The following is a 1,153,433-nucleotide window of genomic DNA, read 5'->3' on the forward strand; positions in this document are numbered from 1 at the left end:
TCAGAGGCAGAGGGTGGTTTGCTGATGAAGCCCTGTCTATAAAGAGCTGCACAGCAGTGCAATGGGCAGTTGGGTCCTGACCAGAGAAGGTGTAGGACCGTTTCCCTAGGGGAAGCACCTTGAACAAAGCAGTGCTGGGCAGGCTTGGGGGAGCTGGAGAGAGGCCCCAGCCTGACATCTGCCAGGCTGTGGCCTAGAGACAAGGACCAAGAAGGTGCAGGGGTCATGGGAAAGCAGCTCAGGGAATGCAAACAGTTAATCGCAAGTGAACGAGGGCAGGACAGGGCTGCTGCCAGAGAGTCCCTGGGTTGGAACCCAGAGTAGTGGTAGGCCTAGGTGACCCCCTTTGCACCACACTTTGCCTCCAAGGACTGGGACCAATACAGAATGCAGCTTGTTGCTGAAGTGAGGGGCTAGACCCTGGCTGCCATTGGCCACAGCAGCAGGTGTAATGACTGAGGACTGCTGATGCAGAGACTGGAGTAGTGGACAGTGCTGTAGGACACAACACTGAAGGGGATTCCATGGTCCTGGGAGTGACACAGGTCCAGAGCCATAGGGAAGAGTGTGGAGTGATGACAGGTGAGATACCAGCTAGAAGGAGGCAACCTTCTGTCCGAGCTAATTCCCAGAGTGATCAGCAGGGGGCGCCAGGGCCGCAAGTCTCAATGTGCTACAATGTGCATGAACATAATTCTGAGAGAATTCAACCTGTTACTATTTAGAACAGTAATGTCTCATTTTATGTTTAGAAATATAAATGAGGTAACAACTCTACTTCTGAGCCCAGAATGGTCTCGTGCATTTACCAAAAGGTTGAGATTTCAATACCCAGAAGGCTGTCCAATAACAGACAGGCATCTTTTGGGTTAATCACAGTGAAAGTCATACCTGGGGTGCTAGTTATTTATTTAAATATAAGAGGAGAAACTGAAGGCATTTTTACACAACCAAAAAAGACACGGCCTTGTGAAGCATGGGTTTATGGGCTATACAACTGCAGTGTAGACATCCAGGCCTGGCCTCCCTTCCTTATGGGTTTCATATCCCACGGTCTAGATGAGCTCAGCTGTCTACGCTGCTGTTATATTGTCACGTAGCCTGACTCCCATGAGTCCAAGTCAGCTGATATGAGGAGTCAGCAGTAGGTGTTTTACTGTTGTGAGGACATACCCTCAGGTACCTCCCTATACTGAAAAAAATTGATGTTTTAATAGTGATTATTATATTTTTAAAAAAATAAAAGTCCTGTAAACTGGCTTGTTACTCCTTTTAGACTGAAAACTCAGTAGGCCTGGACCATGTTTTCTTCTGGACTTTCCAAAATGCTGAGAATGATCTTGGCACTTAAATAATACAGAATCTGTTCTTTTTATAAGGAGAGAATGAACATAATCCAAATTTTGTAGTAGTTCTAATAAGCAAAACTTGTGACACAACAATTTTCTTACATTAACAATTATCTTCATTGTTTTTGTTCTATTGAATTCCTTTGTACAGTGCTATCCAGTGTGTTTTGAGGGGGTGAGAGAAAGTGATTAAAAACCCCCACGTGTTCTGTCTGCATTCAGATCAATAAAAAATGCCATCTGAAGAAAAAGATACATGAATCCATTATCAGTGCATTCAAACTTACAAAACACAAGATGACTAATTTCTCATTTGAGGGCTCTCAAGAGCTAGCAGAACAGTCTCTAAGGATGCAGTTTACATGGATGCTCATTACAGAGAGATACAATTTAGATGTTTCCTTTGGATACCTTAGTCTATTTGGACTTGATAAAGAAATTGAATCCCATCTTTTTATGATTTGATCATTGAAATGTTGTTTCCTATTTCTGTTTGTGAGAAGAGGTAGCAAATTTGTTAAAGAATTGTTATAGTATATCCATTAAATTATCTGGCCATTATTTTACTTAGCAATTTCAGTTCACTGATGGTGTCTTGTTTCTAACAATATTTGGCTGATTCTTGCTTTGTAGGATTCTTTTATACTTCCTTGTGTAGTACGCAGAGGCACTGAGACCTCGTACTAGGGTGAGTGATGTCTCTGCCTTACAGCCTTGCCTGGGAGCCAGATGGCCTTTAGCTCATGTAGTAGAGCACAGGGCTTTTGCCCCTATGATCACAGGTTTAGTCCCTGGTGCTGACGACCTGGGTTTGTTGGTGTTACATATGCATTTATTCTTACTAATTAATATTCACAGTTTCTAGCCAGGTTTGCGGTCCCATGAGTTTTTGTAGTCACATCCTACAATACATTGCAGCAAATCTGCATTTATATATCAAGCAAAATGCTCTAGAAATAATAAATAGTAACAGAGACAGCTGACAAAGGGGGTGCTGTTGTCATCATGAATAAGTCAGACTATGAACAGGAGGCAACCAGACAACTCTCCAACACATTTTACAGATCTCTCTCTGATCCCACTTTAGAATTCCAAAAGAAACTACACTGTCTACTTGAGGAACTACCTGCTTCTATTCATGAACTTATTCACTCAGACACACCATCTGAGCCCTGACCTAGATTATTCTATTTACTTCCCAAAATCCACAAACCTGGAAACCCCGAACACCTTACCATTTTGGATAATGGCACCCTTACTAATGGACTATCCAGCTATGTAGACTCCCTCCTCAAACCCTATACCACCAACACTCCCAGCTATCTCCGAGGTACTACTGACTTCCTGAGGAAATTACAAAACATCGGAAAACTTTCTGACAGCAATGTCCTTGCCACGACAGATGTAGAAGCTCTCTACACTAATATTCCACATGCAGATGGACTACAAGTGATCAGGAATATCATCCCTGATGTTACCACAGCCAGTCTGGTGTCTGACCTATGTAACTTTGTTCTCATCCACAATTATTGCTGATCTGGGGACAAATTATACCTCCAGATTCGTGGTATTGCTATGGGCACCCGCATGGCCCCCACAATATGCTAATATATTTATGGCTGACTTGGAACAACAATTCCTCAGCTCTCATCCACTATTACCCCTCCTTTACTCACAATACATTGATGACATCTTTATCATTTGGACCCACGGTAAAGAGACTCTAGAAGAATTCCATGGAGACTTTAACAATCTGCACCCCACCACCAACTTCAGCCTTTACCACTCCACCGAGAGACACATTTCCTGGACACTACAGTACAAATCACTGATAGACAGATCAATACCACTCTCTACTGGAAACTTACTGACCACTATACTTACCTACATGCTTCTAGCTTCCATCTTGCACACACCACATGATGCATCATTTACAGTCAAGCCCTGAGATTCAATTGCATCTGCTCTGATCCTACTGACAGAGACCAAAAACTACAAGATATCTACCAAGCATTCATAAATCTTAATTAGCCACCAGGAGAAGAAAAAAACAAATTGACAAGGCCAGACGAATACCCAGAAACCAGTTACTCCAAGATAGGCCCAAAAAAAACAATAACAGAACACCTTGTTATTACCTACAGCCCCCAACTCAAACTCAAACCACTGCAGTGCGTTATTAAAGACCTACAACCTATCCTAAATCCTGATGCCACACTCCAGAAGGCCCTAGGTGACAGGCCTGTTCTCTCCTATAGACAACCTCCTAACCTTATGAGGAATCTCACTAGCAACCACAGGCTATACCACAATAATACTAGTTCTGGACCTTTTCCTTGCAACAAACCCATTGCTAACTTTGTTCACATATCTATTCTGGAGATACCATCATTGGACCTAACCACGTCAATTACAGAACCACAGGCACATTCTCCTGTTCTGCAACTGATGTCATATATGCCATGATGTGCCAAAAATGCCCACACGCTTTGTATATAGGGTAGACTTCAAACACTCTTCTCCAAAGAATGACTGGGCATGGAGCAGACATCAAAAAATCCCAAATACACAAACCTGTCCACCAGCACTTTAATGGAGTGGGCCATTTTGTTAAAGACCTGAGAGTTTGTGTTCTATAGAAAAGAGACTTTAACAACCGTCTACAGAGGGAGTGTTTGGAACTAACATTCATATTCAAATTTGACACATTAACACATGGTTTGAACAGGGACAGCAATTACCTGATCAATTGTAATGACTCTCTTACATACTTTGATGTTTGATCTAACACTTACTTCCCTCCCCCTCACTCCCCTCTCTTGCTCATCTACCTGATTTGCCAACAATAATAACAATTTTTTCTGATTTGTCAACCTTGATAACAATTTTTGGACCTCTGTGCTTTATATATTGAGTCTGTTCTGGGAAGGCTACAGATTGGAAGAAGTGGATGTGTCCCATCACCTAATAAATTATTTTGTTAGTTTTTCAAATGCTACAACTGCTTTTTTGTTTTGATAGAAATAATAATGTTAGACTTGTAGCTACTATTCTTCACTCCTTCTAAATACAGACTTTCTTTTTTGTTACAGTATCTCTGTTTACTAAGGATTCACATTACAGTCTCCACATAGTAGTCACTAGCTTCTTTTTCCTTTTAATAGTCTTCATTAGCTAATTACCTGGATCTTTCTGCAGCTCTCCTAGCTTAGACATATAGCTTCTAGCAAACCCTTTTTGACAGATCAGCAAGCAGTTCTACAAACACATGGTTCTGGGAATACTGTGTTCTCCTGATCTAGAAAAATAAATGTGAGAGTAAGTAATATTGCAGCACTTGAGGGATGCTGTTCAGTGAGTGTTATAATGCAAACAGACAAGTGGACAGAATTAATGTTGCACATGAATTTACAGCTGTGAAATGTTATAGCTGTTGAAAGGTCTACAATGCAAATCAGTGTCCTAATTAAGGTGTTAGAAGATTAAGAGATTAGGAGAGCAATATTAATCTGCATTTACCCAAATGCACTGCCTAGCTGAACACTCTTCCCAGTGTGGGGAAGATACAGCAGTTTCATGGGAATACTTGTATTCCATGGGAGGGAGTTCCACAGTCCAGGTCATTCTTGTTACTTGCATTCTGGTACACTAATTGATGCTGTAATGGGGCAAGACTCACCACCCCAGTATCTCCTGCTGGTTCTTGGGAATTAGCTCTTCCAGCCTCCAGCGCGCTCTCTTCTGGCTGGTGTCTTGCCATTGTTACCTGTTTGCTTGTTCTCCACTGTAGCGAGCCGCTGTGGCCTTCCCCAGACTCAGAGGTAGGGGAGGCTGCTCAGAGGCCCTGGTGGGCAGGCCCTGAGCGGGAACACCAGTGCTCCACCCCTCAGGGGGTGAGGCCTAAAGCCAGAATGGCCAGGGACGGGGCTTGGGGTCCATTAACTGCTGGGTCACTGTGCTGGGAGGAGGCTCCTGCGTGGGCTCCTGGGCGCCAGGGGCAGGGATTCCACTGCCGCCCGGCCCGTTGGTGAGAGCCACCCCCAACTGCCCCGACCCGCCTGGGCAGCTACAGATACAGATGCCCTGGGGACCTACCCGGACTTCCCAGATCTACCAGGACCCTCATGCCAGTGGAGGGCCCCCTCCTCGGAGGGCCCGCCAGGCCCAAACAGACGGCCTGGGGCTAGCCACCCAGAGGGCCCAGAAGCGGCCAACTCTGGAGCTTGGCCAGACCCCTGCAGTGCAGAGGCCCCCGATTGCCTTGGACCCACCGTACTGCCGCCACCAGACTACCCCAATGACGTGGAGATATCGGACTGGCCAGAGCCCCTGAAGGCAGACAACTTTGAGGGGACCTACCCACCAGGACCCATACATTCTCTTAAGGACAGGTAGCCACTGTAGGTCACACTGTTCTTATAACTCACATATATTTCCTTGTGTTTAATTAAGACATGGAGAAATGCTAAGAAAAGAAAAGATAAACATAGCTTTATTAAAAGAAAATGGTTATTTCATAAAGTGATTCAGATCTTTGTTTCTCTTAAAAGCCTAATTGCTGAAACCAAGATATTCCATGTGAATCTTGACTTTTCTTTTTAAAAATAGAGGTTTCTAGTCCTCATGATTGTGGAGAAAAGATTGAAAATATGCTGTAAGCGTAATTTAAAAATTCAGAAATGAAAAGGCAAGTAAAAACACCAAAATAATGTTCTGGATTTTTTAAATCTCATGGGCCGTGTCTACACTAGTACCAAACTTCGACATGGCCATTTCGAAGTTTACTAATGAGTGCTGAAATACATATTCAGCGCTTCATTAGCATGCAGACGGCTGTGGCACTTCGAAATTGACGCGCCTCGCCGCCACGCAGCTTGTCCCGACGGGGCTCCTTTTCGAAAGGACCCCGCCTGTGAGCAGATGGGAATAAGGGGACTTCGAAGTAGGCAGGGTCCTTTCGAAAAGGCACCCCGTCAGGACAATCAATTTTGAAGTGCTGCGGCCGCCCGCATGCTAATAAAGTGCTGAATATGCATTTCAGTGCTTCATTAGTAAACTTCGAAATGGCCATTTGCATGGCCATTTCGAAGTTTGGGGCTAGTGTAGACACGGCCATGGGTTGTAAGCCAATCTCATGAGTTTTTGAGACGTGGCACATTTATGTCGGTTTGGAGAGGCCCTACCTACTACCATAATACCAGTAAAGAATAATAGTGCATGCAACCAACAAATTGAAGAAATCAGTCCCTTCCCATTGTGGCAGTGGAGATTCTGAGACATATTCATACTAATTATCCTTAGATCTACACGCCATGGGGCTGGCTGGAGGCAAATAAGCCCTGTGTATTGGAATTCATTTAGCCTGTTCAACAGAACCCAAGTCTGAGCAATAAAAATCAGGACTCCAAATACAACATTCCATTAGTTTTATAACACAACACAAAAAATAGCAAGAAACCAATAGTATCAACTTTTATCTACTAAACAGATGAGTTGTGTTAACGAGAAAACAGTTGTTTGCACAGCAGTTGAGAAAAGGAGGCTAATAGTCAAGAAAGATCAATATTCAACACCTGAGTCTCCTCTGAGACAATGTCTACTCTAGTTCTAGAATGTACTGAATAACTGCACCACAGAATGATGAAAGTCAATAAATGTTGGTGCCAGAAATGCCTGGACCAAGGCCACAGTGTTTGAAATATATAGCAATGGCACAGCAATGCTTGTGTTGTGCTAGGATGTATATTGGCATTCCTATCCCCTGTTAAACAGGTTATAGCAGAACATTCATGCAGTCATCAGTATTGATTGTTAATACAGATTGTACCTCCTAAAACAGGCACTCTCTGGTCCAGCAACATCCCTCATCCAGGTGGACCACGGATGCTCCTGGACCAGAGAGCTGGGGCAAGAGGGCAAGCTGATCCAGACTCCAGGCAGCCTTGCTGGGAGCAGTGGGGCCAAGGCCAGAGGTGGCATCCCCCAGCAGCCCCATGGGGGCTGGGGCCAGAGGTGGTGTACCCTGGCAGCCCCACAAGGGGTGGAGCCAGAGGCAGCATCCACCAGCGGCCACATGGGAGAGGGCTAGAGCGCTGAAGTCCCTAGGAAGCCACCAGGGGCCTGGGCTGGAGCTGGGGCCAGGGCTGGGACCAGACCATCAGCATCCCCTGGCAGCTGTGCAGGGCTGTGGATCTATGGCCAGAAGGCCAACATGGGCAGCCAGGGATCAGGGGACATTAACCTCCCTGGTTCAGCAAAATCCCTCATTTGGGAAGTGCAACCTGTAGTGCCTAGGCATCAGTTGAGAATGGAGGCCTCTTGTGCTCAGCACTGTGTAAACACAGAGTCCCTGCCCCAAATTGCTTACAGTTGCAATAGCTAAGACAGACTCTGAGGAGAGGAAAGAGATACAACATACAATCAAAGTGAACTGAAAGATGGTCTGTAAATATGGGCAGCAGCTATCAGAGGCAAAGGGAGGCAATGCCTTCCCTGGATCTTAGCACTCAAACTCTCCCCTCTTCTTATCCCTATTCCAACAGTTCCTGATGGCTCCTGCAAGAGGCTATTGCAGCTTGCAGACAAGTGACTCTTCTCCATAAGTGTATCTGTTAACTTAGAAGTAAAAAGCCAGACCTATTAGCTTGCCAAACCTATTAGCATAACATTGAACCTGTGAAAGAACTATGCAGTATTAATTAAAACCATTTAGCAGATATGTCAACCCTGAATTTACAGAAGAAAAATTATGCATTACTATGTTTACAGGATCTTAGTTTAAAATTTGCTTTAAATATTTCATTAGTTTGTGGCTGAATCTTATAAAGCCACATCTCTAAAAACTCTGTCATAAATACTTGGATGCACAAACTCTTCTTCTTCTTGGTAGTCACTCAATAATGACGAGGATGTCTTCATGTCACCCTCCTATTTGTGAGTCCATTGATGGCTGATCAGCCCAATTCTGGAGCCATAGGTCTTATCACAGAAGGGGCAGGTGTTAGTAGCTGTTAGAAGGGCTCAGGGCAGTTTTTGAAGCTCTTTTCTTCTTCTTGCCTCTCCTCGTCTGTACTGTGGCAGGACCTCTCAAATTGTGCTACCCCCTCAGAGTTTACCATTCTCCACTGGGGATGGTCTTGGGCAAGGTTCTCCCAACTGTTGACCCTGATGCTGCACTTTTTCATGCGTGCCTTCAGCATGTCCTTAATTCACTTCTGCTGGCCCCTAACGCTCTTCTGTCCTTCCTCTAATTCAGAAAACAAAATCTGTTTTGGGAGGCGCTGATCAGACAGCTGAACCACATGACCAGTCCAACAAAGTTGTTGATGAATGATAATGGCTTCAATGCTGGTCATGTTCGACTCTTCCAGGATGCTAGTGTTCGTGCGCCTATCCTCCCAAGAGATATTTAGGATTCCCCTGGAGTAGTGATGATAATATTGTTCAAGTTCATTCAAATAACGCTTGTATGTTATCCAGGTCTCACATGCATATAGTAGCATTGGAACATCAATGCATGGTATACGAGGAGCTTTGTCTTAGGATAGATGTCCTGGTTCTCAAAGACCCTTTGTCTCAGGTGGGTGAAAGCAGAGCTTGCACGGCTCAGACGATGCTGGATTTCCACATCAATGTCAACTTTAGCGGAAAGATGACTTCCAACATATGGGAAGTGCTCCACTTTTTCCAGTGGTTCTCCATTGACATTCAATAGAAGGTGCATGAGACTGTCCCATCAGTGAAGGTTGGTGAAGCACCTAGGTTTTTTTTTTTTTGTTCAGTATTAGGTTGAGATTCTCATATGCTTCAGTGCAGGCACTGAGGATAGGCTGAAAGGCTTGTGGGAGATAGAGCAACAGCAATATTGTTATCCACATACTGGAGTTCTATGATTGAGGTCACGGAGGTCTTGCTTTTAGCTTTCAGTCTCCTGAAATTGAAAAGCTTCCCATTCATTCTATAGACAATCTTTACACCATCTGGAAGCTTGCCATCAATGAGGTGAAGGGTCATGGCAATGAAGATGCAGAACAGTGATGGGGCAATGACACTGCATTGTTTGACTCCCATTTTGACCTGTTGCTTTGGGATCTGTTGTTGCTCAATACTGTGGCAGTCACGTTGTAGTGAAGCAGCCTTAAGATGCTAATGAATTTTTCAGGGCAGCCGATCTTTGAGAAAATGATCTACAGGGCACTATGATAGATTGAGTCAAATGTTTTGGTCAGACTGGAGGTGGGACCATTCTACTATGTCCTGAAAAGTCTCATTTATATGCCTCTCTGTCTCTCTCAGTTCCTCCAGTTACTCCCTCCTGGCCTCCAAAGTGTGTGCACAGTCTCTGAGGGCTAGTAGCACCTTGCACCAGATGCACACATAGGTCACCTGCCCAGAGGGCAGGTAATCATACATGCTGCATTGGGTGCAGTAAACTGGATAGCCCCCACCTTGTTGCTGAGCTTCTGTCTGCATTGTATTATTAAACCTGAAGCAGGTCCGTTGGATTAAGTTAAATTGTAATTGGCTTTAAATTCGAGTTGGACAGTTTAAGTGTTGCTAGTCCCCCATCACACTCGCCCTCTAAACTTCCTCACAAAACTCCCCAGTTCGCTAGCTTCTCTGGTCACTTAGGGGCAGGCTTTATAAAGCCCTGCCCTGACGGAGTAGCCTCGCCCCCTCGTTAAGGGCTGCTAGGCTCAGCACACAGTCAGCAAATGGTCCTCCAAACAAACTGACCACACAGTGTCTTTCAGGCAGGCAGCACGCACACTACAACACAAACACACACACTTCAGACAACAAACTTACCCCCAGGGTCATGTAATTTGCTCCTCCTTCACCTGGAGGACTCCCTCACAAAACTCACCTCTTAGCTGCTCCTATTGGCTCGCGAGTTACAGAAGAAAGAGATTTCTGTTAACTTTGCCATCTTTGTTGATGCCCTACTTTTCCTTCCTTTGACTGGAAAAATGGACATTTGCTTACCACAGGAGGGGAATGAGCACAATGCAATGTGGGAATATGATGTCAAATATAAGCAAACATAACCAGAATGCAATGGGGATGAAGGAACTGTGGGACAGGTTCCCACAAGGCACTGCTGCAGCAGTTGATGTTTGCCAATTGCATGTGGCAGCAATAAGTTGATTATGTGAGGAGCACATGGGGAGGTGAAGATGGTCAAATTTGAATTTATATAATCCAGTGTTACAAAATCAATATTAATAAATTCGAATTTGTTTCATAGTGTAGACATAGCCTCAATCACATGTGATCTGGGCATTTTTGTAACGGCAGCTGGAGTTGTCCATCTCTGTTCTCCATTCAGAACGAATGGATTGCTAAATTACATTGCACTATTCAGCCACCAGTTGACAGTGTGTTTAAAATACCTCATTTAAGCTAAACTCAGCCATAGCGGGCTGAGCATTAAAGGATCTCATGACTGAATGAAATGGAATACAAATTTTGTAGTGGTTCTGTAGTGTGACTCCGTCACAGGGGTCAGGAAAAGTCACAGATTTTGTGTCTATCTGGGACCTCTGTGACTTCTGCAGTGGCTGGTGCAGCTAGCCAAGAGGCCACCTATGCAGATCCAAGGCTCCCAGCCCAGCCACACTGGCCACTTTCATGGCAGTCTTGGGCCACTGTGCTTTTTCCCCCACCAGCAATATCAGGAGTTTGAGTGTGGGAGGAGATTCGGGGTGAGGCGGGGGATGGGATGGCTCTGGGCAGCAATCCCTTTGGGGGTGCTCCCTGGAAGCAGCCAGAATGTCCAGCTCCTAGGAGGAGATGCAGCCAGGCAGTTCCATGCCATCTGCTGCTGCCCACAAGTGCCATGTCCACAGCTTCCCTTGCCTGCAGTTCCTCACCAATGGGAGCTGCAGACGACACAGTGCAGCACGCGGCACTGTGCGGGATCTCCCAGGCCATGCCTCTGCCTACTGGCCACAGGAACATGACAGCTGCTTCTGGGAGCTGTGTGGAGCTGGGTAAGGAGCATGCCTGACCTTCTTCCCTTTCAGCCCCAGCAGGGATCCCAGGCCACATGCCAGTGCCCAACTATTGCCAGTGTTCACAGTTCACCTCCCACAACAAATGCCATCATTGTCCCTTTGTCTTGCATCTTAATTCCTATAACATCTTCTTCACTGGTCTTTGCAAATCCCATCTTGCCCAACTCCTATCTATTCAAATACTGCTGCAGTTATCATTTCCCTAGCTTGTTGCATTGATTGTGCCACCCATCCTCTGCAGTCCTCCACTGGTGCCCCGTTTTCCATCACATCAAACATGAGATTTTTATTTTCAGTCTCAGGGCCCTTCTGGGCCTATCCTACCCTGTATAGCTCAGTGGTTTGTATGTTGGCCTGCTAAAGCCAGGACTGTGAGCTCCATCCTTGAGGGGGCCCATTTAGGGAGCTGAGGGAAAAAAAAAAGTGGTGGTGCTTGGCCCTGCCAAAAGGGCAGGGGACTGGACTTGACGACCTCCCAAGGTCCCTTCCAGTTCTATGAGAGGTGTGTTGGTGTATCCTCACTGCTGAGATGTTGACTCCCATTTGTCATTGTCCCATGACTTCTTTGTCATGATGCTTATAAAAAAAAAACTTTCATAATTGTTATGCACTGGTGTGCTGAGATCACTGCCTATTGTACTGGCCAGGACTGTTTTTTTCCCTTCAGTGTCCCCATGTCTGTTTCCACCTGTTGTTTCTTGACTTAGACTGGCAGCTCTTTGAGGCATGGATTGTCTTTTTGTTGTATATTTGTACAGCACCTAGCAGAATGTGGTCTTGGTTCATGATTGTTGCTCCTAAGCACTATCGCGATTAATAAAAGGTGACTGGTGGAGCCAAGTGAGTAAAAGGTTCACATTTAAAGGAAGAGGCAGATTTACACAACACTTTGATGGAAGTAATTTGTTGTTTAAATCTCATGTAGTGGCACATGAGTAGCAAGTAGAGGCATTCAAGAAAACAGTAGAAAAAATAAGTTTAACAGGCCCAGAAGATGACATAGAAACTGAAAACTCAATGCTTTTTCTTAAAAAATATTTTATTATTTATTTATATCATCATGGACTAGGAGCCACCGTCAAGGACCACTGTGCTACACTGAGGTTGGCAAAATATGGCCTGCAGGCTGCATCAGCATTGCCAAACATTTGGATCTAGCATGTCAGAGCCCAGCAAGACAGGCTCCTCAGGCAGGCTCCCTGGATCCCGCAGCCTGCTGCTGGGGCCAGCATGTATCTCTATGGAAAGTGCTTCTTGGGAAGACGGGGGGTGTCTGCATTCTGCCCCCAACCCCAGCACAATCCTTGAAACTCCCATGGGCCAGAAACTGGCCAACAGACGCTGCAGGGACAGTGCTTGTGGCTGCATGCAGCTTACAGAAACTCACTGCTCCCCTCTCCCAAGAAGCATGCCGTGCAGAGACATATACACTGGCCCCAGCAGCCGGAGACTTTGGGCAATGAGTGGTGATGCAGAAGTCACAGATGCTGCCCAAGGGTCCCACTGGGCCATCAATGAGGAGACACAGTAATGCCCAAGTCAGCAACTGACATCCCCTGCACACACACTCCAACCCCCTCCTGCATCCAAATCCCTCCCAGACCCCACACTCCCAACTATGCCCCTCCCCAAGGTCAGAATCCTTTCCTGCACACAACCCTCATCCCAGACACTGTAGCTGCATGTGTATCCCAATCTCCTGTGCCAGGCCACAATCCCCTCCTTCACCCAAACTCCCTCCCAGATCCACCCCGCCACATCCCAGTTCCCTACCCTGAGCTCCCTTCTGCTCCCAACAGCCATCCCAGACTTCTCATTCCCTCTATCAACATGGTATAATAGTGTGGCTGCCCTATGACCACTTACCAAACTCTGGGAATGGCTCCCATTAAAAATTATTGTCCACCCCTGCACTAAGTGCTGCATAAACAGAAGGAAAAGATGGTCTCTGTTCCACGGAGGATAAGATAAGAGTATAAAACAAGACACAACAGATAGCTTGAGGGGAGAATATGAGATGATAGTAGTTAAAATGATAGACAGTGTCTCAGCACCCCAGTGAAAGTAATTTTTGTAGGCATAGATTTAAGAAGCATTTTGCAGGTGAATAACAAGTTAGTTTTGTAGATGTATAAGGGGAGGTTCCCCCAAGTGTGAAGGAAGAGGGAGAAAAATTGTTCTATTTAACCTCTGATGATAGGACAAACAATGGTCTTAAATTGCAGCAAGGGAGGTTTAGGTTGGACATTAGGAAAAATCTCCCATCAGGATGGTTAATCTCTGGAATAAATTGCCTAGCGAGATTGTGGAGTCTCCATCATTGAGGATTTTTAAAAGCAGCTTAGACAAATATCTATTGGGATGCTCTAGATGGTGCTTGGTCCTGCCATGAGTGCAGGTGACCTTGGTCATCTCTTGAGGTTCCTTCCAGTTCTATGATGCCATATCATATAGAAATCTATTAATGGCCATTAGCCAAAATGGTCAGAGATGCACCTGCATGCTGAGCGTCCTTAGCCCCAGTCTGCCAGAAGTTGGGAGTGGATAATATAGGATGGATTGCCTATTCTGGTCATTCTCTCTGAAGTACCTGGCACTGGCCACTGTTGATAGACAGGCTTCTGGCCACGTGGACCATTGGTCTGACCCCGTATGTCTTTATATGTTATGTTCTGCAGAAAGAATCTCTAAGATTATGATGTAGCCTGGACATGAGCACCTAGAAATTAGTTTAATTTGAAGATAATGCCCATGTTTGTAGCAACAGAGAGAAAACTGGCCTCATATACATTTTGAATAACATGTCCCTGAATCTTCCTTTCCTAACCTTCAAAGAAATCTGTTAACAAGAGCATTAAGTTAGAAAATACAACCTTAGGTAATTTGCTGATTAAGGCCTGGGTTACACTAAGAAATTAAGTTAATATAACTATATTGATTAGAAGAGTGAATAACCACATGCCTGAGAGACAGTCTAACCCAGCTCACCCCCACTGTAGCCAACACTAGGGTGAATGGAGAATTTTCTTGGGAGCCCACCTACCAGGGCTGTCTGGTCCATAGGAAGGTTCAGGGTGGCTGCCCCAGGCACTGTGCTTTGGGAGGGCATCAGGATGGCCACCTCAACTGTTCTATGGACAGGACCTGGGGGGTGAGGCATTGGGTAGCAGCAGGTATTGGGTTCCCCCCGACCCCCACTGTGGCAGCAGGAGCTGAATTGAGCCAGTAGCCTCCTCCACTCCCCACAGACCATCTCCCAGCCCCTGGTGCTCCCCCAATTTGTGTTGCTCCAGGTAGGGTGCTTTAGGCAAGGGATGCAATGAGGGAACAAATTGGGGCACGGCTTGGGAAAAAGGTGGAGGCAGATGAGCAGCAGGCTTGGTGGTACCTTGGTGGCACCGCAGACTGAAGGAGCAGCTCTGCTAGCTGCAGCGGCAGATTATGGTCAATGATGAGCACAGGTTAGGGTGACCACTGGCCTATGGCAAATATGGGGCACCAGCCTCCAGGGATGGAAGGCTGCTGTCCCATGTCAAAGCTTCTTGGCAATGTGGAGCTTCTGCCCCCACAGTGAGGCACCAGGGATTGGGGCTCTGCAACCTCCCAGTGATGGGGGAGCAGAAGACAAGTGCTCTGCAACCATATGGCAGAAGGGTGCTGCAAATAGGGGCTTTCCAGCCTCCCACTGGGGGGACCAGGTAATGCAGCAGCCACCACATGGCAGGAGTCCCTGGCAGCAGGAGCTGCCTCCCCTAGATGTGGGGCACCAGGGAAATGAAAAAACAATGGTCTTTGGACATAAGAAAATAGGAAGGAAGATCAGTGTTGATGGTATTGAACTAGAAAATGTAGAGAAGTTCACATATCTGAAGAGCAGCACAATGTATGATCTAGACTGTAAGAAGGAGATAGTGACTAGAATAGCAAAAGCAAGAGCAAGTTTGAAGGCGATGGATAAGATCTGGAAAAGCAAAGCAATTAGCTTAAGAACAAAGCTGAGCATCTTGAAAATGTGTGTATTCAGCAGCATGTTGTATGGATGTGAGATATGGGTGATAATGAAAGATTCAAAGAGAAGAGTATTGGCATTCGAAAGGAGTTTGTTATAGAAAGCTTCTGAGAATAGGATGGATGCAGAAGGTCACCAGTGAGGAATTATATAGAAAGATACAGCCAAAAGAGAACCTGCAGGTTCTATCCCTGGGGCTGGCAACCCGGGTCTGTCGGTGTTACAGTTATAAAACAGAAGCTACAACTATTTGGACATATTTGCAGAATGAATGACGAATGAAAAATCAAGATCCTGGTATTTGGCATAATGGATGGTTCGCATAGGAGAGGGAGACCCCACAGGGAATGGGTAGATATAGTAGATTGGTGCGCAGCTAGTCTATAGAAACTAAGTCACTCCACACTGCATAGGGAAAGATGGGAGGAAATAGTGGGAGAGGCATCAGACGGCAAGGGGCTCTGAGCCCATGGGGATGATGATGATGAGGGAAACAAGATAGCCGCCTGGGGGCAGAGCTCACTGGCAGCGGGGGGCTGCTACTGGGGAATGGGACAGCCGCCCCATTGACAAGCTCTCCTGCAGTGGGTGCTGTGTCCCCAGGTGTAGGGCACGGTGGAGCAGGAGCCCCGCAAAATTCAGGACAATCTGCCCATTTTCTTAAAAAAGTCGGGACGGCTCTGAGGCAGCTGAGATAAGGGACTGTCCCGGGTAAACCGGAGGGACGTGAGTCCTAGCGCAGGCAGCCCCCACGCTGCAGTGCTCGGCTGACAGGCCCCAGCCATTGCATACCTGCCAGCCTCGCTCCGACGGGCAGCTGTGTCAAAAGTGCAGGAGACAGCGGGCGGGGTGGGGCGGAGTTTCTTTGCGCGCCCCCGGCAGTGGGCCGCCGGAGCACATTTCGGACACGAGCACGAGCCCTTCCATTCCACGCGCCGCGCAGCGCCGACGTCTTAGGCTCCGCCCCCTCCTCGGCGGGAGCGGGGGCGGAGAGCTCGGGCTGTTGCTGCTCCTCCTCCTCCCCTCGCCGTAGGTCCCCTCCCCTTCCCACCCAGCGCGGGGATTGCCAATCCGTGCGCTCGGTCATCGATTGCTCCGCTGCGTTGCATCTCGCCGGAGAGCGCGCGAGGGAGGCCGGCCGGCCGGTGGCGTCTCATGGATCCCCGAGCCGACGGATGAGGCGAGGGCCGCTAGCTCTCCCCGAGGCAGGCAGCCGCGCCGGGCTCAGGGCAGCGGGGGCGCCTGGCCCTTCCCCCTCCCTCGGCGGCTGTCGCGCAGGGCTCGGCGGCTCCAGCTCCTCCCCCCGTGGCGGTGTTATGGCCCCGCGTTGGCGCACAAAGGGGTCCCCCGGGTGGCGGTCGGCGCAGCTCCTGCTTCTCGTCTTCTCCTGCTGCGGTAGGTGGCCGGGTCGGGGGAGAGGGGAGCGGGCGAGCGGGGGGGCGAAGCCTGTTTCGTCCCCTTTCTCCGCCCTGGGTGAGCAGCCCCGCTGCTGGGGGAGGCGCCCCCTAGTTCCTCCCCCGCCTCCGGTGTAATACCCCGGTCCTCTCCGCGAGACGCCTCCCCGGGTCTGGTCCCGGTTTCAGTCTCTTCCTCAGGCCGCTCCCTGATCTCTGCTTCCTCCTTCTTGTGTCTTTCTGGGCTGGCGGGCTCTTCTCCGGGTCCCCCATCCCTCCCAAACTCAGCGTGGGACGTGGTCCGGGCAAACCCCCCCCCCCCCCCCCGCCACGCACGCATCGGCAAACTCCAGAGCTTGTGGGTGTCTAGAAAACGCACTGACTCCGGAGTACGGTTTCATACATCCCGGCAGGGTGCTGTAGCCTGGTCAGTTGGAGATGGCTGTGGCCTTGTCAGTTCTGGACGTGAGCCCTGTTATGGCTGATGATACAATAACGCTATGTTTTTGTGATGAGTTTCTGATCCAGTCATGCACAGAGAGAGGCCTGGAAGCTATTCCACAGCTCTGTGCTGCTGTTCGGGCTTTTTCTCCCTTTGCTCAGCCTTTCATAATGATACTGTGTTTATTACGTTACCGTAAATACCCATATTTCTTTTCTAAACATCAGCCTCGTCTAGAGAAATCCTGTCTCTCACGTTGGGAAGAGAAATGATGTATTTCAGAGTGACTTACAGACAATAGGCCAAATCCAGCATTTGTTACTCAGATTTTACTGTGGAAAATTCGTGTTACCTTATTTGATAGTTCTGCCTGAGGGCAGAATTTCATGACTAGGTTTTTCTGTTTGTTTTCATTAGGTCCCACAGTCTATTCAAAGAGCTTTCTAAGGCAAAGGACATCTTATACTCTGAAGAGCTTACAAACTGGTTCTAATTCAGCAAGCTACTTAGGTACATGCTAAATGCCAAATCTGAAGTATGTGCTTACGTATATTGTTGAATTTGAGGCCTCCGGGTTTGTTGTGCTAGTTAATGGAACAAATCTAAGGCCCTGATCCTGGAAATTCTATGGCTATGTTTACACTAGAAGCATCTGTCAACAGAGAAATCTTTACAGAACCCCTGTTGACATATCACTGAAATACACAACTTGCTCTGTCGACAGAGAACTGCCAGACTGCACTGCCCTCTGGTAACAGAAAACAGAATGGCAGCTCTGCAAACAGAGCTGCCTGGCAACTGGAAGCTTTCTCTTTTGCCAGAAGTCTCCACACTGCACTTCTGTCCGTGTTATTCCTCAAATGAAGAGTTTTGTCCAGACTGTCGATAGAACACTTGGGCCGTCTCTACACGTGCCCCAAACTTCGAAATGGCCACGCAAATGGCCATTTCGAAGTTTACTAATGAAGCGCTGAAATGCATATTCCGTGCTTCGTTAGCATGCGGGCGGCAGCGGCGCTTCGAAATTGACGCGCCTTGCCGCCGCGCAGCTCGTCCCTACGGGGCTTGTTTTCAAAAGGACCCCGCCTACTTCGAAGTCCCCTTATTCCCATGAGCTGATGGGAATAAGGGGACTTCGAAGTAGGCGGGGTCCTTTCGAAAAGGAGCCCCGTCAGGATGAGCCGCACGGTGGCAAGCCGCATCAATTTCAAAGCGCCACTGCCTCCCGCATGCTAATGAAGCACTGAATATGCATTTCAGCGCTTCATTAGTAAACTTCGAAATGGCCATTTGTGTGGCCATTTCGAAGTTTGGGGCACGTGTAGACATAGCCTTTATGTGTGTAGATGGTCCCTGAGTTATATCGACAGAAGGCTCCTTCTGTCGACAAAACTCCCTAGGGTAGACACAGTCTTAGTGTGCATCTACATTGCAGCTGGGATTGAATCTCCCAGCTGAGTTGAAAGACTCATGCCAGTTTTTCTGGAGGTAGTGCACTGAAAGTATCAGTATGGCCGCTGCAGCTTTGGCAGACATGCAGGTTGGCCACCTAAGGTCAGACCTAGAAGTTGCTTGAGCTTCAGAGCCTGAGGCACAATAGCTACACTTCTAGTTCTAGCTTGCGTGGGGGTGTGGAGCTACTGTGGTATTGTGTATGAGGTTCCCTGTAAGAGGAGTGTTTGGACAGCTGCCTGGGGGAGATTCAGGTGTTGCCCAGCTGATTAGAAGACCACCTACAGCATGTGTTTCTACTGGTGGTGCACATCTGCACATGCTTTGGTGCAGATGATAATTTATTCTGCCCATGGAAGGAAAAAATAGAGGGAACGCTGCATGCTGGTTGGGAGGCACAACAGCTACACTGTAGAAACACCCTTATGGGTAGCTGCTCCAGGGTGTGTGTGGTTTTTTTTGCACCAGTGTAGCTACACCAATATAGTTATTGCTGACCATCCTGTGGTAGATGCAGTGCAATACTGTAGTTTGGAAACTGATACATTGCATATGTGAAAGCCCCATTTTTACATTGGTACAGTACATCTGTCTTGGAGGCCTGTATCGCAATAGGTAGTGACTCTTAAGTGCAGTGGTGCATGAACCTATAACAGTTGAGCCCTTATACATGTTTACACTTACACATATGCGTGATCCTATTGAAGTAATATATGGGACTACTTAGGTGTTTAGAGTGAGGCCTGATCTTGTATCACATTACTCTTTAAAGAGCAAGATTGAGAAGGGGTATAACTTGTAAGTAAATTGACCAAGGTCTAGAGTTTGTGCACCAGTGTGTCATCAGCATAAATGAAATAATTCCCCAGTTGGAAGAGAAATGATTTGTAGTAGTCTGAAATAGTTAGGTAAAGACTGTGAATGCTATTAAATGTACTATAAGATGTTTGCTTTCTACCCAAAGCAAACTGGGGTAATTTTTTTAGAAACTTGTGCATGTCCACTCAGCCACTACAAATTATTTTTTTTAATTGTTCTGAGGGTTTTTTACTGAACCTAACAAAAGGAAGTCATGTTCATAATAAGTGGTTCCCAATGTCACATGTACTGTTTATAACAGGAGTGCACAAACGGGGGAGGAGGGGATCATGAAATTTCAAAAGGGGGGGGTGCAGCAATCAGCTTCCTCTTCCACCTGTAGGGGCCTTCCTTTGCCTCACGCAGCTTCTCTCTGGTCACCTGCCTCCCTGGTGTCTGCGAGCAGAGAGCCGGCTTCGTTTCTGGTCCCCCTCCAACTTGCATGCACCCTCCTTTGCCTCCCACAGCTTCTTTCCAGTCACCTGCCCTGTGAAGCTCTCATTTTCTTCCTCCCTGGTCTCTGTCAGCAGAGAGCTGGCTTCATTTTCAGTCTCCCATGCCTCTGTGAGGGACCTCCTTTGCCTCCTGCAGCTTACCTCCAGTCACCTGCCTGACAGTCTCTGGGACAGCCCCTTGTTTCAGTTTCCTGAGTGAGTCCAGGCTTCTTTTTTAAAAAGTGCAATTATGTTGATCTTTTGTTCCTTTTTAAACGCTGCAGGGGAGAGCTGGAAAAGTGGGGGTGGGGCAGGTGTTTTTCTGTGGGTCTATCCCAAGCTGGAGTGTGGGTTGGGCTGTTGGGGAAAACAAGATAGAGGACTACGTGGCACTGCTGGAGATGGGAGGGGTCTTTAAACCGAGTGAATTTCCATTGGTTTGGATTTCATTTGACAGGTTGGGAAGCCCCGGCTAATTGCTGGAACAAAAAGGGGGACCCAGTGTAAAAAGTTTGCTCACCCTTGATTTATACAGAGTTATAAAAACCACACACAGACTTTGCAATAAGTTCCATCTTGTGCCTGGGAAGGAGAAGAGAAAAATATCTTTCCAGTCCAGAGTCTACTGGGAGCGAAATGGGACTTGATTAGTCTAGTGTGACCCCTCTCTGTCAGTTTGTCAGCAACTGCTGCAGAAAGGGGCAGAAGGTTTTCCTATTCTCTAGCTTACATTTGTGAGTCAATTCGTCTTCCTCCTGATGCTCATAATTTCACCAAACTAAAGCAATGTAAAATTAACATGAATTTGATAGTTTTGCTGATGCTAACAGTATTGTGACCAGAGTCTTACAAATTTCAATGTTACTGCATAGTGGCCGTGTCTACACGTGCACGCTACTTCGAAGTAGCGGCACCAACTTTGAAATAGCGCCCGTCACGGCTACACGTGTTGGGCGCTATTTCGAAGTTGAAATCGACATTGGGCAGCGAGACGTCGAAGTCGCTAACCCCATGAGGGGATGGGAATAGCGCCCCACTTCGAAGTTGAACGTCGAAGTAGGGCACGTGTAGACGATCCGTGTCCCGCAACATCGAAATAGTGGGGTCCGCCATGGCGGCCATCAGCTGAGGGGTTGAGAGACGCTCTCTCTCCAGCCCCTGCGGGGCTCTATGGTCACCCTGTGCAGCAGCCCTTAGCCCAGGGCTTCTGGCTGTTGCTGCTGCTGCAGCAGCTGGGGATCCATGCTGCATGCACAGGCTCTGCAACCAGTTGTGGGCTCTGTGGATCTTGTGTTATTTAGTGCAACTGTGTCTGGGAGGGGCCCTTTAAGGGAGCGGCTTGCTGTTGAGTCCGCCATGTGACCCTGTCTGCAGCTGTTCCTGGCACCCTTATTTCGATGTGTGCTACTTTGGCGTGTAGACGTTCCCTCGCAGCGCCTATTTCGATGTGCTGCCCAACGTCGAAGTTGAACGTCGACATTGCCAGCCCTGGAGGACGTGTAGACGTTATTCATCGAAATAGACTATTTCGATGTCGCTACATCGAAATAAGCTACTTCGATGTAGCGTGCACGTGTAGACGTAGCCAGTAAGACTTAAAGGCATGTGAATGATCTGTTTTGTAGGTTTGGAAGGCAGTGTTGCATCAGTTTCTATTTGGTGTTCATTCTGAAGGTTCACAGCTGTAATGGTTGAAAGGCAGACTTAGTAGACTTTCATATGTGGGCTCCCTTGCTATCCAGAGAATACTTGACTTGCCATTGGTGATAATTTTTTGACTCCTCTAGCTTATGATCAGAATATTAGAAAATGAGAAGGTGGATTGTAGTTTGTGAACTAATATGTCGTGGAATGCCAGGAGTTTAGAGTAGATAGGCTATGGGCAGCCTAATAATTTGCAATAAATCCCCATCTCCCATTACACTCAGGAGGAATTCAAAGTGACTAAGAGTTTTCCTTTGTATGAATCTATAATTCTCTAAAGTAGCCTTACAGGAAAGACTGCAGCACTTAAAAAAAAAAAAAAATTTCGGCTGAGTAGAGGTTTAAACATCTGTTGAAACAAAAACAGTACAGTGTACAAAATAGTTCCTTAAAACAAAATCCATTAAAAACATGGGCCTTGTGCTCAGCTGCTCCAGGCTTTTCAAAATAAGGTGTGGTGAATGCTGAAGTGGGAAATTTGGAAGAGAATGAGTCTCATGATTTCTTTTTCTTGTTGACCATCATGCTAATTTGTGATTTAACTTAAGTGAGTCTCATAGCATTATTTTACTGTGGCATGTAAAATGTCAAAAGTCACAAGACAGGTTCCCAAATGATGGCCTATGGAAACCTTCCGTGTGGCAAAATGCAACATATTCAGAACTAAACAGGGAGGGATTTGCGATTTTGAAATTGAAGGCAGTCCATAAAAGCATTTCTTTAGTGAAGATAGCACATATAGTAAACTTTTTCATATTCTGTAGGCCTGGGACTGGGAGGTTGCCGGATATTCAAATAATCTGGATAATAGAGAGATATACAGTTAACCCTTGATATAACGGACTAATGGGGGGAAAGTTGTCCACTCTTACTGAAAGTCCATTATATGCTCGGGTTTACCTGCCCCCACCCCTGCCAGTCTCCCCATCCGTTACCTCCCTCCCACCTCCCAGGAAAAACCTGCCACTCACCAGAGGAGAGGAGGTGCCCCGCCATGCACAGCTGCAACTGCCTTGCAGCTGGAGGCCCCTGGGCACATGGGTGCAGGCGCCCTGCCATATGGCCAGAGCCACTGCCCTGCTGCGTGCAGCCAGAGGGATCACCGCACAGCCTGGAGGAGCCACTGCCAGACCTCCCCCATATGCATGATGTGTCCGGAAGGGGAGGTGGCAGCTCCTCCAGGCTGAACCAAGAGTAAGTCCTTCAGCTTTTTTGGGCGGGGAGCGGGGATGATTTCACGGAGTCAGTGGACTTCGGGAACAACAAGGTGTATCCGTTGTTCCCCAAGTCCACTAAATCAGGGTCTGTAAAATCAAAGTTTTACTGTACTTAGCGATGCATAACACTAAAGAAAAACAAGATTAGATATTAAGAAACAAATGTATGCAGAGTACCTTGTTAACTAATAGTAGTAGTATTGTATACTGCAGATTTACACTGTATTTGCATTTACTTTGACTACACTGTACTTATGGAAACACAACTACAATTTACTTATGGTTAAAAAACCCAGGTATTTGAGAGTTCTGCATAATAGAATGCCAGATATGAAAGAGGTTACAGCAGAATGAAAAAAGCTGGAGGACACTTGAAATGAGTGAGGGATAGCTAAGTAATTAGAGCATTAGCCTTGTAAGCCCAGGGTTGTGAGCTCAATCCCTGAGGGGGCCTTTCAAGGGCTTGGGACACATTAGTGGGTTTTTTTGTTTTTTTTTTTAAATCTGTCAAGGATGGTGATAGGTCCTGCTGTGACTGCAGGGGACTGGACTCAGTGACCTCTCAGGGTCCCTTCTAGTCCTGAGATATACATATCTCCATGTTTCAACTGAAATGGGATATGGTTTGAAAAATCTGCTCTCCATTTTGTTCTGACTTCTGGGAAACTTCACAAACCTTCTGGCACTCTTCATAGTTAGTGTACATCAAGGTGAACTGTTAACTTAGTATATTCTTTGTGTATGTGTAGGTCCCATTAGTGTCACTGGTGCTTCGAGTATTAAAGAGCGCATGTTCCTGCTAGTAAAATGATGCCATTATTTTGAAACTGGAAGCTTGAGATAAATTATATTTCTCCTTCTCTCCAAGCTGTATTCAGTTTCTGCTGAAACCCAGAAGTGCCTCTTCCAGCACCAGTGTGGTGGGGGAGGGTCTGTAGAGAGCAAAGCAAAGCAAAATATCTCCCACCCAGGCACTGAGATTAGGTTATGCTTCTACTGTGCTTGCAGCACCTGCTGACCAGGAAGATAAATTGCTGTAGGAAAAAGTATTAGTGTTTTTGAGACTAGAGGTGTGTGGTTCTGGAGCAGTACCAGTCAGGTTTCAGAACAAAGTGAGCTGATGTACAATAATTGTATAATAAATCTGTCAGTTTTTTCTCTTTTAGTTCAGCTTGCAGGATTTCTGTGAGAATGTACAATTCCAGCACAAATTTTACTCTCCTACTACTCTATAATGATGACAGGGAAGAATAATAATTTACTCATCCATTTAAAAACAATTGCTTGACTCAGGCAAGTGGGTGAGAAGAACTTTTCTGAGCTAGTTTAGTTAATTTCCTAAAGAAATAATTCCCATAGGTTGATTTGAGAGCCAAAACACATCCTTCTAACAGAGTGGTTCAGCTTAACAAACCCTGTTCTAAATTCATATTCTTTGGTCACTTTTTAGTAATATATACAATTTATTGGCAAGCATATCTTGATAAAAATAATTCCAGCAAACGATGACTGTTTAACACAATTGTTAAAACCAATATATTGCAAAGGTTTTGTTCCTTGAAAATAAAATTAATAAATTTAAGATATCAACCTAGTTGAGTCAGATGGTACAAACCTATACATATATTGTGCTGCACAAAATGTTCTAGAATTTGTCTGACTAAAATGTCTTATGACCTGTATAAGGGGACATAAATCTAACTTAATCTTCGGAATTGTGTTTAGATGCCCTTTGGGAATTGAGAACAGTTTAGGCATACTTTCAGTAGACCCATGTTGTGGCTTCAACCGCAAGATCGTAATGTAAAAACAGCAAGAAGTACCATGGCACCTTATAGGCTAACAGATGTTTTGGACCATAAGCTTTCATGGGCCAAAGAACCACTTGGTTAGATTCATGCATCTGATGAAGTGGGTCTTTGCCCACAAAAGCTTATGCGCTAAAATACATTAGTCTAGAGGGTGCCTGTAAGCAAGTCACCTCAGGGAGTGGCCATACCTACTCCCTACATGATGTAGTCCTGGGGCTCAGTCCTGTGTTCAGGCCTCAGTGGGCTGACACCAGTCTTCTTGGGCAGGCGCCACGATTAGTCTAGCCCCAAAGTCAAGTGGCCCAAGCCTGAGTGCAGGGCAGGGCAAAGAACAATATGCAAAGCAGGCCTGGGTCCTGGTGCAGGGAAGGGCCACCCAGGCATGTGCCCAGCCTGGTGAGAGAGGGGGAGACTGCCATCCACAGGTTAGGTGTGTCCGGGGCGGGGGGCAGGGACGCAGGCCCGCCCACTCCTCTACGTCCCGGGCCACGGCCACGTTGGCAGGAGTGGTCTGCTGACAAGGTCAGCAGGGCTCCAGACTGAAAGACACTGGCTTTTGGTACTCCAGGCCACTTCCCTATCTCCCCCTCTCATACCTAGTGGAATGCCAGTTGGCTTCTCTAGGTCAGGCAAGGTACCATGGTGAGTAGTTCCTCTTCCAGGTCTTCCAGCAGGGGTCCCAGTGGTCCATGCCAGTTCTTGGTCTCCTGGTCAAAGTCTGGTTGGGCTGTCCTGGGGACTGCGGTGCCTCGGCCACAATGGGAAGCTGCTCCTCACAGTCGTCTGGCGGGGGTCCCAGTGTTCCAGGCTGGTCCTCAGCCTCCTGGAGCAAAAGATCCTCCTCCCAGCCTGAGAACTCAGAGCTTCTGTCTGGCCTCCCTGGTGGCTGGGCCCCTACTTAGCTCTGGGCTGGAGTTTTTATACTGGTAGCCTCACCTCTTGCCTTCCAGGCCTGTAAGGGAGCTGAATTCCATTCCCCAAGGTGCAGGTATTCTTCCCCTCCTGCCTCAGGGAGCAGCCGTACCTGTTCCCTACAGTGCCACGGGACTTCTTGTTTTTGCAGATACAGACTAACAGGGCTACCCCTATGATACAGGTCATAGTATGAAACCTAAATCCTCGCTTTCATTTAAAAAGTTTGTAGCCCTCATGGTTTTAAAATCCTTGAAAATGTGACATGCATGTAACTGGCTCTAGGTCTCTTTTTAGCTGTCCATTGTGATATTCACCATCTCATCTTAATGGAGCTGCTTGGTGTGCTTTATAGATTGAATAGTATATTAATGTGAACTGTCCTTTTTCTTGTAAACTACACCAAAGTGCCCCAATATAAGGACTGACTTTCTTCTTGAAATTATCTTTTTTGAAATGTAGACTTCCCCTTTTTTCAATATAAATACATACTAAAAGAAATTGAAAATTGAAGTCCAGCACTTCAGAGTAAGTAGGTTAAAGCCTGCTGCTTTGAAAATTCCACTCCCCTGTGTGACCTAGGTTCCCAAGTAGATAGAATTCTTCCATCACCTAGCTATTGCCTCTGAAGCAGATTACCTGATGGGAATGCCTCCTGTAAGTATGTCCACACTGGAGTGCTGCAGCCACATATTGTGCCACTGTAACATTTTAAGTGTAGACAAGTCCTTAGTACTGCCATTGGGAGTCTCAGGCTCCCATGATTTCTTTTGAGAAGGTGAAGCTTGAGTGGAAGTAGTAATAGTAAATGCATACAAATTTATTCTTCATATAACAAAATTTAGTGCTATCAAACAGTAGTTCTCACTGCTTTCTCCCCTTTGAGTTAAAGCTAGTTGTCCTCAGAGGCTTAACTCAAAGATATGGCAGTATTATGAGCACCCAGGATAGATGGTCTCTTTCCCGTACAAGTCAGCATATTTAGTTTTCTAGTTTTCCATCTTTGTGTATGTGCTGCACTCCAGCCATGGAGTGGTCCGAAGCACAGGCATTCCCAGATTAGACACCCATATTAAGGAGGTTCAAGTGTATATAAATTCCAAAACCAGCAAGTTGTTCATTTTTCATTTCTTTAGAAGGGCTGATGATAAAATCTTGGAAATGTAGGGGGCGAGTTTTAGAAATGCTTGAGGTTAACATTAGAGGGTGATAATTTAATCTTTTGCAGTTTCAAATTACCATTGTTTTGGCCCTGTCTTTCTACATACTTTGTCATATCTGGAAATCTGCTGTTAATAAGCTGTTTAAAGTACATATTATAATTACAGTATTTTAAGCAATCCATCCTTTTGTTCAAGGTAATGCAGTTAAGAGTTAAATAGAAATTAGTAGAACCAGTCAATCTACTTGAAATTAGCTCATCAGAAGCTCAACTGTGAAAGTTGTGGTGTTTTTATGGTGACATTCTATGGAGAGGTGTTAGAACAATTGTGAACTTTGCTAAAAAAGAGGCTCTTAATTTAGGTAGAACAATTTTTATTGCACTTTTTCTTTTGTAAAATTTGTTATATTGGAGTGTAACTCCCAACTGTAAATCTTAACCAGTGTTTGTTTCATTTTTTTGTTCATCAGAGTAGAGAGAAATAAAGCGCAGAACTTTCCATTTTCTGTTAGATTACTAACCACTGAACTAGCTTGTTTTTTGCTATGCCACTCTTTGAAGTAATTTATGCAAAATGCTACATTTTTGGCATAGCAGGGTTCCTCGTATCCCAGGATTAATGCTTTTGTGGGGAGCAAATTGGGAACTTCCATCACACAACATTTTGTGGATTGGGCTCCCAATCCAGTGTTTATTAGTCAGTGAAACAACTCCCTTTGATTTAATTGGTGATTGAATTATGAATCAGGGCCTGATTCAAACTTCCAGTTTTCAGCTGGAGTTGTTCACGTTAGAGACAATATCTGTGTTGGATGTTTATAAGACATCACTTTGCTATCCAAATGCCAGCATATCATCTGTTTTGGCTTAAAATTAATTCTCAGAAATAATGACTAGAGATGGACGTTTCAACAGAGCTTAGCTGTGGCCTAGCTCTTCATCACTGAAGTCACTGGAAACTTTTTTATTGTTAACATTAATGGAAGTAAAGCTAGGTCAGCCCTGGCTGCTTTTGATGGGGAGGAAAAAAAAATCTCATTCTTGCTCTAGTAAAATCAGTGTCCGAATCAGCTTCACCGTAAGTGAAGAAACTATACATATGGGATGTCTAAAATCACTCATTTGTACTCTCTAGTTACAGTAAACTCTTGTTTACACTGTTGGATTAACTTGCACACTTAAATAAGTGGCATGACTCACAGCCAGGCAGATTTGGTCAGCAGACACCAGACGGTTACATGGAGAGGTGAACTCAGGGCTGGGGTTTGTACAGAGCATGAGAGCAATGCTTCTCTCCCCACCCCGTCCCGCAGGGGAGGAGGGAAGTGACCCTCTCTGGGCTGCCCTGCATCCCTCTGTGCTGCATCTGAGTGCAGCCGGCAAGATCCTCTGCTCTCCCACCCAGTGTGAGTGCTCTGTTACCCACAATATTTGATTATCTGGCAACCTCCCCATCTCGGGGATGCCAGATGTCTCAGTTTAGTGTAGTCACCAGTTGAAAATTTAGTTAAAAATATTTGGTGTTTTTGACTTCAGTTGGTGTTTCATGAAAGTTTTGACCACTTCCCAATGTGATCTTAAAAAATTTTTTTACTTTACCATGTTGTATTGTAAACAACACACCATTTTGTAGGTCATTCATATTTCCAGTTGAGGGTGAAAGATTTGGTCATACTGAAGAGTTCTCAATGATTCTTCTGCTTAGGAGAAAAAGCCAACAAATGTTTATACCACTTTAATTTTTTCATCTGGCAGCATGTCTAATGATTTCCACATGGATCAGTCCCCAGTTGGTATCTTCAAGAATGAACATACAGTTAACATGAGGAATATATAAGCATGGCTGCATCTTCCCCAATACTTAGTGCTACCTTAATTAATATGTACATGTTATCTGAAAGTTGACATGTTCATTCTAAACATACATATTTCTGTATACCAGTGGATCAGTGTTTTTAATGTTGAATCAGATAGCAACTTGAGCATTTTATTTGCAAAGTATATATGTTATAGTAATATAATATTACTATAGCCATCTCTGTGGCAAATACTTCAGTGTGAATAAAGCTTATCTTTTAGATTTAAATATCTCTATCTAATTATTAATTAGTAATGCTTAAATACTGTCAATAGGTGTGGAGGGATTTTTTTAATGGAAGATTAGGTATCATGAAATTTTTGAACACTCTAATGCCCTTTTCAGAACTGTAGAACTTGCAGTGCTGTCACCCTCTTCTTTAATAGCAACCACAACAGGAAATTACTACTCAAGCTATAGCTTACTACTATTGATATTACCTTTTATTTGCTTATAAAGGAATTGTGCCTTGAGGAAAATACATTACACCCCTTTCAAGTGTAATAGTACTTATGAAAATTGAAAACCAACACGCTCTAAAGAATACACCTGCTTAGTTACAATCACCTTGTTTAAAATTTTAGAACATGTAATACCAATGATTTTGATTCAGTTGCTGATAATAGGGAGTTTCACAACAAATGACTTTTTCATGTCTTCTATCTGGAATTTCTTGCAAAAGAACTTTTATTCACAAACCAGTGATGTTAGATGCTAAGCTTCTTAAAAATAATTTTACTCTGACAGAGTTAACCTAATTAGTAGGGTTATATCAAATTCATAGCCATGAAAAATGTGCTCTGGACTGTGAAACCTGGTTGTCTGCATGATTTTTGCTCTATATTGAACAGATTTGATGGCAGAGGCCAGGATTTCACAATTTGGGGTTTCTGACCCAAAAGGGAGTTGCGGAGGCATCCCAACGTTATTTTAGGGGTATAGTAGTATTGGCACTCTTCCAGCTCTGAAGGCAGTGCAGATATATGGCTGTAGAGCAGCAGCTGTTGGCTTGGTACCCAGCTGCGAAGGCAGTGTCCCACCAGCCTCAGTACAGCAGTACGGATGGCAATACTATACCATTCCATTCCATACCATACCATGCATCTTAACTCCTGCGTTGCTTCTGGTGGCTTTGCCTTCAGACCGTGTCTCTCAACCAGCAGCCACCACTTAATAGCTGCCCAGCCTTGAAGGCAGCAGGAGCACAGAGATAAGGGTAGCAGTACCATAACCAACTTTTTAATTATGAATATCTGTACTGTAAGAAACAAAAGAAATGTTATTTTTCAATTCACCTAGTATAAGTGCTGTAGTGTTATCTGCTTATCATGGAAGTTGAGCTTAAATATGTAGAATCAACCACCCACTAACATTTCGAAGCTTGCGAGTCCATTCAGTTCTATTTCTCCTTTAGCCAATAGCTCACACAAACAAGTTGGTCACTTTTGCAGGAGATGAAGTTCTGTGCATCTTTAATGACACCTGGGAGTGCGAACAGGCATTCGCATGGCACTGTTGTAGCTGGAGTCACGAGGTACACTAGAGAGTCATATGGATATTCGTTCTTTGACCACCATTCCCGGGGATATGTCTCTTCTGGTACCGTGGCTTGTGCTCAGCACTACGTTACATTGTTATTGAAGAGCAGGCTATGGATTCTTTGGCCATGGGAAGTTGTTCCAAGATGACTTCCTGGGAAGAGACAGGATATACCTAATGAAGAGATTGAAGGGCATCTTTGCTGACAGGCTTGCTTACCTAGTGAGGAGAGCTTTAAACTAGGTTTTCTAAGGATGGTGACCTAAACACTGAAGTAAGTGGGATGCCAAGAGGAAACTCGAGGAGGAGGGTGCAACAGGGGAAGCATCTGGATCCCTACTGAGAAAGTAGGGCAATCAAATAGTTATTTTAGGTGCCTACATATGAACACAAGAAGCCTAGGAAACAGGAAGCCAGGTGAGTGTTTGGGTTAAGATTTGAAGTGAGAGCAACCAGGGTGATGTCATGGTGAGCATCTGCTATAGACTACTAGATCAAGTGGTTGAGGTAGACAAGGATTTCTTTGGACAACTTACAGAAGTTTCCATGTCACAGGCCCTGGTTCTCATGGGGGCATTTCAGTCACTCTGACATCTGCTGGGTGAGTAATACAGAAGTTCGCAGACAATCCAGGAAGTTTCTGGAGAATGTTGAGGACAACTCCCTGGTGCAAGTGCTGGAGAAACCAATTAGGGGTCATGCTCCTCTTGACCTGCTGCTCAGAAACAAAGAATTGATAGGGGAAGTAGAAGTGGCAACCTGGACGTAATGACCGTGAGATGGTTGAGTTAGGATCCTGACAAAAGCAAGAAAGGGAAAGCAGCAGAATGTGAACGTTGGACTTCAGAAAATCAGACTTCCACTTTCACAGGAAACTGGTAGGCAGGATCTCCATAATGCTAAAATGAGGATGAAAGGAGTTCAGGGTAGCTGGCAGTATTTTAAAGAAGCCTTACAGAGGGTGCAGAAAACATAGCAAATATGGAAGGCAATTAGCTCTTATAAAGGAGAAATCTTTGAGCTTAAACACAAAAAGAACACTTCTATAATAAATGGAAACAAACAGATGACTAGGAAGGAATATTAAAAATATTGCTCAGGCATGCAGGGTTGTAATCTCGAAGGCTAAATCACAGTTGGAATTTCAGCTAGCTAGGAATGTGAAGGATAGTGAGAGACTTCTATAGGTATATTAGCGAGGAGGAGCAAGTCAGGAAAAGTGTGCCTCCCTGAGTGGGGAAGACAGCCTAATAATAATGTTCAAAAAACTGAAATATTCAGTGCTTTTTTTGTACACATCTCACACTTGGCTTTCACAGACAAAGTCATCTTCCAAACTGCTGCACTGTGCAGCTCAGTATGAGGAATAGGCGAGCAGCCTTCATTGGTGAAAGAACAGGTTAAGGACTGTTTAGGAAAGCTAGACATGCACAAATCCGAGGGACTGAATCTAATGCACCAGAGGATGCTGAGACAGATTGCTGATGTGATTACAGAGTCATTGGCCATTACCTTTGAAAACTTGTGGCAGTCGGAGAAGATCCCAGATAATTGCATTCTTACAGATTGGGGACAAACTGGCTAAGTGTCAGCTTCCCCGAAAAGGACCTGGGGATTACCTTGAACAAGGAGCTGGTATGCACTTCTTGCCAAGAAGGCTAAAGACATATTAGGCTTCATTACTAGTAACGTTGCCAGCAAATGGGACAAAGTGATTATTCGCCTCTCTTCAGTATTGGTGAGGCCATATCTGTAGTACTGCATCCAATTTTGGGTCCCCTACCACAGAAAGGATATGGACAAATTGCAGAGTCCAGAGGAAGTCAGCAAAAAATAATTAAGGGGACAGGGCATAAGACTTGCGAGGGGAGACTGAGAGAACTAGGTTTACTTAGTTGGCAGATGAGAAGGATGGGGGAGATTTGATAGTAGCCTTCAACTGTCTGAAGTGGGGGTTCCAAGAAGAATGAAGCTAGGCTATTCTCAGTGGTGACCGATGTGTCTCAAATTGCAGTTTGGGAGGTCTAGATTGGACATTAGGAAAACTTCTTCACTGGTAGAGTGGTGAAACATTGGAATGTTTTATCTAGGGAAGTGGTGGAATCTTCGTCCTTAAAGGTTTTTAAAGCCAGGCTTGACAAAGTCCTGGCTGGTATGGTTTAGTTGGGGTTTGAGCAGAGGGTTGCAATAGATGGCCTTCTGAGCTCTCTTCGAGCCCTAATCTTCTATGATTGTCTGAAAGCCGACAGGTGCAGAGGTGCACATGGATCATATAGCGATGTCTGTTGAGGAGGGTCTGTCATCAGAGATTTCCATGTACTAGTAAAGAGGCCAGAATGGAAAGTGATAAAATATAGGTAAGATCAGATGAGAAGAAGTCCCATTCAGGCACATCAGGAAATGGCAGGTGGCTAAATAGTAACAAATTTATAAAGTACTTGTATACAAAGGCTGCAAGTCTACATAATAAGATGGGTGAACTAGAGTGGCTCATAAGAGAACATTAGTATAATAGGCATCAAAGAAACTTGGTGGAAAGAGGATAATCAATGGGGCACATTCATACTAGGGTTCAAAATATATCAATGACAGAACAGGTCATGCTGGTGGGGGAGTAGCGCTATACATGAAATGAAATGTAAAATCAAATGAAGTAAAAATCTTAAATGAGTGAATATGTTCCATAGAATCTCTATGGATAGTAATTCTGTGCTCTAATAATAATATAGCAGTAGGGATATATTACCGACCACCAGACCAGGATAGTGATAGTATCTATGAAATGCTAAGGGAGACTGGAGAGGCTAAAAAAAATTTAAAAACCCAATAGTAGTGGGCGATTTCAGCTATCCCCATATTGACTGGTTACATATCATCTCAGGATGGGAAGTAGAGAGAGAGAGTATTTTGATGCCCTAAACAACTGCTTCTTGAAGCAGGTGGTACTGGAACTCACAAGAGCAGAGACAATTCTTGATTTAATCCTAAGTGGAGCACAGGATCTTATTTAAGAGGTAAATATAACTGAACTGCTTGGAAACAGTAACCAAAATGTCATAAAATTTAACATCCCTGTGGTGGCACAGCAGCCCAACACAATGGCTTTTGATTTCAGAAAGAGGAACTACATAAAAATGAGGAGCTTAGTTAAACAGAATTGAAAAGGTACAGTGCCAAAAGTAGTAATTCTGCAAGCTGCATGGAAATTGTTCAGATATCATAATAGAGGCCCAACTTAAATGTATACTCCAAATTAAAAAAACAGCAGAGAAACGAAAAAGTGCCACCATGGCTTAAAAGAAGCAGAGAGAGAGAGAGAGGCATATAAGTAAGGAAAGTCAAAAGGAGTTTGAACAGTTTGCCAAAATTTGAAAAAGTAATAGCAAAATGTTTTTAAAGTTCATCAGAAGGAGGAAGCCTGCTAAACAACCAGTGGGTGCACTAGATGACCAAGCTGCTAAAGGAGCTTGCAAAAATAAGATCATCGCAGAAAAACTAAATAAATGCTTTGCTTTGATCTTCACAGCTGTGGATGTTGGGGAGATTCCCAAACCTGAGCCATACTTTTTTGGTGATGAATCTGAGAATTGTCCCAGATTGAGGTGTCATTAGGGGAGGTTTTGTAACAAATAGTAAAGTTTATCAATAACAGGTCACTTGAGCCAGGTGGCATTCACCCAAGAGTGCCGAGAGACCTTTAAATATGAAATTGCACAGCTATTAGCTATGGTTTATATCCTAGCCTTCGATCATTTTCTGTACCTTCTGGAAGATAGCTAATGTGACTGCAGTTTTTAAAAAGGGAACCATAAGTGATCCTGGCAATTATAGGCTAGTAAGTCTGACTTCAGTACAGCCAAACTGGTTGAAGCTATAGTAAAGAATAGAATTGTCAGACACACAGATGAACATAGTTTGTTGGGGAAAAATCAGAATGATTTCTATAAAGGGAAATCATGGGATAAGAGGGCAGGTCCTTTAATGGACTGATAACTGGTTAAAAGACAAAGAGTAGGAATACAAAGAGTAGGAATAAGTAGTTTTCAGACTGGAGAGAGGTAACCAGTGATGTCAGCCAAGGGTTTGTACTGGGACAAATTCAACATTGATAAATAATCTGGAGAAAGGGGTAAATAAACATTAAGGTGGTAAAATTAGCTAATGATACTAAACTACTGAATATAGTCAAGACCAAAGCAGACTGCAATGTGCTTCAAAAGAATCTCACAAAACTAGGTGATTGGGCGACAAAATAGGAAAGGAATTTTAATGTTGATAAATATAAAGTAATGGACATTGGGGAAGCAAAACAATGCTGTTTTGGCTTGTTAGAGTACAGACTAACACAGCTACCTCTTTGGTACTATTCACATTGGGGAAAAAATAATCCTGACTATATATACAAAATGATGGGGACTGATTTACCCATAACCACTCAAGAAATTCTGTAGTCATTGTGGATAGTGCTTGGAAAACATCCACTCAGTGTGCAGCAGCAGTCAAAAATAAACAGTGTTGGGAATCATTAAAAATGGGATAGAGACTAAGATAAGGAATATCTTATTGTCTCTTTGTTAATCCATGGTACACCCACATCTTGAATACTGTGCAGATGTGGTTGCCTCATCTCAAGAAAGATATATTGGTATTGGAAAGTGTTCTGAAAGGGCAGTGGAAAGATTAAGGGTTTGGAATGGGTGCCATATGAAAAGAGTAACAAGACTTAGACTTTTCAGTTTAGAAAAGAGGAGACTAAGGGGGAATATGGTAGACCTTTAAAAATCATGACAGGTATGGAGAGATCATATAAGGAAAAGTTATTTATTTGCTCCCATGGCACAAGAAATAGGAGTTACTGACTGAAATTAATAGGTAGCAGGCTCAAAACAAACAAAAGGAGTTTTTTCTTCACACAACACACAGTCTTATGGAACTCCTTTTCAGAGGATGTTACGAAGTTCAGGATTAGATCAGGCTTCCAAAAAAAAAACTAGATCAGTTCATGGGGGTTTTGTCCATCAATGGCTGTCAGAATGGTGTCCCTAGCTTTTGTTTGTCAAAGGCTGGAAGTGGATGACAGGAGAGGGATCACTCAATGATTATCTGTTCCGTTGATTTCCTCTGTGGCATCTGGCATTGGCCACTGTCAGAAGACAGGATACTGGGTTTGATGGGCCTTTGTGTTGACCCAGTATGGCCATTCCTATGTTTGTTTTCATCATCCTGAGTTGTGTTAGCAGCAGAAGGTTGATTCTTCTTTAGTGGGTCAAGGGGTGTCATTTCCACACTAGTGTTACCCTTTTTAAGGCTTCTGAAAGCATGCTTCCCTCTGATTGCTGGAAGTCACTTCAGATTCTTAAACCTTGCTTTGAGTGCTCTAGCTATCCTTACAAGTCTCACCTTAGTACCTTCTTTGTGTTTTGTCAAATTTGCAGTGATAGTGTTCTTAAATGAAAAACGTGGGGGTCATCATTTAAGACTAGCATAACATGAAATGTATGGCAGAATGTGGGTAAAACAGAGCAGGAGACACAATTCTCCACCAAGGAATTCACTCACAAATTTAATTTGCTAATTCTTTTTTTTAATGAGCACCGTAAGCATGTCCCCTGGATTGGTGGCTGAAACATGAAGGGACGTACAAATGTTAAGCGTATATGGCACATAAATACCTTGCCATGCCAGCTACAAATGTGCCATGTCATGATGCCTGTTCTCAGTTTTGAAAATAGGTACGCATCCTCATCTCCTGCAAAGGTAAACAAGCTTGTTCCAAGAGAGCAATTAGAAGTTACAAGACCACTCAGTTCTTCATGTTCCTCCAAAGTTTTACATTGTTTTTGAGGGTAATTTTAAAAAAAAACTGTGATTGTAGAAGACGGCACTACAGTACTCTTACAGGCTGAATTGAAAAATAGTTTTTCACTTTTACAATAACAATAAATTTCAGTTTGTAGCCTATCAAACAGTGTAATTAAAGCCATGATTAATCATTAGTTTTGAAGGCAATTAAATTTTGAGGTTAATTGTGTGAGTTAACTGTGATTGACAGCTCTAAATATAATTTACCATACAGTTTTCCAAGCAAGGTAAAAAGCATTACACATAATACATACTAAATAATAAAAATGTACACACATGCTAATAACACTATCAGAGTTCATCCCAACTCATTCTGCCAGAATAAGTCCTTTGATACATACTCACCCCTGCCTCCAAATCTAGGCAAGTCCTTGTGACTTCACAGATTCAACTCTGAACACTGGCTGAACGCTTCAACTGCGGTTTCTCACAAACAGCCTGAAGAATGGTGTATCTATGAAGTGTATAGGACATCAGAGAAATGGTGGTATGAAGAAAGACAATATTCTAAAATATCTAGGCTGTGGCCACATTAGCCCCTACTTTCGGAGAGGCTATGGTAATGTGGCGCTTTGGGATATGCTAATGAGTTGCTCCATGAATATGCAGTACCTCATTAGCATAATGGTGGCCACAGAGTCTTCGAAACTGCCAGTTTTGAAATGCATGCCAGTTGTGTAGTCGAGGGCTTTTCAAAACAACCCCCTGATTTCGAAAACTCCATATTCCCATCTGGTTTTGGGAATGAGGGGCTTTTGAAATCGGGGTCTGTTTCGAAAAGCCTCTGGCTACACGGGCAGCTGCATTTTGAAACCAGCAGTGTCAAATTGTGCATAGCTGCCACTATGCTAGTGAGACCCTGCATATTCATGGCAGAACCTCATTAGCATATCTTGAAGTGCTACATTACTGTAGCCCCTCTGAAGGGAGGGGCTAGTGTGGCCACTGCCCTAAATATTAGAGGTTTCTTTCCCATTGTTTCTGCCTGCTCTGCGGAATAAAATATATTTATTGGAAACAAACATAGTTATCCATAGGGAAAGCAAAAAGGTAAAAATTCTGTGTTTCAAACCACCCCTTATGTAAGAAGTAGCTCTTTGATTCCTGCCACCTCACCCCTCGGGCCCCAGCTCTCCTCCCTGTGTCCTTTCTTGGGAATGACAGTCATTTGGAGATAACTCTATAAAAAGGACTTGCTGCAAGCTGTTTAATTTGAGCCCACTGTTGAGAATTAGTATTGCTACTGAGAGCTGCCTTGGGAGATAAATCTTGCTCTGGTGAGAACAGAGATGGCTTGGAGGATCTTGCTAAAATTCTGACATCAGTTGGGAGACAAATGGATGAAATGCTAGCAGCTTCATCTTTTTCCATAACCCTATTACACATACCCTCTTCCTATATAGGCTGGTAGAAGCAGCATTTTGGCTTTCCTAATGATTTGTCAACGCACCCTCTCACTGAAACGTCTATTGATTGGCTTAGTGAAGGAAACTTTTGTTTTTATAATTAAACTTCTGTAACATTTACCTATTTGCTTAATATGTTTGCATTCATTGAGAAGTCATTACATTAGAGTATTATGCAGATATTCAGAGATGTTGAGCTTTTCCATTTGACCTCCTTGGCATCTGCGGGTCCTCAGCACTCCTAGAAATAAATCCATAAGCCTCACGTTCTATATGAGAGAACACAAATGATAGGTTGCGAGTGTTTCCCTGTGCTGCTGCTGTAGTTAAATATACTTACCTGAGCAGTTTAGTCATTTAGCTACTGATGAAAACAGAACCATAAACAAGTGAATCCTTTAGTGCACCAATTCATACATAGAATAAGATTGGATTCCCACCATGCCTTTTTTGGAATGTCCCCATATATTTTCTCCGAGTTTACGTCTACACTACAGAGTTTTGTCGACAAAACCGGTGAAATGTCCACACATACAGTGCGTTCTGTCAACTGTACATCAACAAAAGTCGGCACTTCTGCCAACAATCTTCTGCCTGTCCCAGATGAGGAAGAGTGCCTTTTGTCAACAGGTTCTGTCTGCGAAAATCTGTGTGAACGCTCTGGGGTGCCTTGTCTCAACAGACAGGGTATCCAGGACAATGGGCAGCCCTGTATGCTGTGCTTCCAGGTGCCTCTTGTCGAGAGAGCAGTCAGGCTGCTATGTCGTCGGAGCGGAGCGCTCTTCTGATTAGCTTTTGTGTGTGGATGCACTCTGTCAACAGAAGTTTTGTTGGGAGATCTCTTCTGACATTGACTTCTGTCAACAGATCGCTGTAGTTTAGATGTAGCCCAACTGTTTTTGTAGACGGTAACTGAATATATAACTTATACAGTTTTAAATATTCATATTTCATACATTTTCATTCTGCATTTCTTGTAATAAATAATGGAGAAGTGTTTTACCTGTCCCACAGCGAATCTGAAATTCTGTAGTGGCATGAAAGAGAGAGGTGGGGGAAGATGAAAATCTTAATGTTGCTTCCTGATATGCTTGTGCTGTTTTAATCAGCTGGTTAATATTTTAATTCTCTGCTTGTTTTTCCTGTATACATTTGTTTATATACTCACTTATACTTAGTCATAGCTGTGATACCTGTGTACAGTAACGTTACATAATAATGGTGAGACCTTCTTTGCTTCATAATAGCAAATATCTTACTTTTTTTTAATGGTTGAAAGTCCAATCTTGAAGAATCCTGAGCTCAGTTGCTGGTTAATCATTCAAGTCCGTGTATGACTTCTTTGTGTAATTAGAAACTTTTGATCCAAGAGAATTACTTGGGGACATCTGAGGGGGAGAATTTTGATGTATGAGGTGGTTGGCAAATTGTTTTTCTTTGAAATCTCATTTTATCTGGAGCTCAGTCTGAGATTATTCTTGTAGATTAAACACATAGGACGCCAAGAAAAAATATTGAACCAAAGATACATGCATATGTGTGGATTCATTTTGCCACAGAGATTTTGTTGTAGATACTGTTTATAATGGGTATTACTACAGTGTCTGGGAGCCCTAGTCATAGACCAGGATTCCATTTTGTGGGGTGTTCGTACCTGCTTCCCCACCCACCCAATCAGGGGAATGGACTGAGGCAGGGTGAATAACCAGTGCTTGCCTGGGAACTACCTGCACCTGCCAGCTTCATTAATAGGAACTGACTGCTGGGAGAAGGGTGGAGACCAGGAGGAGGAAAGAGAGAGTCTATTGCAGGTAACCGTGTTAGTCTGTAGCTTTGAGAACAAAATTATTTTGGAGCATAAGCTTTCGTGGGCAAAGACATGCTTCATCAGATGCGTGAGTGGGGGATGGTTTCAACGGGGTATTTAAAGAGTGGGGTCCCAGTAAGAGAGAGGGCCAGAGCTGACAAGGTCTATTCAGCGAGGTGAAAATGGCCCAGTATCAACAGCACTTATCAAAAGAGGAAAAACAAGTCAGGCTCACATCCTCCTGTCTGATATGACTTGTTTTTGCCTCTTTTGATAAGTGCTGTTGATACTGGGCCGTTTCCACCTTGCTGAATAGACCTTGTCAGCTCTGGCCCTCCCTCTTACTGGGACACCAACCTTTAAATACCCCGCTGAAACCATACCCCCACTCATGCATCTGATGAAGCACGTCTTTGCCCACGAAAGCTTATGCTCCAAAATATGTTAGTCTATAAGGTGCGACAAGACTTCTTGTTGTTCTCTATTGCAGGGTGGATTGATTTAAAATCAATGCATGGGTGTTGCGTTGTGGTTGGTGGTTTTATTTATTTATTTGGGGCGAGGGGTCGGTGGTTTAAAACATATTTATTTAAATCTAGTTACCAAAAAAAAACAAGACTGATTTGTGGTTAGAGTGCATTTAATTTTGGAGTAAGCCCCACTGAACTCACTGGAACATCTGTGTTCTTTGAGAAAACCAGTAGGCTGTGTTTACACCACAGAGTTTTGTTGACAGAAGGAGCCTTCCGTTGACATAATTCGGGGACCGTCTACACTTCAGAGTTTTGTCAACAGAAGGGGCATTGTGTCGGCATAACTCAGGGAGTGTCTACACACTTAAAGCATTCTGTTGACAAAGTCTCGACAAAACTCTGCATTTTCCTCAACAGTATTATCCCTCAAAAATTTGAGGCATAATGATCTCTGGACAAAACAAAAAAGCAATCAAGTAGCACTTTAAAGACTAACAAAATAATTTGTTAGGTGAGCTTTCGTGGGACAGACCCACTTTTTCAACCATAGCCATACCAGAACAGACTCAATATTTAAGGCACAGAGAACAAAAACAGTAATCAAGGAGGCCAGATCAGAACAATGTGAGCAAATCAGAGAGTAGAGGGGTAGATGCGGGGAGGGAAGGTCAAGAATTAGATTAAGCCAAGCATGCAAACGAGCCCCTATAGTGACTCCAAAAATTCCCATCCCAGTTCAAACCACATGTTAATATGCTGAATTTGAATATAAAAGACAACTCGGCTGTCTCCCTTTCAATAGTGGTGCAAAAATTTTTCTTAAGTAACACGCAAACTCTTAAGTCATTAACAGAATGACCCACTCCATTAAAATGTTGACTAACTGGTTTGTGGATCTGGAGCGCATAAAAAGTCTATTTTGTGCCCATTAACTCTTTGTCTAAGGGAGTTAGAAGTCTGTCCAATATACAAAGCATGTGGGCATTGTTGGCACATGATGGCTACGTCTACACGTGCACGCTACATCGAAGTAGCTTATTTCAATGTAGCGACATCGAAATAGTCTATTTCGATGAATAACGTCTAACACGTCCTCCAGGGCTGGCAACGTCGATGTTCCACTTCGACGTTGGGCAGCACCACATCGAAATAGGCACTGCGAGGGAACGTCTACACGCCAAAGTAGCACACATCGAAATAAGGGTGCCAGGAACAGCTGCAGACAGGGTCACAGGGCGGACTCAACAGCAAGCCGCTCCCTTAAAGGGCCCCTCCCAGACACAGTTGCACTAAACAACACAAGATCCACAGAGCCGACAACCGGTTGCAGACCCTGTGCATGCAGCATGGATCCCCAGCTGCAGCAGCAGCAGCCAGAAGCCCTGGGCTAAGGGCTGCTGCCCACGGTGACCATAGAGCCCCGCAGGGGCTGGAGAGAGAGCGTCTCTCAACACCTCAGCTGATGGCCGCCATGGCGGACCCCACTATTTCGATGTTGCGGGACACGGATCGTCTACACATGCCCTACTTCGACGTTCAACTTCGAAGTAGGGCGCTATTCCCATCCCCTCATGGGGTTAGCGACTTTGATGTCTCGCCGCCTAACGTCGATTTCAACTTCAAAATAGCGCCCAACACGTGTAGCCGTGACAGGCGCTATTTCGAAGTTGGCGCCGCTACTTCGAAGTAGTGTGCACATGTAGACACGGCCGATGGCATATATGATGTTAGTGGAGGAACATGAGAATGTGCCTGTGATTCTGTGAATAACCTGGTGAGGTCCAGTGATGGTTATTTCCAGAAAAGAGATGTGGACAAAGCTGGCACTGGGCTTTGTTTCAAGGAAAGGTTCCAGAACTGGTATTCCTGGGGTATAGACTGTGTCAGTTGGTGAGGATCCTCATAAGGTTGGGAGGCTGTCTGTAGGAGAGAACAGGCCTGTCACCTAGGGCCTTCTGGAGTGTGGCATCCTGATTAAGGATAGGTTGTAGGTCTTTAATAATTTGTTGCAGTGGTTTGGGTTGGGGGCTGTAGGTGATGACCAGTGGTGTTCTGTTCTGGTAGGGCTATGGTCTGAAGAACAGACTCAGTATTTCAATTGAGTAATATTGAGTCTGTTCTGGTATGGCTATGGTCTGAAGAAGTGGTTCAGTCCCACGAAAGCTCACCTAATAAATTATTTTGTTAGTCTTTAAAGTGCTACTTGACTGCTTTTTTGTTTTGATAGTATATAGACTAGCACGGCGCTCCCTCTGTTACTAGTCAATCTCTGGACAGCGTACTGTCGACAGAAGTGCAGTGTAGACACTTCTGTCAACAGAGAGGACTGCTGGTTGCCTGGCAGCCCTCTTTGCAGAGTTGCCATTCTGCTTTCTGGCACCAGAGGTCAGTGCAGTCTGGCAGTTCTCTATTGACAGAACAAGTTGTGTGTAGATGCAGTCTGACACAGGTTCTGTCGAGATTTCTCTGACAGTAACTTCTGTCGCCATATGGTTCTGATGCAGATGTAGCCATATGGAATGGCATTCCTTTAGCAAGGCTGACTTATGCCATTGTAGAAGAGGGAATAAACTTAAGGCGTCACCATTGTGGTCTGTGGCCATAATGTTCCAAAATAGGTGGCATGTGTTGTGTAATACAAGAAAAGGACAGTGGCAGCTAGTAACTCCAGTTTTCTCTTGCTGCAGCTTTCTGTATTGTATACTTGAGTGATAGATTCTAAACCCAGTTAACTTATGAAACAAGCCATAAGGATAAGGTAAACTGTTTTTTCCCCTAGTAACATCAAACACAGTAAACAGCGTGAGAGTTCACTTGTCAAATCATATTTATACTAAAAGGTATAGAGAGTCTTGAAGAATGATGCATTGCAAAGTGAACTAGTTGTTAACCAATTGAGCCATTCAGCCAGATCGACATCTTCATCCACATCCTTTTCTCCCAATAAGCTGTTTTCCTTACATTTCATTCTTGCAATTAGGCCCTCCATCATCATCTTGCACTGCTTACACTTGATATATTTTTCTTCTTTATCCAGAGAATGAAGTTCTTCAAAATGTTTCCAGATGAGTTCTCTCTAATGTCTAAAAGCCATGACAGTTGTTCTGTAACAAAAGTGGGGGAATGTAGAAAGCCAGCTACCCCCCACCCAATGATACCTTTCCTTTTTCTTTACGATTCACTCCACTGTTCTATGATGCCTGTGTCTTTTCCAATAAATTGCCTCTCTTTCTTAAGACAGTTTCTTAATTAACTCCTCATCTGTGCTTGGACCAGGTCCACCACCACATAAGCACAGAACAAAATTAATCCTATTCAGCTTGTCTTTCTTTGCACATTACTTTTTAGTGTGTGAAGAAACAGAATTAAAAGCCCAGAACATTCAAGAAACAAGAGCTTATAGGTTGAACAGACTGCTGCCATTAATTGATTTTTATGAGGCTGTATGTGTAACATATTTGTGATGAGATTTAATTGTAACTTATTTTTAAATGAGAAATTTAGTATTTTAATCAAAAATCTGATTAAAACCAAGTTTTATTTATTTTTTTTTTTTAAATTTTATCAATCTTGTTCTGATGTTGGTTAGGCCTGTGTCAAACCAAGCAGTGTAATTAATCTGTAAGTAGTGGGAAACGGGTGGTGGGAAATGGATGCAAAATCAAGAGCATGGCTGTTGTACCATGTTGGAGCATCACTAAATCTTATGGAGTGGGGCCAGTAGGCCAAATTCAGTGAGGTGCAATGTGGACCCTGTTACAAAAAGGAAAAGAAGATCTCAGCCTGGGAGGCTTTTTACAATATAATTTTAAGCCAAGAGATACTAGTTCAATATTGTCAGATAAATGGGGGGTGGGGGAGGGAAAAGGGGAGTACAAGAAAACAATCTGACAATAGGCCTAATTGACTTGTGAGTCACAAGTTGAATTTCCCTGTGTATACTTGTGGAGCACTAACTTTTCAATGCTCATCTGTTTGCCAGAAGATTAAGGCTGTATGTTTAATGTCGGAGGTTGCAGAGGAGACAAGATATTTGAGAGGAGTGGTGGTGGATTTTTTTTTTTCTCCTCAAAGTGTCCTTTCTGAAAATCAGATGTTTCAGGAATTATTTGAGTAGAGAGAGAGTGTTCATTTGGAGTGGAAGAGAGTTCATTGGTAACTGTGCCTTTGTCATGCCATCTGAGGAAAAAATGAAGGGACTCGTAAAAGTCGCAGATTGAGAGAAACAGTATAGATGGTGGGAATGGAGGCTATTCACAACTCAGAACAAGAGGTTATAGTAGTTTCGAAAGCTTACAAGTGAACATTGACTCAATTCAGCTTTGTAGTTCACTATGCAGAAGATAAATGCTACTTTCCTTTATTTTTAGTATTTCAGCACAATATTGGGCTACACTTCTACTTTTTGTCTCTGCTTTGGGTAATTCTGATTCCAAATGATATATGTAATTGACAGTCAGTTCATAATCTGTTTCTAATGCTGAGGTTTTACTGTATCTGCAGTTTTTGTTTGCAGGGCTTGGACATTTTTAAAGTCACACAAGCTGCCTTGTTACAGAATTATTTAAATAGGTCCCTTGAGAAGTCACTGGGTGCAGGAATCATTAATTGCAATTTTATGGCCAATTTTTAATGCTTTGTGTTGACAAGTCTGATCAAATGGTTATAGTATAGGAAGCATGTTTGCATATTCCAAGTAAAACCCAACTGCTGATCACCTCAAGAACCTAAAAATTTTCCTACTTAGTTTCTGCTTTCAGTTGTCTAAAAGCTAGGTTTTAATAATCGGCTTTATTGAGGCACAACTTGAGATATTACTTGAATGGGAATACAATGATGATGTGTTTAGAAAGGCAGAAAGTTTATATATAGTGCTTCCCTGTCAGGCCATGTTTTATACTAGCACTTGTGTCAGCAGAGCTTTTGTGGCTGAAGTTTGGGAGGCTGGGGTCAGAGGGGGGTCAACACCCCTCTGAGCAACACAAGTCTTGCCTGCATAAATGCTCAAGTACAAAGTGTTACGTTAGTGGAAGATGCTCTGCTGACAACATAGCTTACTGAGCAGTGGTAACTAATTTCCATGTTGACAGGAGAGCTCTCTCCCATTGGCACCTCTTGGCTACATGAGCAGTCTTACAGGGATATGGCTGTATCAGTACAGCTGTGCTGCTGTATGCTTCCTAGTGTAGATACTGTCTTTTAGTGTTATCTTTGTGTCTTATTGGCTCAAACAAATGGCCATGCAATGGACAGTGCTCAGATGATATCGATGCCCTCTCATACCATTACCATTAAAGCTGCATTCTCTTTGTGAAATCTTCTTAGTTTTTCATCCCTGCCAGGTACTCATTCCCTTGTTAAGTCTCCTATTCAGAAGAAACAACTATGAAGCCTGGTGATCCATGCCATCATTTATTATTGAAGATGATGTGAAGCTTTGTGTGTTCAGTATGCTCCCAGTAGGATTTAGTAACTTTATTATGGGCCACAAAGGTGAAGGATCCAGTCTCTGAAAAGCATATGGTAGCTTTGTAGTTGTTTTTATGCAATGTTTTGAGTCATATGGTTTCACTTAGTTGCTCTGATTTTCCTTTCAGGAAGAAACATGTCAAGGCATTGATGAAACTGGGCAAACACAGTTTCAAATCTTGTGAGCCTATCTAGTGAATAACACTTTTTTGTAAAATACTAATTTGTTACCCTGACTCCTAATACAGATCTGTCATGGTTCTCTGATCACAGAAGATGTTCTCCTTGCTGTTTTACAGTGTTGCAACTGAGTGGACAAAAATTAGTCTGACCCTATATAGAGCAGAAGAAAAGTATTTTGCTCCCAAGGTATTGTAGAATGGGACAAGCGTGCAGTAGGCAAGCAGCATGTTGGCAAGAGAAAGCATAATTTTGAAGCAGTTTTTGCATAGTTCCTCAATCTGTAAACACTCAACAGCTTGCTTGTCAAAACTTGCCTCTGCTTTAACGTTTCATTTTCTCACATATAAGCTACTACTTTTGCTCTGCAACTGTGGATTCAGATTACTAGGATTCCTGTTTTTCAAAATGGACAGAAGGTCTGAACAACTTACATTCATTTTGAACACAAGGAACAATTTTATTATAACTTTAAGGTAACTGATAAATTTCAGCATTTTTTTCTCTTAGTAATATGATATATTCATACTTGGCATTTGAGTGCTTTCAGATAACACCAGTCTAAACTTTTGCACTCATATATAACAGGATGTAACTATTTCAAGACCACGTGTAAACCTTTTGGAGGCGATATTTTAAGAAACGTGTGAATGGAGAAACTTTGTTTTATCCTAGTGGGCTTCCTTTGTGATTCCCGTGGTTGCTTTTTTATATATATATATATATATATATATATATATATATATATATATATATATATATATATATATATATAAAGCCGATATGAGGGAAAATGAATTCTTTACTTGAAATTCATGACCTTCAAAAGACAGTTGAATATCACCATTTATATCTGATATTGAAAATAGTGTCAGTGTTTTCAGTCTTAGGCTCTTTTTCTGTATCCTCTAGCTTGGTAAAATAAATACCCCATTACAAAGTTTTCATCAGACCACCAGAATGGAACATTTATTATCTAGACTGGGGTGTTCATGGGTCAGAATCCAGCCCATGGAGCCTTTTTACCCAACCCGTGGGGCTGGCTGCCGTGGAGGCACCAGCTGCCATGGGCTGGCTGCTGCGGCATGACTGGCTGCTGCAGAGCTCCAGTGCCTGGGGCATGGAGCCACTGCTGGTCCTAGGGGCAGAGCCCCAGCTGGGGAACAGGGCCAGTGGCAGAGCTCCAGTGTCTGGAGCCCCAAGTTGCTATGGGCCCTGGGGGCAGAGCCCTGGCTGGTGTGCAGAGCTAGTGATAGAGCAGTATGGGGCTGAGAGGAAGGGTTAAGCCTAGTGGTGGGCAGGGTACGGTTTGGGGCTGCAGTGGGTTTAAGGCTGGGAGCTGAGGGCAGTTTGGGGCTGTTGGGGGTATCTAATAGTGGGGACGGTTTGGGGCTGCGGGGGCCTAACGCTGGGGACAGTTTGGCACTGCAAGGGTTTTAAGCCTGTGGTGGGTGGTTTGGGGCTATTTTGTGTTTGGTCCCCTGGAACTCGTAAAAATTGCCATGTGGCCTCCTTTAAAACAGGTTGGATACCTCAATCTAGACGAAGGCCTCAGTTCGGGAGGATATTTTGTTACTTGCCCCAACTGTACAGGTATAAGTATCATTGGAACTACTTTCATGCTTGATGTTAGGTACCTTGCTGAAAATGAGCAAGTGCTCCCACTAAATGCCAGTTTCAATCACCTACTGCTAAAATAAAAAAAAGAGTTCACGAAAAGATGGCCAGAATTTTTACTGAACACGCCAGGTGGTTGGGTCACATCTGTAAAAAGTCTTAACGTTTTTGGTGAAATTCTCAGGAAAAATTGTTCACTAAAACCAGCTATACTGAATTTCAACTGGAAAAGTAACATTTTTAGAACATTGGTAATAGAAGGGTTTGGCCAGACTTAATACTTATATTTATTCTACCCATCAAACAGCTAGCTTTAGGAAAACTGAAAATTACATGGGACATTTACCACAGATTTCCCTTCTTATATATTATGTTGCTGAAGTGACCATGTACACTGTGGTATTTTGTTTAGTATAATTAAAGCCCCTTGTATTTCTGAGCCTTGAATTTTCCTTCAGTTGTGGAGTTCTTGGGTTGCTGCAAAAAGTGTCTGTTTCCTCTACTGTCAGTACCTCTCTGGCAAATGGAGCAAATGCACAAACTAGTATTTAGTTAGAAGCAGCTGAGTACCAGTTTCTGAGAGATTCTCTTTTATAAATGCAGTTAGCAGTGATTAGGAGCTTCTCTTCTCTTGCCAAGTGGAATGAAAAAAGTGGTAAGGAAGAGGGAAAGTTGCCAGGAACCAAAGCACCCTCTAATGAGAGAACACAACAGATTTGTGTGTTCCCCTCCTTCTGAACTACCACAACTTCCAAAATTCTTGTTGTTTTTTCTCTCAGGGGCCAAGTTACTTGCTCGAGTCCCTCCCCAATGTGTCGGATCCTCTGTTTTTCTCAGATATAATGAAGTATTGTGCTAAATTCAGCAGTGAACTGAAACACGTGTTGCATTGTTTTGAGTGCTGCAGTCTTTAATGATATATTAAAATTTATATCAAATTAAAGTACTAAAAGGTTCTGGACTGTGTAAGTTTGCCAACAAAACTGAGCCTATAGTGAGTAGAGAAGAACCCAGTTTAACGTCGATGTGCTGTTAGCTTTCCAGTGGTATCAGAAGTAAATTTACTTTAAAAACATTTATCATTGTGGAAGTTAGTAGATATTACTCAGGATTCACACCAAGGAACAGATTTTAAATGTTGTCATGCTTAGGTTATTTTCAGATTAGAAATGCTTTTTAAAAACATACTATTATGCAAAGAAAATTAGTTTATTTGTTAAGTCTTTTAAAATAGTGTAGCATTTTATATTCTTCATGTTAGGTTGGATGATAGAAACAGTGTTTAGAAGTTCTTCATATTTTGTTTCTAGGTGCTGGGCAAGTCACTAATATGAAGCAGAAAGGGGTTAGATGTCAATAATTTAAATCAGATTTTGGAAAGTGCTGAGTAACTCAACCTCCTTTTGAAGCCAGGAGGAAATACAAGTGCTCGTACACTTTGCAAATCAGATTCTAATTCCTCAAGTTTGCACAATGCTGCTGAAAGTCTTCACTGTTGTGGTCTTTGTATTTTAACACTTTTTCATGGCTTAAAGTAGTTATTAAAAAGGAATTGTCAAGATTGTGTATTATGAGCCATATGATTGCAGAATTGATTTTTCTGATTATTTTATTTTTAAATAATGCACCACAATTACAGTTTAAAAAACTCTAGGTTACACTTTTAAACTTTTATAACTGTTCCAAGTATTGTAAACCGTATATGTATAATTTATTTAAAGCTCGGATAGTGAGGCTGTGGCCACACTTGGCCAAAACTTCAAATCATAGAATACTAATGAGGCGCTGAATGGAATGTTCAGTGCCTCATTAGCATTCGCATGCTGCCAGCTGCAGCGCTTCGAAAGCACCATTTTCGAACACATGCAGCTTGGTGCGGCTACACAGGGGTCCTTTTCAAAAGGACCCTGCACATTTTGAAATCTACTTGCTCCTGTCAGCTGAGAGGAATAAGGAATTTCAAAATGTGCGAGGTCCTTTCAAAAAGGACCTCCAGATATCCACACCAAGCCATGCATGTTTGAAAGCAGCACTTGCGAAGCGCCGCGGCCGACCGCATGCAAATGCTAATGAAGCGCTGCATATTTCATTCAGTGCCTCATTAGTATTCTTCGATTTGGCCATTAGCATGGCCATTTCAAAGTTTTTTAGGAAGTGCAAACATTGACTGAATGTTTGTGCATGCATCTCGTGCATGCTTATCTTAAACTAGAATGTTTAAGTAAACCGTAATTCGGTATATCCTCATCCTTGTGTTGTCCTTTCAATTAAATAGTAAAGAGAAATTATCACGCTGCATTGATTGATTGTATTATTAAATTGCATCAATAAAATCTTTGCATCAGAAATACTTCAGTTATAGAAATCTTGTTGGTTTTCATGCTCAAGCTGGTTGGGAAGGAAACTTTGGTTCATGTCTGCATATCTCCAGCACAGTGTAACTCAACTGAACTTTTGTGCTCCTGTTGAATGTCTATTTTTTGTTACTACGACAACTGTTACCTCTTGCTTTCTCTACTTGCAGTGGCAACAAACATCTTATTGAACAGCTTACAGTTTTATCATTATTTGACAAATGTCCAACTGAAAAGCTCATGAACCCAATTCTTAATTCTAAAGAAAGATAACAGAGAACATGCAGTTGGTTAAATAAATTATGTAAACGTTGTCAGTGATCCTGTCATGTTCTTCAGCCAAATTGGACATTATAGATCAGAACAGATAATGCCTAAAAGCTAGTTATGCTCCACAACACAATTTTTAAAAATTGTCTGTTGACATTTGAGTCATTATAAAATAAGTGAATAATTTTGTGGAAAGCGTGATACTCTCTTGCAAAGAGAAGGTGTGGAGGCTATGTCTACAGAGCAAAGAGAATCCTGCATCAATTGGCTTGGGCTGCAGGGCTTTCTAATCGCTATGTAGACTCTGTGCTCAGCTTGCATCCATTTTGGAAGCTGGGAGAATTCGACTTTGAGTAGATATTCTGAATTTTTTCTCATTTATTACTAAACAAGCTGAGTGGGTATAGTTACGTGTAAGTGGTTAGGAAATATGTGTGGTTCATCATTATTTCTATAGTAACCAGTGGCTGCAATTGAGAGACATTTTAATTGGTGATGTACAGTTACATAGCAATGGAGCTGCACACACATGCTTACAAGTACAGCTAGTCAGAAAATAGTCCCGTTTGGCCTTCCCTCCTTCAGTCTGGTTTTTCAATCCTCTTTTACCTACCCCCCACAGAAACAATTTTGTCAAATAGTTTCAACCAAAAATGTTTGTTCAATTCTATACACAATCCAAGTGGACAGCAGTCAAAACATGAGAGAATTTGAGGCACAGACAAATGTTACTTTCTCATCATTGCATAGGAGGTAATATTTGTGATACATATGAAGAAAGGAGAAGTTAGGAATTGTTTAATTGCCAGACTTGCTTTTCCAAGGCTATGTCTATACTAGACATAGGAGTGGACTGCTGATACACAATTTTAGCTATACCATTTGGGTAGCTAAAATTGACTTATCAGCGGTCAACTACTAACCCATGGCAGCCCTGCGGAGGCAGGAGGGGCAGCTGGAGAGGACTCCCCCAACATCATGTGGGGTCTGGTGCAGTTTGGCCTGGCTGGAGCTTCTCTGCTCCATAGTGAGCCCTAGGTTCCTGTGGATGGGAACTGCTCTGGTCAGGTCAGAACACCCCACCTGTGCCGTTGTTGTGCTGGGCTGTTGCAGATGGGGCCTGGTCCAGCCATGCTGGAGTGCCCCCCCCCACCAGCAGCACTGAGAGCAGGGACGCTCTAACTGGACTGGAGCAGTCCCAGTCTCTAGCATGTCACAAGTGGGGGCATTCCAGCCTGGCATGCCCCCTCCAACCCATTTAATTGGTTAACCAGTGAAAGCTAGCATGTAGCGAGTTAAGCAAATAAATGGGATTTTACATCTATAATTCTATCCGTTTTAGGGCTTCAAGATGTCAGACTTGATAGTAGTGATAGTTGTGTTCTAAGAATATTTAATGATGGTTCAGTTCCTGGTATAGGATTAATTTTGCCTGTTTTGTGTCTGTGGCAGGAGGAGACATCTCTGAAGTATATTCAACATTTGTTGAATTTTAAGGGAGCTTTTTGCAATTGGCCAGGGATTTGGGCCCTTGGAATAAATCCTCAGGGAAAAGATTTTTACACAGGATTCAGAATAGGCATGCACTGTTGAGAATAATTTTTTAAACTCTTCATTTTTGCAATTTATCTCATGGGTGTGGGCCACAGGTATGGTGGAAAGATACCTCCATATAAGTACGCAAGCCAAAGAAAGCCAAAACTTGTGAACTGCAAAGATTTGTATGATTAGAGGCCTGGTTGCAGTTCCGCTTGAAAGTGGACTTTGGGCTAGAAGAAAGTTCTAGACAGAAACTAGTTGTTAGACACATGCCAGCGCAGGGCCCAGCCCATACATTTTGCATGATGTGTTGGGCACTCCGCTGGGCTGGGCTGGGCTGGGCCCTGCACTGAGTGCGGGAGGGGGTGGCATGTTGAGGGGGAGCTCCATTAGGGACCTGGGCCTGCCCTCATGCTAGCCAGGAGAGGGTCTGGGCCAGGCCCCCACTGCCAGAGGAGGAGCTCCATTGAAGGCTGGGCCAGGCCCCATGCCTGCTGTGGGGAGGGGCTGGGGCTGGCACAGTGGGAAGAAGAGGAGGGAAGACGGATGGGGCACACAGCAAAAATAATATATCTAGAGGACCAATTGCAGCTCTGCTTGTAAGCAGAATTTGGGCTGGAAGAAAGTTCTAGAGGGAAACTTTTGTAATACCCATCCAAAGTGTATGAGTCAGGCGCCACTCTGGCCAGGGGAAGGGCTCTGTTGGAGCTTGGGCCAGGCCCCATGCTGGCTAGGGAGGGTGCTGGGGAGGAAGGAGGACTCTGTTGGGGAGCCAGGCTGGGCCCTGTGCTGGGTGGAGGAGGGTCTGACAGTGGGGTGGGGAGGCAGCCTCCTTCTGGGAGCTGGGCTGGGCCCTCCTTGAGAGAACCTTGCCAAGATGGCGTGAGATAGCAAAATTTATGTATATGATGATGATGATATAATATAAAAGTTTGTGCATGTCCCTGGTTGCTGTTTTGACTGTCTTTTTGCATGTTGCTCACTTGGCTTTCTGGTGTATCAAGTCTGGTTTTGTTGCAGCACTTCCTGGAAGCGTATTGTGGTGCTCACTGTAGCTGAAACGATGATAAATTTGAATCTGTAGCAATAACGCCCTTTCTTCAAAATGTGCATTTGCTAATCAAGTTAAATAGATACTAAAATATAATTAACAGAGAGGGAGTTGTGCTAGTCTATATACTATCAAAACAAAAAAGGAGTCAAGTAGCACTTTAAAGACTAACAAAATAACTTAGGTGAACTTTCGTGGGACAGACCCACTATATTTGCTCTGACAAAACATCCTTTCCTTCTAAGTGCTCAGTCCACTGATTCTTGTGATGTCATCTCCATGGTGGTTCAATTGCTGTGATGTCAGGCAAGGAAGGTCGTGAATGCCTAATGGAAAAATGTTTAAGCAAAAGAAATAGAGTTGCATGGAGAAATATTTAACGGCTTCTGGGCTCCTAATAAAGCAAAATTATGAGCACAAGACCAATATTTCCCTCTAATGTTTTTTTGAAATTTTAGTTTTTAGACATCCTATTCTTTAACATGCAGTCTAATTAAATTTTGTGTTTTGGCTTTGGTAAGACTTCTTTGAAAGCGAACAAGTGAATGTGTACCTGATTGTGACTGAGCAGACCCATGGAGAAGATGGCTACACATTTCTTGCTGAGTTAGTGTTTGTCAGGTATTGGAAAGCAGCTGAATGAAACCAACCAGAGTGGATCATACAATGAATTTTGCTGAAAATTACAGCTAATTGTAATGCATATAGTGTTTTAAAGCCTATTTAGAAATGTTTGTGTGAGTGTTGGTCATTTTGACATCCTGTCACTGATAATTATGTGTTCGACAGATATGGCAAAATGGTAGCACATTAGATTTTAGCATTTGTTAAATTAGCTATACTGAAGTTATCACATTTCTCTATTTCAGTTTTGCAATGACAGGTCTTCAATAAATCTCTATTTTAGGTTTCATAATCTGACTATTAAGAATAACAACCTAGATTTAATCTTAACAGTTTGTGAGGAAGCATGTCTTCAACAGTTGTGGAGGAGGGATAGCTCAGTGGTTTGAGCTGCTAAACCAAGGTGGTGAGTTCAGTCCTCGTGGAGGCTGTTTAGGGGTTGGGGGCAAATAAATGTCAGGGATGGTGCTTGGTCCTGCTAAGAGGGCAGGGGACTGGACTAGATGACCTCCTTTCAGTTCTAGGAGATGTGTATCTCCAGTTATAAATAGTAAAGAATAAAATTGTCAGACACATAGAGAAACATGATTTGTTGAGCAAAAGGCAACATGGTTTCTGTAAAGGGAGGTTGTGTCTTACTAATCTATTAGAGTTCTTTGAAGGCGTTAACAAGCATGCGGACAGTGGGGATCCAGTAGACATAGTGTACTTGGATTTCCAGAAAGCCTTTGACGCGGTCCCTCACCAGAGGCTCTGATGTAAATTAGGTAGTCATGGGATAGGTGGAAAGATCCTTTCATGAATTGGGAACTGGTTAAAAGACAGGAAACAAACAGTAGGAATAAATGGTAAATTTTCACAATGGAAGGAGGTAACTAGTGGCGTTTGCCAAGGGTCAGTCCTGGAACCAATCTTGTTCAACTTACTCATCAGTGATCTAGAGAAAGGGGTAAGCAGTGAGGTGGCAAAGTTTGCAGATGACACCAAACTGTTCAGGATAATCAAAACCAAAGCAGACTGTGAAGAACTTCAAAAAGATCTCAGCAAACTGAGTGACTGGGCAGCAAAATGGCAAATGAAATTTAATGTGGGTAAGTGTAAGGTAATGCACATTGGGAAAAATAACCCCAATTATACATATAATATGATGGGGGCAAATTTAGCTACAACAAATCAGGAAAGGGATCTTGGAATGATAGTGGATAGTTCTCTGAAAACATCCACGCAGTGTGCAGTGGCAGTTACTAAGCAAATAGGATGTTAGGAATAATTAAAAAAGGGATAGAAAATAAGAGGAAGAATATCTTGCTTTCCCTTTATAAAACTATGGTACGCCCACATCTTGAGTATTGCATGCAGATGTGGTCTCCTCACCTCAGAAAAGATATATTGGCATTAGAAAAGGTTCGGAAAAGGGCAACTAAAATGATTAAGGGTTTGGAACGGGTCCCATATGAGGAGAGGCTAGAGAGACTGAGACTTTTCAGTCTAGAAAAGAGGAGACTGAGGGGCGATATGATAGAGGTATATAAAATCATGAATGGTGTGGAGAAAGTGAATACAGAAAAGTTATTTACTTGTTCCTATAATATAAGAACTAGGGGACACCAAATGAAATTAATGGGTAGCAGGTTCAAAACTAATAAAAGTTTTTCTTCACACAACACACAGTCAACCTGTGGAACTCCTTACCAGAGGACGCTGTGAAGGCCAGGACTCTTAACAGAGTTTAAAAAAGAGCTCGATAAATATTTGGTGGTTTGGTCCATAGATGGCTATTAGCAAGGGGTAAGGTATGGTGCCTAGCCTTTTGTCGAAGGCGGGAGATAGATGGTAGGAGACAAATCGCTTGACCATTGTCTTCAGTTCACCTCCTCTGGGGCACCTGGCATTGGCTACTGTCGGCAGACAGGATACTGGGCTAGATGGACCTTTGGTCTGACCCAGTATGGCCATTCTTATGTTCTCTCTTAAAATAATGCTTGGCTTACGCCATTCTGGGAGTTGAAGTTTACCTCTATCCAAGGAAGCTAGGAGCTACAACTCCTAGAATACCCAGCAGGATATCCTTATTGCTGCACAATTCAGAGAGCTAATCTGGAGCCTTTGGGCTGAGTGATAGCTGCTCGATTCTGGTGAGTCTGTGCAGCAGAGCCGTGTTAGGTTACAAAATCTGACAAAGTGGGTGTTTGCCTACGAAAGCTTATGCGCCAATAAATCTGTTAATTTATGAAGTGCCACAGGACTTCTTGTTTTTGCAGATACAGACTAACATAGCTACCCCTCCTGATACTTTACAGCAACAGTGCGGCTTATAGTACAGGCTCAGAAAACCTGCCTGTTACTAATAACAACAAAACAAATTAGAGGCATAGTAATTTTTTAATATGATTATCTAGACTTCACTCTGCATAAAATGTAGGCAGCTTTAAATTTTGATCTGTCATATAAAAGGTTGTTTTAAACTTAATTTGTGTACATGGTCAAAGAATTAATTGTGGGTTTAATTTTTTGATATGGGTATAAATATTCCTTTCAATTTTGGACATCCTGTTTGGTTAACTGCACAGAAACTATTCAGTCTGAATAAAGCTGTTTGAAATTTTTCAAAATTTTTTTTTTGTTGTAATGTGGTATTTCTTAGAGGAAAAAAAGAAACTCAATTTAGAGGTCTTTTGGATTTTGCTATTGTGTTTCTTGAAAATGTTTATCTCAAATGTAACTGAGCTATCAGAATAATTGAAATTTCAGTGGCCTTTTCAATAAAATTCATTAATTTCATTGAGAAATGGAAACAACTGAGAAATTCTTGGTCCTTTTCAGGTTTTATTTTTTTAATAAAAATAACAGCTCTGTTATAGTTTGCAATACATGATTTTATTTTCTTGAAGTGAATGAAAGAATAGTCTCTCCATCTTTGATGTTCCATTGGTATCGCATAGGACACACTTTTTTGTATCTACGAAACACAGCAAGTGAGCATAGTGAGATGTTTTCTTGGCCATATGCTTTCTAATTTTGTCTTGTCACTTTCTATATGTTTTGCAGGAGAAGAATAAATACAAGAGCCTTTCTTCCCATCTTTTTCCCCCAACTCCATCCCCTCCCCTCCCCCCCGTTTTGGATTAAGAACTCAGCCAATTTGCGGGTGGGGAATTGCGTCCTTTTGTGTCTGCAAAATTTTGTCTTACTGGTCTGGTTCAAGCTGTAGGTTCCTTTCTTCTGAACAATACACAATTCATGAAAAGAGCTGTCTTGTGTTCTTCAGCTTCACATATTGAAAATGGGCTGCTGCAAAGGCATGTGTCACTGTTAGAGGCTCCTAAAACAGCTATACAGGTTTTAAAAAATGCAGGGAAAAGGTAGGGAGAGTGAAAGTTGATGTGGCACAGGGAGAAATGCACATAGAAAAGAAGTGTACATAAAATGGGATGAAATTCATTTAAAAAAAATAGGGAAGTTCTGTCAGAAAAATGTTAACTTAAATTTGTGCTATAGTGTAATGGAGTGGTGGCTGGCAGTAAAAGTATCTTTTTGGTTGACCCTCCATTTGCTTTTTTCCATACAGTCTTTGCATGACACATTTAATTTGCAGTGCACATTGATGGCTAGTCACTGGTTAGATAGAAATTTATCTTCTTGAATAGATGAGCAAGCAGAATTCATTAGCAAAGTTATCTCTCATGGACGTCTTTGTTTGCATAGCAATTGCTTTCCTTAAAACAAAAAAAAATGGTTCATTAAACTGGCTTCCCCTGAAGAACAGAACAACTGAAATAGTTAAAATGTTGCAGGAAATCCACATCTCCCCCCTTCCACCCACACACTTTTTTTTTTTAATGTACTGGAAGTTTTTCAAAATCCAAAAACTTCCCCTCCCTAATTTTCCAGTTTATTCAACCATTCCATACAGACTGATAAAAGTGCTTTGTTTTCATTATAATTGTACAATAGTTTTTTATAGTCTCCCTCAAATGTGTTGTAATAGAAGTGGCCAGGATGTCAAATATTGAATATTAATCGAAGCAGCTCAGTTTTGTTCTCTTTTCCCTAGAAGGGTATCTGAAGAATTTTTACAAATTTTATCTTGGAAATTAGTTTATTCATTATGTTTAATTTTAGGAAATGGTGCTCTTGCAGAACATTCTGAAAATGTGCATATTTCAGGAGTGTCAACTGGTAAGTCATTTTTTGTAATGTTTAAATTTCATGCATGACTTAAATGGTAAATATTGAAAGCCACCTGGTATCTTAAGAAGAGATATTTGGCTATAAAAATTATTACTGCCTTTTGCAGCATGTAATAAGGAATGAAGCAAGTGGAACATGGAAAAATTCTCATAAGATAAAATTGATACCTGCATGCTTATGAACAGATTATGCTCTTCTAAGTGGACTGCTTAATTATTTTTCCATACAAACATTGAACTAAGAGAAAAGTTGGTTTAAGTTGAATTGGTATTTTCTTTCCACAGCAAAGTTTTGTGAAATGAAATTTATTGAAATGTAATTTTGGACACTCTTGCTATCAAAGAATAACAAATCCAGAAGTTACGCATTTTGCTTGATTAGATTGACACAGTACGTGAAACTACTATTCACTTGACTGCACAGTTTCTTTTAATAATTAAAAGAGGGGGGGGGTGGGGAAAAAAATTTGGCGCTCATGAAATTGAGAAACTGGGAAATGCTGGTGTAATATAGGTAATAGCATGGACAAGCAGCGCTAAAGGGTTGCTATGCTCCTTTGCCAATATGTAGTAGTCCTTTGAGTTATGCAAGGGTTGCATTCCCATACACCCTCTCATAACTTGAATTTCACATACGTCAGGGGGCAGCTTTTTTCCCCAGCAGAATGCACATTCTGCAGCTGGGGAAACAGCAGGAGCACCTGGAGCTCCTCTTGAAAGGTAAGTCCTGTGGTTGCGGGATGGGGCATTTGGTGAGGGTGAAGCCTGGTGATGGATTGGGACCATGGGAGGGGAGTTATGGCTGCAGAGGGGGTGAGCCAAGTCCGTGGGTGAGGTGGGGTCGGAGGGGTTTGAACCAGGGTGGTGCGTGTTTGAACTGGGGCTATGTGTAGGGGGGAGAGGGGGACTGAGCCAGTGCCATGCATGCACGGGGGGGTGTTGAGCCAGAGCTGCACGTGCAGGGCACCGGGGTTTGAACCGGGGCCACATGGGGATGGAGGGTTGAGCCAGGGGAGCGGGATTTTGAGTTGCATTTAACTCGCGTCAATGCAAGTTAAACGCAACTCAAAATGGCACATTTTGCGGGATTACTGTACTATAGCACCGTCCTGCCTACAGCCTTCTGTTTTAGGTTGGACATTAGGAAAAAGTTCCTAACTGTCAGGGTGGTCAAACAGTGGAATAAATTGCCAAGGGAGGTTGTGGAATCTCCATCACTGGAGATATTTATGAACAGGTTAGATAGATGTCTATCAGGGATGGTTTAGACAGTACTTGGTCTTGCTATTAGGGCAGGGAGCTAGACTCGATGGCCTCTCAAGGTCCCTTCCAGTCCTAGTATTCTATGATTCTGATTATATCCGATGAGCTTTTTCTGAGAAGTAACTACCATTTGTGCTGAATTTCATGTTTAAGTGGATAAATGTCCCTGAAGGGCTAGGTGACCCTCAAGCAGTCTTTGTGTGTAACTTCAGTCTGGAGATAAAAGGCTAGTAGAGTGAAACGCTGTTAGGTTGGCTGTGGGCAAAGTTTTGGATAGCTGATACATATAATTTAAGCTTTTTGTGTTTTAGGGAATTGACCCACTGGTAAACATATAGCTAAATTAGCAACTGTGTAAGAATCAATAGTGCAAATTGGCTGTTTGTTGCAGTTTTACCTTTTCATTGTTCTACACAATGGTTTTGCAATGTATGCACACTATGCCTCCTTTTGGGATGGAGTAGGGTTGTAGTAGCTGTGTCATTATGTTACCACGTGGACCTGGAACTTGACAGTGCAGCTCAATGATCAGCATCAAAGCGGCTAACTTTGAATTCAGGGCTACACATCCTAGTGGCCAGATTCAGTATAGCGGCCCTGGGGCTCAAGACTGCATGGACTTAGTAGCCCAAGTCAGATCCAGCCACCATAGATGGATGGTGGCTGGGATAGGAGGATTTGGGCCAACTCAACTTGCTCACACTCCAGGGCCCTCTCTGCAGTGATTACGTTTGCCACTCAAAAGGGTTCTGCTGCAACAAGCAAACTTTAAACAGGTGGACGATATCTTTCACTCCACCTCCCTGGACCACATCCTGCTGTGGTTTCAGAAGCTGTGATCTTGGTTTCTGGCTTCCCTGGCATGGTTAGCATCCTGAAAGTCAGACTGCCACTGGTTGATTGTAGGTAGCAGGTCTCTGAGATATCTCTGGTTTCTGCTATCACTCCTGATCTGGAGCCTTCACTGAGCCTGCTTCCTCGTTGGTGGCCAGCCTGGACTGAGCTGCTCTCCTTTATACTAACGCAGCAGTTGGAGCATGCTCAGAAGGGTCTGAAAGATAGGATTTTCTCCACCTATAGTGTGAAATTAACTGTTTCTCATGTAGTGAGGAGTATACACACCCCAGCGAAATGGCATGTGAGAGACTTCAAGCAGCATAATTAGAGCCAAGTAAAATTGAGAGGGAGGAGATCTAGCTACTATAATTTCATGGGAAAACTCCCATTAGTTCCTGGGAACCAATGCCATTTCCAAGTCATCTTTTCAGAATGTTGCAGCCAGGCTGCACACTCGGCTCTTGCTTTTGCTCAGCAAAAGAGATTTACAAAATTTGAAAAGCCTGTTGTTGGTTGTTTGTATTGTGCTATGGTGTCATGTGATTAAAATTTTCACGTTAAATGACAATACACTTTTGTTTAGGTAAGTTTCCGGTCAGTTGACCCCCTCCATCATTCTACTTCTATTTTTTTCATTGCTTGTTGCGTGAACGCTTTTTTTAGCTGTAATTTAACTTGACATTGCTGTCTGTGTCAAAGCCCCACTCCCATGCTTTGTGAAAATTGGCTTATGAAAATGAATATGCGTAACTTGAAGACATCCGGCAGCAGGCAGAGGGGGTGGGGATAATGGACTGGCAAGTTGCCTTGTTCAGGCACGATCAGGTCCTAAAAGGGCCATACCAAGGAGGTCCAGCCTGTAATAAAAGTATTAGGGAATATTAGGAGTGTTGGAGAGGTTAAAGACAGCCATCCGCTTATGCAGTGGTTTTTAGACCTTTGCTTTGGTGATCCCAGTCACACAGCAAGCTTGAGTGTGACTGTTTACTATCAATGAGAAACACATGTTTTATAGTTAACGCTATTATAAACAATGGAGTAGAAGGAGGGTTTGGTGCTGGCAGCTTGTGACACCTTCCCCTTCCTAGTAACAACCTCATGACCCCCTAAGGGGTCATCAACTCTTGCCATATAATGTTTTTGTTTTTGTACAGTAGCTGCCATTTAAATATTGTATCATTTTTTAAAAAATCTATTTTTTACCTTTAATTACATTCTCCATTTCAAGAAGTGATTTTTTTTTTGTAATCTTTATTCTCTTTCAGAATGGTAGATTTTTTTTTTTTTTTCTTGAAGCACACCCACTGCATAATTGATAAACCTGACTTTAAAACTGTCTACTACTTTGACAGTTTTGTTTACCTGTGAATCTCTTCTCAAGGACAAATGTATATTCATAGATTCCAGAGCCAGAAAGGAACCATTGGGTTGATCTTTTCTGAACTTCTGTTTAATTCAGACCATAGGATTTCCCACAGTACAATTCCCAGGAAAAACATGGTTTTTTTTTAAGGAAAATCTTCCAAGTTGATTATAAAATTGTTGTGAAGGGGAATCCAGCACAATCCTAGGTAACTTGTTGTAGTGGTTGATTACCCTATTAAAAATGTAGGAGGTGTTTTCGGTCTGAATTTTTCTAGCTTCAGCCATTAGAATTTGTGGAAGCTAGATTAATCCCAACAAGCTACAGGGTTAAAAGAAAAGGAAGTATTATTTCACACAACACTATCTGTGGGATTCCTTGCCCTGAGGATGTTGTGTAAGCCAGTTCTCTAACAGGGTTCATAAAGAACTAGACAAGTTCTTGGAGGGTAGGTCCATCAGGTCTGTTAGCCAGGATGGACAGGCATGGTATCCCTACCCTCTTTTTGCCACAAGCTGGGACTGGAGAATAGGGAATGGATCACTTGATGATTACCTGTTCTGTCCATTCCCTCTGGAGCAACTGTCAGAACACTGGATACAGGGTTACGTGGACATTTGGCCTGACCCAGTATAAGGTGTTATGTAACACTTTTCACCCATGCATATATTTATAGATTGTAATAACTCCTTAACCTCTTTGTTAAGATGATTGATTGAGCTCTTTAATCAACCACTGTAAAGCATGTTTCTCAATCCTTAAATCATTTTATTGGTTCTTATCTGAATTTTCATTTTTCTCAATATCCCTCTCCAATTGTGGACATTAGAATTGGAAACAGTATTCTAGCAGCAGTCTCATCAGTACAAAAGGCAAAGGTAATGAATCATCACAAAGGTACGGAAGGAGAGGAGTAGGTTGGATATTAGGAGAAACTACTTCACCAGGAGGGTGTTGAAGCACTGGAATGTGTTGCCTAGACAGTTGGTGGAATCTCCATCCCTAGAGGTTTTTTAAGTCACGGCTTGACATAGTCATGGCTGGGATGATTTAGTTGAGGCTGTTCCTGCTTGAAACAGGGGGGGGCTGGACTTGATGACCTCTTGAGGTCCCTTCCAGCTCTGTGATTCTATGATCATGCACCCAGATGAACGTGATTTGTTGGAGGAAGAGTCAACATGACTTTAGCAAAGGAAAAGCATGCTTCACCAATCTATTAGAATACTTTGAAGTGGGGGTGGGAGCGGAGGGGGCAGGGCAACAAATGTGTGGACAAGAGGTATAGTGTACTTGGGCGTTTGGAAAGCAGTTGATAAAATCCCTCACCACAGACTCTTAAGCAAAGTAAGCAGACATGGCTTAAGAGGGAAGGTTCTCTCATGGACTACTAATTGGGTAAAAGACAAGTAACAATGGTTAGGAATAAATGGTCAGAGATACAGTTGAGTACTTTGGTGTCCTTGAGGGTATGTCTACTCTGCATTTAGATATTGGCCTCCGGGCTGTGTCAGCAGATTTGAGCTTGTGGGGCTCAGGTTAAAGAGTGATTTAACTGTCTAGGAACTCTTCACTGTCTGTGGTTCTCAGTAGCATCTGTTTGTCCCTTTCACAGAAAAAATCTTTTCATCCAGCACAGCTATTTAAGCTTCATGTGCAAGAAGTTCCATCTGGCTTCAGGGGAATGAAAATACACCATGGAGGCTGAAAATCACAACCACTGTTCAGTGTCAGGCTGTAATAAAAGCTCATGAGTGCTGTACCTGAAAAATGTAAATGTCACATTTCCTTTCTCATTTCCATTCCAAACTCCTGTTAGCTGCCTCTGTTTTGTTGTTCCTGTATTGACTATCAAGTGACTTTTTATATTGTCTCCCTACTTAGCTCAAATTATTTCCATCCCTCACTACTAATGCATGATTAACCACTCGGAGGCATTGAACCTCTACAAAGGTCAAAGTGTTTCTGTTCTTGACAAGAATACTTGTTAACTCTGTCACTGTCATTTGCTCTCCCATATGTGGGCTTCAACTACAATAGCCGGGTTCTTTCTCTTAAGTCAGGAACACAGGAACTGGAATATAGAGATTCTACCTATGAATCGGGGTGGAGAACCTTTTGCAGGTTGCGGGCCACTGACCCGTGGACAAATCAATCTGGGGCAACAGAAGTGAGACGCCCTCCTACCCCCACCCCCCAAAAAAAAAAACCGCTATCTTTGATGTGGTCCTCCAGCTGTGGGTTGTGGGATCTGGGTGGAGGGGAGGGTTCAGGAACAGGCTGGGAACTGGGCGGTCTGGAGGTGGGTGAGCTGGTTGGAGTGTGCAGGAGTAGGCTGAGGGTTTGGGTCTAGGTGAGAGGAAGGGTCCAGGAAGGTTTGGGGTGTGAGCCTCTAAGGGAGGAGTCAGTGGGGTAGAGCGGTCTGGAAGGGAGGGTGCAGGAGCAAGGTGCAGATGGGGAGTCTGGGAGGGAGGGTGCATGAAGAGGGTGTGATGGGGGTCTGGAGGGGAGGGGGCGCAGGAGCTGTCTGGCAGTGAGGGTCTGGGCAATGGAGGTGCAGTGCACATGGCTCCATACCTGCTGCTCCTGGGTACCACCCTCTGCTATTCTGATTGGGCAGAATTTCAGAAGGAAGCTCTGGGCAGGCTGCCAAGGCTGATGCTGCTACCCTCTTCTCCCAGCTGGGAGAAGAGCAGCAAGCAGCAGCAGAGCCAGGAGCTGCTTCCTGGCCCCCATCAAAGTTCTGGACTGTGGTTTGCCTGATCCAGGCCAAGAAGCTTGGGGGCTCCTAACCCTCCACCTCTCTGCATGCCGGATGCCATGAAGTGGAGCCTTGGGGTTCGGATTCAGACAAGCCACAGTCCAGATCTGGACCACAGCCCAGGGGTTCCCAAACTCCTACTATAAATAAACAATATGGGAGGAGATTTTCAGAGGAGTCATTTGGAGGGTAGGCACCCAAACTTTCTTTCTCCCTCCTACAACCCCAATGGGAGTTGACTAGTATTGGCCCTTTGTGCCACAGAAAACTTCCCTCATGTTTTTCAGCATGCCCTTCTGGTCTCTTAATAGATCCCAGCACCACTGGCTCAACTTAGCCCCTCCTCAAAGCTGCTTTTCTCTCTGTCTGATCTTTATTAAGCTGTAGGGGGACAATTCCCTTCTTTCCTCAACTTTGTTTAAACAGTTCAGGGGAAAAAACCTAATCTTTTAACTACACAAATGCAAAGCCTGAAAAGGGGGACTTTTTTTTAGTATTATTCCAGTGTTTTCCAAATGGTGTTCTGTGGAACCCTGGGTGTTCCATGGAGTGAAATAAGGGTTCCATGAGAATTCCTCTGTGGCTCCCTACCCTGCTGCTGCTGAAACAGTAGAACTACAGTTAATTGGTTTAACGGCCACCAGGATGGTGGGAGGGATCTGGCCATTAAGCCAGCTTAATTTAATTCTATTATTTCGGTGGCAGCAAGGCAGAGAGCCCCTCAGTCACCCCACTACTTCTGTGGCCTCACCCTCTTCAGTGGAACACTTCCATGCTAGCCTTCTTTCCACTGGGCACATGTGACCGCCCAGAGTAGGCTCCCCAGCCAGGACCATGGATGGGTTATGCCTGTGGTCCGGTTTGGGGCTGAGACAGATTAATTCTGGGCATGCGGGGCAGGGGGGGGGAGGCTTGATGCTGATAGGCGCTAAGCCTGGGGGTGGGTTTGGGGGCTGAGGTGTGTGAAGCCTGGAGATGTGGGGCAGGTTTCGGGACTGATGGGGGTAGAACCTTGGAATGGAGTTCCACAAAATTCTTTCACGTTTATAAGGGTTCTGTGGCCAAATAAAATTGGGAAACACTGTCTTATTCGGAGCTTGGAAAAGGGAAAGCTGTACTTTTTGCCTCTGTCTCACTCCCTTATCACATTCCTGTGTCTGTCCACCATTATCACTCTTCTTTCACTTCCCATTGTTTACTTGTCTTTCAGTGCAACATTCTGCCTTTACACGCCAATGCACACAGTCTCAATTCTTGCTCCTGTGTATCCATCCTCGTACATGTTCACTTCCCCATGATAGCACTGGGTGCAGCCCCATTCAGTGGAGTCTGTTTGACATTAATTTCACTGAAAGCAATAGAAAAACAGCCATTTAAACAGGGAGAATATGGGGGGAACAATGAATGCGTCAGCAGCTGAAAGCAGGGTTGGAGCCAGCACTGTGCGCCTTCATACATGGCTGTGGTCCTGGCTGGAGCCTCCCTCCACCCCATGGCTGTGGCTAGGACTTGTGCACCCCTGCTTTCTATTTGGGGTCTGAAGCCAGGGTTCTGTGGTGCTCCTCCAAATCAGTTGCAACCAAGGTTGTGCTCCCTCCTCTCTCTGAGGCTCAGCTGTCATTTCCCAGAGCCCTGCCTCCTCTTAATAAAGTCATAGTGATGTTTCTGTTTGTTTATTGCCTATCGCCAGTCGATGACTTGATTCTTGCTTTTCATAACACATCTCCTCAAGCTTCCTGTAGGGAAGCAACCACCATTCACTGCTCTTCTGATGTTCTGCAGTATGTTAGCTTGTCCCAAAACTGTTTTAGTTTGTTCTTCAGGTAGCTATCATGTATAATCCAAGTACCATTTTATCTAGATTGTTAAACCAGGTATCCTGTACTGAGAGACCACTTGCTACAGCAGACTTTATAGTTTAGAACTTTTCTAACCCACTTACCCAGTAGCCTTTCCATTCATAAAAACTTGAAATAAATTCAACTGATCTGCAACACTCTTACAACATTCTTTGCAGTTTTCCTTTGCACCTTCCATTGTGACCAAACTGCATTCCCTTGTCACATAGCTTAGGCATGTCCTGCACTGCTTTCTGATAGACTTGTCTTTTTATCCAGCTGCTCTGTTTCTGTAGCATTACAACTAACCAGCACAAGTCATTCTCATACTCCTAAAACCACCATTAATGTAAAGTGCAATATTGTAATTCATAAAATGTCTGGTATAAAACAAAAATAGGTACAGTTTCAGAATGTTTTCTGGCCAACTGGCAATTACCATTTGCTTCCAGCACATCAGCTGCTAAGGGTCATTTGAGTTGAATATGGTGTACCAAGAGTGACTTTTAGAGAAATCAACTCACATGCACAAGTGCCAATTAACAAGACAAACTGGATGTGTGAAAGCTTTGTAAAACCTATTTATTCCATTTGCAAATGCGCAAGCTTCAGCGAAATACACATTTCGTAGAGTTAAGAACTAAGCAGTGAATTGTCTGGCATGTCACAAGAACATAAATGTGTGTGTATATAACTTTAAAGACCTATGGAATGTTAAGTACAGTGAGTTTTGTGATCAGGAGGAAGTTTTATATGTGTTTTTAAGACAGAACTGTTTGGTAGGGTTTCCGTCTTGTAATCGTCTCCAGTGATGTGAATGATAGGGTACGATAGTGTTAAAGTTCTCTATCTATGGCAAAAAACACTCTCTTCCTCAGTTCAGGAGGGAAATTCCCTCAGTGATATGGAGAAATAACTGCTAGAATTTTATGTCTGGGTTTTTTAGTTGTGGGTTGATCAGTCATTGTAAAATCATTTTAAGATGAAGAATAGGTTGTGGTGGCTTAAGATTTCTTTGTTCTAAGTGCCGTGTCTACTCTGAACTATACAAAAAAGTTCATCCTAACTGATGTTTTAATGTAGGGCTTTTGAAACAGTTAGCTATTTTAACTTAGGGCCTGCTGCTTAGCCTGCCACCCAGGACTGCTGCAACCCTGGAGTCCTGCCATGGGCAGGAGCTTCTGCATCCTGGCCACTGGTCCCTCTGTAGCTGGAACTGCTCCAGCCTGGCATGGCTGGCTAGTGCTAAAGTTCACTGCCAAGATGAATAAGTGGAAAGACAAAGGCAATTATAGCAGGAATGTAAGCATGGTTTCAAACACAGAGGAATGCTCTGAGACTATCTGTATTGTAGAATTCAACACTTAAAGCAGAAAGATGCTTTAATTTGTTTTAGTTTTCAGTGTAAGCAATGAAAACCTTAGGAAGTAACCATGTATGTTATAGGCTCTCCCATACTATTTTCTTTTCAGAACAAAACACGCATACTGTGGATTGCTTGTGTGTCTGATTTACTTAGGACACTACCAAATTTGTGGTTCATTTTAGTTAATTTTACAGTCATAGAATTTTTAAAATATTGCATTTAATGATTTCAGCTATTTAGATGTGAAATTTAATGGTGGTGTAATTGTAGGGCTCATGGTACAAAAGAGAATTTGTGTGTGTATTGGGTTTGCAAGGTTATTGTGTGTGGAGTTAGGGTATTGCTAGTCTTCCTTCTGCACTGTTGCTCGTGGCAGCACTGACTTCAGGGAGAGCTGTCAGAGCTGCTGCCAGCAGCAGTACAGAAGGAAGGTTAGCAACACCATAACATACCATCCTTAGTTCTGCGCTGCTGCCTGCAGAGTTAGGTTCTTGATCAGCAACTGCCACGCTCTGGCCATCCAACTCTGAAGACTGAACAGAAGTAAGGGTAGCAATACTGCAACCCTCTTAACATAATGTTATGACAATCCCCTGTCTACCACATGAAATAACTATAAAGAAAAGCGCATGCAAGCCCAGATTTCATGCCCCGCAATATTTTTCATAGCTGTGAATTTGGTAGGACCATACTCGTGCACAGTAAACGTAATGCATGCTTTTAAGGCATTGAAACAATCTTTCACCATGTTACAAAGCCTTTTCCTAATACCAGTTTGTGGAATTTGTTGATTATGTAACTAATATATTCTGCAGCTTTCTTACTGATAATACTAAACTGTCAGAAATATCATGTAGATGGGAGTTTTTAGACTTGTGTAACAAGTGAACATTGTTTTTGGTGCCACCCTTTACACAAATGACTTACTGTAAATGTTTTTAGCAAATGGCAGGAAGAGAGTGATTGCAGATAGTTGTGGAATTTGCTATGGGGGTGGAAATGCTGTATCCAGAATGGGAAGCAGTTGTGAGCCTTAGTTCCTTAATAGATCAACAGCTCTTGCCTGTCTGGGACTGCCTTTTTTATTTAATGTGTTATGCATACCTTATGTATATAGAATTTTAGAAAGTCCAGCTCCATATGTGTGATGTTTTGGTGGTATTTTGAGGTTTTAAGTGTTTCACTTGCCCTGATGCTATTTATGTAAGCAGATTTGAAAGTTTCTTGAAATGCATCAGGCAACAATTTTTTTGTCATGTTGCAAACATGCAAAACAAAAAGGATATTCTAATTTTGTGTATTTCACTTGAAATATGCTACTGACAAAACACAGATCTTAACTAAAAATAATGAAGTACACATAAAAACAATGTTTAATATGCTTTCTATGCATTTTCCTGTTAATAAGATATTCAATGTAAATTTAAAAAAAATCTTGTTATTCATTGAGTCTGATTCTTGTCAGTAAAATGACTATTAAGCACAAAAGTGTGTATTTCAGTGCAAGCACACAGAAATGTATTTATCCTTCCAAAGTATAATAGGGGAAGAGCACCACCTATGGGGTTTACCAGAAACTAAAACAATTAACTTTTACTAGGTGAAAAAAACCTAGTAAAATAAAAAATATTGAATAATGAATAAGATGTTTATTTCAATATTTTGTTTTTTTCAATATAGTTAGTTGTCATATGTATACCATAAGGATGTCACCTCTTTATAACTCATTTAACCAAAAGCTTTTAAAAATTATTACTTTATTAAGCAATACTTACATTGTACATAAAAGTATAGAAAAAAACATGGCTGAAACGGGGTTTAATTATATGTAGTGACTCCCTGGATCATGAGAGCAAAGCTGAAATGTTTTCTATAGTCTCTACAGTCCAGAGGTGGAATGAGTCCCAGAAGTAAAAGCAATTAAGCAGGCAGGTTTGGACAAGTGCCTTTGTGCAGAGGTCAAGAAGGGATCCCCCAAATGTGTTCTGTGAGGAGGACGCTGATTTCCTCTCTGGAGCATAGGAGTTTCCCACTAGGTAGTATTGATAATGATCTTGCGGTTTTTCACCTGCCTCTGCAATGTGTGGGTCAGATAGCTCACCAGGATCATCAGACTTAACCATTTCTATGCTATCACTGGGGTCTCAGACATTGTTGCACTTCTGCCCCCTCCTGTTTGCTGCCTATGGCAATTAATAGTTTCATCTCCTGTGAGTTGTAATATTTTGGCCTAATTTCATTTGTCAGGTTTAGTGTGTGGATGCAGTGTAGTATTGATCTGTCCTAAATAGTCTGTCAGACTGAATGGTCTGGTGAATCTCTCTGACCTTAAACTCTAATATTGAACACAATTGGGACTTAACTTCAAAGTATGCGATATCATGTGAGGGAAATTCACTTCTGTGCAGGCTACTTAAATCCAATTTACTATTCCAAATATGGCTTAAGTGGTAAGTGGTGCTGGCTCTCCTTACAAAGTTCAAGTTTATCTATTCATTATATTTTCATTATTATACTCTTTTCTAATGCATCTGTCAGCATAGTGCCTGAGTACCATAGTTCAATTTTACTGAAAGTTTGTTATGTCCCAAATTACTATGTGCCATTCACTTTAGCTAGTAGTGCTCTCTTGAAGGTGAGCATACCCCAAGCAAATCAGGAGACAGATTTTTCAGGGAGGTTGCAATTCTGATATTTAAGAGTAGCTGAGCAAAGGAGGAAGAGTGTGGTGGTATGCTTTCAAAGAGCTTCAGTACACTCTTCCCACTATTTTAGTGTGAATTGGATAAAATTGCCTGCTGCTGAAAATGTCATCCTCTGCACCAAAGTCCATTATGGGGGTAATGCTATTCCTTATCTGTGATAACTCAATTTTACAGATGGGGAAACTGAGGCATATCTTGGTTGTAGCAAGTCTGATGGTATGGAGGAAGTTTGCTGCAGTTGGGATTAAAGGTTGAACATGGACTGGAAGTCATTAATGTTTAACACAAGGAGACTCCTCTTTCAGGATGAGGGCTCTGACAAGTGCCTTGTATGGGCCACACTTGTTGCTGTTATCCAGACTTAACGTTGTTGTTTCTACGGATACGATTTTAATCTGAGAAAGTAGGGTTTATTATTTTATTTTCTGATAAACTTTGATTAACTTTGTTTTGCTATTTTTTTCAATTTGTAGTTAGTCAAATATCTCTCACTGTCTCTTTCAGCTTGTGGAGATGGTCCAGAACAAATTAGAGCATCAAGTGGAGTAATCACAAGTCCAGGCTGGCCTTTTGAATATCCTGCCAGAACCAACTGTAGCTGGTATATCCATGCAAACCCAGGGGAAATAATCACTATAAGGTAATTTTATTACTGTACCACCCTGGCGTATTGAATATTTATTAATTAATATAAACTATTGATCAGCTTCCTTTTGTTCAGAATTCAGTACTTGTATAGTTAATCCCAAGATCCAACTTCGTATTTCTCTACACTTATTTTGCTGATACTTTGGTTTGTAGCATTTGTCACTTGGGCTCAATTTTGCAATCTTTGTTCTCAAAGTCCCAGATTTTTAGAAGAGTGCTGGACATCGCAGTTCTCCCAACAGTAATGGGAGTTACTGAATACTGAGTTGGTCTTAAATATTTGGTCATTTTATTTAAATACATGAAAGGCTTCTGAAGACCAGAAAGACAGTTTGATGTCTGGGTCTGGGCACTTCTTCTAATGCAAAATTCTCATAGAAATTGGAAGTGTGGAGAGCCCAAGTATCAGTTATTCAGGGTTTATGTAAGTGCACAAAAGAAGGCATAAACAAAGTGCTTATTGTATCAATGTCAAATGCAATGCCTGCATTCAATGGTGAGTTATAATGGACTACCTGGTCATTTTAATATAATCACTGGAACTGAAGAGTGAGTTGCTGGAGCTTTTCCATTAAGAATTTATTTTGGCTTACTCTTTTTAAATCACAAGTTCACAATAGTCTTCATGCTTTCACACTTACTATATTTGCTTTTAATTTCTCTGTAGCACAACGATTCATCTGTTTTGTCAGGATTTTTTAAGGTACATGGAAATTTTAAAATGCTGCAATGTTGATAAAATTTCATCTTACGTCTAAAATAGTTGCGGGCAGTAGTTACAAATTTTGAAGAGGTTTACTTTTGTTTTATATCAATTTAATATACTTCGTAAATGTATAGAGGAAATAATATCCTCTCTTCTGTACCAGTTCATATTCCCAAGGTCCCAGGGAATCAAAATCCTGATTTAACATCGTTATAAATTAAAACTGGCACTGTCCATAGTCCACAGTGCTGATTATGAAATTGCTTTAGCTGCAGATTTTGTTTTTTTAAATACAAACTTGCTGACCCAAGAAGAAAGGAGGGTTCTATCAAAATAAATATTTGGCTAAGAGTGTTATCTCTTTTTTTAAAAGTGTTTTTCAGTTTAGAGCTTTTATATCCACCCAAATCCTTTATTGCAGCAGCATGTCATGAAGTCGCAGGTTACAGTGGGTGCAGCTGCTAAACCACAATTTTTTTTTCCAAACTCTTTATTCTAAGTTAAGTTTATAAGACTAATTATACATCAGTGCAAGCTTTCTTCTTTCCATCTGTTGTGTTTTATTAGCCATGCCATTTCTGGTCCAATGCTGTGTTCTCTGCACTGGCCTACTTCTGCCCAGGCAAATAGATGTGTTTGGCTCCCATCCATATCATTCCGTGGTAATGGACTCTTGTGGTTCAGTTATATTTTGAGTTTAAGATCTAGCGCGGTTTAGTCAACTAATGTGGACAGGGCCGCATCATATTTAAGATCATAATTCTCATACAGTTTGTCTCCATTTACAAAAGCAAACCCAACAACAGGAAGCTGCTTGAGCTGAAATAAAGCTGACTTTGTTTAAATAAAATCTTCTAATATGATTTGAAAATCATTAGAGATTGGACCTATAAAAAGTATTTTTGCTACCAGAAAAGTTAAAATTGCCTTTTTAATGAAAGTTAAAATTCTGTCAAAAAGCTTGCCAAGTGTCAGGGGTAATAGCCAAACTGCTTGGAGAAAAGGGAATTACTGGCATGTGGATTTCTAGGATCCTATAATGAAAAAGCTATCTTTATTACATGATTACAAAGTAGATAGTAAAATTCTGTCTGCAAAAAGGCAATAAGGTCTTACTGACCTTCCCCTCCATCCCCCCCACGTCTTCAGGCCAGTATAATGTGCTTCCATTCGTTTCCATCTTAAACAGCAATAATTTAGTAAATAACTTTTCAAATAGCCATTGCATTAGCAAAGTTTGACTCTCTGTATGTTTTGCAGTTTTCAAGATTTTGATGTTCAGGGATCACGGCGATGCAGTTTGGATTGGTTAACGATAGGAACCTACAAGAATGTGGAAGGTTACAGAGCATGTGGCTCCTCCATTCCATCACCATACATCTCTTCACAAGACCATGTTTGGATCAGGTTTCATTCAGATGATACAATCTCTAGGAAAGGCTTCAGATTGGCCTACTTTGCTGGTACGTTTTAAATAAAGATCATTAATACGTTCTATCATTACATTAGGTATTTTTCTAGTCTGTATCTTAAAGCCTGCACAGTCCATATCAACAGCACACAAAATGCGGTATCTTGTACATTCAGGTAATGATGCGTTGCAATGGGAGAGAAACATATGTTGCACACACTGTTTTTAATACCTTGAGAAAATTTAAAATACAACTGCAGACACTGAGTGTATGGTAATGAACAACGTGAAAAGAACTTTATTATAAAACAGCCTATTTAATTGCATGTACTTTTAAAAAACATTGCTTACAGTTGAAATTCTCAAACTCAGAATTGAGTAATTTCAGTCAAGTTTTTAGCTAAATTATTTCAATTGTATGAGTTACCTGAGTACTTGTGGAAGGAGGAAATACTTGTTAGATACCTAGTTTTTAAAGTTTATTTTATCTCAAATGGCTATAAATATAAATTCCAAACTTTGTATAACTGACTGTGTAATGCTGTTTGGAGGTGGACCAGGTGAACAGGTTGCATGCAAGAATGCACAATTAAATCTTTTGGATAAATCCGTTCTGTGTTTATATGACCTATTGGGTAATCCACAGTAGGTAACAGACTGAGGTTACCCAGTCTGGTGGACAACTCTTGGGCTGTCACTTCTCCCATAGTTGAGAGAGGGAAGTTGGGAGCAGGGCAAAAACTAGGTCCCCTGCTGCTGGCCTTGCCACTGGCTGCCCCAGGCCCCTTTCACCCCCGCCCCACCCCCAGACTGCTGCTGGGCTGCTGCTACTTCTCTACTGCTTCTCCCTGGCTACTGCCAGTCCCCCATCACCAGCCCAGCTGGGGGTCTGCCCAACTCCCAAATAGCCCCTGCTCCAAGCCACTGGATTTTCTGGTCTGGCTACATCTGTGGTTCTGCAGACCACAGGTGTTGCTGGACCCCAGAGTACCAGATTTCAGAGGTGCAACCTATGATAGTAAGGGTGTCTTGTCATGTCAGCAGATGTATGTATATTTGATGGATTACTTAAAAAAGGGAAAAGTTCATCTCATTAAAATACTTCAGCTATCCAGATATAAACTAAATTAGTGCATTCTAGAATTAGATATTGCACCAGGAAATGAGGAGTATACTTGATTTGGGTCAGCCAGATCAATGACAGGACTTGATCATTAATCAGTTGGGCCTATGGGAATGGAGTGCATATGTGTCCATATCACAAAATCAGCTGATGAGGAAATCTGTTTAGGCCACCATTACACCCCGCATTAATTAGCATTATTCTTGGCAGATTTAGTGATGATAAATCAAAAACCAAGAAGGGACTCTGATCATCAAATCATGACTTACTGTATAATACAGACCTTTTCTGTTTGAACTTAAGAATCTCTGGTAATGGAGAATCCATCACATCCCCTATTAAAATGTTTCTCTGATTAATTACCATTGCTGTTAAAAAGCTTATGTCTTATTTCTAGTATGAATGTGGCCAGCTTCAACTTTTTCCTCTTCGAGTGAGTGACGGCACTTACACACACCTACAGTGGAACTGGTGTGCACCTCATGCACAGATATTGGATATTTTCTTCGAGTGGTCCCTGGGGTGCTCCACATCTGCTGTCAGACTCACTCTGGTGCCGCAGCCATGGGTAGCCAGATCACACATGCGCAGCAGTGTGAGGCTCCTTTTGTGCTCTTTTACTTGTGTACACAGTCCAGCTAAAACCAGTTCCTTCCAACGGCCCATGGCTGCAGTCAGAGCTCGTGTTCTCTCCCCTCAGGCCTGTTGAATAGTAGTTAAATACCTGTTAATTGTTCTATTATTATTCATACTTATCAGAGTTAGTACTTAGTTGTTTACTTAGCAGTTTTAGTACTTTTTTTTTAAGGAGTTTTTCGTTGGAGTTAAGCATTTTAATCATGCTGGGGCCACCCGGTTTTAAGAAATGTGATTTGTGCCACGAAGCTATGCCTGTCTTGGATGGACACTCCAGACGTATTCACTGTTTGAATAAGGGACACATACCACAAACGTGTCCTCACTGTTCAAAGCTCACGGCCAAGACTCAGAAAGATAGCGAGATGCTCCTAAAAATGATCCCCTTTGATAGGGTGCTTTAGTCTCCTGGCCAGACAACGCCTCCCCACTCAGAGCGCACCTCCTCTCCTGGCATGGGGTCTCATAAAAATGTGAGATCTTCACCCGCTTGATCCTTGCCCTTGTTACCTAGAGGCAGGACAAGGGCGCAGAGGACCGTGGCACCACTGCAACCAGCTCCCTGGAAAAGCAGCCAAAATCCAAAAAGTTTTTGGCTGTGGTTCCATCTGAAAATTCCAGTACGGAATCGAGACCCAACCAAGCACCACTGGCACTGACTGTGCAGCCTGTGGCACTCCCAAAGCATTGGCACCGATGAGACTGCCAGAACTGACCTTTTCTCCTGAGTGCTCTCCTCCTCTGCTTTCAATACATTCTCCATTCCCTCAACAACCCCCGTCCATTCCTTCTCCTTCCCACAGGCTACCCTCACTGTTTCTGGATCAGCCTGATGAAGCCTTTCGTCACTCAAGACATATATCATTGTCTCCACCACCTTCCTCCAGATTGTCCTGTGCTATCTGCTGTCTGCACTGTCACAGCCAGGATTACTAATATAGGAACTCATCACCTGGTGGGTATTGTTACTACCAGTCACATCATCATACTCACAACCATCACTACTTTCATGACTACTGGCGCTCTTCCACTAGGTCCCTAGAGCAGTCCTCTGTTGGTTGGTCCCATAGGCATTCCAGCCTCTCTATGCGGACAACCAAAGCTCAGCCTACAACCCTCCCCTCCACCCCCCATCTGAGCCAGAGGATGGCCAGGTTCCACAGCTCTAGGACAAGCCACCACAGGCTTTGCCCACATATGTCCTTCTCCTCACCAGACAAGGCAGTGATTCCAGGTGACCTTTCACCACCTGATTTAAAGCAGTTCCAAGAACTGTTTAAAAGGGTAGCAGCCAGTGAGGCCTTTCAGATCTCAGAGGTGCAACAAAAGCAGTGCCACCTTTGGAAAAAATCTAAAGTCTGCCACCTCTTCAAAGATTGCAATACCTTTGATGCTGTAGCAGAGGCTGTTGATGACATATGGTAGACCCCAGCTTCAGCCCCACCCACCAATAAGAGGGCAGCTAAAAGTATTTCATCCCATCCAAAGGCACGGACTTTCTTTTCAGCTACCCTCTACGCAATTCCTTAGTTGTAGAAGCGGTTCAACAGAGGGCAAAAACACCTCAGTACAGAGCTTCTGGATCTGATAGACTCAAAAAGATTAGATTTGTTTGGCGGGAAGGTTTATTCATCTTTCACACTCCTACTCAGAATGGCTAACCACGCAACCCATTTGTCGAATCACAATTTCGACAACTACACAAAATTGATTGTTAATGGACTACCTCCCAGGGTCAAAGAAACTAGTACTACAGTCCCTTGTACACGAGGGTTATGTTGCATCTAGAACCGGGGTGTAGGTCATGCTGGATGTTGCCGATATCGCAGCATGTTCCACAGCAATTGTTATGCGTCATGCATCCTGGTTACAGTCTTCAGGAGTGCCAAAAGAACTACAAAATAAAGTTGAAGATTTGTCTTTTGATGAAATTAAGCTGTTTGCTGCGGCCACAGGTGACATCCTCCACTCAAGTAAGGACTCTCGAATGACTTTACATACATTAGGTATGTACACACCACCACAACATCGAAGACGATACCATCCCTTCCAGAGGAGGTATGATTACTTTTTCCATCGCCCACAATATCAACAAAAGGATTTAGATCATAATCACAATAGACAGACAACGACACCGTAACCAGCTGGCCCAACCCATGAGACAGCAGGCTTGACAGGTTGGTTGCGGACTGCCCGACTGTTGCCATTGTCTCACACCCTCCATACCCACTTTCCATCACCGTCTTCACTAGTTTTATGACCTTTGGGCTAATATCACATTGGATCATTGGGTCCTGGAAATAATCGCATCAGGATATACCATCCCCCTCCCCTCCTCCTACCACCCCTGCCACTTTGTCCCTCTTCAGGGACCCCTCTCAGAACACTGTTTTAAGGGAGGAGCTGGATTGCCTCCTTTCCATAGGGGCTGTGGAACAGGTATCAGAAGAGGTCAGAGAAGGAGGATTTTATTCTCGTTATTTCCTGACCAAGAAGAAGAGCGGCAGGTGGAGATTGATACTAGACCTACAAGCTCCGAACCAGTACCGTCGCAAACAATGGTTCAGGATGTTCATTGTCGCTTCCATCATTCTTCTGGTAGACAATGGTGATTGGTTTGCAGCCCTCGACCTACAAGATGCCTATTTTCTCATCACCATTCATCCTGCTCACAGATATTTTCTCCGCTTCACGGTGGGTGACGACCATTTTCAATACCAAGTCTTACCTTCCAGTTTTTCGACTGCCCCCAGAGTATTCTCCAAGACTCTTGCTGTGGTGGCAGCGTACCTTTGCCATCAGGGCGTCCAAATATTTTCCTGTTTGGACGATTGCCTTGTAAAAGGTCGTTCACGCAGAGAGACACTCAATACGATTCATGTCACGAAGCACACCCTTCTGTCGCTTGGCCCTCATCATAAACGAACAGAAGTTGGTTACCGAACCGATGCAAGCTATCAAATTCTTAGAAGTTCAATTAGACTTGATCACAGCCAGGCCCTATCTGCCCCTCCCATGTTTCCACGCCATTCAGACTCTTATCGACGTCGTGAGCCACAGCCCAACAATTCAAATCCGTACTTGCCTACAGTTGAGGGTCACATGGCTGCTACCATATGTTTGGCTCGATATGCCAGGCTCCACTTTTGTAGTTTACAGTATTGGATGGCAGTGGCCTATACATCCAACAGAACATGTCCACGAGATGGTGTCACTACCAGTCCACGTCCTAGAATCATTGTGATGGTGGATGAGCTGGGACAATCTCCTTTCAGGCATGCCCTTCCACCAACTGCCACCAACATTCCTAATAACAATGGAGGCTTCCCTACTGGTGTGGGGAGCTCACGTGGACAGAATCTCGATACAAGGGTGATGGTCCCTGCACGAGCTGACCCGGCACGTAAACTTATTGGAATTGAGGACAGTCCTCAATGCATGCAAACACTTTAAGTCACACCTGTGATTCTACAGTCAGAGTATTTATGGACTATGTTGCCCCCATGTACTATATCAGTCATCAAGGAGGGGGCGAGATCTCCCTCCCATTGCACAGAAGCGATTCGCCTCTGGATTGGTGCATACGCAACAAGCTAATATAAGTGGCTTCATATTTACGAGAGGTCAACAATACCACAGTGGACTTCTTAAGCAGGAAGTTTGCACCAGACCATGAGTGGGAATTGTGCACCAACATTCCCCAGCTAGTTTTCCACAAGTGGGGCTATCCCCACATCAACCTCTTTGCCACCTTCAAAAACAGAAAATGCCTTTGTTAGTGTTCCAGGGTGGAACTGGGCTTGGGCTCCCTGGGAGATGCACTCATAATCAGATGGAGGGACCCTCTACTCTACACTTTCCCCCTGACGCCTCTCATACCTCAGGTCCTAGAGAACGCCAATATGTACAGAGCCAGGATGATCCTGGTGGCCCCAGTATGGGCCCAACAGCACTGGTTTCTATTCTTAAGGCAGATGTCTCTGTGTCCTTCTTCTTACCCACTTCCCGATTTACCAGATCTCCTCAGTCAGAACCAGCAGTTGGTGCTGCACTCCCCAGCTGCACAATCTTCACCTTGCAGCTTGGTGGATAGTTGGCTCAACACCTCCGAGCAATACTGCTCTGAACAGGTCAAACAGATACTAATGCATAGTCAGTCGTCTACCCACAATACTTACCTGTCCAAGTGAGCGAGGTTTGCAGCCTGGTGCTCCTCAAAGATCCTGGCTTCTTCAGAAGTTCCCATACATGTCATCTTTGACTACCTCCTACACCTTAAACTAATGGGATTGGCATCTTTAAAGGTGCACCTTACAGCAATATCAATGATAGGTCAGTGTTTGAGAAAATTTTGGTGACAGGATGGGCAAAGGTCTGGCCAACTGGTATGCTCCTCGTTGACCCATTCCTCTGCCTTAGGGCCTAGATTTGGTCCTGTAGTCTCTCTCCAGAACCCCATTTGAACCTTTAGCCAGTACCTCCCTTTAGTACCGCACTGTGAAAACTGTGTTGCTCTTTTAGCTGTTACATCCACTCGCAGAGTCAGCGACATGGCCGCTTTGATGACTAGTCTGCCTTTTACCATCTTCAATAAGGAAGGGGTGGTACTCATACTTCACCCAGCATTTATCCCAAGGTCTCATCTGAATTTCACATCAGGGAGCCTATAATCCTGCCTTCGTTTTACCCAAAGCGTCATGCATCTCATCATGAGGCAAGGCTACGCTCCCTCGGTGTACAAAGGGCTTTGGCAGTTTACATTGGCAGAACCAAACCGTTCCGTAAGACAGGTAGTTTGATAGTATCAGTTGATGACCACTCCAGAGGAGAAGCCATATCCTCTCAAAGGCTCTCCAACCTCATTATTTCTTATATCACCACTTGCTACTCTATCCGTTGTATATCATTACCTATCCAACCTAAAGTCCATTCCACCAGAGCAATGGCAGCTTCCATGGCCTTCTTCAAAGGCGTACCACTAAAGGACATCTGCCATGCAGCAGCATGGTCATTGCATGATACTTTCGTCAGACACTGCACAATTCAGCACCAGCTGGCAGGGGATGCTCTGCTCTCAACAGCTGTGCTTTTGGTACTCTCCTCCATGTTTTCTTCTTTTGGGGGATATTGCTAGTCAGACACCAGATGTGGAGCACCCATGGGGACCACTCAAAGATACGGAAGTTACTCACCTCTGTGCAGTAACAATTATACTTCAATATGTGTCCCCGTGGATGCTCCACAACCAACCTTTCCTCCCCACTCCAGAGTTTTCTCTTTCGTATCTTTCAGATTCTGGGGGGGCTTCCAGGAATTGGTTTCAGCTGGACCGTGCACATGACTAAGAGTGTGTGAGGAGCCTCAAGCTGCTGTGCATGTGTGGTCCAGCCATCCATGGCTGTAAAAATCTCTGAACTGTGGCAAAGGAGTGAGTCCAACACCAGATATGGAACACCCCACAGGGACACATCTCAAAGAATAATAGTTTCTGCACAAAGGTGAGTAACTTCTGTCTTCAGCGATGCCTGTCAGAGCGGCTCGCTTATCTTCTATCTGTACAAAGCACAGCACACTAGTGTAAGTGGATGGAACTGCTCCCAGCCCTCTTCAGTTCCTTCTTATCTCTAGTGACAGTTATTGGCACAATCTCAGAATTCTTTACTCAAGTACATCCCTCACCATTGTAAATAGTTTACTTTTTTTTCAAGTAAATTTAATGCCAATTCTTTTGATTTTGGTTCTGGGCTCAGCACTGGAATGATGCCTTGCTTGTTAGGATTTAGTTCTCTCGGGACATTGTCAAGGCCTATGTCAGCTCTTATTTGCTTTGTCTGAAGTTCTCGAGTGTGACCTGCATTAGTAACATGTATCACACTGGTCAGAGCATCAAACCCCATTCAAAAAAGATAGAGCACTGAGACTTAGTTGTTTGCTTGCTTATGGAAACAGCACTTTCACCCCTTCACCCACAGCCATGTCATCATGTAGGGAGAGTGCTTTTAGTAGTACAGCATAGGTGTGGAGTACTCCAACAAATGTATCTTTGGCCCCCGTACTGAAAGAGCCCCACAGCTTCCTTTGGGTCAGTGTCTCATTCATGAATTTCTGTACCTACATGAGGTGGAGTGAGAACTCTGCACAAGATGTGGCTCAGAGCTCCAGAAGCTTCACCTTCTAGAGGCATTTGCTGCCTTTGGATTGCATAGTGCACCTTTATCATCAGGGCCTTGCAAACACATTCATAAGGGTACACTTAACATGAATTTCTGCCAAGCATGATGCAGTAGTTGGACATTCAGTGTTCATTCAACCTATCATGAGGAAATTTATCAGATGGTTAAATAATACTTACTCACCTATTCAGCATCCCATGCTGGTGTGGGATCTAAGCGTGATATTATGTACGCTCACATGAAACCATTTGAACCACTGGCCACATACTCACATTCACACGTATCCGTGAATGTCCCCTTCCTCATGAATATTATGTTAGCCAGAAGGTTAGGGAAACTAGTGGCCCTCGTGGTAGACCCACCATTTACGATTTTCCAAAAGCATAAAGTAATCTTTAGGCTACATCCCAAATTACCAAAAGTAATCTTTTCTTTTTTCACCCCAGTCAACAAATCTACTTACCTTTATTCTACCCCAAACCACACTAAGACACCAGGGAGATGGATCTTCATACCCTCAACATGCGTGGAGCTCTCACCTTCTATCTGAAAAAGACAAAGACTTTCAGAAAATCACCAATACTCTGTCTCCGCTCTGTGGAGAGATCAAAGGTGCAACTGACGTCTAAACAAAGGTTATCCAAATGGATCTCACAATGCATAAAACTTTGCTGCAAACTTCACAGAATGCCAATCGCAAGCATTGTTTGCACCTGTTCCACAAGAGCACAAGCGGCATCGTGCACCTTCCTTAATCATTTCTAACGAGAAGACATGCAAAGATGCTATTTGGACATCTGTCCATGTGTTTACCAAGTACTGTGCTATAAACCAGTAAGCAATTCAGGCCACTTCATGAGGAGTAGCATCACATTTGAATTTACAAGGTCAGCTTAATGCTAGTGTAGGCAGAGCATTATTTAATTTGATATTTTGACTTCCAGATGTATTGTACAGTTCCCCTCAATGTCTGTTCTGACCATCCCTTTCACCTCTGCTGCTCTCTAGAATTAGCCTAGACTCTCCAGCTCAACACCACGCGGCTGCTGGGCTCTTTAGCTCAGCCCCCCACACCACACAGCTGCCAGGTCAAAATGAAATGAATCAGAATAACACTATCAAAATAAAGCATTTCAACAATACCAAAAAACTTTTCAGTAGCTCCAAATTGAAACTTCTCAGATTTTTATTTCTGCATTTTACATTTCTCAGGACTGGCCTTCTAGCCTTGTAACAGCATGTGCCGGGGCAAGCTGTAGAAAAGTTATGCAAAAATGCATTTGGCAGTTTTTCAACTGTGGGAGTGGGGAGTGAGGGCCATTCACTCTGGGATGATATCAGACACCCACGACTACTTGGAGCGCATTTTTTTTCCAATAACACACTGGCACAGAAATCCAGAATGCAACAAGGATGCAGGAACTGTTGGATAGGTACAATACATTGCTGACACAGTTGAACTTAGCAAAGGTAATGGGGGCACATTATTATGTCAACTTTCTAAACATGTGGACACTCGCCACCAACTTATAAAATCTGGTGGTATGAACAATGAAAAGTCCTGTGGCACCTTACAAACTAACAGATGTTTTGGAGCATAAGCTTTTGTGAGCAAAGATGCATCTGACAAAGTGGGTCTTTGCCCACGAAAGCTTATGCTCCAAAAATGTTAGTCTATAAGGTGCTCCAGGACTTCTTTTTTTGCAGCTACAGACTAACATAGCTACTCCTCTGATAGTGGTATAAAGTCAACTTTAATAAATCTGACTTTATTTCCTAGTGTAGATAGAGCCTGAGGTTCTTCAGGATGGGTGTTTGTTGCTAAAAACTTCCAACTAAAAGCGCAGGGCACCATAAACACCTTAAGTGGAGTGTACCTACAGGGGAACACAGCTCAAAGACCCTTAGGCGCTGCACAACATGAGTAACACTTTCATGATCCCCAAGTTAAGAAGAGGCATTGGTGCCAACATTCCTTCTAATCTTTTCCATCAGAGTGAGGAATAAATGTATGTGCACCTAGCTGTGGGCGCTGTTCTGTTCAGCTAAATGGCCTTTGGATCTCTCCTGAGTGGCCGCACAAGCTCACAGCTTTGAGGGAGTGCTGGTTGGTGCCATTATAGATCTAGGAGAGTTGAACAAATTCCTGAAGAAAATAAAATTCAGTGTAGTTATTATAGCGTCTATTAATCCTCCCTTGGAACAAGGAGACTAATATGCTGTCCTCCACTTGAGGGGCACTTTCTTTTCTATCTCAATACATCTCTACTATCAAAAAATCACTCGAGTTCTTGGTGAATGGCTGTCTTTTTTTCAGTTCACAATTCTTCTGTTCAGCCTGGTGGCTGCTCCTCAGGAGCTGTGTCTACACTAGCCCCAAACTTCGAAATGGCCACGCAAATGGCCATTTCAAAGTTTACTAATGAAGCACTGAAATACATATTCAGTGCTTCATTAGTATGCAGGCGGCCGCGGCACTTCGAAATTGACGCGCCTCGCCACCGCGCGGCTCCTTTTCGAAAGGACCCCGCCTACTTCGAAGTCCCCTTATTCCCATCTGCTCATGGAAATAAGGGGACTTCGAAGTAGGCGGGGCCCTTTCGAAAAGGAGCCCCGTCGGGAACAGCTGCGCGGTGGCGAGGCACGTCAATTTTGAAGTGCCGCGGCCTCCCGCATGCTAATGAAGTGCTGAATATGTATTTCAGCGCTTCATTAGTAAACTTCAAAATGGCCATTTGCATGGCAATTTTGAAGTTTGGGGCTAGTACAGACACAGCCAGGAAGTCACAAAATGCATTGTGGTGTTAGCAGCAGCTAGTTTATCTTCAGTCAGAGTCTCAATCTTGTCCAGCATATCAGTTGATCTAACCATATTCAGTACTCTTGGGCTCCTACTGAATTGAGAAAAATCAGTACTAAGATCTGTGTAGAAAATAAAATTCATTGGAGCAGTCCTCTCCTCAACAAAGGCCAGGGCTTCTCTGCCACAAACCAGATTTTGAAACGATTCAAAAACTAAAATTTCAAACAAAAGCTTCCCCACTCAGAAAAGTATGCAACTTCCTCAGTCTGTTAGGTCACATGGCAGCCTGTACCTATATAAGAAAAAGCAACAAGGGGTCCTGCGGCACCTTATACACTAACAGAAATGTATGAGCATAAGCTTTCATGGGCAAAGACCCACTTGGTCAGATGCAGTGCACTATTCCAAACTGCAATTTAGGATGCTACAGACATAGCTAGCATAAATATATACTTTGAACTGTGACCATGTGGGCAAGGTAGTTCGACTGCCTGAGCTGGTCCTCTTGTGTCTGGATTAGCGGAAAGACCCTCTGAAAGCTTGTGTGGGAGTTCCCTTCCTTCCTACTCTACCAATGCTCAATCTAGTCCCAGGCATGTCATCGCTAGGTTGGGGAGCTCACATTGGGTCCCTGGAGAATTGTGGTTTTAGATCATCTAAGATCTTGGAGACTCTCACAAACAACAAAGTTCAGAGTAAGTGATCTAGTCTGCTCAAAGTTCCTCCCCTACCATGATCAGATAAACATATCACAGACAACTCAGTGATCATGTTTTACCTACACCAGCAAAGAGGAGTGCAATCAAATGAATTCTGTCAGGATTTTTTGATAGCCCACTCATTCCTCTTAAAGCCACTTACCTTCTGAGGAAAGAGAATAAAATCATACAATTGGAAGGGACCTCGAGCGGCCATTGAGTCCAAGTGATTAAACCCAGTGAGCACAGCCCCAGAGTGCTTAACTGATAGACAGACATAGGGAGAGCAGGACACAGGAGGAATACAAAATCAGTCAATGATTGCGCTTTACAGAATGCGGAAATGGTGAAGGCAGCAATTAAAGGATAACTGGATGTATTATTGCTGTGTTTCACTGGTAAAATATTTTGTTCAGTATTACCTGAGTTGATCCATTACTGATCCATACAGACTGTTATTCCCAAACAGCATGGGCCATCTTCCAAATGGGACTGGATTCCCAAAGTGGAGCTTTTTGCAAGAAGGGGACAACAGGAAATGTCCTCAGTTCTGTTGCTGATGGAGAAGCTGTACAGAATCCCTGTCTTGGGAGAGTTGCCTTCTACATACCTTCCCTACAACTCCTTTGCTCCCAATTAGTGTCCAAAATAAAAAAAGAATCATGCTAGTCTCATTTTATAGCTCCAGTGTGGCCCACTCAGTACTGATACTCAACCCTGCTGACATTGGAGACTCCTCATCACTCCTGTTGGATCCAGACATCATTTTCTGAAGCCATGTTCTACGTTCCATCTCACAGCATAGATGTGTTATTAATGATATCCTTTGAAAGGTTTTGCTCACAGAATACCCAAGAAATAGTAGGAAACTCTCAACTAGGATCATGTACCTGTCTTATGTGAAAGAGTTTCTCCATTTGGTCTCACAGCAAGTGTCTCTCCTGGGCAAGCATCCTTTAACGGTATGCTGGACTGTCTTCTAGCTCTAAAACAGAATCTCTTACTTCTGTAAGGGTGCATTTATCTGTTTCAGCTTCCTGTATATAAACGGATAAGCCCCTTTTCTCCAACCACATTATTTGATTCCTGAAGGGCCTGGCCTGATTAAAATCTCAGGTGTTGGATCCCATCCTTCATTGGGATCTGAATTAAGTTCCTAACAGGTCTAATGGGACCCTCCTTTGAAACCCTTGAGATTTACTCTCTCTCCTTTTCCTCTCTAGGGAGGTAGCATTTGTAGTAATGATCACCTCTCCAGAAGGGTTGGTGGACTGACAGCTGTGGTATGAAGTCTCTTCTATGAGATTGTGGGATTTTTTTTTTGTTTGTTTGTTTGTTTGTGTTGGAATAAAGTCTGGATACTGTATGTGAAGCAACAAAGGTTTATTACAACCAGCTGACAGAGTGATTCTGAACTTGGATGAGTTTCAGAATGCACTGACAGGCATCAAGTTGTGATTGGTTATATAGAGATCTGATAGGCAGAGGAAAGGATAGGAATAGACAGTTAGGAAATGAGCATAACCAATAACCAATCTATGTGAATTAACAAACAATCTGGAAGTTACAAAGACTTTACAGAACATTTTATCTACAAACAAGTCGTTTGAAGAGTGCAGTCCCCAACATCAATGTATAAAGTGATATCTTGTCTGTAATGCACTGATGTGTAGAGCAGTGATGTCTCGTCTGGCATCCTGATGTAATCTTTGCATGGACGTGATCATTCGTGTTATCTCTACAGAATCAAAGCAAGTGGGCAATGCAGGATCAAAGCGGAAGATAGTGAAAGAATCGTGTCAGTCGCTCTTTAACTATAGTCCAATTACCCTCCCCACAGGGCCCCTTCCTGGAATGTGGCTGCCTAGGAACTTAATTTACATCAACTGGGATGCCCGCCCCAGATGGCTGGGGTGGGGAGGCTTACCAGACTCTATTTTGGAACAGTGGGTCTTAGCAAATATCATGGCCTACTTCAGAATTTTATCCCATAGGTTTATTTATTTATTTATTTATTTATTTTTAAATAAAGATAAGGTTCATCTCAGATGGCACCCAAAGCTCCTTACAAAAGTGGTCTCTAGTTTTCCCATTCACCATGCTATCTGTTGGTTACATATTTTCCCATCAGTGTAGGTGTGGTGAAAGGCTTCCACACATTCAGTGTGAGAAGAGCATTAACTTTCTACATGGAGCATAAAGAATCATTCCAGATGTCTATGCAAAACTCTTAATCTTATTTGCTTTATAGACTAAGAGCAGTCCAGTTTTCCATCCAGAGAATCTCCTGGGTCCACTTATGCTACCAGCTAACACTACCCAACCAGCTGGAGTGCTGGTGCATTTAGCTAGAGCACAAGCGGCTTCTGCAGCTTTCCTAGTTTGAGTACCTGTTATAACCATTTGAAAAGCAGCAACTTGTTCTTCAGCCAATCCCTTCACTTCTCATTTTGCCATTATTTAGCAGTTCAGAGATGTTGCCAGCTTCAGTAGTAGTAGTAGTAGTAGGCATCCTTCAGTCTGCATAGACTATGGATCGTGCTCTTTAAAGTTTCAATTGAGGACTTCATTTACAGCGTCTGTTGTGACTATGAAGACCCACACGAGAGTGACAGTCCTTGCAGCATCTCTTGCAGATGTAGTGGGTGTCTGGCAAGTCCTTATTGTGCTTTCTGTGCACTCGCTTCTCCTCTTCTAGCTGTCTGATCTTCATCTCGCCCTTCTGAAGGCCCTTGTGTAACCCCTGCCTCCATCTGCTGCGGTCATCTGCTAGTTCTTCCCAGTTGTCCAGCTCGATGTCTGCCTCTCTGAGGTCTCTCTTGCAGACATCTTTGTAGCGCAACTGGGGGCGTCCGGGAGGTCTTTTGCCAGAGGCTAGCTCACCATACAGGATGTCTTTTGGAATCCTTCCATCATTCATCCTGTGGACGTGGCCAAGCCAGCGGAGTCGACACTGCCTGAGGAGGGTGTGCATGGTTGGGATTCCAGCTTGCTCGAGGACGGCGGTGTTGGTCACTCCGTCCTTCCATGATATTCCAAGGATGTGCCTGAGGCAGCACAAGTGGAAGACGTTCAGCCTCTTTTCCTGGCGGGCATATAGGGTCCAAGCCTCGCTGCCATAAAGGAGGGTGCTGAGGATGCAGACTCTGTAGACTTGCATTTTGGTGTGAGTGTACAGCTTGTTGTTGTTCCACACACTCTTGCTGAGTCTGGACAGAGTTGTGGCCGCTTTTCCAATCCTCCTATTTAGCTCAGTGTCCAACAACAGGTTGTCAGTGATGGTGGACCCGAGGTAAACGAACTCGTGGACGACCTCTAACGTATAGTTGTCAATGCTGATTGATGGGGATTCAGCAACATCCTGAACAAGTATATTTGTCTTCTTTAGGCTGATGGCAAGCCCAAAGTCCTTGCACGCTTTGGAGAACTGATCCAGTAGTTTTTGAAGCTGGTCTTCTGTGTGAGACACTACAGCAGCATCGTCTGCGAACAGCATGTCTCTGATGAGGGCTTCTCGCACCTTAGACTTAGCTTTCAGCCTTCCAAGGTTAAACAGTTTCCCATCAGAGCTTGTGTGCAGCAAGATGCCCTCTGTTGAAGATCCAAAGGCATGCTTCAGGAGGAGTGCGAAGAAGATCCCAAACAATGTCGGAGCAAGCACGCATCCTTGTTTGACGCCGCTCCTGATTCTGAAAGCATCCGATAATGCGCCGTCATATTGGATGGTTCCTCTCATGTCTTCGTGGAAGGACTGGATCATCTTGAGTAACCGTGGAGGACAGCCTATCTTGTGGAGCAGTTTGAACAGACCATCCCTGCTGACCAAGTCAAAGGCCTTGGTCAGGTCGATGAAGTTCTGTGTAGAGTGGCTTTCTCTGCTCCCTGCACTTCTCCTGCAGCTGCCTTAGAGAGAAGACCATGTCAACGGTAGACCTCTCTGCGCGGAATCCGCACTGCGATTCGGGGTGCACCCTCTCAGCAATCTTCTGGAGTCTGCCAAGGATGACGTGTGCGAACAGTTTACCAGTGACACTTAGGAGGGAGATTCCACGGTAGTTGTTGCAGTCGCTTCTGTCTCCTTTGTTCTTATACAACATTACAATGTTAGCGTTGCGCATATCCTGTGGAACCTTACCCTTTTTCCAGCACAGGCACAGTAGCTCATGTAGGGGTTCCAGGAGTGTGTCCGCGGCACACTTGATTACCTCTGGTGGTATACCATCCTGACCAGGGGCCTTTCCTGCTGCAATGCTGTCGATGGCTCTCTTCAGTTCATCCACAGTCAGTTCTTGATCCAGTTCGTCCATTACTGGTAGGAGCTCGATGGTATCGAGGGCTGCGTACGGCAGACAGCCAGGCGCTGTGCCAACAACCACTGGCTCCAGCTATGCAGCAGCATCCAGACCTGTGCCAACTTTGGTAATCTCAGAGGAATGTACGAGGGTATGAGGAAGGCATTAGGACCCACCCAGAACAAGATGGCACCTCTGAAATCCAAATCTGGTGAAGTCATTGCTGACAAACCCAAACAGATGGAGCGCTGGGTTGAGCACTACTCTGAGCTGGAGCTGTTGCCAGCTTCACGCAGGTGATTTTACAATCTCTGTTCACACAGATTCTAGACCTTAGCTCTATACTTGAGTCATCAACAGTGGATCTGATATGTTCAGTCACTCAGATAAATAGTACCTTTCTTGCCTTGACTGTTGCTCATTAAGTTGTGTTGCACATAACTGTTTCATGACTCACCCATCTTTCCATTTGTATAAGAATACATCCAGCATGAAGAAACTGAGCAGAGTTGGGGGTGGATTTGTCCTCTTATAATGGCAAGCAGTGGTATGTAGCAGCACAGGGCACTCAAGCTGTCCCCAGAGGTATCGCAAAAGGCAAAAATATTTAGTATCCGTGCACAAGGCACATGCAGACCTAAGAGTAGAATGAATTTGTATAACACATCTTTATGAACAGTAGTTATGGAAAGGTGGGTAACCATTTTACATACTCTTGTTTACTAGACTGCAGTCTACATTTACTACCTGTCATAGCCATGTTACCGTTTTCCTTGGTTCATGTCTGCTACTCCATTGTGCGACTCCCCTTTCAAGTCTGCCTGTGTATAGCAGACCCGTAGTGTTAGGAGGCACTAGCTCCCTGCCAAAATGCAGGATTTGCTTGAGTGTGGACCCTCTGAGACAGATGGCTATGCATCCTCTTTTAGAAACCCCCCCAGTGAAGGAGGTTTTTTTTGACCTCCCTCGGTAATTTGTTCCGTTGGTCCACTGCTCTTACAGCTAGGAAGTATTTACCTAAAACTTTTAGTGTGTGTCTGCTAAATCTGCAGTTTGAACCAGTTGTCTACTGCCGATCCTCTATGGTGCAAGAGCACTTTTTATTTTCCATCTTCTTTTTGGGAATCTTTCAAGTAATTTGAAGACCATAATCATGTCTCCTTCTTTTTCCAAACTGAACATACCCAGTTTCTTTAGCCTTTGTTCATGCGGTTTGCATTACATCCTTTTGACCATCTTTGACACTCATCTCAGGATTCTTTCTACACAATGGTGACAAATTAAACATGGTAGTCCAGCTGAGGCCTCACCAGCACCAAGTAGAGCAGTACGCTTACCTCCCATAACTTGCATGCTGTGCTTCTGTTAATCACATCTGAATTATTTGTTCTTTTACAACAGTATTACGTTGTTTACTCATGTTGAGGTTATGATCCATCACAGATTCTTCTCAGCGGTGCAGCTGCTAAGCCAGTCTTCTCCCATTCTGTATTTGTACATTTAGCATTTTCTGTTTTCCAGTACTCTAATTTTCCAGGATCGCTTTAAATTTTATCTCTAGCATACAAAGTGGTGACACTTCTTCTCCTCTCCTCGCTCCTCCCCAGCTTTGTCTCATCTGCAGGTATGACCAGTATATCCTCTCTTCCTACAGTCAGGAACTTAAAATACTAAGTAACACAAGACCAAGGCTACTGCTACACTACTGTTCTCCTGTCAAAGGTGTCATGGTAATGAGACAATTCGAAGCAGGCTAATGAGGCACTACCTTGCATATTCAGTGCCTCATTAGCATAACGGCAGCTTTATGAACAGACTTCGAATTGCAGCTTGACAGTGAAGATAGGGGAAGCTTCGAAATAAGCGCCCTGCTTCGACATTCCCTGCTCCAATCTAGTTCAGTGGGAATAAGGGAATGTCGAAGCGGGGTGCTTATTTCGAAGCTGCCCCCATCTTCACCATCAATCTGCAATTCAAAGTCTGTTTGTGCGGTTTCCATTATGCTAATGAGGCACTGGATGTGTGGGTTAGCACCTCATTACCAGGCGACCTCTGACAGGAGAATGGTAGTGTAGCAGCAGCCCAAGAACACATCCTCATGAAACCCCACTTGAGCCCTCCCTCCAATATGACATCATTCTATTAATAGTTAATCCTTGTTTGCAGTTGTTTTAACCAATTAGATTTCCACTTGATGGTAGTTCTACCAAATCTGTATACCTCCTCATAAGAATGTTGTGTGTGATGGTCTAAAAGCTGTACTAAGGTACAGTTATATTATGTCTACTACATTTCCTCTATACACCAAGCAAGATACCTTGTCAAAGAAGGAAATCAATTTTGCTGTTTCTGCATTCTGGTTTGTCTGCTCTGTCTCTGGCTTTTATACTTGACTCTGCTCCACGTAAACCTTTTTAAGCTCATTCAAACATCCATTTTCATTCCAGCTTTCAGCAGCATTAAATCACGCAGTCACACATAAGAATCGCCTGTGGGCATTTTACTTTGTCCACTGTGGCAGCCTCAGTAATTAAAAATGATCAAACACAAGCTGCTTGTCTGCACTGTTGATGCTCTCCACTGCCTACTTGTCTCTGGTTCATTATGCCATCTTCTGTTGCCCACTAGTTAAATTTCCAAACAAGCATCTTTATGCATTCTCCCAAGCTGTCCTTTGGAAAGTGCTAGTGGGAAACATCCACACATCTGCCTTGTTATCCTTCTTCAGGTTTCTCCTTAATACTCTGGTTCTCTGAGATTCCACAACTTCCTTAGCAATAGGTTACCTTGGGAGATTGTGGAAAACCTGTCACTGTAGGTTTTTAAGACAATATTAGACAAACACCTTCTGGGGGTCATCTTGGTTTATTTAATTCTGTCTGAGTGGAAAAGAATGGGCTAGGTAACTTCTTAGGGCTCATTCCAACTTCACTTTTTTTCTGTTATTCTATAGCCACAAAAACTTGAGAAAAGAAATTGTGGCTTTAGATACACCAATGCTGCTGCATGTTACGCTGGCCAGTATTGTCTCATTGTTTTCTTGTAATCCCTTCTCTGTACCTATCTGTTGGCTCTTATCTTGTAAGCTTCTTGAGGCTGGAACTATCTTTTTCTGTTTGAACATCACCTAGGGGAATGAGGCCTGCTCCACCTGTAGAGCAACGTGACCTTTATTTGGTTCTTTGGAAACTGATCTCAAATTCTCAGACACCTAGGTAACTCCAAAGAGTAGATGTGCTATAATGTATGGGGATACATAGAGAAAACAAGCTTCTAATTTGCAGTTTAGGGTTTATATTTGTCAGTGAAAAAGGCTTGTTTAAAAAGACAAGTCAATCTGTTCTTGCAGTTAAATATTTTGACATGTTTGTGTTAAACAGCGTATTTTATTAGTAAAACAAGGCAATGTCACAAATAACAAATCTGTTTTTCCTCTAGTTGCTGCAGGGGAGAGCAAACTTTTAATGCCGGGCCCCACTTTTCATCCCTGCAATCAGCTTACTTTGTGCATGCACCCCACACTCCCCTGCAACCTGTCTAATGTAATCCAAACCAATGGAAATTTTGGTTATGTTCATATTTAAAAAAAAAACACTTTGGGCACATGTGAGGAATGTAAAAACTTTATTAATCAGTATATGAAGGTGAATACAAATACATAGAAACAGTAACTATTTCAACATTTGTAATGATACATGAGCCTGACACCCAGCAGTCAATCGTGCTGCACCCCTGCTTATGAAATTTCATCCCCCCACCCCACCCCCCGAAGGAGCCTGTCCCCACTTTGCACACTCCTGCTGTAAACCATGGTCTGACTGATTTTCGAATCCCTTCTGGGGTCTGCTCTTGCTACATGTCTGTCAGTCAGTTAAGCACTCTTGTTTTCTAACTGAGTTCATGTTTTTCTGTGTAATTTTTTAAAGCTTTAGAATTATGACTTTTAAAAGTTCTTGAGGTGCTGTCGTCCTATAGCTCTGTTCTTTCCTTTCCAATTGCTTAGCTGATAGACTTGGTATTTAATCTTTTTAGCAGCATAGTAATGATGTGGATTGAAAGAGGAACAGAGAAGTGACTTGGCCCAAGGACAGTCAGCAGGTCATTACCAGAGCTAGAAATACAGCCTACATCTCATGATTCATAGTCCTGTGCTCTAATCATTGGGAATACAGACTCTTTATTTCCTCCTTTCAAATACCTCCTATCTATTGTTCTGCTTCAGGCTATGTTCATCAAGCTAAGTTCCTGAGGGTGTGCTGTACAGAGTCCATCCATCATGCAACTTTCTAACAGCACCTGGGAGCTTTGTAAATATGGATCCAGCTAACCTAATTCAGTGGGTCAGCAAAAACTGTTTTAAAACCTGTTCACTTTTATTTAAGCATGGTTCTGTGCCAACCTGATTGCAGAAACAGATTATAAATGTTTTTAATCCCTGTTGTACAGCTGAGTATGGGTAGAGTCATACTAAATTAATCCTTGATGAGAAGTGACATTGCAACTTTAGGTTGGACCTCTAAATCTGGACTTCCCTCATCCAGCAACATTGGTGGCTCAGCATCTGTGGGTGCACTGAGGCTGGAGCACTCCAAGAAAAGCCTGAGGGCCTTTGCTCAGCACCTCTTTCCCTATCTTCCCAGAGCTTCTGGAGTGCTGCAAATAGCTGATTTACAGTGCTCAAGCTCAAGGATGGCAGAGGAGGAGTGGGAACAAGGGACACTTGGGAAGGTGCAGAGCGGGTGTGGAAATCCATGGGAGCAGGGCCCTTTGGCCAGGGGCAAAGCCGGTGACCAGGAGTGCAACCTTGCTATCTGAAAGGCTTTGCTCCTGTAGGGCTCTGCAACCACTCTGCCTCTTCCCCTCAGTGGGCTCTTTGCTGCCCCCAGAGCTGAGTTCAGCAAAGCCCCTGCTTCAGGTCAGGTACAAGGTAGCTCAGAAAGACACTGCCCTTTGACTCTCAGGGTAGGTCTTAATACTGAATACTGCTCCTTCATGAGAATTCCTGGTTTCCAAGCTCCTGCTCTGCAGCAGGCAACATGCTGTGAAGGGGAATGGAGCTGGCTGTTCTGATGAACTTTTGCAGAATAGTAAATGTGTAGATTAGAAGAGTTCCCTGATAGTTGCTAGGCAATGGCAATACTTGTCATTTGGGTGGGAGGAGGAATTGATTTTTATATCACCCTTAGTATTTAATCATTTTTGGTATTTTGATACAGAAGAGGGGGCCAGGCTTTCTACTGTTGTAAATTGTCATGGTTCTGGCTTCAGTGGAGCTATGCTAATTTCCAAACGCCGGAGGCTCAAGTGTAAACTGCCTTATTGGCAGGATTTGCTGTTTAAAATACTGTATTATGTTTGGATGTATTTGAGATTGCAGTGGTTTACAGAGACAATTATAAGGTACTCCATAAGCACATAGTATTTATAATTAATGCAAAATGATGATCAGAAAGTTCTGGAGTCTATTAGGAGTTACCTAATTTAAACATTGTTAAATGTGTGTTTTCAGGGAAATTGGATGAACCAAGATGTGATTGTAACCAGTTTCATTGTGCTAATGGAAAATGCATTCCAGAAACTTGGAAATGTAATAACATGGATGAATGTGGAGACAACTCTGATGAAGAAATCTGTGCCATAGTTAATCCTCCAACAGCAGCTTCCTTTCAACCGTGTTCTTTCAACCAGTTTCAGTGTCTTTCCCGCTTCACCAAAGTTTACACTTGCCTTCCAGAATCTTTAAAATGTGATGGAAACATTGATTGCCTTGACTTAGGAGATGAAGTTGACTGTGATGTGCCAACATGTGGGCAGTGGTTAAAATATTTTTATGGTACTTTCAGTTCTCCCAATTACCCAGACTTTTATCCTCCTGGAAGCAACTGCACCTGGCTAATAGACACTGGTGATCATCGCAAAGTAATTTTACGCTTCACTGACTTTAAACTTGATGGTGCTGGTTATGGAGACTATGTAAAGATATATGATGGATTAGAGGAAAATCCACGTAAACTTTTGCGTGTGTTAACTGCATTTGACTCTCATGCACCTCTTACAGTTGTCTCTTCTTCTGGGCAGATAAGGGTACATTTTTGTGCTGACAAAGTAAATGCCGCAAGAGGATTTAATGCTACATATCAAGTAGATGGCTTCTGTTTGCCTTGGGAAATTCCATGTGGTGGAAACTGGGGTTGCTACACAGAGCAACAGCGCTGTGATGGCTATTGGCATTGCCCAAATGGAAGGGATGAAACCAACTGCAGTATGTGCCAAAAAGAAGAGTTTCCTTGCTCTCGAAATGGTGTTTGCTATCCTCATTCAGATCGCTGCAACTATCAGAATCATTGCCCTAATGGTTCGGATGAGAAGAACTGCTTCTTTTGCCAGCCTGGAAATTTTCACTGTAAAAATAATCGCTGTGTATTTGAGAGCTGGGTATGTGATTCTCAAGATGACTGTGGTGATGGAAGTGATGAAGAGAATTGCCCAGTCATTGTACCCACCAGGGTAATAACAGCAGCTGTCATTGGGAGTCTTATCTGTGGATTGCTGCTTGTCATTGCACTGGGATGTACTTGTAAGCTGTACTCACTGAGGATGTTTGAACGAAGGTAAGTAACACACTTTCCCAAAGCTAAGATAAAGTACTGTAATTATAACTTGCATGGTAAATGCTTGAATATATACATATAACATGGTAGAACTTCTAGTGGTATTATTACTTCTCCATATTTTTGAAATTCTTATTTGGCAGTGATAGAGGGGAATGATTCTAAAGACTAATTTTGATCACTTGCCTGTGCTCAGCTAAAATGTCAGATTTGGTTACCCAATAGAAAAAAATGGAAGAGGTAATAATTCTCAGCTGTGGCTTCATTATGAAGTACATGAAAATTTAATAGTTTTGCAATGGTTGACTAACTGGCAGCATTTCTCTGCATTCTGCTTGGCCTGTTTTGGACTGTCATGTGCCAGTGCTTCTTGTTCTTTTCCGTGTTTACCTCTCCCTGTGTTAAAATTTCCCTTGTTTCATTGTTAATTAGAATGCTGCTTTTGTCATCACTCTTACGCTGAGAATAGCACTGGATTTATGTAATCGTGTAATCAAACTGAATTAAAAATTTTCCTACTATAAATATCAATCTGATCAATCTTCATATGGTCTAACCTCATGTATGAAAACATGACTGCTGTTTACTTACTATATAACTTTCTATTCTTCTTGAAAGATCATTTGAAACTCAATTGTCAAGGGTTGAGGCTGAGTTGTTAAGGAGAGAAGCTCCCCCGTCTTATGGGCAGTTGATTGCTCAAGGCTTAATTCCACCAGTTGAAGATTTTCCTGTTTGTTCACCAAACCAGGTAAGATGTTTCTGATTATCCCAAAATAGCAAGCCCTCTCCCTTAATTTTTTTGCAGACTTACTTTCTGACTACTGTTATGAGTTTTGAGGTTTATCACTTTTTCAGCCACAGCAGTACAGATTGGAACCTCTAGTCCAGCACCCTCCAGACCTGACTAGGGCTGAACCAGAGAACTTGCTGGAACACACCAGCTCAATATTATCTAGCAGTTTTACCTGCACGTCCACTCCTCACTGGCCTCTTAGAAGACCTTTAAAGTAAATTAAAGCTAAATAATAGCACAGAACACTGAGCCAGGACTGGTGGTTGTAAACAAACTTTATGGGACCATGGGAAATGTGGCTATACCTGTGATGAGTGGACTTCCGGCTAACTAAAATCATGCTCGACCACTGATATTACTAGACCAGAGAGTGCTGTACTAGAGAGGTTCAACCTGTATTTTTGTCCCACAATTACTTTTAAATACTGAACATCATAACCACATACAACTGAATCACTTTTCTATCCGTTTAAACAATTTTTTAAAGAAATGTCAGTATCTCACAATAGCAAAGGCCATGTTACATGAAAGGTTACAACTGGTAGGTGTAGTGGTAGATGTTGAGTATAGCTTATATACAAATAACATTACAGTTGCGAAGTCAAGCACGCAAAAGTTGGGAAAAGTCAGAATTAAAGTTTTGTGTGCACACCACAATTTGTATTCCTTGTACATACTCACGTTGATGCAGTCTAGAGCTAAAATTCTGTGTGTGTAAGGTGTCTAATAGTTGTGCCTATATCTTTCAGTACCCAGCCCTGCCTATACATTTAAAGAAAAACTTAAAACATCTTTCCTCAAATATCCCTTTAACTGTACATCTTAAAATCTCTTGATACTTCATTGACTAGTTACTCTCTCATGAAGCCTTTTGGGGATGCTTGGTGAACTGCAAAATATTTACTATTTTCAGGAAAATGTCATTTGGTATCAGTCCAACTGACGTAAAGTGCATCTATATACTATGATGCCAATAAACACTTGTAGCCAATGTTAAATATTTTGTCTTAAGTTAAAAGGTAGGGTCTTCCACTTGAGCATTCAGGTGTAACTCTAACACAGAGCTACCCGTGCTCCGGACTTTTTAATGTTAACTCACCTTAGAGCTATTTAATGATCTCAGATTCCAGGTTTCATATGTGAATGAGGTAGTTTGGCATTGAAATTGGGTGGATGTTATTTTCCTAATAGTGTCTATTCAACTGAAATGGAACAGCTAGATTAATGGATGGAAGCAGGCAGAGAGACACATACAACAATAGATATGTCCTCCATATTTATCCTGGCAAAGACTGCTCTTCCCTCTGTCTGGAAATGCTGCATATTCAGCAGTGATTGTTAGCTGTGGATAGGATTCTCATCTTCACCTATGTAATAAATATTAGACTTGGCCCCCTTTTGATGTCTGTTTCAAAGGTACACCTTTGATTGAGATTTTTAACAGCCATGTCCTCTCCCCAGGCTCTCTGTAAGCTATCATTGTTGAATAGCACATGCACAGCCTGGGGCTCCTCAGTTCGTTTTCTACTGTTCCCAGTAAGAGACAGAAAGCCACAGTCCTGATATCCTGCACTGTACAAGTGATTCTTTTATTCCCACTTTTATCTGTTAGCTCCTCCCACCCCAGCTTTCAAACCCAGACTGTTTCTTCATTTATTTAAAAGAAAGGTGGGGGACTCTGCTTCTGACACACTGATACACAAAGCCAGGGGTCAGACAAAGCAAACTGCTGAAAGCTCCCTTTGAACTCTCAGCGTTGCTTTAATACATAGCACTGGCACTGCACCAGAGCTGTCACAGCTCTGAAGCACCAATACAACATTTACCACCTATGGGGCTCTCAGTGCTTCAGACATATACCCACACCCCAAGCGAGCTACAGTAGGATTGCTTGGTTTCACTGCTGGCCTGACCTCACGCGATGCAGTAACGGTTTTTCCACCTCACAGACTTTACAATTTCCCACTCACCTGGATCTTCTCTCCTGGACCCTGATTTATCTCCAAGTCCAATATCAAACTATTGTCCCCTCCAACTGCTACCCCCCTTCTCCAGCAAGGATAACAATGACCATGAGCACCAGCCCTAAACCATTTCTTCCCCAGTATATGGGAAGACATGCGGCCTCCACATGCACCACCATTCTTAACATGGTGTGTTCCGCCCATAGTTGGGACCACCTATGCCGTTTCCATCCTATTGGCTATATGGGGTCACATGGGACCTCCATAAAAGGAGTCACAGTTCCTGATATGCCCCAAAGAGACCGAGTTGCACCCCTTCTGCGTCTCGTGATGAAGCAGCTCTACCACTGCAAACACTACAACAGTAGACTGGGGATGCCACTTCATCAGTTATGCTTGGTACTTAGGTGCACCACTTAAGAAACTACATTGCCTGAAACATCTATAGAATGACGGATGAGCTCAACACAGCACAAAACAGCACAAGTCGCAACCTCTTCCAGAATTCCCCAACCTATTAATGCAGCTATCCTGCAACCAACCAAGTACATCAGGCAGACACTGGCCACCGTAACCTCTACCAGCAAGTAGATAGACTGCAAATGCTTCATTTCCACTCACCTGGATCTTCTCTCCTGGACCCTGATTTATCTCCAAGTCCAATATCAAACTATTGTCCCCTCCAACTGCTACCCCCCTTCTCCAGCAAGGATAACAATGACCATGAGCACCAGCCCTAAACCATTTCTTCCCCAGTATATGGGAAGACATGCGGCCTCCACATGCACCACCATTCTTAACATGGTGTGTTCCGCCCATAGTTGGGACCACCTATGCCGTTTCCATCCTATTGGCTATATGGGGTCACATGGGACCTCCATAAAAGGAGTCACAGTTCCTGATATGCCCCAAAGAGACCGAGTTGCACCCCTTCTGCGTCTTGTGATGAAGCAGCTCTACCACTGCAAACACTACAACAGTAGACTGGGGATGCCACTTCATCAGTTATGCTTGGTACTTAGGTGCACCACTTAAGAAACTACATTGCCTGAAACATCTATAAGAATGACGGATGAGCTCAACACAGCACAAAACAGCACAAGTCGCAACCTCTTCCAGAATTCCCCAACCTATTAATGCAGCTATCCTGCAACCAACCAAGTACATCAGGCAGACACTGGCCACCGTAACCTCTACCAGCAAGTAGATAGACTGCAAATGCTTCATTTCCACTAAAGGCAGAGTTCCTCTTCACACATCTGGCACTTAAGTCACTACAGGTTGAACCTCTCTCGCCAGCACCCGCAGTACCTGACCGGTGCTACACGAGAGAATTTGCCAGATGACAGGAGGTCAATATTTTCTAGTACGTTACTAACACTTCCACAGCTTACTTGGCTCTTAGAAGACATTTTAAGGGTAAATTACAGGATAACATTACAGAATACTGAGAGCCAGGACTGGTGGCTGTAAACAAATTTTATGGGATGAGGAGAAACTTGACCACACCCATGGTAAGTGGTCATCTGGCTAACTAAAATTATTCCAGATTACGGAGTTTGCTGCACACGAGTTCCAGATTGGAGAGGTTCAGACTGTAGCAGTCAAGGCAACCAGCCCAGAAAACAAAACAGTTTGTTTGCCCTGTCTGACAAAGACCACAAAGGCATGGTCTCCTTTAGCCACAAAGCGTATGCCTCATCCATTCTACTATTCTAAGTGGCAAAATCTGCAGTGTTCCTGTCAAAATATGATGAAAAAGCTATTGAAATTTGATTATTTTAATCAATACATTCCAGAGAAAAAGAGACAAAAGTACAAATCTGACTTCCGAGGGCCAGCGTACCTCTTGTACAGCCCTACAAGCCACCCTTGATATCTTGGATGCAGTGGCCAGATCCACGGCTACAGCCATTGGCATGTACTATGCTTCATAGCTGTTCCCTCTGCCTTCCTGCAAGAGATCCAGAACACAGTAGAAGATCTACCCTTAGAAGCAAACACCAACAAATGCATTCAGTGAAGGATTTTCTTGTATCATGTTCAGGTTGCTGGGCATCCAGATACCCAACACACAATCTCTAACCTCCGATAATCAGATTTGAACCTTTGTTGAGGGCATTAAAAAACACTTCACGTGACCCAGCGCCTGATGTAACCATTCCATTCTTTCCACATCATTTAAGACCAGTCCTTATCAACTGAGAAGCTATTAGCTTGGACTTGATGAGTCCTGAAAATTATCCACTCTGGATGTAACATCCCCTTCTTCTCCATGCCCCATATGCACTACAGAGTGGCCTTCACACCCATTTAAACTAATTAAATTAAACTACATTAAATTGTTCTTTAATGTTACATAAGAACATAAGAATGGCCATACTGGGTCAGACCAAAGGTCCATCCAGGCCAGTATCCTGTCTGCCGACAGCGGCCAATGCCGGGTGCCCCAGAGAAGGAGAACAGAAGACAATGATCAAGTGATTTATCTTCTGCCATCCATCTCCTGCCCTTGTACTGAAGGCTAGGGCACCATACTCTACCCCTGGCTAATAGCCATTTATGGACCTAACCTGCAAAAATTTATCGAGCTCTTTTTTAAACCCTAATAGAGTCCTGGCCTTCACAGCCTCCTCCGGCAAGGAGTTCCACAGGTTGTTAGGCAGTCAGGGGGTAGAGAAGGGTCTCCCTACAGGGATTGGGGCATGACAGAGTCCCAGGGCTTCAAGCAACATAGCTCCTACCTGAAGGAGAAGCTCATCAGGCTGGTAAGTGATCAGTTTGCAAGGCTTTTAAGACCTGGACTTGCAAGGAGCATGACTTTTGTCTCTGTCAGCTCCTCATGGAGTTGGCACTTCAACTGCACTGGGTTGTTCAGTGTGCATCATGCCACCTTTGACCCCAGGCCCAACACTGAAGATAGACTCTTCTCAGCACCAGCAGTCCCAGAAGGTTCTGGCATGATGTCCCTCTCACTCTTCAGCATGGGCCTTGAAGGCTTTCAAGTTATCAGCACCAGCTCCATCAGTCTCAACGCAGACAGCACCACACTGGACGCATATCAGGCAGTGCAGGGACTCACCAAAATGATGCACTCGCAGCTCAGACTGAGGCCTCTGTCATGCAGCAAGGTTCACCCATCCCAGCTCAGGTGTCTGGCCACTCAGAGTCCTGGGACTGCTGAGAATCCTGGTTTGTCCATTTATGGCATGATTGGGCTGATTCACAGTTGTACTCATGGCACTGATCTCCATCCTGTTCCTTGCATGACTGCTCCCATTTTAGGGCCTCCATGGTGGATGGCTGTGTCTCCGGATCTTCAACATGTTGTGCCCACCACACAGACACTCAGCACCTTGCCTTTTTGGATGAGCATCCTTCCTGGCACTGTTCTAGTTCAAGCTCTTCCACCCGTCATCCCAGTTCCAGGGGTCAGCCATCTCAGCCCCATTCCTTAGAATGTGCAGGTGCTGTTTGGCGGTGTTCTTGCTCAGCACACAGGTTCCACTTGACATGCTGGTCCCATTCGACATGCCGTTCTCCCCACCAGTCTCATTCCGTGTATCAGTCCCAATCTCAGCACCTGTCATATTTGGCACATTGATGCCAATCTCAGCGCCCATCTGCAGCTTACTGGTCTCTGTCTCAGTATTGGTTCTGCTCAACACATCAATCTATCTCCCCGCACAAGTCTTGCTCAGCATGCTGATCCTATTTATCTCATTCCTGGCACTGATCTTATTCTCGAGGCCAGTCCCACTCTCCTCACCAGTCTTGTCAGCGTTCCCAGTCCTAGCTCTGCACATTTTGCTTCCCTTCTTCCACAGCTCCTGCTGGGTTGGCACGACCATGGCCTTCCCATTGAACCTTGCTTGCCTCCTTCCTGGAGGTCTCAGGCCTATCGTACCACTCAATTCTGGCAGACCTGGGCCTGCACAGGACATGGGGGCTTCTCAGTGGCCAGGCCACTCCAATGGCAATTCTGGACACCTTGGGCATACCACTCAAGCACAGGTCATCATGCCTCAGCCCTCGACCATCCCCCAGGCACCTGAGGCTGCTGTCAGTTGCCTGCCAAAGGATCCTCAATCGACCACTATTCCCGAGAAAGCTCTTTGCACCTTGCCACCCAAGCAACCCCAGAATGCTGAAAGCTTGGTGCCCCCTTTAGCTTCCTCCAGCTCCTCTTCAGATGAGGTAGTGGTGGGCATCTCTGTCTCAGGTCCCTTCCCTACAGACTTCTGAGCACTTCAGGACCTCTTTTGCCAGGCAGCTAACAGTCTCAACCTTCTTGTGGAGGATTTTGCTAAGTCAGATGACCCCACGATGGACATCCTCACTTTGGAGGGACCTTCACGTGTAGCCCTTCAGTTCAATGAAACTATTCTGTACTTCCACCACCACCATCTGGCAAGCCCCTGTCTTCATTCCATCAACCGCTCAGGGTGTAGAATGTAAATATTCTGTGCTACTCAAGGTGTATGAGTACCTCTATATTTAGCCTCCCCCAAATCTAAGGATTTGGAAGGAAAAATCTATTCCCAGGGGGGTGGAGGGTGTGGAACTGTTGCTCAGGGTGGCTAACAAACTGGTCATCTTGAGCTGCTATAATTACAACTCTTGGGCCTTCCACCTTAAACTTAAGGACTCGTTAACTGAAAACTGGCTGAAGGAGTACTGCCCCATGCTGAAGGGTGGTAAAGGAGTGTCCCACGCCTGCCTCCAAGCTGACATAGACTCAGGGGATGCCGCTGCCAGGGCTGTTGCTTTGGTCATCACCTTACAGCTGTCTGGTCTCTTGCTGAAGGTCCAAGAAACTGTCCAGAAGCCCCCTTTCAATGGAGTGGGGCTGTTCGCAGAGTATGAGCTTCGGGCCATTCACCGAATTTATCTCGTCTTCCTACCCCACCTCTGCAGCTGCTGTGTTTGTGATCCTAACAGACAATAACACGGTCATGTACTACATCAACCACCAGGGAGGTGTACACTCCTCCCTGCTCTGTTCATTTAGCTCTGCACCTGTGGGAACTGTATAGCTGATTGTATCCACCTGGAGGCATCTTATCTCCCAGGGGGTCCAGAACCAATCAGCAGACCACCTGAGTCACCAGTTGCACACTTACGAGTGGTCACCTCATGCAGATGTCCTCCACTCTGTCTTCTAAAAACGGGGCTTTCCTTGTCTGGATGTCTTCTTCGTATCAGAGCAACTGCAAATATCCTCACTTTTGCTCCTTGCAGGGCCTCGTTCCTGGCTCCCTAGCAGACGCATTCCTGATACCGTGAAGCTTGGAGCTGCCCTGCCCCCTCCCTCCGTACCCCCTTGTGCACTAGATCTCAAAATTCCCAGGGACGTGGCAGATGTTATCCTGATATCCCTGGCTTGAGCTCGTTAGTATTGATACCCCAGGCTGATGGAGCTCTTGCTGCTTCTGTCCATTCGGCTTCCCCTGCTTCTGGACCTCATCACATCGGACCATGGTCATCTCTGCCACCCGGATTTTTGCTCCCTTCACCTCATGGCTTGGCAGCTTCACGGTTAAACCCCATTGAACAGTCACTCTCAGAACACTTGTGACACGTCCTCAGCAACTGCGAGCTGTCCACACAGTGCTCAGACTTGACTGAGCTCCACATTAACTGTGTTCCATAAGGACAAGATTCAACTGTGCCCTCACCTAGCTTTCCTTCCAAAAATGGTCTTCAGCTTTCGTGCTGGCCAGGACATTTTCCTTCCTGTGTTCTATCGTAAGCCTCTGCACTAAACAGCAACTGCACTGTCTCTGAGTCAGGAACTTGCCTTGTACATTTAAAGGATCAAGACCTTGCAGCTCTTTGTGGCTATTAATGATTGTATGAAAGGGCTCCCAGCTTCACTGCAACGCATTTCTTCCTGATCATGTCCTCTATATGAACATGCTATGATCTCACTAAGGTTACCCTGACACCTATTATGGCACACGATAGGTGAGCTCAGGCCTCTTCAACTGCCCTCCTGTATGATTTACCTTTCCAGGAAATCTGTCAAGTTGAAACATGGTCCTCTTCCCAGACTTTTACGTCACACTGGCTGTGTCTGCACTAGCCAAAAACTTCGAAATGGAAATGCAAATGGCCACTTCAAAGTTTACTAATGAAGTGCTGAAATACATATTCAGTGCCTCATTAGCACGTGGGCGGCCACGGCACTTTGAAATTGACGCAGCTCGCTGCCGCGCGACTCGTCCAGACAGGGCTCCTTTTCGGAAGGACCCCTCCTACTTCAAAGTGCCCTTATTCCTATGAGCAGATGGGAATTAGGGGACTTCAAAGTAGGCGGGGTCCTTTAGAAAAGGAGCTGCGCGGCGGCGAGCCGCGTCAATTTCCAAGTGCCGCGGCCGCCTGCATGCTAATGAGGTGCTGAATATGTATTTCAGCGCTTCATTAGTAAACTTTGAAGTGGCCATTTGCATGGCCATTTCAAAGTTTTTGCCTAGTGTAGACATAGCCACTATGTGATTGTATAGCAGTCTAGACGGGATGCAGCCTTTGGGGCCACCTTTCTTAATTCAGCCATGCATTGACTCCAACCCCTACTCCTGGGTATGGCTTGTGATTTAGCTAACTTGAATAGCTACAAGCAAGCACTCGAAATAAAAATGGTTACTCACCTTTGTAACTGTTCTTTGAGATGTCGCTCATATGTATTTGATACCCACCCTCCTTCCCCACCGTCAGAGTAGCCAGCAAGAGGGAACTGAGGGGTAGTTGGGTTGGCGGGGTCATATATAGGGCTCTGCAACAGTGCCGTTCTGGGGGTCTCCACAGCCAATCCAACAGCTAGCATGTATGGTAAAATTGTGACAGGCATGCATGTGACATGCACACACCTAATCTGAATAGATATGAGCAACACATCTCAAAGAACAATAGTTACAAAAGTGAATAACCGTTTTTTCTGGTATTATGGTTGTTTTAAACAATTATCTTAAATGAATCCTGTTTGTTTGGGGTTTATATAGCTGAGAATATGACCTGCAGTTGGTTAGCTAGTATTTTTACTAAAGCCTGTCATAATTCAATAGGATGTGCTGCACAGGATAAGGTCTTTTCTGACTTTAGGGACAACAAATCACAGTGGCTTCTTCCATAGATTCTGAGAATTCCTCTATCAACATAATATGAGAATTGAAGGATACCTCTCAAGGAACAACTCAGATCTACTTTGATACCTTGTAAAATTTTAGCCCACACTTCTATAATGCAAAATATGCAAGCATTTGAGAGCTAATTTCATTTCTTTGCCAACTGCTGAGAAACTCTTGCTTAGGAACAGGTGCAACGTTAAAAAATAGGTGTGCGCTAAGAAGTTGCAGAGAATATTATCTGAATTGTTTATAAATTTCCTGCCAACTTATGCTGGGATACTTTAAAGTTCCTGTCATTTGCCAGAGTTAGTCATAAAGGATTGTCTTCCTTCAATTACAAAAATGGATATACTCCTAATTTCTCTTGATGTCAGTAGTTATTCTGATGTGAAACTGGTATAAAAAAGAGAATCACGTCCAATGCAAAGTTTTAAAGAACTTTTCATACTATTTTTTTAATCTTAAATCAGGTTGTCTTAAGTATGTATTCGTTATGTCTTGATCAACAGACGCACTTCGCATTTGCAGACACTTGTGCAGAATTTAAGATACAACTATATGATGAAGATTTTCCAAAGTTACTAGTGACTTTGTGTGATTTTTCAGAAATAAGAAAGAGGATACACATCTACAGCAAGGGCATCTATATAGGCAGCTTGATTTTTCCTCCTCCCCCCTGCCCCCCCGAAGTGCTCAGTTTCAAGAAGTTCTTGCTGAGATTAATAGAAGATGCTGGCTGCTCTGCACTTCTAAAATGACCAGCTGTTTGTTTAGATGTCAAACTTTTTGACTCCTGTTTTTTGAAAACTTTACCCTTAGTGTATAGACTTCATTATTACCTAAGTTTAGAAATTTCCAGTTTGTCTCCATCCTCCTACAGACCCAAAATATGTACCAAATCTTGTCACACCACTAAAACCCATTATTTTATATTTAACCTTCCAAATAAGACATTCTTGATACTTTGCTTATCTTCTATCTCAACTGCTTCAGCCTCCCTTCACTTCATTGTGTGGCTCCTGTACCTTCCCCTATTGCTGTTCTGACCTCCTTACATCCCATTTTATGTCTACTTACCTCATACAGGCCCTTGAATATTGCAAAGCCCCATCTCCTGTACAATACTGTTCTAATTTGCTCTTTCCCCAACCAAGCTTGCATGTTAGTTGTCACATTTATAGTATTTTCCATACCTTGCAGGATATGCGCGTTCCATACCAATTTAATGCTTAGAATAGTTTGCAGTTTCTCATATGCCCAATCTCTCCATTTAAATCCTTCAAAAAATTGCATTTATTGAAGTCTTTAATCTCTGAAATATTCCAGCAGCATTTCAAGAGTTTATCTACAGCCTTTGTATTGCCTGGGCTATAGGTTTTTATCACACACTTGTCACTGTGGCATCACAGCACCTAGATTTATCTCTCTTATTTAGATTATGTGCTCCTTTGGGCAGGAGGCTATATCTTTCTCTGTTTCTAGCATGCCATCAGCTTTCAGTGACTAACTTGTCTCTCTCTTTCAGGCTTCAGTTTTGGAAAATCTGAGAGTAGCTGTGCGATCACAGCTTGGATTTACCTCAATCAGACTTCCAATTGCTGGCAGGTCAAATAATATTTGGAATAGAATTTTTAATTTTGCAAGGTCCCGTCATTCTGGATCAGTGGCATTAGTCTCATCGGATGGAGATGACGTTGCCAGTCAGAACAGTAGTAGAGATGCTGCAAGAAGTAATACTCACAGAAGTCTATTTTCAGTTGAATCTGATGACACAGACACAGAAAATGAAAGACGAGACACAGCAGGAGCAGTTGGTGGTGTTGGTGCCACTTTGCCTCAAAAAATTCCACCTTCAGCAGCAATAGAAGCAACAGTAGGAGCATGTGGAAGTTCCTCAGCTCAGAATACGAGTGGAGGCAATCCAGATAATGGAAGAGAAATGACAAGTGTAGAACCCCCGAGTGCAAGTCCAGCACGCCACCAGCTTGCTAGTGCACTAAGTCGTATGACTCAAGGATTACGTTGGGTACGCTTTACTTTAGGGAGATCAAGCTCAGTAAATCAGAACCAAAGTCCTTTGAGACAGCTTGATAATGGGGTAAGTGGAAGAGATGAAGATGATGATGTTGAAATGTTAATTCCAGTTTCTGATGTAGCATCGGACTTTGATATGAATGACTGTTCAAGACCTCTTCTTGATCTCTCCTCAGATCAAGGACAAGGGGTTAGGCAGCCTTACAGTGCAATGCATCATGGAGTAAGGTCATGTAAACGGGATGGCCCGTGTGAGCGCTGTGGTATTGTACACACCGCCCAGATACCCGACACATGCTTAGAAGCAGCACTGAAAAATGAAACGAGTGATGATGAGGCATTGTTACTTTGTTAGGTACGAATTGAATGGGGAGATTGTATACAAGTTGGAGAAATATCAGTCATTGTTTTGTACTTATTTAAGAAAACTAGATTCTAGTTTTAAAAGTCCAGGGCAAAATCTTGTGATAAACATGTTTTTGCCTGCATGGTTGAATAAACATTTCTTGTACTGGGTAACTCTGGACTACTAAAGTCAACATTTTATTGACTTGGTATAAATGTATCCAGTTATAAACAAGCTACTCTTTAAGTATCCAGTGTTCATCCATTTAGTTTCAAATTAGTTTATCCTGGTACTGTAGTACCCAATAGAAACATGGCTACTCAAAACTTACTGACTGCCTGTTTGTTTACCCCATATTAACAGGTTAATTTGTACACAATTTTTCCTTTGGAGAGTGAATCCATTGTATTATTGACAACATACTTGTAACTTAATATACTAAATGCTGGTAAGGATTGTTAATGTAAAAATATGTATTTTTCCTTTTGAGATTTATATAACACTTTGTCTAAATTCTTGAATTACATCAGGTGAACTTTTTCAAAGGGAGAAACTTTTACCATAACACTTTCATTTTTTCAGAACTTCGAAAGACGGTGTATGAAATTTAGGTACAGTGAGATAAACTGATGGCAGAAGCCTTTTTATACCCTTTATAACACAACATTTAGTAAATTGCAATACACTATGGTACAACAGAGTAGAATATAAAATCCCAGGTCATTCATGTCTGGTATAGGTACAAACACTTAAACAGGATACGTTCCAACCAGTAATAGATCTTTCCCTAGTAGCATAGGGTATAAAGCATGTTTGGTTTCAGGAAATTTGCACTAAAATCATATGGAGGTTTCTGAATTTAGTGCACAAGCACTATCACTTTAAGTACTATTCTATAATGTTGCAATTACTATATGTTTCCATGGCTCTTTTCTTGGGACGCTGCATTTTGTTACAACTGAATTTCCTTTACTAAATCCCTATTTATTCATTGTATTTAAAATTGGTTTACTTGGTTTCAGACTGATTGTTCAACAAACCCTTTGTTTCCATTTTTAATTTTTTGTAATATTGCAAGTTGGAGCAAAATAGATCAGTGGAAAAATTGTTTATAATTTCCAACATTGTGATAAGCAGGTAAATATGTGGCAACTAACCTGATAGCAAGAATATGCATCTTTTCAAAACAAAAAGAAAAAAAGTCAACTACTGTCTTATTTATTCTTTGCCAGTCTGTTTTTAGTAAGCTTAATAATTCAGTATGAAAACGTATTTGTGTGTGACTGTATGCTATTTATTAAATTTAAATACTTTGCTGAATGTCATTTTAAAGCATGCTTAAAGTCTTGTGCATTTTTGTCATGTTATGCTGTCAGGCAGAACTGACTAATGTTTTAATATGTGTAAAAAAATTAAAACGAATTTTTGTTACGTTTTGAGGTACCTTTTTAAAGATAAACCCAAAGGTCTATTTTTAATTTTAAAAATTTCTATGGAGTACAAACACCTGTAAAAGAAAAAGATTGAGTGGATTGCAAAGCATACCCCTTTCTCTTTCACTTGCTTCCTGCACAAACAGTGAGCTGGGAAAGTGAGGCAAAATGTTACAACTTGTGTATTGACTTTATTCTAAAGAGAGAGCAGTTATATATCCCTCCCATGTTATAAGTGTGCAGATTTAATCTTTGGGGAATATATGTCCAATACATATGTTGAGGATTATTTGAAATTAGTCTCTTTTCAGTTCCCAGATGTAAGCACTAATTGCAGTTGTACGAGAAGTACTAATCACCAGCTCCAAATTTTTCAGTCCTTGTTCCCATTGATGAACACTGTTCTTAGTTCATTTTAGCTGGACTGCTCGTGGAACAAGGTACTTTGCAGCATGAATAAGTTGCAGCAAAAACTGACCCTAAAATACATATGAACCAAGTAAAATCTTCACTCCATGTTCTGATGTAAATTAGTATTGTAATTTTTAAAGAACCCTTACTGAATCAATAACATTGGAGAGTGGTTCTGAAACTGTTTGAATAATCTACTATATATTTTGGAGGAGGACTGTCTGATCAAGCATGCCTCCTAAATGGATGAGTTAGGGCCACCAAATTCAGTATACAGCTTCCTCTTATAACTTACAACCAAACCTTTATGTTGCTTTGCCAGAAAAATGGGATGTGCCTGGAATTGAGATTGTCCCTTTTCTGTTTGGATTTGTGAGACGCAATCACTAAATTGAGTACAGTACTCCAAATTGACATAACTATGTGAATGTTAAAAGAGACTGAACCTAGATAAGCAAGACAAATAGGATGAATCTGGAATAGGATTGCTTCTCAATAAACAGTGCAGAAAAGAGATAAAATGGAGACATTTGGAGAAGTTCTGTTTTGGCACAGATGAATCAATGCTTAAGGTCTGAAAACTGGAAGAAAATGTTATTGGAAACCAAATTGACTTGTTGTCCTTTATTGTTAAAACATAACAAATAAGAGTTCCTAGGGCTGAACAAAAAAATACTTGATTAAATTCCCATTTTAAAACATTACTAAAAAAAAATTAAACATTAACAGTCCCAGTTTTAAAGAAATCTGAAATAAAATTAACTTCATGAAAATAACACTAGTTTTGAAAAGTCATTTAAATAAGACATGAATACTTTTCTTTATTTAAAAAAAAAAAATTGAGGACCCAAACAATGCCAGGTGAATCTGCTAGTTGACTATATTTGAATGAATCTTCCCATCAAGCATAGTGCGAGGCTTCATGAAATGTGGCTGACTATATGTAAAAACAAGTGAGCGGTAAGAATTCTGCATTTGAAAGTCTAACAAAATGATTTGTTCAGTGATGAGCTTTCGAGGGAGAGACCCACTTCATTGTGATCTGAAGAAGTGGGTTTGTCCCACGAAAGCTTATCACAGAATAAATCATTTTGTTAGTCTTTAAAATGCTGCACTTCTGTTGCTTTGTTTTGTTGGCGTACAGACTAACATGGCTACATCTCTGTTACAATTCAGTAAGAATTCTGTTAGTCTATAGGCATGCATACATACATTTGTTAGGGGAAAAGTGCAGCATCACTTCTCAAAGAGAATGATTAGACAGACCAAGTGGGAGTAGGATTGAGAATTTGAGACATTGGTCATTGAAAATGTAGATTTGTATTTACAATCTGTTACAGTGCTTTTAATGTAATGTAATTTAAGGGTGTAGGTATCATGCTTGCTGTTACCAGGAATACAGATATTATCATTAGCATGCTGAACAGACAACTATACCACTGCACCTTTTTGTTTTTGTCTCAGCTTCTGGAAGTACATCATTAAATGGCTTTTTATTTGTATTTTTTTAACCGAGAAACTTCTGAAGAAAAGCTAGGTATCGTGTCTGTCAGACAAAACTTGTGTGTGTTTAATTTTCTTTAAATATGTCGCTAACTCTGAAGATTGTGCATTTTTTATAAAAGGTTTCTGTTTTCTGTGCATGACAAAGTTTCTAAATGTGGAAGGACTTTGCACATAGATTAATTTGTTCCTTTCACATACCACATTTTACTTTCATCATTTATCGTGCAGTCCCAAATATAAGGTTGGCTGCTTGTCTCTGTAACACAACTATTTCAGTTATCTAGTTTCCGCTTACAAGTGCACCATGTGCATGGATACAAGTGAATATTTTGACCCATCCCTGCTCCAAAGTAAATTCCAGTAGAGCGCTCTGAAAATAAAGCAACTTCCTTAGACTTGTAATTATTATTATTTTATTTACTACCCTGCTAACAGTCTGAACTCCCAGGCAAAGTTTATGCTTTGTCAAACTGCTAATCATAGTGCTAATTCTAGGAAATTATTATTTTCATCAATGAGTGTTAAATCCTCATTGCAGCTGCCACTTAATCAACAGACTTCTTGATGACACAGGTTCATTTCACTTCACTTTACATGTGTGCACATTCAGTAGACCAGTGACAGATTTCCACACACACACACCCCCCGCCCTTCTTGGTATCCATTTGAGCAGCACGTGCCTTCTCTGCTGCCTTATGCCGTTGTGTAATGGTATAAAGAGTAGATCTCTCCCCCTGCCTCCCTCAATCTCTTGTTACTGAGTGTGATTGGTAGAACACTTAACTTACTTTTGCAATTGTCACCCCTCCCACCGCTTTTCAGGAGAACTTTCTTGTATATAGTTAGTACTCATTTTTGTAGCATTTTCTAGTTTCCATAGTACAGTTAATAGATCGGTGCATTTCTGCTTGTTCTGGGTCCCAATGGCCAGTACTAGGGAAGTGCCTTAATCTCTGAACTTCAAGCATTGCTTGCACCAGGTGCTGGAAATCTATGCTGGTAAGTGACAACTATTCTTATGTTTAAATAGCTTCATTGAGGTTATATCTGGGACATGTCAGATCTCCAGTAACTAATAGCCCTGAACTAAGACTGGGATGAGCCTTTGTCACCTCATGAATGCTGCCTGCAGCCAACTTCAGTGCCTTCCTCTTTGGAGTCAGTACATTGTACCAAGCATGTTGCCATGACTTTCATGTTAGTTCCAGATTCCCCAGCAATGCAGGACTCAGCTCATTTGTGGCCAGTGGATATTTAGCCTACAAGTGTGCTTAATGCCCTGGTATCACAGCCTGCTTCAGTCTACCCAGTGTCTTGCCTGCTGCTTTCAAGGGCAGGCTTTTCATGGTGCCTAGGTTTGGAGATTCAGTGCCAGGCCTGACTATCAAATGGTATGGTGCTTCTGTGTTCAGGAGATTTGGCCTTTTCCTTGGAGACAAAAAGAAGCCCCTGTGCCCTTCATTTTTTGGGATAGAAGGCATTAACTTTTACTGAGGACTGAACTCATGGGCATGAATGAGAGTGGTCCAGAGGCTGAGACCAATGAGTTGGAGCCCCACGGCATACCAGTGGCATTATTGGTTCTACTGGGGGTTTCATCCAGCCTTATGTCCTCTTTGTTTCTTCTTCCTCTCCAAAGTCCCAAACAGACATAACCATAGCTCTTGGGAAGAGACTCCAAACAGTTGGTCCAACTAATGATCTTGGTACTGAGCAAGGCCAAACTTGAATGCCAAGGCCTCCTGTGAAAGGAGTTCAAAAGGTCCGTTACCTATTGGGTGAAATCCCACCCTGGAGGAAAGACATCAGCAATAGGAGCTAGTGATGTACAGTAAACCCTTGAGTTATGAGGAGAGTGTGTTCTTGCAATCCCAGCATAACTCAAATTTTCATGCAAGTCGCTGGGGAGAGGGAACCAGGCTGCTGCTTGGTTCCCAGCTCCCTTCCGCTTGCAGGACCGGAAAACTGACCAGCCCACTAGGGCTGGTCAGTTTTCTGGCTGCTTCTCCCTGCCTTCCTCCTTGACAGCTGCACGGCGGGGGAAGGCTTTTAGCTTGCCTAGCTGCCCACAGCTGTGGGTAGCTAAGCAAGCTAAAAGCCCTCCTCCTGCTGTCCTCCAGCTGCGCAGCTGTTGGGCTGACAGCTGTGCCACTGGGGGAAGAGAGGGAGAGGAGCTTTTAGCATGCCTGTGACCAACTAAGCAAGCTAAAAGCTTTCTCCCTGCTTTCCTCCAGCGGCACAGCTGTCAAGCTGACAGCTGCGTGGCTGGGGGAAGAGGCCACAGAGCAGCTTCAAGTTGTGCTTAACTCACATTAAAGCCACATATTTTGAGGGTTTGCTGTATTCTGTTCCCATAGAGAGGTGGACATTCTTCTATTCTGTGAGGGTAATTCAGGGCAAACCAACTGATGCTGTTGCAGTATGACCATATCAAACATTTACCAAGTTTACGTAAATGTTGCTGATACAAGGTTTTCTTGTTTTCGAGAGCTAAGTAAATGGACTGACCTTTGATATCTGCCAGCAATCTATTTATCTCCAAGGGTAAAGCTTTCAAAGTGATTTAGGCATTTATCAGTGTGCCTCATGAAAAGCAAGTGCCGCTTAGGTTCTTCATCTTGCAGGCACCTTAAATACTGTCCTGCAGTCCTGTACTGTTTGGGCAGTAGAGATCAGATTAAATATCCTGTTCTAACTGACAGACTTCTGGGTGCAGTGGAGCTGGTTGTGAAGTACATACCACATCTGCAGTATGCCAACTCTTTGTTGGGTTTCAGCTTCTAGCTAAATCCTTTATTACTATGTGGCATTAAATATAAACATGGATTGTTGATTCAAGATGCCTTATTCTATTTGCCAATCACTTCTGCATTTCTCATTGGGGAAAAAAATCCTTTGTGTTTTATCAATTAAATTCTTAGCTAGTTATCTTAACACCCTAGAAACATAAGAGCAGAGGAGTGCAACTGTTGTGTGTTAAAATGATCCAAGTATTCTAATGTTAAAGTTATTTTACAAGATGTTCATTGTTTACTCAATGGCCAGACCTTTATTTTTCTTGCTGGACAGATATTTGCAAACAACGCAGCCATTTTTCAGTCTTTAATATTCCTCTTCTTCCTTCAGGACCTGATTCTGTGAAGTACTAACCACCCTCCATCCCCTATCGAGCATGAAAGCTGTAGCTTTCTCCTTTCCCCCTTACTTTCCTCTTAATGAGCCTTGTCCATTTTTAATTAAGGATAATAGAACAACTTCTGTTCAAGTAGTCTATCCAATGAAAGCAGCAATTCCCAAAGGGCAGAAGAGGATTTCTGGCTCCTTCCCCCAGCCCACCCCACCCCCACAAAGGTCTCCTAGACATGGCAAGTTCCTTGGGGAAGAGTGATAAGGAGGTAGCTTGGTACCACTTTCCACAACCTGATTTTCTTGTGCGACAAGAATAGGTTTTGGGTGGCAGGGAAATAGACTTCCTTCAGGAAGGATAGGGAGAGGGGCTCTCTACCACCTATGAGGGCTTGTCTCAGTCAAGCCAAAAGTCCTTTGATACCTAGTCCACCACCCAAGTCCTAGCGAGAAGGTAAAAGATTTCCCAGAACACCAGGCTTTGTAACGTTGAAGGCCTTCCCACACACCCTCCTAGAAATGGGCTCCATGGAAATGCTGGCTCCCCACTCAGAACCCATAGGGAATGAGTTCAGTGAGTGGGTCCCCTACCAGCCAAGATGAGCAAGCTAGGGCTGGAGGGGAGCTCTGAGTGGTGGTGAGGTAACCTTAATTTTTAGTGTGCCTAGTGCCCAGCTTTGCTTTAATCCACCTCTGGTTAAAGCCCCCTGTGTGAGTGGCAATGAAGCCTGCAGCACTGCTGTTTGTGCTGTCCCTCATTTGAGTAAAGCAATTCAGGGCCATGACCCCCATGCTAAATGCTAATTTTTAAGAGCTAAAAATAAGTGGCCAGGTTTGCAAAACAGCTCCACACATTGTGCACTGCTCAGTTCTGAAGGTCTGGCTGTGTGCATCAAGGCTGAGCGCTTGAAAATCTGCTCCTTATTAGTTGTATAAACAAGAGCACAAAACAAGGCCCTGTGGTCGCTATTTAACTATTCTACAAGAGCTTGGTAAGATCCCTGCTTTGTTGGACCAGGGCAGAGTAGTAAGCAGCAGCTGTTACATGCTAAATTGGGGCAGTGGGAGGAGTTAGGGTTGCAGGAGGAGAGTCCTCAGATCGAGATATAAATACCAACATGTCACTTGTGCTCAGGAGCCACTTGTAAATGATATGCTGAGAGAGGCAGACCAAGGGTGGGCAGCAAAAAGCACCTTTCAGAAGGAAGTACTGGGATCAGGCTTAGAGGAGGAAACGGGAATCTGTCTGCTTCATTCCAAAGGAATGCAGGCTGTCTTCCCAGTCTGTTTCTGCACTGGTGCCTAATAGTGCCACTGCTGCTCTCAAAGCTCACACCCTACTGCTGGGCACACTTGCAAGGAACCTGCAGCAAAAGCCATGGCTCTCCTACAGCAGAGGATTTTGATCAAAGGCGGGAGAGTGGTGAATGATGACTACTCACAGCTGGCTGATGTGTATGTGGAGGATGGAATAGTTCAGGCAGTGGTACCACAACTACAGCCTGAGGCATCTGCTGGGCTCCTTGTGATAGATGCCTGCAACAAACTGGTGTTGCCTGGGGGGATTGACACCCACACACACATGCAGTTCCCATTCATGGGCACCCAGTCCAAAGATGACTTCTACCAGGGAACAAAGGTAAATCAATCTGTCTGTTTTGTCTTTGTCAGGAGGAAGAGTTATTACTACCTACCCCAGGCTCTTGCTTTAGAAGAGAAGTCATTTCCTAAACATCCTTTCTCCATGTTTGTAGGGTTAGCACAGGCAGAACAAGGGTTCTCTCTTCCACATTTCACTACCTCACTCTGTCTATCAAAGTGCCATTTTTAACCCTGTTTATAAGTGGTGCCCTCATTTTCTCTAGTTCTTGTACTTGGTCTGTTTGTTTCATTTTGCAAGCAAGATAAATTGCATGAGCAATGTGTTGGTTCTTTGTGTAGTGCAGTAGATTGCAATTGATGCATCAGATTGATTTGTTATGTAACTTACTGATGATATATCCTGGAGATTGAAGTTCTCTGTCGCCAGAACATCTACAGAACTGCAGCTGCTCACCATTGGTCACTTTTCCCTGCCAGTAATTTAGGCCCATCACCAGTCTGCTCTAGAGTCAAAATGATGTCCCAAAACTGAGACAGTATCCCGTTACCAATCCTGTGAACCACCCAGTCTTCTAAAAGCAGAATTACTCTTTGTAGGAAAAAAACCATTGTGTATCCACATATAAAGGACTGAGTTTAGTCTAGGTTAAATCCATTCTTAAGGTACCTTACCTTGTAAAATATATCCAGTAATTGAAATGAATTAAACTTCAGTTGTGTTACGTAGCGATGTCATGCAAGAACCATCAATTATGATTTAAAGTAGTTTAGTATCTGTGGTCAGAGATTAGATTTATCTGATTTTTTTTTTAAGTGCAGATCAAATTTGGATTTCTTCTCCACCCCATGTTTTCCCTACAGAGCAGATTTAAAGTTCAAAGAGTATTTTAACTATTCATTCCCATACTTTAACTTGTTTGGATATCTTTTATGTTTAACCTGAATTCTGAGTTTCAGAGTTTGTAATGTTTAACTTTTGGGATAATTACAATGGTCTTACAATGATTGTTACCCTCAGGTTGTCAGTGTGTACCCCCAGTATTAACTCCTATGTAACATTTGACAGAAAACCTTACACTGCATTTTTAACTATTAAACAGTGCTTTTGTTCAACAAGCACCCAAGGCCCTGACAATTGTTGAAATTTACTGCAAAGCGTTCAGTAAAGAATGATTTTGTAGCTCAGCAAAGCCATTTTCTGACATAGAAAAGTAACTTGTATGTCAAATACATCATGTTTCCTGTAAATAGTTTAAACACACTAAATAGTTGATCTCTATATGCATGACTTTTAAGGTTGACAACTGAAAGAAAACTTTAAACTTAATCATAGATGTGTTGTAAAATTCAGGCTGTATAATGAGTAACTGGCAGACATGAGAGAATAATTTAGCTGTGAATTAATTATGTGCATTTCATACCTTTTTATATTTGTAATCTCTCAATGACCTGATTACATTTTTCTCCCAACCCCTTGTTCTACAAGTAATTGACAAAACTAGCTCTTGGTCTTTAAATTGTTCAGAAGCTATTTTTGGCAATACTTTTGCTGAGTATTGGGTTTTAAGAAATGAAAATTCAAGTTGTTAGTTTTCCTGGGACATGTGAATCACAAGGCATGTTTCTGTTTCCTGATTGCATAAGAAAAATCTTAATATCAGAGCTTTGCTCTAAATAGTCATGTTAATGTGCACATCAGTCACTGTCTGTGACTACTGTCTAAAAGTTACAGCTTGCTGTTACCACAAATGTTCTTGCTCACAAATTTGAGGTCCACAATATGCTCAGAATGGGTGAAATTCTAGCTGTGAATAAAAAGCTCAGGATTGGGTCAGGTTTCATCTATGGGAAACTTAGGTTATGCTGGCTGGCAGAAGGAAATACTTTCAAGAGCTGGCAAAGATGGACTGACCTTTTTTGCAGCTGAGGGCATCTGCCTTTTATTCATCAGAGTCATCCAAACTTTGGTACCCAGTATGTTTAGTTCAACTTAGATACCAACTAGAACCAAGAATGCCTTTCCTGGTCTGTGGGTGGCTGCGACTATGCCTTTTCCTGTCAGATGAGGCTCCAGTCAGGGATTTATGCTTCTCTTCCCCTCCAGAAGAGAGGGCTATGCCTGAGGCTGACCTTGGGCATACAAGGCTTATATTATGCAGCTGTTCACTTGCTAACACCACATAGAATAGATTTCCAGGTTTTAAGGCCAGTAGGGGCCATGAAATCTAGCATAAGGTCCTGAATAACAGCAGCCATAGAACTTCATCCCATTGTCCTTTTATTAAGACTTCAATGGATGGAGAACCAATCACTTGCCTGGCAAGTTTGTTCTAATGGATAATGATCCTCACTGTTTAAGTAAATTTGTGCCTTATGCCTGACGTGAATTTCTTCAGGTTTAACTTCTAAATCAATGGATCTTCATATGCCTTATTGCGTTGGATTGAAAGCCCATGCCTGGTATTTTCTCCCTCTGTTTATGCACTATAATCAAATCACATCTTGATCTTTTTGATAAACTAAATCGATTGAGCTCTTTAAGTCTCTCATGGTCCAGCATTCACTCAAGCCTCTAAGTTAGCTGTGGGGTTTTTATTTTCTTTTTGTTTCTCAATTTCTTAACCTTTTTTAAAAAAAAAAAAAAAAAAAAGCGTGTGCCTGAACTCTGTGCAGCCTTCTAGTCTCAGCCTCTGTCCTATGCACCTCTCTCCTCATCCTCACCGTTCTCCTCTTTATACATGACAGCATCACATTAGTCCTTTTTACTGCAACATCAACAGAAGAGCTTCTGGTTCAGTTTTTGGTTGTGTCCAGTATGTCCCCTTTCTAGAACACAGTCCCACATGCTGTAGCAATGACCTGTGTACCTTGTTCCTAGATAAGACCTTGGTTGTGTTTGTGTTAAATACATTTTGTCAGGATGACCCCAGCCATGGGCAGTCCCCCCTGGCTGCACCTATCCTACTCCCCCAGGCCAGGAGCCTTCTCCTTTTGGCTGGTCCAGACTGGTTAGGGCTGGCCAGCCTATGTCCCTCAAGAGTGCACATCAGGGCTGGGGTAGGGGAGCACAGTAACCACTCTGTCCAGCTGTTCAGAGCACCAGCACTTGGGGGCGGGGCATGGTTCATTGCCCAAGTGTTTAGGGCACTGATGCTGTGCTACCTGACACATCAAGAGCAGGGCCTCACCTGTGAGCTGCCTGGCACTGGGGTTAGGGGCCACCTGGGAGGTGCTCCATAGTCCCTGGGGAAGTGGGAGGGGGCAAAAAGGGAGGGGCAAGGCCTTGGGCACGGGCAGAGGGCACAACCTGGCTGCCCATATGCCCAGCTTCCTAAGGGGTGCACATCATTCTTTGTAACTGTCCTGTCCTCTGCATTATTTAACACACTCCCAATCTGTGTGTGACAGGCAAACTATGTCAGCCCTGATTTTATATTTACATCAGGATCATTGCCAAAAATACTGACTCGCTTTGGGGCTAAGATCAGTCCCTGAGGAACACATTCAAAATGCCCCCCATTCAGTTACTTTTCAAGCTCTGGTCATTAGCTCTTCATTCCTTTCGCATACACTTCATTGATATTTATCTTGCTAATAAGAATACACTATATGCACTACACCAATGACACAAACAACATGTTCAGTCCCCCATTCCAGTCATATAGTCACATATATGAAGAGCATGAGAAGAGATGAGCTGCCCAGGCTCAGAAAAGAGTGCTACAGTGCACTTGAGGCTATAAAAGCCAGACAAGCAGAGGGGTCAGGAGCTCTCAGAGGATCTGATAGCCGCAAAGGGAGCATGCGAAAATTCATGTGTGTTTGGCTATGATACCAATACACCAGAGAAAGGATTAAAAGAACTGTCAGTCCTTGTGCCTCAGCATAATCTGATCAGCTGGGTTGAGAAAATCTTCCTCTTGTTATAGAATATGCAGTTTGCCAAGTGCAATAGGATTTTACTTGGTTTTGCTTCCTTTTAAGCATTTAGAATAGGCTACTCTTAGAAATGGGATAGTGGACCCATGGATCCAAATTAGCTCCAGGAGACAGAACAACTTGGTTGACTGCCTAGAAAAAGGTGATTTTTTTTTTTTGTGGCTTACATCTGAGAGAAACATATGTTGTCCAGAGATGATCAAGAAGTTACCCTCATGTTCTAAAGAGACCCTCCTTTTAATGTTAACCCAGAAATCTTTATAACGGTGATCCTATTGACTTCTACCTTGGTAACATTAGGGCATTAGAATTGTTTTTCTGGATTAGATCTAACACCAATCTTGTCTAGTATAGGTTCAGTGCTAGGTATTTATCAAATTTACCTCTGTAATTTCCTCCACCTTATCAGCAAACAGATTAGCATTGACTCCTAAATATTAATCCTAAACCTAAATCTTAATCAGGTAAATCATGATTTCCTGAGCGAGTTAACTTGGCAAGCTGTGCTGTGAAACGATTATAATTGGTCACTATGAAAACTTCGGCAGTGCAAGTGGTATTGCATTATTTGTGCTAGGTAACTTGAAAAAGTTAACACAGGTTACCTAATTTTTCTAGGACATTTACTTTGGGCCTGAGCCTTCCTCTGTTGGCCACATGAAAAAAATGTTGAAAGAGTAGGTTCTGTCTTTATCTACTTCATGTCTCTACCTGATTCGTGCAGTGGTATTTATAATCGAGTAAAACCTGCTTTCTCTGGAATAAACCAAATTTATTTTGTAAATTTAAATATTTCACATAAATATGGAAAAATAAAACTTTGCTCCAAATCTCCGTTTAAATGTACTCCACAGGCACAGGATGTTATTTTAGTAGACCAAACTTGTGTTGCTAAGAAACATGAAAATGCTCCACATGCATAAAGTCTAGCAACTTCTGTGGAAGTAGACATATGGGCCGTGTCTACACTATCCAAAAACTTCGAAATTGCCACGCAAATGGCCATTTTGAAGTTTACTAATGAAGCGCTGAAATACATATTCAGCGCCTCCTTAGCATGCGGGCGGCTGCAGCACTTCGAAATTGACGCGGCTCGCTGCCATGTGGCTTGTCCAGACAGGGCTCCTTTTCGAAAGGACCCTGGCTACTTCAAAGTTCCCTTATTCCTATCTGCTCATAGGAATAAGGGGACTTCGAAGTAGGCGGGGTCCTTTCAAAGAGGAGCCACGTCAATTTCGAAGTGCTGCGGCTGCCCGCATGCTAATGAGGCGCTGAATAGGTATTTCAGCGCTTCATTAGTAAACTTCAAAATGGCCACTTGTGTGGCCATTTTGAAGTTTTTGGATAGTGTAGACATAGCCATGGTGCTGTACGGTTAACTGATTGAAAGGCTAGTTACAAATGTATATCCATCAAGAAGTTCTAAATTAAGAATGGAGCACTTGTGTTGTGTGCTGTCTCTGGAACCACTGAGTTGTGCACCTTTTAACCTGTGCAGGCTTAGCTAAAGTTCTGATGAATCACAAGATTTTAATATACAATGTATGTAGTAGTTGTGGCCAGTCAGTCCCAGGACACCACATCACCCACGGGGGCTAGGTCTATACAACAGCGGTTCTTCAAAAGAAGTACTATAGGAGGAGACCCTCTGGAAAAAAAAAAATCTTTCAAAAGAGCATGTCCATACACAAAAATTGAATCAAACGATGGACCCGATCTTTCAAAAGAGAGCAGCTACACCGACCCAGCCGCCTTTTTAAAAATGCTCTGAAGTAAACAGGGTGAAGTTTAATAAAGACAAATGCAAAGTGCTCCACTTAGGAAGGAACAATCAGTTTCACACATACAGAACGGGAAGCAACTGTCTAGGAAGGAGTATGGCAGGAAGGGATCTAGGGGTTATAGTGGACAACAAGTTAAATATGAGTCAAGAGGGTGAGACTGTTACAAAAAAAGCTAACATGATTCTGGAATGCCTTAACAGGTGTTTTGGGAACAAGACATGAGAAGGCATTTTTCAGCTCTACTCTGCACTGGTTAGGCCTCAGTTGGAGTATTGCGTCCAGTTCTGGGTGCCGAATTTCAAGAAAGATGTGGAGAAATTGGAAAGGGTCCAGAAAAGAGCAACAAGAATGAGCAAAGGTCTAGAGAACATGACCTATGAAGAAAGGCTGAAAGAACTGGGCTTGTTTAGTTTGGAAAAAAGATTAAGGGGTGGGGGACACAGCGGTTTTCAAGTATCTAAAAGGGTGTCATAAGGAGGGAGAAAACTTGTTCTTCTTGGCCTCTGAGGATAGAACAAGAAGCAATGGGCTTAAACTGCAGCAAGAGAGGTTTAGGTTGGACATTAGGAAAAAGTTCCTAACTGTCAGGGGCTACGTCTACACTAGCCAAAAACTTCGAAATGGCCATGCAAATGGCCATTTTGAAGTTTACTAATGAAGTGCTGAAATACATATTCAGTGCCTCATTAGCATGCGGGCGGCTGTGGCACTTCGAAATTGATGCGGTTCACTGCCGCGCGGCTCGTCCAGATGGGGCTCCTTTTTTAAATGACCCTGGCTACTTCGAAGTCCCCTTATTCCTATGAGCAGATGGGAATAAGGGGCTTTCAAAGTAGCCGGGGTCCTTTCAAATAGGAGCCCCATCTGCACAAGTCACGCGGTGGCGAGCCGCATCAATTTCGAAGTGCTGCGGCTGCTCGCATGCTAATGAGGTGCTGAATATGTATTTCAGCATTTCATTAGTAAACTTTGAAGTGGCCATTTGCATGGCCATTTTGAAGTTTTTGGCTAGTGTAGACACGGCCAGGCTGGTCAAACACTGGAATAAATTGCTTAGGGAGGTTGTGGAATCTCCATCTCTGGAGATATTTAAGAACAGGTTAGATAAATGTCCATCAGCGATGGTCTAGACAGGGGCTGGACTCGATGACCTCTCAAGGTCCCTTCCAGTCCTAGCATTCTATGATTCTAAGAATGGGGCAGGAAACTGCATGGATGGGGTCATAGGGCCTTAAGGGGCCCCTCCCTATGACCCCTCCCTACACATGTTGAGATCTTAAATTTACAAAATAAATTTGCTACCCACAGAACAGCAGAGCTGGTGCAGGGACCCCAAGCTCCTAGCTGGGAGCCATGGACTCACAGCAGTTCCGGCACCACATCCATGCCCCAGGCGAGCTGCTGGTCACCATCATTGCAGTGTCCCTGCAGGTCCTCCAGTGGCAAAGACATAACAGTGGGGCCCTGGCCACGCTCTCCTGGCACCGTCCATGCTCCCCACACCCATGCGATCAGGTGTGTGTGGCGCTAAATGACCAGCTTCAACTGATGGGACTGGCTGGTCATGGGTGAGTAGGACAACATGCAGTAGCTCCAGAATTTCTGCATGTAGAAAGACATTCCTGGAGTTTTGCAGCTGTCTCACCCCTGCCCTCTGACACCAGAACACCTGTATGTGGCTCACTCTTCCCCTCAAGAAGCAGTTTGCCATTGCTGGGTGGAAGCTGGCCACCATGAACAGCCACCAGTCTGTGGGACAGCAAGTTGGGGTGGACAAATCAACCATCAGGGCTGTCCTTGTGGAAGTAAGGCACTCTTGTCTCACAGGCCTGTCATGGGGAGGGAGAGGGAGGCTGGGAGGCCTAGCCCTGGGGAACCATGCTGCCCCACCCTTACACAGGCCCACTGATGGAAAGGTGGCCTCAGGGGGTGTGGCTGGAGGGTCTGGGGGGGTAGAATGGGGCGGCGACAGCCAGGGGCACCCCTTCACACACTTACAAGTGTGCTCGCTCTCCGTCTCCTGTAGGTCATGAGGGCTATCAACCTACTACTGCTCCGAAGGGTCATCCTTGTTGGGCACCTGGATGTAGCCGTAGCCGTAGCCGTAGCCAGGTTCACCACCTTTGGCTTCCCATGCTGTTTCAGCACCATCAATGGCATACACAGTGCCATCCATGTCCCAGACCACAGCATGGCTCACTACATCAACTGCAAGGACTGCCCTTTGGTCATGCTGCAGGCCTTTGTGGACCATTGGCAATGCTTTATTGGCGTCTACATAGGCTGGTCGTGCTGGGCCCATGATGCACAGGTCGTCTGCATCTCCAGCCCCTGCTGGAGAAAGGACGGGGCGACCTACATCCCTGAGCAGCAGCTTGCTGTTGGGGCCTATGACGATGTCCTTGTGCATGGTGGGGGACATGGCCTACCCCCTGCAGCTCTGGCTTATGCAGCTGTACACATGCCCCCTTGATTCCACCCAGGAGCTGTTCAACAGCTGCCTGAGCTGGGTATGCTACCCAGTAGAGTGTGCCTTCGTCCATCTTAAGGCACAGTTCAGGTGTCTCCTCACGGGTCTGGAATATTCCCCAGGGTGTGGGGACGTGCTGTGCCCTCCATGATGTCATGGAGGCCAAGGAGAAGATCTTCTTCAGGGGGTGGATGGCTAAGACTGGCTTTGGCTCGTGACCATCAAGCCCACCATGATGGGCTGTGGATCTGGGAGGCCCTCCAGCACAGCTTCATCCATGGGCACCCATGCCACTCCCCTAGGCACAAGTCACAGGGTCCTCCAGCCCACAGCCCCACCTCACCTCTCCACCATGTCCCTTCCCATCCATCCCCCCATAATGAGGGACATGGGGGTGCAGAAAACTAAACCATTTACTGAACCATATGAAAATTTGTTGAAACTGAAAACTAGGCAAATAACTATTTACAAGGGTGAAGGGGGTAACTGTATATATGGGTGGGGCATGCAAACTTGCAGGGGAGACTGGAGATAGAGGGCCACAAGCCATGGCATCCACAAGATCTCCTACCATCCTGGGTCCATTGGGGCTGGGATGTGGCCAGGATCCCAGAGGTGTGTGATGCACCAGACACTTGCTGAAGGGCCCCTCAAAGAGGTCTGGGAACGCTCTGCTGGAGGTCTCCTGGCACAACCTGAGGGAATGGTGATTACCAGGGTCCCATCAAATGACTCACTATCCAAGGGGACCTCTGTCTCTGGCTCAGCAGTACAGCTCTACAGTCTGGCTTGTGCTCATCTGCGCCTGGCACTCCAGGGGGCTCCTCTGCTGCTGTGTCAAGTGTGAAGGGAGCTGTCCTCACCAATGAGGAGGCTGTGCAGCTCCTGGTAGAAGGGGCAGGTGGCCCGGGCTGTCCCTGAGCACCAATCCGTGTCCCTAGCCTGGATGCACCAGGCAGGTACTAGGGATACAATCACATACTGGAAAAAAATGCTCTCTTCTTTCAGTAGCCTCCTCACCTAAGAGCATAAATGTTTAACAGACTAGAACATAAGACTGTGACATCAGCAGTAAACCAGCCACCATCCAACTGGCTTTACATCAGTTCCATGCCACATTTCTCTTTGGTTTATTGCTGAAAAAGTATTTCATAAGGCAAATGTAATAGCTGTGAAAATAATAATGTGCTAAGTGCTCTTAAATCACAGAACAAAAAGACTGTCCCTGCCCCATGCTGCTTACAGTTGAGTTTTTTTCACTAGCTGGCCTTGGTGTTTGTTACATAATTACAGTAAGCTGTAGTATTACTTCACTTCTGTTTTGAGAATATATGACTTTTCTTTTAGTAAGACATCTTAGTCTTGCAATTCAGTGTCTTTTACATAATATGCTTAGATGGGCTTGAATACCTGGACCAAGGCAGGGTCCTGCAGAAATACCAATGTAATCATGGAATTAAAGACCATATTTAAAGCATAAGCAGGCAGACCAAAGAATGCATGTTTCTTGGAAGCCTCACATCACAAAGGAGTGCTTCTTTTGATACTAGTTTTGAATAGAATATTTCATTTTACGTATCATATTTTGTGTGTCTGTTTATAAGAGGGCCTCAACAGCACTTAACACACACTGGCTGTGTCTACACTACAAAAATAACTTCGAAGCTGAGCATCTACACACACTCTACTTTGAAGTTAAACTTCCCGGAAATGGAGTAAGGACTTCGAATTTGGGCTCCCGTCAAAGTAAGGGAAAATGTATGTAGACTCTGTGCTAGCTACTTTGATGTAGTTCCTAACTTCAAAGTTAGTTCCTAGTGTAGACGCACCATTAATTTTTATAGACTCCCAGCAAGCCAGAGAAGTATTACTATCCTCACTTTATAGAAAGGAAAACTGGGGACAGAGATAAAATGACTTGTCAAACATCCCCACATAGCAAGGATGTGGCAGAGATGGAAATAGAACCAAATCTTGTGGCCCTGAACCACTGCTTAACTCCAGACTCAAATGCAGCAAGAATAAATTTTTGATTATGGCAATATTTAAATGCTGTTGTACAAAGCGTTCAGCATTATGTAAGGCTAAACTGCAGTTGCTCATTTTAGCATCCCAGCTTGATTTGGTAAAATCACTTTCCAATCGTGTGCAAGCTGCTTCAGTGAAAATGATGTAAAGCCAAAAACTATTCACAAAGAATTCAGTGTGCACTTCACTTGAGTTGGAAAATGTAATAACAGATTACTCTAGATCAGACTGGAAACTGCATGACTTGCCCAAAAGAAAATTTCACATTGTGACTTTTTGCTTCTCTGAGCTCTCGCCTGCATGTTAAGCGTCAAACCTGAGTTGGGAAGTGGATTTTTATGAGACTGAAATGACATAAAAAACCAATTATTGTGATTCACTCACATTCAAAGGGCCACGTACCGCTCCTTAATCTTCCATAGGCAAAGAGGGCCTGAAAGGATGTGAAATTTACAGCAATGAAATCCTTGGAGAATTAAGTTATGAAGAAGTAAGACTACTTTACTCCTGAATATGAGGACCCACAACGGGGGTAATACACTTTAATGTGCATGCATTGACTTCATACCTCCAGTTTGCATGTTTTCAACACTTATACAAACTGATTTTCAGAAATTACACAATTGTTTGTGGGGGAGGGGTAGCTCAGTGATTTGAGCATTAGCCTGCTAAAGCCAGGGTTGTGAGCTCAATCCCTAAAGAGGCTATTTAGGGACTGGGGCAAATAGATGCCATGGATGGTGCTTGGCCCTGCCAAGAGGGCAGGGGACTAGACTAGATGACCTCCTGAGGTCTCTTCCAGTTCTAGGAAATATGCACCTCCAATTATAAAAAATAATCTCCCTGTTTACATCTCATTCCTGTGCCTAGGACCCACATTCAGCTTGATTAACTTTTCATCTGGTTTGTTCAAAAGTTCCCTAGGCCATGGCTTCTGTGGGTCAGAATACATTGCTGAATCCAATGCCAGGGTGCCGCAGTGGGCTTCAGCACCCAAGGAGCCATCCCTAGATGAGCAGGAGACACCTGCCCCTTCCCCTGAGGCATACTCGTCTTCATCTTCCCTGGATGAAGCACTGGTTGGCCCCTTGTAAACAAAGAGCCCCCGCTCCCTCCTGACCAGGCTCACTGACTGCAATTCCAGGTCCTGGGGCAGAACACACCATGGGCCATATATGACCAGTCTCCTGAAACATAGGGGCTGCATCTGCACTAGCAACTACATTCAAAAGTAACGTAGAAAGAAGCCCATCTTTCAAAATTCCCTGTGGAGTGTCTACACACAAAATGAGATCTTTTGAAATTAACGTGGAAAGAACAGCACTGTTCTTTCAAAGTTGGACTTCCATTCCCATGGTGGGAAGAGCACCCCCTTTTGAAAGACTCTTTCAAACAAGAGCAAGTGTAGACACTTTGTGGATGGCTCTTTCAGAAGAGGGAGTCCTTCATGACACCAATCAGCTGGCAGGTGGTGAGGCCCCTCATAGCATAAGTGGAGCTCTATGGCTCCTGTGTTCACCTCTCTTTAAAGACTCAGGCTTCCACAAACCCCCAGGCAGGAAGCTGCGTAGGCTGGGTGTGACCAGTGTATGGCCTAATGAGCCAGGCCTGCAGTGGGTAGGTTGTATCTGCCATGATGCAGGGTGGCATCATGGTGTCCCCGACAGGGAGCTCCCACTGGGGGTGGGTCTAGATCCACTCAGCCATCTGGCAGCTCCGCCCTGGATTCCAGAACACCCAAGCTTCATGGGCACAGCTGGACTAGCCCACACAGATGTCCTAGAACCCTCCCTGGGCATCAATGAGTGCCTGTAGCACCATGGACTGCTAGCCCTTGCGATTTATGTAGGCCCCACCACTCTGCTCCAGGGCCCAGATGATGATATGTGTACTGTCCAGCACCCTGAAGCAGTTGGGGAACCCCAGCTCACTGAATCCCTGGATGGCATTGTCATGGTCCCTCATATGGATCAGCTGCCACAGGAGAACCTTGTTGATAGTCCAGATGACCTGCATGTCATGAAGGGAGAACACACTTGTGAGTATGGATTGGGGAGCAGCGTGCCCGCCCATCCCTGTCCATGTCCTCTACATGGCATTCCTCCCTGGGTACCTTCCCCCTCCCCCCCTGCATACCCACCCTGCCCCTCCCTTGTCCTTGCCAGGGGCCACCCCCTTCTGTTCCTGATGGTGCCCCTTGCCGGGGAACCCCCTGACCCTCAGCTCCCTGTCCCCCACCTGTGGTGAGAGTGTGACCCGAGCATGGCTTACCTTGTTCAGGATGGCCCGGACAGTGGCTTTGTCCACTCCGAACTTGTGCCCAAGGGATCAGTGACTGTCTGGGGTGGGCAGTTTCCATAGGGTGATGGCCACCCATTTGTGCAGGGGCAGCGCTGGCCTCATGCAGGTGTCATGGTGCTGGAGGGCTGCACGGGGAACAGGTGAAGGTGTCATTCCCTGAGGATGGCCTCCAGGGGGTTGGCCACTAGCATGGCCATCCAAAGCCGCTGCAACACCATGGCCAGCACCACGGCCAGCACACTGGTCACAGCCTCAATGGGGCAGGGGAGCTCCTTGGGGTCCATGCAATAGTCTAGGGTGCCTTCTCCAGTTGTTCTCCCTCTGCCTGCCTGGGGATAGCTGAGCTAGCCCTCAACGTGTGCAGGCCAAGACTCCTGGGTGAGGGGCCCTTTAAAATGGCAGCTGGCAATGGCTCCAGAAGGGTTTGTCTGCCATGCGACCCTACCTGTAGCGTTTCCCGGCCATGTACTTTTGAAAGGGTGCCCTGGAACATGAGGACACTCTCTTTCAACAAAGCAGTGGGGCCTTTCAAAGCGGTGGGTTGGGCCTTTGATCTCCATTTGCCTGTGTGGACACTCCTTCTCCAAAGGCTTGTCTTTCAGAGTTTATTTTCAAAAGCGATCCTTTCAAACGAGCTTTGTAGTGTAGAAGCAGCCAGGCAGTGCTGTTCCTGTGCTGCTATGTGTACACAGCAGCCTTATTTCAAAAAGTTTTATTCCAACATACTACTTTCAAAACAGCTATTTCAAAATAAATGCTATCCTGCATCTTAACAGCCCTTATTTTGAAATAGTTATTTCGCAATAGGCGCTATTCCTCCTGCAGTGAGGTTTACTGGTTTAAGATAACACAGCCCTATTTCAAATTTATTTTCAACTAGTGTGGGTGTAGTGTGGACAAGAACACAGTTATTTCAAAATAACTTGCCTGTGTGGTCATAGCCTGTGTGTGTATTCAGGGGGCAGGTTTCTAGGAACTGATACATGAAGAATTAAACTCACAAGGGGACATAGGTGCTACAAGGCAGTTCCAGCTGCAGTAAATAATTAGAGACTCGTTAGTACAGAGACCTGAGTCTCTTGCAACCTAGAGAGAGTCCTAACCCCTGGGCTATAGAGTTAATCTCATTCTCTCTCTGGCCCAGTACATATTACCAGCTAGACACCTAGGAGATTTTGGTGCTTACATGGTGCAGGCTTTGAGGACCTTGGTGATTTGTCTTATTTAAGCACTTAAAGAGGCAGTTACGTGCAGAATTCCCCTTGTGGATGTAGCCCTGAACACTTATTGAATGAAAGCCCAAGGCAGTTTGCTATCTACCTGTCCTGGGCTCCTTCCAGAATTCAAACCTATCAACCCCAGGCTAAGGGTCTGCAAAGCTCCTGAGGGACTATAATAGGTATGAGGCACCCAGGAGTTTTCCACCCAGGGGTGGGGGTTGGGGAAGGGGGCAAAGCAATGGTGGGAGGTGCCCTCTGGATGGCCTGGGATGCTGTGGGCTCCCTGGGCAGGATAGTCACCTCTGCAGTGGGCAGGAAGCACAGTTCCTGGTTAGAGTCCTCCGGGCTGTCCCAGGAGATGCAGACTCCCCTCCAACACCTCCCATTTGCGGGAGCAGGGCTCTTTTCAGAGCTGACCAGTGCATGGCCTTAAAGACTCCCATATCACCCTCTATTCCTTAGCGTTACACATCCCTCATCAGGCCAGAAACCTATTCTGTCCCTTGCCTTTTCTGCCTCCATTGAGATCACAAGGAGTCTGTCAGACCAACTCCTACAAGAAGAAAGACACTATCAAAACAAAAAGCAGTCAAGTAGCACTTTAAAGACTAGCAAAATGGTTTATTAGGTGAGCTTTCGTGGGACAGACCCACTTCTTCAGACCATAGAAGTGGGTCTGTCCCACAAAAGCTCACCTAATAAACCATTTTGCTAGTCTTTAAAGTGCTACTTGACTGCTTTTTGTTTTGATAGTGTATAGACTAGCACGGCTTCCTCTCTGTTACTATTCAAGAAGAAAGACAGAGAGAGAGAGTTTAAATGCTATCACCCTTCGCCTTTCCCTTCTTAGCCAGGCCTGGTTCTTCCATAGGCCAAGGAAACCAGAAGCAGACATTTTAGGAATATGCCTGAGGATGGCACCACAATCACTTCCCAGGATCCAATTCCTCCCTCCCTCATCTCCTTCCTCAACCTCTTGTGCCCCTTTTGGTTCATCTGGTCACTACACCATACAGTTCATGGCTGACTCTCCATCTCGCCCTTCTTCCCTGTCCCTCTTCGGGAACCGTTCTCATGAGCAACTACACATTCAACAGGTTGACAACGTCCTATACCTGGGGGTTGACAGTGAAGGTCCCTCCAGACTTGAAAGGAAGAGAGTTCCACTTTCACTATTTCCTAATACCCAAAGCAAAAGAGAGCCTCAGACCCATTAAGGACCTGAATCACCTCAGCAGATCTCTCAGAAAGTAGAAGTTTCACAAGGTTGCTTTGGCCTCTGTTATTCCCTCCCTGAATCTAGGTAACTGGTACTCTGCCCTCAACTTAATGATGCATAGTTCCATTTCTCTGAGGCACGAGCATTTCCTCTGTTTTGTGTTGGGGCCACCACCATTTTCAATTCATGGTACCTGATGTTCCAGCACCTGCGGACTTCCTGGAAAAGGGCAGATGATCTGGTTCTGGCTCTCCCTTGCTAGTTGATAATAGAACATGGTAATCTATCAGGACCTGGACCAACCTGCTTTTCATGAGAGGTAGGAAGGCTTGGCAGGCCAGGTGAGCCATTTTGAGAAGTCAGGGGACTTTGAATTACCCCAGGCACTTTGAAGTACCGGAGGGCGAACCGCGGCTAGACATGAGCCAGCACTTCACAGATTAACACTTTGAAGTTGCCGCCAGGGGGTGGGGGTGCGGAATTTGCTTAATGACTTCCTGCATATGCACCGCAGCACTTCATTAATAAACTCCCAACATGCCACTTACCAGGCTCCCTTCAAAGTAGGGAGCTAGTGTAGACAAGCCCCTGTACACTCATCCTAAAGCTCTGGGACAGGCCACTGCAGGGGCTCGGATACTGGGCAAGATGCCCTTTTTGCTTCTCTCATAACATGGGATCACAGTGTGGAATATATAAAGAACTGTGACCTTAGGGCATCATTAAGCACATACTTTGGCAAGAAGGATCACAGGGCCACATTTCTATCAAAATCATTGTGAAATATAGTGTAAATGATTAGCTAGGAGATTGAATTTTGTCCTTCTAGTTTAACAAATAAAAGCACTGCTTATCTGTAGTCGTGGATATCAATTAAAATAAATTATAAAAAGATTGGTGGGAAGATGGAAAGGCCTATTTTTACAAGTGCTTACCAGCAAGGTTGTATTGTATTTTGTATTATGAGTTGGCCTACTTTGTTTCAAAATAAAATCCCACTATAAAGTGAATGAAAATGTCAGTGCAACTTTCCACATACATTGACAAAACTGGTCTACAAAAGGCAAATCTGTCAGAATGTTTGCAATTCTCCTGACTGCTCTTTTAAGAGCATGGCTTGGAAATCCACAAAGAGAAATAGAAAAGCTATTGTGGTGAAAATTTCCCCAGTTCTGGCATCCAGATAGTGGTAGGTAGAATATTATAGGTTGAAACTCCCTCATCCGGCACTATCTCATCTGGCAACATCCCTCGTCCAGCAGGACAATGAATGTTGTTGGACTCCAGAGAGCAGACATGGGACCCCAGCAGGGGGGACCCCAGCAGTTCTGTGGCTGGGCACCAGCTGGGGTGCAAAGCCCCACTAACTGCCCTGCATGCCCTGGGGACACCTGCCTCACCCAGGTTCCCATGGCTGGGAGCTGGCTGGGGCATAGATCCCTGCTGGCAGCCTCAGCACAGGAACCCTGGCTGGGAGTGGGCGAACCCTAGCAGCCCTAAGACTGGGAACCAGCTGGAGCACAGAGCCCCGCTGGCAGACTCACAACTGCAGGACCCTGTGGCCAGGGGAGCCCTGTAGCCCCACAGCAGAAAGCAGGCTGGGCACTAAGCCCCACCAGCAATCCCGCAACCATGGGGACCCCTGATGGATGGGGGGAACCTGGCAGCCCTGCACAGGAGCCTGCAGGAGTGGAGGGACCCCCCTCCGAGCAGCCAGCCTGACCTCCCTTTGTCCAGTAAATCCCTTTGTCCAAGGCATCCCAGGTCCCCAGGGTGCTGGATGAAGGAGGTACAACTTGTCCATTGTTTTGGAAAACAAAGAAGAGGAATGTGAAGTTGAAAAAAGAAATAGCTCTATGGTGAATTCTGGAGGCTTCAGCAAAATATTTTAGGAGAGAAAACGCAGAAATAGGAAAAAAGTATCATGGCATTAGTGTGAACCCCAGCGTATATTGATCTGAACTGTGCTTAATATCTGTGAAAAAGGATATTAGTCAGAGAAGAAGAGCTTCTGACTGATCATACTAAATAAGAGCTTTGGCAGGCTAGATCAGATTGGTGCTTTATTGAATCCAGTAGCCTATTTCTATCAGTGATCTACACAAGAGGCTTCAGAGGAAAATGAAAGAAACCCCAAGTAGGTGTTTAATGGCTAATTCTCCTTAGCAGCTAAGTTCCTCCCTATCTCCATTCAGATCGTGGTTGGCTCATATCTGAAAGATGAGTGTATCCCCACCAAAAAGTTTCTTTTTTTTCAATGTAAAATGGATATTCCCATGTAACTCCTCCTTTCTGGAATACAGCCATGATTTTGCATTCAATATCTTGTGGCAAGGAGTTCCAGAGGCTAAATACGGGTTGTTTAAGAATGTATTTCTGGTACGAATTCTAAATTTTGTTGTCACTGAATACTTCCTTATTTGTGCATAGTTATGAGAGAGAATAAATAAGAGCAGCTGCTTTTTTTTTTTTGACTGCCTGTCATGTTCCCTTTTATTCTCTCCCTACCTGAAATAAACGGTCCCAACCTTTTAAATCATTTTGTACACATGAGTCTTTCCTAATTATTTTTGTTTTGTGTCTCTGAATCCCCTCTATTTCTGCATCTATTTTTGAGAAATGGTGACCATAGATGCATCTAGCACTCCAGGTGGGGCTGTGTCACTGATTTATGCAGAAAACATTATAATTGGTATTCTGAACAGATGTTTCCATTGAATTGCCTACATTGAGGTGGAAGTCTTTTACTCAGTGGTTATGGTTAAAGAAGAACGCAGGAATGCATTGCTTACACTCTTCATTACTCCAAGGCTGTGTCTACACATGCCTCTTTTTCCAGAAGGGTCATGGTAATGAGCAGCCTGGAAGATGCTACTAAGGCGCAGGTGTAAATTTCCCGTGCCTCATTAGCAGATGGCCATGTGATTCAGGTCCAGAAGAAGCTCTTCTGGACTCCAAAATACACATGTAGATGTGTGGCCTGTGAGGATCTTCCAGAAGGAAACCTTCCTTCCAGAAGCCCCCTCTTCCACAAAAGTTTGAGGAAGAGGGGGCTTCCAGAAGGAGGATTTTCTTCCGGGAGATTCTCACAGACCATGCGTCTCCATGGCTATTTTGGAGTCCAGAAGAGCTTCTTCCAGACTCCAAATCATGTGGCCATATGCTAATGAGGCATGGGAATTTACATCTGTGCCTCATTAGCATCTTCTGGGCTGCTCATTACCCATAGCCCATATTACTCATCTGCCATTCAGAAGCCCACCGCCCACCTTTAATTACATCTTTCTGGGGTACCTCAGTCTATGTCTACACTACAGAGTTATTCCAGAATAGAGTTATTATTTTAAAAGAAACTATTCTAGAATACTGTGTCTACACTACAAGGAGGCCCCGGAATAAGCAAAACTTATTCCAGATAGTGTGTCTACACACAATAGAGACTATTTAAGAGAACTATTTAGAGACTACTTAGAGCACTTTCAGTGGCTCTAATCTGAAATGCTATGTTTACACAGCAAAGTTATTTCAGAATAAACTATTCTGGAATATCTTATTTTGAAATAGCCCCTATTCCCTGTCTACACAGCCCCTTGAAAGAAGTGTTATTCCTCATAGGATGAGGTTTGCCAAATTCAAAACAAGCTGCCTGCCATTTTGATATTATTTTGAAATAGCAGTTGTGTTGTGTGGACATTCGCAGGGTTATTTCAGAATAGCGGCTGTTATTCTGAAATAACTTTGCTGTGCAGACACAACCTCACTAGTCATGACTTACCTAACTTTGTGCTGCATGGGAGTTTTGCCATCTCAGTTGGTTATCCCCTTTTCACTTGATAAATACATTTTTAAAATGCTTTTGAAATAATTTTGGTGTCCCAGAAGGTTCAATCAGGTTTTTTTAACTGATGCTGTTCTGTAATGGAGGTACCCTAACTGAAAGGCATTGTTTCTGCCTCTGTTGTTCTGCTAAGAGTTGGCTCAAACTCTGGGAAAACCTATCCACTTTGGTTATCTCCCGGTTTCATGTATCGGCTTCTTAGGGACTTTCAGTGATGCAAGAATGTTACAGGCTCAAATCTTTAGTGCAATTTGGGGCCTGTGCAACTAATTTGTTTAGTCATATTTCCTGTATTCCTTCTGAATGCCTGATTGGGACCACAGTCCTCAGTCCAGCTTCATTACTTAGCTCTTTGGGCTTAGGTGTGTCACAGATGCAAAGTTAACATCCGACTCACTGGGAATGAAGTGGGTCACTGCACCAACACGCTCCATACTCAGATTTCACGCAAGGTGAGTTTTAAATTTAATATGGCTTTTCAATGCATATACAAGGCTGGGCATGGAGAGGAAAAATTGATTTGGAAGATCTACAAGATGGAGAAACATCATGGAGGAGGACATGGAGTGAGAGGAACCTTTCTTCATTGATGGCTAAATAACTGCAACTCCTGTGATTTCAGGCTGCTCTAGCAGGAGGCACCACTATGATCATTGATTTTGCGATACCTCAAAAAGGCTGTTCCCTTGTTGAAGCCTACAACACATGGAGGAGCTGGGCAGACCCTAAAGTCTGCTGTGATTATGCACTGCACGTGGCCGTTACATGGTGGAGCACCAAGGTAGATATAATTGAGTGTGATCGTTATATTGATTTCTTAATGTTGAATTATTCATGACTAGGTTTCAGCTGTAATGTGTAACTTGTGAACATAAGTAATATATAGAAATGTAGAAACATCTGGATTTGCAGAAGTATTGCCTCGCTCTGTGATTTTATTGGCTCTCGCAAGCGGAACACAACTGGGGCTGTCAGTTTCTGGAGTGAGAGATCTCCAGGAAAACCCAGTGCAGCCTTGTGTAGACTGGGCCTGATCCAGAGACGTGCTAAGACCCTGCTGACATTTACATCAATGGGACTTTGAGGAATATTGCCCTTTTCAGAACCAGGCCCATTCTTTGGGATCATATAGAATGTGAGGTGCTATATTAATAATGGTATGATGCTCATATTAAATGTCAGAATACAGTCTTTTCTCATTCCCATTATTACCTCCTGAAAGTACACACCAAGACCTTATTCCTGAAATATCACAGCATCGGATTCTATGCACTGAACACTTACTGAATTGACCACAACTATATAATTGTATAAAATGTATACAATAAATTATCCCGCAATGCTTATACATGACATTTAAAAGCGCAGCCTAGAGCAGTAGAAATCCATTATAATTACCTTGAAAGTGTAAATTAGTAAAATGTCCCAATTTTATAATTCCATTCCTGTTCTGTAGTCTTGGGCTACATAAATGAAGGTTTTTTTTTTAAAAAATAAAAATGGGAAGTCTCTACAATTTTCAGGCAGAAAGGGAGAGCTGATATGCCGCCAGCTCCACATGTTCTAGCAACCACTGCATCTAGTTCTAATGTAATGCCACAGAAAACTTACATTCTTTAGAATTCCTTTACCAGACCCAAGAGTTAAAGACAAAACAGACCTATTAGTTTATCAGCTGCACCGTCCCGCCATAGCTACGTGAATATAGCAAGCATGGTAAATGTTCTAGTATTTTTATCCAGTTCAGAAATCTCTTTCTTCAGTCTAGATGAACCACGTCAATTTCGAAGCGCCGCGGCCGCCCACATGCTAATGAAGCGCTGAATATGCATTTCAGCGCTTCATTAGTAAACTTCAAAATGGCCATTTGCGTGGCCATTTCAAAGTTTGGGGCACGTGTAGACACGGCCTCTTACCTTTTGGCTATGTCTACACTAGCCCCCGCCTTTCGAAAGGGGGATGATAATGAGACACTTCGGCAGATGCTAATGAGGCACTTTTCTGAATATTCAGGGCCTCATTAGCATAATGCTGGCCACAGCGATTCGAAAGTTCCACTTTCGAATCGCGCACCATCCCTGTAGATGGGGCCCCCAGCCTTCGAAAGCCCCTTATTCCTATTTGGTTTTAGGAATAAGGGGCTTTCGAAGACTGGGGGCTCCTTTCAAAAGACCCCCATCTATACGGGCAGCACATGATTCAAAAGTGGCACTTTCGAATCACCACGACCGGAATTATGCCAACGAGGTGCTGCATATTCATGGCAGCGCCTCATTAGCATCTGCCTAAGTGTCTCATTAGCAACCCCCTTTCGAAAGGCTAGTGTAGAGATAGCCTTTGTGAGAGAGAAATTAAATACTAATCAGTGTTTGGTGAAGCACTCTTTCCACAAGCTCTGCGTACCAATAGCTTTGGTAAAACTGTCCTGTCTTTCATATAGCTTTGTGTCTTGGATGTCTACATTGCCAAAGTGCTGATGTATGTAGTTGATGGAGCACTTTGATAGAAAAGAAGCTTTATAAATGTCCCTAAAACATTTTACTTGCCATGTTTGCTTGGACTGATGGGCAAATAAACTATTATTGGCTTGTTCCGTAGCGTCTGCTCCTCACAGCACTTTAGCAAGGTTGAGAGAAATGGAAAAGCTAACCAGTATATTTTTTTCACATTTGCTTGGTGGGAATTGTTGACATTTGTTTTTTAATGTCAGGTCAAGGAAGAAATGAGAATTCTTGCAGAAGACAAAGGTGTCAACTCTTTCAAGATGTTTATGGCCTATAAAGATCTGTATATGGTTGGCGATAGTGAACTATATGCAGCTTTTTCCCAGTGTAAGCAAATTGGAGCAATTGCTCAGGTCCATGCAGAGAATGGGGATTTGATTGCAGAGGTAGGTGTTGGATGCAATGATTTAAAATCTGGAAGTCAAAGATACTTAAATGTTCCCCCATTCCCCCAGTAGCAGGATGCCTGACTGTCTTTACTATAATGTAGCCAATTGCTGGTATCCCCATTTTACCAATGGGGAACTGTGGTTAAATGACTAGTCCAAAGTCATTGTGATGGAGCAGGAATTTAAACCTAGGTGTCCAGGATGCTACATTAGTGTCCTAACCACTGACCCATTTCATTGTGAATGTGCCCTTGATGACCAAGTAGCCTACTTAGTACAAAGTGAATCATCAGATTCTTTTTAGGGCCTGTCCCAACACCTTTGAAATCAACCAGAGTCTTTCTATTTACTTTGCTGAGCTTTAAACTAGGCCTTTGGTGTTTCTGAATTTCTTCTGGGCACATCAGATAAACAACTGTGCATGAATGCGAAGGCTAATGTTGGTTATTTATGATATACAGGGTGCATCTACACTAGTCAGCTACTTCGAAGTAGCCAGCACAACATCGAAATAGCACGCGTCATGTCTACACACGCCGTGTGCTATTTCAACGTTGAAATCAACGTTAGGCGGTGAGATGTCAAAATCGCTATTCCCATCCGAAGATGGGAATAGCGACCTACTTCAACATTCAACGTTGAAGTAGGGCATATGTAGACGATCCATGTCCTGCTACTTCAAAATAGCAGGGTCCTCCATGGCAGCCATCAGCTGAGGGGTTGAGAGACGCTCTGTCCAGCCCCTGCGGGGCTCTATGGTCACTGCATGCAGCAGCCCTTAGCCCAAGGCTTCTGGCTGCTGCTGCTGCAGCTGGTGGTCCATGCTGCATGCACAGGGTCTGTAACTGGTTGTCGGCTCTGTGGATCTCATGCTGTTCAGGGCAAGTGTGTCTGGGAGGGGCCCTATAAGGGAGTGTCTTGGGGCTTTGCTGGCCCCTTATTTCGACGGGGAGCACTTGTGTGTGTTGACGCTCCACATTTCCTTCCAGGGCGGCTCCTTTCGATGTTCCCCGTTGCTACTTTGACGTGGAACGTCGACGGCACCAGCCCTGGAGGACATGTAGCCGATACACGTCAAAGTAGCCTATTTCGATGTCCATACTTCGAAATAGGCAGGCTACTTCGATGTAGTGTGGTAATGTAGATGTAGCCACAAAGTTTAGCTCCCTTTAATAGTTAGTATCTGATGCTTATATGTACAAAGCAAAAAGCCCTGACTACGAGCAGGAGTATGTGGTGGGGTGGGAAATGATCCTGCTATGATATTACCATATAACCGTTGAGAAGAGCAAGAGAGGTTAATGATGGCAACACCTGGCTAAGTTCCTTCCTGGGAGGAACTCCAGGTCTCCTCAGACATGGCCATTCTCTGTGTATGTTTTCCCTCTGTATTTATGAGGAATGGAGCCAGGCACACACAGAACTTTGCACGGGGTCAGAACAAGTGTCAAGTTCTTTGTGTCTACCTGTGGCTTCTGCTTACACTTGTGCTGGGGTGACTTCTCTGTGTCACAACCTAAGCACCACCCTATGAGTCACAAGCTGACTAGATTCTTCAGCGTTTCTTCAACTACTCCGCCCAGAGATACTTCAGTAAGCCGAGTCCCTTAGGAAGGAATGCATTTCTCACTAAGCTACAAACCAGGGAGTGTTTATGGTCTAGTAACACAATGACAATTACAATGCTTGGTGCTGCTCATCTAGTTCCTTTTCATCCCTAGACCCCAAGCACTTTACACTGGTCAAGTGGTCACATATTTTTATAATATGGGTAAGTATGATTAGTCCACTTGGGCACCTAGATGTTTGGGATGGCATCTTCAAAAGCACTTAAGTGTCTTTTGAAAGCCAATGGCACTTGTGCTCCTAAGTCACTTAGGCATTTTTGAAACCCCACCTCTACCTGTTGGCCTCTGACCTTTGATGAGAGCAGAAGTAGAGTAGGGCTGCGTGCTCTTGAAAATCCCACCCTAAGTGAATTGCTCAGTGTCTGGATTAGAACCCAGCTCAGCTGACTGCTAAATTGGCCAAAGCATTGCTTCACTTACATAATTTGACACTGCTAATTAAACAGCACTAACGTACATGTCTTCATCTCCGGTCTGTAGGGTGCAAAGAAGATGCTGGCCCTGGGGATAACTGGCCCCGAGGGACATGAACTGTGTCGTCCTGAAGAGGTGGAAGCAGAAGCCACACTGAGAGCAATCACCATAGCGAATGCAGTGAACTGCCCTCTTTATGTAGTTCATGTGATGAGCAAATCGGCAGCAAAGGTGATCGCTAATGCACGAAGAGAAGGTAACAGACACCCTCCACATTCAGGCTTGCTCAGGGCGTGAGAGTAATGGCCATGCTTGTAGAAGGATGGTAGCAGGGAAGTGTCTTAGCTGGCTCCTCAGCTAGGCTTCTTGTCAGGAGGCTGAGGGTAGGAGTGATATATGGGAGGTGGCTAGGGGCATTTTCAGCTGCTGACAGGGGGGAGAGAGACAGTAGCTTTGAGCAGTAAGTAGAGGCAGGGTGTATTTGTCCTCTGTGAATTGTTAGACAGACATGCTTGGGCCCTGCTGTGTCATGGCACAGAAATATAAAAAGGATGTGAATTTCAGAGTAAGCTGCTGCTTTAATAATAATACAATAGCTTGTTTAACTGTGAGAGGAAAATCTCTCTTTAATTTTCATTGTCTGCTTGGTGTCTGAGGAGTTCAGAAAGCGAAAAACAGGAGCAGTTGAGGGTAGCCTGGACATTAACTCCATGCTGGCCCTTGTGTTAAAGTTCTGAGTTAATAATGCACTTGGTTTTTAATCAAATGGTGAGATGCCATCCACAGGCTGGTTAACACCAGCATTTGAACAAGTTCTCACTCATTTTGGGTGCCCAATTTGATTCTGCTGAATCTTTTACCTGCATTTTAGCACCAAAAATTATCAATACTGTGTTAAACTAGATTTGTCCACTAGGTGACACTGCTGGCAGTAATGTGGAATCCAACTTGCAAGTTCATTCAGGGATATGATGTCAGACTCCAATGTAAGAAACTGCAAAATCAGTTGAAATATCAAGGTGAAAGCAGAAATTTTGACAAATTGTAAAGGCCTGATGACAGGAAAAGAGTGCTTTGCGCTATGAGCTGTGTCTACATGTGCACGCTACTTCGAAGTAGCGGCACTAACTTCGAAATAGCGCCCGTTGCGGCTACACGCGTCGGGCGCTATTTCGAAGTTAACTTCGACGTTAGGCAGCGAGACGTCGAAGTCGCTAACCTCATGAGGGGATCGGAATAGCGCCCTACTTCGACGTTCAACGTCGAAGTAGGGACCGTGTAGACGATCCGCGTCCCGCAACGTCGAAATTGCCGGGTCCTCCATGGCGGCCATCAGCTGGGGGGTTGAGAGATGCTCTCTCTCCAGCCCCTGCGGGGCTCTATGGTCACCGTGGGCAGCAGCCCTTAGCCCAGGGCTTCTGGCTGCTGCTGCGGCAGCTGGGGATCCATGCTGCAGGCACAGGGTCTGCAACCAGTTGTCAGCTCTGTGTATCTTGTGTTGTTTAGTGCAACTGTGTCTGGGAGGGGCCCTTTAAGGGAGCGGCTTGCTGTTGAGTCCGCCCTGTGACCCTGTCTGCAGCTGTGCCTGGCACCCTTATTTCGATGTGTGCTACTTTGGCGTGTAGACGTACTCTCGCAGCGCCTATTTCGATGTGGTGCCGTGCAACGTCGAAGTTGAACATCGACATTGCCAGCCCTGGAGGACGTGTAGACGTTATTCATCGAAATAGCCTATTTCGATGTTGCTACATCGAAATAAGCTATTTCAATGTTGGCTTCACGTGTAGACGTAGCCATGCTGTGTCAATACAGGATTCGGCAGTGCTGGCAAAATATGAAACATACTTATAAAAGCTCCTTCATATCTGTATGTCCTGGAGTCTTTGTAGGATTACTAGTAACTAAGTATAAAGAACAAACTGTTGGTATTCTGCTCCCTGCTACCCTGGACAAGTCTGGAATTACTTCATTGAGTTGCTCCATTTTCACATGAGAGAAATAAGATCTGTCCCATACTTAAAAGTTGTACAGGTTGAACCTCTCTTGTACAGCACCCTTGGGACCTGACCAATGCTGGACAAGAGAATTTGCTGGTCCTTAGGAGCTCAATATTGTCTGGCAGCATTACCGACACTTCCACTGCTTACTGGGCTCTTAATAGATATTTAAGGGTAAATTACAGCTAATTAACAGCACAGAACACTGAGAGCCAGGACTGGTGGCTCTAAACAAACTTCATGAGACCACAGGAAAGTTGGCCACACCCATGATAAATCGTCATCCAGCTAACTAAAATCACGCCAGATTACGGATGTTGCTTGCTGAGAGAATTCCAGATTAGAAAGGTTCAACCTGCAGTGCAAAAATTTTTACTTCAGTTACGCAAGTGGGTTTTTTGATGGAAAGGTCATACCAGCAAAAGTATGGTGTGGGTACTTGTGTAAAGATCATGCATAGCATAGTCTGCCTCCTCTGCAGAATAGTTATACCAACATAAGCACTTGCTTTCTGATATAACTGTGTCCATATTTTTTGTGGGGAGAGAGTAACACTGTAGTTAAAGCAACAAAAATTTCTAATATAGACAAAGCAAGAGAGTAGAATTTGACAAATTAAAAAGTTTATCACCCTGATTTTTTTTAAAATTGATTCTAAGCCAACAAAAATTGGCCAAATTATAAAGGGTGTGTCACTGCTGAGTAGGATTATTGCTGGGCTAAACATACAGATCAAAGCCTCAAAGACCATTTCAGCTGAGGCTCAGTTGACAGGTCAGATTCAGTTCTGAATTGCAGATGTGTAAATCACACTTCTGCAAATGGGACTTCGGCTCCTAAGTCACTTCCACGCTTCTCAAAATTTTATCACAGTAAACAACACACAATGATCAGATCTTCACATATAATATGATTTCAGTTGATGCTGTTCAGAGTCTGAAAATAAATCTGAAGCAGGCAGTGCACTTAATGATGAAACTATTCACATGGAAGTAGCCAGTCCCAGCCCAGCTAAATATTTAATGACAAGACAACTAAGAATCACAACCATTTTCAAACAGACCAGACTTTAAAGTACAGCAAGAAGAAATGAAAAAAAACAGAAGGGGCTCACCTCCTGCTTGATATTCTTATTAATTACGTGAATGCATGATAAAGAAAAAGATATTATGGGTCTGACCTGTCACTGTACCACCCCAGTTTAATGTCTGTCAGGATAAGCAGATTGAGCTAATACAGCCTTTCCTCAGAATGTCTTTGCTCAATGATTTATGCAGGTTCTAATATCATTTTAACACTAAATCCAATCATCACAGTCAGAATGAAATGCAAGAAATAGGAAAGTCAGCAAAAATGCCCCAGTTTAATCTGGCAAAGCTGCAGCACTCTAGCTGCAAGGCCATTATTGAAAATGAATCGGCAGGTTTCTGCTCCTTGCCACCCAGGGAAGCATCTTGGGCTGTGTTCTGACTGTAGAAACTTCTTCATAGGGGATGACAGACCCGTGAGTCAGAAAGAACCAGCTTGAGGCTTGCATCCCCGAGCGTGCAGGGCTGAGAACTGGAAACGTCAAGGCATTATAAACTCTGAATCGCCAACATAGAACAACTGACAGACTGTCCTGGAGCCCCACAGTGCCATTTAAGGGTTTTTGCACAGCAGTTCACAGCGACATTCCCTTTGGGAGGAATTATCTCCTCTGCTGCTGAGCCAGCCTCAGCCAAGGGAGAATTCCCACAGCACAGGCTTTGTGAAGGCTTTAAAAGACAGGATTCTGCACTGAGACATGGCACAAAATTCATAGCCATGGCTCAGGGAACTGGCAGGGTGGGGATTATTTCCCTGAGCAGGGTGGGAGGCATGGTGAGTGCAGGAGAGGTGTATTACAGCTTGAAGGTGTCCGTGGAGTTGCCCCACACATGCAACTGAAGCCAGGCTGCTATTGCCTGAGCAGACTCAGAATTGTCTGTCATGTGGGAGGTGTCTCAAAAACCTGCAGCAGCTCAGAACTGGAAAAGCAAAACTGGGCCCAAAGTCCCATTATCTTCCCCCCACCTTCCCAAGACATGACTGTGAATTTTGTGCTGTGCCTCTGAACACAGAATCCCGTCCTTTAAAGTTTGGAAATAAATGGACAAAATAAAATGGGACTGGAAGCTTAAAACTCTACTACAAGCCAAAGGCCAAGTAATAAACAGCAAAATGTACAATTCCCCAATATGTGACAAGCAAACCAAACTGAGCCAATGGAAGAAGACCAATATATCTGTGACCTGAGAAATTCTGAAACCACCTGGTGACTAGTGTAACTAGGGAACAGAATTAGAGAAATGCTAAAAGCCCCACATTAATAGTTGCAAATATAAAGGGATGGATTAAAGCTTCAAATGGTCGCAAGGCATTTTGGTATACCTAATCTCCACAAAGCAAATGGGGAAGGGTACAATACCTGCTGAGAATGTGATGTTAAAGAATGCCAATCAATCGCCAAAGAAAGGCATTGCTTGCATACCTGAAAATTTCAGTGTCGGTTGAACTGGTGTCACTAGAATACCCTGAAACTGAACGAATTAGATACTTTTCATTGTCATTTCACAGGCCTGCAGAAAGTAATGAAGACAGTGACTGTCTAAACAAAGACAAGAGCCACATAATTCACATAGACATGAGAACCAGGTTATTGAGATGTAGCTGGTTGCTGAGGCTAGGCCTTACCTCTTTCGGAAGGTGTGAGTAGACATGTAATTCCTAGTGGGAGAGCCACAAACAGAAGCTGCCCCACAGAAGAGATCTTAAACCAGAGTAGCACCTGTAACCGTGCAACTTCCTCTCTTCGTATGCTGTTACACTGGATAATCACTCAGGCCCTTGTGGTGGGAACTTTTCCTCCAAACTTCTAGCCTAGAGAAAAAGGCTAGAAATAGAACCATGCAATCATCTATATGGGTACTATTACCACTAGTTTGTAATAATGTGTCAGTTTACTCTGTGACACAGCTTCACCAGTATGGGTCAAGCTCTTTGACAGCCATCACAGCACCAGTCTATGCATCTCTTCTACTTACAAGATCATATATGTTCTTACAGAGTACACGTGCTTATGATTAGAAGTGGACTTCTCTGTCCCTCCAAATTCTTCCCACCCTGCATAATGGAGGGAGGAGGGGTGAGAAGAAAAAGAAAAGGACCCCATAGCCTGGTGGATGGGGTACTCCCCTGGGAATACAGGGTTTAAGTTCCCTGTTCTGACCCTGAGTCTCCCAGGTCTGTGCCTGGGCTATGCAGTGGCTTGCTGTATGTCTTGGAACAGAGTTTCCATTCTGGACCTGCAAGACCTTTCCCCAAAAGAATTCTGGTTTTGACACATTGTGATTTTTTAAAAAATGAAAAATAATTGTATCCAAAAATTCCTGACTGGATCTCCTTATGAGAGGCAGTGCCTGTGCACCTCACAATCTTGGATGCATTTCTCTTCCTGCTCCCTCTCTTAGCCTGGACAGTGCTATTATTCCCATTTTACAGGTGGGCATCGAGGCACAGAGTGAGTAAGTGCTCATCCAGAGATTACACAGGAAATCTGTGGCAAAGTACAGACCTGGACTAGAGTCCCCTGAGCCTCAGGCGAGTACCCAGCCCTTGGACCATCCATCCTTCCTTCCCTCCAGTTTCATTGCCAAGGCTGATGGTTAAAAATCATGGCAACCTTGCAGTGTGTCTCTGTACACCTGCTTGCTAATAAACAAATTCTATCTCCTTCAGTCTGGCTGGCAAGTAGAGATGTGCTGTGGCATTAACACACACAATAAAACACTGAACCAAACAGAAAACCATTGTTTATGAACCTGATGTGTTCAGTGTTCACAGTCATGTTTTACAATGGCTCATCTCAAAGCATGCAGATACCTCTCTACTAGCAAAACATTTATAGTCCATTAAGTTTCCATTAAGCTCCATTGTTGCACCTGAGAAGCTTCATTAATTCCACAACAGTGGGATACCTATCACCCCATGAAAAGGGTAAGTATAGTTTTGTGCCAGCAACAACTGAGTTCAATCCTGGCTTTGATGCTGAAGTCTTCAGTAATCTTTGGAAAGTGGCTTAGCCATTTTTTGCCCTGTTTGCAAAATAGGGATAGTAAAACACCCGTGTCACTTCATTAGGGTCCAGTAAAACTAATTAGTCGATGCTTGTACATTGCTGTACTTAGATCTATAAAGAATATTATTGTTCATTCCCTTTAACAAGCTGCAGAGCAGAATGACATTCTCACCCACTAGAGAGTATAGCCAGTCATACCAGGAACCAATATCATATTTTGGAGAGCCTGATTTCAGTTGACTGGCTGTAATATTACTAATTCCAGATATTGTGTCTTTGATTTAAATATTCTGATATGGAAGCTCACCAGAACCTTATCAGTAAATGAAAAGTGATGATGCTAAAGGAAGTCATCTAAAATTACTTGTCATCATTTATGCTTTTCATCATGCTTCTTATAACTTTATTTTCCCATTGATTGTGTATTGAAGTAGCCACTTTATAATCAAGGTTGATGCTAGCAACTTTAAGTGTACATTTTATTTTCAAACTCCAAACTACTGGTTGAACCTCTCTAATCCAGAACTCTTTTATCCATCAACATCCGTAATCCAACATGATTTTAGTTAACTGGATGATCGCTTTCCACTGGTGTAGCCAGGTTTCCCGTGGTTCTATAAAGTTTGTTTCCGGCCACCAGTCCTGCCTCTCAGTGTTCTGTGCTGTTATTCAGCTGTAATTTGCCCCTAAATGTCTCCTAAGAGCCCAGTAAGCAGTGGAAGTGTTGGTAAAGCTGCTGAACAATATTGGCCCCCTTGGTCTGGCAAATGCTTTCGTCTAGCACTGATCTGCTGGGTAAGAGAGGTTCAACCTGTACCATGTTCCCCAGAAGAAACATTCCCCCCCTGAAATTTCATGAGATACATCTTGTCTCAGGGTAGAACTTTCATGTGAGGATTGTTTAGTTTTTCACAGACTTTGAAAAAAATGGTGATTAAAAGTGTCCCTGTGGTTGTCCAGAACTTTGCTTAGCTTTTTAACCTTACCATCTCTCCAGAATGATTCCCAGTTAGTTTTGCTCTCTTGCTTACTTGTTACACAATTGTAGTTCAGACAGTTGAATGTAAACTTGGAAGGTCTCTCTCTCTATATATATATATATCTATACTACCACATAACTGGCACATTTCATAATGCAAAAAGAATAGTGATTCAAAATAAATTTATCCCACTATGAGGAAACTTCCAGAGCTCTAATATAACTGAATATAACTGGGACTATATTCCTTTTGGAATGTCTTCTGCACACTAAGCCAACCATATAAAAATTGATACTATACTATATCTGACAGAAATAAAATTGGAAAAGCTTGCCCAAGCAACATAAGAATCTAAGTGGCTGATCAATAACATATTCACAGCTGAGACACTGTAATACAGTTTACATGGTGCATCCTACTGTACTAGTATGTAGTTTAAAGTGACAGAGACAATACACATTTTTTTCAAACTTAAATCCACTATCATCAAGAAGAGCAGGGAAGAGAAACTAACAAACAGCATATTAAGGTATTCAGTGCCTCAAATACTTTCTACTTGATTGTATTAACTCTTCATGTTTTTCAGGGAAGGTAGTATATGGGGAACCTATTGCTGCTAGTCTTGGTACAGATGGCACTCACTACTGGCATAAAGAATGGCATCACGCTGCAGGACATGTCATGGGACCTCCATTGAGGCCAGACCCTTCAACACCTGGTTTCCTCATGAACTTACTGGCCAAGTAAGCAGATGAAAAAGCAGCAATAATTCTGCTTTCTTGTGTATGAGACTCATTTAAATGATTTATTAATGGGTCACAGCCAGAGCACTTTTTGTATTTGACTAAATAAAGTTTCTGGCAAAGGAATAATGGGGCAGCAACTTTGTACAGTGGCAGGAAAAGTGGAGTCAGGTGGCAGAATCTATAACCATGCCTTGGGATGCAGGGCTTCTTGGTTTTTAGTTTAGCAGAAATTTGAACCCTGCATCAAACTGCTGAGTAAATTTTGCTGACTCATTGTGACAGTGAAAGCTGGTTCATTCCAGAAGCACACCCCTCTGCTCAGAAGGAAGTAGAGGCAGATGGAGGGGCGGGGTCCTGCTGGAACCTTTAGGAAGCCAATCATGAGGGGAATGCTTAAGTTCAGTTTTATTTTGGTGTTTCAATCACCAATAAATTCGAGCTTGCAGAAGGAGATACATTTGTCATTCTGCAGCAATCACAGATGGGAGGGGCTGGTTCTCTTCTCGTTGACACTTGTGCATACTAGGAGTAGCATTGTTGAATGCCACTAAACAGTTGGAGAGCAGAACCAGTCACTCTGGTTGAGGCAAAGCAGGGATGCCACCTGCAGGAAGAAGTCCTCTGAAATAATCTAAAACAGGCTGGGTGTCTCCCTTTGGGTGTGGTAGGAGAGAAGTGCATTGCAGAAGGATACTGCGTGGCTCTGCCTGGAAGAAGCTCTTATGTCTATGGGAGTGTGGTAGCATCCCTCACTTCATGGCATATCTTGTTTCTTTTTAGCTATGACCTAACTGTGACAGGGTCTGACAACTGCACCTTTGACATCTGCCAGAAAGCTCTGGGGAAGGATGATTTCACCAAGATCCCTAACGGAGTGAACGGTGTTGAGGACAGGATGTCTGTTATATGGGAAAAAGGAGTGGTGAGTACTTTTTCTCATGATGAAGCTGATCCTGGAGCAGAAAAGTCCTTCTCTACCACCAACAAAAGCAAATGTAACTGCTTAAAAATACCAGTTCTCCAAATCCTTTAGCATTTCTGGTTACTTGAAGAGGAATGGTTGGACCAAATGCATTATTTGGTAACATATTTTCAATTCCCATTAACTCCAGTTTCCCAGTATCCTCATAAGAGGTGCTCAGCACCTTTCATGATCAGGCCTTTGGGGCTATAAACAAAAATAACAGCTGAAGGCTAAAAGTCACATTCTTCACACTTTTATGATGAAAGCTAGAAATCTAAATAGGTCACCCAACTTTCAGAGGTGTTGATTACCTTCCGCACACTGAATGATGTGGTACTGGCATCTAAACCACATTGACCAATTCACTAATATTAAAGGTTCTAAAGAATGTTGGATTAATTGAACTCCTGTTACCCAAAGAAGATGAATGCCTTGCTGATCATGTAAGTTCAATATATATATAATTTAAGAACTGCCCACCTCTCTCAACCCAGTTTGATGATTGCATTTATTGTCATCTATTTTGTAAACCTGTATTTGGGATGTAAAGCAAATAAGCATGTTATACACTCTGGTGATATTCTGCCTTGATTTACATTCTCTGTAATATCAGAAGAAATTCCCAAGGGGGTAAATGTGGAAAACATTTGCCTCTAGATTCATGATGCAAGTGAGTCATTAAACATACACACCATTTGCTGCTTTTGAAAATGGCACACCTTGGTCAAAATAACTTTTCAGGAAAGAATACCAAATAGGACTTCATCATTAAATCTCTTTTCACAACTGTAGACTTTCTATAGCTAGCTCTTCTCTCCTTCCAGAGCAACTGTGCACATATGGCTATCATAATTTCTTTCCTCTCATTTTTTCCCATCATAAATCTTCACTCTGTATCATTTAATCCAGAATGTTTACTGAGTAATACAAGTAGAAATTTGCAGACTATCTTTCTGTGTCGCACAGTTCAGTGATGCCTTGTTATAATCTTTATGTCCACATTGTCATAGTTATTCTCCTCTTGCATCTTAATGCTTTCCAGAGCTATCAAGAGCAAGTGCCATCTATTGGTGAGATTTGGAAGGATTATAGATCTAATCTAAAGCAGGTGATGCAAATTGGATCCTCCCACACAGTTGGCTTTGGCATCAGATCCACAGACAACAATGCTTCAAAGAACCATTTTTTGGAAAGTTAAAAGGAAATTATTGTATTAGACTCAGTTTATGTTAATTACAATATGCGTGTCAGTGTCACAGATATTCACATTTCTTTTAAACTCATCAATACAGCAGAGTTAGTTGCTGGAAAGATTGGTGTAGTGTTAGCTGAGACCTCTACACCATTCAGCCAGGAATTTATTTCATTCCTTCCTCACAAAATTAGTATTTTTGCTTCCATGTACTCTTTTGCAGCACAGTGGGAAAATGGATGAAAACAGATTTGTAGCTGTCACCAGCACAAACACAGCTAAAATTTTTAACCTTTACCCAAGGAAGGGAAGAATTGCTGTGGGGTCTGATGCTGACATAGTTATTTGGGACCCAAAAGCTACAAGGTAGGTTTGAGTAATCAAATTCTGTTCAGCCAGCCTTTTATATGGGAAAAGAAATATGAAAGCACTTTGCATTGCAGTTAAGTCCCCAGCATGGGGTGACAGCAGATCTTATTTTAACAGCACTGCACATAAATTATTTGCAGCTTATTTGGCACTTACCATAGTGGATCTAATCTGACGTCTTTGATGTCTAGACAGACTGTAAATGTTTTTTCTGGACTGCTGACCTTTTAGAAAAACAACAAGGTTTGTGAGTTATACTAAGTATCCCTGTGTCTGAGAAGTAAAGCCAACTAATGCAGTGCTAAATTCTATTATATTGTTCAGTCACAAGGTGGCACTGGTTGTCAAATGCAGTATTTAAGCTAACCTGAGACATACCTGACAGAGTGTTGAAAGATAGTACGGTGAATACATCCCCTGGTGCGTATCTCTGAAAAAGAAGCTCTGTGGACAGTGTATATCTGCTACAGAAGCTAGACCTGCTAGAAGCAGCCAGGCAACTACCCTGTACAAGAAGTACATGCCGCTAACCATGCTGAGACCTCTCTGTAACTATGATCCAGTGGTCAGAGTTACACCCATGGTCAGAACAAAACAACAGACACGTAGCACTTTAAAGACTAACACAATGATTTATTCAGTGATGAGCTTTCGTGGAACAGACCCACTTCATCAGATCATTGTGTTAGCCTTTAAAGTGCTACATTTCAGCTGTTTTGTTTTGTTGGAGTATGGACTAACACGGCTACCTCTGTTACTGTTCAACATATGATCAGTTCAGCCGCCCACCCATGCAAGAGAGTGGGAACTGGCCACGCACACCCCTGGCTTCCCTTCAAAGGGCCCTAGCACAATCCTAGCCCTCGAATTGAGGGAGAGTGAGGGCTGCTCTGGGCTCGAGCCTAGTCAGAGGTTTAAGGGGCTAGAGCCCAGGCCTTACTCCACCCCTGCCCCAACCAGTTGAGTTAGTGTCATCCACTGGTAAGTGTATGTTGTAAGGTGTTTGCTACACGGGTTTCAGCTCCAACTACAAAGGTGCCATTTTTCTGTGCATGTCTCTTTAGTACCTGGGCCCTGCTTCTGTATGCAGATAGGCAAATTTTAAGCTCAGAAAAGACCTTGTTTTGATTAGGATCTGCTCCTGCTGTATGAGATGGGACTTTTGCCTTTGAATGTTACAGGTGGTTGACTGAGCCCTTACAGTGGTTTGAGAGACCAATACATTACTAAAGCTGTGACTACACGAGCACATTTGTTGGTAAGACATCTGTCAGGAATGTGAAATAAGCAGCCCCATGACCGACATATGGTTCACCGACAGACACGCCAGTGTGTCAGCGGGAGACTCTCCCATCAGCAATGCTACTGCAGCTCATGGGGGGTGAGGTGGGTTAATTATGCCAACCAAAGAATTCTTTCCTACTGACCCAGAGAGCAGCTACATGGGACAACTTAGAGTGGTCCTTCTGTGGCAGTACTGCTTTGCTGTAGATTGGTCTATCGCCTAGACATAGCCGAAGTATACACGTAATGCTAATTCTCACCAGTAGCATCTTATATGTTGCACCAAAAATCCTGAAGGGGGCACACACAACCTACTGGAGACATAAAGCTAGCTGACAGCTGTCAGCCATCTGACACATTATGCCGCGTTATGTCCAGCCAGCCTCCTGAGCTTTGCTGCAATTTGGCAATGTTCTGAAATTACATAATAGCCGCGTTCTTCTCCTTTATTAATAAAGGTTAGATGCTGGCCCATCTGAAATAAAATCACTAGCATCACTAACATGCCTCAGTCCAGATCTGCTGGTGGGGGGCCATGGGGCTGCAGTTTTAAAACACAGGATGGTACCAGCAGAAAGAACTGGACAAGTGCTGATTCATAATTGTGGAGAACTGGGAGTGGAGACAGGCAGAGGAGGCCCGTAGGGGGAGATTCTGACATGTCGCTGAAAGATCACCAATGGTGATGTGAATCAGTGGAAAGAACCCTGCAAAATCAGCTGCATTAGCCCTTCTGCGTCACTGCACAATAACTGCAAGTTGGATGTGGTTTTGTGCATACTGAGTGCTTTTGCTTTGCTTTTCTTCCTTAGGTTATACAAACCTAGTGGATTCAGAGTGACAGCTCAACCAACCAGTAGCTATTGCACTTGACACAGGTTCCATTTCCAACCCTCCACCAGCCTGGCCAAGACTTTCATTTTAAGGGTCCGTTTCACATTGAAATCTTTGACCTATTTCTGCAGGATTCACTAGTTATTTTTGCAGAAAAAGGGTGGTACATAATTCTCAGTTGTATGTGTATTTAGAAACCTCAGCCTGCTAATTGTAATGGTTTCTTCCAGGAGAAAGCAGTCTGAGCAGAGACATATCAAAGATAAAAACTAATTAAAGATACTGGAAAAGATGTAATAAAAGTTACCTGGAAGCCTCAGGCAACCATAGTAGTAACTTATTTTCTACCAATTTGGGGTCATTTTAAACAACCTGTACTTAAGTATACATTAAACAGCACTTAGATAGGAAAATAACTTTCATGTTATAATATTTATGCTGCCTGACATCTTCCTGCAGACCCCAACACACCCAGCACATTGGTTTGTCCTGTAGGTAAAAGTGTGAGTGAAGAGTCAGGGAAATTCTGCGTGGCTGGCAAATATGCTGGGTTGTACTCAGGGTAATTTATTAGTTTTAGTTCAGTTTTTGTTCATGAACATGAAATATATGTTGGTTGAAAACACCACCCTCATTGCTTTTATTGGCTGGCGTATTGTGTGAGTGCATTTTGAAAACCCAAACTGGAATGAAACAATAGAAACTGAGTATTGCATTTAAAGGGGAGGGCCAATGGGGAATGCACAATGTGAGCATGCAAACACCCAGTGTCAGTTAATGCTTTCCTAAGGTCTTTTCATGCCTGAGAAACATTGCGAAGCAGTGATCTGGCCCTGAAAAAGCCAATGGGAGCAGAGCTTCTTGTAGGATTAGGATTTAACTGGATGAATCTCAACCTCACTAAAATCCATTGGAGCCTGTACATTGATTTCAGTAGGCTCAGGCTATAAGGGCCTGTACATTCATCACTTCTGCACCCATTTTAAAAAAAAAAAATCTGAAGCCTGTGTAATCCCCAGAGGTACTGAGCCCACAAGCTAGGGTGAGTGAAGTCTCTGATCTACAGCCTTGGCTGAGAGCCAGCTGGCCTTTAGCTCATGTGGGAGAGCACAGAGCTTTAGACCCTATGATCACAGCTTCACTCACTAGTGCTGGCAACCCAGGTCTGTTGGGCTGTTTCTACAGATGGCATTTTTATTGAAAGTGGCATGCTAATAAACGGCCCGAAAAATGCTAATAAGGCATGGATGTAAATTTCCAGCACCTCATTAGCATACGGTCACGTGGTAGAGCACAGGGCTTTAGACTTCCGGACTCCAAAACAGCGTGTAGAAAATCCCATTGCTCTCAGTGGGACCATTTTCAGGGCAATAAAGGAGGCAGATTATAAATGGCCAGCAGCAAGTGAGAGCATTAGCTGAGCAGTCCATATCATCCAGACATCCAGAGCAAGGACAGGAACTTTCAGTAGCTTCCTGGTAATGCTGGTCAGTGTAAATGATACAGCAGACAGTTTGATGGAAACTTGTACAGTCATGCTCTCTAGGTCAACCAGTGCTGCTCTCGCGTCCATTTCATCACGTGTTCAGTAAGATTTCATCTTTTTGCAAGTCTGGGATACTTCAACTCTTGTGGCCATTATCTGAGATGCCCAAGAATCACACATAACTGTGCAGGGTCTTTTAAAATCAATCAATTAATTAATTTTACCAAAGTGTTGTTAAGGAGACTGTACTTAGAACAAGCTGTACATTTTGAAGATTAATACTTCTTTGAAATGCAGCAATGGAAAGCTGTGACAGACAGTCACCAGAAAATCTATTGTGTCATCCATTACATTTTATAACTGCCAATAGGGTTTTTCTTGTCCTCCCAAGAGTGGGTCTCTTTGTTTGGAATTATCCCTACCTGGTGTGACTCTGCTATAGGGTACTTCTGAAGCCTCCACGGTGAGTGTAAGGTTTTAACTCTCTTATTTTCCAAGCTGTCACACCTTTTTGACACCTTACCAAGGTGTAGTGGCTTAGTGCTTGTGTACGACAGGATAGGATCCCTGCCCTGAGAATGCTACAGAGAGTACCATCACGGGCACTGTTACTCAGCGCTCTGGCAATTATATCCATAAAGGTACCTGGGAGGGTCGGCAGATGTGCAGGGCCTCTGGGCAAAGCGAAGGAGGGGTTGGCTCTGTGCTCCCAGAACAGGTGGGGCCTCAAATGGAAGGGGCAGGGCTAAGGGCAACCCTCAGTGCAGCCCAGAGCACACCACACAGGGCTTCAATTTAAAGGACCCATGGCTCTGGCTGCTTCCACTGTCACAGAAATCACCAGGCCTTGGGGCAGTTGCCCCTTTGCCCTCCCCCCCTCCACCAGTCAGCCAGCCTGAGGATACTGCAGAAAGCTGTTCACAAACACTTTCTCTAATTGTTGTAATGCCTGTGGATGTGCTGGCTTGAAGGTTTTGATAGGACTGGTTAATACCGGGAGAAGGTTCTGGAGCTTTTGCGTCATCTTTACAATTTTGGAGATGCATATAATGAAGACCCTAGAAGATGACTGTGACACTGAGACATGTGTATGTCTCTGCTATCTACTCAAAGCATGATAAATAAAGATCAACTTTTCCCTTGGGCAGCACAGCCATTGAGAATACAGCACATGTGCCGCATCTAATTAAAGTCGGCTGCCACTGAGATTCAGCTGTAACACTTAAAAGCAATCACTTCCACTAAGTCTTCATGATTTACAGATCAATATGGAAGGACAACTGCACATTCCTCCAAAAGAGCTGAAAAAATAAGATTGTTGGTTCACTAAGATTTTCTCGCATGTCTCTGCCTAGTTAATCCTGTGACATACTTGATGCCAGAATGCTGTTACAAATCGGAAACTTGCAAGAAAAATATTTATTCAGGGTCAGATATCCTAAGATTTTTAGTCTTGCTTTTATTTCAAAATGTAATAATTGCTTATAATTGCTCTTCTGCAAACTGATGTCTGTAAAGAACTCTATCTTAGCTTTGTCTTTGAAAACTCTCTTCACAAAATAAGGCGTCTGAAATAATAGTAAGGCCCATGCTTTCCTAGAGGTAAATCTTTTTTGTGCAATGTGAGTGGCCAAGGCTGAAAATCTGCGTCTACCTCAGTTAGTGAAAACGTAAATGTAAACAGTAAAAAAGGTAAAATGCCCAAGTAAACATAAAAACTGAGAGGGGAAACACAGAATAACGAAATAAAACTTGCACTCCCTCTCATACGTTTAATGGGAGGCAATGCGTCAAGCCAAGAGGCAAAGAGACCGGACATTTAAGTTCTACTCTCCACTCTATTACTGACTCTGTAGTCACTTAGGGCTTGTCAGTACAGAAATAGCTGTTGCAGAATAAGCTATAATAAATCACACTCATTATTCCAGAATTATATTTCCCACAGGGAGCTATTACAATAGAGCTATTCTGTTCAGATTCCTCATTTAGACAATCCTTTAATCTTTTAGGGTTCATCAATACATTGAGTCTTACAGCCCAGGCTGACAGACATGGACTTGGGCTATCGCACGAAAAATAGTTGTGCGGGCATTGTGATTCAGGATGCAGTCTGGGGCTTTGAAGCCCCTCCACATCCTTAAGATACAGATCCCAAGCTTCAGCCCAAATACCTACCCAACTATTTGGCATACCATAGTGCAAAATGGAATCTACCTGTTTATAAACTGAAGATAATGCTAGTCTACCTCCAAGAAGTACTGTGACATTTAACTAACATAAAGCAACTGAGTCCTTGGAGGAATCTGTGCTGCAAAAATGCAAAGTAGTATAATTATAGCACTGTAGAGTAAAGTAGCACAGCATAGCGCCCTGGTGTTGGGTGCTAGGTCACTAGTTCAAATCCCAATCAGTTCTAGCGGTGGCCAAAATTCAGTATCAGTTTGAGTGTCTAGTTTTGTTCATACTTCTCGATCTGTTACATTCCAGAGACAACATTTTCAAAACTGAGGTTGTGAGTTTATTTTGACTGAAAAGAATCTATTTTAATCCAGGCTATAATTTTGAATATTCATTAAATTATTATATAAGGAGTCCAATTATGAAGTCCAAAAATAAGGATCTGTTTTTCAAAATGTGAATTTTTACAGTAACTTTTTCATAGTGGAAAATTCCTCATTGAAGGCTTCCAAGTCTCCTCCACTTGAAACCCTGCGTTATCCCTTTGAAATGCAATTTCTTTTCAATGAAATGTTAATGCAGTATTCTATTTTTACAGCTGCTTCCATGATCTACAGTAGAAAGTTGCAGTTTAATTCTGCTAAATCCTCACCTGCACTGCCACCCGCCTTCTCTGGTGTAGAATGCAAGACTCACAGGAATTTGTCTGTTTTGTAAACACAGGACTATATCTGCAAAGACACATCACCATGCCAACAATTTCAATATATTTGAAGGAATGATCTGCCATGGGGTCCCGGTTGTGACAATTTCAAGAGGCAAAGTGGTGTATGAAGATGGAATTTACAATGTCACAGCAGGAGATGGAAAATACATTTCACGTAAACCATTCCCTGAATATGTCTACAAAAGAATCAAGCAGCGGGATGAGGTTAATTAAAACAATATATTGTGATAGCACTTGCAATCTTTATCCAATAAGAGGAAAACTAGCTTAGGGAGAGGGGTTCTGACTTTCCATGGTTGTTTCACTAGCCACTGTGATCAAAATGTCCCAAGAGTGGCAAAAGTGAAGTTGTAGGTTGGAATTATAGTGCTCTTCTTCCTTTTATGTGAAATCACAGTGGGCTAACTCTTGTTCTCAGGTATAAGTTGGTTGGAATCAAGTGCCCTTCCAATCTTGTTCCTCTTTATTTTGCTGGTGACCACACTGGTCTAATCATGAAAAGCTCTGAGCAGCTGTAATCATCATTGATTTAATGAAAGTCACAGATGCTCAGAACCTCACAGAATGAAATCTTAAATTATGAGAAAGATGAGCTATTTTCTAACTCTTTAATAAATATTTGGGGCTTACCCTGCAGGGTGCAGAATGCTGCAAAATATGAAGCTCAAACAGGTAAAAACAAGTTAAGAATAAGTTAAATGAGTGAGAACAACAAGAAGTCCTGTGGCACCTTATAGACTAACAGATATTTTGGAGCATAAGCTTTCCTGGGCAAAGACCCGTTTCATCAGATGCATGAGTGGGGGTGGGTTCCAGTGGGGTATTTAAAGAGTGGGGTCCCAGTAAAATGGAGGACCAGAGCTGACAAGGTCTATTCAGCAAGATGGAAATGGCCCATTATCAGTAGTATGTATGAAAAGAGAAAAAACAAGTCAGATCAGATAGGGGGATGTGACCCATTGTCAGAGTCTAACGGGGAGATATTAACACCCAGGGGAGAGAAGCTGCTTTTGTAAGGGGCCAGCCACTCCCAGTCTCTGTTTAATCCTTGGTTGATGGAGTCAAATTTGCAAATAAATTACAGCTCAGAGATTTCTCTCTCCATTTGATTTTTGAAATTTCTTTGTTTTAGGACTGCTACTTTTAAATCTGTTACTGAGTGTCCAGGGAGATTGAAGTGTTCTCCCACAGGTTTCTGTACATTACCTTTCCTGATGTCTGATTTATGTCCATTTATTCTTTTACATAGAGACTGTCCAGTTTGGCCAATGTAAATAGCAGTGGGGCACTGCTGGTGCATGATGGCATATATTACATTAGTAGATGTGCAGGTAAAGGAGTCCCTGATGGTGTGGTTGATGTTAGGTCCAGTGATAATATCACTGTGTAGATATGTGAGCAGAGCTGGCAGTGAGGTTTATTGCAGGGATTGATTCTAGGTTTAGAGTTACTGTGTTGTGTACACATTACAGAAACCTGCGGGAGAGCACTTCAGTCTCCCTGGACACTCAGTAACAGATTTAAAAGTGGCAGTCCTAAAACAAAGAAATTTCAAAAATCAAATGGAGAGAGAAATCTCTGAGTTGCAATTTATTTGCAAATTTGACTCCATCATCCAAGGATTAAACAGAGACTGGGAGTGGTTGGCCCCTTACAAAAGCAGCTTCTCTCCCCTGGGTGTTAATATCTCCCCGTTAGACTCTGACAATGGGTCACATCCCCCTATCTGATCTGACTTGTTTTTTCTCTTTTCATACATACTACTGATAATGGGCCATTTCCACCTTACTGAATACACCTTGTCAGCTCTGGCCCTCCTTTTTACTGGGACCCCACTCTTTAAATACCCTTCTGGACCCCCTCCCCACTCATGCATCTGATGAAGCAGGTCTTTGGCCATGAAAACTTATGCTCCAAAATATCTGTTAGTCTATAAGGTGCCCCAGGACTTCTTGTTCTCGAAGATACTGACTAACACGGCTACCTCTCTGATACTTAAATGAGTGAGAAGTCTTTAAGTTGGCAGGGCCTGATGAAACACATCCTAGAATACTTAACCAGCTGGCTGAAGAGATCTGTGAGTCATCAGTGATTAGCTTTGAGAATTAAAGGAGGACGGGATCCCAGAGGACTGGAAAAGAGCAAATAAATATAGTACCTGTGTGTAAAAAGGGGTGTTAGGACAACCCAGAGAATTAAGGACCAGCAAATTAACTTTGATACTTGGAAAGATAATAGAACAAAAAATTGAACAATTGTGCGTACATGGAAAAAAATCTATGGTCAACATGGATTTATTAAAAACCAATAATGTCAAACTAACTTAAAACCCTTCTTTGACAGGATGAGTCTTTTGGATGGGGGAAAGCAGTAGACGTGATATATCTTGACTTTTTATAGGCTTTTGATTTCCTCTCACATGAACTTTTAATAAACAAACTAACTTAGAAATATAGCTTAGATAAACTTACTATAAGGTGAGTGCAAAACTAGTTGGAAAAAGTGAACTCAAATCAGTTCTCACCAGTTCCCACTCAAGCCAGAAGGACATATGAAGCGAGGTCCCACAGGAGCTCTACCTCTGGGTCTATTCAACATCTTCATAAATTGTTTGGCTAATGGCACTGAGAGTACACTCATGATGTTTGCAAACAATAACAAGAAGGGAGGGGTTGGAAGCACATTGGAGGACCAGAACAAACAATGGGACAAATTACCTAGGGACATTGTGGACTCTGTCTTTAGAGGTTTTAAAAAACAGGTTGAACAAATGTTTGCCAGGGATGATCTAGATAACACTTAGTCCTGTCTCAGTGCCAGGGGCTATAGTAGAACACCTGTCAAGAGCCCTTGCAATTTCTATGATCCTGTGATCCAGCAATGTACCAGTGGTGGGACTAGACATATGCTTAAAGTTGAGTGCTCAGAATTTTCCGCTATCAAGTTCTCAATGTGTAAATTACTAAAGGAGAAAATCTGTGAAATGCTTAGATTAAATATCCCGTGCCTGTTCACCATGTATTGCTCATGAGATATAGTTTTACTGCTGACTCTGGTGGGAATTTCAAAAACACCTGAGTAAAAAGCCTGCTCTGAATCAGTAATATTCATAACACTTTCTCACTGCTAAAACAAATCAACACACTTGTGATCTTTTTACTGCCTGAAGTGTTTCCAACCCAATTAATTGTGCATATTATTTGCTCCAGTGCCTCCCTCTTGCTGGCCTGATGAAACATATGTGCTGAAGGTTAAGTCTTTGTCTCTCTGGCTCTCTCTCTCCACCCCTCCAACTGACTTCCTCTCTGTAAACACATTTCCTGAAAGAAATGGTAGTCTGCCTGCTACTGGGCATACATAGTACAAACAGGGGTTATGAAATGCTCTCTCTCATCCTCTGCCAAACTCCTCAAGAAAAATACGTTCTTTTTGCTGACAATTAACAGGAGATCACTCTGTATTCAGCTACACAAACAAAAAGAAGACCAGGTTCCTAAACAGATGTTATAGAGGGGTGTAAATTTGGTAAAATGGAGCTATCCTAATTTACACCAAATGAGGGTCAGACCCAAAGTATTCTTGATTCTTTTACTGTTATTTACTGAGAAATCATGCCCTTCATTTAAATTTCTCTCCAAGTTTCCATATACATTATGTTCTCCTTTCAATGTTTACAAGAATCGCTGCTAGTGTAGGTTGCCCATCATTGCTCTCGGCCTTGTTGGACAACAGGTTTGGAGTGATGGGGAGTGACAGTAAAATGAGATAAGAGAGGGCCAGCTGCTTCTAAAAATGGCTTCAACAGCACTTATGGCTTGGAGTTAGCCACCCAACCCTGACTAAAAGTTACTAGGAGCTGAGTGTCAAACTCTCTTGAGCATTCTGAAATATTCTAGGATGGGATTTTCAAGAGATAGGTGATGAAAATGTTGTAAGGCATAAGATACATAGCTAGGGAATGGCACGCTTGTTTTGGCTGTATACAGTTTGCAAATGTGGAAGAAAACCAGTTAGAAAGAACTGAACGGTTCTTTTATAGGTCTGCCAACCTGTTCCTGTTGAGCGAGCACCATATGGAAAAGGGGACTCATACCACTCCAGCCAGGGAGAAAGATAGGCACATCCCAGAAGTGTGGCTCTACTCTTCCAGGTAACTCTTTCCTATTTTCATTTCTGAATGTTTTTTAGTGAAATGAGCTTTTCATGTAAGGAAAAGTTACCAGCTGCCCCCACCGCTTCCATTTCCTAAGACATTAACTCTCCAAGAGTGAAATGTTTCTGGCAAGCACATAAACCTAGCAGAAGGAGACAGATGAGCTCTGTGTCACAGATATTTTTGTTGACTGAGAAGATTAAAGACAGAAGGAGTTAATATTAGCTGACTGAATGTATGATGAGGCAGTACCACCCCAGCAACAGAACAGGAAACTGCTCTATCCCCACTTCTGCTTCTTCATCACTATGTGACTTAGACACGCTAAATGATTTGTACTATGGCTCAGTTGCCCCATATATTCAAAAGGCATACAAAGGCCCTAATGACCTACAGGTGTCTTTGTGTATAAAATGCTTGGGTGACTGAAGACCCTGTGTAATGGACAAGTATTAATTGTGATGAGAAACATATCATACTCTTCAGTAAGCATGCTAAGAAGACAGACTTGTATAAAATGCCACTAAGGGTTTAAGAAATAGAAGGGGTTGATTCATGAAGAAATAACTGTTAGTTTCTCTAAACAGTAACGAGAGAGCAAAATAACTGCAAACAACAAGTATGTGAAGGTTGTACGTTCCATGGCAGGGGAGTATTTGAAGATGGGCTAGGTATGTAGGAGCCATCCGATGAAAGAAAGCAAAGGAAAATGTAGGTTGAACGCTGGGGAGAAAGTTGCTAATAGTGAGGTTTGCTAGCCTATGGAACAGTATCCCAAGGGACAGGAAAGAAGCTCTGATACTTGCCTCTCATAAAATGCAGCTCCACAAGGCACTAATAAATAAATACACCATTGGGAACAAACCTGCAATGGCAGGGTGATGTACTTATCTTTCACAGCTTTAATTTCTATGATTCTGTAAAGTCTCCAGCAGTGTGAAGCTTCATACAGAGCACCAGTAGCAGCAACAATGCACAGCATATTGTTTGTTTTCCTCTCTCATTGGGGGGAGAGCTCTTGTAACAAAGAGCTATAAAAGCTAAAGCTGCAATACAACAAGGGAGCTGTAATCATCCTTTCCAGATCATAGTGCTCTCCTTCTCTTATTACCGCCCTGGGAGACAAATGGCAAAGTAGCGCGTTTTTCTTTCAAAAGATTGTATCATATTGTATCTTCCTCATTTCTCTGCAGATAAAGCCAGATGAAAATGATCCTGCTCACCACAGCTAAGCAATGTGTTCTGGTGCCTGTCATGAGCAAGTCCAGCATCAACTTCCAAAGAGCCAAAATTTACCAGCTGCAAATATAGGGGCTATAGATCTTAATATGCGTCAATGAGCGAATACTGTCATTCTAGTAATTGCCTTAAAGGAATTTAGCCAATTGAACTAACCATTTATAACAGCAGAGTAAAACAAAAAAGCAAAGCTATGCTAACATGATACCGTCCAAACTCTTAAAACGCTAACGGGCAGGATGGTATTTCTTCACATCTTACTTCTTAAAAACATCACCTGTCTAGCAAACTAATAAAGACGCTGCATTGCTTTCTAGGGTTCAAACACGAGTTTTCTATATTCTCACCCTGTAACGCCACAGTAGATGAAAGTCTAATTCTTCTTGTTTCGTATAGTGGAGAGGAGTTCTGGGTTCACAAATACCCAGATTAAGGCCTTAATAAAGGACTATTATAATCATCAGGTCTGACTTTCTGCAAAACACTGGCCACAAATTGCACCCAGTAATTTCTGAATCTAGTTTAATAGCTTGCAGCCGAACTGCACCATATCTTTTGGAAAGACATCCAACCTTACCATCAAGGGCCGCATTCCTCATTCCTGGAAGATGTTAGATGCTGCAAGTGATGATTCTGATCTAACAGAGTTACCTCTGTGCCAAAAGTTGACTGTGGCCCTCCTGGGATTCTATTCCAACCAGTCTCATCAGGTGCTTCTTTATCCATGCTCCCACCTCCCTCCCACACCAAAAAAAAAAAAAAAAAAAAAGAGTCCAGGCTTTGAGAAAGCTGGTTAAGATCGTACCAATCTGTTAGCATTACCCAGCTCCCCGACTTCCCACCAGCTCTGCATATTGACACACACTGTGCGTTGAGAAGCACAGGCAGAGCATGCAGTACAAGTGTCACAAGGCAACGGAGCCCAGAGTAGATTAAAAATAACAAGAGTTGATAAAAAAACAAAATTCGAGGTTTAATATTTTTGCAACACTTTCAATATTACATGGTTTGAAACAGAGCTATTTTTCGTAAGTTTCTCAACATCCCTGAATTTTTTTCCTGGACCAAAATTATTAGCATAACTCAATAGCGCAGTGTTTTCTGGGTTCCATTTCTTCTAAGAAACAGATTTTTAAAAAAAAAAAATCTCCTTTGTTAAACTTCAGTCAGACTTTTCTTTGGAGGGTAATTATATTCCCATAAAGACAATGTTACTCAGAGATGGCCCTATGGGAGTACGGGTCTCAACACAATCCTGTACCCCTCCCCAGGTCCTGCCCTAACCCCACCTCATCTCATCACTGCTCTACTCCAGTCCTGTCCCACTCCACCCCTTTCCCATGAAGCCACTCTCTTAGCTAATTAAATAAAGATTGATCTCAGGTTTGAAAGTGTTGGCCTCAGTGACTTGGCCCAGGTGACAACCAACTGGTGAGCCTGTGGTAACTAAAACTAGAACCTGGGAGTCAAGACTGGCAGTCAACTGGATTGTGTATGTTGTTCAGAATTTGCAAATATGCTGAGGGCTCAGGAGTTGTCTGAGGTGGCCCACTGAAATCAGCGGCCCCAAATCATTGCAGCCCAAAGAAATTAGAGATTTTTGCAAAAACCAGATGTTTTCACACTGCGTTACGAGATATGTAAAAACTACATGTAAACTGAGTAATCTGAACCACAGACATATATTATCTGTGAACAATGTATATTATTAGGCTGCATGCACACATGTTTATGCAGTAGAACTAAGGAAATTACATTTCAGAACTTTACCACAAAACTTGTCATTTCTATTTGGATTTCTTCAGCTTTATACCAGGCTTTTTGCTCTTTACCAGAGGTGTCATTGGATTTCTGGTCACAGAATCAGAGGGCTGGAAGGGACCTCAGGAGGTCATCTAGTCCAGGCCCCTGCTTCAAGCAGGATCAGCCCCACTAAGTCATCCCAGCCAGGACTTTGTCAAGCCGGGACATAAAAACCTCGAGGGATGGAGAATCCACCACTTCTCAAGGCAACACATTCCAATGCTTCACCACCTGCCTGGTGAAGTAGTTTTTCCTAATATCTAATCTACACCTCTCCCTCTTCAACTTCAGACCATTACTCCTTGTTCTGCCATCCAACACCACTGAGAACAGTTTCTCACCCTCCTCTTTAGAGCTCCCCTTCAGGAAGTTGAAGGCTATTAAATCACCGCTAAGTCTTCTCTTCGGTAAACTAAACAAGCCCAAATCCCTCAGCCTGGCCTCATAGGTCTTGTGCTCCAGCTCCTTAGTCATTTTTGTTGCCCTTCACTGAACCTGCTCCAGCAAATCCACATCCTTTTTATGCTGGGGGGAGCGGGGCAAAACTGGACTCAATATTCAAGATGTGGCCTCATCAGTGCCAAATAGAGGGGAATAACTACTTCTCTAGATCTGCTCAAAATGTTCCTCTTAATGCACCCTAGTATGCTATTAGCCTTCTTGGCTACAAGGGCACACTGTTTACTCATATCCCAGCCTTTCATCCACCAAAATCCCTAGGTCCCTTTCCATCGTACTGCTGCTGAGCCAGTCAGTCCCCAGACCATAACAACGCTTGCGTTTCTTCTGCCCTAGGTGCAGGACTTTATGCTTTTACTTGTTGAACCGCATCAGATTTCTTTTGGCCCAGTTCTCCAATTTATCCAGGTCACTCTGGATTCTCTCTCTAGCCTCCAACGTATCTACCTCTCCCCCCTAGTTTTGTGTCAGCCGCAAACTTGCTGAGGGTGCAAGCCAGTCCCTCATCCAGGTCATTAATAAAGATGTTGAATAACGCTGGCCCCAGAACCGAGCCTTGAGGCACTCCGTTTGAAACCAACTTCCATCCAGATATTGAGCTATTGACCACTACCCTTTGGCACCGACCATCAAGCCAGCTTTCTATCCATCTTATAGTCCAGGGATCCAATCCATATTTCCTTAATTTATGGACAAGAATGTTGTGGGAGACCGTATCAAAAGTTTGCTGAAGTCAAGGTATATCACATCCACTAACTTCCCCGTGTCCACAGAGCCTGTTACCTCATCATAGAAGCTAATCAGATTGGTCAGGCAGGACTTACCTCTGGTGAATCCATGTTGGCTTCTTTTGATCACTTTCCCCTCTTCCAAGCGCTCCAAAATGGATTCCTTGAGGATCCCCTCCATTATTTTCCCAGGGACTGAGGTAACGCTAATCGGTCTATAGTTCCCTGGATTGTCCTTCTTTCCTTTTTAAACATGGGCACTACATTTGCCTTTTTCCAGTCATCCAGTATCTCCCCTGATCTCCAAGAGTCTTCAAAGATAATGGCCAAAGGTTCAGCAATAACCTCTGCCAATTCTCTTGTATTCTCGGGTGCATTAAATCCAGACCCAGGTCATTAATGAAGGGAGGAGATTTTTTTAAATTGTTTATACACTTTTTAATTGTCATCAGCTTTTTAATCAAAGTGTGCTTTTATACACAGACTGTAATTGGATTTTTCTCCATGTATGATTTAGCTAAAAGAAAATATTTGATTTATTGTACAGATAGTTAGCGTGTCTAATTTGCTGTGGTAATTTTTCCATGGCAGATAGAGATATTAGGACCCTAACTACAGAATCATATAATTGTGGTCTGGAAGGGACCTTGAGAGGTTTTTTTACTCCAGCCTCCTGCACTGAGGAAACAGCAAGTAAACTTAGACCATAGACAAGTATTAGCTGAGCATTTCTGAAAAACCTCCCTTAGGAGCCTAGTCCAGTGTATAACTTACAGGGCTACCAGGAAAATGCTTTCTGTCTAACCTAAATCTCCCTTGCAGCAGATTAATCACATAACTTCTTGTCCTACTTTCAGTGACGATGAAAAATAATCAAAGACCTTCTCCTTTATGTTAGACCATTAAATATTCGTTATTAGGTCACCTTTCAATCTTCTTTTCAAGACTAAACCAAAACTAAAAACTATTTAGCTTTTCTCATTGGATATAGGTAAATTTTATTTCTCTTCTTTGGCCTCTCTTCCAGTTTGTCCATTTTGCCCTTAAAGGACACATTAGTCCAGCAGAGGCCTCACCAATGCCAAGGTAAGAAGGACAACTACCTCCCAGGCTTCTGGTTAGTGCACCCCAGAATGTGAGCCTTTTCTTGCACTTGTCACATTGTTGGCACATACTCAGTGATCCGCTATACCCTCCAGGTCTCCCATTTTGTTGTGGTTCATTTGATTTTAGCTTTCCAAGTGTAGTGTTCTTACATGTTTTTACTGAATTTAATTTTGATGATTTAAGAGCTAATTCTTTGATTTTGAATTTTAATCCTGTCCTCCAAAGTGCTTGCAACCTCTCCCAGCATGGTGTCATTCACAGATTTTGTAGTCATACTCTTAACTCCATTCTCCATGACATTAATGAAAATGTTGACTAATACTGAAACTAAGACAACACCATATGGGACCCAGTAACTATGGTCTTGCCATTTGACAGCAAACCATTGATAACTACTCTCTAAGTGTGGGTTTTCAACCAGTTGGGCTCCTACCTTATAGTAATTTTATCTAGACCCCATTTTCCTAGTTTGCTTAGGAGAATATCACGGAGCTGTGTCAAAAGCTTTACAAAATCCATCACTACTACTTCCCTCCTATCCATGAGGCCAGTAACTCTTTCAGACAAGGGCATTAAGTTGCTTTAGCCTGATTTTTTCTTGATAAAACCATGCTGGCTGTTTCTTATGATCCCATTAGGCTCTAGATGCTCACATATTGATCATTTAATAATTTTTCTCACTGTTTTTCCAGGTATTGAAGTTAAGCAGACTGGTCTAGAATTCCTCAGGTCCTCTTTGTTCCCTTCTTTATGAATTTGTCTAAATCTACTTTGTTAAAAAATATCCTTTTACTCAGTGGTTCCCAACTTGAGGGCCGTGAGAGTATTGAAGGGGGTCTTTAAAAAAAGATATACATAATAATAGAAAATAGAATTGGCTTTTATGGGGGTCTGTGAACAGTTTGCGGGGAGAAGTTTGGCAGTCCGCATTATTGAAAAGGTTGGGAACCACTGCTTTAACCTATCCTTTCCCTGAGGTAGCTTGGGTTCCTTCCACTCTGTTAAAATTACTTGTATTAAGCACCTGGTCCCAATTAACCTAGTTAGTGAAGACTGAAGCAAAATGGGCACTTGAAGAGCACAGCCTTCTCTGTGTTTTCTTTTGTTAGCTCTCTTTCCCTTGTAAGCAATGGACTTAAACTATAAACAGATTTCAACACCCTAAGATGGAAATGATTTGTTTCATTGTTGAAAAGCCAGCACAGCACACTCTTTCACTAATACCAATGGCTCGCATGTGTGCATAAAGGTGAAAAGAAACCACTCTTACTCAATGTTGCCCCCCATCCTTTCCAGGGTTGTCCATTCCGCTGGGTTTTCAGATGCACTTTTACAATCTCAACAAGAAGTCCAGTGGCACCTTATAGACTAACAGATATTTTGGAGCATAAGCTTTCATGAGCAAAGACCCGCTTCATCAGACGCATGACAGGTCTTTGCCCACAAAAGCTTATGCTCTAAAATATGTGTTAGTCTACAAGATGCCACAGGACTTCTTGTTGTTCTCAAAGACACAGACTAACACAGCTACCTCTCTGATATTTTTACAATCTCAAGTACTTATACGAGTTCCCTTCACCCATCAGATTTCAGGTTCAGCAGAGATCCAGCCACTTTCGAGTAGATCTGTGTGAATAACTGGTTGATTCATTGGCCATAGCAAAACAGATCAAACTGAAAAGATATTTTTTGGGCAAATCAGAAAAATCAATCATTTAGATTTGGTTCAAGCATAATGTTTTGTTTTGTCCAAGCTTTGCAATTTTATTTTAAAGTAAATTTTGAAATAGTTTGAAGAAAAAATCAAGCAGTTTCATTTCAAAATGAAACATCGCAATTTTCAGGTTTTTCATTATAAGCAATTGTGAAAATTTTACATGAATTTGCAAAAGGCCACTCAGTCCAAATCTGCATATTTTTCCAATTAAGAAGAAAACTTTGGATGAACAATTTCATTACCTTAACTCCAAGTGCACGGGTTTTATGGGCATCAGGAATGATGGAAGTCAGGGCCTCCTGATCCTAAAGTAGATACCCTTTTTGACTTGAACTGAAGGAGAATCTCCACTGACAATCAGAAAATTATGGGAAATGTCTTTTCTGGGCCACTGGAAGACATTTCTTATATTCCATATTGAGCAGAGGGAAGTTGGTCATATGGACATACACTTCCTACTCCTTCATCGCCCATTACGACCACCCTAATCAAGGGTAATACTCTCAAGCATATTTAAATAATAACAAAGTAATCTGTTGACCCCAACTTTTAGTATTTTGCAAAATTCATAGATTCCAAGACCAAAAGAGACCGTTGTGATCATCTAGTCTAACCTACTGTATTTCAATGGCCTTAGAACATCCCTCAAATAATTCCTAGAGCAGCATATATTTTACAAAAACACACAAACCTAATGCAAAAACTGTCAGTGATGACAAAAAATCCACCAGGACCCTTAGCAAATGGTCTGATTCCCTCACCACAAACAAAACACTCCTTACTTGCATCCTGAATCTGTGTAGCTTCAACATCTAGCCACTGAAGGTTTTAAAAAAAGATGCTTTTTTATAATGTTTAATTAATTAGCAAGTAATTGCCTCTGGACAATTTAGACTAGTGACAACAAAGAGAGTCAGCATGTCACCATATTGACAAGACAGGAGCAGCATCAGAGCCCATTGTAAACACTGCATCCTGGGATCTGCAATAGCTTGACCACCCACACAAAATTCAGCATCAACACCAACAAAGAAACAAAGCCTTTAGCCTGGCCTTAAAGGAAGCCAAAGTTGGAATGTGACATATTTAGTAGAAAGAGAGTAGACATATTCAGGCAACTGATAGTTAATGCTCTTCTGAATTCCTGTTCCCCTCATGCAGATCATGCCGCTTTCAATAGTCACGATGCAACAATCAGGTCAGCTTTTCATTAGCTTACAGGAGTTGATTTGATTAGGGGATTTTTCACAGGAAACACAATATCTTCCATATTGGTGAAGGGTGCCTAAAAAGGGAAGCTGAGTACAGGAGCATCAGCAGAAACAGAAGGGACAGATTAATGTGAGGGCAAATCCAGCCTTCTGGTTCATTCGTTTGGTCTGCATCTTGGTTGTGTGAGCTGTATGCCTGAGACAGAAGGAGGACGGAGCGGGTGGTCACTAGCAGAAGTGGGAGAACACTAGGAAATAAGTCCACTAGTAATTGGCTGCAAGTAAATAAAACCCTTAATTTCACATTTACACTGAGTCTGTGTTGACAAATTACCTTATTTCATCTGTGAAGAAACTAAAATAAAAAGATTGGTGGCTGGAGCGACCAATGTCATATGAACAGTCCATAAAAGGAGAGGTAAAGCTCACCAAAACATTACGGGAGGAGGAGAAGGATGTAGGATAAGATACAATGATCAGTGTTGCTTGGAAGTGAAACGGAGGAAAAAAGCAAGAACTGAGAAAGAAACAACCTCTGAAGCAGGACAGTGGTGTGGTGGGAAATGTAGCATAAAAACATTGGGCCAGATTCCACCATCTTTACTCACCTGCTTGCTTGGGTAATCAACTGGAAATGAATGGGACTAACCATACAGTGAGGCAGAATCCAGCTGAGTATGGATAACAAAACCGGACCCTTGGGTAGCTAGATCTCATGCTCCCACCATGATCATGATTCACCCTGGTAGCTTATTTCTCAATAGCCCTAGTTTCCTACCCACTTCAAGTCAGATCTGTGCACAAGTGACATAGCTCAAAGTCAAACAAATGGCCAGAGGTGCTGGGATGTTGCTGATTCTGCAGATGCCAGTGCCAGTCAGACCTTTTTCATTTAATCTTTAGTGGTACAACAAATTATGCAAGTGTTGGCAAAGTATAAGGGAGACTTACACCTTGACCGTCTGTCAGAGATTGGTATGTTACCCCAACAGGAGGGCTGTATTCTGTGTGTGGGTTTTGATCTACCACATTTAGCACTGCAGACTGGGAACTTAACCTTAGCTCATATAGACAGTGGCTCACCATCCTCACCAAGAGCATTACCAGCAGGGAAAATCAATCCCTCTACCAGAACTTAGGCCTTGTTTGCATCTGAGAGAGATTAAGCAGGATTTACACAGGCAGCCAATAACAGATTTCACAGCACAGACCTTAATTAAATTAAATTAAATTAAATTAAATATGATCTATGTCTCAAAACTGAAGGCTATTCGCAAATGTTTGTATGACAGTTTGCAGGTATGACACGAGGTTGCTGCCCCAAGAAGTTTGCAGTCTGTAATATCAGAAGTGCCACCAACTTCATGTTTTACATGTAGGACTCATAATTTAGTCCCACCCTCACTCTTCATGTCAGCCTTTCTTCTGGGTTACCCAGTGTCCATTCATTGCAATTGATTCCTTCTTGATAAATCCTCAGGATTTCCACTATCTGAGTTGTACAGCCTCTTGCAAAGCAAACTAACTCCGTTAAAAACATCGCCCCAGAGAACTCAGAAGGGAACATTTACCACAAAATGGTACTGATGTTAATGTACAGAAGAGGCAAGCCCACACCTGCAAACTGTCCTGATTTTGCTGGGACTAACCTGGACATTTTCAATCCTAGATGAGCTCCAGGGAAGCTGGTTTAGCTTATTAGATAACAAAGTGGAGTGGCAGCAACTAGCAGCTATATTTGGTTTCTCTGCAAGCTGGGTGTGGATACAATTTTTTCCTGGACGCTATTGTGACTGATGAAGGAGATGGTAGCTCAGTTTTCTCACCCCTTCCTGCCTCACAGAGAGAAGAAGTGCCAACTGGGATATAGAAGCACATGGAAGAGGAGCAGAGTGTTTTGTAGGATGCTTACAAGAGAACTTAAGAAGAACACTAGCAGCAAACCCAGTTGGACACACATGCTAGGAGATGAGGACATTGATGGGACAGACAACACACCAAGTGAACCCTGGGAGATTAAGAAAACCTCAGACCTCCCCAACGCACAAGAGGGAGACAGAAGAAAGACCAGGAAGCCCACCATCCTCAAAGAAGGAGACCAGCCTGCCCCCTGAAGACTCCAGAAAGGAGGCAGGCCTGCCTTTCCTCTCTGAATGTTCTAGAGGAAAGGTTTCAGACCCCTGGGCTGCCCCTCTTCCTCTGCGCACACTTTAAGAGGCAACTGAGGTAAAGTGGTAGATAAGGAAAAGAGGATCAAGGAACCTCCCTAGGTTCAGTTCTGTATCCAAATTTCTTGGTGCTGTTTCTGACCCCCAGCCTCTATGAGGCCCTGAAGATTGTTATATTTAGAACACAGAAGTCGCCAGGAAGCATAGAATTCTCCCTGTTCCCCTGGGATAGCCACACTTTTGTCAGACTGCTCCCTAGACATTTTTTTAAAACATTGGTAAATAGGAAGGCTGCTCACCAGAAAACTGATGTGGAAGCCACAACTGTGAGCTACCAGTACCCCAGAGGAGCAGCACAGCTTTCCTTATCATCCTTTAGCTGCTACTTGTGCACCCATCATCAGTGGTTTGAGGGAGGCAAGAGGGCAACCAACTGAGTGACATGTCAGAGCATTCAAATTGTCCTCCGAAAGCTGGGTGTAACAACAGTAGAGTTTAGAAGAAAACACCCTGGTGTTTGCACATTAAATGCACAAACTAACCAAAGCTTTGGTAGAACATTTCCAGCCATTCATACTAGGGAAACCTCTTTACAAGAGGCATCAAGCAGCTGGATAAAAGTGAATATATAACTCATTTGAATAGTTAATATAATTTTATTCTCAGCTGTTCAAAGAAGAGATTTGTTTTTTCCTTCTGTCTTGTAAAACACCAACCATTTTGTCAAGCTAAGCAAATAATAATTGGTCAGCCAAACATATAATTACCAACAAAAACAACTTCCAAATAGCAGAATTGGTACTTGAAACTACTTTCCGTAAATATTGCTATCCTAGCTGAGCCTAGTAAGGACTAGCAAGCTGTTATTTCTCAACCAACTATCCCAGTAGGCCTAGTTTCTTTAAAGAAAACACTAACTTGAATGCAGCGTAAATCTATTAGTAAAGTCCTAACCATAAAATCCCCACATTCCTCACTGTAGGTGTCTATCCTAAATATATCAAGAAGTCCTGTGACACCTTATAGACTAACAGATATATTGGACCATAAGCTTTCGTGGGCAAAGACCCACTTCATCAGACCTGACAAAGCGGGTCTTTGCCCACGAAGGCTTACGCTCCAAAATATCTGTTAGTCTATAAGGTGCCACAGGACTTCTTGTTGTTTTTGAAGATACAGACTAACACAGCTACCTCTCTGATACTTACCCTAAATGTAAGGCTATTGTAGAACAACTTTACTATTGCATCATGAGGTTTTCCTGGCCATCTTACAGAGAAGAAAGAACTACAAGAAAGAAGAGCCAGGTAACTGACCAATCACGAAACAGATGCTAGTCATGCAAGACAAGGAGTTTTGCACTCCTGCTACCAAACACACCATAATCCTCCATAACCACACAAACATGTCTGCCAAATTGACTCCTTCTCTTTGGGTTCCAAATCAGTTCCAGGAAAGGAAACACAAGGAGGACATCTGCTCTAAAAGCTCTTTGTTAAGGGATCACAAAGAATCACACCAGCAATGAGTGTGTCAGTGCTCAGTCAATTTGCTAACCTACTCTTCCTGAGAACTAATGCCTTTTTGCCAGCCACTAACACTTCCTCTGTAATAACTAGGGCAGTGGCATGCATACCATCCACACCTCTTTTTTTTTCTATCAGCCATGACTATCAGTGATGCCAGAGTAGCTTGATGCCTTAGTAGCATTCATACATGGAGGGTAGGATGAACACCTCCCATGGATGCAGGATGACTAGGAAATTTGAAGTTTTCCTCCTATACTTTCCCCCTTCTAACCGTGCTCCATTCTCTCTTTTATGAGCTGACTGGCCCACATGGTCAGCGTGTGGAAGCCCACCAGAAAGGTTAAATAAAAAAGCCCCTGCAATGACTGGGGTTTGTGCGTCAACAGAGTGGTAATACTGCTGACAGGAGGAGCACTCCCACGCTGCTGAGGATCTAGGGAAGTGGTTGCTGACTCTCTTCTTTTCCGCCCACTCATATACCTTTAGCTTCTTCCCACTTAGTTCTCCTCTTGCTGTCCAGTTGCACTTCAAAGTGAGAAGTATTATTAGCCCAGGTAGAGGAAGCACAGCAGTACATGGAGTTCGGTAGCTGGCCAGTAGTGGCCGTGTTAGCCAGGGTGTAGTCATGACAAGGAGACCAGACTGATTCGGCACACCCCATCGGAAGTCTGTGCTCACACTCTAGAACTGAAGTGCCTAGAGGCAAAAGGCTGATGCACTGGGTCATTGCACCCACATCAGCCACACTGGAACTAGTGCCAGTTTGGAATGAGTAGTATATGTGAATCCAGTGAAGTCTGATGCTTAGCTCTAGCCTTTGGGCAAGATATGGGGTGCTTCTACACTAGCATTCTTCTTTTGAAAGAGGCATGCAAATGACAGATTTACATATCTGGCACTTCATTTGCATATTCTCCTTTCAAAAGAGCATCTTTTGAAAAAAGAAAAGCAGTGTAGCCACAGTTCTTTTGAAAATAAACCCCATTTTCGAAAGAACCCTTATTCCTTAAAAAAGAAAAAAATTAGGCCGCTCTACACTGCTTTTCTTTCTTCGAAAGATGCTCTTTCAAAAGGAGAATATGCAACTGAGGTGCCAGATATGTAAATCTGTGCCTCATTTGCATTTTCGATTTCCCTCATTTGCATGCCTCTTTTGAAAGAGGAGTGCTAATGCAGACATAGCTGTGAGGGGACAGGTGTCATTAACTCCTGCTTAAAGGAGACAGAACATTTGAAACAAGTGGTGGGGTCAATAGCCCACACAGGCCCTGGGGCAAGGTAGCTGGGGAGCCTAGTGCCATGGCCCAGACAGGGCGGGGCCAAGGACCAAAGGGGTGGGGCCTAGGGCACTCAGTGGTGATGGCTGTCTCACACCCACACCACAGAGTGGCAGAGCAACATTGCTGGCACTTCAAAGAGACCCAGTGCTTCGCCTGCTGTTGCTGCCAAAGTAGCAGTGACAGCAGCCAGAGCTCCAGGCTCCTTTGAATGGCTGCTGTCTCCTTTGTGTCCCCCTCCTCCATCCGTGGGCCTGAAACCAGGTGTCTATTTCTGAAGTGCCTCGGGGAGGAAGTTCAGCTCAGCAGTCAGCATGAGTTTGCCCAAGTAGCTGATGATGACTAATCCTGTGCTGCCAAATTACTTCTCTACACTGCCTTCTGCCACATATTCATGCTGACTCATCGTAAATTCCTTCCCCGGGGCGGGGGCAGAGGCCTAAGTGGTTTGGGGTAGCCAGTAGCCATTTATTAATACCATTCGGGGGTGGGGGAGGGGACTTAACCAGTTCAGAAGAAAGATAGAGAAGCAGTATCTTTCTGCAGCACTTGTTGCTTGTCTATTGGGTTTTATTGGCTTCATGACACAGCGATTTACGGACAGGAGCCAGGCATTCATACCTTCAGTACTGGAACACGTTAAATGTATCTTTTACTGTAGGTTGGAGGGCCTTGTGTTAAAGGCTGAATGGGGTTTGTACTCATACTACAGAGTAATGGCATGTAATTGTTATTTAGAGATTGCATAGAAGGGGCAGGTGGTCTTACAACTGAAAGAACAGGACTGGAAGTCAGATGATTTGGCTTCTATTTTTAGTTCTCCAGTTGGCTTCCTGCATGATCTTGGTCAAGTCACATATAAGCTGTCCATGTCTTAATTTCAGCTCCAGTGAAATGGGTCTTTTAAGGCTTAATTTATTAATGTTAATAGGATGGGATTTTTTAAAAGCACTCAATAGCGGCAAGTATCAGAGAGATAGCCGTGTTAGTCTGTATCTTCAAGAACAACAAGAAGTCCTGTGGCACCTTATAGACTAACAGATCCTTTGGAGCATAAGCTTTCATGGGCAAAGACCTGCTTCGTCAATAGTGGCCTAACTCTGTTCCCATTGAGGTTAATGGGACTTCATCACCAACTTTAATGGAAATAAAGTTAGGACAATGCTAAGTCTTTGTGAAAAACCCACCTTCTAAATCCATTGACAATCCTCAGATTGAAGACTTCAAAGCACTCCAGAATTCTGCCCCTATCCTTGATACATACACTCCCCACTACACCTCCTCCTCCCAGTCATCTCTCTCTGTCCTTGCTGCCATTACACCCCCACCTCAGGAACACCGTCTCCTTTCTTTGTTTGCCACATTGCCTCCTTCCCCATTGTCATAGTTACGGGCTAACTGCAACTCTGACCCCTCCTGTTCTTTTTGAGCATGTGTCCTCTCAGGTATCAGGTTTCCAGTCATCACCTCTCCTGGGCTGGCAACAGGAAACTCCAGCTCAAGTTGGGCCTAGGGCTGAAGTCCTCTTTCATCACCTCAGGAGACCTGACTTGGATTCGCTACCTGCAGTTCATCTCCTGGGAAGTAGGACAGTGGTAGCCAGTAATGAATCAGCCTTCTGCAAGCAGCGTATTAGTGGACTGGCACCAAAGCATTTCCAAGAAAACCTGTATTTAAATAATACTCCAGTCCCACACATGTGGGGTTTACCAGGTATCTATCCACTTTCCATGTGGTGCATCTGAGAGGCCTAAAATTCCTTCAGCCCCCACTCCCTTGAGACCTCTAGGGTCTAATTTTCACAGTGTAGTCCCTTCATTCCCAAACTACTTCCTGACACCGCCCTTCCTCCCCCCATCCCCTGGCTGAAAGGAGAGTCTACAACTAAAGCCACTTAGTCGTTTTGGTCTCCCTCCTTCCCGCAGGACTATCAGTTTGTATTTGCTTATAGACCTCTGGCCTGATAGTTCCCAGGATCACCAAAGCATCAGTGTCCCTTTGGGCTGCAAACAGGTTATAGGATCCTCAAAGCTAGTAGCTCAAGTCTTTTGAGTATGTGCTGGGAATACAAACAAGATTCTGATCTTGAGAATTATCATGTCACCTTCCCATTAATTCTTCCCTCTACCCCTGGAATTAAAAAAATATAGGAGTAGCAGAATAGACAGTCCATCACTCCAATCAAGCAGATAGGCTGTCTTGATAGCTAGGCTAGATACATTGTTCATAACTTTATTATAACTCAGCATTTTGAGATTATTACATGTGTCACACACACACATATACATATACATATATATAATATACACACACACACACACATATATATATATCCAGCACAACCACTTTCAAACCCAGCCTGAAAGTGCATTTCTCCTTTGAAAAGTGCCTGTAAAATTGACATGCGTCTCGTGCCTGCTAATGATTTCATAGCAGATTTGCTCAGTTTACAATTAAAGAACTATGAACTCAGCCCGGAATCTGAGAGTCAAACTGTCCTCCTGCCAGCCCCTACCTCATCCCTGCTGAAACAAAGACCGTCAGTGGGACTTCACCAACAAGCCTGTTGATGATATATGAACCAGAAAATAATCCTTGCAGAAGTCAGCTGTAGTAAATGTGTTAGTCTCTTAAATCCGCACACATGCGAGCATGTGAACACACACACAGAGTAATCTATTGAGTAGGAAGGGGCCGTTTTAATATGGTCACTTTTCCTACCGTAACGACACTTGAAAATATGCTTCTTCCCTACGTCCATTAAGTAAAAATACACAAAGTTTAAGTCAATATATTATAAGAGGGACTATTACTAATGTTACCTTACACTTTGCATTATAAAAGACATTTTGCTGTTGCTTATAACTTTGCTAAACTTTACTTTGCCTTTCTGAAGTTGAACTTGAAAAAGTCATTCAAAATGATTTAGCAATTAGTGAAAATGAGGCAAGAAAGAACTATATTGTTTGTCCAACTTTAAAAATTCTGCCACCCTCTTCTTTGAGAAGCTGTAGAGCCCCCATGCTGTGAAGCAGAGACTTCAAAGTTAGTAAGTGGGTTGTGTGAGGCACTGGCCTTTTGCCATCCCCATGAAAATCCCCCAAAGTTTGGCCAAGTGACAAGCCTCTGAAAAATCACAATTTGAACATTCTCAATAGAGACTTGTTTTAGTTTAGCAACTAAACTTTCCAGAGTTTATCTTCACTGACCATGCTAGAGCTTCTCACAGACACTAGGACTTCTCCGTTTTTGTTCATAAAAACTTTTGTCAGAAGTAGGTAGATTGGAACAAGGAATTTGGTGAGAATGAAACTAGAGTGAGGAAGAGAGAAACTGACTGGGACAGGCTAGGAAAGGATACTGGGACTGGGAAAGAGGGGAGGCAGGGCCTGTGAACTGTGGGAGGACCTAGGGTTGTGGACTGGGAGCCAAGAATAAGGGAGGGGAAGCTGGACTGGGAGCTAGTGAAGGAAATTGGGAGAGACTGGATCAGATCAGGAGCTGGTGGGGGATTGGGACTGGCTGGACAAACAAAACAGGAATCTGTGGGCATCAGGAAGAGCACAGCTGGAAATGATTCAGAGATCGGAAGAAACGGAGATGTCAGGGAGGACTGGGACTGACAGGGCAAAGACACTGGGGCAAGGCACCAAGAAGGGTGGAGGAAGGAGAATAAGATTGGATGAGGAAATCAGGGGGCAAGATTAGGACTGGGAGCCAGTGAGGTGGAAGGAGATAGCTCAGCCAAGGAGCTTGTGTGGGGAAACTGGGACTGGCCAAACACACAAATTGGGTATGGGATGAGAATCCTGGAAATGGAGAGGGGCCCAGGCAAAGAGAATGAAACTGAAACATGGAGCCAAGCGTAGGTAAGACACCGGGAAAAGGACAGGTTGGAAGGGATGGGGCAGTCATAAGGCAAATGAGTGGTTCTCTGTTCCCATTAGAGCACATTCCACTCCAGAGCCTGGAAGGGAACTGAGTGTTTTTGAGTCTTACCTCTCCTCTATTGTCAGTAATGTTCTAGCAAAGTATATGTTTCACTCACCTCTCATGCTGGTCCACATAGAGGATAATAACCTAATACTGCTGTTAGTTACCCTATTAGTTCAAGTGCCTGGGGTCTGTATAATGGATTCTTAGTTGCAGCTGAATGGTGCAAGTGTCCACAAGCTGCCACAATAGAATTTATGTTTTTAAAGTTTGCTTTTTTAAAAACAGAGGAATTTACAAGGAAACCAACCTCTTTGTTCACAGAACATTATTAATATTGCAAGTCAAAAGTTAGGAAATACCAGAAAGTTGCCCATGTAATCTTATATTACTGTAACCTTGTTTATGACCAATGTAGTGCCCTGGACTTGCGTAGAGGTGAATAAGTTAGTCAAAGAGAAAACAAGGACACACAAGGCCTGATTTTTCAGTGCCTTGCATATTGTGGCATTTATGTGCATGTAAAATAAATCCAGAGTGATTATCAGCTGCTATCAGTTCCAAATAGTAATGTCTTGCTCTCATTTCACAGGTGTGTCAGACCATCAGTTCAGCAGGCAACTGAAGAATACACTTAACTTTTATCTCCTCTGTAACCCCAGTGATTTCAATGAGACAACTCATACTTAAAGTTGGACTGGAGATAAAGCCTGATTCCTGTTTTACAGTAGATCCACTTTACACACTATGGCACAATACAGGGCATTCAAGGTGGGCACAGACATAAATTGCAGAGTAATGCTGCCACTGCAATGTATGGTGGTCTTCCCGGGGATGGGAATTAGGCCCTAAACATTCTGCACGAGGTGCGAAGCAGTGCAGAATCAGAGTTGAAAATAGATTACATAATAGGATTATTTGGAAGCCCTACAGTGCTAATTTATATTATTACAGTTTCCCAAATTTTACCAAATTACAGCAGACTGGTAGCTTTTTATATATTTTTGTGTGTGTGGAGATATATATATACATATATATATATATATATATAAAAACACATTTTGGAACTATTTAAACAAAGCACTAGCAACACAGATGCAATATACAGAGACACGTTGAACCAAAGAACTCTGATCTTATCCAGAAGTTTACTTGGCCTTTTTCAAACACTGTTCATATTTCTTATTTTTTTTCTTTCCACCTGACCATCTTCAGTGTCTTGAAAACTGGGAACCAGAAGTGGAACTGAGAAGACAGAAAAGGCGTGTTAGTGACATGTTACTACTGACAATCAGTCTTTCACAGATGCCACTCTCCAGCATCTTTGACACCAAATGCTATTTTTTCATAGATATCTACTCAGATATACAAAGATTTGTGTAGTTCATAGGTTTTTGCATGTGAAAATCAGAAGTTCTGCTTGCTCTATGCTCTTTGCAGTATCTAGCCAATTATGTTTTACAAACAGAACTGCATTAACTATAGAGAGGGAGCCGCGCTAGTCTATATACTATCAAAACAAAAAAGCAGTCAAGTAGCACTTTAAAGACTAACAAAATAATTTATTAGGCGAGCTTTCATGAGACAGACCCACTTCTTCAGACCACAGCCATACCAGAACAGACTCAATACTTAAGGCATAGAGAACCAAAAATAGTAATCGAAGTTGACAAATCAGAAAAAAATTATCAAGGTGAGCAAATTAGAGAGCAGAGGGGTGGGGGAAGGGGGAAGTCAAGAATTAGATTAAACCAAGTATGCCAAAGAGCCCCTATAATGTCCCAGAAAATTCGCATCCCGGTTCAAACCATGTGTTAATGTGTCAAATTTGAATATGAAAGAGAGCTCAGCAGCTTTTCTTTCTAAAGTAGACTGAAAATTCTTCTTCAATAAGACACAAACTCTTAAGTCATTAACAGAATGGTCCACTCAATTAAAATGTAGACTAACTGGTTTGTGGATCAGGAATGTTTTGATGTCTGTTTTGTGCCCATTAACTCTTTGTCTAAGGGAGTTAGAAGTCTGTCCAATATACAAAGCATGTGGGCATTGTTGGCACATGATGGCATATATGATGTTAGTTGAGGAACTTGAGAATGTGCCTGTGATTCTGTGAATAACCTGGTTAGGTCCAGTGATGGTATCGCGAGAATAGATATGTGGACAAAGCTGGCAGCAGGCTTTGTTGCAAGGAAAAGTCCCAGGACTGGTATTCCTGCAGTATAGACTGTGGCTATTGGTTAGAATCCTCATAAGGTTGGGACGTTGTCTGTAGGAGAGAACAGGCCTGTCACCTAGGGCTGTCTGGAATGTGGCATCCTGATGAAGGATAGGTTGTAGGTCTTTAATAATTCATTGCAGTGGTTTGAGTTGGGGGCTGTAGGTGATGACCAGTGGTGTTCTCTTCTTGGCTTTTTTGGGCCTATCTTGGAGTAGCTGTTCTCTGGGTATTCCTCTGGCCCTGCCGATTTGTTTTTTATTTCTCCTGGTGGGTCATTCAAGTTTATGAATATTTGGTAGAGATCTTGTAGTTTTTGGTCTCTGTCAGTTGGATCAGTGCAAATGCGATTGTAGCTGAGGGCTTGACTGTAAACAATAAATCTAGTTGTGTGTGCAGGATGGAAGCTAGAAGGGTATAGGTAAGTATAGCAATCAGTGGGTTTCCGGTACAGTGTGGTACCAATCAGGCCATCCTTGATTTGTACTGTAGCGTCCAGGAAATGTATCGCTTGTGTGGAGTAATCAAGGCATAAGTTGATGATGGAGTGCAGATTGTTAAAGTCTCCATGGAATTCTTCTAGAAAAGAGACTTTAACAATCTGCACCCCATCATCAAGTTATGCCTCGATTACTCCACACAAGAGATACATTTCCTGGATGCTACAGTACAAATCAAGGATGGCCTGATTGGTACTAGACCGTACCGGAAATGCACTGATCGCTATACTTACCTCCCCCCGCCCCTCTGCTCTCTAATTTGCTCACCTTGGTAATTTTTTTCTGATTTGTCAACTTTGATTACTGTTTTTGGTTCTCTGTGCCTTAAGTATTGAGTCTGTTCTGGTCTGGCTATGGTCTGAAGAAGTGGGTCTGTCCCACAAAAGCTCACCTAATATATTATTTTGTTAGTCTTTAAAGTGCTACTTGACTGCTTTTTTGCATTAACTATAGTGCATCTTTACCTGCTAAAAGTGGAACATGGTTCTTAACAGTAAAAAATTGATTTTAGTAATACCAGTTATTTCATGTTTGGATCACAGGAACACTATTTATAGAGCAGACACTTTTCACACATATATGAAGACACATTCTCTGGCCTGAAGAGCTCAGCGTAAGAGAAATCTAATTGTGCCACTGCATGTTTACCTGACCTGTTCATGTGTGTCTGTGTTCTAATATAGTTCATGTGTAGTGTGGATATGACAACATGGAGATAGAGTTGCAGCTTATCTCTGGCCTCAATACACGAAAACACTTACGCATATGCTAAAGTCCAATCCTATTGAGCGTGTGCTTCATATTAAGTTAATGTTTAAGTACTTTCCTGAACTGGGGTCTTTATGATCAAGGAAACCAAAACCCCAGATTCAGCTATACCTGGGCATTGGAAAAGGTCTGAGCTGCTCTGACCCTAAACTGTGCCGTCATACTGAGAGAGAGAGAGAGACAGAGAGAGACAGAGAGAGCTCTTTTTCCACAGTATTCATGTATTCATGGCTTACCTTTGTAGCAAATGAGTTCAATTTCTTTTTAACCTTTTTCTGTGACAACTTTGATCTTTTTCTCAATAGTTTTGCATGCAGATAATGCATCCGTTCCATCTCTATGTTGGGATAAAATGAGGTTGATGCAAGTATTTTAAGTTGTGTCAGAGTGGTGGACAATAATGCAAGTATTATTAGAAAAATGATGATGCATCCAAGTTGGATCCATGTTGAGGAGAGTGAAAGCTGCGGTTGAGGGAGGCATTCATGCTTAAACAGAGAAATGCTAAAGGGAGCACTCGTTGTCTTGACCTCCCCCTCATTGACAATAAATTTATTTTCATTGTTCTGTATGGAGAAAAAAAGGTGGTTTTAGTACTACTTTCCTTTAAAATTGTTTTTGCATTTTGTATTCATTTGTGCAGTCATCTATATTAGACATGATTATCTCCCCATCTCCGGTCAATGAAGGCTTGTGTGTATGTTTACTTGTGAACTCTCCAGTTGTGTTTGTAATGTGCCAGTTGAGCATGAAGTGGTATTTTGCTATGTAATCTTTCCTCATAATTTCTCTCCTCCCCTCCTCCCCAGAAAAATGTTAGTTGCTCTTCTCTGATCTCTTTGGTAGGCCTGATGATTCACAGCTAAAGAGGGACAGGGGTACAATTTTTGCAAAGATACTGTGTAAATGAGCCAGTGGAGAAGAGAACAAAGACCATATTAGAAATGTAATAGGAGAAACAAATACTAAAAGGGAGCCAGATTGCACGTGCCTTGATGTGGAGTAAAGGGCTCAAGGGGCTTCAGGGTTCATTGTGCATGACTAGCCTTTGGCCTCTGTCTCTGAGACTCAGAACAATGGGGCCAATTGTGGTTAGGGCAGGGTGATTTTTATGTGGATTCCTGCCTGCTGGGTATTAGAGCCACTCCACTGGATCCAAATTCCATAGGTTCCCGGGAAGTTGAAATGGAGGTTTGAGCTTTGCAGCCTGGGCTCGTATCTACTACGAATTAGACTCATTTCCAATACAGCAGAAAACTGAACAGTAATCAGAAGGCTCCATTGTTTGGTCAAATCCAACTCTATGGCTATGTCTACACTAGCACACTACGTTGAAGTAGCCTATTTCGAAGTAAGGATATCGAAATAGGCTACTTTGACACGTATCATCTACACATCCTCCAGGGCTGGTGCCATCGACGTTCAACATGGAAGTAGCAACGGGGAACATCGAAAGGAGCCTCCCCAGAAGGAAATGCGGAGTGTCCACACACACAAGCACTCCCCGTCAAAATAAGGGGCCAGCAAAGCCCCAAGCCGCTCCCTTAAAGGGCTCCTCCAAGACACACTCCCCTGCACAGCATGAGATCCACAGAGCCGACAACCGGTTGCAGACCCTGTGCACACAGCATGGACCACCAGCTGCAGCAGCAGCAGCTAGAAGCCCTGGGCTAAGGGCTGTTGCATGCAGTGACCACAGAGCCCCACAGGGGCTGGACAGAGCATCTCTCAATCCCTTAGCTGATGGCTGCCATGGAAGACCCTGCTATTTCGAAGTAGTGGGACGTGGATCGTCTACATACACCGTACTTCGACGTTGAATGTCAAAGTAGGGTGCTATTCCCATCTTCAGATGGGAATACGGATTTCAACGTCTCACCGCCTAACGTCGATTTCAATGTCAAAATAGCACAAGGCGTGTGTAGATGTGACACATGCTATTTCAATGTTGTGCCGGCTACTTCGAAGTAGCTGGCTAGTGTAGACGCACCCTATATGACCAGACAGCTCTCCACAGAGCACAATTTGGATTACCTGTAAATTATTCTTGTTTGAGTACTACTGCCCTCTATTACACAGACTCTGTATTGCTCATTTTCTCAGGACAGGTAGAATTGCTCAAAATTCAGAATCTCCATCCCATGAAAGTCTGGTATTTGGAATAATTGCTTATGTCCATGTTGAAGTATTGACTATTTTGGGGAAACAAAAAGTCCTGAATGAAATGTGGAAATGTTTTGCTTCAGCTCAGTGAACTCAAAGGCATCACAGCTCCGGTGCCTCATATCCCATTCTCATTTTTGGATTGGTTGTCCCCCAGACCCCACCAGATCACATCCCTCACGATGTCCCCTGAGCAGGGGTTTCTCATTAGATCCCACTGTGCTCTACCCAGAAGGGAAACCGCCATATCTGGCCAGGTAGTGCAGCCAACAGTGGACAATGAAGGCAGAAAGCCCACAGATGACAACTTCCATGAGACATGCAGTAGTACAGGTAGCTACAGATTAATGGGGAACTGACCCCAAATGAAGCATTTTGATTGGAGTAGGCAAACAGCAATCTTTCATCTGTGGAAAAACCAACCCAAAACATTTTGTTTGCATTTTCCCACATGAACCTTTGTGCAGAATCTATGCTTTCCATAGGGAAAAGCATCTTAGTTTGAAAATTCTTGACCAGCTGCAGTTATGAGTCCTGCAAAATGCCTAGCTCTCTGCCTTTGGAGAGGAAGGAGCCTGGACTGGATGAAGGCATTTGCCTTTTAGTAGCCCCATTTCCTACTATCCCAATCCATAGTAACTCCTGTAGCATGGTAGGGGAAAGAAAGAAGCACAGAGCCTCCTGCTTATAGTAGATACTGTTGGAGACAAGTATCAGAGGGGTAGCCATGTTAGTCTGGATCTGTAACAGCAACGAAGGGTCCTGTGGCATCTTATAGACTAACAGAAAAGTTTTGAGCATGAGTTTTCGTGAGCACAGACTCACTTCATCAGATGCTGGTCTTGGAAATCTGCAGGGCCAGGTATAAATAAGCCAGAACAAGGGTGGGGATAACAAGGTTAGCTCAGTCAGCAAGGGTGAGGCTTACTACCAGCAGTTGATCTGGAGGTGTGAACACCAAGGGAGGGGAAGCTGCTTTTGTATTTAGCTGGCTTATACAAAATACAAAAGCAGCTTCCCCTCCCTAGGTGTTCACACTTCCAGGTCAACTTCTGGTAGTAAGCCTCACCCTTGCTGACTGAGCTAACCTTGTTATCCCCACCCTTGCTCTGGCTTATTTATACCTGGCCCTGCAGACTTCCAAGACCAGCATCTGATGAAGTGAGTCTGTGCTCACGAAAGCTCATGCTCAAAACTTTTCTGTTAGTCTATAAGGTGCCACAGGACCCTTTGTTGCTGTTGGAGACAGGCACTTTTTCACAGCTGCTACTTCTTGGGAAGGTTAAAAGGGTGTGAGAGTGCCCTAAAGCCTACTTCTGGCAAGACTGAGGAACAATGAGCCCCAGAAAGCCAACAGCTCAGGAGGGTAGTGTACCAGCATCTTCATTCAACCTAGTACATAGGGAATTCCTCCCACCCTTCCTCTAGAACTTTATCTGTGTTGGGGGATGTGCCCCCAAAAGTCTTCTATGTGAGTGGGGTCTATCACCTACAAAGAGATCTGGTTGTGGGATCTTCCCCAAGGAGCTCTCTGGTCTGATCCGAGAGCATCTTTCACGGACTCCACTGTTCTGGTCAGAATAACACAATAAAAATCCCCATACAATCTTTATTTACATGGGAGAAAGCCAGAGCATTGGCACCTTCCACTCAGATGCAGAATGAAGGTCCCCAGACCTGGTTGGGGCTGTGGGGGTCTCTCCCAAGAGCAGCTGTGGGTCTCAAAGGACAGTATGTCTGCCACAGAGGCCTCTTATTGAGGCCTACCTCAGCTACTGCTTAAGCCAGTAGGGGGAGGAAGTCTGTCCCTTTGAGGAAAGGTGATCAGAAGTTCTATCCCATGCTAGCCATGGCGATCAGAGCAGCCATGCTGTATTTGGAATGCACATAGTTAGAGAATTCATGGAATATTTAGGTTGAATCCACTTCCTAGCATACAAGCTGTCAGTGCTTGTTAGTCTTCTAACAACTGGTGTGGCTCGTAATGCAGATCTTATGAGTAAAGCAGCCAAGAATAGAGTATAAGTTGCTGAATTTTCCTCCAGCACAGAACTGTGTACAGAGATCAGGAATCCTTGTGTACTTAAAAGGAAATGAAGTTACTCATAAAGAGGAATTAAATGCTAGAGCTTTCTTCTGCGACATATTTTCCATCTGTTGCCTTCCTCTGTGATAAAGCAAGGCTGTCACCATTTTGTGTCAGAGTACTGGTTCCTGTTTAAAATACTCTGTGATTTCAATTCCTCGCCTAAGAAATCTTCTGTCAGTAATGTCATCTTCCCAAAAGTTTGCAGTTAAACATGACCTGAAACTCAAGGGTAACTCATTGTCATAACATATGTGGTGATTGAGCCCAAGTGACACAGATTTATGAAGAGGGAAGTGGTTGTGACCCTGGAAGGTCCTGGTGGAAGACGTGACCTGGAACTCACTTGCTGTGTGGGTCTAACTAGAATAAAGTTGCCACTCACCCGACTTATTTTCTTTGGGTTTCCCTACTTTGGACTACTGCAAGTTGCAGGGTGTTTCTTTTTGATGGGAGCTATTTCTCTGCCAGATATACTCTTTAAATGCTATGTGCCCCCAGAGAACATTTTCCTCACTCAAGAGCAAACCAAGATGAAGACAGCATGGCATACGTGTGTAAAAGTCATTGCACAATACAGCTGAGGAACACAGAAAGGTCAGTCAAATAGTTTTAACATTCGCTCCTGGGTGATGCAATGTTTTGTTATGTGGCTATCAAGAGCAATATATTATAAGTAAGGTACTTACTTGGTAACTGACTGTCAAATTAATCTCTAGCTTGGGCAAATCTTGGAGCTGCTTGCTGACTGAAAAAATTAGCCAATAGAGCAAATAATCTATTACTGCAAACAGAACCCAGATGCAAAGATTAGTAAATAAAGGGATTAAAAAGCGTCCCATTCTTTTCCTTTCCTTGTGAGACAGGGTGAAGGATGGGACCCTCACGTACTTTTTTCTTTCCTTTTTATTGAGTGGAAGGATACAGGGCCTTTGTTGCTGCCTTTGTTGCTCATCAAATTCAATGAACTGTTTTGTAATGTAAATATTTTTAAACTTCACACTATTAATGCCCAAGAATTTTCTGAAAAAAAGGTAAGTGCCAAAAGAAATCAGAAGAATTCCTGTGATAGGCAACAGCCTCTGGCTTATATAGGGCTGTATAGCCAATACAGAAGATATATGGTTAGCCACATTCTGGATTTCTTGTTTTGTGTTGTTTAGCTTCATTTTCAAACCTTCATCTGAAATTAAGTAAGTGACATTCAATTTGTCATTCACTGATACTACTTCTTTCAGTGGTTTACTTAAATGTCTAGCCTGCTTAGAGATCCACTTAATTATGTCAACATAGTATTTTAAAAAGGCAAATTGCTCAGCTTCCAGATTGCAAACAATACTGTCTGCCAGCATCTTTAGGTTGCGAAAAATACTTTGGACGTGGCCAGCTACCACAATACCTGCTCCCGCAGCAATAAGTGCATTTCTACCATCCCGCAAGCCGCAAGAAAGGACAAACAGCGTGCCAAAGCAGCGCATGTTCTTGGAGGAACACAGCGCAATAGACAGGCCAATCCAGGTGGCTCCAGAAATTGCTAAGGAAACCCAAGGATAGTGCGCTAGAGAGGAATGCAAGCCAAGAAATAAGAGGCTGCTTATGATGAAGCTAATAGTGTAGCAAACTGCAAAAAGCTGCAATAGATTCTTCCAGCCAGGTTTCCTCTCTGATACAAAAAGTCCCCAAATGTGTTGTGTTATCGAGGCAAAAATCCTCATTTTCTTCTGAAGGCTGGTGATCCACTGATGGTTCATACCAGAACTAAAGGAAAACAAAACATCATTAGTCACAGATAGCTGCAGTCTATTAGTAACATGCTTCCAACTGATTGATAAGCAACTCTGTGCACTACAAAAAAATGGAGGGGAAGGCTAGGGGAAGGGAATGGGGCATCCAGAGACTTCTGAACCAGAAGGACCACCTCTATGGTGCAAAAGGGTAGCTCAATCTGCACATCCATTCTGTCCTTCACCTCTCGCCAATTGTTCTAGCAAAGAGACTGATCCGAAAGATACTTCAGCATTTTTCAAAATACAGGTGTCCTTTGTCTCAAATGATACACATATAGGCTGTGGCCACACTTGGCCAAAATTTTGAAAGGGCCATGCTAATGGCCAGATCAGAGAATACTAATGAGGCGCTGATAGGAATGAGGTGGGTTTCAAAGTCTGCGGGGGTCCTTTCGAAAAGGGCCCTGTCTAGCTGAGCCACACATGATCAAAACACGGCACTTTCGAAGTGCCATGGCCGGTAGCATGCTAATGAGGTGCTGAATATTCATTTCAGTGACTCATTAGTATTCTCTGATTTGGCCATTAGCATGGCCATTTTGAAATTTTGGCCAACTGTGGCCACAGCCACAGAATTAGTATCAGAGAGGTAGCCGGGTTAGTCTGTATCTTCAAAAACAAGAAATCCTGTGGCACCTCATAGACTAAGAAATATTTTGGAGCATAAACTTAAGATGTATCTGATGAAGTGGGTCTTTGCCCATGAAAGTTTATGCTCCAAAATATCTCTTAGTCTGTAAAATGCCACAGGACTTCTTCCTGTTTTATATAGAGTTAGTGTTTGCCTTGTAGGTATTCATTTAGGACTAGACCAGGGGTGGGCAATAATTTTTGCAGAGGGGCCACTGCATGAATTTTGATAGTGGTTGCGGGCCTGGAAAGGGTGGGGTCTTAGGCAGAAGGGTTGGGCCTGGGGGCTACAGAGAGAGCCAAAGAATGTGTGTGAGTCTGAAAGAGAAACCCTGTGTGTGTGAGAGACAGACTGTGACACATGTTGAGTGTGTGCTACAGTGTGCATGTGACAGTGACTGTGTGTGACGGGCACACACTGTGTGTGTGTGTATGAGACAGTGACACAGTGTGTGTGCTGGCTGCTGCTGGGTAAGTTCCTGAGAGAAGCCACCTTCTGTCCCGCTCTGTTACCTCTCCCCCAACTCCCTGCTCTGCACTCCAAAGTGAGTCCCATGCTTCAGACTGGAGCAGCTCGGTTGCATGTCCCCCTCTCCCCAGTCCCTGCTCTGCAGAGATGGGGCACAGGGGCAGGCGAACAGCCTGACTTCAGCATTACCCTCTCCCCCACACCCCCTCTCCCACTGCACAGCTAGCGGGAGAATCCTAGGAGCAGCTGCGCTGCAGACAGAACAAGGGTGCAGGGCGGAGGTGGACAGGCAGCTGGCTATTAAGTATGCATCCTCTGCTAATCCCTGGGCCAGCCAGAGACAACTGCTTGGAGGCTGGATCCAGCCTGAGGGCTGATTTTGCCCACCATGGGCTAGACGTGCCATTGTGCTGTAGGGCAGTGTGTGGGAGTAAGGCCCAGCCTTTCCCACCAAGGCACATGCAGCTAGGTCAGCCTTGCCAGAAGTTGAGAGCAGAAACTGCAGGCCCAGCACTTCCCACTGTGAGCAACTGAATGGGTTCATTCCCTTTCCCACTGCACCAGCCAGTGGGTGAGGGTGAGGGAGTGCACTGTGCTCTGAAGCAGGATGGAGCCACGTACTCCTTCTCCATGTCCTGGAGGAAGAACTGCACCTACCCCCAGGGTAGCACAGCTGCTCAGAGGGGTAGCCCTGTTAGTCTGTAGCTTCACAAAAAACCAAGCAGTCAGGCTGGCTCAGTTCTAATGCTCCCATATTTTAGGTTCCCCAAAAGAGAACACTGCTGGAGGGGCCCGAGAGAGCTGTGGGGTCAGGGGTTACTGGGGGAAAAGACATGAGTGGCAGCTGGAAGGGGTAGCTATACTCACTGGAGGTGGGAAGTAGTGCCAAGGGGACAGAATGGCTGGTGAAAGCCCAGGATGCAGTGACAGCTGTCAGGCAGCACTTCCCTGCAGGCCGGCAGCTGAGCTTGGGTGAGGAGGGATCCTGTAGCTGTGGTTTGCAGTGGAATGGACAGGTCAGCTGTGGATGCACAGGAGGGAAGCAGACTACTCAGGGCATTTTCTGAGCTGCAGCTTGACTGATCTGCACAAACCTGGGTTATTTAGAAATCCTCCCAGATAGAGGAAGGCAAACGAGGCAGTGTCAGGGACAACTGGGGCATATGGTAACCCTGTACCCTTTAAAACTCACTCTTGCCCTTTATAACCTTACTTCATATGCGTATGTTTAAATTAGAGCATTCTTGTGAAATTAAATCACTATTCAATGTATTTCCTGCAACCACCTATTTTTCCCTTTATTTTTTACTATATGATCTTTATAAAGTTCTGCAAAGATGCTGGAAAAAGTTTATATGCATATTAAAATTTTAACATATAATATCAGATGCCGATTAAATAAGATTATTGTGATTTTGTCCCATCACAGGAAGCTGTTGTCTTTACAACTAACATTTGAAGATATTACCCTGGTTCTTCTTTTGCCTGTACACAGCAGGTTATCAGTAATTAGGCTAGTAGTTCATACGCAGTATTTTACTTGCACTTGAGTTTATGAATTCACTGAAATGTTTATTGCATTGCTTGTCTATCCCTCTCCTTGTTGTTACTTATTTGATTTTAGCAGTACCAGGTTTGCATATGATACAAATTTAGAGTAAGAGAGGAACCAGTTTTCTACCAGTTGGAGCAGGGGCCTGATTCCAGCTGTGTTCTAGCCAGAGACTTCTTTGTTCTATTCTCCACTCTGTCACTGCCTCACAATGGCTTCGCCATCCAAGTGCACAGTATAACCTAAAGATGGGCAATAATTTTTGACGCGGGGCCCACTCCAAGATTTTGGAAAGTGGTCAAAGGCTGCACTTTGCTATGGAGGGAGTGCTGGGTCCAGGACGGAGGTTGGGTGTGAGATGCAGGAAAGGGTGTGGGGTCTGAGAGGGAGTTTGGGTGAAGGAGAGGGCTGTGACCTGTGGCAGGGGGTTGGAGTGCAAGGTCTAACAGTGGGTATGGGTGCCGGAGAGGATTCAGGCCTGGGGGAGGGGGGCAGGAAGGGGTGCCAGGTCTGGAAGGGATTTGTGACCTGGGGCAGGAGCAGGTGGTGACCTGGAGCAGGGAGCTGGGGTGCAGGAGGAAGTGGAGCACCAGAGGCAGGCTCTAGAAGGGAGGCGCTTATCTAGGCAGGTTCCTGTCAGCAGAAAAAGCAGGCCTCTCAGGCAGGCTCCCTGCCTGCCAGCAGCCCCAGACTGCTGTAAGCAGCCAGCTGTTCAGTGTGGCTCTGCACCATGCATAGAAGGGCCAACAGCCACCATGGGCCCTGAGGCAAGATGGCAGGGGGGGCAGCTCCATGCCCCTGGAAGGGCAAGGCACTCAGGCAGAAGGGGAAGAGCCAAGGGCACTCAGCCCTTAACATTGCCCAAGCAACAAGATACCCCCTCCTTTCCCAGCCCTCAGAGCCCCTTGGAGCAGCACTCTGGCAGCAGTTGAAAGGGTCACAATGCCTGACATAGCAGAGAAATGTTATACTTTAACATTTGTAATGTATTGTGGGACCTTCAGGCAAAAGGTGTCACATCAGGCTTCAGATAAGTGACTCAGGGAAGAACCAGGAAAGGAACATACGAGTAACCAAACCCATAACTCTAGCCACTAAAAAAGATGCTCCTATCAAGCTATCTATCTGTCTCTGTTGCATGTGAACATTCTCCTTCCTTGTATATTCCTTTGTGACCTTGTGATCTCCTTCCTGATGGGTTAAAATGCATGGGCAGAGTCACTCTCACACAAGCTCCGTTACAGCAGAATGTGTATTTATTACTGGAGAAGGGGATAGAATCATAGCCGGTTGCTGCAAAATTCCTCTCAGTAGTACTCCATGAGTCAGGGCTCTTTCCTGATGGGAGAAGCCACAACCTTTCAGGGACTGTCTGTGGATGTGACGCACATGCGTAGACCAAGCCAGCACAGTAATTCTATTACAGCATGTAGCATAGTTAGCACAGGTAAGAGCATTATCATAGAAGGATTTTGTAAATAGTTTATTCGACTGCCACACAATATGGAAATGTTTAATATACACTTTAGAAAACATATACACTTAATTTAAGTTTTCACATCAGCTATGGGCATGGTGGAAGGACACAGGTGGGTCAGTAGAGTTCCAGGGATCAGAATACTTTCAGCTCTGCAGATACTTAAGTCTTTCCCCTTAGCAAAAGACATGGGTCCCAGCCTGTGGAAGGTATTCCACAAATTAAGCTGGAATAGCATCTAAAGAGCAGCACTGACTTCACTCCACAGCTTGTGTGCGAGGACTGCAGACTCGCCTCTCCATGCCCTATTAAAGCACTCCAACCCCAAATGAGTTAGGTTAACTCACTCTGGTGCTCTACGATTTACAGGCTCAGAGACCATCCATGAAACACCTAAGATGTTTGGGGCTCTAGACCTTCTGGGCTAAAAAGAATTTTAAGTTCTACAAAAGGAGCAGGTGACCCTTATAAGCTCCGCAAACCATACAGAACCAGATCAAAGAGATTATAAATTCTGATGGTGAAGCTTTGATACATCCTGTGGGTCAAATCCTCAGCTGATGTACATTGTCATACCTCCACAGTGGAATCAGGCACAGAACTGGAAGGCCACTGGGCAGCTATGACAACTTATATCATCTGAGGATCTTCTTCAGTGCATCATCATATAAATCAAATGCAAATATAATTAGCATTAATGTAACATTAAGGCAAACACTTAAATGTGAGTAATCACAAATTAGAAGGTTGATCTTTTTGCATTATCCCTTTTGCACAAGTGCACTTTCTATTCTTTTTCTCCTTGTTGTATAGATTCTTTAGTGCATTATTTTTTGTTAATAATTATACTCTGATAAAATATGTAGGCAGCAATACATGGCCAGGAAGCTCAGAATACATAACAGAAAAGATTCCCTGGATCTAAGATGGCTTCTGAAATTAGGAAGAGAGAAAAAGATACCAAAGCAAGACTTTGGACACAAGAAAAGCACTGCAGCCAGAACGGTGGATATTTGAGACCCAAGAAATAAATAGGCATAAATTCTGAAAACAAACCTGATTTTAAGAATGGGCTGTTGCTATGAGATACAACAATTGACATGTCTTTGCATAGTGCTTTGCAACAGTTTAGCAAATACAGGCCGTGTCTACACGTGCCCCAAACTTCAAAATGGCCATGCAAATGGCCATTTCGAAGTTTACTAATGAAGCGCTGAAATGCATATTCAGCGCTTCATTAGCATGCGGGCGGCAGCAGCGCTTCAAAATTGACGCGCTTTGCCGCCACGCGGCGCGTCCAGACGGGGCTCCTTTTCGAAAGGAAGCCACCTACTTCGAAGTCCCCTTATTCCCATGAGCTCATGGGAATAAGGGGACTTCGAAATAGGCGGGGCCCTTTTGAAAAGGAGCCCCGTCTGGACACGCCGCGCGGCGGCAAGGCGCGTCAATTTCGAAGCGCTGCTGCCGCCCGCATGCTAATGAAGCGCAGAATATGCATTTCAGCGCTTCATTAGTAAACTTCGAAATGGCCATTTGCATGGCCATTTCGAAGTTTGGGGCACGTGTAGACATAGCCACAGAGTCAGACTGTCCCTAGTCTTTTTGTTGATACTTAGTTGGACGTTCACAAGGGCCTATTCACAACCTGACTCCCAAGGTCCCATTTTCCTTTGTAGTCACCTAGGGCAGCTGGCACAGGGACGGCGGTTTGGAGTGCTTGGTAGTGATTTTTGACAATCCCATCCACAGCCCCTCTGGGGCTGCAGCTCCACCCTGCAGCCAAAATCACATTGTCTAAAACAGGGGTCAGCAACCTTTCCAAGGCAGAGTGCTGAAATCTGACCTTTGAGCTGTATGTGCAGCCCAAGTGCCAGTGATACTTTATGGTTTTTGAAGTTACTAATAGTCCTGCTTATGACAGCTTCATTAATACATAAATAAAGATGCAGAGCTTTCTCGTTTAGGTGGTGGTTGGTAGCATTAGCTGGTCTCATTAATCTACAGGTGGCATGGCTTTGAGCAAGCTCGCGGCTGCATGGGGGGATGGGGGCAGGGCTGAACAAATGTCTCGCATGTCAGTGAAAATCGGCTCACCTGCCACTCTTGGCATCCATGCTGGGGGTTGCTGACCCCTGCTCTAGAAAATCACAGATTGCAACTCACCTGCTCAGCAGCTGCTTGTTTTATTCTTCTGCCTCCCCAAACTCAACTATAAAATGTCACCCTCTAAGGTGCCTCTGTTCAGTACGAGCACTATAAAGGGTGAACACCAGAGACCTTCTATTTTAAAACAAGAACTTTGAAAGCCAAAAATTCTTTGGAGTTACATCAGCTACTCATTCTCTGAAACAGGTGATAGTCCTTGGGGCTAGAAATTAACACCCTGGTTCAGAATTAGAGACAGATCTGTGTCAAACGGTTCTGCTAAATATCATGATTCACTCCTTAAAATAAGTGGTACATCCTGCGGGGTTTTTGGAACTTCTAATATGGAAAAAGTAAATCAGTGAAGCTATGCTAAAGTGGGGCTACACTGGATTGCTGTAGGAAGGAAAACAACTCTTCTCTATCTACTCTAAAGTCCCCACTGCCAAAGGGCCTCATTGTTTTATATCTGTTGCCTTGTTTCAGAGAATTTTGCCAATCAGAAACCCAGCAGTCTCATTTTCACACATCCCGTGTCTTCCTTTGTCACAGTACAAGAAAGCAACATGGCTATTCTTGTATTCCCCAGCATACACAGATTTTTGGGTCCATTAGCCTTATACACAATAAACAGAGAAACCAGACTGGGTAAGAAATTCCCCCTCCCCCAGTTTCTATTTTCTTTCAGCATCCATACATTACTGAGAGAAGGCAGATCCTATTGATTAGAGAAAAAGCTAACAGCCAGAGACCTGATTCTTCCTATGGCCTCAGCAATTCACTCAATCAATCTGTGCCTCAGTTTCCTCACCTATAATTTAGTGATTTAAATCATCATAATCGTCCGTCACTGGGTTCTGTAAGGATTAATTATGGTGACAAACCCTTTATAGGAGTTATGGCAGCAGAAAGTGTGACCAGTGGTATTTAATGTTTGTTGTGGGCTTTGAAGATGTAAGGATTACACACCGCAAGGGCTAAGAACTATTATTTATTCTTATTTTTAAATGAAAGCCTGTCCACCTCCGCCCCCCACCCTTGTTCTGTCTGCAGCGCTGCTGCTCCTAGGATTCTCCCGCTAGCTGTGCAGCTGTGCAGTGGGAGAGGGGGTGTGGGAGAGCGGGTAATGCTGAAGTCAGACTGTTCAGCTGCCCCTGTACCCGATCTCTGAAGAGCAGGGACTGGGGAAAGGGGGACATGCAATCGAGCTGCTCCAGTCTGAAGCATGAGACTCACTTTGGAGTGCAGAGCAGGGCGTGGGGGGGAGAGGTAACAGAGCAGGACAGAAGATGGCTTCTCTCAGGAACTTACCCAGCAGCAGCCAGCACACACACACACTGTCCATTATATTTGGAGTGGGTAAGGAACAACTGCCTCGTACCATGAGTTCTTGGAGAAAGTCACCTCACTGAACCACAACTCCTCTGCTACAGGAGTGGACAAACTTTTTGGCCTGAGGATTACATGGGGGTTCAGAAATTGTATGGAGGAGCTCGGTGGCAGTGCTGCCCCCTGACTGCCCGCAGACCTCCCACCTCCTGTCCAAGCCCCCTTCTCCTTACCCCTCAAATATCCCTATAGGATTTCCCTGCCAATAGCCAACACCCTCCCCTCACTTGCTCCCCACTCCTTGCCCATCTACTGGGACTCCTCTGCTACATCCAATCCCGCCTGCTCCCCGCCCCCTGACCACACCACCTGGAGCATCAGGCTGGCGGTGCTTCTAGCTGAGGCTGTGGTGGGTGAGGGAGGGAAGAAGTGGAGGGTCAGGAATTAATTTCAATGAGCAGAAGCTCAGGGGCTGGACAGAAGGGTCCAATGGGCTGTAGTTTGGGGGCCCCTGTTCTACTAGACTGAAGTTCTGCCACCCTTTTGCAACACATCTCTCAATACCCCCTGTTCCAGCCCCATTCCACTGTCTGGTAAGGAAGATCTTGGGCAGGGAGCAGGACTTGATGACCTCCTGAGGTCTCTTCCAGCCCTAGGAGTCGATGATTCAATAAGCTTCTTCTTTTGGAGAAGTCTGGCTTTTCACCAGTCTGTGCTCCTCCACAGTCATGGTAGCTGTCAGCCATGAAGGATCACAGATGGCAGTGGTTGCTTCTTGTACCCTGTCTCAGTCTCTGCTCACTCACAATCTAGCCATTAATCTATATTTCACATTCACATTCTGGAACTAAAACCAAAACAAGAAGTATCAGCTGAGTTGAAGAGAAAGGAGACCAGAAATGGAGTATTTCTGAAAACCATCTCTACATATTATATTCTGCTACATCTATAGTGTAAGATTTATATTTCTGATGTATAGTTTCACAACCCTTGTCCAAATTCTTATTACCTTTTGTTTAAAATGATTTTCACCTTGGAAGGAATATGCAAAATTCAGCCTCTCATAAACATAAAATGAGAGAATTAATGGAGGCTGCCAGCTAACATAAACTAGCTTCCACAAGATACTTTGACTTGTCAGCACAAATGATAAATCAAACCAGTAGACGGCATAAACACTGCTTATTTCAAAGCCATGATTGAATATCGCAAAAGCATTCGGTCAAAAAATCAAGTCCTTGTTCCATTTTAATAGATGTTGCTCAGAAAAATCTCAAGGACTGCAATGTTGCCTGGTCCATACACAAGTTATCTGGGGAGAGAGGAGAGGAACTTGCATAATTTCACACAGCTTCAAGTCCATATAAAAGTCAAGTACAGTTTAACCACAAGTGGCCTCATTATTTCAACAGCTATTTGAGTGGGAAAGAGTTGTTCCTAAGAAAACAGGGGGTATTATGAAACCATTTCCCCATACAAAATGGTGTATTTTTACACAAAGCAGAATAGATAGAAGTAGGAAAAAGAAAATCACACAGGAGTTTTAAAATATTTCTCTCCCACTTCCCCACCCCATTTCAGCAGAGTTACTCCCAAGACTTGAGTAGTTGCTTCACTTTTTCAGAAATACCATAAAATACAATGAGAAAGTTATATAGAAAAATAGGTTAAAACTTCTGCTGCTTGGTGAGTGGGGGGCATTCAGCACAGAAATTAGAGCCTGGCTCAGGAGCCGGCTGAAGTCAATGGAAAGATCCTCAGTGTATGTTCACTCTGCAATAAAAAACTCAAGGCTGGCTTGTGACAGGTGACTTGGAATGTGGGCCTATAAAATTACAGTGAGGATGTATGGGCTCACACAGGACCCAGAGGTTCCCTGGTCCCAGACTTCTGTCTGAGTGGAATATTTACACTATAATTTTACAGCCCTGCAGCCTGACAAGCCAGTGTCAGCTGATCCAGGCCAGCCACTGGTGCTTTATTGCAAGGTAGACTAGACATACACTTACTGCTGTAGTCAGACCCTTGATGTTTAATGAAAAGTTCATATTTTTAAACTGTATTTAGAGAGGGGAGAGATGACAGCAAACACACATGTGAAATACAATACAGAATGACAGACACACATATGTAACTAAAACACAAACCCAGCCGTTCATACCAGCAATGTACAAAACCAAAGATGTATCACAACACCACACATTTTTAGTAAGGGTCAAGGACTATGGACCACTTTGAGGTATATGACTCAGAAAAAATAATAAATTGTGCAAAGGAGGATGGATTTATTTTCTTCTCTAGGATAGTGAGCTTTTCCACTGTGAGCACATCCAGTACTGAGCCAAATGCTCTCAGAGGGTACATCCTGATTATGCCATGGGGCAGTACTAGTAAATCTTACAGTTATTAAAAGAGAATAGAGTAGGGAATACATTTTTCAAGTTGAAACATGGCAGTCAACAACATTACAGGCACAGACCCTGATGCTGCAGACCTTCAGATACACACAACTTCCGGAAGTGGGTCTACCCCATGAAAGCTCACCACCTAATAAATGATTTTGTTAGTCTTTAAAGTGCTACTGGACTGCTTTTTTGTTTTGGTAGAATATAGACTAACACAGCTCTCTCTCTGCTACTATTCAACATATACGTATGTGTTTCCAGCCATAGTTAATGATATGGGAAATACCAAATGTAACTTACATTTAGATTAGTTCCCCAAATATTTGTATGACTGTATAAGCGCATTATGTTCTTGAAAGAGCCTATAGCTGAACTGCAGTGCCATCATTTAGAATCAGGTGTTCTGCTGGTCTGATTTACTGTTGCTTCACTAACTTTACTAGAGCTACCATGATTTACATCAGCTGAGGATCTAGTCTCTAAAATGAAGGCTTAATCTTGAAATATTAATTTCATTTTTAACTGTGTAAAATCAGTACATAGTAGTTACAAACAACTAACTGATCTTCCACTGAAAGCCCTTTTAGAATAAACCCCTAAAGATGTACTTACAGGTTCTTCCGTAAAGCACACGATGCTAATGATTGCTGTACTTCTTCATCTTGGTGAGAAGCAGGGACTGGAGCTAATGAAAAGTTTCACATGAGTCACTTGCCCCCTGCTGCCCTCCTGAGTCAGGCACACCACAGTTGTGAAATTAGTCTGGGTTTGACAAAGCTAAATGAGGGTGTAACTAATTTGGAACATAGTACTTAGGAAATGCATAAGGAATTCTACCACAGTTATACACAGTTCTTGAGTGATGTAAAATATAGACCTGGGTGGTCCTTACACTTAAAACGGGGCTTTTGTATGGATTTTTTAAGTGTTAAAATGTCTTAACAAAAGAGAGACTGATACCCCACGCTACTCAAGGGTTTTATATTTTCAAAGTTCTCTTCTGCTATGAGCTACCTAACACTGATGACACCTCTGAGCTAACCAGGTATGTGAGCAGACGCCTTTCATAGCCTTCATAAAAAGCATGTTCACATGACGTATTAAAGCAGCACCTGGGGCTTTTAGTCATGAATCAGGACTCACTGTGCAAACCAACAAGTGGCGGTCTGTACCCCAGTCTAAGTCTGAGAAGAGACAACAGGTGGATTCAACCAACGAAGGTGACACGGGGAGACAATACCAGCCAGCAATAGCAGGCTTAACCAAACCTTACACGACCCCCCATCTTAAGGCCAGTCAAGGATCAAATTGATTTTTGGTACAAAATAAAGCTAAACAGGGCTGCTTATGGCCCCAAGGGGCTCTGCTGGGGCTTAGGCAAGACACGAGAGTGCCTAGTCATCCCTTTTTCCCAGACATGCCCTTGCACGAGATTATAAGAATGGGCGTTTGCTGGTAGCCAGATGTTCTGGTTTTATCAGTTTTGTACTGCCTAATCAGAACAAAGCTGACAGAATGAGGCCCAGCATCTGTCCTGCAGCACACGCACTATATGGAGCAGAAATTGCTTGGTCATCTGCTCAACTGGTATTCTGTGGCACACTGGTCTGACGCAAAGTGACGCTTAGGCTACGTCTACACTAGCACACTATATCGAAGTAGCCTATTTCGACGTAGGAACATCGAAATAGGCCACTTCAACATGTATCATCTACACACCCTTCAGGCCTGGTGCCGTCAATGTTTAACATCGAAGTAGCGATGGAGAATGTCAACAGGAGCCACCCCGGAAGGAAATGTGGAGCATCCACACACAAGTGCTCCCTGTCAAAATAAGGGGCCAGCAAAGCCCCAAGCCGCTCCCTTAAAGGGCCCCTCCCAGACACACACGGCCTGCACAGCACGAGATCCACAGAGCCGACAACCATTTGCAAACCTCGTGCATGCAGCATGGACCCCCAGCTGCAGCAGCAGCAGCAGCCAGAAGCCCTGGGCTAAGGGCTGCTGCATGCAGCAACCATAGAGCCCCGCAGGGGCGGGACAGAGCGTCTCTCAACCCCTCAGCTGATGGCCGCCATGGAGAACCCCATTATTTCAATGTAGCAGGATGAGGATCGTTTACACATGCCCTACTTTGACCTTGAATGTCGAAGTAGGGTGCTATTTCCATCTTCGGATAGGAATAGCGATTTCGATGTCTCGCCACCTAACGTTGATTTCAATATCAAAATAGCTCACGGCATGTGTAGACGCGACGCGTACAATTTCGACGTTGTGCCAGCTGCTTCGAAGTAGCTGGCTAGTGTAGACACACCCTTAGTGTGCCTCAAAGCCACATGCCAGGAGTACTATCCACCACTCTGCATATGCACCCCACTGCTTGGCGGGAGAAGTGCATGGTGGCAGCAGCTCTGGGGAGTTACCAGCATTGAGTTAGAGCACCTGGGAGGCCGGGGGTGCCTGGTTCTGGAGGAGGGGAGGGGAATTGCATTAGTTGGAGAGGCTGGTGGTACCTGGTTTGGGTGTATATATTGGGTGTGCCTTGAAATGATAGCAACTGTTGAAGCATGCCATGAGGTGACAAGGTTGCTGAGCACTGACCTATCTAACGAGAAAGCTCCAGGGAAGGAATAGAGTGGTTAAGCTGTGTGGATCACATGCTGATTCATTCCTACCTGGACACAGAAGACCAAGAAATGCACAGCTTTGTGTTATATATGGAGATATACACATCTCATAGAGCTAGAAGGGACCTTCAGAGGTCATAGAGTCCAGCCTCCTACACTCACAGCAGGACCTATCACCATCCCTGACAGATTTTTTTTAAATGCCCTTGTCCCAGATTCTCAAATGTCCCCCTCAAAGATTGCATTTACAACCCTGAGTTTAGCAAGCCAATGCTCAAACCATTGAGCTAACCCAGGCATTTTCGGTCACCTCTGTTATGCATGTCCAAAAACTTTAGATGGGAGCCTTTGGGAGCAGAGTTTCCTTTAGATGGAAATCTAAATACGTAAATCAATTCACTCCTTGGTTCTCTGCCATGGAACATTTTTGTCAACATCCTGTGAGAGAATGTAAAGTGTGCAGGCGACATAAAAACTGGGGAGTGTTAAATAACGATGAGGACAGGCAATTGATAGACTGATCGGGATCACCTGATAAGCTGGGCACAAGCAGACCGTGTGTATTCAATATGATCAAATGTAACTGCATACCTCTAGGAGCAAAGCATCTTGGAATAGGTGCTGACTCTGTGGGTGCTTTAAGGTGGGAGCACCCATGGGGAAAAATGGTGAATGCTGAGCATGCACGGACAGCCCATCATCACCCTACTCCCTCAAAGCTTCCTGTTTGTCACTGGACCCCATTGAGCAGCATGTCCCCTAGCCTTCTGGCTACTTCCACCTGCCATGATCAACCATTTCATGGCATGCACAAGGCTCTGAGGGGAACAGCAAGGAGAGAGGATGCTGTGCACTCAAGCAAGGGGGTGGAATGGGGCAGGAAGATGTGGGGCAAGGGTGGGGCATGGATGGGAAGAAGTAAGGCAGGGTAGAGGACGAGGGACCTTTGGGGAAAGGGTGGAGTGGGGGTAGGGTCTGGGGGTGAGGGTCTGAGCATTGGAAAGTCAGCTCCAGTGAATATAGGTCATACGTACAGAAGGGGGAACTGACTCCTTGGAAAGAGGGACACTGAAAAAATATGGTGAATATGAACTCTCAGAGCACTGCTGTAACTGAAAGATCTAATGCAATCCTTGGGTGCATAAACTGGAGCCTCTCAAGTAAGAATCGAGAGGATATTTTATTTCTGCTTTCGGCACTGGTGAGAATGCTGCTCTAATACTACGTCTAGTTCGGGCGTCCTCAGTTCAAGAAGTATGTTGATAAATTAGAGAGGGTTCAGGGAGGCACAAGAATGATTAATGGCCTACTAAGCATTCCTTATAGCAGCAGACACAATGAGAACAAGCTGTGTAGCTTAGCTACGAGAAGTTTAGGGGGCAACTAACTCAGTCTCTAGCATACACGGTAAACTAGTATTTGATAATGGACTCTTCAGCCTAGCAGACAAAGTTAAAATGAGATGAAATGGCTGGAAGTTAAAGCTAGATGAATGAGGGTAATGAGGGTAATGAACCATTGGAACAATTTACCAGTTCTCCATCACTGGCAATTTTTAAACTGAGATTTGCTGTTTTTCTAAAAGATCTGCTCTAGAGGGCAGTGGAGAGGTCTCTGGCCTGCATTATAGAGCAGGTCAGACTAGATGATCACAGTGGTCCCTTCTGGCCTTGCAATCTATAAACTTCATTAATCTATATTGGGATTCCTCCGTGACTTCTCTGTGTGGCTTTTCCAGAATACCTCAGCCAGTTATGGAGGAGCACGTCTTCCAGTTCCCTGGGACTCAAAAAAACTCAGTTTGATTCCAGCTTATTACTCAGCTTGCTTTATTGTGCAGGTAACTGCTCTTTGTCCATGCAGATGAGACCCAGATGCAGGGATTTAGGCACAATTCCAGTTCATGTCACTCACTCCAATGGATATTTATCTTTCCTAGTTACTGACTTCTATATTTCTTGCACATAAGGTCCAATGGCATTGCAGATTGCGTAAGGCAAGTTTATCAGCTCAGAGTGTACCTGTCTCCTTTGTTTAGTATAAACACACCCACAATAGTTAGTTTCTGCCTCCTTTATTTACCATAAACATAGTGACAATAGTTACCTGTTTCAGCCATTACTTGTTCCGCAGTTCCTTTTTCAGGCTTCTCCTGTCTTAACCTGGGCCTGCAGTGAAGAGTACAACACAAATTCACTCAGATATTCTTATTAAGATTGACTACTCAAAAAACTCCTCCCTCAGGATTGCTCTTTCCACACTCTCTGGATGGTCCCTCCAGAAAGCCACTTCCATGTCCCTTGTATCAAAGTAGAATGACAAGGCACCTGCCTCAATGAATCAACAGAACCTCCTTACCTCCAGTGACAGTGGTAGGTTTAGAAGTCGGGTTCCTGTCTTCACTGGCAGATTTTGGCCACATCCCTCAAGAAACTGACTTCGCAGTTATCAGAGAGGTAACCGTGTTAGTCTGTAGCTTTGAGAACAACAAGAAGTCTTGTGGCACCTTATAGACTAACAGATATTTTGGACCATAAGCTTACATATGAGCCCAATGCTTTATTTATAGTGCAGCACAATCCCCCAGTGACCTACATGAGAGTTTTGCTCAGGCCCTAGCCCTACAAATAGTGTTTGCTATTTGACTATAGAAGGTCCATAATTTGGAGCAAAATGTGTATTTTCTCCTACTGCCGGATTAAGCACATGGAAGACACTTAATAAACACCAATTATAAGCAGCAGAAATAAGCCAGTTACAGGCAGCCTCATAAATCATTTACAGCCAAACACCTCAGGGCTGATTGACTAAGCAGATACCAAATCATTCAGAACCCTCTTGTGATTTACTGGGTTTCATTTACAGTTTCACAGGTGTGTGTGATGTTCTTGTGTCATATTCAATTTGCATAAGCAGCATCCCAAACTAAATTTTAAAAAAGCAGAAGCTGGCACAGATTTTCAGCCCTGTTATTTTCAGTAGTTTGAAACTGCGAAAGCAGATTGAGATATAGCCATCCTCATGGAGTTTGTCCGCATGACACCTGAATAGGGACTTGGCTGTGGCATCTTAATTGCCGTAACTACTCTGTAATGTGAATAAACTGGCTTACAGTTTGTTACTTTGAAAGAGAAAATAGCTCCACCATAGAGTTAATTTGAGGAGGTTATTAATATATGCTTTTTTTCATGACAGCAAAAACAAAAAGGTGAGAGGTGAGCATTTGTATCTGCCCGTGAGGAGAAAGTTTAAAATATTGCAGTGTGAAGGGGACAGAATGCACAACAGAGCCCTTTATTAACTACTAATTTATGCAGTAGCTCACAAATAGCTTAAATTATCCTATATCTTGCTGGGAAATCAACTGTTAACCAAATTAGTTCAGTTCCTTGCACCTTCAAACATCATAGGCTTGGCACTCTGGTGCGTGAGTGATTCCAAATGCATTTTCCTTTCAATTCTAGCAATTTGTTAGCATCAGAGCACATTTTTAGGGTCATCTCAACAAGGAAAAAGGATAAAGATTTGCTTTTAAAAATGGAAGCTGAGATCCTTTTTACAAAAACAAGAGTAATTCTTCTAACCGGAGGCTTATATCAACCCCCCAAAGTCCCTTTGTTAGCATACCATCCTTCTGTGAGCCTGCATATATTTGTAGTTAATGCTTCCTTCAGGGCATACTTAACACTGAGGTTTTAATGAATGTATTAAATATGGACTGAGTTACAAAATTTAGATCCACATCTGGAGCTAGTATCAGAGAGGTAGCTGTGTTAGTCTGTATCTTCAAAAACAACAAGAAGTCCTGTGGCACCTTTTAGACTAACAGATATTTTGGACCATAAGCTTTCAGGGGCAAAGACCTGATTCATCAGATGCATGAGTGAGGGGGTTTCAGAGGGGTATTTAAAGAGTGGGATCTCAGTACAGGGGAGTGCCAAAGCTGACAGGGTCTATTCAGTCAGGGTGGAAATGGCCCATTAGCAGCAGTTAATATGGAGCTGTGAACATCAAGGGAGGAAAAGACAAGTAAGTTCATGGGGGAGGCGCGGCGGGGGTTGTAGCTCATTGCCAGATGCTAATATGGAGGTGTGAACATCAGGAGCAAAGAAACTGCTTTTGTAAGAGGCCAGCCACTTCCAGTCTCTGTTCAGTCTTCGGTTGATGGAGTCAAATTTGCAAATGAAGTGCAGCTCTGAAATTTCTCTTTCCATTTTCTTTTTGAAATGTTTTTGTTGTAGGACTGCTACTTTTAAATCTGTTACTGAGTTTCCAGGGAGATTGAAGTGCTCTCCCACAGGTTTTTGTATATTACCATTCCTGGTGTCTGATTTATGTCCATTTATTCTTTTACGCAGAGACGGTCCAGTTTGGAGCTAGAAATCCCCATTCCTCTCCCACAGAAAGGCTCTAGGTGTTTACATCGGAACTATGGCGGTTTGATATCACCCACATTAACTAGAAAATTAGATTTGGACTCACTACCCAAAGACTCAGGATTTGCATTCAGGCCCATCTCTGCATTAGGCTCAGTTATTGAGTACAAAGTACAATTCAGTCTGCAAATACAGAACTGCTGACATGAAAGTGATCCGGTTTGTGATTTCTTCAGGGACCTGGAACTGAGTGTAATTTTTGGACAGGTGGTTCTCCAGCAGGTGCTGATGACACTGAAGCAGCAAATCACGCTAGCTCACCTCTGGAAAAGGCTTTACATCCACAGTGTGGCCAGGCCCCTGCTGTTTCAGTGGTGTCTATGAATCAATGCAGGCAGCTATTAGAAAGCACAGTCTCTAAATTATGCAAACTTCGAGAATAAGCAAATATGTTTCAAGAAGAGTATTTGGTGATTCTCTTTATCATTGCATGTTTCAACAGAGCATATTCCGTAGAATATTACAGTGCATGTACATAAATTTTCTCAGTACATGTGTGCAGAATAGAGTACAAAACTATGCACACAGATTTGCCTCCATTGTAGTACTGTTTCAAGCTGAGTCATTCCATGAGTAAGGGAGAGCTCTGCTCCAGCAGGAGGGCTAGCTCAGTGCTTAGTAGAGGGCCTTTGTAAACCCCCAGTTGTGAGTTTAATCCTTGAGGGGGGGTGTCTAGGGCAGGTTACAGCTTTTTAAAAAAAATGGTGATAGCTCCTGCTGTGGGTGCCTGGGACTAGACCCAATGATCAGTTGATGTCCCTTCCAGTTCTGTGATGATCATGTAAGGATACATTTTAAGGAAACAAGATTTACCTAGTTGGCACTGGCCTGCGTTGGGGTGGTCCAGAACTGCGCATCAGGAGATACAATGGCTCTCACAGCACCCTTGCGTGCAGAGGGAATGTGTTCACCCTGTAGGAGGGTACAGCATGCATTCCCTGCATGGCCAACCAGCTGTGCTAACTGGTCGGGCGGCAGAGCACAGGTATGGATAATGTTTTGTACCTGCTGCCTTTGAGGGACCTGTGTCCTTGGGATGCTAGCATGGTGCAGTCCCTGCACAAAGAAAGCACAAGGCCTGTAACTGTGCTTAGCTCCTGCATGAAAGGGAGTGTGGTTTGAAGGGCAGGAAGCTTCTGCATACAGACAGACTCCTGGAAGGAGAGATGGAATTCCACTGTCTGGATGGAGGACACCTTCTTGGTTCCAGATTGCTGGAGCATAGAGGTGTGTGCACTGGCCCCAGGGGCTGACTGTTAAAATAGATTCCATCACTGAACGGCAGAGCACATGATCGCACAGCGGGGATTTGTAGAAGCAGTGCCATGAAGAACAAATTCTCCTATTGTTGGCTCATTCTTTCTTCAGATGCGAGTAAACCTGTAAAATCCATATGGGAAACACAAAAACAAAATCTAAAGCCAGAAAATTTTCAATATCTGAAGCATAAGCTTTCGTGGGCAAAGACCTGCTTCTTTGCCCATGAAAGCTAGTGCTCCAAAACTTCCCCAGAGTTTGAGGAAAATAGCTTCCCCTTGAGTCATGCTACTGGCGATTTCTGTGATGCTCAGGTCTCAATGATTTTAGCATTTGCTTTAGTACTCTGGATATTTAAAGTACTAGGTTCTTTAATGCCATTAGCAATCCCAGTGACAAAAGTCCTGTGGCATCTTATAGACTAACAGATATTTCAGACAAAGCGGGTCTTTGCCCACAAAAGCTTATGCTCCAAAATAACTGTTAGTCTATAAAGTGCCAGAAGACTTTTTGTTACTCTCAAAGATACAGACTAACACGGCTACCTCTCTGATACTTGTCAATATCTGAAGAGTCAAGGGTCCAATTACCTACGTGTGTTTTGTCCTCTACTGCCAGATTGTTAACCTTAGATAATTAGCTTTTGGACAGACGCTAAGGCTGCCTGATGCCTGAACTAGTTGTATAAAACCTGTTCAGGAGTGACCCTTGCAGACTGAGAGCAACCCCCAATTTACTGATTTGATTAGCAATGCTCATAACTGCTGTTCTTTTTCCCTTCACCTTTGCCTGCTGGTACACTGTAAATCTATTTGCTTTTCATAATAGGTAGTCAGTCAGGACCGATGCAGTTACCATTTAATTTTGACCTTTTTTCCTCAACTATTTGGTCTCTGCAGATTGTAATGAGAGTTTGTCTACAAAATAGTACAGAGTATCTCAGAAACTGAATCCTGCTGTAGATAATATAATTCTGGCATTCTTCCTGTTGGTCTCTTTGAATTTTGTGGCACTGCAATTAATATGTCTGACAGAAGGCAGTATTTTAGCTGTTATACGATGCAGCATTCATGCATTTACCGGTTTTCGTTTTGTCCTTATGATGGTGAAGAATATTTCATTTTGCGCTGCAGGAACAGCAGTTAATAACCAGTCAACCCTGCATTACATTTTGAGCATTTACTTTTCTGATCAGCCTGAATCTGTCTAAGCAAGGTTAAGGGGTCACTGATTGTCCTGTCTAGCATTTAAATTCTAGAGCAAACCAGAACCAAAGACTGTTTTTTCTATTTGTTTACATACCGATTTTGAGCCATGGATTTCAAACATGGGTCTGCTTTGCTGTTACATATATTGGCTGTTACTTATATTTGCATGTATATTTCAATTAAAAATGAAAGGAGAAAAATAAATGTTATTTAAAATATTAAAGGAAACAATGGCTCATAGTGAACAGTACTTACTTACAGAAGTTGTCTTACAAGAGTAGTGAAAATAGTCCAGTGAGTAAGTGGTACTCAATGGCTGTGTCTGCACTAGCATTCCTGTTTTGAAACAAGCATGCAAATGCAGGAAATCAAAAATGCGAAATGAGGTGCAGATTTACATATCTGGCCCCTCATTTGCATATTCTTCTTTCAAAAGAGCTTCTTTCGAAAGAAGAAAAGCAGTGTAGACGTGGCTCTTTTGAAAGTAATCCCCATCTTTGAAAGAACCCTTCTCCCTAAAAAAATAGAAAGAAGGATTCTTTTGAAGATGGAGATTACTTTTGAAACAGGGACATCTACGCTGCTTTTCCTCTTTGGAAAGAAGTGCATTTGAAAGAATATGCAAATGAGGTGCCAGATATGTAAATCTGCACCTCGTTTTGCATTTTTGATTTCCCTCATTTGCTTGCCTCTTTCAAAAGAGGAATGCTAGTGTAGACATAGGCAATGTGAGTACAAGTCTCAGGCTGTGGCTTATTCTACTACAGATGGCACCCAAATGAAACTCTCGGGCCTCGTGTACACTTACAAATGAGATTGACCTACCTACATGAAAAATTTTGTGCACTGTGTGCCATAGTGAGGTTGATCTAACCTGTGACGCAGACATGGCTAGATCAATGGAAAAACTCTTCTGTCCACCTGTATATCACCTCCAGGAGAGGTGGATACTAAATTGATGCAATTCCCCCCTTCACCAATGTGACTGTGCAGCATTTGCCATACCCTTGAATCCAAACACTGCTGAAATTTGAGGAGGGTATTTCTAGATCTAGTTATTGTATTTTCCAGGCAAATACTGTATGAGTTGCTGTGAGAAGGCAAAGGTTAACACCGTTATGAAACTTTCAGAGCCCTGAGAAGCATAGCCAGTGCTTTTCTTCTGCTGGTGCTTGCTAGTACTTAGTATCGGCCCCTCGGCAGTCCCAGCTGGGAGATTGGCTGGGGAGTGAGGAGCCAGCTGAATACTTTCCTCTTTTTTTTTTTTTTTTTTTTTTTTTTTACAAAAACCCCATTGAGCATACCATGATTGTAACAGAGCAGTTAGGTGCAGATATAGCCAACACGCCTATTATGGGGACATAGTCCCTACAGGACCAGGAGTTTCTGGGTGTTCTAATTTCTAGGCGAGGAGCACAGTGATCGACTGATGAAACATCAAGTGACTGAAGCTGGTGACTAAATAAAGGAATGTTCCCACTCAACCATGGGAAGCTGAAGATAAAGATAAGACCCTGAGAGAAGCCTATACATGGAGTCCTGGAAGGAAGCAGAAGTGGTATCCAGGGGCTACTACACCGGGGGAAGGATGTGTCTGATCCTGCTTGCTGAAATCTGGAAAAGCTGTTCCTTGTTTAGCAAATCTTCTGTATTATTTTGATTCTCTTTTGGAATGTGTTTTAAGAATTGTGCTAGGATCTGGACTTTGCTTTAGTTCTCCAACTAGTGTATCTGATGACTTGCTTCCAGTAACCATAATTTTGGCAAAATATTCTCTAATTACAAAAGTCTCACACACCTATGGGTTTGCTGGGAATCAGCATCTCTCCTTGGATCTGGCTCCCTGAATGGGGAAGAAATGAGGTGGTGTGTCTGCAAAGCACCAACCATTCATGGGGCCATAACAAGCTACTCAGGCCAGGTCTACACTCGATCTTAAAGTTGATCATAGATGTGCAATTCCAACTATGGCAATTGCACAGCTGGAACTGACTTATCTATGATCAAGTTACCTGGCCATCATCACTGAGGGAGGTTGATGGAAGAGATTCTCCCGTCAACCTCCCTTACTCCTCATGAGATTGAGGAGTACAGGGGTTGATTGTCGACCCTGGTAGTTCAATTTCATGTGTCACCACTAGGCATGCAAAATTGAACCTTGGAAGATTGACCCTGACCCGGTCAATCTGCTGAGTAGTGTAGATGTACCCTCAGTCTCAGTCCATGGGCTTAATCACAAGAATATCCTTCCTGTCATTCCTGCTAAGAGATTGTTCCTGAAAGGAGCTACGTACCTACTGCAACAGGCAAATTGTCTTCAGCTTCCATTGCGTTTGATGCCAAATGGAGGCTTTTAACCTATATCAGAAGTGTCAAGAAAAACTCAACACCTCACAGGACTGGGCCCCAAACTCTCTTCAGCAGCCTAAAAATGACCCCTCCATTAGTTATAAGTTATAAGTTGATAATACTTCTATTATCTTATTCATTTCTCATCCTTTTTTGTGCAATAGGCAGCAGGCCAAGGAATGATTATTCTGAATGTCTCTAAAATAAAAGCAAATGAAATATAATGTAGCTGCAATAAGCTTTTCCCCAGGCAATGTTGGATAACTGAACTCAAGGGGGCGGCACATACAATTCAGGATGCCAGAGTGATGCAGAAAAAAATTATATAAACAACTAGGCTACGTCTACATGTGTATGCTACATCAAAATAGCTTATTTTGATGTAGCGACATTGAAATAAGCTATTTTGATGAATAACGTCTACACGTCCTCCAGGGCTGGTGCCATTGACATTCAATGTCGACGTTGGGCAGGACCACATCGAAGTAGGTGCTGCAGGGGAGCGTCTACACACCAAAGTAGCACACATTGAAATAAGGGTGCCAGGAACACCCGCAGACAGGGTCACAGGGCGGACTAGCACTTCCGGGGCAACAGCTAGCCGTTCCCTTAAAGGGCCCCTCCCAGACACATACAGCCTGCACAGCACACGGTTTGCAGAGCCATAGGCATGCACAGCTCGGCGAAGCAGTTATGGACCCCCAGCAGCAGCAGCAGCCGCCAGCGGTCCACCCAGCCGCCCCTGCAGGAGCAGTGCTTGCCCTGCTCAATGCCATGCAGGAGGCAGCTGATCACCTTCTAGTCACAGAAGAGGAGCTGCTCCCAGAGAAGGAGGAAGCAACCCCAGACCCTGCAGCCCCCCGCTGCACACGTCACCGACTGTGGAGCTACCCCACGAGCACCAACTGGTGGAGCGGCTGGTGCTCGGCGAGTGGGACGACGACCACTGGCTCCAGAACTTTCGTATGAGCCAGCAGACATTCCTGGACCTCTGCTAGTGGCTTACCCCCACACTGAGGCACCAGAACACCGCCATGCGGCGTGCCCTCAGTGTGGAGAAACGGGTCGGCATCGCTGTCTGAAAGCTGGCCACTCCAGACAGCTACCGATCTGTGGGGCAGCAATCTGGTGTCGGCAAGGCCACCATCGGGGCTGCCCTCATGGATGTAAGAGGACCCACGGGGAGGGGGAGGCAGCCCTGGGGGTGGAGGGGAGCCCTGGCAGGGGAGGGCCAGACACACCCTGCACACCCCTCATTGGTGCTCTCCCATGTCCTTCCCCTGCAGGTCGTCCACACCATCAATGCCCTGCTCCTCCACAGGCTGGTGCGGCTTGGGGACCCGGATGCTGCCATCACGGGATTTGCCAGCCTGGGCTTCCCAGATTGCTTTGGGGCCCTGGATGGGACCCATATCCCCATCCATGCCCCGGAGCACAGTGGAGGACGCTTCTTGAACAGGAAGGGCTACCATTCAGTGGTCCTCCAGGCCTTGGTGGACAGCCGGGGCCACTTCCTGGACATATATGTTGGCTGGCCTGGCAGCACCCACAACGCCTGGGTATTCCGGAATTCAGGCCTGTGCCACCAGCTGGAGGCGGGGACCTACATCCCGCAGCGGGAGATCCCTGTGGGGGACACCACGATGCCCCTCTGCGTCATCGTAGACGCGGCGTACCCCCTCCGGCCCTGGCTGATGCACCCTTACACGGGCCATCCGTCAGCCAGCCAGGAGTGCTTCAACATGCGCCTGAACCACGCGCGCCAGGTGGTTGAGCGCACATTTGGCCGCCTCAAAGGGCGCTGGAGGTGTCTCCTCACCCGCCTTGATGCAGGCCCCACCAACAGCCCCCAGACTGTGGGTGCGTGCAGTGCCCTCCACAACCTGGTGGAGAGCAAGGGGGAGGCCTTCTTTCAGGGCTGGGCTGTGGAGGCTGGCAGGGCTGACGTGCAGCCATCTGCTGCCCCCAGTCGCCAGGTGGACCCCGAGGGGATCCAGGTCCAGGAGGCCCTGCGGGCCCATTTTGATGAGGCCTCAGGGTGAACGCTGGCAGGCCCCCCCACTGCACGCCCCCTCCCCATCCTCCGCAACACTCCCTGCCCCTACGCCCACACCACAGAGCACCCAAAAGCACACACACACACACTTTTCTTGCAAATTAAAATAGACCTGTTGTTCGTGAAACCACAAAACGGTGAATTTGTATTATTATAGTATTACAACACATAAAAATATTATATATTATATGATAACCAAAAAACAGTGGAACACAAGGAAGGGGAGAACTATTTACATGGGGGGGGGCAGGTATCATAAAATAACAGGGGTCTAATACAAACTATATACAACACAAGTAAAAGGGGATATGTACAAAGGGGCGGGAGGCACGTCCTGGGCCCTGCACCCCCTAATGTCCAGCACTGGGGGTGGGCCGCCGCGACCTGCACCTCGGCCTCAGCCATGGCCGGGGCTGGCTGGGGGGGGCGCCGGGCGGACCGGCAGATATGGCCGGCGGGTGTCAGCGGGCCCCAGGTCCCCCTCAGCGGAAGGGCCCTGAGTGGCGGGTGGCGGTGTGACGGCTGGTGGAGCAGTGGGTGGAGCAGGCAGGGTGGGCAGAGCAGCAGCCGGCGCAGCATGGGGGGGGCGGCCAGGTAGTCCGCGATGTGCTCAAATGTGTGCATAAAGGCCCCCCATGCCTCCTGGCGCCAGGCCAGTGCCCGCTGCTGCAGATGGAGGCACCGCTCCTCCACCCGCAGGCGCTGCTCCAAGACCTCCAGCTGCCGCCGGAGGATCGCCAGCAGCTGGGGGGTCTGTCGCCGTCCGGGGGTGGTGCTGGGTCCGCCGTCGTCCCAGCCCTGGGGCTGGTTGGTGCTCCGCCGAGGGGCTGGCCTGGAGCGATGGCCCCGGTGGGCTGTCCAGGACCACTGACACCTCGCCGGTGCTCTCCAGTCCCTCCGATGGTGCAGCTGCAGAGCACGGGGGGGGGGGGGGGAAGAAGAGTGGAGACAGCCATTAGTGTGGGCCCCAAGCTGTGGCCCTTGTCCCCCCACCCCTCTGCTGCTGGTTCCCCATCCCCGTCCCTGGGAGATGCTGATGATGATGATGGGTGTCCCACCCCCTCCCCCCGAGGGACCCTAGGTTCCGCTCCCCACATCCCCATGGATGGGGCATGGCACCATCCTGCTGGGGGGGGGGGGGGCAAGGGCTGATGCACTCTGCTGAGGGACATGCCACTGCTGTCCTTGGGACCATGGTCATCTGGGCATGTGGAGGGCCTTGGTCATGTCTGTTGCCCCCGCCCCTCAACCCCGGGGGTGTGCACCGGTGGGGGGGTACATACCTGACGGTCCGCTCCCACGGTCGGGGGACACCCAGTGGGCGGATGCCGTGCTGGAGCTCCGGGACGGGATGGCGATCCAGAGCCCCCCATTGCTGGAGGAGCATCCCCCCCCCCCCCCCGCCGGCGTCCCAGGGGTGGGCTCCTGGGGGGGCCCCTGGGGTGCGGGGCTTGCCTCCAGGGCGGACTCCGTCTCCGGGGCCTGCTGGGGCTCATCAGCCAAGGTGTCAAGAGTGGCCGGCGGGGAGGCGGTGTGCCGGGGGCCCAGGATTTCCCTGAGCTCCCTGTAAAAGGGGCAAGTGACGGGGGCGGCCCCAGATCGGCTGGCTGCATACCGGGCCCAGGCGTAACCCTGCTGCAGCTCCTTAACCTTACTCCTGACTTGGTCAGGAGTGTGGGCAGGGTGACCCCAGGCGGCCAGGCCTTCGGCCAGCCGAGCAAATGCATCCGCATTCCACCTCTTGCTCCCCATTACCTGGAGCACCTCCTCCTCGCCCCAGAGCCCCAGCAGGTCCCGGAGCTCGGCCTCCGTCCAGGAGGGGCCCCGCTGCCTCTTCCCTAGCTGGCTGCCAGCCTGGGAGCCCTGGCTCCCCTTGGGAGGGGGGTGCCTTGGGGGTCGCTTGGGGAGCTGGCGGGCGGCCATCGCTGCGGGGGCGGTGGACTGCGGCTGCAGAGGGGCATGCAGGCTGGCCGCGTGGCTGTGCTGCCGCCTGCACGCTCTCTCAGCTTCCTGCACAGGAAGGCAGGGGGTGGGGACCTTTAAGGGGCCACTGCATGCAGTGACCATCAAGCTCAGGGGCACATGTAGACGTGGCTCTAGGTAAGTATAATCGTAGCTTTTGATGGAGCATGTCTGAGATGTCCCAGGAGATCTGATAAATTACTGATAAATTGTCTACTGCATGCAATTAAAGGATCAATAAGACAAGGAAAGAAAAAGTTGTCCAATGTACCTTAAGTCAACAGTATGTTTCCTTATAATATTACAGTATTAATAACATGCCTAATGGATTTCACAGTGTCTGGTAATGCTGCTGTACAGCCATTCTGTTTGTGTCAGCACTTCCATGATTATTTGTCATTGCTCTTTAAGAATTTTATAACACCATTGATTCTATTCTTTATTAAATTAAAATGTTGTTTGCTAGATGTGGAAGTTTATTTCTCAGTACGGATTTTTTTATTGTTTTAAGAACTGTGCTAGAATCTGGACTTTGCTTTAGTTCCCCGGCTGGTATGTCTGACCACTAGCTTACTGTGGACATAACTTTGTTCAATTATTCTCTAATGTGGTCAGCAAAGGCCTCAGCAACAGTGGTAGGAATTCAGCCTGCCATTAAATGGGTGGGAGGGTTGCAAAGAGTTTCAGACTGTGTAGAGATTTTAGAACTTGTATTTATTGATGGCTAAAAAGGAACATGATATGGTCATGTGAACTGATTGTAATGTTAGCAGAGAGACACTAGAATTGAAGTGCTTAGGTAAAGAAGTAGTAGTTGATCTAAACGAACCCCCAAACAAATACATAACACAGTATCGGTTCTTGTTTATAGCATCCTTTTCATGTTATGTGCACACTCGGGATTTGCCACATCTAAGCAGAATGGCTCCAATAAAGCAAAAAGTCAAGCACAGAGAGCAGTGCCCTCAAGCCATGGAAAACTGCATTGTGGAATGTCTGGTTTCACAGGGTTATGGACTGAGGTAGGGTTACCTTTGGCAGCTACAATGTCTGTCGATTCTGTAAAATAATTATACCTAGACCATTACAACAACCACACTGTCAGACTAGGCATCAGTCAGCAGCAGTGGCAAATATTAAAGATTCTCTATTCATTTAAGCAATTATTAACCATGTGCTGTATGAACATGAAATGTGTATTTAGCCAACCATGTTTCTACTCAGCGAGAGAGATGAGAAAGAGCTAGCAACTGTTTGGCAATGCAGGATAGGCGTGGGAAGGTTTAGGAAAGAAGAGAAAAAAGCAGAAAGGGGTAGACAATAGCCCATATTGTATCCATAAGCTCAGGCTATGCCTAGACTGCAGTCTTCTGTCAACAAAACTTCTGCTGACAGAAGTTTCATCTACAGAGCACATGTCCAGACTGCAGACCTGTCAGCAGAGATCTGCCAGTTAGGAGTGTTCTGTCGGTATCCCTATACACCTCGTTCCACGAGGAAGAAGAGATGTCTCATCAGTGGGGGTTTTCCGACATTTGGCCCCGTCTGGGTGGGCCAAATGTCAGAAAAGCCTCTTCTACAGAACTGTCAGATAAAATTTTGCAAATGAGTTTCACAATTTGCACGTCTTTTGCCGACAGCTTTCAGCAATCTAGACATCGCCTCAGAGGGCTGGCCATGTTAGTCCGTACTGTCACAAAAAACAAGTAGTCCTGTAGCACCTTAGCGACTAACAATTTGAGGTATTAGGTAATGAGCTTTCATGGGTAAGACCCACCTTGTCAGATTCAACAGTATCCTTACTGCTGTGCAAGATTCTTTCAGTTTTCCATAAAGAGAACAGCATGATGTGAAAGAGTCCTATTCTTGAGGCAGATGTGTAGCCTAGAGTAACAATACTTGAGGAGATGAGTAGTGCTACTGATAAAATAAACAGTAATAGTTGTTAAGCAAGTGCTAGCCTTTCTGTCGGGACTCAGGCACACCAGTCCCTAGAGAAACCCAGGGCAAAACAAGAAGGAGCAGACCTACAAGGGTTTGGGGCGTGTGTAAAACAGATTACTAGAGGAACCAACTATATTCCTTAGTTGTGCCTACACTGGCCCCTTCCGTTTGGAAGGGGCATGGTAATGAGGGAGGTGGGAAGATGCTAAGGAGGTGCTGCCATGAATATGCAGCACCTCATTAGCATAACGACAGCCACAGCAATTCGAAAGTGCCGCTTTCTAATCGCACACCACCCCTTGAGACAGAGGCCTTTCAAAAGGACCACCCCCAGTCTTCGAAAGCCACTTCTTCCTAACACCAGGTAGGAAGAAGGGGCTTTCAAAGAGTGGGGGAGCCTTTCGAAAGGCTCCTGACTTCATGGGTGTTGGGCGGTTTGAAAGCGGCACTTTCAAATTGCTGCAGCCCCCGTTATGCAGCACCTCTTTAGCATCTTCCGACCTCCCTCATTACCATGCTTCCTTCTGAAAGGAAGGGGCTAGTGTAGACACAGATCTTATGAAAAAACTGGAACAAACTGCTGCAAATTGTAACCCGGAGGGGAATTAGCTCAAATAGTAGAGCACTTGCTCAGCATGCAGGAGGTAGTGGGATGGATATGCACATTCTCCCATGAAGCTAGGCTTCTTTTTGTACGTGACTGGAAGAAAGAAGCAGCACGTTTGTTTAAAATTTAGGGGGAAGTTACATTTCAGGACAGTTGTAATCAGAAGCATCTTGAATCAGAAATGTGGACAATAAATGATGAGGTGTAGAAATTGCCCACTGGCACAGCAAGGGTTTGAGAGAGCCTTTGGGAAGGAGAGAACCTGGTTCAGTTCAAGGGCTGACTAGTGAAGAGGCAGAAGCTGCCCACCCACAGACCTGAAGAGAGGGGTCACTAGCCGGCCACCATCTCCCTGACTAAAGGAGACTGGGGAAGAGACTTAAGAGTACCTAAGAAGTACTAAGAGGTAGCCAGGTGACCAAAGCACTGAAATCCTGTGGTGTTCTAACTCCACCAAACTCACAGATGCCCCAGCCAGAAGAACCGCATCGGCAGAATACTGCCAGTGGTTGTTGGGAGAGGGGGAGGGGGCATTACTAGACACAAGCCATCACAGTGACTTTGATCATAGGGACCATGCCCCAGACTGAAGCGGCAACAAAAAAAGGTAGCCCCAGGCAGTGGGGATAGGCGCCCCAGTGGGAGGGCCCCTTAGGGTGACCACTTATCCCTAATTCTCTGAGACAGTTGCAAAATGTGGATTTCAATTCCTGGCCCCTGGCTGGATGATTCTGGAGCAACACTTGTCCTGGCTTCTCCTCAACACCATTCAAATTTACTGCTTAGCAACTGTAAGGCTGATGGACCCTGGGACTGGGTCATCAGCAGGCAGGAATGCATTTGTGACTTTAGGGGCTAACATCATGTGCGCTACTGTATGAGCTAAAATCTGTCTGGCTCTCAACCAAGGTTGTGGAGCACGGACTTCACTCTACCTTGTCAGTGATCCCAGTGCCTCTAGAGTTACCCAATGATCAATCCACAACAAGAGTGCAAAGCAAAAACCCTGCTGCTACCACATCATTCACAGTGCTTACTCAGTCCCCAAGTAATTGACACATTATGTAGCCAATCTAAGATAATTTATCATCCCACTAACATGTGGTTTGTTATACTTCTCATGTGTTCCCAAATGGATTAAACTAATCTGCTTTGGTAATGCAGCTGGAAAACAGCATTATTTAAATTTCACACCCCTGAGAGTTTTCATTTTATATGCAAAACGTCTGAATCCAGAAGTGGAAGAGTCATTGATAGTGATACATCAGAGAGAGAGAGAGAGAAAGATGATGTTTGGCGATTCAGTGTGGCAGGCCTTTGTGGGCGGGGGTGAGAATAATCAAAATCACCCCTACGTCTTCTCTTCTGTAAACTAAACAAGCCCAAATCCCTCAGCCCCTCCTCATAGGTCTTGTGCTCCAGCCCCTTAATCATTTTTGTCGCCCTCCGCTGAACCAGCACATCCACATCCTTTACGTACTGGGGGGCCCAAAACTGGGTACAATATTCCAGACGTGGCCTCACCAGTGCTGAATAGAGGGGAATAACCCTCGTTTAAGTAGTATAAGGGAATAAGCCGTACCATTCTGCCCAGGCAGGGGTGGTTTCAAGGGTGGGGGAGTGGCTGGGGGGATCCAGTTGACATGGCACAGTCACCTGGGCGATCCCAGGGCACGGATCTCCCAAGTAGCTTCTGACAAGCTCCAGGCCCCACGTTGAACACATCTGTGTAGTGAAGTGAGACGCCAAAAGTCCTCAGTGCGCCACAAATTGTCTTCTTTCCATTCACAAGTACAGGGAGCTGCAGGCTTTTCCCCAGCCGGAGGGAGCTGGCTTTAGCTGTTATGGTTTGCACTTTCTCAACATTACCGTCCTACTCTGTCCTCAACTTTATTATTATCCTACTGTACTTCTGACGGCGTCTATCATCACTGGGTTGCACTCCAAAAAGCAGCCTGAGTCAGGGCAGGCTCTGGAAAACTGGTGCAAAAATTCCTTTGGCTGTTTGTTTTCAACTGGGCTGGGGAATATCACAAGCAGTAATCTGTTCCTGTAATGTTTTCAGGGAAGCTGTTCCTGGTTTCAAGGGGGGAAAGTGGCTGAAGGCCGATTAAGATGGCCCAGTCACCTGGATGATCCTAGGGCACAGAATCATTCTAGCATGTGGGTGTGATATTTCCCTGCCTGGCACACTAGTTGTCTGATCAGGCAAAAGTCCTACCTAAAGGTGTCCTTTCTATGGGGGAAAAGCAGCTGAGCAGTTCACTCACCTTCTGAAGCCAGCCCATTTCGTTTTCTTTCCCTTGGGATTCCCTACTTTTCCTTCTGAAAAAATGTTTGTTTGCTTTCCATGGGAGGGAATGATGGCCGTGCCATGAGAGAAGATGACGTCACATACCCACAACCACCTGTGGAGCATTTTTTCCCCATATTGCCCCAGCGAGAAAACCCAGAATGCTATAGGACTGAGGGAACCGTGGGATAGGTTCCCTCAATGCACTGCTGCCACAATTGATGTGTGGCAGGCCTTTGTGGGGAGGTAAGGATAATCAAAATCAAATTTATAAAACCCAGCATTATAAAATTGAATTTATATCATAGTGTAGACATAGCCTAAGAAACAAACCTCAAAGAAGGGAAGAGGGCAAATTCTTTGGCTATTTGATGAATATAGTTCTGAGAAAACTGACAGACAATTATGCAAAAAAGATGGAATGCAATTTGCTCTTTTTTTTTTTGAAGAAGTATGAAGATACTTTTAAAAGTAATTTGGCTTCTCAGATGCCAATCTCTTCCAAATGTTTGAAGCACTGTCACAGGAAAAACACTGCCTGGTGACCTAGGGAGGCTTGTGAAACACAGAATAAGCATTGCTAGTTTTACTTTTTATTTTATTTTTGCCTCTGTCAGAGAACTGTAACTTTTTTTGCAGAAAACTCATGAACTTCTGAAAAAAACAGTCCTATGGATTAAAATCTAAAGAAGAAAAAGACTCACAGATAAATTGATATTTAATTTTTAATTACCCATGGAACTGAAAGGTCCAAGCCCCCTAATCGCTTGCCTTAAAGACTGAGACAGCTCAATCAAGCAGGGGTGCAAAGTCAAGAGCTCCAAACACTGGGTTGCCTACTTTCCAAGATCCCTGTAACACTGAGTCTCATTTGTTTCTGACTAGCAGGTGAAATAATCTTTCAAATATACAGCCATTTTACAGACCTAGCTTAATTTCCTTCTTTAATCCTAATTAGTTATAATTACATTTACAAATGAACTACCAGTTCATGGGAATTAATATTCATTGACCAACATAAATAAGATTTTCCAAACTTTTGCCTTTTAAGAATTGTAATGAAAATGATCCTTCAGAGCTCTACTTGTAAGCGGGAATAGTTTAGCAATTGAAGACCTTTTAGGAATGTTATAAAAAAACAATTACCTTGTAAAGTCTATTATTAGTCATTTAAAGGAATATGTGCAATAGGTAAGTTCTGACAGTGGTGATTAAAATTATGGTAAGGTGGGATTAAAACCTCAGGTGCAGCACCTGGTACATAAAAGAGGAGACCAAAGCCATCTTGCCAACTTTATGCTCCTCCCCTTCACTGATCCTGCATGCGCTGGTTTGCCCTGGATGAAACTTAGAAACTCAGGGCTGGTCTAAGTTTCACTGATGGAAAACAATCACCTAATGTTATAGCTTTAGGGATTGCCTGAATGCAGCACCCTTGAGTTCAGGCCCATCTACAACTTCAGCATGCTCCATACGAGGGAGGAGAGAGTGTGGAGGAAAGAAGTGTAGAACTGGATACCCTGGTTCCTCACTAGCAAAGGATTCTCCCATAGTGAAAGACACTATAAAATCCCTTTTCAGCATTGAAATAATGCAGAAGGGCATGAGCAAGGCTATGGATCATAATGTTCAGGAGGGTTTAAATAGTAAAACTCCAACAAAAGCTAATTAAGCTACTAACTGCTGAGGCACATGTTAATCCAAGTTACAGCAGGGGCTTCTTCACAGACAAGGTCAGTTCCCAGACTATGGCATTAGGCAATGCTCTGTGGGAAGAGGATGGGCAGCTCTCAGTGGGGAAAGAACAGGTTAAGAGTGATTTAGAAAAAAGAAACGAGAGGCACACAAATCCATGGGTCCAGATTTAATGCATCCAAGGGTACTGATGAAATTGACAGATGTCATTGCAGAGCCTTTTGCTATTATCTTTAAAAACTCGTGGAGATTGGGAAAGGTCCCGCATGACTGGAAAAAGGCAAATGTAATGCCCATCTTTAAATAAAGAAAAGAAGAATAATCTAGGGAACTATAGACCAGGCAGCCTTACCTCAGTCCCTGGAAATATCATGGAGAGAATCCTCAAGGAATCTATTCTGAAGCACTTGGAAGAGTGGAAGTGATCAAGAGTAGTCAACATGGATTCGTCAAGGGCAAGTCACACCTGACCAATCTGATTAGCTGCTATGATGAGGTAACTGGCTCTGTGGACATGGAGAAATCAATGGATGTGATATACCTTGACTTTAGCAAAGCTTTTGTTACAGTCTCCCACAACATTCTTGCCCATAAGTTAAGGATGTATGGATTGGATACATGGACTGTAAAATGGAGAGAAAACTGGCTAGATGGTCAGGCCCAATGGGCAATGATCAATAACTCAATGTCTGGTTGGTGGTATGCTTCAAGTGAAGTGCCCCAAGGATCAGTTCTAGGGCTGGTATTGTTCAACATCTCTATTAATGACCTGGACGAAGGGATAGATTGCGCCCTCAGCAAATTTGTGGATGACACTAAACTAGTGGGAGAGATAGATGTGTTGGAGGGTAGGGATAGGGTCCAGAGTGACCAAGATAAATTGGAGGATTGAGCCAAAAGACATCTGATGAGGTCCAACAAGGACAAGTACAGAGTCCTGCACTTGGGATGGAAGAAAGCCAAGCCTTGTTACAGGCTGGGTACCGGCTGGCTAAGTAGCAGTGCAGCAGAAAAGGATTTGGGGATTACAGTGGATGAGAGGCTGGGTATGAGTCAACAGTGTGCCCTTGTAACCAAGAAGGCTAACAGCATATTGGAGTGCATTAGGAGGAGCATTTCCAAGAGATCTAGAGAAGTTATTATTCCCCTCTGTTCGGCACTGGTGAGGCCTCATCAGGAGTAGTGTGTCCAGTTCTGGGCTCCCCAGTATAGAAAGGATGTGGATGCACTGGAGCGGGTTCAGCAGAGGGCAATGCAAATGATCAAGGGGCTGGAGCACATGACCCATGGGGAGAGGCTGAGGGACTTGGGCTTATTTAGTTTTCAGCAGAGAAGGGTGAGGGATGATTTGATAACAGCCTTCGATTTCCTGAAGCGGCGGCTCTAAAAAGGATGGAGAGAGGCTGTTCTCACTAGTGACGGTTGACAGATCAAGGAGCAATAATCTGAAGTTACAGAAGGAGAGGTATAGGTTGAATATTAGGAAAAACTTTTTCACCAGGAGGGTGATGAACCACTAGAATGCTTTACCCAGACAGGTGATGAAATGTCCAACCCTAGAGGTTTTTAAGTCCCAGCTTGACAAAGTCCTGGGAGGGATGATTTAGTTAGGGTTGATCCTGCTTTAGGAGGGGGCTGAACTCGATGACTTCCTAAGGTCCCTTCCAGCCCTAGGATTCTATGATTTTATGATTCTCTGTGCATGTCAAAAAATTCTCAGATAGCTTACCAGCAATACGGGGTTATTGTTTCCATTCATTGTTGGCAGACTGTAAATGTTTGTATCTGTAAGAGGGAGGAAAAAACTCAATGGCTGCGTCTACACGTGCACGCTACTTCGAAGTAGCGGCGCCAACTTCGAAATAGTGCCCGTCACGGCTACACGTGTTGGGCGCTATTTCGAAGTTGAAATCGACGTTAGGCGGTGAGACGTCGAAGTCACTAACCCCATGAGGGGATGGGAATAGCGCCCTACTTCGAAGTTGAATGTCGAAGTAGGGCACGTGTAGACAATCTGCGTCCCGCAACATTGAAATAGCGGGGTCTGCCATGGCAGCCATCAGCTGAGGGGTTGAGAGACGCTCTCTCTCCAGCCCCTGCGGGGCTCTGTGGTCACCATGTGCAGCAGCCCTTAGCCCAGGGCTTCTGGCTGCTGCTGCGGCAGCTGGGGATCCATGCTGCAAGCACAGGGTCTGCAACCAGTTGTCGGCTCTGTGGATCTTGTGTTGTTTAGTGCAACTGTGTCTGGGAGGGGCCCTTTAAGGGAGTGGCTTGCTGTTGAGTCTGCCCTGTGACCCTGTCTGCAGCTGTTCCTGGCACCCTTATTTCAATGTGTGCTACTTTGGCGTGTAGACATTCCCTCGCAGCACCTATTTCGATGTGGTGCTGCCCAACGTCGAAGTTGAACGTCGACGTTGCCAGCCCTGGAGGACGTGTAGACGTTATTCATCAAACTAGACTATTTCGATGTCACTACATCGAAATAAGCTATTTCGATGTAGTGTGCACATGTAGACGTAGCCAATATACTACAATCACTTCTCCAGTTTGCCTGATCTGGTTCCTGTCACTTTGTGGTATAAACAGTCTTGATGGAGTTTTTTTCTGATGGAGGGTTGATCCTGCTTGAAGCAGGGGGCTGGATTCGATGACCTCCTGAGATACCTCCCAGCCCTATGATTCTACGATCATAATTATATTAAAAGATTTCAGCAAGACCAACCTTTCTGTTTCTGTCAGGTGAAGATTATATAAACATTGCTGGATGCCTTGTGTGAGGTAAAATATCACCCAATCCCTTTAGAAGAAGAGGTAGTTGAGTACCAGGCCGTATTTCAAGCACATTGCATCACAAGATTTATATCTTAGTCACTTCACTAATATAATAGGTGGACAGCACAGACTTAGATCAGTGAAGAAAAAAACCTTTGCCATACCTTCAGTCAAATGGATTCACTGCTGTTTGTTTACCCTATCCCTCAGAGATTTCAATCTTCCTCTCATATTATGGCCTTTGTAGATAAAATGCATTATGTTAGCTCTTTGCTTCCCATAACTCATTGAACATGCATTCTGCTAAGGGACAAGTATATATTTTGGGTGGTCTTTGAACTATGACACTCTCCAAAAACTATCAATGCTCCATTAATAGCTTAGTTTAGCACCTTTAGGCTACGTCTACACGTGCACCCAACTTCGAAATAGCTTATTTCGATGTTGCGACATCGAAATAGGCTATTTCGATGAATAACGTCTACACGTCCTCCAGGGCTGGCAACGTCGATGTTCAACTTCGACGTTGCTCAGCCCAACATCGAAATAGGCACAGCGAGGGAACGTCTACACGCCAAAGTAGCACACATCGAAATAAGGGAGCCAGGCACAGCTGCAGACAGGGTCACAGGGCGGACTCAACAGCAAGCCGCTCCCTTAAAGGGCCCCTCCCAGACACACTTTCATTAAACAGTGCAAGATACACAGAGCCAACAACTGGTTGCAGACCCTGTATACGCAGCACGGACCCCCAGCTGCAGCAGCAGCAGCCAGAAGCCCTGGGCTAAGGGCTGCTGCCCACGGTGACCACAGAGCCCCGCAAGGGCTGGAGAGAGAGTATCTCTCAACCCCCCAGCTGATGGCCGCCATGGCAGACCCCGCTATTTCGATGTTGCGGGACGCGGATCGTCTACACATCCCTACTTCGATGTTGAACGTCGAAGTAGGGCGCTATTCCCATCCCCTCATGGGGTTAGCGACTTCGACGTCTCGCCGCCTAACGTCGATTTCAACTTCGAAATAGCGCCCGACGCGTGTAGATGTGACGGGCGCTATTTCGAAGTTAGTGCCGCTACTTCGAAGTAGCGTGCACGTGTAGACGCAGCTTTACTCAACAAGGATCCCAAAGTTCACTAAAGACTTTATGTCTCGTAATCAGCAGAAATGCAACTTCCTCTGGGATGGAGGAGAGCAGTTTAATAGCACATTGCAGTGGTATACAACAGTTTAGGACAGGATGTGAAGAATGCTATATTCAATGGACGTTGTCAGAATTCCAGTTAGCAGAATGTGATTATCCAAATGGAATTCTGATAGGACACTACACTTGTCTTCTTTTTATCTCCCTGCTTATAAGGAGAAAAAGCTTGACAGTGTTTGCAGGGTCTATAAGGAAATCTCATACCCTACCCTCATCTAGGGGAGGAAGAGCTAAAAGCAGTTCCCTGTGGTACCAAGATCAATTGTATCCACTTCCTGCCTGAAGGCCAGTGGAAAGGAAAAGAAGAGACATACACCTTATGCCATTAAGAGCTACATTAAGGGAGGGGAGATGGATGCCTCAATCATTAGCAAAGTTTTAATTTGGTTACATATAAATGTATGCACATTTGTATTCTACTGGGTCTTTTGTCAGTGTTAGTGTTATGTGATGGCAATGAAATAAGTAATAACATTTGGGCACCTCCTGTGAAGACCTCCCACCCCCATGCATAGAAAAAAAAAAGCAGTCATGTACACTTTACAAAATAATTTATTAGGTGATGAGGTTTCGTGGGGCAGCCCCACTCTTCAAATCTGAAGATAGGGCTATACTGGAAATGATGCTGAAAGTGAATTGGCATGATGGTTTTATAACAGAGAGATACAAACTGAAAGGAGGGTGGTGAAGCACTGGAATGCTTTACCCAGACCAGTGGTGGAATCTCCATCCCTAGATGTTTTCAAGCCCTGGCTTGACAAAGTCCAGGGTGGGGTGATTTAGTTAGGCCTGATCGTGCTCCAGGTCCCTCCCAGCCCTAGGATTCTATGACTCTGTGAAATGAAAACTGACAAGTCTGATACACAGGACAGAAGGAGGGGCTAAGGGTGAGGAAGAAGGGAAAGAAAATTACTTACTGCAAGTGTCAGTTAAAATAAGTGACTTTCCTCAGATCACTACAAATATCAAAAATGGGGAATTGTCTTTGTAATGTGTAAGGTAATTTCTATCTCTACTGAGGCCAAGGCACAAGGTATCGAATTTAAGCGTAAACTGTAGTTCATGTTTCCCTTTGTAATCTGGTGGCAAAGCCTCTTTGATTTAAGATGCATATTCTCAGGGCTTTAACAATATGGCCTACTCCACTGAAATGTTCACTGACAGGTTTACGTATATTCAGATGCCTGATGTCTACTTTGTGTCCATTTATTCCTTGGCAAAGTGATTGTCCAGTCTGTCCAATACATATAGCAGAGGGGCATTGTGGCACATGATGGCATATATAACATTAGTTGAGGTACAGGCGTATGAGCCCCTGATCCTGTAAGTGACATGGTTAGGTCCAGTGACGGTGTCTGCAGAATAAATATGTGGACAAAGTTAGCAACAGGGTTTGTTAAAAGGAAAAGTTCCAGGATTAGTATTACTGTGGAATGGCCTGTGGTTGCTAGTGAGAATTTTCCTGAGGTTAGGTGGTTGTCTGTAGGAGAGAACAGGCCTCTCACCCAGAGCCTCTTGGAGTGTAGCATCATGTAGGTTGTAGGCTGTTTATAATGCACTGCAGGGGTTTGATCTGAGGGCTATAGGTAATGGCAAGTGGTATTCTGTTAATTACCTTCTTGGGCCTATCTTGAAGTAGTTGGTTTCTGGGTATTTGTCTGGCCCTGTCAATCTGTTTTTTTACTTCTCCTGGTGGGTAATTAAGTTTTATGAATGCTTGGTAGAGATCTTGCACTTTTTGATGTATTCGATGAAGGGCTTTGTCGTGCAAGCATGTAGGCAGAAACTGGTGTGTCCCCCCCACCCCAGTTAATGGCAGAAGATTCCACTTTAGTGGCCCTTAAAGATTTTGGAAAAGCCTAGACTTATAGCAGGGATTCAAACTCTGTGTTATATATGAAAACACGGTGTATCCTCACCTCAATTATAGCACTTACTCTTTGAGTACAGAGTAATTTTTTAAAAGAATTAACAAGTAAATCTGTTAATTAGCTTCAGAGTTAAAGTTATTTAGAAATTGAATCTTTTAATAAATGTCGCAAGTGTGTCACTCTTTTCTTTGGAATGATCCAGACTCTTCCAGTGTTACAGATAGCTAAAAGCAGTTGAAAGCTTGTGCATTAACTATACTTGAAGACATTGGTTTATAATTAAGCCTTGTTATTAATGATTGTGTCTAATTGTTATGACTACATACAGTACAGATGTTGAGGGTCAGTAATTGAGGTGATTCTTAAGTGAGGCTCTTGTACACCACAGTTAGCTCAGTCCATCACCAAACTTCCTCTAAAGTAGCAGGGGCCAACCTGTAACAGAGGAAGAGCTGAAATGTACCCAAGAGTCCTGCAAAGAGCCAGGTGTATATAATAATATTTATTATACAACCTTCATGGTGTGTATTTTACAGCATTAAATTATACAACTTCAATGGCTATTAATACTTCAGACTTTACAATAATAACTAATTATTCAAAAGATATAAGTGGGACAAAAGTGGTTTTTTTCTTTGCCTTGTAAGATTCACTTTTTATCTGAGTGGAACTTCTGGCAAACCTTGTTGTCAACAATCCTCTTTAGATCTGGATTGTATTCAGCTGAGGCCACTTGAAGTAATTCCTTCACAGGTGTGTCAGAACAGATCAGTGCCTTGATTTCACATATTTCAGCACTGAAAAAAAGACTCACAAACATATGCTGAACCGAACTTTGATAGCAGCTGGAGTGCAGTGCTTTTGACATTGGGATATTTAGCCATGGGTACAGTTTTCCAGAACTCAAGGATGCCCTCTTTTAAAAAAGACTTAAGTCTGTCATCAGCAGTGAAATGGTGCTGAAGGACCCGACCAGAGGTCGTGCGCGGCTTGACCTGCTGCTTACAAACAGGGAGGAACTAATAGGGAAGGTAGAGGTGGGTGACAACCGGGGAAGCAGTGATCATGAGATGGTAGACTTCAGGATCCTGACCAAAGGAAGGAAAGAGATCAGCAAATTACACACCTTGGACTTCAGAAAAGCAGACTTTGACTCCTTCAGGAACCTGATGGGCAGAATCCCCTGGGATGCTACCATGAAGGGAAAAGGAGTCTAGGAAAACTGGCAGTATTTTAAGGAAGCCCTATTGAAGACACAGAAAGAAACCGTCCCGATGTGCAGCAAGACTGATAATGCAGTCTTGCTTGAGCTTAACTAAGTAGCCACTCCCTGCTACCCAGCAAGAGAAGTAAATATGGTAGGAGACCAGACCGGCTTACCGGGGAAATCCTTGGAAAATTTAGGCACAAAAAGGGAGCTTACGAAAAGTGGAAGCTTGGACAGATGTCTAGGGAGGGATATAAATGTATGGCTCGAGAATGTAGGGCATTTATCAGGAAGGCCAAAGCACAACTGGAATTGCGACTTGCGAGGAATGTGAAGCGTAACAAGAAAAAGTTTCTACAGGCATGTTAGCAAGAAGAAGGTGATCAGAGAGGGTGTGGGGCCCCTACTGGATGAGGGAGGTAACCCAGTGACAGATGATGTAAGGAAAGCTGACGTACTTAATGCTTTCTTTGCCTCTGTCTTCACAGACAAAGACAGCTCCCGGACTAATGCAATAAGTGATGCATTGTGCGATGAAAGTGGACAGCCTTTGGTGGGGAAAGAACAGGTTAGGAGCTATCTAAAAAAGCTAAATGTACATAAATCAATGGTCCCAGACCTAATTCATCTTAGGGTTCTGAGGGAGTTGGCCTACGTTGTTGACGAGCCCTTGGCCATTATCTTTGAAAAGTCGTGGAGATCGGGAGAGTTCCCGGATGTTTGGAAAAAGGCAAATGTAGTGCCCATCTTTAAAAAAGGGCAGAAGGATGATCCAGGAAACTATAGGCCATTCAGTCTTACGTCACTCCCTGGAAAAGTCATGGAGGAGCTCCTCAAGGAAGTCATTTTGAGGCACTTGGAGGAAGGGAGAGTGATCAGGAATAGTCAGCATGAATTCATAAAGGGCAAGTCATGCCTGAGAAATCTGCCCAGCCTGCCACACCAGCCCCAGCCCCAGCCGCAGGAGGTGCAAAAGGAGGAGGTGGCCCCACTGCCCCCATGCCTCCTGGGCTCGCACACGTGGCCATCCCCTCCTTTCCCCCAGTGGGCGTGACCCCTGCACTCTCACCATGTGCAGCACTGGGGCTGCTCTGCTTCTGCTGCCCGCCACAGGCTCTGAGTCCTTCAAGGTTCCATAGGGAGGCAGGGACTGAGTGGCTGGGGGAGTGGGGGGGGGGCAGCAGGGACACCATGGCTGTGCAACATGGCTGGCAGCTGGTGCAGGAGGCTGCCCCGCCCTTGCCCTAACCCAGCCCCCGCCTGCCTGCAGGGGGAGCTGGAGCCATCAGCTGGAGCAAGAAGGCTGCAAGTCCCCTCCAGCATTCGGCCACGCGGCCTGCACGCCCTCTCCATCCCCGGCATTGCAGCCCCTGGCAGCCACAAAGCAGGAGCTGCCTCCTAAGGAGCCCCTGAGCTGATGGGCAGCACATTGCTGGCGGGTGAGTCCCATGGGGGTAAGCGGCGAGGCAGGGTGTGCAGAAGTAGGGTTTCCCCCTGGACTCAATGCACATTAACATAAAAACACATGAAAGTTGAATCTCTGCAAAGCAGGGTTTTACCGTAGTTTATTTTGGAATAAGGCTGCTATGGAGATATATCCTTAGTCTCTCTGTGGCTCAGTTCCCATTTGTAAAACAGGGTGAGTGTCACCCTCTGTCACAAGGGTGTTCTGAGCATAAATCCATACAAAGCCTGTGGGGCAGACAGGGATAGGGCCTATGGAAATGTGCTAGCTGGATGTCAGTTCAGCACGTGAGGTCCCATTCCTAGTGTAATACAAGAGACATAAAGTGTTCCAGCTGGCAAGTGTTGACAGCTCTTGTACTAACATTTGCAGTCTTGTGTGAAGGAAAGCACTGAATAAGGCTGATTCTAGATGAGCCAAGGAAGTGAAAGGGGCTGGAGAGAAAGAGCTGGAAGATAGGCCAGGAAAAGTCTGTGGAGGCTTTTGAACCCAGAGAGGAGAATTTTGGCCTGTGTTGTGAAAAGACCAGGGAAACCATGAAGGCAGGCACTAGATGAGGTAAAAAGGTTTGTAGGTGTGACAAGTCAGGCTGGAGTCATTGCTGAACCATAAGCTGCGTGATGGTCAGAACATCAGACATCGATGTGTGTCTGGCTACAGTAAGTTTCTCTATGGCACTAGTTAGAGTAATTTAATCCAAAAACCCAGTGAACTCAGTACAAAGATTCCGACTCTTAATAGGCCCAGCTCTTAAGCAAGGCTAGGGAAGAGACGGAAATGTCCAAGTTGGCAAAGACTCCAGGATTTGTCCTTCCTTTGACCACAATTCTCTTGGGCTTCCTGCTTGCATCAGCACCTGGAGCATCTTTTTAAATATAGCCATGCCAAGTGCTTTTGATTTCCCTTTCAATGCTAGACTTTCCTATGCCTTCATCTCTTGGAAATCAGATTGTTGTTCTGGACTTTAACTGGTGGCTAGATGGAGAGACCTTTCAGACACTATAGCTGAACCACAGTTACCTACCAGGGATATACACCAGTGCTTCTGTGGCAATTATACCAGCTTCTCTTCTGCTCCCCAGTGAAATTCAAAGTGTTGATTTTGGTATATAAAGTCCTATACATCCGGGATATCTGTGACCCAGCCTGCGCCCCTTCCCTCGGCACAGAGGATAAACAGAGCCAAGGCACTGGAGCTGGCAGTGCTGATATTAACATGTGAGGAGCTTTGGCACTTTGGCACTTGAACGTGCTTCTTCCTATCCTGCTCTAACAAAAACTCAAATGTGCTGGCCCTCAGGGCTCAGTACACAGCCCATCATTATTTTGCAGGCACGAGGAGAGGTTATATGTGGCCAAGGAGATTTTTGGCTGTGCTCCAAGGTGTAGAGTTCTTATTACATTCTGTTTATTGGCATATCTGTGCCAGTTATACAGAGCAGGCATCTTATAAAAGTAAAACAAATTAACCTGAGGCACTGAGATTCACTGAGCCAGTGCTTATAGCTAAAAGACCCCATGAAATAGGTCTTCCACTCTTAACATTCTAATGCAGCCTCAGGATGTAACACTACATGAGAGCTGATACTCCACATACAACAGCAATAGTATGGTGTCAGGTGGGAGCCAACGCAAGGGAGATGTGACCCAAGAAACCTTAAATGCCACATGGCAAGTGGGCTACAGGAATGTCCTGAATCCAGTATGTACATGTCATACAGTGAGTTTTGTTTCTGGTTTTTTTAATTAAAATACCGTCCAGGCACCAATGTCACACATCATTTTTCTGACAGTTGTAGGCCACAGGATCCTGCTACACTAACTTCGTTTGTCGCTCACCCATGCACTAGTACTACTTCTCTAAGCAAAGCTGAGTAACAAAATATAATACTGATATTAATGTAGTTAGCCTAGTAGTTGAGGCACCAGACTGTGTGTTATGATTTTGTTTATATTTCACATTTTGTTTCTAATAGTCTTCCTCACTATCAGCTGAATTTTGAGTTTCTCTGATAATAAATTTTATTTGCCCTATCAGTGATATGATATTAAGCAAGGTACTGATCCTGAGTTTAATCATGCCAGCTGTTACATATACTGTTTCTTTGGAACTGGCTGACCTGATTTGCCCACTAGGGCTGGATCAGGCATGTTAAGTTGTAAATAAAACCTAGGTCAGACCAGTCATTAGTAGAGTTGTGACATGCATATGCAGAGAATATGTAAGTAGTTATATGTATAGACACTGAGAATATGTTCTGAGATTTGGTATCCAGGCATGAGTCACTGGCAGCAGTGAAGAAACAGATTTTGTCTCAGACAAGAGCTGTTCAGTCACCTCTTTTTTTTTTCTCTCTCTCTCTCTCTCTCTCTCTCTCTGTTTGGAAGCTAACTCTACGGCTGCACATTTACAAATGAGGTTATTGAAGAGATGTGAAGTCAACAGGGAAGCAGCAGACAAGAAAAAGAGGCGGGGGGACAGTTTATGCTGTCCCTGAATACAGAAATGAAATTTGTCGATATAAGGAGAAGGCAAATAAGACACCTAATCCTACACCTAGAACTGCTACTTTAGTTCATATATTGACCACCTCACCCCAGCCCAAAGAGCTCCAGTGACTTTCTCAGGTGTTCAGCTCTGTGTATTACATGATAACCCTTCACCCACACCCCCTCAGCTCCAGCATAATGCAGTCTTGCTTGAGCTTAACTAAGTAGCCACTCCCTGCTACCCAGAGCCTGTCAGTCACCCATGCACTCTCATCTGGGCATAGCCAGCCCTTACTTTGACTTGCAGGTTATCAACTGGTGTGCCACAGTCCAAGTCTGTTTGAAGCATTCCATTGTTATGGCCAGCCCCTTCTTCCCCGAACACTTACAGACAAATCAGGTCAGCCAGTTCCAAAGAAACAGTGTATGTAACAGCTGGCATGATTAAACTCAGGCTCAGTACTTTGCTTAATATCATATCTTTGTTAGGTGATATAAAATTTCTTATCAGAGAAACTCAAAAGTCAAGTGCTAGTGAGTAAGAATATTAAAAACAAAAAGTTAAATATAAACAAAATCATAATACACTGTCTGGTGCTTCAACTTAACTACCAGCCTAACTTTCTGGCTAAAGAATTTTCTCTCATCCATTGTCTCCTACTGCTTCTCAGTCAAGGTTGGCTAGCTTATTTTCATGAACGTAAACATACTACATTAATATCAGTATTATATTTTGTTGCTCAGCTTTGCTTAGAGAAGTAGTACTAGTCCATGGGTGAGTGACATACAAAGTCAGTGTAGCAGGATCCTGTGGCCTACACCCATCAGAAAAAAGATGTGTGACGTTGGTGCCGGGACAGGATTTTAATTAAAAAATCAGAAACAAAACTCCCTGTATCAGTGAACAAATTAGAGAGTAAGTAACACCCCACTCCCTGGAAAAGGTTAGCAATTTTTTTTTTAAAAAAAAGGTTCTGAATAGTAGGGTAACCCATAGATATTAGCTGCCCAAGAGTCACCAGACCCAGCTTTACTAGTTCTTTGAACACATTAGTCAAAGCTGGTTGTCTGAAGTTAGACACTCAAATAATGGCCCATTTTGACAGCAGCTTGTTAGAATGATTAATTTGGCAGTTGTTACTATGAGAGACCACCAGACACCAATTGAAACATATACTCCTTTACTAAAATTGAAGGTCAAAGGCCTATTTTATAAAATTGTAGTAAACAACTTAAAAGTAAGCAGTCACTGCCCCCAATACACGAAGAACGTATTCATGAGCATGCAGTGAGTTTACTTAAATGGTAAACAGGCTCCTCTGGTGTGCACTAGGTAGGTTTGACAACACCTTTACAGTCATAACTCAGGTTTTATTCCCTTTAACAAACAAGTGATACTCTTGCTGATTATTGCCTTCAGCTACAGACCAATTTGAGAGGGCTCACCTTTAGGTCCAGGCTTGATTTCACTAAGGCTGTGTCTAGACTGTAGGGAACTGTCGGCAAAACATATGCAAATTGTGCACCACGATTTGCATCTCTTTTATCGACAGTTCTGTCGAGAGAGGCTTTTCCGACATTTGGCCCATCCACCCGGGGCCAAATGTCAGAAGCACCCCCTCTGTTGAGCCATCCCTTCTGCCTCATGGAACTAGGTGCACAGGGGTGTTGACAGAACATTCCTAAAGTGACAGGTGTCTTCTGAGAGCTCTGCAGTCTGGACACATGCACGGTCGACAAAACTTCCATTGACAGATGTTTTGTCAGCAGAAGCCTACAGTCCAGACATAGTCTAAGATTTAGCTGCCTTTCTTCCCAAGGCCTTTCCTTCCCTCCCTCTTACTGACCAATTGTTTTTTTTAATCAAACCTGATTTTTACCTTGGCTTTCCCTTTAAGACAACACTGCTATGTGGGGTGGAAAGGTCCTCATTGGTGCCTTTTAAGAATGATTCCTTTTCTGTTATTTAAAATTCATCTGCTGGTTAGAGGCCTTCTTTTCAGAAACTCTCCTTTATCTCAATAGAAATTCTTTGAACCAGATAGCCTCCATACTTCATGCCTCCTGGCCTTAAAACATTATATTCAAGGTCTCCATTTTATTTGCTACGCATGGACTTCCTGTACAGTACATATATATGGCCTTAAACTAATGTAATTTCATCTGTAGCAAACAGCACAGAAAACTTCAACTTAAATCAAACTTTAGGTACCAAAGTTTGACCCTGATGACCATTGTGCCCTATGTTTCCTTTCCTGGGTAGTTTCTAGTCCTGTTTGCAGAACAGCTAGATGATTGATCCTATACCTTAACGCAGCAGCACTGGTCTCAAATCCTACAATACTGTCAGCAAACAAAAAGTAGCATGCTCTGTTAATCAGAGACCACCAGTAACATAGCTCACTCTTGTGTTAACCCTACACCACATGAAACATAGGCGCCTGGTCCTTATGGCCATTTAAATCCATGTCAAAACTCCACTGGAGCAGGATTGCATTATCACTTCACACCACCGATTGGATTTCGTCCCCATCCATTACAGCAGATGCTTATTTGCTTATAAATTCTTTGGAGCATTTACTGTGCTCAACATTCTGTTTTTACAAGGGGCTTCTTATACTGGTGATACGTAAATATCATTAAACCTTCCCCTACCCATTTCACCCTGTGCACATCACTGGTAGCAGTGCTAAGGAAATTTTAGGTTGAGCAATGGAACCCAACTTTAGGTGTAGCTGCTGTTACTAAGGGCAACCATGTCTGATTATGCCCCTTTGTGATCATTATTTGGCTTTTTTTTAATGACACTACAAATGTCTGAGAGAATGTACATTTACTTTATCATGCTTTATTTTAACCCTTATGTGTGTGGCTGAACTCAAGGAGATGGGCAGTGGTTCAGTGATTCCCAGTGGTAACGTTGCCACTAGGCCTTTCCGCCTCAGTCAATCAGTTACAAGTTGGTTGATAACAGCAAAGGCAATACGAATGCAGGTTCTTCAGCTGAAGGATGTTTAAATTATGTAGGAAATTGATAACAGGATCATGGCTCATTTATGGTATTAATAGTTACTGAATGAGGGATAGCTCTTCCATATGAAAATCACTCCCTAAAGAAGGCCTGTTTATAAACCCCTGGAAAGTTCAGGGAAGATGGTCACACTTGGACAGTCACTCTGAGGGTCTTAATTATGCTTCATAGCCCTTTTGATGCCTGGATCACTAGAAATACAGAGTTGTTGGACAGAATAACAGGCATACATGCGGCTTATGTAGACTTCTTTCACTGAATTCGCTGAAATTCCCAAGGAAGCGAGGAAATCTAAAGCTTTCTTTCCTTTTATGCCATGTTAAATTCCATCCCTTTCACTGGTACATAATTTATCATCTATAAAACGCCTTTTAATGTAACTGTAATATGTACAGTTTTGAAGAGCTCTATAAGGGTGTTCCTACACACCAACGTTATTTCTGCACGACTACTATTCTGAAATAATCTTGTGAACATCTACACAGCAAATCCACTATTTCAAAATAATAGACAGCTTACTTTGAGTTCTTCAACCTCATTCTATGAGGTCTAGCACCTATCTATAGCTATTTTGAACTAGGGGCTCTGCAGACAGGGATTGGGGCTATTTTGAAATAAACAATTCCAGAACAGCTTAGTCCAAACTAAAGCTTCTCTGTAGACATAGTATTTCAGCTCAGAGTCCCTGGAAGCAGTGCTTCTGGGGGAATCTCTTCCAAAATACGGTCTAACATGTGTGAACACACTATTTTGGAATAAGCTTGGCTTATTTTGGGGGTTTTCTTGCAGTGTGGATGTGTTATTCTGCAATAGCTTACTTTGGAATAACAACTCTGGAATAAACTAGTCCAGAATGACTCTGTAGTATACACATACCCAAACTGATTTGTAACAGAGAGAAAGCCGTGCTAGTCTATATACTATCAAAACAAAAAAGCAGTTCAGTAGCTCTTTAAAGACTGACAAAATAATTTATTACGTGATGAGCGTTTGTGGGACAGACCCACTTCTTCAGACCATAGCCAGACCAGACCAGACTCAATATTTAAGGCACAGAGAACCAAAAATAGTAATCAAGGTTGACAAATCAGAAAATCAGAAAAATATTATCAAGGTGAGCAAACTCTACTCTCTGAAAGAAAAACTGAAATGAAATGTGAAGTAAAATTGGCATAATTAAAGTGGGTTTGGAATGGCTTCAAAAGAGAGGAAAAATCAAAGTTGAAAACCAAAGCATTTCAAATTGAATGGGCCCAATCCTTCAAATGTGTATCAGGTTTGCCTGTGCTCCCTTTATGTCTGATTTGCAATGAGAAATTCGCCAACAACGAAAAATGCAACCTTGAGAGAATATAAATGTAAAAAAGTTTGTGAACATCCTGCAGTAAACTTATATTGCATTACAAATCATTGTGTGCACTCTTCTTAAAAGCAGGGTAACAGAAAGTATGGCTTGATGTTAGTTAGTAAAGACCATCTCCTATTCACATGCATTACGGCTCTTGAATTATTGATTTTTTTTTACTGAATTTGAAATAATGGCTCTTCTTACTATTTTGACTGCTGACCCATGTGAAGTGAAGATATTGAAGACGAAGTCAGGTGGTTCCATGATGCAGCCCTGCTCATTTACAAAAAAAAAAAAAAGTTGTTTCCCTGAATACATAGGCATTAACAACAGGAGACAATGTATTGGCTCACAAATTTCTCGTTTTCCCCTGGCATTCTGCTTCTGATACAGGCACACCCAGCTGAAATCCAAGGAATACCTTAGCCCCCTGCCTTCCAATTGGTTCCCCTTATGCACCTTGAGTTATGCTCATGCCATCCATGTAACCTCTGATGTGGACTTTTTTATTTCATCCATCTTACTTAATAAAGGAGCTTGATTGCTTTTTTTCCATTTAGCCAGAATGAAGGGCGGCACATGCATCAGCTTCAGCAAGGTCTCTGATTGTTCATAAATCACACCTGCTTGCGGGCAGCTTCCAATGCCCTTGGGCATAACAATATATATTCTTATTGTAGCATTTGCAATTCAAGGGCTGCAGTCTGCAAACCAATGTACGAGTTCATAAAGATTTCACTGCTGTGTATATCTATGTAGCGTGGTGCCCAGGAAACTTCAACATAATTCGGTTCCCACTGAATGAGCTATGCTAGGCATCCATGACATGAAACCTGGCCAGAGTCCTTACCGCTATATTGACTCTGTAATGATGCCCTTTCTGAGTCCCTTTAATCATTCATTTGTGAAAAACAGCATTTACAGTACAAAGCTTGTTAGAGCAAAACACTTGAATTTTGACCAAAGCTCAAACAAACAGCTTTTGTTATGTGAAAGAAGCCAGGAAGAGCAAGAGACAGCCTTTCCCTCTCACCCTTCCCTCCCCAGGCCCTACTCAGAGCTTCTCCAGCAGTACTAGTACAGATTCAGGTCTACAGTATGGTCCAGCTCAGCATTGTGTCCCCATTTAGGGACTTTTGGCCAATAGAGCTACAGAGCTAAGGAAACCCCTGACAACACTCTCCTCCCATTTTGCAAACTACTGCACACTGCTATTCAGGGCCTGTTATGAGAGCACAAGGGGGCTCAAGCTAGGCTGGTCTGTGTTGCCTCATCCAAGGATGAAACACCGTGCTGGTTTTCTACTACATGTAAAGGTGGGGCAGAATGTGGTCCTCAGAAGTTTAATTTTTTACAGCGTAATGTTAAAATACAGTGACTAGACAATGAAAACTGCCATTGGGGGCAGCGAGAGCAGTGCAGTATGGTAGCAGTTTTAAGACTGGTATTTCCTTGACATTTTTGTTCTGAAAATCAAAGCTACTGCTATCTTTTTTCTTCCTGAAAATCATAACTGCTTTTAAAGAATGATGAAAGTCATCCCACTTAGGAAAGAAACAAAGCATCAGGTACCAATTCTGTAAAGAAAATGTTTTATTTAAAGTGTTAAATACCATCACCAGCATGAATTTGATTTACATTAGTTGGTGTTCATTGTAGGCCTAATCTGCCCTTTTTTCCCCAGCTGTAATTCCCTTTAGCTTTTAAAACATTCTATGTACAAGACAGCAGTGATCACTGGAATAGTGCTATTTACACAACTAAATCATAAGTAGAGCTGCAGATGTGTGAAAATTAAAAAAAATTAAATTAAATTTTAAAATAAATACTGCTTAATGCAAGTATGTACAACCCTTCCCTGTGGTCGTGTCTTTTTCAAAATTAGAAATAATTTATATAGGAATATGCATAAAAGAACATGTGACTACATAAGATAGTATTAGGAAAATAGTTTTGTACTTTAAAAAATTCTAGGGGAATATTATAGACTATATATGTCTTTAGCATTTATTTGTTGCTGGTACACAGGTGTCTAAATTATTTCAATGAACAGTTTTACTAGTCCGTTCATTAAAATATCATTGATCCAGCATACAATCTCAGAATGACAAGACATAGTCTTTATGTGTATCGTATTGCACCACAAACTAAAAGGCATATAAAGTGATACTCTTGTTACTTTTACACTCTTAAGAAACATGGACATTTTTAATGGGCAACATTAATAGATTTTTTTCAAACAAAATCAGAATAATCTTGTGTGCATGGCCTTAATTTAAAGTCAAATGCAATGTAGATTTCAAAAATTATTGCAAATTTTCAAGATTAACCAATATGTATGTGTTGAAGGCATATAAAACCCCAGAAAAAGAGAGAAAATATATCATTATAGGTTACCCAGTTATCTTCCCTTTAAATATGAGAGGTGAACATGAAACCTGGACATGCAGCACCACCCAATGGTAAAAAAATGACTGCTACATGGAGAGGGTTGTGGTGATGGTGTCAAATAACTGTCCAATTGTATGTGTGCTACTTTCTTTAAGGCAATTACAAATCAAAGTTTGACATTCTGATGGCAGACTGATGCTTGCGAGTTACATCTTTGCCATCACAAATATAGACCACGAAAAATCTGAACTTTATAGCAGAAGAATTACGAAGAATTAGTAACTTCACTTTAGCTAATATAACTCCAAAAATGTAGCCATTTGTTTGGCTCATAGCAAACGAAACTGCTGAAATTTAGTTCCTAAAAATCACACATTTATTTTTTTCTCTCTCCAACACTTTCAAGAAATTATAATTCAACCCTTGAATGAATGATGCTGGTGCTGAAAACAAATTTATTGAAGACATCTTACAATGGCCACATGACTCCAATAGTTTGCTGTAGAATTCAATTTGAAGGTGAGAAAAAAAATGAAAATAAGTTACCATGCACTGTACAATTAATTGCAAAAAGTTCAAATATCTTATCAAATACATGCTGAATTACTTTAATGTACTCCCAAGCCATGTTGCAAAATCCTTTTCAATATGCTTGAAAAAAGTAAGCTCTTAAACAATATTTTTGTCCAAGAATTCAGAAATGCAGAACAATTGGCAATTCTGAACCAAATATGGGGCGTAAGAGAGTAATAATCAAAAGGTAGGCATTTCAGGGTACAATGGATCAACCTGGAAGGTAAGAGAGGGAAAAAGAACAAAAGGAAGATTCAGAAGAGAGAGAGAGAGAGAGGAGGAAGAAGTGTACAATTTGCACATAATGTGGAACTTTATAAGGTTTGCACCTTTTACATTTAAATAAATTTAATATATTACATGTATTTTTGTCACATGAACAGAATTGTAAATATTACCTAGAAATTGTCATATTTTAATTTTAGTATACATCTGCAAAAACACAGATCATGATTGGTTTAAAGAATTATAAAGGTGGTGTGTCTTTGTATCACCTTGTTGCATTCTCTCCCCTTTAAAACCATGCACTAGTGAAATTTATTTTTAAAAATAATATAAATTGTTGAAAATGGCTGATTTATTCTTTTTTTTTTGCAAGTTGCAGCCCCAAGAAAATAATTTAAGTGTTCAGCTAAATCTGTGTCCATGCAAAAGAGTTTCGTTAATTTCAGTACATAATATCTAAAGAATTTTATTTTTCAGAGAACCCATCACACCTGGGCTTTCACTGCAGCAACAGCTGGAGTTATGAAGCCTGCCATGATAACTTTTAAAGCATTCTAATACAAAGAGTTGTAGCTGGTCTTTGTCCCAAATGACAGCTGATGTTTCTTTTTCGATGGCCTTACGTCCTTCTGTTGTTCTTCCAATGTCTTCTGTTCCACTGATTTGTAACATGGCTTCATGGGGGAGGGATGTAGGTCCTTTTTGGTGGTATTATCAGGCTTTGGGGGCAGTTAAAAGGGAGCAACAAAACAGATATGCCATTGAAAAGGACTTTCGTTGCCTGAAACACGCCGACTTTTTTAGTTTAATCCATGGCTTCAGATTGGACCAAAACTAAGTGTCACTGGATTCCAACCCTTTTAGTTCTTTACAGCTCCACGCTTTCACCTGAGGGCCTTCCTTAGTGCACAATGTGTGCAACTTCCTCTGAGAACACAGGATCGCTTGGTAGCCCTAGAAACAGGCTCAGAAGACACAACATTAAGCATGCAGTGTTACCAGGGTTTGCGACCTGTAATTATTTTTTGTAACGCTGGTTGCTATGACAACAGTTTCACAGCTGCTATGAGCGAGCATAAGAAGGTCCTGTTGAACTCTCAAGCGATGACTGGGAAGCTCGCCTAGTAAGAGGAGCTAAAGTTGGATCAACTAAGGAGGAAGGGGGGAAAAGTTTGAACCATCCAATCACCATATTTGACAGGTCCAGTTCATCTAAAAGTATCTGTGCCACTCCCATAAAGGATTTGTGATCCATACGTCCATAGTCTCCCCAAACAATTATCTGTTGGAAAACAAAACAAAAAGATAGAAAAGTTTCAGCAACAAATATGAAAGCTTACATCTGAAGAACAGGATGCACCAGATCTAACCGGTTACTTATTCACAAAACAACAATCCTAAAGAAAGGTGGAATATTTGACTTTTGGCACGGATTAGCCCTGATTCTGCTACAATGGTAGAGCCAAAGTTCTCTGGGCTGTAAACCTATTTAATCATGGTAAAGAAGAATTAAAACTTGAGACCCATAAATTTATTACAGACAGAATACGTTTGTACTAATGCCATCCATACAGTATAATAGGTTGGACACTAGACTGAATTCTCAAGTCCTGGACAGCTTTGGAATAAAAGGAGAAATATATCTATGGCTAGGCCCCTCCTCTGCCTGAGCACTTCACCACCTACTGTTCAGCCAGAGGAAGATGGGAGCAGACTGACTCCTTGCTTCCCACTATCATTATTCTCAGCAAGGGTCCAGGGTTTCTTGAGCCTCTTATTCCATTTTAGTTAAGCCCGCCCTGCCTTCCTATAATACAGGAACCGTAGTTCTGCAATGACATGGAACTGTTTTAGAGGTCAGGAAAGATTTGTTTTTTTGTTGGTGTAGAACTGGCCGAGCCTTGTTAGTTTTTTCGGCACCATTGCAAACACATAGTCAATTTAAACAGGAACAGGACTTAGGAATTGTATGGATGTTTAGTTCATCACAATTTGCACCCACTGTACAGTGCAGATAAAAGCCAAAAGAGCCAATGACCAGAAATCAGGGACTTAGCTGGTGGGAAAAGATCTACAGAAAAAAGGAAGACTTGAAGACTTTGCAGACCAAGATCTCTTTCTAGTGCCTTTTCTTGCCATTACAGGAGGAGGGTGAGATGATTTGGCAAAGTGAAAAAGTCTACCCTATGTTGACTACCTCAAAGGAGCCATGCAAACTTGACATTGTACCCAGTTAAAGGCCTAGTCCAGGGAGATGGGGTAAGGTAACACCCCTCCCAGGGCATTAAGCTTAATAAAGTTGCAGCCTGACAGTTAAATCCATTCCTGTGCATGTTCTCATTTGCCTGCATATCCTCATCATTGTTCACGAAGAACCTCATACTGGATAGTCACCAATAAAGCATATCTGCCCAGCAAGGCTTTGAAAATAAGAGGATTGGAGAACAATAACATGACTTGAAGTCTTGGCCTCATTCAGTGAGAATTGTCCAAGTGAAACGCTTTCAGATAGACAAGCACACTGATGTAATTTACCTGTAAAACTTTTCCTTGTGGGCTTTCTTCAAATGACAAAAGCTGCTGATAAAGAGGTTCCAGTGTTTTTCTTGCAACCTTTGTTTTCTTTTTGGCTATGCAGGCTCCATTTTCTAATAGATACACCTTTACGTATGGTGCTTAGAGGGAGGAAAACAAATAAGAGTAAGCAAAAGGCTAATCCAGATTTTGCTGTGTCACCATTTGCTGAGTCCTGTCATTTAACAGAAGAATATCTGAATTAAACAAGTCCACAAATACAGCAAGTAACTGTGAACATTTATTCTTATGTAATATTCATGTACATCAAATTACAAACCTTTTCAGCATTTGAAATATTTCTTCAATGAAAGGTATGGCTATGTCTACACGGGCAGCTTCTGTCAACAAAACCCATGGAGCGTCTACATGGTTAAAGAACTCTATTGAGAGTTTGTCGACAAAACCCAGATGTTCAGCCGGCAGCATTATACCTCTCCCTGATCAAGTGTAATGCATCTGTTGACAGTATCGGAGGGGTAGCCATTCACTCCTCCAGATCAACTGCTGGTAGTAAGCCTCACCCTTGCTGACTGAGCTAACCTTGTTATCCCCACCCTTGCTCTGGCTTATTTATACCTGGCCCTGCAGATTTCCAAGACCAGCATCTGATGAAGTGAGTCTGTGCTCACAAAAGCTCACACTCAAAACTTTTCTGTTAGTCTATACGGTGCCACAGGACCCTCTGTTGATAGTGTTTTGTTGACAGAGTGCCTGTGTAGACAGTTCTGTTGACAGAGAGGGCTTCTGGTTCCCCGGGCAACCCTATTCGCACAGCTTCCGGTCAGCCGTTCTGTCGAGAGAGGGCAGGGCAGTCTGGCTGCTCTCTGTCGACAGCCTGCATTGCTCTTTTGAGCTACTTTGTGTGTGAATGCATTTGTCGACAGAGGTACAGCCAAGGTTTCTCTGTCTACAGTGACTTCTGTCAACAGAGGCTTCCCATGTAGATGTAGACTCTGTGTCACTAAATTATGGTCCGATCCAAAATCCATTAAATAAACAAAAAGACACACTTCGGTGGGCTTTGGATCAAGCTGCAAGTTGTTTATGTTTTTACATGATCTGCAAGACAAAAATCTATGGCAAGAGAGATTCTGAACTGATTTCTGTTTTGATAGAAGAATTTGCTAAACATATCATTGTACTATCACCTTCAATCAACATTATATACTAACATGGTAGGACAATATACTGCAAAAAGAGAAGAAAATAAACGTTGGGTACCATTCTGCTTTCTAGAGGGTCTATCTAACCTAAGCATTTTGTTAACTTCCCCATCTTCCTTAAATTATTTATGTCACATCTTCCGCACAATTCCCTTCCCTGCCCCCTAGCCAATGAGATATTTGCTGTTATTAAAACAGCTTTACTCCTTTAGTGGCAATCCAGAGCACAGCATCACAGTAGGCATTTACTGTTAACATTGTCTCCTGAAGCTGAAACTCAATCTTTACATGTAAGCTTTTATACGAGGTCAGTACGTCTTTACATTTCAATTTACAGCAAATGCTATACCCCAGTGCTATTAGCTATGTGTTAATGGATTTCACTCGAACAGTAAAGCCTCAGAAGTTTTGCTACAGACAGAACTTATTGTGTTACCAGTACATTCCTAGTTGCATAGATGTATTCTTCTTTTCTTACCTGGCAGTGTCTTTGAACCTGGTTTTACAACAAGGCCACGGGCTCGTATTATTTCTACCTCCAACTGTCCTTTTTTGTCCATCATTCCTACCTGAATATCACCTGGGAGAGGAAAGTTTTGAAACACTGCAATTCAAGAATATCTGATCATATTTAAACTAATGACATGTTATAGAATTAATGTATGACATCTTGTTTCTTTCACATAAAATCAACAAAGTAAATAAGGAATTAACTCTAACAGATACTCTCCAAAGGTGTTGTCCTACTGATATTTGACATGCTGTACAGTACAAAACCCATTACAGATAATGTCTTCATCTTGGTTTCTCTCCCCTAGTCTAAATTAAATTTATTTTCACCTTTACGTAAACTTCAGTGAGCTGACAGCCATTAAAATACACTTGCAAAGCTGTTGTAAAACTATTTACGTCAACTTTCTAGTTAAAAAGAAATATGCATCAAAAGATGTTTGTACGTTTAGATTAAATGAACAATAAGTAAATTTTTTGTAATTAAGTAGCACTTTTCACTAGACGATTTTCCACTGCTCAGACCAGAGCGTATGTAATATTATTGTCATTTTATGAATGGGACATTTAAGTACTTAAATTACAAAATTGGCCCTCTTGTTTTGATTACTTGAATATTTCAGTATGAATATTTCAATATGCAGCTTTAGTCTCCCCGGTCCTGATTTCAGAGCTGTTGAGCATCCAAAACAATCACCAATTCCATCTGAAGATGAAGTGCCAATAATTAAAATAAACTTTTGAAAATTTGGCCCTTGCTGACTTGTTCCAGATCAAACAAACAATCTATGGCATGGCCAGACCTAGAATTCATCTCTCCTAGTACTGTTCTTTAATTACTAGACCATAAAGATTACTGCAAGACATGAATTCTTACCCATAGATGGTGTTGCCAAGGTTTGACGTCCTACTAGCTGAGCAGGGCCCAGTCCATCCAGAAAATCACTGAACTGGCTATCTGAGGCCAATCGCACGCCTGGGAAAATCAGACTAAAGGAAACAGAACAGTTTAAATTGCAAGGTATTTTAACAATTTTAACCTGAGCCCTCTTGAAAAAAGCACAGTGTAGGAAGTTAAAAAATATAGGGCTAAATCTTTACGGTACACATGCCCACTCTAAAATACACAAAGGGCCACTTTGACAACTTCCCAGCAGGTTATTTTAGTATAGGTAGAGGTATTTGGGAAAAGGTAGCTTCAGATAATAGAACTTGTGGATCATGGGAGATGTGTAAAAGGTCCAGCCCAAAGGAGGATTCACAGTACAGAAAGACTCCTGATGGCAGATTTTCCACCAGTTTACAAGTGGTATGATGCACTAAATATACCCACCTGTACTCCTCCCAACCTGTACCCTCAGATCCTAGACCTACGGAGAACTCTCTTGGGGATGGTGCTGCAGAAGTGACATTAACTATTTGCACATAGACAGTAGGAGATACCGCCATTATCACAGAAGAACACTTTAGACATTGTTTTTACTAGGAAAGCCTCCAAGAAGTAAACTGGTTTAAATGGGAAGTATGCCCTGACTATGGACTTCAGGATTGAACTCTTTTTTTTTTTTTTAATAGGACTAGTTCAGTGAAGAAATGTAAGACAAGTTCGTCATAATCAATTAATCTGACTCACTTTCCCTCAGAACTGTAGCTGTTCATGCTGCCATCTGTGGATTCCCGGCTGGCCTGGCGTGTCATCCAGTTTCTCATTTCCACAGCCAACCCAGTTTCTGTGCTTCTCTGGACGGTACTCCGCAGCTTCTTACCACCCGCTTCTGTAAAAACATATGAGAACATGTAGTGGTATTTCACCATGACAAAAAGATGTACTTAGAGGGCAGTAAGACAGATAAATATTATAGAAAGCCGCTAAAGTAGGAAGATGCAAACGCATAACAAAACTTGAATTTTACAAACAATGTCATATATATTTGAATATCAGACACTTTGAGACAATGTAATATTGTCGATCTTTTAAACATATTGGTTCTATGACTTACTGATTTTTTATGATAGCAGTGAGAGAAGGAGAATATAAGAATTCTTGAAATCTATCGAACTCAGAAGGGTAATTAGATTCATTACCTACACAAATGAGCATACTTAAAGGTATTTTGTCCTTTGGAAAATGCATCCTTCTCCAGTGATTTCATTGAACTATAACTAGTAAACTAACACTGAAGATGCTATTTCAGAAATGTTCTGATTCAGGTTGAAAAGCACTTGGTCATCATTTGCTACCTGACGTTATAGAGATCTATTAGTGAGGAAGGTCAATAATAAAGTAGGATTCCTGTTTCGGCTTTCTCCTTTTCCTTTCCTATTATTTTCAGTGAGTTAGGTTTATGTATGTGTTGCAAAAGAAATACAGATTTTGGGGTTGGGCTTTTTTTTTGAACAATAATATGGAGGTTCTATTGCTATACCTAAAAATAGACACCAGAACTTATATATGTTTTCTTTTAATTGCAGATAATGAGACAGAAAGAGGAGAAAAAATGAATAAGGTAGAATTTGGATGTAGTGATTTGTCATTGGGGTTATGATCTATTCCCCAGGTGCCACAGTTCCTGGTGGTGTCTGAGGTGCTACGATACCTCTTTACCTAGCAAATAGTGTAGGGATGCTTAAATTCCAGTTGCTTGGCCCAATTCTATGGATAAAGGGCTGATTTCAGCCTGAACACTGCCCAAGGCTTTTACTTCTAATCACTATAGTGATATGATGAATAATAGGATGATTAACTTTGCTGCAAAATTTGGCCACTCATATGACTGTAGGATCCAATAAAGCAAAATTAGTTATTGCTACACTGAAACTAATCACATCCATCAATATCAATAAACATAAATACCAGAAGCTAAGAGCTTTGTATTAGATCTGAAAAATGAAGGGCAAAGGTGACAATTTCATTTATATCTCCCCGTACTGTTCTGAGTCTCTACTGATTTTATTATTTAGATTATACTACTGGAAGCTGACAGTTGACTTCCAACATTGGTCCAAAATTGATGTAAAATCCAGTTACTATGACAAGAACAAAAGAATATTCTTACACTTCTGTCTTGTACAGTGCCCGACAGTGGAGGCCATATAAAAGGTTCAAAATATCAGAAGCCCCCTACTTGTCATGTTAAAGGACATGTGATATCACACTCCTTTAGAAAAATTCCTTGCACTATTCATTGTTAGTTTTCACTCTGTTTATACTAAAATGCTGATTGTTCCCAATTCAGTGTTGTTATCCTCTCTAATGAAAACATGATAGAACACTTCCACCATGCACGATTCTACATGGCCACTAAAAGACACCTTCATTCTGGTCTTTTGTGGCTGTCCTTAACTGTTGTTGACCATGTAAGGAAAAGTGACAATGCTAAATCTACAGGTTGTACCTCCCTTTTCCTGCACCCTTGGGACACGAGTGGCCCCGGATGAGTGTATTTGCTGGACGACGGGAGGTCAGGCCAGCTGTCTGCAGGGCTTCCCCACTGCGGCAAGGGTCCCTGTGGTTATGGGGCTGACAGGGGAGCTCAGTGCCCAGTCAGCTCCCTGCCATAGGGTGGCTGAAGTCCCTGCAGCTGGGGCTAACAGCGGGGCTCCAAGCCCCACCCGGCTCCCAGTCACAGGTCTACCAGAGTCCCCCCACCCCTGGCCAGGGTCTCCACAGCTGAGACTACTGGCAGGGCTCTATGCCACTTCTGACTTCCTGCTGCAGGGCTGCTGGGGTTCCCCGGCTGCTCTCCGGTCAAGCAACCTCAATTGTCCCGTCTGACCAGGGATGTTGCCAGATAAGTGTGCGCCAGACAAGGGAGTTTCAATCTGTATTTGACTTGACTTGTCAACAGAATTTAAGAACAAACACATATGCGGCGACATGATTTACTGCAAAATTATGACAGAGGTATAAGAATCTGCAGAGCAACACCTGTTCAGCACAGGTGCACCCGTTTCACAGCTGTGCTGAGTGCTGCTGTTGTGGTTCCTCACTATGAAATATTCTTCTTTTCCAGTCTTTATTTTACCTAAAACAAGTGTCTCAGTTCAGCGGAGAGGCCAGAGTGATGGAAGAAAGAATATTACTGTTGCATGAGAGTTACCAGACCAAAGCTCACACAAACCCTTACGTGTATGTATCAAATCATAATCTGAAATAACTTTAAACACCCTCCTCACTCCCAGCCTTTGACTGGGATTCAGAGCAAGTTGTGAGAGAAGCCATTGCATAGGTAAGTGATCAACAAAAGTTAATCTTTGAGTTGTCTTATGGTCTGCCTTTTTAGTTGCACAACACCATACCCTTATTTTTGTGGGTATTTCTGAGCAGCTCTCTTTTTCTCTCTGTACCCGCTTGTATTTGTGTTAATATTCGTGACAATTATGCTTATGTATACATAAGAAGAATACATCCCTCAGTCTTGCCCCTTATTACTTTCATAATTCAACCCTTACTATTTTCACCATTAAATTGCCCTTGTTAAGTGACTCACTGTAAGATAAAACAGATGTAAAACCCATCATGGATATAATTCATATTTCATGTGATCATCATTTATCTAAGAAAAAATCTAAGCAGAACAGTTAATAAACCAAGAATACAGCTTTACAGTTGTACAGAAAAAGTATTTATGACTTTAAGGCACAAATATATACTACAAAATAGTAATTTGTGCTAAATCTTCAGTTGCTTATTCATCTAAAATGAAACAAGGATATACTCATAACACTTAAGATGGAACACTTCCCAAAATTTTTGCCCATGGCTACAAGCAGCAAACTCTGCAGCAAGGTAAATTACCGTACAGGTGCTGATTTGGAAATACGCTGATTTAGAAAACCACTTACTTGAGGAAATGTTCTCCTCAGATGCATACACCTGACTACATATGAAACAGTGACTAAATAATACAACACACATTAAATATAATCACGCCTGACCTTATATCTTTAGAAACAAAAAGCAGTCAAGTAGCACTTTAAAGACTAGCAAAATAGTTTATTAGGCGAGCTTCCGTGGGTCAGACCCACTTCTTCAGACCATAGCCAGACCAGAACAGACCTGGTCTGTTCTGGTCTGTCCCACGAAAGCTCACCTAATAAACTATTTTGCTAGTCTTTAAAGTGCTACTTGACTGCTTTTTGTTTTGATAGTGTATAGACTAGCACGGCTTCCTCTCTGTTACTTACGTCTTTAGCTAACTCCAAAACACTTTAACCCAACTACGTCTCACTTTATTGTTATGGTTACAGCACAGAGTGGGTTCATGCACTGGAACCCATGAAAGGGGTTATTATTGTTAGGACAGAAAAACAAATGTAGGTTTATTACATTATCCTAATCCACTTTTCTTTACAAATGTACAATTCCTGGACATGAACAGACAGCACAACTCCTCACAGCACCTTTCCCTGGCAATTTTCCAGATTCAGATTAACATTCTCAAATCTCACACACCATGGGCCTGATTCACTACTGTCTTGTACTTTGTGTAGTCACCGGCACCTAAGCAGAGCAAGTATAAAATGCTGCCATATCAGAATGGTACCATTTTATATGCACAGACGACACGAAGTACAAAGCAGCAGGAAACAGTGTTTCCTCTCTTTTTTTCCATCTTGGGCAAAATAGATTTTCTTACGTGGACTAAGGCATGTGTGGATGTGCACCACCAATAGACACAAATGCTGCCCACTGTGGGCGACTGTGAGAGCTCTGCTAGGGAGCCTGACTCTTTCATGGGCAGCTGCCCAAGTGCTCAGCTTACAGGGAACACAGATAGGGAATCATGGCCACCCCAAACTACTAAAATCCCTAAAATTATAAAGCAAGTAATTTTGTTGAATAAAGCTCTAACTGTGCATACGGTTTATATGGGACTTAGAGAAGTAGTACTATATCCCATCACCCAAACACTCAACTTCCGGACTTTAATTTTAGCTTATTAGAGAGGTCAAAAGCTGGCTGCGCTTAGAGATAGTCTGTCAAAATTACTAAAATCACTGCTTTTCTGGGTTAGGCTATTAAATGTATGCAGATAATTTTAGGTGGTATACTCTCTTCATGTGCTCATTAATGTAAATGTGAATTCTGTAGTGGGTGGGTGGAACACACTTCAGTAAATTGTGAATGTATTTATTTAGGAGAAATCCTGCCTTTTTTAAGTTTGTTTTTATTGCCACTTTATTAGTTACATAGATTAGAAGAGTATACACTGGAAACACGCAATACACATAATAAAAGCAGTCACTATCCGACTCTCATTTATTGTTAGAATTCCAAAGGATCATTATACACATTATCAGCAGGATCTATATAACATTTTGAGCAATGTAGAGAGCATATTTAAATAACTCATCACCCTCTGTTAGAACTTAATGAGAGAAATCTTGCCAAAGAGTTGGATGGTACCACTGAGATTACACAAACTAGATAGTCTTAAAGCCTATTTCTGCAGGTGAGCTGTAACACATGAATATATCTGCTGTGCCAGTTAGCACAAAAGACATTTGTTAAAGCAGACCCCTGCAGCCAAGGTTTAGTGCCAAACACTATCTCAGATATAGTGCAAGTTTCACAATATAGTGGAGACTCCAGGTGGTTTTAAACTGCTCTGATTTACACATTTGTATGTCAGCTGAACCAATGTCACCACAGAGTTTTGGTACTCTGACTGTGTGGAAAACAAAATCAAAGATGGAATACAATTTTAAATCTCTGTCCATTCACTGCAGTTAAATATTCACGTTGTGCTATAATCTGACTCTAATATGTTTAATAAAAGTCATCAGATCTCTTCTAATTTCCTGCCTGCCGCTTCTGCTACTGTGGAAGTGCTCGTGGATAGAGCCATGGATAACCTTAAATCACTGTTGGAGCCCCACAACATGCTCCTGACAGCACTGAAGGCTGCCTGAACTAGACACTGCATGCACCAGGAGGCACTGAAGTTACCTGGGGGAGGCTAGCCTCAGCCATGCCTCTGCCACCCCAGACCTCACCCCTTCTGAGGGTACAGAGCCACCACTCCCTATGCCCAAGGGCCCAGCAGGTCTATTGGTCCCACTGCTTGACAAATACTAAGGGCTAGCTTTTCCAGTCTGCTAAGTGATGCAAAGTAGTCTTAAGGTGCCTGGAGATTGCCATCAGAGAATTCTCCCTCTGCAGGGGGAAGGAACACTGCCATCTAAGGACATAATATTAAACCTGGGATTTTCAGCTTGGAAAAGAGACGAATAAAGGGTGCTGGTGTTGGCTACAACAGAGGTCTATAAAATCATGACTGGTGTGGAGAGAGTAGAAAAGGAAGTCAATTACTCCCCATAACACAATACCTAGGTGTTACAAAGTGACATTATTAGACAAGAGGTTGAAGATTAACAAAAGTATTTGTTTCACGCAATGCACAGTCAACCTGCCAGGGAAGGTTGTGAAGGCCAAGGTTTCAACAGGGTTCAAAAAAGAACTTGATGAGTTCATGAAAGACAGGTCCAGCCATAGCTATCAGCTCCTATGGGCAGGGATGAAGCCTCTACCCTCTGGTTACCCGAAGCGGGGAACTAGTGACAGGAAACAGAACACTTCATTTTGTTCATTCCCTCATTGGTCACTTTTGGGTGGCAGGATCCTGGACGAGATGGACCTTTGTTCTGACCCTGTATGGCTGTTGCTATGATTCGGACTAGCTTCTGCCACCTTCTCTGTCCAACCCCCACCACCTGAGGGCATGCTTGCAGAGGGATGTGGAGGGAACAGGGTGAAGTAGATCAAGCTTTGTAATATAAGGTTGACCACTGCCTTAAGTTCCCTGTGACACAAGCTAGGGCTACCAATGGCAGAACCTAATTTACACAGAGGGTCAGATGGTACTGTACCAGGTCCACCAAAGGCCCTCCAACCTTCTCTACTATATTTGAGCACAACGTGAACATAATGGGGAGTCACGGCCTAAATTTTTCTCTCTATGAACAATTTCCAATGTCATTGCAAACCTGGAATTAAAAATTATTAATACATTTTACTGATTGACACTTCAACTATTTCTAAAATGAAGACAAATACATTTCCAGATGTAAAAAAAAAAATAAATAAAAAAGCTTATTGTATTCAATTCAATGGTTTACAAACCAAAGGGCCTCCACAAATTCGCACAAATGTCCTAAAAGACAGATTTTCCGTTTGTACTAGTATGTCTGATTTAGCTAAAAAAATTTGTAAAAACTCATATGGTGAGCCATTTCTTTTGCCTACACAACACATGTGGCAGTTACTTCACCTCAGGCCTGGAACAGTTTACTCATGAAATGTGTTCTGGATCTGCCTTTTCAGACAACTGCATATAAAGATCATGGGCATGGGAGCCGGGGATAGGTTGTATGTGCATACAGTACATCTCATACATATTCAAACTAAAAAGCAGCAGAAACCCAAATTCACGCAAATTATATGGAAAACCTATTTCAATGCTTTAATTTAAATTACATGAAAATCATTGTCCTGTAGGGCTGAATCAGAATATGATCAGTTATTAGAGGTTAGCAAAACACTGAAAAGTGTACACACTTTTTTTTGTTCAAATAGAGGGTAAAAAAGAACCAGGATGGGAAAATATACAAACTGATTTTATAATACTTAGACATTCTAATTGTTGCTCTACTGACTGACTATAGAATCAAAAGGTCTTTAAAATGGCTGAAATTTCATTAAAATATAACTTTTTAATGCAAAAAGGTACCAGCTGAGTAGTAATCATTTACCTAGAGAAACAAAGTAATTAAGCCAAAAGAAAATAACTAGATATACTTCTATCTTAGAGATTAAACAGGATATAAAAAAAAATTGTAAGTGAGGCTACAAAATGAACGAGCAACAGTTCAGAAATGTACAGAGATGTTCTTGTAAAAGAAAACACAAATGCATTCAGCATAATTGATGGTAATTTAATTGCTTGGAAAACAGCATATTATTAGGAATAAAAAAAACTGAGCATTTTTTTACTGTTTCTGATGACAAAAGCTTTACATTCATTGTGATAAAGGCCAATGAAATTTAAAATAATTCTAGCTGTAAAATAAGGAAAACACCAAATTATTTTATTCTGAAATCAATTTTCAAAACACGAAGCTCAAGAAAAAATCATTTGTAGTTTTGCATACATTTGGTATTGTGCTTTATTACGTACATTTTCTATAGATTCACTCTCAATGGTAAATAATAAAAACATGCCATTTTTGTTTTTTTAGGTTCTATGTTCATTAGGTAGCTCACTTTCACTATTTTTCCATTATAGTAGTCTATTTTAACTTCAGTCCGATCTGGCTTGAATTCATTTACTATTGTTATTTGGGAAAAGATATTTCCATTATTTTTCATATAAGGGTCTGATCCTCTGTCTCACATAAATAAACTCACACTTTTGCTAATAGTCCTACTGAATTGATTGAGGCTACTTTCATGAACTGATTATTTGAATGAGCCAGGATTTACAGGATCTGGCTCTAAAACTGGGTCTTCTGTGTGCATCCATAAAATGAACAACTAAGGAAGTGTTAAGCGGGAACAATATTTAATTATTCAAAACGGACTGTAAATGTTTTGGAATTTGTATGTTTACTAGAAAGTAAGGAGAACTCTTGGCAAGCTCCATGGTGCCAACCAAGTTTGAGAAGACTATTTATTGCCCTCCAGGCAGTTTACTAAAGGAAATAAAACCGAACCACCCATTTTCTTGTGTAACTAATGCTCGGCAAATGATAATGTCAAAGTTCCTCTTCATGGTTTCACTGACCATGTAAAAGTTTAGCTTCTGCTAAGTGACAGCTCAGTTCTGATGTACAAAGCCGGGTGTACGTTAATTACACCCCCGGCACAGAGAATCGCTGCGTGCGATTACTAAGTAATAGCACATAACCCATTAAATCATCTAGAGCTGGGGCGTCCACAAGGTCAATAAGAAGCAACGTGAAAACAACCTACCCTCGAGCTGCTCAGCACTGCGGCTACCCGCGGAAAAGATCGCGGGGCACTGAGCTGGCTTTGCCCAGGGGCCGCCTAACCCCACCTCAATCCAAGCGCGGCTTGAAGGCGCCGCTCTTTACCACTTGCCTGAAGGCTACGGGGACAACTCCCCGCTCCGCCCTAGCGGCCCGGCAAAGCCAGCGCCCTGCGCGGCACGGGGACGTTGCTCCCAGCCCAGCACTGCTGATCTCACCCCCTGCCCGGGAGCCGGCCTCCCGCTGTGCCCCGCACCCTGCACCCCGTCGGCTTCCAGCCGCGCTCCCCTCCCCGTACCCCGGTTCCTCACCGCCGTCGTCGTCCTCCTCCTCCAGGGAGCTCATGCAGGGGAAGTAGACGGCGAGAGCCTCGAAGGAGGCTGAGAGGCTGCTCCGGCTCGGGGACCTCTGCACGCTGCGCCCCGCGCCCGGCCCCTGCCGGCCCATCCTGGAGGAGCGGGAGCAGCCTTTGGCGCGGTACAAGAAGCGAGGCGTCTTGGCGGCTGGCGCAGCTCCGCAGCAGGTGCCGCCGGAGCCTGGGTGGGGGCAAACGGCCCCACTCCGCGGGCTCGCGAGGGAGGCGCGGGGCTGGGCTGGGCTGGGCTGGGCTCTACCCCCCGCTCGTCTCTGCTGCTGGCTCAGGAGAGAGCGAGCGGCGAGCCCGGTAACGAGCTGTCAGCGAGCTCTGCCTCCGGGACTACTGCGGGGGGTCGGAGCCAAAGCCTGGCCCGTGGCGGGCGCAACTCGCACGCCGGCACTCAGCCTGCCCGCCAAGGGGGGGCGGCCAGCCCATGTTCCCAAGCGCCCCGCTGGCGCCCGAGCAGGCAGAAGGGGCCGCAGGCTGAGCGAGGAGCCGGAGCCGGCGAGCAGCTGGTGTCAAGGTTCTTCTCTCCCCTCCCCCCGACGTTCGCCGGTCTACCTTTCGATAGGGGGCTCCTCAGGGAGCAGCCCTACTGCCTCTGCTCGTTCCCTATTGGCATGTGTCTCCACTGTCAGCACGCCTGTTGGACAGGCTCTGACGTCACCGTTGGCTGCTCGTCCGCACTTTTCACCCCAACGTTGGAAAATGGTCCCGTACCATTCAGAGTCACTGTCTCCGTGGGGGTGCAGTCGTTAGCCTTATTAATGCCATATGTAGTAGCTGGCGATGGAGCACAGAACAACCCAAAGCACTGGCTGGTATCAAAAGGGGTTTTTCAGCATTCCACAGCAATTTAGGACCGTGCAAAACAGCTGACAGAACTGCTTTAGCACTCAGCATCCAAGGAGGTCTTTTTGACTGGCTCTTTTATATCTATGTCTATAAGGCCCCAGCAAATGAAACATTAACTGTTTTAATGGTATTTATTAACTGCTCAGTAATACATTCATTTAGGGTCTGCGTGCAAAATGCTTAATGCTCAGGCAGAATGTTTGTGGATCAGGTCCTTGGAGCAAATAATTGTTAAGCCTTTCAAGAGACTGACTCAGTAAAAAACCAAGCCTGGATAATAAGAGATTATAATATAATAGACAATAAGAGACTATATAATAATAAGAGATTATAAATTATGGGTATTATTCTTCCACTATGGTAAAGAATCACTTTCGGATGGAACATATGATCCTTCTGCACTCAGAAAAAGTAATTCTTGTGTATTTGTAATCATCTGCTACAAGCTATTTTTACAGCTTGCATTTCCAAATCATGATAGGCTAGGTTTCCTAATTAGTTATATATCAGGTATAACCAAATTAGAAAAAAAAAAGGACACCTTTCTTTTCCATGAGCAACTAAACAAAAAACCCCTGACATTAAAATTTCCATAAATGAGTACATAATTGAATGTTAAATTAAGCAACATGTATGCCTGCCCTGCAATTTAAAACTATGGTTTGAAATCAGGGTCAAATCTAATCCCTCCTTTCTGTCTACAGAGAATTGCACCTGCCCAGTGATTAGACCCAGGATCCTACAGGGGAGTGGAGGGGAGGCTGTCTGCACCTGACTCAAGCTGGGACCTAGGTTCAAGCTCTGTTGCTTTGCAGTGTGGATACAGCCTCACTGAGCTCATACTTTGGTAGACCACCCAATGTCTTCCAAAATTCCACAGACTGACCAACTTGGTCCTCTGGACAATGAATTTTTTTCACTCTGTGCCATGAACCAAGGGTTAGAGCAGCTCCATTTTGGGAGAGGATGAGGAAGCCTGGGATATATGTGGCTGTACTCAGGCCTGCATAATGCAATGTCAGAGTCCCAGGTTGAAACCACGGTTCAGCAATTCCTAACCTAGGGTTACAAATGAATGTAGCTGCTCAGGCTCTAGGCCTGCTCACCCGAGTTTTACTAACCCTTGACTTACATTGCAGTGGAGACATACCCTGTGGTAAATTTTGTCTGTAACAGCGCATGCTGCATTGATATTCAGCTAGTCGTTCATATTACAGTAAACTCGTCCTGTATTCTATCATCTGGAATTCCCAAATACCCAGCATTTTAGCTATCAGTAAATTTTAGTTACGTTTTCCATAAATAGAGTACACTGAAAGTAAATACAAATAAATACAGCAAATACAGAATAGGTTTACAGTGTACAATGCTACTACTGTTGGTAAAGTACTTTGCATACAGTTTTGTTTGTTTCTTAATATCTAATCTTGTTTTTCTTTAGTATTCTGTATTGCTAGCTATACCTCTCTATTATCCAGAATATCTGAATATCTGGCAATCTCCCCATCCTCCAGCTGCTGGTTATGAAAGAGTTTACTGTACATCATTTTATGTATATTTCACAAGGCTACGTATCACTGTATATTTTTACTGAACAAGAAAAGCATGCACTCCATGCATTATATTTTAAATTCTGCTTTTTCCCTGTCAATGACAAACCTACTTGAGCTGTTTGTCATTTATGCTAAGACACCGTCCCCCCTACATTAATGGAGAAGCCTAAAGGGGCTTTAAGGTGGGTGTAGATATAATTTATGCCACTTCAAAGCCCCTTTTCACTGCCAGAACTTCATAAAGGGGCCCTACGTATTAGCATCTATTATAAAATCATCAATAACATTTAAGGGCTAAATTTCACCTCTGGGGAAAAACAGCAAAGTAACAGAATGTGCACATTATTAGTTCTTTCTATATAATTGGGATAAGGGAATCCAATTTACCCAAACAATAAATTAGTCAGTGCTAGCATCTACAGAACTCTGTCTAGTTAATCCTCTCCACCTGGGACTATTCTGCGTCATATTTTATTACTTCCAGGCTGCAGATAAACTTGGTTTCAAGCTAAGGATGAAATGGACAGGAACATTTTTTGTTTGTAGATCACTATAAAATTCAAACCCTCCCTAAAATGCAAAATTAAGCTTTAAAATACAGTAATGAAACCACTGGCTAAAAGGTCCTGTTTTCAAACAAATGGCTGAAGCAGAGCTGTAAAATGGCCTTTGTATTTACAGATTATTCACCCTGTTAATATAAACTAAAAATAAAATTTTGATATGGGCAAATATTGCAAAATATTGCATAGATTCGTCCATAATTTGATTTATTTTACTATTCAATAAAGAGCCTTTGTGGGAATGGAATGTAAAAGACAATACATATTAATTACACTTCAGTTAAACTACAACTTGGTTCCATGAAAATAGCTGAATAAGATGAAAAAAATATGACAGGGACACAGAAGGAAAAACAAAACACCGGTTGAGCAAATACATGTGACTGTTACAGAAGCCTGGACAAATGATAGAATCTGCTTTCAAGCATATCACAGAATCACAGGGCTGGAAGGGACCTCAGGAGGTCATCTAGTCCAGTCCCCTGCTTCAAGCAGGATCAACTCCCACTAAGTCATCCCAGCCAGGATCTTGTCAAGCTGGGACTTAAAAACATCGAGGGATGGAGAATCCACCACCTCTCTAGGCAACACTTTCCAATGCTTCACCACCCTCCTGGTGAAGTAGTTTTTCCTAATATCCAACCTACACATCTCCCTCTTTAACTTCAGACCATGACTCCTTGTTCTGCCATCTGACACCACTGAGACCAGTTTCTCACCCTCCTCTTTAGAGCTTCCCTTCAGTAAGTTGAAGGCTGCTATTAAATCACCCCTAAATCAGATCACCCCTAACTCTTCTTTTTTGTAAACTAAACAAGCCCAAATCCCTCAGCCTATCCTTATAGGTCTTGTGCTCCAGCCCCTTAATCATTTTTGTTGCCCTCTGCTGAACCTGCTCCAACAAATCCACATCCTTTTTATACTGGGGGGCCCAAAACTGGGCACAATATTCCAGATGTGGCCTCACCAGTGCCAAATAGAGGGGAATAACTACTTCTCTAGATCTGCTCGAAATGCTCCTCTTAATGCACCCTAGTATGCCGTTAGCCTTCTTGGCTACAAGGGTGCACTGTTTACTCATATCCAGCCTTTCATCCACCATAATCCCTAGGTCACTTTCCATCGTACTGCTGCTGAGCCAGTCGATCCATAGGGTTACATGTCACAAGATTTACATCATTGTTTTATCTATTTCTGCCATTTTCCCTAAAGCCTTATCAGGAAATTTGTAGCACACTATTACAAAAAAAAGAGGCAATATAAGCTACTGGATGGAGTATGGGGTTGTGAGATAAGATTCCAGAGTTCCAATCCTAGCAGTGACAGGGCAAATTGCATCTTCTCTGTGAACAAATTTTCCTTTTCTGTGAAATGGGTATATTATTAATATTGAATTATTATTTCCATGTCACAGATGAGATGGGGTTGGTAGTGTTTCTACTGAACTTTGAAAATATTGAACAGGTTTTTCAATCTTGCCTTGTAGATCAAGTTTTCTAGACTCTCAATCAATCTTGATCTCCCTCTCCGCTGGACTTTCTGCAATTTTTTCAAATATGTTCCACATCCTTCCCAAAGTGTGATGCCTAGAACTGAATGCAGTACTCCTGTTGAGGCCCTATAAGTGCTGAACTGAGTACAAGAATTATTTCTAGTGTCTTGCCTACCACGCTCTTTTTAATACTTGCCAGAATGATTGCTTCATTGAGTTCTGAGATGGATGAACAGAACACCCAATCATCACAGTCTATCCACTTCTATTGCTACTGATTATTACTTCCAACATGTAGTTTTTGTATTTGTACATATTTAATTTCATTCTATATATTGCAGACCACTTCTCCAGTTTGTCAAGAATCTTCTGAATTTTAATCCCTCCCAGCATGGTATTAGCTGCAATTTTTATAAGAGTACTTTCTGTGCTGTTACCCAGATCATTTAGGAAGTTATGTAATAGAATCAGAACCAGGATAGACCCTGTGTAGTCTGGGGCAGAACATAAAACTTCCTTACTTTGGGCCACATATGCCTTGCCATGCTTAAAACCACTGGGAGGAGGGCTGGGGGAAAAGAAACGTCTGCCAGGAGCCTTTCCTCTACCCACCACCAAAATGCTTCCAAATAATCTCACTGGGGAAGCCACTGCAAAGCCTTTGGCTCCTGTGGGAGCGATCTCACATACTTTGCAGATTTCAAGAAACCATCTGTGTTTCCCCATTCACTGTCTATGCCCCTCAACATTTCCCAACTGGTCTCCCTGGCAGTGGTGTTTCATTGGAGCTGCAACATCAAGCATTTCTCTTGACCATGGTTGCCTCCATTTCGGTATACAGAGAAAATATAGCTTCCTAGATAGAGAGAATTCAGTGTAACTCCAGCCCTCCACACATTTTCCATGGCAGAAGATCCAGCTCTTATGGGAAACCTTCCTTACTGCTTGCCAGGAGGAGATGCTGTAGTACTATGGAGGAGGCCAACTCCCCTTCCACATATAAAACAGTCCCATCAACATCTTACAGACACAGTACAGGCCTCAGTTTATATGTTTTAACTGAGTTTTGCCCTGTAACCTATTTGTCATTCCAGCCTCAGCCTTCACTAAGTAGCAGGTGCTGGTCGGATTATAAGCAAACAAGGCAGTTGCCTAGGCATTGGATTTCCGGGAAGCGGCTCAGGACAGGAGAGCTGGCTCAGCTCACCTTCCATGACAGGGGGGTAGCTAGGCCAAATTTGAATGGATTTGTGTGCCAGGTCACAAATGCCACTCACTACATTTTGGGCCAGCCACCAATGTTCCCTCAATTATTTTCCATGCATGGGTGAAATGAATTTTGTTATGTGCACCAAGGCATGTGTGTATGTGCACCACCAACAGAAACACATGCTGCTGGTGCACATGGCAACATTTATTTTGCTCAGCTTACAGGGAACACTGCCAGCGACCCCTCTGACAGTGGAGCAGCCAGGTCAAAATTGCACAGAACTCAGTACTCTGCCCCATTCTTTCTCTGAGGCCCTGCCCATTCTCTGAGGCCCCACTCCCACTAATTCCATCCTCTCTCCTGCTGTGATTCACTCAATGCCACCCTCAGTTAGGGTTTGGCAGTGGGTGGAGGCTCTGGGTCTAGGGTATGTCCAGAAATGAGGGTTTCAGGCTGCTGGAGTAGGCTCTGGGGTGGAGTATAGAGTTAAGGTGAGGAAGGCTCTGGCTGGTGGTGCAGGCTCCGGGGTGAGGACGGGATGGTTTAGGGTGCAGGAGGGAGGACTGGGCTGGGGCCAGGGGATTCAGAGTTGGGGAGCAGGCTCACGGCTGGTGCGGGGGATTGGGCTCTGTGAGGGAGTTAGGGAGAAGGAAGGGCACAGGGTATAGGTGGGGGAAGTAAGGATTTGGACAGAGAGTTGGGAGTGTGTGTCTGTCAGGGAGTAAGGGTGCAGGAGGAGGAAGCGTGGGCTCCAGTAGGGTGGAACTTACCTTAGACAGCCCTTAGCCAGTGTCACAGAGGGGCTGTGGTAGGCTCCCTGATTGCTCATGGCTCTCAGAAGTGATCTCCAGATTTGGCTCTTAGGTGCAAGGGCCAGGGGGCTCTGCATGCCACCCACACCAGCAGACACTTCCCCCACTGTTCCCATTGGCTTTGGTTCCTGGCCAATGGGAGCTATGGGGCCGTGCTTGTGAGTATTCCCGTGGAACCAGTCCTGGAGGCAGGGGAAACTGCAAGGCTTCCCTGTACACCCCTCCATCTATGAGTTGCAGGGGTGTGTCAGCTACTTCCAGGAGCTGCAAGGAACCAGGGCTGGTAGAGAGGCTGCCTTAGCTCTGCTGCACTGCTGACTGGGCTGAAGCCACAACCAGGCATTCTAGTCAAAAAACAGATGCCTAGCAACTCTAGGCCCAGACCTCAGCAGATTGCCTGGGGTGTCTTTAGACTGCCAATGCAGTTACAGATGGGGAAAAGCATTTGTTTTGCACCATAAAACATTTGATAAAGGTCTAGAAAAGGATTCACAGGCTAATATAATAAGAAAATAAAAAGAAAATATGTTTGGGATACCAGCAGTTACCTTATTCTTGAATTTTAGAACAAAGGACTAAAAACATTCAGTAGAGAAAACATCATGGCTATGTCTACACGTGCACCCAACTTTGAAATAGCTTATTTCGATGTTGCGACATCGAAATAGGCTATTTCGATGAATAACGTCTACACGTCCTCCAGGGCTGGCAACGTCGATGTTCAACTTCGACGTTGCTCAGCCCAACATCGAAATAGGCACAGCGAGGGAACGTCTACACGGCAAAGTAGCACACATCGAAATAAGGGAGCCAGGCACAGCTGCAGACAGGGTCACGGGGCGGACTCAACAGCAAGTCGCTCCCTTAAAGGGCCCCTCCCAGACACACTTTCATTAAACAGTGCAAGATACACAGAGCCAACAACTAGTTGCAGACCCTGTATATGCAGCACGGACCCCCAGCTGCAGCAGCAGCAGCCAGAAGCCCTGGGCTAAGGGCTGCTGTCCACGGTGACCACAGAGCCCCGCAAGGGCTGGAGAGAGAGTATCTCTCAACCCCCCAGCTGATGGCCACCATGGAGGACCCCGCTATTTCGATGTTGCGGGACGCGGATCGTCTACACGTCCCTACTTCGATGTTGAACGTCGAAGTAGGGCGCTATTCCCATCCGCTCATGGGGTTAGCGACTTCGACGTCTCGCCGCCTAACGTCGATTTCAACTTCGAAATAGCGCCCAACACGTGTAGACGTGACGGGCGCTATTTCGAAGTTACTGCCGCTACTTCGAAGTAGCGTGCACGTGTAGACGCAGCCCATCTGTAGTAAGAAATATTGTTTATAATTAAAACACAATTAAATGTAGGAACGGCTGCAGCTATTTTTCTGTTGTCCTTCAAAAGTCTGCCTGCAGCCTAGTCATAGTCAGTATCATGCTTACTGAGCTGTAAAAAAAATTCTCACATTTGAAAGAGAAAAACAGTCTCTCACATAAAGTCCACAAAATGTTGCCCACATCGTGTGGAATAGTGTTTGAGGTGAACAGACTCTAACAACAAACACAGCGACTCACACCATAGAATACATTCCCTCATATTTTAGTCTGAAGAAAATAGCGCTGGACATACCACTGAAAACAACGAATGGCAGAACATTCACAATGGACCAAACGTTCCCAATATAAGAATAGGACAAAATGTGAAAGCTGTCTTTGGCAACATCACCTTGGAACTCTGCAAATGATTTTGTGAAGTCAGAGTTTCAATATGTGCTATTTTATAGCATGTTTAATTTGTATTTGGGGTGGCAGATTAAGTGAGCTTTGTTTCTAACAAGTCAAGACACATTGGTTCTGATCATTTCAGAATAAAACTATAAGCCTGCTACGTGTGACTTTTAAGATTGGCTAGATCAAGAGAATACAAGAGTGCCATGCAAAAGCAAGTGCTTTAAGATCCTGCATCACACTGTAATTGGAACTTGCACAGAATAAATGAATTTTAGAAGTATTGTCAAAATACTATTCTGAATCTCGTGAGTGTTCTTCTCATGCCACAGGAGACAGTCATAAGCTAAAACCATCAGATCATTATCCAGACCAGGATCTCAAAAATCTGAAATAGCAAAAAAATTTAAAAGGCACTGCACGCTCCATATCATGTGGGACTATACTGTAGCTTATCTGAGTTCTCAAATTTACAACTGGCCAAGGAAATGTCCAATAAGAGATGTATGTGGTCTAATTTTTAGAAGTTTTGAGCACCTACAGCTGTCACTGCTGTGCATTCCTGATCTGATTTTCAGATATGTTGCCCAGTGGTAACTGGAGATGGCTGTCCTTCTCTGAGACCTAAAGTGTAATAATTATATACAGTAGTCCCTCGAGTTATGCAAGGTCTGTGTTCCCATGTACCCTCACATAACTCAAATTTCACATAAGTTGGGTGGTGGTGGCTTTTTTCCCAAGCGGCATGCATGCTCTGCAGCTGGGGAAGCAGTAGGAGCACCTGGAGCTCCTTTTGAAAGGTAAGTCCTGGGTTTGGGTGGAGTCAATTGCAGAGGGTTAAGCCTGGCGGTGGGCTGGGGCCATGAGAAGGGGCAGGAGGGTTAAGCCTGCGGTGGGTTACGGCTACAGGGGGGCAGGGTGGTGGAGCTGAACCAGAGCTGCATGCAAGGAGGTGGTTGAACTAGGGCTGGGGGGTTAAGCCAAAGCCATGCATGGTGTTGAGCCAGAGCCGTGCTCTTGTCAGGGGCTTAAACTGGGGAAGTGGGGGTTGAGCCATAGCCGTGCATGGAGGATTTGAACCAGGGCAGGGTGAGGGTTTGAACTGGGGCTGCGCATGGAGGGTTTGAACCAGGGTACAGAGAGGTTGAGCTGGAGCCATGTGTGAGGGGTGGTGAGCCAGAGCCAGAGCTGGGTGTGGAAGGGTGAGTTGGAGCTGTGCGCATGTGGCGAGCGGGGCTGGGGGTGGGGGTTTGAACCAAGCTAGGGGAGCAGGATTTTGAGCTGCTCTTAAGCTGCGTTTATGGGAATTAAGCGCAACTCAAAATCGCCCATATCAAGAGTTTACCATACTGGCTTACATGTGAAATACAGTGAGTAACAGACATGGCTTTCTGATTTCTGTGAACCTACGGTGATTCCTCCTTTAAACAACTGTGATTTTTATTGTCAAGCACATTTTGTTTTGACATTTTTTCTTTATGAATCCATATACGTTTCAACTTTTAAAGTATGTCACACTCAGATACAAAGTTTTGCCTTTAGTGAGACACAAAGGCTATGGCTACCATAGCAAGTTTTGCTGGCACAACCCCAGTTATATTGACAAAGGTCGGCACTTCCGCTGACAACCTTCTACCTCTCCCAGATGAGGAAGAGTGCCTTTTGTTGACAGGTTCTGTTGACAAAAAAAGCAGTGTGGATGCTCTAGGAGGCCTTCTCAACACACAGGGCGCTCAGGACAGTCCTGTCTGCTGTGTTTCCGGGTGCCTGTTTTGTTGAGAGAGCGGTTTGGCAATCCAGCTGCTCTGTCAACAGAGCAAAGCACTCTTCTGATTGGCTTTTGTGTGGGGCCACACTCTATCAACAGAACTTTGTCAGGAAATCTCCCCCAACACTGACTTCTGTCAACAGATTGCCGTAGTGTAACCTTAGCCAAAATGTTTGACTTAAAATGTGATTAGCAAATTCTGTACAATCAATAAACTAATCTCGAATTAGTAAATAAATTTTAAAATTACAAATTAAAGGTACATTCAGTACAGGATTAGTCTTCATTGGTTAGCTGCTGTCGTCCTGTCTCCATGTAGTTTCCCAGTACAAGGACATCTCCCACAGCATACCTTGAGTAATTGCACAGCGATTTATGTGAAGATTTTTTTTAATTCCATTCTCTTTTCAGTACCTTTAAATATTTCCTGTGCATCCAGTAAACTTAAATATGTTTCCACTAATTGACAGCAGTTGATCTTCCGTTGTCTTGAGTCTCATGAATTTCCTACTTTGAGGATCAACTTCATCTCAATTGCTAGCCTACTGCAGTTAATCAATGACTTTAGCACTGACAATGATAATCTGAACAATCTGATTAATAAATGTGTGATTGGATCAACAATTATTTGAAGATCTCAATGGTATATTGACTACTTTTCTTTTGAATATGTCTCAGCATCTAATGGCGAACTTTTGAGAGATGTTTAAGAAAATCTCAAAAAACAGAGGTGGAAAAATAATTATTATAGTTTGGTATTTCTTTATGCAAAACCAACCCAAAACAACAAAAAGAATACTACAAATTAGACCCAAGTAGTTCTTAGATGTGCAGCTTTTAAAAATATAACAGTAGAATTACTAGTTCTGCACGTAATTCTTCCTCCTGTATTATGCCTTAATGACCACCCAGTAACTTCGAAAAATATTCCTATGATTATTTTAACCATAGCAAAACTTGAAGGCTTTTGTCTTATATAAATAAGAACACCCTCACCATTTTCTTCCAGTATTTATAATGAAACTATGAAGTAGGTAAGTCACATTCGGTATAATTAGACTACATGAATAATCTACCCATGCATTGCCACACTTTATATAGTTCAACAATAATTAGGGCTTCTGAACCAGAGCAGAAGACTTCAGTCAGTTAAACTAGTGGGCTGTGTCTACACTAGAGAGTTTTGTTGACAGAAGTGCAGTGTAGACACTTTGGTCAACAGAGAGGACCTGGTTGCCTGCTTGGCAGACCTGTTTGCAGAGCTGCCATTCCGCTTTCTGGCACCAGAGGGCAGTGCAGTCTGGCAGTTCTCTGTCAACAGAGCAAGTTGTGTGTAGATGCAATCTGTGGACCAACATTATGTCAAGATTCCCTGTCGACAGTAACTTCTGTCGATAGATGCTTCTAATGGGCTGCGTCTACACTACAGTTCTGTTTCGAAATAACATCTTTCAAAAAAGAACATCGAAAGATGGCCTTTTGAAACGGAGCGTCCACACGCACCAGTGGGGACCAAAGGTTCAGGCCATTCTTTCGAAAGGCCTCCAGCAGAATTTTGAAAGAGAGCGTCCACACATACCAGGGCACTCTTTCGAAAGAGCAGGGGCAGGAAGCACCACGGGCAGAATCACATGACAAATGAGCCCTTCTGGGATTGCTGTCCGCTGTCCCCTTAAAGGCCCCGCCCCCACATGCCTTGGCCTGCAAACACCGAGGGCCATCAACCCTGTCCCCAGGCAGAGGGCGAGTGAGAGAGAGCGAGCAAGCAAGAGAGAGACACCGGAGGAGGCATACCAGGCCCCCACGGACCCCAAGCAGCACCCCACCTCCATCGCAGCTGTGGCCAGCACACTGGCCGCTGTCCTGGCCACCATGCTGCAGTAGCTCCTGGTGGCCACCAAAATGGCCATCCTCCTGGACGCCATCCTGAGGGCGCAACATCCCCAGCTGGTCCCCCGGGGTATCTGCTGCCTGTGGAGATTCCTCACAAGCAGCGACTGGTGGGACCAGCTGGTGCTGGAGGACTGGGGCGACGACCAGTGGCTACAGAACTTCAGGATGACCAAGGGGACATTTCTGGAGCTGTGCCACTGGCTTGTCCCAGTCCTCCAGCACTGGGACACACACCTGAGGCCAGCGCTACCCCTGCAGAAAAGGGTGGCCATCGTCCTGTGGAAGCTGGCCACCCTGGACAGTTACTGATCCATCGGCCACCAGTTCAGGGTGGGCAAAGCCACTGTCAGGGCTGTCCTCATCGAGGTAAGCCGTGCCCAGGTCACACCTATACTGCATGCGGGGGGCAGGGAGTAGCCTGGCAACACGCGCCGGTGGGAGACGGGCAGGCACCCCAGGGATAGGGGTGGGGATGGGCACGGGTGGGCAAGCTGCAACCCACCCCATGAGCGCGCTCCTCTATACCCTGCAGGTCATCCAGGCAATCAACAAGGTGCTCCTGAGGCAGCCGGCTCGCATCAAAGACCTGGATGATGCCATCCAGGGATTCCAGGAGCTGGGCTTCCCCAACTGCTTTGGGGCCATGGATGGCTCCCACATCACCATCCGGACAAGGGCTACCACTCAGTGGTCCTGCAGGCCCTGGTCAATGCCAACGGCCAGTTCCAGGACATCTGCATGGCTGGTCCAGCCGTGCACATGATACAAGGGTCTTCAGGAACTCAGGGCTGGGATGTCGTATGGCCGAGGGGATCTTCATCCCCCAGCGGGAGCTCCCCATCAGGGACACGACAATGCCGCCCTGCATCATGGCGAACATGGCCTACACCGGGCACACCTAGCCAAGCCAGAACCTTTTCAATGAGCAGCTGAATTGCACCCAGAACACTGTGGAGCGGGCATTCGACTGCCTCAAGGGGCGTTTTAGATGCCTCTGTACCAGGCTGGAGGTGGGCCTCCCCAACGTCCCAGCGGCTGTCGGGGCCTGCTGCACCCTCAGTAACCTGGTGGAGGTGAAACACGAGCCCTATATGCAGGGGTGGGCCACCGAGGCAGGGCGCGGGTACAAACAGCCCCCTGCTGCCCCACGCCACCAGGCCCAGGAGGATGGGGCGCGTGTACAGGAGGCCCTGCACCAGGCCTTTGAGTGGGGGCCACAGTGACCCCTCCACACTCCCCCCCACCTGCACCCTGCACACACGTGCACACCCACACCCTGCACACACATGCACGCCCACCAGCACACATGCATGGGGGACAAAGAGTACACCATATAAATAAACTATTTACTATGAAGAACTGTGCTCCTCATTTTCTCAGGGGAACTATTTACATGAGAGCAGGGAGAGTGAATGGGGAAAACTGTTACATGTGGAGGGGGGAGGGTGAATGGGGAGCTGGGGTGGGAGGCCTCACCCCTTCACAGGGCTCGATGGGTGGGATCCCCATCGCCCACGCCTGCCCCTTCCTCCCTGTGTCCCGGGGCCCCACCGGGGCCAGGCCGGGGCCGGCAGCACAGAGAGGTAGGGACGCAGCTCGGGTGCGGTCCCCACGCTTGCGCCAGACTCAGTGCGGGGCGGTGGGGCCGGGGGCTCGACCTCCAGCTGGCCAGCCCTGGCCAGCAGGGTGTAGGCCAGGTAGATGAGGCTGGCCAGGGTAGATGGGGAGGGAGCAGGGCCTCGAGGTCGGCCTCCTCGGGGAGGCATTGTGGGGGAGGCTGGGGGATGGGGGATTGGGTGGGGAGAAAGCGCTGGGGGGAGGGGAGGGGATGCACAGGTGACAGAGGTGTGGGGGATGGTGAAGAGGCGATGGGAGCGTGGGTGTGGGAGTGGCCCACAATGGAGCGGCCGCAGGGACCAGGTGGCTGACCACAGCCTGGGTGAGGGTGTCTAGGTTGGATGCCACCCGGTCCCATGCCTGCTGCTCCATGGCAAGCCACTCCCGCACAATGCCTGTCAGCTCCCTGAGGACAGCCGTGTGGGCCATGTCCCCTGCCTCCTCCTCCCCAGCCTGGTGGCACCAGTGGAGGGACCGTGGGCGGCCCCATGCTGGCACCATGCGGGGCCTGGGCTGCCCTCCCTCGCCCTTGGTGGTAGGGCTCCCTGGGCCCATCATGGGGCTGGTCCGGCTGCTGGCTGCTGGAGCTGTGGAAACATAAGGGGAGAGGAATGGGCCATTAGTCCCAGTGAGAGACCCCCTGAACCCCCCCACCCCAGCCACCCCATCCCGGCGGTCCTGCAGGGACCGCATCTGGGGTTCCCCATTTGGGTTGTGGGAGCACTGGCTTTCTTCTGCCCCCCTCGGTCCCTCTGCAGCCTGGCGGTCTGTGGTTCTGTCCGGGCCGCAGGGTGCTGAGTACCACGTCAGCCCTGTGAGGCTGGTGCGGTGGTGCCGTCTGGCCTTTCTGTGCCCTGGGGCTGATGTCCCTGTGGGTGGGCTGCGGCCACCCTGGGCAGGACTGCACGCCCCCTCCCCCAGCCCTGCAGCCACCTGCATGAACAGGACATACCTGTGGGTCCCTCCAGGAACTTGGGCGAGGAGCGATCCGAGGTGGCCAGGCTGGATGGGCCTGAGGTAGCAAGGCTGGATGGGCCCGAGGGGATTTTGATGATGAGGGCCCCCTTGCTCGAGCCCCCGTCATCATTGATGTCCGGGATCCGTGTTGGGTGGTTGTGGGTGGCCAGTGCTCTGGGGCGGTCCTCCCCGTCGGTCCCCATCCCCTCCAGCTCCAGCTCCATCAGGGGGTCCCCTGTGTTGAGGAACACGGCCAGGGGTCCCACCTGCTTGGGCTCAAGGAGGTGGTCCAGTTGTTTAAAGTAGGGGCAGCTGGTGTCCCAAGCCCGACAGTAGCCCTGCCGGAGCTCCTTCACTTCGGACCTCACCTGGTTGGGGGTTCAGGTGAGGTGACCCCAGCCGGTGAGGCCCTTGGCAAGGCACTCATATGCAGCCGCGTTTCGGGGCTGGACCCCCGTCTGCTGCAGGACATCCTCATCTGCCCAGAGGGCGAGGAGCTCTTGCAGCTCGGTGTCAGTTCAGGAGGGGGCCCATCACTTGGGGGGCCGGTACCCATTCTGGGAGGGCTCCTCGGTGTCCTTGGGAGGCCCCTGGAGTGGGCGGAGGTCAAGGGCAATGGCCATGGTGCCGGGGAGGCCAGTAGGCAGCCTGGATCATCGCTCTTGCTGAATGGCTGGGCAGCAGCGTGGGCTCCCTGCTGCCTGCATGTTCTCAGCTTCCTGCCTGATGGCTTCTGGGAGCCTGCGTCCTGAAACGCAGCTGGACGCTGGAGCATACAGCTCCACTTGTGCTGTGAGGGGTGCTGCTGCCTGCCAGCTGATTGCGGCCATGGAGGACCCACTCTTTCAAAAGAGCGGGCTGCGGAGCCCCTACACTTGCTCTCTTTCTAAACCCTCTTTCAAAAGAGGGTGGTTTTCCCATCCTGGGAACGGAGGACCGACTTCAAAAGAACTGGTGAGTTCTTTCAAAGTTAATTTCGAAAGAGTGGCATGTCAGTGTAGATGCTCCGCGGGTTCTTTCGAAAGAACTCAGTCTTCCAATCTGAATTTCAAATGTACTTGCTAGTGTAGACACACCCATGTAGACATAGCCATGCTGTTTTGATCAAAATAATGTTGCACCTTGGAAATCACACAACAGTTTTCAAACTGGGGAGTAGATCAGCAAAATATCTTAATTCATAATATTTTCAATAAAGATGAGAAAAGAAGGTGGCTAAAAGTCAAAGCACATACTTTTCTAAAACAAAATGTATTTCAGGAAAAAAACCTTGCCCTAAACAATATAAATAAAATTATAGAAAATATTTAATGGTTTTAAAGAAAGATTCACCACAGCCTATCCATTATTTTCATTCAATCCTAATCACCATTATTGCTAGCACATAAATTCAGATTACCTCTTTAGAGACCTCAGATTAAAAACAAATGGAAGGAGTTCAAAAAAAATCCTATTTCTTTCTTTATAACTGCATGTATTTCACACTCTAGGGATCCAACATGCATTACATTTGGTTCATGAAACCAAATCTTCATGAGACATGACTTCTCTCCACCCATAATTCTGACTTCACTTCAGAAATAGTAGGAACTGTCTAAATACGTTGACTTGATAGTAGCCTGTGATGAATGCTAAATAGAGTTACTGTAGCTGTGTTAATGTGGCAGTCTGGTGGCACTTCTGAATTATACTGTGGAAAGCTCTTTTTGATCTGTATTTTGGTATTTTTGAGAATAGTTGATCACAGAAACAGATCCCAGTGTACTGCTGTTTCAAGTTACACAAGAAAATAATAAATGAAAACAATAAGGCAAGAAAAAGAAGACATAGAAAACAAAATGATTTAGGCTACGTCCACATGAGAGGGTTTTTCTGGCAAAATCGGAATTGTGTTGGAAAAACCCACGGAGCATCTACGTACAAAATGCACTTTGTCGACAGTTTGTTGACAAAACACACCACATCCCCGACCATGTTTTATCTCTCCCCATTGAGATATAACACCTTTGTCAACAGTTTTGGGTAGACAAAACAGTTGTGCATATGCTCCAGGGCCCCTTTTGTCAACACACAGACATCCAGTTCACCAGGCAGCCCTGTTTGAGGAACTCCCCTAGTCGGCTGTTATGTCAAAAAAGGACTGGGCAGGGTTGGCTGCTCTCTGTTAACAGAGTGGCTTGCTCTTTTGATCCACTTTTATGTGTAGACGCAATCTGTCAACAGAAATTTTGCCAGGAAATCCCTTCCAACAGTCACTTCGGTCAATAGATACTTCTTGTGAGACATAGCCTTTGAGATCATATCCCGCTTCCAACTAAGATAAGCACTTTAAGGTTTATCCAGGAAGACAGGCAAAGTTTCCTGATATTTTTGTTGTTGGAGTTCACATTCAGTCACCCACTGCCCTCCAAGTTAAGAAGAAATTCACTGTTATCAAGCAATGAAAGCTTTTGGAGAATCCAGTTATCAGCACTTAAATGCAACATTAGAATGTGAAAGTCTATGTCCTAATTTTGACATTGCCTTTAGAAACTTAAAAAGTCCTCCTAATGCTAATCATGGAAGCAGCTCTCTTTCAGACACCTTTATGAATATTGAAAAGGTCTCTCTTTTTTTTTTACATGACAGACAATGTGTTGGACACATTACACAAGAGTGCATTGCTTTGCCATCAAATGGTAGTGGTGTAGAAATCCATAGTGTGGAACCAGAGGCTGGACTGGGGCACAATGGGCCTTGTATGGCACACAGAACCATCTGCACATAGGGGTGTGGGGGTGGATCTCATCTCTAAAGAACTTAGTTCCCTTAAGGGTTGCCTTGAATAAAAAATCATCCATTAACTCACTGACAACAAGAAATGGAGTTTCTAAAGCTGTCAGTGAAGAGCAGGACCCATCCAATATTCATCAGTTGCACACTACCAACATAATTTTTAACTGATAGAATCCCAAACGTCAGCTTAATTTTTTAGATCTCACGGTTGTTATGTTCTGTTGGGGTACTGATACTGCACTCAGCACTACAGTAGCTGAGTTCTGGCACCATCTTGCAGCCTGGTTCCCCAAAAGGACTTTTCACCAGGAAGTGGTACTCACAGTACTGACACCCACCTCTTGTGCTCAAGATCTCCAACCCACCAATACACAGACAACTGCCCCACCAAAATAAACATATAAATCATCTTAAATAATCCCCATTAAATGTAAAATAATCACATAGTTAAAAATTAAATGCCGACCCCAAGCAGAGTTTTAACCCTGATAAGGAAGAAGTGCCAGAAACTACAATACAGCCACTAGGAACTTCACTGCTGTGAAAGATTTTACATGGAAAGTCTCAGATACATTTGTAATGTGCAGCAGTATAATACCCCAGTGCAGGGTGTCTATCAAAGGACTATGTCCACTGATGTCAGGGGTAGGAATCCCATTAGCTTCAGTAGACTTCATATCAGATCCTCTAAATATGGCTAAAGGGTTCTGTGTTTAAAGGTATAATACTTCACAGGCAAATCCTACCATTAGATCCACAGCAAGATGAAGTAATTTTTAAAACTGAAAAGTATAACTTGGAATCTATAGAGACTCTTCCTACTCTAGATGGCATTATACATCAGATCCACACTGCTGCTGGCTGGAACTGAGCAGCCACCACAAGATATTTGGTTTGGCCAAAAGTGGGCATTTTCAGTATTATCGTGCATCACCACAATGAATTGTTCCATGCAAATGTAGCCCGAGGACCAGTGCATTTCAGCAGCAGCAGCCCTGGGAACTACAAATTGTGGACTACGAACTGTGGCATGATGAGACAACTTCCTAGCTCCTTAGCAGAGACTGAACTGGAAGCAGCATGCGGGCTGCAGGCAGAGAAGAGGGGCTGCTGAATTGTGATCCTGTTTTGTATTTTTTTTACAGGTGGGACCAAAAAGGGCTTCTTGGGCACCCAAAGAAGAGTTTAAGTGACACAGAGGGAGGACATGGACTTGGCTGTCGTGGGGTTAGTTACTGTTGGAGTTACATTTCTGCTGCTTTGTAAGGGGAGTTATGCTGTAGGCTGTATTTTCTGCCTCCAGCAGGGTCTCAGCAGAGACTGAGCTGGAAGCAACGTGCAGGCTGCAGGCAGAGAAGAAGGGCTGCTGAACTGTGATCTTGTTGTGTGTTTTTTTACAGAATAAACCCTATTCCTGGTGGTTTGTCTGAGTGGGTCTGGCCTGAGGTACACACACATTAATACACATCGCAGAGCAGACCAGATAGCCTTAAGCCTAGAAACCACAAGGCTTCCCCATGCTGAATAACCTCACACTGGGCTAGTGAACAGGAGGGGCTGCACAAGCATTACACCCTTTAGGTGGAACAACTAATGCACCTTCACATCTTCAAATGTGAAGCTGCTAGGCAGATGGCAGAGTACGTATCTCCACACATATCTGTTAATTTAAAGGCACACACTGCACAATCATTTTCACACAGACATTATGTAGATTTAAGATGCTCCCCAAAGAATTTCAATTTCCTTTAATAAAACCCCTGGCAGTTTAAGATTAAACTTGCTACCTTAGATTTCATGTACGTTAGAGGGAAACTACCCCCTTTTCTTAGATCAGCACTACCATTTATAAAGACACAATCCCTGTGTCTACACGTGCCCCTTCCTTTCGAAAGGGGCATGTTAATGAGCGGGCTCGAAAAATGCTAATCAGGCGCTGCAATGACTATGCAGCACCTCATTTGCATAATGGCAGCCGTGACGATTCGAAAGTGTGACTTTTCAAATCGTGCGCCGCCCGTGGAGATGGGACCTTCCGAAAGGATCCCCCCAGTTTCCAAAAGCCCTGCTTCCTATCTGGTGATCGGAAGAAGGGCTTGCAAAAACTGGTGGGGGTCATTTCGGAAGGTCCCGTCTCCACGGGCAGCGCGCAATTTGAAAAGCTGCACTTTTGAATCACCATGGCCACCATTATGCTAATGAGGCGCTGCATATTCATTGCAGTGCCTCATAAGCATCTTTCAAACCCGCTTGTTAGCACGCCCCTTTCGAAAGGGAGGGGCACATGTAGACCCAGCCAATGCATTTTCCTGCTTAAGTAATCTCTGGAATATACAAAGAACCTAATTTTGACATTTCAGATTTATGGGATGAGAAAAATCGATACATGTACAGTTACATAAACACGATGACCATAGCATCTAGGAGCCTTAGTGATAGACCTGTTGGTATATATTTGGCTATTTGTATGCAAATATCTGGTTTTGGTCCTATGCAAAGTGTGGCACATGCTGAGCTATCAATGAAGGCATCCTACAGTAAAATAAATGTATGCCTATATCTAATAATGCATGCAATGTCATTGTAGCTATGTCAGTCCCAGGATATGAAAGAGAGAAGGTAGATGAGGCAGTTGGTACAATTAAAGATATTACCTTACCTACCTTGTCTCTCTTATAGCTAATAATGTCTTCCAGTATTGGAGCTATATGAGACACAGTGGTCTGCAAAGATGGCAAAAACAAATGTATTACTAGTTTGGAATAATGTAATCAAAGTGAAATTTACAACAGGAAACATCATACAAACTGCTGTAAGTATTTGACTGAAGTGTTGAAGTAAATGCCCAAGAAATTTTATACAATGTACTGAATGGAGCATTACATGTTCTATACTATATAAACCATTTATAAATTATAATGTACGGTAACTTGTAATGCGTAAGTTCTTGTATAAGATGTAGATTGTCTCTTCAAAGAGGTCACTTTCGGATCTAAAACCTCAGCACGTAACACATATGACAGCTGCGTTTACTCTTTCTGCGGTCATTGATGTAGAAGTAAAATCAATCCAGGCAACAATATAATTCCTCAAGCAGAAATCAGACCTTTTGGCTCTCATTTTGAACTAAATGTACAGATCTTATTATCACACAGAGAATAAAAATTGACTGACTACATTTTCATGCTACTCAGCTGATGCAGCAGACTTTGACAGCTCAGTCATAGATATCAAACAAATAATGGAACCAACTATCATATAACACAACAATGAGGATGGGAACCTCTGGCCACGTACAGCTGGGCAAACATCTACTATTGTGAAAAATGCTATGGAATTGAGAATATCTCTACACAGCAGACAGGTACTTAGCTTATTAAGTTATTTTTCAAAGACTTCCATATAGTAAATAGCATAGCACTCCTTTTAGCTGATTCAGAAGGATAATGCACTGACTGGACCTTGCTGAGGCTTGAACCTGTGGTTCAAAAGAGCTGATGTGTCCAAAATTCATGCTTCTGGAATTAAATTATCCCCTCTCAGAGATTTATATTTTTTTATAAAAATGCTACTGGAATGCATTTGGTATGAGACTAAACTACAAAATGGCAAAATACTTATAAAATGTTTTCAGAACTGCACTGTGCATTCTGCGGACATCACTACATTAAAACCCACCACAAATCTGGATTTTTTTCAGAAGAGTCGGTCAGACAGGAAGAGAATGGCTAGAAATTGCTCTATTTTAGCTACCTAAATACCTTAAGTTTGGGGTTTATCTGCTTGTCTCCTTGTGCCCAAGCCCTTCTACAACGCACAAACATACAGTTTACATCAACTGTCTAAAACCCAAATTGACTTGCAAGCTGAATTTCAAAGGCACAGATAGCTGGTACAAAATCTTTCAGACGTGATGCAGATTGTTCCCTGCAGTGTAACCCAAAGGAGGTGACAGGAATAAATAGACGAAGAAATCTGACGAAGCAGGTCTTTGCCCACAAAAGCTTATGCTCCAAAATATCTGTTAGCCTATAAGATGCCACAGGACTTCTTGTTGTTTTTGAAGATACAGACTAACATGGCTATCTCTCTGATAGGAATAAAAGAAAGACCCATCACTGCTGCACTTCAGATTTAGATGCACTTAGACTGTGCATTTGTATATGCATTTCAGTAACTTTAACACTTGCACAGTTGCATTATTTGGCGTGTTATATGCATTTTGATCAGGTTTCATAATGTTGCACGATATTGTAAATTGATTTAATCTGAAAAGGTTGCACAAAGCCCCATGTGCTTCAGGTGGGTCAGGAGTGTTTTTATTGTGATCATTATTCACTATTTTTATTGTGATAATGCCTAAAGTTCACAACAAGGCTGGGCCCCATTGTGCTAGACATACAAAGACATAATAACATACAGTTGTGCCCTGAAAAGTGTGCAATCTAAATGATAAGACATAACAGATGGATAAACCAGAGCCAGCCCACTGCGGCGGGGGCCAAGGCAACACACTGATGGTGAGGCCCAGCCAGTGGGCGGTGGATGCGATAGTCAATTGGCACATAGGGTCCTAGGTAACCATCTTGCTTGTGTTGCTCTAAATTTGGGCCTGGATAAGACAAACAAATGAGGCAGGGTGACAGGTTAACAAATTTAATAGGGGCACAATTCTCAGGGTTTGTCTGTGTAGAGTGATAGTTCTCAGCAAGCTGGAGAATAGCTAAACAACACACCAGCCTGCTATGCAATGTTTCCGTGTGGACTTTTCTACCACACATTAGCCATTCCATAGTGCTCTGTGTCCTACTGCTCTTCCAAACAACAGCAAGTCAAAACATACTGGCTGTGTCTACACTAGCAAGTTCATTTGAAAAATCTTTTGAAAGAAAGGGGCTTTTTGAAAGATCCTGTGGAACGTCTAAACACTTAAAGTGTTCTTTTGAAAGTAAATCAAAAGGATGCGGCATTCCTTTTGGAATCGCTCTTTCACTCCCATTTCAGAAAGAACGCCCCCTTTCAAAAGCTTCTTTAGGAAGAAAATGTGTGTAGATGAGCCTCAGGGCCCTTCTTTCAGTCCTCATGGCACCTGAGTTTTCAATCCCCAGACCGTCTTTTCAAAAGAGCAGGGACTGTGTGGACAGTCACTGTGGAAAGAGCAGATCATTCTTCTGAGCCATTGTGTGTGTGTGTGTGTGTGGATCCACTCTTTTGAAATAACCTCTTTTGAAAGATCTCTGTGGTGTAGACGTAGCCATTATGGACCTAGTAGTTTGCCATACCAATGTGAGAGGTTTGTACACGCCAGATTAGACTGCTGAAGCTTTACACCCTAACTGGCTGAGCACTAACTCTCTGTACAGACAAGCCCTTAGACAGAAGAAGTGATTACTATCTGCCATCTGCCAAGATAATTATCAAGTTGCAGGTTTTTGAGTGCATTATCAGTAACATTGGTGTAGCAAATTCTCTTTTTTCTACTATTTAATACTTTGCGGGCCAGATGATACTGATCTAAATGTCACCAGATTCAATGTGGAATAGTGCCAATGAAGTCAGTGGAGTTACTTCAAGTTTCTGCCAATAAAATGGAGATAAAAATTTGCTTCTTTTTATAATTAAAAGTAAAGAATAGCACCATGCCAAATGCTACTGAGGGTGCTTGGAATTATAGCAACCCTTGCTGAGGACAGCCACGACTTCAGGGTTTTGAAAGAATGTGGTTAGAGTGGTACATGGTAAAGGGATCGGATTAAATACTACAGTACTTTCCCTGGGTTAGTGCGCATAGAAAGTTCCTTTAAGCAGAAAGAAGGGTTTAATTTCATAAGTGATATATGCTGCATGACTCACAGGGAAACTAAGAAAAGTGCCAAAATGTGCCGCTCCAGCACTGAGTTTCCATGAGCCTGGGGTCCTTAGTCAATGAATATTTTGGAAAATGTTACTGACAACTCCAGTCTGGAACACTGGTTATGGTAAGTGAAAGAAATTTCACTTAACCATTGGTATCAACTGGAAGAAGAAAAGCCATATTTTTACCCAGACCCTGTTATAGGACTACATACAGTCACACAAATAAGAACCAGAACCAGACCCAGACAAAGAAAGAGGACCCAAGACTATAAAGATAGTAGACAGATCGGACTGAAAAAAGCATATAGCACTATATATTTTATCTTTATAATACCTCATGATGATGTATAGTTTTGCTGGCACCTTCTAACACCAGCAAGTAAAATAGTGTATTAAAAATAAAATAATAAATGAAAATAATATTTTAATACAGCTATATTACAGTTAAAATCTCGAAATACACCCATTTTGTGAACAAGGAAGAAAAACATTTTGTTAATTAAAATGCCTTGTTTTGATGAAAGACCTCTCTGGCATTTATCACTTCCTCCAAAAGTCATCTGCAGATTTAACAACCATCAGACACTTATCAGCATTCTGAGCCAGCACTCATGTATTGTCTTCTACTAATGCTGAGAAACCTCTACAAAATCCAATTAGAATAGATATAACTCACTAATGCCAATTGATTATTTGAATATAACTTTCCTGTGTCAACCTGTTATGCAGAGAGTTCTCAACTCGTCTCATTGCCTTAAATTTACAACCCTGGACTCTTAGCTAAAGTTTTTACTATAGCTTGGTGAATTACAAAAAGAGCAGGCTTAACTTCTCCTACATATAGTTTAATCACATTCTGCCCTGCATAACTCTAATTTCTGTGTAAGTCAAGGGGAGACGGAAATTAGGCTGCCGTCTCATTCCCTGCTCCCCTGGGCTTGCAGGAGCTGGGAACCAGGGGACAGCCTGGTTCCCATCTCCCCGCCGCCTGCTGCTTGTGAGACCTGGGAAACGGACCAGCTGGTCAGGTTCCCGGGTCCCACAAATGGCAGGGAGTGGAGCCAGGCTCCCAGCTCCCCTCTGCTTGCAGAGATGGGAAACAGAGCAGGGTGGCAACCTTGGTCAGTTTCCTAGTGCCAGCCAGTGGAAGGGAGCTGGGAATGAGGTGCAGACTGGCTCCCAGCTCCTTTCCACTCCTTGGAGCCAGAAAACTATGCAGAGCTGCTGCCCTCATCAGTTTCCTGGCTCTGTAAGCAGAGAGGAGCTGGAAGCCAGACTGTCATCTGGTTCCCAGCTCCTTGCCACTCCAGGGACCAGGAAACCTTGCCTGTCAGGGGCAGCAGCCACGAGTCAGGCTGCTCCCTGACAGGAGCGGTTTCCTGCACATGTCGGGACAGCAGTCGCGTTAACCCGAGACACATGTAACTTGATCGCGCGTATCTTGAGGGTTTACTGTAAATGCCATGTGATGTTGAACAACTTGGGATCATCAGTCTTTGGGTCACATAACACATAGCAATATTATATATATGAAAATAGAGGAAAGAGCTGTACTTTTAAATTAATGTTAATGTTATTTTAGTCCCTGCAGTTTGACACTAATGTACCATATAATGAAGTAAACGTGCTCTTATGATAGTTTTCAAAACCCAAGTTTCTGATCTTTGGAATCAAGAAAGATAAGTAGATTTTTCCCACTCACCATGGATTAATACAAATAAAAGTAATCAAATGATTCATCTTGAGTTTCACCTGGATGAAAGGGAGATATTCAGTTTTATACAAAAGCTACTCAGCCAGTTGGCTCAAGTCAAGGCAATGCTGCAGGCCAGTTTCTGACAAGGTTACATATACTTAAGCTTGGAATCAATCCATGGACTTCAGTCAACTGCAGAACTCAAATGCTTCTCTCTCACGGACAGAAGTTGGTTCATTAAAAAATATTATGTCACCTCCTTTGTCTCTCCCTATTATGATGGTGATTTTCAAAGGAGACTAATGTAATTAGGTGCCCAATTCCACTAAATTTCAGTAGGACGTGAGTTCCTAATGCCCTTGGACTGCTTTGAAATCAAGCTTACATTTGTATAAACAAGGTCAGAATGAAACTTGTGGGGATAAAAACATTTAAGAAAGAGAAACAACTGAACAAAACCTGCAGCCTGTTTAACTGGAGTATTGAAGACTCAGCCTTAAGATAACGTGGTCAAACTTCCATAAAGAATTAAATAAATCCCAACACGGTCCAATGCAAAGTTTAAAATCAGAAAACAGAAAAGCTGTGTCTACACTAGCCCCTTCCTTTTGCTTCATTAGTATAATGGCAGCCGCGACAATTTGAAAGTGACACTTTCGAATTGAGTCCCATCCATGGAGATGGAAGCCTTTCAAAAGGACCTCCCAATCTTCTAAAGCCCCTCTTCCTAGCACCAGATACGAAGAATGGGATTTTGAAGATGGGGGCGGTCCTTTCGAAAGGCCCCATCTCCATGGGCGGCATGCGATTCGAAAGCGGCACTTTCAAATCGCTGGGGCCACCATTATGATAATGAGGTGCTGCATACTCATGGAAACACCTCATTATCATCTTCTGACCTCGCTCATTACCATGCCCCTTCGCTAGTGTATACACAGCTAAAAGGTTCTTCGGAATTTAGAATAATCTTTATTGAATAAACCATATATGAACTTCTCACCTACAGCATTCAAGAAGTTGGATGCTGAAGGGCACTGAAGGTGAAGACCAGAAGCCTGATGAGAGTGGGAAACAGGGAGCCATCAAGGTCAAGGAAGGTGAGGATTTTGCATGGACTGGACAGTCACACAAAGAAAAGGCAATGAAGCCACACAGTAAAATAAAGTGAACTGAAGGAAACAAAATGAGAAACTGAAGTATGTCACGTAGAATACACACACTGAACAACAGACTCACTAGGCTCCTGGACAAAAGGGGTGGGGCCCCAGGTAGAAGAGGTGGGGCTGGGGCAGCCACCCCTCTGCACTGCCTGGACCACACTGCCCCTCCAACGCCCTCTGGAGTGTGCTGCCTGGGGCTCTGCAGTACACCTCGTGGGGCTCCAGCGGTGATTTAAAGGGCTCTGTGGCAATTGCCCACTTTGCCCCCAAGTCAACAGGCCTGATTATATAATAGAAAAGACTCTTATTTTTGCTCTTTTCCCCCTCTTTTTTCCTTAGAAATATTATTTTGTGTATAAAGCCCACACTGTTTAAAATTTCAGATACAGGCAGGGCAACTGCTCTCAGTTAAGTCTATCTAGGTAGCATGATTAACTTGTTTGGAGTTACAACTGAACCAATGTATCTAAGAAGAATCCTAGCCAGTATCCAAAGCCCCTGCCTCTGCTTCATGCATGATGCTTCTTTCTAAGACCTATTAAACTGTGACCGGAATTAAATGGCTGAAGTGATTTTCATGGCTAAATTAAGTCATTTGATAAAACAAGTGCTTTTTAACCACATCACTGCCTTTGCTTCACTCCCGCCCTGATATAGTTCACTTGTGTTATTACTGTGACAGTAATACCTGGCTTTTACATAGTGCTTTTCCTCAGATGCCAAAGCACTTGCCACAGGAGAGGAATTGTGGATGCTCAACACATTACTCACATTTAATACCACTTCTTTTCCTTTGTTTGTCCAGGGTGCCTCTTTTGAAAGAGTCTCATAGAAGTTTACAAACAGCAATGGCAAAAATACCATTTCCTGATCACCTAGATTGGAACATGGAACAGCCAAACACTATGGGCGATTAGAAAATTAGAGCTGCTTTGGAAGAAAATGGGAAGATACCAATGTGATATACTTTGGCTGGCAGAGATGCGTTGGATGGCATCAGGAGAGATATGCAGTTGTGAAGTCATTTGGTCAGGGAATGAAATGAAGCACGAGGCAGGAGTTGGATTCCTTATTAGCAGAAGAACTAGAGGAACATTAGTAGGATGCAAACCAGTAAGTGCAAGAATGATGGTAGTGAGATTCAAAGCAAAACTGCTCAAAATCTCAGTCATTCAGGTGCATGCACCAACATCGGACAGTATGGAGGAAGAGATTGAGCTATTCTGTAAAGACTTGACAAAGACACTGGAGAAGATGCCAAAGAGAGATGTGTTAATCACTGGAGAAGATTTGAACATGAAGGTTGGAACAGATAATGAAGGTTGGGAGAGAGTCATGGGAAAGTATGGAGATGGAGGAAGAAACGAAAGAGGTGAGAAACTACTAGAGCTTGTTATGGAGCATGAGATGGTGATCTGCAACTCAAGATTCCAACGAAAGGACTGTAGGAGGTGGGCATGGCAATCGAATGATGGGAAGTCCAAGAACACAATAGATATGATTTTGATAACAAGATTGGTAACATCAATACAGCAGTGTTGAACTTTCCCAGGAGCGGATATAGACTTGGATCACAGTCTAGTAATTACAAACATCAAGCTAAAACTCAAGAGAAAGGGTAAGACACAGTTTAAGAAGAGAAGAGATGTGGCGAGGCTAGACAAGGAAGAAACAGGAAAGGTCTACAGAGCAGTGCTTGAAGAGAAGATTAGGAATGTGGCCACAGAGAAGGACCTAGATGAAAGAGTTGAAGGGACAGCCACAGCAATAGAAGAGTCAATTGAGCAGACTGTTCCAGACAAAGAGAAGACAATAATAAATGGACTACCTAGGAGACACTGATATTGGTCCAAGAGAAGAGAGCATTGAAGATAGAAAGGATGTTTCTGAGAGGGCAGAACAGCAATATAGGGTGAAATGGAATGAGGTAAGGAAAGTAGCCAGAAAGGATAAGGCAAAATAATTAGAGGAGCAGTGTGAAGATACAGAGAACTATTATGGTTAATGAAAGACAAGAGAGGCGTATCAGATGATTAGGAATATTAATAGGAAGTGGCAGGTGAAGCAGATGGCAATCAAAGATGACAACGAAGAGGTGCTCATGAACAAGGAGAAGATTGTGCAGTGATGGATGAGATATTGCACCTATCTATACAAAGCACAGTTGGACCCGAGTGTCTCAGAGAGACTGATCAAAGAATTAAAAGAGATATCTCCACTGAGCTTCGAGAGGAGACCAATATTTCAAAAGAGGAAGTAGAAAGAGCAGTGAAATGACTAAGAACAACAAAAGCCCTGGAAATGATAAGCTCATGGGAGAGATGATCAAATATGGCGGAGAAAGTATGATTCAGGAAATATACCCACTATGTAATATAGCATGGAAAGAAAGGAAGGCACCTAAGGAATGGACAAGATCTGTGCTAGTGACAATACACTGGAAAGGAAGTACATTGGAATGCAAGAACTACAGAATGATTGCCCTAATGCGTCATCCCGGCAAGGTGCTGATGATGATACTGACGGAGAAACTAAGGTCGCAGATAGGAGAACATCTAGCAGATGAGTGAGCAGGGTTCATAAAAGACAGAAGTATCATACAGCAGCTATTGTCACTAAGATTCATAGCAGAGAAAGGTCAACAAACAAACAAGAACATCTACACTTACTTTGTCAATTTTCAGAAGGCAGATGACAGTATAGATCAGAAAGTGACTTGGGAGGTGTTGGAGTCATACAGAGTGGATAGCAGACTTATACGGTTGTTGAAGGATGTCAGTGACAATGTGGAGGCAGCGGCGAGAACGTGCGGGGAGTTGGGAAGCTGGTTTGAACGAGTAGAGGTACAAGACAAGGAGAACCGATATCGCCGAATATGTTCATCATGCATCTGGAGAGAGTGATGGAACAGATCAAGGAAGAGGTAGAAGGGATATCTGTGCCTGGGAAAAGAATTAACAACTTGAGGTTCACAGATGATATAGTCATCATTGAGGAAGATGAAGAGAAGCTAGTGAAAATGGTGCAGATGCTAAACAAGGAAGGGAAGTGGTATGGATTGATTATGAACATGGATAAAACAAAAACAATGGTATTTGGAGATAAGGAAATAGGAAGGAAGATCAGCGTAGATATGCTTGAAGTAGAGAATTTAGAGAAGTTCACATATATGGGGAGCAACAGAAAGTGTGAGCTAAACTGTAAGAAGGAAATAGCAACTAGAAGAGCAAAAGCAAGAGCGAGTTTGAAGGTGATGGATAAGATCTGGAAAAACAAAGCTATTAGCTTAGGAATGAAGCTGGGCGTTGTGCAAATGTGTGTATTCAGCAGCCTGTTGTATGGATGTAAGACATGGGTGATAATGAAAGATTCAAAGAGAAGGATATTGAAGTTGGAGAGGAGTTATAGAAAGATCCTGAGAATAGGATGGATGCAGGTCACTAACAAAGAATTATATAGAAAGATAGAACTGAAAGGGAACCTAATGCAGACTATTACACAACGGAAGTTACAGGTATTTGGGCATATTTGCAGAATGAATGATGAATGAAAAATCAAGACTCTGGTATTTGGCATAATGGACAGTTTGAATAGGAGAGGCAGACCCTCCCAGACAATGGGTAGATGATATACTAGATTGGTGCGGAGCTAGACTACAGAAACTAAGCCACTCCACGCTAGACAAGGTAAGATGGAAGGAAACAATGAGAGAGCACCAAACACCAATGGGTACTGAGCCTCTGGTTGTCGATGCTGCTGATCACTTAGAGCAGGGATGGAGAACCTCTGGCCCATGGGCTGCACACAGTTCACCAAGGTTAGCCACAAGTGGGCTCTGAGACGGTTTGTTTTCCTGAGCATCTGCAAGCATGGCTGCTTGCAGCTGTCAGTGGCCATGGTTCATCACTCCCAGCCAATAGGAGCTGCAGGAAGTGGTGGTCTATCCCACATTGCGTTCCACAGCTCCCATTGGCCAGGGATGGTGAACTGCAGCCACTGGGAGCTGTAAGACATACCATCAAGGAAACAAACTACCTGGCAGCCTGTAAAGACCATTAGCTCGATTTGGGTGCACTAATCTCAAGATTACAAAATCAAAGTTACCTGATGGGTGTAGTGTCAAGCTTGAATTAAGAAGCTCAATTAAAGGCAAGTGCGGAAGCACCATGTCTTAAAAGCAAATGTGTTAGCCTCTAGAGGTGTCCTGTAAGTAACCCATAATGCCCCTCTCAGTGCTCTGGTCTGGCCACTGCTCTCCAGTAACAGAAGAGCATGGATTTCCAAGCAGGAGCAGCGAGCCTTTAGCTGTGGGTGCATGTTAATATGACAGCCTGAGAAATGGCTTCTTTCTTTCTATGCTATTACCACTGTGAGTGCATCTACCCATTCAAATAGCCCCTGAAGGGAGTTTGCAGCTCTGTCTGTACACTTGCTGTTTTTTTCTGCACAGCCTGGTGCCAGCCCCTCACCCACTGTACCATGAGTCAACAAGGCTGTGCTGGGGGTTGTACCTGCATTACACTGGGAAACTTCTCAGCGGTTGACATTTGTGTGTGAACCCCCTTCTCTCACCAACAGGTGCCGTGCAGTCTGGTTCTTTCCTGCACTTAGCCACATCATGTGGGTAGCCCCTACCCAACCCAATAAAAGGATGTGCCTGCTGTTCGGTGCTGACCATGCTGCCATAGGGTTCCAAGGGCAGAAAAGATATTGTAGGCTTTGCTGCCGCCATGGGGAAATCTGCCCTGGCCGTTCAGATACTGGAGACTTTGCTGCTGCTGTGGGGAAGCCACCCCCAGTGGTTAAGATACAGGGGCCTTGCCGCCACCATACGGAAAGACCACCTCAACTGGCACCCCAACTACTGACCTGCCTGACCTTAATGCAGAACTCTCCTTGCCCAGCATTGATTTCCATAATATTCAAAAAGTGCAGTACAAAGATGGATCATCCTTTTGTCAGAGGAGCATCTGGTTGATGACTGCACTGTTTATTTCAGTGCAGTGCTCAGAATGCAAGTCTACAGAGCCTGCATCCTCAGCACCCTCCTTTGTGGCAGCGAGACTTGGACTCTGTATGCCCGCCAGGAAAAGAGGCTGAACGTCTTCCACTTGTGCTGCCTCAGGCGCATCCTTGGAATATCACGGAAGGACAGAGTTACCAACACCGCCGTCCTCGAGCAAGCTGGAATCCCAACCATGCACACCCTCCTCAGGCAGCGTCGACTCCGCTGGCTTGGCCACGTCCACAGGATGAACGATGGAAGGATTCCAAAAGACATCATGTATGGTGAGCTAGCCTCTGGCAAAAGACCCCCGGACACCCCCAGTTGCGTTACAAAGATGTCTGCAAGAGAGACCTCAGAGAGGTAGACATCGAGCTGGACAACTGGGAAGAACTAGCAGATGACAGCGGCAGATGGAGGCAGGGGTTACACAAGGGCCTGCAGAAGGGTGAGTTGAAGATCAGACAGCTAGCAGAGGAGAAGCGAGCGCACAGAAAGCACAATAAGGACTTGCCAGACACCCACTACATCTGCAAGAGATGCAGCAAGGACTGTCACTCTCGTGTGGGTCTTTATAGTCACAGTAGACGCTGTAAATGAAGTCTTAAATTGAAACTTTAAAGGGCGTGATCCATAGTCTGTGCAGACTGAAGGATGCCTACTACTACTGCTCAGCTGCATAGTTGTTAGAGACATCTGATTTTAGAATAGCCCTTAAACCAAATTCAAGCTGATCCAGCTGTGACATGATCTCTTTTATCATAAAATACTGGCTGGTGATGGTTAGTTAAGATCTTTAGGGCCCCTAAAAGGGGACTTCCACAGTCATGGCACTTCTGGGTTTGCTTTTGCATACAGGAAGAAGCATCATCAAAACCAAACATGAGTACAGGAGGGCAACAACAGAGGGTAAAAGCAAAGAAGATACCAGAAGAGCAGAAAGAGGGCAACACATTCCCATCATAGCTTGAATTACTTGAGACAGCTGCATTTGATTCCTTTCCAAAGGGCTTTGAATGAGAGTCCCTATGGGTGTGCACTCAGTCTGCTGCAATTCCACTGCTTTTTGAAATTGTGCTAGTTAGGGCAGATGCACCTATCCAACCACACCTCTGATTGCAGCAGAGTGTTGTGTACATTAAGCTATAGTTTGTTATTTAATTAGCCAGTTCAGAGGCTCTGAGAGGTATCAATCAACTTCTACATTATTGCATACTATCAGATCCAAAAGAACACCCTTAAACTCCTTGGCTGTTTCTACACATGCCACTTTCCTCTGGAAGTGGTATGCTAATAAACAGCTCAAAATATGCTAATGAGGCACAGATGCAAATTCCTGGTGCCTCCTTAGCATAAGGTCACGTGAGTTAGAGTCCAGAAGAGGTTCTTCCGGGCTCCAAAACAAGGTGTAGAAGCACAGCCCCCGGGGGTCTTCCGGAAGGAAGTCCTTCTTCTGGAGGCCCCTTCTTCCCAAAAATTTTTGGGAAGGGGCCTCCAGAAGAAGGACTTCCTTCCGGAAGACCCCCTGGGGGGCTGCGCTTCTACATGTTGTTTTGGAGTCTGGAAGAAGGTCTTCTGTACTCCGAATCACGTGACCTTATGCTAATGAGGCACCAGAAATTTGCATCCATGCCTCATTAGCATATTTCGGGCTGTTTATTAGCTTGCCACTTTCGGAGGAAAGTGGCATGTGTAGAAACAGCCCTTATTAGTTACATCAAGTGAATGGAAATTTGGTCCCTGGTTTTCCCTTTATTAGAATAATTGAGAATAGAGTAACTGCCTATAACATTCCACACTTTAAAGAAGAACTTTTAACTATTTGTTTTGCATGGCTGTAGCACTGTGCAATTGCATTCATTGGATACTTATCTGACACAGGAATATTCTCATTGAGTAGCTGCTCTGAAAGACACTGTTTTTTCAGGTTTTATGTCATTTTGTTTCACATTTTGGGCAGGGTTGTTATATCACACAGATTATGACATTTTCTTTTAATATCCGTGGAGTGGAGAAAGTGTTACCAATGGGTGCGTCTACACTGGCATTCCTCTTTTGAAAGAAGTATGCAAATGAGGGGAATAAAAATGCAAACGAGGTGCATATTTGCATATTTGGCACCTCATTTGCATATTCTTATTTTGAAAGAGCTTCTTTTGAAAGAAGACAACCAGTGTAGATGCTGCTCTTTCAACAGTAAACCCCATCTTCAAAAGAATCCTTCTTCCCTTTATTTAATAGAAAGAAGGATTCTCTCAAAGATGGGGTTTACTTTTAAAAGAGCAGCATCTACACTGGTTTTCCTCTTTTGAAAGAAGCTCTTTTGACATAGGAATGTGCAAATGAGGTGCCAAATATGCAAATATGCACCTCATTTGCATTTTCAATTTTCCTCATTTGCATACCTCTTTTGAAAGAGGAATTCAAGCATAGACACACCCAATATGTTGCTTGTGTTTTTGGACTGTCCTTCTGCCCTCTATCCAGAAGTGGAATAGATTCAGCTGCATCATTTCACTCTTTACCATTAAACATTTTAATTCATCTGAATTTCATCATCTCTTTCAAATTCTTTCTGGAAGAATATGTATTGGTATGAAGTTCCCTGCTTGAAAATTCTCTCATTTCATTGAGGATGGCACATTCTCAGTTCCTGCTCCAAGCTATCATCTATAAAGTAGTAAGCCACCATTGAGGGAAATGCTGTCAAAAGTTGCCAAAATACTTTGAAGAAACATTATGGAAACTATCAATATTCACAGTTCTTTATTTAACTCCAATGTATAGTATAGGGAAGAAAAAAAGCAGAAGAATCCATGAGGGGTCAGTACTGATCTTCTCAATTACTTTTTATAAAAATGGAAGATTCAAAACAGAGTGATTCTCAAGTGAGTATCTGTGGTAACTCTACCAATCAAATAGTCAGCTTGTGGTGTGCTTGACTTCTTGATCACACAAGGTCAGTGACTGACACTTTCACTCCTCACTATTTTTGCACTGCTTCATTCCCTTCCTTTCCCTTCACTGCTTACTCAGTTCTTCCTGGGTATTAAAAAAAGATTATGAAGATGAGATTAAGACATGACACATTAATTAACAAAGTTAACTGATACTGCTCCTGAAGCAATGAGAGCTGTAGCATGACTGATTTTATAACTAAATTTATTTATTCAGAAAACCTCATCCTAATCTGTGTCTGTTTTGCAATGAAGTCTTGCTCTTTAGCCACTATCATTCTGACATCAGTCTGCTTCTAAAAAGGCTAGTAGCAAAATAACAACAGCAAAAACCCAACCAACCAAAAACCGACTACTGATTTACCTAGATCCTAGACCTGGGAAAATGGCATTATACGTATAATATTCATAATTGCATTGTCAGAAGATCTTCAGAAAAAATCCTATCTCAGTCTGCCCTACCATTTTTGTCAAATATGATTCCTTTCTTCCTTAGCATTTTCAAATATTTGGATTTGCTTTGTCCCCCTTAGTTCTCTCTTAGGTTATGTCTACACCGCAAAATTATTTCAAAATAACAGCTGTTATTTCAAAATAACTATCCTGAGCTACGTCTACACTAGCACAAATCTTCAAAATGGCCATGCAAATGGACATTTCAAAGATTACTAATAAGGCGCTGAAATGCATATTTAGTGCCTCATTAGCATGCTGGTGGCCGTGGCTCTTTGAAATTGTCGCGTTTCGCTGCCACGTCGCTCATCCAGATGGGGGCCCTTTTCAAAAGGACCTTGGGAACTTCCAAATCCCCTTATTCCTATCAGCAGATTTGCATGGCCATTTTGAAGATTTGTGCTAGTGTAGACGTGGCCCTACACACAACCACTATTTCAAAATAATTTTGAAATAGCACTTGGCTTAATTCAAAATTGGTAAACCTCATTCGACAAGGAATAGTGCCTATTTCTATATTGGTGCCGTTAAGACAGAGAATAGAGCCTATATCAAAATAAGCCAGAGTGCGCCCAATGGTTCCATTTCGAAATAGGCTCTATGTGTGTAGATGCTGTAATAGCTAAGTGCTATTTTGAAATGCATTTTTGTGTGTAGCAGCATTGTTTCAAAATACACTATTCCAGAATAACTCTTCTGAAATAGCTTATTTTGTAATAAGACTAGTGTGTAGACATAGCTGATAGGAATAAGGGGATTTCGATGCTGGCAGGGTTCTTTCAAAAAGGACCCCTGTGTGGATGAGCTGCGTGCAAGCGAAACGCGGCTCTTTGGAAGTGCCACAGCTGGCGGCATGCTAATGAGGCACTGAATATTCATTTCAGCTCCTCATTAGTATTCTTTGATTTGGCCATTAGCCTGGCCATTTCGAAGTTTTTTCCTTAGTGTAGACATGGCCTTAGACATGCTATACGTATCAGGTTAGCTGAATAAACATTTGCAAAACAGAGTGAACCTATTCCAACTAAATATCAGTAACAGAGAGAAAGCCTTGCTAGTCCATATACTTTCAAAACAAAAAAGCAGTAAAGTAGCACTTTAAAGACTAACAAAACAATTTATTAGGTGAGCTTTCGTGGGACAGACCCACTTCTTCAGACCATAGCCAGACCAGAACAGACTCAATATTTAAATATTAACTATTAGTTATTTTAGTTCTTTTCATCTTTTTCCTTAAGTCAGAATCTTCAGTCCCTGAATGTTTTTTTTCCCCCTTTTCTAACTATTCATTTTTTTAATATTTTTCTCAACATAGTATCCAGAATCAAAAAATATTTTCCAAATATGGCTACTCCAGAGATGAATGGAAAGGGCAAATATCACCTTCCATCTTCATGGCACCCCTAAGTACACAATGACAAATTACACTGGACCTTTTTGCTTTCACATCGCATTAAAAACTCACAGTCATTTGCTATCCACTATTATTCCTCTATGTCTTTGATATTATAGTTTGTAATTCCTTCTGGACATTTGTAGTTTGGATAGTTTCCTTCTACATTAATTACACTGCCATTTCTAAGGTAATTAATTAATAGGGTACAACTTATTAGATGGTATTAGAATATTATTTTGCTCTCTCTCTTTCACAACAGCCAAATCTTTACTAAACTTAAATAAGTGTTTCAAAACTGCTGCAAAAAAACATAGTTTATGAAGACATCAGGAAGGTCTGGTGACTGACTGCTGGGAGTTGCAGTAAAATATATCACTACTTCCATTCACAGCAAGCCATTGGTTACAGTAAACCACAGGAAAAACACAGTAGCTTGGCAAAGTGCCAAGACCTTCAAAATCCATGAAACATCTGAAATTATCAAAATGCTGAGTGGGGTTGCGTTATGTATATGTACAGTTTGCAAGCAGAAAAACAACCATCTAAGACTGCTGATCAGCTGAGTGAAAGCCAACTGCTGTAAAACCACAGATTTTAACACTCTTGTTACCCCCACCATGCGTGTGTGCGTGTGCGCGCACACACACACACACACACACACACTTCCTGCAAGGATAAGATGTAATATTTTAAAAAGTTCCAATTCAAAGATTAGAGCTTCCATGGACAGAAAAGAAAGAATTGATTTAAAAATCATGGTTAGTTCCCAATTCAGGAAAGCCTCCACCTCTCTACAGGAAAGTATTTAAGCACAAGCTTCATTTTAAGTACCTGGCTAAAACACTTTTAAGTATTAAGGTTAAGCACTTACTTGAATGCTTTCCCCAATCAGGGCCTTGCAGACTACAGCCTTCAAATAACAGTTGAAAAGCAAACTTTTCACTTAGGTGGGGATGACGAAGGAAGCTGGTTGTAATGGCATAAGTCTTAAGCAATGACTGAAGAGTCAGACCCTATACCACTGATGTCCAAAAGAAAGTTTATCAATTGCCACAACCCCTCTTCCCCCTGCCAGACACGTTCTCCCCTCCCCCAGCCAGGCACCCTCCCCATGTGCAAAATGCCGGTGACTCACCAGAGTCACTGCCAGAGCCAAGCAGCCCCACTGCCCCGAGCCGCCTGGAGCTGAGCTGTATGCCGCACAAGCTGCCCCAAGCCCAGGCTTATGTGGCGTGAGCTGCCCAGAACTGAGCCGCCAACTGCCACAAGCCGCCCCAACCTGCCCCATGGCCCAAAGCCTCAGGAGGAGCCACCTCTGCCACCCAAGTGATGGGGCGCGTGCACGGAGGCTACTCCGTGTGTGGCTCTAACGAGCTGCATTCACCACATCATGCTGTCCAGGTTGCCACATGTGGTGAACAGACAGTGTATTGGACACCATAGCCCTGTGCAGTCTGAAATAAAATGTATCGAAGCCCTACCTTTGTGTTTTATTTTCTTTGGCTACATCTACATGGCATGCTGCTGCCCACAGTGTCACACAAATGAGGGCACTCAACAGTTTCAAATGAGGCACTAATTTGCGAATTGTATACCTCATTTGCATACTCTTACATGATCACTGGCCAAGCAGAGGTTTTGTTCACCATAAAACAAGCCAAGCACAGAGGGTTCCGTCAACCAAAACCCCCTTGTCAGCAGCCCCTTATCCCTCATTTCTGTCAGGGATAAGGGGCTGTTGACAAGGCGGGTTTTGGTCAACAGAACCCCATCTACACAGCTTGTTTTGCGGCCACAGAAGCTTCTGCCACGACAGGGATCACGCAAGGATATGCAAATGAGGCACGCATTTTGCATTGTCTAGGGCCTCATTTGCATGAACCTGCCAGCAGCAGCACGCCGTGTAGACGTGCCTGTGTGTTTTAATGGTGCTTAATATCAGGTTAACTGAGTGCTTGTATGGGGTGAAAACATGAAGTGATCCTTGACTGGGTAGACATGTTGAATCTCTGTCAGATGACAGAACGTATTTAATTAAAGATGTATAATTTTACACTGTGTAGAACACTATTTAATATACTTTAATTATCTGAAGAAAAGCTAGACAGTGTCACGACTGACTTTTTCCATTAAATTAATTTTTAATTAAATTGAAGGAGAATATAGCAGAAAAGAGAACTGATAATGGGACATAAAATTCCCATCAGATTCCTTTGAGAAACAAGATGAATGACTAGGAAACGTTTGTCACATTTTTTTTTCAGTCACTGTACCAGGAGAGGCCATTTCTTTTGAATACCCAAGGAAAAATAATGCAGGTGTAGCAAAGGAGCCAGTGAGAAGTGAATAAATTGCCATGAAGGATTACAATATATAGCTTAGCAAAATTTGTATGAAATAAAACACAACTGACAACACTTTGGTGCCAAAAGAGACGTGCACTAGATCAGTAACAGCAACGAAGGGTCCTGTGGCACCTTATAGACTAACAGAAAAGTTCTGAGCATGAGCTTTCATGAGCAAAGACTCACTTCATCAGATGCTGGTCATGGAAATCTGCAGGGCCAGGTATAAATAAGCCAGAGCAAGGCTGGGGATAACAAGGTTAGCTCTCTACGTAAAAGAATAAACGCACACAAATCAGATATCAGAAATGGCAATATACAAAAACCCGTAGGAGAGCACTTCAATCTCCCAGGCCACACAGTAGCAGACTTAAAAGTAGCTATCCTACAGCAAAAAAATTTCAAGATCAGACTCCAAAGAGAAATTGCTGAGCTACAATTCATCTGCAAATTCGACACCCTCAACTCAGGATTAAACAAAGACTGCAAATGGCTGGCTAAATACAAAAGCAGCTTCCCCTCCCTTGGTGTTCACACCTCCAGATCAACTGCTGGTAGTAAGCCTCATCCTCCCTGACTGAGCTAACCTTGTTATCCCCACCCTTGCTCTGGCTTATTTATACCCGGACCTGCAGATTTCCATGACCAGCATCTGATGAAGTGAGTCTTTGCTCACGAAAGCTCATGCTCAAAACTTTTCTGTTTGTCTATAAGGTGCCCCAGGACCCTTCGTGCTGTTACAGATCCAGACTAACACGGCTACCCCTCTGGTGCATTAGATCAGTATTTTTCCCATGTTGTAAACCCAAATTATACAAGGACAAGGCTTCAGAACTCTTCTCCCAGAGTTCTAGGGCCTACCCCCTCTTACCTAATCATAGAGAAAAAGAGCCTTTACATCTGTTAGAGCCCACCATGAGGTGAATGGCCCCTAGGTTGAGAACCCATATGGAGGTGAGTACAACCTACTGAAATTCCTAGTATATTTTAAAATGAAACATATGCTTGTCTTATTGTCAAGTTGTTGAAATGAAACATGGGTGATTACCCTATAGTAATTATAAAGAGAAATAAAACTGGCTAAGACTGCAATGCTGTAGGATATATCACTCTTACATTCTGTTATCGGGTGAAGGGGGTTGGGGTGGGGGTGTAGAAAAAAAGTTACCTGTTCTGTAACTGGTGTTCTTTGAGATGTGTTGCTTATGTCCATTCCAAGCTGGGTATGCACAGGCGCATGCCCAGTCCCCAGAAGCTTTTTGCCTTAGGCAGTAGCCCTAGGGTCAGTGCGATGCCCCCTGGAGTGGCATGGATATAGCGTCCAAGATATGCTCCGCCAGACTCCCCCACCCGCTCAGTTTCTTCTTGCCAACTACACAAACAGTGGAGAAGGTGGGAGGGTTTTGAAATAGACATGAGCAACAAATCCCAAAGAATGCCAGTTACAGAACAGGTAGCTGTCTTTTCTTTTTCAAGTGATCGCTCATGTGCATTCCAACTTGGGTGAATATAAGCCAATGCCTCAGAGGTGGAGTAGGAGCCCCAAATGTACTGCAGGACAGCCCTGCCCACCACTGCATCTTCTCGTGAGTGCTGCGTCAAAGTGTAATGTGCTGTAAATGTATGAATTGAGGACCAGGTGGCCACCCTACAGATGTCCTGGATAGGCACCTGTGCCAAATACACCACAGATGATGCATGTGCTCCTGTGGAGTGTGCCCAAACTGTCGGGGGAAGAAACCCCACAATCTTGTAACATTCCTTGACGCACATCACTATCCAGAAGGAAATCCGCTGGGAGGAGACCGGAAGGCCCTTCATCCTATCAGCAACTGCCACAAAGAGTTGCTGCATTCTTCTAAAGGGCCTAGTCCTATCCATATAGAAGGTCAGATCCCTTCTAACATCCAAGGCATGCAAACTTCACTCCCTTGGTGAGGCATGGGCTTTTGGGTAAAATACCAGTAGGGAAATGTCTCGGTTCACATGAAACTCGGAGACCTCCTCAGGTAAAAATGCGGGGTGAGGTCTCAGCCTAACCTCGTCCTTGAAAAACACCGTGCACAAGGGGTCCACTGAAAGTGCCCTCAACTCAGATACCCTCCTGGCTGAGGTGACTGCCACCAAAAGCACTGTTCTGTAACTCAGAAACAGCAGGGAGCAGGTAGCCAGGGATTCATAGGGCGACCTCATAAGCTTGGCGAACACCAAACTGAGATCCCATGGGGGCAGTGGTGCCTGAACCTAGGGCTTGATTGTTTCTGAACCCTTCAGAAACCTTTAGACTACAGGGTCTGAAAACACAGAATATGTTCCACGACTCGCGTGAAAGGCTGAGATAGCAGCTAAGTGCACCCTAACCGGGGAGAGGGACAAGCCCTCCTGTACCAGACCCCATAGGTAACATAAAATCAACGGGATGGGGACTTGTGAGGGAGATAGCCCTCTGCGAGACACCCAAACTGAAAACCTTTTTCACTTAGCCAAATAAGTCACCCTCACGGAGGGTTTTCTACTATTTAACAAGACTTCCTTTATGGGATCCGAACAGGCCAGCTGCAGGTCCCTCAGCCACAGAGCATCCATGTGGTGAGGTGCAGCGACTGGAGATTGGGATGTTGCAGGTTCCCCTCTTGCTGTGTCAACAGGTCCATCTGGATTGGCAACATCATCGGCTTGAGGATCAACAGGTGCTGGAGGGCTGAGTACCAGTGCTGACAGGCCCATACGGGTGCCACCAAGATGATAAATGCCCCTTCTAAGCAAACCTTGAGAAGGACCCTGTGAACTAGTGGGATCGGAGGAAATGCATACATCAGCCTGTCCAACCATGAGACACTGAAGGCGTCTGCCTAGGACCCCAGGCTCTGATTGCAACAGGAGCAAAACATCCCACATTTTGCATTGGGGTAGAAGGTGAACAGGTCCATCTGGGGATATCCCCATCTCCACAAAATAGAATGAATGACCTCTGAGTGGAGAGACCACCCATGATCCATAAAGGACCTGCTGAGTTGGTCGACCAGTGACTTGTGCACACCTGGCAGGTAAACAGCCTGCACCATGATGTTGTGCAATATGCAGAAGTCCCAGAGCATCATGGCCTCGTGACACAGGGGAGAGGAGCATACACCCCACTCTTTGTTGATATAGTAAATTGCTGTCATGTTGTCTGTACTGACTGACATGCAATGTCCTGCCAGACTGGCCTTGAAAGTCACACATGCTAGTCTGATGGCCCTGAGCTTCCTCACATGTATGTGGAGCCAAAGGTCTGACACACTCCAAAGAGCCTGGGTTTGTAGCTGATCCAGGTGCAGTTCCCACCCCCGGTCTGAAGCATCCGTTACTAGGTGAGGGCTGCTAAAAGGGCAAAGGGGACTCCTGTGAGGACAACTCGCTCATCTAACCACCACGGCAGGGTTGACAAAATCCATTTCAGCACCATAACCACCAAGTCTAAACTGTCTCTTATAGAGCAATACACCGGTGACAGCCATAGCTGTAGAGGGCACATCCTTAACCTGGCATGCTGTACCATGAAGGTGCAGGCTGCCATGTGACCCAGCAAATGCAGGCAGTACCTGGCTGTCGTGGTGGGAACTGCCAGGATGTCTCGGATGATGGTCCCCACAGACTGAACCTGTCGTCCAGCAGGAAAGCCGTGGCACACCTGGTGTCCAGTCATGCCCCTACAAACTCTATTGACTGAGATAGGACCAACACCAACTTTGCCTCTTTGATCAAGAAACTGAGGCTCACAAAGGTTTAACAGATCAACTGTCCATACTGAATCACCTGCATCCTGGAACGACCCTTGACTAGCCAGTCATCCAGGGATGGGAACAGCTGTTGTGTAAAACGCCCTCCCATAGAGGTCGAAGCACTTAGCATCTCTATTTTTTGGAGAGGGACCCTGAAACCCTTGGCATGCTCTGTGGTTTGTAGTGTCCACTACCAGGGAGTCGGGAGTGGAGTGGGTAAACAGATATTCATTGCCCTGGGATGGAACAAAGTACCATCTCTCATTCCTATGGGCCATATGAAGGGTGGAAGCAAGGATCTGCCAAACCATTTTAGCTGTAGTGGCAATTGTTCTGATTATGGGCAGAGCCACCCTAGTGGGCCCCACTGAGGATAAGATTTCCATAACAGGTCCACCTCATCCTGGACCTCCTCTGCTTGCATCCCCAAGTTTTGGGCCACTTTCCTGAGTAGCTGCTGAAACGACCTACCATCCTCCCACACCAATGAGACTGATAAGCCCGCCACTGCCTCATCCAGGGAAGAAGAAGATGATACCCCTTGCACCTCCATCTGGAGGGGAAGGGCGGCAGGGACCTGTTCCATCAACTGGCCCCCAACAGGAATTACAGGGTAACCGGGAGGTACAGAGGGTGGAGCAGGCAATGGTACTGGCTGACCAGAAAAACCACCACCAACCAGCACCAACAGTGCTGGTACCATGCCCTGTACTCGAGCTGGCACCGGTGCCCAGGCTAATGCCTCCCCTGTTGGCACCAGAGGTACAATCATCGATTGTGCCGGCACCATTGAGGTCCAGTCACATTGCGATGGTACAAATGATGGTGCCAATGTCAATGCCAACGAGATTGACACTGGTGGCTCTATAATGCCCGCTGCTTCCTAGTGATGCTCCAGCGGCAGTGCGCCCAGCGATGCTGACAGTGCCAAGTGCGGGATCGGCAGGGCTCCCAGCATCACTGAAGTTACACCCACACTCTGGCCCTGCACCTCATGAAATGCCCACAGGATCCAGAAGGGCCACTGATGTGTCGCCTGGGAAGCCAGCGGCCAACCCGTATCATCCACACAACGGCTACAATGCCTGTGATGGCTATAGCACGAGCTTCTCGAGCTCCCACTGAGCCTGGCGCTCGAGTATAACAAGTCTGATGCCGATTCAGAAGCCGACAACCACAGTGGGGCCACCGGAATCGGCACTGATGTCAAGTGCACTGATGACTGTGCTGCTGCTGGAGCAAAGGGCACCAGAAACTGGCCAACAGTTGGTCCCTGATGGGTCGGCACTGGAGCGCTCAGCACCGAGTACGTTGTCGGGGGTTGGTGCTGACGTAACATCCGTAAGTTCAGACCGCTCAGTCTCGATGCTACAGCGCCGGTCCTCTACTGATGGGGAAGGAACCGGTCCAGTCATTTGAAGAAGGCCTTGCGCTGCTCAAAATGCCTCTGGTGTTGAGGGCAAGTCCAGCGCTTCCAGGCTCGTGCTCCGCAGTGGCTGCACATGAGCATCTCCTGCCCTTTGTCAGTGTGTACCAGAGCCTTGGACTTCTAGATGCCACAGTTGGACATTGGTGACCTATGCCTCTCATGCCTCCTCTTCTTCTTTCGGCACCGGAGATTGACTCCTATGGCGCTGAGACGGTGCCTGTGCCGGCTCCTGATGCTGACAGTCCTTGGGTGGCGGTGTGGTAGATAGTGCCAGTGCACTTAGCACCAAGGAGTCTACACTCTCTGCTCCTGCAGGGGACTCCTGAGGTTTAAGAGCCGCCTCCGTTAGCAGGACTTTAAGATGTTGGGCCCTATCTTTTAAAGTTTCGGGCTTAAAGGCCTTACAAATTGAGCAGTAGTCATGCAAGTGTCCTTCCCCCAAGCAAATCAGACAAGCTGAATGGGAGTTGCTCTTGGGCATACATTTGCCACACTTTGAACAAGCCTTAAAGCCTGGGGAGACAGGCATTCCTCAGTAGAGGGGGATGGGCTGCCCCGCCCCAGCTGTTCGTGAAGACACTAATGACTAACAATTAAACTCTAAAATTATTTACACTACTTTGAGAACTATTTACACTACAATAGGCTACTAGCTACTTAATTAGAAAGGAGAAAGCAAGAGCTCCAACAACCAGCAGCTCAGTGAGAAGAAATTGAGTGGGAGAGTGGGTCGGGTGGTGCATATACTGGTTGCTATATCGGCGCCACTCCAGGAGGCACCACACCGACCCTATGGCTACTGGCTAGGGCAAAAAGCTTCTGACAACTGGGTGTGCGCCCACGCACACCCACGTTGGAATGGACATGAGCAATCACTCAAAGAAGAACCAAGAGATCTCCAGAACTGCCACTGAAATAAATATAATTCCACTCCTTTTTCTCCCTTAATTATTTATATTGCCACCCTTCACCTTACTATCCAAATGTTTTTCTTATAAAACCAGTAGCAGTAACAAAATCTTCAGCAGACTTCACAGACACTCTGGCTCTTCTCCCTTTTGAGGACAACAAATCTGCTTGCTATACATTCAGGAGGTCAACTTTGATTTTTGGTTAGTCTATATGTTTATTTCAGGTTTGTTGGGGAGGCAAGAGCATATGGGAAGAAGGGGTTGTCATTGTTGTGAGTAACATTTTTGGGGTGGTAGAAAGGCTCACAGTCTGGGTTTGCCTCATCACCTCTGGAATTTCCTCCCAGATTATCAAATATTATCCATCATTTAAACAAGGTTATGGAACTATATGCAGCATTTAGTAAGAAGCTTCTGTCTGTTTATTGACAAGTATGTAAATTGAAATGTATGTTGCACATAATAGAGTCAGTAGATCACACTTGAAGATAAAATGTTCACTTATAAAGACTATGGTAGACCTTTCTATGGGGCAGCATGATTTATTATGATTATTGTAACAAGTGTACAGAACAGCCCCACTGAAAATAACTATTTTATAAAAATATTAAAAATCACTCACAGAATAACTCTTGTTGCGTAGAAAGTTTTAAAGGTTTATCAAGATTTATCAATAACTAGCCCATCCCTTCCCATTATGGAATGATTGCTTTAGTTATTCATGCCACCTTTAATAGATGGTTGCCTGACTTTGAATAGCCTTGCAAATGCGTCACTAACCTCCACGAGCACTTTATCCCACTGTCCATATGATGTTAAAATTATACTTTTTCTAATATTAAACCTCATGTCTCTTTGCTACATCTTCAATCCGTGACTTTTTGTCTTGCCCTTGTAGATTAATGAGAATACATCTCTTTTCTCCACAGAGTATCTTTTTTCCCTTCAATCATTTTTGGACGCTGCTTAGAAATAGAAGTTCCATTTAAAAAAAATAACTAAGGCTTTTTTATTCAACTAATGCTAACTTTAGGTATGGCTGAGTTAATACTTACTTTATAACACTTAAAGAATATTTGCATTTGTATCTTGCCTTCTGCCTAAGGAACATTAATGACTTTACAAACATTAATGAATGAAGTCTGACTATACACATTTTACAGACAGTGAAAGTGAGGCACACAATGGCTAATGCCTCCGTTTTCACTCTTAAGTTTCTATGTACAATACTGGATTGCACATACCAGGCTATATCACTCATGGCCTTTTATAAGCAGCTATATTTTATACATCTCATGCTAAGGGGAAGAAAAACCAGTCACAATGGAAAGAAATATCAGCCAAACCTGGACAACCTTGACATTCCTAGGTTATGGGAAATGTACAGAGGCATCTTCAGAAAGCTGACAGTCGAAATACAGGGCGTTATACCTCAGAAAAGTTCTTGTATAAGAAGTCTAGCATGGACAGGGCAATTATTAGCCTTGCCTCCGTTATTTCTCCTCTACCACTTTGTTTCTGTTTCCAATAATCAGCAGTGAACCAGATCAAGCATGAGCATCTGCTTTTTCCTGCTGAGACTGAGTACACTTGCTATGATCTTGTGAGATCCTAGCCAGGAATAGCCAAACATCCCTAATAAGAACAGGTAAAAACAAACCTTAAGAAACGTTTTCTGTGATCATTTCCCTAAGAGCCAGACAGCGGGATAAGGATCAGAAGAAGCTAGAAGAAAATGAACATCTCCAATCCTGTCCTTTGTGTATTTCTATTGTTTTCTGTGTTTCAAAGTAATGTCCATTACCACTTGTGTCAGTAACTTATGAGGTATAACTCAGTGTGTAAACGAATACATTTATACTGACAGTAATTAACCACACAAGTATTTTCTATGCCTCTTATAAAAAAAGCAATCCTGTATCACCTTGAAAAATAATGATTTTATTTATTAGGTAATAAGCTTTCATGTGAAAGACCCATCTGAAGAAGTGGGTCTTACTCACGAAAGCCCACTACCTAATAGATAAAATTGTTTAGTCTTTAAGGTGCTACAGGACTTGTTTTTTTGTGAAGCTACAGGCTAACATGGCTACCCCTCTGAGACTATATACCTCTTATGATTATGTAGTTGAATCACTTTGCCACTGAAGAACTGATTTAACATATAAAATGTGATGGGAAAAGTTCAATTACAAGTCACATTAGTTGACATGATGGAGTATTTTGAGGCTGAACAAGGTAGTAAAGCTAAAGGGCTCTAGTCACTCTTGATCCCCATGTGACCCTAGAAGAGGCAGAAAGGCAGTTGAAAATAGGGAACAGAGTTGTCTTTGAGTAGGGCATGAATTTACATTAGTTCCCCACTTCTTGAATAACTCTGCATCTCCCTGCTGTGCAGCAAGTACTATTGACTTCAATAGGATTGTTCAGCTGCCTGATGCTAAGTATGTCTTTAAATGGTTTGCTGCATCGGGGCAGAGTGTTCAGCATCTTTCGGGACCGAACAACTTGCAAATAATATCAGAGTGCCCTTACAACACCTTAAGAATAACAGAGTTCATTTATAAATCCCCTTAACTTCACTAATTTCAAATAATGTTACTGATTATGAAAAAGAGATGCAAATTTCCTCATATTGAGAAATACCTGACTGCATCTGAGTGGGTGCAGCCTGAAGGAGTCCGATGCAACAAAGATATTCATCTGGCATCAGGAAAGCAGAGTTTGCCACAAAAATCCATTTCCTTGTCTCTGTTTGGAAACCATCATTAGAGGCCATTCTTTGAACAACATCAAGTTCATAGTAGTTTTATTGTAACTCTAAAGACCTTTTCAGAGTGTATAAATTTTAAAAGATAAATTATTCCAGCTACTGGATATGGAGTTTGAAAAACACTAACTAATCTTGCTCAATCTTGACATTACTGAAAAAATTAAGACTATTAATTGATTTCAAATTATAATGTGTTGACATTTAAATCAAGTGGGTACTGTATTGTAAGTATGCTTATTACAAGAGAACTCGTTCTCATGACTAATATACTGAATATATAAAAGGGTAAATGAAAGCAACATAAAACAAACCCACAGAAAGTGATTCTAATCTTTATTTCCCACAGCAGACAGGGGTACGGTATAAGAAAAGAGAGAATCAGCTTGTTAAAAATATTTTAATACTACTTAAAAATCTATACAATAAAGAGTATCTGAAAGAAACATAACTCTAAAAATGGTGTGCAAAATGTCACCTAATTTACTCAGTTATTCAGATGTTGTCATTTTCTGAATAATATTAGGTTTCACAAAAATACTGCATGAGTTTTAAAGTAAGTAATACATACAAGGTAGCCATGAAAGCTGAGCGATTAAGAGGCAAAGTGGAAAGTGTTCAGTTAGATTGCTTAAAACTCTGGTTTTGTTTATATTTGCTATCAGCTATTGAACTTTAATGATTAATTAATATTCTGGATAATGTATCTTGGTTAAAGAAGTCAAAGAACCTCCTGTCTAACAATGAAGGTGTTACAGCTCACTATGAACATGTTCTGAATCTTCAATTAGCTCGTTCAGCAAGATAAGAAAAGACCAGACTAAGGTCTTGTCTACCCTACAGCATTCTGTTGATGCAAGGTATAACAGTGTATAGCCATTGCTCTAATTAAATTACTGTTGCATGTCCACATAATTTTCCTTCTGTCAGCAGAGTGCACCCACAACAGCAGCTCTTGCATCAACACAAAGAGCAGTGCCCTGTGGATAGCTTTACCACTGTGCAACTGGTCACAAGGTGGTTTGGGCAAGGTTTGCAATGTTTCTCGTGGGGAAGTACATCATCATATGATGAGGGGTTCTCCATTCCATTCATCTTTCTAGCATCCCACCTGTTTTTTGACTGTCTTGGTAACCTGCAACCCAGTCACTTCTGCCAGAAAATGTGAATCCTGTATGTCTGTTCGGTATCATGCTGTGTGTTATGAACACAAGTGTATAGTGGGCACCCAATGGTGGAGCTGTACGGCTGTGGAATGCTCGGAAGCAGCATATTATCACTGAGCCACACTAATGAGTTTTTGCTGCCGCGGGCTGAGCTTGGCACTGTTTGTTTGTGCTATGCAATGAGGTTTATAACACTCAGGTTACATCTACACTACAGAGATCTTTCAAAAGAAGCCCTTCTGAAAGACCTTCTTTTGAAAGAGTGCATCCACATACAAAAAAAGGAACAAAAGACTGAGCTGCTCGTTTGAGAGTGTCCACACAATCACCACTCTTTCAAAAGAACAGACCAGGGATCAAAACACCAGGCCCCAGAAGGATCACTATTTAAAAAAAAAAAGGGCCTGCAGAGCGTCCACACACATTTACTTCTGAAAGAAGCTTTCAAAAGGGAGCGCTCTTCCTGAAATGGGTAAGTAAGAGTGATTTTAAAGGAGTGCCTCATTCTTTCAATTTATTTTCGAAAGAATGCTTTTTGTGTGGAGGTGCTCCACTGATACTTCAAAAGAGCCCCCTTCTTTCGAAAAATCTTTTGAAAGAACTTGCTAGTGTAGACACAGCCTTAGGCTAGGACTACACTGCCCCTCCTTTTCAGAAGGGGCATGCAAATGCAGCCAACAGAAAATGCAAACGAGGCATGGATTTAAATATCTCATGTTTCATTTATATACTTAGGCAGGATCTCAATTCAGGAAGAGGTGATTTTGAAAGCCAAAACAGCTGTATAGACATGGATCAATCAAAAGGAATCCCACCCCCTTTGAAAAGCATCCTGCCACTGTGGTCCTAGTGCTGAGGATATCAGGATTTTGCATTAATATTTTGATTCCATGATTCCCTCTAAGTTCTTCTATGGCTTCCTCTCCCCACAAACTAAGGGGATCCACCCCCTTTCCTCTAGTACAGGCAGAGGAGATTTTGCTGCCATTTTCAGCAATTTCAAAACATTTCCTGGGGCTTTTAAAGGAGGGCAGCATGCCTGCATGGCTGGATGCAGGACAGTGCCGTTCATAACAATGAGCAGAGTGGTTACAGTGGGCATTGCTGGGTACCTCCTTAGCTGCGTCTACACGTGCACGCTACTTCGAAGTAGCGGCACCAACTTCGAAATAGCGCCCGTCGCGTCTACACGCATCAGGCGCTATTTCGAAGTTAACTTCGACGTTAGGCGGCGAGACGTCGAAGTCGCTAACCTCATGAGGAGATAGGAATAGCGCCCTACTTCGACGTTCAATGTCGAAGTAGGGACCGTGTAGACGATCCGCGTCCCACAACGTCGAAATTGCTGGGTCCTCCATGGCGGCCATCAGCTGGGGGGTTGAGAGATGCTCTCTCTCCAGCCCCTGCGGGGCTCTATGGTCACCGTGGGCAGCAGCCCTTAGCCCAGGGCTTCTGGCTGCTTCTGCGGCAGCTGGGGATCCATGCTGCAGGCACAGGGTCTGCAACCAGTTGTCAGCTCTGTGTATCTTGTGTTGTTTAGTGCAACTGTGTCTGGGAGGGGCCCTTTAAGGGAGCGGCTTGCTGTTGAGTCCGCCCTGTGACTCTGTTTGCAGCTGTGCCTGGCATCCCTATTTCGATGTGTGCTACTGTGGCGTGTAGACGTTCCCTCGCTGCGCCTATTTCGATGTTGGGCTGAGCAACGTCGAAGTTGAACATCGACGTTGCCGGCCCCGGAGGACGTGTAGACGTTATTCATCGAAATAGACTATTTCGATGTCGTAACATCGAAATAAGCTATTTCGATGTTGGCTGCACGTGTAGACGTAGCCCTTGAGGCCAGTTACAGTGACATAATGATTGTAGTGTCTACACTGATGCTTTGTTCATCTAACTTTGCTCCATATGCCTTTTGCTGAAGTTATTTTGTTGGCAAACCAGAGAGTTTTTTTTGTAGGAGGAGCACTGTCAAGCGTATCTCTCCACTGTTTTGTCAACAGTCTTTTGCCAACAATACTGAGATACTTCTAAAGTTAACGAAAAGAAGACAGAACATTTTCAGGATATCTTTATACATTCAAAAAAGGGTAAAAGACCAATAAAAGCCCACATTTGCAAAATCTAAGAATAAAGATAAGGGGATGAACATGGCTTTGAACAGCCGGTAGACATCTAGGGCCAGGACAGGTAAATAAGGTAGGACACCAGCGCTGGTATAGTTGCAAAGGAAATAAATCCAGCTAAGGTCTGACCTAGGCTTCAGGTGTAATATGACATTCCTATTTCAGCAAGAATACTACTTATAGTCCATTCCATTGTTTCAATTTGCAGACAGGGAAATCAAAGATACAGAGGTTAAGCGGCTTTTCCCAATCACTGGGTATGCATGACAGAGATAAGAACAGAACCTTGGTTTACTGCAGCTGAATCCTGTGCAGTCACACTATAGAATCACAATAAATGATAGAATTAGGGGGTGATTAAAATATATATATTAAAGTGACAAAATTTTAACATTCCTTGGGTAATGCAAAGCCTTTGCTAAATTAAATCTGTTAATTTCTGTACTTAAGTCATTACAAACGAGTCCCCAACTGACATGATAGTCTAAATAGTTGAAAGCATTTTGTGATGGCAACCCTGACATATTATTTTTAACACACAGTGTGCCTATATATTGTTAAATGACCTTATCCTGTAGTCTGATAAGCAAAAACTTAGAGAAACACACTCATACCACACTGGCACATTTCTGAAACTATCATCTTATTCTCCAGAAGAAACCCTCAAAAATGTGAAGCAAGTATATGCAGATATGAGTCTGTAAACAGATTGGAGCAATAGATCTGAGAAGAGAAGTACCAACTGACCCAGTCCTCTCAGGGAGGTGACAACTCAGGGGCCCAATGGTGATAATTTAAATGCCAACATTGTTAACTGTTTCATTCCTTCTGTAAGAGAGGAAAGGGCTGATCACCAGTCTGTACAATTTAATGGACACAAGTCTCATTTTGGTGCCACAAGAGGGTGGCATCCAGGGGAGACCATGTTTATTCTTTACGCAATTAAGAGAGAGCCAAGGCCAAGAGGGTATAGAAGCATCCATGAGTATACTCAAGCTACGCAGAGGGCTTGTCAAAACTGCAGTAACACACCTGAGTCTGGCTCACAGGGCTCAGGCTGCAGGGATAAAAAATTGCAATGCAGGTATCTAGGCTTGGGATGGAACCTGAGCTCTGGGACCCCAAAAACAGGGAAGGTCCCACAGCCTGGGTTGCACAACAACCCTGGACATTTACACTGCAATTTTATATCCCCACAGGCTGAGCCTTGTAAGCCCATCAGCTGAAATGGGCCAGTCACAGGTGTTTTATTGCAGTGCAGACATACCCTAAGAGGAAGTCAGGCTATGAATCTCAGTGGCGTTAGGGAGTGCACACAATCATAATTTGAATATGTGCACAAACTACATGGAGCAGCATGTCGTGGATACCGCTTTGGAGGGTGAAGCTTGGAAGAGTAATCTGAATAATTTTTGCCCCCAAAACTGGATGAATCCCATTTACAACAGTGGTTTATTTTAAGCAGAGAGAAGGTCTGCTCAAACCTGCAACATTTTACTTACAAATTGTCACTGTGATACCAAGTATTGTGTACACTGGTTGAGTCTGCAGTATTAAATTCAGGAAGAATGTTTGGTAACGTGTTTTACGTTTTTGGACCACCCTAATTACTTTCTGTTGAGAACAATTATTTGACAAATTACTTTTTGTCCTTAGAAACAAATCCCCATTTACTATAAGAACATACGCTGCGTCTACACTAGCATTCCTCTTTCCAAAGAGGCATGCAAATGAGGGAAATGAGAATTTTTTTTAGGAATAAAGGTTCTTTTGAAGATGGGGTTTACTTTTGAAAGAGCCATGTCTACACTGCTTTTCTTCCTTTGAAAGAAGCTCTTTCAAAAGAATATGCAAATGGAGTGCCAGGTATGTAAATCTGTACCTCATTTGCATTTTTGATTTCCCTCATTTGCATGCCTCTTTCAAAAGAGAAATGGTAGCGTAGAGGTAGCTACACAATAAAGCCTATTTTGAAATAGAGCCATTAGATGCACTATAGCTTATTTTGAATAGGCCCTATTTGCTGTCTACACAGCCCCTATTTCATTGGAAAATGCATTAAAAAAGAGGAGACTAAATACTGGTAACACCCCGCAGCCATCAAAAGGAGTCCCAGAACTGGATAAATAAATGCAAGGCTCCTTTTCTGCGTACACACTTGCCTCAAATCTGTCAATGTTCTCCTTAGCTGGTCTGTAAAAATACCAGTTCTTCCTCAATGCTCCTTCTGGCTGGTAATAGACAGCCATGGGAGTTTGAAGAACTGTGGCAAGAGCAAAGAGCTTAACAGCTGTACCCCAGATTTTGTCTTGCTTCATTTGGCTTTGGAGAAAGTCCCTCTTCACAGGAAGACCAACCAACGCTTCAAAAGCTTCTTGATATTCAGGAGATTTCATTATACTCACAGCAGCAGCCCTGACTACACAGTAGTAGTCTTTAGACAATGCAATCTCTTTGCTGATAGTCCTGAAGAGGCAATTGCCATCAACAACAATCCTGTCTGGATTATATGGTGGGCTCAACTTTGCTGATTTCTTCCATAGCTCTGCATTTGGTCAGGGAATTGGAATTTGCAGCTTTTTACAGGCTGCAGTTAGCCAAGTAGCTGAGGTGGGAACGAAGGGCTTGTCAGCATGGCCCTCACCTGTAATTCTGACATCAGTGTCTGCAGGATGTGATGTTTTTCCACAAGTAGGAGCAGGAATGGGAATGATGGGCATGTCATCATGGCTCTCACTGCATGATATGTCAATGTCTGCAGGGTTTGATGGTGGTGGTGAGTTTGGAGGCTCTTTCACCTTGGGAGAGATTTTGTGCTCATAAAAGGCTTTTACATTTGAGCCATGATGTTTCTTCTGCAGTGTATTGCCTTTTTCATCTGCTAAGGTGCCCTTTGAATTTTTTCTATCGCTGTGTAAGGGCCCAGGTAGGGTAGCTGGCCTTTATCCTCCTTTCTGTCTCACCTTTACACGTGTTTTGACCAATTTTAAAGGCTTCTTGCTGCTTATGGCATTCTTAATCATCCTTTTTTTTATCTTGCTTGTGCCTTAACATTGTTCTTTGCAGCCTCTTCCATTATAATTTTTTGTATCTGCTTGATTTGGGTCAAGTGACCTTGGACATCACTGGCATCTAAAGTACACTCCATTAAATTAAGATCAACAGTAATCTCATCATTTACATCTTCACTGTCATCATTGTCTAGGCAATGTCTGGGGAGCACAGACTTCCTGGCATACATAAGTTCATAAGGTGTAATGCCTGTTGACTTATGCCGTGATGTTCAGAAGGCAAACAGGACTCCCTGTAGAGCCTTTGGCCATTCTTCTTGTTCACCTTCTAACACTGTTAGCATGGCGCTCTGAATTGTCTGATTTGCATGTTCTACAAGGCCATTTGCCTGCGGGTGGTAAGCATTGGTGACCCTTTGCTTTGTTTCTGTTAAAAGATGTAAATTTTTCTCAGCTTCATTATGGAACTCACCCACACTCCTGCTCATTAATGTGTATTTTGGTGCAACCAGATCTGCAAATAAGCTTGTAGAGGAAAACAGCCACCTCTTTGGCATTGTTATTCTGCAGAGGCTTTGCCTCAGCCACTTAGAGAAATAATCTGCTACAACACAAATAAACACATAGGCCTCCGTATTTTTGGGCAAACAACACAAGTCTACTCTTACTTGAAGCCATGCTTTATTTGAGGTGGACACTGTGAAGTTCTTGAACTGATTTGCACATTTTTGTGGCCCCTTTCTCACAGTGCTCACAGGTGGAAACATTCTCTAACATCCTTGTTCATATTTTGCCACCAGAATCCTGAGTCTAACAATTGCCAAAGGGTCTTATCGCAACCAATGTGCCCTCCCAGTGCCTTAGTCTGTTTTGTTGTTCCTAATCTTCATGAGCACATTTCAGTAGTTCATGTCTTTTCCCTTTGTCCTTAACGACCTCTAAAGAATCACGTGCCAAGGATCTCTTCAGTTTCATGATATCATTGTTCCGGTAATAGAACTCTCCATTCCTTATTGTGAAATGCCCAGCTTGTTGCATAAGAAGTCTTTCAAATGCTCCTTGACTGCTTTTTTGTTTTGTTGAGACATAGACTAAAGTGGCTACCTTTCTGCTACTATATAGCGAAATTTGCCCAACTTTAGTCCTTCTCACCCAGGCGAAAGTCACTAAATTTAGTGTATGCTGCCAGGGTAAGGAGCACTATATACGGCTTGCTCATTGCTTAGTGCCTTCTGCTTCCTACACAGGCACTCTGTGGACAATTAAATGTCAGCTGTTAAGGATAACAGGTTATTTTTCACAAGACTTGACTTCTGGAAATGGCCATGTTAACCCATGGCAATATCAGCATATCAGAAATATTGGTACATCTAGAAACAAGCAAAACTAAATTTCTGTTCACTACAGTATAAACTAGGTATTGAATTTATACTTAGTGTAGTGATCTGGAATTCAAATATCTTGGGAATATTAGATTTCAGAAGTGAACAATTACTGCAAGAAAAATATCAAATGAGCTTATAAAAGTATTTATTATTCTTAGGGTGACCATCCGTCCTGTACTGGGTGGGATGGTACCATATTTGGATACCAAAAAGGCACAGCTGCTGGTGGAAGTCACTTCCCTGAGCCTCGGGAAAGTGGGGGGAGCGTGGGCAGCTGATGCATCCCTGCCTCTTCCCCAGGGCTCAGCGAGCACTGGCAGCTGTGGCTACCCTGAGGCTCTGGGGGATTGCTGGCAGCTGTGACTTCCTCGGGGCTCTGGGGCAGGGCCAGCGGCTGCTGCTTCCATGGGGCTCCCCAGGGCTTGATGGAGCTGGGAAGAATCGCCCCTCCCCCCATATCTCCCTGTCCCATATTTGGGTGGTCCAAAAAAGTAAAACACGTTACCAAACATTCTTCCTGAATGTTACCAAACATTCTTCCTGTCCTTATTTGGGACAGGGATATATGGTTGCCCTAATTATTCTCTCAACCTTTCTTCTAGTTCCCTTCTGCAGAACACCTGTCAAGACTTTCACATGTGTTAAATGAAGTTAGTAGGAAGCTCAGAAACTCAGTTCCTTTTTGTTCAAAATGCAGCTTCTGTGCAGGAAGCCCAAAACTGCTTTTATAAACAAATTAAAAAAAGGGGAGTGCATAACCTCAGCTGATGTAAATCGACATCTGAGATGCTAGTTTGTGGGCCCAGATGAATTAAATTATAAGGAATTAGCACAGACTTTCTTAGGTAACACAATTTTAAAAAACCTGTTTTATTGTGAAAACAGGTATAAAAAAGTCGAAGACTTATTATGATGAGGTGTGTTTATATTTAAGCACAGATCTCTTGTGAATTCTTATGCTCTGAATAAAAACAGGATAATTTAGCAATACTTTTACCAACAAATATCACACTACATTCATCTCGCTACCTATACTGCTAATTGCAAAATAAAAAGAAGGCTGGAAGAAGGTCTAGCTAGAATGTACATTTTAATCACAGCTTTTTCCACATTTCAGTTTTGTTTTGATAATAAAACAGATGAGCCACTGTAAGAATATAGACTTTGTTTTTTAAGGAAGAGGCTGACATCACTGAAAATCAACTGCAGAGCACACTGCTGTGGTTTCTTAGTCAATACTATCTGGATTCTGCAAACACTTAAGCATGGGTTAACTTTACTACTACTGAAGTAAAAAGGAAAACTCATATGGGCCGTGTCTACACTAGCCCCAAACTTCGAAATGGCCACGCAAATGGCCATTTCGAAGTTTACTAATGAAGCGCTGAAATGCATATTCAGTGCTTCATTAGCATGCGGGCGGCCGCAGCACTTTGAAATTGACACACCTCGCCACCGCGCAGCTCGTCTCAACCGGGCTCCTTTTCGAAAGGACCCCGCCTACTTCGAAGTCCCCTTATTCCCATCAGCTCATGGGAAGCATTAAGCATTAAGCATTTGTCTAGGTGGACTTGGCTCTAAGTATTACAGGACACATTTTTACATAGATTAGGGCCCAATCCAAGGCTGCCTGGAGTAATTGGAAATACTCCCACTGGTATCAGTGTGCTTTGGAACTGGGCCTTAGTGAAACAAGAATCACAGGGTCAGAAGAGACCACAAGGACTATCTAGTCTAACCCCTGCCAAGATGCACAATGAGAAGGTAGCTAATAGAATGGACTTCTCCTACAGATAACTTTTAGAATACTAGAAAATAAATATATAATAAAAACTATGGCACTTCTAAGAAAAAATATATTGGTCCAACATGTACCAAATAGAACTGTATCCATGGAACTCCTTAATTTGGCACCTCTGTTTGGAAGAAAACCTCAACTACATGGAACACAAAATACAATTTAAGAATACCAATAGTTTCCAGATTGCCAATTAGTTTTACAAACTGACATCCATACCCCTTGTCCCAAGATCATTCATTTTATTTTTCTTTCCCCTCCTTTAAGAGAATATTTTTCTGATATACCTGCAACTTCAACCATTATATGACATATGGAATGTCCTATATTTTCTATGAAGGAAGGGCCACCTGCGGTTGACTGGCCACAAAACCACTTTTGTACAACAACAGTTGGTCTTTTTTAAAGTCAACATGTTTGCCCCAGAATACAGTTAAGCACTGAGTCCTGAGTCATGTATTTCCATTTAATGTAGGCATCCCTTGTTTGTGTAACCACTCAGAAGCAGATATGTACTTATGCCCTGATCAAAATAACTGTTAGATGTGAATCCATTAATTTCCTACTTCACTTCTTTTTCTATTCCACAGACATACATTTTATGTGTAACTTCTCTGCTTAAAAGTTAAAAAGTGCAATAAAATAATCAACTATACAAGGTGGTGCTGGGGGCTACAGACACCCCAAAACTTGCATTTGTCCCCCTCTTACAGTCACCCACCTCAGCAAAAAGGTCTACTGCTATACAGAAGTGAGGGTGGCTGCAGGTGGCAGCATTACCTACAGAGCTGGGGGGCTCAGCCAGCTCTGAAAAGTAAGGCAGAGAGAGAAAGAGAGAGAGAGAGTGTGTGTGGCTACGTCTACAGATGAAGCCTACATCGAAATAGCTTATTTCGATGTAGCAACATCGAAATAGTCTATTTCGATGAGTAACGTCTACACGTCCTCCAGGGCTGGCAACGTCGATGTTCAACTTCGATGTTGTGCGGCACCACATTGAAATAGGCGCTGCGAGGGAACGTCTACACGCCAAAGTAGCACACATCGAAATAAGGGTGCCAGGCACAGCTGCAGACAGGGTCACAGGGCGGACTCAACAGCAAGCCACTCCCTTAAAGGGCCCCTCCCAGACACAGTTGCACTAAACAACACAAGATACACAGAGCCAACAACTGGCTGCAGACCCTGTGCCTGCAGCATGGATCCCCAGCTGCTGCAGCAGCAGCCAGAAGCCCTGGGCTAAGGGCTGCTGCCCACGGTGACCACAGAGCCCTGCAGGGGCTCGAGAGAGAGCGTCTCTCAACCCCTCAGCTGATGGCCGCCATGGCAGACCCCGCTATTTCGAAGTTGCAGGACGCGCAACGACTACACGGTCCCTACTTCGACGTTGAACATCGAAGTAGGGCGCTATTCCTATCCCCTCATGGGGTTAGCGACTTCGACGTCTCACCGCCTAACGTCAAAGTTAACTTCGAAATAGCACCCGGCGCGTGTAGCCGTGATGGGCGCTATTTCGAAGTTAGTGCCGCTACTTCGAAGTACCGTGCACGTGTAGACACAGCTTGTGTGTGTGTGTGTGTGCAATTTGCTATCTAGCTCACTTCTGCTCCCTCCCCTCACTGGGAAGTGGCAGGCAAAGCTCCTGCAATCACATATCTGAAAATATAAAGGCAAAAATCCTGTCTTACTAGCCCTTCCATGCTGTCTAATAAAAGCTGGTTACTCTTTACTAACATTTTTATTATAATAATACTTTCTATCTGACAAAGGATCTAAGTCATATTTCACATGTAAAAATTGGAAATACAGACCCTAAGTACTTATCAGTAGTTAAAATGATATTTCTTATTCTTGGCATGTGTTTATTTTGTAACTAAATCAGAATACATTTGAGAAATATTTATGAAAGGACAGTATTACATGCAAAATAATTTACTAATCTTAACTATCTTTCTTTGTGAAAAAATCTCTTAGTACTAATTCCTTAAGAGATTTAAGAACATAAAATGTACACAGTTAAAAATTGGGGGTACGATCTTGATGTTACGAACAACAGTTTAGATTATAAAATCCAATTTGATTTTCTCTATATAAACTCTGTTGTTGTTGGTGGTGGTTTTGTTTTGTTTTTTTTAAATTCCCTTATTTTATCAGTTTCAGTGTTACAACTGTTAACCTTACAGGAGAGTGAACAAATATTGGTTTAAAAATAACTGTGCCAGCCAGAATTGAGGTGGGGGAAAGAAAGAACAAAGAAACATTTCTAACGTATGTCAGGTAAAAGCTTGTTATACAAAATCTAAAGTCTGATGCAAATTTGAGATGAGAAATTTAAGTTCCCAGACGTGACTGTGCCGGTACTTGAGGACTAATTCCCTTCAATTATATCAATGATTGTGAAACTGTGTCCAGATATACTGTGCATTTAAATCAGGACAGATATCATCATAGCTAAAAATATCATAGCTACAATTGAAGATCCACAGACCATATATTATGCAGGGTCCAAACTCTCCAGTTTCCGACACTTTGGCGTTACTAACGCACATTATATCCTTGTCATCTAAATAACCATTCCCACTTTCGTTATGCTCAAGTTCTGTAAATAATATAAAAATCTATGTTTGGCAAATTAAAATAGGAAAAGGCTTTTGTCTAATTTTTGCTGGGTCTCCATGAAAGCTTTGTAAAAGTAATTGATTATAACTGGAGTGCTTCTCTGCATGCACTATGCAGGACACAAGAGTAAGTAAATTATTTGCAATTATCAAGTCAATTATTAATTTAATTTGCAAGGAGTTGATCTTATTTTCCTTTTTACAAACCGGTGTTCATTGGTATAATTTCATAATATCATTATGACTTTCATAATTTATCAAGAATATTTGTAATAAACAGCCCGTTTTGAAATGTTGCCAGGACAGTATGATAGCCCTTTACACACATTGTTTGCTGGGGTGAATGATTGCACGGGGTGGGTAGCATTAGAGAAACATACCCTCTTTCTCCATCTGGAGTTCCACCACTGTCTACAAGTGCTGCCCCTGCTCACTTGCATCTCAGTCACAACATGGCACACCCACTACTGCTGACCTCCTGAGGTGACGATCTAACCTACTTGCTACACTTACTGGGGGTTGTAGTGGGGGAGTATCAGTTCAGTGTCATCAACCCCCTTTCTAGATTTCTGGCCTCCACATTGATCCTCTCTGGCTCATTGCCTCAAATTCCCAAACCAAACTGTTTCTACCCTGGGGTTTGACAATAAGTCTTGTCCAGGGAAGGCTGGACACACTGAACACACGGATTGGGCTTTTCTTGTAGCAGTGAGGGAATATGGGCATCAATCCGGGTTAAAGCCAGACCTCACTCTCCTTGCTTTGCCAATTAAGATATCCTGTCTCATGCTTTGGCCTACATGCATTTGCAGCCTTCTCAACCAGGCAAAATTAGCTAGTTCATAAATGTCATCCAAACATTTGCTCACTTCACAAGGGCTGAAGGAACTGAAAAACTCAGCAGTCTCTTTTATGCATTGCTCAGTCACAAATCAAATCAGGAAACTGGATGTTTCCTGTATATCCCGTAATATTAAATTTTTATTAAATCTAGTAACAGTCATGAAACAACACACTGCCAATTTGCACGTTTACAATAGAGAAAATTATAAACTTTCTAACAGTAAACTGCAGTTCTACTTTAACCACAAATTGAAACCAGTAAATATCCAATAAGTAGCCTCCTCTATTTGCCTTAATACTTTCTGTACTGTCATCAACTTCCCTTTGGCTATTTTTCTATTTCTTTGTACACACAGGACAGTCACATTGGTTCAGATCGTATGTATATATGGTCAAATATCACTCATATTTGCTGCACATACCGTACTGTTCCTTATGATCAACTGAAAGGAAAGTCAATGCTCATTACAATAGTTGTTTCTATCAGGTTAGCTCCCAGATCTCTAAGAACTGCTTTAGCCCTAATACTGCACTGGCAAGTTACTTTTAGTGGGCTTGGTCAGCACAGTTAAGTAGGCTGGCAATTTATCATCTCCTAAGCACTGCAAGGTGGTGTTATTACTGTCCCCAAGAGACAATAGTATTGCTTATCTAGGCTTTTGTTACATTTCAAATGGGTTAGAGTGACTGTCTTTGCAGTCCTTCCAGCCCAGATTATACACTGTCTTCAACTGAACGGATTGAAAATGCTTATTAACTAAATATCTTCTCATGTTTTACTTGTATTGACAAATAAGCCCAAGCTTCTTGTTAAATTTTGTACTAATTTTTAAATGTTTGTGTGTGTATTTAAGACATTGCATGAACTCAATTCAACTTATTTTACAGCCTTACCATGCTTTACTGTAGCACCACATCTTGCTACTGATTTATCTACTCACGACGTTCATCATGACAATATGCAAAGCATATATGCTCCTGGTCATTAACATTTTCAGCTGCTGATAGGCTGCTGGATGATTATTTGTAGTTTTTAAATAGAATTTTTTTATTTTGTGCTGTGCAGAGAAGAGCAGTTTGCAAAGTGTGAAGTGGGGGAGTTCCCTGCCAGGTGAGCCTTCAAGGGCTGAATAGACTGGAGGCAAGGCTTTGAGCCAGGCCTGACCAGCCAGCAGCTCTCCCTATAAGAAGGGAGCTCCCAGAGAACAAGGGGTAAGCAGTGAACAGGGGGCAGCAGCTAACAGGGAAGGGAGTTTGCCTCTGGGAGTTCGCCGAGGGAGGAGCCCCATGTTTGTTTGTCCTTTTCAGGTATGGTGTTCCACCTGTGCACTGCAAGGCAGCACTACCAGGAAAAGAAGTCTCTGAAGAAAAGAGCCTGAAGAGTGATGGGGGAAGGTGGACCTGGGGGCACTGAGAGCAGCTGGGGGGAGAGGGGCCAGTGCAGTGAGGAGGGCGGACATGGGAGCAGATGGGGGTAGTGGGTTGGGGAGGGTCCTGTGGTGATGGTAGCTTGGGGGGGGGCGAAAGGTAGGGAGGAGGGTCCTGGGGATATGAGGTCATGGCTCCACAGGGAGCTATGGTGACTCGTGGTGACATTGAGGTATGAAGTAGTAGGATCCTTAACCACATTCTCCACACCCCACTGCCTTGTGGGTTATCCTGGGAAGGAGCAAGGCTAAGGGAGTAAACCCTGACAGAAAATCCGGAGTGGAGTCCAAAGGCGGTTCGGTGTCAACTTCTGGCACTGTCCCGGCAACTCCTGCAGCTGAGCTGGTACCAGACGTGGAGGTTATCCTCTCCTTTGGACTATATCAGTAAAGCCGAGAGGGGGACACTGGTGTCTGGGCAGCCCAGAGTCTCCATAACTAATGCCCAGGCTCGCGCCCGGAGAGGTACTCCGGCATCGCTGAACAGCGTTGCATCAACACGGGAGGCAACAGTTACCGGTTATAAGCTCTTGCTCAATTGGCGTAGAGAACGAGTGCCAGGGGTTGCCTTCGACGGTGGGAGGGATCCTCGCATCTCACTGGACAGTCACCACCCGCCTCAAGCTGGGCAGCCCCCAGCCAATAGGGTACTGTCCCGCCACAGTTCACCTGCCTCGCTGGGTGCGTGAGGCTTAAGGTTCCTGAACCTGACAAGTGACTGAAATTTGGGCACCAGGCAAACCAATAAGAAAATCAACAAGAAATGAGAAACATCAACAATTCAGGCTTGCTTGCTGGAATGTGTGGACCATGCTGACCTGCTTGACTGAAGATCTTCAGGCCATCAGTGACACCCGAAAGACCGCTGTCATCAACGAGGAACTGAAGAGGCTCCGAGTTGATATCGCTGCACTGCAAGAGACGTGACTCGCAGATTCGGGATCTATAAAGGAAAAGGACTACACCTTTTTCTGGCGGGGTAAAGCCCAAGAAGAACCCAGAGAGCATGGTGTTGGCTTTGCTGTCAGAAACACCCTTCTACAAATGGTGGATTTAGTCATGGGCGGATCAGAAAGACTTCTTCGGATCACGCTTCAAACTTGCGCTGGTTTTGTCCACCTGATCAGCGCTTATGCCCCAACCCTGTACGCCACACCAGAAGTAAAAAACAAGTTCTACGATGTGCTTAGTGCTGCTGTAGCACAAATACCTGCTCGTGAACAACTGTACATCTTGGGTGACTTCAGTGCAAGAGTTGGAGCTGATTGGGCCTCATGGCCTTCCTGCTTAGGACACTTCGGTGTGGGAAAAATGAATGACAATGGACAGCGTCTCCTTGAACTATGCACGTACCACAATCTGTGCATCACAAACACATTCTTCCAAACGAAGCCACAGCACAGAGTGTCGTGGAGACACCCACGCTCGAAGCACTGGCATCAACTAGATGTGGTCATCACTAGGCATAATCACCTCAAAACGTCCTTCTGACACGCAGCTATCATAGTGTTGACTGTGATACAGATCACTCGCTAGTTTGCTCCAAGCTCAAGCTGAGACCCAAGAAGCTGTACCACTCTAAACCCTGCTGGAAGGCCCCGCATTGACACCAGAAAGACGGCAAACTCAGAGAAAGCTGAAAAGTTCAGAGAGACCCTCCAGGAAAATCTGCGCAGCGGCCCTGGGGGCGTCGATGCAACATCCAAATGGCAACATCTGAGGGATACAGTTTACAACACGGCCTTGTCAGTGTTTGGAAGAAGAGCTAGAAACACGAACGAATGGTTTGAAGCTAACTCCGATGAGATGATTCCAGTCATTGAAAAGAAGCGCGCTGCACTCCTGGAGTACAAACGCTCACTGAGCCAGAGTACCCAGTAAGCACTTAGAGAGGCCAGAAGAACAGTACAGCAGACAGCCAGGTGCTGTGCCAACAACCACTGGCTCCAGCTATGCAGCAGCATCCAGACCTGTGCTGACTTTGGTAATCTCAGAGGAATGTACGAGGGTGTGAAGAAGGCATTAGGACCCACCCAGAACAAGATGGCACCTCTGAAATCCAAATCTGGTGAAGTCATTGCTGACAAAGCCAAACAGATGGAGCGCTGGGTTGAGCACTACTCCGAGCTGTACTCATGCGAGAACGTTGTGGTTGATGCAGCCCTCGATGCCGTCGAGCTCCTACCAGTAATGGACGAACTGGATCAAGAACTGACTGTGGATGAACTGAAGACAGCCATCGACAGCATTGCAGCAGGAAAGGCCCCTGGTCAGGATGGTATACCACCAGAGGTAATCAAATGTGCCGCGGACACACTCCTGGAACCCCTGCATGAGCTCCTGTGCCTGTGCTGGAAAGAGGGTGAGGTTCCACAGGATATGCGTGATGCTAACATTGTAACATTGTATAAGAACAAAGGAGACAGAAGCGACTGCAATAACTACCATGGAATCTCCCTCCCAAGCGTCACTGGTAAACTGTTCACTCGCGTCATCCTTGGCAGACTCCAGAAGATTGCTGAGAGGGTGTACCCCAAATCGCAGTGCGGATTCCGCGCAGAGAGGTCTACCGTTGACATGGTCTTCTCTCTAAGGCAGATGCAGGAGAAGTGCAGGGAGCAGAGAAAACCACTCTACATAGCCTTCATTGACCTGAACAAAGCCTTTGACTTGGTCAGCAGGGATGGTCTGTTCAAACTGCTCCACAAGATAGGCTGTCCTCCACGGTTACTCAAGATGATCCAGTCATTCCACGAAAACATGAGAGGAACCATCCAGTATGACGGCGCATTATCGGATGCTTTCAGAATCAGGAGCGGCGTCAAACAACGATGCGTGCTTGCTCCGACATTGTTTGGGATCTTCTTCGCACTCCTCCTGAAGCATGCCTTTGGATCTTCAACAGAGGGCATCTGATGGGAAACTGTTTAACCTTGCAAGGCTGAAAGCTAAGTCTAAGGTGCGAGAAGTCCTCATCAGAGCCATGCTGTTCGCAGATGATGCTGCTGTAGTGTCTCACACAGAAGACCAGCTTCAAAAACTGCTGGATCAGTTCTTCAAAGCGTGCAAGGACTTTGGGCTTACCATCAGCCTAAAGAAGACGAACGTACTCGGTCAGGATGTTGCTGAATCCCCATCAATCAGCATTGACAACTATACGTTAGAGGTCGTCCACGAGTTCGTTTACCTCGGGTCCACCATCACTGACACCCTGTCGTTGGACACTGAACTAAATAGCAGGATCGGAACAGCGGCCACAACTCTGTCCAGACTCAGCAAGAGAGTGTGGAATAACAACAAGCTGTACACTCAAACCAAAATGCAAGTCTACAGAGCCTGCATCCTCAGCACCCTCCTTTATGGCAGTGAGACTTGGACCCTGTATGCCCGCCAGGAAAAGAGGCTAAACGTCTTCCACTTGCGCTGCCTCAGGCGCATCCTTGGAATATCATGGAAGGACAGAGTTACCAACACTGCCTTCCTCGAGCAAGCTGGAATCCCAACCATGCACACCCTCCTCAGGCAGCGTCGACTCCGCTGGCTTGGCCACGTCCACAGGATGAATGATGGAAGGATTCCAAAAAACATCCTGTATGGTGAGCTAGCCTCTGGCAAAAGACCTCCCGGACGCCCCCAGTTGCATTACAAAGATGTCTGCAAGAGAGATCTCAGAGAGGTAGACGTCGAGCTGGACAACTGGGAAGAACTAGCAGACGACCGCAGCAGATGGAGGCAGGGGTTACACAAGGGCCTTCAGAAGGGCAAGTTGAAGATGAGACAGCTAGCAGAGGAGAAACGAGCGCACAGAAAGCACAATAAGGACTTGCCAGACACCCACTACATCTGCAAGAGATGCAGCAAGGACTGTCACTCTCGTGTGGGTCTTTATAGTCACAATAGACGGTGTAAATGAAGTCCTCAATTGAAACTTTAAAGGGCGCGATCCATAGTCTATGCAGACTGAAGAATGCCTACTAAAAAAAAAATAAATTTTTTAATTTCTAATTTTAAACAAACTGTAACCTAAGATATTTATTTGCATTTGTTAGCTAATTTTTTGGACTTGAGCAGTAGCTTCAGGGCTGGAAAATACAGCCCTGAACATACTCTTACTTGCACAAGAGTCCAATTAAAGCGAATGGGATTCCACTCAGGAGTAAGGACTCACACCAGAAGATCCTTTAGGAAAATCAGAGCCTGTTGACTATTGTTCTGTCTAGGAAGTTACAGTATGTCATATACCATGCTAGGTAACAGACTCAGAGAACTCCTTTCTTATTGACATTCCTACATACTGACTTCCTTGTACCCCCTGCCAGTCAAGCTACTTTGCATGTGTTCTCTGAAAAAGTCTGTTTAGGTGCCTGGAGATGGAATAGGAATCCTCCCTGGTAATAGAAAGGATGTGGACAAATTGGAGTGGGTCCAGTGAAGGGCAACGAAAATTATTAGGGGGGGCTGAAGCACATGATCTATGAGGAAAGGCCGAGGGACTTGGGCTTATTAGTTTACAGAAGAGAATAGTGAAGGGCGATCTGATACCAGCTTTCAACTTCCTGAAGTGGGGCTCTAAAGAGGATGGAGAGAGGCTGTTCTCTTTAGTGATGGATGGCAGAACAAGAAGCAATGGTCTGAAGTTACAGAGGGAGGTGTTGGTTAAATATTAAGAAAAACTATTTCACCAGGAGAGTGGTGAAACACTGGAATGCGTTACCTAGAAAGGTGGTGGAATTTCCATCCCTAGAGGTTTTTAAGTACTGCCGTGACAAAGTCCTGGCTAAGAAAATGTAATTAGGGTTGATCCTACTTCAGGCACGAGGCTGGACTAGATTACCTCCTTGGGTCCCTTCCAGAGCTAGGATTCTATGATTCCATAAAGCTCTCCTGGAGGTACTCGGTAATCCTTCTCAAAGGTTTCTAGGAAGGGGGGCCTTATTCCATCCACCCTGATAGGACACTATCACATCAAGCCTGTAGTAAGTGATCTGGTTCATAGCAGTATATAGCATAGCAGCAAAAGGTCCTGGTCTCTGTCCAAATGCCTGCAGCAGCCACTCCATTTCCTGCTCTCTTATCCTCAGGAGACTGATATTGCTCATGGTTATCCGGGTGAAATAGGGGAAGTTTTTCAAGTGATAGTACTGAGGCAATCCACCTCTGTTTGCTCATCCCCAACAAATTATGACCCTGAGTGTGCTCCCCTGTTTGTGACTGGCTTGAAGAGAACACCTATGTTATGCAGGAAGGGAGGGGACAGTTGCACGCTGACTGTGCACATTTTGTGCCTCTCCACTCCAAAGCTGCAGCCCTTCCTTTGCAAATGCAAACACATGGACCAGCACCTAAGCTGTTGAAAGGAGGGTTGTAGTTTGCCTCCTCCCTTTCCCACATTTTCAAAGCAGAAGCAAAAGATATCTCCTAACCTTCTGCTTACTATGCCTGCCTGCAAACTGATTCTGCTGCCCAGCATTCTGCTATATGGTATACCTTACTGGTAGGTGCTCAGTTTAAAAGGCAAAAGGCGACCTTTTACCTAATACACATTCTTTTTGATCTGAAGTGCTTCATTCACTGTAAAAGAGTTAATTTTCAATTCTTAACAGTGTATCTTCTATAAAGTCTAACCTCGTTCTTCCCCTCACCCCCATGCAGCTAGAGGCCTGTCTCTGGGACTTGCCCCCGCCCTTACAACATTGAGGCTATAGCAGATTAGAAGGTGAAAAAATGCACGTGACATGATTAATGAGATCATGCAATTCATCTGCACTAATAGGGCACAATTCAATGCATGGGGGTACATGCTGTTAGAAGTCATACGCAACGGAGAGGAAAGCACGCAGGGAACATGACCATCACACACAGGGCAATGTGTTGAGGCTTATGGGGGAACAAATGGACCTAAGGAGGCATCTGTTAGAGCACAGAACCCCTCTGCAATCACTGATAAATCATCTCACCTCCTCACCATATTTCATCTCCTCTCCTACACAGGAGGAATATCTGGGAACCCTTTCGCTGAACCCCTGGGGGACAGCTCCTGGAGAAGAAGGCTGTCATTTCCACAGCTTTGATTGCTACACAGACTGACTATAATTACCCAAGGAAAACAATAGAACACCACTGGCCATCACTTACAGCCCCTACCTAAGGCCTCTCCAACATGTAATCAGTGATCTTCAACGCATCCTGGACAATGATTCTTCACTCTCACAGACCTTGGCAGGCAGGTCTGTCCTCGCCTACAGACAGCCTGCCAGCCTTAAACAAATTCTCAGCAGCAACTATATATCACAACACAGGAAATCTAACCCTGGAACCAATCCCTGCAACAAACCTCGCTGTCAACTCTGCTCACATATCTACACCAGTGATATCATCACAGGACCTAACATCAACCACACCATCAGGGGCTCCTTTACCTGCACATCTACTAATCTAATATATGCCATCATGTGCCAGCAATGCTCCACTACAATTTACGTTGGCCAAACTGGACAGTCTCCATGTAAAAGAATAAATGGACATAAATCAGACATCAGGAAAGGTAATGTACAGAAACCTGTGGGAGAGCACTTCAATCTCCCTGGACACTCAGTAACAGATTTAAAAGTAGCAGTCCTAAAACAAAGAAATTTCAAAAATCGAATGGAGAGAGAAATCTCTGAGCTGTAATTTATTTGCAAATTTAACTCTATCAACCAAGGATTAAACAGAGACTGGGAGTGGCTGACCCCTTACAAAAGCAGCTTCTCAGCCCTGGGTGTTAATATCTCCCCATTAGACTGACAATGAGCCTGTCTGATCTGACTTGTTTTATCCTCTTTTGATACATACTACTGATAATGGTCCATTTCCATCTTGCTGAATAGACCTTGTCAGCTCTGGCCCTCCCTTTTACTGGGACCCCACTCATTAAGTACATCTCTGGAACCCCGCCCCCACTCATGCATCTAATGAAGTGGGTCTTTGCCCACAAAAGCTTATGCTACAAAATATCTGTTAGTCTATAAGGTGCCACAGGACTTCTTGTTGTTCTCTGTAATAACCCATGTGTCCTTGTGCTCTCCCCTCACCCTCACTGTGTTAGAAATCGTTGTTACTCTCATTTTTCCTTTCATGGTCAGAGGTGCCTGTGTTCAGTTTCTCATCCTAAGTAAAAATGAATGAAATTAGAATAATAGGCTGTTTAGTTACAGTGCAAACTGTGGTTGGGCCGAGGGGTGATTTACAAGGCAGTACATGTACAACAAACGTCAGCTTGGTAATGAGCGACACACACAACTGCCAAATAATTGTCTGAGGGGGTAGTCATGCTAGTCTGTAGCTTCACAAATAACAAGCAGTCCTTGTGGCACCTTAGAGACTAAGAAATTTATTAGGCCATGAGCTTTTGTGGGTAACCACCCCCCCTCAGAGGGATGGAGTGGAAAAAAGAATCCAGGGTCTATATAGTGTGGGGGAGAAGGAAGGAAATGAGGGTTACCTGTCACCAGTAGGACCCGTTAATGAAGCCAGTGAAGTAGGATGTGTCATTTTCAAGACATTCATGAAACTGGTTTTCAAAGCCTCTCTGATGTCCAGTGCACATTATTGCTCTGAGGTCTAGTGACCAAGCAATTTGCCACAACCCCACCAACTCACATTTCAAGAAACTTTTTCACCTTACTTTCACAAATATTATGCAGTGAGCAGCAACAACAATGGGCATATTGCTTTCTCTGTGGTCTAACCTAGTCAGTAAACTGCACCAGCTGGCTTTTAAAGAGCCAAAGGCAGATTCTGTCACCATTCTCCACTTGCTTAGTCTGTAATTGACCTGTCCTTACTGTTGTCCAGGCCGTCTGTGTACATTTTCATAAGACATGGCAGTAAGGGAAGGCTGGGTCTCCAAGGACAGCTATTGGGATTTCAAAATCACCAGCAGTAATTCTCTGGTCTGGGAAGAAAGTTCCATTTGGCAGCTTCCCAAAGACACCATAGTTCTTGAAGACACATGTATCATGCACTCTTACTGACCATGCCATGTTGATGCCAGTGAAACAGCCCTTGCGGATCCACCAGTATTTTCAGCTCCTTTGAGAAGTACTCCTTCCCATTTATGTACTTTTTTGCAAGATGTTCTAGTAACAAAATAGGTATCTGTCTTTTGCCCTATGACATATTTATGGTAGAGCTGGGCTCCACACAGGGCTAATCTGATAAAAAATTAATGGCTTGTGATATACAGAGGCTCAGACTAAATGATGTATGGAACCCTTCTTTCCTTAGAATCTATGAACCCAAGATATCATTGTTTGATCAGTGGGAAGACCTGTGGGAAATGATGGTAGCTCTTTTTAAATATTTCTGGATGATGCAAGTGTTAGAGGGCCAGGCCTAATATCAAAAAGGTCCTGTCTCTAGCACCCAACTGGGCACTGCATTCTCACCTGTTCAAATCTTTTGAGTAGAAAACACAAGTCCAGCCAAATAGTTACCAAGTGTGCATGAATAAGGAAAGATCTGCATATGACTGAGATACTTGCAATTGATGCAATTGCAGTTACACATTTTCCAGGCCCTCAGAGCAATTTTCCCTTCCCATCAGCAACACCTCCAACTTCTCCATGACAAGTTATAACCAGCTGCCTTTCCTTCAACTTCTAACTTCTGCCAGAAATTGACAGAGACAAGAAATAGCAGTGCCTATGTCAGAATAAGAGAGACAGAACTGGGTGTTATCAGCATCCAGGTGCTGCTGCAACCCATATTTTCTCAGTCTCCTTTGATGGACATTGTAGAGGTGAGAGGATTGATGTGTGGAGGACCCCACAGATGAAAATCCTTTTGAGTAGGAACTAGCAGTTACCCAGCATCACTCTCAAGGAACAATCAGAAAGAAATGCACAATACAATCTGTCCACACCAGGCAGGTCATAAAATATCTGCAACACTCTTAATCAGTAGATAAAGCTAGTTGGGAGACCAGTCTGACAGCCCTCAAGGTAACTGAGTATTTCCAGCATCTACATGAAGGCCTTCAGCTTCTGTAGGAGCAAGCATCTGGAGAATAACAAAACTGTAAACAACTTTAGATTATAAAGGATAAAATGATCAAAAGACCATACATGAAAAGAAATAATAAAAGGTACCGTGTCAAGTTGGGCAGAGAGAAGATATTCACTGGGGCTATGTCTACACTTGAGGGTTTTGTCGACAAAACTCGTGGCATGTCCATGCTAAAAATGGGTTCTGTCAACATACCGATGACAGAACAAGGCACTTTTTTCAACAATCTTCTGCCTCTGCCCCAAGAGGTAGAACACCTTCTTGAAAGAATCTGTCAAAAAAAATCGAGTGGATGCTCCGGGAGGCCCTCTGTCAACAGACAGGACTTCCAGCTCTCCTGTGCATCTGGTCACCTGTACTTCTGCTTCTGTACCTGTCTGCTGTGCTTCTGGTCAGCCGTTCTGTTGGGAGAGGGCTAGTCAGTCCAGCCACTCTCTCTCAACAAAGTGGATTGCTTTTTGGATCTGCCTTTGTGTGTGGTTACACTCGATGGACAGAATTTTTGTCGGAAGGTATCTTCTAACAGTAACTTCTGTTGATAGGTCGCTGTAGTATAGATGTAGCCGGGGTGTATGGCTTTGTTTTATTTACAGCATCTGTTGCAAAAGAGGTCACTAACATATTGAACACTCAGAATACATGCATTTGGGAGGTACTGCATGTACAAATGAGGACATTTATGTACCAAAGGATGCTCATGAGATGCAAACATCCTGTGGAAAGTAATGTAACGGAGGATCAGTTGGAGGTTAATATTTGAAAAGCATTAAAGCAGAAGATACCAAATAGCAAATTGGATATGCACTTGCAACATGATATATTGGCAAAAATGCACTCTGAGTTTGTCCTGCATACATAAAGGTATTGTGTCAAAGACCTGACAGGAATAGTTCTTTTATATAGAAAGAGTGAGCTCTTTAATACTACAGACAGTTTTGAACCAATTCAACGTCACAAAATCATCAACAGTAAGCTTGCCATTACTAAGGGCATAAGAAAGGATGGATTTAGAATGAAAGATTAAACAACCCAAACTGTACAGCGCAGCTAAATAATTACTATAAGTATTAAGTGTGTGAAAGTATCAAGGGGAAGAGGAATTGTTTAAGTTTCATATGACCTATGAAGAAAATGTGTGGTGCCTTGTTAGATAACTATTCCCTCCCCATTATTTCTTCTCTCTCCTTCTCTACACCTCTCACCTTCCTAGAGGACAGTCAGGTAGAAAGGAGAAGGCAATAGGAATATTTCTGCACAAACTCAAATCCACTCTTCCAGCTTTACTATCCCAGAGGTGGGAAAGTGTTTATTATTAGCATGACCAAGACCCCTTCTGTTGAATGGGCAATCCTGAAAAAGGTGCATAACTGAATTAGTCCTTTTTACTATGTGGAAAATTTAGTTCCACCTTAAAATGTCAGTAAAAAATAATTTTAAAAAGATTAGATACTGCCTGAAAAACATATAATCCTTGCTCGCATGGAGAACTGGCCATGATGTCAACCAATGGAGGAGCTGAATTCATGCAAATGCCTAGTGTAGCCAAGGAAAGCTGCAATTTGCACTCATACAACTTACTCTCAATCAATGTAGATATCAACCTGCTTTGTCTGCACTTTGGGATGGAATCAAGCACCATGTAACCAGGTCAATAAGTGCTTAAAATCAGGGCTATATCCAATTTCAGACTCTAAGAAATGGTACTCCACAAGAGAAAATTAATGTCATAATCATGGAGCACTCAGACCCTGTGGAGATGGACTTGACCTCCTGAGGCCTCTTCCAACCCTAAGATTCTATAAGATGGATGTGGCTTGAAGACCTAGAATACAGCACAGTTTGATTAGAGAGAAGCAATTCACTTAGTCAAGATAAACTGGAGACCAAAAAACAAAACAAAACAAAACAACAACAAAAACTTACCCTGACTCCTTCTAATGTGAACTTACTGCAGCACCGCTATTACAAGATTATTGTAAATCTACTATAGGATTGCTATGCTTTGTGGTGTCCTATGACGTATTTAGTTCAGTTCACATCTGGCTCTTCTGCTGAGAATCTCAGCAAAAATATCAAGAATCAAAGCAACCTGTTGACAAATACATACTTTCATGACTGATGCTAGATCTTGAGAATATGTCTGAAGTAGGGGAGTACTGAGAAGCATAATCCTTGTGTTGCACTTGTTCTGTGGAGATAGGGTGTTGGTTTCCCGTGTTGTCAAACTGTCAAGACAACACCAGCCACAAGAACTGAAAAGTCATTTAAAACTAAATAAAGCCTTTAAAGTCAAATTCAGTCTCTGTGTTTGCTTTGCCTTGATGGCCGTACATCCTAGACCTGCCCTACTTTAATGTTGCCCTCGTCCTCTCAGTTCAACTTACAATAGACCCTTGACAGTCTCAGACATCTCAATGCCTTCTTCCATGCTTTGAATGCCCTTCTCCAACCTATTCATGAAGACAACTGCCGTACCACATTGAAATCCTTCCTGAGTACTCACATCTGCTACAAAGGCAGAAAGTGGGGGAAAGGAAACACACCCACCCACATACCAGAACCATAAGGATAATGATGTGTACATGCTTTATTTGGTAGCAGTATGAAGTTATTATTGTCTCTTTGCCTCCTTTTCTCCCCTTTTGCAGACTGTTCACTCATTGCTTAACATCATAGCGAATTAATAAGCATGCTTGTAAGGGCAGTGAATGTTTTCCTGTGTAGAACACAATTTTGGGGCTCAAAAATAAACAATAAAAGCATCTGAATATATTAAAAATGTTAAAGATTAGAATACACAGCATATTAATTTATTCATTCCTAGAGTCTAAACTTCCCAATACCATACCTGCAAAGAACGCATTAAATTTGTCTGAAACACACAGTTAAATTAAAAGGACAACATAAATTATCTCATGCAACTATATGATGGATATAAAGTATGTTTGACTCATAGCCTCAAAAAGAGTCATGAGATGACCTCAGCTTCTTAAACAAAACCATGTTCTGTCACAGTTTTTAGCCATTAATTGTAAATGAAGACAACTACTAAAATTTAACTGGGAGGCATCAGAAGGCAAATTGATGGTGACACTAACCTAGTGCTATGTAGATTTAAATTTGCCATCGTGTCACAGAAAGTAAAAATTAAGTACTCATACATATGATGCAGTTTCAACAAATGCTGTGTTCTTATGTCATGATTGTTGGTTCGGCCTTGGCATACCATTTTAAGCGGCAACTTAGCTGAGTTCTTAAGCATGATACCAGTGAACTATGTTGATATTGCTGAAAATTAATTTCCTACTCCCTTTATATCAGGCAGTTTCTATGTCATGATAGTGCTTTGCTATTTTATTAGTATCCACTGCTTCTTATACTAAAATCTACTTACAAGTATTTTACAGTACTTCCACTGATTTGTCATTAGATCTTATAGCCATTGTACATGTATATGGCATGGCCCCAGCCTCAAGGAGTGTAAAGTCTGGGAAATGACCCCCGGGATAAAACTTGTGAGTACTTTTAAGTAAATTGAACTTGAGAAGTTTAACTTCCTGCTCTTAACTTAGGTCCTCACTCCATACATGGAAGAGCTAAAGAAAAGTATGCCTGTCTGCCATTACTGTACTGACTTTAATTGGTTTCTGTCACAACTCTAATAGTGAAATGATTTTTTTTTATATTTACAAATTATTTAAAATATCACATGCTTCTCACTCCAGGAAAGACAATGACAGTTACTGCTTCTCCTTCACTGAGGCAACTAAAAATTTTGCCTCTAGTCTTTATTTAGAAATACAAGACACAAAATAGCAACCAACTGACTTTAAAAAGTAGTATGGAGATACTTCATAATTGAAATATTGTGCCACATAAAAATCGCAACGAAATATTTAGTTTGTTCCAGTCTTACTTTGGATCCAGGCTGTGTCGATCTTTGGACTTTTCTAAGAGAACAAAGAAATCATTTGAGGTCTCACAGTCAGAGAGTCCTGACAGACCATGCCATATCATATAGTATTATATTTCAGCTCTGAAATCCACACAATTCTACACATTTATGTTACATGAACACTACTGGATGTGCAAATCCTTGATTGGCTTGCACAGCTTGTCTAGTGGGAATGCAGCTATCCAGGTCCACTGACAGGAGGCAAAGAGGACAAGTGCTGTAGGGCCTGGTGATTCAAAAAGGCCTAGGGCTTCCAGTCACAACTGCAGGAGCAGTGGTGGCTGGAGCCCTGGGGTCTTTACATTGCTACCAGAGTGCAGTATGACACTCTCCAAGTGGCACTGAAGACTGGCTGCCCAGCTTTCTCCTTCTGCCTGAGGCTCCTCCCCCTCCAAGAGACTGGAACCAGCCCCTCCCCTCATTGGTCCAGCTGCCCACTAAGTCTGTTGGCCCCCATCTGCACTTAGCCATTGGTAAACTGCACACTAGGTAGAAATTTCCCAGAATTGTGCAAGGCAACACTTCCACTAGGTGGCACCATGTCCTTTGTAACCCCATTCTTTCCCACTCAGGAGCAGGGAAAAGAGAAACAGCGGAAAGCACTGCAATTTCTGCAGCCACAGACTGAGCTGAGACCTCTAACTGCATGATGCCAATGATGTCACAAGGGTCTTACTCTTTTTAGAGCTTTCACTCTGGATATTTTTTTCCTTCTGATGACTGGGCTGTTTGGGATTTGGCTGTTTGCCTCACTCCATGCTCCTCTCCTTCCAACTTTTCTGGTTTTGTTTATCCCCTCCCTACATTGCCCCCCCGCCCCTTTCCTTTGTTCCTCCTTTCTCAGGTCAGCTAATTCCATCCAGAAAAACATACCCAAAAAGTTTACAAACAAAACAACAAAAATTGTGACAGCTGAAAATCATTCCATTGGTCACTCTGTATGAGATATTCTCTCTCTCCTGTCCTTTGTCTATCATGCCTATTTAGCTTATGAATTCTTCAGTGCGGGGACTGTCTGTAATCCATTGTCTCAACAATGCCTAGTATAATGAGGGCCTGATCTCAGTTGAGAACCCTAGGTGCTGCCATAAATAGAAATAATAATAATTCCTCCATCCATTTATGAACAGCAGAGAGTGAGCTGTTTTTACTGTATTTTGCATAAACTATGCACCAATGTAACACAGGTCTTTTGTATGACTATTAATGAGCATATAGTATATACTGCACACTACACACACACACACACACACACACACACACACACATATTTAAATATAAAATACCCAATTTCCTCTGTAAGGAACACTAGCTTTACTCAACTTTCTTAATTGCTAATGATAGCTTTTCAGAGTGAATTACGTGTAAGTGATTTTCCAGTTGTCAGCCACAAGATAAACATAAAGTACCTAACACTGATTCTGGACGTCCTAGTTTTAAGTCAGAAAATAACTCTATTCCAGTTTATGTAGAACATTTAGATACTGAATTTTAATTGGGAAACATAAAAGGCAATGAGAATTCCACCAATAATGAATGTGTTTGCAAACTGAAAAGAAGCAAAATGCTGAGCCATAAAATGGTCATGTTAATCCAACAGAATATGATAGCATCTTGGTAATGAAAACTGTTCCACATCAAATAAATTTAGCATGTTCAAATGTGAGAAAAAGAGAACTGAAATATACAAAGAATATTTATGACAAAGAATATTTGCAATTTTGCAACTGCATTTCAGTGATCCTTCACAAACCATTAATAACAAGCCCCAAAACATAAGCATAACAGCTCACACTGGTTCCTGAGAAGGAAAGGATTATTGCATTAGATGTGCTCTCATGAGCATAAAACCAGAAGCCACAGTCCAATCTGTATGACGATCACTGCTAAAAAAAACCAAAAAACAAAACAGTCTGGTAAATGTTCAGCTGGGTTAAAAGTTTCCACTCTCCACTTTTACCCTAGAACAGGGGTCTGCAATCTGCAGCTCCGGAGCCACAGGTGACTCTTTAAGAATTTCTTTATGGCTCCTAATGCTATAATTGCAAAGAAAAAAACACCCTCCTGATTATTTTTGATAAATGGTGAACATCTAAAAGCCCAACAATGAACAAGTCATATCTAAATAGTAAACAATATATGATCTTGAGATGTTCTATAACTCCCCCTTCAATAGATGCAGTGCATTGTGGGATGTGATGCTGCATGAGTGTTTTGATTGTGTTGCCGATAAAATCTTATTCACATGCATTGCAGCTCTTCAATTATTCAGTTTTTTACCAAATTTGAAAAAAATGGCTCTTCGTGCTTTTTTGGTTGCTGACCCTTGTCCTAGAATATTGTTAATTAGGCAACTTCAGCATTACATTCAAATAACTAAATTGTTATGTACACACATTATACATATTTAAATCACAAAATACTGAAGAAAAAGTTGGATTCCTACCAGTTTGGCTGAGCTGAGAAGTGCTGCGGCTTTTGCGTGACAGACCGACAATCGCCACCATCTTTGCGCCAATGCTAGAGCGTCGTTTTTTGCCACTAGTGCCCACGGTGCCCACCGCTGTGTCAGACTGGCTGCCGTCATTCTTCTCAAGTGTGTACATGTCCCCGCTGATGCTGGTGCTCTTAGTCATGTTCTTTCCTGAGACGCCCATCTGTCTGCTTTGCATTTTGGATGTAAAGACACTGTCAGGCGATGGATGGACAACAGTGTAGACCAAAAAAAAAGAGTAAAAAGGGGAAGACAGAAGAAGGACAGGTTTCAGATGGAAAGTTCTGGGAGATCATAAGGGCAAAGCAGCTAATTCACACAGGTGGGGTTTTCCTTTTGGTAGCGGTAAAAAGGAACAACTTTAATGGTCAAGTTACTGCTAGTGCTTTATAGGTTTTCTCTGTATAACCATATACTTTGCTTGTTACACTTTTTTTAATTGAAAGACTTTCTGTCTATTTATGAAAGTCCTTAAAAGTACATTGTCTGCATATAACATAATAAGTACACTTGTAAATGTAGGGAAAACATCATGTATTTTCATACTTAATAAGCAGTTTATTATTTCAGCATTTTTGTTCCAGACTTGACTCTTGGCCAGTCAAATTGCACACATTTGTTCCTTAGTCTACTGCTAGGCACATTCTACAACTCAGTTCAGCTATGATTGCCTAGTTGGGCATAGCAAACATAGGATCAAAAATATCATCTGTAGTATCATTTTTCTGCACTACAAATCTAGTGCTGCAGAATCACACAGTGGATGAAAGTTTTTTTTTTTTCCTGAATAGGCTCTTCCTTACTCCTAAAACGTCTTTGCACTATACTGTCTTATAATTGCAAGTGATCAGCCTCTCATATACATCACTGATTCCCAAACAATTTCACAGAGCAGACCCCTTGGTAGGAAAGATTTGCTCAGGAATAATCACTTCCTACAGATCATGAACAAGTCACTCCGTATCCTCCCAGTCTTGATCCCACATCCTCCCTGCAGGAACTATGGTACTTGATTACATGAAAAAACAATATGGAGGCAGGATTAGAGAGACTAAATGAAAACAAGCATGGTGGGCAGGACGGATTGCTTATTTTCTTCCCTGGCATTTTGTATCTGAGCTGGGCCATACGTTTATTAGTACCATGTTCCTATTGCTTCCTGCATCCCCCACTACATTGCTTAGGTGACACTGCAATTTGATTCCATCCTTTTGTATGTTCGCTGCCACTACCTCATGTTGTAATGCACACAGGTACTATTTACACTAAAGAAATGCTCTACACAGAAAGACGTAAAGTGGCTGCACAGCAGAATGTGGATGGGGGAGGGCTAGAGAGGGTATTTACTTTTGTATATTTTGTTTACATGGTCAAAAATAATCCTCTGGAAATTCTACTAAACTGTGACAGGGGAACAACTAACATGAAGTATCACAACTTGAAAAACAACAAGAAGTCCTGTGGCACCTTATAGACTAACAGATATTTTGGAGCATAAGCTTTCCTGGGCCCTATGCTCCAAAATATCTGTTAGTCTACAAGGTGACACAGGACTTCTTGTTGTTTTTGAAGATACAGACTAACTCGGCTACCTCTCTGATACTTATCACAACTTGAAAACTGGTAGATGAGAACACACTGTAACAGAAGCTCCTCCATGCTCAGCTGCAAATTTTCCATGAAACCTGTCTGAGGCATAAAATGTGGAGGGCTTGGGAAAGACAGAAATGCATACAACACTGCACAGTATTACACTTTAGTGTTAACATTGAGCCTGATGCCCCAAGTTCTCCATGTTAACTTGCCAAGGAATTTCTAGCAGAGAACTCACCTCCTTCATTAGTTCTATGGCATGGTACCTACTTTGGTAACTCTGATTTACTACAATGCTGGGTACACAAATACAGAACAAAATAAGTATTTTGGTGAGGCAAGGAAAATAATTAACACTGTTTTGCTTAAAAGTAGTGACACCACAAAGATTAACAAAGGGGTTTGTTTGTTTGTTTGTTTGTTTTTTTATTTGTTAAACACAGACCTGAGATGGGGGGTGAATGAGTTCTGCCATCACAGGGCTTCAGTGTGATTTTTAGCTGTAGTCCTTTTCAGTTTATCCTCCTGGAGCTCCTGATATCCAATGAGAGTGGATCCACTTCAGGGTTTCCTGCATCAGATCCCTGTGTAGCCATCCAGCTCTGTTGGTTAGTGAAGAGGAGAATGGGGGCCATCCTCTTACTGCCTTTGGGGTGAATACTAAGGCTGCTATTGTCCATACTCCTGCTCAGGTAATACTGTGATTCTTCCACTTGTGCCTCTGCACAAGCAACAGCAGCCCTACGGCCCATAGTTATTTTGTTCCACATCCATTTGAAAAAGCAGGGTTGGTATCTTTGTCTCTTGAAATTTCTACAGCAGATGTTATGCTGTTACACATGCTGCTATATTTACTGAGTTTGAGTGATCGCCTCCAGAGGGCATACACTTTTCCACTATTATACACTCAGACAAATACAGTTTCCAATGCACTGCATGACTGAGTCTGTTCCCCCTCTTCAAGGAGAAGGAAAAAGACAGGACGAACAAAGCAACTGGTTCATCAGTTCACATTACTGGAACTCTGCCATTATTTCTGAACACCTACTTTACAAGCTAATCTACAGTAGTGGCCTAGCTAAGCATCCGTAGGCACTATCTGTAAATAGTGAAGTGCAAACATCTGGAAAAATGTTTCATATTGAATAAGTTTAATTGTGAAGAACAAAGATAATTATGCTGACCTTCGGAGCAGATCCGAGTCTTCTATCCCTAGAGACTCCAGAGAGACCATAGGAGCTGTCAGTGGGCCTGAAATCAGGGAAATCTTATCCTCTGAGGGGCAGTGCCTCCCTATTATAGAAAAGACATCCACCCCTGGATGCCTGACTGATTGGGCAGAGGAAGGAGTACACCAGTCTCTTGTCAGTTTTAGAGAGTGCCCCCTTCATTGATCTGGCCCCTCGAACAAGGGCCCTTGAGCATGGAGATGGGCTAGCCACTCACTTTAACATAACTTCAGGGGAAGGGAGAATGAACATTACACACCTCCATCCCAAAGATTAAGTGGTTTTATTAGCCAAGGAAAAATATGAAGGGATTAAGTGATAGGGAATCTAGAAATCTCTGAGATTATCTTGGCCAAGTTCTGGGGGTCAGGAAATGCATTCTCATTATGTATCGATGAAATGCTAGTTCTTATCCTTCTGCAAATCCTTCAGTTGCTTTTAAGGATTGTTAGGGTCTTCTGAAGAGCAAGAGAATAGAAGAAGAAGAAGAAATTTCTTTTTTCTCTCAGAGGAAGTAAAGGGATATGTGGTGTGATGAGAGACAGAATTAAAAATTACAGAGCTTACAGGCAAGTTGCAGAGCTTTTCCTTTTAGATTATGACTTAAATTTACAGTGTCTGATTGAGGAATAGAGCATAAGCCAGATAATTAAAAGAGGTGATGTAACTGTATGGAGATAGGGTATCCTCATTAGCAAGAGAAGCCTTAGACTCTTAGTTTGGTACATTAAGGATAAAATGGCATAACAAATCTCCAGAAAAATATTCCTTATTGTTTGAAATCATTGTTTTCCAGTGTAGCCGAAACCTATGAATTATCACAAGGTAACTTATTTTCAACTTGGTGCCAAAGTTTGGAATAAACAGTTATTTCAAAGTTTCTGCTCTCCTCTCACAACAAGGAGCAGTGGAAATGAAATGCCACACTTGAAATAGCCCTGCTCTTTGTACCCCGAAATAGCAACCACAGTGTAGCCATAGCCCAACTGAAGGCTCAGGTTTTAGGAGTAAGGGCCTCAGACAATGTTCCCTGCTGCCCCACTGAACGCAGAGTGGGGATAGAAGTGGAGTGTTCACATAACCCCAGCCTGAGAGAAACTTTCTTATGGGTGACTGTGGTGGTCTACGCTGCCAGCAGAGGTGTTCTGCCCCTGCAGAAAGAGAAGGGTTGGTGCATTGGAGCCTATCAGGCTACTTAGCAAATAAACAGTAGGTCCCTTTAATGCACCCCTAACCCTGAAAAGGGAGCAAGATGGCTGAGGAGAGTGGGAATACCAAAGCACTGTTTGGAAAACTTGTGGAATACATTATTTTCCCCAAAGAGGGAAGAGAAGCAGGAACCTGAGGTCTGAACATTTGCAAACCTGATAAGGAGGTGATCAGAGGAGAGTAGACACAATGAGGTAGAGGTTTTCCAACACAACTGTGGCCTTTGTTATAAAAGCGAAGAGAAACTGAGACTTGACCTCTTCCACATGGCCTCAAAGGACAATGAGAGAGGGCTTAAAATTTGGCACCAAGAACCTTCTGAGACCTCCTATCATCTGGCTGATTGCTAGATGAGGAGGCAAAGGTGTCTGTCTGCAGCCAAAATAAAAATAATGGAGAGGAAAGTTCAGGAGCTAGTCTGCAGCAGAACTGTGGGGTGAAAAAAAATATTGGAGGTCAGTGAATGGTCACTCAGGCTAGCAAACAGGAGGAGTACCCATTAGCTGAGATTGTCAAATATGTAAGTATAAAAAAGGAGCCATAGAAATGCTAGGCATACTGGGAAAAAAGAGCCATTTTTGAGGCTTTTAATCTCCAACTGTAAAACACATCTGCAATCAGCATTTGATTAAGACAACAGCCACAACTTTAGGTATGGAGAGACTGTTGCCTCTGTATGTTTTGTAAGAGATGGAGTTTCAGTAAGGAGGAGCAGCTAATCAGGACTAAACTATATCCTATGCAAGAAAAGTCCATGGTTGACTTAAGAAACTCTAAGCGTGAACTTGCAGTATCCTATTCAGAATTCTGCTGTTGATGCCAAGTGTAACTCATCCTGAGAGCAAACAAGGCTGTGGTCTCAAATGGCCATTCCAAGTTTAGTACATGTGTAAAGTGTTCCCCAAGAACTGAACAGAAACCTAATGGGTGTTGGAATGGGATAGAAAAGGGAGGGAAAGTGGTTGTCTACTACCAGGGCCTTTCAGCCTGTGGCAGCATGTTCCCTTAAAAGCTGTTCTGTAAACTGATATGAGAATCCAGCTGTGTCTACCTTGAATAAATGTAGGGGCAATTCCAGTTCACACAAATAATGCTCCATGTCAGCACCATCTGTGTGATAAATTCCTTGTAAAATCTAGGAAGGCTGATGCTAGGAAGAGCAACCATCTTCATGATTACCTTACAGTAAGATCCTTGTAAGACTCGGAAAGTGATATATCCTGTGGCATCATTTTCCATTTATAAACTTTTAGGGAACGTACTCAGATTGTGAGATAGAAACCATTAATTTCCAAATAGCAAATAAAAATTTGCATTATTTAAAATACAAATGTAATGATGGGAAATGTTCTGGACTGGTAGCACTCCAATCTGAAATCTTCTGTTTATCCACCATATATGTACAATGGTGAGTGCTCCTGCCTCACTCAGAAATATGCCTTTACTAACTCTTACACTGAGCCATTCAGTTCCCCCTAAATGAAAGAGGTTCAGATATTCACCCTTATTAAATCTGTAGCAAGGTGCTCAAAAGGGTGGTCAAGCAAAATTATTGTAATTCCATTACCCATAAAATACTGTACCTCATTATTAAAGAACTAAATATTAGAAAAGTCAGCTAGTTTACTGTAATGAGGCCACATCTACACTAGCAAGTTCTTTCGAAATATCCAGTTGAGTGTCTACATGCAAAGGCTGTGTCTACACTAGCATTGCACTTTCAAAAGAGGCATGCAAATGAGGAAATAGAAAATGCAAACCAAAGGAAGATTTACATATATGGTACTTCATTTGCATATTCTTCTTTTGAAAGAGCTTCTTCAAAAGAAGAAAAGCAGTGTAGTCGCGACTTGTTTGAAAGTAAACCCCATCTTTGAAAGAACCTTCTTTCCATTTTTTGGGGAAGAAGGGTTCTTTCGAAGATGGAGTTTATTTTCAAAAAAGCTGCGTCTACACTGCTTTTCTTCTTTTTTCGAAAGAAGCTCCTGCAAAAGAAGACTATGCAAATGAGGTACCAGATACGTAAATCTGCACCTCATTTGCATTTTCAATTTCCTCATTTGCATGCCTCTTTTGAAAGTGCAATGCTAGTGTAGACACAGCCAAAAAGTGTTCTTTTGAAATTAAATCAAAAGAACATGGTGCTCCTTTTGAAAGTGCTCTTCGACTCCTGTTTCAGGAAGAGTGACTCCTTTTGAAAGCTTCTTCTGAAAGAAAATGTGTATAAATGGTCTGCAGGCCCTTTTTTTTTGAAAGAGCAGTTCTCATGATGACTGAGTTTTTGATCTCTGGCCCATTCTTTCGAAAGAGCGGGGGCTATATAGACACTCTCTTTCAAAGGAGCAGTTTGTTTTTTTGTGTGGGGACATGCTCTTTCCAAAGAATGTCTTCTGGAAGAGATCTTCCAGAAGATCATCTTTCGAAAGTTCACTGTAGACACGGCCCTAGGTACCTAGATAACTGGAAAAGTAAGATCATGTTCTGCTTTGTCTACCTGTAGACAATGAAGTAGATTTCAGTCAGGCAGGTTCTGTCAACCAAATTAGTGTAGAAGGAACTCTGTGTAACATCTCAAACTTTCCATTGTGTGAAAAGTAAAAATTAGAAAATAAAATTTTATTTGGGTCACAAAATGTAGGACAAATTCAGATTTTACCAATAGATTTTTGTACATGTTAGGTTCAATAATACATTTTTCATTAGCAAAAGCAGCTTTTCCTAAACACAAGCATTACAAACCCAGGAAATTCAGAGTTACAATTAAATTTTAAAGAAATCCAAACATTTTAAGATCTGTAACTACACAAATAAAACAACCAAACAACTTTAACTCTGACTTGTGATAAAATCAGGTGAGGGGAGAGGAGAGCAGGGGAAATGGGAAAACATAGTCTTTAAAAATTAGTTTAATCTGGAAAGACAAATACTGTTTTGTACTAATGATAAATGTGTGGTTACTGTACGGCATCATTAGAGGTCAGAGTTAAGATTATTTGGGTGCCTTATATGTACATTTCCATACCTGTACACGTTTGGATTTTTTTTTAAATTTAACCTGAACTTTGATTTTCCTGGATATGTAATACTTTTTTTCTTTTTTTGGGGGGGAGGATAATTGTAACCGTGGCATACAATTGCACAATGCACATCTGAAGAAGTGAGTTAACTCACGAAAGCTCATGCTCTAAACTTTTCTGTTAGTCTATAAGGTGCCACTGGACCCTTCGTTGCTGCTACAGATCCAGACTAACACGGCTACCCCTCTGATACTTGAGTCACTCATGGACACCCTCACCCCCAACACAAAGGGAAAATGCCAGGGGTTCTGATATCAGATGCAATCCCTGATGGACGTTTTAGGGTTTAGGCCACGCTGTCATTTCCTCTCACTTTTGGTTAAATTGGGCAGTTTTACAGCACCATTACTGATTTGTATTACCACTGTGCCTAGTGGCCCTACTTCTGGACAAGGACCCCATTTTGCTAGTTGCTGAAGAAACAGAACAAAAAGATGATACCTCTCTAAACTTAAATAATTGCCTGGTATTCAAAAGGTGAATTTTCTGTCAGAGAAGTTAAAAGAGACCTTAGGGTTGAAGAGCATCAGTCCCACAACCTTAACGTCTATAGAAAAAAGATGGAACTTCTCTGTAGATTTTTTTTTCTAGTGAAAACAAACCTATTGTTTTTCTCTGATTCACAGATCTAAATGGGCGCATTCGTGTACATATCTCGTAGGTACCTGGTAATAAAAATATATTTAGTTTTAAGATTAAGAAATATTTAGTACTTTTGTCACACAAAATCTAGATACACCATTGTGTTGTGCATACTTAGAATATCCAGTATAACAGGTAATACAGTATTTTAGACAGTCACTGTACAGATGTAATTATTCAGGAAAAATGATACAGAGAACAATATAAATGGAGCCGAAAATGGCTCCAATGCACAAGTACATGTGCATTCATGATAAATATGTTACCAGAGAACTTTTGAACAGCTGGGAAAAATACACAATAAATAAAATATTAAGGAACCATTAAAGTATGACATTTTCAATCATGTCAGAGGAATATTATGTTTAATATATACTCTTGAAAACAAGGGAGAACTAAACCCTAGGCAAATAATAATTATCTGACAGTCCAAAATAAGAATGAAATGGTTCAAAAAATGAACTTTACTTACTACATAGACAAGCAACTGACTGGCCTTTACTAAGCCTGGGTGCCTTAACTGACCAACAAGTCCAACTCAATGTGCTCAAAACTTGCCTCCTAACTTAGGTCCCAAATCAGGAAAGCACTTGAACGTGTACTGAACTGCAGGCATGTGTGTAAATACTTTTTAATTAAGTATGCGTTTAATTGTAGAAATATGCTCAAGTGACCTGCCGAATCAGGTCCTTAGTGTTATGGAGAATACAACTGAATGGCAGAACTGAATGATTTCTAGTGTTCTACATTGCTAAATTTCTTTTCTAGCTCTACTGACTCAAGTGTGAGTCTTACACACTTTTCCCAAAGCATGAAATACAACTATTGTTTGGTGGCATGTAATGTAGAAAGGACAAATGAAATGAGTACTAAAAGGTAAATTTAAAAAACACATAAATCTATTTAACCACAACTTTAGGTATATGCAACTGAATATAGTAATTTGTTTCAAAGAAACTAAAACATAGATAATTGGACATTCTTATTTACTCAAGGAATAACCACGTGTCACAGCCAAGTTTGCCCTTGAACAAGTCACCTTACAATGCTCTTTTTTCCTAACTCCCATAAAATAAATATGATAAATACATACAACACAGAAACTTTGAAAGGACAAATTCTCAAAGCTGAAAGAGAATAAATTTTCTTCAACAAAACAAATGAGAAAAAGCAATGAATTGAAAAAGGAATTAATGCTTTTGCAGTATACTTATATATTTAGTCCTAGATCATGGCTTTTTAAAAAAATGGGCTGGCTAGGGGGTGACTAATAGAGTACAACACCAAAATGCAGGAGCATAGCATCAAGTCCACACTACAGATCAAAGCACAACCATCTTTGCTGACCAGTTCTTGATGGTAGGAAGCATGGCCACACCTACTTAGACAAATCTTGTGCTGCCCTTGGTACTACTATAGATTCCAGAATCCTTGCTTTCTCTAAGTTCTTTGAGCACTCTCTCCATACATTATCAGGCAAAATGTAGCACCAACACATTTCCTAAAATGTGGAAGGTACAAAATTCAAAGTGGGTGCCATATGAGGGCCAGAAGGCAGGACTAGCCTCTGTTCCAATCATGGTGTCTTCCATTTAGAAAGGTAAATGCCTTCTATCTGCCTGAGAAGGAAATTCAGTGTTCTGTAGTGTACTATTGAACGCAATAACACTGGTCACAGATGAAAAACTGCGCACTGAACAAGTAGGCTTTAGAGTAGCACGGCTATCTGCCTGTTACGAGATAAAAAAGACTGTGTATAAATCACATCTTTACCCTGATGCAAGCATAGATTTTGCTGGCATGAGTAAACTTGTATATGTCTTGATCTACTACATGTTAGTAGGTGGGAAAAAAGATATATAAACTGGGTAGCATGTGACATGATTTGGAATTATGGTATCACCTTGTACTTAACCCCCCTTGCATCTGAGGCTGTGTAACATGGCATAGAGATATATAATAAAATAATTTGATTGATGAGCAGGAGTTGAAATGAATTTTTTTATCCTAGAAAATTAGGTAAAGTGTTCTCCAGATCTGGATGAGGTGTCCAGAACTGGATGAGGTGTTCTGGATAAGCTGAGTGGAAAAGGTCTTACAGGGAATCACAAGACCTCAGATACCTGAGAAATGACTTGCTTACCAAAGAAGTTTAATATTGGACCATCTGCATTTCATCAAAGCTTTCAATTGTATTTATAGAGAATTGCTATGGAAGAACTTCTGAGAATATGGACTTCCTTGAAAGAGAGTAGCAGCGGCTAAGATGTTGTATGAAGATTCAGAATTCTGTATAAAGGCAGAAAGTGCATAGACCAACTAGTTTGATATTGTCTTGGGAGTAAGACAGGAATTCATCTTACCACCATTTTTTTTGTACTGTGATAGCTTATATAATGCAAAAAGCAGCATCAAAGGAAGATACAAGAATTACTCAGGATAAATGAAAACTTCAAGGTCTACTTTGCAGATACCATTGTTCTGTTGGACATAGACAATGATGTTAGGAAAAAGGCCATGATGATGCATATTTGACTGATAATGAAGAATGCAGTCTGATTCACAATTTTGTATATTGTGGAAGCACAATTTGGTGCTGATAGCCAACTTCATAAGGAGATGGAAACAAAGATTGGGAAGACAAGTCATTCCTTTTTCGAGACTGGGCAAACATCTGGAAAAATAAGGAGAATTACACAAGAACCAAGAAAAAATATTGAGGAGTCCTATGGTACCTTAAAAACTAACAATCTGAACTCCTCATTGTTTTTTCAGGTACAGACTAACGTAGTTACCTCTATGAGACAAGAACCAGGATAAAGTTATAGATTGTCATTGTGATCCCCACATTGTTACATGGTTCTAAAACTTGGCAAATGCTAAACACCCACACAAGAAATGTAATCCATTCAATCAGGGATGCTTGTAAAGAATTCTTGACATCCACTGATAGGATAAAGTAACCAATGTTACAAAGGTCTGGCCAGGAACTATAGAGAAACTGATTGGAGAGAGAAGGCTGAAGTGGTTTGTATATCAAAAGTGGTATGGAAAACTGTATTACTAGACAATCTTTTGATGGGATAATGCCAGAGAGATGAGAAAAGAGAAGAGGAAAACAGATGACATACTGTATAACAAAAGTCCCTGAGTAAGATGCTGCTACCATAGTAACAGGCTATAACTTCGCAAGAAGCCAGATGGGGGGTAGAAAGACTGGGTTGCCTCATGTCAGAAAACACAAAAACATCTAATACAACCAAACAACCTGGTCTCTCCTCAGAGGAGGAGGGTGAAGATCTCACAGCGCAAAAGAGGGCAGAGATGATATCAGACCTGCAATCTAATTGCAGAAGAACCTTAGTGTGCTGCAGTGGTCCTAGAGCTACTGAACCATGAAAGAGGGGCTCCATTGAGAGTCAAAAGCTTTGCAGTTAGTGAGGGTGGAGGGGAAAGGGTAGGAGCTGGCACAGAAATGTAGCAATGGGGAACTGCAGTCTAGATTCCAGGCTGATGGGTTTCTTCAGAAATTTATTACCACTTTTTTTTATCTTAAACAGAGAAATCGGGCAGATACTTAATCACTCCAATTCTTCCTGTCGCTGACTGATTCATTAGCACCTCACAGGCACCTTATGTGCCTGCAGAAGTTACTTATTTTAGTGTTAATCAAACTCAGTGAAGGCTGATGGCACATTCTCCTTTAGTGTTGTCACCAAAGCTCAGAATCCTCATCCGTTTCACTGTTCTCAACTGGGAAATATTTTCCCCTCGCCTATAGCTGAAGAACATACTTTGTCTTTTGACTGCTACTTTTCCGCCCATTTCTTACGATCAATGGTACCTTCGGAAGCTAGTCAGAGTCTTGCCTTAGGAAATAGGTTTAAGTCAGAAACTGTTATATATGCAGCCTAGACAGTACTGCAAGTGCCAAATTTTTGCAGAAAACCTTTCTTCTATGCCAGTGAAACACTGACATTATGTGTCTCCTTATGCTCAGTTATGCCATTTGAAACATACATGTGGCAATCTAACCAGAATTGTATCGAAGGAATGCAAGCTATTAAGTCCACAAACATTCTGCTGCTATACAAATTAACTATATAATCCCAAGTAAACGACAAGCTCATTGAGATTTCTATGGGTATCGTATATTGTAGAACATGGAAGTACTGGCCGCCCACTATGAATGCATACAATCCAGTTGACAGTGGGCCAAATGGCAAACTAAGAAAAAGCACTCCTGCTTCCATTACAACAAACTGAAATGGCAAGGAATGAACAAGACAAAAATGCATAACTACAAGTGAACATCAAAGTGAGTGATGTCTTTTGATGTGGGACAAAAATGAATAAGGAACATTCCACGTATTTGCTTTCTGGACAAATGACTGTGTGAGACATGTGGATACCTTGGTAAAGCAATCAGTGTTTGCTGTACCACAATTCTTCCATGAATACAGACTGTGATAAAATTGTACTTAATCTAGCATCACACTCTGCCACTCCCTCAGTTTTTCCTAATTTGGGGTTCTTAAAAATTGACCCCGATTCCTGCAAGTCAAACAATAACCCTTCTTCATGTCTGGTTTATTCAAATAATGACACATTTTCAGTATTAACTTAAATCAAAACAAATCTTTCTTCAGTGCTACAATTCATTCAGCCACTTGCTACCCTGAACAGTTCCTTCCTGTAACCCAGATCCTGCGGGCTTGCCTCTCCTCAAGCCTCTTGCTCATAAGGCTAACTGTTGTTGGTAACTCCCATTGGGCCTTTGTGTCTGGCTGGTATACAGAAGCCACACCACTGTCCTCTCTGATTCTCTTACTCCTACCATGCCTCCTCAGAGGTGTTTCTCATCCCCAAATTGAACTAAGCAAACTTACTCTGAACCCATCAACTGGGAAAAGCAGTTAATAGGTGCAGATGAAGCTGAGTCCAACTTCCTCAAAAGGATAAGCAATATTTTGAAAGATGAATAGAGTACAATGACTTGCAAATGTCACACTCCAAAGCATACAAATGTCTGTTTGCTAAATTCTTTTTGAAATAAACCCCAAACAATGTATGTCCTTTTAATCAGCTGAAATACTGGTTTCAGTCAATCTCTAGCTTCATGTCCCTTATTCATATGTTAGGATTTTCATTCCCTCACAGTAGGGACCAGTATTATATCACAACCCATCTCCCATTTAAGTGAAGGAAGGATTAGATTTTTACTGGTAAGTGTCATAAGCATCAATTACTTTGTACATTTTGACATGTGTTATTGAGTTCCATTTAAGTTGTTATAAAGCTTTAACATTTGTACATTTTGACATGTGTTATTGAGTTCCATTTAAGTTGTTATAAAGCTTTAACATTTTGAACCTCATTGTTTGTTGTCAGTAAATAGTCCGACCCTTCCCCATTGTCAGACTCCAAAAAACAACTGTGAAAATGTAAATCAATAAGAATAAAAATGCCTAAAATGCATAATTTTGAGCAACTGTGAAAATTTAAAATGAATAAAATATTCAAATGCTTAAAATAAATAATAACATAGTCTGCCAAATTATAGAAAATAAACATTGAATTCTGTATATGTTAATTATGCAATTTCTTTCTCTGTGTAATTCATGATAATGTCGCTAAAGTCCAGATTCTGAATATTGCTGACTCAGTGGACGGGGAAGGATTGTGGACATCTGACTCACATGAAATAGTATCTTGCCTCTGGGGTAGTTCCTCCAAGCATGGTGCTTCTAAAAGTGATTAAAAGGGTACTTCCAAATCTGGTGCTGAATCAAGATAGCTATTGAAGGAAACAACGCAGTGGACTCCATATAGGTTCCAAAGCTATACCCGAGACAATGGAATTTTGAAGATCAATAACTACATCATCAGTGGTAACTTACTTACTTAAGTACCACATTTAATTTTCTTTTACTAAGAAAAAAATAAAAAATGTTCTTTTGTTCCACAATATAACTGTTCATTACTTACTTGTGAAATATGCTTTAATAAAATCTTTATGACCAAATATTGCCTCTTTTTATATTTACAAAATAGATAATATAAATAATTTGTAGAGAATCAAAAGACAGATCTACATTATAATTTTATATAGTAATACAATGTAAATAATTGTATCTCATCTCTTGGATCTTGTAGAATTTTGTTACTCTTTATTGTTACCACCTGAATTGCAAATTAATTTGCAAAACAAATTTGGATGAGCAATACTTTCTTGTGTTTATACAAAAAGATGTACATCTCATCTGATTTACATTGAAGTCATTTGTGATTTTTCTTGCTTCTTTGATGAACGATTCTTTATTGAAGCATTTATAACCCTAACATTTCATAGAATGACAGAATCAGTATTAGAGTTGGAAGAGACCTCAGCAGGTCATCTAGCCCAAGTCCCTGCTCAAAGCAGGACCAACCCCAATTAAATCATTCCAGCCATAGCTTTGTCAAGTCTGGCACTACAACTTATAAGGATGGAGATTCCATTACCTCCCTAGGCAACCCATTCCAGTGCCTCACCACCCTCCTAGTGAAATAATTTTTCCTAATATCTAACCTAAATTTCTTCCACTGCAACTTGAAACCATTGCTTCTTGCTCTGGACCATGTCACCATTAAGAATAGCCTAGCTTCATCCTCTCTGGAATCCTTCAGATAGTTGAAGGCTACTATCAAATCCCCATTCAGTCTTCTTTTCTGAAGACTAAATCAGCCCAGTTCAATGAGCCTTTCCTCATAAATCATGTGCTCCAGCCCGCTAATCATTTTCATTGCCCTCCTATGGACTCTCTCCATTTTGTCCACATCTTTTCTGAAACGTGGGGCCCAAAACTGGACACAGCACTCCAGATATGTCTTCACCAGTGCCAAATAGAGGGGAATAAATCTTCCCTTGATCTGTTGGCAAAGCTCCTACTAATGCAGTCCAATATACTGTTAGCCTTCCTGGCAACAAGGGCACACTGTTGATTCATGTCCAGTTTTTCATCCACTGGAATCACAAATCTTTTCCTGCAGAACTGCTGCTTAGACAGTCAGTCCCCAGCTTGCAGCAGTGCAGGGATTCTTCTGTCCTAAGTGCAGGACTGTGCACTTGTCCTTGTTGAACCTCATCAGATTTCTTTTGGCCCAGCCCTCCAATTGTCTTTGTCAGAGGTCTCAAACTCAAGGCACGCGGGCCAATTACAGCCAGAGCATTTTAGCAATCCAGCCCAAGAGTCTTAGCGACCGCCAGCTAAATATCTAGCTGTTGATCACTGCCTGTTGAGCCGGATAAATCTAGCCAGCCTTCTACATACCTTATAGTCCACTCATCCAAGCCACATGCCATTAACTAGCTGGCAAGAATACTGTGGGAGACCACATGAAAAGCTTTGCTAAAGTCAAGGTATCATGTCCACCACTTTCCCCATAGCCACAGAGTGAGTTATCTCATTATAGAGATAAGGCTGGGCAGGCAAGACCTCCCCTTGGTAATCCATGTTGCCTGTTCCTGATCACTTTCCTATCTTCCAAATGTTTCCAAATGGATTTCATGAGAACCTGCTCCATGATTTTTCCAGGGACTGAGGTGATGCTAATTTTGCCATAGAAGAGATACAATAATGAACTAATATACTATGAATTTCTTGGGGAAAATTATTTATTTGCTGCAGAAAGACCTTTTATCATAATTGTCTCTTATGAGGTCAGTAGATTTAACAAGATTTTTCTTACACAACTTTTTTTACAACCAAGGCAGACATTTAAATCTTAATATATGTTTTCTATTCAAAGCTGCTTTTGTTCCATCGATTTGTTGCAGAAATTGAACAACAACAGTGTTTTTGGGACATCTAAGAGATAAAAAGTAACATTTCCATGGAAACTATCCTTCAGGGTAATACATATGTTCATGTGTCAATTCACATCAGAGAGAAACATTACGATGTGAAATTATAATGACTTGGTCCAGAGTCCTCATTTGGCCTGTAAGTATTGTATTTACTCATTCTTACCCATTTATACAACTGCTGAAATCTTCTAAACCCTACACTTTGAACCCTAATTATTAAATTTATCTAACTGAAGTTATAAAGATTGACTGAAATCAACTGAGCACATAATTAGTATAGTTGTTTAAAAGAACGTTCTTAACTTGAAATATTCTTCTTTTTCCAGAAAGAGAAATTCATCAGTGTATAAATATGCAAGTTCAGTTCACTCTCTTATAGATTATATTATTCAAGCAAAGCATGTGTATATAAAAACAGAAATAATAGGCAACACACTAAGTGCACTCTGGTACTTTTAGACATTACCTACAATGGTCTAACCCTGTGGTGCCCTGTAGGGTTCATGTAGCTACAACCATGGCAAAAGGCAGACTGGGTCCACATTCACCTTACTGTGTAACTACATAAGATGGTGAAAGGCTCCAGTGAGGAACAGGTAGCGTGACGGGGAGAGGCAGCAAGGAAAGTCTATGGCAATTCCCTGCTGCTGGATGCACTGCTTGGGCATTTAAAGAACTGTCTGTCATATACACCGTAGGGTTCCATGGTGTAGGGCATTCTACCCTACCCAAGTAGGCAATGTCTCACTGCTATTTATGCCCATGCAAGCTCATGGGCAGCTATGTTACTGCATGGCAAGTATGCGTGCTGTAAAGTCTCGCCTTAGCTTGCTGGGCAGTTAATTCCATGTAGATAGGTCCCAGGAAATCCCTCATCACAGTGTTATCACATATACATCTGTGGTGAATTTCTGAACCTTCCAAAAACAGTCTGTCTATAGTTCTCAACCAGCCAATGTCCTGACTGTAAGACGTCATGGCTGCATCTACGTGGCCCTTTAGCACAACGCTGCTGCTGGCAGCGCTATGCTAATGACAGTCTCAAGAAATTGTAAATGGAGGACCATTTGCAAACTCGTGTGGCTGAGATTTCGCTGTCAGCAGGAGGAAGTGTGGGCACTACAGAGGCTGTGTGAACATGCCTCTGGCAGATAAACCCATCTCTGTCACCAGTCCCTTATGCCTGAAAAAGTTCATTGTAAATTTAACAAATCAGCCCTCATGTTATGAAAAGATAACATTTTATGTCTGATTAGAATTTTAGAAAAAATTCAGGCATACGGAACTGGTGACAGAGTGGGAGTTAGCCAGCAGAGGCACATCCACACTGCCTCTGTACTGCTGGCCCACCACCCACACCCCAACAACAAAATCTCTCATGGCTATGCTAATTAGCTGCACACATTTGAAAATGGTCCTCCATCTGTAATTTCTTGAACTGTCATTAGCATAGTGCTGCCGGCAGCAGCGCTGTGCTAAAGGGCCATGTAGATACAACCTATGACTGCAGGTCTGGATGCAATATCTCTCTGTGGTTCTGTTACACAGTGTTGGCTAAGGCCACACTAGCCCCTCCTTTTGGAGGGGCTATGGTAATGTGGAACTTTGGGATATGCTAATGAGGTGCTTCCATGAATATGCAGTATTCCATTAGCATAATGGCAGGCACCAGTGCTTCGAAACTGCTGGTTTCGAAATGCACGCAGACCGTGTAGCTGGGGGGCCTTTTGAAATGGACCCCTGATTTTGAAAGCCCTTTATTCCCAAAACCAGATGAGAATAAGGGGCTTTCGAAATCAGGGATCCGTTTTGAAAGCCCCCCACACCCCGGCTACACAGGTGGCTGCATTTTGAAACCGGCAGTTTTGAAGCACGTGCGGCTGCTGTTATGCTAACGAGGTGCTTCATAGTCATGGCAGTGCCTCATTAGCATATCCTCAAGTGCCATATTACCATAGTCCCGCCGAAAGGAAGGCCTGTGTGGCCACAGCCTGTTGGGGCAGATTGGGAGATGGATGGAGTCAGGACACAAATGGATGGGTGGAAGAGGTAAGACAGTCAAAATTTCCTTGGTCAATAGCTTAGCAATTCTTAGATGATCACAGACAGACAACATGCTATGAAGAACCAAAATAGCCCATTAGGAAGAGAGTCTTAATGTATACAAACCGACCTTGATAATTTACTCTGTATTTGGACAGCACCTAGTCCTAGCTGGAAGTATTGACCCTGATAAGAGCCTCTAATTCTATCATAATACAAGCCATAAATAATCATCTTTAATGCTCTACACTCGTCATGCTAACTACAATTTTAATAATCACACACACACACACACACACACACACTCTTTCATTGGGTTTGGGCCTATAAAATCATGGCCTGTTTTTTTTCAGTCATCTTGTACATTGTCAGGCAGGATATAGTGGCAGAATTTGAGTCAAATGACACAGATTTTCAAAGAACAGGCAGCAATACAGTGTAGAAACTGAGGATTGATGTACTGCAAAAAATGACAGTGGATCTAGGTTGCTCATTTTTCAGAGCAGTGTATTGTTTTGAGAAAAAAATAATTAGTGTAGGAGGTAGCATTTTCTACTAGTGTTATTCACGATGAGGCTGGCATGATAATCTGAACTATGATTCACTGAAGCAACATGACAAACAGTTCGAACAAAACACTAAAATTGTAATCAGACATCAAATATTACCTTTTCATAACATGAGGGCTGATTTGTTAAATTTGCAATGAAATCCAAAGAAGTCTGAAACTAGAATATCTAACAAAGAAATGTTTAAAGGTAATAGTTTCCAGAGGTCATTTCACAATTTAAATTAAAACTAAACTCAGGCAAATATGAAGAAACAAGCAATATACACTTTCACATCAAAAGTTCAATGAAGTCTCTTGAAGTGTTTTAAAAAATGGATAACTTTTTAAAACATACTGAATACTGTTTATTATTGTTATTTCTGAGCAACTGTGGTCTGTGGTTTGGTCCAGGAGTGAAAGCAGATATGCCAAAACAGGGTGTGGAAGACAGCTCTTATACTGCCCTATCAAAAGGAAGAAGAAAAAGCCAACAAGAAAATGCACTCTTGAGAGAGTTTCAGACTGAAAATCCAACATGTTTTGATACTTCAGTTAGGTTTAGAATATGCACTAGCATTACAAAGTTGTTCAGTGGGATGAGAACAGAACAGGGAATTAGCAGACCTAGATTCTGTGCTCAGTATTATCAGTGACTCACTGAATGATCTTAGGCAAATTATTTGACCTCTCTTCGACTTAATTTCCTCAGCTGTAACATGTGGATAATTCAATTACCTGCCTAATTAATCAGTGTTTGGAAACACTTTGAAATTTTTAGATACCCAAGATACTGTGGACAGAATAAGGAGGAGGAACAGGATAATACATAATTCATAGAAATAATCACACCTCGTGAGTTCATCTGCAATGTTAGCAAGGTGCTAATTAGGAACCATCAGTACAACCCACAGTTTCTTTAAAATAACATATACAACTTTAGTCAACTGAAATCAAGGCATACAAAAATCAAGATACCACACATTCAGGATTTTTGCCTCCACAATTTCTGTGTTTTCTAAAGAATCTAGGTTTTTTTAAAAAATATATTTTTCCATTGTGAGAAAAAGCTTTCATATTAACCAAAAGCTGATACACAGCTATTCATCTAGCCCTATGAATATTGTCTCTAACTAACAATAACTGCAGTCAAGGTGAAAGCTTCACTAGAGAAACAAATGCTACAGTTATGCAAAGGAAATCTAAAAAACCAAATATTCACAAAGTACTGTTTTGAAATTCTGGTCAGATTCTCTTCTCAGTTTGTGCTGACAAAACCAGTGTAGCTGGGTTTGGACTGGTGTATGTGGGAGCAAAATTAAGAAGGAGAGGGACATACCTGGAATCCCCTGCAAAGGAGAGGCCACAGAAAGCAAATGAAAGACATAAAAAGGGTGGGTGATGATCTAAATCAATATATACCTTAAAAACATTTTGGATTGATGTTCAGTGGTTCCACTTAGATCTTAGGTTAAGGACAATCTCACAAAGATTTACTGCAATTATGGCCATGAACTCCCACAAGTAGTTAACTGTCATCTAAGTATAAGGACTATTCCTATTACTTTATTCTCAAGGTATCATTGATAAGGTACTCTAAAATGAGTTAGAACTAGAAACAATATGTTTTTATAAAAACAAAATAATGGCTGAATCCTAAAGAAAGGACTTTAAGAAGTTCAATATATCCTATGGTTTTGCTAGCATGCATTGTGCGCGTGCACACACCCACACACATACACACACAAATGCAATTGTGTTTTAGGTGCTCTTAAAACAGATGCCAAATTTTAGTTTTGTGAGGCTTAATCCAAGCAAAATTGACTCTAGTGCTATTTCTCTCAGGAAGATTTATTGGCTTTTGCTTCTCCGGAGATACAGGGGCAAACTGCACTTCTGAGGAAACCTGTTCTCTTCAGCAGGCATTGACTATGCTTACTCATCCTACACTCCTATCTTTCTCCATAGCAGTCTGAGTTTGTGTCTAACAAGTGTGAATTCTCAAATTCAGAATCAAGTTTCTAGGTCTAATCCTTGATGGGCCAGTGTCAGCCCAGATTGAGAGAGAGCGAAAGTGATTACCTATATCGGGGTGGCCAACACATGGCCTGCGGGCCAGAATCTAGTCCATAAAGCCTTTTTTCTGGCTATGAAGACTTTTCCTGTGGCAGTGGCACCATTTTACCAAAGCTGGCCAAAGTGAGCATAGGGTCTGGGGTGTAGTCAGTCTGGGGCATGGGTCAGCCACCTGTAGCACTGGAGCTGTATGTGGCTCTGTGTCCTGCCATGGCTGAAATAACAGAACTAAAGTCAATTGGTTTAATGGCTGGCAAGGTGGTGGGAGGGATCCGTCTGTTAAACCAATTACATTTAGTTCCATTATTTCAGCATAGCAAGGCAGGGAGCCACCGGCACTGCAGGTGAGGGAAGTGAACAGGAGAGCTGGAGGGAGGGTGGGTCTGCCCCTGCTGGATCTGCACAGCTGTGCTGAGAAATGGGGGAGGCGGTGGCTGTGGAGGAGCAGCAGCAGTGTGCAGAGCTCATAGTCTGAGGCAGGTTAAGCCTGGGAATGGGAGGGCAGGATTGTGGCTGAGAGGGGTTAATCCCGGGTATGGGGGTGCGGGTTTGGGACTGAGAAGGGATCAGCCTGGGGATAGGGGGGCAGATGTGGGGCTACTTTTTGTTTGTCCCCCAGAACATGTAAAAAGTTGCCATGTGTCCCTGACGCAAAAAGTTGGCCATCCCCGACCTAGATGAAGGAGCCTTAGACTCTCAGTGAAAGACATGAGTTCATGAGAATGGTGATATGTGTGGGAAAATTCCTACCTCACATGGTACAGAAGTCAGAGCCATTATGAGACCTCTTCTGTTAATACAATTCCTGGTGTTGGGAAACCAGGTGATTCAGAGAAATATAGCAAGACATGAGCACTCCACCAATTTTGTTTGTAAGTGATATAAGCCACCATAAAGTCAGATGATGCAGGGGTAATTATTTTTTGTGAAAGTCCAAATATCTGGGTCATGATATAGTCAAGGTCCAGACAAAATAATAATAATGAAAAATAAGTATGGGATAAGACCCATATCGTTTATTTTCTGAAATACTCATCTTTGCTGTATTACTCATTAGCATGTGTCTTGTGCATTCACCAGCACAGAACCAGTGCTAGAAACAAAGAGAAAAATGAAACTCTAGCCACTAAATAAGTTTGGCTACATCCATTGGTTTGTCAACAAAATTGGTGTTTTGTTGACAAAACTTGTGGATCATTCACATTACAAATGCATTCTGGCAATGGTAAATTGATAGAATGCAACACTTCCATCGACAGCATTCTGTTGACTTCCTGGGAGGAAGAACGCCTTTCTCAACAGAATCTGTCAACAGGATGCCAGTATGGATGCTCCGGAGGAGCCGTCTGTGAACTGAGAAGGCTTTTGAGACACCAGGCAGGCCTGTCTGCTGTACTTTCGGTTGGCTGTTCTGTCAAGAGAACGGTGGGGCAGTTTGGCTGCTCTCTGGTGACAGAACAGATGGACAGAGAGATCCTCTCTTGTGTCTGGCCACAATCTGTTGCAAAAGTTTTGTCACAAATCTTCTGACAGAAACTTCTGTTGACAGATTGCTACGGCGTAGACGTAGCCTTTGTGAACATTTTGGCTACGTCCACACTAGCCCAAAACTTCGAAATGGCCATGCAAATGGCCATTTCGAAGATTACTAATGAAGCACTGAAATACATATTCAATGCCTCATTAGAATGGCAGCAGCTGCGGCACTTCAAAATTGACGCAGCTCACCGCCGCGCGGCTCATCCAGACAGGGCTCCTTTTTGAAAGGACCCCAGCAACTTCGAAATCCCCTTATTCCGGAATAAGGGGATTTCGAAGTTGCCGGGGTCCTTTCAAAAAGGAGCTCTGTCTGGACGAGCCGTGCGACAGTGAGCTGCGTCAATTTCGAAGTGCCGTGGCTGCTGGCATTCTAATGAGGCACTGAATATGTATTTCAGCGCTTCATTAGTAAACTTCGAAAAGGCCATGCAAATTTGCATGGCCATTTCGAAGTTTTGGGCTAGTGTAGTCACAGCCTCTAAGGATTTTCTAGTGGAACAAAATATCTTGCAGAAACTGATCACAAACTGCCAGTCTCTCTTCTCAGTTCTAATTATCTAGATGAACTACTATCCAGGATACAATATTTTTTAATGAGGCTGAAGATTTCAGCTCTCGATTGTACCTCATGTAACTGGAAAATATCTCACCACAGCTGATACTTTTTCCGGGGCCCCATGACCGAACATGCCATAACAAGACTGCAAACAGTAGCTTCTCACAGCAAGTGTCATAGGTGTAATACTTACTACATGCCAACCACACAAAAATTCTTTCAAGAATTGAAAAATATGCAAGAGGAGGATGAATTTCTGACTCAAATTATGCCTCACTTCAAAGAAGAGTGGACAAATGAAGATGACACAAAACTGGGATTGGGGTTGGATGATAGAGCTAAAATTTAAAAAGCTCTTGAAAAATTGGAGACCTGGACTGAGACAACAAGTAGCAAGAGACTCAAATGTTAATGTAATCGTATAGGTTGAATGCCTCCAGTCCGGCACCTTCAGGACCTGACCTGTACTGAATGAAAGAATTTGGCAGACCACAGAAGGTCAGTATTGCGTAACAGCATTACCAACACTTCCACTGCTTGGGCTCTTCGAAGACATTTAGGGGTAAATTACAGATAAGTAACAGCACAGAACACTGAGAGTCAGAACTGGTGGCTGTAAACAAACTTTATGGGACCCCAGGAAACTTGGCCACACCCATGACAAGTGATAGTCTGGCTAACTAAAATCATGCCAGATTATGGATGTTGCCAAAGGAGAGAGTTCCAGATTAGAGAAATTCAACCTCGAATGCTTCCGTTAATGCTTCTCAATATTTGGTTAGATACAATCTCATAAGTATCCCCTCAGAAATGGAAAATAAGGGAAGACAGCCATGTTGACAGGAAAATGGAGGAATATTTATGTTGTATTGTTGTGGCACAGACAGAATACACATACTCAGCAGAGAGCTTTATAGTGTGATAAAATATGAGAAAAATAACTTGCATATATTTAGAAATATAATGCACAAGACCTATAAAATAAAGCTGTAAAATGAATACTGAACATCCAGGTATCACAAAGCACTTTTAAATAAAGACCTTTTCAGTCTGCAAAGATCTTTGCATTAATAAACCTCTTGCTGGAAAGATAGTTGCATGCACAAACCTCTTTATAACATCAACCACTTTTTAGAGCTTTCTATATTTCAGTGCAGTAATTATATCAGTAAAATTAAAAGTATTCTTAAAATAATAAATTCAGATTCAAATTATTTGAAATTGTTTGAAATGATTAATGAAAACATCACTCTTCTGTCTCTTATTCTGATATATACATAAATATACAATGCATGGTCCTCATAAATGCAAACCATTCATTTTGTTTTAATTATTCTTCCCTCCCACAGCCTCCAGGGTTTCCCCCTTTTCCTGACTCATACATATCCCCTTATCAGTCTCCACCTACTTCACCTCTGCTCCTATGAGAGTTCTACATTCTTTTTTCCCAGGCCTGGGGGCTGCAACAGGGTCCCCCTTCCCATGGCTAAGTTGGTGGTTTCGAGGGCTGCCCTACCCAGGCCACATGGTGTGGAGAAAAGTGGGGCAGGGTAAGATGAAGAGGCCCCACCCTATGTGTGCTTCTCACAGGAGGGGCTGTGGAGGAAGGAGTGGAGCAGGTTGTGAGTAATAGGTGTGAATAGAGATGAGAGGGTAGGGGCTGGAGCTTCCCATGCTATTATAAGATGGATATCAATACCCTCTAAAATCCTACTATTTATGATAAAATAACCAGAGTTGGCAATGCTGTAATAAGAAAAAAATCCCCTCTGCCATGTCCAACAGAGCAGCTCATAGTTTGGTTTCACATCCTATTCATGAGGACACCTTTGTATTGCAAAAATGTGACATTGGTGCTGCTTCTTTAAACCAATAGCAGGAAGCAAGGCAGCAGGGTCCTAGGTAGACACTCTTCAGTAACTCAGAGAGACAGTGTGACAAAATAGCCATAAGGATAAAACTGCTTTTCTTATTCTAAAAGAGTTCCTTGTTCAGAATTAAGAAGAGAGTAACTGATTTTTTCTTTGACCAAAAATGGGGCAGAAGAATTCAGCTCATTAAGAAATCCAAATGTTTTGGGACTCATACAAGGAACATGGCATTCTCCCATTAGAAACCAAGAGGAAAACACAGGAAATATAATAAATGTACATATATTAAATATTACAATTCCAGTCTATTTAATTGTAACCATAGGACAAGTCTGAGTGTGTTGAAGTAGAAACTTCATTGGTAGAAGCACATCTGAATATCACAGACCTGACTAAGCCTATGGGGGTGTTGCACAAAGTAAGCTCATCTAACTGTAACAGTGTCTAACTGAGTCTGTAGCTGGCCTTAAGGCAAAGTGCACTCAGAATTAGGAGCTCACCAGGACTGGCTTCTTGGGCTAAGTCGGAGGGAGAATCCTTCCTCTCTCTTGGCTGCTCTCAGAACAGCCAGCCTTTTTATCTGGCCTGCAGAGCCCTCAGTTGCGTCTGCCTCCTCCCAGTCTCTCTAGCCACTGGAGTTCAAAGTTTCACTGGTTCCACCAGCTTCTGACCTTGAGAGACCTTTCTAGACAATTCCTGAAAGCCCAGACAGACTCTTCAGCCCTCCTTTTCTTAAAGGGCTGTTTCCTAGGGCATGTCACACCAAGATAGCAGGTTCTAAGGTAGGGGGCAGCAAATGCATAGGCTAGCCAGTCACAGGCACTTAAAAACGTTTTAGGCTTATTGCAGCAGCAGAATTCCACAACATTCTACTACCTTACACGGCACCAAACCATTCATGTAAATTAATGAGAGAAACATTTTTGATTATTCATGTCCACATCTGATCCACACACACCATTACTAGCTTACTCAACAGTAATTTCAGCACAGGTAAGTCTTCACATTATAATAAAAATCCTGCTTCTTCCTTTTAATACTGCTACAGGTCAGTGTCCTGTAAAGTAATGGCACCCAGTAAAACTTACTTTCCTTGAAACAATGACTCAAGATGGGACTAGTAAATAGGCAACTTAAAATCTCTGTTATTTATTGTCATCAGAAGTAGGCCATATGCTCCTCCTGCCTTTTTGCACTGTAGAAACTGCTCAGACTCTCCTGATTGGGTAGCAATGCTATTCTGTGCACGGTAAACTCTTTCATATCTGGCAGGTTTCTGGATATTCAAACATTCTGGATTATACAGAGGTATACCTAGCAATGCATAACACTGAAGGAAAACAAGTTCAGATTTAAGTAACAAACAAAAATGTATGCAGAGTACTTTATTTACCAACAACAATAGTATAGTACACTGTAAACTTATACTGAATTTGCTGAATTTATTTGCATTTACTTTCATTATGCTGAACTTATGGAAAACATAACTAAAACTTACTTATGGTTAAAATGCTGGTTATTTGAGAGTTCTAAATAATAGAATGCTGGATATGAAAGAATTTACTGTATTTAAGTTCCTGCCACCAATACCTTTAAAGTTCCATGCAGAAGTACTATTTATAGTGTTCCTAGTAACGTCAGTCTTCTTGCCAATGCCCAAGAGAAATGTTTCTCTTCCTTGAGATCTCTCTGAATTTGGCCTCAGCTAACCCTATTCCTCCAACCCAGTACTGCCTTCCTAGTGTGTCTCATTCTTCCTCATAGGATGGTTAATTATCCCTCTAGATCCCCCAGACTGCCAGCCTAGTTAAATAAAATTACATCCAAATATCCTATCAGATGTTACTAGGGAATCTAACTACAGTGGACCCTCAGTTTTGAACACATCAGGGATGGGGGTTGCTCATAACCCTGAAATGTTCATAACTGTGAAAAAAGTATTATGACTGGGTTTTCATCAATTTACAACTGAACATTGACTTAACAGAGTTTTGAAACTTAACTATGAAAAAGAAAAACACTGCTATTAAACATTTTAATTTAAATAAAATTAGCACAGAAAGTTTGTTTACCTTCTCATTTTTGAAACTTTCTCTTTTTTTAGTAGTTACATTGAACACAGTACTGTACTATATTTTGTCTCTGCTGCTACCAGAATTTAAGCTTCCAGTTCCAAAAGAGGTGTGTGGATGATTGGTCAGTTTGTAACTTTGATAAATGCAACTGTGTGGTTCTTATGTAGTGTTCACCTGTTAGGTCCCAGCACTACGTCACACAGTTAAACGCAAACTGTAAACCAGTTCAAAAGAAACAAAAGGCTGTGGCTCCTGTAAGGGTGCTGAATTATTCTGATTGCAGAACCATTCCATTAAAGTCAAAAGATGTATTTGTTCACTACTAAAAAGTTCCGGTTGAAGGTGAATGGGGTTGCAGGGAACATAAACAACAAAGTATAGCAAATAAAATATAAATGAGACAACAAATAGGGTCCAGACATTGGGAAAAAGTCTTACAGGACTGACAGAAACGATCTACAAACAGAAATACATTTTACCTGACATCATCTTGTGATAATTGTCTCTGCAAATCCTCTTTTTCCCTCTGGTTTTTCTCTTTCACTTCCTCAGTTTGATCCTCTTTGGTCATTCCATCAACTCCTGTCTCTTTGCTTTCCTCCTTATCACAGTTTTCTGTCACCTCTTGCCCTTCCCCCTTTTCATTTACTTGTTCTTTCTTCACTTTTTCCTCAGGCTCCTGCTCCTCCTCCTCAGGAAATATTTCCTCATGTTCAACCCCTTCCTGCCCTTCCTTTTCCCTCCCTTCTATATCCCTTGGCATTCTGAAGTCAACACAAAATGAGGAAGGCATGCAAACAAAAAAAGGAAACAAAATGAAGTTAGGGTCATAGAGAAGAAGCATGCATGCAGTACACTCACAAAAATTAAAAGAGAAGAAATAAATAAGAAAGGAAAATGTAGTGGTATGTAAAAGCATGCTGGCCAATTTCCAGCACAGGCTAGACAAAGATTAAAATGCAACCATTTCTTTAAGAGAGTATGAAATGTACATGTTCTCTATACTAAGCTACATGCTAATAAGCTACCACACAAAAGGACACGTAAACACATGGAATGCACAGTTCTGTGTTCTAGTCATACAAAATGTGAGATACTTCAACATAACCTTAAAAAACATTTCTCTTGCAGGGGACAATTTTCCAGAATTAGGAATACTAGTGACAAATGTACCTGACTATTAAGTAATCATGTAGGGCCCAATCTTACATCCCTTGTGCACCCAAACTTCCACTGCATTTAATTGATGTTTTGGGTGTTCAAGTATTGAAAGTTGAACCCATTTCTGTTGTCAGATACACTGTGCAACTCTTATTGAAGACTAGACAGTTGGAGTTTCACAGCAATATAGTTACAGCAGAATTTGGTCCAGTATGTGTATAAGCACTTTACAAGAGACTTTCAAATTCAAGCATAGACGTTGTGACAAGATGGCAGGATTGTCTGAGCTTCAATTTATAAAGTATGTTGTAACGTCTCTAAGAGTGCCAGCAAGTATTTTATAAACAGAATTATCCTTTAAACAGCATTCAATATTTTTCCAGGAGTCTTTTATTGAAAAAGATGCAAGTCTAAGAATATTCTTCTTTCGAAAGAGGTATGCAAATGAGGGAAATTGAAAATGCAAATAAGGTGCAGATTTACATATCTGGCACCTCATTTGCATATTCAGCTTTCGAAATAGCTTCTTTCAAAAGAAGAAAAGCAGTGTAGATGTGGGTCTTTCGAAAATAAAGCCCATTTTCGAGACAACCCTTCTTCCTAAAAAAAAAAAAAATAGGAAGAAGGGTTCTTTCAAAGATGGGCCGTTTCTACTCATGCCACTGTGGCATGCTAATAAACAGCCCAGAATATGCTAATGAGGCACAGATGCAATTTCCCCATGCCTCATTAGCACGTGATTTGGCATCCAGAAGACATTCTTCCGGACTCCAAAATGCCATTTAGGAGCACAGCCCCCAGGGAGTCTTCCAAAGGAAGTCTTTCTTCCAGAGGCCCCTTCTTCCCAAAACTTTTCAGGAAAACTTTTTCACCTTCCTGAAAAGTTTTGGGAAGAAGGGGCCTCCGGAAGAAGGAGTTCCTTTCGGAAGACCCCCCTGAGGACCGCGCTCCTAAACAGCATTTTGGAGTCCAGAAGGATGTCATTGGGACTCCAAATTGCATGACCAGATGCTAATGAGGCACAGGGAATTTGCATCCATGCCTCATTAGCATATTTTGCACTGTTTATTAGCACGCTGCTTTCGAAGAAAGTGGCATGTGTAGAAATGGCCATGCGGTTTACTTTTGAAAGAGCTGCATCTACATTGCTTTTCGTCTTTTGAAAGAAGCTCTTATGAAATATTAATATGCAAATGAGGCAACCCGTAAATTTGCATCTCATTTGCATTTTTATTTACCTCAGTTGCATGTCTCTTTCGAAAGATGAATGCAAGCGTGGACCCAGCCTAAGTGTAACAAATCCCTTCTGCTAGCAGGCCTCATATGAAGATCCTAAAGTTTGCACATAAGAAAATCTCTCTGTTGACTTCCTAAAAATACCTAACATGAGGAATCAAAAGAACATTAAAAGCACAACAACAAACCAAAATCCATAATTTGGAAAGCCATATAACTTTTACTAATAATATATATGTTAATGTTTTGCAAAATTTTCACATGTACTCACTAGAAAAGTTTTCTATACATAAAAATAAGCATACAAGTGATGAACTTCCCGGATGCCTGTTACTCACCTTATTTTTTTGTTTCCTCTCAGTCGTTCTGATTGGACAGACATGTAGCTTGTGCTGCTGAAACGAGAAGCACTGCTTGTCCTTGATACAGCAGACACATCACTGACATCACTGTCTGAAGACTTATTGGAAACATTGTCTGAGCCTCGCTGAGGATCCCGTCCTGACCGATACTATAAAAAATTAGTACGATAAAAACACAGTTAGTGAAATCACCTGATATTCTTCCCCGTAACTGTATGCTAACTGACTCCATCACCAAATTCTGCCTGCATTTTATAGCAAAATTTTTAATTGGTCATACTGTATGGAATACAAATCTCATTTTTGTATATCTCAAATGTAACCTTACTCTACTCGCCAATTCAAGATATTACGTTAAAGTTCGATATGTTCAGTAACTTGTACAACACCTTTCATCTGAGCATTTTCAAGGGCTTTGAAAACTTTCATGAAGATTTGCAACACAACTGTGAAGTGTTTAATTATTATAGATATTTTACAAATATGTAAATAGAGTCATGGAGCAGATATGTGACTTGCCTGAGTTTGTTCAGCTAACAAAAACCAGAGCTGGGGATAGAAATCACATTCTAACTGTTAAATAACACTGGCATTACGGGGAACTATAATGATAATCTTCAAAAAAGAATTTCTAACAAACATTAACTCTAGTTTACTTAAAAGAAACAGAAAAATGAGATTATTAGATCATAACTGGCTCCAAAATTGTAATGGTTCAAGAGCAAACTTAACTGGCAGAACTAATTAGGTTGGGAATTTTAAAACATCTTAGAGGAGCTAGTGGCCAGATTTTCTTAAGTTTCATTAGGCACATGGAGATGCAGATAAACAACTACCTATCTATAAAAATCTGGGCCTAAGCATTTAGGTTACACTAACTTTCAAAGTCACACAGAAAGTATGTGATAGACCCAGAAATTGAATCTGGATTTCCTGAGTTCCTGACCAGTCCACAGTCTGCCAAATCAGTCTTTCCACCCAGCTAATTATGCTAGGCTGCAGCATGAGGGCCATGGCACAGCCCCCAGTCTATGTTAGGTACAATGCATGCATATAACTGAGCTAATTCAAATAAAAGTTACAATGTTTTGTAAGACTGGGGGTGCAGAACCAAAGAGAGCCTCATTTCTACCCACACAGATTCCAAGTTTCAACAGCTCAGTACCCTCAGACCTTACAGTGGGAGGTTGTATATCATTAACCACACGTATGTGAGTATACCACACATTTGAATTTTGCAGCATTCGTTGACCTGCAATGTAGCCATACTGACAAACTTTCTTGCCTGATAGAATAAAATGAATTCTTATTTCCTGGCAAATCCCAGTGGAAACACAAATATGACTATTAAGCAACTTTCCAGAACTTCCGCATTACAGGAACACATTATAGTAAGGCTGGGTCTACACATGCCCCTTCCTTTCGAAGAGGGCATGTTAATGAGTGGGTTTGAAAGATGCTAATGAGGCGCTGCAATGAACAGATTAGAAGAAGGGCTTTCGAAAACTGGGGGGATCCTTTCAGAAGGTCCTTCTTCACGGGCGAAACGCGATTCAAAAAGCCACACTTTCGAATTGCCGTGGCTGCCATTATGCTAATGAGGTGCCGCATATTCATTGCAGTGCCTCATTAGCATCTTTCAAACCCGCTCATTAACATGCCCCTTTTGAAAGGAAGGGGCACGTGTAGACACAGGGTAAGAGATTCTGTTTATGGGAGAGGATTAAGACTAGGAATTTAAAACATTGCCACAATGAATGCGACTACTCAAATAGTACATACTTACTAAGAATAAGGGGTCTTCTGGAAGGGGGTTTCCTTCTGAAGGAACCCCGTCTACACGGCTGCTTTTGCGTCCAGAAAAGACTCTCACGGGAATATTCAAATGACGCATAAGATATGTAAACCCACGGCTCATTTGAATGTTCCCCTTAGCTTATTAGCATGCCCCTTCCAGAAGGGTGGTACAGTGTAGATGCGGCCAAAATGTATACTGTGGTGAAGAAAACTGGATCATATTTTGGAATTTAAATCATCAGTAGAATAATTAACTGAATAACACTGGAAAGATATTAAATAGCTTGTGGTAATAAATACATTAACAGAACTTGACTAACAGATCCCACATCAAGCTTGCAACATCAGCAGAGGGAAAAGTATAAAATGAAGAAATGAGAATGGCATAAACGTGTCAAGAAGTACCATATTTCTGAGAGAGTCATGTTACAGAGTACAACTGCACTTCAAAATATTTTTTTAAAACTGTATCAAGGTCATTGGACTTTTTGGGACAGCCATAATCAAGCCAGAAAGAAGTATAAAGTGAACAATAGGATACTCGGTTAACAAGGTTGCAGAATACCTCCAGCAAACCATTCAAAATTATTTTCTATATTCTGCTGTATCATCAATCCACTGCTCAGAGACATCAAAAAGAGTCACCCTGTTTCTATTCCCAAGCTAACAGTGATGATCAAGGTCTAAACCATGGCAGGCCCTAAGCATCTGGCAATGGGAGAAAAAGGAGACAGGACATTTGCCCCAACCTTGTGTAGCCAATATAACCCCTGCATGTACCACCCAGGCCTCCTACATGCTCTGTGAAGTACTGTACTATTCTGAAACAGAATGTTCTGACACTCTACCCTGATGATGATCTCTGATATTCTGCCCTGCAGCACATCAAACACAGAGCTGTGTCTAAATGCCACACTTCAGCCCTAGTATGTCCCCAGTGTTCATCTCCCTTTCTCAAAAGAATTGCACATCCTTAGTCTTTTATCATTTATTACCCTGAGAGCTGATAACTACTCCTGTAATACGATAAGGTATACATTTAGAATTGATGCAAATATATTTAGTAGTAGTAGTAGTAGTAGTGTTATCCCTCAGTATTACATGATTTATTTTAAACAGCCTTCACAGCACACAAGATCTTAAAGCATAGAAAGCTACTGTCCACAATTTATCCCCATCACCAATAAATCCTGACCACAAACTGACTCCACAGGTTTGGGGTGTTATGAAATTCCCCAAAACTTTCTACAGGATTTCTGCATTTTAGGTGCTCAAATGCATTTGTGCTCTGACTTTCATTACAATTCTTGCAGTAACTAAAAGTGCTGACTTGTCAATGTCATTGCTTGTGATGAATTGCATTCCTAATTTGTTCTTGCATTGCTCAATCATAGCCTTAACGATTGCACCAAGTTCTCCAGTAATCACAGAGATCATCTTTGTTCTACTTTTCCATAATCTTTCCTCTTCGTGGCAAAGTTCTTCATACTTATCTATCTTCTTTTATTGCTTTTTATGTTTATATCTCCTAGCTTTTCAATGTCAATTATCACAGTTTTTGTCTTCTTTTCTGCAACAACCATAGCCAACTGACTTGCCTGAACCATTCAGTCTTGAAAATTGCCAGATCAAATAAACTTTTACACTTTTCATTCTCTAGAGCATTTTCAATTTGCCGCTCGTAATTCAGCATGCTTTGTTGAATCCATGCTTACCAATGAGGCTCAAATGCAGACACTTAGCAATCTCATTGTGTCTGTTCATACGTTCCTCCATGCCAGGCTCCTGCAGGTTCTCAATACATTCTCCACCCCCTATTTCTGTCTGGAGCATATCCTGCAGTTTGAGAAGCAGTTCCACCCATCAGTTTTGTTTCAAATGTAATGAAGTTTTAAGGCCGCTCTTGTTTAGTCCTAATTGCTCTTATGTACTCCTAATGAAGCTTTCTATCTCTCTGTGGAGGAATTCTTCTACAAGCCATGAATTTGTTAATCTTTGATATAATGGGGTTGATCTCTCTCCAACAATGTGCACTGATCTCTGTATAAATCTTTCAAGTCTGTCTTCAGTAGTTTGCTTTTTCTTGCTTTTTATGCTTTAGAGATGCATACTCAGCCACTGCTTTTTATTATGACCAGATGTTGACTCCTCATATAGTTTGGTATTACAGTTTTCATTGTCAATTACTTTCTCCACAAACAGCAGACCTTTCCCGCAATTGCATAGTTGTAAATATACCCTTTCCACATCTTGATTAATATTCATGACTCTGTGCATTGCTTGGAGCTTTCTTGTTTGGATGTTACAGTTTGTTCTTTTCTTGATTCCATTCTATCACTGCACTGATGGACCACACTATCAGAAATTGCTCACATGTTAATGGCTGGGATCCAATATTTTGCGTTGAATTCTGTTCTTAGAAAAGTTCTTATTCAACTATAATGCGTCAGCAACCTTTCCTAGGTGGAGTGCCAAAATTTGACCTTTTGACCTCTATGTAGGTCCAAGTGATGGTGATACTTTTTAAAGTCACTAATAGCCCTACATATAACAGCTTTGTTAACAAATAAAGATGCAGAGCTTTACCGTTTAGGTGACGGTTGTAGCATTAACTGATCTTTTGTCCATCCACAGGTTGCATGGTTTTGAGCAAACTCCCAGCTACACGGGGGGAAAAGGGGCGGGGATGAGATTCCACCCCACATACCGATGAAAATTGGCTTGCGTGACACTCATGCTAGGGGAAGCTATCGGATTCTTCCTCAGTTTTTTTTTTGACTTCCTGAAACTCTGAAACTTGGTGGCCTCCCTGGGCTAAGTTCAAATGTCTCCATCAACGCATGTACAACTGTGTCCCGAATAACTGTTCAGACTTTGATATCTCATAGTACAGGTCTCTAAAATTAAGCTCTTCTGCTTCTCCTTCAGAAATCTGTTTCTGCTCATATCTGGCCCTTTGATTAGGGCATATTTTACATAGTAAGTGTGCTGCTGTTAGGATTTGCACTACTGAAGTCAATAAGAGTCTTCCCATTGACTTGGAGGAGTAGTTCTGAGGCCTAAGTGTACAATCCAGTAAGCGGAAGCTTCCAAAGTGCCTATTGTATTACACTTCAACATTCAATTAGTCCTTCAGTTTTGTGAGTAATGATTATAAAAGAGGCAATATTTTTCCTCAAGTGACGCGGCCTTATTTTAAATGTACATATTTGCCTAATTTAATTTTTGTGAAGTTTCAGACGTTAGCTTGAAGAAGCAAAATGAAAGCATTCCCTCATCCACAACTTCCCATTTCAAGGTTTTCAGAACCTTCTCAGTCTGTTTTTTTATTGTTTCTACTTTATAAATTAAAGCTACAGTTGTGGCCTGTAAGAGGAGCACTGTGTCCTGCTTTGAGTGATACACTTGAGGAAAGTTGTGAACAAACTGGACAGAGTCTAGACTAAAACAGCAAAAATGATAAAAGGTTTCAGAAAACCTGGCCTATGAGGAAAGGTTAAAAAACTGGACCTGTTCAGTCTTGAGTGAAGAAGACTCAGAGGGGACCTGCTAATAGTAATCAAATATCTTTAAAAGTACAGCTATCAATTGTTATCCACATTCACTGAAGGTAAGACAAAAAGTCATAGGCTTAATCTTTGGCAAGGAAGAATTAAGCTAGATATTAGAAAAATATTCCAACTATAAGGACAGTTAAGCACTAGAATTGGCTTCCAACGGAGACTGTGGAATCCCCATCATTGGAAGATTTTCAGAACTAGTTAGAGAAATGCCTCTAAGGGATGGTTTACCTGGGCTAATTCCAATTCAGAGGGCTGAACTAGATAACCCTAAGCCCCACATTATGATTTACCATCAGTTATCATGTCTTCACATCATGTCTTGAGACATATTACTTATTTCACACATCAGTCAGAAGGAGGGATTGTGGTATCTCAAACACATTGTGGGAACTGCTATTAAGTACTGACTTGTTATCTCTTTATTTATTTAGGACAGTTTCACAGGTTTATAAATCAGTACCATCAGGGACAATACGATAATCAAATATTGCCTTTTGAATCACAACCACTGTACTGAATGAAGCGGAGGTTTATTTTCCTTCATTTGGAAGCAGGTATCTTTTTAAAAAAATATTATTTAAGGTAAAATTTTCAGAACTACTCAGGTGAATTATAACTCTAAATTCCACTGACTTAGATGTATTTGAAAATGTTACCCTTCATGTGACAAGTGCAGTCTGCCCAAAAGAACCAAGTTCTTCTCTCATTTCAGTTTCAGCTATTGTGACTTTGTTGAAAAGAGGAGGGGTGTCAAGAATCATTCCTGATACAACAATCAGGGACAAGGTTAATTCTTCATGGTTCTACTAGTTGCAAGTACTGTATCAAACAAGAAGCTTTTGTGGACTCTTAAAATTCTATCCTCTGTGGTACAGAAAATATTCATAAGAAGTTCTAACAAACTGAAATGAAGTACTTTTGTGATTGCTGATCTCCTGTACTGGCAAGTGAATATATTTCTGTGGCAACCAATCATGCAAGAGCATTACATGTGGAAAAAGAATAATCATTCTGTTTTCTATGACACTGGATTTTGAAGGCAAATATAATTTCTGATTGATCTGCAAACTACCATTCCATAAGCAACTGATTGTATGTAAATATTACTCTCTTTTCTTGAAGATAACTACCTTGGAGCACCCAAAACACCAGTAAAGAGATTGCTATTGCTCAGTTTTAATAGAGTATTGTTGGCTTTCCACATTGAATTAGATAAATCAGATGCCAGAAAATTAGGCACCTCCCAGACAACTGAAATTTGTAGAGATTTCCAACTGCCCTCCTATGATTACTGTGGTTTCTTTCTCATGTTCTTGTTATCAGTTTTCATTTGTTAGCATTTGTATTGGAATATCGTTGTCAGGTTGTTGCAGACTACTGGACAATTTTCCACAATCCCAGGATTAGGAAATTGCCTCAACCTTCTTAGGGATTTATGTTTGCTAAATTTGTCTGTGACTGCAAAATCAATAGAAGCTCCCTGGGTAATCAGGGCTCAGCAACTGCAGGGGCTGCTTCTTTTTGTGAAGACAAAATTATAGACCAGTTTATAGCATCAAAGGTCTGTGCAATTTACAGCCGCCCTACTGCAATCTAATTTTGCTAATTAGATTATGTTTATTTAATACCTTGACAATGGCTGCACCACGCAGCAAGTTAATAAAATAAATACAAAAGGCAGTCGTGATAAATAGCAATACTACTGATAGTATTACTGTCATATTGCATTCCCAAATACTTTATGAATATATACAGATGAGGACTACACATGATAGGGGTAGCTCAGTGGAGGGAGGGATAACACAGTGGTTTGAGCATGGGCCTTGTAAACCAACGGGTGCAAGGTCAAGCCTTGAAAAGGCCATTTAGAGGTCTGGGGCAAATAGATTTTTTAAAAAATGTGCCAGGAATGGACATTGCTGCACATATAGGACTGGGCTCAATGCAAAAAGTTAAATAAATGATGCAATAAGGTTTCACTCTGCATATGTCTTATATTATGAGATCTGTTTTAACATAAAATATGAGAAGAGAATATGAAGTAAAATTATTAAATGTGGCTCACTGGTAATTTCCACTGGAACATTAAGCCTAAATTTTCAAACGGGGATAACAAAACAGGCGCCTAAATCCATAGACATCTAAAGAAGTGACAGGCTTTTCAGAGGTTTTGAGCACCCTCATATACCATTAACGCCAACAGCAACACCACGTGCAAAGCCACTCTGAAAATAAGGCCACTTATTTAGATGTCTAAAGAAGATTTCCAACTGAACAAATGGTGTGTTTGTAACACACCAACCAATTGAAAAAATACTACTCATTTTCAATTGTCCTTGTCCATTCTCACCTGGGCTATGGAGCCTAGTACTTATCGGTTTTGCTCCCTCTCACAAATCTGACAGGCATAGAAGTATTATGTGTAGAACTGTCTTGTATGAGAATCCTAAAACAAGGGGGAGGCCTAAGAAACACACCTCCATTACCTGATTTAGCCTACCTTGTGGAGAGTGTCCTAGTCCCCAGTTTGTAAGTAACTGAAACCTGAGCACTGAAAAACAGCAAAGTGACACAGGAAATTCTGGAAGCTGAAGGAGAACCTGCAAGCTCAGCAGTTTCTCCTTAAGCTCCCCTGGCTCATTGTCGAAGAAGAGAATCAGACCTAGAGGGAAACAGTCTGGATGCAAGCCAGAAAAGCACCATCTGCTTCAGAAAGGCAAGCAGATGGTGCAGTTCTTTTAAGAACTTCATGGACACAAATGGCAATTTGAGGCAAAGATAAAACACCACTAGGAAGGATCATCAGACTACATTAAACAGAAGATCTAGAGCTAGAAGATACATCCTAAAATGAGAGAGAAGTAGAAGAACTCAAAAGAGTATTCAATGAGTTTGAGAACTGCCAACACCCAAATCTGGCTGCTCACAGAAGCCACATCTACAGAGAGTTGTACTTCTGGCAGTGCCATGCTAATGAGCAGTCTCTCAATTGCAAACAGCTGCTCATTAGCATAATCAGGCAGCTAATTAGCATAGCTGCACAAGATTTCGCTCTCAGCAGAGGGGGCTGCTGCTGGCAGTAGAGTGGCCATGTGGACGTGCCTCTGCTGGCGAAACCTTGCTCGGTCGTCAGTCCCTTTCAGTTTCTGTGCCAAAGGATGAATTGAAATAAATCTCACATCATGAATTGGAATACATGTAAACCTATAGGGGAACACTTTAACCTTCCTGAACATTCAATAAGGGATTTAAAAGCAGCCATTCTTCGACAAAAGATTTTTACCACAAGATTACACAGGTGGACATTTGAACTGGAATTCATTTATAAATTTGATTCATTTAACCATGGTTTGAACAGAGATCTTAACTATCTTCTGCATTAAAAGGACAATTTCCCCAACTTTGATATTTGCAGGAATGGAACACATCCTATTTATTTTGGTCCATTAACTAGCTCTACTAGTAGCAATTAGCCTGTTTTTCCTTTCTCCACACCCTTTCTTGCTATACAAATGCTAGATTCTGTTTTTCTCTCCATACTTTTCACCTAAGGAAGAGGGTTTTACCCATGAAAGCTTATGTCCTAATAAATTCGTTAGCCTGTAAGGTGCCACAGGAGTGCTTGTTATTATAGACAAATCCAGACCTGATTTTTGAGAGGAAGAGGTCACTGAAAATTTTTTCTTGAGAGTTGAGAATTTAAAACATGGTTGCCAAGAAGAGGACTCAACAGGAACTTCAGAAGAGAAATCCTTTACGGAGCAGCATTAGGTAGAAGACTGTGCACTCTGTGCAACTAGCCCTTCCTCAAATTAAAAAATAACGAAGATAAGGGAAAAGGAAAAGGAACAAAACTCTTTCTTGGAGCTATTTGGAACAGGTGGCATATCAACCTTCCCATTCCCCATTCACACTACAGGTTGCACCTCCTTCCTCTGTCACTCTTGGGACCTGAGCAGTCCCAGACGAGGGATTTTACCAGAAGAGGGGTGGTCAATACCCTTGGGCTCTTCTCCTGTCTTCCAGCTACTTTCAAGACTTCCTGCTGGCTCCTTGGTGCTACAGTTCCCTGGCCACTCCCACCCCACAGCTCCCCAGCAGCTCCCTGATCGGCAGCTTCCCAGCCACACAGCTCCTCGACTGGCTCCCAGCCCGCGGTTCCCTGTCCAGCTTCCTGCTGGCTCCCAGCTTCTGAGCCCCGCTACTCCGCAACAAATTCCCCAGCCACCGGTGTCCCCAGTGCTCACCGCTGGCTTTCCAGTCACCAGGGCCCACTGGCTTCTGTTCCCCAGCATCTTCCTCCTGCAGTGGCTCAGCGAGGGCTCTGACCCCTGCCCTGCATTCCAGCAAGGGCTTTAACCCCTACAACTGTACTACAGCAGGGCTAGCAGGGACTCCAGCTCTGGACTGGGCCAGACTGCCGGCCACTGCTATAGCCCAGGCCCCTGCCACACTGACGCAGGCCCTGCCCCAGCCCTAGGACTCTCTGGACCCGCAACATCCGTGGTCATGATGGATGTTGCCAGATGAGAGAATTCCAGATTTAAGTGATTGAACCAGCAGTAGCTCATTTCCTTGCCATCTACTGCCATTTAAGAGCTATTAGATAGTCAGCCATCTAATTTCACTGAAAAGACTGACTAAAAATAACACCCCTCAATATACCAATAACTAAGTAGAGTGTTTAGCTTGTTCACAAGCTGAAGCTATCAGAGTGTCTCAGGAACTTTCCCTCTAAAAGATCACTCTTCCTTGCATCCAGTATCCTTTTAATTGTTACATATTAACTCTTTTACTCAAACATAACTGGTCACTGAAGGAAATTGTTTTTGTTTAAAGGAGACTTCTGGGAAAATGCTGTCCCAAATTCTACTGGAAATATACCATCTGGGACACACTGTTAGCTACTAAATATTTGAGTTGTTCAACCCAGAACAATCACACACAGGCTGTTCTACTGGGCCTGAAAGTCAGTTCACAGGCCACAATCTACTTCACTTTATTACATTGTGCTTTCAAAACAGGTCTCTTAGGAACTACAGTGGCAGAAAATGCAGACTAAATTGTCTAATTCAACTTAAAAATCCCTGGAAATCTCTGATCATTATCATCCTTTGGCCTCTAGTTCAATGGATGGGTTAAGTTTTTACATTTGTGTTTTAACTGTACAATTTATGTATCCCAAGCACTTTACATTCAGGTGAACCCAACCATACACATTAGGGTTTACTTTCAAGCCCATCTCTCAAATATTTGCTGGCACAAGTCTGTAATGAACCCACTACAGTGGGCTAATTCTTGTTGATGGTCGGCAGTTCTATTTCTGGTTCCTTTTGGTCTTTTACCTCCCACAAGTAGGCTTGGAATAAATATCTTCAAATGCAACTATTAGATTCTTTCTTTCCATCTCTCAGGAAGTTCACAGGCCATATTTGTTGCCTCTGAGCTTGCACAGGCTCATTGGTTGTGGACTCGCATGTGGCTGAGGAGTCCAAGCTTTGAACGGCATGGGCATTCACAGTGGGGGCAAGGGAATTGTCCTGGCTCTGGTGGTGCTGGGGCTGCTGCTGTTTTCTTCCTCTCATGACCATCAGCAAGGCCTATGCATCGCTGCTCCTCAGAGCTGTCATGTGTGTCGTACAAGCACACGCCAGCCTGTTCAGTCTTTTGCATGCTGCTCTACTTGGTCTGGTTTTTAAACCAGCATGAACAATGATGGCCTTCACGAAGTCTTCATACCTCTTGTGAGGTCTACCTTGATTCCTTTCGCCCTGGGAGAGTTCACTGTAGAGGAGTTGCTTAGGGATTCTTGACTCCTCCATTCGTATGACGTGCCCTGTCCAGCGAAGCTGGGCTTTCAGAATCATGGCTTTGGTGCTCATGGTTCCTGCTCTGTCCAGGACTTCCAGGTTCATAACTCTCTCCTGCCATCGAATGTGCAGCATTGACCTCAGGCTGCATGTGTTGAAGTGTTTTATATGTTTTATATGTTTTCTGTACAAGGTCCAGGTTTCACAGCCTTACAGGATACTGGTCAGGACGACAGCCTTGTACACTTTCAGTTTAGTGGACTGTCAGATATTGTGCTGATTCAACACTCGTGCTCTCAGACATCCTAGTGCCTGGCTGGCCTGGCAGATTCTGGTATTGATTCTTTGTCAAAGGAGCCATCATTGGCTAACACGCTGTCAACGTACTTGAACTCCTCTACTGTTTTTAACTCTGTTCCTTCAATAAAGATTGAAGTGGGGAGAACAGCAGATCCTGGAGCAGGCTGAAACAGTACCTCGGTCTTTCCTAGGCTGATGGTCAAACCAAAGAGGTGAGTCTGATCAGCAAACTTGTTGACGATGAGCTGGAGATCAGATTCCTTGTGTGCCATAAGTGCCCAGTTGTCAGAAAAAAGGGCTTCAAGGATGAGCCTCTCAAGTGTCTTGGTTTTAGCATTCAGACAATGAAGGTCGAAAAGTGACCCACCAAGTCTGTATTTTATGTAGACTTCATGGTCCAGGTTGCTAACTGCGTGGCTGAGGACACACATGAAAAAGAGGCTGAATAACACTGGGGCCAGCACGCACCCTTGCTTCACGCCACTGGATATCTCAAATGGATCTGAGGATTTGCCATTTGAAAGAACAAAGCCAGTCATGTCATCGTGGAAGAGACATATGAGGTTAATGAATATTCTCGGGCAGCCAAGTTTTGACAGGATAATCCACAGAGCTTCTCTGTTAACTTCCTAAAGTCTGCTACTTTGCTAGCAATTCACTCTGTGATCTTTGGCTCTGCTTTAAAGGTCCTCTTCTGGCTATGGTTTTCTGGATGAGCTGGGTTTCTTCCAGATGTTTCTGTATAAGTTCCCTTATCAGAATCAAACAGCCAGAGAAGTTGAACATCTTCAGGATGTGTGAAGCTACACTCTACTGCACTTGTTTTGTACCAGTCGTTCCCATGATTACATCTATTGGCCCTTTCACCTGTCACAAAATGTGAAAAACCTTTCAAGGTCTGTCAGTGAAGCAAACAGAAGGCAGGACAATCATCTTTACTTGTCACACCAACACTTTCCTTTGAAAACAAACCAAATTTCCCTTGAGACCAGTTAAAACTTTCAATGAGCCAGGTGGTTGAGACAGCAGGGTGATGTTTTAATCACTTTAACTCTCAATTCTTTATATAAAAATTTAATCATGCTCTTTGCAAAATGTGTGCCTGGACTTGTCAGCAATTCCAGTGGCATTCCTGCCTAAGAGAACAGCTGGACCAAAACAAGAACTATGTAGTGAGTTTTTACTCCACAAAGCAAACATGCCTCTGTGAAATGAGTGGTACAATTCCCCAAAAACAAGATATAAATTCAGGTTTACGTGACTCTACCCCATGGGTCCTCCACTCCTCAGTGCAGAAGATGTGGTTTCCTAAGATAAATTTTGCTCCCTGCAGGCACATTTCCTTAACACCATGTCCCCATTTAACTTTAGAACTTGGAGGGAAAGGATCTATAGAGATAGATCTTCTGATTGTAGTCTCTCTTATCTAGGTATTGGAAAAAGACATCTCTGTCTTTATACTTTGTACTCCACCTCTGTAGGAAACTAGATTGAGAGAGCTAGTTTACCCTTAGTCTGGTAAAAGCCACCTAACATTTTCTAAATATTCTAATATCATTATTTTATTCACTCTCAAGCTGAACTTGTGATAACTTTTTAAATTAACCTAAACAAGCAGTGCAAGTTGTAACTAACCAACTGGAGAATTGCGGTGTAGTTGGAGGCATGGCAGTACCAGGATATTAGGAAGACAAGGTGAATAAGGTAATAAGTTTTAGTGGACCACATTCTTGGAAATGCCTGAAGAGCTCTGTGTAGCTCAAAAGCTTTCTTTCTCACCAGCACAAGTAGGTCCACTTAAAGAACCACTCACCTGCTTGCCAGCAAGAGAAATGAGTACTATTTACATCCCTTTCTCCAGATTACACAAACCAATATAACAATAGAGACCCAACATATGAAACACTTTAGCACAAGAAATGAAGACTGTCCTAGCAGCTGAAATTACAGGAAGCCTTTAGACCATTTCAGAAAACAGTTTATCCACACAAGAATGTGACTAGGTACTGGGGTTGATGCCTTTACATTTGTGAAACTCTTTTGAGGTCTTTAGTGACTAAAAGGGGAGAGAACCTTGATTTACCTCTCATGTAAAATATAGCATCTCATGTAAAATATAGCAGTGTAACATTACAGAACACCATCCTAGGGTATTGATTTCGTACTGATAAAGAAAAAAGAATGTCATGAACACCATTTTCAAAACATTTATCTTTTTATTATTCTTGAAACATGGATTTTGCAGATTTTTAAGTAATTAAAGTTGTCTCATCTGAGCTTTAGGTAACTATCCATCAAGAAAATGTGGGAATTTTCTGTTTGTTTATTTGGTTTTGGAAAATCTGTTTAGAGCTGAGAACATGTAGAAATGAAGCATTAATACCAGGGTTCTGTTATGGAAATCTAAATAGTGGTGCATTTGGTTTTTAAATAATAAATGTGATTTACCATTCCAAACAAAAAGAGATTCCAGGATGACAAACCAGCCTCCTAATTCTGAAAACTGTAATAGATCTAAAATACTGAACACAAGGTTAATATAACTTGTTTTCAACTTTTGACAGAGTTTAAAATAGAAAAGTACAATTTTAATTTTTGTTTATGAGTGAATCTGTATTGAACTACAGACCAAAGGTAATGCAGATGTGACTATTAGGGTTTTCATGGGGATATAGTTTTTTTCCCCAAAATAATTTGGTTTCAAATTATATTACAAAAAGATTTTAGATGAAAAACCAGGTATTCTCCAAGATAAGGAAAAAAGGGACAAGATTCTTCTGAGTAAAATGTGGGAGAATATTTTTGCCAGAGTTTTTATTTTAATTACAAGTTTGAATATTCCTTACAATGTATGTTGCTTGATTATTTCTTCACTGCAAGGGAAGTCTGACTGCAAAATAAATTTCACTTTATGCACTCGGAATTCTACTAGAAAAATTAAATTTGTTTAAATATGAGAACAGGAATGAATGGCATTGCAGTACAGCTCCCAACAACTGTAAATATGTTTGGGGATAAGAAGATATGTCTTTGGGAATTTTTTTGTGTTGTAACTATTGCTGTCATCTACAATAGGGAGTTAGATTTGTGTTGTACTAATCTTCTCATTCTTCTGGTTCTCCTCACTGGGCCAAGTCTGCTCCCACTAAAGTCAATGGAAAAAAATATGTTTCACTTTAAAAGGAGTAGGATGGTAGAATGTACCTAATAATAAATTAATAGTGTTTGTTTTTTTAAAATACAAATTCCTTGCCTATTGGCACATAATGTAGCCAGGCAAAAAGTGCTGTATTTCACCTCTCAAGTTTTAATGTGGGTTTCATTACAACTGCAACTAGTGGGACAAAAGTGTTTTTTGTTTTGTTTTTTTAGGTTTTTTGAAAGAAAAAATGTACATTGAAAAAGGCTTGTGGGTATGATTCTGCTTCCACTGACTCCACTGATGCAGAATCTGGATCCAGTGGACCAACCAGTATCTGACTGTTTTCATCATTAATTAGCTCTTCCACATGTTCAAGTTAATTCTACACATGCACTGCTTTCAGTACGTAAGCTAAAAGTCAGGATAACAGTCACTCGGATTAACTGTAATATGATATTTCAAATGGGAGATAAACTACAGAGTGCTTTGGAAAATCTCATGCGACTCCACAGCTTAAATTCTTGCATACAGATGGCAAAGATTTGAAGAAAAGTATAAAATCTGTTCTCTGGAAAGAGTCTAGATATGGCCAGACTCTCACTTATTTTAAGGGAAGCAGAATTTCTGCACAGAAAAATCAACTTCATTGTATTTTTACCAAAATGAGGGCTAGTTTTAAAAAATTAATAAATCACTCATGATAAAACTATGAAATATGATATACAAATATAGTCAAACTGCAAGCCATGTAGTTAAACAGCAGTAAATCTTTGGCATATTCCATGTAATCACTGTACAATTACTTCACAACCTATATTTTATATTTTTGTTGACATAAATTAAAGACCAGTTTGACATCTACAAATGGAAAACTCTACCGTATTCAGACAACTGTATTTCTGGCTTATCTAGTTACTAATTTAGGAACATACTGCTTTGCCATTGCTGACCTCCATTAGATGTCCATAATTTTCTTTCTCCATTTGTTCTGGCTGTCACAGAAAATAATTAGAACTAAAAGTCTCTGAAACTGATACGCAGTTTTTAATGTTCTCTTTTTTCACATGTTCACCTGACCTTTAATTAATGTATTAAACTGATAATTTACTATTTTGTGAATGTTTCACTTTAGCATCAGATATTTATCTAAATTATAACAAGCTAATTCTATTTGTTGCTTTTCCCAGATTTTATTAATACATATAGGATGCCATTTTATTAACAAAAAAGAACAAAACTGTGGTTTTAGTGAGCTTGAGATCAGTGAAACATGTTACTCTGACAGTGCTTTGTTTTATGTAATGACAGGAAATTATTCATATACAGCACTTGATATCACCAAGAATTTTACAAATTAAAATAGACAAACTATAGACAGAGATAATTTACTTCACCATGAAAATATAGCCACCTCTGATCTAAAATACACTAATATCTTATCAGGCCAGAACAACAAAATGGGTTGGGACACAACTAAGGTATTATATTTAAAGAAAAGTGTGAAAGAATATCTGGTAGGCAGAGGATGATTTCCCCCTTGTTTGAATTTGGCTAGGACAATAGGGCTCATGCCATTATCATTTTTGATCATTAGTACTCCTGATAGAAATTTTCACCTGAAACTGATTTTCAATGGAAACTAGGTTTTTCACAAAACAAAATCTTCCATGGAAAACATCTACATAATTTTAACAGTATTATTGCTTACCCTATAATACAGGAAGCAGAAATCAGAAAATTAAAAATAAATAAATAAAAAGGAATTGAAGCAAAACAAATAAACACAACAATACCAGAGTTTGAACATCATCAAGATAAGAAGAAAGTATAGCTAACCAGATTTTGGCCACAGACATAAAATGACATTTCATAACTTGGATTTCAACATTCTCACAAGAAACCTAAAGCTACTGAGGGAAAATGAACCACCATGCTAGCCTGCATTTTTATCCCAACACATTGGATTATTATTATAAAAATGGAGAAGGCCTTGGATATAGTATATCAACGTAAGGGGAGAACAAATCATCTTCATCATCACCATCATTCTTTCAAACTCAAAGTTAGAATTCTGAAAAATGCTTCACTTCGTGTAAATCTTGAAAATTATGTACTAGGGGCTTCTATTGGAAATCAGATTTAGCAGGATACAGATCAGCAGTGTTCCACAATCTTTATTGTTTATAGTAAGTACTCTTGACTGAAAGTTTGCGTGTCATAAGCAACTCCAGGAAAGGGATGAATGTATGTCTAGAAGTATATTTTGCTGCTCTACTGATGTTATCACATGCACAAAGGAAAATTTCTAATCTTGCTGGGGGGTGCTTCACGCCCCCGCCCCCCTGCATTCCTTCCCTCAAATCCCCACCCTGACTATTCCTGACCCTGCTCTGGCCCTGCCCTGCTCTTACCCTCCCCACCTCCCCCAAGTGTGCCCCATCCCTGCTCCTCTCCCAGAGCTTGAACACCATGGATCAGCTGTTTGCAGTGTTCCAGAAGTGCTGGAAGGGAGAGGTAAGAGTTAAGTAAGTGCAGGGCTATTGCTGCCTCAGAGGCATGGGGAAGTGGCCAGTGAGGAGCTTTGTGCCTGTGGGTGTTCTGCACCCACTAATTTTCACATCATTTGAAACCTTGTACTACGTATCAAGAATAAAAATAGTTGTGTTGGGTACTTTTAGTGCTCATGGACTTGATGAGGCCATCGGAACAGAGCTGGTCCTAAGGGTGGATGAGCCAGGCAGTTGCCTGGGGCCACCAGTTTCATGGGGATGCTGAAATGGACCAGCCCATATGAGGTCGGAGTCAGCAGATGCTTGCCACATAGGGACGGGGGAAGGGCAGGGCTGCAGCTGAGTGGCCTGGCGGCCAGGGCGCACTGAAGGCAGCCAAGGGTGCAGCAGGGCCCAGCGGAAGGGCACAGCTGCCAGGAGGACACACATGCTGCCCCCACTCCTCCCCGCAGGAGTGCACAGAAGCCAGGAGGGCACACCCACCACATACCACCATGTGGGAGGTGCAGCATCTGGGGTCACCAGACATTTAGGACTGTCCCTGCATAGGAATTGCCACACTGTATTAGAGTCATAGTGCATCTTGTCCAGTATCTTGTGCAATAGAGGTTAGCAACATATACTTCATAGACACTTAGAAGAAACCTTAGAGGAAACTGTAATGGACGGTTACCAAATAATCTACTCACTGTGAAAGTTTCTTCCTAATAAGTTGTGTCCAGAAAAATAAGTGTTTATTATATCTCTTCTAAAGATACTCCATAAAGTGCAATGGTGGATGTTGTCTTTCATCTGAATCACATTATGAATACTATTGTAAATGCAGCTTTTCTGTAGCTATGAATTCCACAAGAGCATTATGTGTTGTATTTTCAGTGTCCATTTGTCCCCCTCTCAATTATTCCTGAAGGTCATCATCATCATCATCATCATCAACAACCATGAGCTCAGTGCCCGTTGGTGTCTGACATCTCTCTCACTATTTCCTTCCATTTTTCCCTGTCCAGTGCAGAGAGGCTTAGTTCACTACTATATCATCTATCCATTCTCTGTGGGGTCTGCCTCTCCTCTTCGAACCGTCTATTATGCTGAAGACAAGGGTCTTGATTTTTCATTTGTCATTCATTCTGCAAATATGCCCAAATAGCTGTAACTTCCGTTGCAAACCTTCTGCAGTAGGTTCCCTTTCCGCTGTATCTTCCTATATAGTTCCTCGTTGGTGACCTTCTGCATCCATCCTATTCTCAGGATCTTTCTATAACAACCCCTCTTGAATGCCAATATCCTTCTCTTCAAATCTTTTGTTATCACCCATGTCTCACATCCGTACAACACGCTGCTGAATACGTTTTCAAATTGCTCAGCTTTTTTCCTAAGCTAATCACTTTGCTTTTCCAGATCTTATCCATCACCTTCAAACTAGCTCTCACTTTCGCTATTCGAGTTGCTATTTCCTCCTTACAGTCTAGACCATGTATTATGTTGCTCCCCAGATATATGAACTTCTCTACATTCTCTAGTTCAATCATATCTACACTGATCTTCCTTCTTATTTTCTTCTTTCCAAATACCATTGTTTTTGTTTTATTGATGTTCATAATCAGTCCGTACTGCTTCCCTTCATCATTTAGCACCTGCACTGTTTTCACAAGGTTCTCCTCATCTTCCTCAATGATAACTATATCATCCACAAACCTCAAGTTGTTAATTCTTTTCTTGTGCACAGATATCTCTTCTACTTCTTCCTTGATCTTGTCTGACATTCTCTCTAGATGCGTGATGAAGATACTCGGCAACATAAGATCTCCTTGTCTTGTACCTCTACTTGTTCTAAACCAATTTCCCAACTCCCTGCATGTTCTCACCACTGCCTCCACGTTGTCACTGATATCCTTCAACAACTGTATCAGTCGGCTATCCACGCCATATGACTCCAACACCACCATAGTCACTTTCTGATCTGTACTGTCAAATGCCTTCTGAAAATCGATGAAGAAAGTGTAGATGTTCTATCGTCAAGCATTCAGTCTTAGTGCCAGTATCTGCCTGAAGGTAGCACTGCATAATTCTTTTAAATTATTTGTGCCTCTCAAGTTCAGTCAGTGTAATTAAACATTTACTCTTCAGGTCTGGGACTTCAAAAGGAGTCTAAGAACTTGTTTACAAGGTGCCTTAGTGTGCACTAGCAAGCTGGGCATTTAGTGGCCCAGGCAGACTTACTTGGTGTATATTAAAAGTTCCCTAGTGTGTGTTTGAAATGGGAATATATTAATAGGCACCAGACAACTTTTAGTGTACAGCAGAAGGGTCCACAAGGGCAAGATAGGGTATGACATACTTGTGTAGACTAATATTTAAACCTCATGAAATGTGCAGTGAAAGGAAGGTGTCTCATACTGAACCACCATCACCATCTCTTAAACACCTAGGTGCTCCAACGAAGTATTCTGTCCACAATTTAACTAGGTTTAACTCTGTTACCTTCTAAGTTCCAATGGAATCACAAAGTAAAAATAGCCTTTGCTTTTTTACTCACTTGCTTCCAAATCAAATAGAGTGAATTCCTGGTTATACATGTATTTTGCACACACTTGGCAATTGTGAGACTTGGATTATCTTTATGGATTTAAAGGAGTTACAGTTTCATACACAACTGAATATACACAGGCTTTGTGTTAAACTATATACACCAGTTATATCCTTAGTCTAATAAATTTGTTCTCCAGATTGTGACTTTGATGTATATAATCATGAAGAATTTTCCTCCTCTCTTTCTGTTTTGAATCCAGCCTCTTCCTTCTTAATAATAACAAAGGTTAAAATTTCTCTTCTATTACAGAATGCCTCAACGGCCCTGTCTTGACCTTTGCCTCTTCTCCGTTTACCTTCTCCTTTACTGCTTCAAAACACTATAGTCCTCTTCCTAGTTACCCCATGTGATAGAATATACTGGATCTAGGCCTACTCTAAGGGAAGATATCATAACTATGTAAGAATTGCATAGATCTGGTATCTGGCTGGTATCTTGGAAAATAATTGTTGGAATACTTGTGTGGCTCTGCAATGCTGCAATGCTGTTCCACAGTATGTAAGTTCCTACTATCAAAACAAAAAAGCAGTCAACTAGCACTTTAAAGACTAACAAAATAATTTATTAGGTGAGCTTTTGTGGGACAGACCCACTTCTTCAGACCAGAGCCATACCAGAACAGACTTATTTTGTTAGTCTTTAAAGTGCTACTTGACTGCTCTTTTGTTTTGATAGTATATAGATTAGCACGGCTCCCTCTCTGTTAAGTTCCTACTGAGTCACTCAGATCCCAAACGACTGCCCATGTTATGTTGTGGGGGAGACATACATTTGATGGAAAGATACTGGGACTGCTAAAACCATACTTAAATCTCCATGCCATTAAACACCACTAAGGACTCCTAAAATGTGAAATCCAGGTTAAAGTTGCTAGTGTAAAAGCCTTTACCTACCTACAGCACAGACTTCATTAGATCCAGGAACAGTCTGGGCTGACAATTGTGGGTGCGTACTTACAATGGACTGCAGTAGCCAAAACACAAATAGAGTAGCTCACAGAGAAGAGGGGAAGGTGTATTCCCCCACCAGTATCCAACAAAAACCAAGTCATCTTCTCAATCGATGCAGAGATCAATATCTGAGGAGGTGTGTGCATGATGTGTGCGCATAACCAACAGCCTCCTACACTAGGGGCGCGAGGCAATCTAATGACCTGAAGGGAAATAAGTCTGAGTCCCAAAGCCTAGGTTAGGGAAATAAGCTATTTGCCTACCCTGACCAGGAGGCCAGAAGCAGTACAGAACATGGTTATTTATATGTCTAGTCCTTTTTTGGAATCCTACTAAGCATTTTACTTCAATACTATCCTGTCATAGTTGGCGTCACAGTTGCAGGGTAACCACATTTGTATTTCCTCCTCCCTGGTCCTTCAAGGACAATTACTTAAAGGTGTACAGTTCTAACCCATCACTTCTTCTGGGCAGCATCCCACATCTCTCTTCTTTCTGACTGGGGATTTTAAGTCTGCATAGCCTCCTACTGCAACATTCCAGGCCAGCTGGTCTGTCTAAAAAGCCAGCTCCTATGCTGTCTTTTCACACTCAGGGCACTGACCACTGTATTACTAGCAGTTCCTAGTAGCACATAAGTTACTTTCTGAGCAAGCCAGCAAGGAAGAAGTGTAAGAGAAAAAGCTTATAAAATAAGAAAGGATCCTACATGCCTGCTGAAAAGCATACCAGAGGTCACTCTTAACTCCAACATAAAACTACAACAACAAATTATAACTATATAGTCTGCAGCCACACCAGGTAAAAGAAAACTTTATAAAGAAAAGTCAACTTCATACTTCAAAGGCTAAGAGCCCTGGGGTTAGGAAAAATCTTCCTCCACAGACTTATTATTTCATAATTGTTTATTTTCCTGGGGAGAGTGGTTGTCGCATTCTCTGAAGCATCTGGGACTGGCAGCTGTCACAGATGGAAAAATACTAGATAGACAATTGGTTTAATCCAATATGGCTAAGCCTGTTTTTGTTGGTATACCTTTCCACTTCCTTAGCAATGATAATTGCAGGGTTATTTTCCCCTAGCAAATAGTAATTATATTTATTTTCATCAAAAGAAAACTATAGACTGGAAATACAGCAGAAAATTCCTCTTGCTAAACTCCACTTGTATGCCAGCTAAGCTTTGTTAAAGAAATATGTTCTCAGGTGAGAGGCTGAAGCAATTGCATAGCTAGGACAGGAAACATGGGTGGGCCTGGCCTTCGAGTGGGTAGGCAATGATGAGGGGTGGGAAGAAGGGGAGAAGGGGGCAGGAGGTATGGAGTGCCTGGGAACAAGGGGCAGGAAAGACTGGGAATGCAGGAGGGATTCAGTGTCCTGGAAAAGGGGGTCAGGAAGGGGAGGGAGCATGGGTGATCCAGTCTCCTGGTGAAACAGTTCAGGAAGGATGAGTAACCCACCTTCCCTTACTTCTCAGCAGACATCTGGGGCATACAGACTGTGGAGTGTGCCTGGGGGCCAGAGGGGGCCCTGATGGGGTTCTAGCTCCACCCATCCCTCCCAACCCAGGTTCAAAGTCTGTCAGCCCAGCTGCAGCTCCCTCGTATGGGCACCATGCACTGCTACCCCAGTTTCCAGCCCCAGCCCACCTATAGCTACGCTCCTGGTTTGAATAGAGACATTGTCTGCCCAGAAAAAGGCACAATTGACCTTATGCTAGGTGACAAACCTAGAAAATTAAGGGAACTTGCAAAAGGTATAGACCAGGAGTTTTCAGTTAGTACCTGGCACACCCAGATCAGTCCATCAATATAAAAGATACTTGGCAGAAACCAAGTTTATCATATGTATTTATTAATTTTCCCATTTTTAAGTAATATTAATAGTTAATTAAGAAAAATGTGCCAACAGTGAAATGGTGAGAAAAATAAGATTGAACTCTCTTGGTATGACTTTATGAGAGCTTATGGGACACTTATCAGAGTCAGCTGACACTCAGTAAAGCTTGTAAATGTGCCATTGAGCCAAGGCAGACTGGCAATGCTCAGGCAGATCATTCCCTTTCCAATGATTACATACAGAGCCTTGCAAGGGAACAAATCTGACAGTTTACTTCTGGACAGTCTGCATAATTAACAAATGGTTCTTTTGTAAAAAATCAATCCTATATCAGATTTTACATCTTCAGTGCAGGAGGATAATGGTCAGGATGAACTCAGATTTACCCCTGCAGCAACTTCGAAGTGTCAAACTTCAAAGTGCTGGCATGCATTTAGCCGTGGGCACTTCCAAGTGCCTGTGCTACTTCGAAGTCCCTTTCTCCTCAAAAGGAACGGGATTTCTAAGTACCGTGGACACTTCGAAGTGCCCATGGCTACACGCACACCGGCCCTTCGAAGTTTGATGCTTCAAAGTTGCTGTGGGGGAAATTAGCCTAATGAAGTGCTGAGTATTTACTTCAGCACTTCATTAGTAATCTCCCGTGACCCTGATTACCACACCCCCTTCGAAGTTGGGGGCAAGTGTAGACAAGCCCATAATATGTTTACTGGTCTCAATGTTCACAGCATAATAATATAATTTGCCCTTTGTTCTAAATCTTTTCAGTAATAGACCCTTCCATTTTGTCTAAGACTTCTCATGAGGACTTCAGATAATATTCCCACAATATTATGTACATTTTTTATTATGAGAAATTATGTTACTGGAAAGCAATTTACTAACTTAACCTGAAATTTCTATAAAATAAATTTATATTTAATAAAATTATGGGCTTCTTTATTTTCACCTATTACATAACCTACTTTTACCTTATCTTCCCCATTACTTTGTGCAATGAACTACACAATTAACATACAGTATCTGCAACTGAATTCTTTTCCTCAACAAGCTTTTATGGTTAAGATGACTTATGTTGGCCATTTACAGTCTCAAATCAATTTATCTGGTCTCAGAGACCTCACCGAATTATTTTGTATAACAGAAATTTAAAATAATTACAGTATTTTCAATCCAATTAATGTATACTGGATGACATGATCCAGTTCCAGATAACAGGAAATTTGGCTAATTGGGTTGGAATCTTTTGAACTGATTTGACTGGTAAGGTTATATATTTAGTGGCTAAACTAGAATAAATAAAACTATGATGTTCAATATACAGAAGTCTTTAGAAGGCCAAGAAAACTACAGGTTGAGCCTGTCTAGTCCAGCATGCTTGGGACCTGATCAGTGCCAGATGAGAGAATTTGTCACACCATGGCAGATCAATATTGTCTAGCAGCATTACCAAGACTTCCACTGCTTACTGGGCTCTTAGAGGACATTTAGGGTCAATTACAGCTAAATAACACCACAGAACACTGAGAGCCAGGACTGACGGCTACGAACAAACTTTAAGAGACCACGAGAAACTTGGCCAAACCCAGATAAGCAGTCATCCAGCTAACTAAAATAATTCTGATTACAGATGTTGCTGAACAAAAAAGTTCCAGATTAGAAGCTTCAACCTGTATTTTAAAAACTGTTCTGAGGGTGATATCACGATTTGCTTCACAGTATGGAACTCAGGCACAGGTTTTAGTGGATCTAATTTCTGAATCTACAGCTCCCTCTTTGTCTTTTCTAAACTTGGATCTTAAGTGATCATTCAACTGTTCAAGTAATGGTTGCATCTCATTTTTGAAGCAAATGAACACGACATTGGGTTACCTCTTCAGATTTAGTAGTCAAGAATGTTCTATATTATAGAGGTTTGCGTGTTTGCTGCTATTTCTGTTACTTCACAACAGACATGCAAGAACCTCTTAGTGAAACAAAAAATCTCTCCCCATGCAAAGGTCAGTTCCCTGTATCAACCTAAAAGAATATCAAATGTTTCAGATTAGCATATTTTGCTGTTTTTCAATACAAAATTCCCTTGCCTTAGAATGATAATCTTGTTCTAGCCTGGAGTCTGATCCTGCTGCCTGTTTGTACTTGCTTATTTTCATTTGGCGATTTCTTTCTTCTACATCCATACCACCTGTCAAGTAAAAAAAAAAAATACTCAATTAATTTTTGCTCCTCAGTTTAAAGTTTAAATTTCTAACATAAGGGATACAATCTGACCTTTTTTAAAATTACTGTGTAAGTATTTCCAGATAAATTAAAACCTTTCTAAAATTATCATTTTGTGGAAATCCTGGGAGAAAAGCCAAAATTCCAAAAAATAGTAGTAAAGAATAAAGAATTTTAATGGTACCTTGATAAATATTTCATTCTCCATGATTAATATTAGCAAAACTTTCAAATGAGGAAAGAATTTAAATGGAATAGAATGTTTTACTCTAGTTTATTGCTGCAACAAGAGAAATCAAGACCTTTATTTAAAGAAAATAAACAGTAATGCAAAGGCAACATGTTTATTTCCAATGTAAATATTGATCTTGTGATATATATGAGTAGGGTGGTTTTACTCTTTTACATGAAATGATTGATTTTAGTTTCTATCAATATATAAGGATCACTGGAAATAATCTGACTGACATAGCTTTGATTTATCATGACTTAATTTATTCCTAACAATTTTTAAAAATTAATTTTGGAAAGGCATGATAATGACATGCCTACGGGTGTTGCTGTATCTGTAACAACATTCAGCTTTGAGAGTGATTTCTGGATCCACTCTTACTGGACCATGGGATACTAAGTGCTTAACCTCAGTTTGGGAAAAGGATGCTTGCTCTGAACCCATGCCCCAGCCCTCTTCAGCCAACCCTCTGTGGCAGAAAGTACTTAAAGAGCCAAAAGAAAGCATCAAACCACATGTGTGAGTGTGAACAATGGACATGGAAAAATGAAAGCAAGGTAGCAACCCCCAAGCTAAATGATAGGCCAATGCCCAGGCAGAAAGGGCACTTTTCCAGTCAAAGAAAGTACAGATATCTACAATGTGCATAACTGGTCTGAGTATCCTCCCAATGGAGTGATATCTATGTACACAAAACAAAGAGAGTGGAGAATCAGGCACAAAGTTTCTAGCTGAAGCAATGTAACTAACAGAATCACTTTTCATAAAGTATTGTGCCTAAGTCATATTAGTTTTGACTGACATATTTTATACCAAATATTTTTTTGAAGATGAAGATTTGCAAAGGGAATTTTCATTTCTGAATGAAAGCTGCTGTATATTTAGTATTGTTGAAAATCTGCCCATTTATTTACTTAGCTAAATATAGCATGGGCAGGAGCCTATCTTTATTCCTCCTGTGCTACTGAAGTCACACTTAAACCCTAACCTCACATCTTAAGGAGACACATAAGTTGTAAAATGGGTCCATGTGCAGGTCTTTTGAACTATGCTTTGAATATCTTCTAATGGTAGTTTGACTAATGGCACTATGTCTATGGACACACTAGTGAGGGGCTATGGTAATGTGGCACTTTGGGATATGCCATTGAGGTGCTTCCATGAATATGTAGCGCCTTATTAGCAAAATGGCGGCCACACGCGCTTCGAAACTGCCAGTTTCGAAACGCATGCCACCCATGTAACTTGGGGGATTTTCGAAATGACCCCCTGATTTTGAAACCCGCTTATTCTCATTTGGTTTTGGGAAGAAGGGGCTTTTGAAATCAGGGTCCATTTTGAAAGGCCCCCAGCTACACAGGAGGTGTGCGTTTTGAAACCAGCAGTTTCGAAGCACGTGTAGCCACCATTATGCTAATGAGGCACTGCATATTCATGGTAGCACCTCATTAGCATATCGCAAAATGCCACATTACCATAGCCCCTCCGAAAGGAGGGGCTAGTGTGGCCACAGCCTATGTGTCACAAGAGACGCTTGTTGACTACAAAACCTGCAACTCTTAACAGAAATTGGGGGAGGATGAAGGATGTAGAATAAAAAAAAAAAGGAAACAGACAAAAAAACCTAAAATGATGTGCTGTCAGCTGCATGCCCTTGTGGTCTTTAATCTTCTTTAAAATAAAACAAAACAAAATTAACTTAAATAATAATCTCATACCATAAATTCTAATTCTGGGAATGAGAATCAATGGGAAAAAAGAATGAAGAAGAAAAAAAGTTGTTACAGGGATAGAAACAGCTAATAATAAAACATGGAGTGAAAACCTCTAAAAGAAGTTATACATAATGTGTCTCATGGGCTCCATCTACACTAGCCAAAAACTTTGAAATGGCCATGCAAGTGGCCATTTCGAAGTTTACTAATGAAGCCCTGAAATACATATTCAGCACCTCATTAGCATGCGGGCGGCCACGGCACTTCGAAATTGACGCAGCTCGTCCAGATGGGGCTCCTTTTTGAAAGGACCCCGGCTACTTCGAAGTCCCCTTATTCCTATGAGCAGATGGGAATAAGGGGACTTCAAAGTAGCCGGGGTCCTTTCAAAAAGGAGCCCCGTCTGAACGAGCCGTGCAGCGGTGAGCCGCGTCAATTTCGAAGTGCCGCAGCCGCCCGCATGCTAATGAGATGCTGAATATGTATTTCAGCTCTTCATTAGTAAACTTCGAAATGGCCATTTGCATGGCCATTTCAAAGTTTTTGGCTAGTGTAGACATGGCCTTGATGTTTAAATTAGGTACTATATAAACTTGAAATAATTTCCAAGCCTCAAGGGGCCACACTGATTCTTTGTTATTTTTTATTTAATTAAAATGCTTCTAATAGTAATAAACTTTATTTCTCAATAATTTTATTTCCTACTTTGACAAGGAAGATGCAAACACTTTGATTAATAGATTGAAAGGCAGTTGAATTTTTTGAAGACTTCTAAAAAGCACAGCTCCATGCATCCGCACATAAAGGATGTGTCTTTTCTTTTCAATGAGAGAAAGAATACACCAGTGTCAATAAAGAAAATGGTCCAACTCCCAGTTAAAAAAAATTCCATGAAATAGAATATTTGGCAGGCTAACTCATACTATCCTGGTGTTTTAAATGAAAAGAGAAAGGGATTAAAGGTAAAATATTATGATTTTGGCTTTGCCCTATTATGAATTTATCATTTCTATTAAACTTGGACAAGTCTACATTTTTGCTATGAAAAGCTGAAAAAATAGTAAGAAATGAAGAAATATTACCCGATTATAAAGCTCACAAATATTTGTGAGAATATCTGTTTTTATATGGACACATTGCAGAATGAAAGCTGATACTATGCACAGCTCCAGTTCTACTACCTGTACCGTGATACGGGTCCTAAAGCTATAACAAATATTAGCCAAGTGCAGAGGCCCAATACACCACTAAAGACCTTGACAATGTCTACATTACAGCAATCTGTTGACAGAAGTTACTGTCAGACGAGACTTCCAGCAAAACCTCTGTCAACAGATCACGCCCACACACCAAAGTGGATCGAAAGAGCAATTTGCTCTGTCGACAGAGAGCGGCCAGACTGCCCAGACACTCTCCCAACAGAAGGGACAACTAGAAGCTCATCAAACAGCCCAGGGCTGCCCACTCTGTTGACAAAAGAGCCCCCAGAGCACCTACATGGCTTTTAAGTCAACAGAAAACTGTCGACAAAGTCGTTATACCAGAACGCAGAGAGGCAGTATTGTGCCAGTGGATGTGCGGGGTTTTGCTGACAAACTGTCGCCAAAGCACATTTTGCGGGTAGACGCTCTGTGAGTTTAGATTTTGTGCATAGATGCTCCACAACCAAGAGGCTGGCTGTACCAGAAAAACCCTCTTGTGTAGACTTTGCAAAGGAAGAACGTCCTCTGTTGCTGCAGCATTTATCTACATTGCACTAGCGCAGCTGCAACTCTGATGCTGTATTGCTTCTTGTGCAGACATGCCTTTAGATGGAATATACCATGTTCTGCAGTGAAGGGCACTCCTGAATTAGCTGAATAACTAAGATTATCAGTAGAAACATATGCTCACCCTTGATATTATTATATTCAGTATTCTCCCTGCTTATTGCAGAGAGAACTTTGCAGACCTACATTGTTTATAGATCCTGCCTTGAGTTTTAGCACTGTTGTTGAAGTTTTGAACTCCGTCCTCCAAGAAATCTTCAACGCTACCAGTAAATCAACAACTCTACAAATCCTAGGGCTTGTCTACACTACCACCTTCCTTCGAAAGAAGGATGGTAATTAGGGTGTTGGGAGTTTACTAATGAAGTGCTGCCGTGCAAAGGCAGCACTTCATTAAGCAAATTCCCCCCAGCGACAGCTTCAAAGATTTAAACTTCGAAGTACTGGCATTCGTCTAGCCGAGGCTCACTCGCTGGTACTTCGAAGTGCCAGGACAACTTCGAAGTCCTCTTACTCCTCCAAATGGTCTTATGATTTGCATATCATCCCAGAATTTTATTGACAGATAATATTTTATAGGTAATGGATCCAAAGCAGGTGGAAAAGAGACAAAATAACTGGCTCTGGGTTCCCCCTTCCCAGCCCTGGCAGAAAATATGTGTCCAGGGGAAATGAGAATGGATGTAATGCTGCTAATATTCAGCATGCTAGGCTGCAGAATGGCTGCATGGAGCTGTTTGAACACTGCCACTGTTAACAGCAGTCCTGAGAATATGCTGGGGGTAGGGAGGCTGAACTGCTCAAAGTAAGCACCAGATGCACTGTTCCAGCACAGTTTAGAATCCTAGTTTCTGCTTTTTATTCTGGATTTAAAATTTAACTATTTCAATATTAGGGTCCTCATTTTTATCATGACGTAGGAAAATTAAATGTTTTCCTTATATTAACAATTTTAAAAAGAGGCTCTAACTCAAGGGTGGAAAACCACTAGCCCTCAGACTGCACACAGTTCATCAGGTTTAGCCACTGGTAGGATGACAAGTGCTTTGTTTGCTGGAATATCCACAGGTATGGCTGCTCCAAGCTCCCAGAGGCAGTGGTTTTCCATTCCTGACCAATGGGAGCTGCAGGAAGGAGTGCCCCAGCCCACACCCCTTCCTGTTGTTCCTATTGGCCGGGAACAGTGAACTGTAACAACTGGGAGCTGCGAGTAACCATGCCTGTGGATGATCAGGCAAACAGAGAATTTTGAGGCCTTCCAGTGCCTAATCCTGATGTACTGCATAATATAAGCATTCCAGAGCTTCTACACCCATGCGCTAACTTGTGATTAATATTAATCTATCCCAAACCCAACTGGTTATAGAGTCAGATTTTGTATGCAAGGAGATAAATGCTCACTGAACTAAAATTTAGTGAGGCAATATTAATTTCATTGCCTATTTAGACTAAATAAAAGTTTCATTCTCTAGGGAAAGCCCAAACTGTGCTTCTTAGGTTATGTTTTCGACACCTAATTTTGCATTCATCAAAAGAAATACAATACTGTATACCAGCTGTTTGATACACATTTTGCCCAAATATTGTAACTGTCCATAGCCTAAGGCAATCACACTAGGAGATTTTTAAGAAGCTGCCCTACCTGAATTCCCATCCTGTGGATCTGATTTCTTTTCTTCTATAAACAAATGAAAGCAATGTATAACCAAAAAAAAAAAAAAAAAAAAGGAAAGAGAAAAAGAGAGACAGAGAATGCAAAATAATAATAATAATAATGCATTGCTATGAGAAAATCCATCAAAATAATTTAAATTAATGGCTTTTTCTCAACCAAATAAAGTGCCCTACACTCCAAAGGTTATTCACTGCATACTAGCATGTACATTTTTGCACCCTTATTACAGATTTACTAGAGGACACTCAGGCGTACTTATGTACTTCCAGGCTTTTGAATACAGTCCACATAAAAGACAGTAAAGCAGGTGTCAATTGCAGTGGAGCCTATGTTTCTCATGAATAATGTGAAGGAGAAGAAGAAAAGTGTAGTATGAATCATATATAGGATGCAGTCAAGTGGTTCAAGTGGAAATATTAAATGTCTGAATATATTCCAGTAACTACTTTAAACCTTCCTTTTAGCTAACCAATTATTTTAGGTCCCACACGTCATCAGATTTAATGACCACCCTACTATAGTTTTGTCTTAGAGCTGGAGTATGATGAAAAATAAAACAAAAGATACTAATGGCAGCCTATAATTTTGAATGCAGATCAAGGGCTGTATATGGACCTGAGTGTGCTTCCGGAAACAGGAAATGAAAATGAACTGAATCCTTATCCAAAAAGCTTCCCAACACATATGCTATCCTTTGAAATCTAAGTTTGGCAATTAATTATAACCATTCAATATCAAAAAGAAATTGATTTTTAATTAGAATTACAAGTATATTTATTCTTCAACTCAGCCTCTCTCTCATCATAAGCCAAAATAAGATTAATTAAAAAACAAAACAATAAAACCAAACAAACGAAAAAATCACTGAAATGTTGATGGAACGAAAAACTCCTCAAAGTCACAAACCCAAAATAACAAGAAGTCCTGTGGTACCTTACAGACTAACAGGTATTTTGGAGCATAAGCTTCTGTGGTCAAAACAGGCCACAGGACTTCTTGTTGTTTCTGCAGATACAGACTAACATGACTACCCCTCTGATACAAATCCAGAATACTTTTTTTGTTCCAATTATTAAGTATTTTATTTCAGAACTGCCACTTATTAGGGAAGCGTTTCCACATTGCTATTATGTATAGTGCTTAGACCACCTCTGCATTAACAAAACAATACACAAGATAAATCTTAAATAAATATCTCAAATGTGACTTCATATACAATTTGTAGTTGGCTACCAAAGGAAAGTGATGCCAACCATGTGCCTATGGAACAACTCAGAGCAGGGGAAGGGTACATGTGTGCCATGCAAATATAGACTCTTGAAATTTGGAATGCAGGAAAAGCATGTATGGTATATCACCCAATAATGCAGTATAGCTTTCACACCAGTTCTGCCAGTCATTTTGGAGGGGAGCATGGCAAGCTATTATTCTACTATACAATTCTAGTATACTTCAAGGAGTGTCAATGCGCTCAATCCCCGTGTATTTCTGCACAGAATGAGAAGTTCTTACATCTCCTGTTCAGGTTTGTGCTCTCATATATGGTAGCTCTTTCTATAACCTACATCAATAGGACAGATTGACTCTCGCTAGTCTAGAGCACTCTTATCTGGCAACATACATAATTTTAGTTTTAGATTTTAGTTAGCTGGACAGCTACTTTTCATAGGTGCGACCAAGTTTCTTGTGGTCCACTAAAGTTTGTTTATGCCACCAGTCCTGGCTCTCAGTATTCTGTGCTGTTACTTAGCTGCAATTTATCCCTAAATATATTCTAAGAGCCCAGTAAGCAACGGAAGTATGGGAATGTGCTAGACAATATTGACCTCCCTGGTCTGACACATTGCCTCGTTTGGCACTGGTCAGGTCTTGAGGATGCTTGACTAGAGAGGTTCAATCTGTCTTACAAAGACAAGGTAAGTGATGTAATACTTTTTTACTGGACAAACTTCTATTTGCGGAATAGACAAGCTTCCAAACTACACAGAGTTCTTTTGAGAAGTAGGTCCAAGCAATATTCATCCACCTTGTCTCTCTACTATCCTGTGACTGACACAGCTACATTAATACTCCACACAATATCGTCTGGTAGTGGGTAGTGATAATTAGATATTTGGAAACAGATTATTTTTGTTCTTTCAATATTTTATTATTTGCAATTATTTATTTGTATCGTGTCTAAAATTTCATACCTTATGTTAAGGTATATTGCCGGAGGCAAACTCATTTAATCTTCTAAATTAAAAATAAAATGTTAAACCTTTTGAGTTTTCTCTACATCTATGTCTTCTTTTATGTCACTGGGACTCACCAATATGATGGCTAGGAATGCAGTACATTCTGTTTACTTTCTCTAAAGAATAGATATGCATTTTGCTGTCTAAAAATAAGTGTACGTACGGAATTATTGTTATTGCTTCAATCAAAAGTTTGTGAGAGCTAAGGGGCATTCATCATGATAATACTCTTAATTTGGGGTAAAGGAATTATGATTAAAGATGTTCTAAACTCCTTTCATATAAATATTGAGAAGAAATCTCTCTTTGGTCTGCAATAGTATCTAAAATCCGGAAATCTATTTCTCCTATTAGGTAGGATAAATTTATTATTTTCTTCATATGCTGAGATGCTTCAAAGGACATATTTTCCAGCTCCCTAAGTTGCAAGAATTTTCTGGCATACATCTTTATAGCTGTGTCTACACGTGCACGCTACTTCGAAGTAGCGGCACTAACTTCGAAATAGCGCCCGTCGCGGCTACATGCGTCGGGCACTATTTCGAAGTTAACTTCGACGTTAGGCGGCGAGATGTCGAAGTCGCTAACCTCATGAGGGGATCGGAATAGCGCCCTACTTCGACGTTCAATGTCGAAGTAGGGACCGTGTAGACGATCCGCGTCCCTCAACGTCGAAATTGCCGGGTCCTCCATGGCAGCCATCAGCTGGGGGGTTGAGAGATGCTCTCTCTCCAGCCCCTGCGGGGCTCTATCGTCACCGTGGGCAGCAGCCCTTAGCCCAGGGCTTCTGGCTGATGCTGCGGCAGCTGGGGATCCATGCTGCAGGCACGGGGTCTGCAACCAGTTGTCGGCTCTGTGTATCTTGTGTTGTTTAGTGCAACTGTGTCTGGAAGGGGCCCTTTAAGGGAGCGGCTTGCTGTTGAGTCCGCCCTGTGACCTTGTCTGCAGCTGTGCCTGGCACCCTTATTTCGATGTGTGCTACTTTGGCGTGTAGACGTTCCCTCGCAGCACCTATTTCGATGTGGTGCCGCGCAACATTGAAGTTGAACATCGACGTTGCCAGCCCTGGAGGACATGTAGATGTTATTCATCGAAATAGCCTATTTCGATGTTGCTACGTCGAAATAAGCTATTTCGATGTTGGCTTCACGTGTAGACGTAGCCTATATGAGCATGTGGTTGCTGAAAAGGCAGCAGCTTGAACGGGGCCTGATAGTCAGAAAGTGTCCAGCACCAACCCAGTATCAGAGGGGTAGCCATGTTAGTCTGCATCCACAAAAACAACGAGAAATCTCATGGCATATAATAGACTAACAGATTTGTAGGTGCATAAGCTTTCATGGGCAAAGACCTATTTTGTCAGATGTATGTGATAAAGTGGGTCTTTGCCCACAAAAACTTATACTCCAATGAATCTGTTAGTCTATAACGCACCAACCCAGTGACAATCAACCATTTTAAATTGTCTCAAATTAGACAACTTTAATTTGAGAAACCCCAAATCATTAATCACTCTTGAAAATCCTGGCTCATAGCTCATCTGGTTGTATTACCCGTCTGCCCGTCAGTGTATGAGGTTGATCAGGGACTGGCCTCATTGACTTCAATGAAAATGTACCAGTTTACGCAAGATGGGAATCTGACTCCCATTGCTAACATTGCGGAGAAAATTCTTTGATAATCAATTCAACAAGTATTTTGAAAATGGAATGCTTTTCTGAAACAAGCATATTGGACAAACTGTCCATTCTACCTGCATGAGGAAGATGTCAGGGTAATAAAATTGGCCCTTCATGGTCTACTTTGCACTGTGAGTGTGTCCAGATGCTCTTTATTCCTGCAAATGAATGGCTGGTGATGACTGGTTTTCATGATTTTTGTCCTGCAGTCAGGGGCTGTACGGATAAAGTAAGTAAATGTGCAAAAGCCATTTGCAAGATCTACAGGCATCTATCTGACCCCAGCCTCGGCAAAGATATTATATCCACCAATTCTTTCCAGGGCCATTATTATCATCTTGCTACAAGTCACAGTCAGAGCACAGAAAACTTGAGCAGCTGTTCTAGGAAGAACTTAAATGTTTCTGTGCAAGAAACAAACTAGATTTTTTTTCAGAAAAGATCTCCTTTATTATTTTTAAAGGAAATTTATGAGACATTGAAGAGTCAATCACAGTCCTCACGGGGAAAGGTGGGATGAAAATTCACCAAGTCAGAGGAGTCCCACAGAAGTGAGCATGTTCTCTTTGAGAACTAGCCAACATGTCTTTTTTTGGCCTTAGACTGACACATTAAAAAAGAGAGCATGAGTCTAGATTTCACCAATTACAAAACTTCTATCACATGGCCTAAAACATACTAAGGATGTTACATTAAGTTGACTGTATTTTGCAAAATAAATTACACCACTTAGTAAAACCACTGAAGGACAAGACCTGGTGATATTAGCCTTAGGATGGAAAGACCTAGACTCACTAGAACCAGTTTCAAAAAATGACAGGGGTCGACTCAGCTCTATAGTCTTCTGATCTAGATACACTGAGGTGGCAAATTGTCGTTTGGAGAAAGCCTTAAAAATGAGGTCCTGCCTGAGCTAAGTGTTGTACACACATTTACAGTATGAAGGCACAATCCTAGAAGAATTACAAGCTAATGTAATACAGGACTCAAATGCGTGTAACAAACATTAGAGGCAATTAAAAGAGGAATGACAAAGGTAACTATATGGAGTGTGCCAGTAGAGAGGCGTGTAACATGCAAGACTGGATGACTCAGAATTATTTAAATGTTATGTTTTTAAACAAAGCAAATAATTGCTGTGTGTGAGATAGATTAGTATATGGTAGGGGAAGAATGGCAGCAGATACTCTGGAAGGTTCATTCTTGCATCAGTGCAACTGCCGGTAGTGGCAGTTGGACTGCTGCCCATATCAGGGACTGAAGGAATAAGTGCAGCCTCATATACAGATTTGGGCAGCCCTGAATACTTTGTGAAGACACAGAAGCAGGTGGGCTCAGGTTCTGCTTCCTCCTATTTCTGTTCTGCCCATTTCAGCCTCCCTCTGAGATGTTATGTAAAATTGTTTTGGCAGAGTTGGGAATAAAATCTACATTCCTTAATGCAGCAGATCCAATTCTCATCCACTTAAATGGACAGCCTCTTTGGAAGGACTTGTACAATTTCTGTGCTCAGCCACAATGGCTGAAAAATGGAGCAACTTCTTACACTATACACTATTTCAGTAAGGTATATGTCCTGCTGTAGTGACTGGTCCAAAGAAGAAAAAAGCCTACTCTAGCTGCTAGCTATCATAATTATTCCTTTAGTTCAAGTGATAAAGATTTGTACTGTATTGCTGAATGACTAAGGTTCACTTCTTTTTGATGACCCTGAAAATATTACAACTGCCTATTACTTGTTTTGTTTATTTAAAAAAAAACTAACAAATCAAGCAAAAGTATGAAATTACATACAGCAACTAATTTAGTAGAATGCTATTCAAGTTGCAAACACAACCTCTCCAAAGTTATGAAATGCCAGAAGCGAGGATGTCCAGTTCTGTTTCTTTGTGCACATTCATTATGCTACAATTTTTAATTACACGATCACATACTATTTTGTCCATGGGACTCTTGTCTCATTCAGTGCACAGGATGGACAGTACTATGGCAACTGTTCAACGTTTTTTTTTATTCTCATCTTTCAGTGTGTGGTGCCACATTTTATTTAGTATTCATCGTTCGAATTCTTCATGAAATGTGGAACTATTAATTTCCTGATAGGGTTTTCTATGGCATTCATCAATGAAGTATCTGAGTGCCTCGCAAATGTTAATTTATCTCCACAACTCTCCTGTGAGATCCAAAACTATTATCACCATTTCACAAATAAGCACATTGAGAAGAAGAACAAAGTTAGCAAGTGCCATCTAATTATGGTGCATAAGTTTTAAATACTTAGCATCTTACAGTTTCAAACAAGTGTACAGGTAATAAATGAATCTTCAAAATACTCCTGCCTCGGAAGCAACTGGTCAAGAATTGCAGGTGGAGAAATAAGATAGGATGGCACAGCAAACTGGTTAAGCCTACACATAGAGTCACTATCAGAACCAGGATTAGATTTACAGGCCTCCTGACTCCTAACCCTATGCTCATTCCTCAACATGTCACTGCTTCACTGCCAAAGGTTCTGCAGCTCCTGCTTATTTTGCTGCAATTGAGAGTGCTCAGCATTTGTGAAAATCAGGTCCTTGATGCCTCACGCTGGGTCCCCAGAACATGAGGAACACATAGCAAAAGTCTGGTTTTAATAACTTACCTAAAACGTGCGTGTCAGAGGCTGGGAGAGAATCAAGCTCTCCTGGGTGGCATTTACCTGCTTTAATCAAAAGATCATCCTTTCTTTGCCTAATACTTTTCAAACCTCCTCACTTCTACAGCAAATATGACACATTGTTAAACATTTCAGCCTCATTCACAGCACAGCCCTAACTCATTTAGTGCATTCTGTGTACTCAACAATGCTGGATCCTTTGGAAAAAGTAATATGTGATCATGTAATTAGAGACTGTATTATGAATCCTACACACAATAGGGCAGAATGAAGGTTGAATCATCTGTCTCAATTCTGTCTCCTTTTAACTTTTGATAGCTTAATTTTGAAACCATTATAAAAATGTTTAAATGTAGTTTCATTGTCTGAAATATACTGCACAGCTGCAGTGATAATATAGTTCAAACTGGCTTAAGAATTTCCATTCTAAATCATTTCCATTCATACTCTTCTGAAAAATAAAAGTATTTAAGCCTTGTCTCTGACTTAGATGAACGCTGAGATATGGTGGTGCTAAGATTTATTCATGCATTATGGTGGTACATCAACAACTCACTGTGTGAAAGCAGTGTTGCCAATCAAAATCATACTTTAGAATTACAATATTTGTTCATGCCTGTGTCTGACTTTGTGCTTTGATAAAAATCATGCTTTTAATTTGACATAAATGAATAAATGAAGAAAGCTACAATCCTGTAAGTTTCACAGAACCATAGGATAGACAGTACCTCAACAGGTCTTCTCGTCCAGTCTCCTGCATTCCAGACAGGACTAAGTATTATTTAAGTGTTTATATAATCTGCTCTTAAAAATATACAGAGATGGAAATTCCAGAATTCCTACAGACAATTTGTTCCAGTGCTTAACTATATTGATAATTAGGAACTTTTTCTTAATGTCCATTTTAAACCTCCCTTGCTGCATTTAAAGACCATTGCTTAAATTGGCTTGTTTCTAGGACTGTTCTTAGGACCCCTCTGTCCATGTTATCCAAGTGGGTTTTTAAATCACGAATTACCAAACAAAATATCCTTTGCCTATGAGTTTAGACAATGTCAAGTTAAGGAGTGGATTTAATAGATTTACAGATGTTAAAACCAGAAGGAACAGGTATGACTGTGTAATCTGACTTCCTGCATAACACAGGCTATAGAACCTTGTCTGGTAATTTCTGAATCAAGCCTATCACTTCTGCTTGAGGTATAGCATATATAGTGGAAAGACATCCCATCTTGATTTAAAGACTTCAGCTGAGGGAGAATCCACCATGTCGCTAACTAACTATCTAATAATACATTATCCTCAGTGCTACTACGTGGCATTTTGTTTCTAATCTGAATTTTCTTAGTTTTACATACCAAACACTAGACATTCTTATGCTTTTCCTCCAAGGTTAAACAGACATCTCCTGTCAGAAATCTCCTTCTAATGCAGGTACTTGAAAACCAAGATCAAGACACTTCCTAATATCTTTTGGATAAACTAAGTAGATTAACTTTCTTTAGTTTCTCTCTACACAGCATGTTTTCCAGACCTCTAATCATTCTCTACTCTGACCTCTTTCCAATTTTTCCAACATCACTTTAATGTGTGGACACTCTATTTCAGTGTGATCTCACAAATAACCTCTGTATAGATAATATCACATGCCTACTGCTACGTACTGTCTCCCACTTCAGCGTCTCAGGATTGCGTTCACACTCTCAGCTACAATATTGCACTGGGAGCTTGTCTTTAGCTTTGTTACTTGCCATTACTCTGAAGTCTTCTTCAGTATCACTATATTCCATGATACAGTCCCCTGTCTTCTGTGACCTACACTCTCTTCTGCTAGATATGTGACCTGGCATTTGGATGTATGAAAATCCTCGCTGCTCAAATGAGCCTACCCCTTCAAGCAAGCCACACTGGCTTGTATAACTGATTTTTCCATAATTATTCACCACTCCACTAATTTTTATGACATCTGATAATTTTATCAGTAATTGTTTTATGTTTTCCACTAGATTACTGATAAAGATATTTAATTGCACTAGGACAGGAAAGAGATATGTGACATTAGTGGAAGTGCAGGAATTTGTGCCCCGATCATGTGACTGACATGGTTAGGTCCAGTGACGGTGTCTCTGGTGTAAATATGTGGACAGCAATGACAACGTGATTTGTTGCAAGGAAACATTAAGAATCTGAATACATACAAACTGGTTACTGAGCATTTCATTGAAGGTGATTTCTCTAGATTAGGAGGGTGGCTCATTGGTAGACAACACGAGTAAGTTGCTTTGCTGATGCCCCTATAATAAACTTTTATTGTCCAACACCCTAATACTTATTAATGTTTTAACTCATTTCAAATCACAATTTCATGAGAGCTCTTTATGGCTACTTTGAGGAGTAAAGGCACTTTGAAGTTTGACACTTTGAAGTTGCCGTGGGGAGAATTAGCCTAATGAAGTGCTGCACCTTCACCGCACCACTTCGTTAGTAATCTCCCATCAGCCTGATTACCATGCCCCCTTTGAAGATGGGGGACAAGTGTAGACAAGCCCTTATTGTATTTTCGGTCATCTCATTGATTTGATACTTGCATAAGTAAAACTTCCGAAACCTCAACAAGTTACTGGAAACTTCAGTAAACTGGTACAGTAAAAAGTGATATGAATGAGGAAATCTCTATAAAAAATAAGAGGTTCACAGTCTTGAGAAAAGCAATGAAGAACACATATATTACTGCATAAATAGGTCTCCAGTATTTTTTATTCTTATGCCGTTCTTGTTATAGGAGAACAGTCCCTGAACTCTAAGAAGCTTACCCTCCAAAAGCAATGCTGCATTTGATTCAGCCGAGATCAGACTCTCAGAGCATCAAATGCAATCTAATGAAAACCTTCAATTTTGAAACTCTCTCTTCCACAAGAAAAAAAATTGCTAAATATCTTAAAAATATTGCTAAAATATTTGTAACTTCTGGAACAGTTTTTGAATGTACTGATAAACCAGACATCACCAGTTGGCAATGTGAGCTGGCAGGAATCTTAGAAGCTAATAAGTAAACAAAATGAACACAGGGAATAAACAGTGAGTTGGGATAACTATAATCGGCAGTCTGAATGAATAAGATAAGAGGCTTTTTTTAGGTATATGGCACCATTCAATTTACTTTAACGCATTATTATTTGTGCAGCATAGTTAACATGTATTGGTAAAATAGTTATCTATGTACAAATGGTAAATATCTAAAATTAAATGCTTACAATCATGAAGTGCTGATAGAGAGGGGACAAAAGAGGGGAAAGTATGTGAGATGGGGTACAATAAAATCTACAGGACAAGTAAAATGAAAAATAACACAGAAAAAAGCAGTAGAAGAGACAGACCTGAGTTTCTTTTCCATGATGATTCCGCTTCTTCTGTGATCACATCATATAATGGACAGACATAGACAAAGGAGATGGGCGTGAGTGGATGTACTCAGAAGGTAAAAACTGACACTGAGGGAAAGGGCAGAAAAACTTGGAGTGCAGAGTTAGTATATGCTGCTGTGTGGGTGAGAATAGTACAACAGACTCCAAAAGAAAAAAATAAAACCTGAAAAAGAGCTGGTTAAACTACTGTTGGAGAAGAGGAAACACAAACACAGAGTTATCAGAAGAGATGAGGAAATAACAAATGTTACAGTTGTTTGCATGCCAGTCCTGTAAGCAAAGCTGAGGAAAGACTTGGTTAGCAAAATGTAGACTAACTAGCAGTTACTGCTTTATTCAGGACACGGATTATTCAGGTTCAAAACAGTATCTATGTAAAAATGTAGCTTTCTTTATTTAATCTCAAAGGTAACAAACATAAATTTCATTCCTGAACTGCCAAGATTTGGAACTGTGTTATAAAAGTATTTAAATTATTTCATTTCCTTTCTTATTTATGCCAAACCAAATGTCCACATATCCAAAATTAAAAAGAAGAAAAACAGATTACTAAGTAGAAGAGGGCAAAAAAAGCCCATTTTCCAGAATCTACATAGTACATTCTAAGAATGATCTGTTTTATCATAATATTGTACTACTGCAATACTATCCAGCCCAAACTGTAGAACTGACACAAGCCAATACAAATGTGTTATCATTTACTCTTGCATTCACATGAATAGATAATATTCCAGTTCCATCACTTGCGTACCACATATATAGGACTTACAGCACAGGATATTTATACTAATTAACTGCTCAAAGCAACCATGTCCGGTAAATTACATTAAATGCAGGATTCAAAACTATGCACTGCCCTTTATGCAGTAAGTACTGGTGAGGGAGGAGTTTCACTCTGTGTAGTGTGTGTCTATTTCCAGTTAGACAGTAGAGGGAAAGCTTCTTCAAAGGTAATGGAAGTTACATAAATGCTGGAGACTTGCCAACATCAACATAAATGCATTATTGTCTTGAAGAAAGTAAGCGGAGCCATCCTAAGCTAGCTTTCACTCACAAGTCATGCTAATCCTCAGACTTCATTCATATATTAATCCCCCATCAGATTTCATCTACAGGCACTATATAAGGAATACCTTAAAAGGCTGGGAAGATCTTTTGCAATCAGTGTTATGATTTCTATATGAACACATCAGCATAACTTGAAAAACTGAAAATGACGCTAAAGGCAAAAACTAATGTAATCAACTATCAATTTAATGTTATCTGTTCTGAGTGCTTTGAATGACGTTTCTAACTTTATTTCATGTTAAAGTACAGTGGGCATGCTGTAACCTAGTACAAAAGGAAATGCAAGATTCTGTAAATCTTCTGTAATAAATCAAATTGTAAGGACACATATAATATTGAATGTAAATTTTAAATAAAATTGAATATAAATGTGTTCACATTATGGTTGCTAATCAATGAGCATATATGAAAGCAGTAAAAATTTAGACACTCAAAAAAACCCAGAGCAGCTGAAAACTTTGATAAGGACTATTATGTGCCTACACTTTGAAAAGATAAAATGTTAGTATGAATATGTATCCTTCTAGAGAGGTAATATATACATATCATAAGCCAAGATATGAAAAAGTGAATACAAAAGTTCAGTTTTTTCTACGTTCTATGTATCCTGCAAAGGTAATATGGGATTACAATTGCCACACCCATATAAAAAAGTCCAACTTGTTAAACACTATGACTATGTTTTGTGTTGTATGCACATAACCCTGATAGCCACACTCGTACCTCACTTAAACGTATTACATGTTGAACCTCTCTCATCCGGCACCATTGGGACCTGACCGCTGCTAAACAAGAGAATTTGCCAGACTACGGGAGGTCAAAATTAGCACATAACTAGCACATTACTAACACTTCCATTGCTTACTAGGCTCTTAGAAGACATTTAGCGTTAAATTACAGCTAAATAACAGCACATAACACTGAGAGCCAAGACTACTGGCTGTAAACAAATTTTATGAGACCATGGGACACTTGGCCAAACCCATGATAAATGGTCATCTGGCTAACTAAACTCATGCCAGATTATGGAAGTTGATGGATGAGAGAGGTTCCAACTGTAAGTGTTAAAAAGTGTGAAAAGGGATGTGGAAAAATATAGTCCATCACTCCCATCCTCCTTTTATTTTTCATTGTCTATTTTTAATCTCCAGCAGTGTGCTTAGATTATAAAAGACATCACAGTTGGGCAAATATCGCTCTTTGAGTAGTAATCAAGGGAAGCTTGGCCTGAGTAAAGAATAAAACCCAAATTTTGTGATGGGATCTACCTATGAAGAGTTCCGCCAAATAGGATCCTGTGTGCATGTACAAGTCCATGAGGGATATGATTTAGGCCCAAATGATCGATATCTGGCTTAAATAATATTAGTAACATATCATAATACTTGCTGCCAGTTTGCTATCTCATGAACCACTTGGGTGTATTTAAAATTTTAAAAATCCCAGTGTCATTATCAATTAAGTGAAAAAATAGCAGTACAAATGAATTATTATTATTATACTTCTGATAAAAGTCAAAATATATTAGAAGCCCAATATTCAGACAACCAGCAGGAAAATAAGAAAATGTTACTTGTTTACTTGCAGGCCCCTGTACAGCTGTTATCTCCAGAATTGGAGGATTTTGACATTGGTAATCTTTTACTTTTTGATAATGACTGATTGATAAAGTTGTACAGCAGCTAAATTAATAGTGCTGTTTGGACTGCTGTCTACTGAGGGTTAACTTAGAGGGATTTGTGTATGGCCATGCCATAACTGTTGGTGAGTAATCCATGAATAACCACTTATTACTGAGATGAAACTGCTTTAACCTGCCACAAAGCAGGATAATCACATTTCCCATCCAGGCAGATTTAGATTCAACTCCTCACATAGACAAATCTTCCATTGTATTTGAGTGTCTAACAGCTTTGCCATGTTTCACAACCTGATGCTGTCCTCACAATGTAAATAATTGTGTGTAGAAGCACAATGGCATGTTCCAAACCCTAGAACATGGAGAAAATTCCTGGACAGAGATGCTCCAGAATTTTGTATCTCTTATAAATGCATTCAACTAGCATATATATAACTGGCTGTGAAGCAAGTGGCTCCCGGCCTCCAGGATTCAAGAAAAACAGATGGTTTCTGGAGGCCTTGTGAACTATGAAATGGTGGGTTCATGTAGGTGACCTGGGAGTAGTTAAAAGCATGATAATTATTAGAGGGGGAAATGTGAGAATTGCTAGCTAGTCAATTACAATGAAGAGGGAATAAAAATCAGATCTCAGTATAGTACCGCTGCCAAATAGGGACACAACCAGATAACCTAGGTATACTAACTCCTGCACTCACATTTCCTGTTCTTTTCCCAATTATCTAAGATTCCCACTAGTAAAGGCTAGTTCTTTAAGATCCAAAATCATTCACTTAACAATGATTTCAGCAGACAAGACAGCTACTGAGATTTTTCTGCACAAAAATAAGCAGACTTATGATGTAAAACTCCCTTCAGAGGACAAAGAATTGGCATAGTTCCTCTGTAGTCTGATCTTTCAAAGTAAATATATGACTAGGTAAAAACAGAAGAGGAATACGGAGAACGTACAGACAATCCTGCACATAGAAAAGGTAAATCTATAGAAAGAAGATCGGGAAACATATAAAAGAACAGCCTCTAAATAATATGTGTAGCATTTTCTCTTTACTTCATAAAAGATATCCAGTGTGCATCGAAGATCCTGCTTTAGAAATTTCAAGGGATATGACTGATCACATGGTCCTTACAAACCCAGACCTCATCACTGAGAGCATTGAATGCCATTAGGCAGCTGGCTTTTAGCTCATGCTGTAGGCACATGGCTCTAGTCCCTAAGGTCACAGGTTAATTCCCTACAATGGAAGATGGAGGTCTGTCAGCCTTACAACAGGATACAAGAGACACAAATGAGAAATGCAGAAAGATTGCAATTATGCATTAGGATTAAGAATATAGTTTGGGATCAATATCGACGAATACTTTAAGCCTAAGAATTTTCCCACCATCTTCTATGGTAGAGACTGATCCATTTAATTCTTTCATTTCTCCACATCTTAATTATAATTTTAACTTGTTTCCCAATGCCTTTGCTTGGCTCCAAAGCATTTCTTGTCAAACATGCATCTGGCTACTACGACTTCAATAGACTTTCTAAAATGGTATTTCTTATGGTTCTGAGTTATTTCATTTTATGTTTACCTTTTTACTTACAATTCACCCTCACCGGACCCAGCTCACAGTTCACTATATACATTTAGGGTGCATCTACATGTGTCGCTTCTTCCGGAAGCGGCATGGTAATGAGCAGTGTGGAAGATGCTAATGCGGTGCAGATGTAAATTTCCTGCACCTGATTTGCATACGGCCACGTGAGTCAGAATCCAGAAGAAGCTCTTCCAGACTCCAAAGTACAGGTGTTGATGTGTGACCTGCAGAAATCTCCTGGAAGTAAACTCTCCTGCTGGAAACCTCTTCCTCAAAATTTTGGAAGGAGGGTTTCCCTCCAGAAGATCCCCATGGGCTGTGTGTCCACACATGTATTTTAGAGTTTCTTCTGGACTCCAAATCACATGGCCACATACTAATGAGGAGCAGGAAATTTACATCCATGCCTTATTAGCATCTTCCAGTCTGCTCATTACCATACCACTTCCAGAAGAAGCAGCACATGTAGACTCAGCTATAATGTATAAGGTTATATTGTCAACTGAATCCTGCAACAAACTGGATGAGATTCATTATGCCAGAGCAGATTATGGCATGGGGGAAAGTCCTTCAGGACAGGGCTGCCTCAGTACAAGGTTCCCCGCAACCTCCACAATGCCAGCAGTCCTGTTGACAGTCCAATGCAGTCTCTACACCAGATAGCCTGTCCAGGGACTGTGCTGAATTAGTGGCTCCCTGAAGCCTGTACAGCCTGGGTTCCTAAAGTGCTCTTGGTAAAAACGAAAGCCTCCTACCTAAAACTTTCAAGGGGATCCTGGCAAGATTGATCCACTGTATGTGCATATGGCAGCAGTAGTGCACAGAGGGTGGGTTGAAAAAAGTGGATAGTCACAGTGCTCCTATGCTGCTGTGCTGATACTGGGCTGTAGCTTTGGCCCATTGGAGTCATTATAATATAGTGTGGCCTCAACTTGAGGATGACCCCTCATATGGGGCACAGAACAGCAGGGGGCTTTCCTCTCTAGCACCTTCAGTAGGTCCACTGCCTTTGCTTATTACTCAGCCCTCCAGCTGAGAAGTGTCTATTTCAGACACCTTCTGGAGTAACAAAATTCTAAAGAATCAAGCTCTCCCCTTGTCCTTGTTCTAAACCAGAGGTCAGCAACATCTTGGAGTGGGTGCCAAGAGTGGCATGTGAGCCAATTTTCATCAGAAGCAGGAGCTCAGCCCCGCACTTCCTCCTCCATGTAGCTGGGAGCTTGCCTGTGCATTGACAAAAGACCAGCTAATGCCACCAACCACCAGCTAAACGGTAAAGCACTGCATCTTCATTTATTTGTTAATGAAGATGTTGTAAGTAGGACTATTAGTGGCTTTAGAAAGTATCACCTGCACTCCGCCTCAAAAATGTTGACCCCTGTACTAAACCCTTTCCCAGTGTCCCACTGTTTTTCCCCAGATTCTGTACTGATTGCTTTCCTGCCTCACCTATGTCTTCCTGAGGTCTCGAAACTCCAACCATCTTTGGCACTGGGGTCCTTCTGAAAAACTTCCCTGAATTCTCTCAGTCAATTTATTAGTCCCCTATTCCTGACAGTAATCATGTGACTCTTCTTTAGCCCTTAGCCCCTCCCTCTCCAGCCATCAAGTAGCTATCTAATTCTTCACCAGGTAAAATGAAAGAGGTTAACCGGACCCTTAATCCTTTCTTGCCTGTGATGGGAGTTTCAGCCCATCAAAGGCCAATACTGTGCAACTGCTTTGAAGAGAAGGGTAAAATGCGTTGCTGACAGCAGAATTTGACTTTATACACCTTGTCACTGGTTCTGATGTCTGAGAAGGAATGAATCTAGCTTGTTACTCAGAATTCAAGTTAAGTTTACCAAACTATGAAAAAATATTTTTATCTGTAAAAGAGCAGAACTGAAATGGAAATCACTGACACACAATAAATATATAGTACAACTCTTTAAAAGCCACTTTCCAGAACCTTTAAAGCACTGGTTTGAACTATCTTCTCCTGCTTTCATATTTAAGTCATATTGGCTGTGTCTAGACTAGCCCCCAACTTCAAAGGGTTAATTAGGGCGTTGGGAGATTACTAATGAAGTGCTGTGGTACATATGCAGCACTTCATTAGGCTAAATCTTCTGCATGGCAACTTCGAAGTGCTGGATTACATGTAGCCATGGGTCAAAATTCTGAGGACTAAAGGGACTTTGAAGTAGCACCGGCACTTTGAAGTACCCATGGCTGACCCGTGGCTACATGCAAGCTGGCACTTTGAAGTTTCACACTTCGAAGTTGCCGCGGGGCAGATTTAGCCTAACGAAGTGCTGCATATGCACCACAGCTCTTCATTAGTAAACTCCCAAAACACCCTAATTACCACGCCCCTTCGAAGCTGGGGGCTAGTCTAGACACAGCCATTTCTACATAAATCTCCTTAAGGTTCTGTTACAATAACAGATTTTGTAGAATGATTTAAATCAGGGGTTTAGATATTCTACAATATCAAAGTGATATGTGTAGAATCAGACCCTAAATAGATTAGGCAGAATAGATAAACCGCTCTCTGGGAAATAGTACTAGGGACCTTATCGAGATTAATATGGTAAGGCTATGTCTACACTACAGCATAAGGTTGATTTTAAGGCTTAGCTTGATTTTACAATGTGACTGTCTTCACTGCAAGTACCATTTGGTCAATTTTAAGGAGCACTAATGTCGACATTCTTGCATCGACCATCTAATGAGGCGTAACACCAAGTTATAATTTAAAATGTCAGATTGTTAGTGTAGAAAAAGTGTTTCTCTGAACCAATTTTATCAGCATCCAGAGGTATCCCACAATGCCCCTCAGAGTATATGGTCTGTCCACTTTCACTTCCCCTGCTCTCCAGGTGTGCAGGAAGTAGTAAACAGGAAGCCTGGCATTTTTAATTCACTTTTTTATGATCAGCATGGTGATTGCATCTAGCCATGAAAGAGAGCCCCAGCATGGAGCCATCAGGAGAGAAAGAATCTCAGTTTGGCTGATGGGCTAGTGCCTGCCCCAAAACACATGGCAGCTTGGCTGTTGGGACCAGACAGCAGCACATCAGACAGCATGTCCTGCCTGGTGTGGGGTGCAGGCTCCTTCCCTGCTCAGGATGTAACAGGAGAGGCTGAAAAACTCCTCTTCTGTGCTTCACATTTGTGTGGGGCACTCACCCCCCCAGGTGCCATGCAGTCAGGGGTCTAGCCCCCACTGCACCATGTAGCTAGTCCCACTCTCCCACAGGCGCCATGCGTCTGGCAGGCCAGCCCCCACCTCCACACACCACATGGTGTCCAGGATGTGGCGGTTGTGCTTGTAGGAGAGGCTGAGAAACTTCTGTGCTGCAAATTTGTATGGGGCTGCCCCTATCCCAAACAGATGCCATGTGGCTGGCAGGCTAGTCCCTGCCCCACCACACCACGTGCTGGCTGTGCAGTGCGGATCATGCTTACAGACAACAGCACACACTGCACATTTTCCAGGGGCTCACCGAACACCAGGAGGCTGGTTCCCACTGCAGCAAAGATTTTCGGGGGCTGGCTGACCCCTGTGAGGCAACACACACTGGGGGGTGGCTTCCCCACTGGGAAATATTTTTGGGGTCTCTTGCTGTGGGGGGTATGGCTCCTCCCATGGCAAAGATTTTCAGGGGCTGGCTGGCCCCAGTGAGGCAACATGCACTGGCGAGGATGAGTAATAAGAAACCAGATGACTGCACCATGTCAACAGGAGCCTCAGCTCACCCCTGCCACCTGAGCTTAGTTGTGGGGTTGTGAGGGCCATCCCCACTGGCCGCATCTATTTTTAGCACTGCCCCCCCACTTAGACACACAAGTGATAGAGCAACATCAACAGCTCACGGGGGGGCTGGCCCCACAGGGGGCAGTGTGAATTTTCTGGGCTGGCCCCCTCACCTAATAGGAAACCAAGAGATTGCACCAAGTCAAAAGTAGTCTCAGCGTTTGCTGCATTTTACTAGGGAAATTTGAGGTACCTGTTGACATGTTTCCCTCCCTACCTTTCTGCATGTGATCTGGTTTTAATGCACTGTTATTGTAAACATGTGGGTTTGAAGTTCCCTGCCTTGTGAAAGGTGTTCTTTCACTGGGAGAAAAGTGTGGCACCTGTTGACATGGCACAGTCAGAGGTGTGCTCCCAGAGTACATTTTCTAAGAGTGCTTCCACTTCTGAAGCCCTGTTTGGTTTTCTTTTCCTTGGGATTCCCTACCTTCCTTCTCTGTGAAAAATATTAAGTCTTTCCCTGTTCACATGGATCCAGATTCTTTCAGTGTTTGGTGTTCTTTCACCAGGGGAAATCTAGTCGAGCAACCTGTTGACATGGTTAAGTCATGGTTTTCTTTCCCCTGAGATTCCCTACTTTTCCTTATTTTCATCTGAAAAATGGCCATTGCTTTCAACGGGAGGGGAATGAGGGCAATGCAGTCTGGGAAGATGAGAGTGGGTGCTCTCAGGACACATTTGTTAAAAGGTCCGTAATGCAGACAACTCAAACAATTTCTCTCACTGGGGAAAGAGATGTCTCAAAAATGTCCATTTGTTTTCAAAGGGAGGGGAGTGAGAGCAATGCAATGTGGAAAGATGACATCACACACCCACAACCACTTGTGGCGCATTTTTTCCTGTAGAGAACCAGACAAAACCCAGAATGTAATTGGGCTGAGGGAACTGTGGGTTCCCAAAATGCACTGCTGCAACAGTTGAACTTTGGTGATTTAGTGGGGCTACACACCCTAAGTCGATTTTGTGGGGAATTGCGGATGATCAACTTCGATTTTATAAAACCCAGTGTTACAAAGTCAACTTTAATTCAACTTTATTTCATAGTATATACATAGCCTGAGTGTTGTTTAATCTTTTTATACAAAACAACACCGTTCCGGTCAATTATATCTAATTTCTATATGGAAAATAATGAAAGTGTTTAAGTTTAGATCTGCAACATTAGTCCATTTTCTTTAATGATACTTTCAGAATTTGGTACTTAGACCCTGGCTACATTAAAGATTTGGCTGAGATCAGGTAATGAGTTTGTGTCACTTAATGATTATGTTTCTCCAATTTATATTTTCTTTCATTATCCTCAAATAAGGCCATTTCAGGGTTACAGCACAGTTTGCACTACATCATTTCTATGTCCACTACTATATTTTATCATCTCTGGTACAGTTTTATCCTTAAATTACCTGAAATAGTTATCTCTTTTTCAAACATTTTTGCATATACATGCAGATATATTCTGTGAACAATATGAAGTTATCATTTTAAATTTGAATTAAAATATTTCTACTTAAAACACACTAGAGAGCATATCCTTGTCCTGATTATTTCTGTTAGCTTTATTTTCTGATTACTTTTTGGCTATCATATCACATCTTTTGTTTTATGTAAGTCTCTAGCATTTGTTTTTGTGCAGAAAATAAACCAAATGGGAACCAAGTTTAAACTGATGCAATGTAATGTTACAGAGTCTACAGAAAGACAACCTGAAAAAATATCTTTCAGAGAAACGTGAACTGTTTCACTATTCAGAAAAATGGTTAAGTCTTAGCAATGCAGTAATTTTTGGCTGCTGATTATTTTAACATAAACATTCAGCTCATGTGCTTATCCAGTTTTCTGGATGTAGAAATGGGTATTGAATGGGGGAAACTGGGTACTGAATGGGTGAAAGCTATAATTATTAACATGAGAAATTAACATTTCAAGATTTCCCCCCAAAACTCAAGTGAAGTCCTCCTTGACTCACAATAGAAGGAAGACAAAAGGTATGTCTTCCCCATTACCAAAAGCCTCACTCACTCCTCAGTTTAAAGAACCCAAACTGCATCCCTCCATTTTCAATGTGTATATCTTAATGCAACTTCTATTTACACAGCTGTAAAACCTTCCCACTTCCCTTCTGACAAATGTTACAATGCAATTTTGATTAAATTCTGTGTCACCCTGAAATGAAAATTGGAGGCATTTAAAAACTTGAAAACATTCTGTAATTCAGATTTTACTGTTTCTCAGATCAAACTAATCATACAAGGAATAACATACTGACAGAATTAGTAATCTTTTATATTTAACTAAATCTCTCTGGTTTCCAATTTACTTGGAGTTGACCTACAATCAAACAAAATGAGGAAGGAATGTATATGGCTAACTGGTTTCCCTTCAGCAAACTCCCTGAATCTTATCTAAAATTTGCTGCATTCCTCCTCAGAAAATCAGAAGGCAGGGACCCTCCCCACCTCAACTAATTTTTTATCACAAAAATCTCAGTATCAATCCCAGTAATCAGGCAACAGCAACAGTTACTAGCAACATTATTTAATTCAAGTTTTGTAGTCTTCCAGCCTGGTCATTGGCCACCCAAGCTAGAGGACTGAAACAATCTGCTTGGTGTGGTTGTGTAACAGTGCCTACTATAACTGCTTTGTTATTGGCTGATAACCCTCTTGCACAGGGGGAATCCCAAAATGGTTGACTAAGCTAGGTTTACAGTGCTGCAATAGCAAAACAGTGCAAAGCTGCTCAAAAGGCAGTCCAGAATCTGGTCCAGAATTTTTAAACCATTGTAGGGCTTCTACAAGCAGCTTCACAAATCTTGGTCTATATTTCATCCTTAACCATTCCTTAAACTTGTCTAGCACTTATTTCTTACCTGTCCTTCCTTACAGTCTCACCATTATTGATGCAAGACCCTTCTACTCTTCAGCTCCTACCACTGGAAAATCCTGCATTATTTCTTCACCTTTCACTCTCTTGGCTTGTTTCAAATATAAACATCTACATTTTCTCTGCTTTATCTTAATGTCTGACAATTCTGCAACTGCAGAGAATTCTGAGATACAGTGTCTATGTCTACACCAGCCCCCCCCCCGCTTTTGAAAGGGGGATGCTAAAGAGGCACTTCAATGAGACTTAATGGTGGCTACGGCACTTCATCAGTGCTGCTTTCGATCACGCGTGGATCGTCTACACACGGTCCTTTCTGAAAGGACTCCACACACTTCAAAATCCCCTTATTCCTATTTGGTTATATTCCTATTTGGTTATAGGAATAAGGGGATTTTGAAGTGTGTGGGGTCCTTTCGTAAAGGATCCCATGTAGACAAGCCATGTGTGATCGAAAGCGGCACTTTTGAAGTGCCGCATCCTGCATTATGCTAATAAGGCACTGCCTATTCATTTCAGCACCTCATTAGCATATCCAAAAGTGTCTCATTGGCACCCCCCTTTCAAAGCGGGGGGCTAGTGTAAACATAGCCAGTAAGTTTGACAGTATGTTCGAAAGATGGCCTGCATAAGCAGGATTGGAAGGAATGCTTCCATTACAGCTAGCAGGGATGGGGGAGAAACTTGAGAACGGATGAAGTCATATTTTTTAGAACTTTACAACCTGACGCAGAGCACAAAGAAGTCAACAGAGAGACTCCTATTTACTCCGAATGACTTTGGATTGACCCTTGAATACTGCACTCCTAAGGCTGAACCTTTGCAAACTATGCCCCCAAATTCTATCCTAGTCTATGTTACTCATACAGGCTGGGTCTACACGTGCCCCTTCCTTTCGAAAGGGGCATGTTAATGAGCAGGTTTGAAATATGCTAATGAGGCACTGCAATGAATATGCAGCACCTCATTAGCATAATGGCAGCCACGGCGATTCAAAAGTGCGGCTTTGCGAATCACACACCGCCCATGGAGACGGAACCTTCTGAAAGGAGCCCCCCCATTTTCAAAAGCCCTTCTTCCGATCACCGGATAGGAAGAAGGGCTTTCGAAAACTGGGGGGGCTCCTTTCAGAAGGTTCCGTCTCCATGGGCAGCGCACGATTTGAAAATCCGCATTTTTGAGTTGCCGTGGCTGCCATTATGCTAATGAGGTGCTGCATATTCATTGCAGCGCCTCATTAGCATATTTTGAACCTGCTCATTAACATGCCCCTTTCGAAAGGAAGGGGCATGTGTAGATCCAGCCATACTCTGCTTATTGCTATAATATCTCATTGCCTTCTGGTAGTGATGTGACTTGACACCTGCCACATGTTTCTTGATCTCTCATGTTCTCCCCAAGAAAGTTATGCTCACTGCACTGTCTTGTTCAGGTAAGGTGTTTTTGTTTAGAAATGTGTCTTCCACTTGGAGCAGAAGACAGCATGATTTGCAATAGTCATAAGCTGGTTAATTCATTTCACAGTATAAGACTAGGGCTAAGTTTACACTAGTCCAGAAGATGGATCATCTCAGGGTTGATCTTCCAGGATTCGATTTAATTCATCTGGTAGCAATGTGTGAAATTGACCTCTCAGGGGTTGCAGTCAACCTGTATACTCCTCACGAGATGCAAGAAGTAAGGGAGGTCAGTGTGAGAAACTCTCCTGTTGATCTTCTCCAGTAGGGATGGCCAAGTAAGCCGAGTGCAGATACGTTGATTTTCGCTATGCAGTTGCTGTAGCTAGAACTCCATATCTGCAGTCGACTTACTTTGTTTAGTGTAGATGTAGCCTAACTCCTAAAAAATTGTCTTATGAATGGAGAAGCTTTATCCATACTGCAGATCGGTACACACAAGCTTTAAGTGCATTGTAAACTTTCAGTATATGAATAGACCCATTGAGCTCGAGGCTATCCACATCTCTGCGGGATGGAGAACACATTTCCAAACTCAGCTCTTCTCTTAGAGATATGCAAAGGTTAGCACTGAAAAAACAGTGATTTTTCAACTTTGTTTAGGCGTTAAGTGACGTCGGACTTAGCAGGAAGGATTCTATTTAAGATGTTGGGATGACTAGTGCCCCACCACTTTATATGCAGCATATACCTTTGTTGGGATTAACCAAGATAAGGACTGGCAGAACTCATATACATGTATAAGTCAACTGAAACTGAAAAGCAAGCTAATGCTAATATTAAGCCAATTTATTTCTTTTTCTAATGCATGTGCAGTCTAACACAATTGATTACTTTTACTAATCTAAAACAGAACTGGTACATAACTAAAAGTCTCTACATACTAAAAATCTCACACCAAAGTGAAAAAAATAAGGTACATAAAGCACACACTCATTACAAAAGCATGAAATGTAATGCTTCTAAAGTCTCATGCTTTTATGTGGTTTTCCAAACCCTGACAAACCTGGCTCAGAATGGTGTTTCTTTTTCGGCAATGATATGTCATCAGTTATTGTACCATTCACCTTTTTCTGCTGGTCCTCCCATGTAACTTCTAGTATAAACCAAAAGAAATCAGAGCTTGTCAGAAACATTTTTAACTTCTATTATACGATACCTAACATCATTTGGAACAGCTTTATCTAAATAGATAGACTTTAATTGTCAGGGCAAAACTTGAGTTCTTTAATTACATTTTTAGCAAATATGTTAACATACAGAATATGACATACCATGTATATTATTCCCCATATGATCTATCAAATACTTTGATCGCTCTCTCTGCTGTCCTTAACATTGTATATAGGAAAAAGTAATATTATATTGGACAGTTATTCTTCAATTTTAAGAGATTTGTGTTTATTTATAATCTACAGAGTGTTAGGATATTTTTAGATTTCTGTATATTAAAATACCTTTACCAAATTATATTGGTAAGAAGGCTTTGCAAATTCATAACTCAAACAAAAATAAAATGATGAGCCATGTATGTTTTTATTAAATCAACAGACTATTACTGACAAACACATAATTTGAGTTAACTCCATTCTCTTTTAAAATATTTATGCTAAAATAGCTGAGGTTTCCATTTGAAAAAAACCCCAACAACCATAACTATTCAGTGTTTTAATGTGTAGTTTACTATATGTTTTTGGGTTTGGTTATGTTTCATTTAAGCTGCATGTGCACTATAGAGTTTTCTTAACAAAACAGGGGTTTGTCAACAAAACTCATGGAGCATCTAACCTTAATATGCATTCTGTCAAGAAACTGTAGACAGAACACAGCAGTTTTCTTGGGAGAGCTCTGTCATTTCCGTATGCAGCAGAATGCCTCTGTTGACAGAACCTGTCAACAAAACTATAGTGTAGTGGCTCCCGCATGCCCTCTACCGACAGACAGGGCTTCCAGTTCACTGGGTAGCCCTGTTTGCAGAGCTTCCAGTTGGCTGTTTTGTTGAGAGAGTGCCAGGCAGTCTGGCTGCTCTCAGTCGATGGATTGGATTGCTCTTTCAAGCTGCTTTTATGTGTAGACACAATCTGTCGACAGAGGTTTTGTCAATTTCTGTGGACAGATCACTGTAGTGTAGACACAGATACTCAATTAGCATTGTCATATTGTGAAAATGGCCTCCACTTCCTGGGCCCTCATCTACTTAGCCCAGACCTGTCCTGGCTATGAGACAGGTGCCTCTCCCCCATCTGTAACCACTGGAGCCACATCGATCTTGAAGAGGAGCCTCTCACTTAGTCCCAAGCTGCTACGGTTAGAGAGGGCTGGGGCAGCATATATCCTGAACCCCTCATGCCCAACTCCAGCCCAGAGCCCACACTCCCAGACACGGCCCTCACAATGCACCTCAACCCTCTGCCCCAGTCCAGGGTCCCTTCCCACCCCCAAACCCCTCAAAGCCGTCCCCTTCATGCACTGGCTGTATGTGGAATGACTTTAGTTATGGGCTGTTATTGGTGGAGATAATGAAAGTCATTCCTCACATGGACATAAAAAATTAGATGGAACACTGACCATCACAATCATCTAGTCTCATTCTTTTGTCTAAAAAATCAGTTTGTGACTCTAGTGGAAATGTGTACGTATAACATTCATTAGGGCTTATGAAGAGTTGTACTGTTCATCTTTCGGGCACTTATAAAAATCAAGACATCTCTATATATTTTGAAATATCACTATAGCTAATACTCTAATATAGTCTAGTTTAATTTTTTTCCTCCAGTTATATTTTCTTTGACAGACTTTGGGCAGTTCAATTATTTATAGGAACAAATCACTTAGGCTGCATCTACACTTGCATTCCTCTTTCGAAAGAGGCATGCAAATGAGGGAAATGGAAAATGCGAATGAGGTACAGATTTACATATGTCACCTCATCTGCATTTTCTTCTTTCGAAAGAAGAAAAGCAGCGTAGACACTGCTCTTTTGAAAGTAAACCCCATCTTCGAAAAAACTCTTCCTCCCTTTTTTTATGGGAAGACGGATTCTTTTGACAATGGGGTTTACTTTCGAAAGATCAGTGTCTATACTGCTTTTTGTCTTTTGAAAGAAGCTCTTTTGAAAGAAGAAAATGCAAAAGAGGTGCCAGATATGTAAATCTGTACCTCGTTTGCATTTTTGATTTCCCTCATTTGCATGCCTCTTTCGAAAGAGGAATGCAAGTGTAGATACAGAATTAGTAACTTTGAGAATCCTTATCAGAATACTCTCTAAATGGAAATACCACTCAGGCCTGGTTAATTTTTTAGTATAATGTTATATTGGTGGCTTATTCCATTTTTGAAGGTGGGCGGAGAGAGAGAGTGTATACAAGCTTTCCTAGTCCTCAAAAATGAAAATAATTTAAAAGAAATTACAGTAAATTCTTTTATATCTGGCAGCCCTAGGATGGGGAGGTTACCAGATATTCAAATATTCTGGATAATAGAGAGGTATACTTAGCAATGTGTAACACAAAATTAAAATAAGATCAGATATTAAGAAGCAAGCAAAAATGTATGCAGAGTACTTTATTTACCAACAACAGTAGTATTGTACACTGTAAACTTACACTATATGCACTGTATTTAGTGTACTTATGGAAAACTTAACTAAAATTTGCTTATGGTTGAAATGTCATTTATTTGAGAGTTCCAGATAACAGAATGCCAGATATGAAAGAGCTTACTGTATTTATGTACCTTAACTCAAGCTAGATACTTAGCTGAACACTGGTTGCAATACCACTTAATTGATATCATCTCTTCCCCAAACCAAAATATATTTCTTTGGTGAGTATAAATATAATTGATTTTGCCAAATATTAAGAAACACTAGATACACTTTATAAGATTATAAAATCAATACACTTAAAGTAATAGTTTAATGGGCAAATAGTGCGTTTGAGTTGTATGAATATATTTAAATAACAATCAGCAAATATTAGCGAGACAAGGAGGGTGAGGTAATATCTTTTACTTGACCAAGAGCTGGTGCAAATTAGCAAATGTGTTGTTTTGAATACAACTCTTAAGTTGTTTTCTTCACAGCTGGGGAGGTTTTTTTAGTTTTTAACATATCAGGTTTCTTTCTAAAATACGGAAGTTTTGCTCCCTCTTCTGGTTATATGCACATAACACATTAGAAGCAATTATGATGTAGCAGGCCCAATGGCCTGATCCTACAGGATTTACTCCAATGAGTATTCCTCTTAAGATAACGTGTGACTTCAGTAGGTGAGAGGTGCAGGATCAGGCCCAAAATCAAAATGACTGTTTAATGGCTTTTGGTTTGGTTTGGTTTGTTTTCCTGTGGGGAAAACCCCCAAACATCTTCAGGGTCTAAAGTGCATCCACAAATTCTACTGAGTTCATAGAGAGCCTTGCCTGAATCAGGAAAGATGGACTGGGCCAAAAGCCTCCATCAGCATGGTCTTTGATAACATATCTGACAACTAGCAGTGGTCAAGGAATTTAGCAAACATTATAATAAAGAAATGTAGAGGATTATGGACAATACAAATTTGGAAAAAAATTCTATCTTCTGGTCTGCACTATTCCAATATATGTAGCTACATTCATTTTGCCTTCAGTACTATCACAAATGTCACTGAAAGTTCCATGCATGGATGGACAGCAGAATATGAATTGAAACCCCACATTGCAGAATGCTTGCTGCAAATATTGGAGTAAATATGCATTAAAGTTATATTTCAAAGATCCTATACATTAAAAATGTAATAAACAGTGATAAGTCACCAAGATCAGATAGTAATCATCTCAGAGTTCTGAAGAAACACAAATGTGAAACTGCAGAACTACTAACTGTAATCCGTAACTAGCATTTAAGTCAGCTCCTGTATCATATAATTGGAAAATAGCTAATCTAAAGCAGATTTTTGAAAGGGATCTGGGAGATGATTCTGGCAATTACAGACTGGTAAGCTTGATTTCAGTACCAGGAAAACTGACTGAAACTGTAGTGAAGAACAGTACTGTCATAAACATAGGTGAACATAATTTTTGGGCAAGAGTCAACATGCTTTTGTAAAGGGAAATCATACCTCATCAAGCTATTAGAATTCACTGAGGGGGTCAACAAGCATTTGGATGAGGAGGAATACAGTGGACAGAGTGTATTCAGATTTTCAGAAAGTCTTTGACAAGGTTCCTCAGCAAAAGTTCTTAAGCAAAGCAAGCTGTCATGGGATAAGAGGGATAGTCTTGTTATGGACTGGAAGCTAGTTTAAGGATAGGAAAGAAAGGGTAAGTATAAATGGTCAGTTTCAGAATGAACAGAGTTATATGGTGGTGTTACCCAGCGATCTGTACTAGGGTCAATCCTATCCTCATAATCATAAATCATCTGGAAAAGAGGTAAAGAGTCAGGAGGCAAACAGCAAAGAGGTACAATAGGATCTCTCAAAAATGGATGACTGGGCAACAAAATGGAAGATGCAATTTAAAGATGATAAATGCAAAGTAATGCACATTGAAAAATATAATCTCAACTATACCTATAAGATGATGTGGTCTAAAGCAGCTGTTAGCACTCAAGAAAGAGATTTTGGAGTCATTGTGGATAGTTCTTTGAAAACATTCACTCAATGTGCATCGACAGTCAGTAAAGAAAACAGAAACTTGTGACTCATTAAGAAAGGGATAGAGAATAAGAAAGAAAATGTCATCTTGCCTCTATCTAAATCCATTGTATGCCCACATCTTGAATATTGCATGCAGATGTGGATGCTCCATCTCAAAAAAATATATATACTGAAATTGGAAAAGTTTCTAAAAAAAAGGGCAAGAAAAATTATTAGAGGTATGGAACAGCACCCATATGAGAAAAGATTAACAATACTGGATTTTTTCATCTTGGAAAAGAGTCAACTAATTGGGATGTGATTAATATCTATAAAATCATGATGGTGTAGAGAAAGTAGATAAGGAAGTGATATTTACTCCTTCTCATAGCACTAGAATTAGTTATCACCAAATGAAATTAGCCGACAGCAGGTATAAAACAAACAAAAGGAAGTATTTCATCATATAATATGCACTCACCCTTGTACAAGTGCTTGTCAGATTATGTTGTGTATAAAACTATAGTAGGGTTGAAGAAAGAACTAGGTATGCTCATGGCTATTAGCCAAGACTATCAAGGTTGGTGTCCCTATCCTCTGTTCGCCAGGAGCAGGAAATAAGTAACCAGGGATGGATCACTTGATGACTATCGGTTCTGTTCATTCCCTCTGGGTCACTGGCATTGGCCACTTTTGGAAGACAGGATCCTGGGCTAGATGGACCTTTGATTTGACCCAATATAGGTATTTTGAAAATGTATATAAGACCACTTATAAACTCTGAAAATATAAAATTATGAGTCATATTTATATTTCTTGGCACACTTCAGGAAGTCTTTCTGCTTCACAACACAATTCTGCATCCTTAGTGTTAATAATGAATCTGTTTCTTCACGATTTTTTGCATAGATTCATCTACTACCAGAAAACTATAGATTTTGTTCAAACTAGTTAAAATACAGTAGTTTACATATATTGTTTCTTATATTTGCAAGATTGTTAAGATTTTATGTAATTATCATATAGTATGTGGCAATGATGACGAGATCTCATTTAAAACTACATTAAGCAAAGCAACAAATCTTTTAATCTATAGTTCATATTTTCCTGTTTGAATAACAGTTTTATACAGTAAGCTGATCTTGCTTTCTGGAAAAAGTGTGTTCTGAATAAAGCAGTCAAGTTTAGAAAACTACTTAAGAATTTCTTAAACAGAAGGACAATTAAAATTACATACATATTCCCATCTGCTCACAGGAATAAGGGGACTTTGAAGTAGGCGGGGTCCTTTCGAAAAGAAGCCCCGTCTGGACGAGCCGCGTGACGGTGAGCCGCGCCAATTTTGAAGTGCCGTGGCCGCCCGCATGCTACTGAGGCGCTGAATATGTATTTCAGAGCTTCATTAGTAAACTTTGAAATGGCCATTTGCATGGCCATTTCGAAGTTCTGGGCTAGTGTAGACACGGCCTAAATGGGAGCACACCTGAACCATTCTTTTTAAGTGATGAAGCTGAAGAATTGTTCTGTATTATGGTGTCATTAGAAGAATTATTGGAACAAATTGATAAACAATAAATCACCATGACCAGATAGTATTCAACCAAGAGTTCTGACAGAACTGAAATATGGCATTGCAGAGCTACGAACTGTGGTATGTAACCTGACATTTAAATCAACTTCTATACCAAATGACTGAAAGATACCTAACGTAATAAAAACTTTTTTAAAAAAGCCCCAGAGGCAATCCAACCAATTACAATTAAGGGTTTGAAACTATGGTAAAGAACAGAATTATCAGACACATAGATCAGTTCTGTTCAATATACTCATAAATGAGCTGGAAAAAAGCTTAACACTGAGATATGAAAAACTGCAGATGATACAAAGTTATTCAAGGTAGTTAAATTCAAAGCAGACTTGTGAAGAGTTAAAAAGAGGTCTCACAGAATGATGGTGCTGCAAGATGACAGATGAAATTCAATACTGATAAATGCAAAGTAATGCATATTGGAAAACATAATCCCAACCATACATATAAAATAATAGCATCTAAATTAGCTGCTACCACCAAAAAGATTTTCGAATCATTGGGAGCAGTCTTCTGCAGACATCTGCTTAAAGAAACAAACAGAAAGTTAGAAACCAGTAGGAAACTGATAGATAAGACAGAAAATATATGTCTCTATCCATGGTACACCCATATCTTGAATGCTGCATGAAGACGTGGACAGTCCATCTCAAAAGAGATATATTGGAATTGGAAAAGGTACAGAGAAGGCAACAAATATGACTAGGGGTATGGAACAGCTTCTGTATAATGACAGATTAAAAAGACTGGACTCGTCGGCTTGAAAAATAGACATCTAAGGGAGGAGGAGCTGACAGAGATCTATACATTGATCACTAGTATGGAGAAAGTGAATAAGGAAATGGTATTTTTTCCTTCTCATAACACAAGAACTAGGGGTCACCAAATGAACTTAATACGCAGCAGGTTTAAAACAAGCAAAAGGAAGAACTTTTTAACACAGTGCACAGTCAACTTGTGGGACTCTTTGCTGGGGGATGTTGTGAAGACCAAATGCATAATAGGGCTCAAAAAAGAAGTAAATAAGTTCATGGAGGTTAGGTCTCAATGGCTACCAACCAAGCTGGGCAGGGATGCAATGCCATGCTGCGAGTGTTCCAAGCCTCTGCCAAAAACTGGAAGTGAATGACAAGTGATGGATCACTCGATGATTGCCTGGCCTATTCATTCTGCCTGAAGCACCCACCATGGACCATCGTCAGAACACCGGATACATGGTTAGATGGACCATTTCCCTGACCGAGTACAGCTGTTCTTATGTAACATGGTTCATATATCTGATAAACTACAAATAAGTCAGCCAGTTGGAAATTACATTTGGGTCGGCTAGTGGGCAGACAAGGCCACACTGAGCTTAACTTTATTTACAGGAAAAACTTTAATTCTTGAAAATCAGTCAGTATTGCATTCATCTTATTTTTGGAAAAATAAGTGAACCACAGTTATATGACAAGTGTACCAAATAGAAGTACAGTAAAAACATTACATAGATATCTCACCTATAGACAAATAAGGACAAGGCACATGTAGAGAGGAATCCATTATAAAAAGAGTAACACAAAATCCAAATTTTGATTATGATTGTGTTAGTGGAGGCAAAACAAACAACTGAGCAGGATACCTATACACACTACCTCTGTAGGATTTGTACTCGCAAATCCTGAACCCCTGAAAAATTCTAGGGGGTTGAAGATGTGAGGTAACTGGGAGCAGAGGGTATGTCTACGCTTCAAAGTTATTTCAAAAGAACGGCTGTCATTTAAAATAACTGTGCTAGCATCTATAAAACGCAACTGCGATTTTGAAATTATTTTGAAATAGCAGTTGGCTTATTTCCAAATAGGTAAACCTCATTCCTCAAGGAATAGAGCCTATTTCAAAATAAGCCATAGTGGGTCCAATGGTTCTATTTCAAAATAGGCTCTGTTATGTGTAGACATTCAATTCTGAAGCAGCTGATGGCTATTCTGAAATCCATTGTGTGTGTAGAAACTTTATTTTGAAATAAGCTATTTCAGGCTCTCTCTCCTGGAACAGCTTATTTTGAAATAACACTGCTGTGTAGACATACCCAGAGACAGAAAAGGAGATGGAGATAGGAAACAGCTGCACTCCACACTATTCTGCACTCCAGAATCTCAACTCCAGCTGGTACCCTTTGTGACTACTAGTATTCAGCCAGAGGAAGAGGAAGCCAATGGCACACTATGATGTGACCTGTGCAATTTTATAGAGGCAGTCATGATGGGAAGCAGGAGGATTTTGGAGCTGTATTGCTTAGTGCTGTGGGATCTACCTTTTGGTACCTGGCTGCCTCGTAGGCTTCACAACTCAAGTTAATTGCTTGGGTTTCCTGATATGGATTCTGAGGGAATAGGGATTTATTTCCTCTTCTGCCAAATTAAATATTCATTGGGTCAGAGATGGAGAGAGAGAGAGAGAGAGAGAGAGAGAGAAAGATAATGATTCTACAGCCCAGCAGTTCTGTAACTCACCCGGGAAAGGGTTAGTTAACTCATGTGGGAAAGCCCTTAGTTTCAGTTTTCCTGCTTCACCAGATGTTTAATTATTTATAGACAGTAGAATAGGATTAGGAGATTAGGAGAGGCCTATGTCACAGGCCAGTAGCAAGGCATTCTCCTCAAAGTTGAAACACTCAATTCCTGCTGAACATCAGACAAATATGAATTTGAAGCCAGGGCTTTCAGACCACTAAACCTATAAACTGCTAAAGGTTAGAATGCAAGAACCGCCTCTTTCTCCAGTGTCTTCTGTACAAGTTTGGACATGTCCTGAGTACACCTACCAGTTTGCATCCTGTAGACAAGAAAGATGGGAGAATGCCTAGTTTGTAAACCCCATTGTGTCTTCAGCACCAAGCTGTTTGGGTACTTTCATGACTGAGACAGTTGTGTGAATGTCCAGCTATTGACATTTCAGTTCCCTGCAGGACTTTAAAAATGGAAACTCAGGTGCCATTTGTCTTTAGACAGCCATAGTGTTAGTCAGCAACTGAGTGGTAGTTTTGTGAATGCCAGTGACACCTAAATGTGGGGCTGAGTCACCTAAAATGGCAGTCAGACACTAAATTCCACTTGTGAATACCTCCTCTGATATCTTACGTATCTTAACATCCATATGGATCTTGGGACATTTGATGGGTTGAGGGGCCAAATTCTGTGACCACTCTGGAATAGAGCAAACCTTTTTCTTAATAAATTGATTAGGAGGCAACTCTGTGATCTCAGATTTGCTCAAGTTCTGGTCACAGAGAAATATACACGGGAATAAAAGGATTTCCATTCATAATAGATATTTCATAGAAGCAGTGAGCAACATTTGAGACCACTACTTTGAGCCTCATCTGCACTCTGATGCCTTTAAAATTTTAAAGGTGATATGGGATATCAAGTGTTTTTTTTTTGAGGTGTGCTTGTGATACTCTTTCTGATGCAATACAGTATCTTTTGGGAAATCTAGTCTGTGAATTCACCTTAATTTTTATCAGATCACGCCGTACTTCCCAACTGATACCATATTGCTCCTTCTCAAGGCTCAAGTATCACAGTTGAGGCAGGCATTCAAACCCAAATGGAGTAAAACTGTATAAAGAACAAGAACAACTCTAAATATGTCATCTATTATGAGCCCTAATTCACACACAGAAAAGAAGAAGAAAAATAACAGCTGCCAGAGGTGATGAGTTATAGGGGCTTGTAGTGCTCCGGCACCAGGAGTATTCCTGTCCCAGAGCCAGGCTCCTTCCAAACTCACCATCTGCTGCCCCTTTGCTCAATGCACCCTGCATCACCCAGTCCCTCTGCTCCCTTCTGTGACCTCCCCACATGTCTCCCAGCTCTGCCTGCTGCCCCAAATGATTTAAAATTCCTCAGGGAGCCCCGCCACTACCACTGGCAGCACAGCAGGTTAGAGTAGCTTCTGGTCACTCACTCCTTATGGCAGCCGACATTTGTGTTCCTGTGGCCAAGGGGAAGAGGGAGCTGTGTCGCCATACCATGCACAGCTCCTGCTGCTGGGAGCAGTGCATGGAGACACTTATCCCTCCAGCTGCAAAAACACTAATTCTGGTGGGCACAGGGAGTGAACAGCCAGAAGCTGCTCTAACCCTGCTGCGCTGTCGGTGGTAGCGGTCCCTGGAGCATTTTAACTCACCTGAGGTGGCAGGTGGGACCCAGGGATACACAAGGGGGCAGCTGGTGAGCAGCAGAACCAAGAGACCGCTGGCCCCAGGAGCTACTGCCAGATGGGGGTACCCGCAAGTAAGTGTGACACACCCACACCCATTCCCCCTCTAAATACATAAAAGTGAACTATTTTGAATACAGTTTAGCAATATACAGCTCATTTTCTGGAATATGCCAACTGAGCTATACAAGTATGTAAAGACCAGGTATGCCACACTTGATTAATGAAGACAAAATCGTGCTTGAAAGCAGACTGTGTACACTGTAAACTTAACTAATGAAAAACAGTTTCTGGTCTTACTGAAGCCAAAGTCAACACTCCCCCCCACCAGCAATACTGTAGGATTTGGCCCTATGATGGAATATACTCTGTGAACTATCTGGGAATTACCATTAAAACATAGTCTGATCAATAAAGTTTACCCACTAGAATTCATTCAGGACTAGAGTATATGTTGCATGGAGTCTGCAGTAATGCATGGTACAAGGTACACTGTCCCACTGGATGAAGTATGACAACCTGGTTGCATTGGATACATAGAGAGAGAAATAATTGATTACATATCTCTGAGCGAGCCTGTAGCATACTCCACAGGATGTGCACAGGATCAGAAAGGGATCATAGGGGAAGATAAACCTATGGTCTCCCTTACACCTACTCTAGCACCTCCCTGACAACTTGTTTTTTGGGGGAGCTGCTGGGATCCACAATGTAGCGTGCTTAAAATTGAGACTAACCCTTTCATGGGCAGCGGGAAGACGGGAAGGGTAGGGAAATATTTAGCCTTGTTTCTGTGCCACTGCATAAAGGCAGGGCACTATTTAGTTGTCTGGCTGTACCATAACTAGGACAAGACACATCTGTCATAGGTTGGATCAAGCTGTAACTTTATTATGAGATATCTGGGAATACCAAGCAGATAAAGGTGTACAGGGCAGTAACTACCCATTTATTTCATAATTAACCAAGGGAGCTTTTACCAGCTCCACTCTTTTCCTATCCAGGTCCCTTCAGCAAATCCATTGCTGGAACCTTACCATCCTTCCTTGCCCCTCATAGGAGGAGTAAGGTGGGTTATAAGAATAGGGAGCTAGTTTCCTGTTGTAACAATCATAGAAGTCCCCAACCATCCATAACTTGTTCCTTTAACAAACACCTATATTTAAGTCCTTTTCCAAAACACTGATCCAGTCACTGTATACCTTTCCTACGGAGTACCTGCATTAGCAGAAGAATTCCTGCTGAGCCCCGCTAAAATTTGGTGGCTAGCATAATGAATAAAATAGGGTCAACGAAATACATGTTTCAGTATCTGTAACAGCTGGATAAATGGCTCATATTATGTATTCAGACTTATAGTAATTTACAAACATTATCATCATCATCATCATCATCATCAATAACCGTGGCTCAGCGCCCGTTGGTGTCTGATGCCTCTCTCACTATTTCCTTCCATAATTTACAAACACAAACTGGTGTATTCTAGTATAAAATTTTGTTGTGAAGCTCTGTGGATGCTTTGTGGTGCTTTCCTGTTCCAATTATGGCTTATAAGTCAACTTACATATTTGAATGTCTGAGGCTACATCTACACTATCAGCAGATAGGAATAAGGGGATTTCAAAGTTGGTGGGGTCCTTTCGAAAAGGACCCCTGTCTGGACGAGCCATGCAACAGTGAGCCGCAGCACTTTCGAAGTGCCGCAGCCGCCCGCATGCTAATGAGGCGCTGAATATGTATTTCAGCAATTCATTAGTAATCTTCGAAATGGCCATTTGCATGGCCATTTCAAAGTTTTGGGCTAGTGTAGACAAGGCCTGAATGTTTTATACTATGTTTATTTTCATGAAACAGAAGTGAACATGTACAAGAAACATGTTTTCCTATGAGGTTCAGATAATTGGGAAGACTATCTAATGGCATGAGCCTATTTCCACTAGGATGTACAATTAAGAGGATTCTGCTTTATCCTGATTAGTAAAAATGTGCCCAACTTGCAAAATAAATACCCTGATTAGGTAAATGACTGGTAAAAACTAGATGACAATGCAATCTACTCTGTCAATTAATATAAAGTTTACTCAGTGTCTTCCTACTCAGCAGATTAGGAGCTTCTGCATCTGGACTAATGGAAAGAATCATGATGGAAAACCTCGATCACCTGCAGTAAATAGCCAAAGATGGTATAAATTTTATCTTCCATATCTTGTCATAAATAAGGGTAAAATGTCCAAGAAATATTTGAACATGATATACATAAAATAATTTTAAAAAAGGTTTGAGAAAGCAAGACAATATAAAAACTAAACATGAATGGTGTTACTTATTTTAAGCTAATGTAACTAAGAAACAAAGATACAAGCACTACAAAATACAAATGGTAAATCTCCAGATACCCCAAAATCCACTATGTTATAAACTTGCCTTTTCTCCCATTAATTGGTGGATTTTGTTGTTTATCCTCATAATCTTTATGACATTAAAACAGACAATGATTATTAACAAATAAGTCTAATGATAATAGGAATAATTTAAGCATAGCACACAAAAGGAAAATACAAACTATGCAAACACAAATACATGCACTATATTTGAACTATCTGAAAACTGCAAATAACACACAGAGCCACACAATAACTAAAATGTAAAATGTGCAACTTAATAGAAATAGCAGGTATCTAGTAACACAAAGGCACAACTATATTCCTCTATTAATTCTACTATGAAAATGAATAAATAATATAGTCAAAGAATACATCCATAGAGCAAATTATTTGTGAGGTGAGCTTTAATCTGAAAATCAGATAAACTGCCTTTGACCTCCTTAAAATGTAATATGTGTTACTATACATTTACATATTTCTAATCTTCTTCCTTTAAGGAAGAAAATTTTGAGAACCAGGATGCAAAAGCGTAGATGGCTGAACAAATCCTTTCAAGCTCTCTGTTTTATTGTAACCGAAATTTCTTGCAAGTGTGATCAGGGCCATTGCCTAAAATCAGTGGGGACACAGTCACCACCAGCGTGGGAGCAAGATGGGAGGGGGTCTGGCTCCCAAGGACAGACAGGGTGGGGCTTAGGGCAGTCAGCCTCACCCCCGCACTACCACCTTCCATCAGAGCCAGGCACAGAGAAGAGACTCAGTGCTGCTACACTGTTTCAAAGGGGTCTGGAGTTCCAGCCACTGCTGCTGCTATTTTGGCTGCAGCAGCAACAGGACAGTGCATCTGCTAGAAATACATACTTAGGATTTTAAACTAACATAGTCTTCTCTACTAGTTTTGTACTTTGAAAACACTTATCTGTGCCCAAGCTACACATCTGTATTGTTACAGACAACAAAGCAATACCACAAAGTATTTACTTCCTTGTTTTCCAAAAGCACTATGACTAATGTTAGCATGGTTCTGGGACAGGCATTATTTAATTAAACATGGGCTTATTTCGATGATTGGATGGATATTTCTGCAGAAACAGAAGAAAAATATCTCAAGACTATACATTTAATAACTGGTGAGATTTCCTTTTGATGACAGAGCAGAAGATTTTTATGAAAATGGGTATCTAATAGCCAGATGCCAGGATTATAACAATTTTGTAGGTTAAACATTTGGTTGAGAAATGCTTGACAGTGTCCCTTCAAGCATTTTAAAATATGAAATGAACGGGATTTGTTTACTTTGGTATTAAATGAAATTAAATTATTATTGTCTAGCTTTTGCATCCTGATACATTTGCAAGCTAGCTACAGAAGTTTGCATATGTGCTCAGTAAGGAAATATATCTGAAGGGGATATGCGGATGTGGTCAGACAGACCTGCCTCAACCTCTGACCCCTGCTCTCCAATATGCTTGTTTTCTTCAGCTGCTTCTGCATTCATACAAGCAAAACAGAAAAAAAGTGAGACAAAAACATGTACATGCTGATAAAAGCTGATCGAACAAACAATGTCAAACAAATACCATACAATTCATCACTCTTTGACACAAATTAGTTTTTAAGTGACTCAGGAGTGACATAAATTCTGTGTATGTGAGTGTACCTAATTTGTGTAGCACTAAATCCTGTATTGCTTTTTCAGATCAATTAAAGTTTTGTGAAAGGAAAGAAAGTAGGTTGTGACCCTTTATATTCCTGACCCGTCGGTTTCTGAAGTAAGTGGTGGTTCATAGAAAAGCCGACAATTCTTTGGGAACTACAATTACAATCACAAAACAAAAAAGCAGTCATGCAGCACTTTAAAGACTAACAAAATAATTCTGAAGTGTGAAAAAGTGGGTCTGTCCCACGAAAGCTCATCACCTAATAAATTATTTTGCTAGTATTTCAAGTGCTATATGGCTGTTCTTTTGTTTTGTGAAGATACCATCTAACATGTCTACCTCTCTGTTCTCCCAACAAAAATATAAATCTTATTTGACCTACTTATGTACCAATGCATGTATTCTTAAAAAAAAAAACAAACAGAACTTTTCCTGTGTAATCCATCTGTGACCATAATAGGTATGGTAGAAAGAGGAAAAAGCATGCTGAGTTGGACACATGTTTTAATAAACTCAAGTTTTTCAATGCAGTTAATCAGTTTTTACTAATATTTAGCACTGTATTTTCTTCTTTTTACTTACTGACAAACTTATCACAGATTTTAAAATAAATATTTGTATTTTGTTTCCTCACTGAGTCTGATGTTCTGCTCTAATTCTTTGTTAATGGTTCAGAAAGAAAAAAAGAAAGAAAGAATATAGGATCCAACCCTAAAAAATAAGTGTATTCTAGTCTGAAAAATGCTCTTGAAATATTATATATTTACAAAAAGCTCACCAAAATAAAAAACAAAAAAACACACACACACACAAAACCCTGTCTTCTAGATCCAGATACTTGACTGCAGTACATTTTTGTACTGGCTCACCAACATGAAGAGGTCATATATGTGCATATCTAGCCACATATGTTTTCCTGACTAAGTTCTTCAGAAAGGAATGGCCCAGGCCCCATTTGCTGTCATAGTAGTTTAAAACAAGTTCTCAGGCTGCTTCACACTAAAAGCTGAGTACCTGGCTACAACAAAAGGAGACACAGACTGAGGAGCTGTGGATAGAGCCTTTGTTCCTACCTAAAATTGCAGCACTTTAACTATTTTTCTTCAGACATGTGTAATAATTGTCTGACCCTGAAATACATATACATTATTCACATAATTAAAGGTCACCAGATCATACGTCTTAAAAAATATTTTTCCTTCAAGTGCAATAGAAATATGACATGGACTAATGCCTGTGTGTTACCCTTTGATACATTTTAATTATCTCTTTTGTAATATTAACATTTGAACTTCAACTGGTCAAAGCTAAAACATTAGTTTTTAAAAAGCAAGTTCAATAACTCAGCATATTCTACATACAATACTCAGTCCTATACCATGCAGCCATTTTTCTTTCAATCATGGGAAAGTTTGTATCACTCTTACAGACCAGTTCTTAGCATGTGTTAGTAAAATGCCTACCATGAGTATTTGTGCCTGACTGGGGACTCTGCATACTATTACTGTTCATATAAATGATAAATAATAATCTACAAAATGCCTGATAACCTCCAGTATTACTTGCTATTGCCTTTAATTCTGTTCTCTTTGCCTCTGAGTTCTACTCAGTTTGGTTACTTATTTATTAATTAAATAACTCTTCCATTATGGTCAATGTTCTGGGTTCCACAGATTTTCAGTCAAGTCAGACTAGCTTCAGCTTCAGAATCTGCTTGCTTTTTAGGTTTTTGTAGTAACAGCACAATATTTTGGGACATAATTCTCTCTCTCTCTCTCTCTCTCTCTCGCTCACACACACACACACATTGTAAAATGCAATCTTCTTTGTAATCAAGCCACACAGAATGACAACTAATAATTGTAATTTAATTGAGTCACTGTCAGAGATTATTTATGAGTAACCTCATAAAATGAAACACAAAATGGAGTTTTGAGGTATTCTCTCCACATGAAAAAGCCCCTCTGTGGTATATTGAGATAAAGATTTTATAAAATAGATGAAGGCTATGGCTACTAAGATAGGGTAAATAAAAGTAAAATATTTATGTTCAGTGGTCTTTCTGTAAAAAAAGAGATGCAGGTACTCAGCCGGCTTCCTGCCCTGTCCCCAACAGCTAATCCCATGGCTGGGGCTGCCAAGCACCAGTACTCAGTACCAGCAAGTACCAGCACAAAAATAAGCACTGGTTATATTTATCCTACAGATTCCCATTACACACACACACACACACACACACACACACATATATATATATATATATATACAAATTTTAAAATGCCATAGGCCTAGCCATTTTGGCCTGAACATATGCTCATGCTCTGATTATATAATAAATGCCCATGTATATGTAATTTACAATTCTCTATAACCCAAATGTTCATAAAAATCTACTTTTTAGATTGATATTCAGTAATACCAATTCATGCTTTGAGACCATCATTATAATTCCTCCTATAACATTAGTACAGTCAACAACTCTAGAATTCTCACAAACAAACATTACTAAATAAATACATTTAAAATATATTTATCATGGTAGTGCACAGGAAATGCCTGAGTACGGGGTCCCATTGTGACAGGCCTTATACACACTGAGTGCCAGTCTCAACTGAAAGAGCTTACAATTTAAATAGATAACACAAAAAAGTAGGGGAAAAGGATAGAATATAGAAACACAGTGAACAGTGGCATAAACATCATGTTCGTATCTTATCTCCTGGCATAGCTCGACTATATATAAGCATTTTCACAACACAAAAGACACTGCAGAAAAGTACACACTAGGGTAATGATCTGGAAAGTTTGATTCCAAAATTGAAACAAATACCATGAACACCAAATAAAAAAAACTGTTGAGACAGATGTGAATAGACCCTCAGTGACATGAAAAAGGACTGCAATTGATATCTTCTGGTTTCTCATGAAGCAAATCGAGTATCAGTGCTGGTATTAATTATATAAAATATTTTTCACCCCCAGGCTGGGAGATTAATTTTTAGCCATAATATTGTTGCTTCTTGTTTTAAGTAGACCCTGGTTCAGGGAACCTATATTTCTTGGTCCAGTGGGTGTGATTTAAGTTTCAGTACTTGCTTTAGACAACAAAATAATTTTACATGTGTATTTGAAGTGAACACTAGGGCCCCAATCCCATAAAGATGCACGTAGAGGCTTAACATTAAGCATGCTGAGTAGGCAGTTCAAACTAACTGGACTACTTTAGTGCTTAAATTTAAATATGTACTTAAAATTTAAAGAAGGTCTTAATACAGCAAGCAACAACACTTTAACTTCATGCACATGAGTAGTCCAACTGACTTCAGTAGGAAAACTCACATAAATCTGCATGATCAAGGCCTACATATTTCTTATATTACCTAAGAAATAATATACAACCTGATTCTGTAAGCTACTATGCACTATATCTATGCACATAGAGTAGTCTCACTTAATGCAAATACTAATGTGCTGAAAGACAGACACATCTTAATTATTTTGCTCAACTGGGATCGTACTTAGGTAATGTTATTTGAAATAAAATTCTACATTTTTAGGGGTGACCACTGTAAAATCTGTGAACTACTAATGGGGAAAAATACATGAATGAATAACTATCACAAAAATCCTTCTACTGACCTGACAAAATCTATGCAATCAAGCAACATCAATTGCAGTTGGGTTTATTTTTGCTTATACAGCCTCTCAAAAAGACTTCCAAGCAGAAAACAAACCCTCCTTTATGTACAGACCTTCATAAGGTTCTATCTCCTTGTCTCCATTGTCTAGGGAGAATAAAAATAGAACAAAAAAGGGAACCAAAGAATAGGGATTAAAAACAACAGCACTTTTTCAAAAGGTATAACACACATCTTCAAAAGGAGAAAAAAAGTGTATGGGCATTTAGATTGATTTTGCAAAGCTTATCTAGATATGATCTGTGGAAAAGCTGAAAACATATTTGAGGCCAAAAAAGCAGTTTTATTCCTATATTTTATCTACTGAACAATGCCTTCATGAGGCATTTAAAATAACAGTATTAACAGTATCCAGAAAACGTTCATCACCAAGAATCTTGCTGTTATTTATTTTTGTTGTTAAAGATGATGACCTTTCTCTTGTTCCTTCTGTGTCAAGAGTGATCTCTATAATTATTTATCTAATCATCCTTTGCACTTGTGAGATTTTTTCCTTTATTGTTATTAAGACAGGAGTTTTCTACTACTCTTCCATCACACATGGATGCCGATCCTGAAAAGGATGCTACATTCTCAACTCTCAGTGAAGACAGTCAGCACTCAGAATGTTTCAGGATTGGACATTTTATTAAATACATACATTACATCAGAATTAATAAAATGCTAAGTAACTGATATAGAACCTTCTGCTCCTGTTGAAGTTAGTGCAAAATACCAATCGATTTCATTGGAAACAGACTGAGCCAATACATAGTCCATTTGACTCTCTGTTTATTTAATAGTTTTGATTCTACAGATTAGTTTACTTCAAGTAGCAGATATTAACATATTGAATAAAATGGCACACGATAAAAAACACAAAACTACTGGCAAATACTGGTTCTACATAGAAAAAACTCAAGAGCTTTAGCGTCTAATTTTAAATGAAATACTAACCAATCCTTCCTTCATTTTAGTAATCGACAATCAATTCTGAACTCACATAAAAATAACACTTACTTCTCTCCAACGTCCCTTTTGGTGGGAGCTGTGGTAATTGCCTGCCCCTTCGTCCTGCTACTGGAGTACTTGATGGACTTGTTTGGACAGACCCAGTTCGTGGATGTGCCCTAAAGAACATACATCAAAACAAAACATTCCCGTTAAAAGCCACACTCAGCATTAGACACCGACAGAGCTAATAAACTGACTACAAAAATGTTGGTGTGCTTAGAACCCTCGAAGAAATGTAGTGGCACTGCTGTCTTTTTTCATAGAAGGACTACCTGCCAATTAAACAGAGAAAACTCTGCCTGGGAAAAAAAAAAAAGCCAAAATGAGACTAAATGTTGACATGCCATATGTTTGAGTAACTGACTTGGCATATTTCTGTGTGCATTATACACGTATACACACATATATACAAAATCATCCAGGGGTCACATGCAAAGAGCTTTATTCCATTTATAGTCAATTAAACTCTACTGCCTGGCAATAAAGTTCTGAGGACCTGACTAAATAAAAATGAAGTAAAACTGTGAGAAATGTCATCAGGAAATGATTCTTGATATAATTAGCTTTCACTATCAGAGAGTCAAGAAATATAATCTACAGTTCTAAAATAAGGTGATTTTATTTTAATTTCCTACTCGACCAAATTAGCTCCACATATGGTTGCACTTTCTTTACCGCAATTGTACTCAAAGGGAATTTATATACACTGGTAAATTTCTGTATTAGTAGAAATATAATGTACGTAAACAGGAACAATACAGACTATGGCACAGTAAAATGTAGTCAGAGAAAGCAGTGGTTAATACACAACATTGGTACAATCCAATTAAAGAAACTTTTTTTTATAAAAAAATAGTTTCATTTGATGTTGTTATGATGGTTGTTCCATAAGCCATGTCTGATGAACACAAACAATTTCTCATTCTGAAAGAGAAGAACATGATAGTTATGAGGTGTTTTATGTTGGAAACCACCCAGGATTCCTGATAAATGAGAAATCACAAAACAAATGTAGTTAAATACGTTAGTAAACAAATTACAATGGCAGCCACACCATTATATCCGCAATAGAATATAAATAGTGTGTTGGCGCTGACAGGGTTAGTATCTACTGCTGCTAGTGATCAGCCAAAGATGGAAGGTAATACCAATTAGCTACTGGGAAAATAAAATGTGAGTTGGTGGGGCAAAAGGGAGTTAGTCTGATTGACTTGTCTGTTTCACCTCGATAAGGCAGGTGAAGGAGGGGCAGATCTTCCAGTCACTAATGAAGGCATCGACCTCATGAGGTTTGAGTCAGGACGCTCTGTGGATCGGGAGCGGGAGTTGGTCCGCTCTAGCACAGGACGCTGTTCTGTTGATCTGGATCTTTGATATGGCTGTCTATCTGCTGCTTCACAATTCCTGTAATGTTAGTCAAAAAGCAGCTCAGTTGGCCTTTATTTTTTTTTCTGTTAGTTTTAAAATGTTCTGCATGGTATTGGTTTGGAGAAAAATCATCATTAGATACACTTTGGTAACTTTTCTGAGTTCGCTTCTTGATAACATACAGTAGTTATAGATGTATGTTGTCTCTTATCCAAAACTCTGGATAAGTGGGCTGAAATGTTTTCAGTGCCTCAATAATGACATTCCATGCCATAATCTGTTTCCTTGCAATTTCTCAGTAAAAACATCATTATATAGTTAACCATCTATTCCAGTAGACCAAACATTGAAAAAAACTTGATTTGATTAGAGAATACTGTCTAACTAACATTACTAAGTTATCTGATTCTGCTTTCTCACTCATACATGTAGTTCTTCCCAATTACATTAACTTCAGTTGCATGATTCATATGAAAAAGGAGCTGTAGAACAAGAATCCCTGTAAAGATTTACAAGCTATATCTGGTATAATTTGAGTGTTGATGTCAGCTGTAAGATTTAACTTCAGAATAAAAGGACATGTTAATATATATGCCATGCATTAATGATGGATTCATACAGTCAGTAATCAGTGCTCCGTTTAGTAGAGACCTCTACTACCTGTAACACACCACCCACTCAGATATTCCTTGGGGTAACACAAGATTTGTCTCTGGTAAAAATTATTCTACAGTTTTCTTCATCTAACGTATGGTACCAATGTAATTGCAGAAAGAGGGAAAAATTGAGAAATGAAAGAAAAAATATGGTCAAAAGAAAATAAAAAGTTCCAAAGCAATTGATTAAATTATGATATAGTTCAAAATAACTTGTAGGTTTGGGCTTCATTTGTACTTAAATAATTATTGGATTTATATAGTACTTTTTATCTTCAGTCTGATCCTCTTGCTTGAAACAGAAATACAAAGGGGAAAAAGCTGGCTAATAACTTCCTTAAATACACACCTATTTTAAATTTTAATTGCAAGTTGTACATATTGCTTGGGGAGAATCTAATAATTTGTACCCCACACAGCTCCAAATAAGTTGCTGGAATCTCAGCAGAATTACTGTTAACTTAATACAGTACTTCTAAAGACTCTTCCTACCGCCAAGTCCTGTATTTGACACTGAAGTTAGTTAATAAGAAGAGTGATTGGATGGTGATTAAATGTAACAAAAAGTCAAGTTTTAATTAGTATTTTAAATAGAGAGAGACACCATAGGCATACCCATTATGGAGAGCCTTAATGTTATGAACAACATTATTTTTATAAAAGACTGTACTGAGACAGAGCAAAGTTTTCTCTGGGGCAGCTAACTTTCCTGAGTGCTTCGATAAAAGAGTCATTAAAAGGAATGTCTCTTCGCACTTTCCATGAGATAGTAATTGGATTTGGAGTAAAGACAATAAAATTCCCCCAGACAGCTCCAGAATAATACCAGCAACAATTACCCTACTTCTGAAGCTGCTAATAAAGAAACACATCACAATGAGACACATAATGGCAATTATAAACTAAAGGCACTCACATTCAAGGGAGAAATAAAACTAGCCTGGCACAAAACCACAAGATTACCTCAAGTCTTCTTCTGGCTCTATCAATTCTGTTTCTGAATGGGAAGCTTGATCTGCCAAAACATCCACTGTCTCGCTTCTTTAACATTGTGGATAAACAAAAAAGGGTAACCTTAGCTTTGTAATAGATGTTGCTTGGCTTAAATAGATGCTGCTTGGCTTAAATAAAGGGTAACCTTAGCTTTGTAATAGATGTTGCTTGGCTTAAATAGATGCTGCTTGGCTTAAATAAAGGGTAACCTTAGCTTTGTAATAGATGTTGCTTGGATTTTAGTGCTTCAAATAAGGAAGGGGGCCAAACAACCATATGGTGGTGAAGAAACAAGCTTCCTCTTGCTAAAGAAATAAGTTGTAAGACAAGCAACTCCCCATCTCTCCCCTAAGACTTAAATTATATAAATATTATGTGACTTAAGCCAAATTATGCCTAGCACTTGTGCTGGTGTGAAAGACAAGGAGTTAGCACATGAAACATCTCTTTCTCCTCCTTTTGCCTTCTGTAAAAGAGCCAAGCAAAACAACAGTTCTTATATTAAGGGAATGTGAAAATTCTGTGGAATAAATGCTGCTTCCTGTGCTTGTATCTGTAAAAGAGACAGTTTCTGCCTTATGTAGGAGTTAGGTTTGCTCTCTGGGGTCAGGCAGGACCTAGTCCTTGCACCCTCAGAAGAGGTGCACATGTTGTAATCTGCAGAAGAGATATAATGCCAGAGAAACAGTGCCAACCAAAGAACCAATTGCAGAAATGCAGCTCTATATCACCTATAATAAATGGCTGTATTGGTCACAATCTGGCCATAATAGTGGATGGATAGAATTTGTAAAACCCCTAAATAACTTAGGGGCATAAGTCCTACTGTCAACCGACTTTCAGTCGGACATGAGTCCTCGAGTCACCAAGGTACTTTTGAAAAGCCCATCCGATAGGATTATTACTTACTGCATATGAATCACTGAAATACATTTTAAAGGGGAAAAACAGATACAAGCTAAAGACACCCAAGACCCACATAATTACTTAAAGTTTTTTGAAACTCCTTTGCAACATCAACATCGTTTGTGAAAAAGTTTTCATTTTAAAATCTAATGAAATGTCAGTACGGCCACCCACTCCTCCTTCAGTGCTATGTACATTACCATCCTTCTACCTCTACTGGCAAAGAAGATTTACTTTAGGTGGTCTACTCTATCATCAGTGTGAGGCAGATTTGTACACATAAGTCACCCACACACTGCTGAAAGCATATCTATCACAATGAGAAACTTTCAGTGTTCTGTAAGCCACTATGTAGAACAACATTATGACTAATCTAAGTTTAAAATAATACTTTAAATGGTCGGAATTTAGAATTACCAAGATGTTATAAACCAAGTCATTCCTGGCATACAGTATGAATTCCTGTTTACTGGCATCTAAGCTGAAAGGCTATAATGCCTTAAGTTAATTACTAGCTTCTGGGCACTCGTTCATGCTCATATTCTGGGAATGTCCAAAGTTAATAGGTTTTTTGATGCACAAAGCTCGTATTTCTAACTTCTTATTATTCAAAAATTAATGCTACTTTTCTTAAAAAGTAAAAAAGTTCAAATGAATAAATAGTGATTTCTCGAAGTGCATTCACACAGAAAGGCTTTAGGAGGCAAACATTTTACAATAGTGAATAATCATAAAAGCTGTCAGTGCAAACACACAGACATCTCATTGTTTCCCAAAACAACTGGATACTCTATATTTTAGCTGTCATTCCATATGAAATGTTCATTTTATTGTGCACAACACATAAATAGTAGGTTGTAGTAGCAGATGAGTTAAAATCAATTTGTTAAAATTTCTAAAGTACTTAATATGTCCTTGTAGCGAGTTTCAGAGGGTTTGCAGATGAGTTAAAATCACAGTTTGTTAAAATTTCTAAAGTACTTAATATGTCCTTGTAGCCGTGTTAGTCTGTGCCTTCACAAAACAAAGCAAGCAGTCCTGTAGTACCTTAAAGACTAACAATATTACAGTAGACCCCCGACTTACATGACTTTGACTTATGCGTTTCTTGCAATAATGTGAGTCAAAATCACGAGTGGAGCCAGGAAAATCAGGAGCCAGGAAAGTGACCAGCACTGCTGTGCCTGGGTCCTGGCTCCCCACCACTCCTGGGAGCCACGAAAGCGACCAGCACTACTGCGCCTGGTTCTGGGCTCCCCACCATTCATGGGAGCAGGGAGCCTGGTGCAGCCAGGACTGGGGGACCTGAAGGCGGCAAGGCCTCTCCCTAACCCAGTCCTGACTTACATGAAATTTGACATGTGTGGTTGCCTAGGAATACAACCTATGCAGAAGTCAGGGGTCTACTCTATCTACTTGGTAATGAGCTGCCATGGGAAAAACCCACTTCTTTAGATTCTGGAGCTCAGTTCTGCTTCAGAATCTGAAGAAGTATGTCTTTCCCATGAAAGCTCATTACCTAATAAATAATATTGCTAGTCTTTAAGGACTGTTTGCTTTGTTTTCCTTGTAATAAAGAAATGAAGAACAAGAAGTATAAGTTGAGTTATGATATAATGTGTAAAGGTTTTAAATAAAAGTTTGGTGATCATATCAGGCTTTCACTACTTCTAGAAACACTTAATAGATACGACAGATACAAAAGGTACAATTTCTAATAGTTGCTACTTCAAGAATAGGCTAGCTACTACACAATGGGATACCTGTCAGTGTCTGTGGAAGGTTGCTGGATTTCAATCCTCGGACATGTTGTTCTTCTACTAGCTATAGGAACTTTGCTATTTAGTCACAGACACAAGATCCTCTGTTAGCATAACATAAACAAGCATGTCTGCAAAAAGTGAGATTTCTAGTAACAAGCATTGAATCATAAATATTGTAGCAGGAAATGTGTGATGACATGAAGAAGCAGTTCATTGTAACAGCATAGATATAAAGCAATAAACTACTTAGCAGCAGGTTAATTTCAGTTTTAAGAGAATCATAATCAAATACATATAAATAAGATTAACATAAAATAGTAGTATGTACTGGTATGCTATTTAGTGTGGAAAATAATTCAATGATTGCATCAATTCTAGCAAATAAAATATAAACGTATCTGAGTAATCAATCATATATGTCATACTATGGTGTGTGTGTATGAAAACTTTACAGAAAATTAGTGATGATATAGTATGAAGATTTTCAGTGGAACTACGCTCATTATCTGACTCTTTATTGACATCCATTTGGGATGATGCATTACATATGAACAATGCCACGAGTGAATTATACTAGTAACACCAAGCAACCACCAATAAAATCTTTATACTGAATTAAAGTCTCATGATATCTGTTAATGTTAGAAATACTGTAACTAAAATATTTTAGAAAGATTTTTAAAAAACTCATCTGGTAATTTTTTCCTATTTCTTCTTCCTATGAAGCCAATACACATAGTTCTGTTGCTCATGTCTGACCTGATGATTAGCCAAATTTTCAGGGCCTTGGGGACATTCTACTTGGAAGTTGAGTTGATGGAAATTGATGGAGACTGTTTTTTTTTTTTTGATGCAACCTAGTCTTTACAAAACTATACAAAATCCTACTTCAACAAACGAAGGAGAAACCAAAAGAAAGAGGATAATTTTCTTAGCTTACCCCTCCAAGTATCTTTAACCAATATAGTGAGAATCACTAACTTTTCCCAGGGTCGCATTGTGCTAAGAAGCTACTACTGGACTTGCTTGCTGTTTGACTTTTCCTCTGCTTCTGTTTTCACTTATTTTCAGTTTGTGTGTGTTCTGCTCTCACTCACACATTCACACTCATGCACTTGGTCACAATACCCAGGTGAATCTCCCTCCCACACAGCGCTAGTATCCAGGCAGACTCCATTTTGGCCTTAAATACGTCCTACAAGGATTTCCAACGAAACGTGCATTCACACATCAGTTTAAATGAAGTTTTAACCCACTGTAAGGTTTTACAAAGCTCATAATAACATAATGGCTATGTCTACACTAGCACACTATGTCGAAGTAGCCTATTTTGAAGTAAGGACAGCGAAATAGGCTACTTCGACGTGTATCATCTACACGTCCTCCAGGGCTGGTGCCATCGACATTCAACATTGAAGTAGCGACGGGGAACATCGAAAGGAGCCGCCCTGCATGGAAATGGGGAGCATCCACGCACACAAGCACTCCTCATCGAAATAAGGGGTCAGCAAAGCCCCATGCCGCTCCCTTAAAGGGCCCCTCCCACACACACTTGCCCTGCACAGCACAAGATCCACAGAGCCAACAACTGGTTGCAGACCCTGTGCATGCAGCATGGACCCCCAGCTGCAGCAGCAGCAGCCAGAAGCCCTGGGCTAAGAGCTCCTGCACGCGGTGACCATAGAGCCCTGCAGGGGCTGGACAGAGCATCTCTCAACCCCTCAGCTGATGGCCGCCATGGAGGACCCCCCTATTTCGAAGTAGCAGGACACTGATCGTCTACACACACCCTACTTCAACATTGAACGTCGAAGTAGGGCGCTATTCCCATCTTTGGATGGGAATAGCAATTTCAACGTCTCACGGCCTAACGTCAATTTCAACATTGAAATAGCACACGGCACGTGTAGACGCGACGCATGCTATTTCAACACTGTGCCAGCTACTTCGAAGTAGCCGGCTAGTGTAGACGCACCCAATGAGTTTAAAAAACATAGGCCTTGGAGGAAAAGAGAAAAAATAAATAATACATTTTAAATATGCTTCTAAAAGTTACCTGAATAACTTTACCTTACATTATATCTCAGTTTAAATATTAAAAATAATTTCACTGTCTTTCAAGTAGAGTGCATACTGTTCAGAACCTGGATTCAGGACTTTCTAGTTACTAATAAATCTTTCTACTAATTCACCAGTTGCGATCATAATTAATACTTCTTTCAAATGAAAGCAGACAGAACACTCTGAGGTGATGACGTCGGCAGCTTAATTTAAAGAACCCTTCTTTCCGCTATCAGATTGTAAGAGTTTGTTCACAGTAAGGGTCTTAACGCAAAGCAAAATAGGTACAAATCTGCACACACTAGCCTGATGCGTACTAACTGGCCTTGCAGGCCCTACTACAGTACACTAAGGTTATGGCTTGGCACCACAGTTAACTCAAAGTGTAACTGGAGTGTTGCCCCTAATTTGACTCCTGTCCACACAATAATCTCTGTCTTGAGGTAAGAGGTGTTTGGGCCTTGCGCTAGCTAACCTTTCAAAAGTGGGAGAAGTCTGAGTGATGCCAATGCTCCAGCTACTAATGCAGAGAGGACACAACAGCTCCTTACAACAACTCTTCAGGAACTAATCCAATCACTGTGCTACTAATCAAAACAAGGTGTAATTCCAGTGCTATTTTGAAGTGTGATCAGTATTGTACTAACTCAAGCTCTTCTCCCTGGATCAGCACCGTATACTGGTTGAGAGGCTTCCATGTTGCTATGACCCCAAAAGTGATGCTACTTGGAGTCCTGTATTCCCTTATTGCCATTCACAGCAAGGTTCCAGACAAAGCGTGATCCAAGAAGTCCTCACAGACAGAACAGATGCAGGATAACTGCACAATGGAGGTGAAACTGATGTGTAATATTGTAATGTCTTTGAAGGTGGATGAAGGCTGCAGCTGAGAGAGGATTTCCCATTGTCCTGGTGTCCATGCCAATGGTTACAAGCCCTCTATCTGTCAATGACAGTGTAGTGACTGTTGGCATCAGTTTCCCCACTTGAAAAGAAGTCCTGCAAAGGCATCTTCCAGTTTTGGGAAAACAACACTTGGACCTGTCAAAAGTCCAGTGGTGATTGGCAAGTAGCAACAGGAAACAGGACAGTGAGATCCAGAAATTCACAGACCAACACACAGAGAGTGGGTGTGTGATTCATTTATCCTACTCGAGGCCTGAGGCAGGTCGAGCATTTTGGCAGTTGTACTCATGACTGAGCAGTCCCTTTAAGGACCAACTCTCCTGACCCACATGGAGAAGGAACTATAAAGGGTGCCCTAAAAATAGGCTTGCCTCTGATCCTCTTGGCTGGATAGCCAAATCCAGCAGGATCTCCATACCAGCAGCTGAAAATGTAACAAACTTTTCAATTCCGGAACTTGGAAAATATGTACCCTGACAGACAACTCAAACAGCAACCAACGAGAGTGATGTACAGCCATCTTTGCTGCTCTTGACCAAGCGCACTGAACATGAACTTATCATCACAAACACCCCTGTCCAACAAAAGGACAATATTTTGGAGACATCAACGGTCAAAGCACTGGCATCTTCTTGACTATGTCATAGTTCATGCCCAAGATCACAGTGATGTACTTCTCACAAGAGCAATGACAGGTGCCTATAGTTACTGGACTAATCATCACCTCATCTGATCCACAATGAAAATTAAGATCACCCCCAAATGGAGAATGCAAAAGAAGCAGGTCAGGCGCAAGCTGAACATTCAAGGTCTGAAGGACCCTAGTAACTGTGACCACTTCCAACCAGTTTTGGAAGAAAAAATTCCATCAGAGTTTCCAGAAGAAATCGAGGAACTCTGGAGCCACCTCAAAGCAATAATCATCTACGCCTGTGAGGACACCATAGGTTAGCAAAACAGAAAACAACAGGACTGGTTTGACAAGAATGATGTACTGAAATGGAACAACTCATCAATGATAAAAGGGTGGCATTTTGTGCTTGGCAGAAGGACATAAATTGTATTAAAAGAGAAGCCCCAGGCAAAAGTGAAGGTGCAAGTCCAGCATAAAACTGGAAAGCTCAAGAACAAACAGAGGACTGAAAAAGTGCAAGAACTCCAACATCTCATGGACATCCACAACACACAACATCTTTAGTGCCATTAAGGTTGTCTATGGGCCAGCTTGTTATTACATGAATTCCCTTTGCTTTAACGATGGAACCACACTTCTGAAGGACAATGAATGTGTTCATTTTCTCTGAAAAGAACTTTTTGAAGATCTTTTTAACTGTAACTCCATGGTTGCACGTGAAGGTTGAAGGTCTTGAGTGAATCCCCCACCTATATTCTAGGAATGAGCTTGGTGAATTTTCAAAATTGCTTGAGGCACACAATGCCATTAAACAGATGAATAAGGCAGGAGGTCCAAATGGGATCCCTGCTGAAATCTTTAAAGATGGTGGACCAGACCTAATTTGGCAGCTTTTCCTGCTCATCCTTAAAATCCGGATAAAGGAGGAGATTTCCAGCAAAATGAGGGATGCCCTAATTGTCACCCTCTTCAAGAAAGGGGATAAAGCAGACTTGAAACTATCACTGTCTCTCACTCCTTGCCACTTCAGGCAAAGTTGTGGCATGGATCCTTGCAGCTAGCCTTTTGCTCTTGCCAGAAGAAATTTTACCAGAGTCACAGAGTGATTTTCAACCATATCATGGAACTACAGATATAATCTTCACAGCACAGCAGCTGCAAGAAAAGTGTCAGGAGCAAAATAGACCATTGTATATAGCTTTCATTGCCCTTACTAAAACCTTTGATCCAGTGAATTGCAAAGCCCACTGGATTGTACTTTTGAAGACTGTATGTCCTGCTAAATTAATCAATATGCCAAAGCTGCTTCATGATAACATGAAAGTGACTGTTTTGAGAAGTACTGGCTCACAGAGTGAATCTTTCAAAGCACAAACAGGAATCAAACAGGGCTGCGTCATTGCTCAAACCATGTCTGTCGTTTTCATTGCAGTCATTCTTTACCTTGTTTCTGGGAAACTCCCAGCTGGTGGTCATGGGATAGGAGGAAAGATCCTTTCATGGATCGGGAATTGGTTAAAAGACAGAAAACAAAGGGTGGGAATAAATGGTAAATTTTCACAATGGAGGAGGGTAACTAGTGGTGTTCCCCAGGGGTCAGTCCTGGGACCGATCCTGTTCAACTTGTTCATCAATGATCTAGAAAATGAGGTAAGCAGTGAGGTGGCCAAGTTTGCAGATGACACCAAGTTGTTCAGGACAGTCAAAACCAAAAGGGATTGTGAAGAACTACAAAAAGATCTCAGCAAACTGAGTGATTGGGCAGCAAAATGGCAAATGAAATTTAATGTAGGTAAGTGTAAGGTAATGCATGTTGGAAAAAATAACCCAAATTACACGTACTACATGATGGGGTCAAATTTAGCTATGACAGATCAGGAAAGGGATCTTGGAGTTATAGTGGATAGTTCTCTGAAGACATCCACGCAGTGTGCAGCGGCAGTTAGTAAGGCAAATAGGATGTTAGGAATTATTAAAAAAGGGATCGATAATAAGACAAAAGATATCATACTTCCCCTATATAAAACTATGGTACGCCCACATCTTGAGTACTGCATGCAGATGTGGTCTCCTCACCTCAAAAAAGATATATTGGCATTAGAAAAGGTTCAGAAAAGGGCAACTAAGATGATTAGGGGCTTGGAACGGGTCCCATATGGGGAGAGGCTAGAGAGACTGGGACTTTTCAGTTGGGAAAGGGGCGATTGAGGGGCGATATGATAGAGGTATATAAAATCATGAATGGTGTGGAGAAAGTGAATATAGAAAAATTATTTACCTTTTCCCATAATACAAGAACTAGGGGACACCAAATGAAATTGATGGGTAGTAGGTTCAAAACTAATAAAAGGAAATTTTTCTTCACACAGCGCACAGTCAACCTGTGGAACTCCTTGCCCGAGGAGGCTGTGAAGGCCAGGACTCTATTAGGGTTTAAAAAAGAGCTTGATAAATTTTTGCAGGTTAGGTCCATAAATGGCTATTAGCCAGGGATAAAGTATGGTGCCCCTAGCCTTCAGAACAAGGGCAGGAGATGGATGGCAGGAGATAAATCACTTGATCATTGTCTTCTGTTCGCCTTCTCTGGGGCACCTGGCATTGGCCACCGTCGGCAGATGGGATGCTGGGCTGGATGGACCTTTGGTCTGACCCAGTATGGCCATTCTTATGTTCTTATGGTGTTGAAATCATTCATAGAATGGATGGAAGGCTGTTCGGGCTTAGCAGGCTGAAAGCTAAAGTAAGATTTCCACCACATCAGTATGCTGAGGAGAAAGCAGTTTTTGCTTACTCTCTGAGAAAGATCTTCAAACCTTCCTGAATGTGTTTGTGGATGCTTACACACCTTGGTCTCACACTCAACATCAAGAGGATCAAAGTGCTCCATCTGCTTTCTCCAAATGAGGTACCACATGTTTCATCTATTAAAACCAATGGAGAAGAACTGGAGAATGTCAACAATTTCCTCTACTTTGGAAGTCATCTCTCATTCACGGCAAATATTGATGCAGACATCCAACACTGTCTGATCTTTGCCAGTGCAGTCTTTGCTCCTTTGTGGTACAGAGTTTTGAAGATCACAATACTCGAACAGATACCAAGATTCTTGTGTATTAGTCTCTTATTCTCCCAACACTGTTTGTGGGTCTGAAACCTGGACAACATAAAGACATCACCTGAAAGTTTTCAAGAGACACCACTAATGCTGCCTCTGCAAGATCTCAGAGATCAAATAGAAAGAAAGGTGCACCACCATTAGTGTTCTGGGAGAGACAAAGATGACCAGAATTGAGGCAATGATCATCCATCAACAACTGTGCTGGACTGGTCATGTTGTCCTGATGCCAGACTATCACCTCCCAGAACAGGTCCTGTTCTCTCAGCTGAAAGAACAGTACCATTACATAGGAGGCCAACGGACGCATTATAAGGATGTGCTGAAGGATAACTTTAAAAAGAACAATGCTGACATTGACACTTGGGAGACAATTGCCCAGGGTTACTCAATATAGAGAGAAGTAATACATGATGGTCCCCTGCATGTGGAACTTGCTCTCTGACAAGCTGAGGAGGACGAGAGGCACAGGACAAATGAAAGACTGGCTGCCAGTCATAAGTTATGTCTAGACTGCAGGCTTCCATCAACACAGCATGCATCCAGACTGCAGGGCTGTTGGCAGAGATCTGCTGGTTGGAAGTGTTCTGTCAACATCCCTGTACACCTCATTCCACAAGGAAAAAGGGATATCTTGACAGATGGGGTTTTTTTCCAGAACTTGTCCTCATGTGGACAGGCCAAATGTCAAAAAAGCTTCTCTTGACAGAACTGTCTTCAAAAGATACATAAATGTGTTGCAGAATTTGTGTATCTTTTACTGACAGTTCTTGGCAGTCTAGACATAGCCATATGCAACAGCATCTTGCCATACCAGACGGCATCTGTCCTCACTGTAATAGAACTTGTGTTTCAAAGACAGACCTTAACAGCCACCTGAGGATCCACAACTCCCATGGAAGATGATCGTACTCAGTAACAAGTGAATGCCATCATATTTTCATACCTTCATACCAGGTCTAGATAAGTGTTACAGTGAAGACAAGCCTTAAACATTCTGTAGTACATTTTGACTTACTGCTGTTTTAAACAACAGAAGATCAGAGTGCACTACTGAACTTTTAGTGCACAGTACTGGGGTCCAAAGGGCTAATTAGCAACCCAGCTTATGTGACTTTACACCCCATCTTGCCCTGCATTATGCCCTTGTGTTGACAAACACTAAAATGATTTCTTTAAAAAAAAAAAGCATATGAATCTCATGCAGTGCAGGGCCATCTGCATGCAAACAGCAGCATGGCTTGCCTTACTTTTATTTCAGAATGGCTCCTTAATTTTATATGTTAATACCCGCCTCCCAAAAAAAGTTTGAAAAACTGATTTGAGTGGTCAGACATTTATGCAACAAGCCTCAAAGTTAGGAACAAGCACCCCATGATAAGGAACAGATAACCTTCCCAGAAAACACCACCCAGAAGAACTGGAAGAACAACTTTATGCTGTAAAAGGACTGATCATGATGCTGAGTGACTAATTAAGGCCTGATAGAGCACAATACATAGACTTGCATGGAGGAAAAACCCTATAAAGGATGGGGGTGTCCCTTGTATTATTCTTTGGTTTCTGTCCTGCTAAGATTTGGAGCATCAGTCTGGACTGGAAAACCCCTGCTCCTCTTCCTTGCACCTGACTTATCTGCTCAATAAATCAAGATGAGCAACAGACTGGTAATTATAACAGGGTGTGTGTGCACACGTGTGTAAAAAAGCACATGCTGTTTTGTTAAATTATCAATAAATGTGGCATGTCTCCTTATCCCCTAAAAAGATCCTGTGTGCTTCTTTTAAGCATAGCACTAAAATTATTCAAGCATGCTAATCCACAACTAAAGGTAGGTCTACAGAGCAAACTTATTTTGAAATAACAGACATTACCAAGAAATAACTATCCTAGCATCTACAAAATCCAACCACTACTTCAAAATAATTTCAAAATAGTAGTTGGCTTATGTTAAAATTGGCAAATCTCATTCAATGAGGAATAGCACCTATTTCAAAATAGTATCAGAGGGTAGCTGTGTTAGTTTGCATCTGCAAAAACAACGAGAAGTTACAGACTAACAGATACATTGGAGCATAAACTTTTGTGGGCAAAGGCCCACTTTGTAAGAATGCTTTGGAGTGGAAATTCCATAGGCAGGTATAGCAGGTATTAGATACCCGCGTCTGGAATTTCCGCTCCAAAGCATCTTACGAAGTGGGCCTTTGCCCAAGAAAGCTTATGCTCCAATATATCGGTTAGTCTATAGCTATGGTTACACTGATCCGAACTTCTGGAAGCAGTAGGCAAATAGAAGGTTTCAAAAATGCAAATGAGGGCTCATTTGCATATTCACTCCCTGGCAGAGGCTGCTGCCAGGAGAAAACAAGCAGTTTAAATGTGGTTCTGCCAGCAACACCACCCTTTTGTTGGCAGCCTCTTCTGCCTGATTTTTCCCTCTGGTGTTTCACCAGTTAAATATTTAACTATTTGAGTATTCTCGTTGGCATCTGTGGAACTGTTCTCAGACTCAGAATTAAGCTTGACTGTTTTGCTGGACTGAGCTTGAGTGCTCAGCATCTTGTAGTACTGATCACTATATTCAGATGAAATGCATGACATATAATCCAGCATACAAGTAGCTAGTGACACAGGTTCAGCCTCTGTTCTGAGTTTCCTTCCTTTATCAGTTTTGCTCCAAATCTTATGAGTTGCTAATAACATAATTTCTGATTTAATTTTCACTTATTTTTCAGTAGCAATTGCCTTTAAAAAATGGATACCTTGGCAAGATTTATGCATCTGCTTAATTTTATGCACTAAACCACAGTGCCATATCTAAATGGGATTAGTCATGGAATAGAAATGTGGCTACACCAAAGTCAATAGTTTTGTCATGGAATTTCACAAGGTTAGGATTTGACCCAAAGTCCATGAAGTTAATCCCTGGTTTAATTCCATGGATATTAACGAAATTTCTTTCATTATTTAAAAAGTTTGCGTAAATATTAAGGCTTTATAAAATATTCAAAATATTCTGTATGATCTGTTTAAATGCCAATTTGAATCACAGTTACCCCAAATCAACTTTTCCTTTGTTGTAACAGTGTGCTGATCATAATTTAAATTGCCACACAGAGTACCAACACAATTTTTTTCTTGAGTTACAAACTTTCTTTATTTGTCCTCTGATACCTAAATATACTAACCTTTGTTATAAACTGTGCCTAATAAATACTACATAAATAAGATATTGTAACTTTCTTGTTCGACAAACAGCTTAGACATGTAACTATTTTGTTCTTTTGCACTTTGTAGCATAAGTTTAATTTTTCTCTAATTGGAGTTATAAAGGAAGACAAAGAAGCAGCAGCAGCTAGGACCTGGCATGTCAGTTTTCATACAAATATGTTTCTTTTATACTTCAACTGTTCATCTATCAGTTAATTACAGATGTGCTGATGCAATTGTCTATTGAAGGGAAACTCAAATTGAAAAACAAATAATCAGTGGACCTTTTTTACCTAATCCTGTCACAAGTAATATCCCTTTAGAACAGAAAGGGAAAATAGAAAGCATTCATTTTATCTCTCTATTTCAGCTTGTTTATTTTGTGCACCTGAGAGCACTTTGTTTCATTGTTTTGTTAATGATAATTTGAATGCTGCTCATTCACTATTCTGGGGGAGCTCACATGCAGGCTCTCCCTCAGACTACGCAAGATGATGTTCCCCAGTAAGCATATATATTTTAAAAATTCACATTGATATTCTGCTTTAGCTCTCTTTCACTCTCTCTCCTTCCAAAAGAGAGAAGGCTGAAAGGAGACATAATTGCTCTCGTTAAATACATCTGAGAGGTAAAGATCGAGAACTATGAAGAGCTATATAAGCTAAAGAACACTTCTGACAAAAGAACAAATAAATTAAAAGCAGCCAAGAACAAATTCAGGACATTAAAAGAAGACGTCTAACTACCAGAGGGTGACACTCTGGAACAGCCTCACAGGGAAGATGAGAACTCAACAAATTTATGTGCTATCATGACAGGATTGCTAGGAATAGGCAGGGATGTTCCTGGTCTTTTGTTCTAAAAGGTTCATGCTTGATAGTCTAAGATGAACATGTGCGGGAGTCAGGAATCCCCTCCTCTTCACTCCCTGAAAGTTATTCTAGTAGTATTCCTTCCTCTGAAAGACCAGGAATGACCAAGGTTTGAGATGGGGACATGGACATAGTGAGGCAGAGCTCTGAGGTGGCACTAAGCATTTTCTTCTTCTTTTTTAATTTTTTTCTGTTTCATTTCATTTTCAGTACTTGGCTGGATGATCCTTCCTCAGCCCGTTAAAGGCTTGGTCTTCACAACATCCTTTGGCAAGGAGTTCCACAGGTTGACTGCATTTTGTGAAGAATAGCTCATTTGTTTGTTTTAAACCTTCTATCTATTAATTTCATTTGGGCTACGTCTACACGTGAAGCCTACATCGAAGTAGCCTATTTTGATGTAGCAACATCGAAATAGGCTATTTCGATGAATAACGTCTACACGTCCTCCAGGGCTGGCAACATCGATGTTCAACATCGATGTTGTGCAGCACCACATTGATATAGGCGCTGCGAGGGAACGTCTACACGCCAAAGTAGCACACATCGAAATAAGGGTGCCAGGCACAGCTGCAGACAGGGTCACAGGGTGGACTCAACAGCAAGCCGCTCCCTTAAAAGGCCCCTCCCAGACACAGTTGCACTAAACAACACAAGATCCACAGAGCCGACAACTGGTTGCAGACCCTGTGCATGCAGCATGGATCCCGAGCTGCCGCAGCATCAGCCAGAAGCCCTGGGCTAAGGGCTGCTGCCCACGGTGACCATAGAACCCCGCAGGGGCTGGAGAGAGAGCGTCTCTCAACCCCTCAGCTGATGGCCGCCATGGCGGACCCTGCTATTTCGAAGTTGCGGGACGCGCAACGACTACACGGTCCCTACTTCGACGTTGAACGTCGAAGTAGGGCGCTATTCCCATCCCCTCATGCGGTTAGCGGCTTCGACGTCTCGCCGCCTAACGTCGATGTTAACATCGAAAACGTGCCCAACACGTGTAGCTGTGACGGGCGCTATTTCAAAGTTAGTGCCGCTACTTCGAAGTAGCGTGCACGTGTAGACACGGCTTTGGTGACCCCTAGTTCTTATGCTATTGGAACAAGTAAATAACTTTTCCTTTTTAACTTTCTCCACACCAGTCATGATTCCATAGACCTCTAACATACCTCCCCCCTTAGTCATCTCTTTTCTAAGCTGAAAAGTCCCACTTTTGTTAATCTCTCCTCATATGGCAGCCATTCCATACCTCTAATAATTTTTGTTGCCCTTTTAGAACTTTTTCTAATGCCAAGGTATCTTTCTGAGATAAGGTAACCACACTGGAAGACAGTACTCAAGATGTGGGCATACCATGGGTTTATATAGAGGCACTAATGTATTGTCTGCCTTATCCTCTATCCCTTTTTAAACGATTGCTAACACTGTCTTTGGTTTTTTTGCCTGCTGCTGCGTATTGCATGGATGTTTTCAGAGAACTATCCAGAAGATAGTTCCAAGATCTTTGTCTGAAGTGGTAACATGTAGTTTAGTCCCCATTATTTTATATGTATGGTTGGTATTATGTTCTCCAATATGCATCCCTTTGCAATTATCAACATTAAAAGTCATCTGCTGTTTTGTTGCTCATTCACCTAGTTTTGCAAGATTCTTTTTAAGCTCGTCACGGTCTGCTTTGGATTTAACTATCTTGAGCCATTTTGTATCAACTGCAAATATCGCCACCTCTCTGTTCACCCTTTTCTCCAGATCATTTACCAATATTTTGAATAGGTTTAGTCTCAGTATGGATCTCTGGGGAACATCACTAGTTACCGCTGTCCATTCTGAAAACTGACCCTTTTTTCCTACCCTTTCGCCCTGTCTACACGTGCCCCTCCTTTTCAGAAGAAGCATGTTAAGGAGGCACTTTGGAACAGGTTAATAAGATGCTGACATGCATGTTCAGTGCCTCATTATCATAATGGCAGCCAGTTGCACTTCAAAATTGCTGCTTTCGAAACACAGACTGGCTGTATAGATGCAGGCACTTTGAAATAAACCACACACTTTGAAATTCCCTTATTGCCAAAAAGAATTGGGAATAAGAGAATTTTACAGTGTGGTGCTTGTTTCAAAGTGCCCGTGTCAATACCACCAGTCCGTGTTTCCTATCTCTTAACCAGTTCTCAATCCATGAATGGACCTTCCCTTTTACCCCATGACAGCTTTCTTTGCTTAAGAGATTTTGGTGAGGGACCTTATCAAAGGCTTTTTGGAAACCTAAGTACACTATATACAATGGATGCGCCTCGTCCACCTGCCTGGTGACTCCTTTCAAGAATTCTAGTTGATTGGTGGGTCATGATTTCCTTTTACAAAAATGTTGGTTTATTTTTGATTGTTGAGTTTAGTGTGTGGATGTTGGTTGGGTTTAATGACCTGAAATATACAAGGAAGTCAAACTAGGTGGCTAACAAAAACTTCTCATAACACCTGAACACACACAGCAAATAAAAATTACTCTTTTAGTTAAAGCTCTAGTCCTTCCATGTACTGGGCAAACTGTTCACAGTTGTACAGTTTATAATTAATCAGCAAAGCTTGAAAACGGTTCTTCTCATTTGACTAAATATTTCTGTAAAGTTAGATATCTACTTTTTGCTGTTATAGAACAATGAGTAAATACACCATTTCCAAACTAGAGACACAAATAATGTTACTAACAAAACAAAATGAAGATATGAACTTTGTATTCTTTCAACATTTATGGAAGTTCTTCTACCCCACATTATATTTGAAAAATTGGCACAGTATATGTAGCGTTTCAAATAGCCATTTATATTTCAGGCATTCTTATGTGTAATTTAGAGTTAACATAAAATAGAGAAGAATAAATGGATTTTATTTTTATAGAATTAATTCAAATTTATCCTAAAGTAGTTCAAAGGGTTTTCACACAAATTGTTAACAAGAAAAAAAAAGAAAACTGTAGGCCTACTGATGAAGACCTTAACAAACCCCTCACTGGCTGCATCTAGATTCAGTACAGCTGTCAGCAGCCTGACGCAAATGAGGGCTCATGAAATTGCAAATAACTGCTCATTTGCATATTCATGTGTGTTATTTGCATTTTTACAGCAGAAAACAAGCAGTGTAGATTGGTTCTGCCAACAAAAACCCCCTTTGTCGGCAGCTCCTTATCCCCGATTTTTTTCCAAGCATAAGGGGCTACTGACAAAGGGGGTTTTTGCTGGCAGAACCATGTCTACAATGCTTGTTTTCTGCCACAAATATGCAATAAGCCATGTGAATATGTAAATGAGCAGCCATTTGCAATTTCATGAGTCCTCATTTGCATCATGCTGCCAGCAGCCGGACTGAATCTAGATGCAGCCACTATGGAAAATTCCTAGTAAGTCAGTGGGAGTGAGGATTTCACAACTGATCACTATATGCACTGGACTATGTGCTTGATTTTCCAGGAAATACATAAAAAGTGCCAAATAGGGCCACTACTGCAGTACTAGCTGGAAGGATCTAGGTCTAGGTTTTTTAACTGAATTCAGTGACTGGACTTAAATTTATCTTGTTCAATTTGGAATGTATCCTTTGTTCTCGAGAATCTTTCTTCTCAAAAATAACCCAACATGTTAAAAAGCTCACATAAATTAATTCAAGAATCATCACTGTTCTTTCTATCTTCAGGATGAAAACTTTGGCAAGAGACAGGCCAAGAAATATGACTTTTTTGAGATCAGTGGAGAAAGAAATGAAGGATGATTTATGTGATCTCAGGAATAAAATTTACTACTACAATTAGTCAATTTTACAAGCAGATTAGGAACACACATTTGGTAACACTACACTCTTTACTTACCCATAGTTTTCAGCTGAACCATTGACTACATGATCTGCCCATGAACTTGCACCATTGTACCACCTTTACAACGTAGTTAAAATAAAGAAGTGTTATAAATAAATAGAAGTAATATTAATAACACTAAAATGCATGTGTTTTATTTCCTTCTCCCTAATCTAGAGATTTTTTTAAAAATTGTTTTGAATATATTTTCTGCATTTCCTCTTCTTTTGTAAGAGGCAGCAGGAAAAACAGGTTACAGTTATGGCAACAGTTATGCATATTTTTGCCAGATATAATTCCCAACATATTTCATTAAGTAATTATATCATTTTCAACAAGTTTGCCTAAACATGAATTTCTTTCTTGAAGTTTAATCATTCAATGTTTTGCATTCAACATATCCATTGTCTTTAAATGTGTGTGGAACACCTTTAAGATTAGACAAAAGAAGGTAATATCAAACTTAAAAGCTGTGTACTCTAAACAAAACCATTTTCCTTACCTATATCTTAAAAAGTCTTCGAAATAGTAAAGCAAAATTCTATTGAAGATTTTTTGTGGGATTTTTGTATTTATTTTGGAAGGAAGAGGGGCTTGTTGTATTCCATTCAGCTCCCGTAGTCTACATCTACTCTACAGCGATCTCTCGACACAAGTTACTTTTGGAAGCAATCTTCTGGAAAAACTTCAGTCAACAGATCACATCCACGCACAAAAGCAGATCGAAAGAGCAATCTGCTCTGTCAACAGAGTGGCTGGATAGCCCAGCCCTCTCTTGACAGAATGGCTGACGAGAAGATCAGCAAACAGGGCTGCCTGACAGAGGGCACCCCAGAGCACCTACACAGCTTTTTTGTCAACAGAAACTGTTGATAAAGACATTCCTCATCACAGACAGACAGAACACTGTCAGTGGAAGTCATGTCATCAGACTGTCAGAATGCATTTTGCATTAGGCACTCCTTGAGTTTTGTCAACAAAACCCTGGTTTTGTCGACAAAACTCTCTAGTCTAGATGTAGCCATAATGAAAAATCAATGAAATTATAATCAGCATTACTCTGTGCAGTTCTGTAGATGAGCTACATGATTTATAGAGATGTAACATATCAGCAACATCTATTAAAACAACATCAAGAGGATTGTAGAAAGGTTCTGTCTGAATGGTAGCAAATGGGAAAAAGAGATTCTGGGCAGATGAAGTCATAACCTCTAAATTAAATACCTGTTCTCCCAGAAACCACCTGATAATTTTATTATCCATTACTTAAAACTCTAGAAGCATGCACAATTCATATAACTCTGGGTGAGTGAGAGGGTGAGAAAATCAAATTTGGTACTACATGGAATCCTCAGATCTCCTGTAAGTGGCCTGGGTATGTAGAATTTAGAATGCAATGGTTCCATCGATCAATGATCTTCAGATGACAGTGAACAAGAACCAAGACTGGGATTTCCAAAGAAGACCATGGATCGTTGAAAGTCAAATGGAGTTGGATGCCTAACCTTCTTCAGTTTCATTGAAAATCCCAGACCAAGTGTCCATGCTGACTCTCCTAGTGATTTTGATACTGCTGAACACAAGGTTTTTTCCTGAAACTATTGCAATCCATGGCAAGAATGGATGGAATAGTACTTGAGTGACACAGTTCTTTCTTAGTTCTTCCTTCTGAGGTCTCAAGTTGTAGTACCAGAACAACCTCATGTGGGCACAGGTGATGTGGGGAATGAAGGGAAATGCTGACCTGGATTGGATAGGCAAGGGGCCAGCCAGTAGCCTGCGAGGCCAGAGCCTCTGGGTGGCCACCACCAGAAAGCTAGATGTGGAGGAAAGGGAGGACTACCACTTGCAGCAGGAGTCAACCCATGCCACACTCTCTGGCAGCAGCAGAGCAGGCAAAGAAATGTGGCCCCAGCTCTCATTGCTTCTCTGGCAAAATTGCTTGGGGCAGGTGACACAACATATCTAGGAGAGCAGAGCAATCTGGGGTTGCATTGCTTTCCTTCCACAGATGCTGCCAGTGCGGGGGAGAGTGGTAGACCCCCACTGATGGTGCCAGTCCTCCCAACCTTGCTAGTCCCCCTTGGCCACATCTCTCAGGAAGGAGGAAGAGGCAGCCTGGGGCCAGAGCAAGGGTGGGAAAGTGGTGGGGAGAGGGCAGAGCATGGGCTTGGAGGGGCAGAGTAGCACAGAGAGAGGTGGAGCTTGGGGTAGAGAGGGGTTGATCTGGCCTCTTTTTGGCCAGGAGGGAGGAATTATGTGGCCTGTGGCCCCTGGTTTACCCCTTTACCAGTCACCTCTGCATGTGGGGTATCACACAATGCTGTCCTGTGACCCTATCTCTTCAATGTCTATATTAAGCGTCAAGTGGAGACAATGAAATGTCAGGGGCTTTACTTTCTTCTTTACTATATGGATGTCATTTAGCAGTTCATCCCTGTTTCGTATCAAACTTGGCTGGAGCAGTTGATTGGGTTATGTAGAATCCAGCCAGGGCCAGGACTTATTCCATAGGACCCACAAGTTTGTGTGTGATCAGGAAATAGCAGAAGGCAAGAATGCCTCTGATCATGTGTGTCTGACCATCATGTTGCAAACTTTTGTTTCAGGTTCAAAATTTGCAGCAGTGATCTGCTAATTTGTCAACTTGGGTTTAGATTACTAATATGCATGCAATAAGAAGTGACTTCTTAGGACCACTCTGAAAGCAAGCATCACCTGTGTAGAACAAGGTGGTGTATTCAGTAAGGCTGTGTCTACACTTACCAAAACTTCGAAATGGCCATGCTAATGGCCAGATCGAAGAATACTAATAAGGTGCTGAAATGCACATTCAGCGCCTCATTAGCATGCCACCAGCGGCAGCAAATTGGAATTGCCACACTTCACTCCTGCACGGCTCGTTTACATGGGGGTCCTTATAGAAAGGACCCCACTGACATCGAAATCCACTTATTCCTATGAGCTAGTGTAGACAGCCCCCAAGAGGTTTTTATACCTGCATTGAATTCCACCTTTTTTGTGTATTTATTTTTTATTAAAAGTATTTTAAACTAAATTGCTGTTGTATTAATTATAAAGTTAGAATAGTGGCTGGTTATGAAAAAATGAAGTCCATCTTTAATTTAGAAAATTCATTACTTTTTGTTAATGAGTTGCCAGTTTTCTCAGATCTCCTCATACATTTGCATTGACAAGATGTAGGGGTAGAGCTACATGGCAAAGTTATTTTGAAATAACAGCCTTTATTTCCAAATAACTATCATAGCATCTACACAATACAATTGCTATTTTGAAATAATTTCAAAACAGTGGTTGGCTTATTTAGAAATGGTAAACCTCATTCTACGACGAATAGTTCCTGTTTCGAAATAGCTATTTTGAAATAAGTGCTGTTAAGACAAGCTATGTCTACACTAGCATTCCTCTTTCGAAAGAGGCATGCAAATGAGGGAAATTGAAAATGAGGGAAATAAAAATGCAAATGAGGTAGAGATTTACATATCTGCCACCTCATTTGCATATTCATCTTTCAAAAGAAGAAAAGCAGTATACAGGCTTTTTTTTAATTAGGAAGGAAATGTTTGATGAATAAGGGTTCTTCTGGAAGGGGTGTTTCCTTCCAAAGGAAGCCCGCCACACAGCTGCTTTTGCTTCTGGAAAAGGCTCTTCCAGAAGTAACATTTTTTAGGAATATGCAAATGAGGCACAAGATATTTAAATGTGTGCATCATTTGACTGTTCCCCTTTGCTCATTAGCATACCCCTTTTGGAAGGGTGATGTAGTGAAGACATGGCCATAGTCTCAGAATTGTGTGAATTTTCAGATAGGCTCCAAAATTTAGGCATTGCAGTACTGATTTAGTCTCCACTTCAGCAAAGAACTCAAGCATGTGTTTAATCACACTGAAATCAATGAAATTACTTGCGTCTTTAAAAGCGCATGATTAAGCAGTTTGATGGATCAGAGTCTTAAGTGACACAACTGAGAAAACTACACTACACTTTTAAGAATAAAATTACTTGGAAATCCTAACTATGAGAGGCATATTTTACTTAAGGGGGGAACCATCAACTCAATATATGTTGTTGGCAATTTTCCTCATGGGTCCTTACTGATAAACATGTTTCCAGGTAACATTTATACTTAAAATACAGAGAGTAGTTCAGGTAGTGCTAAAATAACATTTAGCTTTTCCAACCATAAAGACTGATTACTTCAAATTTAAACAAATACTCCAAGAAATGCATTGTAAAGTTCAAGTATCATGATTGTTGGCCAATGCATAATTCCACAGTGTGCTGCTCACAAAATGTTATATTACTAAAACTTATCTATTTCTACTATATAAATGAAAATACCTTTCAGGAGTATGGGCAGTGTCGTCATAATATGTATTAGGCACTCTTCTCTCCTGCCTAGTCCTCCTGAATATGAAATAAATAGCACAGATATTTTAGACATTTCAATAGGGCCTTATAATTGAATGTTTTTCCTTTTTGTACCATAGAGACGATATACATAACAGTATGCTAGGACACTTCATATACAGTAATGTCTACTGAAAATAAATATTCATTCAAATTAATTTAAATATTTTCATATATAATTAGTAGACAGCCATAACTAATAATGTATTTGGGCCTTTCAGCTACACAAAGATGCTTTTCTAACAGCTCAGTCATATCAGCATGTAAGTGTTGTTTAAGCTGGTGAATTCTTCAGCAAAAATAAGGTATGGAAGTTGTGAACTTCCACGATTGGCAACAGAAATCAGAAGTTAATTTCCTTACAGTAAACGAGTGCAATAAAATAGCTGAACAGATGAGAAATACATCTCTTGCACCTACAGCTTCCATTGATGTTCAAGCACAGTCCCTTCAATGTAAACAAAAAGAGTTATGAAGGCATATTAAAAGAATAAAAAGATTGGAGAATTGAAGCATTCAACAGCGATTCCAAACAAAACGCAAGTTTGATATGAATGTGACTGGTAAGTATCAGCATAGCTAGACTAGACATACAGAATATTTTTCTTTTAAAATGAACTTGCAATAAAAATGTTGAGAACATTATTCTACACTTCTGACTTCATCTGAGTAGTGTCAGCATACTTAAATGGCGTGACTCGAAATGTGAACTGTGATGTGAACCAAAATCATTGTACTGAATTTGTGAATTATGAAAGAAATGTAGGAGGTAAGCAGCTGAATGATTCCCCAAGTGTTTATAAAACAGCAAGTAAAACTCTGAAATGAAAGATAAGGTGATGTCTAAAATGACCACCGGGGATTTACATTAAAAGAGGTCAACTACAAACTGGAAATCGGAAATTCATGAATTAACAGAATATCTTGATACTAATGATTTCCAAACCAAAGACAACCTGCAGTAACAGCAAACTGGCACCACGAATGGCTGTGGAAAGACCTAAGACAGCCTGATATGATATAGGTATGATATAGATTTTGTTTTGTGAACAAAGATCATGTGAGCTATACACGGAGTGTAGATTTCTACTCTAAAGGCAAAGATGGATTCAAATGGCAGCTAAGTCACTGAAAGACATAGAGAGCTCCAATGGAATGATCATCAGGAGAGTTATGAAAAGCTGAAAACCTGTATGGGATGGAAATACAAGATGTAAGAAATGTGCCAGCAGGAGCTCAATACTGCTGAGGGATTTGGGGACTGTGTCCTTTAGAGATCATCTGCATGAAAATGCAAAGGTATGCACACGTAATGCCTGGCAAACAAAGCCTGATGGGTAGCAGATGAAGCAATGGAGTTTCATCTATTGTAAAAGACATGTTGCTGTAAAGTCAATTTATGCTATCACCCAGTGTAAGAATTGTGGAGTCTCTCCAATGCTTGAATTTGCTGTGGGTGGGGAGAGGTACAAGGTGGTCATCATTGCTGTGTACGATATAGATCGCATAGGGCTCCCTGCACATAAGCATTGTGAGGCAGCACCTGTAAGACTGGTTTGACTAGTCCTCTTCCCCCTCTCCCCAACCATTTAAAGATAGAAGTAAAGCCTGGATGCTGCAGTCAGTATTCTTTTCGTGTGAGAATCCACCCTGGTGCATACTGAGATTGAGGTGAAATCACAAGGTGGCAGTTGTAGCCACCGAAAGCTGAAATCACATGGTTTTGCCTCAAGCCAAACCTGCAGAGAGGCAGCCAGTAGGGTGGCTCACTGGAGTGATCTACAGGCAGCTGGCGGAAAAAGTGGCAGGCCACTGGCATGAGCAACCAGCGCGTGGCCGATAGGAGAAATGGCAGGTAGCCAGTGCAGCAGCTGGCAGGGGCAAGCAGAACCCAGGACCGGCACAAAGGTGGCATTGACTCAGGCTCAATGAGGGAATGCATCAGGGTGATGTATCAGGGCATGCATGGACTGGACAGAGTTGTAAATGGGAGTATTTGAAAAGGGCTATAGAGAAAGTTTGGGTTATGAATGGGACCCTTAGGCGATGGCCACACTAGCCCCTCCTTTTGGAAGGGCTATGGTAACGTGACACTTCAGAATACGCTAATAAGGTGCTTCCATGAACATGCAACACCTCATTAGCATAATGACGGCCGCATGGGCTTTGAAACTGCCAGTTTCAAAATGCATGCTGCCAGTGTAGCCGGGGGTCTTTCAAAATGGTCCCCTGATTTTGAAAACCCCTTCTTCCCATATGGTTTCGTGAAGAAGGGGCTTTCAAAATTGGGGGGGTCGTTTCGAAATCCCCCAGCTACACAGGCAGTTTGTTTTGAAACTGGCAGTTTTGAAGCCTGCATGGCCGCCATTATGCTAATGAGGTGTTGCATGTGCATGAAGCAACATTCCTATTTTTTTTTGGAAGAAGGGGTCTTTTGAAGATGGGGATTACTTTTGAAAGAGCCACATCTACACTGTTTTTCTTCTTTCGAAAGACTAATATGCAAATGAGGTTCTAGATATGTAAATATGCGCCTCATTTGCATTTTAATTTCCCTCATTTGCATGCATCTTTCAAAAGAGGAATGCTAGTGTAGACACAGCTTGGGTGCGGTATTTTCCCAAGCTAATGCCATGTGACTTCTCTGCCTCTTTCATTAAAAGTTTCTTTTCTACCCTCAGACTTTGTGCTTGTCAGTGGGGAAGCATTGCCTCTCCCGAGGTGCCTAAGGGTGTGTGAATTTTGCAGGCTACTGGGTGCAGGCTTGAGCTGGTTCTATGTGAGACAGATGAAAAGGAACCCCTAGCAATTGAACCTGGCCCTGGTTACTGACGACTGCATCTGACACCCCTGGTACAAACCCACAGCACCTATTTTGAAACAGAGCCATTGGATGCACTGTGGTTTATTTGGAAACAGGGCCTGTTCCCTGTCTTAACAGCACCTATTTTGAAATAGCTATTTCAAAATAGGCGATGTTCCATGTGAAATGAGGTTTACCAATTTCAAAATAACATGGCCACTATTTCAAATTTATTTCAAAATACTAGTTGCATTGTGGGCAATGGCTACACATGCCCATCCCTTTCAGAAGGGGCACGTTAACGAGGCACTTCAGAACAGGTTAATGAGATGCTGAAATGCAGACTGGCTGTATAGATATGGATGCTTCAAAATAAACCCCACACTTCAAAATTCCCTTATTCCCAAAAGGGAGGGGAATGTATAGACATGGCTGTGTAGACACTATCTTAGTTATTTTGAAATAATAGCTGTTTACCTAGAAAGAAGCAGAAAATAATCCTGATTAATTACTCCATAGTGAGAAATATGTTACAAGATATCTTTGGGCCAGATGAAACCAGGATAGCCCGCCTTTCCTGAGTATCCATACAAAATATGAAAAGCATTATGAAATAATGCTTGATAACCTCATGAACTATGGAAAACTCCCAGTGGTTGTAATCCATGTGAGAAGCAATATTTAATATAAGTGAGAATGACTTCAGTAACTGAATTTGGGAATGATGTAGCTTATCTTCTCAGACATTCTGTATTACATAAAAGTGAAAGAAGTATGAGACTCATAGTAAAGACTAATAGCACAAAAAGTCTGGGTTTAAAGTTATTGATGAGAGGTGATTGCATGGATACCGCTTGTTAGATCTGCGTTAAATTAGGCAATATGAGAAGACCAGGGAAAATTTTGTTTTAACTGAAGCAAATTTCCCATATACTCCCAAAATACAAACTCAAAACAAGAAAGAAGATTTAAACTATTAGAGAAGAAACAGAAGGAGGAAGAGGAGGACTGTGCACTAATTAGCATTCTCGTGTCTATGAAAAACTACAAGAATGCAGGAGAAAAAACAAGAAAAAGTAGGATCATAGATGCTACAATCTATTAGATTTAATTAAAAATTGCTGAGATGATTCTCTTAACTGGAATGTGAACATAGCTAGATACAGGCCACTTGGATTGAAGAGCTCAAAACATTCCTTAAGTCTGAAGGCACACTGAACTCCTATACACCATTTTAATAGCTGGATTTTTGCTTCAATAGATTTGGTTTCTGACTCCAGGTGAAATTGGTTACAACTACTCAGGGCTTTGAGAAAAGTTTCAAAATATCCCATGATTTGCACATGGGTTTTAAGTTATAAACACACAATTTCCCTTTTCAGTGACTAGCACAGGAGCTAAAATGAAGGTAGTTGGAAGAAGGTACTTTGGAAGTTGTAATTTGATTGTTATTTTTCTCCATTTGGTTACACAGTGGTGACTGAGGCATCTTTTGAATGTTATGTGTAATTTGAAGATAACACCATCGAATTTCTTGCTTAAATTGTTTACATAAGTTAAGCTCTATATCTCAGTGTAAACTGCAAAAAGCACTATTTCTTCATGTTAAATTCCCCATAATCATGCCAGCAAAGCAATACAACTTCAATGCAAAAGTTTTCCCTGAGTCTGAAAGGTTGTTAAGGGAGCCCTTTAAAATATATGTCTCTGGAGAACTTAATGAACAAGATTGTCCTAGGCTAACAAGTAAAATAGAGGATTAAAGCAGAGAAGAATACATCTGGATCATCTGCATATGAGTAATGGGGGAAACTAATAAAGAATGTGGGAATAATGAGGAATCTTAGTACCAATGGACACTATTTACTTGCATACACCATAACAATCAATGGGTTCAAAGGCTACAATACCCAACTAGATAGAAGAACTGATCAATGACAGGAGGCTAAAAATAGCCTGCTTGTAATAGATTACATACAATACTTAATATCTCTAAACTCTGATTAACTTACTTTATGTTCTCTAGGTACTTTACCAAAACTCCTTGATAAAATTCTGTCCCTGTGTCTACATGAGCCCCTTACTTTCAGAAGGGGCATGTTAATGAGCCAATTCGAAAGATGTTAATGAGGCGCTGCCATAAATATGCAGTGCTCATTAGCATAATGGCAGCCACGGCGATTCGAAAGCATGGCTTTTGAATCACGTGCTGCCCATGGAGACAGGGATCTTTTGAAAGGACCCCCCACTTTTCGAAAGCCCCTTCTTCCTAACACCAGACAGGAAGAGGAAGGGGCTCTTCCTGTCTAGTGATAGGAAGAAGGGGCTCCAAAAGGAAGGGGCTCATGTAGACCCAGCCTGCATATAAATCCAAAATAAATTGTAAAAGGAACCACAGTCCTATGATCAGGCAAAATAAATTGTATGAAGCCCCCAACTAACAACTATTTAATAAACATATACACACACACACACACAATTAAAAACACAATAAAGGAAATTAAGTATCTAGATTAAAAATCATGAGTATTCAAAATTTTCATGTAGGAGTCAGATTCTAATCTCAAGTGCACAGAACATTTTGCCATTTATAAGACAATGTATTCTGTTTATTGCTGAGCAAGAGCAGATATTTAATTGCACAGAAAAATTATGTTACTAGTGTAATGGTTCCTAGAAACAAAAAACAAAGTATTTTTTTTCTGTCAGGACAATGAATCCCAAGAACATGTCCATGCAAAAAAATCAATTGCTCTACTGGTTTGTCTGGTACATCAACCAATAATTGTTAATGTACAAACTTAACTGTGAAAATTTAAGCAACCTACCAATACACATCTTTTGTTTTTGCACTTGCAAGTACAAGGCGTACCATTATCATAGGTCCTGCTACTACAGACCAGGCACCATAATTTAAGCTCTGTCCCTATTACTTGTTTTTGCACACATCCCTCGCCCAGAGTACCTCACCCACACAGCACCTACACAAGCAGCTGTGAATGCTGGGTGTAGTCGTTGGTTTGTTTGGAGACAGTTTGGTAAAGTAGTAAGGTGATCCAGTTAAAAGTAGGGTGACCATCTGTCCCATCTTAGCCCTTTGCTCACGCTGCCTGAGAAAGACAGAGGAGTCTGTGTCTCTGATAGTTTCCCCCTCAACACACACACACTGCTGGCAGGTAATGGGATTGGGATAGGGAGGGCAGGGGCCTATGGCAGGGAACTGGGGGCAGCCACTTGGAGAAAAGGGAGCACAGCTGCTGGGGAGTTGCACTTAATTTGGTACCAACAAGCAGTGCAAACTGGCAAGTCTATGGAGTTAAGGGTAACTTAATTCAGGCCAGGGCTTAGATGGGGGATCAAGGGTTTGGAGGAGTCCCATGAAGGTTGGGGGACAGGGCTCAGGATGGTCACAGAGACAGGAAAGAGGGGAGAAGGAAGGTGTATCAGAAGAGGGCTGGTAGGGGTGCATTAACTCTTCTGTGGTCCAGGGCTATTAGATTTTGTGGGGCCCTCTAGGATTGGGATAAGCACAAAAATCATGGGTTCAGAATCTGGAAGGTAGATGCTCCAGTCTGGGCCAGAAGGGTCCTCCAGCTAGGAATGCATGCTCTGGGTTTGGGGTGCAGCAGGAGGGAGCTCCAGGCTGAGGCCCAGGGGTTTGGAGTGTGGGAGAGGGCTCAGCCTGGCCAACTGACAGGAGGAGGGCGAAGCGGGTAAGCACTCAGGATCCCCCAACTCTTCTAAATTGCTCAGGCAGGTGTGGCAGGTGGAAGCTCCTGTGCTCTGTTCTTTCTGCCTGCCTGCGCCTTCCCTCAAAGGCCAGAGCCACAGGCCCCCACACTTCCAGGGGAGGTAGAAAAAGGTGAGATGATGGGAGAAATAGTGTAGGGGTAGGGAGTTTGGCTACTCCACTTTGCACCGGTGTTAATGGTTTAGAAGGGAAAGAATTCTTTTTATAACACCTTCATCTCTTTCACACACACACTACCAGCCCACACTCTGGAGGACAGCAAGATGAGGACAAGGCAGACACTTCTATAGAGCAATAACCACTTAACTGTAGGTATATATATATTTAATGTTTACCTATTTTTGCTATAATAATGCAGTATAACTTTTAAATGGGTGCTCAGTCAGCCTAATGTTATTTGGAATGTTTGCACTGCATAGCTTTGATGGATTCCCATTGAACTCGCTTAACTCCAAGCAATTTTACAAGGTGTCTGTATTTCACACAGGGAAATACCATCACCCTGGCAAAAAGGGGAGATGAAAAACTGGCATCTGCGGAGAGAACAGAGTTCACACTGTAGTGCGCTATCGTGGGACAGTTCCCTGCTCTCAGTTGCAGTTCATCATGCCACAGAGGCTGATGTCAGCCAGGAGCAGTAACTGTAAAAAAAGTCCTATGCAGCTCTTTCAGTTGTGACAGGACCATACTCAGTGCAGTGTTTTTGGAGACAAATGACTCATTGTATTTTAATATTTTATATTGTTGTAAACAATATAATCTGTCTACAGCTAAAAATGGTCATGGAAAGTTTTAGTCAAAATGGTTAAGGTTTAGAAAAGTTGGAACCATGTGAAAAGAGTTTTTGAATAGAAAGTGTTAGTCAATTTTCTTTTTAGTATTTGTGCAATGCGCACCAGAGGAAGGTAAGCTCCCACCGCTCACCTCGTGGGTCTCACCAATCTAACCTAGGGGAAAAGTCTAATCCCATCTCGCCAGACAGATACTGGGGAAGTCTCTGCAGTAATTCACAGCCCACCCCATCTAATGTACCACCACCAGCCAGTCAAGCTGTACATCATCAGGCTGGCAGAGACTGTCAAGCTGACCTGGCATGGAAAACTCCTGAGAGGAGCTGTCATCTCAGGAAAACGTATCAAGAGGAATATTTGAACAAAGACTTTTGAGAGTTGAAAAGTCTTGTGGGATTGTAAAAGGTTCTGGGTACCCTTCTGTTTGTTTTTCTCTCTGAAGCCAGACTAATGCTGTTTTAATATAAAACAAAACATTAAAATGAAATAATGATTTGTCCTTCTGATTGAGTGAGAACAAGAGCTCATGTAGCTGGGATTTTTCAGTTCCTGCAGCGGAACACTGCAGAGGAGCTACATACCAGCTCTGCCTTTAAAGCAATACTTAGCATTAAGTAAACTAAATGAGATTAGAATCTGACTTTAATAATTTCATAGCCTCTTGGAGTGATATCCTCATAGTGTAGCACTCCCACGAAACCATTCATACATTTGCCTGATATATATACAGTGTTTTGTTGAAAGAAATGTATATTAACTATCCATTCCAAATGCAGTACCATACTGGCACTTGTTGTTAATCCTCTGAGGGCTTTTGTACATGAGCAAAGTAGTGCAAAATATCCTAGAGTGTGGATTTAAAGCACAACAGCTATTCTGCATGAACTGTCCATATTAACACTCCTCGGGTAGGTCTACACAGCAAAGTTATTTCAAAATAATAGCCAGTATTTTGAAATACTTATTCTAGTGTCTACGAAACGCAACTGCAATTTTGAAATAATTTTGAAATAACAGTTGGATTATTTTGAAATTGGTAAACCTCATTCTATGAGGAATAGCTATTTTGACATAGGGGCTTATTAGACAGGGAATAGAACCTATTTCAAAATAAGCCATAATGCATCCAATGGCTCTATCTCGAAATAGGCTCTCTGTGTGGATGCTGTATTTTGAAATAGCTTCCATTTTGAAATGCATTTTTGTGTGTAGTGGTGCAATTTCAAAGTAAGTTATTCTGGAATAGCTCTTTCAGAATAGCTTATTTTGAAATAAGACTGCTGTGTAGACATATCCTTACCCTACATAAAGAGTACTTTTCTTGCAGTTTGGCTTAATCCACTTCCAAATGCACTAGTTATGCCAGGCTATTTCCACATGTAGACAAGCCTCAGAGATAGCTATATTTCATGCATAATATTTTCTTTTTACTGCTATTGGTTAAATAATAAATTAGCTACTGAAGGCTAAATGTTTTTCTGCCTCATCATAACAACCTTTAAAACAGTGAATAATGCTCCCTACCACACACAGGGGTTGTGAAACTAAATTCATTATGCATGTAAGGTACTCAGAAACTACTGAATGAGAAGTATATAAATACCTATAACTAAAATGAATGAATAATAAATATGTATTTTACAAGTATTAAAATGAATCTCTGCCAAAATTCTTCATATAAAGGGTGGGATAACCCTAGTTTAACCTAGTAGTTTAACCCTTGCTTCCAACAGCAGCAGAGTTAGGAGAGCAATGAGCACTTTTGAAAATCCCAACCAAAAATATGAGCTATAAGGAAACACCTTATATTTATGAATATGCTTTGTTTTCTAAACTTGATTGTTTATTTTAGCAAACCATTCAGTTTTTCTTTGCAGTTAAATATACAATTATACTTCTACATAATAAATCTTAAGATGAATATATTTGTCAAATAATCATAGTATATTATAAGTATTTTTATTGCATAAATTTAATGCTGAAAAGCATACATTATTTAGTTCTGAACCTGAATTGATTACTAAGGATAAGTTGGAGAATAAATAATACACTCGACACCAATTATACCTCTCCATATCATAGTAAGCACCCTCGGAATAAGTACGGCACATCTTACGGGAACGAAGTAATCTGATTGCATCTTCACAAAACAGAGGATACATTGTGTAATCCTTGCTGCCAAAACATAAAGGGTGAACACAGTGAAAAGCAACACAACGATGAGATGAGGGCAAACGAACATGAAAAACAGGAACTTTCAGCAAACGAGGGAATCATCAGAAACAGAACTCAGCCAATGCAGATTCAAATGAGAATCAGAGTATTGCTCATCTTCGCAATTATTGGAAATAAAAATATGTGAGATAAATTAACATGCAGGTGAGAATATAAAAAATATAATGATCACACCTGAGATTTGTCTACTGTAATCTTAGAGTGAAAAGGGTTATAATATTTAAATAATGTATGTGTCAGAGGTATTTCCACTAAGTTTTTATGTTGACTGATTTTAAATGCTTTCTTTTAATAACCTTCTTGGAGACAGACCATGCAACTGTAAAAATGTAGTTTCATTTTTATGTGGTACCAATTATAGACTTTGGGCTGAAAAATGTAAAAAGATACAATATCTTATAAAATATTATCCTATCCAACCATCAACCAATTAATAATCCAGACATCAATTTCTTCTAAAAATACATTATTTATTTTGGTACTAAGCACAGTTCTTCTTAATTTTATCCTCTACTACTATACAATATAGGTACACACACAGGTTCATGCCTTTATCCACACACTATCACACAGAGGAAAAAATATACCTGACATCTCTGTAATGATGGTCAAAGGACTGAGTATATTGAGAACGAGGTAGCGTGAAACAATGACTGAAAGCATGACAGAAACAAAAATGAAAATATGAGACAATGAAACAAAGAGGGAATAATTTACATCACACAACAGAAACATGAAGGTAAGATGGCTTGTGGACAGGGCACCCATAAAAATATTGTCTGCAAGTACTCAAATAATTACCTATTTTCAAATCTTGAATGTATCAAACATCAAACCTGGGTAAAATACTTATACAAGACAGGAAAAGTTATTAATATTTTGAGAAAACCAGGTACTTTTCCATAACTAACGTTCTAAGTTAGTTTTCTCCACAGATTTCTCTAACTGGAGCATGCATACCATGCCTTTGCGGGACTGCAGAAGATAATTAAAAAAAAAAAAAAAGAAAAAGAAAGAACAAAAAAAAGGGTTTCTTTTAAAATGTTCACTGTAAGGCTCCATGGAAAGAAAACATTAACTATTAATCCAAAGTCTATCAGACAATCCTCTATTTCTCAGGTAGCTTCCACGTAAGAGAAGAATGAATATTAAGAATAAAGACTCACATACAAGTGGGGACACCAGAAGCATATATAGAATTACGAAGAAGACACTTCCTGAAAATTATAGTTTCAGACCAATAATCCAGTTTTCACTTCCATGACATACATTCACAGATAATAAACTTAAGAGGCTAAAAACCAGTACTGATTATTACAGTAAACTTTTTCATATCTGTCATTCTATCACCTGGAACTCTTAATAACCTGCATTTTAACCATAAGCAAATTTTAGTTAACTTTTCCATAAGTACAGTAAATACAACTAAATACAACAAATACAGTATAAGTTTACAGTGTACAATACTACTGTTATTGTTAAATAAAGTATTCTGCATACATTGTTGTTTGTTCCCTAATATCTAATCTTGTTCTTCTTTCGTGTTATGCAATGCTAGGTATACCTATCTATTATCCAAAATATCTGAATATTCAGCAACCTCCTGGTCCAAGGGGCCGCAGGATATGAAAAGAGTTTACCGTATATAACAGTTTTAAAGTTTCTAGTTAAACAGAAACAAAAGAGTAGTCCTTCCAAAGGGGAGTGGTAATCTAAATAACATTGCTTTTCAAAGTTGGTCCAAATGCTATGTGGAAATGTTTTACAAATTATATGACTGGAACTGAATAAGCACAATTTCCAGAAACTGAGAAAAATCCAAGAATATGCAAGCCTTTTGAAATCTACCTGATTTTAATGGAGCCCAGACCTAGGGCTATAATCTGACTACCATTGAAGTTTGATAGTGCACAATGACAAAAAATAAACCCTTCATTCAAACGATTCCAAGAACTACAAGATGAGGATTCTGGGACAGGGAACTGGGGCCTTCCCTCTAGTCATAGCTACCCCCACTTCCTGCTTCTCATGGGAAGGGTGGAGGAAGAGTTGTCATTGTCTTTAAAGTAGTTATACTTTTTCTTTACCAACTTGGAAGTAGCTGGTCAAAAATAGGATTCCAGGACATGGCAACTCTACTTGGTTAAGGATATCTTGCCCAGGTACCTCTTGGTTGTGCTTCTGCACATTCCTGTACAAAATCAGCTGCCTCGAATGGCCCCTGCAAAAACTAGACACATCCTCTTTTTCATGGCTATGTTGATGGAATTTTTTTTCACAGAGACTGTGAATTTAACATCCAATGAGTCCTCCTGATTGGTGGCTCTCAATTTTTCCAAACTACTGTACCCTTTCAGGAGTCTGATCTAACTTGTATACCTCCAAGTCTCATTTAATTTAAAAAACTACTTGCTTATAAAATGAGGAATAAAAATAAAAGCGTCACAACACACTTTTACTGAAAAAGTCCTACTTTCTCAGTTTCACCATATAATTATCAAATGAATCAATTAATATATAAATATTGTACTAAGATTTCACTGTATAGTATATAGAGCACTACGAACAAGTCATTGTAAAAAATTAGTTTGTACTGATTTTGCTGATGCTTTTTATATAGCCTATTGTAAAACCAGGAAAACATTTAGATAAATTAACATGTACCAGCTAGATTACTTCTGTGTACCTCCTGGGTATAAAAAAATACTGCTCCAGGCCATCAGCCCCAAGCAGCAGTGTTGGTCATCTATTCCAGCATCTTTCAATCAGTGTGCCGTGGCCCACTGGTGTGTCATGAGAACTGCCCAAGTGTGCCAGGAAATTTTGTCAATTTCCCTTTGTCCTAGCTCTTTGCTGACCCACCACAGGGGGGAAATTGATGACCCCACACCACCTGGGGCTCAAGAAGGAAGGTGGATTTGGAACATTAATGCATTTGATCCTTGTTTAACTTGTTTTAGGCACTACTATGTTGCAAACCTCTCTAGTAAGACTGTAACCACAGTAAATACAAGTAAATATGATGTTTATGAGCAATTGATTCAGCTGAAAAAAGTGGGTGGGTTGTGGAATTGTTTGTCTCATTGAAGCATGTTGTATTACTGAAAAGGTTGGGAACCACTGATCTACTCCTCAAACTGTTCCACAGCCACTTGGAATGGTCATCTGGACAGGGAGACATTATGTGTCACTAGAGCTTTGGAAACTGGCTATGCTGAAGTCCTAAAGTCCTAATTTTCCTGTTTAGGATACAGTCATAAATCTTGGAGCAAAGAGCACTCTCTGTTCTGAACAGACCTGCTGACGGGGGTTGGAGGAGGAGGAGGAGGTGAGGTACCAAAGGGGGCAGTTGCCCCAGGGCCTGGCATTTCAAAGGGGCCCAGAGCTCCAGCTGCTGCTGAAGTAGCAGCAGCAGTGTCTGGAGTGCCAGGCCCCTTTGAAGCCCTGTGCTGCCACTCCACATGCACCTCTGAAAGAGCGTGTAGAGGGCCCCAAGTCTGACTACCCTAAGCCCTGCCCCTTCTGCCCTTGCCCTCCCCGCCTTCTGGGGGCAGCGAGCCAGGTCCCTCTCCCATCTTGCCCCTGCGTCTGAGTCGACTGTTGGCGCCACTGTTCTGAAAGGACCCTGGTAGAAACAGGGAGAGAGGAATGCCTTACTCTGCCCAAAATGACAGTCTCACAGAGGACTAAGAACAAGCACTGACCAGAATCTTCCTCTTCTTCCTCTCTACTTTGAGCACACAGATAGACAGAAGGAAAAGTCCTTCATCCTCAGCACAAAACTATGAATTTGAGGCCTTCAACAGGGGAATGTCTCTGTTTTGTCTCTGGAGCTCTAGTATTGAGAAGCCAAATGATTCATGGAGTCTGTAGCTGAGCATGTTCCTGCATTTGGGCTATGTCTACACTAGCCAAAAACCTCGAAATGGCCATGCAAATGGCCATTTTGAAGTTTACTAATGAAGCACTGAAATACACATTCAGTGCCTCATTAGAATGCCGGCGGCTGCAGCACTTTGAAATTGACGCGGCTCGCCGCCACGTGGCTCATCCAGACAGGGCTCCTTTTCGAAAGAACCCCAGCAACTTTGAAATCCCCTTATTCCTATCTGCCGCAGCCGCCCACATGCTAATGTGTATTTCAGCGCTTCATTAGTAAACTTCGAAATGGCCATTTGCATGCAAATGGCCATTTTGAAGCTTTTGGCTAATGTAGACACGGCCTTGGTGTTTTAATAAGCAAGTCACTTGTGGTCTTATCAAAAGAGAGAGTAGTCTGCATCAGTATAAGTAATGCCATATATTGGACTTACATGCATATCCAGTGGCGCTCCTGAAAGGTGTTCAGAACTACTACTGTCACTGGGGGACATTTGCACACAAACTAGCCAACCCTACACATCATCACAAATTCAAAGGCAGATGATGGCTGTCCACCTGGGATATAGTTCTGCTGAACTACCATGAGTGCTTTCTTTCCTTCCTTTGCATATATCAAAAGGAAAATGCATGTGGTGGACATGAATGAAAAAGAGACTATGGAGTCAATGTTCTAAGAAGCCTGTTGCACAAGTTGCAAGAGGACCATAACCACAAGTTGCAAGAGGACCATAACTTTGGTGCTAGTGGGTTGATAAAAAATTAAAACTTGTACTCGGCACACAAACAAGAAATTGCATTTTTAAATAATTAAGATGACACAAAAGCATGGAGACTAGTAGTGAAACATTTGGGCAGGTGCAGATGCACAGAGAAAAAAAAAACAAATGTCTGAGCAAGCACCAAAATGCTGAAGTGTAAGCTGAAGCACCAAGACTCAAATGTACACTGGTTGGAATGTAGGCATTTGTTTGCAAAGGGTAACAGAAAATGTGTGGAAGATCTAGAGTGATGCAGAGCTGCAGTGATGCAGATGCACAGTGACAGGGAGCTCCTTCACTGTCTCCCGGTCCAAAAGAAACCCACGGAAAGGTTCAGTAGGCAATACTGATCCCAGCATGGGATGAAGTGCAACTGTAGGCATGGTTCGTTCTCTTCCCTGCTACTGCTGTCCTCAGGGGTGCAGCAGGAGTAAAACTTCTTTAAGAAATTAAGAAGAACTGAAGATCCAGGATTAAGATTCCTCATAGGTAGTATGTTTAGTGAAGATCTTTTATAGTAAAACCTCAGAGTTAGAAACACCTGAGTTACAAACTAACTTCACTCAGAACCAGAAGTGTGTAATCAGGCAGCAGCAAGACAAAAAATTAAAAGCAAATACAGTGCAGTGCTGTGGTAAGAAAAAACTAATAAAAATAAAGTAAAAAAAACAGATTTGACATAAAAGATTTGTGATTGTTTCATTTATATGAGGACGGTTAAAAGGAATATTTATCTTCTGCACAGTAAAGTTCAAAGCTCCGTTAACTTAATGTTCAGCTGTAAACTTTGGAAAGAACATCCATAACATTTCGTTTAGAGTTACAAACATCTCAGAGTTATGACCAACCTCCTTTCTCAAGGTGATTGTAACTGATAGCATATATACTGAAGGACTGACTTCTGTAACTGCTGACAAAGAATGAGACAGGATGCTTGTTATCATCATACCCCCATTTCCAGGTTATGACAAATTCTGACAATGAAATAACAATGTGCACAGTTGCGGAAAAGGCTAATATCACATTGGGGTGTATTAACAAGAGTGTCACATATAAAAGATGGACAGTAAGGCTACGTCTACATGTGAAGCCTACATCGAAGTAGCCTATTTTGATGTGGTGACGACACGTCCTCCAGGGCTGGCAACGTCGATGTTCAACATCGACGTTGCGCAGCACCACATCGAAATAGGCGCTGCGAGGGAACGTCTACACGCCACAGTAGCACACATCGAAATAAGGGTGCCAGGCACAGCTGCAGACACAGTCACAGGGCGGACTCAACAGCCAGCCGCTCCCTTAAAGGGCCCCTCCCAGACACACTTGCACTAAACAGCACAAGATCCACAGAGCCGACAACGAGTTGCAGACCCTGTGCATGCAGCATGAATCCCCCGCTGCAGCAGCAGCAGCCAGAAGCCCTGGGCTAAAGGCTGCTGCACACGGTGACCATAGAGCCCCGCAGGGGCTGGAGAGAGAGCGTCTCTCAACCCCCCAGCTGATGGCTGCCATGGAGGACCCCACAATTTCAACGTTGCGGGACACGGATCGTCTACACGGTCCCTACCTCGACGTTGAACATCGAAGTAGGGCGCTATTCCGATCCCCTCATGAGGCTAGCGACTTCGACGTCTCGCTGCCTAATGTCGAAGTTAACTTCGAAATAGCGCCCGACGCGTGTAGCCGCGACGCGTGCTATTTCGAAGTTAGTGCCGCTACTTCAAAGTAGCGTGCACGTGTAGACACAGCCTAACTGCCCCACTCAACTCAGCAATGGTGAGTACTGTGTCCAATTCTGGGCAGCCACCATCCAGCAAGGATTTGAATAAATTGGAGAAAGGAGCAGTAGGTGGCTGCTGGCTATGAGGCTGGGTCCCTGAACAGTAGGCAGACCTGGGTCCTCTTCCCTTTGCACCCCACTTGCCAATGAGGAAAGCAGCTGATCCAGACTGCAGTTTGCAATTGCCTTATCATCAATAAGTGCTGCTTCAGCATCTCCATCATCCAGCATTGGCCTCTGATGTACTCATACAGATTTTTGCTATTACTTTTTGAGTTTTTTGCTAGCTGTTCTTCAAATTCCCACTTGGCCTTCATGTTTATATTTTACACTTCATTTGACAGAATTTATTCTCATTTTCTTTTTTCCTCATTAGGAATTAACTCCTATTTTTAAATGATGCCTTTTTATCGCTCTCTGTTTCTTCTTCTTGATTGTTAAGCTACAGTGGCACTTTATTGGTTCTTTAACCATGTTTTTAAATTCGGGGTATACATTTAACTTGAGCCTCTACTATGGTGTCTTTGCAAATTTTCCATGCAGCTTGCAGCGATTTCACTTTTGTCACTGTACCTTTTAATTTCTGGTTAGTTAACCTCCTCATTTTTGTATAGTTCCTCTTTCTGAAATTAAATGTGATACTGTTGGGCTGCTGTAGTGTTTTTCCTGACATAGAGATGGTTAAATTTAATTATATTGTGGTCACTATTTCCAAGCAGTCCAGATACTGATTCTATGCTTGACTATAGTCTGAAATATTTTGCAGAAACCACAGATCAATAAAATAAAGAGAGATACAGGCTATGTCTACACTAGCTCCCTCTTTTCAAAAGGGGCATGGTCAGAAGATGCTAATGAGGTGCTACCATGAATATTCCATGAATATGCAGTGCCTCATTAGCATAATGGTGGCTGCGGCAATTTGAAACTGCCACTTTTGAATCACACACTGCCCATGTAGACGGGGGCTTTTCAAAAAGATCCCCCAGTCTTCCAAAGTCCTATTACTCCTACTTGGTTCTAGGAACAAAGGGCTTTGGAAGACTGGGGGGTCCTTTCAAAAGGCCCCCATCTACACAGGTGGCGCACGATTCGAAAGTGGCACTTTGAAATTGCCGCAGCTGCCATTATGCTAATATGGTGCTGCCGGTTCATGGCAGTGCCTCATTATCATCTTCTGACCTCTCTCATTACCATGCCCCTTTCGAAAAGAAGGGGCTGGTGTAGACGTAGTCATAGAGAAAAAAGAGATATGGCTAGAAATGAGTTATTAAATACTTGCTGTGTTACATGTTTTATTTTTTAATATTTTTCTCAGGGAAAAAAGAACAAAAATGCAGAATCATTGCTAGATTTGATTTTCAAGCACTAAAGGATAAGCAAGACAACAATAGCAGTTGTTATATAACAGTCAGTTTGATTTATGTGCAACATTCAGAAAAAAAAGAAAGCAGCAATAAATATGGCCATGCCCTCCAGAACAGTTTAAGTGAACATCCCTTCAGGCTTCTCTGCTACAGCAGCTTTCTATTGAGTGACTGTGTTTTCACTCAACTCAGAGCACTAACTGTTCAGATGTCTATTTCAGTTTCTGAAGGCCAGAGTGGATAAAACTAGATTTTTACAGTTCAGTACCAGTCTTATCAAGGTGACTTTTTCCCACAGTAACACTGCTCAGAAGCCTGGAAAAAGTCATAGATCAGACTCAAGCCTTTCATCTCAGGAATCTCATTTTGGCAGTTCCAGCTTTCGCTGTAACGCACAAGCTAGCTACATATAATTAAGTGCAACACAGTATGATTTTTAAGCTTCAGGAGAGAGTCATGGCTAAAGCCTGCACAAAAACTAAACTCTCTTTCACCTCATGGGAACCGATTTGTCTACCAGGACAATGTCCCATCACTATATCTTATTTTTTATCACGATGGAATATACTATGGGCTACTATTCCATCAGAAAGTGACATGAAACAGATTTTCAGAGTTTCAAAATCATATTCCCGTGTCAGTAACAACACAGTGTACACAATAGCATTCTAAAATCCCACTCTAGATATGCAGACCAATTTTATCAAAAAATCAAGAAAAATTCCTTTGGATCTTTTTTGTCTAAATGTATTTATTTCTCCCTTGCTATTTTCTAATAATAAGTGACTGGGCATTAATCAGATAGACACATCCATTAGAGCAGGTCTTGCAGTACTATAGCACATTTTACAAAATTATTTGCCAGGTCCACAGTATGATAAAGTATATGAATAATATATGTCACCAACTACAACATAACCTTAAAAAGTAGATGTTCCTCACAGCTCTTTGAGGTTTGCTGAAATTATGCAGGAGATCTTTATGTTTAATGCTTTCTAAACAGGTGCGCATGCACACTAATCACCCGAAGTAGTTTAAAGTCTACAGCCCCAATCTCACAAAATGCACTTACTTCATCCATGCAAAATCCTACTACTTTCAATGGTGTTATATTTGGGTGAAGCATGTAGTAAATTGCAGGAAAAGGCCCTAACAAAATCTTAACAAGTCAAATAGTTTACAGTGGAGGACGAGAATAAAATCTGTATGCAAAATTCTCAGGGTGATGGCCAGTAACTTTATCCTCACACACAACTATTTCAGATTTGGCGACGATATATACCTTCCAATCAGCAGCACAGCTATGGGTACCCGCATGGCCCCTCAATATGCCAATATTTTCATGGCTGACCTGGAACAGCACTTCCTTAGCTCTCATCCACTAACACCCCGTCTCTACTTATGCTACATTGATGACATCTTCATCATCTGAACCCATGGGAAGGAGACTCTGGAGGAATTCCACCGGGACTTCAACAACTTTCACCCCAACATTAACCTCAGCCTGGAACAGTCCACACAGGAGATCCACTTCCTGGACACCATGGTGCTAATACACGATGGCCACATCAATACCACCCTGTACCGTAAACCCACTGACCGCTACGCCTACCTTCATGCCTCCAGCTTCCATCCCAGACACACCACACGGTCCATTGTCTACAGCCAAGCACTAAGATATAACCGCATTTGCTCCAACCACTCCGACAGAGACAAACACGTACAGGATCTCTACCAAGCATCCTTGAAACTGCAATACCCACCTGAGGAAGTGAAAAAACAGATCAACAGAGCCAGACGTGTGCCACGAAGCCTCTTACTACAGGACAAGCCCAAGAGAGAAACCAACAGAACACCACTAACCATCACCTACAGTCCTTAGCTAAAACCTCTACAGCGCATCATCAGGGACTTACAACCCATCCTGGACAATGATCCCCCACTTTCACAGGCCTTGGGAGGCAGACCAGTCCTTGCCCACAGACAATCTGCCAACCTGAAGCAAATCCTAACCAGCAACTATACACCGCACCACAGTCACTCTAACTCAGGGACCCATCCATGCAACAAACCTCGTTGCCAGCTCTGCCCACATATCTACACCAGCAGCACCATTACAGGACCTAACCAGATCAGCCACACCATCGTGGGTTCATTCAGCTGCACATCTACCAATATAATTTATGCCATCATGTGCCAGCAATGCCCGTCTGCTATATACACCGGACAAACTGGACAGTCTCTACGTAAAAGAATAAACGCACACAAATCAGATATTAGAAATGGCAATATACAAAAACCCGTATGAGAGCACTTCAATCTCCCAGGCCACACAGTAGCGGACTTAAAAGTAGCTATCCTACAGCAAAGAAATTTCAGGACCAGACTCCAAAGAGAAATTTCTGAGCTACAATTCATCTGCAAATTCGACGCCCTCAGCTCTGGCTTAAACAAAGACAGTGAATGGCTGGCTAAATACAGAAGCAGCTTCCCCTCCCTTGGTGTTCACACCTCCAGATCAACTGCTGGTAGTAAGCCTCACCCTTGCTGACTGAGCTAACCTTGTTATCCCCTCCCTTGCTCTGGCTTATTTATACGTGGCCCTGCAGATTTCCAAGACCAGCACCTGATGAAGTGAGTCTGTGCTCACAAAAGCTCATGCTCAAAACTTTTCTGTTAGGCTATAAGGTGCCACAGGACCCTTTGTTGCTGTTACCCATCTGAGTGAATTCATGCTCTCAATTTATAAGTGAGGATGTTTGTTACACATTTTGTCCCCTCCTACTACACAACTACTACATGGCAACACCATTAAATATTAGGTATTTTATGGCCACTGACAACTTTTGACTAGCTGTTATAGATAGATATACCAGAATGTATTTCTGATTTTTCAGGGCATCATTACATATATTATCTTTTTCCTCACTTGCCACATCACAGTCATCATCTCAACAGTCCTCATTCTGAGGAAGTCAAGCCGATTACTGGCTTTCCACATAGCATGGAGTTCAAAGGACAATTAAATTAATTGCGCATGGTGCATTTACTAAATTGTTGTGCTTTATATCAGGGCTGCGCAAAGTGGGAGGCATGACATTTTGCAAGGGGGATGCAGAGCCGGCAGCATTCTCCCCCTCAGCCCCCTGCATCTTCTGCTGCCCCTCCCAGCCCTCTACTTACTTCACCATGGCCTCTGCTGCTGCCTTTGCTAAGGGAATGCTCCCTCCCCTCCCTGATGCTGGGCGAGTTAAAATGTTCTGAGGCCCGGAGACAAGCAGAAGGGGCAGCTGGCGAGTTCCCGGTTTGATGAGGTTCCCTCTCTGAGCACCCTGGCCCTTCAGGGCACCCCTTGGAGTCTCCAGCACCCTTTCCTGAACGTCCAACCCCCTTCTGGGCACCCTCCACCCCTACATCCCTTTTTGTGGTCCTCACACAAGATGGAGGAACCCCGGCTAATTGCAGGGCCAAAAAAGGGGGAGTGACCTAAAAAGTTTGTTCACACCTGCTTTATACTATAACACATGATATTAGGTTAAGGAGAATACAAAATTTAACTTAGTTTGTAAATACATAAATACGTCTTAACCAAGTTCTTTTAACAATTCTCATTCAAAAGCTTTTCCACCACCATAAACAAAATATCATTTTGTTTAACTATGGCTGTTTCTTCCATAGGTGTGCAGGCTTACTTCCACTTACACAACCAGCCCTGCTGATGCAAGAAGTAGTTCGTTCAGAAAAAATGGCAAGATGTTGAAGAATGACTGAACCATTAAAAACTAATTCTCCATAATGTTCCCAAAATATCTCTGATAATATTTAAACACAGAATTACATTCAAGAGCCTATAACAGGTTAGTTTATTTTCTATTACGGTTTCAGACACGAAGTATTATATCAGTACATTACATTTGCTGCACTTCACGCCAATAAAAGAATAATAATATCAATTGACACCTCCTGGGCGTCCCATCCGATATCTCTATTTGTTTGAAAGTATTACATGTATTTTATTTTAAGAACATCTCTTTTTATTTAAGATTATAAATTAATTATTTAACCAGGAATGTCTGTTAGTTCTCCTTAGAATACAAGAGAACGTAGCAAATTTTTGAAAATTATTTGAATGGAAGAATCTGACCAGTAGCTAATGCAGGTTCATATCATTTCAATGATTAATTATTATCCAAACTAGTGTTATGGGGATGGAGTTTTATTCATGCAGATGTGAGTATATATGCATGAACCAGAGTTGCTGACAGAATGGCCAGGCCCCTGGATAACGTGTATGTGGGCGGGAGGGGCAGCTCTAGGGCCCCAGAAGGGGCTGCTCAGCACTCACTGCCCGTGAGTTTAAGAGCTCGGGGCTCTGGCTGCAGCCGAGGTAGCCACAGTGGTGGCCTCAAGCTCTTCAGCCTTTTAAATCACCAGACCCTGGGGCAGCTGCCCCTTTTGCCCTCCTCCCCCCATCAACAACCCTGGCATGGAGTAGTGTAATCATATTGAATAATGCATCTTTTCACCTGAAATATAAGGGCTTAATGATACTTTAAACACAAACCTATTGGTACTGCATTTTTGTTTGAGGAAAACAGTGATTTTATATGCACACCCAGGTTTGTGGGTTTGTCAGTAAGGTAGAGGAGGAACATAAAGACTAGCAATATAATATTTTTCAAATCAGATACAAGAAACTGACTCAGCAGTGTAACTGCATGTCCCTTTTTATCACATCTTTCTCAGGTGTGTTCTGTATAAACTACGTAACAATGATCTTGGTGAATGTAGGTCAAAATGACAGGCTAGTTTGATAATAATAGAAACTATCAGATTCAGTCCACATTCTTATCTGATATATGGAAAAATGTGCATTCTGGTGCATATATGTTCTTGAAAGGTGTGTGATACATATAGGAAAGAAAATACAACTCCCCAACCTCTCCAAGCTCATCATCAGAAATAATGTCCCCCGGACCAAGACACACCAAATTGAAGCAGCACGAGACCCTGCAAGGACAACAAATACAAATCTGCAAACATAACTCCACTGCTAAGATGATCAATACCTTTTACAACACACCTTTCATGAGCCATGAGTCCTACACGTGCTTATGTCAATGTGGTGTACTTCATTTAATGCACTAAATGCCCCCTAACAATTATACAGGTGAAGCCAGACAATCACAATGCTCTTGAAAGAACTCAAACAGGAAAATGATAAAAGAAACAAAAGCACTTGAATGCTTGTGAGTGAACACTTTCCCAAAGTAATCATTTATATCTCCCCTATCAGTCCTCCTCTTCAGGTTGGCTAGATTACAGCTATTTTTGACAAAAGTTTTGGTCAGAAGCTATCTTACAACAAAACTTCTGTCGACAGATCACAGCCAGACAGCAAAGTAGATGGTTCTGTCAACAGAGAGTGGCCAGACAGCCTAGCAGCTCTCTCAACAAAACGGCCACCCGGAACGCCATCAGACTGGACAGCATGGCCAGCAACCCCTTCCTGGACCCCTGGTAAGACGCACCCTAAAAGGGCTCTCTCCCCAAGATGCCCATTACCTACCCATGCTGAGGTGTGCCTATCTCCACGAGAGACAGCACAGCTGCCAAAGCAGGGCTCTGATGCCTTCTAGAAGACAGCCCTCTCCAGTGAGCCATGGTGCCAGAGCAGTCCCTGGGTTTGCAGTGGCCCCACGCAGAGGTGCTTCAGCACCTGCAGCACCTCCTCATGGCTGTCCTCCTTTTTCTTCAGGCAGGGCAAGCCTGATGCCACTGCTGAGAAACTCACCAGGGCTGCCAGACAATCACACCCGCGCCTACCCTCACCGGTGTACAAGCTGATCTGGAGGTACCACACCAGTTCTGACTTGTGGGACTGGCTGGTCATAGGGCAGTGGGACAACCAGCAGTGGCTCCAGAACTTCCACTTGCAGAAGGACACCTTCTCAGAGCTCTGTGCTTGGCTCACCCATGCCCTCTGGAGACAGGGCACCCACCTGTGGCCCACCATCCCCATGGAGAAAAGGGTTGCAGTCACCCTGAGGAAGTTCACCACCTCTAACAGCTGCAATTCGGTGGGAAACTAGTTTGGTGTGGGGAAGTCCACCAGCAGCACCCTCCTTATGGAGATAAGGCATCCTCAGGCTTCAGTCCTTGTATGGAGTGGGGTGAGGATGTCCTGCCAAAGGGATCCCTCAGGAAGTGTGGATAGGGGTACAAGTGATGGGGGAAGCTCCATCCATGGGGGACCGTGCCATTCAACCCTCTCACAGCCCTGCTTCCAGTGGATCAGCTTTCTGGTCAGTGGGGTGCTCCTGAACAGCTTGGGAAGAAAGGGACAGAAGGGTGCAGGTGACACCTCCCACAGGGTCTGGGGACTCCCTCCCTCAGTCCATGACATGTGTGTTTGGTACCCTCCCTCTGTAGGTCATGATGACCATCAACAACATCCTGCTATGAAGGGTCACCTGTCTGGGAGGCGTGGATGCAAAAGTAGCTGGATTTGCCATCCTGGAGTTCCCAAACTGTATCAGGGTAATCAATAGGACCCACATCCTAATCTGTGCCACAGACCATAGCACGCCCAAGTATATCAACAGAAAGGGGTATTTATCCATGGTGCTGCAGGCCTTGGTTGGCCACTGTGGACCGGTCACAGACATTTATGTGGGGTTGTCAGGCCAGGCACACAATGCTCTGGTGTTTCACAACTCCAGCCTATGCTGGAGGATGAAGGAATGCATGTTCATCCCCTGCTGTGGGCTGGTGATCAGGGATGCAGTCTACCTCCTACTGAAGGGATCAGCTGGTGGTTAGGGATGAAGCCTCTCATGAAGCCTTACACCAGCCAGGAACTCTTTAATGCCTTCCTCAACTGGGTCCGGATCAGATGGAGTGCACCTTCAGCTGACTCAAGGTGCACTTTTGGTGCCTGCTCACCCACCTGGATGTGGGGGAAGCACAATTTACCTAAGCCGTGGCAGCATGTTATACCCTGCACAACTTAGTGGAGGAGAAGGCGGAGGTTTTCCTCTCAGGGTAGGGGGCAGATGCTGGCCATGGGTTCGACCAGGACCAATCTGCCAGGCCCATTGGGACAGGGTGCAGATCTGAGAGGCCCTAAGGGAGAGCTTCTCCTATGGCCCCCAATAACCCTCCCAAGGGCACCTGTGCCAGTGGGGGCCTTGGGTCCACAGCCCTAACCCATCCCCACCATGACCCATCCCTTCATTCCTTCACCCTTCCCTGACCCCTGCCAAATAAACACGGATGTAGGGGAGGTGCTCCAATAACTGGTTTACTTAAACAAAGAAAAACATGTGGAAAAGAAATGGTGTATTAGTGAACTATGCACAATAAAGCAAAGTGCAAAACCAGTGAACTATATGTATTAGGGAGGTGGGGGCTTGGGATGGAGGCGGGGGACATCAGAACATGGATGGGGGGCCTTAGGACAGGGGGTGGGAGAGCCTCAGTCCATCAAGGGAGCGGGGGCCCATGAACCCAAGAGGGAACGGGATCTCAAGCAGCACCAGCCTCATTGGGGCTGGGTTGCAGCCAAAGGCAGGGAGAGGTATGGAGGCGGTGGAGATGCAGCGGGGTCTGGGTCTGCAGGGGGAGCAGAGGGTCCTGGGGAGCAGGTGGTGGGGGCAGGCATGGCCCTCAGCCATTTCAGGATGTCCATGCTGTCCTGCAGGATGGCTGGTGGGGGCAGGGGGCAGGGGTGGCAGCTGCAGGCAGCCGGGCAACCATATCCCACCAGATGCCAGGGGCAGCATCAAAGCAGGACATTAGCTGGTCCCAGGCACATGACTGCCACTCCTGGTCATCCCGCAGCTGCTGCTCCATGGGCTCCATCATCCTCCACAGGGCTGCAGTGCGTTGCCTCCGAAAGTCCTCTTGTACCTGGCAACAGCCCCTCCAGCTGCGGGCTCACTCCGGTGCTGGAGTGGAGCTGGCTAAGCCCCAGAACAGTGCAGGTCCCGCTGTAAGGAAGACAAGGAAGAGAGATGTTGAGTCATTTATGCAAAACAGACCCTAAGGACCTGCCCCTGACCATGAGCAGCAACTAACACCCTCTGGGTCAAGGGACGGGAATGACTCAGAAGCAGAGACATGTGTGGCCTGCACAATGGGCCCTGCCACACGGAGGCTCTGCAGTGCCTCTGAGACCAGACTGACCACAGGGTCCCCTCTCCCCACAGCTCAACAGGATAGAGGTTAATAGGATGTCCAGCCACAATCAGTTCCCTGCATGTGGGGCAGGTGATCTGGGAGCAGACCAGCCCTCCCCAGAGCCCTCCCCGACCACACCTGTGGCTTGTGGCTCTGTCCATGGGAGCAGGTGCTGCTTCTCACCTGTGAGCATGTTTGTGTGCCAGGAGTTGCACTCCTCAGTATGTCTGGGGTCAGGCCAGTACCCTTGTGGCTAGCCCACTTCCAGCCATGGCAGGTGCTGGCTGGACCTCCTCCACTGGGGCTTGGGGCTCGTCTGGCCTCCCATGAGGCTGGCAGCAGGCTAGCGCCCATGCCGGGGGCTGCTTGCTGGGTCTGGATGGCACACACTACCTTGCACGTGGTTCCACTTGCCGGAAATGCAGCACAAGGTCCCACCTGAGCTGCCCCTCATGCCTTGGGGTGTGTGACACATGGGGTACTTACCAGAGAGACCCTCACCCATCACCGACAACGCTCAGGAAGTGGTCCGGCTGGTGGGGACCAGTTCCACAATGAGCAGCGGGCTGTTGCTCTCCTCTGAGGCCATGTCTGCCTCCAGATCCGGAGGGGGTTGGGACTTGGAGGTCTGCTCCTCCTCCTCCAGGGGCTCCAGCTGTGGGTGGGGGCCTCCAGCGCTGTGTCGATGGGGCACGTGGGTAGTGATGTGTCTTATCCTCCACCCAACCCCAGGATGTTATCACAGTCCTTGTAGTAGGGGCAGGTGATGGGGTCCTGCCCCAGAGCCTCGGGCTGCACTCGGGCCTGGGTATAGCCCTGGTGAAGTTCTTTAACCTTTGCCTGTGGGTGGGGTGGCCCATTTTCTGCCAGGACGGAGGCCATCCAGGCATGGGCAGGGGCACTGAAGTTCTTGGCCTTTACATCAAGGAGGGTCTCCTCCTCACCCCACAGGTCTGGCCCACTCCAGGAGGGGGCTACCTGGAACATCTTCCTGAAAAGGAGTGGCTCTGAAGGTATGCAGGAGCGCAGACAGTGCCTCTGCTGCTTTCATGTTCTCAGCTTCCTGACACAGGGTTTCCCGGGCTTCCTGCAGCCTTAAGAGGGGCCAGCAGCAGGAACAATAGAGCACGGATTGTTGTGCACAGAGTGCCTACCAGGGCACCTGTGTGGTGCTCTGAGCTATGTCTACACAAGAGGGTTTTTCTGCAAAATTGAGTTTTTGTCAGTAAAAGCCACAGAGCATCTACATGCAAAATATGCTTTATCTACACTCTGTCGACAAAACTTGGCACATCCACCAGCAGCATTATACCTCTCCACGTTCAGGTATAACGTCTTTCTCAATAGTTTCCTGTCAACAAAACAGACGTGTGGATGCTCCAGGGCCCTTTTGCTCATAGACAGAGCTTCTGGTTCACCTGCCAGCCCTGTTTTCAGAGCTTCTGGTCAGCCGTTCTGTCAAGAGCGGGCTGGGCAGTTTGGCTGCTCTCTGTTGACAGAGCGGATTGCTCTTTTGATCTGTTTTTATGCGTAGATGCAATCTGTTGACAGAAGTTTTGCTTGGAAATCCCTTCAGACAGTCACTTCTATCAACAGATGCTTCTCGTGTAGACATAGGCCAGGAGGCCTTTTCTGTTGACAGAAGTCCCCCCAGAATGTCCAGACCACCTTCTGTCGACAAGATCTCCACCAAGAGGTGTTATGGCTTGTGGGGAGACAGATAAGACTGTCAACAAAAGTGATGTTCTATTGATTTACTGCCAACAGAATGCCTTGAAATTCTAGACGGTCCCCAGGTTTTGTCAACAGAACACCATTTTATCAACAAAACCCTCTAGTATAGGCATAGCTTCAGAGGAAACCTGAACAATACTTTCAAAAGACCAGTTCGGGAGCTTAAATCTTTCAGTGCATTTTTTGCTCATTTGGCACCCACTTTATGCTACTTTTCTATAGACTACATTTCTCTAGCTTACTTCAGGCCGTGTCACAGATGGGATTTTGTTAAGAGCTTTATTCAAATAAAGATAAATTACAATTGAACATTACTCTGCCAGGGAATAAATATCATGGACTAAACAAAGAGACTGGATATATGGTATACTACAATACCATGTAACCCACTAACTCCTATTTTTGTCCTATGACCCCAGAGTTGTTAAAGGACCTCTCCATCTTTAATGATCCCTTATAAAATGTGCTAATTATTTATGCAGAATAATCTGTCCCGGCTTGCATTTTGCTGTGATGCTGGCACTACTTTTCCCAGACCTTAAGAGGAGCTCTTTTTGTCCAATAAGAGATAGTAGATCACTAAATTTGTCTCTTTAAAATTTCCTGGTGTCACCCATCTCCTGTTGTGCAAAAGCTCCTTATAATGCTCCCTATATCTTTAAAGGGTTGAAATATTTCTTTAGGCACTCCACTTCTTTATAAAGATTCAGGTGTCAGTAAGGGAACACAAGCCATGCTATGGTTCAGATGATGAGCCACACAACTCACCAAAGTCTAGGTTTGAACACAGACACACAATAAACACATACACAATAATATTAATGCATCCTAGAATACGCAAGGAGCTGATAGAGGAGATATCTGAGCCTTTATCTATCATCTTTGGAAAATCATGGGAGACAGGAGAGATTCCAGAAGACTGGAAAAGGGCAAATATAGTGCCCATCTATAAAAAGGGGAATAAGAATAACACAGGAAACTACAGGCCAGTCAGCTTAACTTCAGTGCCAGGAAAGATAATGGAGCAGGTAATTAAAGAAATCATCTGCAAGCACTTGGAAGGTGGTAAGGTGATAGGGAACAGTCAGAATGGATTTGTAAAGAACAAATCAGGTCAAACTAATCTGGAGAGCTTTCTTTGATAGGATAATGAGCCTTGTGGATAGGGGAGAAGCGGTAGATGTGGTATACCTAGACTTTAGTAAGGCATTTGATATGGTCTCGCATGATATTCTTATAAAAAAACTAGGCAAATACAATTTAGATGAGGCTACTATAAGGTGGGTGCATAACTGGCTGGATAACCATACCCAGAGAGTAGTTATTAATGGTTCTCAATCCTGCTGGAAAAGTATAACTAGTGGGGTTCCACAGGGGCCTGTGTTAGGACCGGTTCTGTTCAATATCTTCATCAACGATTTAGATATTGGCATAGAAAGTAAGCTTATTATGTTTGCATATGATACCAAGCTGGGATGGGTTGTGACTGCTTTGGAGGATAGGGTCATAATTCAAAATGGTCTGGATAAATTGGAGAAATGGTCTGAGGTAAACAGGATGAAGTTTAATAAGGACAAATGCAAAATGCTCCATTTAGGAAGGAACAATCAGTTTCACACATACAGAACGGGGAGAGACTGTCTAGGAATGACTAAAGCAGAAAGGGATCTAGGGGCTATAGTGGACCACAAGCTAAATATGAGTCAACAGTGCTGTTGCAAAAAAAGCAAATATGAGTCTGGGATGCATTAACAGGTGCGTGTGATGGGGTTCTGGGGTCCCCCAAGCTCTGCACCCTGTCCGCAGGCAGGAGAGTCTCTCACTCAGCAGGAAAACAGCGGGTTTATTAGCCGACAGGACACAGCATCGTACAGAGGAGTCAGTACAGCAGGCACAGACAGCCAGTCCAATCCATGTTGAGGAGAGGAGGCCCCGAGGGGCCCCCAGAGCTGGGGTCTTGCCCCCTCCTTTGTCTCTCTCTCCCTCAGCCCAGACTCTGCTTCCTAACTCCCAGTTCCAATTCAAACCCCTCAGGCTCCACCTCCTCCTTTGTCTGCAGTACAAAGGTGTTACCTGGTCATCAAGGTTACCCTCAGCAGGAGCCCCACACCCTCTGTGAGCCACTCACACACACACAGGTATCCCCCACTCCATCACAGTGCGTTGTGAACAAGACACGAGAAGTCATTCTTCCGCTCTACTTTGCACTGGTTAGGCCTCAGCTTGAGTATGGTGTCCAGTTCTGGGCACCACAGTTCAAGAAAGATGTGGAGAAATTAGAGAGGGTCCAGAAAAGAGCGACACGAATGATTAAAGGTCTAGAGAATGTGACCTATGAAGAAAGACAGAAAGAATTGGGCTTGTTCAGTTGGGAAAAGAGAAGATTGAGGGGAGACATGATAGCGGTTTTCAGGTATCTAAAAGGGTGTCATAAGGAGGAGGGAGAAAACTTGCTCTTCTTGGCCTCTGAGGATAGAACAAGAGGCAATGGGCTTAAACTGCAGCAAGGGAGGTTTAGGCTGGACATTAGGAAAAAGTTCCTAACTGTCAAGGGTCGTCAAACAGCGGAATAAATTGCCAAAGGAGGTTGTGGAATCTCCATCGCTGGAGATATTTAAGAACAGGTTAGACAGATGTCTATCAGGGATGGTTTAGACAGTACTTGGTCCTGCCATTGGGGCAGGGGGTGGACTCGATGGCCTCTCGAGGTCCCTTCCAGTCCTAGTGTTCTATGATTCTATGATTAAAAGATAGTATACATTGTATTCTCCTTTCTGGTCCAGTGCAAAGAGTTACATCTGCCTTTGACTCATGGGATGTTTTTTAACATCAGAACTGAGCCCTGAGACAATAGTTATCTTCTTTTCAGTTTTCATTGCCTTGTGACCTGGCGTTATGGCACTGCCTAATGCTTCTCCCTACACTGGCAAAGGAGGCGAGTCAGGGTCATAGCTGTGGGAAGAGGGCACGGCTGGGGCAAAGTCACATTTTGAAGATCATCAACCACTAGGAACCATAACAAACATGCCTGGAAATGGCTGGGGGACTTCATGGTGGCATAAAGCCATTTCTGTGTCATTTTTGTCTGTCACCAGGAAGCACATGTTTGTACCCAAAAACAAATACTATCTGCATAGTGTTTACTCAGGTTGTTTATCTATCTTTTCTAATGTGTTGCCCAATCGTTTTTTCCTTTAGTTGGTGTACTAATTACAACAGTCACATTAGTAACCTCAATTTGTAGTAACAACCCCATTTACCATCTTTAATTAATTTTACAAATTAGATGAATAACAAGTATCCGTCTGATTAAAATAGTCATGTATTAATAAAGCTGGAAGCAGTCAAGGATGATCGGTGATAAGTAATATAGAACATGGATTTGTCAAGACCAAATTATGCCAAACCCACCTAATTTTCCTATTTGATGGGGTTAGTGGCCTAATGGATGGGAGAAATGAAGCAGTAGCTGTAATTTATCTTTATTTTAATAAATCCTTTGTTGAAGTCCCAGACATGGCATTCTCATAAGCAAACTAGGGACATATAATCTAGATAATATTAGTATACAGTTGGTGCACACTTGTTAAAAAAACACACTCAGAGATTAGCTTTCAGTGGTTTGCTGCCCTAAGTGGACATATCTAACATGTTCTGCTGGTCCAATACTATTCAATATTTTCATTTCTGACTTGGACATATGTATGGAAATATGTGTACAAAATTTGCACCAAGCTGAGAAGCATTATAAGCACTTTGGAACACAAAATCAGAATTCAAAGGGATTGGTCTGAAATCAGCAAGAGAAAAAAATTCAATACAACAAGTATGAATTACTACCCTTAAGAAGTCAAAAATCAAATGCACAAACACAAAACAGGAAATAAATAGGCAGGAGTGCTGTTGAAAAGCATCTGGGAATTATAGTGAATCACAAACTCAAGTATTTGAAGATCATAATCACATCCCCCTTAACTTTAAAAAAAATAGCATGAGTAGAACTTGAAAAAAAAGAACTGAGGTGTTTGGTGTTTCGCTTTTCTGCCCAGTGAAGAGAGGGAGATGGCATCCTAAACATCTTAGGCCAGAAGTCTTCCCTTATAAAAGGTGAAGGCTTGAGGCCTTGCACTAAAGACATGTACTCTCTAAGGGTGCGTCTACACTTGCATTCCTTTTTTTGAAAGATGTATGCAAAGGAGGCAAATTGAAAATGCAAATGAGGTATAACTTTGCATATTTGGCACCTCATTTGCATATTCTAATTTCAGAAGAGCTTCTTTTGAAAGAAGAAAGCCAGTGTAGATGCTGCTCTTTCGAAGATGGGGTTTACTTTCGAAAGAGCAGCGTCTACACGGGCTTTCTTTCGAAAGAAGCTCATTTTTTAGACGTTTCATTGCTCTTTCTACTTCCTCCTTCGAAATATCGGTCTCACTCTCCATGCTCGGCAGAGATCTCATTCAGTTCTTTGATGAGTCTCTCTGAGATACTCGGGTCCAACTGTGCTTTGTATAGGTCAGTGCAATATCTCGTCTTCCACTGCACAATTTTCTTCTTGTTCATGAGCACCTCTTCGTTCTCATCTTCAACAGTCATTTACTTCAGCTGCCACTTCCTATTAATATTCCTGATCATCTTATACACCTCCCTGGTCTTACATTCACCATAATACCTCTCTGTATCTTCACACTGCTCCTCTAACCATTTCACCTTATCCTTTCTGGCCACTTTGCTTACCTCATTGCATTTCACCCTATATTGCTGTTCCGACCTCTTCTGATCTTCAATACTCTTTTCTCTTGGACCAACTTCAGGGCCTCCTGCATAATACACATTTTATTGGTCTCTTCTTCTGGAACAGTCTGCTCAATTGCCTCTTCTATATCTGTGGCTATCCCTTCAACTCTCCTATATAGGTCTTTCTCTGTGGCTGTATTCCTACTTTTCTCTTCCAGTGCTTTTCTGTATGCATTCCTTATTACTTCCTCACCTAGCCTCACCATGTCTATTCTTTTCTTAAACTGTGTCTTACACTTTCTCTTGAGTTTTAGCTTGATGTTTGCGATCACTAAACTGTGGTCCGAGTCTGTACCCATTCCTTGGATAGTTTGGCACTGCTGTACTTATGTTACTCATCTTCTACTTATTAAAATCATATTTATCGTGTTCTTGGACTTCCCATCATTCAATCACCATTTCAACTTCCTACAGTCCTTTTGTTGGAATCTCAAGTTGTATATCATCATCTTGTGCTCCATAGCAATCTCTGGTAGTTTCTTGCCTCCTTTATTTATTTTTCCATATCCAAACCTTTTCACGACTCTCCCCCAACCTTCATCATCTGTTCCAACCTTCATGTTCCAATCTCCTACAATGATCAACACATCTCTCTTTGGCTTCTCCTCCAGCATTTTTGTCAAGTCTTTATACATCACCTCAGTCTCTTTCTCCATACTGTCTGGCGCATGTGCATACACCTGAATGACTAAGATGTTGAATGGTTGTGCTTCAGATCTCACTACCATCATTCTTGCACTTACTGGTTTGTAACCTAACAATGCTCCTCTAGCTCTTTTGCTAATAAGAAATCCAACTCCTGCCTCATGCTTCGTTTTGTTCCCTGACCAAATGACTTTGCAACTGCACATCTCTCCCAATGCCATCTAACACACCTCTGCCAGTCCGAGTATATCACATAAGTATCTCTCCATCTCCTTCCAAAACAGCTCTAATTTTCCAGTCACCAACAGTGTTCAGACATTCCACATTCCTATTGATAGTGTATCTGTTAGTTGTAATTTTCTTTCCATAGCCAGCTTATCAACCCAACCCCGATTGCTCAATTGGTGTCGCGGACCTTGTTTATCCAGGCGATGTCCAAGCCAGAATCTTCTGTCATTTAGTTGTACTGGCATCAGATTTCATTCATATTGTTGTTTCATGGTCAGTGCATTATCATTCATCTGACCAACCCTCTTCCTTTATCCATACTTGGGACTGGCGTGGAATCCCCAGAGGCTTCATGGAGGCATTTATATAAATGCAGTGTTCTTTTTATAAAGGGTTTACAGCTGTTAAGAAACTGCATGCACAACATTAACCTCTCTCGCCTGTAACCAAAATGCAGAATGACAAAAGACACAATGGTGCTCTAAGAAATAGGTGACTCCTATCTAAAACCAAAAAGTGCCATTAGCTTTAATTCTATAACATCACAAAAATGCTGAAAAAACCACTTCCATTTCTGCACAACAGTCTTTATGTAACAGTGTGCATTTTTGCATGGAAAATTGTACTTTGTGCCTCAGTTGTCCAGCACTCAAAACCAGTTATGAAAAAAGAATGCAATTAAGCTAGAATTGTGTGGTAGGGTGAGGTCAGGAGATGAAGGACAAGAGTAAAAAACAGGGCAGATTTGGAGCTGACAATCAGAGCAGGAGCAGCTGAGGAGTAGGCTGCCCTAAATCAGTTAGGGCCAGCTGATCCCACTCAGGGCTACCTTTACAAACCCTTTCCCGTGCAGGGCAAGGGGGGAATGTGAGAGGTGATTAAGGAGAGATTAGAAGATAAGTGAGAAGAGGGAAGAAGACTCTGAGGAACAGCAGAGAAAGTAGAGGAGGCGGAGAGCCTCCGTAACCTGGGGCTGGGCTGCCCCCCAGACCAGGGGCCATGGAGGCTCAACCAGAGACTGTGGAGAACTGGTCAGCTGGTGGAGCTGATAAAGGAGGGGGAGTTTCTGCTGTGGCTGCTGCTACCTGAATGAAGGCGATATCAGGTAGGGTCATCTGGGAAAGTAGCCCAGGGAGAAGAGCTGCAGGAGTAACGGTAAAGGGGGTCCGGAACCCAGAACGAGTGGGTGAAGACTGGGTTCCCCCCAGACAACTCCTCTGCCCCAGTAATGAGGGTCCTATGGTGGGGCCAGTGGACTGTACAGAGGGCCTGGGGCCCAGGAACAAGGCTGACCTTGCCACACTTGATAGGCAGAGACCATTGGAAGTTGCTACAGGAACAAAGCTGTATAATTACACGTCTAATACATACCTCACATAACAGCAAGTCAATAATATGGCAGACCATGTAGAGAGGGAATTTGGCAGTGAAAAGTGTTAGAAATCACTGGGAGGCATACAAGTGGGCTTCAAGGCTGATGTCCAGAAAGTGGTTGCAGGAGGTGTGAGTTACTCTACTAATAAAACATGATCGGATACTTTTGTGGATTGTTCGTTTTTTGTTTTTAAATACAGAACAGTATAAAATTATTTGGGGAGGGAAAAACAAAGCAACATCAACCTGAGCACCTGTTGCCATGTTTGCATCACGATACAGTAAACTCTTTGATATCCTACATCCACAGGACTGCGAGGTTGCTGGATAATCAAATATTCTGGATAATCAAGAGTACTCACGCTGGGTGGGAGAGCAGAGGATCCTGCTGGCTGCACTCTGACACAGAGCAGCACTGAAAGGTCTGCCCCCCTGCGGGGGCAGGGGCATTACTCTCATGCTCTATACAAATCCCAGCCCTGACGCTGCTTCTCCATGCTCCCACCCAGTGTCCACTGACCAGATCTGCCTGTCTGTGAGTCATGCCAGTCATTCAAGTGTGCTGGTTAGTTAAACAAGAGTTTACTGTATTGTATGATGACAATTCAGAGTACCATTGTATTCATACAACACTACATTACTGCTGCAAACATCCCATTACTATGTCAAAGCTAACAGCTAACAGACTGTCACAACTCTTGTGTACTTTTCTGACCTGTCAATAAAATACCTAAAGCCTTCTCCACTCAAAGTTGGCTGGATCAGGGAATGTCTGCTTGATGTGATTCTGTTCACCACTCCCTACACAGCATGTGTTTGTTTGCATAGTAGCTAGGAGAGCACACTGCTTGAGACAAAAATCAAGCCTGAAAACAGTTTTTACAAAACGTATATGTGGGGCTTCAGAAAGACAGAGCTTCATGATTACTGACTGTATAACAACACCCAGGAATACACTGTTTTTCCTACCCTTTAAAAAAAAGACATTAATTAGTTAGAATCCTGAGTTCATTGCTTTAGGAGATCAAAATTAAATGAACTGGCCTCAACACCCAGCTAAGTAATATCCTTCCCAGTGATGGCATAATTACAGAATGCAGGCAAAGATTGTAATACAAGAAATCTGTAAAGATAAATATACAATCTGCCCATGTCTACACATACTCTCCCTTTTGGAAGAGGCATGTTAATAAGGCACTTCAAAACAGGCTAATGGGGCGCTGACATGCATATTCAGTGCCTCATTAGCATAACAGCAGCCTGGCGCGGGTCGAAAGTGCTGCTTTTGAAATGCAGACTGGCTGTACAGATGTGGGTGCTTCAAAATAAGTGCCACACTTCAAAATTCCCTTATTCCCATTTTGTTTTGGGAATAAGGGAATTTCAAAGTGTAGCGCTTATTTCAAAAGGCCCGCCTCTATACAGCCAGTCTGCGTTTCCAAAGCAGCACTTTCGAAACATACCTCGGTGCTATTATGCTAATGAGGCCCTGAATATGCATGTCAGTGTCTCATTAATGTGTTCCAAAATGCCTCATTAACATGCCCCTTCCAAAGGGAGGGGCATGTGTAGACACAGCCTCTATGTACTTTTTAACCATTAGAAATCTAAAACAAAAAGATCTGTTTGCTTCTCAGTATTTCACTTTTATGTATTTGCTCTGGTTTGTCAAAAATTCTGATAATTTTTTCCTAATATCTGACAATTTGCCCTGAGATTGTGTGCCTCATGTTTATGGACCATAGCAAGCATTAATGCCTTTATAAAACACAGTAGTATTTTTGTTCAACATATTTATAATAAAATAATATGGTTTCCTAAATTCTTAATTGTATTACAGTTAACTTCAGTTATATGATTTTGAAGTCACTCAGGAGATAATCTGACTTTACCAAGAATCTGCAAAAATAATAACTTGGCATACAATAACTGTATGAGGCCTTGTCTACAATAGAGCAATCAGTCAGCAGAAGTTTCAGTTGGAAGAAATCTGACAAAACTGTCAACAGATCATGGCCAGACTGCAAAGCGAATCAAAAGAGCAATCTGCTCTCTTGACATAACAGCCAACTGGAAGCACAGCAGACAGGGCTGCCCAGTGTCCTGGAAGCCCTGTCTGCCAACAGAGGGCCTCCTGGAATGTCCAGACCAGCATTCTGTCGACAAAACCTGTTGACATAGTCGTTCTGCCTCGTGGGGGGAGGAAGCAGCAGAATGCTGTTGACAGAAGTGCCGTATTCTGCCAATTTACTGTCAACTGAATGCCTTGAGAATGTGGATGCTCTGACCTCTCCAATGTAGACATAGCCTGAGTGCCCACAACATATGATACATGAAGATGGGAAAATATATTGGTACTGCTCATCAGAACTCAGCCCCCCCACCACCCAATGCAACAATATTTAGCAATCTTGTCTGTATAACTGCAGTGGATATATTGCTATCTTGATGCAGAAAATGTACTCAGATATTTTAAAACTAAAGGAAACAAATGCTTCTTCATTTTGTTTCATGACCCAAAGTCATGGTAGCAAGTGCCCTCCCATGGCACCCGAAGTAGTCTGGAAGATATCTCAGGAATATAGCAAAATGAACTGTGCTGGCCAATTGTATACTGTATCTCACTTTCAATTCATTAAAATATGTGAAGCCCTGCTTAGCAGAAGTCTTTGGAGAGAGATTTGCACTCTAAACACAAAAGGCTCAATTCTGATCTCAAAAAATGGCAAAGCAGATTATTTCAAGGGTAAGTGGTTCATCAAGTTAAGAACTGTTTGTGCCACATACTACATTTGCTATACGCATTTACTTCCACTGTACCCAATGGGAGTTTTACGCAAAAACTGAGTACAAAATAGTGAAAAGCGTAGGTGAAGGATACTGCTACATGTTTTTCAAAATATTCAACAAACTGAAGACCTTACATACACAGTAAAAAAACAACTTTGTTTAAGAAAATTAAAATAATCAAAATAAAATCAAATGCACAGGGGATCAGTCTCACTGCTAGTGTAAGAGATTCATCTTAAAGACATTTCTGGTTTTTTGTTTTTTTTTATTTTGAAGAGAATACAAGATGGCAGTTCAGGCAGCACTGTAAATTTTAAATATTAATCCACTAAAAAAGGCAGCAGAGATATCATCACCTTATGGAACTCTGAGGCTATATATGTTTCTGCAGTATTTTCATTAACTTTAGTGACCTAAATTTAGGATTAGTACAGGTTGAACCTCTCTCGTCCAGCACCCTTGGGACCCGTCCGGTGCCAGACAACAGGTCAATATTTTCTAGTACATGACCAACATTTCCACTGCTTACTGGGCTCTTAGAAGACATTTAGAGATAAATTACAGCTTAATAACAGCACAGAACTCTGACAGCCAGGACTGGTGGCTGTAAACAAACTTTATGGGACCATGGGATACTTGGCCACACCCATGATAAGTGGTCATCCAGCTAACTAAAATCATGCCGGATTGCAGAGTTTGCTGGATGAGAGTTCCGGATTAGAGAGGTTCAACCTGTATATCGCACTATAGACTAAAAACTATAGACTATCATTTTTCTAATTCCTTTGTGATTTTTACCTCTCTCTGTCTGGGGAGTAGTGGTCATCTATTACACGATGTCTATCCATTCGGTTCATGGTATTATAATGTGCAGGAGTAGATCGAGTCCCTCGAGGTCCCTGTTCCATATTCCTACTGAGGACATAAAAGCCATCAAAGTCTTAGGGTGTGTACTGGACCGTATCCTTATACTGGTTTGTAAATTTAGTTCTGTCAATGACAATGTCAGCTATTAAAAGTCTATATTTCACATACTTGGACTGTTACATAATTATAAGGCTCACGTTGAATTGTTGATGTACCAGCTATCATTATTTCCAAGTTAAAAGGCCCCACCCTCATGCCACAGATATTGTAACTTTAGCATAGGAGGGACCTTGAGCCATCACACTTATAGAGTGATGTACCCTAGAAGAAATCTGCTTTCTCCCTCAGAAATTTATTGTATGGAACTAGGATGTTCCAGGGCCTATCAAATAATTAGGCAGAGACAATCTATTATGGAGTGAAATGAGGACTACTAATAGTCGAAGTGGTGTCTTTGCCCGCAAAAGCTTATGCTCCAAAAAAATCTGTTAGTCTAGAAGGTGCCACCAGACTTTGCATTGTTTTTAATAGAAAATTTAACCTGCCAAGCAAATTACCCCTTGTACAAAACAATAGATATTAGTTTTGCAATGAAGAGAAGTAGCACAACAATTTAATTTGCATAATCTAGGCTTTTAAAGGAAGATGTATTTCAACTAAAACATCTTCCACATTCCAATAGCAACAAGTAATTATTATAGCAGGTGAATGCCCAGCTACACAAAAGTCTTACCATTTCAGTGTAATCTGAATTTTTACCACTGACTTCAATCTTAATTCTGGGGCCAGGAATTCACCCATATTTTATTCAACAAAAACACTGGCAAATATTGTCATCTAATGGTCCCTTTTTTCTGTATCTCCATACAATAAATCAATCAGTAATAGGAAGAAAGGAAGATAAACTTTGGAGTTACTAGTACTACCAGGTAAATGGAATAGGCCATTTTCATCTGTATGGTCACACAGTAAAGATGTTTAAGGCTATCATACATGCAGGAAACACATACATTTATTACCACTGTGTTAGAATTTTAATGATGAAAACAAGATAAATCAGAATCATAAAGTATTTCCATGCTCTTGGCATCTATGCCCTGTACTATGAAATCAAGAAATATGCAGAGATAGAAATCTCAGTAACAATACACATCAAACATTTAATCAGGTTAAGTTTTTGTTACGTACATGTGTGCATACTTACATATATGTGTGCATACGAAGTTCTGTTAACAAAATACTGAGGTTGCAAAGTCAGGCACTCAACTGTTAGGAAGTGCCAGAATTAAAGTTTGTGTGTATGAATTATGATAATCTAATTTAGCGTCACACAGAAAGTCTGTGACAGAGGTAGGAATAGAACTCAGTTCTCTCCTATGTTCAACTCTAAGGCCACAAATATAAAAGAACATTTTTTTTTGTCTTCTTGCCATCTTCGTTCTCATTAACTGTTCATCCTGTGCACTGAAAGAGGCACAAAAATATGATGGAACACATAGGCTGGGTCTATACTTGCTCCCAACTTCGAAGGGGACATGTTAATCAGGGTGATAGGAGATTACTAATGAAGTGCTGAGGTGAATACGCAGCACTTCATTTGGCTAATTCTCCCCCGCATCAAACTTTGAAGTGCCAGCATGCATGTAGCCATGGGCATTTTGAAGTGCCTGGGGTATGTCAAAGTGCCTTTACTCCTCAAAATTCACCACAGCACTTCATTAGTAATCTCCCGTCGCCCTGATTAATTCGCCCCCTTTGATGTTGGGGGCAAGTGTAGATAAACCCATAGATTATCCTAATCACATGCAAGAAGACACCAAAAGGTTGTAAATGTAACCTTAATTCTGCCATTTTTTAAGTTCTGAGTGCTTGAAACTGTCGCCCTAAGGTTATTTTAACTTTAAAAAGTTATTTCCTAGGTATGCTAAAGGCAAACTGAAAAACAAAAATCCCATCAAATGGAATCATATTAATTGTCCACAAAGGTTATTGGTAGTGTGAGAACCCAAGTACTTTAGATCCTTACCCAGTACACTTGCTCGATTATTTTCTAATCATGTCATATGTTCATAGATTATAAGACCTGAAGGTACCACTGGATTCATCAAGTTTGATTCTGACATAAGACAGGCCTTATAACTTCCTTGTACAGTAAAGCCATGATTTTGCAGACCCTGAGTTATCAGATTTTGGGAACAATGGACATCTCCCAGCTCCCCCATTGTTACCAAAGTCCACTTAATTGGTGCTCATAAAGTCCTAAATCCTGCCCTCCACCTTCCCCAATAAAGAAAAGTGACTTACTGGAGCCGCCTCTTCCAGACACCAAACCCTCCACCATGGCTTGAACTGCTGCCGCAGCTGCCCCATACTCCTCCCACAAGAGGTGGGGCGCATACATGCACAGGCCACTCTCATATGCACCCCACCCCTGGTGGGAGGAGCATGTGGTGGCTTTGGCAGTGGGTCCACAGAGGCCAGCTTCAACTGCATGGCGGGGACCCTCTGGCAGCAGGGTCTGGCGGCTCCTCCAGCACTGGTGGTCCCAGTGAATCAGGGTCTTTTTATTTTTTGGAGGGGAGAGGAGGGACTGGGGTTGGAAGAGCTGTGGGGGGCAGTAAACTCTCATATTTAATGGACTTACAGGTTTACTGGACACCCATCCCCACATTAGTCTGTTAAATCGAGGGTTTACTGTAGTAATCCCCGCTTTAAGCTCCATAGCTATGCTTGATTTATTCGGCCAGCCATACTTCGAAGCTGCTGTAGGCAAAATTAACGCAATGAAGTGCTTCTCACAGCAGTTCATTAGTAATCTCCCATCAGCCTTACTACCATGCCCACTTCCAAGAAGGGGGCAAGTGTAGACATAGCCTCAGTGTTTAATAGACAGTATTAACGTTATGGCTTGATCATCAGCTGGTATTAAACCAGTGCAACGTCACTGACTTCATGGGAGCTGCACTGAATTACAGCAGCCGAGGACTTGGCCCTTCAAAAAGACAATATACATCAAGAGGAAACCCATTCTAGTCCATAGGTCTACCTTTTCCCCCTCTTGACAGAAAGTATTTCCATGTGGGCAGTGTCTGTCCATGCTTAAATAGCACTTTCAGTCCTATATTAGCTATTGTCTTATGTAGTTGGGGACAGTGGGGCAGACAACTGCTGCAAGCCCCAGGCAAGGTGGCAGAGGGTCCAACTACTCAAGGATAGAAGGGGAATGGCCTAGAGCAATCAGACTGTAGCGCCACTCAGATTGCAATGCTGGGTCCCCCTCCTATCCTCTCCCAGCCACAAGGAGTGGAAGAGCAGTGCTGCCATGACAGTTCAAAGGGGCTCAGAGCCCTGGGCCCCTTTGAAATATCAGGCCCCTATGTAACTTTCCAGCCTGCATCTGCAGGCCTGGTTGGAGAGTCCTGATATTTGTTTCACAGGACATATCACAGGCTGCTTCTATATAAAAAATGACTGTAGAAGTTTTAATCTACTTTTGTTGCTTCCAAAATATGTCATATATCACTGAGAGTACATAATCTTTGGATTTCCTATGGCTTTCTTTATAAACATTGTAGTGGAAAATAGCCATCACTACTCTGCTTAAAAACAAAACCAAGAACATCTCACATCACAAAACCTTCAACTCTGTAAATCGCTCTTTAAAAAGACTGATAATTTCTATTGCTTTAAAATGAAAGCTACTTTGTGATAGACTGATGTAAAAAAGGAAGGAATAATTTACACAATTCCATATTATTTAAAATCATTTATTATTTCACAAAGAGTAAACCAATTACTCTGTGTTTTTGTCATTCACTGTTTTTCTTGGGGTCACAGTTATTTCAGACACCCTCATGGATTTCAACACTAATATTGAATCTACACATGATTTACCTTTGTGGAGGAGGAACACTGGGTGACCAAGATCTAGTCCGTCCTATACTATCTGAACGGTGAGGGGACCCTGACCGAGAGCAGTGATTGGATGACATCACTTGTTCTGGCACTGATAATGTTGAACTCTGTAGATCTCTTCCATTATGTCGGTAATCTAAAGAAAATATAAAAGATCAGCAAAACTGAAATCATATTTGGGTTTGTTTGTTTACTTTTTAATTTACTGAATTTGTAACATTTCTAAAGATGCCACAACAGATAATGAATAGGACAATGTTGTTTTAGCTGTTGACAGATTTATGATACGTTTGTTTTAAAATGCATATAACATAAAATATGAATATAAATATCTTTCCTACAGTCAGAATGGAATTTCCCTTTAAATGGCTGGGTCTTAAATTGTCATATATCCAAACTGTAATCTCAGGTAAAAAGATGATCTGTGAAGAGTATGATACAATAATTACTTTTATTTTTATTAGAACACAAAGATAAAAAAATAGTTACTATGATTTGTAACATGGTGTAATGCCATGATCCATCACAGACAGGAATTTTCATAATTCAAAATCCTTGAGAAATTGGTGATCTTAAATGAAAAGTAATACTCTCAGGGGCTGAAAGGGAAAAGGTTTGGGAATGCCTACTTCAGAATCATTCAAACAGCACTGACATACAGAAATGGGATTCCATTCTTGGGGTCAAATTTAAGCAGTAGTGTTTGCTTTGTAAGTGTACGTAAGAAGGACAATGTGGATGTTCTGTAGTTAACATCCTGGATGTTTAAATAGCACGAGTCATGAAAAGTCCTAACAGAAAATCTATCAAGCCATAACAGTACAAAGTGCAATCAGACGGCAAAATGCAAACAGCGGTCCTTTTTTATGTCAGCTGTACCCATTCAACAGACATCAACAGAAATAAATGGAATCAAAGGGGGAAAGAAATGGATAGAATTTCTAAGGGAATTCATATACACAAAGAAGAAGCCCATTTAATAACACATTCATGGAGAAGAAACTCAGTAGGATGAGCATATGAAAATGTAATATAAATTTGCAAGATGACAGAATCATTAAGGTGAAAATATATCTCCAGATTTTGAAGAAACTGCAGATAGGTAAATACCATCATACTGTCCTATTTAAATCTGCCACTTTCCGAAACTGAGGTCACTGCCCCAAGAACAATACCCTCTAGGTAAGAAATATAGGATCACTGATAGTGAACATATCTACAGGAGCTTCATGAGATTTGTCAGGACCAGATTCATATCCAATGATACAAGGAGCCACATCACAAGAGACAGAAGAATTTTAAATCTAATCCTGATGACAAAGGACTGCAGAGACACTGGTCTTCAAAGAGTTTATGACAAGCCATAGCAGTTACCCAATAAGCATGGATAGGTTAGGTTTTTCATCCAGAAGAAGGTAGTAAAGCAGTTTGGTGAGGGGTACTTAAAGGCATCCACAATGGTGTAATTGCACCACACTGAAAAATGTTGCCACTTAAAATTATAAATCCTTCTGGCAAATAAATCTGAAATAAAAGGACGAATTGAGATAGAACATATGGAACTCTACCCTGTCAAGAACCAAACTTTTCAAAGTTAGGGTTCTCAGCATGGGAGAGAGCAAGACAGTCTGATTCTCAGCAATTATTTGTAGGAATGGTCACTGCTACCTAAACTAAGCTGAGAATCATACAAGCTTGAGTTTAAAGCAGATTGTGTAATAATTAAACCTTTACATCTCATCTTGGCAGGACTTTGCTAACAGAAAGATACCGTTAGACTGACATGCAGACACCCCCATCGCCAGTGATGTCCCTTAATAGCCTGGTCTCTTCTTGGTGAAATGAACAGAAGACTATCAGTTTCTTGTTTAGGTAAATGGGAAAGATATTCACTGTTCTTGTCCCCAAATGCCTTGCTCAATGTCGCGAGGCACAACCTGAATCCAGTCAGTATGTACAATGGCATATAAGGTAAAGTTGTTTTCTTCCTTCTTCACCTCTCACTGGGAGAAAAACAGGGTAATCCCAGAGACAATGGGGTAACCTCATGTTCCTTTGTATTCTGTACAAATGTTTCATCTATTTCTGAAGTTACGCCTTCTGGTGAATGGAAGATCTCAAAGCTTGTGGACCCCCTTGTGGAATTCATATGCCTAAAGCAAGCAGACCTTCCGGCATCCACTCTTCAGCCAGTAGTTCTTGACAGCGTATTACATACATCAGAAGGCTGCCCACACCTCATAGTGAGCCAGTCCAGAACCCTCATACACAAAGTTGATCGTGTATCCTATCATTCCTTTCCTGGAAAAGGAATTCAACTAAAGCACGAACATTCATCCTCAACAGAGCAATGTTGTTTTCTGGCCTCATAGACTGCAGTCCACCCGAGAGCAGCTGCAAAACAGTACATCCATTTCCAGAAGTACAGCAGCATTGAAACGCTGTGCTGGAGTCCCATTTCACAGATTCACTTGGTTTTCACATAGCCACACCAGATCTCTGTCATGTCTTCATTAACTCATCAGGAACAGGATTTTGCCATGTTATTCCAACATTCTCCTACTTTAGGTACTTCTCAGTCTTGAACCCTGGTAACAAACTAATCCAAGCCAAATTGACTTAGAGCCATGGCTCCCATGAAGCATGACCGTGTCAAGCACTGCTAGTACCCATATATTTTATGCTTGACTCCAAGACAAAAGATGCAGCAATCACGCAAATCTGCAACCAACTTCTTCCTGCTACATTCACACATCTTCAAGTCTTAAGATTCCTTCTTTCTTCCTTTGTGTGGATCAAGGGAGAGAGATGCCATCCTGTAAAAGAAAACAGTATAAATACTAGCTGCATTTATCAACAAGATCTATCAATGTAAAAAGAGAAAACACCAAAACACTCAGTGTAGCAGATGTCCAACAGAATGCTCATTTAATGGGTCAAGAGAAAAAAGCCTTGAAATGTTGAGAGCTGACAGACATATTTATGTGCAAAGACCACTGGAGCAAAGTCTTGAGATGTCAGCGCCTTGATACCAATGTGCCAATACAACACCTTGGCTGTGTCTACACGTGCCCCAAACTTCGAAATGGCCATGCAAATGGCCATTTCGAAGTTTACTAATGAAGCGCTGAAATGCATATTCAGCGCTTCATTAGCATGCGGGCGGCAGCCGTGCTTCGAAATTGACGCTCCTTGCCGCCGCGCGGCGCGTCCAGACGGGGCTCCTTTTCGAAAGGACGCCGCCTACTTCGAAGTCCCCTTATTCCAATGAGCTCATGGGAATAAGGGGACTTCGAAGTAGGCGGCATCCTTTCGAAAAGGAGCCCCGTCTGGACGCGCCGCACGGCGGCAAGGAGCGTCAATTTCGAAGCGCGGCTGCCGCCCGCATGCTAATGAAGCGCTGAATATGCATTTCAGTGCTTCATTAGTAAACTTCGAAATGGCCATTTGTATGGCCATTTCGAAGTTTGGGGAACGTGTAGACATAGCCCTTGTGACACCAGGGCCTTCAGAATTGGAGTCAAATGTTTAAAGCATTTCTCTTAAATTAACATCTTCCTCACCACCATTTAATCAGACAAAAAACATTGGGTGTGTTTTTAGAAATTTTATTCAAGAACAAAAACATTAAAAGGTTAGCTAATTTATTATACTTTCACAAAATACCAAAAAAAGATAGATTGATCTTACAGTATAAATCAAGAGAGCCAAATCAAGGAATTAACAATAATACAAATTAGAATTATAAAGAACTTGAGATCAATTACTAATCTGATCATTGCATGAACAAAATCAGTAATCAAATCACAAAATTAACAAAATGACAAAGATTAAATGGCTTACTTGGTCTTTTGTTCTCTACGTAGTTTACTTCGCAGCTTACACTTTCCTTTGTAGAAACAATGGGTCAAGTTTTAATGTATTTAATACCCGTGATGTGTGGTAATTTTTGCTTTCAACCTATGTTAATCAATGTTCAATAGCAATTAGCTATGGGCTTGTATGCATGCACTTTTACTTCCCATACATATGTATGCATGCACTCCTAGAAAGGCTAGGATAAGAAGTCTTTTCCTGGAAGACTTCTATGTGCAGGCATTCAAATGTCCTCCTAAGGAAACACAAATAAAAAAGTTACTCAGAAAAAGATAAAGGATCATCTCTTCACCTTGCAGGGCTGTGGAGCTTTATAGTCAGTCAGAAAATGCAGTTTGGAGAATCAGATGATGTCTCGTGGCCAAGTTACTGTCAAGCTAGTAGGCATCATCCTCCAATCAACAGGCTGTTCTTTCATGTTTTGGCATCTACTTTCCTTCAGAGGAACGGAAGAAGTATCAGCCATCTGGTTGTCATTATGGTGATCTCAGGAGAAATGCACTCTCTTTTCTCATTTGCCAGATCTTTTAAGAGAGAAACCCATACTGGTACTGTCCCAAAGGAGCTCCTCCTCAATCTTCTGATCAAATTAGAGGATCACATTATCCAATCCTGGTCAGAAGAAGTCAGTCTGACCTTTGTTCCTTTTGGGGCCCTCCTTCCTAGAGTACTGGTTCTTTATCAAATCCACACGTCTGGTTGTTTTTCCGAAGTAGGCAGTGTTAGGGGAACAATAGGAGATGATGATTCCATGTTTTCAGTTGCCCTTATCTGAGTCAAAGTGTCAGAGCTCTTAAACAGCTTCCTGACCATCAGGTCCCAGCTGTTTTACACATTCTAATTTATGACTCACCATCCTTTGATTTAGAAAAGTTGTTCCTAATCCATTCTCAAGGTGCATGAGGCCTCTGGACCCCAATAAGAAATTGACAAATTGCTGCGTGGTATGGGAAACTGGTGAACTGTTTGAAAGGTTATTTCATTATATCAAGTTTCTACTTAATGCTTCATTCCTATAGGCCTATATGTCACACATTCAGAAACAATCTGGAGTCAGATTAAAAGATTAATGGAAAAGGCAGTTTAAGGTACAGGTCTCAAGAAAGTTACATCCTATGGCCATATATCTAAAACAACAAAAACAAAATAAATGTATTACTTAAGAAGTGCCAGAAAAACACATTCTACTTTACAAAACAAGGAAATTCTCCTGCACAAAGAGATAATGCTCAGAGACTAATTTATTTTTGATGAAATTGGTATTTGTAGAGAATGCAGGAAAAAGAGAAGGCTAGTATATGAAATGTGGTATACATGAAGCTTTTATGGGGGCTGTCAGATAGTCAGCAGAATCAGAAAGCATACAGCTGGACACTGGCAGACAGCTAAGACAACCCAGCCAAATAAATGATGGAGGTTACATTTACTACCTTTTGGTGTCCCCTTGCAGGACATTAGGGCTGTGTCTACACTTGCATTTCTTTCAAAAGAGGCATGCAAATGAGGGAAACTGAAAATGCAAATGAGGTGCAGATTTACATATATGGTGCCCATTTGCATATTATTCTTTCAAAAGAGCTTCTTCTATTAAAAAAAGGGAAGAAGGGTTCTTTCAAAGATGGAATTTACTTTCAAAATAGCCACGGCTACGCTGCTTTTCTTCTTTCAAAAGAAGCTTGAGACTCTGTCAACAGAACGCTTTATGTGTGTAGATACTCCCCAAGTTAGGTCAACAGAAGGCCCCTTCTGTTGACAAAACTCTCTAGTGTAGACACAACCAGAATGTTCCATCCTGTTTGTGCCTCTTTCAGTGCACAGGATGAACTGTTACTGAGAAGGAAGATATTGAACTAAGGTATTGATATGACTGTGATAAAGAAGAAATTGAGGAAAAAGTTGTATGGATGAGATAGGGCTACTAGAGGCATAATAACTGAGTAGGCAGCGATTTTATAGGGTTGTAGGGTATCATCCACTACCTCAAAAGGGAAAAAAAAAAGAACTAAAAGCATGTTGAGAACATAAGATACAAAGATGAAAATTCTGAGCAGATAGTACCTTGGATAATTTAGAAGTTACAGCAGATGAAACTTTTTTATATTTTAAATTGTTATATAAACTTAAGAAATTAAGCTATGTAGCTCAACAAACTGATAAAATGGCATTGTGAATATAACTCAAAATAGCTGTGTCTACACGTGCACGCTACTTCTAAGTAGCGGCACTAACTTCGAAACAGCGCCCGTCGCGGCTACACGCGTCGGGCGCTATTTCGAAGTTAACTTCGACGTTAGGCAGCGAGACGTCGAAGTCGCTAACCTCATGAGGGGATCGGAATAGCGCCCTACTTCGACGTTCAACATCGAAGAAGGGACCGTGTAGACGATCCGCGTCCCGCAACGTCAAAATTGTGGGGTCCTCCATGGCAGCCATCAGCTGGGGGGTTGAGAGATGCTGTCTCTCCAGCCCATGTGGGGCTCTATGGTCACCGTGTGCAGCAGCCTTTAGCCCAGGGCTTCTGGCTGCTGCTGCTGCAGCGGGGGATTCATGCTGCATGCACAGGGTCTGCAACTCGTTGTCGGCTCTGTGGATCTTGTGCTGTTTAGTGCAAGTGTGTCTGGGAGGGGCCCTTTAAGGGAGCGGCTGGCTGTTGAGTCCGCCCTGTGACCCTGTCTGCAGCTGTGCCTGGCACCCTTATTTCAATGTGTGCTACTGTGGTGTGTAGACGTTCCCTCGCTGCACCTATTTTGATGTGGTGCTGCACAACGTCAATGTTGAACATCGACATTGGCAGCCCTGGAGGACGTGTAGACGTTATTCATCGAAATAGCCTATTTCGATGTCGCCACATCGAAATAGGCTACTTCGATGTAGGCTTCATGTGTAGACGTAGCCAATATGTTTTAAAAGCCTGAGCATTAAAATGTTTAATGTTATCCTACTACATTTGAAATGACACCTGAAAATCTGTTTTATAATGGAAATGCAAGAATCAGCTGTGAAAATTAGAATAATTAGAAATGTACTGTATCTTAAAAATAATTTGTGATATATTATAGCCAGTATGCTCACAATACATTTTCTTTAGTTCCATAGGGGATCCTATTAGCTCTGGTAATGTTTAATATCTTCATTAAAAATCTCAAGAAGGGGTAAACAGTATGCTAATTGAATATGCTGGTTATATTAAATTGGAAGCTGTTGCAGGCACTAGGGAGGATAGAAAAATAATTTAGTTTGTCCAAGAAGAAGCTAAAAATATGGAGAGAATTAGATTTAACCTGGAAAAGCACAAGTTAAGAAACATGGGAAATAATAACCAGTAAACAAATTCAGTATTAAAAATATAAGTAAGCTTTTCTCTGCATATGCACAGGTAGAGTATTATGTATCATAAACATGACAATTCCCTTTTATATGGCACTTGCAGACGTGCCAAGCTGTACATGGGTCCTTAATTCAATAAAGGGATTTTTGGGAGTGTGGTTGGAGGATGGAAAATAAAAGGAAAATATACATGCTTTACTTAACTGATTGTATGGTTCAAATATAATTTTATTTTTATGAAGTTAATTTTTATTTTTTATTTCTTAAAAAGGGGTTATTTTTTCTGTTTAATATTTTTATTTATTAAATTTGAGATATTTTAAAAATGAGAATTCCATAGGGACTCAAGGCAGAGGCTGGAGAGTGTTGCGGCGGGGGGAGGGGCTGAGGGCAGGGTGTAGGGGCTGCAGAAGTCAGGGCAGAAGCTGGGGGATGTAGGGGATTAGGACAGGGAGGGTGGGGGAGTGAAGAAGTCAGGGTTGCAGAGTGAGGAGGGGCTTAGGGTAGGGTGTTGGGATGGGGGTGGGGGTTAAAGAGTCAAGGCTGGTGGCTAAGGAGGTGCTTGAAGGCAGAGGACCGAGGGTTTGTGGGGATGCAGAAGTCAGGGCCGGGAGTGAGGAGGGGCTGAGGGCAGAGTGCTGGGCCATGCGGGGCTCAGGGCAGGTTGAAGTGTTTGGGGACACAGGAGGGGCTCAGGGCAGGGGTGGAGATGTAGAGGGGTGCAGGAGACAGGGCAGGGGCTGGGGTGTGCGGGGTGCTCATGGCAGGGAGGTTGGTGGCGGGGAGAGAGGAGATGTTTGGGGAGAGTGGGGGCAGCTGAAGCCACTTGCTGTTCCCCTCCCAGTACTGATGTACAATAAAGGATTTAAAGAGCTGCATATCTGAAGGCTGGCCAGACACAACTAAAATACTCATTTTGTATCTGATCACTTTCTTTAAGAAAATAACTAACTAAAGGAAAGGCAGATCTAATCTACCTGGATTTCAATACAGTATTTGACACAGCCCTATATGGGAAATTATTAAATTACAGGAGATGGTGATTAATTTGTGAATCAAAAGGTAGGTAACAAACTGGTTTAAGGGGAGACTATAATGGGTCATGCAGAAGGTGAACTGTCGGTCTAGATGGAGGTTATTAGAATACTGCACGGAACTCAACTCTCATCTATTTAAGATTAATTCAGACTGGAACAGGAGCAGAGATGGGCTACTGGGATGTAAGAGGAATGAAAAACCTACTTTATGAGAGGAGATTTGTTTAGATTAATAAAATGAAGTCTGAGGGGAGATAGGATTACTTTCCATAAATACATTAGAGAAATAAACATAAGGAAGGTAGAGGAGTTATTTAAACTAAAGACCAATATAGACACAAAAACAAATGGGTAAAATTAGCTATCAGTAAATTCAGGGACTCATAATTGCTTCTGGGTATTCTCAAGAGTAGGAGGCAGGGATGCTGGCGTATGCCATAGGGACTTTGCAAGCTCCAAGTACACATCATTTATAAAAAGACCTACCCATCCTCAGGGCTGACGGCTGCAGCATTTTCACTAATTTATAGGTATTCTTTTGGACAAATTCAGTTTGAACACTGAAGGCTGGAACTGTCCTCCTTAAAAGCATCTGGTAAGATTTAAAGTCGTCTGAGACATGGGACACTAAGTCTGTGATAGCAGAATCATTCAGTGAACATAATGATAAATGCAGTGGAGCCAAAACCTATCCTGGAGTAAAGTGTGATTTTATTGCTGCTATATAGATTTAATACAGATGGTGCACAAGGAGAAATAGATGGAGAATTTGGGGACCTCTACCAAGAATGAACAGTTGACTGGGATAATGGGACATCCTATAGATGGTCGGGGGGCGCATTTCAGCAAGGAAGCCAATAGGTGCTGGTACAAGCTCAGATGTCCCTACGTGGAGCTAAGGACTGATGTTGATTGTCCATTAAAGGTCTAGAAGACTTCTGAGACTTCTTCTTCTGAGACCCTTGGAGGAAATGTGGAAGAAGATGATCACAGACTTAAGAATGAGGAGCTCCCCAAATGATTTGTAGGAATGGATGGGCGAAACCTGATGAAGCTACCACACACTCCAACCAATCCAAAGGCCATTGCTGCATTGACTTTACAGGTGGTACTGAAGACTGTGTCAGTATGGGCTGGAGACCTGAAGCCACATTAAAACTGAGTGCCAGCATCAGTGCCAGGACTAAAGACCATATCAAGGCCAACACTGGTAACAGAGCAGAGATAAGTCCTGTTGGTGCAAAGGCCGGAACTAATATGACTTTGGGAAAGAATGTCTTGGCATCAATGACAGGACATGTATCACCTCTCTAGTGGGCCTACTATCTGATACAGAAAATACAAGGTCATATGGCAAAGGAACAAATTCATATCATGCTGTTACCTTTGAAAAATCCCTACAGAAGAGCACTCCTGAAACAGAGGAGAGTTAGTGTGACAGTGGCCCACTCACCTTTCACCAGCGCTTTCTGGTGCCCAGGTGCCTGCCTGTACCTTTTTTCTAAGTTCACAGTGTTGCGTGTCCACTACTGCGTTGTTTAGGTGGATCTTCAGTGGCTCAGCCCTCTCATTGTTTGAGCACAAACAAACAGACCCCTTCTGGGGTAAATGGTACAACAGGGCCTACAGCAGCACCCTCAGTTTGAACTCCTGTTACCCGTCCTCAGGCTCAGTCTGCAATTTGACTAACAGGGGTTATCACAGTACCCTGGTTGGCATTTTCATCTGTAACTCTTTCCAGTCTCTGTGCTTGTACCCTGCAACAGGGCCTATCCCCATAACCTCATTTGGTATTAGCCTCCAGCCTGCCCCTGGGCTCAGGTCCTTAATCAGTCCAACTGAGCCTATCATGGTATTTCAATTGGTTGACTTGCGGCCCTCCTTAGGCTGACTTGCAAAGGCTCTGCTCTGGTATGGAACAGCACCTCCAGGTCTTCCTCCCTGGAGACTCTTTGCCTCTTTTCCCAGCTCTCCAGCTGATCAGTCTTTCAGTTCTCTTCCAGGGCACATCAAAGTACCCAAATGAGGCTTGGTTAAATGTCCTTTTCTTGGGTTTTTAAGTCCCTTTCCCAGTGGGTACTTGGGGAGACCAAACCAGCACTCTATTCCAGGAACTGACCCAGGGACTCCACAAGAAGCAGGCACTTGCATACCTTTAGCTAATCACTAGATTTTCCTGGGCCACTGCTCTGTGGACCTTTTACTTTCTTCAACCATGTCTGAGTCATGGCAGCCAGCCAGCAGCACCTTCCTTGCTCCCCTGGTCCCTGCAAACAGCTGCTCTTGAATCCCAGCAGCCAGTCAGGAGCTCCTTATTTGTTCCCCTGGTTCCTGCCAGCAGATTGAAGTTCTCTGTCTACCACATCCTTTGTAGAGAGGCTTGCTGGGCTCTGACTGGCTGCTTCCCATGCAGCCTCTCAGGGAAGCTTGGAGGACTCCACTCTTCTGCTCTTTTTCTGGGGTATGGTGGGAACATGAGGTCTCCAGGACGAGGCATTTGGGCTTGTGCACCTCATAATGCAGAACAGAAAGGCAGAGTAAGTCAACTGCAGTCTGATAAGCTACCAAGGTCAAGAAGTTCGGTGCTGAAAGCATGGTTAGTACTGGACTCACCTGATAGAGTAAATATTCTGGTACCTTTATGATCCTGCCTTTGTACTGAAGAGCATCCCTGCTCCACCTTGGGCAGTGATGTCCCACACTTCTCCCACAACTGGAGGAAAAAATTTTCTGAGCCCTGGAATGGCCCCAGTTAGTCTTCAGAGGTCTTTTCTTAGGGCAACCAAAGGACAGTGAATGGTCACTTTCTCTCCAGGGAGACAGGTCTAAAACCAGTGATATGTCTAGAAATCTGACTGGGCTCTGAAGATTGATCGGGAGGGTGGTCCACAGAAGGCCTCAGGCCCAAATCTGGCATCAAGTCTTAGTCCATGGTGTGTTTTTAAATGCAGTCCAGGGCAAGCTCTGTCCTTTTCTTAAAGGAGTGACAAATGATACCGCTAAGAAAAATGGTCTGGTTTTCGTGCTCTGGGTCCATGAACACCTAAGTGGAACATCCATTTGCAACCATGCAAAGAATAAAAAAATCAGTCTGGAAAGTTCTATATTCAAATGTGAGTAGACTTGGTACGGCTTCTTAACGTGAAAGACAATGTTTCATGCTCATGTATTTTATGACTCAAAGATGCCTCTTAATAAAGACTTCACAGTATTTGCTTCCCTTAAGTTAAATATTTTCACACAAGGTTATATAAACACTACTCTGTTACAGTATGTTTTAATACAAATCTTTATTTAACAAAGTGAATATAGGTTAAAATATAGATAAAAATAAAATGTTAATTTTTAAAGTTGAGATAACAGTATTGTTACTCATCATTTGTTTTTGTAGACTTCAATGCATCCCTTCCGCATCTAAAGATCAAGGTCCAGGCAAAAGAGAGGTATGATTTAAATTAAGTTCATCCATGTGCCATTTGTCTTGTTATGCTAGGGGGAAATTTTAGCCTCATTGAAATCAACAGTGAAACTGCCATTGACATCAATGAATTTCATCCTACAATTTCCCAATTGTACATCACAGAATCCTTCCCTGCTTATGGAGAAAGGCGGTGCAAACACTGCAATTGTGTCTATACTAGACCCCTTCTTTGAAGGGGGCATGGAAATGACATGGGCTGGGGAATATCAATAAAGCAGTGCCATGCATCTGCAGCACCTCATTAGCATAACTTCAAAGTGCTGACAGGCAGTATAGAGGCAGGCGCTTCAAAATATGTGCCCAACTTCGAAATTCCCTTACTCCCAAAACAAGGTTGACCTCTGATATTCCCCAGTCCATGTAATTTCCATGCACCCTTCAAAGAAGGGAGCTAGTGTAGACATGGCCTGCCTGTCTACCTTTTCTGGTGAAAGGAATCCCCTCCAGAATCCACCTGCATTGTCCAGGAGGCACAACAGTGAACATCTATGCCAACAGAGGTGACATTCTAAAAAGTGTTATTTGAAGTCTGTCAATTTTAAAATATGTTAATTGACTTCAAAGGTTAAAAAAAATTCCAGTGCACACTGAAAATAAAAGGCATGGGGAGAAACAGGAAATCCAAAATCATAATGGCACTGGAAATAGGACTTAAAATGTAAGCATCCAAAACAAAAGAGAAAATAGGCCCTGATCCAGAGAAGCACCAAGTCTCAAATGCTGCATACATTTACATATGTTTAATATTAACCACCTGAAAAAATCTCAGCAAAATAACTGATTTCAGTAGGATTGCTCACATGCTTCAAGTGCAGGAGTGGGGCATCAGTGTTGTGGGCTGGGTGAAAACATTTTTTAAGTTGTTAAGTTTTGTGACAGGGTCAGTACCACTCTTGGGGCCTAAACGTGAAGGGAACTTCTGAACTGAGTGCTGGCTGGAAGAGGCTTGCAGCTGTAAACAAAGGAACTTCTTCTTGTTTGCTTTCTCCTATGTCCATGGAAACATTATTTGTAAACAAATCTGATTGCATCAAAGCTACCTGACTCTACCATCTGTTTCATGGACTTGCTGTTCAGGTGAAAAAAAAATAACAATAACTTGCATAATTTTATGTATACATATACTGACACATTTCCAATTGAGGAGGAGTATAATCTTCGAACAGTTGGAAATCAGTGGGAATCCTGGCTTGCTTAAAGTCATGCACATGCTGAGGTGCTTTCCTGGATGAGGGCTTTATTCTTTTCATTTCTCATCCCTAACTATTTTAAAATTCCCTATGAATTTCAGCTATAATATTTGCATATTACTCATAAAAAGTAAAACTAGCTGTGACAACATTTGATCCTTTTTAAAATATACTTGTTATTAAGTAATTAGCCTAGAAAAACAAATGGGTATCAAGGGCATTCACTGGTGGCTACATACAGAATTTAACCTGATCAGCTCCATGTGTGGATGTTTTAATTCTGGAAAAAAGTTCCCAGTTCCTGTTTAGATTAAGCCAATTTAGGTAAGTCGACACTTCAGTTAAAAAACAGCGGCTGTCCTGTTCCAGAGGAGTTGGATTTGCAAGGCTGGGGCTCATGGACTCTTTAGTTATGGTGCAGACATCTGGGTTTGAAATGAAGCCCAGGTTCGAGAACCTTCAGATGTAGAGGCTCTTGGAGCTCGTGCTATACTCTTTGACCAAATTTTTGTACACCAGTTATAAAACCCTGCAGCCCAAGACCTGCAAGCAGATGTCAGCTGGCATCGGCCAGTCATATATGTCTAATTGCAGTGCAGACATACCGTTTGAAAAGCACCCTTGTTCCAGGATCATCTTCATTACTTTCAAGTGTAGGCCAGTCTTTAGAAGGGACACAGGGAAAAGATGTGTGCAACTCTCCTTCACTGTTTGGTTTCATTAACCAAAATCCATCAGGGGTCAAATTAAAGCACATTGTTGAAATCTACTTAAGCTGAGTCTACACTACGAGATACATCAAATTTATTAATATTGATTTTGTAACTCTGGAATTTATAAATTCGATTTTAACTATCCTCACCTCCCCACGTGCTTCTCACCAAACCGACTTATTGCTGCCACACTCAACTGGCAAACATCAACTGTTGCAGTAGTGCATTGCGGAAACCTATCCCACAGTTTCGTCATCCCCATAGCATTCTGGGTATGCTCTCTGGTCTCTGACATCATCTTCCCACATTGCATTTTCCTCATTTCCGTCCCTCCCATGTTAAGCAACCATCACGGAATCACAGAATCACAGGGCTGGAAGGGACCTCAGGAGGTCATCTAGTCCAGCCTCCTGCTTCAGCAGGATCAACCCCTACTAAGTCATCCCAGCCAGGACCTTGTCCAGCCGGGACTTAAAAACCTCAAGCGACGGAGAATCCACCACCTCTCTACGCAACGTATTACAATGCTTCACCACCCGCCTGGTGAAGAAGTTTTTCCTAATATCTAACCTACACCTTTCCCTCTTCAGCTTCTGACCATTACTCCTTGTTCTGCCATCTGACATCACTGAGAACAGTTTCTCACCCTCCTCTTTAGAGCTCCCCTTCAGGAAGTTGAAGGCTGCTATTAAATCACCTCTAAGTCCTCTCTTCTGTAAACTAAACAAGTCCAAATCCCTCAGCCTATCCTCATAGGTCTTGTGCTCCAGACCTTTAATCATTTTTGTTGCCCTTCGCTGAACCTGCTCTAGCAAATCCACATCCTTTTTATACTGGGGGGGGCCCACAACTGGACACAATATTCCAGATGTGGCCTCACCAGTGCTGAATAAAGAGGAATAACTACTTTGTAGATCTGCTCCAAATGCTCCTCCTAATGCACCCCAGTATGCCGTTAGCTTTCTTGGCTACAAGGGCACACTGTTTACTCATATCCAGCCTTTCATCCACCATAACCCCGAGGTCCCTTTCCATCGTACTGCTGCTGAGCCAGTCGGTCCCCAGCCTGTAACAATGTTTGGGATTCTTCCACCCCAGGTGCAGGACTCTACACTTCTCCTTATTGAACCGCATCAGATTTCTTTTGGCCCAGTCCTCCAATTTATCCAGGTCCCTCTGGATTCTCTCTCTACCCTCCAACGTATCTACCTCTCCCCCTAGTTTTGTGTCATCCGCAAACTTGCTGAGGGTGCAATCCAGTCCCTCATCCAGGTCATTAATAAAGATGTTGAATAACACCGGCCCCAGAACAGAGCCTTGCAGCACTCCGCTTGAAACAGACCGCCATCCAGATATTGAGCCATTGACCACTACCCATTGGGCCCGACCATCAAGCCAGCTTTCTATCCATCTTATAGTCCAAGGATGCAATCCATATTTCCTTAACTTATGGACAAGAATGTTGTGGGAGACTGTACCAAAAGCCTTGCTGAAGTCAAGGTATATCACATCCACTGACTTCCTCATGTGCACAGAGCTTGTTATCTCGTCATAGAAGCTAATCAGATTAGTCAGGCAGGACTTGCCCCTGGTGAATCCATGTTGGCTACTTTTGATCACTTTCCCCTCTTCCAAGTGCTCCAAAATGGATTCCTTGAGGATTCCCTCCATTATTTTCCCAGGGATTGAGGTAAGGCTGACAGGTCTATAGTTCCCTGGATTGTCCTGCTTTCCTTTTTTAAAGATGGGCACTACGTTTGCCTTCTTCCAGTCATCCGGTATCTCCCCCAGTCTCCAAGAATCTTCAAGGATAACGGCCAAAGGTTCAGCAATGACCTCTGCCAATTCCCTCAGTACCCTGGGGTGCATTAAATCCACACCCATGGACTTGTGCACATCTAGTTTTTCTAGATAGCTCAGAACTTGTTCCTTCCGCATAGATGGCTGCCCTCCACCTTCCCATACTGCATCATCTAGGACCGTCATTGGGAAGTTGACTTTGTCTGTGAAGACTGAGGCAAAAAAACCATTGAGTACTTCAGCTTTTCCTGCATCATCTGTCACTAGGTTACCTCCCTCATCCAGTAATGGTCCCACACCTTCTCTGATAACCTGTTTATTGTTCACATGCCTGTAGAAACCCTTCTTGTTACTCTTCACATCCCTTGCCAGCTGCAGTTCCAATTGTCCTTTCACTTTCCTGATTACTGCCCGGCATTCTCCAGCCGTATGTTTATACTCCTCCTTAGTCAACTGTCCTCGTTTCCATTTCTTGTATGCATCCTTTTTTAATTTAAGCTGACTAAGAATTTCCCTGTTAAGCCAAGCTGGTTGCCTACCATGTTTGCATTTCTTACTATGCAGCGGGACTGTTTGTTCCTGTGCCTTCAATAAGACTTCTTTGAAATACTTCCAGTTCTCTTCAACTCTTTTCCCCTTCATCTTCGTTTCCCAAGGGATCCTGCTCATCCGGTCTCTTACGGAGTCAAAGTCTGCTCTTCTGAAATAAAGGGTCTGTATGCTACTGCTCACCCTTCTTCCTTTCATCTGGATCCTGAAACCTACATCAATTTTTCCCGTTGGAAGGAAAGAAAAGTAGGGCATCCACAGAGATGACGAAAAAGTTAATAGAAATCTCTTTTTTCTGTAACTTAATTCTCAACTGCCCACTCACTGACTGTCCCCATTCCTGTGACTGCATCTGATCCCTGAAAATAATAAAGGGACCTAGAAAAGCTTGAAGAAAGAGATGATAGGAAAGTTTTTGAAAAAAAAGGAGAGTTGCTGAGGGGAGGGTCTTTGCCTTTCCAGTGCACTATAAGGTTTCTCTGCACAGGCTGTGGTCTCAACTAGCCATCCACTAACTGTCCTCCCTCCCATGATTGCATCCGATCCCTGAAAATAGCACAGGGTCAGACTATTCTCAAAGCTAGAAGAAAGAGGACAGAAAAGACTAGGAGAAAAGATCTTTATCTTCCCTCTTCACTACACACACATTGCCAACACTGGGTGGCAGTGAAATCTCATACACTGAACTTAACGGAAACAGGAATCTCAACTGGCCCTCCACCCTGTGTTGTTGGGGGGTTAAAGCATGAAGACAATAGGAAATGTTAGAAAAAATATTTTGTAACAGAAATATGAAAGCAGCAGGTGTCTGCAACGGACATCAAGTCCCCGAAAATATTTTGGTGGGGGCTGTGGTCTGCAGCTGCAGAGCCAGTTCAAATGTTGAAGTAGTCCCCCTGACTATCACAGCTGCTGGGGAAGACTTCCCCCTGGTGGCAGCTAGCCCCCGAATATCTTAGCTGCTGGGTGAGACTTCCCACCAGTGGCAGAAAGGCCCCAAAAATATTTTTGGGGGGTACCAGTTGAAGTAATCCCCATGAATATCTTAGCTGAGAATCCATCAATGACAACCTATTCAAGAAAGAAGCAAGAACTCTTTTGCAGAAGCACCACAGCTTCATTAGGCAAGAAGATGAGCTGACAGTTTGTGGCTGACAATTTAAGCTTGTTGAAACTTCAGAAAAAAATTGAAATTGTTTCTGCCTCTCTTGATAATAGTTAGACACATGTTGTTTCTTACTTAGAGACAAGAAGGGGTGTTGCTTATTGCTGATAGGCTACTCTAGCCATAGACTGATTTCTAAAATAATTTTGATGGGACTTTTTTGTAAGTTAGTTGTAAGACTTCAGTGTATTGATGCCTAAATAACTTACCTTGATGTATTCTGTAAGCCACAGGTTAGCAACCAAAATAGCAAGAAGCGCCGTTTTTTCCAATATGGTAAAAAATCATATAATTCAAGAGCCGAAATACATGAACACAAGACAGTCCTTAACAAGTAATGTCAAACTGTACTTTTTGTAACCCTTATTTTATGAACAGCACACACACAATGATTTGTAATGTGATACATGTTTACTGCAGAATGTTCACACAAGCTTTTTTAGTATTCTGTTTCCTTACACTTTCTATGTGTGTTTGTACCACTGTCTTCCTGACTTTCACTCCCAAACCTTATCTTTCTGGAGGATGCTAGGGGGTGTTATTCAATGTTTTGAGATCACATATTGTTTGCTAGTTAGATAAGTTGTTTATTTTTGGGCTTTTAGACATTCACTGTTTATCGAAAATAATCAGGTTTTTTTGTTTTTGTTTCTTTTTTACTTTACAGTTATAGTGCCTAGAACCACAAAGAAGACCTTAAAGCGCCGCATGTGGCTCTGGAGCTGCAGGTTGCAGTCCTGTGCTTTAAGCCTTCTGCTTCACAGAGGCAAATGCATGAAGTGGATGGTCCTCTCACAGAAAGCATAAAGCACATTTTGATTCAGAAGCTTGGGATAATTATACACTCACAAATTACGTATTGTTAAAATATGCAGATAAGATTTATTCAGGAACAGATGAGCTCTAAACAAATCTTTCTAAGCAATAAATATTAACTGTGTAACTAATAACTTCAGAGTAATAATTAAATATTAGTCATCGTACCAACATATACTATATTAATAATAATTTTTGAGAGTTTAAATGGAGAACATTTAAAAGTCATTCTTGTTTCACATAAAGACAGTGGCTGGTGCCGCGCTACTCCCTCCTTTCAGAAGGGACATGGTAATGAGCCACTTTGGCAGATGCTAATGAGGTGCCACCATGAATATGTAGCACCTCATTAACATAATGGTGGTCTCATGCACTTTGAAAGTGCCGGTTTGTAAACACACACCGCCTGTGTATCTGGCGGCCCTTTGAAAGGACCCCTTGATTTCAAAAGCCCCTTCTTCCCATTTGGTTTTGGGAAGAAGGGGATTTTGAAATCAGGGATTTTGTTTCAAAAGGCCCCCAGCTACATGGATGGTGTGCATTTCAAAAGCGGCACTTAAGAGGTGCATGTGGCTGCCATTATGCTAAACGAGGCACTGCATATTCATAGCAGCACCTCATTAGCATCTGCCGAAGTAGCTCACTACCATGCCCTTCTCCGAGAGCAAGGGGTAGTGTGGCCACAGCCGATAAGACGAAACTCACCCAAGTTGAAAAGACCAGCATATGGTCTCTACACCATTTACATTTCACTTCAGAACAATTCTGGATGGTTTAAATACATAGGCTTTGCACTGGCCCCTTACACAATGGTGAGTTACCTCCAATAAGACCAGGCTAGGAATTCACAACTATTAGAATATGGACATGGACTCCAGGAATTCAGGGACTGTTTGTATTGTAATTATTGGGCTTTCTGACTGACAAAGGCTCTCAGTTAGGCACAAGCCAGAGATTTAATTTGAAATCTAGGCCTCACTTAAAGGCACTGGCAAAACTCCCAATGACATGAATAGGGCCAGGACTGCACCTGTTCAGTAAATGTATAGTTTGCTTTACAATAACTTTCAAACTGCCCTTTGTTTCAAGCAGTGATCAAAGCACTCACTGTTTTACATTTACTTTGAATAGTAATTTCACTGCAGAACCCTCACATGTCAAATCAAATGCTTGAACAGCACTTCTGCTTCAATTACAGAGAACAATGCAATGACAAAAAGAAGGCAAGTCATTTTTTGAACAAAAAGACTACACGTGTTTTGAAAAGAGGAAAAAAGTGGTTTATTTTCCTTTTGGAAACAGTAGTTTTGTGTGCTAGAGAAGTGTTTTACCTGTTTTTTTCTAATCAGGATGGTTCTGAACACCGGCTGCATAACAACTTGCTTATATTCTCAATTTTGCTCTTAAGTACCTCATTATCTTTTACACAATGGCCGTGGCTACACTAGCCCCCACCTTTTGGAAGGGGCATGGTAATGAGCCACTTTGGCAAATGCTAATGAGGCGCTGCCATACAGTGTCTCATTAGCATAATGGCAGCCATGCACATTTTGAAAGTGCTGCTTTCTAAACACATGCTGCCCATGTACTTGGGGGCCTTTCGAAAGGACGCCCAGGACTTTGAAAGCCCCTTCTTCCCAAAACCAAATAGGAAGAAGGGACTTTCGAAGTCCAGGGGGTCCTTTTGAAAGGCCCGTCTACACAAGCGGCATGCGTTTAGAAAGCAGGACTTCTGAAACGTGCATGGCTGCAATTATGCTAATGAGGCTCTGTATATTCATGACAGTGCCTCATTAGCATCTGCCAAAGTGGCTCATTACCGTGCCCTTTCCAAAAGGCGGGGGCTAGTGTAGCTATGGGCAATGAGAAGTACTTGGTGCAGAGTCACTGATAAACACTGCTGTCTTCTCCAGCCTGACTGAACAAAATCCTTTACTTCGGGGGATTCCTGAATATAGCATGTCCACAACACAAATGTTCAAAATGTAATCTTGTCCTTCTCTGGCATCCCATAAAATTCTGTAATATTGATTACAGATTTTAAATATTTATAAAGTACTTGCTACTTGAAAGCCATTACATATATGTCTTGATTCCGACTTCCATAATCAGGTCACTCATCTATTCCAAACCCTACTATAAAATGGGGAGGGATGATCTTCAGCGATTATGCGCCATACTTTTTTGAGCTTGCTTAATATTTCTAATTGCAGTGTTGTCAGATTTGGCATTTCAAATAGGACTAAGAAAAATGTATAGCTTTTTTATTCAATTGATCTCAATATTATGATAATTTAATTAGTATATTATTATAAGATTTGTTTAGGAAGAACATAATGTAAAAGGCATTGTGTTGATGTTATCCAATAAAAACAGTATACATCTGTGGATAGTAAAAAAACCATAAATGGCCTAAGTTCCCTTTTACAATCCAGCTTCTCTGCTGCATTTGTCAGAAAATAAAGGGCCAGAAGCTAGACTATTCTCCTCAGCTAAATTTTTTCTGCAGCTGAAGAGACTTCAGCTGATGAACAGCAGGCATAGAGGGCTGGTCTCCCCTGCCTGCCATTTCTGCCCTTCTCAGTAATCTTTCTACAGACAGGAGGGCCATGGCAAGATGTTCATATTATCTAATTATTGTTTTATGCCAGTCAGCTGCTTGAGTGCTAATACCAGTTGCTGTAATTTAGGACTGCTCTCATATACACTGCAGACAATGCACTGTAAATCTGAGAACAAGACGCTGCTAGTGGCTTCTTGGTGACTACTCCCACACTGCATGCACAGAGACTGGATACAGCAGAGAATCTGGCCCAGGGTTTCTAGTTTCCCAAGCAAGAATTCTGTATTTTATGTACTGCACATGAAGAGAAAAAATATCTAAAAGCACTCTAACAACGTTTGTTTCTTTAATTGCTGCAGCCCTCTCTGGGGTAGGTAGCACAGAGCAGATGAATAGGCAGAAAAAAAGTGATTAGAAAATGATTTCTGAAATGCAGCAATTATTTGTACTCTGATTTCTAATTATTTTCTTTGATTGTTTCTTGCTGAGGCACAGGATAAAGCAACACTTTTCTTAATAAATTAAGAAGACATGTTTGCCTAAATATAACTACAGGCAGTGCTTTCTTTTATTTCTTTTTTAAATTTTTTTTTTTATTTTAGGGGGCAGGGATATCTTGGTGGTTTGAGCACTGGCCTGCTAACTCTCAGGGTTGTGAGTTCAGGCTTGATGAAGGCCATTTAGGGATTGGGGCACACAGATGTCAGGGATGGTGCCTGGCCCTGCTAAGAGGGCACAGGACTGGATTAGATGACCTCCTGAGGTCCATTCCAGGAAATGCGTATCTCCAATTATAATTATAATTTTTTGTGCTGGTACTTGCCAGTACTGAGTACCAGCACCTTGGCAGCCTCAGTCATGGGACTGGCTGGAAATTGGGAGCGGGCCAGGGAGCTGGCTGAGTTCCAGATCCACTTTATTTTTACAAAGAAGTACTGACTACAGGTGCAAACCATCAGACCAGACAGCTTTGTAACAACTCTCACCAGATACCTTTGAACTTCATAATGCTGAAAAGTTACAAAGGGCAGAAAGTTAAGAAAGGATTAGATAAAAAAGGTGTTTAAGATTCATTTCTTTACAGAGTGCATAATTAAATACGTGGTTCAAATTACCATAGGCAGCAACAGAATCAGCATTTGTGAACACACATACAATCTTGAAGGGCAAACCCAGTTAAAAAGGAACTATAAGGAATTATCATTATAAGGTTCCTGCTATTTCATTTGCAAGCAGATATGAATGGATATGATTTTGCATACATATGTGCAATAAAATCTGCTCAAAGAGGCCCCCATGCCAGCATCTGATTTCTAGTCAGAACTGGTTTAGCCAGTCTGAAACAAGTAACTAACAGAGTCCCATGATTTTATGAGATCAGTAACAGGGTACCCAAATATAAAAGGGGGGCATGACTAAAAAGTGCATCTCAGACAACATAATGAGCAACAGTAGACAAAAGATCAGGAGTCACCTGGTAGATGATAAACGCATACATAATAACATCAATGTGATAAACAATCTCAGAGGAGTAGCTGTGTTAGTCTGTAGCTTTACAAAGAACTCACAGTCCTGTAGCACCTTAGAGAGTAACAAATTTATTAAGGTCATGAGCTTTCATGGGTAAGGCCCACTTCCATATATGATTCCAGTCATCTGAGGAAGTGGGTCTTACCCAAAAGAGCTCATGACCTAATACATTTGTTAGTCTCTGAGGTGCTACAGGATTGCTTGTTCAATGTCAACACAGTGTCTGATGCAGTTTACCATGTTCACATACTTGAATAAAAATGAAACACAGAGTAACCCACAGGAGACTCTTGTCCTTAGCAAGTGGAACAATGTCTTGCCAAATGGAAACTGTATTGCACAGTAAACCAAGAAAACCATCCATGAGGAGAAGAGACAAATATAATTTTTTCTTAAGCAAATTACAGAAACATGATGAGGCAAAGCCTAAGCATTCCTGGGGAGCTCAGGTTGCACATGCAATGGTTTCTAGTTACCATGTAAAGAATCAAGACAAATACTTAACTGATGTCAGCAAACATACTTGAGGTGATACAGTGTTTATATGATGGAAGAAAGAGCAAAATGAGCTGTCATGTTCAATAAAACCTGCTGTTAAATAAAAACCAAGAACACAAAATGAAAAAAATAGAGTAAGCAGAAAAAGAAGGAAAAATGGAGAAGTAACACTTGATGAAATGAAAGCAAATATTTAAATCAAAATGACATAGTGATGAGTAAAATGAGTACAAGAACCTTACATGAGAGATGTATGTAGATGATGTGGACGATGAAACAACAGGAATTGTAAAACACATTTTAAAAAAGTACACAGAGTGACAGCAGTAGTGAAAAAGAGGCAACTAAACAGATGTTTCAAGGCCACAGGAACTCTGCTTCTCCCACTCACACAACCAGCCCCAATTACAACACATCCAAGGCAGCTGAAAACCAAACCTAAAAAGCTCCAAAAGAAATGTGCTAAGCCATATTGCAAACTTTGTTAAGATTAGGAAACTCCTCCATGGAATTGAGTAGACTTTACAATTGTACAAGCATGTATCAACACTGAAATTAAATAAAGGCATCTATTTACTCCATAACAGTGTTTAATTTAGTGGAGATTCTTGTGCCTATGTAAGCAGACTTCATACAAACAATGAAGAGATTTAGGTCTTGGAGAAGGGACACATAATGTCAATCAATTTTTAACCCAATACAATAGTCCCTCAAGTTATGTGACGGTTGCATTCCCACACACCCTCACGTAACTCAAATTTCACCCAAGGCAGGAGGGCGGCTTTTTTCCCCAGCAGAACACACTTTCTGCAGCCAGGAAAGCAGGGGGAGCACCTGGAGATCCTTTTGAAAGGTAAGTCCTGGGTTGGGGGGGCAGTGGAGGAGGGTTAAACCTGGTGGTGGGTTGGGGCCATGGAAGGGGAACAGGGGGGTTAAGCCTGGGGTGGGTTAGGGCTGCAGGGGATGTGGGGTGGTGGTGAGCAGCCCTTTGGGGGGTTGAGCCAGAGCCATGCAAAGGGGCGTGAACCAGAGCCACACGGGATGTGGGTGAACCGGGGCTGTGTGGTTTGGTGAGCCACAACCAGGTGTGGGTGTGGTGAGCTGGAGCCAGAGCCACACAGCAGGGGTGGAGGTGAGCCAGAGCTGGAGCTGGGCACAGGGGGTGGTGAGCTGGAGTACACATGGTGGGATTAACTGGGCCTGGGGGGTTTGAACAGGGGTGGGACGTTTGAACCGGGGCCATCTGGGGTGGGGGTTGAACTGGGGCCTCGTGGGATGGGGAATCAGCTGGACCCACATCATTTCTTTCAAAAGAAGTTTTTGAAAGAAGCCACTCTTCCTGAAATGGGAAGAGGGATTTCAAAAGGAGCACCACATTCTTTCGACATACTTCCAAAAGAACACTTCTGGTGTATAGACGTTCCCTGGGATCTTTGCAAGAGCCCCCTTCTTTCAAAAAATCTTTCAGAAGAGCTTGCTGGTGTAGACACGGCCTATGGTGCTATGATACCCTTTTTAACAAAAACAAAAGCATTAAGAAAAGCTAAATAAAGGAGACTTTGGACTTTTATTGTAATATAAAATTTTGAGGAGTAAAGGGACTTCGAAGTAGTGCAGGCACTTCAAAGTGCCTGTGGCTACACGGCATGCCGGAACTTGGAAGTTTGACACTTCAAAGTTGCCACGGGGGAGAATTTATCTAATGAAGTGCTGCATAGTCATTCATATTCATTTGGCTAATGAAGTGCTGCTCCCGCAAAGAAGGAGGCAAGTGTAGACATAGCCCATGTGGAGCTGGCCCAAGTGGCTTAACCACACCCCCTCCCCCAGAGCTGGCATCACTGCTTGTGGAATACTGTCAAGCAGAACTGAACCTGGGGCCTCTAGAGTTTAGTGCATGAGCCTTTATCTCATGAGATAAAAGCCAGCTGTCTCCCAGCTAAGGCTCTAGAGGAGACTCATTCTTTCTCTCCGTAAGTGCTCTGAGAGCCATGACATGAGACACTGACCCACTCCCTGTTCGTAGTTGGGTTACCCTTGCTCAAGCCCAGCCTGTCACCCTGTGTGGGGTTAGTTTTACCACACTCACCCTCCAGTATTGTACTTTTTTGAGAAAAGTGGGCATTTGGCCCATTTTCTCTTGCCAACTGATCAATTTAAAAATAAAAATTGAGCAAACGCCTACTTCTGCCAAATAAACGGTACAGCCAAAACAAGGTTTTATAAAGGAATTATCCTAGCTGAAACGGGACATATGGTCAACCTATTTAACCTGCACCGGAACTAGGTAGCTAGGATTCAAGGAGTTATAGCTTTCATTCCCATTTCCCAGTACAACAATTATACACCAATACAGAGCTCAGGCAGTTACAAACAGGTCCAAAACGTCCTCTTCTGTATGAAAGCCCACCAAATTTGGAGAGAAGAGACTAACTAAAGAGATGTGAGCCTAAAACTCTCAAGGGCAAATATGTCGATCCCTTCAGATGGACAGGAGTGCCTTGCGTGATATTTAAAAATATCTAAACAGGTTGGGGTCTAACTCCCATTTTTAGGCACTTACATACTTTTGAAAATCCAGTCTTTAGTCCAGCAGCTATGTACGTAGGCACACAAACATCTCCTCCAACTGCAGCATGAACGTATGAACTGATTACCAGCTTACTTCCTGGCAAATCTGACCCACACAAGCAGGCTCTTTCTGACCAGGAGGTACTCATCCCTCTGACTGATTCTATAAGCACAAACATATCTGACTGGTTGATAGAACAGACTAACCATTCCAGTTGTGACTGAAACACAGTGCTACCTGCCTGTGGCCCTAGAAGAGTACCAAATAGGAAATCTGATTTCCCAATCCTGGAGTTCTGGTTGAAGAGAATGTAACAGCTGTAACTTTGCCTAGTGCATACCAGAAGGGCTCTTTTAGGGATGCTGCCTGAAAGCAAAAGAAGGGAGACTGATTTCGGAGGAATCCAGAACTACTTTCAGAAGCAAAACTTGTAATTATCTAAGGCATACATGTCATTATGCATGAGCAGGAAAGCAGCTAGCTCCCATATATTCCTAACTGAAGTAATGACCCCCCCAAGAACAGAAGAAACAGCCATCTTAAAAGAAAACTAAAACAAGAGAACTGATGGTAAATTCTGGACTACAATAAGCTGTCTGAAGCCTCCATAGTTTCAGTTCTTTACTTTCGTAAGCCAAACATTTAGATGCAGTTTACCCAAGGCATTCTATGACCACTTCATGCAAAAGTACATCTGAGTCTCTACTTTGCTGGAGACAAATCAGGTCTGTGGGTGAGAGCATAACCAGTCTTGCAGCCTTTGCCTAGGAAGGGCAGTCTGGGGCTTATTAGAATCTGTACTCCTTTGTGCCTCTTTGTGTCATTGACAGGACTCAGTCCTTCACAGCACTCTATTTCCTGCACTGGAAAAGGAGAAATATCATACATCAACAGGCCTCTTCCATTCACAGAAAATGACTGCTTTGTCCAGGTTTGAGATTTCATGCACTGATCAAAGGTTCTTGGGTGTCAGTGGTCACAAGAGGTCCTCTGCTGGGGTGGCCCATGGACTGCTTACTGATTGGAAGTCCTGAAGATTTAATACCCAATACCTGTTGGCTCAGCCAATCCACCCGTATTTCAAGAAAGTCTGCCCACTGCATTGCCAGACTGGACAGCAAGTGAGCCTCTGCATACTGAACTAGGGTCAATGCTTTTTGTCTTAATCATCTACTTGCAATGTCTTCTTGCTTATTAATATAAGTAATTACAGCGGGTGTTGTCCATAAACAACAGAGCTGAGGTATTCAAGATTTGATTTCTGAAGGTGTGAAGAGGAAGCCCCACTACCCCACATTCCAGCAGCCTGATCTGAAGGCATTTGCCTGATGGAATCAAATATCTTCAGTTAACTAGGACAGGACAGCTCTAGAGCTTTGCAGGCTTGCGTCTGATGTTGTTACGACTGCCCAAAATTCCTGCATGAGTATGATTTTCCAATCAGAACCAGGACTACTTGACTGCAGAAGAGAGTAAGATTGTGGCTGGGTGATCATTCTTTGGGTTCTATTATTCCGACATGATATCATGATGCATATGAGCAGATTTTGTGTCACAGGTTACTAGATCTATGGATGATATTTCTATTATGTGTTCAGCTGAAATACTCAGGTCTCTCATGGCATGTCCTAGCAGCTTTGAGAATTATTCCCGAAAGCCGTAACCTATCCCTAAAGCCATGTCACCACATGATAGCAGCCGGTAAACAACTGGTTAGGTCTTATCACTGTATTGTAAACCCCCAAGTGCTTCACAGTAAATCCATCAATTTTCAAATAGTATTGAGAGACTGAGCAGTAGGACTTCTACCAAGTTGGTCATCTGGATACACAGATCAGGACATTAAAGAGCCATAGGCAAAGCATAGTCATTATTGTTACAGTAAACACTGAGGGTGCTGACATTGGCCCAGGTAGACTGATATTCCTCCAAAGTTAAATGGGGGTATTTCTGCGGAGACTGAGCAATAGGAACATGAAAGCTCTAATATTTTGAACCTACAGAGAGGCAAGAGCAACCCCACAGGCCTTACTATGGTGACGACTGAGCATACATTAGGGCTATGGTTACAGTAGAGTACTCTGTTGACAGAAGTCACTGTCGGAAGAGCTTTCCCGACAAAACTTCTGTCGACAGTGTGTGCTCCGATCTGTCGACAGAGTAGCCAGACTTCCCAGCTGCTCTCTCAACAAAACTGGCACCCAGAAGCACAGCAGACAGGGCTGCCCATTGCTGTGGATGCCCTGTGTATCGAGAGAAGCCCCCTCCCCCTCCACGCCCTGTGCACCCGCACAGCGTTTTTGTCAACAGAATCTGTTGACAGCAGTGTTATGCCTCAAAGCTTTGGGACAGAATGCTGCCAGCAAAAGTGCTGAGTTTCGTCAAGATACAGTCGATAAATCCTATTTTGTGCGTGCATGCTCCATGAGTTTTGATGACACATACAGAGTTTTGACAGCAAAACTTGCTAGTGTAACCATAGCCTAAGAGTTCAGTCACTACAGATATAAACTTAGATAAATTTCTACTGACATATTTGGCACAGCATATAGGAAAAAACAGAGCTTTAAGAACTGCTGTGCTTTGAATATGCCAGAAGGACTGTGGTACTGCTTCACCTCCTCATTGTTTTCTAGGTTGAGAGGTGGGCCAGACAAGGCAAAGAGAAGACCTGGATGTTCACTCAGCCAGCAAACTAATCTAAAGAACTAACTGAATGGCATTCCAAGATCTGTCCCATGTGCTGTCTGAAGGAGGAAAGTAGAAGTCATCTTTTGAAAGGAGAGGAGGAAGGTTCACAGCCATCCACAGCTCTCCATGACTTGGTTTGCAAACTCCTACAGTTTTGATTGGTTCCACAGAGCAATTTCATGGTGAAATATTTGGAACTTTGGTGTTTTGGTAAGATATGAAGAGAAACTAATAGCAACCTCAGTGTCCTTTATGTTGGGTGGAGAACTATGACATTTTGCTCACTTGGACAGAAATTTTCGCATCCTAGACAGTTTACAGTTTCTGATCTCTCCTATAGGCTGTGTCTACACGTGCCCCAAACTTCGAAATGGCTATGCAAATGGCCATTTCGAAGTTTACTAATGAAGCACTGAAATGCATATTCAGCGCTTCATTAGCATGAGGGCGGCAGCAGCGCTTCGAAATTGACGAGCCTTGCCGCCGCACGGCACGTCCAGACGGGGCTCCTTTTCGAAAGGACGCCACCTTCTTCGAAGTCCCCTTATTCCCATGAGCTCATGGGAATAAGGGGACTTTGAAGTAGGCGGGGCCCTTTCGAAAAGGAGCCCCGTCTGGACGCGCCACGCGGCGGCAAGGCTCGTCAATTTCGAAGCGCCGCTGCTGCCCTCATGCTAATGAAGCGCTGAATATGCATTTCAGCGCTTCATTAGTAAACTTCGAAATGGCCATTTGCATGGCCATTTCGAAGTTTGGGGCACGTGTAGACACAGCCATAATGTCTTGGATACAAGGTACTGTTCAGGTTTGAATTCTGGTGTTTATAAAATTCTTCTGCTGGTAAGATGCTTGGTCAGCAAAAGAGAGGAAAAAGTCCAAAGAGACATCAAGAAAAGCTAGCTTCAAGTCATATTTCTCCCAGGATTTCTCCACAGTTTCATTATCATCTGGAAAACAGGTTTAGGACAGTGAGGATGGTGATCTCTGTGGCCACTGAGAATGGGAAGAGGCAAGGAGAAATGTGAAAGAAATCCTAAAGAACACCTTGCAGAGTAAGAAGAGGACCCTACCACTATCCTTCCTGTACTCTGTAGCACACAGAAGATTACAGGGTGAGTGTGACAATGACTGGCTGCATCTTTGAAAGCTGAAATTCAATGAATTATGGTGCAGTTAAACAGGGCTGTACCCAAGAGTTTTCATACCGCTCCTTATAAACAATTTCATTAACCTTATTCCAGGAAACTTGGCTCAGCTCTCATGCTTACTACGGAGGCTGCCTGTCTGATGCCAGCCCACACAGGCAAAGCAACCAGAATAAATTTCTTCTGAGGCAACTGGACTGGAGCCAGGAGACAAAACAAAAAGGGGACAGTCACATGGAACTGTATTTCAGCTGCAATCCCTTTGCCATCAAACATGTCTCTTCAAAGGCACAACTGTTACTGGTTGGCGTCTACTATGCAACAGAATTTCCTCTCATGGCTTGTCTAGACTCAGTACATGCATTATGTTAGTAATGTGTTAACTAATATTTTGTCTAGCAACTAGCATGGAAAGGACATGTTTGTGAGGACCCTCAAGTTAACAAGAATTAATGAACACATGAAATTTCTCAATGCTAGGTACTAAGTTGTGTTTTACATTCTGTTAGTTAGATGCATTAGTCAATAATGGTTTCTAACATAATTCCTCTCTCTGCTGCAGATAAGGCCTACGATCATGAGGTAGTGATAGAAATAGGGCCAAAGATGGGCTGCAACAAAAAGTGGGAATTAGGGGTGAAAAAACTAGAAATGGTGGGGACTGAGCTAACAGTTTGGACAACTACGGAGTGCACTCTAGCCCATAATGATGCCTCTAGCAAAAAAGTTAGTCATGTCTGGCAAAAGACTTATCTTATCTTATCTTACACAATATCTCTTTTTTTTGCTTCTATGGGATGTTTAAAGACCCAAAAGAGTGGTGTGTGGGTTTTATTACTCTTATTTTTAATTTATAAAAAAATTGTTGTTTTTAATTTATCAGTTCAGATATTCCACAAATGCAAAACACAGTATCCTCTAGTTTTCCCGATGCCTGTCTTGGAAAACTCAGAGTTGTTCATTCTGAGCTCTTTGCAGCTCACCAGAAGAGGTGAGTGGGGATTTTTGCAAATGAATGTTTATGCCTTAAATACTCATGAAGCACTGAATTTAAATACCTGTTAATAAAACAAATAGACTTTCAAAAACATAGGGCTAATATTTCCCTCCTCTCTCAAGTGCTCAACTTTCTGAGCTCTTGACCCTGTTGTTTTCATGATTTGACTATGATTTCACCATAAAGTCTTCCAGATAACATAAGACCTGAATTCAGAGTTAAAAAGAAAGCAGCACAAAATAATAATTCTTCTTCATATTTTGCACAGAAATATTCAGATTGTCACTATACATAGTAAAGAAATAAAAAAGGAAAAGGCTCACTGTTTTTCTTCTTTACAAGTCATCTTTGTAGTTAATCATGCATTGTGAAACGCTAAGTTGCACTATCCTGGATGTTGTTAGAAAAATATTTATGGAACAGTGATTTATTCTTACCAGGAGAACAGCAACATTAAATTAATCATGGTAAATTATAAATAAGAAAGCTTGTTACTGAACCTAGAAGACTGCATTCAGAAATTCATACCTGAAACTACACCAATTCCATCATCACAGTCATAGTCAGACACTTCACTATCACTGATTCTTTTGGACCCTGCAGAAGAAAAATGGTCACAAACGTATCAGTGTTATTATTGTAACTCGGAACTGCTCAAGTGATAGTAATATAATAAAATGCATTTTAGACTACACAACTTGAGTATATATACACATATATATCCACGTACAAGGAGAACCAATACAGGATCCTTGGAACAGAAAGATATGTAAATTACTCTAATAGTTTTAATTGGTGGCACGTAAACTATTTTCCTCTAAATCTATAAAAAATTAGTTCAAAGTGAAATAGCAACATCCAGCTGCAAAACACTGAAGTCATGCTATGTTTGTATATTTTTGTGCTTGTTTGCATTATAGCTAAACTTGTAAATAAACACTTGGAAGATGAATTGTAGCTATTATATTAAATGAATTCTGCATTTTCTAAAAGGTAATAATAATCATTATTTGGGCTTAGCAGCGTCATATGCTTAGTTGGCATCCTGCAAGACAAATTATAGTTGAGAAAATTCAGAGGAAAAGAGGTATTTTAATGCTACAAAGCAATCACAACACTTGTTAAAACAGCTAGAGCTTAGCTGGCAAAAGCAGATTCCAAGTCCAAAATTAGACCTGAAATGTAGGTCATGTATGACAAATAACTGTGTTGTCTCTCTTTGGCTCAATTTTCTTATACATACTTATCTCTTTCTTCTTTGGCAACTTCTAAGTTCGGGAGGGATGCATGCTCTGCCCAACCTGTTCTATTGCTGACATTGGAATGTTAAAATCTGTATGCTAACGTGCGATACTCACATATTCATAAAACAGAATGTATTTTTGAAATGAAGACAAGGAAATATGTAATTCTGAGCATTCTGTAGTAATGCACATTAAGAAATGATTCTATGGTCACAACTGTATGTCAGCTTAGGCAATGAGCCTGGACTAGCTATGAAGCTTGACCTACTTGCCACTATCCTGGACATCTATACAGGACAGGTTTCTGCTGGAAGGAAAAGGATGATTAATCCTCCTGCAAGATTCAGATAAAACAGTAGCTTTGAGGGGTAAAAACAAAACAAAAACAATAACAAAAAAGATTATTCACCTATTTCTTAGGGTGGATCCCATCCTCCTCCTCCACAATAGGGAAAGAACCTATTGTAATAGAACCAGTGGCCGGATTGGGTATTCCATGAAAAGAATGTATCCCCATTTTACAGCGAGTAATCTTGGATGGGGGTGTGAACTAATCATTATATTTGTTTGATGCTCATTCAGTTCCATCTCAAGACTGCAATCTGTATTTCAGCCCTTCACTGATCAAATTAAGCTAGAAATACTGGTAAACGTAATTCTTACTCCTTAAGCGTTAACATAGTTAACTTCTTTTAGTACTAAATTAATTCTATAATTGCATTAGAAAGATGTTCATTACCATTGTTTATATAACGTAGCAATTCTAAGCACGGTTAAGATTCTGGAAACTATCAGTGCAGAGAAAGCCATGCTTAGTCTTAGTGTAACATACAACTATAAAATAGATTATGATTAGTTTAACAGGTAATGTAAATAATTTTAAATAGACATGCCATGTGGATTTATTTGGAGTTAAAATAAGTCAAGGAAAAACAACAAGCCGGAAATTAAAAATTTACCACTAGGGAAGACCCAGAGGATCAGGGCAAGAATGAAAGAGAAGGTTCAGTGCTCCTAAAGGAACTACAGTGAACAGGGTTAGTAAAGAGAATGCTTAATCTATATTTCAAGAAATACTGGATATGAGCATTTCCTAGCTATTACACTCCAAAGGGGATCCCCCTTGAAAATCTATCTTAAGCCACAGAGAAAGAGAATCAGCCACACTTGTAATATTGTCCCCGATGCTCTGATCCCAGTAGAGAGCATATGGCACTGACCCCAATGTCAACATGGAAGAACGACAGGGTTACATGTTTCCCTCTTCCCTGCTATCACCACAAAAACTAACAACTAGAATAATAACTATAATAATAAAAAAACGAGAAGTCCTGTGGCACATTGTAAACTGACAGATTTATCGGAGTGTAAGCTCTCATGGGTAAAGACCCACTACGTCAGACCTCCATGTCATGACATAGGATTTGTTATTTCTGAACCATCCAAGACAGGGAGCTATCCAACCTTTTCCAAATCATGAAAGAACCGTTCTGTTTTTATAAATGTTTTGATGACAGACACCTTCAGCAGACAGAGAGTTCTGGAAGACAGTCTGAAACAACTTTCCGTATAGGACCAAATATTAGATAGTGACACAGAGAGCTGTATATAATTCTGTCATCAATATCCCAGGGGGATACTGATTTGATATGCTAGGTTACACAGACATCTCCCAGGTTTAACTCCTCTGAGGTGAGTGACTTAACCACTGGACTATGGATTCATTTTCATCCACTCCCAGTATATTTAATTACATTTATAAAGTGAAAAAAAATCAACATGACGCAGAAATACTATTGTATTGCTGAGAGGTTACAACTATATCAAGATGGTAGATTGCCTTTGTGTGGCTTAGTCACTTGGGGCTAGATTCATAAAGGGACATAGATTCCTGGTTACCACTTTAGACACCTAAATCCCAAAGTCAGACCACACTGGGAATAACCAGACCTTTTCCTCCACACGTTACCTTCCATCAACCCCTGAAGGTGCTGAGCTTGCTTGGGAACCTGCATTTTTAAAATAAAATTCCAAAGGCATCTATGTTTCTGTCCCAATGAAGAGGAGTTTCACACTAGGTCTTCTGACATCTGAGCTGCACAGAATGCATGGACTAGGGAAAGACAAGTGTTCCTCTGCCTAGCTCACCTGTGGGCCTTATCTGGGAAACAAACTCAGAGCTCACCAGACGGGGTCCATGTAGGCAAGCTTATACAGAAGGAGGAGGAGAAGTGAATATAGTCTCAGTCTACTTTAATGCAGCCCTAAATTATTTTAATTTATGCCAGGCTTGAAACAGAAACAGGCTTTGACCTAGGGAACTGAGTACCATGCAGCTCTCTCTCTCTCACTCTCTCTCTCTCTGCATCAGTATCAATGGTTGAAAGAGATTTCTGTGGGTATAGTATTGCTTTACTTTCTTAGCATTAGATTATTAAACAGAACAAAAATATAATTAGGTGAGCCAAATCTCAGTGAAGTTCATGTAATTAAAACTGTTTGACCTGGGATAAGTCACACATGAAATGTGTGCTAGAATTTATAACAAGAAGGCATTGCATTACTGGGTTATTTATATTTAAGGAAAGCTCAGAGAATCACTTGTCTCAGATATAACAAAGTGATTTGCAAATGGAGTGTTGTAATATAGCTGTATATAAAGACACTCATGCTGATATTAACAGTACCTTACTTACCTCATTTCTACATTATGCAACTATTTAAAAGAGGTCACAAAGCACCTTCAGTACAAGTTTTCAATTTTAATAAATTCTGACCAAAATAACTTCATGTATCCCCAGTATAATTAGTAAAGTATACTAGAATTTGTCAATTAAAGCTCTATCTCTCCTCAAACAGAGACAGACAAAACAAATACTGTGCTTTCAAAGTCACTGGAATTTCAGCAAGGTGTTCCCATTACTAAGATACTGAAAAAATAAATCCAGTACAAAGTGACAAGACTGAAAAGCACGTAGGAAAGCCAAGAAACACTTTAGCAATTTAACATATGCACAGTATGTAGCATAAGCACACCAATAATATATAAACTGAAACAGTGCATATATATACAAGCAATAAACACTTCAGACATGCTGAAATATTACCTGAATTATATGAATATAAGCCTTTATCTGCAAAACAAATATTAAAATGAAGTGATGTCAGGATAAAATACATGAAATCTATACATGAAACAGGGATTCTTAGAACCTGTAAATTTGCAACTACTCTTCTGTTTACATGGAGGAGGAGGTATGGCTGTCCATTCTAACGATTAAAGATTTCCATGAAAGTATTAATTTCAAAGCAAATTAAATACCAAAGACAATCACAGTAATTAGTGGAAATTAAACCACCCCCATGCTACTTTGGTCACCAACACAAAGGCAACTTTTTTCCCAGTAATGTTATAACATTTGCAAAGATACTCCAATTGTTGCATATTCTGAACTGTGACTGTGAATAAATGGTTGCTTTTTAATGGATACCTGACAATTCAAATAATATGCACTGATGTGAATTTTAACATAATAAAATAATGAATTGCTGTCCTGGCCTTACGAAATTATGCAGTGCTTTCAACTGGAGGGGATCTCCTGCAGAATATTATCAGCGTGATTCACTTGGTGGCAATTTGGTATGCTGTTGTGGGCTGGTCCCTGAAACTCCTATTTGTGTTTTACAACCCCACCCCACAAAGTCTCTGTCAAACTTTCTCTCCTTTCACTTACTATTGTCCCAAATTCTGTAAGTATTTGCATCTATGAATAATTCCATTCCTCTCAATAGCCCCACTGAGTTCGAGACTACTGATATGAACATAGCTATTCATCCAGGTAAAATCTTGCAGTATTTAGGTTAGTGTGTATCCCTCCTATACTTCCTCTCCGAACAGCTCAGCAGATCAAAACATTCATTTTGTTAGGGTGACTTTTTAAAAAAAATATGTTGTCTATTTTACAGATGTGAAGCTCATAGGCTATTGGATATATTTTCCAAAATTTCAATTTTGGAGAGCAAAATTCATTATTTGAATGTTTGTGAAAAAATAAAAAATCATTTTTGTGTTAGCAAATTTGTAAAGCTATGACAGGAGGAGCTGATGCCACTGCCTCCACATGACAATGAGAAAAAAAAAGTTGGAAGCCAGGAAGTCTTGTGTTCTATTTGGCCATTTTTAATAACAGCTTACTAATATTATTTAAGCTTTGCAATGCCCTTATAATGCTATTATATATAATCGCCCTCCTTCTAAAAATGATGAAACTGAAATTCAGTGAGGATGTGATCTGTCCAAGGGCACACAGAATGTCAGAATCAAGATCAGAACCCAAGTCTCCAGAAAACTAGTCTGACCAGCCTCCAAAAACAAGTCACTTAGGATCTCTGAGCTTCACCTTCCCACTGTCCTGTGGCACCTTAGAGACTGACAGATATTTTGGAGCATAAGCTTTTGTGGGTCTTTGCCCACAAAGGCTTATGCTCCAAAATATCTGTCATTCTCTAAGGTGCCACAGGACTTCTTGTTGTTCATGAAGATACAGACTAACACAGCTACCTCTCTGATACTTCCCCACTGTGCAAAGTGTATATGATGGTACTGACCTACTTAAAAATGGCAATCTTTAGTTCTGTATATTATCAACTTTTGTTGTTGGTAAATATAATTAAACAAGCACTCTGCTCTTCCCATTGGACCACAGAGTTTCCAGGGACTCACAATCACTGTTCTCCCTAATACTTCCTGCAGGGACTTAGGCACCTAAATATTTTGTGAATCTGAGCTGAAATTGCTTGACATAATTACAGAGAAATGAACTTTCTAAGGCTTTAATTACGCAAACAGCTGTACAGAGGCCAGCCTGCAGGAGGGAAAAGGCCTATGACTCTGTGGAAATCATTGCAGGATTGGGGACTATGAATTCTTGAGGAGACACCTTTGCTCTCACATAGTCACAAGGCAGAAAATACAACATTAGAATCAATTTAAATTTTAAACAATTTTCCAGAAATTATTATAAAATTATATACCAGGTTATGGTATGTAATAATTGTATCAGTCAAATCAGAATGTCCCCTTTTGGAGTCAGACACTTTTTTTTTTAAAGGTGACCTAATCTTCTACATATATTGTATTTAGCGAAGTAAATTAAGCCTTCAAATGGTGACTTCTTCATGAAAATATTTTGTCTCACACAATTTGCATTTTGGCCCTCTTGAATGAGAATGAAATTAATATGGGAGGAGAATAGTTTACTAACTAGATTATGTAAAGTAGCCAGAATGAAAGAACTATAAAAGTACCCACATTCCCATTCACTGCATTTCAATTTTTCCCTGGGCCTTCAATGTTTTTTGTGGTTTAATCACACTTTACTGCAGCCTCTTTTTAATTATCCAAACTAGCAGAAAATTCACAAGCTAAAGAGTTTTCATTTCATAAGGAAAAAAGTGATAATTTAAAGGCTTTCAGACACCCCTGTATCATGTTAAATACCTTTTTGTTAAAGGATTTAATAGCTCATGCATGTATAATAAGAATATAATACTGATATTTATATTCATATCCTATGAACAAAACAATCATACATGCAACTGAGATAACATGCTCAAGGCATGTTATACAAAATAAACTTATGTAAAACACACAAATGAATAACGATGTTGTTGCTCACTAGAGTTAAATATGTGTAATATATTCTCCACTTGCGGGTCTCTGCTACTGCATGTAAAATGCTCCATACTATAATATTAAAAAAAATCATTGATATGTCTCCCTATTAATTGCCACTTGCCTATTGAGGTCAAATGATTGTAATTATCTCAACTAAAATTTGGTGGTGGTGGTGATTTAAAATTATTTTATTGGCTTTCCATATGCACAGTACAATGAAAGGAAACTAAGATCCAGATCCACCAGTGGGTTATACATGAGCAGACTTCGGCCTATGAAGTGTCCCAGTGAAGTCAATGAGGTTTCTGCCAGCATGGATATCTTGCAGAATCAGGGCCTACATGTACAACAGTCCTGTTTTCACTGGATGAAGTCTCAAACACACAGCCCCTGCTCTTTCAAAAGACCAGGCCAGAGATCGAAAATGAAAATGGTTCTTTCGAAAGAAGCTCCCTGAGGAGCATCTACATACGTTTTCTGTTGAAAGAGGCTTTCGAAAGGGGGCACTCTTCCTTAAGCAGGAAAGGAAGAGTGATTTTGAAAGGAGCACCATGTTCTTTCGATTTACTTTCAAAAGAATGCTTTTCGTGTGTAGACACTCCATGGGATCTTTTGAAAGAGCCCCGTTCTTTTGAAAAATCTTTTGAAAGAACTTCCTAGTGTAGATGCAGCCGTTGAGATTAAACTGTAAAACACTGGTAGTCTCATTTCCATTAATCTGGACTGCTGAAATGCATTAACTGTAATACCACACCACAATATTTACCTACCTTACTTATTTACTGTGTCATGGAATTTGAGATCTTTTCCACATCTTGTATGAGAAATGTCGCAAATACTATAGTATAATAATCAACTACAGGTGGTGAATGTTTTTTTTTAATTAGCTGTATCTTTGTATCCACAATCTATTTCCTGAAGGAAAATAATGCAGACCTCCCCCTGCCCTGCTTCCAGTTTTCTATACAATTGTCAATAACTTTGATTAATGTTTGCCTGTAATCTTTTATGCACAGCTGATTTGGGGTGAATAACTGTTAACTGGGTAGAAGCTGTTGTAAAAATGTAGCCAAGAAGTACAGTTATGATCAGTGAGATGCACTATATGCATTTTATGTTACCATAGACTTTATATGCTATATGAAAGCCTTAAAACATGATCGTTGTATAAGACCCAAAAAGTGTTTTTTGTGTAGTTTGGCATCATGAATTTTCTTGGCTGAAAGGCCTTAAGAAGATACATTTTCATGTTTTAATACTGTACTTCTGAATGATTTACAGTAGCTAGAACCTTAAAGTTTATATATTTAAGTTTATAAGTTTATATTTTTTCGGAATCAGATGACCTCTGAAAGTTCCTTCCAGCCCTCAATTTCTATGTCTACAAATAGTTTCATCAATTACAGTGCTCAATAATCTCAGTTAAGTGTTGTGCAAAACACTTCATGATAGACCCTGAATGTTTTGAAAAAGACAATTGTTAAAGGATAAACACTAGGCTGCCATTACACTGGTTCACCTTTTAGATCAGAAGACCACCTGGACTGAACTACAGCTTTGAATTTCCTCGGGAATCATTCATCTGATGCTATATTTTATGGTTAATGAGTAGGTGAAGACTTACAACACCTTGAAACTATGAACTGGGAATAGACTATCAGTAAGGTTTGAACACCTAGTCATGGAAGTAAGGTCCTGATTCTGTAATGTGTAGAGCACTCTCAATTCCTAGAACAGTTAATGGTTTCACAGGGCACCCACCACCATTACTGAGGCATTGGACCAAGCCCTGCAAACCCATGGATATCTTCAGCTCCTTTTTGCAGCTGCAGATGCCAATGTTGTATCCACAGAGCTCTGTTGGGCTTGGACCCAACTGTAGTGAATAAAATACCTCCAGATAAAATGCACTGTATTCCTCAAAATACAGTCCAGGGATTGGCTATCACGGAAGGATTTTACAATACAAAGTTCTTCATCTACACCAATTTCAATCTTGCACAGGCTGGAGATGGCTGAAACTTACTAGCAGGAGCAAGGTGTTCAATGACATACGTGAAAACCAATTATAGACCAATTATTAGTGGACATGTCTGTATCACAAAATTTGCTAGAGCTGGCCACTGCAAAACAGCATATGAGGCACTGTGGGAAGCTTGCTCTACATGACTGGCTGTGCAAAAATACAAAACTGCCTTCTTCAGGGCTGTCATTCCAGCAGTTTTCATAAGCGTTAAAATTCACTGAAGCTAAAAATAGAACTGAAAGTGCAACAAGTAAAACACTATGTCTGAACCTAGCAAGAAAAGAAACTGGGTGAGGGTAGGTGACACTTTTATATTACCTTCAGAGAACAAAACCTGAGCTACGATAATATGGAGAGTCTAAAGCACAGACATGTCTGCATATGAAAAAAGAACAAATGGCTTTGTGCAGGTTGAACCTCTCTAATCCGGCACCCTCGGACCCTGACTGGTGCCGGACGAAAGAATTTGCTAGACCATGGGAGGTCAATAGTGTCTAGCAGTATTACCAACACTTCCACTGCATACTATTCTCTTAGAAGACATTTGGGGTAAATTACAGCTAAATAACAGCACCGAACACTGAGAACCAGGACTGGTGGCTGTAAACAAACTTCATGGGACTGCAAGAAACTTGGCCATAACCATGGTATATTGTTGTCCAGCTAACTAAAATCCTGATGGATTACGGATGTTGCCGGATAAGAGAGTTCCAGATTAGAGAGATTCAACCTCTAATTCAAAAGCTTTTCTGAGAGAAGCACATTTCCTCTAATACAATGGAAATATATTTGAAGGTGAGGAATAAGATATTTCTAACTGTGCCTTTTTCTTTTGGAGCCATTCCAACAACAGCCAGTTGGCGGCAGCGCTTCCTGAGGTGGGGTGTTCTCTCGCTCGGGTTGCTTTGCCTTTCCTTTGCCCCATACAGGCATACTTGGCAGCAGCATCCTATTGCCTACTGATCAATAGACCACTAGGCGGCACCAGGGGCTTATAACTTGGCCCTCTCCCTTGCCCTGCACTGGCACACAGCAGCTACCGGGGGGCACCAGGGGACTATGATCCAACCCTCTCTCTTGCCCTACACCGGCACTCAACAGCTACCAGGGGCACCAGGAGATCCTTACTCTTGGGTCAGCTCCTCCATAAAGTTGCCCACAATTCTCCACCAGTAACTGAAGGTACAAATGCTTTTCATCCTTGGCATTTAGCTATACAATCAAAATGGCTGTGTGCCTCAGCTTCCCCTTCCATACCACACAATAGGTTTGGAACATTCTGTCTAAGAGGTTGCAAGACTAGTTACAGGGAACAACGATGACATTTCAGAATTACTAACTCCTTCAACATACAATTCATGCTTATACATCAATGTCAAAATGCTACATTGTTCTTTCAAAACATTCAGTACATGGTACAAATCTACAGCTTTTGGTAGTAGCACCCCATTGCTTACAGCAGTCAGCATGAATAACAAGAACAAACCCATTGCAATTGTAGATATACAGTGCTCTTTGGTATACCACAACCATGGTTGAACCTCCTGGAGGTTCTGGCATTTTAGGGCTAAATGGGTGAGGCTTTCCCTTACATAACCAAGTTCTAATCTTCCCCCTTGCCCCGTGGAGTGAAAATGTGGTCTCTCTGGGTGTGTCCTCCCTTCTAATAATAGCTAGGCCATTGCTGATTCTCAGGAAGACTTCTTCCTCCCAGCCAGTCTGAAAATTTGCATTTTCAGATACCAAACTGCTTTCTGAAAGTTGCTTTGTGAAACCCAGATGCAGAATACACCTAAAGGAATCCCTGCTTACCCCTTACTGGCCCACCAGCCCCACAGCTCCTTTGTCTTTCCACCTCCAACTTCTGCTTCCCCATGGAATTGGAAGTGGAGTCCATTACAGGAATACAAGCGTTTCCAGCATCTGGAGATGGGGAATTGCTGGCCCTCTCCTGAATCCTACAGAGATTGACTGTGCAGCTGTTCCGCTCCACATACTTAGCCACACAATCTTTCCTCTGAACATGAGACCTACTCTGTTCACTTACTACAGTGACCTGGAATAAGACTACACTCCCAGTATGCTGGTCACACGGAGTCACTTGGTTATCACAGGGTGGGACACATTCCATTACAGCTTTCACTTTACCTGGACCAACTTCCAATCCCCGAGACACCTTTACACTGTCTGCTCCAGATCCTTCCAGAGCACTGACAGTGGTTTCAAACTCAGGCAGGTCCTGGCCATCAAGAACTGAGACAAACTTCTCCCCAAACAAAGTGCTGCCTTCTACAAACAAGCAACTTTCCTGATCACTCTCGTTAACCATTCCCTGCATTACCACAAACTGCTCAGGAAAACTTCCAGGGGGAGTTCCTTCCTCAGGAGTTTCCTCAAACAACAATTGACCTCCATCTGGCTTTATAGGGGCCCTGCTCCCTTGAGCCACAACCAATTCCTTCAGTGTTTCAGCTGCACTCAAATCCATCTCTGGAATCTTAGCACCATTTTGAGCCACTGTAGGCTCAGGCAAAGCACTAGCTTCCCCAGAAGTAGAAGCACCTTCATCGCACAAAAGACCAGCATCCTTATCAGGGATGCCACGGCCCATCACAAAGGCATTCCTTCTGTTCCAGCACCCATAGCTGGGTTCAGAATCACACCTGGAATGCTCTTTCATGGTTCCCTCTCCAGCCACCACAGGCCGGAGGGAATCTTTCTCAGACTGGTAGTTTCTTTGTTGGAACCTTTTTCAAATGCAGGCTCTGCTCCCTCCCCAGGCATGCTGCTGCTGTTCAATACAGACAGACATTTGGAGACATTCTCCTCTGTCCCAGCCCCACTGGCTGTTCTTAGACACATGCCCAGAAGGTGAGCCAGATTCTCTCACAGACAACTTGCCATTCCCAGTGGACAAGCTGCTTTCCTGCATAGAGACATAGGCACCCTTCCTCAGCCCAGGCCTGGAAAACTCTTCGCAGGCCTGTCCTGGCCACTAATAGACAATGGGTTGGAATCACTCCTTCCTTCCTTGAATTGTGGCAGGCCATTTGTTTCAGAGCTTCAGGCAGTCCAGGGTTTCCTGCCCCCATCTTGTCTCACCTCTGCAGGAGTTCCTTAACCCTCACCTCTGCCATCACACATTCATGCTACCTTGTCCAGCTCCTTTAGTCTCAATTCAGTTTCCAGGTGCTGCCACTTCACAGAGGAGTTGCTGAGCGGGGTTGCAGACTCACAGGCCAATGACTCCTGCACCTCACGATTCCTGGAAGAATCCCTTCAGTGTGTCAGCCTCCTTGCGGGTCACTTGTTTCCAGGGGTTAGGCTGTAGGCCCCTCTGCCTTCTGGGACTGATTCTGACAGACTCCCAGGAGTAACTTCTCCTCAGGTATGACTCCCCCTCTCGAGGACCTCACACTCCCCTGGGTTCAGCCACAGGCCCCTCCACCTCAGGCAGACAAACTTAGCTGCCCTTCAGCACACCTGGGTCTTGCTGGCCCCCCACCCCCACCTTCTTCCTCGTATGACCTGGTCACTTATTGCCAGATGCTCCATCCACAGGAAGCAGTACATCCCACTGCTACCACCAGATGTAATGGGGCTCAGGGTCCCCAAGCTCTGCACCCCATCCACAGGCAGAAGTGACTCTCATTCAGCAGGTAGAACAGAAGGTTTATTAGCTAACAGTGGCACAGCATAGTACAGCGGTGTCAGGACAGCAGCCAGAACCAGTCAGTCCAATCCCTTTTGGGGAGAGGAAACCCCAAGGGAGCCCCCAAGCTTGGGCCTTGCTCCTCCTTTGTTTCTCTCTCTCTCTCCCAGACCAACTCCCAGTTCCAATTCAAAACCCTCAGTCCCCACCACCCTCTTTGTCTGCAGTATAAAGGTGTCACCTGGTCATCCTGGTTACCCTCAGCAGGAACCCCACACCATCTGTAAGCCATACACACATACACACATGTATCCTCCACCACATCACATCTCTCCCCACTTCCAGAACGAACTGAGTGGCGTCACTCAGGCAGTGACGTTGGGAAGTTCAGGGCCCTCCCCACGTGACAGGGCATTGGCTATGCCCTCAGTGCTCCCCTTGACATGTACCACCTCCAGGTCATAATCCTGCAGGGGGAGACTCCATGTGAGGAGCTTGTCATTGGCCCCTTTCATGTGATGCAGCCAGGCAAGTCCCATTGGTTCTCTCAGGTTGGTTGGTCTCCCTGCTTTGGCCTCTGGTCCATCAGCTGCGTTCTCAAGTCAGGCAGGCAGAGCCCATACAGCTGTTCCAGCACCAGCAGATCAAACAGTTGCCCCTGGTCTGGGCCCCTGCCTTCTCTGCCAACCAGTTCACACAGCTGCTCCAGCAAAAGCTTTTCTGAGAGAAGTACAGTGCCTCTAATACAACAGAAATATATCTGAAGGTGAGGAATAAGATATTTCTAACAGCAACAGTTTTGTATACATGAACTAAGATAGCTCTTCTTGTACGAACTAACAATAATATACTTAGTATAACTCAAAATAAAGACAGAAAGTGGGAGGTTGAGATACTCTTGTCTCAACCCAGATGCAACTTTTGTAATCCCAGTAGCCACAATCAGGATTCTCTGTGTGACACTCAGTCAAAGCAAAACATGCCAAATGAGAGAACATATTTATACTGACTTTCCAAGGGATTGTTCCGGCTCAGAAGCAAAAACTGGGGACTTTTAAAAGTTCATGCATGTAGAAATGTACCAGACAGCTTAGGAAATGGAAAAAAAAACATAAACAGGATGGCTAACTGTGATGGAACTCTGAGACCAGCCTGGGAAGTATTTGAATATCAAAGATAACATAATTGTCTTGCCATAAAATCATAGTCAAAATAGCTTGGAACTCAGTTACCTTATAGGATGAACTCACTGACATCAAGCATAACATTTTCTGTCTAAGGGTAGGTCTACACAGCAAAACTATTTTGAAATAACAGCTGTTATTTCAAAATGGTTGTGGCCACCCTTGGCCAAAATTTTGAAAGAGCTATGCTAATGGACGAATCGGAAGATACTAATGAGGCACTGAAATGAATATTCAGCACCTCATTAGCACATTGCTGGCTGCGCCACCTCGAAAATGCCCCATTTCAATCACGCACAGCTCGGCTACACAGGGGTCCTTTTCAAAAGGACCCCGCAGACTCTGAAATCCACCTATTTCTATCAGCTGATTTCAAAGTCTGCAGGGTCCTTTCAAAAAGGAACCCCACATAGCCGAGCTGCGCGCAATCGAAACGCGGCATTTTCAAAGTGCCACAGCCAGCAGCATGCTAATGATGCACTGAATATTCATTTCAGTGCCTCATTAGTATCTTCTGATGTATCCATTAGCATAGCTCTTTCAAAATTTTGGCCAAGTGTGGCCACAGACAAAAACTAATCTAGCATCTGCACAATGCAACCATTATTTTGAAATAATTTCAAAACAGCAGTTGTCTTATTTTAAAATTGGTAAACTTCATTCTAGCTGTGTCTACACTGCCCCTCCCTTTTGGAAGGGGCATGTAAATGCAGTGGATCAAAAATGCTAATAGGTGGTTTTGACCCATCTAAACACCTATTTTGCACTTTCAATGTGGCGAGTGGCCACTGTTATGCAAATGAGGTGCTGAACATTTATATCAATGCTTCATTAGCATTTTCAATCTGCTGCATTTACATACCCCTTCCGAAAGGGAGGGGAAGTGTAGACACAGTATCTATGAGGAATATGCTTATTTCAAAACAGGTGCTGTTAAGACAGGGAATAGAGCATGGGTGTCCAACCTTTTGGCTTGCCTGGGCCGCACTGAATGAAGAGGAATTGTCTTGGGCTGCATATAAAATATATAATATAGTTAATGTATATAAATCACACAATAATGTTAAAAGTTCACGGTCTTGTGGGGCCGCATTACTAGCTGTCCAGGGCCACATGTGGCCCGTGGGTTGGACATGCCTGGAATAGAGCCTATTTCGAAATAAGCCATAATGTGTCCAATGTCTCCATTTTGAAACAGGCTCTATGTAGCTATGTCTACACCACGAGATAATATTGATTTTAAATCATTTAGCTCAAGTTTACCAAGTGCCCGTCTTCACTGTAAATTCCATAAGCACGATTTCTAAAATCGACATAATATCGATATCATAATATTGTAATAACCTGACGGGCTTAGTGTTCAATTTGAATGTAAAATTCCAAATGAAGGGTAGTGAGGAAGTGTCATGTCTTTAAATCAATTACGTTAGCCTCCACAGTTGTCCTGTATGTGCCCCACAATGCACCACAGCTCTCCCCTCTGGTCTCTTCCATCTCCACTGCTCTCATGTGTGAAGGAATTAGGCAACAGGCATACCATTTCAATTTGGCACCTGGAAGCCCATGGCTGTAGAGTCATGAGAGGTTGAAAAATCTTCTTTCCTTTTCTTTGCTAGTACTGTGGCTCTGGGGTCTGTGGTTCTGTGTCTACCTCTGCTAGCTGCCTTTTTTTTTTTCTGTGCTGCCTGGTGCAGCCACTGTCCCCACCCTTCTCCACCACGCACCATGTGGCAGCTAGGCTGTGGGTGGTGGTCATGTTCGTACAATAGGACAAGAAAATTCTTTTCAGCCATTTACATGTTCTCCTGCCCCCCACATTCCCTCCCTTTCCTCCCCTGGAGGTGCTACGCAGTCTGGAACTTTCCAGCACCTAGCCGCATCACACGGCTTGACCCCTAACCAATAAAAGGACATGCTGCGCAAGGTACCAGGCAGCTTGTGTGCAGTGAGAGTCCTGTAGCCAGCCAGGCGAAGTCCCCCTAGCTGGTCATGATTTTTGGGCAGCAGAGGAAAATACTTTGCCAATGGGAGTGGCTGTCCTCTCAGAGGAAATTCTTGTATGGGCTTTATCCAAAGGCCAAGCAGCTGGCTATAGTCATGAATTTTTTAGCCACAAAGGGGAAATCTCCCTCGGTGGTCACGATTTTCGGGGCTTGCTGTAGTCGGGGGTCTTTTAGTCGCCCAGAGCTGCATCTGCTTGAATGATTCATTGCAGTTTCAGTATAGCGCCTGTGTCTACTTAAACAAATTCTTGTTCTAAGGGTCTTCTTTTTCAGAAGGTCTAAATCTAGATGCAGGTGGTGGGCCCTGCTCCAAGGCCAGGGAGCTGGGGTCTTTTAGCCACCCAGCGGAAGTCTCCCTGGACAGCCACGATTTTCAGTGCTTGCTATAGTTGTGGTCTCTTTACAAAGGACCTTGAAGGCAATATAGTAGCTCTACATTTAGCAAAATTCTGAAGTAAGGCTTGCAGTGAGGCGTATTCTTGTTCTGAGGGTCTTCTTTGCCAGGTCCAAACCTAGGTCCAAGCCCAGGCATGGTGGTAATAGGGGCAGGTGGTGGGTCTCCCTGGACAGTCATGATTTTCAGGTGCTGGCTGTAGTCTGTGGTCTTTTATCCACCGGGGGAAAATCTCCCTGGGCGGTCACAATTTTGGAGGCTGGCTATAATCATGGTCTTTTTACAAAGGCCATTGAAGGCAATGTAGTAGCTCTACAATTACCACAGTGAAAATATCCAGAATGCTACGGGGCTCAGGGAACTGTGGGATAAGTTCCCACAATACGCTGCTGCAGCACTTGATTTAAGCCACTTGTGTGTGGCAGAAATAAGTCGATTTTGTGGGGAGCATGTGGGAATGTGGGGATGCTCAAAACCGAATGGATAAAATCCAGAGTTAATAAATCGATTTTAATATAATCAGTTTTAGCGCATAGTGTAGATGCAACCTGCATGTAGAGGCTGCATTTCAAAATAACTACATGCTATTTCAAAATGCATTTTTGGCTGTGTCTACACTTGCATTCCTCTTTCAAAAGAGGCGTGCAAATGAAGGAGATTGAAAATGCAAATGAGGTGCAGATTTACATATCTGGTGCTTCATTTGCATATTCTTCTTTCGAAAGAAGAAAAGCATTGTAGACACGGCTCTTTCTAAAGTAAACCCCATCTTCAAAAGGACTCTTTTTCCTAAATTTTTAAGGAAGAAGGGTTCTTTTGAAGATGGGGTTTATTTTTGACAGAGCCGCGTCTACACTGCTTTTCTTCTTTCGAAAGAAGCTCTTTCAAAAGAAGAATATGCAAGCGAGGCACCAGATATGTAATCTGCACCTCATTTGTATTTTAGATTCCCCTCCTTTGCATGCCACTTTCAAAAGAGGAATGCAAATGTAGACACAGCCTTTGTGTGTAGATGTGCTATTTCGAAATAAGCTCTTCTGGAATATTTTATTTCAAAATAAGGCTGCTGTGTAGACACACCCTAAGAAACTTAATTTTGCAGGTATTTCTTTGCTCAAAATAAAGTTTCATATTCTCAGAACCATATTAATATTCCATTATACTAAAGGATTTTCAGCTGCATTCAGTAAGACTTTCATAGGTAAAAAGATGCATGGAGGCCTTCAATTTTACTGTATTGTCTCTTGAAACCTTCAACAAACAGAAAAGGAACCATTTTTTTCTTTTACAGCTGTGGTGCTATTTGTAAAATATCAACCCTCTCTTCTGAGTGTAGTCAGAGGAATGTGCTAGATTGTTCTCCGAGTACTCGCATGGCTCTACCACTTTTTTCGGCAAGAAACTAATACTAGTAATTTTACATTCAGAGATGTGACAAATAAGTTGAATTCAGGTATAATCCAATTCAAGAAATATTTATTTTTCTTATTCCTGATATAGGAATAGCTCATGAGATTTACTACTACTCAGTGGAGCTTGCTAGGTATCCCATAGCTCTCTTCCTATAATTCCTAGTCAATACTAAATGTCAGTTTGGACATCTTCCCAGTCCCATATCTTGAGAGTTTCTGTTCCAAAGTCATTGCTCTGTGTTGTTCAATTTGAACTGGGAATAATTTATGTAAAATTGGGTTTCAAAATCTTGATGTACATACAGTCTAGAATAGTGAGAAGAACTGTAGACTACAGGAGGGATAACCATTCTGAGATCCTTCTGTGTGGGTTTCTCATCTCAGTATAGACACACGTGTGATGACTGAGATTTGGACAGTCTTGTGTCGTAGACAGAAATGTATGAAGAGTCCAACAGTTATAATGGGTACTTTAAACTTTCTTTTTCACTCTAATTCTTTGAAACTGTGTAATGTTTTGAGGTCATCAAAAACTGCTCAGAGGCTAATTGGTTTAAAGCTATATTAAAATAGAAGATTTCTTCATGAAGTTCTGATCTCCAGTAAGAGAAAATATTTCATATCATGCAATCTTTGATAAAGTTTTCCATACTTGCTTCCCTACAGGCTTACACGATTGTTCAGGTGAGGCCAGGAAAACACAAGATACTTTTTAGACCTTAAGGTCTGAAGTAATGCATTTGACCAGATTTTGAATCTAGCATCACTGTGAGCTTCCCCCCAAAACAAAGCAACTAGCTGTTATGGTCATCCATGAAGACCAACATTTGAATGTTATGTATGCCAAATGCAAAAAAAAAAAAAAAATTGGACTTGCTGCTCAAAGTTTAAATATTTTCTGAAAGCTAGACAAAATATTAATAAAATGCCAAATACAAAATTACTCACACATACCACAAAAGTTAAATTTAAATGTTAAAGCACTTTATAGAAAAAATACTGTAAGAAATGAAGAAGGAACAAAATAATTAAAAAACATATTTGTTTTCAAATATAACAGCCCAGCTACTCAGAAAGAGAGTGGACTGAAAAGGAGATCCTCACCTGACCTGTCAGTCAGTCAAATTAAAACTTAAGAAGTATAATAATAATCTCACTGGTAGAAAGTTATGTACCAACGCAGTAAACACACAATTTCCAAATATTATGATATGGAGCATTCCAATCCCTCTCATATTTCATGACCTCAAAGTAGACAAATATTACAAACAATATGTTTATGAGTTTAATTGCTGAAGAATCCATGTGGAGTTTATAAGACTTTGAATGTTATTTGGGCTCCATGTTCAAAAACAAAATTTAAAAAAATAATGGGGTGGGGGGAGACAGAGAGAGTGAAAACAAAAATTCTTATAAACTGATTTACCTTATTTTACAAAAATATCTGTAGGACTCATAAAAGCTGCCTACAGAATTTTTGTAAGGGTAAATCATAAAGCATAAGTTTGAACCACTGACTCAAGAAAGTAATTGAAATGGTAAAAACAAAGAAGGTGATTAAACAAGATTTAGTCATATATTACTACTTATATTGCCTTAAGTATTCAACTAGTTTCTCCTCTACCAACTCAAAATAAACTCTTTTATTAATGCTTCTGCTTTTTACAGCAACCTACCACTGATGTCTAATATTGCACTGTAGAAATGGAGTTGCAAAGCAAACTTTTACTTGTCAAATCTAACATAAACCTTGTAGAAAATAATATGATGATTCAGAATGGTCAGAATTTAGCAAATAATTGAATATGTTCTTTAATATAGTGGTAGTGGCAAAAAGCAGTAGCAAACAATTGTATAAATTCAGTAAATGTGAAGTTACATACAGGTCATTGTGACTAATTTTTTTTTTAAAAAGTTTAGGCTGAAAACAAAATTACTGTGCTTCCACGGTGGGTGTAGAATCAAATTTACCAGGTTCTCAGCTGGTGCAAACTGGCATAGCATTGTTAACTAAATTCTTTTCCTTCAGCTGAGGATCTGGCACATGTATTTTAGCAATTACAAAAGGCACCAAATAATGACAATGAAAAACAAACACAAAAACATCAGCTTCTGCTTTTATACATTTTAGCCTAGAATGTTACATACTGTACACATTAATTTAGATGAAATATTCACAACATTAGTAATATTAGTAACCTACTTTGTAACCTCCGTGTAGGGCTTTCACCGTGGAGCTGTCTGCGTGGCAAATATGGTGACGGATGTGGAAGTGGCAATGAGGAAACATCATGTGTCTGAAGTTTGTACCAGTGAGGTTCATCATCTAATAGTGCTGTCTCTAGCTCAATGAGAATCTACAATAGCACCAGGCAAAGGTGTTACAGTGGAGTACACTTTTAAAATAGGTATTTCATCACATTTCATTCTATTCATTCTTTTAATGTTAACATACACATTTGAAATTAAAAAGAATTCTTGCATTCACTCTAAAATGAGCCATCAAGATACTTGCTTGTAACAAACCGTGACATTCAACAAGACAAACACCTCTAGCTTTAATTGCAACCTTAGCACCTTAATGACAATCTGAACAACATCTAAAAATCTTGGGAAAAATTAAAAAATGATCCTATTTCAATGCCTTCAGTAAAGTTACACCAGAGACAAATTTAGACCTTTATCAACAATCCTCAAAGACTACAATTTTTGAAGTTATATGCATTCTGTTATTAAGAAAGAACAACTACAGAATGTATCTCATGCCAGAATTACATCATAACTTGCAGGTAACTTTTCAGAAGAGTTACTGTTATGCAGTTAAATATGTTCAAAGGTGTTAGCTTTTCTTTTTTTCTTTTTTTGTAAAATAAAAATACTTAGTTCAAAAGAGCCAAGGAAATCTACGTACTGTTGAGAAAGTCCCCCAACTACTGACTGATTATGAAGAATTGAAACAATTCCAAATACCTCTCCTAAAAATTCACTTTCTTCCTCACGAACTCGTGCTTGGTCCCAAAGAGTAATCTCCAACATTCGTTCTCGAAAGTCTCTCCGGTGAACAGGAGAATAAATGAATGTCTGGTTCCATTTTGGTTCCAATGTTTTCTTTACTGTTTTTGTTCTTCTTTTGTTTTTATCACTACAAAGAGCAATTTAAACATTAAAGACTTCCAAATTCTAAAGCACCGTGTTAATCATTTTGTTAAATGCATGATTTCTTAGAATAGTGGTAATTTGTGTGCAGTTTGAAAAACTAGCAATAAACCAAAAGGACACCAAAATTAGGAGTTTCTGATAAAATAGAGATTAAGATACTGGATTGGTCATAATTTACAATTTGTATTCATTAACACTATGTCTACACTACAGTGATCCTTCGAAAGAAGTTCTTCCAGAAGACCTCTTCTGAAAAACCTTCTTTTGAAAGAGCGTGTCCACACACAAAAAATCATACTGAAAAAGCGATCCACTCTTTCAACAGAGAGCATCCATACAGCCCCCTCTCTTTCGAAAGAATGGGCCAGGGATCAAAAAATCCAGCACCATGAGGATTGTTCTTCCAAAAAAAAGGGCCAGCAAAGTGTTTACACGTGCTTTTTTTCAAAAGACGTTTTCAAAAAAAGGCACTCTTCCTGATCCAGGAGCGGAAGAGAGCTTCCAGAAGAAAAGCACCGTTCTTTCTATTTCAGATCGAAAGAGCTCATTTTGTGTGTAGATGATCCATGTGGTCTTTCGAAAAGGGACAGATTTTCTGAATGAACTTTCTAGTATAGATGCAGCCGAACTGTGTTTACAAAATTCATTAGTTTAAAATTTGCTGGGCTTTATGCATCATTCAACTGCTGCATTATTTCGTATATTTTAAGAACATAAAGGAGATACTGGCACATTTGCAAATATGCTAAGTATTAAATACTAATTACATGAATAACAATTGTAGTATTTCTGAACTGACAGCTAGATGTTGGATAACATGTTAACTATTGTGACAGGGTCAGTCCAGTGGGCTGGAGAAGAATGATAGAGGGGAGATATATTAGCCATAGATGGATTAAGTCCCTGTCCCCAGAATAAACTAGCAAGGGCTGATCCAAAACCAGCAAGAACCTGTTAGAAGCAATCAGGGGAATTAGGCCAATTAAAACACCTGGGGCCAATTAAGAGGCTTGTAAACTCAAAGGAGCCAGGTTAAGCAGGACAGCTGGAGCCGATAAAGAATAAGATGCGAATGGATATAAAAAGGCTTCTCTCCTACTGGCTCGCTGCTGGGTGAGAAGTGAAGGAGATGAGGAGCTGTGGAGAGTTCTGAGAGGAGTAAATGCAAGCAGGTACCGCAAGAAAGAGCTTGCAGTAAGGAGGGTGCAGGGGCCCACTATGGGCAAATGGCCCAAGAAATCATCACTGTCAAGCAGCTGAAACTTGAGACATTGTTGGCAGCTGCTACCACAGGGTACCTGGGATGGACCCCAGGGTAGACAGTGGGCCTGGGATCCCCCTATTTCCCTGCATCCTCTATACAGCACCAAAGACGTGTCCTGTGTGAATCACTTGAGCTGTGTCTACACATGCATGAAACGTCAAAATATGTGACCCTCTTTCGAAAGAATGGGAGGACCTTCTACACATGCAACACCACCTTTCAAAAGAAAATTGAAAGAATGGAGAGCAGGCATCAAAATCCAAACCCCGATCCCGTATCAGGAAGATCGTCCCCTTTGAAAAAACTAAATTGAAAGAGTATATATGTAGACGCTCCACAGACCGCTTTTTCCAAAGAAGGGTCCACCATGGCACTGATCAGCTGGAGCGCAGGGCCTCTCCAGCCAGCAGCAGCAGGGCTCTATGATCCCTGCATACAGCTGACTTAATGCAGCATGGACACAAGAACCTCGTGGCAGGAAGCTGAGAGTGCGCTAGGAGCAGCCCCAGCATGAGCTCCAGCAGCACACCCTCTGCACAGCCCGGGAGCAGCAGCAGGCCATGACGGCCAATACCCAGCCCCTGTGTGAGCCCCAGAGCCCCCGCCCTCTGAGCCCTCACGGGATTCTGTGGGCGAGGGAAAAAAATGGGCCCCATCCTGGAGCAAGAGAGAGCTGAGGGACCTCCTCAGCTTGTGGAAGGAGGAGGAGGTCCTCCACGAAATGTGCATGAAGCAGTGGAACACTGCAGCATTCGCCCACCTGGCCCAGGGCCTCCTCAGGAGGGCCCACCCAGAGTGTACCGTGGAGCAGGTATGCTCCAAAGTTAAAGGACTTCGACAGGGCTATGCCTGGGCCCAGGGCCAGCCAGCTGCTCTGGGGCAGCCCCAGCTTCCCCTATTTCTGGGAGCTCCGGGGCCTCCTGGGGCCCTGGAATAGCTCCTCACCCACTGGCAGTCCTCAATATGTCAGCGGATGCAGCCAGAGGCAGAGGAGCAGCCTGGACGGGGACCTAGGAGGCCGACATGACCACCGAGTGCTCAAGCAAGGAGGGGGACCTCATGATCTACATTCCCTCCCGCTCATCCAGCCAGGCAACCAGAAGCCAGGCATCCCCAGATTTCACTGAGGGACCCTCTGACATGTACACAGTGAAGCGCGCACCCGGTCCGTGGGGCGGGGCTGACACACCAGCCAGCCACACACAGGACCAGTGGTCCCGGGCCACACACTTCCTGGCCCACCATCATACACAGCACGCTGTTGCAGCCCACCAGCAATAGCCAGCACCCACCCCTAGCAGAGAGCGCCTTGAACCACACATGGGGAGGTGGTTGGTCAGGGCTGGACAGCACCTGAGGACCACCCAGCACAGGCTGGGAAGGTCCACCCACCCGAGATATCCCCTGGCCACTACGCCGTCAGATGAAACATGAGCCCCAGGAGAGGGGCGGATGCCCCAGTGGGGGATGTGAGCTCCAGAAGGCGGAAAGAGTACCCTGCGGGGGATGCAAGCCCCAGGAGGGAAGCAGGTGCCCCGGGGGGGATGCAAGCCCTGGGAAGGGGTTGGGTGCCGCAGGCAGGGCTGGCCCAGGGTCTGATCCCCCCGGGCTGTAATACGTTATCAACAAGCTGTCCCTCTCTCCATACAGCTGAACCATCTGGGGGCCAGGAAAGCCCCACACCATCCCTGGTCCCTGAGAGCGCCCCCGGTGGAGGTTGAGGGTGGCCAGGCTCTACTCCACAGGGCATGCTCTCAGGGCCATGGCTGGAGAGCCCCCTCAGCAGGCAGACAAGGATTTGAAGTGGCTGAGTGGCACCTGCGGCTCACCGAGGCCAACTTGGAGTGGTGGAGGGCGGTGTGGGACCAGCATCAGCACCACACTCCAGGAGCATGTGGCCAATGTGGCTCACCTCCTGGCTCCATCAGCTGTCCTCCCGAGTGAGCCTGCTGCCGTCCCCCCTGCCGAGCCTGCCACTGTCCCACTGCCGAGCCCCACCCAGGACCAGACCTGCCGGTGCTTCCCGCCCGCTCCCCACCCTGCCAGGCACCCCACACCCAAGGGGGCAGGGGATCCCAGGGCCAATGGGGCTCATGGCCCACCACTCTAGCCCTGGACTGAGCCCTCCCACCCTCCTCCATGTTAGGAGCCCTCCCGCTAGCACACCATCTGCCCCTGCCCGCCGTACACAGTTTCATACACCATTCAGTTGTGCATAAATGTTTATTTTACATAAACCCCCTTGTGCTGTGCTCCTTGGGAAGGGATGGTGGGTGGCAGATGTGCACATGCAGTGCTGGTGGGGACGGTGGCAGAGGTGGGGGGACGGTGGGTGGCAAATGTGCATAGGGAGTGGGTGCAGGTCACAGGAGGCCAAGCGGATGGGGGCAGCACATGGCTGCTTGTAGCTGGTGCTGGCCCCATTGCCCCACCCCCAGATATAGGCATCCCCCTTGCCCTCCATAATGTTGTGGAGGATACAACAGGCGCTCACCACCCGGGGCATGTTGAGGACCCCGACCTCCAACCTCGTGTGGAGACACCTCCACTGCCCCTTAAGGCACTTGAAGGCCAGCTCCACAACGTTGTGGGCATGGTTGAGGTGCTCGTTGAACTCCTCCCAGGTGGGGTCGATGTGTCCCGTGTACAGCCACAGGAGCCATGGCTGGAAGGGGTAGGCCATGTCTGCCACCAAGCAGAGCAGTATGGTGAAGCCCCACCCACCGGGATCTCATGCTGGGGGATGAATGTGCCAGTCCCCATGCACCGGCAGAGCCCAGAGTTCTGGAAGACATGGGCATTGTGGGTGCGGCCAGCCCCTAGCATCCACCATGGCCTGGAGGAACACCGAATAGCAGCCCTTTCTGTTGACATACTGGCCAGTGCTGTGTGCCAGGGCACAGATGGGGATGTGTGTGCCAGGGCACAGATGGGGATGTGTGTGCCATCCAAGGCACTGAAGCAGTTTGGGAATCCAAGGCCCTCGAAGCCCATGACAGCAGCATTTGGATCCCCCAGGCAGACGATCCTGTGCAGCAGCATTGTGTCGATGGTTCTGATGACCTACATGGAGGTAGGGGATATGTGCTCCCATGAAGGTGTGGTGAACCATCCTCCCTGGCCCCTGCCTGGCCTGTGGCCCCTGCCCCCTGCCTGCCCCTTGTGTTCCCCCTGCTTGCCCCTGGGGCCCCTGCCCACCCCCTGCCTGCTCCCAGGTCCCTGCCAGCCCCCTGACCAGCCCTGGCCTCTGCCCCCTGCCTGCCCCCAGGCCACTACCTGCCCCCTGTCCGCCCCCCCACCCACCTCTCCCCTGCCTGACCCCGCCTGCCCCCAGGCCCCTGCCTGCCCCCTGTCCGCTCCCCCACCCACCTCTCCCCTGCCTGACCCCACCTGCCCCCTGCCTGACCCCTGGCTCCTGACCCCTGCCCACTCCCCACAGCTGAGGGCTCCCCTTGCCCCAGCACCCCCACCCACCCGTGAGGGGTGTGTGACCTGGGCCTGACTTACCTCCATGAGTATGGCCCTGACGGTGGCCTTGCCCACCCCGAACTATTGTTCTACAGAGTGGTAGGAGTCAAGGGTGGCCAGTTTCCAGATGACAATTGCAACCCATTTCTCCAGTGTGAGGGAGAGCCATGCAGGGGTCCTGGTACCAGAGTGTGGGGTCAAGCCACTGGCTGCCTCAACATGTGGAAGTTCCGCAGCCACCGTTCATTATCCCACTCCCCCAGCACCAGGCGCTCCCACCAGTCAGTGCTGTTGGGGTGGGTCCAGAGGTGCCGGGCCATCCGAGGGGGGCAGGGCTGGCGATGTCCTGGGTAGGGGGGCTCCACGGCCCCAGGAGTGTTGCTCCGCCACCCAAGCAGGAGGGTCTCCAGGATGAGGGCATCTTCATGCAGGAGCTGCTGCTGGGACTCCATCCTAGAGCATGAGTCGGCTCTGCTAGGCTGGGGACAGCTGGGCAGCATTTATCTTGTGTGGTGTGGAGGGAGGGGCCCTTTAAGGGAGCAGCTGGCTGTGGCCCGGAAGGGCTTGTCAGCCATGGGACTCCGTCCACGGTGTTTCCTGCCTCCCTTCTTTTGAAGGAGTGCTTGGAGCCATGTGGTCACTCGCTTTCGAAAGCTGCACTTTCAACCTACCTCTGTTGATTTTCACCCTTTTGAAGGGGTGCTCGCATGTACACCCAGCTTTGGAGGGGCAGCAGAGACCAAGAAATTCGGTCCTCTTTCTTTTCCCTATGATGGCTAATGATGAGAATAGCTCTCCTAAACATCTAGCTGGTGTCTAACCTGAGGGCTGCTGTGAGCCTCTGAAGTGAATAATCAGCCAAAAAGCATGGGATCTACCAAACTCAAGGAGGAGCTTTGTCACACTGTGTAGATGCTTTTATCCATTTGGTTAAAACAAATAACTTAATTTTATATTTCAGCACTAAAGATTTGTTTACTGTAGAGAACCAAGTTACGCTGGGCAAGTTTTCCCAACAAAATTTGTTGAGTCAGAGCTTCACATGATCACCTAATTAAATGCTTGAGTTGTTTAACTGTACGTTTCCATGCACAAGAGATTTATTTTAGTGCACTAGGTCAGAAGAAAACTAATTCAATAAGACAAGCTGCTGTTTCTCTTACATAGGAGAACAAATATCAGGGATTATTAAAGGACAAATTTTACACTCATCACATAAAAGAAAATAAAAAGAACAATACAGACTATTTCTTGTAAAACAGCATCAAATAATAGGAACATTCCAAAGTAAAAAATTATTACTATTTTTATTCATTATTTTATTTTAATAATACATTTCCATTTATTTTATTTTATATTAGGGATTATCTTCTTCTTTTCATCAACTAACTGTCCATTTCCAACTTGGGCTACGTCTACACTAAAAGCATCGAGCACAGCTTTCTCTCTGTTACTATTCAATATGCAAGGCGCTACATTTAGCCAGTCTACAGAAGTTACTCTCAGAAGAGATATTCCAACAAAACTTCCGTCAACAGATCATGTCTACACATAAAAACGGATCATCTTTTGACCTACTCTGTCAACAAAAGGCCACCACGGAGCATCTACGCATTTTTTTTGTTGACAATTTCTGTTGACAAAACACATTTTGGGTATGTCTACACTTGCATTCCTCTTTCGAAAGAGGTATGCAAATGAGGGAAATCAAAAACACAAATGTGGTGAATATTTGCATATTTGATACCTCATTTGTATATTCTTATTTCTAAAAAGCTTCTTTCGAAAGAAGAAAACCAGTGCAGATGCTGCTTTTTTGAAAGTAAACCCCATCTTCGAAAGAATCATTCTCCCATTAAATAAAGGGAAGAAGGATTCTTTTGAAGATGGGGTTTATTTTTGAAAGAGCAGCGTCTACACTGGTTTTCTTCTTTCGAACGAAGCTCTTTCAGAATAAGATTATGCAGATGAGGCAACAAATATGCAAACATGCACCTAATTTGCATTTTTGATTTACCTCATTTGCATACCTCTTTCGAAAGAGGAATGCAAGTGTAGATGCACCCTTTGGCCATTTCTACACAGGCCACTTTCTTCGAAAGTGGCGTGGTAATATACTGCCCGAAATATGCTAATGAGGCGCGGATGCAAATTCCTGCACCTCAGCATACGGTCATGTGATTTGGAGTCCAGAAGACCATTCTTCTGGACTCCACAACACAGTGTAGAAGCGTGGTCCCCAGGGAGCTTCCGGAAGGAAGTCCTTCTTCCAGAGGCCCCTTCTTCCTGAAAATTTTTGGGAAGAAGGGGCCTCCAGAAGAAGGTCTTCCTTCCGGAATACCCCCCAAGAGCCGTGCTTCTAAACGGCGTTTTAGAGTCTGGAAGAATGGTCTTCTGGACTCCAAATCACGTGATTGTATGCTAATGAGGCACAGGGAATTTGCATCTGTGCCTCATTAGCATATTTTGGGCCGTGTATTACCATGCCACTTTCGAAGAAAGTGGCCTGTAAGTGGCCTGTGTAGAAATGGCCTTTGTGTGTAGATGCTCCAAGAGTTTTGCTGTTGACAAAACTCTGTAGCATAGACATAGCCTTAAATTAGGGTGGGATTTTATGCCCATAGCGCATTACATGAGGAGAGCTCTAATTATCTAAAAATATGAATAAAATAATTATTGGTGGGCATACTGATCTTAAAAAATGAAGGAGATAAATATAATAAAATGATGAATTGGATTCCTAGCTAATACAGAGCTTCACCTATTCCATTATCTTCAATGACACTCTCAATTTGTACAAGCTGAGGATCTATGACTCTATGCTTTATTATGCTCAATGGTTTCAAAAAATTAAGGTAAGGAGACCAAACAGGAACCTTCCTGTAAGAAATGTTTTTGAGATACATCAATGTATATGACATTTTTAAAAAACATATAACTGTATCTAAGTTGACCTTAGATGGATAAACTATACTTCTTCAGCTAACTTCTTTGTTTTATCCTATTTCAGGTCTCTTTATTGTACTGTATAAGGTGAAGGTGAAAAGGATGATCTTGCAAGGAGCTGAATAACATCAATTCCTACTGGCTGTGTCTACACTTTCATTCCTCTTTTGAAAGAGGTATGCAAATGAGGGAAATCAAAAATGCAAATGAGGTACAGTTTGCATATCTGGCACCTCATTTGCATATTCTTATTTCAAAAGAGCTTCTTTCAAAAAAGTGTAGACACTGCTCTTTCGAAAGTAAACCCCAGCTTTGAAAGAATCCTTCTTCCCTTTTTTTAAAAAGATGTTTTAAAGATGTATTTTGTTCTACAGCTTCATCTGTCAGTTTCTCTATTAAAAATTCCACAATTTGCTGCAAATCTCTGCTGCCTTTTGCAACATACCACAAAATAAACCCAAATGTTTCCCCCTGCCAGCAAAAGCAGAGGAAACAAAGATGAGTAGATGCAACAGAGGGACTCCTCCAGCTGTTCCCCTTCTTTCCAATCCACTAGAAATTCCATTCACAGAATTAAGCGCTGAGACAAAAGCAGGTAGGGGAGGAAAGGGTCTCATCACACCATCATCTTCGCCTAAATTCCATGGGAATTACTGTTGCAAATTAATACCAATACTGTGTGGTGAGAAGGACCTTCAATTACAGCTGAGGGTTCTCAGCATGTCTCAGGTTTGGGTCCTCATCAGTATTAATGTGTCAGTACCACAATATGAAACCCATGGCTTTCAGATGCCAAGCCCTCTTGCTATTTTGCTGTAGGGCAGGGGGTGGGAGGCATACAATGAATGCCTTGAAGAAATTATCAGTCAGAAACTCCATGAATCTGAACTAGTGGAATTTACTGCCCCCTACTCAAGAATAAGGTGGGAAATAATATGGCCTTAAAATATTAACAACAAGTTTGTTTATTTGTTTGTTTGTTTGTAAACAGCTCTTTGAGCAAAGCAAATAGGATTATTTTTGGTTACCATCAAATATTTGTAAAGTAAACTAACTGAAGTTAATCCGTTCACTTTGAAATAGTATTCCAACCAGTATTCAAAGAAATGTAAAGCCTGTTTTTCATGTTTCATAACACAGTCAATCACTAAATGCCATTCTTTAGGACTACTCTATAAGTTATCATGTATAACCCATATTAGCTAGCTATCTCTTCTCAACTCTAAATGCCATATGAATGTCTATTTTAATTTCTACTAAAATATCCCTTACTTTCCCTTGATCCTACCTTCTGTCTGGAAGAAAGTAAATTTTAACATAAGGATTCCTTGGCCTCCCATCTTCCCTTGAAGGAAGGTCCTTTGCTCCCAATATTGTGACTATCAACTGATGACCAACCTTGTCATACCACAGCTTTATCTGTAATGAGAAAACATGCATTAGTCAGCTCATTTAGTCAACCATCCAGCACACAATCTCCCAGATCAATGCATTTTACACTTCAGACCCTCAAATGTGATTGTTGTATTATTTATTACAATAAAGATAATTTGTATTACAGACTGCAAATTGTAGCGAGGCAGAAAAATGAAAGGATATATTGTAATAATTTCAATGTGTATCAAAAGTTACGTCATTACAGATCCACATATCTGCATATTATTTCTTCCTCATTGCTTTCCAAATAATGCACTGTTTAAAATGATGGTCCCTTTGTAGTTTTGGGTTCTGCTGTATGGTATTCAGCTACATGAAGTCTTTAAATACTTTGCCATCTCTAAGGGCTCTATTCACAATGAATGAATGTTCCATATTCTGTTGGGATGGAAGACAGTGGAATGAAGCCATGGGCACTATGGATGTGTTCAAATGATATTCAGAATAGCTGTGGTGGCATGTTTAGGTTCAGTTCTCAAGAGCTTTCCTTCCATAGACAGAAGAAAGGTTGAATGAATGCTTCATTATGACAAGTCCTTCCTCAATCTAACCCACAATTACGACCAAACCAATAGACAAAAATATCTTCTTAAAATGTACAAATTATTTTTATTATTCTTTAATCTTGCAGTTGGATTAACCATGGAATATCCCTTTAACTACAGATATTTGAAGCTCGTAACAAATTGCTGTTTAGACATTTCAGCCTAAACATTATACCTCCAAATATATATTGCTCCTATGCAGATCATATATATACATGAGAGCATTGCACTCTTTCGGGGCAAATGGTGCAGCTGCAGCAAGATTAATTATGAAAAATAATCAGGATATCATGATACTGGGAGAGCATCACCGTGACATCATTACAGACAGGCTGAGAGAGCAGACTATCTGTAAAAGTCTACTCCATACAGACAAATAACTAGAGATTTTAGAGGAAGCAGCAGCTACCAGTAGCACCCACTAGGGCTCAGGAGGAGAGTGCTCAGACATGCCATGCCACACCCTCCATAGAAACAGATCTACAGGCACAGACACTTCCCAGCAGAGGCACCACAACTCTTGAAGGACAGGAGATTGGGACCTGACACTATCTCTCCTGATTCCAACTCAAATTCTTTGGTTAGGCCAGGGAAAGGGATACCTCAGCTGGCATCATAGCTCCTACTCCTCTGGCAGCCAGACAGGTGTTGGCAGCTGGCACACTTCTCTGGTCATATGACTAGAACACAAAAGGCTGACCTAGGCTTCTGTAGCTCCCAGCACCTCAGTGAGTTATGCAGAACATGACCACAGTTACTCAGCTCATTTTCTGGTGGTCCAGGACCTCTATTCTACCCAGTTCATCACTGTGGTGCTGAACCTCAGCCAGCTACACTAAGCTGGATGTTCAAAGGAAGAAGAGGGAAAGTTCTGTCTTACCAGATCAATCCCAAGTAGAGAGGTGTGTGTTTAGCAGTGCAGTCAACGTAGCCCTGTCTAGCCAAAGAGTACTATATGGTTGCCCCTGCTGCTACTGCCACCACGACACTTGAGCAGGATTTTCTTGGTCTGGGCTGCTGCAGGCCAAACCAAGTGCAGAACTGCACGCAAGGATCAAGTCTCACATGTATTCTTAAAGCCCCCCTGTGCTGGGCCCAGGAAGTAGGGAGGAGGATGCTGCTTGTTTTGAAAGCTGAGGGAGAAAAGAAGGACTGAGAGGGGCAGTTAACGGGAGCAGAATGGGACAAGGAACTGGGACAGGGTGGGCTGGAATGGGAAAAAGGGAAAGTGGAACTAGGATTTGAGGTTGAGATTAATTTAGGGAGATTGGGACTGACTGGGCAATGACACTGTGGGAGCCCACAAAGGAACCATGTATTGAACATATTGGCTGAGTCTAGACTAGCCCCCAACTTCGAAGGGGGCAGGGTAATTAGGGTGTTGAGAGATTACTAATGAAGTGCTGCAGTGCATATGCAGCACTTCCTTAGGCTAAATCTCCCCTGTGGCAACTATGAAGCGTGAAACTTCGAAGTGCCAGCTTGTGCATTGCCATGGGTCAGGAGTAAAGGGACTTCGCAGTAGTGCAGGCACTTTGAAGTACCCGTGGCTGACCCGTGGTTACATGCAAGCTGGCACTTCAAAGTTTCATGCTTCAAAGTTGTTGCGGGGGAGATTTATCCTAATGAAGTGCTGCATATGTACTGCAGAATTTCCTTAGTAATCTCCCAACACCCTAATTACCATGTGCCCTTCGAAGTTGTGGGCTAGTCTAGACACAGCCATTGGCTACATCTACACGTGCCCCAAACTTCGAAATGGCCATGCAAATGGCCATTTCGAAGTTTACTAATGAAGAGCTGAAATGCATATTCAGCGCTTCATTAGCATGCGGGCAGCAGCGGCGCTTCGAAATTGACGCGCCTTGCCACCGCGCGGCGCGTGCAGACGGGGCTCCTTTTCGAAAGGGCCCCGCCTACTTCGAAGTCCCCTTATTCCCATGAGCTCATGGGAATATTCAGCGCTTCATTAGCATGAGCTCATGGGAATAAGGGGACTTCGAAGAAGGTGGCGTCCTTTCGAAAAGGAGCCCCGTCTGGACGCACTGCGCAGCGGCAAGGCGCGTCAATTTCGAAGCACCGCTGCCGCCCGCATGCTAATGAAGCGCTTAATATGCATTTCAGCGCTTCATTAGTAAACTTCGAAATGGCCATTTGCACGGCCATTTCGAAGTTTGGGGCACGTGTAGACACGGCCATTGAGTGTTACATAATGCTAAGCAGTATGAAAAAATCAGCATCTTTGGTATCTCAAAGTGAACACTAAACTCGGGGCCTGTCTATCTGGAGAAGTCTGTCTTCAAAATCTGCAAATTTGACATAATTCAGGAAGTCCATTTTGCTAACAATGCCTGTGAGATAGCAATTGTAGCCAATGAACACTTTCCACTTAAAAGACTGTAGCATTTAATGCCTTTATCAATATGGGTAGTCTTGGAGAATTGCTTCTGGACTTTTCTGTAGACATTCAGGCTATGTCTACACTAGAGAGTTTTGTCAACAAAACTGGGGTTTTGTTGAAAAAACCTGTGGAGCATCTACACACAAAGTGCACTTCGTCGACAGAAACCATCAACAAAAAGCCGTATAGATGCTCCGGGGGGTTCTTCTGTCAACAGAATGGCTCAAAAGATCAATCTGCTTTTATGTGTAGACGCAATCTGTCAACAGAAGTTTTGTTGGAACATCTCTTCTGACAGTAGGTTCTGTAGACAGATAATGCTAGTGTGGACATAGCCTCATAGAAAGTGAAGTTGGGGACTGGATGAGAGAACAAAAATGCTGGCATGAAATCTTGTTTCTCAGCTGTCTTCAGGTTGTGGGCACAAGAGATAAGAGTGTATCGCAGCACACTATCAGTTTGCAGAATGGCTTATTTAAGTGAAAAGACCACCCTGAAAGGCCAAAAAGCTGGAGGATGTTTAGTGAGCCCTACTTAGAGTCCTGGACCTCTTCATGAGGTATTTGGAGCTCAGTTGCTACTTTCTCCAACAATGCCTGGTGCTGCTCATGGTCACTGAGTGGAGAGAGAGAGAACAGAGTAATTCGCTCTCCTGCTGATGATAATGACATACTCCGTGGAAAAATTGGATCTGGCTCAAACTCCTCAGGTGCTACTCATTGGCCACATCTACATGGCCCTTTAGCACAGCGCTTGTGCCGGCAGCTAAGCTAAGCTGCCAACAGTGCTATGCTAATGACAGTTCAAGAAAGTGCAAATGGAAGACAATTTGCAAACTCGTGCAGCTAATTAGCATAGTCGTGCAAAATTTTGCTGTCGGCAGGGGCATGCCAGCAGTACAGAGGCCATGAGGACGTGTTTCGGCCAGCTAACTCCCATCCCCCACCCCACTGCCAGTCCCTTATGTCTGAATTTTTTCAGGTGTAACAGACTAGAGACAGAGCAGGGCTTAGCTGGCAGAGGCACATCCACACAGCCTCTCTATTGCCAGCACACCCTCTCGCTCCGCTGACAGCAAAATCTTACATGGCTATGGTAATTAACCACATAAGTTTGCAAATGGTCCTCCATTTGCACTTTCTTGAACTGTCATTAGCATAGCACTGTCAGCAGCAGCACTGTGCTAATGGGCCATGTAGATAGGGTCATTAGATTTATAGGGTGAAGCCAGATCGGATACCATCAGATCCCTTCTCCGTAGCATCTTTATTTCTTGGACAGACATGTTAGGACTCACTCAACTCTGACTGAGACAGGGAGGGATTCTTTCCCTTTAAGACATATCTAAGTAGAGATATGGCCTTATGACTATATTCATGGCCCCGTTTTTAGGAGAGGTTTTCTCAGTTTTGCCTCAACTGTGGAGCTCTTGCTTGGAGGAGCCTTGTTTCCTATCTGAGGCTGTTAGTGTAAGTCACTCCTCTGCTAGCTCCAGCCAATTCACACAACAGGAATTGATCTGGTAGTTCCCAAGGCAATATTTAAATCCCACAGGACCAACAGAAGCTCAGTCTGCTCAACATCACACTTGGGCTTGGAAGTCACTCCTTCCTGTCAGTTGTCCGAGCTGCTCCAGCCATGCTCTCACTCTGGTATCACTTCGACCCCATTTTGGATTCCCAATTCCAGTTCTGAGCCTGGCTCTGACCCCTAGTCATGATCATCCTAATCATTGTTTCTTACAGCCTGAATCTGAATGAGGTCTCAGGGACTGCTGCTTGAGTGCTTCTGTCAACCACTCTCTGGTCCTTCATGCATTTGGGGATGGAATGATCTTCAGATACTGCAAACTGGAGATGATATGAGCCTCCCCAAGGCAATAACGGCCAGAGACTACGATTAACAAAGAAGGAACAAGGGCAGTACACAGAGTTCTTGAACCCCTGATCTCTTGGTAAAATCCCTTTCCAAAGAAAGGAGCTCCCTCAAGTAGGAAGAATGAAACTAATGTGCTAAACACAGGAAAACACTAAACTGTCAAAAAGTATTTATAAATTGCATTTATATGTTCACAGTAAAGAAAGATTGAAGAAGACATGGAGGGTTCCAAATCAAGCCATGTAGTGAGCAACAAGGAACTGGGGAGGTATTGGTCCATAACACCCTTTAAGCTCTTGTATTGGGGAATAACTCTGCATATGTGGACCATTGAAAATAGCTTATCAAACATTTCCATACTCAGATCCATGGTGTGCCTACATACTTGCCATGTGTGGAATACATCAAAATAGTAATGAAGATTAAATAGGACCAGAGACTCAGGGGATAGAGAGGAAGTGTGGTGCTGGCAATAGGTGAGCGAGTAGGAAAGAACAGTAGGGAAGCTGACCATGGAATCAGAGGCACACACGACCTTTCAGGAGGAATAGACAGTGACATGTGAACATCCCTCAGGTCTGTGCACTAATTCAGACTGATCTAGCTACTGTCCTACTGAATATGGACACACTGGGAGGCATGACTTTGTCTCTTGTGGTATGTAGAAGCGATGTTGTCGAAGCCATAAGTCTGACTTTCCTGGGGGCCATGCCAAGCAACATTTGACTTTGACCGGAATCATACTCTGTAAAAGACTATGCACAGAGGTCTGCAAAGCACCACACGCCGTGTGAAAAAATAAAATTTCATCTGAATAGAGCCCTTAATTAGTATCAGTGCTGAAGATGTTTATTCCTTATGCACTCATGTCATTGCTGTGAATTCTGTATATAGAATTATTGTTATTTTTACTCTCCTAATCATGAGTGACAATATTATTTGACCAAATTAAGATATCTTTCATTCTTCATTAAATAAATTATTTTAAATGGGAATTATATCACGATTTTGTCAAATATAATATGAATACATAATGATAGGCTACTACATGTTACTTCTAAATTATAATACTTCACAGAATCATGGAATTTAGGATGCTTTTTGCTTTACAGTTGAACACTTGTTTGACAGATGCAATTGTTAGTTCGTAATTTGTTTTGATAATATCAAAGCAAAAGAAAAACATAAATGAATTACTTAAATTCTACATAAGATATTAGTCTGTACTTGTCCTCCCTGGGCTTCTAACAATTTTATGTCTGAATTTGTACATAACTTTTGTTTCCATTTTGCTTACCACTTTCACAAACCATCATTATCAGTCACATACTAATGGATTTTACTGAAGTTTTTATGATTTTCCCTGTACATATCAGTAGCACATACTAAAAATAAGTATTATAAATTATATTACCAAGCTTTTAACATTTTGCTCTGAAATTTTCAAATTTTCTCACATTTTTATTCTGAACTTATTAGACATTTGTATATACAACACTTCCACTAAATCATAAACTGGGGGGAGGACTAGTTAGTAATCTTTGCTTATTAATCCTGAATTCAAAGCAAACCCCTTTTTCTCCTGTCTAATCTATTTCAAATAACATTTCCCTTCAAATTAATGCTATGGTCATTTTTTTTCCATTTCATTATGAAAATTTAAAGTCTCAGTCTCATCATTTGGAACCTTTCATTTTCACCTTTCTGTGAGTGTGAATGAGCAATATGAGCAGTGATGAAGTAATATAAGAAAAATTTATACAGTTCTAAAACAAAAGATGAACATTTCCATAAAAATATTTTATAACAGAAGCAGATAATATTCTACATACAAAAAAACTGAAAAAACATGCAGCAAAAACAACAAAAGCATTGTAGCGTATTAGTATAACCTACATTTGAGTAAATCTACAGTACCTTAAGGGTTTTCTAATGAAAAAAGGCAAACAACTTGTACCCAAATAGGACTGTAAACTCAATAACATCAATGATAAGAACTAGAGAGAAATTATTTTAATTAAATCAGGATTTGATTAAAACAACCTACTTTTCAAAATGCAAGCACTGAGTATAAAAATACAAACAATTCGCTTCTTTAGACAAGGTACATATTTATTTGCCAATCTTCCACTGAAGGAACTATTATTAATTGGAAAATGCAAAAAAGGATGTGTTAAGTAATGAAAATGAATGATTTAAAGAGACATCAAACTTGGTACAATGAGACCAAACATCCACAGTACAATATTATTTACTACTTGTACAATATATATGTATGCATGTATATATGTATGTATGTAAATGTGTAAAACATAGCCATTATCATAGCTGAAACCTGTGTGAGTTTAAATATATATCACAAAAGTAGCAAAACTAAAGCTAGCCGTCTCTTTAAATTTAGTTTAATATTTAACTCCCATGCAGAATTTTACAAGCTGCCCACAAGATGATATGAAACTTGTTAATATGGTTTGAAGCAACACATTAAAAAAATGGGAAAACGGACCAATATGTAACGTTTTCCTACTATGCATTTTCCAACATAAACAAAAGCAAAAAACACAACTTAAGTTTCTGTCAGGCAGACAAGGCCTTTACCTGAACCCTAGGAACAAAAGGCGTTGTTCTTCTACTAAGGCTTTGGCTCTGGTAAGCAAAATTAAAGAAAAAGCAATAAAACAAAACCAAAAAGGACAATACGCTGGAAACTAAAAGACCGAAAGTAAAAACAAAGACACACAACTATTACTTTAAACATAACTTTACATCAAAGACATAGTTATCTAAAACAAAGTATTTTAATGCAATGCATGAATTAAATCTGCAGATATGTTACTCAAGCATGTCAAAAAATTTTGGCCCTAGTGAAGTCAATGAAAGTTTTGCCACTGACTTCAACAAAGCCAGGATTTCACCCTGTATGTCTGTCTACTGATTATACTTACAACAGATTGAGAAATAATATTAACTAAAGCAAAAAATGAGTACAGAGGGAATTAAAAGTGGAACAGAAAATATTAATTCAGCCTGAATATCTCTGTCAGAAAGTTTAAAATGCTCACGGAGAAGCTAGAAACTAATATCGTTCATACTTTGCCAAACATATATGCTTTACAATATAAATCAATATTAGGGTTTTGCTCCTCCCATTTTCCACAATTCAAAGTAGCATTTTTACTGGAAGACCTTAGACATGCTGTAGCAACTCTGTCTACACTACAAAGTTTTGTCTACAGAAGAGGCCTTCTGTCGACAAAACTAGGGAGCATCCCCACTACAAATGCGTTCTGTCAAGAATCTGTTGAGATAGAACACAACCCTTTTCCTAGCAGAGTTATGTCTTGAAAGTTTGAGGCACAGCACCTCTGTAGACAGAAGAGTAGCATAGGCACTCCAGGGGGCCTTCTGTCGACAGGGAAAGCTTCCAGTTCACCTGGCAGCCCTGTTTGCAGAGCTTCCAGTTAGCTGTCTTGTTGACAGAAAGCTGGGCAGTCTGGCCACTCCCTGTTGACAGAGTGTATTGGCAGGGGAAGCCCCTATTAGGCGTGGATGTGTTCTGTAGCCAGAGGTTCTGTTGGCAAAACTCTGTGAGAGTGACTTCTGTAGACAGAACTTTGTAGCGTAGACCCAGTTTGACTGAAGTTGGAGCAGATAGATATTAGCTGTGGGGAAAAGGTGTGATAATATATTTCTCTTTCCTACCAATCATGACAGGAATGACATACCGAGTGTACTGAAAACTCATGAAGGAAATGAGTCCTGAAAAATTGAGCAGTACTTAGGATCATACTCTGTACAATTGCACCATTCTGTCATCTTACTCACACCTTACTCTGCAAGCATCCCCATAAATTTCAGTGACTATTCACAGAGGCTATGGTCAGATTAGATTTGCCGAAAGAAGTTTCTGTTGGAAGAGATCTTCCAACAAAATTTTTGTCGATAGACCGCGGCTAAACTGCCAAGTGGATTGCAAGAGTGAGCCGATCTGTTGACAGAGAGTGGCCAGGCAGTCTGAATCGACAGAGAACAGACTGCCCGGATGCGCTCTTGACAAAATGACCAATGAGAAGCACAGCAAACAGGGCTGCCCGGTGATTCAGAAGCCTTGTCTGTCGACATAGGGCCCCCTGGAACATCCAGACTGTCTTTCTGTAGACAGATCTCTGTCAACAGAGGTACTATGTCTCGTGGGGAGAGGGATAAGACTGTCAACAAAAGAGCTGCGTTCTGTCAATTTACTATTAACAAAACACCTTGGAAATCTGGACACTTCCTGGGTTTTGTCAACAAAACGCCTATTTTTCAGCAAACCCTGTAGTGTAGACATAGCCAGAGTAAGGTATCATCCAGTGAGCTAGATATGCCTATCCAGGAAAATAAAGAAGTCCAATGAGCTAAATATGGCTGTGCAGGAAAGTGAAAAAACACACATTCACTCCACCAGCACAGGTGCTAGAACTACGGGTGCTGCTGTGCTCTCTGGTTTGCGGTGGGTTCCATCATATACAATGTTAGCAGTTAGGTTCAATGGCTCAATACCCCCTCTATAAAAATTGTGACAGCACCACTGTCCGTCAGTTCAGCCAGCTAAGAATGTTGTTCTACCACATGTTGCAGAAGGAAGGGACTACTTGCTCCTGTAAGAAAGTGAGCATAGATGGTGAGGAGAGTGGCAAGGAGTGGCAGGGTAGCTTTTCTTGCTGGCCATACCTAAAAGGAGGAATAAGCTACTCTGTGAAAAAGTCTCACAGCAAGGCCTTATAGTAATGTCTCAGTCTCACACCAAAGCAAGGGGCAGCATGAGAGGAGCCATCACTCTCTCATGGTACACGTACCCTGGAGCTGAAGGTATAACTTCCAGGCTGGGCAGACATTTGCACACTAACTTTGATCAAGGTGCTGTGCTAAAAATGGAAGTGCAACTGTGGCAATGTGAGTGGCAGGATACTATTTACTCTCCACTTACAAACCCTGCCAGGATTTTGGGTGTCCAAGCTGGAAATTATAGTTCCATTGTAGACATAACCTCTGGGGTCTGTGCCTGCAGCGGCACAGTTGCACACTGCCCTGCACACAAGACTGTCTGAAAAATTACTATCTAGCCCAGTGTGTGTGAAGGTGTCAGAATTTGGTTCCAAAGGAAAATAGGATTTCAAGGTCTTTATGCTTCTCCTACATTGTAACAACTTAAAAAAATCCACAGAGTTCCTCTGTTATAGGTCTGTTCCCATGTCTTCAGCCTCACAGACCGATCACAATCCTGACAGACTGAAGCACTCCTACAATGAACTGAACATTCCCAACTCTCACTCACTGCAGTAGGAACTGAGCCTGAGGTGCTTATCACAGGTTTGATTGGGCCCTTAATCAAAAATGGAAATCCATCGCTGTTTCTCCTAAAAAGATCTTAGAGGCTACCACATGCCATTACAGAACAAGTTTAAAACCTGAAGACAGTTTTTTTAAAACAGGTTTTGTTTTTTAAAATAAATGCCACCTCCATAAATAAACTGAGAAATTGAAAACTCCAACTTTCCCCCCTTTTATCACTGAACCAATCAAATCTCATCTCCCTCAACAAACACACAGTCTATGCACATCATGAAGACTATTGCATCAATCTCCTTTCCAGTACCATATGCCACAAAAAATAGTCTGTTCTGAAATATACCTTTGTTATAATGTTTTGAACAGCGGAATTTATATAGTATATATCTAATGAGGTATACAGAAATACAGTGAGGATGAACTGTATAGGCAAATAATAAACTTTATACATGACAGATCTCTCTTCTCTGTAGGACTTCTCTGTTTGGTGCAAAAGTGAATAATTATGATTTTACATATTTATTCATTTGTGAGTTCTAAACAGCATTTTTTCAGTTTTTAATTTTAACCACTTCAGTACTGTCTGCAAGTTATTGTTTCCATGCAGCACTGAAGAAACAGCCAGAGAATAGTAATGAAGTAAATAGCACTAAAGCGAAAATGCAGCTTTTTTGGAGCAAATTAAAACAAATAAATGGAAGGGAGAATAAGTGAAATGTAGAGAAAGGCACCAAGTAAAGCAAATAATAATAGAAACAATAACTACAACACATTATTGCGTGGGAAGAGACCAAACTTTTGCAATACATGGAAAATAAATTATTCAAATAAATTAGCAAATGATAACACACACAATTTTTGTATAACTATTCAGAATTGCCTGAAATGAAATATGTATTTGAACATGGCAAATATTCATGAAGCTAGGAGGTTTCTCTATTAGACAAGATTCTATATTGCTGAGTCATAGCTTCCTGGTAGAAAAGTGAGACCAGTAACAAATTCCATTACTTCCTAATGCTCAGTTCTGGATTTACACTGTATTCTTAGATGACATAATCTGTCTTTCACACTGCTGAATAAGTACAGAGATATTAACTGCAATGGAGGGAAAATGGGTAAGAGCATGAATAAACAGGGAAATGGAGTGCAGAATACAGGTGAGTGCATTACACTTTAAGGCTATGTCTACAATGTGCCCTTAACTTGAAATAAGGTATGCAATTTGCACTACACAAATTTTATCCTATTTCAAGTCAGTTTCAAAATAGGCTATTTTGGAATTTGGCACTGTCTTCACAGCACCAAATTTAGAAATACTGTGTTATTTCTAGGTATCCCTTACCCCACCTTCAATGAGAGACAGACGGATTCCAAAATGTTTTGAAATACTGGGTACATTTTCTAGACCTGGATTTACTATTTTGGGATACCTTGGTATCTCGAAATAGCTCTGCAGTATAAACACATACTAAGTGCCTAAATAACATATATATGACAGCCTTTGAGAGATGAGAACTCCATGAACACTGCCCTCCAAAAACATACTATACAGACTTTTTGGAGGAGCAAAAGAAAATATATGAAATTAGGAACCTAACTCCACAAAAAGACACCTAAATAATTGTCCCTTTTTCTATAATGCCAAGTAAGCATGGCTTTTTTTAAAAAATTTTATGCAAGTTTATACTCAGCCTTTTTCAATAACTTGGATACCTATTTTCATTGAAGTCTGAATATTTTAGACAAGGAATACAGTAACTCGTGGACTTACACAGGCAGCCTTCCCTGGTTTGATTTCTCAAAGGACAAAGTAAACCTTTAAACGATGTCTACGCTAGAGGGTTTTGTCGACAAAACTCATGGAGCATCAACACAGAAAATATGTTTTGTCAATAGTCTGTCAACAAAACTCGGCACTTCTGCCAACAACATTTCGCCTCTCTGTGATGAGGAATAACAAAACTGTCAACAAAAAAGCCATGTAGACACTCCAGGGAGCCCTCTGTCGACAGACAAGTCTTCCAGTTCACTGGACAGCCCTGTTTGCTGAGCTTCTGGTTGGCCACTCTGTCGAGAAAGCAGTCAGGCAGTCTGATTTCTGTCAACAGAGTGGATTGCTCTTGTGATCTGCTTTTGTGTGTGGAGGTGATCTATTGACAGAAGTTTTGCTGGAAGATCTCTTCCAACAGCAACTTCTGTCGACAGATTGCTCTAGTATAGATCTAGCCTTACGCTCTTAGCATTACCCAGCTAATGTACACAAAATCACATCCATACTGATGCCAAAATACACGAGTACACACAAGATTCCACCCTCAGCATTTTCAAAACATTGTATACATAGAAGCCTGAAGAAAGCCAACATCAGAAACGGACAAATTATATATGAAGAAAATTTAATCCTGTCTGTAACATGCCAAAAGACAGAGTAGCACCCAGTAAATCAATCCACACCAGTATTTTTGGTGTGCTGGGGCTGGTTTAATGTGTGCTCCTATGAACATTATTTTCTGAAAGAGTAAGCACTAAACCATCCTGAAGATAGCAAAAACATATATTGTATTCCCAAAATACCACTAACAAAAACTTTAAAAAATAAGTAGTGGCATTTGGATAAGCATATTGAAATGCAGATATGTATCCCAGCTATGCACGCTTCTAAAAGAACTACAGATGCTTCCATCAATCCCAGAAATCCTCTGTTACAGTACATCCTACAAAACACTAATGATCCTGACGATATCTGATACTGTCAACTGGTATGGGAGGCAAGTCAGCACGCTACTGCTTTCCAGAAGTTTGTAAAAGCAGAGAGAAGGCCATCACTTCTTTTGCTTTCATTTTGTCTCCTACCCAGAAGAGCACTACCCCTTGTACTTATCCACACCCCTGCTCTTCTCACAATGTTCACACATGTATGCATCCTCCCTCCCATCTAGCCCCAGTATTCTGTAGGATTTTCCTTCCCAACCAGACACCCTGGCTAACTTAGTCTGAGTGGTTCTGGACTATGCCTTTCCCTCCCTCCCCAATATCTCAGTCTCTTATGAGAGGAATCAGATGGCTGCTCATTAACCTCTAGATCTTCAGAGCACAGATGAGCAAAAAATAGGAAAAATTATTTCACAAAAATGTTGACATTGCTTTCATTTTTCTGCATTTAAAATGGAGCAATTTTTCAACTTTTGTCAAAAATGGGAAGTACTTTATTGAAATTTTCAAAATGTCAAAAATTTGAATTTTCTTGTCACCTGATCCAATGGAAGGAAGAAAGGAAGGAAGGAAGGAAGGAAATGGTCTTTTATTGGATCAACTTATGGTGTTGAGAGAAGTTGGTCCAATAGACGATATTGCTTACTCCACCTTGTTTCTTGTATCCTGGGACCAACACAGCTAGAAGAACAGTGCACACACCAGAGAAAGAAAGAAAGAACCAAAGACAGACTCCAACTCTGCAACTGATCAAAATTTCCTCCACTTCTGATGAGCCAAGGTATAGTGTCATATTTCTCTTTTTTGCCAATCTGTCACATTTCCAAAACGCAGTAAGTTTTAGGAAGTTACATGGAATAGAAAAAAAGGGGGGAAAAAGGAAAACTGTGTAAGGGGGAACTCAATGGATAGCACTGCTTTCAGTGACAGTGACGGGGGAAAGTGGACAGAGGAGGCTGAAGGGGAAAAACAAAAATCCAAAATTTTGACATTTCACGAATTGTAGTTTTCAAAAAAGCAAAACTAAATTAATATTTCAATTCATAATAAAATGTTCTGGCTTCCCCTAAAGGTTTTTTACTTTGAAAAATTCCCATAAAATATTTCATTTCTGATAAAACTCATTTTTTTCCAGGGAGCATTTCTCAGTTGAAAATTGTTGAGCAGCTCTATTTCAGAAGAGGACAGCTGCCTGGTAATTACCACACCTCTTCCCACTCATTTACTCTTCTAAGTTGATAGCAGAAACCCTTCTGTCCCAAGAAGCAGGGATTACCAGTTGAACCACTCTTTTCCAACATCTTTGGGATCTGACCGGTACCAAATGAGATAATTTGCTGAACTACAGGAGGTCAATATTGTTTAGCAGCATTACCAACATTTCCACTGCTTACTGGACTCTCAGAAGACATTTTGGGGTAAACTACCGCTAAACAACAGCACACAACAGTGAGAAGCAGGACTCGTGGCTGTAAATAAACTTTATGGGACCATGAAAAATTTGGTCATACCTATGATAACTGGTCATCTAGCTAACTACAATCACGTTTGATTACGGATGCTGCAAGATGCCTGACTAGAGAGGTTCAACCTGTTGCATAATCCATACATCACTATAGCCATCACTTGAACTACAGGCCACATGAGGAAGTTGCAGCAAGTGGGCTCTGCCAGTCCTTGATGACAGAAGTCATGGCTGCCTGCTACAACCCCAGAATACTTTATGGATAGACATACTGTGCTTACATCTTTTGGAAGGAAAGGAAATAGGGGGCTATGAATATTTTCAGGTAAGAAGTAACCAAGGGGCATTTGAATAAATGTTAAATTTCATAATAATCATCTCCCTACCTCTACTATCTTTTGCTGGTAGCAAAAATATCTTCCTACATTTTCAGAAGCGTCCACTAATTTTAGATGCCCAGCTGAAGAGAGCTAGAGCTTGATTTGCAGAGAGCCTGAATATCTGCAGGTTCCATTTCAGTCAACTGGAGTTCTGGATGGTCAGTACTCGGAAAATCAGTTGCTTTATTGGCAAAAAAAAGTGAACCACCTCATGTGTAGACAAAAATGTAAACTAAACTTATGGATGAAAACAAAAGACAAGAAAGAAGATTTTGCATGACTCAGAGACTACATCTACGCTAGAGAGTTTTGTCAACAAAACTGGGGTTTTGTTGACAAAACTCACAGAGCATCTACCACAAAATGTGTTTTGTCAACAGTTTCCGTGTAGACACTCCGGGGTGCCCTTTTGTCAACAGAAGCAGGTCAAAAGATGATATGCTTTTATGTGTAGATGCAATCTGTTGATAGAAGTTTCGTTGGAACTTATCTTCCAACAATAACTTCTGTAGTCAGACACTTCTAATGTATAAATAGCCAGAAGGTTTATATATCCCAAAGAAGGAAAAATTAATTGGATGCAGGAAAGATTCTGTGAAGAATATTGTGAAAGAAAACTTTATTTTTGCTTGATGCATTGATAGCATATAAGTCTCAGGTGGCCAAAGATGATGAACATTTCTCTGGATTCCTCCCAATCCTCTTTGGTTTTCTCTGAAGGGAAGACACTTTCAATAAAAAATATTTAAAAGAATTGAAAGACATTTAAAAGAGACTGGGAAAAAATTAAATAAAAATAGGTAAACATCAACCATGGCAATATATCTTTTTGACATTTATTTATCATTTGTTGATTCTGCAACTGTGGTGACTAAATCAGAACTATCTTCCAGACCCCCCAATATTAGCTGATAAGCATCTTGGGTTTTCATTATCTCAAAGTGTTGCATCATAACAATGGGGATAATAAACAGTATTATTCCCTTCATATGAAAAATCTCACCATAAACCTATGCGAATTTTATACTTAGCTCCAGAGGGTGCTGTTTCCTGAATGAGGAAAACCAGGAAGCCACTTTTGTTTTGTCCTCTGCTTTGAAGTTGTAGCCATGCTCCTAATATTTTTTTCTACATATTATTGGCTAAGTAATTTTTAAATTATGTTTCATTAGCTGGGTCTACATGGAGCAGCTCCCCTGGCAGCTCCATGCTAATGAGCAGCCTTGAAATTGCAAATGACTGTACATTAGCATGGTTCCATCGCTCATTAGCATACCCGTGCAAGAGCTTGCTCTAGGCATGGGGGGTGCTGGCAGTAAAGAGGCCGTGAGGACGTGCCCCTGCAGGCAAAAAGCCCCTCTGTCGCCAGCCCCTTATGCCTGAATTAAGGTGCTGGCGACAGAGGGGTTTTTTGCCGGCAGAGGCACGTCCACGCTGCCTCTTTACTGCCGGTATCCCACTCTGCCGAGAGCAAGCTCTCGTGTGGTTATCCCAATGAGCCATGGGACCATGACAATGAGCAGCCATTTGCAATTTTGAGGCTGCTCATTAACATGGAGCTGCTGGGAGAGACATTCTGTTTAGACCCAGCCATTATGTTTTGCTGTACTTGAAAAAGTTACTCTATATGTTAATTTTTAAATAAAGAAACTTTAATCTTTGTATCTTTAATAGCCCAAGTTTGTGTCCCTTTCTTCCTGTATTTTAAAGCACAGCAAAAAATTTTGCAGTCTCCACACCTACTAGGCCCTCTACATCACATTTTCCAAATAACACAATCTTGCAAAAGAGCTCCACAGCAGAGCAATACAGGAAATCAAAGAAAAATAGTTACAGATGGCTGGGTTGATAAGTAAAACAAATAATGCCTCATCCATAGATAAAAGGTAGCAGAAAAGGTAACTGACCACACTGAAGAAAAATATTCACCTGCCTCATCTTTACAAACCATTCCATCAGTTGTGAGAATTTATAAACATTTTCTTTAGATTCTGTATGTATCTTTACATCACGCTGATTGCCTCCCTATAAACATTTGTTAAAAGTAAAAAGGTGGGTTTTTCAAATATGTTCAGCACTGCTCTGCTCCCACTGAAATCTTCAGTAGCTCAACCCTGACTTAGAGCTACTTAGAGTTAAGCAAATGGTGAGCATTTTTGAAAATCCCAAACTAGAGTTCTAAATATCAACTAAGAGCGTTAAAAAAACACAAACCTTTAGCTTAGTCCAAATATCATCATTTCAGAGGATGCATTTGTGGATTCTTTGGATGAATTTTGGTCACAGTGAAGATGGGGAGAATGAAAGTGAGCACCATGAGCAATTAGTGGAGAGAACAGTACTTTTCAAATTGCTGAGAATGAGGGCCGAATTTTTCGAACAGTGGATAGCAAGGGCGTTATTTTGGGAGGGTGTGGGGGCTCCAGCTGTGCGTACGGGGATGGCTGTTTGCTCTTCTTCCCTTTCCCTTCACAATCAGGGTGTGAAGGAAAAGTACACAGCTTGGGTCACTTTGTCCTCAGCCCCCTCCCCTTACCAGAAGGAAATTAAAGGAATGCAAGCAAGCTGTGTACTTTCCTCTCACCCCCTGACAGTGAGGGGAAGGGGAAGAAGAGCAAGCAGCATCCAGTATGCACAGCTGTGGTCCCCCCACCCTTCCAAAATGGCACCGTCGGTGAATATTAGCAAAGTATTGGCAACTTTATACACGTAAGAACCTGTATGTGCATTTCTCAAGTACTAACATCAATGCATACAGTGAAAAAAATTGTCAAATACATTGGTATGTATTATCAATAAAAAGTGTATACACTCAATTGCACAAATACAGCTGGAGACAAGATTCAGGCAGATCTGGAAATCTTGGTGTACACATCTCAGAATATCACTCCAATAACTTGATGAAGATAGATATATATATATAAATTCTCAACAGATGACAAAAAGGTTGCATTATAAAAGCTATGCTCTGCTTATACTGGGACACACAGGACGTAAGAAGAAAATTAGGTTAAGAGGAACTTTATTTTACAGCTAGCTGGTATTTTACATAAAAAAACAGTATACTAAAAAAGAGTATGAGAGGATTAAACAAATGTTTACATACTGAAAGCTGTCCAGACAAGAACTGTGGAACATCCCTCAACATGCCAGGACTCATGGGAGAAGTCACTGAAATAGATGGTCGGTCCATTTTTTGAGATTCAAATGAACTAGAACCTGGAATTACAAATAAAAATAATGTATAAATAATAAGACAATTAGCACGTACATTGTGCTTTATATTCTCAGAGATCTGCAAAACCATTATTTTTGACATATGAAAGAATACAGTTACAGCCACACATACAAGCAAGTTGGTATATGATGTTGAAAATTGGACCCTTATTTTAATGTGTTGAGGATGTCAAATAACTTGCAAGGAGAAGAGCAAAGTGTAATAAAATATGCTGTCAATAGTCATGTGAAGCACTTATCATGAACAGAAAATACTACTTCTGACTGCATTATATTTAACTGTTGAGCATCCTCAATTCCCATTGATTTCACCAGGAATTAAGGGCACTCAGCACATTGCTCAAGTGCTCAGCTTCTCATACAATCAGACTCTAAAGCTCCCTTTTGGAAGGGGCATGCAAATGAGCACGATCAGAACTGCAAATGAGGTGCAGATTTAAATAGCTCACACCTTATTTGCTTATTCACGCAGGATCTGGCTTCCAGAAGACCCATTTCTGGAAGCCAAAGCAGCTATGTGGATGGGGTTCCTTTGGAAGGAAACCCCCATTAGAAAGCACCCTTCTTCAGATCACATGGGAATATGCAAATGAGGTGCAAGATATTTAAATCCAAACCTCATTTGCATTTCTGATCTTACTCATTTGCGTGACCCTTCTGAAAGGGAGGGGCTGTGTAGATGCAGCTTAAATTATTTTTTTTTAATTTTATAAAAATATCAGAATGAAAATTATTAAATTTGGGAATTTTAATCCAGAGGCTGCAATTATTTCTGAAAAGTGGAACATAACATTTGTGATGTTAAAAATAGAGTAAGAGGAGGTTTTCAAGTATACAAGACAGAAGACTGGATATTAAAATCTTACATCTTACAAAAACATTTTATTGTATTATAAGGCTTAGTTCATCAGTGAAAAGTTATTGTAGAAATTTGTTCACATTACTGCATTAAATGTGTGCCCCCACTTTAATTACCACTGTTTATTATAACAGCACATTAAAAAAGCCATAAAAATAACTCCAGCTGAAAGCAGCTAAAATCTGCCACACAAGATATAAACCAAGGCACAAATTCACTCCTGTCCCCCACCCACCCACCACCGAAATACTGGGTTAGTCAGCTTTATATTTAATGGTCTAAATAAAACTGGAGTGTGTTGATTTCAAAATATCTGTATCCTAGGACCCAAGTAAGACAAATTTCTGCAAAATTATTTTGTTTAATTGGGATATAGCTGAAATGCAAAACAACAAAGTACAGAAAATTAACCATTAGAATTGACATTCAATCCTTTATGCTCAGTTTTACCATTATGATGACGTTATTTTTTTTCTTTAAATTAAAGAGCAGCATGAGTTTATAACAGAATGTCAACCTTAGCTTTAAATTTCCTGACTTTGGACACTTCATTATTAAACAAAGAGATCAAATAGATGGGTTGATGAGATACAGTCATACACAGAGACAAGAGTTACATTGAAAAAAGTGACATTTCAATCTGCACTAACATAGGGGAGATTTAATTTTTTTCTACTCAGAACATGAAACTTACTGGACTCCAGCTGTGCATGTGTACTGTCAGGTATTCTGGGAATGTCCCTGTAAACATGAAAAGTGAGAGAGTCTAAGCCTTTATCAAACAATAGTATTAAAATTTCAGTCTATTACAACACATTTCAAATCACCACATAATATACTTTGAAAAAACAAAAACCTATATCTCCTAGCTATGCTCAGCCACAGGGAATATTTATGCTCCATTATATCTATGTAGATGTAGAAATAGATATATATTTCAAAGGCAAGTAAAGGTCTACATAGTGTTCGTTTAATAAATGTATCTGAGAATGTAGCTATACTTAGATAATGTGGCTGAGTAAATAAAATGAAAGAAAAAAAACCTAATCATTCCAAAGTTAAGCACAATGTACAACTGTAACGATAGATTTTAAGACACCTTATACAAGCTGGATCCTTAACACTGGTTGTCTCTGTGTGTTCATTACTGGCAATGGTCATGGCATTAATAACATTTTACTTGTGAAAGTATGTAATTTTGTTCGACAATACAACAAATAGACAGGAATAACCAAACTATTTATCCTCCAATATGTGTAACTATTGGAAATCAACCTGGATGTGAATGCAGGTTATAAAAAGCACACAGATCACAAATAAATTTACACTCAAGTAATGGTGAGGATTTGACTTGAATCTCCAAATTTGAATCTTCTTTGGATCTTCAAGCTAATGAGGCAGATATAACTACTTAATATTGTTTCATGTACCTACTACTATATGAGACAAAATGTTGTGTCAGATGCAGCCCCATGTACAAACTATGACACCTTGGCTCCAATGATTAAGTACCTCCTTATGTCTACAGCACACTTGTTTGGTTTCCCAAAGATGTTTATGTATAACTTACATTATATGCTGGTAACAGAGAGAAAGCCGTGCTAGTCTATATACTATCAAAACAAAAAAGCAGTCAAGTAGCACTTTAAAGACTAACAAAATAATTTATTAGGTGAACATTCGTGGGACAGACCCTCTTCTTCAGACCATAGCCATACCAAAGTATACGCTGGTAAGAATACTTTCAAAAGCACTGCATAGGCATTTGGACAAAACAGGGTAAAATTAAGAGTGTCAGCCATGAGTTTGGCTAAAAACAACATTAAAAATAACTATTAGGCTGCGTCAACCCTACATTCCTCATTCAAAAGGGGAATGTAAATGAGAGAGATTGTATATGTAAAAGGGAAATGGAAGCGTTAAAGTCTGGAAACATCTGGTATCTTATAGGCAGTATAATTATCAAACATTTAATCTAGTAAAAAATGTGCAGATGTAGCCAAGTCTTCTCAAAGTATTGCATATAATCAGAAAGATACATTTACTTCATAATACAGGTGCATTTGGAAGTTCTGTGATGCTGCAATGTGCAATAAACCGAATGCATCAAAAGAGATGCAGCTGGAACAATAAATTGCATGAAAGGAATTGTTGAAATCTATCTTATTAACGAGTAAATGCATGTAAGGTACATATTACAAGTACAGTAACCCCACGAGTTACGCGGGGGCTGCGTTTCTGCAACTCACACGTAACTTGATTTTTTGTGCAAGTCTAGGGGAGACAGCAGCCTGGTTCCCATCTTCCTGCTTCTTGCTGGGCCCATGAAATTGACCAGCTGGTCAATTTCCCAGGTCCTGCAAGTGAGGGGGAGCTGGGTTCAGGCAGCAGCCTGGCTCCCGGCTCCCCTCCGCTTGCAGAGAGGGGAAAATGAGCAGGGCAGCAGCCTTGTTCAGTTTCCTGGCTCCAGCCAGCAGAGAGGAGACAGGAACTAAGGCAGCCTGGCTCCCAGCTCCCCTCTGCTCCTCGGAGCCAGGAAACTAACCAAGGCTGCTGTCCTGCTCAGTTTCCCAGCTCTGCAACCAGAGGGGAGCCAGGAGCCAGGCTACTGCCTGGTTCTCAGCTCCCCACCACTCTGGAGACCAGGAAACTGCTCCTGTCAGGGATGGGAGCCTGACTCATGGCTGATGCCCCCGACAGCAGCGGTTTCCTGTTGTGGGGGCGGGGGGGGGGGCATCCTGACTCGCAGCTGCTGCCCTTGACAGCATTGGCTGCAGCCCCTGACAGTAGCAGGAAACCACTGCTGTCAGTGGCAGCAAGAGTCAGGCTGCTGCCCCTGACAGGAGCTGTTTCTCTTCTAACATATCTCAAGGGTTTACTGTATTGTGTAAAAATATAATCAGGCTTTCACGTATTCCACATTCATAAATTTTACAGTGTAAATCTTTTTGCTCCCTGGAGCTGATTTGTGGTACACAATGTACCCAGTCTTCAAAAATGCATTTTTAACACATGCTCTTGTGAAGCAAGCCTGGAAAACATGAACCAGTGTGAACAGATGAAGTAATGTCTTCCTGACTCCAAAGATAAATATGAAAAATTCAGCCCCTCAAAACTTATGGTTTTTAAGTTTTACACGGCCACACACATGACATTCCCTTCTGATGAGAGTCACTGATTTCCGACCCATTTGACCCCCAGCTGTGTGGGCTTAGAACATGGAGCTGCACGGCTGTGACTAGAATAGGTGTGTGTTAGAGAGTGTTTTGGTAAACAAGTTAGGAGGGTGGCTGCTTGTGTATTTCTGGGTTTGGTGAAAGAGTGAAAGTTGTTGAGGGAAATAGATGATGTCTGCAGGGGTATACCTGTGGTGGGGATAATAAGGGAAAAGGGGTTACAAGTGTTATAGGATATCTGAGATGTTAGCAGTATACTGCGAATTAAAGAAGTTGAGAAGAAGTTACAGTTGAACTATTGGAGGGGTCAATAATGGAGCCTTAAACTTGTCATCCATCTGCCACTGCTTTCTTTTTCTTGGGGGCAGCAAAAAGAAAGGGAGAAGTGAAAAGGACAACATGCATGGTTTCAGAATCGACAAGACGCCATCATGCAGAGGGGGAAAGAACAGCAGATAAGAGATGCAACACTGGGAGAGAGGAGAAAAAGGACACACAATGAAGGGAGAGAACACAAATAAAAACTCAAATGAATGAGTTTAGATATGGATTAGGATTCTATTTTAGCTTCTTCAGGCTACCACTATGAACTACAGAGTCTTAGGCGTTTTACAAAACAAATAGATCTGATCCTTGCCTTTTGCAATATAACATATATGTACAGGGTCTGTATCAGGGGAGGAGGGGAGCAAAGGATGCAAACACCCCTGCCCCGTGTCTGGTATCTCTCCCTTCCTCCCTGCTGCACTATGCAGGGTGGAACCTGCAGGGCATGATGGAGGAACCCAAGGCACCATGGGTGCTGTAGTTCATTGGCCAGCTCCCAGCCTAGAGAAGTGGCCCAGGAACAGGGAACGGACCAAATTTCCAAGTATGCCCTTGGCGGCTAGTGACAGGAAAGAGAAGGGGATAAATATTTTAGAATTATGTTTTTCACTTACAATATTACAGCAAGAGCTCAGAAGTTAATTTCTATAAAATCTTTATTACTATATATATTTTCAGTAAATTACAACAAAATCATTTTTACCAATTACTGTTTCCACTTATATTTTTCACTAACCTCTCTTATGCGCTCTTAGGCTATGTCTACACTATCACACTGTGTCGAAGTAGCCTATTTCGACGTAAGGACATCGAAATAGGCTACTTCGACACATATCATCAACACGTCCTCCAGGGCTGGGGCCGTTGATGTTCAACATCCAAGTAGCAATGGAGAATGTCGAAAGGAGCCGCCCTGGAAGGAAATGTGGAGCGTCCACACACACAAGCACTCCCTGTCGAAATAAGGGGCCAGCAAAGCCCCAAGCCGCTCCCTTAAAGGGCCCCTCCCAGACCCTCAGCCTGCACAGCACGAGATCCACAGAGCCGACAACCGCTTGCAGACCCCGTGCATGTAGCATGGCTCCCAACTGCAGCAGCAGCAGTAGCAAGAAGCCCTGGGCTAAGGGCTGCTGCACGTGGTGACCATAGAGCCCTGCAGGGGCTGGACAGAGCGTCTCTCAACCCCTCAGCTGATGGCCGCCATGGAGGACCCCGATATTTCGACATAGCGGGATGCAGATCATCTACACATGCCCTACTTCGACTCTGAATGTCGAAGTAGGGCACTATTTCCATCTTCGGACAGGAATAGCAATTTCAACGCCCCCATAGAAATTCCTGCACATTGGCCTGTTGGAGGACACATTCTCCTACCTGATGGACAAGACAGATGCAAAAATCTTTTCTCATTATTAAATTAAATTTTAGCACAAAATATGCTCAAAATTAAACCTATGCAAATGCTATAACATGAAACGGAACCCACATGAAAATATCCCAACTGAAATATCAAACCAAATTACATTTTTCTTTTGGAATTTTGGGTATCCATCCCCTGATATTCAAAGATCACTAATCTGCAGTGTGAAGCTAGAGAAATTTTGTAATTAAAAATTCAAAACCAAAGAGATATGATCAGACACACAGGGCTATATGCAACTTCACAGATTTAATACTAATTATGCAAAGCCATACATCTAGGGAGAGGAAATAAATTAGAGTGCTAATAATGCCCCTTTTCACAGCCATGCATAATGATTTATATTCTACTGGGATCCACAAGCTAAGAAAAAACAAACATAACAGAGAAAATATAAAGGACAACAAAAATGATATACACACAGGAGAGGACACAATATAAGGAGAAAATGAGGGAGCTAAGTATATGGTGTCTAGGAAAAGGGTAATGTTGCCATTGTTTTACAAATACACTCAAAGAATTGTACACTTGAAGGAAGAGAGTTTTTCACAGCCTCTAAAGACAACAAAACAAAGAGAAATGGCTTGAAGCTAGGAAACAAAATGTTTAGGCTAAACATTAGGAAATAAGTCTTGAAAGTAAGGGGAACTGGATAATGCAAGACACTAAATAGGATGTGGGAGAACAGTTTAGATATGGCATTAGTGTTAATTATGTAGTGATTTGTACTAATGCTTCACTAAGGAATATCACATTCTTGATGATAACCAATCATTTATTAGATGTCTATTCACAGCAAGAAGAAAATCTGATTTCACTATGTGAAACCATCCTCTGCATGTAATACATTAGCATTGTGCCCCTCTACATTGCAGCACATCAGGAAACGGGTGTGGATTCATTATGAATTGAACTTTGATGGATCCATGAGCGGATACAAAATTGTGGTGCACAGACAAGGAACAAGTTGTTTCCCCTACGAAGGAGACAAAAATAACTGTAGTGCCTGTACTGGCCTGGCCAGGAATTTGCCATCCAATGAACAGAACATATTCTCGACACTCTCAAGAGATGAGGTACCAGCTGTGACCAGCCTGTGGATCAGGAAGATCCAAAATGGCTCCTGGAGCTCTCTCTGCCACCACCAATGTGAACCTGTCCCTAAGAGGGACAATTCAGCCTTACTTTCATGCTTTTTGATTATATAATGTTGGATACCATTTTATAGTCTATAAAATCTATACAATATATGTTAAGTCTAAAGTAAAATGTACTTTATTTTAGTCCAAAAGAAACTTAAGACAACAACTCACCCAATTGGCCTTGAAACAACAAGCTCCACTTGTGGCTCAGGCTTGGATTCTAAAATGATGTTATACACTTCCTCAAATGTGGCTCCTTGCAATAGCCTTCCATTCCATTCTAACACTTCATCACCTGCAATTACAGTAATAATTACCTTCATAGGAAAAAAAAAAAGCTAGTCCTGTGAACTGCACTGGTAGTGTGAAAACCTTCCTCCTCTAATACAAGGTTGCTAAATTTGCAATCTGTGCTGGAGAACAAGTTTAGTGCCTTAAATATATGAGAAGTCTGGAGGGCTGAAAGCTTCCCATATGTTTTCTTTGTTTGAATAAATATCAGCAAAATATTAACATTACAACTAAGCCAACTATTGCCTAGTACAAAATAACACAGTTCCGGATCAGATATGGCATTGTTCTTGTGGGTATTTTTTAAAAATGTTATTATTTTTTGAAAAAATGTGATAGATGAAAGAGCCTGCAGAATAGGCATGGATAATCTAGCCACTGAATGGAGGGCTTGGTTTGAACTTTCATATTTATTAGCTGCAGTGCTGTAGTTCATCAAACTAAGTGCACATGATTACATCAAACTTAATTGTTAAGAACCATATTTTCTTGCTTATTTTACCCTGTACAGAAGCTAATTTCTAAAGTAAGCACATACCTGGTCTAAGATGCCCCACTGTATCAGCTAAACTTCCTTTTTTCACTTTGGTAATAAATGCACATAACCGACCGGTTTCAGTCATCTTTCCTCCTACGACCTGTTTGGAAGAGAAGAGTTGTCACACAAACATAATTATTTTTAATGATTGAGATTTCATGGCAATGTAAACAAAAGAAATCATTGATTTATATTTTAAAAATGTAGCCTAGGTGAGGTAGATACTGATATACATAAAAAAAAAACAGTCCCAGAGAATACTGATCATGACTGGCTCAGTTGGCATCTACTCTAGATATTTAATTGGTTTAAAAATAATACAATGTAAATACAGGTTGAACCTCTCTCATTCGGCACCCTCAGGACCTGACCAGTGTTGAACAAGAGAATTTGCCTGACCCCAGGACATCAATATTGTCTAGCACATTACCAACACTTCCACTGCTTACTGGGCTCTTAGAAAACAATTAGGGGTAAATTACAGCTAAATAACAGCACAGAACACTGAGAGCCAGGCCTGGTAGCTATAAACAAACTTTATGGGACCACAGGAAACCTGGCCACACCCATGGTAAGTGGTTGTCTGGCTAACTAAAATCATGTTGGATTACAGATGTTGCTGAATGAGAGTGATCCAGATTAGAGAGGTTCAACCTGTAATATAATTTTAAAATTATAAACTCTATGCTTCATGTAAATAGAATAAGCAGATAATTGTGCATCACTGTAAAGAGCTAAAAAAAATTCCCAAATATTTATAGAACCAGTGGTTAAACTGTTTACATTAATTAAAAAATCTACCATGACAACTGTAATTTTTAGTGAAGGGGATCTTAGAGTGTGTTATTCTAACTGCATGGAAACAGCTCAGATTGGTATTACAGGGTTTTAGAAACATATTCAAAGAGACTAGACTTCTTAATTTGTAGCTGAAAGACACAAAATTCATTGCTATTCACTGAAGATCTGATTTTCTTTTGAAATAATTTAGTTACAAACAGGATTAATATTATAAGGTGTACTTCACATTATAGTTCTCTTCTAAATGTTGACTATTACAAAAGTAAATAAATCTCCAAAATTTAATATTTTTATGAAACTTTATACTAGTCTCAGCAAAAATATACTTAATAAGAAAATGAATGTTTTTACCTCATGTGGTTTTACAAAAAGACACTCACCAGTCTTTTAGTGCCTCAGTTAGAAAAAAAAAATAATATTCTGTACTGTTGAAACTTTTTTTTTGTTTAGTTTTCTTTGGCTCTAAGAGATAGCAGCTTGATGAAGAATCTATATGAAAATGTTTGTACAATCTATTTCAAAGTGACATGAAATTTTAACTGCATAACAATAGAATTTGTGCTTATAATTCTATCTGGGTGCGTCTACGCTAGGAACTAACTTCAAAGTTAACTTTGAAGTTAAGCACTACTTCGAAGTAGCCAGCAGAGAGTCCACACACATGTTAAGTAAGTCGGGGATCTACTGTATATGGAAAGAAGGTATATTGACTTTACAATGTACCTCTAGGAATCAAAAGAGAATGCATTATACAGTATAATCTTCTAATTCTATATCTTAGATTTCTTAGTATGCTTTATGCAGCAATAAAATTGTAATATCAGATCTATTTTAAGGTTAATCTGCAGCTTAAAGAAACAACCTGATTAACTTAACACCCATGACAGGCAAAATTGTTTGAAGCAATTTTTTCAGAACCATTTTCTGTGGTTAAATCAATATCAATTTTTGAGCTCAAACTGCTTGCATAGTCCACAAAACAAGAAGTATATCAATATAACAGAATGCAAAGTATTGAAACATAGTTGTTGACAGCATGACACTTGTGGCTGTCATCTTTCCATATTTGCCACATTATATCATACAAAACTTTATTAAATAATCTTAGAAAAATAAATACCTTCTGGCCTTTGAATTTGCACAAGACTGTGTGATGATGTAATACTCATAGACCCAAGTACACAACTAGTTGCAGAAAAGAAAGGATAACTACAAAAAGGCTTTGAACCCCATGTAGCTCGTAACAACCACGCCCCTGGTGCATCAGGGAGTGGCACAGCTCCAGCTGTTCCCTGCAAGTGGCGCACAAAGGAACTGTCTAGGCATTAGAGGGCATGATACTAAACCCCCATCCATGCCATGCCCTACAGTGCTCCTTTCCAGCATGGGCGGCACCAATACCTGCAGGGGATTCCCACTGGCTGGCAGGCTGCTCACCACATTGTGCCTGTGCTAATCATCTGGAGCACACGTGACCAATTTGAAGAATTATTATTTCTTATCAATTAGGTACACATGCACGCACCACAAAGCAGTATCCTACTTGACACGTGGGGAATAGCAAATGTATTGGACACTGTGGGACTAAGCTATGCACTGAACTTAAGCCAGCACAATGTTAAAAGAAGACTATTGGAATAACTAAACTTGCTGAAAATTTGCAATAAAGAAGTGCAAACCACATTTACAGTTATTATGGTATTTTCTACATAATTTCATTTGTGCTTTTTCTTGCCCTATTACTGAACTCTGTTAGAGATAGGCTGTGTCTAGACTAGCCACGAACTTCGAAGGGGGCATGGTAATTAGGGTGTTGTGAGATTTTGAGGAGTAGAATCATAGAATCATAGAACACTAGGACCAGAAGGGGCCTCGAGAGGCCATCGAGTCCAGTCCCCTGCCCCGACGGCAGGACCGACCACTATCTACACCTTCCCTGATAGACATCTATCTAATCTGTTCTTAAATATCTCCAGCGAGGGAGATTCCACAACCTCCCTTGGCAACTTATTCCAGTACTTGACCACCCTGACAGTTAGGAACTTTTTCCTAATGTCCAACCTAAACTTCCCTTGCGGCAGCTTAAGTCCATTGCCTCTTGTTCTCTCCTCAGAGGCCAAGAAGTACAAGTTTTCTCCCTCCTCCTTACGACACCCTTTAAGATATCTGAAAACCGCTATCATGTCCCCCCTCAATCTTCTCTTTTCCAAGCTAAACAAGCCCAATTCTTTCAGCCTTTCTTCATAAGTCATGTTCTCCAGACCTTTTATCATTCTAGTTGCTCTTCTCTGCACCTTCTCTAATTTCTCCACATCTTTTTTGAATTGGGGTGCCCAGAACTGGACACAATGTTCCAGCTGAGGCCTAACCAGCGCAGAGTAGAGCGGAAGAATGATTTCTCGTGTCTTGTTCACAACACACCTGCTAATGCATCCCAGAATCATGTTTGCTTTTTTTGCAACAGCATCACACTGTTGACTCATATTTAACTTGTGATCTACTAGAACTCCTAGATCCCTTTCTGCTGTACTCCTTCCTAGACAGTCTTTTCCCATTCTGTATGTGTGAAACAGATTATTCCTTCCTGAGTGCAACACCTTACATTTATCTTCATTAAACTTCATCCTGTTTACTTCAGACCATTTCACCAATTTATCTAGATCATTCTGAATTATGACCCTATCCTCCAAGGTAGTTGCAACCCCTCACAGCTTGGTATCATCTGCAAACTTAATAAGCGTACTTTCTATGCCAATATCCAAATCATTAATGAAGATATTGAACAGAACTGGTCCCAAAACAGACCCCTGAGGAACCCCACTTCTTATGCTTTTCCAGCAGGATTGAGCACCATTAACAACTACTCTCTGGGTACGATTAGCCAGCCAGTTATGCACCCACCTTATTGCAGCCCCATTTAAGTTGGACTTGCCTAGTTTGTCAATAAGAATATTATGTGAGACCGTATCAAATGCTTTACTAAAGTCTAGGTATACCACATCCACTGCTTCTCCCTTACCCACAGCTGACCTGCAGCTACCCACAAGCTGGCACTTCGAAGTTTCACACTTGGAAGTTGCAGCAGGGCAGATTTTGACTAATGAAGTCCTGCATATATACTGCAGCACTTCATTAGTAATCTCCCAACACCCTAATTACCACGCCCCCTTCCAATTTCGGAGCTAGTCTAGACACAGCCATAATGATTTTGACCCTAAGTCCACAAGATACGTATGAAATGAAATAAAACATGAGATACAGATTTGTAAGTTACAAGCTGATATATGTACTAGACATCAAACTACAGTCAAACTAAAAAGTTACTTCTCAACAATCATATACAGTAAATAAATACAAATTAAATTACAACTTGATTTATTTAAAACAGAAAAGTCCATACATGCAATGCAAAACTTTGAAAAGTAATCATTTTGATAATTAACGATAAAATGTCATTATACACTCATCCCTCGCTATACGAGCACATTTGGCTCCTAACTTTTTGCTCAGAGGCAAAAACTCCTAAGAGGGACACTAAATTCCTATTAAAATACTTGTAAAAGACTCTGATTGGTGCCAAGTGCTTGGAGGGGCAGCAGGTGGTGCTGCTTTTGAAAACTAAGTGAACCTGGGGTTGGGAGGGGGTTAAAGGCTGGGGACAGTTTGGAGACATGAGCAGGAGGGAGAGTGGGTTAAAACCTGTAGGCAGCTCAGGTGAAGGAGGTAGCAGCTTGTTTCTCCTGGCTGCACCAGATGTACCTGGGAGGTGTGGAGGGAGGCCAGGGGGTTTGGAACTGAAGAGGATGGAGTGGGTATTGGGAGTGGGCTGGCGGGGGGGTTGTGCGGAGAGCGGTGGGCTGGGGAGCTGAGGATTTCCCTGCACCCTGGCCAGGGATCCCACGGCCGGCTCAGCTCCAGCTGTGGGGCTGAGGGTCTTCCTGCGCCCTGGCCAGGGATGTTGCGGCTAGAGCTGAGCCAGCTGCGGGGCTGCTGCTCTCCCAGCCCCCGCCTGCAGCTGGCTCGTATTAGCGGGGGAAGTTCACTTGTCTGGTGAACATTGGTAGGTATGTGTCTCCCTCGTTTTAGCGAGTACTCCTAAGTCAAGTACTCGTTAAACGAGGGATGAGTGTACTGAATTTCTGAGTTTAAGGGCAACATTTAAAATAATATTTTTCTTGCATATTACCTAGTTTACTGACCTTTAAAAGTGATTACATAATATTTAGCTAACAAAGTAATAAATATTTTCAAAATTGTCCATTACTAACCTTCAATCCAAGAACTGCTCCTGAATCCCTAGGCACGCTTCCATCTTTTAGCCGTTTATTTAACAAAATCCGTCCAATTAGACGGTCTCCATCTTTGGATGGCTGCCAGGTCACAGGGTGCTATGATAAAGTGTTAATGGAAAATATAGTAAGGATATTTTCTCAGATAAAAAATCTCAATATTATTTTTCATTTCCTGAGAAGTCTACATTTTTTTAGAAGTAGTATGATTACACCATTATTAGCTTAATAAAATCATAAAAATGAGACCTGGGAAAGACTATTATGTCATTCATTCTATCATTAAATCATTTAAAGAATCCACAAAATCTGTATTCCAGAAATGTATTCCTACATCCACTTTGTAGAATATCTATAACTAACTTTATACATAATGCCTGTGTCTACATATGCCACTTGTTCTGTAAGTGGCACGGTAATGAGCCGTCTGGAAGATGCTAATGAGGTGTGGACGTAAATTTCTCATGCCTCATTAGGATATGGGTATGTGGTTTGGAGTCTGGAAGAAGCTCTTCCAGACTCCAGAATACACATGCAGCTGTGTGGCCTGTGGGGATCTCCAGAAGGAAACATTCGTGCCCTAAGCCCCTTCTTCCTCAAAATTTTGAGGCAAGGGAAATTCACATCTGCGCTTCATTAGCATCTTCTGGACAGCTCTTTACATGCTGCTTATGGAGGGATTTGCACAGGTAGACACAGCCAACATGTTTGTTTACAGTGTTGTTTTATCTGCATTAGCCCATGGACATGAGAGATACAAGGCGGATGACATAATATATTTTACTTGACTATTTTAGTAGAAAGGGAAAGCTTTTGAGTTTTACACACTCTTCATCAGGTCTGGAGAAGCAAACTAGAATGTTCAAGCTAAATAGAAGTTGGGACAAACTGTTAATCAGGGCTCACAGACAGTCTCAGAAAACACTTTAAATCAAGTGGGAAGTTAACACCTCTGCAGTTACAAGATAATGGAGGGTTCTATGCAGCAGAGTGTCACAAAGTTACTGTAATGGGCCATACAACCAGTGTGAGATTTGATGAGGACCCATCCTGAGCAAATTTTTTCCCAAACCCTTTCTTCTGTCCTTCAAACAACACCAGAACATCGCCCATCTCATCAGAAAAAGCAAGTTTCCCATAGACAAAACACAACAACTCTAAACAGCAGCAGACCCTATCAAAACAACAGACCCTGTCTAAACAACTCTAAAGAGCATCAGACCCTGTCAAAACAACAGATTCAAAACCCATAGCCATATCTTCAACTCCCAAAATGATCAATGTCTCCCCAACACACCTTTTGAGATCCCAGGGTCCTACATATGTCCACTATAATACGTGGTGTACATCTTTCTCTAGCACCTTAAAGACTAACTCTTTTTTTTTAATTAGGTAATCAGCTTTCATGGAAAAAGACCCACTTTTTCAGATTCTGGAGCAGAATTGAGAAAGAACTGAGAACTCTGCAAAATATAAAAAGTAAGGAGTGGGGGGAAGAGGAAGGAGGGGGACTGAGAGGAAAAAAAGGAGAAAAAGGAAAGAAACCCTCTGGGAAGGTGGTGAAATTGTCCTTGTAATGAGTAAGATAATTGAGATTCTTGCTGAGTCCCTGGTGAAAGGTATATTGCTGCGCCTTGGGGCAGCTGTCCCCTTTCTTCTCCCCTGCACAACCCCCGCAACAGGAGCCCTGGTCCCTGCAAAAGCCAGTGCATTCATTTATGGACAGGCATCCTTGAAAACACAGCTCTGGGGCAAAGGACAATTCATTCTATCCTCAAATACTCCCTTTTATTCTCAAACATTAGTTAAGAAGATCTGGGGAGGTAAAATTACAGACAGTGACATCAGTATGGAAATGGGAGGTCATTTTGCTCTATACTTTGGAGGCCTCAGGTCATCAGGAAATTTATAATAGCGATAAAGGGTGATTGGATAATAAAGTTAAATAGTGCCTTGGTAAAATGCTTATTAATTTGCAGTCCAATATTACAGGAAACTGGCTCCTTACAAGACTCCATAGAGTAAAAGGTATAGAAACATGGTTTCTGGAACCACCTATAATTAATTTGCTCTGAACATATGTGGTTCAAATCAATGAAAATAAACAATTAGGCTACGTCTACACTGGCACAAACCTTTGAAATGGCCAAGCAAATGGCCAAATCAAAGATTATTAATGAGGAGCTGAAATGCATACTCAGCACCTCATTAGCATGCTGCTGGCCATGGCTTTTCAAAATTGCCATGTTTTGCTCCTGCACGGTTCTTCCAGAGAGGCATCCTTTTTAAAAGGACCCTGCCAACTTGGAAATTTCCTTATTTCTATCAGTTTATAGGAATAAGGGGATTTCAAAGTTGGCGGGGTCCTTTTGAAAAGGACTCTTGTCTGTACGAGCCGTGTGGGAGCGAAAAGCAGCAATTTTGAAGAGCCGTGGCTGGCGGCATGCTAATGAGGTGCTGAATATCCATTTAAGTGCCTCATTAGTAATCTTCGATTTGGCCATTTGCATGGCCATTTCAAAGTTTTGTACCAATATAGACACGGCCTTAGTGATTAATACATCCTATACCCTGAAAAAGGCTGGGCCTCACTGTATAGGCTGAAACTCTCTAATCCAGAACTCTCTTATCTGGCAACATCTGTAATCCAGCATGAGTGTAGTTAGCTGGAAGACCACTTACCATGGGGGTGGCCAAGTTTCCCGTGATCCCATAAAGTTTATTTACAGCCCCTAGTCCTGGCTCTCAGCATTCTGTGCTGCTATTTTGTTGTAATTTACCCCTAAATGTCTTCTAAGAGCTGAGTAAGCAGGGGAAGTGTTGGTAATGTACTAGATAATATTGATCTCCCATGGTCCAGCAAATTCTCTCATCTGGCACCAGTCAGATCCCAAGGGTGCTGGATGAGAGAGGTTCAAACTGTTGCAAATATCTTTACAACAGAATGTCATTTTGTCTACGTTTCTCATGTTTGAAATGTTTGTCTATGAGGCTGAAAAACTGGATTAATCTACAAGATGTCTCCAGACCATGCAAGGAATGAATAAAAAGGTACATATTGGCTGAATTTGACACAGAGATAGGTGTTTTAAATAGCATAAAGGTGGAAATGGTTGTAAATAAAAGTAATTCAGTGGGGCAACACTAAAGGATTCAGCAATGTCCCTGAGGGTACCTTTAGATCAAATGTGCTCCATGCAGGATGAGGTGGCACAGATATTAAAGAATGGGAGCAATCCCAAAAAAAAGACCATCTTCATGTCTTGCAAACTTTTGGTGCACTCCTTAGCCCTGGCATGCATGCAAATATAGATGTGAATTACTGAAGTTGCAAAGGATGTGATTTGAGATGGTAAGTGTGGGATATTCACATTTGAAATTAGGAGCATTAGTTGGAAAAATTCCATCCATAGTAAGAGGAATTTACTATGATGTAAACTTGTAAATATTGGCTATGATAGAAGACCTGATGAGATTACTGTATTTCTTTTACTAATGTCAGAAGCAGAAATACTGTGGATTTCTCCTTTTGTAGTTTTGAGTGTTAATGCTACTCAGACAGTGATGGATCATTGGGTATAGGTAATAAAAGAGGCCCAGGTTGGAGGATGTTAGAACTGGTAGTCTGCTTAGAAAAACGTGGCATTGGTATGAATGTACCACACAGGGGCAATGTGTAAGGGCGGGTGCAGGGGGCACATGCCTCAACAAATACAGTGGGCAGCAAGGGCTAGGGACTGGTCAGCAGCTAGCTGGGCCAGTGCTTGTGGGCATTGGGGGAACTAAGGGGAAGCTTGGTATTGACAGCAAGGATCCGCTGTCCCCCCACTCCAACTGGCAGCAGCAGGGGGAAACAGAGCAGTGCAGTCCCAGGTCATTCTGCTTTTCTGTTATGTTGCTCAGGGGAGGGGCAGAACCGCCCCCACAATGACCAGCAGGAAGTAAAGCGAGGTGGCTGAGAGAACAGAGCAAGAAGGGGCCACATTTCTTTGCCTCCCTGACCTCTGCTGGTGAGTGGGGTGTGGAGGTAGATGTCTGTTGCAAACCCCAAGTCCTTCTAGTCTTCCCAGTCCATACTGATTGGGGGAAGAGGCAGGGTGGGGCAAAACTAGGATGGGGTGAGGCAGGTTCTGGAGCAGAGTGGGGTTGTCTCAGCCCTTCCCTGGGCTGAGGATATGTGCCAGTGCCCTCCCATGTCGCCCCTCACCAGTCTCCTCTAGCACCACAAATACCTGGCAGTGACAGGATGTATGTTTAGAAATAATGGAGGAAAATGTCATGGTATTAATCCATTTGAAGATGAATCTCTGATTGTGTATATGGCTGATAATTATATAGGTCTAAGAAGTTGGTGCCCAGTTCTCATAACTAATTATGGTCATGATGTATCTCGTGATCACCATGAAAAAAATGATTTTGTCATATTATAGTTATTGAAGGATGTGATTTTAAATTTCAAGTACCTGAGTTGAAATATAACTACTTAAAAGTGAAATACAGATTGTATTCAAATGTTGTACCTACACTCATTGAAATTAATTTAACAGCTTTTACACATATTGCTTCAGCATCACCTTCTGAAGAATTATTTACATGCTGCTAAACAGGAGGCACACAGGATTATGGTGATTGTCCATCATTCTAACAGTGAGGTTAAACAAGTAATTGAGAGGGTTAGCAAAAGTATGGAATATAAATGGCAGCAGACATTTGTGGAATGGTGGAGATATATATCTATCTCATAGAACTGGAAGGGACCTTGAGAGGTCATCTAGTCCAGTCCTCTGCCCTCACAGCAGGACCTATCACCATCCCTGACAGATTTTTTTTTTAAATCTATTTGCCCCAGATCCCTAAATGGCCCCCTTAAGGACTGAACTCACAACCCTAGGTTTAGGAGGCTACTGCTCAACCCACTGAGCATGGTGTCCTATGACAACAGGGTTTTTAAATCTGGCTTTACAACAAATTGTGATGATTTTGGTATTTTAGATAGGGGTGGTTGTTTTGTTCCTGGTACTGACATGAAGGATAAAAAGGTAGATCAATCGGTTAGAAATCCCCCATTTATCCAAACTCTGGGTACTCCTGAAAGGAACATACACGAGTTTTGATCTGTAATGAGGCTGTTCCAGGGGTGAAAACAGTGTCAGCAAGAAGTTTATTGCTCAGTATCTGTCAAGAGCCTCAATCTTACACTGAGCCTTCCTAGTAACTAAGGATGTAAAATCCTTTTTAATTGGTTAACCAGTTAAACACTAGGTTTAACTGATTAAATGGGTGGGGAGGTGGCTGGGGAGGCTGCTCCAGCCCAGAGGAGCTGGAGCAGCCCCCATGCAGCAGCCAGGGGCTGTGTCAGCCAGATTGGAACATTCCTGCTTACATAGAAAGGAAAATCTTGGACCCTGAGAGGTGAAGCCATGCAGCTGCACGTTTAAAGCTTTGCTATCACAATAGGAGGGTGGGACAAAAGAATTAATAGATTGTCAGTACAGAATGGAGTGACTGAATAGCAATCCTGGTTTTAAGTGCCTCAACATGTTGTTACAATGACAAATGTTTTGATGATAGGAGATAATGAGTATTTTGCTGAAATTAGGAAAATGGGTGAGTCAGTAGGAGCTACTGTAGCTTATGTATTTTGTTTGATATTAGCTATAAAAGATGAGGTGAAAGCACTCTGTTTGTGCTAATTATCTATCAGATGGATGAGCTGTACACCCTACTGACTCATTCCTGCTACCCCTTGGAGACAATCAGTACCGTTACTACTCTTTTGGGTTCTGAAAACCCCAGGTAGCAAAACCAGACAATCAATACACTATCAAATGTAGTGTAGGCTGGCTAAATGCAGAAGCAGCTTCCCCTCCCTTGGTGTTCACACCTCCAGATCAACTGCTGGTAGTAAGCCTCACCCTTGCTGGCTGAGCTAACCTTGTTATCCCCACCCTTGCTCTGGCTTATTTGTACCTGGCCCTGCAGATTTCCAAGACCGGCATCTGATGGGGTGGGTCTGTGCTCATGAAGGCTCATGCTCAGAACTTTTCTGTTAGTCTGTAAGGTGCCACAGGACCCTTCGTTGCTGTTACAGATCCAGACTAACACGGCTACCCCTCCAATACTTTACACTATCAAATGAATTCACAGATGAAAATGATAAAAAACAATGCCCTATCACTCATAGCTCAACAGTTTTTACAAAGTAATCATTCTGTATATAACCTCCCAGCCTTCAGCCTCCAAAGAAACCTCCAAAAGGCACAGCTGAAAACTTAAAATCATAACTCCGCTGGACACTAAAAACTATGGACTTAACAGAGTCAATGAATTGATGGCCCTTTACAACTTGCAACACACCCTACTACCCACTGAGCCTCTTTTGCCCTTGCAGGGGTGTGAATTGCCCATTTCATTTTAAGTGGTCTCCTACAACTTGTCTGAACACCTTACCAATCTGTCCCACCTTTTATTTAGGTTGGAAACTCTAGTTACATTCTCAAGACCTGAAAAAGAGTTGTATGATTCTCCAAAGCTTGATCTTTCCTCCAGTAGAAGTCAGTCCAAAAAAAAAGATATTACCTCACCCACCTTATATCTTGTGTACACAATAGACAGAAAGGAACAGATGTGATCAGCATATTTGAGTTCTATCAAAAATGGAGGATGACAACTAACACAGTAACCCTGATGCTGAATAGGAAGCACAGTAGAACCCCAGTGTTACTGACACTGTTGGAATGGAGGTTGTTTGTAACTTTGAAGTGTTCATAACTCTGACGAAAATGTTAGTGTTGTTCTTTCTAAAGATTACAACTGAACATTACACAGCCTTGAAACTTCACTATGCAGAAGAAAAATGAAACTTAATTTAAATGAAATGAGCTTAGAAACATTTTCCTTACCTTGTCATTTTTTAAACTTTCCCTTTAGTTTTTTTATTAATTTACATTTAACACAGTACTATACTGTATTAGATGTTAGCGTGTTTGTCTGTTTCTGCTTCTGCCTGATTGCATAGTTCTGGTTCCAAATGAGGTGTGTGGTTGACTGGTCAGTTCGTAACTCTAGTGTTCATATCTCTGAGGTTCTACTCTGGAACTCAAAACTAGAAGTTGATATGCTGAGGCTCAGATTTACTATTTTCCCACCATTCTAACTATCTCAGTTTTCCAGTCTGTGAGTGTGTAAGATTTTTCAGACACCTTTACATTCTAAGAACACTCCAAAATTATCAAAGATCAAATTAAATGTAAGGGCATAATGTTGTAATTGTCCTTTTGGATATTGTTGAAATTATATTAGCATTTCTAATAGTTCATACATATTAAACATAGCCAGAACAACTATATTTGAATATTCCATCACCCCACTACTATGTGTACCTGTCTGTGTATATACATGCACACACATATATACATACATGTTATTAATGTATATTATAACATACTAAGGAAAACTGTAATTACATATTTGGTGTAATCATAGCACTTTTTCACAACTATACACTAATTCCACACTTTTCTCCATGCAAAATTAACTGACATAAGCCATCTCCCCTCCCATTACATATAACAAGTCTAAAAAGATTTATCACAATACCCACAAAACAAAAGGCAAAACTAACAATTATCAAAACAGATGGCAAAGGCTCTAATACCATACAATACTCCACAAAAATGGCATGACAACAAAACAAAAGAACAAACATGATAGTGAAAGGGAAAAAAGAAAAACAACTTTTCTGTGCGATGGACCGATTTTTTTCTCCCTTTTTTACCTGGAATTTAAACTACTAATTTAATTTTAGTCCCATGAGCACATATGCAGGAAATCATATAAGCCAATTCAACAGAATCATCATTGTTAATTACTTTATAGTTGAAGGTAATACCACCAAAACTATCATGCCAAACTTTCCTTTGTGCCTGAATATTTTTTTCTTATGCTACAAAATAGTAGAAGTGAAAAAGCAAGCATGGATTTCTGGTTTTGTTTTTCTTTTCTGCACCTTAAGAAATGCTACATTGTCTCTAAAAACACCCTGTCTTTGTATTAAATGCACTGTTTTAATGAGTGACACAGAGGAAACAAAGACCAAATGAGAAGTTTAAAATGAAGGCTCCACAATCTCAGTACCTTCTCGCTATGGCTATGCTCCTCATTTAGAGTTGTGCTACTACACGTATCTACCCCAGAGTCTTTAACTTGAGGCTCAGGCCATTCCAAGTCCTCTTCCAAAGAGTGGCCGCCAAAGTACACCATTTTCTTTTGTCTCTCAGATAAGGTGTTAGAGTCCGACAAAACTGCCTGCTCACTAGTTTTTCTTTTTCCCCTTTGACTGTGCCCTACAAGTGTGGGATAAAAAAAAAGGGATACAAAAAAGAAAACATGCGAAGATGTAAATAAAACAAAGGAAAAGTGAAATGATAAAGTAAACTGAATGGTAAGGCTCCGCATGTCTCACCAAAGACATTGGGGATGCCTCACTGCTATGCCAAGACGTATGGTCCACCCAGTTGTAATCCATGTCTCCTGTGAGAATCAGACAGACAAGATAGTGCAAGTAAAGGAAAAGCGAAAGAAAGGACAGACACAGATATAATAAACTTTAAAAAAACTGTGGTTATCCTGACTTATTCATAACTTTTGTCTGTAACATTTGCTAGATAGAATGTTTTCCAGAGGAATCTGAGATTCTACATCGATGGAATACATGGAATATGGAAAACTGTGTGTGGGTATACAAAGTCAACATATGAAACATCTACAGAGAGATTCAATACCATTAATAGTACTTTGAAAATCTCATGAAATTATCTACAAATAGCACAAAAATATGTGACCGTTTATTGTGCACACATTACACACTTTCTGGAGACTGGCTACAAGAAGTGTAACTTGCATCTTCTTTGTCTGTCTGAACCCAATAATGGATTGGTCTTACTGGAAGGCCTTTTTGCCTTTTTCAGATCAAAATAATGATTTTTTTTCTCTGAAACCTATAAACAAAACATCTAAACACTGCAATGCTAATCGGACTTTATTGTAATAAGCTCCAGAATGTTGAAACACCTGCCAAAAGATGATAGATCATTAAGAAAATAGAAAGTATGAAATCTCTTAGAATTGACTGATGTTAACTTTGCATAAAATTCATAGAAAAATTAAATATTCATGAATTAATATAGGCAAAATTATTGTTATTGCATTATCTCAAAGCATGGAATAAATGGATTGTATTTTGATACATAAAAACTTTTAAGATATTTTCATACAATACAAATACAATTTTTATACTGGAAAGTTGATTTCTTAGATAAACGGTTGTTCCAAAGGATTAATGCTGTTGGCAATAAAAACCTGTGATAATACACAGCTATTGCTATGCCTACACTAGCCCCCCTGCCCCCTTTGAAAGGGGGATTCTAATGAGACACTTCATGATATGCTAATGAGACACTACAATGAATATGCAGCATCTCATTAGCATAATGGCGGCCACAGCACTTCAAAAGTGCCGCTTCCGATTGCATGTGGCTCATCTACACAGGGTCCTTTTCAAAAGGACCCCACATACTTCGAAATCCCCTTATTCCTATAACCAAATAAGAATAAGGGTATTTTGAAGTGTGCAGGGTCCTTTCGTAAAGGATCCCATGTAGACGAGCCATGTGCGATCGAAAGCAGCACTTTTGAAGTGCTGCAACTGCTATTATGCTAATGAGGTGGTGCATATTCATTGCAGCACCTCATTAGCATATCCGAAAGTGTCTCATTAGCAACCCCCTTTCGAAAGTCAGGGGCTAGTGTAAACAGAGCCTATCTGTCATATAAATATTCACCTCTTTGTTTAGGTTCTGTAAATTGTATAACATACCAAAGTCTTTTGGCCTTCTAACATTTTTCTTGTACTCTAGAACAGCGATGGGCAACCTAATTTTGAAATAAAGGGCACTCTGTTTCTACGACCCTCTACACCTCATCGCAGAAGGAGTAAGGGATGCCTCGAAATAGTGCTTTATTTCAACACATGGCGCCGTTTAGACAGAGCCATATGGTAAAAGAGCCTATTTCAAAATTGCACAAATTGTGTAGTGCAAATTGCTTAGCTTAGTTTGAGTTTAAATCGTCATAAGAACGGCCATACTGGGTCAGACCAAAGGTCCATCTAGCCCAGTATCCTGTCTGCTGACAGTAGCCAATCCCAGGTGCCCCAGAGGAGGTGAACCAAAGACAATGATCAAGCAATTTGTCTCCTGCCATCCATCTCCCACCTTTGACAAAAGGCTAATCACCCTACCTTACCCCTTGCTAATAGCCATGTATGGACCTAACCTCCAAACATTTATCAAGCTCTTTTTTAAACTCTGTTAGAGTCCTGGCCTTCACAGCGTCCTCTGGCAAGGAGTTCCACAGGTTGACTGTGCGCTGTATGAAGAAAAACTTTCTTTTATTAGTTTTGAACCTGCTACCCATTAATTTTATTTGGTGTCCTCTAGTTCTTATATTATGGGAACAAGTAAATAACTTTTCTGTATTCACTTTCTCTGCACCGTTCATGATGTGGGCGTACCATAGTTTTATATAGGGGAAGGAAGATATTCTTTGTCTTATTTTCTATCCCTTTTTTAATTATTCCTAACATCCTATTTGCTTTACTGACTGCCGCTGCACACTGCATGGATGTTTTCAGAGAACTATCCACTATCATTCCAACACCCCTTTCCTGATCTGTTGTAGCTAAATTTGCCCCCATCATATTGTATGTATAATTGGGGTTATTTTTCCCAGTATGCATTACTTTACACTTACCCACATTAAATTTCATTTGCCATTTTGCTGCCCAATCACTCAGTTTGCTGAGATCTTTTTGAAGTTCTTCACAGTCTGCTTTGGTTTTGACTATCCTGAACAGTTTGGTGTCATCTGCAAACTTTGCCACCGCACTGTTTACCCCTTTCTCTAGATCATGGACAAATAAGTTGAACAAGATTGGTCACAGGACTGACCCTTGGGGAACGTCACTAGTTACCCCCTTCCATTGTAAAAATTTACCATTTATTCCTATCCTTTGTTTCCTGTCTTTTAACCAGTTCCCAATCCATGAAACGATCTTTCCTCCTATCCCATGACCACCTAATTTACATAAGAGCCTCTGGTGAGGGACCGTGTCAAAGGCTTTCCCGAAATCTAAGTATACTACGTCTACTGCATCCCCCCTTATCCGCATGCTTGTTAACCCCTTCAAAGAATTCGTCATGTTAACATTGCCTGAGAAAACTCACTCAACCTCACCTTGAACCTCAGATCATTGCTCTGCGGGGGCTCAATATGTGCTGTTGAAATAGCACAGAGAAGTCTGGGGTAGTTCACATCAGGTGACAGGGAAGAGTATGACTAGCGAGTCTGCTATCACTTTGATTCACTGACCAAAACACTTTGGATATGAGATGCACAGATGCAGACCCCACAGAACTAACCAACAAAAACTTTATTAATGGCTTTGCAGTGTGATAGGGTTTAACCCTCAGTGGGGCTATTAGCTAAGATTCCAAGGCCATACACTCAGTTCAGTGATATTTCCTTATCTGTAATATGATAACTTTTGAACAACGTGTCTAGTCAATACCAAAATTTCAGGGAATGCTGTAGGCATCTGCGGTCAATGCCTTATTAATATTGGTGAAAATCAAAAAGCGAAAAGTAGGAAAATGGAGACCCAAACAGCTCTTCAGAGCCACAAAAGCCTCTAGCACAAATGCAAAGAACTGATATATAGTACCCATTATGCCATCGAACAAAACAATACCACCACTTATCTCTGCTCATCAAAACCAATAGCATACCGTATTGACATGCTGAATGACATCTCTCCCAGACAAAAGGAAGAATAACAGAGGAAGAAAAGGGGAAGAAGAACATAGAGGACAAACCCATGGAATGTGTGAGCAGAAATGGGAAACCTGGTATAAAGTGAGAAGAATAGAGGATGCTACAACAGGTGGAGGAAAACACAGAGAGATACAATCATGGGTGGCGGACCAGAACTGAGGAAGCTAGTATGGAGGACATGGTGCGATGAGAAAAATAGAATTGTAAGCCGTCTCTTGGATGGGATGAAGAATGGGGTACCTAGGTATGCAGTGGACCTGGGAGTCAAAGAGAGCCCTCGGGGTTTGGAGAACACTGGTATGGGGAAAAGGGTGGAATGGGGGCCATGTAAAAAGGGGGAAGAGGGGCACATTACTACTCATGGTACTGTGGGCAATAGGAGGAAGGAACGGGGAAGTCAGAGATCTTTGGATGGAGGAGAATAGAGTACATGGGGACAAATGAGAATACAGGGCATACTGTGCCACTGACTTGGTGAAAGAATGGGGAAATCTGTTTCGGGAGGTGGGAGGTACACAGAAAATCTAGAAGAGAAAAGACTGCGGGGGACTGCCTGGGTGTTCTTGAATAGGAGGAGGCGGAAGACTAACACACAGGGGGCTCATATAGTGGAACAGAGGAATACAAGGAGCATCTGACATGTGCAACAAGCTTAGCCTGCACAAGCTATGAAATGTGCAACTCCTTAGCCAGTGTTTCTTTAACTGTGGAACACTGGTGTGCCATGAACAACCTGCAGATGTGCCGCAAGGGTCTGACACTTTTTTGATATCATGCACTAATGGTATGTATTTTCCATTAGTAAAACCAGATACAATGTTACTTCTTCATTGCTACAATACCTGATTGATCACTTCTCTTTCTTTTCCCCTGTATATTGCATATGTTGCTGTTTGGGCTTTTTAGTTTGGCTTTTTTTTTTTTTTGGTCTAGCAACAATTTTTGAAGAAAATTTTCATAGACATTCCTCATAAGAAATATTATTGTTTGGTGTTGCATAGCCTCAAAAAGTTTAAGAAACCAAGTCCTAGAATACAAACAAGCACTGAAAGAAACACAGAAAGCTTGAAATTTACCTACACTCTCCAGTATCAATCCCTTAGACCTGCAAACTTCCTCACACTAAAAAAAAAAAAAAAACTCTTCAGGTATACATCAAAATGGCACTGAAATAATGTTAAGAGTTGGTTTTAAGATCCCAGTGGGACAAAATTTAGAAGGAAAATATTAAAATATCTTCTTACCTCAGCCTAATGTCTATTCAGTATACTGTTCATATAATGTATAAGATCCCCCACTATTCTGAGATTCTCTAGAAAAAAGTTTAAATCAGTTGTACCAGTATTTCTCATTATATTGAACATTATATTGAGCTTTGCGACCGGGTGCTGGCAAACAGGGTGCGTGCTAACAGGAGGGAGTTTGGAGAGGCTCTCCTGGAGGAGGAGAAGGAAGGAGCAAACTAAAGCACCTTGGGGTAAGTGGCTGCTTATATTTGGAGGTTTTGGGCTTGTGTGTTTGTTTGGAGTTTGGAGTTTGGAGTTTGTTTGTTTGGAGTGCTGAGCTGAGTGTTTGTTTGTTTGTTTGTTTGAAAGGCCGTGTGCTCAGGCAGGCAGGCAGGCAGTTGGAAGCTGATTAGGTTTGAATTGAAACACCGTGTGCTGATTGGCTGAGCTGTAGGCAGAGGGAGGAGCTATCAGGGAGGCCGAGCACTTAAACCCTGCTAGTAAGCGACCAGGGAGCTTTGCGACCGGGTGCTGGCAAACAGGGTGCGTGCTAACAGGAGGGAGTTTGGAGAGGGGAGTTGAGAGGGGGAGCTTGGAGGGAGCCAGTGACTTCTGTTGCCCTTAAACTAAATCCTTTATAACAACCTCTATCTGAAACATTTAATTAACCCTCATATATAACTAGAGTAGGAAATGGAGGCAGAAGCCCAGCAGCAGAGTGGGGGCTATCCTGTTTATTGTGTCGAGTGCAGTATGTATGACTACCTACCCTGTGGGCGGGTGGCGTATGTGTGCGCTCGATGCAAGGAGCTCCTGGCCCTCAGAGACCGAGTGCGTGCTTTGGAGGCCAGGGTGGCTGAACTGGAGGAGCTAAGGAAGGCAGAGGTGTTTGTGGATGAGACTTTCCGGGACATAGTAGGGCTGTCCCACCTCCAATCTGACAGTCCTGAGGCTGTTACGGAGGATGAAAGGCTCAGGGAAGGAGAGCAGTCAAGGGGAGCAGAGGGAAACCATCCCGTAGTTGGGACCCTCCTTCCAGAGGGGGGTGATGTATCCTCTCGTGCCGAGGATACTTCTCCGGGGGAGGGAGCGCCAGCTGTTAGGAAGAAGCAGGTTTTAGTAGTGGGGGATTCGATCATTAGAAATATAGATAGTTGGGTTTGTGATGACCGGGAGAACCGTATGGTGACTTGCCTGCCTGGTGCGAAGGTTGCGGATCTCTCGAGGCATCTAGACAGACTTATGGGCAGTGCTGGGGAGGAGCCGGTCGTCGTGGTACATGTTGGTACCAATGACATAGGGAAGGGTAGAAGAGATGTTCTGGAGGCCAAATTTAGGTTACTAGGAAAGAGACTGAAATCCAGAACATCTTTGGTGGCATTCTCTGAAATGCTTCCAGTTCCACGCGCAGGGCCAGATAGACAGGCAGAACTTCAGAGTCTCAATGCGTGGATGAGACGATGGTGTAGGGAAGAGGGGTTTAGATTTATTAGGAACTGGGGACACTTTTGGGGTAGGGGGAGCCTATACAGGAAGGATGGGCTCCACCTAAATCAAGGTGGATCCAGACTGCTGGCATTAAACATTAAAAAGGACATAGAGCAGTTTTTAAACTAAGAGGTGGGGGAAAGCCGATTGGTGCGGGGGAGCACCTGGATCGGACGGAGACTTCTCTTACACGAGGCTCCATAGACAGGGATTCCCTAGAAGTTAGTCAGATAGGGAACGTGGGAAATAATATATGGGCAAGATCAGATGTGAAACAATCGTGCACAAAAAAATCCACCACGTCTGTGAGAGGCGGACATATAAATAGTGGTAGTTTTCTAACATGCTTTTACACTAATGCTAGGAGTCTGTCTAATAAGATGGGTGAACTGGAGTACCTCATATCAAAGGAGGAAGTTGACATAATAGGCATCTCAGAAACATGGTGGAATGAGGACAATCAGTGGGACACTATCATACCGGGATATAAATTATATCGGAAAGACAGAACAGGTCGTGCGGGTGGCGGAGTGGTACTATATGTGAAGGATAATATAGAATCAAATGAAGTAAAAATCCTAAAGGAATCAAAATGTTCCATAGAATCATTATGGATAACAATTCATTCCTCTAATATGAATATGGCATTAGGAATATATTACCGACCACCTAACCAGGACAGTGATAGTGATGCTGAAATGTTAAGGGAGATTACAGAGGCTATCAAAATAAAAAACACAGTAATAATAGGAGATTTCAATTATCCCCATATTGATTGGGTGCATGTCACCTCAGGACGGGATTCAGAGATTAAATTTCTTGATGCCTTAAATGACTGCTTCTTGGAGCAGCTAGTACAGGAACCCACAAGGGGAGAGTCGATTCTCGATCTAGTCTTGACTGGAACGCAGGATCTGGTCCAAGAGGTAACTGTTACTGGACCGCTTGGAAATAGTGACCACAATATAATAACTTTTAATATTCCTGTGTTGGGAAGAACACCGCAGCGGTCAAACACTCTGGCATTTAATTTCAAAAAGGGGAATTACACTAAAATGAGGAAGCTAGTTAAACAGAAACTAAAAGGTAGAGTAATTAAACTAAAATCCCTGGAAGCTGCATGGAAACTGTTTAAAGACACCATACTAGAGGCCCAACTTAAATGTATACCCCAAATAAAAAAACACAGTAAGAGACCTAACAAAGAACCACCATGGCTAAACAGCCATGTTAAAAAGGCAGTGAGAGAGAAAAGGGCAGCTTTTAAAAAGTGGAAGTCAAATCCTAGTGAGGAAAATAGAAAGGAACATAAACACTCCCAAATTAACTGTCATAATGTAGTAAGAAAAGCCAAAAAAGAGTTTGAGGAACAGCTAGCCAAAAATTCAAAAAACAATAGTAAAATGTTTTTTAAATACATTAGAAGCAGGAAGCCTGCTAAAAAAGCAGTGGGGCCCTTGGATGATAAAGATATAAAAGGAGCGATCAAGGAAGACAGTGCCATTGCGGAGCGATTAAATCATTTCTTTGCTTCAGTCTTCACGGCTGAAGATGTTACAGAGGTTCCTAAATCTGAGCCAGCCTTTTTAGGCGACAAATCTGAGGAACTCACTCAGATTGAAGTGACATTAGAGGAGGTTTTGGAATTAATTGATAAGCTGAATAGTAACAAGTCTCCAGGACCAGATGGCATTCACCCAAGGGTTCTGAAAGAACTCAAATGTGAAATTGCGGAGTTATTAACAGTGGTTTGTAACCTATCCTTTAAATCCACTTTGGTACCAAATGACTGGAAGACGGCCAATATAACACCAATATTTAAAAAAGGCTCTAGAGGAGATCCTGGCAATTATAGACCGATAAGTTTAACATCAGTACCAGGTAAATTAGTAGAAACACTAGTAAAGAGTAAAATTGCAAGGCACATAGAAGAGCACGAATTGTTGGGCAAAAGTCAGCATGGTTTCTGCAGAGGGAAGTCGTGTCTGTCTAATCTATTAGAATTCTTTGAAGGGGTTAATAAACATGCGGACAAGGGGCACCCAGTGGACATAATATACCTAGATTTCCAGAAAGCCTTTGACACGGTCCCACACCAAAGGCTTTTATGTAAATTAGGTGGTCATGGGATAGGAGGAAAGGTCCTTTCATGGATCGGGAATTGGTTAAAAGACAGAAAACAAAGGGTTGGAATAAATGGTAAATTTTCACAATGGAGGGGGGTAACTAGTGGTGTTCCCCAGGGCTCAGTCCTGGGACCGATCCTGTTCAACTTGTTCATCAATGATCTAGAAAATGAGGTAAGCAGTGAGGTGGCAAAGTTTGCAGATGACACCAAGTTGTTCAGGACAGTCAAAAGCAAAAGGGATTGTGAAGAACTACAAAAAGATCTCAGCAAACTGAGTGATTGGGCAGCAAAATGGCAAATGAAATTTAATGTGGGTAAGTGTAAGGTAATGCATGTTGGAAAAAATAACCCAAATTACACGTACTACATGATGGGGTCAAATTTAGCTACGACAGATCAGGAAAGGGATCTTGGAGTTATAGTGGATAGTTCTCTGAAGACATCCACGCAGTGTGCAGCGGCAGTTAGTAAGGCAAATAGGATGTTAGGAATTATTAAAAAAGGGATCGATAATAAGACAAAAGATATCATACTTCCCCTATATAAAACTATGGTACGCCCACATCTCGAGTACTGCGTGCAGATGTGGTCTCCTCACCTCAAAAAAGATATATTGGCATTAGAAAAGGTTCAGAAAAGGGCGACTAAGATGATTAGGGGCTTGGAAAGGGTCCCATATGGGGAGAGGCTAGAGAGACTGGGACTTTTCAGTTTGGAAAAGAGGCGATTGAGGGGCGATATGATAGAGGTATATAAAATCATGAATGGTGTGGAGAAAGTGAATATAGAAAAATTATTTACCTTTTCCCATAATACAAGAACTAGGGGACACCAAATGAAATTGATGGGTAGTAGGTTCAAAACTAATAAAAAGAAATTTTTCTTCACACAGCGCACAGTCAACCTGTGGAACTCCTTGCCCGAGGAGGCTGTGAAGGCCAGGACTCTATTAGGGTTTAAAAAAGAGCTTGATAAATTTTTGCAGGTCAGGTCCATAAATGGCTATTAGCCAGGGATAAAGTATGGTGCCCTAGCCTTCATAACAAGGGCAGGAGATGGATGGCAGGAGATAAATCACTTGTCTTCTGTTCTCCTTCTCTGGGGCACCTGGCATTGGCCACCGTCGGCAGATGGGATGCTGGGCTTGATGGACCTTTGGTCTGACCCAGTATGGCCATTCTTATGTTCTTATGTTCTTATCCTTACTGATTCCCAGTTATATCTGCTCATATTATAAATAAAGGAAGACTAGGGAAGGGGGATTTGGTTCTAACTCACAACTTAACAGACATAACCTGAAATGCAAAAGTTCAGCTAAGTTCTTTTTAACACATAAATTACAGAGATACTAATAATGGACTGAACTTATATAACATGACTGCTGAATATGTGGTGTCTGTTCTTACAATCACTACTCACAGGTGACTTGTATGTTAAGCTTGATTCCTGATGTTATGTGGACATATTTTACCTTGTGAAGTTTACTTTGATTTAATAATATTTAACTAATATTGAACACAAATTTCATGAAAGTATCTGGAAGTTTTCATATTTTAAATATTTATTATTTAAAGGTCTGGGCCTGCAGTCACTTGAATCAATAGTTTTGTTTGATTTCACAGTAAAAAGGATTAAACCCCACTATGAAAGGACTTCTTCGAAGCCAGGGTCTCCAAACATAGAAAGAACAATAAAAGACCAATATAGTTCTTTAAGGAGCTTTTTGATTACCTGAAAATCAAAAAAGAAGGCAACAAAAAGTGGAAACATGGACAAATTGCTCAGGAGTGTAAAACAGCAGCTCAAGCATGTACGAATAAAATCAGAAAGGCAAATACATGAAATGACTTACAATCAGTCATTCATACAAAAGGCAAATGAAAGAAAGTATAGATCTTCTACTTGATAAAGAAGGGGGGCTATTAATTGATGGTATTGATAACACTAAAATAATTAATGCCTACTTTGATTCAGTCTTCACTAAAAAGATGAATGGTGATCAGATACTCAACACAATTAGGGTGTGTCTACACTTGGATTCCTCTTTCGAAAGAGGCATGCAAATGAGGCAACTCAAAAATTCAAATTTGCATATTTGGCACCTCATTTGAATATTCTAATTTTGAAAGAGCTTCTTTCGAAAGAAGAAAGCCAATGTAGATGCTGCTCTTTTGAAAGTAAGCCCATCTTTGGAAGAATACTTCTTCCCGTTATTTAATGGGAAGAAGGATTATTTTGAAGATAGCATTAACGTTCGAAAGAGCAGCATCCACACTGGTTTTCTTCTTTCAAAAGAAGCTCTTTCGAAATTAGAATGTGCAAATGAGGTGCCAATTATGCAAATTTATATCACATTTGCATTTTTGATTTACCTAATTTGTACACCTCTTTCAAAAGACAAATGCAAGTGTAGACGCACCCTTATTGTTAACAAGTGGGAAGGAATGCAGCTCAAAATAGGGAAAGGACAGGTTACAGAAGATTTAGATAATTTAGATGCATTCAAGTCAGTAGGGCTTAATGAAATTAATCCTAGGGTATTTAAGGAACTAGCTGAAGCATCCTCAGAATATTTATTAACTGAGAATTCCTGAAGAATGGGTGATGTCCCAAAAGATTGCAGAATAGCAAACATAGCATCTGTATTTAAAAAGGTGAACAAACGTGGGGAATCATATATCAGTCAGTCTAGCTTCAACACCTGTAAAGATAGTGAAACAAATTATTAGGCAATTAATTTTGTAGAGAATCTTGAGAATAATAGGGTTATAAAGAATAATAACATGGATTTGTCAAGAACAATTATAGCAAACAAACCCAATTTCCCTCTTTGACGAGGTGACTGGCCTTGAAGATAAGAGGGAAGTGGGGAGGGTGAAACAGTAGATATGATATATCTTGAATTTAGTAAGACTTGACACATCTCCCCTAACATTTTTAAGCAAACAAAAGACATATAGTCTAGCTGAAATTACCATAAGGTGGGTACAAAACAGTTTGAAAGACTATATTCAAAGAACAGTTTCAATGGTTTGCTGCCAAACTAGGAGGATATATCCAGGTTCCAAAGTGGTCAGTCCTGGGTCTGGCCCTGTGCAATGTTTTAATTACTTGGATAATGAAGTGGAGAGTATGCTTATAAAATTTGCAGATGACACCGAGATAGGCACGCAGGAGGGGAATTGCAAGAAGCTTGGAGGGTAGGAGTAGAATTGAACATGGCCTTGATAAACTGGGGAATTGGTCTGAATTCAACAAGATGAAATTTAATAAAGACAAGTGCAAAGCATTTCTCTTGGGAAGGGAAAATCAAATGCATGACTACCAAATGAGGAATAATTTGTGAGGTGGTATTGCTGCAGAAACAATGTGCTATAGCTGAGGAAAAAGGCTACTGTCATTCTGGGATATTGTAACACAGAAAATCCAGGATGTAATATAAAAAACCCAGTATGTAACTACCCCCCTCCATTTGTCACTAGTGAGGTCTCAGCTGAAGTACAGTGTCCAATTCTGGGTACAACATTTTAAGAAAAACGTGGACAAATTGGTGAGATTCCAGGGGAGACCAATACAAATGATTAAAGGTTTGGAAAGCCTAAATTCAGAGGAAAGAGTAAATGAATGGAGCTCCTTGGCTACGTCTACACTAGCCCAAAACTTCAAAATGGCCATGCAAATTTCGAAGCTTACTAATGAAGTGCTGAAAAACATATTTAGTGCCTTATTAGAATGCCGACAGCCACGGCACTTTGAAACTGACGCGGCTTGCAGCTGTGTGGCTCGTCCAGATGGGGCTCCTTTTCGAAAGGACCCCGGCAACTTCGAAATCCCTAAGATAGGAATAAGGGGATTTCGAAGTTGCCAGGGTCCTTTCAAAAAGGAGCACCGTCTGGACGAGCTGCACGGCGGCAAGCCACGTCAATTTCAAAGTGCCGCGGCTGCCAACAATCTAACGAGGCGCTGAATATGTATTTCAGAGCTTCATTAGTAAACTTCGAAATGGCCATTTGCATGGCCATTTCAAAATTTTGGGCTAGTGTACACACGACCCTTAAGTTGTCAGAAAGATGTTTCAGAATGGAAACATATCTTATAGAACTGGAAGGGACCTTGAGAGGTCAATGAGTACAGTTCCCTGCCCTCTAAGCCAGACCAAGCAGCATCCCAAGCAGTTTTTTTAAAATCTATTTGCCCTAGCCCCCTAAATGGTCTCCTCAAGGACTGAACTCATAAATGTGGGTATACAAGGCTACTACTTAAGCCACTGAGCTGTCCCTCCCCTCAAAGTCAAGCCTTTCCTCCCCTCCCCTCCCCTCCCCGCACCTGACAACATTCTTCAGATATGTAAAAGATTGTTATAAGTAAGGTTCTGATTAATTGCACTGTGTCCACTGATGGTACTATCACAATCTTTCCAACTATAAGGGTAATTAACATCTCTGTAACAGGCTTCCAGGGCACATTGTGTAACGCACACACACACTGCATCATTGGAGGTTTTAAAAATAGGATAGACAAACACCTATCAGGGATGGTAAAGGTCTACCTAGTCCTGCCATAGCACAGCAGGATGAATTAGATAACCACTCAAGCTCTTCGAGAGCATCCAGACCTACATTTCTTTGATTCTGCATTCATGTAAACTAGTTTAAGTTTAAAATTACTTCAAAAGTTTCCTTCATATTTTTTTTTACCATTAAATATAGTATTTCCAACATTTCTGTATCTCCACAAATGGGCATATAGCTAACTGTTTGGCCACACATCCAGACTCAGGTCAAGCTTTTTTTCTAATAAGATGCCTAAATGGGGCACCTCAATCCAGATGTAAGCATTCAACTAAAACTGTCTTTGATTTCAAAGATTCTGAGTACCTCTAGCTACAAAGAAATTTAAAGGAAGCTGCATATATTAAACACCCCAAAAACATGCCAGTTTCATGTAGAGCCTAAACTTAGATGTATGTAACCTTAGATATACCGAACATTAAACACACAAGTTTGAAACTTTTGGACAAAGTGGGGTTTTAAAATTCCAGGCACTGCATCCTGGTTTGCCCCTGCCCCTTCTGAAGGAGCCCCAGGCCGGCCACAGCCTCACTTCTCTCCTCTCCTCTCCAGACACAGTCTGCTCTGGGGAAAAGCATCTCTCCAAAGTGTCTGTCAAGGATGGTGATAGTTCCTGCTGTGAGAGCAGGGACTGGAACTGATGACCTCTTGAAGTCCCTTCCAGGTCTATCAAAAAAAAAAAAAAAAAAAGATATGCCTTATTAAGCTTCCAGGGCAGCTGAGTGCAGTATTCACAGTATTCACTATTCAGCTGCACTAGAAACTGCACAAGGTATATCAAAAGTGTGTCGGGAGAAATGCTTTTCCCCAGAGCAATCTGGGTCCAGTAAAGAAAAGTAAAGCACATCTGCAGCCAATCTGGGGCTCCTCCAGGCAGGGCGAGGGGCAAGGGTTCCTCTAGCTGGGGAGCTTCCAGCTTCTCTGGATGGCAAGGGGCCCCACAGACGGTTTTATCCTGGGCCTGGAATTACTGTCGGCAGGAGAAGCAGTGCTGTTGGGTCTTCCTCCTATCTCCACAAGAACCAACAGAGCTTACACACCTGCACAGACACACTCCAGTGACCATCTGTCCCGCTGTGGCCAGAACAGTCCAGTATTTAAGGCCATTGTCCCAAAGGTTTTTTAAAAAGCCAATTGTCCTGTATTTTCAGCTCCAGCGCTCCCCCTGCTGGTCATCCACGGTCAGTGCAGCTGCAGCAGCCCGGGAAAGCTGTGACCAGCAGGTGGCGCTAACAAAGGAAGCCAGTGGAGGACAGAGGGTGTTTGTCACCCCTCCCCCTGTGCACCCTACAGCAGCATTTCTCCACGGACAGGAGGGTGGGGGTGGAGTCTGCCAGCCCTTTCAAGCTGTGAGGCTGAAGCCCCAATCCCTGGCACTCTCCTGCCCCCCACTGAAGCTGGGAGTTGCAGAACTTAATGCCAAGTTGGTGACCCCACGGGGCTGAGATCAAGAACTGAGGGCTGAAGCCCCAATGCCTGGTGTGCCCGTCCCCACAAGTTAAAGCCCTGCTCACGAGTGCACTATTCCTCCCCACCCCCCCAGGCTGGACTCCCAATCCCCAGCATGCTCCTCCCCCTAACCTGAAGCCCTGATCCCTTCTCTTCCCCCTTTCTCCTGCCAATGAAGCTGGGAGCTGCAGGACTGAATGTCCCAGTCTTGGCAACCCACGTGCCCTCCCAAAAATAAGTAAAAGTGCAGGACAGTCCCAGGGACTCCGCTCTCCAGTCCTCTGGCCAGCTCCCAGTCACCTTTTCGCAGTAAGAGCTGCAGGGGTTGCGGACCCAGCTCTATACCTGGCAGAGCCCTCAGAGAGCAGGGGCCGCAGGGTAGCCCTCCTGGTATACAGACTCTAGTTATGGAGCTGGTTTGAGCCTGCTGGGTCCTGCTCCAAACCAGAAGTCACACTACACCTATACCTGAGACTCCCCTCAGCCCAAACTGCTTGGCCCCCCTCCCCTGCTGGGCCCCAGAGCTTTTAAAGCAGGTTGGGAGCAGGGCCCCTCACAGGTCCAGAGAGGCACAGGCCACTCCCACCTTTGTGGGCCTTCATCATAATACAAATAAAAAAAAGAGATGATACATGAAAATAAAATAAGGTTCCGAAAAGAGCGAGACAGAATTGGATTTTTTTTTTAATTTAACAAATGCTTTTCTAGTCCATCAATACCAAAAAGTTCACAAGTATCTAAATCTGAGGTCCCCTTTGAACCTGAGGTCAAGGTCAACTGGCACTTCCTTCTCTCTCCCTCCCCCACCTGTCCCTGATTGGCCAGGTGTCCCATATGCATCATAGGAAAATATGGTCACCCCAGCACGCGCGCACGTGCGCGCGCACACACACACAAACACAAACACACACTTTTGAATGGCAGACGCCAGTGTTCTAGGAAAGAGCGTCATCCCTCTGGTTTCTCACAGCTGAAAAAATCCCTCCAACACTTTGAATATTAAAGGTATCGTTTGTGGTGGTTATACAGGTAACTCTGAACTAGCCAGAACACACACAAAATAGTACCAGTTAACAGTCCTTTTACAGCCTACATTAGCCTGTTTACAGGTTAAAACCAAAAAAACCCCAGGATGTTTTGCTGAATGATCTTGTAAAATTGATGTGTGAAGCTAAATAATCCGAATACATGTGAAAGTATTTGTTGGCACGGATACCCAACACGCCAATGCAAATGCCTTATTTAATTTCTTGAGTGAAAACTTTAAGTGTAAAATAAACTTTTTGATGGCCACAAGAACAATCTTAAACATCAATTTTTTTAACCTTGTTAACACTTTGAATTTTCTACTTCTTTCCAAGCACATGAAAACAATGTTTCTATAAGGTAAGCCTTTTTACATGTTATTTCCATTTAAACTTGAAAAACTTTTTACAAACAATTTCTAAACACTTGATATCAGAAGTTATTACGGACAGAGCCTCATCTCTTTGTATATACAGCCTTGAAAGCTCCAAAGTTATCATATATCATAGAGCTTTACTCTAGGCTCTGAAAAAAATTATCATAGAAATTGACCTTTTCCAGTGAAAAAGACATTTTCAGTCATCCACATTTTGCCCTCAACAGCTCAGAAGGATGCATCCAAATACTCTAAACACAATGCAAATTAAAGAAATAGAGGAGAATTATTATTTATTAAAGCACACAAACTAATAATATCCCAACAGTAGGATTTAGCACACTGCAAAGTGATCAAGTGGTCATTAACACACCTCCAGAATACCAGACATAGCGGGTATTTCCAGAACGGTACAACCCCAACCCCAATCTCACCCCTGCTGGCATGATTTTGCATACACAGTACTTATGAGATCATGCTGCACAGAATGCCATTGTGTGGAATTTCTTCCCTCCTCCCACTGCTTCCATTATCTCACACACATCATGTATGTGAGATCATAGCAATGGGAGCAATGCAGCATGTTCTGATACCAGACAGAACCATATCTGGCATTGGACAAGAAAAAATCGTACCAGTACTGGATGGTCTTGGGACTTACAAGTGAGAAAATGCCCTGCCTTCAAAGGGAGTAACTACCCATTGTTGTAGGAGATATTTATTGCCTTGGACACTCACAGTATTTTGAAATGCAATGAATAATTTTAATGAAATGACTAAGCATATGTATTTTGCACAATAAATTCAATCAAAATTAAAATTGTGAGTGGGTGTATGCTGTGTGAAATTTTGAAACTAAGAACAATGCATGACAAAATAGAAAAGGCCTGTATATCACAAATCTCTGTACAGTAACATAAAATACGTTCAATTGCCATTTCTGCTTACTGGAGAGAGCATCATTACTGGTCTTTGCTTAGAAACTTCTCTACCCTAATAGACTTTTTATTGCTAAGAATAAGTGTACTTCATATCTACGTATGGTACCCAGAAGAAATGAATCAGTGAAAAATGTCAAACTATCTGATAAATTATATGCTTCTGTACCAACTTTTTATATAAAAATGCATAGCAGGCTTTCAACATTAATTCCTAAAATCAGCCAGTATACTATCAAGTACAATACAATGTAAGTATCATTATCACAATATTCAAACTTAAATAAGTTCAGGGTTGGGAATGGGGGAGGAGGTTATTCATCTCATTCATATGTAAGTTCAGTTCCTAATAATGTCAGTATGAGCTACATATTTACATGAAAATTAAAAGAAACTTGGCATGGGCAATCACTTCAGAAAAAAATAGCAAATCTATGGTTTGCCCTCTGTCATCCTCCCCACCTCCATGGCCCACCTCCCCAATGGAAACTAAAACAAAATCTAGTGTATTTTCCCACATGTTATATATTCCCCTCAGAGTTTTAGCCAGAGCTAGAGTTGCTAGAGTAATAAAAGGAACAACACAAAAACAAAAACAAAAAAACCCCTTATACTCCCAGCTCAACAGGAAGCTTAAAACAGTGAAAGTTTCAAAGGAGAATATGCTCTGAAAATATCATCAGTCATGTGATTCAAATAAGCTTCCATTTTCAATTTTAAAATTTGATTCTACAATATTTGCCCAAAAGAGTAACCTCCTAGGAGATATACCTCATTTTCATAACATGCTTGTCCAGACCATGCTCCAATCTATTTTTGCTTTGTTTCCTTTTGCCCATTAACAGAATGCATAATTAAGAAAAAAATACCTCACAGGCTATAAAAAAAACCCTTGTTTATTTCCCACACATAGAATGCTATACATTTTAAACATCTTCTATAAGAGCAGGTTTGTATCAAAATGGCTTATCAACAGTGAGGTATTATAATTATTAGCTATTCCTGCAATATGTTGTAGTCTACTGGGATGTGCATATCACAACCAGACTGTCAATACCTTAAGTGAGGCCTGAACTAATGACTCACACTGTTACTCTTTTGGCCCAACTGATTGGGCAACTCTGGAGATTTTGTGGGTTGTTCCTATGAGAAGGAGAAAACCATTAAAATGGAATCAGGTATTCATCTAAATCAGAGGTGTCCAACCCACGGTCACAGGCCAGAGTCTAGCCCCCAGAGCCTTTTCATCCGCCCCGCACCACTGGCAGCACTGCCATTTTTCTGGCGCAGTTCGTGCTGTCTGCAGCTCTGGCTGGTGCAGCACTTGGGGCTCTGGCGGCACGGCTCCAGCTGCGTGGCTCTCGGAGCTCCAGTGCAACTGCAGTGGCATGGCTCTCGGTGCTCCGGCAGCATAGCTCCGGTGGCGGCTTTGGTGAGTCACTGGGGGTGGGGTGTATGGTGCCTGGCTGCAGAGGGGGTTAAGCCTGGGAGCTGCTTGGGGATGCACAGGGGAGGGGTTAAGCCTGGGGGCTGCTTGGGGCTGCTGGGGGAGGTTAAGACTGGGAGCAACTTGGGGCTGCTGCAGGGGTGGGGATTAAGCCTGGAGGCAGGGTAGAGGAGTGGCAGTTTGGGGCTGCGAATGGTTAAACCAGGGGGTGGAGAGGGGGTTGGTTTGGGGCTATTTTGTGTTCAGCCCCTGGAACATGTAAAAAATTGCCATGTGGCCCCTCTTGAAAAATGGTTGGATACCACAATCTAAAGCAATCCTATTTACACACAAAATATGTGACTAAAGTCTTGCTTTCCAGACCACTGTAGCGAACAAACAAGAGGTGACAGTTTTTCTACTCACAGTTCTAAGAGGGGAGCAAAGCATAAACAGGCTACGAAGAATAGTGTGGTATTTTGAACAAATCCTGAATATACCCCAAGATCCTCAAGCAACTGAAGCTCAAAGCCTGCAGAGCGTCCATTCCTTCACAATATTGAAAAGCTATAATCTATAATAACTACACATGTTGGATGCCATGCTTAACGACAATACATGAATGTTCTACCACAAGCATGATAGAGTATCAGAGAGGTAGCCGAGTTAGTCTGTATCTTCAAAAACAACAAGAAGTCCTGTGGCACCTGACAAACTAACAGACATTTTGGAGCATAAGCTTTTGTGGGCAAAGACGCACTTTGTCAGATGCACAAATCGGGGGGTTTCAGAGGAGGATTTAAAGAGGGGGTCTCAGTAAAGGGAAGGGCCAGAGCTGACAAGGTCTATTCAGTCAGGGTGGATATGGCCCATAATCAGCAGTTAATGCAGAGTTGTGAACATCAAGAGAGGAGGAAACAAGTCAAATAACATTTAAAAGTAGCAGTTCTCCAACAAAAATACTTCAAAAATAAAATGGAAAGAGAAATTTCAGAACTGCAATTAATTTGCAAATTTGACTCCATCAACCAAGGATTGTACAAAGACTGGGAGCGGCTGGCCCATTACAAAAGCAATTTCTCTGCTCTTGATGTTCACACCTCCACATTAGCTTCTGACAATGGGCCACATACCCCTGACGAAAGTGACTTGTTTTCCTCTCTTGATGTTCACAATTCCACATTAACTGCCGAGAATGGGTCATATCCACCGTGACCGAACAGACTTTGTCAGCTCTGGCTCTCCCCTTTACTTAGACCCCGCCTCTTTAAATCCTCCTCTGAACCCCCCCGCCCCATGCATCTGATGAAGCGGGTCTTTGCCCACGAAAGCTTATGCTCCACAATATCTGTCAGTCTGTCAGGTGTCACAAGATTTCTTGTTGTTTTTAAAGCATGATAGAGTATATGTCTGCTAAAAACTCAAGTAATACCAGCTAAATTCTGAAAACCAAATAATCTGCAAGAGTGGGATGTTCAACAGAGCCGGAGGAAGTTAGGCTTTCAACTCCCTTTCAGCAGGCTCCAATGAAAATCTCAGCCATAATGAACAAATACTTCATGTATTGTTACCTATGAGGTTATTTTTCAACTGTGGAAGTGCAAGTAAAAACAGGGTCAATTGCTGTGTTCACTGAAGCCAGTGAAAAAATATTTCATGACTCCCAGAAGTAGAACTGAGGCCTACCTCGCCTGGCAAAAGTTGTTTGTTTTCTGTGTTTTTAGTCTTTTTTTTTTTTGCCCTTCTCCAAATCAAAAATGATCAAACCAAATTAAATCAAATATAGTAGAAGACAAATTATGGATTTTCCCTCAAGCTCAAAATTTACTGCCAAATTTCTGTCAAGAAGAATATTTTATGGTTGTTATGAACACCTGAAAAACAAGGCTTACAATGAAAGCACAGGCAAATGCTGAGCTAAGTCATATCTAGATTGTGTTACTATTTTAGAGAATGACGGCCCTGTCTACACTAGCCCCAAACTTCAAAATGGCCATGTAAATGGCCATTTCGAAGTTTACTAATGAAGCGCTGAAATACATATTCAGAGCCTCATTAGCATGCAGGTGGCCGTGGCACTTAAAAATTGATGCAGCTCATCGCCGTGCGGCTCATCCCGAGGGGGCTCCTTTTCGAAAGGACCTCGCCTACTTCGAAGTCCCCTTATTCCCATCTGCTCATAGGAATAAGGGGACTTCGAAGTAGGCGGGGTCCTTTCAAAAAGGAGCCCCGTCGGGACGAGGTGCGCGGCGGTGAGCCACGTCAATTTCGAAGTGCCGCAGCCGCCCGCATGCTAATGAGGCACTGAATGTGTATTTCAGCACTTCATTAGTAAACTTCGAAATGGCCATTTACATGGCCATTTCGAAGTTTAGGGCTAGTGTAGACATAGCCCATATATTGTTACTAGTAGAGGCCTCCACTAGATAAGTTAATTGATGGTTTAAATGTTTATGAAAGGTTACCCAACATTTCCTGTGAGTTTCAAGGTCTGTTTGTTCTTCACTGTTAGAGTAAGAATTTAAAAATCCCTTGATTCACACGTGACCATCTTTACAATTTCCAGAAGAACAGGTAGTTGCTTGAGGAAGAAATACTGTAAGAAAATGAGACCCGCAGTTTATCAGGACGGCCCTCCATTACAGTTTCACAATCTGGCCCAGGAGCACCAACAGGCTAGGGGCAGGGGGCCGGTCTGTTCCGACCACCCAAGCTCTGTCCCTTCCCATCACCACCTGCCCTCTCCCCCCCGATGCACCCCCTCCCCCAAGGGACATGCTACTGGGGATTACTGGGGGGAGCAGCTGCAGCAGTTGCCCCCCGACATTCTCCCTGCGGTGGAAGGAATTGTGAGGGACTGGAACACACTTGGCATACACACTTGCTTTGCTTCCCTGTGGCTCTTGCCGCCATGGGGAGCAATGGAGAGCCTGATCATTGCTGTCACCCTGTGCCACACCTCCCTCCCCCAGTAACTCCTAGGCTGCATTCCTCAGGGGATTGGGCACAAAGGGGAAGAAGGAGCAGGCTGGTGGCAGGAAGAGGCAGTACTTGGGTGACAGGATGGACAGATCCCCCTCACTCCCTGTACTCCACGGACAGACTACAAAAGTGCTCTGGTTGGGGATGGTCTGTGGGCTGTTAGTCTGAGACCTCTGGCCTACTGAAACTGCTTTCTTCAATGTGATTCCCCAGGAGATGGGGTTATCAACCTTCCCAGATCCACTAGGAGCTTTCTGGTACCAGGCTCTAACTCCCACAAGCTACTGAAACCAACCCAGGAGATTTTAAACTGACGAAAGTCTGGCATTGCAGCCAAGCTAAGGCAGCTGCCCTTCCTGCCCAGACTCATGCCACTCCTGGAAGTGGCCAGCAAATTCATGCGGCCCTGGGACAGGGAGTCTCTGTGCACTGTTTCTGCCCCAAGCGATGGTTCTGAAGCTCCTCCGACCATTTGGAAGGAGGAAAAGGGCATCAATATGACAACCACCTGCCCACTCACAATGGAATGTTGATAATTATTTGAGCCAACGGGCTGCAGTTCAAAAAAAGAGGGCTTCTTCAAACAAAGACAGTAAGGGAGCAGCTTCACAGAAAGAAATAACTATGTATGGCTTTATGTTTGTTTTTCAGTTTAAGAGGAAAAAGCAGTTATTGTCAAGGAGGACAGGGGGGCAATCGCACTATATATGAGTCACCAGGTGACCCTGCACGATTGATATTTGGTTCAACTGCAAATTTTATATATATATATATATATAAAAAATCAACTGCAAGTTATATAATTTATATATATAATATAGAATTTATTTATTTCCTCTGAACAGGGGAATGATCCATTCTCTGTGGGATGCCTACAGTATGGGGTTGTACCCGACTATCTTGGCTACAAGGCATTGATGAACCTATCCCCCATGAACTTATTTAATATTTTTAACACAGTTTTACATTTGGTCTTCACAACATCCCATGGCAATGAAATCCACAAGGTGGTGGTGTTTGGTTTAAGGAAGCACTTCATTTTGTTCATTTTAAATCTGCTCTCTGTCAACTTCCTGTCTTCCAACATCTGAGCCTTGTCTTGGCAGAACACCTTTTGTGTGTTAATGATCCCTAGAGTCTGTGATGGTGGGGTTTTGGTTTTGCCCCTGCAGGTTCAACCATGCCATACTGATCTGTCAGAAAGGGACCAAACAAAACAGACACCTTGCTCATCCAGACTGGGGGTTGGGCACAGGGCTAGCAATCCTTCATCTTCAAAAACAAAATATGTTGAAACATTGCCCAAGAAATCCATCCTTACTGTATGGGATGGTCTTTAGGAGTCAATGACCTTTATGACTGCCAGAAGTGAAAACTAAAAGGAAACTGCTAGCATGAGGATTGAAGTGCTTACCACCAAGGCAAAAAGTAAACTTGTTTTTAGACCCTAAGGATAATAATGTATGAAACAGGGAAGGTAGCTCAGGTAACAACAAAGATGAGATGCTATAGCTTGCACATCCCAGATGTCAGCCAGAGCAGATGGATGGGATCAGGAAAACTAAAAACAGCCGTGGGAGAAACGTTGCTGCAGTCTGGGTAAGAAGATGTACACTATCACGAGAGTATTACCATCCTTTGAAAGGGAGTGGAGTGGTCCTTGCTTGAGTGAAAGTCTATCAGCAGCCAGACTGAAAGGCAAACATGATATCACCCTGAAATTCACAAGCTGAAATGGTGTTCGCCAAATGGCAGCAGTAAGAATGAGATTTACCACATGATGATCAACACAAATGGTGACGCTCACTGACAGATGTAAAAGCAAGACGGGGAGTGGACATTGGCAGTGATCACCACCTTGCGACAACCTTCAAAAAGCTAAAACTCAGAAGTGTGGGTCCATCAAATAAGGGATGTAGATGTTATGATGTTGACAACCTAAAGTCTCCTGAAACACAGAAAGACTTTTTTTCTGCTGTTAAAGAACAGGTTTCAGGTACTTGCAGACACTGAGGAACACACGAGAAGATCAACATTCACATATTTGATCAGCAACATTAGCCAGGCTGTCCCGGGTTCTGGGTACTCACCCAGTCCTCTGAATATTTTAATTTCACGAACACTTGATAGAGATCCTATAGGTGTTTGTTTCTGTCTGAGGAATGGGAGAAAGCTCTAAGATACAACTGTATTTGTGCCAGTCATCAATTATGACAGGAAGGGCTGTAAAGCTGTTAGACTTGGTCTGAGAGTCTGAAAATAGACTGTGTCTGTTGCATATCACTTATTTTTCATATTTATTAGTAATTTTCTGCGCACACTGTGGAATTCTGACAAAACTTTGGAAGAAACAACTAGCTTCAGGAAAATTCTAGATAGCAATATTTAAGCTAGCCATTGTACTGCTTACTCTGAGATGCTGAGTGTAACTGGAGAAGCTAACAGAAACCTCAAGACTACTTTTTGGTATTCAACATTTTTCTGGTTCCTTTAATCATTTATGCTTTTTGACGTCTGATGCAAGTGATGCAGTTTCATCTAGATTTGAAACTAGCTTGTATATTGGTAACTAAACTCTAGCAATATTTCCCCTATTAATGAATTAAAAGCTATTAGAGTAGTAAGAGACAGTGCAATTAACGTGGGACCTACTTTTCTATAAAACATGCACACCCCATATTAATATGAACAAGTCTTGAGTACACACATCAAATGTACATTAGCCTCCTACTCACTCTTTGTTTCGTTCCCGGTTTTTAGTGCTTTAAAATCAATGCTAAGTGATTACAAAAATAATCCTAAACCACAATGAACTAGTACATTTTAAATGTAAATGAAACTAAGAGAGACATTCCCCAGATGATAGAGAAATCAGCAAAATTGGAAAAGGAATGGACTGTGTCTCCTTTAAATTGAAAATATGACAAATACACCATAAGGTCTCAAAATACACTTGATTTCAAAACAGATGTTTCATCTCCTAATAAGTGACACAGAAGCCTACACATATAATGCTGGAATTCATTTTTTCAGTTTAATGCAGGCACTATCTTCTTGTTAAAAGGATCAAGATCTCACATACAGAAGCTGTACAATTAAAGCTTATCCAGCAAAGTCAGGCCATAAACCTAAATGCATCTAAAATAGACATCTTCAAAATTGTGTTGGGAAAAATTTCTTATCTTAGAACAAATTAGACACTATGGTTTAATCACAACCATTAATGCACCTCTTCAAAATGTGCAGTGGAATGCATCAATTTAAGAAGTAATCGCATAACGTTACCAACATTACATAATTCCTAACATTAAGATAATGAAAAAGAACAAATAAAATTTTAAAGCCAAATCACATTTTATGACATTTCTAGTTAAAGGTCCAAGGATTCAGCTCAAGGCTTTTAGTAATACAGTAAGTTTTTGTGGGAATATATAATCATAGAATAACAGAACTGGAAGGAACATTGAGAAGTCATCAAGTCTAGTCCCCTGTGCTTGTGTCAGGACAAAGCACCATCTAGACCATCCCTGGCAAGTTTTTGTCTCACCTGCTCTTACAATCTCCAGTGATAAAGATTCCACAACCTCCCTAGACAATTTTTTTCCAGTAGTTAAACACCCTGACAGTTAGGAAGTTTTTCCTAATCTCCAATTTAAACCTCCTTTGCTGCATTTAAAGACTAGTGCTTCTTGTCCTATCATCAGAGCTTAAGGAAAATGTTTCTCCCTGCTCCTTGTAACAATCTTTAGATACTTGATAGCTATTATCATGGCCCCTCTCTGTCTTCTCTTCTTCAGACTAAACAAACCCAGTTCTTCCAATCTTTCCTCTTGGGAGATGTCCTCTAGACCTTTGATAATTATTGTTGCTCTTTTCTGGACCTTCCCCAAATTGTCTACATCTTTCCTGAAATATGCCCAGCACTGGACATACTACTCCAACTGAGGCCTAATCAGCAACTGGAGCATAAAATCTTAAAAAAGCCAGGCTGTCACTGAGGCTGCTGGGGAGTTCCAACTAGATTCCAGCCCCCACCCCAGCTCCCTGCTCCCAGATGAGCTGCTGCCTGGGCTCCCAATTGTGAGTTGAACTGTGGCCACCCAGCTCCCCACTCCTTTGATGCTTCCAGTCAAGCTGCTGCCCAGAGGCTCCTCACTCCCCTCAGGGCTACATCTTACTGCCCAGAGGCTTCTGAAGTCCCACCACCAGCAGCCCCGGTGCCATCCTGCACAGGCTCTCAGCTCCCCACTCCCTGCTGCAGCTGGACTCCTTGCTGCAAGCTCTGCACACAGAGCCCAGGTTATGCTTGGGCTCCTGGTTGGAGCCTTGTTGCAACACTGGTGCAGCTGCTGGCCCCCTCACCCCCACCCAGGAAGTTAAAAGCCATAGGGCAGCTTCTGCCCCCGCCCAAGGAATGGGGAGCCAGAAGACTCAGGACAGCTCTCTTGTGGGGAGCTAGGAAGCTGTACCATGGCTCTCAGAAGCTATCCAGACACCAGGCACGGAACTCACAGCTGGCAGCCCAGCTGTGGCAGCGAATCAAAAGCCCAGAGGTAGCTAGGATTCTAGCACTCAGAAGCAGCCAGATTCCCAGCAATGGGGAGCTGAGAGTCTGAGCCAGGCATGCTTTCAGCAGTGCAGAGCTGAGGGCCCGTGAGTAGCCAGGTACAGGATGGGGGATGCATGTGGGGCTGACAGCCCAGTCTTTCAGCCCCCACATTGCCCCCTCTTAAGTCAGTGGAAACTCTGTTGATGATATGCATGCCACTAACAGAAAGAGGGTGGCATGCTCATGAACTCTCACCGTAGCTACTGCAGGCGTTGTAAGTCAACCAAATATAGATCAACTTGTGTTTCTAGTGTAGACAGGCCTTTCCTAACTCTCTTGGCTATAGCTGGGCTTTCTTTGCATGTATGAGTGAAAATGACCTGCTAGTGAGAGAAGCCTCCACAGATGGAAACATTTCAGTGTGTGTAATTGAGGAATGCTGTCCCCTTTGTAACATAAAGCAGTCAAGTCTTTGTAACATAAAAGCTGTCAAGTAGCACTTTAAAGACTAAAAACATAATTTGTTAGGTGGTGAGCTTTCATGGGACAGATCCACTTCGTCAGACCACAGCCATACCAGAACAGACGCAATACTTAAGGCACAGAGAACCAAAAATAATAATCAAGGTGGACAAATCAGAAAAAAAATTATCAAGGTGAGCAAATCAGAGAGTAGAGGGGCAGAAGGGTGGGGGAGCGGGAGTCAAGAATTAGATTAATCCAAGTATGCAAACGAGCCCATCCCGGTTCAAATCACGTGTTAATGTGTCGAATTTGAATATAAAAGAGAGTTCAGCAGCCTCTCTTTCGAGAGTGTTGTGAAAATTCCTTTTCAGTAAGACGCAAACTTTTAAGTCATTAACAGAATGGCCCACTCCATTAAAATGCTGGCTGCCCGGTTTGTGGATCAGGAGTGTTTTGATGTCTGTTTTGTGTCCATTAACTCTTTGTCTAAGAGAGTTTGAAGTCTGTCCAACATAAAAAGCATCTGGGCATTGTTGGCACATGATGGCATATATGATGTTAGCTGAGGAACATGAGAATGTGCCCATGATTCTGTGAATAACCTGGTTAGGTCCAGTGATGCCATCTCCAGAGTAGATATGTGGACAAAACTGGCAGCGGGCTTTGTTGCAAGGAAAAGTTCCAGGACTGGTGTTCCTGCGGTATAGACTGTGGTTGTGGGTGAGAATCCTCATAAGGTTGGGAGATTGTCTGTAGGAGAGAACAGGCCTGTCAGCTAGGGCCTTCTGGAGTGTGGCATCCTGATCAAGGATAGGTTCTAGGTCTTTAATAATGTGTTGCAGTGGTTAGAGTTGGGGGCTGTAGGTGATGACCAGGGGTGTTCTGTGCTTGGCTTTTTTGGACCTATCTTGGGGTAGCTGGTCTCTGGGTATTCGTCTGGCCCTGTCAATTTGTTTTTTTATTTCTTTTGGTGGGTAATTCAGGTTTATGAATATTTGGTAAAGATCTTGTAGTTTTTGGTCTCTGTCAGTAGGATCAGAGCAAATGCGATTGTACCTAAGAGCTTGACTGTAAACAATGGGTCTAGTTATGTGTGCAGAATGGAAGCTAGAAGCGTGTAGGTAAGTATAGCAAGCAGTGGGTTTCTGGTACAGTGTGATACCGATCAGGCCATCCTTGATTTGTACTGTAGTGTCCAGGAAATGTATCTCTCACGTGGAGTAATCGAGGCATAAGTTGATGGTGAGATGCAAATTGTTAAAGTCTGTGTGGAAGTCTCTGGAAGAACGGTCTAATGCATTAAAAGAAAGCCTATGGCTAAACCAATGGAAGTCCCATACATTGATATAATCTTATGACCAGGCAGCATCAATCATTCCATCTTTTTATTTGGGTTTTCTCTGAACTAGTCACATGAGAAACACAGTTAGCTAACAATTCCATCTTGTTGTTTTTCCTAGTTAACAAGTTGGATAATTTGTTGCTTGATTACTCCTTTTCAACCCTCAGAACAAATCAATCATGAGTGGAAGTGAAATAGTAAAGATTAGCCTTACTGTAAGAAGTGAAAATAACATTTTAAAATATTATAAAAGTATTCCTATGGGCATTGTACATTTATGTCCCTGAAATCCTACAGAAATAATTCTAATGCAAGGTGACACTAATATGAAGGTACCTACTACTGGAGGAACACCATCATCTTGAATCAATTCCCATCTGTACCTTTCAGCTTGCCTATATAATTTCATAGAAGATCAGCTACTTATTTTATTGATCAAACCTAGTTTTCCCCCTACCTTTGTTCTATTCGAGCTCAGTGCTATTTTTCAATCAAAACCTGGAATTAAGAGCACAGACCTCATAGCTTGGTTTCCAGAATGAGGTTACCAGCCAACAATTAAAAGGTATTAGCATTTCTAGCAGAACTATGGAAAAATATACCTTCACAAATAATCAACATGAAAGTTAATAAATTTCAAAAGTGAAACAATCTCTTTGCACAATTACTTATACTAGAAGCAACATTTGACTTCCAGCTCAGCTCAGCCACTGCTGGGTCAGTAATTTTCTGCTTGGAGATTAGAATGGTTCTGTACTTTTAGCCTTGGATGTGGTGATACTGATGTGAGGCCAAGTACTGCTGGAGATTTCAACAAATTGGCAAATGGCCCATTTCTATAGCGTTGTACAAAATATTCCCAATGAATTCAGTAAGAGTTCCTACACTGAGAGTAGCTGCAGAATAAGGCCTTAAGTTACCTCTGAATTAGAAAACACAAATGCTATTAATATAGAAATATAAAATAAACTTAGAAATAAAATACTGCATAATGAATGCTTGAACTATTACGTATACTGAATAGTAAACTGCTACGTAGGGTTTAAGTTAAATTTGTATTATTTTTCCATCTATAATTGGTGATACACATTATACAGAAAGCCAGGGGCAAGTCTGAAGTTCTACCTGATAAGTAGGCTAGAAATATGACACAATGGTATACATCATCTGACGAAGGGGAAGTGATTAATTACAGGAAAAATTACAGTATTCAACTGCAAATCAGTTACTCTTCCCTTTGTTAGGCTGTTAAACATTACACATACAGAATACTAACAACTGCCCTCCTAACAGCTTATACAAATATAGTGTTTAATTAACATTAACTGCCAGATTCTCTGAGGCTACGTCTACAATACAACGATCTGTCGACAGAAGTTACTGTCAGATGAGATCTTCCAGCAAAAAAGATCCCATCCAGGGGCAGGGTTAGCTCAGTGGTTTGAGGATTGACCTGTTAAATCTGGAGTTGTGAGGCAAATAGATGCCAGGGAGGGTGCTTGGTCCTGCCAAGAGGGCAGGGGACTGGACTAAATGATCTCCAGACGTCCCTTCCAGCTCTAAGAGAGATGTAACTCACACACAAAAGCAGATCAAAAGAGCGATCCACTCCATTAACAGGGAGCTGCCTGACTACCCAGCCTCTATCTGGACAGAAGGGCCAACTGGAAGCTCAGCAAAGCAGGCTTCCAGGGCAGTGAGTGAACTAGAAGCCCTGTCTGTAGACAAAGAGCTCCCTGGAGCACTTACACAGCTTTATTCGACCGAAACTGTTGACAAAGGCATGAGTCCTCAGCACAGAGAGGAAGAATGCTGTTGGCAAAAGTGCCAAGTTTTGTCAACAGTTGACAAAATGCATTTTGCATGTAGACTCCACAAGTTTTGTTGATAAAATTTCCTAGTGTAGATGTAGCCCCCATGTAGTTATAATTCCAGATCCACAAAATAGGCTCTCTTCGCTATTGAAATCATGAAGCGTGAGAGGCAGGAAACACATCACAGCAGTAACTCCAAAGCAGGATCAGTCCCTGGCAGCACGTCACATACACGACAGTGCATCTGCTGGTTCGGTAACCTGGAGTGGCAGCACAAACGTTAAGTGCCAAAATTCATCACTTTGACACCTCAGCCTAACCTTCTGTAAGAAAGTAATTGGATCAATAATTGCTGATCTCTGATTTGCTAGTTGTGATAACAGGAGCAATCAGATATATTTAAACAACAGTTCTTCATATGACTTTGGTCACATGCTATTTTTCTCTAACTGGTTCATCTGAAAGTATTTCCTCAGAGCAGAATTTCCCAAATGGTGTTCCACGGAGCCCCAGGATTCCACAAAGTGAAAATAAAGGTTCTGCAAGAAAATTCCTCTGTGGCTCCCTACCCTGCTGCTGCCAAAACAGAAGAACTAAATTTAATTGGTTTAATGGCTGCCAGGGCGGTGGGAGGGATCCAGCCGTTAAACCAACTGAATTTAGTTCCATTATTTCAGCAGCAGCAGGGCAGGGAGCTGCGAGAGCTCCTCACTTGCCCCACTCCTCAAGCGGCCACACCCCCACCAGCGGAACACCTCCAGGCCAGCCTTCCTTCTGCTGGGTGCACATAGCCAACCGGTGTAGGCTCCCCAGCCAGCACCAAGGATGGGTTTGTCCTGTTGGCCAGTTTGGGACTAATGTGGGTTAAGCCTGGTGATGGGTGGCCGGGTTTGGGGCTGAGAGAGGTTAAGCCTGAGGATGGGGTGGTAGGTTTGCAGGATGGGGAGTAAAGCTTGGGGATGGGGGGCATATCTGGAGGCTGAGGGCTGAGGCAGGTAAAGCTTGGAGATGGGGGGTGAGTTTCAGACCTGGGGGCGGGGAGCCTAGGAATGAGTTCCGCAAATTTCTTTCAAGTTTAAAAGGGTTCTGTGGCCAAATAAAATTGGGAAACACTGCTTTGGAGACTATTGGCAGAAGCAGTAACCGTAAAATTGAAGCTATAGTGAATTTTAACAACAACAACAACAACATTTGGAAGGTTTCAAATTTAGGTTTACTCCTCTTGTCTCTGATACAGAAAAATGGTACTAGCAAATCAAATTAATTAATGTGGGTCATGATCTATGATGTCTTGTTAACAATTTAAACAAAAAACTGGAAAGCAACATTTCAAAAGATCTTTTAAAAGAGATCAATCTTATTTTGTATATGAAAAGTATATGTCAGTCTGCATGTGTACATACACAGTGTTATAAAAATGTTAAGGACGTAAATTTAAGCACTCAGAAGTTATGAAAAATCTGAGATTTAAGATGGCTCAAGCTTCCTAGTTTGCTGCCTCAATACACAGGATAGACAGTGCTCAATAAATTGGTATTTAATAGCTGCACTAAAATAAATATATCTCTTTTTCCATATCACTGTGTACCCACACATTGTTTACTGCAAATTGTTAAAAACCTGTCCTGAATATGCAATTTATTTCCTCATGGGCTTTTCTGTGGTGCTCTCACTGCAGTATCTCAGTCTGTGTGCGTGTGCGCCTGCATGCGTTTGTGTATTTTAGAGTATGTCTGTTCGTGAGTGTGTTCATCCATAAGTCCATTTGTCCACGAACTTCTTGTAAACGGAAAGAGCTTCGACCACCAAATTTGGCATACAGAGTCCTCTTACGTTATCTTAAACAAGGTCAGGGTTTGCTTGTGCCAGGAAAACAGGAAATGCCTAGAATGGGAATGTTTTCCCTAACATGGAAAGGGATGTGGCTGACTGGAGGGACACCATACTGCAGAGTAACCACTGGGCACGGTCACACCAGCAGGGGAGCACCAGTGGCAGCCAGGGCTCCACATGACCAGCCACCCCATTGGCAATCAGCCCCTGTACCTCAAAAAGTGCTGGACAGGGGGTGGGAAGAGGGAGAGAGGAAGGAGGAAGAAGAGGGTAAAGAGTCTCAGGAGTCAGGGCCAGGAGAGTAAAGTAGAGGTGGAAGAAGAGCGGCAGGGGACAGGGTAGGCAAGCAGACAACCCCTCACTTATGTGTTCCTCCCTCCTGACTCCCATTCCTAACACCTTTCTCCTGAGGCTCCTGTTCCCTGCTACGTCCCCTCACTCTTGCACCGATCACTCACCCATCCTGTATCTCCACTCCCTCCATTCTTGTTCTATACCCCTATACAGTCAAGTCAGTCATCTTCCTCCACGTTGCCTTGGTGCTACGTGAGACTTGCTCAGAGCATAAAGGAAGCATTCCTTGTTCAGACTGATAGATTCTAAGGCCAGAAGAGACCATTGTGATTAGCTAGTCTGACCTTCTTTATAATCCAAGCTATGGAACTTCTTCAGAATAATACCTGTACCTTTTAGACAAAAACATCCAATTTTAATTTAAAAATTGCCAGTGATGAATAATCCACTACGACCCTTTATAAATTATTGTACGTCTTAGTTCATGTCTAAATTTGACAAGTTTCAGCTTCCAACCATTGTGTTGTTTTACATTTTTTCCTGCTAGATCAAAGAGCCAATTATTAAATACTTTCAGACTGTAATCAAGTCTAACCTCCTCTTTGTTCAGCTGCATTGATTGAGCTATTTGAATCTCTGATTAGAAAATGCATTTTCTAATCCTTTAATCTTTCTTGTAGTATTGCTCTGAACAGTGATCCTGATCACTCTGAATCAGTCATCTTTCCTCTCTATTATTTACCACTTACCAGTTTGTGTGTCACTTGCAAATTTTGTCACAATGAATAGTCACAGAGAGGTAGCCATGTTAGTCTGTATCCTCACAAAACAAAAAACAGTCCTGTATCACTTTAAAGACTAACAAAATAATGTATTAGGTAATAAGCTTTTGTGGGACAGGACACCGCACTGTGGCGAATGGGGCTCTTGGAGGGTGGTGCCAGGGCGAGAGCACATGCCCCTGTCACAGGACCTCTGTCAGAGCATGGTCCCAGGGCAGGAGCCTTAGTTTTTGCAATGGGGTCCTCCCCAGAGCACAGGGCCAGGGCCAAAACCAGAGCCCCTGCCATGGGGCACACGTCGGAGTGCGTGGCCAGAGTTGGAGTTCCTGCTGCAGGGCCCCTGCCAGAGCATGGTGCCAGAGGCCAGCTCCTGAGCCCCTGCCTTGGGGCCCTCCAGAGTGTGGGGCTGGAGCCTGAGCCCCTGCTGCAGGGGTCCACCAAGGCATGGGGCTGAAGCCTTAGCTCATGCCGTGGAGTCCTTGCCTGAGTGCGGGACTGGAGCCTAAGCCCTTGCCGCAGGGCCCTGCCGGAGCACTGGGCCAGCGCTGGGGCCCCTGCAGTGGATCCTCAGCCAGTAACGGGGGGTGCAGGACAGAGGGGTGGGGAGCCTAGGCAGGGATTTGGAGGGTGTAGAAGTCAGGGCATGGGAGTGTAGAGTGTGGTAGGACCGTGCTGCCCAGCTGCCCACATCCCTTGGTTGTAACTGTGACTTTTCATTTGTCAGACTCTATTTAACCAGTTTCCAATGGCTGAAAATATTTACTTCATGAAAGTGCACAGGATTCTGTTCAATTACTAAAATTAAAAGATTCCATTTCCCAGCATTCCACTAGCACCATGTGTGGGTGCCTCTATACACCAGAAATAAACTTCGGTTGAATAGAAATTGTGTAGGGATTTGCTTGGATAAGAACATGCACATGTAACTAAATGGATGATCTCAGAATGGGTATATTTAGGAGAAAGGACTGTCAAAGGTTCATGGGTGTATATTCACTTCTCAGCATGTAATCTGAATCAACATGTATAATTTGTTTCTTAACACTAATATTCAGTGTGTTTCTGGTTTCAAAACAATACAAGAAATTTCAACAAAAGTACAGGTTGAACCTCTCTAGTCAGGCACACTCTCATCTGGCAACATCCATAATTCAGCATGATTGTAGTTAGCTGGACAGTCATTTATCATGGGTATGGCCAATTTTCCTGTGGTTCTATGCAAGTTTGTTTACCAGTCCTAGCTCTCAGTGTTATATGATGTTATTTAGCTGCAATTTAGCCCTAAATGTCTTAAGAGCCCAGTAGCAGTGGAAGTGTTGGCAATGCTGCTAGACAATATTGAACTCCCATGGGGGCTGGCAAATTCTATTGTTCAGCACTGGTCACATCTCAAGGACTAGAGAAGTTCAACCTGTATTGTTCAACATGAACTATGTCATGTTTTCATGTAGTCAAAATTATAAACCAGCACGTACTGAAGGACATTTCCACACTTAGAGAATTATTCCTATAAATATCGTCTTCAAGAAAGTGAAAGCACAGCAAAGGTGGGGGACGGACAGCTCAGTGGTTTGAGCACTGGCCTGCTAAACCCAGGGTTTCAAGCTCAGTCCTTGAGGTGGCCATTTAGGGATTACAGCAAATCAACATCAGGGATGGTGCTGTGTCCTGCCAAGAGGGCAGGACACTGGACTAGACAACCTCCAGAAGTCCCTTCCAGGTCTAGGAGATGTGTATCTCCCTCCAATTTTGCATTGTAGTAAAGGTTAGGTAGGGAATTGTAATCTTATCCTCCCATTTTCATATGCTCAAGACTTTCTAATATATATATATCTATTGAGATTTTCCATGGCATGGCTGGTTTCAGCCAAACATCAGTATTTTCAAATTTACAGAACATTCTTCTAACCATCTTCAAATTGTTGGAAAAATATTTGGCAACCTGTCAGGGATGGAAGCTGGGGAGGGGACCAAGGGGGAGAGAAACACATTCTCATAAAATAAATTTACTAATAACTCAAAAACACCTCAAAAATATACCCCATTCTTTCGTCCAGATTCTATGCTGTGCATTGCACAAAGTGGCGTTAAAGCAAGCACACCTGATCACGGGAGGTTCATCCCTAAGCAACAGAAATCCCCAGAGACACAGAGACAGTATAACAGTTCCTATGCAATTCCTCCCCTGCCCTACATATGAAGGAAAATGGGGAACATGTGCAAACTGACCCCTTCCCACTGATCCCCCACTGGCCAAATTCATCCCTTAAGGCTCTGGACAGATCAGCTAGGTAGAGAAGCCTTCTTGGTTTCTAATCCTTGTTATGAGAACCATGTATCAAGTGACAAAAATGAAGGGTCCTGTGGCACCTTATAGACTAACAGAAAAGTTTTGAGCATGAGCTTTTGTGAGCACAGACTCACTTCATCAGATGCTGGTCTTGGAAATCTTCAGGGCCAGGTATAAATAAGCCAGAGCAAGGGTGGGGATAACAAGGTTAGCTCAGTCAGCAAGGGTGAGGCTTACTACCAGCAGTTGATCTGGATGTGTAAACACCAAGGGAGGGGATGTGTGCTTGCTCCGACACTGTTCGGGATCTTCTTCGCACTCCTCCTGAAGCATGCCTTTGGATCTTCAACAGAGGGCATCTTGCTGCACACAAGATCTCATGGGAAACTGTTTAACCTTGCAAGGCTGAGAGCTAAGACTAAGGTGCGAGAAGTCCTCATCAGAGACTTGCTGTTCGCAGATGATGCTGCTGTAGTGTCTCACACAGAAGACCAGCTTCAAAAACTGCTGGATTGGTTCTTCAAAGCGTGCAAGGACTTTGGGCTTACCATCAGCCTAAAGAAGACAAATGTACTTGGTCAAGATGTTGCTGAATCCCCATCAATCAGCACTGACAACTATACGTTAGAGGTTGTCCACGAGTTCGTTTACCTCGGGTCCACCATCACTGACACCCTGTCGTTGGACACTGAGCTAAATAGGAGGATCGGAAAAGTGGCCACAACTCTGTCAAGACTCAGCAAGAGAGTGTGGAACAACAACAAGCTGTACACTCACACCAAAATGCAAGTCTACAGAGCCTGCATCCTCAGCACCCTCCTTTATGGCAGCGAGACTTGGACCCTGTATGCCCGCCAGGAAAAGAGGCTAAACGTCTTCCACTTGCGCTGCCTCTGGCGCATCCTTGGAATATCATGGAAGGACAGAGTTACCAACACAGCCGTCCTCGAGCAAGCTGGAATCCCAACCATGCACACCCTCCTCAGGCAGCGTCGGCTCCGCTGGCTTGGTCATGTCCACAGGATGAACGATGGAAGGATTCCAAAAGACATCATGTATGGTGAGCTAGCCTCTGGCAAAAGACCCCCCGGACGCCCCCAGTTGCATTACAAAGATGTCTGCAAGAGAGACCTCAGAGAGGTAGACATCGAGCTGGACAACTGGGAAGAACTAGCAAACGACCGCGGCAGATGGAGGCAGGGGTTACACAAGGGCCTTCAGAAGGGCGAGTTGAAGATCAGACAGCTAGCAGACGAGAAGCGAGCACACAGAAAGCACAATAAGGACTTGCCAGACACCCACTACATCTGCAAGAGATGCAGCAAGGACTGTCACTCTCGTGTGGGTCTTTATAGTCACAATAGACGCTGTAAATGAAGCCTTAAATTGAAACTTTAAGGGGCGCAATCCATAGTCTGTGCAGACTGAAGGATGCCTACTACTACTGCTACTATTTAGCCAGCCATTCACAGTCTTTGTTTAAGCCTGAGCTGAGGGCAGTTCCTTCTGAAAGGCAGAGTGGAGTGACTTAGCTCTAGACAGTGGGATTTGATTTCCATCTCTGACTGAAGGGAACTAGCTCAACTTCTCCGGTATCTTGCCTGTAAAACAGGTTCTGATCAGTTGCCTTTTATAGGACAGGGGTGTTAGTCCTTGCTTAATAATAAGGTTTGTGTAGTACATGGAAATATAAATATCAATCAGTGGGAAAGCAGGGACTAAAAATCATTTGCTTCTAGCTTGAAGCTCAGCATACCTTTCCCCAAACTACAGAGCATTTTATGTGCAAGTTACTCTCTAATTGTGAGACATTTTCCGTTGAGATGCCAAAAGGTGAAACAGATCTGCCAAATGCATATCATATGAGCTGCATCATACTTGGCAGATCGGATAGCTGTCAGTTTTCCTAGGAGACAACACATTCAGTGCTGACCTGTGCTTGTAGATTTGCATCCTGGCTTGGACCTTGCCTGTCTGTCAGCATTCAAACTATTTTAAAAAGCTTTATCTTGCCAGCAAGGAACTAAAAACAACACAACCTCTAAGTTAAATGTATATGGCACCTGCAGTTTTTACAGTGCTTTGCAGGTTAATAGAACTCCAAGATTCCTGGTCCATGGAGTTTACAATCTAAATTAGATGGCAAATATGACAAAAATAACAGGCCATACCAAGCAGAGAAACTAATGTAAATAATAGAGGATACTGCTCTTTCAGGAGCAGAGTTTACTGTAAAGTAGATTGCACATTATGACTCAGATTCTCAAAGGTATTTAAGTGCTTAACTCCCAATGAAATAAATGGGTGTTTAAATAACATAGAGGATCCAGGCCTATGTACATCCCCCAGCTCTTCTCCCAAGCTACCAACACCTTTTGAATAATATTCTAAAATGCAGAACTTTTTAAAAAGGCAACATGTTATAACTGCAGTTTATTCCATGATCTCATGAGAAGTGGAAGAGTGTTCTCAATGTGAAAAATCATATGGAGGAAGAAACGACAGCTGCCTATTTGAAGGTATTAGATGCCTGTCTTGTTGCATTGCCTTTGGATTCCGATGTATCAAGGACCCAGACCCCAAAGGCACTGAAAGTGGGGGTACTGAAGATCATGGTACAAGAGGTTGTGCAGCAGGTTCAGTTGTCTGAAATTCATCATGTATCAATGGTGAATCCAGAACTGAGAGATAAAAGAGATCCTTGGTCATAGGCACTGTTGGTACTAAGAGCAGAACAAGATACATCACAGACCAAAACTAAGCTGTAAATGGTTACAGCAATGGAGTCAGTCTGAATGGTACCACAGGAAAAGTGGAAGTCAGTGACTCTACATACAGTGCTGGGGAGCTCCTAGCTTAGCTCTGACCTCAGAAGCAGAGTTCTTTTTGTGAGTATCTGTTGTGGACATGTCTTTCAAGAAGGAACATGGCTTCCTCTGGCTGGATGAATTTAAAGTGCATTATTTCTTCTGGCGTTTATGTGGTACTGGGAGGAAGAGAATGGCACATTCCTTTTGCTCTCCACTGATGAGGGGAGTTGCCTTTTCTAGTAAGCATTCCAAGATGGATTAGTGCATGAAATCCTGAAGATAGAGGGTCTGGGTTCCAAGTGAGGGCACAAAGGAATCTTCACCCAGAATATGCGAAAGCTGGACTTCCCACAACTTTGTAAACCTAGTTTTAACCCACTACAGACTGGGTGCTGATGTCTGACGTGTCCCTCTCCTAAACTCTTTACACTGCTGGAATGAGGGTTGCTAATTCACTTGAATGTATTACAGCCAGAACAGCACCTAATTCCCAGGGTCTTATGCAGACTACCATATTCAACTTAAAACTCACTATACAAAAAACAAATGACTAAAACAAGTGTTTCTAACTTAACACCATAATCAACTACCCTACTACAAGCCCTCTAAAAGACTGGAATAATTTTCTCTAAAGAGAAGAAGGGGACAGAATGTGACAGGCACATATGCTCTGACCACCAGTTTCAGATGGTGAGAAGGAAAAAGAGGGAGGGTTTAGTGCAACACCACCCTTTTATGCTCTCAGCTAGCTACACAATCATACAGTGGGCACATGGACTACCCTCATGGGTACTGCTATGGGAGAAATTCTGATGGTGCACATAGTGTGGACTTATCCAAGCAGCCAAACAAGCTAATTTTCACAAAGGGGTTGGGGGGAGAGAAGGAAATAGGCATGGGGCTACCCTGAATTTCAGAGTTCTTTCTGCTGCCTCCTGCCAGTCCACCTCTTGCAAAAAAGAGCATTAGCTGCCACATCTCCAAAAAAATCTATGATGGTCATTAAGGAGTCAGTAAGGGACTTTGCCTGCCTTCTGGAGCAGCCGTGATTTACAATTTGTCTCCAGGAAGCGGAAAGGGCAGACATTTAGACAGCATTTTCCTCACTTCAGGGTTGAACAAGAGAGCTAGACCTCTTCACATTATCACAAGACCACCTGGAGCAGGGGCAAAAAACTACTGTTATTCAGGAAGAAACAGACTTGGTAACACAGTCTATACACTGTGTATGACTTGGAATAAGGAGTACCAAAGAGCACACCCTATCTTTAGATTGCCAAACTGTTCCAATCACACTATTACTGCAACCTTTTTGTGAGAGGCTCTAACACTTTTGTTATTTGCAGCAGACCTCTAAAATTTGACACAGGGAAAGCTTTGAGCCAAGAGAAGTGGGTTTTTTTTTCCATTCAGATCTGACTAAGAGATAAACTTGTATTGTCATCGAAATTTGGCAGCATACCACTGCATCAACTGAAGACTAGTGTTCTAAGAAAGTCTGGGTAACACCACTGCCAAAACAGAAGTAGCACACACACTGCACTGGAGTCATTAGGCGCAGACAGACTATTCAGGATGAGGCAGATAGAGCTGAACTGGTGTCCCCAAAAAACTAGCATCCCTCAACACTAGCACAGGGTCCCAGTTGCCTCACACTGACAACCCTCACCCCCTGGATTCAGCACAGAATCCCAATGGCCTGTTCGCACCTAAAACAGCAGTCTTGTTCTGCTCCCAGCTAAATGTAGTAGGAATTCAAGCTGTACTGCAGCACTGAATGGTCAGGATTCAAATTCTCCCAGTGATGCATGATAGCAAAGTTGTCAAAGTGACACAGATTTGATTTTATTTTTAAAATATTAGACAGTACCTTGAAAACGTCATTTGTGGTGCAAAGTCAAGTACTCAGTCATTAGGGAATGCCAGGATTAAGGCTGTACAGGTGATCTTAATTAATCCCCTGTGTATATACATTATGACATACTGTATAAACCACATGCTACACTTTTTCCCCACAGGGGTCTCACATCATGCACAGGGTCAATGGTGCTCAGGGAATGAATCAGAACTCTGTAGTGAAAGAGTCTGTAGTATTCTTGCCTCATTTGCTCTACAATTGAAAGGTACACAGAGCACAAGAAAGCTCTTGCTGGAAAAGAAATTATTTTATTCTACACAAAGCAAGAAAGCAACTCAGCTCTATTGCTGCCTGTCTTCCCAGCCTTCCAGCGTGATGCTGAGCAAGGAACAAGCCAAAATTTTAGCAGGTAGCCCACAAACTGTCTGTTCCTCCTTTCTGTGTGCCTAACTGAAGTCATCCAGGCCTTGATATGGAGAAGAGCTGAGCACAAATTGCAGCTACAACTGGAAAAGCAGTGGTTGCTGCTTGGGCATCATGGCCTGGAGGAATGAGCAGAAGAGATGGATATCAGGAAGACTGGCATCCTAAGACTGACTCTGCCAGTAATGCAATATGTAACCACAGACAAGTTTCTTTTTCTGTTTTCTTTCCATAAAATTGAGATAACATTCTCATCTACCATGTAGATTAATTGGTATTTGTGAGGTACTCAGACTACCGTGAAGTGCACCCTAGAAGAGAACATGGGGAAATTAATAGTTCTGTACTCAGTGCGGGGGTTTGATTGGCTGCAGTAAACAAGGCACTCACTGAATGATGAGGATGAAAAGACTGAACAGCTGCCTCATTTTCTGAGCACCACCTATCCTGTGCGCTGGCTCAGGCAGAAGCCCTGCTAAAAAATACTTGTGATCATATAATTGAAGAAACTATCCTAATGGATACACACTGTGAGGCAGAATTAAGAATAAAGCATATGTAATGTAAATCATGGCATTTCCTAACTTTAGAACAGGGGTCAGCAACCTATCCGAGGCAGAGTGACAAAATTTGACCTTTTGATCCTTATGTACGGTCCAAATGCCAGTGATACTTTTTGAAGTCCTACTAACAACAGCTTTGATGGCAGTTTTCTGACCTGTGTAAAATTAGTTAGTGGCCTCAGTCCATTTTCTAGAAGACTAATACAATAAGCAGCATTCTTACAAACAGTCTAAGTAGAGGGCAAAGGTTGAATAGAAATGGGAAAGAGAACCAGTCTCCCTCCCAGAGGCCAATGCTTAGCGTTCAGACCACACTGGGGCAGCTATCACCAGTGCCTAATTTGGTAAGTTCAAAAAAGAGAAGATTAGTGGGCAGGTTTGTCCTAGTGGCTCTTTTGACAAGATTTAAATTAACACTCAGGGTTTGATTCATGAGTAAAACCACAGTCCGTGGAATAATTAATAACAGTATGAAACGCACAGCTTGCAAATCATAACCAAGCTCAACTGTTGCCACCATGTCTTTCAAATTTGCAACAATAATTAGCCAATGTGTATTATTATTTATTTGCAAACATATGTGGTATCTAAAAATATTTACAGGAGAGAACTCTGAAGTTTATGCATACCTAATTATCTAAATCAAACTGGGACATTATTTGCTCTATTAGAAATTATTATTAGGCCCAAGAGGATGTCATATTTTATTTAACAACAAAAAATTGCTTTTCGTATATGTGTTGGACAACAGCGAGAACATACTCAGCTGGCATTGCAAATAATAACATAAGCCAAGACTTAGTTAGCATTTCTCAATATACAGAGTGTATTGTATTTTACCATTTGCCAAGGGATATCCCTGACCATGATTTGCATAAATATACATTTTTTCTCAGATACAGAGATACAAATATTTCTCATTTTTCAGTTCTAATGGATTTTTTTGATTGTTTCAGTTTTTCTAGCCTGTAGCAAATGACCTGCAATTGGCAAGAAACAGGTAACTGCCTTATGTTAATCCATGTAACTAATTATCAGTGATGTTTAAGAAACAGGAGTTGAAAGTTGAAAGACACTATTGTTCACACAAGAATTGCACGCTGTCACAAGGCTTCCAGAAAATGTGTAAAAGGCTTTTGGACCTGATCTGTTCATCCCAAATCTGCTTATGCTTCCTCAGTGACAGCTTGAGCCACGAGATAGAGGTCCCCAGTTCCATTTTGAATCACCCTAATATTGAACATGGGTCTGAACCCACAGAATATTGCTGAAAGAACTCTGCAACTCTAAAACTCAACATCTATATTTAAGTGTTTGCTCAGAAATTAGAAAAGTGTTTGATCTAAAACTATAAACCCCCACCAGAAGTGTGAAATGCTAGTTTACAACAGGAGGTGTCATCGTTCCAACAAAAGAAGGCCCCCTGACATCTGATGAGCCATTGTAAAACATTGGGGACAAAACATTTAGTTGATTTCTCTCGATACCCATGAAAAAGAGACATGCACAAACACTCTTCCCATCAGCTTCAGCTCTGTGGGGAAGGGAATATAATTTATCATGAAGAAATCGCTTTTTTCATGGACTTCAGGGAAAGAACAAAACTTCTAAGCATAAGCAAGGGAATCCTGACTGTTCAACTTGGGTTAGAACTAAAGGATACACAGAGCCAGAACACCAGAGCAGCGTCTATTACTTTTTGAAACCTGAAACTCTGTCACCTTTGTCTGTTTACCTCCCTTAACCTTGTAAATAACTCATTTTTATTTTCTAATCAATACATCCTGGCTACGTCTACACTACAGAGATCTTTCGAAAGAAGCTCTTCTGAAAGATCTCTTCCAAAAGAACTTCTTTCAAACAAGTATGTCCACACAAAAAAAAGTGGATCAAAAGAGTGATCTGCTCTTTCGAAAGAGAGTGTTCACACAGCCCCCACTCTTTAGAAAGAACAGGCCAGGGATCGAAAATGAGGTTGCTTTGTTTTTTATGCACTTAAAAAGGCCTACAAACAAATGGATAAAAGTTCAGACCAGACAGATGTGTCTCTTTATGTCATGTCTCTTCCTCTAAGATCTCCCTATTAATCACAATTTGTCCCATGCGGCATCACATACCTCAACCTAACACACATGAAATGTTCAGGAAAATAGCCTAAAATTCAACAACTTTTGATATACATTGAGAGAGTGAAAAGTTCAAAAAAATCAATAAATAGTTTCAAAATTCAACTTGACAGAATCCTGTGGCATGATACTATAAGGGAAAAATAAAAACGATGAATTGTAGCACATTTTTAAAAGTGTTCAGGACATGTTAGCAGAAATTTATTAGCATAAAGTTACGGCAAGGAAGAGATGCATGCACCTGGAGCACACAGCTGAGACACTTCAAAGGGGTGGGCCCAGGGGCAACTGCCTCCCTCTGCACCCTTCTCTTGGCAGGCGTGAGTGTTAGGCCTGGTTTTGTTCACTGTTCGCTGTTTTGTTCACTGTAAGGGCCCAAACCTGCTCCCACTAAGGTCAATGGCAATGCCTCAGCATCACCTATCAATTCATCTCATGGTACTTCTATAAACTTTAAGGCAAAACCTCAGTTACACATGGGATTTACTGCCTCCTGTCTAAATATGTAGAAGCCCCACTCATATTACCTCTCTACCCAGTCATGATGCCAATTTTTTCCCCACATCTGTACTTTTCCCTTGCTCCAAGCTCCCTGCACGTTCTTTTCCCCAATCCCTGCTGCCTCTTTTTTCCTCTCTACTCTTCATTTCACCTGCTTTTGATCTTTTTCTCTAATAGGATGTTGACGTTGTTAAAAGCCTCCTCATGACTCCTCACACTGTTTGAGTACTATATGATGATTTCATAAGCCAGAGATGTGACCAGGATGGATCCACACTGGCTCCTTCTAAAGAAAGCACCTGTCAGACCTCTTATTGCTGCTGCTGAACTGACATCTATTGTGCAGTTGACTACAGGAACCCAGACCAGCTGATGGGAATGCTGACAGCCATATCTGCCCTATTTCGAGCCAGGGCCTAGGATAACGTCACAGCTATAGTTCCTTGTTTTCAACTCATCCTATAGGTTTGCAGATTGTATGCTGATAACTTACATGCTTTGCAGATGGGGAAAGTTTGCTTTAGTCAATCTTACCCAATACTTATTTCATTTTTAAAAGTTCAGTCAGGTTATAATCACATCTCCTTGTTTACAGGGACAGCAAACTCTGGTTTCGCTGTCTGCCTCTGCAATTTAAATATTTGAAGAAGGTCAGAATACAATCTTTTTGACATTAATACATAAATCCTACAAGATGGCTGTTATATTAAAAGACTGTCTTTTTGCAGATCTTTATGGCAATATTGACACAAAAATAGAAGAAAGAGAAAGAGAGAGAGGAAAGCATAGTAATTAATAAAATTAGATTCAAGAACTTGTTCTGATGGAATGTGGTTAAATCCAAACAGTAGGTTATGCAGTATCATGGGCATCGTGTAGGACAGGTACTTTATTATTCATACCACATAGCACGCAAAGCAAACAGAGACGAAAGTGCATAGCTCTGTAGGGACTGCAAATTAGAATTCCCAACAACTGCTAGTAAAAAATGAAGATAGCATTTTTCAGAATTGCCGGGTGCTTAGTAAATGTAGGTATGAGAGTACAATGGGGGCCCTCTTTATTCATCAACTTCGTTTACCTATCTAAAGTACATCTGTATATTTTAGTGTAATTGTGGTCTACAGCAATACTATGTAATTTGAATAGTTAACAAAACACATAAGGCCTCAATCATAGAAATGAGGAGAGAAATAAGGTCATCGTGCCCAACAAATCTGCTCTCTAAATTCATCTCAGTCCCTTCCCTGCATTATCTATCATTGTATATCCTTCAGTCCTCACTGCTCTCCCTAAAAGGTCTGCCTCATATTATTTGCTGCAGTGCCTTAACTTGACAACCTATTAAAAAATCAGCAAGTGTGAAAATGAATAGTATCAAACAAAGGATAATAATACATAGAAAGTAATTAGTTAGATGAATTATGATACTGGTTAAGAGAAACAAAGTTCCCTCATAGACATAAGTATCTTGTATGGCAATCTACTTTAGGACAGGAAAGGAGGAAAGTGCTTTAGACTAAACAGACTTCTACTACAATGCAATGCTTTCATTGTGTGTTTTACAGAGAAAGACATTTAATATTTAAAGTTTAAAACATTATTTACAGCTGGCTTTATCTCACTCAATCTGCTGATGTGAAACAGTTGTTTTTATTCAGTGGCTGCGACCTACTGATTGATATAAAATAAAACAGATAATTTATCTTTTTTCCACTTTAACACTTACCCAAATTGTGAGGTGGTACAGGAATATTACGTCCTATATACAGTGCATGTCAAGGAAGTTCAAAGCTTCTTGTGCATGTAACTTTCAATTACAGTGTGATTGACACCTAAGTTGGATCGTGCCTAGGGCTGTGCTCATTTCTTGGCTGTGAAAAATGTGTCACAGACCATGAAATAAGCCCTTCCCCATGAAATCTGATCTCCCCCATGCTACTGAGACCACCCCAGTCAGGACAGCCCCAGCTACAAGTCCCAGCTGAGCTGAGGGAGGGAGAAGACTCTTCCTTCCCCTACACAACCACTGTCACTTTGAGAATGAGATCAGACCCACCTCAGGGTGTCCCCTCATTGCGCAGGAAGCTCCAGCCCCAGAAGTTCCAGCAGTTTGAAGAAACTTGTAAGGCTGATCCGATATCCCCCTGCTCAAGGGAGCACCCCACCTTGGTAATGCTTAGTGTGAGTGCCTGCTGAGATGGATAGAGATCAGACTTATCATCTTCATCATCATCAATAACCGTGGGCTCAGCGCCCATTGGTCTCTGATGCCTCTCTCACTATTTCCTTCCATCAGACTTCTCCTTCCCTTTAAATGTAGCTCAGGGAAGGAGAAGGGGGGAGATCAGACCCACTTCTGGGTACCCTTTGAGTTGGAATCTCCATGGTCACAGCACTGCAAAATTTCAGATAAAACAGCTGAAAATATTAAATTAACCAATTCTAAAACCCTCTGGCCATGAAATTGATCAAAATGTACCATGAATTCAGTAGATCCTTATCATGCCATAAACCAACACAATTATGCCATAGCTGACTACAGCTAAAAGACTGTGTGTGACAGGCCTCTAACTTCATAGACATACAGGATATGCCACAAAATACTGCAAATCTTACAACTTCTCATCAGCCAGGTGCCATATGTCACACCAAGGAAGTCTATCATTCAGTGTGGATTTTTATTGTCCTTAATATAACACTCTTATAGACAGACTTCCAATTACATGTTTTCAGCTGATGTCTGTGATGTCATTTTTGCTAAATTCTGCTTGTAATACTCTAACAAACATTATGTATATCCTTTAGGACCCTGATCTTGAACAACAAACATAAATGTGATTCCGGGATTATCAGTTATGAAGAATATCATTGTATTTTCATGTCGAAAACAACTATGGACCTCATTACATGTTGAAGCCAGAAAGAAGCATCCTTATCTTACACACAAGAAAAGTTTCAATCTAGCTGCAGAAGCAATTAGCAAAGATGTGGAGATGTTTTTCAAGTAGAGATCTGCAGGTGCCTCACTTAACCCATGTTTGCACAGACATTTGTGAAAGGACATAACCTGGCACTGTCAAATTTATTGCATTATTCTGAGCAAGGGCATACAAAACTGTCAGCTTGTCTGATTTTTTTTTCTTCCAAAGGAAATTATTAGAGATTGTAAGAAAAAAAATTTACAAATGTTCTCCCTGAAAATTGAGGGCTACCTGAAAACATATCTAGAAGAAAACTGAAAACAAAATTTTGGGAAAAAATTAAAATTAAAAAAAATAAAACTAAAAATTTAAAAAACAAAACATTGCAGGAAAACAAAATTCTTTATTTTTTCAAAATTTTGTGCAGAGAAAAAAGGATTATTTTCAACCATCTGTAAGCATCACATAGACTGTGTCTGAAAATTAGCAGCTGCTGTCTAACCAGATGCTTATGTGGTCCTCCTCACACTCTAAGCATCTTTCATATTTATTCAGTTTTCTCACAACCATACTTTTTCAGTGTGACTAACTTCATTAAGTTTTCATCAGCTTCCTTTCAGCTCTGTAATTTGTGTTAGTAAAAATGATGTTTTAAAAGCTGAGTAAAGTATCCACTAACAGTTTCACAAATTACGTTGCTTTCATTGCTCAGGTTCCACTGACTTCGTCCAGAAGAAGCGAGGCTGTGGACCCCCAGCTGTGCCAGTACTGGAGGCTGAGCCAGCTCTACTTTGTGAAAGATGATTGTTTTGGAGACAGGAGTTAAATATGTTAGCCTTTTAAATTTTTTTTTCTGGGACAAAGGGAGGAAGTGGGTGTTTTTACATCAGTGGGAGCTTTTCCTACTTACTTCAATGGAGCTAAATTTAACCCAAAGTGGGTAAAGTTGGAAGGACATCTTAATCTATAAACATGATGTATAAATACGTTTTATGAAAAAAAGCATAACATTGACTCAAATTGTGTGAAACACGCTTCTTTACACAAAAATATAGTCAGAAGATGATTTCAAAAGAGTGAAGACTAAAAGGAAAAGCAATAAACTAAAAATTACTGGACACAGATGTGTCAGTATTTGGGATACTCTGAACATTTTGAAGAGGGGATGGGAAATGAGGGGTAACCATGATCCCACTAGATATTTAGGCTGGGTCTACACTAGCTCCCTACTTCAAAGGGTGTCAGGAGATTATTAATCACGTGCTGCAGTGCATATGCAGCACTTCATTAAGCTAAATCTCCCCCGCAGCAACTTTGAAGTGTTAACTTCGAAGTGCCAGCTTGCGTGTAGCCGCAGCTCACACACCGGTACTTCAAAGTGCCTGGGCAACTTGGAGCTTCCTTCACTCCTCACAATTTTTGTGACAGCAACGAAACATTGGAAAAAATTATATAGGAGAGTGATGGATTCTCTGACTTTTCATAATTTCATATCAAGACTAGATGCTGTTAACTACCAGCTCTGTGTTTTTGGGGAACCAGAGCTTGAGCATCTATCAGCCTCACAGCTCTTGGGGAGCTGCGGAGTAACACTCATGAAAAACAAATCCCCTTCAACCAGGCCTCTGATTGAAATGAAGACAAAGCACTGAAACTGGCCACGGTGGTCATAGCTAAATCCTACCAACAAGGGTGATTGGATTGAGGAAACATCCCTAGCCTCATCTGCATTGAAGACAGAACAAATTGGTCATTATCAGACAAATTCTAATAATGGATCCTATTGATACCTAAAATACTGAAACTGCCTCTTTGCATTGTGAGCTCCGACAGTGAACACCACCAATAGGCAGGCATAATCAGTCTCTACTGTCCCGACACTGTTTAGAAATCCAGTGTTCTTCTTGAACCACTGTCCTGTCTCTACAAAGACACCTACCCTTTCTCAAGAAACTGTTCTGATGCCTGGATGAAAACTCTACATCAGTTCCATTGAGACTTCATCATCTCCTTCCTGAATGGGCGAGGGGCTCTGTTTGTCTCCTGCCCTCTGGACCCCATCTACCATCACCATCCGGGACCCCTGCTCAGTGCAAGCTCCATGGAGTGGTGAGATCTCACCCTCCCACTATAGGCAAAGACTCCTAATCTTGTCTTATGTAACTAGGCATATGGTTTGCTAGCCCTAACAATTGTAATCAGTTTATTTACTATTGCAACTGTTATTACATATTTACTACCCAAAAATAAATAACTTCCCTTGTTACACTGGTTGCTTTTCTCTCTTTTTCTTCCTCTCTGGCTCACTCTTCCTCAGGGGTATTGTTTTGGCTTCCCCATTCACTCTGCAGCAATGCTTCTTTTACCTAAACTAAAAGATTCCTGTGGTGCTCAGAATGCCTGTGGGGTTTGCCCAGCAAGGTTACTAACAGAATGATTGTGCCGAAAGTGGGGATTGGGAAGGGGGTGCTGAAGCAGGGTGGCATATGAGGGCAGCAGCTGAGAGTGCTGTTTAATCCAGCCACTGAGTGCAAGGGCACATAAGGGCCAAAGCTTGGCACTACTGTGCAACCCAACCCACTGAGTACAGGGACATATAAGATGTCAGCTTGAAAGTGCTGACTAACCAGTCCTCTCAGACGAGCTCTGGCAGCACGTATGTGTGTGTTCACCTGAGTCCAGGATGGGAGGAACTGAATCCTGCGGACCCTGGGTCGGGCAGAATAGCTCCAGTGGGAGGGAATTAGAAGGAGGGAGAAATAAAGCTCCATAGGAACACTAGTGTCACAAGCAGCACACTGGTAGAATTATTCAGCTCTCCCCCCCCGTAACCCAAAATAAATGAGCGTACCCCAGAGTAATGGGCAAATCAGGTAACAATGCTTTTCGCAAAAGAGCAGCAAAGCATACTTAACTATCCAGCTGAGAATTTTGCCAGCATAACTGAATTGCAAAGAGCACAGAGCTAAATGCCATCTTCCTTACAACTCCAGCTACACGTTACATAAACATTTAGGGAAGGAGATATCTACTGTAGCTGATTGTGGAGTAAGAGCCTGTAAATAGAGGCGGTAGTTTCAACTTCTCTGTCTTTTGCAACTGAGTTTAATTCTCCTGTTTCAATCATTATTAGGCTACTCATTTCAAACTCTTTGCAGTCTGGTTTGACAAACACAAAGGCTTTGTCTAGACTAGAGTATTTGGTTGGCAAAATGGATGTTCTGTCAACAAAACCTGAGGAGCGTGTAGTAGAATGTAGCGGTCAATTGCAGAAGAACTTTGTACGTGAAAGCTTAGCGGTGATGAGGCACGCAAACATGCCCCCCCACCACCACCAAAAAAATGTCTAATGAGCCAGGAACAAGCCTCAGGGAAAAACTACCAAACAAGACAAGTGGTGGCATTGTAGCAGAATAATTTGTAGATAGAGATAAGAGGAAGGGCACAGATATGCTACAATCTTGTATGATGAGATATGTGGTAAACACATAAGCAGGGTTAAAGAACAAGAAGTAAAAGAACCAATAACGGATCAATAACTGACAGCTAAGGAAATACTGTGAACAGTAATGAGTGACCTGACCTAACAGAACTGTATAATGACGCAGAAAAACTGCATATAACCAACACGGAAACCAATGCAATTTGGACCTCACCAATGGGCCTTGGCACCGGTGACTCGGAAGACTAGAGAACTTCCACTTGTCCACAGCTGACCTGGGTCCCCAGGTTTCCAATGGGATGTGAGATGCCGCTTTCCTATCACGCTTTTGCTTTTTAGTTAAGGGTTCATTGCTAAAGCTGGTTAGAGCAATAAACTGCTTGGGGTTAACAGATATCTTGTCAGTGTGTTTTGTGCTCAGAATCCAGTGTCGAACCTGAGAAAACTTTTGACTGCAACAGAGCATCCAGATTCTGAGGAGCATTCTTTTGACAGTAAGTTGACAGAACACAGCACTTTTGTCAACAGATGAACCCTGCGCACCACAAGGAAGAAGACATCTGTTAGCAGACATCTGTTGAAAAACAGGTTTTCTAGATATTCTGGGGGTCCTTCTGTTGACAGAAAGGGCTTCGGGACACCAGGCAACCCTGTCTGCTGTGCTTCTGATTGTCTCTTTTGCCCACAGGGCGGCTGGACACTCCAGAAGCTCTCTGCAGCCAGCGCAAATCGTTCTTTCGATCTGCTTTGCTCTCTGGATGCCATCTGTCAACAGCAGTTTTGTTGCAAAACATCTTCTGGCCAAAACTTCTGTTGACAAATTGCTCTAATTTAGACATGGCCCGAGAAGAGTTTTTTGCCAACAGCACTAGATGTTCTACATAAGGATTAATCTGAATCAACTTGCATTCTCCATGCGGTTGCCAACTCTCCCACTTTCACTGGAAGTCTCCTGCAATTGGGCTTGGTCTCATGGAGACTTCTGAAGCCAAACTGAGAGACTGTGCACTAAAAGTCCAGTGGTGCAAGGCTAAGGCAGCGTCCCTGCCTGCTTTAGCCCCACGCCACTCCTGGAAGCAGTCAGCATGTCCCTCCCTGCAGCTCCTAGGTGGGACAGGGCGGGCATGGGGTCTATGTGCATTGTCCACGCCAATGATTCCACAGGTCACATTGGCTAAGCACTGTGGCCAATGGGAGCTGCAGAGTTGGTACCAGAAGATAGAGGCAGCAAGCAGAGCCACCTGTGTTCCCCCAGCCTACCAGAGGCTGTAGGGATATGTGGGCTGATTCCAAGAGCAGCACAGGGCCAGGGTAATCAGCAGCCCAAGCCTGCCTTAGCTGTACTGCACCATGAACAGGTACTCAGAGCTGCCCACAGTAAACCCTGCCAGGCCAGAGCCCCCACCCCATCCCTCTTCTTCTCCCCAGCTCCTTCCAGCAGCCCTAAGCCTCCTACCAGCACTCACACCCTGCACCCCTTCATGCACACCAAACCCCTTCGGAACCCAAACCCCCTGATCATCCAGAAGCCCCCCTCCCACACCCAGACTTCCTCCCAAAGCTCACACCTCTTCCAGCATCCTAATGTCCTGTCCCAGCCTTGAATTCTCTGCCGCATCCAGACTCCATCCCTGATCCAGCACCCCTCCCTTCCTTCTGCACCTCAGTCTCCTGACCTAGTCCTGTTCCCCTTGCTGCATCCAAACTTCATCCAGAGCTTGCACCCCCTCCTGCACCCTAACCCAAATCAATAATCTGTTTAGTAGAAGTGGGTTTACCCACAAAAGCTAATAAAACCTAATAAATAAATGTGTTTGCTGTTAAGATGCTACAGGGACTGCTTGGTTTGTTTGTTTGTTGTTTAAGATAGTGGCAACTCTAATTCTTCCACCAAAAGATTTTGCCAAAGGAAACTGGAGGAAAGAAAGGTCTCACATTCAGAAGTATCTAAGTAACTGGGAGCTACTAACAACGGGAACTCCTGTAGCAACTTATACACTATCAGATTTTTTGGAACATAAGCTTTCGTGGCAAAGACCTGCTTTGCCTCCTGCAGAGAGAGGATGTTTGGGAGGGGGCCTTTAAGGGAGTATCTGGCCAGAGCTCCTGGAAGGGTTGCCAGCCATGTGACCCCGTCCACAGCATTTCCTGGCCTGTTCTTTCAAAAGAGCAGGCAGGGCTGTGTAGCCACTCTCTGTCGGATGGGTGGATCGATTTTTCAATCCATTTTTCATGTGTGGGCATGATGTTTTGAAAGAAATCTTCCAGAAGAACTTCTTTTGAAGGATGGCTGTAGTGTAGACGTAGCCTATGGGTACCAGTAGGAGAGGAGAAGACATACTGCGCCAGCTGGTTTCACAGATGTTGTCTGACGGCAGAGGAAAGGTGAGACACAAGAATCTTGGGTTCTGTTCCATGTTCTGAAGGGGAGTGTGCTCTAGTGGGCACAGACTCTTCTGCTAATTTCCCCCAAATTTGACCTTTGCTATTCTGTCCCCTGCAATCTGTCCCTGTCTCAGTCCTGACTCTTCCCCATCCCTACTTCTTGTTCCTGTCCCATTTTCCTTCCCTGTCCAGTCCCAGTTTACACTCCTCAGGCTTCCCATCCCAGCACCTACTTTCTTCCTCAGGTTTCCCATCAGATCTTGTTCACCAAATCCCATTTAACCTTTCCCCAGCAGCTGGTGATGCCAGTGGGAGTGCAAGGATCATGGCTGGGCAGAGCTGCAGCGTATGGGGCTGGCCACTTCTCCTGCTGGTCTGTCAGCACAGTACCTGCTGTATGCTGCCTCTTGACTAGCAGGCTCCACCCCGCAACACCCTGCCTCCAGCCAGCATTGGCTGCTTTCTGCAGTGGCTAGTGAGTGCACCTATGTGTCACCTATTCTGCACAGCCATAAGCCCTTTATATACTTCCCATCTCACTGTCCTCTCCCTGCTGTGACTGTTCATTCCAACACCCCAACACCACTGGCCCCCAGCAGAGTGCGTCCTGCTCTCAATGCTGTACGGAGAACCAGACGCTGGTTGGATCATTCAGCTCACCAACAGCCTGGCTGGCAGGCTCCTTCCTCCCTCCACTGCCTCTGGCTGAGCTGATGGAACCCACACACCTACGTGTGGTTCACTGTCCCATGTAGTGGTATCTAGACCACATCACAAAGAAAGAATAAGTGTCCTCAACAGCCTAAGCTGAGAGCCAGTGGGCCTTTAGCTCACACTGTAGTAGACATACCTCCACTAAGCTCCAGAGGATCCAGGTTTGAGACTGCCTGTGGGCAGTTACATGGACACCTACAGAAAGCTCAAGACCCCCAGTCTATGGTGCTGGCCAGGAGGATCCAGCCTTGCGTGTGCCAAAGCCACAAACACCATTGTCATGGGGAAGCTTCTCCACTCCTCAGATAAGCTCTGAAGTGGTGGGAAAGAAGTTATTTCCAGCCTGATGCTGCAGGTCCTCAGGCCCTACTTCCTACCCCTCCCCTCGCTCTAGGCCCTGCCTCCCCGGGGTGGGGGGGGGCTGTTATATCCCCTAGGCATCCTCTACAGCTGAGCCACCTCTTGGCAAGGTTTGCTGAAGCCCCTGCAACCAAGTTGCCTGGGCCCCAGTGCTGTAGCCAGGGGACAGGAGGCTGCTGGATTACCTTGGTGGTCAATGGCAGCTTAGAGGCATTTCCTGCCTTTCTACACTGTGCGGGCAGGAAGGGACAAGCTGCTCCTAGCTGCAGGGGACAGGAGGGAAGAGATAACCTCTGAAAAAACACAGGCCAAGTAATCCCCACATTCACACCCCTTCCTTCCCACACAGTGCCAAAAGGTTGCTGCTTGCCATGTGCTGGTGTGAACCTGAACAGAAATCTTGGAGAAGGACCTGTGACCCTGAAGGCCCTGCACATGTTGCCTTAAGAAGATGCAGTGTCAAGTACCAGGAGAGGTGGCTCCATTTCCAGGGGCCCAGCCACTCATGGAGGGTGGAGAGCACTGAGTAGAGAGGGCTGGGTCAAATCTGTCATTCTCCCTCATTCTCAAGTAAGTTGTAAAACGAATGTGTACAGTCTCAGAGAAGTAACCATGTTAGTCTGTCTGTAGCTTCACGAATAACAAGCAGTCCTATTGCATCTTAGGGACTAACAAATTTATTGGGTCATGAGCTTTTGTGGTTAAAACCTACTTCTTCACGTGAAAAATAAATGACCTATTTGTTAGTCTCTAGGAATGTGTATGTGTCACCTCTCCCCGTTCAAACCTTAAATATAAAAAGTAAATACAAAGAATCCAGCTAAGCAATACTTCTTTTTAACAAGGGCTCTGTCAACTTGATGTTAATTTGAATGTTTGCACTGCATTTAACTCACTTGAATATGAGCAATTTTACCAGGTGTACTGTATTCAGCATGGGAAAATATGGTCACCCTACTTATGACACAAGCCAAAAGTCGCTCTTTTCAGTTTGATTTTGTGAGAACAATGTTTCAGAGTGGCATCTGGCTTGACATCCTCTAAAAAATTTGGTGGATTTACAAATACAATTTCTATTTTAAAATTTATTTTGCTCCTCAGTGCTGTGTTAAAGACAGACACAAATAACGAAAACACTAGCTAATTACAAAGGGAAACTGAGTGCATGTAACATGCACAAAGGAAACAAATGAAAAAAACCAGAGAAAATATCATTCTCTCTAGTCTCTTTAAGACTTTTCAGATAGAAGTTTTGTTTTTGTTGTTGGTACCACTTCAGCTCCTCTGTGCCATAGTGCGCTCCTCTGTAAAATGGATAATAGTTACCTACACCACAAAAAACTTTTTTAAAAAGTTTTGAAAGCTGTTCATAACTGCAGAGCAGAATTGACTAGTTAGTAGAATGAAATATAGCTCTCAAGAGAAGGTAGCAGAAATCACAGAGGAGGATTATCGTATCTGTAGTTGCAAAAAAAAATAAAAAAAAAAAGCCTCCACAGAAGAGCTGCTTTATTCAGTATTAGTCATAATGGATGAATGTGTAAGGATCTTTATTATTGACAAACCCTGGTTCTGTATAAATGGGCATAGTATTTGAACGGAGACAAATGATCAGATAATTATACAAAACTGAGCACTTTTCAGAATCATAAAGAACATTTTCCATACTGTAAGAAGTGTGTTTTTATATTCTATTAAATGTTTTGTTTTTGTTGTTTGTACCACTTCAGCTCCGCTATGCCACAGTGTGATTAATGATTTAGCTCATTAGTAAGAGATTTAGATATATATCTGTTGGCCTTCTTTATTCAAGAAACAAATTTCAACTCACACAATTCAGAAATATATTTGAAAAATTAAATTATAAGTCTTGCTGTACTTTGCCTTTTCAAGTACATCAGACTTGCAGATTAAAGCCTTAAGGCTCTGATTTTCACACAGGTTTAGCATTCAGTGTGTTAAGAATGTTTGACAATTTATCCCTCGGTGTGCTGAAATGCTACAATCCCAAGTAATGCTAGATCTCCTGGAATCTGTAGCATAAAACCATTTCTGTTACTGGCTGTACATCATCCATCATCTGGTCAGTACACAGAAATGACCTGCTGCCGCACAATTATTTTTACAGAGCTGGATGTAGAAGGTCCTTCCTTGTTATTAGAGAAATACCCTGTTGTATATAAATATGTTCAAGGAATATGTATGTGCAGCAAGTAGTCATGGAGCTTTGTGATGAAAACTGCAGTTTGACTCTAATTCATATTATATAACAAATGTCCACATATTCTCCAGTTTCCAAGTAAACAGATTATATAACTAAACCACTCAAAGAGAATCATAATCTAAATGTTTATTAAGGCATCTAGTGTGCCAATGGAACTAATTTTAATGGATTTTTTTCTCAAGAATATTATTGAACTGTAAATGTTCATTAAGCATTACTATGCCACTCCAGTCTGGACAAAGTTTCAATGTGTAACAAGCTATTTTCATAGTGACAGATCCACTAACTTCATTTATCTTGATAAATTTACAGCAGTCAACCACTACACCTTCACACACAGAACACCGCATTAATACGGGCTGTTGAATTAAATTTTCCATTGACACCAGATTTAAAAGGTAATCCAGAAACTGCGCCACAGCATGCTCCAGAATAACCTGTAAATCCCTGTGGGCAAGTGGTGTTCATCATGTACTTGACAATGAAAAGTGAAGCCGTGTAGTCAAATACAGTTGATAAAATAACTGACTGCCAACATAATAGCAGATTCCAGCACACATAACAATTCACCAGGCTAACCTGAAGTGTGTATTTTCTAAGTCTCTTAAAATGTGACATCCTTGAAGCTGCATCAGTCACATTATTGCCTAAACTAACTGTCTTCATAATGAAACTAAAAAGGAGAGCAACAAGGCAAAGCAAACACAAATTATGTAGAGGAAAAAATAAATATTGAACAGTGCAAAGATCTGAATAAGTGATGCTAAGAGGAAGCACACAGTTATGCAAGTTATGTAAATTTGTGTTCAATCACCTCACCAATTTTTATATCTTCTCTCTTTAATTTTGTGATAGCTTCAAATAAAAACACAGCAACTTCATACTCCATCCTCCTCGATTTCCTGAAATATATCTACTTCATACAAGAAGCTGATTAAATTTTACCACAAACACTTCCAGAAATAAACCAAATTATAGCTTTCAAGTGCATTCATATTTCAATTTCAAATCCATTGGAAGAAGAGTGCTGCAGCTGAGACAACGACTTGATGTATATATTATTCCATGCTAAAAGCTCATATGGAGACACCATTTAAGAAAACAAAAACACAAAAGTATGAGTTAAACAAAAAAGATAATGTAATACTAACCATATGCCTCTCATTCTTGAAGATGTCTTTTTTTTTTCCTGCTACTGTACACTACCCTTTACTTAACCTTTCCATAACAAATAGGATTAGTTCAGTAGGATATCTGGAAAATGTTAGCATATCACATTTAAAATTTCATACTCGGGACATGTTGGTTCTGATGTAGATGGTGTCTAATACATGTCAAAATACATTTTTCCATGGAAATTTACACGGTAACTGCTAACTACCTCTTTTATAAATTGTAATTTGTTAATTTCACCCACACATTTTACAATTCCTTTATGCAGGATTTTTTATTTTATTTTTTATAATTGCAGTTACTGAATAATTCTTGCAGATTAGCCCCCCCATTTGAGTTTTCTATGAAATAAAAATACTGAGTTAGAGAAAATATTGCACTGATCATATGCAATTCATTATCCTCCCACAGAAAACACAACTCATCAAAATAAAACCGAAATCAAAGAGCACAAGTCATTACAAATACTTCTCTCAGTTGAAAACACACAAGAAACAAAGAAACAAAACAAAACAAAACATGTAAACTTTTTCTTCTGAAGAAAATACTACAACTGATTACAGTATAGCACAAGATATTCATAAATAGGTGTCTAAAGTTTGGCTTCTAAATCCATATTAAGACACCTAAATGCATGACCTGATTTTCAAAATTACTGAACATCCTGCAGCTCCCACTGCCTGTTGGATGCTCAGCACTTATGAAAATATTATTTTACTATTCTACAGATGTTGAAACTGTGGCATGGTTAAGAGATTCCCCCACATCATATAAAGAATCTCTGGCAAAGACAAAAATAGAATCCAAATCACCACAATTCTAATCCTAGCTTTTAACCACTGTATTGCAGTGTCAAGTTATGCAGAATGCAAAGGACGTTGCATTCTGAATCACTGCAAGATTAAGCAAAAATTAAAATTAGAAGTTAGTGAATCTCCTTAAATTAGTTAAAGTCAAAATATACCTGTAAGATTTCTCGGGTTTTGGATGGGTAAAAGAATACTGCTTCACATCCCTACTCAGTGCTTCTCTTATTAAAAAAAAAAAGAGGAGCCAGTATCGCTCCTTGCCTTCTATCCCCACCCCCTCACCCCTTCCCATGGCTGTGGCTACTGGAGGGCTGGCAGGAGTTCCAGCAGTCCTGCAGCTGGGAACCGGCTGGGGCACTGAGCTCTGCTGGCAGCCCCACATGTGGGACCCTAGCAAAGAAGTGCTGGTACACAGTACTGTATCTTTACCTCTTATGATATTCCCCTATTGAGACAGGCGAGACACTATGTAATTTTCAAAATCTTAGGTGCTCAAGACACTATGTCTTGGAATAGTCCCTTCTGCTGAAATTCATAGTTCTTACATGGGCATTAGCCTTGTTGCAAAGAGCTGAAACAACTGGCCTGATTCTGAATTTAATTTAAATCAAAGTAAATGAAGACTAACTCCTCTGAATCTGGTACTACACAACACTTCTGCCAGTTTTATACTTATCAAAATCAGATGCACTGTCACTTAAAATTCTGAAGTGAGATCACTGGTAAGCACATTGCCACAGAGAAATAATACTCTGCTTTTGCTTCTCCTTGTGCAAACAAGGAAAACATTCATTGCACTTGAAGCAGCACTCAGGAATACAGAGTAAGTTTTTTTCTCCTCAAGCAATGGGCAAAACTATCAGTTTTACAATTACAAAAATAAATCATTCCCATGTGGATATTAGTCTACTTAAAATGAAATATTGCGTACACTTCAAAGTTCATTTGTGTTAACTTTGCAAATACAGAGACCTGCCATACACAATCAGGACTTAATCCTGTAGTCACTTCTGTGCATCTGCACATCTTTTCATCTTCACAGAACACCACTAACACCAACACAATGCAAGTCACATCACAAGCTTTAGTGAAATGTGCATTGTTGGTCACATTTTGGAAATGGGCACAGGTTTAGATTAAGTGACTCATTGAAGGTCAGAAAGAAAATCACCAACAAAGCTAGGAAAAGAACTGGGTTCTGGGTTTTTCCTTTATGTGCATGTATCCCCACATGTGCTGTAGCCTTCACCCAATGTTCTTATAATAATTAAAATGGTATGAAAATATATGATGTAACAATAGGGTTAGAGTTAGGATTGGGGTTCAAAGCACAGAAGTATACCTATCTGTATTTTCTTTTTATTTGGATACCTACAGTAACAAAAAGGGCACTTATTCAGAGCTTTAGGAGCCCCTCATATAGTTTAAAAACAAAATTTCAATTAAATAGCAGTAAGCAGAACTCAACAGCCTACAAAATGTAAAACACAAACCTCATCTCTGCAACACCTCCACAGCAATCTAAGCAAAGCTACGCAGCTGGGAGCATGGCTTGACAGCCAGCTCTGAGCTGGATGGAAGCTCATTCCAGACATTAAAGAGTCTTTTCCAGGAAATTCTATACTTCCTGCCTTATTTACATTCAGGGATCTGAATAGAGCACCTCATGTGATTGCAGCGATGGCAGTGTAACACAACCAGTGCCTGGACATTGCTGTTCTGAATATCTATCATCTGGGGGTTCAACAGCAGATTTGTGAACAAGAGCAATAAATAATTTCAGATTACCTCAGAATACAGGAGACTCAAATCAGATACTCCAATCTTTTGTTAGAAATTTTGCAGATACTATGGTCTCACCACAGCATCTGCAAAATTTAAAAAAAAAATTGTAATTGTAATAGGTGCTCCACCCCAACAGAAGAGGTGTCCCAAACTAATGATGAGAGTCAGTCCATGTCAAAGGCCAACTTTTTAACTGTGTAACTTCTAATCTTATCACATCCCAAACACTAGATCCAAAGTTTGGCCAGCTAAGTGAGCTGAGCCAGTCCCTAAATAGGTCATGGTCATAAAGTTCACAACCAAAATAAATGGCATTTGGAAATAAGGAAATAGGAAGAAAGATCATCATACAAGTGATTGAACTAAAGAATGTAGAGAAGTTCCCATATACGGGGAGCAACATAACATATGATCTAGATTGGAAAAAGGAAATAGTGACTTGAATAGCAAAAGAAAGAGCGAGTTTGAAGGCGATGGATAAGATCTGGAAAAGCAAAGCCATTAGCTTAGGAAAGAAGCTGAGTGCCTTGCAAATGTGTGTATTCAGCAGCCATGTTGCACGGATGTGAGACGGGTGATAATGAAAGATTCAAAGGGAAGGATATTGGCGTTTGAGAAGAGTTGTTATAGAAAGATCCAGAGAATAGGATGGATGCAGAAGGTCACTAAGGAGGAATTATATAGACGATACAGACGAAAAAGAATCTACTGCAGAAGGTTATACAACACAAGTTACAGCTATTTGGGCATAATGAGCAAGGTCAGAAGATGCTAATGAGGCGCTGCTATGAATAATGGCGGCTGCAGTGATTCAAAAGTGCCACTTTCAAATCATGCACCACCCATGTAGATGGGGGGACTTTCGAAAGGCCCCCCAGTCTTCAAAAGCCCCTTATTCTTAAAACCAAATAGGAATAAGCAGCTTTCGAAGTCCAGGGGGTCCTTTCAGAAGACCCTTGGTGACAAGGGCAGCATGCGATTCACTTTCGAATCTCCGTGGTTACCATTCTGCTAATGAGGCACTGTATATTCATGGCAGCACCTCCTTAGCATATTTTGACCTCGCTCATTACCATGCCCCTTCTGAAAGGAAGGGGCTAGTGTAGACGTAACTTTGGTAAGAGAAACAAGCTAGTTAGCCACATGAAATTCCACAACATGAGGAAAAGAGAAACAAAACTTAAAAGCAACATCTACTTTCTGAACAAATGCAAGAAACAAAACATTCCTAAGGTCAATAACCCTCTCACACCCTCACCTTAGTGTAAAACAATACAACTAAAACCAGCTTAGTGGGTTAGGATCTTCTATTTACCATTTACATATGCAATGAGAAGAACACTGATACCTGAGGAATTGTTTTTGTCTATCTAGCAAATAGCTTTTTGCTCCTGTAATTTTAAGGAAAATACAAACGTGTAATATTTAAGTTCCAAATACTGCTGCTGTTCATATTCTAAACCTCTTTTTCATCTGAAATGGCATAAGTATTTCCTATTTAAAGTTCCCATTTAGAACTGCACAGAAGGGAAGTCTGCCCTCCAGATGTGGCCTTTTGACAGCAGACAGTCTGCTACATCAGCCCCTAGGACCGGCAGCAGTGGTGAAAAGGCAGGTGTCACCGAGGAATCTCACAGACCTGAGATGTGCAGAAAATGAAAGTGAAAGTTCCACCAGCCTCAGACCCTGTCCCCACACAGGCCTGCCAATGGGGAGATCGGGGAGCAGGGAGAACAGGGGCAGTTGCTCTAGGGCCTGGCATTTCTAAGGAACTCTGGGCCCCTTTGAAATACTGCAGCACTGCTTCGCCGCTCCGCATGGCTTTGGGAAGCGAGGGGCAGTGCCACAGTCTGAATGGCACTAAGGCCTTACTGCCCTAGGCCCCAACTCTTTCACCCTTGGCCCTGCCCATTCTAGGGCACAGAGCCAGGTCCCACTCCCACCTTGCCACCCCAGGTCCCGCAGTGGCTGTCAGCGCTACTGTCAGCACAGCTCCACCTGATCAACTGTACTGCTCTGATGGGCTCCATATGCAGTAATGTCATGTTCCTCACAAATCTACCCTACTCTAGTTGTTCCAGCAATAATCAACCAGGCAGTAATAGAGTTGAGCTTTTATATGGGAGCTGGGTATAGAGGGACAGAGGTAATGGGGCAATGGTGGAGAACACTACCACCTTTTCCTTGCACATGTTCTCCAAATTCTCACCTTGCTCTATACAATAGTTTACAGTTATGACCTTTCTGCTGAGTCTGGTCTGGTCTGGTCTGGTCTGGTCTGGCTATGGTCTGAAGAAGTGGGTCTGAGCCACGAAAGCTCACCTAATAAACTATTTTGCTAGTCTTTAAAGTGCTACTTGACTGCTATTTGTTTTAAATTATCAGGAATTTTTCAGGTCCTATGTGCAGGTTAGCGGGCTCTGCTTGGAAACATGTTACTTGGGTCTAGTAGCAATCAGCCTGCAGAGAGTCATTGTTGGATAAAGTAGGTTGAATTGTGCATCTCTGCTTTAGAGGACAGATTGCTTTGTCTCTCTCTCTGGTTTGGAATTCTTGAGTTTTATTGTTCTAAATTCTAATAAATAAAGTAATGTTATGTTGCAACTTCCCACCAATGACATTTTATGTTTTTATCACACTTCTCAGTGTTTTATCACACCTCTCAGTCCCATTGACTCAACATAGTCCAAAATGATTTGTGGAGTGCCCACAGCCCCCACAGTACAGAAGGCCTATCCCTACCCCTATGAGCCCAGATTTATTATGGGTCAGGCAGGCAGAGGGTTGATTCCAGAGTCATGTCTGATTAGAGGAAAGAGAGGAAAATTCCACCTCTGCTGCCAGCTTGTCCCTCACTGAAGGACAGGAAAGCCAGTCTAAAGCAGGAGCTTAGCCTTGCCTAAGTGGGGATAAGGGATTGGTTTCAGACCTGTTTGGCTCTGGACCAAATAACTGATGCTGGAGCAGGCTTTACAGTCTGAGACCAAGACATATATGATGCCTCATCTTTGGGAGAAGCAGGCCCAAAAGCACCCCAGACCTGGGAATGGGGACTGGTCTATGGAGCAGGCTGAGGCATGTCCATAGCCAGGCTGGGAGAGTACCCCAGGCCGAGCAGAGGAGCCTTGACTATCACAGTAACTACAGAGAGATATGCCACACAATGTAGAAGAGACTTTGATTCATGGAAGATTTTAAATTAGGTATATAATCTGACATCTAATTAAAAAATGAAATACATTGATAAATCTAACACACACTCTAGTAGCATACAGAGACACTATACTTACTACATTGCCAGAATATTAAGAGGTAGGCTCCATAAAATGTTTTATATCTGTATATTCCCTTCCCTCCATGAAGTGAAATTAAACTCAATGCTGAAAATCATTATCCCTGTGTCTACACATGCCCCTTCCTTTCGAAAGGGGCATGTTAATGAGCAGGTTCAAAAGATGCTAATGAGGTGCTGCAATGACTATGCAGCACCTCATTAGCATAATGGCGGCCATGGCAATTCGAAAGTGCAGTTTTTCAAATCGCGTGCTGCCCATGGAGACGGGGCCTTCCGAAAGGACCCCTCTTCAGTTTTCGAAAGCCCTTCTTCCTATATGGTGATCCGAAGAAGGGCTTTCGAAAACTGAAGAGGGGTCCTTTCGGAAGGTCTCATCTCCATGGGCAGCGTGCAATTCGAAAAGCTGCACTTTCAAATCACCACGGCCGCCATTACGCTAATGAGGCGCTGCATATTCATTGCAGGGCCTCATTAGCATCCTTTGAACCTGCTCATTAACATGCCCCTTTCAAAAGGAAGGGGCACATGTAAACCCAGCCTATTTGGGCTATGATGATTTGGGGTTCTCCTGCTTTGAGCAGGGAGCTGGACTAGATGACCTCTTGAGGGTTCTTCCAACCTTAATGGTCCACAATTCTATGCTTCCCAAGATACATTAAGTGGTCATTTCATTTATACTTTCATTCTAAACACTAGATGAGGTCAACTACTTGCTAGATTAAATCATAAACATTGAGGGTCTGTTTACACTGTGGATCTATTTCAGGATAACAAAATAGTAGCTCCACATCTAGGAAATGCACCCAGCATTTTGAAATACGTTTCAAAATACCAGGCATGCTATTTTGGCATCCTTCTACCCCTTGTTGTGAGAGGAGTAAGGGATGCCTCGAAATGGCCCAGTATTTTGAAATTTACCTGAAATAGCCTATTTCAAAATTGTCTCCAAATAGGACACACAAGTTGCATAGCACAAATTGTGTATCTTATTTCAAGTTAGGGGTACAGTGTAAACATAGCCTAAAAATGATATTTTCACCCCACAGAGTCAATGGCAGCATTGCTATTGATTTAAACGGGGCAGACTTTCACTGTAGGAATTTTAGTGTAAACCCTTTTGTACCTAACTGAATAATTGGAGCCAGAATTTGTGTAAGCCTCAGAGCTCAACTCAGAGGGATGGAACTCTATCTCCCTCTGTAACCGAGGCCTGGCTGCTACCATCAACACCTGGCAATGGTGCTATACATATAGATGCCATTGAGTTCAAATTCAGCTCAGTTATTCAGATCTTTACTGTCATAAATGAGATAAGGCTTAAGTCTTCCACATCTGTAATGTTATTTGTATCATAAGATTCCAGAATTGTCAGTAAGTGTGTCACTCTGAAGCCTAGAATGTCTATTAAGTCAATGTGAAGATGCAAACATGGCTTGAAGCTCCTTTTGTTCAAAATATCACCAAACTCAGTTACCACTAGACTTTACTGTCTGTGGTCTGTTGAGGATGTGTCTACACAGCAAAGTTATTTTGGAATAACCATTGCTATTCTGAAATAACCTTACAAGCATCAACCGAAGTATTTTCGAAATAGTGGACAGCTTATTTAGAATTTGGTAAACTTCATTCTATGAGGAATAGCACCTCTTCTGAATAGCTATTTCAGAATAGGTGTTGTGTAGACAGGGAATAGAGGCTATTTCAAAATAAACTGTCCCAGAATAGCGTATTCCAAAATAACACCACTGTGTAGACATAGTATTTCAGATTGGAACCCAAAATAGGCTCTAATGTGTGAGGACCCACTATTTCAGAATAAGTTTTGCTTATGTTGGGGCTTTCCTGTAGTATGGATGTTTTATTCCGGAACAGCTTATTTTGGAATAATAACTCTGGAATAAGCTATTCCAGAATAACTCTGTAGTGTTTACTCTGTAGTGTTTAGGCTACGTTTACACTGTGCCCTTAACTCAAAGTAAGATGTGCAATTTGCTCTACACTTATTGCATGTCCTATTTCAAGCCAATTTCAAAATAGGCCTATTCGGGACTTGGCATTGTCTATATAGCGCCAAATTTCAAAATACTGGGCTATTTCAAGACTTTCCTTGCTCCTCCCACAAGGGGTAGAGGGATGCTGAAATAGTGCACCCGGTACTTTGAAAAGCATGTTGAAATACCAAGTGCGTTTCCTAGACATGGAGTTGCTATTTTGGGATACCTTAGTATCCTGAAACAGCTCTGCAGTGTAAACATAGCCTTAGTGTCCAGTTTTAAAGTTCTCAGCCATTTTGACTTCACAAATGATACCCCTGCAGCATACAGCTTCACTAAACTTGTATTTATGCATGTCAAGAGTCCTAGACTATTGCAACAAAGTTAACTTAACCAACCCGCGCCCTGACTCTACAAGAAATTTGCAGCAACAGTTACACTGGTGGCATGAAGGAGACTGAACAGAGTGGGGGATTACTAGGCCCGATTGCCACACCTGTATAATAGCATGGGCTTCCAGCTTCTGGACAACAACAGCAGTAAGTTTCCTGATCTCAAATCACCAAACTGGCTAGAGGTTGCCACTCTATAACTGGCAAAATGGAATTAATGTGGTGGTTTCCTACTCCTCACAGTTAATATTTTGAGCACCGCTATTAAAGAACCCATAATATTTATGAGCAGGTACAGGAAAATAAAACTATGACCCATTGAAATAATATTCATAAAAAATTACAAAGTTAATATAACTATTATACTTTATACCAACACAGAAAATATATGGAGTGATATAAATGTTAGCTTCATTCTCCTCTTACACAAGTTTTGTATTTGTGTATTCTGTTGGTTTCTGTGGAGTTCCTCCTGTTTTCACCAATGTAGGTGAGACGATAACCAGACCCTCTTTCTATTAAAGACAAAACACATCAGTATTGGCAGGGACATTAAAAACAATTTGCAGAAAGAAAAATGGTAAATTTTTATGCTGGACAATATTTAGCAATGTGAACCAAAAGTGTAACTTAATATGTACGAATTCTGCCATAAGTATTCAAAAGTGCCTGTATCACTTGTATGTGTGGAATGTCTGAAATTAATATGTAAATCTTATGCGATGTATCTAACGCTCCATCTAGAGACTTGTCCAACCATTAGAATCCTAACAAATTATGCACATTTATCCCATACGAATGAAGTGTCAGCTGCAAACATGAAAAAAAAATTCACATAATTTTGAAAATGTAGGTCTGCATAAATAGTCCTTCACACTTGTCTGTTTTGAGGTCTTCCCCCTCAGAGTCCTGCAGGTTTCCCCTTTTCTTTCCCACCTTTATAATTACTCGTCTCAAGAACAAGCACTTCTCTTTCCTTAAACTACTACAGAGTTGTGCTGTCTCTACAGCATTCCTATTTCCTGTAGTAAGTAGAGATTATAAAGTCAACCTGGGTCCTTCTCCGTGATAAAACAGAGCACTGCCAGGTGTCCAGTTTTCAACCAGATTGTCCGGTTGAAAAGGGATCCTGGCAGCTCAAGTCAGCACAGTTGACTGGGCAGCTAAAAGTCCAGTACGCCAGAGCAGCTAGCTCTGTTCTGCTCCCCCAAGTGGCCAGCATGTCCACAGGCACTGCCTTCACCGATTCCATTGGCTGCAGTTCCCAGCAAACAGGAGTGTTCAGTGTGGTACCCGCCCTAAGGGCAGGGACAGTATGTGGAGTCCCTGGCCACCCCTGTGCTTAGGAGCTGGTGGGATATGACAGCCACTTCTGAGAGCTGTGTGGAGCTTGCTACTATGACCAAATGGAAACCGCAGCCAATAGGAGCTGAAAGAAAGGATGATGCTTAGACACACTCTGGCCACCACATGCCTACAAGCCAGAAGGATATGACACTAATTCCTGAGAGCCACCTGAGATAAGTGGCACCTAGAGACCACATCTGTACCTCAGTCCCACCCCTCAGCCTTCAGCCCCCTTCCACACCCGAACTCCCTCACAAAGCCTACTCCCCATACGTCCTCCAACACCACAACCCCTACCCCACTCCTCAGCCTCCTCCCACGCTTCAAATACCTTGGCCCCAGCCCAGAGCCCCCTGCTCCACAACAAACCCCTCACCCCCAGCGTACCCTAATGCCCACACTTCCAGATGGAGACTCAAACCCTGCACCCCAACCCTCTGTCCCAATCCCTTACATACTCCAAACCCCTTGGCTCCACCCCCAAACCCCTTCTGCACTCCAGAACCCTCATTTCTGGCCCCATCCCAGAGCCCACAACTCCTCTCACACTCCAAACCTCTGCCCCAGGCTCGAACCCCCTCCCAAAAGCCCCTATTCCAGCGCCCCCTCGACTCCATCCCCCCATCCTAGAACCCCTTCCTGAATCCCATAGCCTTCATCTCTCGCCTCACCCTGTAGCCCTAATCCACTCCCACATCCCAACCCCTTCCCACAACTCAGTGAAAATGAGCCACCGAAAGAAGTTAGTGGAAAATATGCAAGGAGGGAGGGTGGATGGAGTGCAGGAGATTGGAGAAAGGGCTGGACAGGGACGTGGTAAGAGTGTTTGATTTTCTGCAATCAAAAAGTTGGAAACACTCAGCACTACTGAGACTCCTAGCCCAGCTGTGCTATTGTAACTTTTTATCTGATTTTATATCAGCAAATTCAAACCATTCTAGGCTGTAATGGGGAAGAAATGTTATTTTTGAAAGGTTAGATAAAGGAAATCATTTTACATGTTCCTAATAAACAATTATATTGACTTCCTGTTACACACCACTTTTATGTTCTGGAGCAGAAATGCTTATCTGACCGTTCTGTGTATGTCTTCTCTGAAGCAAAGTTCATACCAACCACTAATCTTCAGCTCCTATTCTCTCAGCTACATAGATTCACGTACTTAACAAATAGGGCTCATATTTTTTGTCCTTGCAACCACACTGATGTCACTCTGTTTTCACGAGCATAACTAAAGGAAGGATTTGGTGCTAAATATTTTAGTGTTTCAGCCAACATCATTACAAAAGTAGCCTTTTGACAGGTTAGTGATTTCATGCTATCATTTCACCAAGAAAATCTTATGTGACAACACAACCCACATATGCAAAAGAGTTAACTGAAAGTTTTCCACAGGCAGTTGTCCCTATCAAAAACAAGTAGTATATCCAAATTAATTTATAAACTGTAATATTCTTTACCATGTGACCTTTACTGAAATTAATCATTAAAAATATTTTGAAATAAATAAGCAAAGCAAAAAAACCCACCAGGTCAAATTGAAAACCACACTGGAACTGCCATAGATCATATGATTTAACCGGGTATATTAAACAAGATTAAAATACAACAGAATAAAAAACAGTTCATATTAAATACTGAAATATTAAAAAAAAAAGTTTAACTCTTACCTTTTTCACTAACACTTTCACTTTCAATCTCTACATCATCACAGCTCGTATATTCTGGAGTAGAAGCCAATTCTTCTTCTGAGCTGCTCAATGAAACCTGACGCATTTTACCCCCCTTTTTTGTTTTATGTGGTTTTGGTGGTGGAGGCCTGACTGACTCAGATTGATCTGAGCTGAGTGAATCATTTCTTAACATGGTTTCCATTTTTTCACGTTTTGTTTTCCGAACAGCAGAACTGGGATCCAAATGGTGCTGCTTCCTTAATGAATCAGTACGCCTCATGTCTGGCCTATCCAGAGGAATTGGACTCCTCCTAGGTGTTGGAGGGCTATGGTTTGTTGTCCTCTGACGATTGGGACTTGGCCCCTGAGCCTCTCGAGTTCTTTCCACAGAATATGAACGTTGGTTTTCCATGGCAGCTCTGTGCTCCGATATAGATCTTTGCCTTGACGGTCGTTCCATCCTCAGCATGGAAATCCGTGACTCTTCCAGTTCAGTGTTTGCCAATGAGACATCACTGTGTCTTCGTTCATGGCGTGCTCGGGACACTTCTGCATGGATGCGCATTTGTTCCTCATATGGTTGTGGTTTGACAGGATAACGAGCCAAATTAGGATCACTTCGGTATCGTGCCTGGTACTCCTCCTCTCGCCTCTGCCTCTCATATTCCTCTCTGTCCTGGACTTCATCTTCTTCTACAGAATACTCTTTGGAACGTCTCCGACTTCTTCTGTTAGAATCTCTGTAGTCACCAAGTTCAGGTTCTTCATACAGCTGAGACCCACGTTGTGATCGCCTATCTGTATAATCTGATGGTGACCTTGGCATTACGCTGTCTGATGGAGCATACTGTGAATATTCGTCTCTCTCGTCCCTTTGGTCATATCTTCTGTTCTGATCTCTCGATACTGATGGGCTTCTTTTCCTAGGTAATCAAGACAAACAAAGGTAAGAGAATTCTGTCAATGCTTCCAATAACATAAATATATCTGTTACTTAAAATGGATTAAGATTAATATTGTGGTCAGATAATTTGAGCACAGTTGTTCCACTGACTTCTTTTCTGGTTGCATGTATACTTGCATCTCTTAGTGTTTTTTTTTTTTGGCATAAACTTAAAAAGAATCTTGCATATCATATATATATTAAAGGCTCGTAATTCACTGAAGCCAAAAACATTACAAAGAAAAAGGTTAATAGCATAAAAACCAAACATTTCAAAAAATTAGAATGTTAAGTACTTACACCACTTCTGTGGCATGACAACCATTATACAAGGTTCTACCTGGCATATAAAACTTTGTTGAAATTTTAAGCCAATATAAGCTGATTATATACTATTATTATAGAATCATAGAAGTATGGGACTGGAAGGAAACTCAGTAGATCATCTAGTCCGATCCCATGCTCCTGGGCAGGACTAAATATTATGTATTTGTCTAACCTAATCTTAAAAGCATCCAGTGATGGAGACTTCTTAACTCCCCTGGTAATTTATTCAAGTCCTCCACTACTCTTACAGTTGTAAGTTTCTTCTAATAGTTATCCTAAATCTCTCTTTCTAAAATTTAAGCCCATTAATTCTTGCCCTTACCTTAGTGGTAAAGAAGAACAATTTATAACCCTCTGCATAAAAGTCTTTTATGTACCTGAAGAATGTTATGTCCCCACATCAATCTTTTATTTTCCAGTCTAAAAAAAAACCCATTTCTTACAATATTCCTTGTACATCGTGTTTTCTAGACCTTTAATAATTTTTGTTCTTGTCTTCTGGAGTTTTTCCAATTTATCCACAACTTGACCAAAGACAGATGCTCATAACTGGACATAGTACTCCAGCTGAGGCCTCATCACGTTTGAATAGCATGGAAAAAATACTTCTTGTGTCTTACTTAAACTCTTCCTGTTAATACATCCCTGAATGATGTTTGCTTTATTGCAAGAATATTATATTGTTGATTTCTACTTAGTTTTTGATCCACTATAACCATCAAATCTTTTTCTGCAGTACTCTTCCCTAAGACAACCACTGCAGGCCCAAGGAAAAGGTGGGACGAAGGCCTGGCTCTGAGCCCTGGAAGTGACAGGAACCAAGGGTCGACGGAGTGTGGCCTAAGGCATTCAGTCTTCAGGGCCAGTCAGACTTCAGAACTGGCCCCATTCTGCTCCCTCACAGCCACTCACAGCAAAGCTGCCACAATACAGCAAGGTCACGACATTCAAAGTGGCTCATTGCCCCCGGCACTGCTGCTGCCACAGGGCACAAGGCACCATAGCCGCCCACGTGGTGCTGCTCTTGCTGCCAGGAAGTACAACGAACCGCAGCCGCCCATGCGGTGCTTCTGGAGCTACCGCGAGGTGCCCTAGCTACCCATGCGGTGCATCCAGATATTCGCAAAATTCAACATTCGTGAGGGTTCTCAACACCGAACACTCGCGAATGTTGTGACCCTACTGTACTTCAGAGGGGCCCAAGGGGCAACTCCCCTCTTTTCCCCGCACTTCAGCAATTCTGTTGCCATTCATTCATTTTCTGTTTTGTGTGTTTACAATTGTTCCTTCCTTACTACAGTACTGTGTATTTTCCTTATTGTATTTAATTTTATTTATTTCACACCATTTCTCCAGTTTTGACACCATTTCTCTCATTTTCCAAAGCACACGCAACCCTCCTAGCTTTATATCATCTGAAAACTTTACTAGCATACTCGCTAGGACATTGTCCAAACCACTTACGAAGATATTGAAGATATAAAGATTATGAAGATATTCTGTCTGAACAGAAACAGACCTAGATCTGATCCCTATGGGACCCCACTCAGTATAGCCTTCCTGCTAGATGGTGAGCAACTGATAACTATTCTGAGTGACATTTTCTACCCCGTTGTGTACCTACTTTACAGTAGGTTCATCTAGAATATATTTATATAGTTTATAGGAAGTTGTGAGAAACAGTATTAAAAGCTTTACTTCAGCTAAAATTTCCCTTCATCCTATGGCTTGTTACCCTATCGAAGAAGGATATTAGATTAGGTTGACATGATTCGCTCTTGACAAACCCCTGTTAACTGTTACTTATTACTTTATATTCTTCTAGTGCTTACAAATGGAATGTTTGATAATTCGCTCCATTATCTTTCCAGGCACTGAAGTTGAGCTGGGCTGTCTTTATTGCCCTTTTAAATTATAGGTATTATATTTGCTGTTTTGCAATCCTTAGTTGGCTTCCCTCCTCCACAATTTCTCAACAGTAACCACCAATAACTCAGGGATGTCTTCAGCTAATTCCTTAAATATTCCAGAGTGTATTTCAACAGACCCTGCCAACTTGAAAGCATTAAATCTGTCTTCTGAATTCTTAACCGGCTCCTTCCCTGTTTTAGCTTCACATCCTTCCCCATTTACACTGATGGTCTCTATGTTAGTCCTTCAAACAATGCTAGCTTTTTAATGAACAGGAAATTTTGGCTATCACTGCATTTTCTGTTTCTGTCCTTCCCTCCTCATTTAGTAGGGGCCTACCCCGTTCCTGGTCTTTCTCTCATTTCCCATTTCTTTGTAAGATGCCTTCTTGTTATCCTTTATATCCCTAGCTAGTTTAATCCCATTTTGTGCTTTGACCTCTTTAACTTTGTGCCTGCATGCTTGGCATATGTTGGTTTATTATATTCATCATTTCTAATCTGAACTAGTTTCTGTTTCTTATATGACTCTTTTCTAAATTTAAGGTCATTGAAAACCTCTTGGTTAAGTCAGGATGGCATTTTACCATACTTTCTATCTTTCCTACACATGGGAGCAGTTTGTTCTTCCATCATTAATCATGTCCCTTTTAAAAAATGGCCAACTCTCCTGAACTCTTTTTTCCCTTCAACTTGCCTCCCTTAGGACCTTTCCTACCAAGCCTTTGAGTTTGCTAAAGCCCATCTTCTTGAAGTCCATAGTCTTTATTTTGCTGCATTCTCTCCTACCATTCATAATCTTGACATCTTCCTGGTCTCACAGTGAACCCACACAGGTGACTAGCCCTGTAACCTCTCTCAGGGTCAAATCTCATATTAGCTCTCTAACATCCTAGGATCAATATGGCTACAACACTTCCTTATATAGCTGTTGTTATTTTTAGATCACAAGCTAATTCCCACGAATCATTATGAGCTTCTGCCTAATCCATTCTTTGCTGTTAACTACTTTTCAGGTGTCTTATAAAAAACCCTAAATTTTACTACCTAAACTACATGCAGCAAGGGAAATCATTACTGCTACGTTTATATAAGTACACTGGCACGTGCAAAGCTAATAGGGCCTTGATAAAGCATCAATAATTCCTGGTGTGCAATATCCAACTCTCAGCTCCAAAATACATCATTTGTGGTAACTGTTCTGAAAATTAACACATTTTTGTAAAAGTCAACATTTGACTTGAAAGTGATCACAGATTTCTACATTTCTGCTCCATAATAAGTATGTATGTGAGGTGTGTTCCATAAATGTTATCCCAATTTTACAAATGAGAAAGCTGAGATTAAAGATAAACTGCAAGAAAAAAATGGTAACAATCTTCCCATATGCTGGCTATTAATTCACACCAACATGTGTTTAAAGCTTTCTTTGTTTCTTTTATTGATCTATGACATCAGAGCTCTCCCACTATGGGCCAGGAGTGGTAGCCACCCCAGGCTTTGGTGGGCCCTACATCTCCGGGTGCAGGTAGGGGGTGGTGCCTGCAGCAGGGACCACTCCCCCGCATTTATTTCTTTTTGTTTGCCTACACCCCCATACTCAAGCTGCTAAATCACAGTTTGTTCTGTTCATTCTGGCTGCTAGGAACAGCTGCTGGCTGCCGCAGGGTCCTAGTGCACCTCCTGCGGAGCAGTGCCACTCCAGCAGGCAGCCTACAAAGCCTAACCTGCCCTGCCCCTGCAGGCCGCTGCCTTGGAGAGACAAACCCTTCCCTTTTCCATCAGTAGGACCCTCCACCAAACAGGGAGCCGCAGCCACGTTCCCAGTGTTATAAACCTCCCCGTTCCACTGCCCCTTCTCCCCTCTCCAAGCACTGGCTGTGGAGGGGGTCCTTGTCTCCAGACTCCAAGCCAGGGAGCTGGGGGAGGGCAGTCCTTATCAACCTCTGTCTCAGGCACCTGCTCGCCTTTTTCAGCTCCCCAGCAGCAGACTCCAGCCTTGGGGTTCCCTTCCCCACAGTACTAGGATCTAGGGACCCCCAACTCCGCCATCCCCACCATGGCTGGCAAATTAGAGGATAACATCAGACAGTTTCCACCATTTTATGAGCTTTAAAATTCGACCTTTCTAAGTGCTTGAAAATCTGAATGTTCCTCCGACTGCTTTGAAATCTGCCTCCTGGGGATGGAGAGTAGCACTAGTGATCCAAATTTGGGGTCATTTGATCAAGGGACCCTCCCGGGTTACAGGCTGCTCCCCAGATCTGTTTCCTTCTGTTAAACAGAGAGTGAGGTATGGATGAATCACAGAGGCTACGTCTACACGTGAAGCCAACATCGAAATAGGCTATTTGGATGAGTAACGTCTACACGTCCTCCAGGGCTGGCAACGTCGATGTTCAACTTCGACGTTGCGCAGCACCACATCGAATAGGCACTGTGAGGGAACGTTTACACGCCAAAGTAGCACACATCGAAATAAGGGTGCCAGGCACAGCTGCAGACAGGGTCACAGGGCGGACTCAACAGCAAGCCGCTCCCTTAAAGGGCCCCTCCCAGACACAGTTGCACTAAACAACACAAGATACACAGAGCCTACAACTGGTTGCAGACCCTGTGCCTGCAGCATGGATCCGCAGCTGCCGCAGCAGCAGCCAGAAGCCCTGGGCTAAGGGCTGCTGCCCACGGTGACCACAGAGCCCCGCAGGGGCTGGAGAGAGAGCATCTCTCAACCCCTCAGCTGATGGCCGCCATGGCGGACCCCGCTATTTCGAAGTTGCGGGACGTGCAACGACTACACGGTCCCTACTTCGACGTTGAACGTCGAAGTAGGGTGCTATTGCTATCCCCTCATGGGGTTAGCGACTTCAACGTCTCGCCGCCTAACGTCGAAGTTAACTTCGAAATAGCGCCCGGCGCGTATAGCCGTGACGGGCGCTATTTCGAAGTTAGTGCCGCTACTTCGAAGTAGCGTGCACGTGTAGACACGGCTAGAGGGTGCATCTACACTAGCCGGCTACTTCAAAGTAGCCAGCACAACGTCGAAATAGCACGCGTCGCGTCTACACATGCCGTGTGCTATTTCCATGTTGAAATTGACGTTAGGTGGCTAGACATCGAAATTACTATTCCCATCCTGAAGATGGGAATAGCGCCCTACTTCGATGTTGAACATCCAAGTAGGGCATGTGTAGATGATCCACGTCCCGCTACTTCGAAATGGCGGGGCCCTCCATGGCAGCCATCAGCTGAGGTGTTGAGAGACGCTCTGTCCAGCCCCTGTGGTGTTCTATGATCACCGCACACAGCAGCCCTTAGCCCAGGGCTTCTGGCTGCTGCTGCTGCTGCTGGTGCAGCTGGGGGTCCATGCTGCATTCACAGGATCTGCAAGTGGTTGATGGCTCTTGTGGATCTTGTGCTGTGCAGACCAAGTGCGTCTGGGAGCGGCCCTTTAAGGGAGTGGCTTGGGGCTTTGCTGGCCCCTTATTTCAACGGGGAGCGCTTGTGTGTGTGGATGCTCCACTTTTCCTTCCAGGGCGGCTCCTTTCAACATTCTCCGTCGCTACTTTGACGACGAACGTCGATGGCATCAGCCCTGAAGGATGTTTAGACGATACACGTCAAAGTAGCCTATTTCGATGTTCTTACGCTGAAATAGGCTACTTCAACATAGTGTGCTAGTGTAGACGTAGCCAGACAGATTTCATTGAGATAGATGATGGGAACTCACCCCACCTCCACCAACCTGACTAAGGAGAAATCAATCACAACCCCATTCAACAAAGGGAGTTTTGCAACAGATGCCTGTAGTGTGCTATACTTGTAAATCATGGCGGCTGGCAATCTCATTTTGATGACAATGTAATCTAGGTGGGAGGGGAGTGGGGGAGGAATTAGGCATGGGAATGATTCCTGGGCAGAGACCAGTGTCAGGAGTCGTAGGAGTGGAGAAATTAAAGGGAGAGTGGAATGGGCCCAGGGGAGAGAAGATTGCGGAGAGGGAGGTAAGTGGGGGTGGGTGGCAGTGGAGAGGAGAAAGATTGGGAATTCAGGATAAGATGACATAGCATCACCCACTTCTTCCCATGCACTCCAGACCCCTGCACTTTGCTGCCCCTTCAAGGTCCAGTGCACCCTAGCTCTGCACTCTGACACACCTATAACCCCAGCTAGCATACAGCGGCCAGCACTAGCAGGCAGAGACAAATGGAGAAAACATAGCTTCAGAAATTCATCCCTGAGAGAACAAATACTGCCCTTCACGTCCTTCAGTTTCTTAAATCACCTGGCAGTGCCTTCCCAAGCACAGCAGTAGCAATAGGATTTTGCTGACGATCCCAATTAGAGTGGCTTCAGGGGAGCAAAGTTTACTCAAATCAAAAATTAAGAACTACCGACAGCTCATGTTCCCCCAACCTTTTCCATCCATGGGTGGGATATTTTCTTCTGTGCACTGAGGCATGTGCAAATCTGCATCACCAGCAGAAACAAAATCTAGACACGGGAGCTCTATTAATGCGCTGGGCAGCAGTTGAACATCTCCTGAGCAGCCCCACAAGCACATAGCTTACCGGGAACATGGCCTACAACCAGCTATGTCTCAAAACAGACTGCATGGTCTTGCCATTATGTCCATCGAGATGAAAGTAGCATCAAACCTGGATTACCATAATCTGATATAGCAGAGTTTGCTGCAAGGAAGCCCAGAAAGATGAATTTCAGAATATATGCAGTGTGACACTGACCATGATCAGTGAGAGGTTTTTTAATTATATGAACTTAATTATAATTATAAAAAAGAGCTACAATATAACAACATTATAATTATACACCTCAGTGTTATCAATATTTAATCAGCAGCCAGCAGGTGCTCATGAAGTTCTCTGTAACTAGATTTCACCTGCATAAAAAAATGTTACATGGGGGCCCCCATACAGGTGACTTGCTCCGGGTCCCACACCAGGGTTTTGTAGCCCAAACGGTCATTTTGTTGACAAAACCCTGCAGTCTAGACCAAGCCTTAGATAGGGAAACTGTCATCCATTTAGTGTTTTGACCCAGCAGCAATCTTCTCTGTTTCCTGTTGTCTTGTTTCTCTGGCTGGGACCAAAGAACACCACTTCTCTGGCCACCCCTTCTCCTGCCTCCTTCAGTTGCTCTTTGTAATAAAGCTGTACATTCAGGCAAGCTCAGTGATGGAGAAGGTCTGTGTCCTCACTTCCCGGGCTCACATAGATTTCTGACCTTGTGCTCAGCCCTTGAATCTGTGGGATTGTGAAAGTTTCTCCTTCAGGCAATAAAATCCCAAGATTCACAATCAGTTTGTGAGACGTGGCACACTGCCATGCCCTAGCTGCTCAGAGAGACTTTCCTTACCCACTGCTGACATTCTATGCCTCCCATACACCACCTCCATCACTGCACCCCCTCTGCTTCCCCACTGCCCCACATCCTTCTGCAGAACATTCACCTGCAATGCCTACATCCTTCTCCTGCTCCCTTCAGTGACCTGCTCTTTCTCACAATCTTCATCCCCCTTTCAGTGTCCTTCTCCCTGCTGCTTTCCAATGCTAGGGTTGCCAGTTTTGGTTAGGTGTATTCCTGGAGGTTTTATCAGATTACATAATCTTTAAGGAAATTTTTTTAATTCCTGGAGACTCCATGATAACCCTGGAGGTTGGCAACCTTACTCTCCACAGTCTCTGTGTCCTGTTCAGCTTCCAAAACCATAGCATGGTTGCTCTTGGCAGGGTCTATTTTAGGCTATAGGAAAGTGGTGGCCATCTTGCAGAATTCAGCCCCAAGGATAATTATAAGAGATGGTGGCCATAAATAAGGAAAATTTGTGAGTTGGTACCTTTCATCATGGTTTAAAAACAAACACCCCAAAATCACTAGAATCGTGACAAAAATCACACAAATTGGCAATACTGGAATGCTCAGAGTGACAAACGACCTTTGGAAGTAATGCATGCATCTGGTTCCTTCCTTTTTCCCCTGCAAATCCGTAAGGAAAACTGTACAAGACACAAGCTTATTATGCAACAACTTGTAAGAGACCACCCCCAAAAATATCCAAATACATGGAGCAAATTTGCTCCTCCTATAATATATGATCTCTTTTATTTGACTTCCAGTATTTTGGATCATTCAAGCGACTGCTTAAGAATGGTTCCAATGCATATAGGTTTTTAGGGCCACATTTTAAAGGTATCTAGGTGTTAAAGATGAAGCAACCTAGTGAGTTTTTCAAAAATGCTTAGGTTCCTAACCTCCAGTAAGGATTTAGAGAAGGTGATGAGAAACCATCTCTTACTGATGTGAAGGAAAAAGTGCCAGAACAGGAGACGTTCAGGAACTTGCATGTTTGGATCCTAAAAGGATGTGTAAGACACTTGGCTGAAGTAACAAAGTGCTGCACATACCATACATTCGCATTGGGAAAGAGAAGGTGAGTAGGCCAGCTTACTGCCCTCTCACGTTTAACGCCACTGACCGTCTGTCAACAGGAGGGGAGCAGGTGGCAGGATCAAAACTTGGTGAGTAGTATTGCAACATGGTACGCACAGAAGTGGGCACTGCTAAGATATGGCTTTGCATCATGTTAGGGCATTGCGGGGCCAAACCTGAGCAGTACTGTAACCCCTGTGAACCAGATTGCAAAGCCACTTGCTAATTTTGGCCTCACAGTGCCCCTCCCCACCCTGATGAAAAGCTATCAGTGGGGTCTAACCTGCGTGGTCAGTGGGTTAGCTGTAAGACAGCTCTTGCACAAAGACTACCCCCAGTGGGCACCTGCCCTGACATGCCCCAGTTGCAGTAGCCTGTGCCACCCCTGACAGCTAGGAAGGCTGGAAGACACGGGGCTGAACATTGCATGGAGTTGGTGAGTGAGGCACTAAGGCCAATAGCTGCAGTAGAAAGGACTCCATAGAAACTAAGGATCACTACTATGTGAAAACAATCTGGGGTTACGTCTGATCTTAGTTACTTCCCTAAGTAGGGTATGGAATCCTCAAATGCCACTGAAAGAAATAGAATATGAATGCTCGAAACACAATGGATTTTGGACCTAAGCAGAAAATCCTGAAAACTGTGAGATAAGGCTGAAATATCCAGGGTCTTTTCTGTGCTTCTACAATGAGATTCTTTCATTAAAATGTTTCCTTCTTCATGATAATTAAGCCAGCCAAATTTTAGCTGTTTTGTACATTAGGAATGCTGCAGCTGTATTAATTTCAGTCATTTTCTCATTCTGTTGTGTACATAATGTTCACGATGCAGTACTGCTGAATCATAGTCTGTATAAGCAACCATTTTGCACACATTTCAATAAACTGATACTGCTCCAACTTACAGAAACTATTAACCTCTTCCTGTAAAAATGCTTTAAACTACATTCAGCTTCCACCCAGATATCCCTTTTTCTAATGCTCACATACCATCCAGTGCGATGCTGAATGGAAAATTTCCTGGATTTGTGCTTTTTATTTGGTTTTTCACTCCACTGGGACATGGGATGCAAAAAGTCAACCCTGTGTTTTTTTGTGCTGAGTCAATTCGGCAGCCTACACTGTGATGCACAGAAAATACATTCATTTTACAAGCTACTTTAATTAACAATTCCTTTGAACAGGTAGTGCTGCAGTTAGTCCAGCATTGACTTGTATAAGCAAATCACTAAACAAAATATCTCTTCATTTCTCAATTCAATAATCTCCTCACAGGCTACATTTTATAAGAAAACCGTGTCATTCTGTAATACTTTCTAAGAATTTTCAAACAATAATGAGTTAAGCCTGCAATGAGGGTTATAAAAATTACTGAAGCACGAAAAATCGCAGTGCAGTTGCTAGTCTGTGTTAGCTTTACCTGGAATACAAAAAATCGCTGACTATGGGATTAATCTGGTATCAACAGAGTGAAAGAAAGTTTGTGGTAACAAAACCATTAACTTGATGATATTTATCACTGATAACCTCATTTTGAACAGGTTGTAACTGCAGAGCTATGCCAAACAACCTGGACAAAAAATACAGCATCCAATACACGTTTATTCCACAATACCACTGATTCTACAGAGAATCATTTAACCTTCTGTAGGACAGCTGGCTAAACTGAGAGAAAGTTGCTGCCTGTAAATGCAATAAAATATTCTGTTTTTTAAATTAAAGAATCAAAATAATTTTAGATTGTCTGAAAATTTTCTAATCTATACTTCCTTCATTTAAAAATCACAATTTTCAAGTAAACAATTAATAAATTAAAACAATTTATTTATTTCATCAGTACCATTGAATGTGGGAAAAAAGATACTGATAATGAAATATGCCCTTCCCTTTTTATTACCATTGATATTTACAACAAATATTATTAACTATTTAACTTAGAGAATATAAACAGAAATAGCCTCAGTAGATAAGCAGAATTACTTTTATAATTATCAATAATAAGCAGTCATGTGGCATCTTAAACACTAACAAATTTATTAGCCCATGAGCTTTCATGGGTAAAACCCTCTTCATGAAAGCTCGTGATCTAATAAATTTGTTAGTTTCTAATGTGCCACAGGACTGCTTGTTATCTGCAAAGCTACAGACTAACAGACTAACACCTCTGAGACCTTTTGTAGTTATGATAATGAAGCCTGAAGTTTATATAATGTCCTTTTCAAAGATCATATGTTACTTTTGAACCGTAGCCCCAAAGTATATACTTAAGTTCATTTGAAAGTTCAATAATTTACTGTGATTTAGAAAGTAGCTAGAAACAACAAACACACATACTCACACACTCTTGAGAATTCAGTGTTGCAAACAACTATGAAAATAACATAAATTAATAGTTTAGATACTTTAGTATTGAAGGCTATTTGTCAGCTTCACGGATGATCACTTATCCCTCATTAAATAGGAAAAATGTTCAAGAAATTTTCTTTGCTTTTCAGTTATTTGTGAGCATTGTCATAGTTACTGATCTCCAATCATTCCATGTTTTATAGTTTTGTGAACTGTAACTGACCTACTTTTCCAGAGAAGTAATTCATTGAAGTGTTGAATATAAAACTGAAATGCTAAATTCTTTTTATTAAATTACGTAGTTACAATGCACATTGAAATTATTAGATTCAGTCCTGCTCTGACTGCAATCAGTGGGAGAAGAACAGGGGCATATACCAATTGTAATACAGTAGTAAAATAAAAGCTGGAGATTGAACTAAACAATGTGGAGTCCACAGCATAAAAAAGACCACATGAATAAAAAATAAGTATGTCTACAAAGTATGTACTGAACAGCTAAGAAATAGTATTTCAGACACACGAGCATTAATAGTAGAATTCGAGACATTTGCACAAACTACAATTAAAACAAATGCAGTATTGCAAGGAAATTCATTAAGCTGCAGATCCTTCAAGTTAAAATACTGAATTTAAAAATTAGCAAGACTATCACACCTTCCAAAAGACACAATAGCTACATTTCTGTGCCTAATGCTCAATAAAGTATCTTCCAATCTCTGAAATAAATCTTTTATTTAAAATAAGAAATATTTCCTAATCCCTCCCTGAAAAGACAACAAATACTGAGCATAACACATTGTTTTCACAAAGCACAACGCAGTACCTTTCTTCCTAGCATTACCTTTTGATCAGCCATTGCACATCTGGAAAATGGGAAGCATCATAATCATGAGAATACATCAGTTTCTGTGCTGACTAACACTTTCATTTAATCCTTCTAGCTTCAGTGGAATCATATGAACAGTCTCTGAATTAGTAGATACAGCTTGCTGAATATTTCCTTACAAGCCTTCTCTCTTCAAAATACAGTTAGAAGGTATAAGACACAGAAAAAGGTACAGTGAAGAAAACAAAACTAATACTAATAATTCAAGCCAGAGAGTTGACTCTATGGGGAAGCTGTTGAGTATGAGAGGAGGGTTACCATTTAATACTGTTACCCTGTGCTGTATATAGCTGGAGGTCAAGTACGAATTTACCCCATAAGGAGGATTATGGTACTTAGCTGATTAGTACCTTGCTCCAGTAGTACTGCCTGCAAAATGTACACTCTAGGCCCAGGCATTTTTAAATACTATTCTTACAACTGCCCAATTCAAGTATTTGTATTTTAATGGCACACCTCTCTTATTTTGTTATGATATTTAACTGATAAAAATGCATATTTATTATTCTAAAATATTTGCTGAACAAATTTTGATATTCTTTCTGAAAACGTAAGTTAAAACCAGCTACAGGACTTACTTCAGTTTCATTTGCTGAACATACTGTAGAACTGAAAATACTCACTTTAAATTATTTTTGCTATATTCACTAATTTGAATAAAATCAATGAAAATGAATGTATAGTATTTATTTCTAGTAACTGGCAAGCATCAGAACACAACTCCAGAAGCAGATGAGAATGTGACCAGAATGTAAAGCAAACACATAGCTATCCTCATTTCCATTAAAATAAAAAGTATTGTAGTACTCTCTGAACAAGTACTGCATTCTGACCAATACCAATTTCCTATTATTTCATAATTAATATGCCCTCTGTCTACTAAAAACACGCTCAATCTCAAACAGAATTTGTGGATTAAACCAAGGCCTCTCAGTTTAAATGTGATTTAGAAAACATACTCCCTATGACAATGACGGATCTCACAGGAAAGCAGATTCAGAAACAACTTAGTCTCTCCCCACCTTGAATGGGAGAGTGCTGAGGACAAGGCACATGAAGAGATTGTATTGTGATGGTTCTCTTTAGTTCTCAACTCTAAGGATAAGTTTATTACCCTAGATATTGCAACTAATTTTCATTCTGAAAGGTTAAAGATGTTCAGTTAGCTTACCGCCAGAACCATTTAGTATGTAGATTTTTTTCTGCAACATTTTGGAGGATTTGTATTTCAGAAAAATGTTGCTAAGAAATTCTTAATGGTTGATAAAGAGGATAAGTATAAAGAAATAATCTACTGTTGTAAGGGAGTTTTCACAGTTTAAAAATCTGACAAGCCAAAACAAAAATGCAAAGAACTATCTACACAATCATAACTCAAATGACTTAAAATAAACCAAGATATCTCTTATTGGGGTCTGATGATTTCTCACTTGAACTGCAGATATAAGAATTGATCAACTTTGCTTCACAGTACTCTAAAACTAGACTTTTTACAAGATAACACAGGTAACCAAAAGGCACAAGGTACATATGACAGTATACAGCAAACACAACTAAGAAAAGTTGAACTGTGAATGTATTTATCATTGAAATAGACAGCCGTAAAAAATGAAGGAATGAGTAAAGCCACAAGGACCCTACACAGATGATAAAGGGAGGTGAAGTACTGGATGTATAAGACCATGAGCAAAATAGAATTTGCACTCTGATTTTTGGTATTCTGCTGTGAGGAAAAAAAAAGATTCAATATTCTCAAACCAGCCTAAAAAAAGGAGTAATCTGGATTTTCTCACACAGTGGGATAACAGAATGCACATTTTGTCAACTTGTTTGTACATATGAGTAATTATAAAAAGCATCCACAATACATAAATATTAATACCTCTTCCAAATCCTGTCACAAACATATATTATCTGACAGACTGGATTTTTCAGGATCATCCAAAATCAGGATGTGTAGCATGAGCTTATAGTTAAAGTCCATGAACGGGCATTAGAATATCTGGGATCCGTTCTTTACCCTCAGTCATTTCTTCTGTGAACTAAGAAAAATTACTGAACGCCCTCTGTCTCATTTTCTCCATATATAAAGTAGAGCTAATGCCTGATCTACCTCTCTGAGAGCTGTTCTTAGGCATAATTCATTACTATTTGTAAAGGCTTACAGAACCTTGGATGAAAGGCACAATAGAAATGAAAAGTATGTTTTATCATAATATTTATTATGGTGCAAGATTTACGTCTGTTATTCAGTAAATTGATGGGATTATGAGCAGGATGAACAATACTATAGAAGGAAATTAGAAGACACATTGAAGTGTGCATGTTGAAAGATGCTGCACAGTAAAAGGAGGAAGAAGCTGACTGGTATATTTTCAGTCCAAATACCAGCTGTTTAAAGTTGATATTCTAATTCCAATGCCTTGGTTTGGGTGAAAAATACTGGGGGAATTTGAGGCATCACCTCTGAGTGATTTGTGCCTATTTGAAACACTCCCCTTGGCCCATTCAGTTGCTGGTGTGTAGGAGCTGTAGTGGGACAAAGAATGGGACACCTGAGTATTTATTTAATTTCTTGATATTTTGTGAGAAACTAATCAAAGAAGACAACCTAGGCAGGGCCTGATTAAGACATGCTGAAGCCCGAAGATATGTCGAGTTTAAGAGGCCTAGAGTTTTATCAAAAAACGTATTTATTCTAGGAGAGGCCCCTCATAATCTGAGGCCTTAAACTGTAGCTTGCTTAGCTTGTGCATCAATCCAGCCCTGAATCTAGGCCATCTAGAAGTCCAAACGCCCACTGGTGGAAAAAAATGCTTGCAAATTGTTTAGTGGTGTGACAGGTGGGCACCTTATGTAACTCCCAATTATTAAATGGAAGTGCAATACAATGAGCACAGTTATTGGCTATGATTCAGTCTACCAGTACCAAGTGAGCCATCAGCTAACAGAAAAAATATATTCTGATAAGGTCAGAGATGTGTTAAAACACGTCATGAAGTTGCTGATAACAGCTTTTTAAATACTACCAGTTCTACATCAGCACAACCACAGGCATATTTTTCGAAGGTATAATCACTTAGAAGTTAGAGTCACCAGCTACATCTACACTAGATCACTCTTTCAAAAGGGTGCCCTTCGAAAGAGAGTGGGTCGAAATACACCCTTTCGAAGGGGAGAGTCTACACACAGGCCAGGGCTGGAGCTGTCAACAAGTACCGTTGAAAGGGCCACATGCCACACTGAAAGGGGCCATCCAGGACGTCGAAAGAGAGTGTCTACACTCGCCAATGGACTCTTCCAAAAGAAAGGGCCGGGAAACACTGCAGATGGGGTCACAGGGTAGCCAAGCCCTTTGAGGGCTGCAGCAAGCCACTCCTTTAAAGGGCTCCTCCCCAACACCCTTGGCCTCCACAGCATGAGGCCTACAGAGCTGCCACAAGCCCTGCAGACACAGTGCCTGCAGGAATGGACATGGAGCAGCAGCAGCTCGACATCCTGCTGGCTGCCACCAGAGGAGTGGGCATCCTGCTGGCCACAGCACTGGTGGTTGTCCTGCAGCTCCTGGCAGGGCTCCCTCCGAAGCGGCAGAAGGGACACCCCAGACCACAGGATCCTTCACCCACCACGCCCCTCAGGCACTCTACCGGCTCTGGAGCTACCCCACCAGCTCCAAGTGGTGGGAGCACCTGGTCTTGGGGGAGTGGGATGATGACCAGCAGTTCCAGAATTTCCGGATGCAGCAGCAGATCTTCCTGGAGCTCTGCCAGTGGCTGTCCCTGGCCCTAAAACACCAGAGCTGCGTCTACACGTGCACGCTACTTCGAAGTTGCGGCACCAACTTCGACGTTAGGCGGCGAGACGTCGAAGTCGCTAACCTCATGAGGAGATAGGAATAGCGCCCTACTTCGACGTTCAACGTCGAAGTAGGGCACGTGTAGACGATCCGCGTCCCGCAACATCGAAATTGCCGGGTCCTCCATGGCGGCCATCAGCTGGGGGGTTGAGAGATGCTCTCTCTCCAGCCCCTGCGGGGCTCTACGGTCACCGTGGGCAGCAGCCCTTAGCCCAGGGCTTCTTGCTGCTTCTGCGGCAGCTGGGGATCTATGCTGCAGGCACAGGGTCTGCAACCAGTTGTCAGCTCTGTGGATCTTGTGTTGTTTAGTGCAACTGTGTCTGGGAGGGGCCCTTTAAGGGAGCGGCTTGCTGTTGAGTCCGCCCTGTGACCCTGTCTGCAGCTGTGCCTGGCATCCCTATTTCGATGTGTGCTACTTTGACGTGTAGACGTTCCCTCGCTGCGCCTATTTCGATGTTGGGCTAAGCAACGTCGAAGTTGAACATCGACGTTGCTGGCCCTGGAGGACGTGTAGACGTTATTCATCGAAATAGACTATTTCGATGTTGGCTGCACATGTAGACGTAGCCCAGGACACCAGGACGCAGGGTGCCCTCCCTGTGGACAAGAGGGTCGCAATAGCTGTCTGGAAACTGGCCACTCCAGACGGCTACCACTCCATGGGACACCAATTTGATGTGGGCACAGCCACAGTTGGGGCCACTGTGATGGAGGTAACGAGGGCCGGACACACACTTACTGGGAGATGGATGGCCTGGGGGGCTGGGGTGAGGCCAGGGTGGGGCCCAGAGTGGAGCCAGGGGGTGCGGGCACACCCCACACACCCTCATGGGTACCTATGTCCCCCTCAGCAAGTGGTCCATGTTCTGAATGCCATGCTCCCCATGCCTCAGAGCACCTCCTCCTCATGCCAGAGCCCCACCAGGTCTTGGAGCTCATGCTCAGTCCAGGAGGGAGTGTGCTTTTCCCCCACTCCCAGCTGGACCCTTAGGAGCCCTAAGTACACTTGGGGTTCCTTGTATGCCTGGCTGGTGGCCATCACTCTCTGGGGACTACTGAGGGTCGCACTGAGGCATGCAGGAGCACCACATGAGATGGCTGCTGCCTGCACAGTCTCAGGTTCCTGCAACGGGGTTTCAGGTCTGTGCGGCTTTAAGAATCACTGCACACACAGACCAGAAAGCCCCACAGGAGCTGGGCAGCACATCTCACCTAACAGCTGATCACTGGCATGGCGGACCCCACTCTTTTGAAAAAGCGAGACATGAGCCGTGTCTACACGTGCACACTACTTCGAAGTAGCAGCACTAACTTCGAAATAGCGCCCGTCACGGCTACACGTGTTGGGCGCTATTTCGATGTTAACATCAACGTTAGGCGGCGAGACGTCGAAGCCGCTAACCCCATGAGGGGATGGGAATAGCGCCCTACTTCGAAATTGAACGTCGAAGTAGGGCACGTGTAGACGATCCGCATCCCGCAACATCGAAATAGCGGGGTCCGCCATGGTGGCCATCAGCTGGGGGGTTGAGAGACGCTCTCTCTCCAGCCCCTGCGGGGCTCTATGGTCACCGTGTGCAGCAGCCCTTAGCCCAGGGCTTCTGGCTGCTGCTGCGGCAGCTGCGGATCCATGCTGCATGCACAGGGTCTGCAACCAGTTGTCGGCTCTGTGTATCTTGTGTTGTTTAGTGCAACTGTGTCTGGGAGGGGCCCTTTAAGGGAGCGGCTTGCTGTTGAGTCCGCCCTGTGACCCTGTCTGCAGCTGTGCCTGGCACCCTTATTTCGATGTGTGCTACTTTGGTGTGTAGACGTTCCCTCGCAGCGCCTATTTCGATGTGGTGCTGCGCAACGTCGATGTTGAACGTCGACGTTGCCAGCCCTGGAGGACGTGTAGACGTTATTCATCCAAATAGCCTATTTCGATGTCGCTACATCGAAATAAGCTACTTCGATGTAGGCTTCACATGTAGACGTAGCTATGGAGTGTCTACACATGTCCTTTCTTGAAAGAAGATGTCGAAAGAGCATCTTCTTCCTATTTTCTGTTTGGAGGAGCGGTTTTGATTCCTGTAGCACCTAATGTCAATTTCATCTTTGAAAGAGTGTGCAGCATGTGTTGACACACCACGCGCTACTTCAAAGTGGGGTCTGCCCTTTCAAAACAACTGGTTAGTGTAGATGCAGCTACTATGTACTTTGTTACCTTAGACTGTAAGAAGGGCTAAATGTATATTTCACGGAAGCACTTTTCAAGTATGCGAGCCTCAGGATGTTTCATTAAGCAAGGGGTCCTGGTAAATTTTGAGAGAGGAGATTAAAAAATGTGAATCTGGGATGTTTGAGGTGATATATGAAGCAGAAAGTTTGGAGCAGGAATCCACTGAAGCATTCTTTTTTTACAATAAAGAAAACCTCAGGGAAATGCGCTGCCAGGTTGATTTTTAATCATTTAAATTCTTTTTAAATAAGCAGAATGATTATTGAAAGATTTGAAGGTTGTAGCCTGCAAAAAATACTTTATGGACAACACAACTATTTTTTAAAGCACACAGCCAAGTGAACCAATGTGTAACAGGCACATGATACAGCTTAGACTGCTGGGAGGGGAAGAAGTATCAAATTAAATTAATTATATGTGGCCCAACAGTGGCACTGAGGTTGTTAACCTTAATCATGAGGGTGATGTTGCCCCAAGCAATGGAATTAGATTACTGGTTTATTTAGCTGATATGCTATTAATAGCAATCTCAAGAACTCTTATCTTTCCATTACAAAGTAGTTGGCTACTTCCTCACAGTTTTAGGGCTTGTGGTAAGTCAAGAAAAATCAATGCTGCTCAGAGAGCATTGGAATTTTGGAGCTTAACTATTAATTTGGTTCACATACCCAGAGAAATTCTTTCAGTAAAGAGAAGAGAAACTATACCTGTGTTTAAAAAATCATAACCACCAAATATCACTTCATGAAAGCTAGTCCCTCTTCCAAAGATTATATCTATTATCATTATCAATATTTTAGATAACTTTTATTATGTGGGCTGCAAGAGTGTTTTCTCCAAGAGAAATAAACATAAAAATTGGGATCACAAGGTTAGTCTAACAGAAGTGAATTGCAGAATAGCTACTGTACTGGAGGTCACCAGTGATACCTCTTCAGTTTCATTCTTTTTAGCCACTTTCACCGCCTATTGTTCTGGAGACAGTTTTCCAAGGAGGTACCAGAGAGCATCTCTAAATGGACAATTTAGGTTAGATTACTGGTCTGCAATGAAGAGAAACAGAGTATCAACTAATTAACATTAATAAACTGGAAGCCTTTAGCAGCTTTCAAAATTTTATGTATGATCCATACGTGCCTTTTGAAAGACTCTGTAAGGTATACAGATCTTATGTGAACAGGAAAGAAAAACACACGTCTACATGGATGAGAAACCTATCAATGCAAATATCCAAAGAACTGTGAACACAAATCTGTATTTGCAAACAGTTCATGTTCCAGAATGAAAGAACATGGTGACAGGTTATGTTAATACTTACTATCTATAGGTGCACAACCATGAAGCTGAATGTAGGCATTTTCCAGAAACTGGTACAGGTATAGGTAGAATAGGAAACAGATTTGTTTGCCACGAAAGAGAACTAATAACTATCTCTTTGTGTCAAGGCTTCTGTGGTAGGAAATATAAGTAAAAGAAACTGAATCTCTGTTGAAGAATGAGAGTTGCCTTCCCTTCTTTCTCACTCATTCAGATTGTGACAAATTGAAGTATTTGAATGGTCCTCTGTATTATCTTTTTATTTTCTTTCTGGTTGCTTTTTCTGGTACAACTCTGCCCCTCTACCCTGTCAGATAGCACCTATGCTAGAGTATGGTACCATGAATAAGTGAATTAGTCAGACCACATTTCACTAGTAACAACAGCAGCACAGTTCCGCCAGAGCAATTTTGGGTGTCGGACTGATTCATGTCCACACATAGCATTCTTGTCAGGCATCAAAGTTGTACTGTTCTCTGTTGGGTTATTTTATAGCTCCAAGAACACGTCCTTGCAGCAGTGACTGGTAGAAATTTTGAAAGCAATTCTAGGGGAATCATAAAAGAGGTCAAACTCCCATAATCCAGAAGGATATACACACAGTTCCCCAAATGGCAACCAACCTAAACAATCAGGTTTCTCATAGCTTAGAAACCCATTTTTGCTGCAGCACCTGGAAATCCATTAAAGGCCCAGGATTATGGGCAGCAGAGGGTGTTCCAAGTATGCACTTGGAATGCCAGAGACAAAGATAACCAGCAAATGGAATTTGTGGTTCCATTCCAGTGAAGAGCTCTGTTGTCCACTCTACTGTCTCAATGAATTACATACGAAGGATATTTGCTTGGCACAATGCCATTTTTGAGTCAAGACTTCAGTCCCAAACTGGCAGGCCTTCATTGTTCTGAAGGCCTCAGATAACTATGAGTATCTCTAGAAGTTCTGCACGAGGAAGGAGACCTTTATCTATGTAGAGAACTGTGCCTAAAGTTTCAGTGCCAGACTAGCAGGGACGTGGGCTCCACACTCAAGGGAAAAAAAGGAAGTGGGAAGACAACTGTAGAAACATGTCAGCATGTGTTGACATATAAAATATTGCAATTTATGTAAGGTGATCATAATATCTCCTTCCGATAGCTAACATTTAAAATTATCCACAACCAGAGAGACAAGCAGATGAGCTTGATATTTTAGACCATAGGTTCCCGAACTGGGGGGGGTGAAAAAATTCCAGGGCGGCACAAGGTGACCTAGCCACCACTCCCATCAATTCCCCTTACCCCAAGAAAGAGCCGAGGCTGGTGTTACCTCCTGCAAAAAATGGAGGTAGTGCCAGCTTCCTGTGGCATGCAGGTGAAAAGTCCCACAGCTGCACGCCAGAACTGGTGTCTCAGTAAGCATGGGCACTGCTTCCCCTCCCCAAACAGCCGGTGCATTTCCAGGCAAGCTGCGTCTGTTGCCCACTGGCAACTTCTTTCCACCTGCTGCCTTCCTGCAGCAAGGGCACAGGGCTGCGGGAGTCCCAGGTCCATGCCAGCTGCAACTGCTCAGGTAGTGCACAGCTGCCGTGGTGAGCAAGGAGCTTCTGACTTTTCTAACTCTTTTTTGAAGAAAATAGACTTTCATGGGAAAAACTGGTTGGTGTATGCACAGATGGTGCTCCAGTGATACCTGGCTATCGCTCTGGATTTGTGACATTGGTGAAAGAAAAAAATCCAGCTGTAACCACAACTCTCTGCATCATACACAGACAAGTGCTGGTTGGTAAAACCCTTCTGACCTACATGACTCATTGAATTTGGCCATCAAAGTTGTCAATTTTGCAAAGAAAAGTGCTTTAAATACAAGACATTTTGCAGCTCTTTGTGTGGGTTTGGGAGCAGATCACAAAACTCTTTTGTTTCACATGGAGGTACGATGGCTTTCCAAAAGGAACATGCTTTTGGAATTATTAAAACTGAAAGGCAAAGTAGAAATTTTCCTCAAGCAACAGAAAAAGAATTATATTGTGCATTTATGGACCAAACATTTCAATTTTCACTGGTGTACCTCATGGACATTTTTGAATCTTTGAATAACCTCAATTTGAAGCTGCAAGGAAACAACCCTGCAAACATAGCGCACCACGATTCCATCAAAGCACTTACGGAAAAAATCCAGCTTTGGAAACATCGAACACAAGCTCAGATGCCTAGCTTTTTGTCTTTTCCAACATTTCCATCACTTGCTGAAAATGAAGGTTTCCAAGATGTGAAGAACCAAATTGTGTTTCATCTGGACTGCCTTGCTGATGAATTCATTTGCTATTTTCCAGACAACTTTTCTGGAAACCCCATTCATAATATAGAAGACAATCCATTCAATGGTGATGTTGATTCATTGCCAGAAGTAGTGCAAGAACAAACACTTGAAATAAAATGTGATTCAAGTGTGAAAGATAATTTCGAAAACTCAATCTTCGAGGAATTTTGGATAAAGTATTTCCCAGTGTACTCGGAAGTTGGAAAAGAAGCACTACATATTATTCTTCCTTTTTCATCAATGTACCTCTGTGAAAAAAGCTTTTCAAATTTAGTCACATTAAAGCTGCGTCTACACGTGCACGCTACTTCGAAGTAGCGGCACCAACTTCGAAATAGCGCCCGTCGCGTCTACATGCGTCGGGCGCTATTTCGAAGTTAACTTCGACGTTAGGCGGCGAGACGTCGAAGTCGCTAACCTCATGAGGAGATAGGAATAGCGCCCTACTTCGATGTTCAACGTCGAAGTAGGGACCGTGTAGACGATCCGCGTCCCGCAACGTCGCAATTGCTGGGTCCTCCATGGCGGCCATCAGCTGGGGGGTTGAGAGATGCTCTCTCTCCAGCCCCTGCGGGGCTCTATGGTCACCGTGGGCAGCAGCCCTTAGCCCAGGGTTTCTGGCTGCTTCTGCAGCAGCTGGGGATCTATGCTGCAGGCACAGGGTCTGCAACCAGTTGTCAGCTCTGTGGATCTTGTGTTGTTTAGTGCAACTGTGTCTCGGAGGGGCCCTTTAAGGGAGCGGCTTGCTGTTGAGTCCGCCCTGTGACCCTGTCTGCAGCTGTGCCTGGCACCCTTATTTCGATGTGTGCTACTTTGACGTGTAGACGTTCCCTCGCTGCGCCTATTTCGATGTGGTGCCGCGCAACGTCGAAGTTGAACATCGATGTTGCCAGCCCTGGAGGACGTGTAGACGTTATTCATCCGATGTTGCTACATCGAAATAAGCTATTTCGATGTTGGCTGCACGTGTAGACATAGCCTAAAAGTGAAACAAAGAAATCGACTGGATGTTGAAAACAAGTTGCATTGCACACTTTCATCTTTCAAACCTAGGATTTCCCAACTCGTGTAGAAAATGCATCATCATCCTTCACATTACATTTGTTTTGTTTCTTCTATTTCTGATGTTATATTACATTTTATTACATTTTTGGACCAAGAAAAAATAGTTGTGCTTATTTTTAATTTTAAATAAAACTTTTATACCAAGTTTTAATTTTAAATTTTAAATTATGACTTAATTTTTTTGCTAAAAGGGGGGTGGGATGATGGTTGGTGACGGGGCATGAAGGTTTCTCAAAAATCAAAAAGGGGATGTGATGCCAAAAAATGTAGAAATCACTCTTTTCGATGCTACTATTACCAAGTGTGTAAATCTATTTAGAAATACTGTGTTGTTTATTGATAGATTAAGTGGAATATGAGTGAACAATGAGGGGCACATATAAGTGAACCAGACTGTAATATATGCATTGGCTATATTATTTTACATTGTTATGTTCGAAAGTGGCAGGATTACCAATGTATATTTAGTGTCAGTTTGATTATAGGACAATTCTGTAAGGAAGTTTATGGAGCAGTAAAGAGTAACTCATAATATGCTGAATATAATAATGCTGAATATAATTCAGTGAGGAGATACTTGGAGTGGCGGGTTTCTAAAATCAGCTTAATGACATCTCGAAAAACAGATAAAGTGTAAGAAAGAACCTTCTTTAATATAAAGTATGTAGAACATTTTCAATAAATAGCAATGACTGGAGTGTTCAGAACAAAACAATACAAGAGAGTCACACAAAAAACAAAACATGATTTGCCAGTAGGCACTACTGGCAGAAAATGCCATATGGGTTCCTGATTTCAGTTCTCTGTTAGTCTGCAGTGGAATTCCATGATTATGCCCCCTGTGAGGAAAGAGGTAAAAATCAGACAGTGTCATATACAAAGCTACTGGCCATGGCACTCAGTCCAGAAGCTGGTACAAGCTGCATAATGAATGGACTTCTGTAGGAATAAGGCAGAAATTCTGTAGTTCATCTTGATGCCTGCATAGACTCCCTGAAGAGCTAACTGTAGATCTTCTGCTCTAAAAACCTCATTTATCTCTCATGACAAATTTCCTCCATCATGGCATCCATTGCTGTCCTCAAGCCTGAATTTCTCCTGGTGTTCAAATGAAACACGGCCAGGGAGATGTAAGAGGCACTTTGTACAGGTGGAGGTTCCCAGAATATTTGATTGCAGGTAATGGTCAGCAGCATTGCAGGAGAGACCAATACACTGAGAGATGCTGGTGCAAAACCCATTAAACTGAAAAAGGTACTGTACCAGTTTGCTATCCACACTATCATTGCACTAGTGCAAACTGGCAATACTCAATGGCCATATCTACATGAGCCCCGTACTTCAAAATGGCCACACAAATGGCCATTTCGAAGTTTACTAATGAAGCGCTGAAATACATATTCAGTGCCTCATTAGCATGCGGGCGGCCGCGGCACTTCAAAATTGACGTGGCTCGCCGCTGCACAGCTCGTCCAGACTGGGCTCCTTTTCGAAAGGACACCGGCTACTTCGAAGTCCCCTTATTCCTATGAGCAGATGGGAATAAGGGGACTTTGAAGTAGCCAGAGTCCTTTCAAAAAGAAGCCCCGTCTGAATGAGCCACGCGGTGGCGAGTGGTGAAGTGCCGTGGCCGCCCGCATGCTAATAAGGCGCTGAATATGTATTTCAGCGCTTCATTAGTAAACTTTGACATGGCCATTTGCATGGCCATGTCGAAGTTTTGGGCTAGTGTAGACATAGCCAATGAAAGATAGGGTAGTTAACCTTGTACTACAAAAAGTGAAATCCCAGTGGTTATATGAACACTTATGTACTACTGGCATTAACTTAGTATGTGGAAGTAGAGTGTATTAGAAACATATGAGGATGCTTCAGTTACGATTAAAATGCCCCCATTCTGTAACTTAGGTAAGGCAAGTTACACAAATTTATACTTCTACTGACTCACCAATGTAATTTACAATGCCATTAGTGTCACCTTTGATTTCCCTTGAGTGTTGGAATGCAGAAAGAGAGATTGGCTCCTTGGTGAAGGATTACATTTTCATTTTGGATTTAACTGTATAATGGAAAGGAGGAGAAAGAAGACTTCCCCAATAATTCATGTGATTCAACTATGACTGATATTTTGATGTATTTCTCTGAGAAAAGAACAGTTAATAAAAAGCAATAGTTTTCCCTAGGGCAGTTGGTTTTAAGCATTCAAGATGAAATTAGATGTGGACACAGAAACGAACAGACAAAGACTCAGTAACATAACTAAATGCAGAGACCTCAACTTTCTTTAAAACTATTACCTAACAGGTATATTTACTCTGGATTATTTGGCAGAGTTGTTCTATTGTGGTTCTCAGTGGGCACCACTGGATGGACTGTAAACAGATAGTGAGCATGAAGGTCATGTCTCCTTGATCCCCCCAGGTCTGCTGTGAGACCCTGACTTGAACCCTCTGCTCCATGCCCTCTTTCAAACCAGAAATGGGAATGACAAAATAAGGGGAACTACAATGTGCACAACACACAGAAACACCCCCCTCTGCCATGCAATGCTGTGCTCAAGATCAGCCCCGACACAGCCTGTTGACACTTTCAACCTCAGCCAGACACTATGCAACACATCAGCCTCACAGGAGCTTGCCAAAGTTTTGATGGTTGTCATGCTACCTCCTCTCCCATCCAAGACTTCATCTTCTTCACTCAGAAGGCTGCCTGGTTTACCACCTGGGAAAAGTCCTTTCCTTTCCCAAAATTAGTGATAGCTCAGCCCCAGCAATTACAAAGATCCTGGAACTAGACGTAGGCTGGGTCTACATGGAGCACTGCTCAGCACTGCTGCCAGCAGAGCTGTGCCAAGTGAGCTTCTCGGGATTGCAGCATACTCCTGAAGCAGGCTGCTAGTGGTCTGCTAGGATGTTCTGTAATGCTGGTAGATGTAGCAACACATTCATACCTGACAATGGTTAGATTTCCCAAAGGCCTTAGTTCATGGACTTTCTTCAGTCTGGGTGCCCCATTCATCGCTGAGAAATTTCAGCAACATATTGATGTGATATGTACTTGAGAGGTAAGGAGATTTCGACCAGAATTCCATGGAACAAAGGTGAATTATGGTATACAGAGTTCTGTACATGCTGTGACATTACTGGATTTTTAAATTAAACATGACAGCCATTTCTGCCACCACTGTATATAGTAGCACCAAATCTTGTGTCAAGTGGGCCACGTGAGGCTTCTAATGAAAGCTGGTAAAGCCCGGAATCTGTTTGTGCTACTTGTATGTCTGCCATGTATCAAAACAAAAAAGCAGTCATATAGCACTTTAAAGACTAATGAAATAATTCATTGGGGGATGAGCTTTAGTGGGACAGACCCACTTCTTCAGATCTATAGCCTTACCAGAACTGACTCAATATATAAAGCACAGAGGTCCAAAAATTGTTATCAAGGTTGACAAATCAGAAAAATTGTTATCATTGTTGGAAAATCAGATAGAAGAGCGGGGATGGGGGTGTTGGGTGGGGAAGTAAGTGTTAAATCAAACATCAAAGTATGTGAAAGAGTCCTTATAATGGGTCAGGTAATGGTTGTCCCTGTTCAAACCATGTGTTAATGTGTCAAATTTGAATATGAATGTTAGTTCCAAACATTCTCTCTGTAGACGGTTGTTAAAGTCTCTTTTCTGAAGAACACAAATTCTCAGGTCTTTAGCAGAATGGCCCACTCCATTGAAGTGCTGGCTGGTAGGTTTGTGTATTTGGAGATTTTTGATGTCTGCTCTATGTCCATTCATTCTTTTCTGAAGAGTCAGAACAAAAAGCAGGCAAGTACCACTTTAAAGACTAGCAAAATAGTTTATTAGGTGAGCTTTCGTGGGACAGACCCACTTCTTCAGACCATAGCCAGACCAGAACAGACTCAATATTTAAGACACAGAGAACCAAAAACAGTAAGCAAGGAGGACAAATCAGAAAAAGATAATCAAGGTGAGCAAATCAGAGAGTGGAGGGGTGGGGGGGAAGATCAAGAATTAGATTGAGCCAAGTATGCAGACGAGCCCCTATAGTGACTCAGAAAGTTCCCATCACGATTTAAACCATGTGTTAATGTTCCGAATTTGAATATAAAAGTCAGCTCGTCCACTTCTCTCTCTAAAACAGTGCGATAATGTCTCTTCAGTAACACACATACCTTGAGGTCATTGACAGAATGCCCCATTCCATTAAAATGTTGACTAACTGGTTTGTGGATCTGGAGTGTTTTGATGTCTGTTTTGTGCCCGTTGACCCTTTGTCTAAGGGAGTTAGAAGTCTGTCCAATATACAAAGCATCTGGGCATTGCTGGCACATGATGGCACATATGATGTTAGTAGAGGAGCATGAGAAAGTGCCCGTGATTCTGTGAGTAACCTGGTTAGGTCCAGTGATGGTATTTCCAGAGAAGACATGTGGACAAAGCTGGCAGTGGGCTTTGTTGCAGGGAAAGGTTCCAGGACTGGTGTTCCTGGGGTATAGGCTGTGGCTGTTAGTAAGGATCCTCATGAGGTTGGGAGGTTGTCTGTAGGAGAGAACAGGCATGTCACCCAGGGCCTTCTGGAGTGTAGCATCCTGATTAAGAATAGGTTGTAGGTCTTTAATAATTCGTTGCAGTGGTCTGAGTTGGGGGCTGTAGGTGATGACCAGTGGTGTTCTGTTCTTGGCTTTTTTGGGCTGATCTTGGAGTAGCTGGTCGCTGGGTATGCGTCTGGCCCTGTTGATTTGTTTTGCGTTTGCACTCTGCCCTATATACAAAGTGTGTGGGCATTGCTGGCACATGATGGCATATATGATATTAGTTGAGGAAAAGGAGAATGTGCCCATGATTCTGTAATTAATGTGGTTAGGTCCAGTGATGGTATCTCCGGAATAGATATGTGGACATAGTTGGCAGTGGGATTTGTTGCAAGGAAAAGTTCCAAGATTAGTTTTATTGTGGTATAGCTTCTTGTTGCTAGTGAGACGCCTCATAAGGTTAGGAGGTTGCCTATAGGAGGGAACAAGCCGGTCACCTAGGGCCTTCTGGAGTGTGGCATCATGATTTAGGATAGGTTGTACATCTTTAATGATGTGTTGCAGTGGTTTGAGTTGGGGGCTGTAGGTAATAAAGAGTGGTGTTCTGTTACTGTTTTTTTTGGGCCTATCTTGGAGTAGTTGGTTTTTGGGTATTCGTCTGGCCCTGTTGATTTGTTTTGTTTTTTGTTTGTTTTTGATAGAATACAGACAAACATGGCTATGTCTCTGTTACTGTGTCATGTAAGTATGTAAAGTTATAGGTACTGGCTTTATGCCTGAACTAGAAGTTTATTAATGAAGCGCTGAAATACATATTTCGAAGTGCCGCAGCCTCCCGCGTGCTAATGAGGCGCTGAATATGTATTTCAGTGCTTCATTAGTAAACTTCGAAATGGCCATTTGCATGGCCATTTCGAAGTTTTTGGCTAGTGTAGACATGGCGGAAGTGATGTAAAGAGCCAAATGATTGGTGACTAGAATATTGTGCATCCTGAGGCACACACTCAAATAATTTAGTAACCTGAGTATTTCAATCAAAATGTGCTTTTCTTTCATTAATGTGAACTCACATGATTTTTAATAACAGAGAGGTAGCTGTGTTAGTATGTACTCCAAAAAAACAAAACAGCAAAAATGTAGGACTTTAAAGACTAACAAAATGATCTATTCAGTGATGAGCTTCTGTGGGATGGACCCACTTCATCAGATCAATCTCATGGATCATGACGCCACACTCCAGAAGGCCCTAGGTGATGGACCTGTCCTTTTCTACAGCCATCCTCCTAACCCCAGAAAGATCCTCTCCAGCAATCACAGGCTATACCACAGTAATATTAATCCTGGAACGTTTCCTTGCAACAAACCCTGCTGCCAACTTTATCCACATATTTATTCTTGGGATACCATCACTGAACCTAACCGTGTTAGTTACAAGATCAAAGGCAAATTCTCATGCACTTCCAGCAACATTATATATGCTATTATATGCCAACAATGCCCCGCCACTATGTACATTAGACAGACTGGGCAAAATCTTCAGCAAAGAATAAATGGACACAGAGCAGACATCAAGAAACTCAATACACATAAGCTGGTGAGTGAACATTTCACTGGAATGAGCCATTCTGTTAAAGACCTGAGAACTTGTGTCCTAGAGCAAAAAGAATTTAAAAACAGATTAGAGCGAAAAATGTGTGTGTTGTTCATGTTCAAATTTGACACATTAACACATGGTATGAACAGAGACATCAGTTACCTCATACATTACAAGGACTACTTCCCTTCCTTTGATGCTCATAATTATCTCAGGCATGACAATTAACATACCTCCCACCCCTATTCCCCCTCCTATAGTCCTATTTGATTTGTCAGTTTTTATTGAAAAAAAAATTTTTTGGTCCTCTGTGCTTAAAAATGTCAGTCTGTTTTGGAAATTAGATTGATCTGATGAAGTAGGTCTGTCCCATGAAAGCTCATCACCGAATAAATCATTTTGTTAGTCTTTCAACTGCTACATTTCTGCTGTTTGACATGTTCTTTAGATTAAGGTATAAACTGGAATAGTAATAGTACAACACACTAAAAGCTACATAATTGTGAGATTCTGGGAGCCCTGTTAACTTGATTGGGGCCCCTCCTCCAAATTTATTTTACATAAAAAATAAAAGGTAAACAGCAGAATTAATTAATGACCATTTGTACTAGTTTAGAAGTTAATTGTAGGGAAACAGCATAGTGCATCTCTTAATTCAAACAGAAACTATAATTATACAGAACAAGATCAATAGTAATTACCAACATTTTTCTTTTTCTTTCCAAAAAAGCAGATTTGACATGAATGTTAGAGCCGTGAAGCTTATTTTTCACCACTCTTACAGCAAACAGAATGGTTTTCCCATATGATTTATCCAAGCTTGGCTTGTCATGCACTCCAAGGGGGCTTTTGGAAGGGGGGATTCCTTCTAGAAGGGCCCCCTCTACACAGCTCTGTAGCTTCCGACAGGGCTCTTCCAGAAGCAAAATTTCACAGGTTGAAATTTACAGATACTGCATAACCTTATTCTGGGTATGCCCTATACTTCAAGATCTGTCTGTTGCTTACACTTTCGCAAAACGTCTATATGTTCTCATGTAATAAATACAGTAAAGGGTTTTATCAGTTTGAATTAACACCAATACAATCTGTTAAAATGACCCACTGACTCCCAGCCCTAGAGAGCTCATCTAAAATCTGTACTGTTTCCTTTCTGCTTGGATATCCCTTCCATTACACAAGAAGGTTGATAACCCCAACTAGCTTTCCCCAATCTGGTGAATCACTTGTCACCAACATGGTCGGCTGTCTCTTACTTGGTCTTGATGGTGAAGGCTTTCACAGACTGTGTGCTTGTCACTGAAGCAAGGCAAGTGGAATACTCAGACCAGAGCAATCCTCACATGAGAATTTCACAGTCTGATCATGCTCTAAGGACAATCTCACCAACTCCCATGTAAATATTTGGATGACCATCTTTGAGGGTTGAGAGAAAAGTATGTCAAGTTATGATCAAAGAAAAAATTATTTTATTAAAACTACCTGAACCATTTTGAGGGCAGTGTATTTTGTAATCTAAATGATACGCACAATATTTTATCCATAGCAACTGATGTTCCAAAGCAACATAATCTGTCAGTCCGTCAAGTGAAAACTAGTTTAGAATGAGCACCCAGGTAATGTGCAAACTCTTTGTCGTTCATGTCTATGTGAAGTTTAGTAACAGAGAGGTAGCAATGTTAGTCTGTAATCTAACAAAACAAATTAGCAGTCATGTAGCACTTTAAAGACTAACAAAATGATTTATTAGGTGATGAGCTTTTAGGGACAGACCCACTTCTTCAGGTCTATACAATTTCCAGTCCAGAGACAAATATGTAGCACAGAGGTACAAAAAAAATTACAATTTCAAGGGCACCCACCTCCTTCAGTTCATGTATTTGATTTGTCAGTTTTTATTGCAATTTTTTTTAGACGTCTGTGCTATATATTTGGGTCTGGACTGGAAATTCTATAGATTTGAAGAAGTGGGTCAGTCCCATGAAAGCTCATCACCTAATAAATCATGTTGTTAGTCTTTAAAGTGCTACATGACTGCTGTCTTACATGAAGTCTGTACTTCTTCCCACAGAAATTATTTATTTCAGGAAGCCACAAAAATAAACCATGCCCTTTATGACCAGACACATTATACAGTTTTAGAAATATGTAGAAGGCTCTATTATACAAAAGAAGCTTTCTTTGATGAACATTTTTGCTTAACTATTAACTTCATGGTGGGCATTTTTGCACTGGAAGATTTTACACAAATAAAGTGCTTCCTCTAAGGAATGAGAGATACTGTCAGATGACATTGACACCTAATCCATTATTCTACAGCAAAGATGATTACAAGAGCTGTTTGACATCTTATCTGTCATTAATTTCTTTCTTCCTTCATTATACTTACCTCCTTTCCCTTTAATCAGATACTTCCCATCCCCAGTATACATCAGATGAAGGGATTGTAGCCATGTAGCTTGAATGTCTTTTGCACTATAGTGAATGACAAATAGGAAGATTTCTCTGACTTCAAAATGCCTACCTTAAACTTCCAAAAAGTTTTGGACCCAGACATTGTGGTTTGTGATATGCTACTTTTTGAAAAATTTCCTCACCTAGTAACTGGAGAGATTCCTCAACAGAAGATATTTTACAAATTCACTTAAGGTTTTAGACTCACTGTCACCTGCAGCATAATTTAACTCTGCAACTGAATCACAGATCTTCTCAAAAAATCAGTGTAGGATTGGTGCACTTTCAATTCAACATTTTCAAACTTGACAATGGCTTCATATTGCATATAAGCCAAGTGTTAATACTTCAGAGTATCCAAGTAAATTGTTTTCCATTTATTTTAATAAACTAGAAAGAAAAAAAAGAAAAGAAGGAGGAAGAGAAGAGAGCTTTCACAAAAGTCTCTAGCCCATTCTGGGTTTATATTTGTAAATTTCTATTAGTAAAATGTCCTTAATATGTAATAACTTTGTTTCAAAGACCATGAAACAGGATCACTGCAAGAGTTTTGATGAAAAGATATTACCATAATTGAATTTAAATTGTTTAGAAATTTAATATCCTTTCACTTGTTAGAGTTTTACTATGACTATTACAAAAGGAATGATAACAAAAATGATCTGTGAAATAGTCCACCAGACCCTGGCAATTTTTCTTGTTTCCTAATTATCCTGGTGTAGGTAAATTTTAAAGAGCTAAATGGAATGGACTCCATGTCATTATTAAGAGTTTATGGACAGTTCTACTGTACCCAGTGCATTATTGTTACACCTGACACAACTGGTTTCTCAAGGAAAAAAACAGCAAAACTATATAAAAAGTTAAACTTTAAGATAATGCCATTGCAGATTTTATTTTTCCATTGATATGAATTTTCAAATCCTGTACTGCACAGATATTTTACTATATTATAGTTTCAATAATGGCAGCCTCTCCAGAACCTGAGAGTCATTTAAACAAATCCACTGGAATAATATTAAATGGCATGGAGTATAACAGTTTTATTTGACCGAGAAACTACTTATGAAATATGAATTGTTTTATCTTCCAAAAGACAGCCAGATGACAGCTCTTGTCTTCTTACTTTAAAGATTATCTTTTGCAGTCAACCAGTCTCAATGGCTCCATCATCTAACAGGGTCAGGTATTCTAGCTGTCATATGACTTCACTAAGAAATTTTACTATATTTAAGCACATCTGAAAGAGATTAAATTAGCTATGCGACTGGTTGATGGGCGTAAACAAGTACAAGCCATGTTTAGGACTGTATCAGCTGGTCATGGTTTAACTCCATGTGTGTGTGTGTGTGTGTGTAGCTTTTTTAATTTCCATGGAATCTGTATTGTTTTGATAATCTATAACTGAGTACTCTTAGCCTGCCAACTGAGTGTCACAATTCAAGAGTGATTTGGGAGGGATGTTTCAGATCCCTGGTCCCCCACACTTCCTAAGTAGAAAGGATGAGCTTCAGTTAAGAAGTCTTCTTCATTAACCATTCACTTCAGTTAGAATTATGCAGCCTCAGCACTTGTGAGAGTTAGACCCTAGGTGGCCCAAAGCTGGGAAACAAAAATCTGAAGCACTCAAAAATTAATACTCACTTCCCATAACTCAATTAACTCAGCTGTAACAAAGGAATAACAATACTTGCTCAGTGAGTACTTTTTTGGTCTACTCTAAAAAAATAACAGAGTAAATACGTTAGAAGGATTTTTTCTGTGAAATAAAAACAACTGCTTTTCAATGGGTTAAACTTTTCTAGTTTCACTGCAGCTTTTCCATAAATGTCTGTTTTTACATCTGAAATATTATTCTGAGCAAGGCACATTAAATAAATCACAAGAAATGTTTGTGCATTTCCAGTAGGAACAGAATACTAACGAGTTTACCGTATTTTTTCCCTTTCTCCATTGGCAGCAACAGACAACTGTCACAAAAGGATTTTGTCCATCTGCACATCTGGACTCCAGCCCCCTCTACATAGATCCTATGAAGTGCCGGATATTAGGAAAGTATGGAAATGTTTGATTTCCTAAGAATAATGATATAGACACTTGGTTTTTGCTTCCTTTCACTGATCACCTAAACTCCAAAATGAAATATTTGGGCTCAGAATGTTTGGTACACGTGATATTATTCAAGTTCCAAGGGCAGTGTAGGAAGAGCCCTCTCAGATATGTGTCAGAGGGGTAGCCATGTTAGTCTGTAGCTTCGAGAACAACAAGAAGTGTTGTGGCACCTTATCGACTAACAGATATTTTGGAGCATAAGCTTTCGTGGGCAGAGACCCACTTCATCAGATGCATCTGATAAAGCAGGTCTTTGTCCATGAAAGCTTATGCTCCAAAATATCTGTTAGTCTATAAGGTGCTGCAAGACTTCTTGTTGTTCTCAGATACGTGGCAATTCCTGGTTTAAGCTTTCATTTTCCGCCTATCAAAATCTTATTATTACAGTAAACCCTCGATTTTATGGACTCCGATCTAGGAGACTTTGGGAACAATGGACATTCCGCCCACCCTCTGTTGTTCTCCAAGTCAACTGGGGTCTGTAAAATCATCCCCCCTAACCAGCAAAAAAAAAAAAAAAAAAAGGTTAAGAGACTTACCAGTGCTGCAGCCTGGAGGAGCTGCCACCTCCTCTACCAGAGTCACCATATGCTCCTCCCACCAGGGTGGGGCATGTACACAGTCAGACTGGCACTCGTGTCTGTACCGCACCCTGGTGGGAGAAGCATGTGGTGGCTCCAGCAGCAACTCCTCCAGACCATGCAGTGGCCTCTCCAGCTGCACGCAGCGAGGTCCCAGCCACGCAGCAGGGTCCAGCAGCTCCTCCAGCAATGGCAACTCTGGTGAGTGGCAGGGTTTTCTGGGGGTGTGGGACTGGGGCTGGAGGAACCTAGTGGGGGTGAGAGGGCAGTAAACCCTAGCATTTACCAAATTTACCTCCATCAGTCCATTAAATCGAGGATTTACTGTACATTTGGATTATTACAGCGAGAAAAGACTCTGATGCTGGCAAGGCCACATATACATTGAAAATGCCAAAGAATATGCACGCATAATTGCATTCCATTTTAGAGTGTAATATATTAGAATAAAAAAACAATAAGTCCTGTGGCACCTTATAGACTAACAGATATTTTGGAGCATAAATTTTCGTGGGCAAAGACCCGCTTCATCAGATGCAAATAAAAAACAACATTTTAATAACTTCTCATGTAACTCCACGCAAACTGCTGCTATTTACAACAAAATGGTAAAAAAAAAAGGAGAGAAGGAAATGAATTCATAAAATGATTTTTAAACAGTAAATACTTATAAAATTATTTATTCAAAGACAATCCCAAACTCAACCCTGCAAATAAACTGTATAATCAACAATGGAGTATGTACACAATATCGATGTATCACTTTCTAGGAAAGATCATGTGATTTAATGATAGTTAGCTTTCCAAAAAATTAAGTGAATATTTTGGTGATTGCAGCTGAAAAAAAGTCCATGTAGAAAGTGGTTTGTCTATTTAGAAAATGCAAACCTATTTACATGTGATAATCCAAATAAATTGATCTAATTAGGGCTCATTGAATGATTTGAAGACTGTTGATTAAAATATATGCAGATATAAAATACTTCAAGTTCTGATTATTCTCATTAACTGAATACCATTGTGATTTTTCATCTTATATTATGCCTACCTACTACATTGTTAAGTTTAAGGTCATCTTTTCCACCTCAAAACAACATCAGTTTCAGCTGACGTTTTTATGGCGTCTGCAAAACATCTTTTGAAATTAGCAGGAGAATAATGCTTCTTGTAGGAGCTTATAAATAACTAATAAAGCACTTAAAATACAGTAAAACCTAAGTAATGTCCTTGCTCTCTAACTGGAAACAGGTACTTTGTTCTTTATGAGACTTAAACTGAGTACTATATAAGTGTTTTAGTTTAGCATACCTCTGTGGCTGGTTGAAAATTCTACTCGACCATTCAAGCATTCAAAAATAGTGCAAAGGTTTAACTCTAGACATACTGCATGAAGACACTTCTATATTTTTTGTCCTTCATACTAGAATAGGCATATGTTATATTCACCCACAGCACTTGTCCCTCATATTCAGTATTATTTGACTTCACACTATGGTCCAGAATTTGTAGAGCTCAGCACCTACAAGTGGGCCACATTGAACTACACCCGGGGTCAACAACCTGGGGCTCTGGAGCCACATGCAGCTCTTTAAGGACTTCTCTGGGGCTCCTGACATTATAATTGCAAAGTAAAAACAAAAAAAAAAAAGCCCTCCTGATTATTTTTGATAAACAGTGAACGTCTGAAAGCCCAACAGTGAACAAATAATATATGATCTCAAAATGTTGGGTAACACTCCAGTGCAGTGCATTGTGGGATATGATACTGTATCTGTGTTTTAATTGTGTTGCTAATAAAGTCATGATGTGAAAAAGAAAAGGAAGCTTGCAGCATGCCTGCTGTGAAGGGCAACATGCATTTTAAGAAAGAAAATTGAAATTAAACATGAAGTAAAACTGGCGTAATTAAAGTGGGTTCATGAGTGAAAGTCAGGAAGACAGTTGTACAAACGCACGTGTAAGTTAGATAAAATTCCCCATCTGTTTGACACACCAATTCACTGCACGGGAGCCTGCCTGCCCTTATCAGACTTTATCAGCAGCTTCAAAGATAGGGTACATTTAAGACATCCTCCTGACGACTACAAGCCCAAGATCAGAGAACTCACCAAGGCAAAGAAAGACCAAGGATCACACTAAACGGTAAAGCACTGTATCTTAATTTATTTATTAATGAAGATGTTGTAAGTAGGGCTATTAGTGACTTTCAAAAGTATCACTAGCATTTGGACCGTACCTAGAGGTCAAAAGGTCACTTTTTGGCACTCCGCCTCAGAAAGTTTGCTGATCCCTGATCTAGCTGATGATCTGATGTATTTCTCTGCCAAAGAATGACTGTCATTTACACTATTTGCCATTGGTTTATGTAGTCTAATTTTAATTTTCAGTACAGACTGAACTTCTCTCGTCCGGCACCCTCAGGACCTGACCAGTGCTAGACAAGACAATTTGCCAGATGATGGGAGGTCAATATTCTCTAATATATTTCTAACACTTCCACTGCTTCCTGGGCTCTTAAAAGAAATTTAGGGGTAAATTACAACTAAAAAACAGCACCGAATGCTGAGAGCCAGGACTGGTGGCTATAAAAAAAAAAACTTTATGAGATCATGGGAAACGTGGCTATACCCATGATAAATGGTCATGCAGTTAACTAAAATCATGTTGGATTACAGAATATGCCAGCTGAGAAAGTTGTGGATTAGAGATGTTCAACCTGTATATAGAGCATACATACTCATGAATCCTTCAGCATCCATCACTGTAGCATCTAGTAAACTAAACACATCACAGCTGCTACCATGTACAGGCCACATAGAATACCCTGCACTCTTATCCTGACATGGTGGCTGTCAGCTTAATGCCTGATTGACCAGATAAGACATACATCAGGCTCTGAAAGTCATAGGTTCCAAAAGAGTGTCAGAGGAAATACATGTTGTAAGTGAAGACTTCAATATTCCCATTAATTGTGTTCTATTGGTACTAAACATTTCTAACCAAAACAGACAATGAATATATCCCAATGAATTCTAGGTGTCCAAGCAGATGTAGATAGAGAAAGAAAGTACTTCATATATGCAGATCCCAATACACTCAGGGTTTTTTGGTTTTGATTTTGATTTTTTTTGTTTATTTGGTTGGGGGGGGCACTACTTGTTTTTTGCTAGTCAACCGAATAGTCTCCTTCACTTAATTTAATCCCATTTCCCTATCTTTATTCCATTGGCCAAACTTAAACAAACACTTATTGAAAGTAGACCATTAAATGAGCAAACTAAGCTTAGCACTTTTATTTTCACCTTATAAGAGTCAATTCTTTAGTCCCATATTCATATTTTTTGGTATTATCTAAAATCTCTTTAGACCTAACATCATTTTTCTAGCATTCAATGGAGCTGTATCCAGCATTTCCGCAGAAACATCAACATACATCCTTCAACCATCTTCATATGCAACCCAGTACTGGCTTGCCTGTTTTGCTGCCATGTGACATTGACAGATCATCACAAGTATCTTAGTTCTCTTTTGGTATTACTGCTTTACAAAAGGTAAATTATGTAGTAGAGCCATAGGTCTGCAAAGATTCATGAACTCAATACAGTAGAACCCCAAGATACGCACACTCAATTTGCACGTATCTCAGGTTAATGCAACCTGGGCTGCCCACCACTCAGGGGAGCCAGGAAACTGACCAGCACAACAGCACTTGTCAATCTCCTGGCCCCTGTGCATGGCAAACAGCCCAGAGCCAGGCACCAGATCCCTGCCCCCCACCACTCAGAGGAGCTGGAAACTGACCAGTGCTATAGTGCTGGTCATTTTCCCAATTCCTGTTGGGGCAGCAGCCGAGTCGGTTGCCGCCCCTGACAGGAGAGGTTTCCCCACTCCTGTCAGTGGTGGCAGCTGAGAGTCTGACTCTTGGCTTCCACTACTGACAGGAGTGGCTGCCACCACTGACAGACTCTCAGCTGCCTGACATGCACAGGAGACAGGAAACTGACCAGTGCTACTGCATTGGTCAGTTTCATGGCTCCCTGAGTAATGCAAAATTTGACTTACGCGGGGTTGCACGAGAACACAGCCTTCGTGTAAGCAGGGTGTCTACTGTACAGGCTCAGAGAGGCATGCCTCCTAAAGAACCTGTTGATTAAACCACACTATTACCCTTAACAAGTAGAACACATAGTCCCCAGTGCAATATAGATGGGGGGAGGGGCGGAAAAGAGTGAAGTCATAAGCTTTCCTCTTCCTAGAGTCCTTTCCAGAAACTAGTGCTGTTTAGCCAAGTCCTTGCACTTGCTGAGAACAATAATTCCCTTATGCCAAGCCCCAAGTGTGTGGGTGGGTGTGTTTGTGTGTGTAGGGTGCACAATGGAGGGAAGTAAACCTTCTTCCCCTCATTTGTATACATGTATAGTAGCCAAACACCATCTACTACCAAATCTAACTCAACCACTGAGTTGTTCTTTTCCTAGATTCTTCCCCCCTCCATAGGCCTTAGGCTCGGGTTCAAGAAGCACCTGTGTATTTTACAAAACGAGACCCATTAGAACTTAAGAACAGCCACAGTGGGTCAGAGCAATGGTCCACCATTCCCAGAACCCTGTCTCCAGTGGCCAGTAATAGGGGGTTCAAAGGGAATGAACAGAACAGGCAGTCATCAAATGCTCGACCCCCATTGCAGTAGTCTCACCGACTTCAATGGTACTACTCCCACGTTTAAAGTGAGGCACACGCTCACACACCTTGCTGAACTGGCTCCATTTTTCCAAGTCATATCTCATTTCATTTCCTTGTGCTACATCCAACTTTTCTAAATTTCATCCTATTAATTATTTCTTCCCTCTCTGCTGTTAGCAACAATCCCAATTAGTATCATCTCTGACTTTAATCATCTCTTTGTTATTCATTAATAAAGATGTTGATAAAGGTGTTGATTTAGATTGGGCCTTACACTACATCTCTGAAACATGCCCAGTTTGTGCATTGCCTATTGTAAACAATCCTTTGGTCATTTTCAACACGTACTAGAGCTCACATGCAAATCAATTTAAATTAATTTTTAAAGTACCAAGCAATTTTTAGAGCATAGTTCTTCTGCATTCTCTTTATTTGTCTACGGAAATAGTCTCCATAAATTTAAGCTGGTTATTTGTCTTTGCTATATTAAGGTCTAGCTGCTTCCAAACAGTCTCTAAATATTTGTTCTACTGTTTTGTCACAAGTTGAAATTTGTTGAACAGACAGCAAATGACAGGTTGACAATATTTAGTTTTGAAGATTCATATCCCATATCCTTTCCCACTTCACCAAAAGTGCTTTGTGACTTTAAAATGACAAAGACTCAGATATAAGCAACTAGCTGGGTATAACTGAGAGGATGTTTCATTGGAATTTCTTTTGCATATCTGAAATTATCAAAGACATATTAGGGTAACTATGAAGATGGGAAAAAGGGAATGGTCCTAGAGGACAGAATTATGGGGCCTGACCCAGCTTCCTAATGAAGTCAATTAGAGTCTTTCTATTAATTCCAATGGAAACTGAATCTTCTTATTTAAGTCAGCAGAGGCAGTTAAGTTGAACAGCAAAGGTAATGGACCTCAAGTGTCTATATTTAAGGAACTGAGTTAGGGAAGCACTTAAAGAGCTTTTCTCCTCCACCCCCATTAAAATTTTAAATTACCCGGTTTATATAATCTCCTGTGTCAGAAAGAATTTATGTTAGCACAACATAATGATGGAAAACCTGGAGGAACGGAAGGGGATTTCAAAGGCAATTGACACTCAAAAAATCAAGTATACTCTGAAAAAAAAAAAAAAGAATGTGTCTGTTTTTAAAGACGTTACCCACAAGAAAACAGGGTCAGGCAAAAACTACTAAGTTCAAATTGTTATTACTCCATTCTGTTTTGTGTAAAATTTAGATAATGGCTAGCTAAATTATGATGGATTAGCCTCCCACTGTGACCTTGTGCACTCTGAGCCAGTGGATACCAAGAGCTGCAGTACAACAAAAAGCACATTAAAAAGTGCTTTAGTACACCTACTTCTCTAGCTGATATCTTCCTTGGTTTTGTTTGAGTTGGGAGACATGCAGTTATTATGGTGTTGGACTCCAAACAACTACTTAAATATAAAAGGAGCAAGTTGCAAAGACTGGGAAAGATGCACTTCTGCCTCTGAGCCACTTTCTGCCTTCAGCAGCATCTAGATATCGGGCTTCTGTTGACAAAATTTCTGTCGACACAAGTTTTGTTGACAGAACACATGTCCAGACTACAGTTCTCTCGGAAGAGATCTGCTGGTCAGGAGTGTTCTGTTGACATACCTGTACATCTTGTTCCACGAGGAAGAAGGGATGTCTTGACAGAGGGTTTTTCCCCAACATTTGGCCCCCTGTAGATGCACCAAATATCCGAAAAGCCTCTCCCAACAGAACTGTCAGCAAAAGATCTGCAAATGTTTTGTGCAATTTGAGTAACTTTTGCCAAAAGTTCTCAGCAATTTAGACACAGTCTTCTTATGCAGTTAGAAAGCAGAGCATCAAGCAGTAAAATGGAAGGAGAAAGAAAAGTGAAAAGCACAAAAAGGAAAAAAGATTGTAAAGCAAAAAAGCGTACAGCTAGAACAAGCAAGGCCAAAGTGAGATTGCATATCTGGGTGGGGGGTAAGTTCCCCGAAATAAAAGGAGTTATATCCATGTATATTGTGTATGTATATTCTGTGGTATATACCTATTTGCTCCCAAAGAAAAACACTTTTGAACAATCACAGTTCAATACAATTAGTGTTACCAGAGTTCTCTTTATGCTAATATGTCTCTCTCCTTTCTTTTACTTCTCCCATTCTCTCTCTGTAACTTCTGAAGATGGATGGCATGTAGCTTTTCAATGCCTGCTTGGCTAAGAGTATGATGCAATGATGTGCCGCCAGTATATTAAACAAGGAACTCTTACAAAAATGCCCTCCTTAAGCTTATAATAAACCCCACTCATTAGAAGTGCAAGTGCTTATGCTACATGGGGGGATACAAAATTGGAATCTATTAATATGTCTTCCTATTTGTACAAAGCACTTTGTCATAACCATAGTCTGACTGTTTCCCAGATGTCCATCTTGTCCATTTTGAGGAGGTATCAATGGATGACCAGTTGCTGCCCCCCATATCTCATATATTATATAAGATGTCCCAGAGGCAACTTCTCAGAGTGTGCACACTTTGTAGAATTTGAAGTTTCTACAAGTGTCTAACGTAGAAACAGAAAATCCTCTTTAAGACAAGTATATTCAAGTGAGTTTCTGTGTGGGTCCGGGCATTAAGGAAAGAAACAAGGGCAGAAATAGAAAGGTTACTCACCGTAGTAACGGTGGTTCTTCGAGATGTGTCCCCGTGGGTGCTCCACATTAGGTGTCGGGCTCGCCCGGCGCCGCAGATCGGATCTTCCAAGCAGTTTCTGCCGGACCGCGCATGCGCCGGTGCGCGCCGCTCCCCCGCGCGCTCCCGGCCATGTGCGCGATCCGGTCCCCGCCAGTTCCTTGACCAACCGCCTCGGATGCTCCTGCAAAACACTAAACAGAGATCCGGAGTGGGGAGGATGGGCGGGTAGTGGAGCACCCACGGGGACACATCTCGAAGAACCACCGTTACTACGGTGAGTAACCTTTCTTTCTTCTTCGAGTGTCCCCGTGGGTGCTCCACATTAGGTGACTACCCAGCAGTAACCCAAGATAGGAGGTGGGTAATCGGATTATGTGCAGCTTGTCCCCGAGAGGACCGCTGCCAAGAGACGGCTATCCTCTTGGAATACCCTGTGAAGGGCGTAATGTTTGGCGAAGGTGTCACAGGATGACCAGGTCGCCACTCTGCAAATGTCTTTTAGCGCAACGCCCTTGAAAAAAGGCTGTTGATGCTGCCACCGCCCTAGTGGAATGAGCCCTGGGCATGGCCAGTAAAGGAGTCTTTTTGAGTTTGTAGCACATTTTTATGCAAGATACGATGTGCTTAGAGATTCTCTGCGAAGAGAGACATTCTCCTTTTGATTTGGGAGCGATAGAGACTAGGAGCCTATCCGTTCTCCGGAAGGACTTGGTCCTGTCCATATAGAAAGCTAGCGCCTGCTCACGTCCAGGAGGTGTAGGCGCACCTCTTTGTTAGAGTTATGAGGCTTTGGATAAACAAGGGTAAACAATAGGTTCGTTAGTATGAAACTCAGAAAGAAACTTTAGGAACAAAGGCTGGATGCAGCCGTATGGTTACCGCCTCCTTGGAAAAACAGCGCAGGGCGCTGTTGCCATAACTGCCTCAAGCTCGCTCACCCTGCGAGCTGACGTGATTGCGAGAAGAAAGGTCGTCTTCGTCATAAGGAGGCGGAGGGAAACCGTGGCCAAAGGCTCAAACGGTGGTCCCCTTTTCGCATTAAGCACCAGGTCCGAGTTCCACAGAGGTGGAAGCGGTTTCTGAGGGGGGTATACGCTTACCAGCCCTTTGAAGAACCTGGTAACCATGGGACGGGCGAACACCGTGTGCCCTTCCTCTTCGTGTCTGAACACCAAAATGGCGGCCAGGTGGACCTGAAACGAGGATAGCGAGAGTCCTCCTCTCTTGAGGTCCAGTGAATACTCTAATATCACAGCCATAGGCACCGAAAGGGGGCTAGCTGTTTGGTAGAACACCATGCCGTAAAGCAAGTCCATTTCTGCTTGAAGGTCTTCCTGGTGGAAGTCCTCCTGCTACTTTCTAGGACTTGCTGCACTTCCTCCGTACATGTGCTCTCTAGGGAGCTGAGCCATGGATTAACCACGTTTGTAGTCGCAGGCTTTGGGGGTGCGGATGCACTATGGACCCCTGGGCTTGCGTGAGCAGATCCCGCGCCACCGGAGGGGACATCGGTGGCCGGTCCGACATGCGCAGGAATAGGGGGAACCATTGCTGTCGATCCCACATTGGGACTATCGGGATCATTCAGGTTCCTTCCCTCCTGGCTTTCTGCAACACTTTGTGGATGAGCACTGTGGGAGGGAAAGCGTAAAGCAGGGGGCCCCTCCATGAGATCGCGAAGGCATCCCTCAGGGACCCCCGTCCCAGTCCTGCCCTGGAGCAGAATCGTGGGCATTTCTTGTTGTGCTGAGTAGCAAACAGGGTCTATCTGGGGAAAAACCCCATGCGTGGAAAAATCGGTTGCAGCAGATCGGGACGGATCTGCCACTCGTGCGTGAGTGCGAAACGCCTGCTCAGCTGGTCTGCCTTCACATTGCGAGCGCCTGGTAAGTACGAGGCTTTCAAGGTTACATTGTTGGCGATGCAGCAGTTCCACAACCGGACTGCTTCTACACATAAGGCACGGGACCGAGCTCCTCCTTGCCGATTTATATAAAACATGGTGGAGGTATCGTCTGTACTGATCCCGACTACCTTGCCTTTCAGTTGGTCTCGAAAGTGTCTGCAGGCGTTGAACACTGCTTTGAGCTCCAGTATATTTGTGTGCAGTGACTGCTCCATAGAGGACCACAGCCCTTGTGTCACCTCTTCGCCCATGTGTGCTCCCCACCCTATGAGGGGGGCATCTGTAGTAAGAAAAACCAATACGTGTGGTTGGTGGAAGGGTACCCTTGTTAGCAGGTTCTCGGGGTTTACCCACCATTGCAGGGATTTGCGCACCTACGTTGTGGGCGACGCCATCCTGTGAACAGTGTGTGCTGCCGGTTTGTATACGCTCGCCAGCCAATGCTGCATGCTGCGCATGTGTAACCTGGCGTTCTGTTCTACGAAACGTTGCTGCTGCCATGTGGCCCAGCGGCTGTAAGCACGTCAGAACCGGCACCATAGGGCTGAAGGTGAAGCCTTGCGCGAGGGAGCCGATGGCCCGAAAGCGAGTCTCTGGTAGATACGCCCTCGCTGTAATAGAATTTATGCGTGCCCCTACGAACTCTATGTCCTGTGTGGGGTCTGTCTTTGATTTTGTCAGATAGATAAGCAGGCCGAGCGAAGAGAACGTGCCTGCTGTGACACATATTATGCGTAGTACCTCCTCCTTTGAGGCCCCTTTGAGTAGGCAGTCATTCAGATACTGGAATATAAATACCCCCTGTCTGTGCAGGTAGGCTGACACCACTGCCAAGGTCTTGGTGAAGCCTCTGGGGGCTGAGGAGAGCCCAAACGGTAGGACCTTGTAAGTCGAGGGCTGCGAACCAATCTCCATCGTCTAGTGCCGTAAGGATGGAGGCGTTTGTGATCATCCGAAAACGTTGCTTGCGCAGGTACCGGTGAGGCCTCGAAAATCTAAGATGGACCTCCCCGTGAGGAAGTACCTCGAGTAGAACCCTCTCCCTTGCAGTTACTCCGGCACTCTTTCCACTGCCCCTACGAGCATGAGATGGTCTACCTCCTGCTTGAGCCTCGCTACATGGGAGGTCTCCTGGAGGTGGGGCCCCGGGTGGAGGTCATGGCGGTGGGAGCAACTGGGAGGGGATGGCGTACCCCGTGGCTATGATCTCCAGCACCCATGTGTCTGTGGTGATCCTTTGCCACTGGTTATAAAATGGTCGGATGATGGCCTTGAGCACTGGTTTCGTGCCCTCTGGAAGCGAGTCCATGAGGGAGGTCAACCTAATGTGGTTGTTGAAATTATGGTTCGCTAGATGCGCTGCGTAATTTGCCATTGGCAACAGTAGCGTGGAGGAGGAGTAGACCTTTCTGCCCAACAGCTCTAGCTTTTTGGCATGTTTGTTTATTCCCCCACGTTGCGATGACTCCACCACCAAAGAATTTGGTTGTGGGTGGCTGAACAGGAACTCCATGCCCTTCGTGGGCACGAAGTATTTTTTTTTTTTTTTCGCTCTTTTGTGGACAGGCGGAATAGTCGCAGGAGTCTGCCATATCATAGTGGCAGACTCCAAGATTGCGTCATCAGCGGTATTGCTATTTTGGAGGAGGCCGGAGGTCTCAGATTTTTGAGGAGCTTATGGTGTTGCTCTTGCACCTTTGCTGTCTGGAAGCCTTGCGTGAAGGCCACCCTCGTAAAACAGCTCTTGGAACTGTTTGAGATCGTCCGGAGGATGGACGCCCCCCGGGGCCGTAGCCTCATCCGGGGAGGAAAGCGAGGAACCGCTGGGGTACGTCTCTCTGGACCCTTCCGGTTCCTGCTGATGATGGTACACCCTCTCACTAGAGGTGTGCGAGGAAAAATCTTGGGGTTCCATAACCAGTCCCCCCTGAGATGCTTAAGTCTCTGTCCCCGGTCACAATTGCCCTCGGGGGTACGAGATCGTTCGTAGGGATCTTTCCCTAGTAGATTGCCGATGGTGTCTATGCCCTGCGTGGTAGGGGCGACCACGGCAGTATAAGCACTGGTCTTGGGAAGGTGACCTAGACCACTCCCTTGGTGCATACCCTTTGCGTCTGGGGGAGGGAGACCGTCGAGACCCTGGAGAGAGCGACTTTGCCTAATAGTCCAGCGGTTCAAATCCCAGGAAGGGTGGAGGTGGTCCCAGCCAGGGTGAGGCTGGTTGCAGAAATGGAGAAGGGGGCTCCGGGTAGGCCAAGGGGGGGGGGGACCCCTGCCTTCTAGTTGGAGTCTGCAACATAGCGGAGGGCTGTGAGAAGCAACTACACAGCCCTGTGCGGAGAGGGGCTGCAATGCCTCCTCTTGTGTGCAGTCTTCCCCCTCCCTTGAGGAGGTAACTCCGCCCCTGACATACAGGGGATCCCGGCCCCGTCCGCACCGAGCTCGGCACACTCGAAGTCGGTGCCGCATGTGCGGTGTCCTTCGGTGCCGGCAGGCTGCGTGCCTGCGCGCTCTGCACCGCCGGTTTTCCGGGGGTCGGTGGTACCGGCGCTTGTTTAGCCGCCGCCCTGCCTGCGGTGCGGGGCGGCTGGCTGATTATCGAAGGGTGAGCCGCTTGCACGTGGCTCTCCGTGCCGCCGCCGATCAGCTGTTGCTGCGGCTGGGGGCTGCTCGCTCCTCCCGTCCCGCTCGTTGTTGCTGCCGGCAGGGATCGGGCTGGGGGGCATACAGGGCATTCCGGCGTCCACACCAAGCTCGGCACGCTCAAGGGCGGTGCCGCACGTGCGGTGTCCTCCAGTGCCGGCAGGCTACGTGCCTGCGCGCTCTGCACCGCCGGTTCCCCAGGGGTCGGTGCCGCTGCCCGCGGTGCCGCTGGTACCAGCGCTTGTTTAGCCGCCGCCCTGCCTGCGGTGCGGGGCGGCTGGCTGATTATCGGAGGCTGAGCTGCTTCCACGTGGCTCTCCGTGCCGCCGCCGATCAGCTGTTGCTGCGGCTGGGGGCTGCTCGCTCCTCCCGTCCCGCTCGCTGTTGCTGCCGGCAGGGATCGGGCTGGGGAGCATACAGGGGATTCCAGCCCCGTCCGCACCGAGCTCGGCACGCTCGAGGGCGATGCCGCATGTGCGGTGTCCTCCGGTGCCGGCAGGCTGCGTGCCTGCGCACTCTGCACCGCCGGTTCCCCGGGGATCGGTGCCGCTGCCTGCGGTGCCGCCGGTACCGGCGTTTGCTTAGCCGCCGCCCTGCCTGCGGTGCTGGGCGGCTGGCTGAGTATTGGAGGCTGAGCCGTTTCCACGTGGCTCTCCGTGCCGCCGCCGATCAGCTGTTGCTGCGGCTGGGGGCTGCTTGCTCCTCCCGTCCCGCTCGCTGTTGCTGCCGGCAGGGATCGGGCTGGAGATACTTTCCTCCGTTTCTGCGCTGATGGAGTGAGGGAGGCAGCTTTCCTTTTAAGGGCCCCGGAGGGTCCCTCCTGCTGCGGCCGCTCCGGCGCTTCTGGCTGGAGGGCCTTATCAAGAAGCAGCATTTTTTTTTTTTTTTTAAAGCCTGAAGAGGACATTGTTGGTGAGTCTTTGAGTTTTTAAGTGGGTACTTAGCACCTTCTTTGTGCTGTTTTCCCCGTCCCATGGCCTGCCTTAGCAGGAGGGCTGATAGCCCTAGCTCCTGGCCTCCGGCGCTTGTTACTGGGACTGGCTGAGCTGTCCCTCTCCTAGCTTGTTCGTTGTTTTTTTTTTTTTTTTTTACAAAATAACAACCGGCTAGCTTATAGTAGCCTAAGTGCCTGAAAAAAACTTTAAGAAAAAACAGATAAAGTCGTTGAATACACTACTTGGCCTTAGCCTAGTTGGATTCCGTCTGCAGCCGACGGCGGTTAAGAGGAACTGGCGGGGACCGGATCGCGCACATGGCCGGGAGCGCGCGGGGGAGCGGCGCGCACCGGCGCATGCGCGGTCCGGCAGAAACTGCTTGGAAGATCCGATCTGCGGCGCCGGGCGAGCCCGACACCTAATGTGGAGCACCCACGGGGACACTCGAAGAAGAAACACTGGTTCATGTAGAAGTGTGTGCATGTTGATAATGGAAACTGCAGAAAAAATCTCTGTAGATCCAGCTGGTCAAATGAAGAGACCTGTGGGTGACTGCTAAGCCTAATCCATTAGATAATCAAAGATGCTCACAAATATCTCCAACCACCCAAGGAAGACAGTGGATCCTTGCTGGAAATTGTATGCTACGCAGAATTAAAACAACATTTTGCAGCAGGCAGAGGGATAGCAGGATGGCACCCTGTTTCTCAAGATTATATATGACCAGGGAAATCAGAAGGTTGTTGAAGGGCATTTTACTTATATTTCCATATTGCATTTTACTCGGTATTGCATTACATTTTGATTCACAAACTAGAAAGATACAATATCAATGTTGCACATATTAAATAGATTTAAAACTGGTTCACTCATAGGTCTCAAAAGGTAACAGAGACCAGAAGTTAGTTCTCACCAAGGGGATACATTTCTAATTTGATCTTGTCAGATTCAGCTGTTGATCCTATCTTATTTAACATTTTTATCAAAGAAAACATAAGAGTCTGCAAGTGACTAAAGACTAGGAAGTGGTAAATAACCAAAAGGTACAGCTCACTGATGCTGAGTGATCTGAATCACCAGGTAAGCTGGGCACAAGTGAACAACATGTCTTTCGGTAAGGCCAAATGTAAAGTCACTCATCAAAACTGAAAAAGGATAAGCTATATTTACAGGCTGATCTTTCCTGAGATGCAGTGGCACCGAAAGTATCTGAGGATCATGGTGAACAATAAGGTGAACAGGAGCTCACAGTGGACAAAAGGGCTGAACAGCAACACTAATTAGCTATTAGAACAACCTTCCAAGAGTTGTGGCATATTCTCCATTACTCACAATTTTTAAATCAAGACTGAATGCTTTTCTAAAGGATACACTGTACTTCAACAAAGCAGGAATTAATTCAGGAGTCTCCAACACACACTATGCAAGGGGTTAGACTAGCTGATCGTGATGGTTCTTTCAAGTCTTAAAAATCTTTTAGTCAATATAGCAGCCCAATGGATTTTGATAATCCAAGATTCTTAAAGTGTAGTAAATAGACCAATATAGGGAAAGTGATCACAAATCAGATAATAAGCCTTTTTTCTCTGGCTAAAGCAGGGTATCATTTCTGTGGGTAGCATTTTGAGGTAGAGGGCTTTATGGAATATAACAAATGTCTTGGATTTGATGGTGCAATCTAGTGAATTCCAAAGGTAAATAAGTTGCTTTTCAGAAGTAATATGATAAGCCCCACACATAAAAGATATCCCTGGTGGTGATAATTTAGCATTATACAGAGACAAGATAAGCTTCTTCTTAAGCAGAGAAATGACTCCCAGCCTCCCTTCACACTGATTACATAACTTTAACTACAGGCTTCAGAAAGTGACCTTCAGTACAGCACTGGCTTTACTAGCTTTCAGTCTGATCATAAACCTTTCATAAAACTAAATTATGTTGTGAAGCAGGTTAATATTTCCTAATTCTCTTTGTGCATTTATATTTGCATATGACTTCCCCCAGTTCCCTTACAATGTGCAGCGCAGATGTGACTGTGCAAAGAGTGTCCACCTCTGTATTATTCCAAAAAACATACACTAGCTCATTTTTAGCTCATAAGCAGTGTGTAGTAGGTTTCACATAGAGGCTGTCTGGCCTAGGGGCAGGCAGTTGCTCAAGCAGTCCTTCCCACCAGATTGTAGCAGATTCCACTCAAGTCCAGCTGGCACTACTTCCAATCCCCCCACTCAAAGTTCTGGGATGGGCTTGCCTGGAGGTCAGCAAACCTAGTAGTAATTCCCCATACAGACTGGGGGAAGGTTGGGAGGCAGGAGGGTCCAGGCCCTCCCCCTCCACCAAGTTGCTTCCCAAGCCTAAGCAAGCGAGGTAAGGAGTGTATCAGTTGTGCCCTCCAGGTGCACCTGAGCAGTGTTCTTTGTAAGCTAAGCACTTGGACTGCCACTCAGGACAGATTCAGATGCTGCTGAGCTATTAGCAGTGTGTCCACAGCATCCACAGCCAGTATCATGTGTTTGTAATAGTGATGCACAACCCCATATGCCTTGGTGCACGTAACACAATTTATTCTGCCCATAGATGGAAAAAATTGAAGGGAACCCTGCAGCGGAACTCCCTTTCCTCAGACACTTCTTATATCCCTCATCTCCCTTCAGCTTGGGGTGTGGCTGCAGCCCATGTCTCATCCAGTAAACAATTCCGAATCAGCTTCTGCAGCTCCATGCTCAGGTATTTGTCAGCTCTCTTCTCAGTGTTTGGTTATACTCCCCTGAACAGGGAGTTGGTGGAGAGAAAAGTGTTAGGCATCTGCTTTCCTGGTAGGAGTCTTACCAACAGCCCAGTCCTTTCTCCTGTAGAATGTTTTGTCCCCAGAGGCTGAACACTGGCTCCCTTCCTTCAGACTGCCTCTCCTTCACTATCTTCCCTTGCTTGCCTATCAGAGTAGGCAAGCAGATGCTCCTTGTGGAGCATGTTCAATGGCTACTGAGGGAAGAGACCTTCTTTTGCCCATTACTGCTCCTTCAGTCCCTTTGTCTCCCTGTGGGGTCAACACCAAGTTCCAGATATGGAGGTAGATGAAAAAGGTAGGTATTTAAGATTGGTTTTCAAAATGTGTTTGCTATTTTTAATAATTTCAATGAAAATAGTGGTTTTTGGATTTGACAATTTTCTCTTCAAATGTCTGCCTCCCCAAACATCATATTAGCGTTTGAGAGTATGACAAACAGGAAGTGGCAGTGTCTGTAAATGACTAGTTTATTTTTATTGTGACAGCTGAAAGTGGTGCAAAATGGAAATAAATCCCATAAAGATTTTAAAACTCTTCCAAGTGTATTAACTAAGGCCAGGTCTACACTAGACCAAAAGTCAATCCTAGGTACACGATTCCAGCTACAACAATTCATCCTCATCACCCTCATCAACAAGCACGGGCTCAGCACCTGTTGGTGTCTGATGCCTCTCTCACTATTTCATTCCATCTTTCCCTATCCAGTGAGGAGTAGCTTAGTTTCTGTAGACTAGCTCCACACCAATCTACTATATCATGTACCCATCCTCTGTGGGGTCTGCCTCTCCTATTCAAACTATCCATTAAGCCAGATACCAGGGTCTTGACTTTTCATTTGTCGTTTATTCTGCAGATATGCCTGACTAGCTGTAACTTGCTCTGTATAACCTGCAGTAGGCTCTCTTTCAGCTGTATTTTCCTATATATCTTCCTCGTTAGTGACCTTCTGCATCCATCCTATCTCAGGATTTTTCTATAACAACTCCTCTCAAATGCCAATATCCTTCCCTTCGAACCTTTCATTATCATTCATGTCTCACATACATACAACATGCTGCTGAATACACACTTTTCAAGACACTCAGCTTCATTCCTAAGCCAATCACTTTGCTTTTCCAGACCTTATCCATGGCCTTCAAACTCACTTTTGCTTTCGCTATTCCAGTCAGTATTTCCTTCTTACAGTCTAGATAATGTCATGTTGCTTCCTACATACGTGAACTTCTCTACCTTCTCTAGCTCGATCTTATCGACATTGATCTTCCTTCCTATTTCCTTATCTCCAAATACCATAGTTTTCATTTTATCAATGTTCATAATCAGTCTGTACTGTTTCCCTTCCTTGTTTAGCACCCGCACCATTCTCGCTAGCTTCTCTTCATCTTCCTCGATGGTAACTATATCATCCATGAACCTCAAGTTGTTCTTTCACATCGCTGGCACCAATATCCCTTCTCTGTCTTCACTGATCTTGTCTATCACTCTCTCGAGGTGCATGATGAAGATACTCAGCAATATTGGATCTCCTTGTCTGGTACCTCTACTCATTCTAAATGAACTTCCCAACTCTCTGCACATTCTCACCACCGCCTCTGCATTGTCATTGATATCCTTTTACAACTGTATCGGTCTGCTATCTACTCCATATGACTCCAACACCACCCAAGTCACTTTCTATCTATATTGTCAAACACCTTCTGAAAAATGACAAAGCAATTGTAGATGCTCTTTCATCAAGCTTTCTCTGCTATCAATCTTAGTGTCAATATCTGCTGTATGGTACTTCTATCTTTCCTGAATCCCGTTTGCTCATCTGCTAGATGTTCTTCTATCTGCGATCTCAGTCTCTCTGTCAGTATCATCATCAGCACCTTGCCTAGATGCCTTGTTAGGGCAATCATTCTCTAGTTCTTGCACTCCAGTGCACTTCCTTTCTTGTGTAGTGTATACAACAATTGCATAGCTGGAACTGACGTCTTTAGGATCAACTTATCTATCCATCTTCACAAAGGGAGGTCAATAGGAGAAAGTCTGCTGTCAACCTCCATTGCTCCTCATGACAAAGAGGAGAAAAGGGGTCATCTGTCAGGCCCTGATAGTTCAAGTCTTGCCTCCGTACTAAGCACGCAAAATCAAACCCCAGAAGATCGAACGTGATGGGCTCAATTTCCCGGTCAATATAGCAATACCCTTAGCATATTATTAGTAGCACCGATTAAGTAATCTGTCTTCCAAATATATTATGTTTCACTTGATTGTCAATTTAAACATGCATTAGTTTAACTGGTGTAACGTTGTGTGAAGTATATTTTGTCTTTTTGCTGGATAATCAAATTACAATATCTTACCAGAAAAATTGTTCCACAATAGAGTTCCTCAAAGAATACCAGAGAAAGTCACAAAAAGCTCAGAGATCATTTAATTCAATCACCAGCTTTGTTACTGACTAGCTGTGTGATGGTACACAATTCACTTCACTGCCATGTACTTCTGTCTCCATTCCTACTCTTTATTTATTTTGCCTGTTCAGATATGAAGGTCTTTGAGGTGGGATGTTTTGCTATATGTGATCAGCTGGAACTTCTGATTCTTACCATAACATAGAATCACAATATTTGAAGGTTACTAATATCAACTGCTACATTAAGACAAGTTAACTGTAATATGAGTTGCTACTATGCAAATTTTTCCCTATGAACATTCTCTTCCTTTCCTTTCCCCACAATATTTTTAATACAATTGACAAGCTGCATTGTGAGAGGGGATAGGAAAGGCCAGAGCTGGAGAGAGAACATTGGACCTTAATCACCAGTAGTCTTTCTAGTCTAGAATAATCCTATGTCGTGCCATGTATCCCAATCCTATGCCATATATCCAGCATGACAATTCCTATGTCATACTGTCATGTTCCTAAATATGACAAATCTTATTGCTTCTTTGTAAATTGTCTAACATTTAACTGATCCCTTGTTTCTCATTCTCTCTCACATCCAGTCTTCCCTCAGTTCTCTCATCTGTTCTCTTTTGTAGTTCTTTTTCCCTCTGGGCCCCTTCCATCTGACTATAAGCACACACTTGTATCCAGTATTCTGAAAAAATTCTTCAGCTACACTGGCCTCTCTCGCTATAATACTCTCTCCCCTTTCTCTCAAAGGTTCTGTCTATTCCACCAGCACCTATTTTCTATTTTTGACTCTTTCACCTGGGATCACTTCATAAATACTTAGGCTATGCCTACACTAGAGAGATCTGTTGACAGAAGTTACTGTCAGAAAATATTTTCCAACAAAACTTCTATGGACAGATTGCAGCCAGACATGAAAGCGGATCACTTTTTCAATCCACTCTGTCAACAGAAGAGCCTCATCTCACAGGGTTGCCTGGGTGGCAAGCCCTCCTGGGAGCCCCAACAAGATGAGCCCTTAAAGGGACCCCACACAATGACACCCATTTCCTGCCCATGCTGAGGCTTGCCTACCTCCTTGAAGGCTAGCACGGCAGCAACCCCAGCGCTCCCATGGTTTGTGAGAGAGACACAGTGCTTTTCAGAGAGCCATTGTGCCAGAGCAGCCCCTGGGCTTCCACTGGCTCCACCTACAGCTTCTGCTGCACCTCCTAACAGCCGTCCTCCTCTTCTGGGAGGGCAAGCCTGGCACCAGTTTTGATGAGCATGCCCTTGCTGCTGTATGGGCCCATTTGCACTCATCCTCCTGGGTGCTCAGGTGGATCTAGAGGCACAGTACCAATTCTGACTGGTAGTACCAGCTCGTCATGGGGCAGTGGGATGAGCAGCAGGGGCTCCAGAACTTCTGTATGTGAAAGGACAGCTTTTGGAGCTCTGCACCCGGCTCATCCCACCCTCCACTCCAGAGACAGGACTCCGGCCTGTGGTCTGCCATCTCTGGAGAAGCGGGTTGCCATGGGCTTGTGGGAGCTCACAACCACCGACAGCTACTGCTCCATCAGGAACCAGCCCAGCAGAGGGAAGTCCACCATTGGGGCCATTCTCATGCAGGTAAGGCACTCTCAGGCTGCAGGCCCTGCATGGGTGGGGGTGTTCTGCTCAAGGAGTTGGAGATGTGAGGGGTGGGGTGAATGGGGGCAGCCCTATCCCTGAGGGACCATGCCATCACACCCTCACACAGACCTGCTGCTACGGATGGCCTCCCATGGGGGCTCGCAGGGAGCTCAGGGAGGAGAGGAGGGGGGCGGGCAGGAGACACCCTCCCCCCCAGAGCCCAGGGGCTTCCTTCCTCAGTCCATGTTGTGTGTGTTTGGTCCCTTTCCTGTGTAGGTTGTGACAACCATTAACATGCTCCTGCTGCGGAGGGTTGTCCATCTGGCAGACGTGGATGTGGTCATGGACAAATTTCCTGCCCTGGGGTTTCCAACTGCTTCAGAGCTATTGATGGGACCCATACCCCTATCCGTGCCCCAAACCACAGTGTGGCCATGTATATCAACCACAAGAGATACTTCTACATCGTGCTGCAGGTCTGGTTGACCACTGTAGACAGTTTCTCAATGTGTATGTTGGGTGGTCGGGCCATGCACGCAACGTGGGGGCATTCTACAACTCCAGCCTGTGCCAGAGGATGAAGGCAAGAACCTTCATCCCCGTTCCAGGAGCTGGAGGCCAGGGACACGCATATGCCACTGTGGATTGTGGAGGATGCCACGTACCCACTCATGCTGTGGCTCACGAAGCCCTACACTGGCCAGTTGAAACTGAGCCAGGAACTCTTCAATGCCTGACTCAAGTGGGCATGGACGCAGGCTGAGTGCGCCTTCAGCCACCTCAAGGCATGCTTTTGGTGCCTGCTCACCCATCTGGAAATGGGAGAGCACAATGTCTCCCAAGCTGTGGACACATGCTGTGCCCTCCACAACATTGTGCAAGGGAATGGGGAGGCCTTCCTCCAGGGTTGGGGTCAGACACCAGCCACAGCTACAAGCAGCTGAGTGCATCTCCCATCGGCCAGGCCCATCAGGACAGGCTGCGGATCTGAGAAGTCCTGAGGGAGAGCTTCTCCCATGGCCAGCAGGGCTCCCCCTGCAGAGGCCCCAAGCCTGCAGCCCTAACTCGCCCCACCACAGCCTTCCCCTAACCCCACTCCAATCCCTCCCCAATAAAGAGGGATGTGGAGGTGGTGACAATCCCAAAGGCGAACAGGATTCTGAGTGGCGTCAGCCTTGCGATCCCCTCCTGCTGCAGGTTCGGGGTCCCCACCGGTGCTGGGTTGGGGTCAAGAGCAGGGGGAGATACAGAGGCAGTGGGGCTGTGATGGGGTCGGGCTCAGCAGGGGAAGTAGGGAGGCCTGGGTAGCAGGGGGTGCAGGCATTGTAGGGGCCACCATAGACATCACCCACTGCAGTAGGTCCAGCATGCCCTGTGGAATGGCTGGTGGCAGAGGGGCAGCAGCGGTGGGGGGGACGGATCAGGAGGTGCAGCGGCAGTGTGGGGAGCAGAGTTGGCAGAGAGTGTGGGGGCAGCAGCTTCAGGTGACTGCACCAAAAGGTACAGTTAGATGCCAGTGGGGGCATCAAAGCGGGCTATCAGTTGGTCCCAGGTCCGCAACCACCACTGCCAGCCCCATAACCAACACTCCCTGTCATCCCACAGCCACCGCTCAAGGAGGTTGATCAGCCTCCAGAGGGCAGCAGTATGGGCCCTCTGGAGGTAGTCATCTGCCTGGATGGCCTGCCCTCTCACTGATGGGGTGCTGGCTCACTCTAGTACCACCTCAGAGCTGGCTCACTCCAGAGATGGGGTGGGGCTGGCTGGTCCTGGCAGAGAGGTGGGGCTGGCTTGGCCTGTGCTTGGAGTGCGTCCAGCTGTAAGGACAAGAAGGAGAGGAGATGGTGAATCATTCACTCAGCTTAGTCCTGCCCTTCATCATGAACAGCACCAACAACCTCTGGCTTAAATAAGGGGGTGGCCCAGGGGCATAGATGTGCTCCTGCTGCACAGGGACTGTGCGGTGCCTCTGAGACTGGGCTGATCATGGCATGCCCCCACCAAATTGAGGGGCTAGTGGCCATGGTGGTGTCAGGCCACAGAGGGGTCCCCACATAGGTGACAGGTGAGCCTGGCACAGCCTGGCCCTGCCCAGATTCCCCCCCTCCCATGTGCTGGTCACACCACTGTCCATGGGAGCGGGTGCTGCCTCTCACCTGCAGGCATGCCCTCATGCCAGGAGTGCACTCATCAGTGATGAGGCTGGGGTTAGGCTGGCACCCATGTGGCTAGCCTGCTTCCAGCCATGCCAGGGGCTGGCAGGCCCCCCTTCCCTTGGGGCCTGGGGCTCATCCTGCCTCCTGTGAAGCTAGCAGCAGGCTGGCCAGGGGCTGCCTGCTTGGTATGGGTGGGACATGCTGCCTTGCACATGGTTGCATATGCTGGGACCACAACACAAGGTCCTGCATGAGCTGGCCTGGTGAGGCCTGCAGTACACCTGATCTGCACCCATGCCCAGGCCCTGGGTTGTGTGACATGCAGGGTACTTACAAGAGGGACCCTTGAAGAGCTCCAGGGATGACCTGTAGGTGGCCTGGCTGGAGGGGTCCCAAGTTCTGGATGATGCCACTGGCCTCAGACCCCATGTCTGCCTCTGACTCCGGTGGCAGTTGGGTCTCAGGGTGCTCTTGGTCCTCCTCCTCTGGCTCCAGATGCAGGAGGGCAGGCCTCCTCTGCAGTGTCCACAGAGGCAGGCAGGGGAGGTGTCATCACCCCCAAGAGCTCAGGCAGCTCCTTGTAGGAGAGCCAGGTGGCTGGTCCTGCCCCTTATTTGCACCTTGCCTGAGGTTTATCCTGGTGCAGTTCTTTGACTTTTGCTCACACCTGCTCCATGGTCGGGGCAGAGTGGCCCCACGCCTCCAGGGCAGTAGCCAGCTGGGTATAGGCAGGGGTGTTTCTCCTCTTGGCTGAGGAGTCTTCCCACAAATCCAGGAAGTCCTGGATCTTGGGTCCGGTCCTGACGTTTTGTGCCCCAGGGCGGCTCTTGGGAACCCTCAGCCTCCGTGGAAGTGCCAGAAGGGTCCTGAGGGTCTTGAATCTCTGTCATCTCATCCAGGTGTGTTGTCAGGGGTGGCTCCGAGGGCAGGGACAAGCAGTGTGTTGCTGTTCTGTTTGTATCCTCTCAGCTTCCTACCATGGGGTTTCTAGGGCTCTCTGCAGCTTTAAGAATGCCCGGAGGCAGAGATAATAGAGCCCTGATGGTGTGGACAGGGCATCCTCCAGGACAGCTGCCCAGCATTGTGGAGGACTTTTCTGTCAACAGAAGGCTCCCCAGAATTTGCAGACTGCCTTTCTGTCAGAGACCAGTTGAGAGAGGCGTTCTGTCTCATGGGGGAACGGCAGAACACTATCGATAGAAGTGCGTCATTCTGTCAATTTACTGAAAACAAAACACCTTGGTAATGTGGACACTCCACAGGTTTTGTCAACAAAACACCTGCCTGTTTAGTGTAGCCATAGCCTTCGATTTTAGGGCCATTTGAATCATCTACTCTGACCTCCTATGTAACACAGGCTGTAGAAGTTCATCAAGGGGTTGCTGTAACAAAGCCATACTTTCTAGACGAGTTGAAACACACATTTTAGAAAAATATTCAATTTTGATATAAAGCCTTCAAGTGATGGAGAATTCACCACCTCCCTCAGAGGGGGAAAAATGGTCTGAAGTGATTGTGGAAAGCGGTGTAAGAGCCAGCTATGTGGTTTTCATTCCTTCTGAGACGAGTTTATGCTGCAGGAACACCAACAGAGTGCTTGCAAACAGCTTTTTCTGCTCCTTTGGTGCTCTCTGATTGTCACAGGGGGAGTAGAAGAAGAAACAGAATCTCCCCCCAATGTACTGATTATAACCCCTTTTTACGACAATATGTTCTGCCTTCTGGATGAAGAGGTTAGACACCACTGACCCCTGTAAAACTTATGAAATCATTTTCTTTTTGTTTCTCTTCTCAGTCTCTTTACTAGTTGAAAGCTGGGATATTCTGAAGTATTCTCTTTTATCTGTGCACAAAAAAAAAAGACCTGCAAGCAGCACAGTTGATGTGACTTAATGTACTTATCAAACACGTATTATGTAACATACAGCAATTGTAGATTTAACTGTTTACAAGATGTCTAACTAGAGCTATTAAAATCTCAGCATTTCATGACACATAGCAAAGAACATTAAAAAACTGCATCAAAGTAAAACTGATTGATAAATTATTAAATACAGTCTTGCTTCATAGATACCTCTGTCCACTTTGTTTTTACAGCACTGACAATTTTAATAGTATCTAGCTACTACATATTGCTTTTGATCGTTTTTTCTTCATTTTAAATTCTATATCAGCAAATACTTACAAAAATGATAAATGGGACAGTGGGGAATACTTCTTTCTAAAATCATAACATATACATTAAAGTGATAATATCCAGTACTTGTATGTTTAAAACAAATAAGCAGTAAAGTAGCACTTTAAAGACTAACAAAATAATTTATTAGGTTGTCAGGGATTTTTCATCCCTTGGGCATAATCGTCCCCGTGGGCCAGGGGAAACAAGCCTTGGGCCATTAATATCATCACAGGGGCAGGTAGACTCTAAAAGGTACATAGGCTGCCAGTTAGCAGCCCCAGTAACGGTCACTCTGTGTCGGTTGGTTTTACCGGTAACCTGAACTCACAGACATTTCAAATCATGAATTTCAAAATCCAGGTCCCTCATTGGTCAAAGGTAAGGCAGCTCCTGGAGAGGGACCTGATTGAAAACAGGCCCCTCAGAACTTTCGTATGCTAATGTAATCATAAATATTCATGAGTACAGGAAATATAAGGCAGCGCCCCGCAGCGCTCGGGGGTTCAATCCGTTCCCATTCGCCCAGCCTGCCAGCTGCTTCAGAAGACTTTGTGAAGAGCTCCTGATTTGCGAAGAGCTCCTGTCTCCAGAGCCTGCAGTTCTGCAGCCGCCCAGCAGAGTCCGCTCTGCTGAGGCATTTTGCTTGAAATCACTCTTGAAATAACCCTCTCTAAAAGAGCTTAGGGAGATAACCCTGAGGTAAATTTAGGTGAGGGTCGAACTGGTCCCACCTTTAGGGTGGGATACTGCGCCCTCACCTCTTAGCACCCAGGGTCTGCCACATAAATCACTGCGGCACCTTCGATCTCGCCGCCAACAACAGGCTGAGAGCGGACGTGGAGTGGGACAAACTGGCCCCATCAATAGGGTGGGGTACTGCGCTCATTCCAACTGAGGCTCAAGGTCTGCGACCCACGCAGCACCACCGCCCTCGCTGTCACCGCCTCAGCCTTCCACTACTGGACGTAACTACCGGACTCGACCAACGGACCACACGGACACGTAAAACCCCACATCCCGGAATACTAACTTTCTGACTTTTAAACCGGGCTTCGTGAGCTTAAATCTAACAAAAAACCATTATCTGGACCGCACATTTGTTTAACAAAGCCCATAGTTAAACTTGTTAAGTTAAATCCCCATAGTTATATTCCCTTTTACCTCTTTTTTCCTACTTCTCTCCTTTTCCCCTTTTTTCTCCAAGCCCCACTGAATAAGCCAGTGGGAAAGGAGCCTTGTTCGGCTGGACCGCGAGGTATCCAATAGGGTAACCTACCCAGTTACCCAGGGTAATTGAGGGGGGCAAATTAAACCCCCCTTATTGCTCGGAGAAGGCAAAAGGGCTCATTAAACTTTTTGTCCTTGTATTTAGCAAGGGAAGTCTCAAAGTGGCTTCATCAATGGGACCCTTAACTATACTCATTGTAAGTTAAAACCTAGGTAAATAAGATAGCATATAGAGTGGTAGTTATAAAGTAGTAGTTTAATTATTATATTGTTGACCTGTTAATTATCGTTGGCGTTAATAAATATAATTGTTGTTTATTATAACCTTCCTCTTCGTGCTTTACCCTCGTCACAAGCAATCCCTTGCCAGTTCCTACCCTGCCAGTGGTCAGCTTCTTCCCCGGTCTCTGGCGTTGTGTCTTAGGCCCCCTGCCGGAGGTGGGTGGGGTTGGTCTGCGGAGGAGCGGAGGGGCCTTTGGGCGGGCTTTCTGCCGGCTCCTCTGTGCCCTCGTCTGAGGCCCTGTGGGGATCCGAACAGATTGCTCGTGCGGGGTCAGCGGGGGGTTTCATCACCCGCGATTCTGCCCACACTGTCATAGGTGAGCTTCCATCAGACAGACCCACTTATTCAGACCATAGCCATACCAGAACAGACTTAGCATTTCAACTGAGTAACAAGAAGAAGTGGGTCTGTCCCACAAAAGTTCATCACCTAATAAATTATTTAGTTAGTCTTCAAAGTGCCACTTTACTGCTTTTTTGTTTTGATAGCAAATAGACTAGCATGGCTTTCTCTCTGTTACTAATCAACTTGTATGTTTAAATTTTGTGCATCTATCTACACCTAAAGCAAAACAAGAATTATTACTTCCCATGTTATGCAATTTTTTTCTAATTTGATGTCCTGCAAAAACAGAAAATAGAATTTGAGCATGCTGGAGAAGTAAAGGGTTGAAGGTTAAATGGCAATGTAAGGTTATTTGTTAATAAGGTCTCAGTATGAACCTGAAGTAGGAGCTCAATGTACTCAACATCAAAACAAAGACATCCTTAAATAAGAAGGGGTAGAACACGCAGAAAAAGCAAATATAACAAGGTTTTCAAAATAGAAGCACAATTAAAACACAAGAATTATTATACTTCCACATTAGGTGAGTGAATTAATGCAAATATTAATATTTACAAAAATGAATATCTATGGTAACATTATTTTGCAGAAATTAAATTACTGGTGAGCTTTTAAAATGTATGTTGTTCAAAAAGCTACATGATAATTGATAGCTATCTAAAACTGTGTTCCTGTTTGAACAGAAACTTACTTGCAGCTAATCAAACAGACATTTGAGTTTTGTTAGGGTGGTCCGGAGTCTGGTTTTCAACTTGGAGGGTCTGGTCAGCACTGCTGATTAGGCCACTGAAAGTCAGGTCACTGGTGCAGAGAGACTAAAAGCAAGCTCCCTGCCGGTTCTGGTACCACACGGCTTGCAGAAGCATGGCTTGGCCCTGGGGCTCCTTGGCCTTGGGGTGTCAAGGGAGGTTTGGTATGCTGCCCACATACTGACTGCCAGCTTCACAAGTCCCATTGTCAGGAACTGTGGCTAATGGAAGCTGCCTGGGCAGTACCTGTGAGTGACTGCAGAACACAGAGCGCCCATGGCCACACCTCCACCTAGGGCTTGCAAGGCCATACTGGCTGCTTCTGGAAGCCACCTGAGATGAGCTCCACTTGGAACCCACACTCCAACCCTCTGTCCCAGCTCTAAGACCCCACCCGCACCCACACACTCTCTCTCTCTCAGACTACACCCCAAAGTTCTTCTTGCACCTCAACCCCCTGTCCCATCTGGGCCTCCTTCCATACCTAAACTCCTCCCCAGAACCCACACTCCAACCTCTCCTGTCCTGGCTGGGAGTCCCCTTCTGCGCTCAAACTCCCTCCCTGAGCCAGCACTCCAATCTACCACACCTCAACCACCAGCCCCAAACCAATTTACCCTGACCCTACAAGAGACCTTGCACCTCCAGCCAGCACCCTCACCCCCATACAACCTAACCCCTTGCCTCAGCCCACAGCTCCCTCCTGCATCCTGAACCCCTCATTTCTGGTCCCACCCCAAAGCATGCATGGCTAGCCAGAGCCCTCACACCCCCATCCAAATATCTTACACAAGCCTCGTGGAAACAAGTGAAAGTAGAGGAGAGCAAGTGGTGGAGGGAGCGGGGTTGGAGTGAAAAGAGGGTAGGGTATCAGAGACGGGGAGGTCAGGGACAGGACTTCAGGGCAAGGGGCAGAGCAAGGGTGTTCATTTTTTCACCATCAGAAAGTTAGCCACCCTAAGCTGGGTATGTTCTCTGAAGTTTTTGATAAAGTGTGATCTTTATCTGAATAAATAGAATTTTGACAGCCATTGCACAGTAATTATGAATTAGTCCTTCTGAAATGTATTTCTACTTAACAAAGCAAATATTAACAAGAAGACTAACAGGTCTGCAGCACAGTTAACACAACTGAAACAGGAATAAGGAGATAGAACTAAAGCCCCAAATTTTAATTATATATTCATATCCAAATTGTTTGCTGTTGTTACTGCTTACACACTTTTGTAGAAACTCTTTTTAGCAATGAGTAAGATTTTTTTCTGTGAAATATTCCTGGTTATTTGTAGTGACCAACATTATCTCATTCTTCATCTTCTTTTTAGTGTGGCAAATATAAATTAATATTTTGGCCAATGTGGATATACTCCTGCAAATGTTTAAAGTTGTGGCTGTGAATTACGAAATACTGCAGTGCAGTTGATTTCTTTTGGAGGAGAGAGTCATTTCAGCGGTTAATATGTCCATAACTGTTTTTTATGTTGGAAGTCAGTGGGAATACAGTAGCAGTTCTGGAGGCTCAGAACAGATGCAAGGAGAAAAAAGTTGTTCTTCTGGAGCTGCACAGCCTACAGTGCAGTACCCAATCCATCTGTGTAAAGCTGTAAAACTAAATTACCAGTTGGTAGTATGGACTTAGCTATCAGTGAAAGTGGATCTTTAAAAATATAATTTATTGGAGAACAGAAAAATGTTTTGTTTGTGGCTGCATTTTCTCATACTTTCTGTAGAATACAACAGTTAAGATTTCTTCTAGGCTGGAGTAATTATATTATCTGTTAGGGGGCAGAAATGTACATGGTTTAATATTTATAGTCTAAAACATTCTGGTAACATATAACAATGAAAGCATATAAAACTCAAATGTAGACCTTAAGTGGAGAGAACCAAAATGGTAAATCCAACAATCTATACAGGAGAGATTTGCTCCAGCCACACCAATGCTATGGTTAGATTAGCAAGTGTTGCTGCCAAAACCCTGGTTTTGTCAACAAAACTCACGGAGTGTGCACATACAAAATGAGATTTGTTGATCGTATCTGGACAAAACACAGCATTTTTGCTGGCAACATTCTGCCTCATAGCTTTGAGGCAAAATGTTGCTGTGGACAGATTCTGTCAACAAAAAAGCTGTGCAAACTCCTCCCTCCCCCGGGGGGGAGGGGAAGAGCCTCTCTTGACAGACAGGACATCCACAACAATGGGCAGCCCTGTCTGCTGTGCTTCCAAGGGCCTGTTTTGTCGAGAGATAGCCAGGCACTCTGGCTGCTCTGTAGATAGAGCTGAGAACTCTCCCAATTTGCTTTTGTGTATGGCCACGCTCGGTCAACAGAAGTTTTGCTGAGAAATCTCTTCTGACAGTGACTTCAGTTGAAAGAGCACTGTAGTGTAACCATAGCCAATGGGAACAGTGTGGATATTCAGGCCTGAGGTGCAGTCGTGCAGAAAACAACATACATGCTTAGTCTATGGGAATCTTGAGTGAGGATTTCACCCTGTGAGTAGCCTCATTATAGTTAATGGGATTCTAGATAGTGTAAAAAGATAAAGAAATGTTTAAATGTATGCAGAATTGGGGCCTGAGCAGGTACACTTTTTTCTAGGATGTCTTTACTCATTAGGTCTAATAACTTGCACCGTTACTTGGTAAATTCAAAACTTATTTGGACATTCAATGCTCATATTTAATATGCATTTATTTAACTCCCACTGTTTATATTATATTATATTTAAACATTTAATTGTTCTACAAGTGCTCATTATTAAATGATTACAAGCCAGACTGTGGCACAAGGCTGATGAGGATGCAAGAAGATGTTGAAAGCAAAGCTACAGTTATAAACCTGGTACCAAAGTATCTCTTTAAATACTGTAAATATCACCAGAAAAAGGTAAGGCTTGCGTTCCAACCACTGCCTTCTCATGGGCCATCAGTGAGGCAGCTGGGTTGTACTAATAGACATGTTCTCCCAGTGCACCTGAAAGTGCTGTACAACACAGTCCCTTTGACTGGAATGTCCCATGGGGGGCATGGAATTTTCATATTGCTCCCAAGTATAGGCCTCTTTTGAACTTAGTGGCATCCCAACAGGATCATCCCAGCCAGATTTTGAACTAAATACAAGAGGCTACATTTCACATCTTTACTGCTATTCTTGTTTGTTTGAAGGCATTGATATTACTAAATGTTATTTTAACCATGTAGAGAGTAAAACCCTTTTCAGTGAAACCTGACATTCTCTAGCTAAAAATCAAGCACTCAGAACAAATAACTGAAGTAACTTTAAAACCCTTCTTCAATTCTAGAATAAACTCAAAGTATTGCAGAGAGGGAAGAGAACATCAATGTTCTGGTAGGCTTCCTTGACAGACAAAGATCTCCCTATTGACAAATCAAACTGTATCAATATATACTAACTAAGGATCTGGCCCTCAGTATTCAAGAAGTCTGAGGCTGGACATTCAGTATACTCATTGGCTATGTCTACATGATAGAGTTTTTCCGGCAAAACTGGGCTGTTGTCAGAAAAACCCAAAGAGCGTCTACACGCAAAATGTGCTTTGTCAACAGTTTGTTGTCAAAACTCAGCACATCCGCTAGCAGCATTACACCTCTCCATGTTCACATATAACACCTTTGTCAACATTTTTCTGCTGACAGAAATGTTGCGTAGACACTCTAGGGACCCTCTCTCGACAGACAGGCCTTCCGGTTCACTGGGCAGTCCTGTTTGCAGAGCTTCCAGTCGGCTGTTCTGTCAAAGACAGGCGGGCAGTCTGGCTACTCTGTCGACAGAGCAGATTGCTCTTTCAATCTGCTTTTATGCAGAGATGAAATCTGTCGATGGAAGTTTTGCAAGGAAATCCCTTCTGACAGTCACTTCTGTCGAGAGATGCTTCTCGTGTAGATTTAGCTATTGAGGTCTAAGAACCATGAAAGATAAGGCATGATGGGCAGAACTTCACCTATTTGATCCTTGGTCAGTATAATCATAACACTGCCTATTTCATTCACCTCCTAGGTTAGGATGGGAGCAGGAGAATATAACTCGCCTTAATAGTCACAGGAGACCAAAAATGGCCAAAAGGCCAATAAAGGAAGGAGCGAAAGTTAGCCATGTAAGGTCAGCAGTAGACCTCTATGGGGGCAAAGAGAAACACAGCTGCCCGCCCTGATGAAAACCTAGTAGTATAAAAACTCAGTGCTTCCACATGATATCCAGTCTCTCTTATCCTTTACTGCTGTGCTCTAAAGTCCCTCCGTATGAATGACTCAGGTTCAACACTTGCAGTACACTTCTGGATACAGTAGTCAAAAATGAAATATACTCTTCATACAAAGTGACCCAAAAATACAGATGTTTGAGAAATGTGAATTCTTTAGCCATACAGAAAAACGTGTAATAGTAACTATCACTGAACTGCACAGATTCAGTGCTATTGGCACATGGTTGAAATGAAGGCAATATTATTTTCTTGGTGGGCTAGAGAAGAGAGGCAATACTGAAACAGAATACAGAGGAACTGTCCATGGAGGAGAGAAAAAGGTTTCATCTCAATGGGAATGTGAGTCTCAGCAGGGAATTTCATTTCCTGTGCTGTATCTCCTTCCCCATAGGGCTGCTATTTCAAGTGTGGTATTCAGTTTACGCTACCCCTCGTCAGGAGAGGAGTAGTGGAAACTTTGAAATAGCCCCATATTTTGAACTTTTACAGCACCAAGCTCAAAATAAGTTAGCTTGAAATAATTTATGCAATTTGCATTGCACAAATTTTGTAAGTTAATTTGAGTTATGGCTACAGTATAGCCATATCCTAAGTAACGTATGTACTTATCTACCCATTAAAGGTTTAGAAATCTCACTGCTACCTTTTTATTTGGCTCATTCCAGCTGAAGCTGGCAATCTGGATTCCTTCATCCACATGAAATATCAGTCTGAACCAAACCTGCTGCTTCAAATTTCCACCTGCTTCAGCTAAGCAATAAAGTTTGCTCTGGCTGTATGCAAATACAGCAACGAGCCATTCAAAATATTATTCATCATCCCTTCACAGGGGTGTGCATAGGGGAGAGGCAAGCAGGGGCACACCCCTCCCACCACTAATCATCCAGGGGCACAAAACTCCTCCAGCCCCAGGACTGTGGCAGCTGGGAGAACATGCCCTTGGACTTCAGGAAGGCAAACAAGCTGATGCTGCTGGAGCAGGTAGGAGGTAAGGAGGGTGGTGCAGAGCATACAGTGTCAAAGTTAAATTTCTGAGCAAGCCTCTGCCTGCCCCCAACCCCTCACCCTGGGCAATGAGAGAAGGTACTGTACAAGTATCAGAGGGGTAGCTGAGTTAGTCTGTATCTTCAAAAACAAAAAGACGCAACTGACAAAGTGGGTCTTTGCCCATGAAAGCTTATGCCCCAAAAGATGTGTTAGTCTACAAGGTGTCACAGGACTTCTTGTTGTTTTTGAAGGTACTGTATGTACAGTGTCTGTAAAGCTACAGCTATAGCCAGTGAGCTAAAGTAATGGCCATGATCCCTCTGCACAAATTGCATGGAAATAATGGCGCCAAAAGAATCCACAGAAATGCAAATCCACAGTCCCTTCTCTTGCTTGCCTTCATGAGGCCATCATAACGCTACCCACAAGGACAGACTAGACATCTTTTCTGTAACATACAGAGAGCAGTGCACCTATTCCCAAAAAAAGACTTAGCCAGCAGATTCTCTGCATAGCCTATGCACTAACCGTCCACATCTCCATTAATTTCACCCAATAGGTCTACTTCTCTGCTTTCTTACAAATATTTTTCTTAAAAAATCACAACTCTAATATTTAAAATATTTTATGTTAGTCTACTATTGGAAAATATAAAACCTAAACAAAAAAGCTAAATTCTCAAATAAAAAATAAAAATTATTTGCATTTCTATATCAACTTCCATCCATAAATATCAAAGCACAGTACAAATATTAATAAAGCCATACAATGCCAATGAAGTATTATTACTGTATTTTATACCAAAAAAACCAGCAGTGATGTAGCACTTTAAAGACTAACAAACTGATTACTGCTGTTTTGTTTTGTTAGAGCACAGACTAACGTGGCTACCTCTCCATATTATATATCGTAAATTGAAGCAAAGAGACTTGTCCAGCGTTATAAAAATTGCATGGCAGAGGCAGGAATTCCTGGCCACCAGCCCAATGCCTCAACAACAACATACTCCTTTCTCCCTTGAATTACTTAAAATACAGATGTAGGTGACCACTATAGATAATCCATGCACACAATTACAGTCTTAATCTATGAATCTATGGACTTACTTGCCATCAAAACATATGCTAAAAACATCAACTTGTGTATGAACAAATAATTAGATTTTAAAATAAATGCCTTTCTCCAGTTATATTCAAAGCCCTCTCTGCCCCTCTTCACATTATCACAGATCTCACAAAGTGTGAAGGCCTGGGCCAGGCCAATACTTAAAAAGAAGAATGTTCAGGGAAATCCAGGTTCTAAAGGAAATTGTTTTGGTGACAGAATGATTATAGCCATATTCTGTAAATCAGTGTTGAAACTGATGATCCAGCATAGTGTCAGGGGACCTGTGCCACAGTGGTCCGTGTTGCTTGGGGCAATGGTAGTTGTCGACACAACATATTTTTAAAATATTACACCAGCAGGATCAATGGGGAGACTGTTGTACAGATAAAGCACTGTTGACTATCAGTGTTTTATCCACCAAGGTCTGCTCTGAAATGGGTTTTGACAGGGTAGAAATAATAACATTCATGGCAGGATTCTCATCAATACTAGCAACAGTTAGAAACTAAAAGAAAAAAAACAAAACTCTCATGTAGATACAGACTTGAAGGGTAAAGATCTTGAACCACTTTTTTAAAGAGTTGAGGTGCTGACCCTGTTATGCTAGCCAAAATTATTTGGATATCATTACAATTAATTATACTTTAGGAAGTTCACAGCATGTGTAATGTATTTGCATCTTTTTGGAAGATTTTGCTGCAATGTCACCAAGCAATGAAATTCTGTCACCATGAAATTCTGGTGTTCCACATTTTTGTGATTGTGATTTTCTGAATCTTGTTAAGATCCTCTCATGTTAATAAGTTCAATATATTTTCATGGGGAAAAGTTCTGATTTCTATATGCTTTTTTACCTAAATTTTGTGTCTATTACATAATAGTCAAATGATATAACTTTACTTTCAAATAAAGGTACATGTCAAAAGACGCTGACTTTGATATATTATATTTATAATTAAACTTCTTTATTTTCAATTATTTTTGCATTAGTTTGAGTACAAGAATTTACTATTTTAATCACTTACTATTTTTCCATTTCCTTGCTGATCCACTGATATTTGTTACCATTTGAACTAGTAAAACCATTTATTCTTGTACTACATTGATAGCTCTTAGTTTACAAAAGACACAAAATAAAAAATGTTTTACTGAAAATACTACACAAGAACACACCCTGTTTGGAATTCCAGAAGAGAGGAGCCTGGGTTGCATCCTGATCAGAAAGATCAGTCAAAAGACTTCCTTTGCCTCTTCTTGCCAGGAAGATAAAGTGTTTACATCACAATATCTTTCAGGTATTCACATTATGAGTATTACTTGTTAACATCAAAATAGTTTTGAACCCTGCAACGGAGAACTCCACATAGCCTTCACCCCAAAACTTGAACATTCTGATTTCAACAAATCAAATTTGCGAATTTGGTCGCATCAGGTGTGTCTATATGGCAAAGCTATTTCAGAACAACAGCTGCTATTGTGAAATAACTTTGTGAGCATCTGCACAACTTAACTGCCATTTCAAAATAATTTCAAAATAGCAGACAGCTAGAGCAGGGGCTATTTCTAACTACGCTTATTCTTAAGTAAAGCTGATGTATATACATAGTATTTCAGATTAGACCCCCTGGAAGCAGTGCTATTTTGAAATAAGTTTTGCTTATTTGGGGGCTTCCATGTAGTGTGGACGTGTTAGTCCAGGATAATTTTGGAATAATAACTTCAGAATAAGTTATTCTGGAATAACTCGGGAGCATAGACATACCCATATCCCCAGGACATATGAACAAAGCACTCTAAAAAGAAAGCATTTATTTATCATTCTCAAAATTTGTCAGCTAAAAAAAAGGGAAGGGAGTACAACAATGAGCTGATAGCAGCAGTCAAAAAGTCACTTTTTGCACTGGTTACAAAAAACACACCCTGAAGGGAGGTCGAAGATTTAAAACACAGTTGTGATTTACTTCTGCATATAACTTCAGATCTAATATTTCTTCAAAGACTGTCAAGACACTGTTCAGAGTGTCACCATTCTCTGATCTCTGGTTAACCAAGTATTCACAGATTTTGGACTCTGGATTTATTCTGCAACAGTTACACCTTTCTTTGCATTCCTTTTATCAAAGCACCAGAAGTCATGTTAAGGCTTTACTGTGAACTAAGTCACATCAATTTCTTGCTCTTTGCTCATCATTTATATTTTATTTAGGAAAACTTCTCAAGTTTCAAATTTTTCAGAACAGGGGCATCCAAATTGCCCTTTTTTATTTATATAGTCTCTTATTGAGCGCAGGTAGTGGTTGAGAGGCTTTTGCTTTGTTTTGGTTTTGTGGTTTCCTGTGCAGTTTTATCTTCTTATGCAGTATCACCACTGCCCAAGTAGATCAAAAGTGAAAAAAGCCTGTAAATCCAGAAATCAATACCAGGAAAGCCCACACAGCAGGAAGCAACCCTTTTGCATCTCACTCACTGCTTCAACAAGCCAGTAATGGAATCAGGATCAATTGTGCAGCTTTCTCCACCCAGGTTCCATATCCTAGAATAGTTTTGAGGACAATATTTTTCTTAGCTGTTGTGTGGAAAAAAACAGGCAACACTTTACTTTATATTAATTACTAGTGTGCATGTTTACTTGTATGCACTGAACATCTTATTTTTTTAAAGCAATGTTAATATGAGCATGTTTAATGATCTAGTGAATCGTTTGGGAATTACCATAGGTGCTGGAATTAGATATGCTGGAAAGGGTAATAAAACCCCTGGTTTGCCGTGGTTCTCAACAGATACAGGCTATGTCTAAACTAAACCAAATCTTCAAAAGAAGTTCTTTTGGAAGATCTCTTTTGAAAAATCTTCTTTCAAAAGAATGCATTCACACACAAAAAAGTGCATAAAAAAACTGATCCTCCCTTTCGATAGAGCGCATCCACACAGCCCCCACTCTTTTGAAAGAATGGGCCATGGATCAAAAAATCGAGCACCATGAGGATTGCCCCTTCAAAAAAAAAAGGGCCTGTGGAGCATCTACACATGTTTTTCCTGATCCAGGAGCAGACGAGGGCCACCAGAAAAAGGGACATGTTCTTTCAATTTCAGATCGAAAGAGAGCATTTTGTGTGTAGACACTCTGAAGATTTTTTTTCTTGAAAAAAAGCCCATTTTTGCCGAAAAATCTTGATAGTATAGACACACCCACAGGGTTTGCAGTTTGATTCAATGACTCTCAGCACCCCCACTATGCAAATTGTTTCAGCACTTAACAGAAAATAGTGCCAAACTATTTTAAGAACACATTTTACCCAATTAGGATGATATAGCAAGAAAAAAAAAGAGAAAAGAATCATTTGAGATGTGTTAGGACAGAAAACAACAGTCAAAAACCACAAAGTTTATCCCCTACAGGGAAATTTTACTTCTCGGAATATCATTTTCCTATGACGCACTACAACTACTATTACTAAGGGTGGGGAGTAATCACGGTAATCCATGAGGAGGTGGCACAAATTAAGAGGTCACACTGTGGTGCAGACAAGGAGAGGTGGAGAAAAAAGAGCAGAAAAAACTGCCCTGCACCCAACCAACAGCTCACAATGCCTGCCCCTTCTGTGATAGACCTGCAGCTCCAGAATCAGGCTGATCAGCCATCAACAGACTCACAAATAGGAAGGTAACATAAAAAAAATCCTACTCGTTATCAAGTGACCACCAAGAGAGAGATTGAAGGGAGGAAATAATTATTATCATTGTCATCTATTCATTGCCATACATTTTCACAGTCTTTGGGCAGGTCTCCACTATTCTGGAAGATCGACACATTCCAGGGTTTGATTTGTGCATGTAGTATAGACCCACAAAATCAACCTCTCAGAGATTGCAGTCAACCCCTGTATTCCTCAAACCACTTGAGGAGTACAGGAGGTAGACAGCCGAAACTCTCCTGTTGACCTTCCCCAGTACAGACAGTCAAGTTAACCGAGTGCAGATACGTCAATTTTATCTATAGAATAGAGAATCTGCAGTTGACTTTCTTGGCCTATTGTAGACATAGCCTTTGATTCTCTGATGCAGACATCATCTCCCTCTCACTCACCCACCTGCAAAAATTATTGCCCACCCCTGCTGTAAGCTCCCTGACCACGATTTTCAGAAATGACTGGTGATTTTGAAAGCCCAGCCTGAAACACCTTATTAACAGGGCCTCATTCCCAGAAACTACTGAACATCTGCCCTCAGAAAATCACGTCTTTATAATGTTTCAATCTGGGGACACATTTCACTAGCCATTTCTGAATATCTTAGCCTTTGTTTTTTCCATATCTGTACAAAAGAGATAATAATGCTTAAGTCATGGGGGATACTGTGAGGAATTAAAGGAATGATCTAAGTTATTTAAGAATGCTTTGGGGAAAACGTGTTTCTTAAATGTTCTTATCAGAAACATTGTACTTGGATAACTGACCAATAGTTAAACTGTTGTGAATCTCAACAAGTCTTAAAAATCACACCAAAGCTGAAGAAATATTTTAGCAGTTTTAAAGTTATAAGCATTTAAACTTAATAATTTAATATGTTATGACATTTATGGACATGACAGCAAACTATCTCTCTTTTCTTATTCCTGGACATGAGGGAGACCTCAGGTAGACTTGTATATGATGAACAAAGAGCAGCAGCTGTTGCCTGAAGAGTACATTGAGAAACCTGTTGCTGCAAAGACCTTCTAATTCAACTCACAGAGGGAGAGCATTTGTAGCTGCCATGAATTCTGTAGCTGATAGGGCAAAGGAGAGAAAAGGACATTCCCCTCAGAAATGGAAGAGAAAGATGGTGGGGAGTGTTCTGGCAGGAGCCTCCTGCTCCTTCCCCCATCTGATGGGGAACAAAATCTGTGACAGGATGGGTGGATTCTTTTTTCAACAAAGGAATGGACAGAAGAGATAAGAAGGCTGGTTACTGAATCTTGCCTGGAGCTACCTGATCTCCTGTCCTGCTAGTCCTGGAGAGAGGGGAGAGGCAAATGTGTACATCCCTGCACTGTTCCAAGATTTCTTTTCTGGGTCACTTCAAACTACTGCAGGGGTGGGGGAACTTTTTTGGGTCCAGGGTCACTGACCCATAGACAAATCAGCCAGGGGTCACACATATGATGTGGCCCCAACTGTAGGAGGGCCATGGCTATGGGGTCTGCGCAGGAGAGAGGGTGCAAGAGCAGGCTGGGTTTTGGGCAGGAGGGAGGATGCAGGAATGAGCTGAGAACAGGCATTAATCATCTGCTTAATCATTTCCACATAATCCCAACTTGGTCCCAGCCATCCAAGGCATACTATTGCTGGGACCCTGCCGCCCTGCTCTGTTCCAGACACAGGAGTCCCATCCTCTCTTCCTCCACTGCCATAAAGGAACCTTCCTTCATATTCTTTTGCAGTTCATTTTATCCCAATAACCGTATCCCTTTTATACAAAGTAGCTGCACTGCATCTTCCACAAGTTTTATGTATTAAGTTGTGAAATTATAACCTAACCCTCTTCTCCACTTCACTGGGTCCCAGACCTGCTGTGGGGAAGAAAGGTGAAAAAACTATGCCATCTCAGCCATTCTGTCAATAAAATAAAAATTTCTTCCCTATGCCCCAAGAAAAAGGGCACTTAGCATAATGCCAACAATGGGTTAAGGGAGAACCAGGGCCTTTTGCTGAGTTTATAGGAGGGTGGGTGGGTGATGCCAGCCCCAGCAAAAGAAGGCTCTCCTGGCTATATCTACTATACATGTTAGAGAGTTGATATGTCTCTTTGTCTACCAGTCTGTTTCTTCAAGAACTTCTCCTGAATAGTAAGAACTATGACCACCAGATTTGGTCTGCAGCTTCCTCTTATAATAACTTAAAGCAAGTTGAGGGTTTGGTTATGCCAGGACAATGGGCTGTGCCTGGGATCCAGCTGTTTCTCATGGAAAGGAAAGACTCTGACAGTGGGACAGTTATACTCCAGAATGACCACTCGGGCAGCGAGTATGGAGGATAGCTATACTCCAGAACGAACAGAAGAGGAAGCAAATGTGCCAGCCCCAAGCAGCAGCTGATGGCTGTGTGCCTCCCAACACCTTGACCGGTTCCGGGGAGCCCTCCACATACCCACCTGCCCTGACCCCTGCACTCCCTGCCCTAAGCCCCTGGCAACTCAACTCCATGTCCTGACTCCTGCACCCTTAGCCTGTGTCCTGAGCCCCTTCTCACTCTCCAGCCCTGACTCTTGCACTCCATATGCCCTGAGCCTCCTACCCTGAGACACTCCTCACCCCCTAATCCTGTCTCCTGCACTCCCATATCCTCAGCCCCTGCCCTAAAGGACCTGAGCAACACCAGGTAAATCTTCTAGTGGGATATAAGGCCCCCCTCTCAACACACACACTTTTCCAATCAGTATGAAGAGCAGTAACCTTCCCCTGCCCATGCTCCAACTCCCTCCTGTCCATCCCTGTAAACTCACACCCCATATTCCCCAAACACTGTAAGAAGACCTTTAAGGGGCAATGCGCCTTTTCTTCCAACTAGCCAAAGATCCCCTAGTCAGCAGGTTGCAGTGGGCACAGTAGAAAAACCATACAGAGAGAGTAGCTCCTAAAATTCTAGAGATCAGAATGTTTTTAAGGCTAACATTAGCTATTTACAATTGTTAATTACTCATCTTCTTCAAAAGTAACTTTGTTAAATATAACTTTGATACCAGAATTTTTGTGTGCATGTGAAAAATCATTCATATTTATATAGCTTTTTTGTTAAATGCTGTGTGTTGTTGTTATTTCTTTACTTGAAAAACTATCTTCAGAATGCTTGAACATTCTGTGTTGGCTTTAAAATTATCCACATCTTTATGCAAACTCAGGTTCTACATCAACGTCAAGGGTCAATGAGCACTGAAACCATGAGAACCAGTGACAGCAACAAAAATAACCAATCATCTGGTGCATAACGTGATCACAGGCTACTGCTTTGCAAATGTTTTACTAAAGCAAAACATAGATGACACTACTACCATTAGCTTAGAACCCTGGTTTCTATGTCAGACACAACGTGAGAAAAGAATAAAAACCATAGTAATTTTTACACACACTAATTCTATCAATCATTAAAAGTTATCTATATCTTAAGATGGGGACAATTCAAACAGCTGTTTTGTCCAGCACTGCAGATTTTTGTGTATGATTCAGCTGATCTAAGCAACTGTCAGGAAATGGTTAAAAACAGAATTACCTCAATCCAGCAAAAAAATAAAAAGCAATTAAGATACGAAAATCTTAGCAATATAATCTTTAAAGGTGGTTAGGCATGCTAGATTTTGACACTAGAGGAAATTAGATTTCATTATTGTGTGTCAGAATAGCCAATATTCTGAGTTCTAATGCTAGGAGTATATTTTTCTTTTTGTCTCTTGGAATCATAGAATATATCAGGATAATATATTCTCAGAGTTATATCACCCACATAACTCTGTAGCAAGGATTCAGAGACTCCAAACCACACAAATTGTGCATATTTTGTACATATAACTACAAAACTCCTTCCAAACAAATAAAAAAGTAAACATTTTTGCTCCTTCAATGTCAAAGTAATTGTTAGTGCATTATGATGAATAACAAATGTCTATGCCAATAATCCTGGACATTACATGATGGCTTCATTATAATACAAGGTGATAGTAAATTATATCTGGAAGACAAAAGGTATGGGGTACAATACTCTTGTAAACTAAATAATACTTCACTACTAGAATTATTGTATTTTCTGCATAAAATCTGACTTCGTCTGCAGGCTAATATTTTAGAGCTGATAGTAATCCTCTTCTGAAAAAATATGCAAATAATAATTAATATCACCTCCAAACATACTTATCATCCAGATCTTCAAAAGCACATATCATAAGAATCTCCAAGCCTATTTGTTCTAATTAAATACAAACATAATGTATATTTTACTTATTTTACTTTAATTTCTTTGAATTTTATAGCATCAAAATACAGTTCACTACTATGCCTACATGATAAGAACAACCTTTTACTATCTATTCTGGGAAAATGTTAAATGTCTTATGCCCCTGTGTGGCCAACCCATACAACAAATTTGCCTTCATGTTGCTAGTAACAAAGAAGCAATAAAATAGACGGGGGAGTAGTAGTACTCCATTTCCATTCCTCAAAAAACCTAGTAATAGCCGCTAAAATTATGAAGTGCACAACACAGTATCAGACCAATTTACATCTGTTTTGGCCATAATTATGTAGTGGTGTGTTAATTTTAATAGTGCCAAAAGCAAACTGTTAACTCCAATGCAGTGCAAAGTATACTGCTACAGAGCATCTGACAGAACAATGCTTGTGCATTCAGTTTTAAATGCAAAATCACAACCTTAATATTCAAATAATATATCCACTAATTAATGGCTTTTAGAACAAACAAGTACTATTCAAATTTGGTGTTCCAAGTACTTTAAAATACATGAATTTAATAATCAAAATATTTAGAGGCCAAAAATCAGAGTCATTTAAACTCTGCCTTACAATTGGGTTGGTGACAAATATAAGCATTTAATTATAAACATATCAAATGAGCTTTTAAAAACAGGATAAAAGATATACTGATTTTTGTTTCTGCACTTTTTATTTCAACTGCAAGATAAAAACCAAAAAAGGGGAGTTTATTTTGTGCATTGGCTAGTCACCGCATAGAGACCATACTATATGCAGAAAAATTCTAGAGACGTTCACAATAATAATCACAGTTACATAGAAAGCCTCGGTGGCCCAATGCACAAGTATGCATCACCATGATCCATAATCTAGAAGACCAGAGTTTCTGAAGTAAATTTATGTCTCTTGCTGCTTCAGCTAGCTGGAGTTGTGACTGTCATGGAAGTGACACTCAACATCTGTGGGGAGGGCACAAAACACAAAACACTGTATGTTTACTTACTCGTGCACTGGGTCACTGCAGCTTATGGAGCAGTGTTTCAGTTTATTTAGAAGAGGCTGACTCAGCTCCCATCTAAATAGTTGCATCATTGTACAGCAAGAGTCCATTTTCAGTTGATGCTTCTGAGGGCTAGTATAATATAAATAATAAAATACTAAAAGGAGAGACTAACTGCAGGAGGCAGGGGATAAAAAACAGCTTGATGGACATCCTTGCTAGTAGGAGTTGCTGGGTCTGGGAAGCCAGTGCTAGGATACTCAGTGTTTCTCAGAGCAAAATGTCAGCTTTCCTTATGCCCTCCAAAAAAGATGAAAGTCCTCTAGTTTAAGAGCCTACATCATGTTAAGACATTATTAGTGATGAGTCTGATGCTAAGATTATATATGTACTTTCTCTCATTGTTATCCTTAGTTTGCATTTTACATTGTATTGTATACTGCATTGGTATGCTTTCTACAGTATGCTAGTTTATGTATTAATATATTAATTTAATGCTTAATATGTCAATAGTTACCTTTCTATAGTCTGACTTTTTCAAATATAAAAACTGAAAACTGAATGGAAAAATAATTGAAAAAGCAAGAGAAATATCTCTGTTTAATCTCGTGAATTGACAATTAACTTCAGGTATCAGGACACGAACCTCATTAGTACACCTCAAAAGCACAAATTATCATTTGTGAACATATTTATGAGCTTACTTCTCCATAGTTTGTAAAAATTAACTCAGTGTTTGATCAATTAACTTAGAGCAATAGTTTTACACTACTGATCAAAGTTTTCAGTGAAAAATCTACACAAAGAAGAGAAAGATATCCATTATACAGATTTAATTATAAAATTTAAATTTCTTTTTAAAAAATCATAACAAACTTAGCTAAATAACCTCCAGAACAAATTTAGGGAAGACCTATTAGTGCTGATGACCATTAAATAAATCCTGCTATAGAGCCCTGCCATCAAGGTGCAAATTTAAAACACTGATAGCCATCCAGAAGACAGAAAAAAGCCAACTTATACAGTAGCCTTAAATAACTTTCAATTAATCAGACAGTTTCAATTTAATTAACACAGCAAATATGGCTTAGTCTCTCTATGCTGTTAAAAACAGCACAGCAGCAAGATTTTCTGAAACCCAAAATTACTAGCATGAAACAAACCACCAAATTACTGTCTAAAGAGATATAAATATCCTCAGTTTAAAATGATAAACCATCTTAAATTTGATATTTTGTTTCCTGGTAATCCTCTCTCATTACCCAGTCTCCTGGAATAAACAATTCTAGGTCTCAACTATATTAAATGCAATAAAATATTTCTCTGAATGTCTTTATAATTTCAAACTATTATCACTTGAAGCTTCTCTCTTAAACACATGCACACACACTACCTAAAAGTGTTTTTTTTTTCTTTTTAGAAGATGCATGCACTCTGATCACTGAAAAGAAGGAAAAAAAAAAGAATTGAGCAAATCAGGAAAAGGTTATGGATGCTAAGAACAGTTGCTTAGGCTGTTGGTGGCTGCAGGCCTAAGACTATGTACTTGAAGATGTGCACTGTTTTACAAGCACAGTTGGTAATACATATATTATTGCTGCATTTTGTAGATCTTCAAAGATGTCTAAGCATGCAAAAAAGCCATGTTAGGAGAAAATCTTAACTTTGAATACAGATTTTCCTTTATGTTGAAAGGATATCTAAAATTCCTTGCATGGATTAACTTTACTTTGCTATTGGCCCTATATTAAACAAATGCAAGTTTCACGAATTTGAATGACTAATTAGAAAATTATCTTTTAGATAGTAAAACTCGTGAAGAATGTGATTAAAAATATTATGGTATGTAAAAAATAGCTGTAATATAAATCCTTAGTCTGAGAAATAAATAAACAATAGTTTTCTGATATTTTAAGTGGAAATGAGATAGTTTTAAGAAAAAGAAAATTCCCCTTAACAAACGTCTTTCTTACAGATAGGGGAAGATTAAAATGTTATTTATATGTTCCATACGCTATTACTTCCTCCTTTTTCAAGAAAGTTTCCATTAGTGAATTATCATTATACAAAACTACAGAATTCTCTTCTTCCTTTGCCTTCATTCATTCTTTTAGATAAAACTCTTGATTTCTTTCAGATTTAATTTTTAATAATCATATGAAAAAGTTACAGACATCATTTATATAGCGTGTGTTTACTGAATAAATGCAATAAAAGTACCAAGTAATATTTAATAGATTTCATCATAAAAAATAAAGCTAAAATCTGGTCAGAATTCAGCTACTATAAGCAACACCACTCTGCCATCTCCACTTCCCACAAAACAATAGCTGTTCATACCAAAATAGCCTTCAGAACTGACTGACCTACTGCAAAGCCTCTACTGATCTTTTGTAATATGGCTAGTTAAAAAGATTATTAAAAATCAATATGCACATATGAAAGTCTTCTGAAAACTAGATAGTGTTTTCTGCATATTTTGCAAATTGTATGCAGGACTGATAATTTACATCTTCCAACAACTTATTTATGATTAAATAGCCATGTCCTTGTAGCTGTAAGCCTTTCACTACCATAACCACATAAAAATTGTTTTTTCAGACATATTTATCTGTGAATATTTAATATGTTTTAGGATTACAGCTAATAATGCTGCCTAGTAATGGTAGCTAATAGGTTTTTAAGAGACATATACATCTTACATATGTTATTTTAGCTATGCTGTTTTTATTTCTGCAGAACAAGTTTCATTTAAATCCTCACATAAAACATGAAATTACCAATGGAAGGTACTCTTTGCTGCAATAAAATATTAATATTTCCAAATCTAACTGCAGAGGTTTTCTACCAGAAAACATACATCTAGATATACTGTTGCCATCAGCACAGACATGCTAAAGGAAAAATGTTTTATTTCTACTTACCTAGTGTTGTTCAGTGTTTGTCCAAAAAGATCATTTTGTAAAACATTTGGAGGGGATGAGAAAACCCCATGAAAATGAGATAAAACAGAATTGCAGACCTGGCGCAATGTCTCAAATTGCATTTTCTTTCTTTTCTTTCCTTTTATTTTTCCTCCTCACCTGTCTTAAAAGTCATCTATTTTGCAGACACCATCAAATGCAAACATGCCAGTCAAGTTCCATATTTCTCCTGATTTCTGTAAAAACTGTGCTTAAATGAGCAGGGGTTGATAGTTAATTGTACAGTCATTATTCTTCTAATTCAGTCGTAGAAGATTTAGTGCCCGTGCGGCTTTCTCCTGACTGTAGCAAGAATTCTAAACAGCAGGAAGCTTTTTGGGCATTCCCAGCTGAAGTGTGAAGCTGAGCTGCTTTCATGTACTCTACTCATATTTCTCTAAGCCTATTAAAAACACGCAGTGAATAGATGCTGTCGTCAGGAGTTTCAGCACATCTGGCTGCCAGCAATAAAATCTCAGAAGTAATAAAGATGAGGACAAGGCATCATCCTCACAGTGTTACTACTGTCTAAGAGGAAGAAGATTTCTGCATCTTCCCCTCTTCTATAAAAATGAACAGCCCCTGTGACCAAGCATGTCGGTCCTTTTTTTTTCCCCCAAACATGGAGGCAGTGGTACAGGACAGACAAACCTTACTAAAAATAGCTATTGTTTTATTCATATGATAATATATAGTGATAAGAATAGGCCTTTTCTCTCTACTATTTGAAAAGCTATTCCAATACCTTGCATGAGATAGCAGGATATTCACCTTTTAACTATTTTAATTTGTTCAGAGTTCTGGTCTATAATACTGTTCAGTTTCACACTATATATATATATATATATATATATATATATATAGCACTGAGGCACTGATTTGTCACAGAAATTAAAATATAATCCAGAATTAATTGTTACTCAGATATACAATATACGCAAAAATGAGAAGCCTTCAGTGCCTGTTCAAAGTTTATTGCACATAATCAGCCATGTTAGTAGTGATCAATACAATCATTGCATCAAGTACTCGTACCTGTCTAACCCCAGGGAATGGTATAGGTTTGCAAATCTATTGCTTTGGTGCATGTGCAGCACAGTAAGTCAATGAGCAGGAGACAGAACTGTTCATTTGATAGACTACAGTCAGATTTTGCAGTGTAATGTGCTCAGTGAATATTGTTTAAAATCTGACAAATAACTGTCCACGACTGCGAATTATTTTTCCCTTTTATTTTAAATACTCTGTTAGGCCAAATTATATCACAACATTACAATATATACAATCACTGTCAAATTGAAGAACATCAATTAATAGGATTTTCCTTAGAATCTCTTACTTTCTATGTACTGCTTTAAACATCTCACGAACTAATTACAAAATCCCCAAACAAACTATCATAAAATGAGGCTATCATTAAGCTTGAGCAAGAGAAAGTGATTAAGCCCCCAAGGAAAAGGAAATAAGCAACCGTCCAACTAATTAAAAAACTGCATTGATAGGCTCAGAAGGGAGTCCCTATCCACTCTTCCCGGGCCAGAAGAATGCTGGCCACAACACAGAGCTTTGACAGAAAAAGGTGAATGCAGGGGTAGGAAATGGATAGGTAAATGATACCATGCACCATTAAAATATATTTATATCTGAAAAAAAAAACCATGCAAATGGTGAAAAGGAGGAGACAAGCCTTAGGCATAGCTGTATAAAGCAATGCTAGTAACTCATTATTGCAAAGCATGTTCTTTATGGATATTTTACTCCAAGAGAAAGAATGAAAACTTGACTCCTGAAACTACCTAACCTAGACAGGAGTGTTGGGAATGACATGTTAATGTAATGTATTGAAATTACTCTACCTACATTCCATCACAAAGTATACTGGTGTTGATTTCATTACACCCATCCAGATGTATAACTGCTTCCTGTAAAACACAGTCCAAGCCTCAATTACCAAGCTTGTAACAGTCTGTTAATAATACTGAGGCAATGTGATAAGGTACAAGAATGATAGACTTGCAAACCTCTGTTGTATTCCCAATTCCAGCTACATAGCTACACTGATCAGTGACCTTGCTCACATCATCAAAGCCAGAATACTCATAGCTGGCATTCAAATATGAACATTTTGGTATTAGCCTCTCTGTGCCTTTGTTTTCATATCTGTAAAGATAAATTATATGTACCCTCCTTTGTAAAACTATTGAAAACAACTGAATAAAATATAATACACATATAATCCCAGGGGCATTGAAACCACTGAGGAGAGAGTGTGAAGTGTGCTCTACAGGGTTAGCTGAGAATCAGCTGGCTTTTAGCTCGACATGGCTTTAGCTCTTAAGGTCGCAGGTTCACTCCCTCCTAGCAACAACATGTGTCTGTTGGCTTCATACATATTTTAAAAATCCTTGTATTTTTCCTCTTGGATAAGGAATTAACAGCAAACTTCTCAAAGATTAGAGAATACTCAAGCAAGTAATACCATCTCTAATGGCAAAAAAGTAAAAGGAAATCCACTAAAATTACCCAACTAACAAAACTGCTTCTAGAAGCAAGTAATTGGTTCTATGTGTGTGAACATACATAAATATACTTTTTATTACACTTATTCCTTTGTTGATTACCCAAATATAGTAATAAGATTCTTGTAGCTGAGTCCATTGTTTCAAACTCACCCAACAGGCATACTAAGCTTCAGAATGACACACAGAGTGACATTCTGTGTGTCATTCTGAAGCCTAAAATGCCTTTTGGGTGAGTTTGAAGCAATGGAGCCAGCTACAAGAATGGTTTGGAGCTCTTTTTCTTCAGAATTTCATCAGGTTCAGTCATCACTGGGTTTTGTGGTCTGCCACCATCCAGCTTTTCAGTTCTCAGCCATTTTGACTTACAAATTACGCTAGGGAGATGTACATACTTAGTAAGGCAGATACTATGCCTAGGGTAGGCAATAATATTTGATGAATGGGCCACACCAAGACTTTGGTACGTGGTCAAGGGTTGCACATTTCTATGGAGGGTTGTGGGATCTGGAATGGAGGTTGGGTGAAGAAAGGAGCTCATGGTGGGGAATGGGGTGCAGGATAGGGTGTGGGGTCTAAGAAGAAGGGGGGTTGTGACCTGGGGCAAGGTATTGGAGTGCAGGAAGGGATTACGATCTGGGGGATGAGTGTAGGAACAGGGTGCAGGGTCTGGGAGGGAGTTGGAGTGCGGTGCATTTATCTAAGCAGCTCCCATTCAGCTGAACTTTCAAGAAGGCTTCCCTGACTGCGAGCATTCCCAGTCCACTGCCTGTACTATGTGGCTCTGTGTGTGGAGTGAGAGAGCCCCCACCTCCAGCAAAATCTCTCACCACCTATTAGCCAGAAACTGGCCCCTGGGATCTGAGAAATTGTGCTGCTCTGCCCCAGCCCCCCAGCAAAATGTCACAGCTCTTGCCAATAGGAGCTGATGGATTTTGCTGGGTCAGGGGTAGTACATGAAACCAGCCAATGGGAATTTGAGAGATTTTTCTGGGAATGAGCGAGAACCCAAAGCTCTCCCTCCCCCTACCCCAGCCACTGGGGCTGGCCACAGGCCAAATTAAAATGCATGACAGGCTGGATCCAGCACCCTGGCTGTATTTTGCCCACCCCTGTACTATGCCATGCTAAGAGAACACTGTAAGATCAGGGGTAACCCAACCAATCACCACCCTTACTTTACAGTTAATTTGCATGCAACAGTTTCATTGATGGTATGAAGGAAACTGCACAGATAGTAGATTACTTGGCCCAAATCCTGCTCTCAGATGTCCAACTGCACAAATCTGCCAGATCAACTCTCAGTCCACACAGTCCAAAAGACCAGCATACACAATAGCCCCAAGTGTACTCAAGCTTTCCGCATACCACACCTCCCTCATTTTCTGTCCACACAGATCCACAGAATTCCTTCAATACAGCCCATACATAAATCAACCTAGCTTCCCAAAACCCCTTAACAAGCTAACCACAAACAGCACACTGAAAGCTAGAATCTTTGTTGCTTCAGTATGAAGTGATGAAAACAGCTAAAAGTCAGACTGAAAGTTCTTTTCGTTTACAATATTACCAGATTTGTTCACCACCAGCATTCCCTGTCTGTTGTGTGCTTTGGCAGCCATTCAGCTGATTAGAACAGTGCACATGGCTTCTGCTGGCTTACACCTATGCTTCTACTGTTGGTGAAGACCTGCACATGCCTGGGTGCACATAACAAAATCTATTCTGCACATGGCTAGGAAAAATTAGAGGGAACATTGCTCACCACTAGGATTTAGGATCCGTTTTCATCCAATTTGTTTGTTCTCAGCAATTTTCAGTGTTTTCATATGAATGACTTTAAGAATTACACCCATGCAATAGCATGGGCTTTTGGCTACTACTTATCACTGCATTACAACAATAGTAGGGCAAAGTTGAGTAAAAAGTAGTGCTAACAGAAATTCAACTGATAAGAGGAAATAATTGAATGAGCCACTTCATCTACTCTCTTCATTATAAACTCCTCCTTACTACTACCCTAAAATTCTTTCATATAGTGCATTGCACTTGAGGCTCTTACGCATGACACAGTCACAGTTTGTTCTGTTTCAGGGCACATTCATGACCTATTTATTTATACAGAAGGCCGTGAGAAGAAGGGTTAAATGAGGAGTTTTCTTACATGGTTAGGAGAGAAAGAAATGTATCTTTTTTCTTCTACAGTAGAAAGCATAAAATCCTGATCAGGTGGGAAAGAAATAAGTATAATGGGACAAAGAGGCAGATGAGACAAGGATGAGAGAGAAAAGAAAATGGGGATGTAAAGAGAGTGGGACTGGTAGCCAGAGGGGAGGACGAAAGTAGTTAGGGAGGGAGGAGAGAAGCCAGTGAGGATGGGGGAGGAGAGGAACACTGAGATCCAGATGAGGAGCTGAAACAAAAGGGGAAATTGCAACTGTATGGACAAGAAGACTGGGACTAAGAATGGGGGAAATGAAGGCAGAGGAAAGGAACAGATCTGACAAGAGACAGATCAGAAGAAAAGCTGTGACGGACTAGAACTGGAACTGGCTGGTCAAAGAAACTGAGTGTGGGATGAAAGGAAGACTTGGAATGGATGGAGAGGCTGGGATGCAGACAGGAAGCTCAGAAGGGATACTGGGGACACCCAGGACCTGGGGTACTACTGACCTCTCTGACCTGCCTGAATCTGGATTCCATCTTGGGATGTCTATATTCTCCCACAAACTGGTCTGGGAACCAAGCTCTGAAACAAAGAACTCCTGGTTGTTCTTCACTCCACATACAAGAAGGCTTCTGGCACAAAAAGACACCTGAGCATCAGAGACTGAACTGGGGGAAGACTTGGACCTTACACAGCTTTTACTATGAGACTCAAGAGCTGACTATTAAGTATTTGTTCCCCATATATTTGCATATAGACTATAAACAAGTCACCCTTCTAACCTTCTCTTTGTTAAACCAAATAAATTGAATTCCTTGGTCTACCGCTATAAAGGCATGTGTTCTAATCATTTAATCATTTTCATCAAACCCAAGCAGTAGACTAGTGCAATGGAGGTAGAAGTTTAGAGTTTTAGGACCACCGCATAGCTTTGGATCTGGAGATTTTAATAACAGAGTAATGCTTGATAACTATATAAATAGGCCTTCCCAGATGGCTGGTACACAAACATGCAAGATTGAATAATTCTTCAATGAAACCCATGAAGCTTCTTAAGCTCTGGTAGAGTGAGCTCTGAAAGCAGCAGGTGGTTCTAGTTCAGCTAATTCATAGAAAGTTCTCAACTTCCATTTTGTAGTCTGAACTGATACTGCCTTGTCTTTCAATCTTTCTACTATAGCAGCAAAGTGTCTTGATGAAGATTTGAAGTGTTTTGCACTTTGAAGATGGAATGCAGGAGCATGTTTGATGCGTAAGATGTAAACTGTTACTTCTATCTTGTAAGTATGTGGCTTGGGAAAGAAAATGCACAAGTGAATTTATTAATTCATATGAAATTCTGTATTCCACATCAGGTAGAAATTATGGGTGTGTTCTTAGAGACATCTTGTCTGGATAAGCATCAGAGAGGTAGCCGTGTTAGTCTGTATCTTTGAGAACAACAAGAAGTCCTGTGGCACCTTATAGACTAACATATATTTTGAAGCATACGCTTTCATGGGCAAAGACCAGCTTCATCAGATGCATCAGATGAAACCCTGTATCTTTGAACTGTTTTAGATTCTAACAGGATGGACTACTAAGAAATGGAAGTACTCAGAATTGCTGTGGGTAATCTTGACAGACTTATGGAATACCATCAGATCACAAGAGCCTCTGCTATCATTTTGGTCTTATCAAATTTGATTTCAATGCTAATGTGTTTTACGTGCTTTAGCCTCTCAACACCTTATTGCTTTCCTTGGCACATCTACCTTTAGTTAATTTAGTGAAATTGGCTTCACCACTGTCTTTGGTGAGATGCAGAATACCAATTTGACATGGGGTAAGTAACTGACCCTCTGGGGTTGGAAGTAACCTAATGTGATGAAATTTTTGGTATAGTGATCAATATCATAAAGTCCAGTTTTTCTAGGTGGCAAGGCACATGGAGAACCTAAGGAGACTGTGACTCCATACTAATCTAATATAGTGATCCAGAAGAGCATACTTATTAATGGCTCAGTGAAATCTAATTACAGAATATACCACCAGTTTGGGGGGTTCTGAGATCGGCATTCACAAGCATGAGCTACTCTAGACAATCGGACACATGGGTATGTGAAAAGATTTGGAAAAGGAAGGCTGAGCTGAGACATACTGGCTACAGCTACACAAGTGAGTTTTGATGACAAAACCCTGGTTTTGTTGACAAAACTGGTGGAACATCCACATACAAAATGCGTTTTGTTGACAATATGTCAACAAAAGTCAGCACTTCCACCCACAAACTTCTGCCTCTCCCAAATGAGGAAGACCACCTTTTATCAACAGGTTCTGTCAACAAAAAAGCTGTGTGAATGCTCTCAGGGGCCTTCTCTCAATAGACATGGTGTCCAGGACAAAGAGCAGCCCTGTCTGCTGTGCTTCCAGGTGCCCGTTTTGTCGAGAGAACATCCGGGCAGTCTAGCTGCTCAATTGACAGAGCAGAGCACTCTCCCCATTGGCTTTTGTGTGTGGCTGCACTCTGTCAACAGAAGGTCTGATGGGAAATCTCTTCCAACAATGACTTCTGTTGACAGGTGGCTATAGTGTAACTGTAGGCATGACGAAAATGCATGGTATCCTGTTATTTGTGTCCTCCAACATATCTATGGTGATAGAGGACCATGAATGTCCAAAGAGGGTTAGATGTCTCCCAGCAGCCCTGTCAAAATAAATACTTCTGTAAGGCCATTTGCAACAGGTGTGTCAAATGTCATTTAGGCCATATCAGCATGGCTGACCTCAGGTGCATAGCTCAGGCTCTCAGCTTTTGACCTCGGCTAAAGGAAATGGGGAAGTGTCTCAAAAAAGACAAGAAAAAGGGAAGTGGGGGAACTCTTTGACTGTATGCAACAAACACGGAGCTGGGAAGAGCGGTTACTAACACATGACTTAAAGAATATGATAATCAAGCTAAGGCTGGTGAGCCCTCCCCATTGCACATCCCAAATAAGGGACCCAGTGAAATGTGTTAGAATACCCTTCCCCTCATATATCCCATAAAAGGGAAAAAGCAAAATATATTAAAAATGATTTGTGTACAGGCATACATAACCCCAGGGAAGTAGTGACATCAGAAATTCTATAAAGGAGTATAACAGCAAGCCCTGTGGGCGGGGGGCTCACGATGCCCTGGAGAAGCCGAGCTTTGCTTGCTCCGAGGACTGATCACCCCACCCCGCTGCCCCCACCACCTGCTCACAAGTTAGATAGAGTAGTGTGCAAATACTTATTGGTACTATGAAGAAACCTGTATAAGTATAGCTCTAGCAAGATAGTGCAACAGTTTGTTGTTTTATCTTTGTACCTGCTAAATTGCATAAGTAAAAAATATTGTTTGTATTAAATTCGTCTATGTCTTGTTATATGTTTGTTACCCAAATCCATTTTTTTTTACCCAGTACCCTGACAAGTGGTCAGAGGGAAAGGTACCGTTAAGTGTGTATTGTGGTGTGTTTATGTCTTAGCTCATAAGCTTGTAAGGGCCACATGTAAGTCCAAGGCAAAGACACCCCAGGACTCCCGAAAGGGCTCTGACCCAATGACTGGGAAGTTCTGAAAGCAAGCTACCTCAGCTGGGAAGCGTCCCCCACTGAACCTCTGTGTTCTACAGGACAGAGTGTTGTGTGTTTGTTTGTCAGTACTGGGGACCCTTTTCAGTAAACCCTTTTTTCCAACCAAACCCAGTTAGAGAGCACTAGATGAACCTAGGAATGTGTGTGCGTGACAGTAGAAGCCTAGGAACCGCACACGTCAAGGTGAACTGCTGTGCATGGTTGCCTGTGTGAATGTAAATGTTGACACTTCTTAGGAGTCTCCCTGAATGTTGAGGAATAAGAGTTATTCCAGAAGTGGGGTTTTCTTCTGGGGGAACCCCATCCACACAGCTGTTTTTGCTTCCAGAAAAGGCTCTTACAGAAGTGAGATCACATTACAGTAGGCAAATGAGGTGTGAGATATGTAAATCGGCACCTCATTTGAATTTTTGCTCTTGCCTCATTAGCATGCCCCTTCCGGAAAAGCAGTGCAGTGTAAATGAGGCTTTTGAGAAGTACGCTTTGTGGTCGATTCGATTTTGGCTCCTGGGCTTCTGGTGTGAATGTTTTGTTGCAAGTTCTCATGAACAGCCATCATAATGAGTGACAATAGCACTGTGCGTGTTTGTAAAATTCCACCCTTCATCAGGGAAGTTGGTAATTGTTATCCACCTTACGGAAGACTGATGTTTGCCATGCTATTTGTGCTAGGTCCAAGATGGCTTCCTTTATGGGCACAGCAATTCTATCTGAGGAGGTGGATTTTATAATGTCCACTATCTTGTCAGTTAACACCTGGACTGTTATAAGGGGATAAGTAATGCTGTTTTGAAAGAATTTTGATGTGTGTTTTGATAACCTTAGACATCATCCAGTGGGGCAGCACTGGTACCCTGGAAACACAGGGTCTGTCAGGATAGTTATCCCTCCCCTGCATAGACTAAGTCGCCACTACATCTGCATCAGGATTGAGGGGTATGGATTGGGTGACTGAGGTACCAATCATGGTCCACTATCTGGTTGGAATGATGTCTAACCTCCTGTCCCTAGAAAAATCTGTAGGCCCTCTTTAGGAAACCGAAGGTGGGAAAGAAGTTCTAGGAGAGTGTGTGACCTCTCCAATCACAATAGGTACCAGAGAACACTGGGAAAGAATAAGTCAACCAAAGGAGCAAGGCAGTGGATCACAGTGTGGTGGGTTGAGTGCTCATTGACGTATGCAGTGACATGGTTGCTGAATGTTTTGGCACCACTAGGGAGACTAATGTAGAAAAAACACTGATTCAGTCTGCTGAGTTATAAACTGAAACTGCTGTAAGTCTCACCAGTACCATCTGGTATTGTGGAGCATATGCCCTACACAGTGCTGCAAAGGGAAAGAACTTCAATAGAACAGCATAAAGATATGAGATCTCCATAGAAGAGCAGAGTAGGAAAGGAGACATTATTTTGGAGGCACTCTTCATAGGGGGATTTCTCCTGGAACTCCCCAACCATGAGATTTCCAGAGGTCTTTCCTCATGGTTACACTGAAGCTGAAGAAGGAGCCCCATGAGTTGGTGAACCCATGCTTGCAATCTTCAGAGACAGCAACTGATGTGCTCTGCTGTCATATGAACCAAGGTCCCTGAAGGCTGGCAGCAGGGTTCAGGGAGGGTATTGTGAGGCCCCTATTGTCAATTGAGGCAGTGTGGGCAGCACTACACAGCCATGAACTGGTCTGGTAGTTATGCCAAAAGAACTCCAGCTCTTGAGTGTCACAGGCTAAAAAACTAGTCCTGAAGGACTATAGGGAGATTAGTAATAATTTATTTCTCTTTAGGAAAAAACACAAAGGTAAACTTTTGACCTAAAGATCAGTTTATATTTTGTACCTTTAAATTAATCTAGATGTTTCCAACATGCCCGCCATTGAGGTATATGAACCCAAACAATATAATCTTCAGAGCAAAGAAAGGAAAGCAAATGTCTTTTTAAAAAAAATGAAAGCCGAAATTAACCTTGACATTTCCCCCAAAAAGTCAATGAATGCAGATTTCACAAATCCCAGAGGCCAGCTTTGGATAACAGATTCCAGTTCAGTCCTGGGGTTTTCCGTAGCAGAGAATGCCAACCCTACCTAATCATGTACTACAGTTTTGTGATGAGACTGAATAATTCACTTTCCAATGACGAGTCCCATTCTCAGAGGCAAAGAGTAAGGGATTAACTACTAACTACTGACCATTCTGGCTGTTTTTAAATTGATAGAGATGACAGTAAGCAATTTAAGCACAAAAGTTTACCTAATCATTACAATTTGGAAAGGAACACCCTCTAAATTGGACAAAATTAGAGATGAGACTATCTTCATGACTTTGCTCTCAGCTAATTTCAAAGGTTCAACGACCCATTGTTTATGGCCAAATTTATATTTTGTTTAAGAGAGGAAAAAGAGAGAATTACAAAACTTAATTTGAATAGAAATGTTTACATTAGCTTTATTTTAATGTGAATTAATTCAGATTTTTTAACATTTCCCTGCACTGCTGGAAATCCAAAATATAGAATTGAGGGTCTAATGTTGCTCGCACTGAAATCAATGCGATATATGCCTCTATTGAAATGGGAAGTCCTCTTATTGATATTAATCAGGCCCTGCATGAGAAACAAAAATTTACCTTACTGTTCCAAATTTTATTTTCCTAGCTGAATGAGATTCAAGAAACAAATTAAAAAAAACAATACAAATGGGAAAATTTAACATATACTTTCAAAATTAAGTCAATATTAATCAATTACACAAATGGGGTATTTATTAATTTTTTATCTGCATGTTTCAGTTAGAAATGTATGAGTAACTCCAGACCAAATAGGTCTGCAATAATATTATTAAAAAGATATTTTAACACAAAGCTTTAGGTATAGATAAACGTCTTTAGATCAATATATTAATGGAATTTTCAAGTACCTTAATATATAAATTGAAGAAAGACATGAGCAAACTTTTTCAGATAAAATAAAAACCAATGCAAACTGTCAGCCAACACTTACGATTAGAAAATCTGGATAATCTTTCAATTTTTTATTTTTCATAACTAAACTTCATAAGGATTACAGGATTCCTGCCTTGTAATTTAGAGAAGAAAACTGCTGATGTGTTTAGTGGTTGAGGTATGTAATTCAAAAGAGAGCAAAGAATCACATAAGGCCTGATTCTGCTCTTTCTTAGTCTACACACAGATGTGACTCCATTGGGTTACATTAAGTCACTTCTGATTCACATTGGTAGAACAGAAAAGAAACATGAAAAGGAGGGCTAAAATCTGAGGGCAGGTCTACACGACAGAGGAAGGGCAAATTAAGGTATGCAGTTCCAGCTACATTAACTACATAGCTAGAGTCAATGTACCTTAATTTCTGTTTCTATGACATCTCCATTAAGTGAGGTCAACTGGAGCCTGTGCTCCCACTGACTTCCCTTACTCCTTACAGGGGGGTGCCCTGAAAGTCTGATTTAGTGCATCCCCACTAAGCACACTAAATTAAATTTCAGAAGACTGAGCATGGGAGGGTCAGTCTTTCCTGTAGTGATGACTTACCCGTAGTGTCAGCATGGTGGTTCTGCAATAATTCCCTGTGCTTGGAAGCTTATAAATGACTCACAGTTAGAGATCTACAGGGGATGCTGGGGTTGGAAATCAGCAGGTCTTTTTCGCATGTTCCCCATAAACCTCAAATCAGCAGAATTTCACTCAGAACTCCAACTGGAACAGAATTCACTTTCCTGTCCCAAAGAAGTAAGGGGCTAAAGAATACTGATAATACAGATATAGATAGATAATAAGGAAGACCAAGTTTCTTGTGGAAGTGAATGACAGAGCTTAAAAATCATTTATTCTTTCTTCTTTATATTATCATTATGGTTACTGCTATGACCCATCATGAACAGTAAATATGTATTTTATAAGCATTAATCTAATACACTTTAAGACTCCAGGAGTTATTATAGACTAATTTTAATATTCATATATAGGGCTTAATATGTACTCCAAAGGTCCTACACTTATTCTGTATCATAGGCATACTTGATTAAGAAATTTCAAAATAAGTGTTTGAATCATAGTCTGTGCCTTGGTAGGTATTCAAGATTATAAGGGTGGTGACTTGGAACTACTTTAAGACAAAGTAGCAGAAACTACCTGGAGTTTGCATCCCAAACAAACGGCAAAAATTCAACAGGAAGGTTGCAGACCAAGCTGGATGAGCAAGCAACTCAAACAGGTGACTAAAATAAAGCTGAAAACCTACAAGGGAAGGAAGATGGGATGGATTACCAAGGACAGCTACCTCTTGGACATCAGAAAATGTAGGGATAAAGTAAAAACTGCCAAAAGCCAAGCACAGTTGTACCCCACAAGGGGAATTAAAACCACAGTAAAATGTTTGATAGATATATAAATAAAAAGAAAAGAAGGAAAGAAGTGGGAATGCTCAACACTGAGGACACAGTTACACTACAGTGCTCTGTTGACAGAAGTCACTGTTGGAAGAAATTTCACGACAAAACTTCTGTTGACAGAGGGCAGCCACACACAAAGGCCAACTGAGAGAACACTCAGATCTGTCAACAGAGCACCCAAGCTGCACGGCTGCTCTCTTGACAAAACAGGCACCCCAAAGCACAGTAGACAGGGCTGCCCATTGTTGTGGATGCCCTGTCTTCGAGAGAAGCCACACACCCCCACACTCTCACACCCCCAAACATCTACACAGCTCTTTTTTTTGACAGAATCTGTCGACAGCAGCTTTATGCCTCAAGGATTTGGGGCAGAACGCTGCTGGCAAAAGTGCTGTGTCTTGTCATGATACTGCTGACAAATCCCATTTTGTGTGCGCACACTTCACAAGTTTTGTTGACAAAACCGGGGTTTTGCTGGCAAAACTTGCTGGTGTAACTACAGCCTGAGGGTGGAGTGGATATTAAAGATAATATAGACATGGCCCAACATCTAAACAAATACTTTGCCTTAGCTTTTAATATGTCTAATGAAGACTACAGTGGTAGTGGTGGTGTCCACCAGAGAAGCGATTCCTTTACCTTGTATGGCTGAAGTGAGGGGCTTGTTTATGTTGTGCCTGTGGGGCATGTAAACTGAATACAGCCAGGCTTGAATCACAGAACATGAAGGAACATGAAGAGGCAATCAAAGCCAGCCCCCTGCACTCATGACAGGTCTAAGCACCATTCCAGACTAGCCCTCATAGGTGTTAGTCTCACCTGATCTTAAAAATCTCCAATGATGGAGATTCCACAACCTCCCTAGGCAATTTATTCCACTGCATGAAGTTTTTCTTAATGCCCAACCAAAAGCTCCCTTCCTGGGTATACTGATATATCACAGGATGACTATGAACTGCCATTGGGGTGTTGCAGGGAAAATAGCTAATGCAGTCTTAGAATGCATCATGACAGGTAAGTGTTGGTACCTTTGTATGAAGCACTAAGGAGATCTCATCTGTAATACTGTAAGCAATTCTGGTTTCCCACGTTTAAGAAAGATTAATTCAAACTGTATTGGGTGCAGAACAGGGGTACTTGGCTGATTCAAGGAATAGAAAATCTGTCTTATAAGAGGAAACTCAAAGAGGTCGGCTTCTTCAATCTACCCAAAAGAAGGTTGAGGGGAGCTATGATTGCTCTCTATAAACATCCAATGGATAAATACCAGGGAGAGAAGGGTTTTTAAGGTAATCACCAAAATGGACAGAAGGACAAATGCATATAAACTGGCCAAGAACAACTTTAGGCTTGAAATTAGATTAAAGTTTCTAACCATTGTAGGAGTGAAGTTCTAGAGCTGCCTTCCAAGTAGACCAGTGGAAGGCAAAAAAACTGATCAGCTTCAAGACTGGCTGGTGATGGGACAGTAGATGTGGAGGGTTTAGAGTTACTACAGAGAATTCTTTCCCGGGTGTCTGGCTGGTGGGTCTTGCTCACAAGTCTGGGGTCTAACTAACAGTCCCATAGGGGGTTGGAAAGAAATTTTCCCCTTGGTCAGATTGACAGAGGCCGTGGTGGAGTGTGGTATTCACCTTCCTCTGCAGCATGGGGCATGAGTCACTTCCAGCTTTAAACTAGTGGAAATGGAAGATTCTCTGTAACTTGAAATCTAATCAACATGTTAATTTTTCAGGTCTTTAACTCACAATACACAACTGAAAATTAGCTTTAAATATGGAAGGAATTCATATTCTTAAAATAATTTTATTTCATTATATTAAGACAAAGACAAATGTTACAATACAGTTATGATGAGCAATGAACTTCTATCCCAAGTTTAACCCAGTAAATATTTTTATAGCTCTGAATTTTTCAAAAGACCAAGAAAAAATGAAAATGAGAGTTTATGACAAGCCATTAACTTGCAAAAGCCTAGCAAATTCTAATCTGCATTCTAAAACCTTACAAGAAATATTTTTAATTTTGTAAAGGACATAGCACAGGGACTTGGTTCAAGAAGTTTTTACTGTTATCATATATTCTCATACCTCAGAAAGAATTAAAGCAGAAATCAAGAACCACAGTTATCAACAAATTCTTGTGGTCTGTATAAAATTTTGCATAATGACAGTGCAAACTTAAGGAAATCCTTGAACAAATCAGAAGTGGAACTTTTTCTGAACAAAAGTGAGAGGTGGTTCCTTGGCTATACTTATTTTCCAGAAAATAAGGGAGTTATTATTAATGAAAATGACAAATGCTTTTTCTATATGCTGAACTGACTGTTCACTTCTATGGCAATTCACACTGTTGGTTACATTCCAAAAATTGAATATACTCTTGGCTCCAGTTGTAAGGGACTGCTTTACTTTCTCTTTCTTTATCGGAGTTATGATCTCCAGGGTTAATCTTGCTTTAAGTTGCAGGGGTTAAAATAATTAACAGATAGGAACAGGCATTTTACTCTCAGCAACTCATACTTTATAGCAGTTCCCCAGAGCCTGAGTTGAACAAACATAATTCAATGGTAACAGAGAGTAAGCCGTGCTAGTCTATACACTATCAAAACAAAAAGCAGTCAAGCAGCACTTTAAAGACTAGCAAAATAGTTTATTAGGTGAGCTTTCGTGGGACAGACCCACTTCTTCAGACCATATCCAGACCAGAACAGACTCAATATTTAAGACACGGAGAACCAAAAACAGTAAGCAAGAAGGACAAATCAGAAAAAGATAATCAAGGTGAGCAAATCAGAGAGTGGAGGAGTAGGGGGGAAGATCAAGAATTAGATTGAGTTAAGTATGCAGACGAGCCCCTATAGTGACTCAGAAAGTTCCCATCACGATTTAAACCATGTGTTAATGTTCCGAATTTGAATATAAATGTCAGTTCGTCCGCTTCCCTTTTTACAAAGGAGCGATAATTTCTTTTCAGTAACACACATACCTTGAGTGCATTGACAGAATGCCCCATGCCATTAAAATGTTGACTAAGTGGTTTGTGGATCTGGAGTGTTTTGATGTCTGTTTTGTGCCCGTTGACCCTTTGTCTAAGGGATTTAGAACGACTTCTAAATCCCTTAGACAAAGGGTCAACGGGCACAAAACAGACATCAAAACACTCCAGATCCACAAACCACTTAGTCAACATTTTAATGGCATGGGGCATTCTGTCAATGCACTCAAGGTATGTGTGTTACTGAAAAGAAATTATCGCTCCTTTGTAAAAAGGGAAGCGGACGAACTGACATTTATATTCAAATTCGGAACATTAACACATGGTTTAAATCGTGATGGGAACTTTCTGAGTCACTATAGGGGCTCGTCTGCATACTTAACTCAATCTAATTCTTGATCTTCCCCCCTACTCCTCCACTCTCTGATTTGCTCACCTTGATTATCTTTTTCTGATTTGTCCTTCTTGCTTACTGTTTTTGGTTCTCCGTGTCTTAAATATTGAGTCTGTTCTGGTCTGGATATGGTCTGAAGAAGTGGGTCTGTCCCACGAAAGCTCACCTAATAAACATAATTCAAGTGTTCTCTTTTGCAAGATTTTTCCCTCTAATACTGTGGACTTTTATCTCACTGGAGTAGAAGCAGTGATGGTTCCATTTCCTTGTTTTTAAATTGAAAGGTGCAGATTTTTTTTAATAAATGTAAGGCACCAAGTTGGTCAATGATGCTTGACCATATTAATTTCCAAATAAATAATCGTCTTTTCAGAGAAAACAAATCTCAGGGAAAATGTACGCACCTGCCATAGAGAACCTTATTTTTACAAGCTTGCGTATGAGAGAAATTTCAGCAGTTTTGTCACTTTCTGCATGATTATTTCTGAGTCATGACCTCTTGGACTTCTGAACAACTAAATGAAATGTAATTAATACAACTAAGGCCTCATGATTTTTTAACGAATTGGGTCACAAATAAGCATATGAGTGTTAATAAGGCTGATTCTGTGACAGTGCATCAATCACTATAGTACTGTGGTTCTATACTGGCCAGACCACCTTTGTTGAACAGAGTTGAAATTCTAGTTGAATCTGAATCGCAGAATACTAGAACAGGAAGGGACCTCAAGTCATCAAGCCCAGTCCCCTGCCCTCATGGCAGGAACAAGCACTTTAGATATTTATCCAAATTGTTCTTAAATATCTTCAACAATGGAGATTCTATAACCACTGCAGTCAATTTATTCCAGTCCTTAAACACACTGACAGGATTTTTTTTCCTAATGTCCAACCTCCATTGCTGAAATTTAAGCCCGTTGCTTCTTGTCCAATAATAAGAGGCTAAGGAGAATAATTTTTCTCCTGCTTCCATGTAACACCCTTTGCCAGGGCTGAAATGCTAGTGTCAATGTGTGGATTGCTACACGGCTTTGAAAAAGTATTGTCCCAAAATACTCCTTGGGCCAAATGATTCTCAAAGTATTCCTGTTCTATACAGTTTCTTGTGGCAAATAAGTGCTCTGATACATGAACTAATTCCCCAGAACATGCCAAATGTGATCAAAGCGGAGCCTCTACCCTATGAGAAGTGGCATATATCATGATGATCTTGTGATTGACTCTATAATGCAATCTCCAGAGGATTATATATCTTTTCCCCTCTTCTGTTCTGCTGCTAGTATGATACATTTTTCCCCTAGAAAGAGTCAGATTGCTCAATCTCTGGAGTTTTCACATGCAGAATTTTTTCCTAGAGAAAAATCTTTCTGCACGGAACCATCCTCCCCAGCAGTCAAATCAAACGGACTGAGCTTATGTTCTCTTTACTTGAAGAATTCTGGTTTGGATCATGGTAAATCTCCTCCAAGACAAATAAGCCAACATAAATACAGTATACTCCCTAATGTAAAATATATTCACATTCCCATTTCTCTAGAAATGTATCATGAACACATGCTGACATAGGTTACAGGTTGTTTGTATAGTTACCTGGAATGGTTTACTTCGAATGTTCCCCATTAAGGATATTATCTAAGAATGAAAATTGTTATACACACTGGTTGTTTCTACACAGGCAAGGTCTTCCAAAAGAACGGTGCCTTCTTCCGGAAGATCTGAGGAGTGTCTACACATGCAAGGCACTCTTTCAGATTTCTTCCGGAAGAAGGGGCCCCATATCCTGATTCTGTACTCCACTTCAGAATCAGGAAGAGGACCATCTTCTGGAAGACGGCATGTGTAGATGTTCCCAGACTCCTTCTTCCAAAAGAAGCAGACCTCTATGGTCTCCAGCTCCTTGCAGCCTTTAAAGTTGCAAGGACCAAGAGACCCCGTGGCAGGAAGCTGAGAGTGTGAGACAGGCAGCACATGCAGGGCTGCCTGGCACACTCCCCTGAGGCCCCGGAGTGCACAGAAAGTCCTGACCTGCAGGGATGGCCAGCAGGCCAGCATCCCGCACTGCCCAAGGGAGCCCCAGGAACCTGGACGAGGGCAGCCAAGAGCCCGACCAGGCTCCAAAACAGAGCGCCCTCCCCCCCGGGACTGAGCCAGAGCTCCAGGACCTCCTGGGGCTCTGGCGCAATGAGGAAGTCCTCTGGGACACCAGTGGGCACCGGAGGAACACCCCAGCATTCACCCACCTCGCCCAGGGCCTGGCTGCCCGTGGCCACCTCTCCCAGACACCGGAGCAAGTCAGGTGCAAGGTGAAGAAGCTGTGGCAGGGGCACACACAGGCCTGGGATAGCGCCTGCAGATCCAGCCATGCCCCTGCCAGCTGCCCCTTTTACCGGGAGCTTCAGGACCTCCTGGCTGCGGAGGACGCCTCCCCACCCCGCGCCACTGTAGAGACAGCCACACCCGAGCTCCCTGCTGCACTGGAGGAGGAGGAGGGACATGCCACTGTGAACATCCCATTTGATGGGGAGTCCACAGATGGGTCCCTCATCATCACAGTGCCCTCCACCACCAGCAGCCAGGTCCCCTCCAGTTGGGCATCACCCGACATATACGAGGCCACCTCGGGTAAGTGCGCACAATGGAAAAGCACAGTGGGGGAGGGGGACACCGAGCCCCACCCCGGGCCCTGAAGCCCTAAAGCCCATCCCCAGTCAGGGCCCAGAGTGAACCCATGCCTGCGGGCAGCATACGGCTCCCTATCCCATGGTGTGCTCCCCGAGCATGCTGAGGCCTCCCCACCGGGCAGCACAGCTGCATCTGGAACCACCCACAGCCAAGCCCCCACCAGCCCACAAGCCTGTTGCCAGGGTGGGCCACTGTGGATAGCGCCCTGGCCCTGGCATCATGCCCCAGGGGCTGCTACAGCAAGTGCACACAAGCCCTCATGGCAGCCTCCTCTGGCACCTGCCCGTCCCGTGGTCCGTGGAGGAGGTAACCAGGTGGGGAGACTGGGGCCATGCCACCCAGGTCCCAGAAGTGGCACTGACTTCCCCCGTACCCCGACCCTCTCTCTCTTAACAGCGGTGCCAACCGAGGGCTGGGGCAGCCGGACGAGGAGCCTGGGGCCTGCCAGCCCTGTCCAAGCCAGAGGACCCAGCAGCCCACCAGGTGGGCCTGCACCAGCCCCGCTGTGCGGTGGCTATGGGTGCGCCGGACCCGATGCAGCCACTGCGAGGAGGAGGTCGCAGCCTACACGGCAGCCCTCTGCCACCAGAACACCCTCGCTGAAAGACGCCTGGCCCTCGACGAGGATGAGCTACAATGGAGGCGGGATACATGGAGGGAGGTGGTGGGGATGCTCCGCACTGTGTGTGGGGCCCTAGCATGCCAGCCCCCAGCCCCCCACGCAGTCCCCCCTAAAGCCCCCCCTGCTGCCCCCCAAGTCACAGCCTGCCCCCCTCCAGCCCCTTCGCTGAGGCTGGGCCAAGTGCTGACCGGCCCTACCGGCCGGTGCTTCCGACCCTGTCAGTGCCCCGCAGGGGACCATACACCCAGGGTGGGAGGGGAGCCTGCAGGCACCGGGGCTTGCGGCCTTCCACCCCATCCCTTGATTAGGGCCCCCCACCGTTCCTGCCCCAGTCCCTGTCCAAGTTTAAGTGCCCCTGCCCCCTTACTGCCATGTGCATAGTTCACTCCCTATCAGGTTTTTGTCATTATTTTTATTATTCACCATTTACTATTTACATTGCTCACAGTTGATAAAGGTTGAGGGTTAAATACATGTCAGTATTCTGCACCCCCCATGTCCCTGATTACTGTGGGGGGAGGGTGGGGGGTTGGGGGAGTGTGGGATGTGCACATGGAGGTGTGGGGGGGTGCCTGTGGGGAGGGATGCAGGGATTAGTAATCCCCTCAGTTGAATGCCTCCTGAAGCGTTGCCTGGATCCAGAGCCTGTCACAGTCGAGCCGCCTGTCGGGGGCCGCAGCAGGCTGCTGGTAGTGGGAGGCCAGATCCACCATCCAGCCCGAGGGCAGGGTCCTCTCACGTGCCTCAATGAGGTTGTGGAGCGTGCAGCAGGCGGCCACAACCTGCGAGACGTTACGTTCTCCACCCCCCACATTGAGGTGTGTGAGGACAGACCTGAACTGTGCCTTCAGATGGCCAAAAGCACACTCAATGGGATACCGGGACCGTGTGAGCCGGGCATTAAAGAGCTCCTGGGAGGGTGTGAGATGGCCTGTGAACGGGCACATTAACCAGGGCTGGAGTGGGTAGGTCGGGTTGCCCACGAGGCAGAGATGCATCATGACATCCCCAGTAGCGCGCTTCCACCAGGGCATGAATATCTTGGCCTCCATCCTGCAGAACAGGGCGGAATGCCACAGGATCCACACGTCATGTGCCCTGCCTGGCCAGCCGACATAAATGTCCGTGAACTTCCCATGGGTGTCCACCACCACCTGGAGCATGATGGAGTGGTACCCCTTGCAGTTGACATATCGGCCACCACTGTGGTTCGGGACCCTGATGGGGAAATGTGTCCCGTCGATCACCTTGAAGCAGTGGGGGAACCCGAGCGCGGTGAAGCCCTCAATGACTGCGTCCAGGTCCCCAGTGCTCACCAGCCACCGCACCAGAATGTGGTTGATGGCCTTCACAACCTGAATGGGCGCACTTGTGGGCATATGCAGAGGGGTCCCTGCCCGCTTCCTCTGCCACACCTTCCCTCCCTACTGGGCCCACCCTGCGGAGGGACCCCTCCACCAGCGACCATGTGGTATCCCTTCTTGGATAGGTCTGCCCACCCCGCCAGCTCTGCTCCCTCCCAATTGGTGCCAGGGGTCCCCCGAGCCTGCCGGACCCCTCCCTCCCGCCAGTGGGGCAGGGTCTGGGGCAGGGCTTACCTGGAGGATGACGGCCCCAACAGTGGATGTGCCCACCCCGAACTGCTGCCTGATGGATCGGTGGCTGTCCGGGATGGCCAATTTCCATATGGCGATGGCCATGCGCTTCTCCAGGGAGAGGGCCGGCCTCATCCAGGTATCCTGGTGTCGTAGCATGGGGGCAAGCCAGCTGCAGATCTCCAGAAAGGTCTCTTTCTTTATCCGTAGGTTCTGCAGCCAGCGGTCATTGTCGCACTGCCCCATGATGACTCTGTCCCACCAGTCCATGCTGGTGGCATGGGTCCAGACGCGCTGGACCAGTTGGAGGGGGCCCGGCAGGGGTGGTGGAGGTGCCTGGGCCTCTGTCTCCACAGGAGGCTGAGGAGGGTGGCCAGGAGGATGGCTAGCCTGCGGGTGAGGGCAAGCCTGCTGTCTTGTGGCTGCTGGGGGTCCATGCCTGCTGGTCGGTGGGCGCTGGACAAGGACCTGGGTCTGTCTTGCTGTGCACAGACATGGCTGGCCTTGGCAGCGTTTGCAAGGAGGGGCTGTTTGGGTGGGGCCCTCTAAGGGGCCATGTGGCCGGCGGCCCCGGAAGGGCTCCCTGGTTGCGAGACCCCATCCGTGTTGTTTCCTGCCCTGTTCTTTTGGAAGAGTGCCAGTGCATGTGTAGATGCGCTTTTCCGGAAGAAGGGGTGGCTCTTTCGGGGTCCTGTTTGATGCGTAGATGCATTCTTCTGGAAGAGGATCTTCTGGAAGACATCTTCTGGAAAAAGTGCCATGTGTAGAAACAGCCCGTGTTCAAGTGTGCAGAGGGGCAGGAGCTGTGCTTCTCCCTGTTCCCCCTATTAGGAAGTGAGGGGAAATTACACAGCTTGTGCGAATTCCTCTCACTCCTGTCTAGTGAAGGGAGGAGCAGAGGAGTAATACATGTGATCTGTGTGCTTTCACCTCACTCCCTTATCATCAGGGAACAAGAGCAAATAGCATCCGTGTATGAATGGCTGCTGCTCCCCCCTGCTCCTGAAATGGTGCCCTTGCTTGGTTTCCATTTCAGACAGATAAGATTATCAGAATTTTGTTGAACAGCAAATTCCATAGTATAATGGAAAGGCTAATTGGAACAGTGTTGAATTAGTAATGATTCCTATTGTAATTTAAAATAGTTCCTATGATTCTGGCTGATAAGAATATAAAGATCTGATTCAGCAAAGTTCATTTACGTCAGGAAATCACCTGATGACATGGCTGACAGGTTTAATGGCACTTAATGTATATGCAAAAAAGGATGCTGTTTGTTCTTGTCCAGTACTTTCAGATCCAAGGCCTCTCTCTGGTCACTCTTACGCTGTGTGGCCAATTTTTAATTGTTATTGCCCCACACTTCAAAAAATAATTAACAGTTTCCTCAAAATTATTCCAGAACAAGTTTAGCAGGTAAAACTCACTGTTCAACAGCTATCACCAAAGATTTGCCTTTCATCATCCAATTTAGTTTTTCTCAGTTACTTAGCAAAGAATGCACATTTTCACAAAGAGACTAAGGGGAAGCACTGTCATAGCTTTTGTGATGGTGGTTATAGGCAGCAGGGAGGTACCTGAGTGGGCTAATGTATGCAGGAACAGATAGAGGCTGCACTCCTGCTACGCATCAAAAAGAGCCTGAAAGCACATTATAATGGCCATACTGGGTCCATGTATCCCAACAGCCGCCTTCCGACAGTAACCAGTGCCAGACACTTCAGAGGAATTAACAGAATAGAGCAATTATTGAGTAATTTATCCCTTATCATCCAATCCCAATTTTAGTACTGGGAAAAATGTGCAATTGTTGCATTTGGAACCATAGTAATAATTTCAGAATTCCCCCAGAACAGTAATTTCTATTAGTCAGAGCATGACATTCAGTCCCTGACCATTCTGGCTAATAGCCATTAATAGACCTATCCTCCATGAATTTATCAAAATCTTTTTTTGAACCCACTTCTGACCTTCACAACATCTCCTGGCCAAATTCCACAAGTTGATTGTGCACTGTGTGCAGAAATATTTCCATGTTTCTTTTAAATCTGCTGGTTATGAATTTCATTGGGTGACTTCTGGTTCTTGTGATGTATGAAGGTGTAAATAACACTTTCCTACTTATCTTCTCCACGCCATTCACAATTTTAATATACCTCTGTTATATCCCCCCATTTGTCATATCTACAAAACCGAACAGTCTCAGAATTTTTAATTTCCCCTTGTATGGAAGCTGTTCTATATCCCTAACCATTTTTGCTGTGCTTCCCTGTACTTTCTTTTCCAATTCTAATATATTTTGGAGATGGAGCAACAAGAACGGTATGCACCATTCAATGTGGGGGCATACCATTGATTTATATAGTGACATCATGATATTTCTGTCTTATTATCCTTTCCCTTCCCTATCCTCCTAGCTTTTTTGACTGCCACTGCACACTAAAAAGATATATTTGCAGAGCTATCCACGTCTCCAAATCTGTTTCTTGAGTGATAACACTGATTTCTCACGCATTTCTGTCTTATGCATCTGACAAAGCAGGTCTTTGCCCACAAAAGCTTATGCTCCAAAATATCTCTTAGTCTGTAAGATGCCACAGGACTTCTTATTGTTCTCCAACACCTATTTTAGACTGTATCATTTTATAAGGAAAGTTGGGACCATGTTTTCCAATGTGCTTTACCTTGCACGTATGATTTTTGAATTATATATGCCATTTTGTTGTCCAGTCACCCAATTTAGTTATATCTCAATGTCACTGTTCCCAGTCAGCTTTAGCCTCAGTAACCTGAGTAAATGCAATGACCAGCAGGTCTCAGACTGAGGTCAACAGAGCTACCAAATAGCAGATGCCTTCATGCTTCCACCCAAGAGCAGCTATAACTAGTTAATGCTTCTCTACCTACAACCCATTGTGGACATAGACCACAGAAACTGCCAACTCAAGGATCTGATAGATAGCCGATTCAAACCTCCTCATTGGTTCCCCACCCTATATAAACTCAAGTGGAGTTCCAGGAAGTGTCCAGGCATCAGTGTGGTTCTCCTGCAGCTGCCATGACCATTCCTGCTACCGAACTTCTGGCTTCAACCTCAACTTGATTTGGACCTTTCCTGCTGCACCCAAATCTAAAACCCAACTCAGACTCTGACCCTTGGTATTAACCGCAGCCTGGAATTTGATTACAAACTCCTCTACTCAGCCTCAGGTTTGATACTACTTTGACCATTGGCTCTGATTACCCTGGTTAGTAATTTTCTATCACTTATAAATTTTTCTTCACCTTACTGGTATCGGCAAAATAAAATTTTGTATCCCCAGGGTTTTTTTTTATTTAGCATAGAATATAACTTATCATGCCATATTTTTCCACTAATAACAATTTGAAATTGGATTCAAAAAGTTAACTCAGCATAAAGCCTGCCATCAAGATAATACCCCAAACAAATCACTAGCTCTGTCATAGCACAATCAAAGCAATGATTCAGCACAAAAGTCCTAGAAATGTGCTCCCATAGATCAATAATGGCCTTGCTTCTGCTCAGTGCTTAGAATAAAAAAACTGTGTTTACTCTAGACATTCATGCTGCAAGTGAAAGCCTTTTTGCAGGACTATTTGTGGCCTTTCTGATAGCTACAGAGCACAAGAACAGAGTTCCTATATTATCATATTTATTTCTGTTTTATTCTTCAAAGACTGAGTGATAGTGTAAAGACACTAGCTGTCAGTCTATTTCTAGTATACCCAATATAAATAATTAGGAAAAAAAAGTCCATCTGTGCGACACATGATCCAGAGAAGCTTAAGTATCCTGAAGGATCAATAACCCAAAATCAACCTTAAGAGGCTCACTGGTTAAAATGATTGTGTTTCTGTACGTTTACATACATTGCTAGAGGCTAAAATGCAACCAAACTATTCCTCTCTACACTGAATTATTTACCACATGCAGGCTCTGGTGTGGGCTGGGGATGAGGGATTTGGAGTGTAGGATGGGTTCCAGGCTTGGACCAACGGGTTTGGAAGGCAGGAAGGGAGTCAGGAATGGGGCAGGGGGCACTTGGCAAGAGTTCAGGGGTGCAAGCTCCAGGCAGCACTTTCCTCAAGAAGTTCCAGGAAGGAGCGGCATGCCCCTGTTCTTGTTCCTATGCACAGGAGCAATTAGATGGCTCTGCTCTGTGTGCTGCCCAGTCTGCAGGCACTGCCCCAGCAGCTTCCATTGACCATGGTTCCCAACCTCTTGACTGCTCCCAAGTATAGGCAGTGGAGGGTGGATATCCCATTATTTCCAGGAGTCATTTGGAGCCCTGGCAGGCAGGGAGCCTTAGCTCACTATGTTGGAAATTCAGGCCAAAGATCTCATATGTCAGGTAACCAGCATTTCACTTTAGGAGAAAATATGAACACAAAGGTAATTTTGATAGGCAACTAGCTTTTCATAAGCTTTCATGTTAGGTTTTCATGGCTTAAGGTACAATATATTTAAATAATATTTAATGAATTTCCCTAAGTCCTATAGTACAAGGCTACATGTACACTACAGGAATCTTTCAAAAGAAGTCCTTCTGGAAGATTTCTTCTGAAAGAACTGCTTTCAAAAGAGCACATCCACACACAAGAAAGCAGATTGAAAAAGTGATCTGCTCTTCCGAAAGACAGCGTCCACACAGCCCCCACTCTTTCAAAAGAATAGGCCAGAGATTGAAAGATCAGACACAATGAGGACTGCTCTTCCAAAAAAAAGGGCCCACGGCACGACTGCACACGCTTTCTTTCTAAAGAAGCTTTCGAAAGAAGGAGCTCTTCCTGAAATGGGAGTGGAAGAGTACTTTCGAAAGGAGCATCTCATTCTTTCGATTTACTTTTGCAAGAATGCTTTTTGTGTGTACACACTCTGCTGGATATTTCAAAAGAATCCCTTCGTTCAAAAAATATTGCAAAAGAACTTGCTAGTGTAGACATGGCCAATCTGTCCAGAATAAGTGAAGAATCCCCACATTGCCTGCCATTCCAAATTACTTTATGTAAACTCAGAGGCATAAAAAACAAATAGTGGCGCAATGTCATGTTGTATGCATTTGTGTATACAAATGTTTGTGTAGCACTAAGTGTGCTGACAGAGCACAATAAATAATAAAAAGGGGTTTTTTTGAGCCTACATATGATGAAACTTTGACTCTCCCTTACTCAACTACTGCTGAGAAGCTGCCCTTCAGAATAATATTGCTTTAAAAACTTCATTAATTCACTGTACAAAAAAACAAAAAACAAAAACACCTCAGCAGCTTGTATTTGACAGTTTGCATTTTTGTGTGTTTTATGGTTTGGCCACTTGCTTCTGGCAGTTTTTCTTCTCACATAGCTAATTATCCTGAATAGGTAAATTTCAGTTCAACCATATTTTTTAACTTCAACTAATGTTACTGATTTTTATGTAGCAGATGCTCTTTCTTACTGGATTGCTTTTCATATCAATAGCTTTACTTAGACTCGATAATAAACATTCCTTACACCTCTGGAATAATGGATAGATGATATAGTAGCTTGGTGCGAAGCTAGTCTACAGAAACTAAGCCACTCTGCATTGGACAGGGAAAGATGGAAGAAAATAGTGAGAGAGGCATCGGACACCAACAGGCGCTGAGCCCACGGTTATTGATGATGATGATGACGATGATGAATACATTTATGCATCTTCTCAATTTTGAATCTGAAGTCTCTTAGGTAAAGACATTTGTTTTGACCTACTCAAAGAAAATTCCCACCAAGTAAAAAAATAAGAGCTAATACTACATTGGAATTCCTGGTCCCTGTGATTTTTCCTACACTGGAGCTATTTATAAAGTAGAATTATTAAGAGGGTGGGATTTCTTTGGCGGGTGGTTGTTTAGGTCAATACTGATCAAAACAAAATTAGTAATGGCATATCTTCTTTACAGTCAACTAATTCTCAGAACAACAACCATTTCAACATACTCATATAATCACAGAAAGATCCCTGAGCAGTCATCAAGTCCAGTCCCCTGTACTTATGGCAGGACTAAGAACCACAGACCATCCCTGACAGGTGTCTGTGTAGCATGCTCTTAAAAATCTCCAAAGACGGAGATTCAACAACTTCTCTAGGCAATTTATTCCAGTGCTTAAGCACCATAACAGGTAGGAAGCTTTTCTGAATGTCCAGCCTAAAGCTCCCATTGCTGCAATTTAAACCCATGCTTCCTGCCATATCATCAGTGATTAAGCGGAAAACAGACTTCTCCCTTCTTCCTTCTCTTCATTGTAACAACCTTTTAAGTACTTGAAAGCTTTTATCATGTCCCGTCTGAATCTTCTCTTTTCCAGACCAAACAAACCCAATTCTTTCAATCTTCTTTCAAAGGTCATGTTTTCTAAACATTTAATGATATTTGTTCCTCTTGTCTGGACTTTTTTTCCAATGTGTCCAGCTCTTTTCTGAAATGCAGCAGACAATACTGGCCACAATACTGCAGCTAAGACCCTAATCAGCACAAAGTAGAGAAGAATAATTACTTTTTGTGTCCTGTTTATTCCTGCTAATACAACCCAGAATAGTGTTAGCTTTTTTTTGCAAGTTTTAAGCCTTTGACTCATATTTAGCTCATAATTCCTTTCCTCAGTACTCCTACTTAGACAGTAATGTCCTGTTTTGTACATAGGAAACCGACATTTTCCAAAGTGGAATACTTTGCACTTGTCCTTATTGACCTTCATCCTATTTACCTCAGTCTTTTTCTCCAGTTTGTCCAAACCATTTTAAATTATAATCCCATCCTCCAAAGCACTTGCAGCCCCTTTCTGCTTGGTATCATCTCCCAACTTTGCGGCTACGTATAAACTACATTCCTCTTCTGAAAGAGGAATGCAAATGAGGAAAATCAAAAATGCAAATGAAGCGCTGATTTACAAATCTCACACTTCCCTGGCATAATCTGATCCCATCACTTTTTTGGAAGGGATTTTTCTGAAGAAAAAAAAAAGGGCAAATGTGGTTCTTTTGAAAAAAATTCCCTGAAAAAAGTGAGGTTTATGGGTTTCTTTTGAAAAAGGTTTTTTCTTTTTCTGGAAGAACCCATCTACGCTGCTTTTTTCGAAAATGTCTCTTCCAAAAACACAACTGGATGACATTATGCAAATGAAGCATGAGATTTGTAAATCAGTGCTTCATTTGCATTTTTATTTCCCTCATTTGCATTCCTCATTCAAAAGAGAATGTAGTGTAGACATAGCCTATAAGCGTACTTTCTACATCACTGTCTATATCATTAATGAAGTCAAAGAACATTACTGGTCTCAGAATTGTTCCCTGTGGAATCCCCACTCATTATTCCCTTCCAGCATTACTGTGAATCACTGATTACTCTCTGGGAAGAGTAACAGAGAGAAAGCCGTGCTAGTCTATATACTATCAAAACGAAAAAGCAGTCAAGTAGCCCTTTAAAGACTAACAAAATAATTTATTAGGTGAGCTTTCGTGGGACAGACCCACTTCTTCAGACCATAGCCAGACCAGAACAGAGTCAATATTTAAGGCACAGAGAACCAAAAATAGTAATCAAGGTTGACAAATCAGAAAAAAATTATCAAGGTACACAAATCAGAGAGTAGAGGGGCAGAAGGAGTCAAGAATTAGATTAAGCCAAGTATGCAAAAGAGCCCCTATAATGACCCAGACAATTCCCATCCCAGTTGATGGGAATTGTCTGGGTCATTATCGGGGTTCTCCTGCATACTTGGCTTAACCTAATTCTCGACCCCTCCCCCGCCCCTCTACTCTGATTTGCTCACCTTGATACTTTTTTTTCTGATTTGTCAACCTTCATTACTGTTTTTGGTTCTCTGTGCCTTAAATATTGAGTCTGTTCTGGTATGGCTATGGTCTGAAGAAGTGGGTCTGTCCCACGAAAGCTCATATAATAAATAATTTTGTTAGTCTTTAAAATGCTACTTGACTGCTTTCTCTGGGAACAGTTATCCAACCAGTTATGCACCCACCTTATAGTTGCTCCATCTACTGTATTTTCCTAGTTTGTTTATGAGAAAGTCATGCAATATTCTCCTCACAAGACCATAATCCTTGCACACACATGGACTCTGGGCTCCAAGTGTCCATGTCCATCTGTTATCATGGACCTCTGCCTACTCAATCATTAGTGAGATCTTGCTTAAAGGCATAAGTGTCAGGCAACAATGACTTTGCATGAGCAGCCTGCGTAGTATTGAAAATTCTATCTCATCTGCAGGATGTCCTTTCTCTGTGCCAGTACTGAGGAACTGGCAGCATGTTTGCTTAAACTTGCAAACATCTGTTCATATAGGAAGTATGTACCTAAAAGAGAATACCTGAACAGTAAATAAAGGCAAAATGTTGAACTCATGAATACTTGCAGAAGATACTTTTAGAGAGCAGCTAAGAAAGGTTTGCAAATATTAGGGTAGATATATCCTACATGTTCAAACAATTCCACATGAAAAATAGAAACAGAAAACCTAAACTTTGTAAGTCTGCATTGGTTTCAGTTCAATCAGCTGCTTTTCCTGAACTGGTTTGATAAGTCCTGGAAGAGTCACCCCTGAGCATACTGAATATATAGGCACACAAGAAAGGTAGGTCAGCTGACTTTCAGCCACAGAAGCAGACTGACACAGCATATTGTGACTACTATGAATCAGAGTCCAATAATTCAATTTAGGAGAAGGAATATCTATATTTGTCTTTAAACTCAAATCACTCATGGAGTGGGTCTTACATCTGCTTCTCATTAAGGCTTTTCATGGGCTGAGAAGCTATTTCACATCTATTAATAGTGTTCTCTTAGGCTATGTCTAGATTAGAGTGATTTTTCGACCGACATCTTTGTCAGAAGACCTCTTCTGTGGACAAATCATGGCCAGACCACAGGGTGGATCAAGGAGCGATCCACTCGGTTGACAGAGAGCAGCTGGACTGCCCAGCCACTCTATTGGCAAAACAGCCAACCAGAAGCACAGCACATAGGGTTATCTGGTGCCCCGGAAGCCCTTTTTGTCAACAGAAGGGCCCCCTGGAATGTCCAGACTGGCATCCATCAACAGATCTGCCAACAAAGGTGATCTTCATTGTGGTGAGCAGAGTACAGCTGTTGACAAAAGTGATGTCTTCTGTTAACCTACTATCCACAGGATGCGCTTGGTAATCTAGATGCTCCCTGGGTTTTGTTGAAAGAACAGCCCTTTTGCTGACAAAACCCTCTGGTCTAGACATAGTGTCTACCACATTTGACACATGGAGATATACATGTCTCATAGAGCTGGAAGAGACCTCAAGAGGTCTTCAAGTCTAGTCCTCTGCACTCACAGTAGGGCTTATCACCTTCCCTGATAGGTTGGTTTCTTTTTAATCTAACCTGCCCCAGACCCTTGAAGGGCTCCTTAAAGACTGAACTCACAATCCTGGGTTTACAAGGGCAATGCTTTAACCACTGAACTATGCCACCCACCCCCGCAGTTAATAGTCCTCATTGTTCATCATTTAGTAGTTACACTTGAGAATGATACAAGGCAAAACAGACAGTGGCATTCTCATAAGTTTAATTCATGCTGCTCTTTGCTGTCTCTGATCCTCCTCTTGCACCCTTTTCCTCGCTCCTTATTTCTGGCCTCTTTACCCCTATCCTCACTTTTCTGTTCCTTTACTCCTTCCTGCGAAAGTCCCAGTTGCAATCAAAAGACAGTTCCTACACTGCATGCATCTTACTGCTGCTCCTTCAGAAGCGCTGAATGAAAGTTACAAGTATCAGTTTCACCCAGCTGTCCATGCTGGTATTACTGAAAAAAAATTCATGTATAAGAAGCACAGGTATATACTGACCAAATAGCCCATTTTGACTAGATATTCCCCAGGTTTATCAGTCCCGTATTAGATTTTTAAACATATAACCTGTCCAAGTTCTTGACCACTTGTCTGGCAGGAAACAAATTTTCAACAAGTGCCAATAGGTGGCGCTCTGGAGAGCTAGCAGGAGTTCTTATCCCCTCCTTATGACTCAGATTCTCCACTGGAGCAGTGGGCCAGCTAGATAGGCAACAAAGAGCAGTCCTCAGCTGATTGACTGTACACTTCAGCCACTGCTGTGAGTAAAGAAGGAAGAAGTTTTCTATTTCTTCCTCAGAAACCATTCATTGGAGATTTTCTCATAGAACAATATCTGCATTATTCCTTGGACAATGTTTAGAAATAAACAGAGTGGCAGAGAAAGGAACAATCTCCATTCCCTCCTGTTTTCACATCATGCTCATAGACCAGCAGAAGATTGTGCACTCCCCTCTGGCACCAGCAGGAGCAGCATAACTCTGAGAATTGTGCTGTCCTCAGCAGTTTCCTTCTGCTGCTCTTCGTGACACTGGAGAAAAACAGAAGCATAAATAATCTTCCACAGGTTTTTCTAGGATACTCTATAGCCATGTCTACACGTGCACGCTATTTTGAAGAAGCAGCGCCAACTTCGAAATAGCGCCTGTCACGGCTACACGTGTTGGGCGCTATTTCGAAGTTGAAATCGACGTTAGGCAGCGAGACGTCGAAGTCGCTAACCCCATGAGGGGATGGGAATAGCGCCCTACTTCGACGTTCAACGTCGAAGTAGGGAACGTGTAGACGATCCGCGTCCCACAACATCGAAATAGCAGGGTCCTCCATGGCCGCCATCAGCTGGGGGGTTGAGAGACACTCTCTCTCCAGCCCTTGCGGGGCTCTATGGTCACCGTGTGCAGCAGCCCGTAGGCCAGGGCTTCTGGCTGCTGCTGCTGCAGCTGGGGATCCATGCTGCATGCACAGGGTCTGCAACTAGCTGTCAGCTCTGTGTATCTTGCGCTGTTTAGTGAAAGTGTGTCTGGGAGGGGCCCTTTAAGGGAGCGACTTGCTGTTGAGTCCGCCCTGTGACCCTGTCTGCAGCTGTGCCTGGCACCCTTATTTCGATGTGTGCTACTCTGGCATGTAGACGTTCCCTCGCAGGGCCTATTTCGATGTGGTGCTGCGCAACGTCGATGTTGAACATCGACGTTGCCAGCCCTGGAGGACGTGTAGACGTTATTAATCGAAATAGCCTATTTCGATGTTGCCACATCGAAATAAGCTACTTCGATGTATGGTTCACGTGTAGACGTAGCCTATGAGGTGAAAAAGGGCCACTTCTAGGGCCCCACCTAATTCACACTCACGAAAAACACAGGGACCATGGAATCAAACTTCCCTGTGAAATTTAGCTGCCGGAGAGAAGGGGAAGGGGCAGCACTAGGGGCTCCTACCTTTCACTAGGCTCCAGCTGCTAGTTTGCTGGGCTGCTAAGGGATGGGACTTCCTCTTCCATGCACGGCCACTCTCTGGGCTTGTCTACAATACCATCTTCCTTCAAAGGAAGGATGGTAACTAGGGTGTTGGGAGTTTACTAATGAAGGGCTGCCGTGCATACAAAGCATTTCATTAAGCAAATTCCCCTCCGCAGCAACTTCGAAGTTTTAAACTGTGAAGTTTTAAACTTCAAAGTACCAGCACACATCTAGCCATGGCTCACCCGCCAGTACTTCCAAGTGCCCAGGGTACTTCGAAGTCCCTTTACTCTTCAAAATTTTGAGGAGTAAAGAGACTTCGAAGTTGCCCCGGCACCTCGAAGTACTGGAGCGTGAGCCACGACTAGACATGTGCCGGTACTTCAAAGTTTAAAACTTCATTAGTAAACTCCCAACACCCTAATTACCATCCTTCCTTCAAAGGAAAGTGGTAGTGTAAACAAGCCCTCTGTGAGGCAGATCAAACCCACTCCGGGATAGTTCCACTGGGAGCAGGGAGCACCACAGCTGCACGGCCTTCAGAGCTCAGCTGTAAAGACAGCACGGAAGTGAGAGTGGCAAACGCACAGCTCCCTGACAGCAGCTGTGCAACTCCCACAACCGACCCCCATGGTTACAGCGCCATGGAATTTCTGGTGCGAATGTGAGACTGATCAATTTTAATACCCTCTGGCTATGACACTGTTCAAAACTGAAACTCCTACAAGACTGCCTGCCTGCTCACTTTACATTTGCAGGGCAGGGTGTATTTTAAATCTCGGGGGTTTTTTAATATTTTTACCATAATCCAGCACACCTGGGCTATGTCTACACTACAGAGCTCTTTCAAAAGAAGCCCTTCCAGAAGATCTCTTCCAAAAAACTTCTTTCGAAAGAGCAGGCACACACACAAAAAAGGATCAAGAGAGCGCCCACACAGCCCCTACTCTCTTGACAGAACAGGCCAGAGATAGAAAAATCAGGCCCCATGAGGACTGCTCTTTTGGAAAAAAGAGCCTGCAGAGCATCTACACACATTTTCTTTCAAAAGAAGCTTTCAAAGGGGACGCTCTTGCTGAAACGAGAAAAGAAAGAGTGATTTTGAAAGGAGAGCTGCATTCTTTCGGTTTACTTTCAAAAGAACACTTTTTGTGTATAGATGCTCTGCAGGATCTTTCGAAAGAGCCCCCTTCTTTCAAAAAACCTTTCAAAAGAACTTGCTAGTATAAGCACAGCCAGAAAACCTGGACAAACTCCATGCCTGCTGAGCCTCTCAACAGTAGAGATGGGTGAATAATTAAGGTTTATTTTTATTATTATTTTCTCTGGCAATTACAAAAAATTGAAATACTGAAAAAGTTTCACAAATCAAAAAATCCATGTCTAGTCAAGTAAAATACATTTTGGATTTTTTTTTTTAAATCTGCCTATCTATTATAACCTGTAGCCCAGAGGTCTGGCCACTCACTCAAGTTGCAGAAGACTGAGGTTCAATTCCCCCATGTGCCTAACATAGACAAGGGGTTTGAACGTCGTCCTTTAGCTACTCGTAAAGGAAGCTATTATGAGCTATTATTCTTTAATGCAGAAAAACAAAAAGCATGGGACAACAATATATCGTGAGAATACAGCTGCATCATTTTGTATGCGAAGGGAAAGAGTACAGGTTTTGTGCTATCTATGAGTGCTGGCCTGGAGTGCACACTGCAATTATGATGCTGCTTGATCACGCAAGAAAATATTTTGGTTTTGGCTTACTGATTTAATTTTATTTCCCTTCTGTTAGCATGAAAAAGAGACAGCGAGCCCAATATATTAATCTTTCTCCAAAGCAATTTACCACAATGCTGACAACTCTCTACTTCATCCAGAAAATAAGCACCCTCTCTCTTTCTCTGTCATGGCAGATTGCTTTTGCAGCATCTATTTAACAAACAAAATGCAGCACTGGTAATTTCACTAAAAGATGCCCTGCAAGGTTTTCATTAAACACTCCCAAATTAACTGTCATAATGTAGTAAGAAAAGCCAAAAAAGAGTTTGAGGAACAGCTAGCCAAAAATTCAAAAAACAATAGTAAAATGTTTTTTAAATACATTAGAAGCAGGAAGCCTGCTAAAAAAGCAGTGGGGCCCTTGGACGATAAAGATATAAAAGGAGCGATCAAGGAAGACAGTGCCATTGCGGAGCGATTAAATGATTTCTTTGCTTCAGTCTTCACGGCTGAAGATGTTACAGAGGTTCCTAAATCTGAGCCAGCCTTTTTAGGCGACAAATCTGAGGAACTCACTCAGATTGAAGTGACATTAGAGGAGGTTTTGGAATTAATTGATAAGCTGAATAGTAACAAGTCTCCAGGACCAGATGGCATTCACCCAAGGGTTCTGAAAGAACTCAAATGTGAAATTGCGGAGTTATTAACAGTGGTTTGTAACCTATCCTTTAAATCCACTTTGGTACCAAATGACTGGAAGACGGCCAATATAACACCAATATTTAAAAAAGGCTCTAGAGGAGATCCTGGCAATTATAGACCGATAAGTTTAACATCAGTACCAGGTAAATTAGTAGAAACACTAGTAAAGAGTAAAATTGCAAGGCACATAGAAGAGCACGAATTGTTGGGCAAAAGTCAGCATGGTTTCTGCAGAGGGAAGTCGTGTCTGTCTAATCTATTAGAATTCTTTGAAGGGGTTAATAAACATGCGGACAAAGGGCACCCAGTGGACATAATATACCTAGATTTCCAGAAAGCCTTTGACACGGTCCCACACCAAAGGCTTTTATGTAAATTAGGTGGTCATGGGATAGGAGGAAAGGTCCTTTCATGGATCGGGAATTGGTTAAAAGACAGAAAACAAAGGGTTGGAATAAATGGTAAATTTTCACAATGGAGGGGGGTAACTAGTGGTGTTCCCCAGGGCTCAGTCCTGGGACCGATCCTGTTCAACTTGTTCATCAATGATCTAGAAAATGAGGTAAGCAGTGAGGTGGCAAAGTTTGCAGATGACACCAAGTTGTTCAGGACAGTCAAAAGCAAAAGGGATTGTGAAGAACTACAAAAAGATCTCAGCAAACTGAGTGATTGGGCAGCAAAATGGCAAATGAAATTTAATGTGGGTAAGTGTAAGGTAATGCATGTTGGAAAAAATAACCCAAATTACACGTACTACATGGTGGGGTCAAATTTAGCTACGACAGATCAGGAAAGGGATCTTGGAGTTATAGTGGATAGTTCTCTGAAGACATCCACGCAGTGTGCAGCGGCAGTTAGTAAGGCAAATAGGATGTTAGGAATTATTAAAAAAGGGATCGATAATAAGACAAAAGATATCATACTTCCCCTATATAAAACTATGGTACGCCCACATCTTGAGTACTGCGTGCAGATGTGGTCTCCTCACCTCAAAAAAGATATATTGGCATTAGAAAAGGTTCAGAAAAGGGCGACTAAGATGATTAGGGGCTTGGAAAGGGTCCCATATGGGGAGAGGCTAGAGAGACTGGGACTTTTCAGTTTGGAAAAGAGGCGATTGAGGGGCGATATGATAGAGGTATATAAAATCATGAATGGTGTGGAGAAGGTGAATATAGAAAAATTATTTACCTTTTCCCATAATACAAGAACTAGGGGACACCAAATGAAATTGATGGGTAGTAGGTTCAAAACTAATAAAAGGAAATTTTTCTTCACACAGCGCACAGTCAACCTGTGGAACTCCTTGCCCGAGGAGGCTGTGAAGGCCAGGACTCTATTAGGGTTTAAAAAAGAGCTTGATAAATTTTTGCAGGTCAGGTCCATAAATGGCTATTAGCCAGGGATAAAGTATGGTGCCCTAGCCTTCATAACAAGGGCAGGAGATGGATGGCAGGAGATAAATCACTTGTCTTCTGTTCTCCTTCTCTGGGGCACCTGGCATTGGCCACCGTCGGCAGATGGGATGCTGGGCTTGATGGACCTTTGGTCTGACCCAGTATGGCCATTCTTATGTTCTTATGTTCTTATTACTTCCTGTGATGGACCTGGTAGGATATAGTCTGAGAAAAACCTTCCCTATAGTATTTCGGCTAAATACAGGAAGTGCTGATGTATGAAAGATATTTGTTTAAGTTAACCAAACTTATTCAAACTTCTGAAAGGGTTTGGTGTTTGGATGAGATCAAAAATGGATAAACAAGAATATAGCCAACTATTATTTGTCTCAATTACGTAACCCATTCTTACTGCCTAGCTGAGTCCCTGTTACGTCATCATGGAGGATTATATTTCCTAGACCGGCATGGAGGAGGCAAGACTTCGTATTTCATGCCCATGGTAGTATTTAAATTTGGCAACAACTGTTATTCACTCCACATGAATAACTCCATATCTGCACTCCAAACAGACAAGAACGTACTGCCATGCACACATTTTGAGTATGGAAGCAATCCTAAGGATTACCCCCTTCCCCTGACACATACCTGCTCTTTAAATGCAGAGTATTATCTTGATATGTCTTGGATGTAGATGAGGAAGGGGAAGATTGAATGTCTTCTACCAAATGACTAATGAGGAAATATGACACGTGGCTTCAAAAAACAGTATTTCTATCTGGATAGTATTAAGATCACAATTACCGCTGGGACAGCTACACAGTTGGTGTTGAGGACAGTGAGAGACTGTATGGTGCTTTCAATAAAAGCAAAATAAAAAGAATCATTTTGATTAATCCAGAAAAAAAAATAGAATGGGATACTACAAATCAAATAACTGCAACGTGCAGAAGCCTAAATAACCCATCTGCGCACAGCAGACCTCAGAATGGACTTTTTGCTTCTACTGTTTAGATTCTCTTAAGTGTTTTAGATTACTCTTCTTGGATCCACATTCCTCCCCAGTTTTCAAAGGCCATGGCTTTGTGTCCTCATTAACACCTATGCTTTGCCCAAAAACTGGTTAAAACTTTCAACAGCATTATCTATTTCCTGTCTGCCTGTTGGATAAAATCTCTGCATGATACAAACAATGTCTGTCTAGTATATCACTGACCCAAACAATGTCACACTGGATCCTATCATAATCCTTCTAGTTCTGACTTCTACAGAGATTTATTTCACAAACAGAAATATAAATATCCTTTAAGGCATACTATAACTACCAGATATATACTAGAAACATACTCAGTGATGGACGACTGATCTGGTGATGACAAGTGCAACTTTCTGTTCAATAGATTTTTGACTTCTGTTTTCAGTAGACATGGACCCAATCTAAAACCCCTTTTCCAAACAGCCCAGAAGAGGTTCAGATCTTAATTTTGCAGTTCAAACCCATCTCAGAGTTTTAAGGCAAATTTCTGCTCTTAGGTCAATAAAACAGGATCAACCACTCCAATACCTAGCTCTTCCTACTGCCATGGGCTGTGACCACACTAGCCCCTCCTATGGTAATGTGGCACTTCAGAATATGCTGATGAGGTGCAGCTACAGAATGGTTTTGGGAATAAGGGGTTTTTGAAATCAGGGGTCCGTTGTGAAAGGTCCCCCAGCTACACGGGTGGCATGTGTTTCAAAACCAGCAGTTTTGAAGCATGCGCAGATGCGATTATGCTAATGAGGCACTGCATAGTCATGACAGTGCCTCATTAGCATATCCTGAAGTGCCACATTACCATAGCCCCTACAAAAGGAGGGGCTAGTGTGGCCACAGTCCCAGTGTTCTCATTTATATCAAAAGGGATTTCTATACACGATGTAGGAACAGAATATTAGTCAAGATATCGTTAATATTAAATGTTGTGTTCATCAAGATCATTACTACTGTAGAAGCACTCAAAACATTCATAGGTATTCAAGAAAATACGGTGTCTGTCCAAAGAACTTACAGTCAAAGGAGACAAAGAGATGAAAGGTGGGAGAAAGGGATAAATTGGGCAGTGATAGAGAATAAGACAGAGACTACAAGTATGGTTTCATGATTAAGGAGGCGGATGCTACCCATAAAGCTCAGATCTATTCTTAAAACAGCCACAGATTTCTTTTATGATGGTGAGCAAGTCACTTACACAAATATTTTCTCAGATAGTAAAAAACCACGTGTTCATATCTGAATGAAGCCTGATATGGCAAAGTGCTAACTGCGGACTACAGCAGCTAAGGTTGATGGAAGTTGGGGGTGCTCAGTAAGCAAAAACTCAAAACAAATTAAACCCAAAACTATTTTCAAATGTAACTGGATAAATATGTTCATTTGAAAGCATATCTATGTCTCTTATTATGAAAAACAGTATAAAATTCATATCCTCAGCAATATCGTACAAACTACTTATTGTACATATAGCAAAAATAATGAACCAAATAACTCACACAAATTCAAATCCATATTTGAGACTTCAAAATTACATGCAGTACATCAGTATTATACACTAAATATATATATAGCTCTATAGCTATATATATATAGCTCTCTCTCTATATATATAGCTCTGTAGATTCTCCAAGGATGTGGTGTATTGTCACATTCTAGTGGCAAGGAGTTAGTGGGCTGAACTATTTTCAAAATGCTGTATAAGAGTTACTGGTGTCCTTTCAAAATTTACACAACAATATATATCCAGTTGCTATACAAGTAAGAATCCCGTATATTTTTATTTTCTTAAAATATAATTTTAGTGCGCATATATGTGCATATATGTACGTATACATATATGTGCGCTAACAATATATTTTAAGAAAATAAAAATATACAGGGGGTCTTACTTGTATAGCAACTGGATATATATTGTTGTGTAAATTTTGAAAGGACACCAGTAACTCTTATACAGCATTTTGAAAATAGTTCAGCCCACTAACTCCTTATCACTAGAATGTGACAACACACCACATCCTTGGAGATTCTTTAGGGAGAATGAATGAGCTTTCTCACATGACAGTAAATTACTGTATATACTCATTCATAAGCCAAATTTTTTGTAAAAAAGTGCATTAAAGAGCAGAGGTCTATTTATCCACAGGTCAGTAACACATCGGCCCTCAGGCTGTCAGGATAAGCTGCTGCTGCACCTGGACATTTTGTGTACCTGAAACATTGGCAGGCATGGAGCACTTCAGCTCCCATTGGCTGCAGTTCACTGGTCCTGATCAATGGGCTAGGTGGGAAGTGGCAGCCAGCATGTCCCTCAGCCTGTACCACTTCCCACAGTTCCCACTAGCTGGGACTGGCAAACCACAGGCACTGGGAGCTATAGAGCTCCATGCCTGCCAATAGTTCTGGTACAAAAAATATTTGGGCATTCCAGCAGCTCACCCTGACTGTCTGGGAAACAAAGTTTGCGAGCCTCTGAAATACGGAGTCAGTTTATGAAAGACTCACTGCATTTTGCCATTTTTGCCTACCCATCTTGGGCTGGGGTAGGCTTATAACTGAATGGCTAATGGCTTAATGGCTTATAACTGAATGGTTTAATACAGTATTTCATTTTATGGTTTTATTTTTCCTAAATTAAATCAGGTATGAACACACTGATAAACTTGGAGTGAATGAAAAGAGCCTGAAAACATGTAGCATGTTATATTTTATATTCTTGTTCACTTTTTAAATACTTACTGTGCTTTGGATACAAGTCAACATCTTAAAATGTTGGCTCCTCTACTCCTACACTTCACTGTCAGTGGGGTCATTTTAATTCATCTTCTTTCTTTTTTGGGTTTATCTTATCCAGAAAAGTGAAAGGAAGAAAAATGTCCTGTCGTACCAGTCAGGAAAAACTCATTCTCTTGATTGAGATCTTTTATACTAAAATTCTATCAAGGTAATATCACATCCAACATGCTTACCTAGTGGTTGGCCATTACAATCTTTCAGATCCTATTAAAGAGATATAGCCTTATTATTAAGCATTAAACAAGCCCCATACACTTTAAGATACATTGGCTATGCTAACTTGACCAAAGCTGGAGTGATTAGAAGATACAAACACATTCTTAGAACACAATCGGCAATCAAAAAGAAAAAATATTTATAGTATAACAGGTACTGCTCCACTGTTCTTAGGTAATGTCTAGGTGGCACCCTAACCTCAGAATAAGCGTAGCACAAATTGCATAGCTTATTTCCAGTCCATTTTGAAATAGGCTATTTCAGCATGTGGCACAGTCTAAACAGCACTACATATCAAAACAAAGCCCTATTTTGAGGCATCCCTGTACTCTTCATGCAATGAGGTTTACAGGACCCCGGAATAGCACACCCATTATCTTGAAAATTGTTTCAAGACAATGGGCATGTTGCACAGATGCGGGCAGCTATTTTGGGATATCTTTGTATCCCAAAATAGCACCTGCCATAAAGTCATAGCCTTAGGTAATACCCCAAAATACTTTATACTTTAAAAAAGAATTTTTTTTAATATTAATAAAATGCTATCCACAATTTTAATAAAAGGCTATATGTAATAAAATGCAAGCCATCAGTTTTAAGATTTTGCTTCAAATAAAAGTATAATTCTTTCTAAAAATATTGCTACTGTTCAGACTATTACATTGGTAATGCAACACAGTCACATAAAGATTCATATCTGAGACTTGGTTCAGGCCCTGGATTTTAGTCCAGCACCTCTGAGAGACTTTTATAAAGGCAGGGTCTGACATCCTTCTCCAAAAGACACTCTGGCCAGCTGGGGAAAGAGATGTTCATACCCCAGGAGCTATCCTATTTCAAGATCTCCTTCAACGGAAGGAAGATTTGTTCAATGAATATGAAGATGGGATAGTAAAAACACAGAAAAATTAACGGAAATTTTATAAGCAACTAGAGGACCCTCCAAAACTCAAGGATGAGCAGCACTTACCACGGACACAATTTTAGGTGTGGTTGTTACTCAAGATTGTATTTATATTAGTGAAGATAGAACAGGATGACTAAGTATCCAAATAAAACTGAAAAAGACGACATCTGAGTACCAGTGTTTCTTTGTTACTCAGCACACATAATGTTAGGTTCGTATATACCATGTTATTCTGAATGCCTTCAGTAATAAGAGCTGAATGAGCCTGTTTTTCCCAGAACTATGTTTATTTACAGTAGGCCAGATCCCACAATACCTTGCAACAGTGCAGATCAATATTTGGCGTAAGAGAGAGGAAACTTGTCAAAAAACAGAAACATATCCGCTAAATCTTGGTACAGGCATAGGGGAAGTACTTTCCTGAGTCTGCACCAGGAATGTTAAAACAAGAGAAGGAAAAGTGCAGAAAAGCGATTGGGAGGAACCAATGGGCTGGATTTTATAATCACTCCTAACTGAAATGGGTAACTTTGAGAGCATATCTTCCACATAAGGTGAATGTAACTGTGTGAGACAGTTTCCCAGAAACTGGGATAGTACTGAACCTTTTTCCTACACTACATTATTAATGGATTTCAGCAATAAACGTGACTGATATTGATTAATTGCTCTCTTGAATATATTTCATAATGAACTAAGTTTAGTCAAGCAATTGACCATACAATTTATCAGCAATTTGGGTACTGATGCTCTTAATGGGAACAGATGGAGTTCAAGAACAGAGCATGATATTCTGTTGATCTATTTTATTTTGAACTGTGTATATTTCCATTATAACTGCAGTAGAGTTTTAGAATTGTCATCATTATAATACTAGAGCAGAGACATGATTCCATTTGCTAGGCATAATTAAGAAAAAATAGAAATAGAATATTATTTTTTCTCACATTGTGCCTGCTGCTCTTTAGCAAGTTCAACTGCCAACTTCAGTATTGTGCAGCTTAGAGACAGTGAATATAATTAAGGAGCACTTGTAGCTACTCAGCACTGAATCTGTCAACTGAAATCAGAGCAAAGGGCAGCAGGCATAATAGGTGAGCAAAAAGATCTGGTTAACTATATTCAATTTTTCTTTTCAACCAGGGCAGAAAATAGGAATTAGAATTTGGTGAGGTGGGTGGAAGGAAAGTTGTAACGATAATAACTTAACACATAATTGTAGTTTCAGCCTGAGATAAGTGACACTAAGAAGAAAGGGATAAAATGGTTATTTAATTAACAAAGGGAACTGAGGTTTAAACCCGAGGTTGGAAAATGTGAGGAAGATGCAGTGCTGATGTCATCACTCAAAAGGTATTACAAACTTGTATTTAAAATATAGCAGAAATTAGGCAACGTAGCACTCTGGCAATCTGAATGACCACTAACTTCCAGAACAACACACCTTGTCATGCCTTATATTTTTAACTATTGGCAGTAATAAATAGAATTATGCCACAAGTTTAGTGACCACAAAGAATTGTGGACTACATATTTTATAGCAAAAGTAGAAAGAGTGTTCTGTAATGGGGAAATTACCTAAGCACAACATACACTTTCAGCATCACATTTTCAAGTGTCTTAAGACATTAACATTTTTGCCTAATACCATTTTGGAGAAGGAGAAGATGGAGAAGAAAACATTCTGTCTGCACATTTCTGAACCAAATGAAAGGCTCCTCAGCTGCTTTCCAATTACAACTGCTTAAAAGAACAATCTGAAACATATGCATAATTATAAGGTGCAAATCTCACAGAGGATTTGCAGAAAAAGGTCAACCTCAACAAACTCTCTTGTCAGAATAAAGATAAAACCTTTTCCTTACCGGTCTGAAGTTGTGTCACTTGCACCCTGGTGCTTCATTCCTGAGCCATTTTTAATAGAGTCTTGTCTTGTGAGTGGTTGAGATCTGTTTTTGTCCAAAACTGGTGTGGATATGTCACCTGAGGGTCCTTGGTACTGGGACTGCTCCTGCAGCTTTGCTTTTTTCTCCTGAGGGGGTTCCTCATTCCGGAGCCCTCTACTATGTTTTTGATCAGGCTGCTGTGGTGTGTTTGATCCACTATTGTAGAACCAGGCTCCTGATTTTGTGAGGATTTCTTGTTGTTTTCGGCACAAGTTACATACCCACATTACCTATGTATAGATTTAAATGAAAAACATGTTAGTTTTGTGAAAAATATAGAAATCAAAAAAAAGTTTTCATTAAACATGTGACATTGGTCTGCTAGCTCTGAAGGTATGAAAAAAGAGTAAAGGTTGAACCTCTCTAATAAGCAACTCTCTTGTCTGGCAAACTCTGTAATCCACCATGATTTTAGTCATCTGGACAACCACTTATCATGGGTGTGGCCAAGTTTTCCATGATCCCATAACATTTGTTTACAGCCATTAGCCCTGGCTCTCAGTGTTCTGTTTTGTTATTTAGTTATAATTTACTCCTAAATGTCTGGTAAGAGCCCAATGAGCAGTGGAAGTGTTGATAACATGCTAGAAAATATTGACCTTTCATCATCCAGCAAATTCGCTCATGCAGCACCACTCAGGTCCCCAGGGGGCCAGATAAGAGAGGTTAAACCTGTATAACTTCACATTTCTTACAATAAATTTACAGACAAGTGAATAATAAGCACAAAAAATATCTAGCCAAATGCAGAAAGAAAAGGATTTTCAGTAAAATGCAAACCAAGAAAATATTTTTGCTTCCATTCTTACTTTTTCATTTGCAGTAATTGGAAAGCTGGTAGATGGATTTGAAAATGTGGAAATAGAGGAGAAATGATAATTACTAAGAGATAAGGCTAAAGTGATGGAAGCAATAAGAGGAGGTAAAAATGTAAGAAATTGATTAAAGAATAACCAGGGTGAAGACCTTTAGATAATGGCATAGACAGCACACTTATTAAGTATGTGGATGATACTAAGCTGGGAAGGGTTGCAAGTGCTTTACACGATAGGGTCATAATTCAATATGATCTATACAAACTGGAGAAATGGTCAAGAAAATAGAATGAAATTCAAGAAGGACAAATGCAAAGTATTCCAGTTAGGAAAAAACAGTCAGTTTCACGTATACAAAATGGCAAATGACTGTCTTGGAAGGACTACTGCAGAAAAGGATCTAAGTGTCATATTAGACCACAAATTAAATATCAGTCAACAGCGTGACACTATTGCAAAAATAGCAGTCATCATTCTGGGATGCATTAACAGGAGTGTCATAAGCAAAGACATGAGAACTAACTTTTCCACTCTACTTTGGGCAGATCAGACCTCACCCGGAGAATTGTGTCCAGGTCTGGGCACCACGCTTCAGGAAAGACGTGGAGAAATTGGAGAAGGTCCAGAGAAGAGCAACAAAGATTATTAAAGGTCTAGAAAACATGATCTTTGAGGGACAAGTGAAAGAATTGGGTTGTTTAGTTTAGCAAAAAGAGGACTGAGGGGATATGATGACAGGTTTCCAATAGCTAAAAACGGTGTTACACAAAGGAAAAATTATTCTCCTTAACCTCTGACGATAGGACAAGAAGTAATGGGCTTAAATTGCAGCAAGGGAGGTTTAGGTTGGCCATTAGGAAAAACTTTCTCTCTGTCAGGATGGGTAAGCGTTGGAATAAATTGCCCAGAGAGGTTGTGGAATCTCCATCATTGGAGATATTTAAGAGCAGGCTATATAAACATCTGTCAGTGATAATCTAGCTGGTGCTTTGTCCTGCTGTGAATCCAGGGGACTAGATTTGACGACCTCTTGAGGTCCCTTCCAGTTCTAGAATTCTGATTATGGGATTCTATGATCATATCTTTAGCTGGTGCAGATAAACATAATTCTACTGACTTCAACTTTGATACACCAATTTCACCAGCTTAGCGTCTGGACCCCTCTGTTTAATTCAGGGTTAAATGCCTTGATTTTTAGGCTGCTGCAAATAAAACTGACTCAATAAATATAAAGGTAAAAAGTCAAAATTTATGGGAGTGATTTTAACAATGACATGAAAACCTTATTTAACTTACTTTATATTAATAACTGATTATTCAAAAATGAATTATGTAACTATTACATATTTTGTACTTAACTGTTTTATTGTCATAAAATGTGCTTGCTCACAGGGTTTTGAGAATGTACTTGATTACACTAGTGCAGGTCATTTTCAGAACTAAGTAATTTGGAACTTGATTATGTATCTAATCTCATCACAGTACAAAGCAAACAATGTAAGCCTATATGCCTGAAGAGGTCCAAGGAGTAATATTTTATAAACTCATTATAATAAAACAATACATCTATTTCAGGATTTAAACAATTAACTTGTATTGTACTCATTCACTAATCTCGTCTTTTAATCTCTTTTCACATCTCAATTTATTTCCTTTTGTACGCTTTCCTCTACTATTTACGAGCTATATGTTGACATTTTTATACATCACATATAAGCTACATCTACATTAGAGAGTTTTGTTGACAAAACCCCTGGATCATCCACAGTAAAAATTCCTTCTGTCTACACACGATTGCAATTGAAGGTGGGGAGGAGGGAATTAAAATGTTCCTGGTTCTTGAAATTCATTTTCCACCAAGCAATATCTATAATGTCTTTTGCTGCCTTCTGCACAGGCAGGGTTGCCACTTAATATAACACTAAACTCTTCATATACATGACACTGTAATTAAAGACCCAAACCTACAGACATCACTCAAGCACAGAAGTCATTGGAAGCTTTGAATGAATAAACCACTGTTGTATTAGATCCCTAAAAGTCTACTTACAGTATTTTCCTGGTATGGTTAGAAATTTCAAATGTCACTATAACCAAGCAGCAGAAGATGAACCATTCAGCATGTAAATCCATAGTCCCCAGTAAGAGGGGAATTTCAGGATGTCAAGCATTTTCACCTTTGGAATAGAGCAATGTGGCCTAGTAGTCAGTCCTTCTAACATAAGATGATTGGAGAGTCCCTCCCCTCACCCACGAGTTCTCAACTGTGCTCATGGATTAGCCAGAGTGGGGTGTCAGTGAGAAATATACCAAATTCCTTCCCTCATAGCCCTTTGTGATTTAATGAGCTCTCTCTGCAGTAACCCCTTTCTCTACTGCACTGTGTGTAGCTGAAAGCCAGGCTCAGCACATGGGCAGCACAGTTGCCAGTGCCACTAGACAGCTGAGGATACAGATATTATTATGATAATAGTTTGATCAATATCTTTTCCTTTCATTAAAGGCACTCCCCAATCTTAGAGGTAGGAATCTGTGGTATCCTGGTTTGTCATTTCATTTCCATCTCTAAAGTTTCGAATCTGGTTTTTATAAACTGACGCTGAGATTGGATCAGCTCCTTTGTTTCTGAACATACTCCAGGGAAGCAATCATAGTATATCCATCTTATTCTCAGCAAAATCAAACTAGATTCAAAGATATTTCACAATAGCTGTGTCTACACGTGCACGCTACTTCAAAGTAGTGGCACTAACTTCGAAATAGCGCCCGTCGCGGCTACACGCGTCGGGTGCTATTTCGAAGTTAACTTCGACGTTAGGCAGCGAGACGTCGAAGTTGCTAACCTCATGAGGGGATCGGAATAGCGCCCTACTTCGACGTTCAACATCGAAGTAGGGACCGTGTAGACGATCCGCGTCCCGCAACGTCGAAATTGTGGGGTCCTCCATGGCAGCCATCAGCTGGGGGGTTGAGAGACGCTGCCTCTCCAGCCTGTGCGGGGCTCTATGGTCACCGTGTGCAGCAGCCCTTAGCCCAGGGCTTCTGGCTGCTGCTGCTGCAGCGGGGGATTCATGCTGCATGCACAGGGTCTGCAACTTGTTGTCGGCTCTGTGTATCTTGTGCTGTTTAGTGCAAGTGTGTCTGGGAGGGGCCCTTTAAGGGAGCGGCTGGCTGTTGAGTCCGCCCTGTGACCTTGTCTGCAGCTGTGCCTGGCACCCTTATTTTGATGTCTGCTACTGTGGCGTGTAGACGTTCCCTCGCTGCGCCTATTCCGATGTGGTGCTGCACAACGTCGATGTTCAACATCGACGTTGCCAGCCCTGGAGGACGTGTAGACGTTATTCATCGAAATAGCCTATTTCGATGTCGCCACATCGAAATAGGCTACTTCGATGTAGGCTTCACGTGTAGACGTAGCCAATGTTTCTTACAGACGTCCACAACAAATGAATCAGCTCTGAATGAAATTAAGCTATTAATGTTAAAAACCCTATAAAACATGAAAATAAAGGAAATTGAAAACAAAAATCTGTATTACAATGTCCCATGCTAGAGTAAACTTTTCAATACAGCATGCCAAAATATAAGCCCTTGGTTTTCAGACTTTTTCCCTCGTTTTATAAAAATGCTAATGAACAATACCAGCGATAACGCTTATTATCAAATACATTCTATAATTTATTCATGTAGTGAAGTGCTTCTTGTGTTTAGATGTTCAGATTGTTAAGAAAAGCAGTTACAGTTTTCATGTAAGGTAACATTAAAAAAGCAATAAAATGTCACTGTCATATATGCAGACACTTTTAATGTACACAACGACATTAAGGCTTTGATTTAATAGAGAACAGAGTTCATTTTTTATCCTTAATTTTTAGTAGCATTCCTGTTACCAAAATATTTATTTCCAGTAGCACACACAATATGCTATGGCGCCCTATTTTGTTTTAAAACTAAGGAGGACTGATTCTCGCTTTGACAAAATCACTATCTAAAGAAAATGTGCAAACCATTTCCATTTTAACTCCTCTATCCATTGATTAACCACAACCTGGAAAAATATATACAAGAAAGCAACATGTGCCTATCTGTAACAACATGGAAGATTCAGGATTTGAATTATTTTTAAAACCACCATAGTGTCCATCTTAAATGGGAAGAAAACAAAATTCTGCTATCCAGAACCTCTAGCAATTCCTACTTTCTTAAATTATTAAAAATCATGCATTCTAAAATGTTGCTGGTATTTTTTGAAGCACACAAATGTAAATTAATTCACAGGAAAGGCTGAAGCACCATCTAGTGCCCCTAGTAGGTATTGCTAATGTTCCTGTTCTTTACTGATACGTCATAATTACCCTAATCAGATGACATTTCAGTATTAACTCTTGGGTTTTTTTTCAAAATAAATTTTATTTTTTTATATAAATATCTGTGTTTAGCCAAATACTGGTCAAAATTGAAGTTCAGCTATCAATTTACCTCAAATCCCCACCTTATTTTGACAGCATATAGTCTTAATCTATACAAAAAATAAATTTTAAACATAGGGGCATGGGTTTATTCCATCAACACTTAACTGACATAGTATAAGATTCTGACTACCAACACCGTGAAGGAATATTTGTTGCTTCTACCTCTTCATTTTCATCAAGCTTTTTGAATAAATAATTATATTACCTACCTGCACCGCAACTGTCTTAATATATTTGGGAAGACAAGCAGACTCCACAAAGACAGGAATATCAGTCTAATCAGCCAGTGTATGGAGACAGGCAATGAATACTTACTGAGAGGATAAGAGCGTCACATCTGTAGCAGTCTCACACATAGCTAGGCTAAGAAGTATGATCTATATACACTTTTTTATAACACAATTTACAACTTGACAGTATGTAAAGTAATTCTTTTTAATAGTGGAACAAAACTTTGAAAGTATATTTTAAAAGATCAAAGACATGCTGAGTTTCTCATTTGCCATATATTTATTTATAGCAGAAAATAGGTACCTAAATAAAAGTAAACTAAATTTAACAAAAGCTGTTTTGGATCTATTTAATCAGGATCACATTCTGCTTTTTATTCAATTGTAAGTCTTCATTGCAGTATCTAATCTATTCCTCTGTAATAATATACAACATGTTAAGAGTGGATTTCAGGACACAAAACTATGCTGAAACAGCATTAAGGTTCTTGGAGCAAAGTAAGTGCTGATTAATAGAATCCTGTCAATCCTTTGGGATCCCAGCTGCCAGAGCAGGTTGAAACATTAGTGTATTTATTGCTTATGCACCCAGGAGTTTCTCAGAATGTGGAAGTGTTTTTTAAACATTTTATTTCTTCCTCATTTCCACTCAGATAAAATGCTTCAAAACAGGAAAAATTGTCCTGAACCCTTATTGTGCTAGGTTTAGACTCTTAATTTTAATTAGATGAGTTTATAGTTGGCTGAACACCAACTTCACTAATCGGGCTTACTAACATCTGTCCTTTTTACCAGTTATTGGCTACGTCTACACGTGAAGCCAACATCGAAATAGCTTATTTCGATGTAGCAACATCGAAATAGGCTATTTCAATGAATAACGTCTACACGTCCTCCAGGGCTGGCAACGTCGATGTTCAACTTCGACGTTGCACGGCACCACATCGAAATAGGCGCTGCGGGGGAACGTCTACACGCCAAAGTAGCACACATCGAAATAAGGGTGCCAGGCACAGCTGCAGACAGGGTCACAGGGCGGACTCAACAGCAAGCCGCTCCCTTAAAGGACCCCTTCCAGACACACTTGCACTAAACAACACAAGATACACAGAGCCTACAACTGGTTGCAGACCCTATGCCTGCAGCATGGATCCCCAGCTGCCGCAGCAGCAGCCAGAAGCCCTGGGCTAAGGGCTGCTGCCCACGGTGACCATAGAGCCCCGCAGGGGCTCGAGAGAGAGCATCTCTCAACCCCTCAGCTGATGGCTGCCATGGCGGACCCCGCTATTTCGAAGTTGCGGGACGCGCAACGACTACACGGTCCCTACTTCGACGTTGAACGTCGAAGTAGGGCGCTATTCCTATCCCCTCATGGGGTTAACGACTTCGACGTCTCGCCGCCTAACGTCGAAGTTAACTTCGAAATAGCGCCCGGTGCATGTAGCCGTGACGGGCACTATTTCGAAGTTAGTGCCGCTACTTCGAAGTAGCGTGCACGTGTAGACACGGCTATTGATGCTAAAAGAGTCACTGCTATCTTGGAACAAAACAACAATTGAAGTCATCATGTGCAATATAGGTTTCTTTTAGGAGTTCTTCAATTTTTGTTTTGGGCACTGTAGGAAATTTGAGATATAAACTGCTGAAACAGAACTAGGACTCGGAAGCATGCGTCAGTTGCTTCAGGACAGTCTTTGGAAGATAAAAGAAACATCTCTTAGTAAACTAAGATTCTGTATATTGGCAAATTTTTGACATTGGACAAAGTGGCCATTTTTTACTTTTTTCCTACTGCAAATTGAGTCAACTTTACCACACTTCTCTCTGGCTCCAAACTGTGCTGCTCCTTCCCGTTTTTGTCTCTTTTCAAAACAGTAATAAGGGATTTCTGAGAGTGATTGGTTTAACTTCTGTTTCTGTCAGCAAAGTCAAACACAGAAAATGAGAGAACAAGCTATCTTTTTTGAGATGATGATTTTGCATAATCATCAGTTTCTTTCTAAGATACTGGAGCTTACAAGAGCTTGTCAGCAGCTTACCAGCAGCTCTGGACATTCTAATGTCAGTGATGCAAGACAGAGGTCATAAAGTGTTCAGCATTCTTTCTGTGGTACACAAGCATGTATATTAAGAAGTTCTTTGAATCAAAACAATATTCTTTAGGACTAACTAAGGGTATTTATTCCCATCCTAGCTGGTTGCCTAAGAGGTTAAAATACAGGCTTTCACCAGATTTCTGAGCAAAAATGTTTGTATTTTTATTGTCCTCAATTTTGGCTACTCTACCAGTTGAGACAACTAATTCCAGAATTTACCGTGGACAAAGTGCTGAAAAAAATCAATTACTGGGGAAACAAACATTACTTTTTAGTGGTGCTCTGTGAATAATGCCAACCAATAGCTTCTGACTGCTAAAATATCATACTAAAACATGTCAATAGTCATTATCCAGGCCTCAAAAGGCAACTGATAAAGATAACATCAGGTGGCAAGTCCACAACCAACTTTATCAAATACTGAATCAATGCCAGTTGTCTTTATTCCTTTCTGTCCATATACAGATGAAGTAAGCAAGGTTTGCCCTGGTACTAAGCCCAAGAAAGCGGCAGGAATGGATTAAATATATCCAACCTTCCTGAACAACTTTGGTCTGAAGGCAAGAAGGTGTCAGGCATATATTTTCAGCAACATCAACATCATAATCTTGATGGGGCTGGATATTGATAGTCTACCCTAGGGGATGTATGGCTCAAGGTGAGTCTGTGCTCACGAAAGCTCATGCTCAAAACTTTTCTGTTAGTCTATAAGGTGCCACAGGACCCTTCGTTGCTGGCTCAATTTAAGCTTCTTGGAGAAGAGATCTATCTTGATCCTTATAGAAGGTTTGGCTGCGGCCTCACTACCCCTCCCTTTAGGAAAGCACATGTAAATTATGGCCTTTCAAAAATGTAAACAGGGTGTAAAGATGAATATTCAGTGCCTTATTTGCATAATGGTGGACACTGGAAGAAGGGTGCTTTTGAAATTGGGGCACCCTTTCGAAGGAACCCCATCTACACAGCTATTTCTATTTTGAAGTCAGCACTTTCGATGGGCTGAGTGGCTGTCATTATGCGAATGAGGTGCTGAATATTCATATCAGCACCTCATTTGCATTTTTGAACAACCATAATTTACATGCCCCTTCCAAAAGGGAGGGCTAGTGTGATCACAACCATTGGGAGCAACCTAACAATCTTGTTCTGCATGGAGTTTTCGGGCTTCTTTGGCAGAATGCAAGAGTCCCTTGAACTATCAGTACACCTGGTGGTGGTGGAAGGCTAAGTCTGCAGCAACCAGTCCTGGGGAAAACACGGGTAAGACTGGGTGAAAGTAGGAATAAAAGTCACAGTTTACATAGAACAAGCACTATTAGTTTGTGGTGTCAATTGCATAGTTATATGCCGTGCCTTTTTTGTGAAAAGAGTTGCCAGTACTCAAACGGCTCCCCGCCTGCATCCAATCCCATGGCTGGGGCTGCTGAGGTGCCGGTACTCAGTACTGGCAAGTGCCGGCCAAAAAAAAAAAAAAAGCTCTGGTTATATGTGAATTCAGCATAGCACAGCATGGTGAAGCCAATTATCCTGGCAGTAACTCATAAAAAAAAGATTTGACTGACCTTCTCTGTTTGCCCTTATTCATCAGGTGATAAGGCAGATGAAGTCCAGGGCTCAATATCAAGGAGTGTGAGACATTCCCTTCAGAATTAGGAGACAAACTAAAGGAACTGGACCAATATACTGCCTATTGGCAACCTGTGTTACCAGAAGACATTTTCCAGGAAAAGCCAAAATGCCTCCCATAAAGTAGGAACAGTATGGAATCAAATAAAGTGCACCAACTTTGTTAGGAGACTAATGATGCCCCGAATTGCTGAGTGTCTTTGGGAGCACTGCAGTTCTATGACAAAGTCTATTGCTATAGTAGACCAAAGATGTGGAGGCCTGGGTAAAGGTTGGAGGAGACCTAGAGGTTTTGTTCATGGGTTCTCGGTATGGGTACAGATGTTGAAGAACCTTATATATCCTGATATAAACCCATACATCTGGCTACCAGCAGCTTCTTGAGACCAGATTCAAGATTGGCCAAAAAGGCCCATAAATGGCAAACTGTGACATAATTTCAATACCCGAAGCCCAGGCTGTCCCTCCAGAATCTAAATACACAAGGGAGGCCATCATGTAGTTCTGCAGTGTCCAATACATTCGCCACTCACTGCATGTGTTAAACAGGACACTGCCATGAGGCAATTCCAGCTCTGGAGCCACAAGCGGCTCCTGGAGTCTTTAAATGTAGCTCCTCCTAGAGCTGCATGCGGGGAGTGCCATCCACCTGCTCTGTGCATGTGCCCCACTTCTTGGTGGGAGAAGCACATGGCAGCAACAGTGGCCACCCTGGCAGTCCCAAAGGCAGCTCCAGCTGCTCTGGCAGAGCCTTGGGCCCTGGTGGCCCCAGCGGCAGTGGCCCTGGTGGCTCCTGCAGTGGTAAGGCTCATGAGTCACTGGCATTGATTTAGAATGGGGAGGGGCTGGAGGTGCCTGGCTCTGTGGGAGGGGAGGACATGTATTTAGAAGAGGGGCTGTGGTGAATATGGAGGCACAACAACCACAAGTGCAGTGATCTCTGAATCCCTATTGGACATCACTGATGTAGTTGGAACACATAGTAACCATTATAATTCAAAGTCTGATGGATCTAGAATGTAAAGGGAAGCAAAGAGCAAATGGAGCACATCATACTTCCACTGATCATGCTGTTGACAAAAGTGGATATACTGAGTACTGTGGACTGGACATCCACCTTCCTGTTTCTCAGGTCACAACACAGTTGAAATGAGTGAAGAAAGGGGACCTGTTGTTTAAGGCATTTAGCAGTTTGTAGATACTTCAGGTTCTTGTCATCTGTCAGAACTCAGATTGGGAAATCTAGCTTTTTCTAGGAGGTGGTACCACTCCCCAAAAACCACATGTTGAATAGTAACAAAGAGAAAACTGTGCTAGTCTATATACTATCAAAACAAAAAAGCAGTCAAGTAGCACTTTAAAGAGTAACAAAATAATTTATTAGGTGAGCTTTCGTGGGACAGACCCACTTCTTCAGACCATAGCCAGACCAACCTTGATTACCATTTTTGGTTCTCTGTGCCTTAAATATTGAGTCTGTTCTGGTATGACTATGGTCTGAAGAAGTGGGTCTCTCCCATGAAAGCTCACCTAATAAATTATTTTGTTACTCTTTAAAGTGCTACTTGACTGCTTTTTTGTTCCAAAAAACCCCATTTAGTGCTGGTATCTCCTTGTCCCAAACATAGTATTTTTTTTCTGCTGAAGTTAGCTTTCAACACGTTGAGATAATAGCAAACCAATGGCAAATTCTGAGGCATTACCCTCAGTTGTAAATGGTTTTGCAGGATCTTGATGAATTGGGATGCATGCTAAGGTGAATGCTCTATTCAACTGACTGTAGACCAATGGCGCCTCTGTGGATCAGGTGAACCTGGCTGCCCTTTTGCAAGTATAGCATTCCAGGTGCTAGTAGGCTAGAGCAGTGCTTCCCAAACGGTGTATGCCACAAAGGAGTTTTAAGTGTGCTGCAGAAATGTTGCTGTCATTATGAAAAATGTTACTTAGTCAAATAAATCTTTTATCAATTAATTAGACTCTTTGGGTCTCACTTTATGTTTTTCTCTGAGTGCTCTCAGAGGCTAAGTCTACACTAGAGGGTCCTGTCAGCAAAACTGGCATTTTGTCAACAAAATCCAGTGAGTGCCCAGATTCCCAAGGCGTTCTGTTGACAGTAAATCGACAGACCACAGCACTTCTGTCGACAGTCTTATCCCACTCCCCATGAGGCATAATGCCTCTGTTGACAAATCTGTCAATAGAAAGCCAGGCTGGACATTGCAGGAGACCCTCTGTAGACAGACAGGGCTTTCAGGGCACCAGGCAGCCTTGTCCGCTGTGCTTCGGGTTGGCCATTTTGTTGAGAGCGCGGACAGGCAGTCCAGCCATTCTCTGTTGACAAAGTGGATTGATCTGTCAACAGAAGTTTTTATCTTCCAAATCATTGTCATCTAGACATACCTATAGTGAGCCTCACCTTTGACAAGTCAAAATTTGCATTGTGGTGTAGCTTTGATGACATATTCATGTGTGATTGATGCTGGCTTGACTTGATTTCACAGCATTTGGCTTGATAAGAAAAGTTGATTTCACAGCATCTAGTTTGAAAGATTTATTTCAGAGCAAAATCAGAGGCTTACTTTTCTTCTTAAAAAAAGGTATTCTAATAATGTGTAAAACAACTGCTATAATGTATGTATTATTGGCTGTGAATATATAATTTGCACAAGAAATAGGGTTCTGTTTGGCTGATTGTGTGGGGCACCTCTGGTTCCTGAGCTGCACAGTCAGTGTATTGCTGAGAGTTGTACATGCATATCTGCAAGCAAAGGGAAAATACTGGCTTTAATGGCACTTGAAGTAATCACAATTGTATTCATTTGGTAGCTGTAATACATTGTATTTAATAAGTGTGCATGACAATTTGAAGTTTTTAATCTGTTCATTTTTGTTCCTTCTCTTAAATTCACATATTTTTACCTCTTTTAAACATTAACAATTCAATGTGTTTACATTTTGTGAGTTATTTGTTTAAATTTTTGAATCCCGTTTTCTTGAAGAAATTCACTGACAATGGACAAATTTTTGAAAAGAGATATTCCATCAGAAGTCCTGGTGTATTTGCAAAATAATGAATATGCAAAAAAAGAACAAGATGCAAAACAAAGAGTAACACGATAATCACTTAGCATTTAGATTCACCTGGTTTGGTGATCTTGCTGCTCCTCCACCTGTGTATCTTATTTGACAGGTCAAGCTATCAAATGAAGCCAGGTTTCCAAGCAAGCTGAAATGACATCTTTCCACAAAGCACCCAACTTGCCTCCAAAAGGACATCAATTACTTTATATGGTTGCAAGAACAAAATGCAAAACAAAGCTATCTCATGAGAACATCAGTGAAGGTATCAGATCATGCACAAGACGCCAGCTTTAAATGCTGCAAGATTGATTGCTAAAGCCAAAAAGCCTCACACTATTGCTGGAACTCTTATACTGCCAGCCTGCCAAGGAATTCTGTGCACTATGATAGGTCCAGAAGCAGCAAAGAAAGTAGCAAGAGTTCCACTTTCCATTAATACCATCAGCAGATGCGCTGAAGTCATATCAAAGGATATAGAAACAACACTGAAAAAAATCAAAGTGGTAGGATGAATCTACAGACTTTGACAGCTGTTCACAGCTAATGGCAGTTGTTTGGCTTGCTGAGAATCACAGCTTGAGAGACCATTACTTATTCTGCAAGGAACTTCCACAGAAAACCACGGGGGAGGAAATATTCAGAGTAACAGATGAATATTTCAAAATAAATGGAATTTCATGGAAGAATTGCAGAAGTGTATGCACAGATGGTGCAGCAGCAATGACAGGAAATGTAAAAGGCTTTATGTCCAAAGTAAAATGTAGAAGTCCAGAGGTTCAAATCACTCACCGATTTCTACATAAGAAGGCTCTCCTATAACTTGTCAGCTGAGCTGAGATCCACACTAAATGAAATTGTGAAAATGGTCAATTGCATCAAATCCAGACTGCTTCAGCCACACCTTTTTTCTATTTCATGTGAAAAAATGGGAGCAGAAGATCAATCCCTTCTCCTTTATACTGAAGTTCGCTGGCTTTCAAGAGGCTAAGTTCTGTCAACAGTTTATAAACTGAGAGAAGAACTGAAGCAATTTATGCACAGTAGGATCCAGCATGCAAATCTATGGCAGGACAAATACTGGCTGGGAAAACTGGCATGCTTGGCTGATGCATTTGAGCACCTAAATGAACTGAATCAGAAGCTGCAAAGATGCAATGAGAACATACTGACATTCACAGATAAGTTAAATAGTAACAGAGAGAAAGCCGTGCTAATCTATACACTATCAAAACAAAAAAGCAGTCCAGTAGCTCTTTAAAGACTAACACAATAATTTCTTAGGTGATGAGCTTTTGTAGGACAGACCCACTTCTTCAGACCATAGCCATACCAGAACAGACTCAATATTTAAGGCACAGAGAACCAAAAATAGTAATCAAGGTTGACAAAACAGAAAAATTATTATCAAGGTGAGCAAATCAGGGAGCAGAGGGGCAGAAGGGCGGGGGGAGTCAAGAATTAGATAAAGCAAAGTATGTAAAAGAACCCCTATAATGACCTAGAAAATTGCCATCCCAGTTCAAACCACGTGTTAATGTGTCGAATTTGAATATAAAAGAGAGTTCAGCACCCTCTCTTTCCAAATGGCTGTGAAAATTCCTTTTCAGTAAAACAGACTTTCAGGTCATTAACAGAATGGCCCACTCCATTAAAGTGCTGGCTGACAGGTTTGTAAATCAGGAGTGTTTTTATGTCTGTTTTATGCCCGTTAACTCTTTGTCTAAGAGAGTCTGAAGTCTGTCCAATATACAAAGTATGTGGGCATTGCTGGCACATGATGGCATATATGATGTTAGTTGAGGAACATGAGAATGTGCCCGTGATTCTGTGAATAACCTGATTAGGTCCAGTGATGGTATCTTCCAATCAGAACCTAAACTTTGTAGAAAAAAAGTAGGTCATGGTTCACTCCAGACGTTCAAGTGAGCTTCTAGCTCAGACCAAGATGAAAGGCTACTCCCACTTGAAGAGCAACAGTTGAAACTGATTCAGGACAAGCTCAGGCATTATTTCTGATCATCTGGAATGGAGCAGTTTGATTGGATGTGAAACCCTTTTGCACCATCTTCAGAAAAATCAACAAGTTTGTCTTTGAAGGAAAAGGAAGAATTTTTGGATGTCAGGAATGATTGCACCCTTGATTTAGTTAGATTCCATTGGATCAGTTTTGGCAACTAGTGTGAAATGAATATCCTTTGATTTCAAATCAAGCAATAATTGTTCTACTGCCATTTTCAACCCACCCACCTTTGTGAACTTTGTTGCTCTTCATTACTTTTAAAAATTAGACGAGATCATGTTTAAAAAGGGTGGATCAGGAGCTCTGTATAGTGCTTTCCAGCACTGAACCAAATATTGAACAGCTGTTTCATTAAAACAACCTCCCATTTCACTTTAAAATCAAAATTCTAGCTGAAAATGTGAATACCAATATTGTTTTAATTAATATTGTAATATATGTATGTTTCATTCTGAAATAAGAGTGGTTTCTTGCAATATTTTATGTTGACTATTTTTTTTAAGTTTTGGTGTGCCATGAAAAGTTTGGGATCTTAAAAGTATGCCCCAAGATGAAAAAGTTTGGGAAGCACTGAGCTAGAGAACCCTTTAAAAATTTGCCAGTAGTAGCTGCTATCACATGAAACCAGCTATCACTGAACTGCCAAGTACGTCCTTGTAAATATTGCTTCCAGCTTATGTGTCATAGTCAGATATTATGGCCACCTTTTCTAGGTCCACTGTGAGTCTTTCGCAAAAGCTGATATATCACAAGAATTTCACTGTGTCCACACAATAGTTATTTCAAAATAACTAACCTAGAGTCTACACAATGCAACCTCCATTTCAAAATAAATTCAAAAGAGCAGTCATCTTATTTCAAAATTGGTAAACCTCACTTCATGAGGAATAGTGCCTATTTCAAAATAGAAGCTCTTAAGACAGGGAATAGAGCCTATTTCACAATAACCCACAATTCATCCAATGGCTTTATTTTGATATAGGCTCTATGGCCATGTCTACACTACAGTGATCTTTCAAAAAATGATCTTCCAGAGGACTTTTGCTGAAAAATCTTCTTTTGAAAGATCACGTCCACACACCAAAACGTGGATTGAAAAACCAATACAGCCTCGGCCCCACTTGCACAAGCAAAGGCCAGGAAATGCTGCAGATGGGAATGCAGGGCTAGCAAGCCCTTCCAGGATCCCCAGCCAGCCAGTCCCTTAAAGGGCCCCTCTCAAACACCCATCCCTGCACATGCTGAGGAGTCCTGCCATGCTGCACACAGACAGCAGAACCTGTTCATGGTCCTGTGGCTCACAGCCAAGAGCCACGCACCGACAGAAGCTCTGGACCCACATGCTCACCCTGGTTGGGCTGCTGGCCACCACCACTGCAACCGCCCTTCACCTTCTCCACTGGCATAGACCTGTCCCTGGGGTCCCCAACCCCCACACACCATTCCCCCACACAACCTCTCATCCCATCCCCGCCCCAGTAAAAAGGGACACGGGGTGTTGAACAAAGACACTATTTACTAACAGAAAACAAAACTCTGCAAACATGAAAAATAACATAACTGTTTGCAAGGGGGTGAACTATACAAAAGGGAGAGGATTGAGACAGGGCATGGGGTCACCTGAACCTGGAGGGGGGCTTGGGGCAGGGGTGGGAGTCCTCAGTCTTCACAAGGGGGTGGGGGGCTCAAGTCATAGCGACCGCAGGAGTCCCTCCCACTCCAGGTGTGGGGACCCCATTGGTGCTAGGATGGGGCAGGGACCATGGGGAGGTAGGGGCATTGGGGGAGCAGTGGGTTCAACCTCGTGCTGTGGAAGGCAGGAGGTCAGGCAGCAACAGGGCAGCAAGCACAGCTAGGGTGCCCCCTTGGGAGATGGCAAGGGGGGCAGTGGGAGAGGCAGCAGTGACAGCTGGCTGGTCCCCCAGGACTCTGCAGATGTGGCAGCAGGCAAGCACTGCATCTCCCCATGCCTCCTGCCACCATGCCAGGTCGGTAAGGTCCAGGGCCAGCCACTCCTAGCACAGCTGGTACAGCTGCCGGAGGGAGGCCATGCAGGCCACGGCCTTCTTGATCCAGCCATGGCATCAGTCCCTCCCATGCACTGGTGGTTGGAGTGGCCTGGCCTTCTCGCCCAGCAGTGGTGGGCTCCCTGGCTCTGGGAGGTGGACAAAGCTCTCCCAGCCCTCAGATGTTGCACCTGTAAGGATGGAAGGGGTGAAAGAGGGGTCAGTCTCACAGCCCAGCTCCAAGAGCCATATACCCCACCCTCCGTAGGCAGCAGCCCCCACCACCAGGCCGAGGGACAGGAATGTCCCAGGAGCAGTGGCATGTGTGCCCGGCACAACAGACCCTGCTGCACATGGACTCCACTATCAACCCCCACACAACTCTCTGGGAAACAGGCTAGTGGACAGTTGGGGGCATGTGGTCACAGAGGGGTCCCCGCATGGGTGGTGGGTGAGCCAAGCACAGCCTGGCCTTTTCCAACCCACTCCCCACCCCCATGCGTGGGGCATTGTCCATGAGGGCGAATGCTAAATGTCACCTGCAGGCATGCCCTTGTGCCAGGGGTGCACTCTTTGGTGGGGCATCCAGGGTCAGGCCATCGCCCATGTGGCTGGTCCGCTTCCAGCCATGGCAGGGGTGGGCATACATACCCGCCCACCCAGGTACGTGCAACATGCCAGGCACTTACCAGAAGGTCCCAGGGTGATGTGCAATGATGCCCAGATGGAGGTGCCCAGCTGGATGAAACTGATGGGACAGCAGTCATCAAGGTACCGTCATTGTCTGATGGGGCCTCAGTCCCTGAATCCAGGTGACTTCCCTGGGTGGGGGGGTCCCAGTTGTTCTGGGGATAGCCCTGACTTCTCCTTGCTCACCACCACTAGAGGCTGCTTGTCCAACAAGTCAAGGATTGTGAGTGGGGGGGAACTGCCCTTGTGCCCAAAGAATGCATGGAGTTCCCTGTAATAGGGGCAGGTCGCCAGCCCTGCCCCCAAGCATCTGGCAGTGTCCCAGGCCTGCACATACCCCTGCCTCAGTTCTTTTACCCTGGAACAAACTTGCTCCAAGGTGTGGGCAGGTGGCCTTGGGCAGAGAGGCTGGTGGCCAGCTGGCCATAAGTGGCTCAGGCTCTGTCCAGGAGGGTGCCCTCTGCTGTGGCTGGGGCTGGCTCCTGCAACCACTCAGCTGGCTCAGGAGGGCCCCTGGGGGCTACACAGGGGCTAGTTGCTCACCATGGGGCATCTCTCAGTTGCAGGGGGGGCTGGAGGCCATGCTGCTGGGCACCTCAAGTCTGTGCTCCAGCCACACTCTCAGCTTCCTGCCATGGGTTTCTGGGTCCCTGAAGCTTTAAAAATAGATGGACGCAGAGAGCATAGAGCTCTGGAGACATTGGCCAGGGTGTCCCTGGGCTACAGGTGGCCAGAACCATGGAGGACTGCTCTTTTGAAAGAACGGCCCACTGAGCACCTGCACACATTTTTTTTCAAAAGAATCTTTCAAAAGGAGGCACTCTTCCTGACCCGGGAGCAGAACAGCGCTTCCAAAAGAAGAGCCAAATTCTTTCAATTTTCTTTTGAAAGAATACATTTTGTGTATAGATGCTCTGCAAGATCTTTTGAAAGAGACATGGCTTTTTCAAAATATCTCAGTAGCATAGATGCAGGCTGTGTGTTTAGACGATGTATTTTGAAATAGCTAAGGCTACGCCAGAACAGCTTATTTCGGATTAATGCTGCTGTGTAGACATACCCATAAAGATCTCATTTATTTAACTTCACATAAGGTTGGGTTGGCAGAGTTCCTCCAAGACAGGCACATGTGATGACTGTGGAGGTCCTGACTTTTGGAGAAAACGAGGGTGTCATCCAGGTAAATGACAGCAAATGGATCCAGCACATATGTAAAGATGTCATTTATTGAAAGCTGGAAGACAAGGACATTGCATAACCCAAATGTTATGACCTGGTTAACATTATGGCTATATGTGGTAAGGAGGGCAGTTTCCAACTTGTCTTTGGAGTGCCTGTAGTTCAGCTTCGGAGATGGAGAAAGTGCACACAAAGGGAACCTTTGCTCCTGGCTGTACATTCGTGGGATAGTCATAGCTGCAACAGATTGGTAGGATATCAGCTTTCTTTTTATTGAACACATTGATATAGCACTGGAGTAGGCAACCTATGACTTGACAGCCAAATATGGCTCAGTATGGAACAAAATCTGGCTTTTTTGTCATTCTCAAAATATACACATCTTTAAATGAAAATGAAAAATTTATTTAAAATTCTAAAATCATAAGTTACTCATGTCAAGATGGTCTTTCTTGTCTATTTCACCTTTAACCAGAGGTACAGAGCTGGCTGGGGTGCACTGCTGTGAGAGGGTGTAGTGTTGCTCTCTGCAGGAATTGCCCCGAGAGTGCATTGAGCATCCTCAGACAAACAGTGCATACCCAGGAACTCTCCTGAAGACAGCCTTTCAGCAGATGGAGATAACCCAAGTTCAAGATCCTCTGCCTTCTCTGCCCACTCCCAATCCAGTCTCCTCTATGCACCTCCAGCCCTGACCTCCCCATGTACCGCTAGCCCTCTGCCCTGTCTCCCCCACATACCTCCAGACTGCCTCTCTGACCACCCCCCAGCACCCTCTGCTCTGATTCTCCTCCACATGCCCCCTAGCCTGACTCTCCCCCCCTACACACACACACACCAACTTCCTGCCTGAGCCCCCTGCACTCCACCCCACACTAACATTCCTGACAGGTTCTGTCATATTGGAACTTCCCCACCCCTGCCCTGAGCCCACACTCCCAAGGGAGTGGGAGAAGGTGTATGATAGGACAGTACCTATAAGAAATTTAAGATACTTTCATCCCTGCCTTTAACGGCTCATTTTAACAACCATCTGTCTTCACCACCCATTGGAGGTTGTGCATATTCTCTTTTTATTTGATTGGTCGAGAAATCTTTCCATCATCCATGCTGTTAAACTCTGTGACCTTTACAGTAGAAATGGCGAAGAGAAAGAGAAAGAGAAACGACTATGGAATTTTTCTGCAGAAGTGGATGGACTTGTATGCACTTGTGGATATGTCTCAATCTCCACACTGTCTCTTTTGTAGTGACAGACTGTTCTCAAAAAAAAAACAAAAAAAAAAAATCAAATGTAGAATGGCATTTCATGACAAAACAAGCAGCATTTGTTACAAATACCCCAGGGGTGGTAGTAGTAGTAGGCAGGGGTGACACGCAATAAAAGCCTATGAGGAGCTGGAGCAACAAATTAACATTGGATAAAATAGCCTGCTGGAATGGTCAAAAACTTAAACCTTAAACCTTAAAAAGCTTAAACTCGGCAAGTGCTGTTGGACTATACAGCACAATTTGAGAAAGGAAGCCTTTCATTGATAGGGACCGCATGAAGAGATGCATGCGAAAAATTGGTCATGAACTGACGAGTTTCATAACAAGGACAAAATCTTACAGTAAATTCAAGATATGCCACTATCAGCAAAAACAGTTCATGGCAGAGTTGTGAAAACGGCTCATCAAATTGACAATGAGCAAATGCAAAATGCTACTTATTTCTTCATTTACTTTGGAGGAGACACCCCACATATGTAATTTCAATCAGTTGTGTATTCTGGGATGATATATTTGTGGAAATGCCATGCACAAGGAAATGATTGCGATATTACCAATGAAAATGCAAACAAGAGACAAAAACATCCTTAAAACTGATGAACTTTGTAAACAAGAAATACAATTGGATTATTTTGTGAATGTGTATGGGTGGCACACCTAACGTGGTCAGCAAATAGAGGGGACTCCCCAGTCTTTTGTCAGAACAGCTGAACCACCTGCTTTTAAACTTTCATTTCATTGTGCCTCAGGAGACACTTTGTGTGCAATCTTGTGGAACAGAACTCAAAAATGTCATGGGACTGGTCATTCATATTGTCACTTAGATTATTGCCAGAGCCCTTCATCACCATCAATTTCAGACACTGCTCAAGGAAGTAGATTCCAAATACTCCAATCTACTAATGCACAGCAACGCTGGTTATCTTATGGCAAAGTTTTGTCTCATTTTGCCACTTCCCTTAATGAGATTAACTTATTTTGGAAATAAAGGGTGTCAACCATGCCGAGCTTTCAGATTGTGACTGGTTGCTCAAGTTTTACTATCTTGTGAACATAACTGGTCGTTAAAATGAATTGAACCTTAAACTACAAAGGCAAAAAAATAAAATCCTTACTCTGCAGCAGGCTGTGTTTGAATGAATCAAAACTGACTGTCTTCACCAAAGGTATTGAGATGGGCAGACTGGCACATTTTGAAAGATTATGAATGTTTCATGATTTGTATCAGAGACAGAATCCAAATAACAGCCTTGATTTGCAACAGCTTGTCAGGTTTGTTTCTCATTTCCTGATGGCATATAAGTCTCATTGGTTGCCTTTCACAAACACAGTGCTCTGTTAAAATTTAGAATTAGTCAACATAAAGCGAACATTGAAGAACTGGATTTGACAGTCATTCCAGGCATCTCAGTCAGCAATTTGGAAATGGAAATAGCAGACTTCAAAGACAGACTTCAAACTGGGTGGAAAAATCTGTCAAACTAAATTCTGATTTAGAATGCTTTGTTCAACAACACGTAAAACTGCAGAACTACTTAACTGGACTGACATGAAGAAATTGGAGCACAATAATAATGTGATCCTGAAAACTTGGAGATAGCTTCCTGTCACATACAACTCCATGTAGAATGTCACCTTGACCTTACTTTCAATGTTTGGCTCCACCTATATGGGTAAGCAGGATTTCTCTCATTTGAATCACATTAAAAGTCGTTTGCACTCAAGATTAACTCTGCCATGAACCCTCTGCGAGCTCCATGTCAGTCTCAAGCCTGGATAAAGGAGGAGAGTTGGTCAGATGTGTGTCGATGCACTTACCATCAAACAACAATACGAATGACATCTGATGCCAGCACAAATAAATGATAAAAGATGCCAGCTTGGACGTCACCCAGACAAACAAGGTCCACGATACCAATCAAGTAATCTGGGTTGGGTCGATAAATTGGCTACCAAAAGAAAATTACAACTAACATATATGCTATCCATTGGAACGTGGAATGTCCAAACACTGTGGGCAACTGGAAAATCAGAGCTGCTTCGGAAGGAGATGGAGAGATACTGATGCAATATACTTGGACTGGAAGAGATGTGTTGGATGGGATCAGGAGAGATATGCAGGTGTGAAGTCATTTGGTCAGGAAACGAAACAAAGCATGAAGCAGGAGTTGTGTGCCTTCTTAGCAAAACAGCTAGAACAGCATTATTGGGATACAAACCAGTGAGTGCAAGACTGATGGTAGCGAGATTCGAAGCAAAACCATTCAACATCTCAATCATTCAGATATATGCACCTACATCAGAGCGTATGGAGGAAGAGATTGGGCTATTCTATAAAGACTTGACAAAGACGGCAGAGGAGATACAGAAGACAGATGTGTTGATCATCGGAGGAGATTGGAATGCGAAGGTTGGAACAGATAATGAAGGTTCAGAGAGAGTCATGAGAAGTTTTGGATATGGAGAAAGAAATGAATGAGGTGAGAAACTACTAGAGTTTGCTACAGAGCATGAGACAGTGATCTGCAACACGAGATTCCAACAAAAGGGCTGTAGGAAGTGGACATAGCAATTGAATGACAGGAAGTCCAAGAACATGATAGATGTGATTTTGATAAAAAGAAGATGGATAACATCAGTACAGCAGCGCCGAACTTTCCAAGGAGCGAATATAGACTCAGAACACAGTCTAGTGATCACAAACATCAAGATAAAACTCAAAAGAAAATGGAATATACAGTTTAAGAAAAGAGGAGACATGGTGAGGCTATGTGAAGAAGAAACAGAGAATACCTACAGAGCAGCGCTCGAAGAGAAGATTAAGAATATTGCCACAGAGACAGACATAGATAAGAAAATCACAGGGATAGCCATCGCCACAGAAGAGGCAACTGAGTAGACTGTTCCAGAAGAAGAAAAAGTCAATAAGAAGTGGATTACCAAGGAGACACTGAAGTTGGTTCAAGAGAAGAGAGTGTTGAAGGTCAGAAGAGATGTCTCTGAGATGGCAGAACAGCAATATTGGGTAAATGCAATGAGGTAAGGAAAGCAGCCAGAAAGGGTAAGGAGAAATGGTTAGAGGAACAATGTGAAGATACAGAGACGTATTATGGCAAATGTAAGACCAGGGAGGTGCATAAGACAATTAGGAATATTAATAAGAAATGGCAACCAAAGCAGATGGTGATCAAAGATGAGAACGAAGAAATGCTCATGAACAGGGAGAAGATTGTGCAGCGATGGACAAGATATTGCACCGACCTATACAAAGCACAATTGGACCCGAGAGTCTCAGAGAGACTGGTTGAAGAACTGAGATATCTCCACCAAGCATCAAGACTGAGACCAATATTTTGAAGGAGGAAGTAGAAAAAGCAGTTAAAACAATTAAACAACAACAAGAGCCTTAGAAATGATAAGATCACAGGAGAGATGATCAAATACGGCAGAGAAAGAATGATTCAGGAAATACACCAACTATGTAATACAGCATGGAAAGAAGGGAAGGCGCCTAAGGAATAGACAAGATCTGTGCTAGTGACAATACCCAAGAAAGGAAGCACACTGGAGTGCAAGAACTACAGAATAATTGCCCTAATGAGTCATCTAGGCAAGGTGCTGATGGTGATACTGAGAGAGAGACTAAGATCGCAGATAGAAGAACATATAGCAGACGAGCAGGCAGGGTTCAGAAAAGACAGAAGTACCATACAGCAGATATTGGCACTATGACTGATAGCAGAAAAAGCTCAAAAAAAGAACAAGAACGTATACATTTGCTTCATTGATTTTCAAAAGGCATTTGACAGTATAGATCAGGAAGTGCCTTGGGCAGTGTTGGAGTCCTACAGAGTGGATAGCTGACTGATACGGTTGTTCAAGGATATCAGTGACAATGCGGAGGCAGCGGTGAGAACATGCGGGGAGTTGGAAAGTTGGTTTAAAACAAATAGAGGTACAAGACAAAGAAATCCAATATCACCCAGTATCTTCATCGAACATCTGGAGAGAGCGATGGACAAGATCAAGTAAGAGGTAGAAGGGGTATCTGTGCACGGGAAAAGAATTATCAACTTGAGGTTCGTGGATGACATAGTTATCATTAAGGAAGATGAGAAGAAGTTAGCAAAAACGGTGCAAGTGTTAAACAAAGAAGGGAAGCGGTACGGACTAATTATGAACATCAATAAAACAAAAACTATGGTATTTGGAGATAAGGAAATAGGAAGGAAGATCATTATTGATGGTATTGAACTAGAAAATGTAGAGAAGTTCACATATGTGGGGAGCAACATAACGTATGATCTAGATTGTAACCAGGAAATAGTGACTAGAATAGAGAAAGTAAGAGCGAGTTTGAAGGCAATGGATAAGATCTGGAAAAGCAAAGCAATTAGCTTAAGAACAAAGCTGAGTGTCTTGAAAATGTGTGTATTCAGCAGCATGTTGTACGGATGTGAGACATGGGTGATAACAAAAGGTTCAAAAAGAAGAATATTGGCGTTTGAAAGGAGTTGTTATAGAAAGATTCTGAGACTAGGATAGATGCAGAAGGTCACCAATGAGGAATTATATAGAAAGCGACAGCCAAAAGAGAACCTGCTGCAAAAGGTTGTAAAATGGAAGCTACAGCTATTTGGGCATATTTGCAGAATGAATGACAAATGAAAAATCAAGACCCTGGTATTGGGCACAATGGACAGTTTGAATAGGAGAGGCAGACCCCACAGAGGATGGGTAGATGATATAGTAGATTGGTGCAGAGCTAGTCTACAGAAACTAAGCCACTCTGCACTGGTCAGGGAAAGATGGAAGGAAATAGCGAGAGAGGCATCAGACACCACAGGGTGCTGAGCCCACAGTTATTGATGATGATGATGATGATGATGATGATGCAAGATTGACACAAGACAGCCTGAATGCCTGCATGAAGCTGATTTAACCAGTTATAATGTAAACTTCAGGGAAATGTGTGAAAAGAAGCAGAAGCAGAAATCTCATTAAATGAAGTCTGTGAATAAAATGTTTAATTTATGCTATTATTAATCATCATACCCCTTCTCAATAATTTTGTGTATTTTCAGTTATGCAAATGGACTGGCTATTTGTTGACTACTTGTTTTGAATTTTGATGTACTTGGCTCTTTAGTTTGAAAAGATTGCCAACCCCTGATATAGAATTCATATTTACTAAGAAACCCTGGAGCCATTGGAAATTTCCAGGGGTTAATGGGTTTACTTTTTGATGCTCCATTCAGATCTCTGAATTCTTTAGAAGATAAAGTACTATGGAATCTTGGGAATGGAGCTTGTTTGTAACTCTGAATAAAACATTAAGTTATTTCAAAAGTCTACAGCCGAACAGTAACTTAACACAGCTTTGAAACTTTACTATGCAGAAGAAAAATGCTGCTTTAAACCATCTTTATTTAAACTACACAAGCCAAGAAAATGTCCTTACCTTGTCAAATCTTTTTAAACAAACTTTCCCTTTATTATTAATAACTAGCAGGGCCTGCAGTTACCAACCCAGGAGCCTTCTGGCAGCTCCAGCCCAAAGGATCCATCCGTGCCCAGGGGGAACCCTAGCAGGCCCAGGGGCAAGAGCCGGACAAGGCATGGAGTTCTGCTGGGAGCTCCAGCCCCAAGGATCCAGCCAGGGGAACCCTGACAGCCTTGAGGCTGGGAGCCAGCAGGGGCACAGAGCTCTGCCAGCAGCTCCAGCCCCAGGGACCCAGTCAGAGCTGGGGGAACCATGGAAGCCCTGGGGCTGGGAGCTCTGCAGGCAGCCCAGGGTCCAGGAGCCAGCAAGGACACCAAGTTCTACCAGCAGCTCCAGCCCAGGGGACCCAGCCAAGGTGGGATGGACAGACGGACAAACGGATGGATGGACAGAGGCCCTCTCCTTCTATAATAGTACAGATTTAATTTTAACACAGTATTGTATTGTATTCTTTTTTTTTAATCTTTGCTGCTGCCAAATTATGAGCTTCCAGTTCTAAATGACGTGTAGGCTTTACCAGTCAGTGCTTAACACTGAGGTTCCACTGTACGTTGCAAATGGCCGATGGTCCCAGGTCAACTTTTGAGGAATAGGATTGTTTGCAGCAATCTTGGGAGATCAGCTAGCAAATGCCAAGGACAACTGATAAATGTGGTGCACAAATTAGTCCAAACTGGAGAATTTCTTTGTGGCCTTGAGCTTGGAGGGAATATTGTGTTCTCAGGAAAACTCCAGGTTGGTGAAACTTCCTGAGGCACCACTAGCAGCTCTATGATGACGTGAGGCATCCCCAGATGCCAGAGCTGGAGAAGGAGTTGGAGATATGTTGGATGCTGACTGACCATAACCAAGTTACCTGCAGACAAGAGTTTGTGTGGATTGCTGGGGAGAAAAAAAGAGCACTACTCAACCGCCCCTCCCCCCACTATATAAGGGCTCGGACCTGTCATTTTCTGAGCAGGGCACAGACTAGACCTTGGAAGGGCAGTTTTATGTAGCTGTCTGCAGTAAGTGTGTGGGCCCAAGGCCCAGCGTATTTTTTTTCCCCTGTTACAAGGGTGGGGCTCAGCCTGATCAATTTGCATGGGTTTGGGCAACAGAGGAGGAACTGGGGCTGAGCTGGCAGGACTGGGTGGATCTGGGAAGGTCATCTTTTGCCTTGAGGGCATTTGATCAGGCAGTTGATCTTAATGCATGGATTGATTGAGACATATAAACCAGACTGGGATTCTACTTTAGGTTCATCCAGGAGCAGAGACACCTAAGAGAAGACCTTCGGAGTAAGTAGGTTAATAATCAATCCTTCTTGGATGCAATCCAGACAACTGAGGGGTTGTGCCACCTCCTGCCCTGCAACGTTCACACTGAGTGTCTGCATATTGGTGTTACCTGACAGCTATACATTAGCTAAACTCTGTCTTCCAGCAACCTTGGTTACGGCTTGCAGCATGACACCAACACATTCCCAGTCCCAGAACATGTATTCTACAATGTCCTCCCCCGAATAGCTTGGGTATCAGAAGTCTGTTGGCTCTGTAAGGGGTCAAGGAAGAAGTGTTTCCTACTTTAATTGATGCTGCCAAACTATTCAGTTTAAACAGAATACTGAACTGGACTTGATTAAAGAATAAAATAAGTTTATTTAACTACAAAGATTTTCAATGGTTATGTCTAGATTACAGGTTTTTGTTGACTGAAGTTTTTGTCAGAAGATATCTTCCAACAAAACTTCTGTTGACAGATCTTCACATAACTGCCAATCGAACTGATCTTTCGATCTGTTCTGTCAACTCAGAGTGTCCGGACTGCCCAGACACTGTCTCAAGAAAACAGCCAACTGGAACCACTGCAGACAGGGCCGCCTGGTGTCCTGGAAGCCCTGTCTGTCGACAGAGAGCTCCATGGAATTTCCAGACCAGCTTTCTGTCAACAGATCTCTATCAACAGAGGTGTTCTGCCTCATGGGGAAACAGCAGAATGCTTTCAACAAAACTGCCACATTCTGTCAATGTACTGTTGACAGAACGCCTTGGGAATGTGGAAACTCTGCAGGTTTTGTCAACAAAACACACTAGTGTAGACACTGCCAATGAGTATAAGGCTCTAAATTCAGAAATGGTCATAGGAAAAATAAAGATAAAATGCTTTCTAGTGTTAAAACTTAAACTAGACTTGATTCAAGGTAAAATTGCTTATCACAGGTTCCAAGCAACACTGCTGATCAAATTTTTAGTTATGAACTGTCCTCAAAGTCCAAAAGAATAGTTCTTTACTCTGAAGAAAGAAAAAACAAATGAGCAAAAAAACAAACAAAAGAACAAAAGAAAACCTGGGGTGTTTTTGTCCCTCAATGTTTTAATCCAGTCACCCTCTGACATGCATTTTCCTGAGAGCTGTGCAAATTAAAGTCCCTTCCAGCTGTAAAGAGGGAAGCATAGCTTCTTGTGGTGAAAAAGACTCATGTTGTTGTTTGTTAAAAGGCAAATAAATCTATTCCTGCTATGCATGCACCCTTCACTGCCAAAATGTCCACTCGACTGGTGATGACCAATCAACTCTGATGACACCTGGCTAGAGGCTCAGCTTGTTTTTTGTCTTTGAGTAACAGGTTTACCTCATCTGCGGACTTCGCTGATAAACACATTTCAATTCTAATTTCTGCTTATGTTCATAACTTTACATTTAATGTTTCTACATACAACCATGATATTACTTACCAGCAAATTATGCAAATTCAAATGACACTTCAAAAGGCATGTTTCACAGAAAATTTATTACAATGGGGTGGAGGGTGTAAATTACATAATTACACCATGGTACTGAGGTGCAGCTGTGGGTAAAGCAGAAATAGGAGCCCACACTGATTTAGGAACCCACAAAATTTGTCATGATCAACATTGTCTTGCTCTGGTCAAGGAAGAGGGGTCTGTCAGGGAGCAGTGGTTGCAGCTGAAGGTACTGCAGCTTGAGAAAGTAGGACAATATTCTGTGGCTCTGAGGTAGTAACCTGGATCTGGAAGGTCTGTTCCCACTATTTCTACCAAATTTCTTCTTTAAAAATGTTTTATCTCATGTTCTTTAATAAAGAACTACCAAAGTAAAATAAGGAAAACAGAAAAAAATTAGCTCTGCACTCGTTTGAGACTGGATTCTCGTCTTATACTGTGTGTGTATCTGAACTGTACTGTCTGTCACAGGTTGATTCTATGTGATAGAGGACGTATTTTCCTCTAAAATATATACAATTTGACAACATTCAAATAAGAATTGTCCACAACTAGATGCAGGTCTGTTACGCTGGTGTAAATCCCAGCTAACTGTTTTGTTGGTTCTGAAGTCAAGAAAACTACTCTGGAGTTACACTATTGTAACTGTTGACAGAATTTGTCCGCGTTGAGTATTACACTTAAATTTTTAGCTTTACCTCAAGAATGTTTATATTCAATATCAAGTGATTTTATTGTTTCTATTTTAAAACAGAATAAATGCACAATTTTATATTCTTTATAAAAAAATTACCTCAGCAATTACTGTAAAATGTGTTTTCCTGTCTTGCTCAAGATCAAATTGCGGTTATATTTTATTAGATAGCCGTTCAGCCATACCTGAACACACCTCAGCCAAATTCACCACCAGTGTAACACCATTTACTTTAATTAAGTTATACTGGCGTGAATTTGGCTCTGAAAATCAATTACGGGATCAGAGCCATGTTTTAATATTGTACTTATTTGTAGTAAAATAGCTCATAAAAACAGGTTCTTTAATGACTTCGACATGCCACTAATCTGTGCTGAAATATTTTCTCTCATGTGGAAAGGAAGATGCAATCAATTTGACCAAATGCTGTAACTGTTTCGTGGATTACTTGCCCTGCATCTATATTCATGTATTTGATTCTTTATGCTTGCCCCAGGAAATAGAAAGAAAACAACTCTTAAATAACCACAAAGATTTCAACTGTTGCTGTTAAGCAAAAGATAAAGCTCATGATATGAGAATAAGGCTAATGTCTTAATAATATGTAATGAAAGGTGTGTGTGTGTGTGTGTGTGTGTGTGTTGGTGCATATTAATGTACATAAGAACATGTAGATGGCCTTAGTGGGTCAGACCAATGATCCATCTAGCCCAGTACCTTGTGTGGCCAGTAGTAGATGCTTTAGAGGAAAAGAGCAGAATAGAGCAATGTCAAGTGATAAATCCACTATAATCCAGTCTCTTTCTGGCAGTTGGAACTTTAGAGACACACAAAGCATGGGAATTGCATCCCTAGTCATCTTGGCTAATAACCATTGATGGATCTGCCCCTGTGAACTTATCTAATACTCTTTTTTAACCCAGTTATACTTCTAGCCTTCACAACATCCAATGAGATCCATAAGACAACTGTGGACTGTGAAGAAGTTCTTACTGTTTGTTTTAAGCCTGCTGCCTATTACTTTCATTGAGTGATGCCTAGTTTTTATGTTGTGTGAAGGGGTAAATAACACTTCCCTATTCAATTTCTCTATAGCATTTACAATTTGACTTCCATCATACTCCCCCGTCATTGATTTGTTTTCTAAGATGAGCAATCCCAGACTTTTTATCATCTCCTTGCATGGAAGCTGTTCCATGCCTCCAATAATTTTATGGCCTTCTCTGCAACTTCTCCAACTGTAATATATCTTTTTTGAGGAGAGGTGAGTGGAACTGCATGCAGTATTCAAGGTGTGGGTGTATCATGTTAATAGAGAGAGAGAACATCACTATGGAATGTAGCATAAAATGCTTACAGCATCAGTTTTGTAGGGGTGGGTTACTTATAAGAACATAGACATGTTAGAAGTCATGCAGATCACCCCAAACAAATCTGCAAATTAAAAGTTTGCAACCTCAACCTTCTAACTCTTTCTCGATGCAATTATATACTATTTTGCTAATAATAAAATACCAGAACATTTCCTACAATATTAGATACATATACATCATTTTATAATTTTGTGGGAATAGTCTGCTCTTCCCTGCCATCTCTGCAAACATGGAGGGAACAATATCCCAAGCTACATGAGTGTTTGATAGAAGTGGATAACTGCAGAGAAAGGAACCTATATTTATTGGTAGAAGAGGGCATTTTGGGAAATTGGTTGCGTCTCTAGTCACACTCTCTATTAAAGATATCAGTGATCCTACAGTGGAATTGATGCAGAATGTCAGAGTCTAATAGCAGCCAAAAATAGTATTTTCTTTTATCAGCTGGTCCAAACACCAAGCACTTTCAAATCAGATGTGGACAGGGCCAGGCAAAGCTACTGCAATGATTTCTACCAGTGAATGACCCTGAAAAACTGAAAACTATAGCTGGTGTACTTTGCCAAAGACTACCTCCTGGTTAAATGCAACAAAGTGATGACTGTATGCCACTTTTCTAGAGTGCATGCTGGGATCCAACATACTACAGTTTCTATTTGAATGTCTTTTCCTTTATCATAAAAGCCTTAAAAGGGTGAAGACCCAATTATCTCAGTGACTATCTCAAAATTTGCTAATCAATATGTCAACTGTGCTCAACAGTGGCGTTCTAAGTGATAGAATCAGGTTTAGCTGCCTGGAAATAAAACATAGGAGATTTCTGGGGGAAGGCACACACCAACAGATTATATACTAAGAGGCATATGGCTGAATGCAAGTCTCCTCATCATTGCTACGCAGGTTAAAATGTACCTAATTCAGAGAGTCATTGCCCAAATAACATCTTTATAATTCATCCTGACAATCCTGTACTAAAATGGGAAGCTGAGATGACTTGGCCATTTTACAAAATCCTGTTTTCTTCTTAAATATATGAGGCATCCATATAGCACAATGAAGGGCATAATAATTAATACATTACTATCAATAATAAAAATAATAATAATAATAACTTATTAAAAGTTTTTAAATTGTTACAGTTTCAGGCAACTTTTAATTCATAGTGCAACCACAGTATACTTGCTTCATTATTGTTCTTCAGAAAGTGGTTTAAATGTACTATCCAAAATTAGCATCTGGCATAATTAAATTAAAATAAATTTCAAGTTCTTGGGTCACAGTTGCTTTTTACTATTATTATTATTATTATTATTAAGTAGCTTACTATTGAACAACAATATATGCACTTAGGGTAAATAAGTTAAGAAACCAGAAAACAATGGTAACCATCATGTTAATTTAGAATAAAAAACTGCAAGATCGGATTATCTCAAAAAAATCTTGTGTGCCTCTTGATATATGACAAGAGTAGAACTCTGCCCAATAGAGGAAAAGTAAACTAACTCTCCTCTACATTGGATATTTCTTTAAAATATACTATAAAATATAGTGGGGTTGATGGGCCTATGTATAAATGGCTAGCCAATTTTATTTGTTCCAAAGCACGCACATTTGCAATACCCATTTAGTAGCACTATGCCTTTATTAAAACAATTAAGGTCAAGATATTTGATATATAGTAGGAGTTTTTTCTAACTTTTCTATTTCTGTCTGCCAAGTAATGCAGTATTACATATTACAATAAACAAGGAAAAAACCACAGCTGGGGCACCTTTAGGAAGGCAATGCAACTTTCCTGTTTATATGGAGAATATAAAAACAAGTTATTAGTGAATACGTAAATTTCCCTGCGTGGTTTACAGTTCTAAAGATGAACTAAAATCCAAGAGCAATAAATTATTGTACAAACCCTGAAAAAGTTACTAAACCCAAAACCACTGTAGTAGCTAATAGGATCTTTGGAAAGACATTACAGATAATTTATACTTTCCCTGTGTAAAAAATTGGTAATAACACTCAATATCCTCTTTGCTACTCACATGATGGAAATAATTCAGAGCAGGAATGGCTTAATTAACCAGTCATGACCCTCAAGATATGTGTCTATTGAGGTGAAGTTGAAAGATGAGCAGATAAAAGAAGGATGTGTTGATGAATGGTGACCAAAATATTCAAAACATGTAAAGATATGTGGTAGATACATCTACATATTGGTGTTGAATTCATCACATTCAGAGTTAACATTTTCACTTCAATTAACAAGATGAAACTTATGATGGTCATAATTATAAATTTTTCAGTAATTTTTATATTTAAGGTCCTTTGTGTTACTCCCATTATGACTAAAGATTTGTATTGGTGTTACGCATACTGTTTTAAAAATTTATGTAGTTAATTTATTAAAGATAGACAGTGATAAAAATATCTTAGCTAAGCTGAAACTATGTTTACAAGAATTCACAAACATCAGAAAACATCAATTGACTTAAATTCAATTAACTACCTGAAATCCAGGCTTCTCCGTTGAGCTCCTTTTTCCTGAACGAAGGCATCTTTGTAATTATGAAAACCAAGGAATTTGTAGGTTTCAAATCCTTGCTTTCAAAACTTTGGCAAAATCTTGTTAAAACACAGTAGTTTTCCAGTTTACATAATTTGTGACCATAAACTCATTAAAGTCCATGATCTGCAAAAGCTAAAAAGCTGTCTGCATAAAGTCTCTTGTGTTAGCTATCACACTTGCAACTCCAATATATGATGTGCTTGACACATAAATCCTATTTTCATACAGCAATCAGACAGAGCAGGAAAAGACATTAACTTCATATTAAATCAGGAATCTTATTCCAGGTGTAAAAGTCAGGCCTTCTTCACTTAATTCCTCAGTCTATCAGTAAAGTACTTCTTGTACGCACACAAATAAAGCTCTAAGCAAACAGCTCAAGAAAAAGAAAACAAGGACATGTTTTCTACTTTACTCTATTACTAGTAATGACTTCATTATTTATATATATTGGTGCAGGTTTCCAGCCACTGAAGCCAAATTTAGCTAATTAAATATTCATAGAGTCTCCTGCTGTCTGTAATGCCCAACTGTGCTCAAAGAATCCTAGGTGTGCAGTTACACACCTGTGACTGAAACAAGGGATTTGCTGAACTAGCTTTGATAAAGACCTATGCCTGAAACTTAATAGCATTCGATATGGTTTCTGAATACTGTAGCAGGTGGCAAATATAACTTAACGCTCAAGAACCGTTTAGGTTTCTAGTTCTACAACTGCAAAGATCTCTATATTTGAAAAAAAAATCAAGTGCAACTTAACTATTTATGTTCTTCTGATATGTTAATTTTAAGTAATAAGGCTATATCTTAAAACAACATAAAAATATGCAAGAAACAAGCATATTTTATTTTTGTAAAAATCAGTGCTGAGAATTTCTTTTTCCATTAGTATGATAGCTTAGTTATTAAAACTAAAGACAGTAATTTTGTCTAAAGGAGGCTTTGCATTAATCCCTTATTGGTTTGTTTCAGTTCCCTATATGATTAGGCAAAGTATTATTTATTTATTTGCTATTACAAATGTGTACTGCCAATATCCATGCCTTGCTATGAAAAGATATTCAAATCTGCACCCTATTTAACTACAAGTCAGTTTTCAGTTATGGGAGACAGAAACACACATAAATGTGTTTGGCATGTTCAGAACTCATTAACATGAAAGTTATGGGACAGTGCCACTTCTAGTAATAACTAGTAAGATGAAATGTGAACTTTATAAATTACACTCATTGGCCATTTCTACATAGACCACTTCCTTTGGAAGTGACATGCTAATACAGGGAGCAAAAGATGCTAATGAGGCATGGATGCAAATTCCCCATGCCTCATTAGCATAATGTCACATGATTTGGAGTCCGGAAGACTGTTCTTCCGGACTGCAAAACACCATGTAGAAGTGCAGCTTTTTCGGCAAGAAGGGGCCTCCAAAAGAAGGACTTCCTTCCAGAATCCCCCCCGGCGGCCGCACTTCTACATGGCGTTTTGCAGTCCAGAAGAACGGTCTTCTGGACTCCAAATCACGTGACGTTATGCTAATGAGGCATGGGGAATTTGCGTCCGCGACTCATTAGCATCTTTTGCTCCCTGTGTAAAAATGGCCATAGTGCCTATCAAGAAATTATGGCACTTTGTTTACCCATTAATCTTCCAAAAATAGTAGGTAGTCTGTCGTGTCCAACGATGATATCTTGAGCTTGCATAGGCTCATCTGTTGTGGACTCGCATGTGGCTGATAAGTCCAAGCTTTGAACAGCATGGGCTTTCATAGTGGGGGCAAGGGAAATATCCTGGCTCTGTTGGTGCAGCTGCTGCTGCTGCTTTCTTCCTTTCTAACAGGGAGGGAAAAGGTCATAATGGCTACATCTACACTAGAGAGTTTTGTTGACAAAACTTGTGGAGCATTTACACATAAAATGCATTTTATCAACAGAAACTGTCGACAAAAAAGCTGTTTAGACACTCTGGGGGGGTTATGTGTAGATGCGCTATGTTAACAGAACGTTTGCTGGAACATCTCTTCCAACAGTAACTTCTTTAAACAGATATTTCTAGTGTAGAAGTAGTCAATGAGAATATGTACCACCTCCATGGCTACATTATCACTTGCCCAGAAGTCCACAGAATGGAGTCCACTCTCCATGAGTCCAGCAATCTGTGACTGGAGAGGGAATAGGCCAAAAAATTGTTGAATATGGGGAAACATTTTCTTTATTAGAAAACTAGATGTTCTCTTCAAATCTACCCCCTGGTAACTGCACAGAAAAAAATATAGAGTCAATCTGTAATGACTGACTAACCTCCACTCCATAATGATGATCCCCATAGAAGAGGTGTTCTGTGAGCAGCCACAGGCAGCAGAAGCCATGACAATATAGCTCCAGTGCAGGCTCTTGGGATACAGTGCCACCACAGAATCAGAAATACTCTACACAAATGATTTAGCCTTTGCAAGATCTGCAGAGTATGTGAGCGGGCACTGTGAATATTTTTAATGTGGAGAAGGGAAGGTTAAATCCTACCCCTTTAACAATTCAGGCAAAATCTCCACCAGGAAAAACTTGTGAACATTTCTTCCCCCCAGCAGCTTCCGTGAATATTCCCAACTGGTAAAACAGGTGGATATGGGTGCAGAGGAAAGTGGATCAGGTGCTATCTTCTTGTGCTTCTTCATTTTATTTGCAGTTTCTAGACTATTTTTATTTTTAAGAATTAATTTTAAAAAATCCTTCATTATACAGGTTGAACCTCTCTAGTCTGGCACCCTCAGAACCTGACCCGTACCAAATGAGAGAATTTGCTGGAACACAGGAGATGAATATTATCTAGCAACATTAATCACACCTCCACTGCTTATTGGGGTCTTAGAAGACATTTAGGCATAAATTAGAGCTAAATAACAGCACAGAACACTGAGAGCCAAGACTCATGGCTGTAAACAAACATCACAGTATCAAGGAAACGTGGCCATACCCATAAGTGGTCAGCTGGCTAACTAAAATCATGCAGGATTACAGATATTGCTGGATGAGAGAGGGCCAAACTAGAGAGGTTCGACCTGTATAAGTACTCTACTTCTTAGAATCTAAAAGAATTCAGCGTTCATATGTAACTCAGGAATCAATGAATTTATGACAAGAATTTACCTGAGAAATTACTGAAGCTGTACCTTCTGTTCTTATTTGTTTAAAGAAACGCTTAAAAAGAGTTTTCTAGTTAAGAATCCCGTGATTCCTGAAAACAGCAAAGTTTCAAGACTGAACTTTGTCAGATACGTTATTTGCCTTTTTTCTAAAATATTTAAGAATGCACACTATTACTGAGACAGAGGGGCCTACTTCAAAGAAAATGCTGAATGTTTTATGAATTTTTCATAGGAGATAAGGAAGAAAGGGGAGGAAGTTTTCTGACTTGGCGCTGCATGGGTTTATCCTGCATAGAATTCTAAATTGTTCTACTGAAAGCTTTGATTTACCTACAGCAGTTTAAAAACAATTCCATAAAAGAAAATTCCAGAATCCTACTAAAAGCCATTTTAAATAAAAAAAGAAAATTGCAGTCTCTTTTATGGCAGCAACTGAAATGACCATTTTGTCACATACTTTTAATTAACTGATTAGGAAGAGATCCAGGTATCAAAAGAGAAATAACTCTTTTTTTATTTTTTTTAATTACAGCTAGAGAAGCTAAGGGACTAACCCTAAAGCTGGTTAAAGTCAATGAGAATCCTTCCATTTATTTTGACAGAATTTTAATCAGACTCTAAGTTCTTCAGTGGTTGCTCTTAAGAGACATATTTAAGAAAGAAGAAAGGAAAATAACCCCTTGAAAGGCATGTACTGACATATCCAGACTTGCAATATCCAAAACTATGTATTTTAAAGTGGCTATCATTATTGTAACTGAGGCTAGGTCTACACGATGCTGTAAGCTCGAAATAAGCTATGCACTACCCAAATTGCATAGCTTATTTTGAGTAAATTTTGAAATAGTCTATTTCGGCATGTGGCATTGTCTAAATGGCACAGCATGCCAAAATAAAGCCCTATTTCAAGGCATCCCTATACTCCTCATGCGATGAAGTGTACAGGGATGGCAGAATAGCATGCCCATTATCTCAAAAACTATTTTGAGACAACAGGCATATTGCTTAGATGTAGTTAGCTATTTCAGGATAACTTCATATCCGAAAACAGCACCAACCATGGAGACATAGCCTAAATGTTATATTGTAATCAGAAAAAAATCATTTCTGCCCAGGATAAGCACATTTTTCCCATCCCTCTGCTTGTTTCCACAGATTTCTCATGTGAAGCTGCTTGCTCACTTACATTTTACCAGAAGTCTTGATGGCTACTTTGAAGCCATAAATACTGAGAAGAAATACACATATCAATTTTAATTAAGTTGATTTTCAGTCAAAAGCATAAACTCCACCATGAAGCCTCCTCTTGGAGTTCCATGCCAGTCCCAAGCCTGGAGAAAGGAGGAGGGTTGGTCAGATGAGTGATGATACACTGACCGTGAAACAACAATGCAAATGAAATCTGATGCCAGTATGACTAAATTATAAAAGATGCCAGCTCAGACATGGCCTGGTTAAACAAGGTCTCCGACACCAACTGAACAATCGGGGTTGGGTCAGTAAGTTTGCTACTGAAAGAAAATCACAACTAACACATATGCTATTAATTGGAACATGGAACATCCGAACACTGTGGGCAACTGGAAAATTAGAGTTGCTTCAGCAGGAGATGGAGAGCTACCAATGCGACATACTTGGATTGGAAGAGATGCATTGGATGGCATCGGGAGAGATGTGTGGTTGAGAAGTCATTTGATCAGGAAATGAAACGAAGCATGAGGCAGGAGCTGGATTTCTTCTTAGCAAAAGAGCTTGAGGAGCACTATTAGGATACAAACTGGTGAGTGCAAGAATGATGATAGCAAGATTTGAAGAAAAAACATTCAACATCTCAGTCATTCAGGTGTCTGCACCCACATCAAACAGTACAGAGGAAGAGACTGAGCTATTCTATAACAGACTTGACAAAGATGCTGGAGGAGATATTGAAGAGATGTGTTGATCATCGGAGGAGATTGGAATGTGAAGGTTGGAACAAATAACAAAGGTTGGGAGAGAGTCATGGGAAGGTTTGGATATGGAGAAAGAAATGAATGAGGTGAGAAACCAGTAGAGTTTGTTACGGAGCATGAGGCGGTGATCTGCAACTCAAGAGTCCAACAAAATGACTGTAGGAAGTGAACATGGTGATCGAATGACAGGAAGTCCAAGAACATGATAGATGTAATTTTCATAAGAAGAAGACGGGTAATATCAGTACAGCAGTGCCAAACTTTCCAACGAACAGATATGGATTTGGACCACTGTCTAGTGATCACAAACATCAAGATAAAACTCAAGAGAAAGTTTAAGATGCAGTTTAAGGAGAGAAGAGACGTAGTGAGGCTCGGCAAGGAAGAAATAGGGAATGCGTACTGAGCTGCGCTCGAAGAGAAGATTAGGAATGTGACCACAGAGAAAGACCTAGTTAAGAGAGTCGAAGGGATAGCCACAGTGTCAGAAGAGGCAACTGAGCAGACTGTTCCAGAAGAAGAGAAGATTAATAAGAAGTGGATTACACAGGAGACACTGAAGTTGATCCAAAAGAAGAGAGCACTGAAGATCAAAAGGGATGTTTCTGAGAGGGTGGAACAGCAATATAGGGTAAAAATTCAATCATCATCAATAACCGTGGGCTCAGCGCCCATTGGTGTCTGACGCCTCTCTCACTATTTCCTTCCATCTTTCCCTGCCCAGTGAGGAGTGACTTAGTTTCTGAAGATTCAGCTCCGCACCAATCTACTATATCAGAAAATGCAATCAGTTAAAGAAAGCAGCAAGAAAGAATAAGGCAAAATGGTTAGAGGAGCAGTGTGAAGATATAGAGAGGTAGTACAGTGAATGAAAGACCAGGGAGGTGTATACAATGATTATTAATATTAATAGTAAGTGGTAGCCAAAGTAGATGTCAATAAAATATGAGAACGAAGAGGTGCTCCCAAACAAGGGGAAGACAGTGCAGCAATGGATGAGATACTGCACCGATCTATCAAAGCACAGCTGGAAGTGAGTGTCTCAGAGAGACTGATTGAAAAACTGAAAGAAATATCTCCACTGAGCATCTAGAGCAAGAGCAATATTTCAAAGGAGGAAGTAGAAAGAGCAGTGAAACGACTAAAGAACAACAAAAGCCTCAGAAATGATAAGATCATGGGACAGATGATCAAATATAGTGGTGAAATTACAATTCAGGAAATACACCAACTATGTAATAGAGCATGGAAAGAAGAGAAGGCACTTAAGGAATAGACAAGATCCATGCTAGTGACAATACATGAGAAAGGAAGTACATTGGACAGCAAGAACTACACAATGATTGCCCTAACGAGTCATCTAGGCAAGGTGCTGATGATGATACTGACAGAGAAGATCACAGATAGAAGAACATCCAGTGGATGAGCAAGTGGGGTTCAGGAAAGACAGAAATACCATACAGCAGATATTAGCACTAAGATTGATATCGGAGAAAGCTCGACGAAAGAACAAGAATGTATACGCTGGCTGCATCAATTTTCAGAAGTCTGATATCGCCGAATATCTTCACCACGCATCTAGAGGGAGCCATGGACAAGATCAAGGAAGAGGCAGAAGGGATATCTGTGCGTGGGAAAAGAATTAACAACTTGAGATTGGTGGATGATATAGTTATCATTGAGGAAGATGAGGACAAGCTAGCAAAAACGGTGCATGTGCTAAACAAGGAAGGGAAGTGGTATGGACTGATTATGAACATTGATGAAACAAAAACAATGATATTTGGAGATAAGGAAAAGGAAAGAATATCAGTGTAGATGGGATTGAACTTGAGAATGTAGAGAAGTTCACATATCTAGAGAGCAACTTAATGTATGACCTAGACTGTAAGAAGGAAATAGTGACTCGAATAGCGAACGCAAGAGCAAGTTTGAAGATGATGAACAAAATCTGGAAAAGCAAAGCGATTAGCTTAGGAATGAAGCTGAGCATCTTGAAAACATGTATTCAGCAGCATGTTGTACAGATGTGAGACATGGGTGATAACAAAAGATTCAAAGAGAAGAACATTGGCATTCAAGAAGAGTTGTTATAGGAAGATCTAGGATGGATGCAGAAGGTCACCAACGAGGCATTATATAGGAAGATACAGCCAAAAAAGAATCTATTGCAGAAGGTTATACCACAGAGGTTACAACTATTAAGGCACATCTACAGAATTAAATAGTGAGAGAGGCATCAGATGTCAGTGGGCGCTGAACCCATGGTTGTTGTTGATGATGATGATGATGAGTCAAAAGAATAGGGGGTCCACAATTACAGCAGATATATGTATTCATTTTTCCATTGTCGGCAACAAAATTTGATCTTCCACAAATTTTATTGCAAATATTGTTGCTTTATCCCTAATCTTAAAAATTAGATCTCCTGTGTATTTTCAAACAGTTGTACACATATTTGCAATATTACTTGTATGAATATGCTGTTTTTAGCAGAGAAATTTAAGCAGGGAGATAACTCTGAAAATCTAAGCAAGAGAAACTGATATCTTGAATCTTAATCCATTTAAACAATTTCTTTTCAATTTACACTTCGTTAGACTTCAGGTTTCTCAGGGAATGTTCACTTATTTATCATTCTAGTGAAAGAAGTATGATAGTGCTAACAGGAATCCAGCAAATTCAAAATTCTACGAAGTACTTTTATCATTTAAAAAAAATATAAGCAATTTGAAAATCTTTAGCTAAATAAACCACTGTTTTTAATTTGTTGGAAACAATTGCCTTGCACTTTTAGAACTTGGAAGAGGAGGCTACTAGTCTGTAAATGGAGGATCTTCAAGATGCATGGTCCCTATTTGGATTCCAAAATAAGTGCACATGAAGGCCAGAAGGTTTCGTCTGTGTGTCTTGCAGATAAGGATATAATAGGCCACAAGGCTGACACCTCTCCAGATACTTTTTACTGTTAAGCAGGGGAAACTGCAACTAAAAAGATGAAGTGTAGGTATTGGAAGGGAAGACATTACCAGGAGATTGAGGGGTTGTTTCATGAGATCAGAAAGAACAAGACTGAAGTCCCAGGACAGCATGGATTTGAGTACAGGTAAAAAGATACTGAGTAACCCTTTTAGGGAATAGGCAGTGGTAGGCTGTGTGAAGACGGAGGTGCCATATCCATCCAACCAGGTGACTAGACTTCAGGACTTCCTGAGATCTCTTTCAACCATATGATTTTATGAGTCAGGGAAAGAAAGACACTGAGTGAAGTGAGGTGGTTTCAAAAGAAGTTAAGTCTCAAGTTTTTAGTTTGAGCAGACAAGTAAGGACAGCACATGTGGATATTGAAGATAGTGGGTATTCACGGTAGTGAGCCCAAGAGGTGAAGCACTTCCATTTTGCTTGCCCACACACCATGGTGGAGGCCTGTCTAATCTAGTTAAGGATATGTCAGAGGATGATGGAGCACACCCTATGCTCAGGCTCCGCTCAAAAAATACACTTTGAAATGTAAAGGGCTAGGGTGACAATGTTGGGGGTGTATGGGCAGAGATGTGTATGGGATGAACAAAGCTGACAGGGCCAAAATAGAGCTCTGAGAATTATTGCTGTGTGATCGTGGTGATTTTTGGAGAGAACTTGTGGCATAAGAGGGATGGGAGCAATGGCATCAAAGAAAGTGTCCAAGCAGGAAAGAAAGAAAGCCAAGGGAGAGGGATAGCTCAGTGGCATGATTGTAGGCTTGCTAAACCCAGGGTTGTGAGCTTAATCCTTGTGGGGTAGCTATTTAGGGATCTGGGGCAAATTAATTTATTTAAAAAAAAAGATGTGGGAGGCCATTTAGGGATCTGGGGCAACTAGATTTAAAAAAAAAAAGCAGGGGGGCAGAAACGGTGCTTGGTCCTGCCCAGAGGGCAAGGGGACTGGACTCGATGACCTCCCAAGGTCCCTTCCAGTACTATGAGATGTGTGAATGGCATTGCTCAGCAAGTCCCACCCCAATGACCCACAGGAGTTGTACCATGGAAGTGTATTTTGCTTGCATGTGTGAAAGAGGACCTATCATGGCATTCCTCATTTGCATGGTGTCACGTCACTTGTCGTTCAGGCAGTGTCCTGTTGAGTGCATCTTCCACTGAACTCTTGGTGTCCAGGAGGTATGTGGGCTGGAAAACGATATGATCTTTGATGTCCCAATTACAGAGATGGATGGACTCCTCAAAGGAGTTGGGGGATGTGATGCCACCCTATTTGTTGATATAATTTACTGCACCAGTGTTTTTGGAGAGTAGTTGAATGGGTTTGTCTCAGAGGTGTGGAAGAATTGAATGACAAGTGAGACAGATCACTCTCATCTTCAGACAATTTAAATGCATTTAGTTTCTTTAGGCAGTCAGACGCACTTAGTTATGTGGTGGCTCATATGAGCAACCCACCCCAGAAGGGAAGCATCATAGTGTATATGGCTCATGACCTGGGAGGAGTAAAGGGAGTATCAACCAGCATTTTGGAGGGGCCAGTCCACTAGGTGAAGAACTGCAAAACCCCTGGGGAAATCAGGACCCTATTGTCTGGGTGGTTACAGTGCAGTTTCAACAGGGAAAGGAGCAATAATTGAAGACAACACATGTGAAGATGAGTGTGCAGCATGACTTGAGGTGCACACTGCAATGTGTAATGTGAGTTGTGAAGGTTGTAAAGTGACCTGCAGGAAGAAAGGACCACTTCATAATGGAGTCAAGCCATGCCCTCATTTACAAATTTGACACCATCAACCGAGGCCTGAACAGAGACTGGGAGTTGTTGGCCCATTACAAGAGCAGTTTCTCCTCTCTTGATGCTCACACCTCCACATTAACTGCTGATAATAGGCCACATCCTCCGCAACTGAACAGACCTTGTCAACTCTGGCCCTCCCCTTGACTGAGACTCCCTCTTTAAACTCTCCTCTGAATCCCCTCCCTACCACCCATGCATCTAACAAAGTGGGTCTTTGCCCATGAAAGCTTATGCTCCAAAATATCTGTTAGTCTATAAGGTGCCAGAAGACTTCTTGTTGTATATGAAAATAAACATATTTCATACTGAGAGTCATGAAGCAGGTCCCCTAAGAGAAAGAGCAAGAATGAGAAGGGGGATGACTGAGGCAAGGGAGGACACCACAACAGGAAAAAAGCATTTTGAAAGAAGAAGGGCAAAGAGGAGGGAAAAAAAGATAGCATGTTCTTACTAAAACTTGTAACAGACGCACTAATAGGCTCTATAGGCGTATGAGGCCTCTGCTAGAGAGACTCCAAAAGGGGTTGAGAAGGAACTGTGGCGTGGTTAGACCACAAAGAACTATATAGCCACAGTTCACAGCATGAAACAGGGAGGAGCACATATGCAGTCCAACAGGCAGTGCATATTTTGTGCCTGTACATGCCGGTACAGAGTAGCAGCACCTTGGCAGCCCCAGCCATGGGATCCCTGGTTGGATGGCAGGGGATCCCAACAGCCCCGCTGTGGGGAGCCATCTGGGGCACAGAGCCCCACCAGCAGCCCCAGCCACAGGAACCCATGGGTCGGGGACAGGTGGAGAGTCGGCTGAGCACTGGCTCCTTTTTTTTTTTCTTTCTTTTTGTTTTTTAAACAAAAAAAGCACTGCCAACAGGCATTACTACCAAAGATCTCCAATCTCTGGTGCGGAGTTGCTACCATACCTACACTGAAGCATACAAAGGAACACAACTTGAAGAAGAATATATCTAACTACAACACTAAAAACAGGATTAGAAACAAGAAAAGATTATAACTACATACAAGAAGGCAGAATGGACAAAGTCACTCTCCCAGGATAAAAGCACAAAGAAACAGGGGTTACAATTGAAGCCACCCACCAGTAAATGGAAACTGAAGAGATGTTGACCCACACAACTATTAGATCCTCTGGGGAGAAAATGAGGGGATGCACAGCTTACATGTGCATCAACTAAACCACTGTTTCCCAATTTTATTTGGCCATGGTTGCAGAACACCTAATAACAGTCTCATATATGGCTTAATCCCTCTCCGCCCCAAACCCACCCAAAGAGGCCCCCATCCTAACTCTGCCTGAACAAACTCCACTCAAGCTAGCTCCTCCCATTACCTCATCCAACATGGAGGATAAAGCTACCCAAGCCACTGCTGCTCCTCCATCTCTAGTCCTGAGGACCTGATTTCATTGGCTGTCCTATGGCAACACAAGAGGCCAGTCACAGCCCATGAAAGGCAAGGATGATGCAGGAGCCACAGGACTCATCTGGCTACTCTTCCGGATAGCCAATGGCTCCCCGTGTCCCACCCCCATTGTGTGCACACCAGCTACTTTGCGAGTGAGGGGCTCTCTGAGGCTCCCTCCAAGGCCACCACTGAAATAATGGAACTAAATTCAGTTGGTTTAATGGACAGATCCCTCCTGCCACTCTGCTGGCCGTTAAACTAATTAAATTTAGTTACGCTGTTTCAACTGTGACAGGCCAGGGAGCTGCAGAGGAGTCAGCGGTGGCAGTGTCCAGAGCTGTAAGTGACTCCTTAGAAATGCATGCGGCTCCAGAGCTGCACGTTGCCAACCCCTGATCAATTTCTTGCGGAACCCCAGAGTTCTGCAGAACACCATTTGGGAAACACTGAACTAAACCTTCCAGCTCTAATGCATGTGCAGACAGGTTGGAATCCACATAGGGACCACCGTTCAAAGAATTGCTTGTTTCTTTCCTTGCCAATTTGGCCCTACATTAGACAAATATTTTCCTATATCCAACGATACAAGACTGAGACATGGCTGGGATTTGGTTTTACTTTTTAACTTGTTTCATCATACCAACATCATCAGAAATGTGCAAATGGTGTACAATATGTGGAAACAATGATTTTATACAAGAGAAGTGCTGTAAGAAAAGGAAATGAGTGCATAAAAAGCCTCTTCCTTCCACATGAACAGCAACGCAGGAATCTTCTTTAATATGTGAGTGCCTTACTAAGTGCATCTACCTAAATCCCAGTCATACATATTCAATAGCAAAATGGGCATCATTTTATGACACTCAGAGGGTATGGGCAGTTCCCATCTAAATGCTGCATATGTTCCCATCAACAGTATACAATGATGGTAGATAACTTTTACACACATTTCATAGTGAGCAGTAGCAGTGTTCCTTGTCAGCTGAGCATGCGGGCAGCCATTCAGGAGAGATTCAGGTGCTGCCCAGCTGATTGGCAGAGTGCCCACAGCCACCCATAATGGGCAGCATATGGTTCTATTGGTGGTGCATGCCTTGGTGCACATAACAAAATTTATTCCACCCATTGGTGGAAAAAAATTAGAAGGACCGTAGAACAGTACCCCAGTCATCCCCTTAAAATCTTGTCATCACTGACTGGATCCCTACGCCACAAGGCAGGGTGGACTGTTTCTCCTTCTCATCTCTGCATGGATCTGAGTGCTGCAGATTAAACTACAGAAGTAGTTTCCTGATCCACATTGCTCAGCTTTATGGTCAGCATTTACCCAGTGACAGCCATTCTCAGTATCTTTAGCTATATTTAAGAATGCTCTGGATTCAACACACTGTACTACAGATTCCAAAAATACAACATGGCCCTTAAGATGTTGATACTGAAAAATGAGGAACAACAAATAACATGACTTTTCCATGTTGGTAAAAAACAGCATAATCCATATCTTATATCACATCTAAGCCAAATATTGTATAGGATATCTATTTTGTGGATATTTGAGTCCAAGCTGCTGAGGAATACAGAAGCTCTATTGACAAAACGGACTGCAAAACCAGGATTTCTGCTGTCCCCATCACAGACGTACACGGAAGGAGAGCATCTTGTACCCTTCTCTTGCATTCACACTGCACTAGGGCAGAGATAATATCACCCAAAGTACACATTCGGCTCTCTATCGATTTCCACAGACACCATTCTGTATCAGTAGAACTGGGTAGTGCTTAAAGTAATCTGAGATACGATCATCAACCATTAAAAGGGTAATCTAAATACTAACTGCTCCCAAAATAGACATACAACTCCCCCCCGCAACAAATGTAACCACTATGATACATACATCATAAACCAAGGTATTTGGGTATCGCCTTCCCCTCATTCCTTAACTGAGGGCTTACTATCTTGCTAAACTTTGAGCTTTATACTGTAAAAATATGGACTAAAGTACATTTGCTCCAATCTGAAAATCTGACAAAGTGGGTCTTACCCAGGAAAGCTCATTACCTAATAAATACATTTGCTAGTCTTTAAGGTCCTACTGGACTGCTTAGTTTTTGTGAAGCTACAGACTAACATGGCTATCCCTCTCAGACTATATACAAGTGGTTCTGTTGACTTCAATTATACTACAAGCTATAAATAGTTTCAAAACTGCTCTTAGATTCTAAATGCTTCAGGGCGAGGGAAGTTCCTTTTATTGATCTGTTTCATATCTATAAGCACACCTTGGGTGCTGCATAAATAATAACAAAAAGATACGATATGGACTATGTTTGAAGAAACATATCATCTTTGTGTCTAAAGCTATGAATATTGACTATGTACCAGTAATGCAAATATATTTGTTCCTGGGGTACTGCTCACAAAGCAGTTTACATCCAGTCCAGCCAGCACTTTGTAAATGGACTATTCATGCTGATTGTCCATAAAAGGACACTTGTGTAGTAGACCATAGAAGTCTGTCCCTGTCTGATGGATCTTCCTGGGGAAGTTTTAGCCAAAAGGTGGGTAATGGCAGCTCTCAGGACTCATCAAAGCATGCAAGGGTATCTGACTTGCTTGTAGCCTGGACTCCATCTCATGCCTGTAATTTTCCACTCAGTGACCTCCTGAGATCTCTTCCAGCCCTAGGATTCTATGAGTCTACAGAGAATATTCCCTCCACATGGGAGAAAGCTATAGAAGCATCTCCATTTTTGCCTTTTTCCTGTTCTGATCGCTGGACTTACACTAAAAAGAACATTCCAACTGAGGACCTTCCACTCTTTCAGAAGTTATGAGAGACTTTACAAGACATCAGTTTATTCCATCACTAATCCAAGAACATAGCAATGAGAGTATATACTTGTTTTCCTTGTCTAGTATACTAGTATACTAGTATACTCTCTCCTCTTTCTTTTCTCTTATAAAAAAAAGAAAGGTTACTCACCGTAGTAACGGTGGTTCTTCGAGATGTGTCCCCGTGGGTGCTCCACATTAGGTGTCGGGCTCGCCTGGCGCCGCAGATCGGATCTTCCAAGCAGTTTCTGCCAGACCGCGCATGCGCCGGTGCGCGCCGCTCCCCCGCGCGCTCCCGGCCATGTGCGCGATCCGGTCCCCGCCAGTTCCTTGACCAACCGCCTCGGATGCTCCTGCAAAACACTAAACAGAGATCCGGAGTGGGGAGGATGGGCGGGTAGTGGAGCACCCACGGGGACACATCTCGAAGAACCACCGTTACTACGGTGAGTAACCTTTCTTTCTTCTTCGAGTGTCCCCGTGGGTGCTCCACATTAGGTGACTACCCAGCAGTAACCCAAGATAGGAGGTGGGTAATCGGATTATGTGCAGCTTGTCCCCGAGAGGACCGCTGCCGAGAGACGGGTATCCTCTTGGAATACCCTGTGAAGGGCGTAATGTTTGGCGAAGGTGTCACAGGATGACCAGGTCGCCACTCTGCAAATGTCTTTTAGTGCAACGCCCTTGAAAAAAAGGCTGTTGATGCTGCCACCGCCCTAGTGGAATGAGCCCTGGGCGTGGCCAGTAAAGGAGTCTTTTTGAGTTCGTAGCACATTTTTATGCAAGATACGATGTGCTTAGAGATTCTCTGCGAAGAGAGACATTCTCCTTTTGATTTGGGAGCGATAGAGACTAGGAGCCTATCCGTTCTCCGGAAGGACTTGGTCCTGTCCATAGAGAAAGCTAGCGCCTCCTCACGTCCAGGAGGTGTAGGCGCGCCTCCTTGTTAGAGTTATGAGGCTTTGGATAAACAAGGGTAAACAATAGGTTCGTTAGTATGAAACTCAGAAAGAAACTTTAGGAACAAGGGCTGGATGCAGCCGTATGGTTACCGCCTCCTTGGAAAAACAGCGCAGGGTGGCGTTGCCATAACTGCCTCAAGCTCGCTCACCTTGCGAGCTGACGTGATTGCGAGAAGAAAGGTCGTCTTCATCATAAGGAGGCGGAGGGAAACCGTGGCCAAAGGCTCGAACGGTGGTCCCCTTTTCGCATTAAGCACCAGGTCCAAGTTCCACGGAGGTGGAAGCGGTTTCTGAGGGGGGTATAGGCTTACCAGCCCTTTGAAGAACCTGGTAACCATGGGATGGGCGAACACCGTGTGCCCTTCCTCTTCGTGTCTGAACGCCAAAATGGCGGCCAGGTGGACCTGAAACGAGGATAGCGAGAGTCCTCCTCTCTTGAGGTCCAGTAAATACTCTAATATCACAGCCATAGGCACCGAAAGGGGGCTAGCTGTTTGGCAGAACACCATGCCGTAAAGCGAGTCCATTTCTGCTTGTAGGTCTTCCTGGTGGAAGTCCTCCTGCTACTTTCTAGGACTTGCTGCACTTCCTCCGTACATGTGCTCTCTAGGGAGCTGAGCCATGGATTAACCACATTTGTAGTCGCAGGCCTTGGGGGTGCGGATGCACTATGGACCCCTGGGCTTGCGTGAGCAGATCCAGCGCCACCGGAGGGGACATCGGTGGCCGGTCCGACATGCGCAGGAGTAGGGGGAACCATTGCTGTCGATCCCACGTTGGGACTATCGGGATCATTCAGGTTCCTTCCCTCCTGGCTTTGTGCAACACTTTGTGGATGAGCACTGTGGGAGGGAAAGCGTAAAGCAGGGGGCCCCTCCATGAGATCGCGAAGGCGTCCCTCAGGCGCCCCCGTCCCAGTCCTGCCCTGGAGCAGAATCGTGGGCGCTTCTTGTTGTGCTAAGTAGCAAACAAGTCTATCTGGGGAAAACCCCATGCGTGGAAAAATCGGTTGCAGCAGATCGAGACGGATCTGCCACTCGTGCGTGAGTGCGAAACGCCTGCTCAGCTGGTCTGCCTTCACATTGCGAGCGCCTGGTAAGTACGAGGCTTTCAAGGTTATATTGTTGGCGATGCAGCAGTTCCACAACCGGACTGCTTCTACACATAAGGCACGGGACCGAGCTCCTCCTTGCCGATTTATATAAAACATGGTGGAGGTATCGTCTATACTGATCCCGACTACCTTGCCTTTCATTTGGTCTCGAAAGTGTCTGCAGGCGTTGAACACTGCTCTGAGCTCCAGTATAGTTGTGTGCAGTGACTGCTCCATGGAGGACCACAGCCCTTGCGTCACCTCTTCACCCATGTGTGCTCCCCACCCTATGAGGGAGGCATCTGTAGTAAGAAAAACCAATACGTGTGGTTGGTGGAAGGGTACCCTTGTTAGCAGGTTCCCGGGGTTTACCCACCATTGCAGGGATTTGCGCACCTCTGTTGTGGGCGACGCCATCCTGTGAACAGTGTGTGCTGCCGGTTTGTATACGCTCGCCAGCCAATGCTGCATGCTGCGCATGTGTAACCTGGCGTTCTGTTCTACGAAACGTCGCTGCTGCCATGTGGCCCAGCGGCTGTAAGCACGTCAGAACCGGCACCATAGGGCTGAAGGTGAAGCCTTGCGCGAGGCAGCCGATGGCCCGAAAGCGAGTCTCTGGTAGATACGCCCTCGCTGTAATAGAATTTATGCGTGCCCCTACGAACTCTATGTCCTGTGTGGGGTCTATCTTTGATTTTGTCAGATTGATAAGCAGGCCGAGCGAAGAGAACGTGCCTGCTGTGACGCATATTATGCGTAGTACCTCCTCCTTCGAGGCCCCTTTGAGTAGGCAGTCATCCAGATACTGGAATATAAATACCCCCTGTCTGTGCAGGTAGGCTGACACCACTGCCAAGGTCTTGGTGAAGACTCTGGGGGCTGAGGAGAGCCCAAACGGTAGGACCTTGTAAGTCGAGGGCTGCGAACCAATCTCCATCGTCTAGTGCCGTAAGGATGGAGGCGTTTGTGATCATCCGAAAGCATTGCTTGCGCAGGTACCGGTGAGGCCTCGAAAATGTAAGATGGACCTACCCGTGAGCAAGTACCTCGAGTAGAACCCTCTCCCTTGCAGTTGCTCCGGCACTCTTTCCACTGCCCCTACAAGCATGAGATGGTCTACCTCCTGCTTGAGCCTCGCTACATGGGAGGCCTCCTGGAGGTGGGGCCCCGGGTGGAGGTCATGGCGGTGGGAGCAACTGGGAGGGGATGGCGTACCCCGTGGCTATGATCTCCAGCACCCATTTGTCTGTTTTGATCCTTTGCCACTGGTTATAAAATGGTCGGATGATGGCCTTGAGCACTGGTTTCGTGCCCTCTGGAAGCGAGTCCATGAGGGAGGTTAACCTAATGTGGTTGTCGAAATTATGGTTCGCTAGATGCGCTGCGTAATTTGCCATTGGCAACAGTAGCGTGGAGGAGGAGTAGACCTTTCTGCCCAACAGTTCCAGCTTTTTGGCATGTTTGTCTGTTCCCCCATGTTGCGACGACTCCACCACCAAAGAATTTGGTTGTGGGTGGCTGAACAGGAACTCCATGCCCTTCGTCGACACGAAGTATTTTTTTTTTTTTTTTTTCCGCTCTCTTGTGGACAGGCGGAATAGTCGCAGGAGTCTGCCATATCATAGTGGCAGACTCCAAGATTGCGTCATCAGCGGTATTGCTATTTTGGAGGAGGCCGGAGGTCTCAGATTTTTGAGGAGCTTATGGTGTTGCTCTTGCACCTTTGCTGTCTGGATGCCTTGCGTGAAGGCCACCCTCGTAAAACAGCTCTTGGAACTGTTTGAGATCGTCCGGAGGATGGACGTCCCCCGGGGCCGTAGCCTCATCCAGGGAGGAGAGCGAGGAACCGCTGGGGTACGTCTCCCTGGACCCTTCCAGTTCCCGCTGATGATGGTACACCCTCTCACTAGAGGTTTGCGAGGAAAAATCTTGGGGTTCCATAACCAGTCCCCCCTGAGATGCTTAAGTCTCTGTCCCCGGTCGCAATTGCCCTCGGGGGTACGAGATCGTTTGTAGGGATTTTTCCCTAGTAGATTGCCGATGGTGTCTATGCCCTGCGTGGTCCCAGCCAGGGTGAGGCTGGTTGCAGAAATGGAGAAGGGGGCTCCGGGTAGGCTGGGGGGGGACCCCTGCCTTCTAGTTGGAGTCTGCAACATAGCGGAGGGCTGTGAGAAAGCAACTCCACAGCCCTGTGCGGAGAGGGGCTGCAATGCCTCCTCTTGTGTGCAGTCTTCCCCGTCCCTTGAGGAGGTAACTCCGCCCCTGACATACAGGGGATCCCGGCCCCGTCCGCACCGAGCTCGGCACACTCGAAGGCGGTGCCGCACGTGCGGTGTCCTTCGGTGCCGGCAGGCTGCGTGCCTGCGCGCTCTGCACCGCCGGTTTTCCGGGGGTCGGTGGTACCGGCGCTTGTTTAGTCGCCGCCCTGCCTGCGGTGCGGGGCGGCTGGCTGATTATCGGAGGCTGAGCCGCTTGCACGTGGCTCTCCGTGCCGCCGCCGATCAGCTGTTGCTGCGGCTGGGGGCTGCTCGCTCTTCCCGTCCCGCTCGCTGTTGCTGCCGGCAGGGATCGGGCTGGGGGGCATACAGGGGATTCCGGCGTCCGCACCGAGCTTGGCACGCTCAAGGGCGGTGCCGCACGTGCGGTGTCCTCCAGTGCCGGCAGGCTGCGTGCCTGCGCGCTCTGCACCGCCGGGGGTCGGTGCCGCTGCCCGCGGTGTCGCCGGTACCGGCGCTTGTTTAGCCGCCGCCCTGCCTGCGGTGCGGGGCGGCTGGCTGATTATCGGAGACTGAGCCGCTTTCACGTGGCTCTCCATGCTGCCGCCGATCAGCTGTTGCTGCGGCTGGGGGCTGCCCGCTCCTCCCGTCCCGCTCGCTGTTGCTGCCGGCAGGGATCGGGCTGGGGAGCATACAGGGGATTCCGGCCCTGTCCGCACCGAGCTCGGCACGCTCGAGGGCGGTGCCGCATGTGCGGTGTCCTCCGGTGCCGGCAGGCTGCGTGCCTGCGCGCTCTGCACCGCCGGTTCCCCGGGGGTCGGTGCCGCTGCCTGCGGTGCCGCCGGTACCGGCGCTTGTTTAGCCGCCGCCCTGCCTGCGGTGCGGGGTGGCTGGCTGAGTATCGGAGGCTGAGCCGTTTCCACGTGGCTCTCCGTGCCGCCGCCGATCAGCTGTTGCTGCGGCTGGGGGCTGTTTGCTCCTCCCGTCCCGCTCGCTGTTGCTGCCGGCAGGGATCGGGCTGGAGATACTTTCCTCCGTTTCTGCGCTGATGGAGTGAGGGAGGCAGCTTTCCTTTTAAGGGCCCCGGAGGGTCCCTCCTGCTGCGGCCGCTCCGGCGCTTCTGGCTGGAGGGCCTTATCAAGAAGCACCATTTTTATCCTCATCTCCCTGTCCCTCCGTGCTCTGGTTGTTAATTTAGCGCAGAAGGCGCATTTCTGTGCCACATGGGACTCCCCCAGGCACCTTATGCATAGACTGTGCCCATCGGACACTGGCATCGCCTCTCGGCAGGACTCACGTTTTTTTTTTTTTTTTTTAAAGCCTGAAGAGGACATTGTTGGTGAGTCTTTGAGTTTTTAAGTGGGTACTTAGCACCTTCTTTGTGCCGTTTTCCCCATCCGATGGCCTGCCTTAGCAGGAGGGCTGATGGCCCTAGCTCCTGGCCTCCAGCGCTTGTTACTGGGACTGGCTGAGCTGTCCCGCTCGTAGCTTGTTCGTTGTTGTTTGTTTGTTTTTTTTTTACAAAATAACAACCGGCTAACTCGTAGTAGCCTAAGTGCCTGAAAAAAACTTTAAAGAAAAACAGATAAAGTCGTTGAATACGCTACTTGGCCTTAGCCTAGTTGGATTCCGTCTGCAGCCGACGGCGGTTAAGAGGAACTGGCGGGGACCGGATCGCGCACATGGCCGGGAGCGCGCGGGGGAGCGGCGCGCACCGGCGCATGCGCGGTCCGGCAGAAACTGCTTGGAAGATCCGATCTGCGGCGCCGGGCGAGCCCGACACCTAATGTGGAGCACCCACGGGGACACTCGAAGAAGAACTTTAGTTATTAGATACTAAACGATTGGCAACAGTAGATTATCAGGTCAGATCCAAGTTATACATTGGCTTGGCTGTGTAGCTGATCTCTTGAGATTAAAAGAATCTTTTGTTTAATGAAGTTGGCATTAAATAGCCACTCATCAAATCTAGCATCTGTGTGATGAAACGAGAGCTGAAATGCCAAAGAAGACTACAGTTTGAACTTCCTGTTAACCAGTGCGGTGAGAGAAATTTACTTTTGTTACTGGCTTGGTGTACCTTATTGAAGAATAACCATCCATTCAAGGTAGGGCCAACTTATTTGTCAGCAGTTTGTCCTAAATCTGGTATTCTCAGTGGTGACCCACAAAGACACAATGACGGACTGTAAAACCGCTATGCAGATTTTTGGGACCTGTCTGGAGCACAACATCTGGGACATTGTGACATTCCCAGAGCTGGGATCCAGCCTAAATCTGAACGTCTACACTTCAATTAAACTACCTTGTAGCCCAAGACCCATTATCCTGAGTCAGCTGACTTAGGACAGTAAGGGGTTTTTAATTGCAGTGTAGACATAAACAGTGGAGCCTGAAACAACTTCCAATGAACACTGTTAGCAAACAACCATTTATTTAAATGAAAGAATTTGCTAGAAGCATTTCTCATTTAAACATACATAAACTGTAAAGAACTTTCTAGTCTGCAGGTGACAGAGATTTAATTGCTAAGCACAAGAGGACAAGAGCTTGTAAAACAGTAGCTAGTAAGATGTTCGTTCTTAAAAGCTTATGACACATATGTTTTGTTGATGATTTAAATTACTGTGAAAAAAACCTAAGACTACTGACCTGTCATTCCATCAAAATAAGAAGGATAAAATGTAAGAATTAAACTACATTTTAACAATGTGGGAGTTCTTAATACAATCAAAGCTATCACTGTGAACAAAGCTGATATTACCAAATTTATGCAGCTAAAGTTTAAAACCTGTTGTAAAATAAGTTTTGGTCAAAAATACTAATACTGCATCAACTTCCTTTTTTCCTTTTTAAACTGTACATGCCATACTGAAAAATTAAAGAAGGAAAAACAAGTGCATGCTCACAAGTTTCTTAACAAAAGAATTTCCATGCATAATATCTACAACACTTTAAAGTTTAAAGTACATGCAAAAATCTAGCCTTTAACATTAATAATATTCAAAAAAAAATTATGTTAGACAGAAAAATGCTCTAACCACTTTGTCCTCCTGGAGTTCATATCCACGAAAGCAAGAAAGAAAGGACAGAAAAAGACAAGAAGGAAAGGTAGTTATTTCCATACTGAAATCAAACACTAGTATTTGTTAGTAAAAATAAACAAATTTTTAAAAAATGACTCATATAGGCTACGGCTACACGAGCTCCAAACTTCAAAATGGCCACACAAATGGCCATTTCGAAGTTTACTAATGAAGCGCTGAAATGCATATTCAGCGCTTCATTAGCATGCGAGCGGCCGCAGCACTTCGAAATTGACGTGGCTTGCCGCCGCGCATCTCATCTCGTCTTATAATAAGGGGACTTCGAAGTAGGCAGGGTCCTTTTGAAAAGGAGCGCCATCTGGACGAGACGCGCGGCGGCAAGCCGCGTCAATTTCGAAGTGCTGCGGCCGCCCGCATGCTAATGAAGTGCTGAATATGTGTTTCAGCGCTTCATTAGTAAACTTCGAAATGGCCATTTGCGTGGCCATTTTGAAGTATGGGGCTCGTGTAGACATGGCCATACAGTTTTTTGCTTCTTTTAATCATAGAGAATATATAGTGAAAGAGATGTTAATTTATTGGTTTTCTTGTACTTATTTATGGGTTACATTTTCAAAGAAAGTCAAAGTACAAATACATGCACAATGAAAGGTATTGTAATAAAAACAATTTAACATTCAAATTCCACCCGCCTTATTAAACAAATAGTGGAGCTCACAGGAATAGAGTATGCAGGATTTGGCAAGGTGTGTTAGATCCTAATCCTTCAAAGGATCAGCCTGGATGAAACACTTGCACAGAAGCCCATTGGCTTGAAGTCAGTGGGATTCTGTTTTGGCAAAATCTCTGTGAAGGATTATGGACTGAAGCAACTGGAAATAAGAGAATGATAATAACTTAACTTCATACCAATCATACAAAATACCAAAGTTCAAATCATAGATGTAAATTAAGTCAAAATTGTGCCAACTGTTTATTTTTCCTCTGGATAATTATGAAAAATATGGGTCTATCAATATTGCCGTATTATCCTTCTCAGTGGGAGGACTCATTTTAGCTACCTGAAAATGTAACAGGAACTATATTTTAGAAAATAAAAAATATTCAAAAGTATTTCAGTCGTAACCATCCCTCAATCAAATTTCTGTGAAAGGATAACAGAAGCATTACATGTGAAAAGATTTTTGATACCTCTGTTACTTAGCACTTGCCACCACGCTGACTAAACTTAGCTTGCTATTAAGCATTTAACTGCATACTTAAACAGGTGAGCACTTTCTTTTTGTTTTAAAGAACTCATTCAGGCACCACTATAAAAGTAGCTTTGCATTTTTATACACTAGCTGCTGACAATGTCAACATATGGTTGGTTAAATGTTAACCATTTTGAAAGGTATTACCATTTATAGCAGTATTTTCCATTATTATGAATTATGAAGTCTTTTAAATCATAGAATTTTTATAGTGTGACCATTTGTAGTGGGGCAGCTGCGCCACTCTGGACAACAAGAGCTAAAGTGGGCTGGAGGGGTCCTGTGCAGAGCCCCAGCCAATGAGAAGAAGGTTCCTAGGGAGGGGAGCCAATCAGAGGGCAGCTTGCAGGGACAGCCCTGGTTATAAGCAGCTGGTCAGCAAAGCAGTGGGCAGTTGGGTCCTGCCCAGGAAGGATGTAGGACTGGTTCCTTGAGAAGAAGCACTTCGGATAAAGCAGTGCTGGGCACATTCTGGGACCATAAGGTCCTGCCTGAAATCTGCCAGGCTGTAGGCCTTGACACAAGAGCCAAAGAGGTACAAGTTCACAGGGGAAGTGGCCCAGTGAACAGGAATCAGTAAAGGAGAGTGGAAGATGGCAGGATAAGGCTGCTGCCGGAAGATCCCTGTGCTGAGACCCAGAGTCATGGACAGGCCTGTGTCATTCTCCCCTAGCCCACTGCACTGCATGTGACCAGCTTGGAGGGTGGCCAATATAGACTGCAGCTTGTCCCTAAACTGAGGGGATGGAGCTTGGTTGCAGTTGGCCACAGTGGCAGGTGTGAGAGTGAGAACTGCTGACACCTTTGGAAGGGGGTGACAGAAAAGAGCAGAGGGGAATGTCCTGAAGAAGACACTGTGGTCCTGGGAGCCACGAGTCCAGAGCTAGAAGGAGGAGAGCAGAGCAACAATAGGCAAGACACCAGCCAGAAGAGGGTGCCCTGCTGATAGTCTGAGCCACTTCCCAGTGTGACCAGCAGGAGGGACCACAGTAGTGAGTCCTCAAACCCTTACACCACTTACATGCAAGTATCTGTCGTACTTCACCAGGCCATCTTTGCTCCTTGACCTGGACTCACGGTAGGTCTCCTCATCCCACAGGAGCAGGAGTGGAAATATTTAGGCTGGGAAATGAGAAGCTATGTGGATGCCCTAGGCCCCGGACTACTACACTCCTACTACACTCCTCCCAAAGAGATACTCCCTACCTTACAGGTGCATGAACAATACCAAGAGCATCTAGCAAAGAGATTTAGGATGACCAGAAGAGGTCATGCATACCTTTAGACAACAGGACCCTTGAACTGAAGACCTGTTTGACTGCTTTCTCTGTGACTGCCTTTTCAGACGCAGAAGTGAGAGCGGAGGGTTTAATTATAAAATAACAAAAACTTAACGCAACTAAATAATTATCGAAAAGGCTAATTTTAAACACACATAACATAATGAAGAGTTAAACCAAAAACATGTACAAACACAAAAAAGAAAAGGGCAAAAAGTAGTACATACAAATGTAAAATAGATCTTTGTAATATTTTTTACAAAGACAATGTTAAAACTTAAAGACAGGAGCTAGGATATAAAACATAATGGAGATGGTTTAAAATTAAGTAAAATTAATGAAAAGGTAGGAGGTTAAAAAAAAAGTTTGAACTTATCTTTACTGATATATATACACCTGCTGGTTTTACATCTACTCCAGTCTGTTTTGTCTGTTCAGATGGTAAATATTTATTGAAATAGAACTGTTTATTCATATTGGGTGTGTCTACACTTGCATTCCTCTTTCGAAAGAGGTATGCAAATGACGTAAATCGGAAATGCAAATGAGCTATAAATTTGCATATTCTGCACGTCATTTGCATATTCTAATTTAGAAAAAGCTTCTTTTGAAAGAAGAAAGCCAGTGTAGGAGCAGCTCTTTTGAAAGTAAACCCATCTTCGAAAGAATCCTTCTTCCCTATATTTAATGGGAAGAAGGATTCTTTCGAAGATAGGTTTACTTTCGAAAGAGTAGCGTTTACACTGGCTTTCTTCTTTCGAAAGAAGCTCTTTCTAAATTGGAATATTCAAATTAGATGTTGAGTATGTAAATTTATACCTCATTTGCATTTTTGATTTACCTCATTTGCATGCCTCTTTTGAAAGAGGAATGCAAATGTAGACACACCCACTATGTTATTGCTATTTGAAAATAACAAATAACTTTTAATTTCTCATTTTGTACATTTAAATTTACATATTCAACACTTCAAAGAACAATTCTAACCTACAGAATATGAATTCTATTGAGATTCAGGAGTATGTGCAACTGTTACAGTAATCATATTTCCAGAAACTGACTGGAAATTATGCTGTTGAAGAATTTTGCAACTACTTTCTCTTCAAGAAAATGAGAGCCCCCCCACTGCATATGATTTGCACAATTTGTTGATGTAACCTGGCATCATGCCCTTAGTTTTTAAGATACTATGACCTCTAGGTTATCAAGTTTTTTAGGCACTCTCTGAGCCTGGTCACCTATATCCATTTATGAATTCTGGTCTTACCACCAAACTGGATTATTTTCCCACTCTTTACCTGAGTTTATCTCAAAGGTTTCAGCCAATATAAATTATATCCAGTGGCCTAAATAAGTTTATCTTAACCTCAGCTACCAAATTAAAAATGTATTTATCTAAATTATACTGGTTTGTTGTCTTTAAGTGTGAAATATTTTAATAGTCTTCCATACATATCAACAGGACTACTCAAATAAAAAATGTGACCTTTTCACAGTATTAGCTGTTTTATTGGTCTGTGTTTCATACTCAATAGTTCTCACCTTTAGATTTTTTTTTAAAATCACCTTCAAGAAGAATGGATCACAAAACACAATGAGGAGGAGAAAAGTCATCCAAGGTGCACAAAATAGATTTACTGTATATAGACGAAACCAGTGCCACAAAAGACTCATAACACACACAATATGCTTAATTCTTTGAAAAATGCACGGTCAATGGCTGTATATGTTTTGATGACCGGATCATTCCAGCAGATCCTGAACCATACTAGAACCAAGAAGTCATAAAATGCACAACTCTTATTTTAAATACAAGAATCTGTTCATAATGCAAAGCAAAACAGAAAAGGATGTAAACAAACAGACTCCACAAAAAAACTACACATCTCATAAACATCCCTCCAAATTCTGAGTATGGTGGGTGAGAAACTTGTGTGAAGGATTCAGAGGAAGGAGATTAAAACAAAAAAACAAAAAAACAGAATACATTTGAGGGAAACATCCCTTTCTGACCCTAAGCAAGTGGTTGGTTGAAACTCTGAAGTACACCATCTCTGCAACCGTCTTAATTCTTTCATTGTAAATAGCTTAAATAATGTCCCAAAATAAGTTCAAGCACTGCAATAAGCACAACACAAAAATATAAACATTTTGTATTACATATATAACAACAGACACAAACATATTTGTATCTATATAAAAGTAAACTATTTTCCTCCCTCTAAAAGAGATGAGGTGGAAGAACAAGAGAGTTTGAAAGCGGAAAGCAGCCCAGGTGAAAACGATTATGAAATAATAACAGAGAAGTAGCTGTGTTAGTCTGTATTCTAACCAAACAAAACAGCAGTCATGTAGCACTTTAAAGACTAACAAAATGATTTATTAGGTGATGAGCTTTTGTGGGACAGACCCACTTCTTCAGATCTATAGAATTTTCAGTCCAAACCCAATATATAGCACAGAGGTCCAAAAGATTGCAAAAAAACAGAAAAATCAAATATCTGAACTGACGGAGGAGGGTGAAGGGTGGAGGTGTTAAGTGTCTTGCCTGAGATCATTATGAACATCGAAGGAAGGAAAGCAGTCCTTGTAATGTGTGAGACAGTTGTTGTCTTTGTTCATATCAAGTGTTAATGTGTCAAATCTGAATATGAAGCCCAGTTCACAAATCTCCCTGTGTAATCTGTTTTCAAAGTCTCTTTGTGGTAGGATGCATATTCTCAAGTCTTTAACAGAACGGCCCACTCCATTGAAATCCTCACTGACTGGCCTATGTGTATTGAGACTCCTGATGTCTGCTCTGTGTCCATTCATTCTTTGAGGAAGAGTTTGGCCAGTTTGTCCAATGTACGTTATAGAGGGGCATTGCTGGCACATAATGGCATATACAATATTGGTCAGGGAACATGAGAATGAGCCCCTAATCTTATAATTAAACGTGGTTAGGTCCAATGATGGTATCCCCAGAGTAAATATGTGGACAAAGTTGGCAACTGGGTTTGTTGCAAGGAAAAGTTCCAGGATTAGTATTATTGTGTTGTAGCCTGCGATTGCTAGTGAGAATCTTCATTAGATTAGGAGGTTCTATATAGGAGAGAACAGGCCTGTCACCTAGGGCCTTCCAGAGTGTAGCATCATGATCTAGACTAGGTTATAGGTTTATAATGGTGCATTGCAGGGATTTGAGTTGGGGGCTATAGTTTTTATTGCGATTTTTTTGGACCTCTGTGCTACATATTTGGGTCTGGACTGGAAATTATATACATCTGAAGAAGTGGGTCTGTCCCATGAAAGCTCATCACCTAATAAATCATTTAGTTAGTCTTTAAAGTGCTACATGACTGCTGTCTTGTTATGATCATGAAATGATAGAGTTCACGATTCTAAGAAATGGTAGGAAGGAAGTTTTTCTACAGGACATTTTAAGGGCACAAGAGCAAACTATTCCACTGGGTACAGGAAAGCAGGAAGTATGGCAGGAGTCCCCCTGGCTTAATCAAGAGATTTGAATGACTGAAACACAAGAACAGTCCTACAAAAAGGGGAAACTAGGTCAAATTACAAAGGATGAATATAAACAAATAATACAAATATATAGGGGTAAAATTAGAATGGTGAAGGCACAAAATGACCTCAATTGAGCTAAAGAAATAAAGAGTAATAAGAAAACGTTCTACAGATACTTCAGAACCAAGAGGAAGACCAACAGGGTAGGCTCATTACTCATGAAGGCTACGTCTACACGTGCAGCCAACATCGAAATAGTCTATTTCGATGAATAACGTCTACACGTCCTCCAGGGCCGGCAACGTCGATGTTCAACTTCGACGTTGCTCAGCCCAACATCGAAATAGGCGCAGCGAGGGAACGTCTACACGTCAAAGTAGCACACATCGAAATAGGGATGCCAGGCACAGCTGCAGACAGGGTCACAGGGAGGACTCAACAGCAAGCCGCTCCCTTAAAGGGCCCCTCCCAGACACAGTTGCACTAAACAACACAAGATACACAGAGCTGACAACTGGTTGCAGACCCTGTGCCTGCAGCATAGATCCCCAGCTGCCGCAGAAGCAGACAGAAGCCCTCGGCTAAGGGCTGCTGCCCACGGTGACCATAGAGCCCTGCAGGGGCTGGAGAGAGAGCATCTCTCAACCCCACAGCTGATGGCCGCCATGGAGGACCCAGCAATTTCGACGTTGCGGGACGCGGATCGTCTACACGGTCCTTAATTCGACGTTGAACGTCGAAGTAGGGCGCTATTCCTATCTCCTCATGAGGTTAGCGACTTCGACGTCTCGCCACCTAACGTCGAAGTTAACTTCGAAACAGCGCCCGACGCGTGTAGATGCGACGGGCGCTATTTCGAAGTTGGTGCCGCTACTTCGAAGTAGCGTGCACGTGTAGACGCAGCTGAAGAGGGAGAAACAACAACGGAAATCTGTGCAGACTGTTACTTATACCTTGTTTTCCATCAGGTGTTTGCAAATGGATTACTTAATTATTTGTTCCATTATCTTCCCTACTACAGAAGTTAGGATGATTAGTCTGTAATTGGCTGGGTTGCCCTACTTCCTTTTTTATAAATAGGCACTGTATGTTCCCTTTTCCAGTCTTTGGAATCTCTCCCATCTTCCATGACTTTTCAAAGACAATAGCTAATGGCTCAAATTTCTCCTCAGTCATCTCCTTGGGTATTCTTGGATGCATTGCATCATACCTTGGTGAGCTGAAGGTATCTAACTTGTCTAAAGTAATTTTAACGTGTTCTTATGCTGACAGGTCTGACTGAAGATCTTCAGGACATCAGCAACACCCGAAAGACCGCTGTCATCAATGAGGAACTGAAGAGGCTCCAAGTTGACATTGCTGCTCTGCAAGAGACACGTCTCAGATTCGGGATCTCTAACAGAAAAGGACTACACCTTTTTCTGGCAGGGTAAAGCCCGAGAAGAACCCAGGGAGCATGGTGTTGGGTTCGCCATCAGAAACACCCTTCTACAAATGGTGGAATTAGTCATGGATGGATCAGAAAGACTCCTTCAGGTCATACTTCAAACTCGTGCCGGTCCTGTTCACCTGATCAGCGCTTACGCACCAACCCTATACACCACACTGGAAGTAAAAGACAATTTTTATGACGTGCTTAGTGCCACCATAGCGCAAATACCTGCTCGCGAACAACTGTACATTCTGGGTGACTTCAATGCGAGAGTTGGAGCCAATCGTGACTCGTGGCCTTCCTGCTTAGGCCACTTTGGTGTGGGAAAAATTAATCAAAATGGTCAGCGTCTTCTCGAACTTTACACGTACCACAATCTACCATCACTGACACCCTGTCCTTGGAGACTGAGCTAAATAGGAGGATCAGTAAAGCAGCCACAACTCTGTCCAGACTCAGCAAGAGAGTGTGGAATAACAACAAGCTGTACACTCACACCGAAATGCAAGTCTACAGAGCCTGCATCCTCAGCACCCTCCTTTACAGCAGCGAGACTTGGACCCTGTACGTCCTCCAGGAAAAGAGGCTGAACGTCTTCCACTTACGCTGCCTCAGGTGCATCCTTGGAATATCATGGAAGGACAGAGTGTCCAACACTACCGTCCTTGAGCAAGCTGGAATCCCAACTATGAACATCCTCCTCAGGCAGCGGCGGGTCCTCTGGCTTGGCCACGTCCACAGGATGAATGATGGAAGGATCCCAAAAGACATCCTGTATGGCGAGCTAGCCTCTGGCAAAAGACCTCCCAGACGCCCCCAGCTGCGCTACAAGGATGTTTGCAAGAGAGACCTCAGGGAAGTAGACATCAAGCCAGACAGCTGGGAGGAGCTGGCAGACAATCGCAGCAGATGGAGGCAGGAACTATACAAGGGCCTTCAGAAGGGTGAGTTGAGGATCACACAGCTAGCAAAGGAGAAGCGAGCCCACAGAAAGCACAGCAAGGACCTGCCAGACACCCATTACATATGCAACAGATGCAGCAAGGACTGTCACTCTTGTGTGGGTCTTCACAGTCACAGCTGATGCTACAAATGAGGATGCCAAACGGAACTATGAAGGGCGCGATCCATAGTCTACGTAGACTGAAGGATGCTACATTACATTTCCTATTTTAACTTCTGAATCTAGCTCATTTTCACCAGCATTTGCAACATTAGGCGTCCAATCACCACCTATCATCTTGGTGAAATTTGAAACAAGTCACTTAGTGCCTCTGGCATATCCACATTACCTGTTATTGGTTTTCCCTCGTTATTGAGTAACAGGCCTACTCTGTCCTTGGTATTCATATTACTTCTAATATATTTGTAGAATGTTTTATTGTTATCCTTTATGTCTCTAGCTAGTTTGAACTCACTTGTATTGTGGTGGTGCTCAAAAGGCCACAACCAGAATAGGAGTCTCTTTGTACACAATGTTTAATATACACATAGGAAGATAATCCCTCTCCTAAAAGAGTTTACAATCTACATTAAGATAAGTAGGCACATGAGAATGACAAGAAGAAGGCAAAAGTAATAAAATTACATGAATCAAAGGCTAACAATATGTGCATCTTAATAAGTTCAAATCATAGTATCAATATTCTTTTTAAGTATAGTTATCAGAGACAATTTGTGATAATGGTTAAATAGCAGGCATAGAGCAGTTTATATAAATAACAGAGCTCAAACAGAGAGGGTAGAAGAAGTGAAGAAAAAAAATGAAAGAGGAGCGAAGGAAGGAGTCTCCAAAAGTATTCAATTCAAGGGATGGCAGATGGCCTGTCCCACATTATTACCACTTGGATTGTTGCACAGTTGGAGGTCAGGGACAGCTGCATATTCACCATGAACTGAAGAAGACTATATCAACTAGGTTTACTGGGGCCATGTGTACACTACAAAAATAACTTGTAAGTTGCGTCTACACACACCCTATTTCTTAAACTGCAAAGCAGGGCACTACTCCATTCCCAGAGTACGTTGGGCTCCCTACTTTGAAGTTAACTTCAAAGTAAGGGACAATGTGTACAGACTCTCTGAAGGCTACTTTGAAATAGCTCCTAATGTCAAAGTTAACTTCGAAGTTAGTTCCTAGTGTAGATGCACCATGAGAGTTTCAGCTCCTCAAAACACTTTGAGCACACTCTCCAATCATGTTGCCATGCTCAATTTGTAGCAATGCATCATCAGCTTTTTAAACTGTTAAGATCATTTTTGGCCACTCTAAGAGAAGCATTCAGTGTTGTAACCATGAAGGTCCCAGAATATGGGTGACGGAATAGCTGCTGCCACAGGTCTGGGGAAGACAGTCTAAGGCTGTGCCTACACTTGCCCCCAATTTTGAAGGGGGCATGGTAATCAGGGCCACAGGAGATTACTAATGAACTGAATATGCAGCACTTCATTAGGCTAATTTCCACCACAGCAACTTCAAAGCGTCAAACTTAGAAGTGCAAGCGTGTGTGTAGCAGGCTACTTCGAAGTCCGTTTACTCCTTCTACATGCATGCCAGCACTTCGAAGTCTGATGCTTCAAAGTTACCACAGGGGAAAATTAGCCTAATGAAGTTGATTAGTAATCTCCCATGGTCCTGATTACCATGTTCCCTTCAAAGTTGGGGGCAAGAGTAGACACAGCGTAAGTGTCACAGCTAAATACAAAATTAAAAGTATAATTTAGCATAAGCAATTAGCACATATTCTAAGATACGTTTTGAGATGATGTGGCCCTTTAACACCCCTGTAGTGACAGGATAAAAAGGGGGAATTAATGGGTTACAGGTTATTGTAATAAACCATAAATTCAGTATCTTAAGACCATGAATTTTAGTGTCAAGCAAAGTTGTGAATTTAAGCTCCTAGGCTTTACTTTTGAAAGTGTTATGAACATTTCCTTACAGGCTGTGCACTGATATGTCAGATATCAAGGGTTTGTTTTGTGAAAAGCGTTCTTCACGAGTGATATGGTGGTTTTGTCACATATAATTTTGTTTCAATACAGAAATAAACCCCTCTCTAGCAGTGTGCCTTTATATGTCACTTACCACTGCACACTTGAACCCGTATGGGGTATCATCAAACAACTACAACCTATACTTGATGGTGGTCCCATTCTGAAAGAAATCTTTCGTGATCCTCCATTTATGGCCATAAAAAAGCCACTAACTTCTCCAAGCTCACAACAGCCGTGTCTACACGTGCACGCTACTTTGAAGTAGTGGCACTAACTTCGAAATAGCGCCCGTCACGGCTACACGCGTCGGGCGCTATTTCGAAGTTAACTTTGATGTTAGGCGGCGAGATGTCGAAGTCGCTAACCCCATGAGGGGATAGGAATAGCGCCCTACTTCGACGTTCAACGTCGAAGTAGGGACTGTGTAGTCATTGCGCATCCCGCAACTTCGAAATAGCGGGGTCCGCCATGGCGGCCATCAGCTGAGGGGTTGAGAGATGCTCTCTCTCCAGCCCCTGCGGGGCTCTATGGTCACCGTTGGCAGCAGCCCTTAGCCCAGGGCTTCTGGCTGCTACTGCAGCAGCTGGGGATCCATGCTGCAGGCACAGGGTCTGCAACCAGTTATCGGCTCTGTGTATCTTGTGTTGTTTAGTGCAACTGTGTCTGGGAGGGGCCCTTTAAGGGAGCGGCTTGCTGTTGAGTCCGCCCTGTGACCCTGTCTGCAGCTGTGCCTGGCACCCTTATTTCGATGTGTGCTACTTTGGCGTGTAGACGTTCCCTCGCAGCGCCTATTTCGATGTGGTGCTGCGCAACGTCGAAGTTGAACATCGACATTGCCAGCCCTGGAGGACGTGTAGACGTTACTCATCGAAATAGCCTATTTCGATGTCCCTACATCGAAATAAGCTATTTTGATGTAGCGTTCACGTGTAGACGTAGCCAACGTGTTATACCACACCCAGTGCACTAAGTGACCATAGCAACTATGCATGTGAAACTAGACAAACAGAAGGCTTTCAGATGAATTGACAAAGGAAAATTATAAAAAACAAATGCACCATATCACCTGTAGGTGAACATTCTTCATAAAGCAATCACTCTATTCAATCTCTCAGTCCTCTGCCTCATGCTAAACTATATGTTTGATCTTATATTTAATTGTGACATTCTGAGTACTTTCCCAGGCCTGAGGAAGAGCTCTATGTAGCTTGAAAGTTTGTCTCTCTCTCTCTCACTAAAATCTATATGTACAGCACTGAAGTGGAAAAGGTATTTTACACACATCATCTTAATTAGCTCCCTTAAATGACACTATGGAAGTAGGTAAACATAACATCCATTATCAAACTGAGGGAAAATAAAGCTAGAAGCCTTGTCCTAGTGAGCCTGGGTCTGACACAACCAGGAACTATTCCTTGCTCTAAATTCTAATCCTACATAATTTAACGTGATTGTCACTAAATAAATTCCTTTTCTTCCAAATTTAGGCCCTGATACTGTGAATCCAATCAGAGGTGAACCAGAGTTCTAATGAAGATTCTTTGTGAAAGAAACAAAGGTCTTAAGAGACCTAAAATACAGTTTTCTCCTTGAAGGAGAAGTTGTTTGAGCAATAACCATAGGGCATTACTCATTATCCTGAACAACAGATATCAAATTTGTGGACGGACACAGTTATGTCCTAGGAGAGCCATTTTTTTCTCTGATAACTGTGGACAAATTACTATAAAAATCTTCAAAGAATTCTATACCAAATTACATCATGCTTCATATTAAGCAACATCAATATGAAAACTCAGTGATAGGTATTTTAATAAAATTCCATACCTTATTTGAGCGTAAAGATACTCTTCCTCCACAACGTGCACAGAATTTAGTTTGGCAATATGAACAATTATGGCCACAGCCATCTGCAAATTTTGTTTTGTGGCAGATACCACAGGTGGGGGCATCACCCTTCTGCTCCTGCTGCTGCTGTGATTCTTCACCCATTTTCTTCACTTGCTCCTTATACATTTCAAATTGTTGATGCAATTTCCTGCACAAGCAAATAGATCAATGAAAAGTTGTTTTATTCATTTGCATGCATAAGTTTATGCTTACATTTTCAAAACAAAATTAAATAAGAAGTACTGCAGTAAAGAGAACTGAAAAAATATTTCAAGAAAAAAGCACACCGTTTGTATATTAAAGTTCTACCTCTTCTCATCCATTTTAACAGTATTAAATATATGGGACAGAGGTTTAATTTCAGCAGTAATCATGTGCAAAGCACATACTCAGTGAAGACCAGCTACTGTAAAGGGAGAGTCACTGATTACTTAACACAGTTCTTGTGTGCGACCAACTATTGGAAGACATAAGAGTGGGACATCCTGACAGGAAAATCACAAAGAGAGGCCTAGCTGTTAACAAACCAGGTGCCTCTGCATAAAAGAAAGATTGGTTGGTGCCTTTTTCCCTATTTTCACCATTCCTAACTTTTTAGGCATTCATTATTTACTTTGCTTTTCCCACTCCTACTGTACAGGTGAATTATTATTAAAATGTTTTAAGACACATGCCTTGCAAACTTTGCATGCAAGTATTCTGCAGCTGCATCTGTAACATTTCTTACCAGTGTGGCATTATATTATCTCAGTGTTGCCAACTGCATTTTATTTCAGGTTCTGTGTGGTGGTTGGTTTCTTTTTCTTTTGTTTTGTTTTGTTTGTTTTTTTTAAAGCCTCAGCTCCTGGAGTCAAATGATTACAGGAGAATGTCAGCTTTAATTTAAAAAATTAAGTTTCTGGTCCTCAGAATTTCTAAGGAATGCTGAAAACCTGACCTGAGCATACCTGGGGCTCAGAAATTAGACAGCAAATAGAAAGAATTGCACATTTTCTTATTATTAAATCTTATGATTTTAAGGAGCCTGACTCATGATTTGTGGATGCTTAATTATCAGCTAAATTGTCATTTATTTCCCCTACAGGGTGCTGTAGAGTAGTGGGAAGGAAATAGAGAGAGAAACATGATACTATTGCTTTTACTTTGAAGAAGCAGAGTTTGGAAATAGAGAAGAGTAATTGGGGAATGTGGAGAAGTCACTAGAAGCCAAAGAGAGTCAGGAGGTAACTGAGGGAAAAGGAATCTGGGACTTTTAGCTCTGGTTTTAGACAGTGTAGAGCCTAATGCAGCCTGTGAAAAAATTGTTGCTGTTCCTATTCTGATCCTCATTCCCCTGAATTCATATCAGGCTATTTCCTTCACTTTCTTCCTTCCTCATCATTCCCTGGGCACCAGCAGAAGCTGCACTGAAAGTACTGGAAAGATTAAAGAAAAATGCGATGCTCTGAGAGCTGGTGCCCAGCACCACAGCCACCTCTAATAGACAAAAGCAGTTATTACAGGCAGGTTCTCACTCATTCTCTGAACCTGACTGGGCATCTGAGATCCCTACAGGTCTTCTGGACTATGTAAGGAGCAGGCAAATATGAAATAATAGCTTATTTTATCCCATCCTTTGGAAAACTTGTAGGAAAAAGTTATTATGAAAATGCTATGGAGTCATTTAAATGGCATTCCCAGAACATCCTCTTTTGGGATCATGTTGATTATGGTTCTGAGAAGATAAAAAGGAGCATTACACTCTAAAATCTCTGTGTCCTGTGGCTTTCTAACGATGAGCAAGAATGACCTGCTCCACTTCACTGCTTCCTGCTCCGTGGCAATATGGTCACTCAAAAACTGTCTGACATAGCAGTAAGAAGCACATAGCAGAGAAATGCCGAGGCTGTCATCATTATCTCTCACTAGAATTTCAAATGAAAATATGGCAGATTTGCTTGCACCTTAAGAAAAGACCACAAATATTTGAAATGAGGGGTGCCTCCACCGTATTCTAGGCTTAACAAAGCTAAATACACTACAAAACGATGACACCTGGAAAGACTGAATGTTTATCAGGTTTATGGATCTTGAGTAGTAGACAGAATAAACCCGGTTGGGGCTCTAGAGGTGTGTCTGTGCAGATTTGTTCCTGTACTTTCGTAGGGAGCGTCTTGAGCAGTTGGTATAGTTTCTTTGAATACTCCTCAGTAGGATCAGAAGACAGTGGCTTGTAGAATATGGTATTAGAGAGTTGCCTGGCAGCCTCCTTTTGGTAGTCTGCCCTATTCATTATGACAGCAGCACCTTCTTTGTCAGCCTCCTTGATTGACTCCCCAGTCCATAAACCTGGAAATCCCAGATGTTGCATCATCTCAGGCATTGGCACTCTCAATACAGGATTGTCTGGATATGTGGACTCTCTACTCAGACCCAAGGCTATCAGCACTCCCAGCTATCTTTGAGACACCACCAACTTCCTGAGGAAACTACAATATGTCAGTGACCTTCCTGAAAACACCATCCTGGCCACCATGGATGTAGAGGCCCTTTACACCAATATCCCACATGAAGATGGACTTCAAACTGTTAGAAACAGTATCCCTGATGATGCCAAGGCACAACTGGGGGTGGAGCTTTGTCCTCACCCACAACTATTTCAGATTTGAGGACAACTTACACCTTCAAATCAGTGGCACTGCTATGGGCACCTGCATGGTCCCACAGTATCCCAACATTCTTATGGCCAACATGGAATAATGCTTCCTCAGCTCTCATCCCCTAGTGCTCTTCCTCTACTTGGACTACACTGATGATATCTTCATCATCTGGACCCATGAGAAGGAGGCTCTTGAAGAGCTCCACCATGATTTCAACACTTTCAAAACCACCATCAACCTCAGCTTGGACCAGTCACTTCCTGGACCCTACAGTGCAAACAAGTGATGGTCACATAAACAGCATACTATAATGGAAATCCATGGACCACTATGCTTATTTACATGCCTCCAGCTTCCATCCAGGGCACACCACACAATCCATTATCTACAGCCAAGGACTAAGGTACAAACACATTTGCATGGAATAGACAGAGATATAAATGAATTTATTTGAATACAGAAGGATGAGAAATGACACGTGGAAGGGAGATGAAATAGGGTGCTATGACAGAGAGGAGTAATGTTAGGGCCTAGAGATGTGATGCAGCAAAACAAATGTTGTCCTGGGAAGACAGACAGTCAATGAAAGGGCAGCTCAAGCTGGGAAGGGATTCAATCTGCCCAAAGTGGAGAGCAAAGACAGCTAGAGCAAAAGGAGGTGAAAGAGGCTGTGCTAGAGTAGAAAGGGGATTTGTTGATGAAACTGGGAAGAGGAAGCTGGACCTTGATGGACAGTTTTCAAAGAGCAAGGTCGCGAGGGGTATGGAGTGTATGATTAGTGAGACTGACCATGGGGCAGTATCAGAGGAAATACAGTTTGTGAGCCTGGAGAACACGTGTGGTCCTCTGGGTAAAAAGCTATTGTTTGCAGGTGACCTGTTGGAGAGAAGTGCAGTCATTTCCACCTGGAAGCAAATAATCATGGCAAGGCAGAGAGAGGCAAAGGTGGGACAGCTGGGATGAAACTGAACTTTGCTGCCAGGGAGACTGCACCATCTCTTGAGGTGACAAGATATAACTGAAAAACCTTTTATTATTATCATAATTTTAGTTTATTATTTTCATAAGCATTTAATGTTACCTTCTTATTATTCCATTAACGAGATTACTGTTCCAACCAAATTTCTCTGTTTTCCCTCTCTACAATTTGAAGTAATCTCCCTTATGTTTGCTTGCCTCTGCCTCTTCTTACATTAAATATAACCTAGCTAAGGGTTGAGCAAGTTCTTTCAAAAGATTTTTCAAAAGAAGAGGCTCTTTCAAAAGAGCCCATGGAGCATCTGCACACAAAAAGTGTTCTTTCAAAAGTAAATCGAAAGAATGTGGTGCTCCTTTTGAAATCACTCTTCCTTTCCTGTTTCAGGAACAGTGCTCCCTTTCGAAAGCTTCTTTCAAAAGAAAATGTGTGTAGATGTTCCACAGGGCCCTTCTTTCGAAAGCATAGTCTTCATTTTTGACCCATGGTCTGTTCTTTTGAAAGAGTGTGGGGCTGTGTGGATGCTCTCATTTAAAAGAGGAGATCACTCTTTTGATCTACTCCTTTGTGTGTGGACGCCGTCTTTCAGAGGACGCTCTTTCAGAAGAGATCTTCTAGAAGAGCTTCTTTGGAAAGATCTCTGCAGTGCAAACGTAGCCTTGGCATCTCTTTGCCTCTCCTTCACCTCCCTACCTCTCCTTCTCTCTCCTACTCCTTCTAACTGGGGAGGCTTTTAAAGGCTTCCAGAAGGCCTGGATTGAAGTCAGCTGACTCCAATCTGCCTGGGCCAGCTCAAGCACCAATGAGAGTTCGAACAGTCATAAATGCTCGCCCCTTCACTGTTAATCACTATAATGATAAACAAGCCAACCAAAAGGGGCTGAACTGCCATTCAGCTGCTCCTAATTGTCCTAGAGACCTCCATGTCTCATTAGCAGGCCTTTTACCCTTTTTGGGCTGCCTTTCCCCTACTCTGTAGCAGCCCTCTGCCCTGAACTTGTCAGGACAGACAATTTTTTTTCTCTTCAAATAATAACCACTATGTTAGTTATGGTGAAAATGCTTTGTCTAAAGAGAAAATCTCCTATTTGACCAGTTTCATAGCCAAATTCCCTTGACTGAAAACCCTTTATTTCCAGCTTTGCATATTTCATCCTGATGTCCCAAAGGAATTGTCTTGATAGGTTGCTGATGTAGCTGAGAGATGATTCACTCACAACAATCTCTTTCACTGAGGAGGTGGGCAGCTGATTTTCATTACATTTACATTCAATACCAGATAAAGTCACATCTTGTCTACATGAACTTTTAGATTATAACAAGCTAAGGTGTGAATCTATCCCGTGCTAATCTGTGCAGACTGTCTGTATGAAGTCTGCTGACTTACACTGTTAGTTAGCGAGCTTTGATCAACTCCTGTCTCAAAGTGGGCAGTGGTGTAGCAGGGGGTAAATGTGGGTAAACAGTGTTTAACCCCTTCTCATTTGAGGAATATGGAAATTAGTGTTAGTTAGTTTACCCATTTCCTTTTTGTTACTAATACGCCACTGAAAGTAGGTAGATAAAACCTGATGCACCACTGACAGCAGGGAAGATCAAAGCACACTAAGGAACAGTTAGTGTGGGTCAGCAAGCTCCACATTGTCAGTCAGTGCCTGGCAAACTCACACTGAAGCTTGTTTTGAATGTAATGCTTGTGGTGACAAGCCCTGAGTTATAGTAGTCCAGACTGTAGGTGACAAACCTCATGGATCCCTTTGGCCAGATCCTCCTCTAGGAAGAAGGATTAGGGTTTCCTAGAAAACTCCAAGTGGAATAAACCTTGGTGGCTTATATTACAACTGAGAGCTAACTAATTGTCACCATTCAGGGCAACTGCATCTGCACTTGCCTTCTGGGGCACACCAAGGGCACCCACTCTCAGGCCTCTGGCTACCCTGGCCATCATCTGTCTTAATATATAAAATAATAAGACATCTTCTTATGTGGAGACAAGCTTCTCATTCCATCCAGATGAGGATATCTCTGGACTGAACAGTTCCCTACCACCATTGTGTTATTCTGTGCAAAGACAGGCTGCCCAAAAATGGCAGTCTCTTCAGCAATTGTTAACAATGTGACTGCTCACAGTTAGTTATCACACAGCATTAACAATAATAACAATCATAAAAAGGGGGTAAGGGATAAAGGGTGAGTGGCAAAGTTTGCAGACAACACCGAACTGCTCAAGATAGTTATGACCAAAGCACACTGTGACGAACTTCAAAAAGATCTCACAAAAGTGAGTGATGGGGCAACAAAATGGCAAATGAAATGTAATGTGGAAAAATGGAAAGTAATGCATATTAGAAAAAATAACCCCAACTATACGTACAGTATGATGGGGGCTAATTTAGCTACAATTCATCAGGAAAGAGATCTTGGAGTGATCAATGATAGTTCTCTGAAAACATCCAGGCAGCGTGCAGCGGTCGTCAAAAAAGCAAACAGGATGTTAGGAATCATTTAAAATGGGATAGAGAAATAAGATGGAGAATATCTTACTGCCCTTGTATAAAACCATGGTATGCCCACATCTTGAATACTGCATACAGATGTGGTCTTCTCATCTCAAAAAAGATATTCTGGCATTAAAAAAGGTTCAGAAAAGGGCAACTGAAATGATTAGGGGTTTGGAACGGGTCCCCTCTGAAGAGAGATCAAAGTGACTAGGACTTTTCAGCTTAGAAAAGAGGAGATTAAGGGGGATATAATAGAGGTATATAAAATTATGAGTGGTGTGGAGAAAGTGAACAAGCAAAATTTACTTGTTCCCATAATATCAGAACTAGCGGACACCACATGAAATTAATAGGTGGCAAGTTTAAAACAAATAAAACTAAGTTCTTTTTCGCAGAGCACAGTCAACCTGTGGAACTCCTTGCCAGAGAAGGCTGTGAAGGCTAGGACTGTAACAGAGTTTTAAAAAGAGCTAGATAAATTCATGGACGTTAGGTCCATTAATGGCTATTAGCCAGGGAGTAGGAACAGCATCCCTGGCCTCTGTTTGTCAGAGGCTGGAGATAGATGACAAGAGAGAGGTCACTTGATCGTTACCTGTTCAAGCCACTCTCTCTGGGGCACCTGGAATTGGCCACTGTTGGCAGACAGGACACTGGGATGGATGGACCTTTGGTCTGACCCAGTATGGCCATTCTTATGTATTATTTAAAAATGTACATGCAAGCTACTATGGTTACCATAGATCACCCCAACCCTAATACTGGCTCTGGCATGAGTTTGTCATCAACACACCACACAAGGAGTTTCTTTGTGATATCAGGTTCATCATGGCTTTAGCGCAGAGCAAGCACAGAGCCTTTTGAAGCATCTACAGATCAAGTCACTCCAAACTATCCCTAAGGGCTGGGGTCCTCCACGGAAGCAGGCCCTGCCCATTTGTTGGATCATGAACGAGGTCCTGAGATTGATTACAACCAGGCTATTTATGCATAAATACTTTGTCAGTTGGTCCCTGGTATTTGAACTATTGTAAAGCTACCTCTCCAGTAAGTGGTTTCAAAGGGTTAATAACTAGTGGAATTACATGTGCATCTTCCTCATCCTAGAGGAGTTAAATACAATTCCACGTAAATAGGAACATAATTGCATTTAAACACAATCTACAGAAATGTATTAAACCTAATTCTGTGAAGTTAAAATAAATTCAGTAAAGTTTATCTGACTTCCATGAAGGATATATCCAGGATATACCATAGTGTCAGTCTGTCACCCTGATCACTTATATCTGGGGGTAAAGATGGACAGAATCCTCAGGCTTAACGTCATTATTTGAGAAGGGGTGAGGGTACATATCAGCAATAGAAGTTCAGTACAGCATCCTGTCTAAGTATTCAAAGCATTTTCTCCTTCTAGACCAGCAGTTCACAACCTTTTCCAGATGGGTACCCCTTTTGACAATTCAGGAAGACTTGGTGACCCAAGGCAATTCTAAAACTGGCGAGCGGGGGGGGAGCAGTACCGTAACTAGCTAATTTTGTGCCTGAGGCAAGAATATAAAATTGTGCCACTTCATGTTTATATATTAATAGTTATTCCATAAAAAAGGAAAATACATTAATAAAATAATAACACTATTTATTATAGTTTATTATTTTATTATACTTAATCTGAGTTGTCGTGCGGAAGACTCATCCTCGAATCACTCCCCCCGGGCCCTGACTTAAACCCCACACTCTGAGGCTGAAGGACGGGGGGGAAGTCAGAAACAAAAAATGAAAACTTAGAAATCAGCTACATAGAAGAGAAAGAGGGGAAAAGGGGGAGGACAAAACTTATTGCAAGAAACTATTAAGTGGCTTGCCTGGGATCACTCCAAATATGGAGATACACATCTCATAAAACAGGAAGGGACATTGAGAGGTCATCAGATCCAGTCCCCATCTTCCTGGCAGAGCTAAGCACAATCTGTTCTTTTTTTTTTTAATTGATTATTATTATTAACCTATTTGCCCCAGATCCCTAATGGGCCCACTGAGGGATTAAACTCACAACCCTGGGTTTAGCAGGCCAATGCCCAAAATGCTGAGCTATCCTTCCCATCCACCAAAGACATGGAAGCAGTCTTTGTAATGTGCAAAGCAGAGGTCTCCAACATTTCCCCCCCCCCACTGTGGATTACATGGCAATATTTTAAATGTTCCAGGGGCTGAACGCAAAACAGCCCCAAGCCATCACCACCACCACCACCCCTGCCCCCAACCTAAGACCCTCTACCACAGACCCAAACTGCCCCAGACTTAGACCCCCCCCACAAGCCCCAAACTCCCCCCAGGCTTAACCCCTGCCAGCAGCCCCAAACTGCCCCTAGGCTTAGAAGCGCCCCCTGAAGCCCCAAACCACTGCCAGCCTTAGACACACCCCCACCCGAAGCCCTAAACTGCTCCCAGCCTTAGACCCCACAGCCCTAAAAGGCCCCAGCCTTAGACATGACCCCCACCCTATAGCCTCTTCCCCAGTACTGCTAGGCTGGGCTGCTCCCCCAGCCCTCCTGCTCCCAGCAGGTAACAGTCATTAAAACCAATTATCTCAAGAGTTAAGATTTCAGCACCTAGGCATAAGGTAATGGCTATCTCCAGCGACAGAGGTAACTGCTGGAGATGGCAGCTGTCTCTATTGTTAGATAGTTGCCAGAGCCAGCAGCATAAAGAAACTGCAAATGGATTCTTTGAGAACCACATGCAGCTTGGAACTGCCCAACTGGCGACCCTTAACCAATCTAATCACAACCCATTTTTGGGTCATGACCCGGAGACTGGGAATCCCTGTTCTAGACCTCTATGTTGATTTAATTTGAGCCAGCTCTTCTTATTCCAGGAGGGAATGCCTTGTGGACATTCTGGCATCTTTTTGTTTCTGGTTTCTCTGTGCAAAATGAGATATACAGCTGGTTATCATCCAGGTAATATGACCACAGGTGTGTGCAACATTTCACCATCTTTCTAATGCTCTCATGTGCATGACCTGGAATATATCAGATAAAAGGCACGTAAGGTGCTTTCTATTTTCTATGTCTTTTTTGAGATGTGGATCACCAGAACTGAACGCTGATAAGGCCATACGTATGGCATTGATATGTTTTCTGTATTGTTTCCTACCTATTTTTATAATTTTTTTTTACTTTATATGGTCACTTCTGTATGTACTCTTCCCAACCACCAATGTCTCATTCCCACACACTTTATTGGCCACACTTAAGTGTTTATAATAAAAACCTTATGGCAGTAGTAAAAGCTGTCTGAACCTCTTCTATTTGCTCATCTGATTGAGCTCAGTAATCATATGAATCTCACCAATCAAGAAAGCAGAACTTTAATTAGACAGATTTTAGACGGTGTTGGTGAATTTAACACTGACCTCTTCTTTAAACAATAGCCTTTATTTCAGAGAAAAAGAGCGAGTTAGCGTCATGCAACAGTTTCTTTCTTGGTAGGTTTAAATTACTAGATCTTCCTTTTTAAAACTTCTGCCTAACTACTTGTGCCATTTACAGAATTATTATCAGAGTTCTCTAAGCCTCCCCATGCAAAAGTGCTGCAGTTAGTTTTTAATTTTACTTGTTTTAATGTTATATTTCATTTACTTTACACAATGGTTAAAGTAATAGTTACTTTTAAGATGCATACAACATTTACAAAATGTACTTTTAAGAATAACTAACTCAGCCTCTGATTGTTAAGTACACTGAAACATTATTACATTCATGAAGAGCCTCTCTAGCAGAGATAATATTTCTGACAAGACACTCAAGTTACTTTAACTGCATCATCAGTTTAGCTAGTAATAACTATTTTCCCCATGTTATTAGAAGAACAAACAAAACTACCAAGCTGCAGTGCTACAGATTTGTTTAACCTTACTATTAGATGCAAAATTAACTTTCTGCAATACTTTACTTAACGTGACTAAAATAAATGTGTACAAAATACTAGGTCATTCTATTTTAGCTCTGAAACTCAACACTTCTTGACATTACAGTGTCATGATTAGAATGAGTTCATTCCACATCATTTACAACATTCATGAGAGTTTTCAATTATTAAGTAAACCCTATCCTTTTACTACGGTGACAGCATTGTTCTTATCTTGATGGTTTTCCTTTTAATGAACAGAAGGTAAGTGTGGGCAATATTAAGAGTCCTAGGCTGCATCTACACTACCACCCTCCTTCAAAGGAAGGATGGTAATTAGGGTGTTGGGAGTTTACTAATGAAGTGCTGCGATGCATACGCAGCACTTCATTAAGCATTCCCCCTCCCGCCCCCCATGGCAACTTCAAAGTTTTAAACACGGCTACACGCGAGCCAGTACTTCGAAATTTAAAACTTCAAAGTTGCTGCGGGGGCAGAATTTCCTTATTGAAGTGCTGCGTATGCATTGCAGCACTTCATTAGTAAACTCCCAACACCCTAATTACCATCCTTCTTTGAAAAGAGGGTGGTAGTGTAGGCACAGCCCTAGTGTGGATGGGACTCGGGGGTATTTACCAGTTTGTTGTTTAAGCTTGCCCAGAGCTGGTCATGAAGACTCCTAATTAAAAAAGGCCTGAGCTTTGTCTACACCAGAACTCCTACTGTTTTCACCAGTGGAACTGCACTAGCAGTAGTGCAAGAGTGGGAGAGCTCCTGAAACTGACATGGTTTTAAAGTGCCCAGAGAACTGTCAGTGTTCGTACTCTTAAAACGGAAGTAGGCACATAAACAGACCATTTGTTTTTATAACATAAGATCTTCCAACAAATCAAATGGAACAGACCTTTAAAAATAAAGTGAAAATGCAAATCAAACTATTTTGCCATTAAAATTAAAGGAATTGCATTTTTGTATTACCAAAGGATTCAGTGACAATAAGGAAAATCCTACTCACATTATTCAAATTCAGTGGGACTATCTGCACAAGTAAGGTGAGTAACAATCAGTCTGTATTATTAACTTCTAAGGCTGGTCCTTTTTATATCTTCCTTTTATCCAAAAAAATGATCACTCACAGCCTTACTCACTACAATAACTGCATTAACATAAATTGAATATATGTGACAATTTGCCTATTTTAGCCAAATCAAAGTAATTGAATAATTAGATAAAGATGGTAATTATTGCTTTACATCTTCACAGATTTGTATAAACACGAATTTCACAATATTTCTGAGAAGTATCACCTTAGTTTTTCAAATATAAAAACCTAGGCACAGCCATTAAACAGTGGCGCTGACAGCCATGGTGGGTCTGGGGGCAAGGTGGAAGGGGGCCTGGTTCCCCACCCCCAGAAGGGTTGAGGCCAAGGGTGGAGAGGGAGGAGTTAGGGAAGCCAACCATGGGTGAACCCCCACCCTTGCCCCCTCACAGCCCTGTGTAGAGCAGTTGCATGGTGCTCCACAGCATTTCAAAGGGGCCCAGAGCTCAAGACATTGCTACTTTGGCAGTGGCAGTTGGAGCTCTAGGCCCCTTTGAAATTCTGGGCCTGAGAGCAGCTGCTCCCATTGTCCTCCCCGCATCAGCACACCTGCAGTTAAATGACATGTTTAAACCCCACCCAAAAATATGGCAGCAGAGACAGTTTAGTATTTAATCCATTTATGTCTCAATAGAAGATCACCAATTAATCATTAAGGACTTGGTCCTACAGGGATGTAAGCAAGGACAGCAAGACTGCAATAATGAGCAACCACCAAAACTGGTGAACTTTCTTTGTTACCCAATATCCCTTAAAATTAAGAAGATGATAATAGCCGGTATTGTACGCAAGTAGGGGGGAAATAAAGAATACAGTGCCAAGTATATAATGTGAGACCCTAAACAGACGACCGTGTGAAATTCTGTTTTCCCACAACCCTTAGAATCATAAAACACTAGTACTGGAAGGGACCTTAAGAGGTCATTGAGTCCAGTTCTGTGCCCTCTTGGCAGGACCAAACACCATCTAGACCATCCCAGATAGGTGTGTGTCTAACCAGCTCTTAAACATCTCCAGGGACAGAGATTCCACAACTTCTTGGTAACTTATTCCAGAGTTTAACCACCCTGACAGTTAGGAAAGTTTTCCTTATGTCTAATGTAAACCTCCCTTGCTGCAGTTTAAGCCCATTGCTCCTTGTCCTAGCCTCAGAGGCCAAGGAGATAAGTTTTTCTCACTCTTCCTTTGTAACCCTTTTTGAGGTACTTGAAAACCACTATCATGTACCCTCTAAGTCTTCTCTTTTCTAAACTAAACAAGGTCAGTTCTTTCAGTCTTCCCTCATAGTGCATGTTCTCTAGATCTTTAATAATTTTTGTTGCTCTTCTTTGGACCTTCTCCAATTTCTCCACATCTTTCTTGAAATTTGGTGCCCAGAACTGGGCACAATAGTCCAACTGAGGCCTAATGAGTGCTGAGTAGAGTGGAAGAATGACTTATTGTGTCTTGCTTGCAACAACCCTATTAATGCATCCCAGAATCGTGTTTGCTTTTCTTGCAACAGCATCACACTGTTGACTTATATTTAGCTTTGGTCCAACATGAACCTTAAATCCCTTTCCACATTACTCCTTCCTAAAGAGTTGCTTCCCATTCTATAGGCATGAAGCTGATTGTTTCATCCTAACTGGAGTACTTTGCATTCGTCCTTATTAAACTTCATCCTATTTACCTCAGACCATTTCTCCAGTTTGGCCAGATCATTTTGAATTATGAGCCTATCCTTCAAAGGAGTTGTAACCCCTCCCAGGTTGGTATCATCTGCAAACCTTATAAGCGTATTCTCTATTCCAAAATCTAAATCGTTGATGAAGATACTGAATAGAACTGGTCCCAAAACAGATCTCTGTGGAACCCCACTTGTTATGCCCTTCCAGCATAACTGCAAACCTTTAATAACTGCTCTCTGAGAACGTTCATCCAGCCAGTTATGCACCCATCTTATAGTGGCCCCATCTAAGTTGTATTTGCTTAGTTTATTAATAAGAAGATCACGTGAGACCATGTCAAATGCCTTACTAAAGTCTAGGTATACCACATGCACCACCTCTCCTTTGGATCCACAAGACTTGTTATTGTGTCAAAAAAAGCTATCAGATTAGTCTGGCATGACTTGTTCTTCACAAATCCATGCTGGCTGTCACATATCACTTTATTTTTTTCCAGGTGTTGGCAGATGAATTTCTTAATTCTTTGCTTCATTGTCTTTCCCGGCACAGAACTTAAACTGACTGGTCTGTAATTTCCTGGGTTGTTCTTTTTTCCCTTTTTATAGATGGGCAATATATTTCCTCTTTTCCAGTCTTCTGGACTCACTCCTGACTTCCAGGATTTTTCAAAGGTGATAGTTTAAGGCTCAGAAACCCCCTCTATCAGCTCTGTAAGTATTCTAGGATGCGTTTCATCAAGTCCTGGTGACTTCATCACCATCATCATCATCAATAACCGTGGGCTCAGCGCCAGTTGGTGTCCGGTGCCTCTGTCACTATTCCTTTCCATCGTTGTCCCTCCAGTGCAGAGTGGCTTAAGTTCTGTAGACTAGCTCCACACCAATCTACTACATCATCTATCCATTCTCTGTGGGGTCTGCCTCTCCTATTCGAACCATCCATTATGCCGAATACCAGGGTCTTGATTTTCGTTCATCGTTCATTCTGCAAATATGCCCAAATAGTTGTAGCTTCCATTTTATAACCTTCTGAAGTAGGTTCTCTTTAGGCTGTATCTTTCTATATAATTCCTCATTGGTGACCTTCTGCATCCATCTTATCCTCAGAATCTTTTATAACAACTCCTTTTGAACACCAATATTCTTCTTTTCGACTCTTTCGTTATCACCCATATCTCACATCCGTACAACATGCTGCTGAATACACACATTTTCAAGATGCTCAGCTTCATTTCTAAGCTAATTGCTTTGCTTTTCCAGATTTATCCTTTCCCTTCAAACTCACTCTTGCTTCCGCTATGTTAGTCGCTATTTCCTTTTTACAGTCTAGATCATACGTTATGTTGCTCCACACGTGAACTTCTCTACATATTCTAGTTCAATACCATTTACACTGATCTTCCTTCCTATTATCTGATCTCCAAATACTGTTGTTTTTTTTATCGATGTTCATAATCAATCCATACCACTTCCCTTCTTTGTTTAGTACCTGTACCATTTTCACTATCTTCCCATCTTCCTCAATGATAAGTATATCATCTGCAAATCTCAAGGTGTTAATTCTTTTCCTGTGGACAGATATCCCTTCTACCTCTTCTTTGATCTTGTCCATCACTCTCTCCAGATGCGTGATGAGGATACTTCGTGATATTGGATCTCCTTGTCTCGTACCTCTACTTATTTTAAACCAACTTCCCAACTCCCCGCATGTTGTCACCGCTGCCTCTGCATTGCCATTGATATCCTTCAAAAACCGTATCAGTCTGCTATCCACTCTGTACAACTTCAGCACTACCCAAGTCACTTTCCGATCTATAATGTCAAATGCCTTTTGAAAATCAACGAAGCAAGCATTCTTGTCCTTTCGTCGAGCTTTCTCCGCTATCAGTCTTAGTGCCAATATCTGCTGTATGGTACTTCTATTGTTTCTGAACCCCACTTGCTCATCTGTTATATGTTGTTCTGTCTGCAATCTTAATCTTTCCATCAGTTTCATCATCAGCACCTTGCCTAGACGACTCGTTAGGGCAATCAATGTAATTCTTGCTCTCCAATGTACCTCCTTTCTTGTGTATTGGCACTAGCACAGATCTTGTCCATTCCTTAGGTGCTTTCCCTTCTTTCCATGCTATATTACATAGTTGGTGTATTTCCTGAATCACGCTTTCTCCACCATATTTGATCCTCTCTCCCGTGATCTTATTTCCAGGGCTCCTGTTGTTCTCTTGTTGTTTCACTGCTTTTTCTACTTCCTCCTTCAAAATATCGGTCTCAATCTCAATGCTCGGTGGAGATATCTGTTGGAGTTCTTCAATCAGTCTCCCTGAGACTCTGGGGTCCAACTGTGCTTTGTATAGATTGGTGCAATATCTTGTCCATCACTGCACAATCTTCTCCCTGTTCATGAGCACTTCTTCGTTCTCATCTTTGATCGCCATCTGCTTCAGTTGCCATTTCCTATTAATATTCCTGATCATCTTATACACCTCCCTGGTCTTACATTCACTGTAATACCTCTCTATATCTTCACATTGCTCCTCTAACCATTTCTGTCTATCCCTTCTGGCTGCTTTCCTCACCTCATTGGATTTCACCTTATATTGCTGCTCTACCATCTCAGAAACATCTCTTCTGATCTTCAACACTCTCTTCTCTTGTACCAACTACAGTGTCTCCTGAGAAATCCACTTCTTACTGATCTTCTCTTCTTCTGGAACAGTCTGCTCAATTGCCTCTTCTATTGCCGGGGCTATCCCTGCAACTCTCTTATCTAGGTCTTTCTCCATGGTGATATTCTCTTCGAGCGCTGCTCTGCATGCATTCCCTCTCTCTTCCTCACCTAGCCTCGCCAGGTCTCTTCTTTTCTTAAACTGTCTTACATTTTCTTTTCAGTTTTATCTTGATGTTTACGATCACTAGACTGTGGTCCGAGTCTATATTCGCTCCTTGGAAAGTTCGGCACTGCTGTACTGATGTTATCCATCTTCTTCTTATCAAAATCATATCTATCATGTACTTGGACTTCCTGTCATTTGATCACCATGTCCGCTTCCTACAGTCCTTTTGTTGAAATCTCATGTTGCAAATCACCATCTCATGCTCCGTAGAAAACTCTAGTGTTTCTCAACTCATTTGTTTCTTTCTCCATATCCAAACCTTCCCATGACTTTCTCCCAACCTTCATTGTGGCTCAGTAGTTTGAAGTCATATTGTCATTTGCTTATTTTTTTAACCATCCTTAACAATCTTTTTCTTGAACAAATTGCAACAGCATCCTTAGAAGCACGTGGTACAAGGCTATTTGTTCTGTCGTTTTAACTATCCATAACATTGTTCTTTTTTGGACTTTGGATATACATTAAGGTTATAAAGTCTTCTGGTGGTTCTTCTGTCCCAAACATATTCTTCATTACTTCTGACAAGGATTTCAAGCCTTCAGCCTCTATACTTTTAAACAATTCAGTCCATTGCAACCTACTCCTTTTTCCATTGTGAACACTTTCTGCTGCCATGATTTCTTCATCAGTTATTAGCGGGTTTACTTGATTGATCTCTATTTACAATTTTCATGCCTGTCGTCATATGGTTCATTGGTGTATTCTCACTATATCTTGATTTTGTCTTTAAGGTCTGTTATACGTTGTCCATGTTTGTCTTTAAGGGTCATATTTATCCATTTTCTTCTCTAATTGAATTTTCTTATCTTTTGATAATCTCACTTGGTTTGTTCTCTTTATCCAGTTGTTCAATTCCTTTGCATTTCACATTCAGTCATTTCAACATTACCAATCTGCGTTTATTCTTTATCATTTTGTTTTTACTTCAGAGAAACTCTTTTTCTCTCATCTATCTTTGTGCTTTTACTTTCCATCTTTTTTTGCAGAACAATGATTTACATGAGTTTTTCTTAGCTAGTACCATCTTCACGTTTATCATCAGTTTCGGGTGCGAGAAGACACTGTAACAGTTGAGAGTGCAGTCTGACCCCTCTGTGAACCCTCAGGAGAATTCCAAACAGGCCAGTCTGTGCAAGGTGAAAAGCTGCAAAACAAGTAATCCTGCCAAGGCGAACAGCTGCAAAACAAAGTATGATTGCCAAAACTTCAAGGCTACGCTGGCAGTAGGCCACAAAAGATAGTAAGAGTAACGCATAGGCAATTTTAAGCAATCTTATGTAAATGAGTTTAAGCTTTATTAGTTTGTGTTAGAAGGCCTGTTACAGAGCCTCTCCCCCGAGCAAAGCTCTGACACGTTGGGTTTTCCCGCACTGGTGACTGCGGCATTTCCGGGGCTCCCATCGCGGGTGTCATGCTTTCAATAAACCAAATATATCACTCGCCTTCTGGGTGCAGCCTCGTTTCTGGGGAACCCGAGCCTGGTTGGTTACAATCAGCTTCTTTGATAGCCTTTTTCTGAAATTCCCAAACCACTTAGTCTTGGTTTTTTCATTAATAATTGTAAACATTTCTTCTTGGTCACGATTTTGCATCTCATGGTTCCTCAGAGCTTCAGGGTTCAATCCCAGATAGTGTTTGGCTTTTTGTAAATTTTTCAGTTTGATATTCAGTCTCATTAACACCAATCAATAATTCATGGCAGCGCTTTCCACCGTGAGTGCATCCACAGGTTATGGACAGAGGAACAGCTTTCAAATATGGAGATTAGCCACAACAGAAACAGAAATCTGTCTGGATAAGCAATTGTGGACAAGTTGATGAGAGTGCTAACAGAATGTGGTACAATGGAAGATGCTGCTGCACATATAAAAATGCCACAAATATCCTAAATTGGTATTGGGATATGGCAAGTGCAGGCCACCCTTCAGTAAACCTTCTGCCAAAATCTCTGCTGCTTTGTGGGTTAAGTTTTCTGGCTGAAGGCTGAAGTTTACAACCCAAAAACTGGCTGCACTTGATTCTTTGGGCACTTTTATGGCATTAGACCCAAAATCATACCATGGTAACCCAGCCTAGTATTCCTTAACTGTTGTGAAATATCACTGGGCCTCTGTGTGAACCAGTGCCCCTCATACCTGGAAGAACGAAACTGGCAACTGCAAGTAATGCCACATGGAACATAAGGGGCCTGAATCAACACAGGAAGGAAGGCAGTACATACAGAGAAATGGAGAGGCTAGATATTGCAATGGTAGGACTGAGGTATTCCGGAAGATTAAAGTCTTTACAACAGCAAATAGTTATTAGTGCAGTTGGATGTCAAAATAGGAAAGAAGTGGCAATTATAGTACTCAGAAAGCTACTTGGAAAGCTCAAACAAGTGAATCGATCATCAGCATAAAACTACATCAAAAATTATAATAATCGTTCAAATGACTAATAAGCCTAATGCTTACCTAGTAATTGGTACCTGCACTTACAAGTGTGGTGCAATCATTAATGCTTGATCTCTGCATTGTCATATCTTACGTTTATTTCTTTTAAAGATAAGATTACTGTTGTACGTCATTTATTTTTTATTCTGGGGATATTTACAATGTCCCTGTACTTGCCTTACTGTGAAGTACTCATGTTTACTTTCTACTTTACCTTCATATTAATGTAGTTTTTGTTTACACATGTAATCATTTTTGAACAAGAACTGATGTTTGCGGTACCACTTGTGTTAACTCAAAGGGCACATTTTCTTTTCTTATGACAAGTTGCTGCAATCAGAGTACATATGCTTAAGAAGCACTGCTTTTATTGAGTACTATTCAAACTTCACTGCCATTGAAAACCATTTTTTCCAGAAACTAAACAAAATGTAAATAAAATAAACTGCAAAAACTTATTAGTCATTTGCTTGTGTTCACTTGAAGTAAATAACGTACTGATGCACTTCCCAATTATTTGAAAGTCATGACAATGTTCATGCATCATGTCCAAAACTCAGACTATAAACAACCGTTCATTTCTATTAATAATTGTTTGAGACATTTCAATTTATTTTTCTTGACAAATTTTATTTTGAATATCAACGTGGCAATCTATTTTAAAGATTTTTTCAGACACTGATAACCATATCCACCATTTTTTGTTTTAATGACCATCTTCTAATTTTATGTATCAAATAACGTACATACCCAAACCTCTACTTGTCAGGTGCTCTCCTGGGCGGTGGGGGGAAGTTAATAGGATGGCTTGGAGGTCATAAACTGAAGCAATGTTATATCTTGATACTGTTTTACAATTGATTTTGCTCCTTTGTTCTATTTTAGGCGACAGTGCCTTGTGGTAGATCAATGGAATAATGACATTGTCTGCTGTATACAGTCAGGCTCACCAATTGGTGGGGAGGGGCAAAATGGGATTCTTCAACAGCAGCGGTGGCCAGAGTTCTAGGCCCCTCCTTAAATTTCATGATGGGGAGGGCAGTGATGTGGTCTGGGTGGAGCTGAGGGCTGCATGCATGAGGACCCACCCCTTCCACCTTTGACCTAGCCCTTTCTAGGTAACAGTGCTAGGCCCCACACCCCCTTGCCCTAACACGTGATGTCTCTGGTGGTGGAAGGAACAGCTCCTCCAGCTGCACCAATGGTAAGTCACCATACATGCTTTTTTTTCTTCAGGGTGAGGGGGAGACAATTTTAGGATCTTATGAGCCCCTGTTAAGCGGACTTTGAGAACAACAAGGGGCCGGCGGGAGTTCGTTATTCTCAAAGTCTGCTATATCAGGGTCCGTTAAAAAAAAAAATCAAGGGTTTACTCTAATTCCAAATTTTCCACTTTATAACTAGAGGCCACTCTATTCCAATGGGGTAGGACACACGTGATGAAAGTGTAAGAATATGAGCAAGATATCAAAGTGAATGAGTATGTATATATAAATCAAATATTACTCAAAAATTTGCACAGGGCTCCTAGAGAGAAGTGCCAGTTGCTGCTTCCCCAGGGCTCTGAGAGCCAGCCAGAGGCACGACATGGACACTGACCAGCTCCCCACAGCCCTGCCATCTGTCTCCATCTCCCCCCCACTGCATGATATTCATGAAATTATATTCACAAAATTCAACATTCACGAGGATTCTCAACACCAAATCCTACTGTATATTTTCTTCTGGTTCCTAAATTTCTTTAGTAATAGTGGGTGTTTCACACATACATCAAAAAGAAAAAATACTTTCGTGTATTTCAAAAAATAGTTTTGAAACTTGCTTGAATTATTTTTATGGATTCCTTTAATCCTGAATACTATTTAGGCACCTCGAGATGTTTAAAATACTGTGTTACTATATTCATAAATTGGCTTTAACAAATTAAGTTGCATTAGTACATAATAATGAACATATTATGCAACACTTCAGAGCATAAACCAACATGTCTAATACTGAAGTAGATTATTTATACTGTGGACATTCCTTGAAGAAACAAATTTTATAAACCTTCTTCTTCTGAAGAGAGCTTACTACAGAATATAATTGCCTGACGTTTCAACTTGTCTACGAGACAAAATATTACAAACTCATGCCCAAATCTTGAGGCATGCTGAGCATTTGTACCGCCCAGTATTGTCAAATACATGAATATAATTTTTACAGAAAATATACTAAACCCATTTGCACTGATTAGAAATGATGAGCCAGATGATGAAGGTGAAAGGGGGCCATAAAGCTGAGCGTGTTCTCAATGTAAGGAATCCCTGGCTGATGTACAAACTTCTGGGACAGTGTACAGCACAAAACCCAGGATGAAGCATTTGTGAGCAGGGCACAGAGCATTCTCAGTGAAGAGGCTACACAATAAACTCCCAAGAGAAAGCAAACAAATTCACAGTGTGACCATGTTTGGAAAATGGTGTGAAAACTTGCTATGAGAAAAAGCCTTTCCAATATCACAAGAATGACATTCATATGATTAACAGTACATATCCCTAAAAAGACAGTACCCACAAGCTGAGTGTTTACCCCAAAAGGGAAGAGATGTACAGTCCACTATACATTCCATTACTGATGTTTATTTTATGTGAAGGTGGTCAGATAGTATAGTAGCAAACATTAGTATAAAACTCTGGGCAGATAAAGCTAGTGTTGCCTGCTCCATGCTGTTTCCCAGTTTTCTTTAGCAATCTCCAGCTACAACAACCATCTGCAAAGCAATAATACGCAGAAAAAAGGTAGGGAACCCAGCTAAGTTATACCAGTGGCAGAACCAAAATCAACTGAAATGCTACCATTACTACTTAAGCTTCAGAATTGAACAGTGAAATGTAAGCTGCTTCATGGTGAGAATTCTATGGTGTTAATAATGTCAATCACTTCAAGAATCAGGACGTTTCTCCTTTCATCACAGTTCTAACTGAAAAAACCACTCCTGTTTAACAAGACATTTCCATATAGGATTACATTAACTTTTTCACAAACATACCAATTCTGAACCCATCACCTATTACTTCTCCTCCTCTGTGTCTATCCTGGCATGAGAAAGCAGTTTGGGACACGTAGAAGACAGCACACTGGGTGGCCCAAGTCAATCATTTTGAAGGGAGGGGGTCTGAGTTTTTTCTTGAATCAGCCCTCACAGACAAGGCATACTGACCCACACAAATTAGCTTCTATTTTACCAGTTTAAAAATGTAACATCAAACATTTAACTCACTTATGTTACCAACAACAAATGAGAAATAAATAAGAAAAGTACATTTTCAACTGGATTTTCCTTCTCTAAGTTTATCCACTAACTTTTATTCAAACAAAGAATTTTATTTGTAGGCCAGGGCACTTTCAGTTCTTATATGGCAATACAGAAAAACACTGATGTTCACGTACCAGTCTCTCTGGAAATTCTTCTACATTATTTCTCACATGGTCTAGAGCCAGGGGGGAGGGCAATAATTTTTGATGGGAGCAACTCCAAGAATTTGGGAAGTGGTCAAGGGCCACACTCTTCATTGATATTAATGGAGGAGGTGTAGTGTCTAGGACTGAGGTTGAAAGCAGCATGGAGCTTGGAGTAAGGGTTTGGGATGTGGGGTGGGTGTGGAGTCTGGAAGGGGCTTTGGGTATTAGGAGTTGGTTGCGATCTGAGGCAAGGACTGGTGTGCAGAAGTTTGGGCTGTGACATAAGGCAGGAGGGGGTTGTGACCTGGGGCAGGGGAATAGAGTGCAGGGTCTGGGAGGAGGTATGGGTTCAGGAGGAGGGGCAGAGGGTTTGGGTTATGAGGGGGCAGGGGGCAGAGGGTTGGGAGGAGGGAGGGTCTGGGGTTCCAGAGGCAGGATCTGACCAGGAGACTTACTTGGGTGACTCCTGGCCAGCAGCCCAGCAAGTTTCTTGGGCAGGCTCTCTGTCTGTCCAGCTATGGCAAGGGCCATGCGCTCTCTGAAAAACCATGAGCTTGAGAGGAGGATGAGTGCTTTGCACACTGCCTGTGCTTCAGACAGGAAGTTCTCATTGGCCATAAACCAGCCAAAGGGATTGCGCTGAGGGCGAGGGCAGCATGTGAACCTTCTCCCCTTCTGCCTAACCTTACAACTCCAGCAAAACAAAGAGGGCCCCATAGCTGCTTTTCTGAATCGTGTGGGCTGCATTGTGCCTGTTCCTGCTCTAGAGGAACTGTATGTAGCAGCTCTTCAAATCTGCATGTTAGAAATGTGAATTTAGCACTGCTAAATTAATTGTCAATTAAAGAGTATTTTACAATTGTATAGATTTCATTTTTATTATTATTTCTGCTGCTAATAGACACCTAACATTATGCTTATGGACCAACAGGGAATACTTTGTTGCCATCTTCATCTAGTCTGCATTTCCCCCTCTCACAAAGTCCCATGTATATATTTCCAGTACACGCAGAGGTGTTATTCTGACCTACCTGAAATAAATAACAAAAATCACTTCATCAAGTCCTTTAGCACCCCTACAAAACCATCCTCCCTCACCCAATTGATTTCATCTTGGGAACTTCAGAAACAAATCTGGACACCTAAGTCTCCTTTTTCTCATCTGCACACACCCTATCTGCCAAAGGCAACAGATTAAGTGCAGTATCTCTATCCTCAGATTTTCAGATATTATAGGTGCTCAGCTGATCAATAATGTATCTGAAAGAATACAAGACGCAGTAGACCTTTCGTGTGAATTTTTTTTGTTCAATAAGGGAACTTTTTATCAGGAAAAAGTATTACAATCAAATTGGTAACCCAAAATTATCAAAGTAGTCCCATTAACCTCAGATAAATTAAGGTTGAAGGATCAGACCCTTTGATGACTCAGTGTCTGAAGAAACCACTAAATGATTTTTATCACAGTAACTAAATTGTATAAATATTTATCCTCTATCAGATTTTGTAAGTTTACTTTGTCTGAAGATACTTGTCACGATCAAAAAGCCTTCTTAAAAATACTGAAAAAATGTTATATATATTTTACCACATTGATCATCGATTGTCACCAGAATTTACTATAAGTTAAAAGTGGTTATAATTTTTCACTATTTTTTGTGCAGAAAATGGCCTTTTTTTTAAAATAAAGCATAAAACTTCCCTGAAAGTTGTGTTTGTTTAAAATAAAAGGTTTTCACTTATTTATTGAAATTGTAATGGCAAAATTTTGCATATTTTTCACATATTTCTTCCTTATTTTTCATTAGTGACTACAACAGAATGAATGACACCTTGGGTTTTCCCCCATTTCTTCATTTTTCTTCTCCTCATCTAGCCATTTTATAATTTTTCAAAATTTCGTCACCTTTGAAAAGGTGCAGAGGAGAGAAAATATATGTACACTTGGACATCATTTCATTGTACTTATTGACAAAATGAAAGAAAAAAAGTAGAGGAGAAACAAGAAAACAAATTCAAAATATATTTAACCCCAAAAATATTTAAAATAAATATATTCTGAATCCTTCAAAACAGAAACAACTTTAAGGCCTCAAAAATTTTTGCAGGAATTTTGTGCAATTCATTTCAGCTCTGTCCCCAGTTCTAGGAGCTCTGATGTCATGATAACACTTGCATACATATCAGAACAGAATTTGGCTCAATGTTCACTATGTAAAATAACTCAGTGTTTTAAGTAACTTCATGGCATAGTAAGCCGAACATAAGCAGTAAGTAAAACAGTTGTATTCCATTAAGAAAAAATGCATCTTTTATACATTTTAAAAGAAATCTATTATTTTAATTTTACAAATTATACACTATCCTGAAGAAATTTTAAAAAAGATAATATCATAGTTGGATTATGATGGCTATTCTTTCATTTTCCCCCTTCCTTTTCTGATTTTAACTGCCACATAATAGATCATGTTAATTATCAGGCAACCATGATAATGTTTAAAGTGAACATTACTAATAATAGAATTAGACACACTAATGAGATACTTCAGGTATGATAAAAATTATAAATAAAACTGAAATAATGAATTAATGTGGAAAATACAAGTAATAAAATATGTAACTTTATAGCAAAACATTTCTACTGCTATAATTCTATTGAAAAGAGACTTTAACAACCATCTACAGAGAATGCTCAGAACTAACATTCATATTCAAATTTGCCAGCCTTGATAACACTTTTTCTGATGTGTCAACCTTGATAACAATTTGTGGCAGGTTAGAAAAACAATTTGATAAAATTTATACTGTAAGTTTTGTTATACATATTTATTTGAAAGTACTTAAGAGCCAAATCATACAGCTCTTTCTTACAAACATAGGCAAAGATTGCAAAATTCTGGGCTTAGTATATCCAATTCTATCAATGCTCTCCATGCAACTTTTAAAAGATTCTTATATTTCTAAATATGTATTTTCACAATCAGCTAAAACTGCCATTGTCTATTATAACTTAAAGAAACTCAGCTAATTATATATTTAACAAAGGGACCAGACATGTTTCTGAAAAATATATGACAATAAATAATAAAAATGTACATTTTAAAGCTACCTTACTGTGCCAAAAAGATTTTAAAAATTCGCTATATAAACCAAGAGTTTTTCTCATAAAATAAGTAAATAAATAAAATAAAACTCCCAATTTAAAAAGGTATAGTTGGATAACATTAAAGGTATAACATTTAGAAATCTAGGAAATTTGAAATTAACATTATTCTTCACTTTCTTCTTTTTTTTTATTTGCAGCTTCATGGTTTATGCTCAATCGTAAGTCTGAATCTCCTAGCTTTGCCACGTTCTATTCAACCTTAACATTTTCAAATGTTACGAACACTTATTTTTCTCATATGGTTCTCCTTAAAGAAATACATCTTGGCATGGCACTGTAAAAAAGACTATCACTGAAATCCTGGTCACAGTGAAGACAACAGCAAGACTCCCATTGAATACAACAGCACCAGAATTTCATCTCATATCTGTCAAAGCTCAGACACTTTACAGATATTTCAATGTAATAAAAAAAAAGAAATAGAAACTTCCCAGCTCTCCAAATGTATTATGTATTTTATAGCATTCTATGAATGACCCATATCTTAAATACCGGGATAGGCCTTAAATATAGCAGTGAGAGTTCCTAACGTTTTTTTCCCCTGATATAATCAAGTCGACTGACTAGTAAAAGTGGGCCATAATTTAATTTTCATATTGCTCTTTGCCACCAAAGCTCTGAAAGCAAAGTTAGTGTCAGCTTGTAAAATGTTCATATAAGAAAGTTTTGAATGGCAAAGTATTTCACACATACTCTCCAGTATGTTTTAATGCTAGAGAGACATTAATTAGTCTACAGAGAGCAGCTTACTTACGTCTGGGGCTCCTTTTCATTTTGTTGTTTTTGCTGTGGCTGAAGAACGTTATTTACCAGCTCAGTGATCCCACTAAAGGGAAACCACCTGTTTAAATAAGCAAATAATGTGACTGAATAACCAAACAACTCATACTAGTTTAAATGTTTTCTTACCTAACAGTAATAGAAATATGTAGGCAGAAAAGCTACAGGCAATGGGAATGTTAGCTGCAATAATAAATCAGCCACTAAGGATGTAAGGGAATTAAAGTTTTACACTTAACCAGTCCACAAGCAGGCAGCAGGAAACTACATCCAGCTAACATGTGGATGAAGTAAGAAGCTGCAAGCAGCTCTCTTACAAGCCAATCAGGAAGCAGATGACAAACTATCTGCAGCCTATCAAGTATTAGTGAAAGCTAATACCATCAAAGGTGCAGTAAGCAGAACATGGCAAAGGTAGAAAAGTCAAGCCTACTGCACTTTTAAGATATTTTACTTACTGTGTCAGTTGTGGTTTTTGTTCTTCTTTGACCCTAAAAAAATAAGTTTGCACAACTGAGTGCAATGTTCTGGAAAACAGTTTCTACCTGCACTTCTATAATCTACCCCAATGGGCAAAAATATTTAAAGTTTTTATTAAACTAAATTTACTTATTACTTGCCCATATATTTGTAGTGAATTATATTCTTTGCTAACTTCCAATAAGATTGAAAAATAAGGAAACATAATAATGACAGGTAAAATTCTCTTTAAATGAATAGAGTGATATGCTGTGATAGACTCTTAATCTTTAGACAGCATAGTTTAGCATATTAGAACATTTTTACAAATATATTAACTTACAAAATGGAAAAAATGGTTCTTTAATCATACGTTACTATATTAATATTTTATACTTTTATTTTTCCTATTGAGACAAATATTCAAGGCCAACACATATAAGCCATTTCTACACAGGCTACTTTCTTCAGAAGTGGCATGCTAATACACGGAGCAAACGATGCTAATGAGGCACAGATGCAAATTCCCCGTGCCTCATTAGCATAATGTCACATGATTTGGAGTCTGGAAGACCATTCTTCCAGACTTCAAAATGCCTTGTAAAAGCGTGGCTTCCGGAAGGAAGTCCTTTTTCCAGAGGTCCCTTCTCCCCAAAAATTTTCAGGAAGAAGGGGCCTCCGGAAGAAGGACTTCCCAGGACTTCCCCTGGGGCCGCACTTCTATATGGCGATTTGGAGTCCGGAAGAACAGTCTTCTAGATTCCAGATCACGTGAAGTTATGCTATTGAGGCATGGGGAATTTGCATCCATGCCTCATTAGCATCTTTCGTTCCGTGTATTAGTATGCCACTTCCTTTGGAAACAAAAGGAAGTGGCCTGTGTAGAAACAGCCACACGGTGCGTCTGCCCTTTCATTCCTCTTTTGAAAGAGGTATGCAAATGGGGTTAATTGAAATGCAAAAGAGGTAAGTTTGCATATTTGGTACCTCATTTTCATATTCTAATTTTGAAAGACCTTCTTTCTAAAGAATACCAGTGTAGACGCTGCTCTTTTGAAAATAAACCCATCTTCAAAAGAATCCTTCTTCCTTTTATTTAATGGGAAGAAGGATTCTTTCGAAAATGGGGTTTACTTTCAAAACAGCAGTGTCTACACTGGCTTTCTTCTTTCGAAAGAAGCTCTTTCGAAATTAGAATATACAAATGAGGTGCTAAATATGCAAATTTATGCCTCTTTTGCATTTTCGATTTATCACATTTGCATACCTCTTTTGAAAGAGGAATGCAAGTGTAGATGCACCAATAGGGTGTGTCTACACTAGCCCAAAACTTGGAAATGGTTATGCAAATAGCCATTTCGAAGTTTACTAATGAAGCACTGAAATACATATTCAGTGCATTAGCATGCTGGCAGCCGGAGCTCTTTGAAATTGACATGGCTCATCCAGATGGGGCTCCTTTTTGAAAGGACCCCAGCAACTTCGAAATCCCCTTAATCCTAACAGCAGATAGCTGTTTCCAAGTTTTGAGCTAGTGTAGACATAGCTATAGTTAAATTCTCATGGATTGTAAGTCAAAGTGAATTTAAACTATTAGCCAATTAGCCAATTATTTAAACTGTACTTTCCTGAATCAGTATATTAAATTAGAAGATAAATCTTTGTTTCATTTGCTAAATTACATTTGTATTTCATAAACATCAGTGTACAAATCACCTATGAAAATTGAACAAGCCAGTTTTATCTGGATAAATCTTAGCAGGACTTGAAAAAGGCTGATAGCTATTTATTACCTGCAATCACTATAACAATTCTAATTAGGAAAATGTCTTTAAGAAAATATTTCATTTGAAGTACGTGCTTAGATTGGAGCGTGACATTCAGTACTTGATCAACACCTAATTACGTTCCCATCTCATACAGTAAAGACCACATATACACATAGGTTAAAGTTACACTAACCTGAATTGCTGGCAGCAGTATGCAAATGAGCAGTCTTGAAAATGCAAATGCACTTGCTGGAAGAGGCTGCTACTGGTGGCAGAAAAAAAGCAACGTAAACATGTTCTGCCAGAGAAACCCTCCCTTTGTTGGCAGACTTTTATGCCTGATTTTCTTCCAGGAATAAGAAGCTGCCGACAAAGGGAGGGGGTTCACCAGCAGAACCATGTTTATACTGCTTTTTATTCTGCCATCAGCAGCCTCTGCCAGTGAGCAAACATGCAAATGAGTACAACCAGCAGTTCAGGTCAGTGTAACCCATTTCTGAAATACAGAAAGTCACAGAAGTTTATTATAACCTGTGCCACAAATTCAAGCAGTAGCTAACATTTTCCTGGTTTTTATGATGCCACAGTGAATTACTACAGTAGAAAGGTTCAATAAACATCAAGAAAATGCAAAACTAGAAAAGTGGTCAGAGTGATATCCTGAAAATATTTCAAAATTTACTACATCAAACCCAAGCATATAGAACAGAATCAATAATTTCTATCACTGCTTTATGTTCCAATAGATCTGTGAGTCTATAAGGTGCCACAGGACTTCCTGTTGTTATCACTGCTTTGCCTCTTTAATACATTGCAATATTACACACACACAGAGCTGTGTTAAAAGAAACAGTTGAAAACCCAAGTATAGCAATGCATGTTAGGACATGTCTGTATTAAGTTTTGCTCTGCAACCTTGATTCAGCCTATATATATGTGGTGAATTTTGCCTATGCATTCTAAAGAAGTCTTTAACCACATGATCAAATACTATTTTTTCTAAGGAATCCTGCCTGGTTCAGTGCCCATAATGGACAGTAGCTATTGAATATTTCTTTTTACCATCCTTATTCAATGAAAGGTCCAAGCCTTATTTACTCTAAGTCATCTCTTCATTGAATACTGCACAATTACTTTGCAGGTAGACTTTTCTATGGTGCTCAGAACAAATATTAATGAAATAATCTTCACAACCCACTTGTAAAATAATGTTATTATGTTCATTTCACAGATGGGCAACCGAAACGTGGAGCAATCAATGATGATATTTACATAAATGTCCACTAATTCTGAGTGCACAATTTGAATCTCCTAAAAACTAATTTTTCAAAGTATTTAGCATTTTATATATTTAGTACATAGTTCTGATAAACTTCAATTGCTATCCTAAGTACACTTCTTCAAATCTGATCCCACTGGGTTCTAGCTGGGCATCCATAAAATAAGGAACACACAATTAGTGATCATCAGGGAAAAGTCTTGATTAAAAGAGATGAACAATCCGTGGCGGAATCAGAGATCAAATCCAGTTTTGCAGGGCATCATTCGAAGACCTAAACCATGAGGACATTCTTCTTCCTGCAGTCCCCTGCCTCATTCACTACACATCATCTAGCTTGCTATAACAAACGAGGAGGGAGAGAGTCTGCTTTGATAATGACGACTAAAAATTTCCACTACTCTGCGTTCAACTTTAAAAAATGACTGAAAGGTCATAAAGTAATTGAGATGGGATATACAAACACTACACTCAGCTGGAAGGCGTTCAAAGACATTACTGGGCCCAAGTTATCTTATCCCTCTGGCCCTTGTGTATACACCAGCTGGAGAAAGGAATGAATGGAGCTCAGAAAGTGGGAGACTGGGAAGGAAAACAGACCTTTCCTGCAGGTTCCCAACAAGGGTGCTGGAGAAGCCTCCCTAAGGGAGTAAGACCATTTGCTGAGCTCAGATGCAGCTGACGGGCTGGGTGCCTTTTCTTTTCACCTTATACTGGACTGGAAGCTGGGAATGAAATTCAGACGGTAGGAAGTGACTGGGGAGGGAAACTGGAAGTCACCACTGGTGGAGCTAAATGCTGTTGACTCTCAGAGCCCTGGCTTAAAGCCTGGTGGAGTTGTTGGGACTGAGTTCCCCAAGCTGCCTGTAAAAACTTAACAGTGAGATCAGGAAATTTGAAAATTGCTGTATTTAGAAATCATAGACTCCTTGGACAACTCAAACATTACATCATTCTTCTGTTCATATAATGCAGTACATTAAGATTATTGGTTTAAATTGATGATTCTCCTCCTCATTTATCTAATGCTAGAACTTGCTCCCCAATTTTCTTTCTCGTGCTTCGTCTGTCCATTAATAACGAAGAAAACACTACTGTTTAGCATTTCTAAAGACTTAACTTTTAACCAGGCATTGGCAAAGCCAACTCTTAATCCTCATTACACTCCTTTGAGATATGGTAGTGAAGTCAGATGATAAAACTGATGCATAAAGAACAAGTGACTTCACAAAGGCCAGAATTCCCCAGCCCAGGCTCATTCTTTGAGTTTCCTCCTGAGGGCTGCTCCTGCTTGACTGTCTTGGCTTCCTGTCCTTACATTTTCCCCATTTGCCTTGTTAACCCAATGATTTATCAGCCAGGTGCTGAAAATTCCCCATAAGAAGTTGTGTAATTGCCCTCAGTTGGGCCTGCAGCAATGTGTCTGACCAGTGGGCTGCTGATAGCACCCTGTCACACAAAGCCAGACTGGAGCACTGTGACCATCTCATCCGATCTCCTATATAACACAGAACAAAGAATTTCCCCCATATGATCCCTCTTTGAACCAGAGCATATCTTTTATTAGAAAAGTCTGGAAAAATCTGGAGCATATCTTTTAGAAAAATCCAATGCTGAGTTAAAAATTCCCAGTGATGAAAAATCCACCATGACCCTGGGTTAATTATTCCAGTAGTTAATTGTCCTCACTGTTAAAAATGTATACTTTAATTTCCATCTCAATTAGTCTACCTTCAGTCTCCAACTACTGGAATGTGTCATACCCTTCTCTGCTAGGCTGAAGAGCTATTATAAAATATTTGTTTCCCAGGCAGGTAATTACAGACTGTCATCAATTCACTCCTTTTCTCTTTGTTAAATCAGATACATTAAATTCCCCACATCTAATCTTTTTATCATTCTTATGCCTCTTCGCTGAACTCTAATTTATCAACATCCTCTTTGAACGGTGGACTCCAGAACCAGAGACATTATTCAGCAGTGGTCAGACCAGCGTCAAATACAGAGATCAAATAGCCTCTTTACTCCTCATTGAGATTCCTCAGTTTATGCATCCAAGGATTCCATTGACCCTTTCTACTGCAGCATCACACTGAGATCTTATCTTCAGCAGATTTATCCACCACAAACCCCAAGGCTGCATCAACACTGCATTCCCCTTTTGGAGGAGGAATGAAAATGAGGGAGACCAAATATGTAAATGAAGCCTAATTTACAAATCACTCACTTCATTTGCATAATCTCAAATGAGCACATTCCCAGAAAAAACTTTTTTGAAAATAAAAACAGCCATGTAGACAGGTTCCTTCAGGAAAAAAACATTTTTGAAAGAACCCTTCTTATTTTGTTTCAGGAAGAAGGGTTCTTTCAAAAACGGGGTTTTTTTCCTGAAGGAACTCCATCTACACTGCTGTTTTTGTTTCCGGAAAAGTATCTTCCAGAAACACAATTGTGTGAGGTTATGCAAATGAAGAACAAGATTTTTAAATCAGCACTTCATTTGCATTTTCAATCTCCCTCATTTGCATTCCTCCTCTGAAAGGGGAATGCAGTGTAGACATAGCCAAGTGTCACTGCTTCTCACGACAGAACCCCTCCCACCCAACATAAGTATCATCTGTATTCTTTGTTCCTAGATGAATAAAATCACATTTACCCATATTGAAATGTATATTGTTTGCTGGTATCCACTTACAAGCAATTCAAATGTTCTGTCTAGGTGACTTATTCTCTTCATTATTCATTACTCCCCCCAATTACTCCGCAAGAATCAATCTCTGTGGGACCCCACTAAAAATAAACCAAATCAATAACGATTTCCCAATTACAATGACATTGTGCGACATCAGCTAGCCAGTTTTTAATTTAATGTTGCATCTGACGAAGCAGGTCTTTGCCCACGAAAGCTTATGCTCCAAAATATCTGTTAGTATATAAGGTGCCACAAGACTTCTTCTTGTTCCCAGTTTTTAATGTATGCTGTGCTAATATTATATCATTCTCACTTTTAGCTAAATTGTCGGGTAGTACCAAATAAAATGTTTTACAGAAACCCAAGTTTATTACATCAGTGCTATTACTTTATCAACCAAACATGTAAACTAATTAAAAAAATCAAGTTAGTTGGATCTATTTTCCATACACCCATATTGATTGTATTTATTTATACTCTCCTCCTTTCATTCTTAATGAATAAAGTTCCATTTCTACCACTTATTATCTTGTCTGGTGTTAATGTCTGACGGAAAGGCCAATCTTTACGTAGATCATTCCATTATCTATTCTGTCTAGCTACTCATATTTCTCAAGTTACGCATTTTAATCAGCATTTGTAGAATCAGAGACATTTGCTTGAGGATTTCCATCTCCACAGTATCTGTTTAGCCACATTCACAAGCTCTAGCCCTGAAGTGTCCAATATGCTTGCCACATGCCCCATGTAGTGTGCTGGACACTGATGTGGCGAAATGTGGCTCTTCAGAGCCACACACTTGGAACGCCCTCCGCCTGCTCCACACATGTGCCTACTGCTTGACTGAACAAGCATGTGGCAGCAGCGGCAGTAGTGACAGTGGCTCCTCCTGCAGCTCTTGCCCCAGTGCAGCTCCTGTGGAACTGGTCCAGAGCCACACAGGTCCTGTGGCCCCAGTGGCTGTGGTCCAGCATGGCTCCTGCGGCCCAGTGCGGCCCCTGTAGTCCCAGCAGCTCTTGCAGCAGCAGCTCTGGTGAGACACTGGCATTCAGTTTGCACACGGGAGTGAGGGGATGGGGGGTGCAGAGAGATGGGTCTGCTAAACAGTGCATAGCAGCAGCTAGACCCCAAGCAGCAGGTTGTGGGAGCAAGAAAGTGTTTGGAAACTGGGCCCAAAGAAAAAGACATGGACATCCCATGGAAATACTAGTGGGTGGCTTAGTATTGAAATATGCTTTCTTTTAGTTTAGAAGATTTTAGGTACAGGCCCCCACAACAACCTATCCCCAAAGAAGATAGAATATGAGGGCACATTTAGCTGATAGGATGGAACCTACCACAGTAGACACTGCAGACAGAGACTTCTGCCCCCTGGGGAGATCTCCAGGCATATTGGAACAAATTATACATCCACAAGGGGGCACTGCTCCAGCCATGCCACCACATAGTCTCAAAAAATTGCAGTGCTTGTTAGAAAGATCTATTTTCCATAATGTTTAACTTTTAGTGCAGAAAGATTGTGAATATTTAATAGCCACATGATCCCTATATAGGCCTGTAACTTTTCTGAACTCCATGGTGAAAGGTGCTGTTATTAATGTGCTTTATTATTAGTGTTAATGTTTGTCTTCTTCCATCAGCTGAAAAAAGAGCAAAATAAGTTATCAACTACAGCTGACATTTCTGCCTTTTTTCTTGGTTTCACAATCACAATCTCAACCACACAACAAATATCTGCGGGGATAGGTGTTTTTTCTTCCTCAATTTTGAGTCAGCATAGAAAATTAGACCCTCCTATTCTTCTCCCCACTTCACCCCGCAATAAAAAAAAATATGTACCCACTATATACAGATTAAATTATATCCCTTTGAAGCACTGGTACCTTGTGGTGGATGAGGCAAAAAAGTGAATGAGTCACATTCACACCAGTCAGCTCAAAATAGCTCAAAACAATCTTAAAGGTGAGGCCTGAATTGTTCTTTTCTTTCTGGAAGGTTCCTGTGTATCTTGATCCCTGCTTCTCCCTATATCAAGTCTCTTTAACTGTACGACTTTTGTCCAAAAATGTCTTTCAGTTCCCAAATGCTCCTCAGAATTTTCTACACTGGCTATTATGACAGTCATTTCAAAGAACTGACAAAGTCAATTCATATGACTCAGACATTTTGAAGCACTAAACATGTTCACTACTCACGAAGGAGCAGGAACAGACACATTCTGGGAAAATAATGGAGGGGATCCTCAAGGAATCCATTTTGAAGCACTTGGAAGAGGGGAAAGTGATCAAAAGTAGTCAACATGGATTCACCAAGGGCAAGCTGTGCCTGACCAATCTGATTAGCTTCTATCATGAAGTAACAGGCTTGGTGGACATAGGGAAGTCAGTGGATGTGATATACCCTGACTTCAGCAAAGCTTTTGATACAGTCTCCCACAACATTCTTGCCCATAAGTTCAGGAAGTATGGATTGGATACATGGACTGTAAGGTGGAGAGAAAACTGGCTTGAGTGTTGGGCCCAACAAGTAGTGGTCAGTGGCTCAATATCTGGATGGTGGTCATTTTCAAGCGGAGTGCTCCGAGGCTCAGTTCTGGAGCCGGTGTTGCTCAAAATCTTTATCAAAGACCTGAATGAGGTACTGGATTGCACCCTTGGCAAGTTTACAGATAACACCAAGCTGGGGGAAAGGTAGCTATGTTGGAGAGTAGAGAGAGGATTCAGAGTGACCTGGATACATTGGACGATTGGGCCAAAAGAAATCTTATGAGGCTCAACAAGGAGAAATGCAGAGTCTTGCACTTGGGACAGAAGAATCCTAAGCATTTTTATAGGCTGGGGACCAACTGGCTAAGCAGCACTACAGTGGAAAGGAACCTAGGGATTATAGTGGATGAAAGGCTGGATATGAGTAAACAGTGTGCCAAGAAAGCTAAGGGCAAGAAGGCTAACGGCATATTGGGGCATATGAGGAGCATTTCAAGCAGATTTAGAGAAGCTGTTGTTCCCCTCTATTCAACACTGGTAAGGCCACATCCAGTTTTGGGCCCCCCAGTAGAGAAAGGATGTGGGTGTACTGGAGCACGTTCAACAAATGGCAACAAAAATTATTAAAATTATTAAAAGGCTGAAGCCTATGACCTATGAGGAGAGGCTGAGGGATTTGGGCTTGTTTAGTCTGCAGAAGAGAAGACTTAGGGGTGATTTAATAGCAGCCTTCAACTTCCTGAAGGAGTGCTCTAAAGAGGATGGAGAGAACCAGTTCTCAGTGGTGACAGATGGCAGAACAAGGAGCAATGGTCTGAAGTTATAGAAGGAGAGAAATATGTTGAATATTAGTAAAAACTATTTCACCAGGAGGGTGGTGAAGCACTGGAATGTGTTGCCTAGAGAGGTGGTAGAATCTCCATCCCTAGAGGTTTTTAAGTCCCAGCTTGACATAGTCATGGCTGGGATGACAGTCGGGATTGATCCTGCTGGAAGCAGGGGGCTGGACTCAATGAACTTCTGAGGTCCCTTCCAGCCCTATAATTCTGTAAGGAGGGGTGGGGCTCCAGAAAGTTGCCTAAGATGACTGAGGAATACTAAGTCATATTTTTGATTTGGGACACCACTATTTGGAAGGTAAAAGTGTAATCACTAGCAGCCAGCATGGATTTACGAAGAACAAATCATGCCAAATCCATCCAAGTTCCTTCTTTGGCAGGGTAATTGCTTTGGTAGATGGGGGAATGAGCTGGATATAATAACCATTAAGTGCATACATAATAGGTTAAACAACTGCAAAAAAAAAAAAAGAGCAACTATTACTGGAATAATGTCAGATTGGAAGGAGGTCTCAAGTGAGGTTCCACTGGGATTCTGGGTCTGGTGTTATTTAACACCTTTATTAATGACCTGGATGTAAGAACAGAGGGAATACTTATTGAATCTGCAGATGATACTAAATGTGGGGCAGGGAATTTGTGAACACTTTTCAAAGGGATCTTGATAAACTTGAGAACTGGGCCTAATGACAACAAAATGAAAATCAAGGAAAAACATAACATGCCACACTTAGTAAAGAGAAATTAAATGCACAGATACTGAATGAGGGATGGCTTGGTAAACAGTACTGCTGAAAATGATAAGGGAGTTGTGGCATATCACAACCTCAATATGAATCAATAATGTGAAGCTTTTGCAGAACAAACAAACAACTAAATAAATGTAATTTTAGCTTGCATTAACTGAGGCATAGCATGCAAGTCATAAGAGGTGGTAGTACTACTCTACTTGGCATTGGTTAGGCCTCAGCTAGAGCACTGTGTCCAATTTTCATCATAAATGTATAAAAATGATGTACAGAAACTAGACTTGTAAATTATGATCAAAAGTATGAAATACCCTGCACCCTACGCTATCTCCTGCCCACACAAAGCTCCTAGCTACCACACCTTGCACTCTGAGCTGCACCTGCCTACACACAGCCCCTAGCTACCACCCATTTGCACTCACAGCTACCTGCCTGCCCACGTGCAGCCGCAAGGTACTCTCCTCCCTGCAACACAGTTAATGGCCTGCCCATCTACAGTTAGCTCCCCTGGACGCTAAACTACCCCCTGCTTGCAAATAATCCCCAGCTATACCCTCCTGGCACCCTGAGCTGGAGTTTTTTCAGTATTCTGGAATGGACTACTGCATGGTTCTGAATGTCATTGCACTCGCTCAAATTTGAGCAATTAATTTTACCAACTGTCCTATATTCAACATAGGAAAATATGGTCAGCCTCAGTATGCTTAGCTTGGTAAAGACAAGATTAAGGGGAGACAGGGTAATAGTCTTCATATACTTGAAAGGCTGACATAAAAATGGAGAAAAGTTGTTCTCTCTTGCCATGGAGGGCAGGACGTGAGGCAATGGAACTTAAATACAGAACATCAGATTTAGATTACATTGCAGGGAAAACTTCCTAATCTAAAAACAGTGGGACAATGGAGCAGACCACCTTTGGAGGTTCTAGAAGTACCTTCATGGTAAGGTTACAAAAGGAGCAAAGATAGCCATCTGTCTTGGTTGATTTATTAGACAGAAAAAATCATGGATCTTGACAGGATGTTAAGACTAGAATGGATGACCCATGTAACCATAGGGTTTTATGATTATATAGTGATCCACAAATGAAAACATAGGGTACATTTCATCAGTGGTTACAATCAGCCTGCAATACTGCAAAACTGCCTTTAGGAGCATAATGTAACATGTCCACTAAAGCAAGTGAGTTCAAGTTCAGGGATCCAGAAGAACAAGTAATATACTAAAAACAAATAATTCTACAGCAAGTTTCAGCATGCCACAATGCAAATTTTAAATTATTTTATGAGCATAACAATGTTTGATTCTTATACCACTACTGTTTAGAGAGCCACTAATACCACACTCAGAAAATTGTTGTTGAGGCTGAAGTTCAGCATACTTATGCTCTGCCCAAATATCAGTACATCTAAAAACCAAAATGATTTCACAGATTTTTCCTGAAAACCGGTTTAATTTTGAAATTTGATATAATAAAAATGAGCATTTTTCAAAGTAGAACTTTTTTCACCTTAAAAAATTATTCCCAAATATTTTGGAGTTCCTTCCTGATGTGAGTCCAAATATAACAGCATGCTCCCTTCAAAGTCCTGCTGTGTTTCTAATTGAAAAACATCCCAAACACAGTTACAACCCTCTCACCCATTGTGAGGGCCAGAGGTTGAGTGCAGCTGCTATGGAATAAAAGTGTCACGACATTAGAAAAGAACTTTGATCTGTATTCTGTTGCTACTGCCCCCAAAAATATCTCAAGAGCCTCTGGATACACCCATCTTTCTAAGGGACTAAACCCTTATGAATTAGAAAATGTGGAAAACCTTGCCTCCCAAGACTCACTTCTTCTGGAACAATCCGGATGAAACTGCAAGGTTGGGCAATTAATTAGACTTATGACTAGAGCCCTATCAAATTTACATCCATGAAAAACAAGTCATGGACTCTGAAATCTGTTCTCTCTCTGTGAAATCTGGTCTTTTATGTGCTTTTCGTTACATTATACAGATTTCATGGTGGGAGACCAATGTTTCTCAAATTGTGGGTTTTGACTCAAAAGGGAGATGAATGTGGATGTCAAGGTTATAATAAGAAGGTTGTAATATTGCCACCCTTACTTCTGCATTACCTTTGGAACTGGGTGGCTGGAAAGCTCTGAAGACAGTACCTGACCAGCAACAACGCAGAAGAAAGGGTAGCAATACCATGCCATCCCTCCTTCTGTGCAGCTGCTAGTGGCGACTCTGCCTTCAGAGCTGGGATCCCAGCCAGGAGCCACCACTCTCCAGCTGCCCAGATAACCAGCAGAAGCAGCACAGAATTAAAGGTAGCAGTACCCACAACCTCCCCTATAACCTTGTGACTCCCCTAACCTCTTTTTGGGCGGGGATCCCTCCACTTACAACATTCTGACATTTAAAATTTAAATAGCTGAATTCATGAAATTTATGATAACTTTTGGCCATGAAATCAACCAAAATGGACGGTGAAGCTGGCTCTACTTATAGTCCAAAAACTTTAACGTGGCATTTATGTACAGTTGTCCTCAATAAGAAATGCATGTTTTGCTAAAATTGATATAATTTGGTTGGGATATAAAGAAAAGATTAAATATTGCGTGCAGTGCTATTTATTGCCTTGACAGAAAGAAGTACAAGAACAATGAGAGAAAATTCTTTGACTTGTAAGAAGAATCTTAGTATTTTGCTTTCTCTACATGCACAATACCAACTGATTACAAATAGTGTTCACATAAAAAAAAGATTTTTTTTAAAATGAGAGCCAAATAGTGCAGCTCTGAGAAAATAATTTTGTCCCAAATGTTGATTTCCATTTAAAAACTCGTAAAAGTGTGTCTGCAGAAGTGCTACCCTTGTAATAAACATAACTGCATGTATTCCAATTATTTGACATACATATGCATTACAAAGTTGATTAAACTCAGCACTGTCCTTGTAATTTGTGCTGCAGTGCACTCCAGGTTCCCCAAACCCAGATGGTAATGAAGAACAGCAGGTAGCTGATGAAGAGGGATGCCAGCATGAAAGCTCTGAGGGAAAGCTTCATTCTGGCTCTCCTAATTAACCAAGTCCATAATTATCAGGCATTTTCAATAATTCAAAGACCTTTTTATAATCAGGATTGTAATGTCTATATAAAGATAATGAGAAGCATGCTCTATGCACAACATTGGAGTTTTAAACTTGGAGCTGCTATATCCTAAATAGCCTTGAGTGCCCCTTACTTTCTGCCTCTGGGGTAATGCTTAACTAATGCACAGGAATACTATCAGAAATTTCTAGGGGATTTTTAAAATAAAGAGCGATGCAGGAGCTAAGTATTACTATTTATTTAGCCAAGCCAAAAGTCAGAGACAGATGTCAGACCAGAGGGTCAGAGCTGGATATGGTGTTGGATACCAAGCCAGAGATCAGAGTAGAAGACAGCATTGGAGATAAAGCTGAGGGCCAGGGACCCAAAATAGTATAGGATAGCAGGGCCTGGGAATAGACAGAAGTCTTGGATAGGAGAATAGGAACAAGGAGCAGGTGGGAAGCAGTATCTGGGAGCAGGCAGGAATGCAGGGTGCAGGAGTTAGGTAAGTGGCGGGGAAGGGTGGTGTCTACAGTAGCTGTAGTTGCACAGGTAACTTGCTTTTGTTACCTTATGGTTTACATAGAGTCCTCCAGCCACTTGGGTGGCCTGGATGTTCCCCCTCCTGCTATCAGAAGATTTCAGACCAGGACTCTCTAGCCACATCTGCGTGAGAAGCCTCTGTCAACAGAAGATACCGTCGGAAGGGATTTCCCGGCAAAACTTCTGTCGACAGACGACATCTACACATAAAAGCACATTGAAAGAGCAATCTGCTCTGATGACAGAGAGCAGCCACACTGGCCTGCCCTCTCTTGACAGAATGCTGCCTGGAAGCTCTGAAAACAGGGCTGTTCAGTGAACCAGAAGCCCCATCTGTTGACAAAAGGGCCACAGAGCATCTACAAGGCTGTTTTGTCGACAGAATATTGTCAACAGAGGCGTTATACCTGAACAGGGAGAGGTATAATGCTGCCGGTGGATATGCTGGGTTTGTTGACAAACTGTTAACAAACTACATTTGCCATGTAAATATTCCATGTTTTTTTCTGGCGAAAGCACAGTTGTGCTGGGAAAAGCCATTCGTGTATACGTGGCCTCTGTGACCTAGCCCTTCACTGGACCCTTTCCTGGTTATTCAGTTGATTGGCTAGGTGGCACTCCCAGCCAGATTCAAGGCCCTGGATCCCCCACAATAAGTGTGAAGTAAGGTTGTAACACAGGACCTTCAGACCTATAAAATACTAGTTTAGTCAAATTAGAACTGAACATAAAGGCTGTGTCTACACTAGCCCCAAAGTTCGAAATGGCCATGTAAATGGCCATTTTGAAGTTTACTAATGAAGTGCTGAAATACATATTCAGCACTTCATTAGCATGCAGGCGGCCACGGCACTTCAAAATTGACGCGGCTCGCTGCTGCGTGGCTTGTCCCGATGGGGCTCCTTTTCGAAAGGACCCCGCCTACTTCGAAGTCCCCTTATTCCCGTCTGCTCACAGGAATAAGGGGACTTCAAAGTAAGCGGGGTCCTTTCGAAAAGGAGCCCTGTCAGGACAAGCTGCGCAGCGGTGAGCCATGTCAATTTTGAAGTGCCGCGGCCGCCCGCATGCTAATGAGGCGCTGAATATGTATTTCAGCGCTTCATTAGTAAACTTTGAAATGGCCATTTGAATGGCCATTTCGAACTTTGGGGCTAGTGTAGACACGGCCAAATTAGCATAAATAATAATAAACCTGCTGATCTTGTCTCTGGGTTTGTGAAGTGTTGATTTTTGAAACACACTGCTGAGTTTGGATAATAATGTCTAGGAGAGATCAATAGACACTACAAGATGACCACTGGTAGCCAGGGTGAAATATTAGAGATTTCCTTAAGGTAACTGCCTGAAACTATGGTAACAAAGTGATATAAATGTTAAAAAGTATAAGTGGAACTAATGAGTAGGCCTGTGAAAAATGGGGCATGTGTAACCAAGACACCTACTGGATGTGGTTCACTGTCCCATGTGCTGGCACTTAGACCACGCACAGAAAGAATGAGTCTGTGCTATAGAGCCAGCTAACTTTTACCTCAAACTGTGTATAGGCTCAGACACTAAGCTCCAGAGGCTGGGGGTTCAGTTCCACCTATTGGCAACTACAAGCGGTGGCTCATCCAGGATTTCAACTGGGGCTCTGAAGTTTGGGAAGTTCTTCCTCACTTAGGGGACGTATGTAAACCATGCACAGAGTAATGGGATGTTGAAGTTCAAATAAGGAAAATGAGTTAAAGCTTCCATAATTATGTATGATCCAACTAGCAACAGAATAACACTTTATAAAGCCAACCTCCCAGCCTGAATGGCTTAGTGATGGGAAAGACACCACGATGGTGAAGAGGTAGATAAAGACTAGCACTTTGGGATTTTCCACAAAGCATTGTGTAAGTAATGCAAATATTATTCATTCTATATTTGTCTTTCCCACCTTTAGCAGACTGCAGTGTATGTATTGTCTAGCTGGTAAATAAAATTAATTAAGAAAGAAAGAGCACATTGTAGTGTCTTATATATTGTGGGGATCCCCTTCCATTGATAACTTCTCTAATGTGGTCAGTCTTAGGGCTGAACTGCCACCAATTAAAGTAGGTGTCAATCTTCATCTGGAGGTGAGTCACTGGTTAAATTAACTCCTTAACTACAGATCAGGGCATACACTCTTGATGAAACAGAGAGAAGCAATGTCCAAACTGAGGAAGGGGTGTTGTGTCATGCAGCTAAGAAAATCTGGTTTTGTGTGGTCTTTACCATTGACCAAACTATCAAAACTTGCATTTGGATGCTGCTGAAGGCTGAATCAGTCAGGAAAGTTGCAGTCTTTTTCTTTGAAAACCTTGACCTCTTAAAGCAGACGGTTCCAGTGGCCTATGGAAGGCAAAAAATTAAGCAAAATAGCATCTTTGTGCCAACTGAGACCTGCTAAACTTCCTTTCATTTACACGTATTTTTATATATATTATATATATACACTAAAGACCTAAGGCTACATCTACACTAGCCCAAAACTTTGAAATGCACATGCAAATGGCCATTTCGAAGTTTACTAATGAAGCGCTGAAATACATATGCAGCGCCTCATTAGAATGCCAGCAGCTGCAGCACTTCGAAATTGACGCAGCTCAACGCCGCGCAGCTCATCCAGATGGGGCTCCTTTTCGAAAGGACTCCGGCAACTTTGCAATCCCCTTCTTCCTAACAGCAGATAGGAATAAGGGGATTTTGAAGTTGCCAGGGTCCTTTCGAAAAGGAGTCCTGTCTGGATGAGCCGTGTGGCAGCAAGCCACTTCAAATTTCAAAGTGCCGTGGCTGCCAGCATTCTAATGAGGCGCTAAATATGTATTTCAGCACTTCATTAGTAAACTTTGAAATGGTCATTTGCTTGTGCATGGCCATTTCAAAATTATGGGCTAGTGTAGACACAGCCTAAGTGTTGTCCTAGAGCCTTTTAGGGTATGAAGTGAATTGTCCGTGCAATCTGAAAAGCTTTGGCCAGTGAAGGATAAATCTTTCACAGTGTAGCCTACTGCTTTCTGTTTTACTTGGCATTAATGCAAGGAGCCTACAGAACTATAACTTGTAAACCAATGGCATAAAAAAAGATGGCCTATGACCATTAGCATAGATAAAATGGCCTGAAAATTACCCTAGATTTGGGGAACTGAGGATAGTTTGCTCAAGAGGGGAGTGAGTATATAGCGGTATCAGGCAACCACACATATACTGAATGTACAGTAGGTTTGGCTACTTTAAGATAAAATTGCTGCAGGTGTTGAATCACAAACTTGCTTTAGAAATAGTTTATGTGTATGGCAATGAGCTAAAAGGTAGTAATATACTAACCCAGCATTTCCCAAATTGTAGTCCATGGCCCAGTACCAGTCCCTGGAAGAAAATTCCCAGTACTTAGAAAATATATAAATTATCACGCGCGATCATATTAAATTGCTATATTTTGTCTTTTCTCACATAATTAAGGCAATAAAAATAAGTTAGGCACTTAAGTATTTTATATCGTACTATAATTACGGTGAATAAATAATAACCAGTAAAAATTTATTAATTTTTCATTCATTGTTTTTTTATATGCATTTATACTTTTGTGCCGCAAAGAAAGACAGTGAAAAAACCCAGTTCCAACTATATAAAGTTTGGGAAACTCTGTACTAACCTATAGGCCAAAGGCATCCTAGTATTATTAGGGATAGGAGATTAGCCATGGATATGGGAGAATGGGATTCTGTATGAATATTTGTGACAGTCCTAGTCCTTATAAAAAACAGCTCACCATGTATAAGAGGAAACCCAAAAAGCAGTCAAGTAACACTTTAAAGACTAACAAAATAATTTAGTAGGTGAGCTTTTGTGGGACAGACCCATTTTTTCAGACCATAGCCATACCAGAACAGACTCAACATTTTTGTATATTGTATAACAAGCAACTTTTCCATCATTGACTCTTCAACTCTTCACTGTAATTACCTACCACCAATCTCCAGGCACTGATGTTTGGACCATCAAACTCATTTGGCACGCCAACGACAGGTCTTGTTTCATCCCATCACATCCCCAAGGAAGGGTGTAAGTATGTGATCCTCTGCAAGGGATGATACTGAAGATATCCCCATCCAATACCCCTGCTATATTCTTTGGAGTTTTCTTATATTTACTGATTGTGTTAATAAAAGTGGCTAACTCTTTGCTCTGCCTTCAACGCAACTGCCTTTGCCATACACCCTCACGTTTTCAATATAATCAACTTGTTAGTTTTAATTCTGTTGTGTTTGACTCTGAAACTAGAAGCCTATTACATCCAGCTCAGTAAATTAGTACCAATTTGCAAACAATACAATTTTAAACCTTTAAAAAAAATCAGACTACAATAGTTGATTGTTATTCCCGTGGAAACCCATACAACTAAAGCCTTGAAGCTCATCTCATCACCACTGTGGTGGAAACAGATATGGCTGCAGCATTCCACTGCACTTCGTGAAGCCTGCAGCGAAGTTTTTGCCAAAAGTTGACCCTCATTTATTATGGTACTAAAGTGATCTGAATGTTCTTGTGTCACACAGTCAATGAAAGCATTAAAATATTGTAGTTCAGGTAGCCATATTTTGACATCAGCACCTGTTGGGTTAGCTACCCTTAACATAAGCATTTCTGATGAATAGTTCTTACAACTAAAAAGGTCCAGATATTTCTGATCCTTATTACACAGGGTGATACGATGCCTGTCCATTCCTTAAGTTTATCGAGGATGAGAGTTTGTACTGAATGAAAAAAAAAAGATTAGAGTCACTGGGGGCTCAGGGGGAGGCAGGAGAGAGATATTATTTATTAGCTCTCTTGAATGTAAGGGGACATTGCTGGCATATACCAAATGAACTGGGATAGATCCAGTAGGGCTTCGTTAATTGGCAGAGTCACACATATTGAAATAGAGGTGTGTAGAATGTCCAGCAACTTGTGGGAATCCTGGACTTCCTCCAGGAGAATCTGCAGGGTGTCAGCAACCCACCTCCTCAGGTCCTGGAGCTATCTAAACTCATCAGCTAAAAATATTACTGATGTAGTAACTGTTATAACTAAGCTAAAAGGCATGTATATTGAGTATCCTGCTATATGTATCTGAGACATGGACCACCTACTTGAACTAGGAGAAAAAAATTAACAGCTTCCATCTTCGCTACCTCCGAAGAATTATGAATATCAACTGGCAAGATAAAGTTTCAAATGCAGATTTTAAGGCCAGATCGGGCATAGCCTCCCTCATAGAGATCTTCAACAGCAGAAGACTATGATGGCTTGGTCACGTGAGAAGAATTGGTGACAAACGTCTTCTCAAAAATATCCTCTTCAGTGAGTGAACTGTCATGTGGGGCGAGAACAAGGGAAAGACTAAAACTAAGATTCAAGGATATACTTAAAAATGCCATGAAAAAATTCAACATTCAACATTCATCCAAAATCCTGGGAATCTACATCTGTAGTCTGTAGGCATCCTTCAGTCTGCATAGACTATGGATCGTGCCCTTTAAAGTTTCAATTGAGGACTTCATTTACAGCATCTATTGTGACTATGAAGACCCACACGAGTGACAGTCCTTGTTGTATCTCTTGCAGATGTAGTGGGTGTCTGGCAAGTCCTTAGTGTGCTTTCTGTGGGCTCGCTTCTCCTCTGCTCGCTGTCTGATCTTCATCTCGCCCTTCTGAAGGCCCTTGTGTAACCCCTGCCTCCATCTGCTGCGGTCATCTGCTAGTTCTTCCCAGTTGTCCAGCTCGATGTCTACCTCTCTGAGGTCTCTCTTGCAGACATCTTTGTAGCGCAACTGGGGGCGTCTGGGAGGTCTTTTGCCAGAGGCTAGCTCACCATACAGGATGTCTTTTGGAATCCTTCCATCATTCATCCTGTGGACGTGGCCAAGCCAGCGGAGTCGACGCTGCCTGAGGAGGGTGTACATGGTTGGGATTCCAGCTTGCTTGAGGACAGCAGTGTTGGTCACTCTGTCCTTCCATGATATTCCAAGGATGCGCCTGAGGCAATGCAAGTGGAAGACGTTCAGCCTCATCAGATCGAAATACCTGGTGATGATTGCTACAACAGGGCACATCATCCTTCAACAGTATATGTGCAAGTCATGCAAAAGAACTTTGTCTTGGAAGGAAAAACTCTCAGAATCAAGAATTCAAAAACAGACTTACACACAGTTATTGAAATCTACTGTACAAATACAATATTGGACGGATAAGCCACAAGAGAAGCTGCAGACTCAAACACTGCCCATAGACCCTCGCTGCCACTGCTAACCACCATCTCTTAAGACGAAAAGGGGGAGCCACAGTTATAACTGTTTCATCCACTGATGAAAGCATGATGTTTGTAAGGGAGACTAACTTCCTTGTCTGCCCTTGCCTCTTACATGTCCAAGGTCTTCTCCAGCTCACAGTGGAGAGGCATTATAGATGGTACTGGGAAATAAGGTCTTCTGTGTTCAGAGTTGAGACCTCTTGGAATTGTTGGTGGGTCCCAATAAGGCCAGTGGGGAGATGAGAGGGAGACTATCAGGGATATGAATAGGAATCTAGTGCTAGTCATCCCAAGTGTTGGAAGGCAGCAATCTGGTGTCTGCTGCATCTGCTGTGGAACACAATTTCTCCTGAAATAAATTTGAGTTCCTTGGACAGAAACTTCACAGACTGAATCAGAAAGCTCCTCCATATACTGTATCAGAGGTGACAACCTGCACTTATGGATAGCTCAAGATGGAGAAGAGGTAGATCTCTCAGAAACATAAGCAATCATGACCCACCCAATCTTGAGAAGTGTTCACAAGTTGCAAAGAGAGAAGACTCGGGCTTATTTAGTTCCATAAGGTCTTCTAGATATTGGTATTCCTGCAGTACTAGAAACGCAGTCGAACTCAGTACTGGCACTGCAGGTGTTTTGCAAGACACTGACGCTGGTACTGAGGGGCTCGAGCATTAAGCTTTTGTTACATTTCATTCTTACCTACATGCTGCTAGCTTCCATCCAGGACACATCACATGATCCAGTGTCTATTGCCAAGCACAAAGATATAACCAGATCTGCTCCAATCCCACTGACAGAGACAAACACCTGCAAGATCTTTATTAAGCACTTTTAAAACTTAAATACCCACATAGGAAAGTAAGGAAACAGACTGACAGAGCCAAGCAAGTACCCAGAAGTCACATACTTCATGATAGGCCCAAGAAGGAAAATAACAGACCACTACTGATCATCACTTACACCCTCCAGCTTAAACCCCTCCAGTGCATCACTGGCGATCTACAAACCATCGTGTAGAATGGTCCCTCACTCTCACAGACCTGGGAAGACAGGCCAACTCTTGCCTACAGGCAGCCCCACAACCTGAAGCACCAACAGCCACACGCCACACCACAGAAACGCAAACCCAGGAATGTGCCCCTGCCACAAACCCTGCTGCCAACTGTGTCCACATATCTGTACAAGCAACGCCATCACACAATCTAACCACATAAGCCACAACACCTGCATGTCCACTAATGTGATATATGCCAGCAAGTGCCAGCAGTGCCTCTCTGCCATACACATTAAACAAACCAGACAGTCTCTGTGCTAAAGGATAAATGGACACAAATCAGACCTTGGGACTGGGAACTCACATAAACATGTACGGGAACATTTTAACTTCCATGGACATTCAATAATGGATTTAAAAGTAGCCATTCTCCTACAAAACAATTTTATCACTTAATTACAGAAGGAGACATCTGAATTGGATTCATTTACAAATTTGACACCACTACCTTAGGCTGAATAAAGATCTTAACTGGCTATTGCATTACAGGCAATTTCCATGCCGTTGATAGTCACTCTTCTATATCGGACATCTACCTTAATTTGCTTCATTAACTGGTTCTTCTAATGATTGGTAGCTTCCTTTTCCTTCCCTTTTTTTTTTTCCCCTACTACATATACTCTGAATTCTGTTATTTCCACCCATTTGATGAAATGGGCTTTACCCACAAAATCTTATGGCCTAATAATTTGTTAGTCTCTAAGGTGCTAGAGGACTGCTTGTTATTTTTACCGAAGTAACAAAGCTCAGTCAAATCTGCTAGAATAATGCATCTTCTGGACAGAGAAGACTTCTTTAATTGAAAAACAGCCAGGAAAAGACACAGAATTATCAAAGGAGTACTTGAGTATTGCCATGGGTAAGAAGTTGTAATTAAAAATATTTAATAAACTACATTTGATTCCTAAACTACAGTGAAGTAGGTTAGGTGTAATTAGCATATTAGATATTTAAACCTTAAAGGCAAGCTGATTTGCTTATCCTAATTATGTTAGAGAGAACAATGGAGGTTATCATATAACTTTAATTAATTTGTTAATTATGTTTGGTTCATTTTTATTATTATACTCAATTCTAAATTATATTTAATCAAGTCAACATCTACATATTATGTAACTGTTGCTTCTATTTAATAGATAAGTAGGCATGAGTTGGAACACAGTCCAAGAATCTTACATTTAGACAGCCTGTTAGTGACTACTTTAAAGAGAAGGCTTTGTTCACAAAAAGCTTCTTTGGAGTGGAGTAGTTTTCACATAAATTAATGCAAATACAAAAAAGGAGCTATAGTAAAACAACATCTTAGTTTAGGAGAAAAGATATCCACAGATATTTGGGGAAGTTCCAGAAGATTGGAAGAAATCCAATGTGGTAATATTTAAATGGGTAAATGGGAGGACCTAATTATAAGCCTATAAGTGGTTGATATGGGACTTGATTTATTAAGAATTAAAGGAGTGGAGAATGGTGCTAAATGACATTTTGATTAAAAGCTAAAATTAAATAAAATTAAATTGTCACACATTAAATGAATTAAAAACTCATGGAAAGCTCTCAAAATGGAATTGTAAATGGGTCTGTTTCCAGTAGGATCCCACATGGCTCACATCTGGGTCTTAAGCTATTTAATATCTTTATCAATGCCTTGGAAGAAAAGGAGACTTGGGTAGGAACTAGTCCAGGGGTGGCTGCTGAGTACCCAACAGTGCAGAGCATAGCTGCTCACTAACAGACCCTTCACCAGAGTCCAGTGGAAGGTGTGGTTCCAGGCTCATCTACTCACTCCATTAAGATGTGATAACAGAAGTCTTCACCTCAGGGGAGAAACCCTGGTGTGGAATACCTTGACTGTTTGAGAACCTAGACCCCAAAGTCCCTGTGCTAAAGGGAAGGATCAGCAAATTGCAATAATTGCCTGGTGCTGAAGGACTGTATTTGCAACTGAGAAAAGATTTGCCACACTCCCGCTTGACCAGTACCTGACACTACTGGCGATTATTCACCTTCTACAAGAAGTTACTGCGTTCCTCTTCTTGCTTAATACTGTGTTGCTCCCCTTCTCACTTACAAGCCTTCTAACATTCCTCCTTCAAAACTGTGGTTTTGATATTTAACCTACTCAATGTAAGCCAAACTCACAAGATAACAAATAAGGATGAGAAACCAGTGCAACAATAGTAAGAAGCAAACTCCACAATAAATGTGAATCATATTATGTGAATGTGAATTATTAGTCATTTAATTCAGGGATCAGGTAATGGAAGACTGACTTCAGTCCTTGGTTTTGATGATTTCACAAAAGTGGGAGCAAGACGACTCATTCAGGGAAATAGTCACAGACAGGTAGCCATATTAGTCTGTATGTTCACAAAACAAAACAGCAGTCATGTAGCACTTTAAAGACTAACTAAATAATTTATTAGGTGACGAGCTTTCATGGGCCAGACCCACTTCTTCAGGTAGTATGACACAAAGGTTACTATTAACAAAAAAAAAAATCAAGCATTTGTCAAAAAATTACCACGTTCAATATGAGATATGCATCTTTTCCGTATATTTAGCAAATAATGATGTTATTTCTGATGTCACAATTATAGTATGGTAATTGGTCACCATGTAGAATATGCCAGCTGCTTAGCTCTTGGACATCTTAGCCATGTCTACACGTGCACGCTACTTCGAAGTAGCGGCACTAACTTCAAAATAGCGCCCATCACGGCTACACGTGTAGGGCGCTATTTCGATGTTAACATCGACGTTAGGTGGCGAGACGTTGAAGCCGCTAACCCCATGAGGGAATAGGAATAGCGCCCTACTTCGACGTTCAACGTCGAAGTAGGGACCGTGTAGTCGTTGCACGTCCCGCAACCTCGAAATTGCGGGGTCCTCCATGGCGGCCATCAGCTGAGGGGTTGAGAGACGCTCTCTACAGCCCCTCAGCTCAATGGTGGCCGCGTGGAGCGTCCCCTTAAAAGTCCCCGCCCCCTCCCTTTCTGTGCAGGAAGCTGAGAGAGCGTGCAGGCAGCAGCAATAACACGCGGCCAGCCTGCACGCTCTTCAGCAGCCCCAAGAACCCCCCAGCACCCTCCCAGCACCCTCCCCGCTGCCTCTTGCTGGCCTGGCTGCCAGCCCGGCAGCCCCCCCAGCACCCTCCAGGGGACCCCCCCCAAGGGGAGCCAGGGCAGCCAGGCTGGCAGCCAGGCCAGCAAGAGGCAGCGGGGCCCCTCCTGGACGGAGGCCGAGCTTCGGGACCTGCTGGGGCTCTGGAGCGAGGAGGAGGTGCTCCAGGTAATGGGGAGCAAGAGGCGGAACGCTGATGTGTTCGCTCGGCTGGCCGAGGGCCTGGCCGCCTGGGGTCACCCTGCCTGCACTCCGGACCATGTCCGGAGTAAAGTCAAAGACCTGCGGCAGGGTTACGCCCGGGCCCAGGATGCGGCCAGCCGATCTGGGGCCGCCCCCGTCACTTGCCCCTTTTACAGGGAGCTCAGGAACATCCTGGGCCCCCCAGCACACCTCCTCCCCTCCGGCCACTCTTGACACCTCGGCTGAGGAGCCCCAGCAGGCCCCGGAGCCAGAGTCCGCCCCGGAGGTAAGCCCCGCACCCCGGGGGCCCCCCCTGGAGCCCACCCCCGGGGCATCGCAGCAGGAGGAGGAGGAGGGGGACTCCTCCTCCACTGAGACGGGGCTGCACATCCTCCTCCCATCCCGGAGCAGCAGCCAGGCGTCCGCCCCCTGGGTGTCCCCGAACCGTGGGAATGGACCTACAGGTATGTACCCCCCTGGTGTATACCCCTGGGGTTGAGGGGAGGAGGTAATAGATATGTGGCCAGGGCCCTCCACATGCCCAGATGGCCACTGCCCCAAGGACAGCTGTGCCATGTCCCTCACAGGAGTGCATCAGCCCCTGCCCCGCCCCCCCCAGCACAACAGTGCCATGTGCCATCCCCAGGGCAGGGGGGAGCAGAACCTCTAGGGTCCCCCGGGAAGAGGGGGTGAGACACCCCGCAGCAGCATGTGATGGAGTGGGGGGAGTGCAAATGCAGACTCAGGCTAGATATGAGCAACAAGCTGAATAGCTCCCAGGGGCAAAGGATGATCCTGGGGCTACAACTGGCAGGTGACACCTCTGCCCTGAACAAAGAGGAGGGAGGAGCCGAGCTGGCTTTGAATGGGGCGGGGCCGCTGGTAGAGGCTAGGGGAAGGCAGAGCTGGAAGGCAGCCAGCCTGAGGAGGGGGAAAGCTACACCCCAGAGGGGAACCCCCGGCAGGTGGAGGTCGCGGAGCAGCGGCTGAGAGTGGAGCAACACCGCCTCCACCTCCAGGAGCGGGCGCTGGCCTGGCGCCAAGAGGCATGGGGGGCCTACATGGATATGTTCAACCGCCTCGTGGACTACCTGGCCCCCCATGCCGCGCCGGCCGCCGCTGCGCCCACCCTGAGTGCTCCACCCACCGCGCCACCCGCTGCTCCGCTCGTTGCTGCGCCGTCCGCTGTTGCCCCGCCACCCGCCACCGAAGGCCAGACCGCCGAGGGACACCTGGGGCCAGCTGAGACTCGCCGGACGTATCTTCCGGTCCGCCCAGCCCCCAGCCAGCCCCGGACAGGGCTGCGGCCGAGGCGCGGCTCCCGGCCGCCCACCCCCAGTGCTGGACTATAGGGGCGTGGGGCCCAGGACATGGCCCCCGCCCTTGTATATAGTTTTGGGACTTATTTATTTGTGCCCCCCGTTTGCCCCGTCCCCCCCCATGTAAATAGTTCTCCCCTTTCTTGTAATCCCTGGTTTTCTGTTTTTTGTACATATAATATATGCAAACTTTAGCTTCTTGTAGAATTCCAGTGAAACGCCTACTAGGGACAAAGGTGAGGTTGAACCATAAATATTTGACAGGCTTCAGGTGGGTAGTTAGAAAAGAACAAGCAAGCTCCTAATAGTCCCTGAACCACATGGAATATCATTTTTAAAGGATTATGCAAATTTAACTCCTAGTATTTCATTTAAACACTGCTGCAGTTAGGGAAAACTTACTAGAACTACAGGTTGAACCTCTCTAATGCAAAACCCTCTCATCCAGCAAACTCCATAATCCAGCATGATTTTAGTTTGCCGGACAACTGCTTATCACAGCTGTGGCCAAGTTTCCCATGCCTATACCTATCCCATAGAGCTGGAAGGGACCTTGAGAGGTCATCAGGTCCAGTCCCCTGCATTCACAGCAGGACCTAACACAATCCCTGACAGATTTTTTTTATCTATGTGCCCCAGATCTCTAAATGGACCCCTCAAGAATTAAGCTCTCAACCCTAGGTTTGGCAGGCTAATGCTCAAGCCACTGAACTATCCCTCCCATATTCCCACAAAATTTATTTCCAGTCACCAGTCCTGACTCTCAGTGTTCTGTGCTGTTATTTAGCTGTAATTTACCCCTAAATGTCTTCTGAGAGCCTTGTAAGCAGCAGAAGTGTTGGTAATGTGCTAGAAAACATTAAACTCCCATCATCCAGAAAATTCTCTCATCTGGCACCAGTCAGGTCCCAAGGGTGCTGGACAAGAGAGATTCAAATACACTTAAATGTGTCAGTATCAATTTTTTTCTTCTTAGGGAGCCCCAGGAAAGACATTTGAATAGAGATTCTGCATGGCTTCATACTCCTATTACTCCTGTTCTTCGTGGCATTATACCATACCATTGCTACTCCATCATTAATTGAAAAAAGTCTCAGATAACATAATTTTATTTTTATTAACAGAATTTAGCTCTACTCTGTAATGCCAGTGTCTTATCCCTTTAAATGACAGAAAGCAATGCACATAAATATCCTTTACATTTTTATCAGTCACTGACCTATTCATGTCTCTTTGATAACAACATTTTATTTCTACTAATAGAAAGATAAGGTAGGTGAGGTAGTATCTTTCATTGGACCAACTTCTGAGATGTGTAAGGTTTCAAGGCCCACTGAGTTTTTCCTCAGACCTGGACTTACACCAACAGCATACATATTTGCATCCGCCGTTAAGGAAAAGGCACAGCCTGATTCCCTGATTCCCTCCTTTCTTTTTCTGAAGGTTGGGGAAAGTGTAAAAGCTCTACGAGAATTTTTTCTTCAAGTAAATTAACTTTCTTTCTTTGAAATTATGTTATGCTTAATTACTCTTCTTCTCAATACCAGATGGAAACACTGAGGCTGTGTCTACACTTGCATTCCTCTTTCAAAAGAGGAACACAAATGAGGGAAATTGAAATTGCAAATAAGGTGTATATTTACACATCTGCCACCTCATTGCATATACTTTTTTCAAAATAAGAAAAGCAGTGTAAAAAAAGGGAAGAAGGGTTCTTTCAAAGATGAGGTTTACTTTCGAAAGAGCTGCATCTACACTGCTTTTCATCTTTTGAAAGAAGCTCTTTCAAAAGCAGAATATGCAAATAAGGTGCCAGGTATGAAAAGCTGCACCTCATTTGCATTTTAGATTTCCCTCTGTAGGGTGCAAGAAGAGTTTGTAACAGTCTCATGAGAGCAGATCGACCCCTCTGTGAATCCTCAGGAGAATCTAAACAAACCAGTCTGTGCAAAGGGAAAAGCTGCAAAATAACTAACCCTGCCATGGGAACAGATACAGAACAAGCCACGCTTGCCAAGACTCTGAGGCTACGCTGGCAGTAAGCCACTAAAGATAGTGATAAGGAATGCATAGGCAATTTTAGGCAATCTTATGTTAATAAGTTCAGCTTTATCAGCTAGTGTTAGGAGGCCGGTTACTGAGCCTCTCGCCGAGCGAAGCTCTGGTGCGTCGGGTCTTCCCCCACGGGTGACTGTGGCGTCTCCGGGGCTCCCGCCGCGGGTGTCACGCGCTTTCAATAAACCAAATATAGCACTCGCCTTCTGGGTGTAGCCTCGTCTCTGGGGAACCCGAGCCTGGTTGGCTACAACTGGCACAGCGAGCAGGGTTCTCCAGGTACGATGCCATTTTGGTCGAAAGTGGGGGAGGCAGGGAAGCCAGCGCTGGCCCTGCAGCGCGTACCAGGATGGCCCTCGACAGAGCGATGGGGGCCGGTTGCGCGGATGGTGGCCTGTTGGGCAGCCCCGGCAGACTGGTTGGAGTTGCAGGAGGCGGCATGACGCCGGTACAGGTAGAAGGGGCGTTGCGTCGGCTGCGGCTGAGCCGCCAGCCGGGGACGGAAAAAAGGGCGGCGGGAGAGGTAGCATGGCTTTTCCTAACCGCCCTCCGGGCCCTGGATGATGAGCTTCTCGCCTGCAGAAGGCGCTGGCAGGGAAGGAGCACGAATGTCGCAATTTGGCGGATGCGCGGGCAATAGCACAGGAGGTGGTTACCTCGCAGTCCAAAAGGACGCAAGAGTTAACCCATCGTTGTGAGGTGTTGGCAGCGAGAGTTGCGAATCGGCGGTGCGTGAAATTAGGGAAAGCACCGGTGTCGATTGCCCAAGTGCGTGCGGTCCTTGCGCTAGCCACTTGGGACCCTGAGACCTGGGATGGGAACATTTGGAGCTCTTCCTTGTCTGAGGAGGAGGAGGTGGTGAACGGGGAGGCTGTGCAAAACGACCTGAGACAGGCGTGCCCCATTCAGGAGCTGAGGGCAGCAGGAGATCACTTGAATGATGTCTGGCGGACGTTTAAGACAAGTGAGTTGCAGCAGATGAAGAGTTTTAAGCAGGAGCCAGGGGAAGGCCTTTTGGCCTGGCTAGTGCGTGTGTGGGACAACGCAGGCAACACTGTGTTGCTGCTGCTTGTGGAACTCCACCAGATGGGTGTGTTGTCCCAGGATTCACAGGTCAGGCAGGTGCTGCAGACTATACAAGGTCTGAACGATGCTCAGGGAAATGCCATGGAAGCGCCGTCCCTGTACCACTGGTTGGCTGCGGCGGTGGACCAGGTCTACCGCTCCCCGGGGTAACTGGAAGCCTTAGTGAGGCCCTGGCGTATGATCCCAGAAGGAGTAAGTACGGCAGCTGGGCATGACATAGGCTGTGGCCATCGACCTCGGACTGGACGATGTAACGGTCCAGAAATCCATCAAGGCCACTCTGTTACGCCTTGGCCCCTCGAGCTGAAGGCCTCCCTCATGGCCGTGATCATGGCAGCGGGTGGGAATGTAGGTGACTTGGTTGGAACGTTGATGCAGTTAGAGACTGTCATAGGTGCGAAAGCGGTCCGCGCCACAAAAGGAAAAGGTGGTCAGGCGGGACCCCCCAGACAGGAAAAAGGGCACACTCGGGTGACCAGGAGAACCATGTGGACGGACTTGCTGAAGGCAGGAGTGCCCCATGAGGAGATCAATGGTTTGCCAACACCAGACTTGTACAAGCGTTGGTTACAACTGCCGCCTGCCCAGCAGAGTGTGGATGTGGGTTCCTCCAAGAGGGCTGGTGAGCCTCAGGCACCACAGAAAGGTAAAGGAGCTGGGGGGAGGACCGAGCCCAGCACCCCGGTTGACTTGACCCTTCCCCCTAGGAAGTGACGGGGAGGCGGGTCCCCTGCGGTACGGGCTGTGGCTGTGCGACAGGTAGCAGGGGACCGGCGCCCATTCATCCCGTTAACCATCAAGTGGCCCCGCGGAGGGGAGCAGAATGTGCTAGCTCTGTTAGACACTGGAGCTGAAGTGACCATTCTGCATTCTACTCAGACTGCAGGTCATGCGGTGGTCGTGCAGGGCCTCGGAGGAGCGGAGACCACCGCTTATTCGGTGGAGGTCACCCTCACGCCGGGGAAAGCCCCTCCCTTTCGGGCGACTGTGCTGGCTGCACCTTTAGGTGAATACATCATTGGAATGGATGTTTTGCATGGCTGGTGTGTGGATACGCAGTATGGGCTGTTTGCCTTTGGGCACCCCCAGTACATCCAGGCGATCAGAACTGTGGAGCCCCTACTGCGGGGACATCCCAAATGGGACCCTGTACTCCTGCCGGTCCCCCAGACCCCAGTGTCAGTCAAGCAGTACCGCATTCCCAGTGGAGAGCAGGAGATCAGTGACACTATTGCTGCATTGCTACAGGCGGAGATTACTGGCCCCACGCTGAGCGCCTTTAACAGCCCCATCTGGCCAGTGAAAAAGACGGATGGCTCTTGGTGCATGACAGTAAACTACCGAGAACTCAACAAGGTAACCCCGGAGCTAACGGCCGTAGTTCCGGACATAGTTACCATCCTGAAGCGCATCACCGTGGCGGCTTTGCATTGGCATGCTGTCATAGACCTGGCCAATGCGTTTTTCTCTATTAACATTCATCCCGAGAGTCAGGAGCAGTTTGCCTTCACATGGCTAACAAAGCAGTACACGTTTACCATGTTACCACAGGGCTTTAAGCACTCCCCAATGATCTGCCACCAGCTAGTGCAGGCCGATCTGGAGCATCTGGACCTCCCTGACCAGACGGCCTACTACCACTACATCAACGACGTTATGATCTCGGGACCAGATAAACCAACTGTTCAAGCTACCCTAGACACCGTTGTAACAGGTTTGCAGGAATGGGGGTGGGCTATTAACCCCAAGAAAGTGCAGGGGCCAGCCACCACTTGGCTATGGTCTATTTGGGTGTACTGTGGATGGGTACAGACAAATGCATTCCGCCGAAAGTGCGGCATACCATCCAGGCATTCCCCACACCCTCGTCAAAACAGCAGTTGCAAACCTTTCTGGGCCTTCTCGGTTTCTGGCGTGCTTTTATTCCGCATCTTGCTTTTCTTATGTGTCCTTTACAGGAGCTTGTGCGCAAAGCCACCCAGTGGAACTGGACAAAGAAGCACCAACGAGCCTTTGATCTCTGCAAAGAGGCGGTGGTGACACATGCCCACCTCACTGCGCCACTGCAGGGCCAACCTTTTGAACTGAAGGTAACAACCGTCGGCGACGTGGCATCCTGGTGTCTGTGGCAGCAGGTAGCAACCCAGCGAAAAGAACCTATCGGCTTCTGGTCACAAACGCTCCGCAAAGCCGAAGGTGGGTACACCCCCTGGAAAAGCAGATCCTAGCAGTGGTGTAGGCTTTGCAGAACACTGAGCGGGTCACGGGCATCACCCCTGTTACTGTACGAACCCCGATCCCCTTAATGGGGTGGGTAACGGGTACCTCTAAACTGCTGTAGCAACGGCCTCAGAGTGGGGCCCACATAGCAGTAACAGCTCCAACGTATGGGTAACGTTGGCACAAACTGCCATGAACGCGTCTGCCTTTTGTCTGCCCCACAGTATGGCCATGGGACAGCTCATGAACACATGCTTTATAGGTGTCAGTGCTACTCCTCCTCTCTTGCAAAACTGTGCCCTTCTGTGTAACTTTGCTTTCACTGCTCTCATGTGCTGTTGCCAAGTCTGTTCCACAGGTGCACACTGTGTTGCCAGAAGAGCATCAACCACCTCACTTGATTCCTACTATCCTCGGAATTCACAAAGGGGTCGCGGGGAGGAGTGTAGGGTGCGAGAAGTGTTTGTAACGGTCTCATGAGAGCAGATCAACCCCTCTGTGAATCCTCAGGAGAATCTAAACAAACCAGTCTGTGCAAGGGGAAAAGCTGCAAAATAACTAACCCTGCCATGGGAACAGCTGCAGAACAAGCCGCGCTTGCCAAGACTCCGAGGCTACGCTGGCAGTAAGCCACTAAAGATAGTGATAAGGAATGCATAGGCAATTTTAGGCAATCTTATGTTAATAAGTTCAGCTTTATCAGCTAGTGTTAGGAGGCCCGTTACTGAGCCTCTCGCCGAGCGAAGCTCTGGCGTGTCGGGTCTTCCCCCACGGGTGACTGTGGCGTCTCCAGGGCTCCCGCCCCGGGTGTCACGCGCTTTCAATAAACCAAATATAGCACTCGCCTTCTGGATGCAGCCTTGTCTCTGGGGAACCCGAGCCTGGTTGGCTAAACCCTCATTTGCATGCCTCTTTCAAAAGAGGAATACAAGTGTAGATGCAGCCTGATAGACTTTACACAGTAGTAATAAAGAGTTCGCTAGCTCCCAGAACACAGATGAATCTTCAAAAACAGCTCACATGTTATTTTCTAAGCAAAATATACCTTAAATTTTGAGCATATGCAATTGTAACATAACATACTAAAATTCTATAAAACAGTGCTTGTCTTCACTGACACAGAAGACATCAAATATTTCAGTGGCCAAACCTTTGCAAAGACCCCAAAAAAGACCACAGAGGAGATTTGAGTCAAAGAGTGTCGGGGTCATATTTGCATTGCTAAATGTTTCACTACACATGAAAGGGTTAATTTTTCAAAAACAGAATTTTAAGCATCATGTTCTTATTTAACAGTTATTGCCTCCAAAACCTTTATTTTTTGCTTCAAATAGAGGACTCTTCTGCTTAAACAAACAATAATGGATAAAAATGGAATTTATTCCAGAAGGTGGAGTTGGGGTTTTTGTTTTTTAAGATTTCAATTTTAAGCTTGACAGGACACAGTGATTTGTAGAAAAAAGTTCTATAGATGTAACCCTTGAGACAATCACTGTTACAATTATAATGTGTTATTGCAAGAAACTAAAATGCATCATAAAAGTACTGGTAAGTGTGTTGAAATTATTTCATTCTTCAGTAATTAGCTCTTGAGCTCTGCATAACAGAAGAAAAAGCTTTGTCATTAGAGTGTTTGCAGTATACAAAACTACATGCAAGAGGATGTATCTAACTTTATTTTTGTAAATCGGGCTGTAGCAGGGTGATGGTGAAACATACTGATCCCTCAGTTTCTTTCAGCACAGAAGGCTTAAAGAAATAATCAATAAAAACAAAGTTTTAAACACGTCAATGAACATGAAATTCTGCATGCAAGATATTAAAGGGGTTGATTTAAGCTTTTTCAGTACAACATGAACAGATTTAGCAGAACCATTAATATTAGCCGTGAACAGCTCAATCCCTACGAATCGTAGTGTAGTTTTAACCCTGTAAGAGTCTACAAAAGGATTTTATGAGCAACTTCACCACAATAAAACACACAGATGATGATAATTTCACCAAAAAATTTACCAGTGTGGTTGTCATACATCAAAAAGCGTGCACATTTAAATTACTCTACTACAGGAAGGAACTGTTTAGCACCAAACATTTAAATAAAGCATTATAGAGTATGCACTCAGGGGGTTTCTGCCTTCTGCGGACTAAGGTATTACATAAGCATGCATACTGAGGCACAAACACTGTAGATAAATAGCATTTACCTGAGTTGATCTATATTGCTGTTTAAAACTGCTGCTTTAAGGACTATGTCTGAATACTTATTCTAGTGTCCGAATTTTTTCCAATGTAACTTTCAACATGAAAACTATGTGAAAGCATTTCAATTTTTCCTGTTTACATCTAGATCTTTCTAGACTGAAATTCTTAATAAAATCTGCATAAAAGAATTAAAACTATCCTTTTTTAAAAATTATGCCAAACCCAGTATAGTGAAATTAATATATTGAAAGTAATATATGGAAGTTAATATTTAAACTTTATGTGTGATGAAATATAAAATATACAATAACTATTAAAGATGTACTACAGAATTGATTTTTAAATTATACCTATAAGGGACTATATGTTTAGGCTCAAACCCTGCAAGTACATTTCTTAATAAAATATTTAAAAAGCAATTCTTGCCATGTAGCTGTCATTTTGTGAGTTCCAGGTTCTGTGCCTCTCCTTCAACAGCAGATGGCATCCCAACCATATACCTTCCTATGTGCTTGGTAATGTCACTGGTTGCTTTACTACACCTAGGTAGCCATGATTTCAATTCTTAATATTAATTTTCAAACTGCGTAATTATTTAAGCTGTATAATTTTTATAAAACTTCATATGCTAGGTAGGCAATATGTTAGGATTTGTTCATAGTATACTGCTGAAATAGATTTGAAAATGGATCAATTTAAGTTACTTGCTAAAACATAGTATTCAGCAGTTTGGAATTATACATGATAATTGTATAATTACAAAAGTTAAAAACCTTAACGTTGCCTAAAATCAACCTAATTGTACTTACAGTGAAGACAATGACATTGTAAAGTTGAGCTAACTGCCTTAAATTCCACTTTATCATGTAGTGTAGACATAGTCTGACTCTCTCATGGACAGCAAACATCCACAAGTTTGATACCAATTCCACACAAATAGGAACTGCAGTGAGCAAAGAATGTGAAGGGTAACAAGAAGGATTTCTATAGGCATGTTAACAATAAGAGGATAATCAGGGAAGGTGTGGGGCTGCTACTGGATGAGAAAGTTAACCTGGTGACATTAGAAAAGCTGAAGTACTCCATGATTTTTTTGCCTCTGTCTTCATGGAGAAAGTCAGCTCCTGTACTAAGCAATGCAGTAGGTGAAAAAGGTGAACAGCCCTTGGTGGGGAAAGATCTGGTTAAGAGATATATAGAAGAGGTACACAAATCCCTAGGTTCAGATTTAATGCATCCAGAGGTACCGAGGGAATTAGCAAATGTCACTGCTTTTCCCATTATCTCTGAAAACTCGTAGAGATTGGGAGAGGTCCCAGATAACCGGAAAAAGGCAAATGTAATGCCCATCTCTAAACAAGGAAAAAAGGACAGTCCAGGGAACTATAGACAAGTCAGCCTTACATCAGTCTCCAGAAAAATCATGGAAGGGATCCTCAAGGAATCCATTTTGAAGAGCTTAAAAGGGGAAAGTGATCAAGAATAGTCAACATGGATTCACCAGGGGCAAGTCATTTCTGACCAAATCTAATTAGGGAAGCTAATCAGATAACTACCTCCGTGGACATGAGGAAATCAATGGATGTGATATACCTTGACTTTAGCAAAGCTTTTCATACAGTTTCCCACAGTATACTTGCCCATAAGTTAAGGAAGTATGGAGTGGATAAATCGACTGTAAGATGGATAAAAAGCTGGCTAGATGGTGGGGCCCAATGGGGTAGTGATCAATGGCTCAGTATCTGATTGGCAGTCAGTTTCAAGTGGAGAGCCCTAAGGATCAGTTCTAGGGCCAATAGCGTTCAACATCTTTATTAATGACCTAAATGAGGGGATGGATTTCACCCTCAGCAAATTTGCAGATGACACTAAGCTAGGGGGACAGGTACATACGTTGACAGGCAGGGACAGGGTTCAAAGTGATGTAGATAAATTGGAGGATTGGGCCAAAAGAAATCTAATGAGATTCAACCAGGAGAAGTGCAGAGTCCTCCATTTGGGATGGAAGAATCCCAAGCATTGTTACAAGCTGGGAACCAACTGGCTAAGTAGCAGTGCAGCAGAAAAGGACCTGGGGATTACAGTGAATGAGAGACTGGATATGAGTCAACAGTGTCCCCTTCTAGCCAAGAAGGCTAACAGCATATTGTGGTGCATTAGGAGGAGCATTTCTAGCAGAGCTAGGGAAGTTATTATTCCCCTCTACTTGGCATTAGTGAGGCCACGTCTGGTGTACTGCATCCAGTTCTGGGCCACCCAGTATAGAAAGGATGCAGATGTATTGGAGTAGGTCCAGTGGAGGGCAAAGAAAATGCTTAGGGGGCTGGAGAACATGACCTATGAGGAGAGGCTGAGAGATTATGATTTATTTAGTCTGCAGAAGAGAAGACTGAGGAGTGATTTGATAGCAGCCTTCAACTTCTGGAAGTGGGGGCTCTAATGAGAATAGAGAAAGGCTGCTCTCAGTAGTGACCGGTGGCAGAACAAGGAAAAATGGTCTGAAGTTACAGAGAGTGAGGTATATGTTGGATATTAGGAAAAACTATTTCTCCAGGAAACTGGTGAAACACTGGAATGCATTACCTAGAGAGGTGAAGAAAACTCCATCCCTAGAGGTTTTTAGGTCCTGGCTTGACAAAGTCCTGGCTGGGATATTTTAGTTAGAGCTGATCCTGCTTTAAGCAGTGGGCTGGACTCAGTCACATCTTGAGGTCCCTTCCAGCCCTAGGATTCTACGATGCTATGAGGAAAAGTAATAGCACACAGAGTAAAGGTCTACACTACAAAAATAACTTTGAAGTTGCTTACTTCAAAGTACAACTTCAAAGCAGAGCATCTACATGCACCCTACTTCGAAGCAGGGCACTACTCCATTCCCGGAAATAGAGTAAGGACTTCGAAGTTAACTTCGAAGTAAGGGAAAATGTGTGGAGACTCTCTGCTGGCTACTTCAATGTAGCGCCTAACTTCGAAGTTAGTTTCTAGTGTAGACGTACCCGATATGTCTTTCTAACTGTGGCTCTGATTAGTAAATTATCTTTTCCTGACACTGAAAGGGTATGTCTACACAGTAGCCTTATTTCAAAATAAACTATGCCAGAAGAGCTTATTTCAAAATAATGTTGCTAAACACAAAAATGCATTTCAAAATACCACTTAACTATTTCAAAATACGGCATCTACACACAGAACCTATTTTGAAATAGAACCACTGGAAGCAATACGGCTTATTTCAAAACAGGCTCTATTCCCTGTCTTAACAGCACCTATTTTGAAATAGGTACTATTCCTCTTAGAGTTAGGTTAATCAATTTTGAAATAAGCCAACTACTGTTTAAAAATTATTTCAAAACAGCAGGTACATTGTGTAGATGCTAGGATAGTTATTTTATGGGTTATTTCAAAATAACTTTGCTGTGTAGACCCACCCAAAGTGATGCAATTTCTGAACCTGCTACAACATGTTTGTCTTTGGTTTCATGTACAAAAGCTATATTATTTAATATATGACAGTAAAAATTGCTTTTTATAGAGGCAGCTTATTTAAACACTTCTCACAAAACACAGGGCTCATATTAGACTATAGATGTCAGTGTGGGCCAATGGATAAAGTATTGGTCTGCAAAGTAGAGGATGGAGGTTCACTCCTCATTACTGCTATTGGCCTGTGTCATGCCTTGGGCAAGTCACTGCACCACTGTGCTTCAGTTTCCCCCTCTGTAAAACAAGAATAATACCTCCTTTGTAAAATATGTTGATATCAGTAGCACATAAGTGCTATAGAAGAGCTAGGAATAATTAGTGCTCTTGAAGATCCCAATCTAACAACACGTATGCCAACACATAGCAGTAGTTATATAGGTTTTAATTTTATAGCTTTGTTTTATGTATTGTGTTTTATAAACTTTGTTTTATAGCAGCTGCTCGGTATTAAAATATATTATTATTGTTTATTTATCCATACAAGCTTAGAAAAAGCAAAGATGGGCATGAAAATTAATACATCACTCAGAGGTGAAAATATAGCTTTAATAACTAATTATATGATTTTATTTTGTTTAATTCTCTTATTTTCTGTTCAGCTTTGAATAATTTTATATTTATTATCACTTTTTCATCCAATGGGATGCACTGAAAAATCTTCAAGATAGCATCACCTGTGTTGCTTGTCTCCCAGATAGCATCGCCTAGCTCATTATCCATATGATAAAGCAAAAATGTAAAATGGTAGAGAGTGTTATTACTCAGAACTCAGGTCCATTTCTGGATCTGCAGTTAGAAGCTTGCACCAATCCTGCCTTGTGGTATTAATCTATCATTTTTTCCTCAAACACTAAACTTACCGACAAAATTTAAATAAAAATGAATACTGTTTTCTTTACTAACTGTAAAAATCAACTAAAAATATAATTATTAAAGTCAGCCTGTGCATGGCTGTGCCCATAAGCATCATTCTGTTTTGGAAAATCTGAAGCCCTTTGTGGACTCCACAAATAATAGGAACATAGGACAGGAAGGTACGTCCTTGATCATCATGTACCATCCTTTGCTATTGTAGGGAACATCATCATGTAAGCTCCTTCATACGTATGTCAGATTTTAACATAAAACTAGTTAGATTTTTTGTTCCTCTGCTGCTCACTCCTCTTATGGATTAAGAACCCTCTTCTAACTTACACCTTGCATTTATTCATGGCCAGTTTATAGCAATCTGCTCTTGTGACAACATTCTCCTTTACCTCACAGAGCTTTTCTCCCTCCCTCGTGATTGCCTTGCTGGTGTATTTATAGACAGCAATCATATCCCCTCCCAGCCTTAATTTTGCTAGGCTAACCATGCACAGCTCTTTTAGGTTCCTCTGATAAGGCAGACTCTGGTCCTCAATCACCCCCAATAGCCTTCTCTGCCACCTATCCAAGTCTGAATTTATGTCTGTTGAAGATGGTTGACTAGGAGCACACACATTATTCCAGATGATGTCTTCTTAGTGCCTTGTACCTTATTAATACTACCATTAGCCACTGGAAATACCACATCTGCTATAACCTACAACTGCATTTGCCTTTTTCATGGACACATTTTACCAACAGATTGTAGACATTTTGTAATTAATACACCAGGTCTTTCTACTCCCACGTTGTTACCAACCGAGAAGCCCCCAGCCTATAGCAAAAATTATTGATATTAATCCTAAACTAATGGACCTTGAATTTTGCACAACCAAAGTTCACCCCATTTCTGCTACTTCATTCCTACATACCATCCAGTTCTTCCTGAATAAAACTGCAATCCTCCTCTATATTGGCAAATAAAGTATTTCAACTTTGTGCCATCAGCAAAGTTTATTAGCACACTCCTACTTTTGATGCCATTATTAATGAAAATATTAACTAAGATTTAAAAGGTTCCCAAGACCAATCCTTGACGGTCTCTACTAGTATCCATCCACAGAGCCCAAAAGTTCTTGTTCTCAGAATAACCCACTGATCTTTCATTAGCCAGTTCCTAAACCCCCATTTACTCTACTTTACCTGATCATTTCCCATGTTCTACTGTGTCAAATGCTTTAGTAAAATCAAGTTAGATTAGACCTTCTGCATTTCCCTTGTTTAATAAAACAGGTTTATCTGTAATGTTTACTTCCATTCTACAATCAGAATATAAATGTAATCTATACATTATTTACTTTTGTGTGTCACTTTGTATAAAGATGGGTTGGTTATTCAAACTGTTCTTTTGAAGAGAAATGCTGAATGTTTAATAACTAAATCCTGAGTCACAGCTTCAGATCATTTAATCCATAAATCATTTGTGTAAAGCGAGGACTCACTGTTCTTGTTACTAGCTAATTAGAAGTATTCATTCATGTCTATTTGCAGTTGGTGTGCATTTAAAATGAATAGGACTATCAGTCATGAAGAAACAATATGCTAATGAAAGTCAGTAAATACAAAATGGTATCAACAGCAGGCTAGACAAACAGTTCTATGCAGCTGTAAGAATGTGGACATCAGCAATGTCTTACTAAAATCACTGGTAATGAACACTGTTTTACAGAGTTACAAACATAACTATAATTATTCTCAATGCTCATTTCAAATAAATGCCCGTCAGGAGAAAATTAAGTTCACACTTCAGTGTTTTCTTTAACACACACCAGTGGTATAAATGAAAAAAGACATCTGATGAGCACTTTTTATAATCTTAAAAACCACCTTTTTAAAAAAAAAAGTAAGAAACTTGTCTAGATTGACTATAAAAACATGCCAAGTCCACATTCTAGCAAAATGATAATGCAGACTGAGTTCCTGGAGAAAAGCACTCCTCTTTGTTCTGTAAACTGCTGCATGTGATGTTGGCACACAATGAATAATACCATTTGTTGTGTTCTTTCTTCTCAGCAAGGAAAAATTAATATCCACTTGCAGAAATAGAAATATTGAGTACATGTTAAAACCTACATTCACTCAACATTAAAGTTGGAGTTTTCAAAAGTATCTAAATAATTTATGAGGATAAATTCTATTTCTTTACAGGACAACTTGTCCTCATAAGTCATTTACATGTTTTTCCCCTACATACACTAAGATTATAAATTAAACAAGCATTCATCCACATAATCAGGTAGATTAGAAAGCTATAGTTCCCATTACACCCCCTTGACTTAATCATGTTGGACATACAATATATCAAACAGGATTCCTTACAATAAAAATACTACAAATGTCATATGCTCAAGTTATTGGTGCAAAAAGAATCTTAACATTTACTTTCCTTACTCATGCATATGTTTACCATAGTTACTGTAGGACCAAAACCTAGTATCCCAACCTAGATGAAAGTTTCATAGGCTGCCAAGAATAAGTCAAGTTCAGAACCAAAAAAACAAAGCACCTTTGAATCGCTGTGGCCGCCATTATGCTAATGAATGAATTTGGTCCATTCACACCAGCAATGATCAGGGAATGACTGAGGGCTGGCTGAAGTGGCCAACATCCATATGTCTGATTCTCTCTTTCCTGAATAGACAAAGAGAATAGCTAGAACCCCTGAAAAAAGATTCTCAATGCCTCCTTGACTGTACAAGTCTTCCCACCATACACCTGAAAACATGCAATAACCTGACGTTATTGCAGTCCTTGTAGACTATACTTCACAGCAGGGGTGGGCAAACTTTTTGGTCCAAGGGCCACATCAGGGTATGGAGGGCAATGAATAATCATGAAATTGGAATAAGGGTGTGAACTCCAGATAGGGTTGAGGGCTCTGGAGCAGGGCCAAAAATGAGGGGGGTACAGGGTGCAGAAGGGGGCTCTGGGCTAGAGTAAGGGGTAAAATTGTGGGGGTGAGGGCTCTGGGATGTGGCTGGGTATGAAGAGTTTGGGGTACATGAGGGTGATCCAGGCTGGGGCTGATAGAAGCAAGAAGATAATTCCCAAGATCTTCAGAGAAGAGCAGGTGGTCAAGTATTCCAAAAGACACCAGCAACAAATGATGGACTAACATCAGCAAAACATCTTACCGTGTCAGTGGAGAGAAGAATCTCATGACAACCACCTGTGCTTTGATAAACACCAGCAGCATATTTGTGCAAGACATGTATGAAAACAGTGATATTATTATTGATATTAAAATGAAATTCTTCAGCTTTCTCCAACTGGAGTTTCAACCTCATTGGTGCTATTATAATTAAATTGAAAAATATGTTTGGAAATTGCCAGATTTAGTCATAACCTTATTGATAATGAATGATCCATAGTTCTCTCTAAATGAGCTCAAGGATTCTCATGTATGTGACTTCAATCATTTCACAGGTTGAACCTCTATTGTCCAGCAACCTTGGGACCTGACCAGTGCTAAATGAGAGAATTTGCCAGACCACAGGAGATGAATATTTTCTAGCAGCATTGCCAACACTTCCACAGCTTACTGGGCTCTTAAAAGACATTTAGGGGTAAACTTGAGCTGAATTACAGTACAGAACAGAACACTGTGAACCAGTACTGGTGGCTATAAACAAACTTTATGGGACAGCAAGAAACTTGGCCATTCCTATAAGAGGTCACCCAGCTAATTAAAATCATGCTGGATTCCAGAGGTTGCCAGATAAGAGAGTGCCAGACTAGACAGGTTCAACTTGTAGCATATCAAGTAATAAGTTTTAGAGAGAGCCATCTTTAAAAAATATAAATATGAAGATATTCAAAGACACACTGGAAGAAATACTGGTACATTTCTTAATGCAAAGGCATGGCTTGCCCCGTGGGCTGAGCAGCCAAGGGCTAAGCCAGCCCTGACCACAGGAGGAGCCACACCTGTGTGGAATCAGGTTATCCCAGAAGAAAAAGAACAGGAATGTACATTAAAGGGGAGAAGCTGAGGAGGCTTCTGTTGTCTCTGAGGACAAGGTAGTGAACAAGGAAGCTCCTGCAGGGCTCTAGATCAACAAAGGAAAAGCCTAAGAAGCAAGAGAGAGTGGGAGAAAGTTTTCCAAATGCAGAGGCCTGTAAGAAACATTGTACAAGCTGTAGAGAGACTTAAAAGGCCAGCTGAGATGAAGACTGAGATTTTGTTTTGTGTTATTTTGGATTAATCAGGAGACACAGAATTGAGCTCAAAGCCAATAGGGCCAGTATGTACAGAGGACTAAATGAATGAGGTTCCTTGTAGGAATTATCTGAATCAGCTTTGAAGGGTCTTCAAGGGAGAGGAAGGAAAGAATGACACCTGGCCTCTTGAGGGTATTTGACTGGTGGCCAATCTAGTTAAAGATTCGTATGTATATTCTAGATCAGCATTTCCCAAGCACAGTATGCATACAAAAGCATTTCAAGGGGTATGCAGCAGAAAACAAATTACTAAAATTCAGGAGATAAGCACTGGGAGAGAGAATACACCAATAAGGTCAAAGTCCCAAAAGGGGTATGCAAATGTTTTAAGTTTGGAAAACACTGTTCTAGATCACTGTGCTTTAATCAATAGTTTCCCTATTTATGAAAAGGCTTAACATTATGAATGGCAACATTGTTTTACAACACTAGAGCTACTTCATAGGACTAAAAAAAAAAACTCAAATAAATGGACTTCAGTACTTAAATATTGTTCTGATTCAAAATAATTATGATTCCAGATTCATTAACATTCTACACAATAGACAGCAGAATAGGTGTGCTACTCTTAGCCCACAACAGGTTTTATAAGGAGGGATTTTCCTACTGGATTAAAAATTTCAGCAGCCAGATTAATGCAATAGAGCAGGGATACCCAAACATTGGTTGCCATTAGATTTGTTAAGGGTCACCAGCTGAGCAGTTCCCAGCTGCATGTGGCTATTAAAAAAGCCATTTGCAGTTTCTTAACACTGCTGCTTCAGGCAGATATCTATCAATAGAGATAGCTACGATCTCCAACAGCTCTCTCTATCACTAGGGACAGCAATTACCTTATGCCTAGGTGCTGAAACCTTAACACTTGAGTTAATTGGTTTTACTGTCTGTTACCTGCTGGGAGCAGGAGGGCTGGGGGTCCCGCCCAGCCTAGTAGCCCTGGTGAAGAGGCTGAAGGAGGAGAGGGAGTGTCTAAGGCTAGGGCCATTTAGGGCTGTCGGGGAGGGGGATGTCTAAGGTTGAGGGCAGTGTGGGGTTGCTGAGGGGTGTAATACTGGGGGCGGTTTGGGGCTGCTGGAGGTATAAGGCTGGGGGCAGTTTGGGGCTGCTGGGGGTGTATAAGGCTGTGGAAAGTTTGGGGTTGCCTGTGGGGTCTAAGGCTGGGGGCAGATTGGGGCTGCAGGGGGATTTAAGGCTGCGGGCAGTTTGGGGCTGTGGGGAGGGTCTAAGCCTGTTAGCAGTTTGGGGCTGCGGGAGGGAGTCTAAGGCTGGGGGCTGTGCGGGGCTGCAGGAGGGGGTCAAAGGCTGGGGACAGGGGTGGGGTGGTGGCTTGGGGCTATTTTGTGATCAGCCTCTGGAACATTTAAAAAATTGCTGTAACCCCCCCACCCCCGTGTAAAAAAACAGCAAGCACTGTGGCACTTTATAGACTAACAGATAATTTGGAGCATAAGCTTTTGTGGGCAAAGGTTGGGAACTGCTGCAATAGAGTGTTATTGTGAAGGCTGATGGGGGGAAGGGGTTGTGCAATATGGTCATTTTCAGTGGCAGAAGATCTTACGAGTACCTTCATTCTCATTTTGTAATAAAAATTCTGCTAACGTAGCACCGCCTCCTCCCACCCTCTGAAAAAAAAATCTATATATCAGGAGAACAACAAACTGCTAACTTAACTTGTCCTGGAAGGTAATGGAAAACAAAATAGAAACACTGGATAGCAAAAATACTACAGTATTTTTATTAGGTCAAATACAGAACTAAAAGTAACAGAATAGGAATACAAAAAATAACTATAAAAATAACCCAGGACTTTGTACAGCAAAGTGTGACCATTCTGAAAGCACTATCGTACTCTGGAACATAAAAGACCTTGAGAACAGATAGGTCTAAAAATATATGTGTTCCTGGAAGGCCAGGATGGTCGTGGTTCTGTGGAATATTTTGAAAAATGGCTCTCCAGTACATTAAAAACTGATATTCTGCTAACTGAAAGAGCACCCAGAACCACAGGGGTGATAAGCAACATCTGTCTCAAAACTTAATTGTCAGATTCCAAACACCAGAATCAGAGGATCCTCCTAGCATCCAAACAGACAGGTGAGATCATGTGCTCTGGGAGCCAAGTATTCTGGGATTCCTCAGTTACAATACAGAATCATGAGGAGACACATATCCTGAGAAGGCAACAACTCATGCCAAATAAATTCAGGTTGATGATTTTGTTTAAAAACATGCTACACACATTATCATACATGTTGAACACCAACCTTCATCAAGAAACTTCCCAGTGTATCAGATAAGTGAAAATTTTAATGGGGAATGTTACAGGTCATATATTTTATTTTGATCTGACTTTGCTATTTTAATAAGTTTTATTTGCTAAGAATATTGTTGTGTGGGTGATTCCCCAAATAAACTGTAAAGTTCCTCAACTGGTATGGCCAGGTAGAGAAGACAAATGGAGTTTCTGGAGCTGAATCTGACATTTACCTCAAGCCTGTAGCCTATAAGTATATGTAGGCCTATTTTATACAGCTTATTCTTGTAGCCTAAACCTACATTAAGTTATTTGCTATTTCCTTCACCTTTACTGTTATTCTCTTTTAGCAGTAATGCAAGAAGCCTACATGGGTCATACTCTGTAAGACATTAGCTTGAGCTAGGTAAGTGTGGGCATCTGAACAGTTCCAGATGAATGTAGATAAGAGGAGTGCATATGCGTTCCCAGACTTTAATTTAGCTAGTGCACAGCACTTTCGATCTTATGCAGTACCAAGATATTATGGCCCCGTCCGATTAACCATCCTGTTTATTGCAAAGTGAAGGCCAAGGTTACTGAGGTTATTAACATAGCTATTAACATGCGGTTCCAGGCTCAGGGCAAGGAGAGGCTATTAGGTGATATCTTGTCCCCAGTATCCATTTTTGGAGGTTGTTAATGAGACTGCAATGTGATATCTGATGAATATTCAAATGGGGGAGTGGTATTGCCATTCCTCAATCAAATGTGTGTACAGTAATCCCCCGAGATACACGCATTCAAAATGCATGTATCTCGCGTTTACGCAAGGGAGGGCAGTGCCGTGGGGGAGGCAGAGAGACCCCACAGCCCCGCAGCTGGAAGCCAACTGGGCAGCACTCAGCTAGCAGAGCCAACCATGAAATCCCCGGCCCAGGGACGAAGAGACCCGCAGGACCGCAGCTAGGAGCCAGTTGAGCAGCATCCAGCCAGCAGAGCCAGCCACTGGGTCCCTGGCTGGCAGGCAGGGAAACCTGCAGCCCTGCCACTGGAGCCTTCTCCCTCCCTTCCCTGAGACACACAGCTGTCTGACAGCGGTGCAGCTGGGGGAAGGGAGAGAGAAGGCTTTTAGCCTGGTTCCCAGCTCCCTGCTTGCGTGAACTGGGAAGCTGACCAGCCATGAGCTGGTCAGTTTTCCAGTTTCAGAAAGTGACTGGGAGCCAGAAACCAAGCAGTAGCCTGGTTCCCAGCTCCCCTGAGCTGGCGGTACCCAGGAAACTGACCAGCCATGAGCTGGTCAGCTTCCCAGTTCCCACAACCAGCAGGGAGACGGGAAAAAAGCAGCAACCTGGCTCCCGGCTTCCCTCCTCTTGCAGAACTGGGAAATTGACCAGGGCAGTAGCCCAACCCTTTAAAGCCAAAACTAGACTTCCACACTCTAAGATTTTGAGGGTGGAGTAAATCCACGAGTTATGCAGGGGTTGCGTTTCTGCAACCCCTGCATAACTTGAATTTTCTTGCAAGTTGAGGGGAGATGGGAACCAGGCTGTAGGTTTAGAGACAGGTGACAGGTTTAGAGATTTTGACTAAACCACTTTTTACAGTGAAAAACTGTTTTACTGAAGAATTTTCAGTCAGCTCTATTATCATCCAGCTTCCAGTTAAGAAGCATGTGTAAACCCAAGCCAGGCAGAGATACTAACCGACATGCATCCCATAAGCCTGTACTATTAACACACATGGCTGCAAAGATTCTAGATAAAGAAATTATATTACCTGGGAAAATTTTAACCTGTCTTGTACAGCATTGATCAAGCAGGGTTGATCATAAGGGGAGAGCATGGTAGTAAATTAACGGGATTATTGACTATATCTCACCATGTGAAATGCTATGCTAAGCATTCCTAATTATACCTATAGGGCTTGTCTACACTTGCCCCATCTTTGAAGGGAACATGTTAGTCAGGGTGATTGGAGATTACTAATGATGTGCCATGAATATGCAGCACTTCATTAGGCTAATTCTCCCCCGCAGCAACTTCAAAGTGTCAAATTTTGAAGTGCCAGCATGCATGTAGCCAGGGGCACTTCAAAGTTTCTGCACTACTTCAAAGTGCCTTTACTCCTCAAAATTTTGGGGAGTAAAGGTACTTCAAAGTGCCCACGACTACACACATGCCAGCACTTTGAAGTTTGACACTTGGAAGTTGCCATGGGGGAGAATTAGCCTAACAGAGTGCTGCATATTCATGCAGCACTTCATTAGTAATCTCCCCTCACCCTGATTAACATGTCCTCTTTGAAGCTGAGGGCAAGTGTAGACAAGCCCATGGATACTAGAAAGAGTTTTGACATAGTGAAATGGACTTTTATTATAATCATATTGCAGAAATACAATGAAGAAGCTTCTCACACTGGGTAAGAACTTTGCATCATTCCTCCCAAGCATTCTTATTAAAATAATGGAATTAATACCACCCCTTCTTCAGCTAATCCCATTCACAGTACACTACTAGCCACTGTCCCTTTCTAGTTAACAATAGACAAATTGGTCATAAAGTCAGATATCAATATAAACGTGGAAGGGTTCAAATTTACTTTGCGTGATGAGTTGTTCCCTTTCATTGTGAAAAGAGAGCATGCTCTCTCCGGATTAATGGAAATCAGATATTTTTGCATCATACATCAGGTATAAAATGAAGTACTCAGAATCTTAATAGCCCTCATACTGACCACACATTCCCATCTCATTCATTCAGCTTTTAAAAAAGAGAGAGAGAGAGAGAAAACTAGGTACTAGGGAATATGAGCCTTCATGGAATTAAAGTATTTGTATGAGCAACACTGTATAGCAATTGCAGTGGCTCCAGTTATGAAACAACTTATTAGAAAGCAATAGAGCGGGCTTTTTCTATTAGGCTATGTCTACACAAGAGGTTTTTTCCAGCAAAACTGGGCTTTTGTTGGAAAAGCCTGTAGAGCATCTAACACACAAAATGTGCTTTATCGATAGTCTGTTGACAAAACTCAGCACATCCGGCGGCAGCATTATACCTCTCCCCATTTGGGTATAACACCTTTCTCCACAGTTTCCTGACGACAAAACAGCTGTGTAGATGCTCCGGGGCCCTTCTGTTGATAGACAGGGCTTCTGGTTCACCAGGCAGCCCTGTTTGCAGACCTTCTGTTCAGCCGTTCTGTTGAAAGAGGGCCAAGCAGTCTGGCCACTCTGTTGACAGAGCAGACTATCTTTTGATCCGCTTCTATGTGTAGATGCAGTAACTTCTGTCAACAGACGCTCTTGCGTAGACATAGCCTTAGGTAAAAGACTAATAAAAGAATATTCTGCCCAAAACACTATACCATCTAACAGCTTTACTTTAATGTAAATACTTTCTTTTAGCCTAAACAGAATTGTCACTCCTTCCTTATGGGAGAAAGGCATGGTGAATACATCACCTCGGCTATGTGTACATTAGCAACCCCCTTTCAAAAGTGGGATGCTAATGAGACACTTTGGGATATGCTAATTAGGCGCTGCAATGAATATGCAAAGAGAGTCTTCTGACAGAAGTGACTGTCGGAAGGGATTTCCTGGCAAAACTTCTCTAGTTGTTGCATCAGATTTGTTCAATTACCTTTACTGATTACAATACAGTGTTCCATATAAAGTCAAAGATAGATGGGAAAGGAGCAAATGTCTGCTAAAATTATGAAAAATGTCTTTGTAACATGATAGACATAACTATGAAGGACCAATGTGTGATGTTACTGAAATTTAAGATGAACATGCAAAACACTGTTGTAACCATTGTTCTATGTTTTCACCAAATCTTGTGCAAGGTCGGCCAAGTGAGGTGTCTATTGAAAGCTTATAATTCACTGATTCTGTTTATACTGCTCATATGCATGTACCATATTTATATTTGAAGTTATAAATATTGATTCTGTACTTATATTTGATATTTTAGTTTCCTGAAGATCTCAAGGGAAGGCTTGGCAACCTACTGTGAAAGGGTTCCTAGTCAAGCAAAGCAGTACTCTACAAAGAACCTTATCAGGTCCCAATCACCATCTGAGGAATTTGGCTGTGACCATGCTATCCAGCAGACAGGCAATGGCTGATCACCAAAAAAGGTTTTGGACAGGTGACCTCCCAATGTGACAGGCTCCACGTTGGACGTGCTTCCACACAGGGAGAACAGTGGAATTCCATCCACATAAGCAAACGTGTAAACTTTCCTGGTGTCTACACAAAGTACCCACTACTTTGAAATAATTTTGAAATAGCGGTTGGCTTATTTTGAAATAGATAAACCTCATTGCATGAGGAATAGCTCCTATTTCAAAAGAGCTATTTTGAAATAGGGGCTGTTTAGACAGGGAATAGATCTTATTTTGAAATAAACCGTAGTGTGTTCATAACTAAGTGCTATTTTGAAGTGTATTTTTTGTATAGCGGATTTATTTTGAAAAAAGCTATTCCAGAATCTCTCTTCCAGAATAACACTGATGTGGTGTTCTGAAATGCTGAAAGTCTTATGTTTGAGAAGAAACATAACAACTTTATCTCATCAAATGCACACTAATGTTAGAATGTTAATAGCATTAATACTTTTTCATTTCATAACCAAAATGCAGATAAATACTCTACTATCCAAAAGCATACAACTTAGTGAGTGTCATTCTAACGACTTATTCTAGTGCACGTTATCTATAGAACTTCTAAGTAACACAGAAATTGCATATACACAAAGTAGTATCTGTGACAAGAATGGCATTGATATATGTTGGACCATTGGTCTGATCCAGTATGGCTGTTCTTCTGTAATAGAGTTCCACACCGTCTTTAGTCAGCTGCTCCACAAATACACCTTGCCAGGAATTTTTTTCTAATAGTTATCCCAATTTTCCCCTTATTAATTTCATTTATGGAAACAACATATTTAATTCTTTTAATATTTCCACATTTTTCCCTAATTGTTTCTTAGTCTTTCCTTAACCCATAGTTCTCTTCCTCAGCATTCTCTTAACTCCCTTCCAATTTGTCAAATATTTCTGGTAATGTAGTGCTTAAAATTAGTGTAATATCCTAAATAATTCATACACAAGAACTAACAAAGATAAAGGGTAACATTTTCAGAAGTGCCTGAGTGATTTAGGAGTCTGAATCCCATTTTCAAAGTGATGTAGATACCTTTGAAAATGTTGCCCCCATCTGCATGGTTATAAAGATAACTCAGCAAATTTTGTTTTCAGGAGTCTGTACACAGACAAGTTCAGTGCCTCTCCTGTTGCTACTCAGAACTTTGTCCAGCTGCTAGAACATGGCTTCTCAAACTGGGGGTCATGCCCCCCTGAGGGGAGCATGAAGAAATTTGGGGGGGGGGGGCACGAGGCAACCCAGCCCCCTCATAACTTCCCCCACCTGAAGAAAGAGCCGGCCTTTGCTTCTGGCTCTCAGCCCCTGCCATTTTACGTGGATGGCTCAGCACACCTGCTATAAAAAGGGGGCAGCCAGCAAACACCCACATGGAACTAGCTTCCTCCTGCAAAAGTGAGAGAGTTTGGATTGGGGGAGGGGGAGTAGGAGGAGGAAGAGTGGTTAGATAGGGGCGCTGGGGATGCCTGGCTTTGTAGGAGAGGAGGGACTTGAGCAGCTGGCCAGCTTGTGGGACTTGCGCAGTTTAAGCAGCTGGCTCTGGCATTGTGGGGCTCAGGTGGCTCAGGCTGGTGGCTGACCCCCACAATGCAGGGCCTGGGCAGCTGGTGGACGGGCAGCTGGTCCCAGCAGTGTGGGGCTTGGGCTGGCAGGTGGCAGCTTGCCCAAGCAGTGTGGAGTTCAGGTGGCTTGGGCTAGTGGGTGAACAGCTGGCACTGGTAGCATGGGGCTTCAGTGGGTGGCTCAGGTGGCTGGCAGCTGGTGGGCAGGCGCTGGCCCCAGCAACACGGGGCTCAGGTGGCTGGCAGGTGGGCGGCTGGTCCCAGCAGCAATGGGCTCGGCCTGGCAGGAGGGCAGCTGGCCCTGGCAGGATGGAGCTTGGGTGGACGGCTCGAACAGCTGGAGCGGGCAGCTGGCCCCAGCTGCGTGGGGCTCAAGTGGCTGGTGGCTCTGGCAGTGCAGGTCTCAAGCAGTTGGGCAGCTGGCGCAGGCAGCTCTGGCCACTGACACAGGGCTCAGGCAGCAGTCCAGCTGGGTCTGCACAAGGCAGCCACAAAGGGCCAAGAGAAACTATTTGTGCTTATTTTTAATTTTAAATAACATTTTTATATCAAGTTTTTGTGTTTATTTTAAATTCTGAATTTTTTGTTAAAAGGCAGGTTGGATGATGGTGAAGAAGAGGTGGGGAGGCATGAGGGTTTCTCAAAAATCAGAAGGGCGGGGACATAATGCCAAAAAGTTTGGGAACCACTGAGCTGGCATGAAAGTAACAAGACTCTTGTCAGATTTAGAGAGATTATATGGAAAACTGTGGACAGCAGTGAAACTATCACTTTTAAAATACTGCTGTTTAGGAAAATTGTGAGCTGAGATATGTATAGGTAGGCTTCATGAAGAAAAAATGCCATAAATAGAGTGTAGCAGTACACACTTCATCCACCAATATCTGGAAGGGAGAGAGGACACAAAGTTAATTCTCCCTTCTGGAAGCAACATAGGCTTGGTCATTCCATTTATATTTATTAACCTAAGGCTGGCACAAAGCAAATACCAGCCAGCATCCCACCCTATCTCCTCTCCCAGAAGGGCCAAGGGGCATGTCTTTGTTATAAATTCAGCACTGTAGATGCAATGCATGTGCGTGCGCGCGCACACACACACACACACACACACAAACACACACCACACACGTTATTGATCCTGAAACTCACTCAGGACAACGTAGTCTGCCACATTGACTTCAGACTACTAGACTGAACTGGATGGCTGGATGGCAGTTTTCGAACTCTGACCTTATTTATAATTAGAATTCCCTACAAATTAGTAAAGTATATATCAGCCTTTTAAAAGAAGTATAAGCTTCTCTATGGTAACAGAAAGTGTAACTGCCAAATTTATAATTTAAAAAATGGAAGTTGTTATTAAAGATTAAAACAGAACACCAACACTGGGCAAAAACAGACATCCATCTGTTCTGTTATCTGAGTTACAGGCACATATACCATTTCAACAAGATTCTAATTGTCACCCACATTACCAAAATCCTAACCAATGAGGTGGAAATTTTATAACAAAGGTAAATCTATCTTCCGAATTAGACCACATTTGTCATAGCTAGACATATCCAAAACATAACAAACACTTGTTCTTGGTTTGCAGGTTAAACATGCATATTTTGTTTCTGTCAGACAAAATCATAACTAAGATGATTCACTGAACAGAATGATCTTATATGTTACATATTTTGTAAGAACAATTTGCACACTTTTGTGAGATCCACCAAATATCTGGGTCAATAATGATCAAATTTGGATATCCCATGGTTTTAATTAAATGACTCTGTACTGTGTCCAGTGTTCAGTTCTTGAGGAATCCTGAAGGCGGTATCAGGGAAACCCTCATTGGTAAAGACCGATTCTCAAGTCACAACAGCTCTTTCAAACCTGATGCCAAGGTTCCAAGCCAAAACACCTGAGGGAGAGGTCATATTATGGGAACTGGAAACTGCAGAATAGTAATACCAAATGAATCATTACTGTCTGTCTTTCGGCATCCAGTTTTAAGGGAGCTTCGCTATTGCTTTCCAGAATGACCACATAGCTGTAAATCGTCCCGTGGATGAAAACTGACCTAAACCAAACTTCTTTTTTGCTTCAAGAACTTGTCACTGCCTTCTGCCAAGCTGAGCTGTGTGGAATCTACCTCCACAATACTTCTACTTGATAAATAGCACAGACTCCTATGCATGTATTTTCTTTATTTCACTGAATGACTCAATTTATTGAGTCAATTCAAGTTAAATACTTCACAGAAAGTGTGGAAATCTGTGCTTATTCATAGCAATGATAGTAACTTAAAGTTATCTGTATTATCGGTCTTGATGAGTGGGAATGAAAAAGTTGGCTTGCAATAAGCAACTCTCTAAATTCTTAATTTCGAGTAATCTGAGGGTTGATTTGGCCCAAATTAGTCCCATAGTTTGTATTCACATTTAGCTTGATCAGCAAATTAATCAAGTCTCTGTATTAACAATCCATAGTTTTTATTCGTGTTAAATGAATCTATCCAGAATAGACTAGAATAATTAGAATAAGTTATTATTAGTGTGTGATAAGATGTCTTATTATATGGATTCATTGATTTGATTACAGATTCTAAATAAAGTTCTAGCATTCTGAGTAAAAATTATAATGTGAAACAGATGTTTTTCTTTTCCATTCTAAAATTGCAATGTTTTGTTTAATAAAATGTACAAAAACTCTTAAAGATTTTTAGCTAAATTCTAGATCTACACAAGAGAGAGAACAATAAGGGTAAATTAACTGGTTAATCAAAATTACTTAATCCATGAATATTTAATTCTATATCTAGTCTGTTTTTCTCACACTTTGAAAAGTCCTGTTCTAAAGTTTTTAATAGCGTAGACCACATTTATGCAATTGTTTCATTGGTATTATTTGATTGTGAATTTAGAGACCCTCCCATTCACATTCAGATAACTTTCCTGAAGCATCTGCATAAACAGACAATATATTTAAGCATCTTAGCTACCTTTGAATGCTATCTAGAAGGTAGAAACTATGGGGAGGGCTAACACCATGCAGCAAGCTACCACTCTGCAGACCAGGTGCAAGCGCTCTGGAAACATTCCTGATCAATACACCTCAGTAATTGGGAAGAGAGTGAGAAAATGCTCTCAACCCTTCACTGGCACACAAGCAGTCAACTTTTTTAAATGTTAGATTCCATCTACAGAAGCCTTTCTGGATGTAAGCAAGTAGAGTAAACCATTTAACAGCACCTGGAAAGCTGGGAAATATATTTAGGGAGACAGGCTTTTAAATACAGCTTTTCTGGGACATACTGGACCTTGACCTGGGATACTGCAATACAGACAGGAATTTCTTGCCACTAGGGTCAGCTGTCACAGTTAAATCCAGTCAGTCTATCTCATGATAGATTATTATTCATTCTGACTCAAGTGTATCCTCTGACAGAGTTAGAAAACCTTCAGCCATCTACTTATCATATGTGTGTAAAAGAGATAAAAACTGCCATCCAGACTGAGCATACAGCTTCAAATATCAGATGGGTAGCCATGTTAGTCTGTATCTGCAAAAATAATGAGAAGTCCTGTGGCACTTAAACTAACAGATTTTTTTGGAGCATAAGCTTTCATGGGCAAAGACCCATCACATGCACCTGATGAAGCTTATGCTCCAAAATAATCTGTTAGTATATAAGATGCCACAGGACTTCACATTGTTTTTACAGCCTCAAATGATTTCTGTCCATTCTAGATAGCTAGCTCTCCCCTCTGCCACTAAAACCACTTGCAGAATTCAACACTTACTCCTCATGTGAATCTGACAAGACACTGGGCCAGATATTCAGGTACATAACCTGACTTCTTATCTAAAACCTACAATATTTAGGTTTATTTAAATATTCTTTTCAATTTCTAGTCACACAGCCATTTAATAACAGAGATTTCTAGCTGCTGTTTGCACCTGTAACAAACAACTCTCATCTAGTTTGGAATAAAAATCTTATTTAAAACCCTCAAAAACTAATTAGTTATTCCCATATCCATGCAAGAATAAAGAGACCAAATTAAACTGGCATCCGCTTCTGCCCCAGACCTGATTTTAATTTAGATTGTGAGCTTTTTGACTGTAGGTGATGGCTAGTGGTGTTCTGTTGGTTTCTCTCTTGGGCTTGTAGTAAGAGGCTTCGTGGCACAAGTCTGGCCTCTTACTACAGGACAAGCCCAAGAGAGAAACCAACAGAACACCACTAGCCATCACCTACAGTCCTCAGCTAAAACCTCGACAGCGTATCATCAGGGATTTACAACCCATCCTGGACAATGATCCCCCACTTTCACAGGCCTTGGGAGGCAGACCAGTCCTTGCCCACAGACAACCTGCCAACCTGAAGCAAATCCTAACCAGCAACTATACACCGCACCACAGTCACTCTAACTCAGGGACCCATCCATGCAACAAACCTCGTTGCCAGCTCTGCCCACATATCTACACCAGCAACACCATTACAGGACCTAACCAGATCAGCCACACCATCGTGGGTTCATTCAGCTGCACATCTACCAATATAATTTATGCCATCATGTGCCAGCAATGCCCCTCTGCTATATACATCCGACAAACTGGACAGTCTCTATGTAAAAGAATAAACGCACACAAATCAGATATCAGAAATGGCAATATACAAAAACCTGTAGGAGAGCACTTCAATCTCCCAGGCCACACCGTAGCAGACTTAAAAGAAGCTATCCTACAGCAAAGAAATTTCAGGACCAGACTCCAAAGAGAAATTTCTGAGCTACAATTCATCTGCAAATTCGACGCCTTCAGCTCTGGCTTAAACAAAGACTGCGAATGGCTGGCTAAATACAGAAGCAGCTTCCCCTCCCTGGGTGTTCACACCTCCAGATCAACTGCTGGTAGTAAGCCTCACCCTTGCTGACTGAGCTAACCTTGTTATCCCCACCCTTGCTCTGGCTTATTTATACGTGGCCCTGCAGATTTCCAAGACCAGCATCTGATGAAGTGAGTCTGTGCTCACAAAAGCTCATGCTCAAAACTTTTCTGTTAGTCTATAAGGTGCCACACGACCCTTCATTGCTGGCTAAGTAACAGCGCAGCAGAAAAGTAACTGGGGATTACAGTGGAAGAGAGGCTGGATATGAGTCAACAGTGTGTCTTTATAGCCAAGAAGGCTAATGGCAATTGGGGTGCATGAGGAGAAGCTTTTCCAGCAGATCTAGAGAAGTTATTATTCCCCTCTATTCGGCACTGGTGAGGCCACATCGGGGGCTTGTCTACACTTGCCTCCAACTTCGAAGCAGACAGGGTAATCACGTTGATGGGAGATTACTAATGAAGTGCTGCGGTGAATATGCAGCATTTCATGAGGTTAATTCTCCCCTGTGGCAACTTTGAAGTGTCAAAGTTCAAAGTGCCGGCATGCATGAAGCTGTGGGCACTTCGCTACTTCGAAGTGCCTTTACTCACGCATGCCGGCTCTTCAAAGTTTGACACACTGAAGTTGCCATGGAGAAGAATTAGCCTAATGAAGTGCTGCATATTCACTGTAGCACTTCATTAGTAATTTCCCATCACCCTGATTATCATACCCCCTTTGAAGTTGGGGGCAAGTATAGACCCAGCCCTGGAGTATTGTGTCCAGTTCTGGGTCCCCCAGTATAGAAAGGATGTGGATGCACTGGAGAGGGTTCAATGAAGGGCAAAGAAAATGGTCTGAAGTTACAGAGGGAGAGGTGTAAGTTGGATATTAGGAAAAACTATTTCACCAGGAGGGTGGTGAAGCACTGGAATGTGTTACCTAGAGATTTTTAAGGCCCAGCTTGACATAGTCATGGCTGGCTTGATTTAGTTGGGATAGATCCTGCTTTAAGCAGGGGGCTGGATTAGATGACCTTCTGTGGTCCCTTCCAGCCCTAGTATTCTATGGTTCTACAACCACAACCACTACAAAAATTCACGTTACACATATATAAAGGAACATAAGAACATAAGAACATAAGAATGGCCATACTGGGTCAGACCAAGGTCCATCAAGCCCAGCATCCCATCTGCCGACGGTGGCCAATGCCAGGTGCCCCAGAGAAGGAGAACAGAAGACAAGTGATTTATCTCCTGCCATCCATCTCCTGCCCTTGTTATGAAGGCTAGGGCACCATACTTTATCCCTGGCTAATAGCCATTTATGGACCTGACCTGCAAAGATTTATCAAGCTCTTTTTTAAACCCTAATAGAGTCCTGGCCTTCACAGCCTCCTCGGGCAAGGAGTTCCACAGGTTGACTGTGCGCTGTGTGAAGAAAAATTTCCTTTTATTAGTTTTGAACCTACTACCCATCAAATTCATTTGGTGTCCCCTAGTTCTTGTATTATGGGAAAAGGTAAATAATTTTTCTATATTCACTTTCTCCACACCATTCATGATTTTATATACCTCTATCATATCGCCCCTCAATCGCCTCTTTTCCAAACTGAAAAGTCCCAGTCTCTCTAGCCTCTCCCCATATGGGACCCTCTGTACATCTGAAAGGCTCTGTACATCTGAGATTATGCCTGCATAATTGAAAATTAAAAGTCTTGGTTAGAAAGTCATATGATACATACAGTATGTCCAGCAGCAGCCAATTTGCTTCTCCAGGGGCCACAGCATTGTGGATCCAAGAACAGAACTAATTACTCCATTACGATGGAAAAATTAGACTATTAAGAGTGAGTTTGTCATGAAGAGTACAGTCTTGGGGATACAAAAGGTATCTTCTTTACAGACTTAACTAGCCAGGAAACTTCATTGCTTCCTCTTAGATGAGAATGCTGCCATTTCTTTTTATCACTTTCTGATTAGACTACTACAACTTTGACTACTGGGGATAAAAGTGAAAACCACAAGGAACTTACAGCTTGTACAACATGTAGTAACTTACCTAGTATGTGTGAAAGACCTGACATAACATATCTTACCCTATAATCTATGGTTACAAATTGGAGTTCAGGACAAATTCCAGAATTTGTTATTTTAAACACTGCTGATGAATCCACAATTCAACAAGCCAATGCAGACAAGGAAATGCCAGGCAAGACTCTCAGGCTACATCTAGGCAGCGGGCGCAATTTTGGGACACTCCAGTATCCCAAAATAGCTGCTTGCATCAATGCAACACACTTGTAGTCTCAAAACCATTTTCAAGATAACAGGAGCACAATTCTGACATCCCTGTTAACCTCACTGCAGGAAGAGTACAGGGATGCCTTGCAAAAGAGCTTTATTTTGGCATGTGGCACCACTTAGCACCATATGCCAAAATGGCCTATTTTGAGCTTACGGTGCTGTGTAGACGTAGCATCAGAGACCAGGCACAGAGCATTCTCAACACTGGGATACCCGTTCTAGAAGCACTTATCAGAAGTTATTAGAACTGTGCCTCCCAATTTTATTTGGCCACGGAAGCCTTTTAAACTCAAAAGAATTTTGCAGAACCCAGGTTCTACCCCCCTTTAACCCCCAAACCTGCCCCCCATCTCCAAGCTTTACCCACCTCAGCCCCAAAATCCACTCCTTTATCGCCAAGCCTTACCCTCCCATCCCTAGTCTTAACCCTTCTTAGCCCCAAATCCACCCATCCCCATCCCCAGACTGGCCCTCAGCACTAACCCATCCATGGTGCTGGCTGGCCACATGGACCCAGTGGAAGGAAGGAAGGTGTCGTGGTGTTCCACTGGCGTGGGTGAGCCAAGCCAGGCCCACTGGAGGGGTGTGGCTGTTGAGGTAGCGGGGCGATTGAGGGTCTTTCTGTGTGTCTCTGCCCTGCAGCCACTGAAATAACAGAACTAAATTCAGATGGTTTAATAGCTTGATCCCTCCCACCACCCTGACTGCAGTTAAACTAATTACATTTACTTCCACTGTTTCAGCAGTGACAGGACAAGGAGCCACAGAGGAATTCTCACAGAACCCTTATTTTCACTTAGTGGAACCCCGGGATTCTGTGCAATACCATTTGGAAACACTGCATAGACTAAACCTAAACTCAACTGTTCAGATTAAAATGAATGATCCAACTCTTCAGTGAAAACTTCAAGTAATGGCATTTTTTCTCAAGAGCAGATGACAATGAGAGAATAAGGAGACATACAAAAAGGGAGACAAAGAGACATCCTGTCTCAGGACAAAGTAAGTGCTACTTTGTACTTCGACTGTATTTTTACTAGATGTCATACGAAAGAGACATTTATTTATGTTAACCCAGAAGCACACCCCTAAGTTACCAACTTGTTCTAAATTAGGAAGGGCTGTGTGGAAGGGGAGGTAAGAGAGTAGTGGGTTAAGGAGTAATCCACACCAATCCTATTCCTAGCTCAACTCACTCCTCCCTCCATGCCAATTCAGATGGCTGGCACACTTAGGGACAGAGTACATGGTTCAAAGCCCACTTCGGTCTCTCAAGCTCCCAATCTATCTGCACAAAAAAGGTAATCGCAATCCTTCAGAGGCAGCACTCTACAATACAAATAATTCATTTGGGGAATAAGGAGAGCCTTACATCCCATTACCTTCCTATTGGACCTACAATCTAGAGACCAGTGGTCTGCAATCTGTGGCTCTTAAAGACTTGTTTGTGGCTCCTGACGCTATAATTGCAAAGTAAAAAAAACCTGCCTGATTATTTTTGATAAATTGTGAATGTCTAAAAGTCCAGCAACAAACAACTCATATCTAAATAGCAAATGTGTGCAGTGCATTGTGGGAGATGATACTGTATCTATGTTTTGATTGTGCTGCTCACAAAGTGTTGATTTTGAAAACGAAAAGGAAGCTTGCAGCACTCCTGCTGTGAAGGGCAACATGAATTTTAGCAAAGAAAACTGAACTTAAATGTGAAGTAAAATTGGCATAATAAAAAATGGGATTGGAATGGCTTCAAAAACAATGAAAACTGAAAGTGAAAACAGAATTTCAAACTGAATGGGCCCAATCCTTTGCATTTATACTGAATGCTTCTAAGCTCCCTTTAAGTCTCATTTGCTATGAGAAATTTGCCAACAACAAAAATGCAACCTCAAGATGTATTTTCTGAAAACACACTACTTTTGCCTAACAGTATCCAGCTGGAGATGCCAGAAAAAAAGCCATGGAGAAGCTGCTATGCAAAGCAGAGAAAATAAGAACACATTCACTAAATGGATGAACTCACCAAGTAGCATAACTGTGCCTAGTTTTGTGGCAACTCAAGAGATTGTGAAATAAAGGAAGCCATTCACAGGTGGAGAATACATAAAAGAGTGCTTTATCAAAGCATCAGAGCAGTCGTACAGTGATTTCTAAACCAAAAATGAAATTGTTCAGAATCTAGCATCCTCCAGAGAGAGAGAGAGATTTGGGAGTGAAAGTCAGGGAGACAGTGATATAAACACACAAAGAAAGCGTGAGGAAATAGAATATGCAAAAAGTTTGGGAACATCCGGAAGTAAATATGCATCACATTATAAATCATTGTGTGTGCACTATTCTTAAAACAGGGGTTACAGAAAGTATGGTTTGACATCATTTATTCACAGGCACTGCCGCTCTTGGATTAATGAGTTTTTATTGAATTCAGAAAATTGCTATTTTTTTGCTGACTCCTAATAAACATTAGTCTTTAAGGTGCTACAGGACTACTTGTTATTTGGGAAGCTACATACTAACACAGCTACCCTTTTGATGCCAAAGGAAAGTTAGAAATAAGATATTGGGACAAGAATAACAGAGGGCAATCAGACAGTATTTTTATATAATGGACTAAACACTGAGGCTGGGTCTACACCTGCCCCTTCCTTTCGACAGGGGCATGTTAATGAGCAGATTCAGAAGTCTGAGCAGATTCAGACAAAGGGTTAATGGGCACAAAACAGACATCAAAACACTCCAGATCCACAAACCAGTTAGTTAACATTTTAATGGAATGGGGCATTCTATTAATGACCTAAAGGTGTGTGTGTTACTGAAAAAGAATTTTCGCACCGTTCTTCAAAGGGAAGCAGCCGAGCTGGCTTTTATATTCAAATTCGGCACATTAACGCATGGTTTAAACCAGGACGGGAACTTTCTGAGTCACTATAGGGGCTCGTCTGCATACTTGGCTTAATCTAATTCTTGACCTCCCCCCCTACCCCTCCACTCTCTGATTTGCTCACCTTGATTATCTTTTTCTGATTTGTCCTCCTGGCTTACTGTTTTTGGTTCTCTGTGCCTTAAATATTGAGTCTGTTCTGGTCTGGCTATGGTCTGAAGAAGTGTATCTGTCCCACGAAAGCTCACCCAATAAACTATTTTGCTAGTCTTTAAAGTGCTATTTGACTGGTTTTTGTTTTGATAGTGTATAGACTAGCACGGCTTCCTCTCTGTTACCATTCAAAGGCAAGCATATTTCATTATGGACTCTCATTAAGCCAATCACTCAATCTGAAAATATTTACAATAGACCCAAGATTATTTCATAAGGTAGAAACTGGATTTACCACTCCATTCACTGACTTTATTTGTACTTTGCTGCACATGCAATGTTTCTTGAAATTTGACACCCAAAGTTGTATTGCCCTTGGCCACATCCACACTAGCCCCCGCCTTTCGGAAGGGGCAAGGAAATGAGGGATTTCGGCAGATGCTAATGAGACATTCCCATGAATATGCAGCTCCTCATTAACGTAATGGCAGCCACGTGCAATTTGCAAGTGCTGCTTTCTAAACACATGCCATCCGTGTAGACGTGAACCTTTCAAAAGGACCCCCCAGACTTTGAAAGCCCCTTCTTCTCAAAACCAAATGGGAAGAAAGGACTTTCGAAATCAGGGGGTCCTTTCGAAAGGCCGCCGTGTGCACAGGCAGCATGCATTTTGAAAGCGACACTTGCAAATCATGTACAGTCACTAATATGCATATTCATAGCAGTGCCTCATTAGCATCTGCTGAAATTCCTCATTACCATGTCCCTTCTCAAAGGTGGGGGTTAGTGTGGATGCGACCCTTGTGAAATGTGTGCTGATAATACTGTTTATTATCACGAACTCCATACTTTAAATACTCTACACTCTGCAATTATGCAAAATACGTGGAGATTGCACACTTGCCACAGATACATGACAGTGATAAAGAAAGTTTAGATGAAGAAACAAGAAAAATATGTGTAAATTGAAGCTACACAAATGCAGGCTAGAAATTAGGTACACACTTTTAAGCTTATCTGATGGCCTGGACCAAATAAGTTTATCAGAAATCTGGGTGATCAGGAGAATACGCACAGAGATTTCTGTCTCTTATTTTTAAGATGCAGAGTTACTTTTAAACTATTTGACTCCTCCCAGAAAAACACAAAAACACGCCTTCCTTCTTATCTACTTAAAGGATATACAAAAACCTAGTTCTTGCGCATCAGAACACATTTCCACTAATACAGGCAGACAGATGGAGGCTTGGAAAAACTGGGTTCTACTGTATTTTCTGTCATCAGTTAAACCAACTGAAAATAATTCAGATTTTAACCTGGAGAATTCTGAAAAATAAAGAGCCATGCATGGAACACAGAGCTGAAAAGTTATTTACCACAGAAAGTTTGCTAACTTAAAAAAAAATCAGAACCAACTTTAATTGGCCCATTCTTCCACGGTACCAGTACCTTTAAGCGAGGAATACATATTAGAGAAATTATAGGGGAAATAATTTCATACATACATAGAGTTTATGCCTAGTGACTAAAGAATACTAGATACTATTGTTGGATCTTTGGTAAACCTACAGAGGCTTCTCAGTGAAAAATGTTCACTCAAGGAACTGAAGAATTAATCTCACATGTAAGTAGCTGCTAGACAACAGGTAGCTTTCCATTGTAAATGGAAAAAAGTTACACTAAATTAGAGAAATGTTTACAAATATTAAGGCATATCCCTATTATGGTATGATATGCTGTTACATGTCATGGATTAGTGTTTTATGGCAACTTTAAAATGCTTATACTTTTTAAATAGTTTTTTAAAAAATATTTCTAGTAATTATACTTGGGCCCCCACCAACACCCAGGCAGCTCAGTTTACAAAATTGGAGTCTTAACAGAAAGGTCCATAATTTTAACAGACCAATTACATGTATTACAATTACTTTGACTGTAAATTTTATGAAGCAGGGACATCTAATTCTTACAGGTTTGCATGGTGCCAGTTACAGTAGGGTCCTGATTCTTGCCTGGGATTCTTTGAAAATACTAAATAATTAAATAATTTTTAGTTAAAATATAGTACATATTTGCAACACGAGACCTTTAAAAGATATTTTAACTCCATCCATAAGGTTGCAATTCAAAGCACTAGCTATTTACATATTTTATTCATAGCAGTTTAAATTACAGCAAAATTTGCTTATAGGTATTCTTATTTAAAATACAAGTCCATATATTAAAGGGACACTACAAAACATTAGGATAAAAACCATTATATAATTAGGAACAATTGGAAGGTCATTTCACCCACCAGTAATTGAATTCCTATGGAGAGAAACCAGATCCCTCATTATTTCAATCAATAAACATACCCCTTCAGTCCTTAAACAACCTGTGAAAAAAATACTAGAACTCATGTGCAATGCTACTGCACATTGGACCTTTTGTAGACACATGTATTTTGTTCCTTGTAACTCAGATCTCACCAAAGGTACTTGAATCCATAGGTAATTAGGTGGAAATCTCCAGCGCAGCGTATTCAATTTGCTTCACAGTCAGCTCTCCCCTCTCCAAATATTTTGCCATCTGAGCAAACCTGTTTTCTTTTACAACAACGATTTATATCCCATACTCATATTTCCAGGCCATGTGGGATCAAATTTTCAGAAATGCTTTCAATACCTACCCAAACTTGAAAATGTTACCTGGATTATCATGAGGAAAACCTACTCAGTAAAGAGCCATTTGTAGGAGATAATTATTAAGTATTATTATAGTACTGTAAAGTGCCATATGTGTTTGTGAACTTCAGTAAGATGTTACACGGGCTCAAACAATTACAATCTAATTGAAATCAAACGTAAAATAACAATCCAGAATAGGCAAGTTGTGGAGATTTTTGATGAGGAAGGATGAATTAGTTGGTTTTACAGGGAAATTAAGTAAGAGAAGAGACTTGGCAAAGGACAGAGAAACTGTTCCAAGTGATATAACAATGTAAGAGAAAACACAAAGAAGTGTGGAAAAAGAATGCAGAGGAGACGGTAAGATGTACAGGTATGGGTTAATGTAGAAGGGCAGAGAGGTGATGGTGATCTGAGTGGGAGTAGAGAGAAGTGAGTGCAGAGAGAGGGTCTGGGGCAAGATTATTGAATTCACAGGGGAAGACAAGTTGATTGAATCAGCTATTATAAAGCGCAGGAAGTTTATTGAGTAATTCAAAGTATGGGGAAAGAGGTAGAAGACTTTAGTGGCACGAGTTTGGGACAACTTCATGCAGGCAGATGGTGGAAAGGAAGTCAGTATTAAGGCCAAACAACAACAAGGGGGATTGCAGTACTCATACAAGAGGACAGATAAGGAGGATAAACAAAAAAAAACATCATTCTAGATGCATGTCAAACTAAGATCCTCAGGTTGCGTCTACACGGCGAGCTGTTTTCAAAATAGTTTATGCAATTTGCAATATGCAAATTATTTCAAAATTTCTTATTCTGAATGTTCCACTACCCCTTGCATGGTGAGGAGGACCGGAACTGGAGTACCATGCTCAAAACAGCAGCACTATTTCAAGTGTAGGGAAAAGCCATGGTGTTGCTGTTCTAGGATACATTTGTATCCCGAAATAGCAATTGCCAAGTGGACATAGCCTAACATTTTTCACTTCCTAAGCACTGAAATACACATAGGTATTTGAATATCAATACCTCTACATATTTTAAATGGGGGAAATTAACCACTACATTTTGTTGACCTCCACAGAATTTAGGCACAGAAATCTAGGAGTTTTATGTTAACCTTCAGGAACTGTAACATTACTATGAACACTTAGGCATATCTACACACCACATTAATTAGTAATGTGCAACACAGAGGGAGAAGAGGATGTTGCATGTATGAAGTAGAGAGATGCTGTTCCCCCAAGAAATGACTATTATAGTTGCTTATGGAAACATAACTTTATACAGTACTACAATTCTCTAAAATAGTCAATTCTTCAATAAGGATTTGGATTTTATGTTTATAAAAATCATTGTACAGGTGTTTTTGTTGGTTTTTTATTTGCTTGCATTTACCTCACTTAAAGGAAATGGGTGAGACACTGGAAGTTAAGATTGCTTTGACAATAAGAGAATGAGATGTTTTAATTTGAGCCTACAAGAAAGAAGATGCGAAGTTATCAGTGCCTCTAAAAAACAGAATCACATTATGATCTCTTTTAAAGGGTAGTGATTTCCAAATCACAACAGTCAAAAGTACAGAGGATGGCCACATAACTGGAACTTTAGAAATGACAACAACTTTAGCAATTGCATAGTGGATAAATTATGAGTAAGGAAAAAGATGAAAATTCATGACACTACACAAGAGGCATGACATGCAAGAGACCACTCAATTGCCTAAAGAGGTACACACAACCCTATGCCATGCTGAATCCAGACCAACATTTTCAAAATTGCCTCTAAACTGGGGTGCCCAAGTTAAAATCTTTGATTTTTCACAGATGCTATGCACCCACGTGCCCCAACTTAAGCCAATGGAAGATGTAAGTCCTCAGTTCTAGATATGGTCAAAACATGGAAAAAATACATTGTTTCTGATTCACAGGACTCAAAACAAAACAGTCTTATTTTAATTTCTCACAACATTCTCACAACATTTCTATGAAAAGTTTTAAATTTTAGATTCTCTTTCCCATTTTGCATTCACTGCAAAAAAATTAATTATGGTGAGGGCTCCTGCCTCCTGCCCCACCTCTCCCCCCAACCGCCCTATTTTCCATGGGCTTGTGGTTTTGCTGGGGTTGTTCAATTTGTTTAGTTTGGAAGTTGTTAGTGGGGGTTTTCATTTTTCCTTTTGCCAGTCTAACTTTTCAGCGAATGAAATTTTTCACTAACTTTAGCATCTCTGTAGATCAGGCCACAAGTATCTTAAATTAAGCACTAAAAATTAGAATAAACTATAAAAGATTCTGGCCTCAGCTTTCCTCAGTTTAGCACGACTAATCATTACCAGTGCTTGAAGCCTGGGGAAGAGGCATCACACAAATATGAGCAGCCCAAATTGGTATCATGGCCTCAAAAAGATTCAAAACCACTGCGCTAAATAATCTGCAGCATGGATTCACTCTCTGTGAATGTTGGCAGGTACACACATCTCATAGAGCTGGAAGGGACCTTGGGAAGTCAGTGAGTCTGGTCCCCTGCCCTCTTGGCAGGACCAAGCACCACCTCAACAGATTTTTCTTTTTTAAATCTATTTACTCTCAAATGACCTCCTCAACAACTGAACTCACAAGCCTGGGTTTAGCAGGCCAATGCTCAAACCACTGAGCTATACCTCCCCCACGTGCCTTGCAGGAAAAGGAGAATGTTTCTCTCATGTCATGCCTATTACTCTACCTGTATAGATACAGTCCTCCCAGAATAATGTAACTAAAGTAACCTGATGGTTCTGCTAATCTCTCTGCTTTAACTTCCTTTAAAATTAGAGGTCAGTTTTGAAAAAGTGAGCCTAAACTAATATTATCCATATCATATTTTCTGATAATTTTAATATCAATCACTTTACCATTCCGTATTTCAATTTACTTACCTGTGAAATGGGATAATGTGTGCGAGGAATTTTAAGGTAGTAAGCAGCAACATTAGTCCCTACCAAAAAATAGCAATGCATATTTTAATAATTAATGTCATATTATACATTTAATAAGTTTTCACTTGGACAATTTTTAACATGTTAAAACAGTGAAAAAATGAATTATGAATTAAAGGGCAATGTACACTCAGACCGACAGGCAAGACTTCAACAATAACGCTAACCTTTGAAATGTTGCAGCAGTGCGAATGCATGACTCCGCACTGCTCTAAGGGCAGATAGGCCCGCATGGTGATCTGAGCAGCTCTAAGAACCAACTGCCCTACACTCTGCCCCTTTTGCCCTTTGCCTCACCCCTTCTAGGGCACAAAACTGTGCCCTCTCCCACTTTGCCTCGGGGCCCATGGTGGCTGTTGGCCCCACCATCCCTACCTTGTTTGTTACACTATCACCTCAGATTTTTAGATACAAAACTGCATTAAACTGGAGCTAAGGCTGAAATATGTATCAACAACTTAAGGGCAGAAACACGGAATGGGTGTTTAATTATCACCAAAATAACCACTACAAACCCAGGAAATTCAGAATTAAGGTTAAAAGTAAAGGTCCCAACATGTTAGAAAGTACAGAAAGACAAGTAAAGCACCCAAATTCAATTGCACAAAGTAACGACACCATGCAATAATCTTATCATTATGAAGGACTGGGCCATTCTGTTAATGACTTAAGAGTTTGCGTGTTACTGAAGAAAAATTTTCACACCACTATTGAAGGGGAGACAGCCAAGCTGTCTTTTATATTCAAATTTGACACATTAACATGTGGTTTGAACTGGGATGGGAATTTTCTGAGTCACTATAGCGGCTCGTTTGCATACTTGGCTTAATCTAATTCTTGACCTCCCCCGCCCCCCTTCTATCCCTCTACTCTCTGATTTGCTCACCTTTATCATTTTTTTCTGATTTGTCCTCCTTGATTACTGTTTTTGGTCTCTGCGTCTTAAATATTGAGTCTGTTCTGGGTTGGCTATGGTCTGAAGAAGTGGGTCTGTCCCACGAAAGCTCACCTAATAAATTATTTTGTTAGTCTTTAAAGTGCTACTTGACTGCTTTTTCATTCTTATAATTATGACTAATACATAAATATCTAAGTTTAGATTAAACTGAGTACTAAAGGCAAAATAGATTTTTTTTTTGTCCCTCACGGTGTCAGGACTCACCATCTTCCCTGAAAGCAGGCTTTCCTTGGCTGTTCTCCCCACGGGAACAAGGGGAGGGGGATGTCACCATATTAAAAGAAGGCATCTTTACCAACAACTTATTACCCTTACTCTCATTCAGAGCAATATGATAAGGCAGCTATTTTGAAGGAGGAAATCTTCATGGATTTCACTATAACAGAATGTTATTCTTCAAACTCTGTTCAAGGAGAAACACCTGTTACCAAGAATGGCAAAAAATGAACAACCCTACGGAAACTTCTTGAAATGCATGTGATTTCAATGCGTTGTATTTTTATGGGAAGTGTGCAAGTCTGTGTTATTGTGTTTTTTGTTTGGGACCAAAAAAGTGCTAACAATGCTCAATTTATTAAGTATCCAAGGGGTAGCCGAGTTAGTCTTTATCATCAAAAAGAACAATAAGTCCTGTATCGGAGGGGTATCCGTGTTAGTCTGGATCTGTAACAGCAAAGAAGGGTCCTGTGGCACCTTATAGACTAACAGAAAAGTTTTGAGCATGAGCTTTCATGAGCACAGACTCACTTCATCAGATGCATCTGATGAAGTGAGTCTGCGCTCACGAAAGCTCATGCTCAAAACTTTTCTGTTAGTCTATAAGGTGCCACAGGACCCTTCGTTGCTAATAAGTCCTGTGGCATCTTATAGACCAACAGATATTTTGGAGCATAAGCTTTCGTGGGCAAAGACCCGCTTTGTCAGATACGTGAGTGTGGGTTCCAGAAGAGGGTCATGCATCTGCTGAAGCAGGTCTTTGCCCAAGCTTATGCTCCAAAGCATCTGTTAATCTATAAGGTGTCACAGGACTTCTTGTTCAATTTATTAAAACAGCCACTGTTTAGTTGATTTTTAACTCATTAATTAATTTGTATTTTGTATTAATGTAATGCATGCTATATTCAAAGAATAAATGTTGCACATTTGGGGAGGATACGCAATATTCTTCATTTGTAACAAACCAGTGGAATTCCTGCTACAAATGCAAAACTACTCATTATTAACTCTCAAAATGTATCCTGTTATATAGAAAATGCCTTTACCTAGCATTATTAATCATTAATTAAATTATCAGACAAGAGAATTGATTTCCTTTCTTGGCAAACATACATCTGAATTTAAGATCTGTTTCATCTAACAGAATATCTGTATTTGTGACTATTTTTCAGATATTTAACTAACAGCATGTTTTAGACATACCACAGTAAACAATGTGGAAAACATACATAAAGAAGTACAATATGGAGTTGTCAAGAGCCATATCCACCATCCTGCCAAAAGATATCTGAATAGGCACAAATATATGCTGCCAAAATACTATCGTCTCTCCATATTCCACTCACTTATGACCACCTGCAGAAGCCCATCTGTAAATTCTGACTATTTTTGTCTGTTACAGGAAGAATCTGCACAGAAGAGATGCCTCAATTGCCACTGCTGGGTCAGGAGATGCAGTCTCCAGTATATTAGAGCATTATTTCTGAACTCTGTCCTGAAATTCTATACATATCCCCTAGAACTCAAAGGAACAGTCCAGTCCCCTACACTCACAGCAGAACCTATCTGCATTCCTCACAGACTTTTTTCTTTCTTTTTCTTTTTCTTTTTCAAACTAACCTGCCCCAGAACCTTGAAGAGCACCCTCAAGGATTCAACTCACAGACATCGGTTTACAAGGCCAATGCTCTAACCACTTAGCTCTCCTTTCTGTCTAAATGCCTGCAGAGTACCCTCTATAAATTTGTGCTGGAAAGCCAAGTACCAAGCCATAAAATTTCCATCCCTTCACTCTCAGCTTTTCTGTCATGCACTTCTTTGAATCTGGAAGACGTAATCTGGCCAAAATCACAGAATTGTAGACCTGGAAGGGACCACAATAGGTCTTCTGGTCCAGTCCCCTGAAAGCAAGGAAGTAAGTACAGTATAAGCATTATTATCTGGAGTGGAGTTGCTGACCCAGCTCCACTGGCCCACTGCCACCAAGCCTGGCCAGGCAGTCAGTTCCTGGCCCACAACCCCGCTTCTGGCCCCCAGCTCCATGGCCGTTGCCAATGACTGGGCAGCTAGCCCCCAACCCCACTGTTGCCAGCCAGGCAGCCAAGCCCCAGCTCCACAGCCGCTGCCAGTGACTGGGCTGCCAGTCCTCCGCCTCCAATATCCCTGCCGCCAGCCAGGCAACTGGCCCCGTGGTTGCTGGCCCTGGCCTGGCAGCCAGCCCCCAGCCCTGTGGCTACTGGCCTTGCTCCGCCAGCCCCAGCTGGGTGGTCACCAGTGGAGCAGATGCTGGGTATTTAGCTTGTGATCAATTATGCCCTCCCATTTCCCTTTCCACAGAGATCTGTAACATGAGATACTATGGAAAAATTTAACTTTTTTTTTCAAATATGCTGAGAGGGTCATTTTAAAGTTTCATTACAACAGATTCCCCCTACATTCCTTAATATGTAATTACAGTTATTATTTTCAAAATCTTATCTATTACGGTCATAGGTAACAGAATATTTCTCTGACAGTGCTCTTGTAGTGCATATAAACAGCCTTCAGAAGATAACAATGCTGAGAAAATGTCTCAACTTCTGGCATATTTAGATCCATGAATCTGCAGCCTGTATTATATGTGAAACAAATTATTAGCAATGCCCCTCCAACAAGTGGTATCATTTCACAAGTCAACTTACCTATATATATTTTTTGTTATAATAATGCAGTATATCTTTTAAATAGGTGCTCAGTCAGCTTAACTTTACTTTTAATGTTTGCAATATATAGTTCAACGGCATTCCATCAGAACTCGCTCAACTCCAAGCAATTTTACCAGGTGTCCTGCATTTCACATAGGGAAATACGGCCACCCTAGACAGCAGCTGATATTTAAATATAGCCAAGCCTCTGAGAGAAGTGTGTTTTCCATCTTCAATGAAACCATGGAAGAGAACAATAACAAATTTCTCCAAACTCTTGCGCTCTCATTTTCCTAAGCCTTTACGTACCTTCACGCATATATGATATCCTAATTTTTACATTCACATCTCTGCCTGTGCATTTCATCACAACTTCAACACAGAGCATCTGCAAGTAAGCAAACAGCAAAGGCTGCAAGAAGTATTCACAAGCGACAAAGAAGCTACAAAACAAAACAGCTTTCCCGTGTAGCATAGCCACAAGATAGTGACATTACAAAGACTTCAAGATCACTGACGAAACGAAGTTTGCAAAAGCACCATCAGTGGATTAGATTTGAATTGTTGTAACAGTTTTAAGGGAATATTGAAATGCTATTGTAATTTAAGATGCTAACAGGTTTTCTTGTTAAACACTAGATTGTTTACACTGCTTATTGCTGGAAAAGAGACAAGCTAACCTTGGTAAACAGAAGTTGCAAGAGATCATCTGAAGATTTTTAATATTCATTAACTTGCTCATCTGAAGACTGCTCTTTTAAGGGTTTCTTTTAAGTAACCAGATTAATTTTTGTTTTGTAAGCATTAGTTAAGATTACTCATTTTTACCCAGTTATAAACCGTTTATATTACCTATGATAAACCAAACAAGATTAAACAATTTTAAATAAAATTCCTTTGCCTGCATGTCAACTAGTTTTTTTTAAATGTAATACTCAAACCAAAAATTCTTTTAAAGATTATTATGAACCGGATTCAAAATCAAATACAGTCTGAGATCTCTGATGAACAACATGGATTTGTGAAAGATAGAGGTACGCAATCTAGATTTTAATATCATTAATCAAAAGAGCACTGGAAGTTCAAAAGGACATATATTTGTGCTTCATCGACTATGAGAAAGCATTCAACAGAGTAAAATATGAAGAAATGATGAAACAGTTGGACAAACTGGATATGGATGGGAAGGATTTGAAAATAATTAAAAACATCTACTGGGAACAGACAGCAGCCAGCAGGGTCGGAAAATATGTAGATATGTGAAGATAAAATGAGGAGTGAGACAAGGTTGTTTTCTTTCACCTGATCTCTTTAACTTGTACAGTGAAAGAATAATGCGCAAAATAGGTCTGCCAGGATTAAACATTGGAGGATGTAACATCAACAACCTGAGGTATGCAGATGATACTGTTTTAATAGCAGAAAGTGAAAAAGATCTTCAGGAACTGGTTAACGTTGTCTATAAAGAAAGCGAGCTGAAGGGACTCAAGCTGAACATCTCGAAGACAGAAGTAATGGTTATTAAGAAGATGAAGGTACTGCCAACATGTAAGGTACTAACAAATGGAATAGTTCTTCATCAAGTGACTAAATTCAAGTACTTAGGATCCTATATCACATCCGATGGTGGGTGTTTAACTGAAGTGAAATGCAGAATCGCTCAAGCAAAAGCAGCATTTCAGAAAATGAGAAGCATTCTCACAAACAGATCTTGATCATTGGAGATTAGGAAAAGAGTGCTGTGATGTTATGTAGAACCAGTCCTCACGTATGGATGTGAATCATGGACTATCAATAAACAAGTTGAGAAGTATATCAAAGCCACAGAAACGTCATTTTTAAGAAGGATGGTTTGCATCTCATGGACGACCAAAAGGACGAATGAGTCTGTCTTAAATGAAGCCAACAGCAAAAGAACACTGGTAGGCTACGTCTACACTAGCCCCAAACTTCAAAATGGCCATTCAAATGGCCATTTCGAGTTTACTAATGAAGCACTGAAATGCATATTCAGCGTTTCATTAGCATGCGGGCGGCCGCGGTGCTTCGAAATTGACACGGCTCATCGCCGCGCAGCTCATCCAGATGGGGCTCCTTTTCGAAAGGACCCCGCCTATTTCGAAGTCCCCTTATTCCCATGAGCAGATCTGCTCATGGGAATAAGGGGACTTTGAAGTAGGCAGGGTCCTTTTGAAAAGGAGCCCCTTCAGGACGAGCCATGCGGTGGTGAGCCACGTCAATTTCGAAGCACCGCAGCCACCCGCATGCTAATGAGGTGCTGAATATGTATTTCAGCGCTTCATTAGTAAACTTTGAAATGGCCATTTACGTGGCCATTTTGAAGTTTGGGGCTAGTGTAGACATGGCCTTAAATAGGATAAGAACAAGGCAGGCAAAATTTATAGGCCATATAATTAGAAAGTCTGCACTTGAAAATTTAGTGACAACAGGAAAATATAATGGAAAGCGAGGACGAGGTAAACAACTTGAGAAAATATTGGATAGTATCACTTCATGGTTGCATTGCCACAGTACTGTGGAGATGCTCCAGAACACTCATAATAGACATGGGTGGAGGGCCATGACCCCCTACGCTAATCAGCATGGCACGAATGAATGAATACTCAAACTGACCTTAGTACTGATTCTGGTCTTTTCTTACCTAGAGAACTGCACTCCCACCAGCAGATCTGCTCTTAGAGTGTAATCTCTGCTGAGAGCTATCCACATAAAGATATACAGAAAAGTTAGTATCTGAAGTAACCACTCACTGCGAGTACTGTTTTTGTTTTATCATTTTTTCCCTTTCTCTCCCAGATGGTTTGCCACCGCAGCCACAGAGCTCAGAAATGGCTCTAAATTACATCAGTGCTGTTGCAGCCTGAAGCTGGCCCTAGAATCAGGGAAGCAGAAAGATGGCAGAGAAGTACTTTTTCCCCTCACCTCAGTATAAGCTAGCTTCTTCTTCAAAACCAACTCCTAATTTCCTCAAATAGCCTTTACCAGTATTAAAGACAAGCAAGAAAGTGGCTGTTAACATAGGCTACGTCCACACTACAGAGTTCTATCAACAAAACATGTGTAGAATCCAAATTTCCAAGGCATTCTGTCGACAGTAAATCGACAGAACACGGCCCGTCTGTCTACAGCATTCTGCCACTCCCCAATGAGGCAGAACACCTCTCTTGGCGGATTCTGTCGACAGAAAGACAGTCTGGACATTCTGGGAGTCCCGCTGTCAGGAGTTTTGTCTAGGATGATCAAACGTCCTATTTGGTGGGATGGTCCCGTATTTTTAAAAGGGATGAATTGTCCCACATTTAGGCCCTGAGGGGCTGGTGATGGAGCAGCAACGGCTGCCACATCCCTGGGGCTCAGGGCCCGGAGCTCCCGCGGCTGCCACTTACCCAGGGCTCAGGATCCGGAGCACCTGCAGCTGCTGCTTCCCCAGGGTTCCAAATGGGAAGAAGGTGCTTTCTCAGTCAGGGGGGTCATTTCTAAAGGTGCCTGGCTACACAGGCAGCATACATTTCAAAAGCGGCACTTTCAAAGTACGTGCGGCTGTCATTATGCTAATGAGGCACTGCATATTCTGCCAAAGTGCCTCATTACCATGGCCTCTCTCAAAGGAGGGGCTAGTGTGGCCACAGCCAGATTTGTAGAGTTTAGGGCTGAAAAAATCCAGCAAATCAAGTAGTCTGGCCTCCTATATATCACAGGCCATGAATTTCACCCAGTTATCCCTCTATTGAGCCCAATAACCTGTGTTTGACTAACACATAACTTACAGAAAGTTACACCTAGTCTTAATGTGAAGACATTACATGATAGAGTATCTATCACTTCCCTCGGTATTTTGTTTCTATGGTTAATCATCCTCACTATTAAAAATGTGTACCTTATTTTTCATTGGAATTTGTGTGGTTTCAGCTTCCAGCTGTTTGTTCTTGTTCTGCCTTTTTCTACAGGAATAAAAAGCCCTTTACCTCCTGTTTTTTTCCTCATGCAAAGGTACGTACTCTCATCAAGCACCTATCCATCTTCTCTTTGATAAACTAAATAGATTTAATGCTTAAATCTCTCATTGTAAGGCATATGCTATTGTCCTCAAATAATTGTTGTGATTTTTTTCTTTACCTCTCCAATTTTTCAACTTAAAATGTGGGTATCAGAACTGTACACATTTTTCCAGTACTAGCTTCCCCAACACTGAATAGAGAGGGAAAATCCACAACCTATTCCAATTCAATACTACTTCTTTGGAGTCTGCCTTATCTACAAACACATTCTGCTAAGCCACTGACAGAAAGTAACCTTACTATTGTTATTATTTATCCATCATCCAAAAGGGAGCTAGAAAATGGAAAGGTGGAAGAGGTGGCAAAGGCAAGTGGTAGAATCAAACAGCAAAGAAGGGGAAGATGGGGGAAAAAAAGCAAAAACGTGAGAAAATAATGTCAGATCCTTCCTCACTGAAGTTTCTTCCTCCTATATTTGATTATACTTACTATTTTCCACTGTTTTAAGATACTATTCTTAAAGTCATCTTTACTATACATATGCTGTACAGCATAAGTAAGCAAAAACAAAGCAACAAGCAATGTAACACCTGTATGCTCCAAACTTCATGGTCCAATCAACAAAACACACAATGAAATCATGGAAATACTACCTGAATAAGAAATGTTGACTACAGTCCTAAGTTATTATTTAGTTCAAAAATACAATTATTTAATAGATTCCAAGAGCAGAAGGGACCATTCTGAGCATCTAGTCTGATCTCCAGTATAACACAAGCCATAGAATTTCCTCAAAATAAATCCTATCACATATATTTTAGGGGAAAAAATGGTGAGGGAAGAATATTCCCAAGAAAGAGAATCCATTCAGTCCCATCTTCAACATCCCAATCTGCTGGTGAGACAGAAAATCCACCTACATCTCTCTTTGCAGATGAATCAAGTTTTCAAGTACTTAAAGTGCATGGTAGAAATCTTAGATGTTCCCCTGGAGGCTATTCAAGAAAAACACCACAAGCTCTTAAACATATTGCATTAGCTAACACCAGGGAAATTAGTCATGCCAATAAACAATGGCCTGCTGTAACCCGCCAAAACCATCTGGCATAGATCTGCTTCTATCTCAACTGCCTCTAACACAGCAAACAAAATATCAAGTCCATCCAAAGGATTTGAACACTAACTCTCATCCTGCATCAGGCTATTTTGCTATGCAAGCAGTACAGGAGATAATAAAATAGCAAAGTCCAATAAAATCCCCCTAAAGAAAAAAGATCCCATGAAACTATCTTTTCAGCAAACTGTCAAATGAAAAAAGCAATTTATCAAGTGCTTTTTAATTTGGGGCAAATTGTCTGATTTTGTTCATAAATTACTCCAGGAACAGCAAGAGTTGCTGATATTTTACAGCCAACTAATTGTTCAAACATCTCAGAAGACTGCACTAGATACGTGATACATGATACACCAAGGCACACCACCGCTACTGAAACAGGCAGGAGGAAGTTGTCCTGGCTTCAGTCCTCTGGAATGCCTACAGAGATTCAGATAAAAAGTCAGGACCGCCCATTTGAGGGAAAGCCTCTTCAGTGGTGGAATGGGAAAAGCCCTCTTTATTTTAAAATATGACAGAGCAAGCCTGCGCTCACAGGGCTCGAAATCCCAACTCATAAAAGGAAGCTGCATGACAACAACCATATTTCAGGCATTGCTCACATTCAACTCAAGATCTTTAGAGGCACCAAGGAAAAGTCAGATTCTACCAGAGGCAACACTCTGCTCTCATTGGTTGCCCCTCAGGAAGTCTGATGCATGCTTGAACCAAAGGATCCTTATTCTACACTTCTCCCTCACTTTGGCAACAAAACTTAGGCTGGGATTACTCACACCATTGAGCCCTCAAGAGTTTCATCATCTTACAAATGCTGAATCCCTCACACCCAGCGCTTTTTTTTTTTTTTGTGGTGGTGCAGCCCGGTACAATGTACCAGCACCTCGGCAGCCCCAGCTAGGATTCCTGGCCAGGAGGTGGGAGAACCCCACCAGCCCCTCAGCTGGGAGCCCGACTGGGGCGTGGAGCCCCACCAGCAGTTCCAGCCGTGGAGACCCGACCAGGCTGGGTGATCCCCGACAGCTCTGTGGCTGGAAGCTGGCTGGACCAGGGAGCCCCAGCCCCAGGAACCCTAGTGGGGGATAGGAGAGGACACGGAACTGGCTGCACACCAGCTCCTCTTTTTTTGTTTAAAAAAAAAAAACACTGTTGCTCAAACCCAAATTTGCACTTCAGAAAAAACACAGAAAAAATTATCGCTATATACACACATAAACAACAACCACAACACTGAAAATTTAAGTGTTTTATATTCAAAATATATAAATTCTAACTAATCAATTTGTATAGCACCACTGAGAGGCAGGGTAGCTTTAATCATATTTTATAGAGCAGTTAACACAAAAAAAAATTTACAGAACTCTGAAGCCCACAAATTGGCAGATCAGGATTAGAACTCTTAAGCAACAATCTCCTTCCACATCAACACCACTAACTCCAAAGTATTTTTCCCTTTGCTTCTCCACAGTCACATCATTCCTGCCATTGAACACTTTCCTTGTGACTACAGAGAGTTTTTCTTCTCTGAACTCCTTAATAGTCACTTCACCTCATCAAAATAAAAAACCCCACAGATGTGAAAATCATCTTCTTTGCCTCTGGGCTATTCATATTTACCACATCTTCCAATCCCTTGATTATTCCTAAACCCTATTTGGCACTATGGCTATATCTACACTTAGTAAAAACTTACATTGACGAATACTAATGAGGTGCTCAAATGCATATTCAGCACCTCATTAGCATGCCGGTGGCTGCAGCACTTCAAAATTGCTGCGTTTCGCTGCCGCGTGGCTCATCCACACCAGGGTCCTTTTTGAAAGGACCCTGCCAACTTCGAAATCCCCTTATTCCTATGAACTCGGGATTTCGAAGCTGAGGGGTCCTTCCGAAAGGACCCCAGTGTAGATGAGCCACTCGGCAGCGAAACGTGGCACTTTTGAAGTGCCATAGCTGCTGGCATGCTAATGAGGCACTGAATATGCATTTCAGCACCTCATTACTATTCTTCAATGTGGCCATTAGTATGGCCATTTCAAAGTTTTTACTAAGTGTAGATGTAGCCATAGTGCCAAATGGGGTTTAGGAATAATCAAGGGATTGGAAGATGTGGTAGATATGGGTAGCCCAGAGGCAAAGAAGATGATTTTCACATCTGTGGGGTTTTTTATTTTGATGAGGTGAAGTGACTGTTAAGAAGTTCACAGGAATAAGGGGAATTCAACGTTAGCGGGGTCCTTTTGAAAAGGACCCCAGTGTAGACAAGCTGGGCGACAGCGAAACATGGCAATTTCAAAGTGTCGCAGCTGCTGACATGCTAATGAGGCACTGAATATGCATTTCAGTGGCTCATTAGTATTCTTCGATCTGGCCATTAGTGTGGCCATTTCAAAGTTTTTACTAAGTGTAGACATGGCCTATGTGAATGACCATCACAATTTCAGCTTATTTATAAAATAGGATTATGGTATATTGCTGAAGCTATGCAATGCACATGTTTTCAGAATCTGCTACTGCTGGTTTTACAAAGAACAACTTTTTATCCTAGTTTTACAGACCGTAACAGACTGGTCACCTGAAATAGCTCCCAGTCACTGTTGAAACTGCAGATAAACTGGAAAGGCACATATGTACCTCAAGGACCACTCCCAAGTTTGTCACACAATAATATTGGCACCTTACTACCCCATGTAAGAAGTCCCACTGAGCATTCCATTCAAGTAGCCCTTCCACACAAGAGTCAGATTTATACAGAAACTTAATTCACATTTTTTCTTATATACAACCTAAACCTGCAAAGTGTCCTCAATATCAACCAAATCAGTGGAAACTTGGGCACACTCAGGACCTCACAAGACTGGAGACATAAATTCATTTATACAGAGTCAACATGACCTGAAAATCTGATAGAAAGCTTAAATGGATAAAATTAGAAAATTCTACACAAAGTCCCTACAATAACAGAAGTTCAAATCAAATTTTTGTAGTTTAATAAAGATGAACTTGTATAAATGGTAGAAGTAAAATTTACTGCATCTAGAGTTAATATGTTATGTACATTAAATATCGCTCAAAAGCCTTTTCTGTCAAGTTACCTAAATTTAAAAGCTTTATATCTTTTTACCCAACTACATTTACTTTGCCTGTTAATTCAAATACTATTGCTAGATCTCTGCAAAATGTTTATTTTTTCCCCTGTGGAAAGAACATTTTTAAATGTGCAGTTTTCCAGATTAAAAATGACAGCCTAATATCAAAATATTACTCTATATTTTAGTAAAGATAAAATGTCTTACAAATAAATTACAATAACATAGGTTTAAATAGCTAAAAGTTGAAACACAAGTCATCAAAAGCAAGGAATGTCAAATTTAGACCTTTAGTTGATTCAGGATATTACAAGAGTGAGCTAACTATAGGGTCACAGACTTAACAAGGAGCCAACTGCAGCAACTCTTGCACTGAACTAAATCAACAGTCAACAAATGTGGGATAAAAAAAAAATTCAGAAACCCCACTCCAGTCATATCAAAGCTTCCAGAGGAGAGGCTCCTAGTAGAAGCAGCACAGTATCCTGCTTCCCCTCCTCCACAGGAACACTGCCTGGCTACAGCTGTGTGCATTTAGAAGATAGAGCCTGCCAGACGGAAGCAGATCTGGTAAACAGCCACTTTACATGTCATCTGCTCCCAACAAATCTCAGCAGGAGTTCATACTGACCTTATCAAAATCAACTCCTGCAGATTCAATCTCTACAGCATCTACCTCAGCTTCCCCCTCCCCCCCCGGGGGGGGGGGGGAGATTAGCAGATACTCAAAGACTCAAATACCAGTTACATTATTTCATGAACATCCGGAAGGTGCTCAAATATCACAATGATGGGCGCTGTGCAAGGATCTGAAATGGAATGGAAAAGAGCAGCAGTATGGAGAGAGGGCTTAGCCCCTCATACTGACATTGAGCCATCATAAGCTCCCCCAAAGTTTACAGGAAATCTGTCCTTACCCCCTTGATTCTCTAATAAGAATGTTGTCACAAGACCTCTTCAAGTTACTGCTCAGAGTATCCAGAATAATTTTACCCTCCTATGTTTTATCTCCATTCAATTAAATGACACAGCCTGCCTTTGTTATTCAGACACAAGTCTATTTCACTTCAAAAGAAGTTTGCCTTCAATGGAAATTATACTTGAAGGAGGAGTGGAGAATTTGACTCTGACTCTCTGAATCATAATTATAAGAATAGTTAGATATATGTGGTATTAATGTTCTTGGGATTTTTTAGAAATTGGGGAATGTACCTGTCAAGAACATTAAACTGAAAAATATTTACCTAAAAGAGCAGAACTGTATTTCTGTATTTTTTACAATAAACAGTATTTTTCTAGTAAATATAGAAAAAAGAACATTCTTAGAATAAACAGTGCATATTTCACATTAAACAAAGTAAATAAAAACAATATCTTTAGAAAATAACATTGGTAAGTTGTTTACATGGAACCATATCAAATTCTCAGGATCCTGAAAATTACTATTAATCCACTACATAATTCCCATTAGTAACAATACTTCTGTAAAATAGTTGTTTCGGTCCATCCTATGCAGACATATTTTGAAACCCTGTCTTTCCAGCTCCTTACACACAACTCTTGGCCTCCACCACACCATCCATACACTGCTGAGTCAAGAGAAAAGCTGAAACTAAAGTAACAACATTTCTTAATGGGAAGATGCTGGGTCAACTCTTCAGCTGGTATAAATTGACACTGCACGAGCAATAGGTCTGAGTGTGAAAAATGAGAAACTAAGCCTCACAGAATGCATACAGCTTATCTCAAAGTTCTGGTGGAGGGTGTGGTATCACCTTACTTTGTTTTGCAACTGCATGCATTCTCTTCCCCCACAAACTTCCTTCTGTGCTGAATGTGTTCTCCGATAATAAAACAAACTTACATTTCAAAAAACAGGAAAACTGTTTATACTTACAATCCTTACACTCAACCCCCTTGGATGTTAGTTGGAATTTCTCCCTTTCTGAAAATACTGGGAGTTATCCTGACTGTAACACGTACAAAATTCTGAGCCTTGTAACAACCTTACTTCTAAAAAATAAGTGTCTCCTTGTACATACAGGACACAATCACATTTAAAACATGCATAATACAATCTATGTTTAAATTTTAGAATTAAACATTCATTCACTGTAAAATAGTGATATTCTTTCTTACTGTAAATGTATTTTTAAAAACCATTATAGAACCCAAAACAAAGTTACCAGCAGTTTTTACCTGACTGATAACTTGTAATTTTATGTTTTGTTAATGTTTTAAAACATACATAATTTTAAGTTAAAAATGTGCATTCTTTTATTTTGATTTTCCATACTATTCAGAAATACAACATCTTTTAATCAATTTAAAATATGGGTGTCACAAGAGTATGAATTATAAACTATTAGCATATCAACTATTTAATGCTCTAAATTACTTTTGATTATTTAGAATTAGAATGACAAAAATTAGATACATAATTTGATTTCCAGTGTTTAATTCACTCCAGTGTTCTTCAAAATGTTAACATACTTAAAATGCTTTCAAAACAGAGGGACACTGGAAAATGTTAAGAAGTGGAGTTCTCCGACTTCAAGAACTTAAATTTTCACTCGCACATTTCTAATGAAACAATGAGTGGAACATACACTCTTCCAGCCAAGCATTAAGGCCCAGAGATAGCTTTAAGCTATGGATTTTGAAGAAACAGTCGAAGACCAGCCATCAGTTCTCTCTCTTTTGCATTGAGTACTGGTGCTGTGGGAATACTGTGCTGCCCTTTTGGGGCCTTTGCCTATTTCCACAGGCAGTGCTGCACACCCTGGTGCGATCTTGTACTTTAACTCATGAGCGGCCAGTGCGGTGCCCTGGTGAGTATTTACACCCGTCTGGCGGGAAGCAGAGCTATGGGACAGCGGTGCGGCTTCAGATTACCACCCAGCAGCCTCGCAAGAACCCGCCAGCGACTGCGCGGCATCCCTCCCCCGGCGCCTGCGGGGAGAAAGGAGGGAAGATTCCTAGAAAGAGCTGGCGTGGCCGTGGCCCCGGCACGTCACGCTGCACGGCCACGCAGCGAACATGCCCTACAGCCGAGCAGCCCGGCGAGGCACGTCCCCGGCCGCGGCAGCAGCCGAGCGCAGGCCGCGCCAGCCCACAGGCCACGGGGAGAGGGGAAGGGCAGCAGGGCCGCGAACCGCCCCCTCCCCGCCTTCCCGCCGGGCTGGACAGCTCCCTGGTGCTGAAGTCACCCGGCCGCGGTGGAAACGTGCTTCCCCCTCACAGCCCGCAGGCCCCGCCCGGCGTGTGCTCGGCGGCCGGGACGAGGCACTAGGGCCCCACAGGTGCCGCAGGGGGCTCAGCGCCCACTCCGGGGAGACGCGCGCTCGGCCAGGCAGAGCCGCGGGCGGGCGGGAGACGCCGGTAGAGGAAGATGGCGGCTCCGGCCAACCCACTTGGAGCCAGTCAGAGCCTAGGCCCCGGCCCCGGCCCCGGCCCCAGACGCGGGGGCGAGCGGCAGCGGGGCCGCCCCACACGCTCGGAGCCCGGCTCGCTGGCAGCAGCGAGCCCGCGGCCTCCCGCGCGCCCCGTCTCCAGCGGCTCCCCGCTGCCTGGGCCTGGGCCTGGCCCGCGCCGGGTTAGAACAGCAGCAGCACCTGCCCGCGCGGCCATGTTGGGAACCGAGCCCCAGTCCCTGCCCGCCGCCTCCCCCGGAGCGCGGGGCGGGGAGGAGGAAGAGGGCCCGGCCCCGGGCACACGGAGCAAACCCCACAGCCGAGCGGCCTCCCTGCCCCAGCTCCGCACCCGCCCGGCAGCCTCCAGCCCCCAAGGGCCGCTCGCTCCGGGGCCGGCCCGGCCCGGCGCGGGTGGGGGAGGAGGGGGCCGCCCTTACTTGAGCACGGACTGCTCCTTCTCTTCCTCCTTCTTCTGCCGCTCCATGACGGCCAGGATGATCCTCCGCTCCTCCTCCGTGAGGTGGCTGAGGTCGGGCATCTCCGCCGGCGGGGCCTGAGGCGCGGGGCCGCCCCGGGGCCCGACAGGAGCCGACATGTTTTGGCGGCGCTCAGCCACGCGCCTGGAGAGCCCGGGCTGGCGGGAGCGGCGGCCGCCGGCGCGGGGAGCCGCACATACAAGTCAGCGCTCGCGGATCAATGGGCAGCCAGATGAATCAACAGCGCCCCAGGGAGGGGGCCGAGCAGGAGCCGGCCTCGCACACGCGCCCGCTCCGCAGGGGAGGCAGGCGGGCAGGGAGCGAGGCGGCCAAGCGGAATGAAGAGGGAGCCAGGCCTTCGGGAGGGGGCAGCGGCCAGGCCGGAGGCCTGCGGGGAGGGGCGGCCAGACGGAGCGGGGGGCGGGCGTCGCCCCGGGAGAAGGAGCGCGGCCGGCTCACGCGAAGCCCGGCGGCGCCCGGAAGCCGGGGCCTGGAGGCCGGCGGCAGGTGTGTGAGAGAGGCGCCCCGCCGCCCCGGAGCAGCTGGCGAGTCCCGGGCGCCGGCAGCGGGAGCCGGCTCATCGTGCCACCCCACGCTCCATGGAGGGAGCTGGGTGGGGGCGCCGCGGGCGGCCGCCGCCTCCTGCTGCTGCTGCAGCGGCTCCTGCGCGGGCCTCGCCGCCGCTGCCGGTGGTCGCCGCGCGCGGCTGCTCTTCTCGCGGCTGCAGTCCGCCTAACCCATGGCCGCGCTGGGAGCGGGAGTCACTGGACACGGCTCCGCAACCCGTCGGCTCGGCTCGGCTCGCGGCACCGGTCCCCGACTGGCCCGGGGCGACGCTGCTTCCTGGCGGGGGGGTGAGGGAGGGCGTGCGGGTCGCCGGCTTCCCGGGCTATCGCCGCCCCGCGGGGCGTGGGGGACCTTTACAATCGTGAGTGTTATTTATAAGTGCACAAAAATGGACGCGATACAAATCACGCGAGGAAGGACGAGGAGGAGCCAAGCGCCGGAGACGCTCTGGGAGTACCGAGCCCGGCTGATCGGGGGGAGGAGGCGGGGGGGGGGGGGGGCAGGGCACTGCCGTCGCGGCCGGAGCTTTCCCGAGAGGCGCTGGGGAGGAGGGGGCGAGAGTGGGAAAGGCGGCGGGAGAAATCGGCTTAGGGAGGAGTGGGTTACGAGAGGGCGAAGGGGGCTGGGAAAGGAGGTGAGATGCCGCAGCCCCTGGGAAAGGAGGGGATGGGGGTGGCCAACTGACCTAAGCTACCCTTATGTGCCACAGCCTCATAACTGGAGCATCCTTCATCGTTCTGCAGCTGCAAAGAGGAAGAGTGGCCCCTAGGGGGTTGGGGTACAGCTGAGTCTTAAAAAAGTGAAAACTCGGTGGGGAATTAGGATGGGGGGAAAGGGAGTAAAAGAGGAAGTTTTCATGCACAACTGACTCTTTCGTCTACAGCAGAGAACAGGTTGCACGCAATGCTGCTCAACCCTGTTACCATTGTGAGTAGCCTGTGCTGTCCACTTGTTATGTGAGCCACATCCCATACTACCCCTACGGTTCTGAGGCTGTCAAATGGGCTGTGGCTGTTTGCCGATGGAGCCACAAGTGGTCCGTGGGAAACAAGTTGAGAACCACTGCGCTCAAGGAAGACTTTTGAAAGTTCTCTTGTCACATACTCATCCTTTCTGTAGGAAGCAATCACACCAGGGAAAAGAACCAATGGTTGCCGAAAATGCCATTTTGCAACAAGAAACAGAAAATAACTTATCTGGATGCAGACGTAGAGAACCTCATTTAGTCCAAATCTGTAAGTTTTCAAGGTATTTATTAAAAGTACATTGAGATAGTCACCTGACAGTCTTCCACATAATGTGCAATAAAAGATGTTTCTAGTCAGCGCTCTTATTACTAAAAGCTTTATTTGGTGTCCAATATATTGGAACTTTAAATGCCCGGTGAGGTTATGTCCACTGCAGGCTGACCAAACCTGTGGAGCATCCAGATTGCAAAGTGTGTTCTGTCAACAGTAAGTAACAGCAATCAGCACTCCATAGTTCCTGCCTCTGACCCTTCTTAAAGGGGCTGGAAGCTTTGGGAACCCCATTCCGGAAGCTGACAGCATGCAAGCAGCGGAGGCGCACGCTGATGTGTTTAACCTCTTCAGAGCCACACCTTCCCATCCAGCTGCAATGGCAGAGGCGCCTGGGACCTGGTGAGAGCAGCCTCAGGGCCCCCTCCTGGTCTGGCCCAGTGATCCTGGGACAAGGAAGGGACCCTCCAGGACCCTTGGACCAGGTGCCACACCCTCGATTAAGTGAGGGCTAAAGTAAAAGAGCTCAGGCAGGGGTATGTCTGGGCCCAGGATGCCATGGGCTGGTTGGGGGGGCAGAACCACCCTCCTGCCCCCTACTACAGGGAGTTTAACTGGATCCTGGGGAGGGGAAAACCCCTCACCCCCCCGGCCTGAGCCATGACTCAGGGCCCAAGGCCCCTACCAGTGGAGCAGAAGGAGCAACAAGCAGAAGACCAATCCCCACCAAAGCCACTCAGAGATGAGCAGCCTTGTCATGGTGCTGGACCTGGTCCCCGGTAGCCAGGCCACCTCTGGGGTGTCCCATGAGCTCAGCGAGGGTCCCACTGGTAAGTGCCCAGTATGTCACACACTCCCCAAGATGCAGGAGGCAGGCACAGGTAAGGTATGCTGTGAACATTGCCTGGGGTGGGACCTTGCGCTGTAGTGCAATCGTGTGCACCACCATGACCCAAACAGACAGCCCCAAGACATGGGTGGCATTTTGCTGCCAGGCTCACTGGAGGCTGGACAAGCATCAGGCTTTGGGGTGGGAGAGGTGGCTGGAAGCAGGCTAGCCAAAAGGGCACTGGCCTGCCCCCAGACACACCAAAGGAGTGCAGCATCCAGGACATGGGCATGCCCACAGGTGTGAGGAAGCACCAATTCCCTCAGGCAGTGCTGTGAGCTGCAGGTATGTGAATGGGCCCCAGGGAGGGCTATGCTACTCTTGGTTAACCTGCCACCCATGAGGGGTTCTCTCTATGACCAGGGTGGCCCACAGTGGTCAGCATGGAGTCTCTGTGCAGCAGGGCCTTCTATGCACGCCACACACGGCTTTGCTCATGGACAACCCCAAGCCTGAGGCCCCTGCTGTGGTGGCCCTGCGGAGGGTTACTGGGATCCTTGGGAGAAGAAGATCTTGCGTGGGGCCTCCCTGATTCACAGCCCCTCCTGATGGGCCTGGCAGATGGCAGCTGTGCTCAGCTGCTCGTAGGCATGCCACTTGTGGCTGGCATCTGCCCCTGACCCCAGGAGGAAGGCCTCCCCTCTTCCCTCCACAATGTGGAGGACACAGCCAGCCCCCACAACCTGGTGGATGTTGCGGTCCCCTACATCAAGGCGGGTCAGCAGGCACCTCAACCATGCCTCAAGGTGGCAGAATGTGCCCATGGCCTACATCCTGGTACAGTTCAGGTGCTCAGCTCATTGACTAGTTCCCTGCTGGGGTCCAAATATCTGGTATACAGCTTCATCAGCTATGGCACGAGGGGGTAGGCCACATCCCCCACAATGTGGACTCCGATCTGTATGTCCCCAACTGCACAGCTCATGGCAGTGGACAAATGTGCCTCCCTCCACCTTCCAGCACAAGTTGGAAGTGTGGAACACCTGGGCATCATGCACCCTGCCCGTCCACCTGACCAATATCTGTGACCTGTCTACCATGGTTGACCACGGCCTGCAGCACCATAGAAAAGCAGCCCTTCCTGTTTACGTACTTAGCTGTGTGATGCTCTGGGGCACAGATCAGGATGTAGGTCCATTGATAGCTCTGATGGAATTCGGGAACCCAAGCAGCGAATCTGGTCAGGATCCCTTAGATGGACGATTCTCTACAGCAGGAGTGAGTTGATGGCTCTCATGACCTGCAGAGGGAGGTGAATGAACACGCATGCCAGAGACTGAAGGAGGGAGTACATGGGCCTTTGGGAGGTCCCTGGCCCCCTCCTGTCTGCTTCCCCTGAGCTCTCCAGGAGCCCCTCTGTAAGGCTGCTCCCCAGCAGCACAGATGTGGGAGGGCAAGATGGTACAATCCCATGGGAATGGGGCTTCCCCCCACCCCTCACACCCTCAACCCCACTGCCCAAATGCTTCCCATTTAACAGGATATCCTCCTCCCCCGTACCTGTGCAGGGCCCGCAGCCCAAGAGTGCCTTACCTCCAAGAGGAGGGCCCCAACAGTGGACTTCCCCACTGACCAGTAGCTGTCGGGGATGGCAAGCTTCCCAAGGGTGACTGTGACCCACTTTTCCACAGGTATGGTGGGCTGCAGCTGGGTGTTGTGTCGCCAGAGGACAGGGGCAAGCCAGGCACAGAGCCCAAGAAAGTGGCCTTCCTCATGCGGCAGTTTTGGAGTCACTGCTGGCCATCCCACTACTCCATGACCATTCCTACACTAGTTGAACAAATGCAGTAAAATCATAGAGCAATTATAACTTTCACCAGGTCTTCAAAAACACTTCCCTCTGCCAATGGCCATTACCTTTGTCTTACCGGATTGGACTCCAACCAAATGGCTTTCATGCAGTGCCCACTTGTTGCCAGACACTGAGTCAGCATCTGAGTTATCAGAGGGAAAAAAAGTACAGAGATAGGTGTCATCAGTATAGGGAATATATTACAGTCCATACCTTCTCATGACCTTGACTTGTGGGATGACAGATGTTGAACTGAAGTGTCAAAATGACTGGTCCCTGTCAGATTCTCCACCTTCGCATTCAGGAAGGAGACGACTCATCACTACTCTCTAAGAGCAATCAGAAAAATTAGCAGAACCCCTTCACTATGACAATGCTCTTCAGTCTGCCAATTCATGAAGCTGTATCAATAACTGCTAATGCCACCGGGTGGAAAGGATATGAAAAATATGTCTATAAAGATAACTTTAATCTAAACTAATCTGGGACCAAAACCACTAAAGTTGCTTAATCATAGCTGTGATTACAGCATGACACCATGGTAGGGCAGAGTTGTTTGTGTGCATTACATACATTGATGTATTTAAATTAATTTTTTTCTCTTAACTACATGTTCTAGATTTTTAGTTACTGAGTTTGAAAATTTCCATTCACCTGTGATTTTTCCAGAAATGTGTACTCAACCTCAGTTTAAGGTATCAGATTTTTGCCTCTCTCTTCCATATCCTCAGTTAATAAAATTATAAATTATAAATAAATCAAAGTCATTAAAAAACACACACACCTTCAGAGCTTCATCCAAGTATATACTTTGTAAGTGAAGCAAGATTGAGGACAGAAACTATTCTATGACTCACTGAAGAAATAGTCCTTTTTATGCTCTATGGATTTCAAAAAGAAAAAAAATCTGCTCTCTCTTTTTCCTCATCAGATCTTGCTATCATGCTCATTTTCCCACAATTAAGGGGAAACTTTATCTGTTTAGGTTAATGTCATCTTGCATATAATTCTCTCTCATGCTTTTATGGCTATCTACATTAGCTAGATGACTTACTGCTGAAAATGTACTTGACTTGAGGCAAATTTCTTCCTACAGTCCAGGATAACTGCAGCAACCACAATCCATAATTAAACAACCCAACAAAATATCAGTACCAGGTCTTGTAATCTACAGAATTAATTTTCAAGAAACGTTAGTAAGTAATTCACTGACTAGTGAGATTTCTAAAAATGCTGAGCTTGATTTCCGGAGGGCCTCAGCACCACCAGCTTCTATTTATGTCAGCTGGATTTGCAAGTGCCCTGCACATCTGAAAAAAAAAAAATCAGATTTTCAGTTTTTAATCTCGCTCTTCCAATGTTCTGTAGGATTTGTTCACCTGCTGCTTTCTCAGTCATCCCTAGATTTTACTAATCTAAGAAATTTTGCATCATCAAAAAATTGCTGTTTAACTGCTCTACCCCATTTCCAGATTAGTAAATGTCTAGGCATAACAAAGACATTAAAGTTCAGAATGGCTCTAAGTATGCCAGGATAACGTATCACAGGGAAGGTACATGCTATAATTGTCCCTATTCTATAAATGTAGAAAATTTCAGCATTGAATTTAGAAATCCAAACATACTCAGGTATCAAAATGCCCACTTAGGGCACCCAAACAACGTTAAATATACCATGTATTGACACCATGCAAGACTTCTATTATTATATTTGTGGGTTATGACTAAGCCATTTTAATGTTGTAGTCCCAGATTACACTAAACTTTTAAAGAAATATTAGGGTTATTTCTTTATCCTGGTATCACTCCAGCATCAGGGCTGTGTTTAGAAGGTATGTTAGGTATCCACAGCTACCAATGAAGTAGGAACTATGAGAGTCAGCATCTGTGAAAATTGGACATAATGAAAATCAATTATTTAGGGATTAATATGAGTGCAGATGCCTGATTTATGTATCCAAGTGAGAAATAGAAGTTTTTCATCATAAGTTTGTCCATAGTTCTAGCCCCAGAATCAATTCTGGTTAAAGCACGTAACATTTTTCAACTAAGGTTAACTTTCTTGGAATTGGCACATGGTTTCTTTTGCAATGAGAATATACGTGAGAGAGATGGTCATAAAACTTTTGCATGTAAATTTCTAAATAGAAAGTGTCATGTCTGCCTGGGCTGCACATTTGCCAAATAGCCACACACAAAAAAAATCTGCCATGAACCTCATTTAAGTCAGAGGATAGGTGGAGTCAGAGATGGAAGCATTACTAAACTGCTATCAGGGCAGATCTGTCAAGAGGCCAATAAACTATATTATATTTAACACAAATACAGTTCTCCATTACAATGTTAGCATGGTGTACCATGAAGAGCCAGTATCTTAAACAAGTTCATTTCATATTCCAAAGGCAAAGCCACTAGAATTCTGAAGGTTAATACCTAATTGGACTACAATTATTTTTTATTGTGCACAGATCATTAATGCTCAGCTGACACTTGCTGCTTCCTTTTTTCTGAAGATGGTTCCTGTGGAGGTCACTGACATACCTCAGATTAAAATCAAATCTACAAGTGCAGCATGAAAGTTTATAAAGATCAGCATTAATCAAATCTGGCATTTTACTATGCTAAGGAGAAAATTACATTAGACCAAATTAGTGTCAGCAAGTGTATAGTAATAGTGTAGTCACTTCTCTCCAGAAACGAGTGTCCTGCCAGAGAGCAATGGAAAAACTTAGAGGAATACTGTGAAATCTTGTGTGTTTTAATACTATTTCCATTGAAACATTTGCATTCATTATAAGAAAGTTAAGGAGGAAAGTCAAAACATTCTTTACACTGTCCATTAGAATCACATAAAATGATGTGTGAGATATATTGTAGGATTTGTTCACTGTTAAAAATGTAACATGTAATTTAAGTATGTTTTGATTAAAGGTCTAAGAGTCTGCCTTTTCTTTCAGATTTTTCTGGATTGTGCAGGAGTTGAAGAAAAAGTAATGTGAATACATTCAAATTTTAGCCTCCCTCTTCCCGGTTTCTAAAAACGATCGTGTGTAGGACTTCATCTCTTGTACAAAAATAAACAGTTTCCATCTTTGTGAGTGCACCTTGTACGTTAAAGAAGAAGTGTAAGTAAACTCTCTTTCTTTAGAGGGGAAGGGAGTTCAATGAGACTGAAGTATTTATCATGAAAAATTACATTAGACAGATTGGCAGCTTTCAAAGCCTGCCTTGCACTTTTTGCATCTTACATAAAGAGTATCAAAATGAGTTTTCCTCGAGATGGAGAGAAAACGAGTAACTGTGCTAGACACTTTTAAAGCCTGCGTAAGTCTACTGGAACAGCTATAAGACCTACATTTCTTGAAGCAGGATGTTACAAAGAAAGGAGATTAAAGGTCTGATGTGTCAGGGGACCAAAACAAGACACATTGCACCGTTAGATTCTACAGTTGTCTCTGTACCATGGAGAAAATATTCATTGCAAGTTTCATCATTTACCATGAGAAAAAAGTGGAATGTGGTTAAGTTTTGAAGTCTGAGGCATGGCCAGCAGATCAAATCTGGCCCTGAAAACTTGTTGTGAGCGTAGCTGGTTCCATTCATTTGTAAACCCTGCACCCTATTGGCTGCTATAGTTATGTGATTCAGACGCTCACAGTTGCAATGGGGATGAGATTCTGATTCTCAGAAGCTCCGTCTACACTAGTCAGTTCCTTCGAAAACCCAGACCTTCTTTCGAAAGAGTGCATGGTGCATCTACACATGTTGCGTCCTCGTTGGAAAACAAAATCAACAGGATGTGCCATAGGAATTGAAAGCACTCTTCCGCACATGAAATAGGAAGAAGTCTCCCTTTTGAAAGAGGAAGCATATAGACACTCCATGCCCTGCTCTTTTGAAAGAGCAGAGTCTGCTGTGGCAGCAATCAGCTGTGGGGCGGAGACATGCTGCCCAGCACCTGTGGGGCTCTATGGTCTCTGTGTGTAACAGCCCTTAAAGCCACACAGACCTAGAAACCCTAGGAAGCTGTGAGTGGGCAGGCACTAGGTGCTACATGTGCTGCCCCTACATGCATCAGTGTGACCCAGAGCAACTGGCTGCCTGCAATGGCCAGCACCCAGGCAGGTTGGGAGCTCCAGGGCCCCCCTCTGAGTGTGCCCAGGGCTCACAGGGATCCACCCGGGGGGGAAAAAAGCATGTCCCCCTCCTGGATGGAGCATGAGCTCCAGGACCTACTGGGCCTACGGCAGGCAGAGGAGGTGCTCCAGGAGATGGCCATGAAGCAGAGGAATGCAGCTGCTTTTGCCCAGCTGGCCAAGGGCCTGAGTTCCCGGGGCTACCCTGCCCGTATTCCGTACCAAGCACACAGCAAGGTCAAGGGGTTGCGGCAGAGGTACTCCTGAGCTTGGGGCTTGGCCATTTGGTCAGGGGCTGCCCCTGCTTCATACCTCTAGTACCGGGAGCTCCGGAGCCTCCTGGGCCCCCTCCTCCCTGCCTGCCATCCTCGATATGTCCTCTGAGGAGCCCCAGCCTGGGGACAGCAAGGAGCTGGGAGCAGCAGCCAGCCCCACACCACCTGTGCCAGAGCAGGATCCTGCTGCTGACAGGGAGTGGTCAAGTGAGGAGGAGGACCTCGTCATAGATTTCCCTTCGCACCAGGCAACCCCCGACCTCAGCAGTAGATCCTCAGGTACATAATAGATGGATCACACACCCCTGTCCACAGGGTAGAGCTCCGTACATTCCCAAGGGCCCCCAGCCAGGCTGTGGCTCTTAGGCTGATGTCACAGCTGCCAGTGCCCTTCAGCACCCACTCCCACTGACAGTGCCATGGCCTGCCCTGCGGGGGGGGCGGGGGGGGGCTGGACTGCACAAGGGGGCCACCCCACCATTGGACAGGGACCTGCCACCCACAGGGGGTCATGGGGCAGGGGTTGGACTCACAGTGCATCCCTCTCTTCACTCCTGTTTCTGCAGCTGTGCTACCCAAGGGCTGGGAGGCAAGGAACAGTGAGTGACTCACACCACTCCTGGCACCAGGGCGTCTCCACTCCCAGAGCAACCAATGGCGGTTGGCAGAGGACCACCACCTTGCCACCTTCATTCGGTGGCAGGTGGGGGAACAACACCTTCACTTCAGGGAGGTTGAGGCCACCTGGTGCTGGGCAGCCTGGGGGAAGTTTGTGGGGCCCTTCCAAGATATGGTGGCCATGTTCTGGGAGCTGCTGACTTGGACACCCCCTCTTGTGGCTCCACCCACTGCCCCACCTGACAGCACCCTGGAGAGGACCCTTCTGTGTCTGACCACCCAACTGGGGCCAACCCATAGCCCCACTTCTCCACTGGGGACCAGGGTCCTGGAAGGGCACAGGTCATGGCCCTCCACCCCTATCCCAGAGTAATCACCCCACTCCAAGCATGCCACCCAGGTTCCCCCCTCCCCCCATAAATAGTTCACACACACCCCGTAAATAATTTAAGTGGTTATGTTATAGGTATAAGGCACTAAGCACACATTTTCGTAGTGCAGAATATAAATTTATTTTTCCCACAACCCCATGTGCTTGGTATGGGGGGGCAGTGTGCGGGGAGGGGTGAGGGGGGGTACACAGGATGGAGGGGAGCATGCGGTGGACCTGCTGGGGGTGGCCATGGCAGCAGTCACTGGGGTCTCTGGGCAAAGTACTCCCACAGGGCCTCCCAGATGCAGACCTGTTGCCATGGGCCTGCTGGCTAGGGGTGGCAGCTGGCTGCGGATAACCTGGGCTGGTCTCAGCAGTCCACCCCTGTATAAAGGCCTCCCTTTGCTCTCTACAATATTGTGTAAAGTGCAGCAGATGCCCACCACCTGTGGCACATTGAGTACGCCCACCTCCAGGTGGGCCGGGAGACAGCACCACTGGCCTTTGAGAGGCTCGAAGATGCACTCCACCATGTTGCACATTGAAGCGCTCCTGGCTGGGGGGTGGGGTGGCCTATATAGGGCTGCATGAGCCAGGGCTGGAGTGGATATGCCACATTAGCCACCAGGCACGGGGCACTGTGGTGTTCCCAACGGGATCTTCCTCTGGGGGATGTAGGTTTGTGCCTCCAGCCAAAATTGCAGAAAACCTGTGCATTGTGGGTGCAGCTGGGACAGCCCACATATATGTCCTGGAACTGGCCTCAGCTGTCCACCATGGCTTGGAGAACCCTGGAGTGGTAGCCATTCCTGTTAATATATGTGTGCCACTGTGCTTTGGGGCACAGATTAGTATGTGGGTCCCGTTGAGGGCCCCGAAGCAGTTCGGGAACCAAGCACCGTGAAGCCTGCTATGGCCACATCCAGGTCCCCGCTGCAGATCACCATCACCATCTGGAGGGGGAAGCACACCCATGAGGATATGAGGGGTATGCCAGGCCCCACCTGAACTCCCAATGGGCTCCCTGTGCCAGCGTTCCCCACCAGCCAGTGGGTGTGTGGCCCAGAGCATCTCAACTCCATCACCCTGGCCCCTACTGTGGCCTTGCCCACACCAAATTGGTGGGCCACAGAGCAAATTTTTTACTGCCTTATAGTGACAAGCACGTGGGGAACAGTGAACACCTACTACTTTAGCAATTATAATAATCATCATCTTAACAGTGACAGTCAAGGATTTCACAAGGATTCACCCTTCACAGTCTCTTGGCAATGGATTTGCAGACCTCTGAACAACCGATTTTTTTTTTAAATCTTTAGCTGTTCATTCAAAAGCCTAAAATTTGATTAAAATAAAGAAAATTTGAAGATTGGTGACAGTACAGTTTTGCTACAATCACAGTGGCCAAAGATGAAAGGTTGGGACATGCTTAAAATTAGTTAAATTATGTGAACAAAAATGGCTTCAGGACTTTGTTTCAATGAAGCTGGCAACCTTCCTTCTCTTAGGACACAATGACAGAAAAACAATAACGGAGCTAACATTCCCCACTTGCTTTCACAAATCATGATGCACACAGATCCAACTTGCAGGTTGCTCTCCTCGTATCATCTCCGGCATTTCAAGTAAGCAACCACTCAACCAGAAAAGACAGGACACTTGTCTCCTATGTTCTGCCTTAAAAGAGACAGCTAAACCACTCCAAATCCAAGTGATGTAATCTATGAAGATAAAAATTACTTGTGGCATGAAATATTCCATTCCATTCCAAGGTGGAAGCAGCTACAGCCACAGTTTGCCAAACAGTTACTCTGAGTAATTCAGCTGATCTTAGAGAAGGCTGCCTTTGTTGTCACTTACCCCAATAGCCATGGCATCAGATTTCAAAACCTTGCAGAGCTGCACATGATGCATTGATCTGCACTGGGAAACAGCCTACTGTGCGACCCCCCCATGATAGCATCACTAGGCCCCTACAGATAGCCAAGAATGCCATTTTAGGAGGGCAGCAGCCATGTGCACTGGGACACCACTTGCCCTTTTTCCTGATTCGCTGACTGTCTGGAAGTGAGGGGAAAAGCACATGGCTTGTGTGCATGCTGCTCACTCCTGGCCAGTGAGGGGAGGGGGCTGAGGAGTAATTCATGAAGCCTTATACTGTCCCCTCACCACCTGATAGTCAGGGGAATGGGAAGAAGAGCGAGCAGCATCCCAGTACACATGGCTGATATCCCTTCCCCACCCTCCCGAACTGGTGCCCTTGAATCTAGCTAGCAATGAGGCAAGTCTGAGTGCATGGCTAGATGTCTCTCTCACATAGAGTTATCTATCATCTCATTTCTGTTTGATGAATTGCTAGGTGTGGCTTTGTTTACCTGGCATGACCATCTTTTCTTCTTATATGCCCCTAGCACCTGCAAGTATATACAACGCTTTTTTTATTTCAGTGGCTTTGTGGCTTGTATTAATGACCAGATAGTCTGGCTTCCCTTGTTTTTGTTTCTTCCAATACTAGAATATATAGTGGGTGTGACATGGCATTCCATTTGCTTTTAACATAAATGTGTCATAGGAAAGGTTATGATTTATTCACTATGGTTATCCCCTGCCTGTATCATTTCTGTGTTTGCATTGAGATTTATATTTATATAATATATATATATATATATATGTATAAATCTGTAGATTTATATTGCTAATGTGTTCCTGCTGAGTGAAGCCTATTATCCACTCTTCAGGTACAATGACGGACCTTCTGGATCATCAGCAAGAGACAGTGAACTCTACAAGAGCTTGGACAGCTTCTGGGTACATACACACAAGTAAACCTGCAGCTGTAGACTGCTGGGCTCAGGCTGAAACCCTTGCTCTGGGCCTGTGACAGCTGCAGGGTCCTATGGCCCATACTCCTACCCAAGCCTGGGAGTTTAGACAGCAATGAAACAGCCCCACAACCTGAGCCATATGAGCCTGAATACACTACAACTAGTCAGCTGCAGCTGTCTAGCTGCTATACAGATGGACCCTGTCAGCCCTGTGGATAGAAGTGTTGAAGGACACATCTTGATATCTGAGGGCCATGAACCAGTCTAAAGGATCATGGGAAGCAGCTGACCAAACAATATTTGAAATGACAAATAGATGTGTTGAGATGACAAAGATAAAGAATGGACTTCAGCACCTTCATTCATTGAAACTACAAGTTGAACCTCTCTAATCCAGCATCCTCAGGACCTGACTGGTGCTGAACCAGAGAATTTTCTGAACCATGGGGAGGTCCATATTGGCTAGCAGCATTACCAACACTTTGGATATATCTACATAGGCAGCCTTTGTTGACAAAACTTGCTGAGCATCTACACTGTTAAAGCACAGTCGAGATTTTGTTGACAAAACTCAGCTGTTCAGCTGGCAGCATTATACCTCTCCCCGATCACGTAAAACGCCTCTGTTGATAGTGTTTTGTCAACAGCGTGCCTGTGGGTAGACATGTCTGTTAACAGAGGAGGCAGAAATTCCAGTCAGCCATTTGTCATCAGAGGGCAGGCCAGTCTGGCTGCTCTGTTCAAAGAGCAGCTTTCTCTTTCAAGCTACTTTTATGTGTAGACAAGATCTGTTGACTGAGGGACTGCTGAGGTTTCTCTGTTGACAGACACTGCCCATGTAGACATAGCCTGCTGCTGCTTACTGGGCTCTTAGAAGACATTTAAGAGTAAATTAGAGCTAAGTAACAGCAAAGAACACTGAGAGCCAGGACTGGTGGCTATTTTAAAAAAAAAAACAGTTTGTGGGACCACAGGGAGCTTGGCCACACCCATGATAAGTAGACATTCAGCTAATTAAAATAACGCTGGACTACGGATGTTACAAGACAAGAATGTGCTGGAATAGAAAGGTTCAACCTGTAGAAAGTAGTAGGACTAAATCATTGAATACCTATAGTATCAGTAATGGTCCTCACTAACACATTTGGGAACTATAATTAGATTCATACTTCATATTTCTAACATCATGTACAAGAATGATACATGCACAAAAATGAGATATACACATTAGTTTAAACTATCTGAGTTACATTCATAAGCCAATTTCTGTAAAGCACAGGAGGATCATGGCACTAAGAAGAACCACATGGTATCTTTCTGAGGGGAAAGGCAATACAGCACATTTATAGAAAATACAACATGAAAAGCAGAGCTGCATTTATGCACTCAAGTCCTGCAGATGGTCTTAGAGTGTCCAGTTGATGGTGGCTTGAGTCAATCTAATGGCCAGTTAGGCTATGTCTACACTAGACCCAAACTTCGAAATGGCCATGCAAATGGTCATTTCGAAGTTTACTTATGAAGCGCTGAAATACATATTCAGCGCCTCATTAGCATGCGGACAGCTGCGGCACTTCGAAATTGATGCGGCTCGCTGCCACGCAGCTCATCCAGATGGGGTTCCTTTTCAAAAGGACCCCGCCTACTTCGAAGTCCCCTTATTCCTATGGGCAGATGGGAATAAGGGGACTTTGAAGTAGGCGGGGTCCTTTCGAAAAGGAGCCCCGTCAGGAGGAGCCGCGCTGCGGTGAGCCGCGTCAATTTCAAAGTGTTGCGGCCGCCCACATGCCAATGAGGCGCTGAATATGTATTTCAGCACTTCATTAGTAAATTTCGAAATGGCCATTTACATGGCCATTTTGAAGTTTTTGGCTAGTGTAGACACGGCCTTAGAGTCCAGATCCTCATGCATGTTCTGTCTTTCAGTCATGATCTAATGCTCTAGGGCTTTGCAGGGCTTAGCATAAAAGTTCCATTGTCAAACTCTCCACCTTTACTTGTAAATTCCCCTTTGAGTGTATATATTTTGCAAAGTCATACTGCAATCATTGATCCTTAAGTGATGTTAATCTTGGGGTTTTCCATTGTTAATAATTTGTTGGGCTTCCCATGGTTCTCTCTTACTTGTCTTGACTTTGGGGAGCTCTCTCTCATTTCCAGGGGTGTCAATTCTGATAACTCATTTAGCAGTTGACATAATGGATGTTTTCTGATTGTATCCAAGTCTCTTAACTCTCCCTGGCCGTCTGAACATTTTTAGTGATTTTCACACTGCTCCTTATGTACACATCCTTCACTCACACCAAACAACTTTACAGAGAATTCAGACAGAATTACATTTTACAACGATTATACAGTTAAAGAAATTACAAAAGAACCTTACACCACTTAATTTGTAATGCAGGAAAGAAGCAAGACCTTATAGCAAATACCGTAAGAAAACCTTGTACTGAGATAAAAGATGACTGGGCTAAGTTATGGTCTCTTCTTACCTTAACATTGGAATACACATTTATCAGCATTTCTTACCTACTAGCCAGATGGGGTGGTTGGCAGCTTAAAACACTTCACAGGCAAAATATTATTCTAATAATTATACAGACTGTTTCTTATACAAACTGTTTAATACTAATATAGACCTATGGGCCTATACTTCCATAAAGAGTTTCTAGTCACAAAAATAAACCATTTGAACTTTACAGTGATTTAAAAAGAAAAAAAACACAAGAGTAAATTCTTGTCATCAGTCTATTATGCATAATGTGATGTCTTCCACGTTTGTGGTCGATTTTATTGTTATTACTGAAAATCTTTGGGAACTTCTTAAAGTATCAACGGAAAGACCAAAAAGCTCCAAATTTACAAAACTAGTAATCACAAATCCTGCAGCTGTAAGAATTGCAGACATTTATTCCGAAAGTAAGCATTTTCTTTTACTTCAGAAGAGTACCAAGAGTGTATGAATACAAGAAAGTTTGTGAAATAAAACAATATTTAAAAGACAGGATAAAAATTGGTTCCTATGTAAATTAAAACTAAAAGGAAGACAGAGTAGGAGTTTAGAAAGACCTTTTATATTAGCTATCTGAGCAAATAATAGCAGGAACTAAAATAACTGATTTTTTTCTGGTACTTTATATATGGCAAAAAATAAGAATTTGAATGATTTCTTTCTTGTAGTACTTTCTCAATAAAATATTTAAGTATTCTAGTATGACATGTTAACTCTTTCCAAATTGGGCATTAATTTCTTGTTTATTAAACAATTTTAGTAGAAACTTCGTTTTTTTAAAAATCTTTCCTCTGTTGCATTTAGTGGAAACAATTTCTAACCTAGTTTATACCGTAATGGAAATGGGCATAACTGAGCTTGTTGGTATCTCAGTCTCCCATTACCCTTTGATCTAGCCCCCAACTTCATTATGAGGACATGTCTGCCACACATGCCGCTCAGTAAATTTACAAGTCTGCATACAGTTGGCACAAAGGGGATAACATAAAAATGCAAAAAGAAAAAGTCAAGTTTGATTCAACAAATTAGCACATGCACCTGCTGTCATTGGGCAAGATTTTTGCTTTTACACTGTTTTCATTTATGAAAGGAAAAACCATCTTGACTAAACCATAGTTTGAAGATACACTTGGACCTTCCCAAGAATTGTATTTAAATTTATTCCACAATTTGACATCAGTATCTTAATTCAATTAACTACTTCATGCTTCTTTAAATTGTGGATAGTGAACATTTACTGCTCATAATATTTGTATTGAAGCAGCTGGATTCTTGTAGACAGCCATACCAGCTAGAAGGATTCAGAAGCACTGGCTTATCAGGAACATCCTCATATTTCTTGATTTAAAGTTCTCTTTTGACAGGGACACAACTGCAAATATTGATGATTTTCTTTGCCAAAGTTACATTTTTGCCTTAAGCCATGCCAAAGAACACAGGCTCTATTCCTGAAATAGATGGTCTATAAATATGACACCTTTAGAATTATTTCACCAACAACATGAAGTGCTGGATCATATGCCCCTCCCCTTTTAAAAATAGATATTATCTTTGATGGTCACAGCAAACTTTGTGCTGATGTTTTCTGTCCTCGCTGTTCAAATTCAGGGAGGAAAACTGCTGGCAGGGTCCTTCCCTCCCCCTCCATGACTTGATACTCTGCCTTTTGGACACCTCAGTGCCTGCCTGCAAAACCCCTGTTGCACTAGAGTCATTACCTCTTCATCTTGTCTCTTCTCATCGTCCAGCTTCAGATGCACAAATTTGTCTCCTCAACACCCTCCTCTAGCACTAGATTCCCTTGAGTATACACTTGCAGAACAGTAACCCCACTCTCAATGAGAACCTATCTGGGAAGCAGTAATGGTGGGAGATGCCTGAAATCAAACAGACAAGATCAGACACAGTGAGATGTGCAGGAATCATTCACTGTAGAGCTCAAATAGTCATTTCTCAGGAGAATATTCCTCTGAGAACATTTTATGGCACAATAGCCAATAATAGTGCTGAAAAAACAAATGTTCTATAAATATTTGTCTTATATTTGAGGAAAAAGCCAGATGATGTAGGAAGAGCCTGTGAGGATGAGAAAATACTTTCTTTTTCAGTAGTCAAGAGGCTGTTTAACAGCAGCTACTAAAATTAGAAATTTTTAAATCAGCAGGTGCAGCTAACTTGCAATCAGGAATATAAGATCTGGCCAAAGGGCAATAATCTTGATTTTCACCAAGACTTGGAACACTATGGAACCTCCATAAGTCTGGAAGAATGCTACTGTTTCACCAATATTTAAATAAAAAGATAGACCTGTAATTACCTGAGTAATCCTATTAACTTAACATCAATCCTGGCCAAAATAATGGCATGGCTGATATAGGATTCAATTAAAAACTTTAAAAGGAAATACAATTACCAATCAACATGGATTTAATGGAAAACAGACCTCATCAACCTAACCTGACTTTTTTTAAAAATATGAGAGAAGCAGTTTGGTTCCTAACAGTAATGCAAGTGATGTAATATACTTGGATTTCTGCAAATCTTTTGACTGGCTACCATATGACATAGTGATTAAAAAACTGGAAAGCTACAAAAAAATTCTATAAATTTCATTGATTAAAAACTGACTAAGAGGTCTCAAAATGTAATTGTATTTGGGAAACAGTCAGACTGTGTCTACATGGGCACAAAACTTCAAAATAGCCATATTTCAAAGATTATTAACGAGGTGCTGAATTGAATATTCAGCGCCTCATTAGCATTAGGATGGTTCCAGCTGCGGCGCTTCGAAAGCACTGCTTTTGAAAGCGTGCGGCTCAGCGTGGCTTCACAGAGGTCCTTTTCGAAAGGATGCCGCACCTTTTTAAATCCTCTTATTCCTATCAGTGAGAGGGATAAGGGGATTTTGAAATGCACAGGGTCCTTTCGAAAAGGACCCCCGTGTAGCTGCGCCGAGCCGCGCGCTTTCAAAAGCAGTGCTTTCAAAACACCGCAGCCGGAAGCATCCTAATACTAATGAGGCGCTGAATATTCAATTCAGCGCCTCATTAGTAATCTTTGAAATGGCCATTAGCATGACTATTTCGAAGATTAGTGCCCGTGTAGACACACCCTCTTTGAGCAGGGGCATTTCCATCGGGATTTGAAGAGGTCAGTTCCTGGCCCTGTGCTAGCTTACATTTTTACCCACGACTTGGAAGAAAACAAATATCAGACCCTTTGTCTAAGGGAGTTAGAAGTCTGCCCAATATACAAAGCATCTGGGCATTGTTGGAATACCAGTCCTGGAACCTTTCCTTGCAACAAAGCCCGCTGCCAGCTTTGTCCACATATCTTCTCTGGAAATACCATCACTGGACCTAACCAGGTTACTCACAGAATCACGGGCACTTTCTCATGCTCCTCTACTAACATCATATATGCCATCATGTGCCAACAATGCCCAGATGCTTTGTATATTGGACAGACTTCTAACTCCCTTAGACAAAGGGTCAATGGACACAAAACAGACATCAAAACACTCCAGATCCACAAACCAGTTAGTCAACATTTTAATGGAATGGGGCATTCTGTCAAAGACCTAAAGGTATGTGTGTTACTGAAAAGGAATTATCGCACCGTTTTGGAAAGGGAAACGGCCGAGCTGGCTTTTATATTCAAATTCGGCACATTAACATGTGGTTTAAATCGTGATGGGAACTTTCTGAGTCACTATAGGGGCTTGTCTGCATACTTGGCTCAATCTAATTCTTGACCTTCCCCCCCACCCCTCCACTTTCTGATTTGCTCACCTTGGTTATCTTTTTCTGATTTGTCCTCCTTGCTTACTGTTTTTAGCTCTCTGTGCCTTAAATATTGAGTCTGGTCTGGTCTGGCTATGGTCTGAAGAAGTGGGTCTGTCCCACGAAAGCTCACCTAATAAACCATTTTGCTAGTCTTTAAAGTTCTACTTGACTGCTTTCTGTTTTGATATGATATCTTGAGATAGTGTGTCAGGGTCATCTTCACTCCTGGGCCCAGCCCCTTGTTCTGCTCACAGTCCTGCTGGTAGCTCAGGCCCCACATACCCTAGCTGTGGTTTGTCCCTATGTTCCCGGGCTGAAGGAGACTAGGGCAAGGCTCACCTGGTGGGAAGGGAGTCTAAACACTTCTTATGGGAACTCTTTATCTCCCTGATGTTTCTAGCAATGCTGGCACTCTTTTTCTACTAACACACTCTCGCTCTCACCTTCTCTGTTCTCACCTCACTCCAACTTCCTCTTCCACAATTCCTCCCTTCTCCGTGGGAAGGGAGGCCTTTTAAAAACTCTTTTGGCAGCCTCAAGTGAGCTCAGCCAGCCCTATCTGACTTGTGGTAGCCCCTCCTTGGCTGCTTCCCCAGATCAGCTGCTGTTTGTTGCCCTGCAGTGCCCCCTTTTAATTTAGCCAGGCCATTCTCTCCCCCTTCTCAGCTAGCCCCCTGGCCTGACCCTGCCACAATAGTTGTTTTACATAATGAAAAAGCCGGTGAACTGTGTCCCCACATAAAATTACAAATTTATCTGTTTAGAGAAGCCTTTTAAATGTTATTTACAAACCCAGATCCATTGTTAGGACAAAATATTTTAAATTTACTCTGTGAATTATTTCTTCCACATCAAAGATTATTTGTCCCACTTGATCCAGTCTATATGAAGTTAATCATATAGACTGTATGAAGTTAATCAATAATCTTTGTGTTAAGTTTGTATACAACCTAAATAGGATACATTAGTATGGGTAGACTATGCTTAGTCTTTCTGGTTAATGCTTTCAATTAAAAATATAAATACATAGTCATTCATTTTAAATTATTAATACATATTGATGTTTTGTAAATTAATCCAATATGTGAAATGACAAAGTAAGCAGATTGTGAAGAGGCTCTTTATTCCCAGTTTGGACATTTGCTACGAGACAATTAAATTGGATGGAAACGACTTCCATCAATCAGCTCTTTCATCCCTTTCCTTTTTATTATTACACTGAAGAGACACAGTTTCAAAAGGGATTCAATGTACACCCCTGATGTATCTGTACTGAAGAAAGTCTAGAGATCATTTCACCACATAAACCAACATACATCTAGTTTAGGTAAGAAGTCAACCCATCTTTCTTACATAATCGCTATATCAATCTATTTCAAGCCAGTTCTTTTTAAGCAACATATCTGACACTAATTATTCAGCAACCTAAATTAAAGAGAGACTTTCATTGTAAGCCCAGTATACACAGAAACTCACATGAAAACTTTCATCCAATTATGTAATAACAGGCTTGTAAAACTCAATTAAATTTTAAAACTGAGTATTTGAATTTTAGTTCCTGATGTCTGACCCAGTGGACTTGCTTCCTTGATTTAATTTTGTTTCAGGTGTGCAAAAGACATATTCAAAGATAAAATAACTACATAAATAAAACCCATTTACATAGGAACATTGGCAAAAATTCTAAGAAAGCAGTTTACCTTGACTTACCTACAGACTTACATTATTTTGATTTTTTTTTGGTTCCAGATACACAGAACAGCATAACACCTGCATCCACAGTGAAAAAGTCTATTCCATTCAAGTGTTAAAAAATATTTTTAAAATCAGCATATTTAAAACATGTAAAGTTTATTTAATCTGACTAAGATAAAACAGACAGCTGGAATCATGTGCATAATGATGTGGCTCTAACTTACTTGCGAAGCGTTCATCACAGTTCCCTTAACAGAATTATTTACATTCATTTCCCTGTTGAAACAGGGTATGGAAAATTGCCCTCTCCTAAAAGTAGGATTCAGCCAAGACCCAGGTTTGTCTCAGGTGATATTTGTCCACTTTACCTTCCCCTTATCTTCTGCCACTCTGCCTATATACGTTATAATTTCAAACAGAGCAAACCCCTGGAAACAGGATATCAGCTTTTTCTTTTAGTTCAAATAAAATACAAAAGCATTTAAACTGACATTTGTACACTCCATACAGAAAGTCACATATATGCACACTTGCACATAGCTTTACACCTTGCAAAAAATAATTGGTGAACAAAGACAAGGCCTTCTCAAAATAAATGACCACTAGTTTAATATCCTCCCTTTCTATTGGAACATTAGATTAAGATGACCTTTGTACCATTGAGCAAGGTACTGAACATAGGCTGCCAGATAATATTCTATCAGAATAGCTGTGATGAAATAAATAGCTGTGGTCCTGGAGCTTTCTAAAAAGAATGATGTCAGTGGTGCTCCACATAAAATACTAGACATGTATGTTGGATTTAACTGAATGAAACAGACATCAATAATTCAAGATGCCTAAACACAATCTTTGCCGCAATTTTTCCACCCGTAAGAGCAGAGCATATTTTAGGTTGCCTGGTGACAAACTGGATTTTAAAGACCTCTTCCTAGAAGTACAATGTATAAAGAAATGTTAAGTGAAGACTCCATCAAAAAAAAATGCACTATACAACTCACCATCCCAGTCCCTCTGCTCCAGTCACTTTGACCCTGGTCCTGCTCCCTTATATGAATGGAAGATTTGTCACTGACTTCAACAAGCCAATAGGCTCAAACTCTGAAATAATTAGTTGATAGTCAGCAACAGAACATAATCTTGAACAGATTTTTCTTCTAGAAGCTTTCTTGATAATCACATTTTGTTTTCAGTTTCATGAATATTGTATTAGTTATGTAAAAATCACATCATGTATGAGCCAATGACGACATCTACTTCTGTTTCAAGTTGTGCGTTTGGTGGATAGACAGTATATGACACTTCCATTGTAAACTCTGGGCAGGAACTGCCTTTTTCTTTGTTCAGTGCTGTGACACAATGGGCTTACAGTAACTTTGCAGGAATTTCAAATAGGCACTATTTCAACTTTTAGCCTAGAAGAGGACTTGCATCACTATTACTACTAGCTGGGGATGAGCTGTGCTTTGTTCTACCAGCTTACCAGCCCTTTGATGGGGGATTCCCTCCCCGCAGGCAGCTCCCTGGGGTTGGAGCTTCTGCTGGGGTCCCCCTCTAATTGCGCTAACACGAGATATGCACAGGTCGAATGCGCGTATCTCAGGGGTCTACTATATTTGCAATTTAACTCAAATTGATGAATAGCCTGATCTTACGACATTCTTGTGAATGGACTGAAGGACTAGAAATCCCACATACGAAGTTCACTCCCTCTGGGGCGCCTGGTATTGGCCACTGTCAGCAGAGAGGATGCTGGGCTGGATGTACCTTTGGTCTTAGTCAGTATGGACATTCTTATGTTTTTTCTTATGTTCTTAAAGGTCATGTAATCGAACAAAGGCACATAATTTTTTTTTATGCACAGAAGTAGCCATCAAAATCACTGTGCAAACTAATGAATGGGATTTGTTAGTGTAGTGACTGAACATATAGCACTTTTTCAAACTTTAATAATGCTGCAGTAAACACTTATCCGGCAGCCCTGGGACCAGAAGTTTGCCGGATATTCAAATATCCTGGATCATAGAGAGGTATGCCTAGCAATGCATAACATTAAAAAGAACAAGATTAGATATTAAGAAACAAACAAAAATGTATTCAGAATACTTTATTTACCAACAGTAGCATTGTACTTTGTAAATATACCATATTTGCTGTGTTCATTTGTGTTTACTTTCGCTATACTGTACTTAGAACATAAGAATGGCCATACTGGGTCAGACCAAAGGTCCATCCAGCCCAGTATCCTGTCTGCTAACAGTGGCCAGTGCCAGGTGCCCTGGAGGAGGTGAACCAAAGACAATGATCAAGCGATTTGTCTCCTGCCATCTATCTCCAGCCTTTGACTAAAGGCTAGGGGCACCATACTTAACCCTTGGCTAATAGCCATTTATGGACCTAACCTCCAAAAATTTATCAAGCTCTATTTTAAACTCTGTTAGAGTGCTGGCCTTCACAGCCTCCTCCAGCAAGGAGTTCCACAGGTTGACTGTGCGCTGTGTGAAGAAAACATTTCTTTTATTAGTTTTGAACCTACTACCCATTAATTTCATTTGGTGTCCCCTAGTTCTTATATTACGGGAACAAGTAAATAACTTTTCAATATTCACTTTCTCCACACCATTCATGATTTTATATACCTTTATCATATCGCCCCTCAATCTCCTCTTTTCTAGACTAAAAAGTCCCAGTCTCTCTAGCCTCTCCTCATATGGGACCCTTTCCAAACCCTTAATCATTTTAGTTGCCCTTTTCTGAACTTTTTCTAATGCCAGTATATCTTTTTTGAGGTGAGGAGACCACATCTGCACGCAGTACTCAAGATGTGGGCATACCAAAGTTTTATATAGGAGAAGTATGATATTCTTCATCTTGTTCTCTATCCCTTTTTTAATAATTCCTAACATCCTATTTGCTTTACTGACTGCCGCTGCACACTGCGTGGATGTTTTCAGAGAACTATCCACTATAGTTCCAAGATCCCTTTCCTGATCTGTTGTAGCTAAATTTGCCCCCATCACCTTGTATGTATAATTGGGGTTATTTTTCCCAATGTGCATTACCATATGCTTACCCACATTAAATTTCATTTGCCATTTTGCTACCCAATCACTCAGTTTGCTGAGATCTTTTTGAAGTTCTTCACAATCTACTTTGCTTTTGACTATCCTGAACAGCTTGGTATCATCTGCAAACTTTGCCACCTCACTGCTTACACCTTTCTGTAGATCATTGATGAACAAGTTGAACAGGACTGGTCCCAGGACTCCCCCTTGGGGAACACCACTAGTTACCCGCCTCCATTGTGAAAGTTTACCATTTATTCCAACCCTTTGTTTCCTGTCTTTTAACCAGTTTCCAATCCATGAAAGGATCTTCCCTCCTATCCCATGACCACCTAATTTACATAAGAGCCTTTGGTGAGGGACCTTGTCAAAGGCTTTCTGGAAATCTAAGTATATTATGTCCACTGGATCCCCACGTCTGCATGTTTGTTAACCCCTTCAAAGAACTCTAATAGATTAGTAAGACACGACTTCTCTCTACAGAAACCATGCTGACTTTTGCCCAACAAATCATGTTCTTCTACATGTCTGACAATTTTATTCTTTACTATTGTTTCTACTAATTTGCCTGGTACCGATGTTAGACTTACCGGTCTGTAATTGCCAGGGTCTCCTCTAGAGCCCTTTTTAAATATTGGTGTTATATTAGCTGTCTTCCAGTCATTGGGTACCGAAGCTGATTTAAAGGATAGGTTACAAACCACCATTAACAGCTCTGCAATTTCACATTTGAATTCTTTCAGAACCCTTAGGTGAATGCCATCTGGTCCTGGAGACTCGTTACTGTTTGGCTTATCAATTAGTTCCAAAACCTCTTCCACTGACACTTCAATCTGGGACAGTTCCTCAGATTTATTACCTACAAAGGACGGCTCAGATTTGGGAACCTCTGTAATATCCTCAGCCATGAAGACTGAAGCAAAGAAATCATTTAGTTTCTCTGCAATGGCATTATCTTCCTTGATTGCTCCTTTTATATCTCTATCGTCCAGGGGTCCTACTGCTTTTTTAGCGGGCTTCCTGCTTCTAATGTACTTAAATATTTTACTATTGTTTTTTGAATTTATGGCTAACTGTTCCTCAAAATCTTTTTTGGCTTTTCTTATTACATTTTTACACTTAATTTGGCAGTATTTATGTTCCTTTCTATTTTCCTCACTAGGATTTGACTTCCACTTTTTAAAGGATTCCTTTTTATCTCTCACTGCCTCTTTTACATGGTTGTTAAGCCACAGTGGCTCTTTTTTAGGTCTCTTACCGTGTTTTGTAATTTGGGGTATACATTTAAGTTGGGCCTCTAATATGGTGTCCTTGAAAAGTTTCCATGCAGCCTGCAGGGATTTTACTTTAGTTACTCTACCTTTTAATTTCTGTTTAACTAACCTCCTCATTTCTGTATAATTCCCCTTTTTGAAATTAAATGCCAGAGTGCTGGACTGCTGCGGTGTTCTTCCCAACACAGGAATATTAAACGTTATTATATTATGGTCACTATTTCCAAGCGGTCCTGTAAAAGTTACTTCTTGGACCAGATCCTGTGTTCCAGTCAGTCCTAGATCGAGAATTGACTCTCCCCTTGTGGGTTCCTGTACCAGCTGCTCCAAGAAGCAGTCATTTAAGGCATCGAGAAATTTTATCTCTGAATCCCGTCCTGAGGTAACATGTACCCAGTCAATATGGGGATAATCGAAGTCCCCTATTATTACTGAATTTTTTATTTTGATAGCCTCTCTAATCTCCCTTAACATCTCAGCATCACGATCACTGTCCTGGTTAGGTGGTCGATAATATATTCCTAGTGCCATAGTCCTATTAGAGGAAGGAATTGCTATCCATAATGGTTCTATGGAACAATTCGATTCATTTAGGATTTTTACTTAATTTGAGTGTATATTATCTTTCACATGTAGTACCACTCCACCACCCACACGACCCGTTCCGTCTTTCCGATATATTTTATATCCCGGTATGATTGTGTCCCACTGATTGTCCTCATTCCACCAGGTTTCTGTGATGCCTATTATGTCAATCTCCTCCTTTGATATGACGTACTGTAGTTCACCCATCTTATTAGACAGACTTCTAGCATTTGCGTAAAACCACTTTAAAAAACTACCACTATCTATATGTCTGCCCGTCACTGATGCGTTGGATTTTTTTTTTTTTTTTATATGTGACTGTTTCTCATCTGATCTGGCACATACTTTACCATCTCCAGTCTTCTCTTTCTGACTGAGTTCTAGGGAATCTCTATCAATGGACTCTCGTCTAAGAGAAGTCTCCGTCTGATCCACATCCTCCCCTGCACCATTCCGCTTTCCCCCATCTCCTAGTTTAAAAACTGCTCTACGACCTTTTTAATGTTTAATGCCAGCAGTCTGGATCCATCTTGTTTTAGGTGGAGCCCATCGTTCCTGTATAGGCTCCCCCTACCCCAGAAATGTCCCCAGTTCCTAATAAATCTAAACTCTTCCGCCGTACACCATCGTCTCATCCACGCATTGAAACTCTGAAGCTCTGCCTGTCTACCTGGCCCTGCGCATGGAACTGGAAGCATTTCTGAGAATGCCACCATAGAGGTCCTGGATTTCAGTCTCCTTCCTAGCAAACTAAATTTGGCTTCCAGGACATCTCTCCTACCCTTGCCTATGTCACTGGTACCTACATGTACCACAACCACCGGCTCCTCCCCAGCACGGCATATAAGTCTATCTCGATGCCTTGAAAGATCCGCAACCTTCGCACCAGGCAGGCAAGTGACCCTACGGTTCTCCCGGTCATCACAAACCCAACTATCTATATTTCTAATGATCGAATCCCCCACTACTAACACCTGCCTCTTCCTAACAACTGGTGTTTCCTCCCCCCGAGAGGTATCCTCGGGGCGAGAGGATAACATAGCACCCTCTGGAAGGAGGGTCTCAACTATGGGATGGTTTCCCTCTGCTCCCATTGACTACTCTCCTTCCCCAAGCCTTGCATCCTCCTTAACAGCATCAGGGCTGTCAGACTGGAGGTGGGACAGCCCTACTATGTCCTGGAAAGCCTCATCAACATAGCTCTCTGCCTCCCTTAGCTTCTCCAGTTCAGCTACCCTGGCCTCCAAAGCCCGCACTCGGTCTCTGAGGGTCAGGAGCTCCTTGCATCGAGTGCACACATACGCCACCTGCCCACAGGGTAGGTAGTCATACATATTACACTCAACACAATAAACAGGATAGCCCCCGCTGTGCTGCTGCACTTCTACCTCCATTGCCTGCTCTGATTTAATTAAATTTAATTATATATGGGGATTTTAAGTAAATGCTTCAGATGGGGATTATTATAAAGATTTATGTTTAAGGGCAATAGAATAACTAACTCCCTGTAAGCTCCCCCTCTAAACTGCCCTCTCAAAACTCCCTCCTGTTAGCAATCACCCTGGTTGCCTGCCAGCAGGGTTTATATGCTCTGGCCTTCCTGATAGCCCCTTCCCCTGACTACAGCTCAGCTCAGCCAACCAGCACACAGTGTTCCAATTCAAACCTAATCAAGGCTAACAGCTTCCAACTGCCACCCTGAGCACACGGCCTTTCAAACAGACAGCTCAGCACTCCAAACTCCAAACAGACAGACACAAGCCCAGAACCCCCAAACACAAAGAACCACACGCTACAGAGAGCCACTTACCCCAAGCTGCTGTGGTTTGCCTCCTCCCTCTCCAGGAGAGCCCTCTCAAAACTCCCTCCTGTTAGCAACCACCCTGTTCGCAAGCACCAGGTCGCAGGCTTATGGAAAACATAACTAAAATTTACTTATGGTTAAAATGACAGTTATTTGAGAGCTCTGGATAATAAAATGCCAGATATGAAACTTTACTGTATTTCAGTTGCAAAGTACAGCCCTCTAAATTTGTCATTTCCAAATTTCTAAGCTTCCCATACAACCTTTATTCTGCTCTCTTTGGTATCCAACTTGTGCAACAACGAAGACAGGAGCTCTGCAAGCACAAAAACTGTGTGTGATTGCGTATAGAATCATAGAAGAGTAGGACTGGAAGGTACTGAGAGGCCATCGAGTCCAGCCCCCTGCCCTCATGGCAGGACCAAGCACTTTCTAGACCATCCCTGAAAGCCATCTATCTAACCTCTTCTTAAATATCTCCAGTGATGGAGATTCTACCACCTCCCTTGGCAATGCGTTCCAGCATTTGATCACCCTGACAGTTAGGAACTTTTTCCTAAAGTCCAACCTGAACCTCCCCTGCTGCAATTTAAGTCCATTGCCTCTTGTTCTATCCTCAGAGGCAAGGAAGAACAAGTTCCCTCCCTCTGCCTTATGACACCCTTTTAGATACCTGAAAACTGCTATCATGTCCCCCCTCAATCTTCTCTTTTCCAAACTAAACAAGCCCAATTCTTTCAGCCTTTCTTCATAGGTCATGTTCTATAGACCTTTGATCATTCTCGTTGCTCTCCTCTGGACTCTCTCCAATTTCTCCACATCCTTCCTGAACTGCTGTGCCCAGAACTGGACACAATACTCCAGCTGAGGTCTAACCAGCGCAGAGTAGAGCGGGAGAATGACTTCTCGTGTCTTGTTCACAACACACCTGTTAATGCATCCTAGAATCATGTTTGCTTTTTTTGCAACAGCATCACACTGTTGACTCATATTTAGCTTGTGGTCCACTATAACCCCTAGATCCCTTTCTGCTGTACTCATTCCTAGGCAGTCCTTTCCCATTCTGTGTGTGTGACACTGATTGTTCCTTCCTAAGTGGAGCACTTTGCATTTGTCCTTATTAAACTTCATCCTGTTTACCTCAGCCCATTTCTCCAGTTTATCCAGATCCTTTTGAATTATGACCCTATCCTCCAAAGAAGTTGCAACCCCTTGCAGCTTGGTATCATCTGCAAACTTAATAGGTGTACTTTCTACGTCAATATCTAAATCGTTAATGAAGATATTGAACAGAACCAGTCCAAAAACAGACCCCTGCGGAACCCCACTAGTTATACTTTTCCAGCAGGACTGAAAACCATTAATAACTACTCTCTGGGTACGAGCAACGAAGGGTCCTGTGGCACCTTATAGACTAACAGAGAAGTTTTGAGCATGAGCTTTCATGAGCACAGACTCACTTCATCAGATGCTGGTCTTGGAAATCCAGTCCTAGTGATTTCCAAGACCAGCATCTGATGAAGTGAGTCTGTGCTCATGAAAGCTCATGCTCAAAACTTCTCTGTTAGTCTATAAGGTGCCACAGGCCCCTTCGTTGCTGTTACAGATCCAGACTAACACGGCTACCCCTCCGATCTCTGGGTACAGTTATCCAGCCAGTTGTTCACCCACCTTATAGTAGCCCCATCTAAGCTGTATTTGAGTAGTTTATTGATAAGTATATTATGTGAGACTGTGTCAAATGCTTTACTGAAATCTAGGTATACCACATCCACCACTTCTCCCTTATCCACAAGGCTCATTATTCTATCAAAGAAAGCTATGAGATTAGTTTGACATGATCTCTTTTTAACAAAACCATCCTGGCTGTTCCCTATCACCTTACCGCCTTCCAATTGCTTGCAGATGATTTCTTTAATGACCTGCTCCATTATCTTTCCTGGCACAGAAGTTAAGCTGACTGGCCTGTAGTTTCCTGGGTTATTCTTGTTCCCCTTTTTATAAATGGGTACTATATTTGCCCTTTTCCAGTCTTCTGGAATCTCTCCCGTCTCCCATGATTTTCCAAAAATGATTGCTAAAGGCTCAGATACCTCTTCTATCAGCTCCTTGAGGATTCTAGGATGCATTTCATCAGGCCCTGGTGATTTGCAGACATCTAATTTTTTTAAGTAAATTTTAATATGTTCTTTTCTTATTTCAACTTCTGAACCTACCCCTTTTTCCACTAGCATTCTCTATGTCAGGCATTCCTTCAGATTTCTCAGTGAAGACTCAGTATAATTAAAGATCCTCATAATGCACAGGCATGCTAGATATTCCTAGAAAGGGCTGCAAAAACTTTTATAATGGAAAACGTTGTGCAGCCTAAAGGTGAGGTTTGCTACCAGCACCACCTCTGACTTGATGTTTTCTAGATGTCATGATGTAGAAGTTACTCTATCAAGGACTGCAGCCTTGCTCTGAAACACTACCTTTCCTTTGTTTGAGAATAAGGACAGTAACCTCTATGCTATCCAGTCAGACATTTCTTAACAGCAACTGCTTTTCATATTCTCATGACACATACGTTAGTACTGCTTTACCTATATAGTTAAATAAAGAGGACATATAAGGGAAGCAAAATACAGTTACTCCAAATTGGGGCTCTGAAGGCTAACAACTCTGACTATCAGTAAAAAGTGTCAGAGGGGTGCAGAGTCTTCAGAAGTGCCAGAAGTCCTCTTCTAAGAAATAGCAGGTACTTTGTGTAATTTTGATTCAAGAGTGCCTAGGCACCTAACTCCTGTTGAAGTCAGTGGGGGGTTGATACCTTTATGCTCTTGCAATTCTCTCTGAATGAGTGGTCCCCATGAGAGGCATGCCCCCCCAACACCCAAGGGCTGTTGGGAACATTTGGAGGAGTGCACAGCAGAGAACAGGCTAGCCTCCATGGGAGGTGGGAAGCACCACCCAACCCAAGCTCTGGCCCTAGCTCTTCTTTGCCTCTGGCTCCATCCCCAGCCCCACTTTGCCCCCTGCTCCATGCCCAGTCCCAGTCCCAGTCCCAGTCCACCCCCTGCTTTGCCCCAGCCCAGCTCAGTTCTGGCCCAGGATTAGAGAAAAAAAGGCAGTCCCACCTCTAGCCCTAGCTTTCCCCTAACATAGGTCAGCTCCCAGGTTCACCTTCAGCCCAAGTTCCTCTGCTTAGTTAACTATGCAGTAATGGGGGAGGAGGAATGACAAGGAAAGAATCCATTTACTGGTAAGTGGAGGATGCAATAGAAGTTCGGGCACCACTGCTGTAGGTATCTTTCTACATCTTTAGACATCTCACAATCTTTAAAAATCTGAGGTGCCTAAAGCTCATTGAAAAAAAATCAATGATATTTAAGTCACTGCTTTTGAAAATTTTATCAAGGATTTTTAATAATCAAAAGAAATAGGGCATCACTTAATACTTGCCCCAAAGAAGGTATCTCCAGCAGCACAATGCATCATGATTCTAAATGAGGCATCAGATTAAAGCTCTGAATATTTATGGCTATTAAATATCTCAATTACTGCAAGGATAGAGGTACTAGACCAAGCAGCCTTCTTGAATTCCAGCAAGGATAACTACATTTGGACCAACTAAATTATGCTGTCAATTCAATAGGAAGCTCCAATTTCTTGGCTGGGGGTGAACTGATACCTGTACACAAATTAAAGAACTTTGGGACAAAAGGTATGCTATCAAAGTGGGGGGATTTTAGGTAATCTCAAAAAAGAAGGCTGTGTCTACACAGGCACAAATCTTCGAAAAGCCAGATTTCGAAGATTACTAATGAGGTGCTGAACTGAATATTCAGCACCTCATTAGCATTAGGACGCTTCCGGCCATGGCACTTCAAAAGCGCTGCTTTCGAAAGCGTGCAGCTACATGGGGGCCTTTTTGAAAGGACCCGCACCTTTTGAAATCCCCTTACCCTGCTCACTGATCGGCATAAGGGGATTTCGAAAGGTGCAGGGTCCTTTCGAAAAGGACCCCTGCGTAGTCGTGCCGAGCCACGCGCTTTCGAAGCACCACGGCTGGAAGCGTCCTAATGCTAATGAGGTGCTGAATATTCAATTCAGCACCTCATTAGTAATCTTCAAAATGGCCATTAGCACAGCTATTTCAAAGATTTATGTCCGTGTAGACATACCCAAAAATTACAACACAACACATCTTACATGAAGGAAATTTCAAGGTTTTCTCAGACCCAAATGAAAGATGGATGAAATAATGTTGAGATTTTAATTCAGTGGAGAATTGTGAAGACATTTATTCAACAATTAATATTACCAACACACAGAAAAAGGTCTTGAAGGTTTTGACTCCGTACACACACAAAACTGAAAATCCTGAAATTTACATTAGTCTGTGTCCTGTTGAATCCTTTCTCAGCAAAGAGAAACAAAAGTACATTGCACAGTAAGTATAGCGTAGTTACTGAGCATAATTATATGCAATATTCATTTTCTTAATTTCTAACAAAATATTTCATTTTTATAGTTACCACTTTAAAAACAATATAGTTCATAACTTCTAACCCCAGGGGATGTCTATTTGCCATAGGCAATGCTGAAGCATGTTCACCTTTTGTGTAGGGAAGGTGGTAGATGGGAGAGTTGATGTACCTCCTCAACAGTCCAATTGTCTTGCTTGTATTACAAATAAAGTTCCACTGGAATACACAGGGATGGGTCAATTTATATCAACTACCAATTCATCTGGATACCCAAACTGGACGATGACATGAAAAAGGAAGAGGGATAGAAGAAGATGACACTTGTGGCTGGGTCTGCAGCAGATCCTCACTTTTGTACAGTGTAACTAATTATTTAAATTTAAAAATTTAAATTTAAAAAAAAATTACACACAATGCTCAAATCAGCAAAAAGTTATTTCACTACAGCCACGATGTGCTTCTTCTTTTCTGACACAAATGGTGAGGATCCTGGCTTGCTGTGTTTACGGCGATTAAGTTCCCTGGAAACAGACACAAGAAAGAAAAAAGTGAGATTAATAATGTCAGCAGTAGATGTTTAAGCCCGGAATCCTAGTTTTTTTGCTTAGGGTACTATAGCAAGTGTTCTGTTGCTCCTAAAAAATCATGTATTCAGAATCAAAAATCAGCTGAGACAGTTGACATCTATTACATATTTCCATTTAAAAAAAGAACAATGACCATCTGAAAAATCTGTTAAACTAGCAAATTTATAAGAGTTCACATTTTAAGAACCTCTTGTCTATTAAGCACAGATTGATTGATCATTATGAACAGGATGATCTGCCAGGAGCAGATACTCATAGGGGGTCTTTCAGCTGGGAAACGTGGCCAGGTGTGTTTGTTACACTGTGAGCATAACAAATACTTTCAAGTCCCACCACCCCTGATTCCTGCTCCATGCACATGCTAGCCAACTTCTCTTTCCATACCCCAGGTATAGTCATGCCCAGATGCTTTTTGCTCCCCACTCCCTTCTGCTCCTAGGGACCTGCAAAGATGCTCTACAGAAGTGAAAAACTCTCACATTGATTCTGAGCCTGAGCATATCCAAGAAATCGGAAGACTCATCTCCCCAGAACAAGACGAATCTCTCTGACATGCCTACACAAAAGGGCTGGGAAGGGATGCTCTCTCTGGCTATAACCTGCTGTGTCCTTTCCCACCCTTTCAGAGGGCGTGGGAAGCAAAATAGTTTCTGCTCCTACTGGCAGCTTGGTCTTCCTTTACCACTCCACACACTCCAATGCAACCAGTCTAATACCTGACTTATTCACTTGACCAAACTGATACCAGTCACTCGTAAGTGTTGATCCATTGCTGTGGCAACAGTGCATGGGGCCTCTAGCAAAGGGACAGTGTACCTTTTAGGAAGACATGAGGAAAAGAAAAAGAAAAACTCATACTTCCGCCGCCGAGCTTCCCGCATGATGCGCTGCTGCTTGGCCTGGCTGTAGATGGCTTTGGGCAGATGACGGTGACGAGCTATGCGCTTGATTTGAGGGTGGTTCTGGAACTTCTCCTTCAGCTTTTGGTTGTAATTCATAGCGGCTCTCTCTCGTGGAGCTAGCTACAGAGGACATAAGTGTGTTATAACCAGCACAGGTTGCAATGATGTGACATTCTCTACAAACCAAACTACATGTTTAGATGGTGTAAAGGTTTTCTTCTGGCCATTCTTCTCTCTGTTATAAGCCTAAAAGTGGAAACTTGAACACTGGTAAATTTTTTTTAAGTGTTAAATTTTGTCACCACTGCTCACATGCAGACTATGGCACCATAATTTTAAGTTTCACAATAGTTAAATTACATTTACCTAAGAGCAATCTTTATTTTGCCACCTAGCGGTATCTCTCAAAGAAAAAAATTTGCCCTCTTAAAATAGGGGAAAGTGAAGACTCTGTATCAACAAACAGAAAATTATTCCTCACCCCCAGCTGGTAAAAAGCAATTGATATGAAACAAAAAATTCAAGGCCTTTTCAGTTCTTATCTACTGCAACTAGAGTTACTGCTACAGACGTGTTTTGCTATAGTCTCTCCTTACAGCATGATTATTATTTTCAGTGGGTCAGGGACATGTTCCAGGTTTACTCAGCATTTTCATCTCCTCTAATGGAATTAGTCCATTGGGAGCTGCAATATGCACATAAGAGCTGTAAATTTTAACTTGCCCACATTGCACACATGCAGTGATGTTTATTTCTCATTCTGCATTTGAACTGATATCTCAGTATAGAGAGCTCAAGAAATACAGGTGCATTAACATTCCTATGAACACTAACTTTTGCATTATGTCTGTTTAAAAAGCATAACCTGTCAACAGCTTTTTCTGAGATTACTAGCTACCCCTTTGCCTTACAGATGGCTCACAGAAAGGTTGTTTGTTAAATGAGGTTTGTGCCCTTTAATTGCTTCACGTTGCATAAGGAGAGTTGAAAAGTAGTTTTGTTTCTGTGCTCTTAAACACACTGCTTACGTAGAACTCAGTAGTTTTGTTTTCTCTGTTTCTGCTGGAAATAAGAGTTATGTATATCCTCCACTCTTGTGCATGTTGTTCCTTCCACCTTCTCTGCTCCTCCAGCCTTCACTGGCGTTAGACTAAAAACTCTTCGCTTTCTTAGGCGGTACCTACATTAGCCTTTCTTCCCTCCCCACCCAGCTCCCCCACCAAATATTTGAACTGCTGTTACAAGCAGAGGGAAATGGCAGAAAAATAAGGATAGGTTAGACGACTTCTACTGGCCACCTTTCAACTTGACTCAGTTTCATTATTCTTTAGTTACTACAACAAAGTGGTTCTCAAACTGTGGGTTGCGGGGGACCCTAAAGTGAGTCACAACTCCATTTTAATGAGGTTGTCAGGGCTGGCTTAGAGTTGCTGGGGCCCAAATCCCAAGCCCAAGGGCTTCCACCCTGGACAACACAGCAAGGTTACAGGCCCCTTGCTTGGGGCCTCTCATCCCTTCTGCCTGGGGTGGTGGGGCTCAGGCTTCACTCCTCTGGGGTCATATACTAATTTTGGTTATCAAAATGGGGGTCATGGTGCAATGAAATTTGAGAACCACCTGTAATACAGCATTCCAGGGCAGACAGCATGGGTGTGTCTATACTTGCATTCCTCTTTCGAAAGGGGTAAGCAAATGAGGTAAATTGAAATGCAAATGAGGTATACATTAAATTAAATACATTAAATAAAGGGAAGAAGGATTCTTTCGAAAATGGGCTTACTTTTGAAAGAGCAGCGTCTACACTGGCTTTCTTCTTTCGGAAGAAGCTCTTTTGAAATAAGAATATGTAAATGAGGTTCCAAATATGCAAATGTATACCTCATTTATATACCTCTTTCAAAAGAGGAATGCACGTGTAGACGCACCCCATCTGAACTGCGAATGTATGAGAACAAGCAGCGACTCTCCCCCTCACCGGACATGCTTTTCAAAACCCCAAAATCATCAAAAGTCCCAAACCCCCTTTCCCCCACCAAAAAATAAAATAAAATAAAACAAAACCTTCTCCCTTTTAGAGGTCTCCTTTAACAGAAATTCTCAGATGGAAATATTTTCATAAATACTGAAAATACACTTCACCTACAGACCCAGAGCAAAGTGTGAAATATCTTACTTCTGTGTCTTTAAATTATATTCCCATACAAACAAAAATCCTCTGATATTGACATGATAACTTGCACCTGCACATGTGGCACTCTATCATTAAAGCAGAAAATGTGTATTCAAATACCACGGAAGTAAAAATACAGTAAAATATGATTTCTACATCTTCTAACCTTTAAACAAACCCTTCTACTTACACCTGGGAGCATTTCCTAAATTTCAATTTGTGAGCAAACCAGCATCCATTACTGGCTAATTCTCCCCCCACCTCCTGAACTCAAGTTCACTCTACCGAGCCAGCCCAAATAGCTGGTTCAGATGCAATAAATCCCAGGCGCTCTAACTGTACAGCAAACTGCCAACATAATCCAAATTAAAGGGCTTTTATTTTAATTAAAATAAATGATTTTCTTTAATTGAATTTAAGAACAAAATTGCTGCTGATTTATTGTAACTTCACTGACAAAAAAGATCCTGTAAATTAATCTACGAAGCATCTCCAATGTCAGATTAAAAACTGATACAAACCGAGTAAATTATTCTAATGTCTGTTGCATTTTTTTCCCCAATTTTCATATGCCTTTTATGCACCTAGTTACATTTGGACATTTACTGTCTAATTGTAAAAGAGCAGATGATTTTATCTATAGTATGCATAGCAACCTTAGCCACATGAGTATCAAAGATAATGATGTCCAAATGGAACAAATTATCAACTTAATGACTACCAAAGATAAAGACTTACCTACTAGAGAAAACAGAAGAAACAAGCAAAAACAGAAAAAAGAAGCAAACAGACTTTCATCCTGCAAACAGCTCTACAATAGCGAAAGAAGCACCTGGACAGAATTCTATTGACTTCCATAGTACTTTTCAAAAGCAGAGAGGGCTGCCCATGCTCTGTAGACTTACAGGGCCAGGACCACAACCAGAGTTTTAAAGACTAAAACATTTCACACTAATACATTAGGATTTATATAATCCCATGGGTGAGAGACAAGTCCTACCCTAAGGCACTTAAAAATCTATGTGCATGTTCCTAAAGGCAACAGTGAGTAGACAAGTTGGGGTTTTGGCAAATACAAGGTCAATTTTCGTCAAAACAAAAACTCCTATTTGTAGAAGGAGTGTTTAACACTATCATGCAAAAGAACTCCAGTACAGGATTGCCAATTAAAAATCTTCAATCCCTAGACAGATGGGAACTGGAAATAACAGGGATAAAAACCAAAAAGGTGATATAAGGAATGAAGGAGATCAAATTTGTGCTTCTGTAGGAGTGGTTGCTGGGAACAGAGTGTGGAGTAAAAAACAAGGATACAAAACCTCTAGAAAATGGCATCTATATTGTCAGTATTGGTAAAATCTGCCCTAGAATCAATTCTACTGTTTCTTGGGCTTGGTCTACACTGAAACTGACCTGCATAGGTTGCTCAGGGCTGTGAAAAATGTCTTGCTCTGAGTGCTGTTGTTAAATTGACTTAACCCCTCATGTAGAAACAGATAGGCCTACAAAAGAATTATTTTATTGATCTAGCTACCGCCTCTTGGAGGGATGGACTGACTGCATCAAATGAAAAACCCCTTCCGTCCATATGGCAACGGCCTATAATACAGCACTACAGGTGCACAGCAGCAGTACTGTAGCTTTGTAGCTACAGTGTATACATGGCCTTAGGATGAGAGCTACAGCCCAATCATTTTCAGTGCTCTTTACACAGAACCTAGACAAGCATTTCTCTAAGGAGTCCTTAGCCAGAGCACTGCCTGGTGAAAGGGAATAACTAAGAAGCTGAAATCGTGCTCTTTGTAAATAGGACTGCACCTAAGAAGGACTTCAGCAATTCAGCTGCTATATAGCCTGCCCACAGCATGTCTTTTAGCTTAGGGAAGCTAAATGCCAAAGGCAAATATTACCAGAAAGACATTCCGGCAATTGCCTCTTACTGCAGCTCACTGTTATTTACACATATTCCCTATGCCTAATGAAACTAACTGGATGCTAAATTTACTGCTACTTATTTTGTTACCCCCAAAACTTAATTTAGATCATACTTACAAATAAGGGTTTCTCTATACCAGTGCAGCACTTCAAAAAGATGCTACCTATAACAAAGGAGACTTTTTCCTGTTGGCATAGATACTCCACCTCCCTGGGAAGCAGTAGCTATGTCAGTGGGAGAAGCCCTCCCCTTCCACTGTCAACACAGCGCTGTCTCCACTGGGAGTGAGGTCTGCCTTACTATGTTGCTCAGAAGGGTCAGTAGTTCTACCAGTGCAAGCCTGTAGCATAGACCAAGCCTGGATAACATTAACAATAAAGAAAATAGGCTAAGCACAGAGGCTGAATTGCATCAAAAACTACACACAGATAATTTTCAAGGGGCAGTCTTAGCACGCAAATGTAAAAATGAACCAAAAGACATGGAATTGATCTGAAGAAGTGGGTCTGTCCCACAAAAGCTCATCAATGAATAAATCACTGTTAGTCTTTAAAGTGCTACATTTCTGCTGCTTTGTTTTGTTGGAGTTCAGACTAACATGGCTACCTCTGTTCCTAAAAAAAAAAAAAAGAACCGACATGTTAAGCTCGAGGACTATTGCTACCAACAAGATTTTGCTTCTTTAGTTTGGCTCAGATTTACAATCACAGGTTAGGTGATGGATGGACTTAGCTAGCAGAAGCGCTTTGTAACACTGGATAAGAAAGAAACTTTGGCTCAAGATCTGTCTTCTTGCTCCCATTTCAAAGCCACCTTGTTCAGTCACAGGGAAACAACAGACATGAAGTCCCTCCTAAATGCTGAACTCAGGTCAGTGATGAAGCATGTGCATGACGAATGCAACACAAAGCCAGGGTACTCAGTAATAACCATTTTGCCTTTAACAAACTGCCAAATCATTGCAACCAATTGGTAGCCAGTAGATTTAAAAAAAAAAAATGTTTGAGACTCCACCTACCCTTCACGCCCTACAAGCTATTCCATTTTTGGAGACACCCACTTCTTATACCTATTCTTAATTTACACTGCAAACTCTGTAGGTTCAATGGACTGTCTCCTAGCACAATGAGACCTGATCCAGATTTTCTAGGGTACAAAAACCCCTTTCTGCAGAAACAAATTTGAAGCTAGAGCTATAATGCAAAGCAAACCAAGGTACATACATGGATAATGCTGCTATGTAAAGCTTACTTAGAATTTAGCAAAATGTTCTCCTTCTGTCAGGGACATTCAATGGGAATTGAATTACATAATAAACTCACATGTAATTGTTAAACAGTAAGACAAAGTGTTAGTTAAGAGGCCAAGTCACATCCCCATTTCATCACAAGCTCAAGAAATCACTCCTAAATCTACGCCATGGCATACCATACAGGACTGCCTATGTGCTAGTCTTATTTCACAGAATGGAAATTATTGATACTGAAGACCAAAAGCACACAATTATTTATACAACCTCAGTGCTCACTTGCTAATGTGGTTTGTTAAATCAAGAAGAAAGGGGTGGTAAATGCACTTTAACTCTCACTCAGCTCTTAAATCAAAAGCTTTTGTTGTTTCCATATCTCCTATAGGATAGCAACAGTAAAGAGCAACCCTAAGTGCCACCAGGCTTCTGGTTTCTCCTCACACCAACATCTTATTTTTACACTCACAAAATACAAAAAACCATTCCCAACTAAAAAGCACATTAATTGGTCAGTCTTCTGCTCTGTCTTCAGGCTATTCCCTACTTTTATAGGAGAGAGAACTAACCCTGGGCCAGTTTTGCTGCTTTTACTTATATGAGTAAAGTAAACCCTCAATTTAACAGACTAATGGTGGGAGGGTGGCGTCTGCTATCCTCAAAAATCCATTAAATGAGAAGGTTTACTGCCAACCCACCCTGGCACTCTCTCCAGCCCCAGTCCTCTCCCCCTAAAAGAAAAAGAAACCCAGCCACTCACCAGAGCTGCCACCACTAGAAGTGCCGCTGGACCCCACAGCTGCGTGACGAGCCTCAAGCTGCACGCGGCTGGAGGGACCATGGACGGAGCCACCACACGGACTTCCCAGCAGGGTGCCAGGGTGCAGGAGTGCCAATCTGCCCATGTAGACTCCCCACCCCTGAGGAGCAGATGGCAGCTTCTGCAGGCTGAGACTTACGCTGCTGCAATTATTTTTGAGGGATGGGGGAGAGGTGATTTTATGGACCCCAGAGGATGTCCATTGTTCCCAAAGTCCGCTAAATCGGCATCTGTACAATTTAAGATTTACTGTAATCCTAGTAAGGATTCATCTTGAATGGGTTGCTGAATCCCAAGTTCAGAAGTAGTTACCAAATGCCTTAACAATTCCAAGTTTAGTAAAATTGTCAAAGCCTCGGTGCAGATTCAGTACTCTGACTTGTACAATTCAGAAAAGAAGAGCACTTCCAACATATATTTAGAGATTTCCTTATTTTATTCCATTAGTGCTGTCTTTTCCACTTTTCACTCTGATGTACATTGTTAAATACTCATTTCCTCCAAACAAAATTGAAGGCAGTCCCCTTTTAAATTCCTAACCTAATATAAAAGTGCCTAAGGTACCTAGACTAAGGTATTTGTGCACTAGAAGTCACTTGAGGTACTCCAGATTATACAATAATAGGAGACTCTGACGTACCTGAAGGGTAGATTGCAGTTATTATGAAGCCCATGGTGACTATTTAAGCTATGAAGTACTATTTAAAATTTACTTTAATGAAGCTACTGAAAATAATTCAACTTCTATTTTGAAGTGTCAATAGTGCAAAAATTGTATTTAAAAGGCCAGTCTCTCCTGTGACTAGCAACTATGTTAAGTTTAACTCTAAGCCTCCCAAAAAACATGTAGATTTAATTGTCAGTGGAGTGTAGACATGGTGTGCCTCTGGCTCCTGCAGAGGCTTTGATTTGAGAATGTTTCACTGGTTTTGTGTAATTAGAGCAATGTCAAATACATTACCAAAAGAAAAGGAACATGAATGTCAGAACTGATGAATAGTGGGGTTAGCCCAGTGCTTCAAGCAGAACTTTTCAATGAAACAAACACTCATAAGCCAAGACACAAAATAGCACCATTCAATCTCATTTCTATTAATCAAGCGTGAATGGGAACTAAAAGACTATGCACATGCCAAAGAAGAATTCTCTAAGTAGGAAAAAAAAAGTAAATCATTATTAGCAATAATAATTAGCAATAATAAAATACCAAGATAACCCAGGCCTTCCAGCACATATAAATATTAATTCAATATAATGTCTAATTTGCAAGGTGCTGGTATAGGAGAAATGGAATATTATTTACCTGCATCATTCAATAAAACCCTCCCACCAAAGAAAAATACTAAAATACTAAACAGCATTATAGTTTCTATACTGCTCATGGTTCCACTCCCTATGTGCCTATTAAGATACATCTGTGCACTGAAGTGACAAAGACCCTCAAAAACCTCAGTCATATACAAGCTGATGGGGTGAAATTCTGGTTAGCATATATCTCCACAAATGGTTACACATACATGCTACAAAAGTTGTATGACTAAGTACCCAAGTTTGATTAGAGACCTATACACATTCTCCCATTTCAGCAAAGTCCAATGCTTAGATGTCATGCTGAGAGGCACGCTGGCCAAAAACCATCTAATATAAATGGGGGGGTGGGGGAGAGAATCTGTGCAGGGTTCTTGCTGGGTCAAGGAATGTACATATACTAAGTATGTAGACCACAGCCTAAAATCTCTTAGCCAGGCTTGCTGATGCCCTTTTTCAGTATTTGGCCAAAACTGACGTATATCTGCTAAAAAACGACGTGTTTTTGGCATGCATCTATACATCACACCAGCTAGAACTCATATTTGTATTTGATCTTCAGAATTTAACCTCATCTCTCTGACTTGTATACACATGATCTTAGCCAGGAGTAATACACTGGGATAAAGAAGGTAACAGTTTCAAAAGTGACTTAGCTTCCTAAGTCCCACTGAAAGTCAATGGAGCTTACGCTTTTAAGACATTTAGGCTCTTTTGAACATTTCTCTCAAAAGTAGCTCTTATACAATCATAGAAGTGTAGGGCTGGAAGCAACCTGGACAGTCAAGTCCTCTGCACTGTAACAGGACCAATACACTTGGACCATCCTTGGCAGAGGTATGTCTAAACTCCAACAATGGGGATTCCACAGACTCCTTGGAAGCCTATTCTAGTGATTATCTTTATAGCAAAAAGTTTTTCTGAGCATCTAACCTAAATCTCTATCTCTGTAGCTTAAGCCTGTCACTTCTAGTCCTACTTTGTTCTCCATTGTCCACTGAATCAGTAACCTCTTTATAATACCCTTATATTTTGCCATTAAATTTTGAATTATTCAAATACGTATCAACTTCCGGCTGAGGTTTCTTGGTTCACATACAAAGTTACTGGGACATAATAATTCAACAGGGTATTTGTACTACTTGTTTCTACAGCACCTAGCATAAAGTAGCTAGACCACAACTAGAGCTCTTGTACACTACAGTAATAAAAATGATAAAATAGTAATCAATGTGCAGTCCTTAAATTATAAAAATGGTATAGAAAGCAGCAGATTGCATACCAAAGTACAATTCAACTATTTAAAAATAGTTCAGAATACTTAGCATTCAGTAGCAATGTTCATTACACGTAAAAGATGTTTTTGTCTGTAATTTCGTAAAACCAAAGTACCCATCTCATTAAACTCAAAGCAGCAATTCTTAAACTGTAATCCTTCACCACCAATAGTCAATAAAATGAAACTCCAGGAAACTGCAGCTAAAGATTCTGCAAAACAACCTTGTTCCAAATCACATATTCTGCTTCTGTCCATCTAACAGGGAAAATGGAATAGTCTAAATTTTGTAATAAAAATATCCCCATAATTCATATCACATCATACTCATCCTATAGGTCTAGCTGTATACTTTAGATCATTGGTTCTCAGCCAACGGTTCACAGAGGTCCTCCATGGGGTACAATCCAGATATTTGCCTGATTTTACAACAAGCTACATAAACAGCACTTGCAAACTCAGTACAAACTAAAATTTCATGCACAAAATGATTTATTTATACTGTTCTGTAATATATCAACTGCTCTTTAAGCACAGGCAATTTCATTGTAATGAGGTTGCCAAGGACAGTGTTAAGACTTACTGCGACCCAGGGCAGAATGCCCAAGCCCTGCTGCATGGGGTTAACAAAGCTTAATTCATAAGTAACATGAAACTTGGGCTATGCAAGACAAATGAGAGTGCTGAAATGGGTACAGTAATCTGAAAGGCTGAGAACTACCAATTTAGATACTCAACTGTGATCACTAAATGAAACCTTTTTCTGGACAGCACCTGTTTTAGAGTCATATGGGAGATGGAGACAATAAATGTGGTGCCTTTCTCAGCATACAAACAGGGTGACCATCTGTCTCATATTAGGTGGGATGGTCCTGTATTAACGACGCTAAAAAGGCACCCCGACTTATTTTTTAAAAGGGACTAATTGTCACATTTTAGGCCCTTGGGGGGTGGGGACAGGAGTGCCTGAGGCCACCACTTCCCCAAGGCTTAAATTGATGCAGCCAGGAGGAGCTGCCCCTGCCCCCCATATCGCCTTGTCCTCTATTTGCAGGAGAGAGAGATGGTTACCCTATGTAAAAATGATGAATGAAGTAAATGGATTTTGTCTCACGCTGGTATGCCAGATGTGAGAGGGTGTATCTGTATTGTGTATGAGCAAACAAAGGGATAAACCAACTACTTTTAGTGTTATATTGCTGTCAATTGAGCCCCTTGCACACAAAAATCAACAGCAATAGAAATCATAATGGACATCATACAGTATTTAGAACTGGAAGTGTTTAAAACTCCCTATAAATACAGCCAAATCACAGACCCAAATGACTACTGAACAAGTGTAAATATAGAAAAAATTGACCAGCCTTTTACAGAAATTTAATACCAATGATAAATGTTTATAGGCTATACATGTTTTTGCCCATCAGATTATAGTTTTAAAGATTTCTCCATCCCTGACCTTTACACAAGAAAAATGCATTGTTATGAGACACACCAGACTAACAGCTCTGCAGACAAATAGAGAATAAACAATACCAGTGCACGTATCTTCCAACTGTCCAATTGATATACTTTCCACTGAAAGGACTACTCAGAGGGAGAGGGCAGTTTCAGTCTCCATGCCCATTCAAACCTTGAACTTCGTACTAAATCTGCTCAAGAGCATACAAACTAGCATCAACCATGGCAGCAAATTTTGCCCTTTTCTATATTACACAGTTTGCATTGAGTTAACTAAAAAGCCCATCTAGTTAATCTCATATCAACCCCTAAAAGTCACACTTGAAACATTAGTTTATTACACTGAACAGAACTGATTTACACACATCTATGTCAGGGGCTCTCATGAGCTAACTGGGCAGAAATGCAGTTACACCAGAGCAAGCTGTCCAGCATATACAGGACTTATCTCACCAGGAACTAGATAAAGAGCACCAGTTTAATTCTCACAAACCAAAGAATAGCTTTTGGCAAATTATGACATTGTACTTTAATGCAATTGTCAGAATATGCCTGCAATGTTGCTATAGTCAGGCTCATCGTAGGCTATTAGCAAAACAAGGTGGGCCAGATAACTTTTACTGGATCACCTTATGCTGGTGAGAGAGAGAGACAGAATACAGTCTTTTGTCATGCCTGCCAAGGGCTGAGTTCACACCTGCGCTGGAGAGATTAAAGGCTCAAATCCTGTTCAGCTTGGAAGCTGAAGAGTATACCTTAACTATGATAAAGAAATACTTTACAGGGCAAAAATGTGTGATTCTTTAATATTATAAATAATGGAAGTATCCGTAATGGCTGCAATGAGTGAAATATTTACCCATACAAGATATATTAATTTGCATCTCTCAACATTTTCAAAAGAATTAAAAATTTGCTCATAAAAAAGTTCTGATCTTTAAAAGTTTAATACAGGTTGTGCCTATAAAATCTTGTACTCTCTCATCTTGCAACATCCATGGTTCACGGATGTTGCCAGACGAGAGAGTGGCAGCCAGTGCCCCAGGGGAGCTGGGAGCCAGAGCCCCTGCCTGCCCCTCAGCAGCGCGGGCGGCCAGGAGGCTGCCAGCAGGGTAGGGATTAGCTGCAGCCCCTGAGCCCCTGGGCTGGGGGCTGCAGTGCCAAGGGAGGGAGCCTAGGGCTGCAGCAGCTTTGGAGTGCAGGACTGCCTGGGTGCAGAAGCCCTGAACCTCTGGAAAATCTCTTGTCAAGTCCTGAACATGCCTGATAAGGGAGTTACAAGCTGTATATGAAATAATTTTTTCTTTTTTTAATTAAATTAAAGATAGTCTCAAGACAATTGATGAAGTGAACACAAATATCTTACCACGCCCAGTTTTTCAGAAGCATTAGCTTTCCACAGGCGAATGTTCATCTCATCTGAGCCACACAGAATGTACTTGTTGTCAGAGGTCCACTTGACAGTGATGACGTGCTGCATTCGCTTCGTATGATACACCTCTCTAAAAGAAGAAAAAAAAGCAGCGTTACAAAATGCTTTACAGTTGCCATCCTGATCATTCGCTGCCTTTCAAATATCACAAAGCTCCCTTTCTTCAGAAGTCCAAATATTTGTTCTACAGTAACTTTAACTGAGTAAAATATTCTCATTTAGAGGGGAATAGTCTCCAAACTGATACATGGCAATTTCCCTCATTAAATACTGCCTACAATCTACTGACAAAACACCATCTGGATAACACTTACAAATCTTAAAATAGAATACTTTAAATAGCCTTTTAAAAAAAAAAAGGGCCCTCATGTCTTCCGTAACATCTAATTAGCAGACGAATTGTTCTCTTTGGCCTACCAAAGTCACTCATACAGACATTTGCTAAGTACAAATCCCGGACAGCTATTTCTTTATAAATAGCACTTGCAATGGTAATTATTAGTATAATGTACATCCGATTGAGTAAGCTTGAGTATATGAATTGTATAGCTAAACTTAGTCTGGCACCAATACTGTGAATAAGAACCAGCTTGAAATCTAAGAGAATTAATACGAATTTGAAGATCTGTCAGTTACTATTCCCGGAAATTTTCTTCCTTTAGTCACAGAACACTAGCCTCCTCCTTTGCCCATGAGGGATTTGCAGAACAATAAGAGAAAACAGCTTAAAAAGGGTTCACACACAGGGGACCTGACCATCACTGACAAGCAGGTGAAGGATTTAGAATGGTACAGCAACCCCTCGATTTAATGGGCTAATAGGGAGAAGGGGTGTCCATTAATGTTGAAAGTCCGTGAAATCCAAATCTGTAGGACTGCAGGCCTCAGTCACTCAGGCAGCTCCTCTGGCCCTGGTGGCTCCTCTGGCCCCAGATGCTCTGGTGACTCGCTAGCATTTATTTCAGGGGGCCCACTGGTGGATAATGTCTATTATTTCCAAAGTCTGTTCAATTGGGGTCCATTAAATCAAGAGCTTACTGTAATGTTGCTTTTAAATCAATAACCATCAACTTCTGCAGACAACTGATCAAACTTTTCTTCAACAATGTGAGCAATAGTTCAAAATAAATCTGCACTGACCTTCAGAAATGCTTCAGTTTGTGTGTTTAACAAACTGAATGTTTCAGTTAATTTATGAGTGAATGCATCTAAAACAAACTTTTGTTTGGATTTCACTCAATATTTACCAAGCGAAGAAGTGGATCAATAACATTCAGAGTAATAACTTGGTTTCAGCTACATAAATTATTAAACAAAAATGTGCTATATCTCATATTTATCAATGTTCTAGTTTAATCAAGCTTCATGTTTTAACCTTTAAGCTTTGTTTTTATTATTTCCATCCATATTTGAAAATTAAACCAATAAACCAGATACAAAATAGTTAAGGGATATTAGCACTTATAGTGCCTTTTATAAGCATGGAGGTGGGGGAGGTCTAGTGATCTCAGTGGACTTCAGATCAGGCCCAAAATAGGGTGGATTGTTTAAATCATCATTTAAATCAAGTTACACACCACTTTGCTTAGCAATACAAAAATAAAAGTCAGGGAACTACAGTGGTATCTGCAACACAATTACATCATTGCAGGAAAAGTGAAGTTTTAGAGGTCAATTATCAAGAACTCTGAGGAAATAAAGAGTTGGTCTATACCCTAATAGCAGGGGTCAGCAACCCCCAGCACGGGTCCCTGGGGTGGCACATGAGCCGATTTTCATTGGCAAGTGAGGAGGGACCTCAGCATCATCCCTCCCTCCCCCATGCTGCCAGGAGCTTGCTCAAGGCCATGCTGCCTGTGGATTACCAAAACCCCAGCCAATGCTACCAACCACCACCTAAATGGGGAAGCTCTGAATCTGAATTTATAAATTAATGAAGCTGTTGTAAGTAGGACTATTAGTGACTTACAACCACTTCTGCCCTTGCCAGCTGCATATCAGAAACATCAGTAAGAGGAAAAGAAAAAACAATTTAAAAGGCTAGAGAAATTTCATCCCTTGATTCCAATTGTTTCCCACACAAAGCTAGAACACAAAATTCACAGCTCATTAAATAGGAGTCCCACTACAATATATTTTGAAAAATTAAGATGATTTAGTATTTACATGCATTCCTATGAGACTCTGTAGGCATGCATTCGGAATTAATATATTATATATATTAAGGAGAAATTTTTGAGGGGGAAAGAGATCCAAGAGATAGATTTGTGGAAAAAGAAATCACTGACCTGCTGTGACCTTTGTCTACAGGAAAAATGCGAATAGATTTATCAAAGCTGGCAGACACAAATTCTTTCCCAGTGGGAGAGTAATCCACATCAAGAACTGCGGACACATGATCCATGTGAACCATCACAGGTGACTCAAGAAAGCGCATATCAAATGTATATAAGCTATAAAAGAAATTCACTTTTTTAAGAGAAGATGCCATGCTTTAAATACCATTGCATATAAATACTCATATGAAAATATTAGTGCATTTCAGAGACCCATTTCCAAATAAATTGAATTATCAAATGCATGTTACATTGTCATAAGCTTTTGCAGTATGTGACTAATTGCACCTATTAAACTCAGCGTTTAGATCCTAAGCCCTAAAACTGTTTATTTCAAATCACACAGCTGCTAATAAATCATGGAAAGAATTGTATGACTTGATAAAAGATATAGGACATATATTAGCTGGTAGGTTTAGTTTTAATGCTTGAGTTAGGATTTCTTCTCTAGTCCTACAGGAAAAGTGGGTCTCCATTATTCCACTCCTCCCTAAGCTTGTTTTTGGGTCTCTGGCTCAACCTGCTTTATAAATCACATTGCCTTCATCACTCCACCCACTTCCAGACTCAAACATACCATCTAAAACTGTCATTTGAGTGTTTTTAAATTCCTTTTGACATATCTTCTGCCCTTTCATCCACCTTCTCTTCTCCATCACACTCCCTTCATTCGGGTTAGATCTACACTATGAACTTTGATCAGTAAAGCTACGTTACTCCGGGGTGTGAAAAAAAACCAAACCTCTGAGAGGGGCAATTAATCCAACCTAACTCCTGGCCAAAATACTTTCTATGCATGTGTGAAGTACACATTGTTATGTGCAGTAACACATGTGCAGATGTGTACCACCAGGAGAAAGAAAACAACTAGATATAATTTTTAAAAAGTTACTCTATGGATAATTGTACCATCCAGGAAAGGTTAAGCATTTTAGAACTCACAACTCGAAAAATTGAAAATAAGCATAAGAAATAAAAATTATGAAATGCATAAACCAATCAAAAAAATGAAAATAACACACTCTGAAAGAATAACATTTCAGAGAATACATGCACATTGCATGAAGTACAAAACAGTAGAAATGATATATGTAAGTGTTGGGAAGTGTATGTGTATGTGAGAAAGGTTTCTGAAGACAATCCCTGGCTTTGGAGCCTGTTATTTAAAAATAAAATTGGATTGAGATTATCTTTTCTTAATAAATAAAACTGTTTATGGGAGAAGAATTTTTCAAATAAAAATTCATTAATGACAATGAGAAGTGCACTTGGAGAATGAAATTGCCTGAGGGGAAATAAGAATGCGGCAAAAAGGGAAACCCTGGGGTTTCTCCCCAGATTGGCCTGTCTCTTTCCTTCCGTGTTTTTGAGCATATCTGTGCAAATGTAAACCTACACCCTATTATTTTTATTCGGGCAGGTATGACAAAGTCTCTAATTAGCTGGACAAAGTCGGTGTGGTAATATTTCTTAGGGGATGTCTTCTGAAAGCTGGTAACTGTTGACATAAGCATCACAGACACTGCATCAACTTACCTGCATTGATATTAACTATCTGCCTCATTTGGAGGTGGAGTTATTAAGCTGGCATAGAATGGCTGCCATGTCAGCAGGAGCAAAATTTTAGAGTAGATACTTCCATAGTTAGGTCACAGTTGCCTTGCATTACTCTAACTGTTGGGTAAACTAGGCCTCAGAGCATCATACATAAAAAGGTGAAACATACTGTTTAGGTGAAGTAATTACCACATATTCTAAGGGACAATTCAAAGTGAAGTGCATTAATAATAAATTGGTTTTATGGCTTATTACTAAAAATCTGTAACCCAGTAATCATTTTTGTCCTATGACTGCAGGAGCATTAATGGCCCAATGCACCTTGAATGGTCCCTTAGAAAACCTGTAAAACGCTGAAACTAAGCAATTTGTTTCACCTTGTATTTAGCTATGACTCTGTGAGTACCCTTCTCAGACCTGAAGAGCTCTGTGCTGCTTGAAAGTGAGTTATTTTCACCAGCTGAGTTTGGTCCAGTAAAAGGCACTACCTCATCCACTGTCTGTCTCTCTCATATTTTGGGGCCAACATGAATACAATCACTGCAAACAAGATCTAAAATAACTTTTTCTTTTTTTATAATCATCCCGCAAACCCTTGCGCTCCCTACTCCTCACCTCTACTTTTTGAGGCTGTCAATTATATGCTCTCCTCCTTGAAATCTAGCCCTATACTGGTTTCCACAATAGTATCTTCTTCATGTTCGACTTCTACCCCTAGACATTTCTTTCACCATCTGATCTGGTGCATTCTGTTCCCCAGTTCTGTGGGGTGATCTCAGGGCTCTGCCCTTGGCTCCTTTTCTCTCTCTAAACTCTTCAAATGATATCATCAAAAACACAGTTTCAAAGAATATCACAAAAGTTAAATTCACTTGAATTAAGTTCTCAATAGTTCCCTTCCCAACCAATGTAATGTGGTAACATACACTATCTCTGTGTCTACACAAGCTCCTTCCTTTCGAAAGGGGCATGCTAATGAGCAGGTTCAAAAGACGTCAATGAGGCGCTGCAACGAATATGCAGCACCTCATTAGCATAATGGCAGCCTCAGTGATTCGAAAATGCGGCTTTTCGAATTGCACGCCTCCCGTGGAGACAGGACCTTCTGAAAGGACCCCCCAGTTTTCAAAAGCCCTTCTTCCTATCTGGTGTTAGCAAGAAGAGCTTTCGAAAACTGGGGGTGGGGGTGTCCTTTCAGAAGGTCCCATCTCCACGGGCGGCGCATGATTTGAAAAGCTGCACTTTTGAATCGCCACGGCCGCCTTTAGGCTAATTAAGGTGCTGCATGTTCATTGCAGCGCCTCGTTAGCATCTTTCCAACCCACTCATTAACATGCCCCTTTCGAAATGAAGGGGATTGTGTAGACCCACCCTAAGGAAAAGACTATGGGCCACTAGGCAATTCCTTTACTCCAAGCGTCTGGGTTATGGCCACATCTTGGTATTTCTTCCTATCTACTCTTTTTTAGATCCTATCTTTCCTTTTGTCAACATGGCTAAACTTCTCTAAGCCCTCAACATTTCCCATCTTGACAACTCTGGTCCATACACATGCCTAGTTCTACCAATGATGCTCCCATAAAATTACTCCTCACTTACGTGCCTCACCACAACTGTCAAAATTGCCTTCCATCTAACCATTTTCATATGGAGTGCGCCCTGAGTAGACTCCGAAGGCCCCCCAAGACTCCCAGTTTGAATACCTACTCAAGACCCTTTTCAACCTTGTCACCCGCGAGACAGAAAACATTGATGACTAGCTAGAGCTTCAAGAAAGAAAATCAGTTTGTGGTTTAAATATGTATCTGTAGATGGATATAACACCACACCACCCTGCCCTTCCTCCCCACAGAACTCCCTTTAACAGAGCTTTTCTTGATTGTAAGTAGTGTACAACTTGGATTGTCTTCCTAAATCAATGCCCACTATTTTGATCATTCCAAATATTACTTTAATAGACACAGGAACAGCAGAAAATTAGCTGGATTCAAAGATTCTGAACAGTACCAGTAAAAATGAACACTCTTGTTACTTTGCTGCTTGAAAAAGATAACAGGAGCAGAGGCACTGCAGCTGTCAACACAAGTTTAGTTTATTCAGGAACTAAAAGAGGCAACATCTGTTACGTAGAAATTGGCTTACACCTACCCAATCACCAGGGAAAGTTACAAAAAAAAAAAAAGTGGGCAAGGAGATTTTTAAAGGCCTGCCTAGGGATTTAACCAATTAGTAAAGGCTTATCTACACAGTTATTCTGGAAGAGCTACTGTACTATAAAGTCACACCTTACCCTTAATCTAAATTAACTGTGTACCCAAGCCCTAAGAATGCTTTTTCAAATGTAAAGGACAGAACTCTTCACCGAGAGAACACCAGACACTAACATTCTAACCTGAACCAGTTCACTGGATTATTAAAATCTATAGTGCCAGCATCCAAAGGCGCTTGACTGACATTAACACAGATCATTTATTGTGACTAATATTACTCTATGATCGTCACCCTCTCCATACTTGGATAGATAGCTGGAATTAATATGATGCAGTCTTTTTTGTATTTACTGGCAACCACCATTTTTTAACTTCTTAATTCTCCCACTCACATCTGTTACTCCACCATCTAATTAACTAATGGTTGTACAATGTGTTGAAAATGTACAATAGTACACAAGAATTGTTACCCACTCTACTCTTAACCACAAATTAAAAGGAATTAACAGTGGTTACCAACTTAGTAAAGATTTGTTCACTTGTGTGATGATACAAGTGGTGAGTTGTACTGAACTGCTTAGAAGGTCTTACTTTTCCCAACACCCAAAAAAGGATAGAAAACGGCCAGTTACCAGTTCTCTGGAAAAGTATTCTCAAGAAGAGTTACTATATTATTATATTCTATCTAGAAGAAAGCACTGAGCTCTATTTTTGGACCACTAGTTCCTTGGAAAGAAAGGTATGAAGTGCACCTGGAGTGCTTCTGAGTTTGACCACTATTAGAGAGAAATGTTTTTTTCCCCACCCGACGTTAATTTCAGCCATTCCAGTGGCCAATGCCTTACAAAAATAAAGTGCTTTTAGGAGACAGGAAGAGCTGCTACAGGATAGTACTGAAACTTTTTATGAAACAAATCAAAGACAGTGGCTTTGGTTTTTTAGAAATGTTCATGCCAAAATAGCTGATTAGTACGCTGTGCTGAGACTCATGATAGCTGGCAAGCAAAACACTTTAATTGCTGGTGGCTGAATAATTGATGTTTAATTTCCAAGTGACACATATATTCACTTTTTCTTGTTGGGAGCTAAAATGGTGACACAATAGCTACTTTTTATATTTCCATTTCCTCTTCCTACAGAAAGTTACTTTCATTTTGATGATCATGCATCACTTTCAGTGCAGATAAGTTACACAAGCATATGAAGGACAAACAGACATAGTAAACATATGAACAGTAGATTTAGTCAGAGAAAGCAAGTTGGGAGTACAACAGTAGCTTGTATGTACATAGTACTACAGCGTTCCTTAGTACCACTATATTTTGTTCTTGCAAAGGTAAGGAAAAAACTATGTAGTCTCTCTCACTGACTCACAGCAAATAAGGACTGCTGCACTCGCCCCTTAAAAAGCAAAATTGTGCCTCATTTTTAGTAAAAGATAGCGTATTAATTATGGCTATTAATTCATTGGGAAAGAATGGTATGCTACTTAAAGCAAGTTTTAAATTCAACAAAATCTGTGATTCTCAAACTAGTCATATCCTTAAGTGACTCAAATACACCGCATACGGTGATTTTATAACAATACTGCAGAAAAAGGATGAACTAAGAAAATTTAGGTAAATGAACTAACAGGGCTCTTCAAAAAGTGAAATCATGCTTACTTGTGATCCTCATTAGCTGAAGTGAAAATGAAAGCTTCCATGGGGTTCCAACAGAGTGTATTTGTCCTCATGTCCAAGATAACCTGAGAAAAGTTACATCATCGTTATGAGCAATAAACATTTTCCAAACTCAGCAAACCTCCCCCTGTCTGGGAAGCAGGTAAATAATTCCATTCTTAGATGCAGAAACTGAAACAGAAGGGTGAAATGATACACCCAAGGACACAGAGCATTTCAGTGGCAGTGCAAGGATTAGGACTCAGGACTTTGTCTCAAATTCTGAGGTCTTTCCTGCAGATTATGCCGCAACTAAATTCTCTGTAGAGACATGTCATGTAGGGAGGGCTGTACACCATGTTGCCTTCTACCCAGGGAATACCATTCCTGAGCTACTTTTACCTAGCTACTTTTAAGTCACCTCCTGAAAGCCCAATTCTTCCATAATACAATTTGGAACCTTGCAATTTAACATCTACTTTTCCATTCACTGTATTTATTTCTTTAAAAGATATCTTTGAGAACTGATACAATGGGCTTGGGCTTTGTTAAGTAACCACATACTGCCTCCCGTCCTTTCTGCAAGTACTTATGCTAGCTGTTATCTGCATACTATGTCAAAAATTACTGTAGTAACCCTATTAATTCCTCAGGCCATTGATGATATCTAGTCTGCTTAAGGAAGTGCCTGGCAGTTTTTTGGGTCCTGCAATGATAATGACAGCTGGGGAATCTAAGTCATCTAATAACAGTAGCTCTGAGCTACTCTAAACAGAGGCTTGGAGGAGTTTCAACCACCCATATCAAAACAGCCATTTGCACACAGCGATTCTTCCTACTACATATTAAATAATTACACAGACATTATTAATAAGCAAGTAAATCAAACAATTTTCACAACTCAGAGAAGTCAACTCTAATCCAAACCAAAGTTCTATATTCCATCTTTCGCTATTTAATTAAACTGAAGAAAATCCATATTCTGCACTACAAAACACACTCATTTCCAAGGAAACGTACATCCAGGATTGGATCACATTGTAACATGCTTAAAAATGTGTTTCTGTACCACAGAAGGCCTATACATTAAAAAGGCACTGCAGGGATCCATATCTACAGTGGTTAAGTAACTACACTTTGTTTAGTATTTAAAAATAAATAAATAAATAAATAAATAAATAAAAATAAAAAAACCCACCAGTGGCATAACTACCACCCTTGCAAATTTACCCTTAAATCTAGAAGTCTGATTGGGCTCTTTCCCCCAACACAAAGTTTCAATTTGTAAAATACCATAAGAGTAATTGATCATGATCAGTATTCTAAATGTAAACATTGGTAAAAAGTAACCATGTGGTATTACCAGAGAATCAGAAGTGATTAAGAATTTGCTGGTTTTGAGGGACTTAGTATGAGTAGCTCCCTCGAAAAAGGAGACAGATTTGGTCAAAGTCTGAGCCTTTGCCTCTTGTTTTGAACCAGCTCTTTTCCAACTCAGTGATGTCTAATATATCGTAAGACCCTTGTTTTGCAAAGCATCACTCTACTTTTTCAATTAAAAATACCAGCTAAACAAACAATGTTAACCTACATATCTAATATTACATGTGACAGCAATGGTGGAAAATAAGTTTGTAACTGATTGACAACAGATATATTCTTGCCCCCCCCCCCCCAACTAAAATCACTTTCTTACATACTAGAAATCCTGAAATACTTCCATTTTCTTCCAAGAGACCTATGCTGCTGTTTTTTTTTTTTTTAAATACATTTATTTTGAAACAAAGAGTAAGATATACTGTTCTGTCAGGAAATTCTAGGCACACTACTGTGGATCATCACAAAAGATCTACTGAACATTCTGTATTTGTTTCCCCTCACAAAGCTCCCTCTCACAGTAATGACAGATTTCTTTTTGTAGAGACAAACTGTATAATATTCCATAAGGACTCTCAGGGTGTGTCTACACGGGCACAAATCTTTGAAATAGCCATGCTAATGGCCATTTCAAAGATGACTAATGAGGCACTGAATTGAATACTCAGCACCTCATTAGCATTAGGACGCTTCCGGTCGTGTCACTTCAAAAGTGCTGCTTTCGAAAGTGCGCAGCTGCGCGCGGCTACACGGGGGTCCTTTTTGAAAGTAAACCCATCTTCAAAAGAATCCTTCTTCCCTTTATTTAATCCTTCTTCCTTTTATTTTATTTATACCTCATTTGCATACCTCTCTTGAAAGAGGAATGCAAGCGTAGATGCACCCTACGAGATAAATTTGAATTTAAGGCAGTTAGCTGATATTACCACTTGTCTGCCTTCACTGTAAATACCAACAGCTCAATTTAGGGAGCACTAACATTAATATCATCGGTACCTGGACAGGCATAGCATCAAGCCTGAATTCAAAAGTCCTATTCAAGGTCAGTGTGGAAGTATCAGGTCTCAAAATCAAATTTATTAGCCTCCAGAGGTGGCCCGTATGTAACCCACAGAACCCTTCGGTGCTTCGCTCTGGCCACTGCTCTCCAGGTGCGCAGGAATTAGGTAATGGAAACTGTGAATTTCAAACTGGGACCAGGAAGCCTGTGAATGTGGGCTCATGTTTGTATGCGAGCCTGAGAAATGTCTCTTTCTTTGCTATTAGAGCTGTGAGCACATCTATCCATTACAAATAGCCCCTGCACAGAGCTCGTGGGTCTGTCTCTCACTTATTTTTTTTCTGCACTGCCTGCTGTAACCCGCCACACCATGTTGTGGAGTTCGTACTTGCATAAGAGGCCAAGAAACTTCTTCTCAGCGGTTTACATTTGTCCATGATCTCTCCCCTCCCTCCCTCTCCCACCCAGGCGCCATGCAGCTGGGGTCTTTCCTGTGCTCAGTCAAATCACATGGGTAGCCCCCACCCAATAAAACAACGTGCCTGCCGTTCAGTGCTGACCATGCTTGCCAGGCACCATATGTCCTGGCCTGCACATGTAATTAGGAGTCCAAGGGCGGGAAAGATTTTCGGGGGCTTGCTGCCACCGGTGGGAAGTCTCCCCTGGTGGCTAAGATATTCAGGGGGACTAATTCAATTGGCCACCCACTGAAACCCCCCCATGCCTGAGCAAAAGACCTGTGAGGCTTGCTGCCACCGGGTGGGGGAAGTGTCCCCCAGCAGCTAAGATATTCGGGGTGGGGTTGGGGAGGAAGAATTCCTTCAACATTGAACTAGCTCTGCAGCTGCAGAACACAGCCCCTTCCCCCCAAAATATTTTCAGGGGCTTGTTGCCTATTGCAGACACCTGCAGCTTCAATATTTCTGTTATAAAAATCTTTTTCCTAATATTTCCTATCTTTCTTCATGCTTTGACCCCCCAAACACACAGGGGGAGGGCCAGTTGAAAGTCCCATTTCCGTTATAAGTTCAGTGTATGAGATTTTACTTTCATTCCCCATGTTGGCAATGTCTGTGTAGTGAAGAGGGAAGACAATCTTTTTTCCCTAGACTTTTCTATCCTCTTTCTTCTCTCTTTTCACCCCTTCACACAGGGAAGAAAGGGTAGAGGGCCAGTTGAGAATAGTCTGTCCCTGTGTTATTTTCAGGGATCCTATGCATTCATGGGAGAGCAGGGGACAGTCAGTGGACGGCCAGCTGAGAACACAGCCTGTGAACAGAAGCCTTGTAGTGAACAGGAAATAGAAATAACCTCCCCTCAGCAACTCTTTTTCAACAAATCTCCTCCCATCACTTCAAGCTTTTCAGAGTCCCTGTGTCATTTTCAGGGATCAGAAGCAATCACAGGAAGGGGGACAGTCAGTGGATGGGCAGTTGAGAATTCAGTTATAGAAGAAAAATTTCTGTTAACCTTTTTGCCATCTCTGTGGATGCCTTACTTTTCTTTCCTTCCAATGGGAAAAATGGATGTTTGCTTAACACAGGAGAGGAATGAGGAAAACGCAATGTGGGAAGAGGATGTCAAAACCCAGCAAGCACACCCAGAACACAACAGGGATGTGGGAACTGCAGGATAGGATCCCACAATGCACCACTGCAACAGTCGATGTTTTCCAATTGAGTGTGGCAGCAATAAGTCAATTTTGTGAGGAGCACGTGAGGATAGTCAAAATGTAATTAATATGTTCCAGAGTTATAAAATCCCTATTAATCAATTTCATTTTATTTCGTAGTGTATACCCAGCCAAAGTGTTGGCTCACAGCAGCCATCCCACAGTACAGCTCTCATGGGGGAAAGGATGCAGTGGGACAATCACAGGGTATCCTGGTCCCTGCACAGTCCACCTGCCCACCACATTAGAGCTCAGCACTGGTGCAAGCAGGGGAACATTTGCTCCATGGAGCAGGCATTGCTAGCTGGTCAGATAAGTGAGCACTCGCCAAGAAAACTGAAATGGCAGTTTCAAAGTTCTAGGAACTTTAAGGAAAGAGGGCAGACTTTTGTTTACCTGGCATCAGAGCAGCAGAGGTCCTGACTAGAGTAGTCACCTAGGCTCTGTGGGATATTCTGTTGAGGCTAAAAGCTCTGTAAACAGGAAGAAAGTGTCTTTACTTGCACATCACTACTAAAAAAATAAAAATCACCAGTAAAAACTAACTTCTCTCATGTACATGGTTTTCTTTTTGTAGTGAAACTTCACCGTTTCACTGCAAAAAGTCACTGGCAAGTGTAGGCACTCCCACAGTTTTTGCACAAAAAAAGGGATCTTTTCCACCACTTTAAATGGTGAGCATATACATGCCCTACGTCAGGGACTAAATTTAAACAGTCTGGGGACTTTCCCTGCTACTTAGAAGTTGTTGTATCACCAACACTTACCAACATTTTAAGAACAAATCATGAAAAGATTAAGAAAATTAAATTAATTACCTTCTTTAATGGAGTTGATTGCCTCATGTCATACAGCACAATATTTCTGTCTGAAGCACAGCTTCCCAAAAGATATGTCTAAAAATAAGCAAGTCATTATATTGGGTACCACTTTCTAAATTTATAACACACAAAAATGGGCCACTGAGTATATATTTAACACTAAACGTTTAAGCCAATGCTATTTTGCTACTTAAGTTTAGACACAGACGCTGTTTTCTAACATAATGACTCTTAACATTTTAAAGAAAACTATTTGAAGAAATGCAATCACAGAACAGGAACATGGTCTTGAATCTCCTTTGACAAAATAAAATATTGGTGACAAATGTTTTCTGTTTGCTTTAACCATTAGTAAATGGTTTCATTGTTCTTTATGTATAGCTAAAGAGTCAATCTGAGGGCTTTTGCAGAAATAGCAGATTGCACCAAACAGAAATTAGAATCTATCATTTTTCTCCACTTATGAAGTGGTAACCCTCTCACATATGTATCATCCGTGAGATTCCCCTAAAGACCATGTTACCCATTGATTTAGTATGGATACAAAAGACTGCCTTTAGCATTATGCACTGAAACAATATAACCACTTAAACAAAACAAAAAACCAAAAAAACTACATATCAGGTTTTCTAAATTTCAAGGAGTATTTTATTCAGAACAAAAGATCGGAAAGTTTAATACAAATCTTTGAATGTTGGCACTTGTACTGATGAAATAAAATATTAGCATATAGTACGTACATAAAGAAACATTACCTCAATTGGATTAAATTTAACACTGCTTATGCTATCAACACCCCATGCCAAACAGCACATGGGGCTGGTCCTTTGTTCATCCCAGATGTCTACTTGATGCCCACAAGTTGCAAAAATAGCCTCCTTCCAGTGGTGATCAATTCCTGTGTATACTGTCTATGAAAGCAAAAAAGTTAGAGAAATGATCGAATCAACTTTTCGTAAGTTTTCCTAACTTGGTACATTTACTTTCTAAACTCTGACAACCAAATCATAACCCACTCCTTAACAGTTACATGTTGTAGTCTTTCATACTGGGCTATTTTAAGACTATTGTAGCCTTTCATTTTCTGTGTGCAAATTCTTCTTTGCAAATTTTGATTACATTTACAATGAAACCCCTATCAAGTGGCCACTCAGTTTGACAGTCTGACTGAACATTTTGCTCTGAAGTACAAAATATTAAGAAGTGTGGTAATATAACCTACATGAAAAAACTTGAAGTGTTTAATATATTTCCACAGGCAACCAAACAGGTCTCATAAATTACACAAGTGAACAGCTGAATCTTCAACAATTTTCCTCATGGCTGCAACAATAAATTGATTTTAAACTCTAAAACACTCAGTATTTTAAAAATTAACTACTATACATCACATACAAAATACCCCCACGCACTGGGTGGAGGATGCCATAAAACTGGCCTTTTAAAAACATTATGTCAAACTAAACCTCAGTCACATCTCGTAAGTGCAGGTCAGAAGGAATAATTATCATCTAGTTTGACCTTCTATCTGATGACTCATCATTTCACTCAAATAACCCAGCACTGAGCCTAAAAACTTCCACCTAAGTCAAGAAAAACTTGTATTTGACTAAAATTATCTTCCTAAAAAGCATCCAGTCAAGGTGGCATCAACAGATAGGGAGTCCACCCACACAGGCAAATGATTAATCACCTTCACAGTTTAAAAATATGTCCTAAATCTTAACGGCAGTTTTTACAGCTTCAGCATACAGCCACAAGTTGTTGCTTGGCTTTTCTCTGCTAGAATAAAGGGCCCTTTAGTACCCATTATTTTCTCCCCATTAAGGTACAGGATGTACCTCCCAACATCAGGATTCAACATCCATGGTGTGCCAGGATCACAGATGTTACTGAACAAGAGAGCCTTGGTCCAGGAAGCTAGTGGGAGGAGGGCTAGCACCTGGAAGCCCTGCCAGGCGAGAGCCCAGTGATGGGGTCAGCATCCCACAGCTGAGCTATGACTGGAGACAGTGTCAGCCCAGCAGCGTCCAGTGATATCCTGGTAAGTGCTGAAGATATGGGGGCTGCATGTAAGAGGGGTGGGGGCAGAGGAGCAGGTTCGGGGTGGATGGTGGGCAGAGCTAGCTGGAGGGAAGAGTGGCAGTCTTGGGGGCCAGACATAGGGAACCTCCCCAGTCCAGCAAATTCTCTTGTTCAGAACTGGTCAGGTCCTGAAGGTGCAAGAGCAGGAAAGTGCAACCCATACATATATACTGTATTCATCTCTCAAAATCTTTGTGATAAGACAAGCCCTTTTACTGCTCCATTTGGCTTAACAGCTATAACTCTAAACCATCTCCTGTCCACACACAAAAATGTCTAGATTCTCCCTGACTACATAGATGTTGCCAGGGGATGCATAAATGTAAATATCAAACACAATCAACTTCCACCCCACTAGTCTAAGCTTATGGGACTTAAGAAATTGGATAGAATTTTGAATTGCATGAAAAGAATAGAAGCATTCAACTGAAACTATGTTTTTATACCTTTCCAAGAATTGTATGCAGTGGTTCTTCTTCTTCCCCATATCCTGGACCTTCCATTTTCCAGTGCTTTATGGTTTTATCATCCCCAACCTAGAAGTATCGGAGAAAACACACACAAGCCAGCTCTTTCAGTTACTTAACACACATTTGTTCTGTTTACACAATTCAAGCTCCTATGTATACACCTTAGGAATGTAAAATCCCATTTAATGAGTTAACCAGTTAAATGCTAAGTTTAACTAGTTAACCAATTAAATGGGTAGGTAAGGCAGTTAGGGTGGCCACTCCAAACCAGCTAGGCTGGAGGTAAGGGGGCTGATGAGGCTGGAGGCAGACACACCAGCAGGGGCCCCCCCCCAGGCACGCCATAGGCGGAGGCACTCCAGCCAGGACAGAGCACCCCCAGTCACCCCAGTACTGGCACCGCCTACAGCAGCCCCGGGAGATGGAGCGCCCCCTGCCCCCCAGCCCAACCTGTGGCAGGCTAGCCCATATCAGTTAACCAAAAGCAGTAAGCCTCATCTGTTTATGATGAAGCTTACTGGTTAATTGTTAACATCCCTAACACAACTTCTGGAACCTCTCTTTTTTTCCTCCTGACACTTATCTAGTGTCTGCTTCAGAATAGTGGACACACATTCCATTGTTCGTAGATGTACATACAGAATTTTTGTTAACAAAAGTACCCATCAACTCATTCTCTTCACTGTCAGATGTTATTCCTGTTTTCACAGGAACACCAAACACTGATATTTTATCAGTTCATGTGCACTTGAACTCGTAATATTTTTATATAAAATGAAAAACAAAAGGAAGATTTAATGACAGTTTAATTACTCAACTGAAATCACCTTGAATTAATTATAGTAACCATTCACAAGTCTTTCAACAGAGTTTATATACAAAACCAGTAGGCAAAATAACTTACTCAGTTTGAGTTTCCCTTAGCAAAAGGAGAACACCAGAAAATTGCTCATCTTGGTTAACAGCAGTGGAGTAATGCCAAATATTTTTGTTCAAAAACAGAAAAGGTCACATTTGCAATATAAATGGAGTTTAGTAGATGCTATTCCTAAAACATAGGGGGTCTACACCAGAGTTTTATCGACAAAAGGGGCCTTTTGACGATGTAACTCAGGAAGCATCTGCACACTTAAAAGCATTCTGTTGACAAGTTCTGGACAGAAGTCTGCATTTGCCTCAACAGCATTATCCCTCAAAAATTCGAAGCATAACAATCTGTCGGCAGCGTACTGTCGACAGAAGGGCACTTTCAATTGCTGGACAGCCCTCCTTGAAGAGCTGCCATTCCACTTTTTGGCACCAAAGGGCATCGCAGTCTGGCAGTTCTCTGCCGACAGAGCAAGTTGTGCATAGATGCAATCTGCCAACAGAGGTTCTGGTGAGACTTCCCTGTCGACATTAACTTCTGTCGACAGGTGCCTCTAGTGTAGACATAGCCATTGATGCTTTAAACAGTCTAACAGAAAAGCGCATCAAGTGACTACAGTAAGTTTAGATTTGGTTTTCCAATGGTGCAATTACACTCTGAAATATTGCTTTATAAGTCATATGAATATTATACTTACAGTGAAGAAAGAAGTACCACAAAAGCGGGCGCATATCCCTCGAACAAAGCCCTCATGCGCTTGTAAAGTACGAATACATTCCCGCTTGGTCAAGTTCCAAATTTTAACCTGTTCAAGGCATACCAAAACATTTTTCCATTTAGTAGTCTGCTAGCTGTAAGATGTCATGAAGAGCCATGTCAAAGGGCCACCAGCAGCCTGAAATCTAGCTGATTTTAAAAAACGTTTTATTAAGTGTTTTAAACAAGCCTTCCATTGAACTGCTGTCTATTTTGTCGGTTTACAATTGAATTTCCTTTATATTTAAAAAAATTCTGCATTGAAGTGAGCATCATTGCTGCCACTAGCAAGACCTCAATTTTACTAACAAATACAATAATGCTAGTTGCTCCAGTTGAGCAGGCCACCTTGCAGCATAGGAATCATACATAATGCAGCTACAGGAATTGCTGAATAGCACTCTTCCCACCCAAGAATTCATGGTATTTTCAAAAAGTTGTAACTACATTTCAGTCTACAAGCTAATTATTCGAAGTTTCATTGTGAACCACCAATGACGTCACTTCTTCTATAGCCACACTTCTTCATAACTGTTTAACTTCTAAAATTCAGGTACCACTGGTTTTTTTCCCACTGCCTTTAGATACATAAAATTATACAAAAGAATACGCTGAAATTCTCTTTCCGAGAAAAGCTAGAGCCATCTTATAAAAGGAGAAATCTAAAGGAATAATCTTTTAGATCCAATGGAATAATTGCACTTTATTTTAATAGTTTTCATGGCTTGATGATTAACAATACCTTTACATTTGCTCAGTTACATAGTGAGCATGTGAAATCAGCAGTTTCTGATTACATTGCCAGCATGTTTATTAATAATAAATACTTCAGAGTGCAACTGAATTTTAAAAATGGACATTAACTATATATTTTATAAAAGCCAAGTACAAGACCTCTTTCACTCTACAAGGTTGAGTTCCGAAATGGTTCTCCTTTACATTCATTCACATGCTTCCAATTTATTCCCCACCACCACTCAAAGTTTTGTTGTCTCCCCTTAATTATGTAATATCCATAATTAAAAATGAATGACCGAACAATTGCAACACTGTACACAAAGGATACAGTGCATGCAGTAAAACAAGTGAGGATAAAAATGAATTTCTTCTGTAACTGTTTCTAATTATTACAGTACCCTTATATTTGATACCTGTAGCAATACAGACAGTTATACACTCATCCTTTGCTATACGAGCACAATCGGTTCCCAAATTCCTGCTCATAGGTGAAATCTCAGAAGAGTGACACTAAATTTCCATTAAAATACATGTAAAAGTCTCCAACTCATTCCAAGGGCTTGTAACTTGACATAAACCAATTGAGTTTAGGTACTTTTCTGATGTATTTGAATAATATGGCACCAGAAATAGGATGTAGTGTTATGTATGTAGAGCAGGGATACCCAAACATGAGTCCCATTAGTAACAGAGAGGAAGCCGTGCTAGTCTATACACTACCAAAACAAAAAGCAGTCAAGTAGCACTTTAAAGACTAGCAAAATGGTTTATTAGGTGAGCTTTCGTGGGACAGACCCACTTCTGGCTATGGTCTGAAGAAGTGGGTCTGTCCCACGAAAGCTCACCTAATAAACCATTTTGCTAGTCTTTAAAGTGCTACTTGACTGCTTTTTGTTTTGATGAGTCCCATTAGATTTGTTAAAGGTCACCAGCTGGGCAGTTCCCAGCTGCACGTTGCTGTAAAAGAAGCCATCTGCAGTTTCTTAACAGATATCTGCCTGAGGCAGTACTATCAATAGAGGTAGCTGCTGGAGATGGCAGGTATCTCTATCACTAGAGATAGCAATTACCTCTGCCTAGGTGCTGAAACATCGTAGCCAGACAGAATTCCCCTGCTCTACTCCGTCTTGCCTGCCCCTCTTAGGTGCCTCAGAGCACACAGCACAAAGAGACAGCACAATCTTGGAACGTTTTGAGAGCACACTGTCCGGTGCCTCACAAACACAGATGTGCTACGTCAGCATGACCCTGGACAGATAAGAGGGCTAACAGGCTAGCTGTCGGCCTGGGGGCTTCAAGCTGCCCTTGGCTGGCATCCATAGTTGATCCGCCCACACTTGGTCCCAGGACGGGAACTTTACTGCCCATGTGAAAGTTTGCCCCTTTTCTATAAATTTAGTTATCTCTGTCCTTACGAGTGTAACTGCCTTGTAAGCACTGGCGTCACAGACGAACCAGTACAATTGGTACCTTGAGATAACGAAGAACCTACGTGCCCCAAGGGGTATAAAGAGGGGCCCGGCAGCCTACGCTAACCGAGCTCCAATTTCCTGTGCCTGCTGGTCGGGTAAGGTTATTGCCTCCCGAGGATCTAGGGGACCCCCTTCCTCGTACAGTTCTTCCCAAGGGATTCAGTGAACGACCTTGGCTATGCTGGAGTCAAAGGACGTGGGGTGAGAATTATACGTGCAATTTTTTTTTTTTGCACATTTAGTAGTAAGAGCTCTTTAGTCTGAGGCCTCTGGTCCTCAAATGGGTAACTTTCTCTAATTGACATGTCATTTGTATCATCCTACTATAGGAGCTAAGCAAATAGAGCAATAACAGTGTAACCATTAAGATTTCATCTAATTTTTCCTGCAACTGTAACCATTAAGATTTTCATTTCTGCTTTGTAATAAATAGTAACCACGTTTAAGCTTCAGCCTGTCTCCTTCTAGTTGCTGTAACTCGGCCAAACACAAACAAAGAACCTTAGCTGGTTTGGCTATACTCAGCCTGGTCAGTGGTAAGGTGCAGTAAAAGCTGGGCGCTGAGTTGTGCGGCCTCCACGGAGCAGACTCAACACGTGTTGAATGGGGCAGGGGTGGTGAGCCAGACCCATGGAGGGGAGGGAGTAGTGAGCTGGGCTATGGGGGATTTCAACTGAGACAGGGGGAAGCAGGATTTTGAGTTGCACTTAACTCACATTAATGCATGTGAGTCATGCATTTTGAGGGTTTACTGTATAGAGAAGCTTAAAAATGACAGCTGTGAACAAAGGCAAAGCACAAATATATAGAAGTCATCTCTTACCAAGGAAAACTACAAGACAAAAACTCTGGCAAGGCAATTGCAAAAGTATAATTAGGCAGGACAAAAAAATCTGAAGACCAACCAGCAAAAGACACAACACTAACAATAAAAAAATAAGTACATCAGCAAACTTCCTGCTGCTATCAGTGTGGTCTCACTGGAGCCATTCCTGCCATTCTTTTTAGGGAGCAATTCCTAGATTTGCCAATAGAAATCTTTTTGGATTCACCCAAGAGTTCTACAGGAATTCAAATATGAAATTAAAGAGCAAACTGTGGCATGTAACCTATAATTTAAATTAGCCACAGTACTAGATGGAGGAAATTAATAATGCAATGATAATTTTTAAAAAAGGCTCCAGAAGCTACCGTATCTATTCCTACCTTCATTACAAGGCAAAGGGTTGGCATTACAGTTAAAAACAGGATCAGACAAACCAACAAACACAATATATAAGGAAGAGTTAATATAGATTTTGCCGAGTGAAATCACGCTCTATCAATGAATTACAATTCTTGAAAGAAGACAAAAAACACATGGACATGAGCGATCCAATCGCTACAGTACAGTTGGACTTTCAGAAAGATTATGACGAAGTCCCTCACAAAGGGCTCTTAAGCAAAGTAAGCAGTCATGAGATAAAGGTGAAAAATTCTCATGGATCAGTAACTGTTTAAGAGATAGTAACAGAGAGATAGTCTATATACTAACAGGCTATCAAAACAAAAAAGCAGTCCAATGGCACTTTAAAGACTAACAAAATAATTTATTAGGTGATGGGCTTTCGTGGGACAGACCCACTTCTTTAGACCATAGCCATACCAGAACAGACTCAATATTTAAGGCACAGAGAACCAAAAATAGTTATCAAGGTTGACAAATCAGAAAAATTGTCATCAAGGTGGGCAATTCAGAAAGCAGAGTGGCGGGGGTGCGGGGGTGGAAGTCAAGATTCAGATAAAACAAAGGATGTAAAAGTGTCTATATAATGACCCAGGTAATTGGCGTCCCGGTTCAAACCACGTGTTAATGTGTCAAATTTGAATATAAGAGAGAGCTCGGCACTCTAAAAATTGCCTGCAAAGGAGAGTGCCGAGCTCTCTCTTATATTCAAATTTGACACATTAACACGTGGTTTGAACCGGGACGCCAATTACCTGGGTCATTATATGGACACTTTTACATCCTTTGTCTTATCTGAATCTTGACTTCCACCCCCACACCCCCCCACCCTGCTGCCTGAATTGCCCACCTTGATGACAATTTTTCTGATTTGTCAACCTTGATAACTATTTTTGGTTCTCTGTGCCTTAAATATTGAGTCTGTTCTGCTATGGCTACGGTCTGAAGAAGTGGGTCTGTCCCACAAAAGCTCACCACCTAATAAATTATTTTGTTAGTCTTTAAAGTGCTACTGGCCTGCGTTTTTGGTTTATGAGATAGGAAACAAAGCATGGGACTAAATGGCCAGTTTTCAAAGTGGAGAAAAGTAAACAACAGGGCCCCCCAAGGATCCCTACTGGGACCAGTGTTGTTCTAAATAGTCATAAATGATCTGGAAAAAAGGGTGCATGGTGAAATGGCAAAGTTTGCAAATGATACAAAATTGCTCAATAAAGTTAAGTGAAAAAATAGGTGAAAAGAGTTGCGGAGACAGTAGGAAAAAACTCCCTAAGTGTTAGGAATCTTTATGAATGGGATAGATCAGGAGTACACAGAGTGGGGGGCATGACATTTTGTAATCGGGGGGCATGTGATCTGCCTCCACTTCCCACCTATGACCTGTGGTGGCTCCCCCCCACATGCTCCACAGCTACTGTTACATAGGGAATGCACTGACCAATGGGAATGGTGCCCCAGCCATTGCAGCACCCTCTGGGCCAATCAGAATGTTTGGAGGCATTTCCAGGGGGCCCTGCATCAGTTGACTGGGGCAGCCAGCGAACCCCTGGTTGGGTAAGGCAGCCAGCCTGGTCCTCACACCATGCTGACACCTGGGACATCCCCCCCACCAGATGCTGGCACAGAGGAAGTGCGGCTGTGCATGGGGTGGTGGAATGCAGCATCCTGCCCGCACATAGCATGGCCTGGGATTACTACCTCCCTGTTCTACAGCAGTGTCAAGTGCTACAGGAAGGAGAACTACAAGGGCAACACCTACAAGGTGGAAGTGGGAATGCAGATGAGCTCCTGGAGTCCCTCTGACTACCTCCCTGACCACTCCTCCTCCCTTCAAGTTACTCCCCAAGTGCCCCTTCCCCTTAGGGGCACCCCTTGAGTCCCCTGCATGCCCTTCTGAGGTCCTCTCCCTGAACACCCCTGGCTCTTCGGGGCACCCCAGACCCCCCCACACCCTCTTCCCAGTTCTCCCCCACATCCCCTCCTGTGGTCCTCCCTCAGACTGGGCAGAGGGGAGGGGGTGGCTGTTAATTTTAGGGATGAAAAATAGGGCCAGAGCACACAAAATTCGCTCATTTCTAGGATAGATAATAAGACAGTTAATATAATAATGCCACTGTATAAATCTATTATATACCCACATCTTGAATACTATGTGCTGTTCTGGTTGCCCCATCTCTAAAGAGATACGTCAGAAATAGAAAAGGACAAGAAAAACGATTTGGCATATGGAACTGTTTCCAGATGGAGAGATTAAAAAGACTAGGACTATTCAATTTAGGAAAAAAAGACAATTTAGGCAAGATATGATAAAAGTACAAAATCATAAGAATGTAAGAATGACCATACTGGATCAGACCAAAGATCCATCCAGGCCAGTAGCCTGTCTGCCAACAGTGGCCAGTGCCAGGTGCCCTAGAGGGGGTGGACCGAAGACAATTATCAAGCAATGTGTCTCCTGCCATTCATCTCCAGCCTCTGACAAACAGAAGCCAGGGACACCATGCTTACCCTTGGCTAATAGCCTTTTATGGACCTAACCTCCATGAATTTATCTAGCTCTTTCTTAAATTCTGTTAATAGTCCTAGCCTTCACAGTCTCCTCTGGCAAGGAGTTCCACAGGTTAACTATGTGCTGAGTGAAGAAGACCTTTCTTTTATTAGTTTCAAGCCTGCTACCCATTAATTTAATTTGGTGTTCTCTAGTTCTTGTATTATGGGCACAAGTAAATAACTTCTCTTTATTCACCCTCTCCACACCTGTCATAATTTTATCTACCTCTCTCATGATCCCCATCAGTCTCCTCTTTTCTAAACTGAAAAGTCCCAATCTTTTTAGCCTCTCCTCATACAGGACCTGTTCCAGCCCCTAGTCTTTTTAGTTGCCCTTTTCTGAACCTTTTCTAGTGCCAGGATATTTTTTTTTAGGTGAGGGGACCACATCTGTACACAGTCTTCAAGATGTTGGCATGCCATAGATTTATATAGGGGCAGTAAGATACTCCTTGTCTTCTTTTCTATCCCTTTAATAATACCTAACATCCTATTTGCCTTTTTGACTGCCTCTGCGCACTGCATGAATGTTTTCAAGGAACTATCCAAGATAACTCCAAGATCTCTTTCCTGATTAGTTAGAGCTAAATTAGCTCCCATCATATTGTAAGTATAGTTGGGGTTATTTTTCCCATGTGCATTACCTTACACTTATCCACATTAAATTTCATTTGCCATTTTGTTGCCCAATCACTCAGTTTGATGAGATCTTTTTGAAGTTCTTCACAGTCTGCTTTGTCTTGACTATCTTGAACAGTTTAGTATAATCTGAAAACTTTGCCCCCTCACTGCTCACCCGCTTCTCCAGATCATTTATGAATAAATTGAACAGGATTGGTCCTAGGACTGACCCTTGGGGGACACCACTAGTTACCCCTCTCCATTCGGAAAATTTACCATTTATGCCTACTGTGGAAGTATAACATTGTATAAGTATAACGTTGTATAAGGGGACATGCTGGATACATTGTATATGAGAGGGCATGCCAAAACATGTTACAAAGTATCTGAGGGAGCACACGTAGGGACAGTTAGCTTTTGAATGGAGAAGCAATTAAGATGGAGCCAGCACGTCTAAGAAGCAGGCATCAGAATGGAAGGTGTGAAGGGCAATTAGTTAAGTTAACTGGAAGCTGTTAAAGGAGATTGTTAAGGGTGCCAGGTGTGACTGGTCTCAGGGATCTCGAAGGGTGGTGACTAAAATCTTTTTCTTCTTTTGTCTGTAACTTCTCTGTAACTTGTTCTCCAAAAAAAACTGTATAAATTAAGAGACACAAGTCCCACTCGGGGGGCTCACTTCTAAATGTATTAGCAGAGCGGCTTTGCTAATAAAACAGAGTGGTCTGATAAATTGTGAGTCTGAGTCAAACTTTGACAATTTGGAGGTTCCACCGAGATGGCAAGCGGCTTCACTGAGGCTGTGTGATCCCTGACTGCCTTGCAGGACGATCGTGGCAGCCGGCGCCTGGACGCTTAGTCCAAGCGATCCTCCACAAGACAGAAAGGTACACAGCAGCAGCGCAGTCTACGCCATTGAACTTGTTGGTTCCCACTCTGTTCGGGTAGGGGTCTTTGGATCCAACTTCTGGAATCAGACGTCTCAGGTAATTATTATTTTTGTGCTTTAACCGGTTTGAGAACTGTCTTGTCTTTGTGTCTATCCATCTTCCCCGTGGTGTGTGTGTGAATCTGGGAGCCATCTCTGTCCGGAGACTGGCTGACCAAGGGGTCCCCGTCCCCACGGTCTGAATAAGTGGAATCTGCACAGCTGCAGCCGCACCATGCCTTGGGTATAACCCCTGGTGTGAAAGCAAGGGCAGCTGAGGCAGTAGCCTGTGGGCTCCTTTCTGTGTGTTGCACCGGGTACCGCTCTGCCGAGCCCGAATTTCCTTCTTGTGTGAGTGCTGTGTGAAGTCCTCCTGGATGGGTAATCAGAAGTCTAAGGTAGAACAGTTCCCTAAGGGAACTCCGGCTTATTTTATGTATTTTAGGAGGGGTCCGGACTCTTGTAGGTTTCTTGAAAAATGGTCCAAATTAGCTCTAGAGAACCCCAAATTACAGTGGCCACTGTTAGGTTCTTGGGACAAGGATCGAGTGGAGGCTTTAAAAAGCAAACTTGTCCTCCCAAAAACCAAATTGGAGAGAGGAGAAGTAGACTGCTTCATGCAGTGGTGGGAAGAGGCAAATCGTAGATGGACTGAGTCAAAACTCACCTCTCTTAAAAATTCTATCAAAAAACTAACAGTTCAATTGGATGCAGTCTCTCCCACCACTAGTCCGAGCGCTCCCCTTTGCCCAGTCCTGTGCAATGATCTGGATCAAACCCGACCCCCACCATACTCCTGCGCAAATAAGAAATCAGAAAAAGAAAAATCTTCAGTGACTACAGATAATGAAAGTGAAGAAGATACCCTCATTGGCCTCGCAGCTCTGCAAAATATTATGAAGAAGAAATCCAAAGCAGACTGCAAAGATTCTCTTGACATCTCTTCTTGGAAAAGAGAACCTGATGGGAGGTTAATGAGAGACTCTGATCAAACTGTTGTGGCACCCTTACGAGTCCTTAAGATAGGAGAAAGTGAGTCCATATGGGATTATAAACCCTGGACTCGTACGGAACTTTTATCTATAGTTAAAGGTTTTCCCAAACCACAGGAAAACTCTGTCAAATTTGCTGAGGAGTTTCTGTTAATCTGTGAAACCTATGAACCCTCTGAGACAGATCTCCTCCAACTGTGTAAGTTGTTAGCTCCTGCCAGTTATTATGAAAAATGGTTGGCTGCCGCAGACTGGCCAGCTGAGGCACGCCACTCAACCATAAAAAGTACTGGCCCAGATTCGGCATACAGAGACCGGTGTATGGCTCTTTGGAAGCGCCTGCATCAAGCCATTCCCAAAGCGTGGTCTCCTAAAACAAACTGGACAGCAATACGTTGCTGTAAGCAAGGGCAAGGAGAAAGCCCAGGCGACTATAGGTCCCGGCTAACCGATATTTTCCTACAACATTCAGGAATACAAGAGCCCGATGTAAATGGGCAGGGGGCCTTGGCACATGCATTTGTTGATGGTCTTCTCCCTGCCACAGGCAGGATGTTAAAACGAATAAGTGTGGGATGGGAGACTGAAACCATGGACAAATTGCTGGCAGTAGCAGAGCATTGCCACCGCACTTTAAAAGGAAAGGAGGAACAGTCCTCCCAAAAGTTAATGGCTCTGCAGATACAGCATTATTCAGGACTAAGCAGACCACACTGGGGACAGGGACGGGGTTGCGGAAGGGGGCGGGGGGCTGGATTAACTGGGGTTTGTAACTACTGTAAACAGCCTGGACACTGGAAAAAAGAGTGTCCAAGACGACCTAATAATTGTATGGGAAATCAAGTGAACCCCCCGCTGGTTCCTCCAGCTGATCCCCAACCCTATTTTTCACCCCAACAATGACGGGATGCTGGGGAACCTCAGAAAGTTTTAGCTCCCTTATTACCTCTGTCCCCTACTGAAGAATGTGTCCTGACTGTAAATGATCTCTCTCTCCCTTTCCTTGTTGATACTGGAGCTTCTCTTTCTACAATCCGCACCACTGACTTGCCTGTGGTTCCCCGATCTGGAAAATCTGTGTCTGCTGTTGGCATTACAGGGATCCCTACCTCTTTTCCCCTCTCAAAACCTTTGTCTGTTCAGGTCGGTCCCCTCTCTGAGGAGCATGCATTCCTCCTCTCTGATTCCACCCCTGCAAACCTTCTGGGACAGGACTTGCTATGCAAACTTGGCTGTTCTATTTACTGCTCCCCAGATGGTGTCTATCTGCAAATCCCTCAGTCTTCCTTATGTGATTCTGTAGCCTCCCTGCTGTCTGAAACTTCCCTCTCCACTCCGGTCCCTTGCTGTCCCTTAACTCCGTCCCTAGAGCACCTAATCTCTCAGGTTCCTTCCTCCCTATGGCCATCTCACCCATCTGAAGTGGGCCGATTAAATACTGACCCAGTTCGGATTACTGTAGACAATTCCAAACCTCTGCCTCGCCTGTCTCAGTATCCTTTGAATCCTGAGGCAGAGGCTGGGATTGCTCCAGTTATATCTGCATTAAAAGAACAAGGAATTATTGTCCCTTGTTCCAGCCCCTGTAACACCCCTATCCTCCCAGTTCAAAAGGCTGATGGCAAATCGTGGCGATTTGTTCAAGACCTTCGAGCTATTAACCGTATTGTCATACCTTCTTTTCCAGTGGTTCCTAACCCTGCTACAATACTAGCGTCTATTCCTCCAAATGCAACCCACTTTACTGTTGTAGATTTGTGCTCCGCTTTCTTCTCTGTCCCAGTTCACTCTGAATCCCAGTATCTCTTTGCCTTCTCCTACAAGGGTCAGCAATATACATGGACTACCCTTCCCCAGGGGTATACAGAGAGTCCATCCTATTTTTCTCAAGCCCTAGCCAGGGATCTCGCTGATCTGGTTTTCCCATCAGGATCCACACTGATCCAACATGTGGACGACTTACTCCTGTGCTCCCCCTCTCTGTCTGCCTCAGAAACTGATTCACTAACACTTCTCACAGCTTTAGCGAACAAGGGTCATAAGGCTTCTCGCACAAAATTGCAGCTCCGCCAAACCTCTGTCACATACCTAGGCTTCCTTCTCTCCCAGGGCTCCCGTACACTCTCTCCAGCCCGGGTACAAGCCATCCTTAGCTTTCCCCAGCCTTGCTCTCCACGCCAGGTCAGAAAATTCTTAGGCATGACAGGGTTCTGTAGGCAACGGATTCCCCAATATGCTTCTCTGGCTAAACCACTCCAAGAACTCACTCGATCCTCTGTACCTAACCCCATGCCATGGCCACTTGAAGCAAATGCTACTTTCATCTCCCTTAAGCAGAATTTAGCCTCTGCCCCTGCCTTAGGGTTACCTAACTATGACAAGCCTTTTACCCTTTTCTGTCACGAACAATCTGCTTGTGCCCTCGGGGTTCTTACTCAGGAGCACGGTGACAGAAATCGCCCGGTGGCTTATTTCTCTGCAACCTTGGACCCTGTAGCCCAGGGTTTACCCCCTTGCCTACGCGCCGTAGCTGCTGCAGCACGCCTGGTCGAGATGTCTGAGTCCCTTGTCCTCCGCTCTCCTCTCACTCTCATGGTTCCCCATTCTGTGGAAACTCTCCTTCTGCAACGCAACACTGCTCACCTCTCCTCTGCTCGCCTCACTAGGTATGAACTTTTGCTGCTTTCAGCCTCACATATCACTATTAAGCGCTGCTCCCGGTTAAACCCTGCTACCCTCCTTCCTTTACCTAGTGATGGTGAACCCCATGACTGCCTTGCAACTGTCTCTGCTATCACTGTCCCGCGCCCCAACCTTTCAGATGTACCTCTCCCTAACTCTGACTTGGTATTATTCACTGATGGGTCCTGTTATAGAAATGACCAAGGCCACCTTCTTGCAGGGTACGCTGTGGTCTCTCTCTCTGAAACCATAGAAGCTGCGCCCTTACCCTCTGTGACCTCTGCCCAGGTGGCTGAACTGATTGCTCTAACCCGTGCCTGCTTTCTAGCCGAGGGGCTCTCTGCCACTATTTTTACTGATTCTCGGTATGCCTTTGGGGTTGTGCATGACTTTGGCACCCTCTGGCAGGCTTGAGGTTTTCTTACCTCTACTGGTACCCCTATCAAGAATGGCCCCTACATTGCCGCCCTCCTGTATGCAGTTTTACTACCGTCTGCCTTGGCAATTGTTAAGTGTACTGGCCACTCAGCGGCAGACACCGAGGTGGCAAAAGGTAATGCACTTGCTGATGCAAAACATGCCACCACTATAAAACCTTCACCAGAAGCGTTTCTTGGTCCCCTCTCTGTCTCTGTAATGCCACCATCCCTGTCTCATCTCGCTCAGCTCCAGGATTCTGCCCCAGAAACAGAGAAAGACTCCTGGAGTGCTTTGGGTTGCTCTTTGCATTCTGATTCCCTTTGGCGATCGCCCACCGGTACCTTTGTAGCCCCCCTCTCACTCTACCCGTCTCTAGCCGCCCTGCTACATGGTGTTTCGCATGTTGGCAAGGAGGGGATGGTCTCTGCTATGAGTAAGGCGGGGTGGTGGGCTCCCCATTTCAGCTCCTTTGCAACCCGCCACTGTGCCGCTTGTGTTACTTGTCAAAGCCACAATGTAGGCAAATCTGTAAAAGTAACACAAGGGTTCCGGGGTTTGCCTCAAGCACCTTTCCTACACTGGCAACTTGATTTTGTACAAATGCCAAAGTGTCAGAAATATGAATTAATTTTAGTTATAATATGTCTATTTTCGGGTTGGATTGAAGCCTTTCCCTGTCGCAAAGCTGATTCATTGTCTGTTGCAAAATGTCTGTTAAACCACATTATCCCTACCAAGGGAATTCCTGCCACTTTGTCTAGTGACCGGGGAACACATTTTACTGGAAAAATTGTTCAACATCTAAACCAGGTATTACATGTCACCCACCTGTTGCACTGCCCTTACCATCCACAGAGTGCAGGGGCAGTTGAAAGGCGAAATGGTGTGCTTAAAAATAAGCTGGCAAAAAATCTGTAGTTCCACAGGGTTAAACTGGCCAGCTGCTTTACCACTGGCCCTTATGGAAATTCGGTCATCCCCATCCCAGAGACACAAATTGAGTCCATTTGAAATCATCATGGCACGCCCTATGCGAACAATGGCTACTACTACCCCAGCCCCAGACCTAAACCTAACTCACAGCACGCTCCTCCAGTACTGCAAAGGGTTAATGCAAGCTGTGAGCTCCTTCCATTCGCAGGTGCGAGCAGCTTGGCCGACGGAACCCACCTCTGCTGCCTGTCACACTCTTGAGCCTGGTGATTGGGTCTACCTGCGGCACCACCTTCGGAAGCACACCTTGGAACCCCGGTGGAAGGGTCCATACCAGGTATTGCTCACCACCCAGACAGCAGTGAAATTATCCGGCATCGCTGCATGGATCCACGCCTCACAGTGTAAGCCAGCGCCACCTCCAGGGGACCAAGCACCTCTGCAAGACCACGCAGAACCAGCTTCAACCCCAGAAGACAAAGAGGAACAGCCTGCAATATCTTACAATCTGCGCTCTCGTAAGGGTTGCCAGAAGCAGAGGGTAAGCAGACAGCAGGACCCAACAAACAAGAAGCAGTAGTGAGCCTAGCGCCTGCTGCCTGGTGGACATAAAACCGTGACTGCGGTTCCCTCGAAAGGGGTTGTTGGAACCAGAAAGGGTCCTGCTTCCAACGTGTCCTTTGAGAAGCTTAATCCTCAGCTACTGTGTCCTGAGGGTCTGGGGAATCCAGAGTGACAGTGACAATTCTTTCATCCAACAACAGGTGCAGATAGCCCAGATCCTGAATATTTCTAATTGCTGGGTCTGCAGCCACATCCCAGCTCACTCACAAGCTAGTATCCCCACCATGGCAATCCCTTTGAATTCCTCAGAGCTTGCTGGAGAGCCCTATCCACTTAAAAGGACATGGAAGGAAAATGACACTTGGGGGCTGGGAAAAACATATGTTCCTAAACTTATAAGTGTGGTGAAAGGAAAGGGCCACTGGTGCTGGGTGTGTAATGGGACAGGGCTGAATCTAGGGAGGAGCAGCTGTCTCCAATACATCGTGTCCCATGGTGTATGGGACTATTCAAACAAGGTTGGAGAATGGCGAACCGGGTATGGAAAGATAAACTTCCTCTCAACCTAGGATCAAACCAAAGATTCAATCTCTTGCTCCCCCTACAGCCTCCCTGAGAAAAACAGCACCATCTACAAATGTCATGTAAATGCTACCTCTTCTCCCAGTGAAAATCATCCTGTGCCCTTTGGGGGATACTATTCCTCCTTCGTAAATTCTTACATGTCAAAGGGTTGCTGTCAACCCTTCCCAGCTTTAATGGGACATCATTGGGTTTGTGGGGAAAATGCTTACACTGTGTTACCAGCAAATTGGTCAGGTATCTGTTATCCTGCTCAGCTTTTCCCACAATTCCAGGTGCTTCAATCCCTCCCACGAAATCGCCTCCGTAATTTCAGGCGAAAAAGGAGGGACTTGCCAGATGCTAAATGGTATGTGGATAACATAAGACCCCTAACTTGGGAACAAGCTGTTGGCATTTCTTTAGTCCCAGTAGGGGGGGGTAATCCACCATGCAAAAAGGCTTTTAAGGTTACAAGCGGTGGTTGAGATCATGGCCAATGAAACAGGAGAGAGCTTAAAAGCTCTAGCCAAAGAAGCAGGAGCGGTCCGACAAGTGGCCCTCCAAAACAGTCGGGCATTAGATATAATACTGGCAGCCAAAGGAGGGACCTGTGCTCTAATTGGAACAGAATGCTGTGCATACATACCTGATAATACTAATGAGGTAATAAATCGTGCTAGCCATCTGGAGCAAATTGCATACCTTCCCCACGAAGAACCAAGTTCCTTGTGGAAATGGATAAGTAACTTATTCAATTTCTCTAGTCTGGGAAACTGGTTGTTTCAAGGAATCCTGACTATCCTATTTGGAATTCTAATAATCTTTGTGTGTTTTCAATTGATTTCTTGTTGTATCCAAAACTGCACAAGACACACCATCCATCAGGTTACCCCTAACCAGAGTGCTAATCTAATGTTGTTAAATGTCACCAGTGAAAGTAATGAAAAAGAACGATTGATGTATGGAATCCAGTAAGTCGTTGGTCATGGGCGTAGCCTTGACCAAAAGGGGGGATTGTGGAAGTATAACATTGTATAAGTATAAAGTTGTATAAGGGGACATGCTGGATACATTGTATATGAGAGGGCATGCCAAAACATGTTACAAAGTATCTGAGGGAGCACACGTAGGGACAGTTAGCTTTTGAATGGAGAAGCAATTAAGATGGAGCCAGCACGTCTAAGAAGCAGGCATCAGAATGGAAGGTGTGAAGGGCAATTAGTTAAGTTAACTGGAAGCTGTTAAAGGAGATTGTTAAGGGTGGCAGGTGTGACTGGTCTCAGGGATCTCGAAGGGTGGTGACTAAAATCTTTTTCTTCTTTTGTCTCTAACTTCTCTGTAACTTGTTCTCCAAAAAAACTGTATAAACTAAGAGACACAAGCCCCACTCGGGGGGCTCACTTCTAAATGTATTAGCACAGCGGCTTTGCTAATAAAACAGAGTGGTCTGATAAATTGTGAGTCTGCGTCAAACTTTGACACTACTCACTGTTTCCTGTCTTTTAGCCAGTTCTCAATCCACAAAAGGACCTTCACTCTTAACCCATGACAACTTAATTTACATAAGATCCTTTGATGACGTACCTTGTCAAAGGTTTTCTGGAAATCTAAGTATACTATATCCACCGGATCTCCCATCTGCACGTTTGTTAACCCCTTCAAAAAACTCTAACAGATTAGTAAGAAATGATTTTCCTCTGCAGAAACAATGTTGACTTTTGCCCATCAAATTATGTTCTTCTGTGCACCTGACAATTTTATTCTTTACTACCGTTTCAACTAATTTGCCTGGAACCGACGTTAAACTTACTGGTCTGTAACTGCCAGAGCCACCCCTAGAACCCTTTTTAAATATTGGTGTCACATTAGCTATCTTCCAGTCATTAGGTACAAAAGCTGATCCAAAGGACAGGTTACAAACCAGTGTTAATAGTTCTGCAATTTCCCATTTGAGGTCTTTCAGAACTCTTGGATGAATGCCATCTGGCCCCGGTGATTGTTAACATTAAGTTTACCTATTTGCTCCAAAACCTACTCTAACGACACCTCAATCCGGGACAGTTCCTCAGTTTCATTTCCCACAAAAAACAGTGCAGGTTTGGGAATCTCCAGCATCCTCAGCCGTGAAGATTGAAGCAAAGAAATCAATTAGTCTCTCTGCAATGGCTCTCTCATCCCTGATTGCTCCTTTTGCATTTGTATCGTCTAGGGGACCCACCGGTTTTTTAGCAGGCTTCCTGCTTCTAAGGTATTTAAAAAAACTTTTCTTATCACTTTTTGAGCTTCTGGCTAATTGTTCCTTAAAAATCTTTTTTGGCTTTCCTTATTACAGTTTAACACTTGATTTGGTAGTGTTTATATTCCTTTCTATTTACCTCACTAGGATTTGCCTTCCACCTTTTGAAAGATGCCTTTTATCCCTCACTGCTTGTTTTACATGGGTGTTAACCCATGGTGGCTCTTTTTTCGGTCTCTTAGTATGTTTTTTAATTTGGGGTATACATTTAAGTTGGGCCTCTATCATGGTGTCTTTAAGAAGCTTCCATGCAGCTTGCAGGGTTTTTGTTCTAGTCATTCTGGCTTTTAATTTCTGTTTAACTAACCTCCTCATTGTTGTATAATTCCCCCTTTCAAAATTAAATGCTGGAGTGTTGGACTGCTGAGGTGTGCTTCCTACCACAGGAATATTAAATGTTATTACATTATGATCACCAGTCCCAAACAGTCCTGTAACAGTGACCTCATGGACCAGATCCTGCGCTCCACTCATTACTAAATCGAGAATGGTCCCTCCCCTTGTGGGTTCCTGTACGAGCTGCCCCAAGAAGCAGTCATTAAGGGCATCCAGAAATCTTATTTCTGCATCTCGTCCTGATGTGCCATGTACCCAGTCAATATGGGGATAACTGAAATCACCCGTTACTATTGAGTGTTTTATTTTGGTAGCCTCTCTGATCTCCCTTAGCATTTCAACATCACTATCACTGTCCTGATCAGGCAGTCGATAATATATCCCTACTGCTATATTCTTGGTAAAGCTTGGAACTTCTATCCATAGTGATTCTAGGGAACACTATGATTCATTTAAAATTCTTATTTCATTTGATTCTATGTTACCTTTCACATACAGTGCCACTCCGCCACCCACATGGCCCATTCTATCCTTCTGATATATTTTATATCCTGGTATGATTGTGTCCCATGCATTGTCTTCATTCCACCTGGTTTCCGTGATGCCTATTATGCCAATTTCCTCCTTTAATACAAGGTACTCTAGTTCACCCATCTTATTAGTCAGACTTCTAGCATTTGTGTAGAAGCACTTTAAAGATTTGCCTCTGCTTATGTGTTTTCCCATCCCAGATGTATTAGATTCCTTTATATATGATTGTTTGTCTGATCTAGGCCATTGTTTGGTATCTCCCCTCCCCTTTTACTAAAGCCTAGAGTAGCTCTATTGATGAATTATTCTCTAAGAGGAATTTCTGTCTGATCCACGTGCTCCTCTGCACAAAACAGACATAAAAACTCTCCTGATCCACAAACCAGTCAGCCAACATTTTAATGGAGTGGGCCATGCTGTTAATGACTTAAAAGTCTGCGTCTTACTGAAGAGGAATTTTCACAACAGTCTTGAAAGAGAGGCTGCTGAACTCTCTTTTATATTCAAATTTGACACATTAACATGTGGTTTGAACCGGGATGTGAATTTTCTGGGTCATTATAGGGGCTCTTTTGCATACTTGGCTTAATTTAATTCTTGACTCCCAGCCCCTTTACTCTCTGATTTGCTCACCTTGATCATTCTGCTTCTAATTTGTCAACCTTGATTTACTATTTTTGGTTCTCTGTGCCTTAAATATTGAGTCTGTTCTTGTCTGGCTATGGTCTGAAGAAGTGGATCTGTCTCATGAAAGCTCACCTACTAAATTATTTTGTTACTCTTTAAAGTGCTACTTGACTGCTTTTTTGTTTTGATAGCATATAGACTAGCAAGGCTTTCTCTCTGTTATTATGTTACACTCTATGCAATAAACAGGATAGCTCCCACTCTGCTGCTGGGCTTTTGCCTGCATTTTCTCTATTGAATAATCTGAATATAAATGGGGTTTTGATTTATTTATGACTGATGTGGAATAAGACTATAAGGAAGTGTTACTCTTTTACATAACACAAGAACCAGGGGACACTCAATCAAGGTTTAAAAACAAACAAAAATACTTCTTTATGCAACACAGTCAATCTTTGCAACTTGTTGCTGAGGGATGTCGTAAGAGCCAAAGATATAGTAAGGTTCAAAAAAAAGTTAGGTAGGCTCATGAAAGGTAAATCTGTGAATGGATATCAGCCAGGATGTTCAGGAAGGTAACCTCATGCTCTGAGTCTTAAAATTCTGCCTGACTGAAGCTGGGAAGAGCCAAACGGGGACAAAGGACTCATTCTACAACCGGGTCTGTTCATTCCTCTGACACAACCCACACTGGACACTGTTGGAAGACTGGGTACTGGGCTAGACAGACTACTGATCTGACCCACTATGGATGTTCTGATGTAGAAAAAAAATGTTTTAAAAGAAATATTTATTTTTGCAAATTCACTTACCTCTCCATCACATGCCCCAGAAAGTACTGTAGATAAACTCTGTGGATGCTTAGCCATACAGTTAATTCCATCCCTGTGACCATCCAGTGATGCAAGAAAAGGTTTTGCAAATACACGTTCTAATTTTGTTGCATTCAGGGCTCGAACATACTCTCGTGGAACCTCAAATGGATGCAATGCAGGATCATAGTTTCTTGGAACTAGGATAAGATGGATAACTGTAAGAACCAATCACATCTTCTATTGTACAAGCTAAGCTGACTTTGGATAAATTCCCCTTTGATTTTCCCTGCCATGATGGAAAACATTTTCCAGCAATACTAGGAATTCAGTCAAGTTAATGGTTCTATTTTAACCTGACCAGGATGAGCCTGTCTGTAATAGCATTTGATATACTCATCGACTCTTCATTACCAGGTGCCATTGGATCCACAGATGAACAAATGCTAAATGCAAAACATCACTGAAAAATAAGTAACAGAGTGGAGTCAGAACTCCCAGACTCTTCCTCTCATATCCATGTAGTCTATTTTTGTCAAGGTCCAAATTTCATGGTGGAGATATAGCTAAGGTCCAGACTCCAGAGAAAATTAAGAATGACTGATTGATAAATAGATAAATAAATATATAAATAAAAGACTTTGGGGTCTATTCAAAAGCATCTGGTGGCCTGGATTTGGTCCATAAGTCAGCCACTTCACTACCTCATTTTGTTCATACTCCACATTCAGAGTCAAAAATAGAAACCCTGCATTCCTGATTCAAAATATATTACTGAGACATGCCCCAATATAGAAAAAGGCAGGACCTTTCTTATTGTGTTAATTCAACACTTTATATTGGTCAAAAATATAAATGTAGCGTGATAACAGCTATTTTCTCATGGAACCCCTGACTCATTCAGAACTCAGTTTGAGTGCTGACTTTGTTCTTGTTGGGACCAGGCTGTTGAACAATGAATAATGGCACAAGCTGTAGAATGAACTTGGCTGGAACCCAACTGAAATAGTTTCCTAAATAGATCTGACACTGACTTTCTATACAAAGTTAAGGAAATTACTTAAACAAGGCTTTGCAAAGGTAAACACTCTTTTTAAATTCCTCAATTTCTGAGTCTTTAATCTGAAACATCAAGGATTGGATTTGCACTTTCAACACCAACTGAAGTCTACTGGAACTGCAGGTGCTCAGCATTTCTGTGTATCAGGCCATAGATGTCTTGGACATTACTGAAACATACAAAAAATCAGTGGACTCTTCTACAGGTACTGGATTTAACTCCCTGCCATTTGCTAACCTGTAAAGCCTGCGTAACAATACGTCCCCGCCCTACTCAGCGGCGGAGCTGACAAGCTGCCTAGTATGTGAAATGCTCACAGAGTCACGCTGGAGCACATAAGCTTGGCGGGGCAGCGAAAGAGCCACCACCGCTCACGTTAAATACAGACAAACGACACCAAAGCAGGTCTGAAGGGGGACTGGGCTGCTGCGGAGCCAGCCGAGATTCGTGGTGCTCACACAGCGGGGGTGAGACGTCGGCTGGGCGCCGCCCGCCGTGCTCGGCGCTGTACACACGCAGCCCAAGGCAAGCGGCCCATTGGCCAGAGCCTGCCCAGCCCCGCGCCCCCTTCTCTGGCGAGTAGCGAGGTACCCCGGGGAACGGGCTCTGCAGCCGGCGGGCACTCTGCCCCAGCACCTAGATTGTCCCCCACCCCCCTCCAACGGCCACAGCCCCGCCGGCTCGCGCGCTCACCGCGCTGGAGGTCCAGCTTGGTCTCGCGGACGTAATCATCCGGGTTCCGGCTCAGCACCTTCACCCTCATCGTCCAGCCGCGCCACGCCGCTCCTGGCGGCAACACACACACACCGGAACGAACCCGCCGGGCTTCCGGCCCAGAGCTCACTGGCTGCCACACCGACCGGAAGAGGCGGTGCAGGGTTTACGTAAGGCGCGCGGCCCGGGGTAGGACGAGACGTGACACGCGGACAGAAGTCAGAGTTCCTGGTGTCGCGACCCGCCCACGTGTGCGACGGGGCCCCACCGTTCCGCCTGTCCAGCCGGGAGCTTTGCCGGTGCCGCGAGGGCGAGCACGTCCTTTCTGCCTCTGGCGCGGAGCGATGAGTGCGGCGCCGGGTGCGCGGGGGCCGGTGTGCGCGGTGGAGTCTCCGCCGGCCCGGGCCATGCAGCCCCTGCTCAGACACGTGCGGTACGAGAACCTGGTGGCGGGGCTGAGCGGCGGGGTCATCTCCACGCTGGTGCTGCACCCGCTAGACCTGGTGAAGATCCGCTTTGCAGGTGAGGCGGGCCCGCTCCTGCCCCATTCCCTGCAGAAGGAACAGCCTCTTTGCGGCGGCTCCATCGCCTGCTGCAAGTACTCCCACTGGGGAAACTGAGGCACGATCTGTAACGCAATCTGTTCTCATAGTTTGCCTCTAGCATCGTGGCCACTCAGGGGCAGACCAGGGGTCTGTCTAGTCCAGTAGTCAGTCTGCTGACAGTGGACAGTGCCCGGTGTCCTGGAGCGAATTAACACAACAGGTGATCATCACATGCTGTATCCCCTGTCATCTATTTCCAGCTTCTGGCAAGCAGAGGCTAGGGACACTCCCCCCCCCTTTACTTCGGAGTGTAAATGCCTTGCTGCTGGAATTATTGTAGCTAGCTGAAAAGGACATTGCCTGCTGCTCCTTTCCTGCTTCCCTGGCAGCTGCTGTTGTTGGAAACTAGCCACAAATCAAGGCTATGGTTACACTAGCACGTTTTGCTGACAAAACCCCAATTTTGTCAACTAACCTGTCTACAGTTTGTTGACAAAAGTCAGCACTTTCACTGGCAGCATTCTGCCTCTCAGCCATGAGACGTAGCACTACTACAAACAATCGGTGTGGAAGCTCTGGGTCTGGGTCTGCACAGCACAGCGTGGCTTTCTCTGACGGGTGGAGGGCCTTTTGACAGAGGGGGCATCCAGAACAATGGGCAGCCGTGTCTGCCGCTCTTCTAAGTACCTGTTTTGTCAAGAGACCAGTTGGGCAGTGCAAGCCAAGTGCTCTTTTGATTGGCTTTTGTGCATGGCTCTGCACTCTGTTGACAGAAGTTTTATCGTGACATCTCTCCAAACAGTGACTGTTGTCGACAGACTGCTGTAGTATAACCATAGACCAAGACTTCTTGTGGGAGCATAGGTGACAGTGGGAGTTCTGCAATTACAGCAAGTTTGGGCAATACAGTTGCCATGGGATTGAGGATCTGCTGGCTAGCATGATCCAGCATGATACTAAGTGATACTAAACTTATTATGCTGACTAGATCTAAATAGCTGTCAAAATACTCTCCTTCTAAATACTGTTCTAAGTATCTACCTTGTTCAGGTGCAGTATGCAATATTAAATTCCATGTGTTGTATTAATTTCTCCCATGGTATGTAACTGGCAGTTTTATTGTCTTTAGAGCCAATGAACTAAATAGTAGAGTGAAAACAGTATTTAATTTAGCTCCGTTGTTGCAGGTTGCGGTAGTCAGCAGATAATAAAAGTTGGAATTGCAATTTTTCTGGCAGGAAATGTCATACTCTTCCAGCCTGTACAGATGAATTACTGTTGATGTGACTGATACGCTGTTCCTTTAACATCTCTGTCTTATTAAATCTGTGTAGCCCATCTGTGTAAATAATTGCTTCTTTTTTTATACATGTAAATTGATTTGTGCGTCATCGTAAGTTTCAAAGCTCTATAAAGTCAACGTTCCATTGTAATTTTTTGAAAGAACAACCATGAGGGTTTGTTTAAAGTTATGAACAACCTACAGTCCTGACACATTCGTAACTCTAAGGTTCTGTTATGAGTTGTGCCGGCAGGTTCACTATAACTTTATCACTGCCCATTTTCAGGCTCCGCCTAGAGAAAAAAGATATTTGCTTTGTGTTTTTTTTATTAACAGTAAACTCTTTGATATCTGGCATCCACAGGACTGGGAGGTTGCTGGATAATCAAATATTCTGGATAATAGAGAGGAACACCTAGCAATATATACCACTAAAGAAAAACAAGATTAGATATCAAGAAGCAAAAGTGAATGAAGAATATTGTTCCCAATCCTTTTCCACAAGCCTCCACATGCATTAGAAGATTCTTACCCCTGCGAGCAGGTCACAACCTCAGCTGAGTAGCTCTGGGCAGCAGATTGCACTGAGACAATATCTGTGTCCCAAAAGGGGGAGATTAGCTAGTTTAGGATAGCGTTAATGGCAGTGGTTAAAAGTGACTGCCTGATGCCTGCATCTCCACTGCATTGCATCTGACAAAGCAGGTCTTTGCCCACCAAAGCTTATGCTCCAAAATATCTGTTAGTCTGTAAGGTGCCACAGGACTTCTCATTGTTTTTGCAGCTACAGACTAAAAGGGCTACCTCTCTGATACTTGCCTGATGGCTACTTGGCAGATCCTGTGTTTAGATCTTTTTGAAGAAATATCTACATCGTAGTTTGCATTAATTATCTCTTAATGGGCAGTCTCCTTAGAGTGGTAGCTTTGCGTCCCTCTGTGCTGCATCTGAGTGCAGCCCTTAGGCTCCTCTGCTCTCTCTCTGCTCCTGCTTGGTGACCGTTGACCAGAGCTGTTCAGCTGTCAGTTGTGCCAGTTATCTGAGTGTTCCGGTTGATCAGATAGCAGTTACAGAAGAGTTTACTGTAGCTCAATTTCAGTATTTGTGGAATGTTCCAACATAATGTCTTTTTTACACAGTGAGCGATGGGTTGGAATTGAGACCAAAATATACTGGGATTCTAAACTGTCTGACCACTGTGTGGAAGCAGGAAGGACTACAAGGCCTGTACAAAGGTGTAACTCCAAATATGTGGGGTGCTGGTGCCTCCTGGGGTCTCTACTTTTTCTTGTAAGTGAATCTGTTGAATATTAATACTATGTACAAAGTGGTGTTTGAATTTAAGTTGTGCTTTGAGTTTAGGGAAATGGCAAGTGCATGTATATGTTACCTTTTATCATCACTTACTATTTTAAGTCTTATTTAGACAGTAAGCAGTTTGGGATAGAGATCGGTAACCTGTGCAAATTGTCGTGCGTAGACAGGAGAGTAGTGTGGCCTAGTGAATAGAGTACTAGATTGGAACCAGGCTGGACTGATATTTTAATCAGGCTTTAACATCAACTACTCCTGATTTAAATTAGCAAGCAGGAGACTTCACTTTAGTTTAATCACTTTTAATGTAGTTTTCCACTTCTTCTGTAGTTGTTTTCCTATATACAAAAGTTTATTGTCATTGGGCAGTATAAACATTCAGAAGTGCTGTTTTATAACTCAAGTCTTGAGAGGAAATGTGGTAATTATGGCTGTGCACTAAGCAGTTATTTAGTATAAAGCACATTAGCTACGTCTACACTAGCCTCTTCCTTTCAGAAGGGGCTTAGGAATGAGGGAGTTCGGAAGATGCTAATGAGGTGCTGCTATAAATATGCAGTGCTTCATTAGTATAACAGCAGCCACATGCGTTTCAAAAGTGCTGCTTTTGGAATGCATGCCCCCTGTGTAGATGGGGCCTTTCGAAAGGAACCCCTGGACTTTGAATGCCACTTATTCCTACTTGGTTTTGGGGAAAAAGGGGTTTTGAAGTCGGGGGTGGGGGGAGGTCCTTTCGAAAGGCCCCTGTCTACATGGGCAGCAGCACTTTCAAATTGCATGTGGCTGCTCTTATGCTAATGAGGCGCTGCATATGATTTCTGGTCACCATGTCCTTCAATATTCTAGCAGTAGTAAATCTGATCCTCGCATCCCATTTTTTTCATGGTTTAGGAGAGGGAAGACAAATTTTCCTGTTATAACTTTTCTTAAACCAATCAGTTTCTTAATGTTTACTTAGCTAGTCATTGAACTATTTGAATAGGCTAAAATAGGAAAAAGGAACAGGAAAAAGTTTCACTGAACCTACAGAAAAAGAGTAGTGTTGTCAAAAGCTAGTTTAGTGCTTCAGCAAACTTGGGTTCCAGGTGCTTAGCCAGTGATTTTGTCTGAGTGAGTGGTTTCATTTGCTTTAAAACTTAGTCGGTGAACAGAAAAAATAGCAGTGTAAGTCTAAAAGAGACCTATTACCTAGACCATCCCTAATCGTAATTTAAATTCTTTAAATATTTTCATAACAGGGACTGCCTTGGTAACCTCTTCCAATATTTAATTTCCTTGTGGTTAGAAAGCTGCTTACTGTCTAATCAAACATACACTTATAGCCAATTCTTATTAACTACACTAAAATTTATTTTAAAAAAGGTGAGAGCATTGGTTAAAAGATCAATATACATACAGAAAAGAGTTTAATTCTTGAGGTTCAGTTACATAATAGAGATGGTGATCTTGTGGTTGCAGGAAGTTCTTTTAGAATTTGCTCCATAGTCAGTCCAAAAGCCATATCTACTCTATTTAAGTGTCAATATGAGAAGAAACCTAAAAGTTTGGGGCTGTTCATTTGGGAAGGAAACTTCTAAGGAGGGATATGAGAGAGGGTCCGTAAAATTGTGAATAGAAAAATGAAAACCTTTCACACTATCCAAAATGAGGGGTCACCCTATGAAGTTAACAAACAGGTTTAATACAAACGAGGAATCACTTTTCACAGAACGTGTAGTTGGCCTGTAGAACCTTTGGCCTTCACAACATCCCATTACAATAATTGGGTTCCAAAAAGAACCAGATAGGTTAATGGAGAATAGGTCCATCAGTGACTTTTAACCAAGCTAGTCAGTGATTAAAAACCCATGCTCAGGACAACTACCAGAACCTGAGAGTGGAGAACAGTGTGGGGTGGTTCACAGCATACTTGTCCTGTTCTGTATTTCTCTGTAAAGCTCTGGTAGAGGCCTCTGTTTGAGACAGGATAATGAGTAAAATGGACGAAGGTCTGACCCAATATGTCAGCTGCTATTGTACAGTATTGTGAATCTTTTTTTCCGGAACTTGAAACAGTTTATGCTAAATAGAAAATAAGAACCTAAACTGGGACAGATATTAGAAATAGGCACTTTAAGCTATTTAGTGTGCTGAAGCTGAAAGCTTTTAAGACACAAGTAAAGTAATCATTGTGTTCATCTCAGCATCTCAGAATTTTTTGTGAAGGGATGTTTTTTGCACTGGGAGGTCTTTTCTTCAGCGTACAGTCTTTTAAATTTGGTCATTAATTGTAAAATAGCAAACTGACTTCTTTCTGCTTGTAATTGATTCAAATAAAGTAGAGAATAGCTATTTGCTACAGCCCTGCAAAACTTTTCCACTGATTTTCTCTAGCACTTACTCGCTTCTGACTTCTATCTATTAACCTTCCAGCAAAAGTTTATCTGGAATGCAGAAGAGAGGGCATGAGGTCAATCCAGCAGATAAATCTCAAAGTAATGTGCTGGAAAAGATACCTACAGCCTAGATTTTATGAAGAGACAATCTTTTGTCTTATGAGCATCTTGTAGAAACTAATTCTTGAGTTAAGATAAAAGTTACAGGTTGCAGTTCCATTGTAGTCATCTAGAAATATTCTATCATTTTAAAGGACATTGTTGTAAAAGATATTTAAATAACCTAAAACTACAATTCAGCAACTTGTACTGCATCTCTCTGAGACAGGTTAACCTTTGACACCGCTAGGTGCAGTGATACTTATAATCTTTAAAAACCTTTTCTTAAATTATTTGTATTTTTTCTATGTAAATGTGTTTTACGTCTTCCAGCTATAATGCCATCAAAGCCTACAAGGAGGAAAGAAAGCTGAAAAGTCTTGGTGCAACCGAACACCTAGTGTCAGCTGCTGAGGCTGGTGAGGAAAGTGCAAACAAGATTAATGTTTACCTCCAGTCTGTCCATATGCTGTTTTTGCCTTTGTCTGTCAGTGTTACGTTTTCTTCCAGATGGCAAGTGCAAGTGTTTCAGTTCAGCTGCCCTCGCTTATTAATTAATAAATAATAGGTTTGATTGGACAGTTGCATGCTCTACAGTTTCATTCATAAGCAGCAACTGCTAAAATGTATTATGGCTGCATAGCTCTCTTCTCAATATTTTACACAAATTCTAGTGCATAAGCTGTATGCAGCTGTGCAACTGAAGGACACAATAATTAAATGTATTAGTATTAATTTTGAGAACTTAGAAGAGACACAAAAGCAGATAGTGGACCCAGTCCGGTACCCTTTCAAGTCAGTACAAAACATTGGCTTTCGTGATCAGTGAATTGGACCTGTAGCATCAATAAGATCTGGAATTCAGATCTGATTTATTCTATAAGCATTAAAGGGATCTGAATTCCAGAGCAGATTGGCTCTACAGGTCCTGTCCAAAGCTTAGAATATCTTACCTCCAAAATACTAATATGTGATCTCTGAAATTTTAATCTAAATCACTTGTGTTTTTGTGTATGTTTCTGATATAGATGTTAATCTCAGAGCTTTAGAAGAGTTTTTGTTGGCATACATTGCTTTAACATTTAGTTAAGTGAAACATCCTACATATTCAATTTTATCTTTAGTTTGTCATTACTTTACAGTCTTATGACTTAAAATAAGCTGTAAAACTGCATCAGGTCAATCGTTCTGATAAATCTGGGCAAATCATTACATGAACGCTTTATTTCTGTGCACACTTGTTCAATTGAGCAGATGTGTACTATACAGATACATTTTGATGATTAAAGCACATATAAAATAGAAATAGCTTCTTATATCCAGATTGCTGTATTTGGATCATGATGAGTAAAGGAGGTAGATCACTGGCCACAGTCCCCAGATTGTCCCATCCTCTTCATAGTAGAGCTGTTGTGGTAGGATTTGGCTCTCGACATTCAGAGGAAAAGAGAAAGATGTCTACTTATTTCTTCTTGTAGGATGAGTGTCTGTTACTGCAGACGACTATATGTTGTACTGAATTGAAAAAAATGGTACAAACTTTCACAGCTGCCATTCATAATATTAGTGTTACTTCCATCTGTTCTTAGGAGTCATGACCCTCTGTATCACAAACCCAATATGGGTAACGAAGACGCGGCTTGTGTTACAATATGATGCTGGCATTGATTCATCCAACCACCGGTACAAAGGAATGTTTGATGCTCTAATAAAGATATACAAGCTGGAAGGTATACGTGGCTTATACAAGGTAATATCATATAACATTATAGATTGGAATTGTGGAATTTTTCATGGGTATAATAGTACAGAGGCTCTTGCAGAATTGGAAAGTTGTTACAGGTTGCTGTAAAAGCTTCCTTTCATTGTCAAATAAGAGTGTTTCTGCCATATGAGAGGATTGCTGCAATAAAGGTTTATAATGGTAAGTAAAGATTGCAGAAAGATAAGCAGTAGTAAAACTGGAAGAGGGAAGACTGAGTTACATGGACAAAAGCATTGTGGGCTAAAACTCCGGTGGGAAGAATATGGCTAAAATGGAAAAGTTGAATCAAAAATGTTTTTGGTTAATAATTTATGAATTTTTCTTCTGTAGTATTCCCTTCTGTTCATTGGAGAAGAGATGTGGCGGCAACAGAGCATAATCTCTTCAGCAGATTGATGTTGATCAAACAGTTCCCCCTCATTCAGTCCCATCTCTCTGCCTGTCTTTCTGACTGCTCATGAGTGTCCATCCATCATTTTAAATGCAGTATGACTGAAACAGAGTTATTAATCTTGCCATTTCTGTGGACAATAGTATAATCATTTCTCCCCACCATTTTCAGGCATTGAGGCCTGTCTTGTGTTGTGATCACTCTAGAGCCACACACTCTGTAGGATTTTAAATTTGGATACAGCAACTAGCTATACAACTGCACATGTGGCTCGTTAGTCTTCCCATGTGAAAATTGATTTAGGGAAACATTTCTCTAGATCAGTTTCCATTTTTGCATCTGTAGGTGGTTCTTAAATTCTGTTCCATTGGGTTGCTTTACAGATATTCCTTGTTTTTCAATATGTCTCTTGACCTTGGATGTTTCTTTAAGTGCTAACCTTACCTGCCAGGGTAGGGATCCAAGCTAGATACTTCCTTGGAAAGAGACTATAATAAAGCAAAGGATGACTTTTTCTGCTTCTTCCTCCTCTGTGTACCATGTCTGAAGCTTTTTTTATTTAGTATACACTAGCGATTCTGTGGCCTAGAAACATAATGTAAATAACCATTTTTGTAGGTGGGTGAGGCACACTTCCTCATTCTCCACACTTGAGTCTAACTGGTTCTTACCTCTCATTATTTCAGTGTGGTTTTTTTTTAAAAGCTTATGGGCTGCAGCTGTCATCTGGTGGATGAGTGACTTAAAAACTGTCCCTCCAGTACAATTGCAGGAGAGTTCTCCTGTTGGGACTCTAATTATCTCCAAAGAAAAATCAGAACAGTAAACCTCCATCATACATGGAGGTTGCGTTCTTGCGCAGCCCTGCATATGTCAAATTTCATGTAACTCGGGGGAGCCAGTAAACTGGCTCTGGGCTGCCTTCTGGTCAGTTTCACAACTCCTGTCAGTGGTGGGAGCCTGACTCTTAGCACCCCTGATGGCAGCTGGGAAACTGCTCCTGTTGGATGGCAGTCTGACTCACTCCTGTCAGGGGTGGTGAGAGTCAGGCTGCTGCCCCTGACAGGAGTGGTTTCCCTGCTTCTGTCAGTGGCGGCAGCCAAGAATCTGGCTTTCTGCTGCCACTCCTGACAGAAGCCGGGAGACTAACCAGGGCAGCAGTGGCTATCAGTTTTCCTGATCCTGTGAATTGCGGGGAGCTGGCACCTGGCTCCAGGCTGGCCAGCATGCGTGGAAGCCAGGAAACTGACCAGCATAGTCATATTAACCTGAGATAACATGCAACTCAAGTTTGTATATCTTGGGAGTTCTACTGTATCTTTCACACCTTGCCAACATAGGGTTGCCCTGAAGTACTCCATAAAACAACTTTATTTATAGCTTGCTGGGGAGATGGTCTTTCCTCCCCAGTTTTCAGCCCAGCCTGGGATTGGTAGTTCATTTGCCCTGTTGACACAGGGTTCCTCAATAACTTGCCTTCCCTGAGGTAAACAGTTACTCCTACTTTAAGTGATCACGTATGTGCCTTCCAACAGGGGAGTGCATGTGCCATATGCACACTTGTCGGAAGGCTGTTTTCTGCTCGTGTTGCTCATTGGGCTGGCATTGGAACCCCCTGGAGTTGCACCCACACAGTGTGGTATACAGGACTTGGCGGGCCCTCCATCCTCTCAGTTCTTAGAGCCAGTGATGGTTGTTGGATGCTTATTTTCTTGCTCTGCAAGACAATCCTTGTTCTGTTTTTTAACCCAGGGTGGGTCTAGGTTTCTTTTTGTTGACTCCACTGTGGAACACTTTATAAAGGGGATAGAAAAGTTGTATCTCCCAAGTTACACACACCTTACCTCCATGGGATTTCACCCTGGTCCTCTCCTAGCTTTTGAATTCAGACGATTTAGTAAAAGATGGCAATATGATTAATGCTAGTCAATGTGTTTTTAGGGAGAATGGGTTTCCTCAAACCCTGGTATTCTTCATCTTTGAGATTACAAGTTTGGTTGATAAAGGTAACTGTGAAGATATATATACATATAATTAAAACTTAGCACTAATAGTATTTATACAATTCACATGAAATCAGTTAAGAAGTGGATCTAAAAGCAGTTTTCAGTGAAGACTTGTTGAATTGTAGGGGTTTTTCTAAAGGGGCCCACAGGGATTGGTAGTTGGTCTGATGCTATTCAACATTTTCATCATGGCTAATCATATAAAATCACTACTGATAAAATTTACAGTATTGCTGGACTCTGCTTCCCTTAAAGGACCAGCCATACTGCAGGGTATTCATAGAATGCACCCTAATTTCCCTTTGGGATGTCTTATGTTGGGTAACATTTCTCCTTCAACACCCGTAACTGAAGAGTTTGAACGTGAGAAATTAGGGCAGTTTGGAGAGGCTCTCCTGGAGGAGGAGAAGGAAGGAGCAAACTAAAGCACCTTGGGGTAAGTGGCTGCTTATATTTGGAGGTTTTGGGCTTGTGTGTTTGTTTGGAGTTTGGAGTTTGGAGTGCTGAGCTGAGTGTTTGTTTGTTTGTTTGAAAGGCCGTGTGCTCAGGCAGGCAGGCAGTTGGAAGCTGATTAGGTTTGAATTGAAACACCGTGTGCTGATTGGCTGAGCTGTAGGCAGAGGGAGGAGCTATCAGGGAGGCCGAGCACTTAAACCCTGCTAGTAAGCGACCAGGGAGCTTTGCGACCGGGTGCTGGCAAACAGGGTGCGTGCTAACAGGAGGGAGTTTGGAGAGGGGAGTTGAGAGGGGGAGCTTGGAGGGAGCCAGTGACTTCTGTTGCCCTTAAACTAAATCCTTTATAACAACCTCTATCTGAAACATTTAATTAACCCTCATATATAACTAGAGTAGGAAATGGAGGCAGAAGCCCAGCAGCAGAGTGGGGGCTATCCTGTTTATTGTGTCGAGTGCAGTATGTATGACTACCTACCCTGTGGGCGGGTGGCGTATGTGTGCGCTCGATGCAAGGAGCTCCTGGCCCTCAGAGACCGAGTGCGTGCTTTGGAGGCCAGGGTGGCTGAACTGGAGGAGCTAAGGAAGGCAGAGGTGTTTGTGGATGAGACTTTCCGGGACATAGTAGGGCTGTCCCACCTCCAATCTGACAGTCCTGAAGCTGTTACGGAGGATGAAAGGCTCAGGGAAGGAGAGCAGTCAAGGGGAGCAGAGGGAAACCATCCCGTAGTTGGGACCCTCCTTCCAGAGGGTGATGTTGTATCCTCTCGTGCCGAGGATACTTCTCCGGGGGAGGGAGCACCAGCTGTTAGGAAGAAGCAGGTTTTAGTAGTGGGGGATTCGATCATTAGAAATATAGATAGTTGGGTTTGTGATGACCGGGAGAACCGTATGGTGACTTGCCTGCCTGGTGCGAAGGTTGCGGATCTCTCGAGGCATCTAGACAGACTTATGGGCAGTGCTGGGGAGGAGCCGGTCGTCGTGGTACATGTTGGTACCAATGACATAGGGAAGGGTAGAAGAGATGTTCTGGAGGCCAAATTTAGGTTACTAGGAAAGAGACTGAAATCCAGAACATCTTTGGTGGCATTCTCTGAAATGCTTCCAGTTCCACGCGCAGGGCCAGATAGACAGGCAGAACTTCAGAGTCTCAATGCGTGGATGAGACGATGGTGTAGGGAAGAGGGGTTTAGATTTATTAGGAACTGGGGACACTTTTGGGGTAGGGGGAGCCTATACAGGAATGATGGGCTCCACCTAAATCAAGGTGGATCCAGACTGCTGGCATTAAACATTAAAAAGGTCATAGAGCAGTTTTTAAACTAAGAGGTGGGGGAAAGCCGATTGGTGCGGGGGAGCACCTGGATCGGACGGAGACTTCTCTTACACGAGGCTCCATAGACAGGGATTCCCTAGAAGTTAGTCAGATAGGGAACGTGGGAAATAATATATGGGCAAGATCAGATGTGAAACAATCGTGCATAAAAAAATCCACCACGTCTGTGAAAGGCGGACATATAAATAGTGGTAGTTTTCTAACATGCTTTTACACTAATGCTAGGAGTCTGTCTAATAAGATGGGTGAACTGGAGTACCTCATATCAAAGGAGGAAGTTGACATAATAGGCATCTCAGAAACATGGTGGAATGAGGACAATCAGTGGGACACTATCATACCGGGATATAAATTATATCGGAAAGACAGAACAGGTCGTGCGGGTGGCGGAGTGGTACTATATGTGAAGGATAATATAGAATCAAATGAAGTAAAAATCCTAAAGGAATCAAAATGTTCCATAGAATCATTATGGATAACAATTCATTCCTCTAATATGAATATGGCATTAGGAATATATTACCGACCACCTAACCAGGACAGTGATAGTGATGCTGAAATGATGAGGGAGATTAGAGAGGCTATCAAAATAAAAAACACAGTAATAATAGGAGATTTCAATTATCCCCATATTGATTGGGTGCATGTCACCTCAGGACGGGAGTCAGAGATTAAATTTCTTGATGCCTTAAATGACTGCTTCTTGGAGCAGCTAGTACAGGAACCCACAAGGGGAGAGTCGATTCTCGATCTAGTCTTGACTGGAACGCAGGATCTGGTCCAAGAGGTAACTGTTACTGGACCGCTTGGAAATAGTGACCACAACATAATAACTTTTAATATTCCTGTGTTGGGAAGAACACCGCAGCGGTCAAACACTCTGGCATTTAATTTCAAAAAGGGGAATTACACTAAAATGAGGAAGCTAGTTAAACAGAAACTAAAAGGTAGAGTAATTAAACTAAAATCCCTGGAAGCTGCATGGAAACTGTTTAAAGACACCATACTAGAGGCCCAACTTAAATGTATACCCCAAATAAAAAAACACAGTAAGAGACCTAACAAAGAACCACCATGGCTAAACAGCCATGTTAAAAAGGCAGTGAGAGAGAAAAGGGCAGCTTTTAAAAAGTGGAAGTCAAATCCTAGTGAGGAAAATAGAAAGGAACATAAACACTCCCAAATTAACTGTCATAATGTAGTAAGAAAAGCCAAAAAAGAGTTTGAGGAACAGCTAGCCAAAAATTCAAAAAACAATAGTAAAATGTTTTTTAAATACATTAGAAGCAGGAAGCCTGCTAAAAAAGCAGTGGGGCCCTTGGATGATAAAGAAATAAAAGGAGCAATCAAGGAAGACAGTGCCATTGCAGAGCGATTAAATGATTTCTTTGCTTCAGTCTTCACGGCTGAAGATGTTACAGAGGTTCCTAAATCTGAGCCAGCCTTTTTAGGCGACAAATCTGAGGAACTCACTCAGATTGAAGTGACATTAGAGGAGGTTTTGGAATTAATTGATAAGCTGAATAGTAACAAGTCTCCAGGACCAGATGGCATTCACCAAAGGGTTCTGAAAGAACTCAAATGTGAAATTGCGGAGTTATTAACAGTGGTTTGTAACCTATCCTTTAAATCCACTTTGGTACCAAATGACTGGAAGACGGCCAATATAACACCAATATTTAAAAAAGGCTCTAGAGGAGATCCTGGCAATTATAGACCGATAAGTTTAACATCAGTACCAGGTAAATTAGTAGAAACACTAGTAAAGAGTAAAATTGCAAGGCACATAGAAGAGCACGAATTGTTGGGCAAAAGTCAGCATGGTTTCTGCAGAGGGAAGTCGTGTCTGTCTAATCTATTAGAATTCTTTGAAGGGGTTAATAAACATGCGGACAAGGGGCACCCAGTGGACATAATATACCTAGATTTCCAGAAAGCCTTTGACACGGTCCCACACCAAAGGCTTTTATGTAAATTAGGTGGTCATGGAATAGGAGGAAAGGTCCTTTCATGGATCGGGAATTGGTTAAAAGACAGAAAACAAAGGGTTGGAATAAATGGTAAATTTTCACAATGGAGGGGGGTAACTAGTGGTGTTCCCCAGGGCTCAGTCCTGGGACCGATCCTGTTCAACTTGTTCATCAATGATCTAGAAAATGAGGTAAGCAGTGAGGTGGCAAAGTTTGCAGATGACACCAAGTTGTTCAGGACAGTCAAAAGCAAAAGGGATTGTGAAGAACTACAAAAAGATCTCAGCAAACTGAGTGATTGGGCAGCAAAATGGCAAATGAAATTTAATGTGGGTAAGTGTAAGGTAATGCATGTTGGAAAAAATAACCCAAATTACACGTACTACATGATGGGGTCAAATTTAGCTACGACAGATCAGGAAAGGGATCTTGGAGTTATAGTGGATAGTTCTCTGAAGACATCCACGCAGTGTGCAGCGGCAGTTAGTAAGGCAAATAGGATGTTAGGAATTATTAAAAAAGGGATCGATAATAAGACAAAAGATATCATACTTCCCTTATATAAAACTATGGTACGCCCACATCTCGAGTACTGCGTGCAGATGTGGTCTCCTCACCTCAAAAAAGATATATTGGCATTAGAAAAGGTTCAGAAAAGGGTGACTAAGATGATTAGGGGCTTGGAAAGGGTCCCATATGGGGAGAGGCTAGAGAGACTGGGACTTTTCAGTTTGGAAAAAAGGCGATTGAGGGGCGATATGATAGAGGTATATAAAATCATGAATGGTGTGGAGAAAGTGAATATAGAAAAATTATTTACCTTTTCCCATAATACAAGAACTAGGGGACACCAAATGAAATTGATGGGTAGTAGGTTCAAAACTAATAAAAGGAAATTTTTCTTCACACAGCGCACAGTCAACCTGTGGAACTCCTTGCCCGAGGAGGCTGTGAAGGCCAGGACTCTATTAGGGTTTAAAAAAGAGCTTGATAAATTTTTGCAGGTCAGGTCCATAAATGGCTATTAGCCAGGGATAAAGTATGGTGCCCTAGCCTTCATAACAAGGGCAGGAGATGGATGGCAGGAGATAAATCACTTGTCTTCTGTTCTCCTTCTCTGGGGCACCTGGCATTGGCCACCGTCGGCAGATGGGATGCTGGGCTTGATGGACCTTTGGTCTGACCCAGTATGGCCATTCTTATGTTCTTATGTTCTTATGTTCTCGCAAGGGACACTCTGGCAGTGGCTGCATATGTGAAGTCTCTGTCTCTAGCGGCGCTGACACATGAGGTGCTGATGGGGGCCTAGGTACGCGCCTTATCTAGGGCTCTCATATTTATGAAGAAGATTAGAGACTTGATCTCAAAGTGTTGACCACTGTTCTTGATCATGTCCTCCAGGTTCCTGATGCTCTGCCTGCCTCTCCCAGGTGTCAGTGTTGCATTTACCAAAGTGTTCTTAAGTATGTCTCTGTAGGGCTTCCTCGCCTGCCACGAGACCTTGCCCTGGTCCTCACCTGAGTGTCAAGAATCTGTTTAGGCAGATGTGTGAGGCATCCCTACCATGTGATCAGACCATCATAGCTGCCTGTGGGCGATTGTTGCCTCAGTGCTTCAAAAATCAGCCTTTGTTGGTCCATCTGTCCTGCCACATGATGTCTAATATTTTCCTCAGGTACCTTGGGATAGTTTCTCCAGATGTTTTATATGACATCTTTAGGAGCCTAAGCTTCAGCTCTGTATAGCAATGTTGGGATGACTATAGCATTGTAAGTGTTGATCTTGGTCTGTATCTTGATGTCAGGGTCATCAAAGACTCATCTCTGTAAACACCCATAAGCCGCACTTGCACTGGAAATTTGGTGGTGGATTTCACTGTCGATATCAGCATTGCTAGACAGACAGCTTCCGAGATTGGGGAAGTCTTTGATATGTTCCAGCACCTGGTTATCTGCCATGATGGTTGGTTCAGGTATCAATGTGGTTGGTGTTAACTGAAAAAGAACTTTGATTTCTCATGTATTGAGAGTCAGTCCCAGCCTACGGTAGGCCATGGCAAAACCATCAATTGCTTGGAGACCATCTTCTGAACTAGCACTGACCAGTGCCACTGGTATACTGGAGTTCTACCACTGATGATGTTGCGATCTTGATCTTGACTCTAAAGCAGCCCAGATTAAAGAGGCTAGCATCCATCTTATAGGTTATTTTGACTCAATTTGGGAGGTCATCTCCAATAACCTGAAGCTTGGCTGCCAGAAAGATACTAAATAGCGTAGCTGCTATCACACACCCTTGCAACCTTCTAGTGGGTAAATGACTGACAAGTAGTGATCACTGCTAGCGACTGGCTAAGAACCTGAATCCATCCTTTGGTGTTTGTTACCTTGTCTTCCTTAGCCAATTATTTGCGTTGTCCACCAGTCACCATCATAATTTAAACTGTGCTATTTCTCCCCGCCCTGCACCCTCCAAGCACTTTAGAGGTTACACTCTCAGGAGGGATGGGGTGTGCTTGGTCTCTTGAGGTCCAGGGTCATTCTGCCTTTGCGGGTCTCCATGTTGAATTTATGGCTCCCTTCACTGGAGTTTATTCAAACTGCTACTCCCACAGTGGGAAATAATGGGTAATCTACCCGAGCAAGGGATACTGTATGCTGTTACCAAACAACTCCAGTAAGCTTTATATAAACAGTAGACATCTTGAAGATGAAAATATGTCAAGAGGATGTATCAAATATATATATAAACATGGCTCGATTTCTAAAATATATCTACACAGCTATTTGTAGAGGAAGCCATAAACCTCTTTGTCTTTTGGTGATTTAACACAACTACACACAAAGTTTCCCTGACTTTTCATTATATCATCCCCATACCATATCAGTCCCAAATCCAGCTGCTTGTCAGTGGTGTACTTGTAGACTTTGCAGGCACTGTGGTCTTGTGCCTGTCTTGACTGAGGGGCCTGATGAGCCGCAGAGCTGTCTGAATCTTGGAAATAGCTTTTCAGCACCAAAGAATAGTCTGAATTCTTCCCTGCTCGAGTAACAATCTTAGCTATAAGCTTTTGCTTTCCTTCCGGCTGAGGTAATCATCCATGACCAGGCAGTCACTGCCCTTGTGGTGGCATGGCAGGCCCTGTAGGAACCCAATTTGATGGAGTTTCCCAAATGAGAACTGGGGAGGCGGATAAGTCAATCTGTGAATGGAGCTGGATGCTCTCTTCCTCTCTGGTGCTCCCTTCCACCATCTCTCTCAACCCTTTCCACTGTCACCTCAAAGGAGGAGCTTCGTCCTACTTATCTCTTTCTCAACTACTTGCAGTGTTGTGGCCCTGTTGATCCCAGGTTATTAGATACAAGATGATGGGGTAATAATACCTTTATTTTTATCTAGAAGAGCTCTGTGTAGCTGGAAAAGTTGTCTCTTCTCTCAAAACAAGTTGGTGCAATAAAAGATACTGCCTCACTCACCTTGTCCATGTAAACTGTCACCCTAGAGGGAAATAGACCCATCTTCTCTTATGGCAAGGGGCTGGGGAGGCAGAGGGGAGGGTCACAGCTGTAAGCTCTTTGTGGCTAGGGATGATACTTCTTATATGTTTGTACAGTGTGTAACACAGTATCTTTTGTTTTACAACCGTATACATGTGTAAATGCAGGAGTTGTGTGTATTGGGACGTGAGGGCAGAGCATATGTTAGTATACGGTGATGCAATTATGTTGTGTATTTTTAAAGGATTTACAGATTAATTTTGTTTGTTTGTTTCTTAATAAAAATGTTTCAGGGATTTGTGCCTGGTCTCTTTGGAACTTCACATGGAGCACTTCAGTTCATGGCATATGAAGACCTGAAAATGAGATACAATAAACATAGAAACAGGCCATTGGATACGAAATTGGTAAACTGACTTGAAATGCAAACATCTATGTATTATAGTATGCTAGTATATAGAAGCCAGAACTGTAGTCTGGAATGCAGATCAGATGAGAATGTACTGGGTCTACAGGTGTCACAGACTACCAATGTTATTAATCATTAATGTTATATTAATTTTGTGGTGGGTCACATAGGGAAAATAAGGAAAATATCAGCTTTTGGAACAAATTACCTCATCACAAGCCCATTAGCTCTGCTCTTATAAGTAGGAGAAATCCATTTTTAATTTGGAGCTTTGAGAAATTTGGGAAATCTTATTTTGTTTTTTAAAAGAACTCTTGGGAGAATGTCCATCTGTACAGGTTGAACTTCTCTAGTCTGGCACTCTCGGCTCTGGCAGCATCCGTGGTCTGGCATGATGTTAGTTAGCTGCATGTCCACTTTTCATGGGTCTGGTCAAGTTTCCTGTGGGCCCATAAAGTTTGTTTATAGCCACCAGTCCTGACTCTGTGTTCTGGGCTGCTGTTTAGCTCTAATTTGTCCCTAAATGTCTTTTAAGAGCCCAATAAGCAGTGAAAGTGTTGATAGTGCTGCTGGACAATATTGACCTTCACGATTTGGCAAATTCTCTGATTTGACACCCATTGCATGTCCTGGTGGTGCTGGACTAGAATGGTTCAACCTGTAGTTAAACTACAGGTAAGTAACTATGCCAAGAAAATAATTCCTAATATACTTTTTAGACTATTACTTAGGTATTCTATTGCACAAGTGGTATAAAAGAGAACAGCCAGTGTAAATAGTTTTTACATCAAAATAAGTATCTCTAGCACAAGTATTCATGAGTAATAAACATCAGCATTTGTAGGAACTTGTATACCACTCTTATAGAAAAATATCTGTTTTGTTCATGGTGTAGAAAGCATCTTGATAATTTCCAGCATTTTATATAGTTGACTGTAATTTGACTTAAACTAATATTGATAATTTTCTTATAATTTTAGACTGCTTTAGAATATATTACTGTGGCAGCACTATCCAAAATATTTGCTGTGTCAGCAACATACCCATATCAAGTAGTGCGGGCTCGACTTCAGGATCAACACAATAAATACTCTGGAGTAGTTGATGTTGTTTGCAGGACATGGAGGTAGGCATGAAGAAGTAAAAATGTGGTTGTGAAGATGGCATCATCTTAATCAACAGAGCTGCTCCTGGTATGCAGGCTGTGTTGTATCTGCTGACTTCAGTGGTGCATTTTTATGACTTCTTTTTACTGTTAGTTGTGTTGGTTCTACAGGGCTATGTGTGACTCTCCCTCCTAGTGCATCCCCCGCTCAGTAGAATTATTTACCTTGGGCTTGTCTTTGTGCTGAGTGTTAAACCAGCACAGCTGCAACAGTGAACAGTGGCAGCACTTTAGTAAAGACGCTAATTTGCCATGGGGAGAGTTCCTCTCCTCAGAATAATTAATCCACCTCCCCAAGATGTGGTAGCTGTCATTGACAGGGCAGTTTCTACACCGAGGGTTGAGTCACTATCACTACATCACGCAGGGGCCTGGATTTTTAACCCCCTGAGCAAAGTAGCTATTCTGCTATAGGTGCAGACATGGACTTAGTTAAATTTCTAAACACCCTTTGTAATCAGTAGATTTGCATTGGTGTCTTCAAATTCTAGCCCTTGATGACAATGGATAGATGGAAACCGGCATATTGTTGGGGGGAAGGGTTGTGGGCTTCTCTGTTTATCTCAGTGGTTTTTCATTCAGATATACTTAAAAATGCCCTTTTCTCCCCTGAAGGAAAGAAGGAGTTCATGGATTTTACAAAGGAATCATCGCCAATGTGATCAGAGTGACTCCTGCCTGCTGCATTACCTTTGTAGTGTATGAAAATGTATCAAATTTTTTGCTTAATTTCAGAAAAGAGAATAATTAAATTAAAGCTAGGTGTTTTCATCAAGAGGTGTTTACTGTCCTTTATTTTTTTTAATTTGTAATCTGAGAGAAATACTGTACAGCAATCTATCTTGAGTTTTGTGAACTGCTCCGGTAATCTGTGCAAGAATTTGGTGATCAGAAAAATCCAAATGTTCTTCTCTTCTGTTGGAGCTCTTCTGACCTCTCTCTTCCCTGCTTCTCAGAGAATCAGCAGCCTCTGCCTGAAACAGCTGTTTCCAGCACAACTTGATAAGACAAACTTGGAACAGCTCTGTCCTGATCTTTGTAAATCAGCTTTTCTTCCACAAGAGCAAATGCTGATGATGTCCAGGGTTAATTGAGTAGGGTGGTAAGGACATCACAAGTAGTGACAGGTTCCAGATCTATGAAACACTCTTGGCTGTCTCCCTGTAGAACTGGGTACATGCTTGTCCATGTTGTGAGTTGGAGTTTTCCAAATTCCATCCTTATGTCTTTTGATAGGTTTCAGAATTACAGCTGCCTCATGTGTTGGGGGGCGGGGGAGAGGGAGGGAGAGCAAGTGTGCAAACCCTGACTCACTGGGGGGTCACTGCATAGAAACAGCACCAACATTTAGAGTATCTTTAAGGTACTGTGTGGCTGGAGGCCATGAGAAAGAGTGCTGTTCATCCTGCCCATTATATTCAAATTTGCTAAACCCCCAACTTTAGTATAATATCCAAGGCATCGGGCACAATTTTTGCAGCATTAGACCTAAGTCAGTGGTTCTGCTGTCACTGGCCACTTCTTCAGTTTTATCTCTTGGAAGTTGTCTTGCCCACTGTTAGTTATGGAAATTACAAGTAAACTCCAAGTTGCGTTTACTTTGAAGTCAATGTATATGTGCAGACACACAGACATTTAACAAATAGCTTGGGTGCTTCTGCACTAGTTTTTGTAAGTGACAGCAGTTTTCAAAGCTTTATTTTAAACATGGCTATTTCAAAAAGCTGGATTTAGTCAGAATTGTTTGAAGCCACAGCAGAAATCCATTAATTCATATGCAGTCTTCCATTATAAGCACTGTGAATGGGAGAAGCTACTTGTTTAAAGGGAAGAAAGTGCCATATTGCCTCTTAATTTGAGAGTGTGAAGATTGTCATAACTTGTGTCAGCACTTTTCCCAAAAACAAAAATAATAGAATATTTTATAGAAGAATGTTTGAAACATAGCAGTGAGTCAGGATCGAGGTACATGCTTTTCAGAGTTAGCAGACCTTGGTTATTCTTAATTCTGCCTCAGGAAGATTCATTCCTTGCAAATATCTGTCTGTAATATGATAGCATTCACTTGTTCTGTGTAACGTATCAAATGACAGACAGGAGTTAGTAAATATAAATATAAAAATTATTCAGCTTGTAAGTTAAATAACTTGGAGCCAGGCAATTGATTTACATTCTTTATTGCTCAGGAAATTGATTAGTCTCAAAGCTCACCCTTTCATAGTATCAGCAATGAAGGTTCCTGTGGCACCTTATAGACTAAAAGAAAAGTTTTGAGCATGAGCTTTTGTGGGCAAAGACTCACTTCATCAGATGCTGGCCCTGAAGTGAGTCTTTGCTCACGAAAGCTCATGCTCAAAACTTTTCTGTTAGTCTATAAGGTGCCACAGGACCCTTCGTTGCTGTTACAGATCCAGACTAACACAACAACCCCTCTGATACCTTTCATAGTATGTTAAGCTAACCTAGGAGCAGTTCTTTACACATCAGAATTAATTGGGAGAGGAGGAGTTGATTTCTGGAATTAGAACATTGCAAAAGTTAAAATGTTGACCATTTGCACTGCAGACATCTGAAAAGTAGCTTGGTATTGAGAAGAATGTTTGATTCAGTCAATTAATCTTACTCTTTAATAACTAAGTTTCTTGGGGCTATCCTTGTTCTGTTTCTACAGCACCTAGCATTGTGGTGTGCAGGTGTGTAACTAGAGCTCCCAAATGCTAAAGTAATACAAATAAATAACCAGTTCTTATTTCCACTCTCAGACCTGAGATCATAAATGTCTACATTATGAAATTGCTGGCATTCAGCAGAGGTGGGATACTGGCCTTATTTATTATATGGGCACTTTTATATTTACATTTCATTTGTACTTGAATCAAAAGTTATCGTGTGAATTAGAGCTTAACATTTCTGTATAATAACTGTGTGTCATGAGAATTTCTATTAAAAACCTAATATTACTATCAAAACAAAAAGCAGTCAAGTAGCACTTTAAAGACTAGCAAGATGGTTTATTAGGTGAGCTTTCGTGGGACAGACCCACTTCTTCAGACCATAGCCAGACCAGAACAGACTCAATATTTAAGGCACAGAGAATGAAATAAGTAAGCAAGGAGGACAAATCAGAAAAACATAATCAAGGTGAGCAAATCAGAGAGTGGAGGGGTGGGGGGGAATACTTGGCTCAGTCTAATTCTTGCCCTTCCCCGCCCCTCCGCTCTCTGATTTGCTCACCTTGATTATCTTTTTCTGATTTGTCCTCCTTGCTTACTGTTTTTCGTTCTCTGTGCCTTAAATATTGAGTCTGTTCTGGTCTGGCTATGGTCTGAAGAAGTGCGTCTGTCCCACGAAAGCTCACCTAATAAACCATTTTGCTAGTCTTTAAAGTGCTACTTGACTGCTTTTTGTTTTGATAGTATATAGACTGGCACGGCTTCCTCTGTTACTAATATTACTATGTAGGACTAATTCACTAGGGTAGTGTACTGTTAACTATTGGAAGTTCAGAATGTACTCTGAAACACTGTAAAAACAGTGGCAGTAGACAGAGTTCTAGGGAGATATCAGCTGTATAGTTTGCTGGACCTCAGCACCAGCATTGATATTTTCCAGATACAGCCCAGCAGCTGTCCTACCTTCTGGTTCTTTTATGTAGGAACAACCTTCTGCAAAATGGAGGTACAAATCTGAGAGCAAAATGTGGGGACAACTTTTTTTTTTTTTAAACTGTATTGTCTAGTCTCTTCCCAACCTAGCTAAGCCAAAGTATTGCTTTAAAAAAAATTAAAAACCAGAATCCAAGTTGTGCAGATTTTTTCTTTTTAATTCTAGAGGAAATGAGTCATTAAACTTCTGCATGTTATACATGTTTTGACTTTTCCTTTGTTTTTTGTCTTCAGTGCTGAGTTCTTTTTAAGCACTTACCATTTCTTAAAGTCACAATAGTATAAAAAAGCCCATTGTTGTGGATACTGTCACTTGACAGCTGCATTTTGGAGTAAATGCTACCGTTAGTTATGAGCAATGCTAAATGCCCAATGTGGTCGTTTTCTTTATCTGGGCTTATGAGAATGAACACATGACCTTTGTAGCATAATAGGCGCCTACCATTTGCAAAGTATTCTGAAGGCTGTACAGTGCGAAGTAACCGAGCCTATCCTTAAATACTTGTTTTTCCATTCCTAGTAGTGTAACCATAACATTTTATTATTACCTTAGCACCAAAGTAAGATGTGTCTGGCTAACCCTATGAAGTAAAGTAATTTGTTGGGAGAATGAAATGTCATAATAAAGGTAAATCACTTTTTTTGTTGTAGTAAAATTGTCCAGTATATTCACCATTATTATTTGTCTTCAGTAGTAACTGACATTCATACTAAAAGTAAATTGGCTATTGAGACCCTCTTAATGAGGTATTTAACTGAGTGGGGGAAAAGTGCAAATGGTATGCTGAAAACAATCTTTTAAAATGTGAATTTATGCTTATTTTTGGCCTGGATCCAATTCTGACATATCAATTGGAGTTGAATCACAACTATAGTCAACTAGAATAATCTTGTATGGCAGTAGTACAATTAAGTTCATATAAGTGAGACTTAATGCCTTTAAGCAATGCTTTTGAAATCTGAAATGAAGAATAAAGTCTAGGATTTTCTCAGTAGATGTTATTTTCATGTCTAACTGTCAAATGCTAAAAACATGTTTCATAATAGCCATGTAAAAACCCTTTATTTTATTGTCAATAAAATAGTCCTGCATTTGTCTCTTTCTATAAAAGGTTTTATTTATTTAATGGATATAAAAAAAAAAGACAATCTACAGTTTTTACAAAGGTGATACATATTGATTCCAAATTATAACAAAACAAGTGGATGAACTTGTTTAATATTCTAAAGTTACATGGTAAGAACTTTCCACGTGTGTTTAACAGTGACATGGCTACATGTTAAACACATCATCTGGAAAAATTCAACTAGGATGCTTGTAAGAAAATGTGTATTCTGGCCAGATACTCACAAAGCTTTCCAGAAGAATTCAGTTTTAAAATAAATTGTACAAAAGCGTATAATGGGGATTTTGAGAACAATGGGTTATAAGGAGGTTTGGAAAGAAACTTCTATTTCGGCAGTTCTTCGATGATAATACGAGAGACTGAGTTCCATCCAGTAGAAGCATCACCTTTTGGGTAATCTGCACAAGTACCAACCCAGATAGCGACATCCACCAACCCAGCACTGATTCCTTCACACAGTCCTTCCACTGTTTAAAGACAAACATTGTATTTTATTTCACATAATCAGTATCATTCAGTTCACTTTTTTTTTCCCCCCCATATCCTGACTTAATCTAGTTCACATGCCAAAAAACAGCAGTTCAGTGCAGCTCAGTACAGACACTGCATTAGTCATGGTTACGGTGTTGCTACAGTTTAAATCTTTAGAGGAGGAAAAAAAACATTTCCTTGCAGGTTATTATGGCCTCTCTAGAAATTACCTGCAACAAATGGTTTTTAGAAATTATACTAAGTTCTTACAGCAGATTATGAAATTATTTTAAAAATAGTTTTTAACTCTAAACAGTTTCTTACCTTTGCTTGCTTTTTCAACAGTCTCCATCTTAGTGACATGCTAGTCAGAGACATGAATACAATAGTAACAAACCCATTCTGATACTTTATGGAAAGGCCATCTATGGCCACAAAGTGAGTTTTCCCGGATTTTTCTTGTTACTGTGGAGAAATATTACACAGGAAGAGGAGAGACAGAGACCTTCTGTCATAGGCAAAAAGCTGGGCTGTTAGTTTCACATAATCTTTGGTCTGTTACAAGCAGCAGTTCTGTGGAATCCTCTAGCCCATTCTGCTGCTGTGTGGTGAATAGTCTCTATGCTGCAATATCTGGTAAATTAATTACATATTCCAAGCCTTTGGTTTTACATACCTATAACTCTCAGGGTGCATCTACACTAGCTGGCTACTTCGAAGTAGCCGGCACAACGTCGAAATAGCATGCGTCGCGTCTACACGCGCCATATGCTATTTCGACGTTGAAATCGGTGTTAGGCGGCTAGACGTCGAAATCACTATTCCCATCCAAAGATGGGAATAGTGCCCTACTTTGATGTTCAATGTCGAAGTAGGGCGTGTGTAGATGATCTGCGTCCTGCTACTTTGAAATAGCGGGGTCCTCCATGGCGGCCATCAGCTGAGGGGTTGAGAGACACTCTGTCCAGCCCCTGTGGGGCTCTATGGTCACCGTGTGCAGCAGCCCTTAGCCCAGGGCTTCTAGCTGCTGCCGCTGCTGCTGCAGCAGCTGCAGCTGGGGGTCCATGCTGCGTTCACAGGATCTGCAACCGATTGTCGGCTCTGTGGATCTCATGCTGTGCAAGCCGTGTGTGTCTGGGAGGGGCCCTTTAAGGGAGCGGCTTGGGGATTTGCTGGCCCCTTATTTCGATGGGGAACACTTGTGTGTGGACACTCTGCATTTCCTTCCAGGGTGGCTCCTGTCGACGTTCTCCATCGCTACTTCGGTGCTGAACGTCAACGGCACCAGCCCTGGAGGACGTGTAGACGATACGCATCAAAGTACCCTATTTCGATGTTCTTACGTCGACATAGGCTACTTCGATGTAGTGTGCTAGTGTAGACATAGCCTCAATGTATGGCTATTATTCAAGGTATAAAGAGAACATATAGGCTGCATCTACACTACGTTCCCCTTTCAAAAGGGGAATGCAAATGAGTGAGATTGAAAATGCAAATGAAGTGCTGATTTACAAATCACACTTCATTGGCATAATCTTGTGCACTCTTACTTCTGAAAGACTGCTTTCAAAACAAAAACAGCAGTGTAGACAGGGTTCCTTCGAACACAAACCTCGTTTTGAAAAGAACCCTTCTTCCTGTTTTGTTTCAGGAAGAAGGGTTCTTTTGAAAACAGTTTGTGTTTGAAGGAACCCTGTCTATGCTCCTGTTTTTGTTTTGAAAGCAGTCTCTTTCAGAAGTGAGATCACACAAGGCTTTGCAAATGAAGCATGAGATTTGTAAGTCAGTGCTTCATTTGCATTGCCCTTTCGAAAGGGGAATGCAGTGTAGACACAGCTTATAGTGTAGGTTATTTTAGTTGTTTCCATTTTCCCCATATCTTTACCTTTTTTATATTGGCATTGGGATTTGACCCTTTTCTAACAGATGGTATTGTAGAAGATGGGGTAACTAATTATTCCTGAATATGACTTGGTTTTAACTTTTACCATGATAGGCCTCACAGGTGAAGGTGGTTTGATTTTGGAAACTGCAGCAGATCCTAGTCTTTGTTTGCCCAAGAAAATTGCATAAAATTCCATACCTGATGCATGTAATTGCACAAAAGACTATATGTGCCCAAGGTGGCACTGGCATTCCAGTTTCACCAAAAAGCTAGTGCTATATAGTTATAGGGCAGTTGCCACACAGGCCATTTTTATACTAATTTGAAATAGCTGCAGTTTAGAAGCCTGTGAAGCTGGGGACGGGAGGGGTTGGGCTGGATAAGGGAAGTTTTTCTTTCTGTCTGACTTCTTGAATGTACTTAAAGTATGACTAATGCTAGTAAAACTGTAAAAATGGAGTAGCAGGAAACGATCCACAAGAGAAACAACACAGTTCCTATATTTTTAACACCGATACGGAATTCTGACAAAGATGTGAAAAATCAGCATCTAGCAACTGCCCACCTCTGCCTTGTCTTTATGGGCCCTGGACTTCTAAAATGAGGTCCTTACGAAGTTCCCTGTGTCACTTGTTAACTGCATCTTGACTTCCATTCATAAGCAACATGGCTTTGACATACATACCTGAAGAAGTGCGATGTATATTAATAGTTGAATTCAGCTCTGGGCTTCCTTGGTCTAAATAAATTATGGCTTCAATAGGAAGTGGCCCAGAACATTCGGCTCCATTAAATGTAAAATACCAACGCTGGCAGCATGCATTTTTGCATTTGAGTCGAAGTGATCCACTGAAGAGAACTCTTAGGGCACTATTAGAGCGCATCTTTGTGAATGTACATTCCTAAGGAAATTAAGAACAAATAGCTGCGGCTTTCGAACCCACTTCACTAATTCTGAGAATACATTAATCACCTACTCTGTTCTCCCTCTTTGTTCCCTTGCTCCTTTTATTAAAAAAACAGTACCTATGAAATAACTCATTGCCACAGAACAGCCATCTGTATTTTCAAGTACCTCAGAGGATGGGGAAATGCTGAGATCCTATATTTTAATCTGAGACAATATATGCTGTCACGGTAGATATCTAAATATCTTTTCCCTCCCTTCTTTTCTTGTTCCAAACTCTCCTTCCTAGCAATTAAGGATAGTTTACCAGCTCTCTCTCAAGCCAGTCCACACTCCACACAAAATGTTAGCCAGAAGAGATTGATAGAAACATGCTGCTCAATCTTGGTGCTGTACAGGGTAGATAAATTGGTTTTAAAATATTTTAATAATTATTCAAATCATTTTTAAATCAAATATTAGCTTTTAAAATTATGACAAGTTTTATGTTAAAGCTTTCATCCACTATTAAATATTTTATTTTAATATTAAGCTCTACAAGTTTACTACCGGAATTTTAAAATGCAGCAAACTTGGTCAGCCTGTAGAGTTTGCTGAAGTGTTAAATCAGCTTGTGGCAGCAGTAGCCTCTTCTCTAGGTGCAGAAAGAATGTTTTCTTCAATACAGTTTTTTTTCTGATCATAAAAGTGTAAAAACAAATTCTGAATAAATGTAAATCATGCTATATAATTTCTTAAATGAACTATAGCAAGAGAAGTATCAAATGTCTTGTAAATGCTATATGTAGGTGCCACTCAACATACTGTAATAGTTACCCACCACTGAGAATCAATTCTTCTTCAGCAATACAGCTGAAAAGGATAAATACAAAACAAGACTCAAATCAGTTAATGTATCAAGGTTCCTTGCTGGTTGGTTAAAATCCTGATTGAAACTAGTGAGTTAAAGTTAGTCCAGCCTGTTGCTCCTCCACCCACCAATTGCTGAATAACCTGCTGATCAGGCCCACTCTGAGGCCGCTCTAGAGCAAATGGAAATTTTAGATATTTATGCCATCTACTAAGTTGATTCTCACACTGTGGCTGTAAGTTAAGTTAAAGTGGACCTACCAGTCTCAGGCTAGATACGTAGTTCCTGTAGGGTTGAGAATTTTTTCTTCCTAGTATCTTCCATACATATTAATGTCTCTTTTTTCTTATTTTAAAATTTCATAGTCAGAGGACTGCAGTAAACACCACAATATTTTTGTTGAACTGGTTAGGATTTATCAGTGCTGCACACAATTCCCTTCAGTAACTTAGGCAAGTTACCTTCATAGCCCATGCAGGAAAACCTTTATTTCCAGCTCTACTGCGTCCAAAGGGAAAACTGAATACTAGTTTGCTGTACGTACCCAGAACAATCCAGCTTTCTCAGCTGAAACTTTGTTATTGAAATAAGCCACCTGGAGTGTTTGATCAGTTATTATGCATAGAAGAAATGAGCCTGAACTAAAACTCTAGATCGGATCAATCCTAAATGTTAAAGGAAGTTTCCATAAGAATTTGGTGTTGTGCATCCACCAATGTGTGCTAAAGAGTTGCTTTAACATCAGACTACACCGTCACAGGCGCTTACTTACTGCAATTTTCCCAAGATCTATGCCATAATTGAGCGCGCTCCATGAACACTGTTTAAAATTGGGTGTCCAAGACTCCTCAAAGCTTTCTCGCATACATTCTCCTTTTTCTCCTTTCAGTCCATCCCGACCAGGGATTCCAGGTGTCCCAGGAATTCCATTAATTCCAGGGTTTCCATCTCGTCCGGGTACACCACCAGGTCCTTGTAAACACATTCCATTATACTGAAAGAAAAAAAAATGTGTATTGATGCTAAGGCTTAAAAACAATGTTACTTTGTAGAAGTACTTTTATAGAAGGTCAGGAAAATTCTTCTATTAGGAAGGAGGGGCAAGAAATAACATCGCGGCTCAAATACTGAAAATTAAATGATTGTGTTAAAACTGGCACTTGAGTCTGCTGCTGTTGGGGCATCAAAGCTGGAGATAGGGTGGTAGGTTCACTAATATAACTACAAAACTGCATGGAGAACTGTACAATAATGCAATAGTAATCCAATAATAATTCCAAAAAAGTTTCCCCAGATTACAATATTAGTAGGTCAGCTGTTGGCCCCAAACTATGATAGTACTATTCTTTCACATTTTAAACAACTAAACTGTGCTATTTAACAGGGTAACGTAGCATTTGGTAGTGAGGCAGCTGACACCCCAATAGGGCTCCCCCTTTTCTCTCCCCGCTCCCAATCCCCAAACTACAGGAGACACCCAACTTGCACACTAATTACATTCCTGGGGAGCCAGGTGTAATTCAAATTTCATGCAAGTTGAGGTGGGGGTGGGGTTGCCCGCTCCACCCTCAGGGAGCTGCTGCTGGGCCTGGGGAATCCTGGGTTATGGGGGGAAGGGAGCTGGGGGAGCAAAGCGCTCCACCAGCTCCAGCCCCAGGGAGCTGCCAGGGCCGTGAACCCCAGCAGCAAAAGGGCCGGGAGCTGGCCAGAGTGCAATGCTCCACTGGCTCCAGCCAGAGGGAGCTGCTGGGGCTGGGGGAATCCTTGGCAGCAAAATGGCTGCGAGCTGGCTGGACAGGGCAGCACTCCGCTGCTGGCTCCAGCCCCCGGCTCCCCCAGCTGGGAGCAGCCAGGTGCGCCAGATCCAGCCCCGCAGGGAACTGCCAGGGCCAGGGGAATCCCCGGCAGCAAAGGGGCTGAGAACCAGCTGAGCACAGCCCCTTTGCTGCCAGGGATTCCCCTGGCCAGCAGTTCCCTGCGGCTGGAGCCGCAGAGCGCTGCACAGGGCCAGTTCCCAGCCCGAGGGCTCCTGGGATCCTCCAAGGCTGGGGCTCCTGGTGTAGCTCCTGCTGACTCCCAGCAATGAATATGACTTGTGTTAAGGCAAGAAATGCACAAGTCAAATTTGCGTAAGTCGGGGGTTTACTGTACTCTTTTTGACCCAGAGATGTGCATGGTGGACCCCAGGCAGTTCCCTCGGCCCCCGGGCACGCAACTTCTGGGGAATACCTCCAGGGTGGAGACAATGTGGAGTGCAGACAAAGCCAGGGAAAGCAGCTATAGAAGAAGATGCAACAAGAACCTTTGGACACTGCTGATGTCCAGTACATTTTTTTTATCTTGAACAGTTTTCCCAACTGCTGTCTGAGGGCTTATTCCACTCTCACCCCTCCACAGGGCAGGGCACTAGGGTTCTCTTCACCACCTAATGACCTGTTCTTTTCTCACCTGTTTCATGTTTATCTCCCTCTTTTCTTTTCCCCTGCAGTTGTTCAGACGATTCCCACCCACCAAACCCTGATCAAAACTGAAGAACAAAGAACATGGACCTATGCAACTAGCATGACACCTGCTAATCCTAACATGGCTCCTGCTTGTATGCTAGAGACCTTCTTCCCATCCTTTTGTCTGACTTGTCCATTTAGATTAGTCCCTTCCCTGAAGAACTTCTACCTCTCAACCTGTATTTGGATAGTGCTGCTTCTCATGAGTCCCAAGTTCACTGTAATTTATATATAAAGTTTTACTAAGGAAGTAAACTGAGATCCAGAATAATGAACTCTTGACATTGCCTATGATATTCAAAGAGAAATGTGCCCTGTTGGCAAATATAGTAACAAGAACAAGACAGTAAATCATTTGATCAAGTAGCAGATATGTAAAAAAGCCTGATTCCTGTGAGTGTGGTCTCTCACATACCAAACTAATAAACAAGACACAATGATGTGAAGGCATTTTAATTCCTTACCATACTACGTGTACCAATTCATCCGATCCATTTTGCCTTTAATATTGAATCTGGTTGTAATATTGCCTGGTTCTGATTTCTTAATATGACAAATTAATAGAAAAATATTGAGCAAGTTCAACTCAGAAGAAGTTGGGGCCACTCAGCACTTTACAGGATCAGGCCCTCTATTCCGTAAATAAAATATACTGTTTATCTTGCTTTAACTCAGTGGCTCTCAACTTGCCCAGACTTTTGTACCCCTTTCAGGAGGCTGATTTTGTCCTGTATACCTCCCAAGTTTCCCCTCAATCTCAAAAACTACTGAATCAGACTAACCGATCAGACATAAATACACAAAAGTATCACAGCACACTAGTGCTGACAAATTTCTTACTTTCTAATGTGTACCATATACTTATAAAATAAATAAATTGAAATATGAATACTGTACTTACATTTCAATGTATAGTATATCTAGCAATAGAAGTAAGTTGTATAAAATTTTAGTTGGTTCCGATTTTGCTAGTCCTTTTTGTGCAGCCTTGTAGCACAACTATGTAAATATCTATATGAGCTGATACTCCGCTTGAGCATATTTTAACTGAGTTGACATTTTAGTTTTAGATTCCACCAGGTGGCAGAGTTAACCAAAAAGAGGGTGCTCCTAGAAGATCTAACAAAAAATAAATTTTAAATATTTCCAAAGAGGGTGGTTTAAATGTTGCAGACCCACCAACTCCCATATGCAAAAGAATTATATGGTCTTTAGTTTTCCTTTTCAGCCAAACCAATCTGCACTCACCAGATCACTTATTGTCACATACAATATGCCACCTTTGAAGTGAAATGAGCATCTGGTTGTTCAATAACAATGTAGTGTCTGTTGAAGCAAGACGATCGGTTGTCGTGTTTTTGGTTCTACTTTTTAAGGTGTCTCTGTCAAAGTCATTTTAGCTGACACAGTTAGTACTCATTTACTTGAGTATGTTTCCTTAGTTTCCACTAATTCTGGGGTGGGGTGCCCATGGTCTGGATTCAGACCTCAGCTCACGGCTCCCCTCTCCAGAATCTGGCCCATGGCATGGGTGAAGGGTGCCGAGCCCTGAGCCTCATGGGCCAGATCCAGACTGCAGGTTCTGCTGGGGGTAAGGGGGGCAGGGGGTGACTCCAGGCTCGCCACTGTCTCCGCAAGTGGGGGAGGGGAGGGGGAACAGAGTGACCTGGACAGCCTCCTGGAGGCTTCCTACTGCTCTGACTGGTCAGAATTCTGGCCACTCAGAGCAGCAGAGAGCGGTGCCTGGGAGGGCGTGCAGAGCCATGTGCATCCCGGGGTGCTGCAAAGGAAGCTGCACCCCCATCACCCAGACTGCACAGCCCCAGACAGCTCCTACGCCCCTCTCCCATCTAGACCCTCAGCCCCACCCTGACCCCTCCCCCAAGATCCCATCCTGTCCAACCCCTCCCATCCAGACCCCACATCCACAAATGCTCTTTCCTCCAACCCAGACTCCCCACCCACACACTGATTCTGCCCCCTGCCTCAGAGACCTGTCACCCCAACCCCTCCACCACCTCCTACCCAGAACCCACACCCCCTTGTGCATCCCCTCCTGCCCACACTCCCCACCTGCTTGCTGACTCTGCCCCACCCAGACCCCACACTCGAAGCCCTCCTGCACCTTCTTCTCACCTAGATCCACTTGCCCAGCCTGCTCCTGCTCCTGCACCCGCTCCTACCCAGACCCACACCCCTCTCCTACACCCCCTTCCTGCCCATACCAACCATCCACAGCCTGCTCCTGCATTCCACTCCAGCCCAGATCACCTACTTCCCAGCCAACTCATATAGAATCACAGAATCACCGGGCTGGAAGGGACCTCAGGAGGTCATCTAGTCCAGCCCCCTGCTTCAAGCAGGATCAACCCCCACTAAGTCATCCCAGCCAGGACCTTGTCCAGCCGGGACTTAAAAACCTCTAGGGATGGAGAATCCACCACCTGTCTTGGCAACTCATATCAATGCTTCACCACCCACCTAGTGAAGTAGTTTTTCCTAATATCTAACCTACACCTCTCCCTCTTCAACTTCTGACCATTACTCCTTTTAGAGCTCCCCTTCAGGAAGTTGAAGGCTGCTATTAAATCACCTCTAAGTCTACTCTTCTGTAAACTAAACAAGCCCAAATCCCTCAGCCTGTCCTCATAGGTCTTGTGCTCCAGACCCTAAATCATTTTTGCTGCCCTTCGCTGAACCTGCTCCAGCAAATCCACATCCTTTTTATACTTTCACCCTCTCTCCCACCCAGACCCCATAGCCCTGGCTCCCATACACTCATTTCTGAGCTCCCGACTGATTTGTCTATGGATCAGAGGCCCCCAACGCAAAAAAAGTTCCCCACTCCTCCACTAATTCATCTGATTTATAGACCTCAGCCTGCCATGGCTGAAAGGGAGGATGCAGAGTCAGACAAATATTCAAAACGAAGGACATAAAATATTGGTTCATATGGTGCTTTAAGATATGAGATTTCACTCCTTTAATCCCATAATATTCCTTATTCTGATCTAAATATGTTCAAGAATGAATGTGAGCAGCACCAACGCTGCTTGGAACACATATGGGCTTTGGGACTACAGCTAGTGATAGTCCTGAAAGCGAAGTGTATTTGAAGAGTCCGATCTAAATACATCTGCTGACAACGCTATCTACATACCAAAACCAGCAGCACACTCTCCATCCTTACACAAATTAAAATCTTTACGCATACAAGTAGGGGGGGGGGCTGCAAAGACCTTTGTCTCTAGAGGGAAGAAAAACCCATGCCACTGGTTTTCCATGGCTCTATAGCCTTCAGTGCATTGTAATTGGTAGTTGCAAGGAAACAGCATCCAGAAATGTGCCATGAATAAGCACTAATGAGAATTTATTTACGCATGGGAACACGTGATTTAACAAAATGAGAGTTTTGTTGTCTTTGCAGCTCTTTAAAAGTAACTGTTTTTGCTTTATCTTTATTTGATATTCTAATTTAGTTACTCATGGCTTAAAAAATTCAGTTTTGCCTAGGTGAACCAAGGAAGGAGGGCAGTTCACAGTTTAATTGAAGTAGTCCAGCCACATTAACTTGGCCTTGCTTCTTCCTGCGGACATGACTGGAGAGAAGAGTATGTATTACTTTAACCACAGACTCCAGACTCTGCTCTGCAAAAATATGAAGAAACACCATCTGCCTCTGAAAATAAATAACTTCCATGAAGACAAATGCATTCTAAATTTTTCCCTCTACCACCACACTCAGACAGTGAGCAATAAAATATAGAAAACAATATAAACCAAATTATTTCCCCTTCCTGTAAAAATGCCCCAGCATAACTGAGACCTGGTGAGATCTTCACATTACAACTGAGTTTGGGATGGGGGAGCTGTTCTGGCTGGCAGAAAGGAACTGTTCTCCCAGCAGTGGACACGTTGCAAAGACCAGACCCCAGAGCTAGACTAGCTCCTTCCTGGGTTAAAGAAGAGAATGAGGAGGGTCCAGCCCATGGAAGGAAAAAGAACCAGAGAAGAGTCTCCAGCAGCTTGTTATTTCACCTCAAATCCATCACATCACCCTAACCTTGTCTGCCAGCTCCCCCACAGCAGACTTCCCTGTCTCCAGGCCCCCACCAGCCCTCTTAGCCCATCTCCAGGTCTCCTCTGCCCTATCACCCGTCCTCAGCCCCCCACTCCAGCCCTTCCCCAAATGCCCTCTTGACCCAGCCCAGCAATCCAATAGCCCCAAGACCCCTCTAAACCCAGCCTCCCACTCCAGCCCCCTAAGCCCCTCTGGCCCCAGCCTCCCACTCCAGCTTCCCAGCCCCCTCTGGCCCCAGCCTCCCACTCCAGCTCCCCAGCCCCCTCTCCAACCCTCCAAGCCCCCGGCCCCTCCTCCTAGCCCCACTGCACAACCTCCCCAGCCTCCCCCCTGTCCCGCTCCCCAGCCGGGCGCGGCGCGGACGCACTGACTCACCACGTCCACCACCTCCCTCTGGCGCAGCGGCTTGTGCTTGCCCTTGGGGCTCTCGGACTCCCCACGCGGCGGGGCCAGCAGCAGCAGCGCGGCCAGAAGCAGCAGCCGGGCGGCGGGCGGGGAGCGCATGGTGCGGGCAGCCGGGGCAGAGAGGCCGCGCGGCTGGAGCGGGGCCGAGCGGGCAGCGCCCCACGCCGCGCCAGATCAATGAGTCTTTCAGATCCCGAGCGCAGCTCCCGCCCGGGGCCGCCAGGAATTTCCGTCCGGCCCCAGCCAGGCCGGCCCCGCCCCGCCCCCGCCCCCACCCCCCGGGGACACGGGTCCTGCCACGGACACCGCGCCTGGCACCGAGCAGCGGCTGTAGGGCCCCTGCCTCGCCGCCGCCCGCCCCCGGTCTGACAGCTGTACCCCGTGTGTCCCCCCCGCCCCCCCTTTTGACAGCTGTACCCCATGTGTCCCCCCCCGCCGGGTCTGACAGCTGTACCCCGTGTGTCCCCCCCGCCCCCCCTTGTGACAGCTGTACCCCATGTGTCCCCCCCGCCCCCCCTTGTGACAGCTGTACCCCGTGTGTCCCCCCCCGCCGGGTCTGACAGCTGTACCCCGTGTGTCGCCCCCCGCCCCCCCGGTCTGACAGCTGTACCCCATGTGTCCCCCCCCGCCGGGTCTGACAGCTGTACCGCGTGTGTCCCCCCCGCCCCCCCGTGTGACAGCTGTACCCCATGTGCCCCCCCCGCTGGGTCTGACAGCTGTACCCCGTGTGTCCCCCCCGCCCCCCCTTGTGACAGCTGTACCCCGTGTGTCCCCCCCCGCCGGGTCTGACAGCTGTACCGCGTGTGTCCCCCCGCCCCCCCGTCTCACAGCTGTACCCCGTGTGTCCCCCCCCGCCGGGTCTGACAGCTGTACCGCGTGTGTCCCCCCCGCCACCCGTCTGGCAGCTGTACCCTGTGTGTCCCCCTCGCCCCCCCTTGTGACAGCTGTACCCCATGTGTCCTCCCCCCCGCCGGGTCTGACAGCTGTACCGCGTGTGTCGCCCCCCGCCCCCCGGTCTGACAGCTGTACCGCGTGTCCCCCCCCCCGTCTGACAGCTGTACCCCGTGTGTCGCCCCCCGCCCCCCCGGTCTGACAGCTGTACCCCGTGTCCCCCCCCCCCGGTCTGACAGCTGTACCGCGTGTGTCTCCCACACTGGGTCAGGCAGCTGTACCGCGTGTCCTGCACCCTTTCCCGGGCAGGGCAGCCGTGCCCCACTCCCCTTCCCTGAGAACACGGGCCATGCTGTCTCTGCCCCACACTCCCTCCTTGGGGTGACGGACCGGTACCACCTGAGCCCCACACCCGCTGTCACTTAACCTCACCCCTTCCGTAGCTCAAGCAGGTACATCGCTTGTGTTGCGCAGCCCCTTCCCTGGGTCCAGCACCTACACTGTCTGCGCCACGCAGCCTCTTGCCATGAGGTCTGACCCCTGGGCCGCCTGTGCCTCACACCCCGACCCTGGCAACCGAACCAGCTGTGCCACGCAGTCCCCTTCTAGGCATCCCCCTTCCCTGGGGTCTGACACAGCACTGCCCCCGCCCACAGCCCCCTTCCCTGGGGTCTGACACAGCACTGCCCCCGCCCCCAGCCCCCTTCCCTGCGGTCTGACACAGCACTGCCCCCGCCTCCAGCCCCCTTCCCTGGGGTCTGACACAGCACTGCCCCCGCCCACAGCCCCCTTCCCTGGGGTCTCACACAGCACTGCCCCCGCCCCAGCCCCCTTCCCTGGGGTCTGACACAGCACTGCCCCCGCCTCCAGCCCCCTTCCCTGCTGTCTGACACAGCACTGCTCCCGCCCACAGCCCCCTTCCCTGGGGTCTGACACAGCACTGCCCCCGCCCCCAGCCCCCTTCCCTGGGGTCTGACACAGCACTGCCCCCGCCTCCAGCCCCCTTCCCTGGGGTCTGACACAGCACTGCCCCCGCCCCCAGCCCCCTTCCCTGCGGTCTGACACAGCACTGCCCCCACCCCAGCCCCCTTCCCTGGGGTCTGACAAAACACTGCCCCCACCCCAGCCCCCTTCCCTGGGATCTGACACAGCACTGCCCCCGCCCCCAGCCCCCTTCCCTGGGGTCTGACACAGCACTGCCCCCGCCTCCAGCCCCCTTCCCTGCGGTCTGACACAGCACTGCCCCCGCCCCCAGCCCCCTTCCCTGGGGTCTGACACAGCACTGCTCCCGCCCACAGCCCCCTTCCCTGCGGTCTGACACAGCACTGCCCCCGCCCCCAGCCCCCTTCCCTGCGGTCTGACACAGCACTGCCCCCGCCCCCAGCCCCCTTCCCTGGGGTCTGACACAGCACTGCTCCCACCCCAGCCCCCTTCCCTGGGGTCTGACACAGCACTGCCCCCGCCCCCAGCCCCTTCCCTGGGGTCTGACACAGCACTGCCCCCGCCCCCAGCGCCCTTCCCTGGGGTCTGACACAGCACTGCCCCCGCCTCCAGCCCCCTTCCCTGGGGTCTGACACAGCACTGCCCCCGCCTCCAGCCCCCTTCCCTGCGGTCTGACACAGCACTGCCCCCGCCTCCAGCCCCCTTCCCTGGGGTCTGACACAGCACTGCCCCCGCCCCCAGCCCCCTTCCCTGGGGTCTGACACAGCACTGCCCCCGCCCCCAGCCCCCTTCCCTGCGGTCTGACACAGCACTGTCCCCGCCCACAGCCCCCTTCCCTGGGGTCTGACACAGCACTGCCCCCGCCCCCAGCCCCCTTCCCTGGGGTCTGACACAGCACTGCCCCCGCCTCCAGCCCCCTTCCCTGGGGTCTGACACAGCACTGCCCCCGCCCCAGCCCCCGTCCCTGGGTTATGACACAGCACTGCCCCCGCCCACAGCCCCCTTCCCTGGGGTCTGACACAGCACTGCCCCCGCCTCCAGCCCCCTTCCCTGGGGTCTGACACAGCACTGCCCCTGCCCCCAGCCCCCTTCCCTGGGTTATGACACAGCACTGCCCCCGCCCACAGCCCCCTTCCCTGGGGTCTGACACAGCACTGCCCCCGCCCACAGCCCCCTTCCCTGGGGTCTGACACAGCACTGCCCCCGCCCCCAGCCCCCTTCCCTGCGGTCTGACACAGCACTGCCCCCACCCCAGCCCCCTTCCCTGGGGTCTGACAAACACTGCCCCCACCCCAGCCCCCTTCCCTGCGGTCTGACACAGCACTGCCCCCACCCCAGCCCCCTTCCCTGGGGTCTGACACAGCACTGCCCCCGCCTCCAGCGTCCTTCTCTGGGGTCTGACACAGCACTGCCCCCGCCTCCAGCCCCCTTCCCTGGGGTCTGACACAGCACTGCCCCCGCCCCAGCCCCCTTCCCTGGGGTCTGACACAGCACTGCCCCCGCCCACAGCCCCCTTCCCTGCGGTCTGACACAGCACTGCCCCCGCCTCCAGCCCCCTTCCCTGGGGTCTGACACAGCACTGCCCCCGCCCACAGCCCCCTTCCCTGGGGTCTCACACAGCACTGCCCCCGCCCCAGCCCCCTTCCCTGGGGTCTGACACAGCACTGCCCCCGCCTCCAGCCCCCTTCCCTGGGGTCTGACACAGCACTGCCCCCGCCTCCAGCCCCCTTCCCTGCTGTCTGACACAGCACTGCTCCCGCCCACAGCCCCCTTCCCTGGGGTCTGACACAGCACTGCCCCCGCCCCCAGCCCCCTTCCCTGGGGTCTGACACAGCACTGCCCCCGCCTCCAGCCCCCTTCCCTGCTGTCTGACACAGCACTGCTCCCGCCCACAGCCCCCTTCCCTGGGGTCTGACACAGCACTGCCCCCGCCTCCAGCCCCCTTCCCTGGGGTCTGACACAGCACTGCCCCCGCCCCCAGCCCCCTTCCCTGCGGTCTGACACAGCACTGCCCCCACCCCAGCCCCCTTCCCTGGGGTCTGACAAAACACTGCCCCCACCCCAGCCCCCTTCCCTGGGATCTGACACAGCACTGCCCCCGCCCCCAGCCCCCTTCCCTGGGGTCTGACACAGCACTGCCCCCGCCTCCAGCCCCCTTCCCTGCGGTCTGACACAGCACTGCCCCCGCCCCCAGCCCCCTTCCCTGCGGTCTGACACAGCACTGCCCCCGCCCCCAGCCCCCTTCCCTGGGGTCTGACACATCACTGCCCCCGCCCCCAGCCCCCTTCCCTGCGGTCTGACACAGCACTGCCCCCGCCCCCAGCCCCCTTCCCTGGGGTCTGACACAGCACTGCCCCCGCCTCCAGCCCCCTTCCCTGGGGTCTGACACAGCACTGCCCCCACCCCAGCCCCCTTCCCTGGGGTCTGACACAGCACTGCCCCCACCCCAGCCCCCTTCCCTGGGGTCTGACACAGCACTGCCCCCACCCCAGCCCCCTTCCCTGGGGTCTCACACAGCACTGCCCCCACCCCAGCCCCCTTCCCTGGGGTCTCACACAACACTGCCCCCACCCCAGCCCCCTTCCCTGCGGTCTGACACAGCACTGCCCCCGCCCCAGACCTCTTCCCTGGGGTCTGACACAGCACTGCCCCCACCTCCAGCGCCCTTCTCTGGGGTCTGACACAGCATTGCCCCCACCTCCAGCCCCCTTCTCTGGGGTCTGACACAGCACTGCCCCCGCCTCCAGCCCCCTTCCCTGGGGTCTGACACAGCACTGCCCCCGCCTCCAGCCCCCTTCCCTGCTGTCTGACACAGCACTGCCCCCGCCTCCAGCCCCCTTCCCTGGGGTCTGACACAGCACTGCCCCCGCCCCCAGCCCCCTTCCCTGGGGTCTGACACAGCACTGCCCCCGCCTCCAGCACCCTTCCCTGGGGTCTGACACAGCACTGCCCCCGCCCCCAGCCCCCTTCCCTGGGGTCTGACACAGCACTGCCCCTGCCCCCAGCCCCCTTCCCTGCGGTCTGACACAGCACTGCCCCCGCCTCCAGCGCCCTTCCCTGGGGTGAGCCGGGATGAGCATAAACGAAATGTATTTACATTTCGTACAGGTACGTTTGTATTGCAAGGGCAGGGACTAGGGTGTAGGGGTGGGGGCTGGTTATGATAAGACTAATAAATTTAAAAGTGGGATGGAGTGCGGGGGGGGGAGGTAAGGCAGGGTGTTTGGGTGGGTGCAGGGAAGCTCAGCGTGGGGTTGTTGGGGAGGGGGGAGCCGAGAGCAGGGGGCTGGGGAAGCTCAGAGCAGGGGGTTGTGGGGGATGGGGGAACTCAGTGCAGGGGTTGTGGGGGATGGGGGAACTCAGAGCAGGGGTTTGTGGGGAGGGGGGAGCTGAGAGCAGGGGGCTGGGGGAGCTGAGAGCAGGGGGTTGTGGTGTATGGGGGAGCTCAGAGCAGGGGCTTGTGGAGAGTGGGGAGCTGAGAGCAGGGGCTGGGGGAGCTGAGAGCAGAGAGTTGTGAGTGGAGGAGCTCAGAGCTGGGAGATGGGGAAGTGGAGGGTTCAGGAATCAAGGAAGGGGGTTGGGAGGTGTTGGAGCAGTGCATGGGGTGGGCTGGGGGAGGGGGCAAAGCATGCTGAGAGAGATGAGGGGGAGCTCAGGGCAGGGGTGCTGGGGGAGGAGGTGCAGGTGTAACCTATGCACCTAGGTGTGGTTAACTGTCTCCTGTAAAGGCACCTAGAGCTCTTCACAGAGAAAGAGTAAGTGTCCTCTACAGCCTAAGCTGTATAGGTGCCTGCACTGAGGTCCCAGGTTCAAGCCTCCCCCAAGGGCAATTACACAACGTCTAGTACTGCAGCCACCAGTTTGTCCAACTACCAGATCCCAGGAGCAGAAGGGTGTGGGAAATGCCCTGTGACTGGAGCACCCAGGGGCTGTGCGTGCTGGCTCAGGAGCATTGAAGCTGAGAGACAGGGAATTCAGGCTGCCAGGACAGGAGATGGGGCTGGGAGGTAGGGTGGGGAAGCAGGCAATTCAGCAGGGCTGGGCAGCAGAGCAGGGAATTTGGCGGGCTTGGGGCTTTGGCAGCTGAGGCTGGACGGTGAAGTCGGGGTGCTGAGACTGGGGCTGCCAGGGCCAGGCTACAGAGCAGGGAGCTGAGGAATTCTAACCTCTGAGGCTGGGAGGTGGGAGATCAGGCCAGGGGTTTTGGGCTGTTGGGGCTGGGTGGCAGAGTGAGGGGCCAGGGAATTCACCAGCCAAAGCTAGGGGTGGAGAGGGGAGATGGGATTTGGTGGCTGGGGCCAGGAGGCAGAGCAGGGGCTGGGGGACTGGGCTGCTGGGGGTTGGGAGGTGCAACAGAGGATTGGTCTGTCTGGGCCAAGAGGCAGAGCAGGTACCGGAGGGTGGGGAATTGGAACTACCTGAGCTGGTGATGCTAGGCACATGCAACACACAGAACTACTTAAATTGGAGCACCACTGTGCCGTATGCAGTTGCATGCTCTGTGGATGCCTCAGGCTGGCCCTATGTGTTGCACAATGTAGAGGCCCTTCTGGAGTCAGACACCTGCTCTGAGTCTGCCAGAGAAACTGCAGTCCTGTTCCATGCAGTTGGACTGCTAGACTACTTTTGCCACAGAATCTACAGCCTAACAACTTAGCCCTCGGCACACGGCAACCTACAGCCCTTCCCACAGAGCCAGACATCCGAACGAGCGATGCCAGACAGCCCACAGCCCCACCATATGGAGTCAGACAATTGGACTATCACCTGGAGGCAGAAAACTGAATTGTCAGCACCAGGCAGCCTGTCTGTGTCACGTGGCTTACAGCCAGTGTGTGACTTCAGCCGGCTGAATGGTCTGGCTGAACCCTGGAGCCTACAGCCCCTTCCATCAATGGGGACAGCCAGCTGAGCCATTTGTGCCATGCAGGGGCTGGGTTGACTGTCTGGCCAGACCCCTAGACAACACAAGGGGGCGGGGGGTTCCTGCTTCACAGCCCCAGAAGAAGCAGGGCCTTGTGCAAGAGGGGAGGGGCTGGGGCAGTCAGGCCTGAGTGCTGCTCAGACCACAGCACACTCTCCAGTCCTCCGTGCTGCTTGGCTTGTGCAGCAAGGTCCTCCGGCAGGAATTTAAAGGGTCAGGTTTCCAGTGCCATAGCACAGGCCCCTGGGCCCTTTTGTATTATCAGGCCAGGAGACAATTGCCCCCTTCTATCAGTGGGCCTGCATGGGGCCCACAGCTGCCTCACATGACTCACACAACTGAGCCATTTGCACTACACAACCAAAACCCCTCACCACAAGTACTCCAGCTGATCCAGCTGTGCCATGCACAGGTCCGCCCCCCCCACCCTCACTCAGACAGTGTCAGACAACTGTACTGCTTGGGCCTTGCAACCAGAACCCCTTCACATGGAGTCACGAGACTACAGCTGTGCCACACAACCCACGGGCTCCTCAGATGTCATCAGACGACAGTACTCACCAGCTGTGCCATGGCGGGCTGGAAGAGGGAGCTATTTGAAGACGGATGGGCCTGCCTGACCCACTCACTTTGCCACACTGGCCCCAGTTAGGGCTGCCAACTTTCTAACCACACAAAACTAAACACTGTTAGCCCTCCCCGCCCCCCATGCCTTCTCTGAGGCTGTGCCCCTGCCTTGGCCCATCTGCGGCCCGGTCCCTCCCGACTCACTTCAGCCCTTCTCCAGCTGTTGTATGCTCTCACCTACCCCCACTCGCTTTCCCTGGGCTGGGGCAGGGGGTTGGGTGGTACAAGGAAGTGAGGGCTCCAGCTGGGGTTGCAGACTCAGGGGTACAGCCAGCAATGAGGTTCAGGGGTGTGGGGGGGGGGGCGGTTCCAAGCTAGAGTAAGGGGGGGGTGCAGGGTTAAAGGAAGGCGTTCAGGAGCAGGAATGCGGGGGCGGGGTGCACGCTCCACGTGCTGTGCACTGCCATGCTGGTGGGTGCCGGGCCCACAACACCCATTGGCCATAGTTCCTGACCAGTGGGAGCTGTGGCACTGGGGCTGGGAGCAGGATCAGCATGTGGAGCGTACCTGATGACCCTGGGCTTAGGGGGCCACGCCAGTCACTGCAAGGAGCTGTGTGGAGCCAGAGCAGGTGGAAGACTGCCCTAAGCCCCGTCTGCTGACCGTACCTTTCATGACCCAGTCAGCCCTGCTGAGTCCCTTTTCAACCTGGCATTCATGTCAAATGCCTCGCACCCCTATGCCCTCCTCCCCCCTACCACCTCAAAGCCCCTCCCCTCCCCCCACAGCCAGGCCAGCAGCTGGAGGAGCCCAGATGGGGATCTTGGGAAGCTGTGGGGCACCATGGATCCTCCACTCCCCAGGCTTGGGCAGGTAGGGAGCAGTATCCAGTCTCTATCTCCACCCCCATGAGGCCTCCCTCCTCTCCCAGGGCAGGAGGGTCCTTAGCTCCCCACAGCTTCCCAAAGGATGTGGCTTTTACTTGGGCCTGGTGCTGGCTGGAGTTCCCACCCCGGTAAGAGCATGAGGGCAGCTGAGAGATGCTGCACCATGGAGCCTCAATCTGCAGCTCCCAGCCTGCTCCAGCTTGGTCAGGAATGTTGCTTTGGAATACGCTGTATGCTCCAAAATATAATTAAACCAACTGCAACCATATTACTGGCACTTAGCTGCTGTGCAGTAATGAAACAAAACACTAGTAGCTCAGGGAGATGCCACAAAGCTAAAACCTACAACCAACACAATACATCTCACACTCCATTAATTAAAACAATCTTTTATTAATTATTGTTATAGAGGAAATAAAAATAATCCAAACTAAATTATGTTATATGCCGCTACCCATTAGGATTGGAAGAGTCAGACAGTTATTTGCGAGATAACCCATGCAGACAGCAGCCTGAGTGGGATTACAGGGGTCAGGTTTCCAGAAGAATAAGTATTCGTGACTATTTCACATTTCTGTTATGTGTACATATGTATGAATGCCTTTGTGAGAGGCTTTTTATGTAATACCCTTGCACAAGACATCTTGTTCTCTCAGCCGCTGAAGTCGAAGCTCAGTGCAGGCCCATATGCAGGGATGTCGCTGTGTGTGGCGGGTTGGGGGGGTGGGGTGCTTTTTTGTAAATGTGGACTGCAATTTTTTAAAATATAAAAGGAGTTTAATGTAGTCATGCAATGAGTGTGCATAAGAGACGTTAATGAAAAAGTTGAGTGGAAACAGTAATTGGGAAAATCATTGTTATACTAAAAATTATACAGTAATAAAGATTTTTATAGAAATTACCTTCTGGAATCTTGCTGTAATACTGTAAGTAAAACACTTCGAAGGGAGGATGGTAAGTAGGGTGTTGGGAATTTATTAACGAAGTGCTGCCGTGCATATGCAGCACTTCATTAAGCAAATCCCTCCCCGCAGCAACTTCAAAGTGTTAAACTTCGAAGTGATGGCTCATGTCTAGCCGTGGCTCACCCACTGGTACTTCGAAGTGCCCAGGGTATTTTGAAGTACCGGCGGGTGAGCCATGGCTAGACGCGAGTCAGCACGTCAAAGTTTAACACTTCGAAGCTGCCGTGGGAGTTGGGGGGTGGAATTTGGTTAATGAAGTGCTGCATATTTGAGAGATAATCCATGCATATACATGTGTAGGGGCTGGGCTCTCAGGGTGGGATCCTGCCTAAGCCAGCCCAGTGGGGATCACAGCATGCCCCACCCTCGCCTGCTCCACCCCCATGTCCTGGGATGTGTGCCCTGGGGGTATTCAAACAGGTCTGGCAAGGCCCTGGAGGTGCCCTGACCAGGGTAACCTCATCCTCAGCCCGGATCCCGGGCTGCTGCTCCTCCAGGTGGAGTTCCAGCTGGGGGGGGGCGGGGGGAGCTTTCTTGGATGTGTCCAGAAAGCTCGCAGGTGTGGGGAGGTGTCCTCCCTCCAGAGGAGCTCATGCAGCAACCTGTAATACAGGAAGCTGGGTTGTCATGCCCCCAGTCAGTGGGCAACATCCTGGGCCTGGGTATACCCCTGCTAGAGTTCTTTAATCTTTGCCCAGACCTGCTCCATAGTCTGGGTAGAATGTCCCTGTGCCTCCAGTGTGGTGAAGATTCGGCCGTAGCTGGGAATGTTCTGGTGTTTGGCTGTTGGGTCCAGGAGCACCATCTCCTCTGCCCAGGCGCTGAGCAGGTCTATCCAGGATGGGGCTCACCTCCTCCTGACCAGGGGTTGTGTCCTGGGTCTCTTCTCCCTGCACCCTGGAGGGGCTGGGGATGTCCTTGGCTGGCTGGGAAACTAACACGTGCCGTATAGTAACAGAGAGAAAGCCGTGCTAGTCTATACACTATCAAAACGAAAAAGCAGTCAAGTAGCACTTTAAAGACTAACAAAATAATATATTGGGTGAGCTTTTGTGGAACAGACCCACTTCTTCAGACCACAGCTATACCAGAAAACGGAGTCTGTTCTGGTCTGGCTATTGTCTGAAGAAGTGGGTCTGTCCCACGAAAGCTCACCTAATAAATTATTTTGTTAGTCTTTAAAGTGCGACTTGACTGCTTTTTTGCCTTGTGCCAGAGTGGCTGTAAGGGGTGGCTGTCAGCAGGTTGCAGGCACACATGCTGGCTGGGCTGCTTGCACACAGGCTACTTCCTGGTATAGGGTTTCCCGGGCTGCTGTACCTTTAAGGCTGTCTGGAGAAACAGAGCATAAAGCTCTGATTACAGGGGACAGGGCGTCTCCTAGCTTCAGCTGGCCAATACCATGTAGGACCCCTTTGTCAACAGAAGCACCCCACCCCCCAGCACCTACATTATTTTTTTATTGACAGAATCTGTTGACAGAAGTGTTCTGCCTTGAACGGGAGCGACAGAACTCTGCCACGACAACTGGTGTGTTCTGGCGAGTGATTCTCGACCGAACACATTTTAGGTGTGGACGCTCCTTGAGTTTTCAACAAAACTCTATAGTTTAGATGCAGCCGTATACACTAACAATTTTATTTATTAGATGGGTAAGACCAGCAGATTCTGGAGCAGAAATGAGCAAATAGGTTAGATATATAGCCGAGAGTGGTTACCTCTGGTTACTTCGGGGGTCACTCAGGCAGGTTGGGGGTCTGAGGAGGAATGAGTATCGGCATTAAAGAACCCCATTTATCCCATCCACCTCTGGGCCCCCCTGTTGTTTTTTTACCAACAGGCTGAAGGGTCACGTTTCCTATGAGCTGACCAAATCAACACCACTGTTCCATCTCAAACCACATTCTACTAAAGCCCAGGCTGCCCCTTAGCCCTTTGAAGAGGTATCTCAGCACCTGAAGACTTCAGAGCTTCTGCTTGGAGCACCGTACACATCCCTACAAGCCATTGCTCCCTAGGGTCAGCCTGCAGCTCTTACCTACTGTTTGGCAGAACAGTGTTACAGACTTATATAAATAGGACTCCTGTAGGCATCCATCATTTAAAGAGGCAACTGCTTGTCGGTTACTTTCCGTGGGAGCTGTGTGGACATGGGGGACAGGTAAAGTTCCCACTGGGGCGGAGGCTAGCTCCCTGCTCTGCCCACACTCTGCTTCCACTTGCCCCCAGCTTCACTGCATTGTGACAGCCCCCAGCTTGCCATGTGCCTCCTCACCCCCTGCCCACCTTGTTCCTCCTCACTGCTATTGCTTGCCACTCATCTTCTCTCCCCCACTCCCATTTGCCATGACCCACCTCACTCCTTCTCCCTTCTGCCTGGTTCCTCTTCACCCCCGGTCCAGTCCATCCCTCCTCACCCCCTGCCTGCTGCAAGACACCCTCCCCGCTGCTCACTTTCCCTCCCCCAGCTGCTGCTCACTGTTACCGCCTCACTCTTTTGCCCCAGGGGGAAGGTGTGGAGGAGGAGAGATGCAGTGAGCAGAAGCAACCCAGGGAAGCAGGGCAGATTGGAGTGGAGAACTCACCAGGCAGCAGCAGTAGGTGGCGGGAGCCACAAGAAAGGGATGGCAGAACTTGGTGGGGGACATAGCCCATTGTCCAGCAACAGTGCCAGGGGAGGCTTAGACTCTCCTGGCCGGTTATACTTGCCACTCACATGTGTGGTCAACTTACTTACCTTCTAGTAACTGTGATCTGTGAGATGGTTTGTATACGCAGAGTCCCCCCGTGCCCTCCTCCGCTTTAATGCAGTTTTAGCTGTGGGGATTTGGCACTGGTGAAGGAACAGAATGGCATTTGTTGCTGCTCTACACTTTAAACAGGGAAAGAGGCTTGAGGGCATGCAGGGTACATGGGCAGCTTCAGCAAAAGATGCTGGCCAAGAGAATGTGACCTCATGTACATGGGGCACATGCAAGCCTACATGGGCTCTGAGTGGAGAAAACAACTCAGCAAATCGCATATTGTAAGGTATGTAGCCATGAGTGCAGGGGACTGGACTAAGTGAGCTCTCAAAGTCTCTGTCAGTTCTATAATTGTAAATTATTTTAATGTGAAAAAATGTAAACTACAGCAATAGCCTTGCCTTCCAAGAGAGTAAAGCAAATGTCAGCTTCACAAAGGATGAAGTTCATTGTTGTACAAGTACCTGGCTTATTCTCTAGGTATGTATTAAGAACATAAGAACGGCCATACTGGGTTAGACCATAGGTCCATCAAGCCAGTATGCTGTCTTCCGACAGTGGCAGAATGAGGACATAGTGTGTAGCCATCTCTCTGCCTGGGGGTGATCTTCACTTGGTGTGAATTTATTGTATGCTTTGCTTGCTCATGTTTTAAAGTTTCAGATTTTTTCCCCCCAAAGATAAAACTCACATTCTAATGAGCAAATGAACTGACACAGAGGTAGTGTAAAACCATTACATCTGCCACCAGAACTAGTTTCAGAGACAAGTCTTAAAAGGTTACATGTCTTACAAAGAGCTACTATCCACACTACTCCTCCTAAATGCCAAGCTGTGCCAAGAATCAATCTTTTTCAGTCAACAAACTTCTAACAGTTTATCCCCGCCTGTAACCAAAAGAAAAACAGTTTTCTGGTGTACTTTTAAAATAATATTACCTGGGTCTTATTAAAATGACATGGATAAATGAAATGTACTTAAACAATTTCAAATATAGTTATGAAGAGCCCAGTCATTTTTATATTGTCCTGAGGATCTTTGTAAGAAAAGTAAACCTATTTCCTAACCTGCAGTAAGTTTTAGTTCCTAGAAAACTTGTATTTTGGCATTCCACCACTTCAGTACAGACTGCTCTTTCTTTCTTGAATTAGATACAAAGGCTGCACAGTACCTTTTGAAATGCCCACCAGTCTTCTCCGATCTCAACACTTTTAAAAAAAACAAACGTACATATTTTCACATACTACTTAGTCTAGACATACTGTACGTAATGAAGGAAGAAACAAGATGTTCCCACACTTGGTCAGTCCAACTGCAATCCAGCCCAGAATATCAGCAAAAAATGTAAAATAAGTTAAAGCATATGAACGCTGACATTAAAAGCATACAGCAAATTCCCATCTACGTGATATACTCTACCTCTGTCTCCCCGCATTCCACATTAAAGATTGACCTTTCAAGCAAATATTCTTCTACAAGAGTGGTTGGGATCTGGGATAAAGGGGGCAGGAGGAGGTAGGCAGACTTTACAAAACCACTCGAGAAAAATTACTCCAATAATAGGGTGACAAAATGCCCCATTTTTAAAAGGACAGTCCCATATTTAAGGTTAAGTGGCTGGGGAGTGAGGCCAAGTGCCAAGCAACTGCTAGTTATGTCACCTCTGCTGCTCACCCAGCTGTCCTTTATGCACTCCCCTTTAATTGTCCTCTCCACCAGCCATTACACTGGGTAGCATGCAGCCAGTGACGGTCAGACCCAGGATGGGTGGACAGGGCACTGCTGGCCAGGACCTGAAGCACAGCAAAAGCTGCAATGACCAACCAACAGGGTCGGGGCTACACATGTGGTGTGGCGGAGTGTGGGAAAGTCCCCTGACTGCAAGGTGCCTGTGGGGGAAGGAGTGGGAGTTGCACACAAATGTAAACCACTGAGAAGTATCTCAGCCTCTTATGCAAGCACGACCACCCACAACAGTCTTGTTGTGACGTGGTGCGATGGGGCAGTGACTGGCACCAGGCGGTGAAGCAAAAAATACCAAGTGAAGAGAGAGAACTACAAACTCTGCACAGGGGCTATTTGTAATGGGTAGATGCCCTCACAGCACTAATAGCAAAGAAGGAAAGACAGACATTCCTCAGGCTCTCATACAGATATGAGCCCAGAGCCACAAGTTTCCTGGTCCCGATTTGAAATTCACGGTCTTCCTGTTACCTAATTCCTGCGCACCTGGAGAGCAGAGCACAGAGGGGCACTGTGGATTACACACAGGCCACCTCTGGAGGCTAATAAATTTGATTTTGAGATGTGGCACTTCCACACCAGCCTCTAATTGTTAAATTTTTAAATCCGAGCTTAACACTATACCTGTCACGTACTGATGATACTATGATATTGATATTACTGCTCCCTAAATCAAGCTAATGGTATTTACAGTGAAGACAGTCACATGGTAAAATCGAGCTCATTGCCTTAAATTCAAACTTATCTCATAGTGTAGATGCAGCCTAAGCATGCTTACTAAGTATGTCTTGTTTTGTTACAAAACAAATCACTTTTTTCAGACTCTGATCTGATTCCTGTGTCCTAGAAGGCAGGAGGTTCTGTGTGCGTATGCGTGTGCAGAAGACACAAAGATCAGCTATTAAGAATTAGTTTTTCAAGTTCTCTCCAGAGAGAGGGTTAAGACCTTGTGGGTACCCGGCAGAAAGACAGTCCCAAGTGTCTTCCTGGGTTCTCAAAGGAGTTTGTTTGCATTTGGATGTTGTCAGTGGATCAACCAAGGTCAGGGAATCTGTGACCTTGGGGATTTTTTTTTAGAAGAAGCCTTTAGTGGCAAGGTGTTTTAAAGTCTCCTGTGGGCCCCCACCTTCTGTATTCAAAGTGCCAGAGTGGGGAATACCCTTAATATATGCATTCCTTTTTTATAGGCATGCTGGCTTTTAGGCTTGTTTCCCAGACAAAGTTGAAGTGCAAAGAACAAATTATTGAAGCATTTTAAGTGTCATTGTCAGAAACTTCAATATTCCAGTTTACAGTATTTGGAAATGTTATTAATGCTCCAGTTAATGATAGAGAATAAACATGTATTAAAATACTGACTCATATGCAGTGTGCAGAAAATTGCTCCTACATTTACTAATCTGCTCTGGGTTTCATTCTTCTGTAGTTTTGCATCAAAAAGTTATCTCCTAATTCAATTTCCAGATGTATAAAGCAGGCAACACATTAAGGGAAGAGCAGGCCTCCTTTGATTTTTAAATATAATTATGTTCATACTAAAAAAGTTCAAGGCTTGTGTAATGAAAAAAATAAAATAAGAAAGAGGTTGAATATGATGAAGGGAAAATAGCAAAGCAAGCATAAATGCAAAAACAGCTACAGGCAGAATGGAACTATGAGATTCTAAAGCAGGAATCACCTTTGATGCCAGTCCTCCAAGTTTTTGCTAATACCGGAGGTTGGTTTTGGCAAAGATTTTTATTAATGAACAGACAAACAAAAAGCAGATTGATGCCCTCAAAGCCCAATTGAGCACAACAGCTACTGCCAGTCAAAGCATGCAGCATTTTCCTATGATGTGTGGCTTTATGAGATGCTGTGGTGAGCATGGTCAGACTTCAAAGGGAGATAGGAATCCTCATTCCATTCAGCTCCTGCAGTCTTCAGTGCTTTATAGAATGCTAGGTTTGCTTTTTAGTTTCACTTAAGATGTTGAAAAGAGAACATTTAAACAATCCATAATTAAGTTTCTTACTCAGTTGAAGGGCAGCCTGGCTGCCTGTGAAGCACTGGTGAGCAGGGGGGCTATGAAATAGGAAGGACCTTCAGTTCCCTGTGAAGCAAATGACTTTCAATTTCAAACTAAAAACATTAAATAATGTATCAGCTGTCTTCTTCCACTCAACTCAGGAGTGCATTGCAAATGGTCTGGCTCCCTATAAATTTAAACAGATAGCATAAAGACACAAATTATATGCAATTTTTTTTTCTTACCAAATTTACTCACATCAGCTTAAAAGTAATGCAAGTTGGGGACTTAAAACAATTTTATTTTACCATTGCTGATTGACTTTTTGCAGTTCAGCACTAAGTTACTTCCAAAACTAGATTATGTCCAGTTAGTTTATATATTCTACAGCATTATCTTGAATTGCAACTTTTAGGTAAAGTGCATCCCAAAACTTTCTAAAAAAATAAAGAAAACAATAAAAATGAAAGAGATTATACAGACATCCTTGCAAAACCAACCTAAGGATTGCTAATTTAGCATACAGGTTATATCACACAAGATTTATTACAGTATACTTTTTTTAAATCTTGGCCTTTGAAACTTCTTTCACAATTGACCTGGGAGCTAATTGTAATGCACTTTTAACTTGTTCTGTTGTGGAGATCCATTTTGCATCAACTAGAAGAAATAAGAGAGGGGCAGCATGATGCACTGTATGGGGTCCCCAGATTATAAAGCCCAAAAGGATCATCATCATCGAGTCACACCTGTGTAATATAGGACACTGGAGGTTCTCATCTTTTATATTTTGGAAAACCCCCTCCACTACTAGAAAGACTCCAGGATTAGGGTGGGGGGTACTCAGGGCTCTGGGCCTCTGCCACTGGAAGTTGGGGAGCTTGAGGCTTTAGCTCTGCAGGATGCTGGAAGGGGTTCTTCTACAGGTGTAGCTTGACTTTTCTTTTGCGCAGTCAGCTCTGCATGGTGGGTCACAGGGACGAAACACACACATCCACCTGACTCAGCTCAGAAAAGCACCTAGCTTGCCTAGGCTGTGGAGGCGGAGATCCACGGCCAAAAATTATAACTCAAAGTGGGTGGTTCTCAGCTCAAATTTTGAAAACTGCTCAGGGTGCTGGGAGGGGGTAGCTATGAGCTTTGTGCGGGCAGAGGGTAGCTCAGGATGAAACAAGAGGCTAGCGAGGAGTTTTGTGCAGGCAGGGGGGAAGCTCAGGGTCCAGGCAGGGCATAGCTAGGGGAAGTGTGTAGGTAGCTCAAGATGCAGGGCGGGGGTAGCTAGGATAGGGTCCTGCTCCCCAAGGGCTCTGCCAGTACTAGTGCTAGTTTCCCCCACCTGGGGAATCTACTGGCTGTACGAGTAATCAAAGGAGACAGAGCTGAGGAACAGGTGCAGCTGTAGGGCCCTGAGCACCCACAGAAGACAGGAGCACTATGGCTAACCACTCCATGACACCAACCAAAGGAGCAGCTGCCCCACACTACCCAGCTTCCAGACTCTGACCTGACCCGGGGGCAGAAAGAGGAAGGGGGGGGCAGAGCTGCCCCAGGGATTGCCCTGCTCTGGTTAAGGCCAGTGTTCCCTGCATGCTAAGTGCTTGGCTGGCCACTCAGGAGAGATTCAAAGGATACCCAGCTGACTAGCAAAGTGCTTACAACTCCCACAGCCAGCAGCATGTGTTTCTACTGGTGTTGCACACCCGCATGTCTCAGTGCACATAACACTTATTCTGCACATGGATGGAAAAACTTGGAGGGCACATAGATTAAGGCACTGCGGTTTGGTGAGCAATGCCCCAGTGCCACTCTCCATCTGCCTGGCTGGTTCTCCATCTGTAAAGTAATACAACAATACCTCAAAAGCGTGCTGTGACTATTAATCTGTTAACATTCGTACAGTGCTTTGAAAGTGCAGTATCACGCAAATCCAAAGTATTATTGCACTCAACTTTCCAGTGCTCTTGTACTCATTTTTTCTGTTTTTTAAACTGACTATTAAAAGAAAAGCATCTGAAGTCAAACTACTTGAAAAGTCATGCGCTTGTGCACCAACACTGAGATGACACTATGTGAGGCCATACTTATTGTACTCTACAGGAGGTCTTTGATTAGGCTCAGAGAGAAAAAATGGTCCAATGGTTAGGATAAATTCTGCTTTGCCACAGATTTACAATTAACTTGGGCAAGTCACTGTCTCGCTATGCTTCATTTCACAATATACAAAATGGACATAAGAGCACAGGTTGCACCTCCCTCATCTGGCATGCTCAGGACTGACTGATCCCAGACAAGAGCCCCATGCTGCTATAGGACCACTCGGGGCTCCGGCCCTGCGCTGCTGTGGGACTGGCAAGGGCTCTGGCTCCTAGACCTGCGGGGACTCCTGCACCAGCCACTACTCTCTCGTCTGGCTACATCTGTGGTCATGCTGGACCATGGATATATACATATACATACCTCACACAACTGGAAGGGACTTTGAGAGAAGTCCAGTCCCCTGGTCTCTCAGCACGACCAAGCACCATGCTGCCGGACAAGACAGTACTGGATTTCAGACGTGCAACCTGTACTTCCCTATCTCAAAAAGGTACTCTAAAGATACTATGACAAAATGCAGAATAAAGCCAATTAATGAGAACAAAGCATTAACAAGAAAATCAACTATGGAGCTCGTATTGTACAACAGAATTTTATTACTAACACAGATAGTAAAACCAAAACTATTAATACAAAATTTTCAGTTTACAAACAGAACAAGAGAATGAAGAATATTTAGTGTGATTCTTCATAGAGGGTATTTCAGATTTTTCTTGTTTTTAACTCAGCAACAAGAATAAGTGTGCTAAAAATAAGAAGGAACATTAAAAAAAGAACATAGTTTATTTAAGACAATAAATTACAAATTATAAAATGCAGAAGGCACAATATGACAAACATTCAAATTTCAATTTGTTTATTCAATTCAATAAAATTCAATTAAAAATTCAATAAAAAAGATTGACTAAAACAAGTAACATGTTTTATCAGAACTACTATTTCTTCGTCAATCAGCAGTTTCATGAGCTTTCTTCTATGTGATTTTGCTTCAGTATTCAAAACACCATCCATAAAAGCTGTTCAAAATGGATTGTAATAGCCTGACTGTGTCAGATCAATGTTCATATATCACACTAAGAGCTCTCCTGTTACCAATAAAGCAAAATACAGAAGATCCCTATAAAATGCATTAACTTGAGTATGAGAGATGGAAGGTGAAATTCTGGCTTCACTGAACTCAACAGCAAAACTCCCATTGACTCCACTAGAGACAGAATTTCACCCAAAGGACCCTGTCCTGCAACCCTTATCCACACTGTCTTCTCACTCTTGTGTAATGTTCCATTGAAAAGATTGGGATGACCTCCATTAGTTAAGAATAACTTTGAGCTGGGGAACTGGGTCCTCATGCCAAAATGTCTAAATAAAATGTGATGTTTCTGTATATACAAACAAACCATTACAGCATGTAAAAATCATGGCACGTGGAAAATACATCATTGTCCTGGTTAAAGTGAAAACCTCATCAGCTGAATTTGCACATTAATATTCAAGAGTTGCATTTTCTGCAGGATCATGCTTCACTACAGAGAATCTTGAACATACAGGATTGTTAGGAAAATATGCTTCAGAACATGCTGTCCTTGTGTATTTAACAGTTTTGTTGTGCCTCCTCATTGGGAGTTAGTGGAACATCACTCCAGCAAAAGCTCAGGAAAACATCCTTTCTGAAGAGGAGATGCACCTCCTGCACTACTCCTGCGCAGAATGCACAAGGGCTGCATCTATTTGAGAACAGTCAGTGGAGAAGTTAGGCAGGGTTTTATCTCTGCCTCTTGTCTGCCCCACCTCTTTGCACTGATGCTGATACTCATCTCCAGTCCTGCTAGCCCTTAGCTCAGCCCTGGTGTAGTGGTATCAGAGATTTTTGAACTATTCTGTTTTTTCAGCACAACACTGGATGAATTATTTTGCCACCATTAGCCGAAAATATGGGGAAAATTAGATAAAATTAATTAAACTGGCAGGGAAATAGAACGACAAAAGTAGATTGTAATACTGAGGTTAATAAACTGACAATTGGAATGTGTTCATGCACACTAAAAGGGTGAGGTAACTGTTCATAGTTTGGTATGTGGGGAATATTGGCATGCTTCCAAGTAAAAAAGCAGAGCATACTCAGAAGAGAAGTATACAAAAGTCACCCAAACACACTCAGTATAAATATGGAATAAAAGTTAACAGACCATAATACTAAACAGCGCATAATATTCAGTATAAACCATAATGAGAAGTGGTAAACAACAACAACTCAGCAAGCACTTCTGATTGGATTATAAAGAAAAGACTGAAAAAAATAACCAATAGAATCATGAAATGTTGGAACTGGAAGGGACTTCAAGAGGTCATTGAGTCCAGTCCCTGACCAAGCACATTCTAGACTATCCCTAATAGATGCATATCTACCCTGCTCTTGAAGACCTCTGGTGATGGAGATTCCACAAACTCCCTAGGCCATTTATTTCAGTGTTTAACCACTCTGACGGTTAGGAAGTTTTTCTTAATGTCCAACCTATCCCTCTCTTGCAAGACTGCAAGGGGCCTTCAGAGGTCATCAAGTCCAGCTCCCTGCACTTGCAGCAGGACCTATCACCATCCCTGACAGATTTGATCTCTTTAATCTTTTTGCCTCAGATCTCTAAATGGCTCCCTCAAGGGCTGAACTCATGACCCTAGGTTTAGCAGGCCAATGCTCAAACTGCTGAACCATCCCTGCCCAAAACCCACAAACACCCTATAATTGTCTCCTGGCCATCAAGGGGCTTGAACTCCTGGCCTTAGTGTTACAGCATTACTTAAGCTTCCTTGCTGCAGTTTAAGCCCATTGCTCCTTGACCTATCCTTAGACCCACTTCCCTGTAACCCTCTTTTGGGTACTTGAAAAATGCTATCATGTCCCCTCTAAATCTTCTCTTTTCTAAAGTAAACAAGACCAGTTCTTTCAGTCTTCCCTCATAGCTCCTGTTCTCTAGATCTTCAATAATTCTTGTTGCTCTTCTCCAGACCTTCTCCAATTTCTCCACATCTTTCTTGAAATGTGGTGCCCAGAACTGGACACAATAGTCCAATTGAGGCCTAATCAGCACTGAGTGGAGCAGAAGAATGACTTCTCGTGTCTTGCTCACAATATGCCAGTTAATACACCCCAGAATCATATTTGCTTTTTTTTTTCTCTGCAACAGCATCACAGTGTTAACTCATATTTAGCTTGTGGTGCACTGTGACCCCTAGATTCCTTTCTGCAGTGCTCCTTCCTAGACAGTCACTTCCCATTCTGTATGTATGAAGCTGATTATTCCACTTAGGAAGGAACACTTGGCATTTGTCCTTATTAGACTTCATCTCATTTACTTCAGACCATTTCTCCAGTTTGTCCAGATCATTTTGAATTATGACCCTATTCTCCAAAGCAGTTGCAACCCCTCCCACCTTGGTATCATCTGCAAACTTAATAAGCACACTCTCTATGCCAATATCTAAACTGTTAATGAAGACATTGAATAGAACTGTTACCAAAACAGACGCCTGTGGAACCCCACTTGTTATGCCCTTCCAGCATGACTGCACACCATTAATAACCGCTCTCTGAAAGAACAGTTATCTGGCCAGTTATGCACCAGTCTTATAGTAGTCCCATCTCATTTGTATTTGCCTCGTTTATTGATATGAAGATCTTGCAAGACCATATCAGATACCTTACTAAAGTCTAGGTAGATCACAACCACCACTTCTCCTGATCCACAAGACTTGTTATCCTATCAAAGAAAGCTATCAGACTGATCTCATATGATTTGTTCTTTACAAATCCATACTGGCTGTTACCTATCACCTTATTTTCATCCAGATGTTTGCAGATGAATTCCTTAATTACTTGCTCCATTATCTTTCCCAGCACAGAAGTCAAACTGATTGATCTGTAGTTTCCTGGGTTGTTCTTATTTCCCTGTTTATATATGGGCACTATATTTGCCCTTTTCCAGTCTTTTGGAATCTCTCTCACTTCCAGGACTTTTCAAAGATGAAAGCTAAAGGCTCTACCAGCTCCTTAAGTATTCTAGGATGCAGTTCATCAGGCCCTGGTGACTTGTAGACATTTAACTTTTCTAAGTAATTTTTAACTTTTTTAAAATTTTATCTTCTAAACCTACCCCCTTCCCACTAGCATTCCCTATGTTAGGTATTTCTTCATCAGACTTCTTGGTGAAAACCAAAACAAAGAAGCCATTTCCCAGCTTCCAGATATTGTTTCTCCCTCCTCACAGAGCAATGGGCCTACCCAGTCCTTTGTCTTCCTCTTGCTCCTAACATATTTATAGAATGCCTTCTTGTTACCCTTGTCTCGAGCTAGTTGGAGCTCATTTTGTGCCTGTGTCTTTCTAATCTTGCTCCTACATACATGTACTGTTTGCTTAGATTCATCCTTTGTAATTTGTCCTAATTTCCACTTTTTATCTGAATCTTTTATGAGATCTGCAAGATCTCCTGGCTAAGCCAAGGCTGTCTTTTACCATACTTTCTATCTTTCCTCCACAGTGGAATAGCTTTCATTTAGGCTCTTAACAATGTCCCTTTGAAATACTGACAACTCTCTTCAGTTGTTTTTCCTCTTAGTCTTGCTTCCCATGGGGTCTTACATACCAGCTGAGTTTACCAAAAATCTGCCTTCCTGAAATCCATTGTTTCTATTTTGCTGTTCTCCCTTTTGCCGTTCCTTAGAATCATGAACTCTATGATTTCATGGTCACTTTCTCCCAAGCTACCTTCTACTTTCAAATTCTCAATGAGTTCCTCCCTATTTGTTAAGATCAGTTCTAGAACTGCTCCCCCCAGTAGCTTTTCCACCTTCTAAAATTAAAATTTTGTTTTCAATGCAGTCCAAGAACTTATTGGATACTCTGTGTCTGGCTGCGTTAGTTTCCCAACATACCTCTGGATAATTGAAGTCCCCCATCACACCCCAAATCCTGAGCTTTGGACGATTTTGTTAGTTGTTTAGAAAAAGACTCATGGACCTCTTCTATCTGGGTAAGTGGTCTATAGTAGCCCCCTATTATGACATCACCGTTGGTTTTTACCTTCCTTTAACCTAATCCAGAGACTCTCAATGCATGTCTCCTGTGTCCATCTCCATCTCAGTCCAGATGCGTACATTTTAATATATAAGGCAACACCTCCCTGTTTACCCTGCCTATCCTTCCTGAGTAGGCTGTACCCTTCTATACTAATATTCCAATCGTGTATTATCCCACCAAGTCTCTGTGATACCAATTTATGACATATTTATATTTATTTATTAGGACTTCAAGTTCTTCCTGCTTATTACCCATACCTCTTGCATTTCTATATAGGCATCTGAGGTATTGATTTGCTATTGTCTCCTAATTTTGCCTAATGCCTCTTTTTTTCTCTATTATAGCCCAGGATGCCTCCCATTTCCCACCCAACTCACAATTCTCCAGGTTTTTTACTTACCTGTGAGTTTTGGTCACCTGTCACCATCTAACCTAATTTAAAGTCCGCCTCACAAGGTTAGCCAATTTGGATTCAAATATGGTTTTCCCATTCCTTGAAAGATGAATCCCATCCTTGCTTAGCAGTCCTCCTTTGAATAGCATCCCGTGGTCAAGGAAGCCAAAGTGATCTTAGCAACACCATCCTCGTAGACAGGCATTCACCTCCAGGATGCACATGTCTCTGCCTGGGCCCCCACCTTTGACAGGAAGGATTGAAGAGACCACCACCTGTGCTCCAAACTCCTTTACCTGTACTCCCAGAGCCCTGTAATCATGCTTGATCTGCACAAGGTTACACTTTGCAGTATCATTCATGCCAACATAGATGAGAAGTGTGGGGTACTATTTAGAAGGCTGGATAATCCTTGAAAATGCCTCATGTCTTGGACAGGGGCTCCTGGTAGCAGGATACCTCCTGAGATGATGTGTCAGGGTGACAGGTGGGTGCCTCTGTCCCCCTCAGAAGAGAGTCTCTGACCACCACTATCCTACATTTCCTCATAGTGGTAGCAGCCTACCTCCCATATCCACAACAGCTTAATAGTTTCCCAGTACCATGGGGGGAGGGTTGGGAGCAGGAGTGGAGTACTGCCTGCGGCCAGAAGTGACCAGCTGCCAATGTCCCCACTGAACTATCTCCTCCTTCACTGGTGGTATGTCAGTTGACTTCTGCAAGGGGAAAGCTACCTTAACCTCAGCTGACTCCACATGAACACTATCCAGGAACTGCTCGTGGATTCAGATACTCCTAAGCTTAGTCACCTCCTCCTGTAGCTCTCCCACCTGCTTCCTGAGAAATTCTACCAGCAGACATCTTTCACATTGGATGGTCCCCCCAGCCTGGATTTCAGTGAGTGGGAATTGCAAGTCACAGTCCCTGCAAAACCAGGGCTGGGGTAGCGGCGTTCATGGTCAGGAGGTCTGTCTGACCACAAGTGCAGGCAGAAAAGGCAGAAGTAGTGCTGGCAGAGGTGTTGTGGGTCTTCCTAACCATAGTACAACACCCTCAAACTTCCCTGTCTGCAGCTCCCAGTCACGCTGGCTCTGGCTTTTAAAGCCTGCTCACCTAGGTCAGGCCTACCCCTTCATTAGCCATACAGGGGAAGGCTGATCAAGGGCACTCAAGCAAACAAGGGAACCCTCCCAGATACACAATCCCAACTGCCACAGTAACTGAAATCAGCTGCAATAAGAATCAAAATTCAAACAGTCAAGCAAATTCACTCTCACCAAAAGCTAGTATGTTCACCAGGCACTCTCTGAAACTCCCCAGTCTGCAGGTCCACTAAAAGGCAGGAAGCCAGAGGAAGACAGATGTGTGAGGCAGAGTTGAAAGGCAATTAGAATATAAATGTTTGTCTTGTGTATGGCTTATGGTTTTTGCAGTAGAACAAGAAAACAATAGCAGCCATATCACCAGCAGCAACACTACAGCTGTGACAGAGCTGAAGAAACCCCTGCCCCTCAGAAAGAAAGGACCCAACAGAATGAGAGTTTAAGTATGCCAATTATATTATGGAATAATGACAGAAATCTTTGAGTACTTGTGTATATCTGAGTTAAGAAAGATGTGTGAATGTGCTATGAGCTTTGGGCTAATGTATAAAATTTAAGATATAGAGCTTGTTGTCAGCTAACTCCAGAACACTGATAACGTGCAAAAGCACAATCCTTTTAGTATTGCTCTAACTGAAGATTATTACCATTCAGATACTTTTAAGCTTGTACCTGGGGACTGTTCCAATAAAAAGGATTTATGTTTAGATTACTGTATCAGGGAATATCATTTGTGCTAAATAAAATATACTTTGCTTTAGAAAACATAGAGCCTGAGTGTCAGTCAATTGTAATGAAAGGCCATATGCATATCCTCCCAAGGATTACAGGTCTACACTGTTTTGGGGAGTCTCTGGAAGAGAACTCCTGGTAAACCATGTAGTTCTGCTAGGGCAGGCCCCATTTTTACCTTGAAGAAATATATTAATAAGTTACTCTCTTACTTTAAAAGGAATCTCTGGTACACCTGGGAGATGGAGAATAGCTGAGCTATTCTGTGGGTACACTGGGTCTGGTTTTGGGGTAACAGTAGGTGTGCAAAAGTAAAGGGTGCCTCTCTTTTCTCATTTGTGGAGGGACCAGACACAGTTTTGCCCTAAGCATGAGGTTCTATTAGTGCTTATGTTATACCATCTAGTTGCTATTGCTCAGAAAGAAATGATGTCATCTGATCTCAACAATATTGGTACAGCAGACCCCTGACTTACGGAGGGGTTGCATTCTCACACAACTCCACGTAAGTCAAGATTCATGCAACTTCAAGTGCTAGGAAACTGACCTGCGCTGGTCAGCTGCTCAGTCAGCTGCTGCCCCTGACAGAAGCCAGGAAACTGACTAGTGAAGAAGCAACGCGGGTGCACATATATCGGGGTCTACTGTACTTTAGTGGTACTTGAAGGAAGCAACCTAGTTATCAGATTAGTGCAACGTAAGCAAAAACAGTTCTTAATGTTGAGTTTATAAAAATAAACTTATTTTACATGATAAATTTTAACTATAAAATAAATCACTATAATTCCAGTCTTTTTCAAATTCAGTGTAGAAACTACCATAATAGAGTGCTAAGATTAATATATTATGCTTGTGACACATTTATACACCAACACCATCCATAAATTTGTGTAGCTTCTAATTATTCTAAGTGACACAATTGTTTAAGATGTGATTACTTAAAAAGAAAAAGAAATGTTAATGGGTAGACTGAAAGGCACCTATGAAACAAATTAAATTTTTATGTTTCAAAATAACACAACAGTTTTTCATAAATTAATGCAATTTAACAGCATGTTAAAAGAAAAAGATTTGCTTCTTTTGCGTCTTTCATTTCTTTTTCTTTTATATTACTGGTGACCTGCCCAACTGAGTGTTATTAAACTTTAGTTTCTATTACTCTTTTTGAGAGTTATTTCTAGACCTCGCCACAATGTATGTAACTTTTAAGTGCAAAACAAGGGATATATATCTGGTATTTTTATAAGCCACAGAGCAACAGTAATCTCCAGTGTATTACAAACCCATAACAGTTCCATAAACTGAAATAATTCATATGGAAATGCTAATCTTTCATGGATTTGAATTGTTCCCAGAATCCTGATCTTTTTTGGTATTTGAAGATGAGTGGACTAGCATTGATACGGAGCCTCTGGTACTGCCTGGTTGTGAAACGGTGGGTATCTGTGAATTATTGACTTGTAATGGATGAGTTTCAGTAAAATCACTTTTGGGAGATATCCTATATGAATTAAAAACAAAACCAAAAACTGAAACAATTTTAAGCATATAATATTTTAGATTGAAACACAAACTATTTAGCAACAAAATGATAACATACATTGAACCCACAACACTCCTTTAAAAAGACAATAATATGGTTCTGAATACACTTACGTTAGCCATTTGTTAGGCCTTTGTGTCCCTGAATCCAAAGGGTCACCACCAATGTTTTTCAGACTATCCATCTATCCATCCAGCCAAAAAAAGCTGTATGGCAGACTGAAACTTCTTGGCAAGCACTGGATAGGCCACAGAATTCTTTTCAGCCTGTCTGCAATAGATCACTGTTCAGCAATACGAGCAGGATCCTACCAAATTCATGGTCCAGTCTGGTCAATTTTATGGCCACAGGATTTGAAATTTGGTAAATTTCACTTTTCCAGCTATTTAAAACTGAAATTTGCTGGCATAATCATGAGGTTCTGACCCAAAGGAGGATTACGGGCAGTCACAACCTTGTTGTGGCAGGGGGAGGGTAGAAGGGTCAAAGGACGGCCATCCTTACTTCTGTGCCACTTTTAGAGCTGGGGTAAAGACAGAAAATTTCCTGCAGCCACAGGAGGCTTCTGGAGGTGGATCTGATCTCTCACTTGCTGCTGTGAACACCCCACCCAGGGTCTCTTAGCCATGAATCCCAGCTGGGCTGAAGAGAGATAAGACTGGTCCTTCCCCCGCATGGTTGCTCTTGGGGGAGATTGGATTCACTTTCACAAGCCTCCTCCAGCTGCAGGAACCTTCAGAGCTCATTGCCCAGCCCCAGAGCTTCCTACAGCAGGGAGAGGTACTTCAAGATGGGTCTGATCTGCCCCTGAGGAAAGGACAAGACCTATCTTTCTCCAGTCCAGCTTAGACTTGCAGCTAGGAGCCTCCAGGCTTGTGTGCTTCCAGCAGAATATGGGAAATCAGATTTCAAGGGGGAAGGGATTAGTTCACAGTCCATGATACGTTTTCCACATCTGTGAAATTGGTAGAGCTGTAAATAGAGCACATCTTATCCCAAGAGCCAAAAGCTCTAATATATCAAGTCTTCACTGGGAAAAAAATCCCCAAATCATATATCCACATATAGAAACACATCATTTGCGTAGTCATGTGGAAAGTACGTTATAAGAATTATTTCTTCCTTGCAGCTATTGTTAGTTACTGGACAATCTTTCTCCAAAGGAAAAGGACACAAAATATATCATAGTACACACACGAGAAAACTGATGCCCAAAATTAGATAAAAAATAAGATCTTACCTTCCTTCACCCATTCTTCTCAAACTCTCAGATAAACTAATCATATCAGTCATGTTGTCTGCCTTGCTACTCTTTTCCACCTGTTCCGCAGCCAGTTTAGAAATAGATAATACTTGTAGTGCATGTTCACTACCACCATTCTCCTCCTCCTCCTCCACTTTTTGGGTAGATGGTCTATCTGCCTCCATCTCTTTCTCAGATGTTTCTTGAGATGTTTTTGTTTCTGTGACATTCTCCTGGCTTAAGTAATCATGGTCAGTAATAGCCATTGCAGATGTTCCATGATTGGTTGTGGCACCTGTACTAGTCCCCATAGACTTAGAAATAACTTTGAGTTTGTGTGAACTGGATTTGTAGTGCTGCTTTTTACGTTTAACTTTAGAATTGTGCTTCAGGAAAAATTCACATGATTCTTGCAATACTCTTCGGCTCTCATTGATTGGACTGAAAGAACAAACAAAAGCATGTGACTACTTCATTGAAAGAATCATGTAGACAGAGCTGAAGATTGCCTCTTATTCCAAAATGTAACAAAGTGGGGGTGCCTTTAATGTAACAAATTTAGCTCCAACGCTATCCAACATGGAGAAAATGATAACCTTTGAGAAAATGATTGGGAGAAAATCTGGGAACAGTGACTACTAATTAATTATATATGTGGTGTAATTAAATTTTACAAAAAGCAGAGCCAAATCATACACACTTAACTCTTGCAAATATTTCCAACAATTTCAATAGGACTAACCACATGAGAAAGAAGAGCAGGATTAGCTCATAGGTAGCTATGTCACCAAATCAAGTTTTCCTAAAGCAAACTGGTAAAGCAGAAAAAAATGGTAAGTAGTACAAAATGGGCAACATATTTTAATCACTTCACTGAAAACAGTTTACAGCTGAAACATAAGAAAGACCTATACAGAAAATGGAAAAAGTAGGAAAATGGAAAGGAACCTATAAGCTCACCATCCAGGAATGCAGACTTAAAAAAGGAGCTAAAAAAACAAAAGTAATGTTGTCTGGGAAAGTCCAAGGAAACAGACGTCTAAAAATACATCCACAGTTTAGGAAGAATATAGGAAATCTAAAGAAAAATAAGTCATGGGGAAAGAAAAGGACACTGTAATTACAAGGGATGATGGGACCTAAACTTTTAGTCTGCTTGTATCAAGAAAGGGTATAGTCTATAGATCTTCTACAAGAGAGAACATTTGGTAAGTTTAAATCCCTGTGAAGAAGAGGATAGAAAAGCAACAGTGATTTGGAATGACACAAGAAAAAAATTAAGGCAGGACATTAGAAAGAAAAGAATTAGGGCAGCAGAATAACCTGCCAAGAAAAATGGTGGCAGGACTATCGCCGCAAGATATGGCTAAAGCATCAGTGCAAATGATGTAAGCAGCAGACATGCAAAGCGAAAGGAGTCAGAGTTGACGAGCCAAATGGTCTTTCCCGATTTGACTGAAAATCAAAGCCCTGTTAGTACTAAAAGAAGAAAATCCATTCGGCACAGTTAGAAGGACCAAATCAGTACAGAAGTATGTTTTCTACCTAATTAGGGCCCAATCATGAGGCCCATGTAAAACCTGAACTGACTCTATTTTACCTATGTCCAACTGCAAGATTAGGTCCTGAGATAGTAAACACCAATAATTTGCTTATATTACCTGACATATATTTAATGGATACAATACTTTTTTTTCTTTTTTAAAGCTTATCAGCACCACATACAAAGAGTTGCTCTTACTCTCTCTTGCGATTTCTGTTGAAAAAATTGGCCCATTCAGAACAAGTCTTTTTACTTCCCACCCAGAAGACCGGAGAGATGCCAACAATTAGTGTCATCAGGTATTTCATCAGAAACAAAACTATTTCTGGTCTAGCTAATGTCTTTGCCTGGAAGAGAATAAAAATTAATGAATGCACACGCAAACTATGACAAAGTGCAGAAAATGAACAGGAACGATGTACAAGAGCATACTAAGGTCTTTTTTGTTTTATAGCAGCTATACTGCAATCAGAAGCACATTGTGGAGTGAACCAAAACATTCACAGCCAAGTCAGATCTGCTTAATCTTTGCTTGCCAAGATGTAGCCAAAGGTATGCATTGGAGGTGAGGCAGAAGGGGACAATTTTTTTAAAAACTTGAAGAAAAGATTAAGTAGAGGGGAGAACAGTATAGGTATGTCTACACAGCAAGGTTATTCCAGAATTTCTCATTCTGGATTTATTATTCCAAAATAAGATATTCCAGAATAATGTGTCTACACTACAGGGAAGCCCCAGAATAAGTGAAGCTTATCCTGAACCAGTGTGTTTACACACAATAGAGCCTATTTTGGATTAGAGCCCCTGGAAGCAGTGCTACCAGGAGCTCTAATCTAAAACACCATGTCTACACAACAGAATTAGTTTGAAATAAGACATTTCAGAATAGATGCTATTCCTCATACAATGAGGTTTACCAAATTTGAAATAAGCTGTCTGCTATTTCGAAATTATGTCGAAATAGCAGTTGTGTCGTGTATCTGCTCACAAAGTTATTTTGAAATAAAGGCTGTTATTTCTAAATAACTTTGCATGTAGATATACCCTGTTATTAAGCAATTTCTCCACTGACACACTGCATAATAGGTAGTGTCCTCTGGATAAGAGTGAAATGCTGGAGAGGAGAGTTGGAATTAATTGCATGAATCAGGATCTTCAGAGCGCCTCAGGGCTGTTTACTGTAAAACTAGTTTACTTGGCTACATCTCCACTAGCATTCCTCCTTCGAAAAAGTCAATCAAATGAAGGAAATCAAAAAATGCAAATGAGGCACAGATTTACATACCTGGCACCTCATTTGCATATTCTTTCAAAAGAAGAAAAGCAGTGTAGATGTGGCTCTTTCAAAAATAATCCCCATCTTCAAAAGAACCCTTCTTCCTTTAAATAAACAAATAAATAAAATAGGAAGATCTTCCACAGTTCGATTTAGCATGCCTTGTGGGGATGCACTAAATCAAATTTATAGGGCGCCCCTGTCGACCACAGTACTCCTGCTGCATGTCAGGAGTAAGGGAAGTTGACAGGAGTGAAGGCTCCTGTCAACCTCCCTTAGTTGAGACAACATGGAGGCCCAAATTAAGGTACACTGACTTTAGCTACATAATTAACATAGCTGAAATTGCATATCTTCAGTCAACCTTCCCACGTAGTGTAAACCCGCCATTACTACTGTTTCCTTCTTGAACACCAGCTCATAATTAGAAAGGCATAAACCAAAACTTACCTGAGATGACAGGGTATTCTATGCATTAGAAACAAAAAGTGATCCATAAAGAATACTGCATATGTACAGTTGGTATACATATTGAAGTCTTTCTGAAGACAAAAGCCAAATCTTAAACTGAACATATCAGCAATTTAAGATAGAAATTTTAAAAATATGTAAAACTTTAGTCCACATTAGCAAAAATCACCTTGCAAATATGCAGTCATAGTTGTGAGAAACAGAGTGAAAAACCCAGTATTTTGTACTTGTACAATTTAAGAAAAAACAAAACTGATTTTAAATAAATTTGGTATTGACTAAAATGTTCTAATTCGAACAGCTAAAATTAAATCCACAATTAGGTATCTATTTCAAGGCAGCCTCATTTCCAAAAAGCTGACTAATTTTAGGCAGCTATGTTACAACATTTGGGAGAACGGATTTTTGGAATAGTTGTAAGGCAGAAAATTTCCACCATTACCAATTTTTGTGTGATTAAGGTCAAGAAACCTAAAAATTCTAACTATTGACTTAAACAATATTAAGTGCCACCAATCTTATCAGCTGGAGATTTCAAAATAAGTACTAGTTCAGCCAACATATTTAAATTATTACCTGGTCTGTAAATACTATATCGTGTTGTATTTCCCTGGCTTCCTCAACTTACAGTTTACCCACTAAATGATTTATAATGCATCTCAGTAAGTCTTTTTAATGCTAACATTACAATATGAATTACATAAAGCATTACTGCTTACCTGGTAAGGACAGGGAATATGGTACTGATCACAATGGTCAAAGACCCAAGTGGTCTCCCAGATTCTCCTATACATCTGCTCATAAACATGGCATCCAAGAAGTGCCACCAGTGGTACCAGGTATAAACCACTAAAGACTCCAATTCGAATCATAAATTTCTTTAGTTTTTCTTGGTTTCTACCATCATGCTGTATGACTTGCCGCACATGATTTAAAGAAATAATTCCAGCTAAAAGGAGAGAGAGACCAACAAAAACACAAAAGCACAAAGGTAGAAGGACAAAGTATCGAGATGCATCCAGGTCATAGAGACCAACAAAGCAAACTCCACTGATATTGTCCCCTTCAACTTTGTTCAATGCAAGAAGCATAATGGTGAGAAAACCAGGTACACCCCATGCAACTGCATGGAACCACAATGCCTTTTGTTCAATAGCTTCACAGCTCCATTTTCTTCCTGCTGCTAGGAACCAGGTGATTGTAAGAATCACCCACCATATAGTTCCTGCCATAGTAAAAAAGTACAAAAACATAAAAAGGACAGTGCAGGCTTTGTTCTGAGAGCCAAGAACAACTGTTTCACCAATTTCTAGCTTTTCATCTGCTTTGTTACAAGCACTTCTATTTCCCAGCAAAAAGCCAATGAAGTACATCAGAGACACTATACTGTAACAGACTGAATAATATATGATTGGCCTCTCTGGGTACCTGAACCTTTTAACATCAATCAGAAAAGTCAGGAATGTGAACAGAGTAGCACAAAGGCAAAAAACTGAAACTGTTCCAATGAAGCTTTTGGCAACATCCAGCTCATAATTTTTGAAGTACATATTGGGACATGGGGGTGCACACTGATCAATTCCCAGAAACTTGTAGCCTTGTCCACTGGAGGTCTGCAAATGCCGTGGACACCAAAATCCATAGTCCCTTCGAGACTGGTCTGGGGTCTTTTGCGTTCCAAGGACTTTCGTGGTTACAGCAGCAGTAACAGGAGCAGTTTCATCACAATCCTCCAGTCTGCACAGATTAAGTAAAGTGCATTACATTAATACTCTTCCAAAGTCAAAAGTTCCCTTATTTTACTACTCTTCTTCTTAAGTGAAAAAGCTGTTTGTGAGTAATGTATTTTTACACATTATTCAAAATTTAAGTTTGTGGAAACAAAGAGAGGTGGCATTTAGAAAAACTTCTAGTTGAGCCAAATAAAATCTTGAAGTTTAGAAGAACATTTGAACACAAAATGATTTATTCTTTACTAAACTTTGGTTTTATTATATTCAGCTGGAAACCCTTCAAAATTCTTAAATTACAAAAGACATTTTGCAGTTGTTTCTTTCCTGATCTTATTCCACATCAAAATTGTTTATATATATATAAACTCATGAAAAACACCTTTGGTAGATTTTCATATCTGGTTGACAAATGGGCGTTTGAGATTCATTGGAGATAATGAAAGCTTGAATCCACATATAGATGGCTTGAAGTGTTGAACATCTGGGATATACAGACTGTGTCAGGGCCAGGGTGGAGGGCCCCTCAGAGGGAGCCCAACCAAACAGAAGGGCCTGCAGGACAATCTCAGGCAGATGGGTGGGAGATGGCTCAGCCTAATTGGGGCCAGCTGGCCCCAATGACTGCACTAATAAGAGGCCTTTAAAAACCGTTCACAGTGGGAAGGGCAGGGAGAGAGTGTGAGAGGTGAGGAGACCAGTAGTGAAAGAAAGCAGGTTGGAAAGGAGCAGAAGACAGGAACAGGAACACCAGGAAATGCAGAGGGAGAGTGAGGAGCTGCAGCAGACTGAGAGTGGGGCTCGTTACAGCTGCAGCCTGGAGAAGGTACCAGTGGGAACTGTCTGGGGAAGTGGCCTGGGGAGAAGAGCTGCTGCACCAAGGACTAAGGGACTCAGCCCTTCCCACTAGCAGTTGCATAGGGTCCCTGGGCTGGAACCTGGCATGAGTGGGCAGGGGCCGGGTTCCCCCCAAACCACCCCTTGCCCCAGCAAGGGCAACTGGGCCCTTGAGTGGCCCAGTGGACTGTATAGAAGCCAGATGCCCTGGAACAGGACTGACTTTGTCACAAGACATTATATCACCTCTTTCATTGGACTAGGCCAGAGATTAACTGCTGACAACACTGTGTTTCAAACCACCTGCTCCCAGAAGGTGTTTGAAATCACCTATTTTGTGTGTACCCAGTAGCTTAACACTTCTTTCTCCTCCTATTGTTTGCAAGTCTGTAAGACCCCTTAATGTTCTAATTACTTTGAAATCATGAGATCAAAGAAGGGATAAACAATTTAGGCCAGTGGGAATTTACAACATTTTGTAGAAGTCCCACAATAACAGCAGCGTAAATGCATTCAAAAAGGAAAAGACTCATTACTGAACATGGAGAGGTGACCGTTTTAACTTTAAATCTGACTTCACTAATGGATCTGCTTGATTTCACATGATTTGATAGCACTTTACCGCAGGGGAAAAACGTTTAACAAGGACTGTATGTCACAGAACTGATAAGGACTTTCATCTTCATAATGCACTATTAGAAATTATCTAACAGAAAGAGCTACAGAAAATAAAAGGAGAGCTAATATAAAAGTTGAACACAACTGTAATTATTTTTACCCTAACCTTTTAAAAAATATATAGTTGTTGTGACATTTAGAATTTGATTGGCCAAAATGACTTTGCCTGTTCTCTTAATGACCATTTCTTCATTAGCTGGTGATGGACTTAATAGCCTATAGCAAGATTATGCAATCTTTACTTCTGCAGGAATACCCTTGCTCACAATGGGACAACTAGTGTGCAACTACTCACTAATGAATGTCTGAGTTTCACAATGTATCCAGAAGAGTGACATTAGATTAAGTGTGTGTCTGTAGAAATGGCATTGCAGAATTCCAAGATCATGATTTTTCAGTTTTTTCCATACCACATGTGCTCAATTTAAAAGCAGAAAGACTTTTGTTCCCTAAATGCAAGATGGACAAACTCAACTTGGGTTCCTTGCTTCTCATGCACCTTCACTATTAACAAAGGCTCTTCTGGACAGATGAGACTGGCCTGAAAATTCTAGGGACCAAAGTCCTTTCTAGTCATGCAGCAGAAACACCATGCATTGCAGCAATACTAGCTAATCTTACCAATTTACTAATTTCATTTATTCTTGTTCTGGTGGGATTGTCTCTAAGGAGTCAGGAAGGAGTGTCTATCTTACGGTTTTCCTTAGTCCGTAATACTCTTAGCACTCTCCATGATCATTCAGCCTTTGGCCTCTCTGAGGCCGACAACAACGCCATTTACTCCTAACTTCCTGGCATTTTGTGCTATGGATTCTGGTTTAAGAACTAGGCAAAGAATACCACCTCTCTTCCCATACAAACAGTAGATAGTCTCAACTTTAAGCCACTTTTGTTGGTAATAGAGCCATTTTGAGAAGCAATGGTTCCTGGAAAAAAAAGTAGTATTTGATTTTAAAATATCATTTAGAAAATGTAATTCTGAAGAACAATTCTAAGAGAGGTTAACAGCTGTGCAGAGTGGCAGGGATGAAATGCTGCAGAGCTTGAATATCCCACAGGCCTCCATGTATTTCCATGTTGTTGCTCAACCTGTCCCCTGCCTTTGTGTCCATATTAACCCTGACCTTCTTCCCTGTGCCTGTGCACAGTAAAGAGGTGATTTGTCATGGCCTGTAAGTGCCTATATGGGGAAAACATTTCTGATAGCATACAGCCCCGTACATTAGCAGAAAAAGGCATAAGACAATTCAGTGTCTGGAACCTGAATCTAGATAATTCAGGTTTAGAATTAAAACATGCACCTTATCTAACAGTGAGAGTAATTAATCATTGCAACCTCTTGCCTAAGGATCTATTACATTTTTCCATCACCTGGGCTACATCTACACTACAGAGATCTTTCGGAAGAAGCTCTTCCAGAAACTCTCTTCCAAAAGAGCTTCTTTCGAAAGAGTGCATTCACACACAAAAGAGCAGATAAAAAGACTGATCTGCTCTTTCGCAAGAGAGCGTCCACACAGCCCCCAGTCTTTTGAAAGACTAGGCCAGGGATCGAAAATGAAGACTGTTCTTTTGAAAGAAGGGTCCTGCAGAGCATCTACACACATTTGGTTTCGAAAGAGGCTTTCGAAAGGGGGTGCTCTTCCTCAAATGGGAGAGGTAGAGTGACTTCAAAAGAAGAACCACATTCTTTTGATTTACTTTGAAAAGAATGCTTTTTGTGGTTAGACACGTCATGGGTTTTTTTTGAAAGAGCCCCCTTCTTTCGAAAAATCTTTCGAAATAACTTGCTAGTGTAGACACAGCCCTGAACTCTTAAATCAAAACTGGGTACCTTGCAGAAACAAATGTTATCATTTCAAACAGAAATTATTGGGTGAAATTTGATTTCCTGTGTTATGCAGGAAGTCAGACTAAATGATGATAATGACCCCTTCAGGCCCTAAAAATCTCTTAATTTATTATCTCTGTGAGGGTTAGAAGAAACAGACAAAATTAAGATTTTGTGAAATACTGAATATTGGCATGTAGCATGGTTAAAGTAATGAGCAATTTAATTTGTTGAGCTAAACAGTTAAGATTAAAATAAAAGTCTTCTGGCTTAAAATAAAAGCCCACTTAGTGATGTATACGCAGAGTGATTTATATTTCATAGCACTGGACCATTGTTCTGTGAGAGCTGAAATACTTTCATGTAATTTCAGCTGTTGGATTTAGTGTGTGGGTGCTGGGTGGTGGTCATGATCTGGGACATACAGGAGATTATTCCTGAGGAAATTATGCACCATTGTTCATGTGCAGAATTCATGTCTGACACAGATTTCTTGGCTTCTCTGCAGAAAAATGGATTGCTGATGGGAAAGCAAAGGGAAACTGCAAGAGTAGTCATGTGTCCTTCCCACCCACACAGTGGGCATGTCATTTCAGGCTCCCAGAGCAGCTGGCGGAGAAGTAAATCACCATAGAGGTCGGGGCAGGACAGGGACGACCCAGCTGGTGTCTCCTACCCTGTACTAAGCTGAGATATTAGTCCCAGCTGGGCTGGAGGAGGCTGGGACTTCCTCTTCCCCTGCAAGGAGCAGCTGGGGACAGAGACAGAGCCACCCCTGAAAACCTCCCGTTTACAGGAATCTCCATATACACACTTGCTTCCTGTCCTGTTGTGGTAGGGCCACTGTTGGGGAAGGGGCTTCCCCTGTCCACCGACCATGCATCTGGACTGCCCATATACAGCCCCCCCATTATACTTCACCCCCCAAAAAAAACTCTCATCATGCTAAGACTCATCTCTTGCATCCAGATCCCCACCCCCTGCTCCCACCTGAATGCTCCCTCCCTCCACACAACACCTGTACATCCAGATCTCCTCACTGAACTGTCTACACACAAACTGCCCCAAGCAGAACCTGCTCAGCCCACATCTGGATTCCTCCCTCCTGTCCTCCTCTCCCCCTGCCTCCATGCTAAGCCCATACATACTTGGATCCTCTTGGGCTGAATCTGCCTGCCCCACATCTGGTGTACCTGCTGTGGAGAGGCAGCGTCCTGGGGGTATCTGGGGTAGACCAGACCCTTGTGCTGTGTCAGGTGCAGGCTTTCTACTGAGCCCCTGGTCTTGGGAGAGAGGGGCTGCAGAGTGATCTTCCAGCTCCATGTAGCCAGTGGCCTGTGTTCTCCGCTGCCAGGCTGGAGCCTCCACATTTATTTATATACACACAATATTTTAAAATATGGCCAGATTTTAAAACATTGTAGGTCAAACTTTTTATTTTTTGTGCACAGAATTCTCTCATGAGTAATGGAGGTTGGACTAGATGATTAGTTGGTACTCTCTAACTTAAACTCTATAATTCTTCATGAAACCTCTGTGAAATAGATAAGTACTGTTATTCCCATTTATGGATAAGTATGAATACAGAAATGCACGTTTTAAGCATCTTGTACTTCATTAATTGTAAAAAAGCTTTCAGCTCTAAGGACTTGAATACTGAGAAAAATTATATATATCCCACCCCTGCTCCCAGAACATGCATCAGCTGGGGTTTAATATTATATATAGTACCCACTGATGTCAGAATTACTTTGAAGCAGATATTAACACTTTCTCTGTTGCAGACTTTCAGTTCAACTGAGTCAATCTGGTGTGTTTGAAAACGTCACTTTCATTGCCTGTCAGAATAAAATGTACTATACCTGTTACACTCCAGTTCTTCAGGCCAGGTCATCCCAAAAGTGTCTATCAACTGTTTGCAGTCAGAGTACACTCTCTCACAAAGGCTTCGACAAGGGTGAATCACATGAATTTGCGCCATGCAGGCAGGCACAAATGCTTTGCACAGAAATGCGTGGACATCTGGGGAACAGTGGAGGTTCACAAGAGGAAGAAAAGGCTTTAGGGAAAAAAGAAATTTCAATTAGTAATTTTTGAAAAGAATAAAGCAGCAAATTTAAAATCAATTAACTCTACAGACCACATGCTATTTCAGTTATTTACAGTCCTAACACAATGGAGTCTTGATTATGGTCTCTAGGTGTTACTATTAAAGCTACAGGCAGATATTTTTTTACCCTACAGGAAATTTCAAGATAAAAAACTCCAAAAATTTTCAACACTGTAGCCATAAATTCAAACTATATTACAGATATTATTGACTCTAGCGCACCTATGTTTCTTTTATTCGAAGCAAAGGAAGCCCCATCTAAAAGGCACTCTTTATGTAAAATAGTTTATAGCACCAGCAACAAACTCAAGTATATTACAGTAGACATAACTCTAGAACTAAAAAATTTATCCTCAGACGCTAAACCCAAATAATTTTTGAGATCTGCTTAAACATCTCATATGAGAGCAACAAGGATTGAGGGTCCCTCAGCTAACTGTATTTAAGTAATAAGGAATATATTATTCTCAAAACAGCAAGCAATAATCGTTTTTTGGGTACAGAAAAACACCTCACAGAGCTCCTCTATTGATCCCCTGAAGGGAGTAGAAAATACAGAACTTCCTATTCTGCCTCAATGCGAGTAAGTCTATCTGGGAAGTTCCCACACTTCTGGAAGATGATGCTGACCACCTGTGGATGGAGGGACCCCTGCTGGCAAGACAAGAAGATCCTGCTAAGGAGGTCTGCCAAAGCACTTCTGGCCCTGGGAGGTGTGTAACTATGAGAGGGATATCATGTCATACACTTGAATGTAATACAATACCAATGCTTTAATCTCATAGTGTAGACATGGCCTTAGTTATAGGAGAACTACTCACATCTTTCACATGGGTATTTTTATATAGTTTGAGAGATCAAATTTTCCCACACAAGACATGTCTAAAATTGCATTTTAACATGACTAGCTTGCAATTTTTGCTATATAGACATATATACATAATAATTAAACTTCTATGATTTGAGACACACCCCAGTCCTAAGAGACAGAAACACAGACAATGAAACTGATTCCAATCCTTATTTTAAAATACAAGCACAGTTCAGGAGACCAAGCTTTCTAAACTACTATATTTTTTTAAAAAACAACTATTAAATTATAAAATAATAAATAGATTTTAAGATGAAAGGGACTGAGAAAGAAAACCAAAGTCCTTCCCTCACAACTCTAAAACAACTTATTCTGTGGGCAGGCCTCTTTTTTTCCTATCCAAATACCCTGCTAGAGGGCAGATGCTCAAAATCAAAAACTCTGAAATGTCTGAAGTCCGTAGATTTAGCTTAAATGTTCCACGTACAAAAGTATTTATCTTTGCAGCCAAGTGAGAAATATAAACTTTTAGTAATGGTCATGAATAAATGTGCGCAAAGGGTTAAACCCAGATACAACTGGTTCTCTGTTGGCAAGCAGCCAAGTGAGCCAGGGGAACTTTTGAATTGAAGCAGTTACCTGCTTAGAGTCCCTTTCTTTTGTGAGGCCACAGGAGAGACACGGACATGGTTTAAGTCTGAACCAGGCCTGGAGGATTCAGTAAATAGCCAGGCCTCAAAAGTAATCTGGGCATGCAGATACATAAGTAGAAAGGAAATGTGTAGTCAGACATGATCAGGTTATCTTTTATTTTAGATTTGGTGTGGGTCTTCTCAGGCTGGCTGATGTATCCACCCATAAACTATCGGAGGGGTAGCCGTGTTAGTCTGGATCTGTAACAGCAACAAAGGGTCCTGTGGCACCTTATAGACTAACAGAAAAGTTTTGAGCATGAGCTTTTGTGAGCACAGACTCACTTCATCAGCATCTGATGATGTGAGTCTGTGCTCACGAAAGCTCATGCTCAAAACTTTTCTGTTAGTCTATAAGATGCCACAGGACCCTTCGTCGCTGTCACCTGTAAACTGTAACTCAAACTGAATCTCAAGGAACTAATTCTCTGTGCGTTAATCTACCCATTTTTTTAAGTTGCTCTATAAGACCTAACAACCCAGTGTTCTTTATCATGTATATCTTTGTATTGTGGTAATAAATCACCCTTTTTAATGAAATGATTTGATTCGTGTGTCCTAGAAAAGGGTCTGGGTATAGGCATGCCTAAGACTGAAGGGTCAACTATCAGAGGTTGCAGTTTAATGTCTTGTTCTTTGTTGTCAAGTTCTCTCCTAAGGAAGGACTAAGAGCTTGGGGTTACCCCACAGAGAGACATCCCAAGTGTTTCCCTGGATTTTAAAGGGGGGTTTTCTCATGTGGGTGGTAGCAGCTATGTCCCAGATCAGGGGATCTGTGATCCTGGGAAGCTTTTAAGCAGAAGCCTTTTGAAACAAGATAATTTTTAAGGCATCTTCTGGGCCCCTACCTTCTGCACTCAAAGTGTCAAAATGGGAAACAGCCTTGACAGTAACTAATAGATATGTTTAAAAAAACAAAAACAAAAAAAATCACAACCTGTTTCAGAGAAATAAATATTTAGTTGGTCTTTTAAAGATGGCATGTGTTTCCAATGCACAAGAGCTATCAATCTACCACTCTTCTGTTTAATACGGCTCATTTTCAGCTGTATTAAATTAACATTTTATTAACTATTTAAAGCTTCTGCTACAGCTCTTATAATATTTCAGTGTGATACTTAATGTGGACTGTGAAGCTGTAAGTCTTAATTCTACAATATTTTGCCACCCTCATATACAAGATAGTTTATCAAAATTCTGATCTAATAATGTGAGCTATCTTTTAGATCTTCATTAAATAAGACTGGGTTAAGACAACCAAGGTGCACAAGACTGTAAAAGAGTCCAAGTTTAGATAAGGCTTATATATGTACCTAATACACAAGCTTCCTCTGTCTCCCCAGATTCCACATTAAAGATTGACCTTTCAAGCAAATATTCTTCTACAAGAGTGGTTGGGATCTGGGATAAAGGGGGCAGGAGGAGGTAGGCAGACTTTACAAAACCACTCGAGAAAAATTACTCCAATAATAGGGTGACAAAATGCCCCATTTTTAAAAGGACAGTCCCATATTTAAGGTTAAGTGGCTGGGGAGTGTGGCCAAGTGCCAAGCAGCTGCTAGTTACGTCACCTCTGCTGCTCACCCAGCTGTCCTTTATGCCCTCCCCCTTAATTGTCCTCTCCACCAGCCATTACACTGGGTAGCATGCAGCCAGTGATGGTCAGACCCAGGATGGGTGGACAGGGCACTGCTGGCCAAGACCTGAAGCACAGCAAAAGCTGCAATGATCAACCAACAGGAGGAGTGATCAATGAGTGTCACATGCTGCATCTTTCCCTGACAATAGCCTTGCACATACACCCCCATTGTAGGACACTGGACGTGTTCCCCTCCCCCCCCCCGCAAACAGTACTGGTGGGCAGGCAACTGGTGAGCAGCTATCTGGCCAACAGCAGAACTCAACAGTACTTATTGTGGAGAGACAGAAAAAACAGGACAGTTTGCCCGTTTTCAAGAAATAATTGGGACACCTGCAGGCAGGCTTTAAAACAGGGTGTCTGGTCACCCTATGGCTAGTAGCGCCTTTACCTTGCTTCTGGCTTTCAAAGAGCAGCTGCATAGGATAGACAATCACTTTTGGGCTATGAAACCAGCGCTGAATGGTGGAACTGCATCAATTTGTCCATGTGGGATGAAGAGCTATGGCTACAGAACTTTTCAGTGTGGAAATCCAGCTTCCTAGAATTGTGTGCAGAGCTGGCTTCAGAACGGCACCAAAAGGACACCAGAACAAGAGCTGCCCTCTTGGTAGAGAAGCATGTGCTAACCACTGTCTGGAAGCTGGTGACTCCAGATTGCTACCGGTCAATCTGGAGTTGGGAAGCTGGGAGCAGGAACTGTATTAATCCTAGTGTGCAGGGCAATAAATTGCACTGTACTCCAAAGGATCATAAATCTGGGAAATGTGTCTGAAATAGTGGACAGGTTTGCAGACATATGTTTGCCAAACTGTAGGCAGGCAACAGATGGCACATGAACTCCAATTTTATCACCAAACAGCCTTGCAACAGAGTGCATACTTTGCAACAGTATTGCATGAACTAGTACATTGATTTTCAAACTGGAGTCCATGCTGCTTCCAGACAGTGGATCCGGCTATCTTGAAGTGGGGCACAAGGCTTGGGACTACCCCCGGTACCATGGTGTCCCTTCAGTCCCCTGCAAGATTGTTGCATTAACACCAGCTTACTACTGGTAGGGAGAGGGGCAGCTCTGAACCCTGCGGCCAGATCCAGTTTGCAGGGGAAACAAACATAGCTCCACACAGTGCTGCTCCCACTTCCCCACTCCTGGGAGAATGCAGAGCCAGAAACTGCCCCCCTGAGGGCTTCCCTGCTGCTCCCATTTGCCAGAACTGCAGCCAATGGGAGTAGTGGAGGGCATTACCTGGGAGTGGTATGGAGCATAAGCCAGACAAGGACCACTCCCTACTCTCCTCATGACTAGCTTCCACACCCTCATTCCTCTCCCATGCACATCTCTCACTTAGACCCCTGTATCCCTCCTCAGCCAACCCCCCTCATCCCAAACACTGTCACAGTCAGACTCCTGCACTCCCAGCCCCTTCCTGCACCCAGCCAACCAGATCCATAGAAGCTGTAACTAGGTGTGGGGAGTGCTGCAGCACCTCCAACTGCAAGTGGTGACCATTATACATGCTATTTATAATTTGGTTCAATGGCTCTCTGGACCCCCAACAGAAAAATTGTTCCAGCACCCCTGGATAGAACTCTCCCCCAACAACTCCCCAGCCCTCTCCTGCCCTGACCCCCAGCAGTTTCCTGCACCCTCTTCCTACTCTCACCTTGCACCTCCCTCCCTCTCTCATTCCCAAGCAGATCCCTCCCACGCACTGATCCCCTCAATTTTGTTACCACCACTGAAGCTAGGGGAATCCAGTCTGTGCTGGTGTGGCTATGGTCTGAAGAAGTGGGTCTGTCCCACAAAAGCTCACCTAATAAATTATTTTGTTAGTCTTTAAAGTGCTACTTGACTGCTATTCTACTAGCTCTGTGACCCCAGAATGTTAATCTGTCTTGGGGGAAGCCCTGAACCTTGGTCCTCCCTCCCACCACCCAACCTGAGGGGCAGGAGTGGAAGTAGAATGAAGTGTCTCAGTTTGGACCACAACAGTAAGGGCTGAGCTGTTTGTTTTTGTTTGCTTCTCTGCTTTGAGACCAACTCCATGACCTCTCAGGGCTTGTCCAGCTGGCATACTTGGCTGATCTTTTCAGCATTCTGAATGGACTGAACCATTTGCAGGAAAGAGCTGTCATTTTTAATGTGCAGGACTAAGTAAAAGCTTTATGCATGAAGATGAAGCTAGGGTGCGCCCACCTTGATTATGGAGAATTTGACTCTCTTACAACTCTTGCCAATTTTATTTTTATTGCAGACAATGAAACTGCCAGAAAAATTGTGGAAGACTTCAAAGCGCACTTACACGGGCTTCATGGACAACTGGAAAATATTTCCCAGAACCAGATGTAGGCTTTGAGTGGCTCCAAAACCCTTTTGGAAACAAAGGGTACATTGAAGAGATCAGTGTCAAGCGTACACCCCATGAGGTACATGATCTTGTGGCTATTGCATCAGGTGCAATGTTGAAGCAGATTTCACAGAGAAAAAAATTAATGGACTTTTGGTTTCCACGTAGAGAGTACCCTGGGCTGTCAAACACATCTCTGAAGCACCTGTTGCCATTTTTAAATGCACAACTGCGAAATTGGATTTTCAAATACTTATAGGTTTGAATATAAATAAGAGAAACTGACAACGTGAAGGCAAATATGAGACTTTAGGTCCACAACTTAGAGCTGGACATTCCCTCACTGATGTCAACAAAAGCAGTACAATTCATTCCATTAGGATGGTAGATGGGATTAATAAAATAAATGGCAGCAGTTTTACATGAGAATTTACTATTATTAAACATAAGACCTAATATATGCCTCCTTGGCTAAGTCCACACTAGCCCAAATCTTTGAAATGGCCATTTCGAAGATTACTAAGGAGGTGCTGAAATACATATTCAGCACCTCATTAGCATGCCAGCAGCCACGGCACTTCAAAATCGCTGCGGCTCGCTGCCGCCCGGCTCATCTAGATGGGACATCTTTTCAAAAGGACCCCAGGAACTTCAAAGTCCCCTTATTCCTTATCAGCAGAGAGACAGCAGATAGGAATAAGGGGATTTCGAAGTTCCCGGGTCCTTTCAAAAAGGAGCCCCGTCTGGACGAGCTGCATGGCAGCGAGCCACAGCCATTTCGAAGTGCCGCAGCCACTGGCATGATAATGAGGTGCTGAATATGTATTTCAGCACCTCATTAGTAATCTTCGAAATGGCCCTTTGCATGACCATTTCAAAGATTTGGGCTAATGTAGACACAGCCCTTACATTATTGATGCATATTTACCTATTTATGCTTCAGTAGCCTAAGAATAATAATTTAGTATTCAGAGATAAATGCATTTCATTGCCCTTGCTGGCTGGATGGCGGACTGCTGGTTGAAAAAGATTGAGAACCACTCCACTAGTTAATCACCATGACCATTTCATACACAGCAACACAGGGTAATTTGGAAAGATGAACGATATATACAGAAAGCTGAAAGCAAAGATTTTCTTTCCAGATTACAGCATTACAGTGCAGGATGTTCTCTCAGGCACAGAGTGCTGAGAGAGCACACTGAGTTGAAGTAGCCAGATATCAGGGTTATCAGAAGAGCGGGGAGGGCAGCAAGTGAAATTTACAAGGCTTTGAGGAAGCACTCTGACAACAAGCAGCAATAATGTATAATGTGTGCCTGAATTGCTTCAGTGGTACATTCTGTGTATTTTTCCTAGGATGTTGTATTCACATTAGTGGGGCACAGCCTAGTAAAATGATTAAAATGCATGTACTCTGTGACTAAAGAATATTTATTTCTACAAAACACCTTTATTGATCAAGAGGCGTACACACACAAACACACAAAAACAGGCAGGAAGGTGTTGGGAGTGGGGAAGGTGTTGGAGTTGAAAGTTTTATTCTCTTTTGTTCTCTTTTAAACTTTGAACTTTTAAACTTAACAAGGTAACAATGTAAGGTAACATATTAACATGTAACATTGATTTTATTGATTGAATACGTTCTTCAATTGAATAGGCGTCTCCTGTTTTAGAGCTTAGTGAATTAAGAAAGAAAGAAAGAGTTTGGTATTGTCTCTCTGTTAATGAAGATTACAGGGTGATGTTGAAGGCTGAGGCCTTAATTGCTTGATTTACAATGCCAGTGCCTTTTACTCTGCTTTTAAGAATTGTTTGTGTGTGAAAGTAGTATGTCCGTGTTGAGATAAAAGGTGTGAAGATTATACCCAGAGCCAGATGGTCCAGAAAGGAGGGGAGAAGCATGGGTGAAGACAGACTCCACTGCATCAGAGGAGGACCATCAGTGCATATCCTGGTCAAGAAGTGATCAGAGTGTCAGACTGACGACTCTAAAGCATGGAGTAGGCACCACTAAGGACAATCGATTACAGGATGAGCCTTTGGGGGATGTTTTGAGAACAACTGGTATCAAAAGATAACATACCAGTCACAGACTGACATAGTAAACATCACTGGAGAAAAGGATTATAAAAGCAGGGTGCTTTGCCATGGGACTTCCGGTTAATCTTGCCACCAACTCCAGGAGAGCATTGGATTGTGACTGACAAGGCCCTGCTCCCCCTCCGCGATCAGTCGAGCTGGCCACGAGATCGATCCAGCCTCTGGATTAGTAACTATAACATTGTCTGGTGGGACTGCGTGTGTGAGTGTATGACTGCTGAGAGCTGAGCGTTGAGCCTTGCTGCCCCCAAGCGGCAAATTGCTGGGGTATCTGTCAGCCACCCTGGCTGTCCACTGCGAAGGGACAATTCGTCCTAGTGGTTAAAGGCTTGGATGGAGTGAGCTCTCAGCATTGAGTGGTCCCCACTATTGTACCGTGTGCGTGTGTCTAAAAAGCATATGCTACTGTTGCATTCTCAATAAATGCAGCTGCCTTTTCCCCCTATAAAAGATCTCGCGTACTTCGTTTAAGCACAACACAGGCCAGGCTGGGGAGTGAGTGGGGGCTGCTGGCAGGGGCGATGTTTGGAGCAGGCCAGGCAGGCTGCAACCAGGGGGTGTTGGGGTCAGGCCAGGCCGGGGGAACGAGAGGGAGGGCTGCGGCCAAAGAGCAGCAGTGGCTGGCAGGATTGGGAGCTAGCCCAATCCTCCCTGCCATTTGCCACGTGGTATTTCTTCTTGCTCACATGGTCTTCCACGAGCCCTGAGCAGGGATAGCAGAAGCAACATCAGCAGCCCACAGGTGCCAGGCAGGCAGCGCAGACCTCCAAGCGTGATGGCAGGTGGGAGGACTGAGTGGCTTCTGCCCCCTCATTCTGCATGAGATGAGAGTCTAAGATACTTGGGTCCCTGGATTACTTTGGTTAATCCAAATGGCATATGAACCATGATTTAGTCACCAGCATCCAAGGGAGCATGACTCCTTATGTCACCCCAAGATTATTTGGTTAGTCTTTAAAGTGCTACAAGACTGCTTTTTTTGTTTTGTGAACATACAGGTTAACACAGCTACCTCTCTGTGACTACTTTTGCATTACCTGTTCTCCGCAGTGGAGCACTGCGGTACTTCCCAGAACATTCTATGTCTTAGCTGTTTGCTTATCTGGTGGAGACGTTACAAAAGGTGAAACTTCAGTGTTACACAACACACCAACCATTTTCTCACTGACCTTTGCTAGGCACTTACGTCTGCAAGCACCCAAAGTATGGTGAGTGTTGATGAGGGGCTGGGAAGAAGAGGAGGAGGCACTCCACATGGTACAAAAGAACAATCTGTGCATAGTTGTAGTGGAGCTTTACTGGGAACTCACTCTAAAAATTATCCCACACTTTTACACACAGGGATCCATTCTATAAAGACCTCACTGCTGACAGTAAGTGGGGAACCACACTTGCAGCTTCTGCCCACAAAACCCCCAGCATAGATGAAGCCCCAGTAATAGCCCTGTTGCCTGTTCCCATCTTCTAGCAAACAAAGGCTAAGAACACCATCCCTGCCCATCCCGGCTAATAGTCATTGATGGACTTATCCTTCATGAACTTACCCAGTTCTTTTTTAAAGCCTGTTGTAAAATTGGTGCACACATCTGGTAAAACAATTCCACAGATTGACTGTGCATTGTGTGAAGAAACCCTTCCTTTTGCTAGCTTTAAATCTAACAGTTTTATTTGGTGATCACTAGCTCTGTGTTATGAGCAGTCAGTAACATTTCCTTGTTTACTTTTCCCACACCAATCATGATTTTAGAGACCTCTGTCATATTCCCCCTTAGACATCTCTTCTCCAAACTGAAAAGTCCCAGTCTTATTTGTCTTTCCTCATACATAAGCTTTTCCACCCCTTCATCATTTGTTGCCCTTCCCTGCACCTTTTCCAATTCCAATAACTTTCCCCCCATGGCAGTATGCAAGATGTGAGGGTACTGTAGATTTATATAGATTCAATATTTGTCTATCTGTACCTCCCCTAATGATTCCCAACATACTGTTCACTTTGTCACTGTACAGTCTACCCACCCAAGTTATGTGAGGGCTGCGTTCCTGAACAGGGAACACAAACTCTGCAAAAGCTGGGGGAACCAGGCAACAGCTGCACTCCTATGGGCTTGTGGAAGCCAGGACACAGACCAGCACAGGTCAGTTTCCTAGCTCCTAGAGTGGCAGGGTACTGGGGAGAATCCCCAGCTGGGGGAGCCAGGCGGGCAGACAGCCATGGTAGAGCACCTTCTCCAAGTCTTGCCCCAGCTGGGGAAGCCAGGGGCTGGAGCGGGAAGCTGGAAGAGGAGCTGAGTTTCCACCAGCACCCAGACACTGGGAACCCCAGGATTTTGACTTGTATTAATACAAGTAAAGCATGAGTCAAAATCTGGTGTAATGGAGGTCTATTATATGCTGAGAGAATGTTTGCAGAGAACTATCCATGAAGGAATCTAAGATGTTCCTTAGCCATGTCTACAGTAGCCGGATATTTCAAAATAGCCGTGCCAACTTCGAAACAGCGCCCGCCGCGTCTACTCGTGCCCAGTGCTATTTCGAAGTTGAAATTGATGTAAGGCGGCGAGATGTTGAAGTCGCTATCCTCATCAGGAGATGGACGCGGATCGTCTACACGTGCCCTACTTTGACGTTCAATGTCGAAGTAGGGCACGTGTAGACGATCCGCGTCCCGCAACATCGAAATAGTGGGGTCCTCCATGTCAGCCATCAGCTGAGGGGTTGAGAGACGCTCTCTCCAGCCCCTGAGCTCTATGGTCGCCGCGTGCAGCAGCCCCTTAAAGCTCCCCGCCCCCTGAGTTCCCGTGCAGGAAGCTGAGAGCGTGCGCAGGCAGCAGCACTGCCACGTGCCCAGCCTTAATGTCCTCACCAGCCCCAGCCCAACATCCAGCACCCATGGCATCTAGCCAGCCACCCAAGTGCCCACAGGGCACCCTGCCCCCAAGGGGACCCAGGGCTCCCAGCCTGCCAGCCAGCAGGGGAAGAGGCAGCGGGGCCCCTCCTGGACAGAGGCTGAGATCCAGGACCTGCTGGGGCTCTGAGGAGGTGCTCCAGGTAATTGGGAGCAAGAGGCAGAACACGGATGCATTCGTGCAGCTGGCTGAGGGCCTGGCTGCCTGCACTCCTGACCACATCAGGAGTAAGGTAAAGGAGTTGCGGCAGGGTTACACCCGGGCCCGGGACATGGCCAGCTGATCTGGGGCTGCCCCCAACTCTTGCCCCTTTTACAGGGAGCTTAGGGCCATCCTGGGCCCCTGATACACCTCCTTCCCCCCCCCCTCCCCCCGGCCACCCTTGACACATCGGGCAATGAGCCCCAGAGACAGAGTCCGCCCTGGAGGCCAGCCCTGCACCCCAGGCCGCCCCCAGGAGCCCACCCGGACACCGGAGGAGGAGGAGTCCTCCAGCGATATGGGGCTCCATATTGCCCTCCCCTCCCACAGCTCCAACAGGGTGTCCGCCCAATGGCTGTCCCCCAACCGTGGGAGCAGACCGTCAGGTATGTATCCCCCCGGTGCACACCCCTGGGGTTAAGGGGCGGGGACAAGAGACATGACCAGGGCCCTCCACACATCCAGATGACCATGGCCCCGAGGACAGCAGTGGCATGTCCCTCAGAAGAGTCCATCAGCCCCTGCCCCCCAGCAGGGCAGCACCATGCCCCATCCCTGGGGATGGGGGGAGTGGAACCTAGGGTCCCCTGGGGGGGGGGGTGTTGGGGACACATCATCAGCATCTCCTGGGAACAGGGCTGGGGAACCAGCAGCACAGGGGTTGGGGGGACAAGGGCCACGGGTCAGGGCCCAGACTAACAGCTGTCTTCACTCTTCTTCCCCCCTCTGTTCCACAGCTGCACCAATCAGAGGGCCCGGAGATCACCGGCGCAGTGTCTGTGGTCCCGGACAGCCCACCAGGGCCATCCAATCGGCAGAGCACGGACCAGCCCCAGGACGAACCTGACAGCGGCGGAGCCATCTGCGGGCGTCCACGGACCCCCAGCTGCTCGCCACCCTCTGGCGTCAGCTGAAGGTGTCCGAGCAGCGCCTCCAGGTGGAGGAGCGGCAGCTCCATCTCCAGGAGCGAGCTCTGGCCTGGCACCAGGAGGCTTGGGGGGCCTTCATGCGCACCTTTGAGGACATTGCATGGCACTTGGCACCCCCCGCTGCTCCGCCATCCTGGGGCCTGCCGCCGAGGGGGACCATGGGCCTCTGGATACCACCCGGCCCTATCTGCTGGTTCTCCCGGCCCCCACCCAGCCTCAACAGGGTCTCCGGCCGAGACGTGAGTCGCACCCCGCCACACCAGGCACAGGACAATAGGGGGTGTGTGGCCGAGAACGCTGCCCCCCCAAGGCCCCCCATCCTTGTAAATAGTTTTTGTTCTACCCCTGTTCAGTACCTGCCCCCCCATGTACATAGTTCCCCCCTTCTGTTCATAATTAATACAGATAGCACAGTTTTGTTTAAAAAAAGTTCCATTTATTGCACAGAAGTGTGGGGGAGTGTGCTCTCGGGTTCTCTGTGATGTGGGCATGGGGGCAGGGAGTGTTGTGGAGGATGGGGGGGTGCAGTGGGTGGCTCACCCGCAGCTGGCCCTGCCAGCGTTCACCCCACAGCGCCTCCTGGACCCAGATCCCCTAAGGGTCGACCTGGTGACTGGGGGCAGTGGGTGGCTGGATGTTGGCCCTGCCAGCCTCCACAGCCCAGCCCTGGAAGAAGGCCTCTCCCTTGCTCTCTACCAGATTGTGGAGTGTGCTGCACGCGCCCACAACCTGGGGGATGTTGGTGAGCCCTGCATCCAGGCGGGTGAGGAGACACCTCCAGTGCCCTTTGAGGTGGCCTAAAGTGCGCTTGACCACCTGGCGCACATAGTTCAAGCGCATGTTGAACCACTCCTGGCTGGCTGTGACACGGCCCGTGTAGGGGTGCATGAGCCAGGGCCAGAGGGGGTACGCTGCATCTGCGACGAGGCAGAGGGGCATGGTCGTGTCCCCCACAGGGATTTCCTGCTGGGGGATGTAGGTCCCTGCCTCCAGCCGGCGGCACAGGCCCGAAGCTCTGAACACCTGAGCGTCATAGGTGCTGCCAGGCCAGCCAACATAAATGTTCAAGAGGCGGCCCCGGCTGTCCACCAAGGCCTGGAGGACCATGGAATGGTATCCCTTCCTATTCAAGAAGTGTCCTCTGCTGTGCTCCGGGGCACGGATGGGGATATGGGTCCCATCCAGAGCCCCAAAGCAATTTGGGAAGCCCAGGCTGGCAAACCCCGCGATGGCAGCATCCAGGTCCCCAAGCCGCACGAACCTGTGGAGGAGCAGGGAGTTGATAGCGTGGACGACCTGCAGGGGAAGGACATGAGAGAGCACCAGTGAGGGGTGTGCAGGGTGTGTCTGGCCCTCCCCCCAGGACTTCCCCCCCTCCCCCCGTCCTCTTACCTCCATGAGGGCAGCCCCGACGGTGGCCTCGCCCACGCCAAACTGCTGTCCTACGGATCGGTAGCTGTCTGGAGTGGCCAGCTTCCAGACAGCGATGTCGACCTATTTCTCTACGGTGAGGGCACGTCACATGGGGGTGCCCTGGTGCCGTAAGGCAGGGGTGAGCCACTGGCAGAGCTCCAGGAACGTCTGCTGGCTCATTCAGAAGTTCTGGAGCCAGTGGTGGTTGTACCACTCGCCGAGCACCAGCTGCTCCCACCAGTCTGTGCTCGTGGGGTATCTCCACAGCCGCCGGCGGGCGGGACCGGCAGGTGGGAGGGCAGCAAGGTCTGGGGCTGCTCCCTCATCCCCTGGGGGCAGCTCATCTTCCTCAAAATAAAAGATGGTCAGCTGCCTCCTGCATGGCAATGAGCAGGGCAGCCACTGGTCCTCCAGGGGCAGGTGTGTGGGCTTCTGGCTGCTGCTGCTGAGGGCCCATGGTGCTTCACAGGGTGCGCGTGCTTGTGGCTCTGCAGACTGCATGCTGTGCAGGCTGAGTGTGTCTGGGAGGGGCCCTTTAAGGGAGTGGCTTGCTATTGCCCCAGAAGTGCTAGTCCGCCCTGTGACCCTCTCTGCAGCTGTTCCTGGCACCCTTATTTTGATTTGGGCCGCTTTTGTGTGTAGACGCTCCCCTCCAGTGCCTATTTCGATGTAGTGCTGTCCAATGTCGACGTTGAACATCGACGACACCAGCCCTGGAGGACGTGTAGACGTTATTTGTCGAAATAGCTTATTTCGATTTCGCTATATAAGCAAGCTATTTCGATGTAGCATCACAGTGTAGACGTAGCTCTTCAGTGATAACAGCTAATTCAGACCCTCCATCATTTTATGTGTATAACAGATGTTTTCCAATATGCATTACTTTGCATTCACCAACACTTAATTTCATCTGCCTTTTTTTTGCCCAGTAACCCAGTCTTGTCAGACCTCTTCATAATTCTTTATAGTCTGCAGTGGACTTAACTGAGTAGTTTTACCATCTGCAATTTTGCCATCTCACATTTTACAGATAATTTTGAGCATGTAGAACTGCACTCATCCCAGTACAGATTCCTGGGGTTAAAGTCTGGCAAGTGTTTTGCCTCTCTGTTCTGGAGAAAGCAAACCACCTTGTCATACTAAGAGTAAGTACTCAAATCTTGAAACTCGCCTTATTAGCAGAAAGTAGGATAATTTCGGTAGCATCTGCCAGATTTATATCCTTAATTCCATTTTCTCACCTTTTGGTGAAGTTTCACCTTACTACATTAACATCTTAAACATGTATATTAATGAACTTAAAAATCTTACACTACATTATATTGTTTAAGACAGGATGTACAGCATACTATGCCACCATCTGTAAAATCTTATGGTATGGTAACCCATGATCTTATCTTCTTTGTTAAAATTCTGAGTGAAAGTTACATGGAATAGTTATCTACAATTTAGTGTGTTAATATTCTAAGCCGGTCATCACATGGATTTCCTAACACTCACCAGTGGATGCCACTGCATTTCTTTTCTCCTACCAACCCCCTCCAGGTGCTCAAGATATCACAATCTAAACAGAGGCCAAAGTTTCCTAGTTGCATGGCTTTGTTCTTTAATGTTAAATTGATCGGGACAGATTTACTTCTCCCAACAATCTATTTTGTCAGAGAAAGTAAATTGATTGAAATTAGAAAAGTGTCTTTAGCACAAAAGCGTTGTCCTTCCCTCCCCCAGACCCCCAAAAGCATCATCTTCACCTGCTTCAATGAGTCAAGCAATATGATTTTAAAAGTATGTTAGAAGAATTAAAGGCATTGTTAATTTTTCCTGCTGCCGCAGTTAGGTTCTTTAGTTCTCCACTATAAGCACAGTTAACAGGCACTTAAAGAGCCCCATAAGATTATATCATTTTCCCCCATTCCTCAGCAGTATTGTTCTACATGCAAAAACAGTAGAAAATATCCAATAGTCTAATTCAAAAACATTTTATAACTGGCTTTGTATCATTTCCTCCTATAAGAGCTTTTATAATAGAATGAATCTTACAGGCAGGACATTTTCCAGATATTCAACCTAAGTACTATATTGAAGTTGGAAAAGGTAGAGAAAAGGGACACAAAAATTACCACGTTTATGGAACAGATCCCATATGAGGCGAGACTAATAAGACTGGGACTTATCAACTTGGGAGGTAAAGGGGGATATGATAGAGGGCTATAAAATCATGACTGGAGTGGGAAAAAAAAATAAAAAGGAAGTATCCTTTACTTTCCATAACACAAAAGAGACAGGGGTCACCAAATAAAATAAGCAGATTTCAAAAACAAAAAGGAAGCATTTCTTCACACAATGTATAACTTGCAAAATTCTTTATAGTCTTGCTATTCACAAGATTCAAAAAGAACTAGGTAGCCCATGGAGGATAGGTCCCTTGATGGCTACTAGCCAAGAAGGGTAGGAGTGACAGCCATCGCCTGTTTGCCAGAAGCTGGGAAGGGGTGACAGGGGATAGGGATAGGTCACTTGATAACACCGGTTCTGTTCATTTCCCCCAGCTACATCTAGCATTGGATCTTGTCAGAAGACAAGATACCAGGTTTAGACAGATCATTAGTATGACCCAATATACTGTTTGAGGATTCGTCAAAAGGGACTTGTCCATCATTGCTATAGCATAGTACATTATACAGCCAGAATTATCATCAAGATGTAATAAACTATTCTGCTACAGCTTCCCTGTCTAAGCAAGTCCTAGCTCTTTAGTATCTCAGGTCACCTGACTGATGAAAAATTGTTTAGGCTATTGCCAGTAATCACAGCATATGCATCCTTAAGAGACCTATAAGTTTCCATTCCTTTCTTCGTGAGCTATCAGACTTCATCACACAGCTACTCCTCTCTGAAAACAAAAACTACTTCATGACCCCAGAAGGGGGACTGAAGCCAGAGCATCACCCCCCTCACTCCTGCCATTTTGGGACATGGGGGAAGAGAGAAGAATGAGCCCTACTACCCAGAGGCAGGGGAGTCCAAAGCTGAATCCCAAGGGATTGAACCCAATGTTGGGGTCCTGTAACTTTTGCACCGCAGTCAAAGGTGGAAACCCTTTGACTTCTGGTTCAGGTCCATTCACCAGCCAGTTTAACACCAATCCTGGCAATCCCATTAAAATGAGGTCTGACATACTTTAGGGTTATGACCCTCACTTTGAGGACCACCACCTACTTGGCAAGTTAAGATATATGTAAGTCAATTCTTCTTGCTGCTGTATCACTTTTGTTTTTTTTCTCTGAACTGCCTTTTGCTTGTCAATATCTACATGCTTTTAGTCTGAAATTGTGAACAATATGTTTTCAGATACACAGTGGATGAAATCTCTTTTGTTGGATCAACTTCTGGTGAGAGACAAGCTTTTCACCTTACAAAGAGCTCTTTGGCACAGAGTACATTTTCCATACCGACATGGCTAAACAGAAGGTGGAATAGATTGTTTGGCACAGCTAAAACATTTCAAGAGACCATTCAAAATGATGCACTCTACTTCCCCTCTGATGATTGGGAAATGTTTAAACAGGGGAAAAAAACACCTGGGAGGGGTGTATGAGTGAAAGTGGGTCATAGTGTTGTAACAAACAATAGCGTCTCATTCAATCTATGATTTAATATCTAGCAAAGTTGTGTTTAACCTCCTAGGCTAATCTTCTGAAGGCATTATACAGATTTCCTTTGGGAACAGAGGTCAGATACAGAGCAATCCACCCACAGTTGACATGGTATTTTAAACAAACACAGGCTCAGGAGTTTAGATTACTAACTTTGCTAGATACTAAAAAACCAAGGACAACAGATCTATCCCTGCAATTAATAATAAATTGAATCTAGATAGCCAAGTCATCTCAGAGTCAGAGGAGACTGAAGGAGAAAGCTTGGAAGGAGGTAACAGGCCACTTCACCTTGAACTGTCCCTCAAAATATGTACTACACCACACAGGAGAGTAGGTTGGTGGCGGGGCTGGTGTAGCTGCAAGGCCAGAGGCGCTACAAGCTTGGGGCGCTGGCTCCTAGAAGCAGATGCATAACCCTCCTCTCCTTTGGCTGCAGTAGTTCCAGGGAGCAGAGCCTTGGTTAGAGCCTGTAGTTAGACATTTGTATTCAGACAGGGATTCTGGAAGCAAGCCAGTCACTGCAGCCCCAGGGGCTCTGTGCACTGCCCCTGTCAGCTTTCATAGGCCTGTCTCCCATTCCCAGCCAATGAGAGCTGACTGGAAGCTAAGCTTGCAGGCAGGAGCTACCCTCTGAGACTCCCAGTCTTTTCCTCCACCACATACGAATAAGGGGCCATGTAGGTCACTCTTGGGAACAGGCTGGTGGAATGGGGCAGAGGCATTCAGCACACAGTTAAATTATGATAGACTGTCAAACTCCCCAGGATTGACCAGTCAATCACAATCAGCTGGTCAGTGACCACTGATCTAGCCTGATTTCACACAACACACTCCAGAGGAATTCCCTGAGTTCTACTTCAAACATGAATGAATTCATCTTTTAGAAAGATGCCCCAGGGGAGCGGTGGCCACCAGCACCCCACACCCCCAGGGAAGCAGCTACTCACTAATAACTAAGTTCACAAACCTTAAGTTCACAGATGTGGGGACCTTGCTGTACCTTATTTCTAATCAGAAGGCATCTAGCTTCAGCCAATGGATCTTGTCCCACCTTTATCAGCTAGACTGAAAGACTATTATCCAGTTTCTGTTCTTCCCAGAGGCATTTATAATTTGTGATTAAGCCATCCTTTAACCTTCTCTTAAAATGGACCTTGTTAAGATAAGGAGAGTTCCTTGAGTCTTTACTAATCTGACATGTTTTCCAATCCTGTCACCATTCTTGGGCACCTGATGTAGCCACAGTATTCCAGTAGTAACTGCACAAGCACCAGACAGAACTTCCCCGATTTTACCTTATTTATATATCCAGGAACCCATTAGCATTTTTGCCACAGAATTGTACTGCGAGCTCAGGTTCAGTTGATTAGCCACCTTAACCCGCAAGCTCTATTCAGAGTCACTCAAGATAGAGTCCTCCATCCTCCAAGTACACCCTACATACACTTTTTCCCCTAGATTGTTATTGTTGGGGGCCCCATGAAAATTGGTATCACTTATGAGACTAGGCACAGAAAATTGTGCATTTCTTGTTGGCTGGTAAACTTTACCATAACTTTAAATACAACAGAACTTCAGAGTATGAGCATGAGAATTATGAACAGAACCGTCAACCATATACCTTATTTCACTCAAGCAGCAATGAAACCAATACAACTAAATCCCAAGAAGTGTGAATTACTTTAAAAAAAAAAAAAAAAAAAAAAAAAAGAAAAGCAGCATTCTTCTGCACAGTAAAATTTCAGAGCTGTAGTAAGTCAACATTCAGTTGTAAATGTTTGTAAGTAGTGGAGTTATGAACCTCTACTCCCAAGATGTAGAGCCTCAGAATTACCAACTATAGAGAACTCCCTGTCCTAGAGAAGGCAGATAAAGCACGGAAAAAAGCAGTTTAGTCCATTTTCATAGTAATTTAAGAAACGGAGGGGGAGGGGAGGAACTTTAGGTTCAATTCTGTGTCAATTAGCTTTGCTCTGTCATCCATCACCATATACAAACAGCTTATGTACATTAACTACAATCTGAAGTGGCGGCTCTCACTCACAAAAGCTAAAAACCTAATGAATCTGTTCAAGGCGCTACAGGGCAGCTTGCTGTTTGTGACCTTACAGACTAACATAGCTACCCCTCTAATACATTAATGAGGTTAGCTACTCAACTGTGCTGCAAAGCAGGGAAGTGGGCATGCCCATTTACAGATGATCGGCTAAAGCAGAGCCCACTCACATCTTTCTTTGAACTTTTTCCTCCCAAATGAATACCACCATAGAATATCCTCCACATGACCCTCTGAAGGATAAAGGAAAGAGAGGGAGAGGATACGACAAAGGAGAAAGGGCCTCTGCACATGTTTCTCGTCCTATGCATCTACACTAGATCTGGCTCCCCCAAATATATCTCCCTGGCTCTAGTGCAGCTATACAAAAAAGTTTCTTCACTTCCTGTAAATACCAATACAAAGTGAAGGTGAGCTACACGAACGAGGTAATAACATAACCTGTTGCTCTATCATCTGTACTACAAAATTTCAAAGCCCAAGAAAACAGAATATACACCCTTAAAATACTCCATTGAAGTGTCACGAGAGCCTGCCTGGAGGCCTCCACGAAGTCATAAACAGTGATAAAACAGAAGTGGCAACAAGGGACATCAGACCCCATTATGCAGCTGTCTGCAACTTTTGACAAAGTGTCTTTGCCCATGAAAGTTTATGCAACAAAAAAAATCTGTTAGTCTATAAGGTGCCCCAGGACTTCATTGTTTTTGCAGATATAGACTAACACAGCTTACCCCTCTGATAAGCGTACTATAGAAATTTTCAGAAACAGTTGATTTGGGATAATTAGTGTTTCTTTTCTTGTTAACTTTCAAAACAGATGCGTTGTTCTTTTTAGAAAACTTAGTCAAGTGACATCAAGAAACAAAGAATGGGAAGCGAGATGAGATGTCATGCTGTGCCGCCCTGGTGCACAGCGCATAAAGTAACTCAGGAGGGATAGGAAAGACAACTTTACGCTACTTTTGCGCTCTTTGGAGTGGTCATGGTTTAACTTGCCAATGGGCATAATTTACACATTCCAGGGAACTGCTTTAAGTTCTAATATTTCCAGTTCTGTCTATGGGCAGCTCTGCAATACAGAGATGCCCAAACAGCCATTGGAATGTGTGCAATTATCTCCTAATACCATTCCCACTCCTTCCTCAGGGTGGAGCACTTTCTCAGTCAAGGATTAGCAATAATTTTTGATAGGTGGATTTTGGAAAGTGGTCAAGGATTGCATGTTTCTATAGAAGGGGTACGGGGTCCCAGATGAAGGTGGAGTGCAGAAGCAACTCAGGGTAAGGGACTGGGGTACTGTAGAGGGTGGGGGGGTCTGAGGGCATATTGGGATGCAGGGCCCTGGAGGGAGTATGGTGCAAGACAGAACTCTGGCCTGGGGGAGGGATATGGGAAGTGTCAGGGAGGGAACTGGCAGGCAGAAGTGGGTAGGATGCTAGACACAGGTTCTGGATGGGAGAGGCTCACCTAAGCAGCTCTTGAGCAGTAGCACTCTCTGACAGGCTCCCCTGCCTCCCAGCAGTCCTAGACCACTGAAAGGGGCTGCCTGTCCCATGTGGGTGCAGGAACAGCATGAGAAGCTCCCCTCTCCTCCCACCCCCCGCACACAGGAAATAGCAGGGACCAGCCAGCTTCACGAGTGCTGCTGCTCCATGCTGCTAGAGAAGGACATAGGCCAGATTAACAGGCTTGGTGGGTTGGATCAGGCCCATGGGCAGTATCTTGCCTGCTCATGTTCTAGGTAAAGCGGCAGAAATGTAGCACTTTAAAGACTAACAAAATAATTTAGGGTGATGAGCTTTTGTGGGACAGAACCACTTCTTCAGATCCATCTGTCCCATAAAAGCTCATCACCAAATAAGTCATTTTGTTAAGTCTTTAAAGTACTACACTTCTGCTGCTTTTTTTGTTGGAGTACAGACTAACACAAGCTACCTCTCTGTTACATGTTCTAGTTCATCTGGGCAGCCAGTTTCCTTCCTACCATTTCAAGAAGGCAGAAAAGTTTATCCTGTTTACAAAACATTTGTTTCCAATTGTTCCATTATATTAGTTGAATGAAACAACAAGTATTACAACACAGGACCGCACAACTCACCTCCATTTGGACAGCTGCAGTATCCTGGTCATAATGTCCCATTATATTTGGAAAAAATGTCATATTATAGGTCATTCCTGTGCATCTGGGAATAGTAACTGGTTCACATGTGAATAGACTGTGCCCTTGTACCAGGAGTAAGAGTAAAGAATAAGTCACAAAAAATACAAGTATTCCCATTTTCACTGAGCCTTCTGATTTTGGCACATACTTGATCAGTGGTTACAGAGATTATCTTGACATATAAAAATCAATGTTCATCTTGGTCTCTTTTTTCAGAAGAAGATGGTCAAACTCCTTACATCTCATGAGACTGTCCCATGCTATACAATCTTGATTTCTTGAAGAGTCTTTTTCTTCTATTTGTAAACTGTAAAAACAAAAAGACATTACACATAGCAGCTTGGCTGTAACTAGCCATACAAAGGCCAGTAAACAGCAAACAGTACACTCTGTAGCAGAAAAAAAAACCTGGTTTCTATAAATCCGTAAAAACAAAGACACTTCCTTCCACACATTTCCTTCAGGGAGAGGGACCACCAGGTCTCATGCTCCTTTCACTTGACAGGGGCTGGCAGGGACCTCAAGACGACATCAAGTCCAGCCTCTAGGTTGTGGCAAGACCAAGTCAAGCTAGATCATCCCTGACGACAGGTGTTTGTCTCGTCTCAGTTTCCTAAATCACGGAACACTAAAGAGCACCCACGGCGTGTGCGTGTAAGACCCTTCCCCGTGGGTCAGGCTCGCTGGACTGAGGTGAACCGCCAAAGCGTGAGCGTAAAGCGGGCGGTCAGGCGGCGGATTTCAGTCGAGCGGGCCCTGGCCGATGGCTGTACCCAGCGGCCGCCCGTGCCCCAGGATGAGCTAAGCACAGCCCCCTCTCCCCGCCGCTGGGGTCGCTGACACAACTGAGCTTTCGCCTTAGCTACAGCTGCGGCCTCCGTCCCGGCTTCCAGCCGGTCCCTGGGAAGCGGCACCTGGGGCGGGACTCAGGAAGTGGCGGAGAGCCCCCGCCGGCACAGAACGCGCCCCGCCCAGCGGCTTGGGGAGCGCGGCCCACCGCCGACGCGACGCGACCACCGCCCCACACCTGCCCTCAGCCCCGGCCGCAGCCCCTGGCGGAACAGGGGGCGGGGGCGGGGGCGCGCGCTTCACCCAGTTCCCCTACCGGCTGCAACGGCCGCCCCACTGCGACCACCGAACCCCAACGGGACGTGGCACCTCACCTGGCGCCCAATCGCGCGATATTTGAAAGCGGCGAGGGGCGGCGCCCGCACCTCCCCGTGGCCCGACAGATGCGCGCCGCCTGCCGCGCGCCGCCGCCCGTCAGCGCAGAGCTGGGCCTGGCTACCTAACAACCAGCGGTGCAGGGGAATACCGTAAACCCTGTAATAGCTGTGCTGTCCCAGGCGCCTGCCTGAACAGTGCCGTGAGGGGTGGGGGGCGGGGTTACTCGCTGTAGTGCGGTGTCACCCTGTCGGTAGTCCCCCTGGGAAGGAGCCAGGTTTTGAGCTCAGAGCTGGGCCCTCCTGAGGCTTCATGGCACCTTATGCCATACTATTAAACTGGTGCCCCATGCCCAATGGCTGCTGGGGGCTGGGATTTTTTTATAGCTGCGATTTTATCATCTTCAGCAACACCCTAATGAAATCTTTTAAAAACATTTAAGCTAAGTCCCAAGCAGACTGTAAGACGCTACAGAGGGGTCTTCATAAATTGGGTGATTGGGCAACAAAATGACAGATGAAATTCAATGTTGATAAATGCAAAGTAATGCACTTTGGAAGCTATAACCCCCAACTGTAAATATAAAATGATGGGGTCTGATTAGCTGTTACCACTCAAGAAAGAGATCTGGGAGTCATTGTGGATAGTTCTCTGAAGACATCCACTCAGTGTGAAGCGGCAGTCCAAAAAGCTAACAAAATGTTGGGAATCATTAAGAAAGGAATAGATAATCAGACAGAAAATGTCATATTACCTTTATATAAATCCATGGTGTGTCCACATCTGGAATACTGTGTACAGATGTGGTCACTCCATCCCAAAAAAGATATATCAGAATCGGAAAAGGTTCAGAAAAGGGCAACAAAAATGATTAGGGGTATGGAGCCTATGCCATATGAGGAGAGATTAATAAGAGTGGGACTTTTTAGCTTGGAAAAAAGACAATTAACGGGGGGTATGATAGAGGTATATAAAATCATGACTGGTGTGGAGCAAATAAATTAAGGCATTGTTATTTACTCCTTCTCACAACACAAGAACTAGGGCATCACCAAATGAAATTAATAGGCAGCAGGTTTAAAACAAACAATAGGAAATATTTTTTGACACAACACACAGTTAACCTGTGGAACTCGTTGCCGGAGAATGTCATGAAGGCCACGACTATAATAGAGTTTAAAAAAAAACCTAGATAAATTCATGGGGGATAGGTCCATCAACAGCTATTAGCCAGGATGGGCATGGACAGTGTCCCTAGTCTCTGTTTGCAAGAGGTTGGAAGTGGATGACAGGGAATTGATCACTTGATGATTACCTGTTCTGTTCATTCCCTCTGGGGCTATGGTCTGACCCCGTATGGCTGTTCTTATGTTCTTATATTAATGCCCTATAGACCAGTGTTTCCTAAACTTTTTGAGCCCATAGAACCCCAAAGAATAATATTTTTATGCAGAGTGCTTATGATAATTTTCTTCAAAGAACTGTGGTCAGACAAAAAACATTTAAACAGACAGACCCCCTTCTTCAGATCTATATTTGTGGTCTGTCCCATGAAAGCTCATCACCTAATGAATTATTTTGTTAGTCTTTAAAGTGCTACAGGGCTGCTGGTTTGTCTTGTTAAATCTAGTGTGTTAGTCTAGAGGAGTGGTTCATAAATGGGGTTCCATGAACAACTTGCAGGAGTGCCATGAACATTTGGAAAAATACACTGATGTTATATATTTTCCATTATTAAAACCAGTTACAATGTTACGTCTTCATTGCTGTGATGAAATTATTTCATTTTTGTTTTTGCTCTCTCTGTTGCTGTTTGTTTTTTGTCTCACCACAGTTCTTTGAAGAAAATTATCATAAGCATTCTGCATAAAAATATTACTCTTTGGTGTTCTATGGGCTCAAAAAGTTTAGGAAACACTGGTCCATAGGGCGTTAACATAAGAACAGCCATACTGGGTCAGACCATAGCCCCAGAGGGAATGAACAGAACAGTGGCCAATGCCAGGACTGCTGGTTTGTTTTGTTAGAATACAGACTAACAAGGCTATCTCTCTGTTACTATTCAATATTAGATTTAGAAACTGACAGGTTTTGGCAAATGCCTGTTAAATCTTATTTATTAGGTAATGAGCATTTGTGGATAATATCCACTTCATCATCGGCCTGTTAAATGGCTTCCTCACCTCTTGAAAGGCTCTTTTACATGTTCTGCTAATAGCTCTGGCAGGCTTTTTCACTTTTATGCCAACTGGATCCTTTCAGGAGAAAGCAGAGCCTCTGAAAGGGGATAGAAAGAGACATCTGTGTATTCTGCATATGGGTAGGGATAGTGCTGGCTAAGAATTTCAACAGTGTTTTGTACCAGTAAATTATATTGGTGCAACTTTCTCAAGGTGGTAAACGCTAATATTGGGAATCAGCACACCTGGATACCATTTCCTCATATGCCACTGATCCATTCTGTGGCTTTGGGCAAATCACACAACCACTAGTCTCTGTAAACTGGAGGTAAAAATGCCTCAGTGAAGTGGAACAAGCCAGGTGGGAGCTAGCAGAGTGGCTGTCCAGGTTACGAAGTTATTGTATGCAGCTCAGAAGGCCAGCAAGTTTGGCCACCCTCGTGCATACGGATGAACAAAGCAGTAAGGCAAATTATTTTGCAGCACAGTAAACCCTCCAAGTGTGCTATCTCAACTTGTGCTTAACTCTCATTAACATGAGTTAAACGCAACTCCTGAATGCTATTCAGCCCCACCAGCTAACGCTAGATTCAAATGAGCAAGCTAACAGTGAAAAAACCACTGTTCCATTACCAGCCCTAGGCATCCAGTCCCCCATATTAGAAATAGCACGTTTATATTTCTAAGAATTCCAGTGTGACGCTGGAAGACCAGGTGCCAGCTCTTGCCAAGGCTTTCAGCCTCAGCTGAACACTGACATATTCATTGCTGGAAACTTGCCTGTTTCACTTGTGTGTAAGTATGATTAAGATGACTCGTGAACTTTACAATAATGTGTTAAATGTTTAGACTTTATAAAATGCTTGTAGGTTGCTGCATGTACTATTCTCACCTGTAATATCTTTCTTATCACACACATAAAGTACAATTTGAGGCTACTAGCCACAGAGAGTTTCCAGTGGTGCAGCTTTTCCGTCAGCTTAATTGCTCCTGAACCTAAAAGCAGTAGCTATGCAAGCAGGAAAAGCACTCCCGCCAACACAGAACTGTCCATACCAGTGCTTAAATCAGCACAAATTATGTCTCTTGCGGGGGAGTAGCTAATTCACATGCCTGATTTACACCTAGCACAAGTAATTATACAGCTGACGGGAGCAATTACAAAACAGAGATTATACACAAAACAGTAGAAAAGTGAAGACAATCATAGAATTATGGTTCAACAACCTCAGCTACTGGTCAGTTATTGCTTGCCAGATGAAATGCTTTTAATGAAGTTTTCTTTACCCATGTTGAGATATGTTTCTTTATCTGGTAACAGTGGGTGGTATTAGGATGTGGTCTTCGTCTTAACAGCCTCATGTGACACTGTTGTACTGAAGTGTAGATGGGATGTCAGTATGTGACCTGTAGCTTCACAATTAACGGCTGCTGCCCTTTATTCTGGCTGCAGAAGAGCTCTAGGCCTCTCAGTATGGCTATAGAGAAACCATATTGGTTATACTGTTTCAGGAGGCACCTCCCTTTGCTGGGGATCCACAACCATGAACCTTGTCTTGAAGTTAGTTGCTTCAACTGCTTTTGGTACGAAATGCTGGAGGAGGAAGGATTGGTGCCTCTCAGGTAAATTTTAGCCCAGTGATTACAACATTTATCTGGCATGTCGGAGACCTGTGCTCAGTTCTTATGATACGAAAAAGGAGTTTGAACATGGGTCTCCAACTTCTCAGGACAGTGTGCTAACGGATGGAGGAGCACCTGTCTTCTCCTGCCTGAGGATCCAACAGGGCATAAGGTATGAGATAGGCACGTGAATGCCAGAGTTAGAGTGAGAAGTTGAGCGAGAAACTCTACAGCTACGGCAACACTCGCCTCATGTCTACACACAAAATGCATTTAACACCCTCATCCTCTCAATATTCTAGTATTTAGGCCCTGATCCTGAAGTTCATTAAACTCATGCAGAGCCCACTGAAGTCAGTAGGTAGGCATCCTGGTTCACTTGTGCAGGGCAGACCCATTTACATGCGCTTACCCTTAATAATGTTTTCAATAACAATTGCCAGAATAATTTAAAATCCCCATTATTAGTTTACTTGTACATGTGGCTTGTACGTAGTGTAAAGACTTCCCCCCTTTCCTTTTCTGGTGAATTTGTACAAATGATTAATCCTTTTTTTATGGCCTGAGTGAGGACCATGTAGTTTTTACCACGATTCTTGTGTTTCTGTAGATGATTATGTTATAAGAAAGATCAGATCATGAACCATTATTCTGTCAGATTATTACTATATTTCTTCAAAACCTAATGATTTAGAAAATTATGAGCAACAGAATCATGATTCTCAGACTATGTCTACACTAGGTCAACACAACATGGGGAGCATCTAGATTATGAAGCATGTTCTGTCAACAGTAAGTCAACAGCAGCACTTCTGTCAACAGCCATACGCCGGTCCCCACAAGGGAGGACACCTCTGTAGACATAAGGCTGTCAGCAAAAGGCAGGTCTGGACGTTCCAGAGGGCCTTCTGTCAACAGAAAATGCGTCCAGGGAACCACGCAGGTGCCCTGTGGGACACCTTGGCACAGCAATCAGCACTCTATCACACTGCTGCTGGCCCCTCTTAAAACTGCAGGGAGTCTGGGAAACCCTGAGACAGGAAGCTGAGAGCATGGAAGCAGCAGAGATACAGGCTGCTTTCCCCCACACCCTCACAGCCACTCTGTCCCTGAAAGCTGCGCCAGATGGCAGAAAGCTAGCCACCCCAAGATCCCCTGGCCCCCAAGGGAGCACACCAGGGGGGATTCCAGGATCCGCCCTGGAGCACCAAAAGGTGGACGTCCCCTCCTGGACCGGGGCCAAAGTCCAGGTCCTGTTGGATCTGTAGGGAGAGCAGGGGGTGCTGCAGGACCCCAAAGCCAAGTGGCAGAATGTGCCCATATGCAGATGGATGGCCACACCCTTGACCAAAAGGGGCCACCTGCCCCCGATCCATGGAGCAGGTGCAGGCCAAAGTCAAGGAGCTCAGGCCTGGGATGCTACCTCAGGGCCCAGGATGCTGACCAATGCTCTGGGACAGGACCTGCCACTTGCCCCTTTTACCCAGAGCTCCATGATATCCTGTGGGGATGGGACCATATCACCTCCACCTCACATCATTGACATGGCACTGGAGGTGCCCCCACCAGCAGGAAAAGGAGCAGACCTCCAAGCCCCAACCCACCAGCCAGGCCACCTCCTGGGCATCTTTGGAGCTGCGCAAGAGTCCCTCTGGTGAGTACCCAACAAATCACACACCCCAGGACATGGGAGGCAGGTGCAGATGGGGCAAGCTGGGAGCATCACACAGCCAGCTTGGGTGGGACCTCACGCTGCTGTCCCAGCCTCACCCCACCACCAGGGCAAGCTTGCAGCTGGAGGGGCCATCACTGTGTCCTGGAGGACCTCCAGAGGGACCACAGTGTCACCCTCTGAAAGATGACCTACCTCATGGAGTGGCAGTCATGGGCCTGAGACCAACTCAAGTCCCACTTCGATGCTGCCACCAGTGTCTGGTGGAACTTGATGGCTGTGGCTGCTGCCCATACATGCACCCCACCCCACCCCACCCTGCCCGTGCCAGCCATCCCATTGGGCATGCTGGACCTCCTGCAGTGGCCGAGGGCCACGCCCACCTCCCCTGCTCTCCAGGCCCCACTTGCTCCCCAGGCGAAACAAAACCCCGCCACAGGTCAATTGCCTCTGTATCTCCCCCGGTCCCAGCCCCCTCCCAGCCCCATTATGGGCCCCAAACCTGCAGGGTGAGGGGATCCGGAGGCTGATGCCACTTGGGGTCCCGCTCCCCCTCAGGTTGTGGCCACTCCCCCCCGCATGTTCTGAGGCCCCCCGACCCCTGTCCCAAGGCCCCCTGTACTGTCAATAGTTCATTGCACTGTTTGTAAATAGTTGTTTATTACATTGTTTCTTTTGCACTGTTTTTACTTTGGGTCAGCAAAACAGTAATTTCAGATCACATATGTGTCCCTCTTTATTGGGCAGGAGTCAGGGAGGGGTGAGTGGACACAGTGAGAGGTTGTGGGGGGGACAGGGTAGGACTGTGGGCCCAAGACCTCTGCTGGGGGTGCCCTGGGGAGGATTACTGGGGGCCATGGGAGAAGCTCTCCTTCAGGGTCTCCACTATCTGCTGCCCATCCTGGTGGGCCTGGCCGATCAGACCTGCACCCGGCTCCTCATACTTACAGCCAGCGTCTGCCCCCAACCCTGGGAAGAAGGTCTCCCTCTTCTCTCTCCACTGTGTTGTGCAGGGCACGGCCCATGGCCACACCCTGGGGGGATGTTGTGCTTCCCCACATCCCGGCGGGTGAGCAGGCACCTGAAACATGCCTTGGGGTGGCACAAACCGGAGCTGTGGAACATGTGAGTGTCACGTGCTCGGCCCAACCACTTGATGTAAATGTCTGCAAACTGGCCATGGTGGTTCGCCAGGGTCTGCAGCACCATCAAGAAGTATCCCTTGTGGTTTATATACTTGGCTGCACTATGCTCTAGGGCACAGATTGGAATGTGGGTCTCATCCATAGCCCTGATGCAGTTTGGGAACACCAGGGCTGTGAATGTAGCCACAACTGTGTCCACATCTCCCATACGGAAGGCCCTTCACCGCAGGATGGTATTGATGACTGTCACAACCTGCAGAGGGAGGGGATCGGACACACACATTAGGGACAAAGGAAGTGAGTCCCTGGGCACCGGGGGGGTCCCTGGCCAACTCCAGTCCCCCTCCCAAGCTCACCAGGATCCCCCCTGTGAGGTTGCCCCCACAAAAACTTCCCCCCACCCAAACACCACCCCTTCCACCACTGACCCCGCTTCCTGTGGCCGTTTTGTCAAGAGCACGGCCTTGCAGTCTGGCTGCATTCTGTCAACAGAGCAATCTGCTCTGTGATCTGGACATGAACAGTCAACAGAAGTTTTGTCAGAAGATATCTTCTGACAAAAACTTCTGTCAACAAATTGCTCTACTCTACATAAACAGCAAGAAGTCCTGTGGCACCTTATAGACTAACATATTTTGGAGCATAAGCTTTTGTGGGCAAAGACCTCCTTCGTCTTTGCCCACGAAAGCTTCTGCTCCAAAATACCTGTTAGTCTATAAGGTGCCACAGGACTTCTTGTTGTTTTTGAAGATACAGACTAACACGGCTACCTCTCTGATTCTAATCTACATGTATCCTAAGAGTTTTGGGCTCAAAGCATGTGATAAGATCATCTTTTCAATAAAGCCCTTAACTTTAATTTGTGCTGAGGTGCTTTGCCGAATTGGACCCTAAATTAAAATAATAATTTCAGTCAGTTTAGTATTGCTGCACATTGCCTCATGCACGGATACTAAAATAATTTATGCTACAGAGAGCGTGAGTGAAACATAGGGCATTACGTAGCTATTTTGTATTGGAGAAGAGCTGAAATAGTCAGGTTATATCAGAGGACTGGCACAAAGCTCTCAAAATAGGACTTAATTGAGATATAAGTGGGTGTATGGGCTTGTATTTGCTTTCTGCATAATATCAGATTTCAGATTGGGCACTAGTAAAAATTGCATGGCTGTTTTTCCACTGATGTACTGAAACCTGGAATAATTTGCTTTGGATATCACAGAATTACCAATTAAATAAATTTTAGTGTTGGCTAATTCATTCATGTGTCATAACATTTTTGTTATACTGTTCTGAGCTGCAATGTTCCTAATGTTATTCATTTAAAAACAGTCAAGTGCTATAGAAAAAACAGCTGGTGCCATCAGTAAATCCTGATAGGAGATGTCATACTAAAAGATGTAGACATCCTTTTCTTTTTTCAAATACATAGTTAAAATTACAAGTACAGAAAGTTAAGAGGATTTGCTTTAACTAAGGTGCAAAAATAGTCAAGGACAAAAACATTTCTGTTTACAGATAAACCATTTTTCTCTGAAGAGCTGATAATGAATAGAACCTTCACTAATTTAATCCAGCTGCTGGGAACTTGTGTCAAGTGCACAGAGAAATCTTGAAACATAGTTGAAACAAAGCCCAAGACAGCTACATAATCCTAAAAGAATGCCTCAAGATTGTTTGTGCTATTAACAAATATGTCATAGATTGGTTAATAGCCACAGGATTTTTGTGACTCTCCTGTGCAGCAGTTGAGCTGTCTGTCGCAACATTTAGCAATAGAGAAAATCTGACAGAAATATGTATGTTACTGGAAAGGGTTTGAATCGTTTTATCCTGTACTTCTAAAATTGAATGCTAAGGTAATATTTCATATATCTCTATTATTATGCTCCCTATTTTCTTTTACCTCCACTTACTTCTTTGCACAGGCACTGGCTTCCTCCTTTCCCTGAGCATGCTCAACTCCTGTTTTGCCCCAGGCCTCCACCCTTGCTTCACCTCTTCCCCCAAGACCCTACCCTTTGCTTCTTCCCACCTCTTCCTGCCTTTTTCACCCCACTCTACCTTTTCTCCCCTATTCCATCCTCTCCCTTGTGCATGGCTCCTTCCCTCCCACAACCTTCTGCACACCTCTGAACAGCTGATCCATAGCAGGCACTATATTCCCAGCAGTACAGGGTACAGATGAAGGGCAAAAAAGAAAGAGCAGCTCTTGAGTTAATGGAGTATATCCATATGCAGTTCCCTTCATCATGCTGAGGCAATAACTTTGGGTTAAACTCTCTCTTCCAGCATTATGTTTGAACAATTCTTTTCTTAAATAGTATGGCTATGTCTACACTAGCCAAAAACTTCGAAATGGCCATGCAAATGGCCATTTTGAAGTTTACTAATGAAGCACTGAAATACATATTCAGCGCCTCATTAGCATGTGGGCAGCCGCGGCACTTCGAAATTGACGCGGCTCGCCGCCACGTGGCTCCCCCAGACGGGGCTCCTTTTCGAAAGGACCCCAGCTACTTCGAAGTCCCCTTATTCATATCTGCTCATGGGAATAAGGGGACTTCGAAGTAGGCGGGGTCCTTTGGAAAAGGAGCCCCGTCTGGACGAGCTGCGCGGTGGCGAGCCGCGTCAATTTCGAAGTGCCGCGGCCCCCCTCATGCTAAGGAGGTGCTGAATATGTATTTGCATGGCCATTTCAAAGTTTTTGGCTGGTATAGACACGGCCTATGTGTGATGAGGTGGTCGTACAAGACACCTTGAGATGTTCCACAGTGTGCATCTACCTTCTTGCTTTCTGCGACTCCTTACCACCCCGTCCTGCTGAGCCAGATCTTCTGTTCTCCCCCAGCCAAGGCACAGGGTTGGGGTTACCACCTCCTGTAGAGTAGAGCAGACACTGATTACCACTGCTCTGGGAGGATGCAGACTTAGGGCACAGGACCTGGGAAATCTATCCCCAAAAGAAATCAAAACCCCAAATAAATCCATCCATCTCTGTGCAAAAAAAATGTGCACAGAGGCGGCTCATTAGGTAACACTCCTTTATCAAAGAAAGGGAGATATGCAGAGCGGTAGGCCTCCCTAGCTAATAACAATTTACGCTGGGCTTGATTATAAACAGAATAGTTTTATTAAGCAAAACAGTAGGATTTAAGTGATTATAAGAAAACAGGCAGAGCAAAGCAATTTACCAAATTAAAAGAAAACACATAGCTCCCTCCAGTCCACTAAGACTCTAGTTACATGTGAGTTCTTACGCCAAATAGCGCTTTTTGTATCAGGTGAAAACTTCAGGTCAGAAAAGATCTTATCCTGACCTGGGTCTTCAGTTCACTGTAAAGCTCCTCTCTCTCTCCTTAGGATGTGTCAGGCAATTTCCAGGGCAGGCTAAAAACAAAGAAGCGGAAACATTCTCCTTGTTTAAATATCAGAGAGGTAGCCGTGTTAGTCTGTAGCTTCGAGAACAACAAGAAGTCTTGTGGCGCCTTATAGACTAACAGTTATTTTGGAGCATAAGCTTTCGTTAGTCTATAAGCTGCCACAAGACTTCTTGTTGCTCTTGTTTAAATAGACTTTCATCCTGGGCAGGAATCCTTTGTTTTAGCATTTCCCTCCATCTCCCCTGATGGGAAAGAATGAATTCCAAAATCAAGGCCTGTACCAAATGGCATGGCCACATGACTTTCTAGCACCAACCACCTCTTAGACTAACAGGACAAACAAGGCTGTTTAGAGAGGCTGCTGAACTCTCTTTTATATTCAAATTCACCACATTAACACATGGTTTGAACCGGGATGGAAATTTTCTAGCTCGTTATAGGGGCTCTTTTGTATACTTGGCTTTATCTAATTCTTCTCTCTCTCTCTCTCTCTCTCTCTCTCTCTCTCTCTCTCACACACACACACACACACACACACACACACACACACACTCTCATAGCAAGGTGCTGTGGCCTCACCCGGACTCAGAGGCGGAGGAGGCCGTTCAGAAGCCCCAGTGGGCGGGCCCAGAGCTGGAACACCTGGGTCCTGCCCCTCAGAGGGCAGCACCTAGAGCCAGGAGGGCCAGGGGTGGGGGACCTGCCGCCAACCAACCCGCCGGCAAGAGTTGCCCCCCAGCTGCCCAGACCTGCCTGGGCAGCCGCAGATAATGCTGCCATTGGGCTACTACCCTGACTTCCTGGATCTACCATCCGGAGCCCACAGTCCTGCCACCAGTGGACTATCCCAAATGACATCGAGATGTCTGACTGGCTGGAGCCACCGATGGCAGACTACCCAGACGAGACATACCAGCGGGACCAGCAGACCAGGCCAACTGGGACCCCGTGCCTATGGAGGTAGAGGTAGGAAGTGGCCCGGGGAATGCTCCCCCTGAGCCCATGGTGTTGTGTTGCGGTCTGGATCCCCACTGCCAAGCTCAGGTGTGAGCGATCCGTAGGGCCCTGGGCCAGGTCGCAGTGGAACGGGAGGGCCTGCGTCCCCCTATCTCCCTCCCTGGCAGGGTCACCCCTCACCTCTCTAAAGCCACCCCCAGTTAGGGGAAAGCATCATGACTGCCGCCCCACCCTGAACTGAGGGCTGGGCTTCCCAAACTGCGCACTTACCTGCAGCCCCACCCTGAAGCAAGGGCTGGGCGCCCAACTGTGTGTGAGGCTGCTGCTGCCCAACCTGAATGGAGGGCCGGGTCCCAAACTGCCTGTTGGACCTCTGCCTTGCCCTGAGCCAAGGGCTGGGGCTTCCAAACAGCTTGTGTGACTGTTGCCCGGCCCCAGATTTGCAGGCGGGACCCTCAAGCTGCTCGCTTGCCTCCAGTCGGCCCTTAAAGGGGACCCAGCCCAGGGTCAGCCCAACCCAGAGGGCGAGCGGTATTGGCCCACGCTGCCTAGAGGGGATGCTACCGAGGGCCAAAGTCAGTTACACTCACCTTTATAATATTTTTCTGATTTGTCAGCCTTGATTACTATTTTTGGTTCTCTGTGCCTTAAATATTGAGTCTGTTCTGGTCTGGCTGTGGCCTGAAGAAGTGGGTCTGTCCCATGAAAGCTCATCACCTAATAAGTTATTTTGTTAGTCTTTAAAGTGCTACTAAACCACTTTTAAGGCTGTTTACAAGTTGTAAGCTAATTGCTCGGTCATTAGGGTAGATAACCCAGTTGTTAGGGTTGGGGCAGAAAGGATTGCCCTCGTTTGCACATTTAAAACTATAAATAGACATAGAGTCCATGATTCTAACTTCACATACAAGAATGATACATGCACAAAAAGATGATTTACAGATCCAGAAGATTACATACCATTGAAAATGATAGCTTACGAGAGGCATTTTGTCCAAAGCATCTCCTAAGTTATGCATGTTAATATTCATAACCCATTTTCCACGTAGCATGGGAGGGTGTCTGTCACAATATGTTTGTTAAAACATCAAAATATCAGTGATACATCATTTCAAAGCTCTGGATTTGACAGAAATTCTTGGTTCTATTTTGCAGCTTGGCAGGTGTTAAGGAATTACTAAAGTAACTAGCATTTTAAAATAATCAGACTCAATCACTATCCACAGCAGAGCTCCAGCATATTAATGATAACACTGAACATACAGAAAGTTGATAGAGACCATCCATGTCTCCATAGAGCTGGAAGGGACCCTGAGAAGTAATCCGGTCCAGTCGCCTGCCCTCTTAGCAAAACCAAGCACCATCCCTGACAGATTTTATTTTATTTATTTGTTTTTAAATCTTTGTGGTAGACGCCTAAAGGATTGAACTACAACTCTGGGTTTACAAGGCCAATGCTCAAACCACTAAGATACTCTTCCCCCATCTTTTTAATTTGTGTTAATGGCATCCTGGTCCATGAGGTGGTTCCTAGTCACTATGATAATACAAATAATAAAAGTTTGTCTTTACATCACATGTAACAATACAGCCCTGCAGTGATTACTCACGTTCAGAGAACTGAACAAAGAACAAAGCAGGAATACCTAACATACAAAAGGTAGAGCTATCCATATCTTGCATTTCGCCACTCTCTCTGTCCTAATAGAATAACATTAATTCACTATACTGCAAGCAGGGAAGAAAAAGGAAGTACACAACTTTGAAGTACAGTAATCCCCCGGTGTGCACGATTTCAATTTGCGCTTAACTTGCATTAACATGAGTTAAGTACAGATTAAAAGCGCTCCAGCCCCACAGCTGGGGGAAGCAGGGGAAAAGCCCTGCTTCAACTGTCTGCCCCATGGGCTTCCCCCAGCTTGGTGGGCAGAGAGCTGCTGTGGTGCGGCTTCTCCCCAGCTTCCCCCCCAGCTGGGAGAAGCTGTGCCTGGCTCCCGCCAGCAGCAGGGAGCCAGCAGCCAGGCTGCCACTTGGTTCCCAGCTCCCCCCAGCTTGTGGGACCAAGGAAACTGACCAGCATGTGGCTGGTCAGTTACCCAGGTCCTGCTAGTGGCGGGGAGATGGGAACCAGGCTGCTACCCAGTTCCCACTCCCTACCACACTGGGAGCCAGGAAACAGTTCCCCGGCTCCTGCAAGCCCAGGGGATCCAGAAGACGGGCTGCCGCCAGGTTCCCATCTCCCCTGACTTGCGCAAAATTTGAGTTACACGGGAGTTGCGAGGAATGAAATCCCTCAGGAGTCTACTGTACAGGCTTTTTGGTTTGCATTGCATACTAGTCTCTTCTCGTTTTTAAAAAAAACATGTCATGTATAACTTAGGTAGTCATAGTTAGCACACCAAGTCTCAAGTCAGCATGAAAAGGTCATGATATCCATCTTCTTGGACTCATAAAACCAAGTCAACAGGCAAGCCAACACTTGTATGCCCCCTTGTGGCCCAAGGTCACTCTGCAAGTGGTCTGCCTCAGTCTACCCCTTCAAGATGCAACTAAAATAAACTCCAGGCAAGCTTTCATGAGTCCAGTATCAGCAGCCCTCCTTAGGGTCTTGTGTACGAATCAGCCATAAGCTGGACACAGCCCAAGCTCCTCTGGTCTCAGGGATTCTAAGCAGGTGATTTTCGTGCTCCCTGCAGTTTCTCTACAGCATGCTTGACTAACCTGATAATGCAACCTTTCCTCCCTCCACAGCATCTTGCTGCCCTTATAGGGGAAATCAGGTGATCCCTGTCCCTTTGTGCATAGGCATGGGAACTAAAGTTGCAGGAGGTGCTGTAACCATGTTACATGAGGCTTCAATTCTGGCACTGCTTATACAGTCCCAGCTGCATGCCCCCATCTGGGCATTTATTTAAATGCATGCAGGGTCTAGGCATCACACCTGGGTGCTGGCTGCCAGTGCTGCTCCCAGAGCTCCCACCCCCAGGCCTGGGACTCTGCTGACAGCCCTGCCCCTGGGATCCCAGTTGTTGCCCCACTGGACCCACGTATAGGGTCCCAGCTGTCAGCCCCACACCTGCCTGCAACTGTGACTCCAGCCTCAACCCCTCTCCAGGTCTTCCACCTCCTGAGACATGGCCTTGCTCCCAGCCCCAGCTCTGGGGTGGAAATGCAGACAAGAGTAAGGGGGCTATCAGTATGTCCGCTACTAAAAATGTTCCAGCACCACTGTCAGTAACTAAGGCTGGCTGACTCCATGTGTCTGTAGCTCTTATACTGTATTTTGGCAACGAGCATCCTAACTGGGACTGACGGACGTGAGCTAGCAGGGCTCATGCCACAACTCCAAAACAGCTAAACAGCACTTTGAAGTTGCAGCTTGGGCTGAATTTTGGTCCTTGAAGCCCACCTCGTCTTCAGACTTCAAGGTCCAGCAACAGCCAAACACGTGAAATCTTATCTACATAGTTACTTGTACATAGTGCTAGACCAAGTCTGTCAATCTGGGCTAGGAGGCTCATGCCCATTGGCTCCAAAAGTTGTGTAAATGTAACCTGGGGGGCAAACCATCCTAGCACAAGCAGCAAGTCATCTTCTGCTGTTGTTGTCTTTCCAGCTATTCTTCCTGATTACGGTAGCAATTTAAATTCTCAGATTCTTACAGTTTCAATATTCAAATAAGCAACAAACCAAAAATGCATTTGCCTTTTCTGAATCATTTGAAGGATACCACTTTCAAAAGTGATACAGCATACAGAATACTAACCATAGTTTAAGGTAGGGATTTTGGTGCAGGCCTTCTGGAGATTATAGCATACCAATGAGACAGTAGAGGCCCCCTCGGGTATTTGCAATTACGTAACAGCTGACTTGCTAGGCTCATGAAATTTTGCTGCACTCCCAAGATTTATATTAACTTTACTGCTTTCAGCTAGCTACTGTGAAATGTATTCACTGACCGTGTAAGCTGTTGCCTAGGAGTGAGTTATGATCACTGTTAACAGTTATAGGTCTCTCTCCCTCTTTCTGTTCATCCGTGGTGATTAGGATTAACTATTGTTTCACTGGTTTCCTATTTTATAATCTCTGGGGAAAGCAATATACAGAGTAGAAATACTTGCAATTAAGATTTTCTAGAAAAATTTTTTTATAATGTTTAGCCCAAACCACTCATCCAGCGTAAAACAGAAATCAGGTCAGAGAGGGAAAAAAATGAAATGTTGCTAGGCAGAAGCCAATGAAAGATAACGACCAATGAGTGTGAAGGAAAAGGGTGTAGGTTATGTCAGCGTGTTTTCTCACACTTCTGAACAGAAAAAAAAATTCCTTTCACTAGCAAGGAATTTTATCAAAACAAGAGGTGCCTAAAAGTTTAAGTGTTTTATGCTAGCAGATTTACCCAGCATAGCTTCAGTCCTTAACTCTATTAAGGATCTTTTTCTTTTTTGGAAAGTAAAAGGAAAATGTACATGCTTTATTTAAATTATTGTATTTTTTCAAAAATACAGGGTTATTTTTATGAAGTTTAGTTTTTATTTTGGATTTCTTTAAAAAGGAATTATGACAATTTTTCCACTTAATATTTTTAGAAAGTTTTTTAAAATGGGAATTCCATCAAGTGTACTTTTTCTTCATTCCTATTCATTCTTATCCTTTGCTGCATTTCAACAAAAAAAAGAGGGGGAGGGGAACCTATAGTCAATTTGGTTTCCTATAACATTTCCTTCTAGTTTTAAGACCTCCTAACATCAACGTAGCTGTGCTATAACAGAGCATTACTCCAAATGTCTGTGTTTTGTCTCTTTTCTGTAAGTTTATTGAGACACAATCCCGTTCCAGGTTTATCCTATTTTTCTGGCTTATCTTGGTTCAGTCTCTTTCAACATTCGCTCAGTTATGTCAGTTTTGAGGACTGTGCTTGATATGGTGATTCTGTCTCTGGTTTTATGAAAATCATGGGTTGTCATTTTTTTTTTTATTGTGACAGTGGTTAGAACAAGGACTCTCCTGAGACAGAAAAAAAAACAGGTGAGAGGAAAGAAAAATCTAAACACAACCCACACCACAACGATGAGCCAATGAAGTGATCACAATAGCAAGAATAGACCATATGGAGCTATTTTGTGAAAGGTAGTGGCCATATCCTACCACACGATTCAAAAATAGATTGTCAGTAGATACAGATCACTGACAGATTGGTTAGTCTTGTACAAACAGAGGAGGAAGAAAATTCCTGCCTTACGGAGCTTAAATTCTGATAGAACAGTTGCGGTCTATAATACACGGGATTACTGGGAAAGGTTTTAATTAGAATGGTACCAATTTTTCTTAGCAATGTTATCTGTACTACATGTCTTCACAGGAACTTTGTACAAGGCTAATGTATTCTTTTCTACAAAATTCATCCATAGACATGTAGTGCTGCAGCCATTGAACAGCTTCTACTTAAGACATAATGTTACTGTACAGATTCTTCAAAACATGGACAACACTTTTATTAAAATATAAAGACAAAATTCTTCTCTCATTTACTCCAGTATAGTATAAATCTGTATTTCACCACTGATTTCATTGATTTACTTATGTATAACTGACAGCAGCGTGTGGTCCAAAGGACTGATGGTTCCATAAGTCTTATCTGTTTTTCCAGTTCCATTCTCGTCCTTTGTGCCTTTTTCGGCAAGAAGCGCCTTTTGGATCATCTCTCCAATTGTATTTTTTCTGGTGTGGGGGAGGGGTTTGGTCACTTGCAGATTCACGGGGTCTGTACGTTTGTTGGAGTGAAGAGAATGATTCAGCTAAGCGTTTGTTCTTGCTGTACATGAATTATGTAAGTGAAACTGTCAAGTGCCAGAAAAGAGTTCTCAAACCTAAACTAATTTAGAAGAATCTACATGTACCATTATTCTGACTGTGTCATGGCAAGGACCATTTTTAATTTGTTACTGAACTCGAAAGCAAAAAGGCAGAGGAAAATATAAAACAACTTCAGAGGGGATGACTATATCAGCATAATAACATAATTCGTTCTAGAACAGCATGATTGCCTGTAGATTATCGTTTTACATGAGGACAGCAGGAACATAATTCATGTTATCCCTGTAAAGAAAATAACTATTTGCATTTGTGAATACTCAGAAAAGTAATTTATTTTAAATGGTATAAAATTGTATGTACCCATCTGCACTAAAACCCAGGAATAAATACATAGATCC

General features: G+C 42.7%; 8 protein-coding genes across 55 annotated transcripts; 3 read left to right on the forward strand and 5 right to left on the reverse strand.

The window, feature by feature from the left end:
• Window positions 1-16,454: 16,454 nt before the first annotated feature.
• Window positions 16,455-110,216, forward strand: LRP12 (LDL receptor related protein 12). 5 transcript variants are annotated; one of them, XM_074986770.1, is made up of 9 exons: window positions 16,455-16,769; window positions 56,932-56,988; window positions 69,634-69,769; window positions 70,445-70,480; window positions 71,744-71,946; window positions 93,129-94,230; window positions 94,849-94,981; window positions 105,643-106,215; window positions 106,328-106,526. In XM_074986770.1, exons 1-9 carry the CDS (start codon window positions 16,550-16,552, stop codon window positions 106,376-106,378), a joined length of 2,511 nt encoding a protein of 836 aa, XP_074842871.1. In that variant the 5' UTR covers window positions 16,455-16,549; the 3' UTR covers window positions 106,379-106,526. The 5 variants fall into 5 exon arrangements, with proteins under 5 accessions (XP_074842871.1, XP_074842868.1, XP_074842870.1 ...); XM_074986767.1 differs by having other exon boundaries at window positions 16,457-16,769; window positions 105,643-110,215; XM_074986769.1 differs by lacking the exon at window positions 56,932-56,988 and having other exon boundaries at window positions 16,457-16,769; window positions 105,643-110,215.
• A 3,301-nt stretch (window positions 110,217-113,517) lies between these two features.
• On the forward strand, window positions 113,518-160,940 carry DPYS (dihydropyrimidinase). Its single transcript, XM_074985658.1, has 10 exons — window positions 113,518-114,612; window positions 133,997-134,155; window positions 136,085-136,264; window positions 138,376-138,565; window positions 145,972-146,128; window positions 146,912-147,053; window positions 148,511-148,653; window positions 155,162-155,369; window positions 159,205-159,315; window positions 160,512-160,940. The coding sequence occupies exons 1-9, from the start codon at window positions 114,352-114,354 to the stop codon at window positions 159,280-159,282; spliced, it is 1,518 nt and encodes a 505-aa protein (XP_074841759.1). The 5' UTR covers window positions 113,518-114,351; the 3' UTR covers window positions 159,283-159,315; window positions 160,512-160,940.
• Window positions 160,941-177,671: 16,731 nt separating this feature from the next.
• Window positions 177,672-185,975, reverse strand: DCSTAMP (dendrocyte expressed seven transmembrane protein). Its single transcript, XM_074985435.1, has 3 exons — window positions 184,914-185,975; window positions 180,212-180,541; window positions 177,672-177,734 (listed from the first exon to the last, which is right to left on the reverse strand). The coding sequence occupies exons 1-3, from the start codon at window positions 185,973-185,975 to the stop codon at window positions 177,672-177,674; spliced, it is 1,455 nt and encodes a 484-aa protein (XP_074841536.1).
• A 49,495-nt stretch (window positions 185,976-235,470) lies between these two features.
• Window positions 235,471-959,805, reverse strand: RIMS2 (regulating synaptic membrane exocytosis 2). Of its 39 annotated transcripts, XM_074986773.1 has the most exons (34): window positions 959,381-959,805; window positions 852,010-852,220; window positions 839,708-839,719; window positions 785,839-786,149; window positions 663,129-664,054; window positions 595,599-595,807; window positions 587,442-587,561; window positions 582,373-582,472; window positions 581,715-581,838; window positions 576,173-576,219; window positions 574,489-574,601; window positions 564,090-564,137; window positions 556,519-556,649; window positions 547,364-547,535; window positions 546,597-546,750; window positions 531,153-531,179; window positions 527,330-527,398; window positions 496,831-496,987; window positions 492,868-492,981; window positions 454,888-454,953; window positions 450,541-450,603; window positions 431,428-431,607; window positions 430,210-430,319; window positions 425,286-425,339; window positions 411,065-411,154; window positions 397,575-397,607; window positions 382,099-382,199; window positions 357,491-357,663; window positions 328,402-328,643; window positions 242,910-243,051; window positions 242,154-242,266; window positions 241,245-241,346; window positions 239,562-239,701; window positions 235,471-238,308 (listed from the first exon to the last, which is right to left on the reverse strand). In XM_074986773.1, exons 1-34 carry the CDS (start codon window positions 959,536-959,538, stop codon window positions 238,090-238,092), a joined length of 5,031 nt encoding a protein of 1,676 aa, XP_074842874.1. In that variant the 5' UTR covers window positions 959,539-959,805; the 3' UTR covers window positions 235,471-238,089. The 39 variants fall into 39 exon arrangements, with proteins under 39 accessions (XP_074842874.1, XP_074842879.1, XP_074842875.1 ...); XM_074986778.1 differs by lacking the exons at window positions 411,065-411,154; window positions 425,286-425,339; window positions 450,541-450,603; ... (1 more) ...; window positions 531,153-531,179; window positions 595,599-595,807 and adding exons at window positions 465,124-465,189; window positions 595,927-595,994 and having other exon boundaries at window positions 492,868-492,984; XM_074986774.1 differs by lacking the exons at window positions 411,065-411,154; window positions 425,286-425,339; window positions 450,541-450,603; ... (1 more) ...; window positions 531,153-531,179; window positions 564,090-564,137 and adding exons at window positions 877,565-877,651; window positions 878,049-878,081 and having other exon boundaries at window positions 492,868-492,984.
• Window positions 959,806-991,118: 31,313 nt separating this feature from the next.
• Window positions 991,119-1,041,498, reverse strand: DCAF13 (DDB1 and CUL4 associated factor 13). The gene is made up of 11 exons (XM_074986816.1): window positions 1,041,317-1,041,498; window positions 1,039,564-1,039,763; window positions 1,021,217-1,021,324; window positions 1,019,628-1,019,717; window positions 1,017,852-1,018,007; window positions 1,017,094-1,017,171; window positions 1,012,230-1,012,312; window positions 1,006,751-1,006,915; window positions 1,004,397-1,004,532; window positions 992,770-992,933; window positions 991,119-991,845 (listed from the first exon to the last, which is right to left on the reverse strand). The coding sequence occupies exons 1-11, from the start codon at window positions 1,041,384-1,041,386 to the stop codon at window positions 991,758-991,760; spliced, it is 1,338 nt and encodes a 445-aa protein (XP_074842917.1). The 5' UTR covers window positions 1,041,387-1,041,498; the 3' UTR covers window positions 991,119-991,757.
• A 52-nt stretch (window positions 1,041,499-1,041,550) lies between these two features.
• SLC25A32 (solute carrier family 25 member 32) lies at window positions 1,041,551-1,062,184 on the forward strand. Of its 2 annotated transcripts, none has more exons than XM_074986818.1 (7): window positions 1,041,551-1,041,859; window positions 1,044,304-1,044,454; window positions 1,047,286-1,047,371; window positions 1,048,542-1,048,702; window positions 1,058,664-1,058,777; window positions 1,059,760-1,059,905; window positions 1,060,565-1,062,184. In XM_074986818.1, exons 1-7 carry the CDS (start codon window positions 1,041,682-1,041,684, stop codon window positions 1,060,647-1,060,649), a joined length of 921 nt encoding a protein of 306 aa, XP_074842919.1. In that variant the 5' UTR covers window positions 1,041,551-1,041,681; the 3' UTR covers window positions 1,060,650-1,062,184. The 2 variants fall into 2 exon arrangements, with proteins under 2 accessions (XP_074842919.1, XP_074842918.1); XM_074986817.1 differs by having other exon boundaries at window positions 1,060,560-1,061,223.
• Window positions 1,062,185-1,063,302: 1,118 nt separating this feature from the next.
• CTHRC1 (collagen triple helix repeat containing 1) lies at window positions 1,063,303-1,077,295 on the reverse strand. 2 transcript variants are annotated; one of them, XM_074985661.1, is made up of 4 exons: window positions 1,077,163-1,077,295; window positions 1,069,622-1,069,843; window positions 1,067,778-1,067,994; window positions 1,063,303-1,065,203 (listed from the first exon to the last, which is right to left on the reverse strand). In XM_074985661.1, the coding sequence occupies exons 2-4, from the start codon at window positions 1,069,832-1,069,834 to the stop codon at window positions 1,065,061-1,065,063; spliced, it is 573 nt and encodes a 190-aa protein (XP_074841762.1). In that variant the 5' UTR covers window positions 1,069,835-1,069,843; window positions 1,077,163-1,077,295; the 3' UTR covers window positions 1,063,303-1,065,060. The 2 variants fall into 2 exon arrangements, with proteins under 2 accessions (XP_074841762.1, XP_074841761.1); XM_074985660.1 differs by lacking the exon at window positions 1,077,163-1,077,295 and adding an exon at window positions 1,075,810-1,076,064.
• Window positions 1,077,296-1,094,224: 16,929 nt separating this feature from the next.
• Window positions 1,094,225-1,136,371, reverse strand: FZD6 (frizzled class receptor 6). Of its 4 annotated transcripts, XM_074986820.1 has the most exons (7): window positions 1,136,258-1,136,371; window positions 1,135,032-1,135,401; window positions 1,113,923-1,114,119; window positions 1,107,704-1,108,721; window positions 1,105,436-1,105,584; window positions 1,103,692-1,104,135; window positions 1,094,225-1,102,409 (listed from the first exon to the last, which is right to left on the reverse strand). In XM_074986820.1, the coding sequence occupies exons 2-7, from the start codon at window positions 1,135,209-1,135,211 to the stop codon at window positions 1,102,241-1,102,243; spliced, it is 2,157 nt and encodes a 718-aa protein (XP_074842921.1). In that variant the 5' UTR covers window positions 1,135,212-1,135,401; window positions 1,136,258-1,136,371; the 3' UTR covers window positions 1,094,225-1,102,240. The 4 variants fall into 4 exon arrangements, with proteins under 4 accessions (XP_074842921.1, XP_074842922.1, XP_074842923.1 ...); XM_074986821.1 differs by lacking the exons at window positions 1,113,923-1,114,119; window positions 1,135,032-1,135,401; window positions 1,136,258-1,136,371 and adding an exon at window positions 1,109,097-1,109,320; XM_074986822.1 differs by lacking the exons at window positions 1,094,225-1,102,409; window positions 1,103,692-1,104,135; window positions 1,105,436-1,105,584; window positions 1,107,704-1,108,721; window positions 1,113,923-1,114,119 and adding an exon at window positions 1,126,263-1,127,098.
• Between the last annotated feature and the right edge of the window lie 17,062 nt (window positions 1,136,372-1,153,433).

The sequence above is a fragment of the Carettochelys insculpta genome, chromosome 2 (genome assembly GCF_033958435.1).
Source record: "Carettochelys insculpta isolate YL-2023 chromosome 2, ASM3395843v1, whole genome shotgun sequence".
In the NCBI taxonomy this organism is placed as follows: Eukaryota; Metazoa; Chordata; order Testudines; family Carettochelyidae; genus Carettochelys; species Carettochelys insculpta.

Bases quoted from the DNA above. Each gene is read 5' to 3' on its own strand.
- LRP12 (XM_074986767.1), top strand. From the start codon at position 16,550: ATGAGGCGAGGGCCGCTAGCTCTCCCCGAGGCAGGCAGCCGCGCCGGG. The intron at 56,989-69,633 runs GTAAGTCATTTT...TGTCTCTTTCAG, and splicing joins TATTTCAGGAGTGTCAACTG to CTTGTGGAGATGGTCCAGAA. The intron at 94,982-105,642 runs GTAAGATGTTTC...TCTCTCTTTCAG, and splicing joins CTGTTTGTTCACCAAACCAG to GCTTCAGTTTTGGAAAATCT.
- DPYS (XM_074985658.1), top strand. From the start codon at position 114,352: ATGGCTCTCCTACAGCAGAGGATTTTGATCAAAGGCGGGAGAGTGGTG. The intron at 114,613-133,996 runs GTAAATCAATCT...CTGTGATTTCAG, and splicing joins ACTTCTACCAGGGAACAAAG to GCTGCTCTAGCAGGAGGCAC. The intron at 147,054-148,510 runs GTGAGTACTTTT...ACTCTTTTGCAG, and splicing joins TTATATGGGAAAAAGGAGTG to CACAGTGGGAAAATGGATGA.
- DCSTAMP (XM_074985435.1), bottom strand. From the start codon at position 185,975: ATGAACCATCAGTGGATCACCAGCCTTCAGAAGAAAATGAGGATTTTT. The intron at 180,542-184,913 runs GTAAGTACCTTA...TTCTCCATACAG, and splicing joins ATTTGACAGTCAGTTACCAA to AACAATGAAAATAAATTTAT. The intron at 177,735-180,211 runs GTAAGCCATGAA...CTGTCTTCTCAG, and splicing joins TGAACTCATTTGCTACAAAG to TTCCACTTCTGGTTCCCAGT.
- RIMS2 (XM_074986773.1), bottom strand. From the start codon at position 959,538: ATGTCGGCTCCTGTCGGGCCCCGGGGCGGCCCCGCGCCTCAGGCCCCG. The intron at 546,751-547,363 runs GTATTTGGAATT...GTGCTATTGTAG, and splicing joins AAAGTGAATTTTTAGGAGAG to ATTCTCATTGAGCTAGAGAC. The intron at 450,604-454,887 runs GTATTTTCATTT...TACGTTGTAAAG, and splicing joins ACTGCCCATACTCCTGAAAG to GTGGTACAATGGTGCAAGTT.
- DCAF13 (XM_074986816.1), bottom strand. From the start codon at position 1,041,386: ATGAGGGTGAAGGTGCTGAGCCGGAACCCGGATGATTACGTCCGCGAG. The intron at 1,018,008-1,019,627 runs GTATAAAAACAT...TTGCTTTCATAG, and splicing joins TGCATACAATTCTTGGAAAG to ACAGTATACACAGGAATTGA. The intron at 992,934-1,004,396 runs GTAAGATATTTG...TGTCCTCTGTAG, and splicing joins CTTCTGAAAAACTGGGCGTG to CTAGCTCCACGAGAGAGAGC.
- SLC25A32 (XM_074986817.1), top strand. From the start codon at position 1,041,682: ATGAGTGCGGCGCCGGGTGCGCGGGGGCCGGTGTGCGCGGTGGAGTCT. The intron at 1,041,860-1,044,303 runs GTGAGGCGGGCC...TTTTTTACACAG, and splicing joins GGTGAAGATCCGCTTTGCAG to TGAGCGATGGGTTGGAATTG. The intron at 1,047,372-1,048,541 runs GTGAGGAAAGTG...ATCTGTTCTTAG, and splicing joins AGTGTCAGCTGCTGAGGCTG to GAGTCATGACCCTCTGTATC.
- CTHRC1 (XM_074985660.1), bottom strand. From the start codon at position 1,075,938: ATGCGCTCCCCGCCCGCCGCCCGGCTGCTGCTTCTGGCCGCGCTGCTG. The intron at 1,069,844-1,075,809 runs GTGAGTCAGTGC...TTTTTCTTTCAG, and splicing joins AGAGGGAGGTGGTGGACGTG to TATAATGGAATGTGTTTACA. The intron at 1,065,204-1,067,777 runs GTATGTATGTCA...GTCTTTAAACAG, and splicing joins TATACATCGCACTTCTTCAG to TGGAAGGACTGTGTGAAGGA.
- FZD6 (XM_074986820.1), bottom strand. From the start codon at position 1,135,211: ATGGGAATACTTGTATTTTTTGTGACTTATTCTTTACTCTTACTCCTG. The intron at 1,108,722-1,113,922 runs GTATAGTACATT...TAATCTGTGCAG, and splicing joins GAAGAACTGGAGTGTAACAG to ACTGGAGGATTGTGATGAAA. The intron at 1,104,136-1,105,435 runs GTAAGAGCAACT...TTGTTCTTTCAG, and splicing joins AACAGAAATCGCAAGAGAGA to TCCAATCAATGAGAGCCGAA.